The following is a 1,038,214-nucleotide window of genomic DNA, read 5'->3' as shown; positions in this document are numbered from 1 at the left end:
GTTAAGTCATGCGGACCTCCAGGGAGGGGCCCATGTGACTTAATCTAGCAATAGAAGCAGTAGGTACATGCAAAGCAATCCCTCCAATATTCAAACGACATTTTTCACAGAAACAGAACAAGAAATCCTACCATCTGTATGCAACACTGAAGAATACTGAATACCGTAAGTGATCCTGAAAAACAAGAACACAGCTGGAGGCATCTCCCTCCCTGAGTTTATAGGACACTATGAAGCTACTGTCACCAAAACAGTGTGGCATTGGCACAGGAACAGGTACATAGACAAGAGGAACAGAATAGAGAGCACAGAAATAAATCCATTGCTATGTCAACAGTTACCTCATAACAAAGGAGCCAAGAATACAAACAAGGGAAAGGACAGTCCTTTCAATAAATGGTGCCAGGACACCACACACCAAAGAACCCTGGACACCATAAGCACCACATAGGAAACCGATTAAAATCTATGATTTTTCACATCGAGCCCTTCCTCTGCTGGATCCTCTGAAAATAGACGCCCCCTCCCATAACACTAAGCCAGATAGAGAAATCTCCCAGCACTCCCTTTTCCTCCCACGGTGGGGCCACATGGTAGATCTTGAAGACATGTGTTTCCTGCCTGCATGGACTCACCTGAGTGTAGTCCCAAAGCTGAAACCGTGGCAGACCCTGAAGAGACCAAGCTTCTTTCCGCAACACGAGGAGCCAAGTTCCTTCATGAGCCAGGTTCACCCGTGGACCAAACATGTACCTCAAGGGTAAGAGAGTCGAGCTTGGTGCCACCTGCTGGCCAGCTGGGACATGCAGGCCACAACCTCTCAGTTCAGTGGAGGCCATGCTCTGAGCAGGCAAGACTGCAGGATCCACTACATTTGGAAATTCAAACTGAAAGAGAGCCACATATACCATGCCTTCTTCAAAAATATTTATAGAATAATTCATTGGAAACCATATGCAGTCAAGAGAATGCAGACACAAATGTTACAACTTAAACCAAAATTTACTCAACATTGTCCATAGGCAGAATTTACAATGCAAAACTATAAAAACTGTAGATGGGTATCCAGGATCAAATCGTAGAATATGAAGTGGAACTCACCTTCTCCTACAAAGATTTTTAAAAATCTACTCTTAAAATGAATCTCATCAGATGAGATTCTTAAAATGAATCTCATCAGTAGATTCTCATATCTAGTGAATGCTGGAAGATCTCAGACTTTCAAAAAGGGCGGGAAAAAAAAACCTACCACATGACTGGGTAGAACAAACGGAAAAAGAGAGATAAGGGAAAAAAAGAATTCAGGACGTGACCAACACTCCTGAGAAGTATCTGTGTCAGAGGAAAGGAATCTGCACCCTGGGAGGCCCCTGACTGGCAGGGGAATCAGCTGGGATGGAGGAGGCACTTCAAAGCCTCAGAGAAAAGCGCAGCAACCGGTGTGAGGAAGGAGAAGCAGAGAGCCGCACAGATGATCAGTGCCACCGCCCAGCACACTACAGCCTGAGACACTCAGGCGGGGCCTGGGTGCTGAGGTTCAGTCTTTGGAAGTCAGTGCCAGGGAAAGAACTAGGGTTGGCTGTATGGAAGTAGCATAGGGGGCACCTAGAGAGTGGTGCCCCCATAACCGAGGCACTGTGGGAGGAGGCCTGGGACCACCACAGAAGCAAGGCACCATTGCTGGGGAGGGTGAGAAAAGGGGGAGCAGGACCACCACGGGAACTTCCTTCTTTATGCACACAGACCCTCAGGCAGCAGGGTGCCTCTTTCATGGGCTATGGGAGCAGGTGCAAACCTCTGCAGCCAACTCTGACTCCAGAGGTGGGCACAGTCCGCCAGCACTGAAGGTCCCATGACCAGGCACTGCCTACTGCCCCAGTCACCCCAGAGGTCGCCATTGTAGAGGACCACGCAACTGAGCGCTGCCATTGCACCCACCTTCCTGGGAATGCACACACCACACTGTTACCAGTGCCAAGGGCTCCAGACACCTCCCCCACCTCCTAGGGGGTCCCTGCCACTGCCAAGGGCCTTACAACCAGGCACAGCCTGCCACCCTCACCTCACCAGGTCACCAAGGATAAAGGATAAAGACATTCTCAGACAAACAAAAGCTAAAGAAATACAACAATACTAAATCTATCCAAGCAGAAATATTGAATGGTCTCCTCAAACTAGGAAAGATGTAAGAAGATATAGGATGGAGGAGATCATGTTGGAAAGCAAGCACTTGAATAAGTCGGTACACAGATCTTCAAGGAAGAAAAGCTATTCGTGAAAGCAGAGACAAACACAAGGAACAGCAAAAGGGTAAACATGAAGATGTAAACAAGGACATCAACGTCATAAAATGCGGGGAAGGAGAGGAAGAAAATCTAGACTTTTTTTTTACAATGTGTTTGACACTATACGACTATCAGTCTAAAGTGAGCAAATATAAGAAAGGGCTAACACACTTAAAAACAGGGCAATGAAAAATCCAAAACAAACAACAGATTAAAAAAAACAACAACAACAAGAGGAGGAGACAAGCATAAAATAAAAGGAAATCATCAAACCACAAAAAGAAAAAGAAAGGAACAAAGAGAAAACACAGAATCAACTGGAAAACAAGGTTTAAAATGACAATAATTATGGGGGGTGGGGGGATGGGCTGGGGCTTTGCAATGGAAATGCTGTAAAATTTGTTTGTGATGATAGTTGTACAACTATAAATGTAATAAAAATCACTGAGCAATAAAAAAAGGAAAAAAACAAAAGAAATTTTAAGAATTTTAAAAATAAAATGGCAGTATATACATATCAATAAGTACCTTAGACGGAAATGCTATAAAATTGGGTTTTGATAATTGTTGATCATTGTACAACTATAAATGTAATAGAATTCATTGAGTAAAAAAAATTAATTACCTTAAATGTCAATGGACTGGATGCTCCAATCAAAAGACATAGAGTGTCACACTGAAATTAAAAAAAAAAAGAAAAGCAAGAGCCAACAATATGCTGCCTAAAAGAGACCCTTCATAGGGAAAAGGACATACATCGACTGTAAGTGAGGGAACGGAAAAAAAGATAATGACAAGAAAGTAGGAGTCGCAATACAAAATATCCTTTAAAACAAAGACCATCAAGAAAGATAAAGGAAGAAAGTATTTAATGGTAAAAGGATCAAGTCAAGAAGAGGATATTACACTCATCAACATATACGCACCTAATATAAGAGCATTCAAATACAAAAAACCAACAGAAAAAGAAGATTTGATGGGAATAAAATAATAGTAGGATTAGGAGGCTTTAACACCCCATTCACATCAAAGGACAAACCCTCTAGACAGAAAATTAATAAGGCAACAGAGATGCTAAATGAATAGAACTGCTACATTTGATGGATATTTTCAGGACACTGCATCCAAAAAAATCAGAATATATATTCTTTTCAAGTATACATAGTACATTCTCTAGGACTGACCACATACTGGGGCACAAAACTAACCTCAACAAATATAAGAGTATAGAAGTTATTTCAAGCATCTTCTCTGACAACAAAGGCATAAAACTAGAAATCAACCACAGGGAAAGAAATGAGAGAAGAAACAACCTCATGGAGACTAAACAATGTGCTACTAAAAAAAAAATCGACCAACAAGGAAATCAAAGAGGAAACTTAAAAATACCTTGAAACAAACAGCAATGAACCAAAAAAAAAAAGTACAAAATCTGTAGGATGCCGCAAAAGCAGTTCCTAGAAGTAAGTTCAAAGTGATAAAATCCTTTCTGAAAAAATAACAAAAATCTCAAACAAACATCCTGACCTATAGCCTGGGAACCTCCCTATGCCACAGGTGTGGCCCTAAAAAGATGAAAAAGAAACATGCATAAGCGAATCAGGGTCTGTCCATTTCAAGGGGAGCTAAATATGCCTGTTAATGTAAGGAATATTTTAAGCTAATTATTTTTTTAAAAAAGAACACATTGGAGAATCTCTGAAAATCAAATCCAGATTACACTTTTTTTGAGGAAAAGTTACATTTACAAGGAAAATCTCCATTTGAAAGGTTGTCTCCTTCTCCATACCAGGAATGGAAGGATGACTAAGTCTCAAGAAATTCTTATCAATGGAGAATGCTAACACTTAGGTCTGCACAAAAACCAGACTCCTCCATTCTTGTCTGTAGATGAAGATGGCATTTAAGGTGGTGGCTTGGGCCGTTTCAGGGTGTTCCTCAGCCTGCATGAAGATCTCCTTTGCATGTACGATACACACATGATATTAACCTTCTGAGTGCTTTCCTCTAGTTCATCAGCCTTTCACTCTCATTACGAGGGGGGATCACAGTGAAAACCAAGAAGGGTAGAGGGAAAAGTACCCCCCATACACAGGTAATGGAATAGTATTCAGAAGTGTAAAGGAATGAACCTTCACCCCATGCAAAAACTCGTATACTGCTAAGTAAAAGAAGGCAATCTGAAGTGCTACCCATTGGATGGCCCCATGTACGATGTTCTGGAAAAGGTAAAACTGAGATGGAAAACAGGTTGTGGGTGGGGGACTGAAATATTCCACATGATACTCTGCTGATGAATACCTGCACCTCTACATCTGTCTAAATCCATACATTTTTACAGCACAAGAAATCACAATGTATTAAATTTTAGGATATGGGAGTGCCACAGGATGCATTCCAGAATTTTTAAAAACAAAAACGGTGTGTGGGAGAAAAAACTCCCTGTTGGTAGTGGGATAAAAGGTGCTGACCTCAGTAAATTTGGACATAAATGCAATCTGTAGACTAAAGGCAAAATACCCTGCATCTAAACAGTGGACTCTATTTTATAAAATTCTTCCCTTGAGGGTAGAAGCTAAGAATGCTGAAACCACCATGTCTGTCATCTGGAATAGAGACAGCCATGGATTGATACAATGACAGATGGTGGAAGGCAGGGTTCTCAGCACTGGAATAGGAAGTTGCACATAAGCAAAGGGAGAAGGCTACGATATCCACAACATAATGGATCAGGTGGGTGACATCTATAAAAACTCATCTTTATCGTAACATGATTACAGACAGTTTCTCAAAGAAATCTTTCTAATAAAGTGTATATCCACAGGTTGGAATATTTGCATACATTTCAGTGCATTGTCAGTTGATTACATTTAGCTTCCAAATGCAAGTTTTTAATACCATCTTCTAATAAAAGGGATCAGGACTGTTTGAAGACATGGCTGCTACTAGGACTCAGAGAGGAAATATCTGAGCCATGATAAACTTCAAGAATCAGAAAGTAAAGAAGTACCAAGAGAAGAACAACAAAAAGAAAAGCCTACATAATTCCATGAGACAATGGAAAATGCTCTCAACAGCCAAGCACCAAAACACTCTATGGCTAGATTATAACCATAAGCATAAAGTAACTATTCAGGTGTCTACAACAGTAAAATAAATGATCACACACACTTTTTATAAATTGGGTTGGATAGAAACGTCCTATGCAGAATTCCACATAACTGATATAGACACTCAGCCATCCATCAAGGAGGTGGAGCTAAATCCTCTCTCCATACGTGCTGGTTCCCAAAGCGCTTTTCTTCTAAATACAACATGTAACAAGGACATGGGAAAAATAACTTCACAGACAAACGCGACCTCAGCCACGTGGCCAAAGTTAACATGAACAGGGCTAAGTTGCCTTGAGAATCTGATCCTTTGACCCAAAATGTTGAGAGTTCTCCCGACCTCTGTGATCTGCTTCCACAAAACCCATAAACCCCATCTCATCACAAGAAACACACCAAGTAAATACTAATGTGGGACAGTCTACAAAATACATGGCAGTCCTCCTCAACTGTGTCAAGGTCACGGAAACAAGGAGAGTCTGAGAAAGTGTCAAAGCCCAGAAGAGCCTACACACACACGACGACAACATTTCATGTGCCCTGGATGGGAAGTGGAACAGAAGAAGCTAGAACGGGATGGGGGGGGGACAATAAAACCAGATTAAAGTATCTAGACTTCAGTTAATAAAAAGGTAGCAACATGTTCGTTAATTGCGACAATTCTGTAGGCAGCTAAAAGAGATGACAAAGTAAAAGTCAAATGAGAAAAATCTATTTATCAAACAGGAAATGTAGAAGAAATGGGTGATTTTGTAATAAAAATACACTAAAATGACCCCAAAATAAGGAAAATACAGAGACCAATTAGCCACCCAGGGACCTCTTTCCCCTGCTGCTTCTCCTCTCGTTGTTTTGGGGCTCTCCCTCTCCTGGACAGAGAAGAAACAGGTACAAAGATGTCCAGCAGCTCCCCTAAGATCTGACCCTACCCAGTGTCTTCACCACTGACCACCATGGCTCCATGAAAAAGGACACCCTACTAGGGGGAGTCTCAGGGGTTACTGAATCTGGTGTGTCAGCTAGGACTTTTTTGATTCCAAGGGACTGCACACACTTAATGATGTAAAATAAATTAATAAGTTTCTTAATGATAGAAATAAAATAACACTTCCAAGAGGCAGTTATAGGAGGGGTCCTGGGTCTGGTGGGACAGGGGCTCACACCCTCACAGTGTGACCTGGTCCCCTTTCCTACTAAGTAACTCTGTGGTGGCCCCATCCACAGGCACAGTCTCCCTTTCTCTCTGCATCAGGGGCCTCCAGCAACACCAGGCTGACACTGATTTGTGTCCATTATACTGGGAAGGATCTCTCCATTATGTTCCATGGAAAGTCACTGCTTGAAATACCTTTGCTCCAACTTGAGTCCTATTCTCATCCTTGAACCCACCAGAGCACCAAGAGGACGGAACATGGGATTGGCTGGCCATGGATCATGTGCCCATCTTTGAGGGGGGTGGATCATGGGATCAGTCCTTGGCAAATGTGTGGACCAGAATCGAATAAGATAAAATTCCCCAAAACTGAGATACGAGAATAGGTGCTGGGGTGGGGAAAGCACCTGATTCCACATGATTGACAGCACACCACACGGATGTGTATCTGAAGCCCAAGGAAAGAAAGAGTTCGCCTTGGGGTCAGGGGCTGTGGCCATCCATCCACTACTCTTTCTGTCCTCCCAGGATGGCAAGAAACTCTTCCGGTTGCTCAAAAATCACCTTTGTGGCTGGGGGTAAACTCAGGGCTCCTGTCTTGAGCCCTGGTTCCTCATATCTCAGAGACTGGCCGAGAATAGCCTGTGTGCCCTCAGAAAGCACACAGAACTCATTCCTGGCACTGGGAGGTGGAAACCCAGGAGTCAGGCCTGCTCCAAGACCACATGATTCACCCATGAGGAACAAATTTCCTCATTTTCCAGTCTTTTCTCTCTCCTTTTCTAAAGAACAGAGACCAAATGCTAGGGTGGTAAAGAAATTCTTGCTCAATGAAGCAGTGAGAGTCTCAAGGATTATTTTACACCACGGTACCATGGTTGGTGGGTTGCCAGAGACCAGAGGGCATGGGCCAGGTGCGCACATGTCTCCCTGAGGCCACAAGGCCTCAATGGGAAACTGCCTGTTAGGAGGCCCAGGTGCTTCCATACCTTTGATTCCAGTGAACACGAAGGTCCATCTTTGTTCCAACCAGAAGGTCGGAGGACTGCAGGGCCACAGTCTGTGTGTGGTGTGGTGATCGGGGCCACACTCGACATTTGAAGGGTGATTTCCTCTCTTGGCAGGCTAAGAGGATGTGAGGGAGGAGGCATTTGCTCAAGGACATGGATGCTGGGAACTGAAGCATCCCAACGCAGCTGTTCATTACCCAGCAGTACAATCAGCTCAGTCATTGGCCATGGGGGCTTGAGGGCCAAGGCTGACCTCAGCTGCAAGACCAGGAATGCCTGCCTGGATGGTCAGAGGCCAAGGGCTGCTCTGAGGCCTGTTTCTACACCCAGGTAGATGCACTAAAGATCCATTCACTCCCAGGAGGGTTCACCAGCCCTCCAAAGAGCAGCACCTGGGGGCTGGCAGCTCGATGCACCCAATCCTGTATAAATCTGCACGTCTACTGAGCACTCTGCGTGTCAGGGCTGTGCTGGACCTGGGGCTGCCCAGACAGAGTGGCGCCTTCATCCACTTCCCAAGCGGAAAGGGAGAAGAAAACCCTGTGTGATCTCCACGGGCCTAAGAACTCTTGACTAAGGTTGAGTTTAATTTGAAACAGTGAGTGACCAGAGCAGATGTCCTTCATCTTCTGTCAGAGCCCAGGATGGGAGGAGCAGGAAAAGAAAGGCCTGACTCAACCTTGAGTCCAATGCCGACACTGATCCTAACCCTCAACTCTGACCCCGACCCTAAACCTTGACTTAGCATTAGCCCTAGCCCTTGCCCTAAACCCGTATCTTACCTAACCCATACTCATCCCCACAGCCTAATTCTAACCATAACACCCTGAGACCTGAACCATACACTTTAAATAATGAAACCATAATCCTAACCAGAATCATAACCACAAAGCATAAAATGTATTAATCATCCATACACATAAATAAATCATCACCATAAATCACCACCTGAAGACTTAAACCGTAATGGTAAACATTAACCACCCCCAACCACCACACGAGTCCTAGCCCTAACGCTAACCCTTCAAACCAGTAGCACCAAGCCAAAGTGTACCTTACAAATAGGAATGTAAAAATCCTCCACAAAATAAGAGCACCGTGGAACCCACAGAGCATTAAATGGATAATATCACAAGCAAGTGTGTCTACAACAGAAATTGGAGATGGTTCACAAGCAAGTGTATGTACAAGAGCAATTTCAGGTTGGTCGACACACTGAAACCAGTCAATGAATTAGACCACAATAAAGATGTGAGGTAAAAACACATGATCATAACAATCACTGCAGACAAGGCTGTAATCAAACTGCGTTATTTCATGTTACAAACACTCAAGAATGTAAGAATGAAACCAAGATTGTTCAATACAGAAAAAAGCAGTATGCAAAGCCACAGCAAACTTCCTGCTCAAAAGTAAAGACAAACATTTACTCCTGAAACCAGAAACGAGGCCGGGAAGCTGGCCTTCACCACCGTTACTCAACAGTGTACTAAAAGTTCTACCTAAGGGCTTGAGGACGGAAGTCAAAGGCGTCCATGTGTGGATGGATCCAGTAAAACTGCGCCGAGGCACAAAACACGGGTAACATCATCTTACATATAAAACTTCCTATAGCAACAGAAAATTATTGGACCTGGTAAACTAATTCAGCAAAGTTACAGAACAAAATATCAATTGACAAAAATGTGTATGTATACACTAGCAATAAATAATCTGAAAAAAGAGTATATAAAAACAATTCCATTTAAAATAATGTCAACATGGAGTTCCCATCATAGCTCAGTGGTTAACGAATCCGACTAGGAACCATGAGGTTGCGGGTTTGATCCCTGGCCTTTCTTAGTGGGTTAAGGATCTGGCGTTGCCATGAGCTGTGGTGTAGGTCACAGATGTGGTTCAGATCCCGCATTGATATGGCTCTGGCGTAGGCCAGCCGCTACAGCTGATTAGACCCCTAGCCTGGGAACCTCCATATGCTGTGGGAGCGGCCCTAGACAAGGCAAAAAGACAACAAAATAAACAAACAAATAAATAAATAATAAATAAAATAAAATAATGTCAACATTACTATGTAGGAATATATTTACCCCAGAAATAAGACATGTTTTTATCTTTGTAAAGTTGTCTATATGTTCAAAATTAATGGAAAAAAGATTACTTCTGAAAACTCCATGTCAATACCATACCAGAAAAGCCGGGAAAACATCAAACTTCCATATGGAGGCCAAGTCTTCCCAGATTCACTTGACCCAGAGTCCATGTGTAATTTAGAGACACTGGGGTAAAATTATACTCGGAGTCACTTTCTTCTGGGCTGAGAATGACATGGATGCAGCAGAAGCAGTGGATTTTTAAATTCCAATGTTTCATACTATTCCACCAAAAAACTATTAGAACTAATACATGAATTCAGTAAATTCACAGAATCAACACATAGATATCAATGGCCCTGAGCTGTTTCTTCCTAAAGACCTGCACTCTCCCTAAGGCCCTGCTGTCTCAAACGAATGGCCTGCTCTGCCACTAATGAAGGCGCTGCACTGTCCCCAGTAAGGCCCTGTTTGGTTTCCTAGTAAGTCCCTGAGCTGTACCTAAGACTCTGAGCTATCTCTAAAAAAGTTACTGCACTGTTCCTTACTAAGGCACTGCTGTCTCCCTAACTTAGGCCCTACACAGTCTCTGCCCTGCACTTTCTCATCTAACTGAAGCCCTGAGCTGTCGCTGGTGAACTCCATGCTCCGGTCCTAACCAGACCTAAACTCTCCCTAACTAAACCCCTGTGCTGTCCCTAGGTCCCTACTCTCTCCTCATAAGCCCCTGGACTGCCTCTAACTAAAGCCCTGAGCTGTCCCTGATTAAGTCCATGCTCTGGCCCTAACTAGACCTAAACTCCCCCTAACTAAACCCCTGTGCTGTCCCTAGGTCCCTACTCTCTCCTAATAAGCCCCTGGACTGCCTCTAACTAAAGCCCTGAGCTGATCCTAACGACCGCCTTGTACTGTCCATAACTGAGGCCCGAGCTGTCTCTGTCTAAAGCCCTGGGCTGTCGCTAAGTAGACAGATCCTAACTAAGAGCCTATGCTGTGTCCAACAACGGACAAAGAACATTCCTCACGCTGTCCTCAACTTAGACCCTGCACTGTTACTAAGGTCATGCGCTGTCCTTAACTCTGGCCAAGCTATTCCCCAATTAAGGTTTTTGCTGTCACAACTAAAGCCCTGACACTGGGCAGTAGGCCTTGCCTTCCCTACCTAAGGACCTTATGTGTACTTATACTAGACTCATATGTTTCCCTAACTAAGGACCTTCTGTGTCTTTACACTAGACTCGTATCTTTCTTTACTAAGGCCCTGAATTATCTCCAACTATGGCCCTAAATCTGTCCTTAAGTAAAGTCCTATTGCTGTCCTCAACTTAGACCCTGCACTGTTCCTAAGGCCCTGCTCCATCCCTAACAAAGCCCTGGAGAACTCCTAACTGGAGCTCCTGACACTGCCCCTAAGTCCCTATTCTATCTCCAGCAAAGGCCCTGCAGGGACCATGCTGTCCCTAATACCCTTATATGACCTTAACTAAGGCCCAGATCCTGCCCCTAACTATGTCCAAATATGGCCTTGACTCTGTCCCTATGAAAAGTCCTAATGCTGTCCTCCTCTTAGAGACCGCACTGTTGCTAAGGTCGTGCACTGTCCTTCACTAACGCCTAGTTATGTCCGTAACTAAGGGCACTGGCGTTCAAACCTAAGGCTCTGACACTGTGTTTAACTCAGGCCCTGTGTTGTCCCTAATGAAGGCCCTGAGCTTCTGTAACTAAGACTCTTAAGTGTCCTTATCTAATAGCCTTATATGTCCTTAACTAAGGCCTTGATTACATTCATGTAAGGCCCAGATCCTGCCCCTAACTAAGGCCCTGTGCTGTGTCCAACTTGGTCTTGACCATTCCTCTGAGAAAAGTCCTACTGCCATCCTTATCTTAGGCACTGCACCATTCCTAAGGCTGCACACCATCCTTGACTAAGGCTAAGTTATGTCCATAACTAAGGCCACTGCTGTCCAAACCCAAGGCCCTGGCAGTGTGCCTAACGAAGGCCCAGGGCTGTCCCTAACAAAGACACTGGCACTGTCCTTAACAAAGGCCCTACACTGCCCCTAATCATGGTTCTGCCCTGTGCCAGGCACTGTGCCTGGCTAAAGCCCTACGCTGCCCCTATTTGAGACCGTTGTGTGTCCATCACTAAGTCCCTGAGTTATCTCGAACAAAGATCCTGTGCTATGTCAAACTATGGCCTTGACTTTGTCCCTAAGAAAAGTCCTAGTGCGGTCATGAACCTAGACCCTCTACTGTTCCTAAAGTCATGCACTGTCCTTAACAAAGGCTCAGTTATGTCTCTAACTAAAGCACTGTGCTATGTCCAGCACTGTCCCTAAGAAAAGTCTTCAGGTTGTCCTCCACTTAGACCCTGCACTCTTCCTAATGCGCAGTTATGTCCCCAACTAAGGCCCTTGCTGTCTACACCTAAGGCTCTGACACTCTTCCTAACTCAGTCCCTGCACTGTCCCTACCTGTGGCCATGAACTGTCCATGAGACCTTTATGTGTCCTTAATGAAGACCGAGATTTTCTCTCCTAAGGAATTGAGTTATGACCAACGATGGCCCTGACTCTGTCTCTAAGTCAAGTCCTAATGTTGTCCCTAACATAGGCCCTGTACTCTCCCTAAGGCTCCGAATTGTCCCTAACTAAGGCCCTGGTCTATCCCGAAATGAGGCCCTGACAATGTCCCTACTGAGGTCACTAAGCTATCTTCATCCAAGTCCCCAACACCATGCCTAAGGAAGGCCCTGCTTGTCCTTAACCAAGACCCTACACTGTCCTTCCCCATAACTGGAGCCTTCCCCAACCAAAACCTGACCTCTTCCTGTAACTAGGGCACTGGGCTCTCCCTAACTGCCATCTGAGCTTCTTCTAACTAAATCCTTGGCTCTCTCCAGAACTGAGACACTGTGATGTCCCTAAATAAGGCCCTGGGCTCTCCCTGAAAGAGGCCATGCACTGCCCCCAGTCAATCTCCAATGAAGGCCCTGACCAGGTGCCTAACTTGGGTCCTGTGCTGTCCCTATATAAGCCTTACACTGTCCCTAACTAAGAACTTACCCTTCATTATCAACCTGAGCTCTCTCCAAATAAGGCCCTGTTTGCCTACCTAAGGCTCTGTGCTGTGCCTAAATAAGGTCCTGGCATGGCCCTACCTAAGGCCTTGAACTAACCCTGACTCATGCTCTGAGCTGTCTCTAATTAAGATCCTGTCTGTTTACCTAATTTAGGCCCAGCCTTGCCCTTATCTAAAGCCCTAAGCTCTCTCCAACTAGACCTCCACTCATTACACTAAAGGCCCTGACTCTCCCCCAAGGAAGCCCCGGTTGTTGTCCCGAATGAGGAATGTGGCCCTCACTGAGTGGAGGCAAACTGGGCCGCTGGGGCAGAGGCACCACGTACACAAACACAAGGCTCTGGGCCCCTCCTTGAGGTTCTATCCATCCATCTCCAATCACTTTCCGAGCCTGGTGAGGCAGCCAGGGAGAGGCAGGGGGAGCGGCTCACCTGCCTCTCTGGGGCCCTCTGGCGGACACGCACCCTAACAGCAACCCTCAGCCCTTCCTCGGCCTCCCAGGGCCTGGTCTGCACTGGCCTGGGGCACTGGCCAGCATGATTTCCTGACTCCTCTCCCTGGCAGGGCTCTGAAATGCGCAATGGGCAGAGGTGTGACTATCTCAAAGTCGACCAGGGCACTCACCCCACAGCACACCATCCCATTCCCTGAAAACAGACACCCTGCTTGTTAGGTCAGCACAGCCAGTTGTCGATCAGTCAGCACCCCTCCGCCCTGGCATCTGGCTTGAGATCCAGGACCTCCCATGAGTTACTCACTTTTACCTGGATTTGGGTAAGTTCCTTGGCAAACTTGTCCAGCAGAGGATGAAGATGCTCCAGTGTAGCAGAAAAAGGAGGGTGTGCGGATCCCTGGAGTGAAAGAGCACAGTGATGAACACGGCCCGGCCACCAATACACCATCGCAGGGACACACTGCATTCACCACCCGAAGCCCGGCTTTCCAGAAGCCACACTCCCTGCCAGGCTGGTTCTGGAAAACAGCACGTCCCACATTCAGGCCTGCTGTTTCTGGGTCCAGAGCTCTACCTCCAAAGAAGGAAAGGACACTCAGACCCCAGAGAGCCTGTCAAGCTCTCTGATCTTTGGGCCACCCGACCAGACAGGAATTGAATTAGACATGTGATGGTAGACCTATGTCCCCTCACTGAGTTGAGGCAAATTAAGCCACAGGATCAGAGGCGCCATGTACACAACCAAGGCTCTGGCCACCTCCTTGAGGTTCCATCCATCCATCTCCTGCCATGTATCTGAGCCTGGAGACGCAGGAGAGGAGATGCAGAGGAAGCTGCTCTGCTTTCGCTTTGGTGCCATCTGGCGGACATGTGCCTTAACAGCAACTCTCCACTCTTCTCTGCTTCCCACAGCAGGACCCTTTTTGGCACTGGTCTTGTGCACCTGCCAGCGTGATTTCCTGGCTCCTCTCCCTCAGTGAGCCCTGAAATGCTTGATGGGCAGCCATGATTTTCTTACTCCTCTCCTTCTCAGGGCGTGAAATCCATGCAGCCTTGGGTTTGATGATCTCAGATTTGGCTTGGGCACCTACCCTTTCTGATGGCAACCACTCTTTGAAATCAGGTATGTGAACCCTCCTGTTTGGCAGTAAAACCTCTGGATGCCTGAGTGCCCTAGAAGTGCCCTAGGGGCTCCTAGGGATAGTGCCCTGGGAGCAAGACAGATTTCTGTTTCAAGTTGGTCTGTAATCCTCCCATTGCCATCATCTGGATGTGGAGCTATGGTGACAGTTTCCCTTGAGTTCCTATGACTCTTTCTTTTTTTTAAGGCCACAGCTGTGTCATTTGTACATTCTTTGGCTAGGGGTTGAATTGGATCTTCAGCTGAACCTGACATAGTGTCTGAGAGGACGCAGGTTCAATCCCTGGCCTCGTTCAGTGGGTCAAGTATCCAGCTTTGATGTGACTTGTGGCATAGGTAACAGATGCAGCTCGGACCTGGTGTTGCGATGGCTGTGACACAGGCCAGCAGCTGCATCTCTGATTCAACCCCTAGCCTGGGAACTTCCATATGCCGCAGGTGCAACTATAAAAAGAAAAAAAAATTCTTCATACGAAGTTATTTTTCTTGCTAACAAATTTACAACAGATGTAACAAGATCTTATTTAACTTCTACAAAGCCTAGGTACAATAAAGTATTATATTTAATGTTGGCGTTCCCTCTGTGGCTCCGTGAGTTAAGAACCTGACTAGTATCCATGAGGATGCAGGTTCCTCCCCTGGCCTTGCTCAGTGGGTTAAGGACTCACTGTTGCTCTGGCTATTATTTGACCCCTAGCCTAGGAGTTTCCATATGCCACACCTGCAGCACCCCCCCCCAAAAAAGAAGTATGCTTAATCTCGATGGCTTTAAAGACATGTATATGTTAATTACAGCAACAAATTTTAATAGCAGGTATTACTTTAATACCAAATATTTCCCGGTTCACATAAACCCAAAATTAATTCTGGCCTGTTATCATCAGTATTTTTGAGCATTTATATAAGCACTTAATTTTTAAGCCAATCAAGTAAAGCTCATTGAAAAATTAATTTGGATAATACCATCCAACCTAGCATATCAGAAAACCAGTCCGAAACTTTAGTCACTACTTTGGAGGCATAAGCGTTCTCCTGGTTTACTTTCCGTATTTGGGCTTTCATCTGATGAAGCAAAGCCCTGATATCTCCAAATCATATGGTATAAAAGCACAGCACTCTGAGTGAAAGATGTGCAGGTTCCTCCTTGAGAGGCAGTGAGGACATCTGGGGACATTCTATTTTGTAGGATTGCCTTTCCCATGAGGGAGACCTCAGTATTTAACAAGGCAGTGCTTCTCTGGCTATCCTTTAAGGCTTGAGGGGTGAACCTGGCCAGAGCTTCTCAGTGGAGAGTGACACTCTCCAGGCCTATGTTGGGAACAAAGAAATTGATCAAGCAATCATACACTCTGAAAACCGACTGAGTGCATCTGGTAGAGAGATGTGGGAGGTTGGCAATTTGGCAAATTGCAGAGTTTTTGTTTATGTCCTTGGGCCCAAGGGAAACCCAGGGTGCATCTGCCAATCCACCCCGGAGGGAGCCAGGGCCACAAGTTTGTTCCACAACTCCAGCAGGTCCCATTAGGGGCCCTCCAATAGACTTCGGGTCTCCCTACTCACTCGGTGGCAAAGAAGTCACTATTTTTTATCATAATTAGATTGAGACATTGTTCCCGGGGTGTCCACCTGAGGAACTGGGTAGAATTGGTCCAATTAGATAGAGTATGGTTCCTCTGTTCCCCATTTAGGGGTGCCTTGTCACTTAATCTCTCAAATTCGGGGGTGAGCCAGGAAAGGCCATCCACACCTGGTTGAATCCTTCTAAGGCACAGTGGGGGTTCTGGACAAATTTTGGTCCCTTTGCTTCTAAATTTTAGGTAAACATCATATTAGATTGTATTATATACATTTTTTTTTTTTTGTCTTTTTGCCATTTCTTGGGCCGCTCCCATGTCATATGGAGATTCCCAGGCTAGGGGTTGAATTGGAGCTATAACCACCGGCCCATAACAGAGCCACAGCAATGCAGGATCCGAGCCACGTGTGCAACCTACACCACAGCTCACGGCAACACTGGATCCTTAACCCACTGAGCAAGGCCAGGGATCAAACCCGCAACCTCATGGTTCCTAGTCAGATTCGTTAACCACTGAGCCATGACGGGAATTCCAAGATTAAGAGAAAATAAGATATTATGGCCTGGTTCCTTTAAAGTGTTATTAATAGACCTTCATGGGTAATACTTTTCCCAAAGTTAGAAGAGATCGCAAAAGAAAATACAGATCACTTAAAGGCAAAGAACTCCACATAATCTGTTGTCAAAAGTACCATTCCAAGATGACTTTGTTCTCTTAGTAGAGAGAGAAAAGCCAAATTCAAGTTTTGCACCAGCTTGCTTTCAAAATTAATTTACAGTTAAATTTAGTCTAAATTTGTCAGTTCCAACCATGCGCAAAACTCCTTTCTCAATGTCCACTTCCCACACGTCCTGCATCACTTTCTGTATCCATATTGGTCTGTCCCTTATTTTTCCATCCAGAGCAACAAACTACAAACAATGCTCCTTTTTCCCTTGATAAAATGCAATTCCCTTCCTCATTCCTTCTTCAAAGATCACACATGTTTTACTTTTCTAAAGCAATGATGGATTGTCTTTTATCATTTCTAAAACATGTTTTCCTTACAGAGAACATCTCGGGGTGACACTGAACACAGTAATAGTCCTAAACACCTTTAGTTTCTGTTTGTAATTGATGTCTCGGTATCTCACTTGACTTCTATGAAACCTAGGTACAATAAGGAATTATACTGAATGCTGATAAGTCTAAGGACATGTCTCAATTAATTAACAAACTTTAGCTTTAATGCTAGATATTAATTTAATACTGAATATTTCTCAGTTCATGTGAACCTAAACGTAATTCTGGCCAGTTACCTTCTATATTTGAGAATTTATGTAAGCGCTTTGTTCCCTTTAAGCCAGTTAGGTAGGGCTCCTTTACATTTAATTTCTGATGATGTCATCCCAAAGGTGAGACAGGTGATGCACATACACATGGACACAGAGATCTCATAGCTTCATCTTCTAAGCTTAGTCACGAGTCAGATATTACAAATAAAACTCACTAGCTTAAAAATAAGTTTTGAAGACTTTTCCCAATTTTTCCTTTTCAGTCTCAGGAATTAGAGATGGTCTAGACAGGTGTTCCTGAGAGCCCAGGTCAAGGCAAATGCAAGAAAAGCAGGTTCTCCTAGAAGGACTTCTTCTCTCAGGTTCAGAATCCTGAAAAGAGGTTCTCTCAAGCTTGATTTTTTTTAATTGCACATGCAAAAACCAACTTTCTCTGGACTCTAAACAATACTGTGGCCATACAGTTAAAGTGTTTTTTTCTTCTTAGTCTTAGCCTCTTTCCAGCCAGACAGAATTCTGGACAGGGCTCTGCGGTGGAACAGAACCAGACCTTCCTCTTTCACTCGATAGAATGGCCGTCGCAACGTCAACACAGAACATAAAGCACAAATCCCACAAGCACGGTCTTCCTCATCAGACACTCCCTTACCTGCAAGACTGGAGCCTCTCAGAAGACCTGCAGAGACAGAGACCCTTCGGATCCGAGTCCTAATGAACGGAGGAAATGGACGTGTCTCGGGTCCTCGAAGGTCTCAAAGGGATGGAAAGAGGGCAGCTGGTGAGAAGGGACGTGTAAAAGTCAGAAAATCTCTTGTCCCTTACCCGGTCGGGGCACTCTGGCCAGTCATCCTCCTCAGGAGAAGACCAGGGACCAGAGGGTCCCGGTCGTAGCCGCTGGGTAGGGTCCATCAGCGGATGAGCTGGTGCCCAAGTCCCCAAGTGGTCGGGATGTCAGTCAAGACGCAGAAGGGACATCCACCAGTGTCGCGAATCCTGAAAAGACTTCTTTCCAAGCTAGCTTCCTCCAATAACTGCATCTGCAAAGAAAGAGCCCATTCTGACTGATTCTTAGGGCAGAAACCCTCCTTTACTACTTTATTAAGTAGATACTTGCAAGTGTAAGTTTCGTACGTACACACAAAAATCTGGCTGAGGTGTTAGTTGGAAGCTGGCTTTCCAATGCTCCTCGTTTTTCTGCTTGAAACTCCATTTCCCATTTTAAAGTTGAATTTGTCGGCGATAAAGTTTACTCATGACATTGTGTGGTGGGCCAGTGTGCTGCTCGAGAGCTCAATTCTGAAACTGACAGCACGAATGGCCTGAACCTAGAACACAGATTGGGACTTGAACCCACGTGCTTGAACTCGAACCCAGCCAAAACCCAGACTGGGGCTTAAATCCATGTGCCGGGACTTGAACTCAGCCAAAATCCATGTTGGGACTTGAACCCATGTTCTGGGACTCGAACCCAGCCTAAAGCCAGATTGGGACTTAAACCCGCAGTTTTTTTTTTGTTTTGTTTTGTTTTGGTTTTTTTTTTTTTTTGTCTTTTTGTCTTTTGTTGTTGTTGTTGTTGTTGCTATTTCTTGGGCCGCTCCCACGGCATATGGAGGTTCCCAGGATAGGGGTCGAATCGGAGCTGTAGCCACGGGCCTACGCCAGAGCCACAGCAACGCGGGATCCGAGCCGCGTCTGCAACCTACACCACAGCTCACAGCAACGCCGGATCGTTAACCCACTGAGCAAGGGCAGGGACTGAACCCGCAACCTCATGGTTCCTAGTCGGATTCGTTAACCACCGCGCCACGACGGGAACTCCTAAACCGGCAGTTTTAAAGTAGAATTACTCACCCTGTGCCTGGACTCACTGAGCTTCAGGTTCTTTATGCCTCTGCTCAGAAGGAATTCAGTGAGAGACAAAGTGATAGGCAAGAAACAGAGTTATTGCGATAGGATATTTGTGAGAGATGCAAGCGGGAAATAAAGGAAGCCCTGCTCCAAGGATCCAGGGGTCCGCAGTTTTACCTTCCAAGGGAAGTGGGGGTTGGAAAGGCCCGCCTCTTCCTTTCTGGGAGGAGTAGCTCCTCCTTAGAATCCGGTAAAGGGCATATTCAAATCAGCTGAAGGGCGGTCCTCAAACTCTTGCCCTCGGTCTGAATCCGAATGCAGGGCTCATCCCATCCCCCATCCAATGACCTGAGGCAATTCTCAGGCCTCCACTAATCAAGCAAGGCTTTCTTGAACTCACAGAGGTCTCCCAAAATCCTCCAGGTTTCCCTCTTTAGCGATGATCCCCTATTGGGACTTCTCAACCACCTGTGCCTACTCTAACCCTGGCAATTCCTCTAGGTTTTAGCTCGGCATTGCTTCAGCTCTCTCTCACGTGTCTCTCGGGTCTCCCAGTGGCATCTAGGACAACACAGGTGCTCGGATCACTGAATGGCTAGTTCTTACTCACATCCCTGGTTGAGCAGGTGGTAATTAATGAGGGGGTTTCCCTATGGGATCACTGCATGGTGTCGGGGCTCGGCTTCCACCACCCCCGTTAAATGTCTCAGTCACCAACCCGGAGGAGCCCTGTCCCTTTTCTTCAGAGCACACGCTCTCAAGTAACACCTTCACCTTTACCCCGACACATTATATTAAGGGAGACAAACTGAGGAAAATCGTCAGATCAGCCTGTTTTCCAACCGCTCAGTCCAGAACACTCAGTCTCTTTCCTAAGTACCTTCAGATGAACGTACAAGGAATATTGGGGGGGTCTGACAGGTAGACAAAGGAACCACCACGTGTCTGACCTTGGCCTCCAGCCCTGTGGGGACTCAGGAAGCCCCACCACACACCATGTTGTCAGCAGAGCCCAGCCTGGAGCCAGGCCCATGTAGCCTGGACACTCCCATGAGACTCAAAGTGACCTCTGGAGCCAGGAAGAGAGGTCCAGCCTCTCTGTGGGCAGGTAAACCTGCACCACATGCCCAGGTGCAATGCCCTTTCCATGAGGTCAGCACAGGCACGGAGGGGCCACCAGGTGCCTGCCAGTGTGTCTCATGCAGGGACCACTGACCACACTGTCCTGCTCTGCTCACAAGAGCAAGGCCAATGAGGGGACAACAGGGCATGGGAACAAATTCAGGCCAAGGTTGAGCCAGGTGAGAAAGGGCCCAAAGAGTGAGAACGTGGCTGCCAAGGGAATTCCTGACCTGACTTCTTATCAGGTAACTTACAGGGTGAGAGCAGGAACACATGGATGACTGGAAGCATTTGCTGCTTTGACTTGCAAGGCCGAGGGGTCACGGGAACAATTTATAGTTAACATGGGGCAGCGGTACTTGCAAACAGGACGTGCTGTGTCACGGTTCATGAATAGGGCACCAGGCTCATGGGTGCCAGGAACACATCGGTGTTCATTGTCTGGGGACTAACAGCGTAGAGGCCCCTGGTCCTAATAACTATTAAACAGTCCATTAACTAGAAGGGCCTAGAGGACAGAGAAGTAAATGACCACACAGCACAGTCCCGGGTGGGGTCAGTGCACAGACAGGAGCAGCTGGAGGGGCCCAGGGTGCATCAGTTATGCTGACAGCCTCAGAGGAGGGAGAAAGGGCTGCAGGAGATGCAGGTGTGAGTCCTGCAGGTGCCACAGCAAAGTGGGCAGGTGGTGGGCAGGCCTTGCTCCTCGAGCAGGACAGGGGCCATGGCCCTAAAAAGGTGACCTCACACATGCTGGTAGTGACCCAGCTGTGCACAGGGGACATACCTGTGTCCAGGTCTATGTGCTGCTTCTTTGGGGCTAGACTGCTCAGACCTCAGCGTGACCTCCATGTGACCTCTGCATGACCTCTGCATGAGCTCTACAGGCTGGCCTGAGCTGGAGCATCGTATCCAGGGTCTTAGGCAGGTCACATCCCCAGGGTGCAGGGAGGACCCCCAGGAGACCTTGGAGGCCACTTCTGGGGGAAGGGCTCAACTCTGCCCACTGAGGGAGGGTAAGCAGGGCAGGGGGTGTCCACGTGAACGGGCAGTGTTACAAGCTCACCTCAGAAAATTCCTTCCATGGCTCAGCTGTGTTATGGGTAAAATCATGTTTCTACCATGTGTGTTTTCAAGTAACAGGAGGTGTTCCCGCCCTACTCTGTAGCCGCACCCGTGTTCCCACAGCTCCCATGGACTGACTGCAGGGCCGTCTGCTTCACCTGGCAGGTCCCAGCCTCGGGGTGAATGGAATCAGGACACGGCCCCCGGCGTCCAGGGCCGAAGTCAGTCAGTCAGCCTGTGCAGGGCCCCTGCCCCACGGGGCTGGTCACAGTGCGATGATAGAGCTGGCCCCGCCCCTGGTGGCTTCTGTCCTGCGCTGCTGGGCACACATCAACGTGCAGGCTGAACGGTGCGTCTGCCTCTGGACCGTCCTGGTGAGGGTTGTTCACGCCCTCGTTTACACTCCATAACCCCCCATGTTGCCACCCAGGTACCACCTGGGCAAGCAGATGGGGGTCTCTGTGCAGAAGCGGGAATTCCCTGTGGTGTCAAGTTGTCGATGTGACAAACCACAGGAACCCGAGGGCAGGCTGTTCAGAGACCAGAGAAGGAGGAGGGGAACAAAACTGAGCGTGGGGCTGGGGGCTGCCAGGATGGATACCACGGGGCTGTGGGAGCTGTGGGGGAGACAGGGTTATATCCATATAGGTCAGGGCCCAGATGGGGGGACATTCACAGTGAGGTGAGGGCCCAGGTGGGGGGTGAGGGATGATGCAGGTTCCCCTGACTCTCCATTCCAGGCCCTCTGCCTCATGGGCACCCTCACCTTTACCTGGGCCCCCTCTCCACCATGTGATCCTCTATTGGGAGGAGGACATCATGTGTGTTTGTCTAGACCCCCCAATAGGACACTGGAATGTCCTGAAGCTGCATTCTCCTCCCTAAGGTTGCTCCATCATCAGAATGGGATGTGCAGGTTGTCACATCGATTTGAACCCGTAACAGTTACTCTCATTCCTTGATGGAATATTACTCAGCCATGAAAAGTAATGAAGTTTCAACACCTGCTTAAGAACCGGATGAACCCTGACGACATGATGCTCAGTGAGAGAAGCCAGCCACAAAAGTCACATTTTCTTTTTAAAAGAAAATGTTTATTACAGTTGATTTACAATGTTCTGCCAATTGTTACTGCACAGCAAAGTGAAAAATTCACATTTTCTTGATTCCATTTAATATGAGCCATCCAGAGCAGACAAATCCATTGAGAACCCAGAGCCAGAGCTCCTTGGGCACCTGCCTGTTTTCGGCGGGGGGGGGACACTGAGAGTGATTAACGGGACAGGATCTCCTCCAAGAGGATGAGGATGTGCTGGAACCAGATAGAGGTGGTGCTGGCACAACACTGGGAACGTGCTAAATGCCCCCAAATTTTTCTCTTTAACACAAAATAATTTTTAACAATAAAAAACCCACACCAAGGTTTTGGGTTGTTGGTGGGGTTTTTTTTGTTTTGTTTTGTTTTGTTTTGCTTTGTTTTTTCTTTTTAAGGCCACACCTGTGGTATATACAAGCTCCCAGGCTAGGGGGCCAGCCTACACCACAGCCATAGCAATGTCAACTGCAGGTGGAAACAGGCAGGTGCCCAAGGAGCTCTGGCTCTGGGTTCCCCAACCTCTCGCTGTGATCCCCTGACTCTGCACATGCTGCCATGAAGCAGGACCTGGGGGCCAGGCTCTCAGAACCCTGAATGCACTCCACCCGGACTGTGCGGGACTGTCCTGCCCCGGCTTCCAGAGCAGCCACTCCTGAGGAGACCAGGATGTTGGAATCAGGCCACATCTGGTCTGTCCTTGCTGGAGCCTAGGCTGCACTATGAAAAGCTCCTGGCTGATGCCTTGGTCCTGACCATCATGTGGCCAGAGAAATTGGGAACACTTTTGTTTTGCATGGTGAAATGTTTAGTGACAGAGAGACTGCAGTTGCTGAGGGGTCAGTTTGGAAGAGCTGACCTTCAGTGTGAAGCTCAGCCTGTTTGCATCTCAAGACCCTGCATTTAGGGATGGCATACGAGGGACAGTGTGTCTGGGGCTCAGATGAACCATGACCTGAGTGGCCATGTGGGTCTCTCTGGTCCCATCTCTTGGGCTGAGCCTCATCTGCATCATCGCTGTCCCCACTGATGCTCTGGGGACTCTGGCGTCCCTGCTCCCCTCTCCCTGCAGGTTGGGGAGAGGCTGCTTGCTGGTGGTCTCTGCTTCTGTGGCAGGAAGGACCCTGCAGGGGGGACTGCAGAGTGTGGGCTCTGATCCCAAGAGCATGGGGCCGGCATAGCATGCAGCAGCAGGGCTGTGACAAGTGCTTGGGCTGTCCCATCACACAGAGTGTTCCCAAGATCCCATGGAGGAGGGCATGATGGGAGGCCTGGGACCCCAGAGGCCGTGTTCCTGTCCGGAAGCTCAGACAGCACATCCACCCTTGGACTCCGGATTCACCCCGTGTCTCCGCCATCTCCCTCTGTCATGTCTTGAACCCAGGAAAACAACGTGAACTGATAATTTTCCACAATATAGGCCTGGTCATGTCAGAATCAGGGCCTCTAATTTAGGCGTCCTGGAATAGGAGCTGTTTTGGGGCCTAAAGAGGGAACAGCTAATGAGTTAAAATATTTTCAGGTGAAATTAATATTCAATGATTAGATTACTGGAATAGGAGCTGTTTTTAGGCCTAAAGAGGGAACAGCTAATGAGTGTAAAACATTTTCAGGTGAAATTAATATTCAATGATTCTATTACTCAGCTGTTGACTTCTATTAGTCATAATTCTCCTGGTTTTAGATCTGCTGTAGAGGTTTAAATCTTCACCATCTGTGTATTTGTAGCTTCAGCGTCATTGATGACCTGTGGTTTTTAGGGAGGAGTGACTGATTTCATGTATCATGTAAAGGACTGGCAATGCGGATGGGAAGTTAAGATTAGAACAGCGGGAGTTCCCACTGTGGCGAAACGGGATCAGCAGCGTCTCTGGAGCAATGGGAAGCGGTTTCCATCCCCAGCCCAGCACAGTGGGTTAAGAACCCAGCATTGCCACAGCTGCAGCATAGGTTGCATCTGCAGCTCAGATCTGATCCCTTGCCTGGGAACTCCATGTGCTGCAGTGTGGCCAGAAGAAGAAGAAAAAAAAATGGATCCCAGATCATGATGTAGGCCATGGAAGGTGTCATGAATTCCCTCTCGCTGTAACGGGAAGCCATTAAGGCATTTAAGAGCCAGAGTCGGAGTTCCCGTCGTGGCGCAGTGGTTAACGAATCCGACTAGGAACCATGAGGTTGCGGGTTCGATCCCTGCCCTTGCTCAGTGGGTTAACGATCCGGCGTTGCCGTGAGCTGTGGTGTAGGTTGCAGACGCGGCTCGGATCCTGAGTTGCTGTGGCTCTGGCGTAGGCCGGTGGCTACAGCTCCGATTCAACCCCTAGCCTGGGAACCTCCATATGCCGCGGGAGCGGCCCAAGAAATAGCAACAATAACAACAACAACAACAAAAAAGACAAAAAGACCAAAAAAAAAAAAAAAAAAAAAGAGCCAGAGTCGCATGATTAGATTGACTTGAGGGGCAGACATAGGCACAATCGTGATGTATCTGTGAAATGTAAGAACTCTGCCCTGACCTGAATAGAAGACGGCCACTAGAAAATCACAAAAAATGGGGTCATGGTAGATAATGCCACCCAGAAATGGGTTTAGACGTCATGTAACTTTTTTTTAAAGTTTAGAACAGCAGCTGGTAAATGGTTCAGACTGTCCTACGTATGCATCTAGTGTATGTGTATGAATCAGTTTTGTTGTCAATATTAGTAAAATAATATAAAAGACGAGAGAACTTATCCAACCATGGTTACTAATATGTGATCATGAAAATGTATGTCCTTCCGTGATGGGTGATATCGCCTCTTAAGAGCCTACCTGAAATGGATATGCCTGGTGATATACAGGATTTCTGCCTATGGTTTGACTTTGACAAAGCAACGTAATTTTTACCTGATACGTCACTTACTGAGAAAGACAAAATGGTTATGGTGCTGGCTTGACACCAGTGGACAAGGATTGGATTCCTTCCTTATTTCAGATGTACATGGGTAGCCTCTGCAAACACAGCACATGGAGGAGGCATCGTGTAACCATTCCAGGTTAGTAACCATTTCTCCATTAATAGTGTAGTTTCAGTTGCTGAGACTTCTCATCTGGATGCAAATGCTTCTGAGATGGTGAAGATAATTAGCATCCCTGCTGTTACTGAGTGAATAAGCCTATAGATGAAGTATGTCATGTTGTGTGTGCATCACGGTAGTGGGAGTAATGTGGTGACATCCCTGAAAAACAAAGCGCTGAGGGAAGAAGGTCATATTTACCACTACAAATGAAATTGCCAAGTGAATTTTTGCTCACGTTAAGTGTAAATCTGAGAATAGAGGAAATCAGTGTACACAGCCGCCTATAACAGTGCAGGCTGCTCCTGTTGACATTACGTAATGGAAGTGCACTGCTACAGAGTGTGTACCATGGGGGACAGTGTCCAGGGATGAGCTGAATAAGATGCTTCCTGTAAAACCGCCTGTTGTAAAAGGAAGAATAAAGTCTAAAGCTCACAATAGGTGGGATATCATATTACACTACCTCAATGAAGAGTTGCTAATCAGCTAAATGCTATTACTCCTGTAGGAATAACAATAATTTTTACCAGAATCTGGGTTCTTGTTCCAGAGCCAAAGAATGAACTTCACAAACACATACAGGCAGCAAGCAAGCAGAAAGTCTTTATTGCAGGAAAGCAAATAGCCCCCAGCACAGACACTGGGAGGGGGAGGAAAATTCCCCTTCTCTAATCTCTATGGAGGTTTTATCTCTTAAAGACAGAGGTACCAACGTGGGGTCCTACCATCAGTTCTTTTTCACATTGGCCTTGCCCACTTTACCTATATCAGGCCTTGTCCAACAGGGACTTCAGAGTCAGGGTGTGCTCCATAAGTTTTATGGTACTTTTACTCTTCTTTCCCCTAGACTTAGAGTCGCCACTCTTCACATTCTTTTGATGATACTTGAATGTGTAAGTCAGGGGTTAATTCCCACCCTGACCTAAAACAAATGTACTTTCAATAGTCATCTTCCAACAAGCAAGGCCTGTTTGTCTTGATTCATTTTTACAAATCTTAAACCATGGACATTAATCAGGGAATCTATCGAAGCCCATGTTCCTACACTACCTGAATTATGATTCTACCTCATAATTATAGCAGCTGATGTAAAGTAAGCTCATGGGTCCACATCTATCCATAGGGTAAACGTACGATGGCCCCAGAGGTTAAATCCTAAAAAGCCAGTGGACGTGATTCATACCATTCCCATGTATCTGAAAAGCACTTTTTGTCCTAAAGAGTATGTACTGATATGTGAGATAATTCCAAACCCTGGCAGGCTATGAGTACAGACTTCGGTGTGACCAAAAAATCAAATTAGGTGTTGGTACAGAATTGGGTTTCCTCCTGCAGGGTCAAAGAAAGTAGTATTTAGATTTTTGACCTAACAGTATGGTCATTCTGGCTGCTAGTGTTGCCAGAACTTGGCCGCTGCTCACCAGTGCTGAATATAAATGCAGAGACAGAGTTTCGGGTGAAGGAGAAAAAATATCTTTACTGCTTTGCCAGGCAAAGGAGGGTCACAGCAGGCTAAGGCCTTAAAGACTGTGCCTACCCACCCCACACCCCACACCCCCACCCCACCCCAGGAGCGATTGAGAGGTGGTTTTATAGTTTTAGGAGGGAAAAATAGGGCTGCAGATAAGGATCAGAGTAGAGGCAAGCTTGCATTGTTTTCAAAGCTGGTGTTCAATGGGCTTCCTTCTGGAATAAAGAATGTTTCATTAACACATTCCAGGTGTTGGGGGTTCTAGTTTATTGTTTTCCATATTCCTTGAGGAGGGACCAAGACCCTGCCCCAAAGCTGCACTATTGTTTTTTTTTTTTTTTTTTTTTTTTTGTCTTTTTGCTATTTCTTGGGCCGCTCCCATGTCATACGGAGGTTCCCAGGCTAGGGGTCGAATCGGAGCTGTAGCCACGGGCCTACGCCAGAGCCACAGCAACGCAGGATCCAAGCTGGGTCTGCAACCTATACCACAGCTCATGGCAACGCCAGATCATTAACCCACTGAGCAAGGGCAGGGACCGAACCCGCAACCTCATGGTTCCTAGTGGGATTCGTTAACCACTGTGCCACGATGGAACTACTGCACTATTGTTTCTTGATTGCTCCTCTCTGATCTCTGCATCCCCTCCCTTCCCTGTTTAGCAACTGTTTTAACCTGCCCTTTGGAACTCAGGGAAGGTCATGGAGGCTGAAGTCTATTCCCTAAAACCAAGCAGTGGAGGGCACAGAAAAGCTTGTGTGCCTAGGACCCTGCAGGGCACTGGCTTGGTCACACTAGGACTGAGAATGATAATTATAGTGATACAGCTTTAACTGGGGCTGGTCAAACAATCATGTTTGGTATTGGAATAATGGCTGGTGGTTTTATATTAAAGATTGCAGTCATAAAAGTAATAGCAGCAAGATTTGAGGAAGCATCTGCTAAAATTATGAGAAAATGGTTAGGTCACCGAGGTTTCTGCATGTGCCAGATTGCCGGCTAGAGGTGGATGTGTGCTTCCACTGGTACCAGAACCGGCTCTACTAGTGATGACACAAGTAGGAGTAAGAATGAGGGGGGATGTAGTCAAAAGCTTATATTATGTCTGTGGGGAATGCGACATCAGGTGACCCAGTTATTAGTGGAACAAGGCGGTTCCAAACCTTCCCATCACAATGGGCACAACTATAAAGAAAATTGTTACAAAAATGCAGGGGCTGCCATGACTGCGTTACAGATTTGCTCATCTCCAGAAGGCTCCAGATCAGCCCAGCTCAGCATGGATTCCTGGACTTCAGGTGTTGCTTACTGTTCCAGCTCAGGCACCAAATAGTAAATACAAAGTGCCAATATCTTTGCGATGTGTTGAAAATAATCAGCAGTGTATGGACACAGGTAAAATGGCTGAGCAAGCATTAGAGTATAAATCTAAAGAAAGAGATGGAGCCCTCTTTTTGCCAAACCCTGTGATGAATCAACCAATTGAATTGCAAATTCAAAGAAGCAGCTTCAATTCCACAGCTGCTCTTCCAGACTTATTTCTCTTGAAGGTGAGAGAAGTAGATTATAGCCAATTGACTAGAATATTTACCTGTTAACCTAAAATTTCCTCGATCAGAAGCCCATCTTAAAGAGTGTGATTTGCATTCAATTGATGTAGGTGGGAGTCTTGCAATCCTTATTTTCAGGAATTAAATAAATTATATTTGCTTAGGGTTTTCAAAACTCTTGGTCAAAACAAACCTAAATTCCCAGTCCAGCACTGATAGAATGGGTGTTAACTGTAGTAATAGAGGGAGTTCCCATTGTGGCTTTCTGGGTCAAGAATCCAGCTAGTATCCATTAGGATGCAGGTTTATTCCCTGGCCTTACTCAGTGGGTTAAGGATCAAGCATTGCTGTGAGCTGTGATGTAGGTCACATAGGCATCTCTGATCTGGTGTTGTGGCTGTGGTATAGGCTGGCAGCTACAGCTTTGATTCAGCCCCTAGCCTGGGAACGTCCATATGCCATAGGTGTGGCCCAGAAAAGATAAATAAATAAATAAATAAATAAAATAATTGTAATAATAGAGTTGATGTTATGACTGGTAATCAAGGAAGGTTATTTGTTCTGTGATGAGGCCCGCTCATCAACCCAGGTCCCGAAGTCAGCGGTGCCACAGAAATAAGAAGAAAGAGACAAAGAAATAGAGTGGGGATCAGGGGTCTACTGCCTTCAAGAGGCAATAGTAACCCTCTGAGCCAATTCATGGTTTTTATTTACTATTTTCTACTTCCTTGTACGTGCAGGGGATACATCAGTATTTTACTTCCAACAGATTGGAAGCAATATGTGCTAGGACAGCCATTCCTAAGCACATAAAGTAATCATAAATGTTTTAGCCCTCCCAGGCTGTAATTTGCTGTTTGCTTCAAGCCATCTATGGCCTCTCCCAAAAATCCCCCAAGGCTCCAGTCCCGGGAGTGTCAGAGCTGATGGTTTTCCATCAGCACCATCAATACTTCAGCAGTCTTGTTTTCAAGATGCCATTCTTTGATGTTCTCATTTGTTTTGCCTCAAGGGTCATGAGAGAGTCACAAGACTTTGTATAGACTGACCTCTACAGCCACTCTATGGCACCAGCCTTTTCTTTCCATTCTGTGTCACCTCACACATTCATGCCTCCAACAGTTTGGTATGTGCAAATTGTCATTGTGTCTTTATGTTTATTGAAGGGAATATAGTGATGGGGAGAATGACAGCCACAAGTAGAAATATATGCTGAGTAGTGCTCTGATGGCTACTACAATGATGATAATAGAATGATGTAATAATTTTTGTTATTTCTTGAATAATTACCCACTTGGGTAAAGACTCTGATGGTGGTGGGAGACCTGCTATTGGTGCTCCTGTGGTGAGGAGAAGGGCTGTGGTGGGAGGTGTGTGTTTTTATGTGTGTGATGATGATGCTGTTGTGGCACCTGAGCTGGACATCGGTAGTAAGAAGACAGTGTTATGATGATATCAATCAGTGCATTGAGGATTGTGCATTGTAATAGCTGTTATTCATGCTATGTAGGCACTTGGCGCACAGACCATAATTTCTGTAGTTGATCCTGGTTGAATCCCCTGCAGCCTCCATTGTGATTCATGATAGAGCTGACTGATAGTATGTTTAGGTCGTGAGGCAGGAGATAGAGAGGCTCCAGGGTAGACATTTACAACTAACCTCTTGTGGACCCCTCCGGAGGCGGGAGAAAGGTATAACTAGCCTCTTGTTTTCATTTCCTGAGGCAGGAGATAGGTGGGCTCTGGGATAAATATTTACAAGCAGTCACCTGTCTGTACTTCGGATAGAAATAACAATGGGGGAGTTCCTGTCATGGCGCAGTGGTTAATGAGTCCAACTAGGAACCATGAGGTTGCGGGTTCAATCCCTGGCCTTGCTCAGTGGGTTAAGGATCCAGCATTGTCGTGAGCTGTGGTGTAGGTCGCAGATGTGTAGGTCAGATCCCATGTTGCTGTGGCCATGGTGTAGGCCAGCAGCTACAGCTCCGATTAGACCCCTAGCCTGGGAGCCTCCATAGGCCACAGGAAGCAGCCCTAGAAAAAAGGCAAAAAAAGAAAAAAGAAAAAGAAAAATAACAATGGGCACAAGGCAAATACTTGGTACTTGTCTTCTGTGACCTTGTTAAACAATGGTAACGACAGGATCACAAGAGGGGCTGAGCCCTGCTTGGTCAAAAGACCAAGAGGTCACATACTTCCCATCCTCAGGGTCAGGGAGACCCCGACTGCACATGCTCAGAAAGACCCCTCTGGGTCAAGAAATGAGGCAATGCCAAGCCATAGTAAGTCTAGGTAACCTTCCCACAAGGCCTTGCTTTGGAATCCGTATTGGCCAAAAGATGTGCACACAGATCACAGATCAGGGAGGGCCCTGTGTGTGAAAGATAAAAAAAGCTAATTGGCCAAAGGAAAACAAAGACCCAGAAGAACAGGCCTATGTAAGGGATTTACATCACCTCTCTGGCTGCTCCTCGTTCAGGGGGACGCCTGAGTCTTGCTCCTCCTCTGGATGTGTTTTACTGCTTTGCTTCTGCCTCAGAGAAATAGGCTGCTTCTCTCTGTGCTTTCCCACGTGTTGGGCTTTGTGTCTGACAATAAAATTTATACCTGTTTTTACAGTCTTTGCCTCCTTGAAACATTTTGCTCTCAACAGGGGGCAAGAATCAGGGGGATTTTTTTTTTTTTTTTTTTTTTTTTTTTTTTTTTTTTTGCTCTTTAGGGCCACACCCAAGGCATATGGAAGTTCCCAGGCTAGGGGTCAAATCAGAGCTGTAGCAGGCAGCCTACACCACAGCAACATGGGATCCAAGCTGCATCTATGACATATACCACAGCTCATGGCAATGCCAGGTCCCTGACTCAATGAGCGAGGCCAGGGATCAACCTGGCATCCTCATGGATACCAGCCACATTCATTTCCCCGGTGCCACAACAGGAACTCCCAAGAATCAGGGTATTCTGCTTCTAGCCTCTAGCTAGTCTAGTAGCCAGGACTTCTCATTTCACCCAGGCTGCCCAGGTTCAATTCCTGAGCAGAGAATTAAGATCTTGCTTCAAGCCATCATTCATTGCTGTCTCTCTGAGATCAGATGGAATGTAAGATTTGGTATAAAACTGTTAGGGGTGCAGGTCTGTCACATTATAGCATCAGGCCTGTTGTTCATGGAAGCCTTGTGTTACCACAGGCACTCAGAGATGAAATGGGGAGTATTCCAATTTTATGACAAAACTGTTGTTTTGATGGTAGATGCTGTTGTACTAAAGATTTTTGTAATTTGTTGTGTTCCCTGAACAGAGTATATTAGATGAATAATAATAGCCATCATAAGTAGTATTGATGTGGTGGATTGCTTCAGAAAATATTTGCTGGATGCTTCTATGGCTTATGGGTTAATTTTTTTTTTTGCTAGAATGGGACTAATGTTAATCATTGTGCACCTGTTACTACAATTGTGCTTCCTGAGCTGATGGTCAGTAGAATGACAGTAAAAGCAATAGGGTTCATTAGCACAGGAAGGATCTAAGCAACCTCTTGGGGGTATAGGCCTGATAGCTCACTATGTGGACCTCTCTCTCGCATGAGATGTAACATGGAAGCAGGAAGCATGTAAAACTCTTAACGGCAGGTTCAGTTCCTATGATTCTAGGAATAAGAGGGTTTAGACCTTTGTTATTTGCTCAAAGTAACTTTTTTGTCAGACATACTAAGTGTATGGTGGGATTTCTGATGTGAGGACAGGTAGTGAAACCTCTCATATACAGGCGGCTAATGGTAAAAAAAAATTAGTAGATGTGTAAGTGGATCATATCGAAACTGTGGGTAAGGTGCTCAAATTCATAGAAGGGAGATTGTTAGGGGTGTTTTAATTACGACATTGGATGTATGTAATTCTGGTCTGTAGGGGTTGTGAAATGCTCCTAAAAGTAGGATTGTTACGAAAAATTCATTACAATGATGTTGACACAGTATCTAGGAAGAACAAAGAGATGGGCCTGCTACACTTTCTACATGGAAGCCAGATACAGGTTTTGATTCTACTTCTGTTAAATTACGGGGGGCTCCACTGGATTTCTGCTAGAAGAATCAAGTTCTGGACAGGGGTCAAGGTGGGAAAATCAGTCCCAGGTGTTCTTGTGTAACAGTTACTGGTGAAAGCATAAAGGTCCATTTATCAGTAGGACTGATAAGAGAATAACTGCTGGTGTTACTTTGTATGAAATGGTCTGTGCTGCTGCCCACAGAGAGCTGCAATGAGTGTGCATTTTGAATCTGAAGCTCATCCAGACCAGCAGATGGAACAAATGGCTAGGCTTCATATAGATAATATAAAGGGTATAGCTGGGTATATGTCACTGAGTGGATATGACATGGGGAGAGGAATTCATAATGGGACAGCCAGTGTTAATGGTAGAATGTACAAATTGATGATGGTGTTGGTCGTAGTGGCTCTTTAATAAGTAACTTGGCTGCATCAGTAATGGGTTATGATAAGCCATAGGGGCTGACACTATTTGACCCTTTCTGGATTGGTAGACAGCCTAGGAATTTTAATTCACTTAATGTGAGGAACACTATAGCAGGTCAAACTGGGTGATTAGTGGAAGAATGCTGATTGTAAGCATATTAGGAAGAGGACTTAAACCACTGTGGATAAAGGTTCCAGTTTTATGCAATTGCTGGGCTCTGAAAACCCTAACAAACCCTGTTCTACAGTAGGGGAAGTATAAATTAATTGAAGGTAGATTATATCCTCACTTAGTTTGAAGACATTTTGAAAATTAGGTCTTATCTCTCTTTTCCTTTCTTACTGGGAGAAATCTATAGTAGATAAAAGGTGACAAGGACCACTCCAGTCTGAACTCAAACCATGTAGGACTTTCACTGTGAGACAGACAGGCCCTTCATAGCAGTTACAACATTGGGGTGTCCTGATCCAGCATGGAGGTTGTAACCCTACTGTTGAAATCTAGAATAGGATTATGGGAGTTCCTGTCATGGCTCAGTGGTTAACAAATCCAATTAGGAACCATGAGGTTGCAGGTTTGATCCCTGTCCTTGCTCAGTGGGTTAAGGATCCGGTGTTCCCATGAGCTGTGGTGTAGGTTTCAGATGTGGCTCGGATCCCGCATTGCTGTGGCTCTGGCATAGGCTGGCGGCTACAGCTCCAATTAGACCCCTAGCCTAGGAACCTCCATATGCCATGGGAGCGGCCCTAGAAAAGGCAAAAAGACCAAAAAAAAAAAAAATAGAATAGGATTATCTTGTTATCCCTAAGGTAACTTTTTCCAATGGTCAGTGCTTTAGATCAGTAGGTGATAAGGCATTTTGATTAGTTGGTCTGAATTTTAATCACTCAAAGATTGTTTTGAGAAGATAGATAGGCTCCAGGTTAGATATTTACAACTAGCCTCCTGTTTATACTTCAAGAGAAAATAACAGGAACAGGATAAATAGCTGGACTTTTTCTCCTGTGGACACTTTAAAATAATTGTAAGGCAGGGCAAAGAGGGGCTAAGCCCTGCTTGGGTAAAAGATCAAGAGGTCACATACTTCCCATCCTTGGGGTCAGGGAGACCCCAACTACACATGTGCAGAAAGACTCAGCGTTAAAAAGGGAGGGGTACCACCCCATAATTGATGCTTTCAGTCTTCCCATAAACTCCTGTGCTGGAATCCATCTGGGCTAAAAGATACACACACACACCTAGGAGAGCCCTGGGTTCAATCAAGCGTGAGAAATAAAGCAAGATAACTGGCCAGAGGAAAACCAAGACCTGGGAGATCAGCCCCTACCTAAGTGATTTAATTATGCTTTGGCACTCTCCCCACCAGCAGCGGTGTCCTCACTCCTCCCTGAGTGTGCTGTTGTGCTTCTAAATACTTCCCTGTGTGTTCTTCCACATGTGCTGTGCTTATAATAATAAACTATGACTCTTTTTATAGTTTTTGCCTCCTTGAAACACTCTTGCTTTCAGTGGGGGCAAGAGTCAGGGCAGCTCTTCTTTTAGCCTCTCACCTCTGATGGTCTAGAGGCTAGGGTTCTTGGTTTTCAGCCAGCCTGCCCAAGTTCAATTCCTGAGCAGGAAATTAAGATGTCACTTCGAGCCAGTGCTCACATCTGTCTCCTGAGATCAGGTTTATTCTCTATGGGCATCCCAACCAAAATTGCTAATCCATTAAAAACTATGTTATCCCTTAAAGTTGTTAATGGTTTTTGTTTTTTGGTTTTTGTCTTTTTGCCTTTTCTAGGGCCGCTCCCACAGCATATGGAGGTTCCCAGGCTAGGGGTCTAATCGGAGCTGTAGCCACCAGCCTACACCACAGCTCACAGCAATGCCAGATCCTTAACCTCCTGAGCAAGGCCAGGGACCGAACCTGCAACCTCATGGTTCCTAGTCAGATTCGTTAACCACTGTGCCACGACGGGAACTCCTGGTTTTTTGATTAATTAATTAAAGCTCCATATGGTCTTCTCAACTTAAATTATTCCTGTATTTACTTGGGAAGGTCAACTTCACTGATTAAAAGGAGACAGTAAAACCTTCATGTAACCAGTCACACAGTCCCTATTTGGAGAACAAATGACTGTGCCACCTTTCCACACTCAGGATGTAGTGACCACAAACAGATATCACTGTGTAGGCAGAGCCTCTAATACCAGAAGTGCTAGAGGAAATCTTTCTTACAAAGAGGCCAGGTGTGTAGTTGTAGAGTTCCTTTTGCCTTTTTAAAAGTCTTTCCTGGAGTTCCCGTCGTGGCGCAGTGGTTAACGAATCCGACTAGGAACCATGAGGTTTCGGGTTCGATCCCTGCCCTTGCTCAGTGGGTCAATGTTCCGGCGTTGCCGTGAGCTGTGGTGTAGGTCACAGACGCGGCTCGGATCCTGCGTTGCTGTGGCTCTGGCGTAGGCTGGCAGCTACAGCTCCGATTCGACCTCTAGCCTGGGAACCTCCATATGCCACAGGAGCGGCCCAAGAAATGGCAAAAAAACAAAAAAACAAAAAAACAAAAAAAAAGTCTTTCCTTAAATGCATACTTTTGTTGGGTTAACAAAGTTTGAATAGATTAAGCGTTAGTTTAGGTTTATTTCATTGTAACTTTAGGTTTATTTCCTTATTAACTATCGGTGACATCACTTTTTCCCTTTTTTAAAATGAATTTTATTATATTTATAGCTGTACAAGCATCATCACAACAAATTTTAAAGCATTTCCATCCCAAACCTCCAGCCGTCCCCCCACCCCCAACCTGTCTCCTTTAGAAACTGAAAGTTTTTCAAAGTTTGTGAGTCAGTATCTGTTCTGAAAAGAAGCTCATTGTGTCCTTTTTTTTTTATTCCAGATGTAAATGATAGCAGATGATGTTGGTGTCTCACTGTCTCACTAACTTCACTTAGCATGATAATTTCTAGGTCCATCCATGTTGCTGCAAATGCTGCTTTTTGTTCCTTTTAATGGCTGAGTAATATTCCATTGTGTGTATGTACCACATCTTCTTTATCCACTCCCCTTCGAGGGACATTTAGGTTGTTTCCATGTCTTGGCTATTGTATATAGTGCTGCAGTGAGCATTGGAGTACATGTATCTTTTCAAGTCATGGTTTTCTCTGGATAGATGCCCAGGAGTGGAATTGCTGGATCAAATGGTAAATCTGTTTTTAGTTTTCTAAGGAATCTCCATACCATTTTCCACAGTGGTTGCACCAATTTACATTCCCCCCAACAGTGTAACAGGGCTTCCTTTTCTCCACACCCTCTCCAGGTAGACCCAGAAATACTGGGCTTGGATTTTAGCCCTACAATTTGCTAGAATCAGGCTGGTCCATGTAGAATTGTACTTCTAGAAAGTTGGCCTTCTGGTTGTGAATGCAGTGTCAATACAGTGGTTTCTGGGGACAGGCTGAGCTCTTTCTCTCTAGAGGTCTCCTCAAGCTTCTTCTTCCCTCCCACCTGATCTTCTCCCTCCTCAGCCAGACACCTTCTCCAGCATTTATTGTTTGCAGACTTTCTGATGATGGCCAGGGTTGTGCCTCCAAACCATCAAGGGAACTCAGACCCGAGTTAGCCTGTCGAACTCTCTAGCCATTGGGCTATCAGACCAAGGACCCATCTCCAATCTTGCCTGGGAGCCTGAAGGTGAAGTGTAGGTGATGCAGGGGGCCACTCTGGTGCTATGTTGCCATCTGGTGGCCATCTTCTCTAACAAAATCTCAGGCCTCCCTCTGCCTCCCACAGCAGAACCCTGATTCAAAGCAGATGCTGTGTGGGTCCGGGCTCCTGCCTCTGGAGGAATACAAGGCAATCTGAAACCTAGTGAAACCCTCAAGCATTCTAAACACTCTGCCACCAGACCAGGCTCCAAATCCACATCCAGTGCTAAAGGAACACCTGTGTCCTCTTGGAGCAGAGAGTCACAGGACCCCAGAGAACAATGCCAAACCTCTCAGTGCTTGCTGGGGGTTCTGCCATACCCACCATCAACCCCACTTCTGAGCCTGGATATGCAGTCTTGGGGCTGTACAGGGGTCAGAAGGTGCCCTAGCGCCATCGTGTGGACATCTGCTCTAACAGCAACTCTCAGGTTTTCCTCCTCTCTGGCTCAGCAGCCCCCAGGGCTGCCGTGGCCTTGGGCAATACGCTGGTTGGCTTTCCTTCCCCCTATTTCTTTAAATACCAAGCAGTGCTTGACTAAGTGGGCTATGTCTCTCTAAGTCTTCCAGAGCACTGAGGCCAACCTACCCCCAACTTCAATCCACTTAAACCCTCAGCTCTGCACCCAACATGTTATGCCTCCTTCACTTTTTCATATATTTATGCACTTACGTATTTATGGATGTTGGTGTGTATGTATGTATTGATTTGTTTTCTTACCTTTCTGACTTTTATTCATTCATACATACATGTCTTTCTTTCTATTTCTTTCTTTCCTTTTTCCTTTCTTTCCTTCTTTCTCCCTCTTTCTCTCTCATTCTTACTTTATTGACCCCAACGGAAGCATGTGCGAGCACTCTGCCCATGGACAGATTTGAAGCTACAGATGTTATCAATCCCCCCCGCAGGGACAAAGTCGGATCCTTTACCCAGGCAGACAGAAGGGATCTCTGGGACAGCTTTCTTTATATCAATCTACTGGCCTTAATTCCCCAGACCTGGCTTTTGATCAGGTCTTCCTACCAGGTGTATAGAGAATGGAAAGAAAAGAACGGAGTTTCAGGAGACCTTGTGAGAGAAAAGAAACAGGGGTTGTTGCAGCTTCTCACCAAAATATCACTGTTGTACCACCTTCCATTCACCACCCACAGGCACTTTATCCAGATCACAAAACCCAGCTCAGCATCTGGTTTCAAAATTTCCAGCTCTGGCTTCACAAGAGATGGTGTCCTGCCTCAGCAGGTGGTCTGACCCCACTGAACCTGCCAAGCTTTCTTACCACTGTGACACCCAACCAGGCTGCAAATCCACATCCAATGCTGAAGGGACCCCTGTTTCCTCTGCCTGACTGGAGGCATCTTGGCCCAAAGAGTCCCAGGTGCCCTGAAAACAACCCCAAATGTCCGGATGCTTCCTGGGGCATCCCCCAAAAGCATCACCAACCCCACGTCTGAGCCTGGAGCCTGAAGCCTTGGAGCTGCACATGGGACCAGAAGGTACACCTGGCCCCGTCTTGTGGCACCCTAATAGCAACCTGCAGGCCTTCCTTCCTCCTGTCTGGCTGAGCTCTCCTGGGGGCTGCACTGGCCTTGGGCTGGCCTGTGGATTTGGCTTTGTATTTCCTCCCCATCTAAGTGCCATGAAGTGCCCCAAGAAGTGCAGTATTTCTCTATCAAAACCTTTCAGGCCACTCAGCCTAACTTACCCAAGCTGGTACTGTGACTACCCTCTACTGCCCCACCCATTGAGCCGTGGAAGCCTTGTTACTTTCTTCATATATTAATTAGCTGAAATAATTAGCTGTGGTGTACGGATTTATGGGTTATTTCCATCTTTATATATACTTATTTATTTACTTATTTTTTTGTATCCCCTGTGGCATGCATATATAGTGTGGCCAGGAATTCAATCCACGCCACAGCTATTACTACCCCAGGCTCGTACTTAAAACCCTCTGCCACCACAAGTATAATGTCAGGATAGCCTTTTGAATTGCTTTATCTATCAATTCACTTAGCTACTATATAGGAATGTATGTATGTATTTTTAGACTTCTTGATCAATTGATCTCCTTTTTTGACTAGATACTCTTATTTATTCATTTATTTGGGTGCCACCTGAAACACTGGGGAGTTGTCTTGCCAGGTTTTGGTTTCCCAACACAGCTCTTACCACAGCCCCAGCAGGGACAGAGACAGACTCAAGCAGGTAGCCATGAGGGAACTCAATGAGAGCTTTCTTGATATCAATCAACCCTGCTTAATTCATCAGCCCTGGTTTCAGTCATGTGTCCATACCCTGGTGCTGTACTGAAAAGAGAAGCTTTTATGGAAAGTCAAGAAGGTAATTTCACTAGGTCTCTTTATCGAAAAAAGCACCAGGATTGGCACAGCTGCCCACTAAAATGTCACCAAATTCCACCCTCCATACATCAGGACCAGCCTCTATCCAGATACCTAAACCTTTGACAGTCAGGGGCTTGAAAATGGCCAGCTCGGGATTCAAAACAGATATTGTGTGGGTCCTGGTTACTGCCTCTGGAGGGACACAAGCCAATCTGGAACCCAGAGAAACCCTCGAGCATTCTAACCTCTCCGCCACCTGACCAGGCTGCAAATCCATATCCAGCGCTGAAGGGACCCCTATGTCCTCTGCCTGACATGAAGCATCTTGGAGCAGAGAGTTACTGGTGCACAGAAAACCATGCCAAACCTCAGGGTGCTTGCTGGGTGTTCCACCAAATTCACCCCAAACACACCATCAACCCCATCAGTGAGTCTGGATATGCAGGCTTGGAGCTGCACATGGTTCCCGAAGGTATCCTGGCGCTGTCTTGTGGACATCTGCTCTAACAGCAGCTCTCAGGCCTGCCTTCCTCCTGTCTGCCTCAGGTCTCCTGGGAGCTGCACTGGCCTTGGGCAAGCTGCGGCTTTGGATTTTTTTATTTTATTTTTAATGATTTTTATTTTTTCCATTACAGCTGGTTTACGGTGCTGTGTCAATTTTCTACTGTTCCACAAGGTGACCCGGTCACACATACACATAAACATCCCTTTTTCTCACATTATTATGGTCCAGTATAAGTGGCTAGATACGGTTCCCAGTGCTGCACATCAGGATCTCATTGCTTATCCATTCCAAAAGCAATAGTTTTCATCTTTTAACCCAAATTCCCAGTCCATTCCGCTCCCTCCCCCTTGCCAAGTCTGCTCTCCACGTCCATGAGTTTCTTTTCTGTGGAAATGTTCACTTGTGCTGTATATTAGGTTCCAGATATAAGTGACACCATACGGTATTTTTCTTTCTTTTTTACATTTGTTTTTGTTTGTTTGTTTGTTTGTTTATTGTATTTTCTAGCGCTGCACCCACAGCATATGGAGGTTCCCAGGCTGGGAGTCTAATCAGAGCTGTAGCCACCGGCCTTTGCCAGAGCCACAGCAATGCTGGAATCCAAGCCACATCTGCCACGTATACCACAGCTCATGGCAACGCTGGTTCCTTAACCCACTGAGCGAGGCCAGGAAGCAAACCCACAACCTCTTGGTTCCTAGTCGGATTTGTTAACCACTGAGCCACAATGGGAACTCCTTTTTCTCTTTCTTACTTTCTTCACTTAGTATGAGAATCTCTAGTTCCATCCATGTTGCTGAAAATGGCATTTTTTTCTTCTTTTTATGGCTGAGTAGTATTCGATTGTGTATATATACCACATCTTCCGAATCCATTCATCTCTCAATGGACATGTAGGTTGCTTCCATGTCTTGGCTGTTGTGAATAGTGCTACAATGAACATACGGGTGCATGTGTCTTTTTCAAGGAAAGGGGAAGTTTTGTCCAGATATATGCCCAAGAGTGGGATTGCTGGTTCATGTGATAGTTCTATATATAGTTTTCTAAGGTACTTCTATACTGTTTTCCATAGTGGTTGTACAAATTTACATTCCCACCAACACTGCAGGAGGGTTCCCTTTTCTCCACACCCTCTCCAGCATTTGTTATTTGTGGACTTACTAATGATGGCCATTCTGACTGGTGTGAGGTGGTATCTCATAGTAGTTTTGATTTGCATTTCTCTGATAATCAGTTATGTTGAGCATTTTTTTCATGTGCTGTTAGCCATCTGTATATCTTCCTTGGAGAAATGTCTCTTCAGGTCTTTTGCCCATTTTTCCATTGGGTTGTTGGCTTTTTTGCTGTTGAGTTGTACAAGTTGTTTGTATATTTTAGAGATTAAGCCCTTGTCCGTTGCATCATTTGAAACTATTTTCTCCCATTCTGTAAGTTGTCTTTTTTGTTTTTTGGTTTTTGTTTTTAATGGTTCCCTTTGATGTGCAAAAACTTATTTTTGCTTTTATTTCTGCTTTGGGAGACTGACCTGAGAAAACATTTGTAAGGTTGATGTCAGAGAATGCTTTGCCTATGTTCTCTTCTAGGAGTTTTATGGTGTCTTGTCTTACATTTAAGTCTTTAAGCCATTTTGAGGGTATTTTTGTGCATGGTGTGAGGGTGTGTTCCAGTTTCATTGATTTACATGAGGCTGCCCAGTTTCCCCAGAACGTTTGCTGAAAAGACTGTCTTTTTCCCATTTTATATTCTGGCCTCATTTGTCAAAGATTAATTAATCATGGTCATCTGGGTTTGTTTCTGGGTTCTCTCTTCTGTTCCATTGGTCTGTATGTCTGTTTTGGCACCAGTAGCACACTGTCTTAATTACCGTGGCTTTGTGATATTGCCTGAAGTCTGGGAGAGTTATACCTCCTGCTTGGTTTTTGTTCCTCGGGATTGCTTTGGCAATTCTGGGTCTTTTGTGGTTCCATATAAATTTTTGGATTGTTTGTTCTAGTTCGGTGAAAAATGTCATGGGTAATTTGATAGGAAATGCAGTGAATCTATAGATTGTTTTGGGTAGTATGACCATTTTTACAATATTAATTTTTCCAACCCAGCAGCATGGAATAGCTTTCCATTTCTTTGAATCCTTTTTAATTTCCTTGATTAATGTTTTATATTTCTCAGCATATAAGTCTTTCATCTCCTTGGTCGGGTTTATTCCCAGGTATTTTATTTTTGGGGGTGCAATTTTAAATGGTATTGTATTTTTTATTCCTTTTCTAATATTTCATTGTTAGTATACACAAATGCAACTGATTTCTGAATGTTAATCTTATAACATTAACATATATATCCTGCTACTTTTCTGAATTTGTTGATCAGGTAGTTTTGGGGTTGAGTCCTTAGGGTTTTCTATATATAGTATGACGTCACCTGCCTACAGTGAAAATTTTACCTCTTCTCTTCCAATTTGAATATCTTCTATTTCTTTTGTTTGTCTAATTGCTGTGGCTAGGACTTCCAATACTCTGCTGAATAAAAGTGATGAGAGTAGGCATCCTTACCTTGTTCCATATTTTAGTGAGGCTTTCAGCTTTTCTCCATTGAATATTATATTCCAGTGGGTTTGTCATAAATGGCTTTGATTATGTTAAGGTATGTTCCCTCTCTACCAACTTTGGTAAGAGTTTTTATCATGAATGGATGTAGGACTTTGTCAGGTGCTTTTTCTGCATCTATTGAGATGACCATGTGGTTTTTGACTTTTTTTTTGTTAATGTGATGGATGATGTTGATTGATTTGCATATGTTGAAACATCCTTGTGAACCTGGGATGAATCCCACCTGGTCATGTTGTATAATCTTTTTTATATGTTGTTGGATTCAATTGGCTAAAATTTTGTTGAGAATTTTTGTGTCTATATTCATCAAAGATATTGCCCTTTAGTTTTCTGTTTTGGTAGTATGTTTCTCTGATTTTGGTAATAGAGTAATGGTGGCATCATAGAATGTCTTCGGGAGTGTTCCTTCTTCAACCTTTTGGAAAATTTTAAGGAGAATGGGTGTAATTTCTTCTCTCTATCTTTGGTAGAATTCACCTGTGAAGCCATCTGGCCCTGGACTTTTATTTGTAGGGAGTGTTTTTATTATGTATTCAATTTTATTTCTCATGATCAGTCTGTTCAGTTGATCTATTTCTTCTTGATTCAGTTTTGGCAGGCTGTAAGTCTCTAGAAAGTTGTCCATTTCTTTTAGGTTGTCAAATTTGTTGGCATATAATTGTTCATAGTATTCTCTTAGGGCTTTTTGTATTTTGCAGTATCCATTGTGACTTCTGCTTTTTCATTTCTTATTTTGTTTATTTTGGATTTTTCTCTCCTCTTTTTTTTTTTTTTTTTTTTTTATGCCTTTTCTACGGCTGCTCCAGCAACATATGGAGGTTCCCAGGCTAGGGGTCTAATCGGAGCTGTAGCCTCCGGCCTACACCAGAGCCACAGCAACGCAGGATCTGAGCCGCATCTGCAACCTACACCACAGATCACAGCAATGCCGGATCCTTAACCCACTGAGCAAGGGCAGGGATCGAACCCGCAACCTCATGGTGCCTAGTCAGATTCGTTAACCACTGTGCCACAACGGGAACTCCTCTCTCCTCTTCTTGGTGAGTCTGGCCAGAGGCTTGTCAATTTTATTTACCTTTTCAAAGAACCAGCTCTTGGTTTTATTGATTTTTATTCTATTGTTTTTCAAATCTCTATTTTATTGATTTCCTCTCTGATTTTTATGATTTCCTTCCTTCTGCTGACTTTAAGTTTTGTTTGTTCTTTTTTCTAAATCATTTAGGTGGTGAGTTAAGTTGACGATTGGAGATTTTTCTTCTTTTTTAAGGAAGGCCTGTATCACCATGAATTTCCCTCTAAACACTGCTTTTGTGGCATTCCATAGATTTTGAATGGTTATGTCTTTATTATCATTTGTCTTGAGGCATCTTTTAATTTCCTTCTTGATTTCCTCATTGATGCATTGGTTTTTTAGTAACATGTTGTTTAGTCTCCATGTAGTTAGTTTTTGTCATTTCTTTTCCTGTGGTTGATTTCTAGTTTCATGCCATCGTGGTCAAAGAAGATACTTGAAAAAAATTCTATACTCTTAAATTTATTGAGGTTAGCTTTGTGCCCCAGTAAGTGATTGATCCTTAAGAATGTTCCATGTGCACTTGAGAAGAATGTATATTCTGATTTTTTTGGATGTAATGTCCTGAAAATGTCAATTAAGTCTAATTTTCCTATTGTGTCATTTGGGATCTCTGTTGCCTTATTGATTTTTCTGTCTAGGGAATCTATCCATTGATGTGAGTGGGGTGTTAAAGTCTCCTACTATTATTGTGTCCCCATTAATTTCTCCTTTTATGTCTGTTAGTATTTGTTGTAAGTATCTGGGCGCTCCTATATTAGGGGCATATATATTGAACGATGTGATATCCTCTTGTTCTTCTTTTTTTTTTTTTTGGTCTTTTTACCTTTTCTAGGGCCACTCCCACGGCATATGGAGGTTCTCAGGCTAGGGGTCTAATTGGAGCTACAGTTGCCAGCCCACACCAGAGCCACAGCAACACAGAATCTGAGCTGCATCTGCGACCTACACCACAGCTCACAGCAATGCCGGATCCTTAACCCACTGAGCATTCATATTATGAATGGTTATACCTAGGTTCCTAGAACTTACCAGCCTAGTGTGCATTGTGCACAAACTAGGCATCATTTAAGCAAGGATCTGGAATTGCTGCAAGATGCAGCATAGGTTGCAGATGCAGCTAGGATCTGGCATTGCTGTGGCTGTGGTATAGGACAACAGCTGTAGCTCCTATTTGATTCCTACCCTGGGAACATCCATATGCCTCAGATGCAGCCCTAAAAAGAAAAACAAAAAAACAAAAAAAGGAAACTTCTGGACATATATCTGGAGAAGACCATAATTGGAAAAGTTATATGCACCCCAATATTCATTGTGGAACTACTGACATTATCCAAGACATAGAAGCAACTTAAATGTCCTTTGACAGAGGAATGGCTAAAGATGTGGTATATATAATGGGATGTTACTTGGCTATAAGAAGAATGAAATAATGCCATTTGCAGCAACATGGGTGGACCTAGAGATTAACATACCAAGTAAATCAGACAAATATCTTATGAGATCCCTTCTATGTTGAATCTAGTAAAATTATACAAAACTTCTTTATAAAACAGAAACAAACACAGTTCTTGAAATCAAACTTATGGTTACCAAGGGGGAAACCATGAGGAGGGAGAATAAATTGGGACAATAGTATTAGCATATACACACTACTACGTGCAGAATAGATAACGAGCAAGAATCTGTTGTAGAGCACAGGGAAATAGACTCAATATTCTGTAATAACCTATATAGGGAAAAATGGATCTCTCTCTATATATATATACACACACACACACACAGATTCGCTTTGCTGTACACTTGAAATTAATACATTTTAAGTCAACTATACTCCAGTAAAATTAAATAAATAATAAAAGGAAACTTACTCAAATTATGTCAAGACACTCATCAACGCTTGATCTCCCTCTTCCCACAGCACTTGTGAGAATGCGAATAGTCCCTAAAGGAAAAATCATGTTGAGTCCATATGAGACCATGTATGGGAGGCACATTCCTGAAGGAACTGGCTCTGAGCCCACCCTGGGGGATATGGACCAATAGGAATATGCCTTTCAGAGAGGGGGAAATAATCACAGCTTTACACCATGCGAAGATCCAGAACTACCTTCTCCTTCTGAGCCACAGTGGGAAATCCAGGAGTTCCTTTTGAGGGTTTGATTTGTTCTACTTTCCTGAGGATTGTGGTTTCCAAGTGGAGGGTAAACCCCATTTAATTCCTAGAGCTCTAGAGACTCCCTTACTAATTTGGGGAACAAAGACAGGCCCATTGTCCCTCTTGATGGACTTAGGGGGCCCAAACGGGGAATTCTTTCCTTGAGAAAGGTCTTAGAAACCTCCAAGGCAGTCTCAGTTCAGGTGGAAAATGACTCCATCTAGTCTGAGAAGGTGTCAGTCAAAACCCACAAACATCTAAAATTTCCTTGTGCCCAGAGCATTACTGTAAAATCAATTTGCCAGTCTTGACCTGAACATGTGCCTTGATACCAGATAGGGTTCACTCCAATGACCTCGGGGAGGGTGAGTTTGGGGCCTGTTCTGGAAGCAGGGCAAGCTTCAACCAGCCTAGTAGTGTTGGACAGGGAGAAAGGACCGTGCTGGGAGATTTTGAGAGAGAGAGAGCTCACGGACTCATATAAGGCCTGTGGTGGTTCTTAGAGTAAGAGGAGGAGGGAAATCAACCCAAGAGGAGTTGGCTTGAATATTGGGCAAGCACTGCTCCAGGATCAGACTTGCACACTGCGCGGGGCCTGGAAAGCTGGGCCAGTGGTCATGAATGAAGAGTGGAAAAGCAGAGTTTCCTTGGTGGGCAGGCTGTGACGATCCTACAGACCTGTCTCTTGGTTCTCTGAAAATTTCTTCTTTTTCTTCCATTTGAGCCTCTCCCTCCTCTGGATCACCCCCGAGGAAAAATCTGACTCAAGAAAAGTCACATAAATTAGGAGGGGAGGATGACTAATTTTTTAAAAGTTTACCTGATTCAGAGTGGCCGTGGCTCATTGACTAAGAGGAATGGTGAAGGATTGGGAGGAGTGAGAGCCACAGCTGAACTGGAGGGGGAAAATACTCCCTCTGGACAGCTCTTGGTTGTTCTTAGAGGAGGAACTGAATCAGCTACCCCAGGGCAGCCCATGGGTTTGTTCAGGAGGCAGGAGGAAGTGCTCTGCGTTGTCATTGGAGAGAATGGTCGCCAGAGGGCGCTGAAGTGCCACCCAAGCACAGCAGTTGCTTGTGTTGGCACTGCTAGGCTCAGAGATGGGGTTGCAGATGCGGATGCTGGGTACCCCAGGAGATGTCCTGCAGGAGGGGTTGCTTACAGGTCACAAGTGACTCTCCAGGCCAAATTGACTTACCTGGGGAAGGAAACTTGTTCCACCTTCACACATCTGGGTCACTTTCAAGTGGCACAGCTAGCCCAAAGCCCACGTTAGACAGATATTTAAGGTTCAGTCTGCCTTTTGATTCTCCAGAGGTAGAACTCCGAAACACAGGCAGTTGGTTTGAGTATTGGGCATTTGGTTTTCCAGAATCAGGCTTCCATGACGTTTGGCATCTGGAGAGCAGGGCCGATGGTCATCAGTGGAGAGTATAAAACAGGGGTCCTTTGGAGGGCAGGCTATGCCCATCCCAGAAACCTGTCTCTTGAGTGTTTTCTAAATATTCCACATTTTTCTTTGATCTGAGCCTCTCCCTCCTTTCATGCACCCCTGAGGGGAAATCTTACCTAAAGCCAGGTCACATAACATAAAGGGTGGCTAAAAGGAGGATAGAGGGGAAATAATTTAAAGCCAATTATCTGACTCGTAGTGCATCCGGCTGATTGACTTCAAGGGCTGCTGATAGGGAGCAGGGAAGGATATGGGAGACCTTGAGAGAGAAACACCACCCTCTGTAAGGCCCTTGAGTTTTCTGAGAAAGAAAGGAGGACCAGATTAGGCTCACAGATGGTCACGAGCAGCGCAGACAGAACCGCTTGCTGTCGGGAGGCAGAGGATGGGATCTGAATTGTCAGCAGAGGTAATGGTCGCTAGAGGACAAGGAGCCCTGACATTGCCCAGCTGCAGCTTGGCACTCCCAGACTTAGAGACAGGGTTGGAAATGGTGCTGGTGGAACCCTGAGGATATGCCCAGCAAGGAAAGGTGAGTTACAGGTTGCTTCTGACTCTTGGGTCCAAAGTTCCTCTCCTGATAGTGGGAACACAGTTCTTCCTTTACAACTAAGGGTCATTTCCGTGCTGCTGGTGGAGCGCTAAGACTAAACGGTTTGGCAGGCTGCCGGGGGTCTCATTGCCTTTGGATTCTCCAGCATCATAACCCTGAATACAAAATATTTGGCTTGATTCCTGAGCATGCAGTTGTCCAAAATCAGCTTTCTGTTATATGTATGGCATCAGGAAACCAGCGCTTGAGGATCTGAATGGAGTGTGAAAAACACTAGTGTTTTTGTCTGGCCAGGCTCTGCTCCTCACTGGGATATATCTCCAAAATTTCTCACCTCAGTGCCTTTTTGTTTTTGTTCCTGAACCAGTGCTTCCTCTCATTCATCTCCAGGGAAAGGGCATTAGCTAGAAGGCAATCGCATGTTTTAAGGTGAGCAGATGAATTTCCAGCTGGTGACCTGATGTGAAGTGGGATGGATCAGTTGTTGGACGTAGAGCAGTGGTGTTGGGAAAGGAGGAAGCAGTGCCATAGGAGACTTTGAGAGAGAGAGAGATTGCCCTCTGTCAGGCGGGATGTGGTTTTCCTTAGAGGGAGAGTAGGTTGGAAATCAGCTGTCAAGTGCACAAGCCTAGTGCAGTCCATCCCTGGGTTTGGTCAGGAGGCAGAAGGAAGTCCTCAGAGTGGTTATTAGAGAGAACAGTTGCCAGAGCACCGGCAAAGTCCAGAGGTGCTTGGGATCAGCCTGTGCCAGCACAGAGCCAGAGTTGAAGACGGGGTTGGTGGATCCCCCAGGACATGCCTAGGGAGCAGGGTAGGATACAGAGCACCACTGACTCCCCAGGATAATTACCTCACCTGAGAGAAAGGATACTGTTCTGCCTCCCCATCTGTGGGGCGCTCTCAGACAGCTCAGGTGGCCTCAAGTCCAGACACTTGGGCAGGCTGGCAAGAGTGGTGACTGCCTTTGGATTCTGCGGAGGCAGGAAATTGAACACAGATGTAGTTGGCTTGGCTACTGGGCACGCAGTGTTCCAGGATCATGCCTGCACCATGTTCAGCATCTGGAAAGCTGGGTGGGTGGTCATGAATGGAGAGTGGAAAAGCAGAGGTTCCTTGGTGGGAAGGTTGCATATTTCCCGAAACTTGTCTCTTGTCTCTTGAAATTTCCTTCTATTTCTTCCATCTGAGCCTCTCCCACCTTTCATTCACTCCTAAGGAAAAAATCTTAGCTCAAGACAGGTCACATAAATTAAGAGGGGAGGCTGATCTAATGTAAATCCAATTACTTGATTTAGAGTGGGTTCAGCTCATAGGCTAAGAGGAATGCTAAGGGATAGGGAGGAGTGAGTGCCATGGATGACTGTGAGAGGAAAATACCTGCCTCCTGGAAGGCACTTGATTGTTCCTAGAAGGAAAGGAGGAATTACATCAGCTCTGAGGTACCCAAGCCCAGTGCAGTCCATGGGTTTGTTCAGGAGGCAGGAGTGGGAGGGCTCTGGGTTGTTATTAGAGGAAATGGCCACCAGAGGGCACTAAGGCACTGGGCAAGCCCAGCAACTGCTTGGTGTTGGCACTTCCAGGCTCAGAGATGGGGAAGGGTGGATTCCCTCAGGAGGTGTCTGGTGAGGAGGGGAAGGTTACAGGCCACCCTGGACTCTCCAGTCAAAATTGGCTCACCCGGTAAAAGGGAAATGGTTCCACCTTCAACACATCTGGGTCACTTGCAGTCAGCTCAGGCAGACCAAAGTCCACAGCCTGGGACTGGCAATCAGGGGTCTGGCTGACTTTTGGATTCTCCCAAAGAAGAACTCTAAACCCACAAGCAGCTGGTCAGAATATTTGGCATGTAGTTTTCCAGAGCCAGGGTTGCACGGTGTTTGCCTAGGAGAGCTGAAACCAGTGTTCCTAGAGGGAGAGGATGATTTACATTGGCTCTGAGGTGCACAAGCCCAGGGCAGCCCCATGGACTTGTTTCAGAGGCAGGAGGAAGGGCTTTGAGTTGTAATTCAAGAGATTGGCCACCAGAGGGCAACAGAGCCCAGCAGATGCTTGGTATTGGCCTATCCCAGCCCAGAGGTGGAGTTTGACGTGGGGGTGGTGGATCAGCAGTGGTCATGCCTTGTGAAGAGGGCTGGGTTACAGGTCTCCTTTGACTCTTGGGTCTAAATTAGCTCACCTGATAGGAAGGACCTTGTCCTGCTCTTCCCAGCTTCGGGTCACTTTCTGACAGCTCAGGTAGCCTGAAGTCCAGATGACTGGACAGTCTGCGAAGGGTTCTGACTGCCTTTGGATTCTGCAGAGGCTGCATCTGAGACAAAAGGGTGTGGGATGGAATACTGGGCTTGCGGCGCTCCCAGAACAGGTTTGCGCAGTGTGTGGCCTCTGGGCAGCTGGGTGGGTGGCTGTGAATGGAGGGTGCAAAAGCAGTATTTCCCTGGTCAGCAGGTTCATCCATCCCAGAGACTCATCTCTTGAAGGTTTTCTGTAAGTTTCCTTCTTTTCCTTCCATCTGAGCTTCTCCCCTCCTCTCATTCACCCCTGATGGTGAAAATCTCACCTCGACCCAAGTGACAGAAATGAAGATGGGGAGGCTGATTCATTGAAATCTGGTCACGTGATTGGGAGTGGGTTCAGCTCAATGACTCAGAGGAGAGGGGAAGGATTGGGAGGAGTGAGCACCTTTGCTGACTATGAGAGGAAAATGGTTGTTTTAGAATGAGAGGAAGGATTAAATCAACTACCCAGTGCACAGGCCCAGGGCAGTCCATCCAGGGGTCTGTTCAGGAGGCAGGAGGCAGGCCTCTGAGTTGTCATTAGACATAATGGCCGCCAGAGGGCGCCAAAGCGCTGGCCAAGCCTGGTAGCTGCTTGGTACTGGCACATGCAGGCTCAGAGATGGGGTTTGAAATGTGTATGGGTGAATCCTCCAGGAGGGGTCCAGCAAAAATTGGTTACTGAACCACTGCAGCTGACTATCCAGTCCAAACTGACTCATCTGGTATAAATAAATGGAAAGAGTTCTGCCTTCCAGGTATCTGGCTCAACTGCAGTCAGCTCAGCTAGCCCAAAGCCCATATTATTGGGCGGGACTTCTGGGCTCAGCTGGCCATGAGGCTCTCCAGAATTAGAACTCAGAGCACCCAGGCAACTGGCTGGAGTATTAGACATGCAGTTTTCTAGAGTCCAGGTGTTTTGCATCTGGGGAGCTGGGTTGCTGGTCATAAATAAAGAGCGAGTGTAAAAGCCAATGTCTTTTAGAGGGCAGGCTGTCTTTATGCCAGAGCCCTCTCTCTAGAAGGTGTCCTGCAAAGTTCCATAGTTGTTCCTCCATCTGAGCCTTGCTCTCCTTTTGAGCCCTACTGAGGGAACATCTTACCTGAAGCCAGGTGACACAAAATAAGGGCTGGCAATGTGGGGGGTGGTAGGAAGCAATACAAAGCCAGTTTCCTGACTCAAAATGTGCTCCCCTGATGGATTCAAGGGAGTGCTGACAGGGCACAGGGAGGCATATTGGAGACTTAGAGAAATTCCATGCTCCATAAGGCCTTTGATTTTTCTGTAAGAAAGAGACAGGAGGAGGAGGACAAAATTGAGCTCACAGGTTCTCAAGAGCTGTGCCAGTGGGACCAGGTGAGTCAGGAGGAAGAAATTTGGGATGAGACTGGCTGGGAGTGGAAATGGCCACTGGAGGATGAGGAATCCTGACACACACAGATGCTGTTTGGTTTTGACACTTTCAGGGTCAGAGATGGGGTTGGAGGTGGCACTTGCAGCACCCTGAGGATGTGCCCAGCAAGGAAAGGCAAGTTACAGGTTGCTTCTGAACTCTTGGGTCCCAAACAGGTCCTCTGAGAGTGGGTGCATCGTTCTTCTTTCATGACTAGTGGTCACTTGCATAGGGGGTCACAGAGGCCTAAGACCAGATGACTTGACAGGCTACCTGGGAGGGGGAGAGTCTGAATGCCTTTGGGTCCTCCAGCGGTAGGACCTTGAATCAACAGGTATTTGGTTTGAGCCTTGGGCATGTCCGTTTTCAAGAACTGGGATTTGGTCAGGTGTGGAATCTGCAAGCAGTGCTCGTGAACCTGAATGGAGCGTGCAGAGGTGACGTCTTACACCCTCGGGTGTAACGTAAGACACAGACCTCAGGAAGGAGCACATCCTCGCCAGACGAAAACATCACTTCTACACACTCCTTTTCTCCTTTTTTTTTTTTTTTTTAACCTGAGTCACTGCATCCTATCAGATACCCCTGAGGAATGATCCACAGATAGAACTAGATCGAGTAGATTAAGGCAAGCAGACGAATGTCCAGGTGGTGAGTTGACCTCATGTGTGATTGGCCAGTGGGTGTAGGGTAGTGATGTTGGGTAGGGAGGAGGAGGGAATGCCCTGGGTGACTTTGAGAGGGACCTTTGGCCTCTGTAAGGAACCAGTGGTAATTAGAGTGAAAGCAGGAGAATATTCAGCCATCAGGGGAACAAGGGGAGAGCAGTCCATTCATGGCTTTGGTCAGGAGGCAGGAGGAAGGGCTCTGAGCTGTCGTTTGAGAGAATGGCCACCAGAGGGTGACAGAGCACCAACAGAGCCCAGCAGCTGCTTGGCATTGGCAAATCCCAGCCCAGAGGTGAGGTTGGAGTTGGGGATGGATCCCATAGGAACATACTTGAGAGGAGGGCCAGCTTACAGATGCCCTCTTACTCTCACCTCTGACCTTGTCCTCCCTATCCCATCTGGGTGTCACCTTCCGACAGCTTGGGTAGCTTAAAGTCCTGATGATTTGACACGCTGTCAAGAGTTCTGACTGACTTAGGATTCCACAGAGGCAGACATCCAAGCCCAAAGGGCATGGGATTGAACACTGGGCTTGCGGTGTTCCTGGATCAGGCTTGCCTGCTGTTTGGCATCTGGACAACCAGGCAGGCAAATGCGAATAGCGAGTGTAAAAGCAGAGGTTCCTTGGTCAGCAGGTTGCAACCATCACAGAGACTCAACTCTTGAGCGTTCTCTGAAAAGTTTCTTCTTTTCCTTCCATCTGAGCCTCTCCCCTCCTCTCATCCACCCCTTAGGGGGAAAATCTGACCTCAATCCAGGTCCCAGAAATGAAGAGAGGGAGGCTGATACATTGAAATCAGCCACTTGATTTGCAGTGGGTTCAGCTCAATGACTTAGAGGAGTGGGGAAGGATTGGTAGGAGTGAGCGCCATGGCTGACTTTGAGAAAAAAAAATAACCCCATGGAAGGCACTTGGTTGTTCATAGAGTGAGAGGAGGGATTAAATCAAATATTGGGTGCACAGGCCCACAGCAGTCCATCCAATGTTTCTGAAGTTCAGGAGGCAGAAGCAGGGCTCTGAGTTGTCATGAGAGAGAATGACCACCAGAGGGCACAAAAGAGCATGTCAAGCCCAGCAGCTGCTCCGTGCTGGTTTTCCCAGGCCAGAGGTGGGGTTTGATTTGGGGGGCGTGGATCCCCCCACCTCCAGAACATGACTTGCAAAGAGGGCTAAGTTACAGGTCGCCTCTGACTCTCATGTCTAAAATAATTCACCTGATAAGAAGGACCTTGTCCTGCCCTTCCTATCTGAGGGTCTCTTTCAGACAGCTGGGTAGCCTAAAGTGACGGTGATTGGACAGGCTGTCTAGAGTTCTCACTGCCTTCAGATTCTGCAGATGCTGCCTCTGAGACAAAAGGGCATGGGATCGAATCCTGGGCTTGAAGTGTTTTGGTGTGGAACATGCATCCATGTCACTGGGCCTCTGGACAGCTGGGAGGGTGGTTGTGAATGGAGAGTGCAAAAGCAGCTGTCCCTTGGTCTGCAGGTTGCATCCATCCCAGAGGCTCCTCTCTTGAGGGTTCTCTGAAATTTTTCTTCCTTTCCTTTCATCTGAGCCTTTAATGCCCTCTCATTCACCCCTGACATGGAAAATCTTACCTCAAGCCAAGTCCGAGAAGTGAAGAGGGGGAGGCTTATTCATTGAAATCTGCTCCCCATATTGGAGTGGTTTCCACCCAGTGACTTAGAGAAGTAGGGAGAGATTTGGAGGAGTGAGCACCACGGCTGCTGACTTTGAGAGAAAAATAAGCCCCCAGAAGGTGCTTGGTAGTTCTTAGTGTGAAAGGAGGGATACATTGATTATTGGGTGCACAAGCCCAGTGCAGTCCAACGAGGGGCTCTGTTCAGGAGGCAGGGCTGTGAGTCATCTTTAGAGACATGGCTGCCAGAGGGCTCGGGAATGCCAGCCAAGTCCAGCACCGGCTTGGTAGTGGCACTTCCAGGTTCAGAGATGGGGTTTGAGACGGGAATGGGTGGATCCCGCAGGAGGTTGAAAAGGTTTTACTTACAGGCTGCAGCTACCTCTTCAGTCCCAATTGGCTCACCCAGTAAAGGGAAAATCATGCTGCTTTTCAAATAACTGGGTCATCTTTAGTTGGCTCAGCCAAACAAAGCCCGCGTTATTGGATGTGCCTCCAGGGTTCAGGCAGCCCTGGGGTTCTCCAGAGGTAGAACTATGAGCACTCTGGCAGGTGGCTGGAGTACTGGGCATGCAGTTTTCCAGAGTTCTGGGGTTTGGCCTCAAGAGACCTGGGCTCCTGCTCGTCGGTGAAGAGTGAGTGTAAAAGCCAACGTCTTTTGGAGGGAGGCTGACTTTATGCCAGAGCCCTCTCTCTTGAGGGTGTTCTGCAAAGCTCCTTAGTTTTTCTTCCATCTGAGCTCCTCCTTCCTTTTAAGCACCACTGAGGGAACATCTTATCTGAAGCCAGGTGACCCAGAATAAGGGCTGGCAAAGCAGGGTGGGGTGGGTAAGTAATGTAGAGCCAGTTGCCTGACACAAAGTGTGCTCCCCTGATGGACTCAAAGGAGTCCTGACAGATAGGGAGCAGGGAGGCATATGGAGGACTTGGAGGGAGAAATGACAAACTCCATAAGGCCTGTGGTTTTTCTGAGAGAGACCGAGAGAGACAGAGACTGAGGGAGAGAGAGACTGAGAGAGAGACCAAATCAGGCTCCCAGGTGCTCAAGAGCAGTGCCAAGAGAACCAGACGGGGTCAGGAGGCAGATGTTTGGGACGAGACTGGCTGGGGTGGTAATGGCCTCTGGAAGATGAGGAGCTATGACATGCCCAGCTGCTGTTTGGTGTTGGCACTACCAGGCTCAGAAATGGGGTTGCAGGTGGCACTGGTGGCAGCCTGAGGATGTGCCCAGTGAGGAAATTAGAGTTATGGGTCACTTCTGACCCTGCGACCCCAAACACCTCCCCTGTGAGCGAGTGTGTAGTTCTACCTTCATGACCAGGGGGTTATCTGCACAGGGGTAATGGCGCCCTAAGACCTGATGATTTGACAGACTATCTGGGGTTGGGGATGATCTGAAAGCCTTTGGTTTCTCCAGAGGTACAAGCCTGAGTCCACATGTTTTGAGACTTGGGCATGTCCATTTAAGAGAACAGGTTTTTGTTGGGGGTGGCATCTGGAAAGCAGTGCCTGTGGACCTGAATTGAGTGTGTAGAAGCAGGGTTTTGGGCTGCCCAGGATATGCTCTTCTGAGAGCTATGTCTCAAATTCCTTCCTGGAATTCCTTTTCTTCCTTATCTACCTGAGCCACCGCTTCCTGTGAGTTACCCAGGAGGAATAAACCATAGGTAGGACTATATCACATGTATTAAGGCAGGCAGATGAATTTTCAGTTGGTGAGCTGACCTGAAGTGGGACGAACTGGTGGACATAGGGTAGTGGTGTTGGACAGGGAAGAGGAGGGAGAGTGCCGGGAGATTTTGAGAGACACATCTGGCCTCCTGTTAGGCACAGCGTGGTACTTAGAGTGACAGGAGGAGGGAGCTCAGCCATCAGGTGAACAAGGTGAGTGTGGTGCATCACGGCTTTGGTCCAGAGGCCAGAGGAATGGCTGTGAGTTGTTATTTGAGAGGTTGGCTGGCAGAGGGTGAGAGAAAACAGGCAGAGCCCAGGAGCTGCTTGGCATTGGCATATCCCAGGCAAGAGTTGGCGTTCCAGTTGGGGGTGGTGGGTCCCACAGGACATGCCCTGCGTGAGGGTCTACTTTGCAGGTTGACTCTACCTCTTGGGTCTAAATTAACTCACCTGATAGGAAGGACCTTGTCCTGCCCTTCCCATCTGAGGGTCACTTTCCAACAGCTCAGGTAGACTAAAGTCCCGATGATTGGACAGGCTCTGAAGAGTTCTGACTGCCTTTGGATTCTACAGAAGCTTACATCTCAGCCCAAAGGCATGGGATTTAACACTGGGCTTGCAGTGTTTTTGCAGGTCAGACTTGTATGGTGTTCAGCCTCTGGAGAGCTGGGCAGGTGGTCATGAATGGAGAGTGCAAATGCAGCAGTTCCTTGGTTGGCAGGTTGAATCCATCCCAGAGATTCATCTCTTGAGGGTTATCTGAAAATTTCTTCTTTTCTTCCATCCTCCCCTCCTCCCATTCCCCCCAAGTATGAACATCTTACCTCTTGCAAGTCAAAGAGATGATGAGGGGAGGAGTCTTCACTGAAGTCCTGTCACCTGGTTTGGAGTGGGTTTGGCTCAAGGACTGAGAGGCGTGGGGAGGGTGTGAGTGCCATGGCTGACTGTAAGAGAAAAATAACCCCCCAGCAGGTGCTTGCTTGTTCTTAGAGGGGAATGAGTGATTAAATCTGCCAAGGGGTGCAGGAGCCAAGGGCAGTCCATCCAGGGGGTCCGTTCAGAAAGCAGGAGGCAGGGCTGTGAGTTGTCATTAGAAAGAATGTCTGCCAGAAGCTCCTGTTGTGGTGCAGTGAAGATGAATCCAGCTAGGAACCGTGAGGTTGCAGGTTTGATCCCTGGCCTCACTCAGTGGGTTAAGGATCCAGCGTTGCTGACAGCTGTGGTGTAGGTATTGCTCGGATCTGATGTGGCTGTGGCGTAGGCCAGCAGCTGCAGCTCTAATTGGACCCCTAGCCTGGGAACCTCCATATGTTGCAGGTGCGGCCCTAAAAAGCCAAAAAAAAAAAAAAAAAAAAAAAAAAAGGCAAGAAAGAATGTCCACCAGAGGGTGCTGAAATGTGGTCCAAGCCCAGAAGCAGCTTGATAGTGGTACCTCCAGGCTTAGAGTTGGGGTTTGAGATGGGGGTGGGTGGGTCCCCCAGGAGGTGTCCATTGAAACGGGGTTACTTACAGGCTGCAGCTGACATGCCAGTCTGAATTGGCATACCCAGTAAAGGATTCTGCCTTCTAAATATCAGGGTCACCTTCAGTCGGCTCAGCTAGCCCAAAGCCCACATTGTTAGATGGGTCTGCAGAGTCCAGACGGCTGAGAAATAGAACTCTCAGCACGCAGGCAGCTGGCTGGGGTATTGGGCATGCAGTTTTTCAGAGTCGGTGGTTTGGCCTCTGGAGAGCTGGGCTGCTGCTGGTCATCAATGAAGGGTGAGTGTAAAACTGATGTCTTACCTGACAGGCAGTCTTTATGCCAGAGACCTCCCTCTTGAGGGTTTTCTTCAAAGTTCCTTAAATTTTCCTCCATCTGAGCCTCTCCTTCCTTTCAAGAACCACTGAGGGAACATGTTACCTGCAGCCAGGTGACACAGACTAAGGGCTGGTGAAGCGGGGTGGGGGTGGGGTGGGGAACTAGCATAAAGCCCATTGCCTGAGACAGAGTTTGTTCCCCTGATGGACTCAAGGATTTCTGAGAGATGGGAGCAGGCAAGCCCATGAAAGACTTAGAGGGAGAAATTCAACCCTCCACATGCTCTTTTATTTTTCTGAGAGACAGAGAAAGACCAGATCTGGCTCACAGGTGCTCAAGAGAGTGCTGACAGATTGGGAGCAGGGAGGCACATGGAAGACTTAATGAAATACCACCCTCTATGGATGGCCTCAGATGATTCTGAGAGAGTGAAGCAACAGGAGGACCAAGCCAGGCTCTCAGGTGCTCAAGAGCAGTGCCAACGGAACTGGGTCTGGTCAGGAGGCAGAAGTTTGGGATGAGAATAGCTGGGAGTGGGAATAGCCACTAGAGGTCGAGGAGCTCCGACATACCGAGATGCTGCTTAGTGTTGGCCCTTCCAGGGTTAGAGATGGGGTTGTAGGTGGTGCTGGTGGCACCCCAGGGACCTCCCAGTGAGGAAAGTTGAGTTACAGCTGCTTCTGACTCTCAGGTCCCAAACACATCCTCTGGGGGTGGGTGGGTAGTTCTTCCATCATGACCAGGTGGTCATTTCCATAGGGGTCACGGAGCCCTAAGTGCCGATGATTTGACAGTCTATCGGGGGAGCAGGTGTGGTTTGACCAATAGCCTTTGGTTTCTCCAGCAGTATAACCCTGAATCCACAGGTACTTGGTTTGAGCCTTGGGCATATCTGGTTTAGAGAATGGGGCTTTGGTTGGGGGTGGCACCTGGAAAGCAGTGCTTGAGGACATGAATGGAGAGGTGTAGAAGCGGCATTTTTGGCTGTGCAGGATGTGCTCTTTCCTGGGTCTAAGTCTCAAATTCCTCCCTATGTTTCCTATCTTTTTCCTAACTGAGCCATGGCTTGCTAAAAGTCATCCACAAAAATGAACAATGGCAAGGAATAGGTTGCGTGTATTCAGGAAGCCAGATGTATTTACAGGTGGTGAGCTGAACTGAAGTGGGATCAGCCGGACGACATGGGGTAGTGGTGATGGGCAGGGAGGAGGAGGGGGAGTCACAGGAGAGTCTGAGAGAGACCTCTGGCCCCTGTAAGGCACACGGTTGTACTTAGAATGAGAGTAGAAGGGAGTTGGGCCTTTAGGTGAACAAGGGTAGTGCGGTGCCAACATGGCTTTGGTCAGGATACAGGATTAAGGGCTCTGAATTTTTATTCAACAATTCATCACCAGAGGGTGAAGAGGCACTGACAGAGCCCAGCAGCTGCTTGGCATTGGCAAATCCCAGCCCAGAGGTGGGGTTTGAGTTGGAGGAGGTGGATCCCCCTGAGGCACGTATCGCAAGGAGGGCCAGGTTACAGTTTACCGCTGACTCTCAAGTCTAAGTTAACTAACCTGGTTGGAAGGACTTGTCCTGCCCTTTCCACCTGTGGGTGGCTTTCAGACAGCTCTGTAGCCAGATGATCCCCCAGGAAATGTCCATTAAAAAGTGGTCACATACAGGCCACAGCTGACCCTCGAGTCTCAATTAGAACACCTGGTAAAAGAGAAAGTGTTCTGCCTTCCAAATATCAGGGTCACCTTCAGTCGACCCATGCAGCCCAAAGCCCACGTTGTAGGACAGGCCATTGGGGTTCATATGGCCTTGGGGTTCTCCAGAAGTAGAACTCTGAGCATGCAGGCACATGGCTGGATTACTGGACGTGCAGATTCCCAGAGTCCCGGGGGTTGGCCTCTGGAGAGCTGGGCTGCGGTCATCACTGGAGAGCGAATGTAAAAGCCAATGTCTTGTGGTGGGCAGGCCGTCTTTATGCAGGCGCCCTCTCTCTAGTGTGTTCTGCAATGTTCCCTACTTTTTTCTCCATCTTACCTGAAGTCAGGTGACATAAAACAAAGGCTGGAGACGTGCGGTGTTGTGGGGAATAATGCAAAGCTGGTTGCCCGACTCAAAGTGTGTTTCCTTGATGGACTCAAAGGGGGGCTGACACATAGGGAGCAGGGAGGCATTTGGAGGACTTGGAGAAATACTGTCCTCCGCAGGGCCTCAGAGTCTGGAGAGAGATGGAAGGACCACATCAGGCTCCCAGGTGCTTAAGGGCAGTGCCCGCAGAACCAGTTGGTGTCAGGAGACAGAAGTGTGGGACAAGACTGGCTGGGAGTCGTGATGGCCACTAGAGGACAAGGAGCCGTGACACACCCAGCTGCTTGGCACTTGCATATCCCAGCCCAGAGGTGCGGTTTGAGTCCATGGTTTGGGTCCCTCTGGGGTCTGCCGTGTGAGGGGGGCTAGGTTACAGGTCACCTCTCACTCTCGGGTCTAAATTAACTCACCTGATAGGAAGGACCTTGTCATCTCTGGGTCACTTTCAGACAGCTCAGGGAGCCTAAAATCCAGATGGTTGGACATGCTGTCAAGAATTCTGACTGGGAGTTCCCGTCATGAAGCAGCAGAAACAAATCTGACTAGGACCATGAGGACGTGGGTTCGATCCCCAGCCTCGCTTAGTGGGTTAAGGATCTGGTGTTGCTGTGAGCTGTGGTGTAGGTCGCAGACACAGCTCAGATCTGGCATTGCTGTGGCACTGGCATAGGCCGGCAGCAACAGCTCCAATTAGACCCCTAGCCTGGGAATCTCCATATGCCAAGGGTGCAGCCATAAAAGGAAAAAAGACAAAAAGGGGGGGGGTTCCCATTGTTCTCAGCTGTTAAGGAACCCAACTAGCATCCATGAGGACAGGGGTTCAATCCCTGGCCTCCCTCAGTGGGCTAAGGATCCAGCTTTGCCATGAGGTAGGTTACAGACATGGCTTGGATCCCACATTGTTGTGGCTCTGGTGTAGGCCTGTGGCTACAGCTCCAATTAGACCCCTAGCCTGGGAACTTCCATAAAAGAATTTGGATTGCCTTCAGATTCTCCAGAGGCTGACATCCAAGCCCAAAAAACATTGGACTGAATACTGGCCCTGCAGAGTTCCCAGATCTAGTTTGCATTGCTTTTGGCATCTGGGCAGCTTGGTGGTTGTCATGAATGGGGAGTGCAAAGGCAGCGGTTCCTCGGTAGCATTTTGCATCCATCCCGGTGTCTTGTCTCTTGAGGGGTCTCTGAAAATTTTCTTCTTTTCCTTCCATCTGAGCCTCTCCCTTCCTCTATTTCACCCCTGATGAAAATTCTTACCTTAAGCCAAGACACAGAAATGAAGAGCAGGATGCTGTTTCATTTAATTCTTGTCACCTGTTTGGCTTGGGTTTGCTTCTTTTACTATGTCTGGTGTAGTAGATAGAGAAGAGTGTGAGTCATTTTTTTTTTTTAATCTGGAGAGAGAAATACCCACCCCTTAAAGGTATTTGCTTGTTCACCTTATTGTGAAAGAAGGTACAGATCCCACCTGCCCCTCCCCGGCCATACCTCCAGACTCAGATACTGGGTTGAAGATGGAACTAACTGGATCTGCCTAGAGTTGTGATGTTGTTTACAAGCGACTCTAACTCCCCCAACCCCCCACCAACTGCCTCACCTCAGGCACAGGACACACCTATGCCTTCAAGTGTGATGGGCCTTTCTAGTCTCCTTGGGTGGCCCAAGTGCCAGAGGGTTTGACACATTCCCTGGGGTCAGACTGTCCTTTGTTTTTAATGCTGGGCAGGGCTCTGGACCTAGAAACACCTGTCTTGAACCTTGGGCTTGCAATTTGCTAACCTCTGACTTGTGTGGGTTGTCATTTGGAAAAGGGGTCTGTTGGGAGTTCCCATTGTGGCACAGCAGAAATGAAACTGACTAGTATCCATGAGGATGCAGGTTCAATCCCTGGCCTCACTCAGTGGGTTAAGCTGTGGTGTAGGTTGCAGACATGGCTCGGATCCCACATTGCTGTGGCTGTGGCATAGGCCAGCAGCCATAGCTCCATTTTGACCCCTAGCCTGGGAAGTTCTATATGCCCCTGCAGTTCTAAAAGGCAAAAAAAAAAAAGGAAAGAAAAGGGGTCTGTTCTTCGTGAATGGAGCACAGAAACCTTGTGATGGATTGGTGGTCAGCTTTGGGACCCCTGTGATTTTTTCTCTCTCAGGTGTCCTCCCCAAGTGTCCTGCTTTCCTCTTCCTCCCCTATTGGAACCCTGTTAGTGGGACCTATCTGAAAACCTGTAACATGAGCGGGGATGGAGATTTACTGAGTAAGGTCTGGCTCACAGGCCTAAAGGGTGCTGAGTGTTTTAAATCCTCTTCACAGGATTGAAAATGTGGGGCTTCTGACAGATTTCAGAAGCAGAACCCTCTCTGCCCTGGCCAGGCGCTCTTGCCACCATGATTTCCTTACTCGTATCCCTCTCAGCCCACTGAAATACCCTACAGGCAGGGGTATGACTACCTCGAAGTCACAAGGGCACTCACCCTCACCACCCACACAATCCCTACTCCCTGAAATCAGCCACAACCCCCCACCTCCTTTGAAGTCAAGTGTAAAGGTTTGAATCAGTCAGCACCCTTCAGCCCTGGACCCAGCTTGAAATCAAGGATAACACAGCATTTCTTCACATGACCTGGATTTGGGTGGGTTTTTCGTCACTGGGGTTGGCAGAGCCAGAAGAGGCTCAGGTGGGGAGGGGAAAAGGTGGTTGGGGCAGAGACCTCTGGAGAGAGAGGGCACAGGGATAAGGACAGCCCATCCCAAAATAACCACAGATTTGAAATTCTGGTACTTTCCACAACCAGAAGCCCAGCTTTCCAGAAGTCAAAATGTACTCCAGCCTGATAATAGAAACAGTACCAAGACAGGTATTTCTGGATCCAGAGAGCTGCCTCCAGACAAAGGGCACTCAGAACCCAGACATGTTGTCAAACTCTCTAGCCATTGGGCCAACTGTCCATACAGGAACTGAATCATAGATGTTGTGGCAGAATTATTTCCCCACTCTCAAAGGAGGCAAATTTGGCCAGAAGGTCAGGAACACCATGTACCAAAATAGAAGGCTCTGGGCACCACTGTGGGGTGCCAAGGACCCATCTCTCAGCCTTTCCTCTGCCTCCCACAGGAGAAACTTGATATGCACTGGCCTGGGCCACTTGCCAGCCTGATTTCTTAACTCTTCTCTCCTGCAGGACAGTGAAATGCAGGATGGGCAGGGATAGGGCTATCTCAGAGTCAGCCAGGACACTCACCCCACCCGAGACCACTCCCTGAATCAGACACCCTGCTTGGTAAGTTAACAGAGGCCACTGGCCATCAATCAGCACCCCCCAGCCCTGGCACCTGGCTTGAGATCCAGGACCTCCCAGGCATCATTTACTTTACCTGGATCTAGGAAGATTCCTTGGGCACAGGGTTTCCCGCAGAGGAGGAAGAGGCTCGGCTGGAGCAGGAAGAAGGAGGATGTGGAGATCTCTAGAGAGAAGGGCACAGGCACAAAGAAATTGATAGGCTGAGACCTGTCCCCCACAATACCACCGCAGCCCAGATTTCCTGAAGCCAAGTATTACACCAGCCTGATTCTAAAACATTGCACACCCAAGACTGAAGCCAGGATTTCTGGGTCCAGTGTTGTACTTCAAACAAGCAAAGGACACGCAGGCCCCAGGCAGCCTGTCAAACTCTCTAGCCATTGGGACACCCAATCACACAGAGAATGAACCTGAGATGTGATGGCAGAATCTGAAACATCTCTGAGTTGAGGCACTTTGGGCCACCAATCATTTTCCACCATGTATCTGCGCCTGGTGATGCAGCCGTGGTGTTGCAAGGGGGCAGGGGTGTTGGGGGCGAGGGCTCTGCTGTTACAATGGCGCCTTCTGATGGACAGGGGCTGTAGCTGCAAGTCTCAGCCCTTCCTCTACCCCACACAAATGAACCCTGCTCTTCACTGGCCTGGGGCCTTTGCCAGCTTGATTTTCTTACCCCTCTCCCTCTCAGTGCACTCAAATGCACAATGGGTGGGGGAGTGACTGTCTCACAGTTGCCAAGGCCTCTCACCCTACCCAATTTTATCCCAGTCTCTGAAATCAGCAACCCTGATGTTTAAGTCTGGGCAGCAGGCTTTGAATCAGCAGCCTTCCCCAGGACTCAGCTTGGCATCCTAAACAACCCAGCTGTGATTCACCTTACATGGGTTTAGACCGCTTCCTTCAAGCGGGTGTCCTGCAGACTAAAGCGGCTCAGATGCAGAGGTAAAAGGGAGGTTGTGGTGCTCTCTGGAGAGAAAGAGCCCAGCCATGAGCATAGCCCACCCCATCTCCCAAATACATTCATGACATGAAGCCCAGCTTTCCAGAAGACAAACTCCCCGCCATGATGATTCTAGAAAACTGCACCTCCAGTATTCAAGCCAGGTGTTTCCTGGTCCAGAGTTCTGCCTGCAGACAAGCCAAGGGCACTCAGACCACAGACACCCTGTCGGTCTCCCTCATTTGGGGGCCACCTGACCAGAGAGGAATTGAATTAGACATTTAATGGCAGAACTCTATCCCCTGCTGAGTTGAGGCAAATTGGGCCACCCTTTATTCATGTCACTAGGTTTTAGGTGTTTTCCTCTTTACAGGAGTTGGGTAGAGGAGGAGGGTGTCCAGATGGAAGGGAAAAAGGAAGCTTGGGATCAGTTTCAAGAGAAAGGGCACAGGGGCAGAACTTCCTTGCCTGCCTGCTTGCATCTCTCATAAGCGTCCTATCTTAATAAATCTATTTCTTTTGTTTGTTTGTTTTGTTTGTTGGTTGGGTTTTTTTTGTGGTTTTTTTTTTTTTTTTTTGCTATTTTTTGGGCCGCTCCCGGGGCATATGGAGGTTCCCAGGCTAGGGGTCGAATCGGAGCTGTAGCCACCGGCCTACGCCAGAGCCACAGCAACATGGGTTCCGAGCCGCGTCTGCAACCTACACCGCATGCAGCTCACGGCAACGCCGGATCATTAACCCCCTGAGCAAGGGCAGGGACTGAACCCGCAACCTCATGGTTCCTAGTCGGATTCATTAACCACTGCACCACGAAGGGAACTCCAATAAATCTATTTCTTGCCTATCGCTTTGTCTCTCACTGAATTCCTTCTGCATGGAGATATGAAGAACCTGAACCTCAGTGAGTCCAGACACAGGTGAGCTCATGAATAAACCTGAAAATGATGTGAGGCTGGAGACAGAGACGGGAAGAGAAGGCTGAGAATGAATCAGTGTGCCTGGCTTTCTCCAGTACCTGTCACTGCAACCCTGGGACTAGTTCACCACTCAGCATGAAGACCTGGGGCTGGGCTATGTGTGACATGACACTGAACAATTCCTATCTGAGGCAACAGAGCAGGAATACTGCTTGGCCCACCATGCAACAAAAATGTATGAAATCGCATTAGCAGAAAAACAAGATTTCTGGGTCTTATCACAGAAAGGCTTTTTTCCTCTTCTAGATGAATGTTCACCTCTCATTGAACAACTGTTACTCCCTTTATTTCTACCTGAAAAGAAAAAAAGAGAGAAAGGGCACAGGGATGAGCGTAGCCCACCCACCAAAATAGCATTACTTTGACACACTCCATTCATGGCCACCAGCCCAGCTTTCCTGATGCCAACCCCTTGCAAGACTGATTCTAGAAACAGCACACTCAAGATTCAAGCCAGGTGTTTCCAGGTCCAGAGTTCTACCTCTGGACAACCAGAGGGCAATCAGACCCCAGACAGCCTGTCCAAATGTCTGGCCAAAGGGGCCACCAAACCAGGCTGGAAGTCACCCACATATGTGAAGGCAGAACTATGTCCCCTCTGTGAGGTGAGGCAATTTGGGCCAGAGGGTCAGAGGCCAGCTGGTATCAAGCCCTTTGCTCAGGGCTCATCCTTGGGATTCTGTCCACCCCATGCCATCCCCAGTTATGAGCCTGGAGGGACCTCCAGAAAGCAGCAAGTGGGCTCTGCTGGTGCTGTGATGCCCTCTAGTGGCCACAAACTTTAAAAACATCTCAGCCCTGTCTCCTGCCTCTCTCCCCAACCCCAGGGGCAGAAATGACGCACCCTGGGTACCTGCCAGGCTTGCTTTGCTCTTCCTCTCCTACTAAAGACAGTGAAGTGCCATACAGAGGGGGTATTTTTCCTCAGTGTTTCCCAGGGTACACACCCCTCCCCCCTGATCCCACTATTCTGAATCAGGCACCCTTTATGTCACAAGACTGGCTTTAAATCAATCAGCCCCCCTTAAATCATGTGATTTGGCTTTAGACCGGGTTCCCACAGGAGGGGTCAAGGACAGAAGGAAGAAGCTCAGGTGGAAGAAGAGGGATCTTTGGAAAGAACTCTCAAGAGAAAGGGCACAGAGATGGGCACAGAGCAACCCCCCAAAAGACCACCACATTGACACGCTGCATTCATGACCAGAAGCCATACTTTATAGAAGCCAAATGCCATGACATCCTGATTCTAGAATTTTGTACATCCAAGATTCAAGCCAGGTATTTCTGGGTCCAGAGCTGTGGATCCAAACGATCAAAGGGGACTCAGACCCCAGACAGCCTGTCAAACTCTCTAGCCATTGGGCAACTGACCAGACAAGAACTGAACCATAGATGTGAAGGCAGAACAACGTCCCCTCTCTGAGGTGAGGAAAATTGGGGCAGGTGGTCAGAAGTGCACTGTACCTAAGTCCCAAGCTCTGGGCACCTCTTTAGGGTTCCACTGACCCATCTCCTACCTCTGAGCCTGGAGGGGCAGCAAGGGAGCTGCAGGGGTGGGGAAGGAGGGGAGGCTCTGCTGGTGCATTTGTGCCCTTGTGTGGCCATGTTTTCTGACAGTAATTCTAGTCCTTCCTCCAGTCTCACTCAGCAGCCCCTGGGGTACTAACCCTGGGCACCCGGCAGCAAGATTTTGATCCTCTGCTCCCTCTAAACATAATGAAGAATGTATTTACTGACTTCTTCATTAACTTATTCTCTTAAATATTTATTTTTTATTATTTATTGGGTGCCACCTGCGACATTAGGAAGTTGTCTGACAAGGTTTTGTTTGTTTGTTTTTATCTTTTCTAGGGCTGCACTCACAGCATATGGAGGTGCCCAGGCTAGGGGTCTAATTGGAGCTGTATCCGCCAGCCTACACCAGAGCCACAGCAAGACAGGATCAGAGCTGTGTCTGTGACCTACACCACAGCTCACAGCAATGCCAGATCCTTAACCCACTGAGTGAGGCAAGGGACTGAACCCGTAACCTCATGGTTCCTAGTGAGATCCGTTAACCACTGAGCCACGACGGGAACTCCTCTAAGGTTTTGGTTTTCCAGTGCAGCTCTCACCACAGCCACAGCAGTGACAGAGACAGACTCTTAAGAAAGGCAGCCATGCGGGAACTCCCTGAGAGCTTTTCTTGGTATCAATCAACCCAGCTTACTTCATCAGACCTGGTTTAGGTCAGGGCTCCTTAACCCTGGTGCGGTCACTGAAAAGAGAGGCTCATATGGAAAGGAATGGAGGAAGTTTCCCTAGGACTCTTGAGAGAAAAAAGCAGAGGGATTAACACAGCTGCCCACCAAAATGCCATGGAAAACATGATCCATTAATTAGCACCAGCCTCTATCCACGTTCCTAAACCCTTGACAGTCAGGAGTTTGAAACTGTCAACTCACAATTCAAAACAGATGGAGTTTGGTTCCAGGCTCTTGCCTCTGCAGGAATACAAGGCACTCTGATACACAGGGAAACACAGGGAAACCCTCAAGAATTCTAAACTCTGCCAAAAGACCAGGCTGACAATCCACATCAAATGCTGAAGGGACTCCTCTGTCCTCGGCCTGACAGGAGATACCTTGGAGCAGAAAATCACAGGTGCCAGGAAAACAAGCATAAAAGTCTAGGTGCTTGCTGTGGAATTTGCCCAAAACACCATAGACCCTGAACTCTGAGCCTGGACATGCAGCCATGCAGTCTCCAATGGGTCCAGAAGGTACTCTGGCGCCATCGTGTGGACATCTGCTCTAACAGCAACTCTCAGGTTTTCCTCCTCTCTGGCTCAGCAGCCCCGAGGACTGCATTGGCCTCGGGCAATATGCTGGTGGGCTTTCCTTCTTCCACTTTCTTGAAATACCAAGAGAGGACCACAAAATGGACTATTTCCCTCCCAAAGGATTTCAGAGCGCTGAGGCCAACCTACCCACGCCACTCCATTCAAATTCTCAGCTTCCAAAATATCAGCATTATTCCATTTTTCATATATTCATGTACTTATGCATTTATGAATAGAGGTATGTATCTAGGAAACTATTGATTTATTTTCTAAACTATCCAGCTTTTAATCATTCATTTGTGCAGGTCTTCTTCTAATTCTTTCACTTTTCATTAATGCTTTCTTTCTTACCTTTCTTTCTTTATTTCATTCTTACTTTAATGACCCCACTCAAAGCCTGCACAAGTTGTCTGCCCATCGATGGTTTGCAAGCCACAAAGATTGCTGAAACCAACACAGGGACAAAGACAGATCCTTAATCCAGGGGGCCAGGAGGGCTCTCCACCAGAGCTTACTCTGCATCAATCTACAGGCCTTAATTCACCAGACCTGGCTTTAGAGCAGCTCTTCCTACCAGGTGCATAGAGAGAAAAAAAAGAGGCTCACGTAGAGGGAAAAAAAAAAAAAAGCCGAGATGCAGGAGACCTCTTGAGAGAAAAGGCACAGGGAATAGTGCTGCTGCTCAAGTCTGTTTAAGACTTTCCATTCACCACTCATAGGCACTTCATCCAGATCACAACCAGAGGCTGGGCTGGGGTTTCAAAATTGCCAGCTCTGCAACTGATAACTCCACAAGAAAAAAAAATAATCAAAATATGGGAAAGACATGAAAAGATATTTCTCGCAACAAGATATACTGGTGGCCAACAAGCACATGAAAAAAGACTCACCATCCCTCATTGTTAGAGCGAAATGCAAATCAAAACTACTATGAGGTCCCACCTCACCCCTGTCCAAATGGCCTTCCTGGGTAAGTCTACAAATAACAAATGCCGGAGTGGGTGAGGGGAAAAGAGAGCATTCTTAAACTGTTGGTGGTTATGTATATTGGTTCAAACACTGTGGAGGTAACACAGAAAATACAATAGAAAGGTCCTATGACCCAACAATCCCACCCTTGGACATATATCCAGGGAAAAGTTCCTCGAGGAAGATACCTGCACCCCGTGTTCTTTGCAGCACTATTCACCATGGCTGAGAGATGGAAACAAAGTAAACATCCCATGACAGATGAGTGGAGTAAGATGATGTGGGACATATACACGACAGAATCCTACTCAGCATGAGAAAAGAACAAGTAACTGCCATTCACAGCCACTTGCATGGAACTAGACACACTCATACTAAGTGGAATAAGTCCAAAAGAGAAAGACAGTACCATAGGATATCACATCTCTCTGGAATCTGACATAATGTACAAATAGACCTTACCACAGGAAAGGAACTCAGACTGGAAAACAGACTTCTGGTTGCCAAAGGGATTAGGATGGTGTGGGAAGAACTGGGAGTTTGGGTATGATGGATGCAAATTCTTGCACTTGGGAGTTCCCATCGTGGCACAGAGGAAATGAATCCGACTAGGAACCATGAGGTTGCAGGTTCGATCCCTGGCCTTGCACAGAGGGTTAAGGATCTGGTGTTGCCGTGACATGGCTCGGATCCCTCATTGCTGTGGCTCTGGTGTAGGCTGGTGCCTACAGCTCCGATTAGACCCCCTAGCCATGGGAGTGGCCCTAGAAAAGGCAAAAAGACCAAAACAAACAAATTCTTGCACTTGGAGTGGAGAAGAAATCAGATCCTGCTGTATAGCACAGGGACCGCTCTCTAGTCATTTGTGATGGAACAGATGGAAGCGAATGTAAGAAAACACTATGTATAATACATGTAAGACTTGATTACTTTCCTGTAAAATAGAAATGGATGAGCACAATACATCAAGGATAATGGGGAAAATTCATAAAATCAAAACAAAAATAGCAGCTCTGCTTTCCTCAGAGAAGGTCTCTGGGTCCAGACTCCTGCCTCTCAAGAAAAAACTGGCAATTTGACCCCATTAAACCTGCCAAGATTTCTTACCAATGTGACATCCAAGCAGAAGTAGTTATCAATGATGTGCATATGTATGTATGTATTTATTTACATCTTCATGTATTTACTTCTGGATGATTCTGGACACATGTGGCATGCAGATATCATCTGGCCAAGAGTTGAATCCATACAACAGCTGTTACTGCCCAAGGCTCTTAATTAAAGCCCTCTGCCACCATGTGTATAAAGCCAGAATATCTTTTTTAGTGCTTTATCTTGTCAATTCACTTAGCTACCATGGAGGAATGTATGTATGTATTTATTGGCTATTTTTATCAATTGATCTCCTTCTTTGAAATATTCATTTTTATTTATTCATTTCTTTGGATGCCAAGTGTGACATTGGGAAGGTGTCTGGCCAAGTTTTGATCTCCCAACACAGCTCTTACCACAGCCACAACAGCGACAGAGACAGACTCTTAAGTTAGGCAGCCATGAGGGATTTTCCTGAGAGCTTGCTTGGTATCATTCAACTTCACTTAATTCATCAGACCTGGTTCTGGTCACTCCTCCATACCGTGGTGCAGTCACTGAAAAGAGAGGCTGATATGGAAAGACAAGAGGGAAGTCTCCCTAGGTCTCTTGAGTGAAAAAAGCACAGGGATTAGCACAGCCGCCCACCAAAATGCCACCAAAGTTGTCCACAATCCATTCATCAGCACCAGCCTGTATCTGGATACCTAAAAACTCAAGTTGCCAGCTCACAATTCAAAACAGATGCTGTGTGGGTCCTGACTCCTGCCTCTGCAGGAACACAAGGCACTCTGATACACAGGGAAGCCCTCAAGCATTTGACAGCCTCTGCCACCAGACCAGGCTGCCAATCCTCATCAAATGTTCAAGGGAATCCAGTGTCCTCTGCCTAACAGGAGGCATTTTGGAGCAGAAAGAAACAGGTGCCCAGAAAAAAAAAGCCCAAACCTCTGGGTCTTGCTGTGGATTTCACCTAACAGACCATGAACCCCAACTCTGAGCCTGGACATGCAGACACGGAGTCTCCCATGGGTCGAGCAGGTACTCTGGCGCCATCGTGTGGACATCAGCTCTAACAGCGACTCTCAGGTTATCCTCCTCTCTCTGGATCAGCAGCCCCCAGGATTGCATTGGCCTTGGGCAGTGTGCTGGTGGAATTTCCTTCCTCCATGTTCTTAAAATATCAAGAAGGGCCCTACAAAGTGGACTCTTTCTCTCCCAAAGGCTTTTAGAGCACTGAGGCAAACCTACCCAATACCACTCCACTCAAACCCTCAGCTCCTAACCCATCACGTCAGGAGAGACTTATTCCATTTTTCATATATTCATACACTTATGCATTGATGAAGATAGGTGTGTATCTAGGATACTTGATTTATTTTCTTACCTTTTCAACTTTTAATCATTCATTCCTGAATGTCTTGCTGCTTTCATATCTTTCGTCTTTCTTTTCTTTCTGCCTTTCATTTTTGATCTTAATTTACTGACCCCACATGAAGTGTGCCTAAGTTGTCTGAAAGTTGTTGGTTTGTAAGACTCAGAGATTACTGAAACCAACAAAGTGGAAAAGACAGATGCTTTAGCCAGTGAGCCAGGAGGGATCTCAACCAGAACTACCCTAAAATATACTGGCCATAATTTACCAGACCTGGCTGTAGACTACATCTTCATAACACATGTATATACAGAAATAAAAGAGGCTAACATGGAAAGAAAAGAACGGAGTGGTAGGAGACCACTCGAAAGAAAAAGCACAGGTAATAGTGCAGCTGCTAACCAAACTGTCACAGTTTACCACCCTTCAATTCACCACCAACAGGAAAATGAACCAGATCCAAAAACCCAGACCAGGCTAGGCTTTCAAAACTCACAGCTCCAGGAGTTCCTGTCGTGGCTCAGTGGTTAACAAATCCAACTAGGAACCATGAGGTTGTGGGTTTGGTCCCTGGCCTTGCTCAGTGGGTTAAGGATCCGGCATTGCCGTGAGCTGCAGTGTAGGTTGCAGATGTGGCTCAGATCCCATGTTGCTGTGGCTGTAGCATAGGCCAGTGGCTACAGCTCCGATTAGACCCCTAGCCTGGGAACCTCCATATGCTGTGGGAGCGGCCCTCAAAAGGCAAAAAGACAAAAACAAAAACAAAAACAAAAACAAACGAACAAACAGAAAAAACCTCCAGCTCCATAAATGATAACAAATACACAGGAAAAAAAAAAAAACCATCAACCCCATGAAAATCGGGCAAAAGACCTGAAAAGATATTTTTCCCAAAAAGATATACCGATGGCCAACAATCACATGAAAAAATGCTGACCGTCACTCATTAGTAAGAAACTGCCAATCAAAATTATTCTGAGGGACCACCTCATACCTGTCCAAATGGTCATAATTAGTATGCCTGCAAATAAGCCTGCAGTGATTGTGGGAAAATGAGTACCTTCTTCCAGTCTTGGTGGGTATGTATATTGATAAAACTGCTACAGAAAATGCTATGGAGGTAACTCATGAAACTAAAAATAGAAAGACCCTAGGACAGAGCAATCCCACCCTTGGGAATATATTAGTACAAAAGTTCCTTGAAGAAGATACATGCACCCCTATGATCTTCAGGCACCAATCACCATAGCTGAGACTTGGAAACCAATGAAATGTCCACAGAAACATGAATGTATTAAGACAATGTGGTTGTCAAGATTTCTTACAAATGTACTACTCAGCAATTAAAAGAAAAAAGAATTTTTTTTTTTGTCTTTTTGTTGTTGTTGTTGCTATAAAAGAAAAAAGAATTTTTAAAGAAGACATCTGGAGTTCCCGTTGTGGTGCAGTGGTTAACGAATCCGACTAGGAACCATGAGGTTGCGGGTTCGATCCCTGCCCTTGCTCAGTGGGTTAAGGATCCAGCGTTGCTGTGGCTCTGGCATAGGCCGGTGGCTCCAGCTCCGATACAACCCCTAGCCTGGGAACTTCCACATGCCGGGGGAGCGGCCCAAGAAATGGCAAAAAGACAAAAAAAAAAAAAAAAAAAATTAAAGAAGACATCTGAAGCCACATAGATGGAACTGAAGACACTCACACTAAGTGTAATAACTCCTAAAGAGAAAGACAAATACCATAGGCTATCAATTCTGTGTGGAATCTCAAACATAGGGCACCAGAAGACTTTTACACAAAAAAGGAACTCATGGACATGAAAACAGACGCCTAGTTAGCAAAGAGACAGTGGGGATGTGGGAAGGACGAGGAGTTTGGTGATAAAGGATGCAAATTCTTGCCCTTGGAGTGGGGGTGCAATCAGATCCTGTGGTACAACACAAGGAATACTATCTAGTCATTTCTGATGGAACATGACAGAGAGGAATGGCACAAAAAGAAAAACAACATACCTGTAAGAAAGGATCTGGGAAAAAAAAAAGGAAAAAGAAATACATAAAGGGTAAAGGGGGAAAAAATAACATTGAAAACAAAGAGGAGCTAAGGATACCCCACAGAAGGGCTCTGGGTCCAAACTATACTCGCCAAAAAAAAAAAAAGAGCATTCTCAACTAGTTTAGGTTGACAAGATTTCTCAAAAATGCAACACAAGAACAGAAGACGTTATCTGTGGTGTAGGAAACTATTTCTTCATGTCCATCTTTACGTGTTGCTTTCCTGACTTCTGGGTGATTCTGGACCCACTCGTGGCAGGCAGCTTTGGTCTGGCCAGGAGCTGAATCCACGCTGCAGCTCGTCCTAGCCCAGGCTCGTGCAGAAAACCCTCTGCCACCGCATGTAAACGGTCAGCAGGGCCCCTTTCCGTGCTTGACCTGTCAATGCCCTTAGCTACCCTGCGGGAAGGTATGTACGGATGGATTGACTTCCCAGTCACTGGGTCTGCTGCTTTGAGATAGTCCCCTTTACGTGTTCCTTCATGTGGGTGCCGCCTGCGAAGGCACTGGGCAGAGGGGTCTGGCCAGCTCTTGACCTCCCAACGCAGCTCTTGCCACAGCCGCTGCAGGGACGGAGACCCACTCTCAGGAAAGGCAGCCACGAGGGAACTCCCTGAGAGCTCGCTGGGTGTCAAGCCACCCTGCCTAACGCATCCGACCTGGTTTCGGTCAGGGCCCCCTCACCCCAGCGCGGTCCCTGAGAAGAGAGGCTCGTGGCGAAAGGCAAGGGGGACGTCTCCCTAGGTCTCCGGAGCGACCAAAGCTCGGGGCTTAGCACAGCCGCCCACCCAAACACCTCCGAGGGCCGCCTTCCACGCATCCATCAGCGCCAGCCTCCGTGCAGGTTCCTAAACCCTGGGACAGTCCGGGGCTTGCCAGCTGCCAGCTCTCAGTTCCCAAGAGAAGCCGCGTGGGTCCCGGCTCCTGCCTCTGCAGGAACCCTGGGCACCGCCATCCCCACGGCAACCCCCAGGCCTTTCTCAACACTCTGCCACCCGACCAGGCGGCCGAGGCGCCTCAAAGGCACAGGGGCGAAGGCGCACCTGTGTCCTCTGCCCGATAGGGGCCATGCTGGAGCAGAGAGTCCCAGGGGGCCACGGAGAGCAACCCCAAACCTCTGGGTGCTTGCTGCCGGTTCCACCCCACACACGCTCAAGCCCTGCTCTCAGCCTGGACCTGCGGCCTGGGAGCCAGTCAGGGCTCCAGAGACGCAGACGGTCCCCTGCCGCCCTCTGGTGGACAGCTGCTCTCACAGCGCCTCTCCGCGCCTCCTCCTCTCTCTGGCGCCGCAGCCCCCGGGGCTGCAGTGGCCCGGGGCACCAGGCAGGCGGGATTTCCCCTTCCTCCAGGCTCTGCAAAAGCAAGAAGGGCTCCACAGGGTGGCCTCTTTCTCTCCCAAGGTCTTTCAGAGCCCCGAGGCCAACCTACCCCCCCCCCCCGCCCCCGCATCGGGAAGGATGGCCTGCTTCCGTTTCCCAGGGATTCATGCCTGGAGGCCTTTAGGAAGAGAGGCGTGGACCTTGGAACCTAAGGATGTATTTCCTCCACTTTCCAACCTGTACTCCTTCATTCCTACAGGTCGGCCTGCTTTCCTTCTTTCCTGTTTCTTCCTTTCCCTCTCTCTTTCCATCTTCCTTTCCTTTCCTCCCTTCCTTCTTTCGTTCTTTCTTTCTTTCTCTACTGACCTCACCTGAAGCGTGCAGGACGGGCTCCCAGTCGACAGTTTGCAGGCCGCCGAGGTTCCCAAAGCCACCGCAGGGACCGAGGCAGATCCTTAACCCAGCGAGCCAGGAGGGCTCTCCACCAGAGCTCCCTCCGCATCAATCTACCTACCGGCCTTAATTTACCCGACCTGGCCTTAGAGCAGCTCTTCCTACCAGGTGCATAGAGAGAAAAAAAAAGAGGCTCACGTGGAGGGAAAAAAAACGGAGTTGCAGGAGCCCTCTTGAGAGAAAAGGCACAGGGAATAGTGCCGATGCTCACGAAACTGTCACCGTTTTAGCACCTGCCACTCACAGCCCGCAGGCACTTGGTCTGGATTCTGAATCCCAGGCCTGGTTAGGGTTTCAAATTTGCCCCCTCTTCAGCAGTTGCAAATCATCAGTAATTAACAACAACCCTCTTCCACACTCTAACCTTAACTCCAACCCTAACTCTAACCTGAGCCCGCCCCTAAACTTCACCCTTGTCTGGAACCCAAACCCCTTATTGAAATCCTAATCGGAACCTGAATTGGTTCCTTAACCCTAAACAGAATCTGAACCCTAATCCTGTGGGCCTCTGGCTCCTTGCCCATTTAGCTGCGTATTCTGGCAGGGCCTGCTCTTTTGAGCCCCGTGGCGCCGGGTCCCTGTCCATGTCTGTTCCACACCCAGTGCTGACCTGATGTGTGCCCTGGGAGTGGTTGTGATTAAGCAGCCTCCCTACAGCAGGCATGGAGTTGCTTTGTGTGTCTTCCCGGTGGGCATTGCTGGAATGAGGTGAGAAGGAGAACATGCTGCAGGTCCTTGTCCCCAACCCAGGCTCATCCAGAGTGCCAAGGTCAGCAGGTGCTGGCTGCTGGGCCGCACGAGGGAGTCCCCATGAGTACCTCTTGATTTCCCCCTGACAACATGCAGGCTTCCTTTGAACAGAGTGGACAGCCCACCCCAGGTGGGAGCTCCTGGTGACCCTACAGGGGACAGGGCAGGGAGAGGCCAGGAGGGGAGAGGGTGCCCATAGGGTAGGGGACCAAGGGGTCTGGGTTTGAGCTGGGGACGGATGAGCAGGTGGTGACTGCGACCCAGGAAACCTGCCCTGGTGACATGTAGCTGAACCTGCTTCAGGGGGAAAGGTCTTCTTGGTGACCCCCAACACAGGATTGTTAAACAAATCCCCTCTAAGGAAGGATTTCTAACACAATCCCACTGAAGGGAAGGCTTGCCAAGTGAATCTTCCTAAGTGGAGGCCGGTGAGGCGGCCCCCTCAGAGGAGGGCTGTGGAAACTGCCAGGGGCAGGCGAGCCCCCTGAGTGGGCAGTGGGTGCACTTGTGCTGGTCACTGTCCACAGCACAGGCCTGGCCCTGCCAACATCAGGACCCTGTCATCTAGGTGTCCTCGGACAGCAGCTGATTTTAGGCATAAAGGGGGAGCAGCTCATGAGTGTAAAACATTTTCAGAGGAAAGCAATATTTGATGACTATACTGTTCATTTGTTGACTTTTTTTAGCCACAATTTTTCCAGTTTTATGGGGGAAGATGTGGGGATTATAGACGAGTCAAAATTTAAATTTTCAGAATCTGTGTATCTGCAGCTTCAGTACCACTGATGACCCATAGTTTTACGTCTAGGAAAGGATTGTTGATTTTACGTACCATGTAACGAATCTGCTGTGATGACAGGACAATTAAGATTACAACGGTACCTAGCAAATGGTTTCAGTTGGCCTCCTTGTGCATCTAGTGCACGTGTATGAGTCATTTTAGTCGCCAACAGGATGGAAGCTCCAGTGGGAACCTGGGATGGTGGCGTCAGGTCTCTTCTGGTCTGTCCTCGTGGGAGCCTGGGCTGCATTGCAAGAAGCTCCCAGCTGACTTTTGGGTTCTGACCACCACGTGACGAGAGACATTGTTAACGGTTTTGTTTTGCATGTTGCAACGGGTCCTAACTGCTCCCTACCCCAAGCCCTAAACCCCAACCTACCCCAACCCTGAGGGACGCGAGACCATCTTCACTGTGTTGCCCCTTCACTGTCTCTCGTTGTTGAGGCCGCCATGGCAGCAGTAGACTTTGACCTGTTCTCCAGTGGAAAAAGCAAGTGGACCAAATAAACAACGACCCGCTCCACACTGATCCCAAATCCTGCACTTAATTACTTGGAAAATATTGTCCACTAAGTTGGAAATGTTTGCCTTCTCTGTACTGTGTGCTGAGACCTGAGGTGCAAAAGCCACCGATGGGCAACAGGGCTACCAACTCCAACTTCAAATACAAAAGAAAACTGTAAATGCACAACCAAGTGCCCAGGCTGCTCTCCAGGTTTCCGCCCGAGCGATTCCTGAGACACGGCCCAGCAAGTTCTCTCCCTGCCATCTCGGGGGCCCGGTCCATCTTCCTGATGGACTCCTGGGAGGGGATCAGGGCATGTGCATGATCCAACCCCAGAGCCCAGATGCTGACGTCGATGTACGGCTGGATGTCCTGGGTGAATCCATGGTGGCCGAAGACCACCTAGGTGGCACATAATCCGCTGGCCAGCTGTTCATGGCTCAGAAGTCCCCGGCCTATAAGGGCCAGGATGCCCCACCCCATTTACGTAAAGAGCTGCCTGGTGAGGGGCTGTAAGATGTCCTTCCCAGGTAAGGACCTGGAAGGAATCCCCTGAAGCAGGTGGACCCCAGAGTGAAAGGTCCCCAGGTCCCCTGAAGCTGTTCCGTCCCCACCCTTTTCCGGGAAGGATTAGGTTGCAGGGCTGTCTCACTGCCACACTCTTCCCCATTCCACCCGTACGCCCCGCTGGCTTCCCGAGGGCCACGCCCCAGGTCCGTCAGTATCAGCAACGCGGAGTGTCTAACTTTCCTTGCAAATGACCCCCACTTCCCTCGGCACGTCTGGACCCGTTTCTATTCCATCCTAAAGCATTTCCCCATCTGCAGGTTGAGCTCTGATCACAGACGGGGGGACGGCTCAGGCAGGGTGAGCCCATGGGGCTTGGCCTTCAGGACTTGCCCAGGTGTAATTCCCAACCCGCCCCACTCCTCCGGCACCACAAGAGGAAGCAAGGATCAGGCTGCCCTAGATTGGCAGGTAGCAGGTATGTCCACACTCAAGGGGACAGCCTTCCCGTCGACACTGGAGGGCCATCTTCTAATCGGTCCTCTCCCGACTTGGGCTCATCTTTGCACTCGGATATAAATGTGCGGAGTTCAGTCTCCGGGAACCCATCCTCTTGGTAATGCTGTACAGAGGATAAAAGAGGTTTTCATTGTGAAGTCCCTTGAAAACACATGTATTTCAAATTCAAAGTGGATCATTGGCAACAGAAGGGACCAATAGTATACCTACCAGTATAAGGTTATTAGAAATGTATTCTGCTTTTCCATATTTCAAAGGCCTCAAACTGACTTTTAAAATATCCACTGTGAGTGATAACAGCTTGCTTTTTTTTTTTTTTTTTTTAGGGCCAAGCCCTTGGCATATGGAAGTTTCCAGGCTATAGGTCCAATCAGAATTGCAACTGCCAGCCTAGGCCACAGCCACAGCAACACCAGATCCAAGCCATGTCTGTGACCTATACCGCAGCTCACAGTAATGCAGGATCCTTAACCTACTGAGCAGGGCCAGGGTTCTAACCCGCACCCGCACGGATACTAGTCAGGTTTGTTACCACTGAGCCGAACTCCGGATAACAGCTTTTCAGCTCGTGCCCCTGACTGTACGGCTCATACATGGCTAGAACTTCGTGTATCGCTATTCCCTGACTGCTGCTCAGACCCAGCCTCTGGTGTGGTCCCAAACAAGCAGGGGCTTTCAGAGAGTAGCGGGTTCAGCCACAGCATATTCCAAACAAAGAGGTCGACTTTTCTTTACGAGAATTGGATTTTAAAAAATTTTGACTGCCTCAATTATCTGCTTCAGTACCTACTGATCTTTATAATTCTAATAAAAGATTAGAAAGCTTGTTACAATTCCTCAGAGACAAAACGTTCAACGTTCTAAAAATCGTTTCTCTGTCATTCGTGTCTCTCAGCATCTAAAATCAAAGTCCTTCCCGCTACCCTGAAGAACTTGCCCTTCCGTCAGCTCCCTCCCCCCGGGTCCTCTACTTCACCGCCACTCTACCAGTTCTAGCAGATGCGGCTCCTGATGGTTCTTGATGAACCTACCTTAATTGTTTCGTATGTATCAGTGATCAGTGCGATGAAAAGACTTAAGATCATGTATATAAAGAGGCTGATGAATGAGTAGAGGTAAATTCTGCTAAACAGCCAGACCAAGTAACTTTTTTGCTGCATTTTTGCAAAAGTGGCAAACATATCATCTCCATTTATCAGTGAGAAAAGGCACTCGGAAACCACATTCAGAGAACGGAACTGGAAAAACACAACAGAAAAATTCACCTCATTTCATGTTCCTTCCCATCGGAGGCTTTGAGCATGACACCCCATTAAAGATAATGGGAATATCCCCAGGTGCCCTTTCAAACACATAACCTGGGGTAAGTACAAGCATTTTTTTAAACAGGAGACATCACGCAGAAGTTTAACAGCATGTACCCACTGGAGACACCCAGGGAAACGGAGTCACTCCCACAGGCATTTTTTTTGTGACACTTATAGCATGTACACGCCTGCTGTTTTTCCCGGAAAAATCAGCTCCTTCTTGACGCTCCTCCGAATAAGAGCAGCCTGAATTCAAGACAGAGGGGCTGGTCTGCACGCTTCGTGTTTTTCTGAGCTAAGCCTTGCTCTTCTCTTTACCTTCGTAGAAAGAGGTCCTTGAAATGCTTTTGCAGAAAAACCCAGGCCCCAACCATGCATGCTCATGCTTCTTGCTTTAAACTTCATTTCCATTCAAGATGATGGCATTATAGTCAGGACTATAACTCCAATAAAAAAACTTCAGGAGTTCCCGTCGTGGCGCAGTGGTTAACGAATCCGACTAGGAACCATGAGGTTGCGGGTTCGGTCCCTGCCCTTGCTCAGTGGGTTAACGATCCGGCGTTGCCGTGAGCTGTGGTGTAGGTTGCAGACACGGCTCGGATCCCGCATTGCTGTGGCTCTGGCGTAGGCCGGTGGCTACAGCTCCGATTCAACCCCTAGCCTGGGAACCTCCATATGCCGCGGGAGCGGCCCAAGAAATCAACAACAGACAAAAAGACAAAAAAAAAAAAAAAAAAAAATTTTCAAATGGTTCTACAAGTTTCTCCCTATACTACTTTTTAAAATAAAGTCGCATTTCAATAAGACTTACCTAAATACCCTACTCCAATATATGCTGATGAATCAGTGTGGCAAACTTGCCTTGGCAGATAGTAAGAAGAACTTAATTATCTGACATTCCACAAAAGGAGTCGAGGCAGCCAAGTGAATCAACTACCCTCTCAAGTTGGTCTTGCTTTACCACTTTATAAACACGGCAACAGATACACTACCTTCAACGTTTTAAGGCTGAGTCGCAAAATAAAAGGAGCCTATTTTAAAAGAATAACAAGCCACTGGCACTGCTTTGAGAGCTTAACAGCAACAGGAAAAACGTTGTTTGGCGGTACCTTATCATGGTAAGGTCCCAACACGATCCATCCGCAGAAGCAATAGCCTAGATAAATCATAGCCGCACAGCAGCAAAACCTGATGACGCTGGGCAGCGCTGCCTGAAGGGTCAGAATGAGGAGCTGGAAAGTAAGAGAGCTCATTAGAAGCCTTGGTCCCTCAGACAAAGCAGTGGGCTAACTGTGACAGAGAAACACCAACAGCGTGGAGCGCCCTGGATTCCTACATTGTACTTTGGAAAGAAGCTGAGGTATCGCAGAGCTCCAAGCCACACGAGCAGCGTAGAAGCTCCAAGAAGTATACTGCAGACACCATAGCTCATCAGACTCTGAAACAGAGTGGAAAAAACAACCAGTTACACATCAGAAATTCACGCCGGGAGTTCCCACTGTGGCGCAGCAGAAACGAATCCAACTGGGAACCATGAGGTCTCGGGTTCGATTCCTAGCCTTGCTCAGTGGGTTAAGGATCCAGCTCTGCCATGAGCTGTGGTGTAGGTCGAAGACGCGGCTCAGATCTGGCGTTGCTGTGGCTGTGGTGAAGGCCAGCAGCTGTAGCTCTGATTAGACCCCTGGCCTGGGAACCTCCATATGCTGCAGGTGCGGCCCTAAAAAGACAAAAAAGAAAAGCAAAAAAAATCATTTGGGCAGAAATTATTTGAGTAGTAATGAGTCGGGCACTGTTTTAAGTGCTAAGGAGGAAACAGTGAAACCCCTAATCCCTAAGTGGAAGGAAATCAGCAAGCCCGTGGTCACTGGCTGCCAGTGACCGCTGAGGAGGAAATCCAGGGCGGGGTGCGGGGCGGCTGCGCGATGCCCGCAAACAGGTTGGCGGGGACCAAGCACAGAGCGCGGGAGAACTGGACTTGGGATTTTGGAATAACCCGAGAGGAAGAGGAATCTGAAACATACATACTCTGAAATATATATCTGTACACTTCGCTGTACACCTGAAACTAGCCTAACAGTGTAAATCAACTATACTTCAACAAAAAAACAGCCAAACAGGAGTTCCTTGGTGGCCCAGGGCGGGAGGGATCCAGCGCCGCCACTCCTGCGGCTCAGGTTGCTGCACTGGATCCCTGGTTCCTGGGCGGCCAAAACCACTCTAACAAGTAGGGCGATCCAGGATGGTGGCACTGAAAAGGGGGTGTCTGAGCACAGACGTGAGGAAGCAGGGGAGCAGCCAGGCAGAAATCTGGGGGAGAGCTTTCCTGCCGCTGGGGCCGGAAGTGCAGACTCCAGAGCAGGAGGGGCCTGGCGGGGGCGGGGCGATGGGGGGGTAGGGAGTAGCGGGGAAGGTCGCCTGGGGCCTCCTGGGGACAGTTTCACCACTCTGCCTTTCACTCTGCAGAGACTAGGGAGATGGTTCCTGAGAGCAGCAGGGACACGAGGCGAGGCTGGCCCCTGGCTGAGAGCAGAGGCTGAAAGAGTGACGGCTGCTGTGATGATACAGAATGGAGCTGTGGTGGTTTGGACCAGGCTGGTAACAGGGGAGGGATGAGGTGATGGTTGAAGGTAGCCAAATAGGGTTTCCTCTTGGATTAGATATGGAGGGGGAAGGAGACCGGTCAAGGCTGAATCCGTGGTCTTTGCCTTGAGCAACTGAAAGGAGATGCCATGAGCTGAAGGTAGAAAGGCCAAGGGGAAGTGGGTTTGAACGGTGCAGGTAGAGATCTCAGGCATTCTGTTACTGCCGTGTTAAACGTGAGAGGCCAGGGAGACACGCACATGAGGATGTGGCATAGACAGGTGGATATTTAAGACGGGACTTCAGGGAGTAATTCCAAGCTGGAGACAGTTTGAAAATTACTGGAAAATAGATACTATTTAAGGCCATGGGATAGGATGGGGTCACCAAGACAGGGGCAGAAAAGAGAAGGTGTTTGAGCAGTGTGTCCTGAAGCCCTTTAGCACGTTGGTACGATGTGTGGGAACCAGCAAAAGAAAGTCGGAAGAGCAACCAGTGATCTAGGAGGAAAACCAGGTGAGCGACAGCCAGGGGAAAGGGTCATCAACAGAGAGGCAGGGGCTGCGGTGCCACAAGCTGCTTCGAGGTTAAGATGAGGCTAACATACCCGACTAGCAGATACAGCAACAGGAGCGAACACCGGAAAGCACCCTGGCTGTGGCTGTCAGGACGGCCTGACTGGAGCAGACACCACACAGACTGGGACGCGCAGGGTCAGAAGCAGGACTAAACCCTCTGCTGAGGTCTTTGCTGTACAACAGGGAGCAGAGAAATGGGGAAGGGCTGGAGGGAGAAGAGGCTGCGATTTTGTCTTTTTAGAAAGGAGAAGAAAGCGTCCTGATGGAAATGACACGGCAGAGACGGAAACTGCACGATGCACGAGAAATGGAAGAGGAACAGCAGGAGCTCCGCCCCGAAGTGAGACGGTGGGGACGGCATCTGGTGGGCTTTCTACCTTCAGCTCACGGCATCTCCGCAAGGAGGAGGTGGGCTTGGTCAGAGACCTAAAGAGCACGTGCACAGTAACAGGAGCAGCAGAGCGCATGGACACTGACGCTGATAAGTAGATACATCAAGTGCAAGTTGGTGGAATTTCTATTTTTTTTCTATTGTTTTGTGAATAGCTGAGAGTGAGGATGAGGTCAGGGTATTAGAGGTTTCAACAGAGAAGAAAATATATGAAATGATTGGCTATAAGACAGGGGGAATGAATGTTCTAGAAAAATGTAGAAAGAGTCTTGGACACCATTAAGGGCTGAGGTTGGTGAAAATGAAGATTTGCTGCAAACCTGCCCCCACCCCTCTTTTTTTTTTTTGCTCCCTAAAGTTAGACACCTAGTTCATCGGTACTTGCTGCTCGTGGCAGCAGCTGCTCTCTGGCCTCCCAAACCCACTGTCTCTAAGGGATGGGCCTGGGCTGTCTCCCCAGCTCCCCTGAAGTTCAGTGTGCCTGAACTCTCTCCACGGGAAGTGAACAGGTGCAAAGGCTGCCATTCTGAGCAGAGGCAAGACTGAGAGACCCACCCACTCCACGTTTTCCTCCCATGGGCTGCAACCTGTTTGTGAGGCCACCCAGCATCAATCCTGCAGTCTGAGAGAGCCCTCGCGGCTGGCAGGGAAAGGACGGGAGACGTCTGGGTCCCTGAGTGACAGTGTGATGCCGAGTGACTTGCCAGCCTGGAAAACCTGCCCTGACTGTGGCATGAGGGGAAAAAGGCTCCTTTCTCCCATGAGCCATTGCATCTGAGGTCCCTGCCCAGGAATGTGAAGTATAACACGTTCCCCACGTGGAATCATACTCATATTTGGTAGTAGTCAAAGCTAGAAAGACATAGTTTGAATAGGATTAGTTTTACTTGATTTTTTTGCTTGGGAGGAGGGTTGATATCCAGGCTGACTTAGTCCTAAACGAAAATGGAAAACCACGTAGCAGATCAGTGAGAAAAGTAGGAAACGGGAATATTTTCAATCCGAATGAACAAAGGAAACACCTGTAAGCCCACCCACAACAGCAGCTTGTGTTTGCCCCCTGCCCCCCTACCCCACCTTCCAGCCCTACACTTCCTGTTGGAGATTCTGGGAGTTCTTTTAGCAACAACAAAAAGACACCTTTTTCTGTAGTGGCCTTGGTGTGTGCATCACACTTTGAAAAACAGCCCAAATGAGTTCTTGGCTTGATTTTTTAAAAATTAGTTATTTCAGGTTTACTCAATACAAAGTTTGAAAGAAATCATTTACTCTGCAAATTCTTTCATTTTGGAAAAATAAATGACCATTAATGCAAACCTAATACTAACAATGGAAATAGGAAAAAAATTTTACCTTAGCTTGGATTTCCATTTTCAGAATTGATCCAATGACTGTCAATATGTCACTAATAATTACCATAATGTACCATCCATTGACGAATTCCATTCGGTCCGAAACAGAAACTTCCTTCTTATAGTGAAGGAGGAAAAAGTTGGCAAATTCCTTTTGGGAAAAGAGAGGCAAGCTGAGTTTGTCTATCAGTCAAACGTTCCAGCACGTTCCGAGAAAGCAGCGACCCTACCTGCTGAAGCTGGAGGCCCCTCACCACAGACCGCGCGCACAGGGTCAAGGAAGCCAAGCAGGTCAGAAGAACGAAGGCGTCGAAGATCATCATGTAGCGCGTGTTCTTCTGAACTGCAGGGAAAGAGGGTCACCTGCTCACGCAGTGGGACACTGAGACCGTGACACGGGCTTCTTGCTTTCTTTTCATTTCTAGCCTCGTTTACTTTAACCGCTGCATGGCGTCCTTCAGCATGGATGTACAATACTTTATCTGTAAGGACCCTGGGACTGTAATCTGCACTTCCCGCTACAACCCCCTCCCCAGGTCCTCTTCGTGCACAGCTACAAGCGAGCTCTTCAGATGGATGAATATCTAAAGATGGAATTGTTGGGTTAAGGCACGTGCATCTCTCTAAAAAGAGATCTAAGCACTTGTTCTCCAAAACGATCGTGCCAGTTTACACACCCACTCACATCACCACATCTCCATCACTGGATATGAGTATCCTTTAATTTTTGCCAATCAAAAGAGTAAATAATTTCAAATGCTGTCTTCATCATGTACCAAAATGCCGTTTGTATTCAAGTACCATATCTTACCCGTCCGATGTTTTTTGTGTGTTTTAATGCCTAAGACAAATACCCCTCATTATTCTTTCCTAGAATTTTTGCTGACTCCTCTTGCTTATTTATTTTTCCATATATTCTTTAGGATCAAATTGTCAAATTCCAATAAAAATTCTACTGAAGATTTCGGGGGACTCAAGAGATTAATTTAGGAAAAACTGGCATAGTCATGATGTCGAATCATTTGTGCAAAAATATGGTGTGCCTTTTCATTGACACGTCTTTTTTTTTTTTTTTTTTTGGTCTTTTTAAGGGCCGCACCTGTGGCATATGGAGGTTCCCAGGCTAGGGGTCTAATCGGAGCTGTAGCCACCAGCCTACGCCAGAGCCATAGCAACTCGGGATCCGAGCCTTGTTTGAGACCTACACCACAGCTCAGAGCAACGCCGGATCCTTAACCCACTGAGTGAGGCCAGGGATCGAACCTGCAACCTCATGGGGTCAGATTCCTGGTCAGATTCGTTTCTGCTGTGCCATGATGGGAACTCCTGATTCGTCTTCTTTTTGCATTCTTCAGGAGCATTTGCAAGTTTAAGATGGATCTTTTACACACATTTTTAGAATAATTTAAGTAATTCAAGCGTTCTTTCCAAGAAGACAGCAAGAGAAAAGGCTCTGACCCACCTTCTTCCATTAGTATTGAAGGAAGGTTAAAGGTCCTTCTTCTGCAAATCTCCACCACCAGACATCAGAGACCTTTAATATCAGCTTGTAGTCTTTTGTTAATACAGTTAGGGTCCCTGCATATCCTATTAAAATATACTCATCTAGGTAAAAAATACTCATTAAGCACCAGTACATCTCCACATGCAGAAGATGCAGTGAACAGGACAGGCCCCTGATCTTGTGCAACTTCTACTCCTTTGAGACAAGCCAAACAAGTAAACAAGTAAATGAGCAAAATACTTTCAGGCAGAGGAAAGTCATGTGAAGAAAATAAATCCAAATAGCCAATACGTATTGAATGCATTTCCTGCCAGGCTTAATTCTAAGCACTTAGCAGGGTGGTTTTTTTTTTTACTCATTTGCACCTCACGGCAACCCCCACGGTGGGTGCAATTATCCCCACTTTGCAGGTGAGAACCTGAAACACAGAGAGGTCTCAGAACTGGCCCGAGACTCCAGAGCCAGTAAATGGCAGAGTCGGGCTTCCAACCTTTGCAGTCTGTCTCCAGATCTGCACTGGTCACTCTGCATGAATGGTTCTTGGTAACCCCAGGACCTGTGAGAAATGCACATTCTCAGGCCTCACCCTAGACCCACTGACTCAGGAGCTGCATTTCCCTAAGGTCTCCAGGTAACACTAAAGTTTGAGCACCAATGCAAAGGGGGCTTGGTGTGGGGGACTGGGCAGAAGAAAGGCTCACTTTCCCCAGTGAAGGAAGGGCCACTAAGGGGGCACTGGGCTTTGGTTGAGACCTGAGTGACATTGCAACCACCCATGCGGAGACTCCGAGAGCCAGTCCTCCCAGCAGGAGCATGGCCAGGTGAAGGCGGCAGGCAGAGCGCTGGCCCGTGCTGTCTTACAGAGCATGTCTTCACTGAGCAAGCGGGGCAGCTCTGTGCTGATGAAAAGAGCTCCAGACTATTTTGCAATGAAGCATTATCCTGTAGTTTTGTCAAGAGGCACCTGTTATACACATGACTAAATCTACTTTAGAAAAACTTAAAATCCAAGAAATAAGCATTTGAAAGAAAGCCTATGTGCCAGGCATGTTCACATGCCCTCATCTTCCTCCTTCTCAAGTTTCTGGAGAAGTGCTACAATGTCTACAGGTGACAAAAGAGGCTTGTGTTTCAAAGAAACAATTTTGTGATTGAAATAAACGTTTGTGATCCAAGATCCTCATGTATGTGAAGTTACCTATTAGTGAAAAGAATACTAGAATGAAGAAATTTTCTTTTATTTACTCGGACCATCTCATCACTACTTTTGAATTTCATGAATCCTTCCGTAGGAAATCCTAAAGCAATTATTATCCAAACATGTTCTGAATAAGGACCCACTGCACACTGCTGGGTTCCAGCCCAGACCTACAGACTATCCTGTGTGGAACGTGGGAGATGGGATCTTGGCAGGTAACTGGGATGATGGTCTGCTGACTTAATCATCAAAGTCGAGCATGACACACTGTCACGTACAAGGGTCTAGGAAATGAAGTAGAGCTATTCTTTCCAGCCAATTTTCGGAAGTTCAGCTCCAAAATTCTCAGTGGTACTCAGTTTACACCTGAATTTGTGTCCATATTTCTAGGAATGTACACTTTCCTTATTTAGTCTACTTTCTGACCTAGATAGGAAATATTTATAAAGTGTGGGATGCTTCAAGGTCAAATCCTCCCTGACATCTCCCTGGCTGTAGGACCATGGGCACCAAAAATCAGTTCTGAGCCTTGGTTTCTTCATCTGTAAAAATATGAATGCTACCTATCTATCTCAACAATATTTTCAAATATTAAGGTAAGGAAAATGTAGGTGGAACTACTTATGCAATAAGTACTCAATAACATTGCTTTGAGTATATGTGATCTTTTTTGCTGGAGGGATTGTAAGCAATTTTTTTTTTTTTTTTTTTGGTAAAGAGTGAGCCAGTGAGGTCATAAGGAAAAGGCAGAAAAAGCCAGTTCAGTTACAAAAAACTTATGAATTACTTGGAACATCAAATAACTACAATGAATTGATTTACTTGCAGAGAATTAGGGACTTGGGAATGGTCCAATTCTTTTATTTACTGTCCCACATACCCCTGGACCAGCAGTTTAATGACCACTTCACATTATTAACCGTCTTGAAAACTAGTAAAAATCTGTCACTTACTTGATCCAGATACATGCCAGTCTTTACATTCCCTGATGGAAATGTCATTTTCTAAACTTATCTTAATTCTTCCACTGTGGGCTCTGTTGTCAAATGTTATCTGTGAATAATAGGAAAAGGGTCAAAACAGACCTGTAGTTTTTAAAGCCAAGATACCTCTATGCATTAAACCAGAAACAATTTTTCCAAGGTGATGAGAGACCCAGACTCTCATCTCTGACTTGTTGCCAACCCTGTTCAACCTGAGGAAGTTCCCTTTATTTCTTTGTGAACTGAAAAGGCTGAACTCAGTCTTCTACAGAGAATTTTCAGTCTCCAAAATCCTGTTTCTAAGCTGGTGTTCAAGCCCTGAACGACTTACCAAACAAGAGAACTTCCCGCTCCTTCTCAGGCTAAGCACCTTCAGATGCCCTCCTAAAATGAGCAAGAATGGGTACAAGTCTGTTTTTCCCCACCTTCCAGCAAGGCCTCAGATAGGCATAGATTTTTAATGCTCTTTGAAGTCATACTCAGACAGGGGCTCATCATTTCTGTCTTGAAACATTTTAGGTGGAGATCTTTCAATTTTCCTTCCGGGACTAGATTTCTTCAGGTATTACAAAGGGTGTGGTCATAGGGAAACAAAAGCCAGGTCTGGCTTCAACGGTAACTGTTTCAGGACATCAGGCATCAAAGGGGCAAAGCCATGCTGGACACCTTTCACGCTTCTTCCACTGTCTTCCCTTCTAGCTCCCTTCATGTTCTCCTTGCAGAAACAGAGAGGCAAGGTATGAAGATTAGTCTCTTTTTTTTTGTTTTTGTTTTGGTCCTCTTCTCTCAAGTCCATAAGGAAAAAAAATTCTGTTAAAGTCTGTCATTTAAATGAGTTTTATAAGATTCTTCATGTGGGGTAATCAGATCTACTTCAGATATAAGATTTCAAATACCCAATAAGTCTAGTTACTCTGTTTATCCTCACGTTCAACTGCAAGTTTCTTCCCTTGACAAGCAACCAAGGGCAATGTTAGTGTCTGCCCATGTCCACAGTTGCTGAGGGGCCCAGCCTGAGCCTCACGAGAAGAAGATGCTCAGGATCACTCGAATGAGTCAGAAATCCTTGCCAAGGAGAAACCATGCTTTTCACCACACAAAGAGCTTCAACTTCTTACAAACAGTAAGGGGCTCATTAAATATCTGTTGAATAAATAAATTTTCACTTAATGTCAATCATATCTAAGTAAGGTTTAGAAGAAGTTGACTTCTTCAAATGAAAAAAAGGAGTTCCCATTGTGGCTCAGCGAGTTAAGAACCCAACTAGTATCCATGAGGATACAGGTTCGATCTCTGGCCTTGCTCAGTGGGTTAAGAATCTGGCATTGCTGCAAGATATGGTGTAGGTTGAAGATTCAGCTCAGATCTGGCATTGTTGTGGCTGTAGCACAGGCCAGCAGCTGTGGCTCTGATTCAACCCCTCACCTGGGAACTTCCACTTGCCATGGGTATGGTCCTTAAAAAAAAAGACATAAAAAAAATGAAAAAGAAAAAACACTGGATTTAATTAACAACAGACAGTAGAGAAAAGAAAGAAGATTGGTTAATTTGAAGACACAGCAATAAAACTACCCAAAATAAGAAAAGAAAAAAAAAAAAGACTGAAAATAAAAGAAAATCAAGAGCTATGGGACAACTTTACATGCCAAAATACACATATTATTAGAATCTATGAAACGTGGGAGGAAAGAAAAAGAAAAATATTTGAAGAAATAATACTGAGTCAATGTCAAATATACTGAAAACTAAACCCCATAGGCCCAAGATATTCAATGGACCCCAAATACAAGAAACATGAGGAAAACTACATCAAAGTATATCACAATCAAATTATTAAAATCAGAGCTAAAGAGAAAAAAAATTTCCAGCAGCCAAAGGGAGGCAGATACATCCCAACCAGAAGAACAAAGATGAGGAAGACAATAGATTTCTCACAAATAATACAACTAAAAGAGCAACGTCTTTAAAGTACTGAGGGAAAAACAGTCAACCTAGAATTCTATACCTAGTGAACTTTTTTTTTTTTTTTTGGTCTTTTTGTCTTTTCTAGGGCCGCACCCATGGCATATGGAGGTTCCCAGGCTAGAGGTCTAATCAGAGCTGTAGCTGCAGCCTACACCACAGCCACTGCAACTTGCCAAATCCGAGCCACGTCTGTGACCTACACCACAGCTCACAGCAATGCTGGATCCTCAACCCACTGAGTGAGGCCAGGGACTGAACCCTCAACCACATGGTTCCTAGTTGGATTCGTTAGCCACTGAGCCACTACAGGAACTCGGAACTATTTTTTTTTTTTTTTTTAATGAAGGTGAAGAGTTCCCCTGTGGCACAGTGGGTTAAGGACCTGATATTGCCCCAGCTGTGGTGTAGGTTGCAGCTATGGCTCAGATTTTTTTTTTTTTTTTTTTTTTGCTATTTCTTGGGCCGCTCCTGCGGCATATGGAGGTTCCCAGGCCGGGGGTCGAATCAGAGCTGTAGCCACTGGCCTACGCCAGAGCCACAGCAACGTGGGATCCGAGCCACGTATGCAACCTACACCACAGCTCACGGCAACGCCGGATCGTTTAACCCACTGAGCAAGGCCAGGGATCAAACCCGCAACCTCATGGTTCCTAGTTGGATTCGTTAACCACTGCGCCACGACGGGAACTCCTATGGCTCAGATTTGATCCTTGACTTGAGAACTTCCACATGCTGTGGTTGCGGCAAGGAAGGAAGGAAGGAAGGAAGGAAAAGAAAAAGAGGTGAAATGGTTTTTCAGGAGTTCCCGTCATGGTGCAGCAGAAAAGAATCCAACTAGGAACCATGAAGTTTCAGGTTTGATCCCTGACCTCACTTAGTGGGTTAAGAATCCGGCATTGCTGTTAAGCTGTGGTGTAGGCCACAGACACAGCTCAGATCTGGCATTGCTGTGGCTCTGGCGTAGGCCCATGGCAACAGCTCTGATTAGACCCCTAGCCTGGGAACCTCCATATGCCTCAGGTGTGGTACTAAAAAAAAGGCAAAAGACAAAAAAAAAAAAAAAAAAAAAAAAAAGGTTTTTCAGACATACAGAAGCTGAAAGAACTTTTTATCCAACAGACCTGTGTTATAAGAAACGCTAAAGGAGGCCCTTTGTGTAGAAGTTAAAGGGCACCCGATGGGAACCAGGAACTACACAAAAGAGAGAAGCGCGCTGGGGATGGAACTACATGGGCAGATATAAACACATTCAATTATTTAAGTTGCTGTAAAAGATATCTGACTGTTTAAAGCGAAAATAGTAACAATGCATTGTTCCAGTTTATATCTGGAAGTAAACTGTATGACAACCATGACATGAAAGCCAAGACGGGAGAAACAGAAACATGTTGCTCTTAGGTTTTCATGCTGTACGTGTAGTTATACACGTGTACCATGAGCCTACAGCAAAGTGTATTAGCCAATAAGCTAACATGTGCACTCGAACAGAATCCTAAAAAAATACTTAATTAATCCAAAAGAAGGCAGAAAAAGAGGAAAACCATATTACCAATCACATGCACTTTGAGTTATGGAAATCCCTTAATCATAAGGTAAAGACTTTTGGGTTGGATAAAAAGGCAAAAGAACTACATGTTGCCTAACAAGAAGCCCCTGTAAATATAAGGCACAAATAAGCTTAAAAGGCTGGATAAAGATATGCCATGCTAACAGTAATCTAAAGAAAGCTGGAAAGGCTATGTTACTAGCAAAGTAAGTTTTTGCACAAAGAATATAACCAGGGTTAAAGAGTGTGCTAGTTCATACTGATAAGAGTCAGTTCAAGTGAACACAGGAATCCTACATGTTTACATACCTAATAAAGAGCTTCAAAAGACAGGATGCAAAATTCATCCAGCTGTACGAACGAACGCTAATGCACTTCTTTTACATTATAAATCCAACTGGACACACACAGGATAGACTTAATAAACAGCTGTTTAGGCATTCCCATTGTGGCACAGCAGAAACGAATTCTACTAGCATCCAAGAGGATACAGGTTCCATCCCTGGCCTCGTTCAGTGGGTCAGGGATTTGGTGTTGCCATGAGCTGTGGTATACCACGATCCAAGCAGATGCGGCTCAGATCCTGCATTGCTGTGGCTGTGGTGCAGGCTGGCAGCTGTAGCTCTGATTTGACCCCTGGCCTGGGAACTTCCATATGCCACAGGTGCAGCCCTAAAACCCAAAAAAAAAAAAAAAAAAAAAAGTTGAATGAATCTAACATCTACTACATATCTGATACTTTGTTAGATCTTCATATCTGTTATCTTCTATCTCGACAGCAATTTTGTCAGGTAAGGAGGCACTATGAGTAATAAGCCAAGATCTGCAAACATCCGTAGCAAGGAAACTCAGCAGCTAGAGCCCTGGGCCATGACCTGAAGCCGACAGCCACCACCTGCTAAGAGCTGACCATACAGAACCCACAAACCTCTGTTCCTTTTGCATTTGAACCCCTCCTCTGTGCCAGGAACTATTCTTGGTACTGAAAACAGAGTGCTGAAGGAGACAAGGTGCCTGCCCTCAGAGAACTTACATTGAGACACAGAAGACAGATAACTAACAAGTAAACAAGTTGGTATAGTGGCCCCCCCCTTCTCCACAGAGTGTGTATTCCAAGACCTTGAGTGGATGAGTGGATGTCTGAAACCCCGATCATACCTGAACCTATACATATACTATTTTTTTCTATTCATATGCACATACCTATGACAAAATTTAATTTATAAATTAGGCACAGTAAGAGATTAACATCAATAACTAGTAATAGAACAATTGCAACAATATACTATAATAGAAGTTACAGGAACGTGGCCTCTCAAACCGTCTTATGCAAATTCAATGCCTTTTCCATCTTAACTAAGTACTGACCACATGCTGTGGCCATAATCTTTGCAGTTTGAGGTGAAACAGCAAAACTAGCACAGATTTCTTTTGCCTTCTTCATAATTATCATGGATAGATTATTTGTTCTTACTGTAGGTTTAGCAACCTTAACATACATTTTTTCCTTCCTTATTAAGTTGAGAACTCCCACACTTTCGCTTGAGGAATCCTCTGGCATATCAGAATTGCCACCTCACCACCTGGGTGCTTTGGGGCCACTCTTGAGTAAACTAAGGGTGACCTGCACATAAGCTCCTCGAGCCCGGGACAAATGATCTGATAACTGAGGTGGGGGGATGAGACGAATGCGGATGAGTCCCATCCGGGGAGGGTCAGAGTGGGACAGCGGGAGTTTTCATTTATGCTCCGCAGAACGACATGCACTTGAAAATTTACCAATTTATTTCCAGAATTTTCCACTTAATAGCCTCAGACAGAGGTTGACCAGGTAACTAAATCCTCAGGAAGTGAAAACGCAGATAAGGGACTAGTGTACGACGAACCAGAGCAAAAGCTGAACCAGTGCTTCCCTGTGCGTGTGAGTGGGACGGGGACACAGTCTGTGCACGCATACAAGTGATGAGACATCTATGGAGATACAGCTCTTTTTCTCCAGACAGGACCTAAACCCAGCCCAGCCCACACTTACGGTCAGGGTGAAGTCATAACAGTCAGGGAGTTCGTGATGGCGAATCGTCTGCAGATTAATGGCCTTGAGTTTAAACTGCAGCTCCACCGTTAGGAGTCTGGAAAACAGGAGATTCTGGGGCAGTGAAAACACAGACACACAAACATGAGTTGCACTCCCATCTGCCGCCCTCACCTGTGAAAGTCAAGGGTTAAGTTGAGCTTATTCTCCTCCAGTGTTCCAGTGTCAACAGCTTCATCCGGCTCAACAAAGAAACATTCTGCCACAGAAAGGAATGAAACACGATATAGCACCTCAAATACATACAGAAACTGCATCTTGAAAGGATCATATATTTAAGCCTAGATATTCAGATTCTGGGCTTTTTCTGAATTCAGATTTTTAAAGTTACTCACCCGCACCACGTAGTTACAGGGACTCCCTTGTTATTAATACACAAGTGACTACACACGTTTCTGGAGTGGGTGGGGTAGAGACAGACCTGAGCTCCCCACACTATCCTCTGCAGGGTGCTATCTTCCTTTCTGTCTTTTACGCCTAAACTTGGAGGCTCTCTCCCTTTTTGTATCCTAAGCATAGATTTGAAGCACCTGCCGTGTCTAAGACAAAATTTTGTTTAAAGGACCTATTTTTAGAAATATTATGTGTTGACAATCTCTCCTCATAAACACCTTTTTAAAAAGGAAGGCAGCATATCTTGAGTGTCACTATTCGGTACCATAATCCTTTACTATTCCTCTTAAAGAACATTTTCCAGAGGCTAGTGTTAAAGGTACTTACTTGTTTTTAAACTCAATGACCTAAGCTAATGTTTTAGGTACAAACTGCAAATAGAACTTCGCTAATAAGAATACACGTGCTTGGGAGTTCCCTCATGGCACAACAGGTTAAGCACCTGGCATTGTCACTGCTGTGGCTCAGGTCACTGTGGTGCGGGTTTGATCCCTGTCCCAGGGAACTTCCACATGCTATGGGCATGGCCAAAAAATAAAAAGAAAGAGTAAGCCATGCAATTCTAAGTTTGGGTGTCCCACCTTATCTGCAAAGACAGTGAACATGAAATGCTATTGAGGGGACAGAGTTTCATATACATCAAGAATCTGCAGAGCTCCCGTTGTGGCTCAGTGACGACAAACCCGACTAGTATCCACGAGGACTTGGGTTCGATCCCTGGCCTCGCTCAGTGGGTTAAGGATCTGGCATCGCCATGAGCTATGGTGTAGTTTGCAGCCATGGCTTGGATCTGGCATTGCTGTGGCTGTGGTGTAGGCTGGCAGCTGTAGCTCTGATTAGACCCCTAGGCTGGGAACCTCCATATGCCACGGGTGCGGACCTTAAAATGACCAAATAATAATAATAATAATTTGCCAGCATACTGCTTTATAAGGGCAATATCTGTCTATTTAACTGGCTTATCCAGATTGAGAGGCAGTGGAATACGGTGGCTAAGAGCACAGCGTGGGTCACATTTCAGCACCGCCTCTTACCCGCCCTGCCTTGAGCAGATCACTTACCCTCCAGTCCTTTATGAAATGAGGATAATAATAAACGTACCTCTTTGTTTTTGGTGTTTTTCCTTAAGAACCATGAGTTACAGTGAAGTACCTGACACATGATAACTCTGACATAGTTCTTACTATGACCTAATAGCACAGACCAAATCAATGTTTTCAGAGGTGAAATTGCTGATTTTAAGTATAAATCAAGGCATTCAAAAAGGAAGTTGTAGCTTATAGAAGGACATCACCAGTTTTTACTTCTGGATCAACGTCAAAGGTGTCATTTCCAGGACAGATGTTTCCTTGCTTGTAGAAGTGCCAACAGATCGCCATGGCCGACTGCTCCGCGCCCTCGTTCTCGTAAGCGTGGTTCCCAACCGAGATGCTGCGTAGCTGCAAGTACTTCAACCGACAAGAGAAAACAGGAGCAGCTAGCCATGGGAAGTGAAGCCCAGACCCCCCTCCCTGCCTGCCTGCCTTTGAAACTGTGTCGTTTTCCGCCTCCGGTCCAGGTGGAGACCTGCACACCAATGTGAGAATAAGTGACAGGCTACTGAGGGCAGGATGGCAGAGTAATTAGAGTTCTGGGTTCAAGTTCATCTCTGTGACCTTGAGCAAGTCACAAACTTTCTGAGCCTCTGCTTTCTTATCTGCAAAATTAAAGGCTTAAGCCATATAACCTCCAAGGATCTTTCCTTTTTTGAAGAACTGTGTTAGGGACTGACTTTTACATTTAGTGTGGATACAAATTGTGTTTCCCACAAGGTCAGAGTTCTGCTTTACTATAATACAGGAAGTGGAATACCATTGTTCCGGGTGAACCAGCCAAACTTTTTACCAAAAAAAAAAATAGGATTTTAAAAATCATCTTGGCAAGAATACAGTTTACTCACTTTATAGCAAGAGTCCCCTACTGAAAGCCCTCCCATGGCTTCCTGTTGCTCAGAATCAACTCCAAAGCCCTTTGCCAGGGCCTGTTAAGCCCTGAAAGACTAGCTCCACCTCCAGCCTTCCCCTCACTCCTTTGCACACTTGCCTTAAACATACCCATATTGTCCAGCCTCCATGTCCTTTGCTGTTTCCACTCCTTCAGCCTGAAATACTCTTCCCCAGACTTCAAGCCCCTAGAGAGGCGTTTTCTGGCCATCCTGAGGCCACTATTTATATTTTATGCTACTTAACTTTTTTCAGAGCACTCGTCACTGTTGGAAATCAAATTATTTGGGTTAAACTTCTTTCAAATCCACCTCCTCCATTAGAATAAATTCCGCAGAGCAAGGAATTTATCAAGGCCACTGCGCTTAACTGCAGCCCTGAGAACAGAATTGTAAGCAGAAAGGGTAGGAGTCCCCAAAGAAAGAGAACCAGGCAGGGCTTTCTTGGCACAAGAGAAGCCATTCTTGGCCTAAGACATTTTGTGATCTAAGCCTGGTCACAATGTTGATCTTTGAGCAAGTCTCAGGAGTTCAGGCCTTAAAGGAACAAAGGAATGCAGAAACCGATGACTGTTATCAGACAAGAGGAATAGCAATAGCAAAGACAAAATTCAGTTGCAAGGACTCCCCGCTGGGTCCGTGGTAAAGATCAGCCAGAAGACTGAGCCACCAGATCAACTGGAGCCCAAGGGTGATGCTGCTGACCTTCTCTGACCCTCCTGGCTTCAATCAGCTAAAACTTGGGCCAAGCTTCTTTGGGACTATGCACGGACCCTTAGCCTAAAACCTCCCCAGAGTTCTCGTTGTGGCTCAGCAGAAATGAATCCAACTAGAATCCATGAGGATGCAGGTTCCATCCCTGGCCTCATTCAGGGATCAGAGATCGGGGACGCAGGGTCGGGGATCCAGCGATGCCACGAGCTGTGGTGTAGCCCTGCAGCTACAGCTCCGATTCGACCCCTAGCCTGGGAACCTCCATATGCCTCGGAGCTGCCCTAAAAAGCCAAAAAAACCCTCCCCAATTTTGCTGTTGGGGGGACACTGCCTTGGTAAAGATCCCCGCTGCCCCCCTTACTTGGCTGTGGGTAACAAATTCCTCCTTCTCCTGATCTTTGGCTTGGCTGTGTCTTTTGTTTCACACCCACAGAGTTAAACGCAGTTTTCAGGTAGCAGCATAAGGCACAGAAGATACTTTTTACCTTCAGTTTAAAGTGCCTAACAGTGCCTGGAGGTTGGTGGGGAATGATGTGTCTTAAGTAAACCCCACCCCAATTAATGTTACTACCTGTACACTAGCGCAGGGATCCACATGCAATTCTGCAAAGAACCCAGAAATATGATCAGCGGAATGGCCTGAATGGCAAATACTGTAGTTTTAAAATTGCTTTTAGGCTTACAGTTAAGGTAAAAACGTTTCAGGAGAAATTCAATGAACTGTTTACTTCTTGTTTCTACCCACCTCTCCTAGCAAACCACCAACTAGGTTCAGAGTAGCTTTAGATAAACTTAGTAAACTTAAAACAAGAACCTCAAAGCTGAATATTTCCATCATTACACTATTTTTTCCTTTACAAATTGCAAGACATTATTTAACAACGTATGCAGCTTACTTCAATTACTGTAGATTCCTGGCCTATTTTCGAAAACTGAATGCTATCAGAAAGCCTTAGTGTCATAAACATGTATTTTATCTCACTGTGCATAGTTTGTTTCTACATAATGAAGAGCAACAATTGCACTATAACAATTTTTTGAAGAAGGGTTTTGATAATTTTGAAATGTTGTTTGCAGACTAACCCAGTTGGAAGAACTGACTTTAAGAAAGCTTCCAACAATTCCCACAAGATACGAATTTTCAGACTTGAGAAAGTACTGTTTGTAGCAAAAACAAATTGATTAGAAACTCAGAATAGAATTTGACTCATCTGTATGAACAAGCTTCCTTTGGGGGGGAGTTAATCAATGTTACAATAAAATCATTGTCACAGATGACATAAACCCTTATTTTTTAAATGAACTTTCAGGTCTCGGTTACTATATACTCTACAAAGTCAATATTCTCATTATTTGTGAAGAACCTCTGAAAGTGTAAACTCTGAAGACTTAATGACTACTTACAACCAGGGTCACGGTGGATCCTTTGAAATCTTAGAGGTTCTCATGCCAAGCCCTCGCTCTGACTGGTTTAATTAAGACTTTGAAGTTTCTGTCTCTCTATTACTAAACAAAAGCCTCTCTTAACTTCTACTTTTGTAAAAGGCTGTCGGCAATACAAAAAAATTAAGGGTTTTATACATGACATTTATATATTTCATTTTAAAGTTCACCCTTGTACACTTGAATGTCAGTTTCTATTATGTATACTGGCAACAATTCTCTGGTCGAATTTTTCTCCCCCCAAAAAGTATGCACACACTTGATTTACCTGGTTCACTGCGAAGACGATCCGATCGTATACGTCGCTTTGGGTGTACACGGCATATGTGTCATCCATCTGGTCCACATAGCCCTTTAGAAAGAGGTGTTTAAATGCTATCGTGTTCTCTTCCTTGAAAGCTACCACCATCTGGTTACTTAGCCCGAAAAAGATCAGCTTAAAAGAAAAAAAGGAAAAGTAAGAGGGTAAAAAAGTGATGAAATAGAAGTTCTCCATATAATAAAACAATTTATCTATTCAAGATTCAATCTCGGAGTTCCCGTCGTGGTGCAGTGGTTAACAAATCCGACTAGGAACCATGAGGTTGCGGGTTCGGTCCCTGCCCTTGCTCAGTGGGTTAACGATCCGGCGTGGCCGTGAGCTGTGGTGTAGGTTGCAGACGCGGCTCGGATCCCATGTTGCTGTGGCTCTGGCGTAGGCCAGCGGCTACAACTCCGATTAGACCCCTAGCCTGGGAACCTCCATATGCTGCGGAAGCGGCCCAAAGAAATAGCAAAAAGACAAAAAAAAAAAAAAAAAAAAAGATTCAATCTCTAACTAGCCAAGACATGAAGCAACCTAAATGTCCATTGACAGATGAATGGATAAAAACAATGTGGTATATGCATATATATATGTTCATATGTACATTGTATGTATACATGTATGTTACATACATATATAATGGAAAACTACACAACCATAAAAAGAATAAAATAATGCCATTTGCGGCAACATGGATGGACCTACAGGCTCTCATGCTAAGTGAAGTGAGCCAGACAAAGATAAATGTCATATGATATCACTTATATGCGAAATTTAAAAAAATGATACAGGGGAGTTCCCGTCGTGGCGCAGTGGTTAACGAATCCGACTAGGAACCATGAGGTTGCGGGTTCGGTCCCTGCCCTTGCTCAGTGGGTTAACGATCCGGCATTGCTGTGAGCTGTAGTGTAGGTTGCAGACACAGCTCGGATCCCGCGTTGCTGTGGCTCTGGTGTAGGCCGGTGGCTACAGCTCCGATTCAACCCCTAGCCTGGGAACCTCCATATGCCGCGGGAGCAGCCCAAGAAATAGCAACAACAACAACAACAACAACAACAACAACAACAACAAAAAAAAAAGATACGAATGAGCTTATTTACAAAACAGAAACAGACTTACAGATACAGAAAACAAATTTACCCAAGGGGAGGGGAGGATAAGTTGGAGTCTGGAAGTAGTAGATACAAACTAAACCATATATGTTTTTATGTGTCTATTTATATATAAAATAGATAACAGGAGTTCCCGTGGTGGCGCAGTGGTTAACGAATCCGACTAGGAACCATGAGGTTGTGGGTTCGATCCCTGCCCTTGCTCAGTGGGTTAACGATCCGGCGTTGCCGTGAGCTGTGGTGTAGGTTGCAGACCTGGCTCGGATCCCATGTTGCTGTGGCTCTGGAGTAGGCCAGCGGCTACACTCCGATTTGACCCCTAGCCTGGGAACCTCCATATGCCGTGGGAGCAGCCCAAGAAATAGCAAAAAGACCAAAAAAATAAATAAATAAATAAATAAAAATAAAATAGATAACTGAGGGATGGACTAGGAGTATGGGTTTAGTAGATGAAAATTATTGCATTTAGAATAGATGGACAATAAGGGCCTACTGTACAGCACAGGAACTGTATCCAATCTCCTGGGATAGACCTTGATGGAAAATAATATATTTTTAAAAAGAGTGCATAAAACAGAGAACAAGGGTCTACTGAACAGCATAGAGAATTATACTCAATACTTCATAATATCCTATAAGGGAAAAGAATATGAAAAACAATATAAATATGTATTTATATGTACACATGTGTGTATATAAAACTGAACTGCTTTGCCGTAAACCAGAAACACATTATAAATTAACTATACTTTAATTTTTTTTAAAGAAGATTCAATGTCTATCTTGAATATATTCGATAGAAATTAAACTTTTGGCAGCTGTGAATTAATTTGTCCTTAAACATAAGGTGGGTTTTCAGTTTTAAAACAAAAGAAAGCGACCTCGCATGTTTTCAACATTTATTTCCTGGCATGATGTCAGTTATGACACTGTCCTCACCAAGAAAAAGCTTTAGGAGTTCACAGAAGTCCTTTAGGAGTTCTTTCGTTCGGAGAAGCAAGGTGACTTTGACTAAGGAAGTAAGGAGATTTCTCTAAGGAGGAAATCCTGAAACCCTGAAGTATGCGCATGGTTTGGGCAGGGGACCTTTGAGGAGCATGGGGGACGGCTCAGAAGGGCAAGTGGAACTTAGCACTTTGAGGGCCAGAGAGGACATCGGCATAATTCGATTAGAGAAACAGTGAAAGCAAAAATGTGAGCAGAAAAACTGGAGTCAGACGCTGCAGGGGCTTGAACAGTCAGTGGAAGAGCTCATATTGGATTCTGCAGGACGCCAGGGTCTTGAGGCGGGTGTACAATAAAATGTCAGAAACATCTTACATAAGTCCTATAATCAAATTATCGTCCTGGGTCGAACTACCAAAACTGTGATAGTAAGGCCAAAAGTAAAAAATTCTTCCAGAGTTCCCATCGTGGCACAGCGGAAATGAATCCGAACCATGAGACTGTGGGTTCAACCCCTGGCCTCGCTCTGTGGGTTAAGGATCCAGTGTTGCCTAGAGTTGTGGTGTAGGTCGCAGATGCAGCTCAGATCCCACGTTGCTGTGGCTGTGGTGCAGGCTGGCGGCTATAGCTCTGATTCTGATTCAACCCCTGGCCTGGGAACTTCCATGCCTCAGGTGCAGCCCTAAAAAGCAAAAAAAAAAAAAAAAAAGAAATTCTTCCAACTCATCTCTAAATTAAAGCAGACTAACATAACATATCCTTAATATTCAGGCAGGATCGACCTCAGAGTGTTACATGAAACTCAGTTGTTCTCTCTGCCTTCCTTTCCCGCCCTTCTTCTCTCTCTCTCTCTCTCAAACACACACACACACTGTAAGTTTAGAACATACACCCCCACTTAGATCCCAGAGTGAGGGGCGATGTGTGTTTTACATGGAAAAAAGGGAATAACACTGAAAACCTATGTTCCGTAACTTTCTTTACACTAATCCCACAGTACAGTTCCTAACACGTCCATTTCACAGATGAGTACATAGAGACTCAGAAAAGCTAAATAATTTTTACAAGTCACATCAGCAGCAAGTGTATAATCAAAATCTGAACCCGGAGTTCCCGCTGTGGCACAGCGGAAACAAATCTGACTAGGATCCATGAGGATGCGAGTTCAATCCTTGGCCTTCAAATTGGTTAAGGATCCGGCGTTGCCGTGAGCGGAGGTATAGGTTGCAGACTTGGCTCAGATCTCAAGTTGCTGTGGCTGTGGTGAAGGCCCACAGCTACAGCTCTAATTCGACCCCTAGTCTGTAAACCATATGCCGCAAGTGTAGCCCTAAAAAGACAAAAAAAAAAAAAAAAAAAAAAATCTGAACCCAAGTCTAACAGACTAAATCCAAGCTCTAGCCCCTATCATGCTAACCTGAGTATCCGGGTCTGTGGGGGGATATAGACCAGTCTTACTCCCTCTCACCCGCCCTGGAGATGGGGGCCCCATACGCACACTTGTCATCATTCTCCACCTGACTCGACCCCCATTTCTGACAAGCCTCTTTAAGCTGTGTCCTACTTAAATTTCAATAAGAGGATAGCTTGAGGACTTCCAGCTGTGGCAGGTTAAGGACCTGATGTTGTCTGCGTGAGGACACGGGTGTGATCTCCGGCCTCACTCAGTGGGTTAAGGATCGGGCATTGCCATAAAACACAGCATAGGCTGAAGATGCTGCTCAGATCCAGTGTTGCTGTGGTTATTGCGTAGGCCTGCAGCTGCAGCTCCAATTCCACCCCTAGCCTGAGGACTTCCATACGTCACAAGCGTGTAAATTAATTAATTAATATTAATTAATTAGTTGATTTAAAAGATGATAGTTTAATATTCCAAGGATTTTACATCTATTGAAGTTGATGACCAAAAAGGCTCCAGAGAATTTCCAAAGACATTTTGCTGATTGATTCAAATACAAAAGTACATCCACATGCCAGCACTGAGCTAGGTCCTAAGCATACAAAGAGCCGCCTATGACACAGCAACGTGGCATCCGAGCAACCTCTGCAACCTACACCAACGCTCATGGCAACACTGGTTCCTTAACCCACTGAGTCGGGCCAGGGATCAAACCCAAGTCCTCAGGATACTACTCAGGTTGGCTACACTGAGCCACAACAGGAACTCTCTAAATGCCTTGTATATGCTTATTACTAACAGGCTTAACATCTTCAATTGTTAGTTGATTTTCCTCTTGACCACCCTAGGAAACACAAGAAAGTTAGATGAGCTCCCTAAAAGATTTAGGAGTAATTAAGAACATAAATCTCAGAGGAAATAAAATCTGAGTTTGACTCTCAGCTCTACTCTTCTAGTTGCTGACTATGACAGGTTATTTTACCTAAGCCTCAGTGTTCTCACCTATGTAATGGGGCTACCAGTACCTATCTCTGACTTGTCTTAAGAATTGAACACGATTATGTAAAATGCTTAGCTTAAAATACAGTAAACACACAAGTGGTACCCATCCCTCTAAGAGTATTCATTTCAACTGATACAGGCTTTCCTGCCTACTGATCAGAAAAAACACAGATAAATACTTTAACTATTGTGATACACTATATTATTCCTGGCAGCGAAAAATTTCAATTCAAACTTGCCAAATACTATACTGAGACCTGAACATCCATTTTTACACTGAAATATTAGAGAAAGAGAGCACCTGCCTCTAAAGTCTTGATTCTGCCACGGAGTCATGTGGCTTTAAAAAAAAAAAACAAAAAACTCTATAAACATTAGTTCTTATTCTGTAAAGTGAAAGATACCAGTATTTATCCAATAGGAGTGTTGTTAGAATTAAATGAAAGAATGTCCTGAAACAAGGTAGTCACCCGAATGTTAGTTTCCTTTACATAATATCTAGCATCAGAAACATAGGCCAGAATTTCACCAACCTCATATGATTGCAGAAACAGTCTTAGCTTCTAGCAATCTTAAGCATTTTTTTTTTTTTTTTAGCGCCACACCTGCAGCATATGCAAGTTCCCAGGCTAGGGGTCAAATTGGAGCTACAGCTGCCAGCCTATGCCATAGCCACAGCAACTCAGGATCCAAGCCGTGTCTGCAACCTACACTGGAGCGAGTCCAGGGATCCAACCCACATCCTCATGGATACTAGTCTGACTCATTTCCATTGCACAACAACAGGGATTCCAGCATTTGTTCTTAATAATCAGTTAGCAATTTCAGAGTTTAAAAAAACTCTTTGAATACTAATTTTTTATTTACTTGTGCATTTTTCACCAAATTAAGAAGAGAAAGTATTAATTAAAATACACCCATCATATTCATTTTTCCTATTAAAACCTGCTTTTATTTTTGCCCTTTTGCTTTTAACAAAAGATGTTTATTCTCACTAACAGGGAAATATACCTTCACAAAAGTAAATCTAAATTTTAAAAAAAAGAGTAAATCTAAGTATATATTAAGAATCACAAAATATGGTTTACCCCAAAAAAGAAGCCAAAGAAATGAGACTCAGTATCTCCTAAACGAAGCCTCCCGTTTCCCTGCCCACACTACTCTCTTTTAGTGAATTCCACGTGCACTGCAGGGCTCCCCTGATCACAAGGATGTGCGAATCCAAAGACTTTGCCTTAACAGAAATCCTGAAGTTTCTGAAGAGAGAGAAATTCTCAGGAAGCTAACCAGGAAGGAAAAGAATCCTCTGCTCGGGCACCAGCTAGTTTCCACGGCTGATTTAGTAACTTTCAGCTAAACTTCTTGACTGGAAAAGCCAAACATTAAAATTTAATTATGTGACTAAAATCATAACTTAATGAAAGATGAGAAGGAAAAACGTTAGTTTTCTTTCACAATATTGAAGAGAGAGGGTTTAGGGTTGCGTGTCTCCTTATTTATTGCTCTTTATTGTACATAACTTCAACGTGATAAATGTATGGTTATATATATAAACCACTGTCCATAGGCCTCTTTGTTAGTAAAAGATTTCGGTGAACTCGATCTGAGATGCTTACCTGGATAGTCACCATCGCAATTTTTAGAACTTGCATGGCAAGTTTCCATGGTTTTCGACCTCGAGTCCAGAACTTCTCACAAGGAGTCATGAAAAAAAATTTGAGTTTTCGCCTCATCTGGTCTTCTAATAGACGCTCCTCAGAGGGACATGTGTGCTGGTTAAAAGTGCAGCGATTTTCCTCTTCACGAGAGCTGCAGCTACTTATGACAGGCTCAGGATCTGCCATTTCTAGGAGAGAAAAAAAAAAAAAAGCTGTAAGTAAAGGCAAAAATCTATGTTCTTTGCTATTGCAGGGTAACTGAAGAAACCCCCCAAAAGGATCTGCTTTCAAATAAGCACCACTATTCTAAACTGCAATTTTGATGTTTACAGAATCAATTAGAACAGAGCACATTATTTTTCTTTTTGTTCCGGTTACTCAGAGAAGTTTTATCCAATTGAAAATTACCAAGTACAAGGGCTGCTGTTAGTAAAAGACTATATGTACATATATAGAGAGTATGTATATGCCTTTTACCTCATACAGTAACAGATATAATTGGAGCAGAGTGTCCTGAACACACAGGTAAGGCTTCAGAAAGCAGGTGGATATATGGATATGGCCTCTTATCCATAGATATATGGATATGGCCTCTTTTCCTAAGGATGTACTAAAAGTTTCATCAGATTATCAAAAAATATTTTTAAACCACTGAGTTAAAGGTAAAAGATATGCTATAGAAAACCATGATCCTGCTTGGTTTCTAACCCTAGTTCTACACTGTGACATTTCTGTGATCTTAGGCAAAGTCACTCAGCCTGTGTGAGCCTCCGTTTTCACTTCTGCAACATGGTACTAAGAATACCTACCCTACCAGCAGTAAATCAAAAGGCAAATAAAGCCCTTGCACGGAGTCTAACGCTAAGCAAGCAGCCTCACTCTCTTATAGCCCAGCAGACATAGCTTCCTAAACACCAATAAGGCTCTTTAGAGGCAGTGTGAGCTTTACGGATTTGCAAAGGTCTGCAAAGGAAACTCAGCTCAATTTAAGTCCAAATCCCAATCAGCCACATCACTTGTATTAGCTTTTTATTGAAGGCCTTATATTTATTTAGTACATTTTACTTTTCAACGCATTTCATAACCCCCTCCCCCCTTTTCTGTCCCTTTGAAAAGGATGGGGCTGATTTTATGGTCCTCATAGCTTATCCAAAGTGATAAAGTGGTTCCAGAAGCTAAAAACTATCTTGGATTTTCTTTCAGACTAATATTGATAATATGGAAACTTGTTCAAAATAAGATACCACAAACCACCAGGGACAGCAGAGTTTGTTTTTTATAGTATAGAAAAGCTGGATCTGTTTGATATTTTTACCATGATGTCTCCTGGGAGGTGGGGGGCGCTGAGGTGGGGGAAAAGGGATTCGAACTGCATCAATACAATTATTTTACAAGTCACTGTTTAGGTGCTTTCCAAGTCCAGAATCTGACATTTGGTTCTGAAACAAACATTCTTAGCAAACCCAACATCTCCAAACAATAGACACTGGCTATAAAAACTACCCATGGAGAAAGTTAAAATTCTTGATAAATGACAAGATTTATCAGGATATTGTGAGTCAACACAGCACACAACATATTTACAATAGCATATGCAGTACCTTCCACGTGAAGTAATTATGACAGAACTCATGAAAGTATGGCTGTTAAAAGGTACGAGTTAAAAGGTCTGTCAAAGTCTGAGTACAATGACTCTTAAAGACATAGGGAGAGGAAAAAAGTTAATCCCTTTCGATTTTCACTCAAGAACATTTTCTTTTTTCCAAAAAGGTGCATTTTAACCAGCATTTAAAGAGACTTTACCTAAAGGATTTATAAGGGAGATGATTTTATGTTCATCGAAAGTCGCATATGAACATTCGTATAATAATGAAGCTAATAATTACACAGCCTGCTGGTTAAAGATAGATTTGAAGTCACATTCAACCCTTTCTATTTTGATACAGGGAAAATTAAACTTTAAACAACTAGCCACAGGCCGTGTAACAGAAGAACAAAAAGAAAAAGCGCCAACCACAGTAATTTATTCGGCCCAGAGCACCAGGCTGTCTGGGAAGTGAGTTTTCTCTCACTAGGACTGACCGCTAAACTCCCCGCAAACCTTAGCCTTACCACGTCACAGAATTCCTTCCGAGGGTGCACTTTGAACACGGCGACTGTCCGGACCCCAAACGCTGCCGAGGGTCCCCAACACCGCTGCGCACCCAGCCGAGGCGCCGCGCGGGTCGCGGGGTCGGTGGGGACGCGGCCAGCGGAGCCTGTGGGGGCTCTCAGAATCCACGCCCCGCTGCACAAGGTCTTGATGCACAGCGAGGAGACGCTTAACTGGCCTGAAAGTTGAAGAAAACCAGGGACTGCGCAAATAGTAAAAGGCTGCCAGTTGACGACGACTGTCCTTACACGGCCTGAGGCCGGCTGGAGGCTGCTTTCGCTCGGCGCAGGGAACCGGTTTCGGCCCCGCGTCCCCCCCCCCCCCCCAAGCCCCCTGGGCTTCGCTTCCTAGAGAGTTGCAGTTAGGGGCTGTGCGATCCGCAGGCGGGCTCCGAACCCTCGGCCTCACGGGACGGCCGCCCGGCTCCCAGGCTTGGCCCCGCCCGCAGGTGGCTTCCGGGGGTGGGGGGGGCGCCGCAGCTGGAGTCCCTGCCCCCGGGCGGGGGCGCCGCCACTGTCCTTGGGCCAGCGGCCGAATGGGCTCCGGGCCGAAGTGCTGCAGCTCGCACCCCGCTCCCACTCGCGTCCTTTCCAGGGCGCTGCCGTCCCGGCCGACCCTCCCGCTGGGTATCGCTGAGGGCCGGAAACTTCGCGAACCCTCCCTGCGCGCCGCTGGCGCAGTTCCCACGCCGCTTGATGCTCAGGGCGCTACCGAGCTCTGCTCACCTGCAGGGTAGCTGGGAGCCGGAGGGGGGCGGGGTGGACCTCAGCAGGTCGTTGTGGTGGGTGAGGCGGGGATGGGGGAGTCGAGTCAGAGCTTCTCTGCAGCCGGGGCTGCGGCAGGGCAGCTGCTCTAGAAGCGTCGGAGGCTCTGCTCAGCCCGAGTCCGACGCGAGCCCGGCGGCTGAGTGCCCGTCGATGGCACTGTGAACACCTGCCCCTGCCCCGCAGCGCTCCCGCTGCCTTCCACGCCCTTTCCGGGGTCGTCCTCGGGGATCTGGGGCGAAGGAGGCCTTCTGAACTGGCTGGCGCCGTCCCTGTCCTCTGGGCGCCTCCCTCCCTTCGCTCCCCTCCCTGTCCCCTAAACAACCCGCTTCCCCCTCCTCCGGCTTCCCGCGTTGCTCAGGAGCTGTGGAGCCCGGAGGTGGGAGCGCTGGGCTCAGAGCTTCATCTCTTGGCTAAAGAGGAGTGAAGGGCCAGGTGGGGTGTGGAGTGCCTGGGGGAGGGAGCAGCCCCTCTAAAAGCCCGCTGTTCTGGTTTTCGTAAACAAAGGAAATCTTGAAGGTTGAGACGTTGCAAGCTTGAGCCTTGTACCCTCGCCTGGCCTTCCCGTTTGGGAGAATTGCTATGAAATGGGTGGATTGTTAACTAGACTCTTCTAGACTGGCTGCCAGGCCTGAAAGAGCTCTGGAAAGCTAAAAAGAAGTATGACCCGAAATACTTGAAGTAAAGATGCTTTGCTTGGCCAAACTTCATTCAGACTCCTGAAACCGCCTAGGCTCATCTGTGCACTACCTTGTGACACCCAGTTTTAGCAAGAACCTTGCCAAGTTAGTTTAGCTAGAACCAGCCTCCCCCGTCGCATCTAATGATCAGCTTCCTCACCTTCCACTATTCCCCAGCTGGAGTCTGATCATTCGGGCCTTTTTTCAGCAAGAATCCTGCTAGGTCAGTTTGGCCAGGACCCCCCTTAACCCTGCCCTTTTCCTTTAGTGATTTTCCCTTCACTGACCCCTCCCCTGCAGATTTCCACTTGTTCAGGCAGTGTTAGGGGTGGAGCCCCGTCTCTGTCCTCCACTGAAAATTCTCATTGCAATGGTCCATGCACCTGTCTGGGTGGATATTTAATAGGTGTCACTGAATTTTTTTTAAAGTAGATCTCCAACCATCATTTTTTTCTTCATGATCTTTTAAAAAATTCAACCTTAGACTACTCATCAGGAATAGATCAAGAACTTGTTGTTGTTTTGGTTATGGGCGAGTTTGTAAAGGTCACTGCGTTTCCATAATGGGCATTTCCCCAAATTATTTCAAGAGCTTTTAGATATTTTATAAAAGCTTTTTAAAATCCTAAACCAGGATAACTGTCATGGGTAATTTATAAATGGGAATATCTTTTCTTGCGATCGGGTACAAGAATTTTATGCTGTTCTTAAAGCGGAATCCCAAGTGCTGCAAACAGTGTAGTCAAAAGGGTATAGCTGCACACTCAATTCTCAAGTGCAGTTTGGAAACTGTAACCATCTCTTATGCCATATGCCTCCACCTGGTTTAACACTATCTCCTTAGCATAACACTCACAGTGGGAGTTTGAAATGCTTGATTGTTCAGGAAAAATCTGAACTTTAAAGATATTTGCAGGTGTAAGCGATGGCCCTAGTTAGAGGTGAGTTAAGTAGACCGGTTTATAGAAAAAGCCAGGCTTTGGTATCAGACAGCTGGGGGCTCACATTCGCTTCTGTGCCACTTGCTGACTGACCTCAGAGAATTACTTGTCTGCCTTCCCATTTCTTTCTAGGTATAATTTGCCTAATAAAAAGAATGATGGATTTTAATTACTGGATGCAAATAAAGCACCCATTACTGTACCTGGCATTTTTTATGTGCTTGTAACTGTTGATCATTTTTTAATTTTTATTGTTAGAAAGTCTAAATGAAAAAATCAACTACATTCATGGATTACAAGAATTGTTACAATGCCAGTTATCACCAAGTTCATTTATAGATTCAACCCAGTATCGGTCAAAATTCTAGCAAGTTGTTTTATACAAACTGACAAGCTAATTCTCAAATTCTATGGAAATGCAAAGAACCGGGAATAACCAAAGCAGTTTTTTTTTGTTGTTTGTTTTTTGTTTTCTGTCTTTTTGCTATTTCTTGGGCCGCTCCCGCGGCATATGGAGGTTCCCAGGCTAGGGGTCGAATCGGAGCTGTAGCCACTGGCCTACGCCAGAGCCACAGCAACATGGGTTCCGAGCCACGTCTGCAACCTAACTCCACAGCTCACGGCAACGCCGGATCGTTAACCCACTGAGCAAGGGCAGGGACCGAACCCGCAACCTCATGGTTCCTAGTCAGATTCATTAACCACTGCGCCACGACGGGAACTCCCCAAAGCAGTGTTTTAAAATAAGGGCAAAATTGGAGGACTTACCCTACCTCATTTCAAGACTTATCATAAAGCTCTATAAGCATGAGAGTTTGGTCCTGAAAACAGACATATAAAGTGGAATGGAACAGACTAGCAGGTCCAGAAATGGATCTGTACAATATGTACGGTCAACCGATTTTTGACGAAGATGTCTAAACAGTGTAAAGGGGAAAATTAAACCTTGACAATTAACATACTGATATTATTGGTTCAAAGCAATATACTGACTTCAAGTCTAAAGGAAGACAGGAAATGTTGACATGTGGTTTGGAAAATTAAGGTCGGAGTTCCCGTCGTGGCGCAGTGGTTAACGAATCCGACTAGGAACCATGAGGTTGCGGGTTCGATCCCTGGCCTCACTCAGTGGGTTAAGGATCTGGCGTTGCCGTGAGCTGTGGTGCAGGTTGCAGACACGGCTCGGATCCTGCCTTGCTGTGGCTCTGGCGTAGGCTGGTGGTTACGGCGTAGGCTGGTGGCTACAGCTCCAATTAGACCCCTAGCCTGGGAATCTCCATATGCCACAGGAGTGGCCCTAAAAAAAGGCAAAAAAGACAAAAATAAATAAATTAATTAATTTAAAAAAAAGAGAAAATTAAGGTCAACATTTCTGGAAGCATGACAGGAACACATTATAAACAGTTACTATCTAAGCAGTCAATTTTGCTTGTAATCATTGTTAGGTTATAAATTGTGTTCCTGGCTCGTCATACAAATAAGATAGATATTAACATGTTTCATGTAAATGTATATAATTAGTGATTATATACATAGAATACATTGCGCTAATCCCAAGGATGGCATTTCAAGAAATAATATTTTGCAAAAAGCAAAGTAACAATAAATTTGTGATTTCAACATATTTCTATGTAATACTATTGATCTTGCTGGGAAATCCAAGCATTACATTGTTTGAATATTACCTATTCATGTTGGCTGCATTTTCCAGAGTTTGAATATTCACTGAAGGATATACTTTTTTGCAAAACAGACCAAATATTTTCATTGTGTAAAAAGTAAATGAACTCATAAAAAGCAGCATATGCCCTAATATCCAATCTCATAATACTTCTGGAAGCACTTTTAAAGCAGAACCAACATCAAACACTAAATAAGAGAAAATTTCTCTCATCTAGAATATTTGTCACAGAACAAAGATCAAATCTATTGGATAAAGCAATTAATGTTTTATAAGTTTTAAATTGTCATTTGAAGAATAGTTTTTTAAATATTAAATATTTTTATTTTTCATCTTTAAATTTATTTTATTTAGAATTTATTTTGCATTAATCCTTCCCTCTTTTAATGGTTTTTATTATGAAATGAGCAGGGACATATAACTGAAATATACAATCTTGTCTAATATATTGATTCATAATAATAAACCACACTTCTATTATTATCTTTTTTAAAATATAAGGAAACCTCCAGAACTGTTAGTCTAATTCTATCACAGAAAAACAACTCACTGTTTATTATTATGGTTACTTATTATATTTTAAAAGCATGTTAAAAATTGTTATGAAAAATACAAAATAACTCATGATTTCAGGAATTCCATTTTTTTTTTTTTGCTTCCTGAATCTCAAAGATTAATTTTTATTGGGAATTTGGAAATACTACTACAATAACCAATAAGCCAAAGGAAAAAAAAACCCACAATTTTCTAAACCAGTTGTTTCTAAACAAGTTGTTATTGGGAACATATCAAGCTGTTCAAAATTTAAATATTCAATCTCAGGGATGAAAACACTTGACTTTTGGTTAAATCTTATGATTTGTACCCTCACAAGGCAGAAATATTCAATGTAGATTTTATTTCAAATCTGAAACTGTCTTCTTGATGGAGAGAAGAACCAATTTTCTCTCTCCTGCTATGTAGGAATTCCCCTGACAACCTGTTTCCAGTCCACCACTGTGAGGTTTCATCTCTTTTGCAGAATATGCCCTCTCAGCAGCAGTGTGGTTGTTCTCACCCTTTATTTAATTTGGCTCCAAGGAAAGCATGACTATTCTAGATTTTGCAGATGTAAAACTGAGATACAGAGAGTGAACAGCTTGTCAGATCTCACAAACAAGTGGCAAATTTTGGTTCTGAAATAATTTTCTAACTTTAAGGACAGTGTTATTTGAACGATTCCACTTTAAAAAATATTTAAGGTGTCCTAATGGTGATAATCATGACATGCCTAGAACTGATACTTCACTACCTCTTGATGCCTGCTGGTGTTGCAGGACCATCCCCACCGTACGATGGCCCTCTCGCCACCAACCCTTTCTGGTGAGAAACAGCTAAGTCTACTCTGCTAGCACACAGCACCACATTTTCCTTCTCGGCTCCTTCACTGGCCCCTCCAGAGACATCTGCTTCCTGTGTGGGAAGAACCAGCATTTCTGATGGGGGTGAAGGGTGTGTTTCTTTAGTCCCCATAAGACTTAAGCCATTCTGTGCAGAATTCATAAGCATGCCTCTTGCCTCACTTCAGCGTTACATCTATTCCGATTTCTTATTGAAATTTCCGTCCGTTTTTTCCTAGAATTGACACAATCAATCCTCTCCTCTAATAGGCAAAGCCTTGTTCCCAGGTCAGACTTGTATGTTTGTTTTCTCTTTTCTGAAGCTGAGTACTTTTCTGGGATGCTTCTCAGTTTCTCGTGCAATAGGTTTGCAAGCACTTTGCAAACATGTCAGAATCCTGGTAATTCCGGCTCCAACAAGGATACTTTCTTCTCTCCCACTTTGTCTGCCTCCCAGGATGCAAACAAAAGGCATAAAGATTTTTTATTCAGGGTCAAGAAGCTCTTGTTTCTGAACCAACCTTTAAAAAATATTCTTTTTTTTCCCCTGCTTTTTAGGGCTGCACCTGCAGCACATGAAAGTTCCCAGGCTAGGGGTCGAGTTGGAGCTACAGCTGCCGGCCTACACCACAGCCACAGCAGCAACTCGGGATCCGAGCCACCTCTGCAAACTAGACAACAGCTTGTGGCAATGCCAGATCCTTAATCCACTGAGCAAGGCCAGGGATTGAACCCACAACCTCATGGTTCCGAGTCGGATTCGTTTCCACTGTGCCATGATGGGAACTCATAAAAAATATTCTTGAAGGAGTCAAGCACTAAAGTAATAAGTAGTAAAAACCACCTCATATCTAATTTGTCAGACTACCCTTCTGTATTCCAGTCTGAAACTTATCAAGATGTCCTCAAATCTTCAGGGAAATGTTTTCAGTAACAGCTTCTTGACCCAAGACATTTTCACTCAGCTAGTAAAGCTGAAACTAATGCTTAAGTATCTTTACACTTCAGGCAAATTTAATTTAGCACCCCTGGAAGCACGGAGAAGTGTCCACTAGGCATCACGGGGATGTTTTATTTCTGACCGTTCCCATGAAAGAGCAGGTGTTTGGTCATTCATTTACAATTTGAATCAGTAATATGAAGAAATTATGAAACATTTTCCATTTGATTTCTAACTTTCTTGGTATTGGGACATATGAATCATTCCTCCAAATGGACATTCCCTGGGGGTGTCTATAAAGAAGAGATGACAGAAAGGCTTGGTATGTCACATCCAAATCACAAGGTTATAATACTTACTTCCTTAAATCTGACTGCAAAGTATTATGAAATTTTTTTAAGAAAAGGAAATTCTTTGGAAGAATACAAAGAAACTTTTGTTAGATAGCTTTTCTAGCTTTGCTCTCAAGACGAGTCAGTCAATTAAATGATTCAACATATATGAAATACCCATGGCAGATCTTGTGCTGAACAATGGTGAAACACCATCCCAGCCCTAAAGTCCAGTGGGGGAGACAGCCATATAAACAGGCCATTGCAACACCGTGTGAAACTTGCTATAACAGAAAAACAGAGGAAAGAGTGACTAATTCTGTTCCGTGTCTGGATGGCTTTCAGAGAATATGACATTTGAGTTGTGTTTTGAAAAATAAATAGGAGTTTACTAAATAATGAAAATGAAGAAAGCCATTAGAGGTTGAGAAAGAGGGAGAAGTAGAGGCAGCAGGAGGAACACATGCCCGGTAACTAAAGGACATGGCATGTTCAGGGAGGAGTCAAAGGCTCTGCGTGCCCGAGCTCTGCCTCTCGGGCTGGGACACACAGACGCCTGGGCCTGCGTGGCAATGTGCAGGAGCTGTGCAGAGCCTCCCAATGAGCACGGCCCAGCTGCCTGGGGCTTCTTTGAGTTTATTCAATGTTATGTCAGTTTTAGTTAATAGTGATTGCAGACACTTTCTCCAGTTTATTGAGATAGAATTTAATAAGGATTTCAGACACAGAATTTAATAAGGATTTCAGACACATGAAAACAGGAGTTCCCATTGTGGTTCAGCAGGTTAGGAACCCAAAATTGCTCATGAGAAGACCTGGTCTCACTCAGTGGGTTAAGGATCCAGCATTGCCACAAGCTGCGGTGTAGGTCGCAGATGCGGCTCGGATCTGGCATTGCTGTGGCTGTGGCATAAGCCTCAGCTGCAGCTCCAATACGACTCCTAGCCTGGGAATTTCCATATGCCACAAGTGCAGCCATTAAAAGAAAAAAAAATTTTAAATATGAAAACAAACATGAGCACTTTGCGGAGCAGAATGCAAAAATCTCGTGAAGACTTTGTATGAAAAAAATATATCTCAGTTGCGGAAATCTATTTCAAGCTATAACCCCTCTTACTATCAGCCTGATACCAACCTGCAATCCCTGTGGTTTCAGGCCTCTGGCTCTTAAGCGGTTCAATTGAGAAGCACTGTGCTAAAATGTGGGTTGATGGAGAGAGAGGCAGGAAGTGAAGTTAGAAAAACAACTTATTATCTTCCAGATATCTTCAAGGTAACTTTCAAGGTATTTGGACAGGGTTTCATATGCCAGATTGAGAATATGTAAGCAGGGTGATAGCAGGACTGCATCTCTGTTTTGGAACACTCTATGGCATTGTGGCAAATAAATTAGAGAGGAAGAGATAGAACAAGTCACAAGACCACTCTTACAACCTAAAATAAGTCAGAGGCAGTGAAGACAACTAAGAAGAGATGGATTATTTGAGAGAGAATTTAGAAAAGGAAAATGACAGGATTTGGTGACGTCTTGACTGTGTGTGGTAGGAGTGACTCTGATTCCTAGCTTTGCAAACAAATGGACAATGGATAATATTACCTAAGGCAGAAAATAAAGAAAGAAAAAGGAAAAAAAGTTTCTGAAAGATACTTGAAATACACATTAAAGACAATAACTTGATTTTTGCTACTGCTAAGTTGTGATGCCTCTGGTACAGTAATTATTCCTTCAATATCTTTATTCACTTGTTCACTCAATATCTTTATTTAGCAGCAGCTATTAAACACCATGAACAAAGCTAGACATGTTTGGAGATATCTAAGCAGTAGTGGAAATTCAGCCTAAATGCATTAGGCTGGAGTATAGAAATGGGAGTCACTGATGTGTTAGGGGGGCCATTTAAAGCTAAGGGGAATAGATATAATGCCTCTAGGAAATCCTAAGAGTAAGTAAAGAAGAATTTTCAGGACTTCGGCCCTGGGGAAAACTAACCTTTCAAAGTCGTGGAGCCTGGGAAAAGTTTCACAAATCACAATGATAAGTCCTGCTCCTAGTTTAATTTTTTAAATGATTTGTTTAATAAAAATTATTTGCATTTTGCAAACACAAATTCTTCAGATATTGGAAAGAATGTGCATGATCTTCCTACATGTAAAATCATCTTAGGGTCATTAAATTATGAATCTATAACCCTATTGCCAATTATTTTCATTTAAATTAGGAGTAAGAAATTCAGACCAATTACAGCAGTCAATTGAATTACTTTATTATATTCTGCCAGAGTGCAAATTAGTCAGTTTTAATTATTTTTTTAAAGAAAAGGAGGGCAGGCAATAGTGTTCAGGGAGATGACCTTGACTGTATGATCCCATAGGACCCACAGCCATAGATAAAATGAGCCTCGGTGTTGCTGAGGGATTTGACCTTCTTCCCCTGAGACTGGTACTTCCAGTTTGACTCAAACTCTATACAGAAGTTATTTGGCAAGAAGATGTAACACATTAGAAGTTACATTTTGGCAAGAAGAAAATGTAACACATTAGAAGTTCTGGGACCGCAGGACACCTGATCAGCCAGATTTTCTCTCCTTCACCGGGATCAGAGGGCAGGTTCCTAGGAGGGGCCCAGGTGGCAGCTGGGGTAAAAAGGGCAGCAGCCAGAAACCTTCACGTTACCCTTCACTCCCTACTGCTAGAGACCACATCCTAGAAGCGTTCTCCTCTGGGTACGGTTGCACAGGGCGCGAGGCATGGAACAAGCCTGATAAACTTAGGGTCAGGCCTGGCGGCAGCCCTCGACATTGCACATCTCCTTCCTGGTTAGTGGGAAACTGCGGCCCTCCCTCTAGTTCAGGTTGAGTGGCGTCATCCTCAAGCAACCAATCACAAGCCTTCTCTGAAAGATACTGTTAGGGAGCGGGAACTGTATTGGGAGAGCTGCTCTGTCAATTTCAGTAGCGGACTTGCCTCTTTTCTCTTAGCAACAGATGCATCACAGCAACAGCCTGCCTGGGGAACTGCAGCTTAGGTTCCTGGGTCTTGTTTTTCTGAGAAAGGAGAGTCAAACTCCAGTCTCCAGCTCCCGACGGAACTTTTCTCCAGAGCATTGCGAAGAGGTTTCTTTTCCTTCAGTTTAGCAGTTTCAGGTAAGGGAAGCTCTGAATCGGAAAGGAAGCTTGAAAAACAATATTTTACTCTTTCAAGGGCGTTTGGAACACTCGCTGTGCCAGCAATGTGCTAGACGAAGTGAAGACTACAAAAATGTACCAAATTTTCTCTGCTTTCAAAGAACTGCCAGCCTAGCCAGGAGACCAAAAAAAGCAACGAGAGAGCAGTTAACGACACTCTTAAGAACTTTGAGGGCAGGTACTGTTTTGCTCACAGGTTTTATATTCCCAGTGCCTATCTCAATGCCTGGCTCAGGGTGGAAAAAATAAATATGGGATGGATGGATGGATGGATGGGAAGGAAAACAGCATGATCCTGGTATAGGAGACCAAAGAAGAAAAGACTAATGTGGACTGAAGTGATTAGATGACTTCAGGACTTAAGAAAGGGCTGGAGTAAATGGAGTGAAACAGATGACCAGGGGAACACCAGCTCTTTGAAAGTAAGGACTTTGTCTTATTGCTCTAGCGCCCTCCAAGATCTGATTGCTGCTCAGTAATTTCTCTCTTCTCCACCGTGTATGTGCTGAGGCAGCTCTGCCTTTGCAGAAGCCTGGCATAATTAACTACTCTACAGCATGATTAGGAAATGTCGGGGAGAACAAAATTGTATCAGCCTCAGTGAGAAACTTATGGCGGCTTCAGAGAGTTCATGTTAGAGTTGAGCCTTTAAGAAGGAATCAGATTTAAGCAGGCAGAGAAACATGGCATCATGTGGAGCAGGAGCCGTCTGGAGGGAAGAGGGCTCTCCCTCTCTGTTTGGAGAGTGGATAATATCCTAGGAGGCTGGAGTAGAACTGGAAGGGTGAATGTGGAGAGACTAAAGGTGGTTCTTACAAGTTTGGACTCTATCCTGTTTTGCAAATTCTGGTCTGCAGACCACTGGTGCGAGACTGCCTCGTGCTGGTTTTAACAATGCTGAGTCCCAAGTTCACTCAGACCTGCTAAACACAATGGGTCCAGGAAACTTGCATTTCAAAGGAATTCCACTTCTACTCTGCCGGAGGAGAATCCCTCTGTGCCTGCTAGGCATCCATATTATAGTCCCAGTATACGGGGAAGTGACTTCTTCAGATCTGCATTTTAGAAAGAGAATTCTGAAGGCCTGTCCTGTGGGTGACTGTTCTGGTTGGAACAGAGGCAGAGTGGAAAGTTAAACGTTCACAGTCTAGTCTAAGGGGAATCTGTGGACAGAAAAAGAATACATGTTTATTTTTACTAATTGCTAATTGAAATGTCTGTATTTGATAACAAACTACAGTAGTATTGGCAGAACCTGTGACTTTGTCACCAAAAAAATTAGAGCTCTTTTCATGTAACATCATAGATGTTATAGATATATTATTTATGCTCTTCTCTTCTTTAAAATTAAGGCAGTAATTGGAACCGCTGCTAGATCTTATTATTTAATGTATTAATAAAGAGGCAAGTAAATTATTATTTCATAATTTTTACGAGTTTGATAACTGTATTTCAATATAATCTATCTTCCTTGTAATGCCATGTTTTTATCTGATGCACGGGCCTCACTAGGCTGCCAAAGGTGTTCAGGGCACAAAATAGTCAGGAACTCCTGGTAGAGGAGGGTGTGTTGAGTGCCTGAACCAGAGGGTGTGGTCAGAGAGGAAGGCTTGGGATTCAGGAGCCATTGCAAAGGGAGAAGCGATGATTTAGCATCTACTTGAATATGTAAATATCTAATCTTGGAAAGGAATGGGTTAGAGGAGGAGAAAGAAGAATAGAAGACGAATCAATATTGTGGGAAGAGTTATCTCTGGTAGATAAGTCTTGGGCCCTTCTGAGAAGATGACTGAAAAGCCCAGGGGCCCTTGAAAACTTCCTCAGGATCTCTGTCCCTAGAGACTCTCTTGCCAGATTTCCAAGGTGTTAGTCTTGGATCTTATTCTAAATCTCTATTTAAAAATAAATAAATAAAAAACACTTGAGGCAAACATTATGAACCTAAAAATACCTGGGGAAGGAGTTCCCGTTGTGGCTCAGTGGTAAAGAACCCGACTAGTATCCATGAGGACGCTGGTTCAATCCCTGGCCCCACTCAGTGAGTTAAGGATCCTGAGTTGCCTGAGCAGTGCTGTAGGTCACAGATGCGGCTCAGAGCTGGTGTTGCAATGCTGTGGTGTAGGCTGGCAGCTCTGATTTGACCTCTACCCTGTATGCTGTATGCTGCAGGTTTGGCCCTAAAAAGACCAAAAAAAAAAAAAAAAAAAAAAAACCCAAAAAACCTTGGGGGAAGATAGAAGAGGATAAAAAGGATGATGGCCACCTAAACGAGGTCATCTAATTGAAGAAGCCTCAGGGAAGTCATTCTTTCTCAGGAAGACTCTGCTTGAGGATAAGGTGCCACTGCCACAGGTCTTGTTAGAATTAAAGATCTCGTGGCTGGGAGTAAGCCACACGTGCTACAGGTAATAAATGGGAATGTGTACAGGTGTGAGCACGACAGCAGAAGAAAGTGAAGAGAGGAGGCTGATGACTAAGTCACTGCATTGTGTCACTTGTAATTTGTGTCATTTATCCTTCCTCTGCAGTAGCTATCCTCTTGAATAATAAAAGCCTTATTTAAAAACACACACACACAGTCAAGGACAAGTCTTGAAAGTTTGGAACCAAGCCACGGACAGCCCTGAATGCAACATTCCCCATCACCGGCGGAGGGCAGTCACAGGCTTTGGACTGTTACACGGAGGCTTTCCCCAGAGCAGTTTTCCTTCAGTGTCCCCGCGGCTGGGGGAGGATTGGGTTCAGGACGTCCTGTAGATGCCAAAGTCTGAGAATGCCCAAGTCCCCTGTGTAAAATGGTGTGGTATTTGCATAACCTACCCCATCATCTCGCATCCTTTGAGTCATCTCTAGGATATGTGTAATACCTAACACAGTGTAAAAGATATGTAAATAATTGTCAGTGTATGACAAATCCAAGTTTTGCTTTTTGGAACTTTCTGGAATTTTTTCCCATATTTTTGATCCCAGGTGGGTTGAATCCAAGATCACAGAATCTGCAGGTGTGGAGGGGGGCCCACTGTACTTACTTCTTTTGTCACTCCCTAATGTCTTTTTCTGTTAGTGTGGAAGGTACAGCACGTATCCTTTAGTTCATTGGTAGCAAAAAGGCATCCTGGAATGGGTGGGTTAATTTGCAAAGAAGATTAATGTTTTAATGTGAGAAGTACTTAAATGGATTGCTTAAATATTTATAGGTATTATCTTTCATAAATTCTGTTTTGAAATTCAAGCAGCTGTGATGGCTTTGAAAACCAATTGTAATACAAGTGCAGGGTAGGGGGAGGCATAAACTTTCCTTTAGGAATAGATGAAGTTATCTCTTCTGCTTCTCTCACCAGGGAACCCCAGAATGTGCATTTCAGGCTCCCTTCCTTCTCTTAGGTCTTTGCTTCAATGTTACTTAAGTGAGGTCTTCCCTGATCCCAGCCTCTCCACTCTTAAATCCCTTTCCCCTTCCTACTTGATTTTCTGCTTAATAATTATTACCCTCTGAAGTACTAATTATTACCCTCTGAAGTACTAATTATTACCCTCTAAGGTACTAATTATTTGCTCCTTGCTTTGCTCTTTCCCCACTAGAATGTAAGCTCTATCGGGGGATTATCTATTTTTTCCAAGCTTTATTCCTAACATCTAGGAAAGCATCTGGCACGTTACAGTCACTCAATACCTAACTGTGGAACAAACAGTGATGGGGTGAGTCTGGGTGACTTCACAATGGTTTTGTGTATTTTGAGTCAAATTTAGCTGGAATAGAATATGGGGAGGGTATATATTAATAAAGACTCTTCTGAAAAAAAGGACTAGATCAGATTTGAAATGAGGCTGAGGCTGGGAAGAGGGACGGAGGGTGCTAGACAGCCAGAACATTGGGTCAGAGGCACCTGCTGCACAATGTTTATAAAATGGAAATTCCTACATGGTCTGACACATAAAATGTTGGTTAAATAATAAAATCGTACCTTTTTAGCTAAAGACAGTACTTTTAAATAGCATCATTTGTAATGAAACACAGTCAACAGTCATGGCTGAAATCCAAAGGACAGTCTGGGACCCAGGCAAAGAGTGTGGACACTAGAGCAAGGCTGCTCGGGGTGGGGGCGGGGGGCACAGCCTGCCCTATTGCTCTGCTCCACACGTCCACACGTCCCCTTGGGCACGTCATCCACAGCTCAGGGCCTCCTGTTTTCACATCATAAAATGGGCATAAAGATCATTGTATTAATAAAATGCTTACCTAAAAGGGTGGTTAAAATTAAATTAAAAAGGCATACAAAGTACTTAGAGCTGTGTCTGGCTCATAGCAAGCATTCAATAAACATGAGGCTATTATCATTAAAATCTTCATTGCCATTTGAGAAAAATACATGTGAAAAATCTGAAGGAAAAGTGTATATCTATAAACACACAGACACGCCTACCCACACTTTGGCCAAGATTTAGTCATTAAGGGACTGGGCATAAAACAAAGCTTGTTATATTTTGACTGTGGGCTATGAAATAATATTCTGCCTGAGACTGGATTCTTAAAATGAGGCGAAGCAGTGTCAGATGCCTGAATTGATGATGCCTGAATTGACTTTTTTTCATTAAATCTTCACAGCCTCCTTGTGAGGTAGGTTTCATTATTATCCCCATTAAACTGAAGCTTAGAAGGTAAATGATTTGCCCAGGGTCCCTCCACTGTTAAAAGTAGAGCCTGTTTTTTAATTCTGCTGGTCAGGCTCCTGAAATCACATTCCCTACCATCCAAGAAGATGGGGTGGAGGGGAACTCTGAGGAGATGAGATGACAAGGGTTTGGTATCACGGCAGTGACCTTGGCCAGGTTACATCCTGTCAGAATTGCTGAATAATTCATAGAAAATGTTTGGAGGTATTCTCTGACAGTGCAAATAAGGGCACAGCGGTTACATGTACACATGCCAGGACAAAAGAACTATTCCAGTCGTGTTATTTTTAAAATGTTATACGTACATGTACATGCAGGCCTGTGTCTTTCAGCCTGTGTTTGCAGCTGAGGCACCTGTCAGACAGCCGTGCACAGGGGGCACTGAGCAACTCTCTGGATGGAGAAGGCAGCAGGAGGCAGGGACCCAGTGTGCTCTGTGTCCCCCCATGGCAGGAACTGCAGCAGAAACCTAGGAGTGTTGGCAAGTCACCTCTCATGCTTGGGCTGCATGGCGCCCCTGGAATGGCAGGATCTCATTAGGAGGGTTGATGTCACAGGGTCCCTCTGCACACAGAGCACCTGTGCTGCACGGACACGTGTTGATTTAGCCAAGGGCAAAACTTAGAGAACATGTTCTCATGTTTCTTAATGGATAATGCTCACTGTTTGAAACTGTAAACCAGCATGTACCAGTGATTGTCTCTCTTTATGCAGAGAGCCATGGCTCCAAAACCTCAGAGAAAGAAGCCCCTGAAACGCGGCAAAACCAAACCAACGTTGCCTGGTAGGACTGCTTCTTCATTCAGAGATTTTTATGGATTTAGTATTTGTACATATATTGGCAGCCAAAACAATCATGGTTTTATGTCTCAAATACATGTTTTTGGTGTCATAAAGTCAGAGAAGTGGAATTCAAAACTTGGGGATTTATTCTTAATTTTTATTCCTTTCATTACAATCTCAAAGGCCATAGCAAAGATATCACTATGATGTAATTCTGTGAGAAAGACAACTATTCAGTTTATGCCTAATCATAAAATAATTTAAGTCTTCATTATGTATTTGTTTTTAAGTTTTGTGGTTTAACATTTAGTAAAAGATTGTAATAAACTAAGATACACACTTGATTCAAAATGTAAATTTGACATCATTTTATTGTATTCTAGTTAGAGAAGAAGAAGAACCTTTAAATATGGAGAGCATGGGTAAGTGGAAATGCAATATAGAATTTATGTCCTCAGTTCTATAATATTTTGACACTCAGTAAGCAAGTGAGAATACTACAAATTGAAATAAATGATCAAAATGTGCATGGACTGAAGTTACATCATGTCATTTCGAATATGAAATAGGTTTTAAAGAAAGAATAAAAAGCAAGAGTGGAGGAGTTCCCATTGGGGTGCGGCGGAAACAAATCTGACTAGGAACGAACCATGAGGTTGCGGGTTCGATCCCTGCCCTCACTCCGTACGGGTTAGGGTTAGGGTACGGGTTAGGGTACGGGTTAGGGTTTAGGATCTGGCATTGCCGTGAGCTGTGATGTAGGTCACAGATGCAGCTTGGATCCCTCATTGCTGTGGCTGTGGTGTAGGCCAGCAGCTGTAGCTCCGATTAGACCCCTAGCCTGGGAACCTCCATATGCCGCGATGAGGCCCTAAAAAGAAAAAAAAAAAAACACATTAAGAGTGGAAGCAAGAATTCCAAACTGAGAAATAGACTGGACCAAGCAGTCCGTTAAAACTCCAACAATGTATGATTGTTGAGAGACGTTCTAAACTATAAAGTATGATAAATCTCCAAGTTATTACTTGATTATAAAAATATTTTTCAAACTCTGGCTCACGGCAATATTTATCTGTACATCATGGTAGGATTCCACTATCTCAAAGAAAGAGGCTAATTTTTAAGCCAATAAACTAGAACTTAATCAAGTTAATGTGGTTCCTACTTTTAGAGGCTAAATAACCTATTCCAACAACTTTTAATTTTTGTTGTTGTTGTTGAAACTTTCTCTGGGTTGCCTTAGATGATGCATTTCATGTTTAGAAACAGAGAAAACAGTGAGGGTGGGGAGAAGGCAGCTCTAAAAGACTTGCAGGGCACAGTAGAGATTTTGGCTTTTAATCTTGTAGGATGGGGAGCTGTTGGTGGTATTTAAGCAGAGAGGAAACACCATCTGGTTTACGTTTTTAAAGGGCCCCCCTGGCTACTCTGTGGGGAATTGCAGGGGCAAGAACAGAGGTGAGGCTGGTTAGGAAGCCACTGCAGCCGTCCAGGAGGGAGATGGCTGGGCGGCGCCAGGGGGAGCAGATGTGGAAAGTGGAGGTGGAGGGAGGCTGTCAGCTGACAGTCAAGGACACTGGAGCCAACAGGTGTGCTGCCTGACGAACATTTACTGAATGACTGAATGTTCCACCGGGAAACCTGAGAGCATCTTTGACTCCTTCCCCCTCAGCAGCTCCTCACTTGCATCCAAACCATCCCAAGTGGTGACAGTTCCACATCTAAAACATGTATCAAACCCACCTCTGCAACCTTAGCCTCACGTCCCTCACTCGGATTAGTCCCTCAGCCCCTGACTGAATCCCTGCTCCCGCTCAGCCCCCGTGGGTGCGTTTTGTGCACAGAATCCCCCTGACTTCTCTCTTTGCCATGTGAACTCTCCCCTGCCCTTTCTGTGTCCTGACAGCCGTCCTGGCTCTGCCCTCCTCTCTAACCTCATCTCTCCATCCTCTCCACCCACGTACAGCTCATCAGCCTCGCTTGTTACGAAACACACCAAGCTTGTTGCTGCCTCAGGCCCTTTTGCTCTGGTTGTTCCCAACACCTGAGAAAAAAATTTTTCCATGCTACCCTCTCTGCATCGTTCAGATCCAGACTCCAACCCCACCTCCACAAGAGGCAGTCCTTGAGGGCCTCTCTTTCACCTAGTGCCTGTGTTATTGCCTTCATCGCATTTGTCATAATTCCGAAGTTAAAATACTGCCAATTTTCCTGATTCGTGGTAGTTCTGCACAGTTGCTACAAAGTTGAATAGAGGATTCTGAACCTTCCCTCCTAGGAGGAGCACAGGATAAAGTTCCTGCAGCCTCTGGTCACAATGTTTCATTAACCAATCAACACATAGCCTTGTTTGATGTGTGCTTCTGTTTAAAGACAACTCATTTAGTGAACATTGTTGATTCACTAACACTGAACTTGTGGCCAACAACACTACCTACCATTCACGCCTGACTGATGCTTATCTGATACACGTATTTTCTCTGTAAAACACATCACACCTTCATCACTTAGAAACACTAGACAGCACTTTAGCAGTAATCTCGGGGACCATTTTAAATAGGCAAAGCACCAATACAAAGCACAAAACGGTGGGAAATGTGTTAGTACAGAGACAGTGGAAAGGACACCGCTCACAGTTTGAGGGAGGATAGAAGATGGCAGAGCCACAGTAGAAACGATGCTGGATCCTTAACCCTTGAGCCACCAGGGAACTCCAGACAGTCTTGTTGGACCTTCCCTGGCAACACGCACATCGGGCAACTCATTTCTTTGCTACTCTAAGCATGTCCACTAATGACCATAAAAATGCCACCACTATTGGTCTTGAGGTTACAAATGCATTTTAGCAAGTGAATTTGCAAATACAAAATTTGTGAATAATGAGGAAGGAACATATTTATTTGTTTATGCGTTTATACTCCCTTCACACACATATGCCTGTGCTGGCCAGCCCTTGTGGGTTCTCATGCTCTCTCTCTCTTTCTCACACAAACACAAGCTTCAGGGGAACAGCAACTCTCTTGCTGACCGCTGTGCTCCAGTGCCCAGACCAGATGTTGACACAGAAGCCCTCAGTAAATGCTTGTTGATCAATTGAATACATGAATGAACGAACTGCTGTCTCTGTTCTTCCTGCCTAAATAGACCACCACACTACTGCCCTCTTCAGCTCTGTGTTCTATCTCGCACCCTGTTTTCTCCCAGATAGCACTTGTCACTATTTGTCCTTATGTATTTCTGAGCGTACTTTTCTGTCTGTCTGTCTAGATTGTAGACCTTGGCACTAGGACCATGCTTTTCACATAGCAGGTGCTCAGTAAATATTTCCTGACTAAATAATTGACTGGTAAGAAAGTCCGTGAACCTGGGGAGGTGGCAGTGGTGGAGATGGTTCAGCTGAAAAATAGAAGTGAGTATGTTTGTTTAAGGAGAGGGGAAAAAAAGAAAAAGGACCTTCAAAACTTTGAAGGAGGCCTGTGGTGAGTTAGACTTAGCATCCCCTATGCTAGAAGGTCTCTCTGCCCCCGGACTCCCCACAGGCAACATTAGGAGCCTCTGACTTCCTTGACGTGGGTCCTGACCTTGTCAACTGTCACTCAAAGCTTGCGGAGGTCATGCTGCCAAGGACTGGATTCCCTTTCCTACCAAAGAACCGAGAGGCCAACAGACTATCTAAACAGCTGTATCCGAAGGCGCTCACAGGCAAGGTCCGGAGATTTCTAGAGAACAGGCATGACTTTTACACACGGTTACCATTTATGGAGCAGCAACTTCGTGCCAGACATGCTCCTCTCAGCCTCTAGCTCTGGAAAGTAAGCATCGATGTGGCTATCACAAGAGGGAGCTCTGTGACCCCCAAAAGTTAAGTAATTTACCCAAACTGTAAGTCACACTTTAGTGTATCCATACTTTAGAGTGGCCATGGTATGCTAATTGCCTATTGCCACTGTAACCAGTTACTACAAGTTTACCGTTGTGACATTTTGGAAATCAGAAATCTGCAAGGACTTTCACTGGTGGTAAAGTCAAGGTGTTGGCAGAGCTGGTTCCTCCCAGAGGTTCGGAAGGGTTATCTGTTTTCTTATCTTTTTCAGCTAAAAGCTCTCTGTGTTCATTGACTCTAGGCCCCTTCCTGTATCTTCAAAGCCAGCAGCATAGCATCTTCTAATCTTTCTCTTTCTTTGACCTCTGGCTCCCTGTCCCATCTCCTTCCTCTTGTAAGGACCCTGTGATCATATTAGACACACCTCTGGGGCTCTTAAGATCCTAAACTCCATCGCATCAGCAAGTCCCTTTTACCACCAAGGCAGCACTTCACAGGCTTCAGGAATTGGGACATGGATATCCTTGGGGTGACATCATTCTGTTTACCACAAGTGACTGTCAGCACAGGTTTAGAATGAGGCAGTTTGAGGAAAGCAACAGACTTGACAGAGCTGAAAAGGGGGTGGTAATACCTTTGAACCAATAATTTCACTTTTAAAACCAATCCTAAGAAAATAATTTGAAATAGGATAAAAATTTATAAATTAGATATTTGTTTGTAGAGTTATTTACAATCATTGGAAACAAATGAGGAAAAAAAAATTATGGCTTACCAAAAACAGAATGGTTAAAAACTATGCTATAGAATTACATTAATTTAAAATGATACGTTAGAAAAATTACATAATGTCATAGTAAAATTCTAGTGACATAATGGTAAGTATGAAAGAAAGGATTTAGAATTTCACGTAAGATACTACATAGGGAGTGACTAATCTATTAACACAGGTTCTCTCTTGAGAGGTAATATTAGGGATAATTGTTATTTTCATCTTTTAATCTTTTTAACAATGTATTAACTTCCTTTAAAAATAAGAACAGTGGGGAGTTCCCATTGTGGATCAGCAGGTTAAGTACCTGACTAGTAACCATGAGGATGCAGGTTAGATCCCTGGCCTCACTCAGTGGGTTAAGGATCCAGTGTTGCCCTGAGCTGTGATGCAGGCCAGCTGCAGCTCTGATTCAACCCCTAGCCTGGGAACTTCTACATGCTGAACCTGCAGCCCTAAAAAGGCAAAAAAAACCAAAAAAACAAAAGAACAATGGATGTAAAATTTTTAAAATTTTAACCAAGGCAAGTATTTAAAGCAAACAATTGCATGTTTCCTGGTGTTGATATTTTAAATGGTTATATTTAATGTCCTAATTCCACCTGGCCATTCCCAGGTCATCCAGAAATTTATCCTTTAGTATTAACTACCATGACCCAGGAAATATTTGATTGTCGAGTCGATGAAGATGTCACAGATGACCAACCTTATAAACTTATCAGAAAAGAAGATATTTTGGCAGACTTTGAACACAGAGCTGCAGTATCTGATTTCTACCCAGTCAAAAAAATTGTTCAGGTAAGTACAGAATCCTTCTTTATTTCTTGGTCCTACCTCAAGACCTTCCTGGTACATGATCACAAAAGTTGGAGAAATTGCTGAGTTCAAATCTGGCGTTTTCCATTACTTTCGGCAAAGGCTATCGTATCCACACCTTCTTGGGAATCCCTCTGGATGACTCTTTGTGTACAGAAAACTCCAACTGGTGACAGATTGTCTTATTCCACACCCAGAAAAAGCTCATCCTTGCCCAATTTTAACTAGAAAAGGAACCTACCCTTATTTTCCCAAAGTGCTTTTATTTGTTCGATTCATAATTTGATCCTGATTCATAATTTGTCTGCAAACATGCTACAGGGAACAATACCAAATAAAAGGAATGCTTCTTTTTTTCATGTTAGAAATAAAATTGCATGATAAATTTCCTTGGATCCACTGTGTTTTAAGAGCTTTTGTAAGTTAATAAAATAATTTTGTAATTTGGCGCTGTTAGCCGTAGATTAACTATAATTATCTTCTATGATTGATTGATTAAAGAAATATCAGTTTTGTGTCAATGTCTATATAAACTGACCAACCCCTGAACATTAACCTTCTCTTGTGATATTTTTGTAGGAATATCCTGGAGATGAGCTTCTGCTTGTTTATGACAAGGATTTCAAATATGGACTTAACTTTTACCTTATTGGAACTGAAGAGGGCAAGGAAAGCTATCTAAACGTAAGCACGTTCTGAGCCCGTGCAATTTGTGGTGGCCAGAAGGAAGTGGTGGCTCTGGGGGAGCCCTGTAGACATGGTCATGATTATTCTTTTTTTTTTTTTTTTTTGTCTTTTTGCCTTTTCTAGGGCCACTCCCGCGGCATAAGGAGGTTCCCAGGCTAGGGGTCTAATTGGAGCCATAGCCACCAGCCTATGCCAGAGCCACAGCAACGCGGGATCCAAGCTGAGTCTGCGACCTACAACACAGCTCACAGCAACGCCAGATCCTTAACCCACTGAGCAAGGCCAGGGATCAAACCTGCAACCTCATGGTTCCTAGTCAGATTCGTTAACCACTGCGCCACGATGGGAACTCCGGTCATGATTATTCCTGCCGAGCTCTGATCCCCTGGGGCCTGGAGCACTTCTGGCACCCAGAGCAGCTGAGCAGCAGATGTGGGGTGAGCTAACAGACGTCTCAGGGTCTCAGACACTTGGCTTATCTGCCCTTCATCGACCCCGTGAGAGGGGAAACAGCGAACCCGGAGTACCACCGCTCTCAGACCCGCCTTGACCCCTATTCCTGGCTCTCCTCTTACCATCTCCATGACTCGGGTAAATTCAGAGCCTCGGGGCTGCATGGTGGCACCAGCAGTGTCCATTTCCGGGACTGTCGTGAAGACTAAGTGGGTTGAGGCAGGTAGAGCCCTTGTATAGTGCCTGGCACACATCTAAGCACTCCAAAACTGTTGGCTATGATTATTTAAAAGAAGAATTTTAAAGGACAGGTTGGTCAGTGGGGATTTGAGGGGGAGGGTGTGTCCAAGATGAGCAGAAAATAAAAGCATGATAGTTTCCAAGGAAAGGCAGTCTGTTCACTTTGGGGGTGTGTGTATGAAAGGTGACGGGTTTCTGACACTTGCCTTCTGATGTAGCACCCCCACGGGGAGGTATGGTCAAAGTGCAGGAAGCAGGGCTTTGTGTGGCTGTCCAATAAGCAAGAAAAACGAAGCATAGAACTTTAAAGTGTTTAACACTTTTAAAATTTAAAGCAATCTTTCAGTTAGCCTTAACTTTTTCTTTCTTTCTTTCTTTTTTGTCTTTTTGCCTTTTCTTGAGCTGCTCCCGCGGCATGTGGAGGTTCCCAGGCTAGGGGTCTAATCGCAGCTGTAGCCACCAGCCTACACCACAGCCACAGCCATGCGGGATCTGAGCTGTGTCTTCGACCTACACCACAGCTCACGGCAACACCGGATCCTTAACCCCCTGCGAGGCCAGGGATCGAACCCACAACTTCATGGTTCCTAGTCGGATTTGTTAACCACTGTGCCACGACAGGAACTCTGGCATTTTCAATTTTATTTTTATGATTGTTTTTCTATGTGTTTTAATTTTTTTATTACAGTAGAATATTTCAAGTATAAAAGTACAGATGGTATAACAAGTACCTGCACAATCCCCTTCCATAATTAACAAATGTTAATATTTTCTTATATTCACTTCAAATTCTTTAAAATGAAATAAATTATAATAGATAATGTTCCACCCCCCCCATATCCTTCCTAACTCCATTTTTTTCTAACTCCTTCCTCCTATAAGGGACCATTTTCTAAAGTGTTATATCGGCTTCTGTCTGTGATTTCCCACTGCTACCATGTGTGTATAATGATACATGGTAATATGTTGCATTAATTTAAAATCTACATAAAATTTCTAGATTTTAATCAAATTGCTTTGCAACTTTTTCTCACTGAATTGTAAAATCTTAGGATCTATCCATCTTGATACATTTAGACATCATATGCTATAGATTCAGTTTGTTCATTGCAAATGTTTTATGAGATTTTATTTTCTGATGATACCACAATATGTATGAGCCCTTTTCCCTAATGCTATTCATTTGGTTGCCCATTCTTTTGACTACTGCAAATAAAACAGCAGGAACATCTATAAACCTCTACCTGTATCTCTCTGTATATCTCCTGGTGGACATCTTGGTTTAAAAAGCATTCACTCTTCTTATTTAATGGATATTGTATTTATTCATACATATAATCCTTTTATCAAAGGATATCATTAAATCAGAGAAAATTAGTTTTACATTTTATCAAGTTTTAGCATTCTATATTCTTAAAGATATATACAGTAATGTATATCTTTAAAATATATAGTAAATGCTTTTTTCTTATCACTTATCTTTCACTTTTATTCCTCTCCTTTTTCTTCTTTCTATATCCTTGATCCCTTTCTTGTTTGTTCTTTAATCTTACTTTTTTTGGCTTACTTTTTTCTCATAATTAAAGGCATGAACCTACAAAGAAGAAAAATAATAAGGAAGACTTTAAGTTATATGAGTAAAATTTATTGCAAAATATGCATATGTAAATTTGGTCGTGTATTTTAGAATGTTTTTGTTTTACTTCAGCCCCCAGAAGCACCAGAAGAACAGGAAGAATATAAAGAATATATTCCTGAAGATATATATATTTATAAGCCACCTGTCTCTAAACCATGGGTTTCTTTGGGCAGTGAAAAAGAAATTGAAGAAGAATCAGTTAAGGAATCCACAAAGCAGGTCAGTGGCTTGAATATGATCTCTAGTCCTCATCTCTCTGTAACTTAGCAACGCTTACTCCTGAGGGATCCGCATGGCTTGCCGTGTTTCCTACAGGAATATGGCTTTCCTTTTGACAGACGAAGGATCACTGCCTTAGGTGGATGTTCTGGAAGGTAAGCTGAAGTCTGAATCCCCACTACTTCAGGGCGTGGCCTTATTGGGAAACAGGGGAGCTTTATCCAGTATGACTGGGGTCCTTATGAGAGGATGGTCTTGAGAAGATGCGGAGACGCAGGGAGAACAGCACGTGAGGAAGGAGGTAGAGACTGGAGTGAAGCATCCATCAACCAGGGACCCAGGGCTGCTGCTGTCGCACCAGAAGCTGGCAGAGAGCCAGGGAACAGATTCACCCTCAGAGCCCTGGAGGAAACCGGCCCTCGGACACTGGCTTCAGACTTCCAGCCTCCACAACCGAGAGGGAATAAAATCCTGTTGTTTCAAGCCACCCAGTCTGTGGTACTTGGTTAGAGCCTCCCTGGGAAACTAACCCAATGACCTTCCCAGAGCAGCCCCTGACAGGGGCAGTTGTGTGCAAGGGACTCCTTATGCAAATGCCCCTCAAGAGAATGGGGAAAGCGGCAGGACAGGGACATGCCGGAGCCCTGCAAGGGTACAGTCTCAGACCAAGGTCTGGCAGAGGTAAGGCTTCAGCCTGCACCCCTAAGGGAATGAACTCTGGAGCGTAAATGACACCTCAGAGGCGCACCAAACAGAAGCAAAAGAGAGGGGCTTCCATATGCATCCTACAATCTATCACTGGTCGAGATGTACCTTCCAACAAAGTGGCCCTGGGACCCTAGAGCTTCCTCCATGGAAGAGCGGCCCAGGTGGCTGTGGGAATATGGCTCATGAACTTGGGAAGTACACAGAGGGACCCAAGAGGATGTGGGCAGAGCGCCAGCCTTGGCCACGCGGCCGTTCCCCTCCAGGGGCTCGATGATGTTCCCTCTCCTGCTCACGTGTCTTCCAGGTCACCTACATGATTTCTCGGAAACGAAGTGATTTTGGTGCCTCAGTTAAGTTCAGTGACCAGAATGCTTCCACTGTAAAAGATGCCTATATTGAATGCACAGCCTACCCAGATAAAAATTTTACCCTTAAGCAACTCGAGAGAGATGTTGGCATGCAAGCAGTCCCCCAAATCAGGGACACAAGTACGCAGACGAGATGGTAAGTATGTGATGCATTTACATTTTTTCCACAGGCAATTGCAGTAACATCTAGCAACACCCATGATTATTTTGAGAGGGCTTTACAGTAGAGGTAAATTGACCATGACTACAGCACTCCACGGAGGAACTTAACTCTAGAAGGTCTAACTATAATCGACAGAGCCTTTTAAAAATCTTAGGAGGAAAGTGAAACACAGATATGTCAGACCGTAAAGACTGTAAAGTGGGAAACAGTGATGCTGCCGATACTTACGGTGCTGCTCTAGAGAAGGGCTCGTCGTCTGTCACCCGGAATATCACCTTCACCTTCTAACTCCCCTAGATAGATCCTACAATCTATCACTACCACCATAATACCACCAGCATGGTCATTCTTGTGTCTCAAGTCAGACCGTACCACGTCTCTGCCAAAATCCCTTCCACGGCTCCCCGCACGCCCGGAGCCCTCAGGATGACATATGAGGTCCCCTTCCTTCCTCCTCGGTGAGTCACTCTGCCTGTCCAGCCCCGTCCCCAGACAAGCCCTCCGTGCTGTAGCCTACGAGCTACGTCCGGGCCCAGCATACCTTCCTTCCTGCCTTTGCCCATGCTGTTCCTCTGCCTAAAATGCCCTGCACCACCTGATCCACCCTCTGCACCCTGTAGGTTCCAGTTCATACCCTCTGTGATTTCCTGGAAACGCCAGGTAGAGTCAGTCACCCTCTCCTCTGCACTAAAGCTTAGACGTGTCTTTATTGCAACACCGATGACCCATGTTGTACTCACCCGCTTACTGGCCTGTCTGCCTTACAGCCAGAGTGCTTTGAGGCTGTAAATGATATCATTCCACACAGCAAGCTTTTAAGTAAAATTTTTAGTGAATTAATTGATGTGAAATGGATTCCCGAGGGACTCCTTTGGGAAACTGAACTAGGCTTTGAAAGTTGTGTAAATTTGAAGACATATTTAGCTAAGCCATGCATGTCTTTTTTAAAAAAGAATTAAACCAGGATTTTCCATCATGGTTCAGCTGAAATGAACCTGACTAGCATCCATGAGGATGCAGGTTCAATCCCTGACCTCGCTTAGCAGGTTAAGGAACCAACGTTGCCTTGAGCTGTGGTGTAGGTCACAGACCCATCTCGGATCTGGTGTTGTTTTATTTTGAAATAATTTTAGATTTATAGAAGATAAGCCACAAATGTTGAGTATGACCTGAACACACAGAAAGGGAAAACAACCTTTTTTTTTTTTTTTTTTTTTTTTTTTTTTAATCACATGAACAATTCAAGGGGGAGGGATCAACAGAGCTTGTACGGACAACATGGAGACCAGCCTGGGAGGCGTGGAGGGAGGAGCAGAGGCAGACAGAGAAACAGGTCTGGTTCTCTGTCACTGATTGTAGGGAACTTTGGCAAGTTCCAAAGCCCAGGCAGAGGCAAGAAGGCAAAGCTATTAAAACAAGCTGAGCCGGGCAGTGTGTAGGGAGAACGGGGCAGGAGGGGAGTCTGGAGTTGAGGAGACTGGATTGAGTAGGATCGGCCTACTCTCATTAAACCAGGGAAATGTGACCAGGTTCTAAAGTCAGGCGGCAGCAAACCAAGGAGAAAGGATGGAAAGGAGACACATGTAAACGCAGAATGCTGTAAACCTCATCGCTAAAACCAACAAAAACTTTTTGGCCTTTCTGGCGCTCAGGTCATTTCTCTGCTTTTTTTTTAACATCGAAACCCCTCACAGCACTGTGCACGTTTTCTAGCTCCAACTTCTCTTCTACCCTCTGTCTTAAGTATGCTCCAGTCTTAGCAAAGCCACCAAAGACCCCGTGGTCTGACTGCCTCATCCAGTCTTCAGACCCCCTCTTTTGCCACTGCTTGGCAGTATTTAACACGCTGACCGTTTCTCCTTCCGTCAACACCTGTCCGTTGGCTGGTGGAGACTACTCATTCACCCGCCGAACTCACCTGCAGCGCCTTCTCTGTCTCTTTTACTGAGATCCTGCTCCTCCCAACTTCCAAATGTTAAAGGACCCACAAAGCTGACTCCTTTCGATGTGTTCTCCAACTGTAGTTGATCTCTGAGTGAATGTGTTCATTCCTGTGATGTTACCTGTCATCTCTTGGCTGATGGCTTCAACCTCAATCTCTCCCCGAACTCTATGCTCATGTGTTCATACTCATCCGCTTCCTTAAATATCTAACGTCTCAAAGTTAACATGTCCAACCACAAACTTTGGACTTTCTGTTTTCAAGCCCCAGACTCCCAAATCTTCCTCATTTCAGTAAATGGCAGTGGTCTTCTTGTAATTGCTCAGACACCAAATCTTAAATTGTATTGGGTCTGTCTTCAAAATACATTCCCTGCTCTCAGCTTGGACCAAGCATCGTCACCTCTGCCTGGATTACTGGAATGCAGCCTAATGGGGCTTTCTCTATCCTCTTGCATCACGCTGCTCACACAAGAGCCCGGCTAATCCTGTTAAATGAAGCTCATACCATGTCACTGACGCAACCCCTCCTATGGCCTCCTATCCTGAAGGGACTTACAAAGCTTCGTGTGATGGCGATTGGAGTCCTCGGCCCTCGTTTCCCACAATTCTCTGGCCCATTCGTTCCAGCCCCTTTGGTTCCCTGCAGTCCCCAACGCATCCTGAGATCTGACACGTGCTCATGCTCACAGGTCCTCTGCAGAGGCCGCTCTTCCCCGTCCTGAGGGTTTTCTCCCTCCTCCATTCAGACCTCTGCTTGCACGAGGCTTATTCCCCGACACTCCTGTGGAAAAGCAGAGCCAACCTCTTGCCTTACTTTGCCTTCACGGTTCCCTCATCGCTTGGTGTGTACTGGTCATTGTCTCTCTCCTCTCCCCTTCTCACCACGACGTAGAATTTAAGCTCCACGAGACGGGAACGTTGTCTGGTTGGTTTACTGCTCTACCCCCAACTCACAGGACAGTTCCTGGCAGGTAGTCATTAAACGGAGGGGGAAAAGGACAGAGGAAGGGAAGGGGAGGGGATCGAGTTAAGGAAGAACATGCAGAATGACGGACGTGAGTTCAGTGTAAGAGAGCCATGGAATGAACAGTGAGAGAGGTTAAGACAGGAGAATCAGCCAGAGAAAATCATCTTCAAAACATGACTTTCAGGAGTTCCCGTCGTGGCGCAGGGGTTAACGAATCCGACTAGGAACCATGAGGCTGCGGGTTTGGTCCCTGCGCTTGCTCAGTGGGTTGGGGATCCAGCGTTGCCACGAGCTGTGGTGTAGGTTGCAGACGCGGCTCGGATCCCGAATTGCTGTGGCTCTGGCGTAGGCCGGTGGCTACAGCTCGATTTGATCCCTAGCCTGGGGACCACCATATGCCGCGGGAGCAGCCCGAGAAATAGCAAAAAGACAAAAAACAAAACAAAAACATGACTTTCAGATCTCTGTGAACCGAAGAGTCAGAAACCATGCCAATGCAGTGTTAAAGTCAGGGCCTAAGTGCATAGGTACCAGGGTGAGGAAGGACATGGCTCAGAAGCCGGGAGCAGATGGCCAGACCGGCCAGAGCCAGTGAGGTGAGGACAAGGACGAGGAGTGATCAGGCCTTGGAAGATGATCAGGACGTCAAAGATCATTAAATCTCCGAGTTCCCGTTGTGGCTCAGTGGTTAATGAATCCGACTAGTATCCATGGGGACAGGGGTTCAATCCCTGGCCTTGCTCAGTAGGTCAAGGATCCAGCATTGCCCTGAGCTGTGGTGTAGGTTGCAGACGTGGCTCAGGTCTGGTGATCTGGCATTGCTGTGGCTGTGGTGTAGGCCAGCAGTTACAGCTCCGATTCAACCCCTAGCCTGGGAACCCCCATATGCTGAGGGTGTGGCCCTAAAAAAGACAAAAGACAAAAAAAAAAACTTTAAATATCAAGAAATGAGGGTAAGACAGGAAGGAGAGAGGTGACTCATGAGTGGAAGAAACAGATTTTTGAGACAAATTTTTTTTTTTTAATTTTCCCACTGTACAGCAAGGGGATCAAGTTATCCTTACATGTATACATTACAATTACATTTTTCCCCCACCCTTTGTTCCGTTGCAACATGAGTATCTAGACAAAGTTCTCAATGCTACTCAGCAGGATCTCCTTGTAAATCTATTCTAAGTTGTGTCTGATAAGCCCAAGCTCCGGATCCCTCCCACTCCCTCCCCCTCCCATCAGGCAGCCACAAGTCTCTTCTCCAAGTCCATGATTTTCTTTTCTGAGGAGATGTTCATTTGTGCTGGATATTAGATTCCAGTTATAAGTGATATCATATGGTATTTGTCTTTGTCTTTCTGGCTCATTTCACTCAGTATGAGATTCTCTAGTTCCATCCATGTTGCTGCACATGGCGTTATGTCATTCTTTTTTATGGCTGAGTAGTATTCCATTGTGCATATGTACCACATCTTCCTAATCCAGTCATCTGTCGATGGACATTTGGATTGTTTCCATGTCCTGGCTATTGTGAATAGTGCTGCAATGAACATGCGGGTGCATGTGTCTCTTTTAAGTAGAGTTTTGAGACAAATTTCTTAGTCAAGCCAGGTAGAGCATTCTGTTTTCCTGCCAGTGTACAGAAAAGTGAGTCAGCCAGGACAGACTCAGGAGGTAGGCTCAGAAAGGAAGAGCGAACTTCTGACAGCAGGAACCCTAACCACATAACTTTAAATTTATTGGCCTCTCAGTGAATGCTGACTGTTAATGATGGACACTATTTCCATGTTGATGGAGTGACAAAATGTTAGTAACTAATGAGTCTGGGGAAGGAGCATATGGGAATTTTTTATACCCTTCTTACAACTTTTCTGTAAATTTAAATTATCTAAATAAATTGTTTTTAAAATAAAGAGTGAAATTCACGAGTACTTTGAATGGCAGCCAGGATCTGTTGTCCACGGTGTAGAAAAAAATTCAATATATAAAATTTAAATACAAAAAAATACCCTAATATTGTTTCAGAGACAAACTTTTGACCTGTCATGGCCTCTATTTAATTGTCTTTGATCTAATTTGGGGTATTCACTTTCTTTTAATATATTAGGGCATATCCCAAAAATGCTACTACACAATATTATCCAAGAGAGTTTTCAGAAGAAGAAAAAGACACACTGGGACAATCGAAGACTCTGACTGAGTTTCTTAACAACGTGTCCATAAGGTAAAAGCTGCATGTGAAGTTTAAAAATATCAATGTAAAGTGTGTATGTGCACTTACAATGGTAGGTCTTTAAAAAACAGCTCCCTGCCTGGTGTCCAGACAGGATGTATGAAGACGTTTATCGGCGGCGTGACACGTTCTACAGACTCTCGGTCTGTCTTTCCCTTCTGTTGCTAAGCAACATCCTAGACCCTCAAATCGAGGGCCCACCACACACAGTGAGCCGGAAAGGTGTATATGCTGTTTCCTGATGGCAAGTTACCATTGACTCACCACGGTTTCCTAACGGTTTTCCTCGCACTCGCCTTCTTAGCTTCACTGCCTCTTAGAGGTTTACAAAGACGGGGATGCTGTGGGTGCTGGAGATGATCATTACAGTGACGATAGGCATTTACCAAAATTACTTTTAAGTGAGAACCTGAATTCAAGGCAGGTATGGGTTTTGGATAGGTCGCCCTCATCCCTAACTCTTGTGTTGCTGCCGCTGTTACTGGCTCTGAAAGAGAAATGTCTTAAAAACGCCCCCTACCCTGACACTAGGGCCCTAAGCAGAGCCTTGGGACTTTTAAGCCAAAGAAACAGTTTGGCAAGCTCTCATCAAGTTGATATCGGAGTTCAGGTCAGTGGTTCAGGTTCTGCCATTTGTACCAATAGGTCAGTTTCTGTTTCTTTCCAAAATGAAAGATTTGATAGACGAGCTCATATATAGTCCAGGTTAAGTTTTTTATTTTTATTTTTAAGAAAACATTTTAAGATTAAATGTCTTGAAAACTCCAACAACTCTCAAAAGTTGTGACCTATGCTTAGAATCTGGTTCAAAAATTCACTAAAAAGACAAAAAAGAATTCACTAATGATTCAAAGAGAGCTTATTAAGTATTTGCCACTCCCTTACAGCAATGTGGGAGTGTTCCCTATGTGGGCAATGAGAAAGAAAGGAGAAAAATCTGAGGTTTCTTTTCCTCATATCAAAATTAAGTAGTTATTAAGAACAGTAAAAATGAGATGTCTATCTGTGTACAGTGCATTTCAGGGAAATAAACGGTCTGTAGCCAGTTCTCAATTACCTGCATTGGGTATTATTTTTAGCAGCTTTTATTCTTCCCTTTCAATTGCCATGCTTGTAAGAAGAACAGCTTCAGAATTCCCTCCTTGAGATGTGGGAAGCAAGGGCCAGAATTATAAGAAGAAAGAGGAAAATAAGTACCGGAAATTTAACACTGGCCAAGAATGAATAAGCAACCCCCATTTACATCGCAGCCGTGCCTGTTACCCAAGAACTGTTTAAGGTTTACTTAATTTTTTAAGATTAATATAAGCCTGAGTTTGTTCTGGAAGAGAGCCCTTTGATACATGAGCTCTTTTTTTCGCATAGAATTTTGTCCAGAACAAACCTAAGGCAGGCATTATTTGCAACAGAAGAAAAGGATCTGAGAGGAGAGAGAGAAACTTTAAGGAGATGCTCAAATCCACTAAGAAACATTCACTTGAGGGCTTAAGAAAAATGATACCCACAGGCTTTCTCTCAGACAGCAAACCTTGCCAGCCTCCAGTTCATCATTCTCAGGATCCAGGTGGTAGAGTTCAGGCGGACGGACTCGGGAAACCAGAGGGAAGGTGCTGTCTTTACTTCTTCCTCGTGAATTACCTCCCCGTTCAGCCTGGAACAGAAAGAAATGGTTTTGAAAATGCTAACAAATGCTTCTCTTTGAAACTGGGTTTTAAACCTGGATGCTCCGGGTATGAACCTACCCTACACAGGGTTGTTCAGACCTCAATGTGCACGTGAACCAGCTGGGTGTCTTCTTAAAACGCAGGTTCTGACTCGGGAGGTCTGGGGTGTAGCTTGTGACTCCTCATTTCTAACAGTTCCGGTCATGCTGAGGCTGCTGGTCCTAGGAAATGCTTCTAGTTTAACAGATGAGTTTTCGAGAAGGGTTTACAATTAAGCAGTAAGTGATACTGTAATGATTAATGACAGAGGTATTAAATGGTACCCTTGTTTGATATGTTAAGAATATCTATTATGGTATTTACTGCTTGTATATAATTATCTAAATACAAGGTTTTTTCCTTATTTTAGGAAACGTGTAACTGAAAACCACTCTGCTAAAAGCCATATCATCGAATACGAAAATCTAACATCTTAATTCTTTTTTTTCTTTTACAAAATAGTGTTGAAATAGCCCTGCAGCAAAATGAAATCATGAATACATTTGTGGACGACTGGAAAAGCCTGGCGGAAGAAGAAGGCACATTTGGGGACAAGACTGACACCCACCTGAAAGAATACCAGTCCTTCACGGACCTGCACAACCTGGCAGAGAAGATGATCACCTGCATCTGCTGGCATCCGGTTGTCTGCGGTGAGCGGGATCCAGCTGGGAGGCCACTCTGGGCTGACGCTGACAGAGTCAAACCACAGACAGGCTCACTTCCAATGAGACACCGTCCATTCCCGAGTGCAGGCACCTGCCTGCCAAGCACTTTCTGTGCCTTCTCCCATCACGTGTCCTCCCAGCTACCCCATGGGACCGCCCTGGGGTCTCTACAAGCAGGGGACCAAAGTTCAACTCGGGGAAATGACTGGCTCAGGTCGCCCAGCTGTTGCAATGCTGAATCTGGATTTGCCTGGGGCCTGACGACCACCAAGGCTAACTTCCTTCCTCTGATGCCCTGCGGCCCTGATTACTGGGCAAGATAGGAGACACGCCTCCTTCCAAGCACTCAGTACCCAAGGGAGGCAGGGACGTCTGAGGGCAGAACCAGGGACAGAGCCACCCGTGCCCTGTACCTCCTTCCCTCCCCGACACTGTCCTCCTCACCCAAAAAACACAAACAAACAAAACCCGTCTTCTTCTGACTAAATCATCAAAATGCACTGTTTATTTATACTAATAGTAATCTCAATTTGGACCAGCCACAGTTCAAGTGCTAAATAAGTGACAAGCGGCTATTGGCAACCCTGGTATTAGACAGTAGGGATCCAAGAAAACTCCCATAGAATATTTTCACACAGGTTTGATTGAAATGGAAATGAGCACTGACTATAGAGAAAAGCAAGGCCTGGAGTTCCCAACGTGGTGCAGCTGAAACGAATCTGAGGTTGTGGGTTTGATCCCTGGCCTCGCTCAGTGGGTTAAGGATTCAGAGTTGCCCTGAGCTGTGGTGTAGGCCGGCAGCTGTAGGTCTGATTTGACCCCTAGCTTGGGAACCTCCATATGCCATGAGTGTGGCCCTAAAAAGCAAAACAAACAAACAAACAAACAAAAACAAAAACAAACAAACAAAAAAGGCAAGACCTAAAACCACTTCTCTACGCCCAGTTGCTACAGACTTTAATTCCTGGCTGTGTTTCAATCAGGGCTAATAGCTGTGTCGGTGGCTGTTCGACTCTCCTTTGAAGAAAGAGTCCACTTTTCTGGTAAATTATTGCTGCAGCCATCGCTGATTCTTTTCTGGAGTTTCTCCGATCCCATACATCCTCAGGTAATTCAGCAGAGTCATCCACGTGGTCTAAAAATTTCAAACACTTCTTTCGTGTATCTTTAGCAGTTTTAATCAACAAATGCTTTACAACCACATGATGTTGTAAACCCTCATAAAGTTAGGCTTTCTTCAGTTTCGAATTTGTCATCATTCTGTTTGAGCAAAACTCAAGTTTACACTTGGTTTATTGGAAAGGTTTATTGGAACAAACCAACATGTTATTTCAAAAAATACTGTGAGAGGCATGTTCGATTGATCTTAAGGAGAAACCCTTTTATGAGCTTTATGAGATTTTAGTGTCACCTGATTTTCCTCAGTTCCCAGGATCATGGTAGGAGATGGTGGCAGGTAAAGATGACTGTATGAGAGACAGTGGGGAGGGAGGGGACAGTGGCTCTAGAGAGCACACGGCCCACCTGCGGGGACAGCCCCGCTTCGGCTCTTGCCAGGTGGTCCCACTCATCAAGTTTTGTGTGACATCTCCCAATTTTTATTTATTTTTTGCTTTTAGCTTTTTAATTTTAATTAAAAATTCAGAAACAATGTTAATCAAATAGGTTTCTAATTGATGGTTAAATACTTAGGGACATCGAGTGTCTAAATTCATAAGTTTTCCTTTACTGGTTGTGCAAACAGTGTAAACATGTATGAGCAGCTGATGGTGAGAGAAGGTCAAGCGCCAGATGAAGGTCAAGGATGAAGACAGGGCTTTAAACAGGATGCGCTTGGCTATGGCCCCCCCCACACACTAAGGAGTTAATCCTCAACTGGGTGATGGGCTGCATTTCCTGACCCCCTGGCTGGCCCCCATGAGGGTTAGCTTTCCCACCCCAGCAAAGGCCCTCAGGACACAGTTCACCCTGGGGGCTGGGAACTCACCCTGAGACCTTTAGGCGCTGACACGCTGGGCCAGCCTGGCCCTGGTCCCTGCGGCGGTGTCAACACTGAGCACAGCAACAGCTGTAGAAGGTGGCCTCGGGCCTTGCAGAAGGTTACAGAACGGGGGTCTGCAGAGCGGGTCTGAAGCTGCAGGAAACAGACACCAGGATGCACACCTTTGGGACACGGCTGCAGTAGAGCCAGCACTCTGAGCAGCTGCTCCCCCTCGCAAGTCATCCGCTTGGTTCAACCCTGGATACTTGGGGTTTGTTGTCCTGCGGGTGACTGAGCCCCTAGGGGCGGGTATTGCAGGTGAAGCCAGGGCAGTGCTGCCCCTCCCTCAGCATCCACTTGCGCAGCCCGGGCAGAAGCACAGCATCGCTGTGGACGGCCAAGCTCTCCAGGCAGCTCCAGCGGCTGCCCGCCAACATCTCCCAATTTTTAAATAGCCCAATGAAAACCAAACCAAAACGCACAGCAGCCCAATTAAATAAGGCTGCATGCTGGGTTTGCCTCCGTGTTCAGTTTCCGGTGTGTGCTCCAGATGGCTTCTGCTTAGGGGAGGGTGCTTTGCAATGTTAGATTACCTTTTTTCAACGTACTTGAATATAACGATATTTTGCTTCTATAAGGCATTCTATAACTAGGGCTTTCCCTAATAAACTCTAGCTTCGCCTTAGTCCTTCCCTAATCCATCGGAATGAAGGCAGTTTTACTGTTAGAGAGTCTAGATGCTTTAATTATTACAGATACAGAGATCAAAATGGCAGCTCAATCGTCCTTCCTCGTCAGCTACTTATCACAAGAAAGGTGGCCTTTCTCTGGCTGCGGTTTTCCTACCTCCTCTGCAGTGTGGAAGGCTCCCCACTGCCGGCCATGGGAGCATGGCCCAACTTCCAGACAAATAGGAAGCAGGAAGAAAAACTCGCCTTTCCTCTGTTCTGAAGAATAGCTTTTAAAAGACTTGCAAATAATTTGCTAAAGAAATAATGCAAATGATTAATTTTGTCTTTGTTCTAATCAAAACTATAGGAAAGTATTAAAGGTTGTATTTTCAAAAACAGGTTTCTCCATAAAGAACCAACTAAACCAAGATAATCCGCCGCAATTCCAATTCGAACTCTTTAGCTCGGTGGTGGAAAACCCACGGCCTCTGGAGCCTGTGTTTTTGGCCGTTATCTTTATGGAAGAGCGGTCACCATGCAACCATGCAAGTGTGTAGCACAGTGCCAGCACAGCAGGGCAGGTGTTCACTGTGGTTACTACACCTATTTGCTCACAAATAAGTGTGTTCCTTTCAGGGCTTCCCCCCCCGCCCTCCAGGCACTTGATTTTGTTTACCTCTGGGTTCTGTGTTGTTTTAAAATTTGAAATACCCCTGGCAGTGTTGCCAGTGATAATATTGTTCAACATGTTTTAATTTTGAGCGCTCTCTCTGTGCCAGGCCCTGTATACAGCAGGGAATAGATAATACAACATCCTGGCCTCCCAGACATAGAGGTTGCTGTCTGCTTACCGGAAGCACTCTCATAGTTTTTATTTATAACACATGATGATACGCTCCAACAATGACCAGTGGAGGGTAGGGGTGGGGAGACGGGCCTCGAGGACCTACCTGCTCTGGGTCAACATCCAGGATAAAACTCGGTGACAGCAGCTTCCAATCCAGAGGTAGAATTCTAGGAATGGACTCCAGGTGCATGGTTCTTATAGATTTGACTTTTGACTGTCTTCATATTATTTTCTGCCCATGAGCCTAATAGTTTCTCTCACGGTCTCTTGAACTTGGTGGGGGTTTCCCCTTAGCTAATGCTGGAGAGCCCGGATGACATCTTCTGCTTCAAGTTCTGTCCGAGTGACCCTAATATCATTGCTGGAGGCTGCATGAATGGGCAGGTACACGTGAGCTTTTTCAACTCTTTATTAGACGATATTCTGTAACAATATTGGTCGGTAGTTTTTTGAACTTAAGCGTTCAGTTCAGCAGGGGAAACACATGTCAGCATGTCTGCCACTGTATCTGGGCTCGCGAGGTCCGCAGGAAACCCTGCTGTGATAACGGGGACAAAACCTGGTGTCGCTGGGTTAGAACCACATATTACAAGCCCGCACAGAAGAACAAACCCAAAAGCATGAATGCCTTTTGGTCAAGAGGCCTCTTCTGAAATTTCCCCAGGGGTACAGGAGTCAGGGAATGATCCAGACTTTAAACAGAATTCTCTGGAAAACAGCCTGTATCACCGAATTTATGTTTGTATACCTCAATGTCCCGTTTGCTCTTTTTCTTTTTCTCCTTAAGTTGTCTAATTTATATGAAGTTTAGATTCTATCTTCCAATTGCCTGTCTCTCCAAAAAAGCAAAATAGAGATCTTACAGCTATTTTGTGACCGAAGTTTAAGTCCACTGTGATAGCCGTTGAGTCTGACCACTGCAGGGGTGCCTTATCTTTTGTGTGTGACTGGGAAGCGCCCTGTGGTGGACTGTGAACATCTGCATCATCCATCCCCTCATCCAGAACAAAACATCTAAGAAACCTAATTTTTTTCCTTTTTGGCCGCACCTGAGACGAATGGAAGTTCCCAGGGCCAGGGATCGAATTGGAGCCATGGCTGTGACATGGTCACATCCTGAACCCACTGCGCCCTCAATGGGAACTCCTAAGAAAATCAATTTTTTCTTTGGTTTTGTTCAGTAGTAACTGGCGATCATAAGGATGACCTGGAGCTCCTCCTCCAAAAGCCCTGCAGACCCTGAAATGCCCTTTTTACTTATTGCGAAGTTTGCTTTAGAATACTTTGTAAAAGTAAATGATAAAAATCAAATCATTCATAGTTCTATCATCCTGACGTTCTGTTAAGGTCTTAGTATTCTAATTTAGTGTCACATGGGATACTTTATTCTGATTTTTCAAAAATGACCATCCATGTATATGCAAATTCAAAATTGGCCATAATATTCATTTGAATAGAAATCATAGCTTCCTAGCCTTTTGGACAATTTCGGGTGTTTGCACGTAATTCTGGAGAACAGACTGCTTTCTCCTGGGTCTAAGACAGCTGTCCCCAGAACAAGCACATTCCCCGAACAGAGGAAGAACTCTCCCTGGAGCAGAGAGAATTGCATGATGTCTACATTGGCTTTTAAAAGAAACGGCTAGAATTTACTTACACAAGCACAACACCCAAAGTGCTTAAACTCTTTTATGAAGAAGAAAACATTTCTTATACTCACTTTAAAAGTTGCCGTCTTATACACGGGCTAAATTTGATTATCCTCCCAAGGCGATTGATTTATCAGAGTGCATACAATTCCAATAGGGGTTTTTTTAAATGTTCAATATCCAATTCGCTACTTCCTGAAAATAGATTGCAATGACATTTATTTCTGTTCCAGATTGTCATGTGGGATATTACCGCACACGCAGATCGAATAGAAAACATCAAGGCAGGTGGTAACAGAAGTAAGAAAGTCACACTCAAGGTTAGCTTTTCCTCACTTCTCACTTGCAAGTTTTTTCCATTCAGGAGTTTATCAAAAAAGTACATAACAGGATTGGAGTTCCGGTCACGATTCAGAGGTAACAAATCTGACTAGCATCCGCGAGAACGCAGGTTCGATCCTTGGCCTCACTCAGTGGGTTAAGGATCTGGCGTTGCGGTGAGCTATGGCGTAGGTTGCAGACTCCACTTGGATCCTGTGTTGCTGTGCCTGTGGCATAGGTCGGCAGCTATAGTTCCAATTCCACCCTTAGCCTGGGAACCTCCATATATCACGGGTGTAGCTCTAATAAGACCAAAAAAAAAAAAAAAAAGGCACATGACAGGGTTGCCGAGATAAAAAAAGGCACATGACAGGGTTCTAAGCCTTCACATCCTCCTTCAAAAATGGGATCTCACTGGTTCCTTAGAGAATGGGTCAATCATTGTTGTTAAAAGTTCATAGACAAAATCTTAGGCCAAATTGAAGGGGAGAGAGGTTAATCTTATTACTAGACTCTGGGATACATAGAAACCCTAATTTATGTTTTTCCTTGAGCTGGTACTTCTCTAAGTCATTGATTTTAGTTGGAATGATAAGTCAAGTATGAGTTCATTCATCAGCTCTCCGAATTTAGCCCATAACTTTCTTTTCCCATTTTACAGCCTATGTTTCTCCTTGAACCAGACAGCAACAAAGAGGCGATGTATATCAGGCAGTGTGCCGTCTCCTCGATAGAAAACGGCCATAGGAAAGTAATTACAGATATTCACTGGCTGCCTGACACATTTGAGGTGAGTCTTGGTGCCTTCATACTTTTCTCCAGCTGGCTTGTAAGTTTTCAGAAGATTTTAATTGAAGAAATTGTCTCAAGTCAACAGTTCATTTGCATTTAAGTTGTGATATAACCAGGAACTAGACATCACACAGTTGTGTCACTGGTTGCCCAGCCAATATCTGACGTGGGGATGAGAAGAAGACCAGTGTTTCAACTTTGATGCTTTATAAACCACTAAAAAGTGTAGGTAGTGTTAACACTGGTAGAATGGTGGAGAGGAGAGGGTTGTAGAAACAGAGTGCAGATATTTTACACTCTTAGCCTTCATGGGTGTAACATCTGTGATTTCAGCTACTCAGAGCAGGCGACCCTGAAGATCTGTGACAGTAGAAACGTGTCACTTTGCAGGCAGTCTTGAATTGTGTGCATCGTGAAAACTACCTGTGCAGTGACTGAGTCAGCTGACTGCCCAGCATCTGCGCTGCAGGTCAGCTTTGTGGTTCTGTTCTTGACCCACAAAGGTTGTGATTTTGAAAACCAGTAAGCTTCCCAGATATTTCCGTCAAGGAGCTAAGAGTCTCCTATGTATTGAAACATTAAAAGGTGAGGCTATCAAAAACTATTCTGAAAATTTAGAGTAATGAAAGGGGACTAGCCCTTCAAGGTATTCAAATGGTTATGCAAAAACAGTTACTCTTCAGAGTTGTAATGGACCAAGATAAACAGCTCAAACAGAGTGTCCGCTAAAGTTTAACGTGTAATAATGGAGGTTGCAACACAAGGAAAGAGTTGATATAAAACTCATTTCAGTTCACACCAGACGCACAAATTAATCCAGGTGATTATAATTTAAATAAAAATAACAAATCACAGGACAAATACAGCAACTCAGAATAGAATATCATATTTCTGGATCTGATAGTTTTCTAAGGTAATGTTGAAAGAAATTCAAAACATACCTGTAAATTTCTAAATTAAAAATAAACAGCAAATAGCAAAATGAAGAAAACTATCTGCCCCAAATATAGTAAATACAGGTTTTCCAGTAAATAAGGACTGGGAACTCCCATATGCCACAGGTGCAGGACCTTAAAAAAAACAAAAACAAAAACAAAAAGTAATTACTGTTCTAGATACACAGAACTTACTTCTAGCATTTTTAAAAAATAGATTAACAGATTGGGTTCCGTCTTTGAAAATCGGAGTGGAATATCCTGTCAACTTGTCACTTGCTCGGCAGATTGGTATGTCTTATTTTAATCATTATCTAGTGTTTTTATACAACGTGTTCTTTTTTAGATGCTTCTGAAGTCATTGTCCTCTCCTGTTCCTTAAGTAAGTTTTATTGTGGAAATTAAACTTAGTATAACCAAAGGACAGATAGTAGATTGTTGCTGGATAAAAAAACAATCTTTTTATAGGTACAGATGTGCTGCAAAAAGAATTAACTCAGTTTCGTTAGTAATGTCGCATAGCATGTCAGTAGTTATTCTGCTTCTTCACATTCACGTGCCGTTGGAACGCGGCCTCTGTTCGCCCAGTACCAAATAGAAACAGAGTTTCGGGTGAAATAGAAAAGAACGGCTCTATTGCTTTGCCAGGCAAAGGGGCCACAGCAGGTTAGTGCCCTCAAAACGGTGTGTCCTGCCCTGGAGAGGGTAGTGAGGAGTCCTGTTTGAGTTACCATCAACCTATCCAAAGACTCTAACTTACACATCCAGATTCTTTAGTCATGTTTTACATTTATTAATCGGGTTACTCATAACCTCAGTGACTGAAATATGGAGCTAATATGGTATATTCTTTGCTGTTCTTACTATGTTTTCACTTAATTATGACAAAGACATTATAAACCCAGCAGTTCTATTCCTATATATGTGTGTGTCCAAGAGAAAGGAAAACCTATATCCACCTGTTCAAAGCAGCATTGTTCCTAATAACAGCCACAAAGCAGAATAACCCAAATTTATGTCCTCGTCGCTCAGCCCGTCACATGAAGAATGGGTAAAGAAAGCGCCCTATATTCCATTCAATGGACTGTTAGGTGCCAATGGAAGAATGAGGTACTGCTGTAGCTTATCATAGAAATGAACTTTGAAAACAAGCTAAAGGAAAGAAGCCAGTCGTGAAAGACCACTTAGTATATGAGTCCATTTATTTGAAATGTCCAGGACAGACAAATCTATCGAGACAGGAAGCAGAGTTGAGGTTGCCCAGGGCTGACGGGAGAGACTGAGGGGAGTGAGTCTCCACGGGGGAGAAAAATCTTCTAGGATTGAGTGTGGTGATGACTTGCACAACTCAGTGAATAGTAAAAACCACTGAACTGTGTACTTTAAGTGGGTGAATTTTGTGGTGTGTGAGTTATATTTCAATAAAGCTGTTAGGTTTTAAAAACGTGTCAATCTCCAAACTCAATTCTCATGTATAATAATATTAGCCTCCATACTAGTGAAGCTGGTAAACACCCCTATAAACTGTATAATTCCCTAAAATGTAAAATGTGAAACAGTCCTGTTTCATTTTTAAAAAGTCCTAGTTTCAGAGAAATTAGATATAGCCACAATCACGTGGCTAAGGCGTAGTGGCAAGAATGGTAGTCCCAACTTCTTCTTTGTACTTAATAAAAACAAACTGTAAACTTTTTTAAAGCACAATATGCTTTTGGGATATCAGACCACAGAAAGCTTTAAGCTCCCAACCACCAGCAGAGAAAAAGAAAGAAGAAAGTATTGAAATTCCCTTTGACCTGCCATCCACTTTTCTGCATCTAGATCTCTCCTGGAAGCCTCTCTCTAAGGCAAGTGCCATGGGTTTTAGTCCATTTTATCTGCTTATATACACGATGTAGTTTATATGCATAGATACACACACACACACACACACACACACACACACACACACAGCAGAGCAGGCCAAATTAACACACGACATTACAGTCCATGTGTTCCTTCAACCAATAAATTATCTCATTGAGAGTTATTATAACGCTTGCCGAGGTCAAGCCACAAATCGCAATTATTGGGAAGTCAAGATAGGTATTTGTTCGGGTACAAGCAGGCTACAACTTCTCAGGATTTGTGTGATAATTATTCAATTGCATAGCAGCTGCTTCAAACTGGTAGGATCTCCTGGAAAAGCTAATTTTACCGCTATTGTGGCCAAAATTCTGAGTTTTGCATATCAGTAGTAGAAATGTATTGTAACGCCTACGCGCACATAAAACTGAAAGTAATTGAAGGAGAAACTATTTGTAGTTATTGTCAATGGCAGAGCATGAAGAGACATTTTAATTTAAGAAAGATAACGGCTGTGGGTGGGATGTGTGTGAAAAAGCAGGCATGAACTTCTGACACTGATGGCTCTCAGTCTTCAGAAGGTCTAATTCTAATTCTAAACTTAGTATTTTTCTTTTCCTTTGATGTACAAGTATCACTAGAACGACATTATCATGTATTCGCTCCCAGGGAAAAAGGGGGCACGTAGGGTGAGAATAATTCTGAAATAACTGGGATTAGAAATTAGAAAGAGAGGACTAGAAAGTTCCTGGAATAAGATTTACTGGGCTGTGGATGGTTTAAAAAGAAGCCAGCCAACCAAACGTCACCTGCGAATAACCGCATGGCATGTGGACCAACATCCTGATGGAGAAGAGGAGGAGGGAGCCGTGAGGGGGACGTGGCAGGTGTGCCGGTTTCCCACCCCCGGGTCCGGAGCTCAGGAGCGCCCCGCCCCGCAGGGGACCCGGCAGGCAGTCCTGGGGGCGCCTCTGACGAAAAGGTTTCAGGAACATGGGAAGACGCCATTATTTTATGTTATTACCAACAATGATGTACCATGGAATAGAAAACAACATTTTCAGAAATTAAACAACACATGAGACTTTGGGATTTAGAAATGAGCCCTCCCAGACAGGCTCCCCTCAGTAGCCAGGTTTTAGAAACTGTGGGTTAGGTGCTTTCTGCGAGGGGGGAAAGCAACCACAATCTGCAGGAGAATGGAGAGGGGAACAGGAGCAGGAAGCAGGACCCAGAGGTCTGGGGGCAGAAGGGAAAAGCAAGAGGGAGTCACCTATGATGAGGGGGGATGTGTGAAAATAATCTTTCTTGTATGTTTCCCCAAAGATAAGGCTGTCTAAAGGTGAAACAACTTTAGACCACTGCCCAACCAAGTTAAGCCTGGGGGAGGACAATCTCCTTTACAAAGCACAAGGTAACTGCCTTTGCTTATTAAAAATGCATTTACGGAGTTTGCTGGTGGCTCAGTGGGTTAAGGATTTGGCATCGACGCTGCTGTGCTGGTTTGATTCCTGGCTCAATAACTTCCCCATGCTCTGAGGGCAGTCCAAAAAAAGGCATTTAATAAAGTTTGAGTTTAGTGGTTCCTTATGTCTAAGGTGAGTACTTTCTGGGATAGTCTAATTTGTAAATAATAATAATAGTATGGAAAAGCGATTCCTCCGATACAGAATTTTATAGTGACTGTAGAGCTATAGCCAGCATATCAAAACTGCCTTTACACAAAAAGATTGGACAGAATTCAGTTCAGTGTCACAGGCAGTTATTGAGCATATTCATGTATTTTTGAAAACTCGTTACACTAAACCAATTGAACGAGGCTCACTTAATGAATATGTCTTGTGCTCAAAGACTAATTCTACAGAATGGGATGCATCTCAGGTCTAGCAAAATAAGTGATGACGTGCTCAGAGTCAAATTATCATTCTTAGAATAAAACGGAAGAATTAATATTTATACAGCACCATGATAAAACTGAGTAAAGAAAGAATAATTGACTTATAAATAGATCTTAAGCCACATGCCCTTGGGCAGGAGCCGAAAGCTGTGGGTGTAAGCTGTCAAGACTGTTAAAACAAAGGTGTGGGTCACTAGCCCACCTGGCAGGCAATGCACAGTGGAAACGTACAAGGGTCAGGAGCAACAGAAGTATTTTCTGAGTCTTTGCCATATCGAAAGGATCTACATTTATAAATTGTTCAACGTGCAGTTAAATAATAGGACATTAAGAAAAACATATTATATAACTAATACCCAGCTTGGGCAAAATTCAGTTTGAAGCTGTGTGGTTCAAAGATGTAACCCAAGACCTCATGCTAAAAAAAAAAAAAAAAAAAGAAAAAAAAAAGGAATCATTAAACCTTTACAGACATTTTCAAAGCAGTATTAAAACATTTCATGTGTTTTATGTACTCGGGCCTCCTTCATCCCAGAAAGTAGGAGAATTCCCTTCTCCTACTTCTCCACTTCATATTCAGTTATTGGCTACACATTTGGAATTTCAGCCATGGGTTTCAACTAAAAAATGGACATTTTAGAATGATTAAATTAGCATGAATCACACCAACTGCTTGTGAGGATGTGGAAAATCGGGAACTCTCAGACACTTCTGGGGGAATACAAAGTGGTACAGACACTTTGGAAGACCCCTGGCAGTTTCTTTAGACGCTAAACCTGCCATATGGTCATTTAACTGTTCTAAAATGTGTGTACTGATATCCTATTTGCATTTAGCTGGTGGCTAGAGATGCTGGGCACATTTTCATGTTTGTTTGCCGCTTGTCTATCTTCCTTGGTGAGTTGTCCAAATCTTCTGTCCATTTTTCAGTTGCATTATTTTCTCATAATTGAGTCTTGAGCGTTCTTAACATAATCTGTGTACTAGTCCTTTATTAAACATGATTTGCGAACATTTTCTCCCATATGTGATGTGCACCTTATTAAATTGTTGTTATTCTCTTAACATGTCCTTTAAAAAGCAGAAGTTTTTAATTTTAAGACAGCTCAGTATATCAATTTGTTCTTTGGCGAATCATAATTTTGGTGTCGAATTTAAGAAATCTTTGCCTAATCCGAGATTAGGTTATTTTTTTCTAAGGGTTTTATAGTTTTATAATTAAGTCTATATATTTTTAAGTTGATATGCACAAGTTCTGGATCAGGGTTCCTCTGTGTCTGGTGTGGCAACACCATTTGTTTAAAACACTCTTCTTCCTCCAGTGGATAGCTTTTGCACCTTTGTCAAAAATCATTTTTCCGTATGTGTGTGAGTCTGTTTCTGAACTCTGTGCTCTGCTCCATTGACTGATGCGTCTATTTCCACACCACACCACCTGTCTTGATTACTACTACTTTATAATTAGTCTTGAAATTAGCACTAATCATTCAACTTTTTTCTTTTTCAAAATAGTTTTTGACCATTCTAGGTTTTTTTGCTTTTTCATGTGAATTTTATAATGTTTATTCTATATAGAAGCCTGCTGTGACTTTGGTTAGAATCATGTTGAATCTGTAAATCAATATTATAAGAATCAGCATCTTCAATATTGAATCTTTGAGCTCATAAGGATGGTATATCTTCCCATTTATTTTCTTCATCAATTTCTCAGTGATGTTTGGTATTTTTCAGTGTCAAGTCTTTCACCTCTTTTAACTGATTTCTCTCTAAGTCTGTCATATTTTTAGATGCTCTTGTAAATGGTACTTTAAAACTTTTAATTTTTGTTTGCTCTGGCCAGAACCTCCAGAATCACAAAAAAAAAGCAGTGAGAGGAGACATCCTTCATTTTTTCCACTTCTTATGAAGAAAACACTCAGTCTGTCACCCTTAAGTGTTATGTTAGCTGTAGGGTTTTTGCAGAACCCTTTATCAGCTTGAAGAATGTCCCTTTTATATGTAAATTCATGTTAGGTTTTTGTCAAAAGCTTTTTCTGCGTATTTTGAGATGATCATATATTTTTCTTTTTAAGCTTAATAACATGGTGAATTATTTTAGTTATTGAATGTTAAACTAGCCTTGTGTTCTGGAATAATAAATCCCACTTGGTTGTGATATGATCCTTTTACTATAATGTTGGATTCAATTTGCTAAAATTTTGTTAAGAATTTTTGCAGCTATGTTTATGAGTATTAGTATTAGTCAGTTTTTCTTTTTTTTTTTTTTTTTGGTCTTTTTGCTATTTCTTTGGGCTGCTCCCGTGGCATATGGAGGTTCCCAGGCTAGGGGTCGAATTGGAGCTGTAGCCCCTGGCCTACGCCAGAGCCACAGCAACGCAGGATCCGAGCCGTGTCTGCAACCGACACAACAGCTCACGGCAACACCGGATCATTAACCCACTGAGCAAGGCCAGGGACCGAACCCGCAACCTCATCGTTCCTAGTCGGATTCGTTAACCACTGCGCCACGACGGGAACTCCCCAGTTTTTCTTTCTTATGATGTCTTTGGTTTTGGTATTTCTGGCCTCATATAGAATGAATTGTATTTACTTTCTTAATATTTTAGTATTGTTTTTTTCCCACTTTCTGGAAGATTTTATCTAGAATGGGCATTATTTCTTCATTAAATGTTTGGTAGAAGGGAGTTCCTCTAGTGGCTCAGCAATTAACAAACCTGACTAGCATCCATGAGGACTCAGGTTGGATCCCTGGCCTTGCTCAGTGGGTTAAGGATCCAGCGTTGCCCTGAGCTGTGGTGTAGGTCCCAGACGTGGCTCAGATCCTGTGTTGCTGTGGCTGTGGCTGTGGTGTAGGCCAGTGGCTACAGCTCTGATTGGACCCCTATCGTGGGAACCTCCATATGCCACAGGTGCAGCCCTAATAAGACAAAAAAAATATGTTTGGTAGAATTCACCGATTAAGCCACCTGGGCCTGGAGTTTTCTGTCTCTCTGTATTATTTTCCTGTTTTCTATTTCATTGATTTCTGCTCTCATCTTTATTTTTTCCTTTCTTCTATTTACTTTGGATTCACTTTGCTCTTCCCAGCTTTTTTAAGCTGACAGCTGAGTCACTGACTAGAAGGCTTCCTCTCTTCTAGTAAGGGTATCTGGTGAGGTAGTCTTCCCCCTAAGTATAGCGGTGGCAGCGTGTCACCCTTCTGCAATATCGTGTTGTCGTTTTTATTCAGTTCATGCGTTTTCTTATTTTGCCCAAAATTTGTTTAGAAGTATGTTTTTTAGTTTATAAATTGTCGGAGACTTTCCAGAGATCTTTCAATTAGATATATCAAATTTAATCCCGCTGTAATCAGGGAGCACACTTCATATGACTTTCATGACCATACATGGTCTACCTCGAGAAATGCTCCAAGTTCATTTTTAAAGAATGTGTATCTTCTGTGATTGGATAGAATGGTCCATAAATGTCTAGCAGATCATTTTGGCTGAGAGTAATTTTACAGTTTTCTATATTGTTCCAGATTTTCCATCTCTTTGTTCTACCAGTTGCTGAGAGAGTGGCATTGAAATCTCTGGCTGTAACTGTGGCTTTGCAGTTCTGTCATTTTCGCTTCATGTGTTTTGAAGAATTGGTAATACCCTTTACTTTGAAATCTACTTTTCTAACATTACTATAGCCATCCAGCTTTCCTTTGGTTAACAACATTAGCGTGGTAATAAGCGCCTTTTAAAATCCTTTTACCTTTAACCTATTTCTGTCATATTCGATGTGCGTTTCTTATGGGTCTTACTTTTTCTCGTCCAATTCGATCACCTCTTAACTGGACACTTAGAACTTTTGCATTTAACACGATTATCGATGTGGTTAGGTTTACGACTGTCATTTTTTCTCCCATCTCTTAGGGATCAGTGTTCTTTGTGATCTTATGTCCAGTGCCTTGAAAACTATTATTATTTCATATATTTTGCCTATTTTTTTGGTTGTTTAAAGTGAGAAAGCTTAAGCCCAGTCCCAATTGCTCCTCCTTGGTCCAAAGCAGAGGTCTCTCTAAAGCCTGCTTTTTAAAACATTAATTAGGAGATATGACTACTACTTTTTCTGAAAAACAAATGAATCTAAACTTTAATGTTCTTCAAGTGAGTGCAATTTCTGTTGACCCTTCATTTCCTTGCAATTAGACTCCTAGCCCAACTCTTTCTGAAGACTGAATATGTTATCATTTCAGGAGACAGAGGCCCTTGTTTCCCTTAAAGAACATTACATTTCATTTTAGTGTAGGCACAGCTAACACGAGGGAATAGGCACATAAAGCTCATGCGGTCAGAAGCATTATTTATTTCCATGCTGTTGTCTCCTTATCTGTGTCTATTTAAAACGTTTATTAAATTCCTGCAAAATGCCAGGATAAATCTGTGCACAGACAAGTCCTGCTTTCATGGAACTTACATTCTGGTGGGATAAACACTAAAATAAGTAGCAAATATACGTATCTGTATCCATTTAAGGAAGGGCCTATATAAAACGACACTGGAAGTGTGCCCAATTGTGCTCAGACACGAATGCTCTCCATCAAATGAATGTTCTCTTTCCAGACAAAGTCATGTTTGTGGATGTGGAGAAAGACATACTTGCCCAAATCAGTTCAGAACAGGCACAGACACAAGTTTTTAGATTCTCATTTGAGACCGTAGTTGGCCATGTCCCCTCATGTGGGTTCAGAAGTTGATGTGCTGACAATACCCCAAGTTGGGGAAAGACTTACCTTTCACTTGGTGAGCCCATGTGTCGGGTTAACACGTGCCTTTTTACCTCTAAAGGCGTTACTGTGGCCGTGTCCTGCTTCCTGGGTGACTGGCCCGTTTGGGGAGTTTATTTGAGGTCTAACTATATCTGGGGTCTCTGTCGCACACAGTGCCGGCTATCCACCTACTCGCGTCGGATCTGGACCTGCGGATTAGAATACACCTGTGTGTGCTTCTTGCTCATGTTTAGCTTGTTATTACCATGGGTTCTCCGAATCCTGCGGCTCCATCCTTCTCGCGCGTGCGCTCCTGCGGTCTCCGTGCTTGGCACTGCGCTGCCATCTAGTGGCCACAGACCACTCCCTTTGCCCTGCCGTGTTGCATCCACAAAAGCCGGCGCCCTTCAAAGAAGTCACTTTAAGAAGTGCTGTGCTTATTCTGAGCTCTAAATGGCTCTGGAATTCCTCTTTAGGAATTGCTTTCACAGCCTCCGTTATACTTCTCAGCAACGTGTCACAGGACTTTAGGGTGTGGATTCTGGCTTCGGGTTTAAATCCCAAAACTACGATTTGTTACTTCCAGCAGATCAGGTTGCTTTACCTCCCTGTGCCTTTTCTTCCCCAGCCCTCACCTGTTTGAAAAGAGGTGAGGATAAGGGGAGTAAATGATACAGGTAACTACCTCTTGGACTGAGTGACCATCCCATGAGCTAATACCTGTGAAGCTCTAAGAACACACAGTAAGCTTTAGCTACTCTGTGTGAGACCTCAGGCAAGCCGCCTGAGCTCTCCGAGCCTCGTTCACTCCCCTCGCAGGAGGATTAATGCTTTGGCACCTCAGGAGTTATTGTGAGAACTGAGCGACACGATCTCGTGCACACAGCTTAGTGCCTGGCACTAAGCAATCAGCAAATGACAGCTGCTATTGTTATTACCATCCCTGCTGATGGAAAAGCCGTGACCTGTGAGGACGAGGCTGAATTAAATAAATATGCGAGGTGCCCCGTTCAGGTCTGAGTAAGTGCTGCTGCCAATGGCGTTTTTCTCTGGCCTCATCCTCTCCCGCCACTGCATTAAACATCAACTAAACCCCCTTCTTGGAGCCCCCACCTTGGCTTCTGTGACTTCCTTGAACCTTCTTCAGTCTCTCTCCTCTGCCCTCTTCCCTGGCTCCATATCACCTCACCGCCCTCTCATGGAGAATGTCCCTCGGCGCACACTCTCCCGCTGGTGACACAGTGGACGTGCAGACCTCTGTTGAGAATCCTGAAATCTCGCCTCCCGCCATCCCTTGCGACTGAAGCCGGCCTCGTCCCCACCGTCAGTGTGTTTGGAGCAGCACGCTGGTCACTGGAGTCCCCCACTCTCTCCTCAGGCCCACATGTCCGGTCTCCTACGCAGGCTAATTAAGTCTTGGTTTACAATGCAGCTCACATTTGTCTTTCCCTTTGCATTATCAGTGGAGACCCTTGGACCAGGCTCTTGGCTCCCCTTGTTAGACCAGAGGGATCTACCTTGCACCCCTTCAGGAAACATTTTTAAGCACATATTCACAGTGAACGTGTATTTCAAATTAAATACCTTTTACTCTACTAATATATTTATGTACATTATTTCGAAAAGAGAAAAACAGACACAAAAATGAGAGCGAAGATTTGAAATAAATATTTTAATGATGTTAATTTTATGTATTCCATGGATACGAAATGGCTTTTTGCTCTTGCTGAATGTATTGTGGATACTATCAGTAAGAGCAGTGTGCTGGAATGTGCCTGGTTATCTCTTGAAGTGTTGATGACACCTTGCAGCTCCGCTCTGTAAAGCTTCCAACCTTGGAAGGCTTTGGTTCCTGTTTTCCTGTCTTGCGCAGTATGAAAAGGACTGCTCAAAACATGTAGGTCCCAAACAGAGGAAGTGTCGGTTGACTGTGCCTCCTAAATCATGATGATTGTCTTTTACTTTTGTGTGGAATTGTCTTTTTGAAATGCTCCTATTTTCAGTACAGCTGATGTCTTCTTCCCCAGTGTTAGCTTTCATTTGGAAGTTCGCTGGTTGGTTTTCCCATGATGGAGGCAACCCACAGTGTGTCTTGTGCAGGTGTGGATTCTTCACAGTCTTTCCCAGAAGTTTAATATAACATTTAGCAAAAAAAGAGGGGTGGGAAAATGCCCAGGATACATCTTTAAGAGAATAGAAAAGCAGAATACAAAGCTAAAATACCTAACTAAAAAAACACATTGTTTGTATATATTCACAGAAGAGTAATGGAGGAAACTATACCAATATTTTAATAGTGGGCACCTCTGGGAGACATGATAATGAATTATTTTTGTTATTTTCTTCATGCTTTTCTCTCTTCTCCGAAGCTTTAATAAATAACACTTGGAGTTCCCACTGTGACACTGTGGGTTAAAGGATCTGACTGCAGAGGCTTAGGTCACTGTGGAAGCAGGGTTCAGTCCCGGGGTGGTGCAGTGGGTTAAAGAATCCCACATTGTCACAGCTATGGCATCGGTCGCAGCTATGGCTCAGATTCAAGCCCTGTCCTGGAAACTTCCATAAGCCATTGGTGCAACCATAAGAAAATAAATAAATAAATGACACATAGTTTTAGATCTCAATAAATAACATTTATTAATTTAGATCATAAAAGTCTAAAATAAATGTTTAATAACATGTAGTTTTAGATCTCAATAAATAACATTTATTAATTTAGATCATAAAAGCCTTTTGTTTTAAAACAAGATGCTTTTAAAAAGAAAGAAGCCCCAGATGACATTTGAATTTCACCCCCCAGATTAGCTGTCCTCTTGCTGTTTGCATGGATAGTTGTAATATACCACAGTCATAGATGCTGGTAAGGAATAAACCTGAACAAATCAGCAAATATTAAATTGTGTTCCATATGTTGCGCTTATAACAAGTAACATATTTCAGATGGATGTGTTTTTTAGAAGTTAAGAATTTTTGACGCTTAAAAGGCTAATCTTGAATTACTGGAAAATTGCTGTATGGTACCAACTGAATACAAATGACGTGACTTTATTATTAGGGAATAACAGGGTGTTATCAATTCAAGAGCAATATCAATGATCTCTCTTATTGAGAAGATCAAAGGAGCTATAAACCCGAGGATATATTTGTATCCAACTGACTGTAAATAATTCTGGAATGAAGTAAATGAGATGGAAGTTTTCAAAGTGTGCAGTGGAACCTTTCAGAGCTCCTGAAAAGTGGGCAGAGGGTTCGCCGCCTCCCACCCAGGAGACCCTTCGACCAGAGCAATGCAGCTCTGCTCTGTTTTACAGGCGGGGGCAGGGAGGTACATACAGCGTTTGGATTGAACAAAGCATCCTGCTGCTGAGCCAGGAGTCTAGAAATGCTTAGGCTTATGCCCCCACCGGGGCGGGGCTGGGGGGCAGATACGTGTGGCACAGGACGGAGGATGCAGACGAACTGTTTTAGATCTTTCTGTGTAACTGTGTGCTGCTTCTGTCCACATGCCTCAAAAAGACAAAATATTAGCCCAGAGCAAAGCAGTGAAGGCAGGAGAAATGAACCCATACCAGAATCTGGAAGGCGGGTTAGCCAATCATCTCAAGCCAATAGACGACTTCTGCACCAAGTTCTTTGTGGGGACAGAGGTGAGTCCGAATTATCTGCTTCTAAAATTAGCATTTTAAATGATGGGTTGAAATGCATGGGTATGACTTCTGCGTATGCTTGTCTCGTATGCTTACGGCATCTACACTGTCTTCATAGTTGGTGCGCTTTGCTCGCATTGGACATTTTTAACCTCCGTGTCTCCTGGATTCACATATGAGACGTTCCTGAACGAATGTGGAAGTCTATAAAATTACACCACTCTTTTTACTAATAGTTTATTGATCAACCTGCAAATAGTTATCAAACAGCTATACCACATGGAAGACACTATGCTGAGTGTTAGAGATTTACTGAGAAAATATTTTGTTTGTTAGGTCAGTACAATCTAGCAGGAAAGACGGAAAACTCACTCAGTTCAAAAGATAAATGACAACTGGATATAAAACACCATGGCTGTCATTTTCCAGCACCTGCCGTAAGAACAAAACCCTGCTCAGGTTGATGATTTCCTGTACGCCAGGGTCTGTGCCAGGAAGTCTCCAAATTACATTCCCTTTAACCCGAATAAAATCAAACCCTCTAAGACCGCTGTCATCGGGCCCATTTCACACGTGAAGAAAGGAGGCTGGGAGCTTTAAGTCCCGCCGGGCAGAGACTCTCTTTCCATTCCCGACTCTCTCTCTCGCCCGACAGGAAGGGCTTTTCTCCCAGACCATCCACCGAGGGCCGACCCCAAAGCTCAGCCTCACTGGCTGCAGTTCGCTTGCAGGCTTCCGTGCTGGGAGGGCGCTACTCAATTCCATCTGCTCTTGAGGGTGTACCCCCTGCGGCACAGCCCTGGGCCCGGGCCAGACGCGAACCAAGAGCAGAGTCCCTGTTTCAGGGGCTCACTGCCTAGCAAGGAGCAGACGTGCTGACAGTGTGAGCCACACCACACCTGTCGTGTCGAGAGGTTGCAGGGATGCGAAGCGGGAGGTTAGGGAAGGTGACCTGAGAGCTCGCAGGCGCTGTGGGCTGAGGAAGCCCCTGAAAGACCCCGGGACCGCGGGAGGACCAGCCTGAACAGTGCTCCGGAGTTTTGAGGGTCTGGGCCTCGTCTGGAGAGAGTGGCGGAGTTTGGTGTAAGAGGAAATGCTGGCTTGGGGCCTGTGCTAGGTCACGTGCACTGCAGTTGCTGAGCAACAGGGCACCACTAAATAGATGTTCTGTAACTTGGGCCGCGCACCAAAGTCTTCGTTAAGATTTTTAAAATATTATGAAAAATATAAATAAGCGTGAAGTTTACCATCTTCACCATGTTGAGTGCATCGTTCAGTGGCATTAGGTGCGTTCTTATCGCTGTGTAACCGTCACCACCGTCCATCTCAGGAACTATTTCATCATCCCAGACTGAACTTCTGTACCCGCTAAAGTAATGACTCCTCGTTGCTTCCTGCCCCCAGCAACTGGCAACCCCCGTTCTACTTCCTGTCCCCCCGAATGTGACTGTCCTGGGCAGCTTACGTCCGTGGACTCATGTAGTATTTTGCCCTGTGCACACCAGAGTTTTGTAAGTGGACAATGATAGCTTTAGAAAGAGCAATGGTCACAAAAGCTTAAAACAGAAATTAAAGGATGGCACCCTCCGCTGAAACTCCTCTTCGGGGCTTAGTGAAGCATGGAGACCCAGTCTCCTCATGCCGCGGCCGATGAGATTCCATATAATTTGCTCCTTTCTCGCCACCCTTCTGCGCCCGCCCCTCACTCACTCTGTCTCCTCCGCTTTTTCTCCCGTTCCTCTTATGCACCAAACACTTTCCTGCCTCTCACGTCCTCGCACTCCTTCCAAGGAGCCTCATCACACCATTCAGCAGGTATTTACTGAGCATGTAATGTATGCCAGACACTGGTCTTGCCCCGGGGACACGGCAGCGAACAGAACAGCCAGCGTTCCTGACATTCCTATGGGACGCTCTTCTTGGCATGACTGGTCCTTCTACTCTGGGCAGAGAGTCTAGGAGAGGCCTGCCTGGGATCCAGGCTGGCTGACGCGGGGTTTAAGTGGAGGGATGTGGCGTCCTGGAGCAGAGAGGCCAGGCAGGTGGTGAGCTCAGGCGGGGCGCCCAGGATTGGAGAGGGCCCGAGCAGTGGGGCGGAGCGCCTCACCCCGGCCTGGGGGGCGTGGAATTTCAGAACTAGGTAACTGGATGGAGAGGGAGGAGGAGGTTTGTGTGATGATAGGAAGGGCCCTCAACGCATATTCCTTAACCTGGTGTAGATGACCCCTTGGACCCGGTTCAGGTTCAGCATCCCACGTGCCGCTGGGAGAGCCAGGAGATAGTAACTCTCCAGCAGGACTTTGGTGAGGGCTGGGGTCACATTCGCAAAGCTCTGAGCGACTCGGGCAAAGCACTGAGGAGGTGGCAGCCCAAGGGCGATGGGCTGGCCATGTCCCGCAGACCGCGGACCCGCCGCCCACTGCCTTAGACTGTGTTAGCAAGACAGGAGGGACCCCTTGTCCCCGGACTCTGAGTTCCCAGCTCCAGACACAGCCCTCGTTTGCTCAAAGAGTTGACGTGGAGAATGAAAGCCCAGAAGAGTGAGCGCGTGGCCCCGGCCCCCGGAGCTTGTCCTTCAGTTTGCGTGAATCCAGTGTTTTCTGCCTCCCTTTGCCTCCATCCCCGCCCACACCCTCCTTCCAGTCCCCCTAATTCGCCTTTCTGTGCCTTCTCTGTGTTTTCCTCTCATTCAGTGGGGAAAAAAAGAAAAAAAAGAAAAAACAAAAAGCAATAGACTTAGAGACTGCATCTGGGTGACCTTGAGGAAGTCCATTAACCTCTCTGAGTCTCTGTTTCACGTCCATGAGGTGGCGTGTGGACTAAATTTCTCCCCTAAATCTCTCCCACCTCCGTCATACCCTGGTTCTGTCTTTCCCCTCGTGTGCCTGTTTCCACCTCTTCTTTACATCAGGTCCCTCTGCCTTCCTGTTTCTTAGAATGGCTGTCGGCAGAGCTGGAACATAGGTTACTTGTTACAGTATTTGGATGGAATTTTAGGGTTCCCATCCTCAACTTCCAGAGGCAATAAGTACCGTAATAGGAACACGCAGTCCCCCTTGCCGCCTTATTCCAAGCTCCCTATTGAGTCCTTGCTCTGCGACGTGCTGAGAACAAGCCACTGACCAAATCAGACCGACTCCCCCAGCTCCCGGAGCTCGCAGCCCATTGCAGCCCGTTCCCTGGAAACAGCAGAGGTTTTGGAAGCCCAGCACTTGGAACTTGTGGACCTAGAATATCTTCAGAATTGCCTGTGTTCTCCTCGTCCCTGAGTGTAATTAAAAAAACTCAACCAATTCATTTTCCCGTTTGTTTAATATAAACCTAAATAATCATTTCAAGCCTTTCTCTGCCCTCCTCCTGCACCAAGTTATCATTTGATCCAGCTGACCTGCTGCTTTGTGCTTGTTTGGGTTACAGTCTGTCTGGGCGCAGGGAGGTGAGGTCTTTGGTCTCTGAAATTGTCGTGGTACTCATCAGGAACCTGTAATGTTCTTAGGAAGGTGAAGTGATATACACAGACTGGAAAATGGAAAGAGACCCTGAAACTGGCCGACTGATGAGTAAGTTCTGATGATTGTTCCTTTATTGGTAAGTTGTTCCCTTTTTTACAAAGGACTCATGACTGGCCTTGGGAAGTGTACGGAGGGCCCCCGAGGTCCTGACTCCACGCTTGTCACTCAGAGCGAGGGCTTTGGACAAGAGCACAGCTGTCACCCGGGAGCTTATTAGAAATGCGGAATCTGGGCTCCTACCCCAGGCCTACTGAATCCGAGTACAGATTTTAATAAAATTCATCAGTGATTTGTTTTCACACCAGAATTTAAGGAGCACTGGTCTATTGATGCTAAAATAAAACTACTGAGATACTTGGACAATTGAATTTTAAAATAGCAGTGCTGTTTCAACAATTTGCGTTGCAGTACAGCAGAAATTGACAGAACATTAAAAATCTATTGTACTTTAATTAAAAATGTTTTAAAAAATTCAAAAGCCCAGTAGCTCAGCTGTGTGGAAAATCTGAATCCACATGAAATTATCAGCTAAATTCTCCATGATCTTGAAGACCTCAGCACTACGTGGGAGAAGTAACTCTAGAGCCCCTCTTAAGGGCTGGGACCCATGTGTTCATGTGTCCCTCTGCTGCCAGGGCCCAGACTCTGGCAGCTGAACACAGGTATGAAGGTCTTACCCAGGTGTGGGCGAGAATCAGAGTCCACACTTCAGGCCCCAGTCAGCAAAGCTCCCTGTCAAAGCTCGGAGCCCTAGGGTGCACTGAAATTACAACCACCTCCTCTAAAGCTTTCGATTTTACCATGGCATGAAAATACATTTGAGCTGCTTTTCAAAGTGTGCAATAACCATGAGATGAGGAAGAGGCAGCTCCTGGAACTGCCAGGACACCGTGGAGCGTGAGGCAGAGGGCTAGGCTGGGTTTACAGAAGGGGAGCTGGTCAGTCCTGTGTGTGGTTGGGGCAACTGGAAACGCGCCTGATGGAGCCGCTTGCCTGCAGGGCGCAGCTGCGGGGGCTCAGATCTGCACCCTGAACTTCATCTTCTTGGCTTCTGTCTATGGAGGGTCTGGTTGTGCAGGCTAGAGTCTGCCCTGGACCTGGGAGGACTGGCTTTGTCGGCACCGCCTCCAGGGCGCCGTTTTCATCTGGAGATGAACGCATATGCCTACCTACTTTTCTCAGACGGGTCTCCTGCCTAGAAACCCAAGTGTGTGTTGTCAGTGAGAGGGGTATTGAGAAAGGGTTAGATATGACCTCAGAAGAGGGTCAGACGCGTGAAGAACGGAGACTGATGTTCCGGGCACTTCAACTCCATGACTTAAAGTTGCACTCAGAATTGTACGTTGGATATAATGAATTACGTGCAACGACTCCGATGCTTACTCGTGTTTCTCTTTATTCTTAACACTAGCGTTCAGGAGTGTTAAGCGTCCATGTGCTCATGGCAGTGATCTCCACCGCACCCCTGGGATGCAAGCTGCCATCCTGATGCTGCGACTGGTTAATGCACAGCTGGACACTGGTTCCTCCTGGTCTCAGATTTTCTTGCAGCCTTACCCTGCTGCCAGCTTCCCACACTGTGTTTGAGGTGGCGCATGACAAACAAGTTATTTATTTTAAATGAATGTCATTCCGTCTATAGAACCAGTGACAATAATCTTAGAAACTAAGAGCTTTACGTTTGCATCTCACTGATATTTGTCCTTTCTTTGAGTCATTCATCAAATCTTTATTGAAACTCTATGTTTGCATCCCACGGATATTTGTCCTTTCTTTGAGTCATTCATCAAATCTTTATTGAAACTCTACTGGTGTTTCATTTGCTATTTTAAGGACAGCTCCATTTACTGCTTAAAGACATAGGGCCTCTCAAAGGACAAAGGGATAGAAGAGTTGTGGGTTGAGACCTTCTACCCACAGTACCAATCTTGATACTTGATAACTTGATAATTACAGTTACCCCGTCTGTTACATTTCACAGACAGCTTCTAGACTCCTGGACAGCCCCGCTCCCCAGAAAAGGGTGGTCCAGGGAAGCCCGCTCACCAAGGATAAAACCAGGCTCTGAGCAACACAGGCAGCAGCAAGAAGAAAGCTGTTTCCAGGGGTCTCTGCCTCCCCAGGAACCTTCGCAAAACTTCAAGATGGCCTTAGGAGGGTGTCTCCTGTGCTCTCGAGATGGGGCTTAGCTCGAGGGAAATTGGTCTTTTTCTGTAGCTTGGAAGAGCTACATTTAAATTTATTTATTTATGGAGTTCCCATTGTGGTGCCGAGGAAACAAATCCGACCAGTATCCCTGAGACTGCAGGGCTTCCGCAAGAGGGACGGGCTCACTGCAGTTTCCTTTCATCGCAGCTGGAGGGGGAGCAGGTGTGGCTATCAGGTGGCACCCTCTCCGAGTCTCTGCCCCAAGCCCCAGGGTCCTCCCGCCTCCCTGGTCCGATGGCTCCAGCACGGCCCCAGCCCGGCTGTGGAGCTGGCTGCTGCCCACAGCCACAAGCCCCAGGCGTGGCCATAAAAACATGTGCCTGTCTAGGCCAAACCATAATGTGTGGCTACTTTATACTAAAACAACAAACTTATTCTGAGGCTCATTCTATTTACAGCTGTGCGAAGGCTGGAGGGTTTTTTGTTTGTTTGTTTGTTTGTTTTCTCATAACACCAATGGAACATTAAGCAGAAAAGAGCTACCAAATCTTGCAAAAAGCTCAGTGTCAAAGAAATCTCTGTCCACCCAAGTTCCTTGTAGCCATAATTGCCCTGGCCACAAGGAAGCAACCCGAGAGTCGTTGATCTGTGAATGGATGAACCAAATGTGCTCTACGCATGCACTGAGATAGTGTCCATCCTTCTAGAGGAAGGGAATTCTGATGTATGCTGCCACACGGATGAACTCCGAGTATGTTATTTTAAGGGAAATAAGCCATTCACAAAAAGACAGGTACTGTACGATTCCACTTCTACAGAGGTCTTCAAGAGTCACATTTGCAGAGCTAGAAGGGAAAGAGATGGTGCCTGGGGCTGAGGGAAGGGTGAGCGGGGAGCAAGTGTTTGGTGGGTCCAGAGTTTCAGTTTTGCAGGATGAAAAGCGTTCTGGAGATTGGTTCACATCAATGTGAACGTATTTAATTCCACTGGTCTATACTTCAAATGGCTAAAATTTTACAGTTCATGTTTATGTATACTTTTATCTCAATTTAAAAATTATTTGAGAAACGCTTATAAAGCAATTCACACACACACACACACACACACACACTATGCTTTTTAGGGCCGCAGGTGCGGCATATGGAGGTTCCCAGGCTAGGGGTCGAATTGGAGCTGCAGCTGCTGGCCTACACCACAGCCACAGCAACGCCGGATCCCTGACCCCCTGAGTGAGGCCAGGGATCTAACCTGCAGTCTCATGGATACTGGTTGGATTTGTTTCCTCTGCACCACAATGGGAACTCCATAAATAGATAAATTTAAATGTAGCTCTTCTAAGCTACAGAAAAAGACCAATTTCCCTCGAGCTAAGCCCCATCTCGAGAGCACAGGAGACACCCTCCTAAGGCCTCCTGTTCAAGCGTCTTCAAGGGCTCACAAATACATCTTGATTCTCCATTCCTGCCCTTTGACTTCACCCAAGCCACCATCCTCCTAAGAGAACTGCTGCACAGCCTCCCATGGTCCCTCTTTGCTTTTATCTGCCTCTGATCCGTTCTCCCCACAGCAGCCAGAGAATCTGCTCATACGTCAATCAGATTGTCTTCTAGGCCTAAAGAATTCATTAAAACACAACACACTTAGAATGTAATCTAGGGAGTTCCTGTTGTGGCACAGTGGAAAGGATTCTGACTAGTAACCATGAGGTCTCAGGTTCAATCCCTGGCCTCGCTCACTGGTTAAGGATCCGGTGTTGCCATGAGCTGTGGTGTAGGTCGCAGACTCGGCTTGGATCTGGCTTTGCTGTGGCTGTGGTATAGGCTGGCAGCTGTAGCTCTGATTTGACCTCCATATGCCTTGGATGTGGCCCTAAAAAGCAAAAAAAAAGGAAGAAAGAAAGAAATCTAAGCGCTTTTCCTAGCAAAGCTCTGTGTAGTCTGGACTCTCCTGGTCTCCATTTGTTTCCTGTCTCCTCACGGGATTACCAAACTGCAGTCCTGCTGCATGCCTCAAAATTACAAATGCACTAAAACACTTCTCCGCATTGGGTGTATATTCCTCCTCTGGGGATCCTTCTCCACAGCACAGGCTCTGGTGCAGAACTCAGGCCTGAACGATGCATCTTCAGGGAAGCCTTTTCTGACCATTCTGCCTAAATCATGACTGTCCCTTGTTATTCTTTCTTATGATAGTCCTTCCTTGATGATATTTTTCACATTTTTTTTTCCCGCTGTACAGCATAGGGATCAAGTTACTCTTACATGTGTACATTTTTCCCCCTACCCTTTGTTCTGTTGCAACATGAGTATCTAGACATAGTTCTCCATGCTACTCAGCAGGATCTCCTTGTAAATCTATTCTAAGTTGTGTCTGATAAGCCCAAGCTCCCAATCCCTCCCACTCCCTCCCTCTCCCATCGGACAGCCACAAGTCTATTCTACAAGTCCATGATTTTCTTTTCTGTGGAAATGTTCATTTGTGCTGGATATTAGATTCCAGTTATAAGTGATATCATATGGTATTTGTCTTTGTCTTTCTGACTCATTTCACTCAGTATGAGAGTCTTTATTTCCATCCACGTTGCTGCAAATGGCGTTATGTCATTCTTTTTTATGGCTGAGTAGTATTTCATTGTGTATATATACCACATCTTCCTAATCCAATCATCTGTTGATGGGCATTTTGGTTGTTTCCATGTCCTGGCTATTGACTTCTCACATTTTTTATTCTATACTTTGGGATTTGTTTATTGAGAATCTGTCTTTCCCATTGGACTCTAAGCTCCACAGGACAAATGATGTTTGTTTATTAACCATTGTTTACCCAGCCATCTACAGTACCTGGTCCATACAAACAATCCACAAACCATACGCATAGTGTTGACTAACGGATAGGCTAGTGAATGAGTAAGTCAATAAGGACAGGAAGTGTTTCTCTGAGCCTGAAACGTGGCCCGATGGGAATTTCCCTGGACTCCTATGAAAAGAGGAGGCTCAGTCCTTTGACGGACTCTTGGCCCAGCTGGTCTCTGCCTCTCCACTTAGACCTCGTTACTAGGGACCTGTCTGCCCATCGGAGGTCTGCCCACTCTCCACTGCAGGAACGCTAACAGCTAGTAAATGTGCCGTGGCCTTTTTCCACTCTGACAGCAAAGAAGCCCGTGAGCCTCTACTCGGTCCACGACGGAGCTGTCCACACGGTGCAGAGGTCCCCTTTTTACGAGGACATCATCCTCACCATTGGGGGCTGGAACGTGGCCATCTGGAAAGAGGGCGTTACGGTGAGTCACCTGCAGAGTCCGGAGCGGTGTGCGGTCCTCCGTTGTTGAGAAAGACAGTGGGAACAACAGCCAATAGGAAGGGCCTTTGGGACACTTTAGAGAAACTGGAACAGGTGGCCTGGTCTCCCACTTGTCAGCAGACCCGCTGCAAAAGTCTTTTGAAAACACAGCCGCTGGCTTTTCTTTCCCGAGGGAAGGAAGCATTTACTAGTCTCTGTTCTCCAGAACCAGCCTTTTCTTCGACAAAGTGTCCTTGGCCGTTGGCTCGCTTTGCCTTTCCCTCCCGTTAAAATAGAAGATGGGGTGCTGATTACCGTGTGGGGTCCAAGGAGGAGCGATGGGTCTGTCGCCTTTTCTTTCTCCTGCCCCAGAAATTTGTCAGCAGGTTCAGAAAGTGGGAGTAAAAAAGCTAAGGGCTCCATCGCCAGGTGGAGACGTGCAGGGGTCAAGGTGAGGCAGTGCCAAGAATCGGGGGTCAGGATAGGGACAGGCTTGGGTCCAGGCAGACAGAACCAAACTGCCAAAAACTAGAACGACTGGAAAAACCCAGTGAAACAAGGTGTGGGCGAAGAGAAAGATATGTCCCTTTGGTGAGCTATTTAAGAAAAGTATCAAATCTGACCAAAAAATTGTATATGGATATATGTTTTACAGCAGTAATATATAGTCTTTGGATAAATTATGTATGTGTGGATATATACATACCTAAGTGTATATTTTTACACACATTGTGTGTGTGTGCTTTGACCTAACATGTTTATTTCCTTTCATTTGGGGACTCTAACTTACACAGTTACCCCCCAAAAATGTGTGTGAATATGACGAGTTTGCCAATCGAAAAAAGTTGGAAACTCTTGACGTGTCCATCCACAAAAGGACTTCTACTATAACCAAAGCATTTTTTTTTTGTCTTTTTAGGGCGGCACTCACAGCATATGGAAGTTCCCAGGCTAGGGGTCTAATTGGAGCTACAGCCGCTGACCTACACCACAGCCACAGCAATGCAGGATCTGAGCTGCATCTGTGACCTACACCACAGCTCAGGGCAATACTGGATCCTTAACCCACTGAGCGAGGCCAGGGATCGAACCCGGGTCCTCATGGATACCAGTCAGGTTTGTCTCCACCGAGCCACAGGGGGGAGCTCCCCCAACACACGTTTTTATGATTTTTTTTTTTTTTTTTTTTACAACAAGCAAGTATTAGTTTGGCAGCTAAAGAAGAAGAAAAAGGAAATTTAGACAAGATTTTCTAAACACTATGCAGGGGTCAAACACCCCACAGTAAAGAAGAGAAGATGACCCCAAATCTCTTTCAAGTAAGAGCAGCTTATGGAGAGAATTGACTTTCATTCGCTTTTCCTGCCAGCCAGAGCTGGATCCGTGGTGAGCAGACACGTGGCAGGAACATAACGTTATTAGCAACATTTACTTATAATCTTGACTTACCGGATGTCCACCCAGCTCCATGGAAATAGCAACGGGCTTTAGCAGCAGTTGGATTATTGGAACAGCCAACAGCTCAATCGAAAGGTCTGACCTTATGTGAAAAGTCACTTAAGAAAAAAAGATGCTATAAAGACATACAGGGTGGTCTGTAGTGGTTATAGGACTGGGCGCTCTCACCGCTGCTCCCTGGTCTGGGAACTGAGATCCCCGCCTCTGTGCACCTCAGCCGGCACACACACAGCGAAGAAAAGAGCGGGCATCACAGAAAAATCCTACAAGAAAGCGGAAGAAGATGACTTCTGAGCGGGCATGGTTTTGCTGTCATATGATCACAGCTACCTGTGTCTTACTTTCAAAAGAAATCGCTGCGAATGTCCCAAAATCTTCTAATGTATTTTTAATTTTTAGACTGGACCCCTCCTGCAGTCATCCTGTGCCCCGAAAAGGTACACCTCGGGGCACTGGTCCCTGACAAGGCCCGGGCTCTTCTACGTTGGCCGAGAAGACGGATCCATCGACATCTGGGACCTTCTGGAGAAAACCCACGAACCAGCCCAGTCGCAAAACATCTGCATAACCGCCATCACCTGCGTCAAACCCTGGGCCTTTTCTGGTGTGTGGACCTTTTCTGATGCGTGACCCTTTCTCGGGGTGTGGGGGCCTCTTCTGGGGTGTGCACTCTGATCAAATGTGCTGAGTCAGTTTGCCTTTTCGGGCGGCTCCGGCGCGTGGGGCCGTTCACCTGGACCGCCTCTGATGCTTCGCTTCCCTCCCCTTCCGTCACTCCCTCCCTTTCCCTCTTCATCGGCTTGGACGCAGCCTGAGTTTCGGTCACTGTCTGCTTCATCGACAGTTGTTTCTGAGATGCACGCAGTGTGCCGAGTCCAGGCCGATTCTGACCGACATCATGAAGAGCTCGCTTCTCGCCCTCCAGGTCCCTAAATCACAGTCTGAACCCTGAAATCTTTGCTACTTTTTGTTGCTTCTTTTCCAAATAGGATAAGGTCTGTAGCCTTACCTTTTCATCACGTCACAAATGTTCAGCATTTTATCACTTTCGTGGCTCTTCCCTGGACAGTACCGAGCAGTTCTCTTCATGAGATCATGTGTCTCCCTGGGTCATATGTTGATTCAAACCATAAATTTTGAACTAATTATCAGGGAAAATAAGGTATAAGAGAGCAAGCAGAAATTTAAGAAAGCGTCTGTGGAAAATTAATTTATATTTTTTGTCCCAGTTTCTCTGTTTCACCCAAGTAATACTTTCTGTGCAAACCCAGTACATTTTTGCCTTTTTTTTGTTTGTTTTTTTTAGAGCCACACTCACAGCTGTGGAAGTTCCCAGGCTAGGGGTCTAATTGGGCCTACACCACAGCCACAGCAACTCGGGATCCGAAGCACATCTGCGACCTACACCACAGCTTGTGGCAACACAGGATCCTTAACCCGCTGAGCGAGGCCAGGGATCAAACCCACAACCTCATGGTTCCAAGTTGGATTCGCTTCTGCTGCACCATGATGGGAACTCCCATATTTGCCTCTTTTAAAAGAAGTTTCCCTTTGTTTCCAAAGATGTGCAAGCATAAAATTGTCTTTCTAGGAGTTCCGTTGTGGCTCAGTGAGCTAAGGAGCAGACGTAATGTCCATGAGTGTGTGAGTTTGATCCCTGGCCTCGCTCAGTGGGTTAAGGATCCTGTGTTGCCACAAACTGTGATGTAGGTCACAGAAGCAGCTCAGATCCAGTGTTGCTGTGGCTGTGGTGAAGGCCTGCAGCTGCAGCTCTGATTAGACCCCTAGTCCAGAAATTTCCATATGCCACAGGTGGGGCCATAAAAAGAATAGATAAATAAATTGCAGGGTTCAGAATCTCTAGGTCAGAGTCTGGCTACTGCTTGGCAGTATATGCCATGAAAGTGTGTTTTCCTATCTCTGCTACCCAACATTGCTTGTGTGTGTGTGTGTGTGTGTGTGTTCCTACAGGGATTGCAGGTCTAGGGTTTAGCAATTTGAACCAGACCTTCTGAAAATGAGAGGAAGAATAAAGTCGATGAGACAGAAAATTTAAATTCTCAAATACGTTTGTTTTATATCCATTTTAAATAATCAAAGGAAGCAATTTGTTTTTATAATAAGAAAACTGGCTCTAGCTGTGCCTTTGTATGTCATCTGCGTGATGGTATCCCTTTGCCCTTACTGTGTCTTTGGTGGAAATGATTTCATCATTATTATTATTTTTATTTTTTTATTTTTGTCTTTTTGCCATTTCTTGGGCCGCTCCCACTGCATATGAAGGTTCCCAGGCTAGGGGTCGAATCAGAGCTGTAGCCACCAGCCTACGCCAGAGCCACAGCAACGCTGGATCCAAGCCGTGTCTGCAACAGCTCACGGCAACGCTGGATCCCCAACCCACTGAGCAAGACCAGGGATCGAACCTGCAACCTCATGGTTCCTAGTCGGATTCGTTAACCACTGCGCCACGACGGGAACTCCCTCATTATTATTTTTAAATCTTCCATGTATTACCCCTTAAACTGGCCCAGCGGATCCAGCCAGAGAGGGCTGGCTTCAGCTGGGAGCTACACTCCTTATACAGCGCCTGGAGTTGGGCAGGTGGCTGACAGAGGCTCGGGGTCTCTGAATGTGGCCCCCAGTAGGCAATGTCTGATGAAGGTGCCAAGATCCCTGGAACCAGAGCAGGTCCTCTGGGCCATCACAGGACAAAACACATTCCCTGGTCGCCTCCAAGGTGGCTTTCTGATTGCAGAGGTGCTTCTTCCTGTTTTTGACTCTTTCAGCTAAGCAGCAGCTGATAGCCATAGCCGATTACTATGGAACGCTGCACATACTGGAAATTCCGTGGACATTAAGTCACCCTTCCAGCAATGAGGTTGGTAACTTCCGGCTTTGCAGATTTATGTCATCAGATGCTGCTGAGGCATATTTTGTAAGTATGTTTAGAAATGACCACTTTTGCTCTGCAAGAGAACAAAAGAATCGTACAGTCAAAAATAAGGTGATGTGTTTCTGTTGTATGGCTTAAAGCGAGGGGAAAAAAATGCAATGAAAGAAAGACCCAGTTCATAAAGCTCAGATTCAGAGAAGAATTGGCGGATTCATACTCCAATAATGTTCTTTTCAGGCTATAACCCAGGCAGGAGATCCTTCTTTCAGGGACCCCCTTCCCAGAGGGACCACTGGCGTGTTTATGCATCTCTCCATTGCCAGCTTCCACCCCTCCTCCTCCAGCTTGGCGGGCAGCGTGTCTGCCCCTCCACGCACAACACTCAAGGGTGTCGAGCGATGTTAATCTTTAGCTTATAAAAAGATCAATAGATGGAAGTGTGTAACTGTGTGTTCAACCCGCATTAAATGTACAGGTTACAGTCTGTTGCGAGTTCCGACAGCATCAGCCTGGTTCCGGGCAAGGAGACGCTTTCTTCCTTTGGTCGCCTTGCCCGAGGCCTCTACTCACATTCCTGCTCCTCTTCTTATGCCCACATACCAAGCTCTCCGGGGCCCAGGAACCAGCTCTGCCTCCAGTCCCTTCAGGGTTTACCTCAACACCCTCCTCTGGGTTTCTCAAGTTTGGTTGGGACGTGGGACTTGCCCTGGTCTTGAACGTGAGAAGGAAAGAAGCAGGCGGTGGGGGGCGGATCCCTGAATTGCAGCCATGAAGCTGCAGCTCCAGGGCTCCCGCGTGGGCTCCCTCTCACGGGCCGGTGTTTCTAACAGGCATCAAGTATAAGCCACTACTTTGAAAGAGAAGTCAAGCACCTGGAATATGTAGAACAGCGCAAAAAAATTCGTGAACAGGAAAAGAAAGAAATGGATTTGGAATTGGAGAAGAAAAAAATTGTAAGTTAAATTTCGGAAACCAACCAAAATTGCTTTCCTCTGATGCCAGTGGGGACATATTTGTATGGCTTAGTCTACAGTTTCGATAGAAAAATTATGCCTTTTCACATTCTTCTCTTGTTCTCATGTGAGTCAAGCAGGCATTTCTCTGATTTCCTAGTTTACTGTGCGTGAGAACTGCCAGTGGGACACCTAGTGAGATTCCGCCCAATTTAAGTTTCTGAAATTTTCATATTTTAAAGTCTTTTAGATACAGGGTTATCTACATAACAATTATAGATACAAAAATTCAAAATTTGAATGCTTTCTCTTCATAGAATGCTATCATCTGGTGAACAATGCATTAAAACAGGGCAAAACAGGAGTTCCCCTCATGGGTCAGTGGTTAACGAACCTGACTAGTATCCATGAGGACGGAGGTTAGATCCCTGGCCTCCCTCAGTGGGTTGGGGACCTGGCATTGTCGTGAGCTGTGGTGTAGGTTGCAGATGAGGCTCAGATCCCACCTTGCTGTGACTGTGGTGTAGTTCAGCATCTGTAGCCCCAATTAGACCCCTAGCTTGGGAACCTCCATATGCCATAGGTGTGGCCCTAAAAAGACACACACACACCAAAAAAAAAAAAAAAAACAGTGCAAAACAGAGTGGACTATGAATTCAGACGTGAGGGCTCACTTCCATCTTTCTTACTTACTAGCTACGAGATCTGGAGCAAGGTTTGTGTCTCTGCTGAGCTTCGGTTCTCTTATTTTAAAAATGGGACTCTGATAAGCCCCTTTTAGGATTACTGTAAGGCTTTCAGCACGGTGGTCTGACACCTAGTAGACTCTGATTAAGTGAGAGCTGGTAACAGACAGACAGACAAAAATGGACTAGAACTCAAGTTTTCGGGAGAGAAGAATTTACAGGACACCCCCACCTTAAATTCTGCCCCCCCAAAAAACCTAAAGTTCTGACAGCCCCACCCTCTTCTTTCTCAGCCTGTCCGCTTGCTGGGACCCTGTCGCCCTGGTGGCCTCTTCTCCTGATCCCCAGAGCTGGGGGCCTTTAACTGTTCTGTGCACTCGGCTCTTCTTCCTTCCTCACTGGGGTCATCTCAGTCCACGCTTCTGCTGGGCTCTCCTTCATTCCCTCCCTTGCTTTTGGTCACCGCCCGTTTCATCACTGCCTCGCGTTTCCTTGTAGCCTCATACGTAGCCTCCTCCAATGTCATGACTCATGTGAGACCCCAGGTCTCAGAAGCACGAGCACATGGAAAAGTTTTCATGCACTGCTTTAGCAAATGGGTCAACAAGGTCGCATTGATGGATACGAATTAGTGCACCAAAAGCGGAGGGCCTTCCTGTCCAACACTGTGCGGCGATGACAAAGCACAAAAGAACACCAGGGAACCAACTCTCCCTGATACAAAAAAAAAGGTGTTGGTCTGGCTTTTGGGGCATCACGAACCCTGCAGTTCAGCTGGGGGAGAGTCTGCCACGCTTTCCACACACCATCTATGATGACTACGAGGGTTTAAATGCCATAGTGACAGCTCCCAACTGTCCACATCACTGAGACTAAGTAGAATTGTGGATAATCCAAAAACAATTTGCATGTGAAGTCCTTTTTTTTCCCCACTTTTTAGGGCTGCACCTGCAGCATATGGAGGTTCCCAGGCTAGGTGGTCGAATTGGAGCTTCAGCCGCCAGCCTACGCCACAGCCAGAGCAACACAGGATCCTTAACCCATTGAGCAAGGCCAGGGATCAAACCTGAGTCTGCATGGATGCTAGTCAGATGCGTTAACCACTGAGCCACGACAGGAACTCCGGAAGTACTTTTAAAACACCTGAACGTTATAATAGTCCCATTGTGGAAGCCTGGGATGCTTTTGAGTCACCAAACTGTGCCACCTGCTGCCTGGTGTTTCTGGTCCTTTTGCCATCACGCCCTCCCCCGAGCAGAGCTGCTGCCTCTCCAGCTTCCTCTGGAATGAGGCTGTGGGAAAGGGCCAAGTTCAGGGCCCGTCTGTTAGATTTAGAACATGAGCGGGGGTCCCCGAGGAGGACCTCTCTCCTTACAAGCAACTGATAACAGGGACAAGGGGCCTGAGGGAGCTGCCTCTGAGGTCACAGCGGGAGCTAAACTGTGTGAAGTGTCCGCAGCCGGCAGCTGCCGTGAGGAGCACTGGTTATAGACGGCGGGCCCGCGGGCACCCTCACCCACAGATAGAGGGAATCTATGTGCCCACCCCTCTGCAAACACTGCAGCCGGATGCTGTCCACGCACTGAAACGTCAGAGTAATGACAGCTCGAAGAACATATGAAATGAATTCCAGCAGGCGACCCAGCGCCAAGAGGAGTGACAGTTCCCATGGGATCCATATGTTGAGACTGAGAAGAGGGTGAAACGCCGAATAATTCTGTGGCCTCTGGTCAGGGACCCCCACCCCAGACCACCAGGAACCCACACTCCGGGCCACGAGGGAAGCAGGAGCCGCAGGGAAGAGGCTGGAGGAGGGTGCTTTTTGTGGAGGGAGGTGCTGGAGGTCCGGTGGCCCCCACTTCCCACTCATGCAGACCGCCCAGACCCCAGGAGGAGAGCTGCACGGGACCTGTTGCAGAGGTGGCTGCTGGCTGAGTGGGTGCCGGCCTCCTACCTGTGGAGCCACAGAAACCCAAGGGCTGGGAGTTAGCAAGGGCCCAGAGCAGAATGTCCAGAAGGAGTTTAGGAACTGGGGACGGGGACCTGACCTCTGTGGCTGGAAGGTCTGCAGGCAGGAGATTGGCTGAAACTGCTCTGGCAGAAGGAGGAGAGAGGACCCCGGGGCAGTGAACTTGTCCTGATGGCAGAGTGAGGGCCGTGGGTTTTCCTGGGGCCAGGGGGCAAACTCAAAAGAGCTAGGCTCCGATCAGAAGCCCCAAAGGGCCTTCTAACTGGAGTGATGCAGCCTCCAAGAAAGAGGCTGGAGGTCTCAGAAGGGGTGTCACAGTGGGGCAGTTGCCCTTTCGACAGTGGACTGGCTGGGACCTTCAAATACCCAAAAACGACATTATCCTCATACCTAGAAGTGGTAAGAAAGCCTGCGGGATCTGTCACATATGCTGCACAGGTCAGGGGTTAGAAGAGCAGCAGTTGCTACTCTCACCCCATCAAGTCCTGCCCTCTCTGTGAATTGGTTAGTGTAGCTCCCACATATTAAGTGCCTCCTGGGTGCCATGAACCATTCTGAAGACTCACCAGTACTTAACTGTTCCTTTAACCCTCACGGTGCTAGGGAGCGGTTGCAATTCTTCTTGGGAAAGCAGAGAAATTAAGAAGAGAAGAGAGAGGGAAAACAAACCTACGGAAAGAGGGCCTCGGTGGGCGGGGAAGGGAGCATCGTGTGTGTGGACGCTCAAAGGGGAAATGATTGCAGATTATTCTCTAAAGCAACTAGAATAAAATGCAGCACTGGTCCCCTTGATGGAATCCACAAAGACAGGGCTGGGTGACAAGGGGTCAGAAGGCACCAGAAGACAATCAGATGGGGAGAGGACGAGAGGAGAAACAAAGGCAACAATGCAGGGATCCCAAAGCTCCTCTGAAAGAAGACACAGATGAGGGAAAAATCGTGACTGCCCAGCAAATTAACTGTCACGCTAATGAAACCAGAGCAGTCCTCATGCAAATACTGACAGATCAAAGAACAAAGCAGATGACTCAAATGATTCAGCAAGAGCTGCTGGGTAAATTAGCTGAATAAAAGCTCTTTGTTGTTATTCTCACCGCCCTCAACGTGCTCCTCCCTGGGTCGGTGGCAGCAGCTTGCAGCCCGGCCTGAATTCCCCCTGCCCCTGACATCCCGCCCCCAGCGCTCAGCGGATCCGCCAGCTCCACCACCAGGAGACACCTGAGTCTGCACACACCTGCTCTGTTCTGTCTCTGCCCCCCAACTCCGGCCCCGAGCCCCTCCCTGACTGTGCGGGAGGTGCCCCCTGCCCTCTCCCTCGAAGCCCTTCCCGAGAGCGGCACCAGGCCAGCTCTTCAAAAATAGCCCCTTCCCAGCCTTGGGTATCTTCAGGTGTCAGTGTTATATGGATGACTTTTTTTTCTCCCCCCTAGAAAACATATCAGAAGTCAAAAGAACGATTGGAGACGGAATTGAAAGCAGACTATGACGATTACTTGGAGCTGGAAAAGAGCACCCTCGTCCGCCTCGGGCTTATCAAAGTGGAGGAAACCGGGTCGCACGTGGAAATGATGTAGGAGACCCTGCGGGAGCCGTGTTTGGGGTTTCACGGGGCCTTCTTTTTCTTCATCATTGTTTATGTGAGGTGGACTAGCAAACATGAAAAAGGTTTGCGTTCACATATTAAGCTTTCATTTTACTGCTATTAAAGCTTCTGAATTAAACAATAAGGTATATTTCAGTTCTGGGGACTGAAAATATACCGAGCATAAAAGTTATTGCTGGAGTTCCCGTCGTGGTTCAGGGGAACCTAGTCCGACTAGCACCCATGAGGATGTGAGTTCGATCCATGGCCTTGCTCAGTGGGTCAGGGATCTGGCATTGCTGTGAGCTGTGGTGTAGGCCAGCAGCTGTAGCTCCGATTCAGCCCCTAGCCTGGGAACTTCCATATGCTGTGGGTACAGCCCTAAAAAAAAAAAAAAAAAAAAAAAAAAAAAAAAAAAAAAAAAAGGCTAGTTCTAATGAAACTTCCATTTTCCTGTGGTAAAACAGCTTCAGAGATCCCCTCCACCCTCAGTCCTTGACCAGCATCCATTCAGAGCCTCTAAGCCCAGGCAGAAGTAGAAATCAAACTTTGCTTCTAATTAGCAGGTTGCAGAGTTCCCGTCATGGCTCAGTGGTTAACAAATCTGACTAGGAACCATGAGGTTGCAGGTTCGATCCCTGGCCTTGCTCAGTGGGTTGAGGATCTGGTGTTGCTGTGAGCTGTGGTGTAGATTGCAGACGCAGCTCAGATCCCGTGTTGCTGTGGCCCTAGCATAGGCTGGTGACAACAGCTCTGATTGGACCCCTAGCCTGGAAACCTCCATATGCCACAGGAGCAGCCCAGAAATGGCAAAAAGACAAAAAAAAAAAAAAAAATAGAACTAGCAGGTTGCTTTCCAAGAAGTGTTCCCACTGGACCACTGCACAGATTGTAGGGCCATGTGCTAAACAAAATATTAGCAAATGAAATCCAGAAATACATGCATTGAAAAGGATTGCACGTGAAGGTCATGTTGGATTTATCCAGGAAATATAAGGTTAATAGAAAATAGATCAGTGATTGACTAAAGCATTTATGATACCAAATAAACGCAGAAAGCATTCACTAGAATTCAACATCCACTCACAAGAAAACAATAAATTCTTTGCAACTACAAAAAGAAGGAAACTTCCTTAATCCGATGCAGGGCATCTAGAACAATCTTGCAACAAACATTATACTTAATCGTGAAAAGTTGAAAGTTTTCCTCAGAGACGTGGAACAAGGACAGTGCCCAGTGTCGTGTCTTCTGGTCAGCATGGAACCGAAGGTTTAACCAGCACGGGCACAGAAGGGGAGTAGTAATAGCGTTTGAGTTGAGAAGGAGCTCGATGTACCTCAATAAGAGGTTCAATGGCACAGGAGAGTGTCTAGTGTGGGAGGCGGGCTGCCGGGAGAGGAGCCAGGAGAGGAAGCGAAGGCTCCTGTAAAGCAAGCTGAAGAAGCAAGATTAGAGCTGGCCGAGAATGGGGAATTAATGGACGAGCCAACCAGGAAGGTGACACAATCAGCTTTACATTCAGGAAGATGAGGAGCAGATTCGAGTGGGAGAGTCAAGGCAGGAGACAGTTGTAACAGTTCAGGGTAAAAGACTAGGACACCCTGTGCTGAACCTTAAAGTGAAAATGGAGAAGAAAGGCCGATTGCATCCGATTGGATGGCAGGGAGACAGAGGGTGATGCCAAGGCTCATAAGTTAAATTGCCAGGAGGTGACGCATCATTTACACAGAAGTCAGGTAGGAGCGGCGCTTAACCCTCTGTGTGCCTGGGACAGGCGGCTCATTGCTGTGATGCCTCCTCCTTCTCTACAGTCAGGACGAGAGGACTTACCGGTAACGTTTTGTAAGAGCAAATGAGTCCCTGCGTACGGTGGTGGTGGGGGGTTGCCCCACACAGGTCAGCATCCTTATTAGAATATCCCAGGGCTCATCCTTGTATGTGAACGTTTCTCTTTCCTTTTTTCAAAAACATTTTTTTGGTGGTGGTGTTTTTGTGGCCACACCAACAGCATATAGAAGTTCCCAGGCCAGGCAGTGAATCTGAGCTGCAGTTGCAACCTACACCACAGCTGTAGCAACGCTGGATCCTTTAACCCACTGCACAGGGCTGGGGATCGAACCTGCACCTCCACAGCAACCAGAGCCACTCTGGTCAGATTCTTAACCCATTGCGCCACAGCAGGAATCCCTCTCCTTTTTTTTAATCCACATCGTGCCTTCGGTGAATCATCACTCTCCTAGTTTTATGTACTACCTGTACCTCTGGCTTGAACTTCTCCCATAAAATCAAGAGCGGTATAGTCATTTGAACACTTCAGGTCTGGGGTGTATACTAGGCATCTCGAATTTAAACACGTCCGAAACCGAGTGCCTGCGTTTCCCTCCAAAACCCGTGTTTCCCACGGTTCCCGCAATCATCTTGCTTCGGCTACTCCACAAAAACCTTGAGAGCACCTTCATTTCGCTCTCGCACAGTCCGCACCCAGTCTGTGAGCAGCCTGTTGGCCACGCCCTCGGAACGCACCTGGAGCCTGACCACGCCCCCCTTCCCCACTGCTGTCGCCACAGTCCCCGCTGCCGCTGCCCGCGCCGCCTGGGGCTTTTGCCGCGGCGGCCGAACTGTTCTCTCTGCTCCTTCCTTCTTCCCTCAGCCTCTCTCAACAGCAGCCGGGTGGTAGTCCGGGGTTTGTCTGTTTCCGCTGTGCCTACAGCCTGCAGAAGTTCCCAGGCCAGGGACCGAACTCAAGCCACAGCCCTGACAACAACAAATCGGTAACCACTAGGCCACCAGGGAACTCCAGCCCCATGGTAATTTTAATGGAAGCCAGAGGCGGCCATTCTTCTGCTCAGAGCCCCTCCTAGTCTTCCCAGACAGAGGCTTTGCTGTGACCTGCAAGCTCATGCAGTCAGTCTCTCCGTTGTCACCCTGGCCTCCTCTCTCGTGCTCCCCTCAGCACAGACCACGCTGCTCCATCATGCCAGGCATGGTCTTGTCCCAGAGCCCTGGTGCTTGCTGGTCTGTGCTTCTCCGGCAGTTTTCCCTACTTCACTTTCATGTGTTCCCTCAAAGGAAAAAAAATGCTTTGAGTGCCTACGATGTGCCTGCAATTTTAAACAGGGTGCTCAGAGTAGGTCTTACTGGGAAGGTGACATTGGAGCAAAGACCTGAAGAAGGTGAGGGGCTTTGCCTGGGGTTTTCTAGGAAAAGCATGTTTCCTGACCCAGTCCCAGCCGACTTCTGCTGGGGTCTCCCGGATGGAACTGAGTCGTGTGGCCACTTTTAGTGCAAAAGAGGATGGGACTGCAGAGGACAGGAGCGTCATGGTTACCTGATAAAGGCCATCGCCCGGGCTGGCACACGGTCCCAGGCAAAAGCAGGGTCCTCTTAGCAAAGAGGACACGGCGATGGATGCGTGGAACGAGCGTCGGCCTCTTTGCTCGCAAGTAGGGTCTTGGCAGAGTCTGGCATTTAGCAAGCAGTCACATGTTTTGCTGCTATTTCATCTAATTTATAAATACAATATGATTATATATTCTCGCTGCAGAAACCAAACGTGGGGTTCCTCTTGCCTGTGAGAGCAGCTATTACCAGTTCAGTGTGATATTTTTATTGTGTGTTTATAACCTCATTTTTTTCCAGGTCATCTCAGCAGCCTATGGCTGCTAGCGAAGTCACATAAATAGCCCACATTTCAGGGGATCTCGCCCCACCTGCTCATCAGGCCTCTCATCCTGCTGCAAAGCACCTCCAGGTGTGCCCTGCAGTCTCTGGGATGCAGGTAGAGGCACGTGTGTTTTAAAGCAAGTCCCAACCACCAGGCACTCAAGGCTCCCTTCTCCCCATGTGCTGGAGATACCTAATGGCCTGCGACACGGGAGAGGGGCTAGGTCTGTGCCTCGGTGTGAGTTCTGGTCCAGCAAGAAGTGAGCACCACGGCAGGACTGGATGTGCAAGAGATTTACTGGGAGGCTGAGCAGGAAGGCCAGGGAGCGCTTTCAGACCTGGATGCGGTCTGGTCCCTCGGAAGGAGCGAGGGAAGGAAGCAGAGCAGGATGGCGTGTGTCCCCAACCAGCCACCTGCCCAGCTCCTCCGGCCTCTGGGCTTCAGAATCTGGGCCAAGTCACCGAGCCGCCTCCTTGCTTGGGGCGAGCTCTCTTCCAGCCCTTCGGTGGCTCCAGCAGCTGCCTCTCTCAGGCCCAGTCCCTGCACTTGGCCGACAAGCTCAGGCTCGCCGCAAAGGACACCACCAAGCCCCGTGCTGGGAAGCTCTTCCTGAAGCTGCGGGATCCCGGGTGTGAGACAGAGGAGTTGGCCAAGGCGCCTCCTTCGATTCCCCCGTTACCCCCTCCCCCACCCGCCCTGCCCGCCAGCCTCGTCTTCTCCCTCTGCCCTCAGGGCTTCTGGCTGGCGCCCAGTGTAGTGAAGAGAAAGCAGTCTTGAGATCCTAGCAGCTTCTACCCCAAGCAGACTGCTGCGTCCCCATATCTTGGTTACGTCATCTGTAAGATGGGGATAATACTCGCACCGCCTCCTACCAAACTATGCAGGAGTTCCGGCGGCTCGGCGGGCTAAAAATCCGACTAGTGTCCATCAGGATGTGGGTTTGATCCCTGGCCTTGCTCAGTGGGTTAAAAGATCTGGCGTTGCCGTGAGGTGTGGAGTAGGTCACAGATGCAGCTCCTATTCAACTTCCATATGCCACAGGTGCAGCCATACAAACAAACAAACAAAAAACAATGTATGTAAAATACCTGGCGTATAGTTGGTGCTTAATAAATGCGGCCTCCATTTCTTGTGTGGTCTCAGGTACAAACACACACACCAGAGAAGCCGTAGTGTTTCCTCTTTGTCCTATGGAATATTCTTTGCTTTTAACATTTTTTTTTTTTTTTTTTTTTTTTTTTTGGCCTTTTAGCCTTTTCCAGGGCTGCTCCCGAGGCATGTGGAGATTCCCAGGCTAGGGGTCGAATCGGAGCTGTAGCTACCGACCTACACCAGAGCCACAGCAACACGGGATCTGAGCCCTGTCTGCAACCTACACCACAGCTCGTGGCAACGCTGGATCCCCAACCCACTGAGCAAGACCAGGGATCGAACCTGCAACCTCATGGTTCATAGTCGGATTTGTTAACCACTTCGCCACGACGGGAACTCCTACATGTTCGTTATTGTTAAGCATAATGTCTCTCATTCTCAAACAATGATCTACGTGGGGCTCTGCCTGCCTAGTCGAATATTAGTCTTTAATCATTTTAGTAGGAGACCAGATGTGTTGGACATAATATTTAAAATTTGAATGCTAGCTTTCTTTTTTGCAGAATTTGAAATGCTTACGGCTACCCTGAAAATTAATTGCTCTAAGAGGACTTGATTTATTTAGATTAAATTTCATCATCACTCAGCTGTACAAACTGCCTTTTACCCACCAAAACCTGTTGCGTAATTAAACTAGCATGTCCCCTGGCCCTCAGGTAAACACAGTGTCTGTGTGCCCTGGGAATGCAAAGGTCGCTGCGTCCAGCCGACCGTGGCCTCGTGCACTTGCTCGACTTCGCTAATCCACCGCCGTCAATAATTAACACCTCCCCGTGCCCTGCACCCTGAGCCTGCTTGGGGAGGTCCTCACCACCGGGCTGCTAGGTGGCCATCGCCAGGCCGGATACCATGTGCCTGAGCAAGGCCCCCGAGATGGAAATGAAATCCTTCAGCGAAGGGCAAATTAAACCCTGTGTGATCGTCCGCTTTGCCCATGGCTCTTGAGCCACTGGAGGGTCACAGGCTCACGTAAAACAGCTTCACACAGTCGGAGCGGAATTGCAAACATCAGAGAAACCAACCACGGAAGCAACCAACCAGCCAAAAGGATGGTTTTGTAAAAATTATGTAATTGCTTCCGAATGCTTTCTTGTTCACAAACATGTGTGCATGGTAAATAATACAGGCTGTGTCTCTGCAGTAACGCCGATGCTCCAAACTCAAAAGGACAGAAAATAAGGTTTCTCGATGGCATCTGTAGATGTGACATGCTAGACTGTTTTTATTCGTTTATTAAACAGGGGAAGGAAAGAAGATGTAAAACTGATTTCATGTTCTTCCCCAGCGAGTAAAGATACATTGTCTCGGTCCTTTTCATAAGCGGTATTTTTAAGAATAATAATTCTCTTTAAAAAAGTAAATAAATAAAAAGGGAGTTCCCATCCTGGCACAGCGGAAACAAATCTGACTAGGAACCATGTGGTTGCAGGTTCGATCCCTGGCTCGCTCAGTGGCTTAAGGATCTGGCGTTGCCGTGAGCTGTGGTGTAGTTTGCAGATGCGGCTCGGATCTGGCATTGCTGTGGCTACGGTGTAGGAGCTACGCTCTGATTAGACCCCTAGCCTGGGAACCTCCATATGCGGCAGGTTCGGCACTAAAAAGACAAAAGACAAAAACAAAACAAAAAAATACCCCAAGACTCTAAATCAAATCTAATATACGGCAAGTGTCTGCTTTATTTCAACTGGAATAAACAAGCTAAATTAACCTTTGAAATGGACAATGATATTTCACTTTTAATGAAATTTCTTGACTGTATGATCAGATATAACAAATTTGAAAAGTGAAATAAACTCTCAATTACCCAGAATCCTAAAAGGCGATAACTAGAACTTCAATGTTTTAGTCCTTCAGTGAACTCTTTAGACAGCTGAAGACAAAAAATGTCTTGTTATTAGGGATTTATTATTAGGAATGTATTAGGGACCAATTTCAGGGTCAATCCAAATATTAGTAGGATTTAGTCAGACAGTCACATCTGCAGGACTGAACATAATTACTGGTTGTCATCAGCGGAGAGACAGCCAAGGAGACTTTAAGCTCAGCCACTCCCAAGCTTTGTAATGTTGGGCAAATAACCTTTCTGATCCTCCACTCCTTCGTCTGTAAATCAGGATAATAATTCCCACTGCACAGGATTACCATGAAGATGAGAGTCAGATAAAACCTATGAAAGTTCCTTGTAAATCTAAGTGCTTTTAATATAAATCTATAGAATAATAGTCATCATCATTAGTAGTTTTATAGATGGAGAACTATTTCAAGATTCTAAGGTGATGTTTACATCATCAAAGCAAACCCACTTTGTGTTTGCTGGTGGCTCAGCAGGTGAAGGATCCGGCATCATCACCACTGTGGCTCAGGTTCGATCCCTGGCCTGGGAACGTCCACATGCTGCTGGTGCAGCCAAAATTTTTTTTAATTGTGATGATGTTCAGCTGAGCAGCTCTTTTTTTTTTTTAATGGGTCACATTTTTGGTTACCTGAGAAATCTTTGCATAATCCAAGATTTTTTCAAAAGTTTTTATACTGTTGAGATTTACATCTAAGTCTATGACCCATTTCTAGTTGATTTATATACATATGTTATAAAAATATATAATATATGTTATTGAAGGGTTTTTTCTTTCTTTTTACAACTGCACTTGCGCATATGGAGGTTCCCAGGCTAGGGGTGGAATCAGAGCTGCAGCTGCCGGCCTACACCACAGCCGCAGCAACGCCAGATCCTTAATTCACTGAGTGAGGCCAGGAATCGAACCGAATCCTCATGGATACCAGTCAGGTTCTTAGCCCATTGTGCCACAGCGGGAACTACCCTAGTATTCGAACCAGCTGAGGAGGCTGCACCCTTGCAGATGAGACTGTAGAGCCAAATGGAAGGCGAGTTTTCCCTGAAGGCAGTGGAGGAGGAGGCGGAGTCTGTGGGGCCCAGGAGGGAAGGGCCATCTGACACACCAGAGCTGGCCGCTGGCTGCGGGGCTTGAGGAGAAAAAGACAGATCAAGAGAGGCCAGAATATGCCCAGTTCGGCCCCTGTGCAGAGGGACCAGGGCGCCCAGTGGCAGCAACTTCCCAGCCCCTCCCCGGAAGACCTTTACCTGTTGTTTTGGCGGCTGACAGGCAGGTCAGCACTGCTGTTTCCCGCGTCTTTTGACAAAGGGTCCCCACGTCCACCCAGTGGCCTCTGGTCACCAGAGGAGGGAGCACCGGGAAGTAGTTGTTGGGAGATAACATCCTGTTCTTCTCCTGCTTCCTCGAAAGGGTAGGGCCCCCCTCCACCTCTCGAGGGGCAGACTGTGGAGGAACTGCGGGCTCTCTGGGTCCCCAAGCCACAGAGTCACCGGCGGACAGGACCCTGAGTGGGGATCGGGGCCTGGCTGGGCCGCAGCGTTTTCTCAGCCCCAGAGCAGCCTCCTGGGATGCGCACATGTTCTCGTGTCTCTGACGGGCTCTGCCTCTGCCAGGAGAGGCTTGTTTTTAACCAGCTGCCAGGACTGGGCGGGGGCCATCAGATCCCAGGGGTGTCGAAAGAAGCCGTGTTCACCAAAGCCCCAAGTCACACCCTCCAGCTTATCTGTCTCAGCAGGAAATCTACTCACAGCTCCACTTGTCCGGCTTGTGTCACTGGCTCTAGTTTAGGAGGGAAAGAGGGGCGTCGATCTCCCAGCTCAGCCGGGTAAACGCACAGCTGGCGGGAAGAAAGACCTGTCGGCAGGAGGGGGCCAAACGTGTAATAAGAAACAAAACAAAAACTGTAGTCGGGGCGACAGCCCTGAAACGACCCCAGAACAGGAACCCAGGCTGCAGGGATTCGGCTTGGGCTCTGCTCCTGCCCGTGTGAGCTGGCAGAGCCAACGGGGCAACAGCACAGGCTCAGGACAAGGGGCCCCAGTGGGACTTGTCTCAGACAGGCTGCAGACAGACCTCCGACCCGAGGCCTGCTGGGAAACCCACCCGCTCTCCCCGTCGCGGCTCAGGGTGAGACCTGGGCAAATCCGGATGTGCTGCTTTTGCTGCTCGACAGGAGAGCAGCCTGGTGTCATGCCTGGGCCCAGGCTCCTTCCAGGGCAGCCTTGACTGTTCCTGTCTCCCAAGATAGGTGGTAGGAAAATTGGAAAGAACAGGGACTATCATCCAGCATTTCCCTGTGTGGCATGCACGCCAAGGTGTACACTGTGAATTTACTCCAGTGTATTGAAAAAATGTGTGTGATTAACTTGTCTGCGGCATATGACACTGGTTTTCCATTTATGGTGGTGTTGCTGAAACTTGGCCTCTGTCCACGGGCGCTGAATAGAACCGCAGAAACAGAGCTTTGGGTGGAGAAAAAAATAGCTTTTATTGCTTTGCCAGGCAAAGGAGGCCATGGCAGGCTAATGCCTTAAAACCCATGCCCTCGCACTGGAGAAGAATTGCAGGGAGTTTCATAGTCTAAAAGAGAAAAACCAGGTTTCAGATAAGAGTCAGGATGGGGGCAGACATGCATCCTTCCTTCTCTGGGGGAATCTGAGTCCTGGAAGCTGGAGTCAGGAGACCTCAGCCTGATCACAGTGGGGGTCTTCTAGGTTAGTGCCGAGAATAACGGTACTTGTGAAAAGGGTGTTTTTTGTTTGCTTGTAGTTTTTGCTTTTTAGGGCCACACTCTCACCATGTGGAACTTCCCAGGCTGGAGGTCAAATTGGAGCTACACCTGCTGGCCTACACCACAGCCACAGCAACCCAGGATCTGAGCCACATCTTCAGCCTACACCATAGCTCAAGGCAACACCGGATCATTAATGCATTGAGCGATGCCAGGGATTGAACCCACATCCTCATGGATGCCAGTCGGATTTGTTTCCACTGTGTCACAGCAGGAAATCCCAGAAAAGGGTGTATGATCAGAGATGAGAACAAACTAGGAAAGTTCCTGCAAAACATCATATGCTAGTAATCTTTAACCCACAGGCCATCGTCCCCAGGGTGCCTCATCTTTAGCTCACAGGTGATTGTGTTTAGGGTGCAATTAAGCCAGGGAGAAGGACAAGGAAGAACTCTAAGCTGTTCAATTTTACGGAGTTCCTGTCGTGGCGCAGCAGAAGCGAATCCGACTAGGAACCATGAGGTTGCAGGTTCAATCGCTGGCCTCGCTCAGTGGGTTAAGAATCTGGCGTTACTGCAAGCTGTGGTGTAGGTCACAGACACAGCTTGGATCCCGAGTTGTTCTGGCTGTGGTGTAGGCCAGCAGCTGTAGCTCAGATTGGACCCCTAGCCTGGGAACCTCCATATGCTGAGGATGGGGCCCCAAAAAGACAAAAATAGAGTAAAAAAAGCATAAGGAATATAACTTTTCTCTTAGGTGCGTAAGACACCTATGTTATCCTATGTATCCCTTGAGAGGGACCCAGGATCCTGCCCCAGGGCTGTACTACCCGTTTCTTGCCTGTTCCTCCCTGGTCTCTGCCTCCCCTTCCTTCCCTGACTAGCACCTGTCTGAAACTGCCCCTGGGAACTCAGGGAAGGTCACAGTGGCTGAAGGAGGCCTCTTTTCGTAAAAACAAGAAATGGGGGACCCAGAAAGCCTTCAGTGCCCAGGAGCCCCATAGGGCCCTGGTTGGTTACAGCAGCCACATGAAGTTTTAGCTTAATAATAAATTTAATTGAAAAAAATCTAGGGAAAATGTGATAATAATATTACACAGGGTACTTGAATGTGGTAGAAATTGTAAAGGTTATCTGCGAGGGATGGAAGTCTGGGATAATAGCTGAAAATGTGGAAAGGAACGCAAGGTATACCCAAAATACGCACTACTTTTTAAAGGCTACTCATACCACGGATCTTTCCAACAACGATGAAACCGAGAATGTGTGGTGAACTCACGTGTTACATGACTCTTTTAGAGGTTGGTTATAATTACACAAAGTTTATCTCCAATTCACTTTTTTTGTGTCCAAAATGACACATTGTGGCATGTGCTGGAAGTCTATGACTTACTTTAAAACGTATCCGAAATTAAGACAGTAATGGTAGATACATAGATATTTGATCAAGCAAATACAGCAAAATGCTAACAATTATAGAATCTAGGTGGTAGATAGGAGTGTTCACTGTATACTTTTCAACTTTTTTTATGCTTTAAAATGTTTGTAATAAAGTGTTGATGAAAAAAGACATCAAAGTGCCTTCTCTTATGTACAGATTTGGTTGACTTCACAGGTGAGTTGTGACATCATGTACAGATCAAACACAGACTCATAACCTAGGACAGACAGCACTTTATGCTCTGCCATTTCCCGTCTACCAGGTTTAGACAAGCTTTTGTCACTTACCTAATGATTCATATTTGCTCTTAGGTTAAAACATGGGCTTTACACTGGCACCGGGGGTGGGTATGACGTCAGGCAAGAACAGGTGCAAATAGGATCCCTTTTCTAGAACAAAGGTCAGGAACAAGGGGTCACTGCTCAGTATCCGCAGTTGTGAAAAGACATGAACTGCAGGCTCATCACTTTCACAAAAACATCTGGAAGGGAAGGGACTTCCCCTTTTCTGGATTTAATACCCACTGTGCTTTTCCAGAGTTGGAATTTTACACTCTCCTTAGAAGTTTATTTGAAGAGTAGAACCTCCAGTCCAGGAAGTATGTAGACTATTGGGGCCGACACCAAGTTTTCACGACATAATATCGCCGCTAAGCCAAAAAAGGAAGATTACCTCAGCTGACTTAGAAGCGTGCCAATGGCTTTATTGAACAAATAAGGATTAAGTTAACCCAACTCAGGGACAATGTATAGGCATTTTTCTCATTTACTCAAACACTTGTTTGAGAAAAATAAAAATATTAAATGTAGTGCCTGTCCTCAAAATGGTCTCTGCTGTTCTCTCTAAAGTAAGAAAAGGAATGTTACTTATAGGGTTCATTTAACTTTATGAAAACATTTTGAATAAAATGAAAAATAGCTTTCTCCAACTGTAGTAAAAAGTACATAAAAATTAGGAGGATATTTTCATGATGGTTTCTATAAAAAATAAATGATGCATTTTCACAGCAGCTTTCTTGAAAACCTTTTCTTTCTCATGGCGAGATGTACTTTTTCATACGCATATCATTTAAACAATTGTTCTGAATTCTGCAGCAAAAAATTACCCAAAATTACCAACCCACAACTTTTAAGTCAGTAATTTTCCAAATGCCGCTCTAGTTCCAAAAGAAACACAAATCATTTTAAAAAGAAAAAAAGAAAGCAAGCATCACTTTCTTAACCATAAGTGATTTATTGCTCCGGAATAAATATTTGAAAAAATCACATTGGCTTTGCAGCTCTGGTCCTTAGTCTTTTCCTGGTAAAAGATAACCACTCTCCAAGAATCTCTGTTTAGTCGCTCACTTATTAATAATGAACCGAACATCTACGCTGTCAGTCCCAGGCGCATAGCAACGAACTAGATGTACAAGTTCCCTGCTGCCGCCGAGAAATTACACTCAAGAAAAGCAGACCCAGATGATAATCAAACAAGGAGATTTCAGATTTTTATAAACATCTTGGTGAAAACAAGCCAGGGGAGTTCCCTTGTGGTGCAGAGGCCTTGGTTGCTGCTGTGGAGCAGGATTGACCCCAGGCCTGGGAATTTCTGCGTGCCAAAACTGTGGCCAAAAAAATAAGAGAAAGACAGAAGGAAAAGAAAAGAAGGCAGGAGACATTTTCCAAAATTATAACTGTCCACAGCTTGATCAGATAGTAGCATAACTATTTTGTTCTCGTTTCGAAAACCAGACATCCCCATCGTCTTCCTCCCCCAGTTCTCGAAGCGGGTACTGATTGGGTTGGTATTTAAGCAGACGCAAGATGACAAAAAAGCCACCCAAGTCAGACTGGGTAAGGAGCCTTCCAGTGCCTGTGGATGACAAGTGCGAAGATCCCAGGACAGGAACGAGGTCCTTAGTGTTGCCAAAGCAGGGGGGGGGGGGGCGAAGCCCGGGAGCGGAGGGGCTGCTCTCGCCAAGGGTGTGCTTTAGCTTCTATGGGCGGAGGACTGTGGGCGTGGAGGGCACAGAGTGGCAACAAAGCGATAAAACAGAAGAGATGACGGTGGCCTGGATCAGGGCGCTAGCAGTGACAACTGAGGCGCACAGGCCGTGGTCTGGCGTCGTCAGACTGCTGCCAGGTTGTGCACGAGGGTAGGAGAAAGACTCCAGGTTTGAGGCAACAGGGTGGAGTCCAGCCTCGGGGACTGCCGAGGACGCCCGTGACTGCTCTGCGTCGGAGTCCCTTTCTCACCCTCGCGGCATGTGCCTTTGCCTGCGTTTCAGGGACAAGGCTGCCTGATTGCTCTCCTGGGAGCTGGGGCACACAGTCCGAGGCTTCTGCCGGGACTTGGCATCAGGAGTGTTTATCACGGAGGCGCCTTACGGAATTCAAAGTGAACACTGGGCAGGGCAAATGGCCTTCCTCCTTGTACCGAATTGCTCAGGTCAGCGAGACTCAAATTGGGACTTGTTATTATTCGTGAACATAACACCATCTCATCACCATCCAAGTACCTAAAAGTTGATGACCTGAAATTATAAATTACTCAGCTTAAGCCACTCTGGCGCCTGGAACTAAATGCTTTCCAGGAACAGTATCACTCCCAAACCTGTTTCTTTAGGGTCCCTAATATGAAGTTGCACAGTCTGAAAACTTCCAAAGATGTGGGGCTTTGCTTAGACAGTTGGGAAGTCTTCCTTTCCTGCTCTGGCAGTGATGCGATGGGCATCAATACCAGGTACAGAAGTAGGGGTACTCAGCAGCTAACAGGACTTTGTAAGGCACTTTAATAACCACCGTCTTCATAACAGCAACAGCCACACCTTTGTCCGTGGAACGGACGTTGCGTTGTATACGGGGATGTGCTGGCCAGCACAGGGAACTCGGCTCAACATTCTGTGATAACCTAGATGGAAAAGTCCGAGAAAGAGTGGATATGTGTCTACGTTTAACTGAATCAGTTTGTTGTACAGCAGAAGTTAATACAACGTTGTAAATCAACTATCCTTCAATAAAACTTAAAAACATGAAAAAAAGACCAAAAATGCATAGCACCGTCCATCTCACCAGGAACGCATTTAAAAATGCCACAGTCGTCTCAGTCTCATTTGAGCAGCTCCCCCTTCAGCCACTCGGACTTAGGCCCTTCTGGCAGTCCACTGGCAGATTTCTTAGGCTCCTATTCGAAGTATATTGAAAATACAGGAGTTCCCGTCGTGGCGCAGTGGTTAACGAATCCAACTAGGAACCATGAGGTTGCAGGTTCGGTCCCTGCCCTTGCTCAGTGGGTTAAGGATCCGGCGTTGCCGTGAGCTGTGGTGTAGGTTTGCAGAAGCGGCTCGGATCCCGCGTTGCTGTGGCTCTGGCGTAGGCTGGCGGCTACAGCTCCGACTCGACCCCTAGCCTGGGAACCTCCATATGCCACGGGAGCGGCCCAAGAAATAGCAAAAAAAAAAAAAGAAAAAGAAAAAAGAAAATACAACTACTTCTCACCACTTCTCTTACCCTCTCCTGTCTCAATTACCACCTTTCTTGCCCGGATTGCTGCAAAACTGGATGCTAATAGAGAAGATAATAGAGAAATGTCTTCCAAGTTCTAAAGGAAAATGAGTTTGAACCTAGAACTGCAAGCCCAATCGCACAGTGAGGTGTAAGTGAGAAATAAAGGCCTTGTCAGACACCCAAGGACTCACAGTTTATATTCCATGCGCCCTGTTTGGGAGGCTGGGGGGAGTGCTTATACATATACTTCAGCAAACAAAGCAGAAAAAGAAATGAAATCAAGAAAGAATAGGATATCAAAAAAAGTAGCACATGGAAATGCAAAGAAAATTTATCCCAGATAACAGCTAAAAATCACTTTGCCCAAGTTTGACGAAGCTGATTAAGAAGCTTAAAATGATCTCAGAGTTGTAGTGAAGAAAATATTTTCCTTCTGTCAAAGAAAAATAAAGGCAAGAAAATACTTCAAGAATCCCAAGATGAGAGCTAAAAGTACTCTGAACAAATCTGGTAATTCAACTGTATGGTGAAGTGTTCCAGTGAAGAAATTTAGTTTTCTTCAAAAAAAGGAGGGGGGGCAATTACTTACTCCAGGAAAATTTAAAATCTTCAAAAGCCATGACCCAATTATGAAGCAAAAGACAGATGGCATGACTGGAGAAGTTGATGGCTGTGAGATAAAAGAGTCCATTTGAACTTAAATCAGTGTACAGTATCCAGACTTGATAATATGATTGGAGATGGAGTGACCTGGTTTACCCACGAATACCTCTGCACTATCTAGGACAACTATGAGTTACAGATTTGTGGGTTTTTAGAATCAATATACAAAGGAAAAACGTAAGTGTGGCTCTCCAAAATAATACGCATCTATTAACAGCTGATTATACAAGCTAATAGTGTCACCGACAGGGGTTGGAAGTAAAGGGCTGTGGCGAGTTGGAAAGTACAGGCTTGGTCGTTTCCACAGTGTGGAGCCAAGAGGTACCGCTTCAAAATGATGGGTCAGGGAATAACAATCACTAGTTAATAGTTATAGGAGTTCCCATCGTGGCGACTAGGAACCATGAGGACACAGGTTCGATCCCTGGCCTCGCTCCATGGGTTAAGGATTGGGCGTTGCTGTGGCTGTGGTGTAGGCTGGCGGCTACCGCTCCAATTCGACCCCTAGCCGGGACCCTCCACATGTGCAGGTGCAGCCCTAAAAAGCAGGAAAAAAAAAAAACAAACCCGCACGTGGAGAGGAGTGCTGAGGGAGATAGACTGCTTATCATCATGGACGACGACGGAGAACCGCGTAGACGACAAAGCCAGAAACAGCGGTAAACTTAGCCGGATGGAGGGAGCAACCTAAAGAATAAAAAGGGGCTGCTTCTCCCGAGAAGCAGGACTGGCGTAGGCAGCAGGGAGGAAAGCTTTTTATTTTCTCTCTCCCCGAGTTGTTTAAAATGTCTGTTCAAGTACACGCCCTAAAATTAAAATTGCTTTTACACACAATCCTAAAAACCATGAGGGCTGGCAGGCTTAGAAGGGAATAAAAGTTGATTGTCTAACAGTGTAGGAAGATCCCAGAAGACTATAAACAGCAGGTATAAAAACTCGAGAAAGGGTTCGAAGGAAAAGACCAGTTAAAATACAGGCATAAGCCTACTGACCACTACAGCAGAGTCCACAAAAGCAGTTTATTATAACAGTGATTTAAACAACAAATGTTTAGTATTTTCTGCTTAAAATAACAGAGATTAAAACTATTCCCATCCAAAACAGTGAAGCAAAATAGGTGTGGCCCTTAAAGTACTGGAGGTTCTGGACAACCCAGTTTTGGACAGAAGGATGTCATCACACATGTTTACAGATAACACATGACGGCCCAGGACCTCCACATGTTCACTTGAAAGGAATGACTTTAAAATAAGTGATCCTTAAAAATTATCACAATTAACAGCATCGACACCAAAGTTATAATATTTTAATAAAACGTTTACACTTCTGGAACAACTTGATTCATACAATGTACTCGATACAGCAAACAAAACAAAGAAGACAGTCTTCTCATAAAACATTTAAGGTACATTTCTTTTGACTGTGTGTGTGTGTGTGTGTGTGTGTGTGTGTGTCACATATTCTTTTGGTATTCTTCTGGATTGCTATACAAAGCTTTAAAAATGAAAATTCCATATAAAAATAGTTATTTATTTGGTTTTCTAACGAGTAAAATTTCAAATTAAATAACAAGATGTTCCATTTACCCATGTATATTGCATAGAAACAGTTAAATAATATTTAGAAAAACATTGAGAAGTCAGTTTTTTAATGGCTGCTACATCTTTAAGTTGGTGATTCAATTTTATTATAATTTTAAAATTATTCTGTAGGTATAAAAATTTAAAAAAATACTTTCCAATTTAATAAAAACGGCCTCTAGATTTACATTGTCAAACACTGTTGTGATTGCTACAGTGACTATCTTGTAGATATACTGAACCAAAATAAGTTAATTTTTAAAAAATCAATAACATAGTATTATACTGGCAAGATTTCTTTAGAAACAAATGAAGATAATTATAAAGTCAAAGTTATATGTGTACTACTACAAATAAATATGCTCTAAATATAATTACTTTGTTTTAAAAAGCAGAACATAAAAATGCATGGAATAGTCGAAGATTTTTTAATTTAAGTCACCAGTGTAGAAATCTAAGCACTTAATCCCTTAAAAAGTTAGAAGATTTCAATTTAAAGGATGACTTCTCCCTGGGGATATTGTGACTTTCTATGAATCAAAAAAAGAAAGTATTTTTTCTATTCAGATGTTCTTAAAGTATTTTGGTTCAAGTTATTTTTATGCAAATACTCCTTTAAATGTTCTTTCCCTGAATGATTTTGGCCTCATGACATATATTTTAAAGATACATGTGCCTCTGCAGTCAACCCCTCCCCCATTCTAATACCTATACATATATGCATTATAACTATAGACATCTTTTGGGGATTATAAAAATACTTAATTTTATAAGCTTAAATAATTACTGAATGTTAATACAGAATACATTAATAGTTGTATAATTTTACTTTTATTTATAAAAAGGTTTTCTTCCAGCAGCATTTGCATTGCAAACGCAATGCGATGGAATGACATTGCAGTATGCATGGACTCATCCTGCAGACCGGACTGGGCAGCCAGCCACAAGCTTCCTCTAGAAGGAAGATGTTTCAGCTCCAGAAAAGCACTTCCTATAAAGCACAAAAGTCTTGAGGGACTAGTAACTTCTCTGAACCTTAGAAGTGCACTTTAAAGTTACCTCCACCGAATCGGCAAGATTTAATAAAATATCCTTGAGAAGTCCAAGTTATCTTTATCTCAAGAAAAAGGTTCTAAGGAAATAAGTAGAATTATATTAATGAATGGTGTTTTTAACTGAGTCACATGAACTGCTTAGTAACTGACGGGTTTCAAGAGTAAAACAATTTAAACATGATGGTGAGAAATATAAGAAAGCGAGAAAGACTGACGTGAAACTTAAGACATTACGAAAAAAACAAAACTCAAGCACTCATAGCAAGCTTGGTTTTGCTGAGCTCACGTTCCAGATTTCCAATCAAAGTATCAATACTCTCTTGGAGATCTCTGAGATTGACGGTGCGGTCCACCGTGGACCCAGCGGTCTGCATGGTCAAATACGTCTGAAATGGACACCCTTCGGAAGCGGGAGCTGGCTGTTGCATCATGATGTCTGGGTCATACATTTTGCTACGGTTTTCTGCATTTTCTCTGTCTTCCGTGGGGATGTCATCATAATCCACATTCCTCAAAGCCTCTTTTGTATTTAACAGGTAGTCTTCTCCGCAGCTGCTCCAGTCCCCTGCATAACGATTACTAAGTGGACTGTCTAACCGCGTTGGCCTTGGCCTCAGTGCTCTGCACGGACCAGTGCCCCTCAAATTTAACAGGTGAGGTCGTTCTTTCTTCCGCCGCAGATAATTCAGAGAAGACGTCTGCTCTGGGAACAAACTGTCTGCTGACTCTTTGATAGCTAAACGTTGCACTAGAAACAATAAATTTGCTTTAGTGACAGGCATCCAATTTAAAAACACAGAACTAAAGATAAGCCATTTAATAATCAACTACAAACATGCATTAAAACGAAAACATGCACACTACCAAAAGAAAGCATTCCATAATTATTTTTTCTGTCACCAGACATAATCAAGATTAGGGACAGAAGCTAGCAGAATGTTCCGTGGTGCTAATTCATGCCATATCACAATACCCCCAAATCAATCCAATTTCCAATGCTGATTGACTTTCTGGGCAAGTTAATTATTATCTAGCTTTAATTCAGACAGTAGCTAAGCTGACAGCTTCTTCTAATTAAAAGCTACAGCAAAAAGCAGGCAAGGCGTGTTGATGTACAAACAGAACAAAAGAAAAAGCCCTTCATCTGCAGACATCTAAACGAGGCCAAGGCATCTAAGGTGCTCGCTCTAAAAGTTCTGACCTTTGTGGGGTTTCGCAATTCTATCAGCAGCAGTGTCATAATTTAATTTACTAAGCAGCCCAAATTTCACTTTGATAAAATGCATAAAATCTAGACTCGACCACTTGTTACCTTTGGTTATACAGCATTAGCTACTAACAGTCTTCATTTATTGCCTGAAAATAGTACAGAAATTTTACTTTCCCATTCTGGTTAGGAATCTAACAATCTCAAATAACATTCCTCATATGACGACTAATGCGTCCTGTTAGTATGCACCATTTGCACCGGCCAAAGAGATCGCCATGGAGACACATCACTCCACAACAGACCAAGGCTCTACAGCTTACTCTGCTGTGTTACGGAACCAGACACTTGGCAAATGAGCTTAAACACTGAGGCGCAGCCGTTAAAAACTGTGCAAGGCACCTTTCTCTTTCTGCCTGTTTGTTCCCCACTAATAAGTCTGCCTCCATTCCTACCTTCCCTCTCTAGGACAAAGCGGTCATATGTTTAGTGATAATGCACATTTCCCTCTCCGGCACAGAAATACTGGACTCCTACTGCAGATGATAACTGAGCCCAATACCAACATTTACGTGGTTCTAGTTTTCAAGATTTACAGTGATTTTATTTTCAGATTGTATAATTTTTTTACTTAGATTTTATTAAACTACCTGATAAGTCCGTATAGGTATGGCTGTAACAGTTCTGTTTATCTGAATTTTAATGGTGGTTATTACATATGATTACGAATAGCTGAAAGCTCTTGATCTAAAATTTCCTGGAAAATAAAGGTCTGATATATACTTTAACTTGCTATTTAATAACAGTTATTAATCTAGAATGTCCTATGCCATTAGCTAATGCGATTGCAGAATGGATATCTGCATTTTTCTGCTGTTTAATTATTCATATTCCATCTTCTGCTGAAGCTGCTTATCTCCACCAAGTCTGTTTGCTTTTTTCCCTTCATTTTCTTTGCGACCCCGTTCTTCTTGGTGCTTAAGGGTCATGCCTATTGTTTTTGTCAACCCATTACGGTATTCTGCTAACCTTGAGATCATCTGGTTTGTGATTCAACCACAGTAAAACATTTTTGACTCTGTGTGTTAAGCTTGTCTTATTTTGTCTGCATTTTCCAACATTCACCTGCAAAACCCTCATTTCATTTTGTTGCCAGGTGCTCAAAGTTGTTTAACAAAGTCCCTATTCAAAAATTATTTTTATATATTTTCTTGGAAATTATTTAAGAAACCAATTATAATATTTTATATCTTTTAGACTAAAAAATCAATTTCTAAAAAATCAAGTTCACTGGCTTTTTATACTACTGATGTTGAAATGGTTTTCTAGGAAATACGCACTTAAAATGGCTAATTTTAACCCCAAAAGAAAAGTTTTGCTTTTTCCAGTACTGTTGAGACCACCCACCTTCAACAGAATAAAATGAAAAAATGCAGTCAATAAAGTTGCTGGAAAACTTTCAAAATGTAATGATAATTACTAAGAAACTTAATTTTCTTTTCTTGTTTTCCACCATTAGAATTATATTTTATTCATCTCTTTATTAGCCTTTGACTATGTATAATCACATTATTTACTAGAAACTGCGGGAGGCCGAGTCCTCCGTTAGGACCTGGAGACATAAGCGTGAACGACACTCTGCCCTAAAGAAGCTCAGGCTAGTGCAGAAACAAAACAAAAATAATCAGGGAAAGCTGACAGCCTTCCCCCCAAAACACCCCGTCCGAAATCTATTCATCACGGCGAATGGGATCAGCAAACAGCTGGTCTAAGAGTTACGCACTCACTAAAGACATTTCCCATCGAAAAGGGTGAAAGGATAGCCTGTCATTAATTTTCAATATTCTTCTTAAAACAGCAAACCTATTTTTAAAAAGCAACCACTTTATAAAACTCCAGTATGCAAAAAAGATGGAAAGAAGACTGTTTTGGTCAAAAGAGAAATATGTTTCCATTTTGCTCCCTCACCTGCTGCCAACCCAGCCCCAAAACTGCTTCCAAAGAACTCAGGGATTTGGCAGAAGACAATCAGAAAAGCCAATGGCAGGAGGATTTTCGTTCCAGTGCCAGGGCTCTAAATGATCACTCAGAAGACAGGAGCTTTCAAGTAGAAAGCGCTAAGTGAATTATATTCTTGCCCAAAATTTAAAAATAAAAAATAGCAAAGGAGTTCCCGTCGCAGCTCAGCAGTAACGAATCTGACTAGCATCTATGAGGACGCAGGTTCAATCCCTGGCCTCACTCAGTGGGTTAAGGACCCCGAGTTGCTGTGAGCTGTGGTGGAGGTTGCAGACGAGGCTCCGCTCGGATCTGGGGTTGTCGCGGCTGTGGTGTAGGCCAGCGGCTGTAGTTCCAATTTGACCTCCAGCCTGGGAACTTTCATATGCTGCGGGTGCGCCCCCCCCCAAAAAAAAAAGAAAGAAAAGGAAAAAAAATAACACAGAACAAAACAGAAAATTAAGAAAGTGAACGGTGGGCAGGAGAGGCGACCCACTTCTTTTCACCTGCAGGAGGGAAAATCCCAAAAAGAACAACAGGTGGGTACGAACGGCAAGGGGCCCAAACCACCGTGGACACGGGGAGGGGGCCTTGGCCAGGGGGCAGCCCAGTCCCCCCTCTGCCGCACCAGCCAGTTCCGGGGCTGGTGCCTGGACCACAGCCAGGTGGTTTCTGCCTTTTCTTGAATCCAAGAGCAAGCGATTTAGAAAGTGAAGCGGACTGCTGCTCCCTCTCATCTTTCTTTCGTGTTCTGCCTTTCGTCTGAGGTACTCTAACTAAAGAAAATAGCAGGTTATAGAAATGGGGCAGTTAGTGTAAATCCAGCCACACACATCTTTGGAGCAAGGTGCTACACACAAGGAGAATGCTGCTTAAAGTTGTCGCTAAAAAACCATACAGTGATCTCAAATCTGAACCTGCCTTTCTTCTATAACGTGTTGTTTTTGCTCCTAAACCCAAAACTAAGACAGCTATAACAAAATAAATGAAATGACACTAATCTCTGATACAGAATTAATGATAAAGAACTCAAGTTCTGATAAACTTGGCATCTCCTGGCAAGTAAATTTTCATATGCGATTAGAAGACTAAAATGGCTCCTTTCCCAATTTCTCATGTTCATGAAAATTAAAGCAGTTCTAGGAAACAACAGGAAACACATTTAAAACTTGAACTTTGGAGATCCCTATGTCAGGCACCAAATGCAGAAATCAAGACCAATTAACCAGAGAATCTTCATTCAGGACTTTTTTTGTCTTTTTAGGGCCGCACCCGAGGCACATGGAGGTTCCCAGGCTGGGGGTCTAATAAGAGCTGAGGCCACCGGCCTACACCACAGCCACAGCAACTCGGGATCCGAGCCGTGTCTGCGACCTACACCACAGCTCACGGCAACGCTGGATCCTTAACCCACGGAGGGAGGCCAGGGATTGAACCCGAATCATGGTTCCTAGTTGGATTCGTTTCTGCTGCGCCACAACGGGAACTCCAGATTTTTTAAAAAAGACGAAATCAAGAATCCTTTGAACTAGGCTTGTCCTCCTCATGCACACTAGCAATCGGGTAACAAAGCACATTTACTGAGGGCTAACTTTATGGTCAACTCCCTGCTCGTTTCCTGAGATGCTGTATCTCAAACTTCACCACAGTGCCGCGATAGCCACTGTTTACAGAGAAGCAAACTGAGGCTTAGGAAAAGGACAGCATCTGCCTGGTCCACACTGCTGAGTGCCACCCAGATCTGAATCCAAGCCTGACTCCGGGCCCGTGCCCTCCATCTGCTGTGCCCTCCACCGAGCCCCTAGGTGCCCTCACATCTGGCGCTGCAGGGAGGGGAGGGGAGCAGAGGCTACTATCGGGTAAGAAACTGCGGAACTGAAATCCAGGACCTTATAAAACATCTGCTTCAACACACAGTCCTTTTGGCTCTGAGACTACTTAAGACCCGTATCAGGAGATAACTGTCAGCCTCTTGGGATGGACTGGAAGAAGGGACACGGGTGAGAGAGAGGGAAAGACCGGAGATGTGGGTTCAAGCCCGGGTAATATGAAGAACGACTGTGAATACAACAGAAATGTCAGAAGAGGGACTGACTGAAGAAGAAAAATTAAGTCTGCTCTATATCAGCTGAACTAAAAAGAGAAAGGTAAAGAAATTAATGTTTACCGAGTACCTGCTGTGTGCCAGGAACTGTGCTGAACCTTACACACAATTTTTATTTAATCCTCCCATAAATTCTCTAAATATTAAAGTCACATGACAAAAGATGATAGTGAGGTTCTAGGATGTTAAGGAACTTGCCCAAGGTCAGGTTTCTAACAGGTGATACAACCAGGACTCAAGTCCAGATGTGATCGAATCCAAAATGTGTTCACTGGTCTCTATGTCTACAGTGGTATCAGCAAAAGCAGAAAACTTAAATGGGAAAAAAAACCCTAAAGGGCAGGTATCAATTTGTAACTATTTCAAAAGGCAAAATCTAGAAAACTTTTCTTCAGTCATACATGGGCAAATTCAACGATTAGCTAATTCAAACACTCTGTCATTGAAAGAGAAGAGTATTTCCACAGAACCACTTACCTGGCCAGAGCTGAAGTAAGTAATGAAGCACTTCAATGTGTTTTTTAAAATCCAAAGCAGTAGCAAGTTCTTCTGAGTCGGTAAAGACTCTGTTGTTATGGGTGGAAGTCTCTTGCCTCTGACTTAACAGCACTGGTCCAAAGCACACAGCCAAATTCTGGCAAGTCATCTTATTCACGTCCTGGTAAGAAGCCACCAATTTCAAATGATCCAGCAACATCATTAGGGTTGCCTAAATTGAATTACATTAAATTTCACTTAATACAATCATACAGGGGCAAATTCAAGGATACAGTTTATAGCAGAGCATGCAGAGAGGCATCTTGTTACTTTTTAAAACATCATTTTGAAGTTATGCTTGTAAGTTGGACGTTTAGAACCTGAAACATATTTTCTTATAGGATCCTTAGGTTTCAGTGACATAATTTGATTCGCTAAATGGCTAAAAAATATACAGTCCATAAAATCTTCATGAATGCATTCCAAATTTTAACTGGCGTCCATAGGAAAATAGACCATCAACTTTTTCCTCTCTTCCCTCCTCTGAAAAGACAACAGCTAAGGCTGTGATGGAAAAGGGATTAGGGTAAAGAAACGTTCACTTGAAAGTTTGGAAGAATCCTGGAGTCATAATTAGGGATGATTATCCTAAAATCAAGGAAGCTGACCATGGCCAGGCTCTACTATGATCCAGATGAGGAAAAAGGACAATGTGCTTCTTAATAAATATTTTAAGTAGACAAGCCATGGAAAAGGGAAGAATAGCACAGTTAGAAATAAAAAATGTATTGAAAAAATATTTTTTAAGTCTTTGAAGAAACTAGTAAGGGGAATTTGCTCAAGAAGTAGAATGACTATTTTAGGCTGAAGCAATTATGGAAAAAACTGATGTTTTTTGATATCCTGGCATAGGATCAATCATTTAATAAATTAAATGTGTAATTTCTTCTTCATAATTGAATTGGGGAAATAAATGGCAACTATAACCTAGAATTTTGTTAAAGTATTAAAAAAAATGGCACATTATTTCTGAAGCCAAAACTGACAAGTGGATTTGGTGACTAGAAGCTAACTATTAGCCCTGGCAAGAGCGAGTCCAGAGAGAGAGCTGGGTAGGAGGCCAGAGAGCATAGCTGAGGAGCGGCTGGCACTGCAGGGGCGCCCTCGGCCAGAGTGAGCACCTGCTTGATGGTGGGCTGTGAAGGGAAGGAATGGAGGGAAATGGATCTAAAACAGACTACAACCGATACTTTCAAATCAAAGCCAGTGACACGCTGGCTAGCGCGCGCGCGCGCACACACACACACACACACACACACACACACACACACACACCCTGGGTAAATATACTAGGTTCAATTTCAGTAGCAAAACAAGAAACACAACCTAAAGTAATAATCTTTTTACTTTTGTCTACTAAATAAAATCAGCCCAAAAATGTAATCGTTGTGTCCAGTTTTGAAATTTAATATGAAACACATATTAATAGCCTCAAAATGTTCACATCATTTAAATCAGCAGTTCCACTGAGATTCTATTCCGAATAATTATAATGGAAAATAAATCTGTGGACAAATAAATACAAATAGGTGCAAAACCTAAATATTATACAGAAGAGAGTAGCGATTAAATTGTCAGATCCACTCGACGGAACATTACGCAGCCTTTTTAAAAAGAACGTTAGGAGGAGTTCCCATTGTGGAGCAGGGGAAATGAACCTGACTAGTATCCAAGAGGGTGAGAGTTTGATCACTGGTCCTGCTCAGTGGGTTAAGGATCTGGCCTTGCCATGAGCTGTGGTGTAGGCCGGCAGCTGTAGCTCTGATTCGACCCCTAGCCTGCGATATGGCCCCAAAAAGAAAAAGAAAAAGAAAAAGAATGTTAGGAGTTCCTGTTGTGGCTCAGCGGTAACGAATCCAACTAGTGTCCATGAGGACTCGGATTCGATCCCTGGCTTCACTCAGTGGGTTAAGGATCCAGCGTTGCCTTGAACTGTGGTGTAGGTTGTAGATGCAGCTCAGATCCCATGTTGCTGTGGCTGTGGCGTGGGCCGGTGGCTACAGCTCCAATTCAACCCCTATCCTGGGAATCTCCATATGCCAGGGGCGCAACCCTAAAAAGAAAAAAAAAAAAAAAAGACGAAAAGCAAAAAAATAAAAATAAATACATTAAAAAAAAAAGAATGTCAACAACATGAGCTTTAAGACCAGAGAGATCTAAATTCATATGACTGACCACAATACTCGCAAAAGCTACATAATCTTGGGCAAGTGATTTAAACTCCCTGACATTGGAATCTTCACTTAGAAGAAACATGCTTACAGTTTCACCTTGCTCGGGTGAGGGGTCTTTCCACCACTCCAGCCACCTGGTGGCTTCTGCCCACTTCTCTGTGGCTGCCCCCTCCCCACCCAAAGGAGCAGTAACTGCTCGTTCAGATGACTGTACAGTAACTTAGTGAATGAAGTGATCGGGCTTAAAGCATTTCTACCCACTCATTCTCGAACCTTCTGCTCTCAAGAGACACACAGGGAAAGGTGGCCTCGTCTGGATGAGCCTGGCCACATTCTTTCTCTCGTTTTCCCTTTTGTTCTCAACAATAAAGTTAGGCTAAGACTGGTTCTGCAGACTTGGTCCTCCTATCTCTCCTGCAGTGGTCCCTGGAGACAGCGGTCCCAAGATTTAGGTCTGGGAGCAGAGAATGGGGTGAGGCAAGGAGCAGGGGGACTCGGGGTGAGGGTTGGTGAGGTCTTGAGGCTAAGCCCCGTACATCGAAACAGCCACCATATGTCCACAAGACTAAAGGAAATAAAATGCTATTATTGCTGCCTTTAGATAGTGACAACTACGATTTCCACTCTTCTTTCTTACACTGTCCAATTTTTCTACAATAAACATATAATTTTCACAATAAGGTAACAATACTCTTTAAAGACTTATAGGGATTATTCATGCCTAGGCTAAAATCATACATAGAAAAATTGCCTTCTAGATTTATTCTGTTTAAGAAGCAGCTTCTAGATTTACGCTGGGTTTTTTTTTTTTTTTTTTTTTTTTTTTTGATTGCTGTTGCTGCTTTCCAGGGCTGCACCCTCGGCATATGGAGGTTCCCAGGCTAGGGGTCTAATCGCAGCTGCAGCTGCCGGCGTATGTCACAGCCACATCAACGCCAGATCCGAGCCACGTCTGCAACCTACACCACAGCTCACGGCAACGCCGGATCCTTAACCCACTGAGCGAGGCCAGGGATCCAACCCCCTGGTTCCTAGTCAGATTCGTTTCTGCTGCGCCACGTCAGGAACTCCCGATTTATGCTGTTTCGGTGGCCTCCGGCAACTTCTAAGTGCGGCAAATGTCAACCACCTAAGCAATTACTTGCAGCTCTGGAGCTAAGCATTTAACTCCTCAGCTGGCTTCAGGAAGAATGTGCATCGGTTACTCTCACCTTCTCAACATCGGGCAGACAGTCCAGCAGGTCAACCGTGTCCTTGGAGTCAGCTGGATCATTCTCACAACCATTTGACGACATCTTCAAAGGATTTTTTGCCATTGCATCTAACACAGCCTCATAAAGCTGCTTTGTTATCAGAGGAGAAGGAAGTTCTCTTAAATAATCCTTAAGAACACCTTTGGAAAAAAAACAAACCAGAGGCAGATGGCAATTCATCCTTAGAGTGAAACAAAAACTGTGGTGGATTTTTTTTCAAGGTATTATTACGGCGTAGTTTTAATATTCTGAAAACAAAGCAATAACGTAAAAAGAAAGTATAACAAAACAGTAGCATTTTGTATACTTAGAAATTGCCTCATTAACTGACTTTTTGCTTTGAAAGCATGTTAGTAATGTACATACATAATTTCCAGTTATACTATGATGTCTGTTGCTCATAAAGTCATTCTTCTTTTTTTGCCTTTTAGGGCCGCACCCACAGCATATGGAGGTTCCCAGAGCTGCAGCTGCCGGCCTACACCACGGCCACGGCAACTCGGGATCCCCGACCCGCAGAGAGAGGCCAGGGGCTGAACCTTCCTCATGGATACTAGTCAGACTCATTTCGGCTGTACCAAAACAGGACCCCCAGTAAGTCATTCCTGATACACATACCCTGTTGATTCTGCCCCCTCTGTAAAAAGCTCCTCTAAGCACAAGTAAAACAAAATAAGGCATAACGGTCATTGTAAATTCTTCCAATTATGTGAACTCTGAATTTCTAGGCTTTTCATAAGCCCTTGCAGATAAGTGAGCTATACAAATATATTTCCTCTTTGATACGGGAGGGGGCACATATCCCAGGTAGTGAGATAATCTCTCATGTTACGCTGTGGAGGAAAAAAGTCATTCCTAAAACCAAACAGGGAGTTCCTGTCATGGCTCAGTGGTAACGAACTCTTAGCGCCCATGAGGATGCCTCACTCAGTGGGTCAATAAGGATCCGGTGTTGCCGAGAGCTGTGGTGGAGGTCGCAAAAGCAGCTCAGATCTGGCGTTGCTGTGGCTGTGGTGTAGGCCGACGGCTACAGCTCCAATTTGACCCCTAGCCTGGGAACTTCATATGCCATGAGTGTGGCCCTAAAAAGACAAAAAAAAAAAAAAAAAAAAAAAAAAAAAGAAAGAAAAAGAAAAAGAAAGAAAGAAAGAAAAGAAAAAGAAAATCTGAGGCCCTGGAAAGTGATGGCCGGAGACACAGATCTGAGAATGATCCGCTTAGAGACAACCAGAAGCCTGAAACGACTGAGACGATGGTGTGGCACAGAGGGAGGCGGGACGGCCCAGACGCACAGAAGTCCGCCCTGACGGGGTCGTCAGGAAGAGGGTTTCCAAGGCCACCGGGGAGAAGGGCTGAAGGGCAGAATGGCTGAGGAAGCCGACGTGGTAAGAGAGGCGGGGTGGGGGGACACGCAGGTGTGCCGCCAAGGAAATCAAGAATGTTTCAAGAAAGAGTTTAAGGTGTCAGCTGACACCCGGTGACGGTTTGGGTAGATGAAGACGCTGTTCTGGCCTGGTCATGCGGATATTAAAATCATTCAGGACGACGGCAGACCTCGGCTGGAGATGCAAGCACAGGGCAGATTTCCAAGTGCTGACTGACTAAATGCGAATGCCTAAGATTCTGCAGATGACATGAAACAGCAAAGGCCAGGTGGTGCAAGAATGTGCCACAAGCCTCAAAAGAGCCTTATTCCTTAAGAGAGCAGAGATTTCTACTATTAAAAAAAAAGATTTCTACTATGAAAACAGCACCGAGGAACCAAGAGAATACTGACCAAACTTTATCTTTGATATGTGTAAGGAGATACACAAATATAAAGTGTCTGACATATAATAATAATCATTGCATGTTGGAGGTACAGTGATGGTTATGATAAAGCATTGCCTACGCAGCACACGCGCAATAATTGTTTATTTCCATGCCTTAACGTATGTCATGTGATTTTTTACTGCTATCATTAGTTTTCTACAGTGAACAGCAACATTCAGGTTAAAGAGGATAATTGAGTTACAATTAGAAAGTGAAAATGCAATTTTCTGCAATGCCAAATAAAGACACGACGAACGCTTGAGGGCATAATTGTTTGTAAGGATTTCGCATCTGTTCCTTGACAAAGCAAGACTTGTTCTAGTAAAACTCAATATGACCTGGTAGTTTGAGACTTGCCCTATGATGCAATTATATTAAATTAAAACCTAAAAGATCTCCAGAAAAGATAACTTTATAACTTAGTGAAACATATATTTCAAACACCATTATCCTTTATATGATTTATATACTAAGCAACCATTGATATAAGTGAAATTTAAATTAATCCAAGGTCAAGATTACCTACGTCAAACATTTATATGGAACCACAAAAGACCCAGAATCGCCAAAGCAATCCTGAGAAACAAAAACCAAGCAGGAGGCATAACTCTCCCAGACTTCAAGAAATACTACAAAGCCACAGTCATCAAAACAGTGTGGTACTGGTATCAAAACAGACAGACAGACCAATGGAACAGAATAGAGAATCCGGAAATAAACCCTGACACCTATGGTCAATTAATCTTTGACAAGGGAGGCAGGAACATCAAATGGGAAAAGGAAAGTCTATTCAGCAAGCATTGCTGGGAAAACTGGACAGCTGTATGCAAAGCAATGAAACTAGAACACACCCTCACACCATGCACACAAATAAACTCCAAATGGCTGAAAGACTTAAATATACGACAGGACACCATCAAACTCCTAGAAGAAAACATAGGCAAAACACTCTCTGACATCAACATCATGAATATTTTCTCAGGTCAGTCTCCCAAAGCAATAGAAATTAGAGCAAAAATAAACCCATGGGACCTCATCAAACTGAAAAGCTTTTGCACAGCAAAGGAAACCAAAAAGAAAACAAAAAGACAACTTACAGAATGGGAGAAAATAGTGTCAAATGATGCAACTGACAAGGGCTTAATCTCTAGAATATACAAGCAACTTATACAACTCAACAGCAAAAAAGCCAATCAATCAATGGAAAAATGGGCAAAAGACCTGAATAGACATTTCTCCAAGGAAGATATACAGATGGCCAACAAACACATGAAAAAATGCTCAACATCGCTGATTATAAGAGAAATGCAAATCAAAACTACCATGAGATACCACCTCACACCAGTCAGAATGGCCATCATTAATAAATCCACAAATAACAAGTGCTGGAGGGGCTGTGGAGAAAAGGGAACCCTCCTGCACTGCTGGTGGAAATGTAAACTGGTACAGCCACTATGGAGAACAGTTTGGAGATACCTTAGAAATCTATACATAGAACTTCCATATGACCCTGCAATCCCACTCTTGGGCATCTATCCGGACAAAGCTCTACTTAAAAGAGACACATGCACCCGCATGTTCATTGCAGCCCTATTCACAATAGCCAGGACATGGAAACAATCCAAATGTCCATCGACAGATGATTGGATTCGGAAGATGTGGTATATATACACAATGGAATACTACTCAGCCATAAAAAAGGATGACATAATGCCATTTGCAGCAACATGGATGGAACTAGAGAATCTCATACTGAGTGAAATGAGCCAGAAAGACAAAGACAAATACCATATGATATCACTTATAAGTGGAATCTAATATCCAGCACAAATGAACATCTCCTCAGAAAAGAAAATCATGGACTTGGAGAAGAGACTTGTGGTTGCCTGATGGGAGGGGGAGGGAGTGGGAGGGATCGGGAGCTTGGGCTTATCAGACACAACCTAGAATAGATTTATAAGGAGATACTGCTGAATAGCATTGAGAACTATGTCTAGATACTCATGTCGCAACAGAAGAAAGGGTGGGGGAAAAAACTGTAACTGCAATGTATACATCTAAGGATGACCTGACCCCCTTGCTGTACAGTGGGAAAATAATAATAAAAAAAAAAAGATTACCTACGTCACTATAATTTGAGGGCAAACAAGGGAGAATTATTATAATAAATATTAAGCACTTAAAGTATGCTCAATGCACATTATGTTCAATAAAGTAAAAATCATAGTTGCTTTTCTATAAGCTGACAAACTTCACAGGAAAAACAACCAAAAGATTTTATAAAAGGATACAGAGAGCAGGTGTCCATACTATGTTGTGACATCTACCATATAATTACTACCTATTGATCTAGAAATTAGCTATGTGGCTTTATCCCCAAAACACAGTGACAGACAGCAGCGTCTTAAGCCGAACCGCCTTCATAACACCTTCAAACACTTTGCAACATGATAACCTTAAGATAATAAGTTTGTGGAGACAACCTTTAATGCGACAGGAGCTACTTAAAGGAGACGGGGAAACATTTATGATGCCGTTTATTTAATGCAACACAGTAAATCTTATCATGTACCTGAAGAAAATGCAGGCAATTACAGGTAACTAGAGACCTGGTTCTACTTACATATCTTAAGCTGCTCTGTGACAGTTAGAAACCATGAAAGTACACGCCTCTCACCTCATTCAGGCACAAGGACCAACTGCACAGGAAAATTCCACTCATCCCCATGATGGAATAAAGGAATCACCAGACTAAAATAAGGGGAGCGGGGTGGCATTCTAATCTCCAAACCTACTCCCACCTCTCAGAGGCTGGTCTGAAGTACCTATATTTTATTAATTCTCCATCACAAAATTCACCTTGTTTTCTCTCTGCCTGAAACTCTGGTCCCAGATCTCCCAGCGGTTCACTCCACGTCATGGAGGTCTCAGCTGGGGACTCGTCAGAGGGACATTCTTCTCGGACCACCCTAGCCCCAGGAACCTCCAGGGGTCACTGGAAGTGGCCGTCATCGTCCCCATGCCTACTTACCGCCGATGGTCACTGCGTCTCCTATCCGTTAACTTCATCACCGACTTCTCCCCACTAGAGACCCAGACCATGAGGACCGAGATACTGTTGGTTGTTAATTTGCCCCTCGCACCCGGAAGAATGCCTGGCACACAGTATGTGTTTGATCAATGAATTTCCGGATAAGGAAGGGCAAGGGATTAAACAGACTCTGGCTATTTCGACGGACAGACTCCACCTCTCCTTTAGGGGCCCAATTGGAGAGTTCCTGCTACCATGACACTAGCATCCCAGGAAGACATAACAGCCTTCAGCTTAAAACCCCAGTTCTGGGAGTTCCCACTGGCGCAGTGGCAATGAACTCGATAGTATCCACGAGGGTTCGAATTTGACGGCTGGCCCTGCTCAGGGGGTTAAGGATCTGGCCTTGCCGTGAGCTGTGGTGTAGGCCAGCAGCTGTAGCTCTGATTCGACCCCTAGCCTGGGAACTTCCACATGCTGTGGGTGAGGCCCTAAGGGAAAAAAAATTCAGCTCTAATTTGGAGAAAAAAACCAAAACAAATAATCTTTCAGTATTTACCCTTTAGCACTGCAACAAAAACAAGCAATTTTTAAAACTTTTTTTAAACTAAATACACAGGAATAAGAAAGAGAATTATTACAGAATTGTATCTATTTACCTCCAAAACTTGGTAGGTCACCATCTCCTTCCCTCCTTCACCCTCCCGGCACCTGTACGTCCCTGATGCGGAAGTGCTATTTGTATGTGTGTGTGTTTCTTTCTTTCTTTTTTTTTCTTTTCTTCTTTTTGGCCACACCTGTGGCATGTGGAAGTCCCTGGGCCAGGGATTGAACCTGCGCCACAGCAGCGACCTGAGCCTCTGCAGTGACAATGCTGGATCCTTCACCTGCTGCATCACAAGGAAGTCCGATAAGGAAATGCTATTATAAAGCCTAATACAAGGACACTCATCCAACTAATGACAAAAGGAAGGAAGAAGGGAGATGGCCGTGTTCTAATTCTGCAGCTTATAAGCGATCCGGAGTGTCAGTTCTGGTTCCAGTCTGCGAGGGACCCCTCACCACTCACCTGGTGCCTTCCTCTTCAGCAAGGGCTACGAGTCACATAGCTTCCCATCTCCAAATTTCTGCTAAGAGATTGCTCTCCGGCAACCCTTGCCTGACTAAGCCCAGCTCACCATTTAAAAGTTAGCTAAGAAGCCTTCTCTTCCAGGAAGTTTTCCCGAATTTTCCCAGGACAAGGGAGGAGCTCCTCACAATTACCAACAGCTGCCTCCACGTCGGTCTCCCCTTGAGACTAACATTCTTGCAAGCAGAGTTTGCCGCTTACTCATCACTGTACTCCAAACGCCTCGGCAAAGTCTCTGGCATCCAGCAGAAGGTCACTGGAGGGATGGGTGCCACCTTTCTTCTGGCAACCGTAGGATCTGGAGTAATACACGAAGTAACCTCATTCTCCAGATGAGACTCTGCCCCCAGTGAAAACGCCTCTGTCCTCCACCAGCACCCACAACAAAAGACTAACTCACTAGAACCAGAATATTGAAAATGCAGCTACAGAACCATGAGACTCATTCTTTCTTGGGTGAAACTTACACGGATAGTAAAGCTACATTAGAGCAGGTAGATCTGGATGCAGAATCAGTGTCTTTTCCTGAGGCTGGTGCTGCAAATTAATTTTCAAGATTCATTAATCCACCCCAGCTGGCTCACTTACTCTTTTTTCTTTTTGTCTTTTTGCCTTTTCTAGGGCAGCTCCGGCGGCTTATAGAGGTTCCCAGGCTAGGGGTCGAATCCCAGCTATAGCCGCTGGCCTACGCCAGGGCCACAGCAACATGGGATCCGAGCCGTGTCTGCGACCTACACCACAGCTCACGGCAACGTCAGATTGTTAACCCGCTGAGCGAGGGCAGGGACCGAACCCGCAACCTCATGGTTCCCAGTCGGATTCGTTAACCACTGCGCCACCACAGGAACTCCCTCACTTACTCTTTCTGAACTTACTTACTTACTTTTACTGAGACCTACTCCACACATGCTATTCGGATCAAATGGCTCTCACATGCTGTTTCAGTGTGCTCTGGTTTCTAAATCTACGACCGTTCCTTAATGGTTTGCATTCCTTAGTGTTTGTACAGTTTAGATGTCTATGTTCAATCCAGATGAAGAAAAACAGAAACAATTTGAAAGTTAATGTGCCAGATATCAGCAAACATATAACATGTATGGTATGAAAAAGATACAGTTAAAATATATTCGTAAATGTATAAATTCAGAAAAGTATTAATGGTTTAATGATAATTTCTGGTTTATTTCTAATCAAGTTTGCTTTCAAAGGAATATAAAAGAATTAAGGTAGGATTAAAAATCACAAAAAAGCGTGGCCAAATGAACTTTTGAGCACTGAACCTAGACAATGACTGTGCAGCACTGACACATGAGACCTGTTTCACAGCGGGCAGATGCCCTCGTGTTGAATTTTCCTCCTCAGGAGACTTATCTCTTCTACTAATCATTAAATAATAAATATTCTGACTTTTCTAATTTCTTTTTGTGTACTATGACTAGATTTTATACCTTAAATTTTGCACCTGATTGGAAAAAAATCTGGTTTGTCTGGAACCCTTCATTCTGTATTTCAGACAAGCCAACTAAGAACACATGAAGTGGTCGGTAAACTCGATCTTTCGCTTCATTAATGTCTCTTTTTAGACCTACTGAACTGTTAATCACATTTCAAAGTTTACTTAGAAATGTGAATTCACATGGAACAAACACATGAGGTAATGGCCAATTCCCTGAATCCACAATACCCTTCATCTTGAGCCATCATGAGCCCTTGTGTATAATTTATTGCAATTCCAATGATATTTCTCAGACAAATCTTAAATCATTCCATTGGCTTTTTATCAAGAAAGAAAATAGCTCTAGGTTCTCTTGAAAAACAGCTTTACTGAAATGGAATATACAAAGAATAGAGCCAAGAAACACCCAATTCATAAATTATGGAAATTCTCAATTTTAGAAAAGAATGCTGCTGTAAATCTAACACTCACTCACTAGTATTCATATTTTCTGTGTATGTTGCAAATTTCCAGCTAGGGACCTTCTCTTATAGCAAACAATCAATTCAAATCACATCATTTCACCTTTTCAAATTGCACACATTTGACATAATTTTTATCTCTAAGACAAGGCTTCAACCAAGACAAAACCTCCTCTCATTTAGTTACAGAGTACAATTTCTTGGAGAACTGCTATTTATAAAATTTTTCTTTAATAAATTCATAAAATGGATATTTGATGATTTTGTTAATTATATATTATTATGAGAAAAAATCTGCTTTTTTGTACGTGACCCATTTTTAATAGAAATTGTCTTCTTCCTTTTTAAAAATAACCATTATTTCTGGTTTGCTAACACTTATGAGAAAGAAGAATTGCTTTGTTTTCTCTTAGAATTAAAATGCTTGGGATCAAAGTTTCAGTTATTCTAGAATATATATATTAAATACTCTATGAAAATAAGAGTCATCCAGAATTTAGAGATTGGGAATCTCAATTATTTGGAAAGTCACAATCCTAAAAGTTAATTTTAAGGATTTCAACCAATAAAAAAACCTCTTTAGCATGCGCAAGATGAACACTCATATTCTCACCTGGACAATTCGTTGAGCGCAAAATAAGAAAGAAAACTGTTGTTCCTGCTGAGGCTCAGGTTGCTGCTGTGGTGTGGGTTCAATACCTGGCCCAAGAACTTTTGTATGCAGCAGATACCGCCAAAAAAGGAAAAAAAGAAAGAAAATTGAAAGAGAAAAATGCATAATACCACAGCAAGAAAAAAATAGTAGTTGACAGTAGGGAAAAGAGAAAAACTATCAAAACACACAGGTGATCTAGAAATACAAACCAAAGCCCCTGCAGGTGAAAGGATGTGGTATCTGAGACTTGGTTCAAAATAACCCAAGTTTGGGGAGAATCAAATGAGGGTAGAAATGAGACAAGATTGGTCATGTGTTGATTACGGAAGCCAAGGGATGGATAAAGAAGGCTCATCATGGTATTCTCTTTACTTTGTACATGCTTGAAAATTTTGCTAATAAAAAGTAAATCGACAACAACAACGAACTGGATTTATAAGCCAGTAGTCGTCAAATATCAATTAGTTATGAAAAAGTCTTGGAGTTCTCTTGTGGTGCAGCAGGTGAAGGATCCAGCATTGTCACTGCGTGGCCTGGGTCACGCTGTGGCACGAGTTCGATCCCTGGGCCAGGAACTTCCTCCTGCCACAGACATGGCCCAAAAAGAAAAAAATAAAAATAAATAAATAAAAACCTCCTTATGGCCAAATTCAGAGGCCTTTTTTTTATCCTCATCTTGCATGATTTCTTCACAGGATGACTGAGCCACACCTTTCCTTAAAATTCTGTGGTCTCTTCCCAGACTTTGTCTTTTCCTCTCAATCTTTAGCTATGGCTTCTTTCTTCATCTGCCTCTAAAGTGCGGAGATCCTCAAAGTTCTTGCTTTTTCAAACTTACAGACAATTGCAGGGCGTTAACGACAATCAGTGCCAATGGCCTCGAATTGCCCTCTTCTACCCAACACACCCTGGGGGGGCTGGGGGCTATGCACTGACTGCGTGCCCCCTGGCTCGTTCCACCACGTCCTCACAGCCCACTGCACCCTCTCCTTAGCTGCAGGTGAGCACTTTCAACTTCGCTTTGCTGATTTAGTCATCTTTTGGCCTCACCCGAGGCCTGTGGAAGTTCCTGGGCCGGGGACAAACCTGCACCCCAGCAGTGACAACGCCAAATCCTTCACCACAAGGCCACCAAGGAATGCCTTGGCCTTGCTTCCCACATCCACTAAGATCTCCTATTAGGACCTCAAGGTCATCCTGTAAGTTTGGAAAGAAGCCCAATGTATAATCTTTTTCTGCTTTTCCCCACCCAAAGCAGCAGCTCTCCTCTCGGCTGCCTTATTTCTGCTAATGGAGCCAGTCCTGTCCGCCCAGACCCTCCCTTTCTTCAGGTTCCTTCGGGCCCTCCTTCCTGCCGCTCCTGCCGCAAGACGCCCCGGCGCCATGGATCGCCTCTTTGCTAAGACGCCCCCACGGCCCCCTAGCTGGTCGCCTTCCACTTGTGTCTAATTTCAACCCATCACACAGACACGCCAGGTAAATATCCCTGAAGACTATCTCTACAGGTGTCACACACTCGCACCCACCCGCCCGGCTCAAAAATCTTTGATGGATTTTTGATGGGTAATAAATCTAAATTTATGATCTCGAACCAGAGTGGCAACGTCCCTTTCATTACCTAAGCTCCAGCAGACCGATCTCTAATGACGTTTTATTTATCCCTCTATGAAGAAAAAGAAGCTCTCTCCTTCTCTTAGCTGTCACTGCCAACGTGATGCAGGCCTATTTCCCCCCAACTCTCACGGCTGTCTGAGGATAGGAGTCACAGCTTGATAACTTCTCAGAGAAAATAACACAGGACTGTTTGTGAAAGAAGGAAAATAAGACTTAAGAATAAAAGCAAATCAAATTTAGGCAATAAAATAGTATTTTAATTCTCTTTCCTGCAGGTATAGTCTTTCCAGAATGTGTTCATAAAAAGAGTATCAATTTATTACCTGTTATTACATTTATATCTGGGTACTGGCTTTCACACAGACCAACAGCTTGGCTATCCCTCTCGAAAGCCTCTCGAAGTTCCTTCTTGACTGCTGCTGAGCCACATAATCGGTACAGGCCTACGACCTAGAAATAAAATTACGGCCACATTACGGTAAACTGGAGAAAGACAAAACATAGCAGTACGGGAGGAAGAGCTCACATGGACTTGACAATCAAATATGCTCTGAGGGCATTTAATTAAAAATAGCTCAAACATAGCTTTCTAAAGACTATATTGATGATAGTTACAGAGTCTAATAAAAACGTTCTATTCTTTCATTAAATCTGAACAATATACTACGGTTTCTGTACAGCTGGCTATCTTAAACCAGGATAGACTCTCTTCCCTTTAGTTTCATATGCAGCCAAGACCTCCATGGTCCAGGACGGTGCCTCTTCACATCTTTTGTTCTGCACTGAAATAATACAGCAGAGCAGTTAAACAAGAGCTTTGGATTTGACAAGCCCCACTCTATCACTCCCTGCTTGGTGAATGTGGGCAAGTTATTTCATCTCTTCAAAATCTGGCTTATTTATGTTTTTAAAAAAGTATATGTTCGAAATAAGTTTCCAGAATACTATTTGTATAAACTTATTTTTTTAGAAAAAAATAAAAGGGGGGAGTTCCCATCGTGGCGCAGCAGGAATAAATCCGATTAGGAACCATGAGGTTTCGGGTTCAATCCCTGGCCTCACTCAGTGGGTTAAGGATCTGGCGTTGCCATGAGCTGTGGTGCAGGTGGCAGACGCAGCTCGGATCCTGCGTTGCTGTGGCTGTGGTGTAGGCCGGCAGCTGTAGCTCCAATTAGACCCCTAGCCTGGGAACCTCCATATGCTGCGGGTGCAGCCCTAAAAAGTAAGAAAAAAAAAATAGTTCTCAGGAAGAAACAAAACAAATCTAGGATTTTTTTAATTCATCAAATTAACTGATTATAAAGCAATGGAGGAAATTCAATTAATATATTAAAGGTAAAATAAAACCGCTAGTTCAAAATGTCTAAAAGATGTGATAGCACCACTCAGTCTCCCCTCCGTCAACACTAAAAGGATTTGTTTTGAGACCCTGGTAGTTCACACAGGTTCTAAAATATCAAGCCTTAAGAAGTTCACCATAAATTCACGACGAGAAAATCAATGTGGTGTCTTAAAGACAAAACATGCCTGATTCAGCAAGTGGAGTTTTTTAAAAGAATAAACCTTCAAGAAAATTAAGGAAAGTAAGTGGCTGTCACCTCTACCTCCACGTCAAAAACTATTTAGGACTTTCAATCTCCTTGAACTGAAGGAAGATATGGATAAAGAAATTATTTCAAGACAGAAATAAACTGGAAACACACAGTGGGACTCCCAAAGATTTGAACCAGGAATCACTCCAAAATGTGAAAATTATTTAGAGGAAGTGCACAGACGAAATTTCCAGGGCTCCTCATGACACGAACCTCCCCCGAGCCACCGAACAGTGAGCAGAACGCACTGCAGAAGGTAGAGGCCAATCCGGGAAAGCGTCAGAATGGACACGGGGAAATACCATCCGAAGCGCTTGCGATGACGAGCTGGCAGGTATTCACCAAAAGACAGCAAGGAAGCTACATCTATTTCTAAGAGAAGGTAATTCGCGGTGCTGCCGCATTTAAAGGATCATAATGTGGGGAACCAGGCGATATCCTAGGAAGAAAACGCAAATTTCCTCCTCTCATCCACATTCGTGGCACATCCGCATGGAGAAGGGCAGGCGCTGTGGTCACTTTATCGCAAGAAAGGCAGAATAACAGATGATCCAGAAAATGAAGCTAAACTATCAAGCAGGGTCCAAGGAAACGCTTCTACTTTAGAAGAAACTACCTGCAGCAGGGCCCTTCTGGTGTAAGCACACACGTGTCATAAAATCCCAGAAGGATGTGGCCCCTCGAACTTGAGAAAGAGATGAATATAGAATGAATTAAAGAAGGCAATACTTCAATAGCAAGTGATAAATTAATGGGACGTGTTATTTCAAAAGCTGAAATTACAAACATCTTTGTAAAGGTGAATAAAAGAAGGAAGATCTGGAGTCCCCTTTGTGGCTCAGCGGCAACAACTGGAATCCATGAGGGCATGGGTTCGATCCCTGGACTCACCCAGGGGCTTAAGGATCTAGTGTTGCCGTGAGCTGTGGTGTAGGTCTAAGATGCGGCTCAGATCCCACGTTGCTATGGCTGTGTGGCCGGCAGCTACAGCTCCCATTGGATCCCTAGCCTGGGAACTTCACGTGCTGCAGGTGCAGTCCTAAAAAAGACCAAAAAAAAAAAAAGAAGAAGAAGAAGAAGGAAGATCTACTGTAGTTGTGTCAAGGAAAGGACAGCGTTGGGGTGGGTGGGACAGGGAGAAGCCAAAGAGACAAAACAGGAAAAGGAGTTTAAAAAGTGCAGTCCCAGGAGTTCCTGTCATGGCACAGTGGGTTAAGAACTAGACCTAGTGTCCGTGAGGATGCGGATTGCAGCCCTGGCCTCGCTCAGTGGGCTAAGGATCCAGCATTACTGCAAGCTGTGACACAGGTCACAGATGCGGCTCAGATCCCGTGTTGCTGTGGCTATGTAGGCTGACAGCTGCAGTTCTGATTCAACCCATACATAGCCTGGGAACTGCCATGTGCCTCAGGTGTGTCCCTAAAAAGAAAAAGTATGGTTCCAAAGGTACCACTGCAAAATTTACTCTTTATTTCACAGGAAATGATTCTTTATCAATATAAATTTTCCTAAATTGTAAATATAGAAATAAAAAGCACTGCTAAAAATATCTTCTTGGCATTTAAAATCAGTTACAACAGCCCTATATATTTGCTCTTAATATTTTTCAGAACATAGATTGTAAAAGTACAGTGCTATTTGAGTAACTTATTTAATACACAATCATAAATGTTTCTGTTTAATAATTAGCTTTAAAGTCTGCCTAATCTCTGGCCTCCCTAGAAGCTGCTTAAAAAAAGAAAAGAAAAAAAAGTGCAAAAACAGACAACCTGAAGAAAAAAGTAACTGGAAAAAAGCTGAATTGGAAACTAAAGGCTTCCACCCAGACAACGTAAACTCAGCTTGACAGAATCGTATCTGAAAAGAGGTTTCAAAGATTCAAATGTCTACCTCTCAGCTTCAGGAAAAGCTGCTGCATCTATTTTTATTCATATAAGCAAATAAGACCCACAGAGATTAAGCGACTTGCCCAACATCACACAACCAGGATGCAAGTTCCTTGCATCTTAATACAAAACTCCACTCACTCATGCACTTTCTGTAGTTTCCATGTTAAATTCAAGGTAGGTGATTTTAAGTTCATTTCTACATATTTATAAAGGAGTCATATTTCAAATGTTGTGATATTTTACCCTCGATGTTTTTAAATCAATGTAATAAATTGCAACACCACTAAAGCAAAATACTTGAGAACATAATTATTTTTAGGCTTATTTTGTGTTGCAAAACTTAGTATAAGTATTTGTACCTCAGAATAGTATCCTCAGTGATATGCCATCTCTCACTGTCACAGACTATGTACTAACGAAAATAGACATAAGCTCTTCTAACTGGTTAACATTTACATATCTTGATACAAAAAACAAACAGGGTTTTTGTCTTAATGCACTGCTTTCATTTTCTTACTTCAAAGGAAAAGAGAATGAGACGCCTTTTATCAGCAGGACCCTCTCTTTACCCTCCCTGCTGGCCCAACACAGACATGGCCAAGGCTGTGCTTCCCAAAGAGTGGAGCAGAAAGAGAGCAGGAACAAGGGTGGGGAGTTAACTGAGGAGTGGAACAGGGTTAGAAGAGCCACTAACCCTAACCCTAACCCTAACCCTAACCCTAACCCTAACCCTAACCCTAACCCTAACCCTAGCCCTAACCCAACAGCAGACATAGCCAAGGCTGTGCTTCCCAAAGAGTGGAGCAGAAAGAGAGAAGGAACAAGGGTGGGGAGTTAACTGAGGAGTGACCCTAACCCTAACCCTAACCCTAAACCCTAACCCTAACTCTCTAGCAAAAGAATGTCCAAGCAGGCAGACACATTCCTTAACCGAATTAGTCTCTGGCTTTTCCTGGGAAGGCCATTGTAAAGCAATCTTCATCTCCAGGTATAAGGCCTCACCTCTCTGCATCACAACATAGATTATGGAACCATCCAGCATGCTTTCAATCATTGACAGCATAGGTTAAGGTATAAATTATATCCTAAGCAGTAATGGAAGGAAAATAAAGAATAGGAATGAGCAGAAGTCTAAATTAGAATGTTTAAGACCTTACCTTGAACTCCTTCCCCCAAGACTTACTATAAATAAAGGTAATTAATTACTCAGACAGAAAAGAGGACTGTGGAAAAGTACAGGAAAATAATACCTGACAGCCTCTCTTTTCAATTTCCATAATGCATTTCTGAATCAGGAGTGGTACCGGCAAGCCTATGTTTTCTTTCTCCACAACTTTTCGAATATCAACACCAAATATTACTGGTTCTCGATTTACATCTAGTCCATGAAGTGAATTCTCCCACTGTTCCAAAAGGGTCACTTTCACATAAATAAGACCTCTCGGTTCAAGTTTGACTGCCAGCTGATGCGTCTTTGTCACTCTGAACAAAGAGGGCAGCACAACGGTCCCGTGACAACACACGCGGTTCCTTCTCGGCGTGGGCTCCCAGCTGAACACCACTAACTTCAGATGCTGCGCATTCTCGATTTCGATGTTGAAAGTGTGATCCAGGTCTAAAAACGCTGTCCGACACGTGAGCAAAGCTGTCCTGGCTTTGTTTACCGAATCCACCTGAATCGCACAAAAGACATCTTTCGAATCCATCCGAGGTGGTTTTAAGTCCTCGGCCCCGTAGAAATGCACACTCATGAGCCCAGATATGTACTGGGGACACTTCGGTTGGTCGGAGAAGCTGTAATGCCTAAAAGCATCAATGTCTATTTCATTCTTGCTGCAAGTATTTGGGGTTACTTCTTTTCCTTTTGCAAACTTATTTTCAGATGCATGTTTGCTAGACTTAGCTATCAGCTCGGGTGAGTCGCCGTCACTGAGGTAACCCCCTTTGGAGGCAGACTTGGGGCTCACAGCGCTTTCCTGCCGGTGGCTGGGCTGAGCCGACACACTGGTGTCGAGATGGTACCGGCTTATCACATTCCTTTTAGCCGCAGTGCTTGTGGTCCCAGAAGGGGGGATAACGGCATGACCCATTTCCTGACAGTTCCACTTCGACAAGGAAGGAGGGCTCTCTGGACTAGGCACATAATTCAAGCTCCCTTTCACACTCAGTTTTCGGCTAAGTTCTGGCAACCTTTTCATTTTCATGGAAAGCTTCCTCACAGTTCGTGGAGATTTTATTTTATCGGGGAAAGACCAATTAACTGAACTACCTTTTTTCACGGGGCTAGGGCTTGGAGAAGATGGTTCTGAAACTCCCAGTTCAGTCTCATTTGCAGCAGCTAGGATCCCAGGACCTTGAAAAAGAAAGATATTATCAGGCAATTTTTTGGGGGGAGGGGGTCTTTTTTCCTTTTCTAGGGCCACTTCCCGCAGCATATGGAGGTTCCCAGGCTAGGGGTCTAATCCGAGCTGTAGCCACCGGCCTACACTACAGCCACAGCAACACAGGATCCAAGCCACATCTGCAACCCACACCACAGCTCATGACAACACCGGATCCTTAACCCACTGAGCAAGGCCAGGGATCGAACCCACAACCTCGTGGTTCCCAGGCGGACTCGTTAACCACTGCACCACCATGGGAACTCCATAAGGCGATGTTTCAATTCCCACTTTTACTTTGTAAACCACCCACTTAAGCTCTCACGTGGACAGAGTCTCTCCCCTTGTCTCACCCAAATGGGGAGATTTGGTTGTAAGTCTAGGCGAGTGTCTACTACACACTCAAGCAGAACATAAAGCTCTACGACGCCTTGGAAAGAAGCATTTCCTTCTCCGCCTGCCTGTCTATTCTGAAGGCTGGAAGAGGGCACCACAGGTTCCTTTTAAATCCCTCCCACTGCAATACGCTTTAGTGAGTGTGTATCTATAACACAACAGTGGATGTCAGAGGAAACCAGGAAAGCTTCCTGCTTTAATATGCTCATTGTAACATATTAAAACATTTGTCATGGAGTTCCCTTGTGGTGCAGCAGGTTAAGGACCTGGCATCATCATGGCAGTGGCCTTGGTCACTGCTGTGGTACAGGTTCTATCCCTGGCCTGGGAACTTCCACTCGCCACGGGCAAAGCCAAAAACAAAAAGTAGAGCCAAAAAACAAAGAAACATTTAACGTATTTCCTATTTTAATGTTTACTTAGAAATTTTACCTTAGATCAGAATAATTCCTTTATATTTACAGTCCTCTAAAGATGAAATTTCATCACATAGCATTCTGGTTAAAAATGTTAAAAATCAGAGAATATAATTTTGACAACTAAGAGACGCTTTGTGTTCTAAAATTCTATTAGAATGTATCACCAAAGATCATATAGGATGAACTCCAGTTAACCGAGAATAACTGAATATTGAATATCATAAATCCAACTAAATAATTTTTAAAACTGTATAGATAGTTTCTTTCTTATATTATCTATATGAAATAATTCCCTAGAACTTCAAAAGCTAGATTGGGGCTTTTGAATTTTTTTGCAATTTTAATATAGTAAGTGAGAGTACAGAGATACAAATATGTTTTCTTATAACTTTTAGTTTTCATCAGGGTAAAGCATTAGTATGCTTTTGAATTTTACGTCACATAAAAATACCTTTATTTTTTCCTGAATGTCAAAATTATTCAGGTTTACATTAAAAAATTTTTTTTAATTCAAAAAAGTTCAAATAAAGTAAATAATAACCCATACCACCAAGAGATCAACCATTGTAAAACCTCATTACCAGAGTTTAATCATGGTAAGTAATATTAAAAGCAGCTTCATATTGTTATTATTAGATTATTAAATTTAATTATTACTAAAAAGAACACCAGCCTACATTTGCTAAGCCGGACAAAGTATGAAAAATTAATTTAATACCTGGTAATGCACAGACCCTCATTTAACAACTCTCATAATAACCCTAAGAGGTAAGGTACCATTATCACCCCGTTTTCCATATAAGGAGCCTCAAGCACGAGCTGGTATGTCTAGGATCACAAACCGCTCAGTGGAAGAATCAAGACTCAACCCTAAACACAGGCTTTCACAGTCTCTGCTCTAAAATACTACACTTTCAGTCTCTCCATCATTTTTGTTTTTTGTTTTTTGTGGTTTTTTTTGGCCTTTTTAGGGCCGCACCCTTGGCTTGTGGAGGTTCCCAGGCCTGGGGTCTAATCGAAGCTGTAGCCGCCGACCTACACCACGGCCACAGCCACAGTCACGCAGGATCTGAGCTGAGTCTGCGACCTACACCACAGCTCACAGCAGCACCGGATCCTTAACCCACGGAGCAAGGCCAGGGATCAAACCCACGTCCTCATGGATACTAGTCGGGCTTGTTGACCACTAAACCACGACGGGAACTCCCTCTCCATCCTTTTAAACATTTTTCTGTCCATATATTTTAGAGCATATGTATGTATATATCAAATTGATTTTCAGAGACCTTTTCTCAACTATTATTAAGAAGTGAAAGTACTCCATTAACCTCAAGCTTTCAATTCCCCAGTTTTAAAAAAAGAATGTAAGTTCCCATCATAGCTCAGCAGAAACAAATCTGACTAGCATCCATGAGGAGGCAAGTTCGATTCCCTGGCCTCACTCAGTGGGTTAAGGAGCCATCGTTGCCGTGAGCTGTGGTGTAGGTTGCAGACACCGACTCAGATCCTGCATTGCTGTGGCTGTGCTGTAGGCCGGCAGCTACAGCTCTGATTCGACCCCCAGCCTGGGAACCTCCATGTGCCGAGGGTGCAGCCCTAAAAAGACAAAACAAACAAACAACAATAAGAACAAAATCATACTGCAATGAAAAATAAATAACTCCTTTACAAAAGGAATGTACAGACTAATCTATGAACCTACTCCTAGTAAGTCTTCAAAATAATAAAACAAAATTGAAAACAGCTTCTAAAAATCTAATGGTATATAAATTTAAACTGTGCCTTGAAAGAAACAGTGTACTATTATCCCAATTACTTAAAATTTAAATTAATTTTTCATACTTTATTCCTTATAAGAGCTCTACTACCCTAATAGGAGAGGCTTCTCTGTGTAATACATTTCATAATTAAATGAGTATTCACTTCAAAAATCATTAGATTAAACGACTTTTCTTTAAAGTATTACTATAATATTCTTCCTCCACCCTTCTTCATGTGTTCTATTGACAAAGTGTTTCTTTACAGAGAAAAGACTATTTTAAGTAGGCCTGCTGGGCTTTTCTGGTAAGCAAAGAATGAGCAATGGAGTGTTTGATAAGCCGGACAAGGCGTTTCCTTGTACTGTCAGTTGGAGTACAATTCTACTAGTTAACTGTACTAAAATATTCTACAATAATCAGAGTCCTGCTCTAGTCTATAGTCTACGTACTTTGCCACGGCCTAAAAAAGCTACCCAGTATAGGAGTTCCTGTTGTGGCTCAGCAGTAAAAGATCTGACTAGTATCCATGAGGAAGCAGGTTCCACCCCTGGCCTCACGCAGTGGGTTAATGAGGTGTGATGTAGGTCACAGACTCGGCTCCATCCTGCATTGCTGCTGTGGCTGTGGCACAGGCCAGTGGCTACAGCTCTGATTTGACCCCTAGCCTGGAAACCTCCACAGGTCACAGGTGCAGCCTGACGAGCTAAAAAGAAAAAAAAAGGCTAGGACATCATGGCACAGCAGAAATGAATCCGACTAGGAACAATGAGATTGAGAGTTCGATTCCTGGCCTCGCTCTGTGGGTTAAGGATCCGGCGTTGCCGTGAGCTGTGGTGTAGATCAAAGACGTGGCTTGGATCTGGTGTTGCTGTGGCTGTGGTGTAGGCCGGCAGCTGTAGTTCTGATTAGACCCCAGCCTGGGAACCTCCATGTGCCTCGGGTGCAGCCCTAAAAAAAAAAAAGGACAAAAGACAAAATAAATAAATAAAAAGCTACGCAGTATATGAAATTGCTCTAAATTTTATTAAATTATTAAGCAGTTAATCTAACATTCTGAGGTTTTTATACATTGTACATTAAATATTTCCTAGTGATGTCCTCACCTAATGATTAAAATGAAATACTGTATATTTTAGCAATTTCTACTGCAGACAAGATTGAATTTACTAAAACAAAAATGCTTTGTTTTTCTAAAATCCAAGAGCTGAAATATTACCAAATTCAACAATCGCTTAAAATTAAACCACAGTTATACTAACCAAGTCACAGATTAGCTGTAGCTTATAAGCGGAAAGTACAAAACCAAAAGTCTTTAAATATAATTTATGTACCGGGCTAGATCAACTGAAACTGGCACACTCCCTCAGCACCTAGAAGGGTAACTGGCCCATAGCAGAAACTCAGCGCTCATTGAATAAATGAATTAACCAATTGGTAGCTGCCTGTAAATTAGTAAGCCTCCTAGGAAATACAATATAGAAATTACCTCTAATAAATGTTACAGTTACCAGCTATAAAGACCCGATAAAGATACTGGTAATTGACCCTAATGAAGCAAAACAGGTCATGATAAAGATCCCGGCAATAGCAGTGGAAACTTCCTATTAACACCTGACAGTGGGGAGCCAGTAAAACAGAGTAGGGTACCTCAACCCAACGAAATACCATAAAAATTGGTACTAATAATGCTAATCTTTGGGTAACAATGCAAACTATAGGTAACAAGTGAAAAACAGCAAAACCAAAAACAGTCCACTAGGACAGCAACCAGATAACAGAGATATATATAACACATCCAGACGTTAATAAGCCAAAAACCAGTCATAATTGTGTTCAAATGATCATAAGATTGTTATTCATACTCAAATACTTAAGCTTTCCTATTTCTTTTCTTTCTTTTCTTTTTTCGTCTTTTGTCTTTTTAGGGCCGCACCTGCAGCATATGGAGATTCCCAGGCTAGGGGTTGGATTGGAGCTGCAACTGCTGGCCTACACCACAGCAACTCGGGATCCGAGCCGTGTCTGCAACCTACATCCCAGCTCACTGGCAACGCTGGATCCTTAACCCACTGAGCAAGGCCAGGGATCAAACCCACACCCTCATGGTTCCTAGTTGGATTCATTTCCACTGCACCACGACGGGAACTCCAACCTTTCATATTTCTTGATCAAAAACTTATTCTGAAATTCAGTCATTCTTTTTGCCTATTTCCCAACAGATTTCTGCCAATGTTGCTAAAGAAAACTACCACTTTAGGTAATCTTTCCGATCAAACGACAACGAAAAAATGATAGGATGTAAATAAATTGTCTAAATATCTTCTTTGGTCAAACTAGGAAGGTGGTTATTATATTTTAATATGTTTAAGAGAAGGGTAACAGTAAGAAAGAGACGTAATTGACAGCCCTATCGTACTTTCGAGTTCGGATGGTTTGGTTTAGTTTTGGTTTTTGTTTTTGGGTTTTGGGGGTTTTTTTGCTTTTTAGGGCCATACCTGCAGCATATGGAAGTTCCCAGGCTAGGGGTCCAATTGGAACCACATCTGCTAGCCTATACCACAGCCACAGCAATGCCAGATCCTTAATCCACTGAGCAAGGCCAGGGATCAAACTCGCATCCTCATGGATCCCAGTTGGGTTTGTTACCCCGAGCCATGATAGGAACTCCACATTTTCATTTGTTTATCTGTTTTCCAGTAAGATGTGTCAGTTTTTCCTGATTCACGATTTGCCACAAACATGACAAGGCTGAAGACAGTAACTAAAGTGTGTACCGCTTTAAAGACCTGGCTTTCTGACCGGGCTCCCGTCCTCCTGCCCTCTGGCCTTTTCTGCACTGTTCCAGACCCGCCGCGCTGTCTGCTGGACTGCAAGCCTTCCTCGTCACTCGACCCCATCACAGCCCGCATCCAAACTGTCCGTGTGTGCAGTTATTCACTCCCACTCCCATCCAGTTTGCAAAGGAAACACACCTTCACTCTGGAAAGTCAGTCCACAGTTAGAAACGCACACCCCCACACCCCACACACACCTCTAATCCCAACATGATGGGGGGGCCGGGGGGGGGCAGGGGGGGTGACACACATTAGCGTTTCCAGAATAGCTTCTCATTGTTCTCACAAAATTGACGTCATACAATACACTGTGTTTTGTTCTGTTTTCGGTTTTGTTTTTTTTTTTTTTTTGTCTTTTTGCCATTTTTAGGGCCGCACCCACAGCATAGGAAGGTTCCCAGGCTAGGGGTCTAATTGGAGCTGTAGCCGCCAGCCTACACCAGAGCCACAGCAACGCAGGATCCGAGCTGTGTCTTCAACCTACACCACAGCTCACGGCAACGCCAGATCCATAACCCACTGAGCAAGGCTGGGGATCGAACCCGAAACCTCATGGTTCCTAGTCAGATTCGTTAACCACTGAGCTACAACAGGAGCTCCAATACACTCTGTTTTTAATTCACTTTTTCTTAACATTAACTCCTCCTCCTCGTTTCCCTAAGAAAAGAATCCAAATGCAAGTGGTTTATTTGCAAAGTACAAAAATATCAGCCAGGAAGCAAGGAAATTAAGGAGAAAATTCAAGGTGGATTATCAAGACTGCAACCATGGCAATGGGAGCTTAATCCCAGAGAAAGCTCTGCAGAACAATGTAGAATTACCCTGCCCAGGCAGGGGTAATTCGGCCTGCACCCATCCTCTAAGCACCCATGGAGGGCACCCCCAGACTGCCCTGTCGGGGCCCCCCGACACCTCAGGGGGGTCCTCAAGCAGAGATGCAGATACCAATGTTGGAAGGACACTGCCTCCATTTAGGTAAACATGAAAACCCATGGGATATGGGCAAGTACCGGCAGCAGCTGCCACACTCCACATCCCTGAATATTCTGGACTGTTTGAAATCTTATAAATTAAAATGACCTGATATAAAATAGAACTGCTTTCTGTTCAACACTCAGGAGTTCCCGTTGTGGCGCAGTGGTTAACGAATCCGACTAGGAACCATGAGGTTGCGGGTTCGGTCCCTGCCCTTGCTCAGTGGGTTAACGATCCGGCGTTGCCGTGAGCTGTGGTGTAGGTTGCAGACGCGGCTCGGATCCCGAGTTCCTGTGGCTCTGGCGTAGGCTGGTGGCTAAAGCTCGGATTAGACCCCTAGCCTGGGAACCTCCATATGCCGCGGGAGCGGCCCAAAGAAATAGCAAAGAGACAAAAAGACAAAAAAAAAAAAAAAAAAAAAATTTCAGCATTTGCAACCAAAGTGGTGTACGCTCTGTTTCCTGGGTAGCTGGTACGGGACAAAATTTAAAAAGAAGCACATCAGAAGTTCCCGTAGTGGCACAGCAGAAACAAATCTGACTGGCATCCGTGAGGATGCAGTTTCGATCCCTGGCCTCTTTCAGTGGGTTAAGGATCCCGCGTTGCTGAGAGCTGTGGTGTAGGCCAGGGGCTACAGCTCCAATTGGACCCCTAGCCTGGGAGCCTCCATTTGCCACAGGTGTGACCCTAAAAAGATCAAAAAAACCCAGAGAAGCACGTCAGAAATCAAGGCAATCAAGGAAGAATAAAATCATTAAGTTGAACTATATGAAGCGCTGGGTGTTTCCTTTTCAGATCAGAAACCATCAAATATTGGCAATGTCATGCGGTTCAACCTCACGTTTATCTAACTTTATTTTTTCTGGGTCCCTATCCATCGCAGCACCTGTTTGCAAGCTCTTCACTTCTGCGCCTCATTTCTTTTTCTCCTCTTCCTTTCCTTCGTTTCTGAGAAAATGCAGACACAAAAGTGAGAACTAATCACTACTATACACTGAATATTTTCATCTGTGGCCAGGCTAGGTGCGACTGAGTGAATGAAGCAAAACCAAGACCCACGAAAAGAAGACAGCTCTCCCGCTCTTTCAGCTAAGAGAAAAGGAATTACTATCTCAGAGGACAGACAAGCTAAAGGTTGCTGCAGGACCCCACAAAATCCTCACCCCTTATGAAATCAAGTCTGTGATAGGAATAATTAAACCACCATGTACATACACATGCTCATAAACCTTTTTGAGTTTTCTTCATTTTCATGAAGATAAACTCACTTCGTAAAGGAAAGGGAATAGCCACAAGAGACATCTATATTTAATTTAATTTAATTTATTTATTTATTTATTTTTTGTCTTTTTGCCTTTTCTTGAGCCGCTCCAGCGGCATATGGAGGTTCCCAGGCTAGGGGTCGAACTGGAGCTGTAGCCACCGCAGGCCTACACCAGAGCCACAGCCACAGCAACGCGGGATCCGAGCCGCATCTGCGACCTACACCACAGCTCACGCAACGCCAGATCCTTAACCCACTGAGCGAGGCCAGGGATCGAACCCGCAACCTCATGGTTCCTAGTCGGATTCGTTAACCACTGCGCCATGACGGGAACTCTTCCATATTTAATTTTAGATGCTGCCAAGAATTAAGAAAAGAAGGAAGACGAGGCGGATGGATGACCACCTTTACCTGCAAAAAGAGGTCTCGCCCCGGCGCTCTCCTCTTCCGCGAACCCTCCCTGTGTCTCGGGTCCACACATTTGCTTGCACCGCTGCACACACTCCGGGCAAGAGATGGAATCTGCGGGACTCGCTTCCTTGGACTGCGCGGTCTGCGAGGTCTGGACACTGTCTGCGGGATCAGAAGCGCTCACGTCCCCAGGGTGCTGCTCTGTTTCCTTCAGGTCACTTCCGGATAATCCTCTCGAAGGGACCGCGGGAGGCCTCAGGAGGGCAGAGCCTGCCTCGCCGAAACTCAAGGACTGGGGCGCGGCAGAGTCCTCATCCTCAGGAATGGGGTTGTACCATATCTCTCCTTCATCATCCGCATCACTTCCTTCACTAAAGTCCAAGGAGCAGGTTCCTGACAATGACCAGTTTGGAGCCTTACACACCCCACGGGTGCACGAGTCTTCCGCCGCCCTGAGCAAAGGTCGTGAGCGCTGATGTTGCGGCGGAGAAGCAGGCGAGGCGGGGAGACGGCCTCTGTCTTGGGGTCTCGGGTCTTGGGGTCTCGGGCTGCTCTGATACAGCCAGTTGCGCTTCTTTGACACAGTGATGCTGCTGAGTGGCTCCTGACGCCGGAAGCCACTGTCACCACGCAGCTCCTCCAGTTCTCTTCTCTCCCCCGAAGATGCATAGACGTTTTCAAATAAATCTGTGTCAAAGGAAAAAAGAAAGCAGAATATAATGCCTGGCATACCAGGAATGACATGTCACTTGAGACCAGTATTTTCAAAAAGACAGAAAGAAAAGTAATCTGAATCACACTCAGAGACGACAACTGAGCAAGAAAAAAATTGGATTTTCTGCCTAAAAATGATTTCTATTATTTAGATATCAGACTGCTGGTGGAGGTATCATAAGAATTCCAAGAAAAAGGTTAAGCAGACCCTGAGACTGCCCTTATAAAGGCAGGACTGAAAAGGCTGTATCCTAAGCAAAACATGCTTTATAAAAAGCTTATATAAAATGCTTTGTGCCCAATATGCTGTTAATTAATTTTTAAGTAATTCTACACTCACTACTCAAGCACTTCGGAAAACAAGTAATATTACTACCTTTTCACACAAAGATTAACTTTGAATAAATCTTTCAAAATAACTGTGACTTACTTATTACTAAATGCCTTGCTGATTACTAAAATTTCAAAATAATATATATTTCCTAACCATACAGTGCAATAGCATCTTATACGGAGTTTAAGTTCTAAATATCCAGGGCAAAAACAACATAAAAATCCCTTAAAGTGGCCCTAAATTAGAACCAGTTATCCCGTCTCACACTAAGTACAACACAGCTTTTACTACTGGCAGGACAGCTCAAGAGCAAGAATACAAGAGCAGAGTTCCCGCTATGGCGCAGCGGGAGCGGCAGCCTCTTGGGAGCGCTGGGATGCAGGGTTGATGCCCAGCCGGGCACAGTGGGTTAAGGACCTGGTGTTGCCGTAAGCTGCGGCTTCTGGTGCAACCGTGGCAGGGATCTGATCCCTGGCCTGGGAACTCCATATGCCATGGGCGGCCAAAAAAACAAACCACAAGAATGAACAAAGTAGCCCCTGCCCTTAAGGAATCCATAGCCCCATGGAGACCATCAAGTACTTATATGGGTGTGTATTAACGTAATGTGGTAAGATTCTAAAACATGCATATGGCATTAATTCCACACAAAGGGGACGATTTCTTGCCTTTGCGAAGAACTGCATAAAGCCAGCTTCAGCGACAGTCAATAAGCTGAATACACACCATAATACTAATTCACGACACACAGATAATTAAAACCACATTTCTAGCTTTAAAATCATGCCAGGTTTGTAAATTACGGTCTATGTTACTAAACTGTGTATATGCTTGATTCACCTTAGTATTACAGCAAGTAAAACATAACAGTCAAATAAAAGAGAGTGACAAAAACACAGTAAACGCTGAGCAGCTTAATAAAAAGCAAAAATTATGTATAATCAAGGCTTTTAGTAACCTCCCTTCTACTGAAAAAAATTCTTTAAAATACATAAATTTGCTTTTTTTTTTTTTAACCCTAAACATTATCTAGTCAAGCAGATAAATTTAAAAAACAAAACCTTAAACTCAAAGTGGGTTTCGAGTTCAATTATCAGTTCCAGGGGCAGGAAGAGGAACAGACTAAGAATCAGAAGAGAAGAAATCACCCATGAACGTCTGCTGTGCTAGGTATTTCCTTACTCAAGAAGTATTTATTGAGTGCCTACTATGTGCCAGGAACAAGGGATAAAGCAGTAAGAGGGCCCTTAAGCACCTGTGAGCTCCACAACAATCCTGAGACAGGCATGATTAGTTCCATGAGCCTGAAACGTATGAGGAATACGGTCAAGGTGTTAGTCCTAGGATTCAAATTTAAGCCTATCCTTAAAGTCCATGCTCTTACCCATCTTCCCTACAGCACTTTACCCACTAAACGTGGGGAAGTAGGGTGACCTAAACATGACGATACCATCTACCTAGTTAATGCTATAGGGTGGCTGCCGGGATTAAGTAAGATCATGTACAAAATACCTTGAAAACTATACAGTACTATGGAGAAAGGCCAAGTCACATGCCCAAGATCACCTAGCTGGTAAACAGAAGAGGCAGCACCCAAAACAGGCGGCTCCACAATCTGCAGGGGTGCGCCTGGCCACTACTTAGGAGAAGCCACGTCCACGCGCCGGGATTTAATATGCATGCATGTAACAGATATGCAACAAATAGCTTGGACTGATTTAAGTAACGAAAACCTGAAGATTCAAGAGTCTTTCTTTGGTTCTGTCTCCCTTACACTTAAAATTAAGAACTGTCCTGGGCATGTCCAGAAAAGACAAGAATTCTAATTCTAAAAGGTAGAGGCACCCCAATGTTGATACAATAGCCAAGACATGGAAGCAACCTAAGTGTCCACTGACAACTGAATGGATAAAGGAGATGTATATATGCACAATGAAATACTACTCAGTCATAAAAAAAGAATGACATAATACCACTTGCAGCATTACTGGTCCTAGAGATAGATGGACCTGGAGATTATCATATAAATGAAGTCAGACAGACAGAAAAACAAATATATGATATCACTTATATATGGAATCTAAAAAATGATACAGGGAGTTCCCGTCGTGGCTCAGCAGAAACAAATCTGACTAGGATCCATGAGGACACAGGTTCAATCCCCAGCCTTGCTCAGTGGGTTAAGGATCCAGCGCTGCTATGAGCTGTGGTGTAGGTCACAGATGCAGCTTGGATCCTGCATTGCTGTGGCTGTGGTGTAGGCCGATGGCTACAGCTCTGATTGGACCCCTAGCCTGGGAATCTCCATATGCCACGGATGCAGCCCTCAAAAGGCAATAAATAAATAAATAAATAAATAAAATTAAAAAAAATTTAAATGATACAGGGAGTTCCCGTCGTGGCGCAGTGGTTAACGAATCCGACTAGGAACCATGAGGTTGCAGGTTCGGTCCCTGCCCTTGTTCAGTGGGTTAACGATCCGGCATTGCCATGAGCTGTGGTGTAGATTACAGACGCGGCTTGGCTTCCGCATTGCTGTGGCTCTGGCGTAGGCCGGTGGCTACAGCTCGATTCGACCCCTAGCCTGGGAACGTCCATATGCAGTGGGAGCGGCCCAAGAAATTGCAAAAAGACAAAAAAAAAAAAAAAAAAAAATTTAAATGATACAAATGAATTTATTTACAAAACAGAAACAGACTCACATAGAAATTAACTTATTATCAAAGGGGGAAGAAGGGGGTGGAGGGATAAATTAAGAGTATGGGATTAACAGATACACACCACTACATATAAAACAGATAAACAACAGAGGCCTACTGTATAGCACAGGAACTATATTCAATCTCTTGTAATAACCTATAATGGAAAACAATCTGAAAAAGAACATATATATGCAAACACATGAATATATATCTGAATTACTTACTGTACTAATGCAACATTATAAAACAACTGCCTTTTATCTTTTTAAATTTTGTTTTGTTTTGTTGTTTTGGCGGCGCCCACGGCACGTGGAAACTCTTGAGCCAAGGATGAAACCTACGCCAGGGCAGCGACCTGAGCCACAGCAGTGACAACGCCAGATCCTTAACCCACTGCACCACAAGAGAACTCCCCATTACACTTGAATTTTTTAAAAATTAGGAACTGAAGATCGACACATACTCAAGGACCAACGGGACTTCAGAGTTTTTAGTGACCACAACCTTTCACCAAGGCACTACAGTCTAGATCTACTCCACACTCTAGCCCCAAACCCTTGTTATCTAACGGCATCTCAGACCTCACAGGATATTACCTGTAGTTTAGTGTAGACACAGTTATACATTTAAAGTAAAAAAAAGTTTAAAATTATGCAACTCACAATGGATATGAGCCATATCTTATCTTTTTCTCAGTCGTCTCTCAAAACATCCAAAATTTTATGTGGACACATTATTTTGAGCCCTGTCAGAGTTTTTTTCAACAGACATTATAAATGAAATAAATATGCTTCTATTTTTACTACATTCCAAGGAACTGCAATGAGAAAAATAAAGCTACCATATCCCATATTTAAGCTGATGCATCTACTGATATAAGTGTATAAAGAGTTTTTAATACTAAAAGTCAAAATGACATAGTGAGACACAATGCAACTATTTTTCATGACAAACTTTTGAGATGAAACAGGCTGACTGCTATTGCTGAATACTTCAAAATACATGAGGCTGACGTTTAAATTTAGAGATAAATAAGTACATTATTACACTTTCCGATAAAAGCCAAATTTATTCAGCTATTGAAGCTGAAAATAAGCAACGCATTATTTAAGGCAGCAAGTTTTACCTGAGCAATTATTTACAAACGAAGCATTTCATTTTCATCTCAGTTAATTAAATGGATGCTTACGAGCGTAAGTTACGCAGAAATGGACATCTACTTGCTATCTTCCCTTCACCTTCCACTTAAGCCGAATTAACGTTACAGCTTCTTGGCCTAAATGTAAAAGTTACCTTTAGCTTCAAATTTTATATATAAATATAATACATATGTATATATAGACATTTATATACTTATACATTTAAAGAAGACACAAGTAAAAAAGATATAAAAATAAGTGTGCCAAGTTGCAAGGCAAAAAAGTCTATTTTCTTTCACAACTATACACACTAAGGTATAATTGCCAGATTCTAACTAACGTCTTTTTCCTTGAAAATCTGTAAGAGAATACGGAAGTGGCAATTAAAAGTTTTTCATTCAGAAAAATATTTAGCTAGTGGTGAGCTACTCAAGCCAATTTTGGGTTCTCAGCTATTATGTGTTTCATACTAAATCTAGATGACTTACCATTACTAAGAATTTACCTAGTGCCCCGGCTCAAAATCAACAGCAAACCTTCTGAGAGATTATGTATTTCAGCCCTCACTGGAAATGTACAGTATCTACAGACATCTTTTCATCATTTAAAAATTTCTGGAGTTCCCGTCATGGCGCAGTGGTTAACAAATCCGACTAGGAACCATGAGGTTGCGGGTTCGATCCCTGCCCTTGCTCCATGGGTTAACAATCGGGATCCGGCCTTGCCGAGAGCTGTGGTGTAGGTGGCAGACGCGGCTCAGATCCAGCGTTGCTGTGGCTCTGGTGTAGACTGGCGGCTACAGCTCCGACTCGACCCCTAGCCTGGGAACCTCCATATGCCGCGGGAGGGGCCCAAGAAATAGCAAAAAGACAAAAATAAATAAATAAATAAAAATTTCTACTGCAGAAACAAACTGTTGCTTTTGCTTACTTTTCTTTAAAAATCCTAAATAGAAGTATTCTTTTATGAACAATGCGTTTGAGCTTAAATAAATACCAGCATCCCTGTTTACAGAGTCAAGCTTGGCAGCCCAAACGAAATTACCAGCATAAACTTAAGCCTTGGGTTTATGAGTGTGTTTCTGCATATGTATTTATCTTTCCTAGATAAATCTAAATGAAAAGGGGGTACAATGAAAAGGAAAAAGGTGTTTTTCTATCTTTTATTTTTCCTTCCTTGTGACTAGCAATAAAAACCCTTAAGGAAAAAAGCTGTGTGATATCTCTGGGGTTGGGAAAGTAGAGAAATTTTGAGACCGTTTTCAGTTTCCTGAAAATAATGAGAAGAAACAAGAGGGAAGAAGCACAAAAGGAGAGATGAGTAGAATAAAGAGGTGCCCTGGGGTGGGGTCCCCTGAGCTCGGTGCCCACAGTTCCTGAAGGCAGCCCTGTCCACTTCAGGTCACCTCACTTTCCTCCCACAAGCCTAACGACCTGGGGCAAGGCTGTGTTTCCACAAAGCCTGCTTGCCTTTCTCTTGTCGACAGCTGAGTGTCAGCCCTGGACCAAATGGCTTTTGCCTTTTTTCATCTTCACAGCAACCTGAGGACTGAGGTTGTGCAGAGGTGAGTAACTTGTCCAAGGTCTTGAGCCTGGGAAGCGGTGGATTTGGTCAGAAACCCAGACTTGACTCTATTGGCCGCTGTGCCAGATGGGCTCCTCTCTTGCCGGTTCCCCAAACCCACTTTTATTGGTGCGATAAGACCAATACGGAGGGAACTGCTTAAAAACTGTCATCTAAGGGTTCCCGTCGTGGCGCAGTGGTTAACAAATCCGACTAGGAACCATGAGGTTGCGGGTTCGGTCCCTGCCCTTGTTCAGTGGGTTAACGATCCGGCGTTGCCGTGAGCTGTGGTGTAGGTCGCAGACGAGGCTTGGATCCCTCGTGGCTGTGACTCTGGCGTAGGCGGGTGGCTACAGCTCCGATTCAACCCCTAGCCTGAGAACCAACATATGCCGCGGGAGCGGCCCAAGAAATAGCAAAAAGACAAAAAAAAAAAAAAAAAAAAAACCAAAAACAAAACAAAACAAAAAAAAACTGTCATCTATAAGCAGTAAGTATAAATTGATACACATAAAACTGAAGCAGAAAAAGCTCAAGTGCTTTCCTCTAATAGGGGTTAGTTTAAGTAATGAGTCTCAGAACAAAGTAGGATGCTTTTTTCAAAACTTCTAAAAATGTACCAAGATAGATGATTAGGGGTACTGAGAATTCTAGCACCTTCCCACTCAAAGTGCACACCAAACAGCAGAATCCACACTGGGAATGTGTTAAAACGCAGAATCTCCAGGTCCCACCCCCACATATACTAAATATGCATTTTAACAAGATTTTCAGAAAATTCATATGCGCATTAAGTTTGAAAAGGTCTTCTCTATAACTGAACCATGCTTTGAGCGGCAAAGCTGAAAAACAGCCTTAGTGATTCTCAAAATATAAACAGCACTTAGAAATGCAGGACTTTCAAAAATCACCACAACACTCTTTTCTGCTGAATTTGTAATTCTCAATGTTTTCTTGCCACCAGCAATTCCAGTGTTCTCTGGCATTCTTCCCAAAACAAAAAACAAAAGCAAAAAACTGGATTTGCTTGCTCCTGGAGTCACAATGGCAGAATTTTTCACAGAGGGATTTAGAGCTAGGAGACAACAAATAATTATTTGCCTACAGCTACTAGTCTTGAGAGGGCTAATGCATAAAAGAATTTGTTGGAAAAATTCGTAAAGATAATGTAGCTCATAAAGTTAAGAAGTTGGAGCTACAAATACTTGAGAAAAGAGAATGGGGGGAACCTGCATTATCAGTGCCAACTTCACTTTAAGATTATGATGCCTAAGATCCTACTAGCTATTTAATTCTATTTTTAAGGAACCTGTATAAAAATTTTGAACAAAATATCAACAATTTACATGCCCTAATTCTTTTTTCTTCCACAGATCACAGAGCAAGAAGAGTAGAATCAAAATAGGCTAATTATTTTTTAAAGCAGTAAACAAGCCAAAACAGCTCAACCTGGTGTTTTTTGATTTCTTTCTGAGCACTATATGTAAAAAAATAGTAAATTAAAACTTATTTATAAAGACTTAGAATGAAGTATACTTGCAAATAGATTAAAATTCCTTCATAACCTTAAGGGTTGCAAAAACTTGATATTTATTACGCGTAATGACTTTAGATTTCTTAAATAATCATCTCAATTTGCAACAAATTGGCCAGTCTGTGAGCACTACATACCCAACAGCATCAAATTGTTGGTAGTATCATACTATCAAAAGTTTTAGGAGTTCCCATCATGGCTCAGTGGAAATGAACCTGACTAGCATCCATGAGGACGCAGGTTCCATCCCTGGCCTTGCTCAGTGGGTTGAGGATCTGGCGTTGCTGTGAGCTGTGGGGGAGGTCACAGATGTGGCTCGGATCTGGTATTACTACGGCTGTGGCGTAGGCCAGCGGCTACATCTCCAATTCGACCCCTAGCTGGGAACCTCTATATGCCCCCGGTGCAGCCCTGAAAAGGCAAAAAAATAAATAAGTAAAAATAAAAAGTGTTAGTGTTTCTTAGTAGGGGCCAGAAATCAAAACAGAAAATCATTTTGGCTTCCATTTGACACGTGGTCTCAAAAATTGCCAAAATACTTGATTAAGTAACTCTATCCCATTATATAGTTTTTTCTGTGTTATAAATTCTAACTTTATTTTGAAAGAAAATATCCTCACAAATAAAATTATATAGAAAAATGTGATATAAGCCTTTTAGGCTATTTAACATCTTTATACAACCAAGGGTGTACTGCTTCATCTGGACTTGTCCAGGTAATTTTTTCAGAAAACGTGATTTAAAAGTAGAATCCAAGTAACACCAATTTGAACTAAACATTTAAAGGTAAAAATTTAAGATAGATACATCCATTGATTAAGTCTTTCAACCTAAGATTCACCCATCTTCTTTGCAACTTTGGGGAAGTTATTTAACCCAATAAATCTTGTTAAAATTCCATCCATCTTCTCAACCCAAGCAATTTAATAGACTTAATGGGATCAAATCTCTAAAGAACTTCAGAGTCCTTTTGACCTTATATAAATAGGTCTTTTGAAGTCATAAAGGTCTGAGTTTGAATCCACATAATTGTCTGAATCTACTAGTACACAGGAATCTTACACTAGTTTAAGTGACCTTGGGAAAACTGCTTAATCTCTCCTTTCCTCTTGTTGTTGTTGTTTAATAATAGATGTTATACCTGGCGGGACTAGGGTTGTTTTTTTTTTAATGAAGATTATTATAGGGGAGTTCCTCTTGTGGTTCGGTGGTCAACAAATCCGACTAGGAACCATGAGGTTGTGGGTTCAATCCCTGGCCTCACTCAGTGGGTTCAGGATCCGGTGTTGCTGTGAGCTGTGGTGTAGGTCACAGACGAGGCTTGGATCCCTCGTAGCTGTGGCTGTGGTGTAGGCGGGTGGCTACAGCTTCAATTAGACCCCTAGCTTGGGAACCTCCATATGCCGTGGGTGCCGCCCTAGAAAAGGCAAAAAGACAAAAAAAAAAAAAAAAGATTGTTACATGCAAACCCCATAAAGTATCCAGAATGGTTTTAATAAGTTCAGCTAACTTCATAAAAGCCAATTTAAAAAACTCTTCAAATCTATACTAGATACATAAATGCTGCACAAATTATTTTTATCTTTCCTAGAAGATAAATTGATGATTTGAAAGGAAATAACATCAGAGAAAATTCTTTCAACCAGAGATAATCTAAGCTTTTGTTTAGATTTCTTATAAAGTGTCTAAAATACTATCACATAGTAACTCCAATGTCATTGAATTCCTTTTAAAATTAGTTTCATTTAATTAGTTTCTCAATAAAAAACACAAAGAACTCATTACATTATGATTACTTTTAAAATAACTTACTAGAGTTTTTCTTTATGATTTTTATTTTTTCCATCACAGCTGGTTTACAGTGACTTTACTAGAGTTTTATACAGATTTTTGTTATGGCTGAAAAATGAACTGTCTTACAAAGAATTAACTGAACCAAAGTCAGTGGAGATAACGGCAGTAAAACGTAATAAATGATTACAAGTACTTCACTATTGGTAATGCATCTTTTAACATGAGTTTAGCATAAAATACACCTCTCATCACAAAAATGTACATTCCACTATCCTTTTATTCAGATGATGTGGAATAAATTTGAAGGAATATTTTGACAGGAGTGGGTTAGAGATTTAAAATTCAAAGAAACTTTTCTAGTTCGTGTTCACCTGAAGTGACTCATCTGGTGGCTTCTCACTGTGTAATAAGTTTTGTGAACTTCGTTTCTCTCCATTGCTCCCTGTTTATGGGTTAAAAAAAAGTTACTGTGTACAAACCCAGTCCTGCAGGATGTGTAATTCTTACCAGAGAAACTGGCAAGCACAGTGAATATTTTTACCTTCCAGCATTTAATCTTTTAAAAGTTACACTGACATGTAAGGCATGATGTTCACTAAAGGGCTTTATATTTATTTAAGTCCAAAAGATCATGCTGGTTCTGGCTCAGTTTGAAGGTACTTCTTTCACGAGAGAATTTTTTGCTGTCTTCAACATAAGAGATTTCTAGAACTGATAGTCCAGACCTTCCCTGAGAACTAAAAATCACATCCGTACAAAACAGGGAGCAAAATCCTATTACTGGACAAATATACTTACATTTACTTTTTTTTTTTTTTTTTTTTTGGTCTTTTTGCTATTTCTTGGGCTGCTCCCGCAACATATGGAGGTTCCCAGGCTAGGGGTCGAGTCGGAGCTGTAGCCACCAGCCTACGCCAGAGCCACAGCAACGCGGGATCCGAGCAACCTACGGTAACACCAGCTCACGGTAACACCAGATCGTTAACCCGCTGAGCGAGGGCAGGGACCGAACCCTCAACCTCATGGTTCCTAGTTGGATTCGTTAACCATTGCGCCACGACAGGAACTCCTATACATACATTTACAAATGCCTTTCAATGTCTACACTTCCTTTAAAAGTACATAAGACATATTTTTCTTTTGATTAAAATACAAGTGTCCTTCACTTTCCACAGTAAGAAGATTACATACATGGCTGGGTTTTTAGGAGCTAAGGGGAAGGGAGGTAAAGGGGAAGAGAAGAGAGCTGTGAAATCCTAGCTCACCGAAGAGGAATTCTGCTTTGGTGGTTTTTTCAGCCGGGTTTGCTTGGGGCTGCTGGTCGTGCGTATCTTAGGTGCCCGCGCGCTCCTGGGGTGGGGGTGGGGAAGTGCACCGCGTAAAATGACAGCTTACGAAGCCCATAAAGTCTAACCTGGATCAAATTCAAATTCACAGACTCCACAAAAGTCGACAGATTTGCCTAGAGCTACAAAGAATAAAAGTCAAGGCAGCACCGCCCAACTCTAAACCGCCTCAAAAGCGCGTGGTAAACTTAACCTTCAGTCTCTGCTGTGCTTGGCAGTAGGTGCGGAGAAGAAAAAACTAGCCCCCACGTTCCTCACGCCACTGTCTTTAAAACCGAAGAGGAAAAGGAGGGAATGCATTACAGTGGGTGACCTCCAAATCGCGTGAAGCTGCCACAGACATGGCACTCACTCTGGCACCGGCAGGTACCTGTCTGCAAAACCGTGCCTCTGCTTCGCTCTGAAGCCAGAACCTGCTTGGTAAACAATCAGGCTCGAAGACTTCGCACTTCGAGAGCGAGGGTATCCTACCTGTCAGCCTAATTCTTTGGTCCGGAGGCACAGAGAGGACGTGGCTTTCTCGCACTTGCAAAGCGCCCAGATCTGGAGAGGCTGCCTGCACTCCCGGGACTTCGGGTGGTGTCCGACGGGTGCGACCCTTCATTCCCAGGGACAGGAGGCGGCCTTTGTACATCCACTTTTGCAGCTTCCTGACTGTCACTGCAGGCGGCTTGAGGTAGGGGAGCCCCTGCGGGCCGTCTCTGCCGCGGTGGAGTACCGAGGACCCCGCGGGGTCCCGGAAAGGGCTTCCCGAGGAGCGGCCGGGGTCCGGGGAGCTGGGACTGCGGCGGCCGGGGGGCGCCGCGGCCCTGGGGCCGCCTCCGCTCCAGCCGTGCATCGCGCCTCCACGTGGCGGGGGCTCGTCCGGGTCCCCGCAAGCGCCGCACCTGATCCAGCTGTCGCTCCGCCACCGCTGCAAGGGAGGCGGCTTGGCACTCACCCGGAGGCTGTCCAGGCTTCTGCTGTAGGACAGCCACATGCGAGGCGTCCGCGGGCGGCCTGCCCCCAACTCCCTCGGAGGCGACCGGGGCGGGGACACCTGCTGCCGCCAGGGGCGGCCGCCGCCTCCCCGCTCCCCGGCTTGGGGGCAGGCTCGGCGGTGCGCCGCGCCGCAGGGGGAAGGCGGCTGGCCCGGAGCCCGGGTCCCCGCAGGGCAGCGGCGACCGGCCCAGCCGCGGTCGCTCCGCCGCGCGACCGAGTCAGGGGGCAGGTCGTGCATGGCCTGGATCAGCAGATAATAGGCCTCTCGCAACTGGGTCTGCAGCCTGCCCGTCTCCTGGCGGCCGCCCTCCGCCCCCGGGGAGGAGCCGGCCGCCGGGGGAGCCGGGGGCCCCCGCTCTGCCCCCGCCCCCTCCGGCTGGGGCTCGGGCGCGGGCTGGCAGCCGCCGGGCAGGTTCTCGTAGTAGTCGGCGCCGTCCTCGTCCGCGCCGCGGCCCCCGGAGCCCGGCCGGGCGTGCAGGGGGGCGCGCGGGGGCCCGCGGCGCGGGGCGGCAGCCTCCTTCCCGCCTCGCGGCCGCCCTCCCCGGACCCGCGCCTCGCGAGGCCCCGCCTGAGGCGACCCCAAGAGCTGGGGCCGCCCCGGGCCCAGCCTGGCGCCGCCCGCAGCCTCGCGCGGGGACCCGGCCGCCGCACCCCCGGCGTCCCCCTCGGCAGCCGCAGCGGCCGCCCGGAGCCCGAGCCCCCCGGCGGGGCGGGGACCCCTTCGCCCCCGGAGCCTGGACAGCGTCCTCCTCAGAGGGTCCGCCATGCGCTCGGCCTCAGAGGCCAGGCTCGGCCCCGCCGCCGGGAGAGGTCGGAGCCCGGCCCGGGAGCGGGCGGCGCTCGCCGAGGCGGCGGCGGCTCCCCATGACCGGCGCGGGCCCTCGCGGGCTCCTCGCATACTTGGCATAACTTGGCCGCGGGAGGTGGGGGAGGGCGGCGGCGCCGCAGCGCGCATGCCCCGGACCCGAAGCCCGGAGCCGGGAGCCGGGAGCCCGGAGCCCCGGGCGCGCGGGCCGCCCGCTGCCGCGCTGGTTCGCCGGGCGAGGCGCGGCGGAGGGCGGGAAGGACGGGGGGCGAGAGCTAATAACTAGACCGGGAGGCGAGAGCGTGCGGGTGCGGAGACTCCGGGCGGGAAGAAGGACGAGCGGGAAGGTGAGTCTGGCTGGCGAGACCGAGAAAGGGAAAGCGCCCGCCTGGCTGCCACTCTGTCACCCCTGCCACCATTGCACGAGGCGTGTAGTGTGCGAGTCCTGGCTTGAGAGGGAACAAAGATTGTTTGGACAGACGAGGTGTGCGTACAGGTGTATCTCAGCGCCGTGTGTTCCAAATAATTGTGATTGTGCTAGCCATTTACAGGAAATTTTCGGCTATTCCTTTTCAATTAGGAGGAATCCTTTGTCCAAAATATCACCATCGGCGTCCCTTCACAAAATTTAAAAAATTTTTCTATTTCTCTTTTTTCTTTTAGTTTATTCACTCTAGCAATAAACCAAAACTTGTAAAACGGAGCCACAAATAGAGCCTCCCCCATCACCCTGCTAACGCTTCATTTCCATTCACATTGGGTTGAGAAACAGTTGAATCAAAATTGAAAAACGATGTCGTTTGGAAATGCCAACTCTTTCAAAAACATCAAATTCCATGTTCTGTGTAGTGGCTGTCCAGGACTTTGTGTTGCCGCGGATCAGTGGACCTGTCGCTGATTGATAAGCATCAATCTGCTTTCAGAGTTACGCTTTTAGTGTTAGGTATTAGAAAGCGCCTTTGCATAGCTCACAAATGTGCTAACTCCTACCCCGGTACTTGGACAAAGTAAGGACTCAAGAAATATTTGTTGATTAAACAAATTCGTGCATAACTGAATAAGAGAATTTCATTTTAACTTAGCCTGTTTCCAACTATATATCTCTAAGTAAGTTCCTTTCTTTTTTTTTTTTGCCCCACCAGTCAAGGCTCCAGCCTCTAAATGTGGTTTGATATGTACTACCTTGGTGAGTGTCTGGTCTCTGTATCCTGAAACAGTTGGGCCTGAATCCCTGCGGAAATCTTACCCACCTTTTAAGACTCCATTCAGCTGCCCTCTTCATGAAGTCATCTCTCATCTTCCACAGAGACATGAACCAGCGGTATTCTGTTCATACCCACTCAGAGTATGTTTGTTGTTTTTTTGTTTTATACAAGACAGTCTCCCATACAAGAAAATTTATAAACTCCATGAGGGCAGGGACTATTTGTAATCGACTTCTGTATTCTTCATAGAGCATAAGCATCGTGTCTTACATACTGTACATGATGAATAAGTATTTTTAAACTAATGTCAACTTTAATTTGAAGGAAACAAATGGCTTTAATTTCCGTCTGTTGCCTAACTCTCCACTAGACCATACTCTACTGGTGTTTTTTTGGGTTTTTGTTTTTTTTTTTTTGCCTTTTTTGCCATTTCTTGGGCCGCTCTCACGGCATATGGAGGTTCCCAGGCTAGGGGTCAAATTGAAGCTGTAGCTGCCTACGCCAGAACCGAGCCGTGTCTGCAACCCACACCACAGCTCACGGCAACGCCGGATCTTTAACCCACTGAGCAAGGGCAGGGATCGAACCCGCAACCTCATGGTTCCTAGTCGGATTCGTTAACCACTGCGCCACCACGGGAACTTCTACTGGTGTTATTTTTAAATTCTTTCAGTGGTGACTAAGAACATAGTTTGTTAAATAATCTTTTTTTTTTTGTCTTTTGTCTTTTTAGAGCCGCACCCACAGCATATGGAGGTTCCCAGGTTAGGGGTCTAATCTGAGCTATAGCCGCCGGCCTACACCACAGCAACTCGGGATCCGAGCCGTGTCTGCAACCTATACCCCAGCTCACTGGCAACGCTGGATCCTTAACCCACTGAGCAAGGCCAGGGATCAAACCCACACCCTCCATGGTTCCTAGTCAGATTCGTTTCCTCTGCTCCGAGAGGAACTCCAAATAATCTTAATTATCATCTACGAAAATACAATGAACTGTTACACTATAATTTGCATACATTACTATGTATAGTTCTAGGCTATTTATATTCCATAGAACCAAGGCTATTTAATGAATAGTCAAGACGTAAAATTATGTCCAAGTGAAATATTCCCACAGGAAATGACTGATGGTAAAGCCGTAAACAGTTTGATCTCTATCTTGGAAATGATTTCCATTCCAATTCCCAGCTGCAAAATCTTTTTACCTTTTGTAGTTAACATAGCTGTTAAGAATAACATCGGTTACGTGCCTGTGTTAAAATGAATAGAAAAATATAATCTGAAAGGTCTTGGTTGCCCCTCAATCCTTAATTCAACTTGTCAACTTGTTGAGTTCAGGAATTATAAAAAAAAGAAAAAGAAAAACAAAAAGAGTTCCCATCGTGGCTCAGTGGTGTAGCCACCGGCCTACAACACCGGATCCTTAACCCACTGAGCAAGGCCAGGGATCAAACCTGTAACCTCACAGTTACTTGTCAGATTCATTTCCACTGTGCCACAACAGGAATTCCTGTGCATAACACTTTAATAAAAGGTTATAAAAATGGAATTCTAAGAAGACAGTGTCCACAAAACTAACATACATATTATAAAGACTATGACAGAATATGAACATAAGCTGTACTGTGTAAAATCCTTTTTGTGTTTTAAATTTCTCGCCTATTCCTCCAGGTACCTTGATGTTTGGCAGTTGCTTTGGGGAATTAGGAGGTGGGGGTATATTTTCCAGTGTTTGTACTTGTTTTGTTTCTCACTGACTTGGAAATCGTTGTGATGCCCTATGAATTAACAAAAGATAAATAGGGTTAGCAGGGCTTGAGTAGGGCAGGACAGACTGGAGACAGGCCACGCTGACTCAGGCGAGGAATAAAGGGGAGGAAGAAGGGCAGCAGGAGACAGGGCACATTTAACAGCAATAGAAGGGAAATGCCTCCGTGTGGGAGGGTTATTTTCCAGGGAACTTAGTGTGCGTTTCTGTCTTGCTGCTGCTCAGTCTTCCATTCTTGATTCTTAGTGGAGCCAAAGGCAAGTTGAACTTGGCTCTTGCCCAGTTCTCTCTCAGCTGCCTCATGGGGACCCTCTGGTCTAGACCGGCCTGGTCTGCCCTGCTCTCCCATCAGCACTGCCTAAAAAGGGCTTCAGCCCAATGCTGACCACACCTCTGCCGACCACACCACTGCTGCCCTGGGAATCAAAGCGCTGTGTCCTCAATACAGCAATTTTTTTCTGATTTTTTTTTTTTTTTTTTTTTTTGTCCGTGCCTGTGGCGTGTGAAAGTTCCCAGGCCAGGGATCAAACCCATGCCATAGCAGTGACCTGGGCTGCTGCAGTGACAACACCAGATCCTTCGCCCACAACACCCCAAGGAAAATCCCCCAGTTAATTTTTTTTTGTAAGTAACAATATCTGGCAGTTGGTGCTATTCCTTTACCTCATCCCCACCCCCAACCAAAGTAATAAAAAGGAGGCTTTTGCTAAGTACATTTTTTAAAAAATGATTTTTATTTTTTTCCGTTATAGTTTGTTTGCAGTGTTCTGTCAGTTTTCCACTGTACAGCCACGTGACCCAGTCACACATACATATATACTGTACTCTGTAATGTTTGGAATTGTACACCGTTGCAGAATATTCGCTATTTCAGATTCTCTTATTCTGGACTTGGGGTGTGAGGAGTGGCTCGCTCAAGGACACCGTAATGAGAGAAAGGGAACTCAAACCCCGTCTGTCTGATTCCAGAGCCACACAGTCCTGGGATGTTTCCTCGTGTAGAAGAAGAGAATGGACATTGTCTACGTGCATGGACCTGAACCTTTGCTCTCAGATGTTTAGTTGGTCGCCTTTCAGGAGAGATTGTAATATTTTAGGAGCTTCTGTGAAATGCAGCTGAGCATTGGAAATCTGCTTCTTGAACATGTGCGTTCCTTCTCAGTGCAGCCCTTTCAAGAGCGTTAGAACTAAATCCTGTAATATATTCCCATTTAACTGGGAGTATTAAGTCACATGTGAAACTGCATCCTGTAAATGTCTAATTCTAAAGTAGGACAAGCTACAATTAAATACCTTAAAGACAAAACCTACGCATCCTTAAAACCACAAGTTTCTCAGATAAACCCCTTGAAAAAGTGAACCGATAAAGCCTGTATCTTTCCTAAATGACTTAGACCTCCGGGTAGCCACAACTGAAGGGAATTTGCCCTTTTTCAGAGCTGTCCATCCAGTAACAAGATCTGATACAACATCGAGGGCTTTTGCCCTAAGGAAGTAACAGATCTAATAATGGACCTAGGCAGAGTCACCAGCGACTACTGACAACACAAAGCGAGAAACAGACAACCGACGTTACATGGCTCTGATCAAGGACACAACACCATGTATGAGGATTCTTACCAAAAATGAAACCGGAGTCTGATCACCCTCAAGATCTGCTTCCCAGTTTCCAGGAGTTACGGAGATCAGAGGAGCACGTTAGAAACACCATGGGGATGCAACCACGAAATCCCGACCGGGGAAAGGACAGGTCAGAGGATCTAGTCTCTTCAGCATATTAACCACTTGCAATTGCATAATCTTTTACAATGTAACTGGAATCCAACCTTTCAAATAGATCCTGGCAACCATTTAAAGCAATACACCTTTGGGGGCAGGCAAATAGTGTACACTTCAGGGATGACAGGAGGATGTTGAAATCGAGGTCCAAGAACTAAATTCCAAACCCTGAGATGGTATCATGGAAATGGTTTGAACTCAGATAGACTTAGTTCAGTCCTCACTTGATCCATCGCACGCCCCCAGCTGCTAATCACGGTGAACTTTGCTCAGCTTTGCCAGCTCCGGATCAGTATTCCCCCTCCTCCTGAAAATGCAGGGCTCTTTTGAAATACCACCCACCCGCTGCCCCGCTGCCCCTGCCTTTATGGTCGTCTGCCGCTTCCCCTGTTCTCACTAACATCTCCCTCCCTCTCTCCTCCTCCCCACCACTTTCCTCGTTGTCCTCACTCTTGGTGACTTCATGATTCACAGCAAGGATCCGCCCAGTACCCTGGCCTATCATTTTCTGGAACTTCTCTCATAATCTTATCGTCCACCCACCTAAGCCACCCAGTCCCAGAGTCTCCATTAGCCTTTGTCGTGACCAGTGGCTGCAAACTCTCCAGACACCACCTCCTGTTTTCCAGCTCACTCCCTCAGCAGCCAGTCTGCAGCCCATTAATCCCACCAACCCTCAGTCCATCTCGCCCTTCCTGCCTTCCCAGATTAGACCGCGTGGTCTTTGTAAAATCCCTCCCTGGGGAACATCCTCAGCTCTCCTGCCCTCCTTTCCCGTTGTTCTCCTCACTTGGCAAAATCTCAGCGCGGGTTAAAACACTTCCCCACGTGCCTTGCGCCTTGCGTTGCCCTCTGGTGGCTTAATACGACTGGAAAGCAATGCACCACAGACTTCAGCTGGTTCCTCGCTGCTGCCAAGCAGCTCCAGCAAGCAGCCTAGGCCATGCATTCTCTTCGCCTTCTTAATTTTGATGCCACCACCCTCCTCGCTCTCAGTGATGATTTTTCTTTTTGTCACTGAGACAAAGCAAGTGTGCGGGAGGAGATGGGCCCCATTCTTCCACCACGCTGCCTGCGGGCGCCTGAGAGCCCCCCATCACCCTGTGCAAGGCGGGCTGTGCTGCACCCACCTGAGGCCAACGCTCCGGCCTCCTCCGCCCTCCCCTCCTCCCCGCTCTCATTGCCCTGAGTCACACGGGCTTCCCTGCTCCTCCACCAAACACGCTCCTGCCTCAGAGCCTTTGCAGCTGTTGATCCCTCTGCCTGCAGTGACTTCTGTGGGAGGTCCTCCCTCCCTCCATCCAGGTCTCCCCCAAATGGTACCTCCTCAGAGAGCTGCACCCCGACCGCTTTACCCGAAGTCATACCCCGACACTACCTGTTCATTCCTTTTGCTTTATTTCTCTTCAGTGGACATCTGACTATTGAAGATTACATTAGATGTGTATCTGTTTGTTTATGTGGCACCATCAACACCCCCAAGTACCATAACCTCACCTGGCAGAATAGGTCTGGCCCGTGCAGGTGCTTCATGCATATTTGTTGAATGAGTGTGTGATTCTCGTGCCCAAGAGCAAGTTAACATGTGTTTCCATTTCCTCCAGGGTGAAGTCAGTTTGGTACTGTTTAACAGGTTGTTGTTAAGAGGATTGAAAGAGGTAACAGACAACTTAGACGAACCTTGAAAACATTACGCCAAGTGAAAGAAGTCAGGGACAAAAGCTCACGTCTTTTAGGACTGCATTTGTGTTTCCAGAATAAGCAAATCCAGAGAGACAGAAAATGGATTAGTAGTTGCCAGGGACGGGGGAAGGAGGGCATGGGATTTCTTTTTAAGATGATGAGACTATTCTAGAATTAGATTGCGGTGGTGGTTGCACAATGTTTAAATATACTAGAATTCACTGAATTGTACACTTTAAAATGGTGAATTTTATGGTAAGCAAATTACATCTCAAATTTTTTTTAAAAAGCTCTATTTTCCTGTTTTTTTGTTTTTTTGTTTTTTTTGTTGTTGTTTGTTTTATCTTTATACTCCCAGCTAATATTCATGCAAAATCTCAACCAAAGAAAATGTTTTAAAGGGATCTTTAAGACTGGAGTGAAGAGCTCCTGGACAGCCTAGCGGGTTAAGTATCCAACAGACTTGTTGCTGTTGCACAGGTTCAGTCCCTGGCTGGCCTGGGACTTCCTCAAGCCGCAGGTGCAGCCCGAAGAAAGAGAGAGAAAGAACGAACTTCCTTTTATTTCCTACCAGGAATTCATAGTTCTTTCATGTAAATAGAACCAAAGAGCATTACTTATAAGCAAGGAACTACTGAAAAAAAACCGTAATTACTCCGAGAGAGGTAGGTAAGTAAACACATGTTTAGCCTTTTGTATTCTTCTCCTGGTCGATTTTCTCTGAAGCACGGGGTAAGGAGCTACTTATTTTTGGACTAGCAGGAATCCAATTGGGAAAAAAAAAAAAAAACCAAAACCTGCCTGATAATTTCTCTCCTGACTAAAATAATTTTCTGATTATTCAATTATATGTAAAGAGGGAACTTCAGTACTAAGTTATTAATTATGTCAGGTAATCCACAAAGGGTGCTATACTTTTTTTCACTATATAAAACCAGTTAATTTCTTCCCAAGGTCATTTTCATAAGAACACATTTAACTATTAATACCTCCATGGTTTTACATTAGAAAACTCTCAATTTCATTTCAGGTGCTATCTTAAATTGTGGTACATTCATCAATTATTACACATACAAGAAAGGAGAACATCATATATGCAAGACCACAAATGTCCATTCAGACTGTAAGTGGTAGATTCCGAGAAACACATTTCAAGTTGTGCTGTGAATATGTGCATCCTCCCAAAGCTCATGTGGTGAAGCCCCAGGCTGATCTCATCTGGAGACGGTACCTTTGGGGGGAGTGAGGTCAAAAGAGTGGCCCCTGGTTTAATGGGATCACTGTCCTTAGAAGAAAGTCCGTGTGAGCTTGTCTTAGGCCATTTGATCTGCCACAACAAAAACACCAGAGACCGGGGCCTTCTAAACATCAAACATCTATTCTCCCTGGTCCGCGGCAGAGAAATCCCAGATCAAGGTATCAGCAGATTTGGTGTCTGTGAGAACCCGCTCCCTGGTCGACACAGGGCCAACTTTTCTCTGTGCCCTCACGTGGTGGAAGCACGCAGGGCTCTCCGAGGTCTCTTAGGAGGGCACCAAACCCATTCATGACGGCTCCACCCTCATGGCCTAATCACCTTCCAGAGGCCCCACCTCCAGATAGCATCCGAGATGCTACATGAGTTGGAGGCACACAAACCTGCGATGTGTGTTGGGAGCACATGGTGAAAGGGCAGCCTTCTGCCAGCCAGGAAGAACCCTCACCAGAAGCAACCATGCTATGGCACTCTGCTCTTGGACTTCCAGCCCCCAGAATTACAAGAAAATAAATTTCTGTGGTTCGAGCCATGCCGCCTATTATATTTTGTTTACGCAGCCTGAGCAGACTAAGACAAGTGGGTTCTTTTAAATAGGAGGGCTTTTATTTTTTTATTTCTTTAGGGCTGCACCCAAGGGATATGGAAGTTCCTGGGTCAGGGATTGAATAAGAGCCATAGCTGTGGCCTACACTGCAGCTGTGGCAACACTAGATCCTTTAACCAAATGGGCTGGGCCAGGGATCAGACTTGTACCTCCTAGTGACCTGAGCCGCAGCAGCTGGATTCTTAACCCACTGTGCCACAGCAGGAACTCCAGGAAAGTTTTTAAAGTAATGAGATTTGGGAGGACGCCAGGGTCTATGCTAACGACCAAATTCCTTCTCCTGCCTTATTCCCTTGTGGCTCAGCAGGTTAAGGACCTGATGTTATCACTGCCGTGCCTCAGGTCATTGCTGTGGCACTGGTTCAGTCCCTGGCCCAGGAACTCCACATGCCACAGGAGTAGCTGTAACGGAGGAAGAGAGGAAGGGAAGAACTATGTTATAAGTAACTAAACTGAAGTGGCAAAGATTTAACTTCCTGCGTTTCTGTGGTAAAACTGATGAAACACATCAGGAAGTGATGACAATTTCTTTGCTCTGAAAAGTTCTGCCTCCAGTTATTGATTACAACGAGAGTAATTGCCAAGGAAATTCCTTCTTGCATTATACGCTCCCTGATGCTGGGATCACGAGTTATTCTTTGAGCCCGTGGGCCCAACGTTGCACATCTTTGCACGTCTTTGAAATCTGGACACTAGGCTCAAGTCACATTACTGTTCCCAAAACACACCTTGTCAGTTTTACTGAACGACTCACCTGAAGTTAATGACGCTCTTTCCCACACTAAGGACACATAGGAGATGCAGACCAGGTCCATCTGTTTATCTCCAAAGTAAACAAAATCACCATCTCTACTACTCCTTAAGATGAAGCATAATGACGGTTTTCCGAGATGCACCTAGAGATGCAAGTAAGGAAACTTGCAAGCTGTTTCACTGGGCAGCCACTGCCAGAAACGCTTTCACACCTCATATCCTAGGTCTTCAATCGCGCCCTCGATTCCACGGATTCAAGTGATAGGCGTAAGTGGTTCCTTTATTGAGAGAAGACTGCAAAGCCGTCCACGGGGCGATGATCCACGGAGGGGCCAGCACCCCACGAAAACTTGGTAATTGCACCGAAAACACCAAAGCAGAGTTTCAGGGAAAGACAACTGGATCTTACACACCAGCAACAGGATCCAAACCCTGTGCCCGCTGGGAACCGGCAGGTCCTGTGCATGAGTGTGCTGTCCTGGGATGGAACCAGAGAACCACACCTGCCGGTTAAAAGGGAAGACCGGCCTTCCCAGCCTGAGGATGAAGAACTACCCCGTTGGAGTTCCCGTGGTGGCGCAGTGGTTAACGAATCCGACTAGGAACCATGAGGTTGCGGGTTTGATCCCTGCCCTTGCTCAGTGGGTTAAAGATCCGGCGTTGCCGTGAGCTGTGGTGTAGGTTGCAGACGCGGCTCGGATCCCATGTTGCTGTGGCTCTGGCGTAGGCCGGTGGCTGCAGCTCCGATTAGACCCCAGCCTGGGAACCTCCACATGCCGCGAGAGCGGCCCAAGAAATAGCAAAAAGACAAAAAAAAAAAAAAAAAAAAGAACTACCCCGTCCACCCACTCACCCGCGTCTCATCTTCCTCTTTTAGAGCCTTTGGCTGAGGAAGTGTTTCACGTTTTAAAAAAACGCTGTAGGAGCTAACTCTGAGGGGGTCACCCAAATACACGTACTGGTTGCCACTTTTTGACCTCTCACCCTCAAGGAATAATACACAAAAACTGTTTCCAGAAGAAAGAAAGTTCAGGGCCATAATTTACAATAACCTACTGTCACAGGGTCTATGCTAATGACCCAATTCCTTCTCCTGCCATGTTCCTCATTATTATAATCTTGGCAGAAGCTTCAGGAATTTTATGACTAGTCAGAGTTTTTACTTCCCCTCCTAGTCTGGGGCGGGTCTTTGGGAGTAGGCAGGACAGAGCTTGTCATAAGGGATGAGGCAGCTGAGACCCAGACCGAAGACATTTAATCGTAGTTGCTCAGGCCTGAGGGCGATCCACGTGCAGTTTTCCAAGCTTCTAGTACAAATCCCTTCATTTTTAGAAGTGTATTTTAATCTGATGACAATGATTATTTAACATCATAAATAACTTGAAAATTACAGAACAGCAAAGATAAGTGAAAAAAAATTTCGTGTAACCACCCGTCGAACACACACACAGAGACAAACACACACCCGTTAAAGTGGAGCTTAACTTCACATAAAGGATAGTTGCTACTGAGAAACCATGTTTTTCAATATTTCAACAACATAGTAATAGTTTTAAAATAATATTCTGGTAAAATACAGAACAGTCATCTTAGAGCTGATGTTTTATTAACTAAACATGATACTAGCTAGTATATTTGATTTGGTATTCTGAGGAAAGAAAGCATGAAAACCTCTTTTACAAAAAGAATTTCAAATGACGCATGGGGAATGTCATTTTTACCAGGATCTCTGTGAAATTACACTAGGAATTGTTTTTCTTTAAATGAAGATGAAGTTCACCAATCTGAAAATCTTGTTTTTTCTTTTACCATGCACACCAGTTGGCAACCTCATAATTACATACCCAAAGATTGTTCAAATAAAAAGGGGACGAAGGGAGTTCCCTCTGTGGCTCAGTGGGTTAAGGACCTGGCATTGCCATGAGCAGTGGTGTAGGTCACAGATACAGCTCAGATCCCATGCTGCTGTGGCTATGGTGTAGACCCCTGGCCTGGGAACCTCCATATGCTGCGAGTGCAGCCCTAGAAAGCAAACTAAAAAAGGGAACAGAGCTCTGAAACGAAGAACAATGCATAAGTAAGACTGCCTGGAGGTGTAAGTTTAATGTCTCTGTTTATCCAGGAGTGGACTAAATAAATGCGTATTTAATATATGAATCACAATTACATTTGCTCCACATACTACACACAGGGAGAAACCAAAGAAATTCTTCTCAGATAGAATTTATTAATTAAAACTGAACATACAGCCATAGGTTCACATGGATCCTCCTAAAATGCAGTCATGGCAAGTTCAATAGGTATCTGTGAAGCAACTAGAGTTTTGGACAAAATGTGCGCTCTTATGTCGTAGTTAGAATACAGGGACAGACTGCGTGGAGCCCCTGTCTGAGCGCTCAGAAGAGTGAACAGGAGGCCGGTCGGCGAGGCCAAAGTTCAAAGGACATCCAATTGATACTGCGTTGGCCTTTTACATTTTTCTCACTTTTATTTACTTATTTTTCTCTCTTATGGCCGCACCTGAGGCATATGGAAGTTCCCAGGCCAGGGACTGAATCTGAGCTGTGACCTTTGCCAAATCGACAGCAATGCCGGGCCTTTTAACCCACTGCGCTGGCCGGGCATTGAACCCGAACCTCCACAGCCACCGGCGCTGCTGCAGGTGGATTCCGAGCTCACTGTGCCACAGCAGGAGATCCAGAGTTTGCCTTTTTTTTTTTTTTTTTTGATTACAGGATGTCTTGACCTGAATGCAATGCAGTCTCACACCCGGAAGTGGATGCTGGACCCAAAGACAGAGGCGCCAGGGAACTCCTAGTGCTCACAGAAAGTGCAGAAATTCCTGGGATGTTTCTTCTCTCTGTTCTGCGTGCTCCAGAAACCAAGCAGTCCCGTGGTGGTGACGGCGGAGGCCACAGGGACAGCTGAAGAAGCCAACACTCCAAGGGAGGGGAGCTGGGACCCCCAAGAAGGTGAGACAAACCCCGAACTGCCTTTTTCTCTCTTTATCCTGCTACTTGCCCTGGATCAAGCACAATCACAGGCGTGGCAGCGGAGAGCCATAACTAACACCTCAGCTTGGGGGCCCCCCAGGAAAAGCAGAGGCCCAGGCACTGAAAAGGACCTGGCAGACAGTGCCACAGAGCAGATGCCCGTGTCTCCCCAGGTTCGTATGTTGAAAGCTAACGTGCTGGTATGAGGAAGGAGGCCTCTAGGAGGGGATTCGGCCACAAGGGCTTCACGAGCGGGATCAGGGCCCTTCTAAGAGACCTCCGAGGGCCCCTCCCCCTCTGCCGCGCAAGAACACACAGTGAGACGGCAGGTGCCTCTGAACCAGGAAGCGGGCCTTCATCAGTCACCAAACCTATGGGTGCCTTAATCTCGGACTTCCCAGCCTCCAGAACTGTAATAAAGAAACTGTAGAAAATGAATCTTATTGTTGAAGCCACCCAGTCTGGCATTCTTGTTATAGCAGCCTGAGCAGACTGAGACGGATTGTTCATGAACCCCTGGGCTCACGCCCGAGCTCGGCATGTGTGGGTCTGATCCTAAGCAGGGTTTTGAAGTCTGAAACTGAGCTCACAGATACATCACCACCCACGTTCCAAACTAACCACCAGGTAACCCACGCGTGGGACATACCTGAACAGTGCCGCAAAGATTTGAAAAACTAACCTTGCACTGGAAACAGAGCCCACAGAAAATGGGTTGAAACTTGCAACTTTAACCTAGCCAGATGGATCGTTGGTTAAAAAAAAATCAACAGTCTTTATAGGATTTTAACAAGATCCAGAGTTTCACTCAATATGTCCGGGATATAAGCCAACATTTTAAGGGTACGAATAACCAGAAAATCTCAACTTGCACAGGAAAAGACAGGCAGTAGACACTAATGCCGACTTGACAACAGATGCTTCCATGAGCTGTGGTGTAGGCTGCAGATGTGGCTCAGATCCTACATTGCTGTGGCTGTGGCATTAGTCAGAAGCTGTAGCTCCGATTTGGATCCCTAGCCTGGGAACCTCCATATGCCTCAGGTACAGCCCTAAAAAGAAAACAAACAAACAAACACAGCTATTACATAAATGCTTCAAACAACCAACCACTAACATTCTTCTTTTCTAAGCTAGGGGTCTAATCAGGCTACACCACAGCCACAGCAACGCCAGCTCCTTAACCCACTGAGCAAGGGCTGGGATCGAACATGCCACCTCATGGTTCCTAGTCGGATTCGTTAACCACTGAGCCACGACGGGAACTCCTTTCATCTCTTCTTATGAGAATATAAATCCCGTCATGAAGGCACCACTCTCATCTCAACTTCATTGCCTCCCAAAGGCCTCACCTCCAAATACCATCACTTTGGGGGTTAAAGCGTCAACATATGAGTTTGGGGCGGGGGTGGGACACAAACACGCAATCCGGAATAGGTAGGATTCTCAGCAATATGTCTAGCGATTCCCTAACAGAAGGTCTGCTTTCCTTCCTGGCACTTTGAGCTCTGTGGGGAGGTCCTTGTCTGTGGAGGGACACACAATGTTTCCACCGAATTGCAATTGGAAACTACCACCTGGAGGTTTGGGGCTCCTCCTGCCACTGACCTAACACAAAAGAAAGATGGTGTATCAGTCAGCAGTTGCTGCCATGATACTGCATGGCAAACAACCATAAAATCTCCAGGGCATACAGTGACGATTGTTTACTTTTTCTCGTGGGTTTGCAGGTCAGTTGGGGCAGCTGTGATACGGCTACAGGTCAGCTTAGCTACATGGGCCTTATTTGGCTGCCTGGCTGAAGGAGCAGCGGCTACCCCTGGCATGTCTTCTAAGGCCTAGTCTTGGAGCTGACAAGCTATTTCTGCCCACATTCCATTGATCAAAGAAAGTCGCTAGGCCTAGCCCGAAGACACACAGATTCAATGCTTCTAAACCCGTGGTTGGAATTCCTAACTAGTTCCTAGAGGCTGTTCTCAAACCGTGCTGCGTGCTGTCACACTCTGCTGCCGGTACCCATTCCCCCCCCCCCGGGGGGGGGGGAACGACCCCTCGTCTCCATCATTCGAGACCTGCAGGAATTCTCACCTGTCTTCTCCTTGCCTGCCTGCTTTGTTCCCAGCTTTGTACACATTGGCCCTCACCTGAGTTTCTACATGCTGCTAGGAATTCTAGACCAATCCCCTGCTTCTCTTCCCACACAGAACTGGTTGGAGGAGAGCTAACATTTATGGAGATCCAGCTCTGGCCAAGCATGACGTCATATATCATGTCATTTATTCCTCATAACTCTGAGAAACAGGACTCACTCGTCCGCCTCATGGATGAGATGCCAGAAGCTCAGGGAGAGAAAGTTACTTGTCCGAGGTCACAGAACTTGGAAATGACTATTGGACTCCACACTAAAAGCTTACATCAGGTTCCAAGGCCTAAGCTTCTCTCTATGCTGCACTTCTCTCCCAAACGTCTGGCTGTTTTTCTCCCCACTCTAGCCACAGGCTTAACCCTTTGTTTATCTAATGACCTTGTGGGTTCTAATTGTTGTCTTCGGGAAATCCGAACAGCTCATTGCATGGTCTTGGGAAAAATGCCTAATGAGCTGTGGAACAGAGACTTCTGATTAAAGGGCTCTGAAAAGACTTCGTGAAGGAGGCGGGGAGCAAATGTTGGCTGGCTATGGAGTCCCCGTCGTGGCTCAGTCGAAACGAAACTGACTCCTATCCATGAGGACACAGGTTCGACCCCTGGCCTCACTCAATGGGTTAATGATCCAGTGTTGCCGTGGCTGCGGTGTAGGCCGGCGGCTACAGCTCCGATTTGACCCCTAGCCTAGGAACCTCTGTATGCCATGAGTGCGGCCCCAAAAAGACAAAACACAAAAAAGCGCTGTCTGGCTCGGAGTGACTGGGGGGCACCCTTGCTATAGACTCATGGGACCGTGTGAGCACAGGCATGGAGGTGGGCAATTCAGCGCGTGCTTGGCAGTGAGAGGTCTGCCCTGGCAGGAATGCGGCGTCAGCTGCTGGGTGGAAGGGGGAGAGGGGAACAGCCTTGCTCTTGGGAAGGAGGTCGGCAGCAAGGCTGTGTGAGAGGAGAAGGGCTTGCACCCCAAAGGGACATCGCAGGGAAGTAAGGAGTGGTTCCTGCCAAGTCCTGTCAGGGATGAAAGACTTGATTCCACAGCGTTATATCAACAAGAGAATGAGCCGCCCGAGAAAGCACAGCGAATTGCTTCCCAGAACTGCTCCTGGAGGACCGCAGGGAACTCGGCGAGCTGGTGGACCCAGGAAAATGCATGAGTTAGGTCAGTTACAGTCAAGGCAGAAAGACGAAGTGGAATTAGGAAGATGAGGTATGACTAAAAAGGCCACCAGTGAAGAACCTACCCGAAACCCCCCTTTCGGAAGATAAGGAGCAGGTCTTCACCAACATCAGCAAGACAAATAACCACCAAGTGCAAAGGCTGAACTTGAACTCCTAATTGAGTGACAAGTCTTCAGAAAAGCCCTAATGAATTTCTCTCCAAACACCTAAATGTCCTAGCAATATAAAAGCCCCTCCTGGCAATGTAGTTTTGACGCACAGAAATGGGTGCACCCACCACAAATTCGCTCCTGCATCCTGAAAAGAGGCAGGCGTTTCTGAACCACTAAACATAAGAAGGATCACCGAGGATTTCTGATTACCTGCAGCCCAAGAAGAGAATGGGCATGATATTGTTCTGTGTCCTTTGAAAGACTAGCAACGGATCAAAGTCACTCACTTGGTTTGTTTGCTTATGTATTTATTTTTTGTCATTTTAGGGCCGCACCTGCAGCCTATGGAGGTTCCCAGGCCACCGGCCTATATCACAGCCACAGCAACACAGGATCTGAGCTGCGTCTTTGACCTACACTGCAGGTCACAGCAATGCTGGATCCTTAACCCACTGGGCAAGGCCAGGGATCAAACCTGTGTCCTCATAGATGCTGGTCAGATTCGCTTCCCCTGAGCCTCGACAGGAACTGCACACTTGGTTGATTTAATATATCCTCTGAGCTGGATAAACTGATTTCAGAAATAAAGGTTGGGTCTCACCGAGATGGCACAGTGTTCCAAGGCTTTGGACTTAAGGGGCTGTCAGTTTTTGACCTAGTGACAGAATTTTGGTGTGGAAACCGGCCTGACTTAGTCATTATACCGACCTGCACACAAGATTCTAAATATGGGCTCTTCCCTGAACTTTAACGATTTTACCACGTTTTTTCCGTGTTGCCACATCTCTTTGCCCGTGGCAGCCCCGTGATCCTGAATACGCTCCCTCTGCTTTCACCGGCCCGCCCCTGCCTAAGCCATGCAGGGTCTTCCTGCTCCTGGACTAAATTCCAGACTTCCTCCCTCTGCCTGCATCCTGTGGCTTCTGCCCACCTCTCCAGCCTCACCTTTTCCCACTCTGCCCACTCCTCATCCGTGCTGAACTCCTGACCGCCTTCCGCTTCTCAGATCTGCAAGGCATTTCCTGCTCAGGGGCAGTCTCTGCAGAGGACGCATGGCTGGTTCTTGCTCATCCTTCAGATCTTAGCAACTAGAGTCTCTGATCATAGGAGCCCAAAGCTGTGATGATCCTTCTCACGCATGTATTTCACCTGTTTGCTGTCTGTCTCCCTAGCTAGGGTATGAGCTCCATGGGAGTAGGGACCAAGCATGGATAGGACCAAACTACTTTTCGAGCTGCAGCTCAAATATTGTTCTTTCTATCTTCAGAGCCTGGTACCACATGGTCAACAGCCAGTGAATGAATGAGTGAAAGTAAAAGTGGGGAGAAAGTGAAGCAAAAGGCAGTAGTGATCTTAACATAGACACATAAATCAGACTAAGACTTGGAGACAAAACCAGGATTTCTGGAACTGAGACAACACTCCAAGCAATCTATGTTATCAACAATATAGTATCATGCATACACCTTGTAGCTATTTATTGTAGGATAAATAAATAGGATACCTGTTTGTTCTTGTTGTTACAAAATAAGTTGTTTCAGAGTTGTTACTTTAATATTAAATTGTGGACACTTTAAAAAATGGAAAACTGAACAATACTTGCTTCCTTCCCTCCATCACAGAGCTAATGCTGAGAGCAAATAATTGTAAATTCTTCCAACTTAGATAGAAACCTCTAAATATCTTCAGGGAGTTTCCTGGTGGCTCAGTGTGTTAAGGACCTGGCATTTCTGGTTTCTGCTATGGCATGGGTTCTATCCCTGGCCCAGAAATTTCTGCATGCCACAGGTGTGGTCAAAAAAAGTCTTCAAAAAGACTCAAAAAAAAAAAAAAAAAAGGAAAGGAAAAGAAAGGCTCATAAGTCATTGTTTACCTTCAAATAATTAACTATTTTCCACCACAAAGGAACCAGTTCCATTAAAGTATATTTCTTAAGAGGCTACCTGCTCTTCCTCTTGTTCTGTCTAACCCTCCCCACACGCCACGCCCTCCCCTCGTGCCCTCCCCACCCCAGAGCCTACCCTGCTTCCTCTACACCCATCTTCACCCTTCTCTCAGTAAACACTTATTTGTCTTTTACTAAAACAGACAGAGAGAGCACCTTGCCATATGTATTAAGTAACTTGTAAATGTAACTTGTTTCCCTTGTAGAATATTAACAATAACTCATTGGTGCAATGCACCTTAAGGAAGACAGTGTTTTAGTAGTTTATCTCATTGGTAATACTGAGCCGAGGCTTTGATGCGTGGGGCGGGGGGGGGCGGGGGGGAGGGGACAGAATGGCCCAGGTGTTCCCCCCCACTGCAAAGGAGGAAGGCTATTCTGATAAAGGCTTTTGTTATTAGAAGGTGCTGTTACAGCTATTACAAATATTTATAGTGTTTGTTGAATGGACCTCCTAATCTCTCCTCTAATTACTTTTCCCCCCAAATAACTTGCCAATGGCCTACTTTCAATGTGTTACCCAATCTGCCTCCATTTTAAGAATAAAAGAACAAATCTTACCAGGAATTTACTTTTAAGGTTATATCAAAGTTCACTCCAATTTTAGGAAGTGGTTTTTTCCCCAAATTGAAAACGGTTCTCTGAACTATCAAGAAAACATTAAAAATTAAAGTATGTTTTAAATGAAGGCATTAAGAATAAATCACGATGAGGAGAGAGGGTAAAAGCCGTCCCCCGTGAGCACAACACGGTCCCCAAGAACAGAACACTGGCGCTCAGTCTAAAGGGCGTCACCCGCCAAGGGCACCTGTTGGTTTGTTATTTTGGGGCTGCTCCTGAGAGCTGGGGTAGGCAGGGACTTGTTCTCATTGGCTGCTCTAAATAAATTTGCATCATTGTATCATCTCTTAAGAGGGTTTTATAGACATACCAGGCATAGTTTCGCTTATACAAGAACCTCTCAAAATATGTGTCTTGAGATTGTTGCTAAGCCAGGTAATAAGGGGCATTACCACTTTGGCTAAGGCATTTTTGTGTGACAGATTAGACCCTGTGTAGGCACCTACTTACAGGTCAAAGCCTGCAGGCCTTGAAAGGAGAGAGCTGAGTGCACCCAGCCTGGCCTCCAGCTCTCAGGCAGCCCTGCAATCCCACTAAACCTGTCTGGCAGCTCTCTGGGTCCCTGCTGCAGCTTGCAGATAAGACCCTCTTGGGAAAGCCTGATAGCCCCTGTCAATACGGAAGCTGCAGAAAGCAACTGGAATTTTGCAAAGCATCAAAACAGATGCTCTGATTTGAAAAAGCATTGACATCCAATCACTACAGAGAGCCCTTTGAATAAGATTTTTGTCACGGAAAAATAGATGACAATTCTTTAGGTCATATACAAATCTCACCCTTGTCCTGATCATAAGCAACCATTGTTTTTTCACCTGTTGCATCACTAAAGCAAAATGAATCACAGCAGTCACAGGAACAAGATTTAACACTGGATTTCTTCAACTCTTTCAGCAATGGGTGGAAAATGCTACAAACACATGGCTAAAGTTTTACAGCCACCCTACGGGAGAGGCACTTGTGACACCAGCGTGCGTTTCCAACCCCTAGAAAGGCAGAATGGGCCTGTCAGGGACAAAGTGAGGCTTCCAGCCAGCAGGGGTGGCCCTGTCCGGTGCTGACCTGATCCACGGCTCCACGCCCATGCATCCCTCCAGGGACCGAGAACGGCTGAGAAACTCAGCTGGGCTTGTACTTTTTGCTTTTCAACACCCTGGTCACTGAAGAGAGAATACATTTATTAAAACTTAGATCCCAATAAGCCTCTTATTGTGAAAGAAAAGGAACTGGATCATAATACTCAAGAAAACCATGCAGATGTTTCGGGCAAAAAGGAAAAAGATGGAGCAGGCAGACAATGGTGAGAGGGCTGGGAGGTAGAAGCCCAGGGGAGCCAGAAAAGAGAAAACTGGGGTGTGTGTGTCCAGTTACGCTGTAGACAGTGGGTGTGTCCAGACAGAAACAGCGCTCTCTCTCGCTGCCTAATCCCTCACGCGCTTATTCTGAATCTGCTTTCACTGCCCAGTGTTCTCTCCCTATAAAACCAGTTGTGAAAAATGGTTTTATTATATGTAAGTTTTACCCAAGTGTTGTTGATGTGCAATATTATATAACTTGTTATAACAGAGTTCTTTTCAGGATTATAATTTAACTTTTATAAAAGAATTTCACCAATGTATTTATTTTCTTGTCTTTTTAGGGCCGCACCCGAGGCACATGGAGGTTCACGCTAGGAGTTGAATTGGAGCTGTGGCCGCCGGCCTACACCACAGCCACAGCAACGCCAGATCCGAGCCAGGGATGGATCCCGTGTCCTCACGGGTACTAGCTGGGTTCGTTAACCGGCTGAGCCACGACGGGAGTGCTCCAGGGCACTTAACATTTAAAAACTATTGCTTGGCTGGTGGTTTGGTACATCCCAGGGAATCAATATAAAAAATGTGCTACAGATATGTCCTTTTCTTTCCCCATATTTATATAATCAGATGAATTTCTGCTGTGTGTGCATGTGTGTCTGTGTGTGGAATAGATGCTTCTCTGCATTTTGTGTGCCTGATCTAAACTCGGCCGTGGAGATTCCTGCGAAAACTGTGTCTTCCTAACCGCGTCCTGTTCAGTGACTGCGTAATTGTTCCACTGAGAGGATGGACCATACCGGCCGAATGCCTGATTTGTACGGTTTTAGCCAGTGGCAAACAGGGATTCAATAAACATCCACATACCTCTTGCATACTGGGGCTTTCATTTAAGTGAAAAATTATTTGTATGAGTGGAAAAGGACATCTTTAAAATTTAATTTTGCTTTCCAAAATCCTGGAGGAATGCATAATGCCACCAGCAGTGTGCGAGCACCCCTTCCACATGCTCCTGAAAGCAGGGGTTGTTAGCTCCCTTCTGATTTTGCCAGTCTGATGTCCGTGAAGGAACGGCGAAGTCACTGTTCCTCCAGTTTGCAGTCCCCTGATCCTCGGTGGTGTCATCTGTGTTCAGTGACCATCCTGGTTTTGCTCTTACATATATTATCTTTTCACATTTTGTCCATTTTCTATAAGGTTACTTTTAAAAAATAGCTTTTTGGAGTTCCCGTTGTGGCGTAGTGGTTAACAAACCCGACTAGGAACCATGAGGTTGCGGGTTCGGTCCCTGGCCTTGCTCAGTGGGTTGGGGATGTAGGCTGCAGATGCGGCTCGGATCCCCGTGTTGCTGTGGCTCTGGTGCAGGAGCTATAGCTCCGATTAGACCCCTAGCCTGGGAACCTCCATATGACGCAGGAGCTGCCCTAGGAAAGGCAAAAAAATAAATAAATTAAAATAAATAAAAATAGCCTTTTGTATAATAAAGTTCTTAACCCTTCATTTTTCACATGCATTGGGAATATTTTTTCCTAATCTATCATTTGTCTATTGAATTTTGTAGTACTTTTTCCACACTATATATGGTTTTTTGGGGTGTGTGTGTGTGTGTGTGTGTTTTAATTGAGTAATTATTTACCATTACTTTTACAGCTCTGGGTTTCCTGTTAAAAGATTCTCCGATGTTTAGGGCTAAATTTCCATTGATACGTTTTTTTCACCTAAGTCTCAAGTTCATCTGAAATGTATGTTTATGTAGTATAAGATAATGGTCTTACTTCTTCTTCGACCATGTATAGAGTGAGTGTTTGCCAGCGAAACCCATCCTCCTTAACCACTGAATTGATGTACAACATTTGCATGTACTACCTTTTTTCCATGTGTCCCGGGACCAGGGGTATATTCTGAATATAAACCACAGGGCAGTGTGTGCATGAGCCAGTCAGAACAGATGCTGTTTGTAAACCAGTGCTATGGGGCACCATGCAAAGCAAGTGGACAGCAGTCTTACCGTCAATCTACTTCTGGGTTCCCTATTGTGATGCAATGACCATCAGGCTACTCCCATGCCAGGACCCCAGGGCAGAATTTCTAATTCTAGAAACCATTAAGTCATTAGAAATAATGATAACTGGCCCTTTGCAGGACTAAAACCTTTCTATAAACTCCTTTGACCCTATACGTGAGGTGCATTCAACCATTTTATAAATGAAGAAACTCAAGGCCAGAGAAGTTAAGCAACTTGTCCCAAATAAGAGATGAAGTCAGACCTGGGCCGTTGGACTTTAAAGTCATTTAGAGTATTCTTAACCGCCATGCAATAAAATGCATGAAAAAATCATCTCAATACAATCAGTCAAAAATTATAATAGCTTTTCTTTACACTCCTAGGGGCTCTAATCATAGAACCCTCATATTAATCACTCCTGGGACTGTTTTATCCTTACGCATTTGTTAATGAAATAATTAAAATTTCTGTGTTCTAGATCAGCACGGAACGTCCAGTTTAGCCTTTTTGTTTGTTTGGTGTTGTTTTTTAGGCCCGCACCTGCAGCATTTGGAGGTTCCCGGGCTAGGGGTCGAATATCAGAGCTGCAGCTGCCGGCCTACACCACAGCCACAGCAACACCAGATCCAAGCCGCATCTGCGACCTACACCACGGCTCACGGCAACTGAGCGAGGCCAGGGATCAAACCTGCATCTTCATAAATACGAGTTGGGATTCATTACCACCGAGCCACGATGAGAAGTCCCCAGGTTAGCCATTCGTTAATCAGAAATCTCTCTTGCTTCTTTTGTACTTTAAGTTAAAAATTTTAAAGTAGGCCATGCAGTCACATGGTTTGACAGTCTAAATGATATGTCTCCCACCTCTATCTCCATGCCTCCTGGAAAAGGCACCAATTAGGATTTTATTCCGGCTGTTGTAATAGAATGTTCACAAACGAGGACTGTCTCAAAGGTGGCAGGTAAACCAGACGTGGCCCACGGGCACCCTCCGGGGGCTCTGAAGGATGAAGGGGGGTCTCAATTCAGATAGCAGGGCGTCCTTGGCTGGTTCCTGGAGCACAGAAGCGCAGGGTTCTCAGCCTTCACTGTTCTGGGCACAGTTTCAGGTAAAGTTCTGCATTGTCACTCTGCCCTCTATAGGGGCTGCTTCGATTGGTTTCTTGCCTGTCACAAGAAACACATGACATATGACAGCATGGGTATTAGTTTTACCTTATACTAGCACAGGTAAGTATGAATATATATTCTTTTTTTCAAGACTATTTTTTTAATTTTATTTTCCCAAGTACAGCAATGGGATCAAGTTATCCTCACATGTATACATTACAATTACATTTTTCCCCCCACCCTTTGTTCTGTTGCAACATGAGTATCTAGACAAAGTTCTCAATGCTATTCAGCAGGATCTCCTTGTAAATCTATTCCAAGTTGTGTCTGATAAGCCCAAGCTCCCGATCCCTCCCACTCCCTCCCTCTCCCATCAGGCAGCCACAAGTCTCTTCTCCAAGTCAATGATTTTCTTTTCTGAGGACATGTTCATTTGTGCTGGATATTAGATTCCAGTTTCAAGACTATTTTTTAACAGAAGTTTTAGGTTCACAGTAAAATTAAGAAAAGGTACGTAGATTTCCCTTATAGCTCCTTCCCGCATATACGCACAGCCTCCCCCATTATCCCCCCCGCCCCCAGGGGCATCTGTTAATAGACGCACCTGCACTGACGCATCCTCGTCACCCAGAGTCCTTGGCTTACACGAGTTCACTCTTGCACACACTGTGGTGTGACAAATTAAAATGACGCGTATCCATCATGGTATCACACAAAGTATTTTCACCGCCCTAAAGATCCTCTTTGTTCTGTTCAGTCCTGCCACTTGTCCCAGCTCCTGGCAACCTCTGATCTTTTATTGTCCCCATAGTTTTGCCTTTCCCAGAATGTCATATAGTTGGAGTCATACAGTTTTCAGACTGGTTCCTTTCACTTAGTCATATGTCCAGAAGTTCATTCCATGTCTTGTCATAGCCTGATAGCTCATCTCTTTTTAACACTGAATAATATTCCATTGTCTGGTGAATAAATAGCCTTATCCTTCCCTTTCTTACACAAAAAGTAAAAAGTAGCATAGTATATATACCTTCTGCAATTTCTTTTTTAAAATGTTATGGTATATCCTGGATATCGTTCCTCATCTACACAGAGAAATTTTCTGTACTTTTTTTTTTTTCCCCACTGCACACTGTTCCACTAAGTGGATAAACCATGGGTATTTATTTTTATTTATTTTTTTGCTTTTTAGGCCCGCACCCGTGGCACATGGAAGTTCCCAGGCTAGGGGTCCAATCAGAGGTGTAGCTGCTGGCCTACACCACAGCCACAGGAACTCTGGATCTGAGTGGCATCTTCAACCTACACCACAGCTCATGGCAACGCTGGATCCTTAACCCACTGAGTGAGGCCAGGGATCAAACCCCCCTCCTCATGGATACTAGTCAGGTTCATTACCACTAAGCCACAATGGGAACTCCAAACCATAGGTATTTAACCAGCCACCCATGACGTCAAATTACTGCCAGGATTTTGCTATTATAAACAGTGTTTCAGTAGCTGCATGTCACGTGCATGTTATATCTGGCATATTGCACATTTACAGGTATATCTGCAGGATAATTTCCAGAAGTGAGATTCCTGGATCAACAAGTATGTGTAACTTCTTTGGATTTTTAGCAACTTGCTCTCCACAGCTGGATCATTCCGCCCAATTTCCTTTGTTCTATGGGCATATGCTGCTTCTCTGGAGCCTTATCAACAGACTGTGCTGTCAGGTGGAAATTTCTCATCCAGTTGCTGAAAAATAGTATCTCCTAGTAGTATTAATTTGCATTTATCTTCAAAACATCTTTTTGATCCAACAAGTCTTTTGGAAATTAATTTAGAAAATAGACTCTACTGAGGCTATTGACCCCTTGAATAATCAATCATCTCCCCCCCCTGCCCCCCACTGGTGTGAGAACCCAAATAAGTAGGGTGGCTCCACGTGATGGACAGCCCAGGTTTTACCAGCTGTCCTTCAAATACGTGTTGACTGGAAAAAATCACAACCTGCAATTTGAGAGTTAAGTTTAAGTGCAATTAGGATGGAAGCTGGGAGACAGCATCTCAGGTGGCCCTGAGAAACCAACCGCTTGAGGAGGTGAGGGGATGAGGGGGTGAGGGGGTGAGGTGAGGGGGGCTAGAATGTGTGAGTTTTCACAACAAAGGGATGGTAGTAGGAACAAAAGGTTTACAGAAAGCCGGTTTCGCTGGGCTTCTGGACTCTCTCCTTGGATACGCCCCTCAGCTGGGGGCCGTCTTCTTTGCTTCCTTCCTGAGTTCCCGCAGGGCTCACCGGCCCACCCTAGGGTGTGGCTGTTTTCACAGATGACCGTGACATCTTTAGTTCTGTCCACTTGACTGCTGCCCAGGAGGTCGCTCTTAAACATGGCCCCAAAGAGGACGGGCATGTCAAGCCATCAGAATTCAAGGCGACAGGGGAGGTGCCCGCAGCGGGCACACGCTCGAGGTTTGCCGCTGGTCTCTGAAGGTTACTGCTAGTCACAGACAGCAGTCATCTCTGAAGGGTTTTAGTGTGTTTCTAGATAGGAGGAGCTCATAAAATCTCCAAAAAAATCGGACTACCTGCAGACCCGTCTGTCCAGTTCGCCCAGAGCACAGAGGGCCTCCCTCCGGGTCTCTGCCCTGAGCTCCTCTGGGGCTGCTGCGGGTCGGCAGCTGCAGCGGCTCACGATTTTCCCCACGTAGAGGCTGCTGGCGGCTGCAAACGTCAGTTCGCGGGAGTTTGAGATACTCGAGCCGGGAAGGTGAAGGGGTGTCTTCATTCCTGGCCCGCAGAGGCTTGGTGACTCCCAGGGTCAGTGGGAGTCTCCAGAAGGGACGCTGTCTTGGACCCCGTCACCGGGGGGAGCCCTTTCCTTCGGAGCGCGCACGCACGCGCACACACACACACACACACACACACACACACATGTAGTTTTCCTGGAACTCGCTCCTCGGATGAAGAAGGTCTAGGAGGATGGGTTGTATTTATACTTCTCAATGGCCAATTCTGAAAAGTGGTTTCAGTTGGGTTTTTTAACATGAAAATTTTATTGTTTTCTTATAATTTCTTTCTCTAAACATTGAGGAAGGGAGTGCGGGTTGAGGATATCAATTAGTCAAAGGCTGTTGGCACAGGAATCAGAAAATGGCTTTGGTGAGCTCCCACAGGCCAGACCAGGGAAACAGCCTCGTTTCCCTTGGTTCCTATGCTCAGTCCACCCTCCAAACCGGCTGGCAAGAAAAGCCCTGAAAACTCATTTGCCCTGAGATGCTGAGAATGTTCATTTGATCAGTTACTTGTTGAACAATTTCTAATATTATTGCTTTGTGCTGGGTTCCTGAACTTGCCCTGCAAGAATTCTAAGGCCCTGCAGGCGAGGCCACAGCTGCTAATCCAGTTAGGAAAGTGAGATACTGGGGCAGGAAGCAACAGTGTCGGGTGATGAAGTGACAGAGGCAGGATAAGGTAACTTCTCCCAGAGGAAGCCCCTGCAGTTGGACCGTCTGCTGAAGCTTTTCTCGGAGCTCTCAGTGTTCGATTTCCCCCAATCCCACAAGCCTCGAGAAGGAGGCCTTTTCCTTCCGCCCTTTTCTGGAGGAGGTGCTCCTTCCTAGCGGCTGCAGCTGGATGCTCCTGCTCCGAGGCAGGCCCGCTGGGCGGGAACCCCAGAGGCCTGGCCCGAGGGCATTTCTTCAGCGGCCTTTGGCTCCACCTAAGGGTTTCCTCGGCTGAGTGCATTAATATTGCCATCATGTAGACGTGTGGGAGAAAAGCTGAGTGGGTTTTGTTTTTTTCCCCCTCATTCTTTTCACCTCCAAATTTGTCTTTAGTTCATGTGCGTAAAGGCAAAATACCCAGTTTCTCAATTTGAGCACAGGTGAGTAGATTTTTAAAATCCGAGGAGCTTTTTGGAGCAGTTTAAAAAGAAACTGTCGTTTTTCAGAGCACCGTATTAGAAACACCAAATTGGAATCATAAAAAGCTGCCTTCTGGGAGTTCCCGTCGTGGCGCAGTGGTTAACGAATCCAACTAGGAATCATGAGGTTTCGGGTTCGATCCCCGGCCTTGCTCAGTGGGTTAAGGATCCAGCGTTGCTGTGAGCTGTGGTGTAGGTTGCAGATGCGGCTCAGATCCCGCGATGCTGTGGCTCTGGCGTAGGCCGGCGGCTACAGCTCCAATTCGACCCCTAGCCTAGGAACCTCCATATGCTGCGGGAGCGGCCCAAGAAATGGCAAAAAGACAAAAAAAAAAAAAAAAAAGGCTGGCTTCTGGCAAGGGACTTGACACTTAGGATTTTCAAGGGAGATATACGCAAATTTTGAAAATACTTGTTTCGATGTGGTCTCAAGAGGTTAGGAGCATTAAGGCAGGCAAAAGATGAGCTCAACCTCAATCTTGAATTCTTACTCACAAAAGCAGTTCTATCATCAAATACTACAACCAAATACTTAATTACAAAGGTGTGCATCATAGAATTATTTACAGTGGTAAAAATATGGAAATAATTACCATAAAAATAAATAAAAATTAGGTTTTTGAAGAATTCTTGATGGAACTGATACTGCTTAATGTTAAAACACAGAATATCTATAGTTTAGAATATTTCATATATACATAAAAAACTCTCATACTGTATATCAAAATGTTAACAGTGAATTTCTCCACTAAAAGTGACTCTTACTTTTTTCTCCAGAACTTCTACAGTGAGCATGCATCATTTTCATAATCAGATTTATTATTATTATTATTATTTTTGCTTTTTAGGGCCACACTCACCACATATGGAGGTTCCCAGGCTAGGGGTCAAATCAGAGCTACAGCTGCTGGCCTACACCACAGCCACAGCAACACCAGATCCAAGCTTCATCTGCAACCTACACAGTTCACAGCAGCAATGGATCCTTAACCCACTGAGCAAGGCCGGGGATCTAACCCACATCCTCATGGATCCTAGTCGGGTTCATTAACCACCAAGCCACAAAGGGAATTCCCAGAAAAATTTTAAATGAATGTTACTATTATAAAGAATTTGTATCTAATATTAATGTTAGGAGAATTAAAACAAAATTGCAAATATAATGAATTGTTATTGTATTTTTTTGGTGTCAACATTGTTCCTGTCCTTGAAAAGGTTAAATGTATTTGTAGTTAAAAAAAAAAAAGTTTAAAAAATATATTTTTTTGCTTTTTAGGGCCACACCTGTGGCGGCATGTGGGAATCAGAGCTGTAGCCGCCGGCCTACACCAGAGCCACAGCAACTCGGGATCCGAGCCACGTCTGCCACCTACACCACAGCTCACAGCAGTGCCTGATCCTTAACCCACCGAGCAAGGCCAGGAATGGAACCCTGTGCTCATGGGTATTAGTCTGCTCGAGAACCTGCTGAGCCACAATGAGAACTCCAAAAAACCTTTGTTTTTTGTGCTTCCTCAACACAGGGGCTCTTGGTCTTACTTTTGGCACTTAGATGAGGTAACTGAAAATTTGTTCTCCGTCGTTTTTCACATTTTCACAAACCGCTATTGGGAAACTTAGTTGAAATCATGGTAAATGCTAAGAAAATCTAATCCTCCTTCGACTAATCTCCTGGGCTTAAAAAAAAAAAATTACCTAGGCTATGTGATCTTAAAAAAACCCTCCAGGCAGCACCAGAGCTTGTGCCTGCACATAACAGGGGCCACGGGAATCAATCCATCCATCAATCAACCGATCAATCCATCTCTCAATAAAATGTAAAGACCCTCCAGGGAAAGATTAAATTAGGAACTCTCGGTTTAGCTACTTAGCCAGAGTGACATAAGATAGCCTTGCTACTGTTACAGCGGAAAGAAAAGTAGAAAAAGAAGAGGAAAACCTAAGCAGCTCATAATTAGCCAGAGTGACTGGATGAACTTCCAAGTAGCTTAAAAATACACAGAGCCCTGGTCAAATTATCTAAAAAGAAGCCACTTACTGTCTAAGGTTTGAAGTCAACATCTCCAGGTTGGCGCCAGAAGCTATTTACTGCCTGGCAATCTTATTTTAAAAAGCATCGAAATCTTCTTCCCAAGCCAAAGCAGGAAGGCTCAGGGCCCTCGTGTTGCAGTGGTGACTTCCAAGTGCTTCCGTTCAGAATTAAGTCACCTCAGGGCTCCAGACGGCCTGGCATCCCCAAAGGAAGACCCTCTCCGAGGTGGCAGCTTGGCGTAGAGAGGATGCAAAGCAACCTGCAAATGGGGGGGCTCATTTCTTCCCGGCTACAGAGCAGGCTGGAGATGAACCCTCTCGTCTGTTAGCCTCAGGAACGGGCTTTAGAGACCCCGCTTTTTGCCCGGGTGGCTCAGCTCACTGCCCTCATTAGTGTGGTACGGAGGGATGCAGGGGCAGGGGGACTGGGGCTCCAGTAATTAAGTCTAAATGCTAAGAAAAAAACAACAGAAGTGTTTACGCCTTACAGACTTGACGTGTGGATTCCAGCTGTTACAGAAGAAATTTTACTGCTGAGGCTGTCCAGGCCACATTTCCTAGCTAAGGAGAGGACTGCAGGGGAGGCCCGAAGCTGGAACATGGTAAAAAGAAGAGAGGAAGCTTCCAATGGCAGTGTCTGTTCCTGCAGATTGAAAAGCAGCGAAAACTAGCAACAGGGCCTTAAAATCCCCCTGGTGCCGTGAGCTATTCCTGAGTTGGCTTTTGCTTGTAGCTTTTGCTGGCCCACAAGTGGCCTCTTTAGTTGGAAGTGATTGTTTTGTTATTTCACTGCAGTTTTTCTCAGGAATCTAAATTTAAAATGTTAATTCAAACCCCGCAGTCAGCTGAGGAAGCTTGCTACATTTTGGTCCATTTAGAATCAGAGACAGGTAATTATGTCAGGAATAGAGCTGCACTTTTACTTCAATGATAGGCACCAAATCCTGTTTCTTCTCCTTTTTTAGAAAATGCTAAACACGGGGAAAGGAACAGGAGTTCCAGACCCTGGAACCAAAATATTACAGACACACAGGAAATGACTTTTCAAATCCAGCCTGCAAACCTCCCATTTCCTGGGCTTGCCTATGAGCCTGGAAAAGACAGGAAAGGTGCAGAGGCCCTTCCTCACCCTCATGCTGTGACCACAAACGCAGGCCAGACGTTAGAGAAATGCCAAAGACATTTTAGGCAAAGTCTGTGGCTTGGCGCTCTCTCACTTTGCCAAAATGAAAAGGGAGGGAGGGAGGGAGCATGGGAAAAGCCACGCACAGGTGCAGCTTCTGGTTCCGAGATGCCCAGGACGGGTGCATAAAGAAGGGACACCTTGAACCACTCCTTGGAGGGAAGAGGTTCACCAAGCAGACAGGTTAGGGCCAGGCCAGGCTGCGCAGATGGGATAAGCGAAGGCGCAGAGGGATGGAACCAAATAGCGTATCCGGGGAGCCGGAGATGATTCGTTAGAGCTGGATTAACAAGCGCATCAGAAAGAAGGCAGGGAACCCGGGGGACTTACTGACCAAACCCGTGCGATGGGAATTCAGGCAGAGGGAAGGTTCTCGGTTCACGGCGATGCCATCAACCAGAAATGTCACAGGGAGGTGGTGCGGCTTCTGACTCCATGTGTTGGTTTGGTTTTGGGCACGGAGGCGGTGAGGGGACTCTGAGCCCCAAGCAGAAACGCATGGTTACACACACAAACCAAGGGCCTGACAGGAGCATTCTGGAAAAGCTACAGCCCAGCGAACCCTCCGTGTTCCTGACTGGAGGCCGTGAGCTTGGCTGACATGTCAAGAAGCAGGGCAGAGAGGGAGAACAAGGAACAGACCTGGCTTCTGAGGGCGGCTGGAAGAGAAGGAGCCAGAGCGGAAACGACCCAGGAGAGCAGGGCCTGCAGAAAGCCCAAAGGGAGAGAAGTGTCACTGCCATCAGGACACTTTTGACCGAAAAGGACACAAAACTTAAATTGGTTTAAATTCTCAAGACTTCTTGGCTCACATAACTGAACACACAAGCCCCTAGGGACTCACCCCGAGGAGGGGCTGAGGGACTAGGCACTTACACGGAGCCTGCTGCGTGCTGGGGACCCCGCCAGTCAATGAACACACCCGGCAGAGCCTGTCCTCTGCTGACGCTACACACAAATGCTTCTTGTGTCTTTCTTCTTGCACTAAAATGCAAATGCGGAGTTCCCGTCGTGGCGCAGTGGTTAACGAATCCGACAAGGAACCATGAGGTGGCGGGTTCGGTCCCTGCCCTTGCTCAGTGGGTTAACGATCCGGCGTTGCCGTGAGCTGTGGTGAAGGTTGCAGACGCGGCTCGGATCCCGCATTGCTGTGGCCCTGGCGTAGGCCGGTGGCTACAGCTCCGATTCAACCCCTAGCCTGGGAACCTCCATATGCCACGGGCGCAGCCCAAGAAATAGTAACAACAACAACAACGAAAAGACAAAAGACAAAAAAAAAAAAAAAAAAAAAAAAAAAGCAAATGCAATGCCTCACATAGGGAAAACTATCTGTGGAGGGAGATGAAGACAGAAAACTTGATAATTTAATGCAGATTCCAAAGCATTTGCTACGAGTGGAACACCTTTTTGTAGGAATGTCTGCAACTTCCGTACTCGGGTGGGTGTGTATGGGTGTGTGTTTGTGTGAAAGCAGTTGACTGTGGATGCAAAACTGTAACATCCAAAATAAAGCCCAGCTGTGGAGCTGGTCAAAGCTTTTGACTTATCAAAGTTGCCAAGGAGTTCCTGGTGGCCTAGAAGATTAAGGACCTGGTGCTGTCACTGCTGTGGCACGGGTTCAGTCTCTGGCCTAGGAACTTCTGTATGCTGAAGGTGCAGCCAAGAAAAAAAGGAAAAAAAGTGCTGAGCTCATTCAGATACCTATAGGAACAATTACATTTTTTCAAACATCACTTTGTCTCTAACTCAATTATATGGCAACGTGTTTAAGGTATAGGTCCTGTCCACACTGGCACTGCTGCATTCACATCTTCATTAAAATATATAGTTTGCAATAAAAGGAAGCCTCCCTCTCAGCCATTATAAGCAACTAAGCGCTCTCGACCTCTCAAAGCCCTCCTCCTCTCCAGGGCCTTCGCTCGCTCACTCACCACTGTTGGCTCCGCAGCAACCAGTCTCTCTGCCTTGTACCCGACACATCCACCCTCCCACGGCCGCCAATGTGATTTTGCCAAAATGAGGACGAGTCCTTTGTTCTTGTCATAACCCTTGCAGCCAACAGACACTCCATAAATTATGCACGAACGGGATCAGACTGCATGGGTGATGCTGCTTCATCTCGATGGGCCTCTTTTTCATTCTCTAATTTGGAAACGATAAAACCTACCACTAAGGATCAGGATGAGAAGTCAGTCCAAGTGCTTTTAGTATTTTAATGACTAAAAAGCAGGTAAATTTTTTCAGTAATATTCTTTTGATTCCAATTATAATGTTTTCCATAAAACTCTATAAAGCTATTTATATTTTGAATTTTAAAATATGACCCACAATGCATTGCTGTGGCTGTGGTAGGCCAGCAGCTACAGCTCCAATTCAACCCCTAGTCTGGGAACCTCCATATGCTGCAGGTGTAGACCTAAAGACAAAAAACAAACAAACAAAAAACCCAAACCAAAAAAAAAAAACCCAAACCAAAAAAACACACATGGCTAAGTCCGACTGCCCCAAAATATTTAGCTTGCTTCCTAAATTCTGTGCTCCCCCCTAAATTAAAGCTGGCTTGATTTGGGAGTTCCCCTGTGGTGCAGCAGGTTAAGGATCCAGCGTTGTCCTTGCCGTAGCCCAGATCGCTGCTGTGGTGCAGGTTTGATCCCTACCCCGGGAACCGACACATGCCAAGAATGGAAACCAAACCAAAGCCCTGGTGTGACCCGTTCTTGCATATGTGCACGTCTCCCGGGAGCTGCTTAATAATCTCCCGAGTGTTGCAACTACCTGTCTGTCCACAACATCAGACCACTCATCCCCTCCAAGAAAAAGGGCTTTTAGTTTCTCCCTTCCCTCATTGTGCTACCTTCTAGAAAGGAGGCTCAAAGATCCGCTAGGGACGATCTAGCTTTTGTTCTCCATCACTGACTGACTGATGTAAGTTAGGAGTTGAACCAATGAGTGGTAAAAAGAGGTTAAGAAGATTTTCAGACAGTGGCTTATTGGGCTTTTTTTCTTTTTGTGTGAGGTTTATTTTCATGCTAGTTTTTCACATCTTCTAGTATCTCACACAGTCTGTGCTGTTTCACTAACACATGCATCCAGACTACAGCTACTTCCAGATTTGGGGATCACAACCTAAGTGTAAGTCCACCTGCTGTCACACTGGACTCAGGCTTTACTCGTTGGTGCTGCCCGTGGTAATCACTGCCTCCCAAGTATTCGTGCGCATAGGCTTCGACCTTAAACGAAGCTTTCCTGCTTTATCAGTTACTTCAGTTCTGGGGCTCCCGTACTTATAAACCTACAGGACAAGCAGCCACAGAGGGGGATTTGTGAGCTTACGATACAGCGGGAGCCACGGTATACTCTCACGTCCTTCCCCAGGACACAAAACACTGTGACTGGCACACTTTTAATGCCTTTCATAGACTTCAGGACCCAAGTTCTCAACTAAATGGGAGCTGCAGCCGCCAGCCTACACCACAGCCACAGCAACGCGGGATCCGAGCCGTGTCTGCGACCTACACCACAGCTCACGGCATCGCCGGATCCTTAACCCACTGAGCGGGGCCAGGGATGGAACCCACATCCTCACAGACATGAAGCCGGGTTCTTAACCTGCTGAACCACAGTGGGAACTCCAACTCCTGTCTCCCAAGAAACAGGCAAGGTCTCTTACGAGTGTCACGGAAAAGATCAACGCGGCATGTGACCTCTCCTGTGAATCATTCAAATACTACAAATAACTGCACTGCATTTCAGACCACAGGAGTCAAAGACTACTGTCTCTATAAGTAACCCCTGCGGATGTTACTATTATATGCGAAGCATCAAAATAGCTGGAAATAGAGAAAACACACAGAAGGAGGGTTGCCAGATAAAATACACTCTGTTAGCTTTGAATTTCAGATAAATATTTTTTTTAGTTTGTCTCAAATATTGCATATACCTCAACAGTATTTGTTGTCTAAAATTCAAATTTGACCAAGTCTTCTCTGTTTTTATTCGCTACGTCTGGCAGTTCTTTGTGGAAGACCCTTGTCTTCGGCGAGCTTACTAGTTTACCGGGAAATTAAGCAACAGTCATGTCACGTAAGGCAGAAGCGCCAGAACACACGGGGGTGGGTAGGATCACTGATTACCACAGACAAGTACCCGGAAGAGATGGAAACTGCAGTTCCTAAAAGAAGACCAAATTCTGACTGGCAAATGTTTTGGGGGTTCAAGTGTCCTGAGTTGAATCAAATTCACTGTTCATTAGCTGTGTAACCTGGACAATCTATTATAAAAGGAGGCTATAAATACCTGCTTGACTAGGCTGAGAGTCAGAGCGAACACGTGCACAAGCCACCTGGGACCCGGGCACCCCTACCCGGGAACCTACTACCAGGGGGTCACAGGCAAAGAGGGCACCTCTTACAAATACTCAAATGTTACTGTTATGCAGTACTGGTAACAATGGCAATTTTATTTCCATGATCTATTTACACTGTACAAACACTGTTGCAAAGCACCTACGAGTTCACAGTACATTACATTTACTTTAAAAATATATTCCTTTATAAAAGGTTCATAGAACATCGGTATGTCAACATGGGACAAAACTCTCCAAGTGTGTCACCAATTCTGTGACAGCAAGAACACTTCCAAGTGTTGTCAGTGTCACAATCACAAGATACCATCTGTTTTAAATACATATTTTTAAATAAAAAATGAATTCTACAGTGGAAGGTTCCTGCAGCAATACTTACTAGTTAATTAACATGAACTTTCATGAAGATGTTGTTTCATAATAATTTACAATATCAACTTAATCTGTCGAAAAGGACCATTTCAACAAGTTTCGCAGTCCAAAAATTCTTGTCATTTGTTTTCTATTTATTTTTTCTTCTTTGTTGGTTCTCCTGGTTCTATTTTGCGCTTTTTAGAAGTATGCTCGTCTTTTTCATCATCTTTAAACAGGAGAAGAAAAGTATCGATCAGTAATTTTTAAAAATTGTTAATGCATTAAAATTTCATTGACTCTATACCAAAATCATCATCCTCAACTAATGTTCCTTTCAGTTTCCCAATAAAAAATAAAAAATAACTTTTAGAACTCCGATTTGTCTTTTTCTTTTTTTGTTCTTTTTAGGGCCACACCTGAGGCATATGGAGGTTCCCAGGCTAGGGACTGAACTGGAGCTGTAGCCACTGGCCTACACCACAGCTACATCAACGCCAGATCCCAGCTGCATCTGTGACCTATATCACAGCTCACGGCAACGCCGGATCCTTAACCCACTGAGTGAGGCCAGGGATCGAACCCGCAACCTCATGGATACTAACAGGATTCATTTCTACTGAGCCACAATGGGAACTCCAGAACTCTGATTTTTATATTGCAAGCAAAAATAAGGAATTGTTTTCAGTTGTAGTGTTAACAAAATTCATAGCGATCCTTTAGTGCTAATATTAAGGTAGCTTAAAATCATAAAGTCAGATTTGTCCTGATAAAGCTATTCTCAAATATTCTACAGGATAAACATTGTGAATATTTAAATGTATAATCTACTCATTAAGAAAGAATGTCAATTTAACCATGACATTATTTAAGTGGCTATCAGCTAGTCTTTCCCTTCCAATCTGCGTTCTCTCCCACAATCAACTCCCCCTCCCTAGCTCGGCCCTCGACCCCCCCCACCCCACCCTGCCACGTGAAGTTAAAAGCACTCACAGGTAGATCTTCTCTGAAACTGTATTTTCAATTCTGTCCTATGTAGGTAGTTCTACCTTCTCACCCGTTCCTAGGAGGGTCATAATATTCCAATGGCCACAGAAAAACAGCCATCTTCCCCTCCTTCAGAGTATGGAGAATTTGGGGGAGGAAGGGGTGGAGAAGAATCTCATATTAAAACCATGTCCTTTACACTTTTCCAAGACGTTATTAGCATCTGTAGCCACAGGAACTCTCCAAATTATAAATAAAATACTGTCAAGCCTAAAACCGGGGGCCCCTTTATTCGATTAAAGCAATTCAACTGTAAGTTTCAATAAAATGCAGGGTAGCACAGTCTCAGTGCTAATTCCCAGCTCTCTGAACAAATGTGTGGCATTATTTTAAGAACTCCACGCAGATGGAATAAATAACACATAGAAGACATTATGATTTATAAAATACAAATTCATTTTAAGTACATTACTGAATTCACTGCACTTTTGATCTTACTTTCTCAATCAACAGACACTCAAAGTTTAGTAACTACCATGTGGTGGCTCTGAAATATTGCGATGCTGAAAAAGGGACTTCATATTAACAAATTTGGGAAACCACTGATACCACAGCATAAACTTTTTTTTTTTGCAGTTCAACTTCCCTTTTATTATTAATAGTTATGAGAACTAACAATGCCAATTTTAATTCTTAATACACAAAAAGACTTCATGGTCATTTTGACATGTTATTTCTTGGTGGTTTCCTGACAGAGGCAGGGAAGCTTGTCACTATTCTTTTTTTTCCTGGATCATAACTGACACACAATATTAGTTCCAGGCGTGTAACATAGTGACTTGACATTTTATACATTATGAAATGATCACCACAGTAAGTCTCGCTGCCATCTGTCCCCATACAGTGTGACATCACTATGTATGCATCCCCATATGCTCTAAGTAACACCCCTGCGACTGACTCATTTTATAGCTGCAAGTTTGTACCTCAATCTGCTTCACCTATTTCGCCTGTCCCCCCCGGAATCCTTCCCCTCTGGCAATCACCAGCTTGTTCACTGTATCCACCAGTCTGTTTCTATTTTGTTGTGTTCATTTGTTTTGTTTTTCAGATCACAAACTCATTATGGGAAAAACACCCTTAAAACATGAAGCCTTCGAACCCCTCCTGCTCACTGTGCCACACTCCTGACACTTTTTGTGACGTGGACAATGACGAGTAGCAACAGCAGGTGATGCATCTTCAAGCACAGCGCAGGGATGTTATTCACATATTTCACAGAGCGCCACAGCCTTACGTAGGCGGTAAGATAAAACACTTGCTCTACGGACCAACAGGTATGACATACAGTTTAAAAGAGCCATGGCCTTTGTTTTTTATTTATTTATTTTTCGCTTTTTAGGGCCGCACCCGAGGCATACAGAGGTTCCCAGGCTAGTGGTCTAATCGGAGCTACAGCTGCTGGCCTACACCACAGCCACAGCAACACTGGACCCGAGCCGCGGTCTGCAACCTACACCTCAGCTCACGGCAACACCGGATCCTTAACCCACGGAGCGAGGCCAGGGATCCAACCCAAAACCCAGTCAGATTGGTTTCCTGCTGCGCCATGACGGGAACTCCTGGTCTTTGTTTAACTGGAATTTAATTATCATCATGCCTGACTTTTGGAAAAGACCATCCTATCAGTAACTGAGCAGAAGAGCTAGTGCCACCTAGTGATATAACAAGGCATTGCCTTAAAAAAAGCCCTGAAACGTTCCTTCACCAACTTTACTGAGTTTCTACTCTGTCATACATAGTACAGATGCCCTGATAAGGAAACAGCTTTTCCGTTACAGAATTCATGTCACTCGGGGGTAAACACGTTTACTTACTCATAGAAAGTAACTTTCTAAATTCTTAAAAAAAAACCAAAAAAAACCCCACAAGCATTAGCTACTTTAATTAGGCTTTCAAGATTAATTACAAAAGGAAAAAAAAAAAAAAAAAAAAAAGGAGTTCCCTCCGTGGCACAGTGGAAACGAATCTGACCAGGAACCATGAGGCATGAGGTTTCGGGTTTGACCCCTGGCCTTGCTCAGTGGGTTCAGGATCCCACGTTGCCATGAGCTGTGGTGTAGGTCGCAGACACAGCTCGCATCCTGCATTGCTGTGGCTGTGGTGTAGGCCAGCAGCTATATCTCCCATGGACCCCTAGCCTGGGAACCTCCATATGCCAGGGGTGCGGCCCTGAAAAGACAAAAGAGAAAAGAAAAGACTAATCGCATGTTAATTAAGCTATAATTTAAGTATCTGAGCCTTACTGATCTACATTTTACAACCACTAGACGAGAAGTGTGAGTAAGTAGCAAGACTCTATGGCGAGTTGTGAATTTTTCCCAGCTTCTTCTCTCTGGACGTTAACTGGCAAAAAAGGCCAAAGGGCAGGAAATGAGAAAGAAAAGCAAAAACAAAGTAATTTGATAATCAAAAAATGAGATAATTTAAGAGTGTGTGGGGTTTCTAACACAAGGTATTTTATGAGTTTTTAAAAAAGAAGTTAAAGGAGTTCCTATCGAGGCTCAGTGGTTAACAAATCCAACTAGGAATCATGAGGCTGTGGGTTTGATCCTTGGCCTCACTTAGTGGATTAAGGATCCAGTGTTGCCATGAGCTGTGGTGTAGGTCGATGATGCAGCTCAGATCCCATGTTGCTGTGGCTGTGGTGTAGGCCAGCAGCTGTAGCTCCGACTAGAACCCTAGCCTGGGAACCTCCATATGCCACGAGTGCGGCCCTAAAAGGACAAAAGACAAAACAAAACAAAACAAAACAAAAAAAAAGAAGATGCTGGGCAACTCAATTTGTGAACATGGTATGGGAGTTTGAAATGGCAAAAATCACTTCTGAAAAGGTATTTATTTATTACAAGAATAAAACTGTTCCATTCAATAACCAACATTAATGTCAAAACTGAAGATTTCAGTATTATCTTGTAATCTTACGACCCAGCTTTAAGCTGACTGCGCACTGGGTACTTTTGGTTTTCACTACTGCCAACCTCTCCTTTCTGACGGGGGACCCATCACCCGGTCAAAAGGTCACAATCACTTACGGGAACAGCAGCGTGATTGGCCATTATTTCCTCCTATCTGACATTTAAAGGCAAAGCTCGGGGAAGAAAGGTGATTTTTTCCCCCTTGTTGGCCCTGATATATAACCCTCACCTGTCCACACAGGGACAGAGACAGGAGAGCAGCAGCCTACGACGGCCTGGACTGAGCACTGACTCCAGTGGCTTTACTGCTATCCCACGGGACAGCTATTTCTCCAGCACTCTAGCTTGGAAAACACCAAGAGAATCCCCAGTTTAAGAAGGCATCATTTCCATTTAAAGATCTGATTTTTTTTTTTTTTTTTTTTTTGTCTTTTTAAGGCCACACCCATGGCATAGAGAGGTTCGGAGGCTAGGGGTCCAATTGGAGCTGTAGCTACCAGCCTACACCACAGCCACAGCAATGCGGGATCCAAACCACGTCTGCAAACTACACCACAGCTTACGGCTACATTGGATCCTTAACCCACTGAGCAGGGCCAGGGATTGAGCCTGCATCCTCATGGATCCTAGTCAGATTAGTTTCCACTGCGCCACAGCGGGCACTCCTAAAGATGTGAATTTGAAATCCTCTTCTGCCTCTTCTAAATTGTGCGAATTTGGGCAAATTCTTTAACCCGAGATTATCTTCTTATCTATAATATAGTAATAATGGATCATGTACCAACTTGTGAACTAGCTTGCTAAGAGTAATAAATTAGAAAATTTGTATGAAGATATTATTTTAGAGTGTGGCATTTTCTAGTTGTGTGACCTTGGACGAGTCACATAAGCTCTCATTTTCACATTTCACTATCTGGTTTCACAAGGTGTTCTAAGAATTAAAGGTAATTTATATAAGTGTTTTGAGCTATTTTCGACATTCACTTCATTTGGCGCCTCCAAAAAGATGTCATTTACTAAAGATATGCTTTCACTAGCGACTCCCTACTCACACCGGGAAGTCAGTGAAAAGCAAAGGCAGAGTCAAATCTGGAGTGATCCCTTCTGATTCGTGACCCTTCCTCGCAAAGCAAACACAATCCTCTGCACAGCTGTAAAAGGAGCTGCGAGGGCAGCAGCTGTCCTATGGGAGGGTCAGAAATCTGCTTAAAAATGGCACACCCTTTCATCCGAAGATCCACTGAATACAATGTACTACAAACTTAACACCTGGATGCGGCTGTGAAGCAGAGAGGTGGGAGGTGCGTGTGCACAGAGCGTGGGACACATAAGCAACCTGAGGAAGGCCAGACCTGAGGTTTTTTCTTAGAGTTGGACTTTGAAGGACGGATGGGTTTACTGACCAAAGAGGGAGAGAAGAACATTCCAGACTGAGGTGTAACACATACTGAAAGGCACGGAACCATGAAACAGTGTGGTCGGCTCAGTTTTGAAAATTTACACTCTTCAGGTGCTAGGAGGGGCATCTGAAATGAAGCTGGAGGAACAGGCAGGGCCTAGCGCTGACTGCTGCGTTGCTGGGAAAGGGTTTAAGCAAGTGAGATACACAGTCAGATCAGATGAGCTGCAGGGCAAGGATGAAGTGGGTGGAGTGGGTACAGGTATGCAAGCAGAGGTTGCTGGGACCACTTACCCTCCAAGCAAGAGATGGAGTTGTGGTACTAGCAACTAAGGCAACACAAGGAAGTCATTACCTTATCATCATTTTTAATTCCTAGGTAGTATGATACTCATGCAAGTTCATTTTGTGACACTCATTTTGGCTTTAAGGCACAACTGTGTTTTTTTGTTTTGTTTTGTTCTTTTGTCTTCTTAGGGCCGTACCTGCGGCACATGGAGGTTCCCAGGCTAGGGGTCTAATCAGAGCTGTTACTGCCGGCCTACACCACAGCCACAGCCACAGCCACAGCCACGCCAGATCCAAGCCGGGTCTGTGACCTACACCACAGCTCGTGGCAACGCCAGATCCTTAACCCACTGAGCGAGGCCAGGGACTGAACCCGAAACCTCACGGTTCCTCGTCAGATTCGTTCCCGCTGCAACCTGACGGGAACTCCTGTTGTTATTGGTTTTTTTGGTAAAGCACAACTGTTTTGACATAAAATGAAGCCTTCAGCACTTCACAACTGCAACCATCACAAAGAGTCCATTGAATAACTCATGCACCTCTAATAGGCCATCAAAAATCACACACACTATTGGCTGAGATATCAGAGTTCACTCTATGATTTCTCTACAACACAGCAAATACTGCTGAGATAGGAGAGACTTCAAAGTCAAATACACGTGACTCTTCTCAAAAACATAGCGAAAAGTATCCAAAGGCCATCATAATGTGGTCGCTAACTCACTGGATTGAAGTTCCAATCATTCAATAGCTCCTCCTTTTAAAACCTGCCACAGGGATCAAGAGGTGTCACCAGCGAGCCTGACTCTCCTTACCTGACTCCACGGTCTCCTCCCCTTCGGGCAGAAGCCTAGCTTTCTTAGCACTCGGTGGGGCATCGTCACCATTGTCCTCGTATATGTTAGACCATTTTATCGCCATGTCCAGCTCTGGAGGCGGAGGTTTCTTCTCAGCAGAGTAGGTCTCCGGAGGAGATACATAGTTGGACTTCCAAACTTTGAATTCCTTTGGAGGCTGTTGAGCAAACACATGAAGAAGCACTGTGACGAACCGAGGTCCCTAGAATCGGTATGGACACATGCACCTCCCTGCCGTGCGCTCAGCGTTCGGGCTGATTTTTTTTTTTTTTAAAGGTTTAAAGACACACTTTGCCATCAAATTCACAATACTGCTAAGTGAAAAGCCAAAGGGTTCCCTAGACGAATAAAGCTAATAACTTTTAGTTACCAAGGAAGAATCCAGTCTCAGAGATACTACGCCAAGGCCGACCCCTTCAGGAGGCTGCAGCAGACACTGTCTTGGAGGCAGCACCGCAGGCACTTCGGCGTCAAAGGGAAGGGGTCTCGGGGAGAAGCTGCAGCGGGGGGCGGGGGAGTCACCACCGTTAGTGCTCGCCGCGCGGGGTCGGGGCACCGAGCGCGGAGGTCGGGTCTCCTGGCAGGGGCGGGGGCTGCGGGGCCGGTCCGACACCCACCGGGCTGGGGCAGGGGCCCGGGCTCCCCAGGGCTGGACGCGGCGAGGGCGTGCGGCATCCCGCGGGGTGACTGCGTGTGGGGGACGGAAGCCGGTCCCCAAAGGGGCTGCGGGAGGGGGAGGCCGGGACCCAGCTCGGGAAACGGGGGCGGGGAGCTCACCTCCTCCGGCGCCTTGACCACGTGCCGCTCCCAGTCTATCTGCTTGTTGAGCGGGTTGTAGAGAAAGGCCGGGCGAGTCACGCTCCGGAACAGCTCGTCGGGGCCAGGCAGCCGCTTCTCCGCCAGGTTCCCGCAGCCGCCCGCCGACGTCGCCGGATCCGGGGCCCTGCGACTCGTTTCCTCCGGCTCGCTGTTGTCCTCCTCGCTCGAGGAGCCTGAGCTGCTGCTGCTGCCATAGGCCGCGAAGTAGCTCAGGGGATCCTTCTCCTCCGCAGCCATGACTGCCCAGCCGGTCGAGGGCGGGCTCCGCCGGAAGCCGGAAGCCGGAAGCCGCTCCAGGGCCCTCCCCTCAGTCGGCCCCGCCCCGTCTCCCGGAAGGGGGCGGGACCTGCGCCCCCTGGCGGCTGCGCCGCGTTCCTGCGCGCGCCGGGAGGCGGGTTGGAGGCGTGGTCGCGCACACCCCCAGGCCTGAGCTGCTAAAGCCCTTTCCACCCAGCTCTGGGCAGAGACCCGCAGGTCCGGAGTCCGTGGTCCCAAGCAGACGCTCAGCGGTCAGTAAGATTTTATTAAAGGCTCAGAACTAAGCATTTCGTCTTTTCGCCGCCACCTTAAAGCCCTTGCCCAGAGAGTCCAGGCTTTCTGATCCCGCTGCATCTCTTCTTCAGAACAAAATGCCTCTGGATGCTTCTGCTCAGTCGTCCTGGAATAGCTCTGTGGGTAAGTGGACCTATCAAGTTCCACACTGATCCTCTCCTGCTTGACCTCATTCCAGCGCACCCTGAGCAGCCCCCTGATGGAACTGCTCTCGGATTGCATCCGCTCCACTCCGGGGGTCCTCCAGACTCTCTGGCTTCTTATTTATTGTCAGCCTGCTTTGTGCCATATGCCCTTAAACGATGGTGTTTTCTAACATATCATACCATCGTTCAGCAATACTCACTAACGATCTGTAGAGGTGTTACAAAGGTGCAGGTCAGACCATCCCTTTCCAAGGCATTCATGCTTGTGACTCCCAAATCTAGGTCTCCGGCTCCCATCTCTCCTCCCCAAGTTCTGGACTGGACCTCAACTTGGCTCTAAAACTTTCCATATGGAGATTGTACTGGGGTCTCAAATGTCCATTTAAGGGTCAGCAACTGGTCTTTCTTACAATTTGTTTCTGCATTTGTGTTCCCTCTTAGTAGATGACCTGTGCCTAGCCACCGAGGAAACCAGAAATCTTTGACTCCTCCTGGTGAGCTCAGAGGGAATGATACCCGAATGAGGGCAGTACAGTTGGTGTAGTGTAGGTGTTCACAGGTCCCATTTAAGGATGCCTGTTCATTTCCATGATGCACTCATCTCCAGGAGGCAGAGGATGTGTCTGTTTTATTCACTTCTCTTTCCCAGTCCTATAGCACAATGTCTGTGAACTTCTTCAGGGGAGGTGGATTTTGCTTTGTTTTTATATTCCTAGTACCCAGCTCAGTGCCTATCACTGCATAGAAGATCAAAACATATTGTGGATTATAATAATTTATGAAGGTGTAGGTCTGAGTGTTTTTCAGAAATTTCCACCCAAGTACCTAAGGTGACAGAGGAAAGTGACAAAGGAAACTGCACTTTGGGAGTCCCCAGAGCATCCTCAGGTTGGATAATTTGCTAGAAGCACTCAGAGAACTCACTGAATGCTGCTTTATTCATGATCATGGTTCGTTGTAGAGAACAAGGATTAAAATCAGCCGCGGGAGGACGTGTGGGGGCAGAGTGTGGATCCCTCCCCATGCACAACTCTGGTCTTCTTCTCCCAGCGGAGGTGTAGACCGTGCTGACTTGTGCTGCAAAGACATGCGAAGCCCACAGGGGAGGATCGCCCAAGCCTTGGCGTCGGGAGTTCTTGCCGGGGACTGGTCCTGTAGACTCGGTTGATCCCCATGCGGCCGACCTCAGTCTCCAGCCCCTCCAGAGGTCAAGGTGATAGATTTCAGCCCAAAGCCCCAGGAGCATAACCTTTTTTGGAATCTAGTATAATATCTTGAAAAGGTATGCAAATGTCTAATACATATTTTAAAGTGCTTATCATTGAGTAAAACTGAGATTCTTTTTTTTTTTTTTTCTTTTCTTTCTTAGGCTATGCCAAAGTTCCTGGGCCAGGGATTGAACCCACGCCACAGCAGTGACAGTGCAAGATCCTTAACCCACTGAGCCACCAGGGAACTCCAAAACTGACCTTCTAAGAAGATAACTACACTTATCTTGTGGCTTTAAAAACTGGCCCAGGAATTCCCACTGTGGTGCAATGGGATTGGTGATTGGAGGCATCTCTGCAGCACTGGGACACAGGTTTGATCCCTGGCTCAGCACAGTGGATCAAGGATGCGGTGTTGCCGCAAGTGCGACATGGGTCACAACTGCGGCTTGAATCTGATTTCCCCGGGAACTCCAGATGCCACGGGGTGGCCACAAAAGAAAACAAACAAACAAACAAAAAGGGGCCCAATGCAGAGGGCAGGGGGGAGAGTCAAGAAACCGCAGATTTGGGAGCTGGGCTCCTTGGCAGCGCCTGCAGACCTGTGTAGAGCACTGTCCTCTGCAGAGGCCCTGGCGGGTCCCTGCGCGATGGCCTCTGTGCCCCCGGCCCCTTCGCAAGTCTCTCAGACTTCACACACCTGCGGCAGAGCATGTGCGAAGCTGGCTCCCAGCGACCCCGCCGCCTCTGTGTGCCCCTCCTCCCTCGCCAGGCGGTGTCGGCTCCTCTGAAGCCGACCTGGCCTTGCGACTTGGTCTGAAGAGCAGAGCGCTTCCACTTTTGCTACCCTGCTGGAGATAACCGTGCAATCCACATCCTGTTTGGCCTCCCACGCCCAGCGTGGACCCGGCTCCTCCGCCAAGGCCCACTGCGGCAGACACTCGCGGGGCTTGGTGTCACGTCATGGCTTGGGGTTGGGTTATTAAAGAAGCGCAGAGAAGCGCATGAAACGCACGGTGAGGAGGAGGAAGAGGAATAGATTTGAAATGTTGCGTAACCTTCTACTCATCTTCCCCCCAGCCCCCTCAATCCACTCTCCGGAGAGCAGCCCCGGGAACTTTAAAACACAAATCGGATTATATCACTTCCCCTACTTTTGGCGGTAGCAGCGGCAGGTGGAAGTTCGGGGGCCACTGCAGTGACAACGCTGGGCCCCTAACCCGCTGAGCCACCAAGGAGCACTCAGTCACTCCCTTCTTTCCAACCCTGCCGTTGTTTTCCACCTCGGAAGAACCCCCAAATTTCTCACAATGGCTTGTAAACCCTTTCACGACGGATCCTCGCTAACTGAGACGCCCCGTCCCAGTCCCGGCCCGTGATTCCCTCCTCCTCCCTCACTTATGCTTCCGCCACTCGGGCCTTTGGGGGCCGTGTGGACTCCTTGCCTCAGGACTTTGGACTCGATGTGAATTTTGCCTCAACGTCCCCCCAGAACTTCACGCCGCTGGCTCCTTCCTTCTTGTGATTAGGTCTCAGCTCAAAGGTGGCTGCTTTGGCAGCAGGTCCCCCGGGACGCAGACCCTTCTCCACCCAAGATACTCTTCAGCTCATCCATATGCCATTTGGTAGCCACGGCGACTAGAACCAGCTCGTCCAGCCAGAATGAAAGTTCTATGAGAACAGAGACTATGTTGTGTTTATCACTGTCTCTCCAGCACCTAGAATGATAGGTACGCAATAAATAATTGTTGAATTAATGGGTGAAAATACAGCCTCTACTCTTACATTTCTGCTATTTAGGAAATACTAATCAGAGAGCATGGAGTTGTAGAAAGAACACTGATCTTGGAATCAAACAGCCCTAGATCTTAATCCTCAAGAGCTGTGGGATTTTGAGTCATATAATTTCTCCTGAGATTGTTTCTCATCTGTTAAAAGAAAAAAAAAGTAACAATAAAGCCTTCCTTACAGGGTTGTAATTAGGATTAAAAGCAAGTTTACACATGCAGAGACGCCCAGCTCGTATCTGGCACCCAGTAAGGTTGTGGTTTGCAGACCATGTTGCCTGTTAGAAGCAGCAGGGTTAGATTCGAACCCTCGGTTGAATTGGTAAGAGTACAGCCTGGCCCTGGGATCTTTTAAAGCTCTCGGCACGACTCTGAAACAGGCAGCTAAGTTGGGGGACCGCTGCAATAAAGGACAACGTCTGATGATTAAATGGATGGGCAAGTTCAGATGAGGACCTGAGGAGTTAGTTATCCGTGTACTGTTTGTGCTTAGTTAGCTCTTCTTTCAGAAAAGGCCCCCTAAGATCACACGGACCGACCACAGAGGGCTTGCTGCTTGGGCCCCCGCCCGGCCCCAAGCGTACTTACTTCGGGTGACACAGGAAGGGCAGAGCCAGAAGCGTCCTGCTCCTTTCACACTGCTTCTTAGGTGAAAGGCCAGTAGCTCCAAGACTCTGAGTTCTACTTTCTACTGTACACAAAACCGCTTTGTAACGGATCGGAGAGCTAATTGTGAAGCTAAAACAGCTTTCTAGAGGAAAACATAGGAGATTATCATCATGATATTGGGACAAAGATTTTTTAAATAGGAGACAAAACCCGCTCATCACAGAAGAACTAATCATTGACTAAGTAAAAATTGTTAAAATGTTTATCAAAATAAACCAAAACAAACTCCCAAACAAAACCAAAAACATCAAAGCAAAAAGATAAAGTGCCCTTAGCCTTGGCTGCCTCGTTGGCCTGCATTTGACCATTTGCACTAAGAACACGCAGACCAAAGACGACATCGCTTCCAGAAAGCGGGAACGTGAATGCACGCGCTCAGTGCAAGAAACCAATCCAGATAAGGCTACGTCTTGTATGACTCCAGCCGTACATTCTGGAAAAGACAAGACAGTTGGGAGAATAAACAGACCAGAGGCTGGAAGCGGGGCAGAGAGGAAAGGGAGGGATCCGTGAGACAGAGGGATCTTCAGGGAAGTGCAGCTCTTCCATGTGCTAAGGGCGGGGCGGGTGCAGGACACACGCTTGTCTGCACCTGTAGAAAGCACTGTACCACCCCAAGAACGAGTCCTCACGTAAACTAGTCACTTTGGTTCCTAATGATAATGGGTCAAGACGGGTTCATCAGTTGTAGTAAGCGGACACACGAATGCGAGATGTTAGCATGAGAAGCAGTGGGCAGAGGATGTGGAAACTGTACTTCCTGCTCAAGTTTTCTGTAAGGGTAGAACTGCTCTAATAAATAAAAATTTCTAAAAAGCAGTTTTTAAAAAGTGAGCTCAAATATGTTGCTTTTCTATTAAGTGATAATACGGTATCTGTGAAAAGTAACTTTTCCACTGCTGCGTGAATCAGTCTAACAACCAACTGCCCTGTCATGTCAGTCTGTCATTCAAACGTTGTTTTTGGCAAGAGCCGATTTGCAGTGTTTAAAGGAAAAAGACTGACTTCAGAGGATTCAGGAAATTCAAAAGCCTAAGTTTATGAAAACCTTAATTTTATTACCTACATAGCTGGTAGAGTCTGAAAGAAAACTCTAACTATAGGTGCTAAAACATATCTAAATTATGATCTTTGATTCCAAGTAAATCTACTTTAAAAAAAGCAACTGTATATCAAATTTTAATTAATGAAAGGAAAAAGCTGCTTCTGCTTTTTGTTTTTTTTTGGCTGTGCCTGTGGCATGCAGAAGCTCCCCGGCCAGGGATTGAACCCATGCCACAGCACACTACAGCAGCAACTCCTGGTTCTTAACCCAGTAAGCCACTATGCAACTCCTGCTTCTGCTTTTTAAAAAGATTTCTTTAAATATAATGCCACTATTTTTGCTATTATACTGTTACACTGGAGGTGAAACATGTTTCTCCCTAATCATTAGACAATGTTTATGCCACAAAATATCACCCAGTCTTTAAAAATTTTTTAAAGCCAATATGCCAGTCTTAATGATTGATAAATTTGTCAGGCTATCCAGAAATGCAACTCCACCTCACAACTTGAGTAATGTTTCTTATAAAAATTGGTACATATAAAAAATTTTAGATATTTATTACTGAAAAAGTTGAAACTTCCAAAACACAACACTACAATTTAAATATGTTTATTTTGAATAGCATATTTCCATCTCTGCTTTTTGCAAGTGCTGGAAATATCTATGAGACAGATGGCAGGAAATAGGCAGAATTATAATTTAATGAAAACAATGAAAGCAGGTTTATAAATGTGTAAAAATTAGTCAAACTTTGTTATAGAACAAAAAGACAAATCTACTTCAATGGCCCATTTGTTCCAAACAGTATTAGAAGCAGAACTGTCTCATACCCACACAATTTTGTTCTAATTATTTCAACTGTACAGTAGTCATTAAAAGGGATAAAGAAAAGTACAGAAAAAGTATGTTTAAAAGTCCCCTCAAATTATATGTAATAACTTAAGGTTATTTCAAGATTTTTCTTTAGGAATGAAAATAATAAAGCAAAAAATATGAACATCTTAAAGTAGAATAAATTTGTAAGATTTAATAGGAAATGTATTTTGGCAAATTGTTATCTTTTGGTCAAACTCCACTACTTGCTCCTCTGAACTACAAGGTGGCCCTGCATGTGCCCGTGGGTCCCGCTGAGTGGGGAAAGGATTCAGCTCACTGGCACTGTTCCCAAAGAGATTGGCTTTACCACTGAATACGAACAGCTTCATCCCCGGGGGGACCGCTGGACGTCAGAAGGGACTATTAGACTGTGAAACTTATTAGCACGATGCACAAAGAAACACTCTTCCCAGCCACGACTATTCTCAAGTGGAGAAATGTTCTCTGTTAGTCTTAAATCACTAAAAAAAAAGTGAACATACTAAATTACCTTAAAACTGAGAATACAAAATACTGAAAAGCCCATGATCAACATGACTGACGTTAGCTATCTAAAAGGATGCTTCTTTTATTCTAAAAGAGTCTATTTACAAAGTATGCTTACATGGCGTGCTAAAGGGACGTGTATCAAAAGTTAGTAAGTCACTCCAGCAACTTTACATGATGCTATATTTTATCAATCACATTTTCTGGTCATCATCAAAAATAAAGAAAAAGGTAGTCAGCTGTCATTGCCGCAAAAGAGCACGTGATCTCAGGGGGAGAAACATCTCGCTGGAGTTTCCACAGGTTCCTTCTTCTTCTAAGCGCAGCTCCGGTGGCAAAGGAGGCGCCCCCGGGTCTCCAGGTCTGGGCAGCGTCGTTGAAGAGAAGGTGGGGTGTTCAGTCCTGCCCACTTCCAGAACGGGCAAATTCAGAGAGGAATCAGTCGAAAAAAAGGGGGCCGTGCTGGATTCTCCTTCCGGATGGTAGATGACAGTGGATGCTCTCAGTTTCTCAGAGAAATTACTCTCCTCTGAATTTGACCTGGGGAGGTTGCTGGTGGCGCCATCTGGGAAAGGCTCACAGCTGCTGCATTTCAGTCCTGCAAGAAAATTGTTCAGATGTAAGTGAGGAGGAACCAGAAAACAGTCCACACCCAGCTGGGACATTTCAAGATTATAAGCCAGTTACCACACAGCAAAAACTTAAATAGCAATTTATAAATTGTCACAATCCATTTCCTATTTTATCTGCTCTTTCCAATAATCATGAAGTACACTTATTTACATTTTCTTTCTTTTCTTTTTTTTTTTTTGGCTGTGCCGGCTGCATGTGGCTGTTCCTGGGCCAGTGATCGAACCCAAGCCACAGCGGTGACCCAAGCTGCAGATGTGACAACGCTGGACCGTTAACCCACTGTGCCACAAGAGAACTCCTATTTACATTTCCTAAATAAGGAAATAATCTCCGGAAGTTAAATGACATGCTACAATTCTGTGTTATGTGTGTACTTATCCTTAACCACCCGAAGGAGCTGGAAAAAAATAGAGTAGCCCTGAAAATTATTCATAAAATAAGAAGTAGCTTTCATCATTAAAAAAAAAAATACTTTTTAGCATCCCAGCACATTCACAAAAATTACCCAGTAAAAACAAAATTTAACTGGGTGTATGCGAAAATTCCTTGAGTTAATTACTTCCAACACTGCTTCCTGAACCACAGGGTGTTGGAAGGGGACGGGATTTCAGAGGTTACCCGGGATGGCGGGTCCCTCTGAGAGATGACAAGACAGAGCCCCGAGCAGGTCAGGCCTGCCCAACTCTGCAGGACTGCTTCACGCTAAGGTGATGACCAGAACCCAGGCCTCCTCTTCACGCTGAACAGACGATGTCCAGGTTCTCGAGGCAACAGTTACTGAAATGACAGTGGCTGTGCTGACTGAACTTCGTCGTATCCAAAGGGCAGAGCCAACAGCTAACCTGAGGGTAGAGAGACTAAACACAGCACAATGTACCTTTGTCAGGCTTAGCAAAGAGTCAACCCAACTGTCTGCAGACACGCAACTTCCTGAGGCGACAAGTGTTATGTAAAAACCTGCGGAGTCTACAAAGTACATTTGTTTGTCACTTTTTCCACCAGTTTTTCAACCTCACAATACAGTCAGCATTTCTGTTCCACGCAAGAGAAACTATTTTCTGAAGTCCAGCTTAGGGGACACTTGGGCTGTGTTCCAGCACACGGATGCGTCCCTCACGGGCAAAGCCCGAAGGCTCATTTCCAGTTTCCCAGCCCTGGGACAGCTGGAAGGGAGCTGATCACAGGCACCTCTACCCCAAGTGCTCCGCAGAGAAAGACGAGACAGGCCGGGTGGTCTGGAGAGAAAGGGGGCTTTAAGTCGCGCAGACGAGTCTACACACTGCGCCCATGAGCGTGGGTGGTCTGGAGAGAAAGGGGGCTTTAAGTTGCGCAGACGAGTCTACACAGCGCGCCCATGAGCGTGTGCTCTGGGGTGAGCGTGAACTGGAAGCAGTGAATCTGCTACTCCCTTTGTCCTTGTCTGTTTCATGCTTCTCTCATCTCGCCCAACTGAGTGCGATTCTAGTGTTCCAAGTTATGGATAATTTGACTCTTAGTCACAGAAGCCAAGTGCTTCATCTTGGGATCAACTCGAAGGAGGAAAAACCACCGAGTCTGCCAGAGGTGGACACCGACGGGCTGCTCTCTGGGTCAGTACGCATGTTCGGAGAGGACTTGCAACACCTTAGTCTTACATTCTCTGCTGACTTGAGAGACGAACCCCCGTGTGTACTGGGATTTCACCAGAGTTAGGTTTTCTCTAAACGATATTGTTAAAGGGACATAAACACAGAACACTGAGTGATATTCCACTTTTGCAATGTAATGACATCAAATAAGGCAAAAACGTGCAAATCAAATGTAACGCTGAAGCTTCAATTGTTTGAATAAAAGCAAAATCATCATTTTTGGGCTTTTTATCTTGTTTTGCCTTCTACTTTCAAAAGCGTTGCTGGAGTTCCTATCGTGGTGCAGTGGAAACGAATCCGACCAGGAACCATGAGGTTGCGGGTTCAATCCCTGGCCTTGCTCCGTGGGTTAAGGATCCGGCGTTGCCGTGAGCTGTGGTGTAGGTCGCAGACATGGCTCGGATCTGGCGTTGCTGTGGCTATGGTGTAGACTGGCAGCTGTAGCTCTGATTAGACCCCTGGCCTGGGAACCTCCACATGCTGTGGGTGCAGCCCTAAAAGGAGAAAAGACAAAAAAAAAAAAAAAAAAAAAAAAAAATCAAAAGCGTGGCTGCATTTAAGTGATCTCCTGGATCTCTGAGATACCTTACCTTTCAGGTGTTCTAGTTTTATATTTCTAAGTTTCAGTACTTCATCTGTAATCTTCTGTATCAGAAAGTTCTGTGTTTTTTCTCGCCGAATAGATTCGACCAGGGTATCCAGTCCTTTGGGGTTTTCTTGTAAGTAGTCTAACAATTTTCCAGCCCTTTTTCTACTTGATGTTCGGCAGGAAATTTCTTCGGTGTCTTCTCTACTGAGTATTTTTTTTGCACGTAAATGATCAAAATGTCTCTCAGCTATGATTTTTTCACACAGGTACACACGCAAATTTTCTAGAGCCTGAAAGACATAAAATACACCTCAATGCATTTTTTTTTAACACATAAGGAAATCGCATAGGTGATTGATTACCAGTCAGGAATCTGAACTGGTGAGAGAGCATCCTGAAGGCAGGATGCTCAGGCCTCCGAGAGGGCTTTACTATCAGATGAAGGTCCAGGGAGACAGAATCAGGTCCCAGCCAAGATATTCGTCACTGATGTGTCCTGCTCTGGTCTCAGCTTCCCACCTACAAGCCAGGAGGAAACTACTGCGAGGACGGGCAGGTCTAAGCGGGGGCTTGAGTCTGCGGACAGAGGGAGGCGTGCCCAGGGCCTTCAGGAGCAGACGAGGGGAGAGGTCACTGGACCGGGTAGCTACCACTCAGCAAGGCCTCTGGATTGGTCAAGACCACAGGGGTAACTGAGCGAGAGGAGTCACGTCTCTAACTTTCTCACGTTATTAATTTTCTACCTTCCTAGAGTAAAACCATGAAAGGAATCAAGAAAGCAAGAAAGGACCTAAATTAAAAGGGCCCATAATGTATCTCTCTGTGGAGTTAGTTGGAAAGACTATAATCAAACTCAGTCTTGGTAGAAGGGGGGAAGAATGGGTGTGTGTGCGCGTGTGTGTGTGTGTGTGTGTGTGTGTGCGCGTGCGTGTGCATGCACAGGGAGGAACCTAAAGGAATAGCGGATATTGGAAAAAACTAAAGAAATACAGAAACGAGTGGATTTTGGAAAAATACACATAAATAGGTCTACACCAGAGAAGTGCCTAAGGAGGCTTAATTAGCCGAAAATCAAAATAGGTCCCAATAATTTTTTTTTGGTCACCTCTGTGGCACGTAAAAGTTCTCAGGCCAGAAGATCCTGTCGTGGTTCAGTGATTAACGAATCCAACTAGGATCCATGAGTTGAGGGTTCAATCCCTGGCCTCACTCAGTGGGTTAAGGATCTGGTGGTGCCGTGAGCTGTGGTGTAGGTTGCAGACGCAGCTCAGATCCCGTGTTGCTGTGGTGCAGGCTGGCAGCTGCAGCTCCGATTAGACCCCTAGCCTGGGAACCTCCATATGCCACAGGTGCAGCCCTCAAAATACAAGAGACAAAAAAAAAAAAGTTCCCAGGCCAGAGATTGAACTTGCACCACAGCAGTGATAACAGCGGATCTTTACCCCACTGAACCACCAGGCAACTCCTAAATGGCATTAATAATTCAATGTGAGCGACTATATTGCAGCTCCTCCATGTACAAGATATGGGATCTTGGGTGAGGACCTTAACTCCTCTGTGCCTCAGTGTCCTCAGCTGAGGGTTATGAGGAATAAGTTAACACATGCAGAGTACTTGGAAAAGTGCCTGGTACATAGTAAGTGATGAATAAATGCTAGTGATGAGGACGATGACGACTAATTTGACTCACACTGACAATGATGAGCTAAAGGCAATGGAAACTCTCTGAAGTACTCTAGAACACAGTGGCAGAAAAGCAGATCAGGTGAAGGCTCCCCTGGTTCTCAGTTCACTCAACTCCCGTATTCATTTATTTATTCACACAACAAACACTTCACATATCTAAATGCCTAATATGCCACATGCTGAGCCGAAGACATGCAAAGACGCACAAGACTTGAATCCTGCATTCAAAGGACACATGGTCTAGCTGAAGAATACATGATCAACTCAAGCTAATGATCAGGAGACAATGAGATACAACTTGGAAAAAAGTTACAGGTCAAGTACTGGGGATGCAGAGAGCAGGCAACTGACTCTGCCTCCAGGACCTGGGAAATTGATCGAGGCTAAGCCTGAGCTAGAAGCATAAAAGGAATGCAGTGGCGGGGGGACCTCATCAAAGGTTTATAAATAAGAGGCGAAAAGAAGACTTTTACAGACGATTGGGAGAAACAAAAACGGGTCAAAGGAGACATGAGAAGACTGCTGAACTCTCTTACCCAGGATGTGCTGAGTGCGAGAATTTAAGCTGTGGGGATAACAAATGAGAAACACAGACTTAAAAAGACCGTCTCCTTGGAAAAGCTCAACTGCTGCAATTTCCACCCCCTGTGCGTGGATGACTCCTGAAAATGCCTATGATCAAGACTCTCTCCACCTAGAGATGCCGGCAGTACTTCAAACTCAACACGCCCCAAGCCGCATCTGCGTCCCCATCCTTTTCCTCGGACGCTCTCGGCTCCCCTGGGAGGGCCGCCATCCGTCCAGACGCGCGATACACCCCGACAACTCGTCCTGGGCTTTTCCCCTTTCACTCGCTTGCCACACTGGATCACCCTTCCTCCAAGTCCCACCAGTCCGCCCTCGACACTTCTCTCATCTGCCCCCTCTCCCTCCCGAGCCCTAGCACCGTCCTAGTTCTGGTCCCCTGTACTCTGCCTGGACTGCTAACAAGACACCTCGCTGTACCTCTTCCTTCTCTCCCCACAGCCCTCAAATTCCTCCCCACACATCATCAGACGTCTCATTGCTCAAGAAAAAAAAATGGAAATCTGGAGTGTGAGATGAATTCTACTAAGATTGAAATGCTGTTAATTTTTAAAAAATGTGAAACACTGTGTTCCACCGCAACTTAAAGGATAAAGTTTCTCACATGGCAGAATAGTGGAGAAGTTAAGAGCACGGCTCTGGACCCAGGCCCACCTCAGTGCAAATCCTGCATCTGCCACGATCTCCTGTGGGAGCTGGGCAAGCTCCTCAGCCTCTCTAGCTTCAGATTCCCCACTGGTCATCACCAATAAATACACGGCACGATCCCTGGGAGGACTAACTGGACAGCGCTTACCAGGGACTTGCCCATCCACGGGATTTTTTTTTTGCCTTTTTAGGGTATCACCTGAGGCGTATGGAAGTTCCCAGGCTAGGGTCAAATCTGCACTGTAGCTCCTGGCCTACACCACGGCAACACCAAATCCGAGTCTCATCTGCAACCTGCACCACACCTCACGGCAACGCCGGATCCTTAATCCACTGAGTGAGGAAAGGGATGGAACCTGCGTCCTCATGGATACTAGTCAGGTGTGTTACCGCTGAGCCATGACGGGAACTCCATCCATGGATTTTAGTATCAGCGGCCAGTCCTCCATAGTTACAGAGGGATGATTGTATATTCTTCAAGAGAGAAAACAGCAGAAACAACAAGCAGCTTTGAGGGAGGGATGATAAAATGATCAACCTTAGACAAGGTGAGGAATCTGAAGGATATCAAACTGGATTTCCCGCAACTATTTGGAAATAAGCACTTAGATTTGGGAAAGAAGGCAGGCCAAATATATGTATGATAATTTTAAACCTTCTAAGGTCATAAACCATTTCCATCACGTGAAAAAATGTTCTAAGAAAAAAATGAGCAGCTCTATTTTTTTCACAGCTGTCCTGAAACCGGTGCATGATTCCCCAAGGTTATGAATTTCAGAGCTGGCTGTGCACTGAAATCTTGGAGATGGAGAACGTCAATGAGCTGACGGCAAAAAATACAGGCCTGGCAGTCACCCTTCACATCTGTGTTTGTGTGCGGGTTTTGGAACCTCCCACTTGCAACCTCTCACTACCTGTTTTGTCAACTGTAAAATGGAAAAGACAGCGATCCCCCTCAGAGGCTGGTGTACAGATGACGCTAGAACACTGTAAACCGTGCGATGCAGCACCTGCCTCCTGAAGTTCATGCTTTTACTGGCACAAATCCTGAACAGCACAACACTCATTCTTTAGTAGTTACCAACATCCGAGTTCTGACGGGAATGGGAAGCAGGGACCTGTCATTTTTGGGTATCTTTCCAGGCCGAGGAACAGTGCTTTCCATCTAGTGAGCGCCCCAGAATTATCTGCTGAAGGAGGAAATTAAGGCACAAGCCCTACTCTTAACCAGAGTCCTTCTGCTAATGAGTCACACCGACTCTGCATTATGGGTACAGTGTAATAAACCTCACAGGTGAGGGAAAAGGAAGCACAGGAACATTTAAAAAGCTGCTTCCTGTCCACTTCACAAAGGTGGTTTTGTACAGCACTGCGGCGCTAAGCGAGAACACAGTTCATGTTGATTTTTAAAATGTGAATTAATACAAAGTACTTTAATGGTACTCATACAAGTCTCACAAAGCAAAACAAACAACTAAGAGCAAAGGGTAAGAGAAACAAGTCACTCTTGGTGAATAAATATTAAGATTTGTACATTTCTGCAGCATCCAAGCAGCGGAGCATAACGCAGCTACCGAATGTTTCCAGCGTTCACCTGTAAATAAATTCTCGGCCTTCGGGCCCCGGCCCCCGTCCCCTCCCCCTCGCCCCTCCGATTTAAATACGTGGGCGTTTGCTTTCTAGGGGAATTCCGACTCGTGCTTTCAGCTGCTGAGCTTCCCTCAACCCCCGCTGCCAAAGTTTCACATATTTGCTCCACTGCTTGGGATGCTTTACCTGGTCCAGCTTTTGCTCCAGGCTGAGAGAGCCAGCAGCCAAGGCTCAGACTCAAGGACGAGCTTGAGTCGCCGACTTCCGACAACGTAGCTCCACCCCTGGAAGCGCCAGAGGATGGGTGGGGAGTGGGCCGGAGGCTGTGAAGGAGCGCTCCACCCAACAAGGTTCCAGAAACCCAAGCCCCGCTTTGATTGATTTAACACGCGAGTTCACAGGTCACCAGGGGTCGGACGGCTTCCACCAGGTCCCCGCGATGCCGGCTCGGCTCCCGCGGCGCCGGGACCTGCCGCTTCTCCCACCGCGCGCTGCTCCCCGGCTGCGGGCCGGGCCGGGCCGCCGGGTTTCCGCTCCCGTCGCCCGCAGGCACGCAGCCCGCCCCGCCCGCCCGCCCGGGCCCGGCCGTGCTACTCACGTCCTTCTTCACTTCGGTCAGGTCCTCCTCGGTCAGGGACGGCGCGGCGGGCTCCATGGCGGAGGCGGGGGACGGCGGTCCTTCCGGGTCCGCGCTCGGGCTGCGCCGCCCCGCCCAGGCTGGGGGCTTCGGCCTCCCGAGGAGGGGTGGGGAGGGAAGGCGGAGAGGGTGGGGGGACGGCTACCTCCTCGAAAACAGGGGGACCGAGGGTCAAACAAGCGCTTCCGGCTCTGCCTCCGGGCCGACGGCGGCGCAGACCTACGCGTCTAGACGCCGAGCTCCGGGCTCGGCTCCTGCGCGCTCGCGGAGGCCGGGGCGCAGGACCGCCCCTCGGGGAGGCCGGCCCTCGGAGAGCCCGCCCCGTCTCTCCGAGAGCCAATCGGAGCCAGCCCGCGGCCGGCCTGGTCCCGCCCCCGGCCGGAGCCCTTCCAGGGTGGCCCCGCCCACGGCCTCCAGGTCGTTTGCATGGGGCGGGGGGAGGCCTCCCGAGAGGATCGTTTCCGTGGGCGGGGCCGGCGCGGCTCGGTCTGTGGGCGGTCGCCGCCCGCGCGGGCGGCTCTGATGCAGCTGGAGCTCTGCTGGTCGGTGCTGCTGTGTTCCTCCCCTTCTCCCAGCCCCTGCCCACCGATTTCCTGTTGCTGTTTGCCCACGCAAGTTTTACAATGGTTTGGTCACACACAGACGCTCGCGCGCGCGCACACGAGACTCATATACAGCCTAACTGCAGTTCATATTGAAGGAATTTCTGAAAGAGAAAAACCGCCTACAATCCCATCACTTTAACACCTCATTTAACCTCTGCATACTTTCTGGTCACTGTTTATGATAAACGTATTTCCTTATTTCTTCATCTGAGGGATGAAGATGTGTCTCTTCTACCTCTCACAGGTGACAATTCAATGACGTGACAGATGTGAGGTTCTTAGAGGTCTGGGCCCACAGTCCGTGCTCAGCTCTTGCTCAAACATTTATTGAGTCCTTCCTACTATATTCTAGACACCCAGTCCCGTAAGAGTTCTCCCATCTTTCTGGGGGAGACTGATGAACAGATACGATTCTCAGAACGGTGCATCCAAAGTAACGAGGGTGATAAGTCCGGAAAGGGCTCAGGGCCCAAGACGATTGTTTGGACAACATGGTAAATAAACTAGAAAGAAAGTATATGGTATTTGGAAGCTAGAGGGTAGATAAAAATGCGGACCAGGGGGCGGAAGACAAATTTGAGGATCCAGAATCCTTTAAAGGAAGGGAAAACAAGAACCAGAAAACAACAATGTTGTCAAGGCCGCATCAATGTATTTTTCCATCACAGGGCAGGGATCTTACTTTTAACATTACATCATGTGTGTTTGTCCATATTCATACACAGTATTTTTTCTGATTGCTTAATCTTCCGTCATCTTTTTCTAACCCAATTCACTTAACTAGTTGTTCTTTCATTCACAAATATTTGTTGAATGTCAACTATGGGCCAGACACTGTTCTAGGTGCTGGGGAAATAGCTATGAACGAAATAGTTAAAAATTCCTTTCCTCCTGGAGTTTAAATTCGTGTGTGTGTGTGTGTGTGTGTGTGTGTGTGTGTGTTTGGGGCAGGGCAGACAGACATTTGAAAAATGTTATGTAAATTATTTATTACGTTAGAAGATGATAAATACGCAGAAAATATAAAACGGGGCAGCAGGTTGAGGGGGTATGGCATGGTGAGTGAAGACCTGTTGAGAAGGGGATTTGGGTCGCACTTGAAGGGGCTGAAGGAAAGAGCCATGTGGACAAGCAGAGGGAGCAGCCAGGGGAAAAAAGCAGGGGGACGGGAGGCCAAGTCCAGGGCAGCTGTGCTTCATCTCTGCTCTGAGTCACAGGACAGCCTCTGAGTCAGACAAGAAGCCACTGGAGGACGCCGAGCAGAGGAGTGGCGCGATCCGATTTATGATTGGAAAAAGGCGCGCTTTCACTGTTGCCTTGAGGGAAAGGAAGAGGGGAACGGGGGACCCTCAAGGAGCTACTGCCTTTGTCCCCAGGAGGTGGTGGCTCAGAACAGGGTTGCTGGCAGTGAGGGTGGGGAGACCATTTTGAAGAGACGGGAGGTGGGGGGGGGGAGAGGGAGTGATTTCATTTCCTTTTCAAAGAATCACGCTGGCTGCTGGGCAGAGAGCAGACTGCAGGTGTAAGTGTGGAAGCAGAGACCAGCCGGGAGCTCCCACGGCGGCTCCGGCCAAGCGGGCGGCGCTGGGACCAGGCTGGGCGCCCTGAGCGCTTCCCCAAGGAGACGTCAAGTTAGCCCCAGTTTTGCATTATGATTAACAAGCTTTCCCCTCGAGTATTCCTCTGTGTTTTCCATGGCCATTTCTCTTTTAATTTATCATTTCCTTTGCACGAGTTCTCAGCAGCAAATGAGGATCTTGGCATCTGACCAGCCCAGCCTAGTGTGGTGGTTTCCTAGGGCCGCTGTGATGAGGTGCTGCGAACAGGGTGTGTAAGCCGCAGAAACGTCTTCGCTCGCGGCTCTAGAGGCTCGAAGTCCAAACGGGCAGAGCCCTGCTCCCTCCGAAGGCCTCAGGGAGGCCTGCTCCTTCTCTTCCTCGAGCCTCGTGGTCGCTGGCGATCCTTGGCGCCCCGTGGCTGTGGCCACATAACTCCAGTCTGCCTGTTTTCTTCCTCTGCCTCAAGCTCCAAATGTCCTTCCTCTAATAAGGACGCGAATCATTGGATTTAGGGCCCCCTCAAATCCAGTAGGATGTTGGTTACATCTGCAAAGACAATATTTTCAAATAAGCTCCCATTCTGAGGTTCCAGCAGACATTTGAAGAGACGCTGTTCAACTCAATACTTGAATTCAAGATTTGCCGATGATTCGCTGCACGACCTGGGGACAACTGATACGCCTGCGGTAAAGACAGCTGTTACAGGGATGCAGAGGTGGGAGGAGGAAACCATTTCTGATGGATAAGACAACGTGAGAGGGTGTATTCAAACTGGGCCGAGGGCTTCAGTAGGCGGAGCTTCAACTGCTGCTGAATGATTTATTCTAACACTTCCTGCCAGATACCAGGTGCTGTGGTGAGCAATGCATGCTATTTCAAGTGATGTGAGCTATAAATTTCCCATAAGTAGTCTGAGGGAAAAAGTGGCCTTTCTGAGCCAGATACTCCTGGGTTTTATTGGTGAGATGATGCCTGGGGAGCTTAGACATTTTAGCTCAGGGATTTGGGGACACTCCAGGTGGGGCTGCCCCCCTAGCGGCTCCCAGCCTATAGGAAGGAAGGGCGAGGAGGGTGTGGAGAGGTGGGCGGGGCCTGAGCAAACTCCCTGAGGACAGTGGCAGGTGCACCCCAAGACTGAGACATTGATGAGGGAGCTGGGGGAGGCGTCGTTCCCTCTGGCCTCCCCCAGGAGACTGGTTGGTGTGCAGAGGAAGGGCAGGCCTTTGGTGTCGGAGGCCTAGGGCCATGGGACAACGTAACTTGGATCTGGTGGAGGGAGGCGATGTCCCATGTACGAGCAGGGGGACCTTGAGGGAGGGGCTGGATCCCACAGCCATGCAATTGCCTGGGAAGAAACGATCACAGACAATTTATTTCCCACCCATTCTGAGCCAAGTACACTTACCTTTGCTGTTACAGTTTTTTTTTTTTTTTTTTCCTCATTTGGCCACCCCGTGGCACATGGATTTCCCAGGGCCATGGTTCAGATTTGAGTCACACTGTAGCTTCCACACGCCACGTCCTTTAACCTGGGCCCGGGATCAAACCTCCGTCCTAGTGCTGCAGTGATGCCACAGATCCTGTTGAGCCACAGTGGAAACTCCTGCTGTTACAATGTAATCTCTGCAACAGTCCTTCCAGGTAGACTTTATTATCCTCACGTTGCAGGTGAGAATTCTGTGTGTAACACAGCAGACGCAGCTCCAGGAGGACTCAGCGCCAGCACCCTCCCTCCTGACCTCAGTCTCCGGTCTCCGGTCTCCGTGGCTTCTGACTCACATCTCATTCTCCGGTTTTCAGCCTTCCTTCACTTGGGTTTGAATCATTCCTTTATCACTCACTTTTCAAGTTCAGGCAAGTTTCCCAATTGCTCTGCACCCCAAGTTTCTCATGCACCCTGGAAAAGAAGCTTAAGTACGGGAAGGGAAGAGAAGTAAAGGCGGTTTGTTGGGAAATAGCAACATCTTAGCTCAGACTGACTGAATGCACAGCAGGTGCTTAGTTCCCTGGGTACACCATGTGCGGAGTCTGAAGCCTACAACCACAGTTCACTGCAACTCCAGGTGCCTAATCCACTGAGCAGCCAGGGATCGAACCTGCTTCCTCATGGATACTAGTTGGATTCGTTTCTGCTGAGCCACAATGGGAACTCCTCTAGGTATGATTCTACTGACAAATGAACCTGTATCTCTCAGAGCATATATTATCAGGGGGTCTTTGGTTAGCACTTGAGGAGATTTCAAGGGTCTATTTTAGGAAAAAGGCAGTGACAGGTTCAATTTGTATTTTAGGGAACAATCCCTTGGGGAGCAATCTGGCAGGTGGGGGAGAGGAATATAAGATCGGATGGAGTTCCCATTGTGGCTCAGTGCGTTAAGGACCAGAGGTTGTCTCTGTGAGGATGCGGGGGTGATCCCTGGCCTCGCTCACTGCTCTTTGGGGTAAGGATCCAGTGTTGCTGTGAGCTGTGGTATAGGCCTCGGATCCTGCATTGCTGTGGCTGTGGTGTAGGCCAGCCGCTGCAGCTCCAATTCAACCTCTAGCCTGGGAACTTCCATATCCCACAGGTGTGGCCATAAAAAGAAAAAGAAAAAAACAAAAACAAAAAAAAAGAAGTGTGAGACTGGAGCTTAGGTGAAAAGCAACTTTAAGGCTGAGCCCCTGAACTCATGAAGCAGGTGAGGGTTTGAGATGACAGTGGAACTCGCCAGGCCCAACACCCCAACTCTGTTTTCCATAAGAAACTCAGTGGTATTTGGCATCTTGTGGCGCTTGGGAATTTCCTAATGGTTTGGAGATTCATTAGGTGAAAAAACACAGTCAGCCCATCGTCTCCAGCCTCCAGAGGCCAAGTCCTTCCCCTGGGCTGTGAAAGTGTGGTTTGTTCTCCACTGTCCCACACACTCTCTCACTTCCTGGGGCTAATGGTTTACGATGCCTCCCCAGCTATCACATGAGCTCCAAAGGGCAGAGGGCTTTTGCTTCAGTTTCTATGTTCCCAAGGTGATTGTAACAGTGCCCAGTTCATAGTGGGTACTGAGTAAATATTTATCAAAACAGAATGAACCAGGAAAAGACTGTTCAGTACACGAACTGCTGCAGAAAAGGCCAGTAGAATAAGAGCACAGAGCCAATCCCTGGCTCGGGGGTAGGAGGTCATTTCAGAAGAGCGTGCTCTGGAAGTGAAGATGAAATGTCGCCATTGCCGTTTTGAATTCACCTTGGGCGAGTTCCCCAGTGGCTTGCAGGTTAAGGATCCAGCATTGTCACTGCTGTGGCTCTGGTCACTGCTTTGGCTCGGGTGTGATCCCTGGCCTGGGAACTTCTGCATGCCAAGGGTGCAGCCAAAAAAAAAATTCATTATTTTGAAAAAACATGTTTTGGGGAGGTAAAGAGATAAGGCTGCAAGGTTAGGCTGGTCTTCTGTAGGACCTTGTGTTCATTTATTATGTTTGGCTCAAAAGTGGAAATGTATTGGCCTATATTTGGTGAGGATGATGGCTCGAGCGAAAAATATACCCGGAAACAACACCTGGTTTCTCAGAGGACTGTTTGTTTCTTTTGGCCTAAGAGGGTTGGAGACAGAGTACAAATAAGCAGGAAGGGATTTTTCATTTTCATTAGAAAAATAACCAAAGAACATTTTGTTAATCTATGTGGATATTTTGGGGTCGGAGTCCTTCTAGGGGTACTCTTGTGCTCACTGACATAAAATTGCTCTCTCATCTTTGCCTCACCCCCGATGGAGCTGGGTTGTGTTCTGGGTGTTGTTTGAAAGCATTTAAAGTCATGCTCTGACTCCAGGAAACACACACCTCTTCTAAAGAATCTATAAACAGGGTCAGAGTCCATCCGTATCTCAACAGGCCATTGTTTTTCTTGGATGCTCTCGGAGGCGTGAATACAGGCTTGTCTGAAGTCATCCTGACTCAGACAGCTGGTCAAGACGTAATTCACATGCCATTCCTGTGTCCCGACTTTACCATCCATGCCTACAAAAATTTAAATTTCCCTTTGACTATCAAATGTCGTAGCTGTACCCCCACACTTGGTTTGGTGGCTGGAAAACTGTTCTCTGGTGGGTCTGAGCATCCCCAGAGCCATCTCGTGGGAAGGCAAGCAGGTCCCTGGTGTTCTTCTGCCCTGTCTCCTTGTCACTCGGCCGCGCTGCTGCCGGGGCCCCTCAGGAGACGGCCCTTCTGCTGGGCATTGCTACCGCCGTCACCACTCAGGCCTCAGGGGAGGGGACACTGTTCTACCCCTTGCTATTAGGGCTCAGAAATGGACAGGCCCTTCTCCTAGGCTGTCACAGCCTAGAACACACCTTGCTGTAACTATAGCTTAGCAGGTACTTACTTCATTGCCCAGGAAGCACTCCCCGGACGGGGGCTCCACCTGTGCTCCTGTTATGTTTCCATGACGGCGGGAAGGTTCCCACTTGACAACAGCTTAACTGATATGAGATGTGGCTACTCTCGGCGCTGCCAGGCTAGATCCACCAGGTCTTAGGGTATGTTCCCCAGAAGCTGGCTCAGAGGCACACTTTTTTTTTTCTTTCTTTTTAGGGCTACACCCGTGGCACATGGAAATTCCCAGACTAGGGGTCTAATCGGAGCTGCAGCTGCCAGCCTCCACCACCGCCACGGCAACACAGGATCCAAGTCACATCTGTGACCCACACAACAACTCATGGCAACACTGGATCCCCAACCCACTGAGCGAGTCCAGGGGTTGAACCTGCGTCCTCATGGATACTAGTCAGATTCGTTTCCACTGAGCCACAAAGGGAACTCCAGAGGCGTACTTTTGAGTGTGTGTGCTTCATTTGGCAGATGATTGGCAGGGAGCACTGGTAAAAGTGGAGAAGTCATTTGCGGATGGGGACGAAGTCTGGAGAGCGCACACTAATATGAAATTTACCACCGTGGGCAACTGGGGCGCAGGCCCGTGGGTTGGGAAACTTTGAGAGACAGTGTGGAACTGCCTGGCCCATATGGCAATCGCCAGGCACTTGCGGCTCATCAGACTGAGATATACTCTAAATATAAAACACACATGGAATTTCCCACACTTAGGACAAAAAAAAAAGTATAATATCTCCTTGTTAATGTTTTTATTGATCACACATTGACATGGTGCTCTTACAGATACATGGGGTTCAACACACTATATCATTAAAATTAATGTCACTTGTCTCATTTCACTTGTTTTTAAAAAATGTAAAATTCCCTACGTGAGTCACATTGCATTTCTCTTGAACGGTGCTGGTATTTTTCGTGCTTTGTCCTCCCTTCAAGGTTCGCGTGTCTGTCTACGGCCTTCATGAAATCAGGAGAACGGGAGCACACAACGCCGTCATAACAAGCCTCGTATTCAGAACACAGTGCCTGGCTCCCACGGGGAGGGGTAGTACTTTAAAGAATTATTTCTGTGCTCTCACATCCCCCCAATGTCCACCCATCCCTGCTCCTTACTTCCTGTTCTGGGCTCTCTGATTTTATTCACTTGCCCCCTGAGGGTCTTTGTCTTAGCCAAGAACTAGCTAGGAGTCCTCCACTGCTTTGGGGGAAGGTCCCATTCTTAAACCAGAGAATAAAGGAGGCAAATTTGTAGTTTTTAAGTTCCAAAGTCACTGGTAAAGGTGTAAGACAGAAAGAGGCGGGCGCATAACTGCAGACTTGCAAAGGGGGGTCTCCCCCTCCTCTCCTGGCGTCCACAGACCGCGGGATGGGGAGAGAGGGGCCCTGGAGGACAGGAAGAGAGACGGCTGTGCTCGCACCCCGGACCCCAGATGAGACGACCTGTGCACCTGTGCTGAGGATGCTCGCGGGCTGCGCTCACAGTGGCCATCAGCTAGGTCCCGAGGCCAGCGCCTGTGCCGCAGGATTCTGTGTGGCTCTCGGCTGCACCCTCTCCACGTGCAAAGCTCTCTTCCACCAGCCCAGGACTCTTCGCACAAACCACGGAAGTCTTCCTGGAGGAGTACCTGGGCAGGTACTGGGCAGGTACCATGTGACCAGGCAGAACTGGCCCCAAACCTTGCAAGGAGGCAGGACAATGACTGACACACATCTGCATTATTAGGAAATACGCCTCTGTCCATAGTTGTGAAGGCCTCACATTAAAGGGCAGAGCAGATCCTCTTCTGGGGCCACCTTGTCGCTAGCCCCCTCCTCAGGCCTTGAACCATCGAACAGGCTCCCCACAATGAGAGAAGTTTGCTCAAAGGCAAATCAGTTGAAAGATACCAAGTGTTCCAAAAACCCAAAGTGTGATCTCACCTGCTGTCATCTTGGATCCCATACCCCTGGGCTAAAGAGCCAGACAGCTACCTGGGTGAGTCAGAAGGAGTCAGCGAGAAAGCAGAAGGCTGTGCGAGCTGGCCTCACAATTCCCCACGGAAAGGTGCATTTTGGGTCCACACAAGATACACTCTCTTGTTTGGTTGGGGCGGTTGGCCTCAGTGGGTACATTCCAGGAATTGTTTTCTCAGGCCCAGGAGCAAAAAGAGGAAGGTGGAAAGTCGCCCACGGACATCCGTAGCATTTGGCTTAAGGCCACCTTAGGGCGATAACTGTTTCTCTGTCGCTGATTGTGCTTTAGGTCCTCTGACACTGGAAACGCGTGTTCAGTGCCCAAGTGACCCAGCAGCTATCTCTGAGAGCAGCCTCTTAGATCCTGAGCTTCCAGTGCTGGACGATTGTGGGGCGATTGTGGGAAATAGCTGGACAGGTGAAAGGAAATGACAAAAACTGCTTCTCAGATACGGTTGGAGCCTGGAGCCCAACACCTGCTGCCCAAGGCAGATGTCTCTTGGGGTGACCCCCAGCCACGCACCTCTTCTCTGAACCCTGAGCCAGCTGCCATGTCCATACAGTGTGGCCCCCACCGCACTCACAGCTGACCGGAAGAGGTGTAGACATGTGACCCACCCTGGACCCTTTAGACGCTGCCCGTGAAATTGAGAGATGGGCCTCTGAGCCTCTCAAGCAGCGCGTTTGGTGCCTGGGCAGAGTCTGCGCTGAGAGGGGGAAGGAAGCAGGTGCCAGGCTGAAGGAGAAAGGAGGACCGTGCAGGCGGATGAGGAGCAGCCTTGCAGCCTCGCCTGGCTTCCCGGGTCCAGCTCCAGGCCCTCACCAGGCCGCCAGCTCCCTGGCCACCGTGGACCTAAAGTGACCTCGACCTCGGCTTTAGGGTCCGTGAAGGTCCCCTCACCCTCCAGAGGCTCAGCCCGTCCTTGGCTGCACACGGCCGTGGGGTTGGGACGGTCTCAGGACCAGAGCCCGTTCCCTCACCTGTTTTCCCACCCGGGTGCCTTGGGACCCCGCAGTCTACACGGAAGACCAGGAGCAGGTCACAGAGGGCAGAAGAACACTTGCTTTTCCCCTGGGGAGGTGCCCATGGCCACTTTTTTTGGCCACGCCCACTGCATGTGGAAGTTCCTGGGCCAGGGATGGAACCCACGCCGCAGCAGCCACCTGACCCACGGCAGCGACAATGCTGGATCCTTAACCTGCTGAGCCACAGGAAAACTCCCCACACGCCACATTTTAAAGTGTATTTAATGGGGCAAAAGGGAGGGGGGACCCTCCCTTCCCGCTTCTCCTCCATTTAGTCATTCCATCGAAGCTCATGAACACTTCCCACGAGCCAGGCACCGTTTCAGACACGAAGCTGTGGTACCTCCCGGAGCTTCATTCTAGTGCAGGGGACAGACGACAACCAGCAAGCAGCTGAAAGAATTGCAGGTGACGAAGAGCCAGGAAGTAGGCAAAGCAGGGACAGAAGACAGAGTGTGACTGTGTCCGTGTGCTGCCTGGGGGCTCCCTGAGGAAGGGTGTTGGGGCGGGGCACTAGGGGGTGATGTGGATGCACGTGGGAGTGAGGAGGTGACATGGATGGACTGGGAACGATGGAGAGGAAGGAGGCGACAGTGGGAAACGTGGGGAACGGCTTGCTGCCGAGCGCAGCTTGTTCAGGAGGCTGGGGCTGCTCCGTCCCCTCTGGCCTCCCTCACCGCCTTCCCACCTTCCCTTCCCCTCCCTCAGGTATTACCTGAGCTCCTGCAGAAGTCAGGAGCTGGCTGGACTAGATCGCAAGAGCAGAACAGGGGTTTTGCCCTGGAGGGATTCACAGGGCAGGAGGAGAGAGAGAAGCGAGTCCTAAAGCATGGGAGGTGGGTACCCAGTGGAGGACGGGGGAGGGTTACTGGGAATGTGACAGCAGCACGGAGGAGCAGCCAGGGTCTCCTACACCTCTGCCCAGCAGCCCAGTCCGCCGAGGAGAAGGCCGAGCCTCTGAAGGGTCTGCAGGTTCTGTTTCTTTCCAGTGCCACATGCCTTATCGCGGAGCCTGCAAAGCCCAGTGGAAAGCTTTGGAGCAGCCAGCAGGGCACACCCCCCACACCAACAGGGGAGCCCAGTGGAAGGTTGGCATCGATTCAGGTTGCTGGAAAACAGGAAAGGTACCTTCAGTTCGTAAGACTGGGACGCAGCACACACACACACACACACACTCTCAATGCTCAGAGAACTGAAGGCAAAGGGAGGAATTGGCAGGTGTCCCTGAAAACTGGTAATCCAAGAATGAAAATTTTGCAGAACAAGGACCAAACTGTAACAAAACTCAGGGTCAGAGTGAACTGCCCTGGTACTTATGTAACCGATGAAAGGCTTACAGGAAACTGTGTATTTACTTAATGATATGACTCATTTAAATGGAACAGACTTAAAGCTCCCACACAATGATCAGGTTTTCCGTTTATTATTGTCGTGGGTCCATGTGACACCTAATGACACTGAAGTCTACAAACTGTGGAAACGGCCAACAGAACGTGTCTCCACAAGGACAGAAGAGGAAGAGGTCGTATCATTTAAGGGGCGTAAGATGCAATTTGAGCTCCAGCCGCAGTGCCCCAGGTGCCCGCAGATGACGGCTGGGGTGTGTGGGGCTGGGCGTCAGGCAGACCAAGAAGTGACTGCAGCTGTGGGAGGTGTGAACGCCAGGATGCAACTTGGGTGTTCGGTTGACACCAGAAAGCATGGACCAGCGGTGATCTGACCACTGCGTCAGAATGGAACAGATCCAAGGGCCACCAGATGTCCCTCTTGAAGGAAACTGTCATTCTTTCAGCATTTGCCTCAGGAAGACTTTGAGGGAAAGGAAGAGCCCCGGCCAGGACTTTCTCCTTTGTGAATTTGGGAAGCAAAACTGTGAGTCTGGCTGAGGCCAGAGACCTCCCCCTGGGAGCAGGTTCATTTCTGTGAGCACCTGCCCGGTTCGGCTGCTCCAGGGCAGCTTCTGCCCTGCACAGGGAGGAAGCTCTTGGGCCCAGGGATGCAACCCGCCCTACGGCAGTGACCACACTGGACTCTTAACCCCCTGAGCCACCAGGGAACTCCACGGCCCAGCATGGATGGCCTGGAAATGGCAGCTCCTAAAGCTGTTTCCTTTTGCTAATAGATACACATCAGCTCTTTGTCAGCAAAAAAGCTGATATTTTGGTCTTTAAGTACTTGATCTTTTGCTTATTTCTCAGTAGGTTCAGAAGTCTGTCTGGGAAGCCAAACGTCATTACTGGGACTCTAACGGGATCCTGGGGGACACCTCAGAGTCCTCTAGGGTTGCTGAATTTGAGGTTCAGTCAGAGGCCCACACTCCTGCCAATCTGGAGAGTCGCATCTTACACGTTAGGACAAAGGAAACACACTGTGGTTCTAAAACGGTCCTCAAGTCAGAAGTCACAAGGACAGACGCGCTGGGCGCCAGGCGTGCACCTGACGCTGAGCCCCTCCTCACGTGGGCAAGCCTGTGAAACCCGCTTCAGGGCGAGGATGCCCTCGAAGCCACGCTGAGGCCGGCGAGGCTGTAAAAATGCCAATAATTCCTTCACGGACTGGAAATCATAACAACAACCCCCAAAAAGAAAAAAGCAGCCCTCCCCAAAGCGAAACCCACCCGAATAACTAAAGTCGGTACTCCAACTAATGCTATGTGACACACGCAGGCAGGTTCCTGTACTGAGAAATAGAACGAAGGATATTTTGTTCTCTAAAGCGCTGCAGGACACATCGACTTCCGTCTCCCTAAAAAGCTCGTAGTGTCCTGCGATCGATCCCCACTTTCCCTGGAGGGTGGAAGGAGGCAGGGGAAGGATAGAGGCGCAGGGGGCGCGGGGCTGCGAACGCTGAGCGCAGGCGAGGGTCTCGGAGCGCCCGGCAGCCCGAAGCACCGCGCAAGGGCGAGACGGACGGACGCGCCCTGCAGTTCTAACCACAGCGGAGTCCAGATACAACTTGCACGACCGAGTGAGGCCGCGCTCTGCCTCTCAGCAAAACTGCACTGCGTGGGTCTCACGTCCGACCCCCTAAAGTCTTGCGGCGCCAGCACCGGGGCTCCTCCCCTTAGCAGGTCCCCTTCCTTCCGCGAACGTCCCTACCGGGCTCTCTGGGGCGCCCGACTCGGGGGAGGCAACGTTCCGCCTACGGAGCACCTCTACGCTTCCACAGGTGCCCGGAATGGGGCCGCGCACCGCACCTTGCGAGGTCCTCCCCTCGGCCTCCGTGCAGCTCAGTGCCTGCCGCCCCATGTGGTGAATGAGGTCTTTGGGCCCCGAAGAGGCTAACTGCCCTCCCAGTGCAACCTGGCAGCAGGTGGCATCCGAAGTGTGAGATGGCTCTTTCCTTTGAATCTCCCCAAACCAGTCCATGCCCCCTCCCAGGAGGCCCCGGGGAGCTGTCGGGATGGCTTGGACTTGGGAGTCTACCAGCTGGGATTCTGGCTGCGCTCATCTGACACCTGGTTATTGGACTCACTCTGGACAATGGACAAGTGTGTAGGGGCTGGGTTGCTTTATCCAGACACAAGTTTATAAAACCCTCAGTGACGATCTAGAGACACGAGAGTGGCCCAGGGCGGCGTTGGCTAGGAAGCCCGGCCCCTCCCCTCTTGTTGCCACACTGACCCCAGGTCCTTGCCTTTGTCACCAGGCCGGGGTCTGGGGTTGGGCCCAGGGGCAGGTAGAGACGGCAGAGCAGGGCCTTTGGCCCGAGAACTGTTCACATCCTTGCCCCGCACACCCCCAGGCCAGAAACGGTGCCAGCGGCTGTTCTTAGCTGAAAGGAGGCTGGGAAGGGAGCTCCAGTGGGTGGCAGGTGCTGTGGGGAACTTCAAGTGCCCCCTCCTGAAGGATGAGTGGGACAGCCCGTCTCTGTCACACACTCCCATGGTCCCTTCCCTCCTGCCGGGGGCTCTTGTATCCTTAGTTACTGGCTTTCAGATCTCATCCCCAGGTTCCCCGCACCCTAAGCCCTCGGCCCTGTCTGGACTCCCGGGCAGGGCCTGCTCCTGACAGGTTCTTTCTGCTTTCCCTCCAAGCCCCTCGTAAGAAGGTGCGTGGAGTGGGTGGGGAGCTTCAGATGGGACAGGGCGTCAACAAGAGAGAAACAAGATGTTTGCTTTTCTTTTCTTTTTAGGGCCTCGCCCAAGGCATATGGAGGTTCCCAGGTGGGGGTCGAATTGGAGCTGTAGTCGCCAGCCTACACCACAGCTACACCAGATCTGAGCTGCATCTGCGACCTACACCACAGCTCATGGCAATGCCGAATCCTTAACCACCGAGCGAGGCCAGGGATCAAACCTATGTCCTCATGGATCCTGGTCAGATTCGCTTCCACTGAGTCATGAAAGGATCTCCTGTTTTTTCTTTCCTTTTTAGGGCTGCACCTGGGGCATATGGAAGTTCCCAGATTAGGGACTGAATCCGAGCCACAGCTGCTGACCTACACCACAGCTCACAGCAACGCCAGATCTTTAACCCATTGAGTGAGGCCAGGGATCAAACCCGGGTCCTCAGGGTTACTAGTTGGGTTCTTAACCCGACGAGCCACAAGCGGAACTCTGAGATGTTGGCAGCCAAGGTGGGGCCATCTGAGGCCAGATCCACCTCCTCATCAGACGTCTCAGGCCCCTCTTCCTTCAGTCGGGTGTGGATTCAGCTAACGCGCATTAAACCTGTAAGAGACGTGGTCGAAGCCTCTCAGGGCTCATGCCTGGGGGAGACGGCAGCTCGGGATGCCCACCTGAAGAGAGCCCAAGAGCAGCCAGAGCCTCTGCCCGCGGGAGCCAGGATCTCCTCCTCCTCCTCTCCCTCCACCGCTCACCTGCAGCCTCGCTCACATCACATCACCTCCATTTCTTGGTACCATCAGGGCCGAGCGCTCGACACCACCGCCTCTTTCAACCTCTACTCCTGCTCCAAGAGGCAGCACGATCATCTCCACCTTACAGCTGAGAGCCCGGGGCACAGAGAGCTAAGAACTGACTTGATACTGTCGCTATGACAGTTCAGTGAGGCAATCCCATGCAAACATCCAGCTCGGTGCCTGGAAAACAGAAAGTACTCAGCGACTGGGTAGCCTTTACTGTTTCAGCAGAGGAGGAAACGGGCTTACGGAAGACAGTCACGGGCCAGCAGAGGCTCTGGAATTTCCGCACAGAAGGGCCCAGGGAGGTGGCCTGCTTTGGGCTCTTAGGATGACTGTTCTGGTTGAAGCTGTGTTTACACAACAAGCATACTGTCCCCTCAGCTTGTGAACATCAAAAATACCAAGTATTTCAATGAAGGTTATAGTCACACGTGGCGTAGGGTCAAGCCTATTCCATCTGTTTGTTACCATGATGCTTCCGATTGTCGTTGGCAATTAGCCTGAAGACCGAGAGAAGCACGGGTCACTAGCCCCTGGCGAAGCCACATTTTGGTGTCAGCCCTGTAAGGGCGCAAGCAAGGATCTGAAAGCGATTTTTTCTCTCTTTTCTGGTCACAGGGTGCAGCAACTTGGTGCGGGATCTCAGTTCCCAGATTGAACGGGGGGGGGGGGGGGGGGCGCAGCAGTGAAAGCAGGGATTCTACCCGCTAGCCCACCAGGGCGCCCCCGGGAAAGCAGTTCTGATGCTGGAGCTCAGCTCCACCCAACGAAGACTAACTGGGATGAACTGGGGGCGTGGTTTCCCCGTGCCCCGCCCCCCGGGGAGTGGAGGGGGTGTGAGCTCCCCACTCCTGCGACTATCCCTGGTCCTCACAAGCAAAACCGAGACCCTGAAAGCAGAGACGCTCGCAAGGGATGACCTTGGACTGGGTCTCCCCCTTCTCTAGATCGTTCTGGAAGCCCGCCTCACAGAATTAGGGCAGACCTGGCAGCCCAGCAGGCTTGCCGGCTGCGACGTTTCCATCGGATCCTCCGGGAAAAGCCCAGAGCGTCGCAGGCTCCTCAGGACGGTCATGGCCATGACTGCAGCGTCTTCCTGGCTCCCCCCACCCAGGGCTGCACTGGGGTCGGGGAGTTTCTGGATCCCTGCAGGGATAACACGGTGAAAACAGGGGAGGCTGGGATTTTGCAAACGAAGCTTCTTGACTCTGAAGAAAATGTAAAGCTTGTTTCAGATGCTGAGCAGAGGTTAAGCATGGTTTTCAGGCGGCTCCAGGGGCCGCGGAGGCAGCCCGGCAGCTGGGAGGCACAGGTGACTCTGTTCTCTCACTGACTCATGCCTTCCTGGGTCACGCATTATCTGAGCTCCTACTACGCGTCAAACTGCACACTAAGCACCGGGAATGCAGTGGCCAGTAGGCCCCCACCTCAGTGCTCGCGGTCCTCCGTGGGGGACACACCTGTGTAATCAGAGAAACGCCGTGGTTTCTTTATATTGGGCCCACACCTGTGAGTTTGACTGTTTATACCTTGGAGCCGGCCTGAGCTGATGGAAGCTGGGGGTGCCACGTAGGGAAGAGCTGTCCCCCCCTCAGTGTCTGGCGTCGAAGGGAGAATAGCTTGGGCACAAGCAGCTAAAGAGCTGTGTTTGACGACAGCTGCTGCCAGGGGGGCGGTGAATTTTACAGGTCAGCCTGACTGGGCCACCGAGCGCCCGGGTCACTGGGTGGTCGCCAGGGTATTTCTGGATGAGATTAATATGGGACTCAGTGGGCCGGTTCCCAGGCAGCCCTCCAGAGGAGCTCATCCAGTCGGGGGCGGAGGGGGCAGTGCTGAACAGAATAAAAAGCTGAGCAGGGAAGCATCCTCTTGCTCAGCCACTGGTCTCCTCCTGCCTCAGACTTGGACTCACCCTGGAGTCACACCGGCAGCCGCCCTGGCTTTGAGCCCTTGGACATGGCCTGGGACTGCAATGCCACTCCCGGGGCCCCAGCTGGTCAGAGGCACATCCTGGACGTCTCAGCCACTGCACAAAAGCCACTTCCTCGTAGTTGACTCCACCTGCACAATCCTGGGAGCTTTGTTTCTTTAAGCCCACAGGCGGCACACCAGGCAGCAACGCGGGTCCAGTAGGGACCATAGGTATGCTGAGCAAAAATGCCCTCGTGGGGTCTTCACGCACTTGAGGGCTGGGCAAAGAGGGCCGAGTCTGACTGCGATGGCCTGGGCCAGCCCCCTCCGCTGCCCCCCCCCCCCCATTCTGCCACCATTTGCTATTGCTTGCTGTTCCCACTTATTCATGGATCTCATTAACCTAAGGTGCTTTCCTTTTTCCTGAAGCACCTGTTACCAGATAGGTGTCAGATGGACATATTTCACACAAGGGTATGAATAGTTAAAAAGAATAAAATGTTGCCACCCTCACCTCTACCTCCTAGTTGGCGACTTTATTTTTCAGCCAAAGAACAAATCCTTAGCTAACGAGCTCCTGCTGTGTGCAAGAAAATGCAGATGGGGGCTAAGGAGTGGGTAGGGTGAAGCCTCAGACCCTCCCAGATTCCAATGTGGAAGAATATAAACCCCCCTGCAGGGTCTCTGACTCTTTCTGGTTTCAGCCAAAGTGGCAGAGTCCAGGCCACAGAATCTGCCTAGGCCAGATCCACAGCCAGAATCACAGCCAGATCTACAGCCAGAGCCACAGCCAGATCCACAGCCAGAGCCGTGGCCAGATCTACAGCCAGATCCACAGCCAGAGCCACAGCCAGAGCCATGGCCAGATCCACAGCCAAATCCACAGCCAGGTCCCCAGCCAGGCCCACAGCTTGATCTACAGCCAGATCCACGGCCAGGCTCACAGCCAGATCTACAGCCAGAGCCACAGCCAGATCCATAGCCAAATCCACAGCCAGGCCCACAGCCAGAGCCATGGCCAGATCTACAGCCAGATCCACGGTCAGAGCCACAGCCAGAGCCATGGCCAGATCCACAGCCAAATCCACAGCCAGGCCCACAGCCAGAGCCATGGCCAGATCTACAGCCACATCCACGGCCAGAGCCACAGCCAGAGCCATGGCCAGATCCACAGCCAAATCCACAGCCAGGTCCCCAGTCAGGCCCACAGCTTGATCTACAGCCAGATCCACGGCCAGGCTCACAGCCAGATCTACAGCCAGATCTACAGCCAGAGCCACAGCCAGAGCCGTGGCCAGATCTACAGCCAGATCCACGGCCAGAGCCACAGCCAGAGCCATGGCCAGATCCACAGCCAAATCCACAGCCAAGTCCCCAACCAGGCCCACAGCTTGATCCACAGCCAGATCCATGGCCAGGCCCACAGCCAGAGCCACAGCCAGGTCCACGGCCAGGTCCTGGCAAGGCTCAGTTTACCAGGAGTTAAACGCTCATTCTGAGGTCTCCAGCTCAGCGGCCCCACATTCCTCACCTCCTTCTAGGGGCCAAAAGGCCTCATGAAAAAATGCAAATGACCACGCGAGGGCGCTGTTACTCCACAATTTTCCCGCCAAAACTGCATTCAGGGATGTCCAGGTCGCCCTTGCTTTTGAGGCTCAGCTAAGGGATGCCTCTGGGAAAGAGGGTGACACACTCCGGGATCTGCATAAACATGGAAAAGCAGAGGTAAGAACACTTTCTACACTCTGAGAATGGCTTGATGAGCTATCGTTTTAAAATGCTAGCAGCGCACCTGTTTTCAATGCACAGCAGCGAATGCTGCCCAGAGTCACTAGCCCTGTGACTCTGTCCAGGGACCGAGCCTCTCTGGGGTTTCCATTTTGTCACCTGCCTCTCTGGGCACTTGTGAGGGTTAGGGGACGAGGCACAGAAACATCCTGGCACCGTGCCAGACACATACAGCTTAAAAAAAGTTATTATCATTAAACATTATTTTAAAAGTTTCAAAATGAGACCACGGAGCATCAGCTGCTTGCAAGCCAAACAGGGTGGGCTGCAGTCCAAGGCAGTACCACTGGACCAAAAAAGGAAGGGGTATTTACATATGCGTTTATTTTTTTTTTTAGGCCTGCACCTGTGGCATATGGAGGTCCCCAGTAGGGGTCCAATCGGAACTACAGCTGCCGGCCTACATCACAGCCACAGCCACGCCAGATCTGAGCCGTGTCTGTGGCCTACACCACAGCTCACGGCAGAGCCAGATCCTTAACCTGCTGAGCAAGGACAGGGATCAAACCCGCAACATCATGGTTCCTAGTTGGATTCGTTTCCACTGTGCCACGACGGGAACTCCAGAAGGGGTATTTAGATGGCAGGGTTGGACAGGCCAGGCAAAGCGAAGCCAATGCCCCTGGAAAGGGGCCTTGATTTCTCCCTCCTTCTTCCACATCAAAGTGCCGGGTTGGTGCTGCCCGCACGGCTGAGAACCAGCTTCTGGTGCTGCCCGCAGGGCCGAGAACCAGCGTCTTTCAGTATGACTCTCAAACCTGCTACCTGAGCAACTCTGATCTCATCTCAGACTGCTGTTCACCCCAGCTCAGAAACGCACCGTGATGGCCAACATGTAACAGGTTTGGGCTTGAGAAGAAAGGCGCTGTGACTATTCAGGACGTGGACGCCAGGGCTGACTAACAAGGAACCTGGATGTGCGGTTATCACGCGCACTCTGGTTTTGTGAAGACGTGAAAAAGGCTGTGATGGTGGGAAGCATTCCATAAGCAGTCACTATGCGGCACTCTGGCAAGGGCTGGCTCAGTCATGAATTTTAACGGCTCAAGAAGAGGAAATCCGATTGGGGGCGAAGGGAGTTTTGGGAATGGCAGCTTCTGAGTGTTGAACTGACAGGCGCTGGTGACTAGCTGATTAATCCCATTCAAGAGCAGAACAGGCCACAGCGCTGCATCGGATACCGAGCCCTTTGACAGCTTTCCGTCTTTTGATGATCCCAGCCACCCTGAGACACGAAGACGACAGGGTACTAGCACTGTCATTAAAAAACCAGCTTTATTGAGATATAATTCATACGACAAGCCAGTCATCCATTTCCAGCGTGCAATTCAGTGGTTGTCAGCACAGTCACGGATAGGTGCAGCCATGGCCACGGTTGGTTTTTTAATATTTTCCTTACGTCAAAACCCCCTGTCCTTGAGCTATTGCTCCCTCTCTATTCTTCGTCCACACTCCTCCCCCCACTCCCAGCCCTAAGCCAATCCACGTTCTGTCTCTACGGATTTGCCTGCTCTGGGGTGTCACATAAATGGAACCATATACTCTGTGGTCCTTTGCGACCGGCCTCTCTCTCTGGGCGTGTTTTCGAGGCTCGTTCGTGTTGTCGCAGCTCTCGGGACTCTGTTCTTCTTGTGGCTGAAGATTATTCCACTGTGTGGAGATAACACCTTTCATGTACCCACCCTTCGGTTGATGATACGTTTGGGTTGTTGCTCCGCTTTGGTTATTTTGAATGGTGCTGCTATAAACACGCACGTACAAGCTTTTGTGCGGACGCGTGCTTTCATCCCCAGAGTGGAATTGCTGGCTTCTATGGTAACTCAGTGTTTAAGCACTTGAGGAATGGCCACACTGCTTTTCCCAAAGGGGCTGCGTTTTTGCACGCGATCTGCAGGGATGAGGGCTCTGATTCTCCCCATCCCTGCCTGTGCCTTGTGATTATCTGCCCTTTGAGATCTTGACATCCGAAACGAGTGTGAAGTGGCGTCTCATCGTGACTCGGATCTGCATTATGACAAATAATGTTAAACATTTTTTCCCCACGTGTTTATTGGTCATTTGTTTATCTTCTCTGGAGAAATGTCCTTTTTAGATATTTTACTCATTTTAAAATTAGGTTATTTGTATTTGCATTTTTTTTTTGGTCTTTTTGCCTTTTTTCTAGGGCCACTCACTTCTGTGGCATATGGAGATTCCCAGGCTAGGGGTCTAATCAGAGCTATAGCCGCCGGCCTACGCCAGAGCCACAGCAATGCCACATCCAAGCCGAGTCTGTGACCTGCACCACAGCTCACGGCAACGCCGGATCCCCAACCCACTGAGTGAGGCCAGGGATCAAACCTGAAACCTCATGGCTCCCAGTCAGATTTGTCAACCACTGAGCCACGACGGGAACTCCTGTATTTGTATTTTTTATCACGGAGGTGTAAGACTTCTTTAGATGTCTAGATACAATACCTTATCAGATGTATGATACATTTTCTCTAATTTGGGGAGTTGTCTCTTAATGTTCTTGACACTGTTCTTTGAAGCACAGAAGTTTCCAATTTTGAGAAGTCTAATTTATCTGGTTTTTTGTTGTCGTTGCTTGTGCTTTTGGTATCAAATCTAAGAATCCATTGTCAAAACCAAGGTCATGCAGATTTACTTCTATGTTTCCTTCTAGGAGTTTTCTGTTTTTGCTCTTAATATTTAGGCATTTGAACCCTTTTAAGTTAACTTTTGTCTGTGGTGTAAGGGGAGGGTCTGACTTCGTTCTTTGGCATGTGGGTATATGTTTGTCCCAGGAGAGTAGAAGACTGGTCTTTTCCCCATTGACTAGTTTTGACCCACTTGTTGAAGCAGTTGGCCGTAGACACGAGGTCTATTTCTGGAGTCTCAGTTCCATTCCATCCATCTCTGTGTCTATCCTATGCCGGTACCACACCGTTTTGATTACTCTTGCGGCTAGTTTGAAATTGGGACGTCTGAGTCCTCCAAATTTATTTTTCTTCTTCAGTATTGCCTTGGCTATTTGGGGCTCCTTGAAATTACACGTGCATTTTGGAATCAGCTTTCCAACTTTAACAAAGGGCTCAGCTAGGATTCCAATACGTGTTGCATTGAATCTGCACATTGGGCAGTAGTGCCGTCTTAACAACATTAGGTGTCTAATAAACGGACGTGAGAGGTTTTCCATTTACTTAGTTCTTCTCTCATTTCTTTTATCTTTGTTTTGTTTTTGTTTTGGCTGCACCCACAGCAGAGCCAGGGGTTGAACCTGAGCCACAGCAGCCAGCCGAGTCAAGGCAGTGACAATGCAGATCCTTAACCTGCTGAGCCAACAGATAACTCCATTTCCTTTAATGTCTGTCTGTCTTTTTAGGGCTGCACCCGCAGCATATGCAAATTCCCAGGCTAGGGGTCGGATCAGAGCTGTAGCTGCTGGCCTACACCACAACCACAGCAGCACTGGATCCTCAACCCATTGAGCGAGGCCAGGGATCAAACCTTCATCCTCATGGAACTAGTCAGCTTCGTTACCCCTGAGCTACGGCAGACACTTCCTCTTTAATTTCTTTAGACAATTTTTAAAAATTTTTGGAGTGTAAGGTTTACACTTCTTTTATTAAATTTATTCCCAGGTATTTTACTCTTTCTGATGATATTGTAAGTGAAATTATTTTCTTAGTTTTATTTTTGGACTGTTTATTGCAAGTATATAGGAATGCAATTGATTTTTAAAATATTGATCTTGTATCCTAAAACCTTGGTGAATTTGTTTATTAGTTCTAATCATTTTCTAGTGGCTCCCTTAGGATTTTCTATCTATAAAATCATGCCATCTGTGCACAGAGAGAGTTTGACTCTTCCTTTCCAATCTGGATGCCTGCAATTGAGGCTACACCTCCAGGGAAACCACCAGCTCCCCCCCCCACCCAGCTGCTTTCCCTATCAATCAGCTCCCCCCCCACCCCGTTCTGGACCGCATCCTTACAGGGACTTTTCCACACTCTGTTGCAAAAGAAGTCATTTCTCCGGTGAGGAAACTGGGGCTGTGTTCCACAGTGTCCCCTCCCTACCCCCGGGAATCTCTGCGCCCCCGGGAACCTCCGCAGCTAAGAGCAGGGACAGTGCTGTGCTCCTCTCTGAGTGAAGTCTCTGCTGTAGCTGCTGTGGGCTGGTTGTGGGGCAGTCACGTACCCTGGCTCTGCTGGTTGGACCCCTGTCCAGGGCCCCAGTATCCTCCGGGTGCAGTGGCTCTGTCCCATCTGTGGGGCTGGGAGAGGAGGGCGCCTCACCTCCTGGCCGCACCTGTCCAGAAATGAGCATCAGTGACAGGTAGCAGGGGGGCGGGGGGGCAACACAGGCACTGCAGGGAGAGTGGGCTGTGTCCCTGGCTCCCCATGGAGAGGGGGCACGGTCTTACTGGGCCTGGAGGGGGGACTGAGCCGGGAGGGAGGACTCAGCTGGGAGGAGGAAGGATTTACTGGGCTGGGAGGGGAGGGGGAAGGGTGCACGTTCAATCCCGCAGACGCTCACTGATCTTCCCTAATTTAGTAGGTTTTCTCGTCTAAGTGTTTCTTCATCTGATATATACACATAAGATCATTTCCAGAGATTTTTTTTTTCTTTTTCATTTCTCTTTTTAGTGGCTGCACCTGTGGCATATGGAAGTTCCCGGGCAAGGGACTGAATCCAAGCCACAGCTGTGGCCGCTCCGGATCCTTTATCCCATTGCACTGGGTCGGGGGCTGAACCTGTACCTCTGTAGCAGCCTGATCCGCTGCAGTCGGATTCTTAACCTACTGTGCCACAGCGGGAGCTTCCCATTTCCAGAGATTTTACATAATTCTTAAAGTCTTGGTCATTTGGCAGAGGAGCGAGTCCCAGATCTCCTACTGTCCTGCTGGGAGTGGGAGCCTTATTCCTGCTATTTAATAGGAGTGGCAGCCTTCGCGTGTTAGGGAGACCGGCGTGGGGGCCACCGAGGAAAAGAAAGTCCCTCCAAATCCTAAGAGTACAAACACCTACACCTGGAATTCCAGGCGGTGAAGGGCACTGGATGTCGCCCACACCCGATTTTCTGGCTGGGGCATCACCTGCACCTGTTCTTGGATGTGGTCCTTTAGGCTCCATTTGAACAGCCCCGAGAATGGGGAACTCACCACTCTTAGTTTAGACGGAATATTCACCCCGTGAGCAACACAACCATGTAAAACCCAAACGGTCTGTGCCCTGTAGGCCGGCTGTGGGCATGGACAGAGCGGAAACGCAGAAAGCAGGTTGTTTGGGATCCTAGACAACTTCATGTCGCCAGCAGGTCATGGACATGCAGTCAAAAGGCAAGTGGCTGTTTTTGGACACCAGGTGCCCCAGAGACTGGCCTAATTTTAGAACCAACGGCGCTCACGAAAGAGGCACAGGACTCGCGGGTCTGGGGTGTGACGTTTTCTCCTCGGGCTCATGTCCTCCTGCTCATGTTGAGACACAGAGAGAGGGAGAGGGAACGGGACCACACAACTGGCGTGTGCCTAAGGAACAGGATGAAACGCCGACGCTGGAGGGCCAGAGCCCGTCCAGGCTGCTCTTGGGGGGCCCGAGAGCTCGTTTTCCCAGTGGCGTTGTGTGGGTCGTCTTCCAGCCCTTGGGCTCCTTTCTCCGCCCACCTGTGCCAGCTCCGTGCCAAGAAGCTGGCCCCTGCACAGAACCTCCCCCGTCTCCTCACCAGCCGTCCAGCAGTTGCGTCCCGCCAAGGGGGCACCATCAAGTCAGACAGTGAGAAGAAAGAGGCTCTGGATCCTGGTCTCTGGCTGGAGCCGTGTGGCCCTTGGTTCTCTGACCCAGACCCAGCAGCGCCATTTCCTGGCCTGGTCCTCTTGGGCCCAGAAGTGCTGCTGGCAGCTGGTTTCTGGGGATTTCACCCATCACCCCCCTTGTTTGTAGCCTGAACATCAGACCTTTGAAACAGACCTTCATGAAAATCTTTTTTTTTTTTTTTTTTTTGTCTTTTTATCTTTTCAGGGCTGCACCCGCGGCATATGGGGGTTCCCAGCCTAGGGGTCTAATCAGAGCTGTGGCCGCTGGCCTACACCACAGCCACAGCAACATGGGATCCGAGCCGCGTCTGGGACCTACACCACAGCTCATGGCAACGCCGGATCCTTAACCCACTGAGGGAGGCCAGGGATTGATCCTGCAACCTCATGGTTCCTAGTCGGATTTGTTTTCACAACGGGATCTCCATGAAAATCTTTCCATTTGCTCCAAGCAAGGGTGAATTCTGTTTTCCTTCAGACTCCTTGTTACCCCCTAGCCATGGTGATGGGTTCCATCTGTCTCCCTCGGTGGTTATTAGGTCCAGGACAAAAGCAAGCCTAGGGCTGTCCCCGAGTTACCTCTCAGGAGCCTCATCCACTCCTCTGGTTCCCATATAAGCAGAATGGATGCTTGTTCATATCCTACCCTGGAATTCTAAGCCTCTCTTGGATCCACGGCCATGAATCTGTTTATTCCATGAGCTCTTTCTAGAGGCAGAAGACCCAACATTTCTACGTAGCTCGACTGCTGCTTGGAATCAGAACTTGTTTGTCCTTGAACTTGTCCTACATCAGTGTGAAATATGCAGTCGTGAACCTGATGGGGTGATGGGAAATTTCACTCGTAGCATGAGGTTTCCTAGTTTAACTGTGAGCAATCGTCCTCTGAGTTCTGTCCCAAAGCCCCATCTAGTCAATAAGTCTCCCTGTCCCTGAGCAGGAACAAATTATTTAAAAAATTGAAGCCTAGGGAAAAGCAAACAACCTTCCTAGGGCTGTGTTCGTTCACCCAAGCTCTTTCTTTGCCTTCATAACCAAATGATTAAACTTTCTATTTATAAGTCAAGGGGCATCCCAAGACCTAGGGGCCCATCACTGCTCTTAGGCATTCATGTCACAAGCCAGCCCAGGCTATAAATATAAAATATAAAATATACCAGGTGGTTAGGGGGCAAACTGGTTTGAATCCTTCATTTATTTATAGTGACAGTGGCATATTTGGCACTTAAATGTTCCCCTAAAAGCTGATAACCCCCGTTATCTTGTGCTATAAGTGGTCCAGCTTTCCCCGAGTTAGGAATGAGGGTTTGGGAGGGAGGTGAGAAGCAGTCTGATCTGCCAACAGCTCCCTAAGGCAAGTGTGTCTTTGGAGCAGCCTTTCCAGGGACCAGGGAAACCTGTGACTTCTCCACGGAAGCTGTCAGGCCAGCTTACAGGCATCAACGATGACAATCTGGAGTTATTTCTGGAGTAGGTGATTGATGTTTCGAATAGAAGATGCCATTTTGATGGGCTCCAGACTTGCTGTGATGGGAGCTGATGAGGATAATGATGATGATGATGATATTTACATGGTGCCTTTCTTCCAAAGAACGCCTCCGTCCTTTTATCTCATTCGCATTGAAAATGTCCCTTTGGAGTTGGGAGGAAACGCTGTCATGTATCTGTTTTTCAGGAGAGGAAATGGAGAAAGGATCACTGCCCAGCTCTCGGGGCCCATTTGGTGATGAGAAGAGCTGTTTACAGGACAGACTAAATCTGGGGAGAAGAAGTTTAGGAAAAACGCCAGGGTCAGCTCCTGCTCATCCTTTTCAGTGCAGCCGTATCAAGCTCCATCAGTGTGACTCCCTGACCCACAGTCTTCAGGGGACACACAGACGCCAAGTTCTGTCCCAACACCCGAGGCTCTCGACACCCACCCTACACTGTCTCCCTGGCCCCTTGCATCTGTCTCATGTTTCAGCCAAAAAAAGCCACCTGCTCTGAGAATCCCCTTCTCCTTTCACAACGTGTGTGGCTCACACGTGCTGTGACTTGTTTAAGGTCTGTCTTCCTGTTGGGATGTAAATTCCAGGAGAACAGGGACAATCGCCATCCTGCCCCAGGGCCCAGTTGGGTCAACAGGCACACAGTAGGTGCTTCGACAGCACACACCGTGCCTCCCACCTGTACGCCTTTGCTCGTGCTGTGCCCCAGGCCCCCACCCTGCTTATTGAAGCCAGAGCTGACCTTCCAAGCCCAGGTGAACCCCCACTCGGGAACCGCCACGGCAGCGTTCTGGTTCCTGCCTTCCATTCCACTGGGTCACGGGCATCTGTGCCCTTGTGCGGCCTTTCTTCCCTCTCCCTCCCAGACCGGCAGCTCTTGAAAGGCAGGCGCTGCCCACCGGGGAGCCTGGCAGAGGTGGGCCCTTGTCAAACACGGGCTCCCTTGTCTCGAACTATTGTTGACCCGCATCTTTCGTTCCACAAATTCCCATTTCTGGCATCTGCAGCTTGTCCTGCGAAGGGATTTTTCTCATTCTTATCTTCCTCCAGTCTTCTGGAAGGCTGCGGGAAGACCAGCCGGGGAGCCCCGCCAACTCATGCTTTAAAGAGTGCCTCCCTTTCTCCTCCGAGAGCAGCGCTGACCTCTGGCCCCGGGTAGAGGTTCCATTTCCTCTGGGGCCTAGAGCACATTTGCAGGGGTGGCCGTTGGCAGCTTTTAGCATCACGGCCCATATCAACGCCAGCCTAATATGGAGAGCTAACCAGCGCGATGTCAGCTGAGAAGCTGTGACTAAATCAGTGACCTCGGCAAGGAGTCTGAGTGTTGCTCTGTGCTCCTGGTTGCCTTTGCAGGTGCCCTTCAGTTTGAGAAGACGACTGGGCTGACTCTGGGCCCATGTGAACGCTTATAAGCAGCGCATTTTTGATGCCTAAAGACCCCTGGCTGCTAGAACTGCGGGCACACTGAACAGCTGGGGTGTAACACTCCATATAAAGTGGAAAGAGCCACTGTGGCGACCGGACCAGGGAGCGTTCAAGGCTGTCAAAACCGATAATGTAGACCTATGTTTAATGACACGGGGACATGGCCGCAATACATTCCCGAGTGAAGGTCGCAGGCCACGGAAAAGTGTGGTTATGTAAAATGACTCCACATTTGTATCTGCACCTACTTCTAGATGTGACACTATTCTCCCAAATGTCATCAGAGGCTGTCTGTAGCTGACAAAATTGGGGGTCACTTTTTTCCCCCTTTACTTTTGTTTTTATGGGTTTTTGGTATGATTCGATTTTTATTTTTACAGTAAGCAGTTATTATCTTTACACTCAGAAAAAGAGAACAAGAAGGCTGCATTCAGTTTGAAAAAAATTATTGGAAATAAAAAGCGTCACTAAAAAATCTTCAAATTTGGAAGAAGATGCTGACTGTAAAATAAACAAACAGAAACAAAAAAATAAACTCTTACGTGAGCAAAGGAAAAAAACTGTCCCGCTGTCTCTGTGAGCTGAGCCGTACTGTAAGGTGCTGACAGCAGTTAGGAGTGAAAGGAGCAAAGGGAAGCCACTTCGAGGAGAAGCACATGTGAAGCCACGACCTGACCACGCGTGGATAACATGCGCCAGAAGCAGGAAGCATCCTTCGATCATCACTTTAATCCAAGCTTTTGATGGCAGTTGCTTGGCAGGTTCAGTATTTCTAATCCCACAGCCTATGGGAAAAACTTGCTCTTTTTTTTTTTTTTTTTTTTTTTTTTTTTTTTTTTTTTAGGGCCACACCTGCAGCATATGAAAGTTCCCAGGCTGGGAGAGAATTGGAGCTGCTGGCCTACACCACAGCCACAGCAACATGGGATCCGAGCCGTGTCTGTGACCTACACCACAGCTCATGGCAACGATGGGATCCTTAACCCACTGAGCAAGCCCAGGGATGGAACCTGCATCCTTATGGGTACTAGCGGGTTCATTTCCATGGAGCCACAACGGGAACCCCAAAACTCCCCATCTCTGATAGCAAGGAAATGGTAGCAGTTTCTGTTGCAAAAAAGAGACAGAGGCTGTTGATCACAGTACAACTCACACTTTATTCCATCGTGATTGGTAAACTTGTAAGATCAGGACAGCAAAGACTAATCAGTGCAGATCTTGTCTGCACTAAAGGGCCATGAAAGGCATTACTGGTTTTGGCACACAGAGCAGATAACTGAACACTGGCTGCAACAGGATGGTCAGTAAGATAAAACGCACAAATCTAACGGCATGTGGAGCCCACGCGTGAGTTCTGGAGAACGTTAGCGAGTAAGTAATGACAGAGACTAACATGCAACTCTACGTGCCCCGTCTTTACTCTACAGACTATGTCCCCCTTCGAGAGGAAGAGATGGCCTTGGCAATCCGTTGGGAGTAGCTTGAAAGAGCAGTCAGCACCCCCGGGAGAGACGGCTTGCTGATTTCTACAGCAGTCCATCACAGCTGAAGAATAATCCCGACTCATGCACTCGTCTCTACAGTCCTCAGTAGGATGAATCTTACTGACCAAGTGATTCTGACTCAACTTGTAATTAGCTAAATACAATTTCTAACGCCTTTATAATGTCCAAGAGTAGCTCCTTTATTCTTGTAAGATACAAGGGACAAGAGGAGAACCTGCGTAATGGGGTGAGCGACTATCCTTCCTCTTCCAAGACAACAGCAGGCTGATGCGTGCCTCGAAGGCCTGATACTACGATGCTGCAAATTAGTCTGGGTTTTCACATCCTATCACAGGAGGAGCCCAGAGAAGCCAGGCTGGTAGGCGGCGTAGCGGAGTGTGGAGCAAGACTCTGTAGAGAGGCACTAGATCTGAGTGATTTCCTGTGACGAAGAGAAGGAACGGTGGAAAGCAGCAGAGGAGAGGGAAGTGAGAACAGGCTTCCGCAGGACAAACTGTCCCAAAGGAAAATCGCTTCACTCGCAATGGATCAAACGTAACAGGGAAGAGTTCTTTAATTCGGGATGATGGAATTAGGGTATGAAACTCACTTGCCGGTTAGCTCTACTGTGAAGCCTAAAGTGGCTGATGAGTTAGTTTCCGGTGGTTGTTTCTGAGATGCTGAACTCCCAGGGAAGACTTCTGCTTTTGCAGCGTCAGGGCTGGGATTTAACCCAGAGGGGCACCCGTAAAAGCTGAGGACAATTTACCTTCATTAGCCTGGGCATGTGGGGAGCATTCATTCTCTCTCTGGGAAAAACATATCATTCACCCACGATGAGACAGTTGGAAATACAACAGCAATATGTTCCAGTCACCGGATGCATAAAATTATGATATTTCCATGTGATACGAATTTTAAAGTGAAGCGAAAAGAAGGAGGGGAGGGAATTTCTTCCAATTATGACATAAAACTACCAAACAAATGAAAGAGATGGTGGTTAAGGACGCCTTGCTTTGCGCAGAGGTTTTATCACTGCCCTTTGCCCGGGGAGGCGAAGTGGACAAAGGCGTTTTCTCTGGGTCCCGAACAGGACGGCTGGTTGATTACAAACACGTGGGGGAGCAGAGTGACACCTGGAGCGGCGTTTCTCAACCTCCCTGATTCGGAAGCGAGCCACAGGCGGGACAGGAAAGAGGCAATGAGCTGGGAGTTGGAGCACAAGCCTGATGGGTCACCGTCCCTTGGAGGGTGCCACTGCTGTGGCCCCCTAAAAGGCAGACTCTTTCGGGTTTAAGTAAAAGACAACTATCCTCACTGCGGCACTGTTCTTTGCGGCGAGATTCGTGTCAGTGTGAGGGGGTGTAATGGAAGCCTAGAGAGGAAAGACGTTCTGACCGAATCCACAGCAAATACTCACGGGTATTTCCCAGCAGAATTGGCTATGGTCTGCCGCTGGTTTCAAGCACCAAGGCTCCCATGTCCTGAACATGTGCCGTGTGGCTCACGCCAGGCCCTCACTCTTCGTTTTTAGATGCAATGTCTCTTTCGAAAGAGAGAACTTTGAGGATCAGGAAAATGGTACAGGGGAGAAGGCTGGTAACGGGGTGAGTCACAATGGGGGGAAGTGGAAGTGAGTTGAAAGGAAAAGATAAGTCTCTTCCCCAAGGTCTGCAGAGGACCAGTAAGGAGGCAAAAATCCATGGAATGTGACCTGAAGAATTTCTAAAGTGTCGGAACTGTGAGATGTTCCCGGGCTTCCCAATTCAGTCCCCTAGAGACCCACCCAGGGCGTGGTGCCCTGCTTCTTCTCGATTTAGATCTGTAGCCCCCCCCCCCATGTGCCTCGGGTCAGTGAGCTCACCCCCAAACAAGGTTGCGGTTCTGTGAGGGGCCTGTTTTGTCCTCTGGGGGACAGTGGGGGTGGGGGCAGAAGATGCAGCCACGGGGCAGATAAGACTGATGAGAGACAGGGTCTGACCTGAAAGGTATGCAGAAGGCAGGACCCCGGATCCTGCCCAAAGGTCAAGGGGACTATGGCAGAAGCGGGAGAAGTGGGGAAAGTCTTCAGACTCCGGAAGAAGGAAAAGAGGGCAAAGGGGAGGATCCATGGACCAGGGAGCGTCACACGAGCCAAGGATGATTAATGACACAGAAAAAACCAAGCCAGCTCAGCTGACTGATCCAGGAGCTGTTCCTCCGCACGAACTGGCAACTAAATGATTCTCACGCTGCGAATACAATCACCACAATGAGTCTCCTTACTAGCATATTCATCATTTCAATACTTCATTCGGTCTAGATTTTCTAGATTGCTTAATTCGCTGAGCAAATCCACAGTTTAGGTACCACTGCGGGGGCGGGGAGGAGGTGCAGAACGAAGCGATTAGACTTGGCGGCGGGAGTTAGTGGCGCGAGGGTGGCGGAGGAGATTGTCCACGCGGCGGGACGGACCGCCTTCCCGGCAGGGCCGCGGCCCGGGCGGCGCAGCTCAGCAGTCTGCCTTCTTGTTGATGAAAATCGAGCAGCAGGTGAGCAGCCCGTCCACCTTTTCCAGCTCCGAGTGGCTCACTGGGATCAGCAGGTGGTCCTTCAGCTTCTCGTATACCTGCGAGCCGGGAGGAGGAAAAGAAGACGGGAGGGTTCGGTTCCTGCTCCGCCCTCGGCGCCCCCAGCCCCGCCCCCGCCCCGGTGAGGTCAGGCTTTCCAGCCGCTGAGCCCCGGGTGACACGTGTAATCGAGCCCACACATGCCCACAGCAGTACCCACAGAGCTACAGGCATCGGTTAACCACCAGCTCTGCGTCTAACCTCAAAGCCAAAGATGTGTCAGAAATGCGGTTGTTTCTAGAAATGCCTTTGCTCTGCCCTCGTCATTGCGAGATTAAGTGCTATGGGAAAGGCGGTGGCCAGGCTTCCGGTCTGAGGATGCCTCTCCACACTTTGCAACCCTCGCAGCTACACTGTAAGACTTCTTTCCTTAACACCACCGCTGGAAAAAACTTGACAAAATAGAGTTAAAGTGAAGGATTTCAGGTCAAACTGCTTTTAAATTACAGGTGTGAATTTTAGAGCATCTTTTAACACTAACACAAAGTATGTGTCAAAACTTCAAATTAACAGTGGACGGATTTTTCTCTGAAGATAAAGCCAAAAAAATTGTTTTAAGCAAAATCACTTGAAAACACTACCTAAAAACAATCTTCAGTGCCTCTGTAGGATGTAATCTATTCCTTAAAATTTGGTAGACTGGTTAATCTAGGATTGCTGGAACTACACAGACGTGGGTTCAGCTCCAGTTCTGTCCACTTACTGCTTCAAGTGTGATTTCAGTGGTGTGCCCCCCCCATTACCTCCCTGTAGGACTGGAGCAATAAGACGCCCGGAGCTGCGGGAAGGAATGAATAAGATAATGAGGCAGCCCGGGACAGAGCTTGGCCCAGGGGGAGCCCTCAAAACCAGGGAGGTCCCTGTTTTTCCGTGATAGACCCAGGGTTGAATCCAGGAGCCGTTAACAATCATCCGTTATCAGAGGGTTCCTGCGGCTGAAGAGGCTCGAATGCTCCAGAGCTGGGTTTTTCTGAGTGAGTCCTATGGCCGGGATGCTTACTGATATTACAGATCCTGGGGGAGGGCGGGTCCCAAGACCCTGTATTTGAAACAACTCTGATGCACATCAAAGTATGAACCCGTGTTCCTCTGAGAGCGAGCAGAGCCGCAGGCTGAGGTTGGCAGCTTAGACTTCCCTCGGGCTCGCACTTTCAGGCACGACAAGTAAAGTCAATTATCTCCCTCCCATTGGCTCTTTTTATTTGCCAAGGGGGAGCCTGAGTATGAGGACAAGCCTAGTCATTACACACTATTGCACATTTAAAAGGTGGCATAAAATATTTTATATAAATTTTAAAGTTTAAGACACACATATATATATAAAGATCAGTGGTTCCTAAAGTCTCTTCTGTAATGCTCAGAATAAATCCCTTGCTCCTCTGGGCAGAGAGGAAGATGGTGAAAAGCCTAAAAATGAAATGGACACTTGAAGGAGCTGTGGGTGTCACCTCCTAGCTGCCTGGCCTGATTAGACGAAATCACTGACTCACACAGAGGAGGCAGGCAGGGCGCCCTGAGGGGCGGGAAGGAAGGAATGCCACTGAGACCAGCATCCCCTGGGCCTGGAACGCGTGGAGGCCTGGCCGGCGATTCCACGTGTGCTCCGTTGATGCTTCTTCCTGCTCTGTCCTCTCGGTGCCTCTGCTGCCCCGTGTGCTGCCCCGACCCCTGCACCCCGCTCTCTGGCTCATTCACCCTCCTCTGCCTTGAGAAACAAACGCAGCTTGGAGGTGTCAGGAAACAGAGACGCTGTGACCCCCCAACTGCAGTCTCTGGGCCGAACGGGCTGCCAGTGTGAGGAGGGGCCCTTAATCAGAGCCAGAGCACAGACCAGGCTGCAAGTACCTGTGTGACCAGGGCTGAACACCAGGTAAGGTCACCTCAGTGACCAAGGACACTAAGGAGAAGTGAGTCACATAAACCTTCCTCTGGCCCCAGCTGCGGCGGGATTTCTGCCTTCCCGGTGATGTGATGTGTGGAGAGGAAAGCAAGCCCCTGTCCTTTGTCACCAGCTCCTGGAAGACTCCCTAGGCGGCAAGGCCGGGCGGCAGGACCAGGCTTTACCTTCGCGCTCTCGGGATACTCTTCTGGGGTTCGGTGCAGCAGGACGTGGCCTTTGCCGGGGATATTGAGATACACACAGTTTGCGGCCGTGTCGTCAGGCACAGTGAGTTTGTCGTAGCGGTGGTCGCTCATCTGCTGCATGATCTGGAAGAGAAGCAATGCGGGGCCTGAGGCAAGCGCCCTGCCTGCCCTGGCAAGGGCAGAGCGGGGCTGAAGGTCGCACCCGAGCAGCTTCCCCGGGGCTGAAGTTCCCGCCTGTTCCCTCCTGGCACAGAACCGGAAGGGGACCGCAGATGGATGTGGCTGCCACCCTGCCGCCTGGCTGGGCGGGCCGTGCCGCCTAGGGATTCTTTGGAAGACCTGCAAAGGTTCTTCTTTCAAAATACGTGTTTGTCTCTAAGTTTTAAAAAACGATTCTTTTTTCTAGTTTTGCTCAGAAGGTCTATCAGAAAGACACGGAGAAAAAGGCCCAGCTCGGGTTTTGATGACAACGTTGGCTGAGCAAGCGGGGCTGCTCTGGTCTAGAGGGAGAAAGGGCCCCGCAGGGATGAGAATGGTCCCTTACCTGATTTAGCAATAACTGCGCGCCTGTACACACACGCACACACACAATTTCCACTTCTGGGCACATTACAATGGAATTTGCTTGCCGCTGGCAGGTGTTGCCCTTAACACAGTGAACGCCCAGATGCCCCAGAGAATGTTCAGATCATGTTCAGATCACATTTCCAGGTCCCACCCCCGAGGATCCTGGCTTGGCAGATCTGAGGTGTGGCACAGAAATTTGTATTCTGAAGCCTTCCAGGCAATTCAGAGGCAGATGGTCCCTGGACCAAACTCAGAGAAAAAAACAACTGAGCAGGTCTGTTCATCGAAGGAAGCATCCATCAGCACCTTTCTATAAAATCATGTTAAAATAAGAAAAAAATGAAATCTTCACAGAGTTTAAACTCTTGATACCTCATCTTCAGCCCCTCCGCAAATTAAAACAAAAACGCAAAAAACCACCTCTCCCCCTTCCCCCTCCCCACACGCCAAAAAGGTCAAAACACCACAAATGAAAACAAGAGGGACTCTGGGCTTCTGCTCATGTGGACGCTGTCCGCGCCTCGTCGTGACCTGCGCGTCTTCAGAAACCTGCCGCCGCGTCACGCGGTGAAGGTGCAACAGCATCTTTCACCGTCGGGTTCGAGCTCCCTCTCCGGCTGGGTCTTCCATGACCCCTCGGTATGTGTGTGGACACCGGACCCTGAAGAGGTCGCTCGCCCTCAGCCCTGGCGGCCCCGGCAGGGAAACGAGTGCGGGGGGCAGAGGCGGCGGGAGGCTCCCGGCAACTTCGTTCCCAAGACCCTGTGAAGAGCCCAGACAGCAAGGCCCCCCGGCCGGCTCCCTTCTCCTGGTGGGGACCCTGTCGAGGGCACATGAGCCAGGAGTGATCTGAGGGGAATGCCCTTCAAGAGAAGGACACGTAGGAGCGGGGATGAGCGTAAGCCCTGCGTCAGGGGCCCAGAGACACAGAGATCCAGGGCGAAAATCCCGTTTTTTAGGAGGTCCCAGCCTGTCGGAGGAGACCGTCAGATACTCAGAGTGTTATTAGGGTAAGAACCAACAGAGCGCCCACTAAACTCTGCATCTTTAATACCGAATCCCCAAATCCCCAGCTTACAGATGAAGAGACTGCACTGAGGGAGGCCAGGCAACCTACCGAGGCCGCCCAGGTGGATTCAAACCCAGATCTGGGCCACTCCAAACTTCCTGATGAAGCGTTTCACTCTGCTCTCTTTCTTCCCTCCAGAGCTGCGGCAGAATCTCTTTCCTATAAACGACCATGTGTTGGAGAAAAAAATGACTGGCTCGGAGTGTCAGTGTCAGAAAGTGAGACACGTGAGCCCGGGGAGATCTCGACAAAGCTCTTTCCTTCTGCAGAAGGTGCGCAGAGGAGAGGAGACGCCCTATTCACCCCTAATGCAGGGGATGGACCCGTCCCCTGCACGGGTCAGGTCAGGGCGCACACTCTTCCCGGCTGGCTAGCTGGAACAAACTGTTGCTGGGAGAAGAGGGAATGAGGAGGGGTCGCAGGAGGGCGTCTCAGCCGAAACCGGAGCAGAACAGAGCAAGCAAGACTTCCTTCGATAGAACAGACACGTCACTGACTTTTTTGCATTCACCCGATGCTTTCACTTGTTCGCTCATGGACTGTGAACTGAAGTCTGGTCCTTGCCAGCAACCTCTACCTGGAGTAAATTGTGAGCCACTGCAGCTGCCACCATGCAGCAGCCGGGGGAGCTCAGGGTGGAGACCCTCTGTGCTCTGGGAGAACTGGAAGAAGGGGCCTTCAGATAGTCTGAGATTTTTAGGAGAAGAATTTATGTGCCTGATGCTCGCATCTCCTCACATCTAGACAAATACTAAAATCCTTCCTGGGGTCGTCTGCTCCTCGTGACTGGCAGGGACCTTCAGGAGACCAGGCACAACGTTTGTAAAATGTGTGTGTGCTGCAGGCACCTCCCCTCACCTTTATCACATCCTGAGGGTCCCCCTTTTCCCCTGGGGGGGATTGCAGCCCGGCGAATGTCACAGTCCCCTGTGAATGCAGTCCCCTCCAGTGAGAGCGGCGAGCCCCGCAGGCTGTGCACACTCAGGATCCTGGCTCCGAGAGCCAGGGAAGGAACGATTTCCGGAGCCCAGGGCTCCTCTGTTCCTGCTTCCTGTCTTGTGCTGCAAAAACCCCTACACGTCCTACTCCCCCCACCGCGTCAGAGCGGTGCCCCAGGGCCGCAGAGGCTGTCTCCCGGGCCTAAGTCCTAAGTTCACCCCAAAGAAAGCTTAACTCTCAACCTTCAGGTTGTGGAATTTTTTCAGGCGATCGTACCATTCATCCTCTTCTCACGTGTGGCCCTCCTGTGACAAAAGCTACAACCGGACCTGACTGGACCTCCCTCTTGCACTTAGGAATTTAAGTGTTTCCTGGGGAAGAGACCCAGGGCGGCCCCCACACTGGCACGGGTTAGCTCTAGTCCACACACGGACAGTGGCGACTGAGTCTAAGCAAATGGACAACGTATTCAGCTTCGTCCTCTTTATGAAAGGGACGTGCCCAAAAAGAACATGAAGAGGCTTATTTAAGAGCAAAAACAAAGCCAGACCAGGTTGCTCTCTGCTGTTACGAATTTTACTCTTTCATTATATTTTATGCAGACTTCCTTTCGCTGCTTTCAAACACCATCATAGCAGCTTCCCTTTCCTTGTGTGTGTGGGGGGGGCATGTTAGGGTGATGAACTCTGGAGTAAGCCTGGGTTTGAGCCTCAGCTCTGTCCTTCGTGAGCTAAAGACATTCAGCATTTGACTTCTGGTTTCCTCCTCTATAAAATCACGCTAATAACAGTCTTTCATGCACTTGGGTGACAGGGCGGTGAAGATAATGAACGGAACTAGGCGCCCCCCAGAAGCTTCATCAGGACCAGTATTTTAAGACCCCATGACCGGCCGAGCCAGCTTCGTCTCCAGCCCGCAGCCCATGCGCTATTGTGGCAGCTCTGTCCTTAAACCTCACTCTTTTTTTTTTTTTTTTTTTTTTTTGTCTTTTTGCCTTTTCTAGGGCCGCTCCCTCGGCACATGGAGGTTCCCAGGCTAGGGGTCAAATTGGAGCTGTAGCTGACGGCCTCATCACGGCCACAGAATCACCAGATCTGAGCCGCGTCTGCGACCTACACCACAGCTCACAGCAACGCTGGATCCTTAACCCACTGAGCAAGGGCTGGCATCGAACGCGCCCCCTCATGGCGCCTAGTCGGATTCGTTCACCACTGCGCCACGACGGGACCTCCTAAACCTCCGTCTCCAGAGCGCGTGCTGTGAGTGAAGGGCGCATCTGGGCTCGTGGCACAGGCGGACCACGCACCGTCTTGAGCGAAAGCACATGCCCCCTCCCGGCCTGGCTCGGGCGCGTCCGCTGGGAACCGCGGAGCCGCCGCGAGGACCGCCGTCCGTTCTGGAGGAAGCGTCACCGAAGGTGTCATCGGGCGGCCTCCGTCCAGCGGAGGCTCCGCGCGGCGCCCCCCTGCAGACAGGGCCCGGGGTCCCGGAGCCCCCGGCCGAAGGCTCCCTTGCGGGGGGCGTGACGGGCCCTCTCCACCACCCGCTTCCTCGTGGGAGGAATGCCCGCCTCGTGCCCGCGGCTGTTTGCGCTGTTGTTCTTCAGCTGAGGGCATTTACGTGAAATTCGAGTCTCTGTTTTCCCCACTCTCGTGTTTCCCTCTCCTCCGGGCCTTGGACTTCTTAACTTCTGGTGGGAACGTTCCTGAAATTTCGGACGTACGGGCCAGGACCCAACCTAGCACGGCCTGAAGACAGTTCCGCTTTTCATCTCTGTTCAGAAAGGAACTGCAGTGTCCTCAGTGGGGAAATAATCTAATGCTGGGAATACATAAAGTAATTCACTGATGAAGTCCACTGAGAGCGACCCGTAAAGTAAACATCTTAACAAATCCAGCAAAGCCCCCTCAGGAGAAGCTTTTCAATTAGTTTATCAAGGTCCCAGGGTTATCGTCTCAAGACAGGTTAAAAAGTGTGCCAAAAGGACGGACTTTTGATAACAGATCGGACCCTGTTCGGAGCAGTGAGTGGTTCTGCTTACCTGTGGGAAATAACGACACAAAAGCTCTGTCAGGTGTAGTCTTTCCAAATTAAAAGGACTTAGGAAGTGGCAAATATAGATAATAAATTAAAAAGTACAATTTCTTTCCCACGAAGGAGCTAAAGGTGCTTATTCTAAACACAAAGGGTTTCTGTGTTTGGGGACAAAGAACAGGTTTCTCTCTTCCTGTCAGTGATTTCTTTTCTCTTACTTGTGGTTATTGTCTGAATAAGACAGCCTGTGTTTATTTAGAGTTGGGTTCAGGGGATGCGTGCATATACAGCAGAGCACCTGCCATCCAGAGAGGACACTCAGAAAAAGGTTCAGGAAACTGTATGTCTCTCTAGCATCTTTCCTCTCTTGTGTTGGAACAGGCATGGTGAGGATGTGGGGATGTGGGGGCTGGGAGGATGGGGGGTATGGAGGTGGGGGGATGTGGGGGCTGGGACGATGGGGGTATGGAGGTGGGGGGATGTGGGGGCTGGGAGGATGGGGGGTGGGGATGGGGGTGGGGTGGGGGGTGCGGGGATGTGGAGGTGGAGGTGGAGAGGAAGTGGGGATGGGGGGCTGTGGGGCTGTGGGGGGTAGGGGATGCAGGAATGTGGTGATGGGGATTCGGGGATGTGGGATGGGGTGTTTGGGCACGGGTGGACGGAGAGACGTGGGGATAGGAAGCTGTGAGGCGAGCCACCGCCTGGCAGGGCTTCACCTCAAAGAGCTCAGGCTTCTGAGGATCAGGACTGAGTCACAGGGAGGCGGGGGCGAGGGGGAAGAGGTTTTGCTTCCACTTTGCGGATGCACAGAATCCTTTGTTAACAGATGAGCATCATTTCAAATATCCCAAGAATGTGGTTGGTTGGTTGCTGGGATGTTTAGTTCTGTGTTTCAAAATTTTTCTCCTAAACTGCTTCAGAACTCTGTGTAAAGGGTTCTTTTAACCCCTGGGGCTTATTTCCTGCTTCTTGCTGTGCTGGGAGCCAGAAAGGAAAGGAGAAAGCACCTAAATCCACAGGCGGCTGCAACTGCTGGAGAGGCCCGGGCTCAGATCACGCAGTCCTCCAGGGCTTTGGGGGGAAGGTCTGGGAGGCCAAGCTGATGCTCTAATTGCCTTTGCCCCTTGGAGTCATTCCACTTTGTGTAAGGAGACTAGTTATTATCAAGATTGCATACGGTGGGGTTCGTTCAATTCATCTGCCCTCCTGGAACGCCCCCTTCAGGCCGGGCGCGAAGGGGGCCTGGGTACACGTGGGAAGGGGAAAGAGATGCAAAGGCAAATGGCCCCTGGCTCAGCCTTCAGATGACCATCTGCAACTTAGGGCAAGGCGAGCACGTGAGAGCTGAGGCAGCAGTAGGAGCAAAGTCAGCCTCCCCCCTGCCACAGGCACCTCCCCGAGGAAGAAGGTGTCCAGAGAAAGGAAATGGCCCCTCGAGTCACCACCGGGCGAGGGGGCGTCTGTTACACAGCTGCTGGCTTGGAGGGGCCAGGCTTGCTCCCCAGAGGGAGCTGTCACAAAACAGAGTGGGAAGCTCTGGCTTTCAGCCCAAGAGAATTTGCATGGCCAGTTGCATTAGCTAGCAGGCATTTCCGGCAGTTTCCAACATTTCTGGGAATTTTCTCATCCAAAAGTTTGGGAGGCAGCTTCATTCTCCCCCTTGTTACTCATGTTTCTTTGTTCTCCATCAATTACTTTGAAAAAAATTCCTGGGCTATGTTGTTTCACAGGACGGCGGAGGACACACGGGGCACGTCCCGAAGCAACGCTGTGGAGGAGGCATTTGAAGAGTTGAGGAAACAGCGCAGTGTGGCCTTGCTCATAATCGATCTTCCTGTGAAATGCACACATGCGTTCATCCCACCACATCAAACCTAGCCAACTCCACAAAGCAACTCATTATAGATTCTACTGAGATCTCAAGCATGCTTTTCATTGCTCCTGGAGATCTAAAATCATTCATACATGTATTTATCCACCCATCAAGAGTTTATTGAAAGTCTGACATACACCAGGCATCCAGTCCTGGCAGTCCTTTTAAGGCTGAGTCAAATAGCTATGAATCATATTCTAGAATTGATACCATGTTTTCATTTTTTATAGTCCTTCCTTGGATCAGCTCAAAAGGGACAGAATCTGAGAAAGGTTGTCTTTGAACGACATCTCTGAGTTGATGGGCTTGACGGATCCTAAGAACAAGGTTCCTTTTGGCTAAATCTGGGCACACTTTCAGTGCCAAATTTTCCCCCTTCCAAGCTAGCTGACATTTTGCTCCACAAATTAGCTCTCACATTTGGATCTGTTGCTTTTGCTCAGATCACATGGCCCAGTGGATATGTGGGGGAAAAAATTCCTCTGTCCTTCAAACGACAACCACAAGCCACATGAACCACTCCTGGGAGGGATTCTCAAAAACAGTGGCCTCAGTGGAAGGCTGGGAAGCCCCTCTCCTCGCCAGGCCCCCTTTGAGCTTCGGGAGGGCTGAGGAGCAGGTCGAGGGCAGAAGAACGAGGGAGCTGCCCTGGAGGACTGACAGCCCTGATTGAAGCTTCTGACCTCAGGGGTGGAGAGGAAAGACGATCAAACCGAAGCACCCCTTCCAAATGCCAAGTCGGGGACCCCACCCTCCCTTCTCACCCCTGCTCTGCATCCAATAGGACTAGCTCCGTGGCAGGGGCAGGTCTCCCATGACCCGAGTCTGAGCTCTTGAATATGTGTCCTAGTCAGCTGCTCCGTGGCTTTTGAGGCCATGCTTCTCCTGACAGCTGACCCTAAATTCAGCTCCCGAAATCTCATCATCGAAAACTAACTCCCCCGGGTGCGGGAGCTTGGCGATCTTTGTTTCCCTTGGGTCATTCGATGGCCAGAAACCGGAACTTTTTTTTTTGTCTTTTTGCTATTTCTTGGGCCGCTCCCGTGGCATATGGAGGTTCCCAGGCTAGGGGTCTAATCGGAGCTGTTGCTACTGGCCTACACCAGAGCCACAGCAACGTGGGATCCGAGCCGCATCTGCAACCTACACCACAGCTCACGGCAACGCCGGATCATTAACCCACTGAGCAAGGGCAGGGACCGAACCCGCAACCTCATGGTTCCTAGTCGGATTCGTTAACCACTGCGCCACGGCGGGAGCTCCCAAGAAACTGGAACATTTATTGAGCGATCTTCTATTTATTGATGGGTCATCTATTTTCACACATTTCTTTCTTATCAATTCATTTTACCGGTGAGAAAGCCAAGGTTCAGATAAACCCAGTAACCTGTCCAAGGTCACACATTAAGACAGGAATCCAGGATTTGGGTCCAGGTGAGTCTGCCCTCAAATGCCTGCCTTTCCCAGTCACACCAGAATCTACCAACTTGCCAAGAGCCTGTGAAAGGCTCGACCCAGAGCCCACTAACCGACAGCCTGCGGGCTGTTTTTCTCAGAGATGACAACTGATTGGACAGGACCTAGTTTTAAAAGTTCGCATTTAAATGAATTTGAGACAAAGTCCGGCCCCTGAAGTCCATATAGATTGGTTTTCCAAGCGCTAACTATTCTGCTTTGGAAGTGCATGAAAGAGCAAAGCCTTTGGGAGCAGAAATAGGCAGTGCGTGAAGAGGCGTCATCACCTCCAGAGCAGCAGAGCCACAGGCTCCAGGAGGGAGGCGAGAACTGGCCCAGCAGGCACACTGTGCTTGGAGGCCCAGGACCCGCCCTGTTCACCGGATCCGTCCCTCCAGGATTAATGCTTAGTCTTTGTATAAGCAAATGACTCCCTGGTTATTTCATCGGTAGAGGAGGCATTTAAATATGGTCTTTCCACTGCAGGACCTGTGACCCCTATGCTTTGAGGCATTCACAACTCTGCCCCGTCCACTTGGCGGTCTGAGAAAGGGCTGCCTGGCCTTACGAAACAGTCTGTGCACACAAAGAGCACTTTTTCCTGGGATGTGAAGAAAGCCTTCCCCGGGACCTCGGATTCTCTCTCTCTGCCTAGCTGTCCTCTAGGCCAGCTCCAGGCAGTGATGTGCTGGAAAATGGGGGGGAAATATATGCACAGTATCTGCACAAGTTCATGAATTATAAGGACGGGTAACATACAACTTACAAATAATATCTTCAGTACTCTTGAGTATAAATTTCATCTTGCCAATTGACTCTCATGGAATGCTTTGTTGATTTCTGCAGAGCTGATGCAGTCGAGGCCAGTCTCATTGTTGCAGCTGACAAATCAGCGAAGTTCCAACCTGGCTACTGGGTGATATTCTCGTTTACGTTAATGAATAAGACAAGTGAAACAATGAAGACATATGTTGCAAGTCCCCTGTCTGGCAGTGGCCTGAGTGCCTTCTTTGCTGGATACTGTAAGATCGGTTCCTCAGTGCAAAGGAACTGTTTCACATTAAGCCTGCGTGACGAAAAATTTCCCCATCACTTTTTTATGTCTAGGCAATCACTAAACCATAAATCAAGTCCTGTTTCGTAGCATTTGCTGCTTTCTGTGGCGCGAACATTCTCACCGTGGCCGGTTTCAAGTGGCCAATGTGATGTGACGATGAAGTTGGGAGGGTCGAGCCGGCCGCCGTCACAGACCATCCGTCACCAAGTGCGTCGACCGGTGTGAGAGCGGGGCTGATGGCAAAATGCGGTCATGGAAGCAGGAAGTGATGAATATTCAATACTGATTAACTTTGTTTTGAACAAAATTTAAGCATAAGTTTGTGGAATTCGATTTTTAATAATGGGTGTGTTGAACAACCAGCTGTCAGAATTCCCCAACATGTAACAACTGGTCCCTGCAAGCTGGTAGGACCGGGCTCCAGCAAAGCACGGCCCCGTACAGGAGACTTCATGGTTTTACAAGACGTAGTTCCCGAATTTCCGCAGGAGCTGACCTCACATGGAAAGCTGCTCTGAAGCGCCCTCCACCCTCTTTGCTAGTGACATGGACAACTGGCTTTCAGGTCTGGCTCATGTGACCTTTGCTTCCTCAGGGGCAGACAACTCTTGGGGACTAGCCTTCAATGAACTTATGAAGTACACTGACGGTGCAAGTGTCATGAGTGCTTAAAAGGAAGGATAACAAGCTGGGTTCACTGAATGAATAGGAGCCCAAACTCAATGACGCTCTCAAACAGACGAGAGATGATCTGGTTTCCCTTTTCACAGAGGCCGGCTGGACGCTTAAAGCTGACGGGGCTATGTGGAGAGAGGACATGAGGAGTCACAGCCTGCATTCTGCACTCGGCTCCAATTTCAATCCCCTCCCCTCACACTGTCTTTCCCTTTCATTTCCAGTCACGTTATGTTGCTCTACTTCAGGCATCTGTGTAAGCCGCTTTTATGAAAAGAGGCAAGGTATGATTACACAATTCAATTCTTTGAAAAACATGCTTTTCAATCATAAATCAAAATTATAAACAGTACAAAGCACAAGCTTCTTGTAAAAGATTCAAATAAAGTTAAAAGTTCTATTGGCTTATCACAACTGTATACATTTGTCAGAGCCCACTGAACTGTACATTTAAAGCTTGTGAATTTTATTTTTTTATTTTTATTTTATTTATTTATTTTTTTCTTTTTTTAGGGCTGCACCTGAGGCATATGGAGGTTCCCAGGCTAGGGGTCTAATGGGAGCTGTAGCCACCGGCCTGCGCCAGAGCCACAACAATGTGGGATCCGAGCCGTGTCTGTGACCTACATGGCAACACGGGATCTTTAACCCACCGAGTGAGGCTAGGGATCGAACCCGCAACCTCACAGTTCCTAGTGAGCTCCGTTTTTGCTGCACCAGAATGGGAACTCCCCTAAAGCTTATGAATTTTAATGTATGGAAATTATATTTCAATAAACCTAATTTTTAAAAAAGTTGAGGAATTCCTGTCATGGCTCAGCGGTTAACAAACCCAACTAGCATCCATGAGGATGCAGGTTTGATCCCTGGCCTCGCTCAGTGGGTTAAGGATCCGGCATTGCTGTGGCTGTGGTGTAGGCTGGCGGCTACAGCTCCGATTAGACCCCTAGCCTGGGAACCTCCATATACCACGGGTGCGGCCCTAAAAAGACAAAAAAATAAATAAAAATCAAAATAAAAAAATTTTTAAATGTTTAAGTCTTCTACTCCTCTAGCTCATCTTTTTTTTTTCCTGGCTCCCTTTCCTTATGGGACCCCTATTCCGCCTGCTGTGGGCTCTGCAGGTCATGTTTTACACACGCACATACTCAGAAGAGGACCTGTTTTATCTCCCACTGAATCTGTCCAGGAAGGAGCCTGGCCATCCCAACGTCTAGGGACCTAGGGTCCGCTTTTCTCAGAGGCTGGTAACAAGCACCTCTGCAGGCTTTGCACGCATGAAGGCAATTCCTCTGCGTGTCTTACAGTTACTACATTTTGTACATATATGTGAAGAGTTCCAGTGCCTATAAACAATGTTATACAGAAATCTGATAAATACTGGGATTGCATATAGCGATTAAATTCCCTGCTTCTGAGGAACAAACACACTTGCTGTCCCGAACTACCTGATCTTCAGGAGTCAGTGCTCTCGCTAAATGCAGCAGGGATAAGCACCTTAAGGGTTCGGCCGAGAAGCTGAGATTTCTGGGAGACAGGGCTGGCCAAGCCCACTCTTTCTTTAGGATGGGGTTCCTTAACCTAGCCCTACTGACATTACGGGCTGGAGAATTCTTTGCTGTGAGGCCTGTCCTGTGCCTTGCAGGATGTTTTCCAGCGTCCCTGGCTTCTACCCACCCCACACCAGCAGCATCCCCCACCCACCCCCGGGTCACATTATGATGAAAATAGCTCCAGACATTGCGGGATGCTCCCCGTGGGGGCACAGTTGCCCCTGGTTGAGAACCACTGGTTTTAGGAGAAAGTTATCAAATGACACATATTTTAAAAGAAGAACAGACACTTATGGGAAACCAGAGGAAAAATAACCAGAAAAGGAGAGAGAAAGCAAACCTCCAGATAAGTATGCTGTTTTCTCTTCCTCCTCTGAATTACTAGGCTCTCTGAGAAGAAATCAATTGGAATTTAAGAAAACAGCCCTTGGCCCCACATATCTCGTGTCCCCAGTTCCCTGTCACTGACAACCAGGCCAGGGCTGCTGAAGAAAGCAGCCACCTCCACCTTGATGACTTCTGTGGGAGGCGTCACCTGGGCTCTCTGCACTTCGGTGTCACCCTTCTGAAACAGGGAGGAGAAATCGCGGCTTCCTTCTGGGCTTGACCTCGCGTGGTTTCAGACAGTAAATGTTGATAAGGAAGCCTCAGAACTTGGGAAAGTGAGGGCATCTTAGAGCCCACCAAGAGGCACAAGGAATAAGAAGAGCAGCTGGGGAAACATCTGGAAATTACCAAGCCAGCTTCTCTTTCACGGAGGTTCAGAGAGATGTACAATGTAAGAGATTTACCTAAAACCACACAAAGGCTGTGAACCGCAGAGCCTGGATAGGTCCGAGGTCCCGGGCTCAGAGCAGGCCTTTTCTAGTGACCTTGCTTGGGTGGAGAGAATGTAAGTGGGACGAAGGACCGATGTCAACTCCTGCCCAGCCGCTCCTCCACTCCCGAGGGACGGAGGCTCTCTTCCCTTCGGGATCTGAACCAGGGGGTCTTGTGCAAACGAACTGTATTCCCTGACTTGAGGAATGTTCTAGGCCGGTGGTCTTCAACCCTGGCTACACATTAGAGTCGTCGGGGGGTGGGGGGAGCTTTCAAAAACACATAGATGTCTGAGTTGGGGTTGCTCCCCACACATCTATGCTCTGCTTTCATAGCAAGTGGCAATGTGCTCATGAAAACTCGAGGTCTGGAGTTCCCACTGTGGCACAGTGGGTTACAAATCTGACAGCAGCGGCTTGGGTCCCGGGTTCAATCCCCGGCCTGGCACAGTGGGTTAAGGATCAGGTGTTGCCCACAGCTGTGGTGTTTACCGCAGCTGTAGCTCAGTTTCAAACTCTGGCCCAGGAACTTCCATCGGCTGTGGGTGCAGCCAAAAGAGCCCCGAGAAAAGTCCAACTTCAGTCAATAAGGAGGAAGGTGGCCTGGAAGCTGGAGAAGGCGACACGCTGACAGTCACCGGGTCCAGAGAGCGGCACTATTTACACTGCCACACAGCGCCTGCACCTCTGCCCCTTGGGGTGACCGACACACACTGTTCAGCTCGGATTGTGTCAACGCATCCAAGGAACCCCGGGAGAAGAGCAGACAACCAGAAGCTTCCGGAGGCACAGCCACACCCCGCTCTCCCAAGGGCCGGGCCTGCGCGGGGAAGGCGCTCAGCAGTGTGCCATGGTCCCGTCACTCTTAAAACCCTCCTAACTTAACCTCCTGATCAACCTCCTCCAAGTGCACTGACTCTGAGCTCAACCTTGGGTTGGAACAGACAGAGAGCCCCCCGGGCCCCGCCTCCCAGGCGACGGGCACTTGTCCTTGAAGCTCTGGCTTCAACCAGCCAGGGTGCTCCACGGGGCCCCTTCTCAGGTTCTCCCCACCAGCTCGGGGACGCGACCACAGCACTTCCTCCCCAAGCAGAGATCTCGTTTCCCTCCACCTTCCACTCTTTCTACTTGAAGAATTTAGTCTCAAGCTTGTTTTCCAGCCACAGGGCTTCAGGCCTTCCCATTTAAGTCTAAAAGCCAAGGTCCTAATGAGATGGAGTGTTCACCGCGTACTCGAAAGGCCCCAGATGCAATACATGAGACTGTTTGTTCTGCAAGCATCTCCCCCTAAAAAGACACTGGGTTTTATTTTTAAAATTTTAGTAGGTTTTTTGGCTGAGCCCCTGGCCTGCGGAAGTTCCTGGGCCAGGGATCGAACCCCCACCACAGCAGAGACAACAGTGGATACTTAACCTGCTGAGCCGCCAGGGAACTCCAAGACACAGGCTTTCAAAGAAAAGTTAGCTTTCCACAGGGGTTCGTGTTTCCATAACCAAGTGACGTTCTGCCAGTTTCCTACCCGTGAGAGCTGGTTGTTGGAGGTGCCAGTCATTTCACGCGCCACGATGCTATTCTTTTTTTTTTTTTTTTTTTTTTGTCTTTTTGCTATTTCTTGGGCCGCTCCCACGGCATATGGAGGTTCCCAGGCTAGGGGTTGAATCGGAGCTGTAGCCACCGGCCTACGCCAGAGCCACAGCAACGCAGGATCTGAGCCGTGTCTGCAACCTACACCACAGCTCACGGCAACGCCAGATCATTAACCCACTGAGCAAGAGCAGGGACCGAACCCGCAACCTCATGGTTTCTAGTCGGATTCGTTAACCACTGCACCACGACGGGAACCCCCACGATGCTATTCTGAACCACACGAGGGGCGTTTTCTGTCCAAAGACACGGTGAGGGACTCTCGGCGCCAGTCTCCTGCCTCTGCCCTCAAATGCTGCTGTCGGCTGGTGTCTGACGCGCTCCTGCAGGTGCGGCCACGGATTTCCCGCACCTGGATCGTGCCGCGGTCCCCGGCCCCACGCTGGGGTTGTGGTAGCAGAGTTTCCTCTGGCGTACCCCAGAAAGGCGATGTGCGTTTAGACGGGCACGCTGTGTGACTCTCAGGTGCGAGAACACTCGCGAACCACTGACTTGGACTCTTCACATTAAATTAGCATGATGTTCACACCTCAAAAGTCTTTTTACTCTTAGTGATGTTACCGCTGCTAGGAGCTCATCTACAGTGGGCTCTTATTACTTGCCAGGGTGTGGACAGGAAAAGACACGAAAGATTAGAAAGTGTGCACAGGAACTATATCCAGTCACCTGTGGTGGAACGGGAGGGAGGATAATGTGAGAAAAAGAAAAATACACACACATATATATAAAACTGGGTCACTTTGCTGTGGAGTAGAAATTGATAGAACACTGCACATCAGCTTTAATGGAAAAGATAAAAATGTAACAGAATGTAAATCAACTTTAATGGAAAAAATGAAAATCATAAAAAAAGAAAATGTGCACAGAATGTAACAGACACCTTTCATGTAGCTCCTAATTAGCTTTTCCCTTTTGAGACTCTGTACCAAGAGTCATCTCTGGACATACGGTCACAGCGTTGAACTTGGTCCCACTTCAAAAAGAGATAAAAGGGAATGGCTTGTTGTCACCTATCTCCAGTGGCTTGTTGTCACCTCCCTCCAAGCTTTTTACATCTGTAGGCAGAAAGTGTTTGAGTGATACCGAGGCAAGTACAGCAGTGACCAGAAATGAAACACAGATTTAGAAATATTCTTAAAGATTGCTGGACTAACGTGACATTTTGAAAGAGGAAAACAAGGAGAAACAGCGATTCTTACGAGCAGAGAAGTAATCCTGGAACGGTTTTTGCAGGAAGGTGACGGCAAATGTACTTTTTTGTTTTAACAATTAAAATTTTAAAAGTTGAAACACAGCTGATTTACAATGTTGTGCTTATTTCAGATGTACAGCAAAGGGATTCCCCGGCACACTCAGATTCTCTTCCCTTCCCGGTTATTACAGAACACTGAGTAGAGTTCCCTGTGCTCCACAGCAGTCCTCGCCAGCTATCTGCTTTATGCACAGTAGTGCGTATATTTTAACCCCAAACGCCTGATCGACCCTCCCCCGGCAGTTTACTTTCAATCTGCTTCTCTTGCACGTCGTTATTTCTAAGGAGGACCCTGTCGCAGTGCCGTACCTACAGCGTGGGTGTTTTCCCCAGAAGCTGGAGAACAACTTGAAGGTCAAATGTCACTTCCACTTCGGGGGCTACGTTTTACCATATGCTTTATTAGCCTTCGGCCCAGCAATAGGATACTCATCCACACCCAGGCATTTAGTACACGCGGTGTCCAGGGAGAAACAGCAGCCCCGCCCCAGCCATCCTGCCTGCAGCTCAGCGGACACATGTCCCTAATCCCTTCGACATCAAGGGCACTGGGCACTGGTGTTGGCCTGGCCAGAGTGTCACACAGGTCATGCTGCGATGGACAGCTGCAGCCCATGAGGCAGAAACCATCCTGGGTTTCTTCTGCCAGCTCCGTTCAGCCAAGAAACAACAGGACACTGCCCGAGATGGGAGCATGCAAATGTTCAAGAGGTTTTTTTCCTGTGCTTTGAGAGCGAGTAGCTAAAGATAATAAAACATAAATGGGAAAGGGTAAAGGACAGAGACTCCCAGTTCAGATGAGCCTCTGCCAATGGAAACTGAAACGGGAGCCAACCCCGTTGGAGCCTCACCGGCCTGCACGTCGGAGGTCACCAGAGCTGCTGGCAGCAGGAGCTGTCCGAGGGCAGCTCAACTCTCAAAATGCGAACCTAGGTCAGTGAAAGCCAGCAACGCCTTCTGCCCACGGTCTGTGCCTGTGTGGGAGGGAACCCAATTCACGGGGACAGGGGGGCTTGAGCTCTTTCCTGAGAATTCCACCAAAGGCACCCCATCTGGGAGCCATTTCTGAAGGACCGTCTCGATCCTCGTCCCCTGGGGCCCGGAACAGTGCCTGGCACAGAACAGCAGTGCTGTGATTATCCGCCCAAGGGCCGACCCGCTCCCTCTCCCTCCCACCTTCCAGACTCATCAGCTGCGTTGCTCCTCTAAGTAGAACTCACCCCCTGCACCCCACACCCCACGGCCGCGGCTGCTTCCCCTGGTCCAGGCCTCCTCGCCTTTATTCCCGGACCGTGTCATGGTATCTAACGAGTTTTCTTAGTCCGAATCTTCCTTCCTGTTAGTCATTCTAGGCACAACGTCAGAGAGCTCTTGCTGAAATCTCCCCTTTTATAATTTGCTGAGAAACTGTGAGCGGCTCCCCACAGCCTTCAGATAAGAAGACCCCAATTCCTTTGAGTGGGGACCAGCCCCACTCACTTCTTCGGCCTTGCCTCCCTCTCTCCCCGCACGCACCCCCTGTTCCAGCCATCGTCTGTTGGCTATAAGATAGATCCCCCATTGTCCTGTCTGGTGTCCCTGGGCGTCCCCGGCTTGCTGGTCATCCTGGATCACTCAGACTTTGACTCCCGCCCCTGGGATCACGCCCTCCTCAAACTCCCACCACCTCCACCAGGACCCTGTGCCACTCAAGACTTTGCTTGATGTCACCCTGGACCCTGTCCTGTTCCTCATCCATCTCAGTGTCCCTGCGCCTGCGACCACATCTTTCACAGAGATGCTCTCAGGGAGTACTGCTCTATGAGGCTCAAGAAGCCGAGCTTCACACGCATCTGTGGCCTCTCTCTCTCTCTCTCTCTTTCTTTTTAAGGCCGCACCTGCAGCATATGGAAGTTCCTGAGCGAGGGGTCAATCGGAGCTGCAGCTGCCGACCTACACCACAGTCACAGCAATACCAGATCCGAGCCACATCTATGACCTACACCACAGCCTGCGGCAACACTGGATCCTTAACCCACCAAGGAAGGCCAGGGATCGAACCCACATCCTCACAGACACCATGTCTGGTTCTTAACTTGCTGAGCCCCAACGGGAACTCCTGTGGCCTCTTCTCAATTGCCTTTTGAAAACGTCTTTCTTCAGAAGAGACAGCAATGAAAGGTTCTGGAAACCCTACCTTTCTCCCCTCAGGTTTTTATATATGAATTAGGACATGATGTTGTCACACGTCCAATTCAATAGCTGCACGTGTCAGGGGAGCCTCCTCAAGGAAAAATGGAACCAGGACGGACGGAGTCTACTGCCGCTTTCCCTCGTCGGCCAGCGTGAAAATGTTCAGCTAAGTGCCAGTCTCCCATCACTTCCAGCCACTGAAAGGAGGATGTCGCAGCGGTCAAGAGGCTACAGTGGGCCCACTTTGGAACTATCTACATTGCTGGGCGCTTTACGATTCAATAATTGCGACTTTCTGCCCAATTTGAGACATGGTCCTTCACTTTGACTGCCCACCGTGAAATTCTGATGAGGAACAAAGCTCTCATTCCCTAGCGAGGCTAATTCAGCGTTGTTGTGTTCAGGCCAAGGCCGAGCACAGGAGAGAGGAGCTGAGGCAGAGCCGGAAGCAGAACCCATGGATCTGGATTCCAAGTCGTCCGCTTTGCCCTCGAAGCCATTTCGGCCTTTGATACAACAATGCTTCTTTAGTAGAATCAACATATGATTATTTTTAAAAGTAAGTGCTTCTCTAATATTTGTCACTATCAGTGATGATGTGAAGTTTAACCTTTTTTTCCCTCTCTGGCACAAATGTTCACGCATCAAGACCAGGTCCTGTTGGAGTTCCCGTGGTGGCTCAGCAGTAAGGAACCCGACTAGCATCCACGAGGACTTGGGTTCGATCCCTGGTCTCGATCAGTGGGTTAAGGATCCGGCATTGCTGTGAGCTGTGGTGTAGGTTGTTGTGGCTGTGGTGTAGGCGGGCTGCTGCTGCTCTGATTCGACCCCTAGCCTGGGAATTCCCACATGCTGCAGGTGCAGCCCTAAAAAGAAAAAAAAAAAAAAAAAATCAGGTCCTGTTGTTAGATTTTTTCATGTGTGTTGGGGGAGAGGGTATAGAAACATGTGTTAAATGCAAATTTCCTATTTTCAGAAAATGGTGGAGTTCCTGCTGTGGCGCAGTGGTTAACGAATCCGACTAGGAACCATGAGGTTGCGGGTTCGGTCCCTGCCCTTGCTCAGTGGGTTAACGATCCGGCGTTGCCGTGAGCTGTGGTGTAGGTTGCAGACGCGGCTCGGATCCCGCATTGCTGTGGCTCTGGCGTAGGCCGGTGGCTACAGCTCCGATTCGACCCCTAGCCTGGGAACCTCCATATGTCGCGGGAGCGGCCCAAGAAATAGCAACAACAACAACAAAGACAAAAAGACCAAAAAAAAAAAAAAAAAAAAAAAAAAAAGAAAATGGTAACATTAGCAATTCTTGGTCACGATATTTTAACAAAGAATTTTAGTATGTCAAGTGGATTGAATGATGGCATTCAAGTTATGACCCAGTCAGGTGCTGTATTTTAAGCCACACCATGTTGAACTCGAGGCAGCAGGAGTTTCCAGCTTTCGATGGCTTTAATTTGGAAAGTTTCTCTAACTTTTCCTCTATCTGGAATCTATTCTGTACCTTTAGTACACAGTGACTGGCTTGCTGGGGCACATTACTCAGGATCCTAAGCTACAGGCGCTTTTGAGAGCTGCAGGAATCCTTGCAGGCAGTGGAGTCTGTGCACCAGAATCATTTGTGGAGCTTTTAAAAACCTAGAACCTGGGATGGATCCCACACCCAGAAAAAAACATAGACACCTGGGCCGGATCCCACACCCAGAACATCAGAACTTTCTAAGATAGGCTCCTGGCATCGTGTTTTCAGAAAGTTCCTGAGGCGATTTTTAAACCACACCTCTCGTCAGTAATTTAAGGTCATTTAGAGGTTTTTTTTTTTTTTGGTATAAGCAAGAGTCCTACACAAAAAGACCTCTTAAAAGGCCATTTGTTCACAACCACCTAATGAGATGCTTGAACGTGCCCACAACACCCCAGAGTCTGCTGAATACTTTTTGATGTCCCATCATATAATGGATGGAATGAAAAGCCCTTTAAATATAATTTCTTCCTTTTTTTCTGTGACATTTTCTTGAAAGCTCAAGAGAAAAAAAATTATTATTCCCTTTCTCCTACTTGGCCAGTTTTGCCTCCTTCCTGCCTTGGAACTAGTGCTGCTGCTCAGCAAGGCTGTTTTGGTCTCACGGCTTCGGATTATTTATTGCCCTATCACGCCAAAGCATTTGATTTGGCCACCCCGGCCTTGTTGGCACACGGCTCTGGGAATACTGTCAGAGAAGGCAACTGCTGCCAGGAAAAGCAGCATAAACAGTTGTTACCAACAGGCTATGTGGTTTTGTGTTTTAATTTCTTAATTCAGGCCTGGTAGACTGTTTTTTAAAAAACTATTGTCTAGTGGATCCAGTGCAACTAGAACAGACAACCCGATAATGACTCAATTAAACCTGCAATGGATTTTGTCAATTTGCCTTTCATAGCAGAGACCCAAAGTGGGGAATCTTGTGGCTACAGACTAATTCCCTGGGACAACAACTAAAAACACAAAGTCTTTATTTTTCCATTTCAATCACCCTGTTGATAACTTGTTCGCTCTCATTCTGTCTTTTGGTTTGGGCTGCTGCTGTTCCAGTTGTCATTAAAGGAAATTCCAGGCGACTGAGAAAACGTACAAAATCCAAACACTTCGAGGGTTTTTCCATCTGCATTTTTATAAGGCCACCTATAAAATACCATGGACATTTTTGGACATAAAAATCAATGCTGAAGCTGAGTCAATATGAGAGGAAATGCTGAGTGACCTCTACTCTATAGTCAGTCAGTCGAAAGAAAAACACACTGCATCCCATGCAGACCCAGTCATCGCAAAGCAAGCAGCCCTGCCCGTACTCCAGGAATCTCACAAATGCAATTTATTTCAGGAAGTAGATAAAAACTCAAAGGCATGACGATCATTTTAATTTAAAACTATACATCTACTGGAATTCCATGGACTCTATTTCAGCTCCGTTTACACGACAAAGACAAAAAGTGGAGGGGTGCTTTCATAATGGTTTTCGTGTCACCTCCTTTTGGCACTTCTACTAAAAGTCTTCTTAAACAGTAATTCATTGGGATATAAGAGAATAGAATTACTAATAAAAGAAAGGCCATTACATCAAACTGCAGATGCCAAAAGGAGAAGTACCTGGGCACCTTGTGGGGCGAGGGTAGGAAAGGGTGTGCCAGCAGGTGGCACGGCCCCCAGTGTGTCAGAACCACACGGCCCCTGAGCTCTGAGCGCAGCTAGGGCACAGCGTCCAGGGCTGCTGAGTGTCGGGCAAGTTTCAGCTAAGTGCCTCTGCTCCCCAGAGCGCCTCCCTCCTCCGTCACCCCCCACTGGTTCCGACTTTCTTTTCCCTCCTGTTGGCTGCATGACAGACTGCTACCCAGGAGACTGAGCTACAAACCATTACTACAAGGGGTTCCCGCCCTGGCTCAGTGGTTACAAACTCGACTAGTATCCATGAGGACGTGGGTTCGATCCCTGGCCTCACTCAGTGGGTTAAGGATCTAGCATTGCTGTGAGCTAAGGTGTAGGCCGGCAGCTGTAGCTCTGATTGGACCCCTAGCCTGGGAACCTCCATATGCCGCAGGTGTGGTCGTTAAATAAATAAATAAAAAGTCAAGATCTCTACTGCGAGTCCCTCTCAGGGGCGAGAATTACAATCTGTCCTCCTGTGACAGACAGCATCTAATTAATCCAGGCGGTTCCAGGAAAGCAAGTCGAATTTGGCATGGATCTAGAAAAAGAGTGAGATCTGGTGCCCACGGACCCCTTATCTTGTCGTTTTCCCTCCCCCACTTTGCTGACGCATGAGGACAATTAAACACTGAAAGTTTACAAAGGCCGGCAGGCACGGGGGCGGGGAGAGGGGGGCGATGTTGGTCAAGGGGTACAAAGTTTCAGTCCCCCCCCGCTTAGTTGAAAAAAGGAAAAAAAAAAAAACCCACAGGCTGGCCTGTGGAAAAGACAGGCACATGCCACGCAAGGTGAAGCAGAGGTCGGAGACTCGGACTGAGCTCCCGGAGAATTATTTCTGTAAGGAAATCGTAGCCCGCTTCCAACAATATGACACATGTGCTTTTACTAAACTTTAAAAATTAAAGTGTAACATACAAGATGCTATAAGAGCCAGGCCCTGACTCCTTCTTTCCCCAAATCACCACTATTCCGACGGCGACCAGCCCAGAGAAGTTTTGGGTCTCCTTTAACTTCAAAGGAAGGGGTAACAGAACATGTGTTATCTGGAGGTTGACTTCTGCTCGAATCCTTTTTAGAAGCAGAGGTTCCAGCTGTGGAGCTCTCACCTCCTTCGAGCAAACACACGGTCTTCCTGGAAGTGTACCAGGAGGTCTCGGGCCTGCGCAGGAGTTAATTACTCACAGCGCTTCCTTCCGCAGCTGGAGGAGCAGGACAGGGAAGCGGGTGCCCAGGGCACAGAGGGAACAAGGCAAAGTGGGGGAGAAAAACTGCAGCGAAGGCAGGCTGCTCTAAAGGCACCTTCGCTCAGCTCGTGGTAGACTTGGTATCCCGTCCTCCGTGATTTCAAATCCATCTCACCTCCGGGACTTTGGCCACCTCGACGGTAAAATACAGCAGCACCAGCTCCTCCGTTCGTCTGCCCTTCGTCCTGCCTGCGTCAGGCAGCCTGCGGGAGGCGTGCCCTGGGCTTTTCAGCAGGGAATTTCTAAAGTCATCCCAGAGGGACGACTTCATCTAAATACACAGCGCATACTCTATTAAACCTACCACAGCCTCGGCAGGTAGGATGGTTTCTCCAGAGGAACCCACTTCACCAACCACTAAGCGTTTGTCGCGCATTACAAAGCATTCCAAACGCAGCAAGGCTCGGGCTCTGCGCTTTGAGTGAATATGTAAGACGCCGCCGTTTGCAGACTCCAAAGGAAGCAAGCGCTCAGCCACAGGGGCAGCCGAGGGCCGTGGCCACAGGAAGGGGCAGTCCACCGCCATCTAAATGCCACACCCTTCAGAGAGATGCCCAAGTGGCTCCTCTACAGAGGCAAGACTGAGACATCAAGATTTACCAAGGAAAAGCAGGTATCTGGGACCAAACTCACATCGTCCCTGAAACAGGTCAGATCCTGATACCAGCCAAAAAATGGGAAGAGGTGATAGCTGGAGAGATGGGAGGAGCAAGAGGGAGCTTGGCTAGAACGAGCTCTTTCGCGGTGGACTCATGGTGAAATAATCGGAACAGGCTTTCCCGGAGCTCCCGTTGTGGCTCAGTGGTTAACGAACCTGACTAGGAACCATGAGTGCGGGTTCAATCCCCCTGGCCTTGCTCAGTGGGTTAAGGACCCGGCGTTGCCGAGAGCTGTGGTGTAGGTTGAAGATGTGGCTTGGATTCCATGTGGCTGTGGCTGTGGAGCAGCGCGGTGGCTACAGCTCCGATTAGACCCCTAGCCTGGGAACCTCCAGGTGCCACGGGTGCGGCCCTAGAAAAGGCAAAAAAAAAAAAAGAATAGGCTTTCCAACAGAAAAAAAAAAAAAAATGGTGCAGAGTGGGTTGGGCAACTGAGCGGAGAACTGGGGTGCAGGAAACTCCATTCTGGAACCATGAGATCCTATTGAGAATATGCCTTATTTCATTCGACCTCAGTATTTTCGCGTGTGAAATAGTAAAAATAAAACCAATGTGCTTTCATTTCTCGTAAATGACACATCTGTCCCTGCCCATCCGTCTTCCTGCCGCCTATATTGGTACTTATATGTCTGTATTAGGAGTAGGACTTACTCACTATCAATTCTGCTGACTGATTTAACACAAGAGCCAAAACCATGCTCGAGGAAGCAGTTGAGTTCACCAAGTCTGAATTTCACCAAGGCTCCTATTTCTGACCCGAGGACGCGCCCTCGTGGAGGTCTCCTTATTCTTTGGTTCGCTCTGTCCTCCTGCTTCTGCTCCAGGGAAGAGGCCTTTCTGATGCCAGGGAGACGGCGGGCAGGCATCCGCCAACTCCACGGCCCATGGCTTGTGAAGCACATTCACCGACGGAAAATTCAGTCTCCGAAGAAGGCCTTTTAGTCCGTGAGGGTTATTTCCAGCTTCTGACCCGAAGGTTTCAAGCAGAGTGAGCAGGGTCATTAGCACTGACTCACACGAACCCTAAAGCAAGGAGGGCTGGGAGGCCTCCCCTGGGATTCTCCACCCAGCGCCCCCGACACCCCCTCCAAGACCCACATCGGGCCGCCTTTTCTTCACGAAGCCTCCTCTGAATAGCCAGATCTCAGAGCCTCCTCTTCTCTGAAGGACAGGACCGCTTCCCGTAGCTCGGGGCTCGCGAACCGCACACTATCTCTTGGTTTGTTCTGTTAGTGCCCCCAGACTGTTTAAATGAGCGACCAGTCTGAGTTAGAGACGGAGTTTCCCCAGAAGGGCAGGTGGTACGTCCCTGTGTCTGCCCCGAGGAGGTGCTTTCTGCTCCGTTCACACAAACACACAGCGGTGGCCAGCTTCACCCTCCCCTCTTGTCAGCCGCTTCGACGTGAGCAGACCGACCCCGCTGCCGGGGGTCGGGGGTCGGACACCAGGGTTAACCTCTGAGGGGAAGGCCCTCCGAGTCACACAGCCCATGAGAGGTTTTTTCACACGCAGAGAGCGGACACAGCCTCCCAGGAGAAACGAAAGAAGACTCTCTAAAGGCGACAGAGGAGAAGCCACCAAATTCAAATTCTGAGGTAGGCTGCTGGGCCACAGCGGCTCGAGGCCCTAGAAATACAGTGAAAGGTGCAGTTTGGGAAAAGGAAGAGGCAGGGGAGCTGCTGAAAGAAGCTGCGGATCATGCACAGGGGAGCTCGGCCCCTGGGAGGCCGAGCCTGCTTCCCCGACACCCGCACGGGTCAGGCCACGGGCGGCACCCTGGGCACAGGGGCCCCCTCCCCACAAGGAGGCTCCGTCCCAGCCCTTCAGGGAGTCCGGCCTCGGGCAGAGGAAGGGCCGCAGACAGTGCCGGCCTCGCGGCAGCCTGGGCCCCGCGGGCCGGCTCTTGGCACAGTGGGGAGACTCCCCTCCGCTTCCGGCCACTCCTCGTTCACCGAGGTTTCGTCAGGAGCCCCCCGGGGCCAAGCCCAGAGCGGCCCCCCCGCCCCGAGGAAGCGTCCGGTGGCCCCCGGGGTGCTGGTTTCCGAGAAGCCACGAGCCCTCGACCTGAGACGGCACAACGAAGGCTCGTCAGCAGCGTCGCCACTTCCGTCTGGCTGAGGGACGGGCCCAGGGCGCGTCACAATTTCCCTGGCCTTTCCTGTTCTGAGGAAATTCCTTTCCTACAAGGTAAGCATTCCGGTACCCATGAAGAAGTCACTCAAGCAGCTCTGAATCATTCTGCAAGATTCCATGAAACAGTTGACACGAAAGGACGCCAGGAACGGGAACAAGCGCGGGTCCCCAGTGCCCGACGCAGACACAAACCACCGCGGCGGCTCTGCCGGTGGGACGCCCCTTCCCCCCAGAGGAAGCCCCCGGCTGGGCCTGCCAGGGCCTGCCTAGGACCCCTGGCTGTGCGGCAGCCGCGTCGAGACGTCCTTGCACCGACACACTTCCCGCGAACTGCTCCTCGGAGTGCGCTTCCTAGGGAGAGGCCTGCGAGGGGCGCCTGGTCCTTCGTCAACGTGGGGTCAGGACAGCGGGCCTCAGAGAAGCTCCAGGGCCGGCCTGCCCTCCCCTGGCTCGCTGTCCGCTCCGCAGACGGAACTGGGAAAACCTAAGACCCGCAGGTTCATACTTACCTTGAGGGCCTTCTGGGCAGAGTCACTGGATCCAATTGCAATGAGGTTCGGCCCAGCCATGCTGCAGAAGCTCTTCAGATGCAAAGAGTCGGCCACCGGGACTGTGGACACCGCATAGTCCTACGCACACAGCACAGAGAAGGACTGCGGCATGGCACCATCGCTCCGAACCGCTTGCCACCCGCCCCAGGACACGCTTGCTCTGCTGAAGGCTGCCAGGGCCCCCGAATATCTGGAGGAAAACTGGGACCCACAGGTTTGGGTATCGCACTTAAGGGAAGACCGCGTCTGGGGAGCAAGTTCAGAGCCTCCTTCCAGACGCGCAACCGTGTCACAGCGTCGCCCGCTGACCCCTGGAGTGGGCTGCTCCGGACGGATGCGTCTGAAGCTCCTGGGCAGATAAGAGCCTCTCACGTCTTTGTGGAGAAGACAGCTTCTTGGGAGTCCTCTCTCTTCCTAAGCTGTCTCGTGAGCCTATCTGCTAATGAGCAACAGAGCAAAGGGACCTCGGGACGATGTAGGGGCAACGCCCAGCAGAGTTTCCAGCACACAGTAGGCACCTTAGTGCCGGTGCTCTTTGGTTCCACTCTGAAAAATCCACATTTCATGTCAGAGTCAGCTGGGACTCTGGGTTTTTTTCTTAAGTCATCAGGTGTGACAGAAACATCCGTCGGCTGGTTGTATGTTTATGCGCTGGGAGGAACCCACGTCCATATGTGCTAACTTGGTTGCCGCTGGGGGTCCCAGGAAGCCTGTTTACTAAGTTCTAGCTTCTAAAACTTCTGGCAAACATACAAATATCCGGAATTACTTCGCAGAGCCCACGACATAGAAATACATACTGATTCAATGGATTTATGAATATTTATGAGGCAGTCATTCTGTGCCTGGCATAAATTATCCTTACCTACCTTAAAAGTATCTGCCAAGATCTCAGCACCTCGTTGATTTGTCCTTTTGGAAAGGCCCACAAAAAATTCTCTGCCTGTAACACAGTCATGGAACACAGTGAGTGGGTGGCACTGGGGAGGGGACACTATTTCTCTCTCTGTAAACAGACGTTAAAGCATCACAGAGTCTTTCCTCCTGCGCTGAGCCCGCTCTCCACACACATCTCCTTCCCACCGAGCGCCTTTAGAAAGAGAGGCTTCGGATTCACAGAGCCAGAAGGGTGGTTGCCAGGGCCGGTGGACACAGGGGACTGGGGAGTCGGTGTTTAATGGGCATGAAGTGTCATCTGGGGAAGGTGAAGAAGGGCTGGAGACGGAGGCTGGGCACGGGTGCTCAGCCCGAGGGTGGTGAATGCCCCAAACTGTCCTTACTCGTGGTTAAACGGGAAATGTTACGCTATATATATTTTACCACAACAGGAGAATAAAGTTTTTATTTAAGAAATAATAGAAATAAGCACATCAATAATCTGTAACCAGAAATTAAGCAACAGCAACAAGTCACCAGAGCTTTGTTTCTGTTTTCTCTAAAAGAACAGCACTAGGCCGTCTGGAGGAAGTCAGATTCCTTTTTTATTAACGTTGATGTAAGGGCTGAAAAACCGTCTGGGTGAAGGGAATTTGGCGCTGACGTTAGGTCTGAGCAATAAGGGCCACCTTGAAAACAATACATCTGCTTCTGTCAAATCACACCTCAAAGACGCCGACCTGCACGGTACTAAGCTTTAGGAGAAGGAAACGTCCCATTTATCCGGCTTTTCCGCAATTCTACCACTTTTCTTCTCTAAAGGCAAAACACTGAGTAAAAAGAGTCTCCTAGTCGTGGCCGAAGAACAGAGTAGACAGAGCGAGGCGGGGTTACATGCAGAGATGCGACCCTCCCTTAATTCTCTGGAAAAAGACCTCCATACAGAATGTGGAGGAAACACTCCAGGAGAAATCAGTGTACAGTTTCCCCAGACCATGAGGCTAAAGTATAAGAAGAGCGGCCGTGTGGAAAGACTTGCTTGGTGGACTTTACAACTTTGCGGTGTCCTTATAAAGAGGGTAAATGACACTTTAGGTCAAACGGTGTTACCTAAGTCCCAGTGGCTTACGCTGAGGCAGAAACACGAACGGCTAGTGGCACACTGACGGGGTTTTGGCAAAGGCGCCACTGTGTTGTTCTTTAATAAAACTCGCTCCGTGCAAATCAAACCCAAGGGCAAGCCCTGCACTTGACAAAAGCATCACTCGCTTGATTAAGTCAGCCGAGGAGTTCCTGTGGCGCAGGGGTTAACGAATCCGACGAGGAACCGTGAGGTTGCGGTTCGATCCCTGACCTCACTCAGTGGGTTAACGATCCGGCGTTGCCGTGAGCTGTGGTGCAGGTTGCGGATGTGGCTCGGATCCCGCGTAGCTGTGGCTGTGGCTGTGGCCGGCGGCTAAAGCTCCGATTTGACCCCCTAGCCTGGGAACCTCCATATGCCACAGGAATGGCCCAAGAAAAGGCAAAAAGACAAAAAAAAAAAAAAAAAGAAAGTCAGCTGAACTGTTAAAAAGTCAAATTTCCTTAACTCCCTTAAGATAAACATAACTTTTTTATCACACCCAATGAGATTTACACACAATTTTTAAGGAAAACATTTACTGCATTAAGCAAATTTAAACAAATTTATTGTTTAAAACACATTTACGGTAGGGCTCTCACACAGTTTCCATTTTAAAGGACTAAGGTGAAAAGAAAGCACAAAGAGAAGCTTCTCCTTACGAAAGTACGTTGGCCCCCTGTTTCGGGCTGTCTGCTGGCCTCTGTCCCTAAATGGCCTTCCTGATAAAACGATGCAGATGCTGGAATCAAATTTCTTTTTTGGTCCTTACGTGTCTCATGCCATCTTCTCCCACACCACTGCGCCCTCGTCTTCTTGTCCGCCCTCACCTCGTTCCGTCACACAGGAAACCAGGGCATTTGTCCTACTGACTTTCCTACATCCTGGACGTGGTTGACTGCTTCCGTGTGTTCCGTCTAACATTATTATTTTATTTTATTTTATTTTATTTTTTTGCTTTTTAGGGCCACACCCAAGGCATATGGAAGTTCCCAGGCGAGGGGTGTAGCTACAGCTGCCGGCCTGCACCACAGCCACAGCCACGCAGGATCCGAGCCACGTTTGTGGCCTACACCACAGCTCATGGTAAGGTCGAATCCTTAACCCACTGAGGGATGCCAGGGATGGAACCTGCATCTTCATGGATCCTAGGTGGGTTCGTTAACCGCTGAGCCACGAAGGGAACTCCCCCGACTGAACATGAAACTCTTCCTTTAACCTTTTATTTTTGGTAAACTGATGGTGTAGGTAGATGCTTAATTAGATTCTTGTTCAAAAGGTTTTTTTTTTTTTGGATAGGACTCCAGAGGTGAGATTGTGCTTCTGCTGCATCACACCCTGAAGCATGTGAGCGACTGTCACACTTTCAGTGACACTAGAGGTGTCAGTGTGTCTGGTGGTATCGTCCAATCCCCCCTTTATAAAGTCCCCCATCAAGCCTTCAAACAAAGGCTTGAGCATCCCTTGGGGATCACTGCACAGGTCCATCATTTTATTAGGGATGTGCATTTACGGGCTAGAGTTCTAAAAATAAAAACTTTCCTCAATTTATTTGGTCTGCTTGAAATAGGATTCACAAAGGGGAGATGGGCTTGAGTCTTTCCTTTATCAAGGACCACAGCCATGAGCCGGGATCCCAGGAACTTATAATAATGAACAACGTGTTTTTTAAAAGCATCACTATCCACTAATAAGCCAGAGACTAAATCATAATGAAAGCCAGAAAATATTTGGAATAAACGATAACAAAGATATTCCTGTCAAAACAAAAGATTCAGCTGAAGCGGTCGGTGGACGGAAAGTCAAACAGCCGTCGATGCTTTACATTAAGAAGAGGCACGATTCCAAGTTAAAGAGACAACATTCTACCTGGACATGCCAGGGAAAAAGAGCAACAAGAACAAGGAAATGCGAAGGCAGGAAATAAAGATAGAAATAGGAAGATAAAAAGAAACATGAAAGAGAGAGCTCAGCAAAGCCCAAAACTGGGACTTTGAAAATTATCAGACCTCTGGCAAGAAAAACAGAGAAGGCACAAGTAAACGTCATGAATGAAAGGGGGACATGGCTGTGGTTGAGGTGAAGCTTAGAAGAGATATTAAGAAGAGTTCCCGTCGTGGCGCAGTGGTTAACGAATCCGACTAGGAACCATGAGGTTGCGGGTTCGGTCCCTGCCCTTGCTCCAGTGGGTTAAGGATCCGGTGTTGCCGTGAGCTGTGGTGTAGGTTGCAGACGCGGCTCGGATCCTGCGTTGCTGTGGCTCTGGCGCAGGCCGGTGGCTACAGCTCCGATTCAACCCCTAGCCTGGGAACCTTCATATGCTGCGGGAGCGGCTCAAGAAAAGGCAAAAAGACAAAAAAAAAAGAGACATTAAGAAGATAAGAAAAACCCAATACATAAAACTTAGATAGTCTCAGAAAACAGAACTCACCAAAACTGACTCAGAAAAACCTCAATAGTCAGAAGCTGCTTAAAATCTCCCCACAAAGAAAGCACAGTCCCACGGGGCCTGCTTACGGGTAAGTCCCACCGAGCTTCATGCACAACACGAACTGTACTGATTTGGGGAACAGTTGTATTCCTAGTACCTTCCACGAGGTTGGCATAACTCTGACCAAAGCCAGACAAGGACAACAAGAAGGGAAATTACAGGCCACAGAAACGAAATCTTAAAACAAATATTAGCCAACTAAATGCACCACTGCAGCACAAGGAGAATGTATCTTAAGTGTGATTTCATCCCGGGAGTGTAAGCTTTGACCACTGGTATCAGAAAATCAATTAATGTGATTAGCCACATCAATAGATGCAAGAAGAAAATGATGGCCCCCGAAGTCATCTCTCTGAGGCAACGAAGCCTTTACGCCCTGACCTGAAATTCCTTTTCTGGCTGTCCCTTTAGAGGAACGCTCTAGGGACACACACAACGTGCACCGCAGCACTGAAGACAACAACGAGAGCTGAAAAGCGCTCAGATGCACCTCGGCAGCAAATGAATAAACACATCGTGGTGTATTCTCACCACGGAACCCCGCACGGCAGTGACAACGAACGAAGGTCAGCTAAATTGATCGGGTTGGATCGAAGGCGGAAAACTCCTGCAGGCTCATGCAGTATCGCCCCAGTCATGCCGAGCTATAAGGCGAGCAGAAGGAAGAAGCAGGGAACTGGGAACGCACGTCCCGAGGGGAAGCTCAGGGAAGACAGGCTCGGCTAAGGCCCAGCTCAGGAGGCGGAGGCCTCCTCGGCCCTGGCAGCTCCGCTTCTGGAGCCGGGCGCGGGCACCCGAGGGTTCGTGTTATTATTGGTCTTTACGCTGCACACAAACACTTCACCGCTTTTGAAAATGGCTCCATATTTCCTCAAAACAAATAAATGAACTTAGAGGTAGGCCGATGTTGTCTGTTTGGAGAAACAGGATTGAAACCGTTTTGGGCGGTAGCTGCCTGTCTGCCAGAATTCCCGGTGGAACTGGAGTTGGAAATGGCTTTCCTGGGCCTGCTTCCTGATCAATTATGAACGAAGCTCCGGGGCCGAGCACGTGGAAAGTGCTCCAGATTCTGCTGCTACCCAGCTCTGCGTCCTCTAAAAGCTGAGCGGTGATGGTTGGCAAACACTGTGAATGTCATCCATGCCACCTGAACCACACGCTCAAAAATGGTTGAAATGGCAACTTTTATGTTATACGCATTTTTCTACAATTTTTAAAAAGAATCAGATGGAGAAGTAGGAACAGAAGGCAGGACCAGACATTAGGTGTGAATGAGGGGCCAAGCAGATAAAAATTTTACATGAATATCCCAGTTTTCTTTCTTTCCTTTTTTCTTTCTTTGTGTGTGTGTGTGTGTGTGTGTGTGTGTGTGTGTGTGTGTGTGTGTCGGGGGTGCATGCCTGCAGCAGGAGGGAGTTCCCAGGCCACGGATCGAGTCCAAGCCACAGCAGTGACCACACTGGATCCTGAATCCACTGAGCTACCAGGGAATTCCTATCTCAGCTTTCAATACAATAACTTTTAAGGTAGGAAGTACTGAATATTACAACAAAAAAAGCTTACAGGTAGTGTCCTAGGCAAGCCTCAAAGCTTAGGACCTGACTGGAAGTTGCGGGGAAGACATTAGGCTTGAGATGCTGGGGAAAGAAACCTTTGGCGAATGGAAGCGGTTCCCACATTGCGGCGTAGCACCGACCAGACTTCGGGGACCGTGTGCGGCTCGGCTGCTGAGATAACTAAACTCGGCCTGTTTTAAGTCGTTCTTCCAACTGTATCACCACCCGCTACAAGTTATTTATTGTCTGGCTATGTTCTGGTAAAAAAGAGTTCTATTGCCACGAAATGTGATTTACACAAGGAGCTTTTCACAAGAGCCTGCTTTCCAAGAGAAACAGGCCGCTGTTCTGTGCTGTGAGAAAGAATGAAAAGTGCCATTGATGCGGCCCAAAGACTCTCCTGAGCTGAGCTTACCAGGCAGATTCAGAGAATGCCTGGGTCGGCTTGGACACCACAGGCCTCCTGTTCTGTGCCCTTAGGACTCTGCGGTGTGGCCACCAACCCGGGGCAGGGCCACTGCCTGTGACAGTGGTGTCACAGGGCACAGCTCCAGGGGAGGCCATTCACAAACCCATGACAAAAAGAGTGCCCCTGGGGCTGGCATCACATCATGGGTATGTGACCCCAAGCAAGGAACAGAGCAAATGTCCCAGGATAAAATGCCTCCTCCAGAAACATTAATTATACCAAAATCAAGTTAGATGGCACCTTGCTTTTACACTAAAAGGAAGACGGCTGTCTGTCTGCATGCACGGGCGCCATGTAAAATTCGCATCGGCTAAAATGCTAGAATTCCGAGGAGCCTCTCGCCGTCGCTTGGGGCCACCTTCCCCGATCTCCGGGGACCAGCCTCTGCTGTCAGGGCTACAGCTGTCAGACTGGCCTTTATGCCCTGACAAGTATGGGGAAATAACTCTCACAATTAATTAAAAATCTTATTGACTAGAATGAACCTGGGGACCCAGACTTTAGCACATGGTTTTACAAAACAATAACAGTATGACCCGAAAGAGCTGGAAAGGCTAAATGCTAAAATTGCCATTTCCTTAGTAGCTATATTATACCCACTAAAAAACTGATTCCAGCTAGATCAATAATAATATCAGCTGTTTGTATTTTGTTGAGTTCTGCTATTATTTATCTGGCATGGAGCCAAACCAATTTGCACTGAAAATTACTTAAACTTATCTTGCCATCTGGGATGAATGTTATTTGTAAATGACACATCTTGAATTAAGAGTCTTTCAAACACAGACCAGATATACTGTCACACAATGCAAAGCCATGCAACCCACAAACTAATGCTGCAGAAGAACACGGTAGATGCAAAATCTATAAATTACACGTGTACACTGATAACACGTTAAAACTATGCAAATATGTACAAACAAAGGTACTAAAAGGACAAGTATTGAACAGATTATCTTTGCATGAAAGGTCATTTTTAAAATTTTCTCTCTTTTGTGCTTTTCTGGGATTTTACAAATTACCCTGACTTTGGTCATTAAAAAAAACCCCGATAATTAAACAAGGGAACGTCAGCCAGGTATGAGAAGTATTTTTAGATAGGAGAAAGTAAGGATAACTCTACCTGTGAATAAGACATCCCCACCGTCCAAGGTTGCATTTTCATCTTGCATCTCTACTATGTTGAGCTGAAGTTTTTCCAGTGCCTCTTTCATCATGTCAACCTGTTGAAAATCAAGTGATTCAGATGAATGTTCTATTTTCCAACAAGAAAAACAATCATCTAAAACTTTAGAACACTGAATTATGTTCCATGTGCACACACACACACACACACATACACACACACCCTTGTGAATACTGGAATACGTGTGGTATAGTTTGCACCAGCCGCGATCATCTTTGAGAGAAGAAATTATCTATCAGAAATTGTTTACTCTGTCCCCTTCAAGTCTAAGATCAAGTCTACATTATAATTCTTGTTGCCGTTGGACACTTGGAAAGTGTGACCAGTTAGGGACGGGAGTCAAGAGAGGTGGGAGGCAGAACACCCTACTCGCCTACCCTTGCCAGAAAATGCACGATTTAATTTCGGATCTTAACTCAGCCAGTCAATCAGAATGTCACACACACAGTGACCCATGGAAGGAATGTCAGTGACGACAACCAGTAACTTGACTTCTCAGCCCACAGAAGAGTCACTCTTTGCTATTCAAATATTTGCTAAAACATCAGAACACCTGAGGCTTCTCTGTAAACCTGAACTGCCCCTTAAATTTAACCTAGATCCTTTGAGGTGATTAACAAATACAGTAACTCCAATCAAGCCCAAGAATACTTGAAAGGGACTTTCAGGGACTTTCTATGATTCCAAGGTCCAGTCTGAAGCACAGAGAGGCGTTCCCGTCGTGGCTCAGTGGGGGTGAGCCACACTCATATGCCGCGAGTGTGGCCCTAAAAAGCAGAAAAAAAAATAAACATAAAACAAAGCACAGAGATATTTTAGGGGACACTCGTAGTAAGGATTACATTAATATAAGAACAACGTGCGGCACAGCAAATGGCCTTTGAAGTTCACTACTGAAACATTTCTGAAGATCCGTATAACCTTTAACATGGGAAAGATGTACCGTGAGAAGATATAAACAGGGATTAGGAGAAAAACAAGAGCTCACATGGCACCAGGAAAAGCAAATGTTCTTTTGGCAAAAGTGCTGCCAAAATAGAGCATGCCCAGCACACACAGTGAATTGCCAATGAAGAGTTCAGAAGACATAAACATAGCAGGATAACTTCTGAAGTAAGAAAAATACGGAAATCCTTTGACAGAAAACCTGAATTTGTGCAGTCAAAAAAAATTAAAGAGGATGCAAAACAGATTAAATATATCATCTCATCTGTGTCCTGGAACTCATGTAAAAATTCCACAAACCAGAGTGACTCAGAACAATAAAAAATTACTTCCATGGACTAAACAGTCTTAATGCTGTAATAAATACATCGCGAGACCTCTCTTCACAGCCAAACAGGTTTTCCTATGTAAGAGGAAGCGGAATTGTTGCTAGTGCATATGAAAGATGCACACCACATTTACCACGGCTTGGGCTGCAATGAACCCAGGAAACACAACTCTTTCCTTCTGTCGTCTGCCTCTGTGTCCAGGGGAAATTCACTGACTTTGGAGAAATCATGAAAATGGAGCTGCTGTTAAATTTTGTTTCTATACAAATGCTACTGCTTGTTATAAGTTAGTATTTCAAAGATTACTAGGAATTCAGCAGTAACATGTATTTTCTTTTCTCTTTCTTTCTTTTTTTTTCTTTTAGGGTCACACCTGTGGCATATGGAGGTTCCCGGACTAAGGGTGGCATCAGAGCTGTAGCTGCCAGCCTCCACCACAGCTACAGCAATGCGGGATCTGAGCCGCATCTGTGACCTATTCCACAGTTCACGGCAATGCCGGATCCTTAACCCACTGAGCGAGGTCAGGGATCGAACCTGCATCCTTAGGGATGCTAGTCAGATTTGTTTCTGCTGAGCCACAATGGGAATTCCAGCAAATATATTTCAGTTTGGAAAGTTTATATGTAACATCTCAACTCAGGAACTTGATTCAACTCCTAATTAAAAGTTCAAAGAGAACTGAAGTAGGGAGGCTAATACATACCAGTCTCAGGAACACTATACTTTTTTTTTTTTTTTTTTTTTGTCTTTTTTGCCATTTATTGGGCTGCTCTCGCAGCATATGGAGTTCCCAGGTTAGGGGTGCAATTGGAGCTGTAGCCACCGGCCTACGCCAGAGCCATAGCAACACGGGACCCGAGCCACATCTGCAACCTACACCACAGCTCACGGCAACGCCGGATCTCCAACCCACTGAGCAAGGCCAGGGATCGAACCTGCAACCTCGTGGTTCCTAGTCGGATTCGTTAACCACTGCACCACGATGGGAACTCCAACACTGTACTTTTTAAAAAAGTTCTATGTCTTTCAAATTAAAGTTGTAGAGGGTAAAATGCTTGTGGTTTTTTAAAAGTTAAAACAGCTGCATCGACATGAAAAAACTGCTTCGTGCAAGGGCAGTAAGTACTTTTTAAAGAAATATTCAGTCACATCTACGTACACAGAGCCAACAGGATAGGCCCACACATCAGCACTGGTGATCCTCTGACTCTCAGAGTTAAGGGTACGGACACATTTTAAATGTTTTAAACATGAAGTCAACAGTTTTGACAACTGCAGGGCCACGTGGCATCACATGGGCAATGCTCGCCCCAGTGAAGTTTCTGGAGAAGAAGCAAGAGGCTGAACCCAGACGCCGTCCGTTTGAGCAGCATGCGCTCTTGGCACAGGGGTGCTGTGGAGCAGACCGACTCGGTGACAACACCCAGCAGGCAGCCCTTCAGGCACTGAGAGCACCAAATACAGTTACGGAAGTGAGGCTGCTGCCGGGAAAGGTCTGTGTGGACTTAATCAACTTTCGAGAGGGAAAAAAAAAAGACTGAACAGCACACACACCTTTCACAGAGACAGCAGCCTTGCAGAGGGGACGTCAGCACCACTCAGGTGGCAAGAAACCGTCAGAACACACGGCATCACCCTGACAGGCGGGGGAGCCGAAAGCGTCGCGTTAGCCCGTGAAATTAGACGCAAAAAGGGCGAACGAGGGAAACAGCCTTAATTAACTTGCATTTACCGCGTTGCTTTCACACCTAGTCTAAGAACTCGGCAAGACTCTCTTCCCCTCTGCTGCTCCACGAGCATCGTTCCGCCTGTCCTTCCTCTTGTTTACTGTCTACTCCCAGTGCTCCCTGACCCGTCTTTTTGCCTCCCGCCTTCACCCCACATTTCTGCCCTCTGGCCACCGGGCTTCAGGGACCCCCGTGCCGCTGCACACGCACATCCTTCTCTTCAGAAGTTGGCGCTATTTCCGAGGCAACTGTCTTTTTCTCTGCATCTTCCCTCCCTCCCCTTCTTCCTTGTCTGGCCAGTGTGACCCACTGTCAAGTTCTTGGGGACAGACATTCGGGCACTCGAGGGAAGGTCCACAGACTGGAGTGTTATGATCCAGGGCCTGGGGTTCACATCCAGCCCCATGACCTATTGGCCACGTGACCCTTACGTTGTTTAACGTTCTGAGCCTCCGTTTTCCCATCTTTAAAGTGGGTGGCTGGTCATAACGGGTGCTGTAGTCAGCTTCCCAGGCTCCTCCTGAACATCAAATGCCTGGAAAGCGCTTCGCACCTGATAACTGCTTAATAACTATTAGATATGACTTCTGTTACCTTGATGAAAACCATCCTGTGTGGACCTGTGACAAATGCTTGGACGATGAAAACAACCCACAAGAGAAAAGCCGTTGCTTTCTCTTAAATTTGGATGCGTTTCTTCTGTTTTACCATCTCGTGACAGACCCCATCTGCTTCCCAATGAATTGAAATCACAGCCTTTTCTGCAAAAGAGCCAACGTAAAATCACAGCACACACCTTGGGGACACATGGAAATCTAAGCCGTTACACGCTGCCTTCCTTCCGGCTCCTGGAGGCTATCGGGCTCTGCCCCGACTTCACGTGTGATCTCTGCTTTAAGGCGCCCTCAGGGGCAATTCGTAAGGTGGGAAGTGGGCCTGTGCAGAGAGATGTCCCCCAGGCCTCGGAAGAGCATCAGCCCGAAATGACACAGGATGATGAGTTATCAAAGACGCGGTCCCTCTGAAGGGCTCAGTCTGAAGAATTCCCTCTGCTTCCCGAGAATGGGAAGAACTGGGGATTTGAAAACCAGCTTCAACACTTCTCAGCAGCACACGAGTTAATGTCTCTGAGCCGGTTTCCTGACTTGCCAATGGGCCGGTGCTCTCTCCCTAGTGGGGTTACGTGAATGGCAAGGAGACCAACCACACAGGCAGTGCCCCGTTCAGCACCTGGCACATTGTGCTCAAAACCAGTAGTCGCTGGTATCCTTATTTTTGCCCTAAATTAATGCAGTGCTTTGGATTCTGGCTACCTTTCAAAAAATAAACTATAAAACATACCATTTTTGGTATAAAATAAAACATCTTGTGATCCCACTTCTTTTTTTCTTGAAAAATTTCCCCCAAACACAAAATACCAAAACAGGTTAAAAAAAAAACCCCTATACATTGGTATTGGCAAGTTACATTCCATAGTCATTTGCAATATACCGCGGTTAGTTAAATATTCGTTGTTTAGATGCCAGTACTTGCCAGTTGGCCTTGTCCAAAGTTGACTTTGGTGCCTGTTTTCCACAACGACCACGTGGAACGCTTCAGCTCTTCCCTTGGAGGCTGCGACCGGGCCGCGAGGTCTGATGGCCAGGTCTGTGCTCCGTGCAGAACCTGCCCTCTGCTCGCCAGGCCCCTTTCCTTCGGCTGCTTCTGCTCCACCGCTGCCTGATGTACTCATGGCGAACAGGGCCCCGGGCACTGGCCTGTCTGCAGCTGACACGGCTCGGTCACCCTCAGTTCTGCTTTCGGCCGGGCGCTTCCAACGCTCTGAGGAGTATGTTTTCAAGGCCCATCCATGCACAGGTCTCGAGTCCGTTTTAACTCATCATATTGGAGAGCTTTGAAACTATCCCCTCGCCCCACCCATACTCTGGTCCAGCTCTATCGCCCTGGACCGCAGCCACGTGGCTTCGTGGCTGGTGAGATGGTTTCATTTTCTCACCTTGTCGCTGACTTTGTCTTGCTGATTAATGTTAGTGTGACATGTAGATTGTGCTGAGGAAGCCTCTCACGAAGCTGGTGTGCTGTCTCGAGCTCAAGATGCAGCTGGCTTGGAACCTGTACCGAGACTGCCCTGTGGCATCCCTGGTCACACGGAACGTTCCTTCGTTTATGCCCCTTAATGTTCTTTGTGGTCCAGCACACCTTCGGTCACTGTGGCCACTGGGACCAGCCCGTCTGGCTGATGTTGTAACAATACTCAATGTCCATGTCATGCTTTCTCACATGTTTTCTCATTTGATCAATATTTTAGTTCAATAAACATTTAGTGGATGCCAATTGTTTTTGTAGTTTTTTTGGTCTTTTTAGGGCTGCACCTGCAGCACATGGAGGTTCCCAGGCTAGGGGTTGAATGAGAGCTATGCTCACCGCCATAGCAGTGCTGGATCCGAGTCACATCTGTGACCTATACCACAGCTCACAGCAATGCCAGATCCTTAACCCATAGAGCAAGGCCAGGGATTGAACCCGAGTCCTTATCATCAGGTTCATTAGCTTCTGAGCCACAACAGGAACGCCTCAACATTTTTTTAAAAACCAAGCTGCGAAGATTAAAAAAACCCAAAAAACCCTACAAAACCAGAGTCCCTGTCCCTGGGAAGCGAACCGTCTAGTAGGGCAGACATGCTGAATATGCAGTCACAGTGAAGTGGAGTTTCGTCGCAATGCTCAGGATAACCCCAAGGCAGGGAGGACACACGCTGCTGTACCACTTTACATTGAGGGCTGCACCTGCAGCACATGGAGGTTTCCAGGCTAGGGGTTGAATCAGAGCTACGGTCGCCGCCACAGCGGCGACCTTGGTTAAAAAGGCTAAGGAAGGCGGCTGATGGCTGCACCGAGCCTCCTGAGCCCACACCCGGGTCACGTTCCTCCTCCTGGCACTGCGAGACTCTGATTCTGCTGCGGGACCATCTGCAGCACAGCCCACGTCAGAGCGGGAGCTCGGGAACGCTCTCTCCCGCTCCGCACACTTACGTCCCCTGCGGGTTACGTGACCCTGGGAGATGCTGGATTCCATCATCTATTCACGGCAGAGACGGTGACCTTTCCGAACATGGGGACCCTAGGAGGAAAGGGGTGGTGAAAGAAGCCCTCCAGGAAGCCGAGCAGGGAGTGCGCACCTTGCCGGAGTGCCCACTGGGGCCGCCGCGCGATGTCAACGTGCCTAAGGTCTGCTCACGGGTTTATCCCTCTTTCCCACAGGCGCCAATGAAATACCAATCTGATCAAAACCGCCTGAGAAAAAGATCAAAGAGAGGCCTAACATACTAAGTGACTCAGACTAAAAAATTCCTAAATGGACACATACTGAAATTCTCTTCTGCATTCTGATTCCAGGGAAAAGCTCTTCAGAGGAATTCAGTTAGTAACGACAACGGCAAACGTCCACGGAGTCTTCCTGCGTGCCAGAACCCCACCCAGAGCTCAGAGTCGACCTTAACCTTCGGAATCCAACAGACAAGTGCCAACATCATTTCTGCTGCGCAGCTGAGCAAACCGAGGCAGAGTAGTGACTTGCCCAGGGTCGCATGGCAATGGGGCTGAGATCCGAACCTAGCTTCACTCTGAGGTGTGTGTTCTTCTTGTCTATACAATTCATCTCTAACAAAAAGATCACTCCGCCATCCACTGTGCAAATGAAAATAAATGTTAGAAATGACTGTGAGACTCTATAGTGCTCTTAAAAGCATGCGATGTTCACTTTCATCTATTCGGTCAAACAAAATGTCAACTAAGACAGTCTAGAGAAACGCAGGGACAGAGCTAAAACCCCAGCAAGGTTGAACCAAGGTCTGGGTCCTAAAGATTCTAAATTTTGTTTTCCTAAAAGCACGCACAAGGTAAAGCTAATGAATTTGGGAGCCATTACTTCATCCTTGCAGTTTCTTTTCCCTTTCTTTCTTCCTTTCTTTCTATTCCTTCCTTCCTTTCTCTCTCCCTCTTTCTCTCTCTTTCTTTCTTTCTTTCTTTCTTTCTCTCTTGTCTTTTTAGGGCTGCACCTGTGTCATATGGAAGTTCCCAGGCTAGGGGTCAAATCAGAGCTGCAGCTGCTGGCCCACACCACAGCCACAGCAACGGCAGATCTGAGCTGTGTCTGAGACCTACACTGCAGCTCACCGCAACACTGGATCCTTAACCCACTGAGCGAGGCCAGGGATCAAACCCGAGTCCTCATGGATCCTAGTCAGGTTCATTATCACTGAGCCACGATGGGAACGCCCTCATCCTTCCAGCTTCTAGATCAGATTACGAGGAATTACTTATGGAGAAGTCTTTAAATAGTCAACAATGGATTTTAACTATAGTGAGATTACAAAAGCATATGGACAGGTAGATATACTCCAAACCAAATTCAATCAATCTGAAGAGACTATGAGGAGGGTTTCTGCCACAGTGGCAAGTATGTCTGGCAGGATTCGATGACAGGACCCAAGACTGCCATCCCTATGCACCTGCCATGTGCAAATCTCTCCCTTTGAGTGTTATCACTCCTGCCATTAAGTTAGGTTTTCTGGCACAGGCAAAGACAGTCTGCAGGTGTAATTAAGGTTCCTAATCAGTTGACTTGAGTTAAAGGAAGATTATCTTGGGTGGGCATGACCTAATCAGACGAGCCCCTAAAAGAGAGTTTAAAGGTCAGAGATGGAGAGGCCTGTTCCGGAAGAAGGCAAACAGCCACGTTGCAACTGCCTGTGGAAACCATACGATGGCCACTAGGAACTGAGAACAAGTCCCGGTTGGCAGCCAGCAAAACACAGGACCTTAGCATTGCAGCCCCAAGGAACTGAAATCTTCCAATAACCTGAACAATCTGGGAGGAGAACCAAGCTCCAGATGAGAACACAGCCCAGCTGACAACCAGGTAAATGATGCCCAGACCACCACCCTACAAACTCCGTGAGACAATGAGTGGGTGTGTTTTAAGTACTCCGTTTTTGGTAGCAATGGACAACTAACAGAGAAAGCCTCAAATTTAGACAGATTTTACTTTTAAATGTATTTAAAGCAGCCTTTGAATGGAAGCAAAACGTTGAACTAAATATTCATTTCCAAGTTGTTTGTTCAGAATATGATTTACCAATTCTCAAAATGCTCCTAAGAAATTCCCAACAATGTTTTAAATAAGTTTAAGGTTTCAGACCCACCACCTTCCTTAATTCATTATTTACTGAAATGTTGTGCAATTACATTTTAAAATGAAGAAAATAAGTTGTCATGCTAATTTTTTTCAGTTGCAAATCAAATACATGCTCATAGAAATTAAAACGATACAGGTATGTAAGCAGTAATATAAAGTTAAACTGTGCCTTGGGCCATTTCAATACTATTTTGTTTCATGTACTCAGTAAATACTGCGTGTCTCTTGAGAGCTAGACACCATGAGAGACTGTGGCCAGCGGTCGTCAGAAAACAGACACGACCCTGCTGTAGAGTGACCCGGGATACAGACCCCAGAGTCACCTGAGTCAACATACAGCGTACGTCATGCCGAGGGCCTGGAGGAGAGCGGCCGTGTGCTCTGGGGAGGAGGAGGGGTACCTGATTCAGAGGGTCATGGAAGGTCACTCTGAGGACCTAACATTTACACCAAGAGCTCGACGTGTTAATAGCAGTCATCTGCTCCTGCTGGTGGGTCTGGACGCTTCCTTAGCAATGAAAAGGGCTTCTGGATGATCCTCAGACCGTCAACAGCTCAATTCAGTCTACGCAAAAGTAAGGAAGGGCTCACTGTTTTGGGAAAATGGTCAAGAGAACTAGACGCTATTTAATACATTAAAATCTTCCAAAGTTATCAGTCACATGAACGTCGACAATCCTGTGATTATCCTGGGAACTCATGATATTTACAGAACGGTCAACATGTACCAAAGTTTTACAACCGCCCAGTTCATTTCCCTGTTTTTGAACTTCTGTAATACCAACTGTGACACGAACATGCTCTCTCTTCCCACTGACTATTACATATGCGTTGCATTTTTTCCCATTGATTTCTTGGATTTCTAAACCTACTGGTTTATTTCTAGTGACAAGTTCTAAAGATGGACCCGGATATTTAGCTTCTTGATTTCCATATTTGTAAGACGAGGGGGCAGGGCTTAAGAATGAGGTCATTTCCAGCTCCAGATTTCTAAGTGTTGTAGTCTCAAAGCAATTTTTGGCATTCATAAATGTGACACTAACTGTAATTCTATTTCCCTCCCAGAGAGTTTACTGAAAACATCCCAGATGGTTATTCATGAGTAAAGTATTCTGGCGTTTAAGCAAATCCAGTCAGAAGAGGCTGGGTGTACAGATGTGGGGAAAGATAAGACTGGTCCCAAAACGGATGAGACCCTCAGGGTGAGGGGAGGCTCTGAGGCGGCGGGTGAACCTGTATCTAGAAATCAAGGTGTACGTGTGTCTTCATGCTACCTTAGGTACGCACTTTTTTTTTTTTTTTTGAGTAATCCACAGTGCTGTTCCCTACCTGCCAACAGCGAGAGTAATTCTACTGCGCAGACCAGCAATAATGCCTTTCCTACGAGAAGACAGATGTCAGGCTTTGCTTGCTGCTAATCTCTGCGCACTTTCTCGCAGCCACATGGAATACGATAGATTTCATCAGCTTTGGCTTCATCCCTACCCACTCCCGGGACCAATGGTGATCCGAGAGAGGAGACTCTAAGAGGCTCCGGGACGATGCTCTGGGGCTCGGCCCTGTCATTCTTTACGCGTTCTCCCATTTTAGACCGTATACCTGGGCACCGCTCTGATTCTTGGCCCTGGAGCCCCATTGTAGTAACTACCCCAGTCTCTTCCTGTGAGCAGAGCAGGGCCCTTCTCTGTGCTCTCCTGAAGGTTTCTTTTCTGCTTTTTAGGGCCACACTGCGGCATGTGGAGGTTCCCAGGCTAGGGGTCCAATCGGCGCTGCAGCTGCCGGCCTCCACCGCAGCCACAGCGACGCTGGATCTGAGCCACATCTGCAACCTACACCACAGCTCAGGGCAACGCCAGATCCCCAACCCACAGAGCGAGGCCAGGGATCGAACCCCCGTCCTCATGGATCCTAGTCAGATTTATTTCTGCTGTGCCACGACAGGAGCTCCTCTCCTGAAGTTTTGAGCTTGGTGCCACAGCCCAGCTGTGTGAATGTGCCTGCTACAGGCACGGGGCCCTTGTCATCGCTCTCTGTCCTCCACACGGGACCAGTATCGCCAAGATCTGAGGAATCTACCTCTCGACTCCTCTAACCCGCCCTCTTTTACAGTTTAAATGCCACAGACCTAAATCATTAAGTAAAATGTGTTAAGCTCTTTCTAAGGGCCGAGCATTGTGACAGGTGGCTTTACACAGATTATCTCGCTGCACGATGCCACACCCCTCTTCTGCCTACATTGGTCGTGGCAGTTCCAACTTTGTAGGGACTGGTGCAAACGACCTAACTGTGGCCACCAAGGGGACGTCTGTGGAGAGGTTCCCGGCAGCACACAAAGAAACACAGTCCTGCTTCTTCCTTCAGACACTGTCCTGTCAGCACCTGGACCAGGCATTGGTCTGAGAACACAGCTGTCATCCGCCTCCATCACGAAGGCCAAAGAGACAGAAAGAGTCTGGGTCTTAGACGGCCTTGCGAGGACTGACCTCTGGAGCCCTGGAGTTCTGATAGACGAGATGCTTCATTTCCTGAACCGATTTGGTTTGAGTTTTCTGTTAGCTGCAGCTAAAAGCAACTCATTTATTTATGTGACAAAATTGACAAGCAGTATCCAAAGAGTCCGCGGCAAGACCACATTCGAAGACTTAGGAAATTCTGATGTAACACAACGATGGAGGGAGGACTTTTCTTTCTCTCGGGATACACCGTGACTGGCCATCCGACAAATTACACAATAAGGCCCATGTTACTTGGAGTGACAATACCTGCTGTCTTGGCTGTTAAGAATGTCACTGATCACATGCAGACCACCTACTTGTAGAAAACAAATTACAAGTAATAATTTGTAAAGAGAAAAGCACCCCGAAAGGATCACACCGCCTCGATTCTGCAGAGAAAGCCCAACTGTTACAGCTCCTTGTGTCAGAGCTGGAAGCGAACGTTCCAGCTCACACACCTCGGAGCCCAGGCACAGGTCTGGAGGGACGTGACTAGAAAAGTTAGACAGAAAGGCGGAAGGAAAGCCAGCGGGGGCAGAGTACACAGGAGAGACACAGCAGCTCTGCAGAAAACCGGGCAAGAGCCTTGTCACATCTGGAGAGAACACAAGGACATAACAGCCAAGTTCTAAATGTTCAAAGGCCCCTCCATCGAGAGGTCACAGCAAGACCGTTTCCCGGAAGAAGGATGCAAGCAACGTGTGGCTTTTAAATGAAAAACAAGGCAGGAGCCCTTGTTGGTCTGGCTGCTCTTTTGATATAACGCACTGATTCAAGAGGTCTGTTTCCTCGCTGATGATGACGATACAATAAGCATGCTGAGTGCCTAAGAGCCACTGACTTTCTGTCTGCAGAGAACAAATAAAAATATGCTTTATCACCAAATACCAAACGAAAATAAATGTCAGCTGCCAAAACGCCTGCAAGATGCAGGATATTAAAAACTAGGGAACTGACACGTTTCTAAACGTTTAAACTAATTTTCCCAAAAGTGAAGAAGCATAAAACTGCTGTGCCCACCCGTCCAAAATAAGCACCAGACATAGAACCTGACGTGCCCATAATTCCCTATGCATTCAGAGACGCTGCATGCTGCCACTTCTAAAGGCAATCGGACTTAAAGCCCGAGAAATATGCTGTGTGTCCAGGACACGATGACTACACGGCAGGTCCTAAGCTGCCCCGAAGCCCCTCCAGCAGACGCTCTTCTGCCCCAACTGCAGGCCTACTACACGCTCCCGGGGTCCGCCCCTGCCCCCGGCATTCTACTACCCAAAGATCTGGCCTCACACACGCTCCGGATGTTCACCGAACGCCAAACAACTCTGCAAGTGAGACATAACGTCTAGAAACAGTGTAACAAAGCTATACCTCAGTGAAACACTATCCTCTTAGGCACAGTCACAAGATGAGGTGACCTCTTCCAGACAACCCTTACTCTTGAAGGGCTAGCAGGTTCATCCTTATTCCTAAAGACCTCCCGCCGAGGAGATCACCCTTGGTCTCTTTGTCCTAATAACCATTAACCACCGCCCGTGTCTGTACCTTCTCCAATAATCTCGCTCATGTATCTGCCACTCGACAAGAATCTATTCAACAGTTTTAACCCGTCAGGTATGATTCTAGGCCCTAGAAATACACCAGCAAAGAGAGAAGATCCTTCTGTACACTCTGGTGGGGAGACGGAGGCTAGAGAGGAATAAACAGAGAATATATTAGGTGGAGGTTTGATTCAGGGATGTGATATAAAGTGAGTGGTGACCATCTCAGTGTAGGCTGGGAAGCTAGGAACCACTTCCTGAAAATGTGACATGTGTACTGAGGCCCGAATCCCCTAAAGGACCAGGAGGGAGAAGAATGTTCCAACAGAAGCCAGTGCGAAGGTCCCAGGGTCCGGGGCGGGGGGGGGGCAGCTTAACGCGTTCGAGGAAGAGGAAGGTCGCCGGTATGGGACTGCAGTGAGAAGGGCAGTGTTACAAGTGGAGCTCTCCCCACCCCTGCAAGTTCATGGGCTGAAGTCCTAACCCCAGAATATGATCATATTTGAAGATAGGGGGTTCTAAGAGGTAATTAAGTTAAAATGAAACCACTAGGTTGAGCCCCAGTCCAATCCGAGGAAATCAGGACACAGGCAGGTGCAGCAGAGAGGCACTGAAGAAACAGGGGGCGGCCACGCACAAGCCAAGCAGAGACGCCGTGGAGCAAGTGACCTGTGACTCAGGATCTCAGACGTCCAGCCTCCAGGTTGGTAAGAAACTAAGCCACCTGGTCTGTGGTGTGTTGTTATGGCATCTCTAGAAACTGAATGCAGCAAGGTACTAGATAAAGCTGGCCATGTGGGATGTGGGCAGGTCTCGCAGACCTTAGCAATCCAGCCTAAGGGGTTGGAATTTTGTGTCATCAGAAGCCACTGGAATTTTGAGGGAGGCGAGTGACATAATCTCACTTACAAAGACAATTCTAGCTGGCTGCTTTGGGGAAAATGGATCAGAAGGCAAGAACTGGGGCAGGGAAATTCGTTAAGGGCCGCTGCCGTTGTCCTAATGAAAGAGAACGGACAAGGGTGTTGACGGCAGAGAGGAAGAATGCAGCCGAATGCAGGGTGTGTTTCGAAGGACAGTGGACAGGACTTGGTGGATTAGCTGTGGGCGGAAAGGAAAGAAAAGAATCACGACGGACTCTTAGGTTTTTGTCTTGGGCAGCTGGGTGAATGGTGGTAGCACTTTCTTATACGGAGGAAACTGCAGAGGAGCAAGTCTGGGAAAAAATTCACGAGTTCCTTTTTGGTCATGTTGAGTCTGAAATGTTTGCAGATATGCAAGCGGAGAGGTCAAGACATTTGAATATACTAATCTAGACTTCTGGGGAGTAGTCAGAACTGGAAACAAGATTTGGAGTCAATAGCATAAAAACAGCATATAAAACCAAGGGACATCAGTTCATTGCAGCACTATTTGCAATAGCCAAGACATGGAAACAACCTAAATGTCCATCGACAGAGGAGTCCAGAAGATGTGGTACATGTACACTGGAATATTACTCCGCCATTAAAAGGAACAAAATACCAGCATTTTTAGCAACATGGATGGACCTAGAAACGATCAGGCTAAGTGAAGTCAGCCATACAATGAGACACCAACATCAAATGCTTTCACTGACATGTGGAATCTGAAAAAAGGACACAATGAACTTCTTTGCAGAACAGATACTGACTCACAGACATTGAAAAACTTATGGTTTTCGTAGCTCAGTGGTTAACGAATCTGACTAGGAACCATGAGGTTGCAGGTTCAATCCCTGGCCTCCCTCCATGGGTTAAGGATCCGGCATTGCCGTGAGCTGTGGAGTAGGTAGCCGACTTGGCTCGGATCTGGCTTTGCTGTGGCTGTGGTGTAGACCGGCAGCTACAGCTCTGATTGGCCCCCTAGCCTGGGAACCTCCATATGCCTTGGGTGCGGCCTTAAAAAAAAAAAAAAAAACTAACAAAAAACCAAGTGACATCAGAACTATCTCAAACTCTGTCATGCAGGAAGTGATGTGACAATGCCTCCTAAAAACAGTATTCAAAGAAAGAGACTCCTGGAGGTATTTTTGACCCACTGCTGTTGCAACGCATGGTACTATCTGCAGCAATGGTTGGAAAAGTCTCCCCGGGGCAGCAAAGCCCTGCTCTGGGCACAAGGATTACGACCACACAGACACCACCAGGATGGAAGGTTCGGAAACATCTCCATGGACTGTAACGAACTTTCCAGAAGCAGTAGATGCGTGAAGTCTTCAAGCAGTACTTGTCAGTTGCCTGTCCAGTTTCCGGTTAAATTCAGTTTTGTGGAAGCTATATAATATAGCAGTAGTACAAGATTTTATTCTTTTAGAAACCTTCAATTTTGAATGAGCACTTGAACAGGAGACAAGGCAAAGTTCATTAAGCAAATAAACAGCGTCCACAGGCTGCAGGAAAACAACTTTCAAGCATGTTTTAGATGAGTCTGTCCAAACTCCATTTGGACTGCAGAGCCATAGACTGAATAAACGCCGCCGTGCTAATTCAAACACATTTTATTCCCTATTCAAATAGGTTCACTAGAGCTCTTGATTGAGAAAGTGGGCCTCGGTGTCTGCTGTATGTGTGAAAAACGAGTGAAGCTGCATTTCTTTAGGAAAATACTGTACTTATCATCTTCTACCTGTTGAAACATGCTTTCTTCACAATTGCTGCAAGTTGGTGCTTTTTTTTTTTTTTTTTTTTTTTTTTTTTGAATGGCTGCACCCATGGCACATGGTAACTCCCGGGCCATGGACTGAATTTGAATCTGAGCTGCAACGACGACCTAAGGGTCCCTAACCCACGGCGACCCGGGTCCAAACCTGTGCCTCCACATCGACCCGAGCAGATGCAGTCAGATTCTTAACTCACTGCACCACAGCGGGAATTCTCACTTGGTGCTCTTTTGACTGTAGCAGATGGCTCAGGGTTCACACGCGATAATCAAATCCTTCTGATGTTTTGCCTCCCTTGTCCTGGGCTGCCGTGAGTCGCGGCGAAGCCTTCGTTTCAGATGCTGGGGCAGCCCCGTCGGGGCTACAGAAGAGACAGCGGTTCACCCTGAGGGGCTGCCTTCTGAGCCCAGGCTGCTGTGTGGCCAGAAATTTTGTAAATAGTCACCCTTTGTCACATGTTCAAACACTTGCTTCTTTTGGAGCTTATTTAGAAAATACGTTAGTGCAAAGCCATCAGCTGAATATCTGCATGCTCACAGATACTAAGTAAAGGCTTGTTTCCAGCAATAGTTGTACGAAATGGCGACAGCTTCAAGGAACTGTCCTTGCTTTTGACAGCTGTTCACATTCTGGCAAGACGGTGACACCAACGGCGAGTGACTTCTCTTCTCTGTTGTCCCATCTGGGTGTCCTCGGCTGGACCGAGACTGGAACAGTTTGATAATGTTTTCCTAATAGAAACACTCCAGTCAATGTTTTACCAAGGAAAACAAATTATTGTCTAGCTAATGAGTTTTGCCTTTTCCAAACTGCCTTAGAAAAACAGGGGAACGTCCTTACCCTTACAGTTTTTCTCTTTTTATTCAAAAAGTTTATTCCTCTTTCCAATTCACCCCTAAGTATTTATTAACTTTTAAATAAAACATTCATTTGAGGAACAGCTACTTGTCCCTTACATAACCCAGAAGGGACTTCATGTCTGGTTTTGAATAATTCTCAAAGTACAATAAACTTAATGCCACCTGGAGCCTCTTCCCAGGAGGCAGAGCTTGATGAAATCAGATCCTCATAAACGTCACTGCCCCTGTTCACTGCTTTTTCCCTTGAACCGGGGCTGAGCTGGCTCGGTTCCACTGTCTCTCAACCAGATCTATTATGGATCAGATGTATTCATTTCACAGGAGGCATGTGCTTATTATAAAATGTACAAAGCATACAGTGTGTTAGCAAAAGACTGCTTTAACAGTGAGGATAGTGGGTAAAGGGTTCAGATGTCTCTGAACTAAATTTGCCATCACAGAGGTTGAGACCCAATCTTGAAATAAGTCCCTGTAAACACATGTTTATGCTGTCAAAACTAAACACATTTCAGTATTATTCAAATATACTTGCTCAGTATTTCTTACTGATACTGTACAGTTAAGAAGATTCTCCCCGACGGGACCGCAGAACCTTGAGAGGTAAAGTAACTCTTTCAGGTCTCCAGAGCCCATTTTAAAGGGCCGCCTCTTTAGTGAATGACATTATTTAGGGTTTGTGCAATGAACCGAGGAGCGTCTTTATAAATACCCAGAGAAAAACTGAGAGAGAAGCTCAGTTAATAATAAAAAATGTAGATAAATTTAGCAGTTAAAAGACTATGCAAAACACTAGATTACAACAATTCCTTAAAGGTGCGACTATTAATAAAGACGAAAAGGAAACGTGCAAAACTGAGAGGCGCCCTGGTCGGTTGGTGGAAAAGGACTGTTGTGTCCCCAGTGGGAGACGCTGCGAGACACCCGAACCCTTGAAACTTCATCCCCTGCCAGCACCTACAGGCACCACTGCCCAGGCAGGCTCCCAAGGCAGCCCTGGGACAGGACCCGATGCCAGCGCGGCCCCATGACTCCAAACACGCAAGTAGGATCGTGGCGCCGGGGGAGGAAGAGAGGCCCACGGGCACCTGCTCTGCAGGCGTCTTTCAGGGCTGGGTCATCGGCCCTTCCCTGGTTCAGCCACCGTCCCCACCACCCAGGCTCTCATTGTGGGGGCTCTGGGACTTCTTGGGCTCGCCCCTTGGACTGGCTTTGAAACAGCCCCAGCCCAGCTTTGCTCCTGCCGGCCCATCTGCAGTCTGGGCAGACCCTCCACGGGCGCTGGTGCTGCAGGTGCAGCCGCGGCCGTGGGGCCCTGCGGCCCCTCGTTCAACAGCCACCCCGCTTCTGCCCCCACGGTCACCCAGACTCCAGTCCGTGGTGCTTCCCGCCTGCAGGGAACACGGAGCCAGCCTCTGAGGGGTCTCTGCTCCTGGTCTTGAGGTGACAAAGGCAGCGCAGCCCGCCCCTCCCATTCAATGCAGACAAATCAGAAGGCACGGAAAAGTGAAAACAAACCCTGAGAAATGTTTGTAACACCAATGCCAGGCTTAGATGCCACTGCTCATTACCTGGCACATAAAATTTCAGAACTTCTTATCACACACGTTTTTGACAACAGTTTTTTGCTCACACGTGTAAAATTATACTATAAGCACACAAGTCCATATTTAAATAAAACATGGGGCATTATTATAAGGTGATTAAAAATATATTCACAGATTGCTTTCAAGGTGACCCTGAAAAACTATTTTCTGAAAACAGTCTTTGTGAGGTACTTCCGAAGACAACACATAAAGCTCCTTGTACTGAATTTCAGAATATACTTCAAGACTTAACCCTAAGCAAAGACTAAGGTTTTTGGGGTGGGAGGAGAATTCAAGAGCAACTTTATAAACCATTCAAACATTCAAAGAAATGCTTCGGGATCCATCAGAATATGCACCAAAATTTGAGTGTTCAGATCGATGTAACAACTCATGGAGCAGGCTCTGCGAGAGGTGCGTGAATCAGACAAGAGGAAGGAAAACAGACGTATTTGTCTGCCAAAAAATACTTTGTTCTGAGATATCAGTATAGATTTTCTTCTGCAAAGTGGTTCGTTATTAGACGTTGGACAGAGAGAGGTCCTCCATCCTTCGTGGGTACGTAGAGCAGACCCAGAAAGCACCTGGTGGGTCCAAGTCCTCGTTGTCTTGAAGACACCTGATACCCCTAATACCTGGCGAGGCTGCCAACTCCTTGTCCACACTGACTGCATACCATGCACCCCAGTTTATGACTAAACAGGATTTAAAATTCATGAAGCTTGTTGAAAGCTCAACTGTCACATTCAACTCATTCCAAAGTGTATGGGAAAGAGAGCAGAACAGACCTTTCCACTGAAGCCATTCTTGTGCTTGAATAACCATATCCATTAAATTGCTAATAAACCCACTAAAAGATGTGGGTCGCATCGGCCATACAATTGCATTCCTTTCCTTCATCCGACTTGCCCAGTCTCATTCTATGCAGGATGACTCTTTCTGTGCCCTTTATTCCAAGGTTGCCCAGAACTCAAAGCACTTATTCAGTAAGTTTGTAATCCAGTTTAGTATGCTATTAACAGAATTCTTTCGAGAAGATCATGGAAAAAGAAAATCAAACTTATTTTTGGATCAATGACCGATTTTAAAGGAAACACACACTAAACCAGTTTAAAGGGAAAGGTCAGGATCCATGAGGTATTAAGGAAAAAGAAAAGGAAAAACATTCATTTCCACCATTTTCCGACATTCCTTAAAAATAAAAACAAGCCTGAGTGTGGAATGGCAAGACCCTGGCCGCCCTGAACGAACGCTGAACAGTGCAGCCATTCATAGGCCCTCGCAAGCAGGGGTTTCTCCTCAGCACGGGGGAAGTCTGGCTTCCCTTCCCTTCATTTATTCTGGGTTCGAAATTAAACCCTACACGTCTTGGGTTAGTCGTTCAGAACAAACAATCATATACAGTGGATTAAATGCTTTAAAGTTTGCTTTTTACTAGCATAACTAATTGTCTCTCCACTGTAAATGGTATATTAAGCCACTGCTGTATCGGTGTTAATACTGAGAATATATTTTCCATAGAACTGGGCACTTTTAAAGAACTAATACACTATCTATACTACCAATCTGATGACTGACTTCGTTGAGCAGTTTATCTCCTATTTAAAGATTAACTGAAAATGTACGATGAAAAAAACTAGCCTTAAGGGAATAAATGCCTTAATTTTAAAATTATTTCATTAAACAGGAAGCAACTGTTTTCCTGTGTCTTTTTCTGTTTGGTATATCCATGTAAAAGCCTTAGAAGAAAGGACAGGTCTCCTCCAACTCAGGGTGCCGAAAATTTTTGTCTCTAACCAGCCGGTTTTCCAATGGGTAGAAGTGGGGTGGCGTTTCTTTCCATAGAGCTACTGTTTAAATTAATCGGCCAGTGTCCACACAGTGTGGTGTTTGCTTTTTCTCCACCAGCAAAGTCAAGCTGAATAAAAGTAAAATCCACTTTCTGGATTATTTTATGATTATGAAAATTTTGTGTCTATCTTTTTGGAGCAACTAAGATTAGGCATAGCGAAAGAGTCTTTCCTGCAGCTTCCCCTCTGAAACACCTTAGTGAGAACACATAAAAACTAACTCCAAATCATGCACAAAGCCAGAGTAGAGAGGAAATAAATGTTAAAGCAACAACGATCCCATTCGGCCAAAATAGAAATGAGTCACAGTCCAATAAAAAAGCTGTGAAATGACAGCAATTTCACAATCCATCAGAAACAGCAAAACACACCATTACTTTAACAAATATTTTTTGATCATCTTATAGATGTTAAAGCCGGATGCAGATATACACATTGTAAATTTTTGGACTGGAGAATTAAATGAAAAAAAACTAGCACAGAATGTGTAACTCACAGAATCACAAACTTTTAAGATCAGAAGAGATCTTAGCAGTTACACAGATCAGAGGACCAAGTACCACTTGATTTTGGTAACGTTACCCAGTTACAGGACAAAAGCAAGGCTAGAACCCATGTCCCATTCTTTATAGCATAACAAAATTCCTGACTCAGTAGAAATGTTTTTGAGACAAAAAGTCAATGTTAAGACTACTAATAAAAATTGTTTCTACTTAAACGGTGTGAGAATTTATGTTATTGATTACATATGCATTACATTTAAATTGTCTTCTTAGACTCAAGTAACCTGATTTCATTTAAAGTTTTCATATTGGCTGGGATTTCACTTTTCACGGTATCAAACAAGGCAGCATTTGCTAGCTGATGAAACCAAAGACCACAGAATAACTGTGGCTTGGCACTGGGAGACATGGGCGGGGACCGCGGTCTGGTCTCATCCCGCAGCCTGCTGCACCTGCAGAGGCTTCCGCGCTCTGCAAAGCTAGTGGTCCGGGCGGCCTTGCATGCTTTCAACTGCTAGGAAACAGCAAAAAATCAAAGCTATTCACGACGTCTGCCAGAGCTCCCTAAAAGGTTCTTGCATGAAGTAAAATCTCTCCCTCTCTCTCCCTCTCTCATGCACACACATTTAGGAAGACTTTCGAGATCCGGTTTCCCAAGTGGACAAGCTCACTTCCTTTTCATTAGCATTTGAAACCTGCCCACATGAAAAGTTAGAAAATATGTACTATAAACGGACACAGTGTTTGTACTGATTTCTAATTTCCAATAGCTGAGCATCGTGAAGATGTGTCTGGACGACGGGACGTGTCATGTGAAGACAACTCTCAGCATGAACACCAGGTAACGAGGTAATGAGGCTGACTTCCCTCAGGTGTCTCATAGGCTCCATCCTGTTCTTTCAAACATATCCTGCACATTGCAGCTTACAAGACACATAAGGGGAAAATGATTCTGTTCAATACATACGAGTGGGTGTCAAATTCTGAAAACCAGAAAGGGATAACAGAAATTAATGAGAACGAATGAACTTCCCTGTTAGTGGCGAAGCGACAGAGCAGGCGTAGGATGAAGAGGGAGTCCTTGGGTATCTTCTCCGTAAAAGCTCCTCTCGAAATCTTTTCTCCAAATATGCCGAATGCAAATCTTAGCTCTGTTTCTATACTTAGCTTGTTCATTTCAAAGAAACTTCCTAGTTGCCTCATGGGGAGAGGCTGGCGCCTGGCTCAGAGGGCTTTTATCAAAAAATAGTAAATCAGTACCTGGCCTCTGGAGCTGGGATTGTTCTTCCAGTGAAAACTCTGGCAAATGAAGCACCTGTTCTTGAAAATGAAGAAAACACCCAGACAGCTATTTTGCGGCATCACCAAGTCAAGTATAACAGGAAAAGGCTCCAGACATTTATTTGAGACCCTACAGAAACTTTATAGCGACAAGCAAACATAAAAAGCCACTGGAATACTGCATAGTTGAAACTATAAATATAAAAAAAAAAATCTCCAGATGCCTTTACCGTGTTTAAACTCCCTAATGTGCTCTAAAGGCAAAAACATATCGTAGGCTGGACACACAGGTACTAAAAATGTGTTAAATGCCATTGCTCCACTCTCTATGAATGCATTATTTACATTATAGTTTATCTGTAGCAAATTTTGCTTTCAGCCTCAACACTATCATGCAACGGCAACTGCTATAAAGACCCTTATGGAGAATTTATCCCATCCCTTGTTTTCACAGATGGACAGACAGAGGTCCAGCTGAACCTCTTGTTCAAAGTCACTGGCTAGTTACAGCTCAGAGCTGTCTTCGGTCACCCAGACAGGAGACTGTGCTCTTCCCATCACGTCCTTAGCACTGTACTCCCCTCAAAGCCGATGGCCACCACAGCTACACGGAATGATGGTACCCGGGACGAGTTTGCACTCGAGCATCATACAAATCTATGAAGCGCGTGTAATTCCCACCAGCCTACCGAGAAGGAAGCCGAAGCAGTGAGAGCTGAAGTGACTTTTGCAGGCGTCTGCCCCCAGAGCTAATCCCACCCTAAGCAACTCTTCCCCGACTCGGGACTTGGCTTCTTCCTAAGCTCGGCGGGACCCAGTGGACCCCATCTTTCCCTCAGGCTCCACCTCAGTTAATGTCACCCCTGTGCTCTGAGTCCAAGCCCAGCCTCGGACCCCCCCCCCCCACACACTCCTGTCCCCGGAAAGGCGCTTGAACCCCCATGCGCCGTAACGTCCCAAATGCGGCCTCGTCCCCAGGGCCTGACAGTGACTCCGCCTCCGAACGGGTCTCCTCGTAACGGCCTGCCTTCTCCAACTCACCACACACGCCACAACCAGGGTACGTTTCCTCAACAGCAGGAATCTCATCCGTTTCAAGACCTAAGCTTACCTAACGGTCACACTTGGAAATTTCTCTTGAATGTTTAAAGTCTTTCCCCACACACACTACTCCTCGAAACTTCTGCTTGTCTGTTTTTTGTTTTTGCTTTTTAGGGCCACACCCCCGGCATATATAAGTTCTCAAGGTAGGGGTCCAATTGGAGCTGCAGCTGCTGGTCTACACCACAGCCACAGCCACCCCAGATCCGAGCTGCATCTGTGACCCACACCACAGCTCATGGCGACGCCAAATCCTTAACCCAGTGATCGAGGCCAGGGATCAAACCTGCAGCCTCATGGATACTAGTCACGTTTGTTACCGCTGAGCCACGATGGGAACTCCTGAAATCTTACACAATTGTGTGAATTTGGTATTACTTTCTCTAATTTCAAAGATGATGAAGCAGGCCCTGTGACATAAGGCATGTGCAGTAGATAATTAAAAAAACCCTACAAATCCTGTCATATAAACATGGAACTTTATTTTGTTATAACTACACAAATTTTCTAGAGACAGAAAACAGTCCAGGTAAATACAGTCAAATCCAGTAATTTCTCAATCATTTAAAATTTTAGCTCAGCTGAATTCACCTCCTTTTTTCTAGGTATTTTTCACACAGCACGCACACAGAACCCTGGGCTGGCCCCGCTTGGGAAGCACCATCATCCCGTCATGGTCCTAGATTCTTGGTCACTGGCGCAGTCCCAGCTGAACCATCACAGTCGCTCTGGTCTCTGGTTACAGCATCCCTGCTGCCTCCTGCAGCCCTACAATCCGGTTCCGACGGTGAGGAACCTTTGCTCCACTGGCTCGCTCCTTCCTCTCTCTTTCTCTCTCTCACACACACCTTTCTTCTCCGCTTACTCGTGGTGAAGGGCAGTAAAGAAAGGATGGTGGTAGGGAAATCAAGGCCACGCGAGTACATGTATCACACCTGCTGCCACTCGGAATCCAGGATGGGTGTCAGTTATTTCTACTCGACCCAAGACTTCCCACATGAACCCTCGGACTCGACGAGGTTTGAAGCTTCTCTGGGCTTTGCCAAATGGAGCCATTAGTTTACGTGATGGTGGCGGAGGGCATCCTTGGTAGAAGGAGCCGAGAGGCTCCCGCCTCCTGATTTCCAAGGTCACATTGAAGAGGAAGCAGGGGTGCTTCTTGCTTGGAAGTAATTCCATCATTTACTTAATATCAGCCTCCACTTGAGTAAAACTTGAATAATAATATGTGTTTGGGAAAAATGAGAGGTTACAATAATGTCTAGAAGAGTGACGAGCACAAAATCTCTTACCTGTGATTCTGAAATATCAATTCTGAAATATCAAATTTAAAATTTGGTGGCAAAATCTAACCTCAACTGATGTGAAGATATTTATACACTTTATCTTACCTAGAAAAAATATAATATACATTCTACGAACGAGTAATATATGTGTTCTGCACACATACTAATGTGTTTGACTATAGGTTGCTGTCTGACTAGTCTAGATGTATTTTGAAATACAGAGTTTATATATCCCACCTTTTTTTGAAATCTGAAAAATTCTGAATTCTGGAGCACATTTGGCCCCATGGGTTTCAGGGAAGGAAATATGAACTGTAAAGGTATTTTCTCTGGATATAGAATTTTAGGTTGGCAGTATTTTTCCCTTTTTTTGTGCTTTAAACAATTGTCAGTACACTGCCTTGTGGACTGCACTGTTTCTAATGAAAATTCTGCTGTCATTCTTTTCTTTGTTTCTCTACACGAGACACATTTTTCCTCTGTTTTTAAGATTTTCTCCTCATCACTGGTTTTCAGTAATTTGATTATAACATATTTTGCTTTGCCTCTGTTTCTTCCGTTTGGTATTCATTTAGCGTTTTTTTTAAGTCTATGGGCTTAGAGTTTTCATGTTCAGCCATTATTCTTTCAAGAATTTTTTCTGTTCTCACCTAAGCTCCAACTGTTCTTTTCCTTTAAGTACTTTTTCTCTGTGTGTTTCATTTTGGAAAGTTTCTACTGCAACGTCTTCAAGTTCACCCATCTTTTCCTCTACAGTCCAATCTGCTGTTAATCCCACCCAGTGTGTTTTCAAGACTTTTTTTCATTTCTTGAAATGTCACTATTTTTTAAAAGTATGTCTTTCATGTCTTTCTGAGCTTTCCTTTACATCCTTAACCGTATTTATGAGATTTTTATGATAACTGTTTCCAGGTCCTTATCTACTGTTTCCACTGTCCCTCTCATTTACATGTCTTTTTTATATTGAATTGATTTTTCTCCTGAATCTAGGTCATTGTTGCCTGCTTCTTTGCATAGTTGATAATTTTTTTTTATTAGATTCTGGACATTGTAAACGTTTACATTAGTGGGTGCTAGATTTTATTGTTTCTTTAAAGAATGTTGGCTTTTGTTTTGATATGAAGTTCAGTAACTTTGAGATCATTTTGGTCCTTGTGAGTATTACTTTCATGCTTTGTTACGGTGCTTCCTGGGCAGTATTTACTCTGGTATAGCTCTCCCTCACTCTAAGGCATGGCTCTTCTGAGGCTCCACCCAATGTCCTGTGTCCTATATATTCTCATCTCTCTCCACTCTGGCTGGTGGGACTATGAGCAATTTCCACCTATGCGTGCCTCCTGGGAATTGTTTGACATATTTTCTGTTGGTTCTTTTTCCAGCCTTACGTGCTTCCTCTTATGTATGCACAAAGTCTTAGCCAAAGATTAAAGGAACAAATCTGTAGATCTCTGAAATGCTCTCTCTCTGAAGCTCCTTCATCTCCAGTCCTCTGTCCTGCAAATTCTACCATCTTGGTCTCTCCAAACTCTGATCTTTGTCGTCTCAACTCAGTAAGACCACTGCTGCCCGTCCCTCCTATGTGGCCTGGAAACTGCTTCTAGACAGTCAGCTGGAGCAATTATAGATCTCGCTCCATTTGCTTCCCTTCCCTCAGGGATCACAGTCCTGCACTTCCTCTTACACACAGTCTAAAAACCCTTTTTTCATATAATCAGTTCGGTTTTCCAATTGTTTACAGAAAAGGGGAAATTCCTGCAGGTTTTCTTGGATGGAAGTGAAGGCTCAAACCTGTAAACTTAAACATTGTTGCTGCTTCCATGTCAACCTCCATGACAACATTATATAATTTCCTATGACTCAAGTGACTCTCCTCATGGAAACAATGAGGACCAAACAAATAAATGGATGGTCTAGAAATTAGTCCTATGATAATAAGTACATTGATTGCTGATGATATTAGTGATAATAAGTACATTGATTGCTGATGATATTAGTGATGGTGGCATGAGAGGGGGCAGGTAGTGAGTGTGATAAAACTCCTTCAGTGTTTATTTAAATTTTACTTAAAATGCTATGCTCTGATATGGTTGCTAACTAATTAAGGGAGCTTGGAAGCTAATTAGGGGAGGCCATCTGTAATGATACAGCAGTCTGTTTCTGGACTGTGTTTGGGAAATGAACCTGTAGCAAAGTCATTAATAAGCAAATTTAACCATTATATTAAAATTAGCAGAGACTGCGAAGCATCATTAATAACTGCTGCTGGCTCCTCCCCTCCTCTCTGCAATATCTCAACAAGAGAGATCTGGCTGCCAGAATACCTCTGGGAGTGAGAGCCTCCACACAGAGAAAAGCAGCTGGAAACACGGAGCCACAGCTATTCCCAGGGAGCTTGGCCGACCTGAAGCAAAAACAAAGTCAGCACGGCTCGGGGGAAGACCAGTGCCTTCAGGCTCTGTGAGGAAAACCAGGAACATCTCAGACGACAAGAAAGGAGTCATAAAACAGTACTAAATGTTGTCTTAACGACCCTGTTCTTTAATAATTTGCTTTTAACGAGTTAAAATCCTTTGTTATTTAAAACACATTTTAAAAGAATACTATCAAGTTAGAAAATGCACCCATCTCCCCCTCCAATCCCTGGGAATGTTTGTTTTAACCGGAAGGAAGGCTCCCCTGAGGTGTGTTTTGTTACAGCCACCCCCCAACCTTGCAGGGGGCTGCCGAGAAGAGCAACTGAGTTCACGGACGTTAGAATCATCCAGACCTCGTTTTGAATAGAAGATCAGCCTTGAGATGTTACCCAACCTCTCCAACACCACAGCTGCAGCAACACCAGATCCTTTTAACTCGCTCTGCCGATGGGGACTAAATCTGCATCCTGGCACTGCAGAGATGCCGCCATCCTGCTGTGCCATGATGGTCACTCCAGGGTCCTGATTTCTATTTGCTTGTTTATTAAAGCAGCGTTGATTTACAATGTTGCGCGCGTTTCTGCTGTACAGCAAAGTGACCCGGCCACACATGTACACACAATTCTCATATCATCCTCCATCATGGTCTATCCCAGGAGGCTGGATGTGGTCCCCTGTGCTTTTCAGCAGGACAGAGCCCTTCATTTTCACGTGGAGATGATAACAACAACTGTCTCATAGGGTTGCTGTGGTGCTGAAGTGAGATACTGTGCGCAAAAGCCTTCGTATAACGTCTGGCACACGGCAAACTCCACCTTAGCTGTCGCCACTCTTACCACGATCGCTGGAAAACCTGCCTCTCAAACACTAGCTTTGTGAATACAAGTCATATATACACAAAGTAAATGTTACAAACTTAGATTATAGAAATAACTGGAATTTTTTTTTTCCTGCTTTTTCGGGTTGCCCCCCCCCCCCGCCCCGGCATGTGGAAATTCCCAGGCTAGGGGTCAAAACGGAGCTACAGTTGCCAGCCTACACCACAGCCACAGCGATGTGGCATCTGAGCTGTGTCTGTGACCTACACCACAGTTCATGGCTACGCCAGATCCTCAACCCACTGAGCAAGGCCAGGGGTCGAACCCACATCCTCATGGATACTAGTTGGGCTCATTACCACTGAGCCACAATGGGAACTTCTCTGAATGGTTGAATGGAAAGTAATTATATAAAAATAGTTTTGGAGTTCCTGTTGAGGCTCAGTGGTTAAAGAACCTGACTAGTATCCATGAGGACGCAGGTTCGATGCTTGGCCTCACTCAGTGGGTTAAGGATCTGGCATTGCCATGAGCTGTGGTGTAGGTCGCAGACATGGCTCGGATCCCGTGTTGCTGTGGCTCTGGCGTAGGCCGGTGGCTACAGCGCCAATTCAACCCCTAACCCGGGAACCTCCGTACATCACAGGTGCGTCCCTAAAAAGACAAAAAAATTAAAACACATACAAACAAATGGTTTTAACTACGTTCGCTGTTTTCCTCAGAACTGAGTGTGGACGTGTCTAAGGAGGAGAACAACGCATCTAATTTGCCTCTTTTCCCACCTGGCTCCACGTTTAAACGTGTTGTCCAGAATCACTAGGGCCCTTAATAAAGTCTAAAATTACAATTTATATTAAAAACTACAACTTCATTAAAAGAACCATAAGCATTTCCTCTTTAATTTATCTGAATGGAAGACTCAGAGAAATCCTAGGATATACGACCATTCCAGGACAGCCGATGGTTCTCTGAAAAACAGCAAAAGAGAAGAAAGTGTCACCCTCACCGTGACACTTCATGAAGCTATTTTCGTCTTCTTTCAATACACAATATTTGGTTTCCTGACTGATGGATGGCTTTTTTTTTTTTTTTTTTTTGATCCACACCTTTCCCAGGCTAGGGATCTAAATGGAGCTGCAGCTGCCAGCCTGTGCCACAGCCACAGCCACAGCCACGCAGGATCCTTAACCCACTGAGGGAGGCCAGGGGTTGAACCCACATCCTCATGGATACTAGTCTGATCCTTAACCTGCTGAGTCACGATGGGAACTCCCATCAATGGCTTCTTTGTTCAGGTCCCACTGGCCCAGGGTTCCGTAAAAGGAATTCAGATGGACAAACCTGAGAGGCTGTACAGCAAAGCGCGTAAGTTCACAAGCTTTGGAACTGAGCAGCCTGGTCCCGTCCTTGTTCTGAGAGTTGTGAGCTGACTGGGAAAGTTACTTATAGGCTAAGCCTCAGTTTCTTCATCTGTAAAATGAACGCCAAAGCTGCTTTCACCTGATAGGGTTGCTGTGCTGAATAAAACGGTACATGTAAGTACCTGGCATGGCACTCTAGCCAGAGTAAATGCTTAATAAATAGTATTTATTTATTTATTAAAAAATTCTTTGTTTGTTTGTTTGTTTTGTCTTTTTGCTATTTCTTGGGCCGCTCCCGCGGCATATGGAGGTTCCCAGGCCAGGGTCGAATCGGAGCAGTAGCTGCCGGCCTACACCAGAGCCACAGCAACGCGGGATCCGAGCTGCGTCTGCAACCTACACCACAGCTCACGGCCACGCCGGATCCTTAACCCACTGAGCAAGGGCAGGAATTGAACCCGCAACCTCATGGTTCCTAGTCGGATTCGTTAACCGGATTGCGCAACCACGGGAACTCCATAAATAGTATTTATTTACAATCTGTTAAATTATAATCTAAGAGCCAAGATAATCCATCCAGAAAACTCAGGGCACTGCCTCGGTGCCCCTTCCATTGGTTCTGATTCACCATCCACTGAACAGACACGGGCAAGGAGGCTGATGCTGCCGGGCCTGGGCTCCGTGCTTCAGTTCCCAGGTTCAAGGCAGCCAGTCATGTCGGCAGGGGCATCACTGGGAGGCCCGGCCTGGTGCCTGCCCAACAGGAGCCACTGGCAAGTTTGTTTGTTGGTTTTGACAAATGAGTAAGGGGTGAATTAATGATTCTGATACACAGATAATTAAGACGGACTCTGTGACCTCAAGGAACTCATGTTCCAGCAGGAGGTGGAACCAGGCCCCCAAAGGGGGAGCGGAAGCAGGGAGGGCGGGGAGGGAATTTCAGGCAGTGGGAGGGATCGCCGTGAATAAAATACCAAAGATTTCTATTCCAGTCCTGCCAGCACAGTTCAGTGGCAAACAACATTTTTTCTAAAAGACCTCTTTCCAACAAGGAACAGAAGGATCCCTCTTTTTATCAGAGAAAAAAAGAAACTCTAGTCAGTTTAATATGTGAAGTCAAAGGACAGAAAGGCGTGACTGTCACACGGTCTCCTTTGGAAGGTCAAACCGAGCCCTGCCCGTGTTCCTGACCTACTTACCACTGGCTGGGAGTGCCGGGCACAAGTGCTTAGGGAGACGGCGAATGGGGCTCAGAGATCAGCTTCGTCCAGGTCCCCTGGCAACGGGGAGACAGGAGAACGGGCCAGGGCTCCTATCTTTTTCTTTTTTGGCTTTTGAGGGCCACACCTGCGGCATATGGAGCTTCCCAGGCTAGGGGTCTAATCAGAGCCACAGCTGCCGGCCTACACCAGAGCCACAGCAACGCCGGATCCTTGACCCACTGAGTGAGGCCAGGCATTGAACCCGCAACCTCATGGTACCTAGTCTGGTTTGTTTCCGCTGCGCCACGACGGGAACTCCCCAGGTCCCCTATCTTGCAGTCAGAACCGAGCACAGCCTGGGGTGCAAGCAGGGGAAACCTGGTCTGAAAACCCTCACACCCTCTCCACTCCATCCCCTGTCCCGAGACACTCCACAAGGCAGGGGGACCGAGGCAAGGCACGCTCTGCTGAGCAGGAGAAAAAGTGGAACCGGCTCCCTACTTCGGAGGCAAAGGGACCTGCCAGTCCCCTCAAAAAGGGGGCTGACTGCTGGGATGAGCCACTTCCTGTCATGGATCCAAGGACCAGAGTGCTTTGCTGCAATGGTTTCCTTTAAGGAAATGAGGAAAAGAAGCAGAGGGTCCCCGCCCCCCGGACCCCACACGCAGCTTGTAATTCAGGGGCGAGAGGATGCGGTACTGTTTCTGGATGAAATACATGCTTGTTCTTCTGCTACAGGCAGCAGGAAGCCAAGGGTCTGACTTCTTTCTAACTAAGCATGGCCTGATAAGATAGACTTACTAACTGGTAATAACTACAACACGGGGCCAAAACTCAAATATCATCTAGCCGAAGTGATTTTACCATTTATTGGTCTTACACGCAGCCATCTGTAGGAAACTAAATCTTTCAGTTCCCTGGGGGTGCCGTTCTCCTGCAGTTCACCTTGGAGACGGGCAAGGAAACAGCAGTGCCCCAACTCAACACAGGTTTCACTGAGATCTTACTTTGGTCACGCGGAGTCCCGCTTTACGGCTTTGCATACTTGTGAGACTGCACTTGAGTCAGCCCTGCTAAAGGAAAAGGACTGTGGGGTCCCCCCATCTCCCCTTATTTTTTGGTCCATGTGCATGACTGACCCAAAGTTTTCTTTCCTTTGGAAAATCTTGGCTTTGTTTTGCTGTATCCCAGCCACCTTTTCATAATACAATTTGGGGCTCATTGGCATTATTTAGCAAAAACAGTCAGGGAGGACTCCCGGAAGAACACCAGTCTCCTATTCCAGAAATTCTAAAATTCACATCTGAATTAAAAGAGCTCCCCTACTGTAGTACACCTACTTCAGAGCGTAACAGATGGTGCTATTAGCATCATCACACACCATCCACAGGGTCCCACAGGAAATTCCTCTCTAAGCTCAGCATCGAGAACCCGTGCACTTGCACCGGATCCTTCTCAGTCATGGACCCGCCCATAGCGCACGGCCCCCGCAGGCTGAAACACCTGCCAGCAGCCCTCTTCACACTAGCACTTAGAAAGCTCACAGTGGAACTGTGGCTCCAGAACGGCGTGGAGATCACGTTGGGTCACAAATTGCGTTCCACGCTCTACCTGATGGTGATTAATTTTCTTCCTTTATCCGTATTTTGATGGATTCTACCCTGTATTTTACACATGCCTCTAAGCTGTCGCACATCCCTCTGCAGCATGAATGAACAACATAGCGAAGTAAGCAGAGCGATGGTACCCACCCACAGCACGATCACATTCTTCAACGACGACAGGCAGGCGTGGGTCCCGAGTCGCTGAAGCTGTACTTGGATGGTGCAGGACACCGGGCTGCAAAGTGCACATCGAGCGTACACCAGACGCCCTCTCCTTCCTCAGGACATTTGGGGGCTGGGCAGAAACTGCCCCGCAGCGCTTAAGAGCCGCTGTGACACTAGTCTCTGCTGACCAAGTCGAACAATAAAACGACAGAATTGTCTTCTTTCCCCAAGAGTCTGGAGCGCCAAAGGCAGAAGGGAAACAACTACGAAAACCTGCAATTCATCAGAAGAGGACCCTTCCATTATGGGCAACTTTCTCTTACCTGGGCTCGTTCACTTTCTGGGAGCACACGAGACGGAGGAAATCACAACTGCAGGGACAACAGCGTACAGAGCACAGGACGGCTGGTGTTTATGTTAGAGGAAAAAGGCTGCCGCGAGGGTGAACTACAATTTTACTTTGCATTTTAAGAGACATAACACTTGAGCTATTTAAAAATTCCTCATTCAACTGCAGGATCAGCTATGGCTCTATGTGCATTTTTAAAAAGGAAATGCACTATTACCATCTTATTAGAAAGAAAACCCTTTCATAAACGGTTTTGTACCTAGTTCTTTGTGAATGTGTTATGAAAGGGTAGTCTTTTAAAAGTCACCTATTTCTCTTTTCCAGCCAGAGTCTAAGGCTGAATTTTTTCCCTTTAATCAGTCTTTCACCTAAAAGCAAATGTAAATACTTTCCAAACTTTTTAATAGACAAAATGTTTTCAAAAGACAGTATGTATGAATTTTCCCCACTGTTTTAGAATGTATTTATTTGAAAATTTCCTCTGAAATTTATCATGTCAGTTACAAGTACTAAGATACAAAAGTGCTGCCTGGATTTTCTAGTAAATAAAGCTGACCTAAGGTTTTGTTTCCAGAAATCCTAATGAACGAATAAAAAATCTTCTCTGAATTCTTGTTTATGCTCCAAAAACATTAGTTTAACCTCCACAGATAGCTGCTCTCCTCAGGAAGCTGTGCGCGCCTCTGAGGAGCGTCTGGCCCCGGTGATAAGCGGCGCGTGTGTGTGTTGGCGGCAGCAGGGACGCCCCTCAGGGCCTCCCAGGCTTTGAGCTGGACACCAACAGTAGCAAGTCCGAGGGAATTTTTCCCATGGACGCGTAAACCCCCAGGTTTACCGGACAGAACTGTGGAAAAGAAGTAAAACAAAACAGAAGCGTTACATCCCAGAAAAATCTGAGAAGAACTGCTCCAAACGTGCGAGGCCCACGGTCCCCTAAGGGGTCCCCGAAGGCTCCTTTCCGAGACGGCCTCCGGAACGTCCCCGAGCTCGGCCGTTCAGGAGTCTTAGCTCCAGGCGCCGCATCCTGGAGCATCTGCAGTTTTCCAACTGGAGCTCTCGGCCCTTTTCGCTAAAAATCTGAAGTCGGAAACCGAAATGCTGATCTGTTTTCAGCCCCGGAGTGGGTAGAATCGTAAAATACAGTTTCCCTCTTGACTGCTTACAAACAGATACATGCTGTGCTCTTGGCAAAACCCACACGTTTCATTTTAACATCCTAACTGCCGACAATTAAACACTCCTTAATACAAAACAATTTCTGTATCTTAAAGCCTAACTATATTTCTCTTGCTACTCCTCACGGATAAGAAATCTTTCTAGGGAGTTCCCATCGTGGCGCAGTGGTTAACGAATCCGACTAGGAACCATGAGGTTGCGGGTTCGATCCCTGCCCTTGCTCAGTGGGTTAATGATCCAGTGTTGCCGTGAGCTGTGGTGTAGGTTGCAGACGCGGCTCGGATCCTATGTTGCTGTGGCTCTGGCGTAGGCTGGCGGCTACAGCTCTGATTCAACCCCTAGCCTGGGAACCTCCATACGCCGAGGGAGCGGCCCAAGAAATGGCAAAAAAAAGGAGAAATCTTTCTATAATTAGTCTTTAACAGAAATTTTCTAGAATACTTTAAAGCCCACACAAAAGAAAACAAAATGTTTATGGAATTTTCCTTTAAGACCTGCATATTGTATATCGCGAATAAAACTAATCAGAAAAGGTCAGAGCAACATAACAATTCACAAGTTTCTAAATGCACTGACCTTCGTTTCTAGACCCCTCTTCTTCGAGGAGGCCATTGGGGCACAAGGGCCCTTTAGACACGCACCTCTGCCCTACAGGACTGCAGGCGACAGGCCCCGCGGGGCCACGCTCTAGAAGGCGCTCCAAGCTTCCTTTGCCCTCAGCAGCGCCGGCCGCGGGCACACTGCCGTCAGAAACCGCTTCAGAGGAGCGGCTCCCCCGCAGCCTCGCCAGCAGGCTCCCGGTTCTAACATCCACCTGCGCGGCCGCAGAGCCGGCTGCCCCCGACGACGCGCCCGGGAGCCGAGAATAGCCCGACCTGCGCGTCCAGACCGCGGGCAATAGACGGAACTATGTTCCAGACTCTGGCGGGAATGAGGAGCCTGTCTCCGCTGAGAGGGAACGAGGTCAATGGGACTCTGCAGACTCGGGTATTTCTTCATGTCCCCATCACGGCGTCTCCGGCCCGGGGGTCCTCTAATGCGCCCCTGAGCCCTGATTTAGAAAGTGAGGGCACGTCCCTCCCCCAAGCTGAATTTACAAAAATTACAACCGCGAGGTGCAACTCTAACAGAAAGCCGTATGCCTGGTTCCACGTCATGCTCTTCTGAATGCCGGGCCTGCAAGTGCAGTCCGTCTAGGCCGATTTTCTTCATTTGGGGGACGTCACTTCTTTGGGCATCAAGCCTAAAACCGTCTATCCTTTGGGTTTTGTTTTGCTTCATTTTTGCCAAGGAGCAACCGACTGCAGAGTCTGCCTCGGGAGAGCTGAGTGTCACATCCTCTGCGCTCGGCCCCGTCTCCTCTGGGCAAGGACAGTGGCGTGGTTCTGCTGAAACGACTCTGAAGCCTCAGGCGGCCTTCTTTCTTTAGGCAGGGGCTACCAGATTCTCTTCATGTCATTCCGACAGCAGAGACGCTAGCTGTTCTCTGCAGGTTCACTCATCAGACAGGCCAAATGGTTTTATTCCATTTGCTGACACGCTAGCATAACAAAGATTACCTAAAAGAAAGAGGGATTAAACTGTTTCTAAGATTACAGAGGGAAATAGCCAAACGCCTGAGGAAAAGATCTTGTTTTTCCCCGACATTAAAAAACTTACTGTAAAAATAATGTACTTGGTGGGGTGGATGTCAGCAAATATTAGTACAGACGTGGAGCTATTTCCTTTGAACAAATCCAGGTGGTAGGGAGCTTAGGCATATAAACAGGTCACTCCTTATTTTCCTGTAAGTTTGTTTGAAAGTCTTAAAAAGCAACGTTCTGGATCAACAGAACAGGGCCAGCGTGAAGGTGTGGCTCATCCCCTGCCCGACATTTGGCTGGAGAAATTCAAGCGCCCTCAACGAAGTCCTGCCTTCCAGCGGTGAGCAGCAGGCTGAAGAGGCCAGGTGGAACAGGGTCTTGAAAGGAGCTCAGGTCCACAGCGAGAAGGAGAGGCTCTTGCAGGAAGAGGCGATGCAAGAAGCCAAGAAGGACAAATGTTTGGCTTCTCTGCAGGCAAGAAGGCCAAGGCACGAGGCAAACTCCCCACCTCGGACGCATGGTCTCCCCAACTCGCTGGAATACAGCTCTGTTGAAACTACAAGTGCAATAAGCACTAAGGTTGTCAGCTTAAAACAAATGGGGTTTGGTTCTGAGCATTTAAGAGAGTCCTGATGTTAGCCGCCCAGAGTGCCGGAGCAGCCGAGGAAGGGCTTGTTTGCCGACCCCCGACATGCCAGGGCTGAGAGGTTTCCTCAGTGGAATCCAACAGCACCCGCTGTGATGGGTGTAATTATGCTACAGTCGTGGAAGCTGAGGCCTAAAGACAGTAACTCAACCAAGGTCACGCCTTCTAGAACTTGGGGCGGCCAGGAGCACAACTCAAGCCGGTTCAGCTTCAAAGCCCATATTCTAACTCAAAAGTTTCATCCTTATGAGAGGTTTAGGGAATAGAATTTTATCCTGAGAAACTAAGGAACAGGTCCAAATCCAATCACTTTTGAAAAACCTTGTTTTGAAGTTAAGAGTCATGATGCTCTTTCTCTTTTAAAATTTGTAGTCCAAATGATCTCTTTCCTCTCATTAAAATAAAACATTAATCTCTACGATAAATTGTGGGATTCTATATTTTGCAGCTTGAAATATTCAGGAAGGATACATTTAGAACATGATATAATTTATACATTCATAAATAGCAAGCTGAAAAAATACAGTCCATTTTTATCGTAGTTTTTAATTTTTGCATTAAAACTAGTATATCAAAGCTTTAAAATAACATGCTCCATTACAAAGAATGTCTTTATGGCTCAAAGAGAAACAATTAAACTTATTTAATAAAAATGAAAGACCACCTTCTTCATCTGAAAGCTGTACGGACAAACACAGGTTTTTAAAAAAGAGTTCGGACCTCTCTCGTCAAGTTTTTGTTTGGGGTTTTTAACTGTTTCCATTTCCTCCACACACGTACTTGTGAAGAGTTATGAATAGGAAGTTTTCTCCTGTATTTTCCTAAATGGAAACTCCTCCAGCTGCACACTGACGCTCCCATTATCCAATGTTAAAAGTTCTGGGCAAAGTTTTAACTACTCACTTAGGAACGATGAGACATTTTAAAATTTAATAGATTTTGCCCTTTTTATAGGCCGTGTAGAAATGGAGCCTCAGTGTGCTTGAAAAATCTCTTAGCAACTGAGAGTGGAGCCAGCCAGCAATGGCTGGTTCATTGATTTAGCCGGAATGTGCAGGAATGACGGCCAGAAGGTCTGAAGAAAGGCACATCGCTGGACACGTTGGCAACACGTACTCTGACCTCTTTTTTTTTTTTTTTTTTTTTTTTTTGTCTTTTTTGCTATTTCTTTGGGCCGCTCCTGCGGCATATGGAGGTTCCCAGGCTAGGGGTCGAATTGGAGCTGCAGTTCCCGGCCTTCGCCAGAGCCACAGCAACGCTGGATCTGAGCCGAGTCTGCAACCTACACCACAGCTCACGGCAACGCTGGAACGCTGGATCGTTAACCCACTGAGCAAAGGCAGGGATTGAACCCTCGACCTCATGGTTCCTAGTCGGATTCGTTAACCACTGCGCCACGATGGGAACTCCTTAAAGACTTTTTTTTTTTTTTTTTTTGTCTTTTCTCTGACCTCTTTTAAAACTCTGTCGGAGTGGAGAGTGAAACTTGTGGCTCTCCGGCAACTCACTGGCATCTGCAAGTACACTTGAATTACAATTCTAGCCTTTATAAGGATCGATAGCCTGTCTTAGATGATCACTTTCACCTAATTAGACAGCAGCTGCTACTAACTTCGATTTAAATCTGAAAGGAGGCTTTTTGAAATTTGAAGCTGAAAGAACTGATTGTTAGTGTTTTATAATGTTGACCCAAGGATTACCCAACGATAACCCTAAACAATAATTTGCACATGTGAAATTGGGAAGTATTATGCAAGAGATACCAGTGTCTGTAAGGAGACGCATACATGTCGAGGTGATTCCTAAACATCCTATCTGATGTTCACTTGAAATTCAAAGAGTTCAGTTGTTTTGCTCAGATCTGTCATTTGTCCCTCCAGTATCCTTTTTCAGGGTGTTATTTCTCTGGCCTTAGAGCTGGAAGACGATGCACATGGAATTTAAATTGTTTGCTTGAGCTCCTAGCTATTCAAGGGCAGGTCCAGATTTACAACATAGATTTTCTAGTTTAAAATTAAGTATTAGATCTGTTGCACTACTTTAACCAGTCCAACTCAGCAGCAATAAAAGAATAATTCATGAAACCAAATCCATCTTTCCTTTTCTTTTTGGACAAAGACACACTTCCCAATTTCTTCTGCTCTTGACAAACGGAAGACAGACAAGACATTTTCTGCCTTGAAAGAGTTCTGCTTGAACAGACAGACCCACAGACTTTCTAAAGGGACCAAAGGGACAGGCGGGGAGAGGAGGCATGGCCTGGGGGCATCTGCACGCTGAGATAACGGAATGGCGGGCTAACAGGACCTGCTGTAGAGCACAGGGAACTCTACCCAATGTTCCGTGATCGTGTAGGTGGGAAAAGAATCTAGAAAAGAATGGATGTGTGTGTTTATATAACTGAACCACTTTGCTGAACAGCAGAAACGACCACAACACTGTAAATCAACTAGATGTCCATAAAACTTCTAAAAATGAAAAAAAAAGAGCTCTGCTTTTAGCCACTTTATCTCCTCCTCTTCTTCTCCTTCTGTCTCTTTCTTTTTTTTTTTTTTGCATCTTTTGTTTGGGCGGGGGTGAAATATTCAAACAACAAAGATTAGCTGAAAGATCCCCCTTCCCCTTCTGGTCTTTCCAACTCAGACAGAACCACGGTCATCAATCTGGAGTATTCGCTTTCATGCTGCTTTCTGAACATTTACATAGTTCTATCAATCTTACATATAATATATCAGTTACATCAATAAACAGATAATTTTGATTTTTGGTTATTTTCTCTGTTTAGTATATTGTCACATATTGTTCTACAAATTACTTTTTTTAAAAAAAGAACTTCTTAGAAATCTTTCCATATCTGTATATATAATTCTACTTTTTAAGTAATTGCTAAGGATCATTTCATAATATGTAGCTTACTATCAGAAATAGGGCACATTACACACATCTACCAAAAAATGTAGCTGTTTTTCCAGCATGAGCTGGATGGACAAACAGAATGAAACAAAATGTACGAAAAAGTACAGATGAGTAAGGATACTGAGTGTGATTTTTACTTACTTTGTTGATGACACTTTTATGATCTGACGCAACAGAAGCTGTGAGTGGGCTGGTTACACTGGATGGTGTGGACCAACCAGCAACAACTGGGGAATAAAGTGCAAAGGCTGGGAGCTTCCGAGAAGGGGCCGTCAGCGTGGGAATCACAACAGGGAGAGAGAACTCTGGGGGGCGAGCGTGAATAGAACACACACGTTCCCTGGCCTCAGAGAACCAACCGCCGAACTCCAGGCCCCACCAACTTCATCACCTGCCTTCTGGGCCCACAGTCCCTGCTGGTCCAGACTCAGATCTAAGCACATCTCTGCCTAGAGAAACACTGTCATCATTTTCCATTAAACTGCAGTACAGGAGAGAGCAGGACCATCTCGGCTTGGCATTCAGGCTGACCTGCCGATTTGTTTCCTGCTACTTTAAGTTCCGGTCACATGAACTTTCCTACTGTTCTGTAGAGATGCTGTTACATTTCTATGCTTTTTCACACAGCCTAAAAAAAGGTTATTTCCCTGTCTCTGTCTGGAACTTCTGCTCATCATTCTAGACCCAGCTCAAACGCTGCCTGTTCCCTACACAGCAGGCCGGTGCTTCTGTGCTCCGAGAGCAGTCTGTGTCGCCTCCATAATGGCATTCGCTGCTGCTTCAGCATCATCTGCAACGCATATGTGAGCTGTCAACTCTTTTTACAGGGAATGCTACTTATTGGGCAAAACCATTTTGAGGGTACTCTGCTGATGTTTCATTGAAACATAAGCTATTAGTCATATGAGACCCATGGCTCCACTGCACTTCATCCCAACTTGACTTGCTAAGCTAAAAGAGAACTAGGCAGATCCAATCCTTATTATAATCATAGCAGTTTTCCTTCTGTACATACCAACACATATAATGAAAAGATAGAGCTAAAGAAATTCCCTTAAAATTGAATGTTTATCTCCTTTTGAGGAAAGGGAAAATGAGATTAATATTGAATATTTTTAGGTTTAAATATGATTTGGTTTAGAATGCATATTTTGAATATGGTCTTAAAGATAAGGAGTTGTCACTGTGGTGTAGTGGGTTACGAATCCAACTGCAGTGGCTCAAGTCACTGTGGAGGTGGGGGGTTTGATCTCCAGCCTGGCACAGCGGGTTAAAGGATCCAATGTTGCTGCAGCTGCAATGAAGGTCACAGCTGTGGCTTGGATTCAGTCCCTGGCCTGGGAACTTCCAGATGCTGTGACTGCAGCCATTAAAAAAAAAAAAAAAAAAAAAAAAAAAAAAAAAAAAAAAAAAAAGGAGTTCCTGTTGTGGTGCAGCAGAAACAAATTGGACTAGCACCCCTGAGGATGCAGGTTCGATTCCTGGCCTTGCTCAGTGGGTTAGAGATCCAGCATTGCCATGAGCTGTGGTGTAGGTCGCAGACATGGCTCGGATCCTGCATTGCTGTGGCTGTGGCATAGGCCAGCAGCTGCAGTTCCGATTGGACCCCTGGCCTAGAAACCTCCATAAGCCGTGGGTGCAGCCCTAAAAAGCAAGAAAAAAAAAAGATAATATGTAGTGGTAGGCAGGACCTAGTCCCAAGAATATTTTAATTCTCGATCTGACTTAGCTTCATCTCATAAGTAATTAAACCTTTTCTTCTTTGATGGACCATCAAGGCAAGGAAGTCAGTGAAAAGGATCCCCTTGCTTCTGGTGTAACGACCTTGGGTAAATGGACCAACAAGGTCTGTGAAGGGGCTGCTGAACCAGGGAGACACCAGAGAAGCACAGGCTCGGCGCCAGACAGTCTTGTTCACCCAGGGCTCTGAGACGACGTCTTGAGACCAACTCTGTGCAATTACACTCTTCACAGGTCCTCCTACTGAGTGCCTGGAGGGACCCAGACCAGCCCACAAATGAGCACATCACCAAAGCCACTGCAGAACCTGGGAAAATATTCAGCCACTGTCATCCGTGAAACATACCAAAACAGTCTGACAGAGAAGTAGCAGTCTGAGAAACAGCAATAAATTGTTACGACTGTCTGAATTAAAATTTCAGGCAGTTTTTAATTAATTAATTTCATTTTTAATTTTTGGCCACACCCATGGCAGGTAGAAGTTCCCTGGTCAGGGCCTGAACCCACACCACAGCAGTGTCAATGCCAGACCCTTAGCCCACCGAGCCGCCAGGGAACTCCTTCACACAGGCAGCTTTTGAGAACAGAATTATTGCCTAAGAAAGGTATGCTCGAGATTTTGTTTTTGTTTTGCTTTTTAGGGCGTGGTTTTTAGAACCGTTATTGTCACAAAGTAGTTTGAGGAACTAGAAGAATTAAAAATTAAACATCTGGAACAACTGCAAGGAGTAGCTTAGAATAAGATGAAAAAACCTGCAAGTGATAAGGTCAAGTAGAACAAAGAAAAGACTTCATATAGTGGGAAACCAATTAGGATAGTAACAGACCTGCCCGAAGCAGGGTGCCTGGCCAAGTCAGCGTGGACCCTGGTTTATGCTGAGCTGGGTGGATTATCACCCTGTGCTGTCACAGAGTCATTCATGTCTGGATCCCAGCCCTTAGCAAAACGGTTGCTCAGCACATCTGTCTAGACCCAGATGCCAGGACGGCCGGCAGGGAGCTCTGCTGGGCCCGAACAGAAAGCCTGAGAGACACCTGCAGTCCTGAGCGAGGCCACGATGACCACTGCCGAGCCAAGCGAGGGGGACGCGCCGCTCACTACGAGGCTCCCTGCGGGGACCGCTGCTGAGGGCTTCTATGTCTGGTCATGCTGGCTTCTGCTTTTAAAGGGGAAATCTTAAGAAACCAGAGGAAGATCGGCTGAGACCTCTGCCTCGGCACCACAGAGGCCAATCAACAGCTAGAGAGGACATCAGAAATGGACAAAAGCAGAGCCTCTACCCCACCCAGGCCTGGAGGAATTTTCCACACTGATATCATCACGGCTTCTTCTAAATGATCCTGCCAATGTGGACTGTACTTGCAGAATTTAGGAGAAAAAGAGGCATTAGGCTGATTTTTAATTCCTCCATGTACTAAATTCCAGGCGTCATGCCAGTGGTCGGAAACAGAAGATGTTTTTTAAAAATTAGTTTAAAACATGTAAAGGCTTGGGATGGCCTCTCATTTGTTATGAACTGTCCTTGTAATTCAACTCTATCCAACAACAAGAGTTTATTGAGTGTGGAGGCTACTGTTCTAGATGCTCGAATGCTATTCGTCAAATGATATAGACCAACACAGAAATAAGCAACCTGCTCTTGGAACGCACTGAATTTTTACCTTGTAGGATCGTCTGCCAATCGTTTGTCCCCTTAACAAACCACGATCCCCCGTTCCCTCCTGAGTGGGTAAGCGAGCTTTCCCACGACAAGAGTCTCGGCCACTACGGCCGCTGTGCGTCTGCTTGGTCATTTCCCACCCACGGCTCTTCCACTCTTCCTCACCGGCCACAGGTGAGCCGTGGCTCCAGAGTCCCCCTCGGTTCCCTCCTAATGCCACACCGTCCCACCCTCTTTGTGTCCAGGGCACCTGCTCCTCTGCCCTCAGCAGTGGGGAGACGGGGTGTGTGTGTGTGTGTGTGTGCAAAGCATGAAGCTGTTTCCCTGGAGATGACGAAGCCTCTCGAGAGCACAGACAGTGACTACGTATGACCTGAGGAACGGTCACCCTGTTAATGTGCTCTGGAATCGACAGGTCCAGTACAATGTAAAACAGGAGTTCCTGCTGTGGCAAGGTGGGTTAAGGATCCAACTGCAGCAGCTCAGGGTGTTGCAGGGGCGCAGAGTCAACCCCCGGCCGGTGCAGTGAGTTAAAGGAGCCAGCAGTGCTGAAGCCACACAACGGTTAAGGAGCAGCTGTGGCTCAGGTTCAATCCCTGGCCTGGGAATTTCCATATGCCATGGCCACAGCCAAAAAAAAAAAAAAAGTAAATTAATTATTGTGAATAATTTGGTAGAAGAACTTATAAAATTAAAGAAATTTTAAAACTCTATGGTGTTACTTAATAGAACCTACATGTCACCTTGCCACAGTTTTTTGATGGACTCAAGGAAACATAGTGCCCTTCAAGAAACTGAACCGAATGTCTGAAAACCAGGAAGGAAAGGAAATTTACTTATAGTTTGACCGTATAAGGACACTGGATCCCAGTCCTGTGAACCTGTGCCTTTGCACATATTTTTTGCAGCTGCTGATACACTTCAGAGCCAAAGCTGAGCTTTGAAAGTTTGGATTCCTGTGTGTTGTGATAATCAGCTGGGGTTTGGAAATGCCTTCAAAAATCTAATGCTCTGGCACGTTCACAAGGCTTCTGAAAAAACAATTTAACATCTGGAATCAAGTATTTTGTGAAAGTCCAAGACAGAAAGAGCAAAGAACATTTTTTTTCAGTAACAGTTAAAATGTGGCACTTCCCTCTCCTCCATCGGATTTTATAACGACTGTGAGGTGACTTGTAATAAATATGGAATAGAAGCAAGGTGTAGACAGCTGGGTGCTGTAAATATTTATCACTGAAAGTCTTTCCCAAAAATGCCTCTTTAGTCTTTCATACATTTTGTCTTCTAAAATTCAATTCTGTAGAAGAAACAAATTATCCAAGTCAAGCCTGCTTCCTTTAGCCTTTTAAAGGGACTGCTGAGTGAGAATTGAGTAAAGAATATGTAGAATTCATCTTTCACCTTTTCCCACAGGCTTTAGAGGAGGGCAAAGGCAACGACTGAGCATGAATACGTCCTAAGTCGGAGGGCCATGGAACCCAGATGGAATGCAAAGAGAAGTGGTTATTTCTAACTGAATGGTTACTGAGTCGCTACAGAGTTTAGAGTTTTTTTTTTTTTTTTTTTTTTTTTGCTTTTTAGGGTCACACCCAATACATATGGAAGTTTCCAGGCTAAGGGTTGAATCAGAGCTACAGCTGCCGGCCTACACCACAGCCACAGCAACGCAAGGTCCACGCTGCATCTGCAACCTACACCACAGCTCATGGCAACAACACCCGATCCTTTACCCACTGAGCGAGGCCAGCGAACCCTCAAACTCATGGATCCTAGTTGGGTGCGTTAACCATTGAGCCATGCCGGGAATTCCCTAGATACTGTTTAAAACAACATATTAAAGCGCCCTCTCTACTAAAATGGTAATTGATGACATCTTCTGAGGCTTAACATGTGTCAGGCACTTCCAAAATAATCCCTACCGTCCTCTTTTCTCGTGACGGGTAATTAAGACAGTGGGGCCGTGGAAGGGAGGCAAAGAGAGCAGCGACTCGGGAGGGAGAGCCCAGAAGCAGGGCACAGCCACGCCCAGGGCACGGGGCGACAGCGGGCATGGTGGGGGAGCAGGCAAAGGAGGAAGAGTCAGCAGGGATGCCGGGAGAGTAAAAAAACGAAGAGAAAGAAGTCGGATCTCACGCAACGTAGAAGAGTACATTTCCAGGGACGAGAGGTCTTAAATTTCAAAGACAAAAGTTCACGCTTTAAGAAGACACTATAGAAAGGGCATCTAATCACATCAAAACGAAGAGCTCCTTCACCAGGAACCACGCAGAGTAAAAGTTAAACCACAAACCTGCACAGATTTTGAAGACAAGCGCCAACAAACGACGCCTTCAGAACTTATAAAGAACTCCTTTGAAAGAGGGAAAGCAATTCACAACAAGTCCAGGTATTTCAAAGAAGTGGAAGAGACCCACACAGTGCCTACCCCTACCCCTAGCACATGAGGCACCCCAACAATATCAGCTGAATGCGTGAAAACACGAATGGCTCATCAACGTATAGAAAATATCCAGGAGTTCCCGTCGTGGCGCAGTGGTTAACGAATCCGACTAGGAACCATGAGGTTGCGGGTTCAGTCCCTGCCCTTGCTCAGTGGGTTAACGGCGTTGCCGTGAGCTGTGGTGTAGGTTGCAGACGCGGCTCGGATCCCGCGTTGCTGTGGCTCTGGCGTAGGCCGGGGGCTGCAGCTCCGATTAGACCCCTAGCCTGGGAACCTCCATATGCCGCGGGAGCTGCCCAAGAAATAGCAAGAACAACAACAACAACAACAAAAGACAAAAAAAAAAAAAAAAAAAAAAAGAAAAAAGAAAATATCCAGCCTCACTGGTCATCAGGGACACAAAAGGAAAAGCACAACGGGAGAGCATACTCACTGCTCTGGAAGGAACTAGAGCCAAGTAACATCGAGTGTCAGAGGGATGTGATGCTGGGGGACATGAACAGGATCGGCCACCGGGCAGGCACGGTGGCTGACTCAGTACAGCTGAGCACCCGACAAGCCGGCGCTGCTCCCGGATTCCACCCGAGAGGCGCCCGTGGACGTGCGGCCCAGAAAGCAGGCAGGACTGCTCACAGCAAGACACTAGAGACAAGGCAAGCGTAAACTAGCAGTAAAACGGATGAATAAATTGACTGTATCTGCACCCTGGAATACACTGCACAGTATGGTACCCCAAGAAAGCACATGAAAACAGAAAGTATGATTCTGTTTATAGAAAGTTTGAAAACAGACAAAACTAAACACTGTATGATTTTGGAGGAAAAAAAATTACACGGATGATTAAATTATAAAGAGAAACAAGGAAATAAGTTAACATCAAATTCAGATGAGTGGTTACCCCTGGGGGAGGATTGTGCGTGGGGGGGCATTATTCAGGGGCCTTCTGAGGTTTTTTCCTTAATTTGTGTAATAAATACACAAGTGTTTTATTATTTCTCTGTAAGCTGTTCAATATTTTTTTCCTGGCCACCCTATGGCATATGGCGTTCCCAAGCCAGGGATCAGGTCCAGCCACAGTCGTGACCTACACAGCAGCTGTGGCGACACTGGATCCTTAACCCATTATGCTGGGCCAGGGATCGAACCTGCGTCCCAGGGCTCCAGAGCCACAGTGGAAACTCCTCAGTTATGTTTTCTAATAGTCTTCTGAACGTATAATATTATTTAATAATTACAGAATCACATGTGGGCTGCATTTTTAAGTAAATCAAATTCTAGCTGAATCCCACCTTAGGACTTATCTATCTGCATAAATTGTATCATGAACGTCTTAGTAAAGCAACTAAAATAATGCCCTAATTTATCTATGGTGATATTCACATTTTTGAGTTTCGAGTTTGCTTGTGTTAGAACATGTTTGCATAACATTTACTTCCAGGTATGACGAAAAGAACCTTCTCTGAATTTTTTACTTTAGAGTCCCTCACTCAGTCTCTGTGCCTCTGATTTTGCTTTTTCCTTCTATAAATGGTATCTGCTTAGTTTGATTATCCACAGGGAGATGCACATTCCCAAATGATATTTATTTCAAAACAAGTATTTTTAATTTCCAGAGGCGTTTCGAGCGGTGCAGTCGGAGCTGGAGTGGTCAGAGGACTGAACTGGACCCTTCACCGAGGTTCTCCGCGGCTCCCGCAGGCTACGTTCCTGCTTAACAGCAGGCCAGAGCGCCTAGGACTTCAGCTTCCAGAAGATAGTTTTTGTGGATGAAACCCACCAACCGTGAAATGATGGAAGTAGGAAGTACCAGGCGAAAAAATCTGAGCTTAGTGAAGGGGCTCCGTGGGCGCGTGGAGATGAATCCGAGGCCTCCGCGCCCAGCTGGTGGTGCTGGAAGGCGGTGGGGAGCAGAGCGTGCAGCCAGGGCTGGCTCCTGCCAAGGACAGCGGCCTCCTGGCACGGCGGGGTCGGTCCTGGGCTGCCTGCGTGGGAGGGAGGTGATGGCCAAGCCCCACTCGTGGAGAGACAAGGGGCTCAAGAAGCCTGTGCCCTGGGAATTTTGGTCCCCGTCACTCCCATCACGACAGTCCCACTTCCAACGTCACCACCGAGACTCTCCCAACGTGGGCAGGCCCCGCCTCCAGGCAGGTGTCTAGACCGTCTTCAACTCAGCTGACTGAGGACGCCAACCACAGTTTCTGGGAGTGTAAGCAAACACGATCCTTCGAAGAAAACCAAGCTTAGAATGAATCCCATCTCATTCTGGGGAAATCTTAAAGCCTTAAAATAATCTCCTTTACCCATCTTCATACAAAACTCCACTATAATCAGGAGCATCTTCCTAAAGCTTCATCCAACCCAGAAAGAGTGCAACCATCCTGCACGGTCACCTAGAACCCCCCCCCCCCAGGGCACCCATTCAACGTATTTGCCCTAAAAAAGCCGTCTCCCTCCTGAACTGAAGAACAAACTGAGGACACCCACTGCCATGTGTGCAAAAGACTTACAAAGGGCTCCGATTTGAAAACAAAAAATAAAGCAAAAGTTCACGTCGTCTGAGATTCTTTAAAAGATGGTCTTCAGCCATGTCCCGCAGAGGAAGTGTCAAGTGTATCTACATGCCACGCGCCCGTCCACTCATGACCACGAACAACGGCCGCTCTGCGCAAAGACGAGCAAATGGTGGCAAAAGATAAGCTTTCAGAGTTGGATGAGGACGCGCGCAGCGACCCGGTCCACAGAGCTCTGTGAGAACACCGCACAGCTTCATCTCTTTGGCGCTCCTTTGTTATTAAGCTGCAGATAAGATCCCAGACCGAACACCAAGCCCACATTTGGTCCAGTGAGAGCCTTATCTCAGCAACTGGACCCACTGTCTTCACAAAACTGGCCCCAGGAAAGTATTTCCCCCTTTTGCCCTGACAATTCGGGGTCTCCCTTCAGTGCGGAAAAACAGTGTAAGCACCCGAGGTCAATTTCTCTTCTGCCCCATTAGAATAAGACCAATAAACCTCAGAAAAACAACAAGTTATGAAGTTCCTTAAAAACAAATGCCTTTTTATATGGTTTTCATTACATAATTTGACACATCTGGGGTTTATAATTTACAGGGACAGAAAGCGAAAGGTCATTAATTTGGTCTGGAATGAGGGGAACTTTATGATCTCAAATCTGGTGGAACACAATTTATGGACCAAAGAGCAGGGAAGGCCTCACATGTCCTGGGGATTTAATATTTCATTTACATATTTCAGTTAAAGGGCCACGTTTTCAGAGCAGGCCATACAGTTTTCATCTTTCACATTCTCATTTGGGCAGGCTGAAAAAACAATGTAGCAATCTTTCGGCTGCTGGAAAAGCCCTTCTTGGCATTCAGAATTGCGGCCGATGCAACTCTGAGCACGATTCCTGCTTTCTTGGCCCATCTGAACTGGCTCCTGGTTCCGGAGGTCGAAGCCCCGAGACGGCCACGTGTGCCAGGAGCGGCCCTCGCCACCCGAGGGCACAGGTGGTCACAGCCCAGGACAGCGGGAGCGGTCGGCCTGCCCAGCCTGGCTCTGCTCTCCTCGCTGCGCGTACGTGGGCCGATGCCTCCTGAGCAAGAGGGTGGCCGTCGTCCATTCCTCTGTCCACAAAAGCCTGTTACCCATCCAGCCCCATCTTCCCCTCCTGGGAGAACCAGTGAGGTGGGGTCTGTAATAAACTGAGCACAAGTTTCACAGGGAAAACATACGCTGACAAATGGCAAATGCAATGGTTTTTCCTGGGAAAAAGCCACTCCAGCTGGAGAAGAACTTCAGCCTTGCAAGACTCCGGGGATCATGCACACGGAACTTAACACGCATGCGTTTGCTGGGTTGTGCAATGGACGGGCCCTTAGGACAGCAGCAGCAAGAAAGTCTGGACAACATTTAAAAAAAAAACTATTTTGTTTTTAGGTCAGTTTGAGATTTATAGAAAAATTGTGAAGCTGATACAGACAGTCAAAACCAGTTTTCCCTACAATTAACACCTTACATTCGTACGGTACTTTTGTTCCCAGTATTGATTGATGTGTTGTTAAGAACCAGTACTGAGACAGTTTTCTCCACAAATCCAGGCTTTACTGGGGTCGCCTTAGTTGTACGCTGATGCCTCTGTCTGTCTCAGGACCCCATCCAGGGCACCAAACTCCTTTCAGCCACATGTCTCCCAGGCGCCTCTTGGCTGTGACGGTTTTTCAGAATGTCCTTGTTTTGACGACTTTGACAGTTTTGGGGTGTGCTGGTGAGGTATGCTGTAGGAATGTCCCTCGGTTTGGGTTTGCCTGAGAGTTTTCTCATGCAGGCCTGGGTTTTATGGTTTGGGGGGAATGGAGGAAGACCCCTCTTTGCTCGCACTATATCTAGAGCACCTTCTGTCGCCTCCCCGTTGCTGATGCTGGCCTTGCCCCCGGCGGAGGCCGTGGTGTCGGCTCTCTCCCCTGTGAGGTCACCGTCTCTTCCCTCGTCCCTCCTGTACCTTTGGGAGGAAGTCACTGTGCAGCCTACACCGAAAACGGGGCAGTTTCGCTCTATCTCCTGGAAGGCAGGTGATCTACACACATTATTTGGAATTCTTCTGCCACGTGTATTTATTTATTCAATCATGCATTTGTGACCATGTGAGCTCAGGGAGTTATTTTACACTTTGGGTTATAATCATGCATTTTCTACGCTCTGTTGCTCCAGTTTTCCCTCTTCCGCCATCGGGAGCTCTTTCGATTAGTCCTGTGTCCCTCTGTCGTACTCCATAGTCCGCGCGTGTGTTAAGTATCTCCTGATTTCCCGGCATGACAAGATGATGCAAGCTCACCGTGGAGACTTCCTGATCTAGTCCCGGGATCGGCTGTTTCCCCAAGGAGTCCTGGTCCCTTTTATGGGGGGATGATCTGGGCGCACCGTACGGTCATGGCGACGTAGTGCTATTACGAGTAGGTCCTCCCGGCTGGTAGAGTAAGAAATATATTTGCATATATTAACCCATGTATATACATATACCTATAAATATTTCTATATGCAACCATCTGTATTTATAGGAAGCTAAACATGAATTCATACCAATGTCTCCAACTCTGATTTATTACTGTAGGGAATCATTCTAGCTTTTCTTGCTTATTTTAAACTCTTACTGCAACAGTGAGAAACATAGCTTCTACCATCTGTCATCCATGACTTAATCGTTCAACTCCAGTGTGCATGCGTAGCAAGAATCCTGGTATCTCCAAGGGAAAAAAATGCCAACTATTGTACAGTGCTCGTGTACTGTTTCTTTTGCTTTTACCCTTAGAGCTTCCACTCATTTCCAAAGCACTAGGTCAGCAGCTCTCTCCCTTCCGTGAGGCTGTGTCATGCCCTGTAATATAGAGAGCTTGGTTTTTAAAATCACATTCTTTTTTCCATCCTGGGGCTCCCAATCTTCCAAATCTTTCTTTTAAATTGAAGCTTCGCCCATTTGCAATGTTGTGTGAATTTCTGCTGTACAGCAAATGATTCAGTTGTACATAAGTAATATACATAGTCCCTCTTTTTGAACACATTCTTTTCCATTATGGTTTAACACAGGACAGCGAATGCGGCTCTCTGTGTCATACAGCAAGATCTTGCTGACTGTCTCTCCGCGTGTTACAACTGACATCCGCTAACACCAGCCTCCCCCAGCCCTCCCTCGAATCCCTCCCCCTTGACAACCACAAGTCTGTTCTCGGTCTGTGTCTGTGAGTCTGTTTCTGTTTTGTAGAAAGGTTCATTTGGGCTGCATTTTTGATTCCACATATATAAGCGATATCATATGGTATTTGTCTTTCTCTTTCTGACTTACTCCACTTAGCATGATAATATCTAGTTGCTACAAATGGCATTATTTCATTACTTTTGATGGCTGAGTAGTATTCCACCGTGTACATGCACCACATCTTCTTCCTTCATCTGTTGATGGACATTTAGGTGGTTTCCAGGTCTCGGCTATGGCGAACAGAGGTGCCATGAACATAGAGGTGCATGTGTCTTTTTGAATGAAAGTTTTGTCTGGATATATGCCCAGAGCAGGATTGCTAGATCATATAATTCTATCCCCAGTTTTCTGAGGAAGCTCCATACTGTTTTCCAGAGTGGCTGGACCAACTTATATTCCCACCAACAATGGAGGAGGGTTCCCGTTTCTCCACATCCTCTCCAGCACCAAATGGTTGTTTGCTTTTTTTAAAATGATTTTTACCTTTTCCATTATAGCTGGTTTATAGTGTTCTGTCAATTTTCTACTGAACAGCAAGGTGACCCAGTTACACATACATGTACACATTCTTTTTTCCCACACTATCATGCTCCATCATAAGTGACCAGACATAGTTCCCAGGGCTACACAGCAGGATCTCATTGCTTATCCCTTCTGAAGGTAAGAGTTTGCATCTATTAACCCCAAATTCCCAATCCAGCCCACTCCCTCCCCTTCCCCCTTGGCAACCGCAAGTCTGTCAAATGTTTTTTTCAAAGTCCGCATACACTGAAGTGCACTCTTTGTGCTGTAATGTCCTGCTCTAAGGGTTCTGACACACGCGTCATGGCCTGTGTCCGTTAAGAGGATCATACAGAGCAGGGCCCCTGCCCCACAGATTAACCTCTGTGTCCCATATTTAACTCTCCTCTCTCCTGGAACCCTGGCAGCCACTGACCTTTTCACTGTCACTACATTTTGTCTTTTCCAGAGTATCCTGTAATTGCAATAATATTGTGCATAGTCTCTTCAGTCGGGCTTCTCGCACTTTAAATATGCATTTAAGATCCACAGACATCCTTTCATGGCTGTATGGCTCATTTCTCAGTTTTAATACTCACCTTCCTTCAGATGTACCATATGAGAGCCCAGCCACCTAGGTAGGGACATCTTGGCTGCTTCCAGTTCGCTTCCTTCTTCTTTTCTTTTTTTCTTTTTTTTTTGGGGGGGGGTGTGCTATTGCAAATGGTATTTTTTTTTCAATTTCAAATTCAAATTGTTTGTTGTTGGTATACAGGCACGCAGTTAACCTGCATGTCAACGTTGTGCCTGAGATCTTACCATGCTCTATTAATTCCAGAAGATTTCGGTTTTTGGTTCTTAGTCAATTCTTTGGGGTTTTACTATGCAGCAATTATGGTACCTACAAACAAACGAAGGACAGTTTTGTTTCTTCCTCCTAATCTGTAAATTTTTATTTCCTTTCTTGTTTTACAGCACCATCTAGGACTTTCAGTACAACGCTGAACAGTAGTGACGAGAGAGAGATAATCTCTGCCTTGTTCCTGATCTTGGGGGGAAATACCTGGGTTGTTACTATCAAGTATGTGTTAGCCGTAGAGTTTTGTGGAGGGTTTTTGGGTAGATATTCTTTATTAAGTTAAAGAAGTTCCTTGCCATTCCTAGTTTTTGTTGAGAGTATTCTTTTTAGTCATGAATGAGTGCTGGATTTTGTCAAATATTCTTTTCCTCATGCATTATTGTAATCATTTAATTTTCCTTCCTTATCTGTCCCTGTGGTAGATTACACCCAGTGATTTTCAAATGTTGAATCAGCCTCATATAACCTGAAATAAGGGCCACTCAGTCATGGCATGTAACTTTTTGTACAGGTAGTGGATGCAATTTGCTAACACATTGCTGAGGCTTTTTGTATCTGTGTTCATTAGAGATACTGGCCTGCATCCAGTGTTCCTTTTTTCTTTATCTGGTTTGGCTGTTAGGGTAACACTTGTCTGAGAATGAGTTAGGAAGTATTTCTCTGCTTCTACTTTCTGGAAGATTATAGAGAATTGGTGTCAGTTCTTCCTTAAATATTGGGTAAAATCACCAATGAAACCAACAGGACCTGGTGCTTTTTTTTTGGTTTGACTTTGAAGGTTACTGCTCACATGGGGACGAGATGGCAAAGACTCTGGGACTTGTGAGACTAGGGTATCATGGATTACAGAACCTGAAATAGCCACGTTTTTCTGCAAATATGAACTAAGCTGATAGCTGTCAACACATAAGTACAGATGTAAGTATGGGAAGGAAGACCTTTGTAAATAAAGTGTAGTGGGCATGATTCGTTTTTTAAAACCCATTCCTTTTTTTCCTTTCCTTAGCCAGTATCTTCATTTTCTCAAATGTTAAAATGGGTACCATCATCTCCCTCCTCTTTAATCCCCATGGGTACATAATAACAAAATACCAATTATTTGAGTTCCGAAAGGACTTAACATACACCATATGTCACCTCTCTACAGGAAATGTCTAAACTCTGAGATAATAAATTTATTCATTTATTTTCCATTTTTTTATAGTTGATTTACAATGTTCTGTCAATTTTTGGTATACAGCAAAGCAACCCAGTCATACATCTATATATACATTCTTTTTCTCACATTATCCCCCATCATGTTCCATCACAAGTGGCTAGATACAGCTCCCTGTGCTATACAGCAGGACCTCATTGCTTATCCACTACAAATGCAAAAGTTTGCACCTACTAACCCAAAAGTTCCAGTCCATCCCACTCCCTCCCCCTCCCCCTTGACAACCACAAGTCTAAAAAAAGTGTTTCTATATTTTCCAAAGTTTCTCCAATGAATGTATTAATTATATAATAGAAAGAAATTTCAAAATAAAGAGGAATCTATCTTTGCCTTTCCTTTCTAGTTTATCAATGTAAAACAAGAGGCAAGTGTAAACTGCAGAAAAGGCATAAGAATTGCATTCGTTATACAAACAACAGCAAAAATCATGACGCCCAGGCTACCATCTCAAGCTGTCTGTACGACAGAATACACTTTTCTGGAAAACCGACTTGGGCTCTGCCAAGAAGCTTTCACTATTTTAATTATTGAGATCATGCAACATTGCTTTTAAATAAAACATGTCTTTACAGTTCACTTCCAGGTGAGCTGCCAGGTCATATTATCTGCCGAATGAAGTTATACTTTCTATAGATTACCCTGCAGCGCTTTCATATTGAAACCAAAATCTCATTCTAAGAGTGCATGTTTCACATTTTTATTTCTTAAAGGCAAGACTTCCCTTCTTTCCTTATTTCCCTTTCCAAATTTCCAAGTTAGCAGCTTCCTGATAAGTCAGTGTTTCTTAGGTGTTTTCTTTTGACTGACTTAAATTCGCATCCCTCTCCACTGCATATACATCTCAAGTGCCTATGGGCAGTCATGTCAGTCATCTCTCAGGCAGATTTCTAAGGATGGATAAATTAGAGCTAAACTGTTCTAGTTTGAATGAGTGCCTCGGCCAACACAAACGGAAACTCTCGCCCACTTAATTAGAGAGCGCATTCTTAAGCAGAAGTACCAGAAAACTCAGGTAAACCACTGTTTTCCGACCCCGATCACCACCAGTCTGGGTGGTATATATAAACTTACAGATCAAGTTTGGGATTTTACATCATAAAATGTTTCTTTGCAAGAATTTAAATCTGAGGATAAGAAAGTTATTGCAATTTTCCACGGCAGTTTAAAACTTCCCCCTAGAGTATACACTTAGTTTGGTTAGTGAGCTGTTTTAATACAATGCTGGCTTATGGTCTTAAAGAATTCTGGATTAGGCTCTCCAAGTTTAGACCTTGTATCCACCTTGTATTAGCAGAGTGACCTTGGTCAAGGGCAGTTACTTAATTATCCTGTCCCTCAGTCTTCTTTCTTTCTCTTTAAAAACAAAAAAATTTTTTTGTCTTTTTGTCTTTTCTAGGGCCACTCCCACAGCATATGGAGGTTCCCAGGCTAGGGGTCTAAACGGAGCTGTAGCCACCGGCCTACACCACAGCCACAGCAACGCCAGATCCGAGCCGCATCTGCGACCTACACCACAGCTCACGGCAGTGCCAGATCCTTAACCCGCTGAGCAAGGGCAGGGATCAAACCCGCAACCTCATGTTTCCTAGTTGGATTCGTTAACCACTGAGCCACGACAGGAACTCCTGTCCCTCAGTTTTCTATCTGAAATACAGACATTCATTCATTTAAAACATTTAGAAACTTTTATTCATTCAAAAAATATTAACGGAGTCTACTCCATCCTAACTGCTGGGGATACGGCAGTGAACATGAGTCAAAGCCCTGTCCTCGGGGACCTGACACCGATCCATGGCCGGTAGGATGATTTCAGGCCCTTCTTCATGGGATCGTTATGAGAATTAAATCAGTTAACTACATACGAAAAACTCAGGGTAGGGTCTGGCACACAACGAGAACTCACTGAATGTTAGCCATCATCATCACTATCTGATGTTTAATTTTCACAAAAAGCTTTCCTCTCCTCTTTTCCCCATTCCCTGTCTCCTTGGAACCCAGAAACAACAGATGAAATCAGTTCCGTGCGACATCACCGAGCCGCAGTCTCCTCGCCTGTAAAGTGGTGATAGCTGAGCTCTCCAGCCCAGTGCTGGTACAAAATCACATGAAACCATTCACATGAAAGCGCTGCTACATATCATCAACTGCTGCGCAGGCTACACAGGTCATTATGCAGCTTCTGGCGTCGGTCCTTACATTCCCAAGTGCCTCACGACACGTTCAGTGAGTGAAATGGTCATTTTCGGTGGCATCGGCTGTAAATGGCACGGCCACTTTTCAGCCCATCGTGAAAACGCTTGAGACTGAAGACACCAACCACTTAAAGCAGGTAAGTGGCCGTCAGTTTCCCAACGGCGCCTCTATTCTTGGCTCTCAACACATGGCCCCAGATCTCAACGGTCCTGAAAAACATTAACATTTTCTGCACACAGTCACTTAGGCTAAAACTTTTAAAACTCCTCATTATCTTATGGGTGATCTTCATTCAAGTTCTTATCTTACAGCTGAAGCACATACGGCTCAGAGAAGTTCAGTAACTCCCTCAGGACCACAGCCGGTTAGTATCAGCTCCGGTTTCCATTTCACATGTCTGTGCTAGGTGTGTTTACACATAAAGTAGAACACTCTCATTTAAACACTACTCAATTCCATGGTGTATGAAGAGCTCATCATTCTTGTGGTTCCATTTTTGTTTGATGGTTTTTTTTTTTTTTTCTTTAATGGAAGAAACAGTGAAAACAAGTTGGAGAGGAGGGCATTTCTATTAGAGCACATCCCAAAATCTGTTCATTTTCTGAAACCTTTTATGTGAAGTTTCAGATTTCTAGGTGTCAAGGAGCCTGCTCAGAAGGAACAAGCCAGTAACGGAACTTTTGTTTGAGGTTTTATTCCAGCTGGTTCATGTGGTAACCTGGATTCAAGCGAGACTTTTCCAGCTGTGGGATCTCTACGCAGAAACGGCAGGTGTGCAGTGCTTGGGCCCCGCCGGTCCTCGCGGGGCCAGCTCAGCGGACAGACCCGAAGCGTCATCCGCTCACACGAGCGTTAAGCCAATGCGCACACGACTGTCTGCTCTTGAAAAACAAAGACAGTGAAAACACCCTGCTTCTCTCTAAGGACGTGACAGAAGGCAGAGTGAGAAGAAGCAGAAGAGTCAGAGGAGGCCACACCAGGGCTTTCTGACTGTTGAGCATGGTTCTTTCTTTTAGCGTCCTTCCCACCCCGTAAACATTTGTGTGTTTCCTGGTGAACTGTGCTCCCGAACATGCTAGAAGGAGGGGTAGAACGACTCTGGTCCTTCAGGTGTCAAATACCTCCTCCGGCCCTGAGATCCGAACACAGTGAGGGAATGACCCGAGCGACGTGAATGTGAGCCCGACCTTCGCATTCATGGCACCAACCACATCCTGGTCTCGCTGGTACGGCAAGTTCTGGGGCCCAGCTAACTGCGCCAAGCGTCTATCCACATCCAGAACCCAAGCCGTCGGTGCCACCCGAGATCCTTCAAGTTACCCACCTGCCTTTCCGGATTTCTTAGAATCAAGGCTCAGGAGAGGGTGTGCTTGCCTTGCCGAGGTGTGTGCCTGGAGACAAGCACTACTCAGCAAGGGGCAGGCTGCTGCCAGGTCAGCGAACGGACACATGAGAAGCAGCGGGAAGGGCCTGTTCCCTCAACTTCCGGCCACAGCCTCAAGACGAGTAACTGCAGACGACACAGCCGGCAGCTAGCTGTCTGCTCCTGCTTGGCCGCACAGCAAAGGAAGCAGCACTTTATTCAGGAAGATCAAGCATTTGAGCCCCACTGGCTGCAGTCTCCCAGTATGGGCTTCTCCTGCTGAGCACGTGTGATCAAGTCCAAGGGTCTGGGCCATGCGGCTGGAGAAGCCATGCAGGAAAGTGAACTGGGCAGAGGGGCAGGAGCAGAAGCCCAGAGCCATGGACAAGCAGACTGGGAAACCGGGAGCGCTGTGGGGGCCGCAGGATTCTGAGTCCTGCCGAGGATGCTAGGGCAGGTCTGCAGAGCAGGCCCTGGGCAAAATGCCCCCTTCCCCGTCTGACAGGGAGCAGTTCCAGGAACTAAAGGGAAGGACACTGTTTCCTAAGCTAGATCTTCCTCCTGTGTCTACCGACCAGGACATTTTTCTCTCCCTCTCGCCTCCTTTTTTTATTTTAAAGACAAAGCCAGTGTTTTAAAGACACCTACCCATGTCCTTCCCTGCGCAGGAGCACATTTCATCCTATCGGGCACGTGACTGGCCGAGCAGCACCTCCAGCCTGGCCAAGCGGGTGCTCGGGGGCATCTGAAATTTTCCTTCCATGCACTTAGGTCCGGCCTCAGCAACGGAGCAAAGCCGTCGAGCCAGGCGAGGGGAATGGTCTCCAAGGGCCCCTCCATCTCCCCGCGAGGCCCCCTCTGGGGTGGATAGAAGGGGCAGGGTCCTGGAGGAGGGCCCGTCCCCACAGCCTCGGCACCTGCTCTGTGCTTACACCCTCAGCGGGCACTGTGTCCCTGTCGACCCAAAGGTGACCAGCTTCATCGGCACGTGCTTTCCTCATCCCTAAGCCCAAGGAAAGGCATTTCTGGAAGAGCCGCAGGAGCCGTGAGGTGCCTTTGTGGAGCTGGAAGGTGAGGTTTCCCCACCTGCTCGGCCCGTCTCCTGCATCCTCTCCTAGACTGTGAGCTGCGTGAGGTGATGGACCAGCCCTGCCTGGAAGTCCCGGGGCATGAAGGAGTGAACAGAGGCTGGAGACAGCTGGACCACACACGGCCCAACGGGGAGCTCTCTGAGGGTGTGGCCTCCCCAGCTCCCGCCTCCCTGTCCGCGACCTCAGCGCACGGCCCAGTGCAGGCCCTCAGCTAACCCGTGCCCATCCCAGAGGAGGCCCTCCAACACCCCCCACCAAAGAGGGTTCTGAGCCTCTCAGCAACACAAGAACTCAGAGATAATGCAGACTCTGTTATTCCAGATGCTTCTAAATACAATCGAATCTATTTTACTTCTGTGGACCATGCATGGCCCATTTTTATTCCCAGTGGATTCCCCTCTGCCTGGAATGATGAAAGAATGCCACGTCCCGTAAAGGCACAATTGAATCGTACTCAGGAAATACGGTTATTTTAATATTACTGTAAACCAGACATAATTAAGAATGTGACTCTTCTCAGGAAAATACCACATGACACACTCCAGAAACCAATATAAATGAATTTCAGTTTACTTGATGATTTGGTTTCGGAACTCCACCTTCCATCAGCTAATTCAAATGTTCGGAATTTAAAGCATCTTAAAAACACACGAGAATTTTTCCCTTTGCACTCTGGTACTCCAGCGTCTTGAAGGCATATAATGTGGTGAAAGCAAATGAGGGGCGGGAACTGATCAGACTTGGACGAGTCCTCAAAACCAAAACCAACAAAACAAAACCACCCTCCAGACCTCGTAATTCTGCATTTCGTTTTGGCTTAAACAGGTTCAGAGGAGATGGCTCCAAACCATGGAATCCACTCTGGGTTAATGACATTTATGCTGTGTGACAGCAGTTCACGTAACAGAACTGGTTTGGGGCCAGGCTGTGCGCGTGTGCGTGTGCGTGTGTGTAGTTGGCGGGGGGGGGGGGATCTCAATTTTTTGTGCTTTTGTTTCTGAGGTCCTGTATGTGCCATTTAGAGAATGTTCGTGCGAAGGCTGGGATGCCAAGAAGAGCTGTAATTAGGCAGAACATCGAGGACCTGGCAAGGGACCTGAGCTGGCAGACCCAAGGCAGGGAGTGGCAGGGAGCAGGGCAGGGTCTGTGCTTGTGGGGGAGGAGAGGGGCCTTCTCCACCTCTGCACAGGAAGCCTCCCCCCGGAAAGAGATCCCGGAAGATGCATCAAGTATTGGACGGACATCTGCAGAGATTCCAATCCTTGACGCTAAATAACAATGACCACTGCGCTTACGCAAAAAATCTGGCCCCCGGTCTGAGAATATCATTTGAATTCTCTGAAGGAGGCTAACTGATACAGAAAATCGTAAGGAATTTCATAGGCATTGCTGTCAATCCAACAACTAGGTAAACAAAACAGATAATACACATAACACTTACACCAAATTATTATCATTTTTCAGATATGACTGACCTATTGGTTTCAGGTTTGCAACCTGATTCGATATTTGCATACAGTGCAATATGTATCTGCATACATATCTGCACCTCACTGCAGTGAGTCTGGTTAACACTCTTCGCCATACCTTGTTACAAATTTTTTTTCTTGTGATGAAACACGTAAGATCTAATCCCTTTGAATTAAGTTCTTCAGCTGGGAAAAAACTGAGCAAATATTTAAAAATCTCGAGTTGCCACGTTTTGTACCATTCTTTCATAAGAAAATCATTAAAATCATCTAAGTTCCTTCATAAAAACAATGTCGACAAGCTGACAACCAGGCATTGTAACCTAGATGGATTATTTATAGCCCAAGCTATGTTAATTATGGAGGGAAATGCTAGGAAAATTTTAAACTCAAGAGAACAATAAATACTCTATTAGTTATTATTTACTTAATTCAAAATCCATGTATGTTAAATGTTTTTGATATTTGATTTTATAGAAAAGAAATACATAAACCCCAGATATTTATTTCAGTTCTTTAGATCAAATGTGGGATTCAAAGAACACAATTTAACATTTTTGTATACCATATTTCTGATTAACTAAAAGCCAACCCGAGGGATGGTATCAGGATGTAAACGGTGGTGAAAGTGATGGACTCCTCCCGCGGCTCTTCCTTCCTTTCCCTGCTTTGCAGTTACAGCCCTCTCCCCATCCTAATAACACACAGAAGTAACCTGTTTCTCTTTTTCTCCATGGTTTATTACATTTTAGTTTTGTTTTGTTTTGTTTTTTTTTTTCCTTTTTTGGCTGCCCCACAGCATATGGAGTTTCCAGGGCAGGGGTCAGGTCCAAGCCACAGCTGTGGCAACACTGGATCTGTAATCCACTGTGCTGGGGAGGGGATCGAAGATTGAACCTGTGTCCCAGCACTGCAGAGATACCACTGATCCCACTGCACCACAGTGGAGCCTTTTTAGTTTTTATATTTAACGTTTTGATCCATCTAGAATTTATTCGGATGTGTCATGTGATACCTTAATTTTTAAAAAGGCTTAATCAACTGCTTAGCCTGATTTGCGATGCTTTTAACACATTTATTAAATTCTTATGCACACCTGAGTCTGGGTCTTAGACACCTCCTAGGCTTTACTCATTTCTATCTCTACTCTCACACCAGCACCTGACTTGCTATCCTGTAATACTCTGTTTCAATACTTACAACAGGAGACATTCTCTAACTGAACACAATCTGCCCCCTTCAAGAGTTTTCCTGGTTATCTATACCCACGCAGTCTTGAATTTACAGAAAAGCTTTAACTCATCTGTCAAGGCAAAGAAAACTCTATTGGGATTTAATCGGAACACTGTTAGACACATAATATTAAACAATGTTAATATTAAATATTATAAAATGTATGCATTAATTTGTAAGAATGGAAATTTTTATAGTATATGTGATATTCGGTAACCATCCAGAACCATATCTTTTTGTGTTCTTGTTGTTTGATATCTCCGAGTAAAGTCTTATAATTTTCCTTTTATGAGTCCTGAGGATTTTTAAATAAAAATCTTCCCCAGGCATTTTACATTTGCATAATATTTAAAAATATTTACTAATAGGTTATTTTTTTACAAATGTATCTTATTGAAGTATAGTTGGTTTACAATGTGTTACTTTCTGCTGTAGCGCAAAACGATTCAATTACACAGATATAAACTGTCATAGTCTCTTCCAAACTATGTTAATTGGACAATTTAACAAGGCAAATAATCGTGACTTTAGTCTCTTCCTTTCCAATAAATATGCACTCATTCAGCACATATTCAATGAGTCTCTATTATAATGGGCATGACGTAGACAACAGGAAGAGATGTGTGAATTAGACACACAAAAATCCCCACCCTAAAGGAGCTTACATTCCAGTGGGGGATACAAAAAATAAATGTTATAAATAAATGTCATAAATGTTATGAAAAGGCGATGAATCCTAAGGAAAAACAGAGCAGAATAAGAATAACAGAGACAAGAAATGCAGGATGTGGGGGCCTTTGCAATTTTATTTTCATTGACTTATTTATTTTTATCTTACGGCTGCACCCTGGGCATATGGAAGTTTCCAGGCCAGGGACTGAATCAGAGCCATAGCTGTGACCTACACTACAGCTGTGGCAATGCTATATCCTTAAGCCACTGCACTGGTCGGGGGATTGAACCCACATCTCCACAGTGACCCAAGTCACTGCAGTCAGATTCTTAACCCACTGCACCACAATGGGAACTCCAGTTTTGCAATTTTAAATAAGGTGGTCTACAGTGACCTCCTTGAGTAAAGGCATGATGGCAGTGGGGGCTGGGCCACGCACAGGTCTGAGGGAGGAGTGTTCAAGACAGACAGAGCTGGCAGGTGCGAAGCCCTCAGAAGGGAGCGTTTCTGGGGAGCAGTTAGATGGGAGTGAGGACAGCACACATGGTCAGGCTGAAGCCTTACGGCTCTTTCATACTTTATTGCACTGCCCAGAAATTCAAGAACAACAGCAAGTAAAAGTGAAATGGGCCTCAACTTGTGATAATAATTTTTTTTTCTTTTTAGGGCGGCACCCGCAGCAGATGTAAGTTCCCAGGCTAGGGGCTGAATCAGAACTGCAGCTGCAAGCCTACACCACAGCCACAGTAACACGGGATCCAAGCTGCATCTGCGACCTACTCCACAGCTCATGGCAACACTGGATCATTAACCCACTGAGCAAGGCCAGGGATCGAACCTGTGTTCTCATGGATACTAGTCAACTTTGTTACCACTGAGCTACAACAGGAACTCCTGTGATAATTTTTAATAAGAAAATGTTTATGTTTTAATGTTGATCATTGATTTAAGTAGTTATCTGCCATACTAAAAAAAAATCACCATATTAAGAGAATTGCAAATTATATGATTATCTCAAGACTGCAGAAAAGGCATATGAAAACATTTAACACCCATTCATGAAATTCATAAAAACTCTCAGCAAGGTAGGAATAGAAAGTCATTTTATCAATCTAACAAGGGGTATCTATGAAAAACTTACAACTAACATCATATTTAATGGTGAAAAACTGAATGCTTTTCCCCTGTGGATTAGAAATGGGCCAGGATGCTCACTTTCACAACCTCTTTCAATGTTGTACTAAAGGTCCCAGTTAGAGCAATATGACCGAAAAGAAAGGGAGGGAAGGAGGAAGGAAAAAGGAGAGACAGTTGTTCAGAGGGTGGTTTTATATGACACGATATAAGCAACTGTGTGGTTTTATATGACACGATCACGGACACAGAAAATCCCACAAAATCCCTAAGAAATAAATAAATAAATTTAGCAAGGTTGCAGAGATGGACTCAATACACATAATTTAAACAGCTGTATTTCTGTATATTGCAAATAAACAAGGGGAAAATAATTCTAAGAAAAAAATGCCATTTATAATAGCATCAAAAATTATCAACTAGGTAAGGAAACTACAAGATTACAAAACATTGCAGTGGGACATTTGATAAGACCTAAATAAATAGTTAGGTCTTCCTTGTCTGATTCAATACTGTCAAGAGGTCATCTCGTCCAAAACTGATCTACATATTCAATATAAGCACAATGGGCAAAGGAACTTTAAGAGGTCACGTTGTACAAAAGACGCCAGGTTCAGGTACTGAGGCAACATCCTCATCTTCCCCTTGCCAAAGTGGTGCCAGAGGAGGCTAATTAAGACAAATGTTTTAAATAAAATCCACAGCCTATGACCCCTGAAGGTTTCAACTGAAAATCACAATCATCCCAAGGACACAGAAAACCCCAACGTGCATTTTAAAAAGACAATCAAGAGACACCAACACCGAGACGATGAGTGTGTTAGAAGCACAACACAAACGTTTTAAAGCAGCCTCATAAAAATATTTTGTGAGCAATCACAATATGCCTGAAACAAACAGAAAAATAGAAGGTTGTAGCGAAGAAAGAGAACACATAAAGAAGAAACAAATGAACCTGTGAGACTGTCACCAAAGCGCTAATATTCGTGTCATCAGAATCTCAGGTGGAGAGGAGAAAGGCTGAACAGCTCTCAAAGAAATGATGGCTGAAAACTTCCCAAAGTTGGCAAAAGACATGAACCTACGGATTCAAGAAGCTGAACACATTCCAAAGAAAACAAACCCAAGGAAATCCACACCAAGACATACCGCAATCAAACTTCTGAAGAGCAAGACACACAAATAAAAATCTCAGAAGTATCAAGAAACAACTTATCTACAGAGGGAAAACTCTTCAAATAAGAGCGGATTTTTCATCAGAAGCCATGAAGGCCAAAAGGAAATGACGTATTTTTCAAATACCAAAAAAAAAAAAAAAAAAAAAAAAAGATTTGTTAATCCAATGTTCCATATTAATGGAAATACCCTTGGATTCTTTGCTTACTATACACATACCTCACAGTGCAGGAGAGACAGTACCTCCCAGCAGTACCACTGGAAAGAGCACCCTCCAGCAGCTGGGAGCTGCCACATGACAGCAAGGCTGTGGGAGGGGAGGATGGAGCGTTAGGAGCGTGATTCCTGGCGGCTGCCGTGGAGGATACCAGGCAAAAGCAAGGGCTGGGAGTCAGAAAGCCCACTTTAGAAGCAAGTTCTTCTCCACATCTACTTGGGGGTGATCTTGGGCAACTGATCTCCTGGAGCCTTGGTGTTGCTCTTATAAAATGTGGGTGTTAGCATCTACCTCAGAGGATTTAGGAGATGAAAAAATCTGAAGTCCTTGTCACGTGGCCGCTGGTGATGGTGACAGTCAACCGTGCCTGGACTCAGCCTGATGATCTGGCACTGCCGGGACACACCAGGATGCAGCCTCCTCAGTGACAAAGACTGGGGATGGCTGCTGACAGAAGCGGGGCTGGGGAGCACAGACCCACTGCTCACGCGGGATGAACGGGTCAAGAATCAGGAGTGATGTACGAAGCTTTGAGCGCCGTGACTACTCTCCCCAAATCAAGGGATGCATCTTACACTCGGAAATGGATTTGGTCCATGCCTTCACAGACCACGACGCAACTTTCAAAATGACTTAAAACAAGGCATAGAGCCGCCGGCCCTTACACCCTAAGTCCTGCAAATTAGTTCCGCTTTAAGAACACAATGAAAAGATGATGTTTCGGAAATAAGGCAGAGGACATTCCAGACAAAACCACAGTCAGTCTTCCATATCTGTGGGTTCTGCACTTGCAGAGTCAATCAACCACGGATCAAAAATATTTTTTAAAATTCCAGAAAGTTCCAAAAATACTTACATAGGACTCACAACTATTTTCATAACATTTATACTGTATTGGGTATGAGAAGTAATCTAGAGGTGATCTGAAGGTCAAGGGAGGACGTGCACAGGTTTATGCAAATTCCATACCATTTTATATAAGGGAGCATGCCCTCGAGCATCTGTGGATTTTGGAATCTGCAGGAGTCCCTTAAGGGTACAAAGAGATAATGGTACAATAATTTCTTTTACTAGCACAAAAAAGTACTCTCTATCATTTCTCAAAGCTCTAAGAAGATTTTAGTATTTTAATTTTATTTTCTAAAAATAAATTTTCACAAACTTGAGAAAAATATGCAACAAGATTTATGAAAATCCTAAGGTGCTATATTTTATGTTCCAGCAAATCAAAATCATCAAGGAAGCTGGAGTTCCCATCATGGTGCCATGGAAACGAATCTGACTAGGAACTCCGAGGTTGCGGGTTCCATCCCTGGCCTCGCTCAGCGGGTTAAGGATCTGGCACTGCCATGAGCTGTGGCATAGGTCGCAGATGCGGCTCAGATCCCGAGCTGCTGTGGCTGTGGTATAGGCTGGCAGCTGTAGCTCCGACTGGACTCCTAAGCCTGGGAACCTCCATATGCCATGAGCGCTACCTTAAAAAAAAAAAAAAATCATCAAGGAAGCCAAAGAAGAAAAATCCCCCTTTGTCTCAGCAACCACTGTTTTCTTCCTAGGAAGGCAAACGCACCTCTTTTCTACGCTATCAAATAGGTGTTTGCCATGCAAAAGCTATCATCTTCCATTTATGCCATTCATGTTGATTTAATAGTTCAGAGAAGACAAGAGTGTGGTATACTGAAATGGACAATGAAGGTTTTGGCAGAACCATCCTGGGAAAGCTGTGGTTATATCGTGAATACAAATGATGAGAAAGCAGCGATGAAAATGTGTGCTACGGCGATATCGGCACACTGTGGGCCTTGGTCAGAAGTGCTGCAGGAGCTCTGCTGGCTGTGTTGGTACTGGTGCCTGGCACCTCTGGGCTCCCCTGTCCCGGGTGAAGTGACCATCTGGATGAGCGTCGTGGTGCAGGTGAGGGGGGTAGCGCAGGAGAGCTGCCCAGGGCTGAGCCTGGGGGGGCAGAGGAGCTCCAGAGCACCGGGGCCACTGCCAGTGGGAGGAGAGGCCCTGAAGAGGCCAGGGCCACAACGGCGGCCTGACGGATGCTGTGGACCCTGCACGCTGCCCTCCCATTTGTGCCCAGAGCCAGCCCTGCTGCCTAAAGCTGCTACAGGAGAGGGTCTACTCAAGCAAGGTTCATGTCCCTGTGGAGTTTTAACACAAGTTCGCACCTTCTTTGGCATTCTTCCAACAAATGGTAAAAACGAATTCCCCTTCCTTTAAATATCTTCCTTAATGGCTTGCTTCTAATAATTAATAGTAATAATAATAATAATAAAAGCTGTGATGATGCAAGATTTCCAAGACAAGGTTAAGTCAAGGTAACACAGCTTCCACCCTGCACATGCATGCCTTCTCTCTCCCCAACCTCTCTCTTTCTCTCCCCCCACCCACAGCGTGTGTGTGTATCTGTCTCTGATTCAGTCGCTAGGATGCCCTGAGCTGACTTTAGGAAGTGCACCAACTCCAATGCCACCATTCTGGAGAGACTGCAGGCAAATCCACACGGAGAGGAAGAGAAATGCCTGGGGAGCCCCAGCAGTGTCAGCCTCCAGTTGTTTGAGTCTTTCCAGCATCATATGCCAAAAATGTAAATAATCATTCTTCTCCTCTTTGAGCTCCCCCAGCTGACATCAAGCAAAGCAGAGATGAGCTGACCCCACTAAGTCCTGCCCAAATTGCAAATTTATGAGCAAATTAACTTCTGCCATTGCTTTAAGCCACTAAGTTTTGCGATAACTTGTCAGGTAGCATTAAATAACCAGAACAAAGACCAAGAGGATGATGATGCAGAAGATCTATTTTCAAAGGGCCTTTAGCGTTTGAGATGTGATACACAGACACCCAGAGAGCTCTGCTGAGCAGACCAGGGTAGGTCAAAATAAACCTTCCTGTGAGAAATTGATGGTGAAGGTGAATAAATATTCTATAACAGGATGATAAGTAAGAGGATAAGTTTTGCCCCCAGGCCTTGCCAACAGCCATGTGAGCACTCAGTCCCAAGCCTTCCTGGGTCATTCAGACAGGCATGCAGGGGCCTGGTCCCACCCACCAGTAGGCTGACAGCAGCTCCACCCCCCCCCACCCAGGGCCATGCAAGAAGCCACACAAGAAGCTTATGCTGCGCTTCCCCACCATTGCACAAGGCATGGCTCACAGTCAACCCCATGGGAGCCAGAGTACCCCACCAGTGCATCCACAGAAAGCTGCACACAGCACACAGGGGTACGCCCCAGAGCAAACAGCTCTGGAGATAGGCGCAGTGCTGGGACCCACAGGATGTCCCCTATATAAGGCAACTTCTCCAAGATCGAGAAACCTAACTGACCGATCTGAGACATAGAAATAAACACAGAGAATTGAGCAAAAATGAGGAGACAGAGAAATACGTTCCAAATGAAGGAACAGGGCAAAATTCCAGAAAAAGAACTAAACACAGTAGTGATAGCAATCTAACTGATAAAGAGTTCAAGGTTCTGATCATAAGTCTGCTCAACGAACTGGGAGAAGAATGGATACACACAGTGAGAACTTCAACAGGGTCAGAAAATATAAAGAACCAAGCAGAGCTGAAGAGTACGGTAATGCATTTACACTAGAAGGAAGCAGCCGCAGATCAGATGATACAGAGAAACGGAGCAGTGATCTGAGAGACGGAGTAGTGGAAATCACACAAGCTGAACAGAAGAAGAAAAAGCGTCAAAAGATAAGGATAGCTTAGGAGACCTCTGAGACAACATGAAGTGTATCAATACTCACGTTACCGGGGTCCCCAAAGGAGAAGAGAGAGAAAGGGGCAGAGACTTATTTGAAGAAATAATAGCTGAAAAGCTCTCTGACCTGGGGAAGAAATAGGCATCCCAATCCAGAAGTCCCAGAGAGTCCCAGTCAGGGCACCCAAAGAGGACCGCACCAAGACACAGTGTGATTAAAATGTCAGAAATACAAAGAGAGAATATTAAAAGCAGTAAGGGAAAAGCAACAAGATGCACACAAGGGAACTCACTTAAGGCTATAAGCTGACTTTGCAGCAAAAACTTTGTGGGCCAGAAGGGAGTGGCATATATTTAAAGTGATGAAAGGAAAAAAAAAAAAACCCTTACAACCAAGAATACTCTATCTGGCAAGGATATTCACTTAGAACTGAAGGAGAGATAGAGTTTCACAGACAAGCAAAAGCTAAAATTGTTCAGTGCCACTAAACCGGCTTTATAAGAAGTGTTAAAGAGATTTCTCTAAGTGGAAAAAAAAAAGGACACTAGAAATATGAAAATTACAAAAGGAAAAATCTCTCTGATGAAGGAAAAAATACAATAAATGTAGAAGATTAACTACTTATCAAACTGGCAGGAAAGTTAGAAGACAAAGGTAGCAACATCATATGCCCACAATAAATAATTATGGGATATGCAAAACAAAAAGATGCAAAATATGACATCAAAATTATTAAACGTGGCAAGAGTAGTTAAAACCTTGGGCTGTTATAATGTGTCCAAGCTTAAGAGATGATCGACTTAAAGTAGTCATAGTCATGTGTTGTCATCCATGCACCTCCTGGGGACCACAAACCAAAAGCCTATATACACACATACAAAAGAGAGAGGAATCCAGACACAACGCTAAATACAGTTATTAACAAGGGAAGAAAGAAGCAAAAAAAGAGCTACAGAAACAACCAGAAAACAATTAACAAAATGATAATAGTAATAACTGTCAATAATTACTTTAAATGTAAAAGACTAAATGTTCCAATCAAAAGACATAGAGTGGTTGAATAGACTAAAAGAACAAAAAAACCAAGACCCAAATATATGCGGCCTACAAGAGACCCACTTCAGACCTAAAGATGCACACAAGCTGAAAGTAAGGAGATGGAAAACGGTGCTCCATGCAAATGAAACCCAGAAGAAAGCTGGGGTAGCAGTACTTATACCAGACAAATAGACTTTCAAACAAAGATGGTAACAAAAGACAACTGAGGACATTACATAACGGTAAAGGGATCGATCCAACAAGAAGATACAACAATTGTAAAAATATATGCACCTAATACAGAAGCACCTAAACACAAAAAGCAACTATTAACAAGCACAAAGGGAGAAATCTACAGTAACGGAATAACAGCGACGCCCACTCACATCGATGGAGAGATCATCCAGACAGAAAGTCAGTAAGGAAAAAACGGCCTTAAATAACACATTAGCCACATGGAATTGATAGATAAATAAATAAGTATATATGAGAAACATTCCATCCTGAAGCAGCAGAATATACAGTCTTTTCAAAAGCACACGGACCATTCTCCAGGGCAAATCACATGCTAGGCCACAAAATAAGTCTCAGCAAATTTAAGGAGACTGAAATATCAAGAATCTTTCCTGACCACAACAGTATGAGAGTAGAAATCAACTACAAGAAAAAACTGCAAAAACCGCAAACATTTGGAGTCTAAACAATGTTACTAAATAAGCAATGGGTCACTGAAGAAATCAAAGAGGACGTGAAAAAACACATGGAGACAAATGAAAATCCAAAATCTATGGGACTCAGTAAAACCAGTTCTAGGAAGGAAGTTTAAACCAATACAAGCCTACATCAGGAAACAAGAAAAATTTCAAATAAGCAATATAACCTTACACTTAAAGGAACCAGAAAAAGAAGAACAAGCAAAACTCCAAGTTAGTAGAAGAAAATAAACTATAAAAAGAAATAAATGAAATTGAGACTTTGAAAAATAGAAAGGATCAAAGAAATTAAGAGCTGGTTCTTCGAAAAGATAAACAAAATTGATAAACCTCTTGCCAGACTCATCAGGAAAAAGAGAGAGGGCCCAAATCAATACAATCAGAAATTAAAGAGAAGTTACAGCTGATACCACAGAAACAAAAGGATCACAGGAGACTAGCAGAAATTATCCACCAACAAAACAGACAACCTAGAAGAAATAAGTAAACTCCTAGAAATGTACGACCTCCCAAGACTGAATCAAGAAGAAATAGGGGGAGTTCCCATTGTGGCCCAGTGGTAATGAACCTGACTAGGATCCATAAGGACATGGGTTCGATCCCTGGCCTCACTCAGTGGGTTAAGGATTTGGTGTTGCCAGGAGCTGTGGTATAGGTCACAGATGCAGCTTGGATCCTACTTTGCTGTGGCTGTGGTGTAGGCCGGCAGCTACAGCTCCAATTCAACCACTGGCCTGGGAACTTCCATATGCCATGTGTGTGGCCCACACCCCCCAAAAAGAGACACAAAAAATAAACTAAATTTTTTTAAAAAGAAGAAGAAATAGGAAGTATGAAAAGACTGATTACCAGGAAAGAAATTAAATCAGTAATAACAAAAAAAAACCCAACAAATAAAACTCCAGAGCCAGAAGGCTTCACAGGTGAATTCTATAAAACACTGAAAGAAGAGTTAACATTAATCCTCTTCAAATTATTCTAAAAAATTGAAAAGGAAGAAACACTTCCAAATTCACTTCATGAGTCCAGCATCACCCTGATACCAAAATCAGACAGATACTACAAAAAAAAAAAGAAAATTACAGGCCAATATCACCGATGAACATAGATGCAAAAATCTCCAACAGAATATCAGCAAACCCAATTCAACATTAAAGAATCATACACCACAATCACATGAGATTTATTCCAGAGATACAAGAATGTGATACACCACGTTAACATACTGAAGAATAAAAATCAGTGGATCACTGCAGCAGATGCAAAAAAAGTTTTCAACAAAATTCAACATCCATTTATGAGAAAAAATTTCTCAACAAAGTGGGTATAGAGGGAATATTCCTCAACATAATAAAAGGCCGTATATGACAAACTCACAGCCAATATCATACTTAGGAGAAAAAACCTAAAAGCATTTGCTCCAAGATCAGAACAAGGCAAGGATGCTCACTCTTGCCACTTTATTCAACTTGCCGCTAGTGATGGAACTCCTAGCCACAGCAGTGAGACAAAGAAAAGGAACAAAAGGCATCCAAATTGGGAAGGAAGAAGCAAAACTGTCACTGCTTGTAGATGACATGATACTATACTGAGAAAATCCGAAAGACACTACCAAAAACTATTAGAATTAATAAATGCATTCAGTAAAGCTGCAGGGTACAAGATTAATGTAGAGAGATTGGTTGCACTTCTGTATGCTAACAATGAACTACCAGAAAGAGAAATTAATGAAACAGTCCTATTTATAACTGCTTCAAAAATAATAAAATATCTAAAAAGGAATTTAACCAAAGAGGCGAAAGACTTCTCCTCTGAAAACTATAAGATGTAACAAACTGAAGTTGACACAAACAAATGTAAAGACATGCCCTGCTGATGCATTGCAAGAATTAATATTGTTAAAATGACTATAATACCCAAGGCAATCTACTGATTCAATACAATCCCTACCAAAATACCAAAGGATTTTCCACAGAACTAGAACAAATAATTCTGAAATCTGTATGGAACCACAAATGACCATGAATAGCCAAAGTAATCTTGAGAAAGGAACAAAGCTGGAGATCCCTGATTTCAAATTATACCACAAAGCTATGGTAATCAAAAAAGGATGGTACAGTCACAAAAACAAACACACAGATTCATGGAATAGAACAGAGAGCCTAGAAATAAAGCCACACATATGTGCCTCTACAACAAAGCAAGTAAGAACACACAATGGGGGGAGTTCCCATCGTGGTGCAGTGGTTAATGAATCCAACTAGGAACCATGAGGTTGTGGGTTCAATCCCTGCCCTTGCTCAGTGGGTTAAGGATCCGGCATTGCCGTGAGCTGTGGTGTAGGTTGCAGACGCGGCTCGGATCCCGCGTTGCTGTGGCTCTGGCATAGGCTGGCAGCTACAGCTCTGATTAGACCCCTAGCCTGGGAACCTCCATATGCCGCGGGAGCGGCCCAAGAAATGGCAAAAAGACAAAAAAAAAAAAAAAAAAGAATACGCAATGGGGAAAAGACAGCCTCTTCAATAAATGGTGTTGGGAAAAATATGCAAAAGAATCAAACTGGACTACTTTCTCATTCCATATATGAAAATAAACTAAAAATGGATTGAAGACTTAAAGTAGGACCTGAAACCATGAAATTTCTAGAAGAAAATATAAGCAGTATGTCCTTTGATATTTGTTTTAGTAATATTTTTCTGAATCTGTCTCCTCTGGCAAGAAAAACAAAATAAAAAACAAATGGGGCAACATCCAACAAAAAGCTCTGCACAGTGAAAGAGACTATCAACAAAATGAAAAGAGAGCTTACTGAATGGGAGAAGAAAACTGCAAATGATATTTTTGATAAGAGGTAAATATCCAACATACACAAAGAACTCATACAAGTCAACATCAAAAACAAAAACCCTGATTGAAAAACGGGCAGAGGACATGAATTTTTTCCGAAGAAGAAACAGAGACGACTGACAGGTACATGAGAAGATGCTCAACATCCCTCATCATCAGGGAAACGCAAACCAAAGCCACAATAAGGTACCAGCCGACACGTGTCAGAATGGCTATGATCAAAAAGATAAAAAATAACAAGTGTTGGTGAGCATGTGAAGAACAGGGAGCCCAAGAGCACTGTTCATGGGGCTGTAAACTGGTGCAGCACCATGGAAAACAGTATGGAAGTTCCTCCAAAATTAAAAAAAGAACTGCCACATGATCCAGCAATTTCACTTCAGATATTTGCCCGAAGAAAACAAAAATACGAACCAAAAAGGTATGTGCACACCAACATTCACTGCAGCATTATTTGTAACAGCCAAGGCCAGGAGCAACTTAAGTATCCACTGATAAATGAATGGAAAAAGAAGATGTAATTGATGTACATACATACGTATCAGTCACATCTTCTTTATAAACGTGTATCTCATACACACACACACACACACACACTATTTTCCATCATGATATATTATCTAATCCTAATGGAAAACGCTCAGCCACATAAAAAAGAAATCTTGCCATTTGCAACAACACGGATGAATTTAGAGGACACTGTGCTCAGTGAAATAAGTCAGAGAAAGACAGATACCATATGATCTCACTTTACGTGGAATCCAAAACAAAACAACCAAAACAAAACGAATGCCAATCCGCAGATACAGCGAACACACGGCGTGGGGGGGGGGGTGCCAGAGGGGAGGGGTGTGTGTGGTAGGAGAGAATTAAGGGGTACAGGCCTGCAGGAGAGACTAAGCCACCAGGAGGTAGCACACAGCTTCAGGAACCCAGCCGGGTCACTGACACAGTAATGAACGTGGGGCGGGGAGACGGCGGCGGCGACCGTTTCCTAAGACGCCAAGTGTCAAATCTCTGAGCAGCTCCTCTGAAGCTGACATGACACTGTATGTCAATTACATTTCAATAAAAATAAGGATGGTTGTTGGACTCGAGACAGACCAAATGGGAATCTAAAACCCTAGTATTTACAAAGGTTGTGATCTTAGTCAAGTCATTCGGCGTCTCTGAACTTCAGTTTGCCCGTCGGGAAGACTGTGGGAGCACCACGAGATTCACAGACCTGTGGGAAGAATTAAGTGAGCGGACAGAAGGTGCTTGATTAAGAGTGCCTATCGTTAGCCTTCGTTATCGGTGACCATTACTGCTGCTACTTCTGCAGTTTTTCCATCTCTGCTTCTACCGTCATTAGCAGGGGTGGAATACTAATCTTTCCGCTTATGCCAGGCACCAAAGTCGTCGTCTACGCAGGCAATTCGCCAGTTAAGCAAGAATTTCCCACAGCATCCCCTACATTCCCCGTGCGGCGCTACACCTGTGGGAACTACGGAAAGACGGAGACTGAGAGGCAGCAGTCAGAGCAGCCAGGCTGGAGGGAGACGCTGGGCGTCAGGCGTCCGACGGGGTTCCGAGCCCGGCTCCCTGCTGAAGCGCTGTATCACCTCCCTGGCTGCCACAAAGCGTTCTGCCTATGGCACACGCACCATGAGGATTTGCACGTGAAACTCCTCTCTATTTTCCAACATCTAATATCACTGTCAAATAGTGAATATTTCTGAAACTATCTGCTCTTTAAGTAATTTTAATTGTGTAGCTCCCACACACGAAAAAACGCTTCCATGAAAGATTTAAAAACAGCTCAGCATACAGTTCAACCACCACCTGTTGAGTGTGCACTTTCAGGACTCGGGTACGAGGCAGGGAAAATTACACTGAAATTAAATCTAGTAGAGTAACCTAGGTTCTGATAAAGATAGACAGTTTGTTGGTAATGAATGAAGTTTAATGATTAATTTCCCTATTTTAAGAGCAATTAATAACTTTTACAAGACTGACAGAAAAGCGGCTGAATTCGTCATGCTAATAAGACTACAACATTGTAAAGGCATGTGTTCTTCTAGGACAGTTCAGAAAGCAGCCTTTGAGACCGGTTTGTACTTTTCCAAAAGAAATGCAGTTTTATTATTTATTGTTATTATTATTGTTGTTGTTGTCTTTTTAGGGCCTCACCCGAGGCATATGGAGGTTCCCAGGCTAGGGGTCGAACAGGAGCTGCAGCTGCCAGCCTACGCCAGAGCCACAGCAACGCAGGGTCCAAGTCGCGTCTGCGACCTACACCACAGCTCACGGCATCGCCGGATCGTTAACCCACTGAGCAAGGGCAGGGATAGAACCCGCGTCCTCATGGATACTAGTCAGATTCATTTCCACTGTGCCACGATGGGAACTCCCACTTCTTTCTTTCTTTTTGAAGAAATGCAGAGTTTTAATTGAAGCCCTGGATGATTATCCAACTCAAGACAAAACAAAAGCCATCATGGGCTTTAAAAATCTTTAGTTCCACATAAATTTGCCTAGCTTATTCAGATTCTGTCTTCCCAGTATTTTCCATAGTAATGAATGTTGAATATCGGATATGTATGACCATTAAGCAACCTAAACTGAAACACAAGATATTACAGTGTGATTGAGGCATTTTAAAGACTTTATCATACTTTCCCCTGACCAAGAGCATGCTTTTTCTTTAAGGCCGAGGCCAATTTCTTTTCTGATCCCTGCGTCAGATCTTCAATCCTCTTTACAGTCCCAGACAACTGTATCCTCTCTCGTCATTAGCCACACTTCTCTCCAGCTTGCCAGTGTCCCTCTGCAACTGCTGTGCAATAGCCCAACCGCGTCGTGAGCTTGCAGGGGTCTGACCCCAGGCGCGCAGCCGGAAGATCACTCCCTGGTTCTGGGACCGTCTCCTGAGACCTGGAGTCTCTTGTCGCCTCTGGCCTGGCGCAGTCACACTCCCAGTCATTCCCGTCTCTAAAGGGGCTGGAGAATGTTGTGTAAAACTAGGCAAGCTTCAACTTTTCACAGGTCAGAACTACCCAGGGGCTTTGGTGTTTTCATGTAACTTCCTTAGATAAAAACCAGTTTCCTTTTTCCAATCCGGGAAGTGAGTGTCTGTAGTACAACATAAATTACACAGTTTCTGACCTTACTGTCTAGACACCATCAACCCCTTAACACTACCTCCTCTGTCAAGAGTCTGGGCCGGGCCCCAAAAAAACCGATGTCCAACTAAGCTCGGAAATATATTCCTTCCAACCAAAGCTGGCAGGACTCCTGCGAGCACATCTGAAGCCAACAAAAAGCAGGACTGGAAAATTAAGAATGGTTAAGAACGAATGAAAGAGAGAGAGAGAGAGAGAAAGAATGAACCCTTTTCACATGGCAACCAGGCCCAATGGCATCAAGTCACTTGACTGGTTCCATCTCAGCCTCCAAACGAAGGGGCAGATCAGCCTTGCAGATAAACACAGGTGTTCCTGTGGTCTCTCCATCCTCCGAGGAGGCTCCGATGCCCCACAGACCCAGACAGTAAGAGGAGTACAGCACACGCTCGAGGGGAGAGCTGCGCTCACCTGGATTTTACAGCGCCTCCTGCTGCGCTCAGAGGCAGTGCCATCGCTCAGTGAAGGTCAGACGATGGACATGCGGGCAAGAAATCAGTTGCGTGTTGTGCAGAGAGAGCTGCGGGCCGGATCAGGACTGGGCTCTGGCGCCGCGCTCGGGGCCCCCAACTGCCTCCCTCCGAGCCGGCCGAGGAACCGCCGCGGCATCCTAACAGCAGCAGCAGAGACCACAGCCAGGACAGCCCTCCGCCCTGAGCAACTCCTGGAAGCTGGGCCTGTCCTAGATGTTTTCTGCTGATCATTCTCACAACAGCACAGCTTTCCACACTACGACGCGTCTGCTGCAGGGCAGGACTCTGCAGAAGAAAGGTCTTTGATTACATCGCACGAGGATTGTTTTCTGAATATCCAAAAGGGTGCTTTTGGTGACGTCTTGCTGATCTGATACATGACGAAGACTTGTCACGTCATGTGTTTTTCACTTTGTCTTCACAGAAGCCTTAAGTGGCAGGAATCCTTATTCCCGTTTTACATGTGAGGACGCTGAAGCTCAGGGAGGCTGTGACCAAATCCACGCCTTCCTAAAGGACAAACGGGGGCTCGAGCACAGGTGCCCCAACTCCAACGCTCATGCTCTTCCTCCTTCACGCACGCTGCCGCCGTCAAGGCTGGGCCCTGAGAAGGCTGGGAACGCTAAGCTGGACCGGACGCATTCTCTTCGACTGACATTCCCGAGCACCTGCAGCGGGCGCCTCACTGTGCTCAGGGCTGGAGGCCCAGAAGTGAACACGTCACAGGTGAGGCAGGACCGAGGCAGGATGAGGGAGGGAGCCCACCACGCACATGAGCCACTGCAACACAGAGAGCTCTGTGCTGACCGACGTGCAGAGGACACGTGACTCTAGGAACGCTTCGAGGAGGGGCGCCTGAGCGGGGTCTAGCGGGAGGACCTCAAGAGCTCCACACGCAGACCCCGCTTTGCCAATAAAGAAGGTAAAAGATCAGTGCTTCTTACAGTGGAAGCACTGTGCCCAAGACCAAATGTCCAGGAAGCTTGACGTAGGTGGCTTTTGAATAGGACATCAAATTAGGAGGGATGGATAATGTTAGAAGCAAATAAAGATACAGGAGAATAGAGGGGCCCTTCTCTTCCCTGAAGGTTATGTGCTCAATGAAACTACCATGCTGTGTTTTAAAGCCAGATGAACTGACGCCCACAGTAAAAGGTCACCTGCAACCGTGACCGTCTGCTAGGAGGGCAAACCAAAATATCACCAAAACATCACCAAAACAGTAAAGGTGGCTGCAACATGGCCAGGCTTGTTTTCCGGAGCACCTCTAACCGGAGCTGCTTAGAAGTTGAGATGCTCCTGCTGATCTGTGCTGCCCCAGACTGCCCGTGAGCCTGTCCACTGGACTGCCTTCAGGAAGAGGGGAGGCCGAAAGCCGGCCTGCGCCGCTGTCATCCTCCTGCGCGTTCCCCTCCGGCGGGGTCCCTCCAAGGTGGAACCCCCACCTCCGAGGCCGACATCCCAAATCTTCTCCTTCGTGCTCTTTTGCCCTTGTTTTGACTTCCGCTTCCTTTCGCTTCTCTCCCACCCCCGTTTGTGTGTGGTGTGTGTGTGTGTGTGTTTTAGGGTGGCATCCACGGGATATGGAAGTTTCCGGGCTAGGGGTCAAATCAGAGCTGCAGCTGCCGGCCTGCACCACAGCCACAGCAATGCCAGATCCTTAACCCACAGAGCAAGGCCAGGGATGGAACCTCCCTCCTCTGGGTACTCGTCGGGTTCTTAAGCCACGCCTCCCTCTTCCTCTTCCTCAAACCTCCCATCCGTCCCTTGCCTAGTCTTTGAATTTACAGCTTAGCACCATGGAGATGTGTCAGGTTTCTAGGTGCAAAGTGAGGCTCTCACTTCCAGCCCGTTCCCCCCCATCCTGCCCCTTCTCTCTTCCCATTTGCCCTTCTTCTTCTCAGGGCCCATTTTCCTGTAGCTTTTTATGTTAGGTCTTAATTTCCACATGAGAAAAGTGTTCTCACTGCAGGGATGTGGACGGGGCCACCTTACAACAGGAGAGACAAGAAGGTCATTATCACGGAATTTCAAAACCACAGAGAGAAAAGGTCACGTGGTGGTTCACCCGCCGCAGTTTCTCCTCAACGGGTCAGTGTTCACGTGCACCGTTAGCAGAAGGAGACTAGCTGTCGCCTGTCTGTTTATGTGCCGCCCTCTGCCCTGTCCACCCTCTGCCCTGTCCAGACTCTGCCCTGTCCACCCTCTGCCGCTTTAAGCAAACCTGCTCTGGCCTCTGACCCTGAAGCACAGCTGACTGGACCAGCCTCAGGCACCGGCAAAAACCCAGTCTATCCAGCCCAACGCCAGCTCCCAGCGACTTGGCTGCCTGGCTCAGCAAGCAGTACACGTGCCCGAGACTCCTGCTCTGGGAATTTGAAGTGGAGAAACCGCTTTGAGTCGGACTGATGTGGCAGCTACAGGTTAAAGGGATACGAGGTCAAGTTCGAGCCAGAGGGAAGCCGAGGCTGGGAGAAAACAGAGCAGAGTGAAGCAGACCCACAGAGACAAGCGGAGCCTGGGGGGAAGAAGAGCTGCGTGCTCCTAATGCGTCTGTGGTTTCAATTCCATGTATCCTGGCAATTCTCCCCCTCGTTCTCGCTGCGGCTGCGGACAGGTCTCTGCAACAACCCTAAACCAATGTGACTGGCATGCACAAATCACTGATCCAGTAATGGATGGCTCGTTTTAGCCTGGAGGCAGGTAACGCCCCATCTAGTTCCAAAGTTTGCCAAAGATTTAAATTGAGTTACCAGGAATTGTGGGCTTAGTCAGTCTGAATTCTGCAAACTGTTAACCAAAAGTTGCACTGGCCTCTGCTCTCGGATTTCCTCATCGACAGGCTAACTCAAAAGGTTTCTGCTCTGTGGAACTGCCCTCTTCCTTCGCCCTCACTCATCCAGACGAGCCAGCTGTGCCCCGTGGGCATCACTGATCCGAACATACCCCAGGAAGACGCGGAGCCCTTGACACATTTACTGCTGAACAACCAGCTGGCATCAGGGCTCGGACTCTTCGTCGTCCTCGCTGTAAGAACCTCAAGGTCTACGTGTCTCAGGTCGTTACCCGGCATCACCCGTCGGAACTCATGTTTTATCACCACACATCCTGCTCTTTAATTCTCTCAATCCCTTCTGTTCTCAAAGAGAGAGAACGGCAGGAATTATTCAGTGAGAGGCTCCGAGAATCTGGTTTATCTCGGACGTCTACGAAGGATTCATCTCCCCGCACACTGCCCGCCTCCGCTTACAGGTGAATGTCTCCATGGCGCCCCTTCGGCGCAAATACCCACACAAGCGAGTGGTGTCAGGATCCCAAGGAATGGACTGCATCAACAGCAGCTCCAAGTTCCCACTGTGGTTCGGGACACCGCCGTGACTCAAGCGACCTTTCTGCCGGAGGATCTGCATCACTTCCTTTGTTCTAGCTGTGCACTGCATGGAATGACAATAATGTGAATAGTTTTTCTTCTGCAAAAAACAACACTAAACACAGGAAACCTATGAAAACATTTTTGACAGCTGAGGCAATCACATTTTAATCTGTTCAATTAAACACAGTAAGATTACTTTTCTACCAGAAAATGCCAATTTACTAAATTGTACTAAAGGCTCTTTAGTGAGAATTCGAAGAATAAACTTACGTATTAAACTAAGTTGGAAAAGTAGTATTTAACTGATAGCTAATTACTATAGGAGGTGAGGCGGGAGAAAAGGTTTAAACACCTACTAAATGCCTACTCAAGTCAACTCGCCCCAAACTTCCTCATGGTGAGCCTAACAGACACTTCATAAAGCATGTGTTGGATCCCAGGTCCAGTGAGCAGAGTGGTCCCCTAGGACAAGGCCAGGGACCAGGGACGGCTCCAGCCCCAGCTAAAGGGACCGGGTTGACGGGTTAGCCCAGCACAAGGCAGGCCGGGTCTGGCCTGATACATTCCCTGGGCAGAAACATGAACGGGCTGGCATAACACGGCACCAGAAGGCCTGGCAGGAGGTTTCAGGGAGTCTCTCACACAAGGACCAGAGTTAAGCCTTGAGGCTCTCATGGGGGCTCCCGGCAGAAATTCAGCAAAGGCCGTCAAGATATAAACCTAGCGAATGGCACCAGGGCACGACCTCAGCATGTGAAAGGAATGGGGTCAAGTTAGGCCAAGGCCAGGAGCAGAAATGATGAGGTGGACCCACCGATCTACTGACCCGGGGTCCCTTCATTTCCTCTGCTAATAGCCAGACTGCTCCAGAGCTTGGAATAGGACCAAGACAGCTAACGAGATAAACCACTCGTGCACACTAAACACACGAGAAATGATCTTACTGCTGGTGTTTATTGTTAAAGGTTTGAAGGGAGAAGGTGGCTCGCCCTGGAAGGGGTCTACGAAGAAAACAAAAATACGAACCAAAAAGGTATGTGCACACCAACATTCACTGCAGCATTATTTGTAACAGCCAAGGCCAGGAGCAACTTAAGTATCCACTGATAAATGAATGGAAAAAGAAGATGTAATTGATGTACATACATACGTATCAGTCACATCTTCTTTATAAACGTGTATCTCATACACACACACACACACACACACTATTTTCCATCATGATATATTATCTAATCCTAATGGAAAACGCTCAGCCACATAAAAAAGAAATCTTGCCATTTGCAACAACACGGATGAATTTAGAGGACATCTATGTCCAGAACAGTGACAAGCTGTGCCCCCATCTTTCACGTATTTTTCACATAATTTTCCCTCTGAATCACCTCTGGAAAGACTGAGCAAGAGGTAGTGTGGACATATGGATGGAATTAATCCTGTGTTTTGTTCCAAAGAGCCAGGGTTCCTTCCTCGAGCTGTGGCCATTCCCAGGATTCCAGTTCAAACTCTTAGTCAGCACATCCTCCTGTGCGTACAAGCTAAGGTCACAGTTCCCCATGGGCCATTAATTACCTGCTGAGGAACCCAGCCAGCAAATATTAAGCCCAGAGTGAAATGCCTGGCTGGAGACACTGACTCTGCTGGTGGGGGAAGCGTCTCGGGGCCCACCTCATGGGTGAGGGATGGAGAGACGGCAGGTGCTGAGCTGAAACCCTGAGGTTTCTGAAACTCAGAAAGGAAGGCTTTGTCTTTTTTTTTTTTTTTTTTTTGTCTTTTTATGGCCACACCCAAGGCATATGGAGGTTCCCAGGCTAGGGGTTGAATCAGAGCTACAGCTGCTGGCCGACACCACAGTCACAGCAACGCGGGATCCGAGCCGCATCTGCAACCTACACCACAGCTCATAGCAACACCAGATCCTTAACCCACTGAGCAGGGCCAGGGATCGAACCCGTGTCCTCATGGATGCTAGTCGGGTTTGTTAACCACTGAGTCAGGACGGGAACTTCTGTCTCTCATGCTTCTGGATGCCCTCACTAATGGCTGGGGCAGCTGCCCTGGGGGGCATCAAGCCGTGGCTGTGGTGTTTTCATCAAGAGGGCCTCGCTAGCCCCAATTCTCTGACGTTTATACGGCAGCTCACCTTCTCGGTGGTCCTGTGGCCAGTGCCCAAGCTTGGGGGCAGGAAAGACCCGGCCCCCAGCACATTACTTCACACCCATGTGACCTTCACTAAGTCGCCCCGTAATCTCCTCAGTCCCTCACCTGAAAACCGGGGTGGGGGCTGGAGGATGAGATAAGGGGGTGAACACAGAGGCAGGCACAGCCCACGGGGAGTACCTGGAGACCACCTAGCTCCCAAGCTCTACTTAGAGGGTGCGTGTTCTGCTGCGCCTAGGCTCCTGGGCTCGGGGAGCGGGCGGGCACTCCGGGGAGTCCCATAGGCAAACCGGTCCCTTAACAAGGGGGAAAGGCCACGCCCCGCACCCCACTGCTCCGGGTCCTGACACCAAAGGTCTGGGCACCATCTCCAGCAGGCAGGGACCCCAAGAGCTGGTTCTAAGGCTTCTGGCAAGGACTCTGGACTAGCACCCATCTTCAGGTGACCCGGCAGGACGGGCCGTGGCCCAACTCCTACAGGTGCCGGGTTGAGAGGTCAGAGGCAGCCGCTACAAAATATCCATGACCGCGACCCTTACAGAGGGCTTTCATTCTTTTGTTCACTTGAACTTGAGCACAACAGACGCGGGCTGAAAGCAGCACTGCCCCAGTTCATGGGGGTGGGGGGGAGGGGAATCCTGAGGTCCACAGAGATCGCCCACTAGCCAGGCCGGCCCTCCACTCACAGCTCTGAGCAGAGAGGTCTGAAGACTGCCAGCCCAGCTCCGGCTCCATGCCGACTACCTCTTTACCGCCTGGGGCAGGGCTTCTGGCAACCCCCTCTTCCGCCAGTTATTTGTCACTTGCTCAGACACTGCTGCCTACGATTTAATGGGAGGCCTAGTCTAACAACACCTGGGCCCTCTCCAGGTGTGGTCTCTCAGGGACTTTTTCCACTCTTACGGGGAAGCCATCCTTTCCCTTGCAATGCTTACCACGGTTCTATCTTCAACATTTTAATTTAAAATTCATGTTTTTAGGAGTTCCCGTTGTGGCGCAGTGGTTAATGAAACTGACTAGGAGCCATGAGGTTGCGGGTTTGATCCCTGGCCTTGCTCCGTGGGTTAAGGATCCGGCATTGCCGTGAGCTGTGGTGTAGGTCGCAGACCGGCTCGGATCTAGTGTTGCTGTGGCTCTGGCGTGGGCCGGTGGCTGCAGCTCCGATTGGACCCCTAGCCTGGGAACCTCCATATACTGCAGGAGCACCCCTAGAAAAAGGCAAAAAGACAAAAAAAATTAAAAAAAAATAAATAAAATTCATGTTTTTAGTTAATTTTTTACTAAAGTATAGTTGATTTACAAAGTTTCAGGTGCACAACCAAGTGATTCAGTTGTACATATGTGTGTGTATAGACAGACACAACTACATACATATACATGCTTTTTCAGAGTCCCTTCCATTATAGGTTATTGTAAGATATTGAATTCAGTTCCTGGGCTATACGGTAGGTCCTCACCATTCTTTGAAGTATACATTATTTGTGATTATTTATTTTATGTTTATCTCCCCAATGAAACTACAGGTTCCATCAAGGCAGGTGTTGTGTTCCTTTACTTTATCAGTTTCACACAGAGCAGGCACTCAACAACAGTCACTGCTGGCTGAAGGAGAAAAAGCTGTGTTAACTGTTTTTAACAGGGGACCACAGTGCACCCAAATGTTATTTGCCCAAGTTCACCTGCTAACAAGCAGCAGATCTGGGTCTCTCGAGTTGCCTGAAGCTTTCTGAGAGTAGCCTCTACATCGGGGGCCCTCAAAGGGCTGCCGAGCCTAGGGGTCATCGGTCAGATCTCGTCAAGAACGAGGGGGTCAGCTCCAGTCCCTAAGTAATCACTCCTCGTAACAGTGGTACAGGGGAATCACTTTTGCAGACGGCATCACGGCACTGAGACCTCCTTGATCTTCAACCTCTTGGGAAGCAGGCGAAAAGATGCCGGGCTGGACCCTGAAGCGGGTGAACTGTCCAAGCGGATGCAGCCGAGAAGCGGAACCATGGCTCACGACAACTCCAGCTGGGATTTCACCTTGCAATGGAAGCAGCATTTTTAGTGTTTCAAAAATGGAAAAGACATTAAACGTGTCAAGGTGTCGGAAATTGTGAATTCAAATCGAGGCATCGTGCACAACCAGTTCACACCCGTTCAAGGGGAAAGCTTCGAGGTGGCGATGCTCTAAGTACTCCCTCCTGCAGAAGAGCAGGAGGACCAAGAGGAGTAACAGGAGGGGCCCATCGTCCGATCCAGTTGAATACGAGGACTGGCTCCTGAAAAGGGAGGTGGGAGAAGGGCCAGGCCTGTATTACCCCTGCCTTTTCGGCAGCACAGGTTCTCGGGGCCTGGCCCAGCCACCGCTGAGGCTCGGGCGGCTCTTCCTAGAGGCCTCCCCCCGCTCCTGAAAGGTTCCAGGTGGAAGTGCTAGCACAGGACTCCAACACACAGGAGCCACGAATCCCAACTCTGGGCCGCGACTCAGTGTCCAGGCAGGCCCCGGGCAGGAGGCCACGGCCAGGGGGACGGAGGTCTCCGGTTTCCGTGGAGACAAAGGAGCAGGAGAAGAGCACAGTCTCAGCCCGGGGACTCGAGCAGTCCCGGTGACACCGCTCTCTGGAAAGGCAGACAGCAGACAACCACAGAAAGAGGCGGCACGTGAGCGCTGCCTGGTCGGCGGAAGCCCTTCAGTTTGTACAGATGATGAGGCTGAAGTGCAACGTGCTCCAGGCCGCGCGGCTCCTACGCGGTGGAACCACATCTGGAGTCACAGCCGTGCTCCTCTTCCTCTCAGGGCGAGGACAGGAGCCGCCCATGCTCAGGGCGACACGAGCCAGTTCGGATGCACGTCTCGCCTACCCGGCCCGTGTGACCGGGGAGTCTGCTGGGACGACTGGACGCCTGCAGGCTGGAGCAAAGCTAAAGACGCGGTGGGCAGAGGAGCGGGCAGCCGGGGAGAGCAGCGTCAGCGGAGCTGGGCTGGGGTCGGCGAGACGAATGGGCACAGGGCTCTGCTGCGGCCCTTCTAACGAGAGCTGCGCTTTCTGAACATCTGCCATCCTGCGCTGGACGCAGGACGTCATGCTTTGGTTTACTCACCACGTCCATGTGTGTGGAAACACTCTGTAGCATTCATGTGCGGGTCCCTGAAATCTGAAAACGCTCACTTACCGAGAAGAGCCCAAGACTTTCAACTACTTCTTCACCCCTTTCCGCTGCCTCTTTTCTCTCTTCCATCCGTCTCTGCACTTTGCTGCATTTAGCTGAGTGGCTGTCCCTTCCTACCAGGTTACCAAGGCGTCCCTGAGACGAAGCTGCCCATTTGCTCAAGGACGGTCAAGTGCCTTTGACAGGTGCCAAAATTCTGCTGTTGCTGCAAACTGTGCAGAATGACAACAAAAGCTACAATGATGGTTTAAAACGACAGTTTCATGCTGGTCTCCTGGAGATGCGCATTGATGGAAACTGATTTCATCCAAACCTGATTCAGCGTGTGTGTGTGTGTGTGTGTGTGTGTGTGTGTTTACACCAGCCAAGGGACAGTACTGCTACATTTGTGGAATTTCCAGTCATTAGGCTGACCTCGGGGCAGGCAAGGGATCCAGGGTGCACTCGTAATTGAGCCCACAGCCGCGTCGAAGGCGGTGGGCTGGATCGTGTGTGTTCGCCTGCATTTACTCTCAAGAAAATGCTCTAACTTAAATCCCTATTACCACCACCCCCCCCCAAGATGCTTCTCTGTGGGGTCCAGTCTGGAAGCAACAGCAATCCCCTCAGAGGCTTCAGTTGCCCGGTTTGGGGCTCACAAGGAAGAAGGCGCTCCCAGACGTGACAATCGCCATGCCCACCCTCTCTCACGCCACCACAGCGGCTGAGACCACAATTCCAAGCCCTCTGCCTGCAAACACACGATTTCTCCAGTCACCGCCACTCTGTTTGCCTCTGTCATTAATGTCTCTTACCAAAGTCTTCAAAGCCCTGGGGGGGGGGGGGGGCTGTGACGGAGCACCTCCACTCTTGGTGCTGCCGGAAACCTGACGCTCTGGTTCCCATGATCCAGGCGGACTCATCACTAACCAGGCAAACGCGCTTTCTCAGAAGGAACTGCGAGCTCCACCAGCCCAAACGCCCATGTGATGGGCACACCACCCAAGGTGCTGCTGAAAGGAGGTGCCTGGGGGAGAAAATGACATTTCCTGCAGGCCTTCTTCCATAAAGGCCAGGTTTCCACCTGTTCAGTGTTGCAGAAGTGCAAAGATAACATGGTGAAAGCAGGGATTTTCAAGGCCTTCGGGTCTGAGAATGACGTGAACATTATAACTGTTTTAACACATTCTGTTTCGACACATCCCGGGGTTCTTTTAACAACAACAACAGGGTGTTCTGAGGTTCCATCCTTATCCCCAGAGCGCCCGAGGCCAAATCCTGACGCTGGACCCCGAGGCAGAGCTCAGGTCCCCTGGAGGCTGCACGTGGGAAGACGCAGGCGCACGACCCCTCCCCATGCAAGCGGCTCAGGGTGCACCGCCACCACCGCCACCGCCGCCAAATCTCTTCTCCAAAGACTAAAAAGAGGCAAGTTCAGACGGAAACTATGCTTTCCCATCTTGGTCAATGTAACCAGCCCTGAACTGGCTAGAATGTCACCAAAGAAGGGGAGGTGGGACCAGCTCCTAGCAGATGGTGAAGGTGACATGCTTCCTCCTCCTCCTGGACCCAGTTAAGCTTTTTGACGCTGGGGTTGGACGGACAGGGGTCCAAAGAGCCAGGACATCAGCACTGCAGAGAGTGAGCCCCAGCAAGTGGACGTCATGTGGGCTCTGACCGCAGAGAGAAACATTTGGGGACTTGGCCGCGGCTCTGAGGACCACTGGCCGGCGGGCGTGACCCTCTGGAACTTGGGTAAAGAGACTGAGCAGTGCAGTCTGGTTGAAAGCAGATACAGTGGGGTTTCACACCGTTTACTATGATTCAGAGTAAGAAACGTACTTTCTATTCCTAATTAACACATACACAAATGCAAATGTATCAAGCAAAAGGTGTCATGAAACAGTACTGATCCTGTGCTGCCAGGGACGCTGACATGTTCTTTCTATCAAAAATGAAAGGGCTGGACAGGACCCACTCAATGGTATCATGACCCCACGACAGTGGGTGGAGAGCAGCAATTTGAAGATGCACATGTGTGTGCACGTGAGCGCGTGCACACACACACGCACAATTATACTAAAAGCTTTCTTAAAGCTGTGCTCTACTCCGAGTTAAACTGCTTATCTACACAGAGTGGCTGAGGGAATCTGGGAGATTAGGGGAGGCCTAGAGCATTAGAGATGTTTGGTTTGGGAGTAACAGAGAAAAGCTTAGAAATCAGTGCCCTTTTTGACTGGGGCCCCCATCTCCCAACAGCGCATCTTGCAGGGAAAGCGGAGCCAGAGGCCAGGAGCCCTGATGCGGGGCTAGGACAGCACACGCAGGTTAAAAGCAAAGCAAAAATGGCTTGAGCACCTCAAATACAGCCCTAGATTTGAAGTTCCGCACCTAAAACGCTTGAACTGAAAAACAGGTCTACATCACAAGCGGCCTAAAACAGGATCCAAGGCCAAGCTTCAGTTACATTACTCTTTCTTCATAAAATGAAAGTTTTTTTATGACTCCAAAAATTCAAATAAAATGGATGTATTTTTCTTCTATTTTTATCTTGTAACTGCACCAAGATTATTTAACAAATGCTAAGTTTTTGAATCATTTCAGGCTAAAAAGGTCTAAGTTTACCACAAGCATGTCTCTAAGTTCAAAAGAAGTCATCACATCAATGTCTTACTGTGGGTGCGCAGCTCACCATAGAAAGGCTGCATTTCCATGGGTATCTTTTACTTTTTTGTGTTTACTTAGAAAAAATAACTGTTTGCAGTTTTGGAAGATGAAAATCAAAAATCTGGGACACGAAATTCCAATTACGGCGTGGGAAGGAGACGGGCACGCAGGCTGGGAGGGTTTACAGGAAAGGGGTGCTGTGCAAAGCGAAGGCTTTGGAGTAGGAAACGCACCCCAACACAGACCCGGACCCCTCCTCTCCTTTCTCTGAGCCACCGACTGACGGTTGCCACCGAAACCCAGCTGGCAGACACCAATGACACTGGTGCGTGACGCTAGAAATCACGTGGCCTTGGAATCTTATGCTCTTTCCGTGGCTTTTACTTAAAGTTTTCTATGGGGGAGTTCCCGTCGTGGCTCAGCTGTTCATGAACCTGATTAGTACCCATGAGGACGCAGGTTTGATCCCTGGCCTCGCTCAGTTGGTTAAGGATCTGGTGTTGCTGTGTGCCGTGGTGTAGGTCACAGATGCAGCTCAGATCTGGCGTGGCTGTGGTGTAGATTGGCAGCTGCAGCTCTGATTCAACCCCTAGGCTGGGAACCTCCATATGCTGCAGGTGCGGCCCTAAAAAGACAGAAAAACAAAAGTTTTCTATGGGAAATATTTCTTATCAAATTACTCAGCTATGTAAATGGCCAAGGACGCAGAGATCTTGAAACAGAGTTAGCAAACTCAACTTCCTCTCATGATGGATTACCATTAGCAAGGCATGAGTTTAAGGGACTGGTTAATTAAGTAGACAAGTCTTGGGTTGAATAAAATCCTGTGTATTTTATTCATCAAACCCCGGTCCCATCTGGCGAATGCGAGTTATCGTAATCCCCCAGCCTCTTCCCCTTCCTGCTGTCCCTTTCCCACCGGCCCTTCCCACCCGACACACCTGAGTTCCCAAAGGAAGGCACAGCATCTCCACGCTGGAGAGATACTAGATCTTATCACCACGAGAGTCAAAATCAGGGTCCCCTAACACCGAGGACCGTGCTGTATGCCCACCACGCTGCCTTCCGCAGCTTATACAAACTTCAGCCCGTGGCTACAAACGCACGCTCGGTTTAGGCTGTGCATGATCTACGCTGGTGTGAGACGCGGCGGTGTCTTCCGCCAAGATGGGAAGGTCTGCGAGTAAAAACACACTTCGACAACAAATAGGAAAGCGTTTTCCGTTACCGCTATTTCATGGATCATATCATATCCACTCTATGTCGCGGATTCCAGGTTTGCTTGACGCATCCCAATGTGTATTTTGGGCCAAAGGGAAAAAATTACTGCCCGGCCAAATGACATTCTAGCAGCCTCAGAAGTGCGTCTCAGACTTGGGGGGACGATAACGTTCCCAAACCGTGCGAGTCAGGAGTCCTGGAAAGAGTGTCACATGGGAACGTGTGGCAGGAGAAACGGCAGTGAGAAGTGAGGTGCCAGGCAGTCAAATCTGTCCGGCCCCCACGGGAAATGTGGTTGAGGGTCTGGTTCTCCTGGTGGCCCTGGACCTGGGGGCCCCAAATCTCAGCGATGTGGGGGCGCCGGCGGGCTGCTCTCGCTCCGGCCCTTCCGTCACCAGCGAGGTGCGTGTGCTCGGCCGCCCCTGTCCAGTCGCACAGTCCCCGCAGAAGGCTACCCTCTCGGCCTGCCCTGGGTACTTCGAACTCCGTAATCACTTCTGAGAAGTGATCACTTCCTGGCAGGGGTCGGACCCACCTCCTGGAGGTTCCGTGGCCCCAGACCCGGCTCTGTCATAAAACCTGTCCCCTTGCTCTGCGCGTGTCCGCCCCCGGTCTGCTCCCTGGCTGGACGGCGAGGTCCTCGTGGGCCACGGGGCTGAGTCGCCCCCGTCTCCCCAGCCCCAAACACGGGGTAGGGCGTGTGGCAGAGGGGTGCTGAGTGCACACACTTACTGCACGAGGGAGGCAATCGTCGTGCCTTCCCCTTCAAAAGCACCACCATTTTTAATGCAGGCATGGTGCTCAAAATTACAGCCAGAAGCCAATTAGAAAACCTTAATATTTTTTAAACAAAATAAGAACAAAGGCATCAGGGCAGACGTGTTTTTAATGAAGTCAAAGGTTTCCTCACACATATTCAAACCCAGCAGAGCACCGGGATGTATTTATCTTCACCGGGAAGGCAATTCACCCCACAAGCCACCCAACTACAAAAGCAGACTTAAAAGTCAGCCTCGTCCACACGGAGCTGCTGGCTGAAATTAAACCAACCCTGCACTCTCATGCGCTCCCATCTGCACGCTCCCCTGCGCTCATTTCTCTGCAGCGCGTGCTTGGAAGACCCGGACCAGGAGCAGGCGTCCCAAGCCTCGGGATCCGGGCCTCTCTGGCGACCCTGCTGCTGTGTGAGCATCAGGTCGGGGAGACGATGTGTGTCACGGCCGTGGTGGACAGTGACGACAACGGAGACCAGGGCGCCGTTATCACAGGCACACATCTTAAGACGGGTCTGGTGTTTGAGATCACTCCCGTTTATCCAGCCGATGTTTAGAGATGAGTCTGAGGACTCTGACAGATGTCACGCTCAGCATCAGTCTAGTGAGAGGCACGAGAGCCAGCCTCCAAGGTCGGGGGATTTCGAGGGAACATGTGTTTCAGTAAATAAGCATTTCTCTCCCATCTGGGGCGGACAAGGTACTGTGCTCTGTAGAAGACAGAGACGAAAGCTTCCCCTCTCTCATTAAGATTTCAGCTATTTTGTCTCTAATTGTGATACCTCTTGATGAGGGAATGAACTCTGCCACATGCCCAGGTCTCTGGTCGGAAAACGAAGCTTTCTGAGGTGGTTACAGATTTTAACAGCAAATGTCAGAAAATAAATACGAACCATCACTCGTTTTTAAAACATGCACCTCCAAATTTATACTGAGGTTCATAAGAGGCCATGAATAATTTACTTATGATACAAAGACAGTGGAAAATAGATCTGTTTAACAGTCTTAAGTAGATTTTTCTGCGTGGTGGTTTATATTAATGGATTGGATACCCACTGTTACTCTGATAAAGCTAATTTTGAAGAAATCTGAGCTCAAAAAGAATTCAAAAACACGCAAAAGCAATTTTCCCGGACATCTAAATTATAAGGGATCCATCCCTGCCTTCTTAGTCTTCCTCTAACGATTCGCTAAGGATTCCGGGGATCTCTGCCGAAAGCCCATTTTCAGCTGAGCGCATCTAACAGTAGCCACGCCCTGCTCTTCATTGCGTTATTTTCAAGGCTTTCAAGACCAACTGCATGGGAGCAGATTACTGGATGCAAACCAGTTTCCAAGACTCGCATTACCCTCCAAACATTTCATGCCAAGGCCACGCAGAAGAGCCGGAAAAGAAACACCCTGCAAGGGAGCAGCTGTTCCAACCAGCTGGAGGTGACCGTTTATCAAGAACCGATCAACGGCGGCCGTGCACACCCCGTCCAGCCTGCTGAGGGGCAGGGCCTTTCTAATTACGCTTTGGGGCAGTTTCCTCACCTGCAGCTACACAGAAGCTGGAGGAAATGTGTGTGAAAAAGCGACCACCCAGTCTGCTGGTAAACGAGACACGATGACACATGAACTGTGCCTGGGCAAGTCGAGGCTTTCGTGTCAACGACGGAATTATTTTTTAATAATTCTTCTGAACTGAAGACAACCTGCTCTCGTTGAGGAGAGGAGGGAAGTAAAGTGATTCGCTTAGTTAACACCCAAGTTACACTGCATATTGTTAAAGTGTAGAATGAAATTCAGGCAGTTATTTTATATTGATTCAATGATGTGCTATGATTAACCACAAGTGGCAACAAGCACTTCAAGTGAAAATGACCTTCGTACTTTCAGGAGAAGCTCTGTTCTGCCCCTTACTGGCTGTGGGTGACTTTGGAGAAGTTATTGAACCTGGTCACCAGAGCCTCGGCTCCTTAGCTTCTAAATACAGCTCATGATACATCTTTGGGGATACACACACACACACACACACACACACACACACACCCCTAAGCTGGCACACATGGGCTGCTCGTTAGACACAGTCTAGTCATCAGATGCTCGTCTTGCCTCTGGCATCAGTATAATTAGGCTCTTCCCTAACAAAAGGATAAACCCAGGCCAATTTGCTCTCCTCTTCCGTCTATGCCCCGATATTTCTACCTGAGAGACTCGGCAGCGACGTGTGCTAGGCCTGCCTTGCTCCGAAGAGGTCGCTCACAGTGCAGATGCTCCAGGCAAAGCCAACGGAGGCCACCACCCCTTCGAGAGCCTGGGTCTGCGTGGTGCTTCCCCAGATGGAATACTGCCCATGCTGATTCTCGGGGCGAGGAGGGTTAAAGGGCGCTGAGAGATGGGCAAACAGGCACAAGGTTTATTTCACAATGTTCCTTAAGCAAGCTTTGGCAGTTAATCATTTATTTAGCACCAAAAACCTTCTGGGAAACAAACTCAAGGAAATGGCCTTCACAGCCGCTGCCTCCGGGGATGGGAACAGGTGGCAGGTGCGAGGTGACGTGAGGGCGAGGCTTCCTTTCACCGAGGCCCTCCTGTACCTCTTGACCGTGGTACTGCGGGCGTGTATCCCAAAGACAAAAACTTAGCTTTTTAAAAGCCCAATCCTCACACCCTGTCAACGTGCCTTACTTCGGCTTTTAGGTACTTGTTTACTGGACTTCGACACGGGGAAGGTGACGTGTTTTCCCCTACAGTGTAGGCTGCACTCATTTAAAATACGATTGGCTTCTCCAGGCTAATGTGTTTGTCTTCAAAAGATTAAACATCTTAAAACATGCAAAGTCCTAAAGACACAGAGTTATTAGACAAGCAGCGTTATTTGCTGCCTTTCTGCATAGAGTTTTCTTCACTCAAGCCTGAGCTTCCTGCAGACACAGTCTGCACTTCATTCATCTTTCGAGGCCCCACTACAGCAAACGCTGGGCTTTCACGGAAGGGTTCCTTTCTTGAGTGTGGTTCTCAGCCCTTTCTTCTAAGGAAGAAAAGGCATTAAATGCAACATGTTTTGATTAAGAAGAGACTTCTTGGGATTTTAAAACAAAACAACAACAAGAGACAGAGGCAAGGGAAGAGAGAGGGAGAGAAAAAGTTATAAATCCCCTACAGTTGTGATGCAACTGGGGACGCCGATTGGAAATGCTTGCAAAACACCAAATACGTCCTAAGTGGGGAGAACGAAGTTTGGCCTAAAATCACGGACGAAATCGGTCCAACAAAGTGTTTGCTGCACGACTACTGTGTTCAAGACCCAGGGGACAAAATGCTGAACAACGCAGATATGATTCTCGCCTTTACAGTTTTCATAACCGTGGGGACAGAAAGGTAAGCAGGCAATTACCATGTGGTATGATAAATACCATAGAAGGGGTCCAGAGGCGCTCATTAAACGAGAACCAATCTTGTGCTTGGAAAGGTGACGCATGTTTAATATCACGACAGTTGAGACTAGAGCTTCAGAGCCCTGCAAATCTGAGTTCACACCCTGGTTCCACTGGCTCTACTCTACAAGCCTGGCCAGTTTATTAATCTCTCAAAGCCTTCATCAATGTTTAAACAGGAATAATGATTGCAATGAGCTCAAAGAGTTGATGTGAGCATTCAATGAAATGCATGTCATAAACTCTGCACAATGTCTGGCAAATGGCAAGCACGCAATAAGGATTAGCTAATGCTATTAATGGAAACAGTAAGCTGAGAGCTGAAGCATGAACAGGAACAACCAGGTAAAGAGCAGGAGAGGAAAGAGGCAAAGTGTCTCAGGCAGAGGAGGAAGGCGTACCCATAAAAGCAACAGTACAGGGAGCTTGAGAAAAGAACCTGGCTCGAGCCAAGGGTGCGGAGGCACCTGGGGTGGGGTCAGAGGTGCACCTGAAGCTGGAAAGGCAAGCAGAACCCACGCAGTGGGTCTGTCAAGCTCAGTGGAGGCCCCTCTAGAATTTTCATCAGAGGAGGGACGTGATCAGATTGGAGTTTAGAAGAACCAGCTTACAGTGTCGGAATGGAATGGAAAGGGAAGAGACAGGAGGCAAGAAAATCAGTGTTAATAATTTTAAAATAATACCTTGGCAGTTGTAGAATTTCATTTAGGGAGATAGGTGTCACGTGAGATATGTATCAAACAATCCAGGACGGCCCTGAAGTACTGATTATCGGCATAATGATATGAACAATCATTTCATTAATTCCTGTGTCCATTCATGCAGGAAGCATTTATTAACTTCAACTAAGGCAGCAGACTGTGAGATATTTCAGGGAAATCTCTGACGCACCCCAACATGACTGCCTGCACTGCTCTCTCTGTTGGAAGCTCTGGGGATCCAGGTGAGGTGCAGTGGCCAGGGTGGGTGGGGAGAGACCGCACACCAGCAGGAACCTCAGGCTGGGAGACAATGCTACAGAGCAGATTAGGAGGGACCCTAAGGCATGAAGATGAGCCCTTTCGCCCCAGGAAGGAGAAATGTCACTGTCACTGCATCAGGGATCAGTGGACATCTTACTGCTCAAGGAGGAGACCCTCTGTGACCAAGCACTGGGTGATAACCAACACCCACGAAGTGTCCTGGCCTCTACACTTCAGACAGATTCATAAACCCGTTACAACAATTCTATGAAATAGCAACAATTATGTCCACTTTACAGGTTAAGAAAACTGAGGCACAGGACACTCCCCAAGGTCATAGACTTCCATCCAGTCTGATGTTCTTATCCACTATACGGTGTGACCTCTGGCAGTGGGTCACCAGCCTGATATAAGAGTGAAGCTGGGAGTTCCCGCTGTGGCTCGGCAGATTACAAACCCGACTGGGATCCATGAAGACATAGGTTCAATCCCTGGCCTCGATCAGTGGGTTAAGGATCCGGCATTGCCAGGAACGGTGGTGTAGGGTGCAGACGCAGCTTGGATCTGGCATTGCTGTGGCTGTGCTGCAGGCCGCCAGCTGTGGCTCCACTTCAACCTCTAGCCTGGGAACTTCCATACACGGCAGGTGCAGCCCTAAAAAAGAAAAGAAAAAGGAAAAAAAAACAAAACAAAACCCAAGAGTGAAGCTAATTAAAAATGTATGCCTCGAAATCTGAAGGCCAAAATTTGAAAGGTTTTATTACAGGAATAAAATGAAATGGATGATGAAACATACCATGGTCTCTTAGAAGGAAACTGGACTACCCTCATCAAATGAGCACCATTTGAAAGGGTTTGGGGAATCTATTTTACTCTTGTAAGTACACACCACAGCCTTGCCACGTCATCTGGGACACATCAGAAAGTATTCAAACAGGGTGACATGCTTATCGGTTTAAAACAGAGTGGGTTTCTCCACAGACTCAACGACGGGAGGGGAGTGGCAGAGGAGATAAAAGTGCTTGGTTTGCTCTTAGGTGAGGTGGGGGAAGAAAAGCTGATTATCTCAGTGAGAAATAAATAGAACAGGCTTATTCCCTGAGACCAAGTAAAGTTCAGTCAACCGAGTCGTGAAGTGTGTGTGAATAAGCATATTTTAACTCTAAGCTCTATGAGGCACTTCCAGTGAGAACATTATAAAGACAAAATGGGGGGGGGGGGTCCCTAACCCACCCAATATGAAAGAAACCACTGGCTTCTTGCGATGCCACTTGATGCCAACACAGTCTTAAGACTGGGCTCTTATAGACAACGAGAAGAATCCAGTCCGGATGGCGTTTTAAACCCAGTCTCTCTCTATTCGTGTCTCTTCTCTAACCTACCTTGTGTTTAAAGCAATCACAGCCATTTTTCACAGGCTGCAATATTTTAAAGTAGTCACTACCGCTTGAGAACACAAAAAGCTCTCATTGCTATAAATTGTAAAATATAGAGAATAAAAAAGATGGAATTTGGGAAACAACCGTTTCCAGTTAAACACATGGACACACACACACACACACACACCCAACACCTTGCAGTGAGTCCAGCTTTTCAAAGGCAGCCGCCAGCTCGGCCATGCCCATTCACTTGCCCTGCCTTTCTGTAGCCCTCAGCCTGCACCCCGGAAAGTAACGCGGAAAAGGCCTGCGGGCACCGACGCCCAGCAACTCACCTGGCCCGCCCAGCTCCAGCTCCGGCAGGGACTGGGACTGGGGATGCAGGGTCATCCCCCGGCCCCTGGAGTCCTCGCCCTCCTGGAGCAGCACCCCCCCCCCCCGCCCCCGCTCCCTGGGAAACAAGCAAGCGGCACCGTCTCGGCAGCTTTTAAATCTTTACAGACAAAAACGCCCGTGAGATGGATTCCCCACCACACCCACCTGCCCGAGTCGGCACCCCCACCCCCTCCACCCGGGCCTCCCCAAGGCCTCGGAGCCGCGCGGGAGGACGTGAACAAGCAACGGGCGTCCCGCACACACCCGCCTCTGCTGCGACCTGGAAGTTCCGAACTAGCCCGGGGGCCAGCTCGGCGATTCCCGCCGCCGGCCGGGCGCGGGCGCGGGCGCCGGGGGAGGGCCGGGCGCGCTTCCCCGGCCGCGCCCCTCGCGTCTCCGGGCGGGCGGTTACCTCCTTCCTCCGGCTCGGCGCCCCGGGGCGGGTGATGAGCGCCGTCTCCTCGCACACCACGGCCACGTCCTCCACGAACACGCAGTCGGGGAGGCTCTCGTCGGCCGGCAGCTGCACCACCTGCAGCCCCAGCTTCGCGCCCAGCACGTCCACGTAGAGCTGGTGCTGCCGCTCGGCGCGCGCCAAGTCCACCTCCTCGCCCTGGGTGCTCCTCAGCGCCTGGCGCCCGAGGGACTCGGGCAGCGCCCGCACCACGACGTGGGTGGCCCGGCCGAAGGCGGCGGGGTGGCCGAGCGCGGCCATGGCTGGGGCGGCGCGCGCAGGAGCCGGCAAGCGCCCGGCCGCTCCCCTGGCAGCCGATGAATGCGGTGCGGCGGGAGCCCGGCTCGCGCCCGGGGCCCTGCCCGCGCCACTGAGCATGCCCAGAGCCCGGGCGCGGCCCGCGCGCAGCCCGCGCCCACTCGCGCGCTCGGCCTGCGGCGCCGGGCACGGGGCTAGAGGGGGCGGCCCGGCCGCGGCGAGCGCCGGGGCTGCGGGCGGGGGGCGGCGGCCGAGGGGGGACCTCGTCCCGCAGCGCGCGGCCGCCCTCGGGCGCAGGTGCACCGCTCGCGTCGGCCCGAGGCGCTCGCAGAGCCGGCCGCCGTCGAGGCGCAGAGGGTGGGGGGGTTCCTTCGGGGATGTGGGGGCTTTGACCTGACTCCCTACCCTCCTGTTCCCAGGTCGCCCAGCACGGGGTAGCCCTCCCCCGCCCCCCCAGTTCCCAGCGTGGCGTGGGCAGCTGTCCTCGCACCCAGTCTCCGTTACCTTGACTTTGTCTGCAAGGGACCCCTCACCCCACGTAAGACTTGAGATCATCGAGGGAATGCTGTGTCTTCCCCCCGTGTGGGAAACGAAGTCCAAGGAGCACCCCCAGAGCAACGGACAGAGAAACCCCCAGTGTTCCAAGGACAGTTGGTTCTGAGGAACAGGGTGATTCTGGCGGGGCCCCTGCAGGCAGGCAGAGGCCTTAAGGATGGGTGGGCGCTCACGCCCGCAGGGGCGGCAGCACGCTTGTCCCTGAGAAGGAGCGCCCCCCCCCCCCCGCCGCCGCCTTTCCCTCGCACCTGTACCGACCTCGCGGATTTCCCGGGGTATTTGCTTCATGTTTCTTTTCTTCATGCGCCTTGGGAAGTGTCTTTCTCTTCTTAGTGGTATTCAGCTTCTGGTTTTTTTCCCTACCACACACTGCAGAGTAACTAATTCGTGGTTCTGCTCTTTTGGAGAGGAAAACCCACTTCAGGTTGTAGCTCCAGACGAGTCCCCGTGATAACCTTCCTTCCTCAGTTGTGTAGCACGTTTCTAATTTAAAGACTGATTCGGTCATACAGCATTAGATTTGAATGGCTCTAGAAACCCTCTCATCTAACTTCACCCTCAATGTCCTGGAATTCCCGCTGAAACATCTCTGACAGTCGCCAGATCTGTATTTACCACAACTTTCCAAACCTCACAGAGTGGATTCCACTTTTGCAGCGCTGTAACACTTAACAATGCTGCATTTGGGGCCTAAATCCCACTGGGTCTAGTTCTGCCTCTGGGGTTCCTTCAGGGAACAGCATGCCCCTATCTGGAGACAGTTCTGCTGTTGTTGCTGCTTGACCCCTCCTTCTACCCATCATGCGGACCCACCCTGACCTTGAGCTGGAATCACTAACAAGTAACCAGGGATGCAACATTCTGGCCATCTTCCTTTTGATACACACCAGTCTGCCTGTATCCCTTTTAAATCATGGTATCTGGAATAGAAACAATTCTTCCTGTGTGGTCTGACCAGCACAGACCAAGGGAGGACCCTTATTCCAGATGCTAAGCTTCCATGAACACTGCCTCAGATGGTATTGGCTGTTTTGTGGTCCCGGTCCGAGGCCCAGGCCACAGCCGTCTTGCCAGGACTCTGACAGGTTTTTTTAGGACTTGTCAGTTTCTAGGAGAGAACTAGCCAGAGGTCCTGGAACACTTGTTCCAACTGAGCAACAGAGGACATGTAACCTGCCTTCTTCCCCCTCTCAGGGGTGAACTGAATGGGCCCCCATGACATGGCATTTCTCAGCCTCACAAAATAAGGGATCTTAAGTGAAAGACAGCTCTGACCCTGACACTGGGAGGGGACCAAAACCAAAATAACAGACTTTAAGACCTCCTGGGTTCTGCGCTTGAGGCAAAACTTTCAGGGAACCCATGCTGCTCTCTTGGAACCAGCTTGGTGTCCAGAAGCCAGGTAGAGGCGTCCTCAGCAGAGGATCCCTGCCAAGGCTACAGATGAAGGTCAAGCCGGGAGCGGAGCCTGCTTAGGCTAAAGTGCAGAACGCTCCTCCACCCCTTTCCTAACACGGAGCTTTCATCTGCCTCCAGCCGGTCTCCACCTAGCGCTTGAATTCATGCCCACGCCTTGAAAGAGCCTGAATACTTTGCCACCAAGTACCCTGAGCCTAGTTATAGAAAAGGTCCTGTGTCCCCACTCTGGGCTCCTGTCAGCCCAGCAACGAATTAAAACCTGAAAGCCTTTTCCTATAAATCGGCATCAGCCATGTCTGTCCCTGCGGTAACTGGGCTGCTGTTTTTTTCTTGAAATCTAACTTTGCAGTTATCCGTGTTAAATGTTGTCTGCTTCATTCCAACTTGCCTCATTTTGAGTCTGTCATTCTGTGCATTATATATTAGCTCTGCTTTTGTGTCACCCGAAATTTGATAAGCATGCCTTCTGTCTCCTCTAAGCGGTTGTCAGAAAGTGTTAGAATGTGTATGTTGGTGAAAAGAATAATAAAGACACCAACTCCAGTCAATGATGGTTTATATGCCTTCCTGCTTGAGTGATGAGGGGCTGTTTTCAGGAAAATGGTTTTCATGGAGCCTAATACATAGATTAATTTTTCTCCATAAATCTTTGTTGAACGTTCTCAAGGCACAGCACCTTGCTTTGTACCTCACAATCATACAAGAAGCATTAAAACATGATCCCAGGCCCGAAGAGTTCACAGTCTCACTGGGAAAAGATATCCAAGGTTGGAGCTGTGCTCGTGGCGTATAAAAGAGACAACAAAGCAATATAGGAAGATGAGGGGACAGTTATCACTGTGGCCAGTGGGAGCTGGAGAGAGCTGCTGTGGCCCTCCCTTGGTGGCATCGAGCCTGATTAGTGTCCGTGAGGACGGGGCTTCTACCTGGCATTGCTGTGGCTGTGGTATAGGTCAGCTACCTCCGGTTCCAGTCCCCTAGCCTGGGAACTTCCATATGCTGCAGGTGCAGCCCTAAAAAGACAAAAAAATAAGAGAGAGAGAGCTGCTTGAAGGTGACTGGACTTGGTTTAGGCTTTGAATAGTTCTTAGAATGTGAATGATTGGAAGGTGAGAATGAGAATTCTAAGGAAAAGAGTGTGCAGAAGCCAGATGGCTATTCCGCAGGCAGGTCAGATCAGTTCCAATCATGTGTGTGCTGGTTCAGATACCTCTGGCTGCTGTGAGCAAAATGACCCCAACACCTACGGTGGCACAAAGGTGATAGACGTTTATCTCCTCTTCAGGAGCTGACAGAGGTTCCTGATTGGTTCCTGACTCTTCTCCAAGCAACAGGCAGGAGTAGAGCCTTCTTCCATCTTGACTCTAGCTTTTTTTTCCTTTTTTTGGTCTTTTTGTCTTTTTAGGGTCACACCCACAGCATATGGAAGTTCCCAGGCCAGGGGTTGAATTGGAGCTGAAGCCACCGGCCTACACCACAGCCACAGCAACGTAGGATCCAAGCAGCCTCTGCGACTTACACCACCGTTCACACAGCACCGGATCCTTAACCTACCGAGCAAGGCCAGGGATCCAACCGGCGTCCTCATGGATGCCAGTCGGGTGTGCCAACCACTGAGCCACCGGGAACTCCTGACTCCAGCTCTTTAAAATATGGCATCCAAGTTCATCACGCTTCCCTTTCTCAAGCTGAAAAAAGTTGCAAACGTGCAGAACCATGTGTGAAAGGCTTAACGGCCAGGCCAGGGAGTGGTACCTGTCGCTTCTGCTCACTGTCCCCTGGCTGGGACTCAGCCACACTGCTCCGTAACCAAAGGGAAGAGCTGGGAAATACGGCCTTCTGTGGGCCAGAAAGCAGAGCAGACAGCTCCGGGAAGCAGTCAGCTGGTTTCTGCCCCAGCGGATGATGGGGAAATGGGGAAGAAGGGAGAAGCAGGCGGAGTGCCCCTTACTTTCTCAGAAGAGATTCAGCCTGCAGGGACTGGGTCTCACCCCCGCAGCCAGACTCTGCTGGGGGGAGATGAGCTCTTTTCTTGTATAATCTGAGTTATGTCTCTTAAAAGCTCTTTGCCTGCATTCTTCTCTCTGCTGTGAAACTGGAAACAATGAAGCTATTGTCCTCCAGCTATGCAGAAGGCTACACAAAGTGCTTAGGAAAGTGCTAGAATAGTGCCTAGCTCCTAACAGGTGCTCAACCAATAGCATCCACGGACAGGGTTTGAACGTGGTTTCCTGCAAAGGCCAAATCACACACCCACCTCCACTGAATCCTCAGAGTCGTGTAAGTATTAACACCTTCTAACAGAACCCATGGCCTCCCCAGGGCGACGGCCAAATCGCACCCTCAAGTGGAACCACAGGTGCAGTGCGTTTCGTGGAACCCTTGCTTCGTGCCGGGATCTGCGCTGAGCCTGGGACGTAACTGCGAGTTACCGTGTGGGGCTTCTGGTCAAACTGCTCCTTTTTCAATCCCACATATTTCAAGAACTTTGTAATTCCCTGTTTAAAGTCCCTCCCTCTGCTTGGAATACCTGTCACTGTGTATATTCTCCTGGCTGGACAACGACTGATACACCGGCAATTTTTCTTTTGCATCAATAATGTTTCTGGCCCTGCGTTTGGAGTTCATTTTAGGTAGCAAGTCTTTCAGGATTCAAAGGGACATTCCTGCCTTCTTTTCTTGCTCCACTTTTAGCAGGTACAAGATGGTCCCTCATTGGGGTTCGGTGTTTGGGGGAGGGTTGAAGCCCTCGAGAATGAGGGCTGGAGGGCTGGTCCATCCCACGCAGCAGACGCTGGTGGAGGGTGTGCCCTTGTCCCCGCTCTCACGTTAGAGCCTGAACGTCTTGCATGAGAATCCTTTCCTTTGACACAGGGTGGGCCGTGGGGGAAGCTTTCCGCTGCCCCCGCCGTGGGTGGGGTCGTGGAGAAGGGACAGGCAGCCTCTCACAGACTAGGAGGGTCCGGTGTCTGGTTCCAAAAGTCAGCTGCAGAGCCCCCACCGTGGTTGCTTCATCTTTCAGCAGGAATTCATTCTGTAAACAAACACTCACCAGCACCTACAGTGTGTGTGGCAGAGAAACACATGAAAGCGGCGAGGAGGGCATCCGTCCCCCGACTGAGGATCCGGCCTCCTGCCTTCTTGTGCGGCGTTGCTGTGCCCAGGACGCCCGCTCCACCATTTCTGTCGAAGCCCCCAGGACGACAGGCCTTCGGGGACCGTGTCACTGGGGATCCCGTTGCTGCTGGCTTTGGCTAGGGGGGGGCAGTCACCAGGGGCAGGAGGGCGAGAGGAGGGGCCGCATTCTCTTCCCGACGCGCCATCTGCTCGTTCGTGGCTCTGGCGACAACATTCCACGACGTTCGCTTCTGTGTCGTGGTCCCTCTTTTTGGGGCTCCCGGCTCCTGGCCGAGTTCTCATAACCCCTCGTGACCACGTACAGGTGAGGAGGAAGGCGCACACTTTTAAGGCCCTCTCTGAAGCACACAGCGTTATGAAGACGAAGACACAATAACATGCGCATAAAAAGAAAATCTCCTGTTTTCAGAAAGCACGCTTGGCAGTAGTCAGGGCCTCACGAGGCTGGGCGTGGGGCTGGCCGCCCTCTCCGGCCTCTCGCAGGGCTTGCTGGCCTTGCGAGTGGTGCCCGGAGTGGCTGCAGAAGGGATCAGCGATCCAGCATAACCATCACATGGTGTTTGGTGTCAGTATGTCGATGAAGACAGCAGAGAGAGACTCCCTAGCGTCCAGGCTCCGGACAGAAGCGACCAGTTTACTGCAGCTCAGCTTGAGCTGCTTAACGATGGTTCTCAAATGATCTGCATCGAAGGGGAGAGGCGGCCTCCTGGTGTTGCTGGTCTCTGGGGGCCTCGACGTCCCTCATTCGTCCCACGGACGCCTCTGAAAACACTCCCCGGGTAAAGGAAATCTCTTCAAGATTCTTAGCTGAGTGTGCCATTTGTTTTTACCACGGACCTTACCTGGCTGAGCCACTGGCGTCTGTGTGCAGGGTGGGTTGCTTGGAGGCTGAGTGGTGGCACGTGTACAAAGGGTCTTGGCATCGCATGTGGCACAGGAAGTAGCCGATCAACGGGAACCACTCATATTAGTAGCTGTTGAGCTTTTGTGCCAGACACTGTGATGACCTGCCTCTGCCCAACGCCCGTTTTTAACCCTGGACACACCCAAGTCCTAGAAATGAGGTAACACACAAAGTACCCGCCTCAGAAGCTCGGTCCTTGGCTCTTCAAAGCCCCCTGCCTCCCACACAAGCCACGTTTCCCTTTTCTGACCTCGGGAACGTTCTCCGTGTGCTGTGGATCGCTTTCCCTTGGCGGCCTAACACCCTCTTCCTCGCAGCCGCATGGGGGCTGATGCGAATGTCAGGGTTCCCTGCGAAGCACAGAGGACCACCTAAGCGTGCTGAGTTCGAGCAACGAGTTCGCAGTGTGCTAGGATGACATAAGAGGTTAGTGTAGCCCTGGCATTTAGTAATTTTCTCTCGGTTTATCTGGTGTTTTTGCAATATTATCTTTCCAGAATTATTTTTCATGATTATTTCATACTTATTTCATACTCATATGTTTGGGGTAAAGAAATAGATTGAGGGGAAAGCCTTTTGAAATTTTAGGTAATCTAGGAGTTCCCATTGTGGTGCAGTGGGAACGAATTCTGACTGGGAACCTTGAGGTTTCCGGTTTGATCCCTGGCCTCGCTCCATGGGTTAAGGATCTGGCGTGGCTGTGGCTGTGGTATGGGCCGGCGGCTGCGGCTGTAGCTTCAATTAGACGCCTAGCCTGGGAACCTCCATATGCCACATATGCGGCCATAAAAAGCAATAAAATAAAATAAAATTTTAGGTAATCCAAATAATATTGAAGAAAAGAAAAACATTTCTCTACAGTTGAAATTGCTATATATATGTACATGCACACACACAGAGGCTACACACACACAGAGGCTACCCACACACACACACAAGCCACACACGCACAAATTACAGAAAGAATTGCATGGCTTCCAGGACTCTGATAAGCCCCCCTCACTTCTTAAGAAATGAAGTTGCTTCATGTTTTATGAAGAACAATGAAACGATAGTTTTGCAACACTGGGAAACCGCTGCGTTTGCGCTTTCGGTTTTAACCCCCTTGTTTTATCACAGCGCTAACACACGGCCGGGAATTCGCCTTCCTGCTTCCCTCTTTGGATCAGGAATCAAGGATGCTGCTCTCCCAGCGTCTCTGCTCCGGCTCTCGGTCTCTGCTTCTGTTTCATTGCTTTTAAATGCTGGTGTTTTCCAGAGGTCTCTAGGCTCACGCGCCGTTTCTCCAGCTTTAACAGCCCTCTCCTAGCGATAAACTAATCCAGGGCCAGGACTTCAGACACTGCTTCGGTGCCAGCAAAGCCCAAATCATCACCACCAGGTCCTGAGCTTCAGAACTGCCTAGAGGCATCCCTGCTGGGCTGTCCCACAGGAACTCCAGGGTCAATGAGGACAAACACGCACACCAGGGACTAAGCCAGGGGAGTCCACCGTGTTCTGTCCAGAGCTGCTCTCCCCCTGCCATCCTCCCCTCCGTCCACACTGAGAGCTGCTCAGGCCAGTCATCTGAGGTCATCGTTAGCTTCACTTTGTCCTCTGTCTCCACATTTAGCCACTGCTGTTCTGACAGATCAACCTCCTTCAGAGGGCTCGGTCCGTCCATGCGTCTCCATTCACTGCCACCACCTGTGCAGATGTACTAGTTCCCCGGACCGCTGCTCAGCCCTCCTACACAGAGTGGTCTCTAAACTGCAAGCCTGACCACGCCGCTCTCTTGCCCAAAGTCTCCAGGGGTTGCCCAGCACCCTCAGAATGAAGTCCCAAGTCTTTGTTCTGTGAAGAATACACCTCCCCAGGCTTCATTCTGGCCACTGCCATGTCTTTCTCTTACGTGCGCCTCTGCACATCCTGTTCTAGCAGCTGGAATGTGCTGGACCCCGTCTCTGCTTGAGTAACTCTTAATCCGTCCCTAAGACTCCGTGAAGGCATCACCCCCCAGAAGCGTTCTCCTCCCCTCCACCTGCCCCCGTCTCCACCTGGCACCCCTGTGCCCGTTCTCACCCCCATTATGTAGACTGTGATACCGCCAGTCCCAGGAGCTCACATACACATCTTCTTATTGCTGAATCTTCAATTCAAGTGTTTAAAGAATGGCTTAATTAAAGCAACGGGTGGCAGTCACCTCTCCCGACTCTTTTGTAAGAATGGGCTTCCGTTCTTACAAAATCAGATTATACCAGGACCCCTTCCAGCGCCAGGAGCCTATGATTGTATTGCTCCAAATTCCTGTTAATTGCTGCAGGGTAATAGAGAGTCACGGTCTGGGTGTGAGTCCTAGCTCTGTCAGAGCTGTGTGGTCTTGCACAATTGCTCCAGCTTTCTGAGCCTCGGGTCTTCCCAGGTAAAAGAGGATCAGTGATATCAACCTTAGGTGGAGAGTAAGAGGATTAAATAACACTGACTTAACAGGTGAAGTGTTTTCTCCTCACTCTTCCCGCAGGTTCGGGCGGTTAGTATTCAGAGAGCCCTTTGTTCAAATCATGCCTTTACCATTCACGCCTGTCCAATCCTGGTCAATCGGTTTTACACACAGAGCTTTGATTTTTTCATTTGTAAAATGAAAATGACAACCTGCCTTATGGTATTATAAAGGTTAACGAGACCATCCTTGTAAAGCTTTGCTGCGTGCAGATGGAAGAAGCACGCAACAAATGTTATCGGCCCCTGTGATGATGCTGGTGATGAAGAATAACAAGGGGCCGCAGAAGAGGAGGAAGAAATGGGCAGAGCCTGAAAATAACTGCCTTGCGATGCAAGTTACTCCTTTTTCTCTTTCCCATTCCGTTCCTGGTTGGCTAAAGCTTCATTTTCTGATTCTAAGGTTGGCTAAAGCTTCATTTTCCGATTCTAAGGTCAGGTCCTATTATAATAAATTTGTTACCCAGCTCTCCCTGATGACTGGGAATCTTCTTGTATTGAGTATTAGTGAAAATTTACTGCATTTGAGTTGACTTAGGTTATTTGTGTTCCATTTGCTGGACGATGCGCAGGCGCGACTCAGAAATGCCGGTCACGCAAGAAAGAGTGTCCCAGGATGTCCTCACAGGTTCCCTGCCAGCACCGCCACGACGTCACAGGGGGTCCCACCCATGGGGCCCACGTCCTGCATGTAGGTCCCGCTTTGCAGGATTCCATGGAGAGGCCTCCCCATCCCGGTTCCCTGAACTCCTCCCTCGGGGAGGCTCCTGCCCGTCTCCTTATTTGACCCTTGTTTTCTCCTCTGAATCATCTTTGCTCAGCTCCTCTTCGTCAGGAGCTTTACTCACTCATCACTCGTTATCGATGCTGCATATAACACACCACCCCCTGACTCAGGGGCTGAAAACAATCTTTTCTTCTGCCTATGACGCGCGGGACAGGAATTGGGGGAGGGCTTTTCTAGGTGGTCCATCTCAGGCCCTGCTGGAATTGGTTGGACCACTGGGCGGGAGGATCCACTTCTAGGTCGGCCCCTCACTGCCGCCTCTGTGCCTCCGTGTTCCTGGGCCTCGCTCAGCTCAGGAAGCCTCCTCCTCCAGGGGCCGGCTGGGTGGCTCGGGCCTCTCAGCAAAGTGGTCTCACTTGTCATAAACGGCTGGCTTCCTAGAGCTGAGAGGGGATGCAGCCAGGCCTGGAGGGCTCCCTCCAGACGGGTGCGGCCTCATGTCTGCCCTCCCGGATTGGTCAAGGCAGCCTGGCCTGTTCTGATTCACGGAGGAAACAGACTCCTCAAGGGAAAGAAAGCCCATCATTAATGAGCCACATTCTTTGTCTCCAAGTTCTGTTATTGTCCTACTATAGTATTTAATGATGCAAATCAGTGTATGCATTAATAAAAAGCACTATGCAGATTATCTACACATTACTTGTCTAGTTTATTTTATAGCATGGTATATGGGCTTCAAGTCTCTGTTCGGTTCTTAAGTTATTTTTAATGTTTTATTATATTTGAAAAATTAATCATGCCATCTGCCAACACAAAAGCAGAAAAAAATTTAAAAGGCCTTTAAAGAAAGACTTTTTTAAAAAATATAAGAAGAAAATAAAGCAAGAAGATTGCCTTGGGAAGGAATTTTTTTTTCTTATGGGACTGCTGTGATAGATGCAGTATTTTAGGGAGAAAGGGGACAAGAATACTGTACAGAAAAATCAGAATCTCACTTTTATGGAAAATCTACGGATTTCCACCAAAGACCATACAATGCAACTTTAAGGAGAAAGGAGATTTCAGCTCTAATTTGCTTTTTGCCAAGAACTCTTTCTTTTCCTTTTTTTTTTTTTTTTTTTTTTTAAGGGCAGCTCCTGGGGCATGTGGAAGTTCCCGGGCTAGGGTCTAATCAGAGTTGCAGCTGCCAGCCCACACCACAGCCACAGCAATAGCAGATCTGAGCCACGTCTGCAAACTTGCGTTGTAGCTCATGGCAATGCTGGATCCTTAATTCACCGATTGAGGCCAGGGATTGAACCTGCATCCTCTCGGATACCAGCTGGGTTCTTAACCTGCTGAGCCACGACAGGAACTCCTAAAGAACTCTTTCTGATATCCCAAATTAACTTTAGGAATTATCCTTTCAGTTGAATTCTTCCTTTTGTGACTTCGTTAAAAGTTTCGTGAGCTTTATGATAGATATTTTCTGCACCATTGCAACATGGTTCTCCTTCTCATCAGAAGCCGTCATCGCTGGTAAGGCGCAGGTCGGGAGAGGAGCCTGAGTGGTGTTAGGAAAGATGGGCGAATGTCAGTGGATGAAGAACGAACTGCTGGAGTTCCCATGGTGGCGCAGTAGTTAACGAACCCGACTAGGAACCATGAGGTTGCGGGTTCGGTCCCTGGCCTCGCTCAGTGGGTTAGGGATCTGGCGTTGCCATGAGCTGTGGTGTAGGTTGCAGACGTGGTTCGGATCCTACGTGGCTGTGGCTGTGGTGTAGGCTGGCAGCTACAGCTCCTATTGGACCCCTAGCCTGGGAACCCCCATATGATGTGGGTGCGGCCCTAAAAAAAAGATAAAAAAACAAAATGAACTGCTAACATTGGGGGAATTGTCTTCAGGACTTTCTATCGGTCTATATGATCACATTCTGTATAATTTTACATTAGTTTATAATATTTATTTTAAGGAATATGGTGAAAATAATACACCCTCTTTAAAGAAAATTGATTTTTGAAGGTTTAAACACAATTTCTATTTTACTGTAATTTGCATTTTGCTTTTAAAAGACGCATGGTTTCAGCCCAAGAGGTAGCAACTAAACAGCTTAAAGTAGTTAATAACTTAAGATTATTTTTCCTCCCTCATTTTTCTTTTATAAAAAACACCAGAAGGAAATTAAATGCTTCATTAAATCCAGCGAACGAGCTGAACACGCATCTTACCGCGGCCGGTGTTTGCCGCGCTAACTGCCTGCTGAGGGTCACGACAGCGCCCACAGTCTGAAAACGCGGCAGGGGTGGCCACACATCAGAGCAGGCGTGTCGGTTCTACGCGGCGCGGGAATGAGCGGCCCCGCGGGGCGCCCACGCTCAGTGTCCCGCGCACGGCAGACAGTTCACCGTGTCTCTCAACCCCTTTCGGGTGGAAATGGTACCTCCAGCTCCTGTCTGCTTGGCCCTGCTTGGGGGAGCGTCGTGTGGGGCAGCCTGGGCACACTTCCCGCAAGAATTCCTCTCCACCTGATTCGGGGACTTCCAGGGATAATGCTCGCCGTCTTAACACTCGCGGCATCTCATAGCTCCCTGCCACCTTGCTCCACAGCAGTCATTCGGTCACATTCAAAGAGCCCAGGTTGGCTGCCACAGGAACAACAGCGAGCAATTCAGAGAAGACACAACGCATAGCAAAACGGCCGCTTCTTCAGGGGAGCAGGAGGGTTCGGGACGTCTGTCCGCGGGTCCCGCTGCAGTCTGGTCTCGGTGCTTCCGCGCTCCGGCCCCACCCCCCGCTGTCCCCCCACCCCTGCCCCGCCCCCACCCCGCACTGTCCCTCAGGTCCCCGCCCGGCCCCCCACCCCCACACTGGCCCTCAGGTCCCCGCCCGGCCCCCCACCCCCACACTGGCCCTCAGGTCCCCGCCCGGCCCCCCACACCCACACTGGCCCTCTGGTCCCCGCCCGGCCCTGGTCCCTCTGTGACCTCTCTTACCCTAGGCTTCAGCTCCTCCTCTCCACAAACAAGATGTTTTCATCTGGGTTCATTCCTTCAGATTCCCCTTAAGCATCCAACTAAACCTAAACTTACTTGTGCTAGGATTTTAGTGGATGAAAATCACTTTAATCAATTCTGTACCTTTTTACCGAGTGACTAATAATCTGCTTAAGAAAGTTTCTCTAGTCATTTTAAACAAATTGGGAACAACTGGGAAGCCCAACAATAAGGGAGCAGTTAAATCCATTACGTTATTGATTGAGCCTGTGGGATATTCTGTAGCCACTGAAAAGAATGCATCTGCGCATCCGGCTTCCATTCATTGTGGGCATTAACCAAGCTTCCCGTGGGAATCAGTTGACAATACATGAGCCTTAGACTCCTACAGTGGAGCATGTTATACTGTGTAATAAGGAAAAATAAACAATAGACATTCTCTCTGGAGGAGCTGTCAGTCCAATCCAGATAATACCAGATTAAAAACTATTAGGCCTGCTCTGTTGTGCTACGTGTTATAATTTTGCACAAGGTGTTGTGAGCACATCCAGCCGCCCATACAGGAGAGAGAATGTTAAACCTGCCACCACCCCCGCTGACTTTGAGAATGTCTTTAGTGTTATAAGGAAATGTGCAGTTCACGATTCCTTATCCAAAAAGTTTGGCGCCAGATGGGTTTCAAAGGTTAGACGTTTTGGTTTTAGAAACCTACTGGGGGAGCACATGCCCTCACCTCACACCTGCAGTGGGTCTGGGGCAGCACCTGCAACCCGGCTATTAACAGTCCCACTTGGTGAGATGGGACCATCAGCGTGAGGACCAGACATGCCACTGAAAAGTCTTGCTTTCCAGGGCCCTTTGATTTCCGAGCAGCAGATCGAGGATTGCGGACCCGACGAGAAGGGTGTGGGTCTGGGGCCACCGCCTGGGCAAGGTGTGGCGGCTCAGCTCTTTCTCAGCGGCCCGCTCACTCTGCCTACCAGGGCGCTGGGCGTGGGGGCCATAAGCCCGATTTCCACTCACCGTCGAGCGTGTGCCTGGATTTGATGAGAAGTGAAGACACTCTAGCTCTGTGCCTTGAAGACACACGCGCTGAAGGGGCCGGCGTTGTCTTAAAGCAGAAGGAGATGTTATCATGAACACAGTTTACGAACGTTCGAAGGTGTCGAGGATGCTATAAAATCGGGTTGTGATGATCATTGTGCAACTACGAACGTGATAAAATTCATTGAGTAATTAAAAAATAAATAAAAAATTTAAACAATATGCTACTGGATCAAGAAAAAAAATTTTAAAGTGTCAAGAAATATGCAGGTCTCCTAAGTAGAAGTGACGCTGCTAGAGCTGTGGCGAAAATGAATGTCTCAGTGCTTTTTAAAGGTCGTCTCTAAGCCACACATCTAACCTCTCTTGGACGAACACAGGCTGCTAAGTGACCGAAAGGCTGTGGTAAAGCCCTTCACTGCCAAGCTGCTGAGTTTATCGACACGTAGACAATTTGAAATAAATGCACATGTGTATATGTATACATAATGCAGGATTTTCTTCAACTCTGTGGTCTGGGGACAGTGTCTGAGCTGATACCGCATGCCGCTGAGGACAAGGAGCAAGTTCCCTGAAGTGACGGATAAGCAGTTTGAAGGGGGGCAAATGCCGAGGATGATTCATTCGAAATCAGCCTTGCCAGTGGTCCTGCGGATGAGGCTGACAGAAGGGAGGACTAGAAGGACGGCTAAATTCCCCGGTTCTAGGAACGGCTCTGTCTTTGGGGCTTTGGCTCCTCTAAGTTCTGCTGGTCCGTCAGGATGAACCATCTGCTTTGCTGCTGTGGATACAAGATCTTTCCGTCAGAGAAACTGCATAGAGCTTTGGACAGAAAAAACAATTTCTCCATGTTCCTACAAACCATGCATTCAATGCATGTTGATTTATTAATATAAAAAGTCAAATGTAAATTCTACAATAATGCCCCCAAATCATGATTTAGCCATCAGCAGTACTTTCTCTTTGAGTAACCTTATTACCAGAACTACCAGTCTTTGGGAAATTGATTGATTTGACCTCCTGTGTGCCTTTTCAGCCTCTGGCTGGAGTCATAAAAGCAGAAACATGGCCCTGGAGCAAAAGCAGGTGAGCAACGTAAGAGACTCATGTACTCTATGAGTCATTGGGAGTTGGCTATTTTGAACATTTTCATCACTGCTTTCACATAATACTAAACTCTTCTTAGCAATTGATACAGGCCACTGTGCACTATGAATAGCACAACTAGAGCTTCGATGAGTTTTTTTTCATGTTAAATTCACATTTATCTGCCTACTATGGATTCCTGTCTTCATGATTATCACACTGAAAAAAATATTAGCTGTTTAATGCCACATAATGCTGTGTAAGCTCCATAAAAAATAAATTAAGGACACTTGGGTCTTATCTTCCAGAGCCTTACAATTTTGAACAGATGATGACAGCAAAGGAAACACAAAATCTATGTGATCTATACAATAAACACCTGTCTGAATTGTAAAATATTGTATTGAGAACGAACGAGACAGTTAGCTTAGGGAGTCTCTCAGTTGATGAGTGAAGAGGTAATTATAGAAGCGGCCCGTAGAGAACCAGCTTTTAAAACAGCTTAAATATATTTAATTAAGACAACTTCCTGGAGGCAGCAAATCCAGATTTTGCAGATTGGGTGATTGCAAAAGAACTAAAATTCTGGGGTGGGAGAAATATTCTAGAACTTCTTTTTATCTCCAAAACTTGTAATAAATGGCATCAGAACCAAGATCCAGCAAATTCTGTTGGATTTAAGTTTTGCCTCCAACCACATGTCACTAAGAGCAAACATGCTATTCACACTGAGGAAAGTATCAGGATTACATTATAACGTATGTTGAACCCAGGCTTGTGACAGTGCTCATTACTATAGAATATGGGGTTTTTTGCCTTTTCTAGAGGCACACAAATAATATTTTTTAGTGAAAAAAGAACCACAACCTCCAAAAGGAAGAACATATACATGATTACATGTATTAGAGTGGAAGGAGTTTACCTTTTTGCGAGGTGGGAGGTAGCTGAATTCTCTCATCTCCGTCTGCATCCCATCTATCCCAAACCTTTAAAAAAAAATAGCAACTGTTTCTGTTTAAGGAGTACAGGCTGCTGTTTTCATATACGTATCTGTGGTGAAATGATTATGCAGTCCAGTCAATTAGCATATGCACCTTCTAACGCACTGGGCATTTGTGTGTGTGGCCAGGCACCTGAGGTCTATGCTCTTAGCAAAGTTCCAGGATCCTGAACCGTGTTATTAACCCAGTCACCATGCGACACAGGTGATCTCAAGATTCCATAGAAAATAAAGATGAATGTATTATATACGTCAACAGACACATTTCATCAGCATCCGTGGGACAATTAACGCCAGTGAACTCCGAAACCAAACGATTCTGAGGCCATTTTTTGCAGCTTTTTCCTCTTCATTTTAGTGGTAGTACATACACCGTATAAAACATGTTCTCAATATCAAAAGTCTGTAAAGAAAACAGAAATTACACATGACGTCCCTCTTCGAAGACCTGTCTGTTAGGATTTTGGTGTTGCAGCATTTTAGATAGTTTTCTTTACCTGCAAACCTGCATCCACACACACAAAGGCATACATGGTTTAAACGATATGGTGCAGAGAACGCGCCCTTGCGAGCCGCCTTTATCACGTTTTGATATATGCCGTGGGCATCTCCACGGGCCGTATCTATGTAGGCACATGCCTGAATCGGAGAAGTTCCAGCCTGTTCTTTATCTCCTCTGTGTAGGGAACTCAATTAACAAAAGATAATGGGTCTAATTCTAAAGTCTGTCTCACCAGCGGCTTATTGACACAGTGGAAACCTTCCAAAATCAGCCCCTTTTGTCTGGAAAGTGAATTCTTTTGGACAGAAAATATTAATGATTTGTTTTCTGCCAATTTCACATTTTAAAGGACATCTGTGAGAAAGACACATAGAGACCTACCTGGGTACAAATGGTAGAGCTGACGGTGGGGGCCCCGGCTCTGTGGATCTGAGATTCTGCCGAAGGCTCGCTTCCACAGGGGGAGTTCTAGAGAAGGGGACTTAGGTGCCACAAACAATAAGAAATGTGGTTTTCTGGAGGTGAGGATGACAACCCACGGATTGAGAGCTGTCACCTATGCTTTAAAACGTCAGGAACAAAATGCTCTTAAACAGCGGAGCTCCTTCTCAGGATGCCTCCGTCTGGGGATGCCCAGCGGAGTTTTCAAACCACACACCGAAACAATCTACAAAATAGGAAGTGTTCCACAAAAAGTCAAAGGCTTGGGGAATATTGTCTGACAGAATTCAGCGCTTACACATCACTCGGGGGATGAATAACACACTTCCAGTGCAGAGTTGGAACCCCTGCGAAATAGCTTCCCTAAGCATTGGACGCGTCTTTCACACTTCAGCCAGTCTGCATATCTATGCCTTCATTCAGTCTTGGAGTGCCTACCGCATATCAGCCCTGGGAAGCAGACTGAATATGCGACGGCCCCTGAACCTCCCGAGTCGAATGGGGAGGGACAAGCACGTAGAGAATCTCAGCAAGGGTCAATAAACGTAGGACGAGGTCAGGAAAACCCTGCCTTCATCTGGGGGGGTCTTTGAAAGGGACAGGCTAGGTGACTAATGGAGAGGAAATCTTTCAACTTTTCTTTTCGTCCTTTGTCTTTTGAGGGCCGCACCCGCGGCACATGGAGGTTGCCAGGCTAGGGGTCTATAACGGGAACTACACCACAGCCCCAGCACCACCAGATCCTGTCTGCGACCCACGCCATAGCCCGAGGCCACACTGGATCCTTAACCCAGCGAGCAAGGCCAGGGATCAAACCTGCGTCCTCATGGTTCCTAGTCGGATTTGTTTCCGCGTGCCACGACGGGAACGCCTTTAAACATTTTTCATTTAATTTTTTAAAATTAAACTATAGTTGATTTACAATGTTGTGTTAATTTCTGTGGCAGGGCGACTTGTTCTGCACGTGTACACATTCTCTCTCTGAAACCTTCCTTTCCATTATGGTATTTCTCCCAGGAGACTGGACACAGTTCCCTGTGCTGTAGAGTTAGGACCTCACCGTCTTACCCGTTCTCAACGGAATAGTCTGCATCTACCACCCCGCACTCCCAGTCCATCCCCCCAACTCACCTCCTCCTTGGCGACCACAGGTCTGTTCTCTGTAGGAGAGGAAAGTGCTGAACAGAAATGAAATGAACAGAATAACCTCTAAGGACAGCTCTTTGGGGTGGTAGGATATAACATCTCGAAATCAACTGGATGTCTAATTGGCCAAAGAAAGTTGTGAGAAAAGTGACCTCTTTATCCAGGAAGGGGCACGGACCTCTTTCAGATGAAGGCCCAGATGCTTTTCTCAGCCGCATCTATCAGACCACCCACCGAGGGCAGTTGAAGGAGGAGGGGTGACACTCAGAGACCATCGGGCATCACTGAGGGACCTGAGTCCCTGTGGCCAGCATCTTTCAACCAAGCGCATGGCAGGTGGGACACGCCGTGTTCTGCTGGCAGCAACCAGTGCAGACCTCAGAAGGGGCAGTAGACAGTGGCGCTGTCTATATCGTCAGGGGAGTTACCGTAGAACTGACTGAGAAAGCAATTTAACATAATTAATAGTTCAAAGCCCGTCATCTTCAAACTGTGCCTGCATCAAATGTCAACTTCCGCTCTAATTATCCTAATCAGCAACCTTCTTTCAATATAACCAGTATTTTCCTTATTTCAATATAATCCTGTTTTTCCAAATCAAACATTTTTGCCATGATTTTAAAAATAAAATGTATTTGATTTCTTGAAGAGGGAGCACATTTACATAGTTCAAGCATCAGAAGCATAGAAAGATGTAATGCGATGTCTCCTTTCGAGCCCTGTCGTCCACCTGCCAGGTTCCTATGCCCCTAAAACAAATAGCAAACATGATTATTTTCTCATTTACCTTCCAGAGTTGTAAAAATGTATATACAATGTGTGTGTATGTGTGTGTAAATATATATGTATGTATTCACAGATTTGTTTTTTACCCCAATAGTACACTATTTGGCACCCTTTTATCTCCACTTAAAAATAAATCTTAGAGGTTGTACTAGTCAGCTCTGGCTCCCATAACAAAATCCCAAACACTAGATGGCCTAAAGAACAAAAACTCATTTTCCCACAGTTCTGGAGACTGGAAACCCTGGGTCAGGGAGCCAGCACGGTCGGATTCTGGGGAGAGCGCTTTTCCTGGTTTGCAAACAGCTGTCTTCCCACCGCGTCCTCACGCAGCAGAGGGGGGCAGCAGGCGGCCAGTGTCTCCTGTTACAAGGGCAGTAGCCCCACGAGGAGGCCAATGAGCAGGACTTCATCTGACCCCACGTATCTCCCAAAGGCCGCACTTCCAACGACCACCGCTGAGGGATTAGGGCTTCAACACAGGAACTTTGGAGGGACAGCAGCAATTCAGTCCACACAGAGATCATCTCAGCAAAGGGAAAGAACCAAGAATAAGGAAGAGAGAGAATGTGTAGCCACACATTCTCCTGGGCAACCTCACTGACTGTAGGCAGTGTGCGCCTCCAGCCGCAGGGACCTTGTTGCCTAAAGGAAGAAGAGGTGGGGGTGGGGAGAGACAGATGGAGGAAGGTGACTAGAACAGGTCCTTAAAATACGGCTTACATTGGATTCAGGGGTAAGGGGAGAGAGGAAGCACAGGCAGAATGCCGGCTTGGTGCCGAAAAGGCCAGGTCGGACAGTGACGCTGTTGGGTAGATGGGTGGGAGATGCTTGGGACGGGAGGAGCGCTTATCTAGCAGACACCCTGTGTGCGGGCCAGTGGCACCTGTGGGTCAACGGTACCAGCAGGCATTTACCAAAGACACTGAAGTGGAGAGAACCCTGGGAGTTCTCTCACGGAGCCTTTGCGAGGCTGATGACTCTGGGGTGGGAGGGGCGGGAGGAGAAGGCTCAGGGCCGGTGCAATGGAGCGCGCTCGCCTTCAGAGCTGGAAGGAAGATGACACTCGCCAAAACACGAGTGGCCAGAGAGAAAGTAGGTAACCCGGGAAGTTTGCAGAAACCCCCAAAGGAGGGCACAGTCGGCTCTGTCACGTGCAAGGAGACAGACACGCGGCGACGCGCCCCGGAACAGGGCGTTGGCGGCACAAGGTCAGGTGTTGGGATGTTCAGCAATGGGTGGAGCAGGGAGAAAGCAGAGCAAAGAAATACTTCATACGGACACTTTCCAGATGATTGTGGAACGGGGGAGAAAGCTGGGGTAGCGGTGACATACGATCCCGTTTCTGCCCCATTTTGGGGCCACCGTGCGCCCCACCCTCTGCGCCACTGGCGTCTCAGGGAGCGGGGCTCCGGGGCTCGCGGGGAGCGGGGCAGGAAGAGCTGGAGATGCAGACGGAAGATGCAGTAAAGGATGGAGCTAGTTTGCCAGGGCGGTGAGGAGGGAAGAATTTAGCCTTGGAAAAGAAACAGCGAAACAAAGAGGGAAAAAATGAGTTGGTGAAAACACAAGAACGTTTTGAGGTAAAAATAGTTTAGAGGGATTCATGACTCAAGACCTGAAAGCAATCAAGGTAACCTTGAACTGGGGTCCCAACCGCCGGGAGAAGTGTGAAGCGAGTGTGGCAGTGATGAGGTTAGTGTAAGAAGACAAACCACGGACCCTGGTCTGTCACGAGCTGCCCAGATCTCTGACACTGGGCAGCGGGGAGTGGACGCTGACGTGCTGGAGCCAGGAGCAGGCAGTTCGGCATCAAATGACCTCAGCCAGGACGACGAGAGAAGTCCCTCCACTGCAAACTCAATGTATGAGCCTGCTTTGAGCTCCCACCCCAGCCCACTCCACAGCAAGCACACAGGGCAAGCTCACTGTTACAAAGATGCGTCCCCACAGGACGAGACATCCTGAGGTTTTTCAAACAGCAGTGATCACCAGCAGCCATCGTCTTTCGAGGTTCTACTCTTTCTGTAATAGTTCCCAAGTGTTTATAACTTTCTCCATTAGAAGGTATGTACATTAAGAAATCAGTTTACGTTTTTACCGCATGAGCTGACACACTGCGAGGTGAATGTACCATGAGCTTCCTTTCTCAGCTGCCAAGTCCACACGACTTGTCCGTGTTTGCTCAGGCCTTGCGGCATCTTAGCCAGACATCCTGAGAGTCCAGTCTTTTGGCTTTTGCAACCAACTCTACCATTTTTTTTAAAGTTTAATTTTATTGAGTAGAGTTGACTTACAAGGTTGTGTTAGTTCAGGTGTACAGCACACTGAGACATTCACGACCCCCTTACCTCTTATCAAAGAGAAAGGTCCCGGCACCTCGGTTTGCCCCAGCACCTCTTTCCAAGGGAAAAATTCTAGTGAAAAGGTGGCTATGTGCTCTCAGCTGGACCAATCACAATCCCCAATCTTCCTGCTTATGACTGGCCTGGATAGGAATATGTGACCAGAGTCGTCATGCTTGCTTTTCAGGCTGGGGCCAAAGGGGGAAAAAATCTCTCTTAGCTGATAGAAAAGCTGCTAGGATGAAACAGACACCACGGTAGCTGGCAGCCACATTTCCTCTGGCGTGGAAAAAGCCATCAGCCAAGAGCACCAGACACATTAATTAGAACTAGAGTATGAGCCCTGAAAGTGTTTCTGCCACAGAACCCACACGTCCCCAGGCCCAGTTCCCTACATTCTGTGTTTGGGTTATACCAGCCAGCAGGTTCTCCTTTTCATGCGGGCAAGACAGGACTCAGTCATTTGCAAACCAAAGTGGCCCAACTGGTACACAGAACAACTTATACTTACGATGTGTTTGATAAATATATACTGATTATATGGTTGCTTTGATGGTAATACTTTTTCTGCCCCTTTTGCTTCTGCACATTCTTTGTGTCCTACGATTTCACTCTTCATAAGGCTTGATCAGATGCACTGCTCCAACTTTCCAGGAATAACGGGCTGCCCTTAGCCACTCAGAGCCTGCCAAGGTCATTAATGTGCCTGTGTGTCGGTGTCTTAATTTGTAAAATACGGCCAAATAATAACAGCGGCTCTTGTTTAGCATCCGGTATATTCCGGGTACTGGCCTAAAGCCTAACATGTATCATTCTAATTCCTCCAGCACGTTTGTAACACACGCTCAGTGCTCCTCATTTTATAGATGAAGGTGCCGAGATGCAATGAGTTTAAATGAGTTGACCAAGGCCATGCAGCTTGAGTGACAGAATTCTGATTCACATCCAGGTTTGTCTGCGCCTGTGCTCTTTCCAATGTCCTAGGAGAAAAAGCTTATGTGTGGAATAAGATACTGCAGGTAAAACTGAAAATAGTTAAAGAAATAAAAATTCTCTGATTGACAAAAACAATGTGGAAGGGGGCCCAACGTTACCACGGAAGATTTCGGTTAAGGAGAACCCTCTGACTATGTCAGTCGCAGCATTCAGACACAGTAATTGAAAAAGTAGGGGCTGAATCTCACGTAAGCGAGACATTTTATGCACAGAGAAAGTGCAGCCAAGAGTCTGTTCCATGTCTGAAGCCTCAGTAAAACTCAGAAGGACATGAGTAAGCAAGCTTCGCTAAGCTGGGGGAACCACACCTCATCTCTCATTTCCCCCGTGGAGCCGCCAATACCCAGGCCCTGGCACTTCCTCTGGGGTCTTGCCGATGAAATGTGCTGGTAAAATATGAACATTTGACTTAATCTGGATGCTGATATCAGTTGTGTTTGGAAGGAGCAACCGCATAGTCACGCAGTCGTCTAGGCACCATTAAAACACAGGCAAATGCAATTTTTGTGAAGTTTAACTAAAAGAAGGATAAGACCAAGTCTACATACTGAGTCATATTTTGTAGTAAAACTCTTGCGTCCTTCAAGCTATAATTACTCTTTCAAACACCTTCAAGGAAATCACGTGATGAGCTCTCTTTTTTATGTCCATTTTCTTCAGTAGACTGTGAGTGCTTTGGGCACAAAAATTGCATCTTACTCATCTTTCTTTTTTTCTTTTGACTCGTCTTGTTATCTCTAGAATCCAGCATAAGTGAAATACGGCATAGGTTACATTGTAATTTTCATGGGTCCTGGGAACGTCAGCTTTCATACACCTCTTCTTCCATAAAAATATTAAAAATTGTATTTTATTACCATGTCGGTATAAAGATGACTGTATTAGTAGTATATAGGTCAGCAGTCTCTTTGACCTAAAATTTTACTTTTTTCTTTGGATTTTAAAAGAAATGAAAATATTTGCACAGGTGCCTAAAAGTACTGTGGGCTCCAGGGGCCTATGAGGCCTGTCAGTCCTGATCGGTGTTAAATACAATTTTGCTAAATGAGTGAAATGAATAAATGATTTTAAATCAACATCTAGCTGATGGTACTGGTTGTTGGAGCTTCTACTGTGGAGTAACTTTCAGCTTAAAATAGTTTTCAAAAAAACAACTAATTAATAAAATCATCACAAAGTACTAATATTCATTTAGTCTGAAGCTAACTGTCGAAACGTCCCACTGTACACACAACATGAAAACCCCAGAGCAGGGCAGAAGAAGCCTGTCAAAAATGGCGAAATAAATATTTTAAAACAATATCGGAGGTTGCTGTAGTTTTGAACAAATACAGCCCCCATCTTAAAGAGTGAAAACTAAATATTTTCTTTTTAAACTCTGACATTCCAAGAGAGCCAGTTCACAGATACTCGAAACCACGTGGGCTTCTCCTTGGAGCCGCACCGCCATGGACTGCAGTTCAGCTAAACGTGTGCCCAGAACGCTGGCCTCGCTGCCTTTCACAGCGTTGCTCTTGGAACTCAGCACTTCTCCACTGTTGCCTCCAGAGACATCGTTTTCAAATAGAAAAGGGATTGATGAAATCTTAGGCATGAATAACTGCTAATGCATATAATAAATTAAAATGCTGTTGTTCTATAAGAAAGGCCAACTGTGCTCTTTCTTCTAGTCATGCAAAGTCTAGTGTTGAATTTACAGAAAGAGAGGCCGAAATCGATTACTCGGTGCACAGTCTGGTAAAACTGATTTTCAAAATTCTATTTTGGGAGGCAACCAGACTGACTTAAAATGTAGAGTCCTATCTGAACAGTCTTTCCCCCTTCAAAGTGGATTGGGGAATCTTCAGAGTATGAGGCAGCATTTCGGTATTGCCTGGACAGTGTTGCGCTCAAATTAATATCCAGGTAATAATTCAGACGCACCTTCCAAAGAGGATAATATCATAGGTACATAAAGCAGTACTAGTATTTATGGGATGCATAGTTACCAGAACAGCTCTTTAAGGCTACCTCATAGAAGTGCATTAAAGCTGCCTAAATTAATTAACCGTTGATACTGAAATGGATTCAGCTAATGGATTCTGCCTCCCCAGAAAGTGCCCTCTTTTAACAGTTAAAAAAGAAAACAAAAACAAAAGCATGGTTTTCCTTCTCTTTTTCATCACATCTAAGCCACCTGACCAACGTGGGGTGGGGGTGTGGGGGGTACCGCCTGGGCCAGCAGGAGGCGGGTCGGCCTGTGATCAGACAAGCCTGCTTCTCCTCCCCCAGGCACAGGGGCCGCGGCAGCAGCTGTCGCATCCTGCCGCCCTTTGAGATGGGAAACCGCCCAGAGCGGCACCCTCACCTCTGAATTGCATCACCAAGCTGGCAGTCTTGCCAGATGCTTGCAAACGCCTGCTACATGCGAAGGTGCTGAGGGCTCTGAGGGGCCGGGCCTCAGGGAGGGGCGCCAGCAGCTCCGATGGGGCCACCTGCGCATCGCTTTGTTGTTCTGGGGATGAATCAGCACAGCGGCGGCGGCCACTCAATTCAAGGCCACGTGGTCCATCGCACGCCAGAGGCGGACCCGCATCCCGCGCACCGCTGAACCCACAGGGTCTTGTGCTGAGGCCGCTCGCCATCCCAAAGCACACGACCGGGAGCGTCAAAGACCTGGGTTGTGGGCTCGCAGATCACCGCTTTTCAGCGTCGCTTTCCGTCCCACGAGGCCCTTGTTTTCCCACGTTGTCCACAGCGCGCGCTGCTCTGGTCCCCTCGCCCAGCGGCCCCAGCAGAGGCGGGAGGGCGGGAGCCGCGGCCGCAGCTCAGCTCGGCGCTCTGCGCGGGCAAAGGCGATGCTCCGGCCTGCTCGGCCCAACCAAGGCCTTTCCGTGGCACCGGGTTGCTCAAGGAAGGGCCTGTCTGGTGCCGGAGGGCACATGCGGACGCCTGAAACCGCGAGAACGCCACGGGTCCGAAGCGACCCCGAGCGGCCCTCGGCAAGGTCAAGGGTTTCTGGGGAAGGGAGAGAGGCCTTCGGCCGAAGTCAGCAGCGGCATTTACCGGCCGAAAGTATAAACTGAAGTGAGTAATCAGAGCAGAGGAGTGAGCCAGGGTTGGGGCAAATGTGATTGTTGAGAATTCTCTGAATCAGCCTGGCAGGCAGCCTCACGGCGGGGACGTCCGGGCATCCTCCTAGAATCTGGCTGATGCAGGGCAGGTCTCGCTGGACCTTAGCACCAGGCCTTTGCGGTGATCAGCCAGGGCCAAGGGACTGGGCGATTCAGGGTGGCGGGTACCCCGGGCAGGAAACTGCTCAGTACCTTCGGTATCATTCATTAATGTCTGTGACAACGTCAGGAGCTGTTCGCTTTGGGGCCATCTCCAGACAAACAGGGCTGCAAAAGCCACAGCCAAGGAATGCAGGCTGGAGAGCCACTCCCAGCCCCAGCTGCTACCTGAACACCCAGGACTGGCTGGGAACCAAGCAGACATGCTGAAACCAGGAGCCTCAGCGACGAATGGCAATGTTACAGCCGCTTAATCCTGAAATGAAAAGTAATTGCTTCTGGCTTAAAGAATAAAGGAAAAACAAGATCAACCTTGGCTGAATCACTTTTTTTTTTTTTTTCAAAACAACCATGCTATACACCAGTTTCTGAAACCTGCTTGGCATTTGAAAATGTGAGGAAATGGGTGTTTTCTGTCAATATAATTTAAATCCACCCAGGAGTGCTGATAGGTAAGAACACTTGAATGCAAATACATTTGTGATTAATATGATTATGTCAAATGTGTTTACTTTTAGCTACAGGGGATGACATGTAAAATTTAACTTACCCGAATAGAATTTTAGAAAGTTGGTCTATGAACAGCTGTTGCTTTTTTTTTTTTTTAAAGACTTTCCTACTGCAAAGTCTCAACAGAAGTTGCCAGAGCTTCTTTTCTGTATAGCAGAAACCACACATGGAGACATACAGAGGAAAGGGGGGGGCAAGGCATTTCAATACTTATAATTCATGCTTGTGATGGAACTGTCTTCTCTATGAAAAAAGTCCAGGAGTTCCCACTGTGGCACAGTGGGTTAATGACTTGGCATTGCCTCTGTGGCGGCACTGGTCTGACCCCCAGCCCCGGTGCAGCCAGTTAAGGCTCTGGTGTTGCTGTAGCTGTGGCAAAGGTCACAGCTGCAGCTTGGATTTGATCCCTGGCCTGGAAACTTCCGTATGCCATGGGTGTAGCCAAAATTGAGAAAAGCAAAGCTCACAAAGAACTCATAAAGAAACAGCTACTATTGTTAGAAGGATTTAAAGATGGCTTAACCCCCAACTGAGTATGCACTCTTTGTGTTTTTACTTGTCTACCTCGTAAGGGCCTACAGAATGGCAAACGTCGGGAGATGTTCTGTCTCCGTTTCTTTGAGAGAGAAGGAGCAGTGACAGTAAAAACAGCAAAAAATGAGGACAAACAATCTTGCCTTTCACGTCCTAATTTTTAAATTACATGTATTAATTTAAAATATTTGTGCCAAACTCATAAAGATGTAGAGAGAGCTAATTAAAATATATCTTGTCTCCTAGAGCCATGTCAGATTGCCTACACAAATAGCAGCTTCCTGCGATTTAGCCTCATACCATAAGCCTTCAATGGAGTATCACCAGCTAATAATAACTAATAAGGAATACGAGCCGGTATGTCTCCCATCATCCCTCTGAACAAACACTAACACTGTAAAGCTAACAGGACACACACTGTCTTCTCGCAGGTGCCTCCAGAAAGCAAGAAGAGGGCAACCCTCAGAGAAGAACGAAGGCCATTTAGAGACATTGCTCATAGCTTGTGTTTCTGCCTCATTAATTCAAAACAGAGAAAAATTCTTCTACCAGAAGTTTTCTTGGATACCACCAGTTTTTGTGAGTTAATCTAACAGAATAGCACTGTGACACGGCCAACTGTGACTGCCTTCCCATGAGCTCAGGCCAGTGGACAGCGGAAAGGCCAGCCACCAACCCAACAAGCTGAGGCACAGTAATCACACACTGGGGAGCTTATTTTAGTAGAAGGTGTCATACGGCCCATGAGGTAAAGAAACAGCCACGAACAACACTAGGAATGCAGAGAATGTCCACGGCTGACGAATCGTGCCCTCTATTGGTGTATGACACACAGCCAGTGACCCCACAGCCGCAGTATTTCCAAAGACAAAGGACTGTGGAACTTAGTTCCATACTTAGTAACACTTTGAATATTTTTTAAAAGGCAGTTCTTTTTATACCCATATCATTCCGTGCCAAGAAAGGATACCGAGTGTTCAGATGGTCCCAATTTTCTTTGTTACCCTAAGCATCGTTCAGATGTTAGCAAGATTGCCATTCCCATTAGAGAGGCGCTTCCGACAGGTTATCTGTTCTTACAAAATATGCGAATGTCCCAAGGAAGAACAGATTTAAAGTATAATGTAAACATATATTTTAATAGAGATACCCAGTGATTGCAAACACTTCGATGTTTAGGAAGTATACAGTATCTTGTTGAATGTAATTTTCAACCGAATATGTCAGTTGCAAAGTTAAGGCGATCTCAGTTTTGTATGACAAAAATTAAGATGATAAAAATGTAATCTTTGTACGACAAAAATTAAGATGATAAAAATGTAATCTCCCATGTTTGATTGTGTTGAAAGAAAATCAGCAATGATAGGTTTTCTCCAAACCTCCTTATTCCCAGACCAGATGACCTTGAGAGAAAGCACAGAGCTTTCTTTGCCTACAGATTTTTAGGTAAAGACTCATTCTGTAGCACCTGCATTTTACTTTCGGGAGCTGGAACTAGAATAGCTGACAATTCAAATATAATTATCAGCATCTCCCTGGGTGAACTAACACCCAAGTGCCTTGTAACTTGCTTGCGAGGAAGAACTAGATCTCCAAGTTGTATGCCGTGTGTGAAGTGAAGTTTTGTGAGATTTTAAAACGTGGACTTAAAGGGATTTCATTTTGCCATGGTCACCCCCTTCTCTGAGCATCTGCTACCCTCTTTTTTGGTGTAAATTTTGAAGAGGTTCTGAGGAGTAGCCACGGGGACGGCAGCTGTGACTTTGGCGAAGACCCGCCTCACCCGCGCCAGTCGACAGGTTGTAAAGAACATCACAGACTGTGTTGGGAAAATACAGCCACAGAGAGGAAACGGAAGACCTTTCCCAGGATTGCTCTGACATCAGTTTTATCTAATTTCTGTAGAAGATAATTGACGATTGAAACAAAAATATTAACAGCTTGTGGGGTTTTTTAAGCAAAGGTAGACGATGATGCGTGACATAATGGCGCAAAGGACAGGTAGGGGAACAGGAAGCTTAGCTTCACAAGGTTTTACACCGCGCATGTAGTGATATGACGTGGAATTCTAGTAGACACTGCTAAATTAAGAATGCATACTAAAACCCCTAGATCAGCCACCAAAACATAAAACAGAGGTATAGCTTTTAAGCCAATAGAGGAGATAAAATGGAATATTTAAAAATTCTCAAAAAACACAAACAAACAAAAACTAAAAGAGGGAAGGAAAGGAGAAACAAAAGAACAACAAAAAGGACACAATAGGTGGCAGAACACAAAAGATGGTAGGTGTAAATTTAACATCGATTATTATATTAAATGTAGTTGGACTAAACAACCAAATTAATAGGCAGAGATTATGAACCGAATAAAAAGATAAGAACCAACTATATTCAGTTTATAAGATGGTTTGTTTTGTTTTGTTTTGTCTTTTTGCCTTTTCTAGGGCCACTCCCGTGGCACATGGAGATTCCCAGGCTAGGGGTCTAATCAGAGCCGTAGCCACTGGTCTACACCAGAGCCACAGCAACGCGGGATCCACGCCGGGTCTGCGACCTACGCCATAGTTCATGGCAACGCTGGATCCTTAACCCACTGAGCAAGGCCAGGGATCGAACCCTCAACCTCATGGTTCCTAGTCAGATTCGTTAATCACTGAGCCACAACGGGAACTCCTATAAGATGTTTTAAATAGTAAGCATAACTGGGGAGTTCCCTGGTGGCCTGGCAGTTAAGGATCCAGCATTGTCACTGTTGTGGTTTGGGTGACTTCTGTGGCTTAGGTTGATCCCTGGCCTGGAAATTTCTTCCTGCTGTGGACATAGTGGATCAATCAATCAATCAATCAAGCATAAGTATAAAGGAAACGATTATGCAGTTCTATCTATTTTGCTGATCTATTTGTCTCTCCTTTCACCACCACCCAAAATGACCTTATTATCATGAGTGAATTTACCAAGACCCCCCCGCCCGTGACTAAGGTGCTCCTTAATTTTGAGACCTAATGGGAAGATAGCGCTTCTGAGGTGTTTGGCAGGGGTAAAATGAAACCTTATCGAATGCTTGCCACTTACCTAAGGTCACAGAAAGGGACTAGGCCCTGGATTTCCTGACTCTCAGGCCCCAGGGCAATGCACACCAGGAACTCAGCTCTGTGAGTAAGAGGCTCACTTACTCAATAAAAGCAGTGGGGAAGGCGTCTTCTCTTTCCTCTCAGGTTTGCCATTTCCAGCTCTCGCCGCCTTTTCATCTTGAGTCGCTTCCCTCCGCCCAAAGAACCCCCTGCAGCGTTTCCTACAGCACTTGTCTGTTGCTGACGAGTTCGTTCCGTTTTGATTTGGTCCTGTTTCCCGTGTTTCTCTTTCCTTCCTTCCTTCACTCCTTCTTCCCTTTCTTTCGCACTCTCACTTTTCCCCTTCCTTTGTGAAGGATGTTTTCCCTGGGTTTCCAGTTCCAGGTGAACGGGTATTTCTTTCCACATTTAAAAGTCGTTTAGAGACGTTTGTCTTCGGGCTCCTCGAGAGTCAGCCTTACTGTTCGCCCAGGTCTTGTGTAGGGTGGGTCTTTTTTCTCTGGCTGCAGTTAAGAGTCTTCCTTCTGATTCTTGGTTTTTGAGAAATTTGACTACAATATACCTAAAGTGGCTTTCTTTATTTTTACCTTGCTTGGAGTTCATTGAGCTTTTTAGATTCATGAGTTAATATTTTTCATCAAATTTGGATTGTTTTTAGGCATTTTTCTTCAAATACTCTTTTTCTGCCCAGTCCAGATGTTAAGCCACCTCATATATCTGACAAGTCAATGAGGCACAGATAATTTTTTCCGGTCTTTTTTCTCTATGTGCTTCTGTTTGGATAGTTTATATTGCCCTATCTTCAAGTTTACTAATTTTTTTCCTTCTGTGGAATATAATTTCCTGTTAAGTCCATCTAGTGATTTACTTTTTTTTCAGTTCAAATATTTGATTTTCTAGTTCTGGTTAGTTTTCTTTTACAGTTTGCATTTCTCTAGTGAGACGTTTTGTCTATTCACTTGAGTCCACATGTCCACTTAAATCTTTAAATGCTTTCATTAAGAATACTTTTATTTATTTAATTAATTTTTTAAAATAAGATCAGCTTTAAAGCCTTTGTTTTCAAATTTCAACATCTCTCATCTCTGGGTATGTTTAATCCTTGAAAATGATATTGAAAGATAAATAAAACCAAATGACAACAAAATTAATAGCTCTAGCTGAGATCACACATGCTCAACTGCTGGACTTTCAGGGCCCTGAATCCTTTCCTGTCACCTGGGAGAGTGCCAGGGATCAAATGCCCTCCGTATCACTGCCGCTTGCTCGTCACTGCAGTTGTGGCCTCCGTCCAGGCCCCTCGTGCCCTGCACTTCGAGAGAGCCCGCCCCACGTCCCACCTCCCTGGGACGTCTTCTCACGGCACCACCACTGCCACCACCGCCACCACTGCCACCCTTTCCGCAGTGTGGCCGCCACTGGCCCAGGGTTGCTGGAGGCCAGGCAGCTTCTCGCTGCAGCCCCGCAGGCACTGAAGAAGCTTCCTTGCTGCTTCTCCTCTGGGTGCTTCTTGTGGTGGCCCTGCTTCCTGCTGTGGAGACCCTGGAGGGGCTGTGCCAGAACCCCCAGGGCCTCCCATCCACCCTTGTCCCCTGGGATCCGTTCTGCTGCTTCTCCAGCCAGAGTTTCTCACCGTCCACAGCTGCTGGTCAGAGGATTGATTTCCCCCTGGTGGCAGCTTTTGTTGAACAAGGACCCATCAAATTGCCAGGAATTTGCTAAGAACTTTCTAGGTGGATACAATCCTGTTAATTCTCAAGAAATGAGTGGAAAGAACTAAACAAATGTACAAATTATTTAAAATCGAATCTTTTCTTTGATAAGACTCCTCGGCTTAAAAAAAAAAAAAAGGAGCTGAAATCTATTGAATTATAGATATGTTTTAGTCTCTTTGTAGAGTTGATTTATCAATTTGACAAATATATACACAGCATGTGCAACGAGCCGGTTCTGTCCTCAGTGTTGGGAATACAATATAGCCAAGACGCTTGCTCTCCTGGAGCTTCCAATAGACAAACAAGCCAACACTGTTCCTGATAAGTAAACATCAGACAGAGGGTAAGTGATCAGAAGAAAATTAAGCAGGCTAACGGGATAGAAAGTAGTGGGAGGGAGTTCCTCTCGTGGCTCAATGGAAACGAACCTGACCAGTATCCGCAGGGACCAAGATTCAATCCCTGGCCTTGCTCAGTGGGTTAAGGATCCAGTGTTGCCATGAGCTGTGGTGTAGGTCACAGACGTGGCTTGGATTTGGTGTTGCTGTGGCCCAGGCTGGCAGCTACAGCTCCAATTCGACCCCTAGCCTGGGATCCTCCATATGCTGCAGGTGCAGCCCTAATATTAGAAAGAAAGAAAGAAAGAAAGAAAGAAAGAGAGAGAGAGAGAGAGAGAGAGAAAAGAAAGAGAAAGAAAGAAGGAAGGAAGGAAGGAAGAGAGAGAGAAAAGAAAGAGAAAGAAAGAAGGAAGGAAGGAAGGAAGGAAAGAAAGGAAGGAAGGAAGGAAGGAAGGAAGGAAGGAAGAAAGAAAGAAAGAAAGAAAGAAAGAAAGAAAGAAAGAAAGAAAGAAAGAAAGAAAGAAAGAAAGGAAGAAAGAAAGGAAGGAAGGAAGAAAGAAACTAGTGGGAGGGAGTTCCTGCTGGGGCTCAGCGAGTTAGGAATCCCACAAGTATTCATAAGGATCTGGCGTTGCCCTGAGCTGTGGTGTAGGTCACAGATGCAGCTTGGATCCTGCGTTGCTTGGCTGTGGCTCTGATTCCACCCCTAGCCTGGGAACTTCCATATGCTGAGGGTTTGGCCGGTAAAAAAGAAAAGGAAAGAAACAAAACTAGTGGGAGGCCAGGGAGCTGAAGACGGTCTCTGGGAAGGTGACATCTGGGCTTAAGGACGTGAAGACCGAGGAGGCAACCCCCAGGCAGGAGGAAGAGTGAAGTTACGGGACGTAAGGGCCCAAGAGCTGAAGGACAGGCGATGAGGCCGGACAGCCCAGGGACCCGAACCGCGGTAAAGACTTCGCACTTGATTCTAAATGCCGTGGGAAGCCCTGGGAGATTGCAAAGGGGGACAGCCTTCCGTGACTGCGCTGTAAAAGGCTGTGCCCGTTGGCCGCTGTGGCCTGAAGGGGAGCAAGGACTCCAAGAGCCATGGGGAGGTGTAACCTGAATCAGAAATGTGAGTCCCGCAAGACAGGCTACTGGGCCTGCTGGGGAACTGATGCATACGCCCGGGACACCGGCCGCGAGGATGCTGGAGGGTTTTTTTAATTTTTAAAAAAGTTTTATTGAAGTATAGCTGATATACAATGTTGTGATAACTTCTGCTGTAGAACAAAGAGATTCATGGAAGGCCTTTTTATAATTTAAGGGAGGTGACAGGTGGAACCAAAAAGAATAAATGAAAGAGATACCTTGTTGAGGCAGCGAAAAGTTGGCAGAGGAGAGTCTTCGGCTGGGGTTAGAGCTCACGTGTCACCTGCCCTGACTCACCCGTGTTGCCGAAAAACCAAAGACACCAGCACCGAGACCTTGAATCAGAGTAACACAACCAAGCGAATGACGGGGAAATCGAATCATGGTTTGCAATATTTGCTGAGAACCTAGACTATTCCAGGCACGGTAGTAGTTCTCCAGGAATCACTCAATTCCCCAGAACAGCCCTGTGCCAGCAGCTGTCATCCCTGTTTCTGGATACGAATCACGCTGTGGACAGGGGCGTCGCCTAAGGTTTCACACAGCTACGCACCTCCAGAGCCCAGCCCCGAATCCTAATCCGTCTGACCCCAAATCCCAGCTTAGAAGGATAAGGCCGGTGTGTCCCAGTGGCCTGAGGACACAAATGAGCTCCTTCAAAATATAAATACCTGTAGCCCGTCCCCATTCCGCGTGAACATTAGAATCTCCAGGGAGGCGTCTGGGAAGCTGTTGCTTTTTTTAAAATTAAAGTGCGGTTGAATGTTGGCCACATTCTCTTGTACAGCAGAGTGACCCAGACCCACGCCCTTCCCCGTGCTGTCCAGCAGGGAGCCATGGCCACCCCAGGAAGCTGGAGGACGGTCAACCACCTCATTGTCCCCGAAATAATCCTCATCCTTAATAGCAACAATAACAAGATTATTCCGCGTTGTCAGCGCCTTCAGGCTGATGTCCCCGTCCCTCCCTTCTGCCCATCACAGCGAACAAGTACCGTGTGTGGTGACGCCTTGTCACTGCAAGACCATCCTGTTCTGCAGTGACCTTTCGCCTCTGATGGTCTCTGCCTTAAGCAGTTATTTCACTGGCAGTTGCAAAATAGTTCATCTCACACCGTTCCTTTTTTGGTCCTTTTTTGGGGGCGGGGGTGCACAGCATATGGAGTTCCCGGGCCAGGGGCCAGATCCGAGCTGCAGTTGCAATCTAAGCCTCGAATGAGGCAATGCCAGATCCTTAACTCTCTGCGCTGGGTGGAGGACGGAACCTGCGTCCCAGCGCCTCAGCGACTCCACCAATCCCGTTGCACCTCAGCGGGAACTCCTGGTCATCCTTTTCTAAGGAAGAGTTTCCCTCATTAAGGAGGAGGACAGACAATCCCTCATAAAAAAGTAGATAAATGTTCAGTTCTTTCCCTTTTACTACCGATTTTAGAGTAAGGATTTATTGAGTAGTCATCTCTAATAGTCAATTTTTTTCCTCCTTTCCTTCACTTTTTGAGTATTATTATAGACTAATAGATTTTATGTATTCGGTGTTTTATAATCAATTACACTTCAAAGTATCCAAAACCTGCTCTAGTGGGACCACTTTAAAGGAGCTCTTGGGTCCGTTGAACATGCCCCGTAAAGCACTGAGCACGTCTTTGGTGTCCGCCACGGGAGGGCCCCAGCTCACCTGCAGTTTCACTGCTCAACAACTAGAATCAGCTATTTCTCCAAAGACTGTTACTCTTTTGGTGGTAATGATGCGTAGAAATCAAAATCTGGATGCCGGATGGGCTTGTTGCTAAGGACACGCCACTGCTTTTAAGTTCTATTAGTGGCAGGGCTGGGCAGACAGACAGACAGACAGACAGACACACGGGCTTGTTGCTAAGGACACGCCACTGCTTCTAAGTTCTATTAGTGGCAGGGCTGGGCAGACAGACAGACAGACAGACACACGGGCTTGTCGCTAAGGACACGCCACTGCTTCTAAGTTCTATTAGTGGCAGGGCTGGGCAGACAGACAGACAGATAGACAGACAGACAGACACACACACACACACACACTTTCTTTGGCTGTGCCCTCAACGTGCAGAAGTTTTCAGGCCAGGGGTCAAATCCAAGCCACAGCAGTGGCAATGCTGGATCCTTAACTGCTAGGCCGCCAGGGAACTCCTGACACACACATACTTTTTAATACATTAGTCCATATTGATATTTGCAATTCAGAGTTAATACTACAGTTTAATATTACAAATCTTTCCCTGTTATATGTGTTAAAGGAAGAATGAACAGAAGTGGGTAATGAGTTGGATAAATGAGCAAGGAAAAGAAAGATCAAGAGTGACTCCCTGGAGTTCCCGCTGTGGCACAATGGAGTCAGCGGTGTCTCTGCAGCACTGGGGCGCAGGTTCAATCCCCAGCCCGACACAGCGGGTCAAGGATCCTGCACTGCCACAGCTGCAGTGTTGGTCACAACTGCAGCTGGGGCCTGATCCCTGGCCCGGGAACTCCACGTGCCGTGGGCGGCCAAAGAAGAGAAACCAAACAGGATGACGCCCTCATTTCCTAGCTGGAGAACACGAAGCTGGGTGAATGGTGCTGCTGCTGCCATTTTATCAGGACAGACGGTAAGAAAAAGCAGAGGAATCCATGGGGTATTGGTAAAGGGGAGAAATCAGCTGTGTGTGGTTAGCGGCTTATTTTATTAACTGTAAAAGGAGCTAATATACCTGAGAACGGACACACGTAGGTGAAGCAGTGACGAGACAAGGATTTTGCACAGGTGCAGAAACGTAAGCTGTGTTCAGAGCACCAGATAAGAGTCACTAACCCTGGGTGCTCCTCAAACCCTGCAACAGCTCTGAAGTCTCTGTGCTCCAGGGCGTGGATGAAGGCTTATATACCTGAGTATGACCTACTGGGGCAAAAAATATCTCGCTCAAGCAAATGAGGAAAGAAAATTAAAAATGAAGCTAAAGCTCTTCTGGGAAGTAACAGAAAAAAGACTAAAACCAACCCTGGATTTAGCACATGAGGACTGGATTTCCCCCTGTGGCTCAGCGGGAATGAACCCAACTAAGCCCCACGAGGACGTGGGCCTGATCCCTGGCCTCGCTCAGTGGGTTAAGGATCCGGAGTTGCCGTGAGCTCTGGTGTAGGTCGCAGACGCAGCTCGGATCCCGAGTGGCTGTGGCTGTGGTGCGGGCCGGCAGCTGTAGCTCCAATTCGACCTCTAGCCCGGGAACCTCCATACGCCGCGGGGGCGGCCCTAGAAAGGAAAAAGAGAAAGAAAGGATGCATTAATTTGTTCAGGCTGCCATGATGAAATACCAAACGCTGGGTGGCTTGATCAACAGACGGGTACTTCCTCACAGCTCTCCTAAGCAGCAGAGGTTCATTTTCTCCAGTGGGATCTGGGACCAAGATCAGCGTGGTAACAGGTTTGTTTTCCTCTGATGCCTCTCGCCTCGGCTGCTGAGGGCCGCCTTCCCTCCGTCCCTTCGTGTTTCTGTCCGGATCGCCTCCTCTTGGAAGGGCCCCGGTCACGTGGCCTCAGGGCCCTTGCATGGCACCCCGTTTTCCTTAGTTTCCTCTTTCAAAGTCCTGTCTCCGAAGACAGTAACATGCTAAGGGATCAGTGGTACAACTTCAATATATGAGTTTGGGGTGAACACCGTTCAGTCAAAGACACATGAGATGGTGAAAAGCTATGTGACCGAATGAGATACCTGCTTGAGACCGTCAGCAAGTCTTCTCGAGGCCTGGGTCTCCCCTCCGACTGGACAAAGACAGTTGGGGGCCGTTATTGCGGGACAATGGCTTAAATACACTGGAGATGAGGACGAACCACGAGCAGCATGGTGAGGGGAGGTGAACATACACAGGGAAAATTCGAGACAGAAGAGTATATCACGGCGCAGCTGCCAAGGGCTTTCCTCGCTTTGCCCTTGAGTCATTATGCTCCACTTGCTTTCTGCCAGGGGGAGGAGGGGTGCATTTAATCACTGCTGCTGCTTCTTTCACGACAAGTAGCCCTGTGCCAACTGACTCATTTGATACCAGCTTTAACTGCCACACATGATGTGGGCATGGCAGAGGGCATTTCTCTTAGTTTAGGAAAAATTAAGGAAGAGGAAATCAAAAATTCGTCCGGAATGCCAGCAGACAGGCACTGTCACAGATGGGAGGGAAGAGCCCGAGCGGGCTGGGGAGCCAGCTTGCAGAGGACTCGCTCAGCAGTCAAGGACACGGTTAAGAGGCCCTCCTTTGACTCCGACCCAGGGTTCCTTCTGCCACATCACAGCTAAGTGGCTCTGAGTCTGAATGTTTTCTGTTCAAAATGTTCTTGGAAGCATACGGCTTACGAGGGATTTTGAAACACCAAAGAACAGCGTGGTGTTGAGGTTAAGAGTACGGACTGGTCAAACAAGCTTTGTTCCAGTCTCAGCTCTATCCTTTACTGCTATGTAGCCTTGATCAGGTTGTCTCACTTCTTAAAGCCTCGACTTTCTCATCTGCGGAATGGGGATAATGGAGTCACCAACCTCGCGGGATGGCCCCGAGGACCTCGGCACTGCCCTGGGATCGTGGATGCTATAACTACTGCGTTAGAATATGGACCAGCAGTGAGGTCCTACCATACAGCACAGAGAACTTTATCCACTCTCTTGGGATAGAACAGGATGGAAGACAGCGTGAGAAAAGGAATGTATACATAGTATGACTCGAGGTATAGCACATGCTGTATAGCAGATATTGGCAAAACTCCGTAAACCAACTATACTCTAACATCAACAGCAACAAAACCCAAACCCGAAAGACAAAACAAAAATGAAAACTATGTCCCAGGATCTAGCAGTTAGGCAAAAGAGAAAAACCAAGCAGAACAATTGAGTCAAAAGCTTTCGGAGTTCCCGTTGTGGCTCAGCGAGTTAAGCACCTGACCAGTACCCATGAGGATGCAGGACCAATTCCTGGCCTCCCTCAGTGGGTTAAGGATCTGGCGTTGCTGTGGCTGTGGTGTAGGCTATAGAGCTACAGCTCCAATTTGACCCCAAGCCTGGGAGCTTCCATATGCTGTGGGTGCGGCCCTAAAAAGCAAAAGCCGAAAAAAAGTTTAACTATAAACCTGGGAAAATCACAGCATAAAGAGAAAACCAAATGTCTGAGGCAATACAGTAAGAGAAAAAGAAGTTCTAGAACGAAAGAAAGAGCCTGGGCAAAAAGAAAGGTTGTCATCAGATCTACAAGCCCACAAGCGCACTGGCGTAAGCCGGGAGTGAAGGAGCTCACTTTCTAGACCGAAAGGTGGGGTTAAGGTGCCCAAAGAAAATAAAAGTTGCTTCCAGCAAGAAAGACGCCTTGTCCTTCTGAGCCTGGGATCCCCTAATGTGAAGAGGGTGTTTGGATGTCAGGTGAGGCCTTGGCCATTGGATCTCATGGGGCTGCTTTGGTGACGCCCGGAAACGCCAGCCAGTCCCAGAGCCAGTGCACCTGAGCTGGCTGCCCTGCTAACTTCCTTCGCATGTGATTCCTTCCATAAGCTGGATTCCAGGTGCTGCGGCAAAGCCTATCATTCAAAATTACCGAGATGCTCTTCGTATTTTATACTCATGGGAAAATCTAGCCTCGGTTGAGGTAGCAGAGTATTTTAGAATGGATGGGTAGCACAAGGGATCCTTACTGAAAAGGCTGTTTATCTTTGCCAGTCATTCTTGCCTCAAAGGGCAAAAAGCAAGACCCAGAGGTAAAGCACAAAACGCACTTGTCCATGACACGCGGAGAGAAGACAGCCAGGAGACTCTTCTGGAGCAGACTTCCGCAAGGTGTGCAGTTGAAACGAAGGGGAAAGCTCGTTTCAGTTCTTGGTCATTTCAGTTCTTGGTTTGCTGAAATGGTCACCGATGAGCCAGATCCAGCCATACTTTGTGTTCGTTCTTTTCCTGCTGATTTCTGCTTTAGACTAAGGGTGTCACTGGGAACATTTGCAAGGCAATTTGGCAGCATTTATAAAAATATTTAATGTGATTATCCTCCCCCCCCCCCAGTAATTTCAGTTGTAGCGAATTTTCCTGTGTAAATTCTAACTAAAGTGTTTGAAAATACAGAAATCTACGGTCCCATTGTCTGAAATACTATACATTGAGAATCCAAATGCTCATCAATATGTGCTGGTTGAAAAAAGGACAGACGGGACTTCTTTGCAGAACAGATGCTGACTCACAGACATTGAAACACTCATGGTCTCCAGAGGAGACAGTTTGGGGGGTGGGGGGATGTGCCTGGGCCGTGGGATGGACATCCTGGGAAGTCAGATTGTGATGATCATTATACAACTACAGATGGGATACATTCATTTGAGTAATAAAAAAATTTTTTAAAATGTGCTGGCTAAATAAGTAATGACCTCGCTGTACCCAGATGCTGGAGTCAGACCACCTGAGTTTGAGCTCCCATTTCACTAAAACTTTCTGGTCATGGTGGCCTATATTTGTTTTCTTTTGCTGCCACCATAAGAAAAATTACCACAATTTTAGAGGTGTAAAACAACGCAAATCTGTTATCTTACAGTTTGGTAAGTCAGAAGTCTGGCGTGCGTCTCACTGGGCTGAAACTGATGTGCTGGCAGCGCTGGGGTCCTTCTTGCAGGGTCAGGACGGAATCCCCTCGCTCGCTCCTTCAGCTGTTGGCAGACTTCAGTTCCACGGGGCTATAGGACTGAGGGCTCTGTTTCCTTGCCGGCTGTTAGCTGAGGGCTGAACTGAGCTCCTAGAGTACTCTTGCCGGTCTGTGGCTGGTACCCACAGCTCAGCAACAGAGTATTGAGTCCTTCTCACACTGCCGTCTCTCTGACCCTGCTTCGACAGGTGTGCCACTCTCTAACCCAGCCAGAACAGGTTCCACTTTTAAGGACTCAGTGATTAGCGTGGGCCCAGCCAGGTGACTCTGAATAATCTCATCTCAAGGTCTTAACCTTTAACTCACCTGCAGAATCTCTTCTGCAGTGTAAGGCAATATATTCGCTGGTTCCAGGGATTTGAACGGGGCTGTCTTTGGGGGCCATTATTTTACCTGCCGCACACTCTAAGCCTCAGATTCCTCATCTCCAAAAAGCAGCTTCTTCCACACATGGTTCTTGTAAAGTATAGAGAAGATAAACTCTAGGCACTCAGTAATCGCTCAGTAATGGCAGTCTTCATCAGCATTGCTGTGTGGCTGTGAAAAGAGCAAGGCAGAGCCCTGTTACTCCATAGAAAAACAGTCCAAAGGTATATTTGAGAAAAGTAAGCTATGGAAGAGTATGCATAGTATAACCACTTTTCTTATTAAAAAAAAAAGGAAAAAGAAAAAAAGGTATTTGTATTTGCAGAGGGAATAAAATGGATGGATGGAGACCAAGAGGCTGAGACTGAGAAGGGGTGCACAGATCTGGAACTTTCCTAACAATGTATATTTTAACATTTAAAGTGGTAACCACATTAGGAAGACAAATAGTATTCACTGTCCAAAAAGCACTCCTTCCTTTGTGTGGAAACAAAAAGGAAATAAAGAAATGACTACTTACAAAATAATAAGAAGGAATCAAAACTACAATGAGGTACCACCTCACACGGGTCAGAATGGCCATCGTTAATTAATAAGTCTAAAAATAACCAGTGCTGGAGAGGGTGTGGAGAAAAGGGAACCCTCCCTGCCCCCCTTACTGGTGGGGACATAAGTGGTGCAGCCACTATGGAAACCAGTGTGGAGCTTCCTCAGAAAACTAAATATAGAACTAGCATATGATCCAGCAGCCCCACTCCTGGGCATGTATCCAGACAAAACTATAATTAAAAAAGATACATGCACCCCTATGTTCACAGCAGCACTACTAACAACAGCCAAAACATGGAAACAGCCTAAATGTCCATCGGCAGATGAAAGGATAAAGAAGATGTGGTGCATATACACGATGGAATACTACTCAGCCATAAAAAAGAATGAAATAATGTCATTTACAACAACATGGATGCAACTAGAGATTCTCATACTAAGTGAAGTAAGTCAGAAAGAGAAAGACAAATACCATATGATATCACTTACATGTGGAATCTAAAATATGACACAAGTGAACTTACTTACGAAACAGAAATAGACTCACAGACATAGAGAACATACTTGTGGTTGCCCAGGGTGGCAGTGGTGGGGTAAGAGAGTGAGAGTTGGGGTTAGCAGATGCAAACTGCTAACATATAAAATGGATAAACAATAAGGTCCTCCAGCAGAGCACAGGGAATTATATTCCATATCCTGAGATAAACCCTAATGGAAAAGAATATAAAAAAGAACACACACACACACACACACCCCTAAATCATTTTTCTATACAGCACAAATTAATCCAACAATGTAAACAATTATACTTCAATGAAAAATAATAAAGTAGGAAGTTCCCATTGTGGCTCAGCAGAAACGAATCTGACTAGTATCCCTGAGGATGCAGGTTCGATCCCTGGCCTCGCTCAGTGGGTTAAGGATTCAGTGTTGCTGTGAGCTGTGGTATAGGTCGCAGATGAAGCTCGGATCTGGCATTGCTGTGGTTGTGGCAGCAGCTCCGATTAGACCCCTAGCCTGGGAACCTCCATGTGCCACAGGTGCAGCCTTGGAAAAAAAATAATAAAATAAAGTAAGAAGGAAGGAAAAAAAATGCTTTGAAAATTGTTGGAAATAAAAAAATTCCAAGATGCTGGAAATAATCCCAAACATGTCAATAATCACAATAAATATAAATAGATTACATTTGTTTATTAAAATACAGAGATGCTTAGATCGGAGAAAATAACAAAATCCAGTTGTGTGAAGATATCATTTAGGTAAAATTTTTAAACATGAATGTTAATAATACATTGATTATGGAAAAATACGTACTTAGTAAAAGTATAGGAACCAGAGGTGGGAAGTAAAAGCAGCAGTTTCAAGGCGGGTTACTTCCAGGAAAAAGAGAAAGGAAATCCCGTAAGAGAGGGTTACAGAAGGATATCGACTGTATCTGTAGTATTTGATTTCCAATAAAAACAAAATATCGAAAACATACATGATAGGATATTTGCCTTTTAAAATTCTGGCTTCTTTTTTTGGTTTTGTTTTTGTGTGTTTTTAGGGCTGCACTTTTGGCACATGGAAGTTCCTAGGCTAGGGGTCGAATCAGAGCTGTTGCTGCCAGCTACAGCCACAAGCACAGCACCAAGGGATCTGAGCTGCATCTGCGACCTACACCACAGCTCATGGCAACACCAGGTCCTTAACCCACTGATGGAAGCCAGGTATCAAACTCACATCCTTACGGGTGCTAGTCAGGTTCATTACCACTGAGCCACAACAGGAACTACTAAAATTCTTGCTTTTTAAAATATTCTGTATTTTTCTGCACATATAAAAATTTAATTCTTTATAGACTTGTACTAAGAAGTTAGAAATAGAGATTGTGTTCTGATGGTATATGTATTCTGGGTCCTAGGGAAAAAGTGCAAAATTTTAGAAGTAAACAAAATTAGGAGAGATGAAAATGCATTTCCACCTTCTCTGCCTCAGTTAGCGTTATCATCTATTGAACACTCACACGGGGTTAAGGATGATACTATTTGAAAATGCCCCAAATATGCACATTAAAATGTTTAAGCTTTAAACAGAAATTTGTATAAAGTGAAGAGTTCATAAATGTTGTCAAAAAAACAATGAAGCAATTGAAAGGGTTATTAAATGTCTCAGAGACATTTAATTTTGAACCCAATTCCAAAGGAGGAGAAGTTCAGATAGGAAACCCCTAAGGGGATGATTCAGACAGGACAATGGATGGCTTTGGGCCTAGGTACAAAGGGACCTTGGCCGTTAACACAACAACATAGGGGACAGTGGCAGACAAGGTGTTTGGAGCAGAATTTCCTCACCCAGATTCTGAAGAGCTATGGAAACAGACACAGTTAGTTACATGGAAATAAGCACTGAAAAATGCCAACACACAACTAGATGAGTTGGGCGTGGAAAGGACAGATCTAACACACAGATGTACCTCAGCCCTAGCAACTGCCTTCGTCCCCGAGTTTTTTCTTACTTTATGTAAAGCATAGCGGAGGTACTTATGACCTGCTCTGAAGCAAAAGGGGAGACGCTGATGGAGACCTGTGAAAGAGCCTCAGCTGGTTCTCTGTTGGAAGTGTTGGAATTCCTTCTCTAGGGTTAAATACCAGTATTTAATAGATGAGCGCAGACGAATACCACCCCCCCAAAAAAGGAAACCCCATTTTGAAAATATCCCACCCAGGAGTTCCCACTGTGGGTCAGCAATAACAAATCCGACTCGCTCAGTGGGTTAAGGATCCAGCGTTGCTGTGAGCTGTGGTGTAGGCTGGAAGCTGTAGCTCCAGTTCAACCCCTAGCCTGGGAACTTCCATATACTGCAGGTGCAGCCTCAAAAAGACAAAAAAAAAAAAAAAAGAAAAAGAAAAAGAAAGAGAAAATATCCCACCTAATGCCATAAAAATATTCCAACGTTGAGCTAAATCCATCTTTCTGCCTTCAAATTCATTTTCATGAAAGGCTTAACCCAAGTGGTACTGAGTGGATTAGATGGCCATGACCACTCGCTGCAAACTTGAGGGTCCAGATGTTGTGGCTCAGCCCGGGAGCAGTGCCTGTGCCCTGCCTGTCAGCCAATGTGTGCCGCTTCCTCTGCCACCTCGTGCTGACAGCGCTGAGCCTGGTCCCCCAGGCCCCCAGGCTGCCAGCATGATGCCCTCTCCCGCCGCCCTGCCCTCCGCCCACTCCAGGGCCATCGGAACAGGTCCTCACCAAGCTTAAAGGCTTCCCGCACATTGATGTGCTCTGTGAGTTGTGAGGTGGATCACAGCCCACGTGTCCCTGATAATAAAGCCCCAAAGAGTCCAAGGACGCCCCTGGGCAGCGCCTCCCCCATCACTCCATCAGCAGCTCTGTCGCCCGCAGACGCCTGGCCCTGCGGGTGGCAGCTCAGGTGCTCTCCTCCCTGTGACCCCCAGCCAGCTCAGGCGCGTCTCCTAACGCCTGCCGCCCTTTGTACAGACTGCCCCCTCCAACGTCTTGTTTGATGGCAATTGTCTGTACCACTCTCTCCCACTCCCTCGGAAGCTTCTGGAGGACAGAGACCATGCCTCGGTCCTTTTTACGTTTGCCAGTAAAGAGCAGCTTCTGGGACATCCCAGGCACAGAGAACATAAAGGGTGTGGATGAGTAAGTCGGTACGACTGCGGACACGGGGTCTAGGAGACTCCCCCGTTAATCAGATGGATGCCTCGCCCCACCTTCCTGCTCCGAGGCCCCAGGAAAAAGCTCTTCTCCTTATCGTGTCAGCAGCACTCTCCTCCGTGGAGTGTCTGCCTCTGAGAGTGAAGGCCGAAGGGAAGCTTCTCCCTGACAAAATTAAAGACAGATTATTGGCAAGGAGAAGATCCTAGATTCCTTAGAGGAGAAAGTGCTCTAGCAATTCTTTCTGTGTTGCGGTAACTAATTAGCAATAAGTAATTTTAAAAATTAGTATCTGTAAAAATCGACCACAGACCATTAGGGATGATGAGTTGAAGCATAAAAGTCAATGCTGTTTCTATCCCTCCCCCCACCCGCCCCCATACTCAGTGCACTGATTCTAAATGGAAAAGTACAAATATTGGGATAAAAATATTTAAACTACAGAGACACGAAACTCCAAATGCTAATCCTGCCTAAAGGGCAGAATTTAATTCTGTGCTAAGCTACTGTATGTGGGATTCCGAGGCGTGGTAACCCAACATTTGAGAATGAGTAATTACCACTGAATCTCTCTGTCACGTATTTGTTTCACACATAATTTATACAACAAACCCACTGACGGGAAAAATAAAATGCTCTTTGAAACATTTTTTTCCCAGCTGCACATTTTTCAGGCTTACTTTTTTTTCTCATCAAAGATTATTTACCGCGATGGTCTTGGGTTGGATGCAGTGGGATGCTTTTTCTCCAGTTCGCGGGGACAAAGAAACACCTCCAACCTGCTCTTCTTCACTGTGTCCTTTGCGCCCACCTCAAGCACGTGGATGTGGGCGAGCAGGGTCCCTGCCCTGGCTCACGGAATGCTTTCGGGGTGCAATGGATGCACGAGGGAACATTTTTACTTAGTCGCTTAGTTCTCCATTCGACAAACATTTATGGGGCCACTGTGTGCCTGGAATTGACACTGAGGTCTCTGGATGCCCACCCTTGAAGAGCCCACGGTCCAGCAGCAGAGGCCATTAAGCCACCAATGACAAAGTAGATTGATGAGAGCATACACTGGGCGTGGTAGGGATCTGACACCTGCCTGTGCTGTCAGGGAGGGCTTCCAGGAAGAGGCGTCATCTAAATTGCATCTTGACTGACCTGTAGGGTCCAGATAATTGGAGGAGGGTAGGGAAGTGGACAAGTCAAAGTTGCAGGGAGAGCGGGGAGAGATGAGAGTATGAGAGAGAGAATGGGAGCAGGCGAGGCAGGGCGGTGCCAGCAATGGGGCAGGGCAGGTGCTTACAAAGACGCAGAGACTCAGCAGGGACGTTAACCTCTCCTGTGCTCACGACCAGCAGCTTCTGCCGCCCTCGCCCCCCACTTGGGACACCTGCAGCAAAGAGGAAAGTGGAGTGAGCAGAGGAGTATCTGAGAGAGACACCAAGCTGCTGGGCAGCAGCATCCTGGCTGCACTGCTTCTGGCATTTGCTCTTGGTTCAGCGTTTTGCACGAAGCAGGGAGATACGTGCCGCCAAAGCGTAACTCGTCGGCAGCTCCAGCCCAGCTCTGGCTGGAAAGCGGTCTTTGGCAAGAGCTTGACCGGAGCAAGGGGTTTAACATCACTGCACCTCAGCGCCTTGTCTCTAGAAGAGGCTGCAGTGAGAAGGAGCGCGTGCATGCAAAGCGCCCAGAACAGAGCCTGGCGCAAAGCGAACCCCGATAACTATTAGCCGTAATTACTGTCCTTTGCATATACGACGTGCCCATGAAGCTAGCCGGTCAGTTATTCAAATAACCGGCAGGTCTTTTACAGGAGCTGGGCTTACGGGTAAAGTTGTTTGTCTTTGGCCCTGACAGGAGACAGGAGATCAGGAAGGGTCACCCAGTGAACCCAAAGACTGAACTTCAGTGGTGGCTTCTTTCGTTTATATCCATTCACCGAACAGTCATTCTCCCTGCATTTATCGAGGGTCTCCTCCACGTTAAGCCTGAGGGTCAGAGGTACGCGAGGCGGACGGACTCACTCAGTTTGCGCTTAGAGGGCCCGCAGTGTACGTCGCTCGCTCCTGAGGGAAAATGATGCCTTCGGCCCTCCAGCAGGAGGTGATAACACGCTGCAGAGAGGCAGGGACACCGGCGATCGGTGCTGGCTTTCCACCAGGCTCGGTGCGAAGAGCCTGGCCTGGACCCCTCGACGTGCTGTGGACGCTGCAGGATGGAGACCTGGTCCCCAGGCGGGGCGATCAGGAAAGACTTCACAGAGGCGGAGATATGAGAAGAGAATCTTTAAAAAGACTTCACTGCGGAGCATTTTTGTTCAGCTCTGGTTTTGCAGCCAAACAGGTCCACCAATGGCTTTTTCTGAAGCTGCCTTTTGGTACAGAGACTATTGTAGAGGAAAGAGCCGATACAATGGGTGGTTTCTCCTAAAAACTTGCATCAGAATACTGCGTACGACCTGAGTAAGAGTTCAGCTGTTGCTAAAAGCAGACAACTTCTCATTCTATTATCAAGCCGCGGAGTCATCACCCGCGTTTTTCCCAGTTCCAACTCCCCGGAGTACCCCTTCCTTCCCACCAGCCGGCAGGAGTCGTGTCTGCAGCACACGCCGAGATCCTGGTCCTAATTATTGGTTGTGTAATTTATTGATAAAGCAAAGCCAAATATGAGTAAGAAGGAAAGGCTAATTAGAAATAAAGCACTCAGTGTCCCAACAAGGAAAATTCCAGGGCTTCAAAAATAGAAAATCAGTGATGCATAGTTTGAGGGCTTTGTCACCAAAGAAATAATCCCAGGATTTAATAAGCCAGCGAACGGATTAAACAGATGGGGAAAAGTTATCAGTGGCAGAGAATGGGCACCTACAGAGAAACGGAATGCTTTAGAGCCGAAATGACTCTGGCGCACACGACAGAGTATCTAGCTGTGTCCTGAAAGCGTGTTCTAAGACATCTGGAAGAAAGGAAAATAAAATCAGCCACGAAGAGAGAGCACATCAGATAATTGGCTGGCACAGACACGCTGAAGCCACTTTTGTACGGGACTGATTAGCCTATTGAGTTAAACAGTTGATTTGTCTTTCTTTCTTTCTTTCGGGGGCGGACCGCTTGAGGGCATAAACCAGAGGGGGGGGGGCGGCGCGGCTGGACGAAGCCCTCTTGGGACAAGCTGGCCCTTAAGTACCATCGACCTTTGAACAACATGGGTTTGAACTGCGAAGGGCCGCTCACACGTGGATTTTTGGCAATAATAAATACTACGAACTACGCAATATGCAGTTGTTTAAACCCTCGTATACAGAGGGCTGACGCTAAATTTTACGTGGATGTTTTACTTCGGGGCAGGTCAGCACTGCTGACCCCCCTGATGGCTCCAGGGCCAACTATTTATGGAAAACCTTTTTCCCGGCAGAGAAACCTCCCTGACAGCACACATGTCTACGCGTCCTTCTCTGCCTGCACCTGTCTGAACGTACTTCTTACTGGCTGACCATTTACACACAGGCCAGCTTACAGGACATTTATAGGATCAAAACCTCAGTTTTTCATTAAAATATTTATTTAAAAAATGCAATTGGCATCCATATCTAATTGCACACAAAACTCAGTTCTGAGGTCAGCGAGTTGTTAAGTGGCCCTCACCTGACGACTTAGGCTCTCTTTTCCAGGGATTGTACTGCATCCCTAGAGGATGCGGCACACGCGCACACAGGGGCGGATTGGAGGCTTTAACGTTTTCCAGAAACAGAGATCTGAAGGCAAGCGGAAAGCATAGCTTCTGAGCGATGGTGGAGCGAGTGCCTATTTATACCTCACCTTCCATCCACTGATGTGAGCTAGGGTCTTTCCTGCCAGAGAAGATTCTGGGGAATGAGTTTCCTGGTGAGCTCACAGCTTAACACTGCTCGTGTCACCATCTTGAGTCAGCGGTGGATAACGCTGTGCAGAATAAACTAATTTTAGTCATCTGGAGATCTTGGTAAACACTCCGTGGTGACTCTTTTAGAAGTCAGTGTGAGCCTACTATCTCTGCTTCATTTCCTCTCCCAATAATCCACGCAAGGTATTTTTAGAGCATGACATCACAGGGCTTGTCTAGGTGGGTGTCTCTGTTTCAGAGCTGGCATTTGAAATAGTTTATAATATTTTATAATATATATTATTATGTTTTATAATAACTATAAATGGAATATAACCTTTAAAAACTATGAATTACCGTTTGTACAAACCTGTGACATATAATATTGTACCACAGCTATACGGCAATTTTTAAAAAAAGAAAATTCTGCCACAGATTTCAAAGTCAAAAGGTCTCTGATTAAACGAACCAGAAAAGTGACCAACAGGTAAGACAACAAAGGCTAAGGAAATTAAGTCCTATACATGCTGCAGGTGCAGCACAGCCCCTCTTCTCATTTCAGCAACACTTGCCACCAACCCCAGCCCACAGCTACACAGAGGGAGAGAAAAATGCCCATCGCTGAGGCTAAGAGCTTTCCTTCCAGCTTCCACACTGCACTTTTGGGGTGTGAGATGATCCCTTAGCTTCTTAACCATCTTGTTCCGTGACCAGCCCCTGGGCGCCGAGTCGCATTTCATCGGCAGTCAGTCACCTGCCAGATATAGAGCTCCTGTGACTTCTGCAGTGTCTCATGGGTCACTGAGAAAGAAGAGGGCCTGAGGACAGACTCCACTGGTCAGATCATCCAGTCCAGTGTGTAACCCTTGGCCAAGACCTCCTACGTCACGGAGTGTGAACTGTGCCTAAGACCTTGCACTGGGGTTTTTGCGGTTCTGAGAAAGACGCTGGGTTTGGCTCTTTACCCAGGAACGTGGACACCAGGGTGGGGCTGAGCTGGAAGAAGAGCATGAGGAGAATCCCAGGCAAACCAGACCCCTGAGGTTGGCAGCGAATAGCCCATGGGCCAGAAAGAGCGCGACGGGACCCAGCTCTACCCGCAAAGCTCCTGATTTCCGTGTGCTCCTTCATGAAAACCTCCAGCCCTGGGAGGTGGCTGTCAATACGGTCTAGTCCAGAAAGAGAAGCGGGGCTTTAAATGACGTGTTTGAGAAGCAAAAGGAGAGACGGGCAGAGGAAATTGGCAGAATTGGAAACATTAATAGGGAAAAAGAGGGCAATGGCACATCCTGCCATTATTTGCATAAGAAAGGCAACTAAAAAGAGTTCGTTAAAAGCAACGTTGAGACTCTCGGATTTGAGGGGCCGAGGCTTTGCTATAGGAAACTTCATCCGACTCCATTTGCCTCTTTCCAAAGAAAACACGCCACACACCAAGACACCGACCTTCTCTCCGAGCTGCGGGAAGGTCGGCCGCACCGAGAGCCTCCTCTTTGCGGGGACCGCGACGTCCTCACTCGCCTCTGAGGGCGCGTGGGCTGGGCCCCCGCTCCGCTCAGCGAAGCGCGCCTCTGAGAACAGAGGCCGCTGCTGCCGCGGCCGTGACCCCGCACGCTGTGCCCCTGCCCTCCTGGGAAGCCAGCCTTTTGAGGAAGTTGTGGTGAGGAATGTCTGGAATGTTTTTAGGCCCGAGTCCGGGAAGCCTGGTGGTCCCTGAGCAGCCTTGCTCGTGAGGGTCAGCAGGACCCCTTCCATCGGGATGCAGTCCGGGAAACTCACCAAGATGCGGGAGGAGGGGGTCTCTTCTCAACCGCGAAATGCGGCCTGGGAGTTTCTCTCCGATTCCAGCTGCATCACACGGACCAGCTACTATAGTCCCAGGCTAACGAGAGGGTAGGTGTTAAACGGGCTGTGAATTTTCAGCTTAAAAAATAGCAACTACATGCGCATTTTTTTGGATTCTGTTTAGCTCGGCATATGAAGGAGTGAACACCGCTAAACACCAGCACAACTGCACCCTTGATTTTATGTTCTCTGCAGTGGTTATTCATAGGGTGGGAAGTTCTAATTATATTTTAAAGGTTTTAAATATATTTAAAGGCTTAAACACTGTATTTATAGGTAAGCATATGCACATACACATGCATGTATATGAATGTATTTTGCCTGAACGCCTCTTTTGTTTTTTAGAACTGTCACTTTGCTAAGGAGGAGCACCCAGCTTTAATAAAGACACTTAACATGGAAAATCATATTTAGCGGGTAGAATAGCACGGTCTTGTTTCTTAACTTTTTATCGTGAATATTCTCTCTCTCTTGGGATTTCTCAGACTTTTCATCTGCCCTTCACAGGAAGAAATACATTTAAACTTCCCGATTTGGCACATGCACGTGTTTAGGCGCGGTTTATATACATAGATGAGTATGCATGAGAGACAAAACCGACCTTTTCAAAGTCTGATACACTCTGGGGTTTTTCCGTCCTATTTTTTCCCTTGTATAAAATATCATCATGACTCATTTTATTAATTTCCCTACCCGCTCATGGGTCAGGACCTGCAATTTGAGAAACATTGTTTTACCTGGATTTTTAAATAGTTTCGTAATTCTATTAAGGAAAATAAAATGTTATACTGTAACAATATGGGTGCCTGAAATGATTCAAGGAGAGGCAGGAGTGCTAATAAAAGGACCTTATCTTTGACCCCATGCGGTATGATCATTATTACTATGTTGTCATAAATCTGGAGAATGTGAACATTTGAAAAGTAAGTCATGTAACCCCTTTCTTTTCAAATAGTGTTATCATAACCTTCCAGACTTGAAAATGGAGCCCTCTTCTTTTGTTAGCCCTCCCACCCACAGGCCCTCCAGTTTTTGTGGGGTTTTTTTAGAAATGGTGAAGATATTTAATAGAACAGAAGTTAAGGGTGAAGTCCAGACTTTACCGTAGCAGACTTGCACCGGCTCACTGTAGATTATCGAAAGGCCGCAGGCAGCAGAAGCAGCTGCAGTTGGGGTCCAGACCCCCAGCCCTTAGACTGACTGTAAAAGTAACCTCTGAGGAGGAAATCGGACACTGATCGCCAAAAACGGGTAAGTGGGAGAGCAACTTGGTGGTGACTCCATCTGGGAAACTGGAAAAGCTTTCTGTAGGTCTGTTCTGACCAGCTGGTCTGAACGCAGGGAGCTGAGGGCAGTAAGGCGGTTATTTCTGTCAGATACCTGTACCCATCTGTCGTGAATGTTTACATGCAGGAAAAGTAAAATTATACTCAATCGATCAAAAAAGACAATTTTTGAAATGGCCTGTGTATTTCACATTGACACCATATCTGATTTGTAAATTTAGCTATTTGCATCTTGAGCGCATTAAAATGGGCCAACCTGTCCCTTTTCTCCATATGCTGCCTAAAGATTTCACAAATTGGTGTTGAGAGACAGGTTTTTATTTGTATTAAGGTGTAGTCGATTTACGAGCAAAAGGTATTTTAAAACCTTTCCCTGGACAGCACGACAGAGGGTATTTTGGGTAGAGTGGTCCTTTGAGACGTGCCTCAGGGACCAGAAGTCTCTAAGTGGCAGGTGGTACGGAAACGCCCAGAGCCGGGCATTCTGACTGGACGCTCCACGTGCCCCCAACCCCGTCCCCAGCCGCCTTCCCAACGCACCACACCTGGCTTCTGCCCCTTGCCAGGGCGGGCAGGGGGTCTGTGCTGCCACCGTGCCCGCCCCCCAACTAGCAGTGAGCTGGGTGGGCACTTGGGCCGCGGTGCTCCACGACCATGAGCTGACGAAGGAACAGCAAAGTGAACACGTTTGAAAGTATTGGCCCTCTTAACCTACAGACCCTTGGAGAGTCAGCCTCCTCCATACACCTGCCCAGCAGGGAGCCGGAGCCACGCCCTCGCCACGGGTCCCCTTCCCTCCAAAGCAGCGGGGGGCCTCGGTGGGCAGCTGATCACAGCTCAGCCCCTGAGAGCAGGGCTCCTGAAGGGGTGGAAGGCGCTCACCCACACACCCAGGGACAGCAGAGGTGGTGGCGCCAGGGTCTGAAAGAGAAACTCAGATGTCATTTTCTGCCTCATCTTCCTCCAGACGTTTCACGGCTGAAATGAGAGGGAGGAAGGCGATGGTGGACAGGGGAGGCCGAGGACCAGCCGTCTGAGGCACTGGATACGCTTTGCACGTACATGGTCACTGCAGGTACAGAGCAGGAGGGTCCAGTCTCCAGACCTAATCCAGGGATTGTTAGGAGGGTTACCTGGATCAGGTGGGCACAAAGGGCATTTGCAGTTTGAACCCCATGAAACTGTCATTTTGGTGGGTCAAAAATGGTCAAATATCAACAGTTTCATATAGTCCAACCTATTACAGCTTTAACTGCCACCTCGTTGCTGGAAGAAGTCAAGCCCGAATCCCACTGATGATAAGAAAGCCTGGGTAGAGGTCCCTGGCAGCTCAGTGGGTTAAGGACCCAGCATCGTCACTGCAGTGGCTCCGGGATTGATCCCTGGACCAGGAACTTTCACACGCAAAGAACACAGCCAAAAAGCGAGCAGGACTGGCCGGTCTATCAGGCGTTCTCAGCCCGTGGGGAGGACGAGGGGCAGACGTGGACACGGAGAATGGCCACTTCTCCCAAAGCGGGTGCTAAGGCGCCCGCTTCCAAGAGACGCCTTACGAAGAAAGAAGAACAGGGCTGACCAAGGAAATGCTGCAATTGTACTCCTTTCCTGTAGTTTCAAAATTCATATTAAAGTATCACATTCAGGAGTTCCCATCATGGCACAGCGGAAATGAACCTGACTATCCATGAGGATGTGGGTTCGATCCCTGGCCTTGCTCAGTGGGTTAAGGATCTGGTGTTGCCATGAGCTGTGGTGTAGATCCCAGAGGCGGTTCGGATTCCGCGTTGCTGTGGCTGTGGTGTAGGCCAGTGGCTATAGCTCTGATTCAACCCCTAGTCTGGGAACTTCCATATGTCTTGGGTGTGACCATAAAAAGCAAAAAAAAAAAAAAAAGATATCACATTCACATCTGAAAGAATCTGAAAACATCTACAATTAAAAAAAAAAATCACTTAACTGTTTTGAATCCAGGACATTCCAAATTAATTTATGAGTGAAACTGCATATGAGTGAAACTACAAACTGTAACCTATTGTCACAGCTAACAATTTGGGATTAGCTGGACCTCTGCCCGTGACCCAGGCCCCTCCGACCTCTGCCTGTGACTCAGGCTCCTCGGGCCTGAACCTACCATGCATTCACCCCGGAGGAGACAGGGCCCCCGCCCGGCGCCCCACTGCTCCCAAACAGTGAGAAAAAGGCGGATACGCAGGATTCACCAGGTGTCGATACACAGGTTACTTTCTCCTGATTTTATCTTCAGTTCGTGCATGGCTTACAGTCAGCAACCCAGCATTTATGTCTTTTAGCGAGTGATATTCCTAGAGACTGAGGGAACAATCATGCCTCCATTTGCCGTGTATCTACCTGCACCTGCCAGGCTGCACGAGCTTTGCATGTTCAGTATCTGTCGGGTGCAGTTGGTCGCTCACACAGAGCTGAGGAAGTGGCTGCTCTGGCCTCCGTTTCATAGAGAATCTTTAGTGCCTCAAAGATGTTCTGTGGCCCAAGGTGCACAGCTGGGACTGAAGAACACCGGTTCCTATGTTCCCACCACCACATTAAGAAGATCCGACGCCCATACAGCGCTGACTCCAAGCCAGGCACTAAGTTTTAACTCATTTAACTCATTTTACACCAATGGTGGTCCTACACCCGTGCTCATTTGATGACGGGGAAACAGAAGTTAACCAATCTTTTAGCCTAAAGTCTCACGGCTAAAACAAGGCAGGGCTGGAATTCAAACTGACGCTGGTGATGGGCTCCCGCTAACGAAAAAGCCATTTTTAATACGTTTAACCCAGGACTTGGCACACTCGTTCGACTGGGGAATCACTTTTCGTAGGTCGTGACTTGCCCTACTCTTACAGCTAACAATTTGGGGGACGCAGTTTAGGAATCACAGGACCAACCTCTTCTGCTCGATCCCAGCCCCCCAGCCTCTCCCAGCCCCGAGGCCATGCCCCGACCCCCTCCCCGGCTCTCACAGACCCAGGGTCTCGGTGACAGGTCTCACTCGCCAAGTCTCCCGACTGCAGAGGCGAGATGTGGAAACCTGTCCTTTTCTCTCTGGATTCTCTCTAAAAGCCTTATGATGTAACCAAATCAATCTAGCACATTTGTAAAGTTTACCATAAAATAAGTTATTTTAGAATATAAGGTGACTTTTACCTCCAATGTCCCTAGAGAGAAAAACCGCCTCGTGTTTCGAGCAACTAAACTCACTCGCCTCCTTCGAGGTCTCGAGGGTCACAAAGCCGCAAATTAGAGTGTGAATATCAAATCATTCTAGTAAGGTGAGATAAAAGAACTGAGTTCAGTATAGTCACCTTCAACGTCACCCCCGCTGGGGTGGGTAAAAGCTAACATTTATTGGGTGTTCGTTACGGGCCAGGCGCTGCCACACGCTCTCCACGGACTATCTCACTTCACAACAGCTTTATGAGGTCGATGCTGTTGTTACGCGCCTCCTGCAGAAGCAAAGCCCAGGGCCCTGGGAGTTAACTCAGCCAAGCTCACTCAGCTGTCCAGCAAATGGTAGAGCCCGGAAGTGACGGGCCAGCGGGTTATCACCTGTCCCCAGCCATTTCAGACGCTCACCCTGGGTGCACAGAGCCCCCAGTTCCAACAAAGTGATCATTCGCTTTTTGCAAAAGCCTCACCTTGAAAGGTACATGACACTTACTAAATGGTTACTCTTGGGGAAACTTCAAAGCCTGTCAACTGGAAATAAGATTCCAGAGAGGGAAACCCTAAAACCTTTAATCATGCCACAATATGTTGGTTTGGCAGATCTGGCTCACCTTAAAAGGAAGGTTTTTTGAAGGTATTAACTGAATACTGTGGCATTCAAGAAACACGGCTCGGGTTCTCACGCCTATAAAATCATAGCTGTCATGTCTGGGTTTGCTGGAGATTATCCTGCAGCCTCTTAGTAAGTCGAGAAAACCGCCCTGTACACATGTGGGCACATTCTGCCTTTTCTGCCCTTCGCCAAAGAGCCTCAGGTTCTTCGTATTTTCAGTTCCTCAGGGCACACAAACCAAGAATTACTCTTCTGTGTGAACATTAGAGGAAAAAGGCATTTTATGTTCTAATTTATTGTACATTAGCCTTTGCAAATGTGCCACATTGGTCTGGTTACTTTGTAAGGCAGTAAGACAGAACCAAGACTGCATTAAGACAGCATCGGAAGCCCTAAAGTAACTGGCAACACAGGGAGTTTACTGTTTTCTTTAAAAACAAACCAGAGACGGATTTTCAAGCAGGTAAAAAAGAAGAAAGTAGAAGGTAAAAAGATAATTTAATGAGGCCTAGAGGTGGCCTGGGAAGGCCACCTACAGAAAATCTCTAAACCAAAAGAAGCACAGGGTACAGAGTCTCAGGAGGCAGCACAGCTGGGGTCGAGGCCTGCAGCCTGGGTTCACTTGTCGGGCTTGCAGCTTGTGCTCCCGGTACTCCGGGCCTCCCTGTCTCAGCGTGGTGCTTAGCGAGACTGCGACATAAGGGCGCTTGCTGTGACAATTGTATGAGATCCGTCACACAAGCTCTAAGGACCGCATCCGTAAGTGCTCAATCCCTGCCAGCAACTCTGCGTCATCCACGAAGGGGCGTGGAGAAGGCAAGTTAAATGAAAGTGAGTTAAGCCAAAGCCAGAGAGTCTCGTGTCAGCCGCGTAGGACGGACCCGCGGCGACCCCTGGGACCTATGGAGTGAGCGCGCAGGTAACCAGCGAAGGAATCAGGACTGAAGGGAGGCGTGGAGGAAACGCTTACTTTCAGGAAAGCTGACTTCTTTGCCTTCCGCAGCCTTTCTGATCCTAACACACCCGCAAGAGAGAAGTGACCCGCCGTCATTCAGAAGAGTCTTCCTGTTCCTCATGCGGTAACTCAGCTCCGTGGAGAGAATTTTAAACTTTTGCCAAAACTGGACCCACATAAATGCAAGAACAGAGCAAATTTATAAACAGTATCTTGACATCATGTTGAGAAAAAGATGTTCAAAGATGAAGTTATGTTTAATACACCCTTTACTCCTGTCTAAATGGTGTAATTGAAACCAAACCATAATTCAAAAAGATACATACACCCCAAGGTTCATTGCGCACGACTGACAACATCCAAGACATGGAAACAACCTAAATGTCCAACAACAGATAAATTGGTAAAGAAGATGTGATCGTCAGGTACATATAGACCCATAGTGGAATACTACTCAGCCATAAAAAAGAGTGAAACAATGCCACTTACAGCAACATGGACAGAACTAGAGATTGTCCTACTAAGTGGCGTAGAGTCAGACAGAAAGACAAACACCATATGACATCATTTCCATGTGGAATCTAAAGAAAATGATGCAAACGAACCTGTTTACAAAACAGAAACAGACTCACAGGCATAGAAAACAAACTTACGGTTGCCAAAGGGAGGAGGGGATAAACTAGGAATTCGGGAAAAATAAATACCCCTACTGTATATAGAATAGATAAATAAGAATCGACTGTATACCACAGGGAATTATACCCAAATGTTGTAATAACCTATATTGGAAAAGAATCTGAGAGAGAATATATATATATATATGTACCTATATAATACATATCCATTCAGATATGCACACACACACACACGCACACGTCTGAATCACTTTGCTATACACCCGAAACTAACACCTCATAAATTGACTATACTTCAATTGCAAAGTCGGTATCATAGAAAGCGAACGGTTGGTGTATGAATATAGATAAAGACGCACGCAGATACAGGAGGAGAAAGCTCAAAGAGGAGGGAGTGGGTTAAGAAGAGGGAAAGGAAAGCCAGGAATCCTGGTTATTTTCCTGCCACTAGGAAAGGCACCATTTTGCTCTGTCCCCTTCTACATCATTCTCCTGTGAACCTTCAGAAATTGCTTTTGGCTTCTTTCCAGTTCTGAACCACGAGCAAAATCACAAGCACATTGGACAGCAGTGTGCTCCTCTCGCTAGAGGCCTCTTCTCGGCCACACGCATCATTAAGGCCTGTTGACTCAGGAATAACGTCTCAGAACTGAATGTCCAAGCTCTGTTACTTGCTTCCTTCGCTAACCAGACAGCACAGCTGCCAAGAGTTCCTGGGCCCTCTGCCCCTTTCTCCACATGCAGCTATTACACGTTACGGAGTGCAGGCTGGACTTGCCAAAGCCTGACAGAAAAGGTGCCTGTGGCTGCTTATTTGAACTCTGCTGTGCACACATGTGACCGAAAACACAGTGTACCGAAGCAGAGGAAAAAAAGGAGCTGGGGCAGGAGTGGATGTGCTCACAAATTCTTGTTTCCCATACAAAGGAGACACGTCTTAAGGCAGAGCAGTGTGCGTGTGTGCGCCCAGCTCATAAAAGCACACTTCACTTGGAGCGAAAGACTATTTTAAAGAGGGATGATGCCATGTTATAACACGCAGCTTTGGTTTCCAATATCTGAAATGAGGAGGTAGACTTTAAAAGGTCTTCAAAATAGCTACGAGGCATTAAAGAAAGCGCTTGGCTTTCCCTCGACTTTGGGCAGCACAGACTGAAACCAGACCTGAAATGGAGCCTGTGTTTAAAGACCTCCAGAGAAAGAGGCTGCCCAGTGTTTCCTAGGAAGTTGTTCCGATGTTCCCTCCAGCGTAAAGCTTCCATCCTAACCGAAATCCCTCGCACTCCGGTCCTGGCCCATCTCCTTGCGCTTTGGCCTAGACAGTGGTTCACCTACCAACCAACATTGGGAGACGAGTCCCAGAGCTGGGGCGGGGGGGGGGGGGTGTTTTTTCAGCCTGCAGTGACCTGAATCTCTTCTGTGCCTTCAAAAATACTTAGATATGATATTGGCTCTTTTGTTTGTTTGTTTTCTGAATGTTCTCCATTCAGATTTTCGGAAAGACTTTCCATCTTTTAAAGGCTTTTTAGCTACAAGTCATTGCAGAATTCTGTATATCTAGTTAAGCTTCTTTTCACCAGATGGTTCCCTACTTATGCTCATTTTGCTATAACATCCCAAACCTTATTTCAGAAGAGAAGTGATCATCAAACTTTGTTGTGCCTTGGAAAATTAGGGAAGCGTCTTCAAAATAAGTTGCCCAACTCCTGACTCGGACTCAGTAAATTATAACCTTTCGGGCCCCGGCATCCTCCGGGGGCTCTCATTCAAAAGTCAGTTTGGTTAACACAAAAGTTATCAAGCCTATTATTAAAAATAGAAACAAAAACAAAACAAATCACTAAAAAGCAAGCGTATTCTCCGTCTCTTTGGTAAAGTCAGTTCTGCTTTTGCACTTAGAACTGACACATTAACAGAGTTAGGGTTTGGCGCTGTACTGACTTTTGACCTCACAAATTCCCCGTTAGCAGGAAAACCAAAACCAACCCTAATCCATGCCTACAAGCTTCCCGCACTACAACTAAACGGGCTGCCAACACACTATCGCATGAAAAGACGGTTATGCAAACGCAAGACTACCTCTGTCCGCCCGCAAGTGCGTGATGCGTTCAGCATTAAGTTGGGTGCTTGCTTCCCTTTAAGCTGGTTTCGGTGGCTATGACCCTGTTCAGAGGGCCCTGAACGCCAAGGTAAACAAAAGGCTGGTTATTGCAGCAAATTACACAGAAACAGGAACATCCACATCGGGCAAGGGCTCAGGAGGAGCTGGGAGAGTCCACGTGAGAGGCACGAACGTCTTTTCCAGGGAATTTTCAGGTGAATCGGCTGGGTCTGGGCTTAGACCCTAAACCACGTGGTGTTGTTATTACCAGTGCTGGATTTGCCACAGAGGGGGACAGCTGGCGCCTGCCTCGAACACCTGCCCAGGTGGTTTGGTTACATGCCTTTCTCTGACAGCCTTAGGCATCAGGGCTGGGTAACCCGAAGGGGCCTCTTCAAGTGGTCTGTGCTCCTCACTCCCCTCAAGCCCACAGGCAAGAGGGGAAAACATGAAACCACTGAAGCCACCACGGAAACGCAGGTCAAGATGAAATGGCTCTGGAGTTCCCGTCGTGGCGCAGCAGAAACGAATCTGACTAGGATGCATGAGGACGCAGGTTCACTCCCTGGCCTTGCTCAGTGGGCTAAGGATCTGGCGTTGCCGTGAGCTGTGGTGTAGGTCACAGACATGGCTCGGATCCAGCGTTGCTGTGGCTGTGGTGTAGGCCAGCCACTACAGCTCTGATTTAACCCCTAGCCTGGGAACCTCCGTGTGCCACGGGTGCAGCCCTAAAAAGACAAAAAGAAAGGGCTCAGACGCTACTGCAAAAGGAAAGAATGAAAGTAGCAAAAAGGTGGCAGCCGCAGGCTGAGGACAAGTCAGATGTGCAAAGAAAGAGCATCTCTTGGGATGAGAGCTTTTCGGACCTACTCTGCTTAGCCAATTTCAACTATACCCAATGGTGTTGTGAGCTGTGGTCTCCACGCTGCACACGATGCATGCAAACGTCAAAGGGCGATGTGGCGCATCTGACTCGAGGGAGGCTATGTGTCTGCTACGCCCCGATTTTAAAAGAGTCATCCGTTTGCTCCAGTTTGTCCACGAACGAGTGCCCACAAGACGGACTACACTTAGATGTTAATTCGCTTTTCTTTTCCCTTTGGGTTCAGGGTCATGGTTTCTAGTTCCTCTGCAAACTCCTTACCCTGGTTCCTCCGTTTCTTTTCTTTTCTTTTCTTTTAATACATATTTTATTTTTTTATTTTTTTGTCTTTTTTCGCCTTTTCTAGGGCTGCTCCCGCGGCATATGGAGGTCCCCAGGCTAGGGGTCTAATCGGAGCTGTAGCTGCCGGCCTGCGCCAGAGCCACAGCAATGCGGGATCCGAGCCGCGTATGCGACCTACACCACAGCTCACGGCAACGCCGGATCCTTAACCCACTGAGCAAGGCCAGGGATCGAACCCGCAATCTCATGGCTCCTAGTTGGAGTCGCTAACCACTGCGCCACGACGGGAACTCCTGGTTCCTCTGTTTTCAATGAATTGTCTACACATCACTTCTCTAGACTTTCCCATCTTCTTTTTTCCTCTTTTTCCCTCTATTTCATTGCTAACTCTTGCCTAGACTATTGCAATCGTGTCCCACGTGGGTTCCTTCCTGCGCTGATTCTGAAAATTACTGGCAGGTGATTTCGGAGCCACGGTGTGACTGGTCATGCCTCTCCTTTCTGAAACCCTTCTGCCCCCTCTGCCGCCTGTCCTCGATCGATCCTGGTTTGGAAAAATAGTAACTTTACTGAGCATACTGTGCGACCAGTGCTACACATGTATCATTTTCCTTATTTCTCCAAAACGCCTATAAAGTGTTTCTGAAACATAATTACGATGATAAAATATGAAATTATTTCCATCTATTGAGGATATTCCATTGATCGAATAAACTTTTTTTAGACAATAAAGAAATATTACACTAAATAAACACACTAACTGTAGGGTTTTCTTGATTTCAAAATATTAAAGTAAGGAAGGAAACGTGAATCTTAGAAACAAGGAAATATAAGGCCATCCCGTTGTAATCCCAGTCAGTGCTCTTTCCAATGTATGACGCTCCTTCTCCCTCCGGCCTGGGGGTCACAGGTTCCCTCTCACGCCCTCTCTTCTCTCCATGTTCCTTACACGTGCCCACTCCCGCTCTCAGCCTTGGTTTCTATGACCCCAGGAACGTTCCTTCCTCCTTCCTCCACATGTTCAAAGACAGCTGTGCTCCCACACCTGACTCGCACACGCTCTCCTGCGTTCACTCTTTTCTGATGTCTCAAATGAAAACGGTCTCTTAAAACAACAGAGTTCCCTTGTGGCTCAGTGGGTTAAGGAGCTGGCAATGTCACTGCTATGGCTCTGGTTACGGCTGAGGTGTGAGTTTGATCCCTGGCCTGGGAATGTCTGCAGCCCCAAGCGCGGCCAAAAACAGAAAAGAAAGCACCTCTCTTTCCTCTGGACTATCGTAGCCTTGCGCCCTGGGATATAAGCTGCCCTCTGTCCCTCGACCTCTCGTCCAGGTCACGTAGGCTCCATCTCTCCACCAGAGCGGAGTTCCTTTGGGATCCAAAAGGGGCCTCCCGCTCCTCCATGCCCTCCTCCCGCCCCCACTGTAAGGCCCAGCCACGTCTTTCCTGCGAGCAGCTCCTCAGCATGTTTACCAAGTGGCTGACCCATCAGAACACATCCAGTGACTCTGCTGAACACATCGGGACTCAGTGGAGTCTGATGGCCCCCAAGCGTGGCGCCACCGCTCGGCCAGGAATCCAGGTATGGTAAGTGCTTCAGGAAAGTTCATCTTCTTGCCATGATCAAGTCACGACCTGTCAGGCCTACCCAGCTGCAGCTTCCTAAGTGATAGGCTTTTTATTTCTCCAAGAATAAAAGCCTTTGTGAAGGAGCCTCTTTAGAACTTAGGCTAAACCAACCTTCCTTTTAAAAATACAAAATCCTACTAAGCAGCACACAGAAGAAATGGCCCGTGTGCTAATGTGGACATTTTTCCTCGTCAAGTTGCCACTTCCTGGCGGGACCTCATTGCGGGAAAACTAATACTTCTTGGCCTTGGCCCTTGCCCTGGTATTTCATAGGAAAGTGTTATTTAAACAGAAAAACACTTCACAGACATTTGTTTATATTCCTCATCGTTAGTCGCAGACATTAGTAAACGATGCTGCATGGATTTCTGTTTATTCTTGTGTTTATGCTTCACAGGATCCAGCAGAATCTCGGGGCCATCTCCTCTACGGCCAAAACTCTTCATTGTAGTGGCATAGCTTGCAAAAAAAAGTTAAGCATTTTCTCATTTAGTTCTCAAAATAACGCTCTGATAACGTGTTTTATGAATGAATCAACAGGGAACCATCCAAGATTCCCTAAGGAATCCTTTTGCCCAAGGCCATACAACTAACACACGGCAGAGGCTGGGTTTGAATCCAGATCACCTTTCACTCCAAGATCCGAACCTTGTTTCATAATTCTACAAGGGAGCTCATACAGGAAACAGGTGTTTTTTTTTTAAATGCGCCCATCCCAAAGTGTCTGACAAACCGCCGTTTTGTCACGACCTTTGAAAAGAAACAAGAGTGTACAATCCTAAAAGCTTACAGACTAGAGGTGCAAGAACCCGCGTTTCAAGCGTTTTAAACACGAGGGGTTAACGTGTCTCCTCAGCCCGTTACAGCTCAGCGTCTGGGGAAACCAGAATCCTCTACCTCCCCAAAGCCCCTCTCCAGGTCCTACTGTCCAGCTCTCTGCCCTGGAATTCCGTCACAAGAAAACAGGAGTTGAGGTCACCTCATGTCTCCATTTCTAAAAATCTTCCAACGTCCTAACCCCGGATAAACAGAGACAGAAAGTGAGGACTGAAGCCCCGCTCACTAGCTTTCCAGGCTCTCCAGGGAGCAGCCCTCTGGCTCTCCACACCTTCGGCTAACAGGTGATTTATGAAGAGCCTCCCACAAATATTAGGCAGAAAATGATGGACTCAGGCCCACCCTCCGGCCCCCAGATACACCTGCACACACGGGCTCTCCAGCCACGCTCAGACCCTCGCCACCCAGGTAGCATATTGTTACTCGGCCCGGACTGTTGAGGTGAAATGGAGACACGGTTTTCAGACCCCACCAAGGGGAGGTCGCCTGACTAACGTAGAGTGAAATCACAAAAACATGTAAGATACATGTTTAATCTTCACAACGACTGTGAATAAAAATGCTGCTGCCGAATCAGTAAACGAACGTCGCTGTGGCCGTTCAGCCAGTGCAGCTGCCCTGGAGGAGCCAGAGAGGCCCCGACGGCCCACGGCCAAGGCCTCAGCCACCGCGGCCACCCCGGTGCACCTGGGGACTCAGGCCAGGAAAGCGCAGGATCCTGGCCCCAGACGGCTGAGTGCCCATCAAAGGGGTGATTTCAGGAGCTCAGGCTCTTGCATTTGCCCACACGTAGAAAAGGGCTAAATTCATTAACCTGAGATGTCTACCCCTGTGTCTCCTGGCTACTCCCTTACCTCTTCAGAGCAGCCCCTCAGAAGTAGGCTTTTCTGGGGGGAGGGGGGCAGCACTCGTGGCAAATGGAAGTTTGCACCAGGCCCGGGATTGCACCCGAACCTTCACAGAGACACCAGATATATCTTTAGGAGCCTTAATCCGCTGCTCCACGTCAGGAACCCCCCCTCAACTGTCCAGAGAGGCTGCCTCACGGCTGGAAGTCCTCAGAAAGTCCACCGAATAAAACAAAACCCTCAACTTTTAGGCTGCGCACTTTTTTCAGTCATCACGACCTTGAGAGACGGGCGTAATTGGTCCCATTTTATGAATGAGGCTACTGGGGCTCAGCAAGGCTCAGCAACTCACCGAGGTCCTTCCCCTGGCAAGTGGTGGATCCAAACTCTGCCCTTCCTCAAGTCTGTGGTGTTACTCAAAGCCTTAGAGGTGAGGACCCGAAGCCTGGACCAATGGCTTTGCAGTCGTTTTAAGGAAATATCCCCTGTCTATCCACACCCTCAACCAGCTAGAAATGGACCTGCGGTCTATTTTTACGTGATCTTAAGATGCAGATGAAGTCCAGTGTAACATATCACCAGGTGCCTCACAAGGAACCAGTAGATGCAAAGACAAAGAATAACCTTGACCTCTCGTTGGTTTCTATTCCCTCCCTCTTCTCCGGAATTACTCTTAATTAAATTCTTAGTCACAACTATATGTATACATATCTAACACATGTGAACCTTAAAGACAACAACAACAAAACAACAAGCATTCAAACATTCTGTGGTTTTGAGGAAGGCGACAACTACGGCATGCAAAGGCTCCCCTGGGATCTCCCCGGTGACAGACTTCTCCCAGGCCAGAGTGGGGCAGAGCTGCTGATAACACACAGAGGCCCAGGCAACCACCTCCAGCACTGCCTTCTGTCCATTCCTGTGCTTCTGGGCCATGGACCGATGCCAGAAAGTCGATCACTGCAAGCAAACACACACAGCTGTGTGCACGCTGGTATCTGGTCATTTCTGGAATCGTTTAGGCAGGTTGAGAGAACGCTAAAGAGAGAAGGAACGTTGGGCTTAACTTGGTCATGGAGAAGATGGGCAGAGGGGGTGGAGTTACTCAGGGCAGGACGGTGCCATCTTCCCACGAGAGAGATCATACTCTACATAAGATTTACTGTGTGGCACGGGGACTAATACCTGATATCTTATTAAGAACCCACAATGGAATATAATCTGCCAAAAACCCCCCAAACCTGGATCACTGTGCTGCACACCTGAAAGGACACAGTATATCGTAAATCAACCATGCTTCAATTAAAAAGAGGATGCATTTAAGAAAGTATTTGAATATCTTGATGGATTTTATCCATATACGTCTGTAAAAGTAGGACTGAAAACGGAAATATAAATACTGATAGTATTGATCAGGGTAGATCTTGTAAACTGAATACAATTATGAAGAGAGAAAACAGTGGCCAAGCCACAAGCAGGGAACCTGTGTCTGGACCCCGGAGCCGGGACTTGAGTCCGTGCTCCACGTGTCCCCTGGCGAAGGGAAAGAACTAAGTTAAAGAGCTCTGGCAAAACGCGAGAAATAGACAATTAAGACCTCTCCCTAAAACAAGATGTATTGAGGGATGTTCCAGCACTGTCGTTCTTTGGTCCTAGGATGCTGCTCACAGCAGCCACATCTCTTTCTCGCGTCTTGCGGATGTGCCCCTGTTTTCCCGAGGGCACCATGTACGGATGTAGCCAGCGGAGGTCTGTGCAGGTCCATTCGTCTCCAGGCCCGTTCACTTGGGCAGAGCAAACAGGCTGGATGTCAGAGCGGTGCCGCCGCGGCAGAAGAGCAGAACCCGAAACACCCGCAGGGCCAGGAGCAGGCGCGGGCACCCAGGTTTGGGCATCGGGAAAAGCCGAGGTTAATGCAGCGCCAAACCCACACCCAGCAGAGGCGGGTGGCCCTGCCCTGGGGTCAGGAAGGCTTCAGGGTCGCTGCTTTCTTTCAGACGGTGCGGGGAAAAGATACTAGATACATGAATCCCCTTGAAGTTCTCCTTCTAAAGAACCTCAGAGCCACGTCCCAGGCTTAGTCCCAGCAGCTTCGTGAGCCGGGCTAATCGGCCAGCGAGGGACGGATTCTGCCCCAGTTCCTTCGCTCAGACTCCCCGTGGTTTTGCCACCCGGGCCGCCGTATCCTCATCAGACTTGCCTCCCCTCCAACTAAATCGCGGGGCGAGGAAATTATTCTGCCCCCTCGCCGCGGCCGCAGAGACCCGCGCCCGTCGTGCGGCTCCGGCTGCGAGACCCTACCCGCCGTCGCCTGTTTACGCAGCGGATGGGGTTCGCCCTGGGGGCTCTGGCACTGGAGGAGCCCCCAGAACTGCCAAAGAGCCGGTTCCCCTGCCGCCCCCACACCGGCGCCGGTGCAGAGAGCAACACAGACGTGCACGCTAATTCTACACGTTTATTTCAAAGTCAGGGCTCGGAGCAGAGCTAGGGGCGCTGCACCACCGAGCACTGTACGAGGGATTTTCAGCAAATACCTTGGGTAAAGTCCACAGGCCCCTGGCCCGGCCGCTCAAGCACTGCTGCGCGGCCCTCTGCGGCCGAACGCGGCCCTTCCCGTTCGCGGCTGCGAAGCCCGGCTGGGACGTGACTGCGCAGAAGAGGACAGAGAAGGAGTCTGTCCGAGGCAGGCAGGGAGGGAGGCCAGAGAGGCCACAACCCTCCACGCACAGTGGAGAGAAACCGCAAAGCGGCAGCCTGACACCCTCTGCCTGAATAATCTCAAGCCTTTTGCTGTTAGGGGGAAAGAGAAGGACACAGAGTTTTAATCATGACCGTAGGACACAGCAGCGCTGATAAGCCAGAGGGAGGCATTTTCCCGAAGTCCTTATTGTTTTTTCAAAAGGTGAGGATCAGTTTTCATTCTGTCGATTATGAAAATCTGTTGGAAATGACAGCAAAACTCTTAGCCCTCCCATCACGATTAACTGCGGTGGCGGGGACAGTCCAGTCCTGCAAATGGGGTGGCGTTTCGTGGGGTGGGGGGGAGGCAGCTTTTCCCAGCTGTGAATAACCTCTTTCACTAGGAAAATCGGTCAGGAAACAACCTTCCTTTCGGGAGGAGGAGTAAATGAGATGCAAATGTATGGCCAGAACGCGCCCTTTCTCAATTTTCTTCCCTTGCTGCTGAGGTGCTTCTAGCCTAAATAATTCATCTTCCTGCTTCACTCAAATAAACTCCATCTCAGCTCAAGCTAAAAAAAGGAGAAGCAGAGGGAACAGATCCTCCCACACAGGCCCACGTCCTTCCTGGGGGGAGGGAGGGGCAAATGGAGTCTTGAGGTTAAGGGTTTGGGTCTTGGTGCCCAACTCTCTGACTTGACTCTGCAGGTCTGGACAAATTACCTCCATCTCATTTTCCTTATTGGTACCACTGTCTGCATTTGTGAGGCAGGAACAGCAGCAAGTGGTTCCTAACCTCTGGATGGTTGTAAAGATGAAACATAGCACACCTGGAAGAGGACCCGACACAAAGCAAGCGCCCAATAAGCCCACAGTGACGATCACAGACGCTTCCGTCTCTAGACAGATCCGAGCAGACGACACAAGGGCAGAAGGCAACAAGGCTGATTAGAGAGAAAACGTCACAGACAGAAGAGTTCTGAACGGCTGGTGGAGCAGAAACAAATGAAAGTCAGCCATCCTTCTAAGCATCATGTAAAAGTCTAAACATCACATTATCCCGGCAATGATTTATTGGCTCATGATGTGTAAGAGGTTGAGAGAAACGCCTTTCTGCATATGTACAGGGGAGCTTATTTGAGAAATCCAGAACTTAAAAAAAAAAAAAAAGCAATTTTAAAGTGACCAAAGAACTTAAAAAATGAAAAAGACATGCCTGAAAAAGAAAAAGCTAATGAACAAGCAACAAACTAACTTCATGCTCAGCTGATCTCGCCATAGTAATGCTGGTATTTGGGGACAGAAATGACCTCATATTACAGGCTTTCTGGGGTTCAGGGAGGGAGCTGCGCTACAAATTACTATGGGCTCCGAGGACCCGAGTTAGACCCCCAGTGTAACCCCATCTCTGCCCTCACCCATCTCAGAAGGACCAGCTCAAACCCTTTCCCATCCCCTCAAAGGAGAAAATTGGCCTCAGGGTTAAGAGAAGAGAGGGGGAGCGGGGAGAGCTGGGTGGGAGCAGGGTACTCGCCACCTACGAGCTGTGTGGGAGCAGATCACAGAAGCCCGCAGAGCCTCCGTGTTCTCGTCGGAAACGGGGACCCTGGTTGTACCCACCCCTGCAAAAGCATTCGCTGTGAAGGTCCACCCTGGGGATAAAGGGCGTCCACCTCAAGCAGCAGCCGGCAGAGCCCAGTCGAACCATGCACTTTACAGGTAAGACGACTGAGACCTGGAGAAGTTAAAATCTAGCCCAAGGTCACACAGTATTTGTAAAACCTGGACTACAACCTCAATCCTGATTCCTAATTCAGTGCTTTTGAACCTTGCAAATATTTCTGCTTTGCAAATATTCTCCCAAGTTGATTTTGCCCATTTCTGAACGTTTTCACAAAGTATCATTTTCAACTAGTACCATCAGGACAGCACATGGATACTCTCGAACGATGAATTTGTTCCCTTAACTACACTATAAGTTCCTTAAAGTGATAAAAGAGGTGTCAAGTGTTGTCTGTCTATCCACAGAGTCTCCTCAAATGCTGGGCACGTGCTATCGTTAATTGATTGATGGAGCAGTTTCTTTAGGAGGAGGATTTACTCTGAATAAATGTGACTGTGAGGAAGCTGGTGACCAGCTGTTCAGGTCTGCAGGAGATTAGATCAGAGGAAACGGGTTTTGAACATGCCCAAAGAGACCCATTAAAATATCAGCCGCAAGGGAATTCAAACACAGAAATAATGGAGCAAAGAAGGCAGAAGTCTCCTCCTGTAAATATTTTTTAAAACAGACAGTCTATTTGTAGACAAAAATGCATTAACATAGGCCATTGGTTCCTGACCTGCAGTTGGTAAACCCCAAATGTTGCAGAGGATCTGCAAATTGATTTGCATATCAGACACTGTAGCATGAATAAATACTGTCTTGCATCCACGTACAATACTTTTCTTTCCTACAAAACGCATGTTCAGTCTATTTGATTTAAGAAAATACAAATTCAGAGTCCCTGTCATGGCTCAGTGGTTAATGAATCTGACTAGGAACCATGAGGTTGTGGGTTCTATCCCTGGCCTTGCTCATCGGGTTAAGGATCCGGCGTTGCCTTGAGCTGTGGTGTAGGTTGCAGACGAGGCTCGGATCCCGTGTTGCTGTGGCTGTGATGTAGGCCGGCGGCTACAGCTCCGATTCAACCCCTCGCCTGGGAACCTCCCTATGCCTCGGGTGCGGCCCTAATAAGGCAAAAAGACCAAAAAAATAAATAAATAAATAAAATACAAATTCTTGAAATGCATTGTGGACATGGTAGTATTTCTTGTCCATCACGCATTTTTAATTCACCCAATGAAGTCGTGGCTAAGCTTTATTGAGCGTTTACACTGTGGCTCGGGGGAACTGTGTTATGGAGATTATTCTGCTTATCTTTCATTAGCAGCCAGAGGGAAGGTGCAGCCGTCCCCCCATTTGGCGCAGAAGTAATGGATTTGTAGCGTTAACTCAGCTTTTGGTTTTACCGGCAGGAAATTATGGAGCTGGAACCTGGTTCCCAGGCGTGTGGTGTTGCCCGTTGCTAGGCTGCTTCCTGACTGACAGGTATGAAATGCTTCCCCTGTTGATGTCTTTGCATACGGATTCAGGAGGTGGGTGTTCATCTAGAAAATTGGACATTTAACAAAGATTCTCATAGCTCCAGGGGTTATTAGGAACAGCACAAACTGGAGGTGACAAGTGGCTTTGGAATAATGAGCTCTCTGACTTTAGGCAAGCCAGGTGTTTAGACCAAGGGATTCAACTGACTGACTTCCAGAAATAGCTCCCAGGCGGAAATTCTATTATTCGATAATTCAGCTCAACACTTCCCAAGATAGAGTCTGCAGAATTCCGGTCATAAAGGATGCTCCACAGGAAGAGCTTTCCATGGTCAAACACGTTTGAGAAACACCAGGAATGAAGAGAAAATCTTCTTTTGGGACTACACAATTACACTTGCACATACCAAAAGTTCTGAGAAGTCCGGCAGAGCACTGGATCACACAAAATTAAGCATATTCTCTTCTTATAAGACTTCTCAACGAGGAAACTTTTTCCTTCCGTGTAACCCAGAGTACCCTAAAAATACCTGGGTCTCAAACTAATTTTCACGGAATTAGTTCCACAGACCATCTGTAGGTTATAACCCAACCTTGGCAGTTAAAACATCTTTGAATTAATGCGGTGGCTACAAAAAGCGACTTTTGAGAGTCTTCCAAAAATTGTCCCTCCATAGCGGTACTGGCTTTCAGAAAACCCTAAGGCTTACAGTTTCAGACTGTAAACCCTAAGGTATACAGACTGTTGCTTTTTTTCTCTTCAAGCGTGGAATAAAAATTTTATAACAAGGACACTGGAGATTATGTTCTTGATTCCAAATCTATTCTAGGCGAACAGTTCTCCACCGTTACCATCGTCAGAATCTTCTGGAAGGCTTGTTAAACCAAGGGCTGTCGAACTGCCGTGAGTTACTCCTGCAGCAGATCTGGAGAGAGGCCTGAGAATTTTCCCAGCGTGTTGCTGGGTCTGGGGACCGCACCGCCCAGCTGCATCTCTCGTGTTGCATCAGATCTTTTGGTCTCTGCTTCCATCATCACAGGTTGTTCTCTTTTGCTTTCTGTAAGTCTGACTCTAGCCAAACATCTCTGGTGTCCTCTTTGTGCTTCGAATTTTTTACTTACAAAAGTGTCTAAAGCTTTAGGAATCAAAGGAGTTAGAAGAACAGAACGTGTCTTTGATTAAGCTTTAAAACAAGAAGACTTCTGAAAATATTTCATTTTAAGCTACTCAGGAGCTAAATCTCTGATTTCCCATTTCATCGCATGGACTAGATTTCAGGAGCGTGGCTTATTCTCGTCTCCGTGGAAGGCCGACTGGGTAGGAGTTGGACCCCTGGCACCTGAGCTGGGGCTCCCTTCGCTGAAACCCACAGACCCGTAACTTGGGACCTTTAACTTCTACACCAGAAGTTTCCATGATGCCGCAGAGGCTGCAGAGTTAAGGAGCCCCTTAAAATCACGGTGATTACAAACGTAGTTACACAATCACAAAATTGGCACCGCCTGGTATAATAAAGGTGTTCCTGGGAAATTGCCAGTCAAATTACTGGCAATGGAATCCTATTTACATATTTACACAGGCTAATTGTGGACAGGCCCCAGGCTGACACTGTTCCTGAGCTCTTTAGTTGGGAGTTTCTGCTTCGTCTATGCTCCCGAGCCCTCCTGGCCTGTCAGGGAAGAAAGGGCAGAAGCTGATCTTTCCTAGGCGTCTTCTAAGGGCCATATCCGTTCATCCACAGTAAATGTGTGATGAGGGACTGCCCGCTAAAAAGCCAAGGCTGAGAGGCTCCCGTCACGTTGATAAGTGGCAGCACTGGGATATAAGCCAGTGGCGACCAGTCCGAGGTCCCCTCTCCTTTCGCCCCACCTCACCCACCACTCAGCTTCCAGCCCTCGAAGCCCTTGGCTGGAACAGGAGAGCGCCTTCTCGAAAGGGCAGCTACAAGGAGAATTATTTGGTGTCGGAATGAATTACTCATGGCGTATAAGCTTTAAAATGACCATTTTCACATATGCGTCACCTGAGAGGTGACAACATCTGATACCAAAATTTAGTGAGAGGCGGGTGGTGCTAACTAGAGAATCAAGTCCAATCAAAACGTTTTACTCAGAAGGATGCAAAGTGTCACACCTTTACAGTCTGTTGTTAAATTAGCCCAGCAAATAGCCCAAGGCTGTCATAACAAAAGCTGCCATTTAAGGCCCTCCTAACCTCAGGCTTAGGAGGACCTGCAGGAACGTACCTGCTATAGCCGCAGTGAAGACACCACCAGCGGCAACTCGCAGTGCCCCTGCCTTGGCTCCGTAAAGCAGTTTGTGGCGGGGTTCCTGGTCAAAGGGCAAACATCCCGTCTACGCAGGAGCCGAAACCCTGTGCAAACGGACATCTCCCAAGCAAGCGGAGCTCTGCGCACGGAGCATCTTCAGGCCTTCGTGTGTGCGTGTGTGCGTGTGTGCGTGTGTGTGTGTGTGTGTGTGTGTGTGTGTGTGTGTGTGTGTGAGCCGAGTTCCCGGCCATTAGCCACGCTGTGTCAGGAAGGCTTTCATGGATGTGTGACCTTAGGTTTTAAAAGAGACCACGGAAGTTGGCGATGACCTAAACTACCCACGCGTGTCAGCCTTTCAGCTAAGAGGATATTACCGATGAATCCAGGCGACTCGGGCCGCGCCACAGCTTGGGAACCAGGTGAGAAACTGCCGGCGTTGAGAGTCGCTGGTGTGAGAGATTCGGGATGCCTCTGGGAGACTGTCTGTTGGGAATAAACGGGGCTTGTGAGCAGAGCCCGACGGCTCCGGGGCTGCGGGTTCCCGCCCTGGATTTTCCCGACGACTGCGGGACGCTCGTGTCAAGAGCCACCCTGTGGGTTCCGAGCAGACGTACAGCCTCCCTCAGACAATGTGCCTCTTTCTACACCGCTGTCCTTTTGCTCCTGCAGGAATGACATGCCTTTTCTCCCTCACTCTTAGTCTACTAAAATTCCTCTTGTCCAGATCCACACAAGGGCCACCCCCTCAGTGAAGCCTCCCCAAATTCTTCTCGTCATCACTATTCCCTCACGGAGTTCCCGCTGTGGCTCAGCGGGTTGTGAGCCTGACTAGTACCCGTGAGGACTCGGGTTCCATCCCTGGCCTGGCTCAGTGGGTTGGGATCTGGCGTTGCCGTGGCTGTGGTGTAGGTCGCAGACGGAGCTCCCCCTCAACTGCCAGCCCAGAGGCTTCACTTGCCGCAGGTGCGGCCTCCAAAGAAAACACTCTTCCTTCCTCTCTGACGCAGCTTGTCTCGCTGGTTCCAACCCAGCTCCCCTTTACTCTGCCATCTTTTAGGTCAGTCTCTGGGAAGTTGCCGGAGGGGACACCTTGACCAGGGAGAGGGAAGGAGGGAGGGAGGAAGGTTGGCTTCCGCGCAGACGCCGGAACCGACTCCTGGACAAGGCTCAGCTAGAGGTGCTGGAAAAGCAGGTGAGTGGGACACAGAGGCGCAGGCGGAAGTCGCGTTCTCCAAAGAGGCGGCACCTGTGCCTCCCAGCATCTTTGACGACATGGCCTCCTATCAGGGGCTGAAGCCCGTTCTCCCCCCAAATGTGGGCTGGCCCAGGGCTCACTCGTGACCAACGGAAGGTGGCAGAAGGGAAGCTGCAGGATTTCGGAGGGGAGGTCAGTACAGGCCACGCAGCCTCCTGTTTCTCTTGGGACTTGCTTGCCTCCGTGAGAGAGGTCCCCTCCCAGACCCCATGTAGGTCCTCTGGAGACGCTTCCAGCTGAGCTCCCACCTCCAGCCATCCTCACCAGGGTGCCAGATGTGGGAGTAAAATCACCTTAGACCCCCTGACCGGCCACCTTCCCGCTGAGTACCCTGGAGTGACCCAGCCGTCTCGGGGGTTACTCTCTCTTGGAGTAGTTTGATTCACAGCAGCAAATACCAGAAAAGGCAGGGAATGAATGAACCCCGACCCGCCTTTTCCTCCCAAAGCCAATCAGTCTTCTGAAAGAGCTAACATCACCGGCCAATTCCAAACAAAAACTTCTGGGATCTCCCGAAACGGTTTAAGGTGCTTAGTGAGAAGCAGCGAGTGACTTGAATCTTTAGCTGGGAACTTGCAGCCAGAAGCCCTGGGGACCCCAGGCTCCCCGCAGAGGCCAGGCTGCTGATGCGACCTGCGCAGCGCGCCTCACAGGCCTGGGGGGCTTTGCCGCGCTTTACAGAAGCACAGTCGGAAGTCGGAGGAAGGAAAGGATGCTTTGTGCCTGGCGGATGGCGGAGACCAGAGGCTCGATAAATCCTGCTGTGTGAACAGAAGGCGCTGGGAGGTCAGGGGGAATACTGGCGGAGTGTTTGCCGAGAGGCAGTGGGCACCTGTGGCTCCGTCATGCAGATCTGGACTCCCGCTGCTCCGAGGCCTTTCGGTCAGAGTGCTCGCTGCCCGCTGGCCGCTCTGAGGTTCTGCCTGCGCTTGTCGCCTCGCCCTCGGGAGGGGACCCCGGCTTCTGCGCCTCCCATCAGCACCTTCAGGAGAAGCTTCCACCTGTTGCTCACGGCCTCTGCGTTTCTCGTCTCACCACACTGCGGAGCTCATTAGCTAAGTGTTCGCACCCGCAGGTCTCTCACATTGTTTTCAGCCATTATTCTCAGCACTAAATGAAACATTCCTCTTTTCTGAGCTCACAATAGCTTCTTTTTCCTCAGGGCCACATCGAAGCTCTCCCATACCGGTTTAAACTAGGTCAGGCCTGAAAGAGAAGCTGACTCAAGACCCATATACAGTGTCTCACTATTATCCTGAAAAGGAGATTAGGAGACGTCTTGTCTTTTCTTTTTGTAATGGCCCACCTGCAGCATAAGGAAGTTCCAGGGCCAGGGCTTGGCTCCGAGCCACAGCCGGGATGTGCACTGCAGCTGCGGCCAGGCTGGATCCTTTAACCCGCTGCTGGAGGCTGGGGATGGAACCTACCCCTCCAAAGTGACCCAAGCCGCTATGATCAGATTTTTTTTTTTTTAAGATTTTAATTTTTCCATTATAGTTGATTTACAATGTTCTGTCAATTTCTGCTGTACAGCAAAGGGTACACACACACACATTCTTTTTCTCACGGTCAGATTCTTGAACCACTGTGCCACGGCAGGAATGCCAAGGAAATTCTGAGATTTCTGACCTCTGAAACTGCTTTCTTCTACTGGAAGAAGAGATCAGAATAATGTCCTGTACTTTCAGAAGATCCTCATACTCTTATTCAGTGAAGTGCTTTTTGGCCACACCCCGTGGCATGTGGAAGTTCCTGGCCCAGGGACCAAACCCAAGCCACAGCAGCAACCCCAGCCACAGCAGGGATGATGCTGGCATCTTAACCTGCTGGGCTACCAGGGAACTCCCAAGCTGTGACAGTTGGATTCTTAACCCACTATGCCACAGCAGGAGCTCCTTAAGCTAAATTTTTACAAGAGTCAAGATTTTGTTGTGATCTTCAAATGGCTAAAATTCTTAGCAGTCAAATATCGTATTTTCATTCAGTTGCTAACACATTGTATCATTTTCAGGATTATAGTTGCATATTTCCCTCACATAGACCTTAGGATTCCCAGTGTCCTGGAGAATCTGCATTTGTGTCTCTTTTTAGAATAAAGTCAGAGAGTTGTTAACTGTACTGCGAGGAAAATGTTCAACAAAAGGGCTGCTTCTCATGGATCCAGGCTACGGAAGAACATGGCTTTAGGGCCAGACGGAGTCGACCGTTTCCGGGTCCGTTTGGCTGCGGGGAGCCTGATGCAGGCTCCTGATGGAGCCTGATGCTGTCGGCCACCACCTGTCACCACGGGACCACACGGACCGTCTGCAGTCGAGACACCCTCGTCTCACAGGTGCATCTCCGTGTCCTTGACCAAGAACACACGATGCTGGCTATAGCCAACACGTTCGTGCCACGGGATGGAAGAAGGGCTGCCAACCCCCCTTTTAAACGTGGGCGGACCCCCAACTGCGCCGTCCGCGCGTCCCCCAGAGGTTTCCCTGCCTCCTTGGTCCCTGAGAGCAGGGTATGACTCACGTTTGGGTGCTTCTGGGTGTCTGGCACCAGACCTCACACTTGGCAGGGAAGTCAGTCGTCTTGGAAGGAATGCGAGGAGGCCTTTTCGAAGAGGGAAGGGTGGATTCCACTGGGTCGCGCAAACTAGTTCTTGAACAACTGTGTGATTTAAGAGGAACGCCCACCAGTACGGCCCTGCATGGTGGGTCTGCAAGCACTTCTGTACATTTATCGTCTCGGAGCAGGTGTCAGGAAGCTTATTTTACTGCTGAGGAAACCGATTTTGAGAGAGATGATAGGATTCATCTCAGGGTTCCTTATTCTCTAGTTTGTGGGATTAGAAAACACTCCCCCTTCCACACACACACACACACACACACACACATACATCTTCCCAAATTCATTCAAGAGGTCTATGTTTTTAATGTCTTAGTCTGCCTGCCTCATTATCATCAAAGCTCTACTTAATGATAGAGAACATTGGCTATCACCTGGAAAATATCAGTTCCTTCCACTGTCGCCAGATGCCTCACGCCCACAGAACATACTGAGGGGCTGCTGGGGTCTGACAGGGCTGAACCTGGGGACCCCGTCTGTTGTGTGTGCATCTAAAATTCGGTCCTGAGCCTTGCAAACACTCAGTCATGGGGCACCAGGTCAGGAGACAATGACACGTCAACTTTGGCTGGTAAAACCTAAAGATCTGGTCCAAAAGAAAGCTGAAGTTAAATATTCTTGCTCAGAAATGTTTGCCCTTCCCTGTAATATCAGGACCATGGCAGTAGGGTAACATTCTCCAAAATGCCGTTTCCTTGACACGTTTTAAGCATGTCGTATCCATACACCTGTCACCCAAATGATGTAAAGGCAGTCAGCACTCAGGTCAGAAGAATGTGCTCCCGTCCTCCCACCCCCGAGGTCAGCCCGGGGTGCTGGCAGGTGGAGTAGGAGCGGGAGCGGGCTGGGGACGCCACCCCCCCTTGTGAATCAAAGCCAAAAAAGGTGCCTCCGTGCTGCTGGTTCTTTGATCTCTTGCTCCCTATTTTTAGAGCTCGTCTGCCAACATCCTTTGCCCCGTTGCCATGACCTTTCATGACACGCGTCTCCTGGTGGTTATTTTGGGATCCTATTCCTACCCGAAGTATTACTACGGCTAGGATTAATGGATGAGGTCGGTCAGCACAAGCCTTTGCTTGAAAAAGGCCCCAAAGCACATGTTCCTACATGAGGGTGAGGAGCTGGTGTACAGAGGACACATACATCACCCCTATTTTTAGTCGGCGACGCATTCTAGGACCGCTGAACGTGGCAGATCACGGCAACCACACCAGACAGCATTCTCCAGGGGGACAGTCTGGGCACGTGGGTTTTGAAAATGTGTCCAGCACAGATAAAGGGGTACAAATGTGGGTGTGTGTATTGTTGAAGGGGCGAGAAAAGAGGGACAACCATAAGCTGAGGACTTGTCACTTTAATTTTCTTCAGCCTTGACCTCTCCCTAAATCTACAAACCGTATGAGAATCCACGCCTGTCATGATGGAAGAGCAAAGAGATCAAAGCCCTTCAACTGCTCAGCGTCCCTCAGCAAAGCATTTCTACACAGAATCTTAAAAAGGAAAACAGAAGTCCCCTTGTGTCAAACATAAGAACGACACATAGGTCCAGGGGGGAAGAAATCCCTCCTCTGTGAAGAAGGCATCTCTGTGTTCACACTGTACTCTCTGTGTCAAGACGGTGTTAACTAGATGGCCGCATGAATGAGACCATTTGAGACAACAACAGCTAAACTTTATTGAACACGGCTCTGTGACAAGCACTGTTCCACAAGATCTGCATAAATTAAATCACTGAATGCTTTCAATGAACCCATGAGACAGGTGCCTGTAACGTCCCCGTTTCAGAGATGAGGATACGGAAGTGTAGAGAGGTGACAGGTGTCTCGTCTCAGGCCAAACTGCCCTTAAGTGAGAGCCACACTCAACATCAGGCACTTGGGGATGCAGGCTTGATGCTCACGGAGTGAAGAAATGGGTCTTCTGCCTCTGCTGTATCCACGAAGAATTTGAAGGAAGGGCTAAACTTACTATTGTGGCCTGAGTTGTATCCCTCAAAATCCATGGGTTGACGTCCTAAGCCCAGTCCTTCCTCATGCGACTGTATTTAGAAACACCGTCTCAAAGAGGTACTGAAGTTAAGATGAGGTCTTTGTGGCAGTCCAACTACGGTCACCCAGCCTGCTGGTGTCTTCCCGAGGAGAAATGGACCACATGCACGTGTGCACACCGGGACCCATGCCATCTGCAAGCCATGGGAAGACGCCTTAGAAGTCAGCCCTGCCAACACATTGATCTTGGACTTTTAGCCCCCATAACTGTAAGAAAATAAATTTCTGTCATTTAAGTTGCCCATCTGTGATCTCTTATTACAGCAAAACTAACACCCTCAGTGTTACAGTGTAACGTGAAAACCAAGGAAAGTGCATTTGGTTCAAATGAGTCAAAACAAATACATCAGTTTGAGGCAGGTCGTTGCTTCCCGTCCGTGGAAAATGGGTTGACCAGTTAGTTACGCAACTTGGACAAGTTCCCAAACAGATAGGAGGTGCCATCAGGACTTCTGATGCCCAGACAGTGCCACCCTTAGAAGGTCTTCCATGAACACAAAGACTGAAGAATGTCTCTTCCCTTCGAGCTGGGGGAAGTCCCTGTCTGTGGATTTTTCTTTTTCTTTCTCTCTCTCTCTTTTTTTTTTTTAAGGGCCACACGTGGCATAAAGAAATTCCCAGGCTAGGGATCAAATCAGAGTTGTAGCTGTCGGCCTACACCACAGCCATAGGAACGCCACATCTGAGCCTTGTCTGTAACCTACACCACACCACAGCTCACAACAACGCCGGATCCTTAACCCACTGAGTGAGGCCAGGGATCAAACCTGCATCCTCATAGATACTAGTCGGGTTCATTTCCACTGAGCCACAATGGGAACTCCCTGAATTTTCCTGTCTTGGGTATTTCCATGTTCTGAGTAAAGTCCTTCTTTACTATACACTCATCACCTGTCTCATATTTTAAAGTTATACTAAAAAGAAAATAATGAGGATATAAAAATCACCTGTAATCCCACTACCCACAGATAAATGCTATTAATAATGAATGAATGGATAGATATATGATCTTTATATTAAAGTGATATCTTGATGTGTACAGAATTTTTTGTCCTTCATTCAATTAACATTGTTTTAAGAGTTTTTCCCCTAAGGCATTAAATATTTTTCAGAAAACATGATTCTAATGGCTTCATGATATCCCTTTCAAGAGCCTAAACAATATATATATATATTTTCTTTTTGCTTTTTAGGCCCGCACCTGTAGCAAATGGAGGTTCCCAGGCTAAGGGGTCAAATCAGTGCTGTAGCCACCAGCCTGCACCACAGCCATAGCAACACCAGATCCTTAACCTACTGAGCAAGGCCAGGGATGGAACCTGCAACCTCATGGTTCCTAGTTGGATTCGTTTCAGCTGAGCCACAATAGGAACTCCTTAAACTATACTTTATTCAACATAAACTCAGTACTGGCAAAGATACTGTGAAGCAAGCACTCTCCTAAATCACTGGCACAAGTAGAAAATGTTGTAGCCTTTCTAGAAAGCAGTTTGGCACTATAGATCAATATTATTCAAAAAATTCATCCCCACTGCTCCAGTAATGAAAGGCAAAAGCAAAGAGTAAGGCCTCACCCTTCTCAAAAATCATTGCTGGAGTTCCCGCAGTGGCACAGTGGGTTAAAAATCCACTTTGGAGACTCGGGTTCGATCCCTGGCCCAAGAACTTCTGTATGCCATGGGTTGTGGCCATAAAAAAAAAAAAAAAAAAAAAAAAAGGAAGAAGAAGCCATTACTGACCATCTTCTTTAAATTGCATTCCTGACATCTGGCTTTGACTAGTAGGATAGAGAGACCTCAGCCATTCAATATGGACCGCAGAATCACAACTTAGTAATAAGCCTGGACTGTCTCCTGAGTTAGGCTAGTCTAGACTTGCCCTAGGAAAGTGTAAGGCCTTGAATGGGTCAAGCTGATCCCCATGTAACTTAACCACTGGCCAAAACAAAGCCTCATGCTATTTAAAGAAGCAAAACAAATCCAGCCACTCAACAATCTGTAATACTCAGCTTCCAATAAAAAATTATTAGACATTCCAAGAAACAGGCAACTCTGATCCAGAATCAGGAGAAAAAGTGATAGAAGCAAACCTAGAAATTACAGGGATAATGCCCGTAGAAAATAACAACAGTGAAACAGCTACTATAACTATGTACAAGTATTTAAAGGAAAATGTAAATATAATGAGAAGTGGGAGACATTTGAAAAAGAATCAAATAGTTTATTTCTGGCCACAATGAAATCAAACTAGAAATAAGTAACAGAATGATGACCGGAAAATATCCAAATGTTTGGATCCTAAATAACACACTAAATAACCCCCGGGTCAGAAAGAAATAAAGACGGAAATGAGGAGTCCCCATGTGGCTTAGAGGTCAAGGACCGGACTCTGCCTCTGTGAGGAGAGCCTAGGGCCCCTGGTTGTAGCGGGTCCCAGGTGCGGCTCAAACCCGGCGGGGCGGCAGCTGCAGCTCCAATGTGCCCCAGCCCGGGAACCTCCATGTGCCGCAGGTGTGGCCCCCCGCCACGGAGAACTAGAAAGCTCTTTGAAGTAGCTGAAAATAAAAGCACTAAATGTCAAAACGTGTGGGATACAGTTGGAACATCTGCAGGAAACGCTATAGCACCAAATGCACAGAATAGAAAGAAAAAGATCTTTGATCAGGGACCTTCACTTCCATGGTCAGAACCTTGACAAATAAGAGAAAACTGAACCTAAAGTAAACAAAAGAAAAGACATAACCTCAGCTGACCCACCACAAACAGCGGTGGAGCCGAATTAAACAATCCTGTAAACGCTCCCCAACCACCCGGCACCCGGCACCCGGCACCCGGCACCCGGAACCCGGCAGCGCGGCCCTTGCACCCAACAGGGCCGCGCTCCGGCCCACTTCCGGCCGCCGCTCCCGCCCACTTCCGGCCGCCGCTCCCGCTCACTTCCGGCGTGGGCCTCTGCCGGGAAAAGGGTGCTGGGGACAGGGCTCGTCTTTACAGCCGCCTAACAGAGGTCCAGGAATCCATCGTGCAGCCTTCCAGGTCAGACCCGGAATACAGTTCACACAGCGACTGGTTGTTAGCATGCGCAGCCCAGGGGCCCACGGACAAACCTCGGGGAGCCCGGGATGCTTACCAAGCACGCGGACAGGCATTCCAACGAAACCATGCGGCGCGTGGTGAAGCGGCGTCGGCCAGAGGACCGTCAAGGCTCGCAGCACCCGCACCATGTCCTACCCGCAGGCCTTTAAGGCCGAGCAGAGAAGAACACAGCCTGTTCTTTGAAGCTTTGCAGAACAGGCCTTGGGACGTCCTAGAGTAACCGCAGCCAGGGTGATGGGAAGACTTCACCTCCAGTCCGGAGCCGTGTTCGCGCAGCACCCCGTGTTCGTTAGACGGCATCTGGGCACACACATTATTCACCCGCGTCCTTACCATTCTGCACCCAGCTGTCCTCAAAGTCAGGGACCACCTCTCACTCACCTTGCCATCCCTAAACCCTCCACCCTGCCATCACTTGATAAACGTCCTTTAAAAGGCAAGCGAGAAGCCCTAGAAACAGAAGGGGATACAGATAACCCCCAAAGGGATACAGCCTCCAGACTCAATAGAAAGCAAAACAAGCCTGCAGATCCAAGTCGAAACCAAACAAAAGAGACTTATTATCTCCTTCCTGAGTTCAATGCCATTTTTAAACATTTTTTCAAAGGACTTGTTTCCAGCCTTCAGTTAGCATTCGGGTGGGACGAGGTGTTATCTGAAGCAGTCTGCCCATCCTTCTCCTGGGGTGTTCTGGAAGAAAGCAGAGGACAGTGACTTACGACGTGGCTCTGTTCTCAGTTCCTGTGGAGTGACCCCAGCCTGAACTCAGAGGTGTTTACAGAGGATCAAAACCTGGATGCCCCAGCCCTAGGATGTGGTGCATGTTATACAACTTTCCAGCAAGTGCTAAATTAGCTGCATTCAGTTCCAGATGGCTAATGACTGAGAAGTGGAGAGGCGACTTCAAGTGGAAATTGTCTCAATTCTCAGTCGATATCACTTCAGTCTTTCCTGGGTGGACCCCAGACCCACCCTCATCTCCTCCCTCTTTGAGGCCCAGTTTTTGTGTGGACCGCAGGGTCCTGAAAGCAGCGTTTGCTGGATGGCCCAGTAGGAAGGTGGCCCCTGTTGGTCACCTTTCTTAGACTGTGACTTGAGGGCTTCTCTGTTCCAAAAAGCAGAGCCAGGGCTCGAAAGTACAAGCCCAGAGCAGAGAAAGCGGAGGACGAGCTGAGCTCACAGGACGAGATCACGACTCCACAGGGGTGTCCCTGCTCACTGCGATCCTCTCATTCCATCCATGCCCTCAGCACGCGCGCACACACAGCACACACACGCACAGCACATGTGCACAGCCACACACACAGGCAGACACAGCACATGCCCCAGCACACGCACACATGCACACAGCACTCGCCCCCAGCACACGCACACATGCACACAGCACTCGCCCCCAGCATACGTGCACACATGCACACACAGCACTCGCTCCCAGCACACGCACATATGCACACAGCACTCGCTCCCAGCACACGCACATATGCACACAGCACTCGCTCCCAGCACACGCACACACATGCACACAGCACTCGCCCCAGCACACGCACACACAGCCCCTAATGGCCTTCCCGGTCTCCACCTTCCTCGGGAGTGTTTCGCTTTTCCTGTTTTCTTTTGTTAGCACTTTGCCTTCACAGAGACTCGGCATGACTTCAGCGCAGCTGGGAGTGCACTTCACTCTGTCTTTGAAACACAAAATACCCAAATCATACTTCCTTCACTTTTTCCAGTTAAATGCCACATCCTGTGGAACCTGTTACCTGACCCTAGAAACGAGAGAGCACACATCTCTAAGCCATCCTACACGAGGCCCGGCAAGGAAGAGCTCAGTGCAGGCCTGGTGTCCCCACGCCTCTGCTCTGCAGGCGATGATGACAGTAACGCTGCCATTCGCCTCCATCGCACCTCCTGTTAGACGGCGGGACTTCGGCATCGATGGGTCTGAAAGCACTAAGAAAAGGCCAAGGGCTGGCCCCTTACAGGCAAAGCGGTAACAATAAAAGACAATGGAAAAGGAGCAAACACTCCTAAGAGTGGGGACTCGGGAAGTCAGGCAGTGCAGACAGGGCACCTGCTCTGCCGTCAGACGCACCTGGCTTGGAACCCTGTTTGGTCCCTTTCCAACGGTCAGATATGGGGCAAGTTGTGTAACTGCTCTGAACCCCAACTTCCTAAGCTTAGAAAGATGTTCAAAGGCTCGTCCTAGAGGATTTTCTTCACCAGGGGGTGAGATGACCTTTAGGGTATTTGGCTCAGGTCAGTGCCCTTCCCTCTCCCTGCAGAAAGAAGCATCCATGGTGACAATTTCCAGCAAAAGCCAAAGGGTTGGCCCGTCTGTCATCACTGCATTTTCACAGGCTCACCCGAAGTTGCTCATGTTCAGGTGTTTCCTGTCATCTCATGAAGATGCCCAGGTGCTCTGCAGTTGCCAGCTTCAAGGGGAACACGTGTCAGTGCCTGTGTGCAGCTGGGCCTGACTCGTCCCACCCACCAAGATATACACCCACCACCAAGACCCACACCCCCAAGACCCACACCCAGCCCCAAGACACACAACCTGAACGAGACCTCACAGCTTGAAAGGGCAGGACTCACAGTTAGACATCTCTCCCCTGTGTATCCATAGCCAGATGGCCGCACTGTGCCTAAAACCCAGATCACTCTGTCGCGTTCCCCATCTCAGCATCCAGACCTCTTCCGCAGTGGCAACGTCTAGGTCTCAATCCTCTCCGCACCGCCCCGCCTGAGGCCTGTCATTCATGTCACATTTACAGGACTGAACTGGACCCTATCTTTGGCCTTTGGTGTCACTCCCCCAGCAGCATTTCCCAGAGCCTCAGGAAGTTCAAGCCGTGAACACATGTTGTCTTCAAATTGACTGAGTAGGGATCAAACGTGCAGACTTGCAGTCAGAGCATAAACACATCCTGGGGCCATAAGGTGTAGCATGGTGACTGCAGTTAATGAAACCACCCTGCATATTTGCAAGGTGCTCAGAGACCTGGAGAGAGCTCCTCTCCAAGAAAACCCAACACCGTGATGATGTGCGATGACGGATGTGAACTGGACCCACTGTGGTGACCACTCCCAACACGCACAGATGTCGAGTCACATGTTGCACACTTTTAAGTGTTACGTGCAACATCATGCCAATTACATCTTGATGTTTAAAAAGTTAGACACAACTGCAAAAAATAATTTACTGTTTAAAAACAACTCTTTTGTTTGAACGTGAAAACCTGATCAAAGGAGCGGGGACAAAAAATGGCAAAAAAAAAAAAAAAAAGAAAGGAAAAAAAAGAAATCCTGGGACTAGCCTCAAATTGCTCAGATGCTTTTTATTTTTGCCATAACCTTGGGCACCTCAGCCACGCCCATATCCAAGGCTCGGGGACACCTGCACACGGTTACACGGGGGTGCCCCGTGGTGCCTGAAGGGCTCCCTGCTGAGCAGCTCCGCTGTGAGGGTGCCTGGGGCGTGGCTGGCAGCAGTGGCTGCCTCAGGTGACCCAGTCGAGGGGCTGGTGGTGACTCAGGCAGGGCGCTATCTCCCTACCTCCAAGCTCCTCCTCTGCTCGGACACACCTCTTTCCCTTCAGAGGAAACGGGAGCAGGCTGGGGCAAAGGCCCAGGAGGAACCCTTGCATTCGTGACCTCACTCCTTACAGACTCTCGGGAGGAAAGTGGGATCCACAGGGCTGAGAACGCAAATAAGCTCACATTTACAAAATACGTCAGTGCAAACCCACCGTGGGCTGTTAAAGGGAAGTCAGGAAGGAGGAGCAAGGGCCTGGACTTGAAGTTGAGGCGGATTCATGGAGGGCAATGCCGCGTCCTCCCTGGAGAGAATGGCAGATGCTCTGCTCTACCTTTCTGCTTGCTTGTCTTTAAACGGGGAAAAATCACTCGCCCTACAAGCTTCTTTCTAAACTGGTGGGATCACTAACTCTATCATCTATTTATCTATCTATCTATCATCTGTCAGTCTGTCTATCAGTCTATTTATCATCATCTGTCAGTCATCTGTCCGTCCATCTGTCATCTGTCGGTCTATCTGTCATCTATCAGTCTGTCTTAGTATCGAACTGGCTAGTCTCTGGTAGGAAAACTCAGGCCCCATAGCTATAGCCATGCCCATGGGCCCCAAAGCCTGAGGCCAAGTGTCAGCGGGCATTAATCCTCAGGCGGGGTGTCTGTATCGGGGAGATCCCTGGGGCAGTTGAGAGCATGACCCCTGATTGGGACAACCCCTCTATCTTACAAATGAGGAAACCAAGGCAAAATCTCACCTGGCTTGCTGGCAAAGCTGTCATTCCACCATAGACAAGGATCTGACTGCTTTCGTGGATGTTTGCTGGGGCCCCAGTGCAAAAGCCAGGATACGGGGCTGGGTGTTTCTTATAAAGCACATCATCTATGCACCATCAAATGACTCTAGAACTAGAATTCATCAAGTCTAAAGAATAGAAAATACTCACTAGGGAAAAAGTCCAGCTCATTGCATGCTAGTTGTTGTAAAGTAAAGGTAATGGCAGTGCCCACAGTGGCCATAATTGTAATTTATTAAGTATTTACTAGGTACCCGGCATCCTGCTGAGCATGAAGCATCTCATGTCTTCTCTGACACAATCAGCCCAACTGCCAGAACCCTTATTATGCCTAGTCCTCGGTCCTGCAAAGAGCTGGCACCAACCACGGCCTCCGTCTCTGGGCCGGGTCCACAGGTCTGCTCCTCCGCCCGCCCAGATCAGCTCCCTTCTAAACTCTGAGTGTGCTCCATGGGGTTTACGTGGGCAATTGAGGGACAGGTCATCTCTGGAAACAAAACACACAGAAGTGAAGGTTAATTCTTCACCCTTGACTCTGGAGCCAACGCATTTGATAGTGACTGATAATTAATATATTTTGTGTTGCTCAAACATGTCTGGAAGGCAGAGGGCAGGGCGGGGTGGGGGAGGGGCCCTCCAGCCCCTCCTTGGACATGTTCCCGTGTTGTCACAAACAAGCCGTTCCCTGCAAGGTAAAGAGGTTAGAGAAGCCTGGCTTCCTGTGGACAGGGGCCAGGGGAGGGAATAAACACAGAGTCCCCACTGGATACCAGTGCCCTAAAAAAAGTGTTTCCGAGCACTTGCTCCCAAGGCCATGCCTGCTGCTTTCAGCATAAATTCAGGGGAGACCGCGTGGTGTCCGAGTTGTGTGCAAAGTGGAGAGAAGAAAAACACGCTCCATGACGCATTCCAATTTTGTGGATAAAGTGTAAACTCTTTTACAACAGAGTCAAGGGACAGCCCTGATTCTTAAACCAACGAAAGTCTAGTCGACCTAAGAATTCAATGCAACCTGTGGAGTAAGTAGTTTTTTAAGGTTACACGAGAGGCTGGGAGTTACAGGAGGCCGCGGCAGGACGAGCTCCTAGAGACGTTCAGTCTGAAGATCACAACCGGCGACCCCAGAATCTGTCTTCTTTGCTTTTCCCAGGATTAACCTAGGTGGTATTTTAACATTACTTCAATTCATTACTAACATTTTAAAAATCGAAAGATTTCACATGAAATTCTGGATGCCTGGTACCTCTTTAAAATGAGAGAACGAGGGACCCCCTTTTTCACGTACCAACTATTCAGCCCTCCCCCAAGAATCCCTGCCATCCCAGGCTGGGGCCGGTGTCAGCTGGCAATAAGCCTTGGAATGGCATTTTGTGAGCCTTTCAGGGCCCAGCCCTGTTACCTTATAGATGAGGAAACCCAGGCAAAACCTCAAGTGGACTCTGTAGACGGAGTCCCCGTGCCATGGGCAAGGCCATCTGCAGACGACCCCAGCTGACCTCTCTCGCCACTTCTCCAAAGGAATTCTACAGTCTGGCCTCGCTAGATGGGTCCTCATCTGCCCGGTCAAGGCTCGGTCCGCTCTGCTTCAAGCGTCTTTTCTCTTGTTCATCCCACTTCCATCCTCGCGCCCCAAGCTCGGAAGTGTGCACGGGTTCCATTGCGTCCACTTCAGCAAGAGCCAGTAGCGCCCCTCGAGGGTAGGTCAATGGTAAAGTCCTCTTTATGTCACCAGCGCCTGCCGTGGTGCCATGGCATATCATGAGCTCTGAATAAATCTGAGCTTCAGAGAGAATAAACCATTTGTCTTCAGACACATAGGTAATTGTATTTCTAACATAGAGTTGAACAAAAACAAAAGGAAATTGGCTCCATGAGAGACACTCAGACTGATGAACTATCAAATAAATGACACCGAAAACCACCTCCGTGACAACGCAGTTCTAACCAGGCCAGGTCTTACTCCAGAGCAGGGACTGCCTGTTCAATGCGGTTCCTAAGGTGTCGGAAGAACCCCACAGGCCTAGACATCTTCCCCAGCACCTGCCAAGGCGCAGAAAAGTCCACTATATAAACTCATTTGCCATAGGGCTTTTTGCTGTCAAAATGGGGCACTCCTTCCCCTCTCCTCTCCAAGAGCCAGTACACTGGGCAAATCTTAGAGGCTCACGCAGCTTCAGTTAAATTATCAACTACTTTTCTATCTGATGCATTTATCTTGGAATATCTGGGTAAGTTGTGATAGAGCTAAATAAAAGTTAAGTTCCAGAAGGGACAGGCCCGAGTGCCTAAAGCAAGAGTAGGCACTGCTGTTAAGGGCAAGGCTTTCTTGGGGCCAGACGCGTGGGTCCAGCTCTGCCACCTGCTCGGTGGGTGTCCTTTGGTTAGACGTTAACCCTCTGCACCCCCATGTCTTCGTAGAGATGAGAAGCAGTGTTAACAAGAGGATCTACCTCGGTGGGGCCCAGGCGTCAAGGGAGTCAGCGAGGAGCCGGCCCTCCCAACGGTGCCTGACACCCGGCGAGCGCGCGCCACAGAGGCGCTGGCTTCTGTCACCCTTAGAGAGAAGGGCAGTAAGCGCAGCCCTGAAACGGACGGCTCCAGTTTTACCACCTGCTGTCTCCTTTCCCCGCTCACCAACGAAGGCGCCAAGGTCTGGAGAGCGGAGCGGTCCGCCCCGCGGGCCCCACGGAAGAGGCAGAGGAAGGGCTGCTGGGACCAAGGGAAGCCGAGAGCGAGCTCCCGCCTGTCCCCGTTCCAGGGCCGTGAGACCCGGGCCCTGGGGGACTTGGCTCCCAAGGCCCCCCAGGCCCCACGGCCACGCCCCCGCGCCCGGGCGTGCCTCTGCCCCGCGGGAGGACGAGTCAGCGCGGGGGGACGGGAAAAGTGACAGCATCGGCCGGCGCCCTGCGCGCCAGCCTCCCACGCGGGGCGGGCGGGGCCGTGGGCCGCGCTCGCCCCGCGCGCGCCCGCCCCGCGCGCGCCCGACGCCCGCGCCTCCCAGCCCCGGCGGCGCGCGGTGGCCCGGCCCGCTCCCGGCGGCGGCCGCCGGCCCCACGGAGCTGCATGACGGAGCCCTGAAAGCCTTTCTCCAAATATGGGCCGGGGCTGGAAACGTCCTGGCCCCGCGGCCCCGCGGCGACTCTGCGCGCGCGCGCGCCCCCGCGCTCGGCCCTCCCCCCGCTCCCCGCGGCGCGGACCCGGGTCGCCGTCCCCGCGGGGGTCGCGGGCGCCAGCCTCGGCCTTCCCCGCCGCCCCGCCCTCTGGCTGTCCCTGCGGTCGCTCGGGGTGGGCTGGGGAGACCCCGGACGGCCTTTCGCGGTCACGGTAACTCCTTCTGTCCCTCAAGGCGACTATGAAAAGAGGGCGCCGAGGACCTGGCTCTGGGGACAAACGCAGGGAAGGGCAGGCGCGCCGTTCAAGGCAGCGGTTCTCAGGGGGGGCTCCCGGGCCCCAGCAGCCTCAGCATCACCTCGGGGCTTCTTGGAAAAGCAACTCGCAAGAAATCGTGGAGTGAGGCCGCGGGGGGCGGGGTGGGGCGGTCGGTCCTTCACCCAGCCCTCCCGGTGGTTCTGATGCGGGCCCAAGTTGGAGAAGCCCTGGCCCAGGACGAGGAAACCGGAGTGGCCAGATTTAGGGTGATGATTATTCTCAGTTCCCGCCAGACAGTGAGCCCTTCTTTTGGTGACCCAAAATTCCCTGGCAGCAGCGGCCAGAGACGTTCCCGTCGCTCAGCCCAACGCCAGGAGCTGAAAGACAAGCAGCGCCTTCTCAGTCGCTTTTTTACAGTCCAAGGAAACAAGGCTGCCCGTTCTTCCCTCCTGGGCAGCGGCGGAGGGAGGGAGGGAGGCGAGAGAGCCCAGAGCCGTGCAGAATTGGGGCCCGAAGACACTTACCCGCGACGTTTGCACTTTTGCCCTCCGATCTGTCAGCGGGACCCGATCTGCCGCTCTCAGCGGAGGAGGCCAGAAGGCGACGGCATGGCTGGGGTTTCTGGCCCCAGCAGGGCGAGGAGCGGCGGTGCCTCTAGCCTGATGCTGCCGTCTCCCAGCCGGCGCGCCGGGACCTAGGATATGGAAGGCTGCGCGCATAGGTTTCGCCCGTCTCTCCCGCTCCCCCACCTCCTGGCCCTGTTTGGTCCCACTTCCCACCCCCTCGCACAGCACAGCACAGCACACCCCTGCTGTAAAGGGCAGCTGCGGGTGAGGTACTGTAACTTCTCCTCTGGGGCAAAGCATCTCTCCAGGAGTCCCCAGGTGGAGTCCCCAGAACGGATCCACGCACACTTGTTAGAACTTTAATCTGATTTTCAAAGAAATCTCTGGAATGGTTGTGTTTGAATGCTGTGTGGCAGACTGAATCTCTTCGAGCACCCCCCCCCCCAGCGCCCCGAACTTCAATAAAGGAGCAAGGTGCATACAGGAGCCAGTTGGATCATCCACTGCGATTTTATTTTCAATTATGATAGACAGATTGCGTGAAAAACAAGGAATTCCAAAGAATTTCCTGCTCTGGGAACAGAAGTTAAGTCTATATTTAACAACATTTGAAGCTGTCAAGAATGCTTTGTGGTTGGATAACAGAGGCAGAAAAATGTTAAAAACGCAGGCTACTGCTATACCCAAATATGGAAATATTGTTACGTCTGGTGTCTGATTCACCATCTGGAAATACTTACAACCATGAAGTCAAATAGAAAAGACGCCACAACAGAAGCCAGGAATGGTCCCCTCCACCTCCCCGCCCACCACCCCCGCCCACCCTGCACCGCGCCTACTCACCCCCAGCCCCAGTCACCTCATCAGGAAGGCAACAATAAGGACACTCTGACACAGGGAAAAACAAATCCTTTTGCTAAAAAAACTGAGAATTGGCTAGAGTAGAATGCAGGGCCCAGAGCACCTGACCGTCTATTGTCCTGAAAAGCAAGTCCCCCACCCCACCCCCCTGCCACAAAGCAGCAGAGATCCTACTCCCTCTCGCAAAAGCCTCTTAGACTCAGGAAAGAGCACTCCTGAATGAATGAGACTTAACTCCTTCCTGCCACCGTTCTCCTCACTGGAGACTGTTTTCATTGCAATAGCTTCTCCTGGTGTTTAGGAGTCCTTCACAGAAAAGCCGGGTGAAGGCCTTCTTATGCAAGACTGCTGGGCAGTCATTTAGACTGGACAGCGGGAGCATTAAAAAGGACAAGGAGGTCTGGAGCAGTATAACAGGGAGGCCGGCATGATTACTGTGTGTGTTTTATGAAAATGACACAAGAAAATAGGTTGGGAAACTGAGGGAAATTAATCAATCACACGAGCGGGGCGTCTGCTGTTAAAGTGAATCGCTTCGTGGGGGGTCTTCCCCTGGGCGGGTCGCAGGAAGACTAGGACCTTAAAATCTGCCGGCTTTTTCTACTACAGAATAATATATCCTTGCCCTCTCTCGTTTCTCTGGAGAGAGCAAAGCATTGCACTTCGCTTGAAATGAGAGGCTTCTCAGTGGGCCCAAGGAAAGGAGTTGCAAACCCCGCAAAACTTTCAGTGTTGAGGAGTCTGCCTTTTCCAGAGAACCGCTGGGCGCAATGCGGCTGGAATCGGGATTGGCCTTGCCCTCTCTACGGGTGACGCTCTCTCCGCGGGGGTCCCCTCCGCCTCGGGCTGGCTGCTCAGTGAGCGTCGCTTCTCGCCCCCGAGGGAGGCTGGAGGGCTTACCCGGCCTCCCGCATCCGCGAGGAAGCCTTAGGTCAGCCTCCCGGAGATCTCCCTGCGTCCGTTTCCTCTCGGACTTCCAAGCCAGCCAGTGGGCTGGAACTACAGTGGGAACCTCCAAAAACAAACAAGTACGACGTTCGGGGGGGGAGGGGGGAGGGAGGGGGAAGACCTCTGCCTGGGAATCTGCCAGACGGCGGGGAAGTTGATTTTTCCCCCCTTCTCATTCATAAATGCCACTGCGGGTATTAATTTGCGATACACTTAGCCTGGCTAATAAACACCATGCCAAGACTTTGGGACTCGATCCGAGCACGCCTCTACGACGTCCTCAAATAGATCCCTGGCTCCCAGACGCTGCCCTCCCGGTTCGCCTCTCTCCGTAGATAACTTGACTCTCACCTTCGCTGTAAACAAGCAAACAGCTCGCTGCCTCCCGGGCGGGGGCTCCGGGGCTGCGGCTCAGCTCGGCATCCCCAAACAAAACGACTTTGTTCCTCCCTCCAGGGCCTCCCACCCTCCAGGTCCAGGCAAAGTTCTCAACTCGCCCCCCCCCCCCGCCCTTCCACCACCCTCCCCAATAGAAGTCGTTATTAAAAGTGGAAAAAACGGAAGATTGTTTTCTTGACGAGTCCAGGACCAAAAAAAAAAAAAAAAAAAAAAAAAGCCAGGGAGCCAGGGGAGGCGCTTGGCAGGAGCCCGCGCCAACCAGCATTCCTGAGATGTTTGAGAATTCTGGAACGCGCAGACGGGGCCGACGTCACTGCAACACGCGGCGCCGCGGCCGGCCCGTATAAAAGGCGGCCCCTGGGCGCCGGGGCAGACCGCGAGCAGAGCGCCCCCGAGCAGCTCCCGCGCCCCGCGCTCCTCCTCGGGAAGCACCTCGAGCTCGAGACGCCCGCAGCCCGTCCGCCGCGCACCCGTGTGTCGCCGTCTCGGCCTCCGCGCTCGCCCCGACCCTCCTGCGCGCCGCGATGAGCTCCCGCACCGCCAGGACGCTCGCCCTCGCCGTCACCCTGCTCCACTTGGCCAGGCTGGTGAGTTCCGCGGCCACCGCGTCCCTGTCCGCTCCCGGCCCCTCCCCCTTGGCCCAGAGGGCCCGCGGCCGACGGGGCTAGGCTCGGAAGTGCGGGGACGCTTGGGGGGAGCGCTTTCTTTAAGCTCGTGCTGGAGACGTGCCGGGGCCTCCGGGGGGACGCCGCCGCCCGGGGTGGCCGGGCTGGCCCGGCTCAGGCCCCCCCCACCCGGCGCCTGGGGGTTCCCGCCGCGCCGCGCCGAGCCTCACGCGTGTCCGCTCCCCCCTGCAGGCGCTCTCCACCTGCCCCGCCGCCTGCCACTGCCCCCTGGAGGCGCCCAAGTGCGCCCCCGGAGTCGGCCTGGTCGGGGACGGCTGCGGCTGCTGCAAGGTCTGCGCCAAGCAGCTCAACGAGGACTGCAGCAAGACGCAGCCCTGCGACCACACCAAGGGGCTGGAATGCAACTTCGGCGCCAGCCCCACCGCTCAGAAGGGGATCTGCAGAGGTAAGATGCTTTTGGTTTGGCCCCTTTAAAAGAAGGAACAGTCCCTGTAGTCCAGAAGTTTAGTAATTCTGCGACCATGTATGGTGATGCTTTGTTGTTGGTAGCTTGGCAGAAAGGCACATGATTTCAGCAGTCTGGAATGCGATTCAGTGTGTCTGGGCCCAGCGGAAAGCGCATACGGAAAAGTGATTCCTGACTAACTTATTGTTCTGGTCTGGAGTCTCCGGGGAATTGGAGGAAACTTTACCATAAACTGAGTTGAACAGCAGAAAATATGTGTGCGTTTCAGGCCGTCGTTCGGAATCCTAACTTTATCCTCTTCTTTTTTTTCTTTTCTCTTTTTTTTGGTGTTCTTTGCAGCTCAGTCAGAGGGCAGACCCTGCGAATATAACTCCAGAATCTACCAGAATGGGGAGAGTTTCCAGCCCAACTGTAAACACCAGTGCACATGCATCGACGGCGCCGTGGGCTGCGTTCCGCTGTGCCCGCAGGAGCTCTCCCTCCCCGACCTGGGCTGCCCCAACCCCCGGCTGGTCAAAGTCACCGGGCAGTGCTGCGAGGAGTGGCTCTGCGACGAGGACGGTGCCAAGGACCCCATGGACGACAGGGACGGCCTCCCGGGCAAGGCGCTGGCCTTCGATGCCTCCGAGGTGGAGTTAACGAGAAACAACGAATTAATTGCCTTTGGAAAAGGCGGCTCCCTGAAGCGGCTCCCGGGTAAGTGAAGACGGAGGTTCTGAAAAATCTAGTCCTAGTCGGAAGCCTCAGAGAGATGAGCACTTCCTTGCACGTGTGTCCCGTGCCTCTGAGAAATCTCTTCTGTGTCTCTAGTTTTCCGAGCGGAGCCTCGCGTTCTCTACACCCCTCCTCTGCTCGGCCAGAAATGCATCGTTCAAACCACGTCGTGGTCCCAGTGCTCAAAGACCTGCGGAACTGGCATCTCCACCCGCGTCACCAATGACAACCCCGACTGCCGCCTGGTGAAGGAAACCCGCATCTGCGAGGTGCGGCCGTGTGGACAGCCGGCCTTCGGCAGCCTGAAAGTAAGTGCCTGCGTCTGCGGGGACGGCTCTGGGCAGGCCTCTTCCCGGGCAGGGGCACGAGGTCCCTGACGTCCCCGCTCTCCTCTTTCCTCCAGAAGGGCAAGAGATGCAGCAAGACCCGGAAAGCCCCCGAGCCGGTCAAGTTCACTTACGCCGGCTGCTCCAGCGTGAAGAAGTACCGGCCCAAGTACTGCGGCTCCTGCGTGGACGGCCGCTGCTGCGCGCCCCAGCAGACGCGGACCGTGAAGATGCGCTTCCGCTGCGAGGACGGGGAGACGTTTGCCAAGAACGTCATGATGATCCAGTCCTGCCGGTGCAGCTACAGCTGCCCGCACGCCAACGAGGCAGCCTTTCCCTTCTACCGGCTCTTCAACGACATTCACAAATTTAGGGACTAGATGCTGCTCGGGTTTCCAGCACAGGGTGGACAAAGCGGGGAGAGAAGGGTGTGAGCGCCCCGGAGGCGTGGGTGGGTGGGGGCGGCGGCGAAGGGGCGCGGCGCTCGGCCGGGTCGGGTCGAGGGTCGAGTCTAGGCGTCGGGAGCTGCCTGCCGGGCGTGCTGGCGGCGCACGCGGCGCGGACGCTGCCGCGATCGCAGATACTTTTGCTTCGTAATATTGGAGCACATGTTCCTGCTTCATTTTGGAGCTTGTGGTGTGGATGACGTCTGTTTCTGTTTGTAAATTATTCGGTAAAAGCGTCGTTTTCTCCAGGCTTTTTTCCTTGTGGGTCTGCAGGGGTGAGTGAGGATGAGCTGGACAGTTGAAGGAAGGAAACGGGAGGCCCCCCCAGGGCGGCACTCCGTGAGTGTCCGTCAGAGGCAGCTATCTGCACTCGAAACTGCAAACAGAAATCAGGTGTTTTAAGACTGAATGTTTTTATTTATCAAAATGTAGCTTTCCGGGAGGGAGGGGAAATATAATACTGGAATAATTTGTAAATGATTTTAATTTTATATTCAGTGAAAAGAATTTATTTATGGAATGAATCATTTAATAAAGAAATATTTACCTAATATCTGAGTATATGGCATTCTGTATTCTTAGAGACGGCCCAGGGCCACTGGGACCATCCAGCCTGTGCCTTCAGTCACAGAAACAGGATTTGCTGAGGACCTGCTTTGCGCCAGGAGCCGTTCAGGGGGCTTGGGCTAGAGCAAGGAACTAACCTTCGAAAATCTAAGGAGGTTCGCTTGGATATATCTTCAGTAGAGAAAAGTCTTGGCATTTAAAGCAATCTGTTTTAAAAACAAGTATGGACCACCAGGCATTCTACGAAGCACCGAAGGAATCTGACGCTAAGTTTGTGATTTAAATAATAATGCTTTATTTTCATAAGAATTCAAAGCCCCCGGATCTCTGTCACCCCTGCTCTTTGAGGTGGGGATAGTAGAGTCATTTAGCATTTTAATCTCTAGGTAATTGCCCTGGTCCCTTCCGGAGAGGAGAGAAACAGTCCATGGCTCAGGCAGCCCACCACTGAATTGGTGGGCAAGATGGAGAATAGCTAGGAGTTCCCATGGTGGCGCAATGGTTAACGAATCCGACGAGGAAACATGACGTTGTGGGTTCGATCCCTGGCCTCGCTTGGTGGCTGGGATCCCGAGTTGCTGTGGCTCTGGCGTAGACTGTAGACCGGCAGCTACAGCTCCTGATTCGACCCCTAGCCTGGGAACCTCCATATGCCGCGGGAGCGGCTCAAGAAAAGGCAAAAAGACAAAAAAAAAAAGAAAAATTTTTAGACTCTATCGTCAGTTTGTTTTCACTGAATGAGCGCAAAGTGAGGACTTGTGCTAATCTTAATAAGCTGGAGATTAGGTAAACATACCATTAAATGCAAAGGAATGCAAGGAATTTCAAGCACTTTTCCAAGAGCCAGGACCACACTACCCACCCCTCCCCTTCCCCTTATGACATCCTTTCTATTGAGGCAGGAGGGTTGGACAGAACCGGCCATCCCCACGTAGCGCACCCTCCCACAGAAGGCCCTGAGCCCTGGGTCCGGGAGAGGTCGAGGAGGCCGGGCTATATGTTTGCGACCCCGTCTCTGCAGAATCTGCATCTTTAGAAAGCGCCGACAATAAACCTTTTATGGAGCGTTTTCCTTTCGCCGGCCCTCTCGGCTCCTATTCACATCCACAGTGAACTATTTCAGTCTGCACTCAGCTAAGAGGGCCCTTGAATTTTGAGGCAGTCAGAGAAGTGCTTTAAGGGCGGCGGAGGAGGGCTGCTCCGGTGTTCTCACGATAGTTTAATAGTGACGCTTTATTATTCACAATAGCTTAACAGTGACGCTGCCTAAGCATCTGTTCTAAAGCCCTGCGGAGTGCACACAGGTTCCTGTAAATGCAGAAGTGAAATTCCTGGGCAAAGGCTTCACTCAGACCTCTCGTCTGAAATACTACAACGCCTGCCTACCGAGGAGTCAGTTTTTCTTGCCAGAGGCATTCCAATTTTAAGGTATCTGGAGATTAAAACTCCACCAGGCTCAGTGTTGAATGCCGTAAAAATTGCCAATACAACAGAACATGTAAAACATATATATGAAAAAGTTGTGAGGATTTTGTGGTGCAGTCTTGTTAAACAGACATCTAAATCCAGAGCAGAATGTACGCGTTGCATTCCCAGGCACCAAGCCTGAGATGTTGTCTTCTGACACCAGAGTCCAGCACACTGCGTCTGACACGAAGATGGAGGAAGATGGAGGAGCCGTACGCAGAGACCTGTTAAGTATGCAGGGAGGTGACATCTGGCCAGTTACGTTCAAATGTGAAACAAACCTGGGTCTGTGGGTCTTTAATCTCATCATGGGAAGTCCACTGAGTGATACACAGGTGCTGATTCTAATTTAAAGAAGAGTACTCAGTAAAAAAACAAAACAGGAATAGATGCAAAATATGTCCATTGTATTGAGCTATATAGAGAAAAGGAGTGAATACATTAAAAGTAATTGAGAATGAAATGATACAATCAAGAAGACATCAGTTTTATCTATGTCTGGAATGGAATACGGCCTACTTTAAATATTGAGAAAACAAAATAAAAATTGTGCACTGTAAAAATGAAACAGAAGGTGCACATATAATACATACATTCCCTCTACGTACAGTAACGATCTTACATTGTAATTACTTTCCAACCTAAAAAACCCTGGTGTTGTCAAGCTGTCTTTTTGTTTTTGATGGAGACGTAAGCATTGAGAGTTATAGGGTGACCCCAGAATCCTAGGAATTTGGTGCATTTTAGGCAATATTCTATGGGCCATTTAGCAGTAGACTAAGCGGTCTCAGGGTGACGAGTCCCACGTGCCCACAGGTGCCGTCCACGCTGCGGGGATTCAACTGCCACAGTATGGTTCAGTTACTTTACCAGTAGAGAGACTGGGTCTGATTAGAGCCCAGTCTCCTCTCTGGACATCTGGCACTACCTGTCAGTCACGTGAGCAACAGCAAAGGTCCAGGAGGCCCGAATGAGAACAAGGCTGTGCTCTGGGCTGGGCGGCGGGTGATGCCGTGGGAAGAATCTGGGACCAGAATCAGGAGACACGTCTTTTACAGCAACTCTGCCATTAATTTGCTGGGTGACCCTGGGCAAGTTTCTGGATTGTTCCCTTGTTTAAAAATGGAATAGCTTCCTACATTTTTGTCACCAAAAAACCGCTTGTTTTTGGCCATCCTGCAGTGTATGGAGTTCCTGGGCCAGGCATCAGATCTGAGTCACACGTACGCCACGCCTGTGGCTGCAGCAAGGCCGGATCCTCAACCCACTGTGTCGGGCCAGGGTTGGGCCTGCATCCAGGTGTGGCAGAAACAGCCTGGCTATTCGTCGTGCCACATCTGAAACTCCAAAAAAAAAAAAAAAAAAAAAATCTTTTTCATGTCCTACCTTTGGTGCAGTAACTCCTGTACCTTAGAAATTTTGTCTTCCCAGGTAACAGAATGTACGGAGCGAGGGCTGCTCAGGTCTTTCTGTGGGCAAAAGCCTCCGAAGATGTAGTGTCACAGGGCCGTCTTTACTCTCTACGGCAGCCCTGGTTATAGGACGCAGCAATCCCTGCCTCTCACAGCACATCGGTCCATACTTCCCTCTCCCTCTTCAGGCTCTTCATGAAGTCCCCGCCCTCTGTTTTATTCTGTGAAACAACGCACATTGTGAAGCAGGACGGTGATGCTTGCGCCCTGTGAACAGAGTGGACCTATTTGTGACGGACGCCACTGGTCGCGGGCCTTGCTCATCCGCGTGCTCTTATAAAAAGCAATTCAAGGAACGTTCTCAGATGCGTTGGTCCGTACTGGACAGCGCTCCTACGCGCCGCTCTGAATTCTGGATTCTGAATCTGCCCTTTCTTCGTCTGGAGCAAACATCCAAATCTAAGGCCCATCATCTCTTGCCTGAATTATTGAAACGGTTCCTCTTGTGGCACATCGTGTTCTTCAGAGTGGCTGCAGCACTGGCTTCCAGCCCATGTTCCTTCTGCCACGTGACCCTCTTGCTCCTCCATCAACAGAGAGGATCTCCTTCCCACCCGCTTAGAGCTGGTGGGTGCTTTGCTTTGACCAATGCCTGTCTAGGACGTAGGAAGGGATGCATGTGGTGCTGGTTCCAAGAGTAGCACTGGCGAGGAGCGTCTATGCCCTTTCTCTCAGAAATGAGCTTCCGCGTAAGAAGAGTGCCCTGAGGCCAGCAGACAGAGAAGCCCGGGACACGCGGACAGGCCTGAGGGGAGGAGAGGCCACATGGAGAAGAAGGAAGGTCAAGGCGCTTTTGGTAACACACGTGTATGACGACACCGACTTGGAAGTGGACCCGCCAGCCCCAGCTGCCTCACAAGCTCACGTCTTACAAATCGGAGATGAGCTGCCTATGGGGTCTTCCCCAGAATCCCTGACTCATGAAATAATGAGCAAACCAATATGATTATTTTAAGGCCCTAAGTTGCAGGGTGCTGTTTGTTACACAGCAGTGGGTAACTGTAACATCGCTGGTTTCTATTCTTGCTCTCCAATGATCTATTTTCCTGACAGGAGCCAGCTTAATTCTTTAAAATGTAAGTCAGAACAGGTCAACTGGTGACTTTAAGGCTTGGTGGCTCCCCCTACTCTTGGCATAGATTCAGCTCCATGCTCGGGCTCTGCCTCCTTCCTCCATTTATCCACGCTGTGCTCCCGTCTGACTTTTCCTCTTTGAAAAATGCCCATTTCTTCCTCAGGACCTCGGTATTAGCTGCTCCTCTGCCTCCAACGCCCTGCTCCCTGATCTAAGCTTCTTGTCATGCAGGTCTCAGCACTGATGCTATGTCCTCAGGGGCCTCTCATCCCCGCCAAGTCTAAAATAGTTCACGACACCAAAGCTGACTGATGTAAAAATTTTTTTTCTTTTTATGGCCACACCTGTGGCATATGGAAATTCCTGAGCCAGGGGTTGAACTGAAGCTGCAGCTGCAGCCTATGCCACGGCCACAGCAACACCGAATCCAAACTGCACCTGTGACCTACACTGCAGCTGCAGCACTGCCAGATCCTTAACCCACTGGGTGAGGCTAGGGATCGAACCTGCATCCTCGCAGAGACAACAATGTCAGGTCCTTAACCTGCTGAACCACAATGGGAACTCTGATTCGAATGTTCATCAGACCTAAAAAATACCGTGGCAGCAACATCTAGTCTGGTGTTTGACCAGACAAATGGGCACCAGAGTGCAGCCCAGTTAACACATAAAATTCACCATCACAGTACCTGTGGAGTAAGATCTTTTTGGAGAGAAGCAGCTCGCATCCACTCTTTAAAATGGAGCGTGTTTGAGCCATCAGAAAGCAAGAAGTTTGTGAGTTATGCTAGGATTCCTCTGGGCCGGTCACTGTCATGGTGCTTGTTCACGCACGGGACAAGGGCTGCAGTGTTTGGTCTGTATTGACCAGGTGCATTGGGGCATCTCACGAGGCTTCCTAGAGCGCCAGCACCAAGCTCCACCCAGAGCTGGCAGCAGCCGTCTCAATGGGAATGGCTGTGGGGGCGGGGAGAGGACGACCCTTATAAACACCAGAGAAAAGCCTCTTCCGAACCTGCGTGAAAGGGGTTGACGCCATCCCCTGTTGGTACACACCGCAGACAGAAAAGAGTGCTCCATCCTTTGGTTCGTCGTGGAATCCTCATTGAAACAATGACACCACCGCTCTGTGACTGGCTGACTCTTCCCACCAGCCTGTCAGTTCCTTAAAGAGGCTTGTCAGTGAAGGAGTACCAGCTAAGAACAGACTGAAAGTCGTCGGAGAGCCAGCTTCCCAAGCATCCAGATCTTCGCAAAGAAGAAAAAGCACCTCTGGTCTTGTGGCCCCCAGTCTTAAGCTGGTGGCTCGGAGCCGGACGGAGCCAATACAAAGTTTTGTTCAGTCTGTATAGGGTTTATAAAAACTGGGGTTTGTTGCCAATATTTGAAAACTGATTTTTTTTTTCTTTTTTTATCCACCTTTCTGGCTTCTTTTGAAAAATTCACAGATCTGGCCACAGTGGACCCTGGTGTCTAGTTGCCACTTTGCACGTGCTGGGAGTTGCATTGCAGCTTCTCCCCTTGGGGCGGGTACTCTGCTTTCCCCCGGGGAGGGACGGGGAGGGGATAGGCGTGTATTCTTGGGGCTGGGGGCGCGGAAGAGCAGGCAGCGATGTCTTTAGAAATCGAGGCTCTTTCAAAAAAAGGCACAGCGAAAGCACCATCTTCGCTGTGAAACTTAGGTCTGGAAACCCTCTGTTACAAGCCCAGGAAAGAATAAAGGTGACGCTTCATGAAGTTCCGTCTGCTGTGAGCTGCACATGCGTCCCCGGCTCTGGCTTCCTTCTCCCTTCCAGGCTGTGTATTTCTGTGGAGAAGTGTACCTGTTCCATTTATAACATCCCGTCACATTTTCCTACCAACCCTGGATACGTTGATCAAAGCTGTACACCACATCCTGAACCCCTGCTGCCGTTAACCGGCTATTTTTATAGTAACCAAACAGCCTTCCCGCGAGAACCATTGCAGATACACCCCGGGGCTGCTCTAGAATTTCTTTTAATGACTCAAAGTTCTTCCCTCAAGTGCTGTCCCCGAAATACTGCTCGGCTTTCAGAGGGGTGTGTTGCGCTCGAGAGGGTGAGGACTCTCCTGAGCAGTCAGAATCAGCAGCAGCAGAGCGGAAGGGAGACTCCAGCGGCCTTATCCTCAAATCAAGCTCACCCCTGACCGAGGCATTGGGGTGCAGGAGAGCACGGGGGTCACAGCCAGCCTGGGCTGGTTCTCGGTGCCCGCGGGGCTCCTGGGAGGACTTCCGCCAACGGGTCTGCTCCGGGCGAGTCAGCATCCCCAGCATCCCCCAGTGAGGCTGACGCCCTTCTCCGCAAACAGGGTGACTCAACATGGCAACAATTTGGGTCTTCCGTGAGGGAGGCCGGCTAGCCTAAAAAAGAGCTGCTCATTCATGGAAGGAGCTTAAATTCTGGGCTCATGAGCAAAATTTTCAGAGAGGTCCCTCCCATGTTCCAAATTAGTTTGTTCTTGGAAAGGAGCCCATGCCTTTAATTGGCTTCCTGCAGTCAAAATGTTACTTGGCCTTTTAAAGGGTTCTCTTTAATGTTTGGATTCTTTTTTTAACAAAAGAAGGCACAGTTATGCAAATTTAATATGGATAAGAAATACAGAATGTGAAAAACAGAGGTCTCCAGCAGACCCCTACACACACACACGTCCCCACACAGCTGCTCTTAGGTGCGCAGTGTGGATTATACCTGTCGACCTGGTATTAATTAGTAGTATTATCATGAACAAAAAGAGCAGACTAGACACAGAGCTTTTCATGCCTTGAAAGTCATTTAGGCATGGCAGGCAGTGCTCCTGCACTCACTGTGATGGTTTTTATTTTATTATTATTATTATTTTTTTGTCTTTTTAGGGCTGCACCTGCAGCATATGGAGGTTCCCAGGCTAGGGGTCAAATCAGAGGTGCAGCTGCTGGCCTACCCCACAGCTGTGGCAATGCCGGGTCCTTAACTCACTGGGTGGGGCCGGGGATTGAACCTGGGTCCTCACGGATACTGGTCAGATCCGTTTCCACTGAGCCACGACGTGAACTCCCTTAACAGTGTTACAGACTTTTATTCTCACGCCCCGTAATTGATTTAGGAACTCCCATGGGCACCACCGATGCCCACCTCACAGCCATCCCCTCGGCCCCTTGGCTCCCTGCTTAGCGCCCTGGTTTATGCCGGTGTCTGTCCTCCCTCATGGGCAGGGCAGGGCCCCTGGCTCCCAACAAGCCCAGGGATGGCCCTGCGACCGACTGGCTTAGCAGGATGCTCTTGTTTCCTTATCGGCAGTGGGCGGAGGCTTGATCCTGATTCAGATACTCTGGGAGGTTTGCTCAGGAGGTTGCGGGGAGGGGCACCTGAGAGAAAGGTTATCTGATAATATAAGGGACGGGATGGGGGAGGAAAAGCCTTCCTTCCGGGCTGGCCTGTGTCTCTCCTGAGCCCAGGATGGAGGCATCATGGGCCTGTCGAAGGCGGCAGAACAAAGGGCAGCCCCTGAGGAGGGCACCGGGCTGCCGCCCACCTGAGCCCGGCCCCGCCCACACCTCTTGTTTGCTGTGATAACACGACTCCTATCATTCAGGCTCTTTCGGTTAAACCAGCTAACTGCTAGAGCTACAATCATCCTAACAGGTGCCTTCACACTTGGCCCTTTTTGAGGCCTATGGACTCTAGAAATGACACAGAGATAACCACTTCCAAGGGAGAAGAAAGCGCTTTCAGATGTGAACGAATGACCCGGCAAACAAATTCTTGGCAGGAACATCATTCCTTCCTTCATTTACCCAACATTTACTGAGCATGGAGCACTTGACAGGCCACAGACCAGCAAGACATGGGTGACAAGCAAGAAACAATGAGACATGGTTCCTGGCCACAAGGATGTCACCTGCAAATAATTCTGGTGCATCGTAACAGCATCAGAGAAGCTAGGAATACGAGGGCAGGAAGGGTAGCTGGGGAGAGCTCCATAGAGGACAGATGTCTGAACTGGGTCTCGAGGGATGAATAGGAGTTTGCTACTTGGAATTGCCCTACAAACTGGAAAACACCAAAGTATTTGAAGCCTGGGCGGGGGCGGGGGGGGGGTGGTGTTATCAGAGTCCGCAAAGTCGTGGCCTCAGAAAAGATCTGGGCAGTTCCAGCCATTTCCCACATTGGTTTTGGGGGCTGTTAGGAAAAGCAGCCCTCAGCAGGGACCTGCTAACTGGGACAGGCCTGTCTTTCCACAGGACTCACTTTTGGAAACCCCCCACTGCCGCAGCAACAGGAGCTGCCAGCCCACAGGGGGAAGCGGCACTGGCACCACCAGCCCCAGACTGGAAATCAGTCTGCTTCCCCCACATGACAGCTTCAACGTGACACGTTGATTCAGGGTCCAGCCTCGGCCCGACCCACTGGTAGGTCACCCGAGGAGGCCCCAGTGGCTACTTGGACCCAGCGGCAAAGGCAGAAAGCCCAGAGAGAAGTGGCCTGGTGGCTTGGGCACTGCCACCTGGCACTCTTGTGTGTGTGCCACGGTCAGACCCTCCCAGGAGGCCAGCCCCGTTGATGGCTTCCGGCTCCTCCTGGAGTCACACTCGCGCCCGCGAGCCGCGCACAGCCTCCTCCTCTAGGACTAGAGAGCCCGCAGCATGTGACACGCACGCACAAGCCCGCCTATTCTTCCAGGTGAGAGAGAATCTCGTAGTTGCCTCGTGGTCGAAGTGCAGGTCGGGAGAGGCCGAGGCTTCGGGGCTTCGCATCCTGGGCAGGTAAGGACGGTACCTACTCAGAGTCCGCGCCTCGTCAGTGAGATCCAGTCAGAGGGTTTGTCCTAGTACGTGGTCTCTCCACCCCAGGGGTCTGCATGGGCTCCTACGCGCGTGTTTAACCCCGCTGACCCTCTCACGCTCATCTGTGGAAGCCGCACCTGCCCTCCCCGCTTCCAAGAGTCAGAGACCAGGTCTCCGGGCCTGCGACGGGAACACAGCCCCCAAACAAAATGCAGGGCCACAGCTCTGTACAGCGACAGGAGCCACTGGGTGCTGTGGGTGAGGAATGGTCGAGCCAAAAAAAGACAGGGAAGAAATCCCCGTAATTTTAGACTGTAAGAAATCGCGCTGAACCAGGGCCAGGAAGCCAAGATTAGCAGTGGCAGTGCACTTCGGGGTATGAAAAGCTGGCCTCAGTGCCAGAAGTTCATTCACTGGACATGCAGCTATACATTTATTTATAGCTATCTGTGTGCATGCACACACACACACACACACACACACACACACACACACGAGTGGCTCTCTGTTCCTGTTTGTGGTCCTGCTTGTTTACACTCTGTTTGCTGCTGACCAGGCACAGCGCTGGCTTGTGGACGGTCCAGCTGACCAAGGACTTGCCATGGAGGACTCAGAACCAACAGCGACCTCCTCGCTCCTGCGCAACTGCCGTGCACTGTCCGCTGGTTTTCTCAGGACCAGGGACTGACCACCGCCACTTCCCACACAGGACGGGGAGGGGAGTGGCCCGCCAGTTCAGTGGCCCTGAGCTGTGGACAAGGGACCTCACTGCAAACGTGTGGCCCATTCTCTGCAACAGCAAACCCACGAGGTGTGTTCACACAGGGGCCCACTCTCATCCTTCAAACAGCACATTCCGCTTGGAGTCCTGGGACAATAAACCACTACTTAGACTTTCACCACCCGCTTTCCTCTGAGTGCAGGGTCCCAGCAGAGGCCAGCCGATCAAACTGCTCACAGCACCTGCAGTCAGGTGCCGGGGCATTTCAGGGCTGCTGAAGGGTAAACGCTTATACTCTCAAGAACCGGTGGAATCTAGGGCTTGTCTTGGCGCTGGACTGAGCATGTGGAGGGCAGCCGGCTCCTCACAGCCTGCGCTGCTCGGCCGTGCCTAGTGCGGTGTCACACCCGCAAAACCCGCAGCAAACGCTGTGGAGTGGGTGACTGGGCAGCTGATACAAACCCCGCCTTCCCCTCCAGGAACACGCCTGAGCCTCAACCACCAGAAGGTGGCGATTATGCAGGGTTCTTCCCCCCAGACTTGGGGGATGGGAGCGGGCTCCTGGAATAGGCCCTCCGGCGACGGCGATGTGGGCAGCTCCAGCCTCGCTCACCTTAAGGCCTGGTCACCAAGCTGCTGGCCAGACACACTGCGACACCAGGCTCCCGTGGGGCCGACTTGCATTTCTCCTGAAACCGGTGTGTAATATCAAACTCCTGAAAACAAGATCACAGCAAACGCGGCCGTGGGAGCGGCTATTGAGAGGAATGGCTGCCAAGGCCTCCTGCGAAGTCGATAACCACCCTAGATTTATCTGTCTGACGACTTTGGGTTTGGGGTATCGCCTTCCTCTGGAGCAGGGCGCACCCTTGTATTGAGTTTCCCGGGCCAGAGGCTTTGTCCTGGGCCAGTAGCCGAAGGACGGCTTTTTGCCGAGACTGGCCTCTCTCCCTAGAGGGTCCCTGGCCAGTCAGGCCCGCTCAGACCAACCCCTCCAGGGGCAGAGGGAAGGAAGCCAAGTCCCTTTGCGGCATCTCCTTTAGAAAGCCGCACCACCAACCTGAGCCCGCGCAGCGCAGGGGGTCGGTGAGCCAGCCCCACGCGTGGAGGGGCGCACTGCGTGTCCCACCCTGAGGGACGCCGGCCTCTGGGCCCCCGCCTCTGGGGAGGGCAGAGGTGACAAGACAGGTCCTGGCTTGGTCTAGTGATGGTGAGCTCTGCTGAGTGGCACCACCAGGTCCCAGGCTGTCCCTCCCAAGAGACTCGGGGACGGTTTCACTGAGGTCGCATCAGGAACTTGGGTCTTGGTGGAAAAGGGGACGGCGAAAGGGCAGCCTAGGTGATGCGAACACCTGTGCCCAGGTGTGCACGAGCCAGCAAGGCGCAGCCAAGGTGGGCTAGAGGGCGCTCTGCAGCTCCCTCCGCTCTCTCCCGAGCCCGTGATGCAGAGGCAGAGGGCACCCCGACTGGCTCATTGTGCCAGGTCTTCAGGGACTCCCAGCTCTGCCTCCAGATCTGCTTCCCATGGACCTTTGAACCCGCAGTCCCCTCTCTGGTCGTGGTACTCTTGGTGCTGCAGGACCCTCCGAAGGAAATGGGGCTTATATCCCTGAAAAGATCTTTCCCCGGAGTTTCAGAGGCTGGAGGGTGAGAGAAGCAGGAGAGAGCCACAGCCAGGTCCCCGGGAGTGGTTCTGAGGCAGGGCTGCACCCCTAACCGGAGATGCCCGTGTTCCTGATGTGACTCAGCGGGGTAAAAACCCGACATAATCTCCGTGAGGATGTGGGTTCCAACCCTGGCCTGGATCAGTGGGTTAAGGATCTGGCGTGGCTGTGGCTGTGGTGTAGATGTGCAGCTGCAACTCCCATTTGATCCCTAGCCTGGGGACCTCCATATGCCGTGGGTATGGCCCTAAAAAGACAAAAAAAAAAAAAAAAAAAAAAAAAAAAAAAAAAAAAAAAAGAAAAGTGTAAAACAAAAACGAAAAACAAAAAAGAAAAAGGAAAGAACGAAAGAAGGAGGAGGCAGGCAGGCTGGTCGGCCAGGTGACTTCTGGACATCTGCTTAGTGCTCTCCCCCGGAAGCTGGCCGCACCGGCGAAATCTGCAGGCTCCACTTGCTGCCCAGTCCCGAGTCCGCCTTCAGGGTGTGACAGACGCCAACCCCTAGAAAACTCAGGTTCTCAGCCTCGGCAGCGGCTCTGGGTCCCTGAGGCTTGAACCCCATCTGCTCATCTCCGGGCTCTCTGTGCTTCTCAGGCGACAGCTCTCCCACTCACTGCTGGCAGGCTGGGGCCGCTCCACCTCCTGGCCCTGGCCAGTCAGGGTGAGGATGGGTGGAGGGGCCTCCCCTGGGGAGAGAGGGGGTCCGCACCACCAGAGCCAGGACCCCTGCCCTGCGGCTTGGCGGGCGGCCCAGGCCTTGCCCTCTGACGGTGCCACCTGCCTCTGGCTGCGGTTCACGCTCCCCTGAGTACCAGCCTGGAGCTGCTCCCTGAGCCTTTGGGGCCTGTTTGAGGCTCTCTTCCCGCCCTACCCCATGTGGGCTGAGCCCTCTTAATGCGCACCACCTGCCCCAGCACGTCCTCGCCTTCGCCGGCTCCTTCCCAGGACAGATGGTCAAGGTGGCTGCGGTTATTCTCTGCGTGCTCCGGCCTTCATTCCGGGGGTTAGCTTCCAGTTACTACTGAGTTTGACAAGGTCACTAACAATGGGATGCTGGCCATTGGTGGGTTAACAGAACCCACTGGCTCTTCCCTTGGTGTGGACCCAGCAAGTCTGTGGGTCCCTAAGGGACCGTGGTGTCCCTTTATTTCCATCTCTGCCTCCCCACCAAACCGAGCGCACTCACCGTCTTCCCAGCCTCCAACCCAAGGACAGACTTAAATTTCCAAATCCAAGAGACGGCACAGAAAAATGGGGCCTGAGATCTCCCGTGTCCCCAGACCCCACCCAAAGCCTGGGGACAGCAGGCCTGTAATAGCGACAGGATCGAGCACTCAGGTCCTGCGCCTCGTGAAAGCGGAGTGAGCCTGCCCGCTCTCTTAGCCGGGTGGGATGCTGGGGTGACTGCATTCCCATGGCCTTCATGCTGTGATCCTCCAGAAGGATAACCAACCGCTTGTACCTCTGGTGTCACCCTTCCTTAATGGTAACAAACCTTTCCGAGATGTGTTGGCTTGAAACTACAATAACTTAGGATTTGACCCAACTTTGTCGACCAGGTTTAGCTGGCACCCTGCAGTTCCTCGCTCGCAGGAGCTTGGCTGGGGCCGCAGAGTCTGAGATGACCCCTCGCCCTAGAGGGTCTCTCTCCTGGTGGCTTCTCATCATCGGGTAGCCCAGCCTGAGCTTCTACAGCCGAGGAGCTGGCTTCTGAGAGGGAGTGTCCAAGAAGGCCAGCTCCCATGAGGCCTGTCACACTCCCTGATGCCTCATGGGTCAGAACAAGTCACAGGGGGAAACCCAGAGGGTATGGGAGGGAACTGCACAGGTCGTGGACGCTAACAGGTGAGCGCCTGTCGGCCGCCAGCGTCCTGGTCGACGGTATTAACTACATGAGGTCATGGACACTGGGAGGCCAGTGGTCTGCCATGTTCATCTTTTTTTTTTTTTTGTCTTTTTGCCTTTTCTAGGGCTGCTCTTGAGGCATATGGAGGTTCCCAGGCTAGGGGTCTAGTCGGGGCTGTAGCCACCGGCCTACGCCAGAGCCACAGCAATGCGGGATCCAAGCTGCATCTGCGACCTACACCACAGCTCATGGCAACGCCGGATTCTTAACCCACTGAGCAAGGCCAGGGATCAAACATACAACCTCATGGTTCCTAGTCAGATTTGTTAACCACTGAGCCATGACGGAACTCCCATGTTCCTTCTTATTACATTTCACTGTAACACGTGGAAGAGAGAGTATCTTTTTCCCAGGTCCTTACAAAATCCACACCTTTCTGGCCATGGGCAAGCTCTACAATGATGGGGGCGATGGCGAGAGAAATGCGTCAGTTATCAACTGCTCTGTGCCAGGATGTTCTCGATGTGTTTACAGTTTGTGGGAAAAAAAGTCTCAAGGACAATTTATTGCTCCCACTTTAGTTTTTTTTTTTTTTAACTTTTTTTGTCTTTTTAGGGCTACACTGGTGGCATATGGAGGTTCCCAGGCTAGGGGTTGAATCTGATATACAGCTGCCAGCCTACATCACGGTCACAGCAACGTGGGATCTGAGCCCCATCTGTGACCCACACACACACCACAGCTCCCGGCAATGCTGGATCCTTAACCCACTGAGCAAGGCCAAGGATTGAACCTGCGTCCTCAGGGGTACCAGTTGGTTTCATTACCACTGAGCAACAACAGCAACTCCTACTCCCACATTAGAGATAAGGAAAGCGAGGTCCGGATAACCTCAATAAGTAGCTCAAAGCCACAATTCGTGGAAGGCAGGATTTCAGCCAAGGTCTCTAATTCCAAAACAAGTGTTTCTTGATCACTGCACCCCGCTGCTGTGTATCTCGGAATCTGCGCTTTTGACTCAACGAAATATACAAATTCCTGGGTCGGGGTGGGAGGATGGGGGGGAAGCACTTCTCAAATGATAAGGAACTCAAGAAGTCAGAACATGCAAAGCAACTTTTCTCTCTCTGGAGTCTTTTAAAGTTTAAATGTCATTTTCTCTCAGGGATCTTGGTTTCTTTTGTTCTGCGTAGCTGATCCCCCTAAGCAGCGAAGGCGCCCTAAGTGTTGATCCTACAGTAGAGCCGGGATGTTTAAAATACCTGAATGAAAGTCCTGATGAGACTTTATATACATACCTATAAGGCAGGGTTCCTATACAAAAAAGGCTGAGTTTGAACTTGAAGTCAATCTTAACTCCATCTATAAGGTCTGAATTGCCAGACTCCTTGGCCGCCAGGTCGAGCGCTATGCTTCTTTCTTTATCTGCTCTGGTAAATCATGAAAGGGCTCTTCTGCCCAGGGGCGATCATGAGCTACCCGGGAGGCTGCAGAAGGGTGTCTCTGTGCAGGATGGGGGCCAAACCTCCTCAGACGGCTGCCACCGGTGGCCAGTGACAGGAAGGCCACCAGGAGGGTGAGAGGGGCCGGGGGCAAGAATGAGGCGGGATGGGGGCCTCCCCTGCTCAGCCTGCACACTCATTTTTCCATCTGAACCCCATTTAGGTAATCAAATCCCACTTTCCTGATGGCACGTGCGCCAGTAGGTCGGTACCCGCACTGCCCGCACCCTCCCCTCTCTCTCCGGGGCTGCAGCTACGTGTGAGCGGGGATCGTGCCGGCTTTGTTACTGGAGAAACGCTCGAGTGAATGACCAGGGGCAGGAGCTACAGCTCCTCAGCTAACCTCTTCCCCAGCCCTGCCTCTTCGCGCCACAGATGAGGTGACACGGGAGGCCACACAACACCGGCCAGGTCACCGACCTCCTAGTGCCAGAGATGAGACTGGAACCCACGTCTCTAGGGCATTTAGCGCCATTGCCAACCTCAACGGCTTCAGCGAGTGTGCGGGGCGGACCACAGAGGGCACTGTTCTCAAGGGTCGGGGGCCAGAGCCAAGACCCACAGGCCGGTTGGCCTCATGTCCCTCTTCCATCCTGCGCTTGCTGCTCGCTCGGCAAAGTGGCTGGAGAGTCCTCTTGCCTGTGAGTCTCCCTCAGCTTCTCCCTCCACAGAGCGGCACCCTGTGGTGCCGTGCGATGCAGCTGGAGTGAGAGCCAGCCCTGGACTCCCCCGCGTGGTGCCAGAGCTCAGGGCAGGCGTCCGCTCTGCCCCTGCCCACACCCCCGCCGCCGACAGTCACCCTTTTTGACTTGGGAGATGGTTCTCTCCCTCTGCGGGCCAGCTGTGAGGTTACGCTTGGTCAGGAAAGGGAGGCTGGAGGTACCAGCCAAGGAGAAAGATGCAGACCTGGCGATTTAACTTCAGCAGACCTGTGCTACTTGCTGAGACCAGGGCCCGGGCCCGGTGTCCCTGTGCTTTGGGAGGTTGCTGTCCGTGGGAGGGCAGATGGACACACACTACTTTAAGTCACCAGGGAGGTGAGGGTGGGCAGCCAGCCCGCATGGCCAGACCAGAGACGAGACCAGACGGGCTGCCCCCTCCACTCGGGGACGATGCCAGCTCCGGGGTGAGTGAGGAGGGTGTGGGCGGATGTGTTCCCAGCACGGTTCTCTAGGGCCGGGGTTTGGGGTGAGAAAGCCAGGCACAGAGCCCTGTGGAGCCTCTGCTTCTGCTGCAGCAGCCAGGGCAGGACACAGGTGGCTAAGCCTTGGGGCACAAGCAGGCCAGGGCTTAAGGAAAGGCGTTCCAGGCAGTGGGAACAGCAGGGCAGGCGCACAGAGGCCACTCGCCCAGCCCTGGCCTTCTGCCCTCACTCTTCCTCGCAGGAGGCCTCAGGTTCCTACTGTCTGAGGTCACCAAGCCTCCGGCAGGCATCTCAGGAATGTGGAGGCCTGAGTCATTCTCTTCCTGGAGTTCACAGTCTGAAGTTCATAAACCCGCTGCTTTCCCCGTTAGTCACCCTTATTCAAACAGCAGCTCACACGCTTCGCAGATGGAGCTGGCAGGAGGTGCCCGGGGACATTTTTCTGCTCAGGATGTGGAAGCAGATGAGGGGGGCTGGGTGTTCCTCACGGGGCGCCAGGCCCCCCTGGCGGGGCTGTGGACAGACTCTCAGAGCCGCAGCCTGCCTGGAGCCCCCCCCCCCCCCCGTCGAGGACACCGTGGGAGCCTCCCCTTGGCCCGTGCGCCCTCACTGGTGAAGGGGGACGAGAACCGCGCCTACGCCGGAAAGTCGTGACGAAGATGAAAGGAGTTACTCCGCGTAAATCCCTCGCGACACTGCCCGACACATCCGAGGTCCTCGACCGATCCCAGTTCCTGACGATTCTCACCTCTCCTCGTCAGCCTGGAGGCGGAGAGAGGAGTCTTCCGGGTTAGGGCCGCCTGGGTGACCCCGCAAGTCCCCGCCCCTGCGTCTGCGCACCTTTCTGGCCCCGGAAGACTCCGGCCGTGGCACCCGCAGCGGGCAGGGCAGTGCCAAGGCTTGGAAGACAAGAAACCCAGGTGTCATGTCTGACCCGATGCCAAAGACACAGCTGCGACTGAAGTCCTTCTCTGCGTGGGAGGGGTCTCCGGAGGCGCGGAGAGTAAACAAAGGGGACACAGAAGGGACTCCGAGGGCATGAGCTGGGCACACACATGGCCCAGGGCAAGTGTCCAGATGGGTGTCCTCGCGCTATTTCTCCAGCTGCCTCACAGGCTGGGGCATCATCGGAAAGGCCGCCGCCCGGGGACGGGCCCACATCCGTGCTGCTCTCCTGCCCCCAGCGGGCTGCAGAGGGACGAGTGCCAGGAGGTGCCAGGTCAAAGCGCCCACCCACAGCGTGCCGGGCTACTTGTAGCTCCATTCCAGGACAGACCCATCAGGTGCCCCGACTCAAAGGTTTGAGTCCAAGAGGTCTTACGGCTGTTGGGCCTCCGTTTGGCCAAGGTGAACCCCCTCTGCCTTGGAGAACCCTTTCTCCAGGGACCCTCTACTCCTGCCCAACTGAGACTGGGTGCCGGGTGCTACAGAGCCGCTGGGCCTCACTTGCAGGCTCAGGGCTCCATTTCTTCCTCTCCCTCAGCCCCTCGTCCCCAACGCCCCATCCTACTCCACTGGCCAAACGGCTGAGCACCTGCCTTTGGATGCGTTTGTCACTGCAGTGACCCCAAAGTGAGAATCCTGCATGAATTTGAAAGGCCTTTTTTAAAAAAGTACAAACTGTCCTAGAAGAGATGAGTCAAGGGCTTCACGGAAGGGAACAGAAAAAGGTTATTAGCTGCTCAAAAGAAGAGCTGGAGGAGGAGGCAAGGAGGGGCCTGTCGGAGATCAGGGAGCAGCTGCATGTGACACAAGCAGCACGCGGGGACAGGAGAGCTGGGATGAGACGGTTCTTGAAAGAAGGAAAGGTTATTAGACGCCTTACGATTAATCATTAAAATTCCTCAATTGTTTATTAACTAGTTTCCCCCCTACTAATAAGACACATGCTTATGGCAAATAATTCAAACAGTGGAGAAGGGAATGAGGCGAAAAGCAAAATTCCTTCTCTTCACGCCACACCCTCCCCCCCACACCTCCCCAGTCCCCCTCCCTAGCAGAATCCACTGTCCTTTCCCTATTTCTAGAACTTTCTAGGTACCTTCCGGCCTTCCTCACACCACTCTCCTCCTTCCTCTCCTTCAAACCTGGGTCCTGGCCCCGGTCAGGCCGCTGCTGCCGCCCACCAAGAAGGGGCCCCTCCCAGAGAGGCGGCCTGCCCCTCTCTGTTTCAACAGGAGGCCGGTCGCAGCCCCGTCCTCCACCCACCAACCAGAGCTCACTGTGGTCTCCCAGCCCCGAGCACGACCGGCGCACGGGGCTCTCGGATCCATACCTGAAGGCACGTGAGCCCATGAGCCGCACGCACGGCCACGCGCACACACGTGCACTCCCAGACACACGCACGTGTGCATAGATTCTTTCCACAAATAAAAACGGACGGTATTATACCTAGAAGTCTGCAAAACGATAGTTTTAATAACATCTCTTAAGCATGTGTGTTCCAAGGACTATCCTGCATTTTTACACGTGTTCTTTCATTGAATTCTTATGACAACACCCTACGAAGGGCAGTAAGCTGCCCCATCTACAGATGAGGTGACAAAGAAATGGAGGCCCTTCCTCGGGAGGTCAGGGCACCTCCTCGGGCCGCACGGGTGGCAAATGACAGAGCTGCCAACACATTTCCCTCAACCTTACAATGACTCTCCATTCACATACATTACATATATGTGTGTGCCGACATGTCATATACATGTATAGAACATACAATTTACCATTTTGGTCATTTTTAAGTGCAGTTTGTGGCATTAAGTACAATCACATTATTGTGCAGCCACCACCACCATCCATCCCCAGAGCTTTTGTCATCCTCCCACAATGAAACCCTGCACCCCTTCATTAAACAAAATCTCTCGGCCCCTCGTGCCTCCGGCCCCCGGCAACCAGCATCCTATTTCTCTCTCTCTGACTGTGACCACTCTCGGCACCTCGTGTAAGGGGATCACGCAGTGTTTGTCCTTCTGTGGCTTATTTCACTTAGTGTAATGTGTTCTTTAATTCATATTTTAATGAATAATTTTACTGGATAAAATATTCGAGCACATGATACAAAATTCAAAAGGCACAAAAGGACAGAGTTCTTCTTCTCCTCTGTCTCCAGGCGCCCCCACTGTTGCCAGCATCCTTCCCAAGATGCTCCATGCCGGGCCAATCCTGTGCCCACGTGCCTTTTTAATGCCACTAACTGCATGTCTGACGTACTGCTCTGCTTCCTGCCTCCCCGTTAACGGCGCGCCCTGGAGCTCATTCCACGCTCTGTACGTGGAACGGCCTCTCATGATATGACACGATGTACGTACAGGGAAGTGCATCTACTCTAAGCAAACAGCTGGACACATGTCCACAAGCTGAACACATCTGTGTAACCAGCCCTGGGTCCAGAAAGAGAGCAGCAGCAGCTCCTCTGGCTCCTTTCCAGACAGTACCCATCCCTGGCCGAGGCCAACCACTCGCCTGGCCTCTCAGCAGCCAGACCAGGTTTGCCTGTTCCGCTAGTTTCCGTGTAAAGAGTCTACGGCCTGCACGCTCCCTGTGTTCCCCGTCACGCGGGCGGCGCTCCTCCGTGTCACCGACTTCCAGCCAAATTGGAACGAGGTCCTTGAATAAATGAAGGTCCTCGAGCTGCTCTCAGCCCGTCCCTGCTGGCCTGAGGCTCTGCACATCAACCACATCTTCCTTCCCCCACTCCCTGCAACCTTGGCTCTCTTTGAATGGTTCGGTGAGTGCCGGAAGGAGTTCCCAGACAGCCAGGTTCACCTCCTGTCTGCATCGGAGGATGGAAACCAGCAGCCTGGTGAGGAGAGGCGACGTGGGGGCGGGGCGGGGCGAGGAGGAAGCAGCAGCCTTCCTTTCTGATCAGCACCTCTGCTCACGGCCACGCCGGATCCTTAACCCACTGAGCACGGCCAGGGATCGAACCCGTGTCCTCATGGATACTAGTCGGGTTCGTTCACCACTGAGCCACGGCAGGAACACCCTGATCAGCATCTCTGCAGCCACAGCTCAGCAAGACACGCTCTGTGAGGCCTCATTCACTCAGCTAAGGGCTCAAGTCTCGGATTCCCTGAACACGAGGAATCACGACGAAGCCCTGGTTTGCGTTCCCTTCGCAAATGTTACTTTGAAAATGGCATCGAAACTACTCCAAGTAAAGAGCAAAGCAGCTTTAACTAGCATCGGCAAAGGGCCTAGGGAGAGGGATGGAGCCGATGCTTCCCATCTGTTTGTTTGCTCTCCTGGCCTTCAGGCTCAGGGCAAAATACCAGTCTGGAAAGGAACAGGACACAGAGGGCAGAACCAAGGTACCAGCAGGGCAAAGTTGGACACACTGTCCAACCTGAACCTGAAACCCCAAACTGTTACATCAGTTCCCAGCCTCACCCCCACACGCGGGCAGCAGCGCCAGCTCGCATACCCGGGCAGCGGCCTGACCGGCTCAGGAGGTGACAGGCAGGACTGCATTCTTGTGGTTCCTCCTCCCAGAAAGGCCTCCCCGAGCACCGCACGCCGCCTGCACTGGGACCAGCAGAGGCGGGAGGCAGAGACGTGCCCTACGGAGCCCCTGCTCCGCCCGGATGAGATGGGGCCTCCTGCTCTGGCCGAGGGCACGGCTCCTGCTCCTCGTGGAGGCCTCCTTGCAGGGCTCCGGGGCACCTCCTCCCGTAGCTGCCAGCCTGCCAGTCAATGCGGTGGCTGCCGGCACCCCTGCCATGCTGGTCGTGATCTCAGGCAGTCATCTTAGCAGCAACAACATCTGAAAATCATCTGCAGCTTTCAGTTAGGAGGTGGGAAGAGAGAAGAGGAAGGAAGAGTAAGCAGAGGAAAAGAGGAGCACAGGGCTTGTGGGAGTTGAAATTAATCTTCTCCAAGTCCAGAAAGCCTATTCCATTTACGTGCTATAGAAAGACCTTCCTTGATGGGCAGCGGAGTGCTGTCTAAGCTGGGCTCCTGTCTGGCGGCTTTCACCTTGGCATCTCTTGAAAGGTGTTTGATGCCCACTGCAGACAGGAGGGACCCACAGCTGGCTGGGGTGGGGTTTGGCCAAGAGCAGCACCAGCCCTCAGGAGGTGTCACCGGGGGCCTGCAGAGGCCACTCCCGGATCAATGCTTGGCTCCCTTCCAGGAAATTCTATCCCGGAAACTTCTTTACAAGGAGAATGGAGATGAGACATGCTCATGGGCAAGATTTCTGCAGTGGCCACAAGCTCAACTGTCGGGAATCTGAAGAAGGCGGAAAAAAAAAAAAGGAAAATGGAGGCTTCACCCAAATGACTGAACAGAAGATAAGCAAACATCAGGTGACAGAACAAACACACGGGAGTATGAGCGACCTACCGTGGGAGGCTCTAGTTCTCGAATTAGTCTTGCAAGGTGGGAGGTTCATACTGACTCTGGGCTTTTGAACCCCAAAGCTCCAGTGTGGCTTCCTGGAGGGCAGTGCAGGGCAAGGCCAAGGGCTTCTAGAGCTGGTGGAGCCTGAGACTCAGCCTCATGTGGACAGAAGTTCCAAGAGTCCACAGTCGCTGGCAGCAGACAACCTCTGCAGGCTTGCGGACAGCAGAGCCCTTGACGGTTAGGGCCAGAAGGGACCCTAGAGACAGCCCCAGCCCAGTCCCTGGCTTCCGGAGGAGGAAACTTAGGTCCAGAACGGGTACAACTCTGTCCCAGGTCACACAGCTGGCTACGAGCACGGCTGGGAAAGTGGGCTTTCATGCTCACGCCTCGACTGAGGGGTGACCCAAGGTCAAAAGAGTCGGGGGCAGAAGGAAGGGGGAAGGTTACGGGCTTTAGGAGCCATGGGTAACTCTATCACTAGGTACAAAGTTGCCACCACCACCCGCGTCCCCAGTGCAAGGCAGAGTCCAGCGTGCTAACGAGGAGACGGACACTGTGCGTTGCGCACTTGGGGAAGGCAGCTTTTTTCAGGACGGGGGTTCTAGCAACAATACAGAGAGAGAAGAGCTTCACCTAACCCAGTCCCTATTTAAACACAAACCTTGCCCACTCTATTGTGTGGACAGAATGAGAGACCATTTGCTATTCTTTAATTTTGCCAGGAAAATAAAAGCAACACCATTTGAATGATACAGAGAATGATGACAAAGTTACACGGCTCATGGTTTAAAAACAAAACTGGTCAAGCCCCCCTCCCTTTCTTCAATGTTCATTCGTTTCTAAAAAGTGGCTTAAGGAGTTCCCATTGTGGCTCAGCAGGTTAAGGATCCGACGCTGTCTTTGTGGGGACCTAGGTTCCACCCCGGCTGGCTCAGATCCCATCTGCTGTGGCTGTGGTGGAGGCCGGCAGCTGCAGCGCCGATGGGAACCCTAGCCTGGAACCTCCACATGCTGCCGGTGTGGCTGTGAACAAACAAAGCGCCTTGAGTCATAACGAAGGTATTGAAAACGCAGACACAAAGAGGAACGTCTGTTCCATCAGGCCTGCTCAGGGCCCGGCAGGGGGAGGAACCGTCTGTGCAGGCGTGCGGCTGCCAGGCTGGCGCAAGGAGGCAAAAGGCGCGCCTGTGAAAGGCGTGGGTGAGGCGGAGCCTTCAGATGCTTGTTTCCGAGGGCCTTTCAAGGGGCTGAGAAACTGGAGCGCCAGGAGGAGGCGGTCTTCCGTTCTCATTGTTTCCTAAGGTGGGGTGCTCAGACCTTTGGGAATTCCTGAGACCTCTTGTCTTCTACGCAAGACAGGTGAATGACGCTCGCAGTCACTCAGGTCCAGTAGGACCTCAGAAATCACCTGCTCTAGCATCTTCATTTTCAGATCAGAAAACGGAGCCCCAGACAGACCCAGCAACATGATCAAGGTGAGCACAAGCTCCCCGGGTGTCGTGCCAACCTCCACGGTGTGTACGGAGAGGGGACCCAGGTGAGGGTGGGCAGTCAGCATGCCAGCAGGTCTGTGAATCTTTCAAAAGCCACAAGCCACACGAAAATCGTATGCAGAGGGCACACCTCTAGAGTATTAGCCCTCTGTGGACTCCTTTGCCCAGCAAAGCAATAAAAGCTATTCTTTTCTCAAAAAAAAAAAAAAAAAAAAAAAAGCATACGCAGAGTACTTCCCTGGCAGATTTAAATCTACATGAATTAACATGAAGATTTAAATGAAGATTTTAAAGTGTTACAGTCGTAATCCTCATGCAGCCTTCCACAAGTGCTCAGGTGTGAAGACTTCGGAGATGGGGTTTCTGTTCTTTCAGAGGCTGCAGTTATGCCTGCCGGCCACCCTGGAGGATGGGAGCCAGATGCTTAGGGCGGCACAGCTCCACCTGGCCCGTGTCACCACCTGGGCACCCTGCTTCTTTGCAGGAGACCATCTTCCTTTGACAGCTGAAGCCCACACTTTTCAGCGATGATCTCCTCTGATGACAGCTGTCCGCAAAACCAAGCTTGGTCAGCGCTGAATGAACCTCCTTGGGGTCCTCCAGACGCTCCAAGCCTCTTGGCCCCAAAGAGTCTGATGAATGAACCCACATCTTCGGAGCTTCGTGGGACTGCCAGCTCCACTCCACAAGGACGGCTACCATTGATTGAGCACCCACGGTGTACAGCGCTCAACACCTGTCGTCTTGTTTCCTCTCAACATCAGCAATGCCAAGGAAGGGCGATGGCTTCCAAGACAAGGAAAGCAGAGGTTGGCCAGAGCTCAGGAACTCACCCCAGTGCCCCCCACCCACCCCCCCAGGAAGCAGCAGAATTGGCTAAATCCTTCACTCTCCCACTGACTTCCAAACCTCTGCTTTCTGGGTCAGAGCCCATGCAGACAGAGCAGCACCCACGCATTCGTGTTGATCTTATGTCACTGTCAAGAACCCTCTCAGTTCTCATTTGTGTGGAATCTTGTAGTCCGCAACTTCACATTTGTCATGCATACATATGACTTCCTTCGACTTCTCTGCAAATTTCTACCAAATAAAACCATATGCACTTCCATAGCAACAGTGCAACACAAATATGGTACAAGCTTGCCCACTGCTGTACACAGCTTGAAAAGTTTCTTTTTAAATAAAAAGAAAAAAAAATTACATCTGTATACAGTTGATCTGAACCCCATGGCAACAAATACAAACATAAACTAGGGTTCTTCTCTTTGAACCTCTTTTCTTTGCCGGGCAACAGTTTTAAAGCATCAGAACCTGGGCTGTACCCCTCATGACTAGGCAGGGCCCACCAGGGCAGTAAGGGTCGCCTGCGGGAGAAGGGCCTTGCCCGCCGCCCCGGCTCAGGGCGCTGGCCGCGCGCGGAGTCTTGGGCTGTGGGACCCGGGTCCTCCTCCCCGGGACCCTCCAGGGGTGTGGCCGTCTTTACAGAGGAGAGCTCGGGCCTCATGGGGCGGGAAGCAGTGGAGGGATTTGAATCCAGGCCTTTTTCTTTCTCTCTTTTCTTGAGCTCGCGGGGCCCCGACTCAATCTGCTAAGGGGCGTGATGCTCCGGGGGCCCGGGCGGGTCCCTCCGCTTCTTCCCGCTCCCAGAGCCGCGCTTTCTAAGCCCTCCTGTGTGTCGACGGCCGGATTCGCCCCGGACAGGAAACAACCCCAAGCAAACTGGGCAACTGGAGCTCCTTTTCTGCAGCGAGGGGTCCGGACCCGCCAGCCGAAGGGCAGGGCTTTTCCTGGGAAACGCTCTTCTCCGTGTTTCCCACCCAGGACGCAGAGACGCTGGGCTCCCAGACTGGGCTCGGGCGGAGGCGGCCGGGGTCCGGACTTGTGGGGCAGCCTGTAGGTGGAAGGAGAGTCTGTGTTTCTGGGGCATCGACTGCGCGGCCAGTGCTCCGAGAAGCTTGTTACGACGTTCCAGCCTCGCCAAGCACGGGTCCTTGGGACAGTGTAGTTATTGTCACTTAGCGCCGCCCCCGCGCCAGCTCTGAGCGTCCAGGAGGGATTTCTGCACAGAGGGGGCGGGGGGACCCCACAAAGATACGGATGAGATTGGGCCGGGAGAGACCACGTCGTTCGTCCTTCCTCACTCTCAGGCGGACTTGAACCAGCTTTGGGACTTGGAGGGGCAACACCGCTGCTTCCTGTCCGGGGGGGGCGGGGGTGTGGGGGGGGTGCCCAAGGTTCCCGCGGCAAGGCTCTTTTTTTAATCAATTGTTTTTTGTTTTCAGAACTAAAGTGGAAATGACCCCGCGAGGAAGGAAAGTGAGCATGGCCTGCCCTGACCACCCAATTAAATCACAGACACGGGCCAGGGGTGCATCACTCCTCCGGCCAGCCCTTCAGACAGAGAAGCGCCCCTTCTGACCTATTAAAGCAAGTCCCTGGGGAACTCTGTCCCCTTCTGAAGTGACACCGTGGGAAAACCTTGTGCCCGAGAACACAGCCACATAAAGGGTTTTGTGCAAACGCAAAGTGTCTGGGCTGCTGTGTGAGCGCCAGCTGGACAGAGGATGCGTGCCCAGATGCCGTCTTGGCCAGCTTGCAGCCTGAATGAGCTAATGTTTTCTGGCTCCTTCTGGCTTTGCCTTTCCAATTTGGTTTGAATGTTTGCATTACTGTGTTATTTTCCCGGTACAACTGCTGTTGTCTGCACACGATTAGGTCATTTCATCTTTGGGGGAGCAGATACTGCAGACTTGAGACGAGCTCCAGCTGGTCGCTGGTTCCCTCCTCAGACGTGTATTTCCACCCCCATCCTGTTGGTCCTAAAGACTCCACCTGCATCTGAAAGTTTTCACCCAAGTCATCCAACCAAGCGGACAGAACCACGACACCCCTTAGTAATGGCGAATGAGCACATCCTATTTCTGTGCCCCGGGCTGATCTACTGAACAATCATACTGATCCTTGGGCCAATCCAGACACAAGAAAGGAGGTTCCCTGGTGGCCTGTGGCTTCCTGGTCTGTGGTAGATGCTGGGCAAGGGGAAAGGAAGGAAAGTGCCAGGCTGAGGAGGAAGGACCAGCTGCCCCCAGAGGTGAGGCCAGACATGCGTGGAGATGCTCAGGCCAAGACAGAGGCTAGTCTTTGAACGAGGGCTTTGAACAGTGAGAGAAAGGGGTTCCCGAAGCAGCGGAGGCCCACCTGGCAGGTGCAGCTGCTCAGGCCCTGCTCACAGGGTGCCCTGCGGTCTCCTCCCTGGGGTCTCACTGACACATATGCACTAATCCAGCTTCTCAGCCAACTGGAGTTTGCGGCCCTCTAGGCTGGGCCAGGGCTGCAGTTCACGTCTGGTCCATGCTACCTTTGAAATAAGGTCAAGCTAAACGGATGGAGAGGACAGCCTCTGACGGCAGTCACCGGGGCAGCCCCCTGACAAAGCGCCTGCTAACTGGACATGACCTACCCCGGTTACTGCGTGCCCCACCACGGACGGGACTGTCTCTCGGGCTCAGCTTTCTCCCTGTTTCCTGCTTGCTTTCTCTCCTGGTACCTTAGGTCTGAATCTATGCCACTGGCCTTGTTTCTCTTTTTTCCTTTTATTCAAATCATTTAGTTGCCACATTCATATACTAGATGTCTGATCAGCCCTCATACACCAGACATGCGCGGATACTGGAGCTGCAGCGAGCAAGGAGGCTTTGCTCTCATGGAACCCACCACCTAAGGAGCGGCTTAGCTGACACCAGGAAGTGTGAGGGAACCGCCATCTAAGGAGAGACTCCCACCAGGAAGAGTGACGGGGGCTGTGGGCAGGGAAGCCCACATTCAGGCCCTGAGCGATGGCCGAATGACGAGGCAGCCACCTCTGAGATGGGACAGCTTAGTCAAGCTCTCACAGATGGCTGATGACAGGGCTGGCGCTAAAGAGGTCATTCAGGAACAGAAGCCTGGCCTCCTCCACCCCTCCCCTTCCAGGGCCCCAGGCTCAGAATCTTCTCCTCCGGTTCCTTCTCATCCAGTTGTACATGCTTTGCACTCAGCCTTTCCCAAGACCTCAGGAAAATTCACATTTATCACTAAAGCCAGCTGTCCATCCTATCTCTAAGAACTGATGTGCAGATAAACTCATCTGATAGACACAAAAGTGCTCTGAGAGCAAAGCTGCAACACAAGCCTAAATACCAAAGCTGCTAACATAGTAATTCCCTCGATGAATCAGTCAAGGGGGTCAGTCACGAATCAACACTAGGATCTTGGGGGTGAGACGCGCCTTCCTGCACAGCAGGGCCCCATCCCTGAAGGCATCTGTGGACAGGCCGGTGGCACAGGGTAAGGGGAAGAAGGTAAGCCTTTACAGAGCGCTTTCTGTGTGGTGTGCACTCGCTACCTGCTTTCCCTTACAGCATCTCAGATAATTCTCAACAGCAGTCTGGGAGGTCGGTACAATTTTCTTCGATGTACGGATGGAGTGACCTTGCCTAGTCCCTGTCTGTTCAAGCAGCTAAAAAGCCTTGATCGGGACTCGCACGGCTTGAATTCCCACCCAGGCGATGCCGACTGCTTCCTATACGGTTGAGCAAAATACCCAAATTCTCTGTGCTTCAGCTGTAAAACTGGGAAGATACAAATGGGACCAATTTTATGCCTTATAAGGATAAGCTGACCGTACACGCGGAGTCCTTGCCACAGTGCCCGCTCCAGAGGAAGCACTAGGCAGAGGTCAGGCAGAAGTAGTACCATCCAGCTCCGACCCCGTTCTGTCTGCAGAGCCTCCCAGACCCCCAGTCAGAGTTGATCTCTTTTGCTTCTGTATCTCACATCACTGTGGGCGCGCCCGTCAGCGCATTCTCAGGAGCCCATGGTTCTTAGTGTCTGGCACAGAAATAATTCAGAAAATACTGATGGTTGTATGAGTGGGCACCTTCTGTCCCCCAGAAGGCTGATCACATGCTCATAGAAAGCAGGCAGTATTGTGTTTCCAGCTATAAGGCAGACAAAAGACCTGGGTATTCTAAATAAAATACAGCAATTATACTCTCATGTAGATTAGGGGGAGCCACATGAACACACACACACACAGACTGGGAATCAGAGTGGTAAACTGCCACTGAAACGCTGCTATTTTGGGAAGTCTGTCTATCTCAGTGACTTTTTCTGCGTGTGTCCTTTTAGAGCTGTACCCGCAGCATATGGAGGTTCCCAGGCTAGGGGTCCAATTGGAGTTGTGGTGGCCGGTCTACGCCACAGCCACAGCAAAGCGGGATTTGAGCGGCATCTTTGACTTACACCACAGCTCATGGCAATGCCTGATTCTTAACCCACTAAGTGAGGTCAGGGATGGAACTCTCGTCCTCATGGATGCTAGTTGGGTTTGCTATCTGCTGAGCCACGATGGGAACTCCCTATCTCGGTGACTTCTGGATTTAGTTTTAGGGGACTTATGGAAGACAGGAGACAAGATTTAGTGCCCTTAAAAGATGAAGAGTTGAAACTGAGACTTCTGTATAAAAATGAGACTCACAAGGGATACTTCTCAATGAAGGGGTAGGCTAGAAAAAACGCTGCCTATCTACAATGAAGAAAAACAAGAAAACTTACCTATCTTGGCCTGGATTCCTAACATGCTAAAACCACAGACTTACCCTCTCCCAGATTTAGGGTTTGAATTTTAGTATCTCCATGGTCTGAGAACTTCAACTGGAAATTAGCTTAAATTTGTTCCAGATTGGTAACATCCCAGAGCACATGGCACCTTAACTGGAGGGATGTCAACCTGGGCCTCAGTGGAACCCAATGGACAGAGCCCCCCTGAACATGAGCTCACAATCTAAACTTGCCAGCTACGCCAGGAAACAAGCTATCATGAGTAAAAGCCAGTAGAAACAGAATTTGATATTATATAACAGCTATCATATATGAAATATAAATTGCTTAACATGTTTAAAGAAATAAAAAGGGGAAACAAAAACGTGAAAAAAAGAATAAAATTTAAAAAGATCAGGCAGAGTTGAGAAAGAACCAAATACTACTTTTGGAAACAGAAAGTACATAATTATTAAAATTAGAAACCTGGTGAATAAATAAAAGTAGAGTAGACACAGGTAAAGAGAGAATTAGGAAACTGGAAGACAAATCTGAAGAAATAGCTCAGGATACAGCAAAAATAAAATAACAAAATTAAAGGGAGAGGCAAAGAAATGGGAAATATAAGATGTTAAAGGGGTCAGAAAGAAAAAAATAGAATATGAGAAAAGTAGCGTCTAGATAAAATGGCTAAAAAGTTTTCAGAGTTAAGGGCAAGAAATAGGACTTGTTTAATCTTCGAATCTAAAGCACCTTGGCAAGTGCCTGGTACATAGCAGACACCCAGTAATAGATGCTTATTGAATTGAAAGGTGCTGTAGCACTTACTTGTCCATTATTTCATACTCCTATTTATTTAAAAATATTCACCAGAGATACAGCTGTGAACAAAACAGACAAAATCTTTGTCTTCATTGAGTTTATGTTCTGGGTGAAGATGACAAATAATAAGGGAACAAATCAGTATTCAAGCTACTTTTACATGGTAAGAAATGCTCTAAAGGGTCACTTAACAGAGACTGGGAATCAGGACGTCACTGAAGCAAGAACTTGGTGGTAAGACGTCAGGTGAAAACATTCCAAATGAAGGCTGTAGCAAGTGCAAAGGCCCTAAGTGGGAAATAACTTAGTACTGAGGAAGCAAAAGAGGTCAGTGTGTCTAAAGCGCAGTGAGTGACACAAAAAGTGGTATGAGATGTGATCCCAGAGCTGGGCAGGAGCAACAGGATTTTTTTCCCCTGAGAGCAGCAGAAAGTCATCGAAAAGTTCTGAGCCCAGAAGCCATGTGTTCTGTCGCCCTGGACACTGTGTGGGAATGGACTGGAGCTGCAGCAGGAATGGGAGCAGGAGTCCCAGTCAGTGGTTTCAGTCATTCAGGAAAGAGATGCCAGCAGCTCGGACTAGCATGAAGGCCGTGAAGACGGAGAAAAGTGGAAGGATTCAGATATAATTTGGAAGCGGAAACAAGGCTGTTTAGAGTAGATGCAAAATGGAAGGAAGGATCGAGTGTGATTCCTTCGTTTCTGGCTCGAGCAGCTGGGTGACAAGCGGTGCCCTTTTCCAAATGGAAGAGCAAAGCAGCACCTGGGACCACACTGTTTGCTCCTGTTAAGCTCGAGATGCCTTTAGACATCTAAGCAGACAGCTGTATGTGAGACTATGGAGGCGCTCAGGAAAATGCACCCCAGGCTGAAGAGTGTTCTTCTTTTTCTTTTTTGGCCTTTTTAGGGCTGCACCTGTAGCATATGGAGGTTCCCAGGCTAGGGGGTTGAATCAGAGCCACAGCTTCCAGCCTATACCACAGCTCATGGCAACACTGGATCCTTAACCCACTGAGCGAGGCCAGGGATCAAACCCACGGCCTCACGGATACTAGTCAGCTTCATTACCACTGAGCCATGACGGGAGCCCCAAGACTGTTAACATATTCTGAAGCTTGTGTTTCCTCCGGGTCATCCTCGAGTGCAGGCTTGGGCAGGGGGACCGACCACGTCTAGTGACAGACTCTGTGGGAACAGGGCCGAGGGAGCTCTGCTGGCCCCTTGACCAACCCAGAAGCGGAGTCCGCAGTCTTCCAGGCCTCACCTCACCCTGACGCTTTTGGTGGCTGCCCCAGTTTTAAGCCAATGTGCTTTTTGAGGGATGCCAACAGACCGAACACAGAAACCAGCCGGGGATGAACCCAGGCGGTTGTGTGGGGGGAAGGGTGGAGGGTCAGCGTGGAACGCGGCGCCCGCCCACCGCCGCCCACTCCTGCAGACGCGGCCGCCGCACCCTCCAAGGAGTCCAGTGTCAAGAACATGACGCATCAGAGGTACAAAGAAAACCGGAGATCCCAGCATGAGGCAATGACCGAAAAATGCCATAGCCCATGACCTAAGCGAAAGTGAAACCCCTGAGGAAGAAATAAACAAAGGGTATCATATTGATATAAAAACACAAGCAGCTCGCTCTGTGGTTGCTGACACACAGCACCGTGGAAACAAACTCATGTCCAAAGGGATGATGGTTCAACTTGGAACCACATAACAGAGGCTTTAGGAAGTTTCAAAATCATCAAGAATAACTTGAACAAAGTAGCTTTCTCCCCCAGGCTTGTGGCTTTGAGAGAAAGGACAAGCATTCCTCTGGAGAGGAGGAGACAATTCAAGGGGGCCAAGCGACCCAAGGTAGTGCATATGGAAGAAGGCGACTGCCAATGCCTTGGAGAAGGACCCTAAGTTGAGTGACATTGGTCAGGATGCAGTTCCCAAAGCCATGAGGCTATAGTAGGAAGCTTTTCCTCTCTCTCTCTATACATATATATATTTCCTACTCGCTTTCACTTCTCAGGAGAACCAATCCCGTGCCTGATCATAACACTCTTCCAACTAGGAAACTCAGAGCCCACTGCAGCCCATCTTTAACTTACAAGTACATAAAACTTTGTCAGATATAGCTTGTCTGACACCCTCATTGTTGGCTTCATCTTGTTTTTGTACCCTTATTTTTTTTTCATTCCCCCATTTTCTGGTTTGGAAAAAAGTAGTGTGTTTAACATACCATGTGTTTTGGGATGAAAAAGAATACAAGGAAATGAAAAAATGAACTTTCTGCCCAAACAAGGCAGCCGTGAAAAGCAGGCACCTGATGGTGTTACGTCTTCTCAAGGAATCGAAGAGGTTCTAATTACTGTCTGTTAGACACCCACGTCTGTCTCATTAAGTTCATCAGACAGACAGGAATCCTGCTGTGGCTGTAACACAATGGCACAGCAAATGTTCATGAGTGAAAGGAGAGGTACTCAAGGTAAGACAGGAGGAGCCATTAAAAACAATCAGCTGTGGACTCCAACTGCTTGAGGGTTGATTCCCACCCTGCCTGGGAAAGGCTCCCAGGAGGAGCTTCTCCAGCCGGCTCCAGTGGTTCTCTTATAGAAACTCGTGTCTTGGGCACATTAGTCCCTCAGCTTCCCCCCCTGGGACGGACCAGGCTCTTCTCCAGACAATGGGTCAGAGCCCACCCCTGACCTCTGGAAAAATTACTTTGCCTGCTTTCTGATTATTCATTCACATTTTAGTAGTTGTATTCCTTCTTCCTGAATTACAAAGGTAAGTCAGTTTTTTTTAAAATTACAAAAGTAATACAAAAGCAATACATATTCAAATAATACTAAAATAGATAGTACTAAAACACTAAAATAGATAAAATCAGATTTCCCCTTCTTTTCTTTTCTTCCATCCTAATGCTTCTCCGCATCTGTCAGAAGACACCACCACCAGCTGCAGCCTGAGTATGTCTGGGTCTTTTCCATACACACTCAGACATACTTACATACACACTCACATACTTATAAAGCCTGGGTATCATCTTACTTTTTTAAAAAAGGATATTTCTGTTCACATTGTTCCATAACTCGCTTTTTGTAGTCAGAAAAATATTGTGGGTTCTAATTCTCTCACATACATGTCAATCACATTCTTATAAAGGCTACTGAATGAATCACAAAATCATTTTAAAAATATACCATAACGCAGGATCTCATGCCTTATCCATTCCAAACGCAAGAATCTGCATCTATTAACCCCCAATTCCCAGTCCCTCCCACTCCCCCCCCGCCCCCCCCCGGCAACCTCATGTCTGTTTTCCATGTCCATGAGTTTCCTTTCTGTGGAAAGGTTCATGTGTGCCCTATATTAGATTCCAGGTATAAGTGAAATCATATGGTATTTGTCTTTCTCTTTCTGAGTTACTTCACTTAGTATGAGAGAGGGGTCGCTTGTGATGGAGCCTGATCACGTGAGGAAAAAGAATGTATACATGTATGTGTGACTGGGTCACCGTGCTGTGCAGCAGAAAATGGACAGAACCCTGTAAATCAGCTTTAATGGAAAAAATAAAAATCATTATAAAAAAGAGGAAAAATAATAAAAACGAGGAGTTCCCGTCGTGGCGCAGTGGTTAACGAATCCGACTAGGAACCATGAGGTTGAAGGTTCGGTCCCTGCCCTTGCTCAGTGGGTTAACGATCCGGCGTTGCCGTGAGCTGTGGTGTAGGTTGCAGACGCGGCTCGGATCCCGCGTTGCTGTGGCTCTGGCGTAGGCCGGTGGCTACAGCTCCGATTCAACCCCTAGCCTGGGAACCTCCATATGCTGCGGGAGCGGCCCAAGAAATAGCAACAACAACAACAACAGACAGACAAAAAGACAAAAAAAAAAAAAAAATAAAAATAAAAACGAAATAAAAAATAAAATAAAACCCACCACAGTGTAGTCTGCCTACTAAGGAACAGTGAGGTTGTCTCTGATACTGGGATAGGACACAGTGAGGCGGCACTGGCCATTCATACACCGCTTTTATTTATTTCTAAGAGTAGAACTGTGGGTCAGAGCGTATGCCCACGGTGAATTTTGACAGGCACTGCCACACTGCCCTCTAGAAAGACTGACCAGGTTGAACTTCTAATTGTGCAAGACGGCCCTTTGTTCACAGTCTCCTAGGAATGGGTACTGCCCAGGTGTATTCTGTCTCAATGTTGGCAGAACTGATTGGCAAGAGCAGGGACCTTTTCTAAACTTGTATTTACCTGGTCAGAATAAGCTTGATCGCTTTTAGTCTTTGACTACGGCTACAATGAAAGACAAAGCTGAAGGACTGGTCTTTTCTTTCGGACACAGATGAGCAATTCAAACACTGATACTTTCAGCTACTGATCTTTAAGAAGATCGCATCTGACTGTTACAGGGTTAAGGTTAGATAGAATTGAACTCCCAAGGTCAAAGTGCACATGTTTATTATGGGACTGACAGGTGGCTTTGGCCTCAAAACACTGAAAGACGTCAGAACTATATTCTGATAATGTCTCCTTGGGCCAACATGATCACAACCGCAGTTACAAGTAACAGAAACAACCCTGACCAAGTTATGGAAAAATGTGTTCATTCTACAACGACTGGGAGCCCACGGTTGGGCTAATTAATGGCTGTTTGGCCCCCAGGAGCCACCACAGTGGCTTCATAGCAGGCGTGGATGGTGGGGAGGGCCCTCCACAGAGCAAGTGTTTCCAGTTTCTTGATCTCTGTGCTCGAGTCTCCTTCTGGGGAGAAAGCAGCCCTTGGCTGACCCTGGGCCCCAAGGGAAGGCAGGCTCCTAATTACAGTCCTCACAGACTGCATCCAGCAGGAAGGGTCCTTCTTTTAAAGGAAACTGGGGAGTTCCCAATGCGCAGTGGGATAAAAATCTGACTAGTGTCCAGGGTCGCTGCTGAGGCATGGGGCTCGATCCCTGGCCTGGTGCACTGGGTTAGAGGATCCAGTGTTGCCACAGCTACGAAGCTGCAGCTTGGATTCAGTCCCTGGCCCAGGAACTTCCATATGCTGCAGGTATAGCCATACTTTCAAAAGAAAAAGAAAAAGGAAAGGAAATTATGGTATTGTTAGGAAGTAAAGTTGATGCTAGTCAGACATAACCAAGCCAAACCAAGCAAATGAAACTATCCCTTACCCTAAACTTCCCATTTGCCACTTCTTCTCTTCCCTTGTAAACGTTTGGTTTCCATTCACCAGAGACAATCAGACACCCCCACGGGGCAGAATAAAAGAGACCGTCTCACGCTTTGCATTTGGGCTGTGCTGGCTCAAGTGCTTTCACCATCTGGCCCTGGAACCAAAACGCTGAAGGAGAATGAGAACAAGACCTCTCCCCGAAGGTCCTACCCCTGGCCTTCGCCCGCTCTTCCTCCCTGGCTGTCCCTGAAGCGTAGACATGCGTTCATTTACTCTTTCACTTGCCCACGCCACTGCTGCTCGCAGAAAGCAACCATGTGCAGCCACGGTTCTAGGTGCTGAGGGAACAGCAATGAAATGGGAAGACAAGGTCTCTATCCTGGGAACACAGACGAGGCTGGAAGGAGTGAGCAAGATTGGAGTTTGGATTTCATCTGAAAAGCAACCGCACCTCACTCTGTTTGGAGGAAGGTGAGTTCTTCGTCGTGCCCACATCTTCTCACGGGCTGTCTGGCTAAGTCTCCCACCTGCGCTTCAAGCACAAGAGGTTCTGGGGCCTGGACGCAGGGCTGCCCGGGCCGTGGGTTGTGGCTGGTGGGGACGACACCCTTGCGGATGTCGGGCCCCGGGTCCCCTTCTACTCTGCTCCTTGGTCCTGGCGGCAAATGCGACGACCCTCTTGCCCCACCCAGTCCTCTCGGGCCCCGTGCCCCTTCCCTGCTGCCCTCCCCACCCAGGGCCCGGGCACCCAGGCGCTAAATACGGAAAGACGGTGCACTTCGCAGATGCTTCGGGTCTTTGAGCTTCCGTGTGAAGTGCCTTCAGGTGCCAGGAGAGCAGAGGGAAAGCAAACAGGCAGGAGGCGCACTCACAGGCTGAGACCTGGGCCGCCTCCAGGTCTCAGGCCACCTACAGACAAAGGATTCGGGGTCAGCCAGGCTCTGGGGTTCTTTGTACTGCCAGGAGTAACTCAGGAGGCGGTGGTGGAAAGCTCAGACACCCAGACTGTCGAAAACCAGCTGCAGTAAACACATGCACGATTTAAAAAAGGTCTTTGCAAAAACCCAGGCGTCTTCAGTCCAGCTCTGCCTGTTAATCAAAGGGCTTCCTTGAGCCCGTGGCCCAGCCTGTGGTCCCCGCTCCAAGCGCTGCTGCCAACTGAGGTCTCAGTGGCTTCCTCCCAGTGCCCAGACTCCTTGGCTGGAGACGTGTTCCTCTTGGGCCAGTTTTCTCCGGAGCTGAGCAGCCCAGCCCCGGCCCCGGCCCCGGCCCCCGGCCCCGGCGCGGGTCCTCTCTGCTAAGAGGAAACGCTCTCAGCTTAGTCCATGAACACAAACATTCAAAAGCAAACAGGCGGGAGCCACAGATGGCGTTCACATCCATAAAGCAGGACTGAGCAAAGCTTCTGCCCAAGAAACCAAGGGGTATTTTGAAGCAAGGCCTTGCCTTCCAAGCAGGCAGCAGAGCCACAGGGACCCCAGGGCTGGCGTGCCACCCGGGCCTCCGGAGAGGAAATGCCGCCGTGCTGGACAGGCCGCTGGGAGCCCTGGAAGCGCCGGAGAGAAGCAGAAAGCGGTGCCCGAGAGCGGAGCAGAGCAGGGAAGGGACAGGAAGAGGAGGGGCACGGAGAGCTCCTTGCACCCAGACCAGGAGCCGCTGGACAGAGCACGTCCTGTGCCCCTGGGACAGCGTCCTGGGTGGCGGGCACCGCCCAGGTGACTAAGGCTCCGGGGCGGGTGTGTGGCCTCGGTGAGGGTGGGGACCGTGGTGGTGTCTGGGCCGAGATGCCTTTACTTTGCAAGCTCGGAGGAAATGAACTCTACAAGGTGCCTCCCTGTCTCCAGAGTTACTGCAGGAAAGGAGGGAGTGAGAAGAAGCGGAGAACGGTAACTCAGCCCAGGAAGGGCCGAGTGACGGACGTACAACCTCCCCGGGGGAGGAGGCGCTCCGCGTGTGACCCGCACAGACGGGAAGACACGCATGCGCAGGCACGACCGCCAGTGCGGCCACGGACAAAAGGCCCAGACGCAGCCCCTTGGAGCAGCCACGACGAGCGACCACTTAAATACCCTTAGCACGTCTGCGCGCAAAGGCCAGGGCGGCGGGTACCCTGGCGCAGCGGCACAGCCCAGGACGCCAAGGGACGGCGTGAGTGGGAGGCGCGTGCGTCGGGGGCCCAGAAGCTGCGAATCTGGGGCCTTTTCGAGTCCTAACAGGGGCGCAGAGACGCACGTCTGGACATGGACAGCTCCGTTGTTGGTGAAGGGAAAAAAGGCACTGCATCTAAAAACACTTCAAAGAAAAAAAAAAAAAGAAGCCAACTGAAGCCATCTGTTTATTTCACAGGGTAGGAAGCCAGGCATTTTCCTACGTGTTAAAAATTCGGGATTTAAAATTTTAACTGCCCCCCTCCACGGGCGGACAATAATCCTCAGACTGGATGAGGCCACGCTGCCCAGGCTGGCAGGCGAGCCCCTGCTGCAGAGGGCGATCCGAGAAGCTTGTGCCTGCCCACACTCAGCACCCCCAGCTGCCTCGCAGAGCTGGAAGGTAGACGGGAGCGAGCCAGCCCACCTCCTGCCCCCTTCTGTCTCCTGCCTCGGAGCCCGAGTCCCCGGAGCCCCGCTGGATGGCAGGGCTAGGATCACAGTGCCGCTGGGGGTGACGCTCGGGGAGTGGCCTCCTGGCCGAGGGGCCCCTCCGGGCGCCTGCCGGAAGCGCTTTGTTTGCTTGTTGGGGAAGGAGCGGCCCCCGAGCCCCACTGCCCTTCACGACAGGCGCGGGCCAGGGAGGTCAGGCGCCTTCTCCACCAGATTAGCAGGGCGCCTCGAGTGAAGGACCTCAGGGCAGACGCTGACCAAGCAGAGGACGCAGGTGGCGACGCATGGCGCCCGTCCCCACGGGCTAGTTTTTATTGTCACCATTTCTTATTACTTTACGTGTGCATCTCGATCGGCTTAGAAACAATCACGGCCTCCGTCTACTGAGTGTTTACCACGTGCCGATGCTTCATCCACGTTAGCCCACATAATTCTCAGCCGGAGACGGGCACCTATTATCTCCTGGGTTAACGGAGGTTCTGAGGGGGGTGCAACCTGGGCGAGGGCACATGGCCAGAAAACTAGAGAGTCGGGACTTGAACCCAGCGCTGTGTCACTCTCGAGTGTGTTCCTTCAACTAGGGACTGAAGACGGATCTTCTCTGGCAGGGGGGAGGGACAGGTGCGAGATCCCACGCTGGGCGAACCTTCCCGCCGTGTCCTTCGGCGTGCGACGCTGACACCGGTGAGCCGGAGCGCTGGGAGGCCAGGGTAGGACACGATGAAAGACGTGTCACGCTAACGCCATGACTGTTCTCAGCCCACAGCAGTCTCTTAGATGCTGGCTTCCATGGTTTTTATTTTCTGTGTTTACTACATTGTAATATGTGCTGAAATTACTTCTAAGTTTCAACTGATGCCCTCTTACTCTACTATTCCTGGATTCAATACACTGGCTGACAGAATCAAGATAAAAACCAAAACACCTCAACAGACTGAAACGATCGAATGAAAAGGAGCGAGGATAGGAATAAATGCCAGGTCGCGAGCTGAGGGTTCGGCCAAGGGACCGTGAGCCCGGGCGGCGGAGGCCGGACGCGGTCCCTCAGCGAGAGCCCCGGCCGTGCAGAGCTCAGGCTGCCGTGCGGAAACCCAGGGTCTGGGACAGAGCGGGTGGCTCCAGCCTGGGCCACGCTGGATGGATATTAGGTGGTGTTCCGGACACCGCTCTCACAGCGACAAAGACACTGGAGTGTGAAATAAAAAGACAATGTGACAATCCCATTCCAGGAAGAGACTTCGGCCGCGTGGGTGCGTGTGTGGGTGTGTGCAGGGAGACGTGGATGGGGCAAAATCGACCGTCCTGAAATATCTGAAGTGGGGTTAGAGCTGGAACCAAATGGAAAGAAATCTCCAGGGGCTGATTCTGGCTCAGTGTAAGGGAGCGCTTCCTATCAGACTCCAAACAGAACGGGCTGCCTCAGATGGTGACAGGCTTTCCCCAAGACATTTGGGAGGGAACAGGCTGCCTGGCCACTCGTGAGGGACCCTTTGGGGGCAGTTCTGACAGGACATGGGGGAGGGCGGGCGAGTGGCCTCATGATCTCTAGGTCCCCTTCCACTCTCGGGGTTCCAGGTAGGATCTCTCAGCCTTCCTTCGCCATCTGGGCAATCCCTGCATTCAGTAAAGATGGCACTCTCTGCCATTCAGTAAAAGCTGGCACGAGAACCTGTGAAATCCCACAAGTTTGACGTGAAAAGGCTAGTGAGATTTTACTAGGATTCAATGCAATAATTACATTTATTAAAATAAAAGATATTCATGAGTTACCAAAAAATCCTCTTGCTTAACCCACCAAGGCATCTCGGGAGGCCTGGACTAGCTGATCGCTATGAAGTTTCTGACTATAAGATCCTAAGATTCTGCGGTTCTGCAGATTCCGGTCATGCACACACAGGAAAGCTGCGTGGAAAAGACGACACGGGCCAGAGGAGGGCGCCTGTGAATTTCCTCACACTCTCTGTCACCTGGGGTTTTACTGTTGCTGCAGAATGACTGCAAAATGAAAGCGAAATGCTGTTAACTAGGTCCATCTCTCAGCTCTGCTTCTAGCCTGATGCTCCGGCTGGCTCCCCTCGTGGCACCAGCAATGGTGACAGCAGTTCTAAGCTCGCACCCTGACGAGTTAGCCCAGGGAGGAAGGGATGGAGTGCCAGCACTCCACGGAAAGACCTAAGCTCAGCTGGTAGGGACTTCCTGCCCATTTCTGGACCGGCGATGGTCGCTGAGACGAGGGGGCGGGAGGGCCGTGAAAACACCCCTCCACGGCTGAGAATGTGGGCAAGCGGTTCTGCAAGGAAATGTGGGTACCAGAAAGAAGGGCAGTCGGCGTGAGCTCGGCCAGCCGCCTCCCATCAAGCCTCGGCTCTGAACGCACAGGTCACACGCCTTCCCCAGAGGGAGGCGACGTGAAACCTCATCGTACGGGAGCTGGATCCAAGTCCGATGTTTCACGTCAGTGTGCAAAGCCCGTCCAGTGACTCCTCATGGCTCGGGGATCTGTGGGTCAAGAGTAAGCTTGGCCACACCCCACACCCAACAGGAGAGTGAGCACGCATCTGCGAGGAGGCACAGCTGCCAAGACCTGCAGCTGCAGGGTTGCAAAGGCTGAACGCGGGACACCCAGTGGCTCGCAGCCCTCACGAACAGCCCATCGTCTTGGAGAGAGTGTGCTGCAGGGGAGGTCTCTGTCCCCGTCTCACTCTCCCAGAAGACAGCTCCTGTCCACTGTTTCTGTGCAAATAAGTGATGAGCTTCGTCATGGGGACAGTACAGCTTGAAATGCCATTGTCTTGTTTGTTTTTACTGCCATGCCTGTGGCACGTGGAAGCTTCCAGGCCAGGGATCCAGCCAGTGCCACAGCAGCAGCCTGGAGCCCAGCCTGTGCAGTAACAACACTGGATCCTTAACCCTCTGCACCACAAGGGGACTCCCTAAATGCAGTGCTTTCTGGTGGGAGTGGCAGTGTATGCAGGGTGTGGGGCTGGGCAGACATGGAGCATTTGGTCAGAGCTGAAGGCTTCTCTGCAATATGAATCCACCATGACTTCAGTCAGCTCCCATCGATGTGTTTCTGGTTGTGATGGTTAATTTTGTTTCAACTTGACTGAGCCATGGGGTTCCCAGATGCTTGGTAAAGCATTATTCTAGGCATTTCTGCAAGGATATTTTGAATAAGATGAACATTTCAACCAGAAGACTGAGTAAAGCAGACTGCCCTCCAGGCAGTGGGTGGGCCTCAGCCAATCAGGTGAAGGCCTGACTAGGACAGCGTGGCGAACTGCCACCCCCCCACCCCCAAGAGAGAGAATCCCTCTTGCCTGACCCCCTCTGAATGGGGATGCCCCTTCAGGCTTACACACCCACTCTCCTGAGTCTCGGCACAACCGATCACTCCGCACATCTGGGGACTTACCAGTCCCATAATCTCGCATGAGCCAACTCCTGATAAATCTCTCTCCATACACATCCGTCCTATTGGTTGTGTTTCTCTGGAGAAGCCTGACTAATACGCTCGCCACCTCCGTGGGCTCCAGCTGATTGACAGCTTCTTGTAGAACACAGGTCTGGGAGGCGGAGCTGCTGCGGCGGCACCGGCCTCTGTCTGGGGACAATACAGGGTGGTGACCTGGTCGAGGGAGGGCAGTGGCACTCTCTGCTGGAAGGCTGCACACCAGCTGCATCTTCCGGAGGCAGGGATGTCCCTTTGGACGGGTCGGAAAGGCACAGCAAGAGGATTCTGGAAGAGGCCTGGGAGGTCATGCTTATTCTCGTTCTAAGTTTTATTGTCCTTTTCCTTTCTCCATCCTTTTGCTCAAACTAACTTAATTCAATGAAGGGATGTGGCTTTTCCATTCGGCCAAGGATGCAGACGGTTGCAGCGAAACCGTCTCATTCCTTCTAGGTTTTTAGGGGCATCAGCTTCAAAGTAAACTCTTTTAACGTTTACTGAAGCTTCCATCTGTAGCCAGTCCACTCCTACAACCCAAACTCTCTGGCCACGTCCCTCTATGCCGCGGCCCAGGGAGAAAGACAGATGGGCTAAGGGGCTCGATACGCCTTAGACGACGGAATAACCCGCCATCGCAGTGTCACGAAACAAGACCTGCCAACGACCAACTGTGTTCAAGCCTGTTACTTTTCCCGACATCATCGAATCCCCTCCTTCGTAAGAAGAGCCTGGGTTTCAGTTGGATATGTCACCAGTCAGAATAAAGCCTTCTTCCTGTTCCCTCCAGGCAGGTTTGCCAACATGGCCAAGCTCTGCACCCCGATGCCAACAAAAGGGCCGTGTGCCACTTCCAGAAGATGTCCTTAAAGGGCCGGTTCTTCTTCCTCCTGCGGCCCTAACCCTACTAACACCCCTCCCCGGACACGGAGGTTCTCCTACCTTCCAGAATCCAGGGGCTGTAACTTGCCACACTTCTTTTCCTGTAACAAATTCTGACACAGTTGACAGAAAATCTAACTTACACAAGCTTGATTAAGAAAAAAAAAGGGCAACGTATGGGCTACTGTCACTGAACACTCCACAGGGATGGACGGGCGTGGCCCAGTCCAGACGCAATCAGCTTCCTGGGGCACAGCAGGCTGGCCCACCTCCAACCTGCACCCCGAAGGGGCCAGAGGCTGCGTGCCTGCGGTAGTAGTTAGGTCAGCTCACAGTTCTGAACCAGACAGAGATCCCAGAAGGGGAGAGCGCATCCCTTTGGGCTGAGGAACACCGACCCCAGAGCTAGCGCTGGGCTTCATCCCACCCAAACCCGACGGCTGTGAGTGGGAAGGAGCTCGGAGTTTCCCAAAGGAGCTCAAGGTACCGTCCAAGAAGGGGGATGCAGGCTGAGAGCACACAGCAGGTTCCGGCCGTGTCCTCTCGGGTAGTTTACACTGACACTCATTTTTATTTACCTCCGGCCGGTACCGCACTCTGTGTTTCATTTATCTCCGGCCAGTACCGCACTCTGTGTTTCATTTACCTCCGGCCGGTACTGCACTCTGTGTTTCATTTACTTCCGGCCGGTACCGCACTCTGTGTTTCATTTACCTCCGGCCGGTACCGCACTCTGTGTTTCATTTACCTCCGGCCGGTACCGCACTCTATGTTTCATTTACTTCCGGCCGGTACCACACTCTGTGTTTCATTTACATCTGTACGGTACCATCACTTGGCCTGAGTTTTACAGATTCATCAGTACCCTTTGGAGAAAAACTAAACTAAATAGGACTGTGGGGATTACAGAATATTATAAAGTGCTTTGGGGTAGACTAAGTAATAGGATTTCACATAAACTACTTTTGGATGGGCTAAGAAATGACTTGCTTTCGTTCTCACTCCGAAAGGGCACCCGTCTGGGAGGGGCAGGAGGCTCTGACGGCTCAGGAAAGAATATCGAACCAGCCCTCACAGCTGCTCTCCGGGAACTCAGGGAAGAGAAAAGGACAGCGGGCGCGCGCTGCCCCCGACCGTCCACACAGGCCAGCCACGAACAGGGGCTTCCTTCGTGCAGAGAGCTCACCCGCTGGGAGCCTGCACTCCCACCGGGCCTCCCTCGCCACCGCGAGCGTTCCATCTCCAGCGCTCAGTCTTGCTTGTGAGGTCCCGATGTGGCAGAACCTGTTTACAGCCCTAGGCTGCCCTCGCTGCGGAGACCCAGGGTGCCGGCCGAGCAAGGGAGCAACCTCCCGAACCTGGAAAACACCTTCCAGTCTGTTGCTGCCTCTTCTACGGTGGCGAGGGCACCAGCACACAGAATCACAGCATCTGGTAAACCAACCCCCAAAACTGCAAAACACAGACCAGACTCTACTGCTGTTCTTCGGGAACACAGAGCAGCAGTCAGGAGCAGGACCGCAGGGCCCGTGGAAACGTAACAGGCTACTGGGCTTTAGGGACCGTCTTTGCACCGCAACGTCGCACCACATGGACTTAAAGGAGAAGCACTGTTTGAGGAGCCAAAGGGATTCAGGACACCAAGAGCTGCTGGGTGAGAGCCTCGTCTCGGTAAAAACCACCTGGAGTGCTGAGCAGAAACCGGGAGGCTGAGAGCGGGGAGCAGTCCTGAAATACAAGGTGCACCTGTGCCGTCACAGTCCCTGCATCACCTCCGGGGGGGGGGGGGGAGAGGGAAACATCCCAGTTTAAAAGTCGCAAGGCTTCGTTGACTTCTCCTTGGATCCGCACTTCGGAGCATGAACTCGCGCCTCGTGAGACTGAGAAGTAAGACTCTCGTTTCCCTGTTTCCGAGGCCTCGCATTTGTCTACGGGTTTTCTCCAGCCTCCCATCTCCACCTCTGGAACTTTTGCCCAGAGTCCCGCCAGGTCCCGAGACTGCCCAGGGTCCCCCCAAGCCTGTCCTGTCCAGAGGAATGGCCGGCAGCTCTCAGCGGAGTCACCAGTGCGCCAGGTGCATGTCCCTCTTGCGGTTCAACCGACAATCATGAGCGGTGGCCTTTGTGTCCTGACGTCCCTTCCACATGGGTCCCCTTCCCATGAAGTCCCGGGCAGCCGCGTTCCCCGATGTCTGCCGCCACAGCTTTGAGCTGAGCTCAGTTCAGCGCACAACCCACAAGGGACACGGAGACGAACACCCTGGAGTCCCCTGGGAGAGACCGGCATTGGCTTTAAGAGCTGGCTCCACACCGACTGAGGTGACTGACGCTTCTCCGCCCCAACTAGCAAAGTATGTGAGTAACGCGGTGAAAGGCTCAAAACGGAACTACACACACCAGAGGGAACAGCCTGCTGGGCATCAACAGGGAGCAAGAGAGAGAGAAACCTCCAAGACATGCGGTTTCACAACTCTGCAGAAACTGTGCTACTACTTTTCAAAAAATAAAGCAGCCTCTTAAAATAATCATCCCTTTTTAAGTAGCAGTAAACTACGGTATCCTCTCCGAATCACCATCAAAGACAGGGTGACTCAGGATGGCCTATGACCTGGGCAGAGCCCCTCAGGAGGCCAATCAGCCTAAGGACGTGCGCCCTGCATGGAGCCCAGCTTGCCTCGGGTTCGGCCCCGGCTCAGCCCGTCCCTCCCAGGGAACCAGGGCTGGACTCAGGGTCCCTTCCCGCTGAAAGGGTTTGGCGGGTCCAGACCTGGCTGACTCGCAGCTCACATTTAACATCCCGGGAAGCTTCAGGGCCTCAGGCGGCTGCTGGCCAGGCTGTCGCGCTGCTGCTGTCGCTGCCTGCGCCTGGGCGGACTCGGAAGGTTGCTGGCAGCACAAATGGGCGTCGGCAGCCCTTTGATGTTTCCGTCCACCGATCAGCATTCTAACACCTGGTGACAAAACCCTTCTATCAACCCCTTCCGAGGAGGAAGACAGCTCGCAGCGCGGGCATCAGCGACGGAAGGCAAGTGCAGACGGAGGTGGACCCTGCGCTGAAGGCGGCCGAGTCCGCAAGGGCAGCACCAAGGGCTGGGGATGCCGCCCGCGCCTGCTCCGTCGAGCGCGAGTGAAATCAAGGTAGGACAGGATGACGCGAAGCTCATCGTGACACCGCAGCACAGCGATTCCGGTTATGCTTTCCGGATGTTAACATCTCCGGTCAGGACGGGTCGTACAATTAAGGAAGCCACGGTTGTCGTTCTTGGGGGATGTAAAATGGTGTCTTACAATCGACAGAGTCCTAAATTTGTTGAAATAAACTGCTTTATATAAGCATAAGCATTTTAAGTTCAGTTCTTCAAACGTCTTGTCACAATTTAGTTGGCAGCCCTGCTTGCTTTTTTCGTGTTAGATAAAATGGCACATCTTATAGCTAATGACATTTTAGATTCAATGGAATTCAGCAGCACCTGCCTCACAGGATTGTGAGGAGTCAGTGATGAATGGTTTTAATGTGCTTAGAATGGCGACCAGCTCATGCTAGTTCTAAGTTTTTAGCTGCGAATATTAACATCAGTCAGGGGCTTTGCTGATATTGAGAGAGAGCCATCTATAACAAAGCCTGAAATTTTTTTTTTCAAGCTAGCAAGCTTCCCTACCTGTCCCACCTCATCTCAATAACCAGTCTTTACGGATGGTTTATTTTATGCCCAAAACTGTGCTTATTACTGTGATGCAACTGTTGATCACAGCTTTGGCCGTCAAGACCAGTTAGATGCTGCAGGATTTTATCAAGAATTATACAGACAGGAAGACAATACCAGATACCAAGAAGTACTGAGTGAAGGAAGACAGCCAAGGTCCATCATTTATCATGTGAACTAAAGATAAGCTTTAACCTGCGTGCCTTGGTTTCCTCATCTGTAAAATGGACTGACTGCAAACCCCGTCAATAATGCTGCTTGCAATAACACGAGCTGGTTCCATTCTCTACCTATGGCCCCTGTTCACAAACGCATGTGGCCTCAAACCCTACCTCTTGGTGGAGGCAAGGAGGAGGGGGAGGCAGGAGAGGAAGCGGGGAGGCAGAGGGGTTAATCTCAGAGAAGGCTGATGAGATGGACGTGGACTACATACATGGGAGATTCCTGGACTCAGCCTGTCTTCCCAGAAGGTGAACAGGTGCTAGGAGAGAATGGGACAGGGCACAGTCTGGCTGTGCTCTCGGGATGCAGAAGTTCCCGGGCAGGACTGAACCCAAGCCATAGCAGCCCCCATGCCAGATCCTCAACCTGCTGAGCTGCCAGCGAACTCCCCTACCAATACTTTTTTTTTTTTTTTGTCTTTTTAGGGCCCCATCTGCAGCATGTGGAGGCTCCCAGGCTAGGGGTCCAATCAGAGATGCAGCCGCTGGCCTACCCCAGAGCCACAGCAACACGGGATCTGAGCCGCATCTGTGACTTACATCACAGCTCTCACGGTAATGCTGGATCCCTAAGCCACTGAGGGAGGCCAGGGATCAAACCCGCATCCTCATGGATGCTGGTCGGGTATGCGAACCGCTGAGCCACGACGGGAACTCCCCTATTAATACCTGAACCTGAGCGGACAGGTGCTATCACGTGCCAACGACAGGATGGCGTTGAGGCCCTACAGTCAGAAGGAAGGAACTCCTGAGCAGCAGTGGCAGGTCGCTCTGGCCCTGTTTCCGTCTGCAGTGACACAGCCCTGAGTTTCTTGCACCCACTTACTACAGGGATGAACTGCAGCATCTCTTTCGCCCGACTGTTGGGAGAAACCTTGAAGAGCGGATGGACCTGAAGAGCTTGCAACAGTGCTTGGTGTTTAGTAAGCTATGGATGCGTGCTAGTTACTCCTGATTTTAACATCAGGGTGATGCTAAAACACTTCACCACCGGTATGGCATCAGCACCAGCCAATTAGGAGACACTATGGTTCTAGAGGAAGGGGTCATGGCGGTTACTGCTCAAGCTGGGTTTCAAAGGACAGGCGACTGCGCTCATGGAGAGGCAACACACAAGCAGGCAGACGCTGCAGGGGACACGGTCCGGGACGGCTACGTGGTCACCTTCACGCTGTGTGGTGGCACTGAAGGAAAGGGGGCGATGAAAGGAAGAAACGGCTGTAGAATCAGGTTGGGGCCGAGGCATGAAGGTTCAGTGAGAAAATAAAACTGGCACGAGCAGAGCTGGGTCGGGGCTCGCCAAGGGCTAAAGGGAGCATTTGGTTACGAAGCTCAAGGTGAGTGGAGGCCATCACTCTCCAACATGGCAAACACTGACATCTTAGCTCGTTGTAAAGAACAAATACACACGGCCTTTAGGCAGCCTTCACCGACCAAAGTTGAAAGAAAAGTACAGATTCCCCAAAGGTTTACTGAAGGGCCTGTTTTTATTTAAGCAGCCTTCACTTTTTTTTTTTTTTTGGACACATTATCCTCGAGTACAGCTCTAAACTGGAAATTTCCAAATCCGTGATGGAAACGGATTGGTGCTGCGTGCATCTGGTCAACCCAGTACCAGCACAATGCCAAACACGACCGGGAAACATTAAAAAAAAAAAAGACAAAGAAAAGCCCAAACGGCAAGTCAAAGCTGCGACGGTATCAAGCAGGAGCTAAAATCCCTGAAGACAGGGACGGTCCACAGGTTAATCCTGAATCTCACCCCCGATGCTATTTCAACCCAGGAGCCTCCTGCTACTTAAATTCAACTAAGTGCGGGGACACCTGCCTGTCACTTCCTTGCCTGCTCCCACACCCCACCTTCTTCTGGCACCACCCCCTTCCTCTGGGGGCCTCTCCATCAGCTCAGGAATGCGATGTGATCCAGTCTGGGCAAAATTAAAGTTCTTACCCCAAATCTTACATACTTGTTGCCATGCTTTGGTTATGATGACGTAAGCCGACCATGTCAATAGCAGTCACCTCCCACCCTCCCGCACAGCCTCCCACCCTAAAGAGAAAGTCTGCCTGGAAGAAACTCTGCCCGGGGGACGAGGTCAGGGTCAAGAACGAGGGACAGAAAGAGGCTTCTCTGGTTGTCTGGACCCAGTCCTGCCTGGACGTCCTGCATAAGAGCCGAGAAACTATGCTGCATGCTGACACTAGTTTGGGCGGAGCTCCTGTCACCGGCAACTGAAGGATACCCGGTTACAAGTCATAAGTGTAAGACAGCTACCTGAAAATAAACTTAACACACTGTATCACAGTAACTTCTGAATACATAAAAGGTGACCAAGTACTGTTACTTAAAATGCAATTGCTAATACTAAATTAGGTACAACACAGTATAAATACCAACCAAATTTCACGAAACGTATAAAGGAAATTGTTGGCATTATGGTTGTGTTTTTAACAACACTTCATGAAACCTGAATCCCATCACTCGCTCCAGGGAAACGAACTGGCCCAACTACACTTAGGAATCTTAAACAGTATAGTACCTCTCTTTAATTCCTATTTACAGTAGGAACAGGTGTAAGTTTTGTTGACTAAATTTATGGCTATTAATCCCATATCAGCCATTATGAAAGGCCTACCTTCTCCTTGAAATCATTGTTTAAAAATAAAGAAGGCGGGTGGAGCTTTTCTGCTTTTAAGATGTGGTCCATGAACAAAATGCAGGATGTTGAACTTAACATGGGTCAGGGAGTGTGTGTATTCATCAGAATCTGTCGGGAATCCAAAATGGTGAAGGCCTCTGAAAAAAGAACTTGGGTTTTAATACTACAAACTTCTAGGGTTCTCAGCGAATTATTCCAAATTCACCTTCTCAACCAAATGACACAGTTATTCACTGAAACACATGTTTATTGTAAATCCTGTGGGAATAAATGCGCACGTTAATCAAATGAGCTGACGGGGGGCTCGGCGAGTTCAAGTCTTTCCCAAGCATGGTCTCTAATTTAGAGTCTCGGAGCATATCCTGAACAACAGAGTGGGAGTTCCCGTCGGGGCGCCCTAGAAACGAATCCGACTAGGAACCAGGAGGCGGCGGGTTCGATCCCTGGCCCTGCTCAGTGGGTTATGGATCCGGTGTTGCCGTGAACTGTGGCGTAGGCAGGCGGCTACAGCTCCAATTAGGCCCCTAGCCTGGGACCCTCCATATGCTGCAGGTGTGGCTCTAAAGACAAAAAAAAAAAAAATAAATAAATAAAAATAAAAAAACCAACAACAGAGGTGGTGCAGACGCATCAGATCGCATAGGGTTTTCCCCTTTCTTTTTCCTCCTGGGAGGGGAAAGTACAGGATAAATTCTTTAATTTTTGTTAAGTTTTCAATTTAAATTCGAGGTGGGATGGAATTTGACACTCTTCTTGGAAGGGAGACTACATCCTAACAGATTTCACTTGTCAGGAAATTCCCTCCACCCTGGCTATCTGTGCACTTTATCCCACTTTTCCCAGGAACACTTCTATGATACCCCGGATTCAATTCACTCCTGCCTCAAGAAGACATTTCATGGTGAGATCTTGAAATCCCATTTAGTTTTCTCTCCTGTACTCATGTGAAAAATGTAACTCTACACCACATTTTTACTACAGGAGAAGAGTCCTCTCGCAGACACATGTCTTTCTTTCTGTGCACGAGCCCCACCCCCACCATTACGTTTCCACCAAGGTCACGTGGCATCAACGCCTCGGACACCCCTCCCCAATTTCCACCCCAAGTAACATGTCTGTGTTCTACCAGTTTCTCCTTTGCCTGCCTTCTTATCATCTCTTCATATTCCTAGTCTTTCTGAGTCTCTTTCATTAACACCTCTGGTTTCCTTTTGGTCTAAAAGTTATTCCAACTGTAAACGAAAAACGAATTTCACTAATGTCCAATTTGACCAGTTTTCTTAACCACTCAGTACACAGATGCAATACAGATGTAATCTTCTCTCACTCTTCTACAGTCATATTGCAGTTTCATAACTGTGTAATGCCAATGAAACCCGGAACCGTCAGGTTTCGTGTGTGAGATCACCACGTACAGAGAGCTGCCGGGGTGCAAAGCAAGGCAGCCGCACACACAAACACACGTCCACACTCCAACACCACCGTGACAGTTCCCAGGGCTTTTTCTTTCATTACTGCCGGATGTTTTGAAACCCAGCAGAGGGCTGCTCATCACAACACTCCCGTGGGGCAATGATGGGGGCGGGGAGGGGGAGGGGGGAACCGGGGGGAAGGGTGCGGGATTCATGGAAGACCCAGCTCGCCGTGTGCACAGCAAAGCCAAGGTCCTGAGCAGCGACGGTTCCACAGCAGTGCGGGGCCACTGCGTTTCTGCACAGAATGCAAGCGGCAGGAGGTCATGGTACTTACGGCACCTTTTACACCGGGCATCCCACTGGATGCCCGCAAGTACAGAAAGACCCATGCAGCTGTCGCCAGAGGCGGAGCCGAGAAGAATGGGCAACTGAGGGACCAGCCCTCCTGGGGCCAGCGGTGCTTCGTGGCCTTTCTGTTCCACCAAGCGGATGCCGACTGTGTGGCTGACCCAGGTGACCCCTGGGTTTGGATTCGCATGAAACTAACAAATAAAACAGTCTGCAGCCTACAGAATGAAGCTTGGCAAAGCCCAGGCCTCACAAGTCAAGAGGCTAGAAAATACATTAAAAAACATTTTTCTTAGATTGTTTAATTATTTTTCAGAGAAACACAGGATTCCAACCACCAAGTGACAATACCCCAAAATCGTCCAACATGGTTTTCTGCACTTATCTGGAACTTTCATGTTCTTCCTCCAAAAGAAGTGCTCAATTCTCACTGCCAATGCTCTTAGCAGATTCACTTTTCACTGAAAAAATTAAGTAAACACACAGTCAAGCGTTTGTGCTGTTTCTCCCTCTGGTCCCCTCCCTTCCGACGCATACCAACAGCACTGCTCATGGGGACAGACAAACCATGCCATGTTCCAGGCAGCCGGGACATACGATTCTGGCCACAACACACAGAGGAATGACGGCTGAAAGTGGCAATTAGGTTTCGCGAGGCAGCATCCTTCCGGCCTCTGAGGAAGGCTCAGGATGGTGGCTGCCCATGCGGTCGGGAGCCGAGACGCGCACCACCACGGAGCAGACCGCTCTCATCACACAGGCTGGCCAGATGCGGCTGGAGTAAATTTTTCCATGATTTTTTTAAACTTAAAATTGAGGGTCAGTGTATGCCGAGTGACTGTGGGCTGAGAGAAGACTACCTAATCGCCATCTCCTCCTTCTCACAGGCATGCGGACTCCGGCCAGAACTGGGCTCCTTTAAAGGAGCAAGACCAGGACTCTTCCCTGACCAAACTGAGGGCCCCTGGAGGACAGACTCCGGACCTTGCTTCCCTGTGTCTATCCCTCCAGTGGAGCACTGTGCTCAATCAACACAACTCCAACTTTTAATCTTCTTTTCAATTTGCAAAATGGGAACCAGAGGAACTGCTCTATTTACTTCATTGCATGGTGAAGCTAAAGGGAAATAACACATAAAGAAACTGTGGAAATTGTTATGCTGAATGATTAAAAGCCAGATTATTTTGCTGAGGAGTACAGCCCTTTATCTCCACTGTGTGGACAAGGAAAATAAAGCTCAGGGGCGGACTGAATGCCAAGGACCCAGCTAACAAGAGCTGATGCTAGGCCCGTAAGCCTGGACGTCTTCACAGTCCCGCTGCCAAGTCCCGGGGTGAAGCAAAGGCGCCAGGATTTAAGGCTGTACCACAACCAAGTTGGTGTTCAGAGTCCTTTTTACGAGGAAGGCAATGAAAAGGGTCTATGCAGGTCGGATCCTGATCCTGGTGGAATTCCACCAACTCCAGGAGAGTTCTTCACGTCTGTCTCTGATGTTACAAAGCAGCTGTTTTCTCCTCTGGCTTCTTCTCACTTGAAACCATTACCGAGCCTGCTGCACTATGAAGGTTACACGTGTGCTCGCCTGCCTGGAGTCCAGCCCCATCCCACCACACACACACACACACACACACACACACACACACACACACACGCCCTAAGGAAGGAGAAAGGAAGAAAAAGAGGGGTGAGCAGGAGTGAGGGAGAGAGAGGGAGAACGGATGAGAGGATCTACTGGCCCAAGACGAGGCTAACGCAAAAGGAACTGCTCTGCTAATATTTTCACTAATTCGAGTAATCAGTCTTGGGTTGGACTCCTCAGAAGGTGGAGGCATTTTCTAACTGAGTTATATTGGAATAACAGAGAAAAATATTTTAAAATGGAGGGGCTCTGGGCTTTTGGCTCCGCGGTCCGGGGACCCTCTTCCTTCCGCTGCTCACTCAAGCTGCCCAGCCATCTTCTTGTAATGGAGCGCCCCTCTTTCTCCTATCGTGTCACTGAAATCTCTAGCCAGCTTTGGCCAGCAAGGACCTGCGGGACAGGCAATACCGTCCTGGGCACTCCCTGCTGGACTGCTACAAGGGGGTCATGCCACACCCCCACAACCCCAAACTACTAGTCTACCTTAATGGCTGAACCTTTTTCATTCCATAATAAGTAAACAAACAAAACTTGTCTATTGCCCATCAATACAGGCAGAGTCCTGAAAAAATAATCTAAGCTAACCTGTAATTGTAACAATCATCAAGTGTGAAAACAACTGAATCCCAGCCCAGAAACACATTTCCCCCAAACTAGATGAGAGACACCTTTGCAATGAACTCAAGATCAAAATCCAACTTTTTTGACTCTGGAGAGAGAAAGAACCTCAAGGCTTTCCAAAGCAAATGTCCTGTTCTTATATAACCCTCCTCCTGCACTAAGGGCCCACCCTGCAGAAGGCCAACGCTCTGAGACTGCACAAAGCAGCAGGCTCTCGGAAGCGCTTTATCCAGAAAAACGCATCTGCAGGGGACAGGGCGCTGTTTTTACAGTGTGTGTATTCATGATGCGACCACACTGACACGGCGCTGAGAACCCTGCTCGGGCGACCCTCCTCGGTTGTCTGCTGCAGCGGCTCCAAGGGGCGTCCTCCACTGAAAAGGCCTGAGCTTTTGCCCTAAGCCAGTCAGACGGCATCCACCCACCAAGAGCTTTGCAAATTTTACTTCATAAGGTTCCAAGTACACTTACAAAAGTAGCCTTTTCTTTTTGCTTCGTGACAGGAAGCCTTACTTGAAGGGGCATTCCTACACAAGGTGAAAGAGGAGCTGTGTGTGCCGTGTTTATTTACACAGACAGTGTTTGCTCTGGCTGGTAACCCACATTGCTAAACAACTTTCCCGGAACCCAACTTTCAGAGAGACAGCTTTGTGAATTATACTAAGGAAAAAAGTCAGCTTTTACAGAGCTTATAAAAAGGTGAAACTAGTCATTTAGAACTGAAATTTCTCATTTAATTTGAGGAAATACAACTGGATTTTCTCAAGCTGTAAAAAATATAAAGAATTAACCTAAAGACTTAGAGACCTATCCTTTTACTGAAAAATATTAATTTTAAAAATGTTAAAAATTTAATACTTTTATAAAAAAACAGTAAAGGCGATTTTTGGATTTTATTCATCCTCTAGAATTTGCACTCCGAAACACAATTAGTTTACTTTAATCAGTAGCTGCAAACATGGGTAAGTCGCTTTATACGCGAAACTTTTACATACACCGTTTCCGGTTTTCCTACTTCCTCTCAACTCCACTCTCACCAGAGAGGGACAAGTATCTTCTTTTAAGGAATCATCAGAATGCCAAGGAATATAACCAATGACACAAAATCGGAGGAAGCACAAAGCAGTGGGTTTAAAAGAGAAAAGGAGATGCGGGTCAAGGCAATGGCACCGGCTCACTCTCCGCCTGGTCAAAGTCAAAGGCCACGTTCCTCCCGCTGGACTTCCCCTCCCGTGAGGCAGAGCACGAAGACTGCTCTGCGACCGACCGCTCATTTCAGGGATCTCTAAAGGCTTTAATTGGGGGTAAATTTACCTGCTCATGGACAGACTTCATTAAAGACTGTTTACCTTAAAGAGAGACAAAAACATACAAAACCCCAAAAAGGCAGAGCACATCCTTGGACAGCCAGACATTCAAACTGCTTCATGCATTTTAAGCTGACACCAGCTTGCACGCTCTCCAACAGGACAAAAGCAACAGCTCCTTCCTTTGGCTTTTCACAAGATTATCCACACTTGCAGAGTCAACTCAGTTAGGGTGAAAACACCTGGGCACTATGTAAAGGCGGGCATGCAGCTGCTCTGGCCCCCTGGAGTCACTCTAAGCGCTGCAGGGACAGGTTCGTACTCACCCTGGTGAGGCCCTCAGGTCGACACTGTGCCCCTTCAACACCACGTGCAACGTCGGATATTCAATGACCACTTTGCTCCGCAGATTGTCAAGCAGACTTTTGTCAGGATCCAGTTCATAGTATCTTAGAGTAAAAAGGCAAAACAAAGACAAAAAAACACTTTGATTCAAAATTACACGTAAATAAAATACATGAGCCCTTACATTTAAACAATTTTAAATGGTGATGAGATTAATTCAGTAGTTATTTCCTTATAATATAGTAAGTTTAACACTGCTAAGGAAGTCAGGTAAAAGAGAATTATTACAGAGATCCTAAAGCTAAATCAAAGCATATTAAATAGTCTGCCATTAGGAAAGCTCTAGAACAAGTCATTCATTTAATATCAAGTAAAGGAGAAAGGCTAACTTTTACATACCATCTATATTTGATGTGTTATGAATTTTTCTTGGATAAAACATTGACTAGCCAAAAATTCAAATTCTTCAAATATATTTAGTTTGAGTCTTACAAGAAAACTAAACAATTACTCCATGATAATTTCGCGTAATATATGGCAGTAAAATAACTGGCTACAAAGTATTTTTTATAAACATTTAATTCTAAATTAGAAATACTTTCCCAAATTATACAGCCGTATAATTAAATATGGCTTTCCTTTATTTTGAAATTAAAAACAAACCACGTCTGGGCTTACGAGTGAGGTAAAAGCATAACATTATGAAGTGTATGGTGCATCAGTCCTGGTATCACAACGCGGTCGGTAAATGTGCCGCAGGTAATTAGGTGCTAACATCCCCTAAGGTATGAAATTCTCAAGTCATTAAAGAAACATTTTTTTTTAAAGGTGACTAAAGATGCAGTCCCCTAACGTTCTCCCTTGCCTGCCTTCAGGAGCAGGAAGCAAGGGGTGGGTTTTCAGCCAGCTCACCAGGAGCTGCATCTGGGGATGTGCTGGCAGGTGACTATCATGTCAGGACAAAGAGGAGAAAGGTGAGAACCCATCCACCTGCAGCGGTTCTCAACATATTCAAAACCCACACACCCCAAGGCGCGCCCGCCCGACAGCCGGAACTACTCCTCCTGCTCCAGAAGGTACACTGGGGGTCCGATCAAGAGTGAAGTTATCATCAGGGCACGTGTGTAGCCGCTGGCATTTTAGGAGTTAGTCATTCACACTTGGGTATTTCCTAATTAGCAACACGTTATTTGCAGCCTACCTGGCAGCTGAGAAGCGAGCACACTTACTAAGAACTCTTGGTGTAGGGTTTACAGCGTAGGTAGATGGTGAGTCAGAGAACAAATGTAAAACCAAAGCTTGACTTACTTTCACCTGCCCCCACACCCCACCCCTGGAATTAAAATCTTCATTGTAGAATCACAGCGTATTTTTTATATTGAAGAGAAGCTCAAATGCAAAATACTCCATTTTCTTAAACCAGCCCCACCCTGCGCCCGTAACCAGGGAACACTAGTCCTTCCCTGTGTGATGCAAGGCAGATGTGCTTATGATACTTTACAAGTGGTTCCAGCCTTCAAGGATTAAATGCTTCACATCTTTTACATATTGCTTCCCTTTGAAATAACGTTCAAGCAGTGTTTTTAAAAACGTTACCAGTAATTATACCAAAAAAAGAGAGGCTGAACTAGATATCAAAGTATAAAGTCAGCTTATAAAGTAAAATATAAAATGGATATAACTAAATTTTTCTTAGACGGCAAGACATGCATTTTCAAACAGGAACTTTTCAAAGAGCATCCTGCAAACACTTGTAGTAACTTATTTTCTGTGCATTTTAACTGAATCATAAGGCTTTTATTAAGAGACATTTCCAAAATAAAGGAATGTTTTTAACTTATTCCATTTTCGGGGAAATAATTTTCACTGTATACTTAATGTTTTAGGTATTCTTCTTTTCAAAATATTAAATTTTTGTTAAGCTTCTCTAGATTTCCAAAGCTAAGACAATTAAAAAAAAATTCTTCGAAAGCCACATGGTAACCAGAACCTAATATTATTACTGATATAAAACATAATCCCAGCAAAGGAACATTTAGAGAGTCTTAAAAATTGCCATGTAATAAAGTATATGTTTTTTAATCTTAAAACTATAATTAATTACACTTGTTTAATTTGGAAAACAAAAAACAAAAAACACTAGTCCCTATTTTATGTGCCATGCAGGGTCTGTACAAAGCACTTAGGATATGAATATTTACATAAGAATTTATAATGGATTATTTTAAAAATATTTTATTCAAATGCAGTAAGAATCTGGTATGTCTTGTGGTTTTAATTAGAACCACCGGATTTTAGTTAGTGTTCACCCTAAGACGTTGCAAACTTCTACTCACGGCAATATTGCTATTGAGTGTCAATAAGCTTCCAGGCTCTGGATTTCCAGTCTGTCACTTAAAAGAGGTCAGATTTCACTAGATAATCTTTGAAATTCTGAGCTTCGCTGCTTTTGCTACTACTGGTGGTTAATCTTAGTCTACCATTAATATTTGCCAGTAATTAAGTAAATTATGTAACCTGTTCGATCTACAAAGAAAGGCTATCGAACCCATGTGAGGTGACATCTTGTAGACGTGGGATTTAATTAAATGAAGCAGTAACTTCCGGTTGCTTGGGTTTGGAATCTAACACTCTGAGTTCAAGTCCTGGCTCCATCACTTACTGGTCTGTGATTCTGTGCAAGTGAACCCCTCTCATCCCTAGTTTCCATGCTTAAAATGGAGATAATAACAGCACTGCTTCCAAGAGTGATCACGAGCACTACATGAGAAAACACAGGACCTGTCAGCTCATTTATTAAGCTGTGAACACAGTTTTACGTTTGCATTTACCTAAAATAACAGGACATTCTGACAGAAATGTTCGTTCAGGACAAGGTCGCTGCTTAGTAACAAAGAATGGAACTTGTTATAGAAGCACTGAAACCCATATTTGCCTTTTTATGCATTCTGCGTTTGAAATGTAGCCTTACAACTTTCTGTATCACTTTTTTCTAAATAGTGATTTTTATTTTTTTCCATTATAGCTGGCTTACAGTGTTCTGCCAATTTTCTACTGTACAGCATGGTGATCCAGTTACACATACATGTACACATTCTTTTTTCTAACATTATCAGGCTCCATCATAAGCGAGTAGACAAAGTTCCCAGGGCTACACAGCAGGATCTCATTGCTCATCCATTCCAAAGGCAGTAGTCTGCATCTCTTAGCTTGGGGCTAAGAGATGCAGACTTTCTGTATCACCTTCAAAGGATTATTTCATATCACATTTACTTCCAAGGGCTACCACTACCTTGAGTGCTTCTTTTTCTACTATCTTGAGGCAAGTGGTAGAGTCTGGCTTGGCAGTGCCCCAAATATTTAGGTGTTAGCTCCTTTGGAAACCATTAAGTCACTAAATCCTAAAGACAGCTTCATCTTTTCTGAAATTTCACCAACTCTGATGTTCCCATTGGCAAAAGGCCTCTGCTCTCTAAGACAATGACTTGGGTTTTAAAGAATTACGACACCAACAACTTGTCTTTCTTTGCCCTTAGGGACCCTCTCAGACAGCTCCTCTTGCTGCTGGCCTTGTTCACCCTCAGGCTGACCCTGCTAAAGGCAGCTGCTCGGGGCCCTGCAAGGGCAGAGCACAGCAGGCTCACAGGGAGTCCAGGGAGGACCGGCGAGACTGAAGGCAATGCTTTTTTAATCCTGGCTCTGTTAGCACCTTTCAAAGAAGCTGGCCAAGGTCTTGAACTTCTTTCTCTGCACTTTATTAGCAAATCAGGATTTATTTTTACCTTCTCGTGATTCAAAAAGGGACAGAGAATTTGAAAAAGAGAGTCCCAAACCATCCTATCTCACATCTGATCACTGACAACCCTTAGGTCATCTCCCCTCCCACCCCCTAAAGAGTACTGAAACTCAATTTGAATGTTCTCCAAATTTAACAATCTAATAGCAACCCCTAAGCCACAAAGTCTTCCCCTATAAAATAAGGTCATCGGATGAGGGATCCCCAAGATCCCTTCCTCTCTAAAATCCTACAAGTTTTGATATTTATCTGACAAAAGCAGCCATTAGCCTGTATTTTAAGAGTTGTGCGTTTGTTTCTTAATTTAGGTTTCTAGGTTAAAAGGGCAACTGACTCCAACGGTGCACAGCTGAGTCTCTTGCTGTTAAAAAATTAACCTGAATCAGTTCGTCATCTGCAGCCAGATGTGTTTAAAGTATGGTTTGTATTAACTAAATTCAGGAAGGTGCCTGAATCGATTATAAACTAAATGTTTTAGATTCACACTTACCAAATTCCTTTAAAATAAGAAATTTCAAGTTCTAAACTTATTTCAATAGAACAGAAAGAGAAGGGATTAAATGAACCAAACAGCTTTTAAAATCCGAATGAAAAGGAAAAAAGTACATTTTAATGAAGATCCAGACTAGGAGAAGAAAGGATAGTATAAACTCCAACTAGAACACAAAACCAAACTACGTATAGGGGTCAGACAGCTAACTCTTCTGTTTAAAAGTTTTAGGCATTATTTAAAATTTCTCCAAGTACTCCCACATGGCAATTTTTGTAACTCATATTGTCCATATCACCTCAGAAGCAAATTTTGTCAAGTTAAAATGTTTATCTAATTTCCCTTAGTTTTCATATTAAAAAAATACGGTCATTGAGTTAGCGGTTTGCTGCCCTTTGTTTTGGACCATCTATGTAATTTGCATAAACATGTAAACGAGACCTCCAGGGGGCCTGAGTTGGGCACCAGCCACTACTGAGTTAATGCAGAGGAATCTCGATGGCTCAGAACCAGGCTGGTTGAGGATGCCAGTCTGTTGATGGCCCAGAAGCTACAGGAGGCAGGGCACTAAAGCCACCCAGTGCACATTCTAAAACATGCTTTGAAGAGGGCCTCACAAAGCTCTCGTCGTAGAGGCCATGTGCTCGCCTTTCCTCACCCTCACCCACAAGCTCAGCTCCTTCTCAATTCACAAGCCCGGGTGCCAGTCTTCCCACTGGTCCTTTCGAGCTGTGGCTCCTCAGGTAACTCAGTCCCCTCATCAGTGTGATGATGGAGAGGTTACCTACCTATCAGCTGGCTTGCAAAGATTTAACGTTAACAGTGTACTAGGTGTAGCTCGCCAAACTCATCTGACCGAGAGTCCAAATCCTGGCTTTGTAACTGTAACCTGGTTTCTTTAAGTAAGTTAATTTCTTAAGAGTCTACGATTTCTATCTCGTAGAGATTATTACATCTTCATTAAATTAATGCATGTGAACATGTAGTGGGAACAGTGCCTAGCTTCCATTCATCAAGTAATTCCTCAAATATTTATTCAGTACAATGTACAGATAACCTGCTAAGTAAGGGAAGTTCAGAGAAATAAACCCCATAGTTTAATGGGAATGTCAGTCAAATAAACAACGGTCACATTTCACTGGGGACAGATGACATGACAGAAATCGAAACCTCCACACGTTCCTTCGGGCTGCATGGTGCCTGTAACATCTAGGTACTTCCTTTGCCAACCCCAGCTCCTTCCTGCTTTGGTTCTTAAAACCGCTCCTCCTCTATGGATTTTCTCCTAATTAATATAAGGAATTTTAAGTAGCTTTACTCTTGTCAACAGAACACATGCTTCCTCGGGTGCTAAAAATACAAGTCTGCTGAGTACAGACTCTTACGTCTTCTATCTTTATTGGGAAGTCTGACCAGCTTCTCAAAAAACTTTTGCTTAAAGGTTAAATGGTTCATGAACTGACTATAGCATAGAATTAGATTATTTTAGAGTTAGCAAGAACGTCACTACATTCTTTTTTGTCTCCCCTGTGAAGGCACTGTAGCCCTGAGAAGTATTTTACTCAAGGAGATGCAGAGTCGGAATTATGAAGCCGACCTTTCAAGTTCTTCACTCAACTGCTTGCTTGTGTTTATTTCTCACTCGGTACACATGTACTGAGGTCTATCACGTGCCAGACGCTGTTCCAGGGACTGGAAATGCACTGGTGACCTGTGAGGGATTCACGGAGAGGTCTGGTTGGAGAGGAGGCTGAAGCACTTTGGCTAAAATGAAGTATCTGAATCACCTAGAGATTCAACGAATTAGGCCATTATTCCTTCTGAAGAGTATATAAAGTTGGATACAAATTATTACGAACAACAAGAAAGGATCAATTTCGTAGAGTAACATCAAGTTGCGAGGTAAACTGAAGCAGTACACTTCTGAGATGAGGCTTAGAGTCTGCTGGGAGCTGGACCCATCACATCACTGTGGACCTACTGCTGCGCCTGTCCTGTCAACACACACTAGCTGTGCCAACGAGCTGAGACCTGGCCTCCCTGGATCTGAGCGTACACCTCTCATCAGAACCCCAGCAGAGTGCCACGCAGGAAAGCCAGGCCACCATGGCCGTGCCGCCTCCGAGGCACCTCTGCATCGTGCTCTAAGCGTGCGGACACTCTTCCACTTTCTAGTGCCTAGGGGACCCAGCTTCCTTTCTCCCAGAGCTGATGAGAAACGTGGCCAAAGGGTAAGCTAACAGTCCCCAGAGAGGATTACAAGGGATCGGGGCCCATCGCCACCCGATCGAAGGCTGTGCACTGTGGTCATTCAGGGCGCTGAGGGCATGGGTTCTCTGCAAAGAACAGGCTGTGGAAGCAGGTGGCCTAGGTTTGGATCTAGGGTCTACCAGGTAGTGGTTACAAAGCTGCAGTCAGGCTCTCCTTGCAACAAACAGTTTTATAATGTATAATGTAATTTAATTAAATGTATATAAAATGCTTAAGGAAGTACCTAAAAAACAATAGGAGGCACTCAATTCTTCTTTTGCTCCGTAAAGACAACCATCAGTCTCCAGACTTAATTTAACCTTTATCTTAATTTATTTTATCTTTTCTTTTGAGGGCCACACCTACAGTATATGGAAGTTCCTGGGCTAGAGGCTGAATTGGAGCTTCAGCTGTCAGCCTACACCACAGCCACAGTGATGCCAGGTCTGAGCTGCATCTGTGACCCATGCCGAAGCTTAGGCAGCGCTGGATCCTTAACCCACTGAGGCTAGGGATCGAACCTACATCCTCAAGGACACTAGGTTGGGTTCTTAACCTGCTAAGCCACAACAGGAACTCCCTAACCTTGACTTTAACTTACACTTGCAGTAAACATTTCTTGTGTGTGTTTGGGAAAACTTATTTGGGTTCTTCACACTTCTTTGCTTATATATGAGCTAAACTAATTTTGGGAAATGATACTTTTGTACATTTTAAAATAGGCAACTAAAATTTCACTTAAAATCTTTACTCACAAGTTTAAACAGATATAAAGAACATAATTTATGGTGTAGTGCAAATACAGATGATTTAAAATGAAAACATTACATCACCCTTATGCAAATTCACTAGAATCTAACTAACATGGGGATGATGTACCAGTACCATTCACTTAAAAACTGGATGAACAAGTTCTTCCTTGATAGTTAGAAATTTTACATGGTTTCCTTTTCTCCTTGAGTTTATTTCTACCAATTCTCCACAGCATTTTATCCTAAATACATTTACGCTTGAAGAATTTTCACTTACCACCCAATCGTACTTCTCTGTAACAAAAATATGTATGGAAGCGGGAAATTTAACTTTCTTACCTACAACCTTAAGGCTTCACATATTAAAATCTCTTCCGGAATGCTGAGTTTTAATTACTCTTGGTACAAAACTGGTCAATACCACACACACTGCAAGTACATTTACTGCCGATGCAGCGCCACGTGATGGGCCATCTGCATGTGATGGGCGGGCACTGACGACGAGGGCATCTTCCACTCCACGCAGGCCTGTTGAACTGGCTCTTAGACTTAGTGGTTCCCCCCATTTATCTCTGCAGGACTCATGAAGGGAATTCACTTCCAAAAAGAAAACATGAGGGCCAGGTTTGGGTAACCGCACCTGACCGCACGCTGCTGCTGCTCACGAGCCCTTCCTTCATGGCAGTTACTTCCGAGCCACCTACCTACAAGGCAAGGACGGCCTCTGCCTGTTCCATAAGCCAAGGCGTCTGAAAGCAGTTAAGGCTGCTCTTAGAAATTCCGGAGTTCCTGTAATGTCCTCTGATACATATTTAATTCTGTACCATTATTATCAAAATAATCTTCACTTTCAAGATCCTCAGTTCCTCAATAGCAGGATATTTTTTTAAAAAATCCTAACTCCTAACATACATATTAGAAATCCTATTTAGAATATCTTCAAAGTATACTTTTCAATCATATTCTGTAAACCTGAAATAAGCTTTCATTTTCTATTTCAACTTCAGTTAGGCAAAGTGTACAAACTCATATCTTTAAGGATGCAGACATTTTATTTAGGAAAATTCAACCTAATATTATGTATTTCTTTATCCAACTTCAACAACTAAATAAACACCTGCCAAATACTTATTACAGAGAAAACGTGTCAGACACTGTAAGGGATTCAAAATGTCTTCACCGAGTTCGCCATCCTGGCTAGTGTTTCTCCAAGTGTGGCCCCCGGGGAACTTTTATCAGGGTCCCTTAGGCAGAGACTCCAAGAAAATGTAGGTTTCCAGGTACCCAGTAAGACTGACTCTACCCAAAGCTCCGGGGGCATTTTCACCCGTCCTGGTCCTGGGTGATTAAGACGCACACGGACACCTGAGAAAGGAAATCCGGTTACATCATCAGCTGGAGAGATGCTTCAGGTACGGGAGCACGCCCGGCCCGTGGGCACACAGGCTGGGGACGACGTGGCGAGGCAGCGAGAGTCCAGGAAGTCAGAATGTGAGCAAGCGACACAAACAGGGAACAGCTCTGCTCTCAAGTGGGAGAGTCTCTGCTTGCCAGGGGTGGGTGTCAGTGAGAGCCACACGCAGGGCAGGTGGGTCTCACGTGAAGCCTTTACACAGGCAAAACCAGTTTCTCTAAAAGAGCACAGGAAAAAAAGACCTCTCAACCTCACAGTAAATGAGTTTTAAATACTTCATGTTACAAATCCAAAGAAAGTAAAGTAACCTTAGTTTTTATTTAAAAAACATCCTCTCAGCATGGAAATAAAATCATCCAAGTGAAATAGCTCATTCTTTTGCTGGTAGGTTAAAAAAAAAAAAAAAAAGGAAAAGAAAAAAAAAGAAAAGCGTTCCTAAATTACTAACTACAACGGGCACAGTCGGAAACAACTAAGAGAATGTGCACGACAGGGCGACCCCTCAAAAAGCGTCATAATCTGCTGTGACGGTCAAGAAATCAAAGCTTATTTTTTCTTAAATTTGCAGAGGCCAAATCCTGCCCACTGTCTGTTTCTGTAGTCACAGCCATTCCTTTGTCTTGTCCACAGCTGCTGATGTGCTGTGATGGCTGACTGACAACTGTAACTGTACGGCCCTCAAGGCCAAAACTATTTACTCTCTGACCATTTGCAGAAAAGCAGTCTGAACCCTGCTTTAGTCTCAGTGTCATCAGCCCCTAGCACAGAGCAGGCATGCGTATACTTAAGTGAATTTGCACACCACCTTAACCAATTAAGACTGAATTCCTATTAAAGGAAAGTCACAGACTCGACACTGCAGGAAACATAAAGAAGATGCCTACCGGGGCCGCTGTCTTCGAAAGGCCTTGATCATCACATGGGATGAAACAGAAGACGGTGTGCAGGAACCTAAGAGAAGCTTCTGAGGCTCAAAGGGAAAGGAAATGCCATCTGGCTGGGGGAGGGACAGGCGCCACTTCGGACACTCGGACACTGATACACAGCGGCCTTCGCGGGAGAAGGGAGGGGCCGACACAGAAGCCTCGCTGTGGAAGCAGCCACATAAATCGGGGAGGCAAGAAGGCAGCGGGAGACAGCCCCAAGGCCGTCTGTCCTGCTTACAAGACGAATGTCTGTCAATAACACGGTATGACCATCAGCACGTACCGACTGCTTCCTAGCTGTCCCAGGCACAGGCAGCCCACGGAGTCCTCCTTTAAAACAAAGCGCACACAAACACACACTAGGGACAAATGGCGGTGGTGTGTTAAGATTTAAACAGGCCGAGTTTAAGATCTAATGAGATGTGTAAGTGAAGACAGGTGCAAACTCGGATCTGTGTCTGGAATAAAGGTTGAAAATATCTCTAGGTTTTGGAATCCTTTGTACAGAAATAAAGTTGGCAACTCCTTAAATAAACAAGCTCTGGAAGCTTCATATTCTTTCAACCTCCACTTATGTCAAAAGTGATGGAAACTAGTAGTGTTGGCTACCTACCCCCTTGGGGTTCCTGGCGAGTGACCTGTTGGGCACAGCTGATACTGAACACAGGAGTACTTCCCAGGAGCATAAGAAATCATTTGGCAGAAAGCAATATTATCAAAAACATAATGCATAAACAGTCAAATAACAGCCACAGGAACTTCTTAAAAAACACTTTCCCGGAGTTCCTGTCGTGGCGCAGTGGTTAACGAATCTGACTAGGAACCATGGGGTTGCGGGTTCGATCCCTGGCCTTGTTCAGTGGGTTGGGGATCCGGCGTTGCCGTGAGCTGTGGTGTAGGTTGCAGACGCGGCTCGGATCCCGCCTTGCTGTGGCTCTGGCGTAGGCTGGTGGCTACAGCTCGGATTAGACCCCTAGCCTGGGAACCTCCATATGCCGCGAGAGCGGCCCCAGCCATGACAAAAAGACAAAACCAAACCAAACCAATTTCCTCCTTTTACTAAGAAAATAATCTCTAGGATAAGGACCCTCACTGAGTCAGTTCAGCAAGATGCTGACCTAACTGCTTAACCTGTGACACGGGAATAAGACTATTTACCGAGAGGCACGGGATGCGCTCTGGGCCTAGCAGGGTAATAAGCAGCTGACGAGCACGAGCCTCCAAGTAATTTTTACGACACCCGCAGCATCCTTTGTCTGGATCCCCACTTTCAGATGGGAAAACATAAACTTGGCAGCTTTCCAAGGTCTGTATCAAATTTGTAACATTAGTTCCAATTTATAGAAAATGTGCTTTGCTGTAGGTTGTTGAATGAAAGCAAAAAGATTATTTTGGAACATCTTATAACCTGGGTTAGGTCTGTGAAGCCCTGACTGAATAAATTTAGTATTCATCGTGGTCAGACATGGTCCACACAGACTAACCCGGAGCCTCCCAAGGTACAGTTGGGTCTGTTCCTCCAGAGTATGTGAGCTGGACGGACAGCACCTTTTCTCACCGGACTGCGATTTCCTGCTGAAGGGATTTGAGGAGTGAGGGATTAGTATTGAAAGGCCATTCTTTTTGAAAATAATGTTCCAGAAAGTGATGCCACTTAAGCTTGAAACTACTAAAGCCTCTCCAGGACTCGTCTCCACCCCTCAGAGGACAGGGCCACGCAGGTGCCCTAGTCACCTTGGCTTCATGCCTGTTTTCTCCATCACAACAGCCCTGTTCCCTACTCGCTCCTGCATAAACCTCAATTTTTATTTATGCGTCTAGAAGAGTGAGTGTGCTTACTTAATGCTTTTGAGTAAATTTGTAAAGAGTCACCCCTTAACAGCTTAAACCACATCTTTCTCAAAACCAGGATCTCATGCAAAGGTCAAAGCCGCAAAGTAAAAAGAAAAAATAGAAAATGCATCTGAATTTCTTTCTCGAAAATAAATGGGTTCCATTCATAAATAAAATAAAGGTCTAAGATTTAATAGTTTGAAAGATAATAACTGAACAGACAGTATCGAATCTGGGAGCAGTATCTAGTCTCTCATCAATAACAACTGAGCAACACGGCTGCTCTGACGGTGCCTGGCATTTCCAACACAGGCTTTTCTGCTTCAAAACCACTCACTCTGTGAGAACAGAAAGCTGGTGAGAAATGACGTGGCGAGGGGGCGCCTGACATGACGCCTCTTCTGCTGGTCTGTGGGCTCCTCGGAGGTGGGAGGGTTTTCCTTATTGCTGTCGCCCTCATGTCCAGAACAACAACTGACCACTGTGGGTGCTCGCTGAGCGTTTACTGAGTGAATGAACAGGTTTACTCAAGAAGGCGCACTTGCTTTTATAAGAAGACAAATTCACACTGAGCATTCTGGAAAGAAAACTCCCAACAATCGGGAGACATACGCTCTACAATCATGTGAATCCAAACACAGAAGTCCTGCGTGAGGCAGGCAAAGGGTGGGCCCGTTTCAGATCTACTCTAGTTGATCAGGTCTGCCGTGGGGCCGCTGTTACCGACACTCCAAGAATGGGAGACACTGGCAACACCAAGTATTTGGTAAAAGACTTGACGAGGAAGGTACCGGAATGCTGTGCATGATACCTTGAAAATCAGAATGCCACAAGGAAAACACACTTTTACGTCTTCTAGGTACTTTTCAGGAAAGAATAAAGTCTGCCTATTTAGCACGCTTCCCTTAAATTAGATGCCCATATTTTATTTCATTTTACTTTTTAATATTGTTGTTGGTTTCATTTTTGGCCACCCTGAGGCATATGGCGTTCCCAGGCTGGGGATCCGTTCTGAGCCGCGGTTGCAACCCATGGCAATGCCAGATCCTTTAACCCACTGTGCCGGGCAGGGGATCCAACCTGCTTCCCGGTGCTGCAGACGCCTTGGATCCTGCTGCACCACAGTGGGAACTCAGATGCCCACGTTTTATAACCTATGATAATCTTACCTAGATGCTCTCTGAATGTACATTAATACAGAGGTATAATTAAGCACGCAATCAAACATAAACACTTGTCCTAGCCTATCTATATACGTATTATCTGGTGAACACAGTGGTTTAAAAATCTTAAAACAAAAAAAAGTTTTTACCAACTGCTCCCCTTTGGACCACGTCATACTGCAGACGCCTCTGCTACTCTCCTGGAAAAGCCTGTCTCCTGGGCCAGCTGAGAGCCCGCCCCTTCCCCTCTGGACACATTTCCAAGTTAAAAGTGAATATGCTATCTGAGCCCCAACAGTCTGTCCTATACTAAGATACTTCTCTTACTCTCTCATGACAATCTGATGATTACTATCCCCAGTTTGGAGAGGAGGATTAGGTAATTTACTCAGGTGAATGTGATAGGAAGCATTTTGGACGCTTAAACCTCTAAGCTAGCTACTAATCAAAGCACGGCTGCCACAATTCATGCCCAGCTGCGTTGTTACACAACCAGGGAAGATAGGGGAGCACCACAGAGCTTCAGGAACAATGCTCTGCAATTGAGTATGATGACCCACAACTGGCACTTAAGCAGACTCTAGGGACCTAGAGGTCTCCCAGGGCCGTCTCCATCGTTCCAGCGACAAGGGACAGAGAGCCCAGGGACCCGAAGACTTCAGATCACATGGTCTGTTAGAATGTGACTCTCCTCACTCTTCCAAGCAGAGTGCTTTCCCTTGTGATACGTACAAAGGTGAGCTCATCACGTGAAGTTTTTTTTATTTCCAAAGGCAAAAACCTGAACACCGGAACTCTAGTGTAGAGACTATTTCTTGAAATAAGTTAAAATGGGATTTAAAAATCTTTTAGTTGCACATGATATGATTTTAAAATGTTTTAACCAGGTGACTTTTCAATTGAATTTATCCTAGATTATGATAAGTGTGATTATTTAAATCTCTTATTTTTTTAAACTTTTTTTTTCTTTTTACAGCTCCACTAGTGGCATATGGAAATTCCCAGGTTAGGGGTCAAATCCGAGCTGCAGCTGCTGTCCTATGCCACAGCCACAGCAATGCAGGATTCAGGCCCTGTCTGTGGCCTACACCACAGCTCTTAGCAATACCAGATCCTTAACCCACTGAGTGAGGCCAGGGATCGAACCAGCATCCTCATGGATCCTAGTCGGGTTCCTTACCACCGAGCCACAAGAGGAACTCCTATTCAAGTATTTTAATTTGAAGGTCATTTTTAAAAGCCTAGGTGTTGTTGATAGCCAGATAATTAGCAAAATAACTAGCTACTTAAGCTAATCAAGCTACTTCATTACATCACAGTATGGGAAAACTTTTAAAGAAATGGAGAGGGAAGCGGTTTTACCTCACTGAATTTTGCTGCATATGTTCAACCTTCATCAATATTTGGACCCCGGTCTGAGAGCGAATATAGGCTTTCAACCTGAAATAAAAATGTCATATTGAACAAACCAAAATTTATTTTTAATGTATTTTAAAAAAATGTCTGTGGAAGACCAAGCATTTATAAGAAGTTAAAAATACTCAAAATTTATCTATTCAAGCAAAGATGTTAAAGATATTTTGTAACCAAAGATATGAATTTAAAAAAAATTAGACCTTTCTTTCTCTGTACAGATTAAATTCATCTTGCTAATTTACTTATTTAGAAAAATGTACGCAATTAGGTGACAAGTATTTTGTCTTATTGCTAAATCCATGACCAACGATAACAACTAGCTTACTGGTAGTAAGAGGGACGGAAACTGCACCATGGCAGCGGTCTCTAAGACACCGCTTGATACATGACATCATTCTGTCTGAGTCTGGGCACCACCTTTTATGAAAAAGAGAAGATGAGAATTAACTAGGACTGGGTTAGACACTTTAGAATTCACCCAGTTTAAAATTTAATCCAAGCCAAACATTCATATTCTAAGCAGGTATTACCTGGCGAAGAGAAATTCCTGCCCAGAAACACTAATAATTCACATACCAATAGTTTCGTTTTTTGAGAGCTGCCTATTCTGTGCTAGACTCTGTATGAGGAACTTTATACATGCAATTTTTTAAAGCTTCACAACAACTTTATCTAGTAAACATCACCATTCTCATCTTACTGATGGAAAAAATTAAGACCTGGAAATTAAGTAAGCTGCTCATGATCATATCGCTAATAAGGGGCAGAATCAGCTATCCTAACCCAGATACTCCCAACTGAGTCTTTCAGCTAGGCTACGTTAACCATTTTTGCCCTTGGTGTATTTCTGGACAGGAGGTAGAGTGAACCTTACTTACTTTCAAACAAGGAGACTTGTTTGAAACAGGATTTCCTGTCTTTAACAGTTACTTGGAAACTCTTAATTTTCGGAATTTTAAATTCAGCTTTGAAGGGCAGTTGGTTTAAGGGGTAAGAGCATAGACGCTGCCTCTACTCTGCTAGGGTTTGACTCCTAGCTTCCCTATTTATTAGCCACGTGAAGTCACTTAACTACTTTAAGGCTCAGTTTCCCCCATCAGTCACAAGGTTATCACGTGAATAACCTACCCTGCAGGGTTGCTTTGAGGAGCAGATGAATTACTACATTAAGATTCTAAGTGTCAAAGAATGGCACGCGGCACACTGTGCGTGTGAAGCAGAGCCGATACTGCGACCAGCAGAACCCTCACGGGAGCGACAGCTCCGACTGGCAAAGATCTGAGTGCCCACACGGAAACGGGACAGTGGGCAAAACGGTACTGAAGTATCACGTTCCAATAAAGACAGGGCTTTATCGAATAAATATGCACATAATAAACACTTCAACATTTTTAATAATTTCAGAAAGTCACGAGATTTTTGCAACATACCTTTGACGAATTACAGGATCAGACTTTTCAGGATCAATGTAAGGTCTTAGAATTTCATTAATGGTTCTATCATCTGGTACTCTTCCCAATGAAAACAAAAACAAAACATTATTTATAATTTTCTATTAAAGGTGTTAATTTAGAATTACTACATCTTGTGGTTTTTTGTTGTTGTTTTTTTAAATAACTGAACACAGACCTTTTATTTTAGTCTTGGCAAAATATGACATCTTTTTAAGCAAAACTTACTTAGGAAAAAAGCTCAAAAACACTTCTTGGACACACTTAATAAAGTCTTAAAAAATAATATTTTGAGAAGCTCCCTATAAATCAATTTGAAAAATATGAAGCCTCTTTTAACGCACACCTGTATTCGAAGATGAAAAGAAAGATGACAGGGTGAAATATATTTGCAAGTTGCAGACATCAAAAATTTGAAAAAAGGTTTCCGATGATACTAGTTTAAGTGCACATTTAAGTGCACTTAAACTAGCATCAATCTAAATCACAAGGCCAGGTGAAAAACGAATGCTCCTTTCCCTGGAAGCCAAACACTGCAGGTTGACCAGATTTGCTGTATGTAAGCAAACTGTTTGACACTACAAAGGAGAAACACTGCTTTGAACCAGCAACACTGTGTCCTTAATCATTTACACGTATCCACACAGACTCCTGCGCCACACCCCCACCTGTAACGCACACCTTCTTCCCCATCTTTAGTCTGGTATGAAACCTCGAGTAAGGAAGTTCTTCCCTAAAATCTATATGACAATTACCAAGAGAGGGCATTTATGCCTAATGTGAATATATGCTAGCTAAAGATATTTAAAAAGCAAGGAATCAAACAGCACACAACCACTCACATTTTTAAATGCATTTGAAAATGTTCATAATATGAAAAAACTAGGGTAAAAAAACTGGTTATGCAAATTAATTTCAATTATTAATATACATACATACACACCTAAAACAGTGTACTTTCTGAGGACACACTATGATGTTAATGGCAGGATTTTATCACAGCAGAATCTGGGTTATTTCTCATTGCCTACATAACCACCCAGCTGAAGACTCTTCCTCTTGATTCAGCCCTCTGGACTCTGCCTGCACTGCTCTCCTGAATGCCCGCCCTTGCCTCTTTACAACATGGGCGTGACTTCTGCGCTAAGCAGCTCCCTCGGAGTCCACCACCACCACAGGTGTTCCTAAAAAGCCCACTGTCTCATTTTGGTTCTTTTTTTCCATATTTAAAAACAGAAGCATACTCTGCATTCTTCCTTAACTTGCTTTGCTCACTCAAAATTATTTCTGCGGTTCATCCCTGCTGACATGTGTGGCTCTAATTCATTCTCTGTGGTGGGAGCATTTCACTGCATGGTGATGCCGCACCTTAGTTACCCATCCCACTGCTGACATCACACCGAACAGCAGACTGCAGTTACCATCCCACTGCTGACATCACACCGAACAGCGGACTGCAGTTACCATCCCACTGCTGACATCACACTGAACAGCGGACTGCAGTTACCATCCCACTGCTGACATCACACCGAACAGCAGACTGCAAATGCAGAGGTTCGCAGCAGACGGTGGGGATACGCTACCTCTTCTCTACGTACACGGCTTGACTCTGAGGAAACTGCAGCTTCACGTGCCAGCAAAACTGTCGTTTTCTACGGGAGAAGAGAGTCACGTGGGGTCAAGGCAGACAGTAAGTGTGACACAAAACGAACTTCCTGAATTTCTGGTTTCAGATACTTCTAGAAGTAATCTTAGAATTTAATGTATTTTCCCTACTAAGAGCTAGGTTCCCTTTTCTAGGATTTTAGAGGCTATGTTTTTAAAACAACATACTTGCACAAGAGGTTTTAAGGGGAAAAAAAATTAAGCAGAGCAGTTCAAAACTCCAAGGCCTTCACATTCTCGAATTAAAAGGCAATTGCTCATCGTCCGGGGCCTTTGAGGTCAGTGTGCTGCCACCTGAAGTTTACAAATACATTTTGTCACGACTGAAGATAGCGATCTGCTGCCTCTATCTGGCTCGTCTGCAAGTCAGGGGCATCGAGTGTTGTCCAGTGGAGACCAGCTGGCTGCCGATGCCCTCTGAGCCCGGCCTGTGTGCCCTCAGCAGTGCCACGGGGGACCCGGAGTCCACGCCCTCAGCAGCACCACCGGGGTCGGGTTGGCTGCTAAGCAGGATGCACTCACTTTCAGTCTGAACTTTGGTTTGCTACAGGAGCAACAGTAATAATGCACTAAATGTGTGATTTTAGAAAAATGGCCCAGATGCTCTATTTAACATACCTAACTTTGGTGACACTAGACTCCATTCCTTTTATAAAAAATTGAATGCTTGAAACATTCAATCCATGATGGAAATTTAAATGTCTTCACTACATGATCGTCTTACATGTTTTCCTGACTTAAAAGAAATGTCTAACACCTCCAGTGCCAGCTGCATGTCCAAGCAAGCAATGGTTAGCATCTCTCATAAGTCTATCCTTTGGCAGCATGGCCCCGAAATCTAAAATAATGTTCTTTTAATACAACCTAGTAGAGTATCTCCCTCCAAACATTTATATGACTTAGTAAAATTTTTGTTAGAAGACAACAATCATAAAATCAAGTAAAAATCCTTCTATCAGGGTAAGTTATCACAGATTTGCCTGTGGATGTTTTAACAAGACAGTTCTGGGCACTAGCTAGGGAGTAATATGCTTGATGATGCTTATGTTGATAATGTCACTTATACAAGAAACAATCGTGTTATGTTTAGTATTTTTTTTTGGAGAGAACAAAGTTTTAAAGTACCCCTTACGAGTTTAAGGTCAGATGTCTAAAATCTTGGAGGAAAAACACTTAAAAAAAAACCAAAACAACCCTGAAATGTAAACACAACAGTTACTGGTTTTAAATAATTCTTCTAAAACGAAATACTTTGCAATATGTGTTATCTGTGAAATGGACACAGAGATACCATAGAGGCTGAGAGACACATTTCTCTCTTAGCAGGAAATAAACTGATTTTTAAACTTTAATGCACAGTATGGTTTCTTTCTACATATATTTACGTTACAGGGAGAAGAGAAAAGATTACCAGCCTGTCATCGTGTGGAACTGTAAGTCATACTCAATCACCCCAAGCATTATTTGAAAAATTTCAAGAACTATTCAACTTTCTTAACATTCAGTGGGCCCTAAGTACCTCCAGAAAGTACTTAACATTCCAAAACCAGAGAGAAAAGCCCTTGGAAATAAATTTATTTGCTGTAGTTAGCTGGCTGTGGTTATAAAGAAGTCATTCATTACTGTTTTATTATATATACATTGCTAAATTATGGCTACTATAAAAAATAAAAATCTTTCTATATTTGGCCTCAGTTCAAACAGGAACAAATCGGACAAGTACATTTAGCTTTAGAAAAATGTGATTTTTCGATATTTCAAAAACGAAAAAGAATAAAAACATTCCATCTACCCATAGTCAGATTTAACTTGTATGTTGCCATATTTATATGCTTGAGCTATTTGTTTTCTTCTAAGAAATATAAGACTATTGACATGGTTGATGAGTCTTTTTACTGGTCCTTGCTCCGATTCCCCTCCCAAGATCAGAGGTAACTACTATGCTAAGGCTGGGGTCTATTTTTGTATCTGTTCGATACACCATCACACACACATCTATAAACAAGATGATATTTTCTGTGATGGTAACATTTATTTAAATGTTATCATACTTTACATATCTTATGCCCTGCTTTTTCATTTACACTATGTTTTGGAGATTTATGATGGTACACATAGATCAGGGCATTAATTTTAACTGTTTCACAGTATTTCGCTGCATGGAGAATGCTAAAATACACCTATCTACTCTCCACTCACAGACGTTTCTGACTGCTTCAAGTTTTTCTCCACTTAATACTGTCCTTCCTTATTAAAAAAAAAGGATATTCTTCACTGTTACACAGAACTGAAAGTGAACCTCATTGAAAAACTGCCTGTACTTTTTTGCTCTCTGGTAGCATAAGGCGCATTTGAGAACAGCAATTCAGAGTGTAAGGCTGAAGTGAGGGCAGACAAAGGGTTTCATTCCCGAAATGAGTGAGTTAATTATCTCTAACTAAGGTAGTGCTTTGGTGCTCTTAAAACTGACTTGGTCCTGACACAGGCGATCAAATCGCTTACTAAGCGTGAAAGATTTAAATCTGCTTCTCATTTTTCTTAAGTATATATAGAGTGACACATGCCCCACTTTAAAAAAAATCATATGTACTGAAATCCCAACATTACTTATGGGGGGGCTGAGTCCTCCTCTTTTTTGTTTGTAAGTTTTCTGAAAGAACAGACTCTGTAAAGGAGAAAAAAATTAACATTAATAATGCTTCCATAAGTATCCTCAGGCATGTATATAACTGCTTCTGTATTTTGGGTCATTTTCGAAAGATGGATTCCAAGAGGTAGAATCTTTAGGATAACGCTGCGTTTCTCGACCTCAGTATGCTGACACTGTGGACCAGCAGCTCTATCGCTGCTCCGGGATGGGCACACATCGTCCCAGGCACTGCAAGATGTTGAGCAGCCGCCGGGCCTCTAACCATGAGATGCCATGGGCAACACCCAGTCCCTCAGTTGCAACAAGCAAAAATGCTCCCGAATATTGCAAATGTCCTCTAGGAGGTAAAATGACTACTTTTGCGAATGACTGGGATAGATGTTTAAACATTTATTATTGCTCCTAATGCATTAGGACTGCTATCCCCTCAACTTAACAAAATGCTTTCAACTATAATTAGGTCACTGTGTCCTTGCCATGCTGATCAACACCCTCCAGTATGGAAGCACTGCACCTAGAATCTCTGGGTGACTTGGGCACCCAAGGCACTGCGTTGGGGGTTTGGTAACAGACGGGTAAAGAAACTAGCAACTGTTAAACCTGGTGTTCCCTTCTGGACAACCAGACCAAGTAACAGAAACACTGACCTCTTCTCTGAGTGCCATGAAACTGAATAATTATTCATGCGTAGCAAAGCTTTCTCTCCTCCTCCTCCCAACACACACACACACACACACACACACACACACACACAGGCCTCCCCCCCACCATGCATTCTCAGTGGGGGCAGCATCAACCCCAAAAGGCTGCAAACTGTTTCTGAGGAGAGTAAAAACATCTTCGATATTATCACGCTAGTGTAACAGCGGTCTCCAATTACGGTTGGGGGCAATTAGAGGGAAATGTTTAAAAAGGTTCCTCGGGAGGTGATGATGAGAAAAGGGTTGAGAAATGCTTACAAGCATTAAATGAGAATAACTAGTATGCGACATGTGATTTTAGTGAGTTAATATGGGACACAACAGCTCTTGCTCACTCGGGACTGTTGAGGGTCATTCCGTTTCAGGAAAGTCACTGATCTGGCAGCGGGGGGAGCACCATTCTTAACTCCTCAGTGATTCTTCTGACTTCATGACTTGCACATGCAGGTATGAAGGCTATGTCTCAAACTTTTAACTATGGTTGGTTCTTGACATTATGAAAGGACTTCATTCTTACTTTATGTGATTGTATGACATAAATCATTGACATACCAACTGGCTATTTTTTTAAAATCAGAAAAATCAAAGATGTTTTCATGGGAAGTGTAAGGTGGTAGTCACAGAAAGGACAGAACAATTTTAACATTCTTTTTAAACTTAAAAAGATTTTATTATTGGAAGTGGTATTTAAGGTGCTTCCTTTTTATCTCAGAAATTATTACCCAACCAGAACTAGGGTTACTTATCTAATCATTTGACAGCTTCAAAGCTATCTTCTTCAAGAAATGTGCTACAACGAAGAGTTACATACAGAGGCTGAAGTCTAAGAATGAAGATTTCTAATACAAAGTTTAAATGAGTGTGAATATTTTTGTTCCAATAAAAAAAAAAATCACCAATTCTCATTTCATTCCACCACTGATTAACCAATGTTTATCCCAGGAACACTTCTAAGGGCTCAGCAGGCATTTGGGACACACAGAGACTGGGGGATGAGCCCAAAGCCGACCTCTTTGGGGCAGGGAGTCAGCCACCAGACCACCGCGTTTCCCTTCCAGGTCGCCGTGAGCGGAGGCCAGGGTCTCACATAAAAGAACCCTGTTCGACATGGCCCATGGAAAGGACTTCCACCAGCCTGCGATGCTGGGGAGGGGAGGGCAGAGGCTGAGTGGACGGTCTGCCTCCTGCCCTTAACGATCTGTTACTTCCTGTGATCCCGAGGAAGAGACGCACCTCATGCCTCATGGGGTGACGAAAGCATTTCTATCTATCACAGGATTAAATGAGGACACGTATGTCGAGAGCACAGAACACGACAATCAAAAGTGTTACTGCTACCACCACGTTCTAATTCGACATTCAGGTTAACGTCCTAAATCATGGCGCTCAGAATAGGAATACTGACAGGGTCTTTAGCTGAGAATGTCGCACCACGAGTTTATAACTAAACTCTCTCTACACTGAGTTCAGTGTTTCTGAGGCGGGACCTATGGACACTACCAGCGTCTAGAGGGCTCTGCATGTTCTGCTAAACAATATGGATTTGATTCCTTGGTTAATGCACCACCAACACAGGTTTTTAGAGTGAAACGAGGGGGTTAGGAGATCCATCACCCTGCTATGTAACTCTCCTACTAAGTGATCTTTGCCCAAGTTGGTGGCATGCGGAGGTTCCCGGGCCAGGGATGGAACCTGCACCACAAGACTGACCTAAGTCGCAGCAGTGACAATGCCGGGTCCTTAATCTGCTGAGGCATCGGGGAACTCCAAGTGTTTCTACAGCATATTCGGGACATTACCCTTCTTGCCCTTGTTTGCAGTTATTGAGTGAAGTATTTCCCGCTGCTTCTGAGAAATTCACTGACAGAGTGTAGTGCAAAATGTCTGAAATTTTTACTCGTGATTTTCAAATACAGGTGACACCACATAAGCTAAAGTTAGATTTTCCACGTCTGTTTACTTTGCCACTAATTAAATCAGAAAGGTCTACAGGTTATGAAAACTGCCATCCATCCTCTCACCAGGAAGCACTGGCAAGGAAGAGCAGTGCGAATACAGGACCCCTTCAGCTTCCCTACGCCCCCTGCCCTGAAACCAACACTGAGCACATTCAAGTCCTTTACACAAAAGGGAGTGTCTGCATGTAACCAAATACATCTTCCCATACACTTTAAGTGGTCTCGCCATTACTTAGAATACCTAATACAATGTAAATGCTAGGTAGATAGTTGCCGGTGTGCAGCAAATTCAAGGTTTAGTTTTTGGAAACTTCCGAATTTTTTTCCCCAAGTGTTTTCATCTTGTAGTTGACGGAACCCACAGATGCAGAACCTGCAGATATGAAGGGCCGACTGTACAGTTTATTACACACCTTTCAGATTTTAGGTGTTGTTCTAAAAGTTTTATTGTATTAATTCATTTAATTCTTCTAGGTCTATTGGATAAATGCTATTATTTCATTTACGGTGAGAATTCTAAGGTAGAGAGAAGTATTCTTACTCCTCCAAGGTAATTATTTAGCTGCAAAGTGATAGAGCTAGGATTTGAATCCAGGCAGGACGATAACTCTATAGAGTCTATGCTCTAATCTAGTACACTACTATCAACTTTCCAGAAAGTAAATTCAATACCCATGCATTTTTTTGTACTAATAATTCAAATGGCTCTCAGTTATATTTTATTTAAAATATCTGCCTCCGTATTTAAAAATCCCTTTTAAGAGCCGGAGTGGACATTTCATCTACTTTGCAATCCCTCGCCACAGTCTTCCTTCCTAATCCACAACCCCATTTTGATGAGTGGACCCCATCTGCCCCTCCAGGACTACACACTTAAGGGCTGGCTTAAGGAAATCGTATCTCCTATTCTCCTGGAAACAATGGCTCAGGGTTGGGCAGGTGATCCAGGCAGTCCGATCATGGCGAATTTCGGGTTTCCTGCTCAGTCACGCAGGGAAAGAAGTATTCGCAGATATTTATCAAAACTTAAACTGTTACCAGAAGCCTGCTATGGTCCTAAGGATCCAGGTGACCCCACAGAAGACACAGTGGAGAACTGGCAATAAAATGGGTCCTCCATGACACAAATGAGTCATTTTCCTCTTAACCCTGAAGTCCACCTACCACTGGACATCAGTTACGAGAGCCAATAATACATACTTTTTATAGCTCAAACTGGTTTGAATCGGGTATTTTATTTCATGCAGTATAAAGCAATTTGATTGCTACAAGGGATTAAATTTTTCTTTCTAGGTTTCATCTAGCATTTTAAGCAACAGAAAAGATAGGCCAATTCGTATATCGTCAACTCCCAAAAAATTTGGAAGTGACAAATAATATTTGATGGAAATTTCAGGAAAAGAGTGTTTTATTCCACCATGGACCATAAAATCTTCTTTTAACTTAAAGCAGAATGAAAATCTACAAAAATGTGAAACACTTTAAGAAAACACAAATGTACAAAATATCTATATAATCCTTCACTCAAAGGCATTTTACCTTTTGAAATGTATTTCAAGATCGAAATTTAAAGTTTTAAACATAAACTTAACTATTCCTCAAGCAAATAATCCATTTTACTAGGATTGGCATCCTAACAGGTACCTCTGGGAGAGCAAACACAAAGGATCCGTGAGGCTACTCAGCACGTGGATTAAAACGACTGCAAGCGGCGAGAGGGAAAGCCCTAAGTTTACGTCTCACAGCATTCCGCGAGCACTGTGAAGAGTTCCACTTACACAGTGTAGCTGCTCGCTTAAAACTCTGCTTCACTACTACACGATAACCATAGGAAAGAGGCTAAGTAGGTGGTACTGGCTTCAGCAGACAGAATATTAAGAACGTGGATACAGTAGGTGGAGATCGAGATGAAAAAGCACATTTTGCTTCAAGTGACTGAGAAAGACCTGAGCACTTACCAAGGCGGCTCTCCACCAGCAGTGGTGCCCACCTCATTTGGAAGTGGCGAGGGGGCTCGGGCTCATCCGAGACGAGGGAGCACCTTAGGCATTTGGAGTGCAGAGACCAGACACGCTCGCCTGCCTGTGATGCACAGCAAAGCCCCCACAATGAAACGTGCCCTGTTCCAAATGCCAACAGAGCCCCTACTGAGAGCACGGGACTACGGAGAGGGCAGGCAGATGCAGGCCCCAAGCGGAAAACCAGTCCTAGATGCTGGCATCTGTTTCACATTACCTAGAGAGGACACAGGAGCCCGGGCAAAGGAGAAATAATGGAGAAGGTGCCCTTTCAAGAGGTCTAGGAAGCCTGAAGGGGAGACCCTCGGGATTACGCCCGAAACCAGCCTGGGGTCGCTGAGGGAGCAGGTCAGGAAATGAGGTGGGGACAGGCGGGAGTCCCTTGCAGGAACAGGAACGCACGCTGCTCCAAGTCTGACTCTCTCTCAGCTGCCCGGCACGGCCGAGGAGCTCCCGCGGGGCCCAGCCCCACAGGGCTCTCCAGCCTCACCCCTCCGCTGGCCAACGCTGGTCCAGTTTCTGGACACGCCGGCGCCCCGTCTTCAACGCCCCGTCTTCAACGCGCTACTCTAGCTCCTGCATCCGACATTCTCACGGGACAAGCCTTCTGTCTGTGTGGAGAAGACCCCAGACTCGAAACGCCTCCTCGTCCTTCACTGACTTGTTCAAACTCTGTCTCCTCTCGGGAGGACGGCCCAGCCCCGGGCTCTCAGGGAGGAACCCCGGCCGCCCTCCCGCGCAGCCCGACCTACACGACGAGCTGGCCGTCTGGTCTCCCCGCGGCCGGCGCTGCGGGAGAAGGAGGACAGTGGCTGGCTGGCGCCCAGGGTCCCAGTGCACCTCCGAATCACCTCACGCCCACCCCCTGAAAGTTAAGGGCATTTCTCCAGAGCCCTTTCTGTTCACAGCAACATCAAGAGGGAGACACAGATTCCCCGTGTTCGCTCCGCCTCATCCCCAGCTTTTTACAAGACACAGAACCTCTGCGGCGGGTGATGACTCGGGAAGTCTGTGCCTCGGGCACAGGTTTCTCTGCATTTTGAAGCTGCCCCAGGCAATTCGCACGTGCACGCCACGCTGGAAACCCCGCGCACGAAACGGGGACCCGCACTGTCCCCTCACTACAAACACCGCACCGAGCGCAGAGAAGTGAGACACCTGCTCAGAAAACGCCCTCACACATAAAATGTTCATCTTGCCACCTGTAACACGAAAGAAACGGTTCAGAATTCACTATACTCTTCTCCTTTTAGAAACAAAGACAGTGGGGAAGACTTTCCATTATTTCGCTTCGTGAGAGAGACGAAAGGCAGCAGTTCCAACGGGGGCCGGGGGGGATGAGGACAGGAAGGCGGTTTTCGGCGGTGGAATGGGGCCGGCGCCCGAGAGCTTCGGACACCGCCCACGGCCACGTACGCGGACCGAGTTTACCCGCCGGCACGTCTGCCCACGGCTAGGGAGGGCATCTCTGAGCCGAGGACGCTGCCGGCTCAGGAAGCACTGAAGGATTCTGAGCAGGGGACCGTCATGGCAAAACACGCTTTAAGGCGACGAGTCTGGCGTCGCTGTGGGAGAGCGAGCGAGGTGAGGAGATGGGAAGGCGGCAGGGCTCCCCAGGCTCCCCGACCCACAGTCCCGGGGAGACAGACGGGCCGGAGTGGGAGGACGCGGCTGAGATGCTGCAGGGAAGGGCGGACGTGGTGACGGAGGAAGGCCTTCCCCCCCTGGGCCACACGGGGACCCCGGCGCGATCAGGAACGTGTGGCTTCCCCTGCCGGAGCGCTGGCCGACGCCTGCTGTGCAAAGGGACACCCTCTGCGACGCTGGGGCCTCGGAAGGTCCGCCCCGCCACCCACGCAGCCCCCGGTAGGTCGAAGCCGTTCCGGCAGAGAAACCGCAGAGCCCATCATTCTCATGAATGAACCGTCTGTACCGAGCACCCACGAAGCACATCCCCCAAGTCCACCTCTCCCACCGCAGCCACAACGGCCAAACCTACTTCACTGCCTTCACTCCTTTCTAGAGTCGGTGAGCAGCAAAGCACAAAGCTGTACTGCTTAGAGGACACCCTGCAAAACGAAAGGCAAAAAACCCCACAAGAACAAAAACACTGCATAAAGAAATGTACTGCCGCATAAGTGATTGTTCAAGGAAGAAAGAGCCTGACATTAATACGCAGGTAGGTAGGTACGTCACTGCAATTATAATTTGAATGCTATAATTTTATCCAAAGATCAGAAAGTAATTTTAAGAATCCAGGAAAGGTTATTTCTTTACAAGAGGGCCATCTAGTGGCTGGCTTCTAAAACAGGACTGGAGCTGCAACAGCGATTCCCACTGGGGTTGGATACCCGGTAGCGGCACTATCTTGATGTTTTAGGAGAGGCCTGCAGGCAGAGGTCTCTAGGCACTCTGGGCCAGTAGGAAGACGGTAACTCAGGTCTGGGCTGACAGGGGTGAAGGACTGATAAGAAGGACTGGGGTGCGTAGCAGGGACGGCCGAGCGCATGTGGAGACAAGCTGCGGAAGGTCAAAAGTTGGGTCCATTTCTGGGCAGCGGGGGTTAGACCCCACAAGAGAGCAGACGCCTGGACATAAGCTGAAAACACTGTGCGAGAGGAGTTTCTCAGTCCGATTCTTTTTCCAAATGGCTAGCACGTGGCTCCTCACTGTGGAGTGTGAGATGCCCACGGCTAGGAAAACACAGAGGGCCTCAGGCAACCAGATGAGGTGTTCTGCAAATGCAACCAGGACAACCCGCAGACGGGAGCGCCAAGGCTTCCTGCAGCAGCACTCCTAGGACACAACTGCAAAGACGCAACCCCGGATAAAGCAGGGACTTTTATATGACGGACTCAGAATGCTTCTCAAAGACGGTATTTATACCTCAAAATGTGTAATGGTCTTGTCCCCATTCATCAACGTCTTTTTAAATTATTACCTTAAAAATTCTCTTCGTTATTCTCAAGAATTAAAGGCACGTGGTCTAAAGTTCAGAAAGGTACAAGAGGGCGCACAGTCCCCACGCCTGTCCTCCTCCAGCCAATCTCTCTGCCTTAAGGTAACGACTACTGTCAGCTTGTGACACAAGCACGCAGGGACATAACCTTGCTTTTCACACCACGATGCGCACACTGAACACGGCTCTGCGTCCGTCTTCATCCGCTCAGTGGTTCTGGCACCCATTCCATGCGGGCACATTCAGAGCTGCTTAGAGCTTTTCCCACTGCAAAGCGCACCACCGGTTTTCCAAGCAGCCCACTACGGATGGATGTTTAGAGTCCTGTGACTCTTTTGCTATTGCAAACAATATTGCACTGGGTATCCTTGTACATGGTTCATTTCCCATATGTATATCTAAATTCCTGAAGCAGAATTGTTAGGGGAACAGGTAATTATCACGCCTTTCTGATCTAGCTCTTTTCTACACCTGACCTTACCTTTGTCTGGGGCCACTCCTTATTTTTAACGAGGCCAACGGGTTAATTTAAAACTATTTTAATTAGGGCAACAGGGTACAGCATCACCTGAAAATCCTCTCAATGCAAACATCAAGAGATACTGGAGAAACAGATCACACATACTGAGCTCATCTGAAAGTAAGATACATCTTCAGGAGCCAAAAGGAAGCAGGAACTAAAAACCACAGTGGAATGCGGAGGCTACACCTGCTCCGGAGGCCTTTGCCTCCAAGCAACCAAGAGGCTCAGTGACCAAAAGGCTTGTGTTTCAACTGCCACTGAGTGACATGAGACGAGATATCAGTCTCACATAAGCTGGAGAATTCAAACTGAGATCACCACATAAACTAGTGAAATGGTGAACCAGAAAAACTGCCTGCTAGCGAAGGGAGATGGCAAGGAAACCTGCCCACCTCAGCTCAAGCTCGAGGGAGAGGGAGTGTGGGGGAAGGCGTCAATTGAGAACGAAAACTGTAGCTCCTCAAATGGGCTTGGGGTTCAAATTTTTCCTGGTGGTGGAGTCTGATAAACTCCAGAGTAAGGAAGAACGAGAAATTAGGTATTGTTTTTTTTTTTTTTTTTTTTTGTCTTTTGTCTTTTTTGTTGTTGTTGTTGCTATTTCTTGGGCCGCTCCCGCGGCATATGGAGGTTCCCAGGCTAGGGGTCTAATCGGAGCTGTAGCCACCGGCCTACGCCAGAGCCACAGCAACGCGGGATCCGAGCCGCGTCTGCAACCTACACCACAGCTCACGGCAACGCCGGACCGTTAACCCACTGAGCAAGGGCAGGGACCGAACCCGCAACCTCATGGTTCCTAGTCGGATTCGTTAACCGCTGCACCACCACGGGAACTCCGAAATTAGGTATTGTTTGATTACAGTGCTGCCCCAGGCCTACTGGGGACGGATATAATAAATGTAACAGAACCCAAAGATTTATTCTCACTGCACATACCTCCTGACAGCCAGGAGTTACTTCGGGTAGTGCTTCATTTAACCCCTCAGCAACGTGATCTTCCCTAAGGACACCTAGAGTGTACCAAATGCAGAGGCAATATTCAAATCCAGGTTTATCTCAGTCAAAGCCTTAACCACTTTTGAAAGTTGAAAACAGCAATGAAAACAAGTCTTTTAAAAAAAGAGACTATGGGGGACATGGAGGTGAAAATAATTCTTTGAGAAGATGTAGTATCCCCTTCTTCCAGCAAATAACACTACAGTCACCTACAATTTTTGGTCTCTTTTTTTTTTGTTTGTTTTTTTAGGGCCACACTTCACAGCTCAGGGAAATTCCCAGGCTAGGGGTCGAATTGGAGCTGCGGCTGCTGGCCTACACCACAGTCACAGTAACACCAGATCCGAGCCACATCTGCAATCTACACCGCAGCTCAGGCCACGTCGGATCCCTAACCCACGGATCAAGGCCAGGGATCGAACCTGCATCCTCATGGATGTTAATCAGGTTACTGCTGAGCCACGAGAATTCCTTTTTTATCATTTTCCTATGATGCCCGAGAAAACACAGGCATCACAAAGAAGGTTCTACCAAGGATCTTTTCTTCATTCCCTGCCCCCAAAGTAAAGCACAGAACCTTTCAGCAAGCAACACTCTCTGCAGTCCTGATCCTGACAGACACTAAGTTCACCCACATCAGAGGTTCTCGAATTGTACCTCTCCTACTGCCTCCACCCCAGGGTATGTCTGGCAATGTCTGGAGACATTTTTTCTCATCATAAAAGAGGGTGTGTGTTGAGGGGAGAGAGGGAGAGAGGGAGGGAGGAAGGAAAGAGAGAGTAAGAAAAAAAATACAGGGACACACTAACATTAGAGATGTTTCCCAGCTGACTGCCAACCAACTAAGCAGCAGTGATCATGGCTGTCAACTAACTAGGAAGCACCTGAATGCCTTACTGTTTATCCACTATCGGAACACCAGCATTTTAAATTCAGTCCATGGCAAAATTATTTTCCGTTTAGAAATAATAATGGGCAATTTCACAGACAGAAAAATTCTGTTCCCTAGATTTCAATTATTTTTTTTTACCAAAATATTTCACCAAAATAGTTCTAAGAATGAAAGACCACCTTACTACAACAGACTGGATTAAGACAAATTTTACATTTGAATTTTAAGTTATTACTCTGAAGCCTGTGGGCAAAGAGTCCATATTTCAGCAGCAATTAATTAAAAGCAAATTAAAACAAAAAATTATTTCCACCTTTCAAGTTAGCCATAATTTTTTTCAAAAGACAACTCAGTGCTAATGAGAAGTTTAAACAGGCATATTCTTATTTACTATAAGTGGAAATGAAAACCGGTTTCTCCCTAGTTTGTCATCACTACCCTCACTTTATAGCTGAGGAAACTGAAGCACAGAGAAGTCGGGTGGCTTGGCTTCCTGTCACACAGTGAAGATGGGGCTGGTCAGGAATCTGACCAGGCAGCTGAGCTCCAGGCTGCCCTCCTACCCACTCCACTCCACTCCCGCTGTGTTTTATATAACTTTTCACAACTCCTGAAAATGCATCAGAAATGGTTGGAAGATAAAACAGACTGGTGAAGACATTCACAATGTATGCAACAGATTAAGGCACACCTTAAATGAAAACCTTCAAGAGCTCAGCTTCTCCAATAATCAGATGAGCAAAAAAGTTTAGTAATATTCAATCAAAGTGCAGGTATAACTAAAACAGGCACTCATACATTTTTGTGGAAGGTATGAAGTGGTACTTTTGGGGGGAGTTTCTTTCAAAAGTTTAAACACATGTAGTCTCCGACCCCGTGATTTCCCCTTTCTGGGAACTGATCCCACAGAAAAAAATCATGTAAGCACTCCAAACAACTTGTTTGCAGATGCTTATGACAGCATTATTTGCAGTAATTAAAAACTAGAAATCTGCCCAATCCTCAGGAAGATGGGAATAATTAAATACGTTAAGACACAGCAGTCATGGTGGGAGTATACTGCTTAAGCACAGCGAGGCATAGACAAGGAGGTGGTCCATTATATCTTGCTAAACAGAAGGAGGCTAGCAGCAGAAAAGCAGAGTGTGTGCCTTTATTCATAAAGATGAATCATGTTTAAACCGAGGAGAGGTATGTAACTTTTTATGCTTTTTACAAGTATTTAATATTGTTTTACTTTATTAATTGAAAAAAGGAGAAAATATGGTTAGAAGAAACATGAGATATCATCAGTGGTTGTCTCTACACAGTGGAATTACAGGTGTTACTTTCCCTTTAAAGTTTTTAGCGCTGAGGATTATTGCAATTGCTGCCACGTGCTGATTCCTCCCCACACTCCAGCGATTTAATTACACAAAGGTCACAACTCTACCCAGGAGCGTTTGCTCCCTTTTACAGAAGTGACTGTGTAAGAAATTAACTCTAAAGTCCACCGCGTGCTATGCTGCTACTCTCCTCTCGGGGAAACACTATAAATACAAGAAAACCAAGCCCAAGTACATGAGCCAAGGGCATGATGCGAGAGGTGGATCTGCCATGCCAGCGTCTGAGGTGTCCAAAAGAACAGCCTCAGTCTGTGTTCTAAACCCAGAAAACACACCGAATGTAACATTCTTGGAAAAAACTTCCCACAAACATTTATGTATTTAAAGACCCCCAACTTCGACATTTGAGGCTGTACTACTAGCAGTAAAACCATTCTGAATGGTTTCTTTCATAAATCAGGAATACATTTCATATTTCAGAAGGCACAAATCAGTTACCTTCAGTTTGAAACAAAGTATGTCAATTTCTAAACATGGCAGTTTCAAAATACACAAAAGAACCATCTCATATTTGATAAATGCAAAGCATTACTTTACTCTTGAAAATGAACCCCCCAAAAGGGGAAAATCACCTTTACAAACATTCATCTTGAAACATATAAATTAAAACAGGTAATACCATTCTCTAGTAATAAAACATCTCCTGAAAAGGCGAAAGGTTTACTAGAATAATGACAACTGCGATGGTTCCATCTTTCAATTAAACTGTCAGGGGGCCTCCGAGTTTACACAGTACAAGCCGCACGTGAGCCAGACCAAGCCCAGGGAAAGCAGTAAACTCCTCAAGGCCTCACAGTCACTAAGAGGTCGAAGCAGGAGAGGCTCCCGCGGGTGTTTTCGCTCGCTCACCATCTCCTTTTGAAAGGCAGTATCTAATAATTTACCAGGCTACCTGGAGTACCTTGGGATTCGGTTCCCTACGGGGTCTTTTTGACCTAGCACCTTCAGAAAGCAGGAAACTAACCTCTACTGTATCACCTGCCCTCACAGATTCACTACAGAGTAAATGTTTTCCAAGTCCCTTTTCTTTCCCATCACTGGCTTTCAAATGAAACCCAAAGTAGAGAGGATCATAAAAGCCAAGCTGCTCTGGTGAAAAATGTACAGGAATTTTGCTTTGAATTATTGCTTGTCTTTGAAACTTCTGAAATACTTCCATGGCATTTTAGTTGTCGGATAGAACGATACTCTCATGTACACACATGCTCTTCCCTCCCTCACACACATATATACACTGCAAACCCAAATGTTCTTAAAGTCACACGACATAAATTAGCATAGGTTCCTAAAGGCTTCGTTCCACGTTGTGCAGGCATCCCGTCCTGGACCAGTAACAAAGAGCTTACAGACCACACTGTGCAAACACCACCCCACAGCAAGCCGAACCTGCCAAGATGTCCCCCATCAAATCAAACACCCGATGTACCAGGAAGTCCAAAACTTACTTCTTATCAAAAAATGTTGAATTTTCTTTCCTTTTCGTGAATCCAATGGGTAGAAGTTTTAAGTCAATACCTTGCTTTCGAGCACGATTTTTCATAAAGTACATCTAATAACCAAAAACAAATAGACAAATTAATTTTGAAAGGCCTTCAATTCCAAAAGCACATAAAACAAAGTTCAAAATACAACAGTTAAGATTTATTGAGTACTTATGTTTCACAAACCATGCTACGCAGCAATAGCTCCTTTAATCCCCACAATATTATAAGGGGGTACTATTATTACCCTCATTTCTGCTATTTCAGCTATTTCTGAGAGATAGAGCCTATATTCAAATCCAGATCTAATTCCAGTGTACGTGCCTTTAACCATACACTCTATAAGGCAAAAGAAGAATTTCCTGGGGATTTAAAGAAATACAGGTTATTTAGCAATCACAAGGGTTATGGATACAGTTCTTAATCTTTTTTTACTGATGGTTTCATACCATAATTCTGTATATGCTTCTATTACTAGACAGGTAGCATTCACGGGAGGAACTACAGCACGGCCTATCACAAGGCTAAACTTAAAGTAGCCACTGATGCAGGGTGTTCAAATGGGATATGGGCATTCCAGCGGTGACGTGTGTTACTCCAAAGACCATGTAGGTTGACTGAGCTAATTAATCAACTAAAGAGAGTAGTGAAGAGAGTAATATCATCAAAGAAGAACAATCACTCAAAGAAGTGGCAAAGTATAAATGTTTTTTGGCTGAGAGGAGTCTAGACTTTGCAAGGCAGAGAGCTAGACAATTAAGTCCTAAGTTAAGGGAAAGGAAGGGTCAGCTATCATTGGCTAAGTAGGAAAATGACCTTAGAAATTACATGCAATTTGGAGTTCTTGTCGCGACTCAGTGGAACAAATGCGACTAGCATCCATGAGGACACAGGTTTGATCCCTGGCCTTATTCAGTGGGTTAGGAATCCAACTTTGCCGTGAGCTGTGGTGTAGGCTGCAGACACGGCTAGGATCTGGTGTTGCTGCAGCTGTGGTGTAGGCCGGTGGCTACAGCTCTGATTAGACCCCTAGCCTGGGAACCTCCATATGCTGCAGGTATGGCCCTAAAAAGACAAAAAAAAAAAAAAAAAAACCCTGCAATTTTATGCTATATAGGGTTTTGATTTCAGTAATGACAGTGATTATAAGGACCAACTGTCCTACTTAAAACACTTAAGAATGCCAGTGTGTGTGTATATAATTTACTTTTTAAAAAAATCACCTTAAAATCATTGAAGAACTGACAGAAACAGGAAACTACAGGCCAATAGTGAATGAAAACTCACAGAGGTAAGCAAAGCAATGAAGCCATTTTTTCTAATTCTAACAACAGCTTCCTCAGCAAGAGGGTCAGAGTCAAGACCCAGTAACCTTCTAGGAACCCCTTTCAAATGAAGCTTAGTAACAGAATAATACACCTTCAGGGTAGGGCTCAACAGAGCATGCTAGAAATTTTGTATTAGAATGACTGGAACAGGGGTAAAGGAGGGGGTAAATCCATTAGAAGTTGTGGCCATGGGTTAGTTAGCCCTTGCTCAGACTTGAAACGATTTGCCTTGCTTGTGGTGGTGACGCAACCTTAAACCTTCATCTTGGTTTAAGATCGTCCAGATCCGCAATCTTCCTAGGAACCTGGCAGAATAAAAGGTCTGTTTATCCCAGTCCTTAAAAAATGCTCACAAATAGTTTTTAAAGGAAAAAAAATACTCAACAAAAAAATAAACAAGCATAAACAATGTAAGAAAACAAGGCTCAGTGTACAGGAACCAAAAGAGAAAGAAAAGAGGTAGCTGAGGGAGCTCCCCATATATTCAAACACCAAAGGAATCATACACAGATTATAGAACTACTCTGCAGAATTTAAAGGAATAAAAGGAAACACGAAAATATCTGCAGTGAAGAGAAACTATAAAAATATGACTCAGGGAGTTCCTGTCAGTGGCGCAGTGGTTAACGAATCCGACCAGAAATCATGAGGTTGCGGGTTCGATCCCTGCCCTTGCTCAGTGGGTTAACGATCCAGCGTTGCTGTGAGCTGTGGTGTAGGTCGTAGACGCAGCTCGGATCCCGCGTTGCTGTGGCTCTGGCATAGGCTGGCAGCTACAGCTCTGATTCGACCCCTAGCCTGGGAACCTCCATATGCCACAGGAGCGGCCCAAGCAAGAAATGGCAAAAAGACAAAAAAAAAAAAAAAAAAAAAAGACTGAGCAGATTTTTTTTAAAGAACTAACCAAGACTAAAATTTTTCAGAATGCATTAGAAAAAAAAGATAAAATCAGGAGAGAGTAAGGGCTAGGTATGATGTAGGTAGGAGGCCTAAGCCACATTTAATGGTAGTTTTAGAAGAATGAATAAGGCAGAGTAAATATTTTAATAGAAATGAGCTGACAATTTCCCGGAATTGATGAAAGACACCCTGCTGATTCAAGAAACCTAGTGATTCTCAAGATAAATAAAAAGAAATGTACATTTTAACATTATAGATAAAAAGATAAAAAACATATCTGGAGAAAAAGGATTTCAAAGACAGTTAAAAATGACAGCTGACCTGACAAAAGCAACAATGGAGTCCACAGACAATGGAGAATAATTTCATGGAGAAAATGCACTTAAGAGGATGAAATTAATCAAAATTCAAAGAAAGGCTGATAGAGTAATCGAAGAGGTGGCAATCAGCAAATTCTAAGAAATATTCTAAAAGATGTACTTGAGCTAGGAAGTGATCTCAGATAGAGAGTCTAAGATGATGGCAGAACAAACAAAGAGCAAAGAAAGTAGGAAATATGAAGACAAACCAAAACAAACACCGACTGGATAAAACAGTAATTACTACATGGAGGCTAAAAAAAAAAAAAAAAAGAGACAATTTAAATACCTGAAAACAATACGAAAGATCATTAGAATGTCAAATGAAATTTAAGTGTTCAAAGGTAACTCCTGGCAAACTAGGGTCAAATCCTGACTGCTGCCTATTTTTATAAACAAATTTTGTTGGCATGTAGCCCTGTGCATTTGGGTATGTATTATTCATGGCTACTTTCTTGTTACAGAGGTAGAGTGGTTGTGACAGAAACCATAAGGTCTGGAAACAAATTACCATCTGACCCTTTACAGAAAAAGTTTGTCAATTCCTGTTCTAAGGTCATTGCATTATCTAAGCACAGGGTTAAGGTACTGATTAATTTTAGATACTGGTAAACAAAGTATGCATGTAATGTCTAGCCTAACCAATGAAAGGACAGAAAAAGGGTGAATAACTTCTAAAAAGTGATAGAAAAACTGAAATGATAAAAAATTACTCAATTAGTTTAAAAGACAAGAAGAAAAAACAAATGAACAAATAGCACAAATAAGGTGACACATTTAAAGTCAAATACATAGATAATTTTATTGAAAACTAAATGAACTTGATGATTCAATTAAAAGTTATAGACTGTCAGAGTGGAGAAAGACTGGAACTCAACTTACGGTGCTTAGAAAAGATGTGTGCAGGATGAGAGGGTCCAGAAAGGCCTACAGTTAATGGAGGGGAAAAATACACCAGGCAAATGCTAACCAAAGGACTAAATAGCTTAATACTAGACAAACTACACAAAAACGTCGAGACAAGAAGGGTCACATCACAATGCCAAAGGTTAAATACACCAAGAATAAGTATTTCCTGAGGTACGCATCTAATAATTTACCCTTAAAGCTAAAGCAAAGCTAACTGAACCACAAGGAGAAACATACAAATCCTTTTGACTTTACCTATTAGAAAATGTGAACATACCTCTCTCTGTACACTGACAGAGGAAACAGACCAAAAAAACCCAAAAAAACAAAAAACGGTAATGTTTAAACAATTTGAACAACACAACTAACAAACCTGACCTAAAAGGAATATATAGAATACCAACTGCAGACTACTTTTTTTTTCCTCAAGCAGAGAACATTATAAAATTTGACCATATACTGGGCTATAAATACAAAGCTTAATGTACTTTAAAAAAAATGAACCCAGAAAAAAATATGTTCTCTGACCATAATGCAATTAAGCTTAAAATTAAAAAAACGTCAAGAGGACACACTACCAACATAGAAAAGAGATTCATAATAGCAACTGATCTAGAAAAAAAGAAGACACAAAAAAGCAGTATTACGAATGATGACATTACAACTCCTACAGATATGCAAAGGAGAGAATCGAGTAATAGACTTTTCATATTCTTATTGGAATATTTTAGATTAAAAAGATAATCAGAAAAACATTAAAAGAACAAATACAGAAAAAGCATTTGATAAAATATAACCACCACTCATGTTAAAATATGTTAGCAAACAAGGAACGGAACTTCTTTAATCTAGGTATCAAACTACATCTATAAGAAAATTAAAAAAAACTAGTGAGAGATTCAGCTGCCCAAAGGCTGTTCACAAGAGTACCCGTGGTGCAATCTTTCCAGTTTTCCTTCTATGATCAGGAGTTACGCAACAAAGATGTAGAGAAGAGTTAACATACCAGCCCTGAGACTGTTACCCTTAGAAATTTCTGCTGGCAAGGGTGGCTCTTGGCTGGGGTCTGGAAGTTTGACTAACTGGTAAATGGAGTCTACACAGACATAAAACTTTCTCCCAAATGATAAGGTTGGACCACTGTGCTAAAACTGTACAAAAATGTGGTTTTTATCTGCTTTTCTTTTGGGAGTCTGGAATTAGTCAAGCTGAAGATATGCATACCCCACAACAAAACAATTCCACTCCTAGGTATAAATCCTAGAAAAACATGCATAAGCAAACCACAGTTCATGAACAAAAGTGTTCACCATAGCACTACTCCTAAAATTTTTTTTATTATAGACAACCTAGCACCTATTACAGAAAATCCAGAAATGAGAGTAGATCGGGGAAGGGCACAAGGTGGTGGCAGGAACTTCTGAGAAGCTGGCAATGTTCTAATTCAAGACATTGGTGGTAGTTACAGGGATGTTCACGCCACAGTTATTCATTAAATGGTGTGTTTCTACTTTATGCTTTTTTATATGCATGCCATATCTCACAAAAAGAAAAAAAAACTTATCTTTTAAATAAATTATGTCTAATTAAACTTGAGAAAAAAAGAGACTTGATTGATACATGGTGATATTTCTTTTAGATATGCCTAACGTCATGCCTACCCCCATAATACCAACAAAATAAGGTGTTTGAAAGGTATTAGAATCCTGCAACTCCAATACCAAAATGGTCTCCAAAAAACGAACGTAATTCCATGTGATTCAGTATCATTGAAGCTCTTCCTCCACAACGCAAATCTAATCACTTCCCAATAATTTTATCCCTGTCATCTAAGCCGCATCATCTCTGATTAGAACCACAGCCACACTCCTGTGAATGGCCTCCCAGCTGCCAAGTGTCCACTCTTGCCTGCTCAAGTCCACTTTCCAGAGCCCAGCAGGAATGATCGTCCAAAAAGCAAATATGCTCAGTGTCCTCCCATGGACTCTGTTTTCACGTCGAATACCTCAGGAGTCCTCACCAGTTTCTTTAGCCTCCTGTTCAACATGCTTCTCCTCACTCAACTACAGACACGTGCCCCTCTTTTAATTCGGCAAACACGCCAACTTCATCCCTGACTCAGTCTTTTGTTTCTACTTGGAAAGTCTTCCTCCAAATGTTCACATGACTGCTTACACGTCATCTCTCAGAGAAGCCTTTCCCAACCACTGTATCAAAAATAGCACCCTTATAACACCCCATTTTCACTTTCTTTAGCCTCCTGTACCTTCTTTATCTTCCACGTGCATTTAACTCTACTGGAAATTACACTTGTTCCTCTACTCATCTCCTGTCTCCTCCTACAATACAACCTCCACGAGGGGAAGGACTTTGTTTTGGTCACTGCTGTTTCCCTAGAAAGCAGAATAGCCCTCGATCATGATAGCCACTTATTATTTGTTGAGTGAAAAAAAAAATAATCTAATTGATTAGAAGAAACTCTGGAAGGGATTATGAAAAATACTTACATGTTTATTGCTTATGGGTCTCTTCAAGAAAGCATCTCTAGAAATATGGTCTGCTGTTCTTGCCACATCTTCTAAAAATCGGTAATCTAAACATTTCAAAATGGAAAAATAAGCAAATGATATACACCAACTGCCAGGAAGTATCAATGTGCTATGCATAAGATGGCTTACCACTCAGGAGATTCATTTCAGTAAACTGCTGTATTGAAACATATGCAGTTTTATCTCGAACTCCATTACACGTCAGGTCTGCTTTGTGTTTCTTCACACAGGGCAAACTGAAGGGACCAAGAGGGGGTACTTTTACAATCTAAGGTAAGAAGGGTACAGATAGAGGTAAGAAAATAGCATGTTACACACATACCTGCAGGAATGTCGCATACAACGCGGACATCTGTACTTTGCTTCTTCTGTACCACAAGTTTCACATCTGCAAAAGACCACATGAAACTTAATAAATTATGCAATATTAATTCTACTTATTTATAAACTTTTAAGGCTGAGTTAGCTACTCGTAATAATCAATTTATAGACATGCAGTCATAGTGAATAAAGCAGATACAAGTAATTCCCATAAAATACTTGATAGTTGTCTAACATCCTTAGAAATTTCTCTTCTAGGAAACAGTCTCTAAATAACAACTACGTTTACAATGTTGTTATAAAACGTAATTCAAGAAAACATTAAATTTTAAAAAGTCATCTCCCTTGGACTTCTTCTTCTACTGTAATCAGAGCATGAGATCAATGATATTTTAACTTGTAATTCCTGACACTGTTAATGACTGTGTGTGCACATCCCCAGAAGTCTAAGCCAGAAGCTATGCTTATATATCTGAACAGCACACGCACTAGAAAAGGATATAAGACCCAGACAAATTGAGAGAGGAGCAGCTGCATCTTTCTTCCTCAACTGCCCACCCAACCTAGAATGCGCACCAAGATAATTTAGAAATCCTGTTACCCACCAATGTCTTCAGCTACTCTTTCAGGATCTTGGGATACCGACAATCAACTACAGCTCCACTGGATCCACTATGTTTGAGACAGTAAAAGCCCCAAGAGTCTGACTACTCTTTTACTTCCCATGCCACCACATGATCACACTAAGGAAACTAAATCAAAAGTAATAAATATTCATAGATCCATAAAGAAACAAAACAATCGGGTGAATTCCAATGTATTTTGCCTAATTTTAACTTACTCCATTTTGTTCTTGTCTTTTTGGTTTTGTGAGACTTTTTCTCACCTCTATACTCTCAAAGGAATACTGAGCCCAGAGAATATTAAGTCAAGAAAAATCTGATCCCAGGGTTGTCTGATTCCAAGAATTTTCACTTCCCAACTTGGCCACTGGACTCTAGTACCAACGCACGTATTTTCACTGTATTTGTTGTCATCTGACAAACCTCCCCTTCCCAAACGCCCCTCCCCCACTACTCAGGCTCCAGGGACCCCAAGTGGTGCCTTTTCCCCATTATTCCGCACCCTGCTGGTAGTTTCTTTCAGTCTAGACCACCCAGGACCCCACGGCTTTACTCCCCCAATGGACTTCTCCCTGCCCTACCTGGACATGGCCAGTTTCCGCTTGGAGCCCACTGGGGGATGCATCTGAGGCTCTTCTTTCACCTGTGCATCGGCCATCACCTCTTCTTTCGGGACATTCTTCTCTTCTTTTACACACATTCCATCCACTCTTTCCTCCGTTTTTATGTTCTGACCTAGAAACACCTCCTCCCGTTTAATCTCCAAGCTGTCTTTCTTCTCTTCCGTCACTTCTAGCCAGTCCGTCACTTCTTCCTTCACCTTCACCTTCTCTTCCTTAACCTCTGGCTCTTCCTCCTCCTCTTCTTTTACCATCAGATTGCTATCCGTCTCCTGCTTCACCTCCAGGGTGCCTGGTTTTTCCTCTTTCACCTCGGGCCCGTCCTCCACCTCCTGCTTCGCCCACGGGTCATTCAACACACCTTGTTCCGTTTCTGACCAGTCCACTACTTCCTGCTTCACGACCGTTAGGTCCACCCGCATCCCTGCCCTTCGTCCACCTCCTGCGCCTTCCCCTATCTTCCCCGTTCCGTCCAGTGCACTCCCCGCCTCCCCACCTCCAGCCTCCTCGGTCCCTCCGGTGCCCCGGACTCTCTCTCCATCGGACTCCAGACCTAGCCGCGCCCCCTCAGCTCCGCTCTGACCTCCTCCCGACGTCTCTTCATTTTCAGCAGCGAAATCCATCAGCTCCGGATCTTTGACTTCCGCCAATACTCTGTCCTTCAATGTGGCTCGTCCAAGCCAACAGGTACGAACTACCGGCCAGAACACCGACCGCAGCCCACGTGTGGACCCCAGAAAAAGCGAGCGGCAGACGCCGGCCCCGAGCCTCTGCTCGAATAGTCGTAAAGCAACGCTTCCGCGCGTCGCCGCTTCACGACTCGTGGAGCCCTTTACGGCTCGGCCGCCGGCCGGCACAGCTCCTCCCGGAAATCGGCTTGGGGCCACGCCCACTGCGAGCCCGCCTTCGGGGCGGGGTTTCTCCCAGCCTGCGGTCGGGGAGCCCGCGCTCTCTGCACGTGGCCACGCGCTTCCGGGAGCGCCGAGGAGCTACGCGCCGAGCCCGACGCCGGGCGTTCGCGACCCGGGGATGGGAGGAGCCGCCCCGGCCTGCGCAGATGGTTCAGTCCAGACGCGTATGGGAGGAACACCTAATATCACGCCTCTCTACGCTTCAGTTTCTCCAGCTCTGCTCCGCAGACGGTGGTATTTACAAATCTTTTAGTTTATTTAAACGATTAGGTGTAATGGTGCATGGAAATAAGCTGGCGGTGATGAAACAAACAGTATATGGTGGCTGTTATTACTGGGAATCCTGATAGGTTTCAGGAAAGAGGGCATTAACTTTTATTCCTTCAATTCTTGGTCAGTAACACCCGGCGTCAGCCCGGTCCACATTTGCAGCATCCTACAGGTTTCTCTTAGAGAATAAATGAATATACTTTATAGATAATAATCTCTCTACCCAAAGACTAGGTCAAAAATTCAGTCCCCAGGAATAAAAGATATATTTAAAAAAATACACAAAAATACAAAAAACTGAAAATTTCCTGACATCCATTTCAGTTACTTTAAAATTGTTTTACTGCATAGTGTGCCTTAGGCACTTTCACCTAATCATCAGCTCATGTCTGTGAGATTGATATGTTTTTTTCTGCGGAAGGAGACTTCAAAGAAATGCATTTTGGCTGTGGGCTGCTCTGTGCGACTCCCTCAAATCCTGTTACAGTTTGGAGGGCATTCAGGTGTGAGCACTCATTCGCACGTGGATCAGGGAGTGGGAATTTTAGAGCGAGCCCAGTGAGGAAGAGAGGTAGTTCTGAAACCTTAGTGGGGCTCCACTAATTAAGTAGTGCGAGAAGGAGTTTTGAAGTAAGTTAGGAAAGTTTAGTCGAATTTTTTTGTGCATAAGAGGAAGAAGTTTCCAATGGAGTAAAATGGACAGTTCTCCTCCCGCCTCCCCCCCCCCCCAGGTGCTTAGAGGTGTCAGTTGCCTGTGGAGTCAGAGAACCTACCTGGATTGGTTCTGTACCAGGAGCCCTTAATCAATAGAAATTGACAAGAGGCCAGAAAAGAAATTCAGGCAAAGCTTTATTGGGACTTGCAGCAGAAGGAAGTGAAAACAAGGAACAGGTGCCCTTGCTCTCGGCCTGAGTGGGGGCGACCTGCTTCCTTATGCGGGTTGAGGAGAGGGGTGGGTCCTGCATCAACCCGGGCAATGGCTTAGGTGGTCTGACCACCCCCTCCGTGTGCAGGGTGCCGGAGAGTAGCTGGGTCTTGCTCTGGGCTCCTTAGAAGTGGCACTTGGGTTTTTGGTCTCTTTGTATCTTGTTCATAATTTGCCCCAACTGGGCAAGAAGGCAGCAGTGTTTTTAGTTTTTAGTTTCTTGGTATCTTGTGGCTAGAGGAGATGTTTGTCTGGGTGTAAGCACTGCTGCAAAGGGTCCCAGGTCCCGGCCTGTCTCAGATTTGCAGGCCAGATTACATGTTTGTACTAGGAATCGGGGCTAAATGAAAGAATCCATGTGGCCTTGCTAGCTTTGGGGGGTTGGGAGCAACAGGAGGAAGTGTTTATTTTCAAGGGAATAGAACCACCTGGGTTTCTATTTAAGATCCCAGAGAAAGTTGTGGAACTGCATATCAGACGCCAGAAGGAGAAACACTTTGGAGTGTTTTGGATATTTGTAATTTTTCTGCATTTGTTCTTGTAATATGTGTTTTTTTCCACAGTCACTGGAGGGAAAATTGTTAAACCAGTAAGATTCTTGAGAGCACCAAAGCTCATCACTAATCTAAGAAGCAGTCGGCACTGTAGGACTGTAGTTGAATGGTGGTATCGGAGGTTGTGGTCATGTTAGGTGGCAGATTTGAAGGAAAAGGGAGACCTGAGTGGTCCTGGAGGAGGGACCTCTGGGCTTTTGGACAAAGAGCAAGGGTAGTGACTGTGACCACAGCTGTGGCATGGACAGGGCAGGAAGAAGTCCTCTGCGGGGCTCTCATTGAATTCCTCTCCAGCTCCTCCAACCCCTTTCCCTCCCTTTTCAACCTCAGTGGACTAGAGGGATAAGCCCAGCTCCTTCAGTGTAGGGCTGGACCTTCCTGCTGTCCCCTGTCATCTCTATCCCCGTAACAGGATGCAGCCCCCACCCCCCCCACTTTGGGAGCTGGCCCTTTGTTGAAATCGTAGTTGAGTTCAGTTTAACAGTTACAAAGCTGGAAATGCTTTGTAGGAAAGCATCTTAGCCAAGACTGAAATACCCCGACAGAGTGCCTATTAGGGACGGTTAAGACCATGTGGGGGCTCAGCAGGTGCTGTGTGTAATCACAGCTGTCTGGCTCTTTTTAGAGTGAAGACTGGAAGGTCCTTTCCTGACCACTGACTGAGTGGACGGGTAAGGAAATGAAGACCCAGAGAAATAAAATGATTTGCTCAAGATTGCTTGACTATTAGTGGCAGTGATGAAAAAAGAAAGTTAATGTTCTGGTCAAAGCCTTTTGGTCACACTTGAGCCTGGTTAAGATGAAGGCTGGGAAGTGGAAGTACAGCTGTGTCCACACAAAAGGCAGAACCGGCAAGTCTAGGGGCCTGAATCTTACCTTGTGGGGATGTGTTGGGATGTGTTGTGATGTGTTGCAGGTTGTGTTAACAAGCAGGGTTCCTGGCTTACCAAAGGCCAGCAAGGAAATCCAGGCAAGGCTTCGGGGACTTGGAGCAGGAGGGAGTGAAGACAGGTAACAGGTGCCCTGGCTTGTCCCTGAGTGGGGAGCAGATTTCTCAGATGGTGTGAGGGTGGGGCTGGAGCAGTGGCTTAGGCGATCTGCCCACCCCCTTGGTGGTGCTGGGTGCAGGGTTATGTGAGCAGTACTCTGCTTCGGCTCCGGCTCCTCAGAGGAGGCAGTTGTGTTTTTGGTCTTTTTGTTTCCTGTTGTTCATAACTTTTTTTTTGCATAATAATAATGCATTCAGTTATTTTTAGTCCCTTGTGGTTTCTCCATGTTTTGTTACTGGAGAAGACATTTGTCCAGGTGCAGAAAGTGCGACAAAGGGTCCCAGGTTTCGGCCTGTCTCCTTCCCCCCTGAGGGACCCCACACCCCTTATTCTTAAGGATTAGGGGCCAGTGTTCTCTTCTTCTGGAACTTCTTCCTGCTGGACAGACCCCAGCCCACCCTAGAGGAATAGCAGTCCCTCGAGGACTGTTGCAAGGACCTGGAGGGACCTGGCCCACCCTTTACTGGAATGGGTTGAATTCTTTGAGCCATCATGAGCCCTGCTTGAAACTGTTGGAGCCTAGAAGAGTTAGCTAAAAGCTTCAACAAGGGCCGAAAAGGAGAAGAGCAACATTAGCCACTGAAGGGCCTAGAAGGGGAAGGAACCAGGTTGGCTTTGGGAGGGCTTCCTAAACTGACGACCTGACGGTGGGGGTGATGTCGCTCCCTCCAAGAAGGTGATGTCCCTGGCTGGCGGCGTCGTTCCTTGATGTTAACTTGCACCTGTGCTGTCGCGTTGATCTGGGTGCAGCAGGCAGAATGGTTATAGCACACAGACTCCACCGTATTCTGTCAGAAGGGAACCGAGCTAGAGGATTGTCGAGAGCTACACTAGCCCAAGAGATGAGAGGTCTTGAGTCCTGTTAAGGCTTGTCCTGTCCCGTCATATAACCAAGCTGTCTGCTGAGATTTCTCAGGGTTGCTTCATGACGGGGAAATCCTCTGCCTGGAGCTGCCAGTCCTGCGGCCGCCCTGCCCCTGCTGGGATCCTTCCTGGCGCGCTTTGGGCTCCCGAGTGAGCTGCAGTGGTGCTGGGACGGAGGAGCCCCTCTTAGTCCGGCAGTCCCGCAGCGCCCTCTGTGAAGTGGACGTCAGCACTGTGCTTACAGGCTGTAGTTTGGCAGGAAAAGGACAGCGCCTGCCTTTAATTCCACCACATGTGATGGTGTGTGAAGAGGAAGACAAAACCTTGGGTCAACCCGAAGGTCTGTCTCGTGGATGTTAAGAGCAGACAGTCCTTGAAGGACATGCTGTTGGGGACAGCAGACCATTGTGTTGTAATTAAGTGTATAAAGCTCTCCATACAGCATCTTTAACAACATACTCCTGTGTGATCCCGCTGACATGGAAGTAAGAGTTCTAACTAGAAAAACCCCCACCTCGCCCCAGGTGAAAAGGCAGCTCTGGTGTCCATCAGCAGCTTGGCTCGCCACACGCCACCCTTCTCGTAATCATGTACCAACTACGTGCCCTATGTCCTTGCTAGCAGCCCTGCTAACCGTGCTGCAAGCATTGCTTATCAGCTTCTTGGGCAGGAACTCTCTCTGCCCGGAGAAGGGGGAGGGCTGGGGCTGCTTGCATAGGAATATCTTAAGACCCCAGAGTATGGTATAAAAGTTACCCAGAAAAAAGACCTGGTGCTCAGACTCTGGAAGTGACTTCTCTGAGCCCGCACCAGGGCCGAATAAACCTTGCTATCCCCAATCTCCGAGTGCCCTGTTTGTCTCTTTCCGCTGCCACAGTTTCTGCAGCGTCAGAGGGTCTTACTCAATAGCCCAGATCACTGTTTGCCTGGAGCCCACAGGCAGGTTGAATTGTGTTGACCAGGGGGATGGGATATTTCCCTCCCACTACTCACATTCCTCTTCTGTGTTGTTGACGGGCACGGGGCCATTTTTTTCAACTCAGTGAATTTTGTTACAGTTAAGAGTTGTACAACCATCATCACAACCCAGTTTTACAGCTTTTCCATCCCAAACGCCCAGCCCATCCTCCCTCTCCCCCCTAAAAACTGTCTCCTTTGATAACCATTAGGTTTTCAAGTCTGTGAGTCAGTTTCTGTTTGGCAAAGAAGTTCATGGTATCCTTTTTTTCAGATTGCACATATAAGTGATAGCATATGATGTTTGTGTCTCACTGTCTGACCAACTTCACTTAGAATGATAATTTCTGGGTCCATCTCTGTTGCTGCAAATGCCATTATTTCATTCTTTGTTATGGCTGAGTAGTATTCCATTGTGTATATTTACCACATCTTTATCAACTCCCCTGTCAAAGGACATTTAGTTTGCTTCCATCTTGGCTAATGTAAATAGTGCTGCAGTGATCATTGGGGTACACGCATCTTTTCAAATTATGGTTTTCTCTGGATAGATGCCCAGGTGTAGGATTGCTGGGTCACATGGTAGTTCTTATTTTTAGTCTTTTTGAGGAACCTCCATACTGTTTTCCATAGTGGTTGCACCAGTTTACATTCCCACCAACAGTGTAAGAGGGTTCCCTTTTCTCCACACCGTCTCCCTCTACAGCATTTATTGTTTGTAGACTTTTTGTTGATGGCCATTCTGGCTGGTGTAAGATTGTACCTCATAGTAGTTTTGATTTGCATTTCTCTAATAATTAATGATGTTGAACATCTTTTCACGTTTTTATTTTTGCCATCTGTATGTTGTCTTTGAAAAATTGTCTGTTTAGATCTTCTGCCCTTTTTTGATGTGTTGTTTGTTTTTTGGTATTGAGCTGCAGGAAGTATTTGAATATTTTGGAGATTAATCACTTGTCAGTTGCTTTGTTTGCAAATACTTTTTCCAATTCTCTGGGTTGTCTTTTCATTTTGTTTAGGGTTTCTTTTGCTGTGCAGAAACATTTAAGTTTAATTAGGTCCCATTTGTTTGTTTTTATTGTTATTATGCTAGGAGGTGGATCTGAGAAGATATTGCTGTGGTTTAAGTCAGAGGGTGTTTGGCCTATGTTTTCCTCTAAGAGTTTTACAGTATCTGGTCTTAAATTTAGGTCTTTAATCCATTTTGAGTTTATTTTTATACACAAAAATGGTGTTAGGAAGTATTCTAATTTGATTCTTTTACATGTAGCTGTCCAGTTTTCCCAGTACCACTTATTAAGGAACTGCCATTTCTCCATTGTATATTCTTGCCTCCTTTGTCATAGATTAGTTGACCATAGGTTCGTGGGTTTAATTCTGGGCTATCCTGTTTCATTGATCTATATTTCTGCTTTTGTGCCTGTACCATACGGTTTTGACGACTGTTGCTTTGTAGTATGGTCTGAAATCAGGGAGCTTGATTACTTTAGCTCCATATGGAAGGGTTTGAATCGGAGCTGCAGCTGGCGGCCTATACCACAGCCACAGCAGTGTCAGGTCTGAGCCGTGTCTGCAACCTACACCACAGCTCATAGCAATGCCAGATCCTTAACCCAATGAGTGAGGCCAGGGATTGAACCCACATCCTCGTGGGTACTAGTTGGATTTGTTCCTGCTGAGCCACGATGGCAACTGCCCAAACTTAAAAATATTTTGTTCTGGAGTTCCCGTCGTGGCGCAGTGGTTAACGAATCCGACTAGGAACCATGAGGTTGTGGGTTCGGTCCCTGCCCTTGCTCACTGGGTTAACGATCCGGCGTTGCCGTGAGCTGTGGTGTAGATTGCAGACTCGGCTCGGATCCTCCGTTGCTGTGGCTCTGGTGTAGGCTGGCAGCTACAGCTCCGATTAGACCCCTAGCCTGGGAACCTCCATATGCTGCGGAAGTAGCCCAAGAAATGGCAAAAAAAAAAAAAAAAAAAAAAAAAAAAAAATTTGTTCTAGTTCTGTGAAAAATGCCATTGGTAATTTGATAGGTTGTTGCATTGAATCTGTAGATTGCCATGGGTAGTGTAGTCATTTTCAAATATTGATCCTTCCAATCCAGAAGAATGGTATGTCTTTCCATCTGTTTGTGTCATCTTTGATTTCTTTCATCAGCGTCTTAGAGTTTTCAGAGTACAGGTCTTTTGTCACTTCAGGTAGGTTTATTCGCAGGTATCTTATTCTTTTTGATGTGATGGTTAATGGGATTGCTTCCCTAATTTCTCTTTCTGATCTTTCATTGCTAGTATGTAGAAATGCAGTCGATTTCTGTGTGTTAATTTTGTATCCTGAAACTACGAAATTCATTGATGAAGTCTAACATTTTTATGGTAGCATCTTTAGGATCTTCTAGGTATAGTAGCATGTCGTTTGCAAACAGATGGTTGCTGGTTTTACTTCTTCCTTTCCAGTGTGGATTCCTTTTATGTCTTCTCTGATTGCCCTGGCTAGGACTTCCAAAACTATGGTGAGTAGTAGTGGCAAGAGCAGACATCCTTGTCTTGTTCCTGATCTTCATGGGAGTTCTTTCAGCTTTTCCCCACTGAGAATGATTTTAGCTGTGGTTTTGTCATATGTGGCCTTTATTATGTTGAGGTAGGTTCCCGCTATGCCCACTTTCTCCAGGGTTTCTATCAGAAATGGGTGTTGGATTTTGTCAAAAGCTTTTTCTGCATCTGTTGAGGTCATATGGTTTTTATTCAGTTTGTTGATGTGGTGTATCACACTAATTGATTTGCAGATATTGAAAAATCCTTGCATCCCTGGGAAAAATCCCATTTGATCATGGTGTACAATCCTTTTAATGTATCGCTGGATTTGGTTTGCTAGCCTTTTGTTGAGGATTTTTGCGTCTGTGTTCATCAGAGGTACTGCCTTGTAGTTTTCTTTTTTTGTGTAATCTTTGGTTTTGGTATCCTGGTGATGTTACCCTCATAGAATGAGTTTGGCAGAGTTCCTTCCTCTGAAAAGTTTCGGGAAGAGAGTTTCAGAGGAATAGGTGTTAACTCTTCTCTAAATGTTTGATAGAATTCGCCTATGAAGCCGTCTGGTCCTGGACTTTTGTTTGGTGGAATCTTTCAAGTTGCAGTTTCAGTTTTTCTGCTTGTGATCAGTCTCTTTATCTCTTCTATTTCTTCTAGTTTGCTCTTGGGAGAATTTGCCTATTTCTTCTAGGTCGTCCATTTTACGGACATATAGTTGCTTGTCATTTTCTCTTATGATCCTTTTTATTTCTGTAATGTCCATTGTAACTCCTTTTCCATGTCTTTTTTTTTTTTTTTTTTTTTTTGGTCTTTTTGCCTTTTCTAGGGCTGCTCCCACAGCATATGGAGGTTCCCAGGCTAGGGGTCGAATCGGAGCTGTAGCCACCAGCCTACGCCAGAGCAACACAGGATCCAAGCTGCATCTGCAACCTACACCACAGCTCACGGCAATGCTGGATCCTTAACCCACTGAGCGAGACCCAGGATTGAACTCGCAACCTCACGGTTCCCAGTCGAATTCGTTAACCACTGAGCCACGACAGGAACTCCTCCTTTTTCACTTCTAACTTTATTGATTTGAGTCCTCTCCCTTTTTTCTTGATGAGCGTGTTTATCAATTTTCTTTTATTTTTCTAAAGGACCAGCTTTTAGTTTCATTGTTCTTTTCTGTTATTTTTTCACTTCTGTTTCATTTGTCTCTGCCCTGATCTCTATTATCTCTTTCTACTAACTTTGGAGTTTATTCTTTCTCTGGTTGCTTTAGGTATAAGGTTAGGTTATTTATTTGAGCTTTTTCTTGTTTCCTGAGGTGGACTTGTATTGCTCTTACCTTCCCTCTTAGGATTGCTTGTGCTGCATCTCAGATTGTAGACCATTGTGTCTTTGTTAACATTTGTCTCTAGGTATTTTTTTTATCTCCTCTTTGATTTTATCAGTGATCCGTTAGAGTTTAGTACATTGTTTAGTTTCCATGTGTTTGTTTTTTTTGCCGTTTTTTTCTTGTTGATTTCTAGTGTGGTGGGAAAAGATGCTTGATATGATTTCCATTTTCTTAGATTTACCAAGGCCTGATTTATGGTCCAGAATGTGTTCTGTGCTCTAGAATATTCCATATGCACTTGAGAAGAATGTGTATTCTGATGCTTTTGGATGCAGTATTCTGTAAATATCTATTAAGTCCATATGTTCTAATGCATTATTTAAGGCCTCTGTTGCCTTATTGATTTTCTGTATGATAGGTCCATTGCTTTAAGTGGGGTGTTAAAGTCCCCTGCCATTATTGTGCCATTATTGTGTTACTGTTGTTTTTCTCTTATGGTTATTAGCAGTTGTCTTATATATTAAAGTGCTCCTGTGTTGGGTGCATATATATTTACAATTTTTATATCTTCTTCTTAGATTGATCCTTTGATCATTATGTAATGTGCTTCTTTGATTCTTGAAACATTATTTTAAGGTCTGTTTTTTCGGATATGAGTGTTGCTACTTTAGCTTTCATGTAATTTCCATTTGCATGGAATATCTTCTTCCATCCTCTCACTTTCAGTTTGTATTTGTCCCTAGAAATGAAGTGGGTCTCTTGTAGAGAGCATATATATGGGTCTTATTTTTGTATCCATTCAGCCAGTCTGTGTCTTTTGATTGGAGCATTTAACCCGTTTACATTTTAGGTAATTATTGTTGTGAATGTTCTTATTGCTTTTTTATTAACTCTTTTGGATTTTTTTTTGTTGTTCTTTTTCTCCCTTCTCATATCTCTTGTGGTTTGATGACGCTCTCTAATGTTGTGTTTGGATTGCTTTTTCTTATTTGTGTGTGTATCTGTTGTAGATTTTTGGTTTGTGGTTACCATGAAGTTTTGAAATAGGAATCTAGGTGTATACAAGATTATTTTAAGTTACTTGTCTCTCTCTCTGTCTTTCTCTTTGTCTCTCTTTTATGGCCAAACTTGTGGTGTATAGAGGTTCCCAGGCTAGAGGTCAAATTGGAGATGCAGCTGCAGGCTTATGCCACAGCCATGGCAACACCAGATCCAAGCTGCATCTGAAACCTACACTACGGCTTGTGATAGTGCTGGATCATTAATCCACTGAGCAAGGCAAGGGATCAAGCCCACATTCCCATGGACACTGTATCACGTTTTTAATCCACTGAGTCACAAGCAGAACTCCATTAAGTGGCTGATCTCTTAATTGCAAATACATCTCCAGTGTCTTGCATTCATACCATCCTCTTCTCATGATTGCTGGTTTTGGTATCATATTTGTGTGTGAATGATTTCCTACCTTTACTATGTGTTTGCCTTCGCTAGTGAGACTTCTCCTTTGTAACTTCCTTGTTTCTAATTGTGGCCTTTTCCACCTAGAGAATTTCCTTTAGTATCTGTTGTAAGCTGGCTTAGTGGTGCTGAATTCTCTTAGTTTTTGATTTCTCTTTCAGATGTGAATGGGAGCTTTGCTGGGTAGAGTATTCTTGTTTGGAGGTTTTTTCCCCTTTCATCACCTTAGGTATATCGTGCTGCTCCCTTATGGCCTGCAGAGTTTCTGCTGAAAAATCAGCTGATAACCTTATTGGGATTCCTTTGTATGTTATTTGTTGCTTTTCCCTAGCTGCCTTCAGTATTTTGTCTTCAATTCTGGTCAGTTTGATTAATATGTGTCTCAGGGTGTTCTTCCTTGGAATTATTGTATATGGTATTCATTGTGCTTCCTGACTTGGAGTAATTCCGTGCCCATATTAGGGAAGTTTTTAGCTATTATCTCTTCAAACTTTTTCTCCAGCCCTTTCTCTCTTCTGGCACCTCAGTGATGCAAATATTAGTGTGTTTAAAGTTGTTCCAGATTTCTCTTAGACTGTCCTCATTTCTTTTTGTTCTATTTTCTTCTGTTCTATGTCAGTGATTTCTGGCAGTCTGTTTCCACTCCACTGTTCATTCTTCTGCCTCCTGTATTCTGCTCTTGGTTCCTTCTAGTGAATTTTTTATTTTGATTACTGTGTTTTGTATCTCTGCTTGTTTAATCTATAAATCTTCTATTTTTATCAGTGTTTCTTATAGTTTACCCATCTTTGCCCCATATATTTCGGAGATCTTTGATCAACTTTACTATCGTTAGTCTAAAATCTTTTTCATGGAGGGTGCTTATCTCTAGTTCACTTTGCTGATTTTCTGGGGTTTTGTCTTGTTCCTTCACCTGGCTCACATTTCTCTGCCTTTTCATTTTGTGTAGCTTTTTTGCGGTCTCCTTTTTTCAGGCTGTAGGGTTGTAGCCTCTCTTGCTTCTGGTGTCTGCCCCCTTTGTGGGTGAAGTTGATACAGGGCAGACTTTTTGATGGGCGGGACCTCTGCCTATCCACTAGTAGGCGGAGCTGATTCTTATTCCTCCAGTGTGTGTGGTTTGTCTCTAGGTGTGATTAGAGGCTGCTCTGTGCCAGTGAGGTCTTTAGGCAGCCTGTTAGGTAATTGGTGGGGCTGTGTTCCAACCTTGTTTATTTGGCCTAGGGCTTCTCAGCCCTGATGGGTGGAGACAGATTTTTCCAAAATGGCAGCATCCAGAGGAGCTCACGCCAATGATTATTCCTGGAAACTCTGCCTCCAGTGTCCTGCCCTCACAGTGAGCCACAGCTGCCCCCTACATTCCCAGGAGACCCTCCAAGACCAGCAGGTAGGTCTGACTGAGATTCTTATGGAGTCCTTTCTTTGCCCTGGGCCCCAGTGTGCCTGAAGCCCTGTGTGTGCCCTCCAGGAGTGGGGTCTCTGTTCCCCCAGTCTCGTGGTGCCTGCACCCAAGCTCGGCCATCCTTCAATGCCGCGTTCTCCACGGGCTTCTGCTCCCAATGCCAGACCCCCAGGTGTGGGAACCAGAGTCTTCACTCCTGTGGGAGAGCCTCTGTGATAGAGTTCCTTTCTAATCTGTAGGTTTCCCACTTGGTGGGTATGGGATTTCTTGTATCACGAAGCACCCTCCTGCCGTCTTAATGTGGCTTCTTTGTCTTTGGGTGTAGGTAGCTTTTTTTGGTAGTTTCCAGTCCATTTTGTTGATGGTTGTTCAGCAGTTGGTTGTAATTTTGGTGTTTTTGTGAGAGGAGGTGAGCTCAAGTCCTTCTACTCCACCATCTTGTCTCAGATCCCCTACATATTAATTTTTACGGAAGCATGGACAGAACCAGAGCTCTCATAGTTTTCCTGCCTGAGTTTAAAATGGCCTCTTTTTCCCCCCTAAGTCTGGGGGCTACAGGTGGATCAGATGGTTCCCTAGAGCCAGGTAGAATAGTTACCTTTTAAGGCAGGGAGAGATGCAAGCTCTCTGCTACCCGCCCCCCATTCTTTAAAGTCCTCCTAAGGAACCCAAGGCTGGAGTCTCGGGCAAGGTGGGCTGGTGTTTGCATTTCTAGGCTTAATTCTCCATCATGCCCACAATTTCAGCAGAACCTGCAGAAGTATTTGGACAGACAAAACTACATAAAACAAAGATTCTTTTAAATCCACTGAGGCTTAACTTGCACCAATGACAGAAACTTAGAGATACAGTTAAGGAGTCTTTGGAATAAAGGGGACAGGAGTATCGGAATGAGGACCACAGGAGAGGCAAAGGGAGGAGACACAGCAGAGACTGAAAGAGAGAAGGGACAGAAAGTGAGAGACCTGCATTTCACCCCCCCTGTAGGCTCCAGCCCGCACATTTCCAGAGAGGGCCGGTGAAGGAGGCAGTACCCTGTCCACTGCCCACCAGGGGGATCAGGCCCGGAAACCAGCCAGTTTTACGTGGTCTGTGGGAGCTCAACCCAGATGGGACTCTGAGCCACGCACACACAGTGTAATAAGCCTGCCACTTCCGCTCGTTTCCAACAGGACTTCTCCTGGCAGCAGAAGAATAAAGGTGCGATTATGGAGCCTCTTGGGCCTGCAGCCGCTGCACGATGTGAGGTTGGATGTCTATTACTCAGACATCTTCCGCCAGGGAGAGCCCGCCGCACCGGTCTGCGTGCTGCGAGGCAGGCCGTCCCAATCTGCTTGTCTCCCGTCGAGGCGAGTCACTGCTGGGCAGAGGGAACGGGTCTCACGAGCGATACCTGCCTGGCGTCCACTCTGGGAGGACAGGACAGAGGAGACGTAGAGATTCCAGGATGGAGAGAGGGGAGCACGGCCTCGGAGAGGGCCCTGGGGTCCTCGGGGCCGGGAAGGCGGCCAGTTGTCTCGCATGGGAGCTGCATTTGGTGACCCTGGATGTGCCCAGAGCTTCTCCCAGGAACAGGACCGTTCCTTCCTTCCCGTGTCCCTTCGTGGTCGCCACAGACCACGCATTACTGACCAGGGTTCTTGGCCTCCTTAATCAGTAGCAACCGGTAGGAGGCCAGGCAGGACATCCAGACAAGGCTTTACAGGGACGAGGGAGAGAAAACAGGCAGCAGGTTCCTGGGCCTATTCCCCGCGTGCGGAGAGCCGGTTCCTGACGTGTAGTGAGGGTGGGGGTCAGGCTGGAGGGCGGCTCAGATCTGCCCACCCCCTTGGTGGTGTGGCATGCCTGAACGTACCCTTCCTTTTTTCCTGGCTCCTCAGAAGTGGCAGTTGGGGCTTTGGTCCTTTTGTGTCTTTCTGCTGATCTGCCGCAGCTGGGCAGGCACCCGTGTAGTTGTGTCTATCTTGTTGCTGGAGATGTTTGTCTAGGTGCGAGCACTGCAGAAAAGGGTCCCAGGTCTCAGCCTGTCTCAGTGGGGTTACTGAGTATCACCTGCTGATGGGAGTTATTAAGGTTCCGGGTCTGTGAAAGGAAGGAGGAAGCAGGATTGGCCAAAGAGAGAATGGAAGTTGTGCTGCAGGTCTGACAAATTCTTGCCTGAGGTGAGAGCTGGCTCCTTTCAGGTGTCCCACAGCAGGCAGAATGCCCCATCCTTTCTGTCTGACCCCTGTCATCTGCCGCAGTCTGCCCCAGGGATGGCGTGACCCTGGGCAACAGCCTGCTCCGGCTGCAGCTGGCAGCGGGAGGCCGGTGACTGCACTGCTTGTGCTGGGCCTCAAGGCCTTTGGCGGGGGATCTAGGCGGCACCTTTCCATGGCCGTGACGGTGTGCGTGTGGGTTTGCCCCTGCGGCCTCAGAGCCTTTTGTCACTCAGTCGGCTTCACTCTTCTTTCTTTGAAGCCCAGTTGTCTCTCTTTGTGTATTTTGTGAAAAAATAGAGCCGCTCCACAACTCCCAGGTTTATGTCTGTTCAGTGCATGGATTGGTGGAGATTCACTCTTGTCTGATTCCGGATGCCTTGGGAAGAGGGTGGTTGGATCAGCAAAGCCAGAGAGGCGGCCCCTCCTGGTGTTGGCGTGCTCGCCGAGTTGTCGGGGAGACCGCTTTGGTCTCGGCCATGCTCTGTGACAGCCATTCTGAGTCTCAGTTTCTTCGCCTGTAAAATGGACCTCGTTGCGCCTGTTCCACAGAGCTCTTTCGAGAATTAAATGGGAAAACAGGTGTGCGCTTTGTAAACAGGATAGCGTTCTGTGTGTACAAGCACTGATGACAGCTCGTGTCGCACTCTCCGACTGTGGAGAGGGAGGCTGAGATCGTCACACCCTCCGTTCCTGGCCCACACTCGCCGTGTGCCTCAGCCCTCCCTTCAACCATTTTGCCATTTGTCCGTCTCTACTGTCCTCACGCGCTTGGCACGGTTCCTCACATAAACAAGCACCTGTCCTTGTGGATACATCCTGCTTTACTGTGCGCCTACGAGGAACAGCCTCCCTGCGGTGTAATTCACGTAGAAGCACCTGTTATAAACGTACCGTCCATCGCTTTAAATGCGCTTAGAGAGTTGTGCGGCCATCCCCACAACCCAGTCTTAGCACGTTTCCATCGTCGCTTCTAGTTTCCTCGTTTGAATTTGCGGTCAGTCCCTGTTCCCAGCCCCAGGCCACCATCCATCTCTTTTCTGTCTTTATAAATTTGCCTTTCATGGAAGTTTCAGATGAAACCATACAACGCCGGTCTTTTGAGTCTGGCTTTTTTCATTTAGCATGAAGTTTTTAAGGCTCATCCATGTCACAGCATGTATCAGTGTTTGGCCTCTGTTGCTGAGTGATACGCCATTGTATGGATATGTCACATTTTGTTCATTCATTTACTAGTTGATGGATGTTTGGATTGCTTCCGGGTTTGGTATTATGAGTAATTCTGCTTTCACATTCATATATGTCTTTGTTATATAGATTTTCGTTTCTCTTGAGTAAATAGGTACCTGGGAGTGGAATTTCTGGGCCCCTGTGGAAAGTTTGTGTTTAATTTTTAAAGAAATTGTCAAACTCTTTCCCTGAGTAACTCTGCCATTTTACATTCCCACTGGCAGTGTATTAGGGTTCCAGTTTCTCTAAATCCTTGCCCAAATTAGGTATTGTTGGTCTTTTTGATTGTGGGTATAGAGTAGTATCTTACCGTGAATTTAACTTGCATTTTCTTAATAACTAGTTGAGCATTTGTATGTGAAGCGTTTATTAGGAAAATGTTTATTCAAATCTTTTGCCTATTTTTTCGAGGTTCTTATTTCATTTTTTAATTAAAAATATTTGCACACCGTACCATCTTTATCCATTCATCTGTTGATGGACATTTGGGTCGCTTCCGTATCTTGGCTATTGTAAAAAATGCTGCTCTGACATTTGAGATACATGTATCTTTTCAAATTAATGTTTTTATTTTTTTTCAGATACATATGCAGGAGTATGTATTGCTGGGTCATAGGGTAGTTCTGTTTTTCGTTTTGGGGGACACCTCCATACTGCTTTCCACGGGGGCTGCCCCAGTTTACATGGCCATCAAGAGTGCGCAGGGGCTCCCTTGCCTCACTGTCTTTGCCAGTATTTATTTGTCTTCTCTTTGGTGATGGCCGTTCTCACAGGTGTGAGATGATAGCTCATTGTGGTTTCGATTTGCGTTTCCCTGATGATTAGCAATGGAGAGCATCTTTTCACGTGCCTGTTAGCCATCGACAGTTCCTCTTTGGAAAAATGTCTATTCAGTTCCGCTGTCCTTTTTTTTTTTTTTTTTTTAAGTTTCTTATTCTTGTTAAATTTTTTTAGTTTTATTTTATTGAAGTATGGTTAATTTACAATGTTATTATGTTAATCTCGGGTGTGCAGCAAAGTGGTTCAGTTATAAATATAAAAACATGTATATATGTTCTTTTACAGATTTTTTATTATAGATTATTACAAGATAGTGAATGTAGTTGCCTGGGCTATACAGTAGGTCCTTGTTGTTTGTGTATTTTATACATTGTAGTTTTTATGTGTTAATCCCAAACTCCTGTAATTTACCTTACCCGCTGTCCCTTTGGTAGCCATAAGTTTGTTTCCTGTTGGTGCGAGTCTGTTTCTCCTTTGTGTGTAAGTTCATTAGTATCATTGTTAGAGTCCGCATCTAAGTGATATGTATTTGTTTTTCTCTGTCTGACCCACTTCACTTAGTGTGAAGTCTCTAGGTCTGTCTGTGTTGCTGCAAGTGGCATTATTTCATTCCTTTAATGGTTGAGTAGTAGGCCATTGTATGTGAATACCACATTTTCTTTATCCACTCATCTCTTAGTGGACACTTAGGTTCCTTCCATGTTTTGCTTATTGTAAACAGTACTGATAACATTGGGTGCATGTATCTTTATGAATTACTGTTTTCTCTGGTTGTGTGCCCCAGAGTGGGATTGCTGCACCATATAGTAACTCTTTTTAGTTTTTTAAGAACCTGCATACCAGAGTGGCTGCACCAATTTACATTCCCACCAACAGTGTAGGAGAGTTCCTTTTTCTCCACACCCTTTCCAGCACTTATTGTTATAGACTTGTTGGTGATGGCCATTTGACTGGTCAGATGTGATATGCCATTGTAATTTTGATTTGCATTTCTCTAATAATTACCAATATTGAGCATCTTTTCATGTGCCTGTTGGCCATTATGGTTCATCATATGACAGTGCATATATACTGTGCTATATAGAGTAGGCCCTTGCTGTTTATCCATTCTAAATGTAGTAGTTTACATCTGCTAATGCCAGCCTCCCACTCCGTATTTTCCCCAACCCCTCACCCTTGGCCACCACACCTCTGTTCTCTATGTCCCTGAGTCTGTTTCTGTTTTTTTTGTTTTTTTTTCTTTTTTTCTTTTTTTGTCTTTTTGCCTTTTCTAGGGCCGCTTCCACGGCATGTGGAGGTTCCCAGGCTAGGGGTTGGATCGGAGCTGTAGCCACTGGCCTACACCAGGGCCACAGCAACGCGGGATCCGAGCCTCGTCTGCGACCTACACCACAGCTCATGGCAACACTGGATCCTTAACCCACTGAGCAAGGCCAGGGATCCAACCCGCAACCTCATGGTTCCTAGTTTGATTCGTTAACCACTGCGCCTTGACGGGAACTCCTGTTTCTGTTTTCTAGATAGGTTTCTTTGTGTCATATTTCAGATTCCACAAGTAAGTGGTATCATATGTATTTGTCTTTCTCTTTCTGACTTCACTTAGTAATTCTAGTTGCTTCCATGTTGCTGCAGATGGCATTATTTTGTTCTTTATTATGGCTGAGTAGTATTCCATTTTATTTATGTACCATGCCGTCTTGATGTGTTCATCTGTCCATGGACATTTAGGTTGTTTCCGTGTCTTGACTGTTCTTTTATTTATTTATTTATTTTTTTAATATTTTTTTTATTTTCCCACTGTACAGCAAGGGGGTCAGTTTATCCTTACATGTATACATTGCAACTACAGTTTTTCCCCCACCCTTTCTTCTGTTGCAACATGAGTATCTAGACATAGTTCTCAATGCTATTCAGCAGGATCTCCTTGTAAATCTATTCTAAATTGTGTCTGATGAGCCCAAGCTCCCGATCCCTCCCACTCCCTCTCCCTCCCATCAGGCAGCCACAAGTCTCTTCTCCAAGTCCATGATTTTCTTTTCTAAGGAGATGTTCATTTGTGCTGGATATTAGATTCCAGTTATAAGTGATATCATATGGTATTTGTCTTTGTCTTTCTGGCTCATGTCACTCAGGATGAGATTCTCTAGTTCCATCCATGTTGTTGCACATGGCGTTATGTCATTCTTTTTTATGGCTGAGTAGTATTCCATTGTGTATGTATACCACATCTTCCGAATCCAATCATCTGTCGATGGACATTTGGGTTGTTTCCATGTCCTGGCTATTGTGAATAGTGCTGCAATGAACATGCGGGTGCATGTGTCTCTTTTAAGTAGAGTTTTGTCCAGATAGATGCCCAAGAGTGGGATTGCGGGGTCATATGGAAGTTCTATGTATAGATTTCTAAGGTATCTCCAAACTGTTCTCCATAGTGGCTGTACCAGTTGACATTCCCACCAACAGTGCAGGAGGGTTCCCTTTTCTCCACAGCCCCTCCAGCACTTGTTATTTGTGGATTTATTAATGATGGCCATTCTGACTGGTGTGAGGTGGTATCTCATGGTAGTTTTGATTTGCATTTCTCTTATAATCAGCGATGTTGAGCATTTTTTTCATGTGTTTGTTGGCCATCTGTATATCTTCTTTGGAGAAATGTCTATTCAGGTCTTTTGCCCATTTTTCCATTGATTGATTGGGTTTTTTGCTGTTGGGTTGTATAAGTTGTTTATATATTCTAGAGATTAAGCCCTTGTCTTGACTGTTCTGAATAGCGCTTCTGTGAACACAGGGGTGCGTGGATCCTTTTGAATTATAGTTTTGTCTGGATATATGCCCAGGAGCAGAACTGCTGGATCATATGACAACTCCTTTTTTAGCTTTTTAGGGACATCCATAGTGGCTGCACCAACGCTCATTCCCACCACCAGTGTAAGAGGGTTCCCTTTTCTCCACATCCTCTCCAGCATTGGTTATTTGCAGACTTTTTGGTGATGGCCATTCTGACTGGTGTGAGGTGGAACCTCATTGTAGTTTTGATATGCAGTTCTGTAATAATAAGTGATGGAAAGCATTTTTTTCATGTATCTGTTGGCCATCTGTATGTCTTCTTTGGAGAAATGTCTGTTTAGGTCTTCTGCCCATTATTTGATTAGGTTTTTGTTTTCCAATGTTGAGTTTAATGAGCCGTTTATGTATATTGTATATTAATAATTTATTGGACATAGCTTGAGAAAGAAGAACAGAGCCTGAGGAATCATGTGCCCTGACTTCAGACTATACTACAAAGCTGTAGTAATAAAAACAGTATGGTTCTGGCACAAAAACAGACAAATAGATCAATGGAACAGGAGAGAAAGCCTAGAAATAAGCCCACACACTTATGGTCAGTTAATCTGCAATGAAGGAGACAAGACTATGCAATGGAGAAAAGAGTCTTTTTAATAAGTGGTGCTAGGTAAACTGGACAGCTACATGGAGAAGAGTGAAATTAGAATGTTCTCTAACACCATATACAAAATAAACTCAAGATTGATTAAAGGCCTAAATGTAAGACCAGATACTATAAAACTCCTAGAGGAAAACATAGGCAGAATATTCTTTGACATAAGTAGGAGCAATAAATTTTTGGATCCATCTCCTAAAGTAAAGGAAATAACGAAAATAAACAAATGAGGCCTGATTAAAATGAAAAGCTTTGCACAGCAAAGGAAATCATCAACAAAATGAAAAGGTGATCTTTTGCCTATTTTTATTTGTCCTTTTATTATCAGATTGGAGTAGCTGTTCATATATTGTGGGTGAAGTCTTTGTTATATGGTTACCAGGTATTTCCCAGTGGTGCCTATCCTCTGGTGTTCGTACCAATGCTCACAGCCTTCTCAGATTGTCCCAGGATTCATCTGTTACGGACACTGTACAGCAGAAGTAATATTACCTTACTTTTGAGGTTAGGTTTGGGAAAAGTTGTGGTTTCTCTCTCAGGCGGTTGCTTTCTTACTCTCCTAGATCACTCACTCTGGGGAAGTAAGCTGCAGTTGTGAGTAGCCCTACAGGGAGGCCCATGGGGCAGGGAGCTGAAGTCTGACTGTTATGGGCCGAATTGTGTCCCCCCCAAGTTCATGTGTGGAAGCCCAAACCCCTAGTACCTCAACATGTGGCTGTATTTGGAGACTGGGCCTTGAAAGAGGTGATTAAATTAAAATGAGGCCATACAGGTGGGCCCTATTCCAGCTTTACTGGTGTAATTCTAAGAGGAAATTTGGACATAAGAGAGACATCGGGATGTGTACACACAGAGAAAAGACTGTGTGAAGACATAGCAAGAGGCAGGTCATCTGCAAGCCCAGGAGAGAGGCCTCAGAAGGAGCAAAACCTGCTGACATCCTGTTCTTAGACTTGCAGCCTCCAGAGCTGTTGGAAAATAAGTTTGTTATTTCAGCCACTTGGTGCTATTTTGTTATAGCAGCCCTGACAAGCTAATACATTGGGAGCAAACAGCAAGGAGCAGAGGCCTGATAATAGCTGCATGCATGAGCTAGAAGCATATTCTCTAGTCCTACTCAAGTCTTGGCATGACTGCCACTTTGACCAGCTGCTGCACTCACACTCCTCAGACTCCCAGTTGTGTGAGATAATAAATACTTGTTTTAAACTACGGACTTTTGGAGTAATCGCTGCACAGCAGTAGATGATTGATACCAGGTCCTTGCGTGGTTTACAGATATTTCCCCCAACCTTATATTTAATGTTCCTAAAGTCGTTTAAAGAGCAGCAATTTTACATCTCAGTGAGGTTCAGCGTATCAGTTTTTAAAACAAATTGTGCTTTCTGTGTCACACTAGTAAATGTTTGTCTAGACCAATGTCCAAAGATTTTTTTCCTGTGTTTTCTAGAAGTTTTATAGTTTTAGGTTACATTTAGGTCTGTGATCCGTTTTGAGTTGTTTTTAGATGTAGCACAAAGTAATGGTTTGAGTTCTTTTTGGCATATGGATATCTTATTGCTCAAGTATCATTTATTAAAATTTTTATTCTTTCATCTTGAATTGCCTTGACATTTTATTAAAAATCATGTGACTACAGATGTTAAAGTTGATTTCCAGACTTTCTATTCTGTTGCATTGATCTCTAGTTCTGTCTTTGCACCAATAGCACCCTCTCTTGACTCCCACAGCTAAGTTTTAAAATCGGGTAGTTAAGTCCCTCTACTTTGCAAAAAATGAGATGCTATTCTAGGTCCTTTGCATATCCGTATAAATTTTAGGATCAGTTTATTAATGTCTACAAAAGAGCTTGCTGGAATTTTGACAAGGATTGTGTAGAATTTATAGATGAAGTAAGAGAGAACTGACATTTCAACAGCGTTTTTTACAGGTCCTGAAAATAGAGTGTCACTCATTTATGTAGATTGTCTTTCGTTTCACTTAACAAGGCTTTGTGGTTTTCAGTGTAAACGTTTTTGCATGTTTTTGCTGAAGTATTCCTAGGTATTTTATCCTTTTTTGATGTAACTTTGAAAAGGATGATTTGATTTCATTTTTGGGTTTTTCATTGCTTATGCATAGAAATGCCATTGGTTTTTGTATATTGATTTTTTCTGTCCTGCAGACTAAGTTAATTTATCATGTGTTACATCGTGTGTGTATGTGTAGTGTATACAGAGAGTGTGTAACGCGGGACTCGGTTGCCAGTGTTCTGCTGAGGCGTTTTCGTGTCAGCTCTCGAGGGGTGTCTGTCCGTATGCTCCTTTCTCGGATTGTCGCATGGTGTCCTCAGGGTCTCTCCGCAGCCTTTACTGTTGATGTTGCCTGTCTCTTCACTGCTTCCGGATGCTCTCTAGTGGGGATCCCCAGCTGGCTTCTACCTCACTGATTTGCTGTCAGCCCAGCCATCCCCTAAGTGCACTTCCGTCACTGTGTTTTCATAACCAGTATCTGCGGCTTATTAGTGCTTCGTATTGGTTCGCCTCTCCCTGGTGTCTTCGGTGGCATATCTGTTACTCATTTAAAATTCCTCACTTTTCCTGGTCGGTTAATTTTGCTTGTCTAGTACAAACTGTCCAGTTTTCTGAGAAATTTCTTTTGTGGAATTTTACTCCTCAGATGCTGTAATATTTTCCCCTGTGATCTAGCATCCCCTTGGGAGTATCAGCGACCTCAGCTGTAATTCATCCTTGAAAGGGAGGATCAAAAGCCTGAAACTTGGATGGCGATTCTTCTGGTGACTTTTTTTTTTTCTTTTTTTGAGAGCCTTCGGTAAACAGGAAGAGGGATGAGCCTCAGGATGAAAGGCCTCTCATGTTACGATCCAGCCTCTGCCAAGTTCCAGTGGGTCCTTCCAAGAAGAGGCCCCGCCCTCGGCTTACCTCCCAGTACCCCTGCGTTCGCCATCCCTCTTCCCAGAGCCGTATTCTGTGGCATCACTGAGACCCCCGGTGGAAGGAAGCGAAGGAGAGAAGGGTGTCAAGCTGATCTGTAGGCAGGTATCAGCTTCTTGGGCAGTTGCGGGGCTGCACCTGCTGTTTTCATGCCTACCTTGCGTTGTGGGCTGTGACCCTCCCCCCCAGGGGGCCATGGATGGAAAAGTTCACAGTCAGAGGTCCCATCTCGCCATTCTACTCATCACCTTCACCAGAGTCCAGCTCTGACTCAGGGCTGTCCTGTAGCCACCACAGTGGTACCCAGCTCCCTTCATTTCCCGCGGATTCTCACAGATCCATCATCACCCTTTCACGTACATAACATCTTCAGGACTAGCTGTGGGGACTCCAGGAGGCAGTACTGTTGCTGGTTTGCTCTTTTCAGGAACTGGACTCTGCAGATAGAATTTTTAAGAAGTAGTGATGGTAAAATGAATGTCTGAAGTAATTTCAGGGGCGTCTCACATTCTCAAATATCCTTCCTCTGGGCTTCCCATGACACTACTCAGATTTTCCCAGGGTGCAAGATTTTATTATCTTCTCCAGCGTTTCATTGACAACTTTGAGGCAATGCAGTCATTCCCATATGCTTGTGCTCGGACCGGTACCTCACATCAGCTGATGTACTTGATCGAAAACAGATCTCTGGGCCTCTTCCTAGAGGTACTTAATGAAAATGGAGAGAGCTTTTGGGACATCTTTTTAACAAGTGCCTTTGTGTGTAATTCGGATGTGTAGTCAAGTTGGGAAACCCCTCGATGAGGGCATCACAGCTGTGCTGTCCAGGGGGTAGCCATGGGCTGCGGTGGCTGTTGAGCACTTGAGAGGCAGCGATCCGAATTGACACGGATTGTAAGTATAAAACACATGCACTGGATTTCAGTGACTTGGTACAGAAAATTCGAAAGATCTCATTAATAACATTTTTATGTTGTGTACATATTGAATTAGTATTTTAGATACAGTACGCTATGTATGATGCAATATTAAAATTATTTTCATCTCTTTTTACTTTTTAAAATGTAGCTACTAGAAAATTTTAATTTACATAGGTGGCTCATATTATATTTTCGTTGGACAGTGCTACCCTAGAAGATGTTATTGTTTTTAAACTTTAAATTCTAATTACATGGGCTTAACATAATGTGAACAATCAAGAATTAGCAAAGCATGTTAGTTCACTTAATAATTTGTTAATTCAGCCAATAAATATTTGTTCTGTTTATTCTTCAAACTGCTGCTGCCTGAGCAGCTTTGTAAATCACAAGTCTGAGAATGTCAGTTAACTCTATGAAACCCTGCAAGGCCTAATCGTTGCTTTAAGGGCAAAAGAACTAAATCCTTACTGCGGCCTTGCAGAGATGCCAGATATGCTGGGCCACATCTTCTTCTGGCCTCATCTCTGCTCACTCATCCTGTAGGTGGCAGGTAATCACCACTTACCTGGGGAGCCTTCCGTAGCCCTTCCTGCTCTCTTCTGCTCCAGCCTGAGTCAGGATGTGTGTGTGTTTCCGAGCACTTATTTCACGTTGCGATGATAAATTCCTGAATATTATCCTCTGATTAACATCAGTCTCTGTCTCAGATAATGGGCTCATGGAGCAGGGAGGCCCTGCCTCTTTGCTCATTTTGAGTTGCCAGCTCAGGTCATAGTGTCTAGTTCACAACACACAGGAACTCGCGAAGGACTTGAGCACCTGTCTGCATCGTGCACAGAACTGTTCTCTGTGGTTATAAACATTAAAACCTACACTCTGCTTTCAGGGAAATCACAGCTTCGTGAAGGAAGACAAGCATGTGAAGCAAGTGCAGAAGACAGAATGTGACCTAAAGAGGAAGCAGAATGCGTTCCTTTGTGGGGAAAGTTAGAAGAGCTTTCCCGAGGAGCTCCCTTGACGAGTGAGTTGTAGTTGGCCAGGAGGTCAAGGTGGGAAAGCTTTCTAGACGGAGGAAGGAAAACGTGTAGTACGTTAGGGAGCAGCAGGTAAGCTGGGTCCGAGGGCCCTGCAGTGACTTGGAGGAGGAGGAGGGAAGAGAAGGCCTCGTGGCCCTTGCACAGGACCTTGCGTTTCTTCTCTTGATGGCTTGCGCACATTCTTTTCCACTGCGATACCACAGCAGACAGACTCTGGTTCCCTGTGCTGTGCAGGAGGACCTAACCCCAAACTCCCAATCCTTTTGTTCCCTCAGCCCTCCCCACTTCTGCCCAAGCTTGCATTTCTTCATTCCATGGGTGATCCTGGAGCAAGATTCATTTCCTGAGCTTGGGTTCAGAGCTTGGGACCTAGAGGTAAGTGGTCAGGGCAGAAAGCACAGGTTGGCTCTGGGTGTGATTATTCGTCAGCAGGGCAGCCCAACATGCTGTGCTTTGGATGAGCTTATTATTACAACATAGTAACTGTTCCCAGTGCATTGGCTGGATCTGTTACTGGCAAAAGCATGATTAGGATCAAATAAATAAATCATGATTCAGGAGGTTCAGTTATAATTGATGAGCCTTGAGATGATTCCAACAATTGGGTCATTGCTATTAGAGGGCTCCAGGACCTTGTCCAGAAAGCATACTGTTTTCTGCAAAGAAGTATGTGAAACAGACTTTCTAAAATAAAAATTTTAGAAAAATTTTTCTGAAAAAAAGTCTTAAAAACTTTGTTAGCCTTTTAATACCTGAAGCCTGAAAGCAGCAAGTTTTATGAGTCAGAGTAATAGTTATGAAACCAAACATTCTGATTGTTTTTTAAATTTTAATTTTATTGAAGTATAGTTGATTTACAGTATTGTGTTAATTTCTGCTGCACAGCAGCATGCCTCAGTTATACACACATCCTTTTTCATATTCTCTTCCAGTATGATTCATCACAGCATATCGAGTATAGTTCCCTGTGTGACAGTATCCATCCCATGTATAATGGTTTGTATCTGCTAAACCCAAACTCCCCATCTTCCTTTCCCAAATCTCCCTCCCCCTTAGCAACCACAAGTCTGTTCTGCATATCTGAGTCTTTTTTGGCTCATAGATATGTTGATTCGTATTACGGTTTGTATTATGGTTTAGATTCCACATGCAAGTGATATCACATGGTACTTGTTTTTCTGACATACTTTGCTTAGAATAACAATCTGTTCTTGCATCCATGTTGATGTGAATGGCATTATTTCAGTCTTTTTTATGGCTGAGTAATACTCTCTCTCTTGTTTATCCATTCATCTGTTGATGAATATTTAGGTTGTTTCCATGTCTTGGTTATTGTAAATAGTACTGCTGTGAATATAAATGAAATATATATATATAAATGAAAGTTATATATAAATGAAAGTTTTGTCTGGATATATGCCCAGGAGTGGGATTCCTGGATCATATGGTGGTTCTGTATTTAGTTTTCTGAGCAGCCTCCTTACTGTTTTCCTTAGTGGTTATACCAATTTAAATTCCCATCTATAGTGTAGGAGTGTTCCCTTTTCTCCACACCCTCTACAGCATTTATTTGTAGGCCTGTTAATGATGGCCATTCTGACCACTGTGAGGTGGTACCTCATAGTTTTGATTTGCATTTCTCTAATAAATAGTGATGTTGAACATTTTTTCATGTCCCTACTGGCCATCCATATGTCATCTTCGGAAAAATGTCTGTTTAGGTCTTCTGCCCATTTTTCTCTTGGGTTGTTTGTTTTTTTTTGTTGTTGAGTTGTATGAGTTGTTTGTATATTTTGGAGGTTAGAACCTTGTCAGTTGCATCATTTACAAGTATTTTCTCCCATTCCCTAGGTTGTCTATTGCCTTCGGAGAATGACTTAAGAAAACATTTGTATGGTTTATGTAAGAGAATGTTTTGCCTTTGTTCTTGTCTTGGAGTTTTATTGTGTTATGTTTAAGTCTTCAAGCCATTTTGAGTTTATTTTTGTTCTTGGTGTGAAAGTGTGTTCTGCTTCCATTGATTTACATGCAGCTGTCCAGCTTCCCCAGCACCAACTTGCTGAAGAGACTCTTTTTTTCCCATTTTATATTCTTGCCTCCTTTGTCAAAGATTAATTGACTGTAGGTGTCAAAGTTTATTTCTGGGCTCTTTATTCTCTTTCATTGATTCCTGTGTATATTTTTGTACCAGTACCACACTATCTTGATGACTGTAGCCTTGCAATATTGACTGAAGACTGGGAGAGTTATACCTCCTGTTTTATTTTCTTCCCCTCAGGATTGCGTTGGCAATTCTGGGTCTTTTAATGGTTCCATATAAATTTTTGGTTTATTTGTTGTAGTTCTGAGAAAAATGTCATGGGTAATTTGATAGGGATTGCATTAAATCTGTAGATAGCTTTCAGTAGTATGGCCATTTTAACAATATTAATTATTCCAGTCTAAGAGCATGGGATATCTTTTCATTTCTTTAAATCCTCTTTAATTTCTTTGAATAATGTTTTATAGTTGTCAGTTTGTAAGTCTTTCACCTCCAATGAGAATAGGCGTCCTTGTCTTGTTCCAGATTTTAGCAGGAAGGATATCAGCTTTTTTTCCATTGAGTATAATACTGGCTGTGAGTTTTTCATAAATCGCTCTTATTATGTTGAAATATGTCCCCTCTATACCTACTTTGGTAAAGATTTTTTATCATAAATGGATCTTTAATTTTGTCAAATGCTTTTAATGCATCTATTGAGTGATCACTTGTTTTTTGGCTTTTGTTTTGTTTTGTTTTTTGTCTTTTAGGGCCGAACCCGTGGCATACAGAGGTTCCCAGGCTAGGGGTCTAATCAGAGCTGTAGCCGCCAGCCTATACCATAGCTACAGCAATGTGGGATCCGAGCCACATCTATGACCTACACCACAGCTCACGGCAACACCATATCCTTAACCCACTGAGCAAGGCCAGGGATCCAGTCCACAACCTCATGGTTCCTGGTCGGATTCGTTAACCACTGAGCCAGGATGGGAACCCCAACTTTTCTTTTGTTAAAATGATTTATTATGTTGATTGATTTGCATATGTAGAACCGTCCTTATGAACTTGGGATGAATCCTACTTGATCATGGTATATGATCTTTTTGGGTGGATGGGAGGGGCTATACCTGTGGCATATGGAATTTTCCAGGTTAGGGGTTGAATCAGAGCTACAGGTGCCAGCCACAGCCACAGCAACAGCAACAAGTGATCTGAGCTGCATCTGTGATCTACACCACAGCTCATGGCAATGCCAGATCCCTGGCCTAATGAGCGAGGCCGGGGATCTAACCCACATCCTTATGGATCCTAGTTGAGTTTGTTACTGCTGAGCCATGATGAGGGGAACTCTGTATGATCCTTTTTTATGTGTTGGTGGATTAGATTTGCTAAAATTTTGTTGAGATTTTTTTGCATCTATATTTATCAAAGATATTGGCCTGTAATTTTCTTTTTTGGTAGTATCTTTGTCTGGTTTTGGTATTAGGGTTATGGTGGCTTCATAGAATGTCTTTCAGCGTGTTCCCTCTTCCATACTTTTTGGGAAGAGTTTAAGAAGAATTGGTATAAGTACTTCTTTGTATGTTTGGTAGAATTCACTGGTGAAGCCATCTGGTCCTGGACTTTTGTTCGTAGGGAGTTGTTCTTTTTGTTTTGTTTTGTTTTTGTTATAACAGTTTCTCTTTCACTTGTAGTAATCAGTCTGTTCAAGTTATATATTTCTTCTTGGTTAAATTTTGATGGACTGTGTATTTCTGGAAATTTGTCCATTTCTTCTAGGTTGTTGAACTTCTTGGCATTTAATTGTTCATAGTATTCTTTGTGTGCATTTATTTATTCAGTATTGGTTGTGATTTCTCCTGTTTCATTTCTTATTTTGCTTATTTGGATCTTCTTTCTTTTCTTCTTAGTGGGCCTGGCCAGAGGTTTGTCAATTTTGTTTACCCTTTCAAAGAACCAGCTCTTGGTTTTATTGCTTTTTTCTTTTGTTTTCTTAATCTCTGTTTTATTTATTTCTTCTCTGATCTTTATTGTTTTTTCCCTTCTGCTGACTTTAGGTTTTGTGTGTTCTTTGTTTTCTAACTCTTTTAGGAGGTAGGTTAGGTGGTTTATTTGAGATTTTTCTTGGTTCTTAGAGCCCTGTATCACCATGAACTTCCCTGTAAGAACTGATTTTCCTGCAGCCCATAGATTTTGTGTGGTGTGTTTTCATTATTGTTTGTTTCAAGGTATTTTAAAATTTCTTCTTCAAGATCATTGTTGCCTCATTGATTTTTTTAATAGCATGTGTTTAGTCTCCATGTAATTGTTTTTATTCTAGTTTCTTTTTCTGTTTGATTTCTAGTTTCATGCCATTATGGTCAGAAAAAATACTCGAAATAATTTCTATACTATTTTTTTTGTCTTTTTTTTTTTTTTTTTTTTTTTTTTTGCCATTTCTTGGGCCGCTCCCACGGCATATGGAGGTTCCCAGGCTAGGGGTCTAATCAGAGCTGCAGCCACTGGCCCACGCCAGAGCCACAGCAATGCAGGATCTGAGCCGCGTCTACAACCTACCCCACAGCTCACGGCAATGCCGGATCGTCAACCCACTGAGCAAGGGCAGGGACCGAACCCATGACCTCATGGTTCCTAGTCGGATTCATTAACCACTGCGCCATGACGGGAACTCCCAATTTCTATACTATTAAAAATTTTAAGGCTTGTTTTGTGCCCTAGTTTGTGGTCAGTCCTGCAGAATGTTCTATGTGGACTTGAAAAGAATGTGTATTCTGCTTATTTTGAATGTAATGTCCTGAAAATATCAATTAAGTTCAACTATTCTATTGTATCATTTAGGGTCTTTGTTGCTTTATTGATTTTTCTGTCTAGAAAATATGTCCATTGTTAGCGAGTGGGTGTTAAAAGTCTCCTACTATTATTGTATTCCCATCAATTTCTCCCTTCATGTCTATTAGTATTTTATTAATGTATTTGTTTCTTCCTATATTGATTGCATATATGTTGACAAGTGTAATATCCTGTTCTTGTATTGATCCTTTCATCATTAGTGTCCTTCTTTATCATTCTTTATGTCCTTTGTTTTAAAGTCTGTATTGTCTGATATGAGTATTGTGACCCCCGCTTTCTTGTATTTCTTCTTGGATGAAAGGTCTTTTTCCTTTTTCTTACTTTCAATCTGTGTGTGTCCTTTGCCCTAAAGTGGGTCTCTTTTAGGTAACATATTGTAGGTTTTGTTATTTTTTTATTAATTAATTATTTTTTTTATTTTCCCACTGTACAGCAAGGGGATCAAGCTATCCTTACATGTATACATTACAATTACATTTTTTCCCCCACCCTTTCTTCTGTTGCAACATGAGTATCTAGACAAAGTTCTCAATGCTATTCAGCAGCATCTCCTTGTAAATCTATTCAAAGTTGTGTCTGATGAGCCCAAGCTCCCGATCCCTCCCACTCCCTCCCCCTCCCATCAGGCAGCCACAAGTCTCTTCTCCAAGTCCATGATTTTCTTTTCTAAGGAGATGTTCATTTGTGCTGGATATTAGATTCCAGTTATAAGTGATATCATATGGTATTTGTCTTTGTCTTTCTGGCTCATGTCACTCAGGATGAGATTCTCTAGTTCCATCCATGTTGCTGCAAATGGCATTATGTCATTCTTTTTTATGGCCGAGTAGTATTCCATTGTGTATATATACTACATCTTCCGAATCCAATCATCTGTCGATGGACATTTGGGTTGTTTCCATGTCCTGGCTATTGTGAATAGGGCTGCAATGAACGTGCGGGTGCACGTGTCTCTTTTAAGTAGAGTTTTGTCCAGATAGATGCCCAAGAGTGGGATTGCGGGGTCATACGGAAGTTCTATGTATAGATTTCTAAGGTATCTCCAAACTGTTCTCCTTAAGCTCTTTCAAAAGGTTGAAGAAGAAGGAATACTCCCAAAGACATTCTATGAGGCCACCATCACCCTCATTCCAAAACCAGACAGAGATACCACCAAAAAAGAAAACTATCACCCAATATCATTGATGAATATAGATGCAAAAATTCTCAACAAAATCTTAGCCAACCGAATCCAACAACATACCAAAAAAATTATACACCATGACTAGGTAGGGTTCATCCCAGGTTCACAAGGATGGTTCAACATACGCAAATCAATCAGCATCATACACCACACTAACAAAAGAAAAGTCAAAAATCATATGATCATCTCAATAGACGCAGAAAAAGCATTTGACAAAGTCCAACATCCATTCATGATCAAGACCCTCGCCAAAGTGGGTATAGAGGGAACATTCCTGAATATAATCAAAGCCATTTATGATAAACCCACAGCAAATATAATACTCAATGGGGAAAAACTGAAAGCCTTCTCACTCAAATCTGGAACAAGACAGGGATGCCCACTCTCACCACTGCTCTTCAACATAGTTTTGGAAGTCTTAGCCACAGCAATTAGACAAACAAAAGAAATAAAAGGCATCCATATAGGAAGAGAAGAGATAAAACTGTCACTGTATACAGATGACATGATACTATACATAGAAAACCCTAAGGACTCAACCCCAAAACTCCTTGAACTGATTAATAAATTCAGCAAAGTAGCAGGATATAAGATTAACATTCAGAAGTCAGTTGCATTTCTGTATACCTGCAATGAAATATTAGAAAAGGAATACAAAAATACGATACCTTTTAAAATTGCACCTCACAAAATCAAATACCTTGGAATACACCTGACCAAAGAGGTAAAGGACCTATATGCCGAGAACTATAAAACTTTAATCAAAGAAATCAAAGAAGATGGAAAGAAATGGAAAGATATTCCATGTTCCTGGATTGCGAAAATCAATATTGTAAAAATGGCCATACTACCCAAAGCAATCTACAGATTCAATGCAATCCCTATCAAATCACCCATGACATTTTTCACAGAACTAGAACAAACAATCCAAAAATTTATATGGTTTTTTAATTTTTTTATGCAGTCTGCTACTCTGTTTCTTTGGGTTGGAATATTTAGTCCATTGACATTTAGGGTAATTATTGATGGATTTGTATTTATTGCCATTTTTATTTATTTGTTTATTTGTTTATTTATTGGTCTTTTTGTCTTTTTAGGGCTGCACCTGTGGCATATGGAGGTTCCTGGTCTAGGGGTCCAATCAGAGCTTTAGCTGTTGGCCTAAGCCACAGCCACAGCAATGTGGGATCTGAGCCACGTCTGTGACCTACATCATGCTCATGGCAACGCTGGATCCTTAACCCACTGAGCGAGGCCAGGGATCGAACCTGTGTCCTCATGGATACTAGTTGGGTTTGCTAACTGCTGAGACACGATGGGATCTCCTTTATTGCCATTTTAATCCTTCATTTCCTGTTGATTTTATAGTTCTTCTTTGTCTCTTTCTTTTCCTTTTGTGATTTGATGATTTTCCTTTGTATTATGCTTATGTTTCTTCATTTTGATTCTTGTGAATCAGTTGTATGTTTTCAATTTGTGGTTACCCTGTTTTTGAAATATGTTAACCCCTTACCGTATCTGCTTGCTTTAGACTGGTAGTCATACAGGTTCAAACACATTCCAGAAAATAAAACCACATTTTCTTACTGTTCCCCAACATTCTATGATTTGACGGCTTCTTTTACATCTTCACGTTTGTCTCATTGCTGTTCATTGTGGTTATTACCACTTCCACAGAAATTTTTTGATTAAAAAATCTATGTATTGGCTCATTTAAGTGATTTTACTTTTCAATTAGGATTTTCTCTTTCTTAGAGATTCTTTTTTCCTATTTATGGAGGCTTTTTCGATATTTCTTTCAGGATAAGCTAGTATTGCTCTATTCCATTGGGTTTTTGCTTGTTTGAGAAACTCGTAATCTCTCCTCCTCTAAACGATGGTCTTGCCAGCTTGTCAGGTAGAGGCTCAGGTGGACGTTTCCCCCTTCAGTGCTCTGAGTCTGTCCTGCCCCTCCCTCCTGACCTCCAACACTGCTGAGGAGAAAGGTGCGGACTGCCTTACGGGGGTTCCCTTGCAATGAACTCTGTCTTCCTCTTGCTGCCTTCCGAATCCTTTCTTTGCTTTTAACTTTGCCGTTTTTATTACAATACTTCTTGATGTAGGTCTCTCTGGGTTTATCTTACTTGTGACCCTCTGTGTTTCCTGTTTCTGGGTATCTATTTCCTTCTTTAGGTTTTGGAGGTTTTCAGCCATAAAACCTCCCCTTCTCTTTTCTTCTGGGATCCCTGTTGAGTATAGAGTGGCATGCTTAGTATTACCCCATACTGCCTTTTGCTCATTTGGGTTTTGTCTGCTTTTCTCATTGGGTTAGTCCCCGTATTCTATCTTCTGAGTCAGTTATTCATTTCTGTACCTCATTCATTTTGCTGTTTATTGACTTTAGCTCAGCTTTCATCTCTGCAAATGAATTTTCTAACTTTTTTTCTTGCGTCCGCGTTATAGTTTCTAATTCCATGTTACAGTATCTGCATTTCTGTTGGTAGCCTTTCTTAAGTCTTTCAGTATTTTCTTTACCTCAGTATCTATTAGATTGAAGGGGTCTGTTTCATTGTTTTTTGGGGGAATTCTCTTGGTCTTTTAATCAAGAGTGGCTTCTCTGTTTCTTCATTTCAGTTATATTTCTCTTGCTGAATGAGTTGTAGAGAAACAATTATCTCTGGTGGACCGGGGGGGGGGGGGGCTATGTTTATGTGGGCACATCCCTGTGTAGCCTGAGCGGGCTTTGATATATTTTGTCGTGAGGGCTGTTTTTAGTAGGGATGCCTGTTTTCTCACTTTGCAGTGTCTGCTGGCCTTTGTCCCCTGGATAATGGACGTGACTGGCGGTGTGGTGACCGGAGCCTGTACTGGGTATTGAGCAGGGCCTCCTCTTTGCTCTGTGGTTGTCAGGGGAGGGTCTGCTTCCTAGTTGAAGCTCCCAGATCCATTTATGGTCTCCATTGCTGAGCTATGGATGGGCCTGGTGTACTGCCACTGGGAGGGGAGCTGATGAGTGTTCCTCTGCCAGAACTGTTCACTAGAGTGTGCTCTGTTGTGTCACCTGTCACCCATTCTGTGGGCTCACAAAGTACACAGTTCTTAGCTCTGTCCTCATCCCTCCTCAGCTGTGGGAATGCCAGCAGTCTTCCCCGGTGTCTGTCAGGCATTGTTTTCACAAGGCACATGCACTAAGTTAGCTCCCAGGACGGCACTAAAGGTTCACCTGAACCTGCTCTGGAAGCTGTGGAGGCAGCTCAGACCCTGCACCAGCCCAGCCTTGGCATGCACACCCCTACAGAGCCCATATCTTCTAAGGCCAGACCTGTCACAGCTGTGGGAGCTCCCATGATCTGTTAGGATGTCCCATAGGCACTGAATTTACAAAGCCAGCAGTGGAGGTGGAAGTGTGTGGCTTGTGCAGCTTTGGGGGGGGGGGCTGAATTTCAGCCCTTCTTCCTAAGTCATGCAGCCCTTGAGGCTCAGTTGTAGTCTCCACCCCACCCCTGCATGTAAGCAACCTGCTGGCATTTGCTCCCAAGGCCTGCTGATGTGGCAGAGACGTTGGAGTCGGGCAGGATGGCGTCTGAGGCATGGGAATGTGGAGAAAGAGGCTGCTCTGGCAGCCCCAGCCTAAGAGTGCCACTTAACGAATGCACTTCATTTCTGTGGGGAGTGCAGGCTTCTTTCATGAATATCCTTGCTTGCAGCCATACCTCACTCCGGCCTCTTCAGGCTGTCCCTGTGCAGCCAACACCAGTCCTCTCCCTGCGTGCGTCCTGTTCCCGCCCTCAGCCAAGTTCCCGCACTCAGCCCCCGCTGTGGCATCGGACGCGCACCTCAGGCTGGGTGCCCAGGCTGGTGGCATGATCATCAGCGCAGGTGTCTGTCTGTCCTGCCCACCACAGGATGGTGGCCGTGCTCTCTTCTGGGCCTTCAGCGGAAGCTCCGTTTTGTCCCTGCTGATGTCCCTCCAGTAGAGGGGCCTCCCGGGGGTGGGACCCCCTCCTCAGCTTCAGGGGTACATGCCCGTCCTGCTTCTCTTTTTTTGCCTTTTGTCTCACACGGTTTCTTGGAGCTCTTTCTTGTGCTTTCACGTGTTTGAGGTGTTTTGCTTGTGTTCAGTAGGTGTTCTGTGAGAACTGCTCCAGTTTTAGATGTTTTGTTTGTTTTTTTCGCTTTTTTTTTAAGGCCCACACCCCGGCACATGGAGGTTCCCAGGCTAGGGGTCTAATTCGAGCTGTAGCCGCCAGCCTACACCAGAGCCACAGCAACGCAGGGTCTGAGCCACATCTGCAACCTACACCACAGCTTATGGCAACACCGGATCCTTAACCCACTGAGTGAGGCCAGGGATCAAACCCGCAACCCTGTGGTTCCTAGTTGGATTCGTTTCTGCTGCGCCACAACGGGAACTCCTAGATGTATTTTTGATGTATTTGTTGGAGGAGGTGAGTTCCATATCCTGCTGCTCCACAATCTTGCACAGTCTTGATTGGAATCCAACAAATTTTGATCGATTTAATTTTTCACTTCCAACTATTAATCCAAAAACTTGTTGGGATCTCCTAATTAAGTTTTGTACAAAGTTTTTTATTTTTTCGTTGTAGGAAGACTTGAAAGAAAAATATATAGTATTTTTCTGTGATATGTAGGAAATACTAGGGAACAGTTAAAATTAGTTAACCGAATGTTTTGTATAGTATCTTGGAATATGTACTGGAAATGAAATGGCTTAATCTCTTTTACAGATCAAAACATTTCACTGAGAAAAACTGAATGTAATATCAATAAAGTTAAGATAAAGTTTTTATTTTTAGTGGATGAGGGAGATTTTTATCCCTTCGTAAACAATGTCTGTTTCATGAAACTGGGTTTCCAGTGTTTGCTTCAAGAAGTGAGAAGTTTCTTAAATTCCACTCCAGATTGGTCCTGAACTAGCTGCCTAGCAACATGAAATCATTTTTGCTGGATTGGTACTGAGTTTCTTTTTTGTACTTGTGTGCAGTCCTAAAACTTCCCTGCTAGGTGCAGCCTGGGTGATTGCTCAGAATCCCCCAGGTGCTCGTCTCTGCGGAGATGCTCTTTTTCTAATTTTCTGACACTCGGCCTCTTGCGTCCAAAGCACTCGGAGTGCGTAGCTGTGGACCCGGCTGAGGTGACAACAGCCTTGTCATACGTATCACTGCCAGTTACTACGTGTGTCCCAGTGAAAGTCATGCTTACACTTACTTCTGAAACTTCTTGTCTTGCGTGGGAGAGCCAAACTCATACACTGGGTCAGACATTTAGGTGTGCCAGTTCCTGCTGCCAAACACCGTGCTCCTGCTGCTCAAATCGTTACTGTGCTGTTAGTGGCGTTCCCTCTCTCGGTTTACTGCCAAGTTGTCCGATACAAAACATCACCTTTTCGCTGTCTACAGAAAGAGCTACAAGTATGTTTCATTCCAGGCAGAAAGCAGGGATAGATCTGGGTTGTGTGAGGACTAAAGCTCACACAATGGAGAGTCCTCTTACGATAAGAAGCAAAAATTTATTGTGATTTTGCGTATCTTACAAACACGAATGCCCATGTGAAAACATCTTGAAGGCCATTTTAGGACCCCAAAAGCTTAAGTTTATTAGTTGCACAGTAACTCTGCCTCTAAAGAAAGCATATTTTAGATAAACTTGATAAAATATTTTAATTTGCTAACTTTATGCTTTAAGGTGCTACATAAACTATTTCACCAATAGGAAAACATTGTTCATGGTAATTTGTGAATTTGGAGTTTTTACTTTTGACTTAATGGTTTCCTGTCTATGTGCATTAGTGTTCTGGTTTGGGTACTCATGTTATTATTGTATGAAAATTAGTACAAGAAATATAGGTAGATGGCGTTCCCATCATGGCTCAGTGGAAACAAGTCTGACTGGCATCCATGAGGATGCAGGTTTGATCCTTGGCCTTGCTCAGTGGGCTAAGGATCTGGCATTGCTGTTAGCTGTGGTGTAGGTCGCAGATATGGCTCATATCCTGTGTTGCTTTGGCTCTGGTGTAGGCTGGCAGCCACAGCTTGGATTCAGCCCCTTTCCTGGAAACCTCCATATGCTGCAGGTGCAGCCCTGAAAAGACAAAAGACAAAAAAAAAAAAAGAGAGAAGAAGAAATATAGGTGGAAAAGGTTACAGCGTGATGATACAGAGCCTTTTAGGTCTGAATTCAGCAAACTCCAAGTGGGATAAATGTAATGCATATCATATATAAATTACTGAAAGCCGAAGAAATATAAAGAGGTATCTCACAAAACGCAAGGGAAAAATGATGTATTCCATTCAGGGAACAAGAATGGGAATGATGGCTAACTTCTCATTGCAGAGCATAGAGGCCAGAGACAAACTGACACATTCAAACCGCTGAAGAAAAAGTGCAACCAAGAATTCCATTTCTGGAGAAAATGGCTTTCAAAAATAATTGTAAAATAAAGACCCCCCAAAAAAAGTTCTTACCAACCAACCTACATCACAAAGGCAAAGGACATGATAAAGGAAATTCTTCAGATGAAGGGAGTGACACCAGATGGTAATTTGGATCTACATAAAAAAATTTATATATATTTAGCTTTATTCTCCTAGCTAAAAAACATGTACATGTTTAAAATAAAAGTTATACCCCTATATTGTTGGATTTATATGTACATGGGGACTGTACATGACAACACTAACACAAAAGATGAAGAGATTAAGTGGCCTTTTGCAAGGCTCCCATATTTTATTGAAATAATTTAGCATTAGCTTCAAGTAGATTGTGATAAACAGAGCACCTTCTAATACATAAAATAAAGGCCAAGATTTTTCTATCCCTTTGTATTCCATTCCAAGCTATGATGGAATTGCTTACATCAGACCAAGCCTGTTGCTAAGAACAACTATAAAATCTGGATAAATATAAAAATACATTTTTTTCAGCATAAATGAGTATCCAGAGCAGCCCGGGCTAGATGGCAGGTGGGGAAGAAGGTGATACACTAGCATGAACTGGGCCTTCTCCGGCACTTTCTCCCTTGGGGAAACCGCTGAGCAAAGGAGCAATGTCCTGGGGCCTTGGGCCGTATTCCAGACGGAGGGAGTCGGAGAGTGGGGAAGGGAGGGAGATGGACCTGGAGCCCAGCCGGGGAAGGGAGGGTGGACTCCTTACACTGAGGGTTTTCTCTCGGGGGCCCTCTAGGGCTGCACATAGGGTAATGGAAAACTTTCTACAGACCAGTCCTCGGAAGGTCACAGGCCCATCTTGAACTCTGTCAATCGTTGATTGGATCCAACTGGCTGCCAAAAGAAAATTAAATGCCCGCCTTACAGAAGTAGGATGATGCAGGGCTTCTGAAGATTTTGGCAAATAATGTGTAACATTTAATACAAATGCCAGGAGACAAGACCAAATGACTGGAAACTGAAGAAAAAATTAGACACTATTAAAAAAATACTTTAGGCCATGCAGATATTAGAATAATTAGGCATGGACTTTAACAATTACTAATGTGCTCAATAAGTGATAAATGACAAGATGGAAGATTTCCTCAAGGACTGGAATCTATATGAATTTAAACACATTAAAACTGAAAAACAGTTTCTAAAACTATGAACTCAAAGGCGGGTTTAACAGCAGAGGAAGCAGAAAACTTAGTGAAGTGACAGGTAAATCCATGAAAATAAACTACAGCATAAAGAGGAAAAGAACTGCAGAGAAGAACTGCATATGGCCACAGGTTTTCTAACGCTTACCAAGGAGTGCAAATCACAGATTGAAGAAGTTCTTTGAGTCCCAAAGAAATCATGACACAGGAGACTATCCTAAGATGCTGTGGTAAAAACTGTGAAAACCAGCAATGGATCTCAGCAACAGACCACAAACAAAGCATCTGCAAATGAGCAAAACTAAAACTGACAGCTGATTTTTCTCTAAAAACGATGGAAATTGTAGAGCAGCATCTTCTCACAGAAATGGCAGCCTGGAGTTCTGTGCCGGTGACCGTGTCCTCGCGACAAAATGAAAGTTTAGGCAGAAAGCTGAGAGATTTTATTAAAATATGTTTGAGTTCACTGGCAGAAGGAAAATTATGCCAGATGGAAAGCATTTTTTGTTTTTTGGGGTGTTTTTGTCTTGTCTTTTTAGGGCTGCACTGGCGGCATATGGAGGGTTCCCAGACTAGGGGTCTAATTGGAGCTGCAGCGGCTGGCCTACACCACAGCCACAGCAACGTGGGATCTGAGCTGCATCAGCGACCTACACCACAGCTCACGGCAACACCGGATCCTTAACCCACTGAGCAAGGCCAGGGATCAAACCTGCAACCTCATGGTTCCTAGTCGGATTCATTTCCACTGTGCCACTATGGGAACTCCCAGGTGGAAAGTATTTTAATGAAGGAAAGAAAAGCACAAGAAAGTGTAAATGGGAGATAAAAATAAATACTGTTTAAAATTTAGGATATTTTGTAGGATTCTGAATATGTGCAGAAAATAAAATACATGACAATGACATCCTGTAATGCAAATAGATACGTTGAATTGGCTTTGAAAATTCCTTGAGTTGTCTAGAAAGTGGAAAAGTGCTCATTTGTTTACCCCTCTCAAGGTCAAGGATGCTTTTTTTGCCTTTAGAGCCGCCACCAAAAGAATAAAATAATGTGTAACTGAGAATCTAACAGAGAAAATAGAATAATAAAAACATCTTACCAGTCCAAAGGAGAGGAGAGGAAGAAACAAAGGTGAGACAAATATAAAATAATAGGAAAATACCAGGTTTAAATGCAAATATAACAGTGATTACATTAATTTTTTAAAGTCTAAAATTTTCAAAGAGGATTAAAAGTAAACCAAAATACAACTGTATGCTGACTCTAAGAGATATGCTTAAATGAAGGGCTGAAGAAAGGTTAAAAATAGAAAGATGGCCAAAATATACCACGTGGACCCTAACAGAAAGAAAGCTGGTATAATTATACTACCACCAGATAAAATAGACATTAAGGCAACAAACAATGCCAGAGATAAAAGAGACATTTCAGAGTGATAAAACAGGATGATATAACTGGTGCGGGAGCTAATATTTGCATCTCTTCCCACTTTCATGTTATGTAACATCACAGCAGCAGCGTAAGATTGGCGTTGTCCGATTTTACCATGAAAATCAGCAAACATTGCACATTAGGGATTGTTTCTCCCTTCTCTCTCTCGGAGAGAGAGATGCTAAATATTTAAAAGCCCACCACTGGATAAGTCTGCATGTAGCTTATAAATCTGAATGTAACTGATGTGCCTATAAAGTAAAAAATAGGAACAGGCATATCCACAATTTTAGTTAAGATTTTAACAGACATATCTCATAAAACTGACTGAACAAATAGTCAGAAATCTGTCAAAAATAGGTAAGGAAACTGGGAAACAGAATTAGTGACCTAACCAGTTTTGGGTACAAAACTGATGAATGGGAGGTTTTGAACTGAAATAAAGTTTCTGCCTCAAAGTCCAATACCCCTTCTGCTATGGTTTTGTGTTATAGGAAGGATTTGTGATATTTACCTTATAATGACCATTGCAATTTCTGTATTAATATATAAACATGAATAGACAAGCAAAACATTTAATTATATATAGCCAAGTTCCACTTCATTTTTAGAGGGCTTTCGTATTTAATATGTATTTACCAAAACATTATGGGGATGCCATGGCTTTAGAACAGATGAATGCTTTTATCAAGGGATTCACCATAACCTCCTTTGGTGATAACTGTCTTGGACCTCGTCGTGGAGTTATTACTGTCAGGGAGCAACTTTAAAGCTGCTGCTGCTGCTGCTGACGGCATTAACAGCAGCTGCTGTTTACGGAGTGCTTTCTTAGCGCCAGGCGCAGTTTTAAGTGCTCTCTCATGTTAATGCCCTGAATCCACTCAGAGGCCAAGTGAGGCAGGGTGATGTTAATGTGACGTGTTGATTTGACTGGTCACAGGCTGACCAAGTTGAAATTTATTTCTGGAGGTGTCTGTTCGGGTGTTTCTGGATGGGATAAGCATTTAAACCAGTGAACTCAATAAAGTAAATTGCCCTCTCCAAGTTGGTGGGCTAGTACCAAAGGCAGAGGAAGGAGGAATTTCCACCGTTTCGCTTTCTGTCTGCATGCTTCAGCTGGGACATCTCATCTTGTCTAGCCCCCAGACAGCGTTTTTAAACCATTAGCACCCCCCCCCCCCATTCTCAGCCCTTCAGACTCAGTTGAATAGACCACTGGCTCTCCTGGGTTTCCAGCCCGCAGGGTGTGGAGCGCATCAGCTTCCATGATCATGTGAGCCAATTTATCATAATAAATCACCACATAATATGTATAATGTAGATGTTATTAATATATTAATTTTAATATAATCTTAGTATTTTATGATTTAAAATTAGATATGTATTTAAAAGTTTTATATGTAATAGAATATAATAGTATGTAAAATCTCTTGGTGGCTATTTTATTTTGGTTTTGCTTTATAATTTTTTTTGTTTTATATTAGGAGGCTGCTGTTTATTTTAATTGAAGTATAGTTGAATGTTAATTTCTGGAGAACAGCAAAGTGACCCAGTTATGCATATATACATTCTTTTTTAAAATGTGTTTTCCATTATGGTTTATCATGGGACAGTGAATATACACTGTGCTATACAGCAGGACCTGTTTATCTGTTCTGTATATAATAGTTTACATCCACTAATGCCAACCTCCCACTCCATCCCTCCCCCAACCACCTCCCTGTTGGCAACCACAACTCTGTTCTTTATGTCCCTGAATCTGTTTGGGTTCTTTAGATAGGTTTCTTTGTGTCATATTTTAGATTCCACATTGTAAGTGATATCATATGTATTTGTCTTTCTCTTTCTGACTTCACTTAGTAATTCTAGTTGCTTCCATGTTGCTGCAGATGGCATTATTTTGTTCTTTATTATGGCTGAGTAGTATTCCATTTTATTTATGTACCATGCCGTCTTGATGTGTTCATCTGTCCATGGACATTTAGGTTGTTTCCGTGTCTTGACTGTTCTGAATAGTGCTTCTGTGAACACAGGGGTGCGTGGATCCTTTTGAATTATAGTTTTGTCTGGACATATGCCCAGGAGCAGAACTGCTGGATCATATGACAACTCCCTTTTTAGCTTTTTAGGGACATCCATAGTGGCTGCACCAACGCTCATTCCCACCACCAGTGTAAGAGGGTTCCCTTTTCTCCACATCCTCTCCAGCACTGGTTATTTGTAGACTTTTTGGTGATGGCCATTCTGACTGGTGTGAGGTGGAACCTCATTGTGGTTTTGATATGCAGTTATGTAATAATAAGTGATGGAAAGCATTTTTTTCATGTATCTGTTGGCCATCTATATGTCTTCTTTGGAGAAATGTCTGTTTAGGTCTTCTGCCCATTTTTCAATTGGCTTGTTTTGCTGTTGAGCTCTGTGAGCTGTTTGTATATTTTGGAGAGAAGGCCGTTTTGGGTCACATCGTTTGCAAATATTTTCTCCCATTGCATAGGTTTTCTTTTTTTTTATGGTTTGTTTTGCTGTGCAAAAGCTTGTAAGTTTGAATAGGTCCCATTTGTTTATTTTTAATTTTTTTTAATTTAGTTTTGTCTTTTTCTAGGGTGGCACCTATGGCATATGGAAGTTCCCAAGCTAGAGGTCAAATCAGAGCTGTAGCCGATGGCCTACACCACAGCCACAGCAACACGGGATCTGAGCCACATCTGTGACCTACACCACAGCTCAAAGCAATGCCAGATGCTCAACCCACTGAGCAAGGCCAGGAATCGAACCTGCATCCTCATGGGTGCTAGTCAGATTCGTTTCCCCAAGCCACAGTGGGGACTCCCTATTTTTGTTTTTATTTCTATTGTCTTGGGAAATGGACCTAAGAATGATTAGGTCAAGAATGATCAGTATGATTTATGTCAGAGAATGTTATGCCTGTGATCTCTTCTTGGAATTTTATGGTTAAGTCTTATGTTTAAGTCTTTAAGGCATTTCGAGTTTATCTTTGTGCATAGTGTGAGGGTGTGTTCTAACTTTATTGATTTACGTGTGGCTGTCCAACTTTCCAAGCACTACTTGCTGAAGAGACTGTCTTTTTTTTCCATTATATATTCTTTCCTTTTTTGTCAAAGATAAATTGACCACAGGTGTGTGGGTGTATTTCTGGACTCTCTATTCTGTTTCCTTGATTTGTATATCTGTTTTGGTACCAATGCCACACTATTTTGATTACTATAGCTTTTGTAGTATTATCTGAGGTCTCGGAGGGTTATTCCTCGTGCTTTTTTCTTCCTAATTGCTTTGGCAATTTTGAGTCTTTTATGGGTCCATATAAATTATTGGATTATTTGTTCTAGGTGTGTGAAAAATGTCATGGGTAATTTGATAGGGAACACATTAAATCTGTAGATTGCTTCAGACAGTATCGTCCTTATAACGGTATTCACACAATCCAAGAGCATGGGATATCTTTTCATTTCTTTATTTATATCCTCTTTAATTTCCTTTATTAATGTTCTATAGTTCTCAGTGTATAAGTCTTTCACCTTCTTGGTCAGATTTATTCTTAAGTATTTCATTTTTTTAAGAAAAAAGATAATGTGATTTTAAAAGGTATTTTTTTATATTCCCTTTCTGACATGTCATTATTAAAGAAATGCAACCTATTTCTGAATGTTAATCTTGTATTCTGTAATTTTGCTGAATTAATCAGTACCAGTAGTTTTTGTACAGAGTTCTTAGGGTGTTCTGTATATACTGTCATCTTATCTACATATAGTGACAGTTTTACCTCTTCTCTTCCAATTTGGATACACTTTATTTCTTTTTCTTGTTAAATTGCTGTGGCTAGGACTTCCAGTACTATGTTGAAGAGAAGTGGTGAGAGGGAGCATCCTTGTCTTATTCCAGATATTAGCAGGAAGGCTTTCATCTTGTCACCATTGGGTATTTTATTGGATGTGGCTTTGTCATAACTAGTTTTTATTATGTTGAGATATGTTCCTTCTGTGCCCACCTTCATAGGGTTTTTGTCATGAGTGGATGTTGAATTTTATCAAATGTTTTTTTCTGTATCTATTGCAAGGATTGTGTGGTTTTTATCTTTTCTTTTTGTTAATGTTTATCCTGTTGATTGACCTGCATATGTTGAACCCTCCTGTGACCTCAGATGGATCCAATTTGGTCATGGTGTATGATCTTTATGTGTTGTCGGATTTGGTTAAACTTTTGTTGAGAATTTTTGCATCTGTATTCATCAAAGATACTGGCCTGTAATTTTCTTTTTTGTTTGTATCTATTTCTGGTTTTAGTATTAGGGTGATGGTGTGTTCATAGAATACCATTGGTAATGTTCCCTATTCTTCAAATTTTGGAAGAGTTTGAGAAGGATCAGTATAAATTCTTTTTGTGTTTAGTTGAATTCACCTGTGAAGCTCTCTGGTCTTGGATTTTTTTTTTTTTTTTTTTTTTTGTAGGAAGTTTTTTCTTTTTTACAGATTCTGTTTCACTTCTAGTGGTTGATCTGTTTCAGTGACCTGTTTCTTGATTCAGTTTTGATGGGTTGTTTGTTTCTAGAAATTTGTCCATTTCCTCTCGTTTGTTGAATTTGTTCGCATATAGTTGTTGACAGTATTCCCTTATGGTTTTTTGTATTTCTGTTATGTTTCATTTGTTTATTTGAGTCTTCTCTGTTTTCTTCTTCGTCAGTGTTTTGGCAGTTCTGTTAACTCTTTCAAAGAATTAGCTCTTTTTAAATTGATTTTCTTCTATAGTTTGCTAATCTCTATTTCATTTGTTTCCTATTTGATTTTTCTTATTTCCTTCCTCCTGAGTTAGATTCTATATGTTTTTCTTTTTTTACTTTTCTTAATCTATTTTATTGCTTTCCTCTCTGATCTTTATGATTTCCTTCCTTCTTCTGACTTTAGGCCTTGTTTTTCTTTTCTGCTTCTTTTGGTGTTAGGTTATGTTATGGATTTAAGATATTTCTTCTCTGTCTGAGGAAGGCCTGTATCGCCATGAACTTCCCTCTAAGGATTGCTTTTGTGGCATCCCATAGTTTTTTAAATTTTTATTTATTTATTTATTTATTTTGTCTATTAGAGCCACACTCAGGGCATATGGAAGTTCCCAGGCTAAGGGTTGAATTGGAGCTGCAGCTGCCAGCCTACACCACAGCCATAGCAAGGAGGGATCCGAGCTGTGTCTGTGGCCTACACCACAGGTCATAGCAGTGCTGGATCCTTTACTCCACTGAGCAAGGCCATGTCCTCATGGATACTAGTGGGATTCTTAACCTGCTGAGCCACAACAAAAACTCCAGTGGCATTCCATAGATTTTGAGTGGTTGTTTTCATTGTCATTTGTCTCAAGGTATTTTTAATTTCCTTTTTTATTTCCTTGTTGGCCCATTGGCTTTTTAGTAGCATGTTGTTTCGTTTTCATGTAATTGTTTTTTTCTTCTCGTTTCTTTTACTGTGATTGATTTCTAGTTTCATGCCATTATGTTCAGAAAAGATGCTTGAAATAATTTCTGTACTCCTAAATTTGTTAAGGACTGTTTTGTGCCCCACTGTGTCATCAGTCCTGGAGAATGTTCAGTGGGCATTTGAAAAGAATGTGTATTCTGGTTTTGTGTGTGTGTGATGTTCTGAAAATATCAATTAGGTCTAACTGTACTGTTGTATCATTTAGGATCTCTGTTGCATAATTGATTTTCTGTCTTGAAGATGTACCCGTTGATGTGAGTAGGATGTTGAAGTCTCCTACTATTGTCATATCACCATTGTTTCTCTCTTCTTTTCTATTAGTGTTTATGTATTTGGGTGCTTCTATATTAGGTGCATATATGTTGATGAGTAAATATCCTCTCGTATTGATCCTTTTATCACTATGTAGTGTCCTTCGTCTCTCTTTATGGCCTTTGTTTTAAAATATGTTTTGTATGGCATGCTCATTGTGACTTAGCAGTTTACAAACCCAACTAGTATCTATGAGGATGCAGGTTCCATCCTTGGCCTCATTCAGTGAGTTAAGGATCAGGTGTTGCTATGACCTGTGGTGAAGTTCGCAGACGCAGCTTGGATCTTGTGTTGCTGTGGCATGGCGTAGGCCTGTGGCTGCAGCTTCAGTTAAACTCCTAGCCTGGGAGCTTCCATATGCTCCAGATTCTGCCCTAAAAAAAAAAAAAAAAACAGTATCGGAGCCCTGCTGTCTTGTCACTTCTGTTTGCATGAAATACCTTTTTCCATATTCTCATGTTCAATCTGTGTGTTCTTTGCCTAAAGTGGGTCTCTTGAGAGCAACAAATTGTAGGCTCTTCTTTTTTAATCCAGTCTGCTACTCTGTATCTTTTGATTGGAGCATTTAGTCCATTGACATTTAAGGTAATTATTGATACATATATATTTAAATTACCACCATATATCTCTATATCTAATCGTCTGTTACCTATCCTCTATCTCTCCTATTTCTTTTACTGTGGAAAACCCTAACTAATACATATATTTACTTTTATTATCCCCATTTTACAATGAAGAATGGAACAATGCAGAATACATAATACACCCAATGTCACACTGCTAATCCTCAAAGTACCCTTAACCATCAGACTATACTACCTATGATTACGTGGATTAAAATTTGCTTGAGTTTAGTATTTCAGGAACAAAACAAACATAATAAAGTGTTTCTATTTTATATATATTTATTAAATGATATCTAAGAAGATCATTTATGTCTTTTTTTTTTTTTTTTTGGTCTTTTTGCCTTTTCTAGGGCTGCACCCATGGCATATGGAGGTTCCCAGGCTAGGGGCCTAATCGGAGCTACAGCTGCCAGCCTACGCCAGAGCCACAGCAACAAGACCATGCCTGCGACCTACACCGCAGCTCACAGCAACGCCAGATCCTTGACCCACTGAGCAAGGCCAAGGATCGAACCTGCAACCTCATGGTTCCTAGTCAGCTTCGTTAACCACTAGGCCACAACGGGAACTCCTGATGTCTTTTTTTTAAGATGGGAAAACAGAAGATACATAAACTGAAATTAGAGTATAAGCTATGGGTTTTTTCATTCAGAATCAGTTTCAGCTCTTTTTATTTATCTTTTATTACAATTTTTTTTTTTTGGTCTTTTTAGGGTTGCACCGTGGCATATGGAGTTTCCTAGGCTAGGGGTCTAATCGGAGCTGTAGCCACTGGCCTATACCACAGCCACAGCAATGCCAGATCTGAGCTGTGTCTATGATATACACCACAGCTCACGGCAACACTGGATCCTTAATCCACTAAGCAAGGCTGGGGATCGAACCCGCAACCTCATGGTTCCTAGTTGGATTCATTTCTGCTGCATCACAATGGGAACTCCATATTTTCAAATTTAGTTTTAATTTTTTTGGCCATACCTTTGGCATGCAGGAGTTCCCAGGCCAGGGATCAAACCCACACTGTAGCAGTAACCAGAGCCACACAAGTGACCATGCTGGATCCTTAATCTGCTGAGCCACCAGGGAACTCCAGTTTTGCCTCCTTTTAAAAAACATTTCTGAAGATTAGATATATTTGCCACAGCCCCATTTAAAAAAAATTGTGGTAAAATATACAACATAAAATTGGTTATGTAAATCATTTTAAGTGTACAATTATGTTGCATTAAGTATATTCATATTGTTGTACAACCATTACCATCCATCATAATTTTATCATTCCAAACAGAAACTCTATTCACCCAAAAAAATGATTCCTCATTCCTACCTCACTCAGCCTCTGGTAACTGCTATTTTATTTTTCATTTATGAATTTGTCTATTTTTGGTACTTCATATAAGTAGAATCATACCCCATTTATCCTTTTGTCTGGCTTATTTTAGATAGCATAAAGTTTTTGAGGCACATCCATTTTGTAGCCTTTATCTGAGTCCATTCCTTTTCAAGGCTGAATAATAGTCCGTTGTGTGTACATGCCATAGTTTATTTATCAGTTCATCTGTTCATGTCCACTGGTGTTATTTTCACATTTTGACTGTTCTGAATAATACCTCTAGGACACTGGTGTACAGATATATATACATATGAGTTCATTCCTGAGTTCTTTTGGGTGTGTATGTGACATGTAAAGACTGGATCGTATGGTAATTCTATGTTTAACATTTGAGAAACTGCCAAGTTATTTTCCACAGTGGCTGCACTGTTTTGCTTTCCCACCAACAATGTATAAAGGTTAAAATTTCTCCATACTTTCACTGGCACTTGTTATTTTTCTTTTTGGAGGGATAGTAGTAGCCATCTTAATGGGTGCTAAGTGGTGTCTAAGTATGGTTTTGATTTGCATTTTCCTAATGACTAGTGATGTTGAACATCTTTTCATTTGTTGGCTATTTGTATATCTTCTTCAGAGAAATGTCTGTTAAGTGTTTTGCCCATTTTTAAATTGGGGTGCTTAGGGTTTGTGGTTGATGCTGTTTGTTGTTGTTGCTGTTTTTTACAGAGTTCCTCATATTCTGGATGTTATCCCCTTACTGAACATGTAATATGGAAATATTTCCTCTCATTCAGTGGGATGTCTTTTCACTTTCTTTTTTTTAACATCTTAGAATTTATTTATTTTTTTGCTTTTTAGGGCCGCACCCATGGCATATGGAGATTTCCAGGCTAGGGGTCTAATCGGAGCTACAGCTGCCAGCCTACACCACAGCCACTGCAACACGGGATCTGAGCTGTGTCTGTGACCTACACCACATCTCATGGCAGCACTGGATCCTTGATCCAGTGAGTGAGGCCAGGGATCAAACCCGCAACCTCATGGTCCCTAGTCAGATTTGTTTCCACTGTGCCAGGATGGGAACTCCTAGAATTTATTTTTTTACGTTTTATTGAATTATAGTTAATTTACAAAACTGATAATTTCTACTGTACAACAATGATTCATTTATACATGTACATATATCCAGTCGTATTCAGATTCTTTTCCTACTTAGATTATCACAAGAATACTGGGTAGAGTTCTCTGTGACATATAGCAGGTCCCCATTGACCAGTCTTTACCTGTACCACAGTGTACATATGCCAGTCCCAAAGCCCTAGTCCATCACCCCCCTACCTGTCCTCTTTGGTAACCGTAAGTCTTTCAGTCTGCAACAACTCTGTTTCTCTTATGCAAATATGCTCATTTGCATCCTTTTTTTTTTTTTTTTTTTTTTTTTTAGATTTCACATATAAGTGATATCATATGACGTTTGTCTTTACTTACCTAACTTCATTTAGTATGAGAGTTTCTGGGTCCATCCATGTTGCTGCAAATGGCATTATTTCATTCTTTTTTATGGTTGAGTAGTAGTCCATTGTGTGTATGTAACACTTCTTTATCCATTCCTCTGTTGATGGACATTTACATTGCTTCTGTGTCTTGGCTATTGTGAATAGTGCTGTAATGAATATTGGGTGCATGTATCTTTTTTGTTTTATTACTCAGATGAATGTATCCCATCTGTAGTTGTATAATGATGATCACAATCCAGTTTCACAGGATTTCCATCCCATAACCCAAGCACATCCCCCCACCCCCCAAACTGTCTCCTCCAGAGACCATAAGTTTTTCAATGTCTGTGAGTCAGCATCTGTTCTGCAAAGAAGTTCCGTCTGTCCGCTTTTCAGATTCCACATGTCAGTGAAAGCATTTGATGTTGGTGTTTCATTGTATGGCTGACTTCACTTAGCATGATAGTTTCTAGGTCCATCCATGTTGCTAAAAATGCCAGTATTTCGTGCCTTTTAACGGCTGAGTAATATTCCATTGTGCATATGTACGACATCTTCTGGATCCACTCCTCTGTCGATGGACATTTAGGTTGTTTCCATGTCTTGTCTATTGTAAATAGTGCTGCAATGAACATCGGCGTATATGTGTCTTTGCTAGCCGTGGTTTTCTCTGGGTAGATGCCCAGGAGTGGGATTGCTGGATCAAATGGTAGTTCTATGTTTAGTCTTCTGAGGAATCTCCATACTATTTTCCACAGTGGTTGAACCAATTTACACTCCCACCGACAGTGTACTAGGATTCCTTTTTCTCCACACCCTCTCCAGCACTTCTTGTTTGTAGACTTTTGGATGATGGCCATTCTGACTGGTGTAAGGTGGTACCTCATTGTGGTTTTGATTTGCATTTCTCTAATAATGAGTGATGTTGAACATCTTTTCATGTGTGTTTTGGCCATCTGTATGTCTTCTTTGGAGAACTGTCTGTTTAGATCTTCTGCCCATCTTTGGACAGGGTTGTTTTTTTTGTTGTTGAGCTGCAGAAGGTGTTTATAAATTTTGGAGATGAATCCCTTGTCAGTTGATTCACTTGCAAAGATTTTCTCCCATTCTGTGGGTTGTCTTTTTGTGTTGTTTAGGGTTTCCTTTGCTGTGCAGAAACTTTGAAGTTTGATTAGGTCCCATTTGTTTATTTTTGATTTTATTGTCAGTACTCTCAGAGGTGGGTCTGAGAAGGTGTTGCTGTCGTTTATGTGGCAGAGTGTTTGGCCTGTGTTTTCCTCTAAGAGTTTTATAGTGTCTGGTCTTATATCTAGGTGTTTAATCCATTTGGAGTTTATTTTTGTGTATGGTGTCAGGGAGTGTTCTAATTTCATTCTTTTCCATGTGGCTGTCCAGTTTTCCCAACACCACTTATTGAACAAGCTGTCCTTTCTCTATTGTATATTCTTGCCTCCTTTGTCATAGATTAGTTGGCTGTAGGTGTGTGGGTTTATTTCCAGGCTTTCTATCCTGTTCCGCTAATCTATGTTTCTGTCTTTGTGCCAGTACCACACAGTTTTGATGATGGTTGCTTTGTAGTATAGTCTGAAATCCAGGAGCCTGATTCCTCCAGCTCCATTTTTCTTTTTCAGGATGTCTTTGGCTATTCTGGGTCTTTTGTGCTTCCAAACAAACAATCTTTAAAACATTTTGTTCGAGTTCCATGAAAAATGGCCTTGGTAATTTGATAGGGATTGTATTGAATCTGTATATTGCCTTAGGGAGTGTAGTCATTTTGATAATATTAACTGTTCCAATCCATGATCATGGTATATCTTTCCATCTATTTGTGTCATCTTTGATTTCTTTCATCAGTGTCTTACAGTTTTCAGAGTACAGGTCTTTTGTCTCTTTAGGTAGATTTACTCCTAGGTATTTTTTTTTCTTTTGGATGCGATGGTAAAAGGGATTGCTTCCCTAATTTCTCTTTCTGCTCTTTCATTGTTAGTGTATAGAAATGCTATTGATTTCTGTGTATTAATTTTGTATCCTGCGACTTTGCCAAATTCATGGATGAGCTCTAACAGTTTTGATAGAGTCTTTAATTCTCTAGGTATGGTATCATGTCATCTGCAAATAGGGATAGTTTTACTTCTTCCTTTCCAATTTGGATTCCTTTTATTTCTTTTACTTCTCTGATTGCCATGGCTAGGACTTCTAAGAGTATGTTGAAGAGTAGTGGCAAGAGTGGACATCCTTGTCTTGTTCCTGATCTCAGCGGGAATTCTTTCAGCTTTTCACCATTGAGAATGATGTCATCTCTGGGTTTGTCATACTATGGCCTTTATCATGTTGTGGTAGGTTCCCTCTATGCCCACTTTCTGAAGGGTTTTTTATCAGAAATGGGTGTTGGATTTTGTCAAAGGGTTTTTCTGCGTCTGTTGAGAGGATCATATGGTTTTTAGTCTTCAGTTTGGCAATGTGAGGTATCACACTGATGGGTGTGTGGTTATTGAAGAACCCTTGCATCCCTGGGATAAATCCCACTTGATCATGATGTACGATCTTTTTAATGTATTGTTGGATGCAGTTTGCTAGTATTTTGTTGAGGATTTTTGCATCGTTGTTCATCAGCGAAATTGGCCTGTAGTTTTCGTTTTTGTGGTATCTTTGTCTGGATTTGGCATCAGGGTGACTGTGGCCTCATAGAATGAGTTTGGGAGTACCCCTTCCTCTGCAATTTTTTGAAATAGTTTCAGAAGGAGAGGTGTTAGCTCTTCTCTAAATGTTTGATAGAATTCGCCTGTGAAGCCATCTGGTCCTGGACTTGTTTGTTGGAAGTTTTTTAATCACAGTTTCAATTTCAGTTCTTGTGATTGGTCCATTCACCTTTTCTATTTCATCTTGGTTTAGTCTCGGAAGATTGTACTTTTCTAAGAATTTGTCCGTTTCTTCTGGGTTTTCAGTTTTAATTGGCGTATAGTTGCATATAGTAGTCTCTTATGATCCTTTTTTATTGATTTGCATCCTCTCTTTTTCTTAGTAAGTCTGGCTAAGGGTTTATCAATTTTGTTGATCTTTTCAAAGAACCAGCTTTTTGTTTCATTGATCTTTTCTATGGTTTTGTTTCTATTTCATTAATTTCTGCTCTGATTTTTTATTTTTTTGTCTTTTTTTTTTTTTTTCTGCCTTTTCTAGGGCCGCTCCCACAGCATATGGAGGTTCCCAGGCTAGGGGTTGAATCGGAGCTGTAGCTGCCAGCCTACGCCAGAGCCACAGCAACACGGGATCTGAGCCGCATCTGCAACCTACACCACAGCTCACAGCAATGCCGGATCCCTCAACCCACTGAGCAGTGCCACGGACTGAACCCTCAACCTCATGGTTCCTAGTCGGATTCGTTAACTACTGCGCCACAACAGGAACTCCAACACCAGATTCTTAACCCACCGAGCAAGGCCAGGGATGGAACCCGCAACCTCATGGTTTCTAGTCGGATTCGTTAACCACTGCGCCCCGACGGGAACTCCTTCTGCTCTGATCTTTATGATTTCTTTCTTTCTAATAACTTTTAGTCTTGTCTGTTCTTCTCTCTCTAGCTGCTTTAGATGTAAAGTTAGCTTGTTTATTTGAGCTTTTTCTTGTTTCCTGAGGTGGGCTTGTATTGCAATAAACTTTCCTCTTAGAATGGCTTTTGCTGCATCCCAAAGGTTTTGGAGTGTCATATCTTCGCTGTCATTTGCTTCTAGGTATTTTTTTGATTTCCTCTTTGATTTCTTCAGTGATCCATTGGTTGTTTAGCATGTTGTTTAGACTCCACGTGTTAGTGTTTTTTGCAGATTTTTTCTTGTTGATTTCTAGTCGTATAGCATTGTGGTGGGAAAAGATGCTTGATATGATTTCAATTTTCTTAAATTTACCAAGACTGGATTTGTAGCCTAGGATGTGATCAATCTTAGAGATTGTTCCATGTGCACTTGAGAAGAATGTGTATTCTGTTGCTTTTGGATGGAATGTCCTATAAATATCTATTAAGTCCATCTGGTTTAATGCATCATTCAGGGCCTATGTTTCCTTATTGATTTTCTGTCTGGTTGATCTGTCCATTGCTGTAAGTGGGATGTTAAAGTCCCCCACTATTATTGTGTTATTGTTTATTGTCCTTTTAAGGTTGTTAACAGTTGCCTTATATATTGTGGTGAATCTGTGTTGGGTGCATAGATATTTTAAATTGTTATATCTTCTTCTTGGATTGATCCTTTGATCATTTTGTAATGACCTTCTTTGTCCCTTAAAATATTCTTCATTTTAAAGTCTATTTTGTCTGATATGAATATTGCTACTCCAGCTTTCTTTTGGTCCCCATTTGCATGAAATATTTTCTTTCATCCTCTCACTTTCAATTTGTATGTGTCCCTAGAAGTGAAGTGGGTCTCTTGAAGACAGCATATATATGGGTCTTGATTTTGTATCCATTCAGCCATTCTTTGTCTTTTGGTTGGGGCGTTTAGTCCATTAACATTTAAGGTAATTATTGATATGAATGTTCTTATTGCCATTTTATTAATTGCTTAGATGAGTTTTCATTGCTCTTTTTTCTTTCCTTCTTCTCTTGTTCTCTCCCCTTCTTGTTTGATGACTAGTATTGTATTTGAGTTGATTTTTCTTTGTGTATCAATTGTAGATTTTTGGTTTGCAGTTATTCTGAAGTTTTGATATGAGAGTCTATATGTATATGAGATAGTATTAAGTTGTTGTTCTCTTAATTGCAGGTTCATCTCCAGTGTCCTGCATTTGTACCCACCTCTTCTCATGATTTCTGATTTTGGTGGTATAATTGTGCATGGATGATTTCATACCTTTACTGTATATATACTTTTACTGGTGAGCCTTGTCATGTGTGGAATTTTTGTTTCCTGTTGCTGTCTTTTCTTTTCTGCCTAGAGAAGTTTCTTTAGTATTTGTTGTAAGGCTGGTTTAGTGTTGCTGAATTCTCTTAGCTTTTGCTTATCTGTGAAGGTTTTGATTTCTCCTTCCAATCTGAATGAGAGCCTTGCTGGGTAAAGTAATCTTGGTTGGAGGTTTTTTTCCTTTCATCACGTTAAGGATATGATGCCACTCCCTTTTGGACTGCAGAGTTTCTGCTGAAAAATCTGCCAATAACCTTATTGGGGTTCCCTTGAATGTTATTTGTTTCTTTTCCCTAGCTGCTTTCAAGATTTCCTCTGTCTTTAATTTTGGTCAGTTTGATTAATATGTGTCTCGGTGTATTCCTCCTTGGATTTATTTTATATGGTACTCATTGTGCTTGCTGGATTTGAGTGAGTGGTTCCTTTCCCATGTTAGGGAAGTTTTTGGCTGTTATCTCTTGGAATATTTTTTCTGTCCCCTTCTCTCTCCCTTCTCCTTCTGGCACCCCTATAATATGGATGTTGGTGCATTTAACGTTGTCCCAGAGTTCTCTGAGACTCTCTTCATTTGTTTTCAATCTTTTTTCTCTTCTGTTTTGCATCCATAATTTGTACTAATCTGTCTTCCACCTTCCATGTTGGTTCTTCTGCCTCCTGTACTCTGCAGTTAGCTGCTTGTAGTGAATTTTTTATTTCAGTTACTGTATTTTGCCTCTCTTCTTAAGTTTTATATCTTGTATCTCTTTGCTCAGTGTTTCCTGTAAGTATCCATCTTTGCCTCCAGTTTATTTCCAGTGTCTTGCATCATCTTCAGCATCAGCAGTCTAAAGTCTTTTTCTTGGAGTCTGAGAATCTCCTCATTGCTTAGCTGATTTTCTGGGGTTTTTCTTTTTTTCCCTCATCTGAGTTATAGTCCTCTGTCTTTTCATTTTTATACGTTTTTGGCATGGTGACCTTTTTACAGATAATAGAGTTGTAGCCTCTCTTACTTCTGGTGTCTGCCCCCCTTGTGGCTGAAGTAGGTAGTGGGGTTTGCTGTAGGCTTCCTGATGGGAGGGGCTGATGCCTGCCCCCTGGTAGGTGGGGCTGATTCTAATCCCTCTGGTGGGTGGGGCTTAGTCTCTGGATGGAATTAGAGGCAGCTGTGTGCCCAAGGGGTCTTTAGGTAGCCTGTTTACTGAGGGGTGGGGCTGTGATCCCACCTGGGTTGTTGTTTGGCCTGGGGCTTCTCAGCAGCTGGCTGATGGGTGGGGCCAGATTTTCCCAAAACGGCCCCTTCCAGAGAAAGGCAGCTGCTGGATATTCCCGAGAGCTTTGCCTTCAATGTCCTTCCCTCACGACAAGCCACGTTCACCCCTGTTTTCTCAGGATGTCCTCCAGGAACTGCAGTCATGTTTGACCCAGATTCCTATGGAGACCTCTCTCTGCCCTGGGACCCAGTGCACGTGAAAGTCTGTGTGTGCCTTTTAAGAATGGGGTCTCCGTTTCCCCCAGTCCCGTGGAGCTCCTGTGCACAAGCCCCACTGGCCTTCAATGCCAGCTGCTCCAGGGGCTCTTTCTCCCAGTGCCTGATCCCCACATGTGAGAGTTTGATGTGGGGCTTATAACTCTCACTCCTGTAGGTGAGTCTCTGTGAACCAGTTAGTTTCCAGTCTGTAGGGCTTCCCACCCGGGAGGTATGGGGTTGTTTATATCACGAAATCACCCCTGTTACCTCTTGATGTGGCCTCCTTTGTCTTTTGGAGTAGGATATCTTTTTTAAGGTTTCTGGTCCATTTGGGTGAAGAATGCTCAGCCTTTAGTTGTGAATTTTGCTGTTTTAGGAGAGAAGTTGAGCTCCAGTCTTTCTATACCTTCGTCTTAATCCCCATGTATCTTTGAATTATGGTTTTCTCTGGATAGATTTGCAGGAGTGGGATTGCTGGATTGTAGGGTCCTTTGATTCACAGAAATTTAAAATTTTGCTGTAGTGCAATTTAGTGTTTTCTTTTGTTAACTGTGCTTTTGGGGTCATCTCCAAAAAAATCATTGCCAAATCCAATGTCATGAAGCCTTTCCCCTAAGTTTTCTTTTAAGAGTTTTATCGTTTTGTCTTGTACATTTAGGACTTTGAGCCATTTTTTTGTTATTTTTAAGAATTTTGATATTACTACAAATGTGGGTTATGGTAATAGTTTTCATTATTTTGAGTTAATTTTGTATATCATGTAAAATAAGAGTCTAACTGCCTTATTTTGCATGTGGATATGCAGTTTTTCCAGCACAATTTTTTGAAAAAACTATCCATTTTTCCATTGACTGGTCTTGGCTCCCTTTTTGGAAGCCAGTTGACTGTATATGAGAGAGTTTATTTATATGTCGTGACCTCATTTTATGTAAGTAGGAAATAGGCCTTACAGTCCTTTTATAGGTACATAATAGATGCTTTCTAATAACATAAATATCCCTAGTACAGAAGATCTATGCCAGACAGGCTGTCACACATAATAAAAAGATGTGGTCAAAAAAATAAATAAATATCACCAAAAAAGATTTTAAATAATTTTTTATTATAGATAGGTAAGTGTGGTTCGCTGTGGCTACTGGTATGTTTATAATAGATGTACAAGCTGTTCTGTATACCATAAGGTATAATATTTTTCTGTTAGCACTTAAGTAACATTTCTCTGACAGCTGTGAAGTCAGAAGTTACTGGTCCTATTTTAAATGGCAAAAGGTTGTTTTTGTTCCCCTGAGGGTGGCTTTAAAGACTGGTAAATTATTTTAGGTCCCAGCACATTAAAATTAAGAACAGTAAAAGCAAATGTATAATTACAAAACATGTAATTTATATGAAGCAGAAATGTAATGTTTTTATAATTTAAAACAGCAGCAATTTCAAAAGATTTGCTGAATTAGAACTTTACCAAATATATATATACAGAGTATCATTCCAGATGATCTTGGGTTTTTAAAAATAGTATATCACAACCCCTAAACTAACCCAAACCTACTACTGGATGTAGCTGGCCTATATAATATTTTTTACAGCAATTTAAAAAACAAAAACCCCTCCCAATCTCTTGTGCTTAAGCGCAGGTTACACTGTGCTGACTTTGGTCCTGTATCCACAGAGAGAATTTTAAAGTAGAACAAGGATTTCACATAAATAATGTTTTACTTGGTATTAAGTATTTGACCAGAAAAAAAGTACTAACAGCCAAAATATATCTTGATGTAACCAGTACATACAGTCTTAAAGACAGACAAAGAGGAAAAAGAAAAGAGTCTATGTAAGCCATAAGCACCTTGTTTTAGAAAGAGCACCAAGCAACACAAAAAGCAGTACGTAAGAGGTAGTGTACCACCGGCCGAGATGGATGTGCCCCTGGGGACCGGAATACAGCTTCGTCTTGGGAAGGTCATACACGATTTAGACTGTGCTTTGCAGTTTTTAGACAGAAGCATTGCACATTTGGGAGCATTAGCCAGTATTGCTCCACTGTGCTTTGCATCTCCAGCTGTCTAATGGGTACTTTGCTCTCAGACAGTCAAAAAATTCAGAATACCCTGAAGAATTCCATGTTTATAAGTTTTCAGCTCTAGGGAAGTCTCTAAGAAAGCTCAGATCAATATAACTTTTAAAAGAATTAAATACTTTTATCAGTTATAGTCCTTTAAAAAAATGCCTTTTCTCCTTAGGAGGAATTCTTTTCTTCCTGAGATTCTTTAAGATTTAGCCAATGCTTTATCCTGTGCCTTTCATAATATCCAATGGTTTCTGTCTGTCTATATTTTTCCCTCTGCAGCAATTACCTGGCCAACAGAATGAATTCTGAACTAATTCGGAGACTTCAGAGAAAGCATACAGAACTGCTTTCAATGTGGTACTTCTGTTTGGCTTTGAGATGAGGAAGATTTTGTATTTCAGTTACTGGAAGTTGGTTAGGGTCCTGGGTGTGAAAAAGGAATTTTGCCTTATGCCAGCTGCCGTCTTGAATCTGTAAAATAAGAAGGAAATGCTTTAGTCTGGGATTGTTTCATTAGCAGCAATATCCTCAAGGACAAAGCAGATTTAAGAAATAAAAATAATGAATAGGAAGTGCATAGAACGATGCTGGCACAGAGTAAATGCTCAGTAAATGGTAACGACTGCTGTGGAGAGGTGAGAACAGACGCTTACTCCTTCCTCTGAACGGCATCATGTGTTCTGATTTTTCACTTGAGGCTTTCTGCTTCTGTTGTCTGTGGCTCACTGGACCAGATACGAATTAAAAAGCTGACCTATTCCTGAGATGAGTAATACCCATCTGTTTTGTGTTCCCTTCTTTGAGACTCGTGCCAGGATGGGCATTTTTCTTGTATGAAAAGGAATTAGTTCAACCTCTGTATGCTTTAGTCGGGAAACAAGCAGAATCCCTTCAGTAGAGGTAAATTATAGTGGTTACTGTTTATGTAGTTTCTTTCATTCTTCTCTTCCTTTCCTTCTAGGCCTTTCTGTTTCTCTTTATTATTGTATGCTCTTTTGTTTCTGGTAAATTCTGTTATGGAACAAAAACTATCCTGTGATTCAGATTTAATAAGACAAAATGGAGAAACACAGTTGACTAGTTTTGTGAAACTTTTTTACAGGAATTTATTCTTTTACTCATTCACGAGTTATGATATACGTTTGAAAATTTGAAGGGACCTTAGAGATTATATAAGTTATAAATTCCATTTTAAGTTACAGCTGTTGAATCTCACAGAAGATACATTACTGAAGTCATTTTTGGTGTGTTGAATGGAGTTCTCTGTATACGACCCTACTGGATTAACTGATCAAGTCTTCCAAACACTATCTGTTGAACACAGATAGTTTATTTGCCACAATTGAGTATGATGTAATTCTCCATTTTCTTACAGTGCTTGGTAAATATAAAGATGAATAAATTAGTTCTGAATTCTGAATTCTAGCAGCTTACACACCTGGTCTGGGAGAGGGGAAACGTAACCAGCCGTGCCCCAGACTGCGCACGAGAAGCACAGCATGAGTAGCGGAGAGGTGGGTGCAGGCTCCTCGCTTCCAGCTGCAGAACCAGGAGGGCACTGTGAGTTCAGCGTTCAGGATTTAAGTTGGGGCTTAAAGTGTGCCTGCAGTTTCCACTTAGAGAGGTAGAGAAGGCATTTCAGAGAAAGGGAATGACGTGAGTAGAAAAAACAAAACAAAATAATTGGAAAAGTAGAAAGTAGCTGTGAAAGTAAAGCCAAGCATGACGTGTAAGTGCACAGATTTTGCCCCGAAGCAAATTTTGATTAAAAACCCAGGTGCCACGACTCTCAAATATAAAACGGGAGTAATGAAAACCTACCTCACGGCATGGTGAGGGTTAAATGAGAATTCAGTTCTAAGTCCCTGCAGCCCCGCAGGGCGTGGGCCTCGGACCTGTGCGCCCCTGGGGTGGGTTTCTTGCTCTTCTGCTGATGAGCTGCCTGACCTTAAACAAGTGACTGAACCTCCCAGCCTTCACTTTCTTGCCTGCACAGTGATACTAACGGTACCTTTCTTGCAAAGCTGTTAGAATGACGCCTGCAGTATGTGGTCGCTGTCATCTGATAAGTCTCCAGTAGTCAGTAGTAGGGGTTGTTGATATTATCGTTATTTGACCACCGTTCGTGGTACACTGTCCGTGAAAGCTCAGGCTACGAAGGTGCCTTAGGGCCTGACTCTTCTAACTGCTGAATGAAGAGCTGAGTTTAGATGATGTCTCAGAAAGAGGGGTGAGTCGCTGCAAGTTTCTGGACAGAATTGTGAGAGTTCAACTAATTTGTTGGTCACATTGATCTCTTCACGTACAGAGAGCAAGCCGTTTGCTTCTGACTGCTGATGGTTTTTAAAATAGGCAAGCAGCATTTAACTGAAACGCTGTGGGGAAGTAGAGCACCCTAGAGACGGTGAGAGAGGTTCGTCTTTGGCTTCATGGGACGCAGGCCCAGGAGACCAAGCCACTCGAAGAAATCGGTTTGTACGTACAGTGGACAACAGCTCTCGGCAGCCTCTTCTGTTGGGTAATAAATGTGTTAGGTCTCGTCTGTGTTGCATTTACTCGCCTCTGCCGTTGCAGTGTGATAACAGCTCTAGATGATAAGTAAACAAACGGGCATGTTCCAGTGATTTTATTTACAAAAGAGTGGGGCTGGATTTGGTCTGCGGGTTATGGTTCGCCAGCACGTGCTCTACAACACAGTATTTTAAAATTACAGACTCTTGGAGTTCCCGTCGTGGCGCAGCAGAAGCAAATCCGACTAGGAACCATGAGGTTGCAGGTTCCCGACCCTGGCCTCGCTGAGTGGGTTAAGGATCCCACATCACCTTGAGCTGTGGTGTTAAGTCGTAGACGCGGCCAGGATCTGGCATTGCTGTGGTGTAGGCCGGCAGCTCCAGTTAGACTGCTAGCCTGGGAACCTCCACATGCTGTAAGTGCGGCCCTAAAAACCAAAAAAAAAAAAAAAAAAAAAAGAGAGAGAGAGAGACTCTTTATAATTCTCATTCATTTTAATAGAAACAAATGGCTATAATTCAAATATTGGTTTGTAGGGCCAGTCTGTCATCATGTCCATTTGGTATCAGGTATAGCTGGTACAGAGCTGACAAAATGAAACAAAGCTGACTTGCCTCTATAACCTGTCTTCCATGAAGTAATGAGATGCAGAATCACAGTGGCGAAAATATATTTAAAAATTATTTATGGAGTTCCTGTTGCGGCTCAGCGCAAACGAATCGGACCAGTATCCTTGAGGACACGGGTTTGATCCCTGGCTTAGTTATACTGAATAATTCTGAAAGTGCCATTCCCTTACCTTGCAGTCATCTGAAAGCACTTTGGGTTCAAGGAGAGAGTTTTCTTCAAAAATCTGGCCATTCCATCCCTTGAAACCAAGAGTCGGTGCTGAGCTCGTCTGAGCACTTGGCCACGCAGGAGTGTTTAGACAGTGAATGGTGATGACGTGGGTGGCTTCTGAGCTCAGTAAATGAAGGAAGTTCATCTGGACTCTTCCAACTCCAAACTCCAACTAATGTCATAGAAACAATATGCAAGTTATCAGATACGGCAGTTGAAAAGCTGATAGTTTGGTGAAACTTGAGCAAAGTCCTCTAAGGGCAGCCTCAAGAAAGTTGCTTTTTTGACACTGAAATGCCAGTCAGTTGTGTGCTGGTAACTGCTTAACCACTGGCTCCTGCAGGGGTGGGCAGGCAGAATCCCTGGCATTGACAGCCTTTTCTTTATTCCATGGTTGTTAATCTTCCCGCTGCTGGCTGATGTTAGGCTATCAAGTGGCATTGCTGAACATGCAGTTTACGAGAGGCGTTAACAGTAGGCGCTCTGAGCAACGCGAGCTGGCCTCAGCGCACTACTGGGCGGCTGGAAATGAGCGCAGAAGGGGACTTTGCATAATGTTATTTAAGATGCATTAGTAATTTGTTGATTACTTGAATTTTTTTTCAAATTTCTAGAGATAGGTTACAAGTTTTAATGATACCTTGGTTGGATAATTTTAACTGTGTGAGCCTTTAAAGCCAAGGACAGACTGTTACTCTTTGCACTGCCAGCCCCTCATGCACGGCGAGTCATCAGCAAATGTCCATGGAGGGAGGGATGCTTGAACAGGTGTTAACTGCTCGAGTGAAGCATCGAGGGCAGGAGTGGAGCAAGCAGGCATTGGCTGCATTTGCTAGGCTTGGACAAGGAGGTAGAGTTTTCTATAGCTTTAGCCATCATCATTCTAGCATTCTTCAGGCAGGGGCGGGCACGACATAAGTGAATAGAGCTGGTCCTGTTGAGGAATTCATATTGATCTCCACACACAACTAGAAGAGCAGCAGTTTATGAGGACCAGAGGAGGGAAAAAGATGAAACGACCCAAAGAGTCAAGCCCGAGGGAAAGGGAAGAAGAGCAGAGGAAGGACGCAGGGTCCAGACATGGCAGTGTCGCCCGCCGGAGGCTCACACGTGGACGGTCGGTGCGCTCATTCTGCGGGCGGGAACCACAGACCTGCAAGCCACGCAGCGCGCCTGGGCCGGAGGTGGATGCGTTAGGGACATGACGGGGCTGTTACGAGGACTGGAGGTGCCAGGCGGCGTTTAGCGACACAGTGCCTGGCTCAGCGTAGGCGCTCTGGCGGCTCACAGCGCCCCGCCCCCGTGAGTGTCCTTCAGGTCGGGTTTACGGATGGACGGAGAGGCGGAGGACTGACTCCTGCTGGGGAGGAGCTGGATGCCGCCTCTTCGCCGCCCTGTCGTCTTCAGAGATAATCCAAGCAAGTCCTAGGCTCTGCCTGTGCTGTGGGCGCAGCGGTGGCTCAGATCTGATCCCTGGCCGGGGACTCCATATACTGCAAGGTGGCCGAAAATGAACAACATAAAAATAAAAAGGAATTCCTAGGATAAAGCCAGAGGAGTGAGGACGGTCACGTGGCCATGTTGGAAGTAGGCCTATCGTGCTGCTCTTGAGCGGGGCCGAATCCCCGGGAGGGAAGAGCCCGTCCGCCTCTGCTCAGGCCTGACCGGGGTGAGCCTGTGCCCTGAGCCGCCGGAACACCTGCTCAGGGGAGGGCCGTCTGGTGAGGAGCAGCTAGAGACCAACTCACAGCCCGCACATTTGAGCTGCTGCCTTTTCTGATGGGCAGAACACACAGTAGGTATGCGGATTCCTTCTTTGTCAGTGAGAAATAAATGGTAATGTCAGGGTGGTTTAACCAGCCAAAGAAGGAGAGGCCGTTTTCGTTTCTTTAGTATATGTTATAGGTGGAAGTCAGCTTTAATGAAGGGTTAGAAGCACTTGCTGTGATTAATACCCAGTGTTACGTCAAACTAACTTTCCTTCCTTCTGAATATTTGGTTTATAGAATTATATGTGTAAGAAGTGTTAAGTACTATTCAGTAGATGCAAGAGGAGGTTATTTTTGTGCCCAATTACCAAAAATAGCAAAGCTATGAGAGGCGAATTCCTCTTTTGGTGGTGGTGTCATTTTCAGTAAAACTTTAGGTAACATTGTGGAATACAAACATTGCAGCTATTTGAGGATTTTCCAACAAATGCATGTACATAAAAACATATGTTTTACATTTTTAAAAGGAATTTAAAAAGCATAGTCAGTAGAGTAAGCCAGGCTAAGCCAGTTATAAAAATACACAATCCAGATGTCAAGATTTAATTTAGTATTTTTAAAACACAAAAAAAGTCCCTCATAAATGGTACTGAATATCTTGCCTCCATTCATAAAATTCATAATTATTTAAAGTGACAGAATTTTTTAAATTACTTTTTATTTTATGGGCAAGTACCAGCATATACTCTAAATTCAGTACATACCTTTGTCACCGAAACCGGAGATAAACACGTCTGACCACCAGCACTGAAATTGCAGAAAACCTCAATGGCATCTGAAGGGCATCCAAGATTTGGATCAATCCAGTATTTTCCTATTAATTTATTGTAAAATATAAAGATATTTAAATGCCATGCGAAAATATATTTGAACAGTCCTTATAAATTATGACACTTTCAATATTTTTTTTACTCTTTCCTGTTAAAAAGAGATTATTATAAAATATTTACATTTAGTCAAAGAAAGTGGTAAGCATTATGTAAAATCAGTACTGAAAATACTGTATTTTTCACATACCTGTCAATTTAAAGGCATTTCATAATTTTAATAAAATAGACAGAACATCTGACTATTGCCTCATTCTGTAGATAAGCTGAACTCAGCAACTTCAAGTGAATTGTCTAAAGTTAATAATTAATAAAAAGCTGAAATTAATGTAGGATAGGTGTTTCTGGTCTATGTCATTACAAAGATTAAAGATGAGTATTACATATTTTAAAAAGAAACAACTTGAGGGTTCCATGGCGGCCCAGTAGTTGAGGAGTCAGCATTGTCACTGCTGAGGTTTGGGTTCGATTCCTGGCCTGGGAATTTCCACATGCTGCAGACATGGCCCATAAAAACCTAAACAAACAAACAAAAAAGAGAAACAACTTCTCCAGTCTCTCTGAGGAAAAATACATTTTTATGTGCAGTATTGATAATTAAAAATAACGTTTTTGTTTCCAGAAGAAAAATGTGCAGTTAAATGGTTGTCAGTTTGTGCTTTTTCTTTTCAGATCTGTAAGTGGGAAAACCTGACGTCTCTACAGCCATGGTAAGTCTGCCAGCCTTCTCAACAACTGAGTGCCAAGGAGAGTCAAATGGGGTGTCAAGTTGGACTTGAGGGTTTATTCACACTGAGTGGTCCTCAGCTAGCATCTTAATTCCAGAACAACAGGCTCAGAATACTGAAAAAGTACCTTATTCCAGATGCAAAACTCAGGAATTTCTGAACGAGATGACCCGGCCTTCTTGCATTAAAAAGGCAAGACAGGCAAACAGTATTTGTTAAATGTCATTTTCTACAACAGGCAGGACTTCTTGTTTGCTCCATTCTCCTCCCACAGCAGAGATCCCTCCAGCTCGCCCTGGGCGTCCCCTGGCTTCCACAGCATTTTTGGCTGTCCCGCCTCCACTGTCTACCAGTCCTTCAAAATGACACCTTGTTGAATTGGTGCATCTAAGAGTAGGGTCTGTCCTCTCTTGCAGTGGTTTCCAAACGTCAGTGGCATCAGAACCACCTGTTAAGAGAGAGCAGGACCCCACCTCTAGAGCTGCTGAATGATGAAGTCTGGGATGGGAAGCTGCATCTAATTCTGGTCCAGGGACTGCATTTGGAGAACCACTGATATGCTGGGATACAGAAGAAAGGGGTGAAAGAGGTCCTAATAACGCTTCCTCAGAACGTTGAACATTTCGTAGGTTGTACAAATTATGGCTGGATTTTTCTCTTCTACACTGGGATCTGGTGGCTTGCAGTCTTATTTAATAGGGTAAACACATCTTTGCTCGTCATCTCCTCTCCTCCAAGAAGCAGTTTCCTAACAGCTGTGTAAGCTAATATTTATAAAGGATCCCAGCAGGCAAGCTCTCAGTGTTGTATGGGGTGGCGTGCTTTGAATTCAGGCATTATGTTGTACAATGGTGAACTGGTAGAGGCCTCAAATCATTTATTTCAGCATGTGCCGAGCTACAGATAAAGTACCATAATGCATCTTTTATAGGCCTGACTGTTCCAGCTCAAAACGGGCTCTCCCTGAGAGCACTGCTTCCCTTGGAGCCCTTTCAAGTTCTGCCACAATCTCTCCAGCACCGTGTCTCGGCGGGAGGGGCCTTGCTTTCTCCTCATAGGAAGAAGAGCTCCCAGTACTACCTCTGCCCACCTGTCTGTACTGGCACACATGTATTCTGTCATCTCTCATTGTGAACAAGCCATGTTCCCACATAAGGTTTATCTTGCCTGTTATATCTTCTGTTTCACATCTTTCCCTCTTATTTTTCGTTTGAGTCTGTTTCTGTTGTCTGCTGTTTCTGCTGGTTCTCGTTCATGGCATTCTGTTAACTTGTATGCCTGGCTATCACCACTTATGTGCTGGGCACTATATTTGAAAAAGAATTGGTGGAAATAACTTGAACCCTAGGATGATCTTTTATAGATTTTTGGGTGTTTTAGGTATGAGGGAGTACTGGCAGTCTAAAACCATCCTAATTAGGGTCCAAGTTGGAAAGTTTGAGAGTCTCTGAGAATTCTCAGTGACGGAAGCTAGGCTGCACCTGTATGAATGTCTTTTCTTCCAGTTTAGTTTTACTCTTCGAGAGTGGAGCCATTTGAAACTCTAGGTCCGCACCTTTGGTGGGCTTCAGATCCCAGCTTTGGGCCTCTGCATGTGAAGCGCTGCTCCGTGTCTGCACCCTGCCCAGGGCACAAGTAGCTCTCGGGCTTGTGTTCCTCTCTCGGCTTCTCCTCTTCAAAGTCTTGGCTTGAAAGTTCCTTGCTACTTTCTCAGTATTTGAGGATGTTCATTAACTTAGTTTTTAAAAAACCGAGTTAGGCAAACTGAATTACTTGCTTCTTTACTGGGAGTGGAAACTCCAGCTCCACCATTTTCTCTTAATACCTGACACGGTTTTAACTGTTACTCTTCCTCTAAGCTGCTTTTTCGAAGGCCATCAAAGAGCTTCATGTTACCGAGTCTAGTAGTCTTTCTGCATCTTCACCTAACTTGCCATTGCCTCCTCAGGCAAGCTTTTTCTTCCCTCCACATTCATCTGGTTTTTCTTCCCTGTCTCCTTAATAGCTGCTTCTTAGTTTGCTTGGGTAGTTCCCTCTTAGCTCACTCATCTCCAAACACTGGCAAACTCTAAAGCATAGTTTTTAGAACTTTTTTTTAAATTTATTATTTTTTTTTAAATTTGTCTATTCTTTAGGTAGTCTTAATCTCAGGGCATTAGATACTATTTATATGCAAATTAAGTCATAAATTTTGCCCCTGGCCAGGACCTTTCTCCTAAATAGCCAACTACCTATTTCACGTTCTTACTTGAATTCCTGGCAGACCACAGACATTTCAAATTAAATATATCCTGATCATGTCTCTAAACTTGCTTCTCAATTTCCTTTTTTTTTTTTTTTTTTTTTGGGTCTTTTTAGGGGCACACCCATAGCATACAGAAGTTCCCAGGCTAGGGGTTGTCTAGGAGGTGCAGCTGCCAGCCTACACCGCAGCCACAGCAACTCGGGATCTGAGCTGTATCTGCGACCTACACCACAGCTCACGGCCACTCAGGATCCTTCACCCACTGAGTGAGGCCCGGGATCGAACCCGAATCCTCAGGGATGCCAGTGAGGTTCATTACCACGGAGCCACAACAGGAACTCCTCAATCTCTGACAGCAATCCTGCTCTTCCAGTCCCTTAGTCAAAAATTTTGTCATCCTTTGTCATGGTATTTCTCTCGCAACCCACATTCAAATTATCAACCACAACTGCTGGCTCCACCTTCAAACACATACAACACTTCGACCACTTCATGTCGCTTGCCTGATACTGACTCCAGCCCAACCCATCACCGTCTCTCACTGGCTGGTCTCCGCAGCTGCGTCTACCCTACTTGCCATACATCACCCAGAGGAACGTTTTCAGAATTTGCTATGTCAGGTTATTCCTTTGCTCAGAGACTTCCAGAGGGTTCCCATCTTATCCAGAGTAAAATCTGGAGTCTCCTGGGTAGTCCGTCAGAGCCCACATAGTCCAGGGCCTTATCTTTGTGACTTCACTTCCTCCCACTCCCCTTATTCACTTTCTCCATTCACCTTGGCCTCCCGCTGCTCAGAGAGGATGCTAGACTAAGTACGTTCCCAGGCTCAGAGCCTTTGCATCTGCTCTCTCTCCTGGCTCTTTGCCCATTTCCTGGGGCCGGTTCCCATATCTCCTTCTGATATTCACCCCCACCGAACTTTCTGTCATTTCGCCCCCTCCCCGCTGCTCTGTGTTTCTCTGTTGCACTTAGGCTCTCCTATTGAGCAAAGGATGTGGGGGCTACCTTACAGTCCACGCCACAGCCGCTGCTCCCATGAGAAAGGCAGACCTTGAATTAGATGTCCGTGATCTCGCTTACAATGTTTTTGTTCCTTTCAGTTCTGCAGAACTGGGTGTTTATGTGCTCAAGCATGGGAAAGAGTCAAACTTAGAATTGCTATAGGCAGCTGTAACTATAAATATTTATTTTTGTGATAATCTAGGCCGGGAAGTCTCTATAGAAATTAAGCATCTTAGTAACATAAAATGAATATTTTCACTGTACTTCTGGAATGGAATATGTTTTTAGACAACTACTTATATTTATACATACATGTATGCTTGTGTATATAAAATTAAAATACAGATGATTATTCATCCTATAGAATTAAATTACTCAGTTTTTTTTTTAAATCAGCATATGTGTCATTATGTTAGGGCTAGAGTTTTCAGCAAAAAATGATAACTACGAATATCGACTTGTATAGCTGGACAGATAGACCCCATAGAATATTAAAATTAAACGACATACCATAGCAGACAGAGTTTCCCTGACCTATCATCAGATTACGATGGTCCACTACTTTAACTTCCCCTGATGGTTCCACTCTGAATTTATTTTTGAACCTCTAATGGATTTGGGGTATCAGTGTGAGGATGAGAAAATTCCAAGAATGAGAAATCACCAATTCTGAAATGAGGCACTTAAATTCCATTTTGTGTAAAAACTAATCTTAGGGAATGCGGCAGGGGGTTCTACCATCTCTTTCTTCATGTTGCCACCTTTCCTGACAGGTGCTCCTGTGGGTTAATCCAGAAATCAAGCTTCCTGTTTTAACCTTTGGCATGAAGAGCCCCCATTCCAAGCGCCAGGCGTAACTAAGCAAGTGGCAGTGTTAGGGCGGGGCTAGGAAAGGGGGGTAAGTCCGCAGTGGCAGTGGAGGACTTGGGCGAAGTGAGCCCTTGGAAAAGATGCCCCGACATCAGAAGCGTGTCTTCCTCTAAGAATACATATTGAGTTCCGGATGATGTTAAAATGCCTCTGTCAGGGTTTTAACAAACATGATTGACATTTGGAGTGAATACACTTCAAATGCCAAACACACTGAAATGATAAAATGAGATTAGACGTCAGCGTTTAAGGAAACCAAGAACTTACCATCTGATACTCTGTGTTCACAGTTGAGCAGATCTTTGCAGATTCGTGCTGGGTTATCTCGAGTGCCAAGAGGACTCTTGATGCTGCGCAGTAAATCTCTAAGGTATTTCAAGGTTTTGAGTATCTCTGCACTGTGGTCAATTAAAGTCACTTCGGTATTCTGGTAGCTCTGTCACATCATCGTGAGAATCATGGTAGCAAAGAAGCATAGAGTAGCCGTCACCAGCATGTAACCCAAATGGTCAACAGGGATCAAGGCAAAGGCAAATGTATCCCTACTGTGTGCAGTGAGTTGGGGGTAGGATGTTTACAGAAGAGTTTCTATTTGACTGCAGGCATACGCGTAGGCTTTGTTAATCCTGTTCCTAAATAAGAGGTTAAATCCACACTCAACAGTCTAGTTTTCAAGCTGGCATAAAACTTAACAATTACTGTGACTACTACATAGTTTAAAAAATTATGCAATGAATAATTTGACCCTAAATGAGAAAAATGAGTAATGATGATAGAGCCCCTTTTAAGAACAGGCTAACTTTCATTTAACCGTTTTCTTCTATAGTACCCAATTCTTACTTAAAAAAATTTTTTTTAAAAAATTACCATTTTGTTTCAAATATTTTCCTTAAAAACATCTTATGCATATATTTCTGTTTATTAAAATTGCTTACTTTGTTCTTAAAAATGGTTTCATTACTTTCAATCTCTTTTAAATACAGGCTTTGAGATAAAGTCACATTTTGGCAAACTCTGAAGACATTTTCTGTTTAGTTTGTAGACTGAGAGTGCCAGTGTAAATAAAGCCAGAAACATTACCTCCATCCGTAGGGCAGTATGTGAGTCAGTCGAGGCTTGAATAGCAGCACTGACAGCCATTTGTTTCTGTGTAAAACAAAACCATTTGTGATCAGCAATTTGATCACCACGGAGTGCTCTCAAGGAAAGGCTCTAAATTCCGAGAGTGCTGCTGTTAAAGTACTAGACTTAGCCTCTGAAAGGGGTTTAAATGCTTATGGTTAGACAGATCTTGCAAATATTGCCTGGCTATGCTACCTTCATCCAAATCTGGAAATGCCTCTAATTAAAACAGGACCAAATTCAAGCGCTCTCAGATGAAAAACTGTTTGTCTCCACTGCATGAAAACACAGAAAGTTACTCACATGGAAGAAGAATGAAATATGAGCCCCTCAGTTAATAAATTGTAAAGTGAAGAATAAATAACTGTAGTAATTTTCAACAGTTACATTCTTGGAAGGGAAAGAAAATAAAATATTACTGTCCTGAGGTAGTCACCACATTAGTTTAATCTGATACTTCTGCAGTCTTAAAAACAATTTATGAAGCTGGAAAGTGTAGCATTTGTCCCAAAAGAAATAATACAGCATGAACCCAGTCTCCTCCTGCATTTAATCAAAGGTGTTTTGAGTGAGAGACCCGGCACAGCCATTAGTAAAAGTCTTTTTGTGTTTTACTTTTTAAAAAGCTTGGAAACCAAGAAGCATGCATGGGGAGAAGGATCTGCGGAGCGGCATCTGTGTAAGCAAATCAGGCGGTCTGACCTCTTTCAGAATGGCTGTGCTGCTAAGGTCTGGGTGTCTTTTTCCTTGGAGGGTCATACAATATAAATTCTGTTCGATAGACCTCTCATAACTCAGGGTTGGTAATTTGAAAAACTATTTAAAATGATGGGACAGTCAACATAATGTACTCATCCTTGCCTCAACATGTGGTTTTCATATTGGAAAGTACTTGACTCATTCTGCATACGTGTGCTGCCAAACACTTATTGAGGATACAGTGGTAAGCAAACAAAATAATCCTGCCATTGTAGAGCTAAAGTTTAGGGGTAGATAAAGGCATTAAACAAATAATCTCAAAAATACACATTTACAAATTGTGATATGTGTTAGTACAGGAATCCATGAGAGAAATTATGGAGTCTTAGATCTGGAGGATATAAGAGATTTGGGAGGAATAGATCAGGGTAGGCTTCCCTGAGGAACTGACATTCAAGCTGGTATCTGATAAATAAATAAGAATTGTGAGAAGAAGGGGTGGGAGAGCTTTCTCGGCAGAGGTAACAACCCTGCACAAAGGCTGTGAGATCGAGAAGCATGGCCTATTCAAGAAGCAGAAAGGCTTAGCCTAAAAAGTCCTGTGCAGATTAGATAACTCTGACCATTATGCCTGTGTGAATTGACAGATTTTGGACATGGGGCACAAAAAATATTGGCAGTACACTTGGGCAACTGAATTAAGCACTGAACAATACCCACTTTTATATTTTTCATTTGTTTGTAATTATTGCTAATTTTTCTAACATCAAAGCCCTAAACAGTTCTCAGGCTCTTCTGACTCAGGAGCCTTTTGTGCTTTTCAGTACAGAAGCAGCTAGTTCGGTTTGCGACTGAAACAACTCCACAGGTGCTTTTATTTGAGGAAACTACTATACATCAGTATGAGCAGAAGTGCTTTATGTGTTCTTCCATCTCATCACACAGAATATTAGAAAAATGTGTACTGAAAATTACAGACTTAGGAGACAACAGAAACGGTGGAGTAATGACCTCCCAGAATTCTTTTCTGTAAAAGCAGTGAGAAGATGGGGGGTGGGGATGTCCGAACTTCAGAATTACAGAAATTAACAAAATGCTTGCAGCAGTCTGGTGAGCATTTAAGAAAAATAGCTGAATTTCTATAAGGGCAGTAAGCTTTGTAAAGATTTAATTTGCCCTATTCCCATGCCTCTCTTCCAGCTCTGTGGTAGCCTTGACAACCAGCAGTCAGCAGCCTCCAATCGCACCGAAAACAAGAAGCCTGAAAACCACAGGAGGGAGCATAATAGGGCTGGAGTCGCTTCAAAGCCTCATTTCCAGTGAAATGTCATTTGACCTGTCTGATGGTTCCCTTGAAGACATCATTTGAAGGCTGTCTTTATTTTACCTCAGAGCTCACTCAATGCTAAAAGCCTTTTTCCAAGGAGCATTAAAATTTTTTTTTTTAAGATGGAGTTGTTTAACTTTGTGGCTGACTGAAACATAGAAAACAGTTGATGCAAACAATAAGCTAAGAAAAAGCTTACAAGGAAAAGCTAGGCAATGAGGTTTCCTCAGAGACTGAGAAAAGCCCTGACATATTCCTAGGAATCTAGAAGTCCCTGTGCACATGCTCAGGAAAAACCCAAGAAGGCTTCCAGCTCTCTCCTCTGGTTGACCTTCAATCTTTGAGAAAATAGGAAGACTCAGGTGTACCTGTCAGTTGCCTGGCTGAGCACTGAAGGGTGCTCAATATTCCCACAGAGACCTTTCACAAAAACTTGGAGACTTAGTGGTTCTGACATTTAAGGAAATCTCTTTCCTGTCATTAGCTGACCAGTAAGCTAACAGTACAGACTTCAGTGGTCAGATATGTCAAAGAATACAGATTTTATGCAGTAGGAAGCATCACTAAACCACAAAAACAAAAACAAAAAATAAAAATAAACATTGAGGTTGGGGTAAAGTATTTGGTTTCCAGAGATGCCACATTATTTAAAATGTCCAGTTTTCAAGAAAAAAATGACCAGACATGCAAGGTAACATTAAAGTCTGGCCCCTATAGATGGAAAAAATGCAGTCAATAGAAACTGTCCCTGAGGAAGCCCAGCTGTTGAACTTAGTAGGCCAAGACTTTAATTAGCTCGTTTAGATATGTTCAGAGAACCAAAGGAAACCATATCTACAGAGCTAAAGGAAAGTATGAAAAAGATGTCTTACCACATAATATCAAAAAGATGGAAATTAAGAACCAAGGGGAAGTTTTATAGTTGAACAATAACTGAACTGAAGATTTACCAGAAAGGCTCAATTCTAGATTTCACTGGACAGAAGAATCAATGAAGTTGAAAACAGTTTACTGAGATTATCCAGTCAGAGGAATAAAGAAAATGAGTGCAGAAAATGAACAGACCTAGAGATGTACGGGACACCATAAAACATATCAATGTATGCATAATGGGTGTCTCAGAAAAGAGAAAAAGGGGCAGAAAGAGTATTTGAAGAAATAATGGCTGAATATATCCCAAGGTTGATCAAAAACATTAAGTTCCACAAAACGAGTTCAATGAATTCCCCTAGACACATCATAATCAAACTGTCAAAAGCTAAAGACAATCCTGGATGCAGAGGGAAGAGACTCATCACATCTAAGGCATCAGATTTTTCATCAAACACCATTAAGGTGAGAAGGCAGTAGGATGAAGTATTCTGAGTGCTGAAAGAGAAAGACTGACAAGAATTCTATAACCAGCAAAACTATCCTTCAAAAAAGAAAGAAAAAATTAAGACATTCCCAGACAAATTCATCACTAGAAAAACTTTCTTAGAAAAATAATAACAAAGGGAATTCTTTGAACTGAAATAAAGGATACTAGGCAGAAACTTGAATCCACACAGAGAAATAAAGAATACTGGTAAAGATAACTATACAGGTAACTATAAAAGTGAGTATAGATCCCAAACAGCCAAAATAGTCTTGAAAAACAGAACAAAGTTGGAGGTCTTACACTTCAATTTCAAAATTTACTGCACATCTACAGCAAAACAGTGTGGCATACAGACAAATATACCAATGGAACAGAATAGAGTGCAGGAACAAACCTTCACATATATGGTTAAATAAATTTTGAGAAGGGTGCAAAGACCATTCACTAGGGAAGGAACAGTCTGTCAACAAATAGTTCTGGGAAATTTTATATCCACATGCAAAAGGATGAAGTTAGATCCTTATTTATATACAAAAGTTAACTCAGAATGAATCAAGATACTTAAATGGAAGAACCAAAAGTATAAAACTCTTAGAAGAAAATATATAGGGGAAATGCTTCATGACTTTAGTTTGGTACTGATTTCTTGGAGATGACATTAAAAGAAAGGGAGCAAAACAGTAAATTGGTCTATATTAAAATGAAAGACTTCTGGAGTTCTCATCTTGGCGCAGTGGTTAACAAATCCGACTAGGAACCATGAGGTTGCAGGTTCGATCCCTGCCCTTGCTCAGTGGGTTAACGATCCGGCGTTGCCATGAGCTGTGGTGTAGGTTGCAGACGCAGCTCGGATCCCGAGTTGCTGTGGCTCTGGTGTAGGCTGGTGGCTATAGCTCCGATTCAACCCCTAGCCTGGGAACCTCCATATGCCACAGGAGTGGCCCAAGAAATGGCAAAAAGACAAAAAAAAAAAAAAAATTAAAGACTTCTTGTCATTTTCACTGTGATTGAAGGCTGTTGTTTTTCAAGGCTACCGGAAGCTGGAAAGAGAGGCATAGGAATAGGGCAAATTAAACTTTTATGGAGCTCACTGCCACGTGCAAAAAAATAACAGAATGAAAAAGAGTTCCCACTGTGGTGTAGCAGAAACAAATCCTAGTATCCATGAGGATGTGGGCTTGATCCCTGGCCTTGCTTAGTGGGTCAGGGATCCAGTGCTGCTGTAAGCTATGGTTTAGGCCGCAGATGCAGCTCTGATCCCACGTTGCTGTGGCTGTGGTGTAGGCTGGTGGCTACAGCTCCAATTCAACCCCTACTCTAGGAGCTTTCATATGCTGTGGGTGCAGCCCTAAAAAATAAGAAAAGGCAAACAATGACAACACAGTGAAAAGGTAGCCAATGGAATGGGAGAAAATGTTTGCAGGTCATATAAAGGATTACATTTAGAATGCATAAAGAACTCAACAAAAACAAAAACTCAATTCAAAAATGAGCAAAGAGGGAGCTCCCTGGTGGTCTAGTTCTTAGGACTGGTGCTTTTACTGCTGTGGCCTGAGTTCAGTCCCTGGTCTGGTAACTGAGAACTCACATCAAGCTGCTGTATGCCACAGCGTCCCTCAAAATGGGCAAAGACATTTTTCCAAAGAAGCTATATAAACCAAGGAGCACATGAAAAGATGCTCAATATCACTAATCATTAAGAAAATGCAGGTTAAAACCACATACCATTTCATACCCATTAGTGTGGCTATTATCGAACAAACAGTATATAACAAATGTGGAGGAGAAAGTGGAAAAATTGGAACCGTATGCATTAGTGGTGCATATGTGAAATGATGCAGCTACTGTGGAAAACAGTGTAGCATTCCTCATAAGGTTAACATAAAATTACTATATGATCCAGTAGTTTCACTTCTGGGTATTTATGGAGATGAACTGATAGCAGGGACTCATATTTTTATACCTATATTTACAGCAGCATCATTCATAATAGCCAAAAGGTGAAATCAACCCAAGTACCCATCTGGATAAACAAAAGATGGTATGTACAGACTGGATATTGTTTGGAATAATATTCACTCACAATGGGATATAATGTACTCACAATTCACAGTCTAATAATTACTAAAAGGACTTCTATCTCTCCCTGTATGGTCCTGTTTCATTCAGGAAATCCTTTCCTTCCAAGTGAAGTCTTCTGGCTTGGAGTATTCCCACTGAAATTTTCTAAGTTGCAACTTGCCTGTCTGCATTTATTCATTCATTCAATAGACACTTACTAAGGACTTGAATGGAAAAGACAGAAAAGAGTTCTTGCCTTCATAGAATTCACAGTCTAGTAGAAGGGTGGGCATGAAAATAAATGCATATGGGAGCAGGATCAAGATTTTGGAGAAGATGTGAGACTCACCTTCTCCCACAAACATCAAAAAAAAAACCATCTACCTGTAGAACAATTCACACAGAAAGTCTACTGAACACTTGCAGAAGACCATAAACTTTGAAAAAGGGAAGAAACCCTCCAAATAACTGGGTAGAATGGAGGGAAAAAAGAGGGAGAAGAGGAAGGAAAAAAAAAAAACAGGAATCAGGATGGGACCAGCACTCCTGAGAGGGAGCTGTGAAAGGGGAAAGGAACCCACACCCTGGGAAGATGGGGAGATCAGTGGAGACAGAGGGAAAGATAAGGAGAAGATTCTTAAGGCAGCAAGAGAAAAAGAATTATAAGGGGACTCCCATAAGGCTTGGAGTATTCTCACTGCAATTTTCTAAGAGTTGCAACTTGCCTGTGCATTTATTCATTCAATACATATTTACTAAGGACTTGATTTCTCTACAGAAACACTACAGGCCAAAAGAAAGTGGCAAGATATATTCACAGTTTTAAAAGGGAAAAATCTGCAACCTATAATACTCTACTCAGCAAGAATATCATTTAAAATAGCAATAAGGAATTTATCCAACAAACAAAAAGAATACAGCAATACTAGACCCATTCTAAAAGAAGTACTGAAAGATCTCCTCTAAGTAAAAACTAAGAAGAAATAGGATAGAGGAAATCACAATTCGAAAGTAATCACTTAAATAAGTCAATATACAGATCTAATAGGAAAAAGAATTGTAAAGTGATAAACACAAGGAACAGCAAAAGGATAAATCGGAAGATTTTTAAAAAGGACATAAAAATCATAAAGTGTGGGGAAGGAAAGCAAGAAAATCCAGGCTTTTTTTTATAGAATGTGTTTGAGCCTATATGACTATTAGGCTTAAAGCAAGCAGATAGAGGAAGGGGTTAACATCTTGAAAAACAGGACAACCACAAATCAAAACCAAACAATACATTCACAGAAACTAAAAAGAGAACACAAGCATAAAAGGAAATCATTCAACCAAAAAAAAATAATGAACAAGGGAGAAATAAAATCAACTGGAAAACAAGGTTTAAAATGGCAATGAATACATATTTATCAATAATTACCTTAAATGTCAATGGACTGAATGCTCCAATCAAAGACACAGAGTGGCAGATGGGATTTAAAAATAAGAGCCTACAATATGCTGCTTACAAGAGACTCACTTCAGGGCAAAGGACACATATAAACAGAGAGGGGATGGAAAAAGATATTTCATGTGAAGGGAAAAGACAGGAAGGCAGGAGTTGCTATACTCATATCAGACAAAATAGAATTTAAAAAAAAAGGCCATAAAGAGAGACAAAGAAGGACCCTATTTAATGAAAAAAGGACACATTCAAGAAAAGGATATTACATTTGTCAATATATATGCCCCTAATATAGGAGCACCCAAATATATACAACAAATACTAACATATAAAAGGAGAAATTGATGGGAATACAATAACAGTAGACTTTAACACCCTACTCACATCAATGGACAGATCCTCTCGAAAGAAAATCAGTAAGGCAACAAAGATCCTAAATGACACAATAGAAAAGCTGGACTTCATTGACATTTTTAGGACATTGCATTCAAAAAAATCAGAATGTACATTCTTTTCAAGTGCACATGGAACATTCTCAAGGATTGACCACATACTGGGGCACAAAGCTAACCTCAACAAATTTAAGAACATAGAAGTTATTTCAAGTATCTTCTCTGACCACAATGGAATGAAACTAGAAATCAAGTATGGGAAAAGAAATTAGAAAAAACTGACTACATGGAGATCAAACTAAGTGCTACTGAAAAACCAATGCATCAACAAGGAAATCAAAAGGGAAATCAAAAAATACCTCAAGACAAATGACAATGAAAACACAACCATTCAAAATCTATGGGATGCCGCAAAGGCAGTGCTTAGAGGAAAGTTCATAGTGATACAGGCTTTCCTCAAAAAAGAAAAATCTCAAATCAATAACTTAACCTACCATCTAAAAGAAAAAGAACAAACACAACCTAAAGTCAGCAGAAGGAAGGAAATCTTAAAGATCAGAGGAAATCGATAAAATAGAGATTAAAAAAAAAAAAACCCAAAAAATCAATAAAACCAAGAGCTGGTTCTTCGAAAGTGTAAACAAAATTGACAGACCTCTTGCCAGACTCACCAAGAAGAAAAAAGAAAACTCAAATGAAAAAGAAGAAATCTCAATGGATACTGCAGAAATATTAAAAAACTAAGAGAATACTGTGAATGATTATATGCCAACAAATTTGACAACCTAGAAGAAACGGACAACTTTCTAGAGACATACAGCCTTCCAAAAAGGAATCAAGAAGAAATAAATCAGTTGATCACACCCATCACTAGAAATGAAATAGAATATGTCATAAAAACGCTCCCTACAAACTAAAGTCCAGGACCAGACGGCTTTACAGGTGAATTCTACCAAATATACAAAGAAGAACTTATGCCCATCCTTAAAATTTTCCAAACGGTCAAAGAAGAAAGAATAATCCTAAAGACAATCTATGAAACCGCCAAACCCTAATACCAAAGCCAGACAAAGATACTCACAAAAAAGAAAATTATAGGCCAACATATTTGATAATTATAGACACAGAAGTTCTCAACAAAATCTTACCCAATCAAATCCAACATATAAAAAAGATCACACACTACAGCCAAGTGGGATTCATCCCAAGTTCAAAAGGATGGTTCAACATATGCAAATCAATCAACATCATACACCACATTAACAAAAGTCAAAAACCACATGATCATCTCAGTAGATGCCAAAAAAGCATTTGACAAAAATTCAGCATCCATTCATGATCAAAACTCTTACCAAAGTGGGTATAGAGGGAACATACCTTAACATAATAAAGCCATTTATTGCAAACCCACTGCCAATGTAATAGTCAACGGAGAAAAGCTAAAAGCCTTCCCACTAAAATTGGAACAAGACAAGGATGCCCACTGTCACCACTTTTATTCAACATGGTACTGGAAGTCCTAGCCACAGCAGTCAGACAAAAGAAATAAAAGGTTTCCAAAATGGAAGAGAAGAGATACAATTTTCACTCTGTGCAGATGACGGGATGCTATATATAGAAAACTGTAAGGACTCAACTCCAAAACTACTCAACCTGATCAATGAATTTAGCAGAGTAGCAGGATACAAGATTAACATTCAGAAATCAGATGCATTTCTATATACTAACAACAAAATACTAGAAAAGGAATAGAAAAATACAATGCCTTTTAAGATCACACCCCAAAAAATCAGATACCTAGGAATGAACCTGACCAAAGAAGTGAAAGTCTTGTATGCTGAGAACTATAAAAGATAAATCAAGGAAATTAAAGAGGATTCAAAGAAATGGAAAGATATTCTATGTGCCGGGGTTGGAAAAATTAATATCGTAAAAATGGCCATACTACCCAAAGCAATCTACGGATTCAGTGCAATCCCCATCTAATTTACCATGACATTTTTCACAGAACTAGAACTAACAATCCAAAAATGCATACGGAACCATAAAAGATCCAGAATTGCCAAAGCAATCCTGAGGAACAAAAACCAAGCAGGAGGCATAACTCTCCCAGACCTCAGTCAATATTACAAAGCCACAGTAATCAAGACAGTGTGGCACTGGTACCAAAACAGATATACTGACCAATGGAACAAATAGAGAACCCGGAAATAAATCCATTCACCTATGGTCAATTAATCTTTGACAAAGGAAGCAAGAACATAAAATGGGGAGAAGACAGCCTTTTCAGCAAGTATTGCTGGGAAATGTGGATAGCTGCATGCAAATCAATGAAACTAGAACACACCCTCACACCAGGCACAAAAATAAACTCAAAATGGCTGAAAGACTTAAACATAAGAAGACAACATAAAACTGGACGAGAACGTAGGCACACCATTCTCCGACATCAACCACACAAATGTTTTCTTAGGCTAGTCTCCTAAGGCAACAGAAATGATACCAAAAATAAACCAGTGGCACCTAATCAAACTTATAAGCTTTTGCACAGCAAAGGAAACCATAAAAAAAGGACAACTTGCAGAATGGGAGAAAATACTGGCAAATGACGCAACCAACAAGGGCTTAGTCTTCAAATTATCAAACAATTCATACAGCTCAAGAGCAACAAAACAACTCAATTGAAAATGGGCAGAGGACCTAAATAGTTCTCCAAAGAAGACATACAGATGGCCAATAAGCACATGAAAATATGCTCAACACCACTAATTATTAGAGAAATGCAAACCAAAACTACAACGAGGTACCATCTTACACTGGTCAGAATGGCCATCATTACCAAGTCAACAAATTACAAATGCTCGTGAGGGTGTGGAGAAAAGGGACCCTTCCTACAGTGTTGGTCAGAATGTAAACTGGAACAACCATTATGGAAAACAGCATGGAGGTACCTCAGAAAACTAAATCTAGAACTACCATATGATCCAGCAGTCCCACTCCTGGGACTATATCCAGTCAAAGCTTTCACTGGAAAAGATGTTCACGGCAGCACTGTTCACAACAGCCAAGACATGGAAACTGCAGCACTATTCACAACAGCCAAGACATGGAAACTGCAGCACTATTCACAACAGCCAAGACATGGAAACAACCTACATGTCCATCAACAGATGAGCGGATAGAGAAGATGTGCTGGTATAGACAATGGAATACTACTAAGCCAGAAAAAACCAAAAGAATGCCACTTGCAGCAACATGGATGGAACTAGAGATTCTCATACTCAGTGAAGTAAGTCAGAAAGAGAAAGACAAATGCCATGTGATATCATTTATATATGGAATCTAACATATGGCACAAAGGAACCTATCTCATGTGGTTGCCGAGGGAGTGGGATGGACTGGGAGTTTGGGGTTAGTACATGCAAACTATTGCTTTTGGAGTGGATAAGCAGTGAGGTCCTGCCATGTAGCACAGGGAACTGTATCCAATCACTTGTGAAGAAACATGATGGAGGATAATGTGAGAAAAAGAATGTGTGTGTACAGATGTATGTATAATTGGGTCACTTTGCTGTACAGCAGAAATGGACAGAATATTGTAAATCAAGTAAAATCTTAAAAAAGAAAGTAGATGAGTATGAATGAAGAAGGGAAGTGATCAGTTCCGTCCTGCAGTTACAGAGGGATGAAATTAGGAAGTGCTGTGAGAAGGTCTGATCGCTGAGTTTAGAGTAAATATGTGAGTATTTTCCCACTGTCACTTAAACTTCTACTCTGGAAGTCTTATGTTCATCACTACCCTGTCACTTTCTTACAGTGGCCTCTGCGAGTCCCAGAGAGACAGCAGAAGGAAACTGGGTTCCACTGGGTTCATACTGGCCAAGAAGGAAGACAGGAGAGAAAAAGGAGAAAACAGAAACTAATGTTAAGTGAGTACCTATAATGTGTCAAGCACGTATATTTCTCATTTAATCCTAATAATCCCTCAAACTAGGTAATCGTATCCACATTTTGCTCAGAGCAAAACCTCTCACATGCCCTGGTTCACCTTGGCCGCACAGCAGACAGACAAACCTTTTCTAAGTGAGAGGGATGTGGTGCCCCCCAAATTTAACACATGTGAAAATTTTCACTACGCACCTCTAATTTGCCAGTGATGCATGATCTTTTAGAACCTGTTCCTTCTTAGCAAGGTAGCTCTGACTTACCAGAGTCATTATAAGGTGAGAGGGCAACTGACGAGGGTTTTCCTAACCCGTGCTGTGTGAGGATCCAGGAGGAATGGAAGAACAGAGCAGTGGAGAGTAAAGAGTTTTTAAAAAGACATTCCCATTGATGGTCATGCGAGGGAAAGTTTCGGTCCCCACCAGCCAGATGGCCAGAGAGGAGGAGACGTTTAAAGACATCATAGAGAAAGGGACCTCTTGCCCCAAGGGGGCCGTCTTCCCGTGGCTTTCTGCTTGGAAGCTCTCCCCTCCCAGATGAAAAGCTGGGGGATTGAGTTCCTGACCTCCGAGAGGGGAACGCAGTGACCCACCAGCCAGAACCTTCAGAGACCCAAATGACGCCAGAACAGCAAGTGGGAATAAGAAAGGCTTAGAACACATAGGACTGGCCGTTATTTGGACAGTGTAGCCAATAGCGGATCTGCTTTAGGCAGGAGATCTGACCAAGGACCACGGTGTTGGACCGGCCGCTGCAGGAAGGGGGCGTGGGCGAGGTTGAAGGTAGGAAGGTCACCTCTTGTAGAAGCAGGAACACACAGACCACCGGGTAGGAGAGGAGATACGGGAAACCAGTCTTGGGACATCGAGGCCTGGAGATGATAGCTGATAACGAAGCACTAGAAGTGTCACCTCGAAATACAGGGCCAGCATGGAGGTCCCGTTGTGGCCCAGGGGAAATGAATCCGACTTGTATCCATGAGGATGCGGGTTTGATCCCTGGCCTCGCTCAGTGGGTTGGGGATACAGCGTTGCCGTGAGCTGTGGTGTAGGTCGCAGACACGGCTGTCCCACTTTGCTGTGGCTGTGCCGTAGGCTGGCAACTGCAGCTCCCCTTCGCTCCCTAGCCTGGAAACCTCCAGATGCTGCAAGTGCAGCCCTAAAAAGACACAGAAAAGGTAGGGGCAGCAAGTCTTGGCTTGTGATAGATCAAAAGCAACTACATGAGAAGTCCGAGGGCTTCTAGAGCCACCAGCAACTGAAGAGGATTCAAATAAAGCCTAAAAAGTGGAGAACTCTGGTTGGCAAAAAAGAACATTTGAACAAGAAGAGTTGGGACACAGAAACAGGGAGAAATGCAGGGAGTTAGTATTTTCTGAGCACTAATTATGTCTGACACTGTGCTAAGTACTTCTTGTTTAGAACTCAGATCCACCCAAGAAAGTAAGAGATACCGTCCCCATTTTAGGACAAGAAGGCTGAGGCCTGGATTCCAGGCTTTGCTGATGTTGGGAAGACTCCATGTGAGATTAACAGAAAGAACAGAGGCAGGGAATAGGGGAACCCTGTAAGAGGGCGTTAGCGGATGCTTTTAACGGTTATCTTACACTAAGATAAACAAAATCAAGAAAACTTACTCTTGGGCCCGGTGCTCCAGGTGGACCCTATAACAACAAATTTTGGAAAGTATTTAGTAACTATCTCCAACCAGACAGGCATGTAAGCATCAACAGTGAACAGAAGTAAAATAAACTCACGGGAGGCCCTGGTTTTCCTCTTGGTCCCTGGGGGCCCTGGGGGAAATGGAGATGGATGTGTTATGCTTCTGGGTTGGTACCAGGCAGCCAGGGTTCAACTCCCATCATTGCCTTTCCTGTGAGGCAAATCCTAAGATTCAAAGTGGCTTTAGTATCTTGAAGTTCTGTGTTCTTGAACTCAGCTGTCCCCCACATTCGTGAACAAACTGAACACACCTGCTCATGTTTTGTTGATATTACTAGAGACTAAATTTATCCACTTTAATAAACTTATAAATGCAACACTTTAAAACGTTAGTATTACCTAAGTATGCTTTTCCTGTCACTTCTGTCTGCCTCCACCTAACTGTCAAGAATGGAAACTTCAGTGTCCTTCATCATCGCCCTTTCCTCGGACTCCCCCGCGGTCTGGTCACCCACTACTGTGGGTTCCCCTCCTAATCCTTCTAAAATACTGCTTCCCCACCCTTGCAGCAGCTGTCCCGGTTCAGCAGATCATATGCTATGGATTGAATGTTTGTGTCTCTTCCCGCATTCATACACTTCCAGCGTGACGGTATTGAGAGGTGGCGCCTGTGTGAGTGGCAGAGTCCGTACAAGGCGGGACTCGAGAGGGAGATGTGAGGTCCCAGCAAGAAGGCGCCTCCGCAGACCAGGCAGAGGCCCCTCCTCAGAGGTGGAAGCTGGTAGCTCCTTCACCTTGGAGTTCCCAGTCTCCAGAACTATGAAAACGAAATGTTTAAGCCACTCGGTTTATGGCACTTTGGTGTAAGCGCTCTAGCTAAGGCGTCACGTTGTGCCTGGACTTGGCTTTCTGACTTTGTTCTCTCTGCTGTGCTAACTGTATTCTACTTACAAAATGGATAGCTCATCATGCCATTACTTGGTTAAAATCATTCTGTGGCTTAGTGGATACAGAATAAAGTTCTTAACAGTGAGAGCTACCATTCCCTGAGAGCTCGCGATGTGTCAAGCTGTGTGTTCACTTATCAGGAACTCGCTGCAGGTCAAGCTGTGCGCTCTGTCTACTTCACAGTTAAGAATGGACTGGCCAAGAGACCAGCAAATAAAGGGCAGATCTAGGATTAAAACCCGCGGCAGTGCGTGGAGAAGTCTAGTTCTGAGTCACTGTGCACCCCTGCCTCCCCAACACACTCTGCCCCGTCGGTCCCCAGCTACGCGTGGCCTCTGAATCGCCACGCGTGTTCTTTCACACACACACAGCCTCTGTGTGTGCTCTTTCCTTGAGCAGCAGTGCTCCTCCTTACCTTTGCTCTGTGTTTAACCCCATTCCTGTTCCAGCACTTCTTTAAAACTCTGGATCACCCTGCCGCCTTCCTCCCACACAACCCACTTCTGCATCCACAGTACGTAACACGCTGCAAAGCCCCCAGGGATCTTTAAAAATATCTTAGCTTTTCATTTTCTGGAACAGGAATAGTACCTAATGCACAGTATGTGTTCACAGACCATTAATGAATGAATAAATACTGTTAAAAGTAACTAGTATTAGTTTAGAAATCAGAATCATTAAAATACGTAAATGTGAGAAGTTACGCTGACATTTTCCAAAGTGAAACAGCAGTAATGACTTTCAGAATGCTCCAAAATTTACCTTACTTGATGGTCAACTGCATCAGTCACATTCTGAATTACGCTTAAAAAATGGCAAAGCAAAATTTATCTTCCACTGCGTTTGGACCAATGTTGACGCTATGCTTCACTTCCGTGAAGTATCTTTTGCTGCCAAAGCTGTTGATTCTGAATTACGGTGACAATGAAAACGACACAGGGTAACTTAAAAAGGACAGAGCACTTCAGCCCCATGCCTGCTGGACGTTTCTTAGTCTGCGTGGCTTATGATTACAACTTAAAGCAGACAGTGCATAAAACTTACCTCGGAAGCTGCATGGTGAGTTAAAGAAACTGCATGTAGCTGTTTAAATATACAGAGGCTCAGAGTGGAGTTTGCTGTGCAAGTTTCTCCTTTCCAGATCAACGTTGTAAAATTAAATAGTTGACATTTTATGTTTCTTAGCATATTTCTGACCTTTGCAAAAATGGGTCAGTATAAAGTAGCTGTCTTAACTCTGTGAAAAAGGATCTTGTCATAGAAAGAAGTGGCTATTTTTCCTGAGTTCACTCAGCTTGTGACCTAGGACAAGTCAGGTCACCACAAACATGGTCAAATGAAACACTTCCAACAGGACAGGGCAGAGCAGCCCCAGGGAAACAACTGCATGGACTAAGGCCCAGTAAAACAAAGTATGATTTGTCTTTTATATTCTTCTATTTAACCTACCACCAAGGAAAGGTGATTCTCTCTAGGTACCACGTAAACAGGTATCTAAAGAAGGTTCTAATACAGTTTGTAATAAAACTATGAATGTCTAGTTAAGCTCTAATGGGGAACCAAATTAACATGAACAGGTATGGTGGTTACTTGGCTGTAGTGAAAGGCCTACCTTTGAAGACAGACTCTCTCCCCATTTAACCCCAGAATTGACATATGCTCCTCCAAAGGTCACGTTTTTTTCACTAGACTTAGAAGATACTGGTAATCGCCTGTCCTTAAGCCTGCGTATGTTAGACTCTGCCTGCAGGCAGATGCCATCTCCATCTAGTTTCTCGACCTTTCCTCCCGGCTGGCTTAGGAGCGGACGGCTCCCTTTCCTCACTTGTAAACGGAGAAGCTTGCGTGGTGGGTGCTGCACAGCACCTCCGGCCTCTCCCACCAGGTGCCACCAGCAGCTCTCGCTTTTCTCCAAGATGGAATGAGTGGACTCTAGGGCGGGGGATGACGACCTGACAAGGATCCATTCAGGTGGGTCGGAATGTGGGTGGCTGGGTACGCGCCCCCCTCCTGACCCGGGTTGCTCCGAACTCGTTTTCTCTGCAAGGCACCATGATTGATGAGAAAGCACGAGAGCATGGCATCTGGGAGATCTGGGTTCCGCACCTAATTAATTAGCTGCATGTCCTTGACTGAGTTGCTGCCATTTGGATCTCAAATATCTTGACTGTAAAGTGGTAGGTTTGGTGAAGATACTCTCCAGAACTGACTTTAGAACTGGGATTTTCAAGCTTTTTGTCACCTTTCTTCCTAATGTTTTGTAACTGGAAAAAGAAGGTAGCACATGCACACAAATGGGGCGCTTTGAAGTTTGTAAGAAAATGAAAGAAGACTGTGTGCTTGAATTAAAAGTTTGATTATTTTTCATTTTAATTGTACTATAAGAACTTTAAAGAGTCATATACATGTATGCTTTAAATTCCTAATTTGTTAATATTTAGGACATATTTCCTTGTAATCCTTATAATGCTTAAACCATCCTCCCGACTTTTTTTTTTTTTTTTTTTTGTCTTTTTAGGGCTGCTCCTGTGGCATATGGAGGTTCCCAGGCTAGGGGTCTAATCAGAGCTACAGCTGCCAGCCTACGCCAGAGCCACAGTAACTCGGGATCCGAGCCTACACCAGAACTCACGGCAACGCCGGACCCTTAACCCACTGAATGAGGCCAGGGATGAACCAGCAACCTCATGGTTCCTAGTTGGATTCGTTTCCACTGCGCCAGGACGGGAATTCCCCACCCTGACTTTCAAATTGGGGGCAATCAAGAATTGTGGAACATTTAGAGGTAATTTTTGAGAACGTGTCATTGGGATGCTTCAACCTTTAACTAATTTTCATTAAACCATATGCTATTAAAATGAAGTAGCTAATCTAAAAATTCATGCTGGGATAGTTTTCCCTCCATTTTTCTCTACTTCTCTGGCTCTCGGTTACATGTTTCAAATTCTGACATTTTACTAAAATCCCTTTCAGATAATGGACAGCAGGGTATCGATTCGACAGAAAGTTAAATTTTCTTTTTGCCAACTGTATCCCAGTACTTCTGGTAGTCGTCTTCTCTTTAAATATCATTCATGTTCTCAGAGTGTTTGGGGGTCTGTGAATATCAGGAGCCTTTTATAACCTTTTAAGAAGCATGTGTCACTGACATGAGAGTCGTGGAGTGGGAGTGCCACACGCCCTCCACTAGGGAGTCTTCTCAGGATGTCACGAAACTGGCTCATAGAGTCTGTATGAGTCTATTCATGGAACAAGTACAGGAGAAAGGAAGCTGTTCTTATCCAGCAGTACAGAAACAGCTCTCCGTGGCGGTGAAGACGCCTTGGGATCGTTACCGTAGTTGACAATATTAAACTGTAGGAGATAGCAAAGCTTCCTAACCAAGAAATCCAAATTGCTGTAGGGTACACTTTTAATATACATTTTTATTTATTTATTTATTTTGTCTTTTTGCCATTTCCTTGGGCCGCTCCCGCGGCATATGGACGTTTCCAGGCTAGGAGTGGAATCGGAGCTGCAGCTGCCAGCCTACGCCAGAGCCACAGCAACACAGGATCCAAGCCACCGAGCAAGGCCGGGGATCGAACCTGCAACCTTATGGTTCCTAGTCAGATTCATTAACTACTGAGCCAGACGGGAACTCCCTATATGCATTTTTATCTATTTGTCCCAATACAACAGATTCTGGCTAATAAAATTCATTCCAAAATGCCTCATGTACTGGTGTTATTTGAGGCCAGCCTTCCTGAGGATTTCATATTCTAAAACCAGGGGCTAGTGAGGAGTCTCTAGCCAGTCAATTATTTAAACGGTTCCCTTTAAGAAAACAAAAGCGTAGCACATACTGACAAAGTCCCAATGAGAGTGTAAGAAATGTTACTGAACTTTTCCATGGGATGGAAGCAGCAAAAGGCTTAATGGAAGGTTTTCTGGGTGGATTTAACTGCAGATGGTCTCTAGGGATTAAAAGATTACTTTTATAAAGTTCCTTAAATTCATAATGGAATCAAAGGAAAAGAAGAGATAAAAAGATATTTAGTACCAGTTATTCAACAATAAAGGCAGAAGAAGCTAATGCTAAAGTGCCAGTTAACCCTACTTTTCAGCAGTGAGTTGTATTCCTACACTAAAACCCACAGAGCAAAAGACTAAGCAGAATGTTAATTCAGGAAATGCTACTTTACCAGCTAGAGCTGGACGCAGTTGTTAACTTTTTAATTTTAGGGAACGGCGTTTAGTAATTTATCAGTTCACTTCTCAGACACTACCTACTGCACCGATGGTTTGATTCTGGACCCTGATAAGCAGTGTGTCAACGTTCCCTGCTCTCATGAAGTTTATATTCTAGGAGAGGAGACAGAACACAAATGACTTCAAACAGTGCTGCTGTCTGACTCCCAGGGCGTGGAGCGCAGAGGACTTAGCTCTCACTCCGAGTGCAAGGAGTCGTCACAAGGAGGTTTTAAGAGGGAGTGCGAGTCGGTTAGCTCTGACCGTCACCACAGTTGTCTAGTTGCTGTGCAGAGGCGGTCCTGCAGTGGGAAGAGCAGGAGCGGAGAAGGCAGGGGTGCAGGGGAGACCCCCAGGGTGACACACAGGGCATCAGGGTGCCGGTGACAAAGGTGAGGGAGGGGATTCTGGAACCAGCCTCTACATTAAAGGACTCTTCCATAGGCTCCGTGTCTTCGTTCTTTTATTTCGGGGGGGAGTGGGGGGGGGAAGGCTATTTTATGTAGAATCATAGACTCTTAGAGCTGGAAGGGACTTTTTTTTTCTTTGTAGGGCTGCACTTGCAGCATATGGAGGTTCCCAGGCTAGGGGTCGAATGGGAGCTACAGCTGCCGGCCTCACCACAGGTTACGGCAACTCAGGATCCTTAACCCACTGAGCGGGGCCAGGGATCGAACCCACACCCTCACAGATACTAGTCGGATCCTTTCCGCTGAGCCATGATGGGAACTCCTGGAAGGGACTTGGAAGCCGTATATTCTAACTCCCTACTCAGTGCAGGAAAACCAGTGCAGCAGCTCAGAGAGACGGTCGTTAGGGTTCTAGCGAGAGGTTCACCACCTCACAAAACCGTCATTTTAATGCAGTTCATCATCACATTAGCTCCTCATATTGGCTGACATTCAGCTCATCATTCCAGCCATTTAGTCAAGAGGAATTTGTTTTGTGATGACTATGCACCAGGTACTGTGTTAGGCTGGGGATCAGATCTATTTCGGGTCCTCATGAGAGCTAAGCGTGGAAATTTAAAAATTCAAGAAATCATTTACATTTTATCCTCTAGAGTTACTCACTGTACACATTCTCTCTTCCTTTCAAATAGTTAAGGACAACTATCATGTCCTAATTCCTCTAACCTTCTTGAACTCATTCACCAATAACTGATTAAATATTTATTGAATACCAGCTGTAAGATCGGCAACGTCTTCAGTGGTGGGGATACAGCATTAAAGCAAATACCAGATGAACTGTCTGTGTCACGGAGCCTCCATCCTAGTGAGGGAGATGCGATAAGCAGCCTGCCGAGCAGGTGTGCAGTTGGAGGGCTGTCAGGCACCGGTTTAGGAGAGAGGGGATCTTGGGCAGCTGGAGCCACTGCTGCTGCTCACGGGCTGCTCTGAGTGATCCTCTGGCATAAGAGGCTATTTAAAGACTAAGAAGAGCTGCTGGGCCTTGGACCAGGTCCCGGGTACCGGGTGGGTGTTATGTCCGTGGTTGGCAGCCGGGTGAGGCTGAGACCTCAGGTCTGCCTTGAGCAAAAGGTACCTTCAACTGCAATCTCAAAATGAGGAGGAACCACAGCGAAAAAGAACCGGACAAGAAAAAGCAGGTGCAAGACGCTGGAAGGGAGTGAAGAGAGAGCAAAAAGAACGAGAGAGAGGGATGGTGGGGAGCCTAGATCCACCACCGACCCGAGAAAGCCCTTCTCCGCCTGCTTTAATGGTATTCACCTGCGCCCCCAGGAGCGGCCTGGCCAGTGTGGCTCTCTGCTTCCTTCCGCATGCCATCTTGCCATCAGGGCGACCCACGACTGTCGGCACAGTCCACTGACTTTGTAACTCATCTGAGCTGCTGAACTTTTGCACATGAGATGCTTGCGACAGTCACCATCAAAGGTACTGGCGGTTTCCTAAAGCTAACGGAGCTTCTGCTCTAGTTCCAGAGCTTGGAGAGGGTGGGTCAGGGAGGCAGCGGGAGGCAGGACGGAAACGGAAACCCGGCCAACTCCAAGCCTCTCTGCGTTTCTTTGCCTTTCCCACTCCTCCTGGGGAATACAGCTCCACTGCGCACCTGCGCCCTTGCTTCCTGCTACGGAAAGGCTGCTGAGAAAACACGAATTGCTGCCTGTTAAACGCATCTGTTTTAATGCCTTTCGAGGTGGCTTCGGCTATCTGAAAGCCACCTAAGTGCCCTTCGCCAGCAGACGGATGTACGCAGTTTACTTACGCTGAGCCCCAGGCACACCCACGGTGACAAGCGCAACTCGCAGCGGTGGCCCCCTCGCATCACGGCCTGATCAGGCCCCTGCCACCATCCTCTCTCCCCACCTTGGCCGCAAGCCCTCATCTCACTCCTCGCCCGCCCTCCGCTCACTGCCGCTGGGCAACGGCCCCTTCACAAGGCAGCTTTAACTCGGGTGAACCGACATCCTGGCAAAGTGGGAAGCTGCCCTTCAGTCCCGACCCCCCTGCGCCGCTGTGCCTGCCCTCCTCCCCTGTCTCCTGCTGGACTTGGCTTTGCTCCTGTGCCAAGGCCCTCGGGGGCGACGGCACCTGCCCAGGGCGGCACGGAGCTGGTGCCCGGCCGCTGGAGAGGGTCACGGCTCTGCTCCCGATGCCCGACAAGGCAACGCCTCCGCCTCGCACGGTGGTCTGGAGAGAACAGGCCGGCAGGTTCTGCAGCGTATTTAGGGCTTGTTCGGTTTCACTGCCAGAGACCATGCAGGTTAGTTCTCTTTCCTAAACTCTGTAAGTTTATTTTCATTCTCCAGCGATCAGAGGCCCAATAATGACTGCCCCCCGCCCCCAAAAAGAAGACCTTGCTTCCACGGAGCTTAAAACTTAGTTGTAAGTGATTTTGTAACCACAAATTTAGTTAAACTCACCGTTTCACCTCTAGAGCCTTTTTCACCTCTGGGTCCCTGAAAGAAAAAAAATACTAGTGTTGTTGATAGTTTTTTATCACATGTAGTTGGGGCTGAAACATGATAACTTATACTGGTTTTTTTTTTTTTCCCATCTAGCAAGACTTGTTCAGTTAAATGTGTATAAATTATTGTTTCCTTTTCCTAAATTAAAGAAAAACAAATACAATCTATTGATTCATCATGTCTTAGTGCCACTTAAAGTGAGACAGGGTTATGTCACTTAGTCCTTAACTAAGTCAGAACAGCGGGTGTGACAATCAACTGGGACGTGATTCAGAAAAGAGAACAGGGTAGCTCTTCTGGCGTCTGTCTCCCTCAGCCTTGACCCCTTATCTCCCAGCGTAGTTCCCTCCCTCTCTTTTTCTTCTCCTTCTTCTGAGTTATTTCCCACAAATTCTGATATGCTGTAACATCTTCATTCAGCTCAAAACATTTTCTAACTTTCTCTGAGACACCCTCTCTTTGGTCCATGAATCATTTAGAAGTGTGGGGTTTAATTTTCCTATTCTCTCTCTAGTTTATAGAAATTTTAGTTTAATTCCATTGTGGCCAAAGAATATATCTTACATGACTTCAGTTCTTTTAAGTTTAGTAAAATTTGTTTTATGGCTCAAATACGGTTTCTTTTAGTGACTGTTCCCTGTGCGCTTGAAACCTGACCAGCACGTGAATTTGCTGTTGTCGGAAGGACGTACTGTTTTTCATGTTCATTGCTGTGGAAATTATATTTGTATTTTTTATTAAAAATAATACTACTCATATTTTCTATAACCTGAATTTGTACCTTCAAATTTGAATGTTTTTCTATATCAACCCACAATTCCCATAATGCTTACTAATGTTTAATAAACTATGACAGTATTTTAAATAAATACACTATTAGATTTTTTCTAATTTTTGTCAATATAACTCTGTGATAAATATCCCGTGCTTTTTAAAATTTGTGGTAAAAACTGTCCTCCAGGATGTCTGCTGAAATTGCATATTCACACCTGTAATAGAGCCGGTGTATGTTTCTTCTGAGAGATGCCAGGTACTGTCAGTTTCTATTTGTCTTGTGGCTAAAAATATCATCTCATTATTTTTTCACATTTATATTACTTCTTTTGTGTTTCCTATCTTGCCCTTAACTCACTTTACATTAGGATATTAACTTTAAAAGGCTGACCTCTAGGATACCATTACAGACCTTTCTAGCCAGATCCTTACGCGCTGCACCAGGCCAGGGATGGCACCCACACTGCCACAGAGACAATGCTGGATTTCAACCTGCTCTGCCACAGAGGGAGCGCCGTCTTCACCCTTTTTTCTAACAAGACACTGGCAAATGTACTTGCATGTGTACAGGGTGATGGGTCATATTTTATAATGTTGGTGGTTGATATATGCTCTTCCATGAGTCACTTTTTTACACTTGAAAATACCTCCTGAAACAATGGCAAGTTAGCCTAACTAGATACAACTCATTCTTTTAATACTTGCATAATATTCCACGAAATTACTATATCACAGTTTACTCAAGCATCCCTTATAGATGAACATTCGTGTGATTTTATACGTTTTTGCCAATAAAAACAGTACTATGAAAAAAATTTTTGTAAAATTTAGCATACAAAATTTAAAAATTTTCAAGTATTCAAATATATTTTCTGTTCTTTTATAGATTTCAGATTTCCTAGCTTACATGATAGTTCTCTCCAACACTTAAGGGTATACTTTAGTCTTCTAGATAATTTTTCTAAGATTTTTAATTGTTCTTTTTTTTAACTATTAAAGTCTAAAAATTCATTGGGGATTTTTAAAAAATTTTGGGTGAAATAGGTTTCCAATTTCTTACAGCAGTAGTGGGACTAAAAGGAGTTCCAATCCCAGTCACTGGTGCTGGAATGGGTGTGTGGCTAATCAACAGACATGAGAAAAAATATAATGGGAGACTTCGAGAAAAAAAGTTTTATTTTTCCCAAGACAGGGCTACAGGACACTTTTTCACTTTGGACAATTATGCCTAAACGTGACCCCTGAGAACCTGTGGTCATCTCGCCCTAGGCCTAGTTGTGAAGATAACACGCAGGTGAGCTTGGATAACAAGACTAAGTCACCACATTAACCCAGTCTCAAGTACTTCCTGCCTCCCGGCTTCCCCCAGTGAGAGTGTGTCCTTGCTGTTAAAAAGCCGGTCTGATTCAGGCCTCCTGCTACTTGCAGCCAGGTCATCCTGCTAGACCGTTTTTGTCATAGTTAAATTCCTAACTAGCCTGAGAGAGAATTCTCGGCTCTAGCTTGTCACACAGAACCATCTGTTTATTTCCTCGAACTACCACGCAGTTTCTCTTACAAAGACTTGGGAGTGATGTGTTCCTATGTGGCGAAGGGAGTCCATCACCCCCCATTCCTAATTTTCCTCACAGTGTTTTGGCCATTCTCAAGTGCTTATTCTTTCACGGTGAACTTTCTTAGACGTTTCTTCTTGGAATGGAAAAAAGACGACGGAAAAAATGTGATGTGCACACGCCGAACGTCCTGAGGGCCGTTCAAAACCATCTATAAACAGAACATGGTGGGAATTTAACCGAGCCGCTTCTTTCTCTTATTTTCCTTGACCAATTAACATTTCACATTTTTGACAGAGAACAATCATTCCACAATCAGAACACTACGTTAGCTCGCAGAAGAACCACCCACTGAAATATGAGAATCTCCCACTTCCAACCTCCCGCTTGGACTGTATAGCCCTGAGTGGTAAATGCTGCACATCTAGAAAAATAGTGTTCTGCGTTCTATTTTTTTAATTAAAAAGCCAGTAACTTTGGTGGTGGCATCTCTAAACTTCACCAAGAGTTATACTTAATATTTGAAGCATCCTATTTTGTTTTCAACCTTTTCGTCTCTCTGTATAACACTTTCAAACCATTTAAACCAGGGCCTCCCTGCAGAGAAGGACGCTTTCCTTCCAGGTCCCGTCTCCCTCGGGCACGGCCGCGCCACTGCCGGTGTTACAACGTCCTGCCACGGCCCCCTCGGCACCACTGTCTGACTTCTGATTTATTCACAGCAAGGTTTCTAAGGCAGCAGCATAAACGAGCCAGCTCAGCACCTCTCTAGACACAGCGTGGAGCAGAAAGCGTGCTTATCTCCAGGCAGGAAGCATCAGCCGGGTAATTCACTACCGGCATTGTCCTTCCTAACTAGGCGAACCTCTATAAACGCTGTCTGATTCCTTACGTCTTACGTGCAAACAATCATGTTGATTCCAACGTTTGCTTAAGAACCTGAGAAGGGTTTTATTAAGTATTTCAGTCGCTTTCTTCCTCGCTGAACGCCCCATCTTCACCGCAGTGTATTCTCATAAAGATCAGTGTCGGCTCCTTCTCTCTCGAAACCCATCTTCGCCTCGTGCTTTTCCGGTTTCCTGCTGGCCCCACTTCTCTCCACGGGGGGCACGTGCAGGGACCCAAGTCTCGGTTCCTTGCAGCTGTCTGCCACGCTCTCGCCTTCGGAAAAGGGATCCGCCCTGTGGCTCCAGCGATGCCGTCCCCCCCACCGCGCCCCCGTCCTGAGTTCCCTCCTCAGCTCCAGCTTTAAGCGCCGGCCTCGCTACACACACCTGCATCCCATACACGAGCTCTGAGTTCTCAGGAGTAACCTGCCAGGTGAAAATGTACATCTGCGTTTGCCTTTTGCTTCTCAGATTCCCAGGGCGATCCTTTGTGGATAACTTAAGAACAGAATTAAGTTAAAAAGTATGAAGAATTTGTAAAAAGACCCGTATTGGGGGAAACTTACAGTTCTACCCGCCGGGCCTGTTACACCTTCTCTGCCAAGGGATCCAGTGTTTCCCTGTTAGGGCGAAAGAAAAAGCATCTCACTGCCAGCATCACTCGAGAAGTTCTAGAGTGTCTTGTTCAAACAGTCCACGTCCATCTCACTCCAGGGTTTATTACAAAACCTTATGAAGTTGGCGGAAATCACAGTAATTTTGATTTGACACAGTTCTGCACATGCTGTTAGAGTTTCCCGTCAGGAGCAATCCATCCGCATAGCAACACACTGATAAATCAGCACTACTGTTTGTAGGTGCTGCTACCTCCGATGATGCCATTTCATGTGTGTCATGGAAAAACAAAAGCAATTACTTTATGTTCAAAAAGACTAGGTAGAGTCATGGGAAACAATGTAAGTTTCTTTGAAGGAGAAGCTATTTGAGCGACGTGCAGCTGGAAGTGAGGGGTCTCTGGGGAAAGAACCAGAGGGTGTGAGTTGTGACCAACAGCACTTCCGATTTCATTCTCTGGAAAATAAGAATGCCTACTTCACAGGGCAACTGTGAGAATTCAGTGCGAAAACAGTTTGGAAAGTGTAAGCTGTCATTTGCTTATAAAGACAACCCTGAATAAACTGGATCTCTGGTCAGTTCCTCCCAAACTAAAGATAGAGCCTGTCATTAAATTTTAATGAGCACAAAATGCCTGTTTTGGCTATTTCCCCCTCAACCTCCGCTCCCGCCAACCACTGGCGGGGAATGTCCGTCTCTGCAGCTCACACGGGGCATGGACTGTGTAGACGTAGATGCCGACAGGCTTCCTCTCTGTCCGGCTCCTGACCAGGTAAGAAAACACCAGCAGCTGGGTGGGGATAATGCCACTCAGTCTACTGACAAAGCGCTATGATACTAAGTTGGCTCAGGAGAGAAACTACCCGGTACTCTGTAAAGTAAGTCTAATGGAAGTACTTTCACACATGCAGATGAAATGATAATCTGAAATCTGGTACCCACATGTCCAAGATCCACAAGCAAGAGACCCGACTTCTTAACCTAATCAAATATATCATCTAGATTGGCTTATCCCTGACAAAAAGAGTCAAGAAGCCTTTAATCTAATAAATTTGACCATGATATGACTCTCTGAAATAATGATTTGTTCCAAAAAAAAATGTACAGGTATGCATGAACTCCAGAAAGAGAAAAAAAAAGTCTATTTTTATCTAAATGTGTCCAAAAGATGAGATTCTATGGTTTTAATTCTATGGTCTATCAGTTAACTACCTAAACACATCTTTCTTTGAAATGGAATAGAATTAATCCATATTTCCTACTTCATTTAATTTAACTATCAAATATTTATTGATTATTGAGCAAGAACTAGGCACTAGGCCACTTCATATTTATTGCTTCTATAATTATGCAATTAGCAAGCAAGCTTTTGCATAGTATTCAGTCAATCGGCTATGGATGCAAATTCTGGCTCCTCTAAGTGCTAGCCATATATGGCTTTAGGCAAATTACCTTTCAGAGATTCATTCAGTTTCCTGACCAGCAAAATGGGGATAATAGCATCTCTCTTAGGATTTTTATGAGGATTAAATGGTACAGGGGTGTGAACTGAACTTCAGTACTGGTACATGATGGGGCTTTTGCTTAACATTAACCTAAAGAGTTCTCACTTGTCTCTGTGATGATTGAATAAAGGAGCACCTGCACTCAGAAATTAGTATCTGAGAGCTGGTCAGCACAGCTTTACTTGGGAGAGCTGATAACATCTGCAGAGTTGCCACGTAGTACAGACTCGGTCCTGGCTTAGAGACACCGCGCTCAGTGTGACTCTGCTCAGGTCACGGGTGAGGCAGGCAGCCAACTTCTCTTTGACAAAAATCAAGAAAGGATTTAATTGAGAAAATTAGAATGAGTAAAATGAATAAATATGGGGGAACTTAAGTAAAAGCTTAAAAACTATTTACTACAGAGAAGCTTATCTGTATATAACCCACCTGTGGATAATCAAGAATTAGACTTTACCTAAAAGCACCAGCTTTCCATGCTTCTTCAGAAATCATAAAAACAACTAATAAACTCCCACCTAAAGAAATATGGAGAGGGGTCTCTAAATAAACATTTCCCGTGAAATACTGCTCTGGGTATCATGGAAAATAATTTACTGTGAGAGTCAGGAAGGGGGTATGGTTTCACAAATTCACCTTTTTCTTCAATATTGCACAAGACAGTGCTTTTCGATCGTAAAGTGCTTCCCCGGTCCGTCCTGCACCCGAACTGCACTCCTTCCTCTCTGCCCTCCCCGCGCCCAGGGTGGCCGCTCAGCACACAGGCACCACTACCGCGTCAACCCTACCTGACGCTCCACAGCTTGTTCTCCCCTTGGTTTGATCGCTCATCTCATCCATGAGGAGGGTGTGGCTCGTAAAAAGCAAAGCGAAACAAAGCCAGCCAGCAGCACACACGAACAGGAACCAGCAGTTGCTGGTGACTTTTCAATCCATTCATCCTCTCCACAGTTTGTAATTCCAGGCACGACAAAGCTAACCCGGGTCCTTCAGAGCCCCGATCTTTCCATCTCCACAGCTAGCTCCTCAGCCCTCCCTGGGCGCACCTACCCCTGAGCAGAGGAAACTCAGCTTCTGGGCAGTTTTCCAAGTGTGGTAGGTGGTGCTCTGGGCACAGACAAGCCTCCCCCAGGTGGCGCATGGGGTGGTCCCTAGCTTGTGGTTACATTAATGCTTAGAATGTGAAGCTGCCTTATGTTTTTGCTCCTGGTGTGAGTTAATAAATACATCATCCAGTAGTCACAGTAATTCACAATTTTTTTAAAGTAAGAAGTGGGAAATTAGCACAACATTGTCAACCAACTATATTTCAATTAAAAAAAAAAGAATCGGGAAGTGTGGGTAGTCTGTGGAGTCTTCCGCTCAGCTAACGAATGAACTGAAAAAGGCTGAGAGCCCCTGCTTGTGCTCCAGTGAGCTTCTATCTTAAAAGCCACCGTATTAAGTTATTACTTTGGATATATTTTAATTTTAGAGTTGTTAACCCCAGTTCCTACAGCCAGCAAAGAACTGTAATAACCTGGGGAGGAAGGAGGACTTCCCACTTACTCTCTGTCCAGAAGGGCCCTTAGGACCTGGTGTTCCAACACCGCCGGCATCTCCCTCAGGACCCTGAAAACACAAAACAAAAAGTCAAAATAGGAACAGGGTACAAATGAAGTGATCTTGTACCAGCCTATTGAGAACTGGATCTTAAAAAGTGATTGCACTAGTTAATGATACACAGGCTACGGTACTTTGAGGGACTGTACTGAGGTCCACAGTTTACTCTGAAATGCACCAAATGGAATTTCCGTCATGGCTCAGCGGAAATGAATCTGACTAGTATCCATGAGGACGAAGGTTCCATCCCTGGCCTCATTCAGTAGGTTAAGGATCCTGTGCTACTCTGAGCTATGATGTAGGTGGCAGACGCAGCTCGGATCCCGCGTTGATGCAGCTGCAGCTCTGATTCTACCCCTAGTCTGGAAACTTCCATATGCTGCACCTGCAGGCCTTAAAAAAAAAAAAAAAAAAAAAAAAAAAAAAAAAAAAAAGAAAAGAAAAAAGAAAAAGAAAAAAAAGAAATAGCCCAGGTGGTGAAATACACCAAAAAAGAGAGAAGGCGAGATGGCAAAGGTACCCAGTAAAGCAAGTACAGTAAAACTTCGTGGTAGAATCTGGGTAATGGGTATATGCATGTTTACTCTTTCAATTGCCTTGTACATTTGAAATTTTTCATAGGCTACAAAAGCAAATTATTCAATAAAATTGCTAGGAAAATACATAGGTATATAAGTTTCAACATGTACTTATTTAAATATCAAACATGCAACTCTCCACCATGTGAAATTTGGGGGATTCAAACGTAAAGGCTCGAGTCAGAGACCAGATATTGGCACTGCAACACCTTTTTCCTGGATGGCTGGAAGACCAGCAGAAGGTGCAGAAACCTACTTTGGGGCCTGGGAATCCTTGGAAGCCTGCCAGACCTTGAGCGCCGTGTTCGCCCTGCAAAGGGAACAGACAGGACAGCCGTCACCATGCGATGCCGATGCCAGGCTGGTCTGCAGAGGAAAGGCTCGGTGGATTTCCGAGTTGGCACGTACGGTCTGCCCTTTCGCGCCAGGCTCGCCGCGTGGTCCTTGGCCGCCTTGTGCTCCTTGGTGCCCTCGATTACCTGGACTTCCAGGTTGCCCAGGCAGCCCGCGTTCACCCTGTGGACAAAGAAAAGAAAGACGGTCTTGACTTAAGAACCGACAGACATACTGGCTTTTGAAACCCAGCACTGGCCCATCTGCAGGCCTCATACAAGGCCCCGGGCAAAGTCAGAATGTGCGCACTCTCTCCTCCACCACCGTCTTCTCCAAGCAGACCATTCAATACAATGAACAAAAGCGGGGCAGCAGGCAGGAGAATTCCGAGACTGTGGTCACGACTGCAAAGAGAAGAGGAGGCTGCGAGTAGGCAGAGTAGGCGGAGGAGAGCTGGGCTCCCGGAGAGAAGGGTGAGGGGGTGGAACACGGGGGGTCTGTGTGGGAGGGGCCCTGTACTTTGTTGGAGCTGAATGAGTCTGCTGCGCTTTCCTTACCAAACAGAGACGATTCAAGCTATCTGATGCCAGAAGGAGAGCACAATCTCTTGAATGGTGAACCCTGGCTTCTGCCATGCTACCGTTTCAGTTGCATCCCTAAGAAACTTCCATCTTCTATTTCCCAAGATTCCTTTGATAGGAACCCTCTTTATCCTCTGCAAGTTCACTCAGGATAGAGTTAATTCGTATTATTTTATTTTTAAAAGTCAAGTCTTTTTAAAATTTATTTTTGTTTTGTTTTTGAAAGTTGCAATAGCTTTAATAATTTTAAAAATAAAATAAAAAAAATAAACTTGGGAATCGGGTGGAGTTTAATGAAAAACGATGCTTGATAGACTTTGACCAAAGAGCTTTAAGATGAGCAAGTTATCCTTTGCTGTCCTGAGATAAAGAGCGAGCTTTGGAAAGCGACAATTGGGCCCACTTTTTTTTTTTTTTTTTTTTTTTGGTAGATTCACACGGAAAAGGTAGGGCTCTTTCTCATTTCGTTTCCTAGTTTGGGCATTTGCTCGGCTCTCTTGCATTTCAGCGGAAAGGAATATTTGTGATAAAACATCAACAGAAAGGCTCGTGTTGTAAACAGGCAGGCTCTGGGTCACGGTTTTCAGTTTTACCCACAGTGGTCTGCACACCTCAAAATTCTTTACAACTCTGAGAGTCAAAATAACAGCTAATGACGACGTTGGTGCCAACGTCTCCGTCCCGGCCTTTAGGAAATAGCATCATTTACTGGACTGAGCTCTTGGTTGTCCGGGTCAATTGCACTGAGACATTTCTAAGAGGGGTTCTGTGAAAAGCCTGCTGATATGTGACGACACATGACCTCGTGCACCAAAGGCGAAGGCAAAGGCTGAATCACTGTCCTTTAAGAAGCCATCCTTACTCCCATCAGATTATGAATTGGTTGGCCAGGTTCACCCTTAGAGAACAGAGGGTGTATCGGAGAGCACGGAACTGGATGTACACAGCATTTTTTCTGTTTTGGAGGAGACGGTGGATAACAGGGAGGGAAGAAGAGCAAAAATGGGTCAAAGAACATTTTTGAAAGCGTCATGGTCCTTGGTTAATGCGGCGTTTGGGCAAATCACACGCCCCATGAGATGGGTGTGACAAGAGACGGCTATTTACGTCAAGGCCGCGCACGTTCCTTTCTCATGAACATGGTTTTCGTATCAGCCAAACTGTACTGAAGATATTAATCTCACCATCCTGTGGTCTGGCCAGTCAACCCAGGGCCCAGAAGCACGGTCCGCACCGCAGACCCTCCAGAACCAACACGACGTACCTGCGGGCCCTGGCCTCCGGGGCTTCCTGGTGGGCCTGTGGGCCCTCTGGCTCCTGGAGGACCTGGAGACCCGGCCGGTCCCGCTCTTCCCGGGCTGCCTCCTTCGCCCTGAAGAGCAGAGATGGGAGGTGAAGACCAGGCAGCTCCCGAGCGGCCGTCCAGAGGCTCAGCGAGTGAAGACGGCGGGCGCTGTGAAAGCCGCGTTGACCCCACCGCCCGCGGTCCGGGCTCAGCCCGTCTTCCTTCCCAAGGACATGGAGATGTTTCAATGATGTTGGGCTCACCTAAAACCTCTTCTTAGAGTGAATGTAACGGTCTGGGTTTTTCTAATAAAAACACCAAGGCGGTACGAAGTCCACCGGTAGCTTCTAAGTAACCTCTGCGTGATGCGTGTGGTCTTCGGGTTTTATACGCTGGTGTGCGAGACCCCCCCGGAACGGAATAATGTAGTCCTAGGAAGCATGTTCTTTTTACGATCACTACTTCTCATTATATACAAATGCCAACGCACTATACTGTGTACTTGAAACTTATATAATGTTCTATCAGTTATATCTCAATAAAAAAGAATATTCTATTTTTTCACTTTTTTTTTTTTTTTTTTTTTTTTTGTCTTTTGTCTTTATAAGGCCGCACCCGTGGCATATGGAGGTTCCCAGGCCAGGGGTCTAATCAGAGCTGTAGCCACTGGCCTACACCACAGCCACAGCAATGCCAGATCCTAGCCGGGTCTGTGACCTACACCACAGCTCACGGCAACGCTGGATCCTTAACCCACGGAGCGAGGCCAGGGATCGAACCTGCCGCCTCATGGTTCCTAGTCGGATCGTTTCCACTGCGCCACGATAGGAATTCCAAGAATATTCTATTTTTCAATCAGACATGATTCCAGAAAATTTACTTCAAATCGCTTAATTGGGAATAAAGTTAAGTAAGTAAACAGTATTTGCTCGAAGCCAAATCCTAAAACAAAATTGCTAAGGTATGTTTCCCAAAGTCAAATCCAGTCTATTCCCTATTTTTGCAGAGTTGGGTGGGCTAAGAACAGTTACTATATTTTCAAACCTTGAAAAACATTAAAAGAAGAATACTGGAGTTCCTGTGGCGACTGGACCCCTAGCCTGGGAATCTCCACATGCCGCGGGAGTGGCCCTAGAAAAGGCAAAAAGACAAAAAAAAAAAAAGACTATTTCAGGACGTGGACATTACATGGCATCAGGATTTCAGCATCTGTAAGTGAAGCTGTGCGGGAGCACAGCCGTGTTGATGCGTGGACGACCTTGGTGGTCGTCTCGGGCTGTGAAGCAGGGTCCTCGGCGGGGGCAGCGTCTGTGAAAGGGCCCACTGCTCCCACCGTGGCTTTGCTGCTGCACATTGAAGGGATGCGATTATAACGTGACCGTGTTTCAAGTGGAACATAGGCGGACTTACTGTGAGATTATTACTTATTATCAGCACATATGTGTGTATCAAAACAAGGAAAGAGGAGAAAGGGGATTTTGAATGTTGTATTTTTAAGGCTCAGCAGGATGTGGGTTATTTGTGATCAAACCCGATGTCACAGCTTTGCTGCGCAGCGATGCCGTGGTTGTGCTAAACACTGCAACAGGCCTCGGCCCTCTCGGACCCGGCACCTGCCCTGGATCCTTACCGCACAGAAGCTTGACAGTTAGAAAAAGGAGGAAACTTCAAACGGAGACTCTCACGACAGAAATTCTTCACAAATATTTGAAAATGAAGTTGCAACTAAAGTTAAGTTTCTGAGTGGTTCGTTTGTTAGTCCAACAAAGAAAATGGCTTATTGACAGACTTAATTAAATCATGCAGCAAAAATAAACCCGTTTGTTAGCCTTTTGGCAAGAATAGTTGCTTGAAATATTGAGGACAATGGAGAAGCATCAACTAAAAAACAAGGCAAATGCTTTCAAGCAAGCGGTTTTCCTTGCCTGTTGACAATCGATAGACGTGAGTAACGGCAGTAATATACCCAGGTTCTTACCTGAGGAATCAAAGCGGAGTGTGAAGTGCCTGAGCCTGTATGACTAGTTTATGGAATGGCCATAGGTGAGAATATTTTAAATAAGGTAAAGCGCTAAATCAGTACAACCAGAAGGGGAATCTGCTAAAACTGACAGAAATTGATTAGAAAAAGATTAACTAGACAAATTCACAAATCAATGAAAACGTGAAGGTATTTAGAGCTACGCATGTTCCCTGGTACTCTGAAGAAAACACGTGAATCTCGTGTGTATGTGACTGAGCCAGCTGTGCCAAGTGTGAACTCCACTGACTTGTAAATTTAACCTTCAGTGGTTCTGTGAATTTTTTTTTAAAGTAGAAGCTAAATATTCTTATTTTCTCATGCTTTAGTTAGATGGCTTAGCAGGAATGAAGCTTTATTGAGACCTCTGAGACTAAGACTGAAGGTTTGTATTTTTTTTTTAATGAGAAGAACCAACCTCTAATACTGACTAATAAATAGCTCTAGAATTCAGATTTTGCTGCAGACTCATTTACTGTTTATTTATGAATTCAACCTAAAATGACAAGGCAGAACAATGCTCACATGTGAATCATCTACTATGATAAAGTCACAAGTAATGCCAAACAGCTTTATACACTTCCCGGCTGTCAGAAATTAAAACAGGAAGTGAGACTGGCATCTCCACACGGATTTGCAGGGAGCGCATTTTCTTAGCTCAGTTTCAGCAGCATTTTTCAGACCTAGTTACAAGAAATTTCTTTATTTCAAAATTCATTTAATTGTTTCATTGCATTTCTACCTATACTTCAACTGGAAATGATTAATCTACAATGTAACAACACGCTAAAAGGCAAACATGAGAAGAGTCTAACAGCATTTTATAAATTCCTTCCAAGCAATAAATATGCTCAATTAAAATCACATGCTCATGAGCTGCAGTATTTGGCAGCACAGATCTCTGTGAAAAGAATTTTCAAAGACGAAATACGTAAAATATGCAAATCTCACCTTTAGTCCATGGTAACAATTGAAATTTTGATGAAACTGTAATAAGCTCAATGTTATCCTCCTTGCAAAAGAATTCCATTTTTCTCATTAATAGGCTTGTATCACAAAAAAAACTGTCCTAAATTAATATATTTTAAATTTCTAACAAATTTTGTGAAAATTTACTTTTCTTGTTACCTATGTTCTTAAGTAACACCCTTGACTTTGCCTCTTGCAAACTCAAAAACAGTTACATTTATAGAAAAATTTTGCTGACCCCTGTTCCAGGAATGATCGTTACTCTCTGAGTTGATTTCTGGGGTTCGAAACTGGATTGCTCCAAGCATTCAACGGTGTTTGTTGAATATCATCTGTGTAAGGAGGGTACCATGGGAGCCCGGGGGGATGCAAAGCATAAATAAGCTTAAAATTAAGTGAAAGGCACTGCAATATAGGAATAGTTATAATAAAGGCAGAAATGTAAAAAAAAATGACAGATGAGAAAAGAGATATACATACTAGAGGTTCTGAATTGGGGCAGCAACCTTTGATACGAATCAGAAAAGGAATTGCTAAGAAGGTAGGGTTAACTGGCTCACAGGGAAAGCTGTCTGCCTTAAGGCTGTAACTGTGGTAGGAGAGACGACTGGCTCAAGACAGGCCAGAGTCATTTCTGTGGGAGGCCTGGTTCAGAAAATGGGATGATTTAAAGGGTGAAGCCAATTTTGAAATTAATGCTAAAGCAGTCTTCCTCTTTTTAAAAATATTTCCTCCAAATTATCAGATATCTTTTAATTTCCTTACTGACGGTAAAAAAAAAAACTCAATCTATTAAAAAATTACCTTTTTTAAATGAGATTTTCTTCATGATCACAAACCTCGGTCAAACAGCGAATAAAACTGTGTCGGGGACCCCTGGGTGCCAGGAACTGTGCCCCGTGCTCACAGGCAGTGGCCTTCAGGGGACAGGCTCACGCTCCCTGCGTGACTGTTCAATCTTTTTTGTCCCAGTCTCTGCCCACCCTTGTCTCTTCACCACTTCTCTGCATTAATGGCTCTTGAATTTGTAAGGCACCATCGCGAGGGCAACGCTAGAGATGGGGTGAGGAAGGGAGGAGGCAGACAGGAGAGGAGGCAAAGGGCGAGAGAGCCTGGGATCCACACCGTGGACTTGGGCTTCGGGGTGGCTCCTTCCCCGCCGCGAGCACCGTATCCCAGGTGCATTAACCGATGCCAGCTCCTGCCCCTCGTTTCTCGCTCTGCACTTTACACCGATTTGATTTAACTGGGCTGAGCCTTTGGGGCCCACATCTCTGGGCTGGCCCATCTGTACAGTGCTTTGCACATGAGCCATGAGAACCGTGGAGGCAGGCGGACCACGCTGCCACTGCACCAGCTCATCAACACAAATGAAATCGAATCTACCCACGTCACCCGACGCTGGGGACAGACTTCCAGAAACGGTCAGGAAGCCGTGAGTGTTACCGACGGCCAGGATTCTAAAGGACTGGGGAGAGGCACGTCTCACCGCCAAAGGCAGATCAGACGTGTCCTCCTCGATGTAACAAAAAGAAGTTAAAGGGCGGAAGGAACCGGGGGCCCCAACGGCCAGAAACAGCGGACGGAAGGAAGCACGTGTTAGCAAGGGAAAAACAGCTTTTCAGACCGAAGAAGGAGCTCCAGGGCTGAGCGAGGTGAAAGGTGACAAGATACACGTCAGTGAGAGAATTAAAAAAAAAAATAGTGAGTTGTCTCCAAGACCAAGCACATCCGACGTCGTTGGGCTGTGTCACAGAAGCAGTGGCTGCCATGTCCTCAGAGAGGGCCTGACCGATTTTGGGGAGTCTCAGCAGCCACAGTTCTAAACCAGCACCCCCTCGGCTCACTTCACCTGTCATTTCAGGTATTTTTAAGGTCGTTAGCCTCCAACAGAAATAAAAACTGTGTCTTTCGGGTGATATATGGACAAAGGACATTCAGAGCCTGCTGGACACTCCCGAGGGCAGTCGTGGTTTGGGAGGAGGATAAAGAGTCCTTGGATTAGCTGCACCCCGAACCTTCACTTCCTGCAGGGCCAGCAGCCTTTCGCCCAGCCCGGCGGTCACTGTTCACAGGGGTTTCTTAGAGGGAAATCTGAGGAGGGGAGCAGAGTGTCCTGTACAAAGTTGCAATGCTGTTTCAGACAAGCAGAGAACAAACACTTCTCATCACTAGGACACAGATGGAGGAGTCTTCTGCTTTCAAGAGGAACAGATGCTGATCCCTAGGCACTCATCCAATGTCTTCCAGATGATTTATCTAAAACCAAGTCATTCTGAGCAAATTTTAAAAGTAAATAAAATCAGATTTATTAATTTGTTCAGAGATGCCGAGACCGATCAACAGTGTGCCCGAGTCATAGCAAGTTAATAAAAGACTGCAGGTGGCTCACAGAGAGGGACACCCGTGACCCTCAGGGAGGGTGCGTCTCTGCTGAAACTGGTCCTGACTCTTAGGCAAGAGTCAGTTTTGACACAATGGAAGCTGGTGGCTGCTTAAGGCTGAGTTTCTAAGGAAATGAATACTTGGATCAGTAAGAACGGTATCAGCCACGGCAAGAGTGACTGTTTATTGAGTGTCTTCTATGTATCAGAAACACATAGCTGTGTCACTTTATTTAATCTGAAGTCAGTTAAGGGGAGAAAAGAAGCTTGCTTTTCACTTTGACTTCCCTGTGGGAGAGGAAGGAGTGGTGTAAGTAAAAATCTGCCTTCATCTGGAACAAGCTGGAAAGACCTGGTAAGGAAAGTGGGGCTATCCGCACACGTCAGAGGAGAGACACAGACGGATTTTAGAGTAATGACGGCTAGTGTGCATTTAATAGTGAAACACACCAAAGAGAATGTCATGCTGTCTGTGAGCCCCAGGCTCCTTGGTGTAGCTGTCTTACTCTCATGAGACCTGAAACAAATACATGAAAAAAAGAAGGAACATGGAATGTGTTACATAAAACAACAGAAATCCACACCTTCAACCCAGACTTTAAAGAGGTTCAGCAAAGGAGTACTACACCTTTAGATTTATTGTGAATAAAGTGATAATTTGTTGATGTTAATTACACTGATTTGTCAACAGCAGATTGATAAATTTAAAATGACACTGAACTTCAAATTAGTTGATGTTTTTATTTAAAAGAAAATTACTAGGAAAACAGTTTTTTTTTTTACTTTCTGTACTGCCACACACTGCCCTCTGTGCTCCCAGCAGATTTTTATATAGTTACTTAATGTATAAGAAAATAATCATTAAAACTAATTTACTTTCTAGAGTACAAAAAATAAATACGATGAACTAAAAAATTTTCTGCATTATTAGGCAAGATAAATTCTGTGTTTTTCAAAGCCAGTGAGCCACCGGGTTATAAAACTAACACTTCACTTCCGATCCTCCAAACAACTAAAAACGCTTTTTAGGTCGGAATTTCTCATTTTATTTGGCTTACTAAATACATCCCTCCTAGGAAAGAACTGGCTTTTTACAAATATGTGGGATAGAAATTATTAGATGATTATACGCAAGGTGACATTACACATAGATAATAGAGCATTCATAACATTCTCCTCAGGGACAATCACAAATCATGTGGCCACATGTTAGAAATGAGATTGATGACTGAGCTGTATGCTGAAGTTGGGAGTAACTTTAGCTTTGACGCACTAAACATGTTAAACTTATGGAACTTGGAGTTGGGATGAGGCAAGTCTTAAGGCAGCGAGAACAGGTTTGCTTGCCTTAGGTCCATTCCCAAGAGCAAACACAACTCACTCTTGCCCGGCCTTGATGGATACATGCACTTTGACACTGTAATACTTCATGGAAGTTATTTATTCATAGTTCATTATTCTTGCAAAATGGACAGTGTCTCAAAAGCCACTCTAAGACTGGACAAAGTCAGTGTATCCTGTGAAATCTCCTTTACCAAGGCCTCCATCTATAATCACAGGATTCATCAGGACGAGAGGCGGGTATTTCACCTGTTCTTTGACTCATACCGTGACGAGGCCCACACCACTATGAAGAAATGAATGTCTGTCTTCTATTTCAAAAACAACAAAGCGATATCCCCAGTCTCCTACTTGCTCTCTGATAATCCTTTAGACACGCAGCCTTTTTCGTGACTGCAGGACCTCATTTTGGGACCGTCGCATGCAAGTTCTTTTCTCCTCCTTTAATTACACGGCTCAGTCTTACCTTCTGTTCTCAGCTCAAAGGTAGGCTTTTTCAGCGAGGCCCCTCTAGGCTCCTCCACCTCTAATCCATTTTCCACTGAGCTTCCTTTCTTTCACAGCACTTGCCACAATTTAGACTTGATTTGTTTATAGACCACAACCCAATACATTAATACTACATTGTGATTTTTAAGGTGAAAAATGGTCAAAGGTCAGTAACGTCTTGCCCTTCCCGGTACGTTCCGCGAGGGCGGTTCCTTGTCCACCGTGTTCGCCGCCATCCTCCTGCCCCCGCCACCGCCGGGCTGTCCCTCTGCGTCCTTGGCCTTAGTCGCCCTCTGAGGCACCCGGTTAGAGTATCTGATACGCGTGTCCTGCTGTTTTTCAGATGCAAACCCCACCAAGTGGGAGGCAGTAACTACCTGTGACCGCACGGCCGCAGCCCCGGACCCACCAGCGCCAAGAGCCCGAGCTGGTCACGTGCCAGGGGCCCTGTGACCCTGGCAGCCAATCAGAGCCTGAGTCTGAGCTGGTCACGTGCCTGGGGCCCTGTGACCCTGGCAGCCAATCAGAGCCTGACTTTGAGCAGGTCACGTGCTCTGTGGGCCCCTCCCTCACCTCGTCCTTACAAGGCTCCGCCGACCCGCCGGGAAGCCCGGGACTTTAGGCACTAGGTGGCCGGGCCTCCTGCGGCGCCCAACGGAGCTGATGCCCTCTGCTTCACAGCAGCTCAGTGTCAGACTGGCTTTCCTGCACGCGGGCGAGCAGAGCCAAGGCTGGTTAGTAACGGTATTAAGCACTAAACTACCATTTGTTTACTGAGTGTTCGCCTATAGCCATGAGTGCTGCTTAGGATGAAAGACTAACTCAGAAACTGCACGCGGCCTACTAAGCGCTTCAGGTGCCTCATTCGATTTGCATACAAACGACACAAATTAGGCGGTATTATACTCATTTTATACATGACTCTTAAGATGTTAAGTAGCGAACACATCTTAATTCTAAACTCAGGTCTCCAAATTATAGCTGTTATGGGAAGGCCACTTATTCCTCAAATATCTACTGAGCTGCTTCTAACGGAGCCTAACACTGCGCTAGCTGCCAGGGCTGCAAAAACCAATAAAACCACCCCGGTTCTGCAGAAGCTGACGGACTCTTGGATCGTGATGCGCGCCCGCAGGACCGAGGCTCCGACCGAGCGGGTGCACAGAGCGTGCAGCGGCTCAGAGCAGGCGCCTCGGCTTGGACTGGAGCGCACGAGGCGGAGCGCCTAACAGCCAGCGAGGTCCCGAAAGACCAAGAAGTCGTTCCTCCTGAACTTAGAGCAAAAGACGGCGGAGTCTTCCCAGCAAAGGGAATGAATTGCTTGTACAAAGGCATGGAAGTGGGGAAATACGCAGAACCGGGCCACGACTAGGAAAGCAGGACGCTTGAGGGGGAGTAGCACAGTGGTCAAAGGTGTGGGCTCTGAGTCTAGATTCTGTGATTCCGAGTTCTGGCTCTACTGTTACCTGTGTGACCTCAGGCGAGGTACTTACCTCTCTGAGCCTCAGCTTCCTTCCCTGTGAACTAGAGATAATAGCTGTACCTACTTCATGGGGCTTGGGGGAGAATTAAACAACCTCAGAGATATTCAGCACCTGGACGAGTGCCTGGCATATGAAAGTATTTAATAATTGCTCAGTAATTGTTAGACTAAAATGCACAGCACACGTGAGGAGAAAGGGAGAGTCTAAGACTGGGATGTGACCAGAGGCCACATCATAAGGAACAATATTCACAGAGTGTGAACCTCATCGGATCAGGAGTCACTCAAGAGTCAACTAGGAAAGTTACATCCTGTAGCAATCCTTCTGCTAATAAGTTTTGCTGCTCATAAGCGGCCACACAGGCGGAGTTGTGTCTGCCTTGGAAGAGTTCCTAATGAGCAGCAGGGTGGAGTAGGGGGAAAGCAGCCCTCGGGATAAGCTGTGACTGGATAATCAACCAGAGCTGACAGGATTCGCTGAATGCAGATCTGGCCAGGGCTCGTTTGTTTCTTACTGTGAAAAAAGAAGCCTACCTTCTTAGAAGTTTCTTTGGGGTAACCAGTTCACAGACTAGAGAACACACAGCCCAGAGGTGCCTTGGCTGCTGCCGTTCCTACAGAAGCTTCTGTGGTTGTCCTGCTTCTCTGCGCTTGGATTATGAATAGGCTGATCGAGTGTGTTTTTCCTTTTCACACTGGACACAACCCGCAAGTGGAAAACGCAAAACTTTCAATGTTCTTTTAGGACAAGCATCTCGTTTAGACAACACAGCCTGCGTTCGCCTGCTAAAGGGCAAAATCAAGACTGAAAGGCCTTGTCAAGTTGCAATTGTGCTTCTTCCCCTCTTTTCCAATAACCAATTTTATTAGTTGCAGTAACAAAAAATAAAGAGCCTGGTGAGCTTCACTTTGATGACAAATGGATTTATGACCTTTGCAGGGAAAGGTTGTTTTCCTTTTTTATAAATGATTGAGGCATCGTACTTATACAGAAGTACAACTCAATGAAAACAGCATGGTAGACTCATTTACCACAGATGTGCTAAGATGACCAGTCTCAAAACCCTCATTTATATGGAAGGAAAAGCACACAGTCATCTGTGAGCCTCCCCCAAACTACTCTTCAGCTGTAGTCACATGACCTTGAAAAAACATTGAAACTGCGGGGTGAATATGCCAGGAATTCTTTAACTCCTTGGCCATGTCCAAAAAAGAAAGAATATTGTTTAGGAAAATCAGGCAGTTGCATAATGCTAGAAATCCCAGAATAAATATTTTTCTCAGTGGAAAAATCCAGCAGTATTTAGAGGTAAGCCAAAAAACACCATGGTACCACGATTTAAAAATTAAAAAAAAAAAAAAAAAAAAAGGAAAGATGTCCTTCTTTATCCTTTGTTGAAAATATTCCGGGGAATTCACGAATACTTAGACATTGTATTACTTTCTCTTAAGTAGTTTTTCTATTACCGTAGTAGGTTTCAAAAATAATTATCTTAGAAATCCCTTTTCTTAGTGACCGGTTTAGCCGTTGCGCCTAATTTCATTAAACAGACTAGTTTCTTATAAAGTATTATCATTCTAATTTCAAGTCAAATTTTCTCTATGGAGCAGCATGTGTTACACATACTCACGTGTAAACCTTGGGGTTAAACTTGGGTAACTGAGGGAAAGTTATTTTGTTTTTATTGCAATGGTTACAAAATGCTTCGGTATCCCATCCTGATATTGCAAGCATGAATGTAAGTTTTCTTATAAGATTCTTCGAAAATGCTAAAAAGTAGGAAAAGATGAGTAATGCTCTGATCCCTAATTGCTCATAAATGAAAATAGCACAGATCCCTCAGCTTCGTGGCTGGAAGGGCGCTGCAGCCGGATTCGGCTCCTCGGCGGTGTTCTACTCCATTCAATTTGTTCTTCATGAAATTCATCATGAACTTTTTCTACGGGCCACACATATAAAGGGATCTGTGGCTCTGAACCGTTTTTTTGTTTGTTTGTTTGTTTTTACTGATGCCCAATTAGAAGGAGATTTGCTAGTAAGTGGAGAAAGAACCCTGACCTGTTCCTCCGTGGACTCTCCTCTTTCATTAAGCCCACCGTCTACCAGGCCGTCTCGCATCTCGATGTGCTCAAGGTTCCCTCACTGAAACAGAACTTTCCACCTTAATGCTAGTTCCTTCTCTAGTCATCGCCCTCCTTGCTCCCTCAGAGCCAAACTCCTCCACTGAAGTGTCTGAGTATCGAGACTTTCTCACTGTCCACTCATTTCTCAGGCACACCCCAGTCCTGCTTCTGCCCCACTAATCAAATCGCGTGGTTATTTGTTAACGTTACCAGTGACCTCCACACACTAAAACACCGTGGTTACAATTTTACCTTATTCGGTTTCAGAATTAGTCAGGGTCCTTATTTGCAAACACCAGAAACCAGTTACACAAAACACTGAAAAGACATTGAGTAGCTCATGTAATCACAGATAAATGCAGAAAATCAGGTTTGGAAAGTGGGTAGAATTAACGGCAGGCAGGCAGAACGAGAACACTGTCTGGGAATCCAGCCAAGTGCTGGACATGCCACCGGTCATCCCTGTAGATGGAGTGCGACTCACGTGACTGTTGGTGCCCCCAGAAGAGAGCCCCCACGGTCCCCGCTTCTGTGCATCACCAACTCCCCACTGGGAGGGCAGGTGACTATGACTGCTCAGCTAAGCCTGGGCCAGGGGCCTGCACCCTGTTTCTAGGAGGACGTGTGCGGAGGGTCTGCAGTAGGAGGCGCCTCCCACCAAGACTCCGAAAAGAGGAAAAATAAAAATGTCTAAACATAAAAACGGGCTTAAAATGCCAAGTAGCCAAAAAATAAAAGATCAAAACAAAACAAAGCCGGAATGAAACACCTGTCCAACAAGATCCCTCGGGATCATCAGACACGCCGACGACTTTCTCCCTGAAAGGCTCTCGGTCCGAGCCTGGCGCTTCGTCCCCCGTCTGCGTGCTCACTGCACCCCACACCGCTCTGGGTCTCCTTGTCCTCCTCCTAAATGACAGGATCCTCCCCCCGGGTTCGGGACCTTCTTTCCGCTGTTGCCCAAATATTTGTGTGTTTTTCCTCACTCGCCTCCCGTGTTCACTCACGCCCCCTGCTCTCGGCGGCTACCTGTCCCCTGTCCCCGGCATCTGGCCTCCGCCATGCGCCCCCGGTGCTCTTGTTCTTCGGCGGCCCTGTGGCCAGGAAAGCAACAGACAGACGGGTGACGCGTGTATTTCTCCCACTGCCCCCGCCTCCGGCTTTCTGTCCATGGTTGGGTTACTTCCAATCACGGCTCCGGAAGATGCTCCTTTGCCAACAGGTCCAGGCCCCGCCTGACTCTCAAGGTGGCATATTCGTTCTCTCCTTGAACCTCTCAGGTTGAAGGCTGGTAACAGCTTCCGACGGCCGAGAGTCTGGGTTTTCCCAGCATCCTGTGTGGGCTGACTTACCCCGGACCCCATTTCTTCATTGGGCTCCTCAAAACCCCAGCTGCATGTTCCATCTGCTCCCTGGCAGGACCCCACTGGCGCTGTGCTTTGGCTCAGAACATCTAACTGCCCGTCGGGCGCCGCCACGTGACTGTCAGAACCGTACCCGTGAAACCGGGGCCCCCTTCGGCTTTGCCTTCTCAGTGCTGAGCGCTCTCGACAGGGCGCTGAGTTAGACACCCGCGCACGTCAGAAACCTGGAGGTCGTTCCTGACATCCCCCTCCTCCCAGCGCCCGTCCTCAGACGGAGTCCTGCTCAAGGTCCCTCCTAAGCACCACCTACACCCGTCCTCTTAGTGCCATCTGCGCCTCACCAGCTCGGCACGGCCCACGAGCCTGTTAGCCTGCAGTCCTGCAGCACAGCCTCTCACGAGTGCCCGCAGCGCTGCGTGCCCCTTGCAATCCATCTTCCCCAGTGGAGCCAGAGGCACTCAGGCCCAATGGGCTCCCGGTCCTTCTCAGCTTACCCTCGGCGGGGCCGCACGGCCTTTCGCCACCGCCCCGGAGCTGAACCGGGCCTTCATCCTCCACCACCCGCCGCGCGCACGGCCGCAGCAGCCAGCGGGATCGCCCCAGGCTTTGCTTCCGAAACCAGCCCAAATGAGTCTCGTTCTGGTTTTGCCAACACACCCCGCTCTCCCCAGCTTTGTATTTGTCTCCTCCTAGAATGCTTCTTTCCTGCTTTCCTCTTAGAATCACGGCTCCTGACACTGGCTCCTGCTTAGAGTTCAGCGTCATCTTTCTCTCTCCCCCCCACCCCCGGCCCCCCTCGCATGAAACAACCCTACTGAGGTATAATTCCCTAAACTGGAGAGTCTGTGACGTAATCAAGTGTCCCCGTCCCTCTGCAAGGCCTCCTTCCCACGCATCCCCATAAGCGCTCTCATCAGGAAACCACTGGTTGACTGTCTGTCACTACAGGTGAGGTAACAGTTTCTGGAATTTTATGTAAGTGGAATTGTATATGTCCCATTTGTCTGCTTTTTCCCTCTATTCAGAATAATTATTTTGAGATGCGTTCACATTGTAGCATGAGTCATATTCATTACACATATATACCAGATTTTATCTAGCTAGTCACCCTTTGATGGATACGTGGGTTGTTTCCAGTTTGGGGCTGTTACAAAGAAATTACTGTGATTATTCATGTGCAAGTTTTTGTGTGGACTTATGCTCTATTTCTCGTGGCTGGGGTGGAACAGCTGGGTCACACATCAGGTGCATGTTTAAAGCTCTAGGATACTGCCAGTGAGATAAGTGGCATCTTCACTGCACTGAGCCTTCCGATTAATGCACACAGTGTACGTCCCATTTACTCGGGTCTTCTCTAATATCTGTCAGAAATGTTTCACGGTTTTCAAAAATCTGAACATTCTGGCAAGGGTTCTGATTATCCCATTTGGACAGTACATTAAGTACTGCTTTTTATGTCTTTTTTAATTTTTATTTATTTTTTATTTTTTAGAGCTGCATCTGCAGCATATGGAAGTTCCTAGGCTAGAGGACTAATTGCAGCTGCAGCTGCTGGCCTATACAACAGCAATGCCAGATCCGTGCCGCATCTGCAACATATATACTGCAGATATATATATACCCACACCACAGCTCATGCCAATTGCAGATCCTTAACCCACTGGGCAAGGCCAGGGATCCAACCCAAGTCGTCATGGACATTAGTAAGGATTGTTAACCACTGAGCCACAGTGGGAACTCCAAGTACTGCTTCTTAAATGTCAGTTTCTGGTTGTTCACCACGGTACTCTGGTCAGAGTGAAATTTATGGAGGCCAATGGCATTTTGGCTTAATCCCTTTTCCCAGTAGGGCCAGTGGCACTGTGAATCCACTTTTTGGTTTTGTATTTTTTTCCTCCAATCTCACAGAAAAGTGGAGGCTCCCAACTCATAAAGTGAAGGCCATTGTGGGAGGAAGCCTCTGTGATGCGGTCTTCCTGCCCCTCCCCCAACAGCAAGGCGAAGGGGACAGCACATCCCTGCAGGAAACTGCACATTTACGCATTCCTCTGAGGATTGTGTATCTACTGCCACAAGGCCTGAATGGTGCAGGAACACTGATCTGACCCTAGCCCGTGTCCATCTCACTCACCTCTTTGGCTCGTGCAAATACCAGTTAAGTCTTGGCAATAATTCCGAGACTCAGACTTACGAACTTAATTAAGAGTTGATGCTAATCACAGCTGCAGCTTCTGACACGGTGTCTTCACTACACAGCACAGCCACCAGCAACAGCAGTTCCTGGCCTAGTGGCTCGCAGGGAAGCCCATCAGAGACAGCTCACCGGCCTTCACCAGGCAGAGTGCTGCACTCCTTCAATGCCCTAGCTCAGTGCCATGCCAGCTCTGTCACAAAGCACACCGGAGGGATTTCTTTATAGTCTAATACCTCCCAGAATATCACGCAGGTCCGTTAAACTGCAGACATCATGCGAACTGGCCCTGGAGAGTGAGAGGGACCGAGACCCCGAGGATAAGCAGACGACAGGGCCGAAAAGTGCAGGAACGGCCAAATGCCAGACACTCCTGGGGCAGAGGCTGGAGGTCCATCAGGACAGCTGCCCCACAGCGGAGACAAGTCCTTGCACTTTGCCGCGCTCGTCTGATGCTGAGTGACCCTCTCGACTTTGGGGTCCATCCCCACATCGGGGCGTCCTGCTGTAACGCAGTTCCCCATTTACCGGGCAGCCTGTAGAGTGCTGGTCTTTATTGTGGTAAACTGTAACGTGCATGTCATCGGGTTACCACTTCACCCATCTGTAGGTGTGTGGTTCCGTGGCATTACACACGTGCACAGTGGCGGACAACTGGCACTATCACCCTCTCCAGAACTTTCTGTGTTTCCAAACTCAAGCCCGGTATCCATTAAACAGTAATTTCTCCATTTCCTCCCCTTCTCCCCAGTTCCCAGGAACCTCCATTCTCTTTCTGTCTATGAGTTTGACCACTCTAGGTACCTGCTGTAAGTGGAAGCGTGTAACATCGGTACTTTTGTGTCTGGCTTAGTTCACTTAGCATGAGGTCTTCAACGTTGCTTCATGCGTGTGTCAGAATTCCCCTCCTTTTTCAGACAGGATAACATTTCACTGTAGGTTTTTACCGCATTTGGTTGATCTGTTTCACTGCTGACAGCCACGTGGGCTGTTCCCACTTATTGAACATGCTGTTAGGAACGTCGGGAAAGCTTGTGTTTAAGTTGCTACTGTCAGTTCTTGGGGTACATCCCCGAAGGAGGGGTTGCTGGGTTATATGATAATGCTATGTTTCATTCTGAAGAAACTGCTAAACTGTTTTCCACAGAGGCTGCACCATTTTATGCTCCCATTAGCAATGCACAAGGGTTCCAATTTCTTCACACACTTATCAACACTTGTAATTTTTTTCCTTTTTTTTTTTGTTTTGGATACTAGCCATCCTAGTGGTTGTAGAGTGGTATTTTGTTGTGGTTTTGATTTGTATTTTCCTAATGATTAGTTGAGCATCTTGCCCTGTGATTACTGGTTATCTATATCTCTTCTTCAGAGAAATTGTCTATTCAAGTCCTTCGCCAGCTTTGCCAGCTCTGGGCGGGTGCTGAGAAAGACATGCTGCAGCCGGCAGGATGCTTCCACATAGGCTCCCGTGCTCCGGGACCTACGACTGAGCAGGTCTCAGCCTATCACGCACGCACCCTTTGATAACTGGCCGTAAGAGAACCACAGCTTATGTTGATCAGGTTTTGAAAATAAGCTATGCCTTCTTCTGTCAAATGTCATTTCCCATTGGGAAAGCAGTTCTGGGCTTACCTGGCTTGAAACTGAAGGACTGACCCTGAGACGTTCGATGTCTACGTCCTAACCCCACCATTTCTGAGGGCTCTCTGAGCCCCCAAAACATAAAAGTGCTGTGCACAGCAGCATGCACTCCTAATGCAAATGGGCCCTAGCAGGTCCAGAAAAGCACCAACAAAACACGCAGGCAGGCAATGAGACATCCGTGATTTCTGCTTTCTGGCTTAACCGCTGCTCCTCAGCCTTCCTGACTCACAGATGGATTTGCAGTGACTGTCAACGTGGAATGGCCTGCTGCTGCTGCATCAACGCCTAAAAGACGTCAGAGAAGAAGGTCCTTTCCATCGGGCAGTCCACACCCACACACACCCACACACACACACGGCAACCTGTGCAGCCACATTTGGTCGCCCGGCTGCAGACGACCTCGTGCCAAGTGGCCTTGGCATCTTGCTTTAAGTCCCCTTCATTCTCGTCTATTCTATGCAGAACCAGTGATTCGGTTCCATGCATGAGCCTTCACCCACACAACCAGTAAAGACAGTGTGGAAAACTCTACAATACAATTGAGAACAGAACTAAAATGAAATTAGCGTCTTATTTGCATCAATTTCTTTTCTGCACTGGCCTTCCCTTAGCTGCTGCGTTACTGTCCCCTAAGTACCACCCCTGAGGGAGGATGTGGAGCTGTTCGAAAATGTCCGTTTTCTTTCTGGAAACGAGACAACATAGCGATTACCTGCCATGCTACTGTTTTTATGCCGAAGAAAATGGTCCATGTTTTTGCAGTCCACACCCATGTTTTCATTCCATTTCGTCCATCCCAGGGGGAACTTTAGGTGTCACATATTGCCACAAAGACACTGTCTGTCATGACGAACTATCAAGCGACCCGATGTAAGCAGTGACGGAGACTTTGGCCTGTTGCTAATGCCTGATAAATGTCTTATATGCTGAATATCGGAAATTCTTATTAAACATATATATGTAGGATTCTGATTTGTATTCTCCATATCTGGAGAAAGTACCTAAATTGGTAGTATTTAAGCCGGAGAACAAAGGCACTCCCCTTCCTAGTGATTAAATAAATTCGTTTGCTTTTGTTAGTGTTTACGGTTCGATTTTTAGCCTCATAAACTGCTGAGCACATCCACATACATAACACCTCCACGATTCACCTCGTGTTCACAGCAGGAAACATGACGTATTTTGAAATGTGGTTTTCCTTGTTTCAACTCTCAAAATTCTATTCAAAGCAATAAAGATTCACTGTAACATTTCCCAGTAAACTTAATCCACAGAAATACAGACTTGCAGACCAATTCAAAGTGTCTTACTGTTTGTTGCATGTTTTAAACATCCACAAACTCCTTTAAAATCAGTGCATGGTTAAGCTAGAAGGAAGCATGGAAATGAGGTCCAGGCCCGAGTCCCCCTGGAAGGAGCCCTCAAATGGAAGTCCCTTTAACCGGGCTGGTGTTAATGGCAGAAACATATACAATACATGTTTTAATTAACAGTCAGCCTGCCTATCAAAGTTTTCTAGGCTACCCGGATGCTCTGATGTTCAGACATACTGCCTCCAAAACAAATAGAAACCATTTAAGATGCCTTAAAAATGTTCACCTTAGCAGAAAGCATCTGGCTAGATATTTATTTCTGAAGTAAACTGGCTGAGTTGTAAATTGATAGTTTTTAGACAAAGGAGGTAATTCATTATGTGGTGAAAGAAGAATATAATTTGGGTGTGGGTTTAAGGACAGTTCCATGCTCCATGGGAATAAACAACTTGGATTGATTTATTTCAGAAAAGAGAAAGGGGTCAATAGCTAACCCGATGGAAATAGTGGAAATGCAACAGGGTAACGTTTACTGGATTTACTGGATCACTGAAATATGCAATTAATTATTCTAGTATTTCAAGTGGAAACACAACACAGGAAAACAAAAAATCTCTGGATTATGATGACTTTAGGGAGGAAAGAGGGAAATAGCTAAATGAAGACAAAAAATCCTTTAAGCTGCTGATCAAATAAATAAGATAGAAATTTGCATAAAAACTGAATCTGTATCATTGCTCATTGCATCACCAGTAGATGAACACAGAGAAAATGGTCACGCATATTTTGTAAAGCAGTGAGAAGCTATAAAAGTAAAGGGAAAATGATTTTGGCAGAACCGACTTTGAGTTATTGCCAAGCTTTAAATGTTCCAAAGGAGGCTCAGGACACTGGATGAACTCAACACAGGCAGGCTGTGTAGTCCCTAAAATTTTACTTCTTTATGGCTCCTATTTACCAGCTTTTATACGTGCAAAAATGATATAAAGTAACAATACAGGTTATCAGATATGAAGTATATAATAGAATGTCCTCAGTGGCATGCATACACACAATTTCAAAATCACTATTAAAGAAACGATTGTGTTAACCTCAGCCAATGTCAAAGCTTAGGAAGACAGCCAAAAGAGCTCTGATCTTAGTAAGGAGACACTTAGGCACAAGAAATAGAGTGAGAGATATGCAGTCCACTTACAGGAAGTCCCTGTTTTCCTGGTGGCCCAGCTTTTCCAGGATTCCCTGAAACGCCTTCTGCTCCATGGTGTCCTCGAATGCCTTTCGGCCCAGGCAGGCCTGGAAGTCCCTGGGTAATTAAAAATCACTTGGATTATAGGGAGATACAGTACAGATGTTTAAGTGACAAATATCTTTCTACTCATTGGCGGGGAGGTTCCATTTTAATTCTCCTGTTTCCTGGATTCCTTAATAATTTACTGTGTGGATTCAACAGATCCGGTTAGCTGTTCCCTAAATAAAAATGCAAAGCTAACCAGCAATTTACTGTGTAGCCTTTTTGGCGCTGGCGCAGTTTCCCGGTATTTCGTCGAGTGCCGGCCCAGGCCCTATCCAGCTGGGGAGAGCAGATCAGCCAGGCACCCGTGGGTTGAGGACGCAGGCTGACGTCCACCGCCTCTAAAACGGCATATTGTATTATTTTCCCAATACGTAAGTCACGGCTCCTTTAGTTGCCACTTTGAATTAGATAATTATACCACCAAGCAAAGGGAGGTCTGAGCATTTTGTCTCTACTGTTGGGCGACTCTCTTTAATCTGCAGGGATCTCTGGTCTGAATGTGCTTATAACTGATGTTCGCTTTTCCTTAGTTGCGAACCACCTCCGGCCGCCCACAGCAGGCCCTTGGCTCTGGGGAGACGAGCAGGATCTTTGCTAATCCGCTGGCCACACCCGCTGGCCCAGCCCAAGGGGCCGTGCATGGCTAAGGCAGACTTAAGCTCTGCTCCGTGAGGGAAGGATGGGAAACGTTCCCTACGACGTTTTGTTCTATTGCCGGGAAAACGAGAGGCTGAGCTCTTCCGGACAGTCCCGGTCGTGTGCCTGAAATCTGCCGCCTTTGTCACCACCCAGTCAGGCCTGACTCGGAACGCCCGCGGCAGTGGGTCACCCTCAGCGCAGCGGCGGGAGTCTGAGGGTGCTCCCCGCGCTGGCAAAGAACCTCCTTGGACGGCACGCTTCCATTTCAGCTGCAAGCCTGGTTTTGAGCTAAGGGTCGTATTTGTCTCTGCGTCCCAGCAGGGGCTTAGCCACTTTCTGGAAGACAATCTGATGTGTCCAACACTCGTCATAACCGGCCCTGAGGTTTTCTGCTTCTGCTCAAGCTGCCAATGCTCTTTAGCAGAACAATGAGGATGAGTAAGGCCTGTTACTCACAGGAAGCCCAGGTCTCCCGGAAGGACCGGCAGCGCCCTTCTTCCCCCGAGGACCCTGAAAACATAAAGCGCAGCTGTCAACTGATTATGATAAACGTAACTGACCTGGAGGCACAGGAAAGGGCTCTGAGGCCGGTGCCGCAGCAAGGTCGCCACCAACTAGCTGCTCATTGGTTTGCTCTCCCGGGTCACTGTCTTCATCCACATATGAAAGAATTTGACCAGATAATCTATGAATTTCCACCTGGCTCCAAATTCTATGGTTTAGGAATTTATAATTCTAAAAAGGAACTGGATGGATTATTTAAGTCCTCAGTTCTAGGCAGGACCTTTGTCTCCTATTGAAACTGGTTAAGCACTTCTTTCCTGAATTCAGTAAACAGGGATTATTACACATCAGGGTCTCTGTTACGGCTGGAAACGCAAAGCCACAGCCCCGCCGCCAGGCACTTAGAGCGGGAAGGGTGTGCGTCGACCACCTCAACTCTGCGAACCAGGCAGCGCAGAGAAGCACGTCCTTCCTTGTGAAAGAAAAGAGAGGCAGTTTCTTTTCCAGGGCACCGTCTGTTTTCCGCACGAGGCGTCTGACGTCACAGCGGACTCGGCGTCACTGGTTTGCAGGGACACTGAGGAACCTGCCCCGACGCATCACACCCCCTTCTGATGATATCCGAAACTCATTTGAGGAAGAAAACCGTGCAAAGGAGTGACCTAGTTCACAAATAAGAAAAAGAAGCATATTGTCATCACCAGACATTTCTCAGAAGTCCTCAAAAGTTCTCAGAAACAGGATAACTGCACCAAAAAGGGACGTGGCGCTACTCACATCTGAAGAAAAGCTGTGCTAAAGATTCAATTTGACAATGACAAACAATTTCAGAAGATGAAAAGGAGCTTCTGTGTTTTAAGAAGAAACAGTGTATGTAGTCACAGAGAAAAAGGGCAGTTTTACTAAGTTATAAAAGTTCAGTTTTGTTAGAATTTGATGATAGAGAGAGAGAGGGATCCAGGGTTCTAACTGCAGGTTCAATAACTATTTTACTTGATTTAAAAAGACATTAATGTAAATTCTTCCTAAGGTAAGGAAACGAGAAAATGGATTTTTGGTGAGAGGATTTGAGCTGACACAAATACAATTTCTGGAATATATGATCCCTATAATAAACTATACCTTTTAGGACACAATCAGGAAGTGAAGTAGGCAGATGATGATGTTTTTAAATATTGCCAAATTCCCTTCTAGTTACCGTGAATAGCACGAGTGAAACAGCACAGGAATTGGAAAAATATTCAAACACGTTAACTGGTACGTTTCTTCCTTCACAGCAGTTTTTCTGCAGATAGATCCGTTCTAGACTTTTGATTTTCAAAACAGACTTTTTTTAGCTTAGGAATTTCAAAACAGTCCTCTGAAACTCAGTGGGGTTATAGTTTGAAAAGACTCTATTTTTTAAATACGAAAGCCTGATTTTTCAAATATTAAAAGTCTACCTTTGAGGATCAAAAAAAAAAAAAAACAAAAAAAACAAAGCTAAGAAAGGATTTGTTGTATAATTATGCCATAAAGAATACATTTGGAAGAATTATAATAATGTAAGGCGTTTCTCCTACCGAAGGGGTAAGGAGTCTTGGCATCGGAGAGAAGCTAGAGAGGAAGCCGGGCTGGGAACGCGCAGGAGGCGCCTCTGGAAGAGACCTGGGGCCACTCCGCCTGCGTCTGGGGTGGGCAGAGACAAGAGCCCAGAGGAGCTGGGGGCTCTGGGCACAGACAGGATGGCTAGAGGCCTCACCGAGATGTCGAGAGTCCAGCGAGAGGAGAAATTTCTGAATAAGCTGTCTGGGCCGGGGCTGGAGAACATCTGAGTCCCTCAAGCACCCAGTCTGGTGGGGACAGCAAAGCGCCATTCCCATGTGGCCGAGAACAGAGGCCCGTGCCCTAGGGCCCCATCTGAGGAGACCTTGCACCTGAGTTGAGAGAAGAGCTGGATGGGGCACCGTGGATCACAGAACCTCTGCCAGGAGGTGCCAAGGCAGATGCCAGCGTGCTGGGGTGAGGGCAGATGGGGGCCAGGAGGGATGCGCGCATGAAGAGGTGACGGCTAGGGACCAGTCTCGCCTCCTGTCCCCTCCCTACCACTGCCTCCCAGAACATACCTGCACTCTTGAGAGAGAAGAGTGGGGAAAACTCTAAATCAGATGCAGGATATTCGAATGGACAGAGGTAAAGGTGAGCAAATGGCTAGATTTCCAGCAGTTAGGTCTCCCCCGTCAGGCAGGACGGGCACCGGAGAGGAGTTAGGTCCATTCCAGAGAACACACACGGAGTCACACTGGTGTGTTCCTGAGGTGACGGCGCAAGGTTCACAGAAGCTCTACATGCGCGTGGTCTACTCCAAACGTTCAAATGCGAAAATAAAACCCCAGAGACTCACCTATCACAAATCAAATATGTTGTCGGGTGATACAATGTTGGGAATTATTTCAGAACAGTTCAACATTGTGCTCTAAGATCTTCACATACGAGGAGTTCCCGTCGTGGCTCAGAGGTAATGAACCCGACTCGTATCCATGAGGACTGGGTTCAATTCCTGGCCTTGCTCAGTGGGTGAAGGATCCAGTGTTGCCATGAACTGGGGTGTAGTTCGCAGATATGGCTTGTATCTGGTGTTGCTGTGGCTGTGGTGCAGGCCAGAGGCTGTAGCTCTGATTAGACTCCTAGTCCAGAAACTTCCACACACCTGCAGGTGCGGCCCTAAAAAGACAAAACTAACCAACTAACGACATCGTTACATGCATAGGCGTCTCACACTGAAAACCAGACTGTCATTAACACCTGGACGGGCGTCAGGAAGCAGTTCCCAAGAGAATTCACTAAAGGAAAATTACGACTATTATTATTGTGATTATTATTATATGGCTGCACCCACAGCACTGAAGTCCCCAGGCCACAGACTGAATCTGAGCCACAGCTGTGGTGGCGCTGGTCAGGGCTTGAACCCGCTCCTCCCAAGCAACTCAGGCCACAGCAGCTGGATTCTTGCCTCCCTGCACCACGGCAGCAACTCCTGAAAATTATTTTTAAAGTGTATTTTGCTACTTGTAATGGGACAATTATAGCAAAATCTACCTGTTCAGTTCAGGAAAGATTTCATTATAATCGTTACCACCACAGCTAAAAGGAGGCAGGCCAGTGAGAGAAGCCATGGACGCACAATGGGGGTTTTAAATTCGTAAGATCAAGAAAATGCAGAATATTGGTACTTTTTTTGAATTTGTGCATTGAAAAAAGTCTTGAAGTTGGAATTGCTGGGTAGTCTTATACCTAAATCAAGAGCCAAGCATTACTAAATATTAGTCCTGCACAGAGGCAATCGGCTCAGTAGGAAATGAACGCTGGGCCAAAGACAAAGGAAAGACGTTGTCGTGTGAGGCATCAGTGGACGAGCAGGTTTCACAAGAAGGAGACAGAAAGGCATTCCTCCGTCGACACCCAGAACTCAGATACAAAAGAGCTAGAAGCATCCCATGCTATTTTCAAACTCAACTTCCTCAAATAATTTAAATAGAAGTACTTCATAAATCAACAGACATTTCTGTTCTCATAATAGGAAAGGCAGATGAATTTCACAGGCAGAGCCTTTAGAGTGGGTAACACTGCTTTCTTTTGTCTGCCTAGCGGTGAAAACCAGAAGGGCCCGCTTGAAATCAGATGCATTTATGGATTTTTTTTTTTTTTTGTCTTTGCAGGACCACACCCACGGCATGTGGAGGTTCCCAGGCCAGGGGTCCAATTGGAGCTGTAGCCACCGGCCTCCACCACAGCCACAGCGACGCCAGATCCGAGCCACATCTGTGACCTATACCACAACTCACGGCAATGCCGGATCCTTAACTCATCGAGTGAGGCCAGGGATTGAACCTGTGTCTTCATGGAGACCCTCAGATTTGTTAACCGCTGAGCCAAGTTGGGAACTCCTGAAATCAGAGGCATTAAAAACGCTTTCCATTCACTGAGATGGTGCCACTTTATAGACTGTCTACCAGAGAAGATAATCTAACTCTTTAGATGATGGAAATTTTTAAATGAGCCATTATAGTCCTACCACTTGTCTGGTTTTTATTTAAATGAAGGCGGCGAGTCCTCGCAATGCTGTGCTCACTCTGCTGGCGAGGGTCACTTTAAAACACAAACGCGGGTTTAGGGAGTTAAGGAAGAATTGGACTCCTTTTTTCAAACCAAGAGATTCCAGTTCACTAAAATCTGGAATTTTATTTTGGGAGGAAATTAAGAGTTTGGCTTGGGTCTCAGTATTTGAAAGCCATTTTGGGGCGCTGCACTGCATCTGCATTATAAAAGTCCCTAAAAAATGTAGTGGTTTGTAACTGGTCTCAACCTGAATTGCTCCAACTTTTTCTTCTTAGCTGTCCGCAGTTTCATGTCTGAGAGACCAATAACATAATTAGTTGGTTAAGTAGAATTAATCATATTTTACTTAATTTATAAAAGACTTCAGAGTATTAGAAGGCTTTTGTGTACTAACAGGAGTCAGGCAACAAAGTTTCTGGCGTTGGTTCTGTCGCTCACTGTCCTGTGATGTTGGGTAACTCACAATCTCTCTGGGACCTAAATTTCTCCATTTTAAAAACACTGAGAAGTTTGTCCAAATGATTTTTCAGGGCCATTTCCAGATCTAAAAAACAAATTTAAAGCTTTGCCAAAGCAAGGTGATGGCGATTCGACAGGATCCACCTGGCCATTCGAACCACCTAACAGTGACTAGCACATAGTCCAAGATTATCTTGCAGCACTTAGGACTCCTGCAATTCTACGCGGCTTCTGAATGTAGCCGCAGACTGCAGGCCAGCATTGCCCGTGGCGGGGAAAGAACCAGTCCCCTGGACGATACGAAACCGAACCCGTGGCTCCTCAGCCCCTTTCAGCTGCAACCCAGGCGAGCTGACCTGCAGGCGGGAGCTGCGCCGTCTAGGAAAGAATGTTTCACTTGCACTGGCGTGATTTTAACAGACACTAAGCAACATCGAACAATCCTCCTTCCTGAGATGCACCTCAAGGAAACACTGAGACTATGAAAGTATTCACTGCAAACGATTAGAAACGTTAGCATCAAACGTACTTAGTGCCAATAGAAGGAAGTCGCGCGAAGGCAGCGGCAGCATTCTAGGTTCACGGCTTCTTCCACAACTGTTTCCAGTTTGGGTATTAAGCATTCTAAGGGAGTGAGAAAGCTGCAGTCTTTCGGCATGTTTTTCTTATTAAGGCTTACTTTCAATAGGATGTTTTTATTTATCAGTTCTTATTTATTAAGGACCCGACAGGAAATGGCCTGTGAGTGAAGATCTATGTAACATCCAGTTCAACTCGACTGCATCATTTGCTCCCACAAATGGGAGTCGCAGGAGTGGGTGAAGACAGCCCAAACCAGGAGACGCACGGTCCCCAATTCGTTACTTGTATCGACTCTCACCTAATCATTACATACAGCTCACTTTCTTAAGAATTTGATTTGGAATCAATAGTCGGTAGAGTCCGAAAGCCGTGAAGGGTGGGCAGGAGCGACCTGCGGGTGCCCACCACAACAGCAGCTGTTCTCCAAGGCCAAGGCCACGTCTAGTGGGTACAGGGAAAGGGATGGACAAACTCAATAAGCCAGCAGACTTTTAGTTGGCGCGAGAACAAATAATTGATTTATGTTACAGAAAACATCCTTTCAACCAACTGTGGGTCTGTGTTACACACTGTCTCTTCAGCAGCTGAACAGGTGTGATGCATACGTTTTCACTGTGAAATGTTGGTTTTAAGCCTTGTTGCTATTTCTGCCAATAACCCCAAGGAAGGACAATTAGTTTGAGACAATTTCAGGCAGTTTTCTCAAAGCCACATTAGTCTGCCAGTCAAGGAAATTTGGATGCAGTCAAAATGCATGAATTGATCAATAATCGTGTTTCGGGACAAGGGCGGACAAGCCCTGGTGGCAGCTCTTGCCCTGGAACATCGACTGCTCCCTGAAGCTGCAGGCGCCCTGCTTTCTCCAGCCGGCAACAGACTTCAGATTGTCTGCAACGATTTCAACTTACTTCAGATCCTCTCTCTCCGCGGGGTCCTCGCTCGCCCTGCTCACCCGGCTCACCCTTTAACAGGAACAGAAAGAGAAGCACATAGAAAGCAGAGGCCCAGTAAGATACAGCAGCATTAACGGTTTGAAATGCCCGAATTACAAAGGATGCTTTCAGAACGTACTGGGGGCCCTTGCTGTCCAGCGGCCCCTCTTGGTCCTGGCACTCCCACATGGCCCTGTGAAGAGAAAAGATGGCATCATTAGAGTAATGAAGATGTGTGGCCTCGGGAGCAGGGGTGCCACTTGAAGTGGAAGCAAAGTTCCGTTTACATCCGACAGGGATTGCGAGTCTCTCTTGCAACGTTTAGAGCGGAACAGCCCCTGGGTGTCCTGACGACTGAGAAAGCGGGAGAGTTTGTCTGGTTTTTCTCTACAGGTCAAGATAGTGGGTTGAAAGGCAACCCGTCAAAGACGATGGCGCCCTAAATCCTCAGAACCCGCGAAGGGGTCGTATTTGGAGAAAGGGTCTCTGCAGGTATCATTCCGCTACGGAGTTTAGAATTCTAGAGATAATGCGGATTACCGTGTGGGTCCCAGTCCACTGACAGGGGCCCTGTGAGGGACACGGGGGGGGGGGGGTATCAGCAGAAGAGAGGCCAGGTGACGACAAAGCAGAGGCTGCCCGCCTCCAGAGGCTGGAAGAAACGAGAAAGGATCCGTCCCAGAGTCCACGGTGGGAGCGCGGCCCTGCTGGCCTCCAGGACTGCGAGCGAATAAATTTGTTTTTTTAAGCCACTTGGTTTGTGGTAATTTGTTAGGGCAGGTCACCAATATAGTAAATAAACTAATAAAGAGTTTGAGAACAAATTTCTTTCCTCAACCCTTTTCCAGTGTACTTTGGCCCCCATTCTTACAAACTAAGCGCACAGCCATCCAGACAGCAGATTTCCTGGGCGGAAGGCTGGTAGTGTTACTGCCGATGCCAAGAGTCAAGTGACAATGACCTCAGCTATCTGTCACCACCCCAGGCCTCCTAAGAAGGAATGCAGGCCGACCTACCACATTTCCAGTGTAAACAGAACCAGCCACAGCCTGGGGTTGTGGCAGGGGAGCGTTACAGGAAGAGCTCCGGCCTAATCCCCTACCCTCCCTGCTGCCCCTTCACCCCAGCCCCGATGCCTCTCCTCCTGCCCCTACAGAGAGGAGCCCAGAGGAAGCACAGCCCCAGGCCCCTCTCCCGTCTCTGGGCAGGAGGAGGGGTCACAGCCAAGACTGAAGACATATTCATTCCCACAGAAAGATCAGCGAAAGCCTTCTTCGTTTGCATTCTGCGCGGCAAATGTTCACGGTTTTAAGGTTCGACTTTCTGATAAAGGACCTGACCTCTGTCTGAGGGACAGAACGGTCTTCCAGGGAGAAAGCTCAGCTGGGCCGCAACTGAAGAGGGAGGACTCTGCACCTGACTCCCCCCAGCAAAACCCAAGCAGAGTCAGCAAGCAGCAGAAACAGGGCAGTCAAGAGGGAGCTTCTCTCAAGAGAACCTGATGACCACAGGGCGTGTATCAAGCTGGCCCACGAGAGACGTGACTAGTGAAAAGCTGGTGTCGCCCAGTGAAGGGACAGCAAGCACACGGAGCAAACTACAAAACTCGAAGCCGTCAGGTCTATTACGGTTTTGCCAACCTCTTATCTGTAGTTTTACAGAGACCTTTCTAGAAGGATCAGGGAATAGCCACTGCCCCTCTTGGCTCTGCGATGTTGGATACAAAGCTCCCCAAAAAGGTTTCCTAGAAGCTTCACTAGAATTGCTTAGGTCCTTTTGCATTTCAATACAAACTGATGGACTCTTCTTCTGCATTCGTAAAAAATTTGCTGGAGCAGATGTTATTATAAAGTTGGGAGGGCAAGACAGTGAGCAGTGACTGACTTTTCCTCCTGGGGTGGGTGAGCTGGACGGCCCGGGGCAGCTCGGAGAGGACCTTCCTTGGGAAGTGACGAGAAGCTGAATCGTGAAGAATGCGTGTGCCGGGCAGAAAGGGGGGAAGGCATGTCCTGCAGAGGAGATAACCCGGCAGACATGCAGGTTCGAGTGCACGAACCCGAAGAGGAGGGTGGCGCTGCGGGGCTACGCCTGGAGCTGGGGGCCCAGTGAGAAGGCTGGTAAAATAATTCGGGCAGAGAATGGTGACAGCCTAAATGAAAGTAGGGCCAAGTGGAGAGAGAGACTTAAGCGATCCAAGGAAAGGGCCAAGAGAAGTTGAGAGAGACAGACCAGAGAGGAAGGAGAACAAGGCGGGTGGGGAGAGCCAGCAAAAGACGGAGAGGGAGAGCAGGAGGAGGCCCGCACGGGACAGCGGGGTGAGCGTGCACCGCCCTCTAGGGGAGATTCCCTCACTGGACACGGGGTGTCTGTGGCAATGCTTCAGTTTTGTAAAAGGCAAGAGTCCTATTCTCATGGATCCTACATTTTGTTGGGAAGCACAGACAGTAAACAAGAAGCCAAACGTATCCAGGGGTAGGAGGGTAACAGGATGACCTTAACCGCCGTAAGGTAAGTAGAGCAGCTGCGATAGGAAGTGATGGATACAAAGGGCAGCTGGAGAAGGCCTCTCGGGAGAGTAACATTTCGGCTGAAATCTGAATGATGAGCAGACAAAGCAGCAGCGTAAGGAGATGGAAGTCGTCTTAGAAAGAAGGAACAGGAAGCACAGAATAGGCTTCTTCTACCATCAGAAGCCTAGGACATCACTACTCATCTCAGTGACGCTTATTTTCATTTGCAGCTGAGCAGAACCACAGAGAACCCTGTTCAAATTCAGAAGCACGGTGTGACATTCACAGTAATTACCTTATAGCCTTCTGCTCCAGGCTCTCCTCTCTCTCCTTGTTCCCCCACTGGACCCTACGAGACCACATGCGAAACCAATCAATTTTACAGGTGGATCTAAGCATTTGTGAATGAAGATGATACAGTTAATGTGGAATATTTTTCTCCAAGGGTATGAAACCAAATGTGTAATAATTTGTTTAGTTTCACTAAATAATTTCAAAGGATTGAATTTCAGTGATACTATGATCATAAGCACTGAATTATTTGAAGAGAATCTCAGAATGATTCTGCGAGAAAAAATACCGAGAAGACAAAGTCCAAAACAACGACATCAAGTTTCAAATGAGAAAGTATGTGAGATAAAACACGAAAACGAAGTGAATTTTTACCAACAGCATACAGCGCTATCCGACTCCTTGCCAGTATTGGGTATTTGTGTTCTTTCTGACAGCAGCTGTTCTGACAAGTGTAAGATGATATCTCATTGTGGTTTTAATGGGTATTTCTCTGATGACTAATGATGCTGATTATCTTTTCATGTGCCTGCTGGCCATCTTTATGTCTTCTTTGGAAAAATGTCTATTCAGGCCTTCTGCTCATTTTTTAAATCAAGTTGCTTATTTTTTTAGCAGTTGAGTTGTATGAGATGTTAATCTAGTTTGGATATTAATTCCTTATTGGTCATATCATTTGCAAATTTTTTTCCATTTAATAGGTTTTCTTTCCACTTTGTTAATGGTTTCTGATAAAGAATTTTATGTATTCTTTTTTTTTTTTTTGCCATTTCATGGGCCGCTCCCACAGCTTATGGAGGTTCGCAGGCTAGGGGTTGAATCGGAGCTGTAGCCACTGGCCTACGCCAGAGCCACAGCAATGCAGGATCTGAGCCACATCTGTGACCTACACCACAGCTCATGGCAATGCCAGATCCTTAACCCACTGAGCGAGGCCAGGGATCGAACCCACAACCTCATGGTTCCTAGTCGGATTCGTTAACCACTGAGCCACGACAGGAACTCCGAATTTTATATATTCTTGTAGATGAGTTTGCCTGCATATGAGGTGGCTTGATTTAATCAGTCAAACTCTAGACTCTACCCTATTTCTAAAACAAAATACACTTTTCATCCACCTCCAAAGAGCCAGTTCAAAAAATGAGGAGTGACTACATATTCTGATTCTTCTGTTTTAGGGTTCTTTGATCCTATATCATGTGAAAAATGAAAAATTTAACCAACTGCATTCACTTCTACCAACCGGGTATTTCTGTTTTGCCAATTTAATTTACATATATATTTTAAGATTGTTTTAGTTAAACATGAATGACAGTTATTCAGATAATCAAAGACCTAAGAGCTACTCTAAAAAAAAATCATGGTTACAGCTAGTCCTTAAAATGCTTAATTAGAAGACTATAGATAAATGATCTTTAAAGAATATTGGCTCTTGGAGTTCCCATCGTGGCTCAGTGGTTAACAAATCCGACTGGGAACCATGAGGTTGGGGGTTCGATCCCTGGCCTTGCTCAGTGGATTGGGGATCCGGTGTTGCCGTGAGCTGTGGTGCAGGTCGCAGATGCAGCTCGGATCCCGCGTTGCTGTGGCTCTGGTGTAGGCTGGTGGCTACAGCTCGGATTCGACCCCTAGCCTGGGAACCTCCATATGCCGCGGGAGTAGCCCCCTAAAAATGGCAAAAAGACAAAGAAAAAAAAAAGAATATTGCCTCTAGTAACTGGTTAGATGAGTTTTGCAATCATTTGGTAACTGTGTATAAACTACTATAAAAAGGATACAGATCAGATTTTTTTTATATAATGATTTTTATTTTTTCCACTATAGCTGGTTCACAGTGTTCTGTCAATTTTCAACTGTACAGCAAGGTGATTTTTTTTAATAATTTGGAAATAAATCTGAATTTTACCCTAAATGTCTAGAGTATGTCATTTTTTGATAATCTCTATAAAAAGCTGTTATCATGAATTTGATGCTAAAAAGTTAGATTTGGAAAGCTGTTATATTAAACTTCTATATTATGTTAAGGATCTTGAGCTGTATATAAACGGTTTTCATATTTAGGTTACGTGACTGCAAATACTGCTTTCATATAAAACCCTATGTCATAAAACAAATAAAACTCCTAGAAAATATGCTTGGTGTTGTGAATCTATTATGGTAACTTTATTCCATCTGAAAACATCGAAATAATTTTAGAAAAGAACCTACTGGGTCACCTCGAGGCCCAGGTGGTCCTAGGGTGGTGCTATCTTCTCCCGGATAACCCTGCGATGAAGAGGGTTTATGAACAAAACCAAATTACTAAAATACACTTTGAAATATGAAGCCTTTATTTCATAACATGTTATAAAATGTGCAATATGGTTTTATCTTTTTCAAGTGAAAGCTTTTTTACCTACAAAATTTAGCTTATGATACTTTATACACAGTTGCAATTCATACACAGTCTCCTTGGAAGAGTCAATCTGCTTGAATTATATAAAAAGCAGTTTACTAATCTTCTCCAAGTGTCAGCGTTTCCAATGATATTACAAATCAAGAGAAGTACTGTGGTAGTTACTCTCAATTCATAAAAATTTACTATACATGTACTATAGGCATTTAATCAAGAGTCTCACATTCTCTTTCAAGAAGTCATTAATTTTTTTTTTGCAAAGTACTGTAACATATATCATTCTACCTCAATTTTGAAACAGCACATTAAAGACACTGTAATAATGTATTTAATTTTTGCCCCTTGATATTTCTTTTTAAAAAACATTTCATTAAAGTACAGTTGATTTACTATGTTCTGCTAATTGCTGCTGTGCAGCCAAGCGATTCAGTTATTTGTATTCTTTTTCATTTTCTTTTCCATTATGGTTTATCACAGGATAGTGAGTCCAGTCCCCTGTGCTAGACGGTAGGACCTTGTTGTTCATCTATCTTACACACAATTGTTTGCATCCGCCAACCCCCAACGCCCACTCCTCCCTCCCCCACCCCCCCACCAACCACAAATCAGTTCTCTATACCTGTGAGTCTGTTTCTGTTTCACAGATATGTTCAATTGTGTCCTTTTTTTTTTTTTTTTTTTAATTCTGGCCACACTGCAACATGTGGAAATTTAGATTCCACACATAAGCAACATTGGCCCTTGATATTTCTTTATTTTTCTTCTAGAATTTGCAATATTTCCCAAGTTGAACAGTGCTTCTTTTCTTCTTTGAAAATGTTTCCATGCATACTTTCAGAAAGAATACATGAGTTCCATTTTTAATTTTAGGATAAAAAGTCAATATATACATACACACCTTTTCTCCTTTAGGTCCTGGCAACCCAGAAAGTCCTGGTTGACCTTCATGGCCCTAACAGAAGGACAGGTAAGCAGACAGTCTCTGTATCACTTGTCTGTACTCTACCTAAAACCACCATGGCCACACCACCACTAGACGCTGCACTACTGGGAAAGAAATACAGGATTCACTCTGTAGGGGTATGAGGCCTAAGTACAGCAGAAAGGTATAGACACTGCATTCTTCTGAAAGAGATACAGGATTCACTCTGCAGGGGTATGAGGCCCAAACATGGTAGAAAGGTTTATCAGGAGATGTCATCTGAATTTGTATATCTGGGATGACATCTTTATGATAGGTTTTCATGCAAACATACACTCCTTATTTCCAATGAGAAATGCTCACCCTAAATCCTGGAATCCCTGGTTCTCCAGTAGGTCCCATCAATCCTAAATGTCCCTAAAAAACAAAGTAGACAAGAGGAACAAAACAGAAAATTATTTAAATCATTAGACCTGTATTCCTATTATTTAAAATTTAGATTTTCAAGATATGACGTTCAACTTAGTCTGAAATCAGAAAACAAAACAATAATATTCCAACTTTCATCTTATTTTATTTCTGAACCACATAAGCACCCCCCCACAAAAATGTCTCTTTGGTTTTCTTCTGGTGTGAACATCCTTAATCATATGAAGAGAAATATTTTCAGAGTTGCCAGAATCTTGTAGCTTCCAGAACATTCTTAGAAATGTATCTGACATTTGGTAGGACTGTTTGTATCTGTTAACGCCTGTGGCAGACACACATCAGTAACTCTTAGAATGCACTCTATAGATTTTGATACTGTAATGACAGGCTCAAGAACTCTGTACTCACTGACGGCCTCAGATACTCCAATGAAGATGGTTTCAGTTCTGGTCAAAGTCGTTAAACTAATTTGGCTTACGTGTAATACCTACCCAGTTATCAGTCTTATTACCAATATTATATAGACGATGAAACCATATAAACTAAAGGCAAATCAGTAAATGTTCCTAAACTACTGACAAGATAACAGACAACTGAAAAAAGCAAAAATTAGTTTAAAAATGTCGTATCTTTCATTTTATCAAAAAATTTTCCCATCAACTCTCCTGTGTGAGTCCCAAAATAAATAGGAGATAAGGAAATTGAGGCACAGAATAAATATGTGACTAGCCAAACATCACAGTAACCAGAAGTTCTAATCAATACAAAAATAAGGATAATAAATAAGGAGGTGAAACAATTATTTGCCTAAAGAACACTAAGAATCACCAAAATTCAGTGAATATAAAGTTTTAAAAAATTTCTTACACAGAACCAAAGAGAGATACAATACAAAAAGGATTGCCTTAAAAATAACAAAATCTATAAGAAACTAACAATGAATCTAATAAGAAAAGTGTAAGAACAGAAATAAAGGAAATAATACAGCTTAATTGAAGGCTATAGAAGATGTAAGTAAATGGAAAGACATAAGGAATTTCTACATTGAATGATTCAATATTAAAAGAACTTGCTGAGCTAATTTTAAAGTTCTCGTGAAAGAGCAAAGAAATCATAGTGAGAGCCAGACCTTTCATAAAAATAAATTAGGAAGTACTTGCCCTAACAGATCTCAAAAGATACTGTGATGGTGTAATAATTTAGATGGTATGGTACTGACCTATGAACATACTACCAAATTGAGGGAAGAAGAGAGACCAAGGATTCCTGGAGAGCAGTTTACAGAAAAGCGGCATTTCAGAAAAGTGGGAAAGAGAGTGACTGCTTAGCAAATGATGTTGAGACAACTGGCTAACAATTTGGGACAAAGAAAATTCGTCCTTTAAAGCATATCATAGCAAAGAAACAAACAAACAAACAAACAAAAAAACAACTCCACAGGCTTTAATAGGTTAAAGGTAAAAATAAAGCTATAAAAGTATTAGGAAAAGGATATAGAAGGATATGTTTTTATTCTTTATGTAGGGAAGATACTTCTAATGAACAGATAAAACCTAGAATGTAAAAGAAAGACTGACAAATTTGACTGCAATAATTAAAACCTTCTGTTCAGCAGAAGATACAATAAACAATACTAAAAGATAAATAACAGAAAGGAAAATATATTTGTAATATATTTGCAACATATTTAACAAAATCATCATCTAAACAATATAAGGAGTTATTGCAATTAAGAAAAAGACAAAAACCTAATAGAAAAACCTGTGAGGTATATATGAACAGGCAACTTTCAAAGGAAAAAAAATACGGATTACTTAGTTGCAATCAGGGAAATGTGAGAAAGAAAAGGAGATACACTTTTTTTCATTTATCAGATGGACAAACATTAAAAGGATTAAGACGGAGTTCCCATCATGGCTCAGCAGTAATGAATCCGACTAGGACCCATGAGGACTTGGGTTTGATCCCTGGCTTCACTGAGTGAGTTAAAGGAGCCAGCATTGCCATGAGCTGTGGTGTAGGTTGCAGACACAGCTCGGATCCCACATTGCTGTGGCTGTGGTGTAGGCTGGCAGCTGTAGCTCCCATTCGACCCCTAGCCTGTGAAGTTTCATATGCTGAACTTGTGGCCTGAAAAAGAAAGAAAAAAAAAAAGGATTAGAAAGAAGTACCAGTGGTAGGTAGGAGTGTAAATTTTGTGAAACCTCTTGGGAAGGTAGTTTGAGAACATTTAAAAAGTGAATATTCTTAGGAGCCTACTTTGAAGACAACACTCTTTGGATAAATTTGTTCTCACATTTATGTTGAGGTAATGTGATTAATTTTTAATAAACATATTACAAGCCCACAGCTAACATCATAGTTAACAATAAAAAGTGGAAAGCGTTTCCTAAGATCAGGAACAAGACAACTCCTGCCATGTTTATTCGACATGGTATTAGAATCCTAGCCACAGCAACCACATAAGAAAAATAAATAAAAGGAATCCAAATTGGAAGGAAAAAGTAAAACTGTTACTGTTTACAGATGCTATGATACTACACAAAGAAAATCCTAAAGAAGCCATCAAAAAATTACTAGAGCTCATCAATGAATTCAGTAAGGTTGCAGGATACAAAATTAATATATAGAAATCTTTTGCAATAAACTATCAGAAAGAGAAATTAAGAAAAAAATTCCATTTTAAATTGCATCAAGGAGTTCCCTTGTGGCATAGTGGGTTAAGTATCTGGCATAGTCACCGCAGTGGCCTCCATTACTGCTGTGGTGTCAGTTTGCCTCCTGGCCTGGGAATTTCTTTTTGCCATGGGCACGGCCAGGAAATTGTTAAAGTGATCATACTCCCGAGGTAAACTACAGGTTAAATGCAATCCCTGTAACAATGGCATTTTTCACAGAACTAGAATAAATAATTTAAAAATTTGTGTGGAGACCCTGAATAGCCAAAATTGATTTTTTTTCTTAAGAAGTGTCAAGATTGCTTGATAAAGAAGAACAAAGATGGAGGTATGTGAAGAGCCAAAATGGATTCCCACCCCCTCAAGAAATTTCAAGAATGCTTGAGAAAGAACAAAGTTGGAGGTATCATTCTCCCTGGTTTCAAACAATACTACAAAGCTACAGTAACCAAAACAGTATGGTAGTGGCACAAAAACAGACACAAAAATAGATCAATGGAACAGAATAGAGAGCTCGGAAATGAATATATATGCTTTTATGGGCAATTAATCTATGACCAAGGAGGCAAGAATATACAATGGAAAAATCCTCTTCAATAAATAGCTACATATAAAAGAATCAAGCCAGACTACTCTCTCACACCATGCACAAAAAGAAGTTCAGTGTTTTACAGACTGGAATGTAAGTCCTGAAACATAAGAGAAAACACGGGCAGTGTGCTCTTTGACAATATGCTCTCAGGAGCATTTTTTGGGATACGTCTCCTAAGGCAAAATAAACAAAAGCAAAATTAGACAAATGGACTATACAAAACAGAAAAGCTTTTATACCATCGAGGAAACTATCGATAACACAAAAAGGCCACCTAATGAATGGGAGAAGATATTTGCAAACAGTAAATCTAATAAGGGATTAATAGTCCAAATATACAAAGAAATCATACAACTCAATGTCAAAAAATCAAACAACCCAACTGAAAAATGGGCAGAGGATCCAAATCGGCCTTTTTCCACAGAGGACTCCTGGATGTCCTCGGGGCACATAAAAAGAGCCTCAACATCACGAATCATCGGGGGACTGCAAGTCATCCCAGAACGAGACACCACCTCACACCTATGTGAATGGCTGTTATCAAAAAACAACAAATAAAAAGTGCTGGGGAGGACGTGGAGAAAAAGGAACACTTGTTCACTGTTGGTAGGAATATAAATTGGTGCAGCCACTATGGAAAACAGCATGGAACTGCCTCAAAAAATTAAAATTAAAAATAGGACTACCACACGATCCAGCAATTCCACTCCTGAATATTTATCTGAAGAAAACGAAAACACTAATTAGAAAAGATATAAGTACCCCTATGTCCGTTGCGATTGTTTACAAAAGCCAAGACATGGAAACAACCTAAGTGCCCGTTGATAGATGAATGGAGATGTGGTTTCGAATACACGGTGGAATATTAGCCATAAAAAGAGTGAAATCTGGACACGTGGAACAATATGGATGGACCCAGAAATCTTACGCTTAGCACAGGAAGTCAGAAGGTATTTTCCTTATTGAAAGAAGTCAGACAGAGAAAGGTAAATATCGTATGATATCACTTACATGTGGGATCCAAAAAATAAAACAGATGAACAAACAGAGGAAAGTCACACATGAGGGAGACTAAGAGTTAGAACCTTCCAGGTGCAAAATAAATGAGTCGCGGTTCTCAAACGTACAACATGGGGCACAGGCTCAACGCACCTATGACATTTTTGTATGGAACGATATCGAAACTGGACATTAAAAGCAGACTTCCCGTGGGGATCATTTTGAAACATCGAGAAATACTGAATCCCTGTGCTGTGTAAGAGGAAATCCAGTGTCATATGTCACTTATATTTCAAAGCAAACACCCTCACAGGAGCAGCGATCAGGTGATGGGTTAGCAGAGGTGGAAGGTGGGATGGGAAACCGCCTGAGGGCAGTCGGCAGGGCCGACTCTCCCGGCTCCAAGACAGGTAGGTCCTCAGGGGGTCCTGCACCCCCGACCCAAACAGTTACCAGGACCGCAGGGTACCCGTGAAAGTGAGAGAGGAGAGCCTGAGGGTCTCCCCACAAGGAGCATATTCGTTTTTTCTGTTTCTTTTGTGTCTGTGGATGGATGTTCACTAAACTTGTGATCCTCTCATGATGTGTGTAAATCAAATCACTACGCTGCACACACACAGGGATGTCTGTCAACCGAGGCTCAAAAAAACTGGAAAAAATTGAAAATCAGTCACATTATAGAACGTTTTTGAACTCACGAGCCAAAGCAGAAAAATCTCAGTAATTTAAGTAAAAGGAAGTAAAGATGGCCTGGACCAGAACGATGGCAGGAAGGAGTGGAAAACTTCAAAGGAGCCTGAGGGAAACCTCCTGAAACGACAGACTGTGCCAGCTCCGCGGAGGCCCCGGAGCAGAGCCACCGGTGATGTGGACACAGACACGTGCACCTTGTGCACCTTGTAAATACCCGTATGAAACAGTCCAAAGACTAACTCTGAAGTCTCTTGCACTTCTGCAGCTGGGACTTTCTGAGGTCACGTTAGCAACAAAATTTTGCTATAGTAGGTTCAGAAGGATTATGCTATCTTTGTTTCCAACGTCATGTAAAATTCATACAAAAGATTAAAAATTAGTAGATTTTTGGAAACTTATCACAACGGCTAGAAAAATAATCTCCAGAGAAGCATGTAGAATCTAAGCGTATAAAGAAAATCCATTTTCAAGTAAAGCTAATTTTCAAAGCAATCTGTCATCCACGACAGCATCGTTTTAGAGAGATATTAAATCCTGATTTTAAGTGCAAGCATATAAACTTTCCTACTTAGGCTGGGAGTTACAATCTGATCTTCTTAAACCTTGTTTCATGTTTTTTTCCCATTCTGAGCTGTCTCTCCTTTCCCTTCTCGCGTCCAGAACCACGACGCCGGACGCCGTTTACTGTGGAATGCTTACAATCCGCCACAGCCCCCGGAGGTGGATTATTTTCAGTAGAACTTCTGCTCTCTCTGTAAAATTAATCAAGGACGGGGCCTTTAGGACACGGATGCATTGCTTTTCCATCCACAGCGCACTCACTTCTGGACACAAACCAAATACTGACCACGGCACCTCTAGTGCCTCTGGCGCCTTTCAGACCGCTTTCTCCACTTGGTCCCAGGGCCCCTCGGCTTCCAGTTTCTCCCGTGGGCCCCAGCTGTCCTTTGTCACCCTGTCGATGCCGATAGTAAGAGAGAGAAGGAAGAAAAAATGATACTTGGATTAATTACCTATATCAGACACTGAATGGCTCCAGAGGCTGTTCTGTAAGCCAAAGTCTACAAACCGTGACTCTGCTTCAACTCTGTGGGACCACAGCCCCTGACAACAGCAGTGTAGCCTCACCACCCAGGTTAGCTGAAAGGTAACTTCTGGGAGTCCCCACTGTGGCTCAGCAGGGTAAGAACCTGACACAGTCCCCATGAGGATGTGGATTTGAACTCTGGCCTTGCCCAGTGGGCTAAGAGTCCGGCCTTTCAGCAAGCTTTGCCATAGGTGGCTGATGCAGCTCGGATGGATCAGCTGTGGCTCTGGCTGTGGTGGAGGCTGGCAGCTGCAGCTCCCATTCGACCCCTAGCCTGGGAACATCCATATGCCGCAGCTGTGGCCATAAAAAGAAAAAAAAAAGTAATTTTGGAAAACTAACGTAAAAAAAACTGGCCGAATATGCAGGAAAGACCTGGTGCTCATGCTGAATTACAAATAAACAAGATTTTATTTTGAAATTTATTATATATGAATGTACATACGTGTGCATACATGTATTTACTGTTATCCTGAGAAAACACAGGCCCTACGTGAAGCCTATTTCTGTAGAGAACTTCAATGCCACAAAAATCTCACGCAAAAGGCTCTGTATATTCAGGACGACCACTCACTTGGTTGGAGTTTGTCTTTAAAAATCAGCAACATTTTTTGAAAATCATTTTAGCTCCTTCAGAAAACGAGTGACCTTCCGTTTTCCAACAGGCTAACTGATCCTTCTCTAGCACCAGAGTCTAGCTGCTTTTAAACATTACACGTTCTATTTGTCTTCCGAATGTGGGAACCAACCTGCTCTCTTATTGATAATCAAGTAAATGCAACGATGGCCACAGTCGGGAAATTTCTGGTTACTCCTCAGAGTTCACAGGCTTCCCCAAAGGCACAGGTGGGGGAAGGACCTGCGCGCCCCATTCTAATGCTGACTTTAGGGACGACACTCTGTTGGATGAGAGAGACTTCAGGATCAAGCTTATTTTTAACTAAAATTCGCCTCATTCATTTCATCATTTACACTGCCCCCAAATTACGAGAAGGATGGACTATTTGCAGAAATAACAGAATCTGATTTTAGGAACTAGAATGTGCTGTGACTTGTCGTTAAGTACAGTAAACAGATTCTGAACTGCAGTACAATGGGAAAATCATCTTTATGTCTCACCAATTCCTGAGCAAATTACTGACTCTATACAGGATGAATTTTTTTTCATTATAGTGGGTGAAATTTTACAAATACATCACGTTTTCTTAGTAAACTATAAAGGAAGAAAATCAAACCTATTTTGTGTTTCTTAGTTGATATACGGACAAGAAAAAATCCATCATTAACCTTTTCAATTTAGAAAAATACATTAAAACAAACCCAGAAACAATCCTAATACTATCTCTCTCCCCTAAATATTTCACTCGAGCTGCTACAAAATAGCACAAATGGGATAATATTTTTCTTTTCTCTTTTCTTGCCCAAAAATTCTACGGAATTTTTGGTAAACAGGAGAGAAAAAGAAAATTTCTTTTTAGAAACTACAAGATAGAAAATTCCCTTCAGAGAGTTAGGGTAATAAGTGCTCCTAAGGGAATTAAATATTAACTATTACAAGTGTGCCTGTAAAGCCAAATTTACCATTTTTTATTGCTTTATCTCTTCGTGAAGAAAAGCATCACAGTATATATACCATGGAGCTCGGGGCACATCGAAGAAAGAAAACCAGCATGAAAAGACGTAAAAAAAATTACCTTTTTTCCGGGACGGCCTCTTTGTCCTGGAATTCCCACAACTCCTTCAGGTCCCTGAATGTTTAGTATAAACAAGAAGGTAAGCTGTTAGATAGGGCTGGATAGAATGCTGACATACTTGTATCACACAGCCACTGAACTGAACACTGAGGAAAAACGAGGGTTACTTCTCTACAATACTGTTTGTGTAATTATTTAAAAAGAGGTCTCGAGGCATTAGAGGCACAGCTGTTACTAGCGAGTGGAGTTCACATATGCAGACCGGCCCCGAAAGACAAAATTAAGCCATTCTTAACTATAGGAGGAAAACTGCTTGGCTTCAGTACACACATTGAATTAGCCAGAACATAATGAAAGAAAACCCAAATGCATCCATTTCAGCAGTTCTATGAACTACTATGGGCTCAAGATACTGTTGAATGTACACAATTATAAAATATATCTAATACCTGGTGAAGGAGAATCTCAAAATCTCCATGGCATGTAAGACTAAGGAAATGCTATCTGATCTTAGTATAAAAAAGGAGAGAAAAGAAACGCATGGAAGGAAAGAAGGGAGTCACATTAAACTTGAAAATAAAATATTTTCATTTCAAGCTATATTTTGTTTAGACAAAAGCAGACTAAACATTTTTAATAACTACTTTTTTCGGTAAAATGTGGCTAAAATATTTTAGGAGTCATGTGAATGTGCAGGTCTACAATGCTTAGGCTTAAATGAGATCCCCAGTAAGCCAGGCTGCGAGTTTTAAAATAGCTAATAATTAATCACAGCATTCCTTGCATTAGCTGGAAATGAAAACAGAAATCTCGAATTCGTGTCCCAAAGCTTGGCAAACTACAAAAATGATGTGGACAAAGAATAAAGTGTGGTTTGCCGCTGCCACGAAGGCTCTTGATCAATACCTGCTGAACGAACACACAGATACCCAAGGAAATGACTCATGCCGGCACTTCTGAGCAGATGTCCTGCTAGCCTCAAAAAGCCCGCTGAACTTGGACGCCAGAGCGGGTGAGCTCGACTGCTGTGGTTCTAGCTGCATCCAGAGGTTGTTGAAGTGACAGTGACACTAACAGGAGACCTACTTGTGGTTAATGTGGACTTTTTAAGAGGGGCTGATTTACATCACAGAGGTTAACTACATGAGCTTTTACTTATTCATGTGTTTTGTTTTTTAAATGATTTTGTTTTCTCCCATTGTAGCTGGTTCACAGTGTTCTGTCAATTTCTACTGTGCAGCAAAGTGAGCCAGTCACACATATACATACATTCTTCTCACATTAGCCTCCATCAGGTTCCACCACAATGGACTAGAGAGAGTTCCCAGTGCTGTACAGCAGGATCTCACTGCTTATCCATCCAAAGGCAACAGTTTGCCTCTATTAACTCCAGATTTCCAGTCCCGACCACTCCCTCTCCCTCCCCGCTTGGCAACCGCAAGTCTGTTCTTCAAGTCCATGAGTTTCTTTTCTGTGGAAAGGTTTGTTCGTGCCATACATTAGATTCCAGATATAAGCGATATCATGTAGTATTTGGCTTTCTCTTTCTGATTTACTTCACTTAGTACGAGAGTCTCCAGCTCCATCACAGTATGGAGGTTCCTCAGAAAACTAAAAAAAGAACTACCATTGGATCCAGCAATTCCACTCCTGGGCATCTATCCAGAGAAAACCATGACTCGCAAAGACACATGTACTCCAATGTTCATTGCAGCACTATTTTCAATAGCCAAGACATGGAAACAACCTAAATGTCCAACCACAGAGGAGTGGATCGAGATGTGGTACATATACACAATGGAATATTACTCAGCCATTAAAAGGAACAAAATACCGTGTTTTTAGCAACATGGATAGACCTAGAAATTACCATGCTAAGTGAAGTCAGTCAGACAATGAGACACCAACATCAAATGCTTTCACTGACATGTGGAATCTGAAAAAAGGACACAATGAACTTCTTTGCAGAACAGATACTGACTCACAGACTTTGAAAAACTTATGGTTTCCAAATGAGACAGGTTGGGGGGTGGGGGGATGTGCTAGGGGTTTGGGATGGAAATGCTATAAAATTGGGTTGTGATGACCATTGTACAACTATAAATGTAATAAATTCATTGAGTAATATAAAAAATAAAAAAGAAAAGTTTCTAATACATAGTCTTTATATTTGTATTTCGTTCATTCTATGTATCACAGATGTCTTTTCCTAGTCTGGTGCTTAGTTTTTCACTGTTTAGTATACCTTCCAATTCACACAAGTTCACAGTTTTAATGTAGTCAAATTCGTCAATATTTTCCTATTACTTTAGTGTTTAAGAGATATGTACGGGCTCACCTCCTTCCACGAACTCATAAAACATTCTCCTGTTTAAAACTTTGATGTTTACAACTGGATCTTTAATCTAATTGGAGAGTCACTAGTGTGTGTGTGTGTGTGTGTGTGTGTGTGTGTGCGCACGGGCCTTGACGTGAAGGAGAGGTTTGTTTTTTCCTCCATTTGGATAACCAATTAAACCAGAACCATTTATCAAATATTTCACCCTTTCCTCGTGAATCTTCAATGCATAAACAATGTGTTACATGTGAAGTTTAAAACATACTTAGATCTGGGTCTACACCCTATTTCTACTGGTCTGTTGGTCTGCCTGTGAATGAGGATATGGCACCGAACAATTAGCTTCAGTAAGTTATGACATCAGGCAAGCAAGTTCTGCCTTGGCTCACTTCTGCCACCAACCCAAGCAACCTGTTCTTGAAAACTGTCATGTTAGCCCTTTGATCCTCCATGTAAATTTTAAAATCACTTTTCATCAATCAAGTTACATTAAAAAATCCCATAGGAGGCTGACTGAAATTGTAGGCTAATTTAGGGGAGAATTAACTTTTTTTTGATATTGAGTATTCCTATCCATGAATATAAAATATACATCAGTTTGTATTTGTTACTAAACTGATGAACAATTTTTTTTTGTCTTTTCTAGGGCCGCTCCTGTGGCACATGGAGGTTCCCAGGCTAGGGGTCGAATCTGAGCTGTAACCACCAGCCTACGCCAGAGCCACAGCAACTCGGGATCCAAGCCACGTCTGTGACCTACACCCCAGCTCACAGCAACGCTGGATCCTTAACCCACTGAGCGAGGCCAGGGATCGAAACTGCAACCTCATGGTTCCTGGTCGGATTCGTTAACCACTGCGCCACGACGGGAACTCCAATGAACACTTTCTTCAAAAAAGTTTTTTGTTAAATTTGTTTCCAGGTGCTTAACTTTGCAAATCATTTATTAAGTTTATTCCTAGGTACTTAATTTTTTTTTACTAACTGTATTAGCTTTTATTTTAAAATTGTATTTTTAAAACTCTTCTAATCGCTGCTGGTAAAGAATGGAATAATTTTTGTCTATTAGCATTTTGCTAAACTCTCATTAATTCTAACCATCTATTGCAGGTTATTTCTCATATATTACTGCACTGGCTGGGACTCTGACAGTACATGTCAAACAGAAATGGTGAATAGTAGTGATCTTTGCTCATTTCTTTGACGTTTTCCCATTAAGTATGATGCTCAGTGTATGGATATGAAATTGTACTAAATGATTTTCGTTTCATCTATTGAGATGATTATATTTTTTCTTTAATTTGTAAATGTGTGAATTAAATTTACAATTTTTAAAAATGTTAGACCTTTCTTGCAGTACTAGGAGAGAATTCATAAACTCTTCTAACCTCTCAGTATTCCACAGTGGTACTGAACTCAAATATTCAGAGATCCATGAAAACCACTGCATGGCAAGGCTACCTGCCAACCAATAATTCAGTGTAGGCATCATTGTAAGGTATACCTTTAAATAGTATGTATATAATATACATGTATATGTATATAACATTTGCATATATGTATGTGCATGTAATATTTTACATGTATATGTGTACATATGTATGTGCATAAATATTTGTAAATATGTACATATTTAAACATTAATAAAACTGGGGATAATGTAAACATAGCTGCTGACATTGTACTGATCGTAAGTGAATTTCACGAATGTGTGTAACTGAGGAAGCTGACTCAGCAAGGCATCTGACGAGTTCATTTCTGTCTCCGAACCTCCATTCCCTCCTCACGTTCAAGTCCACAGCCTTGCCTCGTTCTTCACTGAGATCCCGGAGCCATCTCTTCCTCCTAGTGCCTGTCCTACCAAGACGGCACTCGAGCCCTGCTCCTGTTCCCTTCTCTTGCACGAGCTGTGTCTCTGTTCCTGCCGTCGGAGGCCAGCTCCTCGCTGTACCCACCTGCAGCCTAAGTCCTCCCTTCTGAAAGCACCCCATTTTCACTGCACTGTCGATTTTCCTCTCTTGACCAGACCATTTTAATAGCATCGAATATGCTGCACATCACTCATTAAAAGCCCCCCTGACCTCGTGTCCCTCCCTCCCTTTCTTCTCTATTCATCCATTCAATTTCTCCTCTTTCTCTAGCTCCATTTTCTGCCCCTGCTCACAGTAAAACATCTTGAAAGACTTACTTATGCTCATTGTCACTATTTCTCACTCTCACTCTCTCTTCATTTGTCCTTTTGTTCTTACCATATCTCTGAAATCGCTTTTTTTCAGGTCACCAACCGACCGCCATATAGACAAGTCTGGTGGTTGGTTATCTGACTCATCTTATCTGAAGCTTCTTTTTCATCCTTGAAACGTTTTTAAACTTTGTTTCCATGGGCAGCAGGCCTCCCGGATTCCCCACTCCCTCTCCTCACACGCTGGCTTCTTCTCTGCCCACCCACGTGGTGCTGGAGTGCCCTCTTCTCCTTCTTCTTTTTAGGTGCCCTCATCTTGTCCCTGTGGCTTTAAATACTGTCTGCATTCTACCCGCTCCTGAAATTCGGTCTGCTGTCCTGACCCGCCACTGCCTCCTGATCTACCCTCGACGGCTTTTCCTGAATTCCTCAGGGCGTCTTAAACGTTACGTGTCCCAGCTGAACTCCTGCATTTCCTCCTCGAACCCTCAGGCTGTTTCTCTCTTAGTCTCCACACCTCCACTGTAACAGGCAATATTTTGAAAATTATTAGAATCTTTTCTATTTTGCCCTTCTGGGTCCATGGACTTTTACCTCATTTAGCCGGAGGGGTTGGTATGTCCACAGGTTGAATATACTAAAAGATGATTTTTCTACTTTCTTTGTTTCCAACTTGAACATTTCACAAGCTGAGCCCTGGGCACCCAGCACACAAGAGCGTCTTGGGTTGTAGTGAAAACACCCTTTGCATTGATCCCCGCGGAACTCTAAGGATTTCCCTGGATGGCAGAAGGATGAGAATAGATGACACAGGGCCGGAAAGAGAAAGCCTAGACTTTTCCATTGGCCTCAGGAGAAAGTGGGACAGCGGAGAGGGAGGCAGACCGAGGTGTTCAGATCTCTTTCTGAGTTTCCGCGTTTTCAAAGAGACCTTGTTTCGTACTCCTCACACGGAATCAGGAAAGGCGTCTTTTCTGCAGATGTCGCACAGCCTACGGCCCCGTCGATTTGGCCGCTCGGCAGAGTCAAACCGGGGAAGACGGTGTTGCTAAATCCCCGACTCTTCTAGGACGCGGATGGGAACCTGCACACGAGTGTCAGCGTCGGTGGCCGTTACGTGGGAAGCCGTGGCTCTGCAGCAAAGGGCACGAGTGGGAACCACAGCCGACCTCAGAGGGACCCAAGGATTAGCAGCCACTGATACGCTCGTTCAGCGGGGGAAGCTCCCCCCATCAGCAGCTGGAGACGCCACCATCAGAAGCCGGGAGGGTGGGCAGCAGCCCCGGCCTGGCACTGATTGGGCCCCCGTCAGTGTGGACGCCCTGCCTCTGGCTCCAGGCCCCCTCATCCGCCACCCCAGGAGACAGACTCGGTTCTCGGCAGGAGAAGAGGCGGGTGGAGGATTTAGAATTTGAGAGACCAAGCATCCTGAGAGTCTGAGCATTGTCTAGAGAGACAACTAATGATACGAATGGATTAAGCTTTTGACTGAATTGGGTATAAAAATTTTCTGTCTCCCCCAGCTCCCAACCGCTCCTCAGCTAGTCAGTAAGTTAGGGCTTGTGAGAAAACCAGATAAACCAGGAACAAAGAAATTACATACCTGCACACACCTAAGTACCAAAAGTCTGTAACTCTATGACACACTCAATGGCATGATCAACCATTCAGTTGCTCCAGCTAAAAACCAGGATTTATTCTTTATTATATGTTCTCTCTTTCTCAATACTCAAACCATGAGCAAATCCAGTCAACTACAGCTTCAAAACACGTCTTGAAGGTGAGCAGTATTTACTATTATCTATTGTTCCCTTGTGTTCCCAACTGCTCTATCGCTTTTTCATCTGCGTGACTGCACAGCCTCCTAAATGCTTTGGTCCACTCTCACTCAGAGCCCGTTTCTGCAAAACAAACCAAATCATCACCGCCAATGCTCATCAGACATCTTTCCCAGTGCAAAAGCTGCCAAGCAGCTGCCCCTGCCATCAGCGGCATCGTCAAACCTCTTGTCAGGGGATCGTCCCACCCCATCCGCCTCCCCTGTTTCCTTGACATCATGTTTGCAGTTACTTAAGAGACTCCTGCCTCAGCCACTTGCCCCCCCCCCCCACGGGGGATTTAAGAACTGCCCTTTCTATCCCAGGGCCCTTGCATTAGGCGCTCTCTTGACCTAGGAAGTCGTTTTTCCTTCTTTTCAGATTTTCATATGCCTGACAGTTTTTCATCCTAGGCATCTGCTTAATGTCACCTCCGGCAGTGCTCCTGGGGCCATCCCAATGAAAGCAGCCCCTTTACCAGGGCACCTGTACCCATGACCACGTCTCCGCTTCTTCACAGCATTCCGTGCTATCAGAAGGCGCCACTCTCGTTCACACGGCTCTTGCACACGGCACTGTAAGCTCCATGACAGCAGAGACCTTGTCTGTTTTGTTCATGGTTGTAACACGAGTGCCCAGAACTGTGACTGGCATAAAACTCATGCTTAATATTTAATAAATGAATAATAGAACGCATGCTCAGAGTGGAAAATGCTTAGACAGTAGCCAGTCCCCTTGGTATTTATTATAAATAAAGAATGCCTTAAAGAACACCTGCTGTCTGCCGGAAGTAAAACCAAAGTTTGTGAATAAAAGGCGAAGGGTAGTGAGAGGTTTTTATACTACGTTTTAGCTTCTAGGAAATGGATGTACCAGGAACATTTTCACAGTAAACTTCTGCACATTTGAAAAGCTCGTTATGTGTGAGAAAGGGGTGGCCTGTGTACTATACTGCACTTTTTCCCCCTACCATTATAATCAGAAAGATCTCCCCTGGTCCTTTTGTTCACATTTATTTTCTCTTTAAAGACAGTTTGTTTTTCTTCTTGGGTAGTAGTAATGGTAAAATTCCACTGATATTAGGCTGGTTTGTTTTACTGCTTGTTCCGAAATGCACAAGTAATGTTTTGCTCCAAAACATTGACTTTGACAAGTTAACATGACCCACTGCAACCCGTTTGTGTATTTAGAGGCTTGCAGGGCAGACTGGAAAAAAAGCAACAGTTTCTACCATGTGCCTGTTTTAATAGAGTTCTTCAATGATTACAGAAATAGGAAAGCTTTTAAATAAATGTTGTGTTAACGGAGAACAGCTGGCTTGATGTTCAGCCCGCTTATGACACAGAGGAAGTAGCTGAGAGTCCCTATTGATTACTTTAAACTTTGTCAGAGTAGCTGTATTGTCTCAGAATTAACACATCACATCTGTTTTTTAAACACAATTTTACTGAGACGTCATGGATGAATCTGTTTGAAGCGTACAATTCCCACAGCTGTCCACCACCACCACAATCAGCTTTAGAAGCAGTTTTAATCCCCCCAAAGAAGCCCAAGATCACGAAGACTTACTCCTGCATCATCTTCTAAGAGACAGCTACAGCTTTAGCTCCTACATTTAGGTCTACGACCCGGTGTGTATGGATTTTTGTGCATAGCACGGGGAAGGATCCAACTTAATTTTTTGCATGTGAATGTCCGATAGTTCTAGCCCCATTTGCTGCAAAGACCACACTCTACCTCATAAACAGACTAGGTACATCACATGCTTTGTAAGTCACATTTATGTTGTCAATTTCTTTTTCCTGGAATTTATTTTATCCTTCGAGATAGCCAGTCATGCCAGACATTGTTAAACAAAGTCTGGAAATTACAGAGAGGATTCCGTCAGAGACGATGTTTGCTTCTGCTTGAAACCTTTCAACAGGTTTCATAAGAGGTTCTTCATGATCTGCTTCCTACCTGTTCCTCAAGCTCATCTCAAATGACCTGTCGCTATTCCCTATGCAGCCACGGCCTCCTTTCCGCTTCCGGAAAGTACCTAGATGGTTCTCCTCTCCGGGTCTTGGTCGTGGCTATTCCGTCTGTCTTGAAGGCTCTTCCAACGTTCTTCACATGACTGGTTCCTTTTCATCCTTCCCTGGTTCCTCCATGACTGAGGACCAGCTCAGTCCTCCCCTGTCTAGAGAAGCCTTTCCTCGCTGCCCCAGGTGCAAACAGCTTCCCTACCCTTAACTAGTTGCCCGGCCTTCCTGTGACCAGCTGTTCTTTATCACCGGCCCCTGTACTTTCATCACCGCGTTTGTCCCAGCCTCACACCCCGCGGTGATCCTGTCTCCCGTCCGTTTTCTCCAAGCTATTATAAAATTTGAGACCAGGAACCCTGATTATCTTGTTCCCCCTGTGACCCCAGTGCTCGGCAGAGTTCATGGCTCAGAGACTCACAAACTTCCCTGAATTAGTGAACGGACAAATATATTTTATATAGTCTCAGTCTGCAGACTAACTAAAAATTTAGAAACATCCAAACTAATGCTTTTTTAAAGCTCTATAACCTTTCTTCTCAAAAAATCTGATAGAGAAGCTAAAGTGTTTGTTGACTAGATAAGCTCATGTGTTGACTATACATACTCATGTGCTAAGTAAATATGCTCATGTGTAGACTAGATACGCAAAGGGTGTTTTCTGGCTCAAGTAGGACTAGAAGGAACACAGTCCCACCCACCCAGCATCCTCCTCACGCAATCACCTTGGGGTCCTGCCGAGCTCCAAACCCTTGCCTCTGTGCCCCGTGTAAACTGGGAGGCCAAAGAATGACTCACCCAACAACGCACAGCTCTTTAGAATGTTTAGTGCTCTTTAGAGCGGAGGTTTGGACGCCTTCTATTTTGTGTTGCTTTACAAAACAATAGTTCAGAACAAACAAGCCTAAAGCCAGAGGCATAAGAAGCATTGAGATAATCCTTAGATTATCTTTAGATAAAACTTTACTCCTTACTGCCACTGATCTCGACGTTCAAAAATGATTGTTTCCCAGGGTTTCCTAGGAAAGTTTCTCAGAAACGAAAGTCATGTGTGTCCCTCATTCTTTTCTCATTATTGATATTCCTCTCATCTTTTGACTAAACTTTTACAATTTTATTGAAAACGCCTCTTGGAAAAGGGTGCATTATTTTGTTTCATCTTCTCTTAAGGTATCCACCTCTAGTGAATATCATACCACACTCAACAGAAAACTGACCCTTCGGTCAGTCCAACCGAGCTTTGTCCTCCCTTTTCCCTCCCTGATGAATGACCTCAGTCTTTATTTATTCATTTATTTTAAGGCCACACCCACGGCATACAGAAGTTCCCAGGCTAGGGGCTGTGTGTGCGACCTACACCACAGCTCACGGCAATGTCATATCCTTAACCCACTGAGCGAGGCCAGGGATTGAACACGCATCCTCATGGTTCCTAGTCGGGTTTGTTAACCATGGAGCCACGAAGGGAACTCCATGGATCATTAAATTCTTTTGAAAAAAATCCCCCTTTTTTTTTTTGAGTTTATGAGCTAAAAGGCATTTAAAATTCCAAAGAGAACAACAAAACGATTAAAAAAGAAATACACATGTGCTGTTGCTATAAAAGGCACCAAAGACGTGCCCAACACAGGATTGTTCCCGGAAAATCATGAAGCAGACGAGATCTGTGTGTATCGCTTCTCCACATCTTGTTTTGAGCCCTCTTTTCACCTCCGCTCTGCCCATCACCACCTGTCATGCTCTCTCACCCCTGCCTCAGATTCCTGGCCACGCTGTTCTGCAGCATGGGCGGGCCTTTCGTTTTCTTTAGTTCTGTGCTCTCCTCCCCACCAACTTCAGGGTTCTTACTTAGGCAACTAGGTTAGTTGACTGAAAAAAATCCATGTAACCTTACTAATAACCGTTAATGACTTTCCTAGATAAAGTGAATTTGATAAAAATTCTTAGGAAGATAACCACACTCTTTTGGCACTTGTTACTTGGCTTCTCTTTGGGTCCAGTCCTGGGGAGTCCTCTAAAAACTGAAAACTACCAGGAACCAAGAAAGGCAACAATATAAGCCCAAGAGGTGAGGATGAGGGCGTGGCTCACAGCAACCTGCACTGAGAGCTTAGTGGACTACGTTCCTGCTAGTAACAGCACCTGAGCAGAGATCCCAGCCAGTGGTTCTGCCCACATGCGGAGCTTAGCTGCTGGCCCTGTCTGGCCAGGGAGCTTGGTTCCAGTTTTGCATGATGTGGGTCCCCAGCCAAGCGGTCATACCTGATGCTGAGCCTGTTATATGACCCCATCTGGGAAGGGAAGTACATCTGCAGCCCTGTTCAACAGCTACGCATAGACTCCCATCCTGTGACCAGAAAGTCTGGCCACAGAACTCAGGCAGCTGGGGAGTCCATACTACACCCTTGCTTAGGCAGGGAGCCAAGCTAGCTGCCTTCCCAACTGCTGAGCACAGCCTCTGGCCTCTCATGACCAGGGAACCTCACCAGTGACCCAGGGCATCCTGAGAGCTCAGTCTAAGGCACTTCCCGGCTGTGCAGCTCAGCTGACAGCCCTAGCCAGCATCAGACTTTTACCTACATCCCTGTCCACTTATTAAACATGGCCTGTAACCTCATTCAGGCAAGGCAATCCCACCCTATTATGAAACACTGTCTACGAGATGAGCTGGAGGCCCCACTGGACCAGAAAGCCTGGCAAGCTCCATGGAAGAGCACGGCCAGTGCCCTTACTGATCACAAAGCACAGTCTGCAACTCTACCCAAACCTGGGGCACAGCCGGCAGCTCCACTCAACTGTTAAGCCATGTTTGTGGCCCCATCTGAATATGGAGTTCAGTCAAGGCCAAATCCAGCTAGAGAGCATAACACGAGGAGGCCTTGTCCAATTGCAGAGTCGAACGACTGGTCCCGTCCTCCCAAGGAGCACAGCCTGAGACCATACCATACCCAAGGTTAGCTACAGAACCCGGTCTATAGCCCCATCCAACCGTGAAGCCCAGCCAGCATGCCTACCCAACCAGGGTGCTTATTTCGGTTGGCAGCTGGCCAACCAAACTGAGGAGCCCAGCCAGTGGCAACCCTCTCCTTGCCTCAGAACATAGGGAGGTACCTCATGAAACTGGAGATCCCAGCAGAAAGCTGGGCCTGCCCCAAATGCTCCAAGCTAACCCATCCAGCTTCCTAAGCAAAGCAGTCTGATGACGTTCTTTCCTTGCCTAAACAAACCCGTAAATTCTCGAAGAGGAGATCGCTTACTGAAACGTGCAAATACCAGCACAAGGATACCATGATCATAGATAATCAGATAAACATGACAACACCAAAGGAAACTAATAAGGCTTCAATAACTGACATTAAAGAAATGGAGGAGAAAGGACAAGATGGCAGAGGAGTAGGGGGACACGCTCGCCCTCTCCCACAAACACAACAAAAAAAGCACATCTACAGAATAAATGACTTGCACAGAACAGCAACCAATCGCTGGCAGAGGAACCTAAACTCCAATAACGGCAAGAAGTTTGTGACATTACTGGGCAGAACGGGAGAAAAGAGGAGAGTGAGAGAAGGTGAATCCGAGCGGGACGGGCGCTCCCGAAAGGGAACTGCGGAGGAGAAAGGGATCCCGCACCCTGGAAAGTCACCTACTGGGGGAAAGATCAAACGAACCGGAGGAATCTCCAGATGCAGAGAAGAGAATAGCAGTAAGTCGGAATACAGAAAAACCGATCAAGAACCCAACGGACCATCTGAACTACAGGCACAGTCACCAAAAATTGAGATGCCTGGGTGGGGGCTGGGCACCGAGACCTCGGCTCCAGAGGTTAGTCCCCGGGCTGGGGGGGGGGCGGGGCGGAGCGGAAACTGCTTGGGAGGTCTAGAAACCATTTGACGGGGCAGAGACTGCCTGGGAGACTAGAAAACAAAGCTGTCACAGAGGAAGAGAACAATACTCTAGGGGCGGGGAAGTGGAAAGCCGCATCAGAGGGAACCCGGGAGAAGAGCCTAGTCTGCGCCCCTGCTGGGGAGGAGAGAGAAGAAGGGGTGGGTCCCCATAGAATACCCCCCATGCTAGCTAGCTGAAAGCTGTGCTTCCCAGTGCATCCCCTCCCCCCACCCCCGCCACCCCCTATGCTCTCACCGAACCTGGGGCTGCCTGCCATCCAGGAGGCAGCAATTGCCTGAAGCCTACCACCACAGGGGCTCTCCCTGCACAGGCCTGCTTGCCCTTTGGAGGGGCTACACTTCTGCAGAGTAGCACCAAACACCACCAGCCCCCGAGAAAAGGCCTGTAGTCCAGAAAAGCTAGAACAAGCCTAGCCAGGCCGTAAATAGATTGGCCTAATTCTCGGACGGTTTTTCTGAGTCGGGCTGCCCCGGGGAGGAGCCTCTTGGATTTCCAGCGGCTCTGCTACCCGCCCAAGCCCCAAGGGGGTGCTGAGACCTAGTGGACCAGCTGCATAGGACGGCCAGCTCCAGGCAGGGCCCCCTGCAGCCCAGAAAAGCTGCAACAAGCCTGGCTGAGTCAGGAAAAGATCTCAGACGGTCCTTCTGAGTTGGGCTGCCCTGGGGAGGAGCCTCTTGGATTTCCAGCGGCCCTGCTACCCGCCCAAGCCCCCAGGGGGTGCTGAGACCTAGTGGACCAGCTGCATAGGACGGCCAGCTCCAGGCAGGGCCCCCTGCAGCCCAGAAAAGCTGCAACAAGCCTGGCTGAGTCGGGAAAAGATCTCAGACGGTCTTTCTGAGTCAGGCTGCTCTGGGGAGGAGCCTCTTGGGTTTCCAGGGGCCCTGCTACCCGCCAAAGCCCCCAGGGGGTGCTGAGACCTAGTGGATCAGCTGCATAGGACGGCCAGCTCCAGCCCCTGCAGCCCAGAAAAGCTGCAACAAGCCTGGCTGAGTCGGGAAAAGATCTCAGACGGTCTTTCTGAGTCGGACTGCCCTGGGGAGGAGCCTCTTGGGTTTCCAGTGGCCCTGCTACCCGCCCAAGCCCCCAGGGGGTGCCCCACTCCTGTGGAATAGCTGCTTAGCACCACCAGCCCCCTGGAAGAGCCCCTGCAGCCCAGAAAAGCTGCAACAAGCTTGGCCAGACTGTGAAAAGATCCGCCTACATTCTCAGGCTGTCCTTCTGAGTTGGGCTGCCCTAGGGAAGAGCCTCTTAGGTTCTCAGCAACCCAGATAGCTGCTCCAGCCCCCAGGGGGTGCTTCACTCCTGAGGAACAGCTGCCCAACACCGCCAACCCCCTGCAAGAACCCCACAGCCTAAAAACACCAGAGCAAGCTCTGCATGACCAAGTGAAATCTGCTACCATCGTGGTGTGGACCTCCCAGGCCTGTCTGCCCTCAGGAAGCCCTCCTTTGCTCCAAAGAAACACTGTTAGCCCCATCAACACTCCAGAAAAGCCACACTGCCTCAAAAAAGATTGACCAACAACGCCAGCCCTCAGGAAATATTCCAAGGCAGTGACAAGGCAAACACTGCCCGATAACGGAGAGTACAACTCCCTCAGGAGAAAGAAAACAACAAGCAAGATGAAGAAGCTGAGAAACCACCCCCAGTCAAACCAACAGGAGAACTCACCTAAAACAGTCAGCAATGAAACAGATCTCTGCAGTCAGACAGACCTGGAGTTCAAAAGAGAAACAGTGAAAATACTGAAGGAATTAAGAGAAGATATGAACAGTAATGCAGATACCCTCAGAAAGGAACTAGAAAATATAAGGAGGAGCCAAGAAAAACTAGAACATTCACTTGCAGAGATGCAAACTGAACTAAGGGCAGTAAAAACCAGAATGAATAATGCAGAAGAATGAATCAGTGATATGGAAGATAGAATAATGGAAACCACTCAATCCGGTCAACAGACAGAAAACCGAATCAAAAAACTGGAAAGCAATATAAGAGACCTATGGGATAATATAAAGCGGGCCAATCCACGCATAATAGGAATTCCAGAAGGAGTAGAAAAAGATAAGGGAATGGAAAATATATTTGAGGAAATGATCACTGGAAACTTCCCAAATCTAAAGGATACTGGGTTCAAGATACAAGAAGCACAGAGGGCCCCAAACAAACTGAACCCAAACAGACCCACACCAAGACATATCATAATAAAAATGGCAAAAGTTAGTGATAAAGAGAGGATCCTAAAGGCAGCAAGAGAAAAACAGAATGTTACCTACAAGGGAACCCCCATAAGAATATCAGCTGATTTCTCTACAGAAACACTACAGGCCAGGAGGGAATGGCAAGAGATATTTAAAGTGCTAAAAGGAGAAAATATGCAACCTAGAATACTCTATCCAGCAAGAATATCATTTAAAATAGAAGGGGAAATAAAAATTTTTTCCAACAAACAAAAACTTAAAGAATAGCAACACAAAACCCAGGTTAAAGGAAATATTGAAAGGGCTTCTCTAAACCAAAAAGAAAGGAAGGAAAGGGAAGAAAAAAGAAAAGAAAAAAAAAAGAAAGAAGAAGAGGAAGAACTAGGACTGAGGAAACAGCAATCAGAGAGCAGTCACTCAAATAAGCCAGCATACAGATTTAATCATGAACATGCTTCAAACAAAATAAAATTAAAAAGAAAAAAATAAAAAAGAGTCATCAAAACCATAAAATGTGGGCAGGGGATGTTAGGAGGTAAATAACCCTTTTTATTTATATGTATGTCTCTCTTCTTAATTTTAATATAGTAAAGAAGTGTTTGAACTTACAGGACCATCAGGCTAAACCACACAATTATGGGAAGGGGTTAGCATACTTAAAAAATAGGGCAACCACAAGCCAAAACGAAATATTGCATTTGCAAAAAATGAAAAAAAAAATACACTCAAGCAGATAATAACAGGAGACCATCCAACCAAAAAAAAAAAAAAAGGAAGAATGGAGAACCATAGAATCAACTGGAACACGAGGTTCAAATGGCAATAAATAATCATCTATCAATTATCACCTTAAATGTCAATGGACTGAATGCCCCAATCAAAAGACACAGAGTGGCTGAGTGGATAAAAAGGCAAAAACCTTTAATATGCTGCCTACAAGAAACTCACCTTAGGACAAAAGATACATATAGATTGAAAGTGAAAGGGTGGGGAAAAATATTTCACGCCAATAGACATGACAGAAAAGCAGGAGTCGCAATGCTCATATCAGACAAAATAGACTTTAAAACAAAAGACATAAAGAAAGACAAAGAAGGACACTACTTAATGATTAAGGGATCCATCCAAGGAGAGGATGTTACTATTGTCAACATATATGCCCCAAATATAGGAGCACCCAGATACATACAACAAATATTAACAGACATAAAGGGAGATATTGATGAGAATACAATCATAGTAGGAGACCTTAATACCCCCTCACATCAATGGACAGATCCTCTAGACAGAAAACCACTAAAGCAACAGAGATCCTAAAGGAAACAATAGAAAAGTTAGACTTAATTGATATCTTCAGGACACTACATCCAAAAAAATCAGAATACACATTCTTCTCAAATGCTCATGGAACATTCTCAAGAATCGACCACATATTGGGACTCAAAGCTAATCTCAATAAATTTAGGAGCATAGAAATTATCTCAAGTATCTTCTCTGACCACAATGCCATGAAATTAGAAACCAACCATGGGAAAAGGAAAGAGAAAAAACCTACTACATGGAGACTAAACAACATGCTACTAAAAACCCAATGGGTCAATGAGGAAATCAAAAAGGAAATTAAAAACTACCTTGAAACAAATGATAATGAAGACACAACCTCTCAAAATCTATGGGATGCTGCGAAAGCAGTGCTCAGAGGGAAATTCATAGCAATACAGGCCTTTCTCAAAAAAGAAGAAAGATCCCAAATTGACAACTTAACCCTCCACCTAAACGAATTAGAAAAAGAAGAACAAAAAAGTCCTAAAGTCAGCAGAAGGAAGGAAATTATAAAGATCAAAGAAGAAATCAATAAAAGAGACTCAAAAAACAATAGAGAAAATTAATAAAACCAAGAGCTGGTTCTTTGAAAAGGTGAACAAAATTGACAAACCCCTGGCTGGACTCACTAAAAAGAGGAGAGAAAGAACCCAAACAACCAAAATTATAAATGAAAAAGGAGAAATCACAACGGATACAGCAGAAATACAGAAAACCATAAGAGAATACTATGAACAACTGTATGGCAACAAGTTTGACAATCTGGAAGAAATGGACAATTTTCTAGAATCTTACAGCTTGCCAAAACTGAATCAAGCAGAAACAGACCAACTGAACAGACCGATCACTAGAAATGAAATTGAAGAGGTCATAAAACCACTCCCTACAAATAAAAGTCCAGCACCAGATGGCTTCACAGGTGAATTTTATCAAACATATAAAGAGGAATTGGTGCCCATCCTCCTTAAACTCTTTCAAAAGGTTGAAGAAGAAGGAATACTCCCAAAGACATTCTATGATGCCACCATCACCCTCATTCCAAAACCAGACAGAGATACCACCAAAAAAGAAAACTATCGGCCAATATCATTGATGAATATAGATGCAAAAATTCTCAACAAAATCTTAGCCAACCGAATCCAACAACATACCAAAAAAATTACACACCATGACCAGGTTGGGTTCATCCCAGGTTCACAAGGATGGTTCAACATACGCAAATCAATCAACATCATACACCACATTAACAAAAGAAAAGTCAAAAATCATATGATCATCTCAATAGACGCAGAAAAAGCATTTGACAAAGTCCAACATCCATTCATGATCAAGACCCTCGCCAAAGTGGGTATAGAGGGAACATTCCTGAGTATAATCAAAGCCATTTATGATAAACCCACAGCAAATATAATACTCAATGGGGAAAAACTGAAAGCCTTCTCACTCAAATCTGGAACAAGACAGGGATGCCCACTCTCACCACTGCTCTTCAACATAGTTTTGGAAGTCCTAGCCACAGCAATTAGACAAACAAAAGAAATAAAAGGCATCCATATAGGAAGAGAAGAGATCAAACTGTCACTGTATGCAGATGACATGATACTATACATAGAAAACCCTAAGGACTCAACCCCAAAACTCCTTGAACTGATTAATAAATTCAGCAAAGTAGCAGGATATAAGATTAACATTCAGAAGTCAGTTGCATTTCTGTATACCTGCAATGAACTATTAGAAAAGGAATACAAAAATACGATACCTTTTAAAATTGCACCTCACAAAATCAAATACCTCGGAATACACCTGACCAAGGAGGTAAAGGACCTATATGCCGAGAACTATAAAACTTTAATCAAAGAAATCAAAGAAGATGTAAAGAAATGGAAAGATAGTCCATGTTCCTGGATTGGGAAAATCAATATTGTAAAAATGGCCATACTACCCAAAGCAATCTACAGATTCAATGCAATCCCTATCAAATCACCCATGACGTTTTTCACAGAACTACAACAAACAATCCAAACATTTATATGGAACAACAAAAGACCCAGAATCGCCAGAGCAATCCTGAGAAACAAAAACCAAGCAGGAGGCATAACTCTCCCAGACGTCAAGAAATACTACAAAGCCACAGTCGTCAAAACAGTGTGGTACTGGTATCAAAATAGACAGACAGTCCAATGGAACAGAATAGAGAATCCGGAAATAAACCCTGACACCTATGGTCAATTAATCTTTGACAAGGGAGGCAAGAACATAAAATGTGAAAAAGAAAGTCTATTCAGCAAGCATTGCTGGGAAACCTGGACAGCTGCATGCAAAGCAATGAAACTAGAACACACCCTCACACCATGCACAAAAATAAACTCCAAATGGCTGAAAGACTTAAATATAAGACAGGACACCACCAAACTCCTAGAAGAAAACACAGGCAAAACACTCTCTGACATCAACATCATGAATATTTTCTCAGGGCAGTCTCCCAAAGCAATAGAAATTAGAGCAAAAATAAACCCATGTGACCTCATCAAACCGAAAAGCTTTTGCACAGCAAAGGAAACCAAAAAGAAAACAAAAAGACAACTTACAGAATGGGAGAAAATAGTTTCAAATGATGCAACTGACAAGGGCTTAATCTCTAGAATATACAAGCAACTTATACAACCCAACAGCAAAAAAACCAATCAATCAATGGAAAAATGGGCAAAAGACCTGAATAGACTGTTCTCCAAGAAAGAAATACAGATGGCCAGCAAACACATGAAAAAATGCTCAACATCGCTGACTATAAGAGAAATGCAAATCAAAACTACCATGAGATACCACCTCACACCAGTCAGAATGGCCATCATTAATAAATCCACAAATAACAAGTGCTGGAGGGGCTGTGGAGAAAAGGGAACCCTCCTGCACTGCTGGTGGGAATGTCAACTGGTACAGCCACTATGGAGAACAGTTTGGAGATACCTTAGAAATCTATACATAGAACTTCCATATGACCCCACAATCCCACTCTTGGGCATCTATCCGGACAAAGCTCTACTTAAAAGAGACACATGCACCCGCATGTTCATTGCAGCACTATTCACAATAGCCAGGACATGGAAACAACCCAAATGTCCATCGGCAGATGATTGGATTCGGAAGAAGTGGTGTATATACACAATGGAATACTACTCAGCCATAAAAAAGAATGACATAATGCCATTTGCAGCAACATGGATGGAGCCAGAGAATCTCATACTGAGTGACATGAGCCAGAAAGACAAAGACAAATACCATATGATATCTCTTATAACTGGAATCTAATATCCAGCACAAATGAACATCTCCTCAGAAAAGAAAATCATGGACTTGGAGAAGAGACTTGTGGTTGCCTGATGGGAGGGGGAGGGAGTGGGAAGGATCGGGAGCTTGGCTTATCAGACACAACTTAGAATAGATTTACAAGGAGATCCTGCTGAGTAGCATTGAGAACTTTGTCTAGATACTCATGATGCAACAGAAGAAAGGGTGGGGGAAAAACTGTAATTGTAATGTATACATGTAAGGATAACCTGACCCCCTTGCTGTACAGTGGGAAAATAAAAAAAAATATTAAAAAAAAAAGAAATGGAAATCTATGAACTGTTTTAACAAAAAATCCAGATTAATCCTCTTAAAGAAATTAAATGAATTTCAAGAATACACTGAAAACCAAATGAAATTAGCAAAACAATATATGAATAAGATGAGACGTTCAACCAGGTAAGAGAAACTATGAGAATAAACAATGAAAAAACCCCTAGAGATAAATAATACAATGACTGAAGAATTCGATAGAATTTCAACAACAGATTTGATCAAGTAGAAGAATCAGTGAACTCAGATAAACCATTTGGAATTATTCCAAGGGGCAAAAAAAAAAAAAGGATGAATGAGGATGAAGAAAAGACTACGACAGGCATGAGGCAGCATCAAATTTAACAACACTGTGGGGCCACCAGGAGAAGTAGGAGAAAAGAGGAGAGACAGTCTTTAAAGATTTAACGGCTGAAAACATTTCGCACTTGGGGAGAGAGCCTTCCAGAGTTTTGAGGCCCAAAGGACCCCAAATAGATTGAGCCCAAACAGAGTTGTTACCCTATACAGTCAACCCTCAGTATCTGCGGCTTCACATCCAGAGTCACCAATCATTGATCAAAAACATTCACAAAATCCAGAAAGCTCCAAAAAGCAAACCTTGAGTCTTCCATGCACTGCAGTGGTCCACTTGGCGTTTACATTGTATTTACAAGCGTTTATGCAGCAGCTACATTGTATGAGGTATGAAAAGTAACCGAGAGGTCATTTAAAGACTAGGGGAACGTGAGTAGGTTAGTCAGATGCAGATACTATGCCGTTTCACCTGAAGGAATTAAGCATCTGCAGATTGGGTGCCGCGGGAGTCCTGGAACGAATCCCCCATGGATACTGAGGGATGACGTTAAGGATGCTAAAATTACAAAAATTTTGTCAAAAGTCAAAAACAAAGAGAGAATTTTAAAAGTAGCAAGAGAAAAGCAAGTTATCATGAAAGTCCTAATAATACTAAAAGTTGATTTCTCGGCAGAAATTTTGCAGACCAGGAAGAGAATGGAATAATATCTCCAAATGTTGAAAGAAAAAACCCCTGTTAACCGAGAATACTATACCCAGAAAAGCTGTCTTTCAGGAATGAAGGAGTGATAAAGACCTTCCCAAACAAGCAAAAGCTAAAGGCTTGTTATCACTAAACCTGTCTTACAAAAAATGCTAAAGGGCACTCTCTGAAGCTGCCATGAAACAATGCAACAGTCTGAAACATAAACGTGTGACACTCCCCGGGGGTTCCCGTAAATGTACATTCAAATCCGGATTCCTCAACACTGTAATGGTGATACACAGACCACTTTTACAATTCCAGTTTAAAAGTGATTACAAAGTGCGTTAAAATAACCCTAACTACATTAAATTCTCACAGATAAACAACATAAAAGATCACACTGCAACATGGATCCAAAAGGTGAGGAGGAAGAGGTAAAAGCACAAAGTTGTTCTACGACGGCAAAGTTGAGCTGCCATCAGCTTAAAACAGGATGTTATAATTATCGCATATTTTATACGACCCACAAAGGAAAAACATGTTGCAGATTTACAAGATTATGATCAAGAATTCCAGGCAGAGTGCGGCAAAAAGCGATAACATCATCCAGGAACAGCAACAGAGGACCCACTGAAGCAACGGTTTAAAAAACAACCGGTAAACAACAAACAAAATAGCAATTGCAAGTCTTTATTTATCAATAATTACTTAATTGTAAATGGATGAAATTCTCCAACCAAAAGACACAGAAAGCGTGAAAGGATTTTTAAAAAGAGACCCAACTGTATGCTGCTTACGAGAGGTTCACTTAAGTTTTAAGGACAAAGACTGAGAGGAAAGGGATGGGAAAAGATATTTCAACCAAATAGTAACCAAAAGAAAGCAAGAAAAGCTACACTTATATCAGACAAAATAGATTTTAAGCTGAAAACAGTCACAAGAGACAAGGAAGATCATTAAATAATGACAAAAGGGTCAATTAATTACAGATAATAGTTGTAAATACTTATATACCAAACATTGGGGTACTTAATATATAAACCAAATAGTAACAGCAATAAAAGGAGAAATAAATGGAATACTGTAATGTTAGGGACTTTAATATCCTACTCTCTGAAACGGCTACATCATCTGGACAGAGAATTAATACGCAAGCAGAGGCTGAACAATACCACAGGCCGAACAGACCTACGAGACCCATGAAGGACATTCCACCCAGCAGGAGGACACGCGTCCTTCTCACGTCCACGCAGAACATGTTTGTAGACAGATCGTATGTAAGGCCACATACAAGTCCAAACAAATTCAGGACGGCAGAAATTACATCAAGTATCTTTTCCATCTGCAACGGAAAAGATAGGAAACTAGAAATCAACAACAGCAGCGAAAAGCTGTGAAACTCACACATACATGGAAATTAAATAATATTCCCAAACAACCAATGACGAAAGAAGAAATCAAAAGAAAAATTACAAAAAACCTTGAGACAAATGAAGTGAAAATACAACATACCAAGGTTTATGGGATGCAGCAAAAATAGCTCTAAGAGGGAAATTTATAGTGATGAAGTCCACGCTGTTACACAGAGAAAGATCTCAAACAAGCAACCTATCGGGCCACTTCAAGGAAATGGAAAAAGAAGAGTAAGATAAGGCCACAGCTCGCAGAAGGAAGGAAATAATGAAGATTAAAGCGGAAATAAATGAAAGAGGGAATAGCAAATCATAGAAAGGATTAACAAAACTGAGTTAGTCTTATAAATGATAAACAAAATTGACAAATCTTTAGCTAAACTCACTGAGAAAGAGGATTCAAATAAAGTCAGAAATTAAAGACATAAAGGAAACCACTGAAAGAAGAAGGGTCATAAGAGATTGCTGTATGTAATTATTTGGCAGCAAATTAGAAACCTAGATGAAAAGGGAAAATTCCAAGAAACACACTATCTGCCAAGACTGAATCGTGAGGAAATAGAGAGTCTGACTAGATCAATACTGAGTAAGGAGACTGAAAAATATCTCAACAAGAAAAGCCCAGGACCAGAGGGTTTCACTGATGAATCGTCTTGAACGTTTAAAGAATTACTACTAAATTTTCTCAAATTCTTCCCAATTCTGAGGAAGGAATACACCTGAAGTCATTTTACAAGACCAGCATTGCTCTCTTACCAAGCCAGATAAGGGCACTACAAGAAAAGAGAACTGCAGGGCAATATCCCTGACAAATACAGATGCAAAAATTCTCAACAAAACACTAGCAAACTAAATTCAGCAGCATATTAAAAGGAACATACACTCTGATTTGGTGGGATTTATTCCAGGCTGCAAGGGTGACTCAAAATCTGCAAACCAGTCAATGGGATGCAACACAGGCACAGTATTAAAAAAAAAACACACACACACTGATCATCTTGAAGATGCAGGAAGGAATATATCTCAGAGAATAAAAGCCGTCTGTGAAAAATCCACAGCTAACATCACTCAACAGTGAAAGGCCGAGTTTTTCCTCTGAGATCAGGAACACAGCAAAGACGCCGGCTCTCAGCCCTCCTACTCAGCAGAGAACTGGAAGTCCTAGCTCGAGAAACTGGGCAAGAGCAAGAGATCAAAGGCACCCCCGTCGGCAAGGGAGGAAAAGGGCTCTGCAGACGGCACGACCTTACCACGCAGGAGACGCAAACTGGACCACGGTTAGAACTAATAAGCGACTTCAGTAAAGCTGCGGGACACAAACGAACCTCAAAACTCGGTCATATCTCTATGTACTAACAACAAATTATCTGAAAAGGAAATAAAGAAAATCATGCCATTTGCAATTTTAATGCATTAAAAACAATAAAATACTGAGAATAAATACAATCAAGGAAGTGAAATATTTGTACCCTGAAAACTACAACACCCTGATGAAAGAAACTGAAGAAAATACGAATAAATGGAAAAACAGCCTACGTTCACAGACAGGAGAAATTAACACTGTTAAAGCGTCCACACTATCCAGAGCCATCGACAGATCCCACACAATCCCTACCAAGATTCCAAGGGCATTTCTCACAGAAATAGAAAAAAGCAATCCTAAAATTTGCATGGAACCTGAATAGCTAAAACAATCTTGAAAAAGGAGAGTCAGAGGCGTTACACTTCCTAATTTCAAACTGTATTAATACAAAACTATATTAACCGAAATATTATGGTGCTGGCATTAAAAGAGACATATAGACCAAGAGAACTGAATTAAGAGCCCAGAAATAAACCCAGGCCTACAGGGTCAACTAATATTTGAAAAAATGTGATCGTGTGTGTGTGTGTGTGTGTGTGTGTGTGTGTGTATCTGTGATTATACATATATATGGTCACATTTTATATACACACATATATAAAAATTCAGATCACACTATATCTATGCAGTTGTTAAATATACAATGGACTCTCATTCAGTCATAAAAAGAAGACACATCTGCCATTTGAAAAAACACGGATGGGAGTTCCCGTCATGGCGCAGCGGAAACGAATCTGACTAGCATCCGTGAGGACGTAGGTTTGCTCCCTGGCCTCCCCCAGTGGGTTAAGGATCCAGTGTTGCCGTGAGCTGTGGTGTAGTCGCAGAAGTGTCTCGGATTCCGCATTGCTGTGGCTGTGGTGTAGGCAGTGGCTACGGCTTTGATTCAGCCTTTAGCCTGGGAACGTCCATATGCTGCGGGTGTGGCCCTAAGAAAGGCAAAAAAACAAAAAACAAAACAAAAAAAACCGTTGTAACATGGATGGACCTGGAAAGCACTATGCTGTGAAGTAAGTCAGAGACTGTGTATCATCTAAAAACCTCAGCAGAATTCACAGAAATAGAGGAGACTGGCATTGCGAGGGTGGAGATGGGAGGTGGCCAAGGCAGCCAAGGGCACAGCCTCCCAGTTACCAGGTGCAGGAGTCCTGGACGAAGAAGGCCTAAGGCACAGCACGGCGACCAGCGGACTGAGCGCTGGCTGCTAAGAGGGTAACCCTTAGCACTCCTCACCACACACGCACAAGGTAACTAGGCGAGGGGGTGGATGTGTTAACGACACTCAGTCTGTGATCACTTAGCAACGCGTGTGTACCATACCAACGTGGCACGCACCTTACACTTAATAATACGTCACAGCTCGATAAAGTGAGAGAAGCAAAGAAGGAGCTCAGTGGCTGTGTGACACATGAGAAAACGTTTCCCCTGGATTTTAGGAATGCTGACAGTCAGTCCCTGGTCTGTCTCTCACTCGAGCCACAGAGCCACACCTTCAAATTCCCAGTGGACACATGAGGGGGTCAAGAATGTATATGTGTGTGTGTGTGTGTGTGTGTGGAGAACCGAGGTACTGAGTACTGAATCCGCAGCACTCACCGCGGGGCCCGGTGGCCCTGGTCGGCCCGAGGGCCCCACACTCCCTGGCAGCCCCGTCTCGCCGGTTTCTCCATCCTCTCCAGGCAGTCCCCTTCCTCCTGGGCTCCCCTGAAACCCAGGACACAATTTTAAGAATGGGAAAGCAGTGAAATGATGAGACCACAAAATAAGCAGATTTTTGTTGTCACATAAAGAGCTATATGTGATATTTTAATCACAACATTAAAAGTGTAACTTACCTTCAATCCATCTTTTCCTTGGAGGCCTTCTTCCCCAGGAGCTCCTGGTTCACCCTATTCAGTAGCAGAAACACTAAGCTTTATTATTTTGCTAAATCATTTATCTGTAGTGTTTCCCCTGGCGTCTACACACCTGGCAGGTCTATGCACAAAGACTCCTGCTTCTACTTTATTTCTAAGGTGTATTTGACAGCATAACAAACACGATTTACTGCCTGGAAGAACTCTGAAGATGATTTAAAGAGTCACAGCCTGTAAATTCAAATATAAGACGGTCCTAGAATGCTCATAACTTCTAGATAATTAAAGGAAATATATGTTTATTTGGTAGCTTGGGAAATTTCTACAGCTATACCTAATGTTCCTCAGTTCAAAGACTTTAAACACCGAATCTCCTAAGATTACGGTATCTTGCCATTCTCAGTGTACATGGATGGACACAGCTGAACGCAGTCACGCATTCTCCCTCACAGGGAGAGGCCGCTCTCCAGCCCGGGGTGTCTTCCAGATGCAGAGCTGGCAGAAGTGAGAGAGCCACGTGCTATGAAGCTATTAACGAAGTCCTGGCTCTCCTGCCCTGGACCCATTTACAGGTACGTTATCAGGGCATCTTCACAGCTGCCCCACTGCCCCACCACTGACACTTCCATTGCCCTGACCTCAGACTGCCTTCTCCTCTGAAAAAAAAGGGAAAACGAACAAGAAAGAAATCAGATGCAAAATATATCTCCCAATTTTGCATTTTAGTAAACAAATGTCTTAAAATTATCTTGGGGAAGAAACTTACCGCAGCTTAAATCAACCACTGCCTACACGAGAATAAATTTTGTAAGCTATCTCATTACAACTGTCTACAGTTATTTCCTTGAATCTTGTTAACTTTGCATGACTCTAGTTTTCAGCTATTTTCCTAAACACAGAACAGGCTTCAATCTTTTATCTGCCTTGTTAGGTCAGGAACGAGCAGGAGACATGATCGCTAGTATTTGCGAATTTCTTCGTCACACTAACATTAGTGGCAGTCGCAGTAACGCTACACACTTGGCAAGGATTCTGCAGAGTACACTTGATTATGAGAAAAGGATGTACAGGTTAGGGCTCTCAATGCTACTAAATTACAGGGTGAACAGGGTTTAGCATGCAGCTTTCGAGAAATCATGAAATAAAAATAAATGTTTTCCATAATGCACCAGAAAAGTTTATTATGCAATCTTTGAAGTGTGGGCTGGGTTTGGAGTCTCTAAACCAGGTGGCCAGAGCATTAACACGTCTCCAGCAGGCACGTACCCGTAACCCTGGCTCCCCGGAAACTCCAACACCGCCTGCAGGTCCAGCATCTCCCTGAAGAAACAAAGGGAAAGATCAAACTCTTTTCTGCCAAAGCTACGTCTTTAATAGTTAGGAGGGTTTATCATGAAGACAGGGATTCCAAAACACTATTTTTTTTTTCCACTTTTCTTCAGATTTTTATTTATAACATTTTGCTTTTCCATTTTTATTCGCTCCATATATGTGTGTGTATATACATACATATCTCCGTATTGATACAAACAGTATTTTTTCTGACTCATCTAAGAGTTTTTATCCGCTGTCCTTCACCTGCTCCCAAGACGCTGGGTATTTGCTAAAATTTGGCAAACACGGGGCAGTCAATGAGTTGAGCAAGTTCCTGTTTAGGACGTTACCTTTGCACCCAGATCGCCCTGCAGACCGGCTTCTCCCTCCACACCTGAAGGTCCCTACAAGAGATGATTGGACACGGTGTTTGCACGAATTCCTTCACCCGCATCAAGGCAACCGCGACCTCGCGAGAAGATGGAAGTAATTTTCAACCCGAGGATGAGAAATCTATGTCCAGGAAAAGATTTTTGCTGCCCCTTTTTAAACTTCAGGGCATACGACCAGGTAATTTCTAGGGCCTTGGAATAGTTCTAATGCCAAAGCAACGTCACCAGAAATCAGGGCTTTTTAGATCAGTTCCTTCTAATCCTTCAGCTCGCCCTTTAATCCGGGTCAAAGACAAACTACTTCCTGTTCGCTCTTCTCATTTACACCCTCCTGCTCCTACTCTTCTCTGGGGTTTTTTCTTTTCTTTCTTTTTTTGTCCTTCTGTCTTTTTCTAGGGCCGCACCTGCGGCATGTGGAGGTTCCCAGGCTAGCGGTCTAATTGGAGCTGTAGCTGCCGGCCTACACCAGAGGCGCAGCAACGCGGGATCCGAGACGCTTCTGCGACCTACACCACAGCTCACGGCAACGCCGGATCCTTAACTCACTGAGTGAGGCCAGGGATGGAACCCGAATCATGGTTCCTGGTCAGATTCGTTTCCACTGCGCCACAACGGGAACGCCCATTCTCTGTGGTTTTACTTTTGCTTCTTCCTATCCATTTTTGATGATCCTTCTGGAATATGCTTCCTGAACAAATTCTATTTATTAGTTTTATAAAATCTATCACATAAAGAAGATGCAAATTTTAAGAGATTTCCCCCTTTCATGGGTTAGTCCTGATGGTAAGTTCTTGGTTCTCTTCATCTTGAAAACACATCACTTCTTGCAACCTCTGGCTATTTATAAGGCTGGAGCTCCTATAATTGCTGTTGCATGTTGGTTTTTCTTTCCCCCCCTAGATATTTGAGCATACTACGCATGCTTCTCCCTTCCTCTCTCTCTCTCTCCTCTCACTGTGAGTGTGCGTGTATGTGTGTAGTGTATCTACACTCACATACACAGTTATAAACCCGTGCCTCTGCACTGCATAATCCCCATGTTTTTGGAGTACAGGGATAGTTTAAAGAATTAACCTACAATCCCACTTGATCTAAAGTTTCCTGTTTGCATGCTATGTCTTTCAGGGATTCCTCAGTAGTTCTGCTCCATGGGTGATAATTTTCCTTTATTAAGGAAGATTATGGCGTTATAGTATTTTAAATGAGAAGTTCAGGTTTCCATTTTGACGTAACTTTCACAATATATATTCACTTGGCTTTTTTTTCAAAATGAAAGCTATTCATGCACAGCAGCGCAGAGAGACTTATACTGAAAAGCCCCAGCCCTGCTCCTCAGAGGTAACTGCTTTATGAAATACGTTTTGATTTTCGTTCTCCTAATGGTTATTTCCGTAACCAAGAAATCTACCTTTCCTGCTTGATGTACTGTCATGCTAAAGTCTGTGTTTCCTATACTCCGTCCATTTTTACCATTATGTCACCAACTATTTAATGGTTACATTACTTACAAATTTCTGCAGTTACCTTCGCGCCTCTGCTGTCACAGAGGCGGTGTGGTCCAGCACGACGACGAAGCACTAGGAGGCGAGACTGCCTGGGTTTCCACTCTGCCCCGCAAAGTACAGACTTGAACATCCTAAGGCTAAAACTCTCTCTCGGGACTGCTTTGCATCAAAACTCCCTTTCGCCCTGAGACCTCGTCTGGCCCCCGTCTCCCCTGACCTGTGAGCTCCCCTGTGCTTCCCTGATTCTTAGGACACATCCAAGAGCTCATCCTCTGATCCCCGAGGCGCGTCTCCCCTCCGGCCGTCCGGATCGGCGCTTTCAACTGCCTTCTCCGTGTCGACGCCCAGTTGACCATCACTGGGAAACGGCACACCCGTGCAGAGGGCGTTGCTGCCCGCCGAGAGGCCCAGTGACTAAGAGGAGGGCTGCAGAGGGTCACGCCGCCTGGACTTCTCGGGGCCCTGCCACCGCCGCCCTCCGTGCTCCGGAACAAGCTCCTCAGCCAGGCCCGGCCTCGGCTGCCTCACCAGCAGAGTGCGGATGAGAAGGGCATGCACCTCCCAGGGCACGGTGGAGCCCAACGACACGGCGAGACGCACAGAAAGGCCTCTGCGATCGTCGCCTCTCACTAACAGCATCGCCAGGAATGTGACGCGAACCCGGCTCCCACTTCAGCCCGACTTTCGGGAGGCGCGCCCTCTGCTTTGGCGACGTCCTTGGCCGCGCCCTCCCCGCTGCCTTCAGCTCCTGGTCTAAACCAGCAGAACCTCCTCAACGGATCAGCTCAACTCCTCCTCCACATCACAACAGAAGTCTTACCTCCTACTCTGTTCAGAAAATTTTCAGCTTACGAGGTGGGGCTTCTCTCAGCTGCCTCTCGGCCCAGAGCACGTGGCGCAGTAAAGGTCAGCAGCACTGGCTTTTGAATCCGGTGTGGATCCAAAGCCAAGGTCTGCCACCTGTTAGCCATTCACCTTATGGCCTTAATCTCAGTAACATCCTTCCTCTCTGGGCTCAGGAAGGGTGTTGGCATCCATGCTGCTGTAGCTGGAAATCCGGAAACACCTGCTGGCCTCTCCTTCCCCCTTGCTTCCCACATCCCCCCAGTACACAGGCTCGGAGAGTTTATGCCACAAGCACTTCTCGAGTCCACCCTGCTTACTGCCCCGACCTCTCGGCTCGGACTCCACCGTTCTCTGCCTGGCGAAGGCATACATGCCTGCACTCTGCCTTCTCAGCTACGTCCCCATGAGGCTGCCAAAGTGACCTTCCAAATATACAAATCTGACTTAACCACTGCCCTGTGTCTGCCTCGCAATGACTGCCTATAGGCCATTAGAGAAAAAGTTAAAGCTTCGTAACAGTCTACAGGAGTTTTCCTTTGATCTAACCATTCCTCTTGAATTTCATCTATTATCACTCTGGTTTTGACTCCAAGCATCAAAGAACCTACCTGCCTCGTGTCTGTATGTTGCTACTCATACGGTCCCTCGTCCTGGGATTGTCTTATCCGCTTCCCTCTTTTCACATGGCTACCCCTACTCGTCCCTGAAAACTCGCGACCCTCCCCCAGCTTCACACAGACAGGTCTCTTCCTCCTTACCCAGGTAAGGCTGGTGCCCACTGCTTTCTCCTTATAACGCCCTGTGGATACCATCCCTGGGTCTAACTGATGGCAATAAAACGATCCTTTGTAGGATTACTTTCTGGCGTAGATAGAAACTGCTAGAGGAGGAAGGGGTTCTACGTCAGCCATCCTTGTGTTCCCAGGGGACAGGGTGCACAGCAAGAAAACACGGAACTTCAAGCAGGTCAACAGACCTGGAGCACACGGAGGGAGGAGACTTTTTACCGCAGGGTGACTGAGCAGGTCTGCGGAGGTTGGAACGTGAAACACTAATGTAAAAGCTGGCATTTCATGAAAGGCTATGAGAGTCACTCGAAACCTTCAAGGACAGCGATGACATGGCGACAAAAGCTAACGAGGAACGGCAGCTGGAGGAGACACGGAGCAAGAGCCGATGGCCGGAGCACCGGCAGCAGCGCGTGAAGAAAAAAGGCAGACTTGAGACACTGGTGGGAGTTTTTTCAAAGGGCAAAGACGGCTGACTGGACAGGACGAAGGAGGAAGAGGAGTCGAGAGGGACGCTCGGGTTGGGGGTACTGGCCATCATGGGTATCTTTCAGTGAGATCAGAACAAAAAGAGGAAGAATGGGGGAAAGGGATGGATTTGGTTCAGATATTGTGAATCTGAGATGCTTGTAGGATATCTAGGAACGTACATAAAAGACGACAGGAACTCAGCAACTGGAACTGGAGAGAGGCCTGAGCCAGAGCTACCAGAGTCCTGCTGGTAACTGAAGTCGCTGTGAGAATATGACTGGGGGCTAAGGCAGAGCACGGATGGGGTCACACTGGGACAGAGAAGGCCAATTAGAAGGGACAGAGCAGAATCACGAGAGGGGAGTTTCACAGAAGCCAAAGGACAGGAGACTGTGACTTTCCGAGGCTCAAGTTAACAGACAAAAGCAATGAAGTAATTGGGTTTTAGAATTACAACAAATACGGTTTATTATTCGAACATACACCCTCAATAAGAGTCATTTTCTGATGCTCTTCTACAACGAAGGGAATGGCTGTCAAAGTTAAATCAGTGAAGGGCAAGTTTTATTCACTTTTTGTTCTGTCATTTAAACAAACTGTTAAGAGAACTTTGTATTAAATTAGGTTCGTACAACATTCAAACCTGCTTTTAATGGAGACTTAGGTTTTATTTTCTGAATACGAAACACTATAAAGTTACTCTTCAAAATATAGATCTAGTATATCAACTTTACCTTAGAGGAGTCCTAGAAAAAGCAGTGAGTGTTGATGAACTAACAAGAAAGAGCCACAAGAAAGACTACCTCAGCACCCGCCTCTCCAGGTGGTCCCGCATCACCTTGCAGTCCTCGAGGGCCCTGTGTTAAAACACAATTTAAGGTCTAAGAATTAAAATTTACTCCATGTTTCAACTGACATATGCATATAAGTATCTCATATGTAATATATAATACATTTATCAATGTATTACTTTACTCTTTATATAAACAAAACTAAATCTTCAGTTGACTCATCTTTTTTGTTAATACTAGTAAGTTTTGTTTGGATTCAAAAGAAAAAGAAGGAAAAGGAAGGGCAGTGCCTTCATTCGTTCAATCCCTAACTCATTCATTTATTCAATAAACATCGAGCACCTAACAATTACGAAATATTGTGCTCAGGGCTTTCAAAGTTATCTTATTAAATAAGTACAATTACATAGTTGCTTAACATTCCTGAAAAATACATAACAAACAAAATAGCATTTTTGAAGAAGCAAATATATGGTCTCTAATGAAATAAAAATATGCTAGAGTTTGCCTGATGTCATCCTTTATCAAGTAGTGAATCCAGCTGAACAACTGCTCTGTTTTACACAAACAGATATGACAGGGGCCACTCGGGACGGTCACGAAGCTGCAGCAAGATGCACAGGGGACCTTTACGGAGGCCTTTTCCCGGTCACACTGGAAAGTAGGATTATAAGTAAACGAACACTGGATAATGAGCTTACCGCCTCAGCATCACTTGCTAAACCTAAAGGATCTTTGTGTGTGAAGTTTTTAACTGCCTAGAATTATTTTAGATGGATTAGCTTTTATGCAGCCACTACAATTTAGTGCCGTTTGCCCAGCCCTCCAAACAGGCTGTTCGTGCTTTCTGGTCTTTCTCAAAAGACAGTACAAACAGGTGTTGTTTTTAGATTCAGAAAATAACAAGATACTTATAATTCTATGAGATTATACTCCATCACAGTTTTGTGAGCCCCTCACTTTTAAAAACGTATTAATGGGGAGAAAAACTGTGAGTTGTTACAGACGTTCATTTTTAAACAGTTGGAAAGTATGGAAAGTACCAAAAAACCCCACCCGCCCCAGATTAAGTACCTCCTACCATACGGCGATACCACTGTAAACGTGCCTGCAGGTTCCTCTTAGCTCTGTGGGAGCACACTCATAAATAACTTTACATCCGCTTTATGTTGAAGAGTCTCTTCTAAATGTAAGTATTTCGCTATGGGACTGTGAGTATTTCACAGCCCAACTGCTCAAGAGCTGCATAAGCTCGTGTTCCATCCAACACTCACAGTATCAGCACTCGACCGTTTCCTTAATGCTCGACGGTTACGTCGTTTTTTATTCTTTACAGTAAAATCACTTTACAGGATTTATTGTACGTATGTTAGACCTGCAAGTGAATATTAAGGTCTGTGCGTGAAATGAAATTGCCAAACAGCTGAGATAAATGTCTGAATGACAGAATTATAAGGGGGGTGCAGGTGTCACATACGTTGTTCATACCCAACAGCACAGCCATTAAAGGGATTAAGGGGTCACCAGCGTATTTCAGTTACGGCTTTTGAACACGATGCGTAATATTCGAAAATGCAGAGATTACCCTCAGATTTACCCTGTTATAAATACACTGAAAGAAACGTCTTTGTGCAGAAGTCTCGTGTGTTTTCTGCGACCCAGCCCTGGAACACAGTCTGAAACGCATTATTTGGTCATAAAGTCAGGTCAATTTCCAAAAAGGCTGTAATAGTTAAACATTCCACAAGCAATGTATAAAATCAGAACCTATTTCATTGAATTCATGCCAGCACAGGCTATTTTTTAAATTCTTCATTAATTTGATGGATGATCTGATGTCTTAAAATGTGTCACGTTTGACTACTCAAACGTGAGGCTCTCGTTCATCTGCTGTCTGTAATATTCTACATGTTGCTTGATCAAGTGCTTTGCCCGTGGATTTTGGGAGTCATTTTTTAAAAACAGTCGAGTTCTTCACGTATTACAGACATGAACTTTTTCTGTCCTATTTTACTGTTAAGATCCATCCAGTCTGTGGCTTGTAATTTTATTTTTAAAATATAATATTAAAGATAACTTTTGCTCCATTAATATGATTACTGTAGAATATCTGGAAATACATAAAAGTAACAATGGCCCCAAAAAACCATGTAACCCATTTAATATTCAGTGTACCTCTTTACATTTTTCAGCATTAAAAAAAATGGGACAGAGAAGTTTAAAATTTGTATGAAGTTATGTCTGTCAGGCTTTTATGACTTTTCCCATCATGCTTAAGTTTAAAACATTTACTCCCATTCGTCATGGTTCCGTCTACTCTTTTATTACTCTGGTTTTAAAATGTTTATCTGAACAGATATGCTATGAATACTGAGGTATGTAACGAATATTCGTTGTTTTCAGGTACAGCGCGAGGAAAACAAACCCTTTTAACCAAACGGCAGCACTTCCCACCTCTCCCTTCGTGCTGTCGTGAATGCACCTGACTAGAGGTTCCTCGAAGATACCGGGCTGCTTGTCAGTTCCGTGCCTTCCTGGTTCCTGGTGCTGCCCCGATCGGAGGAGTGTTAGCCTGCCCTCTTCACCTGGCTACTCTGACTCAGCCGAGGTGCAGACTCAGTGTCGCTTCCTCGATGAAGTCTTCTGGGAAACCCAGGTTGGGCTGAGTCTATCTCCTTTGTGCTTACTGAGGACCGTGAACTAGTCTCCATTCCAGCTTTATCCTAATATGTTGAAGTGATTTGTTACCGTATTGCCCGTACCTCTCCCAACTGTATGTGCTTCATGGCTTAATAACAAGCCCTTCAGCATCCGGCGAGTCCTTAATATGTGGTGAGCACTTGACAGATAGCTGTTGGACGGATGTGAAAGGGTCAGCCAATTGTTCCCGCATCATTTAAAATTCGTGTCTTCCCTGCTGATGCGTAATACTGTCCCCAGCAATATTAAATTATTTTATATACTTGGTTATGGAAAAGCTATCTTTTTTGTTCAACATATCCGTATGTCTAGACTTGGGTCAATGGCACAGGATATAATTATTCTATATTATTTCTCTGAAAATCAAGCAGCACTAGTCCTTCTCTTCTTAAAATGGTAAGGTATTTCGCCTGCTCATTTTTATAAGTCATCCTTGCAAAAATTAAATCCCATACCCAATTTATAAGGGGAATTTTGAATGGGATTAGATTAAATCTAATACATTAATCTAAAAAACCAGTCTTCTGTTTAGATAATAATTTGCCTTTCTACTTGTCAGTTTCTATGTCTGACATAGACATTTTTGAAATTTTCTTCACGTGTCTCATCTAATTTTCATTAATGTTATTCTGAATTATTTATTTGGTTTTATTTCTATTTTGAGTAAGATCTTTCTCCTGTTATATTTTTTGTTATTACTTACATAGAGGGAAACGGACTTTTTTAAAAAAACTTTATTATATAGCTTGCCGTTAAATTTCATTCAGCAGTTGAAAAAACAGAATTAAGTCTTTGGTTTTATTTTTTTTTCTCTAAATAACAATGCTTTTATTTCCTTATGTGATCATTTGTGTCATATCCCACTATACTAGCTAACACTCCTAAAATAATGTTAGAGAATCCAGGGCCAGTTGGTGATCTGATCTTGTGGTTCCCACGCTAGTATCAGTGTTTCAGCGTTTCCCAGTAGGCTGAATGCGGACACACGCAGACACAGCTCCGTATTACAGAAGTATGCTGGCCTTACTGTAATAATTTAGTTATATTTCAGTTAACAGACTTTATTTCTTACAGAAGTTTTAGATTGACAGAAAAACTGAACAAGTACAGAGACTTTCCCCACACTCCCCGTTTGCCCCGTATTAACATCCTGCACAGGTGTGGTACAGTTTCACAGCTGATGAACCGGTACCCACCCTTGACTGCTAACTAATGCCCATCGTTTACCCAGGGCTCCCTCTGTGCTACACAGTCCTGGGTTCTGAGAAATACATAAGATCCTGTATTTACTTTTACCTATCACACAAAATACTTTCACTGCCCTAAAACGCTCCGGTCCTTCACTGATTCATCCCTTGTCCCCGTTCCCCAGCCCCTGGCAACCGCTGCTCTTCTTCGCTCTCTCTGTAGTTCCGTCTTTTCCCAAATGTCATGGAGTTGGAGTCAGTGGTATGTAGACATTTCAGATCGGCTTCTTCTCACTTAGTAGGAGGTGTTTAAAGGCTCCTCTGTGTCTTTTTGTGGCCTAATAGCGCCTTCATCTCTATTGCTGAATAATATTCCACCGTATGGATGAGCCAGTTTGTGGATCCACTTACCTTTTGAAAGACATTATTGCTTGCTTCTGATTTTTAGCAGCTACGAATAAAGCGGCTATCAGCATTCACACGTAGGTTCTGCACGGACATACTGTTCACACTCACTTCAGCAGACAGCAAGGGGCATGATGCTGCATCATGTGCCAAGAGTATGTTTAGCTTTGGGAGAACCTGCCCACGTGGGGTCTAAAATTGCTTTCCACCAGCAATGAATGAGAACTTCCATCCCTCCACACCTTTATTACCCTTTGGTACTGTTGGTGTTTCGGATTTTAGCCACTCTTACGGGTGTGCCATGGACTGTCATTTGTTTTACTTTGCAATTCTCTAATGACATATGATGTTGAGCACATCTTAATATGTTTCCTTGCTCTCTGTATGTCTTCAACAGCGTGGTGTTTGTGCAAATCTTTCAGCCATTTTTAAACTGGACTGTTTGTTTTCTTATTGTTAATTTTAAGAGTTCTTTCTATATTTTGTACACAAGTCCTTCAGCAGACATGCATTTTGCTAATATTTTCTCCCCACGTTTTTGATAATATTTTCTCACATTCTCTGAACATGTCACAGAGTTGAAGTTTTTTTTAAAAAATTTTAATGAAGTCCAACCTACCAAAATTTTCATTCACGGATCATGCTTTTGTTGCTGTATCTAAAAACTCACTGCCAAATCCAGTCATTAAAATTTCTCCTCTGTTATCTTCTAGGAATTTCAGTTACGCATTTACGTTTAGATAGAAGATTTACTTTGCGTTAATTTTTGTTAAAAATGTAAAAGTTTTGTCTAAATCCATTTTTTTTTTTTTTTTTGGCCAGCTGTTCTAGCATTTGTTAAAGAGACGATCCACTGAACTGCCTTTGCGCCTTTGTCAAAGATCAGTTGACTATACTGTGGAGTTCTACTTCGGAGCTTCCCTGTGTGTCTATTCTTAGGTCAATACTACGTCTTGATTGCTGCTGCTTCATCAGACATCTTCAGTCTGGTAGGGCAGTCCTCTGACTTCATTCTTCAATATCTGCCTGGCTAGTCTTGTTTTCTTGCTTTTCCACATGAACTTGGTATCTGTTGTCAACATACAAAGTAACTCGCTAGGATTTTGACTGGAATTGCATTAAATCTGTAAATCAAGTTGTGAGGAACTGACATCCTAAAAATATTATCTTCCTGTCCATAAACATGGAATGTCTCTCCATTTATTTAGGTCGTCTTTGATTAGAGTTTTGCCATTTTCCTCATATAGATCTTATATATATATCTTAGATTTATGCCTCTTTCTTTTTTAATGTTTAATGCTAATGTGTTTCTTTTGTTTTGTCACACCCACAGCATGCAGAAATTCCCAGGCCAGGAACTGAATCCATGCCACAACAGTGACAGCACCAGATCCTTAACACACCAGGCCACCAGGGAGCTCCAATGGTACTGTGTTTTAAATTTCAGATTCCAATTGCTTATTGTTGGTATATAGGAAAGCAACCGGTTATTGCTGTTGTTTTGTTGTTGCTGCTGTTGTTGTGAGTTCTTTGAGGTTTTCTTCAAGTTCTTTGAGGTTTCTTTGTCGTCTGCAAACAAAGACAATTTTATAGCTTTTTTCCCAGTCGTTTCTTTTTCTTGTCCTATGGCATTAGTTAGGACTTTCAGCCAACGCTGAAGGAGTTTTAAAGAGAAGGGACATCTTTGTTTCTCTCTTCTTAGGGGGAAGCCACTTAGCTTTTCACCATTAAGTATTATGTTAGTGCTAAGGTTTTAAAAATACATTCTTCATGAAGCTGAGGAAGTTCTCTTTTATTCCTAGTTTGATGAGAGTTTGCTTATTGATCATGGATGGATATTGGATTTGGTCAAACTATTTTTCTGCATCTACTTTACATAGTTTCTTTTTCAGTCTGTTGAGGTAATGGATTACATTCATTGATTTTTGAAAGTTGGACCAGCCTCACATACCTGGGGTAAATATTAGTTGGTTATGACATTCAATTATTTGTACATATTAGTGGATTCAATTTGTTAGTATTTTTTGAAGATACTGGAATACATGTTCATGAGAGATACTGGCCTGCAGTTTTCTTGTAATAGCTTTGTCTGGTTTTGGTGTTGGGTAACACTGGCCTCACAGAATGAGTTAGGAAGTGTTTCTTCTATTTTCTGGAATAGACTAGAAAATGGGTATCACTTTGTTCCTTAACTCTTTCATAGAATTCACCACTAAGACCATCTGGGCCCAGTGCTTTCTGTTTCAGAGGGTTATTAATTATTAACTCAATCTCTTTCATCAATATAGGTCTAGTAGGATTATAAATTTTTCCTTGTGTGAGTTGTAGTAGATCATGTCTTTCAAGAAACCAGTCCACTTCATTTAGGTTATCACATTTGTGAGCACAGAGTTATTCACAGTATTCTTTTATTACTTTTTAATGTCCATGGGATTAGTAGCGAAAGCTCCCTCTTTCATTCATAATACCAGTTAATTTGTGTCTTCTCTTTTTTTTCTTGGTGAGCCTGGTTAGGGTTTGACCAATTTTATTCATCTTCTCAAAGAGTAAGTTTTTTGTTTCATTGATTTTTCTCTATTGTTTTTGCATTTTTAATTTAAATGACTTATGCTAATTTTTATCATTTATTTCTTTCTTCTCATTTTGTTTTTGGTTTTCTCTTCTTTTTCTGGTTTCCTAAGGTGGGAGCTTAGACTATTGATTTTAGAGCTTTCTTCTTTTCTGGTATATATGCATTCAATACTATAAATTTCCTTCTAAGCACTGCTTTCACTGGATCCCACAAAGTTTGATAAGCTGTATTTCCATTTTCGTTTAGTTCAAAATATTCTTAAAATTTCTCTTGAGACTCCCTCTTTGATCCAGTGTTATTCAGAACTATGTTGCTTAATCTCTAAATATTTTGAGATTTTCCAGTTATGTTTCTCTTACAGATTTCTAGTTTAATTTCTTTATGGACTGAGAGCATATTTTGTACGATAGCTCTTGCTTGAAGTTTGTTAAAGCGTGTTTTATGACCCAGAACGTAGTTTTTCTTGGGAATATTCCAGGCGAGCTTGAGAAGAATGAATATTCTGTTGTCACTGGATTAAGGAGTCTATAAATGTCAATTAGATCCAGCTTCCTGACGGTGATGTTCAGTTCATGTATAATCTTACTGATTATGTGCTTTCTAGATCTCTCGTTACTGACGGATGAGTGCTGAAGTCTCCAGCTGAAATAGCAAACTCGTCTCCTCGTCCTTGGAGTTCTGTCAGTTTTTGTCCCACTTACTTTGATGCTCTGTTGTTCGGTGCATATATTAAGCATTATTATGTCTTCTTGGAGAATTGATACTTTTTTTTTTTTTGAAAGTTTAGAATTAAGTTTTACTTAACGTGAAATTAGGAGTTAAGCCTGGGAGACAGTTACTCAGCCTGAGAAACAGCTCAGAGGTGGTGAGGGAGGAACTAGAATATATAGGAGTTTTTGCAAAAAAAGGGGGGGGGCAGCAAGCAGGAACAAGAGTCCTGGGCTCACATAAATCATTCCTTTGATGTGCCTATCCACTATCTGGGCCAGTGTCCTGAGTCTTCATGGCTTGCAGGGCTCAGTGGCTCTCACCCCGTGAGGTGAGCGCGTTTTCAGATGACCATGACAGTCTTCATCCTTAACTACGGAAGGGCTGAAATTCCTCCCCAGGAGGAAAAGGGGGATATCCGGATGTGATAAAGGTGAGGGAGTGCATGCAGCACACAGGCATTTTACAGAAGTTGCTGCTGGTCTCCTGAAAGTTTCTTCAGTCACAAGGAGCAGCAGCATCACGAAGGATTTTAGTGCTTTTCTAGACACGAGGAGATGCGAGAACCAGACACACAGACTCTTCTCCTGATGAGAGCTGACAACCTGAAGGCTGTCCTAGTTCCCCAGGGCACAGGGGCCTCACGCCTGGTCTTCACCCTGAGCTCCACGTGGGGCTGCGGGGCTGCCGCTGCAGTGGCTCAGGGTTTACTCCGTGCAGAGGCTGCTGGCAAGTGCCAGACTTCAGTTCACAGGACTCCTCCGTGGCCACAAACTGGACCACAGTTTTGGGAGACACTTCATGACCATTTTGTCCCGCAGCGCTAGGAATGCTCACTCCCAGGTCTGGCAAATGTTTCACTGGTAGGCCACTCAGTGCGCATTTACTGGACTAGGCCTTATGAACAGCAGCTAAAAGTCTCTGGACCGCCTGTTTTACCAGTCCCTTATGGTCCAGGAAAATATTCCCTCTTGTTGCATCTTTCCATATCTAGAGTTACTCTATTACAATCACTAATCTGGTAAAGATAGGTAACTGTTCAAATTTCCTAGTCATCATTATTTTGTGGGAGGCTCAGTTACACATTTAATAATGCAAGAAACAATAACCTCATAAAACAGGCAAAATGCAAAGAATACAGCTAATAACATTGGGTTATAAGAAAATATTTAAGCCAAGTGCATCTCACACCAAACCAGTTTCTGAAAATGTCATCAAGACTAGGAAGTGGGCCACGTAAAGCAGCATATAGACCTCAGAATTCAGTATCCTAGTAGTCTGGTTACTGTCATTTAAATCTGCAAGTAAATTTCGTTAAGGCTTTGATATGACTGATACACATTCCAAACCTATCGAAAGTATAAAAAAGGCTGGTAAGTTATCATACTAGCTGAATACATATGTCTTGACCCATTGGGCTCATACCAATGGCAGACTGGTTGGGGTCATCTTCAGATCGTTACACGCACATGGCCTTGGGACCAAGAGAATCCTGGAGCACATCTTCCTATCCACCCTGGTGGGAGTCAAGGCCATAAATTAGTACTGAATTCCCTTGGGCAAAACCCAGTGAATCTCCGGTCGTCTGACCCAGTCTGTTCCACACCAGCCGCTGTTTATAAAGGGAATAACATGTAGGCATTGTTCAAAAAGTGCCCAGCCGAATTTCCTGTTAGGAGGCTAGGCTGATCACTTTTAGTATGATTTAATTTTTCCCAACAAAGGGGAGTCTTTAAATTTAAATATCCATAGCCTGATGTTAACTATACAAATCCATCCCATCATTGTGGGAGGTTCCCTTCTAATAAGCAGGAGAGAATTGATACCTTTATCACTATGTAATATCCCTCTTTATCCCTGATAATTATCCTTGATCTGAAGTTGATTTTGTCTGAAATATAACGATTCCAGCTTTTCTTTGGTTAGTGTTAATTGTTCATTCTGTCTATCCTTTTACTTTGAATATATCTATGGGTTTTTGTGTGCATGCGTGTGTGTGCGCGCGCGTGCGTGTGCGTGTGTGTGCGCGCGCGTGCGTGCGTGTGTGTGTGTGTGTGTGTGTGTGTGGTTTTGTTTGTTTGTTTTTAGGGCTACACCTGCAGCATATGGAAGTTCCCAGGCTAAGGGCTGAATCGAGCTGTAGCTGCCAGGCTATACCACAGCGCATGGCCACCCTGGATCCCCGACCCACTGAGTGAGGCCAGGGATCAAACCCTCATCCTCATGGATACAAGTTGGATTTGTTTCTGCTGTGGCCTAATGGGAACTCCCTGATATCCCTGTCTTTACATTGACAATGGGCTCCGTGAAGACAACACACAGTTAGGCCTTGCTTTTCTTTCTCCTCCGCCTCCGTTTCTCAACAGCACACCGAGAATATCGACATCTAAGTGCTTACTGACGAAGCTGGATTCATGCCTAGTGCATTTACTAGTTTTCTATTTGTTACCTGTCTTTCTTCCTCTCTTTATCTTTTTTTACCCCATTCTTTCTAAAATTAAGACTTTCACTTGATTCTGTTTTCTGTCTAATTTTAGCATATTAACTACACTTCCGGGGTGGTCTAGATTTACCATGAAGATTTTAACATCGGCTCTGGTTAGGGATGAACTCCTAAGTGACGTTATCTGGTTTTCCTCTCGCCTCTTTTCATCTTCTCTGCCGTTTCATCCTCTTCTACCAACATTTATTACGTGTGGAATTGCTTCAAAGTGCAGCCTTAGATTCCTTTTTTTCCCTTCATTCCTATACTCTCTCCCTAGACCAATGATTCTGATATTTTAAATTTCAGGATATAATTCCGCTTTGAGCTCCACATCTAAATGCAATCTTCACCTTTCTCACAGGCACCTCAAATTTAACATAGCTAAACTGACTTATAATCTTCCATTCTCAAAGCTAAACTTCTGTTGGTATTCTCAGCTCCAGTGAGTGATATAATTATCTCATTAGTTCTTCAAGCCACAACCTTAGGAATCATACCTCACACAGCATATCTATCTCCTATTCATTTCATCGCCTTTTAAATATTTTATATCTATTCTTTTCTCTGCTAACCAAAGCCATTCTACTCTTTTTATCTGGATTGTTGGAACAGAAAGCTGTTACTGGTCCCTTCCAATTTGGTTAGAGTGACCTTAACGAAACGATAACACAACCATAAATCTAGCCCTACCCCTTCCCATGACATTCCTTGGGTCTTAGGATGAAAATACAAATCCTTGGGAACAGGGCTCAGGAGCTGCCCTCTTCTGTCCCCTGCCTCCCTCCCCTCCTCATCCTGCACTTCCCACCTGACTCTGCCACAGCCACGCTGGCCTCCTTGTAGGTCTTCCAATAAATGTGGAGGCCTTTGCCCAGTTCACGACTTCTCTCTGGAATGGCTTTTCCCCATACACGCTTAAGCATCTACCGTCCCTCAGATCATAGTCAAATGCTCCTCCTCTGGAAGTTGCCCTAACTCCAGAGAAGGACAGTTTCTTATATATTCTCTCAGATTTGTCCAGGTAGCTCTCATACTAGGCAGATCAAACACATGAAATAAAGCCCATTATACCCATTATTGATTGATTTATATTTTATTTACCACACCCACTGACCCAATGACTTGAATGCCATTTCCCCCCCCACCCCTTTTGGCTACCCCTGCAGCATACGGAAGTTCCTGGGCCAGGGATCAAACATGAGTCAGAGCTGCAAACTCTGCAAACTAAGCCATAGCTGCAGCAACACCGGATCCTTAACCCTCTGTGCTGGGCAAGGGACAGAACCGGCGCCCCCACAGGGATAAGCCAGATCATTAATCCACTGCGCCAGAGGGGGCTTCGCTGAACATTAAGACTTAGAGCTGTTAAGCCACCGAGTCATTCAGCACAACAACACATCTTTTCTTGTATAAAGCCTAGGATATTGTCTCTGCTGTGGCCGTAGCTCAGATCATATACTTATCTTGACTTAAATGTCTTCTCTATCAAGATGAGTTTAATTCCATTTCACTTCATCTAATTGTACTGGCTGAATTGAGTACACCTGCAGTTAATGCAGTTTAACAGATATGCATTACGTAGACACAACACGCCAGACACCATTTCAAGAAAGAGGACTGGGAGGATTTAAGAAGCTACAGAATTTTTGGAAGAAAAAGATACTTATATATTTGCATTATTTTTAATCAAATAAATACTAGAATTGGGAGAGCAGGTTAGGAGATACAAAATGGAGAAAACTCAGAAGAACTTAGTTTGATAAAATCAACACCATACTTAGGATTTTATATTTAGAAAAAGTAGAAACAGAGGCCAATCTTTACTTATTGTTTGGCAAGTTTATACCCGAGGTTCACTATGTAAAGGAGGAAATGAACACAGTAGCTCTTTTGTAATTTCTAGGGTTGAACTGGAGCTATAGCTGCCGCCTACGCCTATGCCACAGCCACGCCAGATCTGCCAAATCCAAGTCGCACGTGCAACCTACGCCACAGCTCAGAGCAACACCGGATCCTTAACCCCCTGAGCGAGGCCAATATCAAACCCGCATCTTCTTGGACACTAGTCGGATTCATTTCTGCTGGGCTAAATATCTCCCAGTTAGCTCTCTGATTGTTTGAATTTTCCACTTCCTACTGGCTAAGTGAATTATGCAAAGGCCGCCTATCAACTTTGGTGTCAGCTGACCAGATCGACTCAGTAGTGTGTAAACCCCAGAAGCATGTTACTGCACAGCACATCCGACACCGTCAGCCAGAAGAGTGGCTGCACAGGCAACAAAGACTGTATTGTGAGAAGGAAGGTGTGGCAAGGAATTTCATTTTCACAATTCGTTTTCCATGGAAATTCTGTAACGGAGTCACATTTAGGAAACTGACGTAAGTTCTTGTATTACTGACCTAAGAGCATTTCTGTCAAGTTTCTACATTTTGGTCTATTGGATATAGAGTTTGGCTTCTCTATATGATCTCTTTTATAGAGTTGCCCTTACGTATGTGGTTGTGGGGTGGGGGGCAGTGTAATAGTATATGAATTCTAAGATTCAATGAAACAGAATTATCTCTTCGAAAACAGAAATGTGTGAAGAAAGTAGAAATGCGTGAAGTCTAAGAGTTCTAGACAAACAGGACCAAATGCGACTTTATGAAACCAGGAAGGCAACAAAAATTATATTCACAGCAAAATATTCATTCTTACAATTAGGCACCCATGATAAACACTGCTTTCAAAAACACACCAGCCACAGCACAACAGAGCAATAGTAACAGAAAGGAAAACATACGTTATGAGAAAAACACGACTGGACACATATGAAGAAAAACTTACCGGTTCTCCTGCAGGTCCCCTGTCTCCGGGACTCCCGGGGGGTCCAGGCAAACCCTGGAGAAACAAGGGCGAAGCCGGAAGGAAAAGTGATGCTTGACCATGTTTCAGTCAGCTTCCCTACCTCAGCTCTTCTTCAGAGCCTCCCATCTAATTTTCTGCCTACTTCTGTTCTTCGTTTTTCCTTTTGTGGTAAACTATGCGGATTCAGCACACACAGTGCACCACCATGACAGTATTTACGTGTGCAGCACTGCGTCACTGTGGACATTCACGCTGCGGTGCTATCATCACTACCATCTATTTTCAGAACCTTCTGTTTTCCCAAACTGAAGCTCTGTGCCCATTAAAAATCTCTTAGCCCCACCTCGTTCCTCTGACAACCACGCTCCTACTTTCTGTCTCTACGAATTTGACGACGTCAAGTACCGTGTATAAACGGAACCATACAGTATCTGTCCTTTTGTGTCTGGCGTTTTTACCTCATGTAACACAGCGTCTTCAAGAGTCAACACAGCGTCTTGCAACATGTGTCAAGACTTCCTTCCTTCTCACGGGGGAGTAATACCCCGTTCTATGTGGAGTCCACATTTTGTTTAGTCCATCCGTGGACACGTGGGGTTTTCTACCTTTTGGCTGTTGTGACTAATGCTCCTTTCCGCACTGCCGTACAAGTATCTGTACCTCTGCCTTCTGTTCTTTGGGGTACATGCCTAGGAGCGGACTGGATGGACTACATGGTAATTCTGGGTGTCACTGTTTGAAGACCTGGGCATACTGTTTTCCCAGCAGCCCCACGGTTTTGCATTCCTACCAGCACACGTAGGATTCCTATCCTCCACCATCCTTGCCAACACTGGTTATTTTCTCTGTCTGTATGGGGTGTGTGTGTGTGTGTGTGTGTTTCATAAAAGTCATTCTGGGTAGGAATTGATAGCTCAGTGTGGTCTTGATTTGCATTTCCCTAACGATCAGTAATACTGAGCATCTTTTCACGTATTTATTGGCCATTTGTATATCGTCTTTAGGGGAATGCTTACTCGAGTCCTTTTGCTCATTTTTGCATTGGGTTGTTTATTATTTTGTTGTTGAATTGTAGGAGTTCTTTATATCTACCTATATTCTCTACATTTAATCGCCACTCCCATAGAGTGACCAATATTTATCAACCAGAATTATTCTAAATTTTGATTCTTCATACTTTTCATATCAGTATTGGAAAGTTTTTCTAAATATCCTTGTGGTGTACGAGTAAGTATGACTTATGCCCTTATAACCGGCAAGACACAAGGGAGGGTCCCGAAACCCGATGCCAGAAACGAGCGTGCTGGTCCTCGCCAAGGTCTTTTACCCCCCCTTGCTCACACCGTGCCACCTGCAGCACCATGAAACTGAGTCTGAGGTCTGCGGACGTATTTCAAAATGATGCGTAAAACACGAGATCAAATTCCAGGTCCTCTCTGATCCTCCCAAAGATGGACTGAGCACGCACTGTGTCCCAGACACCAGGCGACCACTCCCGATAAATAAAATACCGCCCTTGCGGGTTTGCAATTGCCTCTTCTACATGGCTGACCTTGGGGAGTCTGGCAATTTTACAGTGGATGACAATTATCATATTTTATCATAAAATTAAAATCTAAGACAAATATGGTATTAAATTGAAAACAAAGGCATTCAAAATTCCTAGCAACATACAGTCTTCTGAGTTATAAGAATCAATGCTCTGTTTAAATTACATATGATTCTCTGCTCAGAGAAAGGGAAAGAAATATGTAAACTATTATGAACCCCCACCTGACTTCCAACAAGGCTGACTCCAATCCACGCTCTTCCCCTGTACTAAGCTGCCTTCTACGGATTCCCGAGAGAAAGCCCAGCGTCCGGGCCTTTCAGTTTCCAATGAACATCTCCAGTACGTCTGCAACCCGCTTTGTGAAATAAGCAAAGGCAGCACAAGCACGTGATCTCTACCGCTGCCCGTCCATGCAGGAGCGTGGAGACTGTGTGCATTCTGCTTCGTTGCTTAAAAATGGGAAATAATAGCACTGGTGTATTTTCAGGTCATAAAGATTTGCAGTATTTTCCAATAGCTCCTATCAAACCAATCTATATACAGAACCTATAAACCCAAGACAAAATATTAAAAGACTTGAAAGCACTGGACAAAGACTCAAAAAGGGCAGGAACTAGAGCAGCAGAGCCTACAGGTGAAAGAAAGGAATGGCACTAGGTGGGTTTCTGATTTTTGTATATGGCTTTTATCCAGAGGATAACCACACAGGATGGTTAAAATAAAGTAGGATCTTCAGTCTTCGTGGCATGAGTAATAAGAGGGTAGAATTTAGAATGACCACAGCTGCTCAAACGTGATAGAAGAAAGAGCCAGAGAGGGGGAGCTTCCAATTCCAAGTGTACACTCTGCTTGTGTCTCTTGCTGACATCTGAGGCACACACAGGCGTGGGGGACCCAAGGGGCCTGCACAAGGCTAAGGAACTGAACGGAGATCTCAGCAGCCACCTACCCACCACAGAGGAGAGAAAACCTGGAGCTTGACTTGCCCGGTTAACTGCCTGTTAATTTTTTTTTAAAAGCAATATTCTTCAAAGAAATATAACAGACTTTAGAGTCTCTACAATGAATCATTCAAAATATTCAAGACATTACTCAAAATTACTAGACTGGAAAAACTTCCCATCTTTATAAGAAGAGGCAATTAATGGAGCAAATTCAGGATTATACAGATGTTAGAGTTATCAGACAACGATTTTAAAGTAGCCAATGTAAATATGCTCAGTAATGTAAATAAAAATATACTCATGATGAATAAACAAATAGGAAATCTCAAAAGAGAAAGAGCATTTGTAAAAGGAAACAAAGAAAATTTACCAAACTTTATCCAAATAAAAATTATATATCCAAATAAAAATTAAAAATACACTATCACAAATACAATTTTATCAAAAGGGCTTAACAAGTTAATGAAGGCAGATTCAGATTATCCAAAAAAACAAAAATGAAAAACAGGAAAAAGAAAGACTGAAATAGGAATGAATACGCCCCAGGGACCTAAGGTAATCAAAATGACTAACATATATTTCCTTAGAATATAAGAAGGAAAAGAGCGGGGAAATTATATGGAATAAACTATTCGAAAAAACAGAACACTGAAAAGTTTCCAAGTTTAGTGAAAACACAAATTCACACACACACACACACACAGCTCAGCGAACCTCGATCTGGATAAATGCACAGGAAATCATGTAAGCACATCGCAGCCAAACTGCTAAAAGCCAAAGACAAACAGAGAATTTTGAAAGTAGCCAGAGAAAAATGACACTTCTCTGAAGGGGATAATGATGAAGTTAAGTGTGGCCCTCTCATCAGAGACAAGGCAGGGCGAAAAAAATGCTATGTCACCTTTTCAGGGCTGGATGGAAACAAACAGAAAAAGAAAACTCTGCTGATCCAGAATTTTATAGCTGGCGAAAATATTGTATGTATGTATACACATACATATAAGACTGAATCACTTTGCCGCATACCTGGAACACTGCAAGTCAGCTACACCTCAATAAAAAACGAGTGAACCAATAAAAAACGTACACACTACAGTGAAAGGAAAAGATCCACACCATCTTAGCAAGTTAAAGAAAGAGAATGGAGGTGGTGTGAAGAAAAACAGAGAGTTCATCATTAGGAGAGTCTGACTGCGAAACCTAAAGGAGGGTCTACAGGCTTCAGGGAAATGAGATCACTTAGAAATGCACATTTATAGAAAGGAATGAAGACTATCAGAAGGAGTAAATACATGGATAAATTTTAGAAACACTGCTTTCCTCCTAAATATCTCTAAAACATGTATTTCATTAATACCGAAGCAAAAATATTTGATTTATAATAAAGCAGAATTTTAACTCTGCAATGTGATGTTTATAGCACACACAAATGTAATAGATAAAACAAATAGAGCACATCAGACAGGTGCTGGTAAACAGGTGTTTATGGCTACAATGAACACTTAGCACTACTCTGTGAGCCTTAACAGGCAGTGCCAAGTCAGGACGCATATACCGTAACCTACACTGGAGGCTGGCAGGCCACAGTCTGAGGGCCAAATGTGCACCATCACCTGAGTTTGCATGCTCATTCCTTTACGTGCTGCCCCTGGTTGCCTGCAAACTATGACGAAAGAAACGAGCAATGAGGACAGACCACACGGCCCACAGAGCCTGTCACGTTTTGTGGCACTTTACAGAAAAAGTCTGCTGACTTCTGACCAGAATAATCACTTAAAAAGTAAAAATGAGGAGTTCCCGTCGTGGCGCAGTGGTTAACGAATCCGACTAGGAACCATGAGGTTGTGGGTTCGATCCCGGCCTTGCTCAGTGGGTTAACGATCCGGCGTTGCCGTGAGCTGTGGTGTAGGTTGCAGACGCGGCTCGCTCGGATCCCGCGTTGCTGTGGCTCTGGTGTAGGCCGGTGGCTACAGCTCCGATTCGACCCCTAGCCTGGGAACCTCCATATGCCGCAGGAGCAGCCCAAGAAATAGCAAAAAGACAAAAAAAAAAAGTAAAAATGAGAAGAAGTATAGCTATAAAGCCAATAGCTAAGTTAACATGGAGTTCTCAAAATTATTCAATGCCTAAAGAAGGCACTTAGCACCACCAGAGAGGAGAAACAGTCATAAAATGGTAGACTCAAATGCAACCGTAACAGCTAAACTTTTTAAAGCCTAATAGAGTACATTAAACTACAAAATATTCTTTCATTAGAAAAAGAAAAACCACATCCAGAGCAAGTCAATGATTTCAAGTAACTAAGTGGAAAAAACCATATCAACAGAAGCAGAGGAGTCAGTTGTTGCAAATGGTTCCAATGTATATGCTCTGGGTAGGAAAATGCTTGACATTCCCAGTAGACACTCTATCAATGACAGCTCTCAAAATATAATTGTTACTACAGAGTCTGAGGCACTGTCTTCCTGTTGAAGAAAGTTTGTCCATTGAAGGTATTTCCCTTCCTCACAAACATGAAACAGGTGTTCAGGAGAAAAAATAAAACAAGTGCAACCGCATCAGTAACTACAGCAGGTGGAAAGGAGCAAACACTGACTCCAAGGCAGAGGAATAAAGCAAGCTCCAGCTTTGAGACACTCACTTTAGACATCAGGACACAAACAGGTGGAAAACGAACGAATGTTTACCATGAAAACAGCTGGAAAGACGTATATACGTCATGTAAAGTAGATTTCACAACCAACAGTCTTAGCAGGAATATCAAGTATTACCAAAGACAACAGAGCACATTTTGCTGATAAAAGGTCAGGTGATTGGGAAGACAGACTAATCATAACGTGAATACTCTAAAAATAGTTTTAAAATACATTAAGCAAACTTTCATAGAATTAAAGAACGACAGAGAAATGCAAAATCATAGTTGGAGATTTAGCATCCCATCTCATCAACGGAAAGAATATTTACCTAACAATTAGTAAGGCAGGAACTGTTACAGTGCTTATACGACTTAGAGAACTGAAAACAGCTGCCCAGGCTTCATCACCTTAGGAACACAATGCGTCATGTCCGTCGTCTTTATTTCTTAACAGAGTAGAGCTGACTGACAGTGTGGAGGCACCTTCCGCCTCCCACTCGATCTAGGTGTGGATGGAAGGCAACAGCGCTGCACCAGAGGCAGACATTTGTCCTGTTTCCCTGGGCCAGCAGAGGATTATAAGCTACCATTTTCCACTTCACACACAGCTTTAGAATGACGACAATTTCGAGATGTCTCTGTTTCACAGATGAGGAAGACAAGATCCAGGTTCACCAAGACCACACAGCGGCTGCAGCACACACCGGAACAGAGGTCAATCTGCCCTCCAGTCAGTCTTCCTAGTTTACAGCCCTGCCTGCTGTTGACAGCGCATCAACGACTAGAGATACTGAGATTACTGCGCTGGGTCCAACAAATATTTGGGGCCATCTGGATTTCTTGTACTGACTGATCACAGCTTCCCTAAGATCTCCAAAGCTGTTTCAATTCCATCAAGACCAAGGTGACAACATATGCAAAAAGCCAAGTGAACCTCCCGACAACTAGCATTAATTCATGGTTTACTGTCATCCACTAGGTAACCTCACATTTCCGCAGTCTGTGAAACTGGTTGGTCATTAGCTGCGGTTATATAATGGTTCTAGGAACTTATCTGATGGAGGAAATCAAACAAGTTTTACATTTATCCAGGCATATCTGCGGGGCTGGAAATAAAGGTAAAATTCTAAGGACTGTCAACAATGTACAAATGAATAATTTTATATCTCTTGGCCTCACTTTTCTAAAACAGGAGGAATGTACTTGATGAATTTCACATTTCTCCACTCATTGCAACATATCAGTTTTGTATACAAGGCAGGAAAGGGGAAAGAGTCTAAGAAACACCACTTACACTGATATATCAGAAACTCAGATGATGGAGATTAATAAAGAATTTTCTTTGTGGGACGATTTTAATAAATAATATAATGTCACACACAAGTTCTTTCTCTAGATACAGTCATTTTTCTCTTCTAGGTCTCTGCTATTTCAGGCTGGACTTTAGCCAAATGTAGTGATGTTATTATGGGATACAACAGGTGGGGGCAGCAGATTTCATGAAGGGACAAGTAAATTCATGACATGAGTGATAATAACTATAGCAGCTAAACTTTTTTTTCTTGGTCTTTTTAGGGCTGCACCCATGGCATATGGAGGTTCCCAGGCCAGGGGTGGAATCAGAGCTACAACTGCCGGCCTACACCACAGCCACAGAAACACAAGATCCGAACCACGTCTGCCACCTACACCACAGCTCACAGCAATGCCAGATCCTTAACCCACTGAGCAAGGCCAGGGATCAAACCTGCATCCTCATGGATCCTAGTCAGACCTGTTTCCACTGTGACACGAAGGGAACTCCAGCAGCTAAACATTTTTGTCCTAGCCTCTTCTGACTCTTCACTCATAATATGTTTAAATTATGATCTAATTTTATAAATTTAAATTATATGTGTAAATGAGAAATCAAAATGACATTAAAATTATGATTATAAATGAAAGTAATTAGAAACCTATATATTTAATGTGCTCAAAATTATATACATGTATATCTTGCACACATGTGTTTATATTTATCTTTCTTAAAAACGCTTTTCTCGGAGTTCCCCTTGTGGCTCAGTGAAATGAATCTGACCAGTATCCATGGGGACTCAGGTTTGATCCTGGCCTCGCTCAGTGGGTTCAGGATCCCGCGTTGCTGTGGCTGTGGTGTAGGCTGGCAGCTGTAGCTCTGATTAGACCCCTAGCCTGGGAACCTCCAGATGCTGCGGGTGCAGCCCTAAAAAGACAAAAAAAAAAAAACAAAAAAAAAACCACTTTTCTCCCTCTCAGTTAGTAACAGCAACCATAGAACTTGCATCTCAGGGGAAAAAACTATATAATTCTGAGATTTTTTTTTTGATGGTAGGAAAATACTTAGCCTTATAAGATATTAAAACTCTTAGAGCAGTGCCGTGGGAAAACACAATCACGCACACATGCGACCACGCACGCAGCTCCTCGCTCCAAGGGCCCAAACGACACTCGAGCTGAGTGAAAATGAAACCGGGCAAGAAGCCTCAGAGTTGTCTGCTAGGTTGGCTCTATTACTGCTCCAAGTGCACACGATGCCACATGGCCTCGAGGCGACACGGACGCAGAGGAAACCCCGTAACGCCGCGGAAGTCACGTCCCGGCCGTCAGCACCGTTTGGACACAGGTGCGGAGAGCCCTCGACGGAGGAGAAGCAACTGCCCCACATCGGACACCGGCCCGACGACCCGACGAGGAGAAGAGCTTGTGTTCCCTTGGCCTCACACACTGAGGACTGAGCAGCAGCTGCTCAGACACTGGAGGGGATCTCATCTGCTGGGGGGGTGAGTGTTTCACATTCCTTACCGGCTTCCCCTGGAGGCCTCTCTCTCCAGGGCGTCCGGTCTGGCCCTGCGAAGAAAGAAAACGCCCTGGTCAAGGAACTCCCTCTGCAAATGCGAATTGCACACCAAGGAGGGCGGAAGGCTTCCCCGCTCCCCGCCGATGGTCGATGTTTTACTACTGACCGTCAGCCCGTGCGGCCCTCTTTTTCCTTGATGGCCTTTTTCACCCTGCAAGAGTCAGCACCCAGCAAGTTAGCAAGAGTGGGAGCTGTGGTCTTTCCGCACTAGCGCACCCCACACACCACAGACGACAACAGGAGCATACAGCTCAGGAAGAAGAAAACTTTCTGTGTGTAGAGGCCGCTTCACGCCTCGACTAAGAGAAAATTTAGAACCATACTTTTCTAAGGAAATAGGTCAGTTTTTAGACGGGTAGGACATTTTATCATTTCACTCCGTAAGAAATGGGAAAATCAGGGTTTACCTTGGCGCCCTGGACACCTTGTTCTCCTGAGAGACCCTCGGGTCCTCTTGGTCCCTGTAGATGGAAAAGTAGCCTCTTGTTAACTGGAAACGTCCCTTTCCCGCTGTTCCGCATCCTTACAAATGGAGACACGGCACAAGGTTTTAGTTGACAAATGCCCTTTACTTGTGTCCCTGCCGTGGACACGGTAAAGAATACGGTTGAGCATATGCACGAACCCATGTGCATGGGAAACTGGAACCAGGGTTTTCCAGAATGAACGCTAAATAGCAATCGGATGGCTACAAACAGCAGGTTCCGTTACTGAGGAGTAACTATAATACAGGTCTGTCATCTGAGTATTTTGTTCACCTTATCACTTATTCTACAGAAATCCAGGAGTTATTTTGAAAACAACTCTAAATTAACTTTAAAGTGGCTGGTGTGTTTGTCTCTTCAGCCTTAAGTTTTACATTTTTGGAATGGCATTCTTTCCATTACTTTATTAGAAAATGAATGCTGACTGCATTGTTCTGCTCTGAGCACCCACTTGACCTAAAAAAAGGCAAGGAGTACAGAAAAGGAGTAGAAAATGCTACTGGGAATACTCAAATCTAAATTTAAACTTATAAGCTAATTTGCTGTTAGTATTAATTCAGTAATTAGCTGTGAGGAATCATTAGTTCTAAAGTCATAGGCTAACAAAAGGATGGTATGTGTTCCTTGCCGAAATTATAACTGTCTTTGGAAGAACTTAAAGTCGCTTTTAAGGGAGTTAATTCGATTCTACAACCATTGAAGCAGAACTCAGCCCCGCAGGGCTCCTGGGCGCAAATGCCTGTCTGTGTCCCCACTTCTTGTTCTTAGGAAATGGGCCTCATTCAGCCACCACCACCTTCCCTGAGTTCCTAGGGGCGCGTCCAGACAGCTGCTGATCGGGGAAGGGAGGGGATGCAGAGACCAGGGAGGAACAGGCAGGGGCAGCTTAGAGTCCTTCCTTGTCCTTCTCCCGGGCTCAACTGCACCTTAAACCCCATCGCCCATAAGCTGAAGATTAGGCACCCTGGGGACAATGGCCTGTGGGCTACAGATTATTAGCACACGATGTTTTCAGGAACTTTCCTAGCTCGTTCTCATCTCTGATCCATACACCCTCTTCACAAGCACTGCTATTCTCGGCAGTAACCTGGAAGACCCCCAGCGAGACCAGGCCGAGACCCCCGACAGCAGCTGGGATGACGAAGCTCCCCCAAAGGAAGAATGCATGTGTGTCCGATCCTGATTCCTGTCTCAATACCTGTTTTTCTCCTCCTCGCAATTCTTTCTAATGGAGGCCCAGTCTTTAAGGCATTGGCCTGCTGTGGCCCCCTTTGCCTGACAAAGCAATGAAGCTGTTTTTTCTCCTTTACCCAAAACTCTGTCTCTGGGTTTCAGTTCAGCACCAGCAGACGGAGGCCGAATTCCAGCGACACCATTAACTGAACAGCTACTGAAAAGGCACCGCACAGAGTGCTACGTGAGATGAGGCAAATCATACAACTAAGTGTGATGCAGGCAGAGAGAAGTGCTGAGGGCCCAGGGCTTCAAAAGAGGGCGCGAGCGCACATGAGTGTAAAGGGCTAAGATACTGACCGGCAAAGACGGTCTCGAGGAAAGACTGCAGACAGAGAGACGGCACGAGAGAGAGAGAGAGAGAGAGAGAGAGGGTGCCGAGGCGGTCAAGATGACACCCGAGGATGAAAACAGCGGAAGACTGGTTTGTTCAGCCGAGCTATGGATTTTATGTATTTAGTATTTCTGTACTAAGAAATCCCTGTGGAAAGACCGAGACTTAAAGGCGAAGGGCTGGCACTGATGTTGGAATCAGCAAGACGGCGGAGGTACTGGCGGTTCTACCCATCGGAAGGAGCCCGGCCGCACGGTCCCCTGTCCCCGCCTGAGGCCGGCGGGGTTCGGCGTCACAGGATCAGCAAGCTGCTTACTATAAACCACCGGCCTCCGGGGGGCTGCATCCTGACCCTCCTGGGCACGTTGTTCGGGGCTGAAGACTCCTCCCTCCTCCCCGAGGCTCCACGCCGCGCTGGTCACGGCAAAGCCGGAGCCGGGGCTCTAGCCCCCGATGCTCAGTCTCCGTGACACGTCCCCAGCCTGCTGCCCCCACCCCGCCGCCAGCCGCCCCGATGCCCTAGAAAAGCTGGCAGCCCCAAACTAAGTCGTGCTGTGCAGAACCCTGAAGGCCAAGTGGAGGAGCATGGCCTTAATTTCATAGACAAATAACTTTCAACGCGTGCTATTTCTTCAGCAAGCACTGACTGAGTGCCTCCTGTAAGAGAGGTCCTGTTTTAGGCCCGGAGGATATGGCAGGGAGAAGAAACAAATGCCTGGCTTCATAAACAAGCAAAAGCACGTATTTACAGCTACAACATGAAATGACCTGGGCTAGTCAAGAAACCGAGGGAAAATAAAGCGGGTTAGGGACTAGAAAGAGTCTGGGGGGGACCCTCGTTCGGATGGGGTGTCCGAGACAGGACAGGGGCCGGGCCTGAAGGAGGGGAGGCTGCGGGCTATGCTGGCAACTTGGGGAAGACATTCTGGCAGGAGAGACGGTAACTGCAAGGCCTGGGGTGGGGGCGTCCCAGGAACGTCCGACAGTCAAGTAACTGAAGACGGAAAGAAGGGTGACGTTTAAAGCGCAAAGGCCCCAGGACCTCCTCGGATAACCGCCTCTGTCCTCGATGCTCAGCGGCCTGTACGATTCCCTCTCTCTGGCGCCTTCTGGCCTGTTTCCCTTTTCCTGTCGTGTAAGACGGCACCCTGCTCGCTTTTTGGAGTAACAACAGAACGTGGCTGGGGAAGCGTGAAAAGGAAGGTGAGGTTAGCACTCAAGATCTAGAAATGTCCACTGGTAATTAGGTACTTAGCTCCTTGGCAACACAAAATTCCTGTCTTTCTTGGATGTTTGGTTAGTATGTACCCAGTAGAATGATGAAAACATTTACATAAAAACAAACTGGAAGCTAAGTTCCGGGTGGGAGGTGGGGAGCGGGGCGGAGATGGTGGGGTTGGCTCTAGACCGTTAGCCACAATGAGACAGACACCTCCAAGGCTAGTGCTAGAGACTGAGAAGTTACTCTGCCAGGTTTAATGTTAGCAGCCTAAGCAGAAAGCTTCAAAAGGCCCCCAAACACAGAACAGCAATTAAAAAAATTTTCAGTCATTTGGCCCAAAGGTGGTAAAAAAAAAAAAAAAAAAAAAAAAAAAAAAAAAAAACCTCATTTCTTGAATAAAATAAGATTAAGTGGTTGCCTAGATATGTATGAGAAAAGGCTGCACGGAGCTCAGGAAAAAGTCTTGTGAATAACTGCCAGCTTCTGCCTCGGCATTTAGACCACCCGCCGTCAAGGCTGAAGGATCTAAACCCTGCTTTTTAAGATGAAGAAACGGAGGCCTGGAGACACCAGTGAGTGGTCTGAGTCACGCAACGTCTAATGTTCAAAGACTGAAGAACTGTGCTTTCTGAAGTTTATAGTATTTTTTTAAATGTTAGAAATAAGTGAGAGCTAATCCTGTCAGTAAGTGAATAGAGTCACTTTGACACCGGGTGTAGAAGCTATCTCTGGGTTAGTGCCAACGGCTTCTTTGACCCTGAGACTAAACCAGCTCAGGACGAGCTGTAAAAGAGTAGAAAAACGGGTTATAATAGGCACCTGATTGGGTATAAAGCTATTTTTTTCTAATACCTGCCTTATATCTGATTATCTATCAAGCCCTTGAAGAATACACTCCGGCTAGGCTAAAGAAAACAACAACCAATCTTTCCTTTGTCCTCTTTTGCTAATATCAAAGTCGGCTACAGCGAATGGCCATTAGGAGCTTCTAAAAGCTAGACTCAAATCTGAAGCTCAGCTGCATCAACTAAAACTGCTTTGCAAAGTATCAAGTATTTGAATTATAGGCAATAATCTTAGAGTTAACCAAATTCATGAATAACCAGTATAATACCAAAGGTATTAAATGATAGGAGACAGAATCACTATTCCATATAAATGCTACAATCAAATTAAATAAACTATGACTAATTAAAGCCTTAACATACACTGCACACTTGTTTATTTAGGAAGATTTTATGGGCATTCCAAGCCCATCTCTGTAACACTTGAGTTCAAGAAACTATAAATGAAGGAAACGGCCCTTATTCACAGAACAAATGTCTTTCTAATTCAATCAAAATATATTGAGATTTTGGAGTTCCCATTGTGGCTCAGCAGTTAGCAAACCCGACTAGGATCCATGAGGTTGCGGGTTCAATCCCTGGCCTCGCTCAGTGGGTTAAGCATCCGTTGTTGCCATGAGCTGTGGTGTAGGTTGCAGACACAGCTTGGATCCCGCATTGCTGTGGCTGTGGTATAGGCCAGCAGCTGCAGCTCCAATTAGACTCCTAGCCTGGGAACCTCCATATACTGTGGGTGCAGCCCTAAAAGATGAAAATATATATATATATTGATATTCAATCAACATGTATTGATTTTTTTCCTTTTAACCATATCTGTCTTTGCTTGACCTCAATTCATTTTATTTTATTTTATTTTTTTGTCTTTTTGCCTTTTCCGGAGCTGCTCCCTCGGCACATGGAGGTTCCCAGTCTAGGGGTCAAATCGGAGCTGTAGCCACCGGTCTACGCCAGAGCCACAGCAACGCAGGATCCGAGCAGCATCTGCAACTTACACCACAGCTCACGGCAACGCCAGATCGTTAACCCACTGAGCAAGGCCAGGGATTGAACCCGCAACCTCATGGTTCCTAGTCGGAATCGTTAACCACTGCACCACGACAGGAACTCCTGACCTCCATTCACTTTAAATTACTCAGAGGCTTAAGTATTTTCTGGCTCTTGGCTAGTAAAGCTGGAAAAAAAATGTTCCCTTCAACAAAAACTGATATTATCTTTGATTTTGTGGAAACTATCTTTTGATTCTGATTCTTGTTATAAACAAAGTTTTTTTTCAGGAGAAGAAAAAGCCCTTCCTCGTCCCCTGGAGTCCAGGTGCCACTGGCGTGGAGCCTAAATGCAGATCCTGACAGCCGCGTTCCCAGGGGACATGCATCTCCTCGAAGAGGCCACCGTTCGGAGCAGGCCTACCCAGTCTGCCTCTTGCACAGAAGGTTGTGAAACTGCACAAATTTCTAATATAGCCATTTCGGTCTTTTCCGCACCACAGTCAGAATAAGCAATTACTCAGTCGTATGCCCCCTATCACCCATCTAGACAACGGTATGCAACCCAAGGTTGTCTTGCGATCAGGAGTTCCCGCTGTGGAGCCCTGGGCTAAGGCTCTGACTCTAGCAGCTCACGTCGCTGCGGAGGTATGGCTTCCATCCCTGGCCTGGCACCGTGGGTTAAGGTTCTAGTGTTGCCGCCGCTGGGCCTCAGATTTGAGAACCCTGGCCAGAGAACTTCCATATACCATGGATGCAGCAGAAAAAGAAAAAAAAAAAAACAGTTGTTTCATGATCAAAGGCCCAGTTCGTGGGCAAGAAAGGAGATAAGGTCAGCTCTGCTGTGGGTGTCACCTCTCCAGTCAGGGGAGCTGGACAGAGAGGCATGTACTGGAGAGAGAGTGAGGTGGGTTACCTGCCCAGAGAGAGACGGGAGGACACCAGCTGAGCTGGTACTGACCCCTGGTGACCTCAAGTGCTAAGCCACGATCTTTCTGGACCTGCAGTGGAGACATCGCTGGCTTGTATCGTGGACGTGAGGAAAAGGACTGAAGCACAGAAGTTCCCATTGTGGCTCAGCAGGTTAGGACACTGTCTCTCTGAGGATGCGGGTTCGATCCCTGGCCTCCCTCAGTGGGTTAAGGATCTGGTGTTGCCACAAGCTGCAGCGTAGGTCATAGAGACGGCTTAGATCCAGTGTTGCTATGGCTGTGATGCAGGCCTGTGGCTACAGCTCTGATTTGACCCCCTAGCTGGGAACTTCCATACACCACAGGTGTAGCCCTAAAAAAAATGGTATTATATTAATTAGCTTTGGTATATTACATTATTTCACTTCAATTATTCCTTTAGTCAAACTTGGCAGGCGAAAAGAAAAAAGCTTAAAGTATATAGGATAAATAATAGTATCTTAATTTATGCCAACTCTCTCATCTAAGAATCCTAAACTATATAAATATTTTCAGCCAATTCTGTTACCTTTTTCAGATCTAGAAATGGCAGGATTATATGACTTTCACATTTCCTGATGTAAGCTGCTTAGGCTGCTTCCTGAGGTGGCACTGTTGCTCGTCTCAGCTTTCCTTATTCTCTGTCAATCTGCACGATGCTTCCGAGATACTGGACTGTAAGTCAGTAAACGATAAAGTCCATGGGGTCCAGATCTGGAAATAGTTACCCTGAATCCTCCATGATACTAGGAGAGGGCCTGGCAGATGTGGGAAGCTGGCACCTGTTAGAGGGAGGGATGCGCGTGGACGGATGGGCGGGAGGCAGATGCGCAGGCAGGCTCCCTGGGGCGTGGTCTCCCATGCATGATGGGAACATGGTCACACCTGGGAACAGCAAGCGCGCAGGAGCACCGGTCCCATAAAGATAGTTCTGTGTGGCCTCAGGGCAAGTATGCCAGCTTGCTGTCCAGCTCTGTCGTGAAAGCCCTGCGAGTGTGCTGGAAACGCTGACTCCCTCAGGCTCTGGGTAGCCGGGAGGGGCTGGGGCACGGGAACGCCCCACCAGACACCGTTTTCATTTACCTCAGCAGGCTGCGCATGTGAGTGAAAACCATTAGAAAAGATGTGTATTACAAACCACATCCGTAGCAGAGAATGGATTGATGGGAGAAGAGGCTGGGAGGGATAATGCTATGTTCTTAACGTCACGGTACTATTTTCTTTCTCAAATATTCTGGTCTTCAGCCCCTTTTTGTATTCCCAGCAACCATTTATTACCTGAAACTTTCTCTGGTAAAGAAAGCACTTTTGTACTTAACAAAGCTCTTTTTTTTTTTTTTTTTTTTTTTTTTTTTTTTGTCTTTTCTTGAGCTGTTCCGGCAGCATATGGAGGTTCCCAGGCTAGGGGTCTAATCGGAGCTGTAGCCGCCGGCCTACACCACAGCCACAGCAACGCGGGATCCGAGCCGCGTCTGCAACCTACACCACAGCTCAAGGCAACACCGGATCCTTAACCCACTGAGCAAGGCCAGGAATCGAACCCGCAACCTCATGGTTCCTAGTCGGATTCGTTAACCACTGCGCCACGACAGGAACTTCCAAAGCTCTTATTTTTAAACAAGAAGCCCTTGTTTAGAAAGCACCTGTTTAGAAATAATTATGAAAAACCATGTGGAAGAGAATCAGTAATAGGCATTTGGAGGGTGAGAGGAGGACAGGCCCTTGAGGAGGAGACAGTTGAAGACAAAGCGTCAGGTCAGGGAAGAGGAATAAGAATTGGCCCAGAGATCACAGGGAGGCTAGGAAACTGGAGAGAGTGTGAACTTTCCGCAGGACGTCAGACACAGCCCGAGTGGGTCGGAACCTGCCTAGGCACACGGCTTATGCCTGGATGACGGACAGAACCGCAATTACTTAAGCAACGAACCTTCTTTCTTTTTCATCTGTCACAAAACCGGCTGAACTTCCCCACGGCGAGTAATAGCAAGTTACGTGGACACGTCCGGCCTGACCGAGTACTGAAGCCTGGCAGGCTGCAGACCGTCTTCCACCACTTTATATTTTATGATTAAACCTCCTTTGGGCTAAAACAGATGTCACCAACAGGCTTATTCACAGCCTGTAACTCCATAACCCAGAAAGGAAAATAGTCTTTCAGAAAAGAAATGATAGCACTGAAAATTCTCCCTCTTTCTTTCATCTTCACCTAAAACCCAGCACATGAAATCACAGTTATTTTAAACTGGGCACGATTCTCCCATCTGCCAACGAGAAATGGCAGTTTGCATTTTTTTTTTTTTTAATTTGTTAGTTGGAGGCCATGTTTTTAGAATTGTTAAATACTTTCTTCACTAGCCATAAAAGTCAGGATAAAGCTAAGGGAGAAAACCAGGTTCTTAAAGCCCACAAATTAAATAAATCAGGAAAAAACACTCTACTGTTCAACAGAGTCTCGACAGGCGTACGCTTTCGAGTCAGACACACGCAGTTTGAATCCTGGGTGGACCACGGACCTTGTCTCCACAGCTCACAGACCTGAAACTCTCTGAGCCCTGTTTTCCTCGATAGCAATCTCTGAGATAAGTGGCTCCCTGACTTAGCGTGGTTTGAGTATCAGCTGAGACAGCATATGTAAAAGTGCTTGGCACAAGACAGGCATGCAATAAATGGGGGTTTTTCTTTCTTTGGAGAAAGAAAAAAAGGATTTAATGTTTAGAAGAAGCCTTAAAGAGTGAAAGCTTTTTAATTCTCACGCACGATTAACAGACAATGATTCTATTATCTCCTATGCGCAGTGAATAACCTACTGGCCACCGTGTGAGGCCCATACCATTCCGTGTCCTGTTGCGGTCACTTGGCCATGCTGTTACGACCCCTGCCATACACATCTCTTGTGAGTAGAAAACTAATTGATTTAAAACATCTTCACATTCACAATTCTCCCAAAGAAAGAAACTGAAAGATGGGAATAATAAAAGAAGAATTCTCTATCAAAAAGTGAAATTTCTAAAACACAAAATGGAACAAAAGCATGGTTTTATAAGTACAAAGGTTATGAATTACATTTGAATGAATGCAGGAAGGTCATCTAATGTAACGACAACAAGGGAAAACCCAACGCCGTCTAAGCACAACAGACGAAGCCGCAGGGTTATTTTTGCAGAGCCCGTCATCAGCGCGTCATCAGGGCATCGTTCCGAGGTGAATGTGCTTTACCGATCAGGTGACTTACTCTCCGTCCTTTCGGACCTGGACTCCCAGGCGGACCTCCTGCCCCAACACGACCCTGCATATGGTGCAAGTGTAAACATCATTACAGAATTCACAGGGAGGTCACCAGAATAGCAGTTATAACCCTTCTTGTGACAGGTCAGGTCATTCTACCTGGGATTCTTTTTTTTTTTTTTTTTTTTGTCTTTTTAGGGCTGCACCCGCAGCATATGAAGTTCCCAGGCGAGGCACCGGCCTACACCATAGCCACAGCAGTGCCAGATCCTTAACCCACTGAGAGAGGCCCGGGATCGAACCTGCATCCTCATGGGTACCAGGTGGGTTGGTTAACACTGAGCCACCGTGGGAACTCCATTGGGAATTCTTAAAATAAAGTTGGTCAGTCTCCTTTGAGAATATGCCTGAATTATTAAACAATTACCATACTTCCGTCCCCCAATATTCTGCTTTTGACATATTCTACCATTTGGAGGAATTTAACGTCTAGGTGTTTCCATCCTGATCAACGGATGATGAATGTTTAATATCACCGAGCATGTAGTTTTAGGAGGCACTCATTTGCCTGGTCCATCAAAGGATCTACTCTCGCAAGATTTCCTCGTCCTTATTCCAGACACTTCTAATCACCCATCACTTAAAAGTGGACTTTCTTGGCGTTCCCACAGTGGCGCAGCGGAAACGAATCTGACTAGGAACCACGAGGTTGTGGGTTCAACCCCTGGCCTTGCTCAGTGTGTTAAGGATCCGGCGTTGCCGCGAGCTGTGGTGTAGGTGGCAGACACGGCTTGGATCTGGCGTTGCTGTGGCTGTGGTGTAGGCCGGTGGCTACAGCTCCGATTAGACCCCTAGCCTGGGTCAATATGCTGTGAGTGCTGCCCTAAAAGGACAAAAGACAAAGAAAAAAAAAAAAAAAGACTTTTTTCTTTTACCATGAAAATGCCACAAAATGTTCCAAATTAAGATGTCACAAAAAATAACCTTCAATGAAGACTAAGTTGTTATTTATGACAAAGTCAGTTATGATTGTTTTCGTACCCGATAGTCTCCAATAAAGACCTACTTAGAAAACAAAATGTATTTAACTACATAACATTAGGTAGATAAAAAGAGTAAACTTTCACAGAATTAAAATGCCTCTTACTTGAGTAAAGAGATGGGCAACTGTGCCTTAAATCAGTCTTCCTAATTTTAGAGTCAACAACCCTCCTATCAATACTGGGCTTAGCTTCAAAACACTGGGCTGAAACACTGGGCTTAGCTTCAAAATGGAAGCTTCACAAACCAGCACAAAGTGTTTCTGATAACACCTCGGCCTGGGGGATCACAACGGCTGATATTGTTCACATTTAAATTCACAATAACTGTAAAATTCTGATAAGAAAACTTTCCTTAGAAATAATATTTCATTATCTTTCTGCAAACACAAGCGGAGTCTTTTCAAAACTCAATTTTTGGTTAATAAAGGTGTATTTTCTACAAATCTTATCTGTTTGTGAATATCTGCAAATTTCCAAGAACTTGGAACTTGCATTTGTGCTTTGTTTATACAATCCATCTTACTTGTAAGGTTGATTACTAATTCTGTTTTCTTATATGTGGTTATTCCAAAGAGAGTTCAAATGTTTTGCAGTTTTAGGGTGTAAATTCGTAGTCTTAGCAGTGAGTGGTAAACAACAGAGCAAGTAGCAGTGAGGAAAATCAAGATCCCAGGAAGTATTCAAGGTGGCCCTGCACTGACCGGGGAGAGAAGCAGCCTCTGTTAACACAGGCATGATTTAGTCTGCACAAAAACACAGCCTAACCAAGGTCATGGATTAAAATTTAAACAGCCCTCTTAGAAAGGAATATAAAGTCTTTCTATACTTACAGGTAATCCCAGTGGACCCATGGGTCCTGGAACCCCAGGAGGACCCGGATAGCCCTATAATTTAAGTAAAAATATAAAAGACAAATTCTCCATCATATCTAATTATTTTCATTGACGACACACCAGTAAATTATAAAGAGTAATTAAAAATGATAATTTGCTAATATCTCCCTCGACCGTCCAAGACATAAGACACCACAGGAGATGTTCCACAGACAGACCAGAGAAGTAAAAACGGGCTTTCCAGAGAAGCTGCTTTACTTTTATTAGAAACTCTGCCCAGAAAAGAAATCTGCTGGCTAGAGTCAAGTATTATAACCTCCTGAGAAGAGAATGTTCATCTGACCTTTCCATAGCTTGCGCTATGCTACAGAGTATGTCATGTTACACAGACAGCAGAATCATTTCATCTTCAGAGGTCAAGGAATTCGGTAATTAAGAACTACGACTGTGTACCAACACGCTAGTCTTCAAATTTTAGAAGGAGCGCGACCTTTGTGGTATCAACCATATTGAAATGATTCAGAAAATGTCTTCGGAGGTAATAATTCCATAAATTAATTAGCCTTATGGCTGTATTAAATTTCCTAGTTGACAGAAATTGGAGATAGGTAAAAAATTAATCTTGCAGTGCTTTACTGATGATACAGAAGTTTAAACCGAAGAAAAACTTAGGTACAATGAATTTGTGGATAGTATCATGTGCCACCAGATCCATCACAACATATTTTCTGAAAGCTAGATTCTTCTACTGAAAATAACTGTTTGTCCTAGCTCATACCACATTTAGAAACTCTCATAAACTAAAAACCTGCAACCTAGACAGAACTTTTATCAGCTATTACCATCTTAAAGGTAGAAGAATGAAAGAGAAATTCTAGATTCTCATCTTTCATATACCAAAGAATTACAGTGACCACAGACTCATGGAAAAGTGGCAACGTTAATATGCACCATATAAACCATAAGCTGTAAGAGAAAAAGAGAATCCTAAGTGAATTTTCTTTTTCATTCACTTAAGTGAATTTATGATAGTTTAATTCTTCTTTAAAACGATAGATCCATTTGAGCAAGCCATCGGATCTGCGTGCTTTGTAGTGCCAATCAGCATCCGAGTGGTAAACTGCTTAGAAGGGAAGACTATTCTAGTAGAAATTTACTACAAAATGATGTTTTTAACTTGCTTAAATATCACTCAAGGCAACTCCATCTCTGGGATGCCTTAACCTGGAAACTTATTTTTCCAATCACGAAGCTCTTACCATAGCACCCTTGTCTCCCTGGGGACCTACTGGGCCTGGACTTCCTCGCTGTCCCTTTTAAAAATAAAACAAACAAACAAAACCATTGAGGCATGTTAATTAGTCACAAATGAGCTAAACCTAGATTGAAAACTCATCCTGTCAGTAATTTTTTAATTTATAAATTTTGTATTTTTACCCTGAAGTCACTAGCTTTTAATACAATAAAAATCCTCTTAAGATACTTTCCAAGCAATACAATATTAACATCTTATTACAGTGAGGAAAATAGAAATTATGAATAAGCAGGATTTAAAATTGAGCATGCATCATATGCTAACATTTTGCAAGTAGAAATTCTTATAATTTTGAGAGACATAAAATGTGAGAATAAAAAAGTACGAAAACATAATATAAAAATTAACTCCATATGTAACCACTGAACAAAATTTTCTTTCTGTGGTCTGCCCGCCACCAGTAGGCATAATCATAACAATCCAATATGCCACAGCAGATTAAATTCTAAAGGGATTCACATAAAAATTCCAAGAATTTTCAAAATATTAATGTAGACTCTTTAACCTAACACAGAAATTTCTAAATCAAAATGACAAAAATTACGAAATTCTTTGAACTGAGGTCATTTTACATTTGAATCTTGTTAATAAAAAATCAGTACGAATATATTGACTACTTTTAATGGACTGAGAGTTGGAGGAGAGAATAGAAATTTGACTTAGACTCCACCCTCAGGTAAGTGGAGACATTAACGAAGATGAATTAATTGAAGGACAATTACAGTTCAAACTGTGTGATGCTTATTCTAAGACCAGGAAGGGGAGAAATCAGGTAGAACTGGAATAAAATCTGGGAAGACTTTGTGGAGGGTGGGGATTTAATTGACTACTAGAGTTTGGCTTGGAATAGACAGAGGGAAGGGGAGAGGATACGCTAAACAAAGAAAACAGGAAGAACATGAATAGGAACAAGTACATAACAACTGAGACAGGGGAGCAAGAGAGGTTAATACTGGGGAGCATCAGGACACTTGCTGGATGAACTAAGTTAAGGCAGTTCATGCGGTGCCTTGACAGCAAAGCAGAGGAGTTAGCAGGCTTCAACAACAGGGAGCTAATAAAGCTTTTTCAAAATGCTTCTTCGTGATCCACCATAATTAGCCTTCTGGTTACAGCACGTAGGCTGGATTAGAGACAGAAGGGGAAGGTCGGGGCAAGTATGATGTGGTAAATTTAAGATCAACTAACAGGAGCTTTGGACTGACTACTAAAAAGGGTACCTCACAGAGAAGAACGTCTCAGACCTGCTAAAAGACGAGACACAGAGGATGGAGGAAGAGGGAACTGCAGAGACGGGTTCATGCTTTCCTTCACGGAAGACTGGAAGAACAGAGCCAGGTGTAAGGCACACAACTAGACAGCGAGATAACCAGGAAGAGACCAGTTTGGATGTGGGAAGAAAAGGATGAATTTAAAAAATGTTAGTTTGACTTAAAAATTTCCAATGGAAAGAACTGGAATATTATCTAATTTACTTCCAATCCTGGCTCTATTTAATTATTCACAAAGAGCAGCCTTGCATACTAGACTAGCACACGAGCATGCGTGGTATACTAGACTAGCATACTAGCATGTGCAGTTGCATACGCAGCATAGTATAGTATATACAATATACTAAACTAGCATACTAGGATCCATAGCATACTAGACTAGAATACTAGCATGCATAGTATACCAGGTGCATACACAGCACAGTGTAGCATATACAGACTAGCATGCTAGCATTCATAGTAGCCTTGCATACTAGACTAGCATGCTTACAATTTACATGCAGCAAATTAAGTTTCAGTCAAAGATCAGAAATTTGGGGTTTATTACCTACCAGTCCATTATAAGACTGCATTCAAAAAAATTTTTTTAGGAGTTCCCATTGTAGGTTAAGAACTCAATTAGCATCCATGAGGATGCAGGTTCAACCCCTGGCCTTGCTCAGCGGGTTAAGGATCTGGCATTGCTGTGGCTGTGATGTAGGCTGGCAGCTGTAGCTCCAATTTGACCCTTAGCCAGGGAACTTCCATATGCCATGGGTACAGCCCTAAAAAGCAAAAAATAATAAAAAAATTTTTTAAATGGTCTTGCTGATTTCAAATAATTATTTTTTAAAAAAGACTTTCTTAAATTTGAAACTCAATATGGAAAATCACTTCAAGATAATGATTTCTAAAAATTTCTGAGCAAATTGCAATTTCTAGCACAACAGCCAAAAAAATCCATGAGTAATTTTATACTCGATTCCAAGTAGATAGAAAGAGATTGTGACTGAAACTTAGGTATAGTAATAACTCATTCATCACTTTCAAAACTGTTTCCTTTACAGGCTTAGTCTCACAAAGTAGATTTAAATATTTTCAAGCCATAAACCTAGACCATCAATTTCATCTTTCCTCTTTAGAGCACATCATTATAGCCAAAAGAGTACTCTGCCTTTTAAAAATTAGAAACATATATGCTATTAGCTATATTTCAATATATTTAAGAGATTCAGTACAGGTAATGAGTTTTAACTTATGAGTGACTTCTAATTTCTAATTCACGAAATATATGAATGTCTATCTTTTGAATTTAGCTTAGAATCCTTACTACTGAACAAAATAATGGAAGAAATTACCTTTTCGCCAATGCTGCCAGTCACCCCAACTTCTCCAGGTAAGCCAACAGGTCCCTTTTAGGAAAAATTATAACAGAAAATACAAAGATTTTGCATTGCTATTATAGCAACCTGGTTTTGAATCAGTTATGCACATTGTTTTTTTTCTAACCCATCTCAAATGTTATCCTAGAATAAAAATCCTCCTAGTACAGGTATCCTGCCTACGACTTCACATCAGAATTAACAACTCAGTCAGCGGACATAAATACGCATGTTTAGTATGTGACAGGCCCTGTGCTGGGAGGCACCGAGATTCAAATTCACAGTGCCCGTGCTTGGGGAACTTACGATGTTATAAAGACTCCTGCAGGGTTCAGAGATTCTCGATGTGGATACATTAGTTTAACAAATCACTTCTGTGACTTCCTCCTTTGAAAGCACCTCTGTACAGGAGGGACTAGCACGTGCTCACTCAGTTCATTCGAAAACTACCTGGGGGGAGTTCCCCTTGTGGCACAGTGGTTAACGAATCCGACTAGGAATCATGAGGTTGTGGGTTTGATCCCCGGCCTTGCTCAATGGGTTAAGGATCTGGCGTGGCCGTGAGCTGTGGTGTAGGTGGCAGACTCGGCTCAGATCCCACGTTGCTGTGGCTCTGGCGTAGGCTGGCAGCTACAGCTCCGATTAGACCCCTAGCCTGGGAACCTCCCATATGCCGCGGGAGTGGCCCAAGAAATGGCAAAAAGACAAATAAATAAATAAATAAATAAATAAATAAAACTACCTGGTGCCTACTTTGTGCCATGAACCATCTGGTTGCTGAGATTTCATTAGTAAGCAAGGGAGACCGAGGCCCTGCCCTGATAAGGCAAAAAGCCTGTAACCAACAAAACAACTAAATTAAAGAGCGAATAATTAGAAATTATGATATGGGTTCACACAGGAGACAAGGGTGATGCTGAGGTGGAGAATAAAAGGTGAGACCCAGGGTAAGAAAGACGACGAGAGAAAATCTGAGACGGACGCTTCCACTGTTAAGCTGGAGAAGCAGCAGAGGCCGGCCGGCCCGGGGCAGGAAGGAGGGAGGGAGTTCTAGACGGAGGAGCAAGCTTGGGTCAAGAATGAACCTGGCGGACGTGAAGGAAGGCAGTCAACAGGTTTCAGAATGAACAAGGCTCTGGGTCCATCCACCTTTGTCTCTACGGAACCAACTTCAAGCAGAAGGAGGAACACAGAACAAGCTCTACAGCAAGAGTATAATCCTTCCCCCTACTGTCTTCAACTATGAAGGTGGGTTTTTTCTTCTCAGGGCCATGCAGTTAGGAACGGTGACTCTACGGAGGTCCCCAGGCCAGGGGCCGAATGAGAGCTGCAGCCGCCAGCCTGCAGCACAGCCACAGCATCGCCGGATCTGAGCCACATCTACAACCTACACCACACCTCGAGGCAATGCTGGATTCTTAACCCATGGAGCAAGGCCAGGGATCAAACCCACATCCTCAGAGAGACGGTATGGGGTTCCTAACCCACTGAGCCACAACGGGAACTCCTGAAGGTATTTTCTCTTTTGATTTAAAAATGTATGAAACTTTTTTTTTTTTTTCAAAACTACCAGGCAGGCAAGACCCCGCTTAAATAGATTATCGTGTAATAGTATATATTAGCGTGTAAGTGGCACCTGAATCAGGAAAAAACGGCTTGCTGTGTTGAAGCTAACCGAAGTTCATGTGTGGGAGCCTGAGTTTATGCCCATTTAGCTATATCCTCGTGCACATCTATCTACCGTCTAGTGGTTGCGGAGACACTAACAAACGTTAAACACCTTCTCTGTCTCGTTTGATCCTCACAAAAGACAAAGCTGGTGGTAGTATCATGATTCCCCTTTAGCAGACGAAGCAAAGGAGTTAAGAACCTTTCTAACGTAGGTGAGTTGAAGCGGCTATTAAGCACTTGAAATGTGTGTAGTCCAAACTGACATGTGCTTTAAACACAGAAGACATACCATGTTTGAAGATCTACTGTGAAAATAATGCCAAATATCTACTCAATGACTGTCTACACAATTACACATAAAAATGATGACGTTTTGGATAAATTAATTTACCTGAAATAGTACTATAATCAATCTCATCATTTAAAGAAAACCTTTTGTATGGCTTCCGGAAAATTTTAAATTACATTTGTGACTTGCATTATACTTCCACTAGACAGTACTGATCTATATTCCTAAGCACTATGCTACTACTGGTGGTTATACCCAGTTGAAGTGATCTAATAATTTATTTCTACGGCTTTGTAAATTTAGGAGAATAAACAACTCTGAAACAATCAATGATCAATGCTCAGTTAATAAAATCTCAGCAGAAACAAGGACACAGCACTCTCATGTGAGACAGTAAGCAAAACAGCAGAACATGAACACAGACTGGTCTTAATTCAGGAAAAGTACACATTTTCCTCACACATAAAACCTAGGCCAGTGAATGGAGTAGGTCCACTGGCTTGTCACAACATCAACCATGCACACACCCAAGCAGCATTACCTACAAAAGTACGCTGTTTGATCCACAGCTCAGACTGACTAATTTAATAGGCTAAATAAGGTGCTAAGACTTACAAATGTGGAGATTTTACGTAGAAACACTTCATACATAAAGATTTCTAAGACGCTGGGCTTCGGATGACTGTTATAGTGTAGGCTAGCGATTTCAAATATTCAGAACTGGGAGGGGCTGGAAACCCAGAAGCACCGTTGAGTTTACCACGGTCCTACCAATTGCTCGTCTCATCTCTGATCACTTCTCTTCTTCATGCCTGCCGGCTCCCAACAGGGCATCTGACGTTGTCACCCCGATGGAAATATTAGAAGGTGCAGTCCGTCAAAAGGGCGTAAGTGGAAGAGATGGGATCCTACTAGAAGACAGTTCATAGGCTTACATCCATGTCCACAGGGAGTCTTGAATGAAACTTTGCTGGAGAACAGACTTAAAATGGTTCCCTTATACTATTTCAGGACTTCAAAACATGCTAAATCTGCTAAGACCACAAGTCTTGGCTAGAAGGTGGGGACAAAATTCATACACAGGAGGAGTATGAACTGGCATATCACCTTGGAGAGCAATTTCCTGTATACAGTGAAATACAAGATGCACTTAATCCACAGTCCAGCACTTTGGTTTCTAACTGTACACACGAGTGTGTGCTCTCACGTGCATGCGCTAGGAGACACACAGAAAACATCCACTGCAGCATTATTTAAGTAGAAAAGTAGAAGCATTTGGATTATCATATGGAAACAGATAAATTGAAATTTATTCATGCAGTGGAAAAACCCATCAGCAGTTAAAATGCATGGATCAGACAGATCTATATATATTAATATGGACAAAACTTTTAAGATAATATTGAATGAGAAAAAAGCATACATCCTTTTCAAAAGGTTACATCATTAAAAACATTTTGTGCAAGATTTTAAAATACATATAATAATAGTCTGATTTGTCAATGGCATAAAACAGATGGAAATGACATGTACAACTTTAGGATAACGGCTTATGTCTATGTATAGAGTGATGATTTTAATTTGCATTTTTCTGAAATTAATGAGTCTGAACTTCATACACTTGTTGGACTTTTTTGTGAAATTTCCTTCTATTTTTTTTTTTTCTTTTTTGCTTTTTAGGGCCAGACCCACAGCATATGGAGGATCCCAGGCTAGTGGTCTAATCAGAGCTGCAGCCACAGCAAGGCCAGATCAGAGCCGCGTCTGTGACCTACACCACAACTCAGGGCAATGCCGGATCCTTAACCCACTGAGCGAGGCCAGGGATCGAACCAGCAACCTCGTAGTTCCTAGTAGGATTCATTTCCGTTGCGCCACAACGGGAACTCCTTTTTTATGCAATTCCCATCCCTATCTTCTGTCCAACTTTTGTTCTTGAGGTAGGTTAAATTTTTTTGTGATAATTTTCAGGAACTCCTGTACATTCAAGGTATAAATCCCTTTGTGTGATTTATCACCTGGGAAATTACTTGGATGTCCTTCGTTGAAAGAAATCGTTCATTTTGATGCAGCAACAGCCAACCATGTTTTCCTTATACTTTGCATTTTCTGGGTCTTATTTAAGCAGCCTCTCTCTACCTTTATGCCCTTAAGGAATGGGAATTCTTTTCTATCAGTGTTAACTTTCTATGTAGGTCTTTCATCCATTTGGGGGTCCACCTTTTCACAAGGTATAAGGTAGAGATCCATCTGAAATATTTTTCCCACATAGTGATCCCATTTTCCAAATACTACATATACTAAAAATTAATACCCCTCACCATACACAGTCACAAGAATTTTTTTCTTGTGATGAGAACATTTGAGATTTACTCTCTTGGCAACTTCCAGATAGGTGAGACAGTATTATTAACCACAGCTTCCATGCACGTAACATCCCCACGGCTTATTCATTTTATAACTGAAAATTTGTATTTTTTACTTTCTCCATCTATTTTCCACCCCTCACCCCTGACTCTGACCATCACCGATTTACTCTCTGTATCTAAACTTGGTTTAAAACTGTTTAGGTTCCACAAATAAGCGAGGTTGTATGGTACTTGTCTTTGGCTTTTTCAACTGAGCAGAAGGCACTCAAGGGTCATCCACGCTGCCACAAGTAGCGAGATGTGTTCCTTTTCATGGCCGGGCAGTACTCCACCGAGCATATATACTCCACGTCTTTATCCATTCAGCCATCAGTGGACCCTTAAAAAGGTTGCTTCCCTATCTTGGCCACTGTGAATAAGGCTTCAGTGAACATGCGGGCACACATCTATTCTGAATTCATGTTTTTGTTTTCTTCAGATCAATACCTAGCAGTGGAATCATGTGGCAGGTCTATGTGTAATTTCCCAGGACTCTCCACACTGTTTCCGCAGCGGCTCCACCCGTTTGCATTCTCACCAACGGCACAGGCTTCCCTGTTCTCTACATCTCGGCTGTGCTGGTTATTTCTTGTCTCCTTGATAAGAGCCATTCTAACAAGTGAGAGGTGACACCTCAGTGTGTTTTTTTCCCTTCTTTCTTTTTCTTTGTTACCTGTGGCATATGGAGGTTCCTGGGCCGGATCCTTTAACCCACCGTGTGGGCTGTGGATCAGACTTGTGCCTCCACAGTGAGCCAAGCCATGGCCGTCAGGCTCTCAGCCCACTGTACCACAGTGGGAACTCCTCTGCTCACTGTGGTTCCGACCTGCATTTCCTTGATGATTAGAGATACTGAGCATCTTTGCACACATGAGGAACACCAGATCCTCAACTGAGCCATGAGGGAACTCCGCATCTAGGATGCTACTGAATGTAAGATGCACTATTATTTCTGTGTCTCTAAAGAGAAAAAAGATTCTGCCAAGTAATTGTAATTTATCACTGACTGCAAAAATACCCTATTTGAAAAATATTAAAATGTGACAAAAAGTGTAGTCCACTGCATTGTTCTTTTTTTTTTTTTGTTGTTGTTGTTGTTGTTGCTATTTCTTGGGCCGCTCCCGCAGCATATGGAGGTTCCCAGGCTAGGGGTTGAATCGGAGCAGTAGCCACCGGCCTACGCCAGAGCCACAGCAACGCGTGGGATCGGAGCCAAGTCTGCAACCTACACCACAGCTCACGGCAACGCCGGATGGTTAACCCACTGAGCAAGGGCAGGGACCGAACCCGCAACCTCATGGTTCCTAGTCAGATTTGTTAACCACTGCGCCACGACGGGAACTCCCCACTGCATTGTTCTTAAACACAAGCACTGCTCCTTTCTGGGAAGGCGTGCACGTCCCTGTTCTTGACGTCAGACCTGGCCACGTGCTTCTGCCGCGTCCGTGGGGAAGTTTACTTCTTCATCTCGCTCACGTCTGGCTTCTCTGTGTAACTTACTTTGACCAAATAAAAACGAGAGCGTGTGGAAATGATGTGTGCCATTTTTTAAAAGTGTTTCTTTTTGCCTTCTACCATGAGACCAGTCACGTCCCAGACAGGAGTTTCTTCTAAAGCCTGGGTGTTAGAATGCAGCAGACAGTATCAGGCAAGCGACGGTGGAGAGTGCAGGTAAAACACACCTTCGCTGGTGTAGCCCACTGATAGTTTAGGGTTGTTCCTTACCACAGCAAAACTTGGCCTAAGGTGACTGATGCAATTTGAATTTTAAAATTAACGAAATCCGGCATTTATTTCCCTGAGAAACAGGTAATTTTCCTTCACTCTCTTCTAGCCCATGTACGAAAGGCTCTAAGAAATGGTGGAGCCACAAGAAAAAAGGAACCTGGGCTTCTGAAACATTCTGGAGGTGAGAGCTACCTGGTACATCGAGCTGGACTATTAACATAAGCAGAAACAACTTCTTATCATGTTAAACTTACAAAAAATTTTAGGTTTATTTGTAACAGCCATCAATGTTCTAAAAGTCCAGTGAATTACAATATGTGTTGGGAGTTCCTGTCGTGGCGCAGTGGAAACGAATCTGACTAGGAACCATGAGGTTGCAGGTTCGATCCCTGGCCTCGCTCAGTGGGTGAAGGATCCGGCATTGCTGTGAGCTGTGGTGTAGGTCACAGACGTGGCTCGGATCCCACGTCGCTGTGGCTGTGGTATAGGCCGGCAGCTATAGCTCTGATTGGATCCCTAGCCTGGGACCCTCCTTATGCTGCGGGTGCAGCTCTAAAAACGAAAAAGTGTTGACATAAAATTGAAAAACTTTGTGTTATCTAGCTGAATTGACCTGTTCAAAAGTTAGTCTCATAAAAATCATTTTGTAAATGATGGTATAAAATGCACTGAACCAACTTCTGGTTTAGGTCACAAATCACCTTGTCCAATAAATGCAAAATGATCAAAAGAAAGTAAAACTAACTGCGTATGTATTTGTCCATGTAATGAGCTCTGTGCTAAGAGTGGTGGAGGATACAAAGACTAGCAAATATAATGCGGAGTTCATAATGTCGTAAGCTGGGCGGGGGGAAGCATCTTTTCTGTAGGTTGGGAGAAAAAAAGGTAAAATCCTGCATCATGGAAAGCCAGGAGATTATATCTGCTTGAGAGCATAAGGAAAAGGTTCATAGAGACCACCATACTTGAGGTGTGGCCGACCGCAGACAGGATAAATGAGTGAGGTGTATTCACCACAGGAGGAAGGATCTGAACGGAAAGTGGGACGCAGCAAATGATGAAACACTTGCAAATCCAGATTGTCTAGAGAACAGAGCACGTGCAGGAAAGAGACTGGGGTAGCTACATCGGTGATACACTATTGATGGTTTAATTGCTCAGTGAAACACTGGTGTTTGTGGTGTCTGCAGAAGAATCTGTGACCGCAGAAGAATCACCGTTGGTTTGAATAAAGGAGGAATGTAATTATATCTATACTGATGGATAGGAATGTAACCACATCGTGTTCAGTGTGTGGAAATGGGGGAAGCAGACAATGATATGAAGAGCCAGAGCCCTTCATTGTAATCTTCCAGATTAAGTGTAATGACGCTTATGAAAACGGCACCATGACTCAAACAAACAACAGCTCAAGGGAAAAGCCAGCATCAGAGGAGAAGGTGACAAGTTAAGCTATGGGGCAATTACAGCTCTTCCAGAGTCTGTCCTGAAACGTTAGTGAGTCCACAGAAAAATCCACTGCCGGAACCACAGGAACGATACTACACACAGTCGTAACTGAAAAGAAAAAGCAGAGCGTCTTCATGAAGATTCTTTGGGAGCAAGAGAGAGAAGGAGAAACAAGAGGACGAGTCAGAGCGGAGGAGAGCCAGGGATGTGCAAAGAAAGCTGAAGCCGGGACAGCCTGCGGGGGGGACATCAGCCCTACGGGCAGGGGCTGAAGAGGACGAACCCGGAGACGAAGTCCCGGATCTGGCGCTGAGAAGGCTGGCGGCGGGCTGTGTGAACAAGGTCAGTAGCTCTGGTGCGTCGGAACACGGTTTTGCCAAAGAGAGTAAGAGGGAGGAGAAAGTGGTAAAAATGTGTGTCTTTCATTCTTTCAAGAGTTTGGCAGCAGAAAGGAAGAGGCACAGTAACTGCTTGAGGACATCGCTCGAAAAATTATTTCATTTGCAATCTAATTTTTGCTCTGTCTGCCAAATAAAAGAAACTCACCTAAAACAGAAAACCATTCTTCGGCATAGAAGGAAATTATACTCAAAACCTACTTTTCTTCTGCTGTAAAACAGGCTACTGTTATGGCCTAATTTATCTTCCCCAAGAGAGCTGAGAACCACCACGCTGTATCAGAGAGCGCGGAGAAGACCCTGGCAGGTTTCATCCACCGGCAGGTCTAGGTTGCAGCCAGGCTAGAGCCGCCTGGTCGGGTCTGTGAGTGACACGCACCGCGGAGGTGGCGGGGGGAGGCGGCCCCATAAGCCTCTCTTCTTTATGGAAGAAGCACTGTTCTCATTTTCACCCAGGAAACCTTAGGTGCCACATATGCAAAGGAGAGCCAGGGACAGCAAAGCGGGGCTGTCTCGAAGTGCTCAGGTGCAAGGTATGTGCAAATGGAAACGGGCGTAATTTATCCATATCACTTATCTATGGACCCTCAGATACGTAAATGGATGGCTTCCATGTCTATTCCTTCCAACATACTCTTGAAATATTTTATACTATTGTATTATTTATCTATTTCTTCAAAACAAATTACCCCAAAGTCAGTGGCTTAAAACAATAAACACTTATTATCTCACGGTTTCTGTCAGTCAGGAATTCGGGAGCAACAGAGCTGGGTGGTACTGTCTCAAAGTTTTTCATGAGGTTCAAGATTTGACATGAGCTGCAGTCCCCTGACGGCTTGACTGAGGCTACAGAATCCATTTCCAAGAAGCCTGTTAGCTGGAGGCATCGGTGCTTGTCTGGCTGCTGCAGGAGGCCTCGATTTCGCACTGTGCAGGCCTCCACGGGGCTGATACATGGCAGAGAGAAGGAGTCGAGAGAGAGGGAGGGAGGAGATGAGTGGGGACAGATGGGGGGGGCGGAGGGAGAGAGAGAGGAAGAAGTTGCAACGTCTTTTTAACCCGGTCACACACTGTCGCGTCCCCATACCCTGCTCATCAGCAGTGAGTCCCTAAGTCCTCCGCACTCAGAGTCAATTAGGACAAAATCTTTCGGAAAGAGGACCATCGACCGACCGATTTGCAGACGTACTTCAAAACCATCAAAGCGACTCACTTTTATTCGTGACTTGATCTGCTATTTCATCAAGACCGTGATTCCTCCCAATAGTTTTCTTTAGTTTCTTACTTTTTTTTTTTTTTTGCTTTTTAGGGCCACACCCATGGCATATGGAGGTTCCTGGGCTGGGGGCTGAATCAGAGCCACAGCAATGCTAGATCTGAGCCACGTGTGCGACCTACACCACAGCTCACAGCAACACCAGATCCCCGACCCACTGAGCGAGGCCAGGATCGAACCCGAGTCCTCGTGGATCCTGGTCGGGTCCGTAACCCACTGAGCGAGGCCGGGATCGAACCCGAGTCCTCGTGGATCCTGGTCGGGTCCGTAACCCACTGAGCGAGGCCGGGATCGAACCCGAGTCCTCGTGGATCCTGGCCGGGTCCGTAACGCACTGAGCGAGGCCGGGATCGAACCCGAGTCCTCGTGGATCCTGGTCGGGTCCGTAACGCACTGAGCGAGGCCGGGATCGAACCCGAGTCCTCGTGGATCCTGGCCGGGTCCGTAACCCACTGAGCGAGGCCGGGATCGAACCCGAGTCCTCGTGGATCCTGGCCGGGTCCGTAACCCACTGAGCGAGGCCGGGATCGAACCCGAGTCCTCGTGGATCCTGGCCGGGTCCGTAACGCACTGAGCGAGGCCGGGATCGAACCCGAGTCCTCGTGGATCCTGGTCGGGTCCGTAACCCACTGAGTGAGGCCGGGATCGAACCCGCACCCTCGTGGATCCTGGTCGGGTCCGTAACGCACTGAGCACAACAGGGACTCCCTCCTCACACCTATTTTCAGGTCACACACTTCTGCACAGACATTCTGAATGGTATCAAGGCGACGCACATTTTCCCAAAGAGAAATGCATAAGATTTCATCCTTCTTTCTTTAGTTATTGATTATATGTCATGTATGAGATACTATACTAGTCAACTGATAACCAAAATATAGACAAAAAAATTGCCATAAGATAAATTACTACAGAATAGCAGACGAAGCAGAAGTCAGCAAACATGACCCCAAGGGCTGGCTTCCTGATTTTGTAAATAAAGTTTCACTGGACACAGCTGTGCCCATTTGTCTACGTGCCATCTCTGGCTGCTTTCACCCGTGCAGTCAGAGCTGAGTATCTGGGACAGACACTGTACGGCCACAAAACCCAAAGAATTTCTGTGGAGTATTTAAGGGAAATACAAATTAGCCATGGAAGCCTCAGTTTTCACTGACAAGAATTATCAGCAATTTATACCTTTTGGACTAAGATCTCCATTTAAAAATGTTTCGAAAAACCAATTTCACATCTAACACACACTGAAGAGAATTCCAAAGATTTTAGCTAGAACACGCCATGCCAAGTCCCCAGAGCGAGAGAACTCAACAATAATTGAAAACATTTCACTTTTCGCAAATGGGGTATGTAATAGTCTATTTAAAGATTTTGTCAGCTAAAGTGGAAATCTGGAAGGCCAAAAAGCCTCATGTGTAATAAATCACTTGTCAGACTTGAAAAAAATACTATTATTTTTCCCCCAAAGTCAGTAAAAACTCTGAAACACTCAGGTTCTATTTTTAAAATTAACCACAATCTATTTATTCACTAAAGATTGATATAAAGTTAGAATATTTCCTACTTGAAGCTAAAATGTTGAAAAAATTTTTTATGCGAAGTTCTTAGACTTGACAATTATCTTTAAAAAAATCATTGTGCCTTGACCGTGGTTAGAACTTCTCTGTATTGCTCCAAATTTTCTTTTCAACGTAGAAATGACTTACAGGATAAAGACTCTCAGACTCCCAGACTCCTCAAATTAACCTGACTACATGATACACAAAGCTAATTCCCTCAGATTGTTCTGTTTTATCTTGGAAACCTATTATAACTTTAACATTTGCATTAGCGTTAGGGTGTTCACTCTCTATTTAAGAATAAGATAATTTTGGAAGTCGTCTTACCACAACAAAAGCAGTAATTGGTCATACTATACGTAATTGCTAATATCTGACTAATTTTTACGTTAAAAAGGGCAATTTTTCGTGGTTCAATCTAGTACGACCTTGGTGGGCAGGATAAACAGGCATGAGAAAGCAACTTCAAGCCCAGGGTGACTGCTGTCCACTTCTCTACCTCCGGTTCCTGTACATTTGTCCAAGAAGACGATGGCAAGATGCTATAAGTCTAGAAGGATAAGGGGAAGATGCAGAAGAGTGGAAAGAAACTGTGTATAACGTATCTTGGTGAGAAAGAGGAATTCCTTTTTAGATCTGATCAGTATGAGATACCTACGAGACATTTTGGTAGGAATATTCACTAAACAATTGTGTAAGCGGATCTAGAGAGTTAAAAAAAAATACCTGTGAATCATCAGCAAATAGATGGTACAGGAGTCACCAAGAGCGCACACACACTGAGAAAAGGAACAGGCCGAGACCAATACCCGAGCACAGGCTGGGAAAAAGACCACTTAGGGAGCTGTCTAAACAGCCAGTGTGCTGTGAACGGGAGGATGCTGTCTGTCTATCATCCACGCCTCTTCAGACCTTTTCACTTGAGGGTAATTTTATGACGCGACAAGAGCGAATCTTCGGATCACTCCACTTCTGTTTTCAAACAAAATCTGTAAAAGCTACGACATGTGCTTTGATGGCGTGACTTGGAGTAAGGACTTCAGCTCACTGCGCCTCATCCTTCACCAGCAAGAAGATGTGATGCTAGGTTTACTCGTCTCCCTCCAACCTCTGTGAAGCCAGGATGATGCCTTGTCTGATGCTGTTTTTTCCCTTGTGACCCCAAGAGGCTTACATTCAAAGACTGATTACAGGGAGGGTATAACAAGCTGGCCGTTATTGCCCAGGATGGCACTATTCTAATGTGCCAGCCAGCTATGCTCCAGGGCTCCCCAAAGGGTTGTGAGCCACACGGGAAGTCCTGGGGCTCCCCAAAGGGTCATTTTAGCTCTAAACTCCCCCAGTGGAAGGACAGCGAAACTGAGCAAAAGCCCAGCATTGAACAGTCAGGGTGACCAAATGCCAGAGAAGGTCATATCCCTAGCCAGGACGAGTCTGTTAGGCCAAGGTCAGGGGAAAAAAGATGGACCCACCAGGCTCCTCTGACGTCTCTATGCTTACAGAAGGGGTCTGCCCTCCTTTTCACTGTCAGCACTCTCCTCTGTAAGAGAACACATGCCCTGGTTAGGGTCTGCCATCTCTACTCTTCTGGCCATTATGCAATAACTGGGGGTAAGGCCCAGCATGACTCATCTGGGAACTTGGTATCCTTGATACAGGAAGAAGGGACAATGTCCCAAAGGAATAATGATCCAGCCAAGATGCACTGCTTGGAGTTGTGAGCATACACATGGGGCTGCTTCCACAGGTGCTTCATCAAGGAAGCCAAACGGAGTGTGAAAACGTAAGATATGATTAGATCTGGAAGCCTTTATTAATTTAGAAGTACTTTCCAGAGATGGGACTTACCAGCCTGGCAAGGATCTTGGGAGACGGTGCAGACTCCTGCAGCGGCTCCGAGCTGGGAGGGACTCACCCCTGCCATCTGGACCATGGGACTCGGCAGAGCCTAGGCTATTAGAGAGCCCTGGGCAGAGCCTAGGCTGCTAGAGAAGCTGGGGACAGGTTCACCCTGGAAGGGCCGAAGACGCGCTCTAGCTGAGAGGACACACACTCTGGGAACAGGCTGCTTCCCCGCCCTCAAGGGCAGCGGTGTCCCGCGCCAACCAAGGATCTCCTCCTCCCCACGGGAGCCTCAGGATGCGTCGGACCAAAGGACTCGTTTGACAGCAGATAAGGTGTGGAAGCGGCCTGGGCACACGGGATCTAACAGTGGATACACGACAGCAGGGAGCTTCCCACCTGACAGAGACTGGAATGGCCTGGTAAAGTTGCCACTGGAGTGCCACCAGAAGATGACAGCTTATGGGATAAAGTGTCACTCTACGGGATAAAAAGTATAGACATCAAGTCAAGGAGGTTTATATGACACGATGTCTCCATCAGGAGATAATCACTGGTCTTAGAACCAAGGGGTCAAAAGCAGGCTCTACCCTCTTTCCCGCAACGTCTCCGAGGAGTTCCCTGTACTTTCCGCTCCCACAGGGTCCAAGTCCTGCAGGTGACGGTCCTGGTTCCTAAGACGCCGCATTTTACCAGGTGACAGAGGGAGTCCTTCTGAGCTCTAAGCTGCGGCTGCTCCCGGAGCATTACACGTCCCCCACGCAGGCACCATCTCAGTACAGCAAGTTCACCCAGCTCATCAGGAAGAGGAGCAGACGGGCATCCTTTGCGGTCCTGCAGTGCAGGGCTGTTATCCGCACCACTAATCCTCTAAGCTCCCCCCGGGAAGACCAGCCCCCGGAATCCCAGAGGAGCATCGCCCCGAAAGGATACGAAGCTTGAGGGCGGCTGACCCCGGGGTGAACTGCAGTGAACACCAGGAGGAGCCACCGCACCTTCCCTCAGGCAAGACTGCATCGTCCAGGCTGCCACGGGCTCTGTGGTTGGCCTCCGCACTAGAAGGCCTCCTGATCCAAGACACACCCTTCCCAGGGTGGCCTCAATTTAGTGACTGCTTCAATTAGAGGATAAAAGTCCAGTTATTCAGCCCAGCAGGATTGTTATAAAGGATTCACAGCTTCCTAAAAAGGATGGTTGAGACTTAGAATCAGTTTGACTTTTCCTTACACCCAATCCTGCTTCTTCTTTCTCTTTCCACAAGTGTTGCTTCCTAATAAATTCCCTGTAGCAAAATGCAATCTCTGCAGCCTGCCTCTGGAATATCCAGTTTCTGCTGCAGCTTTTCACTAATTGCAGCCCTCAGTCCGCTGCAAAGTGTCAGTGAGTCCAGATACAGATGTTGAGAGTAGAATAAACACATAATGCACAGCTGTTATTTGCCTGTAAAAGTGATCATCATTCTTTTGTTTGTTTGTTTTTGTGTGTGTGTGGTGTTTTTTTTTTTGTTTTGTTTTGTTTTGGTTTTGGTTTTTTTTGGCCATACCCATAGCATGTGGAAGTTTCCATGCCAGGGACTAAACCCATGCCACAGCAGTGACCCAACCCACACCAGTGACAATGCTGGGTCCTTAACTTGCCGAGCCACCAGGGAACTCTAATGATCTCTCTCTTGAAAAGACTGGACATCAGACTAAAATAGAAGATGTCTAAATTAATAACAAAGGAAGAGTCTTTTTAACCAAAGCCTGGGATTCGGGAAGAATACAGGCAATTTCTACCTGTACTCAATGATCTCACGTGTGAGGGACACAGGGTGTCACTGTCACACTTAGTGCCGTGACTACTGAGGTACAGACGCTAAACCTACTTTCAGTGCTTGACCGTCACCGTCCTTAGGATAAACAGCATGTTTCCCCCCGCTCCACTGAAAGGGAGGAGACTGCTCCCTGCATGTGTGTGGTTCGGGGGTTTGGGCTCCAGATCTCAAGTATAAGAGAATATCACCTGCGATTTGTCCCAAGTCCCGCCTACTAGGGACCTTCTAGGAAAGCATCTGAACTGAGCTATTTACCCCTTTCCCTTTCTACCGAGTGATAAGTCTTTTCTTGACAGGCTGACAATGACGTGTTTGGAGCTCACCAAAGACTGAGGACCCTTTGCCAGCAAAAAAAAAAAAAAAAAACCCTTAATTGTTTTCCAGCATATTTGACTTCCTACACAGAAAATTCTTCAGGCCTACTTCTCATTCAAGTAAAATGTGCTTATATTATATGTAGACAGTTTCGCTATAGCAATAACCAGTGCCTAAGAAACTCAAATAAACCGAATGAGGAAATGACGTAGCACAGAGATTATGATAAATCATACCTGCTAATGAACATATGCAACAGAGAGCTCTCTCACACTTTATTTTTTCTGGAATGAGGTAGCAATATAAGTAAATACAAGCAATGATTTTCACCTATGCTATCTACTGAGTCTTTGAAACCAAGAATGCACATAACAAGCTTCATTAACTGTTCTGAAAATTAAAGATAATCTATAAACACTGGTGACGGAAAAGACAATTATATACGAAGTCTGCATTCATTCACACTTTAAAAAGTATAGAAGTGCCATATAATAAATTAATTCACTTATTTAGTCAACAAGCATTATTTAAGAATATAATACATGACAGGTATTATGAATAAAGTGGAAGACTTGACATAGCCAGTCAAATGGAGAATACAGACAAGCGAGTCATGATGTTAGAGGTGCCTGAGTGGATAACAGCTTATTTTGGTATCACAGTTCCTCTACTTCAGATGCATCACATCTGGATATACAGGTTTCCTAAAAGATAGAACTGAACGGTCTGCTCAGTAACTAAATAGGGATTTCAGTCTCTGAAATTTCCTTGACAACTATTTGACTCTGACTCCTTTGGCTCATACATGTAGTCATAAAATAAAAGTTCGGAATGAACGTTTGCCTTGGAAAGGTCTGGCAAGGAGTGAAAGAATATGCGCGGAATGTCTGCTCAACACCTATGTCATGTGATGGGAAGAGCGAAGAGAAAAAGGCAGCCGTGCTGTCCTCCCTGCACCGCCGCTGCCGCGCAGCGCGGTTTACACGTTCTGCATTTTGGCACGAGCCTCTTGGCAATAATCAAAGGTGACCAGGGGGATATCAGCACAAGGTCTAAACCTACTTTGGCTGAACTTCTTAGATGATTAGCTTAAAATGTAAGTTGGACGAGAAGTAAGAGGAATTATCCTACTCTGACACTTATATGGCAAAACTATTGAATCACAAGCTCTTCCTGAGACTCTAACAACCAGCAGGTTCATTTGCAGTGAAGAACAAGTGTTCACACTCACGGCACACTCTTCGCATCAGAGCATTAAACTAATAATCCTGTATTGTTTTCATGCAGACCTCAGAGGTATAGAGGTTTTTTTTTTTGGGGGGTGGAAATCTATCTGAAAATGAAGTTATAGAGTCAGAAAAATCTATTGTCTGATTCCACCCATCAATGTCTACATATAAAAATGAGGAAACTAGCAGCAGGGTACTGCTAAGTATTTGTCTAAATATTTGAGGTTTAGGTTAGATCTTCAATTCTGAATAAAGTTATGGAAATAGTGTCAGTCTCATTCTCTCAATTCTAAAACAAACAAACAAAAAAACCCAAAAAGGATGAACTAGATAATCCCTCACATACTTTCCTGCTCTAAGATTCTATAATTTGAACACAAAAAAGAGACATCATTAGAGATAAGACGACAGAGTAAAAGGACCTTCAGCTCATCTCCTCTCACGAGCACACCAGAATCACAGCTAACTGCTGAATAACCTTGAATAAAAAAGACTGGAATCTACCACAAAAAGATATTCTACATCCGAAGGCATAAAGAAGAAACCATGAGATGGAAGGAATGAGGCACCTGCGATATAATCAAATCCCATACTGTCTGGACGGGCGACCCACAAGCTGCAGACGAATTACACTGCAGGAGGTCTTCCACAGGGGTGCGAGCACCCATGCTTCTGAAGCTGCTTCAAAAAACTGCAGAGGAAGGAACACTTCCAAACTCATTCTATGAGTCTGCTATCACCCTGATACTAAAACCAGATGAGGATACAAAAAAAAAAAAAAAAAAAAAAAAAAAGGAGAGAGAGAATTATAGGCCAATATTCTAATGTACAATAGACACAAAAATCCTCAACAAAATACTAGCAAACTGAATCTAACAAGATAGTAAGGGATCATACACTGTGACTAAGTGGGATTTATCTCAAGAATGCAAGAATTTTCCAATATCTGCAAATCAATCAGTGTGATATACCACATTAACAAACTGAAGAATAAAAGCCATATGACCATCTCAACAGACGCAGAGAAGCTTTTGAAAAATTCAGCATTTATTTATGATAAAAACTCTCCAAAAAGTGGACACAGAGGGCACTTACCTCGACATAATAAAGGCCATCTATGAAAAATCCACAGGTAACATTATACTCATTAGGGAAAAACTGAAAGCATCTCCTCTAAGATCAGGAACAAAAACAAGGATGTCCACTCTTGCCACCTTTATTAAACATAGTTTTGGAAGTCCTAGCCATAGCAATTAGAGAAGAAAAAGAGGAGTTCCCATTGTGGCTCAGGGGGATAAGGACTTGACATTATCTTTGGGAAGATTTGGGTTTAATCCCTGGCCTTTCTCAGTGGGTTAACTATCCAGCACTGCTGTCAGCTGCAGTGTAGCTCACAGATGTGGCTTGGATCCTGCATTGCTGTGGCATAGGCCTCAGCTGTAGCTCCAATTTGACCCCTTGCCTGGGAACTTCCACATGCTGCAGGTGCGGCCATTGGGAAAAAAAAAAAGAGAGAGAGAGAGAAGAAAAAGAAATAAAAGGGATTCAAATTGGAAAAGAAGAAGTAAGACTGTTACTGTTTGCATATGATGTGATCCTATACATAGAAAAATCCTAAAAACACTACCAGAAAGCTACTAGAGCTCATCAATGAATTTGGTGAAGTTTCAGGATGCAACATTAATATGGAGAAATCTCTTGCATTTCTATACACTAACGATGAACGATAAGAAAGGGAAATTAAAGAAACAATCCCATTTACTATCACACAAAACAAAAACCCTAGGAATGAACCTACCTAAGGACAAAGGAAATATACTCTGAAAACTATAAACCTATATAATTACATAACTATGTACCCTGATGAAAGAAACTGAAGATGACACAGACAGAAAGATATATTATGTTCTTGGATTGGAAGATTTAATACTGTCAAAATGACTATACTATCCAAGGCAATCTACAGATTCAATGCAATTCCTATCAAGTTACCAATGACATTTTTCACAGAACTAGAACAAAATATTTTAAAATCTGTATGGAAACACAAAGGACCCTGAGTAGTCAGAGGGATCCTTAGAAAGAAAACTGGAGCTGGAAGAATCCAGGTTCTTGACTTCAGACAATACTATAAAGCTATAGTGATCAAAATAGTATGGCACTGGTACAAAAACCAAAATACAGATCAATAGAACAGATAGAAAGCCCAGAGACAAACCAATGCACCTCTGCTCAATCTATGACAAAGGAGGCAAGAATATACAATGGAGAAAAGACAGTCTCTTCAATAAGAGGTGCTGGAAAAACTGGACAGCTCCATGTAAAAGAATGAAATGAGAACACCCTCTAATGTCACACACAAAAACAAACTCAAAATGGATTAAAGACCTAAATGTTAAGACCAGATATTATAAAATTCCTAGAAACAAACAGAGGCAGCACATTCTTTGACGTAAATTGCAATTATCTCTTTGATTTACCTCCTAGAGAAATGAAAATAAAAACAAAAACAAGCAAATGGGGCCTAATTAAAAGTTAAAGTTTTCTGCACAGCAAAGGAAACCATATACAAAATGAAAAGACACCTACGGAATGGGAGAAAATATTTGCAAATGATGCGACTAATAATAGGTTCATCTCTAAAACACGTAAACAGCTCGTGTAGCTAAATATCAGAAAAGCAAACAACCCAATCAAAAAATGGGCAGGAGACCTAAATTGACATTTCTCCAAGAAGACATAAAGGTGGCCAAAAGGCACATGAAGAGATGCTCAACATCACTAATTAGTAGAGAAGTGCCAATCAAAGCTACAAGGAGGGACCACCTCACACGGGTCAGAATGGCCATCATCAGAACGTCCACAAAAATAAATGCTGGAGAGGGTGTGGAGACAAAGGCACCGTCCTACACTCTTGGTGTAAACTGGTACAGCCACTATGGAGAACAGGATGAGTACTCATCAGAAAACTAAAACAGAGCTGCCACATGAGCCTACATTCCCACTCCTGGGCATCTATCCAGAGAAAACCATAATTTGAAAAGATACGTGGACCCCAATATTCACTGCAACACTATTTATGAAAACGAGCAAGATTACGTTCCCAGAATGAGGGTGTACTCGGCCTCTTGCTAGCCTTCTTGGAGGAAGTCAGCAGCGTGAGGATCCTAGAAATCAAATGGAATTTTTGTGAAATGACTGCACCTGCTCAAACAGGCAATGAGAGCATAATTGAGCTTCTGTACTTTCAGAGCAGTGCCAGTATTACCCTCAGCACAGTAAGTACTCCAGGACCCATTCTCCACCCAGAGGGGTTTTTATTTATAAGGTGCTAGCGAGATTACTACCTTAAGCAGTGTATTCTACAATGCAGCAAGACCAACACCAAAGGCCTAAAAGCAATATTAGAGAATTAGTGGGCCACATCACACTCAGTCTGGAATTTCCCCCATGACTGCCTCCCGGAAATGGAGCAGCCCTGTCCTTAGAGATGCTGGAGTCTTTAACAACGGGAAAGTGCCAGTCCCGCTCTATGTCGACATTGCCAAGGACAATTTATAAATCCCCAATCTATAAGGCTGTAAACATTCTGACTCCTTACTCAGGCAGTGAAAAGCGATGGCATGGTTCTACCACCGTTTGCTGAATCCTAGAAGGCACTTATTTATCCAATGAGAGACCAAGACTGCAGTTCAGTTCTCTCTCAGCTACCGGGGGTATCGAGTCTGGCCAAACAGGCTTCCTCATTATTTAAGATGCAAGCCTACTGGGAATTTCTAAGCAAAAACCTTGAGGGTGGCTTTGTCTGACACTTCTCTTGTATTGGAGTCCTGCAATATACAGAGAGGGGAAAAAAAAGCAGTATTTTCATCCTTTGATGCTTGAAACCTCGAGACCATCACCAACTGATCTTCCAGCACTGCCACAGATGCCACATACCCTGGTCTAATTAGGGCAATCAGACGTATTCTAAGCCAGACCTGGGAGGGAGGGAAGGAGGGCAGAGGTTCGTTCTAAATTTAGGTGGCTCTTAATTTTCAAGAATGAAGTGAACAGACCCACTTTCAGATTTCCTATAGAAAGTCCGAGGGACCGTCTGTATCATCAAGCCTCTGAAATGTCCTCTAGAGGGATATTAATACAGTTTTTCATGATTTGTTTGGTAAATCATCGGTTACTTGGAAGATATTATGACATGTTCCTCAAATACTGCTCCTTGTGTGCACTGCATCTGCATGTCTGTGCACAAAAGAGTTAACAAAGCAGGTGTGAGACTGTTATCCTTATAATGGCCTGCTTACAAGAATCCCTCTCCTTACAGGAGCTCTTCACAGGTGTCTTCACAGAACTTGGATCTTGGGAGGGTTCCCACCATTTCTGGAACTGGTAAGAGTGCCTAAACTGTTTGGGCAGATAATATGCTGAACACCTGCTTTCCTTCTGGGAGCTGGGAATTTTGCCATGGCTGGGCACAGGGGCCTGTGTGACCAGCCCCAAATGAAAACCACGAGCACTGAGTATCTAATGAGCTTCCCTATTACACAGCGCTTCACCCATGTCACAAGTCGCTCCTGGGAGCACTGAGTGGGTCCTGTGTGATCCCCCGGGAGAAGACTCTAGGAAACTGCACTGGTTTCTCCTGGACTTAACTCCACGTACCTTCTCACACTGCTGACGTGGCTTTGAACCCTTTCACTGCCATAAATCTAAGTCCTAAGTACAAGACCATGCTGAGTCCTGTGAACCCTTCTAATGAATCACTGAACCTGGGAGTGGACTTGGGGACCTTCCAAAATAATGTCCCAGAGTACTTGTGTTAATATTATTTCTATGAGAAAAGTGAATGATACCTAAAAAAAAAAAAAAAAAAAAACTTCCCTGTTATCCTTCTGTTTATGCAAGAGCGATAACAACTAATACAACCATCATCACTTGTTAAAAATCTCCTGTGAGCAGGCTTTATCTTAGGCAATTATTTTCCAACTCTGACAATAAACATAAAAAGATATTTTGCCTTGCTTTTACAACTGAGAAAGAAGAAATCCAAGATTAGAATTTAAATCTATATTACCTCAAAACCCATATCTGTCTACAATATCGCCTCTGTTCATTTTCCTTCGTGTGTAACAACTGTTTAACTAAAAGAACCACATCTGGAAATGGTAGCTTCTGTTTACTTTTTTAATATGCAAACCGAAACGGAATTAGCATTCAGTTGGAACTTCTATTTCTCTTTGTAATATATGCATACTGACTAGCTAATAGAGTGAAATAGTGACTTCGGAAAGAAAGAAATCCAGGGTGCAGTTCATGTTCTTTCCACAGGACAAAAGGGGTCATCCTGGGTTCCCGAACCTTAGGATTACATGAGATGTTAAATGAAAAATAGCACATGGTATCAACAGATGCTTCAGTAAGTATTAGGACCTAGCTCCTCTTAGGTAAGGAATTGCCTTGGCGATTGGATCAAGGTTCAACATCTCAAGTGAAGATCAAGTGTTTCAGACCTGCCTGACATAAGCAGAGGAGCATACAGTAGTCTCGCTGTACACACGCGGAACTGAGCTGACCCCGACTGCCACCAGGCGGCATGCATTTCATCCAAAACGTATTTACTAAATTTCTGCGGTATGCCAGGCATGTGCGAGACAGTTAGGAAACCAAGAAGGGACCCCCTGTTACAATCTAGCGCCTGATAGAGCAGGAGGAGAACGAGTTAGTACAGAGAGCATGGAGACGGGAGGACAAGTCACTGGTCCATCACTGGCTACTGGGAAGATGCTGTGACATGTTCTGCACACACTGCCGCTTGTCTGCACTGCATCTGCCAAACCACCTCATTCACAACACACACAATCTCTTCGTTTTATCTGTTACATTAATAAGAGACGATAAAAATAAAATAGATGACTATTAGTTTTTCACGCTGGGCATGTCATGTCAGTGTGTCTGGTGATACCAATGAGCAGAAACAACTGATAATTTAACAACGAAGAATCTCTGGTAACTTTGCTATGGGGAACAAAAGCATTGTCTTAGCTTACTTTTTTTTTGGTTTTTAAGTGTAATTTATTGAACTTCAATTGGCATGTCAGATTGCTATCTCCTTAAAAAGGCATTAAACTACACTGCCTCCTGAAATATAAAAGTTCTAATCCAGGCTAATTGCCATTTATATTTTTTCTCATATTTTTAAAAAGAGAATTATTTAAGAGCATCTCATTTATATCAGTGGTACATGAAAACTACCCCCCTGACACGTCTCCATCATGGGTGTTCCATGGAACCTGCCAGGCATGCATGCTACAGTTGTCTGAGATACATCTGACAGAATGAAATTCACAACCACACCATTTTAAAAGTGTGTTGTAAGAAAATATTCCATTATGTTTCTCCCCAGTCCACTGCATTTCTTTGTAAAATGGTGATTTTTTTTTTTTTTTTTTTTTTTTGTCTTTTCGCCTTTTCTTGGGCTGCTCCCGCGGCATATGGAGGTAGCTGTAGCCACTGGCCTACGCCAGAGCCACAGCAACGCACGATCCAAGCCGCGTCTGCAACCTACACCACAGCTCACGGCAAAGCCGGAACCTTGACCCACTGAGCAAGGGCAGGGATCGAACCCGCAACCTCATGGTTCCTAGATCCGCAACCTCATGGTTCCTAGTTGGATTCATTAACCACTGCACCACAACAGGAACTCCTAAACTGGTGATTTTGAAGTAGTTTATTTTTACCCCTCAATCACATTTTGTACTGATGAAATATCAATCATTTGACACCAGTCTTGACAATGACTTTTGGATCTGACTCCAAAAGCAAATGCCACAAAAGCAAAAATAAACAAGTGGGACTACATCAAACTGAAAAGCTTCTGCACAGCAAAGGAAACCGTCAACAAAATGAAAAGGCCACCTACTAAATGGGAGAAAATATTTGCAAATCAGCTATCTGATAAGGGGTTAATATTCCAAATATATAACACACACACACACATAACTCAATAGCAAGAAAACGATGTGATTAAAACACAGAGGATCTGAAGAGACATTTTCCCAAAGACACACAGATGGCCAAGAGACACATAAAAAGATGCCCAGCATTGCCAACCACAAAGGCAGTGCAAATCAAAACCACAACGAGGTATCACTTCGGAGCAGCTGTTTCTGAAAGACAAGCTTTGTAAGGATGTAGAGAAAGGGACTCCTGCATATTCTTGGAGGGAATGTTCCAGCCACAGTGGAAACCAGAACGGTGGTTCCCCTCAACACTGAAAAGAGAACTACCACAGGATTCGGCAATCTCACTTCTGGGTTTTTATCTGAAGAAAACAAAACACTAATCTGAAAAGATACATGCACTCTCATGTCCACTGAAGCATTATTTACAATAGCCAAGATATAGAAACAGCTTAAATGCATCTTGATGCGGAATCAAAAATGTGACATATACATATATATGGAGGGAGGAGAGAGACCAGGGGGAGAGATATCTTGATACCTGTATAAAACAGAATACTACTCAGACATAAAGAAGAACCATCTCGCCGTTTGCGACAACATGGACAGCTCTTGAGGGCATCATGTTAAGGGAAGTAAGTGAGATGCGGAAAGGCAAACACTGTATAATCTCACTACAGGTAGAAGTTTTTTAAAAAGCAGAAGACAAACAGCAAAAGCACAAGCTCACAGATGCTGAGACTAGATTGGTGGCTGCCAGAGATGGAGGGTGGAGGAATGAGTGGCAGGGGTGAAGGCAGTCAAAAGCTGCATTTTCAGTTATAAATTAATCCATGGAGACTAAAAAAATGTATCAGTTACTCCCTGAGTGTGACACGTGTATCCTGACAAGGGTAATCTATTCGTTTTAAGGGTTAAATCAAATCTTAGCTTTTTCAGGAAGACTTCTTGATTATTTTAAACCACCTCAGCCCCAATCCCCTCTAGTAAACAAATCATCTTATACTAGAAAGGTATACACCTTCTGAGGCTCTGGGATCCTCAGGAGGGGATATAACCCTGCCTTTCTGAATTCCACACTATGCAGAACACTAGGAACTCAAAAAATAGCTCCTTGAGCTGCACAACATTAAAAAGATAGAGAATTAATTAATATAGAGATTAATTAAGAAAGATAACTAATCTTTAAGGGGCTTTCTGAAAGTTTTGCTTAACATGTTTTCCTGACACAAGTTTGACTTTTTTCTTTTCAATATCGTCACTCATATTTGGATTTTTATTTAATATCAGTGTCTTTTTTCTGGACTGAAAAAGCTGTCTGTTTCCAGTGTTTACTCTTACAACTTTCTTATATTTACTATACTGATTATACTGATTTTGTTTCCTTAGTCATGGTTAGACCTGAGCTGTATGATTTCATTCAATGACTATTTACAGAACATCCTGCAAGTGAAAGATTCTTGCATCAGACAGTATGAGGCATATAAACAGGAATATCAATGTGGATTATCTCTTCGAGACATTTATAATAAAATAAGAGAGCCAAGGGATATATATTAATACTTAATACACAAAGACCAAAGTGTTAATATGACAAAAGTTCACATTTTATAAAACTGAACAGGATGGAAAGTTTATTTTCAAATAAAGGATTCAGAAAAAATTCCCTATAGGTAATGTTTGAGTTGGATCTTTAAAGGATGGTAAGGTGTGGATATGCAGAGATGGGAGGGTAGGACGTTTCAAAAGGGAACTGCGTATCTCTCTCAACCATTAACACTGAACAAACAGTAACACATACGACACAGCAGGCACTGTCGAAAGGCACAGCCCCCGGTTTACGGAGCTTTTACTCCATCTCCCAAACACCTTCCTTGCCTTCCCCTCTGCCACTGTGCCTCTCACGGACACGAGCACTAGTGCAATTCCTTCTTTACGGGTTTTCCTCTATCCACAGTTGTTCTCCACCTTGTCAGCGGGACGACTGATGCAATTATTTCTCTGTATCACTATACAATTCGCATGCCCACCTAGAGGAGAGAATGTAAACCACTGCGGACAAAATACACACCTGGCTCCTCTCGACTTGATCACCGTCCGCCTCTTCAGACTCTCCCTTCCCTCTCCTCACATGCCTTACAACCCAGTGGTACTGAACGCGGAGCAGTGCAGGGTAGGCTGGGTTCTCTCTCGACTCTCAGCCTTGGGGCAGGTCTGGCCTCCAACCTGGAGTGCTGCCTGCTCTATTTCCAGGAAAACTGTCACCATGATTCAAGGTCCCCACCAAGGGCAGACCCCTCTGAAGCCTTCTCCCGGGTCTCCCACACAGAAGGCCGTGCTCTGTTCTTAAAGCTACACAATTCCTGTGTTTTACCTGCTTTTAACGTGTTTCCCCGCTAACACATCAAAATGAAGAACCATCTTTTAAAATTTTTATCTAACAGAATACTTGACAAATAACCGGTATACAGTTAATATCTGCGGAACAGTGAGAGGCTCAAAAAGTCAGTGGGGTAAGGTTAAAGAATAATGTATACAAGACATACTGCAAATGTGAAATTTAGACAAGTTATTAAAGACACATGTAAAGAGGGAACCCAACCAAAATTCTGAGCTTTCAACACTGGGTAACTGAAGCAGGGGGATGCTGATTACAGAAAATGCTGAGTGCTTTACCCAAGACAGCAACACAAGAGACTCCTCAACACACGAGACTCCTCGACAAACCTTGCCCCACAGACACACCAGATGTATGGCCGTAGGGGAAGCAATCCCCTCTGCCCAGCTAAGCAACTTCTATACACTGGGCAAATGAGAAAACCCACCAAAGCTGGTAGGAAAGGACGAGACACTTTCAGCATAAACTCCAGCCTTGGCACAGCACTATATACCTGGGAAAGAAGCCCCAACCCCCAGCTTCTTCCTGAGAAGTGAAGGTTTGGACCCCACATCTAGCACTCCAAATTTAAGACTGCCACCACAGTGATAAGCTCCCCAAACAACTAGCTCTGAAAGCCAACAGGGGCTTGTGTTCCCAAGACCCATAATACTATAGCAAACAAAGAAGCAATTCTTAATGAGTGCATGAACACCCACCAAAGCTATACCCCCCAACCCAGATCTCAGAGTAGATGGAGCAGAATCACCCACTGCCTAGTCTTTTCCTTAAAGAGGCTTACCTGCACACTTTAAAAGCTGCTGCTTGAGGCCCAAGCTTCTAATCCAGCAGGCGTCTCTTCCTAGAGAATAGGGAAATAAGCAGACACCTCTCTGATCTTCTCATTCCAGCCTGCTCTAAGTTACCAGTATCCCCCTGGAAGGAGTCTGCACACATGACTATCCTCCAGGTTTTACAGTTGTTGCCCAAGGGATAGGCATCCAGATTACCTGGCTCTGATAGCTAGTAGGACTCATATTCACAAGTCCCAAAAATCTGTAGCAAACAAAGAATCAGTTCTCAACTAGCTATTCACGTAGGACTCAGTGCACAGCAGGCAGGCAAAAAAATATGTAAGTAAATAAATAAAAATGCCCATCTCCCAATCTTTTACAGAACTCTCTGCATACTTTAGAAACTTCTGCTTGAGGGTCTGGCTTCTGACTCAGCAAGCATTTAGGAGCAGGCTGGGATCCTCCCCAGAGATGGAGAAAGCCAGTGAACACCTTGTCCACTTTCTTCCTCCAGCCCACTCCAATAAGAAACCAAGTCACCAGTATCTCACTGGAAGGAGCGTGCACACCAGTTTTTGTGGCTGCCACCTGAGTGACAGGTCCCCAGACTTCCTGGTTCTAGTAGCCAATGGAGCTTACATTTACAAGTCCCACAGGACTGAAGCAAACAAAGCACCAGTTCTTAGCAGATACAGGAGCACTTCCCTGTGGCTATGCACCCAGACCCCAGAGGGAGCAGGCAAAAACTTGCACCTCCAAGTTTCTCCCTGGGAAGGGCTTAACTATATAACCTTCTCAGCTTGCTGACCTCTCAAGCTGCTGACCAGCTTCTAATCAGCCTGCATATAGGTGCTAACTGTGGCTCTTCCCTTTGGGACACTCACAGGTCTTAGCATACCCTCAACTATTGGGAGCCATTAAGAATAACTGGATTGTGATGATCACTGTACAACTATAAATGTAAAAAATTCATTGAATAATAATAAAAAAGAATAAAGAGAGAGGCTTGGACAATCACATATGTAATAGCCATATAGGTGCTTGGGTCGAGAAAGGTTAATGCCCTACAGGAGATCACTCTGCCAAGACTGGGAGAGGTGGTTGTTTTATCTAACGTGCAGAAACCAACATGGAGACCAAAGAAAATGAAGAAACACAGGAATATGTTACAAATAAAAGACCAAGATAAATCTCCAAAACATACCTTCGTAAAAGAGAAATAAGTCATTTACCTGAGATAGAGCCCAAGATAATGGTCATAAGGATGGCCAATGGGGTAAAGAATGGGGCAAAAGAATGGGGCAAAGAATGCACGGGCAAAGTGAGAATTTCAACAAGAGACAAAAATACCAAAAAGTACTAAAAGTAAGTCATAGAGCTGAATGCAGTGACCGTGTTGGAAAATTCATTAGAGGTGTTCAGTAGCAGCCCAGATCAGTGGAATGAAGAATACGTGAACTCAAAGACAGGGCAGTGGAACGCATCCAATGAGCAAGACAAATACAAGAATGAAAAAGAGTGAAGGCAGATGAAGGGACTTACAGGATGCCATCAAAGTAGCCTATATAAAAACTACAGGGGCCCCAAAAAGAGAAGAGAGCGATAAACAGGAAGAAAACTTGTTCAAAGAAATGTCAAAAAAACAACCTAAACTGGAGAGGAAAGAGACATCCAGATCCAGGAAGCCTAGAAAGTTTCAAAAAAAAAGAGAAGAGGTTAATCCAAAGAGATCCACACTAAGACATTATATTAAACTGCCAAAAGCTGAAGACAAGAAGAGACTCTTAAAAGTAAATAGAGAAGATAAACTTGTTTCATACAATGGAACCCCCAAAAGACTATCAGAAGATTTTTTTTTAGCAGAAACTTTGTGAGCTAAAAGGAAGTGAAATGATAAATTCAAAACGCTGAGAGAAAAAAAAAAGGTCAACCAAGAAAGCTCTACCCAGTAAAGGTGTCCTTCAGAACTGAAAGAAAGATAAAGCATTTTCCAGACAAGCAAACAAAAGCTGAAGGAGTTCTTCACCACTATACTGGACCTATAAGAAAGGTTTAAGGAATTCTTCAAGCCGAAACAAATGGATGATAATTTGTAAAAGAAAATTTATGAAAGTATAAATCTAACTGGTAAAGACAAACACACAGTTAAATCAGAATACTCTAACATTATAATGCTGATGAGTAAATCACCATAACTCTAATATAAAGGTTAAAGGACAAAAGTAATAAAACTATGACTACAATAATTTGTTAATGGATATACAATGTAAAAAGATGCAAATTGTGACATTCAAAACAAAAAATTGTGGGGGAGTATTTAAAGTTACTATCAGCTTAAACTAGACTTTTATGACATTTTATGTAAGCATTATGGTAACCATAAAGCAAAAGCCCATAGTTGATACACAAAGCGAGAGAAAGGAGCTGAAACACACCACTGCAGATGATCAAATCAGAAAGGAACAGAGTAAGAGAGGAAGAAAGGAGTAAAAGAATTACAACCAGAAAACAATTAACAAAATTAATAGCAAGTCTACAACATTAATAATTACTTAACATATAACTGGACTAAATTATCCAATCAAAAGTAATAGAGTAGCTGAGTGGATAGGAAAAAAAGACTCAACTATGTGCTTCCTATAAGAGACTCACTGTACCTTTAAGGACACACGTAGACTGAACGCAAAAGGCTGAAAAAAGATATTACATGAAAATGGAAACTAAAAGGAGAGGTAAACTACACTGGTATCAGACAAAATAGACTTTAAACCAAAAACTGAAACAAGAGACAATGAATGTCATTACATAAAGATGAATATATCAAATCATCAACAGAACATAACATTTATAAACATTTATGCATTCAACAGAGGAGCATCCAAATATATAATATTAATAGATATGAAAATAGGAATGTATAGCAATACAATAATGGCAGGGGGCTGCAATATATCACCTTCGTCAATGGATAGATCATCCAGACAGAATTAACAGTAAGAAAACATTGTATTTAAATTATAAGTTAGGAGTTCCCATCGTGGCACAGCAGAAATGAATCCGACTAGGAATCATGAGGTTGCAGGTTTGATCCCTGGCCTTGCTCAGTGGGTTAAGGAACCAGCATTGCCATGAGCTGTGGTGTAGGTCACAGACACGGCTCGGATCCAGCATTGCTGTGGCTGTGGCACAGGCCAGTGGCCATAGCTCCAATTAGACCCCTAGCCTGGGAACCTCCATATGCCGCAGGTGTGGCCCTAGAAAGACAATAAATAAATAAATAAATAAATAAACAATATGTTAGATCACAGAGCCCTAAGAGACACATACAAGCATTCCATGCAACAGGAATGTACTTCGGAACATATGATCTCTAAAATAGATCATATGTTAGGCCACAAAACAAGTTGAATTTACAGATTTAATTCAATCCCTCTGAAAATTCCAATGGTGTTTTTTACAGAAATAGAAAATATAATCGTAAAATGTGTATGGAATCACAAAATATCCCAAATAGCCAACGCAATCTTGAGAAAGAAGAACAAAGCTGGAGGCCTCACGGTTCCCAGATTTCAAACAAATTGTATTACAAAGCTGTAATAATGGAATTAGTATGGTACTGGCATTTTTTTAAAATCACACAGACCAATGAAACAGAATACAGAGTCTATAATTAAACTGACGCATATATGTTCTATTAGTTTGTGACAAAGGAGGCAAGAATACTCAATTGTGAAAGGATAGTGTTTTCACAACAAATGGTGCTGGGAAAACTGGATAACCACAAGTAAAGAATGGTACTGGATCCCTATCACACATCATACACCAGAATCAACTCAAAATGGATTAAAGATGTAAACACAGGACATGAAACTATAAAACTCCTGGAAGAAAATATAGGGGATAAGCTCCCTGACATTGCTCTCGGCAATATTTTTTGTATTTCATACCCAAAGCAGAAGCTACCTAAACAAAAATAAATGAATGGGAGTATATCAAACCAAAAAGCTTCTGCATAGCAAAAAAATCAACAAGATGAAAAATGGAATGAAAGAAGTCCAATAAGGGGTTAATATCCAAACTATACAGGGAATTTGTAAATCAACAGCTTAAGAAATAATCCGATTAAAAAATGGACAAATGATCTTCATAGACTTTAGGAGACATGTTTCTACAATCTTTTCTTAGCCTCTATGCTTCTATTTTCTATGTTAAAAATGCCATCTTGTCCTGTTTTACTTTACCCCATCTTCCTGCTTGAAAAACAGTCGCAGAGCTGGCAAAAGACCTAAGCTTAAGAATAAAGACCTCAAGGCAGAAGTTATTCATGTGGTCAGCTGAATGAGGACGTAATACATTGGTCTAGGCAAGCTGGACCTGTGCAGATGGGCATGCCATTTGCACAGCTTGATATGTCCTCTTCAGAATAAGAGGAAGATGAGCCTCATGGCCCCAAGGGGTTTATGAGGGGTTGTTAGCAGGATCTGCATCAGCAAGGAGAACAGAGGTGCAAAACCAGGCACTCTGGGTTGTCTGCAGAAGCACAATGGTGATTCTCTAGAATGCTATGCATGGACAGCTGACACCAAGCTTCAAATGCTAATGACTGCTAAATGCCTAAAGGTCAGAATAAAAGCTTAATCAGCAACCAGCTATGTGACTTTTAAAATAACTTAAAAAAAAACCCCTATATCCTGCACCCACAACCCCCTCCTCACTTGACATAATCCTCAAGGGCAGAATAAAAGCAGTGTGGTTTCGTGAGGCAGCACTCTTGGTCCCTGAGACCTTGAGTCCCCCGGTTCCCACCTTTACTTAAGATAAATGTCTCTGTGTCTTGTTTTATGTTAACTTTTTTCCTTAAGTTTCACAGCAGCCATTCTTCAGCCCCATCCTGCTGAGCTGGTCTCGGCAATAGACAGTTTTCCAAAAAAAAAAAAAAAAAAAAGATATACAGATGCCAACGGGCACGTGAAAAAGCGCTCAGCATCATTACTCGGCAGAGAAATGCAAGTCAAAACCACAATAAGATATTACCTCACTTCCGTTAGGATGGTTACTATGGAAAAGAAAAGCGATTACAAAGGCTGGTGAGGATGGAGAGAAATGGTAACCCTCGAGCACTCTGGTGGGAAAGTAAACTTCCATGGCCACGGTGGAAAACAGCACGGGGTTCCTTAAAAAATTAAAAATGGAACTACCATATGATCCAGCAACTCCACTTCTTACTTGAAGAGATATGTGCACTCCCATGTTCATAGCAGCATTCTTCATAACAGCCAAGGTCTGGAAGCCACTTAAGGGTCTACTGACATATGAATTGATAAAGAAATGTGATACATGCACACACAATAGAACATTATTCAGTCTTGAAAAAGAAGTAAATTCTGTCATTTGAGACAACATGGATGAAGCTGGAGAGGATGTGCTAAATGAAATAAGCCAGACATAGAAAAACAAGTTCTGCACAGTATCAGCGACATCCGGAAATCTTTAAAAAAATTTTTAGAGTCAAACTCATAGAAATAGAAAATAGAAAAGTGCCTGCCAGGAGCTGGGTGGTAGGATAAATAGGGAGATGCTGGCAAAAGGGTACCAACTTTCAGTTGTAAGATGAATAAGGTCTGAGAACCTAATGGATGCCATGGTGGCCAGAGTCGATAAAAAGGTACAACTGAAAGTTCCTCACACACATACAAAAAAGGCAAATATGTGAGGCAATGGATGTGCTAATGTGACAGAGGGAATCATTTCGGGATGCAGAGTCGTATCAAATTATTTTATCCTTCAACATCCTAACCCTGTTATTTGTAAATTATACCTTAATACAGCTGAAAAATAAAGTGATACAATGGAAAATTTTATCAGGCATCTTGAATGACCTAATATAAGGAAGTGGAAGCCTCACAAGGAAAAAGAAAGGAAAAAGCGCTGCAAGAAGGGTTAGAATGGATTATGGAGGAGAGAGGAGAGGTGATGAGAGCACATTTGAACTCAGTGAGTTTGAGGTACAATTTTCAACTTCAAAGACTACAGATCCAAGGACATTTTGGCTTTATCTTCTTATTAATTTCTAAAATAGAAGTTACACTTCCTGATTTAGGTTTTGTTTTGCTTAACAAACTGTGTCCTTAAAAAACTTGGTACTAGAAAGACATGTGAATAACTGAGGTGGGTAAATGATGGCAGAGGCACAGCTAAGTTGCAGAGAACAAAGCCTCAAGGTTTAAAGGAAGTGATACCGGCTGACCTGCGTTTGTCAGCCAGGAAAGACTGGAAGGGCATTACCGGAAAGTAATCGGGCCAGGTGAGCTGGGACCCTTGTGTCTTACTCACTCCAGTTATGTGAACTGCTTACAACACAGTTCTGCAAACACTCCAGATCTTCCTGCCTCCACGTATTTTGATCTCACACTATTGTCCCATTGAAATGTCCTTCCATATTCTGACCATCTCACGAGACTGTGTCAGATTTTCAGACACATTAGGCACACGAAAGTCCTCTGAGGATACAGTCCTCTTTCGTTTCTTAATTTATCTCAGTGAATCCTATAAAACATACATTTACTGATGATGTATAATATGTGAAGCCTGTATTCACTGCCAAGGGAGACAGCTTTTTGTAGAGATAGGTCAAATAAAAAAAAGTAACGATGGTATAAAACGAAGTAAGCTAAGGACCCTCCTAACGTACATAACGGCTTAGAGGAGGAAGACGGAATCTACTCGGGCAACGAAAGCAGCAGAGACTTCAAGGCTGGGCGGCTGACTTAAAAGCGGTCTCGAGAGTTGGCAGACAATGGGAACGGGAAAGTGAAGAAGGTCTTTGGAAGGGACAGGAACAACCTGAAATTAAGTCATGAATGAGTCTGCTACACTCACCGTATGCTGAGTGGCCAGTCTGGGTCGGTAAATTGGGGAGGATGAGAAGGAAAACTATAAAGATAAATGAGGCAAAGGCTGTGAAAGGTCTTAAAAGTCGGGGTGAAACATTCTTACAACCTACACTCTTAAGGGCTCTAGACTGACCGCCCCCTTATAATCCATGCTGCCCATCCCTCCAGCTTTCTGGAGGAGCCTGTAACATCTAGCGCTTTCCTGATTTCAGTGACTGTAAACTGATTTTGTTTCTAATGGTATTATCAACATCACAGAGAAATACAGATTTTTTTTCACATAGAGAGTTTTCCAAAACCAATTAATCAGAAAATAAAAACAAAACCAAAAACTGAGCATATAATCTAGCTCAGCAGAGCAGATACTATCTTTCTATCTGGAACTGAAGAAACAAAAAGGTTACATTCTTACACATAGTTTTCCATAAAACACAAAGCTGGCTGAATTTATGGTTAAAATGAAATCCAGATTTCATTTAATTATTTTTCCTATAGTAAAAAAAAACCATTAAAGCTTCCATACATATTTTGGAACAAAAATGTGATGCTCTCCCTGAGGCTGCTTTGTTGAGTTGATGAATAAAAAAGAGCTGTTCAAAAAACAGAAAAGAGAGTGCAAATGCAAAATAGCTCAGTCTAATGGGGAATACAAGTCTAACGACATGTCTTTAGAACTATTTCCAAAGCAATGAAAGAAAAACTCAGTAAAATTTGACATGTGGAGATGTTTTGTTCCTTAAAACAGGACTTAAAACAAACATGTACAATATTCAGAAACATGTTTCTACTGAACGCGTGCTGCACATAAAGAGCAGATTCCATTGTTCCTGGAAAATATTTCCTGGAAAGACTCTTAAGAATCTGTTAAGGAAAACAATTGATATATTCCAGTAGGTTACTCTGGACATATACATGGTCTATATAAATGCAAATTAATTCACTGTGTTCACACTTAATCAACAAAATCAATACCTGAGAGCAACAAATCTGCCAGTTTGAATCTATTTTCTGAGTTGAAAAAGTTACATTTGTGTTTAGTGCTGTATTTTTTGCTAATAATAAAGGACTAATAAAGCAGAATTGCATATGGCAGATTGATTTAATAAAAACTGCTCTATCTCATGGGAGTTCCCGTTGTGGCACAGCGGCAATGAATCTGACTAGTATCCATGAGGAAGCAGGTTCAAGCCCTGGCCTTGCTCAGTGGGTCACGGATCTGGTGTTGCCGTGAGCTGTGGTGTAGGTTGCACATGTGGCTTGGATCCTGCATTGCTGAGGCTGTGGTGCAGGCAGGCAGCTGTAGCTCCGACTGGACCCCTAACCTGGAAACTTCACATACCACAGGTGCAGCCCCAAAAAAGCAAAAAACCCCAAAAAAACAAGAAACTGCTGTATCTCAAAAAAGTATGCTCTTCTAGAAAAGCAAAGGGCAAACTAAAGCCTGTAGGCCAAATCTTGCCCACTGTCTGTTTTTATAAAGAAAGTTTTATTGGGAGCACAACAAGACTCTTTCACTTACTCGTTGTCTGTGACGACTTTCGCATTAAGTAGCAGAGCGGAAACACTGTGACAGAGAGGACATGGCCCCCAAAGCCTAAATACATCTACTATTTGGTCCCTTACAGAAAAATTTACTGACCCATGTTCTAGGATGAATGTAAACCTCAAAATTCAAAATGTAGATATATTAGTTATGTAGATCCGACTTTTTTTTTTTTTAAGTCAGAACCATAAAGATTTTTCAGCAGCCTTACTCTCCGATCCTAACTCTGCATTTGCCTTCTCTAAGAGTGGTAAGGCCAACAGGGGGCTCGAGGCAGCACCTTACCCCTGATCCTTATCATAAATTCCAGCAGTCCACTCTGTTCTCTGATATAAACAAATGACGTATTATCCATCTTAGACATTCTAAGCATAAAACATCACCAGATAGCTTTGTAATTTTAATTGATGTATTACTATCTAAACAAAAGTTAGTGCACTACTAATAAATGAAAATAGCATAGTTTCTATAGTTTCAAACGGTGCCCTCTTCCAATCAAATTGCCACCCCTAGATCCCTTCTATATAGGCATTTAGAGCTGCCATTTCTTCAAAAGCTGTGATTGCCGTTTGGCAATATCCCTACCTAAAAGAATCGTAACACATTTTTCGCCAAAGCGAGAGTTTCTCTATCAACATACGCATCTTTATGAGAGGTGTCACAACTATTTTAACTTCGTGTTAGAGGATCTAATATTTGGGCAAAATCATGTGTAGAATTTTTTACCCATTTTCTGGATGTTAAGTCATTTAACAATCAAGTTTTATTTAGTTGTATATCTAGCACACAGTAAGTGTTCAGTAAGTATCTTCTAATGATAGAACAAGTGAAAGAAATTAAGTTCACTAGTGTCTTTCATTTTCGTTGGCTATAAACAGTCACGATATCCTTCCAGAACACAGAAATATAAGTACATGATGTGGAAGATGAGAGATATACGTATTTGTAGACAACTAATTGTTTTTAAATCATAGGATGATAATCTTTAAACCTATTAGGATTCTTGATCTTCATGTCTCAGGGTCGAATACAGAATTATATTTTAAGGATTTAAAAAAATTCTTAGGAGTAAATCTTTAAAAATCAAAGGAAATTTTAAAATGCTTACATACACACACACACACACATATATATATATATATATATAATTTTTTTTACCAATTTCAAAATAGGTAAAATGATCAAATTTATATTTTCTTAGTCAGAAGTGCCCCAGGCAATAAACACACTAAATGTTCACATCTAAAAACGGGTGTTGTTTTTGTATTTGAAGACATAAATTTTCATTTAAATTCCTCTTTTATTTGATTTTCTTGAAGCTGTTTATTCTAATTTGGGCAGCCTGAGAAACTTTATTTAGTCTAAGAAGGATACTTCTGGTTATTACTCTTTAGTATGAGATGTATGATAAACACCTTGTTCCCTATATTACTCCATATATGTTGGATCTTATTGCTTTCCCTGGAATATTTTACCTTTAAGTCACTTAATGCATGTTTAATAAGGATAAAAGAAAAAATATATTTAATATAAAATAAATGTCCATATGTGTTTGACTTTCAATAACGTCTGTGTTTTTAGCTTGTAGCACAGTAGTATCACATGTATCACTGATTTCCCCAAAGACAGAAATTTTGCCTCAATTTCTATCTTATAATCATGTGGATGAAAAAAAATTGTTGGTTTCTCTCTAATAGCCGCTTACACGTGATTTATTCTTGGTCTCCTCTTACCACATCTGGTTTTGAGAAATGAATAATTTTGTGTAGTCTTCGTTTTCCCACACCCTTTAACTTCACGCTAAAAAGTTCTGAAGGACCACATCTAATACCGTAACTGCTATGTTCCTGGTAATTTACTTTGCTTTTTACGAAGAGATGTCATTAAAGAAAACAGTATATCCTGTAGCCCAGAAGACTCAAAAATCCTCTACCTTTGTAAACACCTCAACTGTTCCTAGAAATTTTCTGACTCCATTTTCTTAGATAAATCTCATGTGTTTGACATTAAAAACACACCACACCTCACTTACAAAGTAACAGTTCACCCTGACCTGGTTTTTAGAGAACGGTAGGTCAGCATAGTTGTCCACTTAATTCACTTCCCTTCAACTACCGGGAACTGTAATGTCACAGACCCTCTCCGCTCACATCCACTGACACGTCCTCACACTTCCTGTATCTTCTCTTTCCATTTCACTGATTTGTACTTTTTCCTAATTTTCTATACTTCCGCAGACTTAATAGCATAGTGAAATTAGTTCACTGTGGCTTCTTACTCAAGTAAGGGATGCTATTAAAACATTTCAAAGATGACAAGCGTCAAATACACGATCCTAAAGCAACCGTTTTAACATACCCATGTTTTCAAGACACTTAAGCCACAACGAGGTCCATAATTTCCAGCTCCACAGAGTAATTACAGGACTGTGCGCATTCATTAGGAAAAAACTGGAATTCTTCACTTCACTGTGAAGAGGAAGCTGGACCATCGTCATAACTGCTTTTCAACCCCAGCTCTGCTACTTTCTATCTGATGTTGGATAAGTTTAACTTCTCTGAAACCTACGTTTTCTGTGGTATAAAAAAAAGGAGTAATTTTTACGTCCCAGGGTCTTTGTGAAGCTCAAAAGATATATGGAAGGCATCTGGCATGTCATCAATTTTCAACAAATCGTAGCTATTTTTATCATGTGCAGGTATACATTCTCAGGATGGAATGCGTGGTGGGTGTACATTTCATGTAACTTTCCATTCCAAGAAAACCCCTGCCACGTAGGAGGTATACGCAGCTTTGCAGCTGTGCTCCAGGGATGTGCCGCTTGAAAACAGGAAGGAGGAGATGACATTTTTCAAGGTAAAGTTACTAAGACTCCAGAGGCCTTGCAAAAGGGCGATAGATGGAGGTTTACTTTGTTCTTTCTGCTTGGCTAAATACTGACTTCAGCTTCCGAGACTTTTCCGCAAGGAAATACATGAAGTCACTTTTTACGATTTAGGTAGGTCCATCTAAAGCTACATTCTCCTCTTAATGAAAGAAAGAATGGAACTCATTAAATAAAATCAACTTGTACCAAATTTGATACTAATTTCATGGTAATGCTACCAGAGAGCAGCAAAGCTGACCGCTGTATCAAATGAGGTTTCTAAAATATCTTCCTCCGGTCCTTTCAAGATCTTTCCTGATTCCACTATAAACACATTATATTACATTTCAGTACTTCTCAGAAACTAGTAACATTTAACAATACTTTAATTGCCAGCTTGGTCTATGAGATTATACAGTGAAATTTCTATTTTGCTCTTTTCTAAATCTTTCAAACCACTGATTCAGAAGGATGGACTTCAAGGGTCCTTTTAAAACTAGGACAAACTGACAAATGTTTGATGCAGAGCAAAGAGCCTTAGAACCAGAATCAAAACTTCAGATTTGCTTGCTAGCTGTATGAATCTGAATGTCACGTAACTTCAGTAACTTTCAGTTTTGAATGGTGGTAAGATTCATTTACTTATACAGTGTCAGTAAGATTTATTTTACAAGGGTTGTTTCAGGATTAAATGAGACCATAGGTCTTCAAAAAATAGATTCTTTTAATTTCCTCCTCTGACTCCACCTCTATTTGGCCTTGAATAAATGAGTTATAATCCAGTTTAGAACCAGCCATCAGAAGCTCCAGGATTCTACAGGTCTATAGTGAGAAGTGGGGGACCTGACTCAGGATTACCCACGGCCACCAGCACACCAGGAGGCAGGCAGACAAGCAGAGAGGACACAGTAGACTGCTCGTGAAATCTTGCTAAGTGGATAAATGAAGGAATAAATGGGGCAAAACCAAACAGTTGATATTTTAAGAGAGAAATCAATGTGATCAGACTATAGGACAACGAGGAGGCTCTCTTCATGTGGGCCAAAAACGGCAACTGGAATTTAATGTAGTCAAGGTCGCTTCATGAAAAAGTAATTTCAAATTTTATCTTTAAATAACAGACTAAAAAAGGATCCTGGAAGGGACTGCTGATTATCTTCTAAAGACACCTCAGTTTCCTACTATTGAAAAAAGCCTGCATGGTTTAGAGTGTCACCAACAATAAAGAAAATGAGTTAGAAGTTATCATCACACTCAGGGAGAAGGCCGCGGAGCCACTGCCTTTAACATAGTTAGTCTAGCTCTGCTTGCTCCAACTCCAAAAAGACAAACTGGAAGAGGGCCAGAGAAAAGAAGCCAAATTGGCAGGTGAGAGGAACACTAGAAAATACCACAATTCTTAGAAAAGAGTCATAGATTCTTAGAATTGGAATTATCCTTAGACATCATATATACCAATTCTTTGTTTTTCCACAGTATTCCTGACAACTCATAAACTGTTCAGTTATCAAAGGCCTATTGCATGCTGGGGACTTTTACTGCAGCCTTCGTCCAAAGGATCACCTTGAATAGGCCCCAAACCCACTCACTTCTCCCCAGTGCTGTCTTCCGCCCTGCCGTCTGTCTCCCCTAATCCACTGCAAGAGCACCTCCCGGTCTCCCTCTTCTCATTCTGCTCCTCAGTCATGTTCCAGCTTCCCGGCGCACCACCACAGAGTGATCTTAAATCACACACTGGCTTCTGCAGAATACGCCAATGATTTTCCAGCTACTTTGGGATCAAGTCCAAAATAACAAACATGACTCTGAATGACTTGGCTCCTGCCTTCGCCGTTAATACCACCTAATGCTGCTTTTCCCTGGGCTCACCGAGGTCTATAACAAGGGTAACACTGGCTTCCTTGCAGTTCCTCAAAACAACTCCAGGCCCGCCCACTTAGACCCATGCATGTAAGAATAACTACCACCAGGCCATTGCATCCACCAGGTACCAAGTTTTCACTATACGACCAGCTCCGGGCTAAGTGCTTTACGTGCATCATCACATTACATTCTCGTAAGAAACTCTACGACATAGTTATATTTCACACTTCTACTGCTGAGGAAAATATTTTGAGAAATTAAGTGATTTCCCTAAGGCAAGGCATGTGTCAAAGGTGGGAGGGATGTCCTACTGAATAGGCCAGTAATGGTCCGTTTCCCCACGGAAACGGAATGGGATAGCTAACTATCCCATTCTTTACGGTCACAGCTCACATGGCATTTCTTCAGAACAGTCTTCTCTCATCTTCTGATCTAAATTTGGCAACTCTGTCACAGCTCTTCAGAATCTTCCTCTACACAATTATTTATTTAACGTCTGTCAAACCTCTCACAGACTACAAATTTCATAAAAGCAGGGATCACACGTTCAGTAAATGTGCCTAAACATACAAGTCTGCTGAATACATGGTTGCAGAGTGTCATCCAAATAGTCTTGTATGGAAGACTCTGAGTATTAGCAATTCAATTAATAGTCCTGCCTACACAAAGAGCTGTCCCTTATAATGTCTGTTCTCTTCGGATCCTAATTCTGGTCTCTTGAACAACACTGAAAAAGTATATTCTCTTTCCTGTTACAGCTCTGCAAATACTTTCAGCCTAGAAGGTTAAAGACGGACAGGACTGGCAATTAAGGTGGAATAATTCCAGATTTTTTTCATAAAAGTAGATGCTAGAATGAAGAGAATAAGGAGCACCTTTTGAAATCAGAGACTTGTTCAGGGCACACTGATAGAAATTAACTATTTGCCTATAGTCCAGACATGAAAGACAGATGGGACCGCTGTGCTGGGCACTCTGTGTCACAAACTGTGCTCTAACTGGTGTGCACCTAGAGAGGAGCAAGACTGGAGGAGGCCTGGCTAAAGGCCGCGAGTGACCAGACCAAAGGCTGGAAAAAGTGAAAGCTAGCTGTGCGATTACAACTAACTTAATTATTCCCCAATTACAAGACCGACACCATGAAATGCAACCGTGTTGTCCCGCACCTCTTGAGAGTTTTAACAGAACTCTGGATTAGATGAACTATATTTCTAAGATTTTGAAATTAATACAGTAAAATAAAAGCTGGGAATTACCAAGAGCCAAAAATACCCTTTGGGCATTTTACAGATCTTAATTTGATACGGCCACTAAGGTTTTTTGAAAGCCTTTACCGCCCATCCTTAATGAGAAAGATGGAACCTCAAAGCTGGAAAGGTCCTTTTGTGAGATCATTTAACTGATGCCTGAGACCACTCTGTAAAGTCTAGTCCAAGTGACTCTTAGCTATAACATCAAAACATCTCAGCTACGTTGATTAAACTGATGGGGAGGGGCCCTTTCACAAGGGGTACTGGTATTAAGTCTTCACGAACACTTTAAATATCTTAAGTTGTATTTGTCAATTATATCTCAATAAAGCTGGGGGAGAATCCCCAGCACGGTATAATGCTTTGCATTTCAAGATTTGGATTTTGAGTTTGGAGCTATGGGTTTAAATCTCAGCTTAGCAATCGCTTTAGCTATGTAACTGGATAGGTTACTTACTATGCTTCAGTTTCCTCATCTCAAAAACTGGAATAACGGAATGGATATTTTTCTTTTTCTTTCTTTTTTTTTTTGCTTTTTAGGGCCTCACCTGCAGCATGTGGAGGTTCCCAGGCTAGGGGTCTAATAGGAGCTACAGTTGCCAGCCTACACCACAGCCGCAGCAACGCAGGATCCGAGCCACGTCTGCGACCTAACATCACAGCTCATAGCAATGTCAAATCTTTAACCCACTGCACGAGGCCAGAGATCAAACCCGCAACCTCATAGTTCCCAGTCAGATTCATTTCCCCTGCACCACAATGGGAACTCCCAGAATGTATCTTTTAAAACTGTTTGAAAATTAAATGAAATGCCACAATATGAAACATCACTTAGAATTATGCGTGGCCCGGCACAGAGTGAATAATCCATAATTGTTAATTTCTCACCAAGGACAGAAATATACTACTGCCAAGACAGTGCATTTCCTCTTTGGAGAGCACTGCCAAGGGGCTCCTATACTATGCAGAACCAGTCCAACAGGACAAAAAAAATAAAACGTAGAAGTTTGATATATAAGATGTTATTTTAAGACAAGAGGTTCTTCATTGGTATTTGAAATTTGACTATAAATTCTAGTTTGTACATTGCTTAAGCAATCCGTTACTCAGAAATAGAAGAATTTCATTTCTTTAAATTTTTAAACATGTTAATGAGAGACATACAAATTACATTCATATTTGATGAGAAGCCTTGAATAATCAAATTAGTATAAATACTCCATTGAAATTTCCCTTCTTGGTTTAAAAAAAAAAGAAACAAAATATCCACCTTCAGTGTCACAGGATTAAATGGAATGGCCATGATCTCAACACTAAATGGATCATCTCCCTATTTTTATTAATAATTAGTAACAAAAAAATAAGAATATCGGAAATGCATTGCTGTTTTAACCAGACTAGAAAAAATATTTAATTATTTAAGCTTATAAAAATTTTTTAGAAAATGTTACTTTTATTTAAGTTGTAAGATGGATTATAGGAAATTATATTGATACATACAAGCTATTAAACACTGATATTAAGTAGCATCACTTGTTTTGTGACAATCCAGCATACGCTGTAAATAAATTCACTTGTCTTTCACTCATTTAATTTACCACTTTATACGTTATGTAGGTTCATTTGTTAGAACATTGTAGCTGGCTTTCCCTATTGCAAAGTTAAATTATCTCTAACCATATCCAATTCGAATACAACGTGAAGCCTCCTCTTCTGCAATAATGTAAATTTAAGCAAACAAATTTTTTTTAAGGAAAGAAATTATGTTTTCCAATGAATTACCTTATGTTTTACACCCAGCCTTCCAATGGAAAGAAGAATATCTTCCAACTACAATATTTTATGGTTTGATAATTTGTAGCTTTGTAGTCATGAAAAATGTTACAGTCAAATTTAGTTTGAAGTGATAGGAACTAAATGCAAAGACCAAATATTAGCAACAAGAATGTTCCCGAGGCCACAAGTGTGACTGAGATTGGATGAAAAACATCAGCACCTGTGTTTTCCTCCGTCCCCCTTTTGTATAACAGGTTTTACTGGTCATATCACAGTGAGTTTAAATTTGCAGTGGATAAGCACTTTGTATTTTGATTTTATAAGCACAGATCATGACTAACGTGATTACTGAGAAGGCTCACGAGATGATCTAAAACACGCAAGAGCGTAAAATAAGCTTACTGTGTCACCAATTTTTCCGATGTTTCCTTGGTCCCCTGCTTCCCCCTGTTAACAGAAAATATGAAGTCAAAAGATGATTACTTTCCAAACAGGACTACTCTCAATATTGTTCCTGTTTTAATTTCGATGTAATTATCTAGTTATAAACTAGAGAATAACTAAGGAATTTTCAGTTATTCAAAACTCTGTTACGGTATTTCTACGGAACTTTGCCTTTCCACTATTTTCATTCAAATAGTAATAACCTGTTTGCTGTTTTTTTTTTTATATTTGTTTTTGTCTTCCCAGGGCTGCACTCACAGCATATGGATCAAATGTGAATATAAGGGTTGAATCGGAGCCACAGCTGCCGGCCTACCCCACAGTCACAGCAACACCAGATCTGAGCCGCATCTGTTACCTACACCACAGCTCACGGCAACGCCGGATCCTTAACCCACTGAACGAGGCTAGGGATCAAACCCCCATCATCATGGATACTAGTCAGGTTTGTTACCGCTAAGCCATGATGGAAACTCCAGTAATAACCTGTTTACTTAAGTTGCATTCTTCTGTTTATTAAAACACTTTTACAAATAAAATTTTAAAAATCAAGTATCTCCGGAGTTCCCATCGTGGTTCAGTGGTTAACGAATCCAACTAGGAACCATGAGGTTGCAGGTTCAATCCCCGGCCTTGCTCAGTGGGTTAGGGATCTGGCATTGCCATGAGCTGTGGTGTAGGTCGCAGATGCGGCTTGGATTCTGCATTGCTGTGGTTCTGGCGTAGGCCGGTGGCTACAGCTCCGATTCTACCCCTAGCCTGGGAACCTCCATATGCAGCAGGAGTGGCCCAAGAAATGGCAAAAAGACAAAAAAAAAAAAAAATCAAATATCTCTGAGGTATGCTCCATAAAGGCAGAGCGGCAGGAGCTGTAGGAGAGGCTCAGAAGGATGACAAGAGGGACACTCCCTGTGCTTCAGGAGGCGGGCTAGCTCACCTTGCTGAGCAGAACAGGTTCCCCCACAGGTAAGTGGTAAAGGGCACAGGAGCAGGCACCCTGTGGGCAGGTGCAGCTAGAGGGGCTTCACTGGAGAAGTAATGCATATTCTTAACCTTAACCACAATTCTGCAGTCCCCAAAGCTCTGAAAACCCAAAGCTACTCATAACACTTTTGGTGGCAAACTTGACTTAACCGGAATTGATCTGAGTGAGTCCATCTAAAGGCTTGATGTATTTCGATTAATCTAAGCATCGTCACATTTCACGACAGAAACATCGATGTGTCTAACTCCGGCGGGCTGCCCCGTAGTCTGCTGGAGGTGTTTCGGAAACTGCAGCATAGGCACCACACTGTCTTTCGCAAGTACAAACATTAATGGCTTCAAATAAATCATGAACCTGTGTTTGAGCTGGGCCCTGGAGAACAGGTCACTTTTACACTGGTGATGAGAAACGGCTATTTTTTTTTTTTTTGTCTTTTTTTTGCTATTTCTTGGGCCACTCCCGCGGCATATGGAGGTTCCCAGGCTAGGGGTCGAATCGGAGCTGTAGCCTCCGGCCTATGCCAGAGCCACAGCAACATGGGATCCGAGCCGCATCTGCAACCTACACCACAGCTCATGGCAACGCCAGATCGTTAACCCACTGAGCAAGGGCAGGGACCAAACCCGCAACCTCATGGTTTCTAGTCAGATTCGTTAACCCCTGCACCACACGGGAACTCCAGAAAGGGCTATTTTTAATGGTGAGGAATGGCTTGAGCAAAGGCTGAACAAAAAGCACAGATTAATGAAAGGCAGAAGATTAAGCTCAAGGTACCACCACGTAGTGTTAATCTGACAAGAATGCACATTTTATTTGCATCAGAAATAGTTTAAACCACCGACTGCTGTGAATATTCATAATTATATTTCGGTGTGGGGTCGTTAACCTCCCTGAGCAGTACTGTAGCCATTCAGGATCTGCAGCTACTCAGCTTGGAAATGAGCTGGTCTGAACTGATACACACTGCATTTCAAAGACTTTGTACAAAAAAAAGTCAGTAATTTTAATATTGATTACATGCTAAAATAATAGTATTTTTATATCTTGGGTTACATAAATACATTACTACAATTAATCTCACCTTTTCCTTTTTTTATTGTGGCTCACATCTGCTATTCATAATATATACGCTCTTGAACGGTGCTGATTTTAAGCACTGAAACCTAATATTCACATAGGTAACTAGTTTGAAAGAAACTTTCAAAGACTACAAAATTTTTCTTTTCAATTTCTATACACATGTAGTTGAAGAGTGAAGAAGAAATCACTATAGTAAGTTGGAATTTCTAATTTTTGACTGACAGTTGATTAGCTTTTTAGAAAATCTGTGGCAGGATTTTTATGTATCTTTATACATAATTGCTTTTCTTTTATTCCTCCCGCCTCACACGACGCCCCTGTCCAACACCAACTAGGGAGAGGGCCCTTGTGATACAAAGTCCCGGGGAAGGTCTGTGTGAACAGGCAGAAAGCAGAGCTGCCTGCAGAGCACCCACACTCCCGCTTCAGCTCAGAGCCTGAGGGTAGCAGGGGGTGCCCTGGAGGACGCAAGGGGAGAGAGGAGCTGCCCCCAGGGCTCCTCCGGAGATCGGAGATCGGAGATCGGAGATGGGGGTTCTGCGAGAGGTGGGACAAGTGCTTCCCTGGAACGTCAGCTCCCTGTGGGGGTGGGGGGGGATCTCCTCCACTTTCCAGACACAAGCCGCTCAGATGCTGAGAACAGCAGGGAGGCCTCCTGCCGGTTTTGGTTTTACCGGATGGGAGCTCACAGGAGGCCACTGCAGAGCTCTCTGGCAGTAGAGGGATTAACCCCAATAAAGGGGAATCAAGGCTTCTGTTTATAAATATCGAGCTCCTATTTTCTTGGAATTTTTCTATGAAACTTGAGAGTTGGGTACATATAATCCCCCAATATAATTTCAGCAAGACATGCTGACACATTAAAAATGTTTCAGCTCATATTTCTTTATAAATTGACTTCAAAAAGTGTTGTTGGGCTTTTTCTTAGATGCTAGTATCATAAAAACCATGAGTTTAATATAAATACTGAACTCTAGCTTTAGGAAATGCAGCAATAATTTGGTGATGCATTTCAATTTTTCATTAAACTTGGACCAATCACTAATTCTGATAAATTACTTTCAGATCTAATCCTGTACACATAAAACCACTGCATTACTTTACAGTTGTTGTTACAAAAAATCACACAAAACTCGCAAGTAAGGCAACAAAGTAGGTTACATATTCTTTCCACATCACGAGGCGTGACGGCCACACCCAGTGATCACCCCAGGCAGGAGCTGACTTCGACTCAGCGCACACTACTGGTTAAAGGATCCAGACCTAGTGAAGCCATAGATGTAATTAAACAGGCATATCGTCTCTAAAAGAAATGTACGGACTTGCAGACTTCTTCCCAGTAGACCAGACATCCCCACAAACTAAAGTTTACTGTCCTGTACCTAACAGCAAATCTCAACATTTCTCCACTAAAACGCAGATCCAGTTATAGACACAGACATGATCAGAGTCACAGCTCTTCACAGACAGATACATAGGTAAAAAATAAGCACACATAGCATTTCAAAGCCCATTCACACCAGTTTTAATTTATTACTGGTTCCTTCACTCATTAATAAGCTGAATAAAACCTTTTGACATATGTTCATTTGGTATTCTTATTAAAGTCACTTCTATCTTCGTGAAAATTATTCTGTGTAACTGGTAATAAAGCCTGGTGCTTTACCTTCAGGCCTTCTGGTCCAGGCTCACCTGCATACCCCTTTGGACCGGGTTTTCCCTACAAGAAAAAAAGGAGAAAGGTTGCATCATTCTCATTTTCGAAAGTTTCCTAAGACGTATGAAATTAAGACTATTCTACGAGTGGAAACACTTCACAATATTTGACAAACGCATTTCATCGAACCCTTAGCCACTCCTCATACCATGTTTGACTGTCTTCTATGGGACGTGCCCTGTTCTAGGGACCAGAAATTGAGGCGACACTAAATACACTTGCCTTCATGGAACTTACACTCTGGAACACAACGTACTTTTAAAAATGAGTAAAATACACACAGTATGATAGACAGTGATAAATCTGAAGGGCACCAAATTCAAGCAACGAAGGGAGAAATCAACTGCCGTGGGAATTTTGCTAAAAGGTTTGACAAGACCGCCCACAAAAGACCTCACGGAGAAGGCGGCAATTGAATACAGGCTTTAGCAAAGGACAGGGTACATGGCTTCCGAAGGAAGAGCGTTCTAAGCAGAAGAACAGAACCCGTGCAAAGGCCTTGAGGCAAGAATGGGCCTGGGTGTCGGGGAAACGAGACGCCGACACAGCTGCGAGGGGAAGAGAGCAGTTCGGGAAGGCGACGGGGACGGGCGGTGGGTGGGAAAGGCCCGCCAGGTTACAGTGAGGGCTCTGGCTTCACGCTGGGTCCCTAACTCTCTCGGCCCCCGGGGAACTCCAGGGCTTTGGCTCTAACGTGGAGTGAGACAGGAAGCTTTCTCAAGCTTTGAGGAAAGCAGTGCCTGGGTCTGGGTTTTAACAGGGCCACTCTGACGTAACAGCAGAAGCAGGAGCCCCAGTGTTGTCTACTGCAATGGTCCGGGCAGCCACGGCAGTGGCCTGGCTCGGGGTGGTCCCAGGAGGCTGTGGGAAAAGGGAAGATTCGGTATCGCGGGGGAAGGGAGTTTCCAGGGTTGCTGACAGGTCACGGGTGGGATGTGAGAGAAAGAGGAGCGTCAAGGATGAATTTTCTTAATCTGAGCAAGGGAGCAAATGAAATGAGGGAAAATGTGGGGAGAAAAGGTTCGGAGGGTAAATGAAAGTTTATTTTCGGAAATTTCAGTTCGATAGTCTTGTGAGACAGCCAAGCAGAAAGAGCCCGTGGTAGAAAGGTCTTCCGCGTGAGAGTTCACGTGCAGACGGTTCCGACCGGCACAGAACACGCTGGAAATCACCAGCACTTCCATGGCCTTTACAGCCATTCGTCAGACCTACCAGTCCTCTGGGCAGTGCGTGCGGACAGAAGAGGGAAACCCACAAACGAAGCCGGGGCACTCTGACATTCAGAATTTGAAGAAAGGAGGGAACATGCAGTTTGCTGCCAGAGTCGGGAGGAAGATGAGGCAGACAAGGTTCCCAGGAGGAGAGCGACGGGGCCCCCGAGGGAGCTCGACCGCGAGGGCGGCAGACGGGACAGGCCGCCGAGTCAGTCCAGCAAGCGGAGGCCACCAGCCACCCCGCGAGACCGGGTGCCATGGAGCTGAAGGGACGAGGGTGTCAGCAGACAGGGCGCGGAGAAAAATGGCAAAGAGCCAGGTAAACACGCACCTTTGAGACGTTTCACGGAACAGAAAGGAAAACCTGGAAGAAGAGCTGGGGGAACGTCATGTTTGTTGTTTTGAAGCGGGAAGAAGTAACAGCATGTTTATACGCTGATGGGATTGACCCACTAAACTAATACCTGACTCTGCGAGACTTGATTAGGGAGGTCATAATACCTCAACCCAGGTGACAAATTCTCATCTAGGAGTAGAAGAAATGGGTGCGGAGATTGCTAAAAAGGATACGAATTTACTCACACTTAACAGCCACCAGCCATTATACGTCTGGATTTCATTATTTCTATCCATTAACAAATAGCCTCCTATTTTTCTTTCTTAAAACAGAGCAAAACAAAACAAACAATCCTCTGGTTCTCAATATGTTTTGACTACATACAAAAACTTCAGCAACTTAAAATTAGATTTAGGACTGCTACCCAAAACCTTTTTCAATTTTTGTCTTTGCCTTGTGTGAGATTGCCTAGTACATCCCTAATAAGCACAAAATAGAGCAAAGAATCAAGAGTTATCCTATTATTGTTAAAAACCAATTGTTCTCAAATCCATTTGTAGACATAAAATAAAAAAACTACTACATATATCAACAATATTTACCAAAAAATGTTTGAAACAGCCGTAGGAGGGATATTTCGTTCCTCTTTGACAATGCGCTACTCACTCAAGCTCTGCAGCATATTGAGAAACAGTCACACATCCTATCTAAGTGATGGGAGGCTCCCCCTGCAATCAGGCAGCGGCACACTTGGGATCCCCTTGAAATCCAGAGACTGAGAACACCAGCAGTGAGTCACACTCTTGGTCCTGCTTAAGTGCTATCACTGGGCTTATCTTGAATATGTTGCCCTTAAATACGTAGCACTCAAGATTTGTCTTTCTATCCAAAAAAACCAAAAATGCCGATGATATCTTGAAGGTTTGTTTTCAGATTAGGGATGATTCCTGTGGCATACTTAGGGCAGTAACTTAAAATATGGTGCCATTAAAACATATTTCCATGGAGTTCCCGTCGTGGTGCAGCAGAAACGAACCCGACTAGGAACCATGAGGTTGCGGGTTCAATCCTTGGCCTTGCTCAGTGGGTGAAGGATCCGGCATTGCCGTGAGCTGTGGTGTAGGTCGCAGACGCGGCTTGGATCCCACGTTGCTGTGGCTGTGAGGTAGGCTGGCGGCTGCAGCTCCGATTTGACCCCTGGCCTGAGAACCTCCACGTGCCATGGGTGCAGCCCTAAAATGACAAAAGACAAAAAAAAAAAAAAAAAATTCCAAAACAGTTGTTTTAAGAGAAGTGCTTTTTGAAAATTATTTATATGATACCTACTCTTAGCCCCAGTTCTCCAAGGGGTCCAATGGGTCCTTCTTCTCCCTTGAAAAAGATCACAACACGTCACGGCCTGGAATAAGTGTTTCGTAACGCAGATCCTTAATCTACTCTGAAATGAGAAGCACTTTCTGAGCTGTGGTTTTCTTGTACATTTAGAACCCTGTTAGCCCATAAAAACGTTTCATGTGACAATCTCACATCAACACTAGGGGATGTGTACAATCGGATTATCTTTATTCTGCAGATGATATAAGTTAAATATGGAAAACAGAGTGGTTAAGAGTGAAAGTGACTAGAGCATCACAAAAATCAGAGTTAGGAGCCACTGAGCTCACGAACTGAGGAACAGCCTTTACCTTCTCAAGTTCAGTATCTCCGACACAGAGAGGAACTTAAGTAAGTTCTGAATAGATGGAAACCAATACTCACTGGTATATTAAAAATTGCCAGTACAGGAGTTCCTGTCGTGGCTCAGTGGTTAATGAACCCAAACAGCATCCATGAGGATGTGGGTTCGATCCCTGGCCTCACTTAGTGGGTTAAGGATCTGATGTTACCATGAGCTGTGGTGTAGGTCACAAATGTGGCTTGGATCTGGTGTTGCTGTAGTTGTGGTGTAGGACAGCAGCTACAGCTCTGACTCAACCCCTAGCCTGGGAACCTCCGTATGTCATGAATGCGGCCCTAAAAAGACAAAACACAAAATAAATACATAAATAAATATAAATTACCGGTATAGAAGATGTTTCCTCTTGGCACATTTTGAAACTTAATTCATTCACTAAATATGTTTCTGAGTCTTAGTTCTGTCTTAAATGTTAGACAAAAAGGTTATCAGATCCTACCAAAATGGGGCTTAATGTCTAGAAGTTTCCTTTTTTGTCTAATTTACAGGTTCAATATTCTTGGGGTCAAACCAGGTATAATGTCATAAAATATAAAATTTTGAGCACTCTTCTAAGGATAAAACACTGTATGGTTGGAGAGAGAATAGAGGGACATAAAAAATAATTTTATAAATTATTCTCTAAGAAAATAAAAAATAAATATATGTTTGTTCTATTTATTGACATATTTTCTAAACATACTGATTTTTCACCTTTAAATAAATAGTTGATATTTACCACATCTTAACAACATCTACAGACCTCTTTAGAATCATATATTCTATTTTAGTTATTTAAAAATTTTTTTCTCAATCCATAGTTCAATGAAAATATGATTTATTGGCTTAGAAATATAAAATAGACATAAATGGTAAATATAAGTTCTAGTACATATGAGTAGTATTCTGGGCTCAGATTCTTCAGACATTCCATGGAGAGAAACCATGACATAAATCACTTAATGAATTCAGAACACTAAAATGGTTCCAAATCCCAATCCATACCTGCCAATATAAAACAGTAACTTGAAATCCTCAATGGCAAAAATTGTCCATAATAATGCAAAGTTTTCTTTGACCCAAAACTAAAGTCCCACAGAAAATAAAAAAGGAAAGTTTGAATTAAAATATCACTGAACAGATACTTATTTTCTCCATACCTGAGCTCCTTTGAGACCAGGAGGCCCAGGAGGCCCTCTATTTCCAATGTGTCCCTGTAGAAGCAATAGAAGAGCACATGATAGGACTGTTAGCTCAACTAATACCTCAATAGACATTAATCTGAGGTGTGCAATAAGCAATGTAAGAGCACATGATAGGACTGTTAGTTCAACTAATACTTCTTCAATAGATACTAATCTGAGATGTGCAAATAAGCAATATAAGAGCACACGATAGGACTGTTAGCTCAACTAATACTTCTTCAACAGGCCTTAATCTCAGATGTGCAATACTAATTGGTACTATTCATTGCTCATTAGGAAGTCACCCAAATGAGATGGGAAGACAGATAAGCAGAAAACTGCAGGCAATCCAAAAAGTTGGAAAACATACAACAAACATTTTAAAGCAACGATAATTTCGCATAATTTTCTCAGTATGTTACTCTTCGATTGGACAACTTTTCATAAAAAGAGCACCTAAATTGAAAGCAACAGGCCTCACTGTTAACCTGGTACTAGTACAATAAATAGATAACGGAATGTCTACAAAGCCTGAAAACAGATGGAGAAGATGCAGAGCGATCTGACATCTGTTGAGAGACCAGCAAAGTCTGGAACCATTAACATGAATGTTCTTCTACTTTTTTCCTCTTCTTACTCAGGGCAGGAGAAAGAGAGGACAATTTGCAGAAGAGAGTAACAATCTGAACATGGTTAGGAATTTCAAGGTTAAGAGAAATCTTTTTTCTAAATGCATGTTGTTAAAAATCAAACAGTTTCTGAATAACAATTCATCCAAGTAACTACAACAAAAATCTTCCTATTTCAGAAAACACCCTATACCATCTATTCAACATGGCAATGGTTTACTTACTCAATTCTGTTCCCCTAACTTTGCAACGTGCCGAAGTTTTAAGTAAATCTCCTTTAAGAACTACCTTTCATATTATTGCTTTAGTGAGTCTAGAAACATTAAAAGGTTTTTCATCTAATTTTTAACAGTAGCAAATAACTATGTCAAATAGAAGATTTACCCACATGACTGATTGCTAGTTTGGAACACAAGAGTGACAGACTGCATGAGAATCTTTCCTTCCTGTATATCTTGGTCTATCAATGCTATGTTATTACATAATGAGAAGTGAAAAGCTTTTGTCAGTTTATTAAGTCTCTATTATACAATCACAGGCTTATTCTGTACAGACCACTAGTCAAGAAACTGCATGAATTTAGGCAATAACACAGTTGTTTTGGGCAGCTTTCTTACTTTCCATAGGAAGAGATAGATTACTGAAATGAGTGCATGTTATTCTATGCAAGTCCAATATATGTTCATCTTTTTTCAGGCAAGAGATTTGTACCACATGTCAGGAACCCCAAATCTTGAGATACACACTGAAAAAAAAAGGGTGCTTCAAAAGGTCTGGCTTTGGAAACCCAGTGCAGCTTAAACCAGGGGAACTGGGAGGCCGTGGGTTCTGAGATGCTCCTAACGAGGGGCTTGAGCATATGGTCTCCCACTTCCCAGGATCCAGTGCGAAGGCAGCGGTTAGGGAAGTGCCTGTTCATTTACTGATGTCAAAGCAACTGCTACAGGGACAGGGACCAGTGGAGACTTTGGGGACAAAGGGGCTGGTGAGCACATTTTTGCACTCTGCCTATACCTTGCTCGCACAGGTGGGTGCACAGAGACACAGCTTCTGTAAAGCCATGGGCGTGTCCCACTCCAGGGCTTTATCACCCCTCCCTAAGGCTGTGGGCATGTCCCACCTTTCGCACTCTCCCTCTGCCTCATTACAGCCCATAGCGTAAAGCAGTACACACAGGGGTCACCACTTGATCACCTGGCCCTGGTGGCCATAGGGGCTTGTGTTCCTGGGCCTGAAGGGACTATAACAATCTGAAAGGTAGCCGTCAGCGGGTCAACACACCCAGAGCACTGCACAGACCGCAGACCACAGCACACCCTCATCTACACAGGAAAAAGCCCAGAGCCAGAGCACTGTGTAGACAGCAGACCAAAGCACACCCCCTGTCTACACAGGAAAAAGGTCCATGTGTTTGTCTTTCAGTTTCAATCCGAAGGACAGGCCTCAGGTTTGCCACACAGGGAGAGACTACAGAGGTGCCCTCAGAGAACACAGGCATTGGACTCCAGCCTTGCACCTTCCCAGGCCTCATCACCGTTCACTGGAGTCTCCAAGAAAGGAGCTCACATGCTCATCCGAGGCCCTGACTTCTGCTGGGGCCCGGGGATCATCTCCAGATCTCCTGGTCTACAGGTCAGTGTGGTTCACAACTGCTGTGGCACAGGGCTGTGTGTATTTGCATCATCTAATAGTTGCTGCCTGAGAAGCTGGTTTCCAATCAGCCTGAAGCTATGCGCTCATATGCCCCCACTGGAACACCTTCCACAGGGCCCTCAGAGGACCAAATCAGGCTACTCAGAGAGCCACAGAGGATCAAGAGACAACCAGGAGCTAGAGCAAGGCTGAGCGGTGAGGTTCATCTCCTACACACGCGCACCACTTCAGCACTGGGAGAGGCAGCTGTTCTGCCTAATACACGGAAACGAGTCAAGAAAAATGAGGAAACACAGGACTAGGTTTCAAACAAACGAACAAAAAAACAAGACAAAACCTCAGAAAAAGACCTTACAGAAATGGGGATAAATAATCTACCTGCCAAAGAGTTTGAAATAATGGTCAAAAGATGCACCAAACGTGGGAGCAGAATGAAAGAACACAGTGGAAGGGTGAGCAGAGAGACAGGAAATACAAGAATGGACTGAGTAAAAACCACAGATTTGGAAAGTGACTGAGCTGAAAAATACACTGCGGGCACTCGAGAGCAGACAAGAAGCCACAGAAGAGTGGGTCAGTGACCTGGAGGACAGGGCAATGGAATTCACCCAAGTAAAGTAGGGGGAGAAAAAACTACTTTAAAGTTAAAATAGCTTAAGGGGCCTACAAGACAACATCAAGCAGAAGAGCATTCACCTTACAGAGGGTCCCAGAAGGGGAAGAGTGAGAGAAAATGGCACAAAAACTTACTTGAAAACATAATGGCTAAAAACTTCCCTAGCCTGGGATAAATAAATAGATACTGAGGTCCGGGAAGTAAGGAGAGTTCCCAATAAGATGAATACAAACTGATCCATATCAAGACACATAAAAATTAACATGACAAAAACTAGACAAAGATAGAATGTTAAAAGCAGCAAGAGAAACAACTTTTTACATACAATGAGACTCCCATTCAACTGACTTTGCTGCAAAAACTTTGCTGCCAGAAGACAGTGGCATAATATATTCAAAGTGCTAAAAGGAAAAAAACTTCTAAACAAGAATACCCTACCCTGAAAAGTTATCATTTAGAATCAAAGGAAAAGTAAAGAGTTTTCCAGACAAGCCAAAACTAAAGGATTTCATCACCAATAAACTAGCCTTACAGAAAGTGTTATAGGGGTTTCTTCAAACTGAAAAGAAGAGGCACTATCTAACAGGACGAAGACATACAAAGTAAAAAAAAAATCTCACTGGTAAAGGCAAGTACACAGTAAAGGCAGTGGATTAACCACTTATAAAACCAGTATGAAGGTTATGAAGGTTAAAAGACAAAGGCAGTAAAATTAACAATAACTACACTAATTAGCTTAGGAATACACAAAATAAAAAAATGTAAAATAAGACATCAACAACATAAAACATAAGGGAAGAGAGTAAAAATGTAGAATTTTTTAGCATACCTTCAAACTTCAGTGATATCCCCTTAAAATAGGTGCCGCATGTAAAATCCATGGTAACCACAAAGAAAAACTCATAGTAGATGCACAAAAGATAATAAGGAAGGAATCTAAATATAACACTAAAGAAAGTCATCAAACCGCAAAGGAAGAGAGCAAGAGAAAATGAAAGGAATAGAGGAGCTCTATAAAAACAACTAGAAAAAGTGAACAAAACTATACTAAGTATATACCGATCAATAATTATTTTAAATGTAAATTGACTAAATTATCCAATCAGAAGACACACAGTGGCTGAATGGATTAAAAAACAAGGCTCATCAATATTTTGTCTAAAGAGACCTGAGATATAAGCAGATTGAAAGTGAAGGGATGGAAAAGATATTCCATGCAAATGAAACATCAATAAAGCTGGTGTAGCTATAGTTATATCAGACAAAATGGGTTTTCAGCAAAGACTGTAATAAAAGACAAAGAAGCGTATTGTATAAAGGGGTCAATCCAACAAGAGGACATTATATTTGTAAATGTTCATGCATCAACACAGGAGCTCCTAAATATATAAAGCAAGTATTAACAGACCTAAAGGGAGGAACTGAGAGCAGTAAGAGTAGGGGATATTTACACCCCACTTACATCATCCAGATAGAAAATCAACAAGGAAATAGTGCCTTCCATGACACACTGGACCAGATGTACTTAAATTCCAACGGAATTTTTTGAAGATAAATAAAAAAACCTATCATTCATATGAAACCAAAAAGGACCCTGAATAGCAAAAACAACTTTGAGAAAGAATAACCAAGCTGGAAGCCTCATGCTTCTTGACTACAGAACATATTACAAAGCTGCAATAATCTAAAACATTTGGTACTGGCAAAAAACACAGATGTAGACCAACAGAACAGAATGGACAGCCCAGAGATAAGCTGAGGCACATACCATCAAATGGTCTTTGATGAGGATGCCAAAACTAAACAGTGGAGAAAAAGGAGTCTCTTAAACAAGTCATTTTAGCAAAACTGCAAAATAATTAAATTGAACTCTTATACCATACATATGAATCAATTTAAAATATACTTACATTAATGAACAAATGGATTAAAGGTTAGTAAGCTCCTAGAAGAAAACTTAGGCAGAAAGCTCCTTGACAAAGTCTTGGTAATAATTTTTTGGATTTGACAACAAAAGCAAAAAGAGACTAAATGCTCAAACTAAGTGCTTCCATGCAGCAGAGAAAACCATCAACCTAGTGAAAAGACAACCCACAGAATATGGGGGAAATATTTTCAAACCATATATCTTATAAGAGTGTAACGTCTAAAATTTATAAGGAACTCCTCCAACCCAAGAGCAAAAAAATGTCAAATAATCCAATTAATTTGATGGGCAAAGGGCTTGCAGATATTTCTGGATATACAAATGCAATACATACACATGGCTAAGAGGCAAATGAAAAATTGTTTAACACCAGGAATCATCCGAGAATGAAAATCAAAGCCATAATGAGATAGCACCTCACACCTGTTAGGTGGTCTAAAACCAATAAACGTAACATAGCAAGTGTTAGTAAGGATGCAGGGAACCTGGAACCCTTGTGCACTGTCAGTGAAAATGTAAAATGGAGCAGCCACTATAAACACAGCATGGCCGTTCCTCCAAAAATTAAAATAGAACTACTATGTGATCCAGCCACCCACTCTTGGGTATTTATACAGAAGAAGACTTTAAAACAGGATTCAAAGAGATATTTGCACGCCCATGCTCACAATATTCACAATAGCCTACGTAGGCACTCCTCATTTTTCTGTGTTTCACAGATACTGTGCCTTTTTTTTTTTTTTTTTTTAAACAAACTGAAGCTTCACGGCAAACCTGCATTGTCAGATGATGGTGAGAATTTTTTTATTTTATTTTATTTTTTTTGTCTTTTTGCCATTTCTTGGGCTGCTCCCGTGGCACATGGAGGTTCCCAGGCTAGGGGTCTAATCGGAGCTGTAGCCACCGGCCTACGCCAGAGCCACAGCAACGCAGGATCCGAGCCGCGTCTGCAACCTACACCACAGCCCACGGCAACGCCAGATCGTTAACCCACTGAGCAAGGGCAGGGATTGAACCCGCAACCTCATGATTCTTAGTCGGATTCGTTAACCACTGCACCACGACAGGAACTCCGATGGTTAGCATTTTTAAGCAATAAAGTATTTTTAAATTAAGGTGTTTTTTTTTAGACATAATACTATTACAATCTTAACAGACTATAGATCAGTATAAATGACTTTTACATGCATTGAGAAACCAAAAAACTTGTGCGACTTGATTTTTTTGTGATATTTGCATGTTGTCTGGAACCAAACCCACAAAATCTCCAAGCCGTGCCCATAGGTGGGAACAGTCTTAACAGACACTGATGGGTTAAAAATCATGAATTTTGGACTGCTGGATAAGGGACTAGTATTATTCAGCCTTTAAAAAGAAGGAAATTCCGACACGGGCCACAATAGGGGACGATTCTTGAAGACCTTAAGCTAAGTGAAATGAGCCTGTCACAGAAACACAAATGTTGCTTGATTCTACTTATAGGAGGTGCCCAGCAGTCAACGTCATAGCAGCGGAAGAGAACGGGGGCTGCCGGGGCTGGGGAGGTGGGAACCGCAGCTGCTCTCACACGGGCCTGGAGTGTTTCAGTCACGCAAGGCGAACACTTTCTAGATACCTGCTGTTTCAAAAATGCATAAAGGAAACAATACTTACTGTACGCTTCAAAATTTGTTGAGAATAGATGTTTTGTTTACCACAATAAAACAATCTCCTCCGGGCTCATTAGCATTCAGAGTCCCAACTTTATGTCTAGGCTCGTCCCAATCTACTGACGTTTTCTCTTCTAGAGCCAAGCAGGTTTCTTCCCACACCTCCAGCTGTGAAGGGGAGTCCGGCAGCTGCCGGCACCTGCCAGCAGCCTCCACGTGGGTTCCATCATGAGCCGCTGCAGCTGCCGACCCAGCAGCGCCTGAGCGGAGCTCAGGGAGGAGACGGGGATGAAGCCCTCCGGGAAAACTGGACAAACTGCTCCGCAGATAGATACGTTCTAGGAGGAGATTTTATGTGCCTGATTCTTGCGTCTCCTCACATCTAGAAAAACACCAAAATCCTTCCTGGGGACGTGTGCTCCTCGCCACTGGCAGGGACCTTCCGGAGGCCAGCAGCGAGGGGCCCAAGTGTGTCGGCCGCAGGCACCGCCCCTCACCGGCACCACACACATCCTGCTATGTCCCCCTCCTCTTTGGGGCGGCATTTCAGAGCTGTCTGAGACTCAGCGCAGGCTGCAGCTATGTCGACCAACAAAGGATGGCACAGCCATCCGCGCTGGCAGCCGCCTCCAGGGAGAGCCCGGGGCCCTGAGGGGACCTGGGTGGAGAGGAGAACACCTGCCACCCGGCAGCCTCCTAACCGCAGCCCGGGGGGCTCAGGCTGTGAAAACCCAGGATCCTGGCCCGAGAGCCGGGGGCGTAAAGGAAGGATTTCAGGGAGCCCAGGCCCCTTCTGCTGCCACTCCCTGCCTTTTGTTGCCCAAAACTCCTATATACGCTCTTGCCCCCCTTGCCTACTGGCCTCCTCGGAGCGGTTTCTCAGGACGACCTGAGATGCTGCTGTCTCCTGGGCTTAAGTCCTAATTATACCTTGAGTAAAACTTAATTCTCAGCTTTCAGGGTGTGCATTTTTTTTAGGTTGACACAAGCTTGTGTTGATTTTGTGCCAGTTGCATAGAGTCTCTAATCCCTTGGATCTACTTGGCCAAATCCAGCTCATCCAACTCAAATCCCAACTTCTCCAGGAAGCCGCTCAGAAAAATGGCCACATAAATTATTCTCTTCTTCATAACTTATTACGTTCTGCCTAGTTTGCTTTTTAACTTTTCACATGTGGAAACCTTATGTTGCCTGTTTACAAGGTCCTAGTAAACAGAAGAGCATTTTTTTTATTATTACTATTGTCTTTTTACAGCCACATCTGCAGCATATGCAGGTTTCCAGGCTAGGGGTCGAATTGGAGCTGCAGCCGCTGGCCTACACCACAGCCACAGAAACGCCAGACCGGAGCAGCATCTGCGACCTACACCACAGCTCACGGCAACGCTGGATCCTTAACCTGCTGAGCGAGGCCGGGGATGAAACTCACATCCTCACCGACCCTGTGTCGGGTTCTCAACCCGCTGAGCCATAACGGGCACTGCCAGAAGGGCATGTTTGAATCTTGTTTTCAAGTAATTGCTTAACACAATGTTTTCCATTGTACTCACTTGATAAATATTTCTCAGCTGACTGCTGCCTGGAAAACAGAATGGTTAAAATAAGGAATCTGTGTACAAAATGTTGACTTTGGAACGTGACTCCTCAGGGCTTGGTTGAGGTGATTCCCGAGAACCGTTTAGGTTAGCAGTTCCCTCTCATCAGGTTAGCTCATCTCTATACAGATAAACATGATGTATTTTAATAAGTCACTGTAAAAACTATTTCCATGTCTTCCATAACATAACCTCCCTAAGAGGCCTTCTCTAAGAGCTCACCAGGGAAGTTATACAGCAGACAAGGACAGCCTACTTGACCATCCTCAATTCCACAGCCAAAGTAACAACATAAACCATGACGGCCTCAAATAAGTTATTCCTGTTGACGGGAGAGCAGAGACTGTTTACTGGGTGCTCCTCTCCGGTGGTGAGCAGCAAGGGATGTGGTTCTGCTGGCGCTACGGGGCACCTGACAGCAGACTGCACAGTGGGCAGCTCTCGGGAAGGCTCTGCCAAAGTACGTTCTGCAGCTCTGCGTACACATACGTACACACACAATCCCACAATCACTGGAACCGTCACGAACACAAGTTTCCAGTGTTACCGTGAGGTTTTTAGTCAACTGGCAGAAAATGGAGAGAAAATAAAAGGCTTCTTTAGAGCTGTGCCAAACTGCTCTGGAAGGAACACAGTTTGTTTGCAAATAGGGTGACCATGTATTTCAAAGAGAGGGCACAGGATTTGTCTGATGACAAATAGAAGGCAGAGGATTTGTTTGATGACAACCTGTACAGCCTCAACACAACTTTAGCAGTTCACACTGTACCCACTTTCCAAATAAGACATGTATATGAAGATAAAGGGAGTTTTAAATGCCTATGGTGTACACAACTAAAGAAACACATCACGCTATTTAATAGGGTCAGTATATTTGGCTCTGTTTTTCCCTCCTGTTTCTAGAAACAATTTCAAGGCCAATAGGAAGAATAAAGAAGAGACAAAAACAGACCCTTCTCAACCTCTAGAACATAAAATAATACTCACATCCCTTTAAAATTTCCTGGTACTTTGATTAAATCATTTTTTCTAAAACATTCTTTTAAAATACAGTGATGTGCAGAAAATCAATTAGTCTCATAAGGTCAGTGCTGATGAGGCTGCAAGGTCAGATTTATCAAAAAACTTACGTAAATAACCCACAGAGAATTACCACTCCTGGAAAGACAACTATTAATATTCATTAAACGTCTGGCTGTAAGGTCGTCTGTCCCACTTCTAACCACTGTAGTTGTAAGACTAAAGGAAGTCATGAAAGGAAGTTTTCAAGATAACGATTAAAGTCATATAAAGATAGCAATTATAATAATATTTACGAGGTCAGAAGGCTTTCTTCAGTTCTGACATTTCTCTTGACAAAACTTCAAGAAAAACAAACTTTCCAAATGGAAAAGGACTTAGAGAACTACGCTGTCCTTCATCTAGTGTGATACATACATAAAACCATGAAGTTCACGGCAGAGGGGTAAGACGGGGCGAGGAGAGGAAGAGGCACAAACTATCACACAGAAAATAAACAAGCGATGAGAATATACTGCACAACACAGAGGATACAGCCGATATTTTATAGTAACTATAAATGGAGTTACTATAAAAACGGTGAATCACTGCATACAGTTTTAACTTACAATAAATTCTTTTTTAAAAAAGTTAGGAAACCCTACAGAAGAATGAAAACATTAAGTTCAAGTATCACTTCCTCTTGAAGTAATTCCCAGTGTCTTAAGGCAGAATCTGTTGCTCGGAGTTCCCGTCGTGGCTCAGTGGTTAATGAATCCGACTAGGAACCATGAAGTTGTGGGTTCAATCCCTGGCCTTGCTCAGTGGGTTAACGATCTGGCGTTGCTGTGAGCTGTGGTGTGGGTCTCAGACACGGCTCGGATCCCGCGTTGCTGCGGCTGTGGTGTAGGCTGGCAGCTACAGCTCTGATTCGACCCCTAGCCTGGGAACCTCCATATGCTGTGGGATCGGCCCTAGAAAAGGCAAAAAGACAAAAATAAATAAAGAAACAAATAATAAAGTACTTATAATTAAAAAAAAGAATCTGTTGCTCAATTGTCTAGGCTCTCACAGCACTTCACCCCTTATCTAGAGCACTTCTTAAAACATTTTGTGATTTTTAAAACACGTTTTTTATCTCTCACTAAACTGTGCGCTCATCCAGGGGAAGAGTAACTGAGCCACAGACTCAGTTTTACCTCCAAATTTTTCTATCACTTCCCTTTAACCTGTTACCCAGCTGTACTGTATCTTTCCAGATTAGTTTTAAATACACTCCTTCAATCAGTCATCCGTTCAGGCACCATCGACTGTCCTCGTGTTAAATACTATGATTATTACTATGGTTGTTGTGATGTGTATAAAACCAATGAGTGTCTCTTCTCAGAAAGCTTTTACCTAACAGAGAGGTAAGCAATCAGCAGTTATAATATATGAAGATAAGTGCCTGGGCGCTGTTTCAGGGACACAGTGAAGAGCGGATCAGTACAAGCTTCCTGGAGACCCAGCCGGGTGGGTGTCAGCTGGACGACGACGCTGGGCACAGGGAAGTGGAGGCACCCAGACAAAAAGGGGGGCATGAGGGAGGCGCTGCAATCTGCAGCCGGACGTGGGGTCTGCTCCTCCAGCAGGTTACCCACAGTCGTGCTTCTGGAAGAACGACGGGCGCTGTGACTGAGGGTGGGTCACAGACAGCCTTGTGGGAAGGGCAGAGAGTTTCCACCTTTAACCTGGAGGCTAGGAGAGACTGGAGAGTCTGAGGACGCGGCGGGGGACAGGAGGGTGCTGCTTTACAAGCGGGACCGAGTTGCAGTGTGGACGTGGGTTTGCGGAAGTGCCAGGCTGGCGGCAGGAAGACCAGGCGAGCGCGCGAGCCCCATCCTGGTGAAGAAGGACCGGAGCCCGCGCCGGGTCCAAGAGCAAAGCGGGGAGGGGTCAAGTCTGTTCCAAGGTGACAACGGAATAAAGGCGAGGCACGTCTGGGTCAGAATTCCGGTTAGGTCACTTGGCAGTCACGTGACGGTGAGGGCCAGGTCCGCTCTGACCACTGCTCCCAAGCCAGGGGGATGAGACCTACGTCCCGAAGCTGCTGTGGGGATGGAACGAGCTTCCGCTGAACCCGAGACCAGCGGGCGGGTCTGCTCAGCTCGCCGGGGCCCTGCGCCCAGGACCCGGCAGCGGCCCAGACTTCAGGCCGTGCAGTGCCGTCTTCATCCCCAAGACTTCACGGGTTTCCAAGGCTCGTTCTAGGCCGGCCTGCCTGGCGAAGCTGGGGCACAGGCACAGCAGCAGTAAAGCACGTGAGAAGGGTTTCGGGTTCTCTGGGTCTTCTGCGCTACGTGTCAATCCCAGAACACCGCAGGCTTTCCCTATTCCAAGCACCGGATATTTTACGGGGCCTAGAGTTTCAGTGACCAGAAACGCTCATCCTAAGCGTTTTAGGGTTTTTAAATTTCTTTTTCGTCTCTTCCAAGGAATCTTTTTTCATGACTGATGTGCTTTGCAAATACTGTCACTCTAACTGCAGCCCAGACCAAACCAAGAAAATCATTTTCAATGACCTGAACTCAAGAGGTTTTATAAACATACTCCTACTAAACAAATAACACCAAAAGAACAGCCAGATATGCAAACTACTTCCTGATTGATACAAGCTGTTTTTAGAACGTACCTGAGACAGCTCAACAAAATACAGAAATGTTCTGATAGTTCTAAAATCTTTTTTTTTACCCGTTTATTGAGACTTCAGATAAGAAAACTATAGACGTAATACGTTTTTCTTTCTTTTCTTTACCTTTGATCCTTCAGGACCGTTCTGTCCAGGAACCCCGATATCTCCTGGAAAGCCCTAGGGAACATAAAAATATAGAGCATTTACCCCATAGTAAATTATTTTTAATGTATTAAGCATATGAAAATTCGCTTTGCATTTCTTGGACGTCCAGTTAAGACAATTTATTCTCCTCAAAGCTTCAATGTTAATGATTAATCATTAGGCAGTTGTCTGATATTGGAACACAAAACTTACAAAGTATACTAAACAGAGCCTACTTGGCCAATTGTTCACAAACAGTCCTCAGACTCAAGGAAAATTCTCTAATCCAGTCTAAGAGTTTTTTTAAATCTTATTCAAAACCATTCTCAACTTGAAAAAAAGCAAAGAGGCATCTAACAGGACTTTTTGGTGCCCCAGGGGCCACAGAGCCACCAAGGATTGGGGCGTCCATTTGTTAGAGTCAGCGTTTACCAGCCGTATGTTAATCTGTGGCCTCTGTCAGGGAGAGATGCGAATAACTTCCTCCGGGTGAAAAACAGTAACCCCAAAGGTTAGCGCTTAATGCGCGGGACGTCTTCTCCTAATATCCCCATGTTTAGTTGTCTGTAACTGACTCAAATGTTCTTTGGGATTTTTTTTGTTTGGTTGTTTTTTTTGGAAGCAAAGAAAGGTTTATTGCAAAGGCCAAGCAAAGCGCAAGTGGCTCATGCCCAACAGACCTGAGCTCCCAGTGGCTTTCAGGGAAGAGTTTTTAAGGCAAGATTTGGGGTGAAGGCTACAGAGTGTGTCACTTTCTTCTGATGGGCTGGTGGCGATGTAACAGGTGGTGTTTTGGGAACCTTATGCTCAGCCTGAAGCTACAACCTCCACCTGGGAGGACCCTTTGCCAGAACTCAAATGCATGACCAGGTTGTCCTGTGTGGCCACCAGAAGGAGCTCGGTCTCTGCTCCACAGCTGCCCAACTGTCGCTGAACTAAGAGCTCAATTACATCTTACCGGTGCCATCATTAATGAATGAACTGAATAAAATCTTGGACCAAACATTGACTTATATTTGTCTGAGAATCTTAATTTTATCCTTTTAAAAGTGTCCTTTAGCAGTCTAAAACAGCTGTCTCAAGAAAGATATGGACCAAAGCGTTAAAAAAAAAAAATCTGTGCTGAGAATAGGCCAAGAACGCCACTCTAACATGGTTAGCTCACATTCTTACTGAAATAACGCATCAGAATAAAATTCACCACAATAAGTTTCCACATTGCTAACCTAATAATACAGTTTTACTTGTATTCTATCACAGGTTAAGCTGCTTCCTTCTGACATGGACAAAGAAATAAGACAAATATAAGAATAATCATTTTTAAAAATAAAGAGGGCTGCAATTAAGTATGAGTATCGGCTAGAAAAGACAGCTCCGTGGAGAGGAAAATATGACAGTAATTGAAATGCCTACAAGTAAGATGGAATAGCGAGGTTGATTCTGGAATACTCATCCTAGAAAGAAATCAAAAGCAAGTGATATCAACTCATCCAGTAGGATTAGGATGGAAATGCCTTGACTCTGATTTAAAATCTGGATTCTGTGGGAAAAAATATTACGTGAGGACATTTCTGGCAAGAGAAAAGGCAGCGGTAACAGAAAGACTGGTCAAAGGATCAGCTTTCTGAAGTTTCCGATAGAAACCCACTTAGTAGACGTGTTGATTGCTTTCACGAAAGGAAAACAGGCTCACCTGTGCCTTCTCTGCCTTGAGTAATTATCCCTCATCTTTCTTCACCTGGAGTTTTAAATAGGCGACTGAATAACACATAACTTGCAAATCTTTCTTTGATTCCAAATACCCTGAATTAGGTCCCTTCTAAGACTCTCACACCATCCTAGGGTCCTACAAGATGACTTAATGCGATGTTTTGCACTGTTCCGTTTTCCTCATCAGATTTGTGAATGACTTCCAGGCAGCCTTATCTCTAATTAATCACTGTATTCCCCACACTAGTACAACAGTTGGCTCACAGTAAGTGCTAAAAATATATTTTCTTCTTGTTGAATAATGACTTGTTTGTTTCTTTGGGGAAAAAAGAAAGGACAATATAGCTGGTGGCTACTTTTGACTTCTGGGTACTGTGCCACAACTGCTGGTTCACAGCATACCCGTGGATAAACTCTGAATTCCTGTCCATTTTCCAGATGGGCTTGACACCTTGTACTAGAAAGCGAGAAAGCTGTAAAACATTATCGAATCTGGAGTCATGTTAAAAGAACTCTGGAAGCTCGAAGAGGGTCTTACCAGCCAGATACGGGACAACAGGAATTTCAATAAGGATAAAAACTGCAATGGATTGAAACATGTTGAGTATGTTTAAATTCAGGAATTAGTGGCACAACAACCAAAAAAATCATTTGCATTTAGAGGATGAAATTATTTCCCAAACCGGTAAACAAAGGTGAAGAATCAAATACTTATTCCACCTTTCTCATACATACTGTCAACACAACTAACCAAATGGAACTTAGGGGTTGTGTTCCAGCCGATAAATGAAAAAGAAACGAAAGAGCAAGGATGTCTCCATTTGTCATCCCCTGAATGACCTAATGGATGCAGACAACTGAGGAGTCACAACCTTAACTAACACCGCAGAAAGGAAATGGATACTTCTCACACTTGCGATGAAAGAACACAGTCTGCACATGCGCCCCACCACTTAGTTTGTAACCAGGAATTTGCGCCTTGGACCCTCTTCATCCGGTTCAGCCACGCTCTCCACCCTGACTCCTGGACTCTGACAACCAATCCCTTCTCTGTACCTCTAAGTTCTGTTTTTGTTTAGATTCTACATAAAGTGAGATCATGCAGTGTTTGTCCTTCTGCATCTGACTTATCTCCCTGACAGCTAATGCACTCATGATGCAACTAGGATTTCCTTCTTTTTTAAGGCTGGATAGTATCTAATCAGTGTTTTTTGTTTGCTACTGAGTTTCATGAGCTCTCTATATCTTTTGGATATTAGCCCCTCATCAGATACATGATCTGCAAATATTTTTTCCCATTTGCTAAGTTGCTTTTTCACTTCACTGATGGTTGCTTTTGATGTGCAGAAGCTTTTAGTTTGATGTAGTCCTACTTGCTTATTTTAAATTTTTTTGCCTATGCTTTTGATGTCACATCCAAAAATATCATCACCAAGACTAAAGTCAAGGAGATTTTTGCCTATGCTTTCTTCTATGTGTTTTATGGGTGTAGGTTATACATTCAAGTTTTGTTTTTTTTTTTTTGTCTTTTTTGCTATTTCTTTGGGCCGCTCCCATGGCATATGGAGGTTCCCAGGCTAGGGGTCGAATCGGAGCTGTAGCCACTGGCCTACGCCAGAGCCACAGCAATGCGGGATCCGAGCCATGTCTGCAACCTACACCACAGCTCACGGCAACGCCGGATCGTTAACCCACTGAGCAAGGGCAGGGACCGAACCCGCAACCTCATGGTTCCTAGTCGGATTCGTTAACCACTGCGCCACGACAGGAACTCCACATTCAAGTTTTTAATCCATTTTGGGTTGATTTTTGTGTATGGTATAACAGAGGGGTCCAATCTTATTTTTTTCTTTTGCACATGGCTGTCCAATTTTTCCCGAACCACCTATCAAAGAGACTGGCCTTTTCCCATCCTATATTCTTGATTTCTCCGTCATAGGTTAATCAATCATATATGCATAGGTTTATTTCTGGTCACATTTTCTTTCTATTCTATTCCACTAATCTAAGTGTCTGTTTTCATGCCAATATCATACTGTTTTGATTACTATAGCTTTGCAGTATATTTTGAAATTAGCAAGCGTGATGCCTTCAGCTTTATTCTTCTTTTTCAAGGTTGCTTTGGCTATTTGGGGTCATTTGTGCTTCCATATCAATTTTAGGATTGTGTGTTCTATTTTTGTGAAAAAATGCTATTGGAGTTTTGATAAGGATTGCACTGAATCTGTAGATTGCTTTGGATAGTACGGACCTTTTTACAGTATTAATTCTTCAAATTGGTGAGCATGGATTATCTTTCCATTTATCTTTGTCTCCTTCAATTTCTTTCATCAATGTCTTAAAGTTTTCAGTACATAGGTCTTTCGTCCCCTTGGTTAAATTTAATCCTAGGTATTTTCTGGATGCAATTAAAAATGGGATTGTTTTCTTAAGTTCTCTTTATGATAGTTCATTATTAGTACAGAGAAACAACTAATTTTTTGTATACTGACTTTTCTACCCTGCATCTGGTGCAATCTTAATAGAAATAGTCTAATCACTATTTTTAATCAAGAAGTAGAAAACTCAAGTAGCTTTAAAAATCAGTAAAAATGTGTCTTCTATTTGTGGACTCCTCACATTTGTTTATTGCACTAAGAAGAGTGACTCAGCATTCTCGCCACTAAAAACACTGTCATTCTCTAATCACTAAAAGCTGGAGACTAATGCACGGGCACTTTGTAAAGCAAAACCTGAGAACCAAAGCACTAGCAGATTCTATTTGTTTCCTGAGAAATCATGAAAGTAAAATACTGTCACTCTGACTCTGTCAGTATTCGGAAGTTTGGAAGCTAGAGGATAAATATGTGGTATTCTATGGTACACAGCAAGCACTTCAGCACTTCTTCAAGAAGAGTGGTTGTTTTCTTTTGAAATATATAGCCCTTCCAATTAAAAAAATATATAAAATGATAAACAGATAAACAGTCCACAAACAGGAGTTCCCCTGTGGAACCAGACGAGGATCTGGTATTATCACTGCAGTGGCTCAGGTCACTACTATAGCATGGGTTTGATTCTTGGCCCAGGAACTTCCATACGCTGTGGGCGTGGCCAAAAAAAATCCACAAATAAAATAAATACTGTTATTATAGATGAGTGACATTTTGGCCATTTAGGCCAAAGTTTTTCATTGATTTTTATATACAGTGTTCATTAGAGACACAAAAATAGAGTACAGTTTGGCTTAAATTTAGTTTTTGAGTATAAGCCTGAAAAAAGTAGAGATTGAGAAAAGACAAAATTAATGAACCATTTAAGCTAGGACAACATATAACTTCCTAGAGGGCAAAGTTATACAAAGCCTCACCTGGTGCTGGGCTACGCATTCAGTAAGCATATGATGGCCTGAACTGATGACCAAATTAAAAACAAATTGTATTTGAATAATTAATTTTCAATTAGGCAGTTTCCAAAGCTACCCTTTGTCTGAAAAAGCAAACAACCCCCCCTCCAAAGAGAAACCCCAGTATAGCCTCTATAGATAGGATTGGAATTTTACATATGCAAATAAGAAGGAATGCATCCAGAGGGAGAGAGGGTCTGTAAGGGGAGAACTGGGTTTGGGACATGGATCCAAACAACAGTCATGAGATTTTGGTCTTTAGCATTTACGGAGCTACGTGCCATGTCAGGAATATAGTGAGTCCAAGTAGGAAAGCCATAAAAGAAGATTAAAATGACCTTTCTGAGTGAAAATAATCCATCCAAAAGTTAATGCCAAAAAAAATATTTGGAAGGACAAAAGTAATAAATTCACTTTCCTAGTAAACTATAGAAACTAAACTTTAGCACAGGGAAGTGTGCAATTGCAAATTAACCAACTATCATGTCTTCTGAGAAAACCACAAGCAGAAAATATGAGCTTCTGGAAAAACAAATGCAGAATAAAGAATTCATCTAAGTATCTGGCTCTTCTTCTCTTTTGTTATTTTTAGATCTAAAAAGCCATCAAAACCAGATTTTTTTCATTATGATCTCGTTGTAAATCTTGGCGAATGATTATTGCTATTCATATATTTTCCCTTTTGTAACTCTTTATGTTTAAGCAGTAAATATAGCACAGCTGAACTCTAAATTCCATTTAAATGTAACATCCTAAAATCTCAGCAGAGAAAATCCACAGACAATAAAATTCCTTATGACGAATTCCTCTCTTCTAAGTAAAACTGCTTGAATAGTCTCCATGAATGTTAGAAGCCAAAAACCCACTAAGTCACCTGCAGAGCCTGCTTTCATTCTACTGAAGTCCACAAGAAACATTTTACGAAAAATCATTTTTAAGTAAGCAGTTTTGACCGCTATTTGATGCTTAAGTTTGATAAAACGCAGATGGGTGGCACAGTGCAGAAGGAAAGAACACAAGGTCAGAAAGGAGAGACTGCAAAGGTGAACAAAGAAATCTGAGGGTTTGATGGATGCGTTCACTATTTTGATTTTGGCGATTGCTTCAAAAATACCACATATGTCAAAAATCATCAAGTTGTACAATTTAAATACATGCAGTTTATTATACATACATTATACTTTAACAAAACGGTAAAACAAAAAGGTAATTGCTATTGGATGTTTTGGATAACCGCTGGCCTCTTAGGTACACAACAGTCGGTAACCACTGGAAGAACCTTGGAACCCCTGTCCCCAGATAAAACTCAGTGAAACTCAGATTTCATACTGTTTTGGAAATAATAACACGACTGTGACTTGATGCATACCTTTATATAAGCATCTTCTTAGGTGCTCAACGTCTATATATTTGACTCATTTAGAATTCTTATGAGCATCTCAATTAAAGAACATCTAGGCATTCATTCAAGGCGTAGTTACTCTGTGTCAGGCATTGTTCTTGGTACTGAACATAACTCTACAGAATGAAGACAGACCCTGGTTTCATAGAACGTCTATTCTGGACAGTCCTGAGCTCAGATTCTCCTCCTTTCAGTGTGTGTAAGTTTGTGGGAGAGGGAAGTTAGGTGATTTAAAAAGCCGATTTATATTGTTACAAGGAAGTGGCATATAGCAATTGCCTATTTTTATTCTAAATAAACCCCCCATGGGCAGGGCCACTCTATGTTGTTTCTCATTCCCTCTTTTTCCAAATGGAATGAATATCCTGGCTCTCTTGTTTTCCTTCCAAAATCACACACTCATTAGTTGAGATGCAGACCTGTATCTGGGCCTCCCTGGGGAGGCACCTAACCCCAAAACCTAGCCTTGGAGCTGCAAGTAATAACTGACCAGTACCCTGGCTTATCTTCCTTTGGAGAAGGGAGAGCACGTGGTATTCCCAGCGGTGTGGGCGGCCGCACTGTGTTATTAAAGGCATTTTAAAGACTGTGTAAGTGGAAGAAGGGTCCATACAGACGATGGGCCCCGACGAGGTGAAGGGAGGAGGAACTCTTTTCGTCTGTTCGCCGTCTCCTTGGGAGGCACCTCTCTTCCCAACCTGCAGGCGTGAGCTTCGGGTCTGCTGCCCAGTGTCTGGGGCTGGGAAAGTGACCTGAAGCCGGCCAGTAACCGTATTCCTGTCCGGGGGCTACTGTGACTGATTTAAAGGTGACCACAAATTCCGAGTCAGATTGGCTGGAGTCCGCCTCAGCATCTCTGCTGGAGCGGTCAGGAAAGAGGAGCGGTCCCGCTTTGCTGAGGCCGCCATCACTCTGAGAGCAATATTAGCCTAGAGTCGCCAAGAGCCACCTTTTCCACCACGTGACGGGAATGGCTGAGAAGGGCGAGGAGATGAGAGCGTCTTGATTCAATTCATTCAGCTCCTGTATCGAGCCAAACCTCTAGGCGCCTGCACTGGTGGACTTCACGACCACATTAGCCAGTCCTGATTTTGTGGCTGAAAACGCAGTTAGGTTTGTCACTTTTAATGGAGACAGATGTGACTAAACGCTGAACTACCTGCTGTCCTCTAAATCCACCTGCCTCCTCACAGGTCTGCTCAGGACTGCCCCGCCCCCTGTTTGCACTGGCTAGGCCCCTACTACTCCGTCGTCTTTTCTCCAGGAGCCCTGCTTCTCAGAAGCCCTTCTGAACTCCCTGCCCCGGTCCTTCAGACGCACCGTTACCAACTCCAGGGTGTCTTGATCTGGGAAGCCTCTCATGCTTTGCTGTAGTCAAAACCTTGGCTGGTTCCTGTCCCCTCCACAGAACTCTGCTCACGCGGCTGCGCTTCCCTATTCCAGCACAATCCAAGCTCATCGAGAAGGTCAATGTTCCGAGCTCATCTTTACCCTCCAGCGCTTGACATGCTGCGGGAGACAACTGTCCACAGGCTCTGGAATTTCTGAGGGCCTTCTCATTCCTCGCTTCCACCTCTTTTCAGGGAATTTTCTACAGTGAAGACGGAGAAAGTGTCTCCCCTACTGCGAGAGGCAGAAACACTCACTGTCCTCATAATGCTTTTTCTCAAACCCATTCTTTTCTAGAGCCTCCCCAGCACCCGACGAGAAGTGCAGCTCAGTGAGTCAGTGCACAAATGGTGATGCTCCGGAAACTGCTATTGCTGAGAGTCATAAACTACCTTTTGTCTCCGTCCCGGGAGTCCTCTGTCTTCTACGAGAATTGGTGAAACTGTCAGGCTAACTTGTTGGCTTGCAAATTGGATAAAATTTCAGATCCTTCAGAGTCCGTCTCAGTTCAGGGGATAAGGATGGGATTCTGATGGAGACATAGCTTCTGGACGAGGAAGTATGAGGGCTTCACTAGATGGCAACAGATGTGAGGAGAGTTCAAGGGAACAGGCAGGAAACACGGCCACGTGGTAGAGCCCCCACTGCACTGCCTGCTGGGAGAGAGGGCTGCAGACCAAGTGCTGGGACCGAGAAGGATCTTCCAAGGCAACTGCCCTCGTTGTTGCCAACTCTCCTCTGGGTTGAAAGATCTCCTCACCAATCTGGGAGCGGCCTCGGGTCTACCTCACTGTAAGCACAGTACTAAGCGCTCTCAGTCACAGCCACTGGCAGCACTAAGGGTCATCCTGGTTTAGCAGAAAATGCCATCACTTTTCAGATAACATTTCTGGAGACGACCACCTATACTGAGCATGAAAGGAGAGAAATTTGTGATCACTATGAACAGAAATCAGGCAGATCAATAAAACGTGGGCTGATTTACCTGGGGGAGGAGGGAAGAACCCACGTTTTTCCACAATACAAAATCAGGCCTGTCTATGCAGCCACGGAAGCCTCCGTCTCTGACACAGTTTGGAGTAAAAGGCCTTGTCCATTCAGCACCAACCTACTTTGACAAGCTTACCTGTCGCTCTGGACCAGCACGAGGAGTCCCCGTCAGGCCCAACCAGCCTCATTCACTGCCTGCAGCTCCGCACGCACAGGACCCACCTGCACGGCCAGTGCTGCTCGTGTGTCCACCGGCTGCCCTGCCCTCCCCTTTTCCTGCCCTTGATCCATCAACAGTAGTTTTTTTGTTTTTTTGTCCCATCAACAGTTTAATTCATCCTTCATCTTTTCCGCGACCCCTTCCCTAATCCTTCTATCTCACCTTAACCTCTCCGCTAACACTGAGCTATAGTAACCACTTACTTAATTCTGCTGTGACCGTTATACCTAAAACTACATGTACATACCTCGTCTTTCCCGAGGAGGCTGTAAACTTCCCTCAAATAAGGACAATACAATCTTTTTTGTGTATACACACACCTACGCTGTTCTCCAGGCAGCCTTGCACATTGTAGGACTCAAGAAATACTTTTTTATTGACTAATTTAATGATGTTTTCTTTCAGCACCACTTTTTGAGTGACAACTAAAAAACATCAAATTACTCAATGCAATGCAAATGATAAGAGACATGAAAGACGTAACTGGTTTAAGTGACGAGAATCCATCAGCACGAAGATCCACTTGCCCAGTGCAGCTGGGGCCACAGGCAGCTGAATTCCAATCAAGTTCACTGAGGTGCCAAAACGGACATTTCAAAGCACACCTTCGCCTGGTATGAGCACACCTTCTGCTGGTACGAAGCACACCTTCTGCTGGCACGAAGCACACCTTCTCCTGGCACAAAGCACACCTTCGCCTGGCATGAAGCACACCTTCGCCTGGCATGAAGCACACCTTCGCCTGGTATGAGCACACCTTCGCCTGGCACGAAGCACATCTTCGCCTGGCATGAGCAGACTCAGGATGAACTCGGCCTTTGCCTCCAGTGGAGGCCACCGCGTGGAAAAAGAGGACCCAGAGCTTGGCCACTTCTGGTATCTCTGTAACGAGTGGTCCCAGCTCATCTCTGTAGTAAACGACTGGCCTCGTTTACCAAGGACATAATCCAGAATCAACTCCTCGGCAAGCTCTCCAGCCCAGAGAGGTTAACAACGGAATCTACAAATATTCTAACTACGCTGCTACCACATCTGAAGGGGGTTTGCTGCCAGAACCGGAAGGACGCTCAAAGTCAACAATCAACACTACTGTGCATACAAAACTGAAAAGCGTCCTGTACAGCATTTTCCGGAAGTTTTTCTTAAAAACAAAGAGCCATTCCAGAACAAGTTTTAATCTTTAAAACACATGAGGTCTTATCTTGAGACACAAGATAAAATTATAATTCTGTGAAGAGTTAAATGTGCAGATATATTTAACTTCTTTGTTACAGCAATTTAATAATTAATCAAGATTAAGGAGTTCCTGTCATGGCTCAGTGGTTAACGAATCCAACTAGGAACTATGAGGATGCAGGTTTGATCCCTGGCCTCACTCAGTGGGTTAAAGATCCGGCATTGCCATGAGCTGTGGTGTAGGTTGCAGATGTGGCTCGGATCCTGAGTTGCTGTGGCTGTGGTGTAGGCCGGCAGCTACAGCTCCAATTGGACCCCTAGCCTGGAAACCTCCATATGCCACGGGTGCGGCCCTAGAAAAGGCAGAAATTTAAAAAAAAGATTAAGCAAAATATTGGGAAGAAAAAAACTGAAGTGGTTTGAAGTGACATTTGCTCAGATGGTCTTGAATGATGAGCAATTCTCTTCAATGCCAGTGACAACTAACTGAGCATTTTCAACAAAACTTCAGAATGCTTTGCTTTTACCAGCTCGTAAGAAGATGTGAATTTCCAAGCTAGAAGGCATGAGCAAGACATACTGGCCCGCCTTGTCCTATCTTGTTGGTTGTTCAGAGGGCCCCTTGAAGGGTATGAGTAATCTGAGGCACATCAAAGTTTCTAATCAACCACACATGTTCCCTGCTCACCAAACGACACATAAAATTCCACAACTCAAGAACTGTTATATTAGTTCCAGGTTTCCATTTAGTGTTGAGACATCAATATCGTTGAGAGGGGTTATACTGCAGTTAGCTGTTAACAAGTACTGCTTGGATGACGTATATTTATCCGATTTTTCCCTAAAAACGAGCTTTGATAAGAAGGGTAAATTATGGAAAGAAAAGAGACACTGGTCTTTGAGACAGACAAGAACCCGGGCCCGAGAGGGACAGAACAGGAGAGCAGGGACCTCGGGGAAGAGAGTCTCTGGCTCCTTCATCTCGAGAACTACACTGATCCTACACGTTCAAAGAAAGACCTGATTTTTAGTTTTCCATGTTATCAAAGCTAATTAATCTTGATGTCTGAGGGAAAGCGACAGTGGAGGCTTTGGTGTGGTCTGAATTTAGCAGTAACTTCTTAAATATAAGCTCTGCAAAGTCAGGACCTGATCTAATTCACCATGGTTTTGTGTTTTTAGTGATTCATGTAAAATAGACATCTGAAACGGATCTGCTGAAAATGAATAATCAGACTTGGATTTTCCAAAGAGGAGCTGAAAATGCAGGGCTGCTCCTCTGGAGAGGCGGCCCTTCGGTCCTAAGAATCAGCCAGTCGCTCACATGGACCCAACTGCCAACCAACCCCGCTGTGTGTGGAGGGAATGTCAGGTCAGTGCCACCCCTAACGAGCGAAAACGGGCACGGGCGGCAGCCTCCTTCTGAGCAGCTTGCTGTGCCACAGCGGCCCCTGTAAGCGTCGGCTGGATGCTGGAGGATGACTGCAGAGGTCCACAGCCCGTGCAGCTGCTGTGTCTCGTGCGGTGTTACTGCCACAGCAGGTCACTGGCCTGCCCACGTGGCACACAGGCGCTCACCGGCAGATGCCCCCTGTTCACTGATGATTCTTAAAGAAGACAAAAACGGTTCATGTTCCCGTGGGCCCTTCAATCCGCAAGTATAAGAAGTTCGTCTTTACAGAAACAGGTACACATTTGTGTTAAAAGTGCTCCTTCCTCCCTTGAGAGGTTAATTAGCACCACCGTCTAGGGGAAGACAGAATTCCTGACCCGCAGGCACGGACCCCACAGGGCCCAGCATGTCTACGCTGCAGGAGGCACAACCGCGAGCCCAGGAAACGGTCCACTCACCTTAGCCCACCCGGCTCCACCTGGAGGTGGCCGGCCCATCGGACACTGGACAGCTCCCGCTTTAACGGAAGAGCCAGCGCAGGAGAAACAATATGCAAGGGGGGCGCGCCGCCCTCAGAACACAGTGCGTCTGTTAAATCGGAGACTTGCTCCTGCGGACGCCCCAATGGGATACGTGAGACTGGGAGCCAGGAGGAGAAGCAGCCGCGGTCCTGCCGGCCACCCCGCCTAGAACCGCACCTTCTCTGCTTTCCGTCCCCACAGCGCTGGGCTCTTAGGTGGAAATCTACACCCACGGGGCTCGCTCTGGACAGAGGACACAGCACAGGTCCCTTCCGACGAAAGCTTACGGCCGCCACGGCGCTTTAGACTTTTTATGATAAGACACAAGCAAACAAGAGGCGCCACCAAACCAGCCCGGTTAACCGCCTCCAAAAGAAAAGGAGAGGCTGCTGTGCAGAAAAAGGTAGGAGGAATACACATGGGGCCCAGGAAGCACGAAGGCCATGGGCTGGAATGCCAGACCAACGCCGTGCCCAGCAGCAAGGAAGGTTTAGGTCGTGCACCAGCAAGTCACCGAGACCTACTGAGAGGGGCTGAGGGCGACGGGAATTTACAACAGACAGCAAAGGAGCAAGAGGTAAGTACCAGGTACGGCCCCAGAGCAACTGGATCAGCAGCTGCCGCAGTCCATCCCATTAACACAAAAAGAAGTGAAGATACGGCGGAAAGTAAAGGACACAACCCGTGAGAAGAGCAGGTCGCGCTACCCTAACCTTCACACCCGATGACGACACCACACCTTCTCGTCACCTTCATGTCGAACGTTTACACAAAGTGACCGGGTGTGAGGTCACAGAAAAAAGGTCAGATCCGTAAGTCGCATAAAAGAGAACAAGTTAGGATCGGAGTGCAAGAAAACAAGGAACTGTTAACAAAATCAAAACTGCCAGCTCCTCCACCTGGAAATTTTAAAACTCCTTTTTAAGTAACTCTTGGGTAAAAAGGAGATATACACTGAAATGGTACGCTATCTACAGATAGTGGCGATTTTCAGCAAGACGGATGCAGCTGGAGATTATCATACTCAGTCAGACAGAAACAGATGAGCATATGGTGTCACTTACGTGTGGATACAATGAACTTATTTATAAAACAGAAGCAGACTCACAAACTTCAAAAGCAAACTTAGAGTTAACAAGGCGGAAACGTTGTTGGAGGGATAACTCAGGAGTTCGGAATTAACAGAAACACACCACCCTACATAAAACAGATAATCAGGAGTTCCCACTGTGGCTCAGCGGTAACAAACCCAACTGTCATCCAAGAGGATGCGGGTTTGGTTCTTGGCCTTGCTCAGTGGGCTAAGGATACAGCAGTGCTGTGAGCTGTGGTGTAGGTCACAGATGCGGCTCGGATCCCACATTGCTGTGGCTGTGGTGTAGGCCGGCAGCTGCAGCTCTGAATGGACTCCTAGCCTGGGAACCTCCAAATGCTGTGGGAGCGGCCCTGAAAGACAAAAAAAAAAGATAAATTAGGCCTTATGTCCTCAGCATGAGAAGACAGGTAAATACATCAAGGAATGTTTTCATAAGGTTATTAAAAGAATGTAAGCTTATAAAAGAGAGAAACTTTTATTAATCTGTTACTATTTTAATTGTTAATAATCATTGGAATTACTCAAAACAACTTCCTTCTTCCCAAAATGATGACATTAACACATTGCTATATTTTACCTCCTATGACATGTCTACTATTAAAACTAGGTATAATGCAGTTTTTTAGATTTTTGAACCATCAATTCCAATACACTTTTAAATTAGACAATGGGTAAGAACAGGCATTTGCTAAGGAAGTCAGCCAACCATGAGAGACAGGTGTGGAGTGGCCCTCACAGCTTTTACCTGGGGCGGGAGCACCAGCACAGCGCCACTCCCGGAAACTCTGCCTCCTGCTTCGACACTGGGGGGATTTATCACACTGATCCATTTATTGTGAAGCCAAATTCACTTTCTCAGTTTCACTACTGCATCCATTACTCTGAATTAGATATGAATGTGTGTGTATGCATATATTTGGCTTATATTTCTGAACTAGGGTGAGTGTCAAAAGCTTTATCTCCATGTAGTTAGTGTATCTTTTTTTTTTTAATTTTTATTTTTAGGGCGGCACCTGTGGCATATGGAGGTTCCCAGGCTAGGGGTCAAATCAGAGCTGTAACCACCGGCCTGCACTAGAGCCACAGCAACGTGGGATCCCAGCCATGTCTGCGATAGGCCACAGCTCACGGCAACGCTGGATCCTTAACCCACTGAACAAGGCCAAGGATCGAACCTATGTCCTCATGGATACTAGTCAGATTCATTTCCACCGAGCCATAAGGGGAACTCCAGTATATCTTCGACTCATAAAACAATTAAAAAAAACTTATATGTTTCATCTCAGAAGCTTATATCCTACGTAGTCTTACAGGAAACAAAAAGCTGCTTTACACTGAGCATTACGCCAAAGTAAGAATTTCAATGAATATACACGTTAACTTGATATATGTTCTATAGATTTAACTGTATTTATCTCAGAATGATATCCGAATGATATATGCATATTCAAAAACTGGAAGCACTTTGCCGTAAAAATTCAGTGGAGTTTATTTTCTGAAATTTGATTTCAAGCCTCAAGTGTGTGTTATTAGCACTTGTACAGAATAAAAGAGTCGAGATCTAATTAGGATCACAACGTGGCTAACCCGTTTCCTGTTTTCTACAGATCACTGTTACATGCCTTCTGACAGAGCAGAAAAAATGAGTCCAAACTATTTATAAACATATGAACTTTAAAGAGAAGCTTTTTAAACCTATTACATAGAATTATGTTTTACCAATTTCTACGATTTTTACTTAAATGTATTCTCTTCCCGCCCACATTTTACCTCTGGTCCTGGAGGGCCAGGTGGTCCCTGGGGTCCTGGGTCGCCTGCTTGGCCCTAAAATGGAGGGAGGGGGACAAAGTATAAACATTAATAAGTACTATTTCACAAGGAATATATACTAAGCAAAAAACAGGAAATATCTTATGCCACACAAAGGTGCAATGACTTTCCAGCAAACAACATGCAATATATGTCAGGCTTGTCATGCCTGCTGAGAAAGAATGTATAATCAACGTCATGGTAGAAACACATAAACGTCAGTTACAAACACACCAGCAGACACCAAATCAGAGCAAACGTGTGTGCGTGCGTGTGCGCTCGCGTGAGAGAGAGCCAGGTATAAGACAGGAAGGTGCCTTAGGTCGGTAGCAGACTCTGGACTGAGGACCTGCTTTCATAAACAGGCAGCGCTCTGGGACTGTCCCTCCTTCGAAAACTCCGAGGGGCTTGATTAATATTTAAGAAGCTCCTGGATTTAAACTCCTGCGGCCGGAGCTCTCCCCCAGCCTGTTTCCTGACCACCAGCACGGGAGTAACAGCAACAGGAGGCCCCCTCCTACAGAGCCACTGTGAGCATTACAGGGACTGCGCCCGGCACACAGAGTACCTGCTGAATGTTACTCATTTTATTTCCTTCCTCCGTCCCTTCACACCCCTCTCCTCTCCCGGACGGTACCCAGAATTCCTAAAGTGCTCTCTTCCTTTAGCTAGAACCCTGAGGCTGTGGCCTCAGTGTCGCTGCACCCATTTTCTGACTCTGAGATTAACCATGTGGAGTCAGGGCTGAAGAAGAGTAGGGTAAAAGGCTTCTTAGAGGCGAGAGAACCAGATAAAAGCCTGGAACTAGACAGGGCTGGTGGTGTTCTCAGAGAGGAAGCTACAGAACAGGGAAGGCCAGTGACCTGATCCCCTTGTTTTCATGAAAATCTACCAAATTCATCAGTTCTGACATATTAAATGTCTATGTGAGCCTCAATTTTGACTTAAATAGGTTTCGGAATACATAACACTGCAAGATATGAGTTTACCCACTTTCCAAGAAGTAAAGCAGTTTTCCATATGCACTAAATCAGTCTTAGTGCCAGAAAACCTGGACTGAAACAGTACACAATACAACTATGCAATCAAATCTAAAGAAAAGCAATAAAATACCTGGCAGAAGTTCATTTAAATTTCCCTAAATAAGCAAAATCAAATCCATCATACTCATCATTATCAGTGTCTAGGGGAGTCAAATTCTTAAAAGGAAGGGCGCCTCAGAGACAGACACAGGGTTCTCACTGAGGCCCTCTAGTGGCAAAATCCAAATAAGACGCTGAATTCACAAGCCTGAAAAAACAGCATACACTAAGGCTTTGTTTTCAGAAAAGCTGACTCACAATTTGGTATTAAAAAATAAATTGTGGAATAATTTTACTTATCTTTCAGAAAACATTTTCATTTTGAAAAGCTTCAATTTCAAGTTTCCTTGAATGTCAACTCTCTAAAAACTGAGTTTTCAAGTAACTTTTAGAGAATTAAATAAGTAAACTTTTAGAAATGATAGCAACTTCTAGCTAAAAAAAAAAAATGCAAAGGACATAATAATTGTCTTTATTTTCTCTTTTTCTAAAAAATATTTCTTAACAACTTCACATTGGTACTTTTCTCTAGTTTTAAATACTCGCAGGCTAAAAATTTCCCTGTTCCGCACGTTTTCGCACGTTAAAACCTTCCGGACGAGGACATGCTTTTATCTTGAAAACAGCTTTTCGTGTCACAACTTACGCCGGTTTGAAAACAGTATCAATAATGCCAGTATCTTAGATAAGAGAAAACCCAAAGTAGGAAATACAAGATAAGAGAGACCCCCTTAGGACTTACAGCATTCTTTGCATGACAGTAAACAAATGATTCTGCTAGGTGCTAACTTGTATAATTTATTTTTACCATAGTTATTAATTCTATGTAAGCAATTTTTCATTAAACAGCTATCTCCTTCCATAACTAGGAAAGTTTTCCAGGTCAAATATCTACAATTTTTTATAATGATAAGATACAGATAATTAAGTAAAGTGAGAGTCTAAAGGCAAAGCCATCTCACAAATATTAATTCCTAAGTCTATCCTAGCTTCAGTTCGAAGTATACATTTTTCAAAGATTTGTTTGTTTTCTTTTTAGGGCTGCACCCGAAGCATATGGAAGTTCCCAGGCTAGGGGTTGAATCAGAGCTGCAGCTGCCGGCCTACACCACAGCCACAGCAGTGCAGATTCTGAGCTGCATCTGTGACACCACAGCTCAAGACACCACCAGATCCTTAACCCACTGAGCGAGGCCAGGGATTGAGCCTGCATCCTCATGGATACTAGCTGGGTTCTTGACCTGCGGAGCCACAATGGGAACTCCTTTTTCCTTTTTTGCTTTTTTTTTTTTTTTCAAAGATTTGATGAAATAAGTTACTCAGCTATCTCCTATCAAAGTAATCTCTGCTGACCTTTTTTATTAAAATAGTGTAGAAAGGTACAATATGAGCGATAAATGCCTCACTCTCACCCTGTCTTGCTCCCTGCATCACTGCCTTAAAGAAGCACATTAGAATTTCCAGTAATTCCAGGAAAAAACCATGAACCGTCTGAAGACAGTGTGTTAAGGGAAAGAGGCCCTCCTCCCTCGGCTTAGACGAGAGCCACACCGGGAGCATCACCACTGAGAGAGAACCGTCGGTGTCGAAGGGCTGCAGGAACCTTGGGTAGGGAACAACCTGACTCTCATTTTCAGCATGAGAAACTGAACACCCAAGATCGAAGCAGGTCGGTGTCAGGGCTGGAACGAAAGCCTTTACCTGTTTTCCAGACAGGGATTTCCCCTCCCCCACCCCATAAATATGTTACCAACAGGAATTGATTCAAAGAGCAAGGGAGACATTAGAAAGGTTCGCTTTATGTAAGCGTGATATTTGACCCTAGTTTTCTCAATTATTTACAAAGCATGCGAGAATAACATCCGGGTCTTTTATTACTTAGTCTTTGTCACGAGACATGTTTCTACAATCTTTTCTCAGCCTCTTTGCTGAAAACGCCATCTTGTCCTGCTTTACTTTACCCCATCTTCCTGCTTGAAAAACAGTCACAGTGCTGGCAAAAGACCTAAGCTTAAGAACAAAGACCTCAAGGCAGAAGTTATTCATGGGGTCAGCTGAATGAGGACGTAATACATTGGTCTAGGCAAGCTGGACCTGTGCAGATGGGCATGCCATTTGCACAGCTTGACATGTCCTCTTCAGAATAAGAGGAAGATGAGCCTCATGGCCCCAAGGGGTTTATGAGGGGTTGTTAGCAGGATCTGCATCAGCAAGGAGAACAGAGGTGCAAAACCAGGCACTCTGGGTTGTCTGCAGAAGCACAATGGTGATTCTCTAGAATGCTATGCATGGACAGCTGACACCAAGCTTCAAATGCTAATGACTGCTAAATGCCTAAAGGTCAGAATAAAAGCTTAATCAGCAACCAGCTATGTGACTTTTAAAATAACTTAAAAAACCCCCCTATATCCTGCACCTACAACCCCCTCCTCACTTGACATAATCCTCAAGGGCAGAATAAAAGCAGTGTGGTTTCGTGAGGCAGCACTCTTGGTCCCTGAGACCTTGAGTCCCCCGGTTCCCACCTTTACTTAAGATAAATGTCTCTGTGTCTTGTTTTATGTTAACTTTTTTCCTTAAGTTTCACAGCAGCCATTCTTCAGCCCCATCCTGCTGAGCTGGTCTCGGCAAGTCTTGACCTTGGGAACATGTCACACAATTTCCTCTTAGGATTCTCAAGTTAGAAAACCCCCACATTATAAAAAATGAAGATGTAAGAAGGGTCTTATTTGCCAACCACTGCAGATATTGGAAGTCTTTTTTATGTGATTTAGAATCATCCTTGAGAAATAGAACCTTTTTGTTAGCTTGACTACTCTCATGCCCTTCCTAAGATTCCCCTCTTTGCCCCAAGTCTGGGCAGGTGGTGGGCTGGATTCCGGATCCCAGGTGAAAACTGGTAAAAGCGAAGTTCAGCACCAACACGTCAGGAGACGAACAGACGCCGACAACTAAAGAATTCTGGGAAATGCGCATGAGATGCTTTTCGCTGTTAGAAGTCATGAGGAACCGGGATACATGCTATGTGGTTTAATGCTGCTTCCTTTGATGCAAAAGCAAGCAACACACAGATGAGAGGGTGGAGGCGGAGAGAACACAGCAACAACACTCTTGTGATGTTGTATTAAGAAATTATAATCTTATATCCAATTTTGTGCATCGACATTCACTTTCATCTTCATAGAGCTGCTAACCAATATTAAAATTCTCAAACCGTCTTTAAATGCTAAAGCCTAAAAAGCCATGGCCCAGTGGCTGAGTGCCTGGGCTCTGACGAACGTGACTCCCCGGGTTTTCTCGGGTGGCTACTAACTACGGGAACTTGGGCAGGTTACTGACTGTATCTCGCTTCTCCTCTCTGGTAAAATAGGAATAATAATAGCACCAACTTCATATGGTTATTTTAAGGATTGAATTAGAGGCACAGATTTTGGAATAGTACCCGGCGCTTTGTCGACAGTAAATATTAGCTCTAATAATTACTACGATTTTTAAAATGCAGATATATACTTTTAACTCGAGGTTTAAACATTTTATGAAAACATTTTTAATTACTCAGTAATTTGAGTTTGACAGTTTTCTGGGTTTCAAGTAAAACTGTATCCTTTTAGTTCAATTAATTGATGCTCAATAGTTAAAAAAAAAAGACAAGTAACGAAAATATTTGGACCCATCAGAGAGGGTGACCTGCTATTTTTTCTTCAGAATGTTTCCCTAATGAAACAGATATTTGGAAAAATCAAACATTATTTAAGGTGCTTTATATTTTCTGGCTTAAAAGTCAAGGCTTAGGTTAAATACTGTCTATGGTAGATCCACAAAGATCTGGAAGGCTCCCAGAAACTGGCTTTGGCCTGGGACGGGGGCTGAGGGCAGTGGGGTCCAGTCATCTACGGAATGTGAGCCGAAGACCCGAACTGGAGAGAAAATGCCACGCTGAGAGACACATCCCCCGTCCTACACTCCACAGGCTCCAGGATCAAGACCCGCGCCACGGTGGCCCGTGCTCCGTTAACCCGTTAACCCGAAAGAGCCAAGCCAAGTTCACACCTACCGAAGGTCCTGGCTTTCCTCTGGCGCCTCGTGGTCCTGGGAAGCCCACCGCGCCCTGAAGACAGCGGGACCGGGAAGGGAAGAGAAAGGCTGTCACCCCAAGGCAGGCACACATGCCTCTGCCCACAGACTGCTAACGAGTTCATGGACTGCTCCAAAAATTGGGAAAACGCTTTCAAACAAGACACACAGAATCATATCCTAACAGAACACGTGGTTAAAATCATGGGCACTCCTTTTTTTTTTTTTTTTTTTTTTTTTTTTTTGCTGGGCTTGTATTTTTTACATAAAGTTTAAAAGTATAAAATGTAAATGAAGTTTTACAAAATACTGTGTTGTACATACATCCTTGTAACCTATCTTAACACCCAGGGGTTGGTACCTCCTACTCCTCCCGCCCTGGGTATCCCCCCCTCCACATGCTGGTAACCATTAGCTTGTTCTCTGTTCTTCACAGAAGAAGAACAAAATACTTCAAAATTTGGCAGCACTCCTTTCTTTTTAAAGAATTTATACATTTTTGCTGGCTTTTTGGTATTTTTATAAAGTTAACGGTAAAGGCATTACCTTGTCTCCAGGATATCCTGACTCTCCGGGCTCTCCCACGATGCCTTGTTCACCCTGAGAGCACAATTGCAAACAAGGACACTTAATGCAAATGGGGCAGTTATTATAAGAAAGCAAATACCAGACACACAAGAAGGATTTCTCTATTTGCTGAGAAAAATTACATAATTGATAATACAGATTAGAGTCCATATTAAAAAATATTTTAGAAGATGACTCAACAGAAAAAAATAAATGCAATAAGAAATTATCTCTATGACAATGTAAATATTTAAATCACCTTATCACCTTTGCTTCCAGGTAGGCCCTTATTCCCTGAAAGACCCTAAAAAAGAAAGTGGCACTTGTGACATCGTAGAGAAGGTAAGGAGAAATACCCGTTATGTGAACAGAAACGTACCTCGGGGCCAGGGACTCCAGAAGGTCCAAGGGGTCCCAGAGGACCAGCGCTGCCCTGAACAGCAAAAGAAAGCAAAGCATGAGCATCCACGAGGATTAAAAAGAGAACACGGTGAACTCAGCCAGTTCATTAACCCAGGACGACCCGTCTCACGAGGCTCCCACACATGCCTCCTTCCGTATCAGCTTTTTTCCTCTTCCCATTTGTAAGTCACACAGTCATTCCAACCTTAACGAGGCCTTTCCGCTTTCCTGAAGCCAATGCACACTGATCTAGGCCACAAGGATCTTCTCCTTCCTTGAGCTCCTGTAATATTTCAAGTCCGCGGCATGTTCATTCTGAAATATTTCTCTAGCTAGGTAATATCCTTAGAGGTAGAGGAAACAGCTCAGTGCCATACTCCCAGGAAGTATTCATTTGATTGTCTTAGCTTTTTCTTTCGTACATTTACTCAGCAAATACTGATGTGCCAGGCACTCTGATGCTTTTATTTTGTGGCTTCCCGTTTGTAAATGATAAGATTTGCCCTTACTTCAGGGACCAAGTGCGTGGAGAACACAGGGCTCTCGTCTCTCTCGTCCGCCCCCACTTGCATCCACTGAGACAGCACATCGGAGGGACAGAGGTGTTGAGGAAACATGCGAAAGACGCGACGTCAAGGTCGGGTTCTCAGCGCGAGATTGCTCACAACACTACCTGCCACCATCACCTCCCGCAAGCACGCCACAGAGCGACATCTTCAGCATGTCGTCTTAGGAACAGCGACAACGGCAGCTGAGGGTTTGTGAAAGTCAAGTTTGGCAAAACAGTGGAATCTCGGGAGGGTCTGGGCATTTGGGGGTCACGGATGCCTTCATTTTCTCTCTCCTTTGCCACCTTTCTGCGCCGGGCTAACCTACCGACCTTCATCCCCAGAGACAGTCTGCTTTCAATCTCCCTTTGACGGTTTCCAGATGCAAACGACCTTTAAGGCGTATTTGCAACCAAGCTGGAAACACGGCTCCTTTCCCTTATAATCTGCGAACTGCAGCCAGGCCCCCACCTGCCCGGGTTTCCACCAGCCCCTCAGCATCGGCTCCCCAGGCCCCCCCACTCCCTTCCTTCTCCCCCCGCAGCGCCGCCGTCCTACGCGGCCGACGGTCCTCTCGTCCCCGCATACTGCGCCGCAAGCCTCTGACGACACAGTCGCCACGACCGAAGGCCCTTGACCGCAGTCCCGACGAGCCCTGCCCTGCTGTCTTTGCTTTGTTGTGTTCTGTCTTCCTTCTCTGTACCTTCTGTGAGAGCAGAAGCATGTTTTATTCATTTTTCATCTCCCAGACCCAACATAACACGTGGCACATAGTTTTAAAATAAAGTATGGAATGAATACAGAAGTAACCAACTTCAAAAATAAATGTAAAAGAGGGATTTCCAGAGTTCTGTCCCCTGACATAACAGAGCATTTCTAAGAGTTCACGCTTATATATTACACATCTCAGAATGGAAAATATGACATTTTACTTTGGGGTGATCCTAAAGCCTGTGACACAGAACCAGGGGAAACTCCTCCCAACACATTTAATCCTATGAGAGGCAGAGTAATACTTTCCAACTTAATAGACAGACATGGAGTATTAATACATCACTGACAAACTCTGTCAATGAAAACAATTATTCTTATAATTACAGGTGCTAGTTTCTTCAAAGTTCATAGCTTTAAAACTTCGGAGAGTTTAAAAAACACAATAAAGATCTATGTTGGAAATTATGTAGCAATAATCCATGAAAGGAATGGAAAGGAATATTTTAAAAACAAATACTACTCTATTGTCCTATTGTTTCTCCTACAGATAATACAGTGGGATTAATTTTTGATTCAGTAGCTATATGACTGGGCAGAGTCTGGCATCTGCAGATGAGTATACTTTGTACACACAATAGTCCATTTTACTTTTTAGTGACTCTGAAGGAAAAATCACAAAACAGTAAGAGATATCAAAAACATTCATTATAAAGGACTTCGTAAAATAAAGAATTAAAAAGGAAAATGGTGTGGGTATAGAAATTTCCAAGAAACAGCAAACGTTCTGTGGCATGTTGGAAGTTGTATGGAAAAGCCCACTCCTGATCCAGTACAGCCTTCTGAAAGGATCCGTGACAGGAACAGAGGCGGCAAAGCCTCCTGCTCGACGATGAGAGAGCTTCTGCATCAAAGTCACAGACACAGAGAGACCCGAGGACAGGTTCTTTACATCCTTGTCCCTTACGGTTCACACGAGCGCACCTGCCACGGAAAGACTGCGAATTCCACGTGAGCCTTTTCAGCCACAATCACGGTCTCCAATCAAGAAAGCAAAGGACAGGAACAGTCAACCGTATGGGACGACTAATTTAGAGAAAGCAGCATCATTTCCCGTCAGAACCCTCTTGCTGGAAGGGAACACCTGGGAGGGAGAGAGCAGAGCTGCGGTTCCGGGAACGCAGCCGAACCCCGGAACACGAGAGCCGACGCCGTCTTTCCTGATTGTCCTCGAACCCTCGCCTCCGTGCGTTCTGCTCTCAGGCTGCCATCCCGCTGCGCCTCTGCTCATTTCCCAGACATCCCAGCCCGTTGTCGGCGCACCTGAGCCCAGGATCGTCTGCCCAAGAGCTGCCCTCCTTTCCCGCCCGCCCTGTGCGGACGCAACCTTCACGGCGCAGACGACCCGGCCTTGCGGAGCCGGAGCCGCAGCCGCCTCCGAGCAAACGCAGCTCTGCTCCCTTCTCTGGCTTTACTTCGGTCTGTTGTAGCAAGAATCACACCGCACGACACTGCCACTGGGTTTTAATGTTGCCAAGAGCGGGAATCTTCCATTCGTTCGTATATTTTTAGGCCTGGCGTCTAGTTCGGCCGCTGATGCAGTGAGCGCTCACGTGTTTTGACTGAACGTGTGACGACGTGTGGACGGAGTGACAGCTGCCCCCGCTCCCTCACAGACAGACGGCTCCGTGAGGGTACCAGCCACACGGCTGCAGGAGCGACGGGGACCAGACGTGAACATCGGGGTCACTGGCCTTTTTATGCTCCAGAGACTCTCTTCCCACCCACCAAAGGCAGAGAAAGGCAGCGGACGGAAAACCCGGTCAACGCCACCGAGCAGTTCTGTGTGTCCGGCGCGGGGCCAAGTCCTGCAACTGGACGGTGACCGAGGGCTCGCCACTCGCCAGAAAACGCGTGGTCAAGGGCTTCAGGGAGACGACAGGTGCAAAGGCCACGCAGGGAGGTGGCGACACGGCATCTGAGAGATGAACGGCTTTGCCAGGGCACAGAGATGTTCTCGAGATGCAGAAAAGAACCCTGAATCTGGGCATCTTGGGCCACGTCAAGAACTCTGATCTTAAGCCTCGTGACAGGCTCTGGAGCGGACAACCTCGCGCCGGAGGTTGGAGAGGAGCACACGGGACACGCGAGCGTCTCCGCGGATCCGTCTCTCTCCCTGCTTCCTTTCTCCCTCCATCGATGAGGCCACGGACGACCCCACGCAGATGCAGCCCTACTCTAGTTCTGCGGGGGAAAATGGCCCTTTAGGTTCGCCTTCACGTAGAGCTTGTCGTGAAGGCGAAAGAACTCTCTCAAGAGAGAGAATACGTTTTAAGGAGATAAACGTGTTCAGCGCACAACCAGAGTTTCGGCCTCTGGAGGTACGTCACCCGGTTTCAATTCAGACTCAAAACTTACAAGCTAAGTGGTCTTAGGCTGTGCTGAGAATCAAATGACACAGCCCCTGTGACTGGCACGCAGAAAATACTCAATGCAAGTGAAACGCTATGGCTCACTTGACTATACCGGTTTATTACTGGGCAAGAGAAAAGTTTACATGTCTTAGTCTTACTCAGGTTCTTTAACTCTTAAGTCTGCATCATTCCCATCCCCGCAAGGGAAGGCAAAGCGTGGGGGGCTCATTTTCACCACAGTCCCAGCAATGAAACTCCAGACTTCCTCCTCTGGCCGAGCCGCCACCTTCTGCCATGGGACAGTCAGGGTGGGAACGTACCTCAACTCTGGAGTCAGAAAACCTGTGTTCAAGTTCACGCTGAAAATACTGCAGCCGTCATTTACGGCACAAAACTCTGGAATCTTAATTACCTGACACTGAACATATTAGAGCAAGTTCTCAATTGAGCTTTAAGGAAAATCCTCTTTCTGCCCATAGTCTCATCCTTCATTTATATGAACAGAAATGTCTTGAGCCTAATTTCATTAGGCTCCTTCCACTTGCTGCAAGTGATCTCAATTCTGCCTTTAGCTCAGCTCCATATTAAAGCACATGGCTTTAAATTTATATAAAATACCCATAATTTATATCCCTCTCATGTACCATAAGCTTAGATGAGAGAAATGCATTTACGACGATATCTCAAAAGTAGCAGTCTTTCCACGCCGACGAACACCACCACACATCTGCCCTGCATTTCTTCGGCCTCCACAGACCTGCTTTTATTAACCTGAGCTTCACACCATCAGCAACTCCAGTGAATTGATTACGGACAGTTTTTTAAGCCTAACAAGTAAATTAGGTATTAAAATGTGTCATGGTATTTGTGAAGTCCGGCTCCTACCCCTTGCTCAGGGTGGTTTTCCTAACCATTTACTCTGGTTCATAAATAAAGCCTACAGTTATCATGCGCTTTTGCTCGTGCATCTCTGGACCAGGTGGTATAAAGACTATTTCAAAGGAAAGAAGTGACTGTTCTAAGTCTTAGGCTTTTCGAGAAACCGAGTCTGGATTAAATATCCATCAATGAAACAGACAAAGACACAGAGACATCGATCTGTAGAAATTTGTTATTTTTAGCTTATCATAAAGTATAATTTTAAGATTCATACTACAGGTCGAATTTGCATAGCAGCTGGGAAAACACATGTAAGCAAGGCTGATAAACAACAGTGGCACTAAAACATCTCATTTTTCTAAAGTTCTTAAAACATATCTAAAAATATAAATACACACAAAAATACGTTACAAGAAGGATGACATTTGATACTCACTCTAAGCCCAGGGAATCCTGGAGGACCCATGCTACCTACAAGTCCCTAGGTAAAAGAAACACACAAAGTGGGTTAAATATGGTTCCACTACTGAGGGTATTCTCTAAAGACAAAAATTTCTAGGAAAAACTACATCAAATTTTCCCTCCCTCTGTGACTAACTTCTGAAACCTCCCTACTCTTGTGCATCCTCCAAGGACTGCGAATCTCAGGCGGCAGCCTGTATTCTTTAAAAGTGGCCCTGACTCCATGCTTTCGGCGGGTGGGACTACCACCCGGCCCAGCATACAGATCTCACACCATCTCCTAAGTATCGAATAAAGGAGGTAAATCCCACTAAAACCAGCACCGTAGACATAGCTAGCCAACATACAGTGCAAAAAGACGGCAGGTCAGCATGTAGGGTCAAAGGAACATTTTCAGGTGAGTTAAAGCACTATGAGCTCTTTTGAAGTACAGTATTTAAATTATCTAAATTTCTCATTTATAAAACAGGAAAAATGTTTTCCTTGTTGTAAAGATCACAATTAAAATTGTCGTACATATACATAAGCTCTTTTGAAAATGGTCATAAAAACACTACACAAATGTAAGAAATGACAAACGTTGCTGAATTATTTGTACGCGATTTAGAATTATCTGTATTAATTTTCCAGTCGCTTGGTGATGGGTCTTTGAGATGGCCTTCTGAACTCCTCATCATAGCTTTTGTGATAATTCCTAATCTACTCCATGTCAGTGTTACTGAGCTTAAGAACAGACTCTTTCCCTTTTTTTTTTTTTTTTTTTTTGGGAATTTCAAATTCTGTTTTAAACAAATGCAGAGTATAAAATACAGAGAACTATAAACCAAGTAAACTGAAAATATCCAGTATATTCTTGCATTCTAAATATTTTAAGGACTCGGGGTTTCCGTCTTGGCTCAGTGGAAACGAATCTGACTAGCATCCGTGAGGACACAGGTTCCATCCCTGGCCTCCCTCAGTGGGTTAAGGATCTGGTGTTGCTGTGAGCTGTGGTGCAGGTCGCAGACATGGCTTGGATCCTGAGTTGCTGTGGCTGTGGGGTGGGCTGGCAGCTGCGGCTCTAATTAGACCCCTTGCCTGGGAACCTCCATATGCTGCAGGTGTGGCCCTAAGAATACAAAAGACCAATCAATCAACCAATCAATATTTTAAGGACTCAAAATACTCTTCGTGAAGTATTGTATTTTAAAGAAAGAAAAGATTTCAAAAAGTTCTAAACACTGCAGTCCAACCCTAACACACTTCATGTTACGCTTAATTGACAAAACATGAATGCGATGGTTTCACACCAGGTGTGCAAGGTCGGGAACAGCATATAAGAAAGTGTCCATAATGCTTAACTTTTACTGTGGTTGAAAGGGGAAGCGTCACCTTAAGATGGCAAACACTCTCCTTAGGATGTCATTCAAGTTTTTAACGATTTGTTTGGAAATCCCTTGCATTCTTCATCTATCTTCCAAGTCTTACAACAAATAAAACTTCGGCTAAATTCACTGAATAAGCTAATATAGTTATCATTTAGAAAAATAAATCAAAAAGAAGCTATTTTCAAACACTTTAAGCATCCATGCTAATAGTTTACATATGTCTAAATATGGGAATTATTCCGAATGGAGGCTCCAAGGACTTAGGGGTTGATTCCAATTCACCTTAAAAATCTTAGGGAAACATCGTGTGCCTGACATAGATTGGGGAAGAGCTATTTTTTGAGGGCAAAGTGAAGGTATTTCCACCTAGTGTCAAAAAACAGCAATGTATCATCACTCCTTAATACAATCAAACTAATTTTAGATTGTAACTCCCTAATCTGAACACAGATACCTAAACAATCCCCCCGAACGTGACCTCTCCATAAAGTACTAAAAAGTAAGGCAGGTCAATGAAAGTCCGAGCCCAAGAGAGCCGTCATCAAACGCACAGTTTTACAGGAGCCTCGCCAGTCCCTGGATGTGCGGGGCTCCTCCCCAGGCCCTCCCTGCGCCAGTTACACAGGCCACTGCTGGACCAGACCCTTCTGGCATCTGACGGGCTTGGTCACATTTAACAGGGCCAAAGTGATTAACCTTAACGATTGTTTCACGTCAGATCTGTAACATTTTTGTCCTACTTCCCGTGTTGTAAGATTACGAAGTGGAGTGTGCGCCGGGGTGGGAAACCATCGGCCAGGCGTGCTGGGAGGGAGTGCGGCATGAGAAGGGCAGGTGCGGCCGCCGTGGAGTCTGAACGATGCCAGACTGCAAGGTGGGCTGCCACAATTCACTCACAGGGCTGCCATCAGGACCGGCTGGGCCTCTGCCGCCAACGCCACCTGAAAACCCCTGGCCCAGGGAAAGAGAGAGAGAGCTGTTAGACCCAGCAGGTGAATAATCCACGTCCGTTCTCTTTTCTGCAAAGGAACCGGTAACAGGAGACATTTATCTCCTAATCTGTGAATTGTCGTGCAACAAAAACGTGTGTTTGTTTCGCATAAAACTCATGGATTTTATGTGCATTATTTCTCTCTTTTATCGAAATGACTTTACATGGCACAGAACATACACAGAAAGCTACGGTGGAGAAAAGAGAAATCTGTTCATCACACACAGAATCACTGGCTGAGCGGAAACGTGGCCAAGACGCCCCGCTGAGCAACGCGCTGGTCGCTCCGGGGACTCGCGAGCACCCGCGCCCGCCACCACAGGGGACGACCGAGCCGCGCTCTGCCCACTCACCTCGGGCTGAGGGCTTGACACACGTTACTGGACACACACACTGTACAGACACCGCATCTCCACAGCGGGCCCGTCAGGGAACACTAACGCCTCACCCTGCCTCGAGGAACTCAGAGAGGTTAGCTCCCTCGGACCCACTCTCGACGGGTGGGACGAGACTCCAAGGGAGGCAGTCTGATCGCTGTACTGAATACTCGAATGCATTGTTCCGAAATACAACACAACACGTAAAAACATCATTTGAGGAAAGGGATAACGCACACAAATCCTGTAGAGGCCAAATGCAGTGCAGCTGAACATTAAGCTTCCCAAATGCCTGTTGAGAATCTATGTTGCACAACTATGAAGGTTAGTAAACACGCCTTCCCGTGGTAAATTCTAATGTAAAATAACTCCGTTACTCAGTTACTGCTACTTTATATACTGAAGTTTTTCTTTAGAAATTTACTACTGCGTTTATCAATTTTAAATCTCACTTTTAAAAGGCTACTTTATAGTAGGAAATTGACAGAACACTGCAAACCAACTAGAATGGAAAAAATAAAAATCTTTAAAAAAGAAAAAAGGCTACTTTACAAAATGATGTGTAAGACTTAATCAAAACTTCAATAACATTCATTTCTAAAAACTTTTAAGACTAAACAAATAAAAGTACATCATTAGATTCTTATAATCTTTTATTTAGGGAAGTCGATATTAAATATTATGTTTAACAGATTGCCCAAAATCACTAGTTCAACTAGTATAAACCTGAATGGGCTAGTTTAAAAGACAGTTTATCAATGGAAAAAAAGAGGCACGATGTTGCTAAGATATAGTTAACTCATCCTAGGAGCAGTTTCTATTTTGTAATCAGAGGATAACGCAAAAACCATCTGTGTCGTCAAACATATTGCAGCCATACCCCCTTCAAAGTCGGCTGAAGTTCAGGCAGGCAGTTTGCTCCTTGCATTGTCCTTGGAAGTCAAACCCTGTTGTCAGCAAACTCACAAATCTGCAATACATCACTCAGCTCCATATGAGTTAATGTGGGTATCTGAAGTATTTATGACGCACAGGTAATGGAAAAAGTAAAAGAAACACAGTGTAATAAATCTGAAACGAAGGAGCCGGTTGACTCTCCAGATCATACGTGAGTTTTCCAGAAACTTTCATGAAAAAGCAAAGAATGAGGGACACGTGGCATGATCCCATCATGTGAAATGTCCAGAACAGGGCGAGCCAGAGACAGGTGCAGAGCGGGGCTGCCTGGGGCTGGTAAAGATGCAGGGGGGTGTCTTCACTGAGTGGCAGAAATGTTCTGAAATGAGCTGAGGGGGCCCAAGTCTGTGAACACGCTCACAAGCACTGAGTGCACGGCAGGGTGAACTTCATGGTGTGTAGACTGTATCTTACTCAAGTTTTCCTTTAAAACCCCCATCGGTCTGAACAAGGAGTGGCCTGCTGAAAGCACCGCTGGGGCGCTTTCAGGACCACCTTCCCCACCTGCATCCAGGTTTCTCCCTGCTCTGCTCGGGGATGGAGCCAGGGGTGGGGACTGCAATTAGCTCTCCACTTACCGCAAAGCCTGCACTGTCTACAAGCAACATAAAAACGAGAAAAGCACTTATGAATTTCAATTTCTTGTTCTGGTAGTTCAACAACACCAACAATATGTATAATACACATTAGCTGTTCAACATCAAGTTGAATAGCTAGCATGTACTGTATTTATTAAGTTCACTTATTATCTATCAAATTTGTTATATATTATTATACAATATTTATTATCAAGTTCAATGTCAAGTTTGCCCCTGAATTAGTTGAATTGAAATATGAGAATATACATACTTTAAAAAATTTTAGGTATCATTTCTCCTCTCACTTTATCACCATTTTATTTTTAAGTCTCTGTTCTAGACAGAGAAATTTCATTATTTTTACTGCTCTTTCATGTTGACCATTGTGTCATCAATGTTTGAAATAATTCCTATTATAACTAGACATGTTCTTGTTTTATGAAATATAGCACAGTTGATGCTACAAAAAGCATTATTATGGTTGGCTCTATATTGCACCACATTTTCTTCTGAAGAAAAGCCAGTGTTTTATATTGTTGAATATGTCACTGTTTGTCACTGTTTATTTGGTTGTTAATCCTGGTAACTACGTGCATGATTTTTTTGTTTTTTACTGCAGGGAACTCTCTGAATTCCTTTAATAAAATGAACCTAAAAATGTTTGCAGCCATATATCTTCACTGTAAAAAAAATGATCTAAAGATTGGTTGTGAAATATAGAACAAGAGTGTCAAAACACTGCCTTTGAACTTAGAATGCAAACGATACAGTTTCTACAATTTCTTTCTCCACTTGAAAGAATTTGTTGCAAAACGAAATTCTAAATTTTCTCTCACATTTACTTAGAACGTTATAACCACTGACTTAGTCGAGCTGTGTTCTCCTGGAAATGGGCTCCCTCTGCCAGAGGATTTCCTGGCCATTTTCGAGGACTATCATCTACAGGAAAGCTGCCGTTTCCGTCCTTTTGCACAAGCTGCCAATTTCACGAGTGTAATAACTGCCTTCTCATGGGCAGGCCAGAGCTGACTGTTGCTTCTGTGACCATAATTCTTTTTCACATTTTCACTGTTTTGACCAGTTATAAAATCTTACTTTGCAAAGAATATGACTTTTGAGGGATTGCATCTGATCTCTTCAAGTTGTGAATAGTTTTCTTGCTCATTCCCACTGTCTGATCAATGTCGTGGACAGACTCTGAGGTGGCTCCTAAGGAGTCCGATCTCCTGGTGTCCACACCTTGGCACAATGCCTTCTCTTTGAGTGTGATGGGACTACGACTTGTCTCTGCGGACAAACGGGCTCATGTTAAGTGTGTTTTTAAATCTCATCTATTGTATTTATTTGTGACGGGCAGGATCAAGGCTGCAGAGCCCAGATCAAGCTTCCCTCTTGTCTGGATCTACTGGTACTGGTATCAAACACGGTGGTTATCTGACACTAAGAACAACAGAAGCAGCCTAGACTTGCTGGGCCCGAGCACACTCATGATGCTGAGGTCGGAGACGCCACACAGCGCTACGCTTGGGAGGATGGCTAAGTATCTTGAAACAGTGGAAAACCTACTGTTTAGGGAGTCTAGTAAAAAGCATTTCCTTAGTTCTAGGAAGACATTAGAAAAATACTGCATATAAAATAATTAGAGAAACATAAGGACCAAGATAACCATAAATACTGATGACTATATTCATGGAATTTTTAAAACAAAAGTAATGCAAAAGTTTTTGTTAAAGAGTACCATTAACTATCAAAATGTTTTGCTCTTTCTGGAGTTCCCGTCGTGGTGCAGTGGTTAACGAATCCGACTAGGGACCATGAGGTTGCGGGTTCGGTCCCTGCCCTTGCTCAGTGGGTTAAGGATCTGGCGTTGCCGTGAGCTGTGGTGTAGGTTGCAGACGCGGCTCGGATCCAGCGTTGCTGTGTCTCTGGCATAGGCTGGTGACTATAGCTCTGATTCGACCCTAGCTCGGGAACCTCCACATGCCGTGGGAGCGGCCCAAAGAAATAGCAAAGGGACAAAAAAAAAAAAATGTTTTGCTCTTTCTAAAGAGCATAGATTTAGGAACAAGATATTCAACCTAAGGTAGAGATAAATAAAACGATCATAAAAGACATTTATACTAAACAGGTATTGCTGATAAATTAAATGGACATTACCAATAAAAATAAATTCAACTTTTGCCGAGTATGAGCAATGAAAAGAGAGGACCACACTAAATTATCTAGTATTAGATACACGAAAATAAAACGATAATTAATTTTATACATTCCACACATGAACACATATTGCCAGAAAACCCTGATATTTGAAAATGCTTCTAAGGAAAACGGTTCCTGCAGGAAGAGGCTAGAGTGTAAGGTGCTCTGTCCAGCTCCTGCCGCTTTCACTTCCTCACTGCTGGGACCGTTCGATCCACACTTGAAGGGTCAACCACGTCCCAGCAGCTGAGACCAAGTTCAACCTTAGGCAGGGATTCAAGGAGTTTTAGCCAAATTCTTGGAGATTTAGCATCAAGTCAGGCTTCCTGCTAACCTAGCTATGACCTGAGCTACGTTCTCAGAGTCAAGTTCCTGCTTTGCCCGTGAAGACTGGTTACTGCCTCGTATATCCTCTGGGAGCTCTGGCAACGGGAATCTGCCTGTGCTCTTGCTCCAAGAACCAGCTCTGCAGCACAGACGCCCTGTCCTCCATCGTAAGGGCCCTCGCCTCTCCCCCCAGAGCTTACAGCCCCTGAAGCCAAGCCAAACCTCCCCGCTATCTGCACTCACATTTTCACATCCTGATTCTGAAAAACCTACAGGAATCTCTTGAGTTTTCCTTAGGTTATCCGCCCTGAAAGCAAATGCCTGCCTCAACCCCACTTGCTGGTGTCATCGCTCTTTGAAGTCAGGCTCTGCCTGCATTTCCCCAAAGTGAGCAGCTGCAGGTCCTTGGGCACATCCCTCGCCTCAGTAACTGCCCCGACCTGGAAGGTGAGTTTAATTCAAAGTCCTGGGCTGTTCTGCAGTCTTGTCAAGCTACAGTTAGCCTAACAGAGTTACTACAAATGACACCCAGTAAAACAGAATCCAGAACAATAACCTTTCCTGAAAGAGGAAGAATCGCTGAAAGATTAACGGTAATTTTTTATAATATGCTCTAGCAACAGTAGTCCTTTCTTAAGAATTAACTGCAAACTTTTCCTACGACAGAGAAAACAGTCTCCAAAGTGTCCATAAAACGTATGTATTTAAATACAGATTGTTTTGAGCTAAGGACAGAACTAGCAACAGATGTCGAACAGAAGGGGTTTATATTCTGAAATTCTAACACTGGAGCTAGAAGCCAAAACACAGTTTGCTTTAAATAGACGCTGCCAACTGCACGATGTACGAGAAAAGAAGAGGCGGCGCTCCTTTCTATCCTTAGAGGCGCAAACAGCTCTGCAGCCCCGGTGCCTCGAGGGTGCTATTCTCCCCACCACTCCAAGACTGGGACGTTGTGATACGCACAGGGAGAAGACTGAGCACATCTCCGCACTGTGGCAAACTCCCAACACAATATGATGTGGTTATTTATAAGCTATTATTACCACGTCTGAGAAAGTCTTCAGAAAACCTCTATGTTTTGACAACAGTTTCCCAGGTGTTGTTGACAGTTAATCCCAAACTCCAGTATCATGTTACCTTCAGTCCTGGAAAGTTAGTTCTGGCATAAATATTTTAGATATGAGGAGCCATATAAATCTGCTTCAACTGAAAGAGACTGCTACTGATTAAATCAATCTGGGAGCCCTGGCAAACGCTTTTCTTAAAAGCAACTACAGAATTTCCTGACTGTAACGCTGCAGAATGAAGTTGGAAACTTTGCACTAAAAAGAAAGCTATTTGGAATTAATAGCATACATAAATATGAAGTTAATAAGTACATATAAATCCTCTATCTGCCTCTTCCATGTTTTTAAACAGCATTCTTCTTTTCTATTTTAAATCAGTGGATGGTTTTATCCTTTTAAATATTTTGGCTCAAATCATATGTTCCAAGAAGCTTCTCAAATACAGACAGAAAAGCATGTAAAACAGAACAGCAGTTCTATGGTGTTTAAAAGAACCCTGCCCAATAGTTGGTCACTCGCTTGTGAGTCTCTGAGATCTCTGCAGAAAGAACTTGAGACCAATCCTAATATTCAGACAGCAAAAGAAATGGATTGCTAGCCCCCTGGTTTTACTGAAGGCACCCAGAGCACCACGGCTGTGCTCTAATATTAACTAATATTAACCGACAGGAAGGATCCTGATCCCAGGTGACAGTGCAGAGCGGGCAGGAGGGAAGAAGAGACAGAGGTAATAACTACAGCATCACAATTTCCAAAAGCACAAGTTCACAAACACGGACTACTGTGTAACTGACTACATGAGGTCTTTAAAATAATTGTGATTAGTGAGTCCCTAATGCTAAGATTTTGAAATCAAAAAGGGAGGAAACCACTTCTCAAGTGTCAGCTACCCATGACTAAGGAACAAATGAATTTGTTAAGAGAACTACTTTTACATACTCTGATCCTGAAATATACCAAATTCCTAACAAAACAAGTTTTTTACTTTTCCTGGTTGAAAAAACAAAAACGCATTGTGTTACAAATATCAACTCTATTTGCAAACACTGAATAAATACAATGTTTTATTTTAGGGGAAAAAAGTTTTCTGGGAAGTTAAGTTAAATGAAATAACTTTAAACACAAACATTAATTTTAAAAATATCAGTATGAGGCTAAATAATAAATAACTCCTGAAAAACCAAAATAATATGTTATTTTAAAATGTATCCATTTTCAATAGCAATCATATAATATTTATGCCATCTGGGAGATGATATCTTTTACTTGTAAGTCTATAATTTCATTAAAATAACACAGACATCACTAAGGAAGTTGGCTCACAACAACTTAATTCCGTGCTCAGCGTTTACTCGGGAAAATAAGTGATAAGCATAGGATGTAAGCAGCATCTTCCCATATCTAAGCTTAGCAATGTTACTAAGTCAGGGAGCCGTTCTGGACAGGACTTTTACTGCTCCTCTATACACTTCTGTGCTTACGTGTAGATGACAGGATGTCACCACACAGACACGCTCATGTTTTGTAACTATTCATACCAGACTCAGAGCTTTAGTACACAGCTCAGAAACCAGCTCAGTAATCCAATGAAGCTCGTATCTGCGGTGCCCTGCACTTGGATTTGAAAGTTTTCTACACCTATTACCTTCACTATTTTGACTATCAGAGTGTTTCATATTTTATACTACAGAGAGTGCAGTAATTTATTTTATCAGTATCTGGCTTTAAATGCAGAGACTAAAAATCTAAGTGCAATGTGTTACATAAGATTTAGGGAGTTATCTAAAAAGACTTACTATTGTTCTACAAATTCCATGTTATAGTAATTATTTACAACTGAATCACTGCCAGCAGGCACATGAAAAGATGCTCAACATTGCCAATTATTACAGAAATGCAAATCCAAACCACAGCGAGGTACCACCTCACATCAGCCAGAGTGGTCATCACCAAAAAGTCTACAAACAACCAACGCTGGAGAGGCCTGGAGAAAAGGGAACCTCCTACACTGCTGACGGGCATGTAAATTGGTGCAGCCACTGTGGAGGCTCCTTAAAAAACCCACAAACAGAATTGCCATATGATCGAGCAATCCCACTCCTGGGCATATATCCAGAAATAATGAAAACTCTAATTTGAAAAGATACATGCACCCCAGTGTTCACAGCAGTACTATTTATAATAACCAAGATATGGAAGAAATTTACACACCCATAAGCAGATGAATGGGTGAAGAAGATGCGGTGCATACGTACAATGTAACATCACTCGGCCACTTACAGCAACATGGACAGACCTAGAGAGGACCGTGCTAAGTGCAGGGAGTCACACAGACCAAGGGCATGTGACTCACTTACATGCGGAATCTAAAAAAATGATACAAATGAACTTATTTACCAACAGAAGCAGACTCACAGGCATATGGTTGCCAAAGAGGAAAGCGGACCTGGGGGAGGAAGGCTACATGAGGAGTCTGGGATTAACAGATACGCACTGCGGTGTACACCACAGACAACACAGGGGACTATGCTCGGTATCTTTAATAATGTGCAATGGAAAAGAATCTGAAAAAGAGTATACGAATATTATATACATAACCGAATCGCTTTGCTCTATACTTGAAATTAACACATCAGTTAGCAAATCAACTACACTTCAATTCTAAAAAAACGGCATCATATTCTATTCTCGAAGACTAAGCAATTGGACGTACCTAAACTGTGAGCAAATGAGCCCCTTCACACCACAGAAAGACCACCTAAGTTAGCTAAAGGGGTGGGGGTTATCATAAAGTGCATCTTATTCAGACTAGGGACAGTACTTGAAATAACATGAGGTTACCCAGCAGCTCCCTCACGAAGCATCAACCCACACTTCTAAGTAGCTGGATGAAACCAGCGGGACCTTGGAAGCAACCGTCTTTGGCACGTGCCCAGCCGGAAGCTTCTCAGGTACAGGTGCTTTCAGATTTCAGCACTTCCAGGCTTCCTCGTTCTCCTTCACAGGTAGGGTTTCCGGCAGCACTTCATGGTGCTCTGGATCCTTTAGCAGCGTCTGCAATTTGAATTCCTACTTCATATATAACAAGAGCATACATCATTTAATAAATTACTAGGAGAAAACGGCCATATTTCATTCCACACACCTAACATTTTCTATGTCAAATACAGGGGAAAAGTTATTAAAAGATATTTTCCATCTCCTACTATGAAAGAGTAAAAAGTGACACGTCTTATGGATTTAAATCTTCTAAATTATGTGTCCCATGATACATGATATCCCATAATGCGAATATGTTTGCCCTTGCTTAATGTCCAAGCTACGTGAGGATGATTCTACTTATAACGAGCAGAACATAGCAGAGCATTTACGTACAGGATAATTCTAGCACAGTCTCTTAGGCTGACCTTGGCAACTTGCGGCTGGGATGGTATCTTAGTCTAACCACAGTGATTTCCTCATAAACGGGGTCAAATCATTTTGTGCTAAAAATACAAAAAAGTACATATAGCGCACAACATAGCATGGCACCAGACAGATTTTCTATACTGAACACATTTTGGAAAACTGGGATACATATGTTTTTCAAATATAATTTTTCTAAGGATCTAAATCTATCACGAAGGTATATATTATTTTTAATTATCTATTTTTATTAAAGCATCGGTGTGCTATCAATGTTGTGCTAATTTCTGCTGTACAGCAAAGTGACCCAGTCGAAGGTATATATATATTTTTAAAGCAATAAAACTTGACAAAGTTGGTAATGTAAAGAATGGTGCAACCAAAAAAGTACCCAGTGATCATCTCATTCACTATTTTTTCCAGTTTTCTTATACTCAGTAGCATCTGTTGGATAATTTTATAATTCCACCAGAAAGCAGAATTTATGAATAAATTGCCATGGACAACTTACAGTTCATTATGGAGTAGGAAAGTGGGTATTACCTACACATTGTCAAGACAGAGTTAGTATCGCTATAAGACTAGCTATATTGGGAGTTCCCACTGTGGCTCAGTGGAAAGGAACCCGACTAGTATCCATGAGGACACAGGTTCGATCCTCTGGCCTCGCTCAGTGAGTTAAGGATCTGGTGTTGCCGCAAGCACTGTAGGCCACAGACGCGGCTCAGATCTGGCATTGCTGTGGCTGTGCTGTAGGCATGAAGCTGCAGCTATGATTCGATCCCTAGCCTGGGGACTTCTATATGCTACACCTGCAGCCCTAAAAAAAAAAAAATAAATAAAAATAAATTTAAAAGACTATCTATGTTCATAAAGGTGACAGTTACTTAAGTGACATATCACAGAGACGCTGAGAAAATATTTTCTCAGCAATGTCTAAAATTCCACCATTAAAGATTGCTTATTTGTCTTTATACTTAAATTACTAGGAGTTCCTGTTGTGGCGCAGCAAAAACAAATCTGACTAGTATCCATGAGGACGTGGGTTCGATCCCTGGCCTCACTCAGTGGGTTAAGGATCTAGCATTGCCATGAGCTGTCGTGTAGGTCACAGATGCAGCTTGGATCCTCTGTGGTGTAGGCCTGCAGCTGTAGCTCCAATTTGACCCCTAGCCTGGGACCCTCCATATGCCATAAGTGCAGCCATAAAAAGCCAAAAAAAAGTACAATTACTAATAGGTAAGGTAACACTTTAAGCACTGGAAGTAAATAATTAGTTCTTTTATTGACAGCATACTTTAGTAGAAGGAAGATGGGAACAAAATCAAGACACAGAAAGGAGAAATAGAAGATAAACTTCACCTACTATCGATTTTGAGATAGCCCACATCTGCATATTTAGATTAGATATTTGACACACAATAGAGTGGGATTTCTGTTGGGATCTGGTGTATGAAGGATACAACATAAAGAAATAAGACACTAACATCTGGGAGTACAACAGAGTGTAACTAAGTAAGACAGTGTGCAAAACAGTTAGCAAAGTGCTTGGGAGTAAAGAATGCTGAAGCCTGCAACGTGATGGTACAGTTTCTACTGTTATCACCCTACAAGATTAACTTTTTTTTTTTTTTTTTTTTTTTGCTTTTCTGGGTCACACCCACAGCATATGGAAGTTCCCAGGCTAGGGGTCAAATCAGAGCTGCAGCTGCCAGCCTATGCCACAGTCACAGCAACGCAGGATCCAAGCCATGTCTGCTACCCACACCACAGCCCACAGTGACGCTGGACCCTTAACCCACTGAGCGAGGCCAGGGATCGAACCTGCATCCTCATGGATACTAGTCAGGTTCTTAACCCACCAAGCCACAACAGGAACTCCCAAGATTAACTTTAAAGTTGACTGTAGTTTCAAGAAAACAAAACAGCTTACTTTTAAGTTCTTGATCGCTTGGTAAGTTTACCTTAGTATGTTAAAATCTATAAAGCGAAACTTTAAAATAATTATCACACTTGGCCATATGTCATGAAAAACAATTCACGTCCTTCTGAGCACCGAGAAGGCGAAGACAGAGAGCAGGAAGATCTAAGTGCTGAGGAAAAGAGTCCTGAGGTCTGCGGAGTGGGGCTCAGTCCTTGATTTCACGGCTTTCTCGACGTGATGCTGATCCACTCTTCCAACACCCAGGGCCTTTCTCCTCACCCACGTGTGGTGGCGTTAAGACCTAGCCTGCCTTCAAGAGATGCTGCAAAGCTCGAAGAGTAAAATGCTTTAAAGGAATATGAATATCCTGTGGAGATTTACAATCCTTTAATATCACCGCCAAGCTTTTAATTACACACACACCAAAATTTTAGAAAAGCTGTTATGAAAAGCAATTTTCCTCCTCACAGAGCGAGTGCACCACAGAATGTCTTACCCTAATAAATACCTTTCAATCATTACAGCAGCACCAGCGGAAAGCAGGTGGCCAAGGAGCTACATTAACGCAGCAGGATAACCCCCGATGATTTTCGGAGCTGCAGGGTCCTCCCCATTTGCTAAATGATGGGGTACTGGACGATGTAACAACATCCTCCGACCTCTGAAATTGCTATATTATCCGACAAAAGTCACTTTACTTGATTTTGTTCTAAACTGAAGATATAGGAAAATATTTCCTGAGCTAACTTGTGAAGCAGGGACTTTACAAACATGAAGGCGGAGACTGCCATCATTAGTCTTTTAAATGGCTCATGCATTTTCTGTGACATTTTAATTTTAGTGCCTTGTCTTGGGGATAAAGCTCTCTCTCCCACTAGTATATTAAGTGGTTTAGAAGTGCAAATTTTGAGGGTTTTTTTTAAAGTCTCCTTTACATTCTCAGGTATTACTGGATAGGCTGTTAAAATGGCAAAATTTAAACTCTGTTGAATGAGATGGATTGTAGAAAAGAAAATCAACTACATTCACAGTTCAATACGTCAGAAACATGCATATGATTAGGTCACTGCGCTCTACGCCAAACCTCAAGAGACGAAATCAAATTACCTGTCTTCCCTTAATGCCCCTCTTTCCACGGATCCCAGGGACACCCTAGAATGTAAAAAAGTCAAAAGTAAATATTTGTTCCCATTTTTTCATTAGGCTGTTTAGCTTTTTGATGTTGAACTATATAAGGTGTTTATATAGTTTGGATATTGACTCCTTTTCAGGTATATCATTTGCAAATATTGCCTACCATTCAGTGGACTGTCATCCATTTTACTGATGGTTTCCTTTGCTGTGCAAAAGCTTTTAAGTTTTAACTACATCCCATTTGTTTATTTTTGCTTTTATTTCTGCCTTAGGAGACAGATCAAAAAAATATTGCTGTGATTTATAAACAGAGAGTGTTCTGCTTATGTTCCCTTCTAGGAATTTTATGGATTCAGGTCTTACATTGAGGCCTTTACTCCATTTAGAGTTGACTTTTGTATGTGGCATAAGGAAATGTTCTCATCTCATTTTTTCACATGCATCTGTCCAGTTTTCCCAGCATCCAAAGACGACATACAATTGGCTAACAGGCACATGAAAAGATGCTCAACATTGCTAATTATTAGAGATATGCAAATCAAAATCACAATGAGATATCACCTTATACCTGTCAGAATGGCTATCATCAAAAAGGACATAAATAGCAAATGTTGGTGAGGATGCAGAGAAAAGTGAGCCCTCCTACACCGTTGGTGGGGATGAAAACTGGTGGAACCACTATGGAAAATAGTATGGATGTTCCTCAAATAACTAAAAATAGAATGACCATATGATTCAATAATTCCACTCCTGGGGATATTATCTGGGGAAAAAACAAAACAAAACACTAATTTAAACACACATGCACGCCAGTGCTCAGAGCAGCCCGGACATGGAAGCAACCTGAGTGCCCATCAAAAGAAGACTGGATCAATACACCCCTGTCAGACTTTCCAGGTGGCCCACAGCGTAGCTATACAGTGTTGTCACTGCTGCGGCTCTGGTTCAACCCCTGGCCCCAGAACCTCTGCATGTTGTGGGCACAGCCAACCAAATACATCTATATGTATCTATATCTATATATGCATATGTATACACACACAATGGAATATTACACAACCATAAAATAATGAAATTCTGCCATCTGCAACAGCGTGGACAGATCTAGAGAACATTATGCTTAGTGAAATCAGACAAATACTGTATATTTCACTTATAAATGAAATCAGATAGACATACAGCAATGCATACAGCAAAACAAACAGCCTCACAGATATAGTTAACAAGCTAGTGGTTCAACAGAGAGGGGAGGATGGAGGGCGCGAATGGGGTAAGGGATTAAAAGAGACACATTACTGTGTTTCACGCAGACAAGCGGCATGGACATACGCTCCACAGCAGAGGGAATCACAGCCGTTATTTTGTAATAACTTTTAATGGAAAGTAATCTATAAAACTACTGAATCAAAATGCTGTGTACCTAAAACGAACACAATATTGTAACTCAACTATAATTCAAAAAGTAAATATTTGTTGAATCAATGACTGAATTGGATTTTTTTCTCAAACATTAGTTTCTAAAGCATAAGAGAGAAACAAACTACTCTTTAAACTGGTATGATACTCAGAAAAGCTTCAAGATATTAACTGAACTCAAGTGGCCCCTTTTTTCTTCATAACAAAATCCTGATTTTATTCAGGATTCCACACCATCTGTACTTTCGGATGGGGTCCTGCCACTCCTGTGGTGACAGGGATTTGTCCAGAGGCGGCCAAAGTCGCCAGAATCAGACAAACAGCAAGTCTGACATTCTCTGCTGAACAGCCACCTCCTCCTTGGCGCCCTGTCTCTCCGGCTGGACACAAACAAAGCACATTCTGCCCTGCGCAGGCAGTCTGCAGTTGTATGGGACACCAGCCTTAGGATAAAGGCAGCATTAATCAAGGCAAAGCAGAGGGAAGGGCGATGCTATCACTGTGCTCAGGGCCCACACCTTACCTGCGCCTTTCTGGGCAAAACGAGCAGCAACAGGGCACAGCACTTCCGTACTCAGTCTTTGTAGCCAGAACATCTGTGTTCAAATTCTGGCTCTGCTCTATTTACCTGACCGCAGTCTGAGGGAAGCCCTTCTCTCTGTGGTGAGAATGGTAACAGGACCTATCCCGCTGGCTGTTTGACCATGAAAGGAGTTAAATCCACATGAAGCAAGTGCCTACACCATCTATATACGTAACATTCGACAAAGCATTTGCCGTTATCTCCATTTATTAGAAATGTTCTCATTTTTAAGCCAGTGTAAATTGGGATTTTCTCTCACTTGCGGCCTAAAGCATATTAATCATTAAAAGCCCTTGAGACGTGTCATCACTTAGAAGAGGCGGAGACTTAGAAAGCTGTCAGAACCATGTAGCTTGGGATTCTTGTATGCAGATAAGTTAGTATGTATAATTGATTGAGGTAAGCATTTACTTTCCACTCAACAATGCTGGATCAATATTCATCTAATGTCTCCACGAAAAAAAGAGTTCAAAGATGGGTAATAGGACTCATTTCATTAGGATTTTATGCACCTTTACATAATATAGCCGAACATTTAAAATAAATAATTCTTTTCAAAAACTTCAGTAACTTCCATAAACCTCAGCAAGAAGCCTGAGAACAGTGTGGACAAGATTATTTAAGCACTTGCCGTATAAACGTGCCGTGTATTACTGGCCTGCGGGAAGGGCTTTTCCTCGAATTTCTTAAATTCGAGAGGGTGACATCTCACAAGGACACACAACTGGTTTATTTCTCACACCCATGACCAGGAATAAGTTCGTGCCCAAAGGTCAGGAAAGGCTTGTATCACAAGCGGCAGAGTAATTAACAACACGAACGTATACACTCCTTTCGGTCAATAAGCAGCAGCTCATTCTTCACACGACAGACTGGCAGCATCGCCCCAAGTCTGCTGTGTGACACGGCTTCGGCTAAGCAGCCGGTTGGGGGATCGCACTGGAGATATTTTTTGCAAGTGAAAGAAACGTCCTGTGCCCTCCTCGAGGGAATATCTTCGCCTCATCACCTCATCTCACCACGAAGACCCAACATTTTAATTGTCATTACAGAGCATTAAAATCTGAATATTCCTTCTCTCCAGGGGAAATTAAGTAATTACAAGAAAACATCATTTCATTCACTCAAACTATTCATTTGAAATATACATCTAGCAAAGAGTAATCTGATTTACTTTCATTTGCCAAAAATCAGTTTCCAGAAATGAAAAAACGTTTGCCTGAACAGCACTTACCTAATAAGAGTCAAATGCTAAATTCTGAGTAAGATTCTGAAAATACATGCTAGTAGTGTTTGATTTCAAACCTGGAAACATGCTAACAGTGTTTGATTCTACTCGTTTTGAATTAGTATCGACAGTGTAAAGAAAGAAATGCAATTAGAAAACACTGAACTGCACAGGGCACTGAAAACGAGAGATAATGAAGTTCGCACGCTGGAACTCTGTATGTACCTTGATCAATTTTTATAAGAATAACAAACCATTTGCAAAGATTCTACCTTATTCACGAGTACCTACATTTATGAACAGCTATCTTCCATTATTAAACAAAAAAACATATAGAGGCTGAATTATTCATTATACATTGCATTGTAAACCATAAGACCTTTCAAGAGTTTATATTTAAAGATCAATTACAAAATAAAATTTTCATAATTAATTTCAACTTGTGTTTTTAAAAATTAAAAATAGCTAACCATAAAGTATCACCTTACTTCCTTAAAATGAAATTCAATAAAATTCAAGGGAGCTTAGTTATATTTCTGATAGGTGAATTTTCTTAAAGCTAGCTCATTTCTCTCAGTAAGATTACCCGCCTGCCATCTGGGTCTATGAGCCCTGCTCCCCTAAGTATATCACTTTAGAAATAGTATTTGAAGGAAACAGACTTACTCTTTCTCCTTCAGGTCCCAGCTGTCCTACTTCTCCAGGAGAGCCAATGAAACCCTTAAAGTAAACAAATAATCTTTAATTAACTTATTTAAATATTCATCCTATAAGTAATTCTGACTACAGATACTTCAAAGCTCTTCGTAGTACTATGAAATTATAGGGCTAAACAGAATGAATGGCCTGCCCTCACCTTGGTGCTTTTCCTCTACAAATTATAGATCCATCTTTTCATTGAAAAAGAGTAGGAAGTGTAATTTAATATGCGGTGGCTAATAAAAATAACAAGCCCCAATTCTTCTCTACACTGACTATCCTAGAGGGCAGAACACACAGACACACGCTTAAAATGTAGGTCGGAACGGAAACCTCCAAAGACTAAGGCGAGTGTGGAGGAGGTGGCGATTCATCCCAATGTGACAGGAAGGAAGGGCCATCAGAAAAGTTTCAAAGGGGACCAGCCCTCGAGGTCCGCCCACTCAGTGGGCAGAACCTCGCTAGGCGGAGGGTGGAGAAAGAACACTTCAAATACAACTAGAGAAAGAGAGACAGAGACGACTTGGGAGCATCTGCACATGGTTAACTGGGAGCTTCCTCTGCAGAAGACGCTCCGGACAGCAGACCTGCTGAGCCCTCGCGGAGTCCCATCAGCCTGGGAAACGACAGGTACGCACAGACAACAATGCAAGGTGCTTTATCCTAACACACCTGTAGGTGCGACTTCTCGCCTGTAGCAAATAATAACCTGCCTCATCGATTTAACAAATAGAGTGTACAGCAGTCTGAGGAATAGACGAACGAGAGCCTTAAGTTTCAGGCTAAGAATGCTAGACTTTATTTTTAGATGACTGGAAGCTACTGGACTTTGGGGGAGTGTGGTGGTATCCTGAGGTTAGCTGTTTTTCTAAAATATTCATCTTTTGACAGGATACAGAAGACACCTGAGAAAGGAAAGAATGAATGTAGGAAACCTTGTTGGAAGGCTTTTCAATGACCCAAATTTGAAGGAACATGAGTCTGGATCACTGATTCACAAAATACCGTTTTGGGTGCCCTGTGTGCCGGGAACGGGGGTCGCAGACATGAATATGACGAGCAGAGCTCCTGAGAAGTTCAGGTTCATTAGGAAAGACAGTCATACAAATACTTGCAATACCACACGATAACTGAGACGGGACTGTGTGATGTGTGATGTGATTACACAAGATACAACAGCAACTCAGAAGGCAGAATGACCAACTTTGCCTAGAGGGAAGATTCAGGAAAGCTTCACGGAGGAGGTAAAGCTTTTTGAGCTGAGTCTCGCAGGAAGAGAAAGGTATTTCACTCAGGGCTAAGGATGTGCCACCAATCCATTAACAGAAATAAAATGACATCATTTTCATAGAATCACAATAGTTCCATGTGACCGGAAGGCAAACGGTGAGATGGGAAAGGTCAGAGCGGCCACGTCATGAACAGTCGTTCACGTCATGATGGACAGTTTGGAGTTTATACTGAGTCATCAAAAAAATTTTAGGCACAGTTTCGCCATAATCAAATCTGCAGATTATAAAATTCATGTGGATTGCAGTGGTTCGGCCAAGTCTCTGTACCTGTCCCTAAGGACTGAAGCAAAGACGATTCTAAGTTTTCCAGTGGACCGATAAGCACGCGGTGATCACTGAGAGAAAGAGAGAACACAAACAGCAAGTCCGAGTTTGGTAGAAAGAGGATGCGTTTTGTTAGCCATTTGGGGACTGTGGTGACGACGAGGCATTCCAACGGAATTGCCCTGGCCGGGAATTAGAGACACAGACTCACAGAAAGACCTTGCGGAGCCACACTAGATCTGAAGGGCAGGTGGAGCAGACGCCTTAAGGGTAGAACAGAGCTCCTAGAAGAAGATAAAGGAATTTTCTGAACCAGAGACTGAAGTAGAGATGGGACGAGAATGGTTTTATGAATACAGAGAAAACCCAGGTATGCCAAAATTTAAGGAGTTCTCACAGCGACCTGGAAGTAATGACCCCGACCAGTATCCATGAGGATGCAATTCGATCCCTGGCTCGCTCCATGGGTGGAGGACCGGCACTGCCATGAGGATGCACATTCGATCCCTGGCCTCGCTCCATGGGTGAAGGACCTGCATTGCCATGAGCTGTGGCGTAGGTCTCAGACCTACAGATCCCTGCATTGCTGTGGCTGTGGTGTAGGCTGGCAGCTGCAGCTCCGACTGCACCCCTAGCCTGGGAACCTCCATATGCCGTGGGTGCAGCCCTAAAAAGACAAAAAATAATATATATATAGGAAAGATATAGGAGGTGATTGTGACTAAATCAGAAATAAAATCTACTTATTTTGACTCACAGACAATGGGTGACTTTTCAGAATAACTTCTTCCACAGCAGTATACATTAAGAAAGAACTCAGGTTTTAAAAAAGTACCTTTGTACAATACAGCATTCTTCACCACAGCCAAAGGGTAGAAGCGACTCACATGTTCAACAAATGAAAAGATAAACAAAAGGTGGCACGCACATACACTGGAATACCATTCAGCCTTAACGAGGAGGAAATCCTGACACATGCCGCAAGGTGGCTGCATTTCAAAGACAGTCATGCGAAGGGAAATAAAGCCGTCATGAAAGGATGGACACTGCGTGACTCCACATAAATGAAGCACACAGCAGGCAAACTCCAGACACAGAGTGAAATGGGAGGAGGCGAGGGAAGGGAGAGGGGAGTTTCTGACGGTGCTGGCGATGGATGGTGGTCGGGGCTGCAGAATAACGCGAACACACTTCGTGCCTCCCGCTATGGACTGCACGCCGGTGTCCCCTCGAAACCCGCACGTGGAAGACGAATCCCCAGTACGAAGGTCCTCAGAGGGGGCCTCGGCAGGAAGTTGGGTCACGAGGGTGGAGCCCCCACGCGTGGGATCCAGGGCCACGTGGGACGAGACAGGAGGACGACGGCCCTCTCTGCCACACAGGGATCCAGCCTGAAGGCAGCCACCTACCGGCCATCAAGTGGGCCCTCACGGGACGCTGGATCTGCCCCCACACTGAAGAACTGTGACATGTAAACATTTGCTGGTCAAGCCACCCGGTCTATGGTATTTTTATCACAGCAGCCTGAACTAAGACGGCGGTGAGCTATACATTTAACAATGGTTAAAACGGTGAATTTTAATATGTATGTATTATCACAATGGTTTTTAAAAAAGCAAATGTCTCAGAAATCATTTCCAAGTTGCCTGGAGTAAGAAGCAGAGGCAGGATTTAGCTCCTGAGTGTGAAAGCTAGCTGGGTGTTGACACAGCAAGAGGAACGCTTTTATTTGATAAGGAAAAAATACCTTAAAAATTCCCACCTTCTACAAATTGTATGAACAAGCAAAAAATAAAAGAAAAAACAATTCATTTCCTTTTACTTAACTTTAATGATGAAACATATATAATTTGCTTGAAAGCCAAGCATCTGGAGGATGGGAAAGGCTTCTTTTAAAATGAAGCATCCGGAAGTCCTTCTGCTACCAGAACACTTAGAGTTATGATGACAAGCTGCATGTCTTTTCAGAATCATCAGCTAGAGATGGCCTCAGGTTTAAAAACAGTTAGCTTTTGTTCTAATATACACAACGGGAGTTTTGATTATAAATAAAAGGCACAAACACCCTAACTGGTGTATATTTCTCAGCAAGCTATATAATCAACTGAAAACTCAAGAGCTGAAAAGCCAAACCTCCACTCAACACGGTCTGCACAGAGCACCAGCACAACATTTTACAAGCAAAGATTTCAAAGGGAACGATGCTACGTGTAATTGCGCAGGTGTTTCATCAGGGTTTCTTGATAATCCTGACGCCGACGCCAACCCAGCAGAAATCACATGGGGTTTGGCCAGTCTCAAAATTACCACCACTAACCTGTAGTTTAGGGTTAATAAAACAATGGCAACAAGAATAGTAACACATGCTTTTGCTTTTTGGACTGAAGGTTCTATGTCCAGGTAGAGACGATTTTGTGTCACTAGCAAGGCCACTAAATGGTCAGGAGAGGCCGACATACTTCTTTTTGAGGCACCTAGCACATTATTACACAAAGAAATGCCAAAGGAGGGGATTTATTTTAAAAATTTACATTTTAGAGTAATTATCTTAACACCAAAAAATGTGATCAAATAATGGTGCCAGTCAAAAGATAAACTTATCACATGATTTATAAAAATATTAGTTTACAGTGCATAGCATGTGATACAATCCAGTAATAGGACACAAATTAAATGAAAAACAATCCTGTCGGTGTGAATTCACGATTTTTGACATTTTAACCACATTCACAGTTAATGTCAAAAGTATACCTTTGAGACCCTCTGTGAATGTGAAACCTACAGAAATGGCTCTCCTGACCCTGCCACATTCCCAAAGCAAAATGGAAGGAATAATCAATTAAATCAATCAGAGAAGATTAGATGTGTTCTTTTTAAAAAATTCTGTAATGAAGTTGGCCATCAAAATCTAAAAAATAACTTTAAAAGGTTACAACCTAGAAAATAATTTTCAATACAAATGGGGGCGGACACAACAAAGAATGTATACTATAATACAAAAAAAAAGAATTTTAAAAAGCTACAGGCATCACTGATGCAAGGCGCGAAAAAGCAGTAAAACTGCGCAGCACCAAATAACAGGTCTTGGCATTCAGCTCACGCACAGAAGCACCTCCCCAATTCCAGTAATAATGACAGAATTGGCAAAAAAGTGCATGTTATGTGCTAGGCATTGTGCTTTAAGACTGTTATTTAAGATCGGGTAGTTCTCATAACTTCCTAAAGGTAAGTTTCGCCATCACCCCTTTTAACACACTGAGAAAAATGGGGCACATGGGTTTAGTGACACCTGAAGTCACCAAGCTGTCTAATAAGAGCTTCAGGGAAAACAGCAGGGCTGTCGAACTGCAGAGCCCACGTTCTCGTCCACCCCCTCTTCTCGCTTTTCCGAATCCAAGGCAACATGTATTTTTGGTGCAGTTTTAATGCATCATATATGACTCTTCCCCATAACACTTTCACTCGGTGCAAGACTGGGGGCAGCAAGGGATGCGGAAGAGCACAGAACCACAGGGGGGAAGAGGCTGGTCGCAGGTCCGCTACGGCCCTTGCACCACGGCACTTCCACAGCTTACTGCTTTCTCATCTGAAAAGTGGAGACATGCACCCGTTCTCCCACTTCACAGACAGGACTGATGGCAAAATAAAGGAAGAAAATACACACGAAGTAGTTGAAAATGTTTAAGAATTTTTTAAATTAAGGCATCATTACGCGCATACTAAATACTTCTTGTTTTCCTTCAAAAAAGTGTTTCAGATAATAGTAAGGTACAGACTAGATTCCAGACTAGATTCTGGAAAACAACAGCTATTAATAACAGAGAATTTTATAAACAAACATTTTCGTTTAATTTACTAATTTTTCCTAGCACCAGCTCTGATTTTCATTTGCGGTGTACAACACGACACATCACAGTAAATTTTGTTTGTGCTCCCTTAAGAATTAAACGTGGCTATTAACTCCTTTAACGGCTAGAACTCTAACTGCATGTTCTTGCATATGATTAGCTTATTTCCTGCTCCACAAATATTTCTTTACGTCAGATAGTTTTATACTCTCATCTCGGCCATGAATGCAAAGTTTTTGCCTCTTCATTTTTCTTTCATCGTGATTTCTTGGGTCTAGATACAGTTCACATGTAAATAATACTACAAATGTTTGTTTGTCTTTTGTCTTTTTAGGGCTGCACTGAGGCATATGGAGGTTACCAGGCTAGGGGTCAAATCGGAGCTGTAGCCACCGGCCTACACCAGAGCCACAGCAACGCGGGATCCGAGCCGCGTCTGCAACCTACACCACAGCTCACGGCAACGCCGGATCGTTAACCCACCGAGCAAGGGCAGGGACCAAACCCACAACCTCATGGTTCCTAGTCGGATTCGTTAACCACTGCGCCACGACGGGAACTCCTATAGAGCATATTTCTAACTCACTGGACATTTAGCTAGGTGCTAGAAAAATAATATAAATGACACACACATAGAAGCTATAAAAGAAAGATGAAAAACCTACACTGTAAGACTGCTCCCTGGGGCCTCATGAGTGTACTTCTTTCCGGCTAAACCCGCTTCCCTGTTAAAGTTCCTAGGAAAGTGTGAACATAGCTGTTCTGTGTACTTTCTTCTACTTATTCGCTAGCAGACTTAACAAAGTGACGACAGTGCACACTTACGCGGGCGCCCTTGGGTCCTGCATTACCTTCGGGTCCAGCTAAACCCTGGTATGAACAAAAGACATACGTCATCAGGACTTTCTGAAGAACTGCTGATAAACAGATTAATCAAAAGGTATCATTTTCATAAGTACAAACTTCAGAACTCCATTTACTTAATGAAAACTAAATACATTCAAGGAATTGTAGAATTTCAGAAGCAAAAGAGACATTGTATATAATCTATACACCAATATAATATCTAAAATTATATAAATAGATTAATACACTGTCAGACACAACAATTATTTTTAAGTTATTTCTCATTGGAAACATTTCTTCTAAAACACTTCTAATTAACTTATCTAAAACATATTCACATTTAAAAAATGAATACATTTTTATTTTCAGATCAATGTCCATATGTTTGAGTATTTATATTTTATATTTTTCAGATATATACAAATAATACAAGTCATTACTCAGTGGTAAGACTCATATATAATACCCTCCACATATTTTTAAAGGTTTAAAAATGGAATTTTTTTAACAATAGATTATTTTTGATATTTTTAGTTCCCTAATTCTCAAGAATAAAAAAGCTATTTTATATAAGTACAGTTTTCTAGTATGCCAAATAAATACTTAATTTTAACAGTAATTAATCCAGTCATGAAGGCCTAAGAAAGAAAGTCTGCCCTCTCATTAGTCTAGACGAAGTAGCCAGAGAAAGTTAGAAATCAGAGGAAAATAAATAGGACATGATTAGAATAAATTTTCCAGTGTACAGGCTTGAACGCGTTAACATCATGCAGACAGTAGTGTCTGCAGCACAGCCAAGTGTGTCCCGAGTTTTCAGAATTGTATCGTTAAAAAAATGCTGCTCATCATATAGAGTCTTAACTCTAAAAAGCATTACTTCATTTTGTCAGTGGCAGTGGGGCTGTTTTCACATCTTATCAGCCCACTGGGCGTTTTCATTTAGAAGGTCCCACTGTGTATCACATCACTCCCATTTTAAAGAAATTTTTCTGCAGTAAAATTCTTGAAGGATTTTCACAATTTTGATATTGGGCTAAGTTTGGTATGTGTAATTTATTTTTTAATAAAAATAAACCCACTGTCATTTGAACATTCACTCGATATCAGAACATATATTAACCAAGAGGAACTTAAAAAGAGAAGTTTAAACATAGTTACCTCACCTGCCTGCCAGGGTAACCACGTGAACCAATATTACCAGTGAATCCTGGAATTCCCTAAAATGAAAAATAAAACAATAAAGTCAAAAGAAGCCCAAGAAAATGAATTTGGTGCATCCATAATACCCGTATTTGGAAAGAATATTTTCTCCACATAAAAATATTAAGGATCTTGTTTTATCCCTGGCCCGGGAACTTGCACATGCTACAGGCACGGCCAGAAAAAAAAAAAAAAAAAAAAAAAAAAAAAAATCTAAGGGTCTCACATGCTTATCTGACTAAAATCATCGACTTAGAATTAAATGAGCTACAATTATTCCATAAAAATAAAGAAAACTGTTAGCTAGGGGCCTAAATGACACATCAATTACTAATTATGATAAATCGAGGAAGGAAAAAAATCCAGTGACACATACATTTTTAAAAGCTTTCTTCTAGAGGAAGAGTTGGTATGTTTCTTAATAACCGGTTATGTTTTCGGACTGAGTTCCTTCCTGTCTCAGCCCCCCCGTGACCCCCCTTCACCATCGGAGCATGAGCCCCAGAGACTAACGGGGCAGTGGACGTCAAAAGCGCCTCTTCCTCCTTCCCAGCAAATCGGAGTAAGTAAATGGACGTTAAGCGGTAAATACCCGATTCAGGATGTAGGTCTATCTAAAACTTCGCCTATCAAATTTGGATGGCAAACTCGTCTGGAATGGACCACTTTGTATTTCTGACTTAAGGGCTGCCCAAGGAAGGCTGATCTCCGGGACTCAAAGGTCTAAGGAAGGAAACACAGAACTGTGTGGAAAAGTGAGAAAAAATGCCTCTCGAGTGAGAAGAATCCACTGATGTATTATTCATTCATTCTTCGTTCAGCTTATCAGAGTTTCGGTCTATTAAGCAATTTGTGAACCAAGGAAATGACAGGAGAACGTGCATTCAGCTGCCCCCACCTGACCGCTAAGGGCAATGGCAATTTTCATAGCTTCTTCTCATGTAAAGTTCATTTCCTGTTTGTTGGCAGAAGAGCTAATAAAAGACACAGGCCCCCTGCCCTCTGCTCTGAAGAACACAGAAGAGTGCTACCTCCAGTTTAACTACAGAAAATGTCTAAAATGTGGAAAATGTAGAAACGAAACAGACAAGCAAAGGGGAACGGGAAGAAGTCCTTGCCCCCCGCCTCCTTTAGACAGGTAGGCTCCTTCGTGACGTTTCTCTCGCAGGTTCCCGCTCTCAGTGTCTCCGTTTCCCCTCATCTCTCCCTTCTTACCCCACCTCCCACGCTCCAGCAACTACCACTCGCCGCGCCAGTCACCAGGCCGAGGACTTCAGTCCTTCAGAGCCGCCGAGAGGGACGGGTTCTCCAGCGACTTTGCAGATACAGGGACGTGATGAGACCGGCCCACGTCAGGAGCAGGGACTGGTGTGAACCCCTCAGAGTCTGACCAACGCTGTCACCCCGTGTCTGCACACACACACACACACACACACGTATGTACATACGCCTACAGACATCTGCCATGCGGATGACAATGGACAACCTAACAGAATGTGAGTCACCAGTGGCCTTCTGAGAACTACAGAAAATTTTCATCTAAATGTACAGAGATTACAGTCTATGCATTTCAGAGGCAATATTTATATACTAAATGTTACCTTGTTAACTTTACATATGTTTTATTCCTATAACAACGTTTATTGAGTACCTATCACGTGCCAGGCACCATTTCAAGTATTTTATATGTATTATCCTATTTAATATGCTCAAACCCTGTAAGGCAGATAACATTATTCCGTTTTACAGATGAGAAAAATAAGACAGAGGATGTGTCACCAAAGGAAACTCACTCAGTGAGTAAGAAGGAAGCCAGGACTTAAATCCGCAGGTCTAACTCCAGAGAAGAGCACACGGCTGCCTCACTGATGCAGGTTTGAAGTGCAGATAATTTCCAGCAGTATTCTGGAAAAGCGGCCCTGTAACTACGACATTTGCTTCAGTGTATTTACAACTGCTTCCTTTATTCCCCATCCAGTTCTAAAACGCCCAGGCCCATAACCAAATATAAAGTCCCCAAGACTAGATATTTGGACATGCCAATGAAAGCAGAGAAATACATTGAAAAAGCTGTTTTTCTTCTGTAGGTCAGTGTGGCTAATGCCAACCAACACATTAGTGTTTCATTAGTGTCATAGGCAAATTAGCTTAATTGACCTCAATTAAAAAGCGATCAGGTGTAAGACATAAATGAAATGCGACTTTGAATGAACTTCCGTGGAGGTGTAAAGACGCATGCAGACGCATGTAGAGGCGTAACACGCTCCAGCTGCACAGAGAAATACACAAAAGGACTCCAGCAACGACAAGTCCGCTCAACTGCAAAGCAGTAAACACAGCACGCCAGTAAGTCTTCAGCAGGCTCGTGGTGGCACAAACATATCTAAGCCAACCACACCCTGAAATCACTTGAACAAGCACAGCAGCTCAAAAGAAACTGCACATAAACACTATAACTCAATTCACTCTGCTTTGAAATGCTGGGGGGGGGGGGGCTTACTTCAATCTGGAGATGGATGGAGGAATTCAGACACCAGTTAGGAGCAGCACACCTGCCCCAATGCCGCCTCCCCCTCTAAGCGTGAAAGCCCACGCTCTGGGGCAGGCCCAGGTCACCGAGAGTCCCAGCACTGCCACCACGGGCCCTCCCTATCGCTGAGGTCTTTCAGAATAAAACAGAATAGTGAGGCCAAGGGCACAGAGTTACTGTGTGGAGGTTTCATTGTTCCACAGACAGGCCTGCCCATCCAGAGAGGAGACGGGCCGTCCGCTCAGCGTCAGTGTGGCTCGGGGGGGACAGAGTCTCCCGGGAGCCAAGGTTATTGCTCTCATATCATCTCCAACTGTTTGAGCTGGAAAGAACCTTAAGATGATCTCAATCAACGTCCCTATTTCACAGGTGAGGAAACCCAAGTCCAGGGAGTTGCTTGGGTTGAGGGACTAGTTAACAGCAGTCTGTTGCTCCTGAAGGACTAGTTACACAGAACAATGTGTAAAAATATTTTAAAGTAGGGGTAACTGCAGTAATTCTTAGCATTGCAGGACATTAAAAAAGTTCACATATGGAAATATTCAATAAATGATTATAGTACTTGACGTTCCAGTTCGCAGCAGTATAGTTTGGCAGCTAATAAGGACACAGTAAAAGACAGCTCTTGTTACTACAGCCTGCGCAGATGATATAATGACTTTTCCAAATGTTTGCTGGCCAATTTATAGATATTTACAAATCTCCCAGAAGTGAATGTCTCCTAGCAAATTACTTACACTCCTAACAGCCACCGCATTTTCAGATAAAATGCAAAATGATTGGGGTTGTCCCCAGAGTCATCACCAATGCTGACTCTCTCTTTCTGGAAATAAAACAGAAAGAACGGACCCCAGGATACATTTTCCGATCTTTAAAACTGATTTTGAGCTCTTCTCAAAAGCACACCTCTCAGAACCATCACATGTACATCACAGAACCGGGGCGCAGAGCAGTCGGGGAGCGCTGGTCACCCCTGACCAAGGGCCAGTTTTTCACTGACTTGCGATGTGTCAAGTTCTCCTCACTGGAATCAGTCCACACACCCCTGCCAAAGCAGTATTCTAGGGATTTTTTTCCTCTTCAGGAACTACTCCCGCTCACCCTTCTGGGTCTTTCCCATAAACGCTCAAATGCTTTTCAGCACTTGTTTGATCTTCGGGAAACAGACGCATCTACCGCGTTGCTCGCCATGCCCAGTAATTAGCAATCCTGACAAATCGTGCCTCGGGGACTGAACAGGCTGTGCTGCCCACTGACAGTCAATGAAAGAGAAAATTGGCTTTATTTCTTCATTTAAATTTCCCTCAGGGATAATCCATCCCTTTTCTCTCTGGCACTCCCTTTAGGGCTTCCTGAGGCTCCTTTTGCTAAATCTCCAATTACGGAATTTGTCACCCTAGTTAGTAGCTGATCTCTTTCCTTTGCGCTGATTTATTCATCCTGGCCGAGGACACATTCTCTTGAAAACAAGAGAGACGCCCTTATTTTTTCCTATCACATAATGACATTATTTTCTGGTGGGAGAGAGAAGAAATAACATAATCAAATACTAAATAGTTCCCAAACGATTCTGACTTTGAAATATGTGTGTGTGTACAGAATGGACAACAAGCAGCATATGCGCCGTCCTACTCTGGATTGTTATTAAAGGTTATTTGCATTCCCTCATACGAGCAGAGGGAACGAGTAGCTATGGACAGGCTCTGGGGACTAGACAAAGCCCCCAAACTGCACAAAAACTCAGGCGTGTGCAGGTGCGTGCGTGTGCGTGGGAAGCTGAGGCGAGGGGGAAGAGCTTCCCCAGGGGTTTGTGGCCCACAGATGCTGAAGAACTGCTGTTCTGGAGCATGTTAGACAGACGGCAAAAGCCAGCCTACGACAAGAAAACCCCTCAAACAGATGGTCCATTCAAAGTCCGTCCTGTATTGAAGAGAGTAAACGCATGAAGAAAAAATGAAAGGGTTGAGTGGGGAAAAATAACCTCTCAGCAGCGTTTCCTACTATAGGTCTTTCTCACGGAGAAGACACACGTCTTACAAGGGAAGAGTACTCACCTGTTCGCCTCGGAGCCCTGGAAGCCCCGGGTGTCCTCTGGGCCCCTGCAAGGGTGAAGGTGAAGACACGTCAGGAAAGGTAACTCGTTTAAGCCAAAGAGCCACCACTGCTGTCTTTACTCCAGCTTTTGATTTTCTCATCAATGCAAATGCAATGCTCACTCATCTATTTCTTATTAAACGTTAACCTTTTAATTTAATAAAAAATTTATTAAATAAATTCTTACTAATAATTTGAGCATTATTTGAATGATTTGTTATTATTAACTAAAACAGCAGCATAGTGTTGAATAAAAAGGCTCGTATCTAGCAATGGATCTGCTAGGTCTTGCTAAAGCTTTTTTAAAGTTGGTTTTAACTGATTAATGCTGAAACAAAATGCCCCCAGACATCATCTGCGTGTAATTCCTGAAAAACTAGACCATATCCAGGCAGTTTCTCTCATCTAAGTCATTGTCGTAACGCTCCATGAATGAGTGAATAAGACTCTGCTCACAGGTCCATCACAAGGAGTTTTGTAAAGCTAGGAAATCAGTAACAAAAAGAAATCAGCAAAAAGAAGAAATTAGTAACAAAAAATTTTCCAAATAGGAACCAAAATAAAATCGATCTTTATCATTAACGCCCAAAGATATAAAATAGGTAATAACTTCTACCCTCTAGAAAGATCTTCTATGAGCAAAAGGAAGGGAGCTAAAGAAAGGAGAGGAACAAAGAAACAAAGGACCCTTTGGAGCAAATGCACACAGCTCTAACCGGCAACCAGTAAATCAACCTCCTGTTTAATGGATTTTGGTGTATCTAAAAGAAGGAACGGTTCATCAAAAAAAAAAAAAACAAAAAAAAAAAAACAAAAAAAAAAACCAAAACACCTCTTAGAATTGTAAGCCAAACTTCAAAAATCTGAATTATAGTTTACAAATATCAAAAGCTTCAAATTAAAATACTGTAAACTGGAGATAAGTTTTCTGGGGTTTCAGGATAGAGGGTAATGGAGTAAAAAACGTCATTCAGGATTAATTGCTGAGAGGTATGAACTTGGATTAATGCGTAAGAGAATGCTGCTCTGGTTAGATAGTGGGGAAATTAGGAGAGATGCCTATTTGAAAAACAAGGAAATGACTTAAGTAGCTTCTAAGTGATAAAACAAAAGTAAACGTTTAAGGTGAGAGGCCTCTTGGGAACCAGAGAGAAGACCAGGCAGCACAAGAAAGCAAGTCAGAAAGAAAAGTTTTTGTGTTATTTGTATATTACCTAAGCCTATTAGTAGCAGAGAAATAACAGAAGGAAAAAACAAGAGGGCGGAAGAAAAGGGCTGTCTCTGGGAGGTGTGGTCTTTGTGGTCAGCTCCAGACGTCAGAAGAGTGGCCGTACGAAGGAAGGGTGGACAGCGGGGGGAGAAGAAGGGCACAAAGAACCTTCACTGAGCGGCCGTGTGCTAGACATTGCGTGCTCGGCCACTTGGAAACACCTCCTCCAATGCTACGAATGCCACGAAGTGGGTCTCCTCCCCATTTTTACGGAGGAGGAAGCCGAGCTCTGAGGGATGGAACGACATGACCCAAGTTGTGCGATGGAGCCCTGGTGGTCTGAGAGATTTATCAAGAATTGAGTGAGCTACCCTTTTATTTACTTTCTGCGTCCATGTCGGTCTCAGGCTCAAACGTAGGCTGTCCTCATTCTCATCGAATGTTCAAACATTAATTATAAGCAACCAAGACAAATCAAAAAAAAAAAGAAATGATATTTCATAAACCATGGTATTATTAAAGTTACCCGTTTACCAGTAGCATCTAATACACCCACAACTTCACTCTGAGTTTACACTCTAAAATAGCTGAAGATCAGCCTAATTCCAAAAGAGAAGACTCAAGATTCTGCAAATAAAAACATCCACACAGCCAAGTTTTTCACGGGGGATGACGGGAAATGAGCAATGTCCTCAATGCTAAGCTAGAGGCGGTGGCTCCAGGACGGAGAGAGGCAGCAAGGGGAGGAGTGAGGAGCCATGGCCGATCTCCTTTTCTTTAAAAAATAACCATTTATATCGTTATTTACTTGTCTTTGTTTTTGTGGACCCTTAGTCTAGCGACATACTCCCGTCCGTGGCCACTGTTTCTCTAACCAGAGTTTCCTCCTCCTCAGCCCACGAGGAAACAGAACACGGTGCTGGCGGGACTCCGTTAGCTTGCTTCCCCTGAAGCAGCGCTGACAGCGAACGACACCTGTCGATCACAACATCCTCTGAACGCGCGATTCACTTCGAAGGGATTCTTCCTCGTCCAGAGACTCTAACAAGAAGGCGGCAGCAAACGGTCCTGAGGTTTCCCTCCCAAGCTCGCTCCCACCCCGTCTCAGCCACAGGAGACGGTGCTCAGTCTCGGGAAGCCAACGCGAAGTCCAATCAGTAGCCCACGAGCTCACCCGGAGTCAAGAGTTTTGCCTTAGCAGGAGCAAGCTGGGCCAGTCAAATTTTCCTTTGAATTAAATGTAAATAGAAGGAAAAAGGAAGGGGAGGGGGACTGATTTAGGTACTTAGCTGAAGCTGGAAAGAGACTGACAAAGGCAGTCTAAGAGGAAGGGAAGAAAGTCAAATTGTAAGTAAAAAATTGAGACGAGGCAAAAGCTATGCTGAGAAGGAAAGCTGTCAGAGGACAAGCAAGGTAACACGAAAAGGCAGGTGCAGAGAGAGCAGACGAGCAGCAGTACTAATAGAAAAAGCAAGACGGACCCACAGACCGATGCTGCCAAGACGCACAGAGCAGCTGTGAATCAGTGCCCGTCTCCACGACACCAAGTCTTGTTATAAGACCTGTTTTCAGATTCCACAGGTCCCTGGTTCCCCTTAGCACTCTAAAGAGGATTGCAATGATTCTCTCTTCCTTGAGATGGCCTAAGTGTCCACTCTTTGCAATGAAAACAGTCTAATTGAAACAAAACAGTTTTGGTTTGGTTTAGTTTACTGCTAACACAAATGAAAAGATCAAGCACACTAAGCTCTATACCAGTTTCATCACCAACTAGTTATGCCGTGAGTGTCCAAGGGTTCCTTTGTAAAATGATGGCGCTAAATGAAATTATTGCTAAATTTTTTTTTCTTGCCAGCATTCTCTGATGACTTGAATCTGTAATTTTTTTTTCAGCTTTCTTTGAATGAAAACAAAAGGACATCTATAAGAGTCAATTCAGGAGTTCCCACCGTGGTGCAGTGGTTAACGAATCCAACTAGGACCCATGAGGTTGTGGGTTCGATCCCTGGCTTTGCTCAGTAGGTTAAGGATCCGGGGTTGCCGTGAGCTGTGGTGTAGGTTGCAGATGCGGCTTGGATCCTGCGTTGCTGTGGCTCTGGCGGAGGCCAGTGGTTACAGCTCTGATTTGACCCCTAGCCTGGGAACCTCCATATGCCGTAGGAGTGGCTCAAGAAAAGGCAAAAAGACAAAAAAAAAAAAAAAAAAAAAAAAAAAGAGTCAATTCAAGCTTGAAGTTACAAGAAGAATTCAGGTTAAGACTGAGGTATGTATTAGAGAAAACCAGATTCAGGCTCCCGTGGACATGTGACCTGAAACAAAGACAGGGACGCTGGGGTGAGCAGAGGGATGAGGGGTCAGCCAGGGAGCTGTTAAGACAGCCCAGGTGAACGTGTTCACAGATGAGATCTGCGGGCAGAGTTAGAAACAGCTCAGAAGCCCTGACAGAGCTTAAGCTCAGGTTCCTTCTCTAGCTTATCCTAGACACCGGTATCCCCAGCGCCTAAACACAGTAAGTGCTCATTAATTAATTAACCGAGGGAGAGATGTGGATGAATAAATGAGCTGGTGTAGAGACTTAGATTTGAGAGTTACCTGGGGGAAAGCAGATTCTAGGTATTTAATATATCTCAATTCTTTTAATGTTGAGATGAAGGTAATAAAGGGGAGAAAAAGTATCTTGTTATTTTTCAGTGTAACATTGTACTGTAATACATGGGAGTTGGCACTGCTTTGCATAAAAGCCTCCATTTACTCCTGATTTATGACTAGAGGCCTCATTTATTTTCTACTTAAATACTAGTCTGTAACATCTTAAAAAGCAAAGAAATAAGTTCATGGGAAAAATGTCTATATTCAAGCTTTGACATAACTCCAACCTAGGGCCTGATACTTTATTTCTTTTTAATTTGCTGATATTGTATTCTCTTGAAAGCACTATTTGAGTCATTGGTTTTCCTGCACTCACAAAGGTAAAAGAACCAAAAACGTCCAATAACTAACAACACAGGATTTTTCTCTGATGAATATACTGAAACAAACTAATGTGAACATACTTCTTAAGGAATGCTAATAGAAAAATAGACAGGAGTTCCCTCGAGGCCCAGCAGGTTAAGGATCCAATGTTGTCGCTGCTGTGGCAAGGGTTTGCTCCCTGGCCTGGGAACTTCCACATGCTATGGGTGCAGCCAAAAAAGAAAAAAAAGAAAAATTTCCAAATTCTGTAACAGATTAAAAACTCACTACAGTGAGTTCCAGAATTGTCTCAACTTTTGTTGTGATAGAAAGTTGCCTTGCCAAGAATTCCAATAATAAATGAGGCTTAGAATCTAGTTATAATAGAAAGATGTTCATTTTAATCCTTATTTTAACAAGAATTTGAACCCTAACAAATATTTTATCAACAGGTAACCACGAAGGATATATATATATATCTTTTATATATTTTAAAGTATATTTTATATATTATATATATTTACATATTTCATATATTTTTATATATTTTATATATCTATATATAAAATAGAGTCAAATCAGAAACATTAAGGGATGGAAAAGAAACAAACTTCAAGAATATGCCTGAAATTACCCAGATAATTCGCATGTGGATATATCAATAAAACGTTTGTCCGTCGGGAATACAGTGGTGCCATGAACATAGAGACCACCCTTGCTTTGCTCGGTGGCACAGGACCATGCAGCTGACCATACAAGCTGAAGCCACACAAAGCAATCCTAATAATGGAAAAAACTACAAAAATTGTCCTGTTTAAAATTTTTTGTCAAAACATTAAAAATTCTCTCAGTTAATTCTGTATTGGAAAATGAAAAAGATGTTAAACCAATATTAATTTAGTATGGTGTAATTTAAAACATTACAAACAGTGAGAAAGTGTCATTTCTTCCAAAAATTTAAGAAAAGGAGTTTGAATGGTGCTTGTCTTATGTAAATAACCACCCGAGCAAAGCCTATTTTCTATGATTTTGGCACATTCTTAAGACTCCTTTCTACATGTGGGTGTGGTCAACCTCTAGTATTTTATCCTCTGCACTTTCGGTTTCATGAAATGGCTCCGAGAGTTCTTCTAATGTACAGATTTTGCCGCTGTGACCTCCTCTGGGACTTTTCTGCCCAATTCATCACAACCCTTTCCTCCTCAGTCAGAAAGTCTGGCTTCCTAAGATCCTCTGTCTGCACATGGAGAGGCTCTCAAACAGCAGCAGTGTCCCAGGATCAGCCCTTTCTCTGTAGTTCCATTTATGTTCGATTCTAATGTCTGCGTTCTTACTGTTCCTTTATTTCACTGTACTTTCGTCTTTTTTCATTTTTTAACGTTTTATTAAGTATAGTTGATTTACAATGTTGTGATAAATACTGCTGTACAAAAAAGTGATTCATCATCCATCCATACATATATAAATGGAATATTACTCAGCTACAAAAAGAATGAAATAATGCCACGTGCAGCAACATGGATGGGCTTAGAGATTACCATACTGAATGAAATGAGTCAGACAGTGTTCTTTCATCTTTGCTAGCAATTGCTTCTTTTGATTATCCGTTTGTGTAAAATGTCACATAGGTTTATGCCTGGGAGAGAAAGAAGCAAAGCAGCTGCACCCTGCTGTCTGTGTAGGACTGGATGCGCAGTGCCCCACCACTAAGAGACTCGAGATGAAATGAGATGACTGCTCACTGACAGCGATGCACGGCTGTGATTTACGGAGTCACTTGTAAGCTGAAGAGCCCGCAGCAAAGTCTACACTTTATGCAGCTCATCACACCTAATGTGCTGTGGTAAGTGAAATGTGAACTACGCTTTGGGAGACTGGTGTTTAATTAAACCATGGGAGTGAGATTTGCATATATCAGAACTATGCAAAGCAAGTAGTGCCTGTATATATGAACTGAGAAAAGTCTTGATATAATCTCCATGGTGTCAACTTTATAGATGAATGGTTTTCCTCCTTTAACAGGAAGAAACGGCAAGGACTGAGATTCACTGAGCTGGAGATGTTTCCTACATAGGAGAAAAGAGCCCCTATGGCATAAGACAACTTCTGTGTCACTTTGCCTTCCTATTCTGGGCCTCCTTCCATAAACTTTAGGTTCAGAAAGGTAGGAACTTTCCTCTATAGAATCCGCAAAAATGCCTAAGATCTAGAGACTAATGATGTGCCTTTGGTTCGCCCCTTCCTAACGACCCCCAGGCGCTCGCTGGCCCAGGATCAGTGCTTTCCCATGGCACACGAATTCCTTCATAATTTAACTCCTAAATCCCCCTCAAACCTTATCTTCCTACAACTCCTGCCTCACACTTCATAATCCCAAAACAAGACTGCGTCCTGCCCCCAAGCCTTGCTTCACGTCCTGAGCTGTGTGTACACAGCACACGTGTCTACTAACTACAGCACTACCAGAGTCACTTCCGCTCCTCAAGAGGTAGTTCAGATCTTGCCTCTTTCCCTGTTCCCTCCACGCACCCCCATCTCCAGCCCCAGAGGTTTAGGTAACTCTCAACATGTGCTATAAACCCTTTCACATATGCCTCATTGCACGTGTCACAGCATAACATGCTTTTGTGATTTACTTCAGCATCTGTTTCCTTTTTAGACAGTAAGCTACTGAAGGCAAGAACTGCATTGTTTATATCACAGTGGTTTCCCAAACGAACTGTAGGACAAAAGGACGTGATTAAAACAACTGCAGCATTCCCGTCACAGCGCAGCGGAAATGAATCTGACTAGCGCCGAGGACGCAGGTTTCCCTGCATGAGCAGCAGTATTCATTCATTCCCTAATGACAGGTGTTTCGTAAGCGCCATTCACTGGGCTGAAAATCCACAGGGGATGAACGACAGCCCCTGCACTTCAGGACGCCTGGACCGCTCACATATGTCCCTTTAGCTCATCACCACTGCATGGTTATCCGAAAGCCAAAACTTAATGCTCTTCTTCTGGTAATGTGCGAACAACCTTCCTTTACAGATCAGGTAATTCCAAGTCTGCAATAACATTTGTCCAATGAAATTTACAGGACTCATGTCAGAATGCCTTGAGGAATACAAACAAACATCTACAGTTATGTTTTGGCCAAAAACCGCATGGAAACCTTTGGCAAAGTTGAGAAATAGTAAAAAGACAGCCATGGAGAATCAGAAAAGAAGCTGTAACCAAGAGTGCAGAGGAAGATAAAAATCAACATCCATGGAAATGTAAGTACTTCTTGAGGTAGGCAGTATCGTTTCTGAAGTTTCAAGAATAAGGAGTTGAACTGCTTTCCAAGAACGAACTAGAAGGATGATCCCCGGTGACTGCAGACTGAGAAGACTTAAGTGACAGGATGAAGTCACCTGAACCTCTCTACACTTCCACCGCCAGCTCGGAACCAGCTTCCCTCCCACACTCAGCAGACTCCTGCCCACCCAGTCCCCAACTCCTCACAATACTGACTTACTAACTAGGACTTGGTCTTTACCGTGGCCCCATCAACTCTAGCTGCAGTCTTCTCAACTAGTCCTCATGGAGAAACACCGTGTGACAAACTAGTTCTCAAAATGGTGCTACACAACCAATGACACCTTTTTCTAAGAACACAGAAAATTTTTTAAAAACTTTCTGGAATCGGAAATATGTTGGGGAGTTCCCATTGTGGCTCAGCGGAAACAAATTTGACTACCATCCATGAGGATGCAGGTTTGATTCCTGGCCTCGATCAGGAGGTTAAGGACCTGGTGTTGCCGTGACCTGTGGTGAAGGTCGCAGATGCGGCTCAGATCCTGCGTTGCTGTGGCTGTGGTGTAGGCTGGCAGCTACAGCTCTGATTCGACCCCTAGCCTGGGAACCTCCATATGCTGTGGGTGCAGCCCTAAAAACCAAAAAAAGAAAAGAAAAGAAAAATACATTCACCCAAGTGAATTTATCGCTAATGTTAGCACGTCAATCACAAGAGGGAAATATCTTTGGATGAAGAAACGTTTTCAAAGTCCCACAAATTCCATCACTTTGGCAGCCACTGGCTTGCCTGCGGGGAGCTCAGCATGTGTTGCCTTGTTCTCAGCTGCCCCTAGCATTAGTGGGAATGGCAGATTGCAGAGGAGATGGCCACAGCGGTGACAGCACAGCCCCTAAGCAGCAGCTTTTACAGCGGGCCTTCAGTTCTGTACTTGAACTGGGAACCAGTCTGAGGTAAAATGGAGCTCTGTAGACTTTTACAGGAATAACCAGCAGATGAGAAGATGATCTAGAGAGTTAACTGGAACACAAGAATTTTTATTTCCCTCTCCAGGGACTCTTATTTTTATCGTTGTTCTCATTAACGCTCTGTAGTGTTGCACCTCCTTGGTACTGTCCTTACTTTAAACAGATCATGAGGAGCTCCCACTGTGGCTCAGCAGTAACGAACCCAACTCGCGGCCATGAGGGGCTGGGTTGGATCCCTGGCCTCGTTCAGTGGGTTAAGGGTCTGGGGTTGCCATGAGCTATGATGTGGGTCACACATGTGGCTTGGATCTGGTGTGGCTGTGGCTATGGCGCAGGTGGGCAACTACAGCTCCAATTCAAACCCTAGTCTGGGAAACTCCATGTGCTGCAGGTGCAGGCCTAAAAAGCAAAAATAAATAGATAGATTATGAAAAGCTACATAGTTTTTCAGCGACTGATAAATCATAAGGCATGCCACTTGTTGGCTGCAGTTCTTTTTTCCTTGTCCGACTTCATAAAGATGTTAACTGTGCACCTCCCATGTGAGGGAAACTTCCCACTGAAATAAGTCCATCAAAATAGAGTAAGAGTTCACGCTGATTTATAATCATTACTAAAACCTTAATAGGCGAATTTTTGGATATTCATAAAATATTGCCATACATTATTCATAACACTCATAACATTTTAAAGTACGTACAGCATATTTTACAATTGTTCTGATTTATATTTTATGCTAAAACGTGTTTGACTGCTCCCATCTGGCTTATCCTCTTGATCCTACAAATACCACTTCGAGTGAAATCACTGCTAATGTTCTTACAATTTTAAATAGCAGACTTCCAACAGTAATGTAGCAACTGATCAGAGGTATTAAAAACTGATTTAAAAATCCATCTGGAATCCAAGCTGAGAATTATGACTCCTGCCTTCTTTCCAACCCAGAATGCACCCTGGATCTCACTTATCTGCTTTTTGGCACAAAGTTAGCCACTTAGTGGGAAGTGAAAAAATACTTCAGTTCCTTGGAAAATGAGAGTTAAATGAAGCTGGCTAAGTTAGGGCCATGTAACCAGTCAATCTGGGGAAACACACTGCTTGTTAAAGTTGTTAATATTGGTTAAAAAAAAGTCTAGGAGAAAGGGATTTCAAAAAGAAAATGGAAGAAGCAAAAAACAAAAAACCAAAAATCTGCTAAGAGTGAAAAAATATACTACTGATTTACTTATTTCTGTCTCAACATGACGTAGTTTTCAGAACATTTTACATTAATCTTCTGTTTATCTCACCGTTTTCATGAGTTGCCAGTATCCTACACACAACTGTCTTACAATCACTTTAAAGATTACCTGAAGAATTTTAATATTTCCAGAAACTTTCAGAGAAAAGATATAATGAAGGCATTATTACCTGTCATCACCAACTACATCTGCTTTCTTGGCTTTCGGGAAAAATAAAAAGGCACTTCCTCTTGCATACATGCTTGAGATAGTCAGAAGTACTAAAACACACATGTAACAGGTATTGGCATAATGAACTACTATTAATGGAGAAACAGGATGAGAAGTCACTAAGAACAGAGTCATGTCAAACAGGCCTGGATTTGAGTCCGGACTCGCCAACTAATAGTCGAGTAAATGACCTCACCATTGTATACCTCAATTGGCTTATTTACGATACACTGAACATAGTATCTGTCTCAATATGCTGTCTTTAAGGTAAAAGGATACAGGGTGTGGCAGATAGAAGACTGCACGTAATAAAGGAGCTATTCTTATTTACAGTAATAGCTATAATAATCCAAAAAGTAATTTGATAAAATATGTAATAAATTTCATAGTAATCAAATCCCAAGTACCTTATTAACCTCATATAATACGCACAGACTATTAAAAGCACAATGGATTCAATATCAGTAAGCTTTGCTTCTTGATGCTGCTGTAACTCTGAGTGACCCTGAGCAATTCTCTTGACCTCTCTGGGCTTATCTTAGATTTATCACCTACAGAATGAATAAGTTCTTATCCTGACCTTAAGAAGTCACGTAGCATTTTAGGATAGAACTGAAAGGATGAAGGAATAGGAGTCCCTCATTTATGAGCCACTATTCTAGGTTCTCCTGGCATGGATCTTGTTTGTAGGAATTAACTCCAAGAGTGACCTCAATGTTTCAAAAAATGAACCAAAATTAGTAAATTCCATAGAAAACAGCTCATAATTCACCTAAACATTCTACCCAACAGTCTGGTCCTTTCCACTTTCACACAAACCACAGGAAGAGTCTATCAAGCTCATTTTGAGCTTATTTTTACTATTCATTCACATTAGGGTAAGACATGCACACAGAGTGACGGAAACGTGCCGCAAGCCTGCTAAGTGGACGAATAGTTAGGTCTGGACTGAGTCTTTATGCCCCCTTCCTGGCAATACTTGTTCTTTAAAAATCTGTATACAGCTCCCCCTACTAGACACACTCTGAAAAGGAGGAAAATAGTCTTAGAAACACTACAAAATCATTTCAACACTTTTCCAAACTAATGTCAAAACATAGTAAACCATGGATGCTTCATTTATCAGAAAGTAATCTGATTTCTAAATACTTTTGTCTAAACTTTTTCTAGATAAAAATCAGCTAGCTGCTAATGGATAAGCATAGCAGGATTCCTGATGTCCACAGGGGGTCTGTTTCCACTAGTTAACAATACAAGCCAGATTTTAAAAGTCTGTGAAAGATGTGGAAGCCATGATCCCGTTTGTTTAAATTAATGCGATTTCACTTTACTAGACTTACGCAGACCAGAAAGTACATATTTTTAATATTTTAAAATACTGACGGGCCAAGACTCATATATTATGTGCATAAGTCTTTGGTAGATAGTCTTCTGCTTTGAGTAAGTAAAATTTCAAAGTTAAAAATGTTGGGTCCAGTGGGTTAAGAATCCGACTGCAGTGGCTTGGGTTGCTGTGGAGGTGCAGGTTTGATCCCTTGCCAGGTGCAGTGGGGTAAAGGATCTGGTATTGCCATAGCTGCAGTGTAGGTCACAGCTGCAACTCAGATTCAATCCATGGCCCAGGAATATTCATATTCTTATTTACAGTAATAGCTATAATAATCCAAAAAGTAATTTGATAAAATATGTAATAAACTTCATAGTAATCAAATCCCAAGTACCTTATTAATCTCATATAAAACGCACAGACTATTAAAAGCACAATGGATTCAATATCAGTAAGCTTTGCTTCTTGATGCTGCTGTAACTCTGAGTGACCCTGAGCAATTCTCTTGACCTCTCTGGGCTTATCTTAGATTTATCACCTACAGAATGAATAACATTACTCAGACCAATTCATGACTGTTTGTCAAGGCCAATTCTGGTGGAAACGGTCACTCTTCAGTTTCATGGGGCAACCAAGAGCTTCAAAAGAGTTATCAGATTCTAAGTACTTTCTAGGATGAAGACAAGTCTAAACGTCGTAAGAATGGTGTGGTATGGTCATAGGAGGAAAAACACTCCATGAGATCAGAACCTTTTTAAGCAATTTACAATTGAGCCCTTTAGTGGGGGTTGTAGAGGGAAGCAAATGAGGTCAGAATCCTCCCCAAAACCCAGAGAAATGGCTGATGGTTAACATGCATTAAAGGCTTGCTATTTGTCGGACACTGCGTTGCACGGATTATCCCTTTCCATGTTCCGACAGCTCTCTATGAAGTAAGCAGTATTATCTTCACGTTTTACAGACGTAGCAACTAAAGCAACTTGCTGAAGGTCAGCGGGACCCAGAAAATGGCCAATCAGATCTGAACCAATTAACCAGAGCCTGAGTGATACCACCTCCAGCTTAAATCTCCCAAGAGGAAAAGAACAGACACGCTAAGACACCAGCACAGCTCATTACCAAATGTGTTTGGACATTCATTTCAAGGACTGCCCTCTAATATCTGGGGGTCTTTAATACCTTAAAAAGGAATTTTGTATCTTCTTACCTCCTGGAGAAAATCAGTGTTTGGGGAAAAGACAAGCTAAATACAGAAGATAACTTATACTTGTGTTAATTCAGGAAACTACTCAACATGTTTTATGAAATAATCAGAGCAGTGGTGTTACTACTCCTTTTTACCTCAGAAAAAGCCTACTAATATGCAATTGACTACTATTTTTTTCTTTTTTTTTGTACCTATTCCCAACCCTCATTCTACTCTTCAGGCCCTATATATACATATTTCATAGCAGAGAAGATTATTTTTTAATAAAATTAGAAACAAAAAGATCCAAGTGTATTACCTACGTCCAAGTGTACCTCATTCTGGACATGTAAAACTCACAAGGGACTTCCAAGATTCACAAGCAGATTAGTGCCCTGACATACATATGTTACTATATAGAATACATACATATATATTTTTTTTTATGAGAAAAGCTTCAATAACTCCATCAGTGACTCTCTCCTACGTGTGAACGTCGCCATCGCCATCGCCATGTGCAGGGTTTTCTTCCACCTCCCGCGCCCGCCCTCCCGGCTGAGGCCGCGTTCTAAGGCCTCTTGCTGAGGATCGGGTTTAAGACACCGACTTTGGAAGCAACTGGGAAACGAGACTCGCGGGGGGCTGACAGCCCCACGCCCACGGCGCGGCCGCGCCCCAGCCAGACGAGGCCTTACCTTGGCGCCCCGCTCGCCCGGCGGCCCCCCGAGTCCGGAAAGGCCTTGGTCCCCCTAGGAGCAAACACAGACAGGGTCTGAGGCTGGAAAGGGAGCCGGAGACGGAGCCCGCGCAGGTGTCCTCCGCCGCCTCGGGCCTGACCGGCCCGGGCCTCCCGGGGCCCCCAGCCAGCCCGCCGCCCCGCCGCCGGGGCCTCGCTGCTCGGTCTTGTTCTCTTCTCCTGCTCGCCAGTTTCCCACCTTTCCCAGGTTCACTGGGTTTTAAACGCGTAAAGGCTCTGACACTTTCAAAAGTGAGGCAGCTGAGCGGGGTCCCAGCCTGCCCTTTCCCGCGGGTGCGCAGCCGCGTGGGACTCCCACGCGGAACCTCTCGGCACGGCTGCGGGGAGCGCAGGACTGGGTTCACGCAGACCCCAGGGGGGGGAACACCAGGCAGAGGAGCACCAGGCGGAGGAGCACTTCCGCTTCCGGGGCGGCCTTGTGCCTGCGGCTGTAGCGCCCCCAGGAAGGCAGTGAAAACGCATTGGGAGGACCGTGTGTTTGGCTCCACAGCCCCAAAGATTAGGGCCTTTTGTCCACCCTCTTCCGCAAATTTGATGAGGGCCTGCCAGCAGGACAGGAGAAATTATACCAACGAGGAGGAAAGAGTGTCTGCAGCGGTAGCAGTGACGAGGGACAAGGATGCTCTAAGGACAACCTGCCGCAAGGAATGGGGGTATAACCTTACACCTGTTTGCCCAAGGTACACTTTTTCTTTACCTCCCTTCCTTTCCCTCTTTCTGCTGCAGCATATTTATTTTGCGTGAAAAAAAAGGTTTCAAAGGAAAAAGAGTACTTAGGTAATAATCCTAAATAAACTCGTCAATGGTCGTTTATGCGATGTTTAACGTTGGGTGTGTAACCTACTTAATATGTCACCAAATTAAACAATCAGAAAAGGATGTTTCTGACTATTAATGATAAAGTGCTTTTTCATTTGTTCTAATAGTTTGGACTTTTTTTTTTTTTTAAGGTGGCTTCTATTTGCTATGGGACGGTGGGTTTATACAGATATCTATATATTTTACACTTCTTACTCTGACAGAGGGAGGACAAAACTGAACTAAAAATGGAGACTGGAGGCGCACCACCCATAGCTGTAATCAAAGGTAGATCCACTTAATTTCCCTTCAGAGTTCCTCCGTCTTAAAAATGAGAATGATAATATCTCACTTGTCTGATGGGGAAAGAAAAATTACTACTATGTAAAAGTTATCTTTGCATGCCATTGAGGTCCCAGAAGGACTTAAACACTTAAATATGCTCATGAGACATGTTACTTACTGGATATTTCATGACAAAGACTAGCTTCTGCACTGCATTTATTGCTTCATCATTGACTATAAATTTATTGAAAAATGGCTAAATGGTTAAAAATAAAATCCAATTGTTTCCCAATCCCCCTATACTCACATCAGTTTAATGTTTGTATTTTATTTGTATTTATATTTTATGTGTATAATACCTTGCCTCCTCGGTATAATTGAACACAATTTTATGTAAATATAATTTCTAAGATATAGTTTTTTAATTTTACCATTTAAAACTATGTCTCATTTTGAAAGTTGGATTTCACTTAAAGCACAAGGGCAACATGCTATTAAATCCTTTATCTTACGACATTCCTCCTATATAGTATTGACCGCAGTTAGTACATGAGTAACTCAAAAAGTAAAAAAAAAAACAACAAAAAACACTGACATACTTCCCAACCGTAACTCTCAGGCTGAATCACCCTATATTTTATAGAGAAGCCACAAGGGAAGATAAAATTAAGCACTTGATAATATTTGAATGCTTAATTTGGGAAGTTTATTTAAAAGCAGGCACCAAAACAGAGTGGACTTTTGTATGTGTGTCTGTGTGTGTGCTGTTTTTTAGGGCCACACCTGTGGCATATGGAGGTTTCCCAGGCTAGGGGTTGAACTGGAGCTGTAGCTGCTGACCTACACCACAGCAACAGCAACCTGGGATCTTTGACCCCCTGAGCAAGGCCAGGGATTGAACCGGCATCCTCATGGATCCTAGTCAGGTTCGTTTCCACTGAGCCACAGTGGGAACTCCTAGAGTGGACTTCTAATTTCTAAATTTTAGGTAAGAAACAAAATGTCCTATATTTAGATATTTTTAAATATGGTATCTATGTTTCTCAGACTGTAGAATTTTTTCCTTGTAGTGATTAAGAGAACAATGAAAATACTGTTTCACTTCCATTCCTTTTCTAAATTACATTCAGTGAACTCAATTCCATCAGAGTAATAAAATGCTTAAGATTGTAGATTCAATTTAAGAGTTTAATTGTTAATATGTCTGTAAAATCCATTAAGTTGATGTAAATTTATTTGAAGTTTACAAAAGTTTATATAAACCAGTTAAAAGATCACATTTCAATCTAGGAACCACAAAAATTATTCAGGGATTTTAAAAGTTTGTGAATGTATACCACATAAACAAAAACATCCTATAACTGTCTCACCTTCATCAAGTGCATGTCTAAATAAAGCTTCCAAGATATATGCCTAAATACTGCACTGAGAGTTCCCCACTGGAAAACTCTGTCTTCCTCCTAATAAAGATTTTTGTTCATATCCTTACTTTACAGCAATATTTTCTTTTTACCTAAATGCCTATGTGTGTGTATTTGAGAGCATTATGATAAATGAAAAGCAGTGTATTAAGTCAGATATCTTAGAGCATTATTTCTGCCCCTTACTATGTGATGAGTCATTTCAATTTTATGAATCCTGTTCTCTCAACTGAAAAATAGGATGGTGATGACTGCCTCTCTCACAGTTACTGTAGGACTTGAACAACTTAAAGTAGGTAGAACTGTTCTTTAAAGAGGTGTAAAATGGCCTTAGAATTTAAAATGGCAAACATACTGATAGCAACAGTTTTGAAGTCAGGACTCAAATTATCTCGCTTTAATTTTTTGCCCCACCACCCTAATTGGCAGGTAGCACAAGGGTATGACAGAGTAGACACTGGATAAAATTAACGGTAAGATTTAAATTGATACATTAGGCTGATCACACCATTTACTTAATTCCTCAAATATTTCTTCCTTCATTAAATTCCAATGGCTATCTATTTGCCTGATATCAAGTAAAATCTCTTAAAAAAGACAAAAAAGTATTTGTAAATGCTTGGAACACATCACCCTGATTTTATTTCATGGGAAAATAATTACCTTTTCTCCAGAAATGGCTTGACCTGGGGAAAAACCCGGATCTCCTTTGGGGCCCTAAATAAAACAGTTATAAAACACTTGATTAAACATAAATTAGATCCATCACACTTCCTCATCATATGCATTGTCAGATGCTATACACATTATATGGCATTAAATAAAATTATGAATTTTAAATTGAGATAAACATGGATTAGTTACCTTTTAATTTATATTTTACTTATCCTTAATTCTAAACATTGAGACGATTCCTGGAAATTCCCCAGACATAGCTGATTTTTCGCATCAGTGAAGCCATACTACTACTAGAGCACCTTTCTTCAAGGGAGCTACATAGAGGCTCTCAACTTTTCCGTTTTCATGACATACTGAGTTAAAATTCCTAGTTTAGCATGGGAAAACCAGGTAATAAAAGAAAACTGCCTATAGTAGTTCTCAAAATTTTAAGACATCATTCTAAGTTTAAATATTTTCCAAAGTCTTGCAATGTTTATGCATGACTTTATAATAAAAAATAAACCAAAAGAAAACCCTCTAATTGCCAAAAATTCTGTTTCTTCTGTTAGAAAAAATAGGTATTTCATAATCTGAGAATCTTTATCATTTATATTTCAAGAGAAATATGACATTAGGTTTCAACCAAAATTTTTGATGCAGTATTAATCTTCCTTACACATATTAGCAAAATATCTCTTTTCTAACTGTTTCACACTTCATAAAACACAGAATTGAAATTCTTTATTATTCAAATTCTGATTACCATTTTCAAATAATAAATAATTTTCCATTCCTAAATGCTATTTTCACCATTTGGGAAATAGGGAAATAGTCATGTCTTCTGTCACATAGTCAGGGATTCTTTCAAAGCGCATTCGAAATGGCTGGTGAAAGAAGGAAGACCAAGAGAAAAGTCCCCAGTAAGTTTTTTTTTTTAACTTTACAAATTATATATATATATATATATATATATATATATATATATTTTTTTTTTTTGTCTTTTTGCCATTCCTTGGGCCGCTCCCGCGGCATATGGAGGTTCCCAGGCTAGGGGTCGAATCGGACCTTAACTGCCAGCCTACACCAGAGCCACAGCAACGCAGGATCCGAGCCGCATCTGCCACCTACACCACAGCTCACGGCAACGCCAGATCCCTAACCCACTGAGCAAGGCCAGAGATTGAACCCGCAACCTCATGGTTCCTAGTCAGATTCGTTAACCACTGCACCATGTCCAAGAGTCCAAAAAAAAAAAACGTCTAAGGAAAAGACTGCTTTCCAGTCTGACCTATTTTTTTCCATAGCTATCACTACGTCCACAAGTAAGACAATTTTAGATCACTGGTTACAATCTCCATAGATTATATAGATATTAGTAGTTAGTATTTAAAAAACAACAGGACCATAGAAAATCATTCTTAAAATAAATTTTACAATGATAGCCATCTTGAAAGACAGAGAACACAACTCTTGAATGAATTATTGATGGAGTAGCAAAATTTTAATGGAAAGAATTTGGAATTTAAAAATTCAGACTGTGAATGAGCTAAACTGGGAGAGTACCATAAAGGAAACACGAAATGACATGACCGTGAGGGAGCACCACTTGGATATTCTTGGCTTTAATATTACCAATGACTACACAATCTCCACAGTATCGCTTGTAACCACTACACTCTCTAACCAACACTTCTTAGCCTTTAGCTCACTCTCTCTAAGCCCTCACAGCTTTAACAACGTAACACACACACACTTGACCCACCGGATCTGCTAGTGCGTGACCCCACCATGTCTCCTCTCTCAGCCCCCACGCGGCCTCACTTCCCAGCCTTAGCCAGCCTAAATACCAGGGTCATGTGACCATTTCCTTATGTACATACAAAAACGACACCATTGCCTCTTTGTCCCTCTGTCTTACAGGCTTACCTGGCAATTCTTGAATATAAACTCTCTATCTACTCAGCCCCTACCCCTAGCAGCTGAATGGGACTAAGAGAAAAAAGTCAAGCTGACAATCTCACTTTAAACTTATGACTTCTTACATTGATTGTTTTTTGTTTTGTTTTCCGGTGTGTCCAGTGACTGCCTCAGTCAATTCATCTTCCCATTTCCATAGATGAGTATTTCATAACTTCTCTCTTGTTACTCTTGGTTATACTGCTTTCAAATTTCACAAGCTCTCCAAACCAAATCCATTTCCTTACCTTAATCTGTTCCAAAATCCTCTGCCTATATAACCAAACCCCCATTGTCTCTCTCACCAGGACATTAGTGAATTGTCTTCCCCGCATTATTTTAATTTTTACTTCACTCTAAAATAATTATCATCACCAAGTAAACACACTAACTTCTCCAGTCTTCAGAAGCACCTTTCTTTGAGCCCCATCCCTTCTCGGTCAGTAAACCCCTAGACAGTTGCCTGTGTGCATCAGAAGGCCTCCTCTCTCAGGCCTCGCTACTCAGGCTGTTGTTCCTACCCTCGCCTACCTCCTTGGTCACTCCGTCTCAGTCCCCTGTGCTAGCTCCTCTTCATCTTCCTCATGTACTAGACCCTGAGCTTCTCTGTCTGCATTCATCCTAGGTGACCGCATCCGTTCCCCAGCTTCAAATCCCATATATACATTGATGACTCTGAAGTGTGTATTTTTAACTCTACTCTTCTACCGGAACTCCAGACCCACATACCCTTTCTGTGTCTCCACTTGGATGTTAAATGGTCATCTCCAGTTCAATGGGATCAAAAAGGGACTCTTGAGAATTCTGGTTCAGATAGTGGCAGAGTAGCATGTATGCAACTAATCCTCCTGCAGGTTATAATTGTAGAGTCAGGACAAGATACATAAAACAACTATTTGAATGCATAGGAGAGCAATAAAAAAAATAGGACTGGGAGGGATTCAGCGCTTGAAAGAAGCAACCACTTGGGGTAAAACACATTCATACAGCTTTTCTCTTAAAGACACTTCCTAGTCTGCATAGAGTAACTAGAGTTCAAGCAGAAAACCATAAACCTTTTGACTAAGGGTAGCAGAGGACAGTACTGGGTACCAGAATGACTGTCCTAAGAAGAAAGAAAAAAGCTTGAATAGAGATGTTCTTCAATTCCTGATTAATCCTGTCATTTACTTCCGTGAGATAGATTCCAAAAAGCTCAGCAGAAAGCAACAACTGAAAGGCTGAAATAACTAACAAATTTCAGCTGTGGGTCACTGTGGCAGAAATAGTTTGGAGTTTGAGCTACATCATTCGAGGAACATGGGAGATAGTTTGATAAACACCTTTCCAGGAGTTCCTGTCATGCTCAGCAGTTAATGAACCTGAGTGGTATCCATGAGGATGCAGGTTCGATCCCTGGCCTCACTCGGCAGGTGGGAGCTGTGGTGTAGGTCACAGATGTGGCTTGGATCCCGCCTTGCTGTGGCTGTGGTGTAGGCTGGCAGCTACAGCTCTGATTCGACCCCTAGCCTGGGAACTTCCATCGAAATTGAGAAAGGGCTACACTTTATAAACAGTTATTATATTCTTGGACCAATGGTCCCATACTAACACTGCAAGCAAAACTGAAACATCCATCCTTTAAAAAGTTTCCAAACCTTAAGGTAATAAGTCAGTTATTTAAATTCCTACAGAACAAATCAAATCTCAAGAGGCTTTAAAAGAAAGATAAATGAATCTCAAGATCCGCACATCATGCATAATATTTAGGATGCAATCGAGTATTTCTAGACACCTAATGAAAAGGAAAACCTGCCCTGAGGTAAAGAAAACAAGGGGTGAGCCCCTCGGGGGACCTAGATGCTGGCATTCATAAGAGCCACAGGACTCTGCTTTATACAGCAAGCAATAAACGTGGCATTTTTAGTAAAAGTTGCATTTCTGATTAGCCTAATTATAAGTAGCTCCTCCAGAAAAGGGAAACAGTATTTTCTAAAGTGTCAACTATACACAAGTCTTCTACCAGATGGCTTATATGCTTCACAGCATCAGCTTCTATAAGGCATCTGTTGGTTGGTTCTAACAATTTTCATAGAGTACATTAATCCAACTATGACTGTTATAAAGGTCCCATAACGCACTGCATTTTTCACGTCAGCTAAACTTTTCTAAACTTGTAATTGCCTTAGTCCGCTCTTTTCATAAGTTCAGGTAACCCCTTTTGAAATGGACAGAGGATTTCTTGTGCCAATGACAAGATGACTTTTTTTTTTTTTTCTTTCTTAGGGCCGCACCCGCGGCATATGGAGGTTCCCAGGCTAGGGGTCGAATCGGAGCTGTAGCTGCCAGCCTACACCAGAGCCACAGCAACGCAGGATCCGAGCCGCATCTGCCACCTACACCACAGCTCACGGCAACACCGGATCCTTAACCCACTGAGTGAGGCCAGGGATCGAACCCGCAACCTCATGGTTCCTAGTCAGATGTGTTTCCGCTGTGTCAGACAGGAACTCCAAGATGACTTTTTATATAATTTTCTTAGAGGGCAATAATTCTCTCTTAGGTTATTCTGACTAAACAATAACTGAAAAGAGAAAAATGCTGAATTTGTCTTTATGCTCTAAAATCCCTTAATTTTAAAAGAATCTTTGTTCTCTGTAGGAAAATAAATCCTATAATTACATGTCTAAATTTATTGTCAAGAGCATGAAATCTGTGTATTTATTGCATTGTCTTGAGTAAATACTATAAAAGGATTATAAAGTATAAACCTTGAATGTTCTATTAATCCTGACTACTTTAAAGGCCATGTCACATATCTAGGAAAATTGGTTTTACAAACCACACACGACAGGCTGTATCTGATGCATTTCCGGCTCAGCGCTGCTTGTTAACACCTCCCACCGTGTGGTGTCCTCCAAGCATGCGCACGTGCCACAGACGGTGGGCTGTCTGGGCACCAGGCTATTACATGAACTATGAATCGAAGACCAATAGTCAGGCCACACAGTTACGTTCCCAAGAGGTTTAGTTAACTGCTTGCAAATTAAACGGAGGGGTTTTAAAAGACCTCATATACCATTCATACAAATATCTTACTGGTAAACAGAGTGACAGTTATACCCGCAAAACTAAGTGTAATACTGAAGAGAAATCTCGAGATTCAGAATTTCATCTCTCTTAGATCATCTTACCAAAGACACATACTCCTACTAGTCAACACTGAAAAATACCCTGTTTGTAACCTTGGAACAATGATCATTTTTTTTTATCATTTTCTCAAGTATTTTCTCCTGAATAAGTATATACATTGTAAGAAGTTAATTAAATGAAGTCTTTCCACTCTATCTTCTTTGCTCCTGGCCCTGTTCTCTGTGTTTTGATGTACTTGTTTTGAGTTCCTACTTTGCTGCTGGCTGGAGGTGGGTGGGGACACGGACCAACCACGAAGAGTCACATACTCCTCAAGTCCCCAAACAAAGCTTGAAGGGCCAGGGAGTCACAAACTCTACAACAAACTTCTAAATTCTTTAGAAGGCGTCTGGCTTTTCTTTCACTGTTACACATCCAGACTTGAGTTCAAAGTCTTTTTTCTGTCCAAGGCATTTTATTGAACTCAAAAAACTGCAGAGTGTGACGAGAAACCCTGGGAAATTAAGATTTAAAATATCAGCTGTCATCGCTTACTAATAGTAATGATACTAGTCGTGGCATGTTCGCATGTTAAGTGCTGTACTCACATTAATTTATTTAGCCTTCCCTCCAGCCCTATTAGGACATACGTTGATTTTCCCTATTTTCCCCCAGTTCTGGAGAAAAAGAAAGTGACGCTTAAAGCAGCTAAGCAAGTAATTTGCTTCTAATCATAAAAGGCAAGAGGGCTAAGACTTGAACCCAGTCAGCCAGCCTCTGAAGTCTGTGCTCTTAAGCTCTATCTTGGCCTGTAGCTGTGTGAGGACATCTAGATGGTTACTTCCGAGTGAGATAATAAGCAGAGCGGTTGTTAAGAACCCCGAGGAGCTCCCGTCGTGGCGCAGCGGGAACGAATCCGACTAGGAACCATGAGGTTGCAAGTTTGATCCCTGGCCTCACTCAGTGGGTTAAGGATCCGGCGTTGCCGTGAGCTGTGGTGTAGGCTGCAGATGCATCTCGGATGCTTCGTTGCTGTGGCTGTGGTATAGGCCGGCAGCAAGAGCTCTGATTAGACCCCTAGCCTGGGAACCTCCGTATGCCACAGGTACGACCCTAAAAAGACAAAAAACAAAACAAAAAAAACCCTGAAGTATTCATGATGTGACCAGCAACCAAAACGCTAATGCTTACATATATACATATAAATTTAATCACCTTTCCATTTCTGTACCCTCTCTCAAGGCAGCCGGCCTGGCATATCTTCTCCCATGCTTTGTTCCTGTATCTGTCACACTGCTGTCTGTCACACTGTCATCTACCATGTGCAGCCGCCACACAACCAGACATGCTCATACGTAGCCTCTCTCTATACAGGATTTCAGGTTAGTCATCTTCCTAATAAAAATATGAGTATCCTATAAGCATTATCCTCACTGATTTTTTCCCAAGTGAAAATATTAGGGAAGTGTGAACCAGGGAAATAAATACTTTATTTCCTCAATATTTATTTATACATTAAAATAGCCTTAAGGTAAATTACTCAAATCATAATCTATTTCAGAGGGCCCGTATATCGCCATCATATCTTGACAGTCGAGACTTTGGAACATCCAAGCAGGGCTGTGCCTGACTCCACCACCCTCTGGAACGATCCCAGAGTGACTGGGCTCCCACAGGAACCTGGCTCTCTGCCGGGCCAAGACGCTCTTATTAAAGAGTCATGCTCTGTGGATGACAGAGATCCTTGATACCCTAGGGTTAGCCTGAAAGGCTAAAGACCTTCTTCGCCGATGTGAGGAAAGTCATGTGACACTCACTAGTAACCACTCACCTTTGGACCTGGCAGTCCAGGTAACCCAGGATTTCCATGTGGCCCCGGTACGCCCTGCAAACAGTAAAAGAGTCAGATCGTTCCCAGATGCTGTCTAGATACAGATAACAGTGTTTATTATAGCATGCAAATAAATGTTACATAAAATAATTTATTACAATGGATATATTATTTTACAAAGTCCTTTATCTCTTCTGGATCTTGTATATTTCAGTCTTGGAACAGTCCCCAATTACAGAGCAGTGCTGTGGTTTCTGTTCTTTGCTTCAAAACACGGACTGGAGTTATTTCTGTCCCCTGTGTACCACCCCATCTCCAGCCACACTGCTTCGTGCTACTTCTAAAAGCTGCAGCGTAAGAAGCCTAAAAATAACAAAGTACAATGGCTCAGCGACTCCTCCTCGCGCAACAAGTGGTGACCCTCTTTCCGCACTTGGGTTTTGCTGATGCCGTGATGTGTGCCTTAAAGACTTAGCTCATTTACCACCCTCTCCCCGGGACACACAGACACACCTGCCCACGTCACTATTCAGACATCAGCTGAGGTCCCACCTGATTTTCAAATCCTGGCTGCACCAGCATGAAGTGAGTTCTCTTTCCCACTAACTTCCACAGATGTTATTGCACATGAAATCATCTGTAAGTCACTGTATGTTGCCTTGGACATTTCTTATACTGTTCTGTTATTTAAATACTTTATTGGTATTTTAACTTCCTTATGACATGTGTTGTTTAGTTCCAGGATTAGAAATTCTTTGAAAAGAGGCTGTTTTTTATATTACCAGTGCAGTACTTAGCAGGTGTCAGCGTCTCAATGAATACCTTTGTCCATCTGAACTCAAAAACTGCTTCTATTTGCTAAATACCTACTATGTGCAAGTGACTGTGTTAATGCCATTTTTAAATCACCAGTCCTTCTAACAGTCCTGCAAGGTCCTTATTTATGTCCACTTACAAATGGGGAAACTTAGGTTCATATGACCAACAAGTAGAAGAACTCAGATTCCTCTCCAGAGAGGCTTCCAGGTTTCCAGGTGTCCTGTACTCATTTTGGCTTGGTGCCCCTCCACCCCCCACCCCCGTGCTTGTTGCATAAACAAGCTATCGTAACGCACAAACTGTTAATAATTATCTACATACCTGTCTTCCCAGCTCTGAATTAATAGAGCATCGTGATTCAGAAAGGAGAGGGTTCTAGCAACACAAACATTGCAGGTATACTTAACAAGATTAAAATGAAAGGAAAAAATAGATTTCATGATGGCTCATTTGTGTAATCTTCAAAAATAACTCTTAGTAAAGTAGATGGAAAATGTATAAGGATTAATGAGTTTTTTATGCAGATCTAGGGGCGACGGCTACAAAGTATTTCACAAAGCTCAGTAGTGCAAGAGTGAGAAGGGACAGTAACTTAAGGAAAACTTAACATCAATGAAAGGTTTCAGATTTCTTTAAAAGGATAATTGGCTGGTTGTTGCCAAATCAAATAAAATCTCGAGTGAGAAAAAGTCACCCTGTGGGGAGAAGGACAGCCCTAGCGGTGGAGGGGGAATGGACTTGGTGCGCGATGAGCCCAGTCCCTCAGAGAAGCAGGGTCTGGGTCTCCCGAGAGAGAAGCAGGAGGATGGAAGGGGTCTGTGGGCTGGAGGGCAGCGGGCAAGGGTTAGAGGGCACTCTGGGAGGATGTGCCAGTCGCCAGGAGAGAAGGAAAAGAAACGTTAAATAGCAGCGAGAGCTCAGTGAACATTCATCTGCAGTCTCTTGTGAACAAGCATTTATGTGAATATAAACAATTAAAGCAATATTTTGTGTGATTTTTACTATATTGTTTGCATGATAAATAAAAATCAGGAAAGAAAGTGGACTGTATATGGCATCTGCATTTGTCTTTAACACACAATCACAATTCTTTTTCTAGCTCTTTGAAGAATTTCTTGCTAGTAAAAGTCCATGTTTACTTTTGAGCTTTGAAAGAAACTAGTTCTAACACAGCAGTAAATCTTTTGCTGGATGTGTGTATTGTGAGAAACTACTGCTCATCCTGAAGGCAGCTTTTTGCCTCAGGACAATTATTTTTCTGGTTTATAGCTCTAATTTTTCCACTGTGTAATCCAAGAATGCACTGTCTGAAGGCGGCCCACTCTTCCTCATTTCCCAAAGCAAACGACCCCCCCGCCTTGGACTGTCAACTACAGATGACATCACTTTATAATGCAGAATAATGTTACAAGTACCACCAGAACAGCCATTAATCTGATTTGATCATCTTTCCTGGGCATGCTCACAGAGAATGCCTTGGCTGGGTGTTGATATGCAAATAAACAAGTGGGATGTGCTCCCGAGCCTCTTTTGAATTGGCAAAGGTAGGACTAAGTTTGAGGATGCAGGCGAGGGTCCTGCTGTACAATACCAGGAAAAACATACTGGGAAGCTAGCAAGTCTGAGAGCAAGCGAGACACAGCACGTCTACTCACCCGTGGACCTCTCCTTCCCGATGGGCCTGGGATGCCTGCTGGGCCGGGGGGACCCTGGGAAGACAAATGCCAGCATGTTAAGGCATCTTTTCTCGCAAGTCTTAGTAAGATTCTCACTCCAGGGATCTTTTTCATCCCCCGTTATCAGCTGCTGATGACTTTAAAATAACATGAAACCCCTCACCCTAATCAGCAGGGGTGAGAGTTGAAACTCACGCGTCCTCTTTAATCTGCCAGATATGGCAGCAGGAAGTCTGTGACTTATGGTTACAGCCACTGTATCTGGTTTTATAGGGACCATAACTGGTAGTTGTGTGGGTAGTTTTTTACCTAAATTTACTTTACTACTGAGAGAGGAATTCAATTTAGGGTTTGGAGACCGGCACTACAGGTTTTTTCAAACACATTTCAAAAGAAGACTGACTTGCCTTGAAAAATGAAAGCACTGACCATTTTATGCTCTTTTAAAAGACTTATACCAAGAATCTGTGTCATGTGTTAAACTATTTATTACTGTATATTCAGTAATAAGTCTGCCTTACCCAAAATGCAGTGTACCAGGAGGTCACTATGGTTTGTAGAAAACAAAATATGAAAGCAAATACTGGTCAGTTATTAAAGTACTCTGAGTCTTTAAACGGCATTCATTAAATATGTCAAATACAATTGAAAAAACTACTACGTTGCTTCCTTATATGCCTTCTGTCATCTTTTTACTAACTAACAATCAACTGTGGAAGAACAAATAGTCATTTGGGACACGCTTAATGTATACTCACTCCTTCATCGATCTGTCCCTTCATCTCACTGTTAGTGCACACTCTCTGCTGACATGGTATTGTTCTTCATGTCTACAGAGCATGCGCACGTTCCATCTTACAAACATTCATTCGTTATCACAGTAAGAGCATTACAAGCCTTGAAATTAGACATATCAAGTTTAAGGCACTAGCTCTACCATTAACAAGTACCATGACCTAATGATTCTCATTTTTATTTGCACTTTTCTCTTTGAAACTTTCTCCTTTATTGATGCCACAGTAATTTTGCAGTTTTGTAATGTTCTTTATATAATTTCAAACTGCCCATTTTCCTTTTACTTTTATGCTTTCCTTCTCCTACCCCCAACTTAAAAAAAAAATTCATGTATTCCCTAATATTAAGAGAAAAGTTTTGTTTCTATTCACCCCAAACTGAGGGCATGCTCCCTCCTGAGTCATTCAAATATTTTGGCAATTATTATATCACTAATTTCCATCAAAAATTGACTTTCACTTATTTTCAAAAAAAATTAAATTTTTTTCTATTGGTATGGTTCTGTTGTTATGATCAGAATTTAACAGCTGGTGATTTGAAGTCTCCTAAAATAAGAACTAAAAGTGAAAAATTAAATGCACAATTAAAACAAAATATCTAGTTTGAGTTATTGCCCTAGCATGTTGCTTTGTGACAAAATACTAATACATGCACATTGGAAAAGCAGTTCATATTAGATACTATGGGGGAAAAGAGAATTTTTATGTTGTCACTGAAATATTTGAATTGTTTAATAAGCAATAATAAAAAAAATTAACTTGTCTGTACAATTTTTCATTTCCATATTCTTGAGAACAATTAATATGAGTTTTCTAGAAACCAGAAAGCAAAGTAATTTTATATGGCATGTCTTTTTTGAGGAGGATAATTATCTCCTATAAATACAGTACTAGAAAATGCACTTTAACCTTGAATTTATTGGCTATTAAGGGAAAGTATAATTCTAGTAAAAGGGCAATGGTATGGCAGTCTCCCAATCTGAATTTAAATCACGCTTCAATCATTTACTAGCTGAATGACCTTGGTCAAGTCACTTTCTCTTTCTAAGCCTTGGTTTTCTCGTCTTTAAAATACTGACAATAAAAATGTACTTTTTAGGGTTATTGTGAGCATTAAAAATATTATATATGACATACCTTATCTATGTCTGATATAAAGTAGTTAACCGGTAAGTTATAGAGCAGTTTTTTAAAGGTATATGCATGGGGCACAATAAGCACTCAGTTAATGTTAGTTGTAGCAGTATTACTACTGGACGTGTGTATGTGGACGCTGAGGCAAATGTATTCAGTAGACCCATACTTCTAAGAGCCAGTAATGACTGGTCAATTAATCTTGGAAATCCTGCATCTAAAATTCCCTTTATAATCCATTCACTCATCACTCATTCACTCACTCAATAAACATTAGGAATGATCAAATCCTCCAGAGCTGACAATGAGATAAAAGGACAGTCAATAACATAGACACCCACGATATGCCTTTTATTTAGTGACATAAAGGAAAAGAACAGGCAGCTGAGAAAGATCAGCTTAGTGTATGTCATTTAGATTGTGGTGTAGGCTTCTCTGAGGAAGTGCTACATTAGACCCCAAAATGAAGAGGAGTTGAAAAATACAATTCCAGAAAATAGGAATAAAATGAATGAGGGACAAGTAAAAACAGCACAAAAAATGTGGTCTTATTAGGAGCTGAAATGAAACCAAGAGTGGGACCAAGGAGAAGTGGGACCGGAAGAGGCTGCAGGGGGCAAGAGTGGAGCCAGATGCCCGAGGTGGCAAGGGTCCTGAGTTTCCTCCAGATGCTTTATTCTCCTGCCACCAAGGAGTCTAAACAAATGGATGACATAATGTATGTTTTTAAAAGGATCACTAGAGAATTTGTTAAAAAATGGCAGAATGGGAACATTTTTAAAACTACTCTCCTCCCCTCAAAATCCACTGAAAACAACATAAAACACCAAAAGAAGAAAACATCGCTGATGAAACGAGGAAAAGCCCACAACCACAAACCACAAAATATGAAAATTATCTTCCAAATACTGAAAAACTTTAAGGAAAGATGCTGAGAGATGACCAAAAACAAAAAACAAAGAACCTCCTCAGACCTCAAACCCTGGACAGGCTGCAGATGTCTGAAAGGTTCACAGTCCAGAATCTTCGTTCAGTGATCCTCCAATGACAACAGTAAAGGGGAATGAGAAGGCCACGGGGATATAATTTACCACCCTGTAAAGACCCAGGTCAAACAACCAAGAGTGAGGAAGGGAGAGCTGGAGAGGAAGAGCCATCATTTTTATGCTCCGTTGCATTTCTCCTGGCGGGAGGGGAGAAGGAAGAGCCGGATCACATCACTGCTCAGAGCGAGCAAAGGCTTCACGACAAACTGCGCATGAACGTGGGACGAGCTGTGTTTCCAGGTAGACGTCAAAACAAACCTGGGAAGATGGTGGTGAAGGTGGCACCTTACTTTTGCTGCTGTGTACCAACCCACCTTACTCCCCCTCTGCTCTCCTGTTCTGTTCTAAAACGAACAGTGGCCGGGATGGAGTTGTCTGTATTTTAAAAGGAGTAGTAACCAGGAGGAAACATTAAGAAGTGGGGAAAGTTTGAGGACAGAAGCATAAATTAAAGGTAGATGAAAATCGTTTATCAGGAGGGAATTACTGCACATAACGAAGAAGAAGTTCATCTAGTTTAGATTCAAAATAGTCTTTAAAAAAAAAAGCTAAAATAAAAGTTATGAGATAAAAATAACAGCCGAGGTAATAAAATGTGAGCCAGAAGAGCTTAAGGAACGTTGAAAGAGCAAAAATGGAACAATTACAGATGAAAGCCAGTCAAAAGCAATAAAGACTGAATGGAATTGAAAAATCAGTTGGGATATGGATGTGGTTTAACTGAATTCACACAAAATGAAAGGGACAAAAGCAATCACACAGACATGAGTGTAGAGAAGATAAGAAAATACTCTCCTCCCAAAGGACATTTAACATGTGCATGCTGGTGTGCCTGCAGAAAAGTGGAGAAAATGGAAAAGAAGAATACAGAGACTTTTCTATAATAAAGTAAAAATAGTCCTCAGGTTAAAAGAACCCCAGAACAACCTGATACAGTAATGAGATGAGCTTCAAAGATAAAAGAACTGCGTGAGCATCCAGAGGAAAAGCAGTCACCCGCAAGGAGGAAACGTCAGGCTGGCCTCAGGCCTCACACGGTCACATCCGCTTCCAGAAGCTGCAGAAGCGTCTTCACAAAGCTGTCAGTTCCTGGCATTCGCTGTGCTGTCCACTCGCTAACGGCCACCTCCAGACTGCGCCGCGGTGCTGAGGCTGGACGCGCCCCGCGCAGGAGGCACCTTCCCGGCCGTCCGCGGATGCCGCGGGCCTGCTCCGCCGCCTCGGCCCGCAGCCGCCCAGGTCCCCGCAGCGCGGCGCATCCCCGCAACTCGGGCGCTCTTGTGACCGCGCACTGCCTCCTCCTCGCCCTGCGACTGGCCTGCCGCCTACTCTCGGCCTCCTTCTACAACCTCACAGCACACGCTCCGCAGGCTCTGGCTCGTCCCCTGCACTGAACTCCTTTCCCTAGAAACCGGCCCTCCAGCGGCAAATGTCACACCGACGGGAGAAGCCCCACTCGGGCCTCCTCTCCTTCACTCGGGCTTCTTCACCGTTTCCAACAGCTGCCTGAACTGCCAAGAGCACCTCAAATATTTTACTACCTTCCTCTCCTCAAACGGACTTCCTCTCTTAGTGACTGGTTTTGGTAAGAGTCGTACCATTCTCTCAATCCGCAGGCGTAAAACTTAAGAGTCATCTTTGATTCCCTTCTTGTCGCTGGCTCCCTAGGTCCAGTTAACGTCTTAGTTCTGCCAAACCATCCTCCACAATCTCTCTTGAATCCTCCTTTTCCTTTGGCTCTCCACTGCTGTCAGCCCAATGTCCTGGGCTTGGAACCGGAGGGCAGAAGCGGGAACTTCCTGTCTGCCCTGGACACTGCCACCAGGCTGACTCCGCTACTCATGTCTGCTTGGAAACCCACCATTCCCCGCGGAGAACAGCATAAAGTCAGAACTATCAGTTTGACAGTTAAGGCCTCCACGGTCGTCCCACATCTAGTGTGGGTCTTCTGTTTGCCTAAAATTATTCAGCCTACTGTGAAAGGGTTTGCGCTTAAGAGGCAGAAAACCTGGGTCAGAATCCTGGCTCTATAATTTATTAGCAATGCGGTCATAGGTCTGGGCTTGAGTTTCTTTGCCTGAAAACTGAGGCTAATACCAAACTTACAAAGTTCTCTTAAGATAATGGATGTAAAAGGCATAGTGGAGTGTCTGCCACAGGTCAAGTCTCAATGAGTATAGCTCTTCTGCCGTTTTTCCTCCATAAAGACTATGCCATCAAGACTTTCACCCATCAAAGTCATGTCTGTTCTTTGAGGCCTATGTCTACCTTTGTCCACAATAACCTGTCCTTAACAGCTCAGCCGTAAGTGATCTTTCAAAGGATCCCCTCAAAAAATATTGACCCTTGAAAAGGCATATTCCATTCATTTAGTTTGTATGTCTCAGTGGCATTTCTCTTACTTTGCCCTGAGCCGTAGTTATAAGTGTACTTGCTGCATCTCCGTTATCGCAAAGTCAGCTGACAACCGTGACATACAGACTCTGTATTTCTGCTTTGCACATAGCAGAGACGAAGGAAATATCTGTTGAATGATACACTTCACCTACCAGTGCTGAAATGACCCTTCTTGGATTCAGAGAAGAAACTCGTACTCCGCTCTGACTTTGTCTGAAGAAAGTAAATGGCTTCCATAACTATTTGTTTACTCTGTCTGCCCAGCAGCTCAGTTTGCTAGTAATATGCTGATTATTAATTATCGTAACAGAGAAGTTTACTTCTCAGGAATATATTCCTCAGGTTGTATTCAAACCTTTAAACATTCACGCTAATAAGAGTTGCTTGCTCAGCATCAGCTTGTAATGGGAAAAACCAGTTTCTAAAGACATATAAGTTGATTGCTTAAGGTATCCAAAAATATGAAAAGCTTTTGAAAACATAATTTTCTAATGTTATCATTAATAGCTTTAAATGAGTTTTAAATAATTTAAACACTTTTTCAAATCTTCATATTTGCACCTACACAACAAAAGAATTTCAGAGCTGAAAATAATCAGTCTATTATTTCGTTGTTCTGTTTATGCTTTTCTTTTTTTTTTTTTTTTTTTTTTTTTTTTTTGTCTTTTTAGGGCTGCACATATGGCATGTGGAAGTTCCCAGGCTGGGGGTTGAAACAGAGCTACAGCTGCCAGCCTACACCACAGCCACAGCAACACCAGATCTGAGCTGTGTCTGCGACCTACACAACCTCTCAGGGCAACACCAGATCCTTAACCCACTGACCCAAACCAGGGATTAAACTTGTGTCCTCATGGATACTAGGAGGTTCCTTACTAAGCAACAGTGGGAACTCCTGTTTATGCATATTATTAAGGGGCTTGACTTTTTTTTTTTTTCTACTGAATAGACTGATGGGCTGACTGGCTATTTTTGTATGAAGTAAATGGAACTTTTATTAATCTATAAATACAAGTTGGCTACTACATGCAAGATATAATGAAATGTTATTTATGGAAATTCAAATACTTCATTTAGAATGATTATAAGGGTTTACTTTTCCCCAATGAGTTACTATAAAATTATCTCTCTCTAAAACCTTATTCTCTATTTAAATCCATTTGATATTATTTTTCTGAAAGTATATTTAATAATGGTTTTAAAGTAATTTTTTTAGTCTACTGTAACTTTTATAACCTTCTCTTAACATGACTATGCATTAAGCCTATGGTCTTTTATAAAGAATGCTGATCTATATTTAGCAGTTGAATTCCTGGTTGAATTTCAACTGAACAAGAAAAACACATAACTTACTGACCACTTTACCAGAATTAAGTAACCTTTTTAGCCTGCCAATAAAAACAACCAAAAAAAAAAGGTACAATACTTGAGCCAGGGTTGCATTCTGGTTGCGTGTGTCACAGCAACCATCGACTCACTTACTATAGCCAAGATGCAACCCTAAGACAGATTGATCTGTTCGGTATTACTGAGCCCAGAGAATTCTTTTTGACATGTATGGGGAAATAGGGCACTAAGACATCTTTTAAAAACGACAACTTACGGGAGGTCCAGGGTCCCCTTTTGGCCCTCTTAGATTCTCCATTTCAAGCACTGCGTTCAGATGCTCATCGTCAGAACAGTCATCGTTCTGCCTGGTTTCGTGGCTGCTGTCCATGGGGTCAGCGGCATCAGGGTCCAATCCACCTTCCTTCCTTAGATCAGGGGGACTGCCCGCAGACGGCTCCTCAGACCTGCGGTAAAAGGTTGTGTTTAAAATCCGTTGCAGTTCCGTGAGCTCATTAGTATGTAGATTTGCTGCAATCGCCTTCCTGAGAGGTGTGTCTTGTTTCCTGTGTGGACGAGTAGGTGACACCTTCTTCAATGGTGACAGAGCAGGTGCGGGATCGCTGCGCTGTGCGGTGTCGTCCGACGCATTGGGAAGAGAACTCAGTCTCTCCGTGCTCTTTGCTCTCGCCTCACTGAGGCTGCGATGGGTCACTGGCAGGCTTGCATTCGTCTGAGCAAGTTGCTCAGGAATCATTTCTTTGGTCTGAATCCCATGATTCATAAGACCCACAGCAGAGACATTCCCCGAATGAGAAGTGAGCTGAGACCCTGATGGCTGGTGTTTTCGCTGTTTACGCACCGCTGCAGAGTCACTGGAGGTGACATCAGGACCACCCTTGCCTGCAGGAAATGGGTCCTCTGACAGGGGCTTGGCAGCAGATCTTTTGGGCAGCGGGGAGTTTTCTGGTATCTCAGCTGGTACAATGGTGCTGTGAAGAAGGCTTGTGGCGGGGCGACACTGCCGTCTCACATATCTGCAGTAGTTTGCAGGTGCTTCTACGGAAGGAATAATATCCAGCTGACATAGCACTCCTTCAAAACGGGCGGAGTCACTGCTCAGACTTCCTAAGGTAAACACACTGTTGGAATCGAAGGTCTGAGCGTCCGCAAGAGTCTCTCTGCGAAAGGACTTCCCTCCGCACTCAGCAAACATAGAGACGGCCCGACGGCTGACGGCAATGGCCAGCACGTGCCGCCGCCCGTCGTGAACGCTGTGGCTGAAGTTCACAGCCTGCGTTCCTCCGAGGTGCACCACTAACCTCTTAGGTAACAGCTGTACTCCCAGCTGCAGCCTGTTTTTGCTTCGAATGCTGAAGAGAAATGCACTGTTGACTTTACGGGACTGTAACCCAATTATTATTGTAAATGGCTGCGCTAGGCTGACCGGTAAAACTTTCCTGAGCGGTGACTCAACGTAAGAGTCATTTGTTACATGGACCCCCTGAGGAGATGGCGTGGACGGTGATGGCACAGCGGTCACTGGTGACGAGTGTCCTACATCTTTGCCTCCAAGGCCTAGTTGATGAAGAATATCTATGCCTGGAAATGCAAAAGGGAGAAAGAGAGAGAATCTTACTCTTAGGCATTCACGTGTTCACATAAACGTCTGCGTGTGAGAAAATCTTCCTGTAGTTACAGCAGCAGCAATCCCTAAAATAAACCTGCTCTACCGGGAACTCATTTCTAGGTCAAGAGAGGTACGGCAAGGGAGGGTGAGATGCCACCCTCGAGAATTCAAAGCACACGCACATATGCCTGTACACATATACACACCCCAAGACCCCTGAACCCCAAATTCAATAAATGTTCTCCCATTTTTCCCAATTACCAAACTTATCTGTTATGCCAAAGAATGTACGTGTTCAAAGATTCCTAGATGGCCACTAACTTCATTAACTTAGAGCTTAACGTTTTATGGCTTCTACGTTAAAGAGAAACTTGGGGACATGCTTACAAAAACAAAACTTTCAATTTGGACATCACGTTACAAATCAAGTTTCACACAGTCCTTTAAACTATAATTTTTCAGGCTGTTTTTCCTTTCAGCGTTCTGAGAATTTGCAGGTCACACGAGAGCCCTTCCTACGCCCGAGCCCCTAAGTGGGTACCACACATAAAGAACGAGCACCCTGAAAACTCCTGGATGAGAAAACTGAAATGCACCCCATCGCTGATCGCCACACTTTTCTCTCTCCCTCCCGACTTTCTCTTCCATTTTTTCTCTGCTCACCCCAGTAATTTTTAATCCAAACAATTTGTAGACTCTCTCAATATTTATTATAAAATATAGGTTTTATATAATATGAATTTTTATCATTATAAACTCTTGGAAGACAGAGTCTATGTCTGATTTCTATTGGATATCTATTACGCCTGCCTTCAAATAGTTCTGTAATTTCTTAATGAATGAATTTCCCCTCCAGAATTTGATCTGATATGACATTTGCCTCTAGAGGAGTTCCTGTTGTGGCGCAGCAGAAACAAATCCAATTAGGAACCATGAGGTTGCGGGTTCGATCCCTGGCCTTGCTCTGTGAGTTAAGGATCCGGTGTTGCTGTGAGCTGTGGTGTAGACCACAGACGTGGCTCGGATCTGGTGTTGTTGTGGCTGTGCTGTAGGCTGGCAGCTGCAGCTCCAATTCAACCCCTAGCCTGGGAACCTCCATATGCCGTGGGTGCAGCCCTAAAAAAGGATAAAAAGACAAAAAGCAAAACAAGACATTTACCTCTAGAGCCCTATAAATTAATACCATTTGTACAGAATGATAAACCTTTTCTGTAAGATACAGAACAGCTTAGCCATATGATCATTATTATTCTTTGGATTGTATGTCTCCCATTTGTTATCTCTGTACCTATAAAATCATTTCCAGCAAGAACTTTTAAAGAATTATTCATTCGAAACTGTGATAAGTGAGGAAAAATTAAGGTTTTAAAGATTAGCCACAAAGATGACACATCATCTAAGTTTTTCTTTTCTCAGGAAATTGGTAGATATTTTATGACTCATGTTTATTACAACTAGCAAACACAGCAGCAAATGTCAGACCCAAGTCCAACAGCTATATACAGCATTGAAGAATTACTGAATACCACTCTTGGGTAATCTGGCAATACAGTTAAAATGTTTTCTCATTAGAGAGTTTTACAAAACATTCAAAGGTTTTATTTCATGGTTAGAACAACCATCATTTATAATGTAGTTATACCATTTAAAACTTTTATCAAATTACAAATGTTTTTATCTAAGATATTTCATGACAGTGTCTCTTTAACTTTTCCATCAAAATATTCTTCACAGCAGTTATAAATTATATATGCAGTACCAGGGATTCACAAAAATATTTTGGAGAAGCCCTATTAAAATATCAAAAAAATCGTTGACTTCCCATATTTTATAATTATAACTTACTGAAAAATAGTTTTACTCCATAACATGGCTGTTTCTTTTAATATTAGACATGAATTACCAACTGAATCCATTAACTATTCCCATTTCCAATCTTCAGGGAAAATTTACACTCCTGAAGCATACCATGCTTAGTCTGTGACTTGTCCAGTACTAATCACTGCTAAGGATTTTCTCAACCCGAGGGATAAACCATCACACGGCCAATACGAAAAGTCACACTAGCAGTGTGAATACATTACATATATAGTACATATACATAAAGCATGTGAGAGTTATCATTCTCTTATGCCAGATCAGCTACCCTTGCACAAAGGAAGAGTCAGAAGTATGTGATATGATGTCCAGGGCTGCTACTTTTGCCCAAAGAAAACCAATCTTTGTGCTTCACACCTGCCTCAAATTTCTGATTCTATTAGAATGAAATATTATTGGAAAGTATTATTTTAAAACCTTAGTATATATATGTTTCCAATGTTTATACATATGCATGTGTGCTTCCTTCAGTTCTAAAGCATATGTGTACATATGTTTCCTTCAGTTCTTTTTATTTGATGTATTTTATGACAAATAGCTAGGATTTTTTAAAAGCTAAGTGTTTTTAAGCATTCGCTACTCAAAAAACTTCCTGATTGGAGTTCCCGTCGTGGCACAGTGGTTAACGAATCTGACTAGGAACCATGAGGTTGCGGGTTTGATCCCTGGCCTTGCTCAGTGGCTTAAGGATCCAGCATTGCTGTGGCTGCGGCTACAACTCTGATTAGACCCCTAGCCTGGGAACCTCCATATGCCACAGGAGCGGCCCAAGAAATGGCAAAGAGACAAAAAAAAGTCTTGATTGAACCATCCTTGCATATTTAAAATAGAATCTACTTGATGGTTGTATTTTATTCTTGTAATACCTCACTGGATTTCTTTTTTTTTTTTTCTTTTGCTTTTTTAGAGCCACACCCATGGTGTATGGATGTTCCCAGGATAAAGGTCTAACAGGAGCTACAGCTGCCGGCCTACACCACAGCCACAGCAACTTAGGATCCGAGCCTCATCTACGACCTTCACCACAGCTCACGGCCACGCCGGATCCTTAACCCACTGGGCGGGGCCAGGGAATGACCCCGCATCGTCATGGCTCCTAGTCAGATTCGTTTCCACTGAGCAACAGTGGGAACTCCCTGACTGGATTTCTTGAATAACTTATGTCGACTCGCTGCATCGATATTTATGGTTTAATACCTGTCTGTGGTTTTCCCTCATTGTACTGTCATTACCAGACTATAATGTATTTACAGTATTATTAAATATTCTTACCGCATCTTATATCTGATTTACAAGCTTTGGATTATATTTAATTCCCAGCTTCTGATGAACCAGTCAACAATCAATCTACTGCTGGGTTTTTTTCCCCTTTTCCTCCCACTTCTCTGGTGGTTGTAGCATTCCCACATTGTTGGTTCCTATGGTATTTACATACTCTTTCCTTCCCACATTTTCTTCTGTTAAATAGAGCCAGCCTTTTGCAGTCATTTTCTAATTTACTTTTTGCTGAAGTTTATGCTCTATTAGCTTCCTCAAGAAGGGTTCATGAGAGTATTTCCTGTTTGGCTTTTGTAAATTGTTGGTAGCTTGTCCCTTAAGTTTCACTGAATATAACATTCTTTGTTGATATTTTTTTCTTTCCTTGGGTATCTGGTAATTATGTTTCCTTGAATATCTTGTAATTATGTCCTTAGGTGCTGAGTGTTAGGACAGAAAGACCTGAAGTCAGCTAATTTTTTTTCCAAGTGACTTGATTTTTTCCAGCATACCCAAAAGATGTGTTCTTTCTCCCAGAGTACAGTGGTGATGTTAGGATATGGCTTCACACTGACCATTCTGGACGAATGTTTCCAGGCACACAGTATGCCCGTTTGTCGTGCAGATTCAAGTTTTGGTATTGTTTTTTCACTTCTAAGTTTTCATGAATTATAACCTTGGATATTTGTTCTATTTATAGTCTCAATTTTCTCCTTCAGAAATTCCTGTTGTGAGTATGCGGACTCTCCGCTGTTGTCCTATCATTTTTCTGCAGATGGTCTTTGCCTTCCGTTCCATTTGTTTGATTTTCTCATACCTTCACTGTTTCCTCTAACGTTTTTTGTGTTCCGACTTCCTTTTGCTTTTTGTGAATGGGCTCTTTCCCGTTCCTTCTTTTCCGAGTTCTACAGGCTCACAGTTCACACCCTTTCAATGCCTTCCCATCTCTTGCTTTTCCCGAGTTCTCCTACTTCCACCTTGATCTTCCTTCGCAGAGTGCTTTTTAACGTGTGCGTTCTCACCGTTGCTGTTTCCCCATACATTTTACCTTGTGGTGTTTTTCTGCTTATTTTGTGCCAACTGCTTTTAGCTGCTTACAGTTTCGTAGCCCAGCAGTTGTCATTGGGCTACTGAAGGGAGAAGATAGAGGGCCATGCCTGCCAGATCTCTAAATCCAAAAGTTCTGTTGCAGCATCACCAGCAGCTCCTTGATGTAGCCCCACCTCTTGCTCTGAACCAAGCCGAGTCCAGGAGGACTTTTCCAGCCAGCCCTGCTCACAACTCCTCTCTCCCTCCCCTGCAGTCATTCCTGCCGGCCCACACCTCTGAAGGAGTCCTTCACCTTAGGAGGTAGATTCATGCATTGTCTGAGAGCTGTCCCCACCAGGCCAGTTAGCCCTTGTCTGCGCTCCTTGCACTCCCTTCCGGGCAGCAGCCACCCTCCCAGGTCCTGTAGCCTCGTTTTGCGCAGAGGCAAAAGGTTAAGGACTTGCAGCTGTGCTCCTCCCCTTTGGGAGGCTGGCTTTTGCTGGTGCTTCCGAGCTCTCCTGGTGACCTCACTCCTGAGGGCCCCTGCTTTGTCTGCTCATTTCGTGAGTCTGAAGATTCTGTCAGTCCCCTAGCTTTGCTGAAAAGGGAGGTTTCAGGTTCACTCATTATTTCATTCATCTTGTTTCATTTGTATGATATCCAAAAACAAAAGTGGAAAGACACCATCTCGTGGTTTCAAGTTTATGCTTAAAATTTGTATTCATTCACAGATGATGAAGCTGAGGTCCAGACAGAGTAAATAAGCTGCTCAAGGACACACAGTTGATAAATGGTAGAAATGAGGTGAGCGCAGCCAGTCTACCCCCTTCGAAGGCTGCCTGCCATGTTGCCTGGTGTTTCCGTGGGCAAGCCTCCCCACGGCAGGCTGAAACCTCAGCGGAGAGGTCGGTACCGGAGTTGGTACCTGAGGTGAAATCTAATGGTTACTCTAGTCCTAACCTTTCACATCTCGCTGTGGGCGTGTTTAGCAGATGCCCTGAGTGGATGTTGACTGAAGAGAGAATGTGGGCCTGCCTCGGAGAGGCAGCAGGCTCTGCTCCCGACCACTGCAGTCAAGCGAATGCTGGAACAAAGTGAGTCACCCAAATTGCTTAGTTTCCCAGGGAATAAAAAATTATGTGTACACTGTACTTACAGCGATTATGCAAGAACATCATGTCTAAAAAATAATGTGCATACTTTAATTAAAAACTACTTTATCGCTAAAAAATGCTAACCATCATCTGAGCCTTAAGTTGTACGTTTTTTGGCAACAGTACCAAGAACACTAATCACAGATCACCGCCATAAATATAATAAAGACAAGGTTTGAAATACTCCGAGACTCTCCAAAAGGTGACACACAGACATGAAGTGAGCAAATGCTGTTGGAAAAATGGCAGCGACAGGCTTGACCGACCAGGGTCGCCACCAGACTTCACTTTGAGCAAATATGCGATATCTGCCAAGTGCAGCAAAGCCAAGTGCCATCACATGAGGTCTGCCAGGAGAGAGTCTCCAGGCCAAGCGGCACAGATGAGAGGGCCAGGAGAGCAGGCGAGACGAGAGAAAGGCTTCCAGAAGAGAACAGACTGTCTAGCATTACCTTAATCACCAAATTTGGTGCCAGTGAACACAGTAGGAGAGAACTTAGTTGTCCACGGTAATTGCTTGTTTTGCGAGTGGCCCTATGGCCGCAGAAGCAACCTAGCGTGTGTCACCTCAGAGATGAGTGGCCACTTAAAGGATCCGGGTTGCCGACCAGGCACTTTATTAGAGGACTTGCTTTTTCTTGAAGAAGAGCATTTATTAAATTCTATGCACAGGCGCTGTGCTAAGAGTTTACTGTATTGAGCCACATAGTTCTCATAACAACATAATGAAACAGCTACTCTTCCTAACCATCTGCCAGTTATAAAAACAAGTCCCTGAGAACTTAAACGATCTTCCCAAGAGCAGCCACCTAGAGACTGAGAGGCCGAGTTTGAGGGCAGCGCTTTTAGGGAGGCCTGGGGAGCCTCACAGCAGAGCTGATGCGTCTCCTTTACCTACGTGCTTCTTCAGTAGAGAATCCAGCATGGTGTTGCCAAGACAATGCCCTGCTCTCTTTACTGTAAATATCGAGCCTAATGACTTCATCCAAACCATGGTTTCAAGAACCACATATGCTGACTCACAAACCTCTCTTCTGGGTTTGCACATCCAATTCCCTGTTGAATTTATCCCCGAGAGCTTCGCTATCCCCCAAGCACTGCTAACTCAATACATTTTCTTTCACATTCATTTTTCTTACTTCAGGGCCTTTTTCAGTGACGGTCCCGCAACGCCACCAGCGTCTGAGGAATATTTTTACAGTATACGGTACATCACGGCGTCCTTCGGTGGCTTCCCCTCAGACTGAAAACACACGCACACCTTTCCGTGGCGCCCGAAGCCTCTGTCATCAGCACCCTTCTCGCCTGACTCCTCTCCTTTCACTGCATCCCACGTCTGCTCCAGCCACACCGACCGTTTCTCATTCCTTAAAATCACGGAACTCATGTTTAAGTCAAGTGTTTGCACTTAGGTTTCTCTCTGATCAGAACGCTCTGCACCCTTAGTCCACTCAGACCCAGGCTCGCATGGGACCTGCTCGGAGACGCGTCCCTGACCACGCTCCAAAGCAGTCATCCTCCTGCCCCTCTCTCTCTAGCTCTCCGACGCCTCTCTGGGCTTTAGTCCTTCTTCACAACGCTGAACTTTTAGGGGAAAAACAGGTATATTTACAATTGCCTATTGCTCGACTGCCTGGTTGAAAAATTAAGTCCATCAGGGTAGAACTTCATCTGGCTTTTACAGTAGCAGTCCAGTATCTAGAACAATGATTAAGTCAAAGCATGCGCTGCTTGGATGAATTCGTCAATCCAGTTGTCTACCCAGAAACCTGGTAGTTACCTCTGATACTTCCCACCCGTTCTCCACAGCTGCTGTCACCAAGTCCCACATAAGCCTTAGTTAGACTCCTGCTCTTAGAGAGATTTTAATGTTAGCCTCCGGAGAGACTTCTCTGCCTCTTCTAAGACACCCCTGTCCCAGCCGTCAAGCCCACTGCTGCCAGAGAAAGCGTCTAAAGCATAAAACAAAGCGATCATTTGGCTTAGGACGCTGCTTCCTCTGACACCTCAGCACTTCTTGGAGCTTTCAGAACAAAACCCCATCTCAGTTCAGCCTCAGGCCCTTAATCATCTAAGCTCCTGCCTACATTTCTAGTCTCACATCCCATGCCTTTCTGATAAATGTTCTTCTTCTTAGTTTATGCTAAATATCAAGGGGGATCAAAACCCAAAGATCAGAACAGGAGGATTTAGAACGTAGGCGAAAAAGGCTCCCTCTCAGCAAGAAAGCTCACACGGGAGAGGAGGAGGAATCACTAAATGAAAATGAAGCATCCGTGCCCTGGCAGACCTGGGCATGTCCTGTCTAAAAACAGCTCCTATCGCCTGCCATCCCCCACTCCCTCTTGGAGAGGTGACGACTTCATTCTGAGATAATTCTTGCGTTGACTTTGCATGGACTCGTGTGTGTCTGTGATGCAGTTTACGAGGCTGAGAAGATCACACATGAGAAGATCCCTGTAATTGTGGGCGGTGTGAGGGCATTTTTGCAATACTGCCGATTAATGCACATGAATCACCGGGACCCTCATTTTTTAAGAAGATTTTACTGAAATGCAGCTGATTTACAGTGTGCTGTTCATTCCTGCTGTGGCGCCAAGGGACTTTGCTGGACCCACGTAGTCGTCTTCGTGTTCCTTCCCGTTACGGTTCGTCCCAGGGTAGGGAGTACAGTTCCCTGTGCCAGACAGCAGGGCCTTGTTTATCCGTCCTGTGTATGACTCGGGCTCTCGTGCTGATTCCACTGCTCCAAACCCTTCTTCTCCACCTTTTCCGCGAGGGCACCCAAACCCCACACGCCTCCTGTGTGGAAGGAATTTAACAAGGTCCAAAGGGCAGGCCTGCCTTCGTCCTCCGTCCTGGAAGGTACTCTGAGCCCTGGAGCATCTAGCATCTAGCCTGCTAGAAAGATCTTTGCAAACCTGGGGGCAGGAGCCCCACAGGGTGTCTAACGGTGTGATTTATGGGGAGGCCTTCGGGCGGTGTCAGGTCAGCTGTGCAGAGAGGGAGCCGCGTACACGTGACGGAGCCCCAGGAAGACTCGGGACCTGAGGCTCAGGTAGGCGTCCCCACCTGGCAGTGTTCTGGGCATCTTATCACACACCACGCTGGGAAGGTTGGCACGAACCGTGATTCCACTGGGAAAGGAAAACCGGACTCTCTGGACCTGGGCCTTTCCTGGACTGTCCCCAGCAGTCTCTTCCCCGGACTGACTTGGCTCTGAATCCTTCTGGCGCAACCACAGAACTGCGGCAGCACAGACTCCATGAGTTCTGAGTCCTTCCAAGGCACGGCGACCCTGAGGGGGTCTTGTGGACCCCCAGACTTGCAGTTTGGGGACCATTAAGTGTGGTCTTTGGGACTGCCCTCCTAACTGACACGTGTTTACACAATTTCCTCGCTTTTTCTCACTCTCTGGCATTTTCTACTCTTGATATTTAACTTTTCCTTGCATCTCTTGCCTTAACAAAACTTATTTGTGTTTAAAGCAAAACTCGTTCTTTCAGAGCCTTGGTAAGTGTATGCCCCTGTGACACGTTCACTCAGCTTACGAGACTCAGTCCAAGGGGAAGTTACCTCCTCTTCAAGCCTCTGGGGCAATTTTTTTGTCGTCTTGCTGTATGCTAGTGACAAAGAGTTCCTCTCTCAGTGTGCTCATAAAATCTGTCTCCTAAGCCTGCAAGGCTGACCCTGAGATGTAGGCACAGACACGCCAAACCTACTTGCCTTTCACCTGACCCCTGTATGGTGGGCAGCATTGATCATATTATCACCTGTTCGAGGAAAAGAGGGGGAGAAGGGAGGGCGAGAGACGGGAAGTGGGGAGATGGGGGGGAGGGGCAGTGGGTAGATCAGGGCGGGGGGGAAGGGGGGGAGGCACCTGTCCCAGTGGACGTGACCCTGGGACGCGCACCCGCGCAGACACTGACGCCAGGGGCGGAATAGCGGACTCTGCGGTGGAGTGGAAGACATGCCCAAAGAAACAGACACGGGACACCAGGGCTACACTGGTTCTGCAGGAACCCGTCGCCATCCTGCAATATCCTATCACAGACTGGAGCAAGAAGGGTAGTGTTAGGTTTACCTTTCAGAGTGTAGGGATTTTCGCATTTCTTAAAACTTCGCAGCTTAAAAGATTTACACAAATTTATCAATTTTTAGATAAGTAAAGCATAATCTCATTTAACAGCATATAAGTTACAGTATTAGCTCATTATTAAATAACATAAAATAGCACCTAATTTTAATGAATTTTCACTGTGTGAAATTCTCATATATCTGGGTCAGTTAAGTCCCTAAAGCTATGTTCATTCTAGTTTGTAGGAATGATTAAAACAAAATGATTGTTCAAAGTAAAATCACCAGAGTTGTGAATGAGAAACCTGCTTTTCTTTTCCTTGTCAGTTTTCCCAAATTGACTAACTTAAGCAGATAAGTGCCAATATCCACTTTCTAATGTCCTCTATCGTCTCAGCCACGTAGTTCGTCTCTGCCAGACTTCAGACTTAGGTACTGGCTTCCTGGCTCCTAGCTTGCTGAATCGAAGCACTAAAGGAAGTTGCTTAAAATCAACTATCCTGTTCTATCTTTTCAATATTACCTGTATATGGAGAAACAGAAGGATATGGAGCATTTTCTCTACTAAAATGTATTGTATGCTTATCATACAGCAGGCATGCACTAAGCGCTTCAGATGTGTTACCCCGTTTCACCCACACAACCTCATGTAGGAGAACTGTTATTGTCTTTCCTTTAAAGTTACTGAAAGTGAGACTCAGCATATGAAAGGCACCTGCTCAAGGTCACACAGCTAGTAAGCACTGGAACAGGACAGAAACCCGGCTCCCGGCCCCAGAACACCTGCGCACCACGGCCCCTGGGCAGTTAAAAGACGGAATTGTGACTTTACACATTCTTCATGTAAACACACCTATTTTGGATAGAGAGAAAAATCAAATTTTTTTACAAAATGGGAAATGAAGCTTTAATCTAGGTGTAAAATTTTGGGTTAAGTGTCCACAAGGGGTTTTGGCCGGAAATGCTTGGAGTCACTGCAGCTACAGAATGAGCTGCTTCTCAGTGAACGACACACACATTTTGGACTGATTTCCACCGTAAATACTCTTCTTGGAGACAAGTGTTTTACACGCCGAGATCCCTGTCCCTGCAGTTTTCTCGCCTAGGGATCATGAACCTGAGAACTCTGTGTATGTTGACAGGTCGCATCTCACGGGGGCGAGGCATCCTGCAGTGGCACTGCGGCCAGGCCTGTCTCCCTGGCAGCCAGCCCACCGACAGAGCAGCAAGGAAGGTTGACTAGATCTCGGAAAAGAGATTTTTATCTGTCAAATCCTCAGAAAACTCAGCCTTAAAATAGTTAATTTTCTCCTGAAGTAGAATCATGTATTCATTTGGTTACACATCCACCTTGATTACAAAACAAATACAAGATTCATGTTTATAAACAGCATACTGTAATGGTTTTCTTAGCTGTGCTACCATTTAAAGGGATAACTGAAAACATGGCAGATAACAGAAGTTTATCTCTGCTCAGTCTTAAAGTCTCGGGGAAAGGGAATAAGGAAATGTGGCTTAAAACTGCACGGGCAAAGTGAAAGGGCAGACAACAGCAGAGAAGAGACATTAACAAATCTTGGAAAGATGAAAAACACGCAAAGGAATTAGAGCTGAGAAGACTCAACACTAAGGGCTTGTGGAAAGGGCTCAAGAAGCGAAGCCACCGCATGACTGCACTCGGGGCAGAAGCTGGGGGCATCAGGTGGGGGAGGGAGGAGGCTCTGCAGGTCTGTGTCGGAAGCTCCGGGAGGAAACCTCAACACGAGAGCTGGTTTATGCAGAAGCACCGACTCGGTCCAGGCGGAAGCCAGAAGGGCCGTGCCAGGGTGAGAACACGGGGGTCGGGTAACTGTGCACACTGGAGGCTGAGGGAGCACCCCTTGCCCCCAGAAGAATCTCTGTATCACGTAAGCCCGACGACAGTGGCAGCCGGGACTAGACTCCGCAGGAGGATCCTGGAGGAGTCTTCTCGAAAGAGACTGCACAGCCTTGACCTTAGCGGGTCAACAGGAGGATGGTGAGCGAAGCTCCTAATTTATCTCCCAACTTATCCCCCTCTAGGCCAACTACACCAACGAACAAGCCCACCCAGCAAACGCATCTCTTACGGCCTTGCCTTTAAATGGTAATACAGGTACTAGAGACTTGTGAGGAGCTTTTCCAACGCAAAAGACAGACCAAAGCAAACCAAAATCCATGCGCACGAAGACAACACGGAGCCGAGCAAAAGAGGTCAAAAAATGACTTTTATCTTTGGAAAGCTAAGAGTAGATATTGCATCAAAGAAACAAGAACCTAATGCTTTTGTTTTTTTTTTTTTTTTTTTTGGTCTTTTTGCCATTTCTTGGGCCACTCCCACGGCATATGGTGGTTCCCAGGCTAGGGGTCGAGTTGGAGCTGTAGCCCGTGGCCTACACCAGAGCCACAGCAACGCGGGATCCGAGCCGCGTCTGCAACCTACACCACAGCTCATGGCAACGCCGGACCCTTAACCCACTGAGCAAGGGCAGGGATCGAACCCACAACCTCATGGTTCCTAGTCGGATTCGTTAACCACCACGCCACGACGGGAACTCCTAATGCTCTTTTTTAAAGGCACAATCTGAGTGAGAAATCACCTCAAAATTTAAATACAGCACAAATTAAAAATTTAAATATTTGCAATAGTGACCAATGAAAATCTGATATAAAATAGAAAGAAAACAAGATGGGAAATAGAAGTCAAGAATAAGAAAATAAGGCGCTCAATCCAGGAGATCCAATATCTGACCAACAGAACTTGTAGAAAGAAGAAAGAAATAGGTCAGAGAGAAAACACTAACACAGGAAAATTCCCAGAAAATAGAAGATGTGTCCACATTGAAAAGGCCCGCTGACTGCCCAGCAGAATACACTGAAAAAAGACCTATCCCCAAACACGTTATTATGATATTTCAAAATATCAAGGATAAACAGATGACCTTAAGGCTTAAAGAGCAAAATTAAGAGGTCACATATAAAGAATCAAAAATTGAGTACAACATCAGGCTTCTTAACTGCAAGCCGGAAGACTGTAGACGGAAGTCTTTAAAATTCTGAGAAGACTGTGCACAGCCTAAAATGCCGCGCACCTACCCAAAGGACGCTCCGGCATACGGGTGAAATTCGGAAAGGCAGCGTTGCAGGAAGTGTTCCGCGTGAGCACATGCTCTCAGGTTGTTACTGGGTGATGGGCCCCCTCGGATAAGACAATGGACACTGAAGAAGGAGAATGACCTCCAGGACACTGAATCCAACACAGATCAGACGTGTCTCCCACACGAGCCTTAGAGAGTGAACCCCCGCCGCAGAACCGCAGCTTAGCTTCCAGATTTATCTCCAAGAAAAAAAGTCAAACGGATCGAGTGTTTGGCGTATTTTTTAAAATACGCTTTTCAAAGAAGTTTCAAATTGTTTTGTAGTATCTGAGAAGAAATGATAGTGCCACAGAAAACAGAGCACACAACGGAGGAGAAAAGTGTGTTGAGAGGCTAGAAGAACAGGGCGAGGGGCACAGCCCGGTGAAAAGTGTCATTCACCCACAGAGCGAGTCGGTACCATCTGCAAGCATATCATGAAGAACTGGGAAGACCGAAACCAGAGGGGATGCCGAGAGTTTGGGTAGAGGAGTGCAGAAATAGGGAGGAGAGATGCTATTTTCTGCTACTTACATGTTTTGTGGTGCAGTTTGGCTTTTAAACTATATATTTGTATTGTTTTAATACTTTTTTAAAAGTTTTGGAAACTACCATAAGTGTCACTAAATATACGGATTTCTGAGAGGTCTAGTTTGGGATCCTCTCTAGCTTAAGTAAATATATTCGGCAGTATTACGGTTGCAAAGGACATTTCTAATCATTATCAGATCACCGTCTCCCTGAAAATGTTTTTCCAACCTCCTGATCAGATATCATGAGACTCTCAGGCCAATTCAACAACGCAAAACTATTTAAGGGAAAGATTACGTCTACATTTCCAACAACATACCACTACTTTCATTTCATCTTTGCGCTCAAAAGTACCCAATTTTCTAAAGTCAAATGGGTTTTTTTTTCCTGTGTTAAGAACTCACAATAAAATTTTATAGTTCTAGGAAGCCTGAAAAGTGAGATGTTCCCCCTGAAATGAAAGAGCATATTTTGTATCCTATTGGTGAAATCTTAAATGAAAGGTATTTCTTCCATTTACTTCTTTCATGGTTCTGACTTTCAGTGTCGTTGTTCAGTTAGACAATCAGATGGTATCCTTTTTATGCGGAATCAAAAAAAGGATACAAACGCACTGCAGAACAGAAACAGACTCACAGACTGAAAACAAACTTATGGTCACTGACGGGCGGGGGGATGGACTGGGGTTTGGGGTCGGCTGGTGCACACTGAGGCCGGTGGGGATGTGCTGTGTAGCACGGAGACCCCATCCAGGTTTCTGCGGTCATCCGGACGGGAAAAGAGGTGAGAAAGGAGGGCTGTGCGTACGCGCGTAACTGAGTCACTTTACGGAACAGCAGGAATTATCACAACGTTGTAAATCAACTCTACTTCAAGGAAGCCTTAAAAAATGAAAACAAATCTATTCACAAACATTCAGTGTTCTTTACATCTTCCTTTGGTTTTTTACTATTTTGATAAGGACACATCTGGTAAACGATTAAACTCATCCCATTAGCAGGTAGCAGTTGGGAAGCAAGGGCTTGTGTAGAGCAAAGAGATGTTTGGGTTTGTTTTTTTTTTGTGGTCAGAGTGTTGACACACGTTAACTCACGTCTTGGCGATCTAAGTCTGGGCAAGCCCCTTCTTTGACCCTCAGTGGTTTTTTTTCCCCTCAAGAGTATTTATTTATGTATTTTTCTCTTGGTCGCACCCGCCGCATATGGAAGGTCCCAGGCCAGGGGTCCAGTCGGAGCTGCAGCTGCCGGCCTACGCCACAGCCACGCCAGATCCTCAACCCTGAGAGAGGCCAGGGATCGAACCTGCGTCCTCATGGATCCTCGTCAGATTCGTTTCCGCTGCGCCACGACGGGAACTCCCGACCCTCAGTTTCTTCATCTCTGACACCCACCCTCCAGGTCCATTCTGAGGGTTAGAATAACATCAGCAAAGTACCAGCAAAAAACAAGACCCAAAATAGTTATTGAATTAGTAATGGCCATTCTTTTCTCTCTTCTGTTGTCTAAGAGGCTTAAAGAGTTTGTAGACTTTGCCGTCCAAATACCCAAGTTTAAATCTTGGCTTTTCCATTTTTCAGCCTGCAGCCCTTGGGTAGTTATTCTTCTTTGTCTTGGTTTCATCAACCTACAGGTATAATTATAAAAACCCTGCAATGAGGTAGTGATGAAGAAAATATGCATTCTACCAGCCCAGTGACTGGCCGATAACAGTTTCTCAGAAACTCGCAGGAAAATTCAGTCTCCCTCCTCTACACGGCTGCTTGGAGCCAAGTGGAGTAAGAGACATGGCCTATGAAGATGGCCTGTGATGCATCTGAATTCATGCATCTGCTTGGCAGACTCCTCACCTACGGCCACTTGGCCATTCAGTCCTGTATCCAGGGGCCCCCCTCTGTGCCCCCTCTGCTTACGTGCGTTTTGTGTACCTGTCTTCACTACTGTCACTCGGTTCATTGAAAAGTGACTGCTTGAACTGGTCACTGAATTAAAAAGCTGGCTTTATCAAGTGACTCGTTGGGGAGCCCCGCTGACATCAGGAGACGGAGACCGTCGGACATTTGCAGTGGCCTCTGTAGACCCGCCACGGCCGCAGGGTTTTCTCTTTGACGTTGGCTTTTTTTTTTTTTTTTAACTTTTGACAAAAGCACTAGGTTTTTCACTTTGAGGGCAGACAGAGACATGATCCTATTCACACAGCATATTCCCTGGCAATTAAAATATTATACGGCGCATCGAGGATACTTCTTAAATTGCCTAATAAATGAATAAATCAGGGAATATTCCTGAAACCACCACCATGCCACAAGAGCAAATAGCTAGAAAGGAAAACCAAAACCAAACTCCCCATTTGAATTAAATGAAATCCCAAGCCCACTGGCATGCAAATTTTATTTTGTTTCTTAATGATGCAAATCTCAAGGGAACATTTAGTATGTGCGTGTGCTGTTTCAAGAAGTGCAAAGGTAACTGAGCCACAGTTTGCCACCCCCAAGAACTCCCACTTGAAATGAAGTCACAAGCAAGGCCTTTTCACTACACAAAACTTCCCTTTTATAGAGACTTTGCTTAAAAATGTGAGCAATTTCCCAGATGGAAGATCTGAGTAATTGCTTAAAGGTCATATTTCCCCCCAAATCGGTCTCCTCACCCTTCCCTCCTCACTGCGCCGGGTGAATGCACTGTCCGTGCGGAACCTATGGCGCTGATGACTTTAACGTCCTGTGCTGTCACTGTCTGGAAGCAGAATTTTTAGACCAGCAAACAAATAACAAGGTAACAGTCTTACCTCGTCCCCCCGCATGAACAGAAACCCCTGGTGCACATAGCACAATAACATGAAGCAGCAGTTTCCTAAAAAAGGAAAACAATTGGGAAAAACTTAGTTGGACATTGATGACCTATAATCAGGTAAAATCCAAAATGAACTCTAGTGCAAGACTAAGACGTCAACCATTACTTTAATTAACATCATTTTTTTTATAATGTCATTACTAATACCATTTATTTTTTTATTTATTTATTTTTTTATTTTTTTGGTCTTTTGTCTTTTGTTGTTGTTGTTGTTGTTGTTGCTATTTCTTGGGCCGCTCCCACGGCATATGGAGGTTCCCAGACTAGGGGTTGAATCGGAGCTGTAGCCACCGGCCTACGCCAGAGCCACAGCAACACGGGATCTGAGCCGCGTCTGCAACCTACACCACAGCTCACGGCAACACCGGACCCTTAACCCACTGAGCAAGGGCAGGGACCGAACCCGCCACCTCATGGTTCCTAGTCGGATTCGTTAACCACTGCGCCACGACGGGAACTCCTAATTAACATCATTTTAATAGTCACACTGGTTAAAGGCAAGGCTCCAAATTGAAGTTACAGCTTTGCCGCTTACACTGTCTTGGCCATGCTTTTTATCACTCTGTGCCCCAGTTTCTTCATCTAGTAAATCTTATCTCATAAGGTCTGACGATCAACTAAAAAACTTCATGTAAAGCACACGAAACAGTACCTGGCACACAGGAAACTATACTTAGTCAACTAGCAGAGGTGACCTTACGAGCAGTAACGTATAAAGGTTTTAACGTCAAATCCATCAGAGTATCATTCAGATCACTGGCACTACATTCGCGTGTCCTTGGTTCTACAAACAGTAACAGCCTGAGAAGTGAGCACTGAACACCCGATCAGACGGGATCGGAGTCCGCAACCACCACAAGGCGAGGGACCGGCACCCTGATGGCAAGGTAAAAAGGTAAAAACGTTTCGCGATTTTCTAGTGTAACCGCATTCTTGATAGATCATGTTGATGAGTCTTCATAATTGGCTTTATCTGCCTCCCAAATGAAAATCACATGGAGAGTTTCAAAAAGCAAGGATGAGCGTACTGAAACTAGTTTGCTACCTAGATTTTCCTGCTAATGTAGATGCTGAGTCTGTTTTTCTTTCAAACCCAGAGACTCCCCAAAGGACGTTTCTGAAAATGCGCTTTTGTGAGGAGCGATTACAAAGCCCTCTGAAAATCATTCTTCTTTTTTTTAAGTTCCTGGTGTCCTCGTAGTAATTGGTACATTTTCTATTTATTACCAATACTGCTTTTACCTCTATCAACTAGAGTACGGAACATCTTGACATGAGAAAGTGAGCCGATATAAATTCTACTATTACAACTGTACACTTATACTCACTATAAAATTATACCCTTCTCTTGCTATAATGGGGGAATATCGTTTGTATTAAAACAGTAGTAACCATTTTTAGGAAGCAGAAAAGTCACCTGTGCTCATTCTTAGTATGGAGCACAGCTTTCGCAAGACAGAATACTTAATCTCATTAATGCTGCAAATTATCAACTGAATCATTACAAAAATCTCAACTGATAGAGGCAAATTGTTGAACCATATTTTAATGAAGCCTATGAAAGATCTTCATATGTGCTGCCATCCATGAGTTGGTTCTCAAATATTAGTTTGCCGAGAACGGCCAGAGAGTTTTGTAAAAAACCCAGACCCCGGGGCTTGTCAGAGACTATGATTCATAGACTTGGACTGGCTCCTCAGCATATACACATTTTTAACTGGGTGAACCTAATATCCACTGTGTGTACCAAACAGAAAAAATAATTTAGAACATTTACTATTTATAGTTACATTGTCCTTAAAATGCACTTATTATTTTGCTTAAATCACATATTTCCAACTTTATAACATGACAGAAGTAAGACTATTTGATATAAAAAATCCCTTTCTGCTGCTCTAGAGCATGGTTTTCTAAGAAGTGTTTATCGGAATCACCTGCACGGCTTGTTCAAGGTCGCTGGGCCCCAGCCAGCGGGGCTCTAACTCAGTAGGTCTGGGACTGAGTTATGTCCAGTCCCCAGGCAGTGCTGACCCTGCGGATCCGAGGACCACACTCTGAGGGCCACGGTTCTCAAACGGTGATGCTCTGGCTCTCGTTACCCCAGCTGCCTAGGGGCAAAACCTGCTGAGTTTTACAAACGACTACTATTTGGGTTCTGCCCGCCCCACCTTCACCTCAGATTGCTTTAGAATTTGTCCATGGCACAGGGGTTTTGAGCCACGTCCCGGGTGATTCTCATGTGCAAAGTTGAGGGCCGCTGTGTGAAACTGAAATCACGTCTTTGGGTTCTCCGGGACGGAGCCCAAACTGAGCAGGAGTGTGAGTAAAAGGAAGCACTTTTCCTATCAGATTTCTATTTAAATCTGATAAAAAAAAAAGTTTGCATTTTCAACGGGCAGCACAGACATCAGTAAGACTAGAAAAAGCTCAGGATTCAGCCACTGAAGGCGAGTGAATCAGAATTATGCTGTTTTAATAGAAAACGGGCTGTGAAAAGCAGCACGTCTCACCTGCCCCAGGTACCGCAGCTCCCTGAGAGCTTAGAAACAGCCCTCGGGCGTGTTCCCTGGCAGGGCGAGCATCACCAGCAGGCTGCCGCCCGCCCAGAGGCCTCCCCGGTGGGCTCAGGGCAGAAAAATGGAAAACACCGTTCTTTCTGGACGTGTCAGCACGTCCCTTCCTGGGCTGAGGCAGGAAAGCCTGCACAGAGCGAACCTCCTCAGCCAGGTGGTTTTAGGGACGATGACAAATCAGTTGAGCCGCACCTTCACCACGTGTCCCCCTGTAGGAACTTGACGACTAGTGGAGAGTAGGGATTTTCTTTCTCTTTTTCTAATTTTGCCCCAAACTAATAGCCAACTGCTGGGCTGCACCCCCGCAGGCCTGCAAGGCTTGCAGCTGCCCAGCCTCAAAGCTGAAGAAAGAGCTGGAAGACAGAGACAGAGAGGCCATCTTACACGTCTGAAGCAAAAAGGCCCCCGTGGTGTCGGACAGACGGCAAAGCAGGAAACGCCACAAACGCCGCTGGCTGGAGGGGGGAAGCTCCCATTTATAGGGAACTGACATCGGCTGGCTCATCAGTTACCAGGGAAACCAGCAGCGCGGGCAGGGGGCGTAGAGGCGGTTCCTGACCAAGCCTTCTAATTGGGGGTCATCAGTAAGGCCAGCTGGACTGGATAGTCAGGTGAAGGAAGCAGGGTCTGGACGCGCAAGAGCTGGGACGGAGCAAAAGCGAGAGAGCAGCCACTTGAAGGGCTGACCTTGCGCCTAAGGAGGAGCGAGGAGAGTCGAACGCTTCGCTGGGTGTTCAAGGCCATTATCATTCAGTCCCGCCCCTCTTTTTGGAGCAGTGTGGGTCCAATTACACGAGACACCCCAAAGATCCAGCCTTGTCACCGTATTCTCTACTCCATGGGCAGACCTCCCATGTGCCTAGAAACCCTCAGTCCCCACCTGTCAGAATCTAAGTGTCATCAAAGCCGAATGTGAACGACACCTGCTCGGTGAATTTTCCCAGGGCCCCTAACGAGCACTGGATCTCTCTGTGCCCTGGATGACGGAATTGTAACTCGGTTAAGGCCCCTTGTGCGTCGTATCTTCTGTGATTCATTAGTAAGTAGACGTCTGAGCAGGTGACAGGTCTTCACTTTTTATCCGTTTCTTACACGAAACCGACACAGTAAGTGTTTTTAAACAGGAAGAGAACCATAGTAAGATCTCTCGGTGATTGAGGATGTCAGTTCTTCCCTATGAACCTAATTCTTTTAACACTTAGGAAAAGCAAAGTAAAATAAGGGTGCTTTTAGCTGGATGTCCAAAGAGGGAAAATAATTTTTTTAAAAAAAATCTGCTATGGTAGGGTAGGTAGAAAGCTTCTTCTTCTCCTTCTTTTTAAATTTATTTTATTTTATTTTGTCTTTTGTCTTTTTAGGGCCGTACCCGAGGCATATGGAGGTTTCCAGGCTAGGGGTCTAATCAGAGCTGTTGCTGCCAGCCTACACCAGAGCCACAGCAACTCGGGACCTACGCCACAGCTCACGGCAGTGCCAGATCCTCAACCCACTGAGTGAGGCCAGGGATGGAACCCAGGACCTCATGGTTCCCAGTCAGATTCATTTCCGCTGCTCCACAACAGGAACGCCCCCTTCTCCTTTTTCTTTAAACTGTTTTTCTCATCTCTGAAGTGGGAACACAAAGAAGAGATTAAGCTTAGTTGACGCATCAGTTCGGTAAAGAGCCCAATTCCATCGCTGAATAAAATGGACGTGTAATTAATCCACGCTTTCTGGGAAATGTCTAGTTAAGCTGTGCTTATCTCTTTAGTTTTGCCCCTCCTCCTGTAATACTACACTTATGATCTATTTCCTTAATAAAGAAAACTCACTCACGCTTCCACATTAGCAGATGAGGCTGCTCTCATGGGGGACACCTGTGCTTTGGGTTTCCTGCCTGCTGTGCTGAGCACACCCTGCTAGACATGCTGGAGTCCTTGAATTTAAGTTAAAATTAAAACTGCATCGAGATGTTGCAGAGAAAATAACACAGTTAATAAGAAAATAACAGTGGCTGGGAGTCAAAAGACTAATCCTGGTTCTATTTCAACCTCACTGTGTGACCTTGGGTGGCTCATTTCAAGTTTTTGAGTCTGGGCTGACTCATCTATTATGTAATAACATAAATGAATTTTATGTTTTACACTCCAAACATAAAACCCTGCAATTTTTGTGTAGGGTGCAGTCCTGTTAATACACTAGAAGAGAAAGATCAAGTTACAGTCTTAGCAAGATGTCCTATAAATCACTGCATAGACAGGATACACTGTTTAACCACAGCTCAAGAAAGGTCTTCTGGCAGTTCTGGCCAGTTCTGTTTAAATCGAGTAACCTCAAAATAGTCTACTCAGTTTGCTAATTTGTTCATATATTTCGCTAACCCCAACAAAAAGTCTAGTTGGCGTATTAAATATGAATATTTTTCAAATATTAAAACCATGTCTGTTTTTGTTTACTTTTTTTGTATATGTCTGGACCATGTGTCACTATCGCAAAGTAACAAAAATAGACATTTAACCAAGTTTGAAAGAAGGTAACAGTAGGCTATGAAACACTCAATAAAGGTTCAGAACATACAACTCAATAATATCTGAGGCTATCTAGCAGAATGTGAAATTCCCTGTGTGCTGGTCTGTGAGCCACATTTCCAGTCTGACATAAGCCACAGTCAAAACCCAGCCAGGCACGTGAAGGGCGAACAGCTGATGGGGATCAGGCAGGAAACGGAGACCCAAAGAACAAACTCGGAGTACTGAGGGAGCGACTATCCGTCCCAGGCAACTTCCCCAACTATCCTTAGAGCTACCCCTCCTCCTCGTTATCTAAGGGCCGAAGTTACTCTAGAGGGATTTCCAGCATCTTTTGGTTTAGGGCACCCGTGAGACTCGAAGGTTCTATGATCTATGTCTCCAGGCTGCTGACGCTCATTCCTACACAAGTTCAATTTGTGAATAAGACACTTTTTAAAATGAACTGGTGACTTTCATTTAAACCATTTGGAAAAAGTAAACTCATCTGAAAAGCACACGCATGTAACATACATCAAGAATTTCAACAATTTCCATCACACAACATTTACAAGCCAAAAAAAAATGCTCTAAGTCGTGGCGGCTTTACAGATTTTGCTCTTTACTAACTTCTAAGATACAGAGTAGTAAAATTCCTGTCTTTTGTTCCCAAAATAACGGAAAAACAATTCTTATCTGAGCCGTGGTGATAAAGTTGGATGATTCAGGGAATAAAGTGTTGTTGATAACTTATATGCAATGACTTTCTTAGAGCTTCAGTTCAACTCAGTGGGTACTTGCATAACCGATCCAGTGTGAAACATACCAGAACTCCTGGTTAAATTCCGAGCACGCAAGCAGCTCATGAAGTGCAAGGGGGGAGAAGTGCCGAAGGACTTCAGGTGATCAGAATGCCTAGTGTGATCGATCACAGCAGGAAGAAATACACCCACAAATCAGTCTCTCCTTGAAATACTGCAGAGATCGGTTCCCTGATCCCTCCCTAGCCTAGCCAAGGACTTGGCAAGCGTTACTGGTAAAGATTTTTAAATGAATGCATGAATCTTCAGCCAATACAACGATCAGGGGGTCTTGAGTTTCAACAAATACATAGCTTCTCTGACGTTTTCTACCTGCACGCTGATCCCAAGATCAAGAAGCCAGGTCATCCTAAGCTCCATTTATTTAGCTAAGAAAGGAAACGCGTTTAAAGTCTTGTCATGATCTGGTCTCTGTCTCTCTCTCCAGCTCCAGTCACTAGAATAGGTGCCCCAACAGCCTCAGTTCTCTCGGGCCCTCAGAGGCACTGTGCTGTCCCACCCCTGAGCCTTTGCCACCCAGGCTCCGTCTAGATTTCATTTCCTCCCAGTGCTGCCCTCCCTCCTTCCCACCGACCGCGACTGTTAGAGGACCTCTCCCAACATGCCCGTCTCCCTGGTCAGTGCACTTGGTTGCTTCATCTTCTGTCCACTACACTAGGCACATTGGAAGGCAGCTGTCTTGCTTCTGTGTTGCTCACTCATTGTATCGCTTCCACTTGGAACCACACTAGACATGTAGCCAGAGCTCAGTAAACATTTGTTGGATAAATGAGTGAATGAATGACAGAACGTTAGCCTTTTATGAGAATGAAAATGAAATCTTTACTTTGCAGAGCTGCAAGGTCTGTACTAGGTCATAGTTGCAAAGCATGGCAAGGAAACTAGCATAACTATTCTAATAATAATATTACTCTTGTAATAGTATGATAGCATGTATTATTCTAATAATAATAAAATGTATTATTCCCCTGCAACTTCACAGATTACCAAGCAGAACATATAAATAACTCTCAAAATTACTTTCTGGCGTTCCCGTCGTGGCACAGCAGAAACGAATCTGACTAGGAACCATGAGGTTGCAGGTTCGATCCCTGGCCTCGCTCCGTGGGTTAAGGATCTGGCATTGCCATGAGCTGTGGTGTAGGTTGCAGATGTGGCTCGGATTCTGCGTTGCTGTGGCTGTGGTGTGGGCCGGTGGCTACAGCTCCAATTAGACCCCTAGCCTGGGAACCTCCATATGCCACGGGTGTGGCCCTATAACGACAAATGTCAAAAAAAAAAAAAAAACTGCTGAAAAAAAATTGCTTTCTGCAAATTACAATTCCGCTCCTTGAGACATCATTTTATTTTTAACATTTATTTGAATACAAAGATAACTAAGGAACTTTAAAAATAGAATTTCATGCTAACAAGGAAATAGATTTTTAGATCCCACACTTCGTTCTCCCTTTGGTTATAGAAACCCTTTAATGACCATAATAGCCTGCCCGGCAAGCTTTCCAACAGTATATGCTGAATCCATGTACCTAACACTGACTCTTGGCTTTAATTTTTTTTATTAATTTCACAGATTCACACTAGGTAATCCAATTTAAAGCAGCCCTTTGAAATAAAATGGCTTTAAAGATCCAGTTTGTTGCTGTTGTTGTTTTTAGGGCCTCAGGTGCAGCGATATGGAAATTCCCAGGCTAGCGGTCGAATCTGCAGCTGCCAGCCTCCACCACAGCCACAGCAACTTGGGATCCTTAACCCACTGAGCGAGGCCAGGGATGGAACTGGCATCCTCTTAGAAACTCTTCGGGTTAGTTACACTGAGCCACAAGGGGAACTCCCAAAGATCCCGTTTTAAAACTGTCCATGTTTCTGGGTGACTAATCAGAATTGTGATGATTTAAAAAAGTGCCCCGGCTCTTACAAAACATCACCACAAAAGGATGGTGGAAAATTAAAACCTCAGGGTTCATTAGGCGAATCGTATGCTAAGGTTTAATTAAGTGGCCTGACATTACCATGAGCTAATCAGCTGCTTCTCCCAAGCTCCTTTCCCTATAGGGTTGGTAGCATTTACTTCAAACTGAAGAACTCTGAATTCTTCACAGAAACTGAGTTTTTCCAAGAAACAAGTTTCTCTGCTCAGTCAGTAACTACGTTTCCTCTGCATGTGTGTGGTTGGAGCTGCGAGGGGCTGCAACCTGAGGTAATCCTGAATGACCCTTAATTTTCTGCAGCCCACTCCCACTGGCAGCTGTCAGGGAACAAACTGGCCATCCCAGGAGGCTGCTGGGCAGCCATCTAGGAGGACAGGGGAGGCTAGAGCTTTGACCCAGGATCCCCTAGCCACCCTCCACGAGGGTCCCCCCACGTGCACGTGGTCTAATTTCCCCTCAGAACTTCCTCGGTGTAATCCATTCCGTTTGGTTTCTCCGTCTCCCCCCGCCCCCCATCATCTGGACTCAATTTACAAACCCCAAACTGCCCAAGAATTTATGCAGGGCCTTTTCTCGAAGGGACGTGTAAACCAGACAGGACAGAGGCTAGGAGCTGAAGCTCTGCTTTAATCTGCCAGTCGGTCACAGCCACCGAGGGGAGCATGAGTCAGCAAAGGGGACCTCTCCTGGCGCAGTGGCGAAGGGAGAGCCCGCGGGGCAGGAGCTGGCAGGGCGCGCAAGGAGGGCGCGTGCTTGCCGGCGGAGGCTGCGGCGGCCAGACGGGAGGTGGGGGACCTCACCCCGCCTCTCCTGGCGGCCCTGGACCCGCAGGGACCAGCGGGATGATGCGCCAGGCCCTTCACGATCCGCTTCGCTTCCCGCCCCGCTTTCTGGGAGGGTCCAGGCAAGGGACTTTGATGGAGAAAAGTGGCGGGAAACCTGCCTGGGAAACAGATGAGACCTGCGTGAACCGCGCTGGGTCCGGCGGCTGCCAGTCTGACCTCTTCTCGGACCCTGGCAGGCACGTCCCGGCCTCTCGGGTCGCGGGCCCCTCGCCGCAGGAGGACGGTGGCGGAGGTGACCGGCACCTCCTCCCGGATTCGTTCGGCCGCGGGCGCGTGCATGTGCGTCCTCTTCGGCGGGGAAGCCGGCGTCCGGCCGGGCTTGCGGGGGTCGGAGGCCAGAGCGAGCGAGCCGCAGCCGGGCTCGGCGGCCGGCGGCTGGGGAGCACATGCTCGTCCGAGCACGGCCGCCGGGCGGGCTTCCTGCCCCTGGTCCCGCCCGCCCTCGGCTAGCTGGCACCGGCACGTCCGCCCCCTGACCTCCGTCCACCCGCGCCCCCGAGGGGCAGCCTAGCGGCTGAGAACCACCGCAGGCGCGTTCGTCCCTCCGGCCCCCGGGGCCAGAAGCAAACGCGTAACCCAGTGACCCTTTCCAGGGGAAGCAGGGCAGCCAGCCAAGGCCCTGCGCCCCCCGCCCCTCGCTCTTTTCCCGGCGGCGAGGAAGCGGCAGCAGGTAGAGCGCCCCAAGGGAGGCCGGGTGCTGGTGCGGGGCCGGGCGGGTGGGAACACACACCCGCCGGGAGCAGCAGCCCCGCCCCCGCGTCCAGCCCCTTCCCCAGGGACCCTCCGCCAGGGGCGCAGCCTCGCCCAGAAAGGCGGCACGACTGCAGGCCTCCTAAGGGTGGAGGCAATAGCCTCTGGGTCTCCTGACCCCGCAGAGCCCGACGTCCCAGGTTTTGCGGGCGCCCTCTCCCCGCATCCGGCAACCCTGCCCCGCGCCTGTGCCCTGTGGTCCCGGCTGCGCGCACAGAGCCCGGGGGACCGCCGGCGCCCCAGCGGTCCCCAGGCTGGACGCCCGGAGGAGCACGGCGAGGAAACAGGACCTCGGCCAGGGCCCTGAGGGAGGAGAGGGAAGGAGGGCGGGGGCGGCGGGGGCTGGAGCCCGGCCGGCGTCCGAGGCCAGCTCCGGAGGTGCGGGAGCCGCGGCCGCCGGCGGCGGGACCCGAGCCAGCGAGCTTTTCTCCCCAGCCGCAGGCTCCCTTCCGCCAAACCCGGGAGAGCCGCCGGCCGGAGGCTTCCTTTCAAACACGCTGTCTTACAAATTGAGACAGGAGGAGGATGCGGCGGCCGCCCGCCGGCTCCCCAGTCCGGAAAAGTGCCCGGAGCCGGGCGTGTCTCCACGGCTCCGCGGGCCGGGGTGGGAGGGGGCTGGGGTCCCCTGTCCTGGCGGGTGGGCTACTTACGTCCTGGCAGCGAGGGAGACCTGTCCACGCCTTGTCCTGGGGGCTCCTAAATGCATTTGTATGCATCTGTCCGTCGGCGGAGGCTAACGGAAAACAGAAGCCAGCTCCGAGCCGCTAAGGGCGCACGTACTGTCCATGAAAAAGGAAAAAAAAAAATCACATGAAAACCCAGCTCCCAAACCTCCACGAGGAAGGGCGGGCGCTGGGAGGAGGCGAGGAGCCGCACCGGAGGGTAGACAGCTGGGCGGGCTGGCCCCCCGGCTCGGGAACCGACGAGCCGGGCGCTCCCCCGGGAGGCGGCGGGGAGGGGACCTCGGCGGCAGGCGGGGCGCGGGCAGCAGCGGGAGCTCGTCTTCGAGCGCAGCCCGCGGGTTCACTCGTGGTTCAAAGGCGACGCCGTGACTCCGGGGGAGTCCTCGGCTTTGGCCTGGGAGGAGGCGGGGGAGGAGGGGGGGGACGTCCTTGGAGCCACCCGCGCTGGGGCAGTTTCGGACGAGGACACACACCCACTTGGGCGATCTGGTCGGTGCGAGGGGCCGGTGGCAGCGGCAGGCGCTCGGCGTTGAATGCCGCCGGCTGCTTCTCGGGAAGAAGAGGAGCCAGCAAATCCGGCGGGTGTTAGATTTCACCGCTCACTGACTTGCAGTGACGTCACCACACCCAGTGCACACCTCCCCCTCCGCCCCGCACCTCCCCTGCCCCGCGCCCGGCGGGGGCGCCCCGTCCGCGGGCCCCGGGCTGGCCCGCCTGGGGCGCATGCAGCCGCCCGCGCCGCCGATGCTCCGGCTTCCCACGCTGAGCTCCCCGGCAGTCCCAGAGCCTGCAGGGGACTAATCCGTCGGCCAGGTATCCACGCACCGTTCCCTCTCCGTCCTCGGCTGGAGGTTTTCCCGCTCGCGGGTCCCACCCCCTTTCCTGCCCTCTGCACACACGTCTTCTGGACTCACACTCGGCTCCGCGGAGTCCTTGACGCTCCTCCAAGACTTTCGTGCATTTTTTTGCAGCTATGCTTGTGCTTGTCCCTATTAACTGACTGCGGAGGTTCCCATTAATACCTTGCCTCCCCTTCAGTCTTTCCTTTCGGTCTGTCCCCAGCACTACTTTGATTTTCCTCTCCTGTAACCCACGTTTCTGCCTTCTACCCTTCCCCCTCTTAGGACAGACTTGGACGAACGAGGGCTGCATGAGGCACCCAAGCGCATCAACACACCCAGGCCTCACGGATTCCAAACCTTCTCCAACGTTTAACACATTTCTTTGTCGACGTAAGTCCCCATTCTCCCCTCAGCCGTTCATACTGAGCAGTCTGCTTCCAATTGCTGCCAAAAAAAAAAAAAAAATTCAAGTTCTGATTTTTATCTTCCTCATTAACAAGACAGGAAATTCCAGGAAGCCAGGACCTATTATCTTGCTCATCTTCCTATTTTCAGCACCTCAAATACTACCGGCATGTCTGTTTAATGAAGGATCCCCGTACCCCGGCGAATATCATTTCTCCCAGTTTTCCAAGTCTATGCTGCACACCATCCACAGCTAATACCCTTCCACAGGCGGAAAGGCATCTCACGTGACACACACACATTACCAAGGTTAAGGTGGCCACACGAATGAATGGAAATGGTTGGTGTGGCCTCTGAAATCTGAGGGGTTTTTCCTCTAAGAATATAGAATTTAATTCATCTTCCTCTTTCTCAGTTTTTCAACTTTCTATTTTGAAATTTTAGATTGACATAAACGTTGCAAAAAATAAAGAGAATTCCTTTGTACTCTTCATCTGATTTTCTCTGTTGTTAATATCTTAAGTAACCACAGGACAGTTACCAGGAAACTAACACTGATACAAGGCTGTCAACTAATCTCCAGATCTTATCCGATTTCCCAAAAGTCCTTTGTCTTGTCCAGGATCTAGTTGAGGATCCTACACTGAGTTTAGTCAGCTCATTAATTAACAGAGACTAAGTAAGCAGTCACCTCTCCTCAGTCTCCTGCCATCTGTGGCGTTCCTTGTCTTCTTCCATCTTGTAGGATTTTGCCAGTCACTGATGGTCGCTTTGTGGAAGGCCCCTGAATTTGGACTTGCGATGTGTCCTCGTGATTCAGGTGTGTATTTTCAGTTAGGATACCACGGAAGTGATGTGCCCTTCCCAGGGCAGCATATTGGGTATACCTAATGTTGATATATTTTAGAACTAGTGAGGTTAACTCTCACGACTTAGTTAATAGCTACTGGAACTACCTGCCCCACCATTTTTGTAACAAACAGCGACAGCTTTCTAGACTCCTCCTAGAAATCCAGGGCCAAGGGTAGCTATTCAGTCTTAATCTTAAGACTTTCTACAGTAGTCTATTCCTACAGTGTTTCTATTTTCGACTACTAGTCAACTAAACAAAGTCAGTTTGGTTTGGTGGAAAGAATAGATAAGAATTAAGCAGATCTTAAGTAACTCACCCAATTTTTGTCTCCATTTCCCCTTCAATTACTTAAGGATTAAAAATATTTTTTTCTGTATACAATATTGAGTCAATATTCAAATGCTGTATGAAATGGAATTCCATAAAATGCATTTCAGTTTCTCTGAGTATAAGAAGAGAAATTTAGGATTAGCAGAGGCAAACTATTATATACAGGATGGATAAACAACAGGGTCCCACTGTATAGGGCAGGGAACCGTATTCAACATCTTACGATAAACTAATAGAAGAATATGAAAAAGAATATACTTGTACAACTGAGTCACTCTGCTGTACAGCAGAAATGAACATAACAGTTGTACATCAACTACACTTCAAGCACAGTTTAGTTGCAAAGCCCACACACAGAGACTAGCTGCTCCTTTGGGTTCAAGAGCCTTCCTCATGCAGAAGGATCCGGAGGGTAGCATATCCTCCAACAGAGCACCTTTGACGGTGGGAGAGGAGGCGCTTGCCCAGCAAAAAAGAAATAACGTACAGTTTAAATGCTATAGACTTTTGAGGATGGCGGAGTTTGCCATGCATCAGATTAGTCGAGACAGACTCACCCAAGACCATAGGATTTAGCTGAGCCTTGAAGAGTGAAGAGGACTGACCCGGGCGGAGAAGAGAGAGACGGCACGCTTGGTTCTGGAGAGAAGACAGCTAAGGGCCACTGGACAGAGGAAGATGCGTGAATTATGCTCAGGGGGAAGGAGCAGAGGTGTCAACTTGGGTGAGAGGTTTGCGCCTTGGAAGAGATGCTGAGGGCAAGTGATGAAAGTCCCTGAAGGCCGGGATAAGGTTCACGAAGTCACTCCAGTCAACACAGCCGTGTCACCCACTGCACGCCAGGAACTCTTCTAGACGGAATTACATCAGTGTACAAAACGCTTGGAAATGTCCCCCCTCGAGTTTGCATCAGCAATGCGGTCCTGCTGCAAAGCACTGGAAGCTGCCTGGTCACTTGTGACGGAGCCTGATAACATGAGAAAAAAGAACGTGTACATGTGTGTGTGACTGGGTCACCTTGCTGTACAGCAGAAAATTGACAGAACACTGTAAATTAGCTCTAATGGGAAAAAATAAAAATAAATGTAATCTATGGGCAATAGAAAACTAAAGCAGTTTAAACAGAGAAATAATTACGTCCCAAATTTCCATTTTAAAGATTGATTAACCTCAGATACTAAGACTGGAAAGAGAAAGACTGGAGGGCAGCTCAGCGTAAGTGCTGAGACAGCCAAGGACACAAGCCTGCGCTGCCCGCACGGCAGCAGACAACGTGCCACTCAAGGAGCCAGGTCGGAAAGCACACGGCCCGGTATTAAACAGGAGCAGAGGAGCCCAACACAGTAACACGGCCAAGACCGCACATGCTGGCCATGCAGGGGTGTCGTTCTAACTACTTCTATATGTTAATTCATTTTATTCTCTATTGATCCTGTTAAATAGGCAATACTTACTATCCTTCCTATACAGAGGAGGGAATTAAGGCGGGAAAAGATTAAACTGCCTGAGGTTACGAAACTCATAAGCAAGATGGAAACTCAAGCAGACCGACTCTGGCGAAAGCTGATGGTCTCAATAACTCCTTTCCCTTCCGCTTTTCCTTTCTCCTCCCTCCTCTTCTCTTTCTCCATCTCGTTTTCTCTTTCTGCCCTTTTCCCTTCTTTTCAAGAGAAAAGAGTTTCAAGACAAGGGCTGCTGAAATAGAACTCACCCTTCGGCTACAGATCCTTCTAAGGACATAGCACTCAGTACATGAGAAAGGTGGCGTTTCAAAACTCCGTAAATAAGAAGCTCTGCTTTAAAAATAGTGTTGGAGTTCCCGTCATGGCTCAGGGGTTAACGAATCCGACTACGAACCACGAGGTTGCAGGTTCAATCCCTGGCCTTGCTCAGCGGGTTAAGGATCCTGTGTTGTCATGAGCTGTGGTGTAGGTTGCAGACACAGCTCGGAACCCACATTGCTGTGGCTCTGGCGCAGGCCGGTGGCTACAGCCCCGATTCGACCCCTAGCCTGGGAACCTCCATATGCCGCGGGAGCGGCCCAAGAAATAGCAAAAAAAGACAAAAAAAAAAAAAGAAATAAAAAATAAATAAAAATAGTGTTAAGATGGTACTAAAACTACTAGTCTTAAGGTGAAAATAAATTTATGTCCATCTCATAGTGTAAAACCAAAGTGAATTCCAATGCATTAGTGGGTTTATAAAAATATTTAACTCTGTGAAGATTTAGAAGTAATTATATGTCAAAATGTATCTTCCTCAAAGGAGGGAAAGACTCTACATTCATTCATTTAGTTATTTATCAAATATTTATTGGGTAGTGATAGGTTCTGGACACCGTTTAAGGAACTAGGGAGAAAATCATCAGACAGACATGCCTACTCTTGAGGACCTGCAGTCTTTCAGAAAAAGAGAAAGAAGGACGATTTAAAAATTTCAAGTGGTAAAATAAAAAAGAAATACAAATGCCACACAGGATAAATAATGAAGGAACACATGGAAACCTGGGGCAACATGTGCAGCATGTAGCAGGCGATATCTTTTTGCAAATCATTTCATATTGAGATAATTATAGACCTTAAAAGTTATAAGACACAGCGTGAAGACTTTCCAAATACCCTCCCCATGGGTTCCCCACGTGCTAACATTTTCCCACGATGCCTTTGTCAGTCTCCCCCTTTCTCTCTCTCCCCGAGTTGTTTGAGAGTCATTTGCAGATGTTGTGCCCCTTCGCCCCAAACACTTCAGTGTGTCTTTCCTAAAACAGGACACTCTCTTCCATGGCCTCAGTGCAACTGTCAGAATCAGGAGAGCCACGCGGATGCAGTGTTATTCTTGAATCCACAGACTCATGGAAGTTTCACCAATTATCTCCTGACGTTACAGTAGCTCTGCTTTTCTGGCTGCAGTGTCACCTGGTGCATTTCACTGCACTTAGTCTCCTCTATTCCAGAACAGTCTTCCGTCAGGGCGACTGACCCACCTCTATTGACCCAACGTTGCTGCTTTTAGTACTGAAGGTGCCATGTCCTGGGAATGCCAGTCAGTCCCAGAAAATCGGGGATGGCTGGTCACTTCATGACCTTCATACTTTCAGCGAGTTCAAGTCATTTGTTAATAGAATGTCAAGATATTTCTTGAAGATTTCATGAAGATTTCTTATACATCAATAAGAAAGATGAATATAAAAATGTATAAAAATGGGCAAAGAGACTATGCAATCCACATAGGAAGGAATAAAATTAGCCCAAGACATATTAAAATATTTAATGAACTCAATTTGAGAAATGAAAGTTAACTAAGCTCTTATTTATTTATTTGTCTTTTGTCCTTTTAGGGCTGCACCTGTGGCATATGGAGGTTCCCAGGCTAGGGGTCTAATTGGAGCTGTAGCTGCTGGCCTACACCACAGCCACAGCCACAGCATCACTGGATTGGAGCCGCGTCTGCCACGTACACCACAGCTCATGGCAACACCGGATCCTTAACCCACTGAGAGAGGTCAGGGATTGAACCCACAACCTCATGGTTCCTAGTTGGATTCATTTCTGCTGCGCCATGACGGGAACTCCCAAAGCTCTTATTTTTTAAAAATAGCAAATGACAAAATTTTTTAACAAAAGTATAAAATCCAGTGTTGATGAAGGTGAAGTTTTATTATTTATTTTTTCTTTTCTTTCTTTTTTTTTTTTTTTTTTTTTTTTTTGTCTTTTTAGGCTCGCACCTGTGGCATGTGGAGGTTCCCAGGCTAGGGGTCAAGTCGGAGCTGTAGCCGCCGGCCTATACCACAGCCACAGCAGCATGGGATCCAAGCCATGTCTGTTTCCTACACCACAGCTCATGGCAACGATGGATCCTTAACCCACTGAGCAAGGCCAGGGATCGAACCTTCATCCTCATGGATCCTAGTCAGATTCGCTTCCACTGAATCACCACAGGAACTCTGAAGGTAGTTTTATACCAGCTGGAGGAGCATAAATTAGGAAATTTGCCCATATGGATTAAGAACCATATTTTTTAATCAAAGATTTTGATTCTAGGAATACGTCCTGGAATGATAATAATAATCAGAAGTATTCACCCATGATGACACATGCATAAGGGTGAGCATCGCAATATTATTCTATTTCTAAACAAGCAAATTACGGTATATTCATATAATGTAATGCTACACAACAATGAAAAACAATGCTTTGAAATATATTTCCTAATGTAGAAAATTTTTTTTCTTTTTTCTTTTTTAATCTTTTCCAGGACCGCACCCAAGGCATATGGAGGTTCCCAGGCTAGGGGTTGAATCGGAGCTGTAGCCGCCGGCCTGCGCCAGAGCCACAGCAGCGCAGGATCTGAGCCGCGTCTGCGACCTACACCACAGCTCACGGCAACGCCAGAACCTTGACCCACTGAACAAGGCCAGGGATCGAACCTGCAACCTCATGATTCCTAGTCAGATTCGTTAACCACTGCGCCACCACGGGAACTCCTAACATAGAAAATTCTTAAAGCATTTCAAGTGAAAAAAAACACAGTGAGAAAATATATACAATATATATGGGTGTATATAGTGTGTATTATGTATTCTGGAATAAAGACTGAAGGGAAAGACAACAAAATATTAATAGTAGCATAAATACTTCTGGGTGGTGAAATTACTGATGATGAATTAAATGTTATTCTTTCTTTTTTATTTTTGTTTTTATTTTTTTACAATAAGCATGTATTACTTCCATAAATCAAAACAAAGAAAACTAATAGAAGTTTCCGCATTGAGGGAGATGGTTGGATGGGGCTCCTGAGGCATATGAGGATGGTTGAAAATAACTAACGTTGGAGCATGTGCTAGGGAAGGAACAAACAGAATAGAAGGATTAGGCTGGGTTTGCATGGCTAAAGGAAGGTATACCCACAGTTGAGCTGGACTCGAGGACAACCCAACAGGTACCTGCACACCTCATGCCAGGAGGAAACGCTGCACTTTATTTAGCTTTTGTTTTTAGGCCACACTGGCGGTGCACGTGGAAGTTCCCGGGTCAGGGACGGAACCGGCACCACAGCAGCGACCCAAGCTGCTGCAATGACAGCACCAGTTCCTTACCCCACCTCACTGCAAGAGAACTCCAGAAACGCTACATTTTAAATGCAACGTTGCAAGTTCGTCTTCAAAAACCAAGCGCAGGGATGGGGGCGCGGGGGGCGGCCTCTACTGCAGGGTTTCTAGGAGGGCAGAATTTGCAGAATTTGATTGAAATTATAAAATCACAGGTTTGCATGCCTCTATCCAGAAAGAAACTTAGTGTTCTTAAAATTCAAGACTTCTAAGACCAATTTTGCACTCACTGAATCTTAATTTGCTCAGCATCATGTGGTACAAGGGGAAAGATTACTGATGGAAAGGACAGCCTGAATGCAAGTGGACTGCAGAGGACCACGGAAAGATCCGGTTAGGTCCGCGGAAAGATCCGGTGAGGTGCAATAGGTGCACAGTAATTGGCAAATATTTGCTTGGCTATCTATGGAATCTGATTTAACAGATAAGTTAGGAGTGAAGAGGCTGCAGTAAGAACATAAGTAGAGACAAACCGGAAGGCAGGGCAAAGCGCACGCTTCTCCTTCAGACCGCGTCGGAGTGAAGCTGTCGCCTGGACGTATTAAAGGGTCAAACAGAATGTCCTTCTCTCAGGTTTCCTGGTATCTTTGGCCCTTTTACAGTAAGGTTGGTTTTCCCCATTTGAAATCGGTACTACAACTTCCCCACAATTCACGCCGTACATTTAGTGTATTTTACAGGAATACTCCCCGGAAGGCTGCAGACTCTAAGAGCAAACCTCATCTGGAGAAACCAGCGAGGCAGT

General features: G+C 45.6%; 11 protein-coding genes and 12 long non-coding RNA genes across 179 annotated transcripts; 7 read left to right on the top strand and 16 right to left on the bottom strand.

Annotated features, from left to right (window-relative positions):
* Positions 1 to 4,471: 4,471 nt before the first annotated feature.
* LOC146404305 (uncharacterized) lies at positions 4,472 to 19,214 on the bottom strand. 3 transcript variants are annotated; one of them, XR_014845002.1, is made up of 6 exons: positions 19,027 to 19,214; positions 18,311 to 18,500; positions 17,998 to 18,212; positions 13,494 to 13,580; positions 9,745 to 9,872; positions 4,472 to 9,191 (listed from the first exon to the last, which is right to left on the bottom strand). It is a non-coding gene; the product is annotated as an uncharacterized LOC146404305 (long non-coding RNA). The 3 variants fall into 3 exon arrangements; XR_014845000.1 differs by lacking the exon at positions 9,745 to 9,872 and adding an exon at positions 17,825 to 17,883 and having other exon boundaries at positions 5,068 to 9,166; XR_014845001.1 differs by lacking the exon at positions 9,745 to 9,872 and having other exon boundaries at positions 4,472 to 9,166.
* A 56,222-nt stretch (positions 19,215 to 75,436) lies between these two features.
* MCOLN3 (mucolipin TRP cation channel 3) lies at positions 75,437 to 106,744 on the bottom strand. Of its 5 annotated transcripts, XR_014844929.1 has the most exons (15): positions 106,425 to 106,744; positions 105,660 to 105,877; positions 103,506 to 103,735; positions 97,396 to 97,563; positions 94,284 to 94,437; positions 92,711 to 92,795; positions 92,537 to 92,633; positions 87,325 to 87,708; positions 86,964 to 87,063; positions 83,539 to 83,651; positions 83,310 to 83,459; positions 79,744 to 79,845; positions 79,517 to 79,639; positions 78,132 to 78,338; positions 75,437 to 77,203 (listed from the first exon to the last, which is right to left on the bottom strand). XR_014844929.1 is itself a non-coding variant. In XM_021090354.2 (14 exons), exons 3-14 carry the CDS (start codon positions 103,731 to 103,733, stop codon positions 77,072 to 77,074), a joined length of 1,659 nt encoding a protein of 552 aa, XP_020946013.2. In that variant the 5' UTR covers positions 103,734 to 103,735; positions 105,660 to 105,877; positions 106,425 to 106,744; the 3' UTR covers positions 75,437 to 77,071. The 5 variants fall into 5 exon arrangements, 3 of the variants coding, with proteins under 3 accessions (XP_020946013.2, XP_084880336.1, XP_084880337.1); XM_021090354.2 differs by lacking the exon at positions 87,325 to 87,708; XM_085024210.1 differs by lacking the exons at positions 87,325 to 87,708; positions 105,660 to 105,877.
* Positions 106,745 to 115,402: 8,658 nt separating this feature from the next.
* Positions 115,403 to 176,394, top strand: DNAI3 (dynein axonemal intermediate chain 3). 12 transcript variants are annotated; one of them, XR_014843156.1, is made up of 23 exons: positions 115,403 to 115,559; positions 120,990 to 121,059; positions 121,442 to 121,480; positions 126,270 to 126,451; positions 127,049 to 127,153; positions 129,558 to 129,707; positions 130,720 to 130,919; positions 135,956 to 136,072; positions 138,247 to 138,437; positions 139,436 to 139,560; positions 142,246 to 142,335; positions 143,834 to 143,920; positions 144,583 to 144,711; positions 145,995 to 146,030; positions 147,348 to 147,495; positions 148,820 to 148,907; positions 157,645 to 157,775; positions 161,272 to 161,335; positions 166,585 to 166,715; positions 168,572 to 168,776; positions 170,959 to 171,050; positions 171,896 to 172,018; positions 176,104 to 176,394. XR_014843156.1 is itself a non-coding variant. In XM_001928466.7 (23 exons), the coding sequence occupies exons 2-23, from the start codon at positions 120,996 to 120,998 to the stop codon at positions 176,245 to 176,247; spliced, it is 2,679 nt and encodes an 892-aa protein (XP_001928501.2). In that variant the 5' UTR covers positions 115,403 to 115,559; positions 120,990 to 120,995; the 3' UTR covers positions 176,248 to 176,394. The 12 variants fall into 12 exon arrangements, 9 of the variants coding, with proteins under 9 accessions (XP_001928501.2, XP_084877435.1, XP_084877429.1 ...); XR_014843157.1 differs by having other exon boundaries at positions 115,403 to 116,023; XM_001928466.7 differs by lacking the exon at positions 145,995 to 146,030 and adding an exon at positions 145,866 to 145,939.
* On the bottom strand, positions 170,224 to 184,527 carry LOC146404304 (uncharacterized). Its single transcript, XR_014843159.1, has 2 exons — positions 184,173 to 184,527; positions 170,224 to 171,138 (listed from the first exon to the last, which is right to left on the bottom strand). It is a non-coding gene; the product is annotated as an uncharacterized LOC146404304 (long non-coding RNA).
* Positions 184,528 to 192,252: 7,725 nt separating this feature from the next.
* On the bottom strand, positions 192,253 to 240,333 carry SYDE2 (synapse defective Rho GTPase homolog 2). 10 transcript variants are annotated; one of them, XR_014844926.1, is made up of 10 exons: positions 238,832 to 240,333; positions 227,235 to 227,921; positions 218,045 to 219,147; positions 213,637 to 213,763; positions 213,318 to 213,499; positions 211,658 to 211,755; positions 203,114 to 203,295; positions 199,669 to 199,900; positions 195,195 to 195,238; positions 192,534 to 194,630 (listed from the first exon to the last, which is right to left on the bottom strand). XR_014844926.1 is itself a non-coding variant. In XM_085024200.1 (8 exons), exons 1-7 carry the CDS (start codon positions 240,294 to 240,296, stop codon positions 195,228 to 195,230), a joined length of 3,807 nt encoding a protein of 1,268 aa, XP_084880326.1. In that variant the 5' UTR covers positions 240,297 to 240,333; the 3' UTR covers positions 192,253 to 194,630; positions 195,195 to 195,227. The 10 variants fall into 10 exon arrangements, 6 of the variants coding, with proteins under 6 accessions (XP_084880326.1, XP_084880328.1, XP_001928259.5 ...); XR_014844925.1 differs by lacking the exon at positions 213,318 to 213,499 and having other exon boundaries at positions 192,253 to 194,630; XR_014844924.1 differs by lacking the exons at positions 195,195 to 195,238; positions 213,318 to 213,499 and having other exon boundaries at positions 192,253 to 194,630.
* LOC106505390 (uncharacterized) lies at positions 238,447 to 257,605 on the top strand. 14 transcript variants are annotated; one of them, XR_014844961.1, is made up of 7 exons: positions 240,315 to 240,493; positions 241,289 to 241,491; positions 244,557 to 244,869; positions 246,940 to 247,250; positions 247,612 to 247,704; positions 251,932 to 252,168; positions 252,363 to 252,623. It is a non-coding gene; the product is annotated as an uncharacterized LOC106505390 (long non-coding RNA). The 14 variants fall into 14 exon arrangements; XR_014844957.1 differs by having other exon boundaries at positions 244,089 to 244,869; XR_014844956.1 differs by having other exon boundaries at positions 243,872 to 244,869; positions 247,612 to 249,808.
* Positions 257,120 to 282,058, bottom strand: C4H1orf52 (chromosome 4 C1orf52 homolog). Of its 10 annotated transcripts, none has more exons than XR_014844947.1 (5): positions 281,758 to 282,058; positions 281,351 to 281,477; positions 280,939 to 281,137; positions 274,500 to 274,700; positions 261,799 to 262,695 (listed from the first exon to the last, which is right to left on the bottom strand). XR_014844947.1 is itself a non-coding variant. In XM_021090346.2 (3 exons), exons 1-3 carry the CDS (start codon positions 282,034 to 282,036, stop codon positions 262,634 to 262,636), a joined length of 540 nt encoding a protein of 179 aa, XP_020946005.1. In that variant the 5' UTR covers positions 282,037 to 282,058; the 3' UTR covers positions 257,120 to 262,633. The 10 variants fall into 10 exon arrangements, 2 of the variants coding, with proteins under 2 accessions (XP_020946005.1, XP_001928180.1); XR_014844948.1 differs by lacking the exon at positions 261,799 to 262,695 and adding an exon at positions 275,465 to 275,587 and having other exon boundaries at positions 274,191 to 274,700; XR_002343648.2 differs by lacking the exon at positions 281,351 to 281,477 and having other exon boundaries at positions 257,120 to 262,695.
* A 139-nt stretch (positions 282,059 to 282,197) lies between these two features.
* LOC106505545 (uncharacterized) lies at positions 282,198 to 286,980 on the top strand. The gene is made up of 4 exons (XR_014844966.1): positions 282,198 to 282,308; positions 282,423 to 282,474; positions 283,548 to 283,779; positions 283,867 to 286,980. It is a non-coding gene; the product is annotated as an uncharacterized LOC106505545 (long non-coding RNA).
* A 1,709-nt stretch (positions 286,981 to 288,689) lies between these two features.
* On the bottom strand, positions 288,690 to 296,600 carry BCL10 (BCL10 immune signaling adaptor). The gene is given in 3 exon segments (NM_001103213.2): positions 288,690 to 289,169; positions 291,423 to 291,711; positions 296,529 to 296,600. Coding segments are annotated over 3 exon segments (702 nt in total). The 5' UTR covers positions 296,586 to 296,600; the 3' UTR covers positions 288,690 to 288,813.
* A 9,675-nt stretch (positions 296,601 to 306,275) lies between these two features.
* LOC146404303 (uncharacterized) lies at positions 306,276 to 306,913 on the bottom strand. Its single transcript, XR_014844975.1, has 2 exons — positions 306,787 to 306,913; positions 306,276 to 306,430 (listed from the first exon to the last, which is right to left on the bottom strand). It is a non-coding gene; the product is annotated as an uncharacterized LOC146404303 (long non-coding RNA).
* Positions 306,914 to 324,483: 17,570 nt separating this feature from the next.
* On the bottom strand, positions 324,484 to 456,623 carry DDAH1 (dimethylarginine dimethylaminohydrolase 1). 10 transcript variants are annotated; one of them, XM_085024228.1, is made up of 7 exons: positions 454,889 to 454,945; positions 451,899 to 452,081; positions 362,033 to 362,132; positions 355,267 to 355,340; positions 354,356 to 354,475; positions 329,504 to 329,647; positions 324,484 to 327,438 (listed from the first exon to the last, which is right to left on the bottom strand). In XM_085024228.1, the coding sequence occupies exons 3-7, from the start codon at positions 362,124 to 362,126 to the stop codon at positions 327,322 to 327,324; spliced, it is 549 nt and encodes a 182-aa protein (XP_084880354.1). In that variant the 5' UTR covers positions 362,127 to 362,132; positions 451,899 to 452,081; positions 454,889 to 454,945; the 3' UTR covers positions 324,484 to 327,321. The 10 variants fall into 10 exon arrangements, 6 of the variants coding, with proteins under 6 accessions (XP_084880354.1, XP_020946001.1, XP_013835960.2 ...); XM_021090342.2 differs by lacking the exons at positions 451,899 to 452,081; positions 454,889 to 454,945 and adding an exon at positions 456,259 to 456,623; XM_013980506.3 differs by lacking the exon at positions 454,889 to 454,945 and having other exon boundaries at positions 451,899 to 452,104.
* Positions 337,011 to 343,301, top strand: LOC146404302 (uncharacterized). Its single transcript, XR_014844970.1, has 2 exons — positions 337,011 to 339,729; positions 341,506 to 343,301. It is a non-coding gene; the product is annotated as an uncharacterized LOC146404302 (long non-coding RNA).
* Positions 385,959 to 392,961, bottom strand: LOC146404301 (uncharacterized). The gene is made up of 2 exons (XR_014844976.1): positions 391,512 to 392,961; positions 385,959 to 389,010 (listed from the first exon to the last, which is right to left on the bottom strand). It is a non-coding gene; the product is annotated as an uncharacterized LOC146404301 (long non-coding RNA).
* Positions 456,624 to 469,954: 13,331 nt separating the features above from the next.
* LOC106510256 (uncharacterized) lies at positions 469,955 to 476,049 on the bottom strand. Its single transcript, XR_001308620.3, has 4 exons — positions 472,766 to 476,049; positions 472,134 to 472,285; positions 471,805 to 471,868; positions 469,955 to 470,577 (listed from the first exon to the last, which is right to left on the bottom strand). It is a non-coding gene; the product is annotated as an uncharacterized LOC106510256 (long non-coding RNA).
* A 21,373-nt stretch (positions 476,050 to 497,422) lies between these two features.
* LOC146404300 (uncharacterized) lies at positions 497,423 to 506,129 on the bottom strand. Of its 3 annotated transcripts, XM_085024276.1 has the most exons (5): positions 505,207 to 506,129; positions 503,718 to 503,840; positions 501,927 to 502,854; positions 501,002 to 501,292; positions 497,760 to 500,079 (listed from the first exon to the last, which is right to left on the bottom strand). In XM_085024276.1, the coding sequence occupies exons 1-2, from the start codon at positions 505,513 to 505,515 to the stop codon at positions 503,790 to 503,792; spliced, it is 360 nt and encodes a 119-aa protein (XP_084880402.1). In that variant the 5' UTR covers positions 505,516 to 506,129; the 3' UTR covers positions 497,760 to 500,079; positions 501,002 to 501,292; positions 501,927 to 502,854; positions 503,718 to 503,789. The 3 variants fall into 3 exon arrangements, 2 of the variants coding, with proteins under 2 accessions (XP_084880402.1, XP_084880404.1); XR_014844951.1 differs by lacking the exons at positions 501,927 to 502,854; positions 503,718 to 503,840; positions 505,207 to 506,129 and having other exon boundaries at positions 497,423 to 500,079; positions 500,622 to 501,060; positions 501,206 to 501,292; XM_085024278.1 differs by lacking the exons at positions 501,927 to 502,854; positions 503,718 to 503,840 and having other exon boundaries at positions 497,764 to 500,079; positions 500,595 to 501,292.
* A 26,291-nt stretch (positions 506,130 to 532,420) lies between these two features.
* On the bottom strand, positions 532,421 to 643,909 carry ZNHIT6 (zinc finger HIT-type containing 6). Of its 17 annotated transcripts, none has more exons than XR_002343009.2 (11): positions 643,077 to 643,895; positions 641,874 to 641,939; positions 641,681 to 641,787; positions 641,510 to 641,595; positions 635,471 to 635,574; positions 619,865 to 619,933; positions 618,261 to 618,341; positions 616,777 to 616,854; positions 602,772 to 602,894; positions 535,948 to 536,603; positions 532,421 to 533,025 (listed from the first exon to the last, which is right to left on the bottom strand). XR_002343009.2 is itself a non-coding variant. In XM_085020396.1 (11 exons), exons 1-11 carry the CDS (start codon positions 643,736 to 643,738, stop codon positions 536,537 to 536,539), a joined length of 975 nt encoding a protein of 324 aa, XP_084876522.1. In that variant the 5' UTR covers positions 643,739 to 643,895; the 3' UTR covers positions 535,018 to 536,536.
* Positions 537,521 to 540,631, bottom strand: LOC146404299 (uncharacterized). Its single transcript, XR_014844969.1, has 2 exons — positions 540,496 to 540,631; positions 537,521 to 537,596 (listed from the first exon to the last, which is right to left on the bottom strand). It is a non-coding gene; the product is annotated as an uncharacterized LOC146404299 (long non-coding RNA).
* CCN1 (cellular communication network factor 1) lies at positions 546,756 to 549,513 on the top strand. The gene is made up of 5 exons (XM_001927740.6): positions 546,756 to 546,971; positions 547,242 to 547,455; positions 547,816 to 548,172; positions 548,287 to 548,498; positions 548,594 to 549,513. The coding sequence occupies exons 1-5, from the start codon at positions 546,909 to 546,911 to the stop codon at positions 548,894 to 548,896; spliced, it is 1,149 nt and encodes a 382-aa protein (XP_001927775.1). The 5' UTR covers positions 546,756 to 546,908; the 3' UTR covers positions 548,897 to 549,513.
* Positions 611,112 to 612,748, bottom strand: LOC146404298 (uncharacterized). The gene is made up of 3 exons (XR_014844974.1): positions 612,702 to 612,748; positions 612,377 to 612,443; positions 611,112 to 611,709 (listed from the first exon to the last, which is right to left on the bottom strand). It is a non-coding gene; the product is annotated as an uncharacterized LOC146404298 (long non-coding RNA).
* Positions 643,780 to 729,238, top strand: LOC146404297 (uncharacterized). 45 transcript variants are annotated; one of them, XM_085024238.1, is made up of 12 exons: positions 643,780 to 644,260; positions 667,739 to 667,873; positions 668,165 to 668,264; positions 668,822 to 668,885; positions 701,988 to 702,126; positions 702,921 to 703,083; positions 703,326 to 703,447; positions 707,232 to 707,269; positions 707,704 to 707,876; positions 711,695 to 711,774; positions 713,153 to 713,205; positions 714,426 to 714,675. In XM_085024238.1, the coding sequence occupies exons 1-2, from the start codon at positions 643,780 to 643,782 to the stop codon at positions 667,798 to 667,800; spliced, it is 543 nt and encodes a 180-aa protein (XP_084880364.1). In that variant the 3' UTR covers positions 667,801 to 667,873; positions 668,165 to 668,264; positions 668,822 to 668,885; positions 701,988 to 702,126; positions 702,921 to 703,083; positions 703,326 to 703,447; positions 707,232 to 707,269; positions 707,704 to 707,876; positions 711,695 to 711,774; positions 713,153 to 713,205; positions 714,426 to 714,675. The 45 variants fall into 45 exon arrangements, 44 of the variants coding, with proteins under 44 accessions (XP_084880364.1, XP_084880359.1, XP_084880360.1 ...); XM_085024233.1 differs by lacking the exon at positions 707,704 to 707,876 and having other exon boundaries at positions 703,326 to 703,538; XM_085024234.1 differs by lacking the exon at positions 707,704 to 707,876 and having other exon boundaries at positions 703,326 to 705,762.
* COL24A1 (collagen type XXIV alpha 1 chain) lies at positions 699,632 to 1,030,500 on the bottom strand. Of its 38 annotated transcripts, none has more exons than XR_014844919.1 (61): positions 1,030,406 to 1,030,500; positions 1,029,900 to 1,030,028; positions 1,019,782 to 1,019,846; positions 1,002,564 to 1,003,888; positions 995,569 to 995,622; positions 993,095 to 993,148; positions 986,200 to 986,253; positions 982,971 to 983,024; positions 969,862 to 969,906; positions 965,241 to 965,294; positions 964,057 to 964,101; positions 957,795 to 957,848; positions 953,875 to 953,919; positions 941,837 to 941,890; positions 939,547 to 939,591; positions 934,536 to 934,589; positions 934,416 to 934,460; positions 934,136 to 934,189; positions 933,570 to 933,623; positions 928,395 to 928,448; positions 913,322 to 913,375; positions 901,436 to 901,489; positions 899,888 to 899,932; positions 896,960 to 897,013; positions 893,187 to 893,231; positions 850,466 to 850,519; positions 847,802 to 847,855; positions 846,540 to 846,593; positions 844,674 to 844,727; positions 835,797 to 835,850; positions 835,496 to 835,540; positions 835,335 to 835,379; positions 827,363 to 827,416; positions 814,491 to 814,544; positions 810,036 to 810,089; positions 809,638 to 809,691; positions 808,351 to 808,404; positions 808,112 to 808,219; positions 783,353 to 783,406; positions 781,419 to 781,526; positions 775,544 to 775,597; positions 775,157 to 775,210; positions 774,072 to 774,128; positions 771,868 to 771,921; positions 769,202 to 769,255; positions 769,039 to 769,092; positions 762,944 to 762,997; positions 761,750 to 761,857; positions 743,212 to 743,319; positions 741,442 to 741,549; positions 741,290 to 741,343; positions 740,402 to 740,464; positions 737,300 to 737,353; positions 733,475 to 733,510; positions 725,508 to 725,623; positions 725,388 to 725,414; positions 712,485 to 712,550; positions 711,672 to 711,840; positions 706,437 to 706,546; positions 703,923 to 704,135; positions 699,632 to 701,083 (listed from the first exon to the last, which is right to left on the bottom strand). XR_014844919.1 is itself a non-coding variant. In XM_085024166.1 (61 exons), the coding sequence occupies exons 2-61, from the start codon at positions 1,029,953 to 1,029,955 to the stop codon at positions 700,937 to 700,939; spliced, it is 5,097 nt and encodes a 1,698-aa protein (XP_084880292.1). In that variant the 5' UTR covers positions 1,029,956 to 1,030,028; positions 1,030,126 to 1,030,500; the 3' UTR covers positions 699,632 to 700,936. The 38 variants fall into 38 exon arrangements, 36 of the variants coding, with proteins under 36 accessions (XP_084880292.1, XP_084880308.1, XP_084880318.1 ...); XM_085024166.1 differs by having other exon boundaries at positions 725,508 to 725,543; positions 1,030,126 to 1,030,500; XM_085024182.1 differs by having other exon boundaries at positions 725,508 to 725,543; positions 965,236 to 965,294.
* Positions 790,723 to 795,633, bottom strand: LOC146404296 (uncharacterized). The gene is made up of 2 exons (XR_014844971.1): positions 792,351 to 795,633; positions 790,723 to 792,307 (listed from the first exon to the last, which is right to left on the bottom strand). It is a non-coding gene; the product is annotated as an uncharacterized LOC146404296 (long non-coding RNA).
* On the top strand, positions 983,474 to 994,961 carry LOC146404295 (uncharacterized). The gene is made up of 2 exons (XR_014844972.1): positions 983,474 to 983,712; positions 993,309 to 994,961. It is a non-coding gene; the product is annotated as an uncharacterized LOC146404295 (long non-coding RNA).
* Positions 1,030,501 to 1,038,214: the final 7,714 nt, after the last annotated feature.

This window comes from Sus scrofa, chromosome 4 (genome assembly GCF_054392235.1).
Source record: "Sus scrofa isolate SSC_HxYL_T2T_F1_AM1 chromosome 4, Sscrofa_HxYL_maternal_Yorkshire_Landrace_v2.0, whole genome shotgun sequence".
In the NCBI taxonomy this organism is placed as follows: domain Eukaryota; kingdom Metazoa; phylum Chordata; class Mammalia; order Artiodactyla; family Suidae; genus Sus; species Sus scrofa.
Note: the sequence above shows the minus strand (reverse complement) of the source record. Positions and strands in the feature narration are given on the sequence as shown.

What these genes read in the sequence shown, in the direction of transcription:
- C4H1orf52 (XM_001928145.6), bottom strand. Translation starts at nt 282,036, where the DNA reads ATGGCTGCGGAGGAGAAGGATCCCCTGAGCTACTTCGCGGCCTATGGC. An exon ending in TGGTCAAGGCGCCGGAGGAG is followed by an intron (nt 281,138 to 281,757) that starts GTGAGCTCCCCG and finishes TTTGCTCAACAG; the next exon opens with CCTCCAAAGGAATTCAAAGT. An exon ending in GGAGGAGACCGTGGAGTCAG is followed by an intron (nt 274,701 to 280,938) that starts GTAAGGAGAGTC and finishes TCCTGTTTAAAG; the next exon opens with ATGATGAAAAAGACGAGCAT.
- MCOLN3 (XM_021090354.2), bottom strand. Translation starts at nt 103,733, where the DNA reads ATGGCAGATCCTGAGCCTGTCATAAGTAGCTGCAGCTCTCGTGAAGAG. An exon ending in GCTTCTTTCCAAAGTACAAT is followed by an intron (nt 79,640 to 79,743) that starts GTAGGAATCCAG and finishes CTTACTTTCCAG; the next exon opens with CTCCTCATTCTGACCCTTCA. An exon ending in TGGGACCTTACCATGATAAG is followed by an intron (nt 78,339 to 79,516) that starts GTACCGCCAAAC and finishes GTGTTTTTCCAG; the next exon opens with TTCCGTTCTCTGAATGTGGT.
- ZNHIT6 (XM_021088553.2), bottom strand. Translation starts at nt 643,738, where the DNA reads ATGGATTTCGCTGCTGAAAATGAAGAGACGTCGGGAGGAGGTCAGAGC. An exon ending in GCCGTGTACGTAGAGAAGAG is followed by an intron (nt 618,342 to 619,864) that starts GTAGCGTATCCC and finishes TTCATTGGGAAG; the next exon opens with AGTACCAGATGATAGAACCA. An exon ending in GATCCTGTAATTCGTCAAAG is followed by an intron (nt 616,855 to 618,260) that starts GTATGTTGCAAA and finishes TTTTTATTTCAG; the next exon opens with GTTGAAAGCCTATATTCGCT.
- LOC146404300 (XM_085024276.1), bottom strand. Translation starts at nt 505,515, where the DNA reads ATGGAAGGGGTCCTGCTGACCCTCACGAGCAAGGCTGCTCAGGGACCA. An exon ending in TCCCGCAGCTCGGAGAGAAG is followed by an intron (nt 503,841 to 505,206) that starts GTCGGTGTCTTG and finishes TATTCTGCACAG; the next exon opens with CGTTATCCACCGCTGACTCA.
- CCN1 (XM_001927740.6), top strand. Translation starts at nt 546,909, where the DNA reads ATGAGCTCCCGCACCGCCAGGACGCTCGCCCTCGCCGTCACCCTGCTC. An exon ending in TCAGAAGGGGATCTGCAGAG is followed by an intron (nt 547,456 to 547,815) that starts GTAAGATGCTTT and finishes TGTTCTTTGCAG; the next exon opens with CTCAGTCAGAGGGCAGACCC. An exon ending in CGGCCTTCGGCAGCCTGAAA is followed by an intron (nt 548,499 to 548,593) that starts GTAAGTGCCTGC and finishes TCTTTCCTCCAG; the next exon opens with AAGGGCAAGAGATGCAGCAA.
- SYDE2 (XM_001928224.8), bottom strand. Translation starts at nt 240,107, where the DNA reads ATGGCGGACCCTCTGAGGAGGACGCTGTCCAGGCTCCGGGGGCGAAGG. An exon ending in TTGAAAAGAGAGGCTGTCAG is followed by an intron (nt 213,764 to 218,044) that starts GTATTATTTTCC and finishes TTTTATTTCTAG; the next exon opens with GTCGTAGGCCTGTACCGATT. An exon ending in GTCTGCCCGATGTTGAGAAG is followed by an intron (nt 199,901 to 203,113) that starts GTGAGAGTAACC and finishes AATTCAATTTAG; the next exon opens with GCAACCCTAATGATGTTGCT.
- COL24A1 (XM_085024164.1), bottom strand. Translation starts at nt 1,028,887, where the DNA reads ATGTGCTCCCCAGCCGCCGGCCGCCGAGCCCGGCTGCGGCTCGCTCGC. An exon ending in CTGGTCTCAAAGGAGCTCAG is followed by an intron (nt 899,933 to 901,435) that starts GTATGGAGAAAA and finishes ATCTTTTTCAAG; the next exon opens with GGAGAAGAAGGACCCATTGG. An exon ending in TTGGAGAACTGGGGCTAAGA is followed by an intron (nt 897,014 to 899,887) that starts GTAGGTATCATA and finishes TTTTTCTTGTAG; the next exon opens with GGAAAACCCGGTCCAAAGGG.
- DNAI3 (XM_001928466.7), top strand. Translation starts at nt 120,996, where the DNA reads ATGGCTCCAAAACCTCAGAGAAAGAAGCCCCTGAAACGCGGCAAAACC. An exon ending in TGAAACTGGCCGACTGATGA is followed by an intron (nt 161,336 to 166,584) that starts GTAAGTTCTGAT and finishes CCACTCTGACAG; the next exon opens with CAAAGAAGCCCGTGAGCCTC. An exon ending in GTCACCCTTCCAGCAATGAG is followed by an intron (nt 171,051 to 171,895) that starts GTTGGTAACTTC and finishes TGTTTCTAACAG; the next exon opens with GCATCAAGTATAAGCCACTA.
- LOC146404297 (XM_085024230.1), top strand. Translation starts at nt 643,780, where the DNA reads ATGTGGCTCGTCCAAGCCAACAGGTACGAACTACCGGCCAGAACACCG. An exon ending in GCTCTGCTCCGCAGACGGTG is followed by an intron (nt 644,261 to 702,038) that starts GTATTTACAAAT and finishes TCTGAATTCTAG; the next exon opens with CAGCTTACACACCTGGTCTG.
- DDAH1 (XM_021090342.2), bottom strand. Translation starts at nt 456,561, where the DNA reads ATGGCCGCGCTCGGCCACCCCGCCGCCTTCGGCCGGGCCACCCACGTC. An exon ending in TCTTGGCAGATACTTTTAAG is followed by an intron (nt 354,476 to 355,266) that starts GTAGGTAAGGAT and finishes CTGTGTGCGTAG; the next exon opens with GACTATGCGGTGTCCACAGT. An exon ending in CTGCCCAGAAGGCCCTCAAG is followed by an intron (nt 329,648 to 354,355) that starts GTAAGTATGAAC and finishes CTTCTCTTCCAG; the next exon opens with ATCATGCAGCAGATGAGCGA.